This window comes from Ambystoma mexicanum, chromosome 14 (assembly GCF_040938575.1).
Source record: "Ambystoma mexicanum isolate Mex_15411 chromosome 14, UKY_AmexF1_1, whole genome shotgun sequence".
Classification (NCBI taxonomy): domain Eukaryota; kingdom Metazoa; phylum Chordata; class Amphibia; order Caudata; family Ambystomatidae; genus Ambystoma; species Ambystoma mexicanum.
This window is the reverse complement of record NC_090940.1, coordinates 596001011-597046431: the sequence shown is the minus strand read 5'-3', so window position 1 is coordinate 597046431 and position 1045421 is coordinate 596001011. Positions and strand designations below refer to the sequence as shown.

Genomic DNA, 1045421 nt, shown 5'->3' with positions numbered 1-1045421 from the left:
CCCATGACCTCCTTGTGGGGGCCCTCCCTGAAATTGGGCAGCAGAGGGTTCAGACAATCCCAGAGTTGGTCAGATGCAGGAATGGATTGGGCGGGCCAGCTGTTCAGGGAGGGAGAATGAGTTATGAGGACCTCCGGGAGGGACTGGGAGGCGGGACCTTCTCCATCTTCGAATACCTCCGCCTCAAGGGCATCCTCAACGACCCTGTGTGGGGCCCTAACCTGCGGAGACAACTAACTCCCTTCGGGAAACTCCTTGAGTCAGCAACCTCTAAAAAGGGAGCGGTCTCCCGCATGTACACTGTCCTAAACACTCATGACCTCCAGGCTAGGCGAGGTTTCCGTGGTTTTTGGAGTGACCTGGCAGGGGAGGAGATATCTGAGGACGCCTGGGCTCACATTTTCAAGATATAGTTTCATGGCAATCTTTTTACCTCAGACATGGAACACAACTTTAAAATCCTGCTGGGGTGGCACAGGGATCCAGTAAAACTCTCGAAAATGTTCGCGGGGTATCCCCTGAATGCCCGAGGGGCTGCGGCCAGTTAGGGACTAGAAGTCATATGTGGTGGGTATGTCCGAAGGTACAAACCTATTGGGAAGCGGTGAGAGATTGGATAGCGGAGGTAACGGAGGACCCTCTACCCCTCAACCCGCTGACCATGCTGCTGGGCCTCCCCCCGGAGGAAACGGAAATACACCGGTACCCTAGGATGTGGGAAACCATGTTGAGAGCAGGCAGAGTAGCCCTGGCCCAGAGGTGGAAGAGCCCGGTAACACCTTCCAAAGACGACTGGACCAAAAAACTTAAGAACATGTTCTTGATGGACAAACTGACTGCATTGGTGAACAATGACTCATGCTCATTCCTCGCTGAATGGTATGGGGTCCAGCAGGCATGGGGATGGGATGTCCACTAGTCCCGAAATCATGTCCCCGGGTGGCCGGGGCGCGACCACCGCTATGAAGGACAACACCAAATCGGGGGGTCCCCACGGCCTGGGGCGATGTCGGCTTCTAGCCAGTAACTGAATGGGTCACATGTTGCGGCGCTCCAAAGACCTAGGAAAATATGTGAAAGTTTGGTCTCTTTTTTGCTGTTATATTTGGTTTGGACATGGTGAGGGGGTAGGAGGGGGAGGGCCGTGAAAGGGGGGTGAGGGGGGCCTCAGTTAGGCCCCGTTTTCTGTTTTACAAAATGCTAATAAAAACCAAAGTTTAAAAAAAAAAATGTGTCGCCATTGCAAGTCTCACGTCTCCCACAGCAACAGCAGAGCCCGCTTGCCAGTGCCTGATAATCCCAAAATTCTCTAATGTTATGCAAAGCTGCATTTTATTTTTATAAGGTTATTTTACTCACTGAATGCTGATCAAGTGTTTTAAGTCTGGACTTTATTAACTGGGTGCTTTTAATTGCAGCACAAGCACTCTTTACAATATAAACTAGAGGTGTGTTTACAATGTTGATTGCTCCAAAATATATCTCCTAGTGTGCTGCTTTGGGTCAGGTCGCCCCCTTTAAGCTGTACACAATGATGCATTGTCTGGTTGACATACTATGTGATTTGTGTATTTTATAAAGGAAACTAAGACCACTAGAACTCACCACCCCAGAAACTCCCAATCCCACCTTTGGGGGCATTCCTGTGGACATGGGAACACAGAGGAAAGAATTAATAAAAAAAAGTATTTGCCTTCAAGAGGAAGCTAGAACTTTGCAAAAGAACAGTTGGAGCTGGGCAAGCCACCTAGCAACGTTAAGGTCCAGCTTTGATGAATACTTCCCTGAAGTAAATGTTGGCATTAATGACTGGGTGATGCAGACTTTTCTGGCAGAGGAAGGTGGTGCATCATCCATTTGATGCCCAGGAAGAGCCGATTGAGGTTCAGTCGGACACTACTCTGCACTCTGAATTTAGGAACATTGCAGTGGGTGAATTTTGACTGAAGGTAATCCTGGAGTATCCTACATTGGCATGGTCTGCTATACAGTCGCTCTTACTACTTGTGTGAAATAGGCTTTTCAGTATTGGCTTTTTTTACTGACTCCTTCATTTTTTGAATAAGGGGCGTTTCAAATGAATGCTGAAAACCCGGAAAGTGGGAGTTTTTAAAACATGGAGACAACCATGGCTACAACATTTAGACGCGAGTGCTTCCATCAGTCCCAATCACCACCTGGGTGCAGGGTGAGCCTGGGCAACTGCTTTTTAACGTTGTGCACTACTTTACCAGAATTTCTGGTAAACTACAATGTTAAAAGCAGTTAACACTCTTCTCCTCTCCCCTCCCCCCCTCCAAGTCTGAAACCACACTTGATTGCATTATACTTCAGCCAGGATTGAATTATACTTCAGCACATCTGATGCGTCCACTGAAAGGTTTAAAGATTAAGCTACATCCTTAACTCTATCTGGTTACCCAGAGGTAACATCTTAGCAAATTTTACTTGTGGCTGGCCAATCTACAGCAGCACTATTGTAAGTTTGAATTGTTGATGTTTTACTGGGCTATGGCACCACACACGTCTTGCTTGGTAGTTTTTAAATCGGGAAACGTCTTTACTTCTCGTTTCCCTTGAATTGGGAACTTTTTTTTTTGGTGGCGGTACTCCATCTTGCAGCTGTACCTTCTGTTTAGCAAGCATTTCATTCTCCCATCCTAGTTGTGTTGCTGGACGATTATAGAGCGGTGGAGTAGGGGCAGCAATGTCTTACTGGAATGCAACTCGAAGGCTTAAATCTCCTTCTTTCTTGACTTTAGTATATGCAGTGCATGCTAGCCAATGTTTCCACTGTTCTGCACGTGCCAACACCCGCCTCCCCTGCGCGCGCCGTTGCTCCAAGTTGGCGATTACATGCAAATTTGCGGTCATATAACTGCCAGTGATGTCACTTCCTGTATTTGCCCCCCCCCCGGAAATTCATAAATCGGCTCCCCTGCTTGATTGCCAAGAGTCAGTCATTACTAGTCAATGTCTTGTGCAGAGTTTGAGGCCTGGCACGTGCACAGCAAGGTTGACTGACTGCAAATGCTTGCTTTTCGAGACAGCTCGCCTCTTGGTATACAGCTCAAAGAGATCATGTCCTTCGTGACACTTGTAGCTGCAGGCCAGACAAATCCCGGCGGCTTCCTCTCCCTTCGCAGTGCAAGTGCTGCAGGCATACAACGCTTGCCGCTTGATGTAACCCTTAAAAGACAAGAGCAGAGGAGAAGAATAAAGTTACACCAGTCAAGGATGTGCTGAGAAGATTAAAATAAAAAATAAAAATGATGGAAAGGTAGCACTTAAAAACACTGAAAAGTGGGTGGGAGAGCACAAGAGGTTTGCGGAGAAACAGATGGACATTACTAATCAAAAACAAGTACAAGTGCCTGAATCTGCCCACGTGCTTCAGACCTGCAACCAATCAAACCCCCAGTATCAACCACCATTTATAAACTTGACCTTCAGCTAGGTTTACACCCCCCATGGATCTAGCAAACGCCTGGGGAGCGTAACGCTCACCCAGCCACATTCAACCTTTAGAGCTCATTTATACTGAGGTAGCTAGCAAACTTTCCATTTCATCGTTTTGTTGATATGGAATAACACGCTTTAAAGTGAAATACAATCGTACCCAATGCACAAAAAGCATTTGCTTGGTTTTAAGTTTTATCGTGGGTAAAAATAAAAAAAATAAATCTAGAAATTGAAGTAACTACAACCCTAGCTAAGTATTGAGGGAAACGACATCACAAATACCCTGCATTTCCCACATGACCTGCATAATTAACTAGTCTAATATGGTTTATCTGCACGTTTGCTCAGCTTACAGCTACCAAATACGAAAGTCAATCAAGACAGGTTTCATAGCACCACAGGGCTATGAATGGCCGACAAGAACATCTACCAGGATAACTATAGAGTAGCAGCTGGATCATGTGATTCGAGCAATATGTTCCTTTATTTCTCAACGAGGGATGTTACCTCTTGTTTGTAGAGTGTGAATTATTAGAATCTGTGTTGTTTATTTGTATACGTCAGTGGGCACAGCTTTACCAGACCACTGCCTGGAATCCAAGAGAATTATCTAGTTAGTTGCCACCCTACTCCTGGGCACCACAAGTACATCTCAAGGTCATCACACATACACAACATGACGTATCGCTGCATCAACAGAAAGTTCTGGCGGCCAATACTGAAGCGTGTGTCCCTTCTCTTGACTAAATTACCTTCCGGTCAAAACACACAAAACTACACATGCATCCAACACCACTCGGTCACTTCCTCTACATGTGAGTTTTATTCGAATTTTTTTTGCTTTTAAATCTACCGAGCCTTTCTCACTCTTCCACTCGCAACTCTCCTTGGGCCCATTTCCTTTTCACGCCATTTGTTAAATTCCGGCACTACCTCAATTGTCTAATGCAGCCGCTTGTCTGTCTCTTTCTCCGGTCCGCCCCCCTCCCCTCCCTTCCTTATCACCGTCAATAGCTCTTACTCTATCACTAATGTCTCCTGACCTGTATGATAGCTGCTTGTTTATCTCCTGTTCCTCCCCGCCCCCCCCAATTTGTTTTCTCCTACCTCTCCCTCCCCAACCCTATCTGAAAGGTCATCAGATCTAGTACGATAGTCGCGTGTTTTGTTCTTCTCCCTTTACTCCATCCCCTCCCCCAACTCTTGTTAAATTCCAATACTACCTCAATTGTCGTGAGGCATAGTAATGTAGCCGCTGGTTTGTCTCATTCTTCCCCCCCCACCCCATCTATCACGGTCAATAACACTTGCACGATCTGGAATGTCGCCGGGCTGATAACGATAGTTAATTTCACATTCTGAATGTATCAGGGACTTGTAAGAATGTCACTGTAGTCTCCCTTGTTCCCTCCAGGCCTTGAAGCGCTTTGAAACACAAGGCGCTATATAAATAAAAAAATAGACCACAGTCTGGCTACCAATTGATCGATAGTGCTTCAAAAGGGGGGGCGATACAAAGGCAGGCTTCCATTGCAATGGTGGCATAGAATGGTGCGCCTGAGACTCATGCTCCAGATAAGATTCGGAAGCTGGAGTATTTTGCGGCCTATTTTTTCAAATTCTATTTAATGAGCGAGCAAAAATATGTTTTATATAGAAAACGGAAATATTTAATGAATATTTTTTGCACCTAGTTATTCATGCACTTTAAAAAGATACAGGTTTACTTCTTCCTACCAGGCATTTATAATAGTTTTTTTCCCAGTGGTACTACCTGTACTACTGGCCCAAACATATCCATGGAGCAGTGTGGGTAAAGGCAGGGGCACATGGTTCTATGTGTTTGTTTCCTATTTGGGGTGGTGGGGGAATATTTGTACTCCCCATTTTTATTTTTTGGGAGCATGTGTATATATTTGGGGAGTACACCCCTTATCCGTAGGTCTGGCTGGAGCACTTGCGAGGAATGTGAAGCTCAGAGGAAGATCGGAGCAGTCTGGTGAGACCGTTTGAATAAGTAGGCAAGAACTCCCAATATGACTTCCTTGGCAACTGGGAAACCTGAGAGACAGGTTAAACTTGCAAAGTATCAACTGGAGATGGACAGGGCCACTGAAAACTCTACCGAAGACTAGTAAAAAAAAAAAATGTTTTAAATGGACTATATCAAAAAAGGTGCTGATGATGCCATGCCAGAAGACCATGATTTCTTCATGAAGCACAGGCAGAAGCATGTGCCAAAAACTGTTTTATTCAGAAGACAGTCTGTTACCAAGATGTTTTAAGTCAATGGGCAACATCAGAATACGCCCACCCATGGTCAGTCCTTTCAGGTATGTCCAATGTTACTGGAAGCGGTGTAGTGAGCATTTCTTTGTTCGATCCTAGGCCATTCATCCGTTTTCACAGTCACATGCAATATGGCCTTTCTTCAAGACACTTATTACTAGATCAAATATTTAACATTTTGAAGCATGCACGATGGTCAAAGGAGTGAATGTAGGGTTTAGAATTAACGTTTGGGTCTGTTGCACAATCTTAAAAGCTGTGCTTCGTTTGGATTTAGCTGCAGCTTTGTGAATTGCCTCAAGACCGATCATGAGCTGCGGGAATCCAAATAGATATATGAGCCAACAATCGATTCGGGGTCCCAGTCAACACCTACTGAACAGCAGCTACCTCTTCTGCAGAGCGTTTGAATAGTACAAGCTGCACATTAATTAGTTATCTGATTCATAAGGTACCTCGTTGCAAATAGGTTAATTGTTACAGGGCGCGCTCATAAGAAAACCAGAAAATAAAAAGGGGGGGTAATGGCAAGAGTCCCCTAGGAGTTTGCTTCCAGCCCATTGGCGGTTACAGGCGAGCCAGCCCGCTGTGTTGTCATTTCCTGTTTGACCGGGCTTTGTTTTGAACACGAGTTGCAGATCAGTAGCGTGCATTTGGAAGGAGTCCAACCCTTGAATGATGGGTCGCTTCTATAGGTAGCTAGGCTCCACGTTGCATTGGATTTGGATCTGAAACTCCCTGCTTGTACGTGTGATGCTTCGGAAGGATTTGATCCATTTGAATGAGTTCTCCCCGATATACAATTTTTCATTAAGCTGGTTAACAAGCAGTCAGTTGGGCAGACTTGTGAGAGGCTAACAATGCTTTCTTTCATTACGTATTAAACTGAACCTAATAACACATTAGCCTGTTAAACACCTTCTAGAGAACTACTAATAGAGTACTTTGTAAAAGGTGGCATTTTGATAATCCAGTTCCTAAAGGCGAACACTACTATGAACTGTGCCTTTATCGCTACACAAAATTAAGTTTTGAAAAGGAGAGCACATGCCTTTTCTAGTACATTAGTTGACACGGTGTAGAAAAATAAATAGAACTACTGGCTTTATAAATGTGATCAAGTGCTTAATTTAGCCCAATCTAACAAGTAGCTCTAGGTTGTACCAGGCTAACCAGGGTCTGGGCAGGGCTTGGGCGCTTATGTTCATCTTGTGTGTGCATCTGCTTAAGGCCATACACTGCACCTTGGGTTAGGGCTCTAGGTCAAAGTTATTTGCAAGATTCAATAGCCTTCCATTGTAACCGAGCTCTGCCATACGGAAGTGCCGGGCATGGATAGAAAAAGTCGAAAAATACTGCAGATAAATAACTAAGAAACACCACCCCCTTGGTCGCATGCACCTCCATCAACCATTACATGAAGTAAGTCATTGTTCGTGGACACAAGAATAGCCACCTTGAAGTATGCAGAACTACACCCCATTGCTAACTCATATGCGATATTTCGGGAGTGGCTTTGCTAATATAAAGACTAGGTAGGTCAACACTCTGCAGCCGAAAAATGTAAACGTCCCGTTTTCTCATATTCCAACGATGGCTTCATGCCCCATCTCTGAGGACAACCCCTTACAGGTTAACTTGCAAAAGTATTTTGTGCCTGGGGGTCCACTAAATAACAGAAGTAGTTCCCTCTCACATGTACCCTAGCAACGGTTGAGAAGTGCTTTGGTCACTGCTAGCCAGGCACAGTTGACAGTATTGAACTCCTAATGGCACAATGCCCATTGCGTTACCGCCAATGGCATCCCTAAACATATCTTCCTTCCTGGCACCACTAGCATCAGGGTAATGCACATGGCAAGATGGATTTTGAGAACCTGCCTTTGCAGGGGGGTTTGAGAGGCCATACTAGTTGAACAGGGTTTTAGCACTTCAGTCCAGCCAAAGTTATCAGACGTGGACTAGGCAGTAAGACAGGCTTCAGGAGATATAGGGGTGGTGCAGTAGTAGAGTTAACCAGAGTACTCAAATCACTCAATATTTAATAGGCCTGTAAATCTCCACGCATGTAAAGTAACATAAGTACCCATCTGGAAATTAGATCACCTAGACTTAAAAAAAAAAAGTTTTTAAAAAAAAGCAGCCACAGTTCAAGGTGGGTAAAATAAAGCGTAGGGCAGTAATCTGAAGAAAACAGTGCACAGCAATCAAAATGCTTCCACCCTGAACGACTGCCAAGACCTTTGATTCACTGGGACCAATTCTGTTTCCAGTCGGTTGCATGGGGTCAAGGGTACAGCTACACAGCGGCTCTGAGCTTAGAAAAGACGGTCCCTGCAATCTTCAAGCACGATTGTCCAGGCATTTCAGAACAGCAGGTCCCATGAAGGCAGGCAAGACTTGTGGCGAGGAAGAACACGGCTCTGGAGAAGGCCCCTATTCATACAGGAGAACAGCTGCAGCAGGAGGACTGGCCTTGGCCCACAAGTCGAAGAATTGAGGATTCCCAAGGTGCAACTAAAGACGGTAACAGACACATGAGATTGCCTTTGATGAAGCTTGTTAGCCCACAGGATGATTCTGGACACATATGAAGGCTGTTGGCAGCAGACTGCTCAGGTACGGGTCAGGACTAGTTGATCCACACCCACAAAGATCGGAGGATCTTAGGAGGTTCTTCCTGGATCAGTGCAAAAGAGACAACCAGCCAGGGCTTGGCTGGGGCACTGCTGGTTGTCTTTAGCAGCATTGTTTGGCTTTTCAGCACAATGGTCCTCTTCTTTGGGCTCTTGCTCTAACAATTGTGGAGAAAGGCTGCAGGACTCCTACTTTTAGCTTACTTCATACTGAGGGCTGCCCGACCCACCAATGGTAAGGATCTGCTTCATTCAAACTGGCAGAGTGACTCGATCGGGACAAGATATTGCCATCCCCACATCCTGCCAGGATTCTTTCAGCCTGCAGCACCTTTACAGAGACACAAACCGTCCCTTCAGCATGCGACCATACAAAGAGACCTGGGTCAAGAGCTTGCTGTGCTCAGTCACACCTCATTGACGACACCAGCAAATAAAGCTGAAACATCTCTGAGTGCTTATGGTGTTCGTGCAGAAGAGAAGTTAGCAGCAGTTTGGGCTGGACTGCATCTTTATGGGTGGTGACTAACAAGGATTTATATATGCCTTTACTGCCACACCCCATTGTAATAGAATGGTGTTGGGGATAATTCTCATTTCTGTGCCAATTCCCTTCAACCTTCGAGACCCCCAGGTCTTTTGCTGGACTTCTTAATTTTAACCCTGAAGTGAGCCCTTTTTCTGACCCCTTCATGTATTTTTCTGATTTGGATTATGCATTTCCTTTGTTTTTGGAGACTGACAACTCCATAGGCAACTACTTTTTGTATGGTGACACACAGCACCCTCAGTGCAGTGGCACTGAGAAATCCTAGATTTCTCACCAGGTTTAACTACCCTTTTCTTGGGTGACCTACAGTTCCCAAGAATAGTAAAGTGAAATTGACTTTACTTACCTTTTCTCTTTGTAGGTCCAGGGGGGGGGTTACTTAGTAGACCCTTTTCCTTCTTTCTCATATGTAATATTTTTATGTTACCCATGTTACTTTAAATGGCTGATGGCAGTATTTTAAATGTCCTACCATTGTGCTTTCTACAGCAGGCTGAATCCTCAGCTGCACTATTGCACCCATGGGTGACAACTGTGACAAAATGGCCCTCGTTTTTTTTCACCATTTTCTGTTTGTGAGGTTTTTTTTAGGGGTTTTACACTGCGCACCAAACCAGATTCGAGCCCTTTGTTCGTTTTGCCTTTGCCAGGCTTCAGTACTGAAACCAGCCTCTTGCTTCAGTGGGTCTGGCAGGACAGGAAAGAGGTGCCCAAAACTCACCTTTCCTCGGTCTCCAGGGAAACCGGAATGCACCCAGTCCTGATTGGCTGGCTGGCTGCCCTTGAGTGACAGCCTATGCTGTGCATGAATGGGAGAAACCTGCTTAAAAAGGCAAGGGTTTAGGGACTGAAGACAGTCGACCACTGTAAAGAACAACCAGACAAAGAAACCGTGAACGAAGCTCGTGGACAGTTGAACTGCCTGGTGAACCTCTGGTGCTGTGCTGAAACTTTTCTGTTTGATAAGAGAAGCTCCGGAAAGAACGACTTCTTCCCTTGAGTTAGTGGGACCAACTAACCTGGAGAAGAACTTCCCCAACTGGCTGTACTTCTTTGCTGCGGCAGAAATCAAGTGCCGGGGGTCAAGAAATCCGTAGTCAAATGCAAAGTCTTTAAGCCAGCCAAAAGCTCAAGGAAGCTCCTCAGGACCCTCCAAAAGCAGGGCGACCCAAGCTAGAGTCACCTCACCATAATGCAGGACTAAAGGAGCGCAGGAAGCCCAACTGGTGTCAAAGATCTGCAGTGGTGCTATTTAACGAATGCTGAAACCGTGAAGTGCTGCTGATCCGAAAAGAGCCCTTAGCTGCCGACGAACACAGAATTGCTGCTGCAGGAGTCCCTAGACGTCCTCCCTCTTGTCCCCACGACTAAGGTCCACCTGCATCACTGCAACCAGATTGAACCCTCTTCTTCTAACCAAAGGAACTGTTACGACTTGGGGTACAACTCAGTGTCTGTAGCTTGCTCTCCTCAGTTGAGACTTGCTGTAGCTGTTTTTCTAAAGTTGATATCAACTCTAACTTTCACAAGTTTAACAGCTTGTGACCCTAGCATGAATTTTCTTCAATAAGCTGCAAGATTTTTACTAAGAAGTGCTTCAGCTCCATTGACTTTGCTCCAATTGACTTTGGCGGTCCTGGCTCCCTGACGACTTCTATCCCACTGATGGATTCTTACTGTCCCTCATAGGTGATACATTGGTGTTGCAATATTAGTTTATCTAGACTTCATTGGGTCATTTAAAGTGCTCACATGCTTTCAGAACCCGTTTAACCTTTTTCCTTCCTTTAAACTTTCCATTCTACAAACCTCAGAACTTGCAAAGTATACACGTGATCTAGAAATGCCATTACTGTCCTAGTTAGTGAAGTCACCTCAGGGTGTAGGAAGTGTGTATGAAGCATCCCTAAAGAGCATCTACTTGCTTTGTGTCAATTCTGAGAAAGTATTTTGAAGTGCATTTGATTGCTATACATATCTCGCTTTAAAAAAAAAAAAGCTTATTTAAAACTGACCGGTAAATAAATAATTAGTTTACTAGAAAACCTTCAGTGCAAGTGTTATTTGGATACTTGTATTGATGGATTTCATTGCTACAGCTCAGTTACCCCTCTTGAGATAAGTCTGGCTACTCAGTCACACTAGCAGCTTGTGTAGTACAGACCCATACAAATAGGTGCGATACCTAATACCAAGAGGTCAAGACTGATGTAGTTTTCAACGGGGTTACTATATGAACGCTTGCCTAACGCGTGGCAGTTTCAAAACCTGTGCAATGGATGCATTCCCAAGCAATTCCCACTAGTTGGGATTAATTACAAGCAGGTTTGTCTCTGAGGCAACCCTAGCAGTACATTCCAAAGGCATCTTTGCCCCCGTAGCGACCACCCCTCACCAACTCGGGTCTCAAAACACGTTTAGTGATTTGGGGCCATTAGCAACTTCTCCCACTGTGGCACCTTAGTGATACAGCGACATGCCTCCCTGTCACTCCTAGCGATAAAGAGCCCATCGAAACTCCCTGGCACTCTTACATGAATGCAAACATGATCCATGTCATTAAAGAGATGAGCTATTTCTCCCAATCATCTCATTGTTTTGCACTACAGATCCCAGAATCCCCACCCGGCAAAGTCAATGGTAAGGGGTCACAGAGTCGTAGTTCAAAACATGCAGTGAGAGACCAGTGTTCACAAGTATTCCTAGGCTTCATGGTTTGCTTTTCAACCGGTTATAAATCCAGGGAACCAAAAACCATGCACTGGACGACTTAGGTAGTGCATATGTGAGCCGTAGCAAGGAAGCCTGCTGTACACTTCGCTTGTGAGCGACTGCTCCAAAATCACCCCATAGGGGAGGAGGGAGGTGCTCTGCCAGCAGCATGGGTCCCAGAGAAGTCCCTAAACAGGGGGTGCTCTATACCTGGGGGTAAGAGCACAGCTCCGGGTCGCTGCCCCCCAGCACGGCACAGGCCTCCTCCTCCATGGCATCGTGCTCTTCCAACACATCCTCCAGGGAGAGCACCTCGTCCTCGAGCTCCAGCCCGCGCTTCTGCCCACCAGCCTGCTGCTCCTCGGCCGCCATGGTCCCACCAGAACACGCACAGTCAGTAGTGCTGTGCTAGTGCTGCAGCTGCGCGCGCGCGCCGTCCGCGCGAGGACCAGAGCGCGAGGGAAGGGAGAAACCACCGCGGCGGACCCGTGGGGGTGAAACGAAATGGGCCCAGCAGAGAAAACAGAGCCCCAACCCTTGAGAATCCACACACGGTCGGAACTGTTTAACAGAACTGGGCGGGCAAGCAATAGTTCAGGCTCAAGCGCCGCCCGTATCAGTGGCTCAGATTTTCCTTATTTTTTTTTTTATTTGGTCGGAGCCGCGTACGTATTTTCCCGCGCAGAAGCATTGTGAAGTTTCCGCTTGAAGGCGGCAGTTATGTAAGGAGGAGGGGCCGGCAGAGAAGAAATACTCAAACATGACGTGCGTGGAATTTATTAACGAAACCCGGAAAAAATACAAAAAAAATAAACGATTATCTGCTCCTGTCACTCACAACAGCAATAGCGGCGTCCATCAAAATAAAATGTCCACCTTTTTGTTTGAAATACAAAAACACCGGATGTTGAAAATATTCTGATTGTACTTTCATTAAGCTCATTATTATTTTGGTCTGTTAGCTTCAAAGACTACGGTGGTAAACAAAACTTGGACTAACTCCACAGTTCGAAATCGCAGGGAGCTGTTTAGTTCCTGCTTGTAGAGTAGAGCAGTGTAGGGTTGAAAACAGCATTCAACAGGCGCTCCTTTAATATCTAGGTCAACTGAAGCCATACACACATGGCTATGATATTAAACAGTACGTTTGAGAATAGGTATAAAGGACACATCTCAGGGCCATTACATTTTAGTATACTATTTATGTCCCAGTATGCTAGCTCTCAACCTTTCCTGTCGCCAAGGCGGGTGAAAACACCTGATTTGGTAGGTGAGAGCCCATTGAAGTGATTGGGCGTATAATGGACTTAGGTGAGTCCGCTGATTGCAAGGCGGGTGGCACCTGCCAAAAGGGTGTGAGTTGAAAGCTATGTTAAGAGTTTGTAACTGAAATCTTGTGCCCAAGTCCTACCTCAACATTTTATTCCTCATAGCTCTCAACCATTTGTGTCGCAAAGGCGGGTGAAAACACCCGATTTTATTTTTGGCGGGTGAGAGGCCCATTGAAATGAATGGGCGTGCAGGAGGCTTGGCGGGTGAGTCAGCTGTTTACAAGGCGGGTGACACCCGCCAAAAGCGTGTGAGTTGAGAGCTATGATTCCTGAGAGTGGATGCAAAAGGAGGATTTTCCTTTGGATGGAAGTGCAGCCCGTTGAATGTCAGGTGCAGAAAGTTCCCTATCTCTTAAAGGAGGAACTAGAAAAACCTATTCAAAGGCATGAGAAAATAAGGCATCATAAAGAGTATGGAATGGACTTAATGGCATGCTCCCACTGTTTAAGGCCACAAGGTAACTTCAGGATGTGCGTGGACCTCCGCAGCATGCATCAAAGCATCAAAGTGGACACCCACCCATAGCTCTCAACTCACACGCTTTTGGCGGGTGTCACCCGCCTTGTAAAGGGCTGACTCACCCGCCAAGCCTCCTGCACGTCCATTCATTACAATGGGTGTCTCACCCGCCAAAAACAAAATCGGGTGATTTCACCCGCCTTTGCAGCACAAATGGTTGAGAGCTATGCCCACCTGCTCCCCAATATATCTGAAAGTAGAATAAGTTGCAGACCAGTTCATCAGGTGGAGCGAATAGAAGATTTCAAGTGTGTTGACAGCCTTCGTAACCCTCTTTGGATCCTATATCCTATCATTTTCAGAGTATGGCATTCAGCTGGCCTTCTAAGAGGCCTTTTCCAATAGTTGATGGACACATTTATTTTTAAAGGGATCAACGGCATTGTCACCTTTTTCATATACAGCGAAACTGCAGAAAAGCACTTAAAAGCCTTGTACCGCGTCCTTAGCATCACAGTTATAATGTGGCTTTCAAGACAACCAGATGTCATTTATTTCTACTGGAAGTTGATTATGTGGGTCACACTCTATCTCGGGAGGGTGTACGGCCAAAACTCAACCATCTGAAGGCCACCAGAGATGCCCCTACTACTAAGGAAGAACTCATCTCATTCCTTGTTATTTGCAAATCTGTATGGCAAGTTAAAACCCAACTTTGCAGCAACCGTTAATCCCCTCCACCAAAGCATTAAGCGAGAGGTGCGAACAGCATTTGGCGTCCACGCATTAAAGAATCTCATTATTAGGGTCCCTACTCTGCATTTAACCTCAGGACAGGATAATACAATTCTCTTCTGTGATACCAGCAATATGGGGGGGAAGGGAGCTGTCATTTACAAGGAGAAGGGAATTCAGCAATAAACTAGAGCATTTGCCGTCAAATCTGTTCGTCTCTTAGAGGCCATATACTCGGGGATTGAGCAGGAGACATTCACTTGCGTCTGGGCTGTTCAGCACTTCCAGCAGTATCTTTGGGGTGCACTCATCAAACCCAGAACTGATCACAGACCCTTTTTACAAGAACCTTCAGCAGCATGTACATCAAGAGTTTTCCCATGGCTGGCAGGGTTCTCTACTATATATCAGGAATATAATAATGACATAGAATACAAACCCCCGAAAGTGCACCCTATTCACTGATTGCCTCTCATGTTTTCCACTTCAAGAGATTGAACAACCTTCAAATTCAAACCCCTAGATTGAAGCCATTGCAACCATTGATGAGATAGATATGAGGGGTCAAAAATGAGAGCCGGACACAAGGTTGTCATATTTTTGTCAAAGATATTAATTAAATGAAAATCTGTTGGAAAAATGCCTCTCTGACCCTATGCTAAAGAGGAGTTTCCCTACCTATAAACCAAAACTAAGACGTCTGTCTGCGTCAGGATGTCAATAACTGAAAAACCGTCCGTGTGTCCAAAACATCCTATCCTGATCCTCACACTACAAACAAAAAACAATAAAAATGTGAAAAGAAATATCTTCAACTTGATACTGGCAAAAAGTGTTCACAACTGAAGAAAGAATAGTTCCAACAAAAATGTTCTCCAAGGTGGAAGTCCTTGGATCCAGAGGGTGGACCCCTTCCCCTGGATTCTTAAGTAGGATGGAAATCGTCTGTTTTACTAACAGTTCCTTTGTATCTTCACAAAGTTTCTGTTGAGGCAACACGTTCTGTAACAGTCTTTCTTTAACACAACTCTCTTCTTGGTTTAGGAAACACTCTTTCTTTAACACCAATCTCTCCTTGGTTCAGAAAACACTGCTCTAGTGTCACACACCTGCTTCCCTTCAGGTCCCAGAATGGAGAATGCCACCTTCTCGACCTGCCAAGCGCCCATGACCTCTCTTGGGGCTCCCAGCTTCTCCACTGCACTTCAGTCTCTGGCTCAGCATCCCTCCCTCTGTCATGGCGGTCTTCCTGGCTCTGCCACACCAGTACATGATCTCGGCATTAGTGAGCCTTGGGATAGGAGCCCACTTCTTATCCTGCACTGCCTCTCACAATAGTGTGCTGGCCATGTTTAAATGTCCAGTGCACAGGTGCTTTGGGAAAACAACTAGACTGCATGCAGTGTTTCAAGCTCTTGGTACCTTGCTCGATCTCCTTCATCCTCCTCGTCTCAGTACTTGGGGAATTCTGGGAGAATACCATGTGTCCAATGACACCCATGGACTTAACAGTTCTTCTCAGTGATTTTACATACATGTATTTCAGTAGAAAAAGGTGTTGTGTTGGAGTTTTGTATGTTTGTGTCATAGGTAGGTGTTTGACCAGAAAAAATATGAAGACAAGGTTTCGGTACTTCTTCTACAAGGGGAAACAAGCAGTTCACAATATGCCATTAGGGTCTTGGGTATTAGTGGGCCTTCCTCATGGGAAAGGGTCTTTGCTATTAGAGGGTCTTCCTCATGGGAAAGGGGGAGATAATGTGTCTTGTCCAATGAAGCCATGACATCTCCCCGGTAGTTGTCTCTCCCATGTGATCCTCTCTCATAAAGTTGCCCCCAGGGTCAGGATCAGGTAGTGGCTGCCGTCCCCTGGCCACATGGGAGGTGGTCACCGGCGGGGAATCTGTGATGACTCCACTGGATTCATCACATGGAACACCCTGACACAGGAACTCGTCACATTGGAGGATTAGCTACAGGCTGACAGGAAAGACAGTGTTTTGCAAGATGTGACGAGTTCTGTGCTGGTAGAAGGCCCCTTTGAAACTCTTTGGAACCCAGTTTCTTCCTTATCAAAGAGTACAGCAAGAACTCTCTGTACAGAGCAACCTACTCTTTCAGCCCTATAATATAATTCCCCAGGCAGACATCAGGCCCAAACCACTGCAAGCCAAACATCAATGCATTCAAGCACTACCTTCACCAAGAAAGAGCTAAACGGAGACTACTGGTGGCCTGCCATGCTAAACATTTTGTAAGACAGTGCTCCATCTACGTTGGTTCGGATAAAAAAGCTCATTACCGTACCAGTCCCCTTATGGTGTTCCCTGTGCCACACGGTCGCTGCCACTCCTTGGCTATAGATATTGTTGGACCATACATATGCTCCTAGTCTAACAGATTTGCCATGGACCATTTCCTTGCATGGCTAGTGTAGGGAAGGCTACGTATGACAAGTATGACATGGACAATTGATACAATTTGTAAAACCTTTATTGAAAATGTTGGGGTCGGAGAAACTCCTCTGTTTCCCTACAACTAAGATGGGAGTAGACGACCATCAAACAATAAACAAAACAGTCCTAGTGTAGTCCGTCAAATCAAAATGGCCTATGCTAACAAAAACCTAATGCCTGCTCTATCTCTTGTACAAAAATTGTAAAAAGGAGAAATGTATGCAAAGGAAAAATCAGTCTTCAAAAGAATAAAGGTAGTTGAACCAGCTCTCCTCCTCATGTTAAACCTCACAGAGTAAGGCTTTCCTTGTAGGGGGGGTGATACACTCTGGCTCGGTTTCTTGACACTCTATGCGGTTCTAAACTGTGGATTGAGGCCCACCTGGCCTTCCATGTTAAAGTCTCTTACTTAACTTTCAAAACTGTGTTCCAATGTAAAGTTCACAAAGGACCTCCTCTGCCAGGCTCAGACCTTACAGCACACAAATCACGCAGGTATCCCTCTGTCGGGCTCAGACATCTCATGTCACAGTTCAACACAAACTTCCCGGGGACGTGGGGGGGCCTTCCCCAAGCTTATTGTACTTCGGCTCTTCCTCAATCAGGCTCAGACCCCTTTTCAGATGTCGAAGACATTCAACTGTGCATGACTCTCTTTACAGACCACGGCAGGACCACTTTGACTCAAAGTTCACGTTTACTCACGCTTAATTCAATTTTGCTAATTGTTTGCTTTATAGCTTCAAACAATGTACCTTTGACAGAGACTTTCGAATGGGCTACCTCCCTTCGCCGGACCACTCCGTTACTTAGTATCGCTGATCTCACAGCTGCCTTTTACTTCAAAGTTCATTCAGGTCTACCTTTCTTTGCATCTCATCCACACACGTGCAGCCTTCACTGGTTATATAATGTTGCTACTTCATTCGTGTTAACACACACCGGTCTGTCAAGTCGCTTGCCAACTCACCGCCTTTGTGTGCTTCTTTCTTGTTTTGCTATTTCCAATTCACGAGTCAAGGTTAGTACCACATGCTTGGCCTTGCCTCCCCAACCCTGTCATTCACACAGAAGGGTCACTGGTGTCCTTGAAACACAATGCAATCTTCTCTTGTGGGATCTCACCTTCTCCATGTGTCTTTCGCGGTCTGTTGGAGGCAACAACCTCCAGTAGGGAACCCTTGGTGGTTTTGGCCCACCGCTTTCATCCCTTGGTCCGTTGCTGTGCTCCAGTAGACGTGCCTTCGTCCTGGAAGTTCTGCTCATACTCCTGTTCCGCCTTGCTCAGAGTGAGTCTTTAGGAGTTGCCTTTTACTTGTGCGAGGAGAGCCAACTGGTATCAGGTGTATGTACTTAGTGTAAAGTGCCTGACTTTGGCTGACCCAGTTAACGAGACATGTCCAGTACGATGTGAGAGAGTTTGTCTGGTTACTCTCAGTCACCCTCTTCCTCGCCCAGTGTTTGTGTAAAAAGGGGAGGTGGGGAGTTGGGATTTTGAAAAATCTTACAAAATAGGATGGGGTAGATGAACAGAAAAGGGGGGAATACCGCACCACACCATCGGCTGCCTCACCCCCACTCCCTGAAAGACCCCTCACCCAGTTAATCCTCCTGCACTGGTCCACCCCCATGGTCTGAAACCTAAAGTGATGGCCGTGTCCTGGCGACAGGAAAGAGAGATCCCCGTGCCTAGCGGGTGAGACACCCACTGGTTTCTCACACTAGACATGGAATTGATGGAGTCTGTCATGACAAATCCTATCATAGAGTTCTTGAAAGAACGCCTTGGGAAGGAGGATCTTCCCAAAATCATCATATCTGACAATGGTGTCCAGCTCATACGGTTAAATGTGTTTTTACTGCAAATATTTTCTCCACTATTTTTTACCACGTGTTTTTTACCATTTATTTGTGCAAAATCAAAATGTGGGGGGAAATCCTTGTCACTACTGCCAGTCAGCCATGATTGCATAAATCTGATTATTAAGGGGAAAAAAGGCATACTAACAAGTGAACCAAACTGACGGCTTTAAACTAAAACCTTTCCCTCTTTTTCAACAACGAAGACTTCACAAATAAGCTGGATAGAGCTACTAAAGCTAAAAGAGATCCCAAGAGGATGTGTTTTGGGTAGACATTGGGTGGGAAATGTCAGAGATTATCAAAGCAATGAGCAGTAAACGGGTGTATGAGTAACCAAGCAACACCCACAAGCTGTGTGGCCATCCGCGCATCCCACTCCTTTCCCATCCGTACTCCTAATTCAGTATTTCTGGAATGTTCGTAGTGCATTAGGCTTGAGGTTGTGTTTGGTTAGAGTTTGAGAGGTGTATGCAGAGGGATGACATTTTTAGTGGATTGGTTAGTTGGCATTGCTGTTCTTGCAGTTATGTCTAGGTGTGATGCTTCCTATCATTCACTATTCCAACGGGGAGTGGCACTTGCTAATTTCTATATTCTGTCTAGATGTGAGGCAGGCTGGTGATCACGATTCCATTCAAGGGTTGCACTTGTCATCATTCACAGTTTTTTAAGTGTGGCGCATGCTAACATTCAAATTTCTATCTAGATGCGACGCAGGCTAAGGTTGAGGATTCCATCTAAGTGTGGCGCATGCTAACATTCACATTTCTATCTAGATGGGACGCAGGCTAAGGTTAAGAATTCCATCTAAGTGTGGCGCATGCTAACATTCACATTTCTATCTAGATGCGACGCAGGCTAAGGTTGAGAATTCCATCTAAGTGTGGCGCATGCTAACATTCACATTTCTATCTAGATGCGACGCAGGCTAAGGTTGAGAATTCCATCTAAGTGTGGTGCACGCTAACATTCACATTTCTATCTAGATGGAACACAGGCTAAGGTTAAAAATTCCATCTAAGTGTGGCGCATACTAACATTCACATTTCTATCTAGATGCGACGCAGGCTAAGGTTGAGAATTCCATCTAAGTGTGGCGCATGCTAACATTCACATTTCTATCTAGATGCGACGCAGGCTAAGGTTGAGATTAAGGTTGAGTTAAGATGATGAGAGGGTGGGAAACCCCACTTTCCTCCAGGCTCTCATGGTCTTTTAGGACCCACTCTACAGACACATCTCTCATGTCAAACCTTCAATAAGTACACTGCAATTTTGCTGCCACTAAGGAGCATATGAAACAGACCTACGACCCCACAAATGCCACTCGGGTACTCAACTTTTGTGTTGGTGATTGGGTTAAGATCATGTTGCTTGGCCATGCCTCTAATGGGCTCTCTAGGTTCAGATTGCCCCAAAAAATTGTACACTGCAGAATGTTCTAGCAGCACAAAGGCACTGCCACCCACTCTATCTACCACCCTTCTAAGGTCAATCAGGGTAATAGTTCCTGCAGCTTCAGTGCTGTGGTGTGGATGTTAGACTTAATCCATTAAAGCCAGTCTGCAGTTTAATCAGTAGTGATGTGATTATAGGCTAGTTTGAATGCAGAAGGCACTACACCAGAAATTAGTAAGCTGTTCAAAATGCTCTGCATTCACTGTCCAATCAAGAGCTATTTCACAAGACGTTTAAAAATTGCTGTTGAACAGATGTCACCACGTGAATCAGAACATTCACTTGTGGATATAAGGCAAGGGAATTGTTCATTGTTAAGAGAAGCAAAGAACTACAACCTCAGCGGCTTGGTGTTAGAAGAAGTTCATTTAGAGATGTTTGATGATACTTGCAAAAGGGCCTTCCTAGCTTCAGTATTCAGATACAGATTTTTTGATTTATATCACAAAGTATTCGCCAACGTTATCACAAAGGAGCTGTGATGGTTTAATATCAGCTTTCATCAACGCAGGAGCGTGAAACACCTTGATAGGTTTCTAAAGCACTCTTTGCTTTGAGGTGACTAGAGAAAGTCAACATTGATTTCATAAATCTAATTATTAGGGCAAAAAGGCGAACTAACAAGTGAACCAAACTGCTTAAACTCCATCTTGCCTTGTTTTTCAGCAATGAAGACTGCTCAAATAAGTTGGATAGAGATAGCTAAAAGAGATTCCAAGAGGATGTGTTTTGGATAGTGAAGGGTAGGCAGTGGGTGGATTAATAACCAAGCAACACTCACAAGCCATGTGGCCATACCCGCATCCCACTCCCCTCCCATCGTACTCTTATTAAATAGTTTTGGAGTGTAGGTGGTGCATGAGCACCACCTAAGAGCCAAAACGAATGATATATTAGTATTAAGTAACAGTGGCCCGCCTAATTTAATGAATACTGGTATGCAGAGAACGATCATCTAAATCGAACAATAAATTCCACCCAAATCAAATTGAATGAAGCAATAATAGAAGCTTCTATGGGAAATACAAAATCACAAAAAATGAATGTGAAATATAATAAAATTGTTAAAATACTTTCTCTAGCACAGAAATGTGAAGAACAACCTTCCATTATTTGTGTCTTCTTAATTCCTCTATGCAAAACAAATCACTGACAATATTTTAGATATACCTGGAACACCTTCAAGTCTTCTTTTCTGAGCTCTGTGCTTAGGTCCTGTTCACTTTTTATCTGGTATTTCCAATTTTTTGGTGCTACGAATCTAAAATTGCTTTGTGTAACAGTGAAATCCCCCACTCTCACATGAGCTCATATGATATTTAAGGGTCTTCTCAAAGAGAGCTGGTGGCCATGTTGCCCCCAGCCTATGGATTGAATGCAACAACCAAGGACATCACTGAAGGCAGTATAGTATGGTTGTTTCATGGAGTTCGTAGACCAACTTGCAATCCTGAAACAAAACAACAGTCTATTCTATGCAAATCTAAGCACGATGCTAACACTTCCCTTTAACCCATCTTGAAAATAGCCTCTTGAGAAGTGTGTGAGAAACCTGTGTGGAAATCGAAATAATATTGTACCTCCTATCGCATTGTTTGAATGTATGTTGGCCTACGCCAAGTTGTCTAAAAACATCGTGTACATAGATTCCCCGGCAAGGTCTTGACCTTAATGTATTGTGCAAATCGCCATCTTGGATTTAGCCACCATTTTAGGTTCTCTTGCAGTGTGGAAGTCACCCTGAACAACAAAATGGAGGCCGAATGACATTTCGAGTGGGATTCTGGCCGTTGTGACCTCCGCACACATGAATAAGTAATATGCCCGCAGGCCACTTGTTAGGGTCGCGAACTGAGACCTTGTCCTATCCCTGACCTATGTGTAAATGAACAACTATCAGCGGAACTGATCAAAATGCATACATTATGGGATTGACCTGGCAACGAACCCTAGGCCTGGTCCAAAGAATGGTTAACCCGCGAGGGGGTTGGCCAAAGCTGGATAAAAAGTATAAAAACCTGAGTATGCCAATGTACGGTCTCTCACACTAACACGGCGAACTACCGTTGATGGTTCGTTCTGTTACTCTGAGGGCCGAATAGCTATCCGTATGTCAATTGACTTTGGTAATTGTTGTAACTTTGAAATAAAGCGCTTTGTATGTCCTTTGTAACCTGTGTTGGTGTGTTTCCTTGGGCTTCCCGGCCTCATATCAATTTTTCTGTTTCCACAGTTGGCGCCCGAATAGGGACCCTCAAGATTGATGCCGGATCATTGAAGGTTGACGCAGACTATGGAACCGGGATCGGACGGTGTGATTCTGCGGGCCCGACCGATCGAGACGCGATACCTCGGCAGCGCTGCACGATCCGATCCTTGGACGATAGTCGTGTGGTCTGACACGGCATCTTGACGAGGGTCCAATTTTGAGGCGGGCAGATTTGCCGAAACCACCAAACGCAAGGTAAAATTCGTTAGGTAAGTTCTTTGTAAACCGTACGGTCCTCCTTAGGTTTGGTCAGGTGCAGTCGTGACCCGGCTCTTAATTTAACCCTGACACTTTGAATTTGGCGTATTGTATCTGCAGACACAATTATTGGACCAGGTAACACCAATTTTTTGAGAAATGCCTGGGAAATTGTCTAGCTGTTTTAGGGCTCTGTTCCGCAGCGATCGGCAATCCTTGGAATTTAGCTGCCCGGCACCACAGGAGGGGTCGCCGGCGTGTACTATGTGCTGTAAGTATGGCATTGGAAGTATAGTATTTAATGATATTTGGCACATACAGACCAGACATGCCTCCGAATTTCAGTGGCCAATCAACGGTAGTTTTGAGATCCCCCGTATTGAATACTTAGAATCGATCTTGTTAAAGAAAAAGGCTAGACCAGCAGCCTTTGATGTGTTACAAAATTGGAAGAAAGAAGCATTGCAGCAGCTTAAAAGTAGGGATAAACATGCACGTTGTCATAAAACAAACGCTGAAAAAGCATTATTGTATGATAAAGAAAAGCGGTCAGAATCAGTTAAAAATATGGATAGAGCCTTTTCACTCGGGATCCAGAAAATGTATCCCTCAAAAGATTTCCATGTGTCTGAGGAATTTATTGAGAAATTATTAAATGAACGCAGGCCCGATGCCTCAGCGCCACCTCCATATGCTCCTGTTTTGGGCGCTCTGCCCATTCCTGCTGTTGTTCCTGTTGCTATTCCTGTTCCCCCTGTACAGCCTATTGTTCCTAGTCCTTTGGTTGTTGTTCCTCCGCCTATCGCACCGCCCCTTCCCCCTGCACCGATAGTTGCACCTTTGTTAAATTTACCTATACCTCCGCTCCCGAGTGGCCCCGTATTGATTGGAGTCGATCCAGGTGCAGGGTCAAAGATTGTGACTCGTAGTACTGTTTCCGCAGATAGGAAACAGGAATTGTTTGCATCGGCTAAGCATTGCATGGAGAAAGGTGATCAAGCTAATGTTTTTTCTACATTATCTAATTTGAATAGTTTTCCCGAGAAAAATGTTTTTATCGAAGGTTTGGGGACTCATTTGTGTGTGATGTGGGGTAGATTACAAAATTCGAATCTTCCACAAGGGGTGAGAGATCTGAATGCTTTGGCACTTTCGAGGGACACAGAGCAGAAAGTATATGGACATGTTGAAAGATTGTTTGAGTTTAGGAAAGACTTTGAAAAATCACGAGATGAGGATGATGAGGACGATAGAATATATGTACAGAAACGGTTCCTTCCGTGCCGAAGAACAGCACCTGAGGAAGTACGAATTTGTACCAAAGATGCGGTTCGATGGATCTCGGATTCATCGATACCGCCAGACGAAGTGTATGACACGTATAGTCAGTATACAGTAGAGATGCAAAGAAAAGTAATTCAGGTGATGGTACAGCACCTGCAAGAGGAATGTGTAAGGAAGAGGGTTAGTTGCCCCATAGAATTATTGGGGATTTGTAAAAGGGCTTTTTCGCCCGACACTTCTACAGCTGCCTTAGAGCTCGACCTGGCTCTATTGCTTAGTAAGCGGCCGGAGGTACCTATATCTCAGTTGCCTATGAGAGAGGTTCCTCCGACCTTTGTCCCAAAAGTTGAGATCCCCGCCAACGCGGCGACTGGTGCCCCCGCTGTGGATGTCCCTGCACATTATGTATCTCAATTCGTTCACGTCCCGTTTTCACGACAGGAAGTGAACACAATTAGACAATCAGTTCCTGATATTAGAAAAAACCCGACGTGGTTTTATAAAGAAATAGAGTCCGTTTTACAGTCCTCTGTGTTCACCTTGAGTGACATTGACTTGTTATTCCCTGTACTCCTACCCGTAGATGTATGGAAACAGGTTCGGACAATAGACGATGTGCCAGGGCTGTGAGATACGTGGGCAAATATGATTAGAATTGATGGAGAAAGACCAGCTGGTGAGAAACCGCCACAGGTAATACTTACTTTACCTGATAGGATTGTCGCTAAACTAAAAACTATAATTCCAGAAAAAAGGATTATTTGGGACAAGCTTACGGCCTGTGTTCAAGGGAAAACTGAAGGCGCCACCGAATTTTTCAATAGATTCGAGAAGGTATTTTCTGACTTCAGTGGACAGGATTTAGGTACAGAGTCGGGGAAGAGGTTGTTCGTGGACAAATTTGTACATGGATTGTTACCTGACATCCAGTCACAAATTATGTCCTCTGAGAGCGCTTGGCAGGCAAAATCTCAAACTGAGGTTTTGCACATGGCTCAGTATTATGAGAACCGTGTTAATAATGAGAAGGAAAAAATTGAAAAGAGAAAGGGAGATTTGAAAACCAAAGTATTATTACAGCAAATTATTAGAAACCCCAGAGGAGGTATGACACAAACTAGAGGTCAGTATGTTCCAAAAGGAAATGCTCCTCTGAATCTTGTAAATATTAATCAATGTGCTTATTGCCGCCAGGAAGGTCATTGGCGAGCACAGTGCCCTGTCCTTCGCCAGAGGTCAAACAGTGCGTTTGGAGGTATGGGTAGACGACCTAGGGGCCGCCCTGGAGCAGGGGTCCTGACAGAGGTCAACGTTTACAAGATTCTCAGCAACCTTTTTCACGGGAAAATCAGACCTCTAGTATGGACTCGAGAAACATATTTGATCACCCTTCTGCTGCCTACCTTTCTGAAGAGCTTCCTTCTGATGAGGCTCTATTTTATTAGGATTGCCCGAAGCAGGGTTTGGAACCTTTGCCTATTCCCGTTAATCAAAAAGGCCCCTACGTTGAATTATTAGTAGGGAATAGGAAACACCAGTTTTTGATTGACACTGGAGCACAGAAGTGCTCCATTGATCATTCAAGGGTTCCAAACATCCCACTGTCAGGGCAAACAAATGTTTCCGTAGGGTTTTCTGGTATACCAACTGTCTGTCCGGTTTCTGCGCCGGTATCCATTTCTTTGGGTCCCTTCACGGACCATTGCCCTTTTCTTCTCACTTCAAACTGTGGAGAGAATTTTCTGGGGTTGAATTTGTTAAAGAAATTGAACGCAGTAATTCATTGTTCTTCGGATGGAGTACGGCTAACGGTTTCACCACAGCAACTTCCTAATTCTCAGTTCTCGATTCGACCTTTACCTCCCGAGTTCAGCATTGTCCCGGAATGCTTGTGGGCAGTGGACGACAATGATGTGGAGGTGTTACAGATTGAGCCCGTTAAAATAGTCCTGAAACATGGGGTGAAACTGCCACGCATCCCGCAGTATAAAATATCAGTCGAAGGTGAACGTGCTTTGAAATGCATTGTCTCCGATTTTGTACATCGTGGGGTGATCGAGGAGATTACAGGTAGTTTGTGTAACAGTCCGATCTTACCCGTATATAAGAAAGGCGACAATGCAATTCCACACCGGTTTATAATTGATCTTCGTGCTATTAACCGAGTGGTCGCCCCACAATTTCCAATTGTGCCTGATGTGACGACGATATTAACAATGATCCCTGCTACGGCTACGCACTTCAGCGTTGTGGATCTAAAAAACGCTTTCTTTAGTATCCCTATACATAAAGAAAGCAGATATCTGTTTGCGTTCACCTTGGGGGGACGCTCATTTACATTTACAAGGGCACCTCAAGGGTATACTGAAAGTCCCAGTATTTATAGTAGAGCTTTAAAAGAGCAGCTCGACACCCTCGAATTGCCACCTACTTGCACGCTGCTTCAATATGTTGACGATTTACTTTTGGCTGCAGATTCTGAGAAGGCCTGTAAAGAAGGCACTATACTGTTGCTTGTTCATCTAGCTAAAAATGGTCACAAAGCTTCGCTTAAAAAATTTCAATATTGTTGTCAGGAGGTTGCCTATCTAGGCTACCTCCTGTCAAAGGAGGGGAGAAGATTGACACCTGAAAGAATAAAACACATTTCTGGCATGTCTGTTCCAAATACACAGAAGGAAGTCAGAGCCCTGATAGGGATGGCGTCCTACTGTAGGTTGTGGATCCCGAATTTCGCACTAGTGGTAAAACCGATGTTGGCTTTGACGAAGAAGGGCATTTCTCTGCCACTGCCATGGGAATCGGAACATCAACGATCATTTGAGCTTCTCAAAACCGCGCTATGTTCGGCACCGGTTCTGGGTACTCCAAATTATGACAAGGCCTTTGTGTTGTTTGTGCATGAATGTGATGGATGTGCTTTGGCTGTGTTAACACAGGAACACGGAGGGAAGAATAGGCCGTGCGGCTACTACTCCTCCGCCCTTGATCCTGTCGCATGCGCTTTGCCAAGATGTTTGCGCGCTGTTGCTGCTGCTGCCGCGTCTGTAAAACAGAGTGAGGGAATGGTCCTAGGCCATGATTTGATTTTGATGGTACCTCACTCTGTTGATATCCTATTGAACAAAACCCAAACGCAACACCTCACCTCTGCACGGTTAAAAAGGTATGAACTAATTCTGTTTGCCCCTCATATTCAAATTAAGAGGTGTTGTGTTCTCAATCCGGCTGAACTCTTACCTTTCCCGCAAAACACTGTTTGCGGTGACGAAGAATCACATGACTGCCTGTATACCACCGAGCAAGAAACGAAGGGCAGGATAGATCTCGTAGATACTCCTTTGGATAATGCAGAAGGGGAGCTGTTTTGTGATGGCTCCTGCTTCAAACTTTCGAATGGCACATCTACAGCTGCTTATGCAGTTACTACATTGAGCAAAATTGTTGAAACTAAGAGAATTTCGCATAACTCCGCGCAGGCCGCAGAGATTATAGCGTTGACCCGAGCTTGTGAACTTTCCCAAGGGTGAAGAGTAAATATATATACCGATAGCCAGTACGCATTTGGGGTGGCTCACAACTTCGGAAAACTTTGGTCGGAAAGAGGGTTCCTGACCTCACATGGGACCAAGATTCAGCATGGCCCTTTGATAGTGCAATTACCTTCGGCGCTCTCACTCCCTAAACGGTTAGCGATCATGAAATGTGCAGCACATCGCAAGGTCATAGATGATGTGGGCAGAGGGAACGCTTTTGCGGATTTGATAGCCAGACAAACGGCCACAGACCTTAGCACGGACATGTATACCTTGAGGGAAATGAGAGACGTTTGCATAATGGATGAAGGTATTGGGTCTGTGCGAGATATTCAGACTGATGCCACGAAGGAAGAATCCAGAAAGTGGGCTGAAGGAATGGGGAAACTGGATGACGAAGGGTGTTGGGTGGATACATCTGAAGGGAAATGGTTGCTTCCTGATTCTTATGTTTTGGCGATGGTTACAATGGCACACGGTCCTACGCATGTGTGTGCCCAGCAGATCACGAAAATGTTAGAACAGGTTTGGGTAAATGACAAAATTCTGTAAACTGCAAAGAGGCACGTCCAGAACTGCATGATCTGCCTTCAGCACAATGTGGGTAAAGGGACAGTGACTCCAAGGGGAAGTTTCGGGCCCCCCTCTGTCCCCTTTGAGGTTATACATTTTGATTTTATTGAAATGGAGCGATGTAATAATCTGAAATATGTTCTTGTAATTATTTGTGCCTTTAGTAAATGGGTCGAGGCTTTCCCCGTCAAAGATGCTACCGCCATGACCACTGCAAAGATTATGGTAAAAGAATTCTTTCCTCGATTTGGGCTCCCGAGGATAATCTGGTCGGACAATGGTCCTCACTTTATCGCAGCAGTAATTTTGCAAATATGTGCAGCCCTAGGTATTGAGAAACGATTTCATTCAGCTAGGCATCCTCAAAGTGCTGGGTTGGTAGAAAGACACAACGGTATTTTAAAGAATAAACTTGCAAAAACATGTGCTGATACCAAACTGAAATGGCCAGATGCTTTGCCTATTGTGTTATTAGCTATGCGTACCACACCTCAGACTAGAACTGGGCTTTCTCCATTTGAGGTAGTGATGGGGAGGTCTGCTAACATTTGGGGTCTCCCGAAACCTAAAGCCCTGAGGGAGGTGGAGAATGTATTGCTTGTAGACTACTGTAACCAGTTAACTAAAAATCTGTATTTCATTTACCACCAGGTGAATTCTGCTTTACCTGTACGGTTCACGGGCCCAGGACACGATATACAGCCTGGAAGTTGGGTCCTCGTGAAGGCCTACGAGAGGTCTTCCTGTCTCGCGCCTCGCTGGCGGGGACCCCAGCAGGTATTATTGGTCACCAGGACAGCAGTGCGGGTGGCTGGAAAGAAGAACTGGATTCACGCGACGCACGTCAAGAAACTTCCTCACCTGACACCACACGCTACAGAAGAAGCAGAACCCCTCGCTGATGCTACAGTCTCTGATCTTGGAGTAGCAAACAGCGCTGTGAGTGCGTCGGAGAAGGTCTCTGAGCCTGAGGAGCTTGGGGAACAGTCCATCTCGTCTCCGCACTCTCATGAAAAATCACTTCCGGAAAACACTGTTTCGAGCTCTGCGACTTCCGTCGCCACCGACACGTCGCTTCCTTCAGGAAGTGACGATACTTTGCTTCTGGACCAGACAAATTTGGGTACCATCAGGTACAACCTTCGACCACGGAAATAGAACTACGGCACGAGTGTCGTGCATCTAGAAAAGGAAGTGATCAGAAAATTGTTTTGTTTTGTTGAACAAAAAGGGATTCTGCTGGCTAGGGTTGGGAAGGACTAAGAAATCACGCGACCGTAGTGTCGCCAGCAACGAATATTGGGGCCGTCGATCAAGGAACTACGATGCCTGCCACCTTCACTGCTGCTCCCCGCACTGGACTTTTAGATAAGGGGGTGACCATATTGAACAATGAACAATGTGCCTGAAACCCCGAAAACGTACCTTTGTGTTTTGATTTTGATTATTGTTATTTTTGCAACTGCTGCTGTAGGACTTTGGTATTTCGAAGAAGTCTATCCTTTGAAACCTTTATTACCGACCAAGATCGTACCAACTATTTTGACTCCCTCTGTACACCTTCACACTCTGTCCCCTAGAGACTCCCAACATAGACAGAAGTATCATAATAACACTCTGATGATAGTAATGAATGCTACTCATGCCATTTTTAATAAGAGTAATTGTTGGATTTGTACTCACTTACCGCAACATGGGAACAAGGGACTGGGATGGTATATACATCCTCTACCTTTAACGACTTCTTGCTATGCCTCTCTTAGAGCACTATTCTTTGGCCGATGGAATGATAGCATCTCAGGGAACTTTGATGGAACTAATTTAAATGATTTTGAGAAACGTGAATTTACTCCCCTGGGATGCTCGCTTTTCGAAAATAGAAGTAAACCTAACGTTGCTTCTATTGGGCCGTCTGACAAACTATCTCTTCCTTTTCAAACTCTGATTTCCTTTAAAATGGCTCCGATAGGCAATAAGGACGCTGTACCTCCTTCTTAATCTGTAAATCATAGTCCCGACTCGGTTCCCTTCTGTGTACAGAGAAATGGCACTAGGCCAATGGGAGATTTTGAAACTTGTAAAAATATTGTAAATTGGACTGGGGAAAACAGGCCTCTGTATGTAGGAGGGCCTGTTTATTTTGTTTGTGGTAGTTTAGCATTTCCCTGGTTGCCCAAGGATTGGCAGGGAACCTGTTATTTAGGAATATTGTTACCTGGGGTATTTGTAGCTAGTACCTTGGAGGTTTCTAAGGCTTGCCCACGGCGAGACAACAATGGAGATACCCCTGGGCAAGTATTAGGGGACATAGCTAAATCGGTTGTGCCCTTTTGGGGACAAATAGCAAACTCAGAGAACATTAGGGGATTAGCAAGGGTATTGGAGAGAACGATCAACCGGACCACGGACATACTCTACAATATGACCTTAGAGCAAAAGGCGATAAGATTGGTAGCACTTCAAAATCGGATGGCGTTAGATGTCATCTTGGCAGAACGAGGTGGAGTATGCAAATTAGTGGGGTCCGCTTGTTGTGTTTTCATACCAGACTCCTCACCAACAATTTTTAAAGCAATTCAGAACTTGCATACTCTCAGTTCTGAAGTCCATATCCCTGTAGGAGACTGGAACCTTAGTACTTGGTTTTGGGATTCTCTGCGATCTTGGAGTTGGAAGGTGCTTTCCGTTATTCTGGTTATTTTAGGGATTCTTTTATTCCTTTGTTGTTGTTTTCAATGCCTCCCAAGTATATGTGGAATAATAGGGGGGTGTTGTGCTCAAGCAGTGAGCGCAATAGGGCATAAAATATATACCCCAGATACAGCATCTAAAGAATTCATGTTACAAGAGGTTCTTATGAACGACCTTATGGCTATAGACATTACAGACAATGATGCGGAACCTATGGATGATAATACATGGAGTCATTTTCGAAAGCATTAGGGATGATGTTTAGCACTTGGCATAGGCCAAAAGGAGGGTCTGTGGAAATCGAAATAATATTGTACCTCCTATCGCATTGTTTGAATGTATGTTGGTCTACGCCAAGTTGTCTAAAAACATCGTGTACTGAGATTCCGCGGCAAGGTCTTGACCTTAATGTATTGTGCAAATCGCCATCTTGGATTTAGCCGCCATTTTAGGTTCTCTTGCAGTGTGGAAGTCACCCTGAACAACAAAATGGAGGCCGAATGACATTTCGAGTGGGATTCTGGCCGTTGTGACCTCCGCACACATGAATAAGTAATATGCCCGCAGGCCACTTGTTAGGGTCGCGAACTGAGACCTTGTCCTATCCCTGACCTATGTGTAAATGAACAACTGTATCAGCGGAACTGATCAAAATGCATACATTATGGGATTGACCTGGCAACGAACCCTAGGCCTGGTCCAATGAATGGTTAACCCGCGAGGGGGTTGGCCAAAGCTGGATAAAAAGTATAAAAACCTGAGTATCCCAATGTACGGTCTCTCACACTAACACGGCGAACTACCGTTGATGGTTCGTTCTGTTACTCTGAGGGCCGAATAGCTATCCGTATGTCAATTGACTTTGGTAATTGTTGTAACTTTGAAATAAAACGCTTTGTATGTTCTTTGTAACCTGTGTTGGTGCGTTTCCTTGGGCTTCCCGGCCTCATATCAATTTTTCTGTTTCCACACCTGAAGGTGTCTCCTTAGCTAGTCCCCAGGGATCTGCCATCCAGCTGGCCAGGAGACGGCCATTGCCATTGGATCCAGGTGCTGATGGTGCACCAGTGAGGGAGGTTCACCTCGATGGGGGGTCTTCGGGGATTGGAGGTTGGACACCGAAGGCTGAGACGTGGTATCCCCTTCCCTATGACACCTTTTCCCTATCTTACCAGGTATGATTTCTAGAAATTGACCCCCCACCCCTTTCGGACACAAACATTTTCTCACAGATAGTCCATCGTGAGCGACAATGGACTAACACCAGAGCCGTATACCTGACATGTCCCAAAACAAGGGCCAGGCAGAGTCAGGTAATTACTAATAACTACACACACCTGACTTCCATCACACTTCTACACACAGATAAAAGGTGGAGCACGAAAGCACACTCTGAGCAAGGCCAAACGCACGAGGAAGCAGCTATTCCGGGATGGCAGTTGAAACCGAGCAGAAGGCGGCGAGACCAGAGAGGATGACGATGAGGGAATTACCCTTGCCCTTTTCAAGAGAGGATTGCGACTTTCTAGAAGCCTCAAGGAAAAGAAACATAAGACCATAAATCACAGCTGACTAGCGGTTTGGCGTGTGTCAAAGGTAGACGGGGCCCTCCGGCATTGATAGCCAAGGCGGGCAGAAGCGATTGCCCCCGTGGTACTATCCTTGACTCCGACAGTAAAGCAGCGCCAACAAGTTCAGCACAGTCGGTGAGTTGGGAGAAAATAATAACAGACCAGAATATGCTATGCTCAAGGTAGCAAGTGGCAACATTGGACAAACAAAGAACTTGTGTTTCGATTGAACTTTAAGAAAACCCAGTTAAGTACCAGAAACAGAGTGGTCCGGCACCGCGTGGGTGCTCACTCGAAGGTCTCAGTTTGGTACCCCCCACCCCAGAGCATGTGATGATTGAATGATGAAATCGAAGTGGTCCTGCAGCGGGGTTAAGTTAAATCCTGTGCACATTCGAAAGGCTTCGATTATATATGAACTGAAATTGGTCTGAGCCAGGAAGAGGAGGGACTAATTGGTTGAAAATGGGATCTGAGCCAGGAAGAGGGGGATACAGGGTGAACAGTAAACCTCACCCATGAAGATATTGTGGTGGCAAATGTGAACTCAAATGAGGGATGTCTGCAAAGTAAAGTTAGTCTGAACCCGACCGAGGGAGGATAATTGTGCAAGAAGGATCTGAGCCCGGTTGAGGGGGATTCTGGGTTACGAGTAAAGTGCCCGACTTGAAGGTTTTCATTTGAAAGGAACTTTTCTTTGTTGTTTTGGTGCATCGGGCCCTCTGAAGCAAGAGACCTTGTACGAAAGAGACTTGGTCCCAGAAGGTAAAAAGGAACTGTGACCTTGTGCTGAAGAAGCCCACGAGTGTGCTGTGCTTGAGAGACCCGCATTGCCCTACGCTAAAAACGTGAGGAAGGGAGGCCCACGGCCTAAGTATTCTAACTTATCATTTGTGAACACTTCTTTCTTTTTGTGAACATGATCCCACACTATTTTGTAGCTTAGCCGTAAGGATTGGCAATAGGTTTTTTAGTATAGGCCCTTTTTATGTGACTAGACTCCAGTAGGACTGTATTAGTTGATGGTCGTAGCTTGCTCCCATCTTAGATTTAGGCTTAGATAGGCGTCTTTCACACCCCTAATAAAGGTTCAATAAACACCCTTGAACTGTGATCACGTGTGTCTGTCTTACTTTGATACCATGCCTTCCTTACAAGTGTCAGAATAACATTGTCAGAATTCTCCTTTAATGGCTTGACCCCGTAGTGTAGAAGAAGAATTCTTCCCAATAATGTACCCCTCTGGATGTAATAAGTAACATACAGAGGGATCAATTACTTGAAAGATTAGATTCCCACGAGACACCAATGGCTGCAAGGAAAACACGTAAATGATTAGTGTTTAACTTAAACAAATGACACTCAAGGCAAAAGTCAAAGACCCAACTGACCTGTGCTACTAAGGCAAGTAAAGCAAGAAGTCAGGTCTAGGGATGGTATCAGATGGTCTGTAAATAAGACAGACGTAAATAGTTTACGGTGCACTAAAAGGACAACAAGAAAGAAAAAAGGTAACAAGAGGAGAATCGGGCTTACCACGTTGAATCCATGAGTCCATGAATGTCTGAAATGAAGAAAGTTTGTGGCAATGATGGTAGTCCCAAAACCTACTCCGCCGGCACGCAGACGCCTAATGTCCAAAGACCCTGTGCCGACAAAACGAGGACGCATAATACTTCAACACACCCACAGAAGTCTCTAGTCCATGTGTTGAGCACTACACCAGAAGGCAGTCTAAAGCAGGGTTCTGTGGAGAAAAGAAAGCAGGTTGAAGTCCGTGGACAATCCGGGTCCAAGTGTAGGCGGGTCAAGATGGTACCAAGGAGCAAGCAGGGAGCGGTCCAGTGAAGCAATCCGGGTTGAAGTGTAGGCGGGTCAAGACGGTACCAAGGAGCAAGCAGAGAGCGGTCCGGATAGCGTAGCAGGTAAGTCCAAAAAACCAGTGGAAGCAAAACTATTACCAAAACAGACAAGGAGCAGACAAAAGGCAAGTTCAGGAAACAGCAAGGCTTGGCAGCATAAACTTCGAAACAGCAAGAAACAACGTTATTCAGAAGCAGAGTGCAACTGCATTGGCGGGACTAGTGAAGGCTTGATCACGTGAACCTTCCGTCTGAATCCAAGACGCCTGGATCTTCCCCCTAGTAACGGATGCCACTGTTTCCATTGTATCTTCCAACTACCGCGGAAGAGCATCCTCCAGAATCGTGAACGCTGAAGAGCTTGATTGCCTGTGAATGGCACACGTTTACTTTGCCACTTGTGGCACAAATTAACACATGAAGGAGTAGGAGTAGCAATGGTTCTTGATTTCATCACACAACGCTCAATACCTTTAACGATGACACATATCTGTTTATAAGTATTGGAAGAAGGAGGTGGGTAATGGAATATTATACATTTGACATGACCTCTCCAAGCATCCAGCTAATCTTTCAGGTTTTTGGCAATAAAATTCCACAAATTGCCCTCCCCCCCACACCTCCAAGGCATAATCCATAGCCCAGCCTTGGATCTCTAAAGACCTTTTGCACCATTCTCTGTAAATTGGTAACTTGGAGGAGTCGTCGTATTTTAGCAAATCAAGACAGCCTAGTGAAGTTTTTCTTTTCCTGGGTAGTCTGTTTTTTTTCTCCACATTTTAGACACATTTTAGAATGTCAATCTGGAGGCAAATGACTCCAATTTAGTTTTCTGGGCCATAGGTGCTTGAAAGAAAGAAGAGAAATATGGGAGGACATTAATATATTAATTATAATTTGATTGATTTTCATAAACTAAGGGCCTCATTCCAAGTTGGGCGGTAAGGGATACCGGGCACCGGTAAGGAGACCGGTGCCGGTAATCCCTTACAGCCCAATTCTGAGGTCCCTTAGCGGGAACCGTAAGGAACGTGTGGTCTGACCACACATCCCTTACGGGTCCCGCTAAGGGACCAGGGCGCTAATAACGGGCTTGCTAGTCGCAAGCCTGTTATTAGCGCCCTCCCCATTGAGCCCTATGGGGGCTCAAATGGGAATGGTTTGTTCAATGCGGATTTACCAGTCCCTCCAGGGTCGGAATGCATGGTACGTCCCCATTGAACAAGACCGGACTCGGACACGGTATGGGAGACAGCCATGGTGCTAATAGCACCATGGCTTCCGCCCATCTTGTAATGACCCCCTAAAACAGAGAGCACTTTCTCCAATTCCTAAGATCATTGTTTAGGATTTTCAATAAGCGAGGATCGTTAACCTCATACACCTCAGTAATATTTGCAGGGATATTCACACCAAGATATTCTCCTTTTATTCTACTACTTTTAAAATAGTTTATCTTGGTGGTTTCTAGTATTTCTGACTCAGCAACATATAAAGAAATTCCTCCTTGGAGAAATTAACTTTTAATCCAGACACCTAAAGTGCGCCATCACTTCTGAATTAAATTCCTGGAAGGAACGGGTCTGGGTCAGAAACAGGTACAAGAGCATTGTCAGAAAAAATAGTACGCTTGTAACCGCAGTGGGCAAGGCTTAACATTTGGATTTGTTAATTGAACTTGAGTTCAAGGCTGCTAGCACCAAGCGGGTGCAGGACATGTTAGTCCCCTTTTCCAGGTCCTGACTGCAGTGAGCTACCAGGCATTGCACCCACAGCTTTGAGGAAAAGGGCACTTGGAGAAAATAACACATTCTAATGTCTGCAACCTCAAAGTTTCTGGCCCTAAGAGAAAAGAGAAGACGCACAAATGGTGGTTAACGTTTATACTCGGTTGGGACCACTGGTTAGTATGCTTAATCCTCCTATTCTTGAATTCTCCTATTCCTGTCCTAATTTATTTAGTTAATAGTAGCCTATCTGGCAAGCTTGGATTCTCCTTTCAACTGGACAAGAAGAAAGAAACCATTAATTAACAGTCCTACTCGGTCCTTATCACCACCACATGGCTATGCAGGCCTGTGTAGCTCAATCCATAGATATTGTAGATCAATAGTGGCCACCATATGGATCCAGGTTTACCATGGCCTAAAAAGAAAGCAAAGTCGAAGGTCCAAAGAAACTACCAGCTGAAATAACCCCCTCACTATAGAAATGAGACTGAGTTGCACATACTCAGCAGAACCAAAAGATTGCCCTTCCACTCTACACATCTACTGTAACTCCTACCAGATGTTTCTACTTCTTTAGTCTGTTTCCTATTTTTGGATAGCCCCTTTCAAAATGTACCACCTAGGTATAAGGGATCCCAGCACTATCTCACCTGGGCAGAAGTTTCATCACTACGCAGAAGAAAAGAGAGGATAATTCTGGCTTGTTGCCCTCTAGTTTAATGCATTCATCCTAATCGTAGTCTCAGGGTGGAAGTAGTTAGCCATAACCAAATTTATGAAACCTGGCCCTCTCCATGTTCTTTCTAAGAAAGCCCATATCCACTCCATCAAATGCTTTTCCTGTGTCAAGAAAGGGTAGGACAAAGGTCCCTCTAGAGGGGGGCTTGATTATATCTAACAGGTGGGTACCCTTATGGATATGGCTGAAGGCACATCTGTCGAAGATAAAATCAACTTGGTATGAATGGATTCATTGTGGCATAAGCCCTTCCTGTCTGAATATAGGAATGTTAGTGAAAAGTTCAACATCTAAGTTTATTAAGGAAATGGATATACATTATTCTCATTCTCAGGGTCTTTCCCTGCCTTCATTATAAGACTCAACTCAAAAACACATCTTCTCATCCTCCTGACCAGTTGCTGTCCTTTTTTTAATATTTCAATGGAAATTATTTGGGTCTAGGACGACTGCTGGCTGTGGTATAATGGGCTGAGTGTATGCTTCATCACTCTAATCATAAAATATCCTAATAATGCAAAGTAAGCATTTTAAAGCAGTTTTCCACCACATGAACAGAGCAAAAAGCTGTCCTCTGGAAGATATTAATTTATAGTATAGTTTATTTAACCTGAACCACTTGTGGCCTTCTCTCGCTTCTCTACTTTTCTCATGGGATTTCTCCTCTGCTCCTAAATGTCGTATTTAGATCAGCAGCGGTGGCAATGTATCACTACCCAGTAAGTATTGTGCGAGGTGTCATGCAGTTCATTCTGAGTAATGAAATCTCGAATCTCTGGAGACGTTTGCCAACACCGCTTTTACATAGGTCAAAAACTGAGGAAGGAACCATGTGCTCTTCGTAGAAGGTTTAGAATGCAGCCTCACATCCATTGACACAGGCCAGTAATCAGGGATCGGACATTCAGCTCAACCTCAAGTCTGAGATTGCTTCAAATTGGAAATTGATCACTGGTCTTACTCTTCTCCAACACATTCCTTCCCCTTTGCTCTACCCCTTTCTCCACTATCCTCCCTCACGCCACACAACTCCAAGCTGCTACCTTGTCTCCAAACTCCTACATTCCCGTCGAACACTGGCCCCTTTTTATACTGCTGTACTGCCAGTAAGTGGGCTCCAAGGGCTGTAGTGGAAACCGCTGGGATCACCATTTATTGGCCTTGCATGTCACACCGCTTTTCCAGCTGTAGCCACTGGAATTTGCATTACTGAGTGCTCTCTCTCTCTCTCATATATAGATATATATTAGTGGCCTCAACAAAGTTGGGAATGGGAGAGGCACTGGGGAAGGAGAAGGCATTACTCAGTGAATGGGCTTCCCCAGTCTCTAGGATCCCACTCACTACAAGGCCTCGACAGTGGGATTCTGTTACACTACATTGCCCATAATTCAGTGTCCAAGCTCTCCATTGATCACACTCTTTAGCAAATGATGTGGTACTTTGACTGCATATCCTGACATGCCTTCTCAATCCCAACCCATGTACTCCCACTTTAAAGATCTCTCTCTTATACTTTCCACATAGTTATTGTTTAATCTTGAATGCTTTCATGGACTAACATCGGTGGCTTCTCATCGGACACTGCTCTGCTTGCCAGATATCAGTAAAATCCTTCCGAATCCTGCATAAATACTCCAGGTGCTCCTGGCAGCTTTTTCATCGTTGCGTACTCATCGAGTGTCCGTCTCCTATATTCGCTACAATCGTCCCAGGAAATACAGGGCCCACAGCCCATAAAACAACCAGGCTTCTTTGGTTCAGTCTGCTATCTGGGTCAAGCCAATCCCAAGTCAGAGCACTTCCTGCACACAGCATTCTCAGCGCCCACCCTTCCCGGCCTCGGCAGCTACCATGATGTGACTTTATCCCATTGGTGGGGAGTCAAATTGCCTCTTTTCACTGGGCTAATTGGCCAGTGGTTGTTCCCTCCTCCTCAGAACCAACATTTTCCAACAATCAGAACGTCCAGGGAAGGAGGGATGATAAAAGCTGAGACTACCATTTTTTATTTCATTACTTCACTCTAGAGCTTTTTGACCAGAGGCCAGTGTTCTCTCTTCTCTTGGTTTATCAAGGGTAACTAGATGGGTTTGTTCTTCCACCAGGACTTGCAGGAAAAAAAATAAATGCTGTAATGCCTAAGGGATGTGACCTAGCAGTTTGGGATGGACTGCCGCTTTTGGGGAGAGTCCAACCATGGTTTGCGTATGGCCTTTATCCTTCTGGAAGGTTTATGAGATGGATTTGATATATACTACTTGTTTTATACAGCACTTTGATACACCACAGAGTCTTGTTTATGCCAAAGAAGAACCTATACATAAAAACCTTCCATTCATCTGTTTTGCGTTGATTGTCCTTATAGACTTGAGAGAGCAGAGCAGACTGGCAACAGACACAGAAGAAAGACTTCCAATGAAAGAATGGCACACATGCTGAAACTCCAGGGTGTGACAGTGAAAATGGACTTCTGGCATGTAATTCACATTCCGGTGTCGGGCGCATGTTGAAATGCTGATGGCTTGGTTTCTGTGCAACAGAGAGCTGGCATCACTGTTATAGCTCAGACTGTGCCGTGTGACTCAAGGCCACGATTTGAGAGAAGACCATGTGATGAGAAAATGTACTGAGAACCCTACAGGCATCATAAACATGACACCCAGCCAACCCCAGCGACCCCCCACCCTGTATGCTATGCTTTCTGTGAGCTATGTATTTTGCAAAGCTAGCATTTGTTTGCCAGGTTTACTATTCGGCTAGCCTGTTTTTATGTGGAATGCTCCATTTTACCCTTAATGTCCAGTGAATGTTCAGCAAGGAGTGGGAGAAGAGACGTGTATGCTCTGGTAGTGTATGTTTTGGAAGTTTTATTAGTGAATTTGCCATAATTATTCATTATATGATGGGGCCACTGGGTATATAGCCTATTGTTTGACACTGTGCGACTAACTAACCTTTGTTGGGCAGCCATTTTAGGATAACATTGGGGAAATTACTAATGCAAGGCTTTGACCACACTTTCAAATGCCTATGTGCTGACGTAGGTATGTTTTGGTGGTTTGCATGGTATGCGTCTTGGGGTATGTTACTTTAAGAAATATCTGTTAATAGTATATGTTGATAGAGTGCCTTTTGAACACTTTTGCTCGCTGTGGGGTTGTGTGTCATGCCCCTTAGGAAGCGCTGGTCCCTGTGGTGCCGTTGGGTCCAGAGGTATGCAGTGTCCATTTTTACACCTAAGATGGCGGCCACTGCTGTCTGTTGCAGTCTAGCTGCTCTGTTCCCAAACGGCAACTCAACTCCGCCCTCTCGACCAAGCACAACATATCTGTCTCTCCTACAACAAGCAGGCGCGTTGCTACTCCTTCAAACCAACGCTATGTAAGTTCGGACCTAGGCTTTGTCTATCTGTCCCTATTACGATATTGTGTGTATGTACTTTCTACTTTCTGTTTCCAGTATCAGCTCTCATTACTTTCCAGCCGTAAAACCGCTACCGCAGTATTTCCACGAGCAGTACGAACTCTCACACTCTCAAGGGAAACTTCCGGGTTTCCTCGGTACTTCAAACACATTCATCCCATGGTCACATCCGAGGTACGAAGGCAGGGCCGGCTCTTTCTTTTTTCCCTCATACAGTGAGAAGTGTCCTAATGTTGTTCCCTTCCCTCTCTCGGCTAATCCTATATTTCCGCCACACTCGACAAACAGCAGACTACCTATTTGAACCACTGTTCAGCGGCCAGTCCGTTCTTTAACACAGGTACTCCTTGTCATCAGAGGTACACATACTTTTTCTCTCCCTCAGCCCGATTTAACTCCTTCCTTCTATCATAGCGGAGTCTCCCGAAGTCTCCCGAAAGCAGAATCTCCTGATTCACGTACCATCTCTTCCAGTCCGCTACAAGGTGTTAAACCCATCCGGTTTCCTTTTCTCCATTTAACACTGTCCGAATCTAAACCTACTAATACTTACTGTGTCTTATCCATTTTCTGATATTAGACAGTACGATGTAAACCGACCTTGAAGTACAACTGCTAGAAGACACCGGAAGCAGACGAATTGACAGACGCGCAGGGTTTTCTTCCCCCCGAGGATTTCCCTGGGATCTCTCTCCGTCTCCGGGGCTTTTGCCACAGGGGAGGAAGGAGAGTTCAGGGGATTTCATATCAGCTTCATCTTAACTGAAATCCCTTCACAAGTGGGTCCAAGAATTCTTCTCTGTTGGTGAGTCCACTCTAAGGTTTATTTCCTTATCATTGCCACTGATAAAGAGTGTTTCAACAAATTTGATGTTACAGTGATTACATTATGTGAGTTTGTTCACTATTGTCAAGTTTTCAGGTCTCCACTGTTATTGTTTCTATGTACTAGCATGGAATGTGTGATGTTATGCACATTAAGTTTGGCACATAGTTTGCCCCAGTAACAAACAACATTGCTGAATACGTGTCTGCAACTTGTGCTTGTTTAATGGCTGTCTGTGTAGGCCAAACAGGAAGCCACAGAGCGAGGCAGAGGAAAGGCTGATGAAGGTCCAAGTACGAAGGACCGAGTGCGTTGGTGCCGTTACTTACCTTGAGGCTACCTGAGCTCCGGTGAACCATTTGCAGCGTGGCCGCGCAGCCGGGAAGCGAGAAATGCAGCCAGAAGCGCCATATAGCCAGCCTCTCTCCGAGAAGTAGTTGGAACCCCAGTGAGCAACGCAGTGACTGGGGAAACGCTGGTACCGTTCAAGAAGCGAACAGGTACACAGGTTTACCACAAGTTCAAGTTGTCAGAGGTCCGGGGAGGCATGAGAATAATCCAAAGAAACACAAGCGAGGGTCTGGGATCCAAAAACAGAATCAAAGACGGTTACCCACTTGGCAGCAGAGTGAACCGAGGGAGAGTAACGCCACTGTGCAAGTCTGTAACCCACACCCAAAAGAGGGCCTGGGACCTGACAGAAAATCAAAACCAATTGCTCACTTGGCAGGAGAATAAACCAGGACGGAGTAATACCACTGTGCGAGTCTGGGACCCGCACCCACATCAGAAACCAAGGTCTGGGACCCTGTGAAAGAGACATTTATTGAGAATTACCCAGTTTGGCAAGAGACAACCCCAAAATATCTTTTTGAGTCTAACACTCACACCTACATATAAGATTAGAAACCAGGGAGACCCTTGGAATAATAAAGTGAAATCTAAACTTGGCATAGAGGCACCTGAAATCAATGTGGTGTAAAGACTGGAAATAAAGAGACTTTACCTTATCTGTGATCTCGCCTCTTGATGGAAGCACAAATCTAGAAGAAAGGAACGCTACCCCAGTCTTGGAACCTTGTGCTTTTTTAACATTTCTTTTAATCACCTTACGACCAGCTAATCGGAGATCTTTTCTGTGCATTAGGAACATCAAGAACATTGTTTTATTCAGCAAAGAATACCCTTGAACAGGTTATCTTAGAATGTAAGTGTAAGGGGCAGAAGTAGGCTTTTGACATGACAGCTATAGACTGTTTTCAGACTTCCTGATATTTTCATTAGTTTACTTTGAGGAACAGTGTTTAGGGATAGAGAGGATTTTTTCCAACCTTTTGTTTGAGTTATCTTGGGTAAAATTCTCACATGTATGATACATCTTCCTGACCTGTGTCAACCCCAGAATGTTTTGCTTGGACTGTTTAACTATTTTACCTTGTCCCTAGGTGAAGGGGAATATTTTCCCCTGTCACCTAGTATTGTACTCTTTTTATGTCTCTCTATAGTGTATGGTTGAAGTTATGGTTTCCTACAACATTTGGGCTTAGATTAGGTTACCCCTTTGGGCTCCCTTTTAATTTCCCTTTCATGTACTTGAGATAATGCTCCCAAGAAGTAAAGAGGGATTTTCATCCACCCTTTACCTTTTATACAGTGAGCCAGAACACCCCACCTTATGTGGAGCGCTGGGGGAATAGAATGTATCCCCTTTCTTACTTACCTGGCAACATTTTGTTACAATTGCGAGTTTACATGAATTTACATGAATGGGTGGTGGCAGTATAACTACTTTTATGACTTTTAGTCACAATTACTTGCAGGCTGTTAATTCAGCCTCAGTAATGCACAGATGGGCAACAATGTTGATAGAATGGTGGGCTCCTTTTTTCACAATTTCTTGTGTGCTTGCTGTTTCTGGGGACTTCCCCCTGCCATTCACTGGAAATGTTGTCTTTGGCGGGAATCCTTTATATTCCACGCCCAGGCTCCAGAGTATCTGGGAAGGCAGGAAGCGAGGGAGGAGCCCAAAACTCTGCAGCCCTTTGTCTTTCACCTTGCCTGAAAGGATCCAACTCCCAGTGGGGGGCTGGCTGTCCTGATTGGATAGCCAGACCACCCCTTGCTGTTAAATGCAGGGAGAGAATGCAGACGTTGTGCTGTATTTTCTGTTAACTACTCCGAACCTGGAAGCTGCTGACAAGTTGACCACTGGAGCTGAAACCGAAGAGGAAGATTTAGAAACAATGGCTGTATTGATTTCCAGCGACCGGAGAGCCTGCTGTGTAACCGAAGCCTACTGTAACCCTCCTTTACAATCTACCTTGAGGTCCCGAATGCGACGACTTCCACCCAGAGGCTAGTGAGACCCACTAGTCTCATGAAGACATGCATTTTGAGCCATTTCACAACCTAGTGCAACCTTGCTGGGTTGCAATACCCCAATACGCTGGAACCTTGAGCCATTGTGCGTTGCATGGTCTTCTGAAGTCTGAAACCTTGGTGGCCTCCTCCTGGCATGCCAGAGACACGAATCCCTGAAGTACCCTCATCAGAGTGCAGGACCGAGAGAGCAACGAGAATCCGACCAGCAATATTTGTTCTTTGTCTGACTGCTGAAAAGGGTGACAAAACCCCAGAACCACATCCTGCCATGAGGAAACCCTTGGCCAGAGTCTTCCCCATTGATCCCTGCTGCAAATCCCCTTCCAGAGTCCTGTCTTCATGACAAGGAATTCATCGACCGGTTTTTGGCTGCAGATCCTGAAGCTGCAAACACTTGTTCCTATGTGCTGAGGTACCGTGTTGGCTGGGGTATTACTCACCTTAAACCTTGTGTGATTCCTGTGAAGCTTTGGGGGTGATTCATGTGATTGGGAGTCCTCACATCCAGTTCACCCAGGCCCATTGCTGGAATCCCTCTAGGGTGTCTTCTCTGAAGTCACTGGACACTAACTCTAAAGTAAACTACTTAGTTCAGTGACCTAACGAAATTTGGGGGCCCTCCTGCGAGGGACCCCCTGCTCGGCAACAAATCACGGGTCACGCCACACTCTGGGTCGGCCTAGATTACCATGCTTGGGGAATACGCACAAATGCGCTGCTTCAGGGGTAAACCGCACACTGTACTAGAAGAAGCATAGATTATATATATATATATATATATATATATATATATATATATATATATATATATATATATATATATATGTGTGTGTTTTAATGCATTATACAGTACACTATCTGAGAAAAATTGGTTAAAAAGTCCGAATGTTTGCAATTGTTTTGTAGGGTAAGACCAGTCCAAAAATCCAATATAGGCAAGTCACCGACAGTGCACAGGAACATTAATGCTTTGATTAATGTAATGCTTTGCTATTAAAAATGCCATGCCACAATGAAAACATGTCCAACTGGCTGCACATTATAGACCTAGTCTAGACAGATAATAACATATTACAGTAAAACATACCAGGCCACATTTAGACATACCTAGACTGGTTGCACCAAAATGGCATTCAAAGCAATATCCCTTATCATCGGTTGTTTTATCACAGATACCCAGAAAAATATACAATGCCACAATAAGAAACGGCTAGACTGGCAGCGCCCAAATGCCAGTCTAGCCAGGTAATTACACTTAGAAGGACTGCTTTATCAGAGATGCCCAGTTAAAAAAAAAAGTCAAGCCAAATTAAGAAATGACTAGACTGGCTGCACCAAAATGCCTCTCTAGCCACTAACCACATATCTTGCCTGCTTCGCCTGGAGATGGATTACCATATTATGATTTAATGCACATTCCCCCTCCCCCTCACACATCCCCTCTCCCTCCAATCCCCAAAATCAGGACATCGGCCCAGAATTACCTTCACGTCCCTCTTCCTTGTCCCAGTGCTGAGGTATAAGGCACCTTGCCTCATAGGTAAGTACTTATACGAGTGGGGCTAGGAGTAATGAAGATTACAGGTAACTAAGCCAGGCATCACCTCAATGCCCCGCTACCTCAACCCAGTACTTGTGTATGAGGCAAAGTGCAAAGTGCCTCATACACAAGTACTGGGATGAGGAAGAATGGGGCTACAAGTAATGCAGATTACCAATAAGTAAACATGGCATTAAACACAAGCAGCGGCACAACACCATTGATCTGAATGGGCATCAGTCCTCGCCCCCTGAAATTATGGGCTATGTTGACTCGACCTGTCTGACCTACAAAGTCTTTGCCAACAGAACAGGACACGGATGCCAAACAGTGCCTCTGTTTCGCCGTTAACAAAATGCTTGGCAATTACTAAGGTAAAGCATTTCACTGTTTGTGTTTAGGCAGTGGAAATCCTTGATGTGGGTTCAGTACTTGCATGCCATGGGAGTGATTGGAAGGGTAGAGAGGGGACAGGAGACCGTTCATTCTCACAGCAGTCCATCAGTGGGTGCTTTCAGACTTAAAGGAGAGAGTTTACTGCTTGTAACATTGAATCTGCACTAGAATAGTCTCATTAGAATGCTTAAAGTTAGATGCCCGAAAAAAAAAATAAGATTGCCCCTCGCCCAACGCCCGTGAAATTGGCGCCTCTCCCAACATTTGAAGGGTTAGCCTTCCCAGAAATTTAGGTTTTGTGGAGCACCTGAACACACCATTCACCATACGCACACACACACACATACACACACGAGCACACCCAGCCACAAATACATTTAAGTGTGCACCCTTTCACCATACAGGCACACCCAGGCAGCAACCCATACATTTAAGTGTGCGCTCTTTCACCATACACTCACACAGGTATACCCAGGCCGCATCATGCACTCACTCATTAATGCACATTACATTATATACATATAAATACACACTTACATGCAGGCACACACATTTAAAAAAAAATACATTTTCTTACTTTTATTCCGTTGGTCCAGGGAACGAGATCTTCAGCTCCCTGCAGCAACCAGGAATGCTTGTTCCCGTCATTTGCAGAGGATCCGGAGGCCTTCGTGTCATGGGGTGAAGGAGAGTCCCCTTACCTAAAAAAGAAATGGTTTCTTTTTGGAGTCACTGACTTCATAAAGAAATTATTTCTGTTAAAAGATCGCACCGGAACAGAAAAAATGTGTTTATGAAGGCAGAGTGACTTCAAACAGAAACAATTTATTTTTGAAGTCATAGGGCCCCCCCCCCCCCCATGATATGGAGGCCTCCAGCCTATAAGCTTCCATGTCATTAGGTTGGGGGAGCCCTCGCACTTCATAAAGAAATAGTATCTTTTTCTAATCACTCTGCCTTCATGAAGAAATTATTTCTGTTACTCTTTAACAGAAATAATTTCTTTATGAAGGCAGAGTGACTTCAAAAACAAACGATTTTTTTTTCAGTTTTTACATTTTTGTAAATATTTTTTTTTGTAGTCTGAGGGGCCCCTCGTAGGACATGTGCGGAATCCCCACCCACCCTCCTACACCCCAGTTACGCCGATGACTTACTTGTTTTGAAGAGACTTCCTCAGGAACTCTGACTTTTCCTGCAAACTGAACCCTATCTCACCCTGCCTACAGCTGGCACCTAGACCACTAGGGTCCCTCTTCTCTCTCTCTGAGAGAACTCATGCCATAGACCAGGGAAGGACCGGATAGGAAAAGGACTGTGCCTTGAAATATATTACAAGTGTTTAAAAGTTACTTACTTGTAACAGAGTTGGTGTGGTAACTGCCCCTCTGAAACATGAGCAGTTACCAAAGTTCTTACTTTGAATGTGTTTTACCCCTCTTAAAAGTATACATAAGGTTATTTTACTCACCTGTGAATTGGTTCCCCCACTTCCCAAAAGTAATGGTGTTGGCTTCACCTAACTTTTTTCAGAATATAAGAATATAGGTTTACCAACTGGGTCTTGCTTCCCCGACCTGCTGTATAGCCTGTCTAGAATAAGTATATATTGGGTTTTACCTACCTTGAATAACATTGTGACATTCTCAAAGTGTAACATTGGGTTTTCCTTTTCCTGGTCTGCTTTATACAGATTCTAAAACAGTCTTAGGTTTATACATACCTTTAAATTGCTAGTAGATCCTTTAAAAAGTATATAGGTCTTACTCCCCTTAAATAGCTGTGTGCCATTCTTATTAAGTGTATTGTGGGTCTAGCTGAACTTGGTCTGCCTTGTGCAATCCTAAAACAATGTAAAGAGTTATTGCTTACCTTAGTCTGTGTTTCACTGATCTGAAAAGCAACTGTAACAGTTGATTACACCATTATGTCTTACTCACCTAATATAACTGAATGTTATCCTGAATGTAGTTAGGGTTTTACTAAACTTGGTCTGCTGTGTGTAATTCTAAAAATAGTGTAAATAGTTCTTGCTGACCTTAGTCTGTGTTCCACTGAGCTGAAAAGCATCTGTAATAGTTTATTACAACATTGGGTTTTACTCACCTGGTATAGCTGAGGGTTATCCTAAAATTGTAGTCATAGGTTCATACTGTTGCATGAATTTTTGTTCCACTATTCAGAAAACTATCCTGGCAACAGGGTTGGTTTACTAAGTGATTCCCCAACAGTGTGTCACTGCATGACTGACAGGGCCTACTACCATTGAATTACTCACTATTAAAAAAGTATATGTAACCTGGTTTCCCCCTCCCACCCCCATGAATAGCAGATTGCTTTCTGAACGTGATATAGGTTTGCCTAACCTTGAATTGCTGACTGCTATTCTTAACAAGGTAATACTTTGGGTTGTATCCCTTACGTATTGAGTTGGTTTTTATAATTATGTTTATATATAATGTGATAGTACTTATTTACCAAAGATTCATCTTGGCCTACCTCTATTTAAAAAAAAAAACATTTATTTTTACAATAGTGTTTCAGTGTTTCTCAGTGTTTCTTTGGACTATACGTGTGGTACAATTTCTTTGTACCAAGCTACAGCCCTTCTCCCTCCAAAGATAAGCCTGGCTGCTCTGTCTACGCCACCAAATACTCAGGTGGTACAGCCTTATACTAAGAGTGGAGGTTTGGGATCTGCGTGAAATGACCCAGGATAAAAAAAATCAGAGTACCAAAAAGTATGAATTCATTTTTTATTTCATTTGTTCCCACCATAATCCCCCCAACTTAGACCTATACATTTTCTATGAACTTTACCCCTCCACATATACGTATGCGAACAAATGGGGGTCGGACTTTTGACTTTTTTGCCGCAGTAATTTCGTCCTATTCCGGAGTTTTGTACTGTCTAAGTTGTATGGTTTTACTAGGCCCTGCCACTCCTGTATCCGGCTCCTAGTTCTGCACCCTTACATCTTGTTGGGCATGGTTTGATGGTTTCAGTTCCTGGATGATGTTAGTCTTATGGGAATTGTGCTTCTTGGGTACACTGTTGTTGCATTTCCCCACCTGCAGTGGTGGTGGTGCAGGGTGTGCCGCGTTCTGGTGGTGAATGTTATGGAGGACTTGGCATTCTCTGGCTGGGGCCACAGACATCCTGCATCGTTTATAGGGGTGTGTGAGGCTGGTATCTATTGAGGTTCAAGTTTCCTTTGGGTGTAGGTGAATCTTTGACTCTCTCTTCATGGCCAGTGTTCATCATACTATATGCAAGACACGTTTGCACGTTTTCCTTCTTGCTCGTTTGTTATTGATGGCGTGTGGTATGTTTCCAGTGTGTATTGGAAGGTTGCAGTCCATGCAAGGGGATGTCACGGCTGGTACTGTGGGCGGAATGTTGAGAGGGCTGCACGTGAGTGCTCTAAGCACGAGAGATGGAAGGAGTTTGAACGGAGTAGATGCCCAATGGATTGTTTGCTGTTTTCAATGGCTTACCATGTTGGAACTGAAGGATAAAAAGGCGTATCCTTTTCTGTGAACTGGCTCCAGTCTCCTTCTTGGGACAATGGTGCTTCATGAGAACACCTGTTGGATTGTTCTCCCTTTCTAAACCTTCCGGGGCATTCTCTGGGACTTCCGGTTCAATGCACGGATCCAGAGTGCCTCGGATAACCTATTCAGAGTATCTGGTCAAGATATCGCCAGGCAATCCGTAGAAAAACTCCACCTCCATGTTTTTACAATCTCTGCCCACACAGCTCATTATCTCACCCATAGCTCTCAACCATTTGTGTTGCAAAGGCGGGTGAAATCACCCGATTTTGTTTTTGGCGGGTGAGACGCTCATTCGAATGAATGGGCGTGCAGGAGGCTTGGCGGGTGAGTCAGCCCTTTACAAGGCGGGTGAAACCCGCCAAAAGCGTGTGAGTTGAGAGCTATGTCTCACCCAGGCAGGGAAGGGCCCTTGCTTAATTCCTCGTTTCAGACTAGTAAGCCCTCCTCTTAAGAGGACACCTCAAATCAGGCCCAGTCTTGTAGAAGGTTATCAGTGTTGGGGCATATCGTCCTGGCCTCACTGTGTGAAGAGCGGCGGTAGACTAATGCGGTTGGGAGGGGCAGATGGGTGCACTGCACACCAAAAGAAGCGGGGGAAAAGGGAGGCACCACACATAGGCCTTGCTCGCTCACCAAAAGTGCACACCTCTAGAGGGCAGGGCCACTGACAGCCAGAAGAGCACCAGCAAAAATGGACAAGCTGGTAAACAAATGATTTTTCCGCCTAGTAGGTATCAGAGGCTTCATTCCATCCATTGCAGCACCAATGTAGTGTTAGGTTGGACCCCCAGGCAGGCAGAGTCTTTGCTAGGAATCCGCGGATGCCAAACTCATGGAAGGCCTAACTCCTTCCTTTCCCAAAAGAGCGCAAGGTCCACAATTTGCAAGGTACAACAGGGTTTATAACAGCCAACAAACCACATGCACGGATTGAAGTCCAGGCACATCTCGCCACACTCTGGCTCGCAGGCCAGTTTTGATAATGAGTGGCATCACAACCTGCGTCAAGTTCTGGGCCTTTCTCCAAAACCTAACTCCACTCCGGATAGGTCCTGAGTGGTAATTCCCATATAGGAGCCCATATAGAAATTATTTTATTGGACAAGGCTGCGTCAGGTGTTAGGCTTGGACCATCCCTGAAAACTGATACTATTTGTTACAATATACTGACTCTTTGATTGGTCAGTGACCCCAGCTACCCACCCCCAGGGCCATGATTTCTGTCTGGTTGGTTAAGCCACGGGCCCCCAAGCCTGGGACAAACTCAGTTCCTAGCCCTCTAGACACCTGTCCACAGTGCATGTGCAACTATGTGTTTGTGAGGTGCAACTATGTGTCAGTGCCCCAACCGTGTGTGGACCATTATTACCATGAGAGCGCTCCATTTCCCAATGCAGATCTGTAGCTTGAGTGGAACACATTTTTGCAACCATTGTCTGCCCGTGGGACGGTTTGCTCTTCCCAGTCACCAAATCTTGGCTCCTCATCAGCTCGGCCGGATCACATGCTTGGACACCAAGTTTGTGAGCACAGGAGCTCTGAATTATTCTGCATTTGGTGGACAGCGTACCTCTCCTGCAGCTGGTGTTACTTCGGTTCAGGGTGAGGAATGTCATTTGCAACATTGCGACCTTGGCAGTGGCTTTGTTCCCGCTGCATTGGTTCTGCTTGCACTGCGTTCTGTGCGGCTTTAGCTTTCTGTAAGATAATCATGGCCTACTAGATTTTCCTAAACCATGGTCTGGCTTTTATTGTGTGCGTCCTCCATAGTATCCATAGGTTAGTGCATCATGGCTATCGGGTCCCTCCAGTGCTACTGCCATCCCATGGGGTTATTTGCATGTACGCATCTGCAAGCATTTACACAAGCCCTTCTTGTTTCTTGCGTTCCGGCGTTTCTGTGGCAAGCCTAATGGCAAAATAATAAACGTGCAGACAGTATGTATATGTCACTGTCCTCTAACTCATAGAGCTGTACACATGTGTTCTTCGTGTAGTTGAGTATATGAGTGTCCCGAATGTGCGGATGGCACGTGTGCTTCATGTCTGACGTAGCTATGTCGTTGTGATAGCTCTGACGACTTGAGCCATGGCTTCTCTATGCTTTTAGTCGATTCTATCCATGTAGCTGTCTCCAGCTCCATCCTGTGTGACTTTGTCCGCTGTGGGTAGTGTTTGCACTGCTCCTGGGCGGTAGGGTCTGGTGAGAGGGTATCTCTCGTGGTAATTGTCCAGTGGGGGAACAGTGGGAATTGGTGTCAGTCCATACGATCGGGGAACCATGTTGTCTTTGGTGCTTCCGGTTGGAGGGTCTCCCGTTACGGGGAGCAATTTTCTGACCTTTCCTCTTCAGTCTCCCCTCTGGTCGACTTGTTGACTACACCATCACAATCTCTTCTGTTATCTATCAAACGCCATACCTTCGTTATTCCTGCCAGGTCTCCGTAGTGCTTGACGTGATTTTCGAATGACCAGTACATGTAGACGCATCCACCTCTGGGTTTGCAGTATACCCACTTCCCTACGTACTTCTTTGTGTTGCATGGGGCTTGTACCTTCATTCCAGGTGCGAATATGTCAGATTCTGCCATCTTCTGTCTTAGCCTCTCTCTTTCCTGCATAATTTCATCCATCACTCCTCCATTTTCCAGTTCCATTAGTAGTTGCATTCCAACTGCCTCTTCCGCCGATTTCTGGCACCTTCCAATACATATCTTTATTGCGCACAGAGATGCTGCTCCCAGTACAAGTCCTCCAACTATCACCTTAAAGCCGTCAGCCAGCCAGGAGGGTATTCATGAATTTGATTCTTCTTCCATCTTTGCGTGCATCTGGGCCAACTGGGTCACTGCCTCTGAGAGTGTTCCATTATCTTTGTCGTTGGCAGGTATGAATGTGCAACAGGAACTCCCTATTTTTACGCAGACTCCTCCTTCCATAGCTGTGAGGAGATCCAGGACATATCTATTCTGGAGAGCCACCAGACTTATCGCTCTGAGCTCTTCTTTTATTGTGTTGAACCCATTTACTGTTGAATCTATGATTACCATCAACTCCCAGCAGGTCATCTGCAACCATTTGCTGTTTGCATATGTCTGCACTCAGGGTAGTAGGGATGCAAATAACATTTGTGTCCTGCTGAACAACCTGTGAGATGCGGCTACTTCATCTTGTGCTGTTTCTGACCTTCCCCATAAGTAATTTCCCTCTCTCTTCACCCTGCCGAGTGTCTTGTGCTGGTCGGCGTTGTCTTGTTGGACAGTGGTTGCAGTGTCCAATGATCGTTTCTTCCTTTTGTCAGGTTGCATTTTCGGGAACTTTTCAAGCTCAATGTCTTTTCTTGGTACCAGCAAAGAGGGCATGTTCACGTGTGCTAGGAAGCCTATTCCTCCCCAGTTTGGTGGCATCTTGTCATATGCCTTTGCTCCGCAGGCCCAATAGTGGTCCATCAGTACAACTGTTCCTGCTCCCATTTCCGGTATTATTTCTATTCTCTTGCATCCTTTTTCTCCTACTTCTTCACTGAGTTGCCAGTAATTGTCCATCATAGGTAAGGTCTTAATATAATTGTCCTCATATGGAAAGGTCGCCTTGGACATCCATCTTAAGGCAGCTTTTCACCCTTGGAATCTTCCTCGTGTTTGGAACATTACTAGATACATCAGGCATTGTGCTGTTGCTACAGGTATTTATGTTGCTACAAAGATTCTGGAAGCACTCATGGCATAGGGGATCAGCGAGTAGACATAACAGTTCTCCCGGTTGTATCCCTACCAATTTCGGACATGTGCTTATACCACATGTTTTTCACGCATGCTGTGTCTGTGAGATATGTGTCAACTCCCTTCATGTCTGTGCTAACACTGCGCTTATCTCTCCTTACCTTATTGGCAGTGTCTTTGCACCACCTGACACAGTAGTCCTGGCAGCTTCAATTGGGGAAGGGTTAGTGAGGGATACAGCAGAAACATGCAATAGCAGTAACCACACAGTAGTCATAACGATCTTTATTACATTTACCATAATTACTTATGCCGCTTTTGAGCAGCTGATGAGATGATAAAGTTGCCTGCCTGAAAAATCACAAGAAAAAAGCGTTATTGTTTTAGTATTTGTGAGTATTTTCAAGCTCTGCAAACTAAATAATCACTAAGTGCCCATGCAAATATCTCTTCCCAAATGTTCTGTATAGATGCGTTTTGTAGCATGGGCAGGACAGGGTATGCACTGTGCTCAAGTTGTGGGTATGCTTTTGCCAACATTCTATGAATACTAGGAAGTAAATCTCAGGGGATCATGCTCTAAAGTGTCGGGGTCTTCTTATAGCATGGACGAACTGGTTGGAAAATCCTTCGGGCGGTCAATAGGAAGCAACATCAAACAATCCTCTCTAACATTTATATCACAGTTGCAGAACCCTGCATGTGCGAGGAAAGAGAAATGTTAAGACAGTGTTACTGCTGTAGGCGGTTGTATGAGAAAAATGTGTGCCAAATCGTGTTAGTGCTGTCAATGTACACCAGTCTGAATTGTTTCTTCTTAGAGGAGCATGTTTGGGCAAGGGGATATTCCAGGAATCAATGGACTTGGGACAAGGGGCAGTGTTCTTCATTGGTCAATTTGTACCAATGTTGCTGTGGGAATTTCAGGGGCTTGGGAGCATCTGACCGGATGGCCAGTGGTCTCTAGTTCGGGGGTGTTTGAGGCAATTGCGCTTTCTTGTTGGTCGTTGGTTGATGCAGCGTTGGCCGTGTCGATCTCTGCCATCACGCGTTGGGGCAAGGCCGGTGCTTTGTAGGGCTTGATGTTCTGGATGTGGTTCCAAACTAATTGTTCTTGCAGTTTGACTGCACGGTCTGTTACCGCCTCAACGATGTGAGGACCAGTGAAATGGGGCGCATTCCAGCAACTGATAACATTTTTGAGGAGAACGAGGCCCCCAATTTGCACAGGTGGTTCTTTGTGTTGTACCTGTTCTTGGTCATTAGTATCTTCTAGTAGGTTGTCTTCTTGTTTGCCCTGTGTTCGCTGTATCTGGCGAGAGATAAAAGAAGCGCTAGACACCAATGGGAGGTGCATTTGTCGTCCTATCACCACCTCGTGGGGCGTTAAATGGCGGTGTGACCCTGGTTTATTGCACAACTCGAATAATGCCAAGGGCAGTGGAGCCAGTTCTTTTTGGTGCTTTGCTGAGTCTTTGCTATGCGCTCCGTCAAGAGGCCATTGAGGCGTTCACACATCCCATTTGCTTGCGGGTGGTATGCAAATGCGAATTTGTGTTTTATTTCTTGCAGAGTGGTTATGTGTTGGAACATTTAATTGGCAAAGTGAGGGCCGTTGTCAGACCGCAGGACCTCAGTGTTCCTTCTCGTCTTTTGGTGCAGCTCTCTGGAGTTCCATTATCTGAGTTTATGATAGTTAAGTGTAGCCTTCCTTCAACAGCATCTGTCTCACCCCCCCCTTTCCTTTTGCTTCTCCTTCATGTCCCACATTTCTCTGACGTATGAAGCACATTTCGCCTCGTAGTCTGCTGCTTCATTACCCCTTGAGATGGCGTCTTCCCCATTAGTGTGTGCTTGACACTTCACTAATGCTAGCTCCTGTCGGTATGCTATTCCATCGATCAGTTCTCCTAACAACAAGGTATTCTGTACTGGAGGTCCATCTGCTCTCCTGAACCCTCTCCTGAGCCACCTGGCCGATCCCGAATGCACTGTTGAGGTGACGTAAGCGCTGTATTGTCACACTCTTTCCTTCACATTTTTGCAGGGCCAATGTTAGTGCTACTAGTTCTGCTGCTTGTGCTGAATAATGAGGAGGTAATCAAGCACTCACTACCACCTCGCTCGTCCAATCTTCCTTTAATCTGACTACAGCAGCTCCAGTTCTCCTGATCCCATCACTTTGATCAATAGTTGAAGAACCGACAATGTATAGTACATCAACCCCCTCAAGTGCATCTTCCTCTACCTTGCATGTCTCAGTGAAGAATTTTATGTGCCTGGTACAATCATGGGTCCACACACCTGGTTGGCAGACATCTGCCATAAATAGTGCTGTGTTTACATTATTGCAGCTTACTATCCGCAGCTCTGCTTTTGATAATATTATCTTGTAACCTGATGCACTCTGGGTTGTCAACATGCTCTTTGGCTTATGCAGTATCGCAAAGAGGGTGTGCTCCACGTAAAAGGTGGTTGTGCACCCCATTGTTATTGTTAAAGCCCTTTCTACTGCGAATGCTGCAGCAGCCAATGATTGTCCGCACGGATAATGTCCTCTCATTATTGGGTCAAGTTGTACACTGTAGTAAGCAATTGGCTTATGGCCCATGCTTGTTTTTTGGGTCAGTACTGCTTTCATAACCATACCGTCGGCGTGAGATAACAGGAAAAAAATGTTTTTGTAATCTGCGGTCCCTAACAATGGATCTGAGCTTATTACCTCTTTCAGCTCGTTGAATGCCTCAGTCATTTCTCTTGTCAACCACAGTGGCTTTGCCCCTCTCTGTGCTTCTTTCAGAGCAGTAAGAAGTGGACATGTGTAGGTACTGCAGTCCAAAACCCATGCTCTGCAATAGTTGCATAAACTGAGGAGCTGCTGCAGTTCTCTCACCGTTTTAGGTTGTGGAGTGCTAAGGATTGTCACGCTCTCTTTGGGGCAATGTGCCTGCCGTTTTTGGAAATCAACTGTCCAATCTACAGCACATCCTTTTGACAGTACTGGAGTTTGGCCTTGTCTACATTGTACTCCTTTTTCGGCTAGTACTGTGAGCATGTGTACTGATTTTTTTTTCTGCATTCTTCCTCTGTCTGGCTACAGATGAGGATATCATCTACGAACTGCAACACAATGCTTTCTGTCTGGAGGTTCCCCAAATCCATCTGTATCACTCTATTAAAGATGGATGGTGACTCGCAGTACCCTTGTGGTAATCTAGTGTGTTTCGATCTCTGGTTGCGGTACATAAAAGTGGCCAAATCTTGTGAATCTGGGTGTAATCGTACTGAGAAAAATGCATTTTTAAGGTCAATGACATTGAAACAGGTGGCTTCTGCTGGGATGCCACATAGGATCGTTGGGGGGTTTGCTGCTATGGGGTACTCTGCCTCTACAATATTTTTAAGAGGGCATAAATGCTGTATAAAACGCCATGACCCCACGTTTGCCTTGCGCATAGGGTACACTGCGGTGTCGCATGGAGATCCTGAAATGCCTCTCTCAATGAGGGCTTTAATAGTTTCATAAATGCCTTCATCTGCTTCTTTGGTCAGAGGGTATTGTTTGACCCTTGGCAGGATTGCTCCGGGTTTCATTTAGATCTTCATCCCACCTATGCTTTTGATGCACCCCACATCATAGGGACTTGTGCATAGAGTGTCGGGTACCTTGGCCAGATCCTCCTCCCAGAACGGTGGTGGTGCCTCTAATGGTATGCCATTTTTTGTGCAAACTCTCTGTATGTGATGCGTAACCACTAATTTCCAACATAATTTCTGCCTCCCCTCTTGTCTTCTGAAAACAGCTCCTCATCTGTCACATATTAGCCTGCATCCCTCTGCCACTGCAATTATTGCCCTCCATGCCTTCCCCTGGTCATCAATTCCGTGTACTGCAACCCAATACTCTCTTACCACAACTCCTTCAATATCTACAGATACAATAGTTCCCTCCTTCTCATCCAATGGTGTCTCTGGTCTGAATAGGTACTCACCTGGTCTCCTCCACACCTTCCATGCTATTCAGGGCAACCATGCAAGGGCCATGCCTGTCCAGTACTGGAACATTTTGGGGTCTGATGGTTCCCCCTTTGTACAGTGTTCCCACAATATGCTTGAACAATCTGTTTTACAGTGAGCATGTGTATTCCTGGTGTGGAGCATACTATGCTCTTGTCTGTGAATGAGACGGTCATGTTCAGTCTGCTCATTATGTCGTGTCCCAATATGTTTACAGGTGCTTGTTAGGAGTAGAATAAGGGTAAAGATAAGTTGTGATTTCCTATAGATAAGGAGATGTTATCAGTAAATGGAACCACTTCTCGAGCCACAGAGAATCCTTGAGTGTTCATGGCATCGCCTGACAAAGCAAATGTCCCTTCCCGGATACACAACCTAGTCGTCCGTGTGTCAACAAGAAAGGACATTTTTTGTCACCTATCGCCACCCTTATGCGAGGTTCCTCCGCAGGATTGGATGTAACCGACAGGATGGGAAACAGCAAGTTCATCTGTGGGCTGTCCTATTGTGGGTACAGCGATAATCTGTTCCCCGTGCAAGGATTGTTCCCTACTATGGTAACTCCTCCCATCCATCTGACAGGTACCGTTGCCATTGTGCCCATGGGTTCTGGGGAGTGAAAGTCCTGTATTTGTGTTAACTGTTTTGCTGCCTGTGGATATTGGGGTAGCGGTGCTGTCATTTGTGGTGCTGTTGCTTTGGGGTGCTGTCATGGGTAGTGCTGTTGGTGCAGCCTGAGGCTGCATCTGTGTTGCGTGTGTGGCCTGCTGTTGTATGTTCTGTAACTGTCCTTGTTGTTGCATGTCTGGAGGGTAATAGCCATACTGTCCCCCTTGGTAGCCCTGCTGCTCTTGTTCTACGCACCCTTGTTGCACCCCCCTGTTTCTGCATGCACGGGATATGTGTCCTAGCTGTCCGCAGGTCCAGCACTGGGGTGGCTCCCTCGCTTGCCATGGGAATCCTCCCCCTCTCTCTTCTGGTCCCTGTGACATTTGCTGTGTGTATCCCCTGAATCCCCATCATGGGTTGGTAGGATTGTGGTCCGAAGTCTCACTCCCCCCCCCCTTGGAAACCTCCCCTTCCTCGGTAATTCTGTGAATATCCACCCCTTCCCATGTATCCTCCTCCCATGGGTGGTGCGTATTGCTGCATGGGGTTATTGTATGGCATCTTTGGTTGGTAATGAGGCTGCGGCGTCGCTGCTTGTGTCTGTGTGTTGGGCTTGTTATTAGCGCACCTTCCAGTGCATACTTTGATCATTTGTTTTGCACTAACTTTGCTTCTTCTGCCTCCCTCTCTTCTGCCTTTTGTTTTGCTTTCTCCTGCCATAGCCTGCAATGGTACACTATGGTGAGTTGTATTTCTGGCCACGCCTTTGCCTCCATCCCCACACATTTTTTCAAACTTTTCTGTATTTGTTCTGGTAACCCTTGTATCAAGATGTAATAAAAGATTGCTATCGTTTTGCCCCACGGCTCTCGAGTTTCAAGGCGCCAAAGCTCTTGAATTTAATTAACAGGGTCCTCATCGTCACGCATCTTTCGTGATGTCATATGCCCTATGTCTGACGTGTCGGGGAATTGTGTCCTTATTGCTTGCCATACTGCAGCTCTACAATTGGCAAATGGTGACCCTATTTTATATAGTCACCCCTGGGAACACCACCCTCTTCCAAATGTCATCAGCTGCATCACCCAATATGGAAACCAGCAGGCCGTTGACATAACCCACTGCCATTCTGTGCCCCGCAGTCAGTTTCTCAATTTCATAGATCCACTTCCCCACCCCTGCACTTAATGAGGGTAATCGGTACCTGACATTGTCCTTGTCTGTGTGCTTCCAGTGCACGTATTGTGGTCTTGCCCATCCCCGCTCTAGTAAATGCATTTGTGAGTATGCTGCTCTTTCCTCCGGTGTCTGTCTGTACTGCCTGATATGGATGGGCCCTCTCTCGTCCTCTGTATCTGTACATACGTTTATAGGATCTACTGCAGGTGTTTGTTGTAGTTGATCATGTGCTCTAGGCTGTCACCCCCTGGATTGTGTAATCATTGTCTAGTCCCTCCTACAGACTGGGAGATCCCTTAGTCCAGTGGTCTTCAAACCTTTTTGGCTCGGGCCCCCCCTGAGCCAAGTTTGGGCAGGCCGGGCCCCCCTAAAAGTGCCGGATGGACAGTATGTAGAAATCGCTATGAACTTTTGCGTGCCGTCACCGCACCCTACTCCCAGTACAGACCCTGGGCTCTCCCCACCATACTCCCACCACTATCCCAGTTCTGCCGCCCATCCTGCTCCCACCACAGTCCCATAACACAAGCATACACACATCCATACACATTTAAATAAAAAATAAAATCGCCATGAACTTACCTTCTGCAGGGGCCTGCGCATGGTTGCTAAAATGCCCCGCTCCAGGTTGCTCTGCCCATATGTGCGAGGAGGCGCAGGAGCACCCCCTCGCACATACATACATGCAGTGCCCCAGCCAACATTTCCAATGAGCTATGCAAGGCTGGCGAAGCAAAACACCCCCAACGTTGCATGGCTCAGTGATCATGTGGGGCTGGGGAAATGAACTGTCAAAGGCAAACGGCGTTTCCCTTTGACAGTTCAGCCAGCCCAGGAGCACTCACTCAGCTGGAAAAAGCAGCTGAGGGAGTGCTCAGTGTTTCACTGGGCTGGCTCCTCGGTTCCTCCATAATGGGTGAGGTGGCCAGTGGGTGAACGCCCCCTCACCCATTAGGGATGAGTCAGCAGGCTTGGACTGGCCTATAGGGCAATAGGGCGATGACTGTACCAAAAATGCAAAATGCTAGTGTAGGCCAATCAAAATGGGCCACTTTTTTGGCCAATGTGGGCCAGTTTGAGGAGTTACTTCACTATGCAGCTAGTAGTTTTTACCATTGTTGCTGAATAAATATTCTTTAAATATCACAATTTGTTTACATTTGAATAAAAAACAACTATTCAAACAGTCTGTGACTAAAGGACTGAATATCCATTTGCAACTGCTGGCCATGTTTTCATTGGTGCTTAAGACCGTTGTATGGTCCAGTCTGACCATGTGAGCTGCCCCCTCCCATTTCCCCCAATCTAAAAAAAAAAAACAAAAAAAACAAAAAGAAAAATCTTTTTTTTTTTACATTTCATGCTGGGCTCTGGCGCCCCCCCTAGGAGGCGGCCGCGCCCCCCTGGGGGGGGCGCCCCACAGTTTGAAGACCTCTGCCTTAGTCTGTTATTGTATGGTGTCTGTGAGCTAGATCCTGGGTTGGATTGTCTGTGGTTCCCTCTGTTCCCGTGAGCTGCACGCCCAGAAGGTCCCTTCACCTGTCCTTGTGAGGTATAGTTTGTTGGGCCTCTGCCTCTCCTTATCACCATGGTCGTCATCATGGTCAGATTCTTCGTCCATGTGGCTACAGAACCCATTTGAGAAGTTTAATTTCTGTGTGATTAAGTTGGGGTTGTGTCAAAAACACCATAGGAGAGGGAAGTGTCGACACTCTTCCTCCGAACCACAGAAGCCAAATGAAGTCGACCCTCCACCCGTGGTTGGCACAGATACCTGATATTTAAAATACAGGATACCACGTGGCAGCCAATGGGGGGAGAGGTTGTGGACGGGGAAGGGGAGGTTAAGGGAAACCGGATAGAGGTTTAGGAAACACCTACAGTGGATAGGATAGGAGGAAACACGGAAAAAAAACCTACACTGTCTAATATGTAGCTAGTAAACCATGACACACACATAGATCACAATATATGCCCCCTTAATACAGGCTGAATAAGGACCTTAGCTAGTGTAATTGTGCTCTCTAATAGCCCCTTGACACAGGCACATGTAGTAATTACCAGGACATAGAATACATGTATGCAAGCGTAAATGAAACAAACTCATGGGATATGATTCCCAACATGAAGAACATGACACATGGGCCTTTGGGCAAGCAGAAGCAACAAACATTCATAGAACATGTAGGACCAAAGGTGTGAGTTCAACACCAACGGAGACTGGATTCCAACAAACATATACACTGAGGGAGCAGCCTAATGCCACACTGTGTGTGGTACGTCCTGACCGCTTATTGCCTCCATAGTAGAAACATTCAGTAATCCCTAAACATGGACTAATCAAAGTGTTCGGCCCATATGATATGCTCCTCCAAGTCTTTCATATGCAAACATTGCCCCACGTTAACAGACGGAAAGCAACAAAATCATTGATCACTTATCTGCACGCATGGAGACTCGCAAGCCGTCCCAGACGAGAAATTATGACGCCTTGATAGAAACGAGCGAGGCTCCGTTCACAGAGTCAGCGTCGGTATGGATGCGGAGCCACGAAGCGACGCGAGTCCTCCTTGTACTTCCTGTGCTCGCCGCTCGTTCTTTCTAGGACCGCATAGTTCACCGTGTGCTGCTGAGATCACATACCCGGAATCCTGATGTAAGGCGTGCGCGGACCACACAAACCTCCGGCATGGCTTCGCCTCATGAAACAATAAGCCACACCTGCCGTGCGCCGTTGGCCCGTGAAACTGTTGTTAATTACTGACAGCTGGCCAACGCGCACAGCAAGGACTACGAATGGACAAGGGCCTGATGGGAAATGTAGTTTATCCAGCCCATGTACAAATACTGAGCTCTTTTCAGATTTAAACACCTCATTCGCCTCCACCACCCCATATTCCTGATAGGTTGTGCGGTGCATTAAGATCAATGTTGGTTAATTTACATGCATTCTCCTCCTCTCGCAACCCCTGGCGTGCAGCACCGTGTCCTGCTGACCTTCCCTTGGTTATATCTGTGCTCTCCCGTTCGACTCACTCATGTTTTCCTTTCCAATTTTACTTTAATTTGGTCACTTATCCGTTCTAACGCCCGGGCGTCCTCACCCTCTTTATATCGTTCCTGTGTCCACCTTTCCAACCTCAGTTGCTTCAGCCACTTCTCCTCATACTTGCGGGTTGCCTGCAATAATATTTTCTTCCTCCAGAATGCCATTTCCCTCTCCTTTTCCTCTTCTCCATTTCCTCCCTCTTCTTCTCCGTCTCTTCCCTTCATATCCCTTTCCACTATGTCACTCTGTTCCCTTTCTAACATTTCCAAATGCTCTCTTCCTCCCTGCTCTCGCATCTCCAGTTCCTTTGCTAATTCTTGTTTCTGCTCCCTGTCCTCACGTTCTAGTCTTGCTTCGTCATCCCCTTGGTGCTGCTCCTCCTCCTGTACCTTTGCTGCGCTTCCACGACATCCTTGTCCCAATTACAAGTTCTCTATGCCTTTGGCCTTTGTTGCACCTTCCGCCGCCCCTGTCGTTGCCCCCACCTTAATTTCAGAAGTATCTGTGCTGCTATCCATTCCTCTGGCCCTATCCCAGCGAACTCTGTTTTCACATGCCGCAGCCCCTCCTCGTCGAGTTCGGGGCTGCCGGCCGCCTGCCCTATACCTTGCTGTTGGTCATTCTTGGCATATGGGGGTGGCTTATACGTGGGGTTTGAATACCCCTCGGCTGCTTTTAGTTCTCTCAATGGGTACATGCCCTCTTCATCATCTGCATCGTCGGACACTACACTAGGCGGATCTGGAGGCGGGGCGGCAAGGTCTGATCCCTCCTACTTTACATCCTGCTGGCTCATCATCCATGGCCTTTCCTCCTGGAACATACGCCACAGTTCAAATATTTGCATTCAGTTCACCAATTTCTTTCACTTGTAGGTGCTCTGTAAGTGGGTCAGCAGTGATTGTAACAAGTCTTTGGAGTAACTGCTGTTAGGCGGCCAAGGTCTTGCTATCTTCCCTTCCGTACCTTTGGACCATTGTACACTGCATTTGACTATCTTATCCTGAAACGGGGGAAGGGTCTTGCACAAGTGCTGTATGGGTGCTACCGCCCGCTGTACATAACCCCATGAATCGTATATATATATATTTTGTTTACCGGAGCTCTAGTCGAGGATTTTGATAGTCCGCTGTCAAGGGAGAAACTGTAAATGCAATAATGTACCACTTTGTTTATTACGATCCTCAGCGGCTCTGCACTTTGCATGGCGTACTCTGCATACAGCCCCACCTTCACCATCGACGCACCGCCACTGGTTCACCTCTCTACCAATCCCAATGCAGCAATGCTAACTCCTCACCGTCAAAACACACCATCCTATGGGTGACATCACCAAGCTAAAGTTTGACCAGATGGACAGACAATGTGTACATACGCAGAACAATGACCAGTTGCTTCAATCCTGCACAGAAAACCCACAACGCATGATCCCCACAGCTGTCTTCCCACTTCTCCGGGGTGGAGTATATCTTTGAATTTCTCGTGATTAACTGCACCCGCCGCGTCGCCTAATGTGTGAAACGCCTCTCTCCAGGAGACTTAACCTGCTAATGCACCTTCTGCAATCTAGGATAGCTCCAGCTAACCCTCACGGGGATAACGACATCTATGGTTCAAGCTAAAACGCCTAATTCATAGGGATACCTAATGTACATACGTCTATAGTCCACGCCTATCAAGTCAATAGTCCTGGTTGTTCCCCAGAACCTTTTACCTCTAAGGCAGAAAGTTCACTAGACCTAGAAAAGGGACTTCTACCTCTGCTCCAGTCCCTACAATCATGCACGTGCTATCACTATTCCATCACCACTATTCACAACTATAACTTCACAAAATTACAGTTAACACCTCCCTCCTCCCGCATGCGTGAAAACCACCCACATTCCATGTTGCTTTTTATGTGGACCACTACTTACGTTCTGCGTTCATGGATGCTGCTCGGCCGCTGGCTCCCCGTCAACCGCTCGTCTCGCCCTTCTGGTCTGTTTGGACACCTCGCCGACCGCAGGAGGGATATATTCTCAAGATGGCTCCCGACGGCCTATATCCGGGTGCACTATCCGGTTGTCTCGCAATTCCTGCGATGGTCCTGCAGCCTTCCGGGTCCGACGGCTAAGGAGGCAGCTTCTGGCCGGGCTGACGTCACAAATGATCTCAGCAGTGACTCCAACTTGTTAGGGTGGACCCCCAGGCAGGCAGAGCCTTTGCTGGGAGTCCGCAGATGCTGAACTAATGGAAGGCCTAACTCCTTCCTTTCCCAAAAGAACGCACGGTCCACACAAGTAGCAAGGTACAATTGGGGTTTATTACAGCCAACATACCACAGGGATTACATGCACAGAGCCGCACTCTGGCTCGCAGGCCTGTTTTAATGATGAGTGGCATCACAACTTGCGTCACATTCCGGGCCTTTCTTCCACACCTAACTCCACTCCGGATAGGTTGCTGAGTCGTAATTCCCATATAGAAATGATTTTATTGGACAAGGCTGCAAAAACAAGGGGGGGTTCTGGAAGTTTCCCTACTACCGGCCTATATCCCGGGTTAGAGTCTCAACCAGAGTCTTTAGATCACCATCCTTTTACAGAAGAGAAATTTCCACTACATATCAGTCTTTGTCCTGCCCAAGGGCAGTCCAGAACCGAAATGCCTGGCAAGTCTCTTCTGAACAAGAGCACCAACAGCAACCCCAGGGTGGAGCTTTGCCTCGCTAAGAACAGTGAGCAAGGGTTCCCCATCTGGATTACCCTAGTAACTTAGGGTGAAAACGCAAAGCAACTTAATATGCAAAAACAAGGGGGGGGGTTCTGGGAGTTTCTCAACTACCAGCCTATATCCCAGGTTAGAGTCTTAACCAGAATCTTTAGCTCACCATCCTTTCAGAGAAGAGACATTTCCACTACATATCAGTCTTTGCCCTGCCCAAGGGCAGTCCAGCACCAAAATGCCTGGCAATTCTCTTCTGAACAAGAGCGCCAACAGCAACCCCAGACACGTTTTTTGGTTTGGTTGGGCCTCGTCAGTGAGGTGGAGCTGTGCCTCTCTAAAAACAGTGAGCAAGGGTTCCAAGTCTGGATTAACCTAGTAACTTAGGGTGAAAACCCACAGCTACTTAATATGCAAAAACAGGGGGGGTTCTGGGAGTTTCTCTACTACCGGCCTATATCCAGGGTTAGAGTCTCAACCAGAGTCTTTAGCTCACCATCCTTTCACAGAAGAGAAATGTCCACTTGTAACGCTCACCTTGTATCCACAGGGGCGCCACTCGACTGGTCTGGATGCTTCTGGGAACACTGCACCTTCTCCGGGATACGTGCTGCCAAGGGTCAGTTCTAAAAAACAGGAGGTGAGTTTTAGCTACTGCCCTTCCACTCGAGGCCCACCTCCCCGTGCTTCCCTTGCGGTCCTCCTTGGGACTTCTCTCACCTTGGTTTTCGTTAAGGTGCGCTCTTCATCCTGCCATGCTGGGCAGGGGCGCGTCGTCGCTGGGCACCGTTCCGCCGAGTTACTTCACTGGCATGGGCCTGGAGTCCAGACCGGCTGTGATTCCACTTTTGAGGTAAGTCTCTCGTATTAAGAATGAAAGTCTGTAATTGTAGATGTTCTGAATAACCTTCTCCTTTTTCCTTGCAGATGCTGAAGGGATGATGGTGAAAACGAGCCGATACGGGAGGCTGAACTCGAGAAGGTAAAAGGTGCGCAAAGCGCGGCGCTGCGAGCGTCCTTGAAAGTTGGCTAACCTGTGCCGTTGTTCCTTGCAGGTCACCGGAGGTATCCTGGAAGAAGGCGATCAGAGGGACCAGACGCCGGATGGACGATGTTCGTGCAGCGATGGTCTTCCAGGAGGGCTTGGTAAGTAAGCTTACTTAATGTCTTATTCTCGTCGTCCTTCCCAGGGATGTTGCTGGAGGAAGATAGCGATGTCCAGGAAGACGCCGGGTGGATGGCGGAGCTGGAAGCTGGGCAGGTAAGGGTGACTGTGGTTCTTCTTCTCCTCTTGCCTGTGCAGGCCAAGATGCTGAGCAGGACCCGGTGAACGTCACGCTGCAAAAGCAGAATAACACGAAGCACGTGCCTCGGGTCGGCGTGGTTTAAATACCCAGCAGGTATCCCAGGTGCCTTCGGGGTGGGCCCCGCCCTGAATGCCAGACTGCTTGTTGCAGTTCCCCATTGATCCTTGTGGGGGCAGCCATGTTAGTCCATTGCCCATTGAAAACCATACCAGCCATGTGAGCCTGATGCAACAGCGCCAGGACTGACTCCAAGGGACCCGAGAGGGGCAGAATTGGGCCCTACGGGCCGTGTTAAAATATTGTGGCGAGGGCCAGGGAGCCCGAGTTCCTTGGCCTGAAGTTAAGGTTGTGACACCACTACATATCAGTCTTTGTCCTGCCCAAGGGCAGTCCAGCACCAAACCCCCCTCCCCCATGTTTTTGCATTAGACAAGACTGCGTCAGGTTTTAGGCTTGGACCATCCCTGAAAACGGATACTATTTGTTACAGTATGCGGACTCCGTGATTGGTCAGTGACCTTAGCTATTCACACCTAGTGCCATGATTTCTGATTGGTTAAGCTGTGGGCCCCCAAGCCTGGGACAAACTCAGTTCCCAGCCTGCTAGACACCTGTTCACGGTGTACGTGCAACTATGTGTTTGTGAGGTGCAACTATGTGTCAGTGCTCCAACCGTGTGTGGACCACTATTACCACGAGAGCACTCTGTTTCCCAACGCAGAACTGTAGCTTGAGTGTAACAAATTTGTTGCAACCATTGTCTGGGCCGTGGGAGGGTTTGCTCTTCCCAATCACCAAACCTTGGCTCATCAGCTCGGCCACATCACATGCTTGGAGACCACATTTGTGAGCACAGGGGCACTGAATTATTCTGTATTTGTCGGAGAGCGCACCTCTCCTGCAGCTGGTGTTACTTCGGTTCAGGGTGAGGAATGTCATTTGCAACATTGCGACCTTGCCAGTGGCTGCATTCCCGCCGGGGTGGTTCTGCTTGCACCGCATTCTGTGTGGCTTTAGCTTTCTCTAAGATGATCGTGGCCTACTAGATTTCCCGAAACCATGGTCTGGCTTTTACTGTGTGCATCCTGCATATTATCCATAGGTAAGTGTGTCATGGCCGTCAGGTCCCTCGAGCGCTCCTGCCATACGATAGGATTATTTGCATGTAAGCGTCTGCAAGCATTTATATAGCCCTTCTTGCGTTGCTGCAGCAAGCCTAATGACAAAATAATAAACGTGCAGACAATATGTATATGTCACTGTCCGCCAACTCATAGAGCTGTACACATGCGTTCTTCATGTAGTTGGGTGTGCGAGTATCCCGAATGTGCAGATGGCACTTGTGCTTCGTGTCTGACGTAGCTCTGTCGTTGTGATGTCTCCAACTACTTGAGGCATGGCTTCTTTGCGCTTTTAGTCGATTCTATCCATGTAGCTGTGTCCAGATCCCTCCCGTGCATCTTCATCCACTCTGGGTAGTGTTCATACTGCTCCTGGGTGGTAGGGTCTGCTGAGAGGGTATCTCTTGTGGTCATTGTCCAGTTTGAGTTCATACGATCGACAGCCATGTTGTCTTTGGTGCTTTTTTCCGGTTGGAGGCTGTTTCGGGATAGGAGGCGTATTCGGACCTTCCCTCTTCAGTAGAGACTGGGAGGCCCCTGTGTCACAAGCTAGCACTCTGATCTGCTCACCTGTGGCAGGCAGTCTTTGACCTGGCATATGGGCAGTCTTGTTGGCAAGACAGTGCACGCAGACTTCCTCCAATGAAAACCATTTTTGTGTAATATGTTTCTGCTTGCATGCAAGATATTCAAGCTTATACTGTGGATCCTAAGACGTGAAGAATATTGATTCCTATATCAAGGTGTCTATACAAATCAAATATTGCTAGGATTAAGGTAATGATGCACCATGTGTAGCTTGATTTAAAAGAGACAGAGCTCAACGTTAATGTAGCCCCCTGAGAAGTCAAATGATTAGATAATATACATTATGACATCAAATAAAAAGGTTTCTCTCAATGTGGACTCCAGTTTCTCCAACATTAACAAACTGCACGATAAGTGGACCCTTTGCGGTTCTCCTTCTGAGGGTGGTCCGATTTTAGGAAATTGCAATTGTCACAGATCCTTTACTCAGCATCCATTTTACAATGGTTATCTTCCTCGGGGGGGGGGGGGGGAGTTCAAAGTTGTAAATAAGCAGGCATTGTAAAGACCATGATGCTTGGTATACAGACAATACACAAAGTTCACTAGTCTTTTTGAACATGCCACCATTGATCTCCATCATAAGAGGCACTAGACAAGGCTGTCCAATTTCTCCTGCATTATCGGCCCCATGCTTCGAGGCGCTTGACTCATAAGAGAGACTCACTGAAAAGAACATACTGTTTCACTAGAACAACGGGCAGAAGAAAAGTACCTCTTTATGAAAAAATCTTCCACTATAAACAGAAGAAACTGGGAAATTAAATTAGTGACAGCGACTCAGAACATCCTAGGAATACTGTAAAAGTCTAAAATAATGGAGTGGAAATTAAACTGCATATCGCCAAACCTAAAACCTCAGATCCAATATCTAGGTGTTTTGATATCAGGAATAAAATAGTTGATGGTTTCTGCATTATGCAACAAATTGCCACAGAGGTTGAAAAAAACGAAATATTGTGATCAGCTACCAGTAATGTAGATTGGATGAGTGAATCTAACACAAATGTGCCTTCTACATAAGATTAATTTCCTGTTTGAGGCTTTACACAAGTTAATACAAAATAAGCGGGTTGCAAAGTCAGGTTAATGGCCTCCTAGCGACCGCTAAAAGCCAGAGATAGTACTAAAGTTTATTTAGTCCAAGGAGGCAGGGCCCTCCCTGACCCACATTTATTATCAATAGGCAATAATTTAGGAAAATAAGACATTTACTTGGGACAGGATATCTGGGAGGTCCCTGGTTTATCATGGCTCCATCGAGATTGCTTCTATACAATATTGAAAGGTAGAAAGTATTATAGCATTAGGTTAGAACTTTGGCCATGAACAATGTTGTTACACTCAGACACGTTTGAATTTTTTGGGGACGATTTGAATTCCACTTTAGCAGAAGCAGGAATATGGAAAATAGATGTATTAAATGATTAGATATTGAAACTATGTGAAAGCCTGCAAAGACCAACGGGTCCAGCTTTCATCTGAAACGGGGATGACTTTGTAAGTGAATTATCGACATGGTATCAGCTACTGAAAGAAGATGAAGAAAATAAAATGACCTGCTTTCGAAACCCTGTAGACCATACCTGCCAATACCTGAGCTTTCAATCCAATGGCAAGTATCTGGAAGATTTACTACAGTCTGTGTTAATGTGCTACCCTGAAAAGGGGAACTGGGTATATTGTACTCTGATGAATCTCTCTAAACATAGCAGAAACAAAGCTTCTCAAAATACCCACGTGTCATCTGATAGAAGCAGACAACATCCATATGTTAGTCACTTACCCGAAAAACAAACATTTCGGATAGCTGTGATTTCCTTTTGGTTGATGTGAAACCAAAAGGGCGTAGGGGGGGGGGCATTTTGGCTACCTTGGGATTCCTGTGCATTTTTATTTAATTGGCTTCAGCGAGACATGGAAAGGGACGCGCTGAAGGTAAGGTTTTCTTTTCAATCTGATGTTAGCATGGGAACAGAACTGTAAAAGGTGGATGAAGGAAGAGACACCTTTAAGAATGTGGTTTGCAGTGGCCAAAATATCTATATGGCTCGATAGAATCCCTCCTCAAGGACAGCCCCTTGGAGAGACACTAGTGTTTTGTGTCCAGTTCACATCTGTGTTAATCTTGCCGTATAGAAAGTAAGCAGAGCACATTTTTAAATTCGATTAACAGTCCCATAAATACTCGAAGCTTGTAGTTGGTTCTATGTAGAACCCAACTCCAGAAACTCCCAGAGGTGAGCCGTTGGGCTTTTCAGCTAGAGTGTGCCCGTCCCCCCACATACTAGGACGAGGATATAAAAAATAAATGATGAATTCAGGTTCAAAGTATCAATTTATTGGGGTGGAATGAAACTCCCAGGGGAGGCCCTGTCACAAAAGGCCTTTGGAATGAAACTAGCCTATCATGATCCCAAGCAGTGGCATTAGACTATGCTTTCAGTTTCAGCAAGAGAATGGCTAGAAAATAAGACGGAAAGCACACTTTAGAATTTTAATGTTCATATTCCAGAATTATTCATAGCAATAGAATCTGAATGGCATATGCTAGAAAATGCTTTGTGTCAAACAACAGTTTCATGTCACTCATGTGTCCCTATATATATATATATATATAAAGGATTAAAAAAAATACAAACAGAACTTGCGTAACAGTGGAAATGAAAACAGTAGAGTGAAATGTGCAAGCAGCAGCCACCTTCTCCCAGAGTGTGAGTGAAATGTGCAAGCTGGCCTGCGGGTTCTCAGTTGCCACCTTCTCCCAGAGCGTGAGTGAAATGTGCAAGCTGGCCTGCGGGGTCTCAGCAGACACTTTCTCCCAGAGCGTGAGTGAAATGTGCAAACTGGCCTGCGGGTTCTCAGCAGCCACCTTCTCCCAGAGCGTGAGTGAAATGTGCAAGCTGGCCTGCGGGTTCTCAGCAGCCACCTTCTCCCAGAGCGTGAGTGAAATGTGCAAGCTGGCCGTGAGTGAAATGTGCAAGCTGGCCTGCGGGTTCTCAGCTGCCACCTTCTCCCAGAGCGTGCGTGAAATGTGCAAGCTGGCCTGCGGGTTTTCAGCAGCCACCTTCTCCCAGAGCGTGAGTGAAATGTGCAAGCTGGCCGTGAGTGAAATGTGCAAGCTGGCCTGCGGGTTCTCAGCTGCCACCTTCTCCCAGAACGTGAGTGAAATGTGCAAGCTAGCCTGCGGGTTCTCAGCAGCTACCTTCTCCCAGAGCGTGAGTGAAATGTGCAAGCTGGCCTGCGGGTTCTCAGCAGCCACCTTCTCCTAGAGCGTGAGTGAAATGTGCAAGCTGGCCTGCGGGTTCTCAGCAGACACCTTCTCCCAGAGCGTGAGTGAAATGTGCAAGCTGGCCTGCGGGGTCTCAGCAGACACCTTCTCCCAGAGCGTGAGTGAAATGTGCAAACTGGCCTGCGGGTTCTCAGCTGCCACCTTCTCCCAGAGTGTGAGTGAAATGTGAAAGCTGGCCTGCTGAGTGAAATGTGCAAGCTGGCCTGCGGGTTCTCAGCAGCCACCTTCTCCCAGAGTGTGACTGTTACTCCAAGTGAAGTGAACTTTCTAACAGACACCTTACGGTGCATAACTAGCAGTTCAGTGGGTGACCCGGGAAATCTAGGTTTATGATGTGGGAGCAGAGCTGTGACAAGATGATCAGGGCTTGGTGGCACATCCTCCGAGTGGGCCTGTCTAGCAGAAGAGCATGTGCAGTGCTAATGTGACCTCAGACACCAGCAGAAGGACTGAATGGCAGTGTGTGTGCATCTTCAAAGGCGGGGATCGGAGCAATGGGAGTGGTGCATTTAACTGCACTTCCTTTCCAAGACCGCCTCAAGAGACTTTCCAACTATAGACTAAAAGAAAAGGAATGAAAGTGAAAAAATCAACACTACACGGCCTATAGCTATCTCGGATGCGAGGCAAGCCCCGGCACCTCTGCACCCTGCAACATTCATTTAAGCGCACTGGTACGAAAAGGTAACTCTTCCGTTGCTTAAACAGGTTCTGTACTCCGTACTTTAAAACATAACCAGGGCTTTGCAGCGGATATGCATTTACCTGGACAACACACATGTATGGGCTTACTCAGAGTGCCCAAACCAATACATGGTCCTGAAAACCAGCTGCTAAAAATGGGTTTGCATAAACTTGCGAAAGCTACTTTTTTCTGTTGCTTTATTTAAAAAAATAATAATCTTTACGCTCTGTTACTAGAAATCCTACAACTGTGCAAACATATACTGGGTTAGCAGACTTTATATCAGCTACCACAGTACGTATGCACCGCCAGTACATGAAGCAGGCATAGTATATTAAACAGGGGACCTGCATGTCTTTAGCACCGCTGGGTACATGAAACAGGCATAGTATATTAAACAGGGGACCTGCGTGTCTTTAGCACCGCGGGTACATGAAGCAGGCATAGTATATTAAACAGGGGACCTGCGTGTCTTTAGCACCGCGGGTACATGAAACAGGCATGGTATATTAAACAGGGGACCTCCGTGTCTTTAGCACCGCTGGGTACATGAAACAGGCATGGTATATTAAACAGGGGACCTCCGTGTCTTTAGCACCGCTGGGTACATGAAACAGGCATGGTATATTAAACAGGGGACCTGCGTGTCTTTAGCACCGCGGGTACATGAAACAGGCATGGTATATTAAACAGGGGACCTCCGTGTCTTTAGCACCGCTGGGTACATGAAACAGGCATGGTATATTAAACAGGGGACCTGCGTGTCTTTAGCACCGCGGGTACATGAAACAGGCATGGTATATTAAACAGGGGACCTGCGTGTCTTTAGCACCGCTGGGTACATGAAACAGGCATGGATGGTATATTAAACAGGGGACCTGCGTGTCTTTAGCACTGCCAGTACATGAAACAGGCATGGATGGTATATTAAACAGGGGACCTGCGTGTCTTTAGCACTGCCAGTACATGAAACAGGCATGGTATATTAAACAGGGGACCTGCGTGTCTTTATATCAGCCACCACAGTACGGATGCACCGCAAGCACATCAAACGGGTATGGTATATTAAACAGGGGACCTGGGTGTCATTTAATCGCATGTCATTTCAACAATGATGCAATGCTTTGAGTGAGAGAGTGCAAGCCCTTCTCAGCAGTAAGCAGTTACTCTGGAGCAACACGCAGCTGCACCTTTAAAAACTTTCCATTTCAAGCACCTCAATTACCATGGATTATCATGAACTATGAATTGAAGCGGGTGGATTCCTTTGTCTATTTCCATGTCTAACACATGTTCCGGCGTATGCACTTCCCTCTTGTGATAACCAAATATCTCAGCCAACTCAGCACATCCCCCCGTTGTATCATGTGTTTTTGTTGGGAGATGTAGAGCACAAATGAGTGGAAAAAGCATTGCAGCACTTATGCTGAAGCAGGTGATGCACTACACAGGCCGCTATCAGAATTCAAACTAATTCATGTAGGCAGACAATCGTCTTTGTCTCAGTGATCCACCAGGAATCCAGCGGATCACGGTACGAAGCACCTGGTAAAGCCCCGAGTACCATTACTACTCCCAGTCTTCAATAAGCACGTTACTCTTCACCGCACGACTGGTCCAACAGCTCCTGAGCTTCTGCGGGCACTGGCACCCCAGAAAACGTTCTAGGCTATACTTTGGTGCAGGACTGTAGTGTGAGCCACGCGAAGCGTGCCACTGGCTGTATGGCACAACATCTAGTCTTTCGTGCCACCCCATTAGTAGTCCAAGCTCAAAGAGCAGCAAAGTGTTGTTTCAACTGCTGGATAAGTTGCCTGGTGTTGACGTGCTCTGGAAAAGCTGCCTGTGCCTTCTGAGCTGACATATAGCTGCTCTGGAGATCACCGACCTGAAAGAAAACCAAGAAAGGGTGAAAATGTGGTCTATCATTAACATAATGGAATAGATAGCCGATATCAGCGATTCCACCTACTGTTCATGGCGTATGAATATTCACAGTGGATGAAATGATGTACAGGTTTACGCTGTAGTGTCTTATGTTGTCTTCTTGTTAGCCAGTTATAACTGTGGTTTCAAACAAGCACCCCCAATTGGGATCTAGCTAATTAAATAGACTACACAACAACTGTATACATCGACAAACACCTAGTCTGTATCAGAGAACACAACTCACTTCCTTCTGGTTTTAAAGGAGACAGTCAGATGCAAGGTTTTCTAGGATAAGAAAGCGTTTAATGTCTTGAGAGACTTACATGCTTTGTCCCAAGAAAGGTTTTCTTTGTTCAACTTCCCCATCTCTTTCAATGAGACTCCCCAGCATATGATACCCACATCGTCTTCTCTTTTCCTGAACTCTCCCTTGATCGCCTTTCAAAATGTCCAACTCACTCTGTGCCATGAAATATTGAATGGCTTTGCACTCTCTGATGTTAAACTCTACCAAAACAGAGGTACTCTTCTTCCCTGCCAAAAGCTCTCTTTCTATCATCTGTTAATCTACGTATCCAGTTCCCATCTAACACTCTCACCTACTCTTCTTGAGCTAGAAATCTCGGCGTCATCTATGACCCTTCTAACACTCTCTCTACTTTTCATCTCTAAAGCTGGAACAGCAGGTAACCTCAACCTCCTAAATATTAGGAAAATAAGGCACCTCCTTCCTTTCAACACCGCCAAGCATCTCCTAACCACTGTCTTCTCTAAATTGGACTACTGTGCTAGTATCCTCTGTGGTCTCCCCAAATATACTTTCTGTCCTCGCGACAAAATCCTTAACTTCGCTACCAGGACTCTCTTTGAACTCTTCCACTTCAGACCCATTTCCTCATACCATCACCAGGCTAGATTGTTGACGATGCAAAACAGGACCAGATTTAAATGTATTCTCCTGGTTCACAAATCTATCCACGGTAAGGCACCACTGTATCTATCCTCCTCTAGCCAACGCTATAAGCCTTCTTGTAAATCCATGCTCCGCCTCCTCGACTACCCTTGTGGCTCCTCGCCCTCCCTGTGCTTCATCCAGATTCCGTGCTCGCTCTACTTGCTCCACTTACATTATAATTTACAAATTAAAAGCCTACCTCGTTGCCTCCAAGTTATCTTCTTAATATACCTCTCATCTGCCTTCTAGATAACATTTTTATCTCGCCTCTAACTCGCCTTTCCCCCACTTCCTCTGCCTCCACTCTAGCACTTCGCCCACCATGGTCACAACCCGAGCACAGCTGGCTGTACCGCCTACTTGCACTTAAAAACGTCCACTCTTGGCTGTACTTAATCTGTGTGTGTCCACTTATGTATAAACCCCGGTAAATGTTTCATTTACTCCCCTCCACAACCTGGTCAGAACGTTGTATGTTCTTTTGTGATTAAAAGAGCATTGTTCCTCCTCTGTATGCATATAAATAAATATTTGGTGACTTATATTTACAAATTGAGGTCTTTTTAACCTCACTCACTTGCTTACCTCATTGTTTTGGAGGCAATGGTTAGTCCATAAGGCTACCAGTGCAGGAAGTCCCCTTACTATGTTTACTGTATAGCATTAGTACTTCCTTTATGGACAATAGTGCAGGGCAAACAAGCCCCTTCCCACCTCTCCCTTCACCTTTTCTATTACTTCACAGGCATTTTCCCATACTCCCTATATCCTAGACAGATGGATGTCAGTCATAAATTATTCTTTACACTTTTTGGGTTCGTTCCTATGTACCGCTTATTTTTTCCATACAGACATTTTGGGCCAGATCACAAGTTGGGCGGTATCCCGTCGGTAACTCCGCTGGACTAATGCCCAACGCAATTACTGTTACCGTCACTTCGTCCGCCGGTATTACCACCGGATTACAAGTGGCAGTGTGAGTCCCCATTTTTTTTCAGCCCAATGACTGCTGCAGTAATTACACCATGGTAATTGCGTTGAAAATGGGCAGAAAGTCAGCAGATTTACCAAGTGAATCCTCCAACTTCCCCAACTCGTGATGAGGCCCCTTATGACAACTGTGGATAAAATAGCTAATCTTGTTGATTACGCTCTTTTTGGCTTGCTGTCTTCAATTGCTTTCTTCCTTCCAGATAAAAGTAGGGTACGGCCATGTATGGTCGTGCTCTTTTCGGGTTCTGGACAGGGCATGAGAAGTAGTTGGTGTCCGACAGCAACCAGTCTGAACTTGGCAGGGAGTCCTAGACACCCCAGCCCACATCTAAAGCCTGTTAAGGTTATGGTTATGCTGTGGCTGGGCTGGCTATCGGTCATTAGATAGCCACATGGTTTGAATGTTGCAGGTCCTGAAAGGCGGGTTGGAGCCCACAACCCAGGTTGCTGCAAATCAGGAGGGGATCTGTAACCATGGCACAAATCTACCACTGGAACCGATGATCCAAAGTACGAGAGGCCACAGATGAACATCTGGAAACTGTTGCTGTGACAAGCACTGCAAAGGCCAACTCCCGGACTTCAAAGCTCTGCTCTCTTGTTCAGGGGACGTCAACACAGGATTTCTCCCACTCCCCATTTCAGTCAGTGGCAACAACTGGTTATTTGTCCTGCACATTGTGAAGGTCCTCTCCAAGCTACAGGCAGCTGTGGGTCCATTGCTGGTCTGCACCATCCACAGTGAGGAGTCTTCCAGTGCTGTGCAACATACCAGCCCTTTGCCCCCGCCCCACCACCCCCACAGTCCCCTGCAGAACTGTGCTGGATCCCCAAGACAGTTTCTCCTGCTTGCTGCATCTCTAGGGTCCATCTTGGGCATGGGTATGGAAAGGCCAGAGATCCAGCCTCGAAGAATCCTGAACCGGAGGTCGAGACTGCAACCACCAACGAGCAGGATCCAGTTTTCAAATGAAGCACCTCTGCATCTTCTTGCTCAGGGTTACATGAGCAGGGCTACATATCCTTTTTGTGGTCCCCCTTAATTGCATCGACCCTTTTATTACTTATGGTGGTGCAACCTGGGTATATGAATCCTGTCTGGGGTTCCGGTGGTGGGACCAAGCCTCATTTGCATATGGTCTTCCACCTTCTGGAATAGCTTGGCAGGCTAACAAACAATGGTCTGCAGGATTGCCCAGAGCAGCGCCAGTGGTTTGGATGTATTCAAAATCTTCCAGCCATCAATGTTCACTATTCTGTGAGGTAGACAGCCACGATTCGTTACTTTCCTTTTCCTACAAGGAAACTTGTAAGCACGGTCTTACAAATGTTCTCTATACAATTGCACCATTCATGAAAATTGATTCCTATGGGAGATCTTTGAGAACTATTCTAAACTTCCCCTACGTAGCCAAAAGTACATTTAACGTTTATTGTTCAACTGTTCCTAGCATGGGGTTAGACGACTTGCATTTATTTTCAAACTGTTGGTTTATCTTGTAATTTTATATGGTCGATGATATATCTCATTGTCCCTCACTTTACCTTCTAACACTGTACTACTTAATAACTGTCTCCTTTGACTTTAGAATTAACTGTACTTCCCCCAAGCTCCTGATCTCCTTAGTTTAAGCCTTGCTGCTCAGTCACGTTACCAGTTAAGAGTTTGGCTAGACTTTGTGTCAACCCCTGAAGTTCCACTAAAGTTGGCTTCCCAGAACCCTACACCAGTACTGGTGCTGAAAACTCCTCCAAACAGTGCCAGGGCTGAAAAATGGGATGCAACATTACACACATTTCAACATGTTCACAATCTTTTCACTGTCAAATAAGCATTGTTGGAGCTGGCAGAGCAGTAAACAAAAGGTACACCACCTGGTCAGAGAGGGCAGCAAAGTTGAAATGGGGCTCATACATGTGCGGTGCCAGGGAAGAAGCCACCTGTAGGAGCGCTCGTGCCTAAGGGTATAAGAGAAAAGACAAGAACACATCAATGAAGTGCTAGGTTCAATTTAACTCCAATGGGACAGCACACGACAAATGCACACCCACGTTTATATAGGAGGTGTGATGAAGAGGTGAACGCAACACCCGTGTAACAGGAGACATTAGTTACATTTCTGGTTTACCAACTTGGCAGTCACACACCACACAAAAAAACCGCGACCCACTCCTGAATAAATGATTGATTGATTTGCTATGCCTGTATAGCCCTTTGTCATAGAAAAGGAATCCCTTGAAATGGGGAGTCCCTGCATTACATGCCTGTGGTGGCAGCAGGGTCCAAGGTTTTTACTACGGCCTTGGGCTACAAGGCATGCTTGCGCTGAATGACCAGACAGCGTGGTGAATTTGAATGAGCCTGTGGAGAATAGTAAGGGTCACATTACATTGAATACTGGGCGACTAGCTCATCGTCCATCTTTTCGCCCATACACTCAGAATAGCCAAGCGCTAAGGCTCAGACTCGAGCATTCTCAGTAGTGCTTTAAAGTAATTAAGGAATACAGCTTGGACAGAGAGCTAGTGGGATACTGATTTCATAGGTGGTCATGGCTGCTACCTGTCTCTGAGAGCGAAGGCAATAGTTATCAGGTACCAAACTGATCACCCCACTCATCTGGTTCGCATACACCAACATGTTCGTAGAGGCTCGCAACTGTGGGACTAACGATCTCCGGGCTAGTGAGCAGGAACCACCAGGTATGCTTATCTCTGCAACAAGAGGCAACTGGGCTAGGTAAGAAGATCTACATAAAAACTACAAGGAGATTTGGGGCTGGTGGTTTGTCTTGCTGCCGATTTATGGTGTACTAATCCTTTTCTTGTAGGTGGTTATGCAGGTAGAGAACACTAAAAGCTATTCTCCTTACATCTTGTTGAATAATCAGTAATCTGGTTTGGCTCTTTTTCGGAAGTCTAGGTAAGAAGACATTGTGTCACCACCCTACCCCCTTGAACACTAGGACTAGCCAACTGTAGTCTAGCTGAGATTCCGAATACCAATCCACACTCCCATCATTAACCGTCAGAAATACACATGACACTGCATTCCCTTTGAAAAGTATTGGACTTTTCATATTGCAAAGCACAAACTTCCTGTCCCATAATGCAATCATTTGTGATTTGGAAATCCTGATTATGTCTATATAACATCTTCGGAACTACAATCTGCAGGGATGCAAGGGGGGCATTTTCCTTTCATTTCCCAAGAACCAGAGTTGGAGATAACTATCAGATGTAGAGGTCCTGGGGCAGACGATTAGCCTCTTTCGGCCAAGGCCTTTTGGCATATAACCTAGGGGAAAGGGGCTGGGATGCAAGAGTATCTTAGAAACAGTACTGCAGCATTATGGGGGTTAAAGGGACAGGGGAAGTTCACTAGGTGTCTTGTGCCCAAAGGAAGTAGATGTGCATGCTGGAGATCCATTGATACAAGCTGATATTTCTGCAAGGAAGGAGTGCCTAGAGACCACTGCACCTTATGAGAATGATGTTCAGAGTAGCGCTACTGAAACAATTAAGCCTTGAAGCGAAAGGCCAAGAGCTCTACTATCTGAAAATCTTTGGGGTTAGGGGGTGAAGACGCTGGGTAAAGCTTTACAGATATTCTTTCATGGGGGAAGGCCGGGCCCTGAAGCTCACTTAGCAGTGTAGTGGAAGCAAACCCGAGAAAAACGACTTAAGATGCTACTGGCTCAACAAGTTTGTGAGTCAAACTTGCTAGAACTAGATTTAAGTCCCGTTGAACCCGTTTCTCGTGGTTGCCCAGTCATCCATATGTACTACAACGTTTTTTGTCAAAGCTCTTTTCCTTATGCGTTCCTGTGTATTTGTATTTATTACGATGTATCACAGTTTAAAAGACTGCATGCCTCAGATTCTCACAGCAACAAGGCACCAGAGTGTCCCATTACCCCACTTGGAAAAACTCCACAATTTTTAACCTTTAAAGGCTTAACCATGAAGCCTTGCATTTGTGAAAGCCCTCTCCTTGCTTGTGCCCCACCATTTCCATTTCCAATATACACAATCCAAACCAGAGTTAATGAAACATTTGATGGAATTCCCCCCCATTCATCTTTATCGCTAGAAGCATCAGTGTACAAGAACCATGCCGCGTGTGTGCACCACATGAGTGTGCAGTTAGAAAGGAGGATAGGAAGAAGAGATGAAAGCTTGAACTAAGGGTGAGCGCGAGTGGGGAAATCATTAAGAGAGGATTAATGGAGTACTGCCTCCCAAACATGGGCTTTTAAATGGACTATGAAAAAAAGGAAGGCCAGACGCACTAATACACCTACTGTAGGAGCATAGTGAAACTATTCACACGACTCCTTTTTTCCAGCCAATGCCACAGCTTGCAATATGGGAGCCGGATGCCAGTAGAAAGTAAAAATGTACCTTTGAAGAGTAAGACACTGTTCAGCTACTACAATACATAGCTGAATTAGAGGGCCACAGAATGTTGAAATGGTCATTCTCTACATACAGTGGCTACGATCTGACTTGTCGTACGATATAGCTACTCCAGAGGTTTCGTAAAAAGTCTCCATAGAATTTGACATCACTCGCTCAAAGGGTTTCTCCATACAGACATTTGCAAGAGATATAATTGAAGCAGGACGCTTTCTACTGAACCACTAACCTGCTCAACATGGTTTTTGCGCATCTCCAAAACTGCCAGGTTATTGTACGCTTCAGCGTGGTCGTTATTATTGGATATGGCCAGCTTAAAACACTGGTATGCCAAATTGAGATCGCCTATTCCCTGAAAACCAAAAGGGAAAATAGTAATCATATTTTTCTCTTACAATCACATTAAAAACTAAAGATCCTTGCTAAATCCTACATCTACTGTTGCTTGATCATCGACTAAAAAACACACATTTTGAAGATTTAAGCAAAATTTAAACATGCAACAGAAATGCCCAAAAGAACCTGAAATGTACTTGCATTCACAACATTTAGGCAAAGCGTGGAAACCTGGATGTTACACACATCTATTTAAATGAAAATATGTTAGCATTTTTACTCTGTGTTTCAGTCCGATGCAATCATTTCCTATTGAATTTCTTGGAAGGATCTTATCAGAATCTGATAAGATCTTATATAAATCCTACTTCAAACTTATAAGAACTAAATAAGTATTTCGTTGTCACAAGTTCTTATAATTGTTCCAAAAATCCCACTAGCTTCTTCCAAGCTCAAATAAGCTACTTATAAAGGTTCTTGCAAGGCATTTTTGTATGGCTTAACACTGCCCACATACTACTCAATTGGAGCACTGCATCACTACTCTTTCCAGCTCTCCTAAATCAGAGGTGGCTCAGCATAGGTGGTGCTAGTTGGAAGGTTGTACAGGAAGCAGCAGTGGACTAGAATTTCTAAAGGTTTTGCTCAGTCTTTGGGATCTTCCTTGATAGAAACACATACCTCCTTGACAAAGGTCTCCCTCCTCACACCTCCATCTTATAGTTTGAAGCTACTGTGGGCAGGGTTCAGTGCTGACAGAAGCTGCTAGCCATTAGACTCTTCCTGAAAAATCACCTCAGATTCTCTCGCATATCATGGACTCTGCAAGTCTTGGTGCTCTCTGTAAGCACAGCAGGGGGTTAAAGTCTGTCTGAGTTTGTTCTCACGTGTCCAGCTATCAACACAGGCAATGCCCACCAGTGTATGCACCTGCCTACAAAAACAAGCTCTCCGACCACGCTCTTTGCCTTGCAACGTCCTTCGTTACCCTTCTCATCAGCCTGCCGTGACCCCATCAAAATACTTTGCCTGGCTTTGTCGCTTATCAGTGACCATATCCAATCCCTGCCACTGCCTCGTGTGAAGTTCATCTCGCCGTACTCAAGTTTCTGCATGTCATCATCAGTTCTTCACCCTTCGTTGAGGTTACTGTCCGGCCGGCCAGCCTAAGGGTCAACAAGTAACCTGAGGAATTGTGTTTGGGGGCTCTGGGCTATCCAGATACGGATTATGCCCATCTCTCATACCAAATCCAAGAAGAGTTCTACTACCCAGCTGTCCCAGAATTCCACTTCTATAAGCCACACACCAGAGGGCGTATGGGCGGAGACTGAGCAGGAAGTCTAAGCACATTTGCTTTTCCAACTCACCTTGTTATCTCAGGGTAGTGTTGGGAAGGTAGAAGGGTCAATGGCAGCTAACATCATCTCTTGTGTGGTCCAAGAGATTCAAAGCCTCACATTCGTCACTGAGACATGGTTCACTGCCAGCTCTGTCACTGATTTTGACACTCTCCTCCCTAAGGGCTACAAGATCCTCTCTAAGCCCAGGCCTAACCGGTCTGTGGGCAGAGATGCCTTGATCGATCTTCCCCGATTGGATCCCTGTTTCTATTATTTCGACTCAGACCTACTCTTCCCTCGAAAGCGTCTGCAGACTTGGTGTGTCTCCTACCATCTTGCAGACTGTCGCAACCATCTTCAGGACCCCTGATCAGATCTCCCTCTTCCTCAATGATTGGTCTGACCTCACCTCGTTTCTTCTTGCCTCCACCTCCAAGCTTCTCATCCTTGGAGACTTCAATAGCCACATTGATTCTCCTGAATTCAGCCACTGGACCCTTCTGCAGTCTTTGTGATGCTCTTTCCCTCACCATTCACGATGCACTCTGCAGGACATACCTTGGATGCTCTCATCCCCTCAGACATCACAATCTACAACCCTCCCACTACACCTCTCTCCTGGTCTGACCATGCTCTCCTGTCTTCTCATCTGGATCCCTTACATCCCCGGCTAAGATTCTGCCTGCACTGCCAGTCTCCTCTGTCATTCGACCGATGAAGCGAGTGTCAGTTGCTGCCTTTGCCGCCACCTTCATTACACTTCCCACTCTTTCCACTGACTCCCACATTGACTCTGCCCTTGCTAATCTTCACCTCTCTATCACCAACACTAAGGACATCCTTGCCCCGGTCATGAGGATCCCATTGAAGCCTCTCTCCAAGCGCAACACCTGGTATGACTCCGACTTCGCCTCCCTGAAACGCAAGTGCAGAGTGGCTGAGCAGAAGTGGCAGGCTTCAGGCACATCCTCTGACAGACTGGCCTGCCGTCTGCTCCAAAGGCAATACAGACTCTCCATCCAATTGAAAAAGAGGCTCCATATCCAAGCCTGCATCTCTGGGGCCACTAACAACACTGGTGAACTGTTTAAAATCTGCAAGGAACTTGCCAATCTTACTGCAGTCTCCACTTCTCCCCTGCCATCCCTGACCATATGTACTTCACTGGCCTCCCACTTAACCAAAACTCAGGACATTTTGTCCTCACCCCCCCCAATCCCTCAGGCCTCCCTTGTCTCCCCTCTCCCCTTCCCTTCTACTCTCCTCTTTCTTGCGTACAGCACCGGAGGAGGTCTCTAGACAAGTCCTCTCTATGAAAACCTCCTCCAAACAGGTGCTTCCCTACTCCTGCAGAACTATTAAGGACTACATTGCCTCCCTTGCGCCAGCCCTGGCCTATTTCTGTAATCACTCCTTTGCTACCCCTCAAGCACTCCCTTGTGCATCCTCACCTCAAAAAGCCCTCCTCTGACCCCTCTTGTCCTACTAACTAGCACCCTATCTCCATTACCCCCTTCCTGGGCAAACTCCTGGAGAAACTGGCCATCTCCCAACTTATCCAACACACTGAATCTGTTGGTTGTCTCCACGAGCACCAGTCTGACTTCAGAGCAGCCAGAGGAACGGAAACTGCTCTACTGAACACCTGTGATGACTAACTTGCAAATCTTGATTCCAGTTACCCTTCCATTCTTTTCTTTCTAGATCTTTCCTCTGCCTTCAACACGGTTAATCATGCCACCCTCACTAATCGGCTCCGCGACACCCTTGGCATCACAGGCCTTGCACTGGACTGGTTGACCTCCTTCGTCTCTCACCGCCCTTCCCAGGTTCTTTCCCCTATCATTCTCTCCACCTGTGGTGTCCCTCAAGTCTCTAGCCTCTCGCAGTGGCTTTTCAACATCTACCTTGCTCCTTTGGCCCACCTGATCTACTTCTCTCCCCACTTCCAGTGTTATGCAGACGACATGCAGCTCTTCAAGCTTCCCTCTTCTGCCTCCTCTCTCATCCCTGACTGTCTGACTGCTATTCAGTCTTGGTGTGCTTCCAATGATCGCTGCCTTAATGCCAGTATGTCCGAGATCCTTCTCATTGGGACCCCAGCTCAGACTTTCCCCCTCACCCTCTGGCCGCGCTTCTTTGGGTCCCCTTCCCTTACCCTTCTGTGAGGCAAAAAACCTTGGTGTCATCTTTCACTACTCTCTCTCCTTCTCTCCTCACACCGCATACCTTGCCAAGAAGACCTACCACCAACTGCACCTCCTCAAAGGCAGTCTCCTTTTCCCCACCTTCCCCCAGAAACTCAGTGTCTCCAAAGCTCTGGTACTCTCTAGGCTGGACTACTGTAATAGCCTCTTCCTCAATCTTCTTTTATCCTCCCTTCACCCCATCAAACTAATCAAGAATCAAACTGCAAGACTTATCCTTGGCCTCAAGCCCAGGGACCGCATCTCTCCAGCCCTAATGTCTCTCCACTGGCTCCTGGTTGCTACTAGGATCGAATTCAAGACCCTCTGCATTATCCACAAGGCTTTCTGGGGCCTAGGACCCACTACATCCAACTCTCTCTGTCCCTAAATACCTCCCTGTTAGAGCCCTTCGGTGTTCTTGCTCCAACTCTCTGCAGATCAGACGCTTCTCTAAGCAGAGAGTATGGGGTAGGTTTATCTCCTCCGCAGGAGCCTCTTTCTGGAACGGCTCCCTACACCTCTCAGGCTTGAGCCAGATCTCCTTAAGTTCCAGAAGTTCCTCAAGACTCTTTCTCCTCTTCTCTCCCTCTCCCCCTGCCTCACCCCCTCCCCGTTCCACTCCCCTGCTAACTCCTCCTCTGCTGCAGTGACTGGCTGCCTGGTTCCCTCCAAGTTCTACAGGGCTCTAGGCCCCCTCCCCACCAGACACTCGCACTTAGCATGCGGACCCCCACTATCGAAATCCCTGGCACTTGTCTTCCTGGGCTGCCCTGAGCACTTGTTCCTGCTCCTCTTTACCCTGACTTTCCTTCCCACCCCTGCACTTTGTTTATTGCGCAGACTGGCTCTCCCCCTTGCCCCCATCCCCTTTCTACCTCACACTTCTTGTTCTGCACTTATACGATCCGAATGCCACAAAGCCTAGTAGGACCGTTATTGTAGATTCCTCCCCTTTTCCCCCTCCCCTTTCTGTCTTGTGGCGCCTTGAAACATCATTTGTTGTATAGGCACCATGCAAATATCCAATAAATAAATTAAAAAGTAACCACTTAGCTGTTGTAAAAAGGAAAAAAAAAAGCAGCAGTGCTCGGCCACAAATAAAGTGGGTGCTGCAAGGATGCAGACTTCCACAGCACAAGCAGTTCAAACTGCAGTTTTATTCTCAATGGGTCAAAAATCATTATAGCTGCAAAGTTAATGAGGTTTTGATTGAGCATTTAATAAGCTAATTTTAGTCTATTTGTCTGGAGTAAGTATCAATTGTAGAATAACTAATTGTACACATTACAGTAAATTCAGCAAGTTCAGCAACAGCTGGCCAATATTGACCTTCAGGCAAAATTAACACCCCCAGTAGACTGATTATCTTAACTGCAGAACTAATTAAGCTAGCATAGGTGAGTTAACAGACTACCCTACTTACTCAAATTATATATGGCATTTGTTTGGCTATTGTTACTGCACAAACAGCAGTACTTTCAAAGCACAATCCATGTGAATTACACAATTCATGTCAATTTTGGATTTAAACAAATGGGGAGTCTCTCGCATTAAATGCAGGGTGGGATTTCCTGCCTTCGCACTAGTCAAGTTGGATGTTTCTTGTTGTTAATAGAAATGTTCTGGGAGCCCCTCTACCGAGAACTTTTATATAAAAGGTCTGGGAGCCCCTCTACCGAGAGCAATTATATAAAAAGGTCTCGGAGCCCCTCTACCGAGAACCTTTATATAAAAGGTCTGGGAGCCCCTCTACCGACAACCTTTATATAAAAGGTCTGGGAGCCCCTCTACCGAGAGCAATTATATAAAAAGGTCTGGGAGCCCCTCTACCGAGAGCAATTATATAAAAAGGTCTGGGAGCCCCTCTACCGAGAACCTTTATATAAAAGGTCTGGGAGCCCCTCTACCGACAACCTTTATATAAAAAGGTCTGGGAGCCCCTCTACCGAGAACCTTTATATAAAAGGTCTGGGAGCCCCTCTACCTAGAACCTTTACATAAAAGGTCTGGGGACCCATCTACCGAGAACTTTTATCCAAAAGGTCTGGGGGCCCCTCTAGCGAGAACACGTGTCTGGGGTTGCTGATGGTACTCTTGTTCAGAGAAGAATTGCCTAGCATTTTGGTGCTGGACTGCCCTCGTCTTCCAGACTGATATGCACATATATATTTCTCCTCTGTGAAGGGTGCAGCGAGCTAAAACGTGGTTGTAGACACTCCTGGGTGGGATGAATTCCTTAGAAGAGCGTATTTAGCTCATGTTCATTCTCCGTAGAGGGGCTCCCAAACTCTTGTTTAATGTGTTTTTTTGTTAAACATGCTACACAATGTATTCAATTGCTTAGTACAAAGCGTGCATTAAAAAAACACATGTTACACAAGAAAGAAAAATATTCCTGAAAAGCCCACCCAGCGAATATCCCAAAAGAACACTGTAAAGCTATTCATATTAACTGACTACCTAATAGAATAATGCAGTATTCAACTCCCTGCTTTCAATGCACAGTGTCCTGTGGGAGTACTACACTAAAACAGTTGGTGTGTGCTAAGGGATACATTGGGGATAACTGCGTCTTATGGCCCAATAATGCTATTTTGGAGTTTACAAACCGCCCTGCCTGCGGCTATAGTTTAACGCTGTGGGCCTAGACACTGGGTCATTGTGTATTGTGACGATTATTTAAAAGCGTGCTTCTGGTGATATGATAATGGTATGATAGTTTATTTATATAGCGCCTATACACAATGTGTTTCAAAGCGCTTCAAGGCAAGGGAGGGAACAAGGGAAAATACAACAACATTCTTACAGGCCATGAACAGTAAGGATGTGAAATTAACTATCGTACTCGGCCTGACGACATTTCAGATAGTGCAAGAGCTAAAGACATATATAAGGAAGCGAGGGGGAGAGTAGGAAGGAAATGGAAACAGACAGGCGACTACCATACTAGGCTTGATGACATTTCTGGTAGAGCCGGAGGAAAACAAAAGGTGAGGAAGAGGGATGAGGTAAGGGAGGGGAGGAACAAAACAAGTGACTATCGTACTAGGTCTGACAACGTTTCAGATAGTGCTGGAGGGAGAGGTGACAGTAAGGGGATGGGGGTGCGACAGACGAGGTTGCTATCATACTAGGTCCTGGGACTATTCTGATAGAGTAAATGCATAGAAGAAATTTAGGGGAGGAGATAGGAAAAGGGAGAGGGGAGGAGAGAACAGAGAGTAAGCAGTCAAAAAGTGTGGAGAAGCCATGATCTGATAATTAATAATGCAGAGCGGTTTGTAAAGGTCACCAGAAACCATCAATGTCAATATCGGACTATAAAGTTTTTAGTTCCCCCTGAAACAAATTATTCAAAAGACTCCCCTTTTCTATCCTCGATCATCACTGTCCTGTCTTACCCAGGCCCTGGAGCAGCCTCATCGTGGCACAGGCGTTCCTGGCTGACCCCTTCCGGGGCGGGCTTCTATGCGCAACAGGCCCTGACAGGCTAGATCTGTGCAAAGAAATGCTCCTCTTTAAAATGGCTGCTGGTGGAGCAGCCCCCTGCAAGCACCCGACCATCAGGAGGCGAGTTCCCCGCCTCCCCCGACCGATCATTGGCCAGCAGGCATTGAAACTTCATTAGCCGAAGGTAGTCGGCAGGCGAAGCCGGCCCCCTCTGAAGGCCAACTCTCAAGGACACTTGAAAGTATTCCTGTTTTACCCAGTTAGGCCCGAGCTGCCAACTACTCTGGAAATAGCCAAGAGAAGCCCTCGCACAACGAGCCTGAGCTGTGCAAACCTGATGAGAATCAGCTGGAAGCAGGCGCCTTGTGAACCGAGCAATCCCCAACCTCACAAAGGTAAGCTGTCTTCGGCGGCTCCTCAATGTCTCTCAGTACCTATGTGCCTGCCCCCTTATGCTCTCATTATACGCCTCACTTGATCCGCCATTATTCCCATGTCTAAGCCCAGCCTATTCCTCCCACCAGCTTCACCGCCCACTCACCATCTCCTGCGTAGACCACTGCTGTTATACCCTACTTGTAATACGTGCATCCCGGCGACCGATTCTCCTGCTCACGGAGCCTGCATCACACAGAATGCCTCAATCTTCAAAGGCACCCTACCTGCAGGCCCCTACAGCTTCCGAGTCCCAGCTCTCGGACGTGCGTTGTACCCATCTCGCCCCCATGCCTAACTCCCAAAGCCCCACTTTGCCCATTCTAATACAGACTAACATAATACTCAGCCCCCTCTCCACCATACCATTGTGCTGCCCACTGTGGCACACTACTCAACAAGGCAATGCCACTAACATATCTTCTAAAAACCACCAGAGTGAAAGGAGAAAAAACCCTTCATCCGCCTACAACCCCTTCACCTACCACACCTTGCCCAACCACCAGCGGTTCACACCAGAAACCTGCGCCTCAGGCAGCTCTTATGTCACACTCCCGACTCCTCACCCAGAGACCAGACCCTGGCAGTCTGTAATCTGCCTCCTGACCCCCATAGCAGTGCTAACAACCTGAGCCCCCCCCCTTCCTCTCTCGCCCGCCGCCTACTACAATCAGGAACAAACGCCTGAGTGGACGCAGTGTCACTCACCCCAGGCCCAGAACTAAAAGAACCACCTCTCATAAAGCCTCTGCCATATCCAAGCATGCCACCAGCCTGACTGCCAACCCCCAAAAGCCACTTGATGACCCCCCCCACCATGCAAGCCATTGTATCAGCATTGAACTGCAAAAAGACAGCTTCACCTAACCGCAGTTACCACTCCCTACGCACCTCTCCACTCCAATGCGCCCGGATCAACGCAAGGTCCATCCCTGCACATGCACTGAACATAAATGACCCGATTACCTCTCTAACTCTAAACATCATGCCACCACTGAAACCTGGCTACACCCTGCTTCAGGTCTGGCCCTCTCAATAGCGGTACGCCAGGGATTTACCATCCTTTGCTGTGACAGACCCAACTCCAGGGGTGGAGGACTCTCACTAATAGCTAGAGACGCCCTGCCGTTCATAACAATCAACACGTCCCTAAACAATAATTGTGAGACCCTCACGGTCAAATTGCCCATCTCAGACTCTGACGCTATGACTATGCACATTATCTATCACTCCCCCAAGGCCCGGCACCAACCTTTGAGGAGGACTTACTCAACACCTTATCTACCCACATTAAGTCAACCTCAAAAACCCTGCTTCTAGGAGACCTCAATCTAGGGTATAACGACCTCCCCAACTCTATTGCCACCTCAGTAGCTAATGCACTTACTGCACTAGGCTTCATGCATAGAATCTGTGATCCCACACGCTCCAAAAGGTCATACTCTGGACTGGATTGCTGACCTCAACTGCCGGGCTGTCATCTCCAGCAACAACCCATGCCGCTGGTCTATCACCTTGTGATTCACTTTTTTCTGTCCCCTTTACAACACGCCCCTGCTACCACACCCTTGCTCCCCCTATACTGGCCCGCAGCTCGAGCAACCTCACCAAGGAGCGCCTTGCCCCAGTGCTTTGCACGCTCCTACCGCAATCTCCCCTCCCTACTGACCCCAATACTTTAGTCGATCTAAACACCATTGCCTTGACTTCAGCTATTGACACCATTGCCCCACTAATACCATGAAAGTCCAAACCCTCTGACCACACAGGAGAAAGTCACTCAGCTGGAGTTCATCTCCGCTGCCAAATGTTACAAACATGCCATACTACAAGCCAAGGCCACATCATACAACACCCGTATCGCCTTTTGCAAAATCTGACACTAGGGAGATCTTGACTATCCTTAGCGAACTTTAAACCCCCCACCAACCCTCCAGCCACTATCACAAAAGATGACCTATCGTGCTCGAACAAACGCCATGCTGGCTAAAATCAACACCCTCCAAAACAAAACAGACTTGAAACAATCTTTGCTTATATAACGGCAGGCAATTTGCCTCCCTCTACTATGCCCTCCGCTCCCGCCGACATGCATGACCTTCCTATGTTTCGCTTTGGCTATGTCTCCGACACCAAGGTCAAAACTATTCTAAAAGGCCTCAAACCCTCGAGATGCAGCAAATCAGCAGCACATTTCTCGCCAGGAGCCAATTCCTGGATCGCCTCCTTCCTCTGCGAGAGATCCATCAGAGTATTCGCTGAGAACTCTAATGCCCCTCCTGCTCCCATATCTTGCGGCGTTCTGAAAGGTTCTTGTGCTCCCCAACATTGTACAATATCTTCACGAAACCCCATTTTTGTCCTCGATTCCACTGGTTTATCATATACTAACTGTGCGGATGACACACAGCTCCTGCTCACAGGCAACTACTTGGCATGATAACCTGTTCTGTGGGTTTTTTCCCCACTTCGAGAGTCCCCAGCCATCGCTTTTTGCTCACTGAACTTTTCACAAAGGAGGAATAACCATTTGCATATCATAAGGGCAGTCCAGCACCGAAATGCCGGGCAAACCTCTTTAAACAAGAGCACCAACAGCAACCCCAGACACGCGTTTCAGCCTTGTTGGGCCTCATCAGTGAGATCGAGCTGTGCCTCTCTGAGCACAGTGAGCAGGGAGTCCACGTCTAGGTTCCCCCAGGTAACTTAGGGAGACCAACCCAAAGTTTCTTGCAAAAATACAGGTAGCAGGCGCCCCTCTCTAGAAATAATATGGCGCGATAACCTGTTCTGTGGTTTTTTTCCCACCACTTTGAGAGTCCGCAGCCACCGCATTTTGCTCACTACACTGTACCCCCCCCCCCCTTTTCGACTATTCAAGCCTGGATGGCCACACACTGTCTCTGTCTAAACAGTGAAAAAACAGAGCTCCTCCCAGTGGCCCCATCAGTAGTGATCAAAAAGCTTGACCGTCAGTATGTCGCCTTTGTCATCAAGGGCATCCCTCTCACAGTCAGTGAAGACAATAGGAGTTTATCTGGGTGCCACACTCTCCCTCACACGCCAAGTGAGTTCCATCGCATCACCTGCCGCCTACACAACCAAGCTGATTAACGTAGCCAGACCCTTCCTATCCATTGAAAGCTGCCTTACAAATCACCAGAGCCACTGTTGGCTCAAGACTTCACTATTGCAATGCACTCTTTGCAGACACCTCAGAACTCAATATTGGGAAAACGCAGGTCATCCAGAACAATGCCCTTAGATCAGCTCTGCACATACCCAAACATGAACACAGCACTGCAGCAAGAAGGAAAGCACACTGGCTCTCCATCCGCGAAAGGATTCGTTTCAAGACACTATCAATCACTCACAGTTGCCTTTCACAGGAAACCCCCCCTTAAGTCTCGCAGATAATTACTAGAGCTACCTCACTCAGACGCACAAGATCGGCCAATACCCATTGCCTTGCTCAGGCCAATTCAAATGGCAAAAGCTGGAGGTGCAAGCTTCCCTACCATTGCAGCCAAGGAGTTGAACCTATTCCCACCATCTTTGCGAGCAGAAAGCTCCTACTGGTCCTTCTGAAAATCTCTGAGAAATTGAGTATTTACATAAAACTTTGAACCTATGTTCCACCTGATCTGTCCATACAGTGGTATGTAACGTGCCTCTTACTCCAAACAGGCTTTGTATTTTTTCTCCTTGCAAGTAATTGGCCAAGAAAAAGTGCCTTGATGCCCCAGGGTTTAGTGCACTGTACAAATGTAAAAAAAAAAAAATCACTGATTTGAGATCCTGCACTTCCAGCATGCCTGGCTCCTGACGCAATCCTCTGTTATCCTAAAGAACGAAGGAGGGAACTGCAGAAGTGGGAGCTCTCAAACCCCAAGGATGCTATAGTTTACAGAATTAATTGCCACTACTGGCTGAGTAGAACAATCACAGTAGACTGAACAGATGCTAACAGGGGCAAGGGAATGTTTGCATGTTTTTGTGCACCAAGGCTCTGGGCTCTTCCTCTCCACCTGCTGCAGAGTAGGTCATTCCCTTTCACTGCATGGCTGGGAGGCCATAGATCTTGGTCATTTTGAGAAATCTATCAAAGCACATGCCCATGTCTCTCCTGGCCCAACTGACCAGTATACATCCTGAAGTAGAGACAGGGGCAAGGGAATGCAATGGAGCATGCAGAAGATAAGGGGATGCTTTGGAAGGCCACCACACCACTAGGGAGGCATTCATTTTCTACAAGGCAGCACACAGCTATCGTGGGCAGTGAGATTCCCCTTCCTGGGCAGGGCTCAAAAAGGCAGGGAGAATCTGAAATATAGTATATGTAAGTGCTTGGGCAGGTTGATACAACTCTAGGTCCTTCATTAGTACAAGATGTAGGGGAATCAGATAACCCATGTCATGCAAAATGTCAATTTTTATTTCACAAATTTAGTCTGACTAATTTAAGTGGTGTATATACCAATGATTTGTTAAAGGATATTCCGGGATAGAACAGTAATGTCGGTGGGTCATGGAGGCAGGTTTTCACTTTAAAAAGAGAGCCACCCTAATGCTGGGGAGGCGTGACCAATAGTCTTGATCAGCCCATTGGATGAGGCTATGCATGGCACAGTGACTACAGGCTCGACCAATTGATCCAAGGTTACTTGGTCGTGTAAGGGAAAGGGCTGGTGTTTGAAAGAGGAGAGACTCCAAGGAGTTGGGCAGTTACATCAACATTGGATAAACTACTCCAAAAGATCAAACCATCAGTGCCACTTTGCAACTCCAATCCTATTCTACGATAGTGCACCATTGGGAACAGTGGCTTTCCAAGGGTCTTGGACTACAACTCCAATCAGCCCTTGTCAGAGTCAATGGCGAGGTGTCATGGGAGATGTAGTCCAAATATTGGTAGAGCCAAACATTGCAGTTTGCAAATTGAAAGGAAGATATTTTTAGTGAGACGGTCTGCCTCCCCGTATAAGGGTACATTTATAAAATGATTGTCTTGTGACAGTCTGCACTCTCCCCCACTATAAGACATAAAGCACTTTAATACTTTTTTTTAATGAAACAGAGACTATATGACCAAAAGGCCTTGTGGGCTGAGATTTTAAATGGCTCAAAGGTTTTGCTTGCATAAGCTGCTCTGAGATATGTAGATGAATTATGTTTGTACTATTGTAATGTTTCTGTATCAATTAGGATTTCATAATAGTCTAGTTCAGGAAGCTCTTTTGCATATGAAAAGACTTACATATATTTTATCTCTACTTTTTCTTTACCAGACTTGCCTCGGAGCCCGGATGTAATAGGGGAAAAGCGATTTGGTCCTCTTACACATGCAGCATCAGTAGCAAATGAATAACTGAAGAATCCAAAAGATAGTCCACGTTTGGAGCCTAAAAGTCTTCACCTGAATCCCCCTAGTAGTCACTAATGCATTAGTGCTCTCCGGTATATTGTATTAATGCCTTTGAAGCCTGTCCTGGCTGAATACACAGAACCAAGAAACCTAGAACTCAAACCGTCTTGTTGCAGAGAAGGAGACAGTACTTCACCCTCGTCCACAGAGCTGTATCAAACTCCTCATGCTTCTTACCACAGCCACATGTCCCAGGTTGTACCAGACATCTGCAGCTTCCTCTTCATCTTCAGACAACGAAAGAGCCCGCTCGAAGGATGATAGGGTCATGTCGTATTGCTGGGCATAGAAGCAGCAAAGGCCAAGATTATTGTAAAGCTGGCAGTTATAAACACCCATTTGAAGGAGACGCCTACAAAATTAAAGCAAAAAAGAGAATGTCCTTATTTTGCAGCTGCGCATTTTAGCAAGCCTAGAAATGGAAATAAAAGGGTCACATTTCTACAAAAACCAGAAAATGAGACCTAAAACCTCCGAGTAGTAGGTTCTAATTGTTGTCTGTGGTGCAAGTGGTACAGAGAGATTAGAAATAACAAATAGTCATCGAGAATTAGAAAAGCTAAAGTGGAAACTCCATATTCCTTTAAAAATGGCAACATTTATTTAGGACAGTGGCCGTTATAGAAGAGTTTGCGGATAGAGAAACAGATGTTTAGGAATTCACAAGTAATGCGAAGTATCAGAGTGTCGAAGGTACATCGAAAAGGAGGTCACATGCCAAATACGGAAACGGGTAGTCTAAAGGAATGCGGTCAATGTCAGTGAAAACTTTGGCACCACGAAACAAACCTGTAGAATCTCAGGGCGATCTCTGGTTGGTCCGAGTAGAAGTGGTTGCTTCCGATGCACGCAATTGCCTCCACATGCGTATTGTCATGCTTCAGAACTTCCTTGTAGTACTCCGTGGCCCTCGGAATATCGTTCATTTCCTGTTTAACCGGAAGCAACCAAAAAAAATAAAAATAAAGAAAAAAAAGATTAAGGTTTCAATTTTATGTCCATCAACAATCTCATTTTAGACAATAAAGAAGTTGGTCATTGATTAATTTACTAGACACAACATAAGAGAACAAAGGCTGCAATAGGTCGCTCTACACACACAAAAAATGCAGAAATATATGGAATATATAGTGTATAGCTTAAAAAACGTATGCACTGTATTAGAATACAAATTAACATGGCTTTGGGTTTTTAAGAAAGTTAATTGATTTCGTAGAGAAGACGAGTGGTTCAAATACGCTACTCATGTCCCAGCCTATCAGATTTTGTCTTGAGACCAGTTTAGACAAACTCCTCTTTTGTGGTACGAGGGCCTTTAGTTTCTATTTGATGTATAGTTTTTAAAAACATGTTTATATGCATTTTCCAACATAAAACCATTTCTCATTTGTATTTGAAACATTTAGGGCCTGATTCATGGAAGTGTTTTATAATGGCGCAATCCCATAGGAAAATGTTCCATGAATCAGGCCCTTACTATATTACATTGTGCATTTCTACCTAAGCCATTCCATTAGTCCAAAAGATTACTTCCTGAGACATTACTTACAAGGTTTAGTTTTGGATCTCAAGTAAGGAGCCAGGTTTGGTTGCTATATTTCAGCTGGAAAGGTTGACAAAATAAATATCTAAAAATGAGCCTATCCACACTAGTTCCAGCGCCTCATACTGCCGTACCTCCCAGTACTTTCTTTCACCATTGCAGTATCACCTCTATTTATGCTTCTACGATGTAGCCAAGAAACAATTAAACCCACTTAAAGTAGCCATCCTTGCCTATAACGTGCCAGTAAAACCTATCGGGAGAGGACAAGGCATTTCATTTCCACACAGCTTTAAAGTTTGGCCCCATACAGATCTGACGAGCAAGGCTTTGCATGGTAGGTCAGAAAAACGTGAGCAATTACCAAGCATCAAATGTCTTACTAAAAGCGAGTATACTTCGAACAACTGGACTCAAGGATTAGACAGATTAATTTGTGGGACGCAGCTCCATTCATTGACAACCAAAACCCTAGGGAATCAAACAAGGTGATGATCTGAAACAACATCCTCTTTAATTTCCCAGAGCACCACAGAGGACACCCCTTTCCCATTAGCATGACCTTGGTTTTCAAACTATTCAGAATGAACCTTTTATTCTTGCAGTGAACAAGTGACAGAAGCAAGGCCTTCCAGGTCCTTGCCAATACATCTGTATGCCAATGTTCGACCAGTTGGGGACCTGCTTGCTGGCTTCTTAGCCATCAAAAGGTGCCATCATTTTCCTATGCCCTAGCACATAATTTACCACATTTAAAGGAGGGAGAAATCGGGAGGACTCCCATCTTCTTTTACCTGAGCCAATGGGCCTTGAAAAGGACAGCCAAAGAGAAGTTCCAAGGGTAAAACGTGCATCCTCTTATAAACTCCCCTACATGCACACGAGAAGAATGAAAGAGGGAGATCTCACTTCCTTCAAGACTTCTTCTAAAGAACCCAAAATGCTCTTTAAAGTTATGTTGATATAGAAAAGCTGTTGAGATGCAAAGAAGCATCACAGATATGTCTATTGGACACTTGTCTTACAGGGTTAAATACGGATATGGAGATGCACCATTTTCTTTAAATACCCTCAACAAACCTTTATTTTCATGCATCCATTATGAGATTGAATGTTCAGCCTTACCTTTGCTCAACATTGTTTTTTTCCTCTAAATGGTCTATTACCTGATGTACAAAAGATGTTCCAATTCACAAAATGTATTATTGAAAAAATTGTATTACAGGTTATATTACGAGTGAAAGTCATGACACACACATACATAAATTCACTTAAACATTTTCTTAAACATTCTTTTAAGTTTATTATAAACCTTTTGATTTCAGATACCAATCACAAGCATTACATTGTAATCAGAGTTGTAATAACTTTACATCAACTTCAAGGGCTAGAAAAGCACATATATTTAAACATCAATCACGTGCATGCAGCGCTGAGTTTTATCATTATAACTAGCCCATAGCAAAATGGAGAATATGTGACGACGCGGTCGCGCGTAACAGGCGGGACTGAGTCATCACGCCAATTCAAATAGCGGCCATTTTAGATTTCCTGCGGTTACCATGCCGCGAGGAAAACTATTCAGCATCGGGAAACCAGTATGCATTAAAACTTAAAATGTAAGTGGTAAGGGACTAGTAAACTTTCAAATTCATATGTATTTTATGTTATCAGGCCTGTTCCAGTAGGAAAGCTAGACATATGCACTTATATATTTCAGAATTACGATAGAATAAACCCAAAAGAGTTTAGAGGTGCTCCATTTCAGAGCAACAGAGCCATTATGGAGTGGACGTTTCACAAATAGCGAGTACAATTATGTCACAAGATTGACGAATCTGAAATCAAAAGTTACAACCAAATGTTCATTGTGAAATCAGATAAACACAAAAACAATTTTTATTTTATTTTTGCTTTAGGTCAAACTATTTGATATCCTCTATTGAACCCTCTTGATGAACCATCTACAATACAAGATGAAGAAACACGTGTCGAGGGATTGTAAGATTGTTTAGAGGGATTGAGAGACTATCATATCCCAAAAGGATTTGAAACATTGCACTAAGGGCTGAGAGAACTGAATCATATCCCATAACCAGCACACAAGATCTAACTGATTTCTAATAAGCAATCCATATTAAAAATAATTATTTTTGGCACAACAATATCGGATTCCTTTTGTCTTTTTCATGCAAGTATCAAGGCTACTGGACAGCCTCAGTACCAACTGAATCCGACCCTGCAGCCAAATTAACAGCACATTTACAATACTCAGAAATTAGGGACTCGCCATCAGTTGTTATAAGGCTGTGTTCACACATTATATAATGAATCTTTCAACTAAACCATTGGTTTGCATATGGTAGGCTGCTGAAAACTGGCACCACATTCCTTCCATATGGACTTTATACAGTTGGAACAAAATGGTGCATACAGCACAGAGAATTGAATACCCCTCACTACTGCGACCCTAAGGATAGCAGAGATTGATCGATTATCTTTACATACAACTTAACATAACCATATAGATATTACCAAGGTAGATATTACAGTGAGACTCCTTAGTGCAAGAAGGCATATTCAACAACCCAAGTAACGAAAAATATATATCACTTTAATAATAAATAGTAAAAACAGGACATATTCATACATCAGTGCATCACAAAAAACACAAAAGACATCTGTCTGAACAGTAAGACATACAATAGAAAAAGTGGAAAATTAATAAATCCTACTTTCACATAAACAACTTTCAACTATGGCGACTATATTTAGACACTGTTAGAGATATAAAGTGTCGACATGTTTCGGCCAAAAACCAGATTGGACATTTTCTTAGGTGTCCATTCGGAAACAAGTATAGTGGCCATCTTCAGGACATAGGATTTCTTCATAGTGAAGCTTGTGTATGGTATAGATGAGACATCATGGATTTCATTCCACTGGGTCGGGTGTGATGGAGTTGGTGCAAAATTTCATCTGTCTCAGAAAATGATTTAATTACGTCTAGCGGCACATTGGTGGCATGGATAGTAAGTTCTATGGCACGGTTCACCTGGTCAATTAGTTCAGTCACCCGGGCACTATCCACTGTGTACTGACAAGTCGTCTCTGTGTCCACAAAAATCTCGAGAATATGGGTCAAGTATACCCACAAAGAGAGTGGGAGCCCATCTGAAGCGGCTCACGATGCGTGTGCGGTGGCACAAAATGCAATAGTTTCTTAAAGTGATCAGGCTTGAAGGACTGGCATCTGGGCGACAGGCCAATTATGGGCAGGATAAAGACTGATATGTTTGGGATATTTCTTCTCTGTGAAAGATAGTGAGCTAAAGACTCTGGGCAAGTCTCTCGTAACCAGGACTGTCTGGCAGAGGGACTCCCAGGACCCCCCTTGTTAATTTGCATATTTACGTAATTATGGGTTTCACCCTAAGTTACTGGGGGAATCCAGACGTGGACCCCTTGCTCACTATTCTTAGAGAGGCACAGATCCTTCCTACTGATGAGGTCCAACCAGACCGAAACACGTGTTTGGGGTTTCTGTTGGTACTCTTGTTCAGAGAAGAATTGCCTAGCATTTCGGTGCTGGACTCCCCCAGGGCAGGACAAAGACGGATATGTTTGGGATATTTCTTTTCTGTGAAAGATAGTGAGCTAAAGACTCTGGGTAAGTCTCTCGTAACCAGGACTAATGTCTGGCAGAGGGACTCCCAGGACCCCCCTTGTTAATTTGCAATTATGACGGATGTGCCAGGTGTAACGCAGTAGCACGGAGCACGTAAGGGCCCAAGCCAAGAAGGTTCGAAATGATTCATCCACTGCGGGTGCTGGCTAATCTCCGAATTGGACATGAAGCTGGTTCCCCCTATCAGATGGAAATTCATGTGTGATTCCAACTCTGGTAAAGACATCCACGAGAGCTTTTGAAACAGACTTCGTAGTCAAAGTCCTCAAATGGACGGTCTTAGGCCACCTAGCAGTAGTATCACTCTGTTTTACAATGCAATAGGAGGGTCAAGGAATCCAACAACGCCATCTTCTTCAACCATACTCTTACATCAGAAAGAGGCGCAATAAGGTGCTCAGAGTTTTACACCACTTTTATCAAGGATTTAGCAAGTAACACAACATCTGCAGTGGCCTTCCACTAAAACATCTATATTCTGCCAGTACAAATAAAAAGACAACCCTTTCTTGGTCTTCTTTATTCCAAGGTGTTAGAGGTACCTCATGGGCTAACTGCAGGAGGAAGGGCCTAACTGCTTGGGACACCACCAACTTTCAACAGTAGACTATACAGGCTCATGTTACAAGAGACCATCTGCCCAGTAAGACCAAGGTTCTACAGAAGCTTCCACCTCTGATTGGGAAAAAGCCTGCATAGAGAGAGAAACACTTTCTCTGACCCTCACTGGCCTAGTGGCATCATCTTCAGTAAGTAAAAGCTGTAGATCGGGATGGTTTCCAGGATGACGAGCTTCCAGAACAACAAGAACCTAGTCTTCCTGTCCAGAGCAGGATCAGGGCTAAGTACAGGTACCACAGGTAAACTCTCAGGTGCCAGAGAGTTAGAAGACCTTTTACCGGTCTTTCCCCCTTTGGTTGGAATAAAGACTTGCCCTCCTTGGTCGAAGATCTTATTCTCAGAGGATCTGCTGCATCAGAAGCTAGATCTAAAGTCATCTGGCAGTTTTCACACCTTTCTGGGGACATCCTTTTGTACACAAACAGGTGTGGGAACAGTCTTGCCATTCACAGAATAAGTTACAGGTGAGGCTGGAAAATTCTGGAGGGGACCATCAGTGAGTTTAGTTGGTCTCAGAGGAGCCATCGCACACTCCTCTCGGTTGACAAGAGTTCTGTCAACTACTGACAAGCACAATACGTCGGATGCTGGTGGTTTCCTGGTCATTAATAAAAGCGACTATCCTTAAAGTGATTCATTTCAATACACTGTTGTTCCCAGGGCGAAAGGGGCACTAAAACAACTTTAGCCTGAGGTTCTTCAGCAGAAGAGAAGGATGCACACATCATTATACTTCAATTGTCTTGAGAAGGCTAAGCCAACAGGTGGCCCCCTTTAATGTCTTACCTAAACATCTGGGATCCATCTTCACATGGCCAGTACCCTCAAAGAAAGCATTTTCCAAAAGCCTACTGATAAGGGACTTACTATGACCAGACTCTTGTTAGGCACCGGGAGTTCTGCCACAGTTGCCATGATGCATACCTGACTTGCCCCCGCTTATTCTTGTGGCTCTGTTTGGGGAGGAAATGTATCATATTCTATTTCTTTATTGTTTCTGCCCCCCTCCCCCGCACCTCCCTCATGTTTCAGGTGAGCTCCATCGTCCTTGTAGGGTACTCACTGGGAAACCCATGAGTCAGAAGCAAGTCAGACACTACTGCTTACTTCTTTGGACAAAATTCCTGGGAATCAGCCAAGTGATGTGGGGAAGGACCATCCAAAATATGCTCATGCATGAACACAATTACTCCACCCAAAATGTTTAATCTGGTCTCCATCGATCAACTCATTCAGGGTATTGCAGTCAGGGGTCCACCAATTAGAGCAGAATAAAAACCACGTACTCAAAGTTAGAGCAAGCACTGGGCAAGAAGCAACGCTGTTTATTACAACTGGGTGAGCACAAATCAAACAGAACAGTGGATAGGCTCTGATGGAAAGGCTGACATCTGAATGGAATACGAACAGTAGTTTTATACTGAGATATCCATAAAAACACTTGCAAGTTGGAGAATGTTACCCAGGTATTTCATTGCCTTGTGGACATCACCACCTTGAAGTAATTGTTGATTAGTGACGCGTAATTGAAGCAAACAGTTTATCAGTTTCCCATTAGGATGCCTCCCCATGTGGTACCACATTTATTCACAACCTAGCCCAGAACAACTTGTTACTACTAAAGTAACATTTGTGCTCACCACTAGAACTTTTAATACACTGCCATTGGTCAGCACCATTGAGAAAAGAACACAAGACACCCTGTAGCTCGTGAGAAAGGGGTCATTCACGCGATACCTGTTGGATGATGACCATTGCGAACTCTGAGGTAGATACTTTGGAGGCTGGCCACCTCCCCAGAGCTCAAGAACTTAGCGTCTGATTGGTCTTCCCAGGAACGCCACTCCGTCTAGTGTTCCTCTTGTTGGGGAGAAGCTAGCACTTCGGCTAGTGCCTTCCTGCACCCCTCAAGCGCTTTACAACTAGGTAAGATCTCTAAGCACTATAGCACTGAGAAAGCTTTTTTTCATGCCAAAATAATCACAGAGGCGTGGCCAGTCACTAAATAAAGATAGTTAGGATTGAAATATAAGGTGCAAGCATTTATTTAGATGGATATTTGTGTAAAACTGTAACATTGTAGTTAGCTTTGTTCAAGGCACAGTGAATTCAGTCTGTCCTAAATATAGACTACAGGCAGGCTGGCAGAGCACGAGGTAACTCAGCAGCTGTTCCTGTCATTCACATGCCAAAGGAGACTAAAAAAGATTCAGCACAACATACAGAGTACTAGGAAAACAAGGTTTTTTTTAATGAGAAATGCTGGACCAGATAATATATAATTTTATGGAGTTAAGTGTTGATATAACGGCAGGAAGATGTGTTTATGTATGAATGTTTATAACATAGTAAATTATGCTAAACAAGAGCGACAAAGTATTCCTGCATATGCAGCATAATGTTATGTAGCCTGTCCCACACGGAACCCAGCCATGCCAGATATTGCGGATGATGAAGAAAGGAAGACTCTGTAGCATCCCTTGTATGGCAAGGACACATTTGAAGGAGCTCTGCTGGTATCCAGTGACCAAGTCAAGAGTACTTAAACCCCAGGCCCAGCCTTCAGGACCTGGGAGCCAGCCATGGATGACAGAATGCTGGTCGGAAATGGCAGAGTCCTCTGCCATTTCCCCCAATCCTCATGATCTGTAAAAGATTAAAGTGTTGTTATCACTTGCAAGATAGACTCATGGCTTTAATTCCCTAGAGGGGTGCATTTACTCTGGTTTAAGCATGATTATGGGTCCACTGTATTCAAGGGGCGCCCCTGTACAATGGGGTTCACTTCGCTCTCCCACAGCTGCCTGCCGATGGGCATTGGCGGTCATGTGACTGACACACTGGTACAGTCATTTTTCGATGCTGCCGTTTGGCTGTCCGCCCTGTAATAACATCATCTTGTTCTAGTTATATTGGTTTTCGCGTAATGTTTAGCTTAGGCCCCACCCCCCTTTTACAGATCCCTATCGTACTGGTCACATGTTTCAGATCGAGGTTTTCTAGGTCCAGCCCGCTCGAGGGATTTCCCACTACACGCGTTAATGATGGTGCTATTTTTCCCCTGCCCCTTCTTTAGCTAATCATAGGGCAGTGTCTTTGGGCTGTATGTACACCCAATGCATCATTACCCCTTACTGTTCCCGGTGAAGCCCTTTGTACGGGGCGTCTGTGGCTTAGAATACCTGGGTCATTCCCCATGTAGCTGGACCCACTGTCCGCCTTCTTTACTCTCGCAGCTGGTAGGTGCGTCTCCCTGTCGGGTGCTGAATTAGCACCTTTAATACATTCCCCCTTCGATTGATTTTTTCGATCAACACTTCTGTCCCACTTATCCCTTTTCCTTGCGCACCCACACCCTTGGAACCCTGTTCATGTCCCCTTCCTCCTTGTATCCATCCAAATCTTCCCCAAAAATCTGTTTCTTAGTTCCATTATGTCAACACTCTACCCATACTGCTTTGTAATTTTCCAAGTCTGGTGGGGCTGTTGTGAAAATTATTTCTACTTCATTCTCACTTTCATTCATACTGGCTTGTTCTACAGCCAATATCTCCTCAACCTTAATTTTTTGTAATGTCATTATGTAACTGTTCTTATGCTGGTGCCATTTACACCAATGGATGATCAGACGACCAATGCAGGTCGTGATGAGGATCGCACGAGCACAGGGACCGTTATCTTAAATGCTGCTACAAACCAGTTGAGTGCCTAGGTGAACATTGAATCTAGCCAGGTTGCCGATGAAAATGTCTTGCGTTTCTTTTGCCATTTTCGCATGTATTGTTATCATTTCCTGTACTGCATCTGTGATGTTCCCATTTGCAGCATCATAAGCGGGAATTGCGGTACAAAAGAAGTACTGTTCTCAAAACGGCATATACCGCAGCAGGGGATAAACAAACTTCTTACTCTTCAGTAGATATCTATGTCCTATACAAAAAGAAGTTCCAATGTATCAAAAAGTGTCTGTGGGTATCCTCTCAAACAATTCCAATAATATTGAATTATTTATGTTTCTTCTTCACAAACATGTATCAATGTTATTAATTACACAAACATGTTTCTTAAAAACAATCATAAAAATGATCGTATACCATTAAAACAAATTACAAAAACTTAAAAACAACACAAGTGAAACCAACATAAGAAGGTCCTAATAAAGTACTTTTTAAGGGTCACGACGTGCAACTAATACACACTAGGATCCCTAAACCTCCATACTTTTAGATTCTATAGTGTATAGTTACACGTCGTGATCCTTAAAAAGTACTTTATTAGGACCTACTTATGTTGGTTTCACTTGTGTTGTTTTAAGTTTTTGTAATTTGTTTTATGATCATTTTTATGATTGTTTTTAAGAAACATGATGTTTGTGTAATTAATAAAATTGATACATTTTTGTGAATAAGAAACATAAATAATTCAGTATTATTGGAATTGTTTGAGAGGATACCCACAGACACTTTTTGATACATTGGAACTTCTTTTTGTATAGGGCGTAGGTACAACACAAGCTCCATATTTTATGGCACACCCTTCCCACCATCGCCATCATAAGATTCAAAATGGACCGATTTTGGAGGGTCATTAATCGTAGGGCCTCTAGCTCTTCACGCACTGCGTTGAGTCCCCTTTCGGTTGCATTTGCCAGTTGAAGCAGTTTGTATTGCGTGATCTGCAACCACTTTGCATTGGCTGCCGCTTGTAGCCCAGGAAGCAGGAGACAGGTAAAAAATACTAATGCTGCGCTAACAATTTAAAATGGGGTGGAATGTTCTCTAGGCTCTGGTGGATTCTGCTGAGATGTAGTTCCTGCTGGACATTTTCTTCCTTGTTACCATGTGTTTGTTTGTATTTCTGCTGGCACTTTCTCTTTATACACAAACAACTCATTGAATGGTAGCAAGTCTGCGCGGGGCACAACTAAGGTAGGATTATGGAGGGTTACCAGTTCACACACACCCTTCCAGTCTGGTGGTAACTGGGCATATGCTCTCGTTCTACATGCCCACCAGGTGTCCATCACAGATGCAGTCCCACTTTGCAACGCCGCAATGTCCCTCGTCCTCCTGCAACCAGTATTCATCCCCAGCATTATTGTTACATTTGCTCTGAAACACAAAGAATGTTTTCTGGATGTGGGTTTTCGTTCATCCATGTTAAAGCATGTACATACCTGTTACAAATGTTCTTACTTCCTGCATTTATTTTCTTAACTACCTTTTGTTCGAAGCCCGCCACTGTGCAATTCCCCTTTCCCACTTTCCATTGTGCTGCACCAAACCCCGGATTTGCATCAAGGGTCTGGCCTATCGTACCCTGTGGAGTTCTTACAGAATATTATTTTATGGACAGTGGGCACTTGTTTTCCCTTCTGTGCCCCTTCTGTTAAATATTCCAGCACCATGTGCTTACTCTTCTCCCCCTGGGCCATACTTTCTAACTGTATGAAGTTGTCCTTGTAGACCTCCTCCCCCTCATCAATCCACTTTACTTCCACTGTATGCCCTTGGAACATATCCCTAGTCCTGTACAAGGTCATATGTACCAGACATCCTCCCTCTTCTGCCATCACCTCTTGTGGCAAGAATTGCTTCAATGTTTCTGTATGGTGTGGGATGAGCGAGCACAGATAGCATGCATTATTGGTGCTCCCTCGCCCCACCATCTTCATTTCCCCATACCATACATTTTGGTCCACTACCTCCCTAACAATTTTGTAGAATTCTTTTGGGCTAGTTATACTTTGCTTAGTGCATGTCTCCCTATCACCACCAGCTGATGGGGCCAAGTTATCCTTATGTGCTAAATGCCAGAAAAGAAGGAGACAAAAAACAAAAATGCATAACAATACAACACCTTTTACATTTACCCCACTCTTCTCTTTAATTCCCCCCCCTCTTCTCTTCTTTTCCCTCATTCATCCTCTATTTCTATTGTGGATCTTCTGTAACACTTTATTATAGTACAAAATGTTAATGTAATTTGGTCAATAGGCCCCATCAAGGGTTTCCTCCCTTTCCTGATGTGCTGCTGGTATCGCAACAAACTGAGTGGTGAATCCATGCACATCGTTCTTTTATTTTCACTGATGTTGGTGTTGAGAAGGCCACTTCAAAAAGGACCACAAAACCGAGCTCCTTCCACTTTCTTACTGTATTTTGAATAAGTACTTTGTCCCCTGGATAAAGAGGCTGTGTTTTTGGAAATACTTGGCGACTTGTGCACGCTCTTCGATGTTGGTTCACTCACTTGTAGATTGCTGGACTTGGTGGGAGATGTAGCGAAGTACATTGGTCACTTCAATTAAATAGTCTTTCATTTAATTGCCAAGGATTTCTGAGCTGAGATTAGCATCTGCAATTGAACGTGAAGGAGGGACTGGTGCATGCATTCTCCCATTACAATTTCATGCGGAGTATGGTGGTGCTCAGCAGAAGGCGAGTTTCAAAGGGCCGAAAAGTGCAAGAGGGAGAAAAAAAAGGCAATTTCGGCGCATAGTAGTTGTTAGCTTAGCTAAGCACTCTTTTAGTAATCCATTAATTCTCTCCAAAATTCTGTTCGCCTGCGGCCGGTAAACCGTGCAAAGTTTGTGTTCGAGCCCTAAGAGATGTGTTATCTCCTCAAAGAGATCATTGGCAAAGTGTTGGCCATTATCTGACCTTATCTCCTCACACATTCACCCCATCTTGGGAATACTTCCCTCACTAGGAACTTTTCTGCGGATTTAGCATCATACTTTGCACAGGGCCCGCCTCAAGCCAGCACGGAAATGGACAGACCACTACTATTAGGTACCTGTAGGCACATCTTTCTTGCAGGTCAACATATCGATATAGTGCCAGAAGGGGGTTCCAGACGTGGTACTGTTCCCCGCAAAGTTTTGAAAGTATGGCAGACAGAAACTGTTTGCAAACCATACAATTTCCCATGAACTCATTCCCTCGGTCATGCATGTTTGAAACGTAACATCCCTCACTTTTTGGATGCATGGGTGGGGAAACATAGCTCTTCTAAAGCTATGTTTGACAATGTTCCGGGCATTACATGCTTCCCTGTGCTATTCTTCTGCCAAATCAGGTCCGTTGGTGACAGTGAAATCCTCTTTTTATCCACATTTCTTTTTCCTCTTTTGACACCTTTCCTTGTAATTCAATTATGTGTACTATAAGGATCACGTTAAAGTTTTCCTTCCAACTCTTCTTCCTTTCTGCTGCAATGAGTCGTACCTTTTCCCTTTCTCCGAGGAATCTCTGAACTCCCCCTTCCTCTGGTAGATATGCTGCTGCTTTTGCCGCTGTCTGCCATTTCGCTCCCCATCGATATCCTGTCTTGTTTTCCTGTGTGTGCAGCGCATTTTATTATTGCCACCTCTACTGGAACTTTTTCGGGCCTCAATTAATTCTCTCAGTAGTTCTGCATGCTGTATGGGGAATCTGTCACTTTTTTTGATTCCCCTCCTTTCCCACCGTGCCAGTCCTAAATGGATAGTCTTGGGAGGACAGCTCCGGGGCAACACGCTTGCCTTGGAAGCAAGACGACACAGAGCAACACAGGTGTGAGCTCCGCGTCCACGCTTAGAATCCTCTGGGTATTAAGCGCATTATAAATAACCAATTATAATTATGGTTAGGGTTTCCGATTTTCTGAGATTACTGATTTTTACCGATATCTAGCCGCCGTTTTTAAAAATCTCAGGGGACTCCGATAAACCCTGGTATTTCTATTAATTTAATCATTTATTGCATCCCTGCGCCAGCGGGATTCGATACTGTGCTGCTCTGCATTGGTTTGATTCAAAGACCGATGCATTGCAGGTGAGCTATCCTCCAAGCACTTGTTAGTGGACTCTATTGCTACCTATGTGAATTCAGGACCCAGTGATATTTTTTGTCGGCCATTAGATGGCACTATTTTAACCTGCCATCATTACGGAATACGGGTAGAATAGCTGAAGCATATTATTCCACATTACAGCATCTGAGCCCCAGGCAACAGTAAACAATTCCCAATATTATTTATATTTTCTGTTCATGAAAAACTGCATGTCAGTGACTGTCCTCTATCATACAGTTCAAGTTATAATGGAAATAAAAGGCTCAGAAGCTTCCGATTTCTGTGACTGGGGCCAGATGATTGCTGGATGGAAGGAAACGGCAGACAAAGAAATAGGAGCATTTTGCTCCATTGAGTGGTTCTTTGTTCTTGAGTTCGTCACTGGAAATGCCTGCTGCAAGGCTGTGTGTGCGTTTGTACATTTCAGCCGTTCATGTCCAGGGTGCCCTAGAAATGTGTCACGTCATGCTGGTGCCTTTGAAAGGCCAGTGGAACTGGGGCAGTCGCACGCCAAGGTGCTGCCCTGGTAGGTAGACTGATCGATTCCATGCCAGGTAAACTTACCTCTGAAAAATCCCGCACAGAAGAGCCCAGTCACATAGCATAGCCACCACTTGCCCCTTTTTCTCGGTGTAAACATGCTAAATGTGCTAGTCATCTCGCGGTCTGGTCAGAACCTTCCCGACCAGAATAGACTTGATTTTGTTTTTTTGTTTACTCCTCTGGTGGGGGCTGTTCACCTTCCACCCACTATTGAATTTCTGGGGGCAACCAGTGTGGCCAGTCACTGTGGTGGCTTTGGGGAAATGCAATACACACAGCAAATAGGTACTGTGTACGCGTCACAGCAGGCTGGTGCCTCTGCTCCACCGGCATGACGTGACAGACTTAGTTCTAGCCGCACAGTCTTTCTGATAATTCTGACAAGCTCTGCCATGTGATTAGATCCACTTTCATCTTCTGCACAAAGAACCAGGTGAACCTGACCAGATTACCCATTACAATCATGTCTGTAAGTGATACGCTCTGAGCCTCCAGGAAAGAAGCTGCCCTGTCCTTATAGATCTCGAGAGCCCTGGGTATGTCCTCTCTTCCTCTGGGTAAGGAGGAATCTGTAAAAAAGATAGGGACGGCCACATACTGGCCAACGTGAGATGATGAGCACAGATTTGACTGGACAGAGGACACTTAAAAGCAGGACCACCAACTCATGGAAAAGCGGAAGATACAGTCCGATGACCAAGAAAGACCCCAGTTCACCAATGCATCTAGCTGATGTGATGGGTCAGAGGAATCAGACCTGCCAAGAAAACAGACATTAGATATTTCCTGGTTGCTGGAACATTGCAAACCGCACATTACAGGCTGCTGCCCATTTTCAGGAAGGGGCATGTTTTTCACACCCGTCCTGCAGAGCCTTTCCCTGGACCCTTTACATTACAGAAACCCTTCCACAAAGTTTACACATCTCCCATTTAGGGTAAATCACTGGCTCAGAGTTGTGAAACTATTTCGAGCTTAAAAAGGTACTCCTTGTAGAGGGTGGCCCAGTTCAGGCCTTTTCGGATTGTCGTTGTGCTGGCTCGGTACTCCGAAAGCTGGTATTCTACTCAGGTTCATTATACGAACGTGTGTGCCTTTTACCAACTCAGCTGGAGCAATCAGCAGAAGAGTTGATCAGTCTTTAACTATCCTAGTTACTTTATTCATATTCACATTGGACATTGGATCAATGAAACCTGGATTTGTGTCGACAGCAATGGGCCAGTATCAGTGAGTTCACATTTTACACTTGGATCTAACCATTATGCACACAATGAAAGCATAAAAGAATATTTGTGTGTTTACACTGAAAAAAAACTGTTATCCCGTGATTTTTCGAAGTACGCACGTGAGAAAACACTGAACATAGATTCTGATTTTTTTTTATAACACTGGAAAAATACCCCCGGAAGTGTAAAAAAAAAAAAAAAAAACTAAAACAGGAAACCCTAATTATAGTCGACGTGACATAGGCAGTCGGAAAAGATATTTGCTGCATGCCCTTCCATCATTTTTAGTGCTCGATTATCAGCACCACTAATTATGCCGCCTTTGCTGAATAACGCGAAGGTAGTCGCTGCTGAGATGCCATTACATATTCCCTGTTTATACAGCACACTTCTGCCGCACCAATATGTCTCCTACCGGTCTCTGGGTCAATACTTGATGACCCGTTAATATGAACCATGCTTGCTACGGCTATTTCTTCCTCTTTTATCTGTATGTTCCCTTCCATCCTATCCATGTGTGCTGCACAATCATTTATGTAATCCCCTTCCTGTTTGAGTTCTGCAGGGTTTAGACTTTGGCACTTTACCACCTCTATGGCTGGGTTGGTTAATATGACCTCATATACCGATAGTCTTTGGGTAGTTCGTGTACTTTTGGATTTCTCAAGAATGGTGAATAATGAGTATTCCACATACAATACTATGGGACACCCCATGGTAATCGTTGATGCCTTCTCAATCGCAAACGGTGAAGCTGCAAGCGATTGCTCGCAAGGGAAGTGTCCTTGCATTACTAGGTCTAAGCTTCTAAAGCTTCCCCTATAGTGTCCCTGCGGCTTCTTTTGTGTGAGGACAGCCGTCATCACTGAGCCATCTGAATCTGAGAACAAATAGAATATTTTGCTGTAATTTGGGTTAGCCAACACTGGTGCATGTGGCATGGCGTCTTTCAGTTCTGTGAAACTTTCATTCATTTCAAATGTGCATTTTATGCCCCTCTTCTCTTTTTTGTGCTTCCTTAAGGCCCTGCAGTAGAGGTTTCGTGAATGTGGTATTATCAAATACCCATGATCTGCAGTAATTGCACAGAACTAGAAACCTTTGCATCTCTTACACCGTTCGTGGGCGGGTGGTGGAATTAATGGCATGTGCTCTTTTGGGTGTTCTTCTATGCCCTTCAATTGATATTATTTGCCCCAGGTACACAACCTCTTCTAGGCAATACTGTAATTTTGCCTTAACCACCTTATACCCTTTCTCTGCAAGTAGTGACAAAACGTGTACCGAGTCTGGTCTGCACTATTCTTCTGTCTCACTGAATTTTAGCAACTCGTCAACATACTGAATCACAGTGCTTGATGTTTGCACATTGCATAGATCCATTTGTATTATCCTATTGAAAATACTGGATGATTCGCAGTACCCTGGGACAAACGAGTGTGTTGGAATCTAGAGCTGCGATACGTGAAGGTGGTCAGATATCGTGAGTCTGGGTGCAAAGGTATAGAGAAGAAGGCACGTTTTAAGTTAATGACCATGAAGTATTTTGCCTTCACTGGGATATTGTACAATATTGTGGCTGGGTTTGTAACCACAGGAAATTCTGCGTCTACCACTTCATTTACGGGGCGCAAATCCTGGATGTAACACCATGACCCGCACTTTGATTTCCTTATCAGATAGATCGCTGTGTTAAAGGTTGATGTAGAAGTTTAAATTATCCCTTGATGCTATAATGCGTGCCAAGTAGCAAATATCCCTTCATCTGCTTCTTTGGTCAATGGGTATGGTTTTGCAGCACGGCCCCTTGTTTCAGTTTTATTTTTACTGCCCCAATCCCTTTCAGTACCCCCACATCGTGAGGCCCCTTGGTCCACAACTCATCTGGCACGCTGTTGAGATCTCCCTCTGCGAGTTTATTTTCCTTCTTCACTAATTGTGTCAAAATGGGCACCATTTCTTCCAATATCTGAACTGGGCAAGGTATGTATAGCTGGAACACCATCTCCGCTTGCGCCTCTCGATCGGTGAACAACTGTTCATCTGATACTCCTGTAATTGTCAAGGTGGGGGTCAATGCACAGCACTGTTCGCCACTCCATGTTGTCATCGTCTGTTCTACACAGAATCACCATGTCTTTGAGTATTATTGCTTCTTCCAGCTGTAACACCATTGTTTTCCCCCTTTAAGCCGTCCTTCTGGCACTGTGGTCTGAATAGGAACTCTGAAGCCAGTCGGTACACCTTCCCCTGTATTCCCGGGACCCATCCTAGCAGAACTTCTACCGCGTACAGGAACATGCTGTGGTATAGTGGCTGTGCCTGCAAGGTGCTTTGCACGTGAGCTGCCAAGAGAAGAGTTGCTACACTGGCATAGTAAACGCCAGGCATGGAGCACACCATCCCTTTCTCTGAATGATATGGTTACATTCAGTTTGCTGAGCAGGTCTCCCCCCCAAGATATTGATGGGTGTGTCTTTGGTGAACAGTAAGTTAGCTACGAGGTGTTGTGTCCCTATGGTTAAAGTAAATAGTTTGTTACTGGAACCGCGACCACTATGCCAGAAAAGCCCTGCGTATCCATCACTTTGTTAGATAACAGGAGTCCCCCCTCCCTGATGCTGGACTTGGTTGTTTCTGCATCTAAGAGAAACAAGAACTCTCTTAGTCCCATTTTCACTGCCACCTCAGGTTTCCCGTCAGGGTCGTTAGTTGCTGCCAGGACTGGACAAGCTCAGACTTTCTGTGGGCCCCTCTATTGCTGTGAGTTATTCGGCAGTAAGGGGAAAGGGTTCCCTCCTACCACACTGACCCGTGTGTAATGGGGCACCATGTTATGTCCTAGCACCACTGTGGTTCCGCCTGCTACTGCGGGTGGCTCAGTGAGCTCATTCAGACCCCTCGCACAGACTTCTTCTTTCTTCAATGTTTCCCCCTTCAGTCTCTTTTTATAATTTCCACAGACCCAATACGTTTTGCCCGTTATTCGTCTTAGAGCCTTTATATATTTTTTTTTTAATAGGTACGAGAACATATTCTCCATCATCTTACTGTCAAATATCCCTTCCCCTGGCCATGCATGGAAACACTGCCCTGCAGTCTCCCCGGCCCACTAAAAATGATATTTTAATAGTTTATCATGATACTGGGGCGATTTGCGGCACTTATGGTCTAGGGGGCTGTCCACATAAGCCATTATTGACTCTTTTTATTCTACTACCCTGTGTCCCCCCCACCCCCTCCTGTTCTTCCAACTCTTTCCTTTATTTCTTTTCTTTTATTCCCAATCACACCTCTCAACGTTCACTCTGGCTCTCTCTGCAGGCCGCACCAGGCACTCCACTCAATCGCAATGGCCCTCTCCACAGGCCTGACCATTCAATGTTAGTACTCGACAGTCCTCTCCACAGGCTCACCGTTCCCTATGTAAGCGCAAGAGTGTCCATGCATCACCAGCATACTCCTGCTGTTGAAGTGCAAGAAAGTCTGCTATTTTACAGAAGATACCTCTTGATGCTTAGTTGTCCACCACAAGCCCTCACCACTAAATGACTAACAACCACACGCGTGTCCCTATCTACAAAAAACAGACAACTCATACCCCCAATGACGCACCTGCAAAGCCTCCACGGTGATGCACAGTGAACAGGTCTGTGGTCGCCAGACCCGTGTCCCCAGGGAGGGCAGCCTGGATACCCTCAGTGGTCCCAGGGGTACGAAGTAAAAACATAGTTTCCACTTGACCGAAAACTAAAAAGATCGATTTAGAATGACCGCTCTGTGACCGCACAGAGCAGTCATTCTAAATTGAACTGTCAGCCCATGCCACACACCAGTGTTTGAGTGTTTGCCTGTATGGATGTGTGTGGACTTGGTGTGTGTTGTGCTGGGTAGCGGGTGCTGGGTAGCAGGTGGTGGGTGTGTATAGGAGAGTTTGGGCGGGGGTGAAACACCCCCCGTCTGACATAACCGGCAGGAGAGGGTGGGGAAGGGATCCCGTTGGTGGGGTAGGGGGCGGGAGCATGTCATATTGCTGCATTTTTTTAAACCAACACAAAAAGGCAGACACAAAATAAATTACTTATTGTGTTCGGTCTTTACAATGTGGTGATATCACATAGAACCGGTCCGGGGAGGACTGAGATATCTCTCTGGGGCCTCCAACACAGGGCAAGAAGCAACACTTTTTATTACAGCTAGGTGAGCACAAATAAACAGAACAGTGGATAGGGTCTGATCGAAAGACTGATATCTGAATGGAATACGAACAGTATTTTTATACCAAGACCTACAATGGTCAGAAATCCATCGAAACACTTGCAAGTTGGAGAATGAACTTTTTCTATGTTTCCCAGAGATTCCATTGGTTCATGGACATCACCATCCTCAAAGTTTACGTTGATTAGTGAAGCGTAATGTAAGCAAACAGTTTAACAATTTCCCCATCACAATGCCTCCCCATGTGGTACCACATTTATTCACACCCCAGAACAACTTGCTATTTCTAAAGTAACATTTGTGCTGACCGCCGGAACTTTAAACACTGCCATTGGTCAACACCAGCAAGAACGGAACATGAGACACTTTGCAGCTGGTGGGAAAGGGGACATAACACGATACCTCTTGGATGATGACCGTCGCAAACTCTATGGTAGATACCTTGGAAGCTGGCCAGCTCCCAAGAGCTCAGGAATTTACCGTCCAATTGGTTCTCCCAGGAACGCCACACCATCCAGTGTTACTCTCCCACAGCTGCCTGCTGATGGGCATCAGCGGTCATGTGATGGCACATTGGTACAGAGACATTTTTCCCTGCTGCCGTACTCGGCGGCTGGTTTTGGCTGACCGCTCTCTGATTACATCACCTTGTTCTGGTTATGTTCTTTTTCTCATAATGAGTAGCTTAAGCCCCATCCCGCTTTTGCAGAACCGTCGTACTGGTCAAGTGTTTCAGTTTGAGGTTTCCCAGTTCCAGCTCTCCCTACCGTCCCCCAGCCCCTCCAAGGGGATTTCCCACTACATGTGTTTTTGATGGCGCTATTTTTCCCTTTCCCCTTCATTAGCTAAATCATAGGGCAGTGTCCTTGAGCTAAGTGTGCACCCAATGCATCATTACCCGCTACCGTTCCAGGTGAAGCCCTTTATACGGGGAGTCTGTGGCTTAGTGTAAAGAAGGCATGGTATCAAACAGTGAAGACTGACACAAGTGATCACAGTTCAAGGGTGTTTATTGAACTTCAAATGGGTTGAACGCCTATCTAAACCTAAGGATGGGAGCAAGCTACGACCATCAAATAATAATAACGCAGCCCTACTCAAGTCTCGGTCAAATAAAAGTGCTTATACTAATAAACTATCGCCAATCCTTACTTGTAAATACAAAAGTGTGTGGGATAATGGTGTATGCAATCAGAAAAGTGTTCAAGAAATAATATGTCAGGACTGTTGAGCAGTTGGCTTGCCTTCCCTACGTTTTCAGCATGGGGCAATGTCGGCACGTGCAAGCTTCGCACACACTCTGGCTTCTTAACCACGAGGTAACAACTCAAAACACAGGCATCAGGGCCTTTCGCAAAAGTATCTCTCCCAATGACAGTCTCTTATTACAGAGGGCCTGATGTAACAAACAAACACAAAAAAGTTCCCTTTTCAGGGTTTTCACATTCATTAGTGCACAATTGGTCTCCCTCGTTCGGGCTCGGACCACAGATCCCCCTTGTTCAGGCTACGATCCTCTTGATATCAGAATCAAAGACTTTCGAATGTTTTGCTTAAACTGTTGCAGGACCACTTTGAATCACTTCACAGAATTGTATTTCAAATCAATCTTCTACTTTCGTTTCTCTTGGCAGAATACCTTGCAGAGAATTTTGATTGAGCACATTTGCGGTGCCGGATCACTCTGTCAACAGTATCATATTTAAGTTCAAACATTCAGTAACAGTTTAGCTTTACTCGCGTCTTTCATCATACACGTTTAACAATGTTCGCTCCAGCACTGGTTATACAATGCTGCTGCTTGCAATCTTGACTTCAACAAATGCCGGGCTTGCATCGGACTCCCCAACTCACTGGCTGTGTTAATCTCTCTTTGCTTCCTTGTTCTTGGAGCCAAGGACAATACCACAGCCTCTGCTGCTCCTCCCTGCCTTGGTCAGTTATGCAGGAGGGCCCTCGGAATCTTCGACACAATGCAGGATTCTACAGTCTGATTTCCTGGCCTTACACTTTCTGCATTGAAGGATTCTTGAAAGTAACAGCGTCTTGCCAAAAAGGTCAATGGTGCTTCCATTCTTATGAACCCTTCAGGGTTTGCCGTCTTTCTCCCTTAGTTCACGTGCCGACTCGAAACTGCTGTACCTTCATATGCTTTGCCTCGCTCAGAGTGTGCTCTCATGCTCCGCCTTTTATTCATGTGGGGAAGTTTAATGGAAGTCAGGTGTGAGTGATTGTCAGTAATTGCCCGACTTTGCATGACCATAGTAGCGGGACAAGTCAGGTGCACTGCTCGGTCGGAGTCCGTTTTCTCCCAGAGCGGGCCGTCTGTGTGGAGGTGTTAGAGAAGGAAAAGGGGACAGGGTAAGGTTCCCACATATCCTACCTGGTAGGATGGGGTAAAGGTGTTACAGGGAAGAGAGGGATACCGCGTCTCGCCATCCTGTGTCCCACTTTCATTCCCCGAAGACCTCTCTCACCCAGGTGATCATCCCGCACTGGTCCACCCCCAGGAACTGGATCCAAAAGCAATGGCCGTGTCCTGGCCCAGGGACTAGCGGGTGAGACACCTGCTGGTTTCTCACACTTAGAATACCCGGGTAATTTCCCATGTAGCTGCCCCCAACCTCCCCCTTCTTTACTCTCACAGTTGGTAGGTGCTGAATTAGCACCTTTAACATAGTATTAAAGGAGTAATTCATGCACTCCTTATAATCTGACCTTTCCCTGCCTTGAATCCCTGTTCCACCAATACCCCATGCAATATACAGCTACTTACGGTTTTCAGACTTAAGCTTGCCTAGAGCCTCTGTTGTGAAGTCTTCCATGCTCAATAGTTACAGTAAACTTTGCTTACTGCAATAGTAGCATACTGGTCTATTGGTTGGAAGCTCTGTGTTGTTTCACTGAGTCTTTATACCAGTCTACCATTGCTGATACAACTTATCTTGAAGGTTTTTACTGAATCACTACTGGTGTAGCGTTCTTGCAAGCTGACCTTAGTGGCCCTGCACACATTTAACACAAAAGGGTAACCAAACTCTCACTTGGTGACAAGGATCAGCAGTAAGGCTTAGACTAAGGAGACCAGGAGCGTAGTGTAACATATGGCTAACAAGAGATTGATAACAATGGTAAGTATATAAAACACTTATTTATTTAGCAATAGAGAGGTTTTGTACTCGAATACTACAGGTATTTCAATACTACAGGTATTAGGTACCTAAGCCAGGGATGTCATTTCACCAAAATGCCAGGGGTAGCGGAAGTGACACCACACAACCATTGGCCTCTGAAGACATCACAGGAAGTGATGTCATTTGACCCCACCACCAAGTGACATCACGGGAAGCAATGGAACACAACCTTTCACCCCTTGATAAAACAGAAGTGGCATCACATAGCATTGTTCTTAAGTACACTGCAATAAATATGGTTACGATATCACTGTAATTTGATATACATTTCAAACAAGAATGGATCACCTTATGTATCATTAATATCATTGCATATAGGCCCATTTTACCAAATTACTGTGAATGCAAGCAGAAGTCCAAGGCCAAATAATAATGATGTTATTATATAGCACTTACACTTAAGCGCTTCATATAGAAAAAATATACATACAATATCACCCAACCTGTGTTGGTACTCATTTATAAACATCAGAAGGATGAAAGGCTGAGTTGGCCTTGCTGGAATTCGAACCTGCAGATCACACATCGCAGCAGTGAGCGCTCAACCCACTGAGTTATCTTACCGGCTATAGTAAAATGAGCAATTACATGACGGAATGTTCTCAAAGTCAGAAAGCAAATTACACTCTGTAGTGTAGATCATTAAACTGGTAACTGAGATTTAACAGCATGCCAGTTCATCGGCAGGTCTGGTGCAAAGTTGGTCACATGTCAAACCTGCTTTTCAGGCTTCAGAGGTTGGGAAAATACATACCATTGGGAGGGTTCATAACTGTGTGTTAAAGAATTTAGAGTAGGGCTGGGAAAGCAGTGCAGTCACACGGCACCCCTGCACTCTGGACACTCGTTACCTCATACATGTAAACAAACATCCTGAACAGCATGCGATGGAGATAGGAAAGATAGACACATTACAACAAAGCAGTAATTGTGGCACAATTAAATCAAGGGCCACTTTATGTGCTATGGTCAAACATTTCTACACTGTACACCAGCTTTTAGGCACAAGGATTTTTTTAAGTGACCGAGGACACTGAGATGGAACATCTTGTGATGATCGTAACAGAGACAACGGCAGAACAAACCATGCTATAACTGCAACTTGCAACAAAGAAAAATACATAGTCCGAAATTGATGCTTATTCTATTCTAAATGCTTTTTGGAAGTTTTTGCCTGCATTGTGAATGTGAGGCGTTTAAGAACTCACCCCCTCAAGTGTGCCTGAAATAAACTTGAGTCTAGCAATTACTGTATAGAATTCCAGAAAGACAAATGATTTGTTATTCCTATTCTTTCTTATTTAGGGTAACTGCTCAAAGTGTTACACTTGTGGAACCCCGCTGTTTTTGAAGAGGCCTAAACAAGGAAGCCAGCCACTCCAAAAACAAAGAGCCACTGGCCACAGCCCAGGAGCTTCAATTAAAATAAAAAGAAAAAAAAACAAGCTTTTATTTTATGGGTAGCAAGGGAGACCTCAGGGGTCGCAGGTGCGACGCCTGGTCACCCCCAAATGACATCCCTGCCCCATGTGAAAAGTGCTTGCTAGAATTCTTAGATTTCCTGAATACTGTTTATTACGACTAAGGATCAAGAGATCACACAAGAGCTGCAAATGTAGTGCAGCACCTTTATTCAAAAGTAACCAGATGAATGGGGTGAACGCCTACAGGGCTTAGGGTTACAACTAAAAAACACAAGAGGCACAGCGATACTAAAGGAGCCACGATTTGACCAAATGGATTTACTCAAACTGGTGCAAGGGCCTTGCTCGGCCAGCACCACTTCTTTCAGGATTCCCTATTCTAATAAACAGTTTCAATAACATAGCGCCACAGATTATTTCTTGGCTTCAAAGTCCCACGGATACAGCAGCCAGCTGGCTTCTTGAACTCCTCTACCCACAATTATTAATTCCACCATACTTTAGGATTTGATGAAGCTGTGGTATTTTCAGAAACAGGTTGCCCTCTTGGGCCAAGGTTTTCTCTGGTTTCTTATCCAACCACAGCAGCCATGAACTTAAAAGGTTTCAAGCGTCTCCTTTTGGTCATGGCCAGAACCCAAGATATAGCTCCTTTGTAAGCTTTTAGCGCTTCGCTTCCTTTACATCTTTCTCTGCCAGGATCTGAGATTTGGGCCTCACCAGCTCTCAGCATTCTCGCTAAGGCTCTGGTTGTCCCTTCTGGCTCCTTTGCTACATCTCCTTCTTCTAGGTAGTGTGAGGGGTCAGAAATATGAGAGAGACATAAATGGTAATGTTTTCAAAATTGGACATTTTATTAAAATAAAAGGGTTTAAAAAAAGGCCTTTCTATCCCTATCCAAATGAGAGTTTCCCTGTATTTGAAATCAAAACTACGAAACAGTTTGGGTCTCGTTGTCCCAACTTTAAGCAAATAGTCTGTGTGTCCAAAACCTATCTGACCCTCACACTTAAATGAACAACAAAATGTCTGAAACTTAGAAGAATAAGTGTAACAACTAAGTTTATACATCCAACAAAGCAATCCTTGGATCCAGGGGATAGTTTGCTTCCCCTGAATTGTTTCAGGTATGAAATGTTCAGTTAAAACAACAGTTCCGTAGGAGTAGGAGTGGTAGAAGAACAAGTTACTTACCGCTGGTAACTTACTTTCAACTGGATGTTCCTCCCATATATTCCTCATCTTTGATATCTCCAATGTCAAGCTTCAACTGCTTCGGAAAGAGAAATTTCAGCAGAGGGGCGCTGTGCGTCGATGCAGTCGACTCAATGTCCCTTGAGGGCCTCGGTCTTGAGGATGTCATCAAAGGCATATATAGCACACGCAGCACCCATTGGCTTCAGTTCTGTTTTTTCATGTCATTCTCAAGTAGAACTACCCACATCAACACGGGTGTGACCGTACTAGGCTTTGAAGGAGCCAAAGCTGTCAATTTCTACTGAGGGGTAGGCTGGGAGGGCGATGAGGAATATGTGGGAGGAACATCCAGTCGAAAGAACGTTACCAGAGGTAACTTGTTCTTCAATGGATTTTGTCCTCCCATGTATTCCTCCTCTTTGATAGACTCCCAAGGCAGTGTTTGTCTTTGTGGAGGGAGTAAGAATTTTGCCATCAATTGTTTCAATGAACAGAATGGAGGACAGCTTTTCCAAAGTTTCCATCCTGACTTGGGGTAGAATCAAGGCAGTAATGCTTAGTGAAAGTGTGTATTGTAGACAACGTAGCTGCCTCACATATGTTTTTAATAGGAATACCTCTTTGCAGAGCAGAAGTAGTAGCCATGCCCCTAGTGGAATGGGCTCTCAACCCATCTGGGTGATCCTTGCCGGCTAGCCTGTAGCATTCTGAAATAGCTAGAATGATCCATCTGGATAACGTCTGATTTGTTACAGCCTGACCCAGTCTGTGACCCATATAACCTATGACTAGTTGGTCATCCAGGCAAAGTTTTGACAACCTTGAAATGTAGAAGCTCAGAGCCCTACGTGGATTGAGCCTGTGCAACCTGAGGTGGAGGATAGAAAGTGGGTTACACAATCTTTTGTCCTAAATGAAAGTCTGAAATGACCTTAGGTAGAAATGAAGGCTTAACCCTCAGGACGGCCTTGTCCTTGTGAAACACTGTAAATGGTGGTTTAGAGGATAGTGCCTGCAACTCACTTACTCTAGGGGCTGAAGTTAGTGCTACCAACAAGATGGTCTTGAAAGTTAGTAAACTTAAGGGACATGAACGGATAGGTTCAAATGGTGCATACAAGACATTTTAACATCCTATTGCAGTCTCAAACGGGAACCTGAAAGGGAGATGGAGGTAACACATTAGTGAGTCCCTTCAGAAATTGTATCACCAAAGGGATCTTAAAATATTAAGTTTCCTCAGACGAGCACTTGAAGATGGATAGACCTGCCAAATAACCTTTAATGGTCCCGACCTGGAGCCCCAGATTGGCTAGGTACAGTAGAAAGGATAACACCTGTGGTGTTTGCATAGCAAAGTGTCCACATTCTTGTCCCTGCACAAATTGTAGAATTTGTTCCAATGGCAGTGGTACAAAGACTTTGTTGCGGCCTTCTGGCCGAAAGCAAAATGTCTATTAGTTCATCCGGGAGGTCCCAATCCTTGTATCTCAGCTTCTCAGAAACCATGCTTGAAAGCGGACTGTCTTGACCTCTGGATGCAGAACCCGACCAACCTTTCGCGAAAGAAGGTCCTCTCTTTGTGGAAGACGTATTGGAGGGCAGATGGACATGTCCAGAAGGTCCAGGTACCACGTCCTCCTGGCCCAATCCGGGGCAATTAGGATCATTTGTCTCTCCAACTTTCTCAACCTGCTGATCACGTGAGGAATGACTGGGACTGGAGGAAACGCGTACAGGATTGGAAACTCCCAGTTCATCACAAACACGTCTCCTAGAGCTCTTCTTGGGGGAAATTCCCTGGAGCAGAACAGTTCGCCCTTCCGGTTGAAACTGGTCAGCAACAGATCCACTGGAGGGGTTCCCCAAAGTGTGAAGATCTCTTGAAGGACTTCCTGAGCTAGTTACAACTCATGGGAGACTGTGCTCTGTCTGCTCAGAGCGTCCGCCACAGTCTTCTTCTCTCCGGCTAAGTGAGCTGCCAATAGTGAGATTCCTTCTTGGATTGCCCAGAACCAGAGCAGCACTGCCTCTCTGCACTGTGGTAGTGACCCTACACGTCCTCACTTGCTGAGGTAGTACATGGCCACTGTGTTGTCTGTCATTATCAGGACATTCCAGCCCTGTACAGAGGGCAGAAAAGCCTTCAGCTCAAGTCATCTGGCCTTTGTCCCGGACTCGAGCCCTTTCCTTACCGGCTTTAGAAGGCACGGTAGGAGCATGGCCTGCCTGCTTCAAGGGTTTTTGGCTCTCGAATATCTTAAGCATTTCTTGCCTAAATGCTTCCCATTCAGCAGGAGTGGAGACCTTAGTGGGACAGGATATAGCCTCTCAGGAGAGGAGTCGAACGAGGACGTTGAAATAGGCAATTTATGGTGCCTCTTCTTCGACGAGGAGTGGTGGGAGCCACACCTCACCCTGGACCTTTTAGTCTTTCTTCGAGGAGAGTCACCTCTCGTTTCTTGAACGGGTTAGTGGATGGAGTCTTAGGGAATCTACCTACCGCCAATTTCCCCTTGTGCTCCTTCAGAGCTTTTCCAGTCATCGATTGACACTTTAAACAGGCTGAGGTCTTGCGCTCCACACCGAGACACCACAAGCATACTTTATGTGGATCAGTCAGCGACATCTTGGCATCGCAGTCTTGATACTTTTTAAACCTGGTCTTTGGTGTAGTCGGTGTCGAAGACGAAGACATATTCAGAATTTCTCTAGGAAATACTGAAGCGCGCTGTAGTTCTCGAAGCATAAGCTTACTCCGAAAAATGGAACTGAAGCCAACCTGCACTGCGCATGCTATATATGCCTTCGATTTAATTTTCAATTGTTTGCATTTTTAAAGTGCTCACACAGCCCGGGGGCATCGAGGCGCTGTTACAGATTTTTTTATTTTGTTGTGGTCTTAGTTGCATAACGCGCTTAAATACCCGGAGGTTTTTAAGTGCGGACCCGGGGATCGAACCTGTGTTCCTTCGCGTCATCTCGCTTCCAAGGCAAGCACGTTGCCACTGAGCTATCCTCCTGCTACATCATCCTCAAGAGAGAGGCCCAATCTTTCTGAAGCAGCTGAAGCTGGATATTGGAGATATCAAAGATGAGGAATACGTGGGAGGACACAATCTATTGGAAAGGTCTCTTTCATATAACACCATCTTAAGATGAAAATGTCTCTTCCAAACAAATGATGTTTCAATGAACGTAAAGTATCTCTTGGCAACTTGAGCAAGGATGGTTTTAGCACTTGCTCAGGGATGATGAAAACATTGTCCTTCCCAAACACTGATTCCCCAAGAGTAGTGGAAAAGTCTCCCTTATGCAACTATTTCTCAAGAATGTCAAAAAGTATCTTCTCAAAGCAGTTCATGACTTTTGTAAGGATGGCTGAAAAAAGGGTCTATTTCTACTCAGCAGTTTATTGATTAGGATTTCCTTGTATACTGCCCTGCCAGGAACCTGTGTTACAATGTCTTTTCTATTTATGAACTTTAGCTGGTTTACCCGGTGTACTCTCCGGTCAGGTATCTTCCCCCAAGAAGGGTCCTCTAGTTTCAAAAGGAACCCCTGGTTTACTCTCCTGCCAGGTATTTCCCCTTCCCCAAAGGCTCACTGCCTAATGCAACACCTTCACCATAATCTTTCAATACTCTTTCCTTCTCAAGTATAACACAGTTCTTACTTCTTCACTGTTTTATACTCCACTGGCTTCAGTTATTACTTGTTCCAGCCTCTGCCACATTGGCATCCCCTGTTTGGAGGCCTGTTCACGTTTTGCTCTTCAACTTCATTAATTATGGTTCATTAGTTTGTGGCAATCCTTGTTCCAATCCTCCCTGCACCGACCGTGCACATCTCATATGAAGAGTTGTACAAATCCTGCCTTTCAATCACTTCACTAGTAATGTTCATTTGCTTTTCATAATGTTTACTCAAGCTTTCCCCATATAGGCATCCCGTATATGGAGACTTGCTTAAACTTAATCTTTCAATGTTACTTAGTGGATATTCACATAAACATATAAACATCTTGGTAATTGCTGGTACTCCTGTCGGTACGCCCCGGTCCTCCCAACACTCCAGGGCAGACTCACCGGTATCTCTTGGCATCCCGACCTTTGGAACACTGAGGAAGAGTTCCCCCCCCCCTGCAGGCACCGGTGAAATGATGGCTCTGTAGCATCAGCGCGCTTCCGCCAGCCTTCTCCTCGCTGCCGGCTCCTTCGCAGTTCACATTTCTGCTTCTGCCACGCTGCTCCCGGCCTTTCTCCTCTCCGGTAGGAAGCAATTGCCTCCTTCAGCGTAGCTTGCCCGAATGTGTCTCTCTCTGGTTCTGCTTCCCGCTGTGCCCGCTCTGCATCTCTCCTCCCTTTCTGTTCAGTTTGGCTCCAAAAGCACACCATTTTTAAATGTCTCGCACAGCTGACTGGAATACCAATAAATAGTCTGCACATTCATCTTGGTGTGCTTCTTTCTCCACATTAACTCCTTTCTCCTCTTCCTCGTCCCAGTACTATAGGTTTTCTGGGATTTGGAATACATTAGAGATTGAGGCTTCGTAAAGTTACAATGCTTTGGATTTACATTCAAGTCAAGATGGCGACACCTAGATGTTAAATGAACACAACGTGTAAATAAAGGGTGAATGTCATCCTGCCTAGAATGTCTAGCAAGAAGAGGTCTTTGAGTTTATTAGAAGGATTGGTATACTAGCAATATGCCATCAAGAAAGCAGGGATTATAAGATCTTCACATAGAAGAGGGCCATAGCGCGTCCCTCCTGATGATGATCAGCACTTCTGTCAGACAGCCATCTCCTCCCATGTGATCCTCCCTTATACCAACCCCAGGGTCAGGATCAGGTAGCGGATGCCGTCCACTGGCCACATGGGAGGAGATTTTAGGATGGGGATCAGTGTTGATGCCACAGGATTCATCACAGTAGGTAATCCTGCCCGACACCCTTCCTTCAGCAAACTATTGGACTTTATAATATTCGTGATCAACCTGTTTAATTAATACTTTTTTTTTATAACTTGCTTAATACCGGAGACCAGTCTCTAAGTGCAGGACTGGGATTCGAACCTGTGTTGCTCGGAGTAGTCTTGCTACAAGACAAACGTGCTGCCCCTGAGCTATCCTCCCAGCCCCAGTTTAATGAATAATGTATTGATTGTAGCATCTTCAACTTCTTTCAACTCTCTTTTCGCGATTGACCATGCCAGTTTCAATGCAAGCTTTCTCGGATGTACTGAATTCACCACTTTGGTGCCTTAGCTAGCTATGCTCAGTCCCTCCCCTGTTGTAATTTGTATTTTGTTTATTTGCATAGCGCGCCTGGCCCCAAAGACATCTGGGCGCATATCTTCAGTTACAGTGACATATTATACAACAGGACACAGTAGTACAAGATACAGAATATAAGATGCAGAATATATATACAATCACATAACTTACAGGCTGTTTACAAAGTATTTACATTCAGGGTGCATGCCGGACCATGGCAGTGGCAATGGTACAAGGTCGTTCTCAGAGGTAGATTTAAAGCCGATGTGGCAAGTGAGAGTTAATGGTGTCTTGAGCAGTAAGCCACAGTTTAGCTTTGCTCTTGAAGGAATGGAAGGAAGGTTCCGATCTGAGGGGGTTGGGCAACGAGTTCCACAGTTTAGTGGCGAGGACTGGGAAACTAACCCGACCCGCTTTCTGAAGTTTGAACCTGGGAAGGGAGAGACAGTGAGCTTGGGCTACTCTCTGCGGGTGGCTAGAGTTCTGGGGTGTGAATCGGCTAGCCAGGTAGATGGTAGATTGGTTCTAGTTATTACAAGTCTGGGGTGGGCAAGCATTTAAAGCCTCACATCCGCCATCTTGAAGGCGGGCAGAGGTTTGGCAGCGTGACTCTGTGTACGGTCTCTGTATCGGCTCTATTTTGTATTGGGCTTTGGTTTCAATCAGGTGGTAGTTTGCTTTTCCCCCATCTGGGAGCTGGGTCTAGGGCACGTGTGGATCTGGCAGGTGGAATGCTGATTGCATGCGAAAGCATTCACTATTTCAGGTCTCCTTTAGATACAGTGTGTGAAATAGGAGGCAGCTTCTCAAGCTCAGGGCCATGCAATGAGACCAAGTACTTTTTCTGTAGTTCTGAAAATCACCAATAAACGGTGTGAAATTAAAACATGACACACATTTCTAATACGGTTCATTTAAAAAAAATGTTTATTCTGCATCAGTCAAAATGTGACTTTTTACAAACACAAAAATAAACAATTCCATACAATCTTACTAAAATTCATAAGAGACATTTTCAAACAATTGAACATAAAATAACAGATTTACAATTCAAAAACACATGATCAAATTAGTGAGTCAGTTCATTTTAATTAATCCAAGTAAACCTTAAAACATTTCACAAGATACATCTCTATCTAATCAATATATAAGACCACTGCCCTGGTCAGAAGAGATTTAACAGGGAAGACCTTAGCCATCCATGGTACTATGAGGGTTTCAATATCCTTTAGGAACCTAATACGGTTAATGCAGCATAAGGAACGTTTGCTATATGTTTATTTATAAAGGTATGCAAAGACTTGGCAATACAATAAAGTAACACTTACTCATGAGAGTTATGTACAATAGATGAAAGGGCCAGGATTAAATTCCTACCTCATAGATGCGGGCAATGCCACACAGCAGGTTTACTTCGCCGGGGAACCGATCCAACCCCTGCTTAAAAAGCTGCAAGGCTGTTATGGGCTGGTCCAATCTGATATATACCTACATCAAAAACACAAAGAAGCAATGAAAGCAAGGACTCTGTGTCATTTCAACAGACTGGATTAATCAGCAATTACAAATTACACTTTCTTTAAATATGGAGAGAAAAAAAAAAATCAGGTTTGTGGTTATTGTACATTAATTAAGTAGCATTCTTTTTTAAGAGGGCCTACACACACCTTGTGCGAGGCCCTGGTTTAAGGGGAGTGGCGTCGTTGCAAAATTAGAAGAGGCTCTTTGGGTATGCAATGTGCATTATATTTATCGCTTTAAAAAATGATTGTAGCATGGTTCAGAGCATGGGAGTCTTCTCTTAGTCCTTGTCTCCAAGGCAGAGATATAGCAACCTATTGGCCTTTAGAGGCTGTTTCCTCTTAGTCATCCTGACTCTCCAAGTAGAAGGGCAAAGCAGTCAAGGCAACCCTCCAGAAGACTAACTCGCTCAATAGTACAGTAGTGCACTTTTGATCAACACACAGGAGAAACAAACTCCACACAGTACGAGGTTACATTTGAGGGAAACACTGTTGCCTAGCTGTGGACCAGTGTCTTTAAACTCCAGGGTAGATTGAGCTCTTGGTTTACGTTACAAGGGACCCATTTATTTAAGCTGAACATCTATGTTAAATGAAAAAAGCCACAACATTGATGTCCCCAACATATAGTGAGTCAACAGTCGAATGCTTTAATACTTCATAAAGTTGCACTTTGGTCCTTATGCTGCCCCTTAAATTATACACAGCACTGTATTGCTTACTGAAATGACTCATGATGTATATTAATTACCCAATATATTTACAATGAAGCTCAAGAAGGGAAGGATCTAATTTAGTGATGACATATAAATGTGGACGGAGACAAGCAAGGAATGTTGAGAGGGATGGGCCAGATGCCGGTCCTTCTGTACAGTGAATGTCAAGCAACCTTTTGTGTGGTCAGGCTTGAAGGCCTTCTGCAAAACCTGGGTGTCACAGTTAGCATGGGTGTGTTGAAACAATGAACATGGAAACAGGAGAGTAAATGCCCTGGGAAGCTGGAACTATAGTCACAATAGAGGGTGGGCATTGAGCTGTGGCTTCCCGTTGAGCAATGCCCAGGTGGGCTGCCTCAAAGTTCTTGAGACCTGCTAGAAGTTGCACTGCAAAGACAACCAAATAAAATAAATAGGCTTTGTTAAAACAAACTAAAAAAAAGAGGAAAGATATGTATAGGTTAAGCCAGGAACCATATTGCAGAGTTCTGTAAGGAACCCGAGAACCGTAAAAAATAAAAACGATTTGTACAATTGTCCTATTGTGTGGACAGAGAAAGGGAGCAGACTCACACACCCAGACCAGGGCGCTCACACAAAATCTCAACCTGAATGGCTAACTGGGAAAAAGCTTGACTAATGGTTGGGGGCCCAAAGCCAGAATAGGGTAAGCGAGTGGGGCAGGGGCTGGGAAAACCACTCAGAGTTTGAGCTAGAGACCACTATATCCATCACACAATAGAGGTGCCGTGGTGGGCTCAAGGGGAACCTAAACTGGCAACTTCCAGAGAAGGAGCCAGTAACAAGTGTCACCAAAACAGACATCACCCTCAGCCGTCATCTGCAAACCAAGCAACCATTGACCAGGAGACAGCAACTGAGGCTTTTAGGATCCACTAGACCCAAATGAGTGACTTTCCATACAATTTCCCTGGGAAGTTCTACTCTGATCAATGGCCTATATACACTAGGGCATTTGGACTTAGGCCCACAGTCACTGAAACTAGTACTGGTCTTATGAACATGTCTCTCACCCATTTTGTTCTCCAACACTGCTCACACTCTCAAGGAAAAATGGCCAAGTTTAGTTCTATCCACACTCCATTATCATCATCATCATCATCATCATCATAGGTCATCTATAAATCCCCTCAATCTAGGATAGAACCAAGCATCACACTAATAATTTAGCTTCAAAATCCATGGAAGGAAACCAATGCCCTTTACAAACTGTAGTCCCCAGTCTCACAATTCAGTACAGAAATTAACCAGAACTTCCAGAACTACTAAGACCAACAATTCTAATTTAAGGCAGTGTTTATGAATAAATAAAATAATTGATGAATGCATTAACTAGGAGCATATTAAGCTTGTGAAAACTCAATGTTCAAAGTGACCAAGGGCTTCTTCATTATTTCTGCAGACAAATGTTCTGATCCAGATATTCTAAACTATCTACCTGACTAACTGGTCTAAATTGACTTTACAACAACAGTTTGTAGGCATTCTAGGAGGAGCGGGAGATGTGCAATATAGTGAAGACCAGGATTAAAAGGAACAGTAGTGGCGGAGGGGCCACCATATCTTTCACCTACCAAAACCAGATTGGTGTTTATGGTTATTATCGTGTTTTACACCCGATGGGCTTCTTTTGAGCAGTTGACCGTATGCTTTGTGGAGATGTCGCCTACGACAGTTAGCAATAACCGACTTAATTAGGAATAAGTTTGATGTCTCCTGAACTTGGTACTTGCATACATTTCAAAGATTATGAATATTCCAGAGTGCAGCATTCGCCCATCCCTGTACTTCTGGCTCCCACTTCGAACGTAAGGAGCTAGAGATGCAAGAGGATTACAATTTAATGAGATTGGGAGGTCATACTCACTTTTGCCAAAAAAAGAAAAGTGTCAATCATATCTTGGTTTTTGAGGGCAGATTTAAACTGTTTTTCGGCCTCTCTGTACAATCCCAATCTGAAAAAAAAAGTCAATACATAAAAAAAGAAAACAGGGAGCCAGCATTAGCCTTTACATCAAACATACGTAGACAAAGAAAACCTGAAGTTTTAAGTAGACGGATGGTGGGAATAGGCACTAAACTATGTATGGAAAACTAGAGGAGATACAAGATAACTATCAATTTACATGAGAAGGGACTCATCAATACGTATTTACATGAATACTAAACAATCCCAGTGAATGGCATGACAAAAAGGCAAGCACCCGAGTATGGATCAGAGAGTTCCAGTATGAAATAAACTGCACCCATGAAAGGTTTCCAAACATGAATCTGTACCCCTCCGCACTTGTATTCTTAAATATCCACCTCCTTCCCAAAGTCTGCACCATCAATCGTAAAAACAGTAACAAGAGTAGCCCTTATCCAGGATGGCACGCCGATATTCAAAAACAAGACCTTTCTGCGTACGTCTGTAATTTCAATCCACAAAAGATTTGATATATTCAAGCAAGTTGCTCCTTCCACTGAACACACTAAGCATTTATTATCCAATTTAAGAACTTGAAACATATTTCTAAAGGAATATATAAAAAAGTTGTGAGTTGATAGTACAGGCACTTGAAAAAAAGGTACTTTTTAAATATTTGTGCGCACACCTGGATAAAAAGAGTCAAGTCATTTTCTTTTTTTACTAAAGAGTTTGTGAGATACTGGCTGTAAGGAACGGTTTTAAGTCTGTAAACTAAAGTCTGCAAGGTGACTATATCCTTTTCTCAACCTTTTTTCATAAACACAGCTACCACTTTTAAGCACAGAACAGCGTTATTCTTTTTATTTGTGGTTTGAGAACCAAATAACCAATGAAATGTAATTGCAGGTATTGGAGGAAATGTGCATTATGCAAGATTTGTGCAATTTAATTGGGCCCGATTTCTCGATTTGTGCTTACACCCAAGTATTTTCAAAATATATCACTTCAACTAATTGTGATCTTGTAGGGAGACTATGCACATCAAGAAATGTGCAGTTTATGGGAAAAACACAGAACCAATAGTAAAATAAAAATTCACAAATTGGGTGCATAAAGCACAAGCCCGCTTAAAGCTCGGTGCGTTTAAAATGGGATGCAAAGTGTATGACCAATCCATGAGTGTGGAAATATTTGAAAGAGGAGATTTAGAAAGGTCTTAGAAGACAAGATTTGAAGACAGATATCCACTCTAGAATTCCACTATGTACAATCGCCATTTGCTATACAAGCAATGAAACAGAGAGAGTAGATAACACACCCTCCTCCCTGGACTCCTTCATGCATAATCACTGCATTGAAGCCAAACGGTGATATACTGGACCCTAAGGGCCTGATTCATGGAAGTGTTTTATAATGGCGCAATCCCATAGGAAAACGTTCCATGAATCAGGTCCTAAAAGTCAGACAACAGCAACTGAAACCAAAGACGCTTTAATCAAAGAAATACAAATGTGACCACAAGAGTGTGCATTCCCTGTATAAAGGGTCAGAACTCCTGACACGGACGCCTCAGTAACTGCATCACAAAAGCATACACTAGTCCTTCACTGAGATACCAAGAATTACGGCAGCAAAGGCAACATTCTAATAGTGAAAGGGATCCCATGAACAGTCTTCACCAGTGGCTGAAAAACTCTGATTAGTGTTGCAGGATCTAATGGGGCATATTCCCGGATCATGTTAAACTAGTTACGATGGATGCCCCGTTCCATCACAAGATGAAACAGGATTGGCAGCTCAGAGGTTCTTGCTGCTTTTACCTCAATTGATTCAATGCATCAGTGAAGAAACCATGACGAGCACTGGGGCAGCTTTTGGCAAAAACAAGCAAATGCTTCAATCAATCTACTCATTGGGTCATCAAAGGAAACGTAAGCCACCTCAAATAACTGGAATGATGAAAACCATTCTAGAAGAACGGCTTAGGCAGGATTTCCGGAACCCAGGCATAAGGGATGGAGAGGTGATACGTACCTGTAGTAGCATTTCCCAAGTTGGACCTTCCACCACCAGTCTTTGAACTGAGCATGCTCAGTGGCAAGCGCAGCTAGATCCAGAGCCTGCAAAGGTAAACGAAGAAGACAAAAAAGAGACCATCATTAGGACACTGCCATCCACATGTTATGGTCATGTTATCGCTGAATTACAACTGCAGACAGAAACTTTAGAAAACTACTGCCCTGGTTAACAAAAAGAGACTTAACATTGGCTGGGGTTTAAAGAATAGCGATTGAGAAACCGGTTTGGTCTGGACTGAAGACTCCATGAAAAGAAGCATAACATGCCGATTCTACGAGACAGTGAAGTACAGCTTGGATATACTACAAAACAGTCCAGTCGCAGAACTAGAAAACATTTTGAGCATTCTTTTACTTACATTATGAAGAGGTATTCTAGATTGCAGAAATACTACCGATGCCCATGAACAATCTGAAATCTTAACAGTAAAATGGACTAGAAACACCCATTTTTATTTAGTATTTAATCAATTATGGGGATTTCTTCTGCCCTTATTGACACCTAAATTGAAATCTACATTTGAAATAAAAATGGAACAGTTTGCATCAGTATTCAGTCCAGGTTCTCTGATAGATAACTGGCTCACCAGAGGTTGGTGATCTCTGAAAGCCCCACAGGGATGAACTAAGTCTTTCTGCATTGGCCCATCTATCACCCCAAGACACAGCACACAAGTGTATGCACTCACCTACAAAAGCAGGCTCTCCACCCTTGCCCTTTGCCTTGCCTTGGGCTCTGAGGTGGACAAACTCAGACCTGCAAGTGGTTTGGAAACTTTCATGGGAATTAATCAATGAAGCAGTTAAATGAAGGTAGCTAGGTTTCCCCTTCTTAGAAGATTTATGGTTCTCAGAATGTCCTTTACCTCCTCAGAACTGTGCTGAAGTAGGAACACTTTTCTACAGTACCTTTGGAACCGAATGTGAGCTGAAAAAGTTGTCCTGTACCACAGACCAAGCCATCCGACTCAGTGCTTTCCTGCCAAGAGGTAATCGCAAATGCATATGGCCTGAACCTCTGAGGAGTGGGAGGAATTTAGCGGTCCCTTTGAAAGTGATGGGGCAACCTTACAAGAAGTACCAAAAGGCGATGTCTACTTGGAGATGCTTCAGGTGCCAAATCCCTCTTACGGCTAGGATGCAAAGTACTCCGTCCCTACACAAAGTTCATGGTGACTTGTTGGACTGGACCCTTTTTAGCTTTGACACCAAGCAAGTTCTCAGCTGCCTGGGTTTTATATCAGTACAGAACTGACACAAACATATGTGGTGAAAGCTCCTGAGACAGCTGATGCAGACTTGAGGGTCAGCTGCTGTGAAGTGCTTACCATATCTCGTGCACCACTTGACCATGGTCATTAACGGCATGTGTAGGTGGTAGGCGAATGCTAGAGCAATATAGCTGATCAAAAGATATATGACCCATGACGACACAAAGGAATAAAACACCACCCTAAAAAGGGAGGTGCATGGATAAAGCACCTCCCATGTCAGCCGGATAGGTTTGAAAAACAAAGTGGTAGGTTATGCTCCCTGACACACGGTTCAAGAGTGGGGCCTGGTGCATTTGGGGAGGGGAGGGAGAGGCTTGTGCCTATTGACCCCATTCCAAAGTACTGGAGAAGCCTTATCCCTCTCCAATCTTTGCCGCAGGCTTACGCAACCAGTTGGAAAGGCGGGAGAGCAGGACACCAGAGAAAAAATGCACAGACACACACACACTCACTCCCACCCCTCCAAAACACACACACACACACACACACACACACAGACAGACAGACAGACAGACCCACACACTTCCGCCCCCTCCAATACCCACCATAAACTAGTGATCTAGTGATACAGACAAGTGAAGAGCAAGTGGAGCCATGCACCAGAACAAAAAGGAGCAGTAAAATCTACACACACGCACACACACCCCCCCCCCATATAACTGACGGTCTCCCAGATATAAACACCCTTAAAACACAAAGCGGTGCAAATAGGCAGCAGGTGAAGCGCTCCCGGTTTCCCCAGAGTTGAGTAGCGAACTTCTAAAAGCTGGGGGTGGTCTCTCAGATTACTTTTAACGATTTAAACTCACATTTTTGACGTCATTTACATGGTGAAAGATGTATTCAAAAAGTGCCTAAAAAAAGAAACAGAGTGATTAAAACCATGAGATAAACAAGTACACATGACAAATATACATGACTCAGATATTTAAGGAAGTCATCCACAAACAACAAAAGACCTAGTCCACGATTCTCAGATACTTACCATTGCACAGCGAGCTAGCAGAGCTGTGGTCTGGGTGTGGGGTGTGGGGGGGGGGAGGGAAAGGGGATTGCGTGCCTATGAAGTGGTTTGGTTTCTGAGATACTCGTAGAAGTGGATAGGCCATCTCCCAACTCTTCCCGGGTTTGCACTAGCAGACAGGAAATAAAAGGACATACAGGATGCCCGTAGATCATGTGCATGTGAGCCGCACTATCCCATGGTAGAAAGTTGTAATCGTTTACAACATAAATTCCCTTGTTGCATCAGTTCCCACACTCAAATCGACTGCTGTGATGGCATTGTGAGAAAAAAAAAACTGAAGAAATAACATCTGAGGTGGATTGGCTCTACTAAATACTGCTGTGAGCAGCCCAAGTTCCCGAATTGGACTTGAGTCCGCTATGTCCACTGGGAACACAAGTAAGATGAATCCACAGATCAACTATGCATCAATAGTTCCAGAAATGTCTCCGACCAGGTTACTTAAAGGCTAGAGTTCTGGGTGCTATTAACATAGGACAGGTCGTGTTTTTCAGCTCAGGCAAACTAGTAGAAGGCAATTTGTTTAAAAGCATTTCATCGACAATCATTGTGATATAAAAAACAATTTAGTAGAAAACAAAATTATTTATATAGCTGGGATATAGATCAGAGAAAGCTTGCAGTCACTGGTCCTTCTTTGCTCTCTGTCGTGGTCTTCGGTATAACGCCCGGCAGGCAGTACAATATTTTCCTTCTGCAATATAGCCAACCCACCACTGAACTGAATCATGGTTCCTACTCCCGGCGCTCATGCTCTGCGGCACTTTGCTTGCTCCTTTCCTGTACAAGATCACCTTGCAGACTGCCACCGCCCAGCTCTTTTTGCGGCACTTGTATGGTGCCTTTGATAAGTAACGTCTCTCATATTGGGACTGGGACTCTTCCAGACTCTGTCTCAGCTGCCCTTGAAGTCTCTCAACCTGCTCTATGGGCATGGAGTGGCATGAGTTTCCTTTCAATTTTTGGAATTAGCAACCACTGCTGACCCCTCTCTTCCTTTGGGCATTTTGTTTACCCTTATAGAGCTCCCGCGTTGGCCGGTGGGGTTAAAATCCTGTTCTGGACCTTGTTATCAAATGGAAATGCCACCGATTACGCGGTGCACTGCTAGGGCCAGGTCTGACAGGCACCAGCATATCACACTGAGGAACTGAATAAGGCAGATGTAATATGATACGATACCAGAGGTTTCTAAGCGTGGACCCGGGGATCCAATCTGTGTTGCTCTGCGTTGTCTTGCTTCCAAGGCGATCATGTTGCCCCTAAACTATCCTCCCGAGAACATGTGGATGCTGACAGCCAGCTTCTCCCCTTTCTGATCTCCTTGGGGCGGCGGGCCGACATAATAATGAGGCGATATCGGTTTCAATGCACAGGAGAATGGGCTGCCCGAGTGCTTTCTCTAACAAAGGTCTGCAATGTTGGGAGCGGCTGTAATAACCAAGTTTAAGCATTAAAGAATACTCGTATAACCATCTAAATAGCACAATGACGCATTGACCTGCAGGAAAAGTCATTTAATACATGGCATCCATTTTACAAAATATTTAATTGCACAACAATATGTAAGGTTTTCTACAAACTTTTTTTAAAGCAACATTTACATTAATAACACCATAGCATCTTGTTTTAGTTGCTACTCAAAAGATGACCCCACATCTCTAATTATATTGGTATCCTGTGCAAGCATAAAAAAGGTTTTGCAACCCAACATTAGGTTAGAAAAAATAGCTTTAAACTGTTTTTGCACATAAGCCATTCAAAAGGCTAATTATTGGGGACCAAGATAATTCTATTGCTATTCTCTCAGGTGCCACAAGGGATTTATCGAATGTTCTTTTACACTGAAGAGTGTCCCATTAGATCTTCAGTGGCAGCGAGAAAATATATCGTGCTACTGTATCCTGGCTAAAATGCTTAAATTATTATCATCTTTGGGCCATTACGAAGGTCTAATGTTGGCAAACAAATGATCTTAAAAACACTGAAAAATAATAGCAGTCCTCTCTTGATCAACAGGGTAAACACATTCTGGCTTTGGGGCTATTTGAGAGGATTTCAAATAGTTCCTTAAAAATATTGAAAAATTGAAGACGTCCTGGGTAACTCTTAGACCTTTGCCCTCCAGTTTCTCTCTCATTATAGAGAATGTGCTTTTACATTCTCTTTCATATTTTTTCAAGTGATGTGGAACGTTTCCCCTTAAACAATGTGATCTGTGTAATTATATTTTATAACGTTTTATTATTCACATTTCTGTGTTATAATGTGCTTTCAAATACAAGTTATCTTATACTACAATGTTTTTATGGTTTAACATAAAACTTTGACTTTAACCAAGAGTAAAAGCCCTTGAGGCAAAGTCTTCATACACAATAAAAAGGGGGATGCAGAAGTTATCAATGTTGCATCCGGACGAAATTGAATGCTGCATGTAAACAGGGCAGGGCCACTCAATGTCTTCATGCAAATGTATGCCAACAGAGGTTAAAGGTGAACAGATGGATGCAAACATACCTTTGCTAAGTTGGGTTTTTGTGCATATTTTCCCAGATTCAATCTTGAAATATTAATAAAGGGTCCATCCGGATTTGTGAGCATAGAGGCCTGTGGAAAAGCAATGATGAACGTAAGCAACAAATCGTATGTCAGAGAACTTCAGATCCCCTCTTCAAAACAGCCGCCCTGTTTGGGAAACCGTAAATTCTATAGGTTCGATATAGGATCTGTGCGCTAATCACCACTTTGAATTAGAGAACTATAACTGTTCTAGGCCGGCAGCAAACACCCTGTCCCCCAAACCCACCCAATGGGGTTTGAGAATTGTAAAGAAAAGTCAAATGTTTGGGAAGGGCGACTTGTGCTCAGGATATTGTGCCTTTAAACATTTAAAAAACTTAAAAGGTAGTCATTATACTGGTATTTAGGATTTATTCCGTAATGTCGACAGCCGACACGTGTTTCGACCTCGTGGTCGTTCTCGTGCAGCGCCTAATAACGTTCGAGGGATTGAGCCCCATACACACCTTCTGCCCATTATAGGTGAAATAGAATCCTTCTAACAATCGTTCCGCACCGAATTTGAAGAATAGAATACTGTCAGGCAGTTCCAAACTGACTCAGACGCTGGCTGTAATTTGCGGCTGAGAAACATTTTCTGATCTCAGACGTCCTACTATAATCACATCACTCAGCTAAACTTTTCTCAAAAAGGACAACAAAGTCTAATAAGGTCAAGACACACTAATAACCGGAAATAAGCCTCGAGAACGACCACAGGTCAAAACACATCTAGGCTGTCGGCATTACGGAATAAATCCTAAACACCAGTAGAATGATTTGTCATTCCCATACCTTTTCGGACTATCTTTAAGTTTTTTAAATGTTTAAAGACACAATATCCTGAACGTGAGTCGCCCTTTCCAAACATTTGATTTTCCGTTTGGGAAACCAGTTAAGTTCAGAAAGTTCTACACAAGTGCCATGGCAACGATATCAAACGTATCATATACATGAAGCAAGAAATTCTCAGCTACTGATCACTTGAAATTGAAGCTTGAGTGGACATTTCAGAAAGCAGACAAAATGATATCTTAGCCTAGCAGATCCCACTGCTTTTCGGTACTTGGCAAATGTTGGCGAACTGTTTCTGAAAGGGGAGACCAAAAAGGGGAGACCAAGAGAGAAAAGGACTAGAAAGTTTGTGACAGTAAAAACAGGATACATTACAAGCAACCAGTCTCTGCAGGGGAAGATCAAACAGGTAGGTGGCCATATGTACAAAGCATCTTTAGCCAACGCATTGTCCAAGCATCAATTCATCATTTGGATCAATTGCTACCAATTAGTGAGTGCAGAACAGGTCGAGCAAGTTGGTTCCAGCAAAGAGAAGCATAAGAAAACATAAGCAGTAACAAAGAAAAACGAGACAACACCATCCTGCCAACAAAGAAAACAAAAAAACAAGCTAGATGACAAAACAAAAAGCCACAAATACACATAACTTGAAAAATGATGTGCAAAACAATCTTTGTTCCGCATGTGTTGGTGTCTTCAGATAAAACATGTTTTTGCTTCGAATCCTAAATAGCTTTAGAATCCCTTGAAAAGAAAAGAGAAATCTAACTTCTTGCATAACAGAAAGGGAGAAATGTAGTTAGTAAGAGGCACAGTTTGATTTAAAAAAGTGTAATTTATGATTTCATATCAGCTACTGTACCGTCCCAAGTCGGACGTATCTTCCAGAAGCGCTTGTAACAGGCCGAGCAGTGTGGGCTGTTCTTGGAGTCCTTATGGCTTGCTCCATCGTACCTGGTCGGCCTGACTGGGTACTTGGACGTACAAACCCAGTAAGTGGTCTTCCAGACTGGGTGACCGGCCTGAAGGAGTGAAACAATCCAGAATGGAAGGATGTAAATTTACTCCAAGAAGAGAGTAGCAGTGTTTTCTCACAGCAAAATCTACCATGCATCAACAATATGGCCATGCATAAAACTGCACACACGTTCTAAAATTCGTTCCGTGTACTAGTTTTGACACACATATTGGGCACTTTATTTTTAATATTGTTGGAGGACTTTATCAAACGAAAACTGGAACGTGGCTGTGGGACACGCAACATGTTACCTATTCATCATTTCATTCTCTCTTATTTGTGGATCTTATTAAATGAAGACCAACATTCGACCCATGAAGCGTGTGTCAGTGGATGCCTTTGCCGCTACTTTCTCTGCTCCTCTGATGCCTGCACTACGGGTGACTCACACTCTGACACAGCCCTCTCTAACCTTCATCTTTCCATCTCCAACACTCTGGACGTCATTGACCCGGTCATGAGAATCCGTCTGAAGCCTACCTCCAAGTGCAACTCCTGGTATGACTCTGACCTAGCTGCCCTGAAACGGAAGTGCAGGGTGGCTGAGAGGAAGTGGAGGGTTTTGGGCACATCCTCTGACAAACTGGCCTGCCGCCTGCTCCAAAGGCAATACAGACTCTGTGCCCTGTCCAAGAAGAGAGTCCACATCCAAGCCCGCGTGCGTCTCTATGGCCTCTAGCAACTTGCCGAACTCTTTAAAATCTGCAAGGAGCTGGCCAATCCTTATGCAGTCTCCACGTCTCTTGTTCCCTCCCAGGCCCTCTGTACGGCTCAGGCTTCTCACTTCACCACTAAAACTAATGACATCCTGTCCTCCCTCTCCCGGCCCCCCTCTGGCCGCCTCTCCCTATCCTCTGCCTTTCTCCTCTTTCTCTCCAACACCTGACAATGTTTCTAGACAAGTCTGATCTATGAAAGTGTGGTCCAAACAGGTACTTATCTGCTCCTCCAGATCCATCAAGGGCCACACATTGACACCCTCGCTCCAGTCTTGGCTGATTTCTACAATCATTCTTTCGCCACTGGATCCTTCCCCTCTTTCCTCAAGCACTCCCTTGTGCACCCACTCCTTAAAAAGCCTTCTGCCGATCCTACCTGTCTGGCAAACTATTACCCGATCTCCATCACTTTCCTGGGAAAACTCCAGGGAAAAGCTGGCCATCTCCCAGTTTATGTTCACCACTGAATCTGTTGGTTGTCTCCATGACCATCAGTCTGGCTTCAGAGCAGCCAGAGGCAGGGAAACTGCTCTCCTGAACACCATGAAGATCTTCTCACTAATCTTGACTCTAGCCTTTTCTCTGCCCTTGACATGGTCAATCCCACCATCCTGATCAAACAACTCCATGAGAACCTGGGCATCATGGATCAGGCCCTGGAGTGGTTGACCGCCTTCCTCATGGACTGACCTCCCCAGGTCCTCCTCTCTCCACCACCTCTCTCTTCGCATGTGGTGTTCCCCAGGGCTCTATCCTCTCACCCTGGCTCTTCAATGTCTACTTGGCCCCTTTGGTCCACCTGATCTCTACCTTCTGCTCTAACTTTCAGTGTTATGCTAATGACACTTAGCACTCTTATAGGCTCCCCTCAGCCTTCTCCTATCTAGCGCTCATTCGTGACTGTTTAACGCTATTCAGGATTGGTGCGCCTCCAATGATCTCCGTTTTAATGCCAGTAAGATGAGGATCCTTCTGATTGGGGTCCCTGCTCCTGCTTTCCCTCTCTCTGGCCGCCCTCCTTGGGCCCTCTTCCTTTGCCTTCCTGTGAGACTAAAAGCCTTGGTGTCATCTTCGACTCCACTCTCTCCTTCTCTCCTCACATCACGGACCATGCCAAGAAAGCCCACTGCCAGCTGCACCGCCTCAGAGGTATTCTACCATTTCTCCCTTTACTCCAGAAGCTCACTGTCTCCAGAGCCCTGGTTCTCTCTAGGCTGGACTACTGCAAGAACATCTTTCTCAATCTGCCTTCCTCTACTCTCTGCCCTCTGCAACTAATCCAGAGCAGGACTACAAGACGTGTCCTTGGCCTCAAGCCCAGGGACGTATCTCTCCAGCTCTGCCATCTCTACACTGTTTCTCAGTGGCTGCAAGCATCAAGTTCAAGACCCTCAGAGTCTACTGGGCACCAGGTTCCTACATGATCTGCTCCCCTGCACTGCCTCCAGGCCTACTGTGCACTTATCGGCTGTAACTGTTTACCCCACAGTCCCCTGCCTCCTTGCACTTACCCAGAGCTGAGCTACCCTGGCTGCATTTCACCCTCCTTGTCTTGTCGTGCCTAGAAACACGTGTACATGTGCATTATAAATGACATATCATACGGTAAAAAATCAATATATTAAGGTCCATAATGAGAAAAAGGATTCACTATAGAATATTGGAAGAAGTTACATTTAATCTCCAAGGTTCCCCAAAACCATCAACTGCAAGTCCCCTCCAGATCATGGTACCAGTCAACATTTTTATTTCTCATTCATTATACACAGAGCACAGTTTGTTTGTTTGTTTATTGAACAACACGGATGTAATTTCAAACAAAAATAACGTCCATCAGATCAGTTTACATATGACGAAGGCAATCCGTGGGTGGTGTGCCTTTAAAATACGTGACGATTAAGGGCCGATGGAATACCAGGTGATGGCGGGGGTTGTAGAATGAGGCATACCAAGGACATGACAAGGGAGCAGACATCAATGAGAAATAGAGACCAGGCCCAGGTCCATAACGACCCAGAGAAGATCCAGACGATGCAAAGGAGCACTAAATAGGATACCAAGAGCGACCCATGAGGCCAAAGCCCCAACAGCCAAAAAGGAGACAGGAGGACGTAGAAACCCAACGAAGGTTCCAGGATACCTCAAGAAAAGACAGTCAGCAAGCAAGAAACAATACCACAACAGGGCACTGGCAGGAGGCGACCCAGGACATCCAAACACGGAGGGTGAGGTGGAGCAGCAGCGACAACCCTCGGCCCCCTCCCCTGTCCTCAACATGCAGGCCAAGTAGACTCCACCTCCAGGCACTCAGTCCAGAAGGATTTTACACAGAGTCCACACAGCAAAAGGAAACCCCCTGCAAATGAACGGGCACTTTGGCCATCAAGGAGGATTAAGGGAATCGAAGGAAGAGCCCAGGATGGGTTTCCACCAGCATAGAAGGAACTGCAAGCAAGAACAAAGGAGTCTGGATCCAGCTGGTAAGGCCACAGCAGGCCCTCAGGTGCAGCTTATTGTCAACAGCAGTGTTCCAAGAAATTAGGTACAGATTGAAGGAACACACCGGCTTTTCCCAAAAACACATGAACTCATGGACTGGCCTAAGACAGCCGCACCAATCACACGAAATGGCACCCAGCCAATCAGACAGGCCCTGTACAGCCGCCATAGACTGTCCCACCCACACTGGATTTAGTTGGGCTTTAGATGATTAAAGGGGATCGAGCCTATGACAGTTCAACATGAATGCAGTACCCCTCCCTCCGCCAAACCTCATAGTAGTGCTCGTCTGAATCCCTTCCATCAAAGACAAATCAGTGTTCTATTTCCAACTTGAACTGCAATATCGTTTCAATTACTTTGTACAGAACAGCACAACACATTTACATTATTAGAATGCGATTTGCATTTTCTTTACACGTTACACAGTTCAAAGCAGATAGATCACAATCGTTTTACCGTGACTCACTAATTTAGGCGAATGAAGTCCAACATATTTCACACCAATTAGCCTAATGTCTTTTGATGAAACATAACTGGGAGACATGCAACTGACCAGTAATACTGGCGCCGGACTACAGAAACTGTCATTTCCACACAGCATGGATCACGTGAGAGCGGAGTATCACAAGGCCAGTACTCCTACCTCACAGCTGGACTGGGTCCACCAGACTGGCTGCTTACAGGAAGCTTTAAGGAAGTGCCAGGGCCTACAAAAAGAAAAGTAACAACATGAATTTCATTGGAGTTAACCATTGACAATATATACAGATTTGACCAAACATTTGAAAGGTGTGCTCGCACATACAGTAGGCCTTCTAGTTTAATTAATTTTGCGGCGCTAGATCATGCACCGCACACTCTAAGGCGCTATATTCTCATTGTGCCAGTCCACCCCCAGAGGAGCACAGTCTGGAGCCAGGTGTGTGCGGCACCCACTAGAAGTCAAATCGGAGGCATTCGCTGCTATGCTACCGCATGTTTTCACTGTACTCGCTATGCATCTTGGCTATGCACTTGCTTTGAAACGCTGTGCTCTCTTAGGTGTGGTATGGTATGCTATGCTATGCTGCGTCAAGTCATGTTTAAGTTGTGGGGACATACTGTGCAAATACATCTCGGCTGGAAAGGTGAAGTTTAAATCGTGCTTTTGATTTCAGGTGGATGCTCCCCTTAAACACACACACTAAAACACGTACATACACACATAAAAGTCCACCCTTGTGTTTTTCTGATTGAAATTCTCCCTTTCATATCGCGATCTTGTAATCAAAATGAAATCTTTCTTTAAAAGGGTGTTTTGCTAATTGTGCGTTTTCACGATTTATTTTTTAGAAATGATGCTGGTTTCGTTACACTAGCTAGTTAGGTTGCGTAATGTCTTGTTTTGTGTTGTCATTTCACATTAATGTTAAACGTCAAGCGCTTTGAAGCAGCCATGAGATGGCAAACCCATTTAAATAATACACACGCACAGCAATCGGTTCAGAAAAAGGGCTAGAATGCCCAAAGTAGACTTGCAAGTAAACTGGCAAACAGACACTACACCCCTGCTGAGCCTAAAGCCCCCATGCCTACTTCTCCTACAATGACAATGGACCTGCTGCAGCCGATTTTGAGAAGGCGAGACAGGCTGGAATATGCAGATTAACTCCAACCAAGAAGAGCCCAGCCTCCGGCCAAGACAAATCACGCCACCCACACCACTAGAAGCACCCCTAGGAACTCCCCAGCAGGCCTCGTGTAATCACGCCACCCACACCACTAGAAGCATCCCTAGGAACTCCCCAGCAGGCCTCGGTGTAATCACGCCACCCACACCACTAGAAGCACCCCTAGGAACTCCCCAGCAGGCCTCGGTGTAATCACGCCACCCACACCACTAGAAGCACCCCTAGGAACTCCCCAGCAGGCCTCGGTGTAATCACGCCACCCACACCACTAGAAGCACCCCTAGGAACTCCCCAGCAGGCCTCGGTGTAATCACGCCACCCACACCACTAGAAGCACCCCTAGAACTCCCCAGCAGGCCTCGGTGTAATCACGCCACCCACACCACTAGAAGCATCCCTAGGAACTCCCCAGCAGGCCTCGGTGTAATCACGCCACCCACACCACTAGAAGCATCCCTAGGAACTCCCCAGCAGGCCTCGGTGTAATCACGTCACCCACACCACTAGAAGCACCCCTAGAACTCCCCAGCAGGCCTCGGTGTTTTATAGGTATAGGGGTGTCAGACTACGTAGATAAGTGCTATATAAACACATCATTATTATTTGGCCTTGGACGTCTGCTTGCATTCACAGTAATTTGGTAATATGAGCGCCTATACACACTGATATGAATGATACATAATGTGATCCATTCTCACATTATAGTGATATCATAACAATATTGTTGTTAGTGTACTTAGGAACAATGCTATGTGATGCCTTGATGTTTTGTCAAGGGGTGAAAGGTTGCGTTCCATCACTTCCCGTGATGTCACTTCACGGTGGGGTCAAATGATATCCCTTCGTGTGATGTCGTCAGAGGCCAAGGGTCGCCTGGTGTCACTTCCGCTACCCCAGGCATTTTGGTGAAATGATGCCCCAGGTAGTTTTAACCAGTGTTGCTGAATACATATTCTTTAAAATGCACAAGCGGCAAAAACAAACTGCTCACAAGCGGCAAAAACATGGATAAGGTCTTTTCTAAAAAAAAAAAGGACATCTCGAGTCCATTGGGGAGACAAATTCTCCATGGAACGGGAGATCCTCTGCGGGGTTCCTCATGGAGCCAGCATGTCCCCACTGCTGTTCAACCTCTACATTAGATACTTATGCTACATTTTAGATCATGCAGATATATTCTTTACCAACTATGCAGATGATACGCAGCTGGTGCTGGAACTTAGCGGGACCATAAAACTGACAATCGGTTTATAGTCATAATATCGAAAAAATAATGTCGAATTACAAAAATGTTGAAAAAAAAATGTCGAATTCAAAAATGTCGAAAACACATACATATAATAGAAAAAGTCATTAATTCGAAAATAAAATGTCGAAAAAAAATCGAAAAACCAATGTTAAAATAACTATGTAAAATATCACATATACTAACGTTTTTTATTGGGGGGGTCCCCCCCAAACCCCCCATCCCAAACCCCTACCCCAACCCTCCACTCCTCCCCATCCCCCCCAACACCCCCCATGGATATACCTTAAATAAGTATTTAATAAAACATTAATTAAATAATTAATTATTAAAAAAACCCATCCCAAACCCCTACCCCAACCCCCCCCTCCTCCCCATCCCCCCCGCTCACCATGGATATACCTTTAACCATTTAAAAAAAATATGTTTTATAAAATATAATTATTTATTTAAACATTAATTTCGAAAAAAAATCGAAAAAAATTCGACATTTTTGTAATTCGACATTTTTATTTTGGACATTTTTTTTTCGACATTTTGACTTTCGATATTATTGTATTCGACATTATGACTGGACACCTGACAATCTAATCAGAATTTATAACATCATAGAACAATGGATGGACTCCAACTGGATATGTTTGAACGGCAGCAAAACCGAGTTGATGGTTTTCGGATCCACCCAAGCCAGAAACTCACTGTCCCATGACTACTCAAACTTTAAGATCAAAGACGTCAACATCAAAGTACTCGAGAAGGTAAAAACCCTGGGCATGATGATGGAAGCATCCCTAGGAGCAGAAGCCCAGACTCAGTACATAAAAAAAACATGCAATTATTACCCGAGACTCCTCAGAGCCATTTGACAGTACCTTTCAGAGAACAACTGCGCCACAGTGGCCAGAGCAACCATCCTCTCTCGTTTAGACTATCGGAACGCACTTATGCTAGGAGCCAACAAAAAAAGCATACAGGCGTCTCAGATTATCCAAAATAACGCAGTTAGGATAATCAAAGGCAAATCTAAATCAGACCACATCAGTAAATCCAGGAAGGAATTACACTGGCTCAAAGTGGAGAGTAGAACCCACTTCAAGGCGCTTACAATAGCCCACAGATGCATCCACGGGAAGGCACCAGGCTATCTAAAATCTAAAATACGTCCTTATGTACCAAGCCGCGCCTTAAGATCCTCGGATCAAAACAGGATCGCAGTGATGCCACACAAACGTAGGTCTGGACTGGGAAAATCCTTCAGCACGTATCTGGAACGATCTACCAGTCCATATAAGGAAAGAACCCAACTACTTACGCTTTCATAAGTTAGTGAAAACGTATCTCTTTAATTGACCTCGCCTTCCTTGACCCACTAAACCTTTGATTTCATTAGGAACTGTCTCGTCCCTTTTTTGTTTGTCTTCGTGTCCATGTTTCTCCGCCCCGAAACTCGCGAGTTACTGGCGCATTACAAATAAAAAATACAAATACAAATCGCATCGCATTTGATCAAAAAACTCCCCCTTGGTTACTATTCAAACAGTCTGTCACAAAAGGAATGAATACCATTTGCAACTGTGGGCCACTTTTTCATTGGTGCCAGAGAGCACGTTATGGGCCAGTCCGACCCTGCTTGCAAGGCACAGCAGTATGGGGGCCATCGTTTAATAGTATATCTGCTGTTTTTTATATATATCGCCAAGCAAGATGAGGGGTGATGTGCTGTGACAGCGCAGGGTACCCTTAAAGGGAGAGCGATCTTAAATACAAGGATATTGGGTTGGATTTTGATATCTGCGGATAGGGTGATAGTGATATAGAGCAAGGAGGGAGAAAGAGTGAAAGTAAGGAACTGCACATGGTTGGCAGGGGCAAAGGTTGAGGTGGGTGTTGGCATGAAGGATGGCAGGAGGACAATTTTGGGAGCGATCAGTGGGGAGACATTTGGTGGGGGTGGCATACGGGTAGTCCATCCATAGCAGGGTTGTCCAACTCCAGGCCTCGAGGGACGGAACCCTCATGGATTTTCATGATATTCCTCATTGATATTAATGAGAAGACATTTGCATACATTTTTAAACATTGTATGCAAATGAATCTTATGAATATTAATGAGAGGTCTCCTGAAAATCCAAGATAATTCCGTTCCTTACATTGGAAAACTCTGATCTATTGAGCAGTCGATGCAGAGAGGAAGAAGTTTGAAACACTCACCCTCTCTAGGCCGTACACAGCATCGAGATTCCCAATAGGGCTAAGCCAGAGTCAGAGCTGTACCACAGGTCAAGACACACCGTCAGTAAGTGATATGTACACACACTTTCCACACTGTTCTTTAGTCCATTGGGAAGCAGGATTATTCATTGCAGTGCGGAGCCCTCTTCTAGGCAGCGGCCATGCTCGGCGGCGAAACAGTAACCCCTCAGGTTACGGAAATACAATATTTCGAACATCTCCGATGCCGTAAATTCAATCTATGTGATAACCGTATGCTGCCGTATTTGTATTTTGTATTCTCAGATGCAGTATTTTCGGCCGCGTCGTGATCACATAGATCCAACGGGATTAGGGCCTGATCCCTAGCCATATACCTCTGAAATCTGTACTAGTGATTCCTGCAGGTGGAGAAACGCTGGGAGTCTGAGCTCGCAGGTTCTGAAAGTCTGCGTGGAAGGGGAGCACTGGTTTGCAGGATTCATATCTGCAACCTTTAGTTACAAGGAGTGAAAGAGCTTAGTTCAATACCTATATGGTGAATGTCCTCATGTCCAAAATACGTTGCTCTCAAACAAACAAGGGCTGGTAGGGTTATAGTTGCGGGAGGTCTGGCGATGGTTGATGGGCACCAAGAGGGAATTTTCATACTACTCCAGAGTGCATAGGGTTTATACACTATTTTTTCACAGGCGCAGTTCAGCTTGGGGAATTTGTGGGAGCCTCATATGAGGGCAGGACGCTCTCTGATCACTCTCCTCTAATTGTAGAATGGGTGATTTGCAGTCGAACTACCCCGTGCAATGAGGAGGTGGAGAGCAGAGGCTCTACAGGATTCCGAGATAACATGGTGGAACAAGTAGATTATTTCTGTATCAACAAGGGGAGTGTCAGTAGCCGGGGGACTTTATAGGACGCTTTCAAGGTGGCGATATGGGGAGCTGCCATTGCAAAAGCAGGGGGGGGTTCGGAGGGAGATAGTGTGGACGTTAGGGTAAGCAGAGGCAGCAATCAAGCGAGTGGAGATAGCATATCCATGGGAGGGCGACGTGGAAGGGAACTATGGAGGCCGCAGAAGGAAATCAACACATTTGTCTGGAAATTCACCAGGATTTATATCGGGCAGAAGGGGTAGATAAGGGGCAGGTAATCATGAAAACACAGGCAGAGATAGGGCTACCCACCCTAAGCACCACTTACGATAGAGGAACTAAGTGCAGTGATTGGGGCATTGCCCAGGGGCAAGACGCCAGGGTGAGACGGCCTAGCCGCTGAGTTTATAAAGAAGTTAATGAGGAGGACGCTGTGAGGCTGCTGCAGACCTTGGAGGAGGCACATGAGGGGGGACGACTACCCCTCAGCATGGAAGAGATTATTATTGTCCCAATGCTGAAATCAGGGAAAGGGGGGCGGTATTGTGAATCCTATCAGCCGATATCCTTAATCAACCAAGATAGTGAAATCCTCACAGTGGTCCTAGTGGAAAGACTCAAGAGGGTGATTGGAGCATCGATCCAATCCGGACCAGATGGGATATGTCGCTGAAAGAGCGGCATCTGAAAACTAAGGAGGCTACATGCAGTCATAGAAAGAAAGCAATCGTGGTCAGAGGGTTGTGCAGTGGTGGCACTGGATGCGATTAAGGGATTTATTTCAGTAGGGTGGGAGTGGTTGCATGCCTCCATGTGAGATGATTTGGGATAGGAGAGGGATTTATGATGTGGGTTTGGATGCTCCATTCGACTCCAGTTACGAGTGTACTGACAGGCGCATATGTATCTAGATGGTTGCACATACAAACGGGGCACAAAGCCGGGATGCCCGCTGTCCCTCATCCGGTATATCTTAGCCATAGAGCCCCTTGCAGTGTTCTTGAGAAAGTAGTTTAGGGACACATGGCTCTTGGTGAATTGAGTACATGTGGTCTCGTTATACGCCAACAACATGCCATTCATTATATGTGCGTAGCCCGGAAGACAAACTAGCACAATATTTAGGAGGTGCTGGACAACTTTGTGGCATTGTCAGTAATAGCTATCACTAAAGCGAATTTCTGTATATTTCCATTGGCGGGATGTGTGGGGGGTGTAGGGGTGGGAGGGAGTAGAGGAATCACCCCTTCCAGACTTAGAACTACAGTGGAGAGTACAGACATTTAGATATCTATGTGTTAATATTCATCATGATATTACGCTGACTTACCAGAAGAATACAATGCGGGCCAAGATGGGGCTGGAGCACTCAATTAAGTCCTGGAAAAACGACCTCTTTTGGTGATGGGAAGAATTGCACTACAGAAGATAGTAGCCCTCCCCCGTTTGTTGTATTACTTCATAAACGTTCCATATCGCATCCCCAAGTCTTTCTTCAGGGAGTTAATATGGGGCTTTGTATGGGGATCTGGCAGGCGCAGGGTAGCCCTAGACACACTGTGCAGGGACTACAAGGAAGGAGGAAGGAGGAGTAGTACGGCTCCCACATTTCGAACTATATAATTTAGCAGGGCAGCTGCAGCACGTGGTAGGGTGGCTGTCGGACACAGACGTTACAACACATCCTGATACAGGCAGTGATTGCTCCCTACTAGCTGAAGGAGGTGTTGTGTGGTTGGAGAAGGGCAGAATCCAAAACCCCCCATCCCCTTACGGCTGGGAAGGAAGGTTTGGGTGCTGCTAAAATTAGGGGAACCATACTCTCCTCATATAACCCTGGCTGGAGAAGACATAACGGAACTGGCACTGATGAGGTCCCATGGGAGAAAATAGGTCTAGAGAACGTGGGAGTGTTGCTTTCCGCTGGAGTTTTGAGAGATTGAATAAGGGTTTGGGGTGCAGAGAGGACAGTTCATGACATACTCCAGATTGGTGCACGGGGCACAGAGGAGGTGGTAGGGCTTCCGAGGTCTACTGGAAGTAGAAAATACACTTGGGCTACTATATGAAGTTTCAGAGGAGGGAAGGGCAATTTAGTGTCCAGATTAAACCAGGGTCAGCTAGTAGAATTATCGAAGGAGGTCACCAAAGTAAGGCATAAGTGGGAATTAGACATAAGCAGGGCGTTTACAGAATCAGAGTGGTCCAGAGTGAAATTATACCCCATAAAAGTGTCAAGGAATGCTAGATTTAAGCTTACCCAGGTCTATGTTTTTCACATGGCCTATTTGACTCTGCATCTCATTTTGCAGTTTCCGGGCTCAAAAATGGGGGAGTGCCCCAGGTGTGGAGAAGGAGGGGCAGACATGATGCACATGTTCTGGGCGTGTCCATTAGTCCAAGGTTTCTGGCAAGAGATGGAATTGAGGTTCAGAAAAGGAGGCGTAACCAGATATGTCTGGTTGCCGGAGGCCTGTTTACCCTGAGTGTTCCAGCGCCATACGAGTGCTAAACCAGCGAACAAGTTGATAGACCTAAACTGGGTGATGGCAAAGACGAGGCTAGCCATGGCATGAAAATCGAGAGGGCCCATGTATAAAAGGATGGTGGAATGACCTGCAACGTTGGTCCGTAGCCGAGGCTGCAGTGTGGTATGGTGCTGTTCAGGCCGGAATGAGAGAATGTTCGGAGAATGTAGCAGCCTGGAATGCCCTGGTGCACTCACTGTTTAGTTCACCAGACGACAAACCCCCCCCCCTGAACACCCAGACAGGAGCAGAGAGATGGGGGAGTGGCAGGATACGGATGGGACGGGGAGAGGGGATGGATGGCACAATGAGACACACCTGAGGGAGGAGAAACAGTGTGCCCCTGGTGGAACTTATGTTGGTTACAAGCCGTGAGTTACTACTTGTTTTCATTAAGTTGAGAGGGGTGGGTTGTACGGCAGGGTGGGGGGGGTTTAATGACAATATGTTGATATTGAACATGGATTGCAAAACTGTACCGCAATAGAATAAAATATAAATAAAGATTTTCTTTTAAAGAAATTAGGGGTCTTCCTCTTCACATGGGTACGAGTCCCATACTTGCTTGCGCAGGTTTCTTCTTCTCAGCTTCAATCTCAAGGATACTGTTTTCTTCCCCCTTTCTTACGTTTCCGCTCACAGTAAGCCTGGTATACTATCCTGCCAGGTACTGTGTTCAGTGGGATTAATGTTCACATGATCTGCTTCCTCTCAAATCTTTGGGCTATTGAGTTTAGCCATTTCTCTTTGGGTGCGAGTCGCCTGCTTTCTGGGAGCCTGCTTTTTCGGTAGGCTTGGTTCACTAACCTGCAAAGCACTACCATTCACGACCAAATGTGACCATGTTTCGTTATCAGGGTCCCCAGACCCGGTCTCGGGGTTTTCTGTGCCCCCTCTGCCTCTGCCACCACCTCTTCTGGAGCCCGGAGCCTTTTGGCCCACTCGCGCACATTATTCTAAGGTCGGCAAGGGCTTATGCTCCTTTCCAGCTCTGTACTTGTGGGACTTTCAGGACTCTCCTGCGCGTCCCTGGGTCTGAGGCGACTCCGCCAGACCGTTCCTCTGCTGGGGAGCATCCTCGCTTCCTAGAACTCAGTCTTCCTTCAGTCGGTTCTGGACTTCTCGGTTCTTCATTTGGTGTCCCGCTCTTTGTCCTGCTTGCCAAAAGCATTGGAACAGCACGTCAGGTTCCTCCGAGGACTTCTCAGTTCCTCACGTTCTTCTTCCATCTATATACTTTTCTGCAGTCTTAATTGCCTGAATCGACTAGACCGCGCTCTTGGGACGTTCGCGGTGCTCACCACTGCTCCGTGCCTCTTCTTCATCCCAGTAGGTGAGGCCCGATTTTTACTTGGAAACGTCCTACTCTCTCTCGTCTCAGTGTATGGAACTGGATTAAGTTTGTTTACGCGCCAATAGAACATAAGGCAGGTAGGGACTGAGTATGTGGATATGGGAGTGTCTAAAGGGGCATCTACATACCGCGTTCTCCCAGTTATGTCATCCCTCATCACAGGAGGGATTTCCCCTTGCATGTGATCCACCCGCAGTGCACCGCCCCACAGGGGGATTATTGGACTGTGGCTGCACCGCCTTGGCCACATGAGAAGGGTTCTCCATCCATGGGAAAAGGGACGACATCAGAGGATTTGTCATAGAGCACAAACACATCTCAGGCCAAAGGACACCTCTCCTTTTCCCTTTCCATGCCTTCCAAACTTACCTGATGTTCAGTATTCCTAGTGGTCAAACTGCATCTGCAGGTTACCGAGTTGTTCGCAAGATGGGAGTACACAGGATGCACATCTTTGCAGGGAGGAATGGGAAATAACCTAGAAGTCTACAAGTGACATGAGACATTTCAGAATGATTCTGGTTGGGGGCGTGGCCGTTGGCATGCAGTGTGTGGCAGAGGGTCTCGAGAGGTCTGTGGTTTGCAGTGCTTTTGGTGCTGGTCAACAAATGGAGACAGGCTAATGTGTTGGTAGTGGAACATTGATGGTTTCTAAGCACAACTATCAAGAGCCTAATGGTCTACTAGGAATGAAAAGAAGGCATGAGCCTTGGACTGTATGCCTTGTATTTGAATGTGTTTGCAGAAGCTTTGCTCCATGTGGGAAATTACTTGCGGAGTGTATTGAATGTTACAGTAACCGTTGTGAGGTAGGGGACTGCACAGAGGTTGCTCGCAGTGACTTACGATTTCAGCCCTTTTCTCTGCAAACCCACAGGTACCGAGCAGCAGGTTAGAAAACAAAACACCAAAGAAGAAATGCTTGAATCAGGCCTCCTTAACCCCTGGGAATTCATCTATAGAACAGACGTCTTACCTCTTCTAGGCCCTTCATGAAAGGGAACCCTCCACATGGACATCAGTCTTCCCCCTTCCCCCAAATGGACTGGCAAGCCATGCCCCCTCTGCATGTGAACACAAAGCATTGACACCTTCCAGTTGTTGCCTCCGTGGTCTTGACGGCTCAAGTGCAGCTTTAGTCGCATCTGCTGAAAATCCTCTTCCCTTTAAGAGAATGACTTGCGCTTTTACTTTGGTCGGATCAATAATGCATGTTCAATGATCGTCCATCCCACTATTTCCTTAACCACGGCTGATATTGGAGGGGTCTTCAGGGGGGTTTAGAGGAGAACGGAAACACATATTTGATGGGGGAGATTACACTAACAATTTATCACGGTTCAAATGGTGCACTGCACTTAACAGGTGCACGGAAGTGGGCAACAAACCTTGTAGACGCTTTGCTAGAATGTGCCAACAAGGTAATAGAGAACTAGTAGATCAACTGGGACCCATCAGAAAATGTTCTACTTGGATCAGCCAGTCAGGAGCAAGGTTCCTGAGAATGTCCTGGGCATGGTTACCTGGTAGATAATCAGAATGCCTCATTCTCACCTAGCTGGGCCATGAAGAACCCCCTCAGTGCTTGCAGCAGCCCTCTCTAACCGGTGCCCACTCATGCCGCCTGCAACCTAGCGGCCTGGTTCTGGGTTGTCTCTAACCGTTTGCTCCCCTTGCCCGCTCCTTTGTTAGGGAGCAGGGACAACAGTCAATGCTCACACCCACTCACTACATTTCCACGGGTCAGCAGTGGATCTGCAGCCCCCCACCCCTGAACTGCACTCGCCGCTTTGTCGCCCGTGTTCCTTGCCCTCTCCCCAGCAACAGCTGCTGCCCCCTGCCCATCCCATGGTCCAGTCCCCATTTTTCCAGATGCAGTCACATACCTTCATCCACCCTCTGTGTAACGGTAGACAGGTGACTGCCCCCTGGGTGGGTAGAGTTGGCACCAGCAGCATGGCCCCTGCCATGGATACCATTCGTCTTTGCACTCATCATAGGGAGGGCAATTGGGGCCATACGGTGCACAGAGCAACTGTTAACACCCATTTTGGTTTTCTCTGTGTGTTAGGTTGGGCATCCCGGGCACTTCATGGTCACCATCTGCCCCATGGCATGGCAATAAATACACCCAAAGGTACTTTACGAAGTGCAAATACCACAGTAATGTTCAGGGCCACACAAAGTCCTTGCCTGTCATCAAAGACACCAAGGCAAGAAAACTGAAATAAAAGATGTATAATAGATATCCGAGCCTACAAAGTCTTTCTATAGAATTGTCCATGCATTGCTCTTCACAGGCATTACTTACGTGCCACTTGGGCAATCGCGTTTTCGTCGAGCATCATCTCGGCTATCCCCTCCTGATCAACATCCACTTCGTCTACGTAGACCATCTCGGTCAGGGCTCGGGTTTTCAGGCTCCATGCCGCCTAAGGAAAGGGCCAAGAAAAGGAACCCATTTTAAATGTTCACAAGCCACACATGTTTGGATGGTTATTGGTGGTCGGTACCTTGCAGATGTTGAACTTCTCAGCTTTCGCTCTAGATTTAAGATGCCAATTTGTGGTCAAGGTTTTGGAGCATGTGAACAAAAAGAGCCCCAAACTCTCAGGCACACTTTCTTCACCAATTGGGTGTGAATCAATGTTTACTAATCACATGATACACCAACAATTAAAAAAGCTAACATATAAACCTACGTTAAGTGAGGTTATGCAAAATAACGTTCTTTCCATGCCAGCAGATACCCTAGGACAGGTGTCTACAACCTGTGGCTCTCCAGATGTTCTAGACTACAACTTCCATGATCCCTTACCATTGACTATGGTGGCTAGTGCTGATGGGAGCTGTAGTACAAAACAACTGCCAAAGGTTGCAGACTTCTGCCCTAGGATAAAGGAAAGGTACATGACATTTTGTTGATCAATGTTTGGGAAGGAACAACATAATTTGTATAGAGTGCTTCATTCCAGAATCCTCTTGCTTCAAAGTGCTGTAATTACAGATAGTACCACCCAATATAATGGTACTCAATCTATCAACCTCATTATATTCAAGGGCTGAATCGCATTTTCTGGCTTTTGAACTTGAAAACTGCAGGTTGGCCCCATGCAAGAAAGAAGAAATGTACTGGGTTATAAGATGTTGGTAAATGCTTGACTCGAAGGGGCTCAATGATGTACGCAGCCAATTCTTGCCCAGATGCCAGTTTGCCCTTAAAAGACCAGATTCACTTTAAGTTGGGTTTTATCACTTCGGGTCTGATTCTATATCAGCCATCAGCCTGAGATCTATTCACAGTAAAGTCAGTTTACGTTTAAACATCCCCAGGGTACAGAAGTCTCAACCTTCTAGACAGGCCCTTTCAGTCGGGAAGTCCTTGCCATCTTCTTTCCGCCTGGCCCGGACATTGATACTCATTTGTAAAGATCTAAAGACCATTTTGTAGCCTAAATAAATCTAGACTCTGATCTCTTATCAAATTGTTCTTTTTGTTTCAGGAGGTTGTTCTGCATGCCAGTGCCTTAGTGACTGGTTCACACAACGTAGGACACTTAAAATAAATAAAAAAATGAAGCCAGTCGGTACGCCCGAGGGGGCTCAGGAAATACATCCTTCTGGTATTGTGTTCCTGGCAATGTGAAGAATGGAAAATCTGGATAGCAAGCATGGCCATATAGATCACGCAACCATTTGGTGCATTCTGGTTGAAATGAAAGTCAGAAAATAACATAGCGTTAACTACTCGTTCCAAGGGCTGGAAAGGGTGGTAACACCCCAGGGCCCGAGTTAAGGGCCCATGGTTAGCCAATCCGGTAATCCGGGGTGCTGAGAGCAGTGGATTTTCTTTCCATGAACGTGACGCCTCCGAAAATACTCACATAAGATGGCCGCCACAGAGCTGTTAGGGGCGGCTCCCTACTGGGCCCATGCTCCATTTCCATGGTGGCCGGCAAAGGGAGACAAATCGAAGTGGCAGAGGCGGCAGTGGGCGGCACCGCCACCACAGTCAGGTAAGTGAAGCTGGGGTTAGTTAAAAAAAGAAGGGAAAGGAGGGTGGGGAGATGATGGCGCTGTCGCTGGGGGGCGGGAGGGAAAGCAGCCAATGGGCTCCATGGAACGCGGATTTGGATCAATAGTTTGAGCCTGCTATCCAAGGAACCCGATTGGCTGCTCCCCCCGCTCCCCTGCCCCAGGTGCTAATGACAAGTTTTTTTAAAGTTAAACTATTAAGAGTGTGAATTATGCATTCTTCGTTGTAGTTGCAATTTTAATGACAAAGAAATTGATATCTAGTGAGACAGCTTGAAGACCTCATTAGCATAACACTTTACCATTTCTTCCCCTCAACTCAAACTACTCTTGACTAAAGATACATTTATATCTTTTTCTGCCAGCCACTTTAATGAATGCTGCATCTCTCAGGGAGCAGTATAACTGCATGATCTGGTGCTTGCCAAAGGTGGTGGGACGACGCTGCAAAGCGCATACAGTCAGCATGATAAAAAGCCCTCCTGGCTACACAATCCCAGTGACCTCTAACCAACTGGGTATCCTAGCGACTGGAAGACTGCCTTTGCTCGACTTCCTAAATGGACCCACAGAACACCGCCACTTAGGTCCCCACTCCATAGCCTCACAAACTCTAGAAAATAGTACTTCTCGTGGCATAAGGTGGCAACCCCTATGCTGCCCAGGCCTACCAATGTTTGATAACATTTCCTAAACAAGATATGTGAAAAAAAGAATGCTGCATTGATGCCACCATATGGTAGGTGGTAAACCTCACCAACAACCAGAATAATGGACTTGGAGGTCAGACATTGCAAGGTGGCACGGTCCAATCCTCAAGGTTCATGAACTGACCTGTGGGTGTACCTTTCACAAAGTAATAGGGGGCTTGATACAAAGAATAGCTTTTTCTTTTGGAACGGATAATAGCCCTGCACATGACTGGACACTTTGTCTGCATTGTAAGTGATCTGCACATAGCCATCAACAGGATTACAATGCAACTGCGCTACACCAGGCGGCTGGGTCATCTTCGGCACATGCATATGGACCGATTTCATGGATTAAACTGTGGGGGATAAAGAACGATGATGGGTCCCGTCAGCCCAGGGCAGCTTAAAACAGTCGATGAAAAGGCCCGCTATCGAAAACCCTCAGATGAGCACAATCCAGGTGATCATAGGGAGGAAGGAGGCCTGGTGCTTTGGAAGGGAGATCGGAACAGCTCACTTGCAGGAATCTGCCAATACCCAATTCCAACGAATGTGGATTGGTTGATGTTTTAATGACCATGAACCAAAAATGCAGCTTATGATCGTATCGGACCGAGTGCTACATATATTTCTGGAAACGCATTTTGGCCAAGCACACTCCAAGGGCACAAGATACAGGTTGAATCTCTAGGACTCACACTTAAAAGGGGGCCACTTGCAAGAATGCCTGCGCATCCTCAGCAAATACCCACTTGCAGTGGAACCGATGGATACCTCAACCACCCGAGACTGAATCAGACAATGTGATTTGGGAAAGGCACTCTGGTGCAAGGTGTACAATTGGGCTACCCCATTGTCTCAGGATCATAATTCTACGACAACTGACCTTACCGTTGGTTCCCTACCTAAAGCTTCTCAACAATCACACTTCCAGTGTATAGACCCGGCCTTGCTTCTTGAACACACTCTGGGATACAGCGCTCTGCTCACTTCATGGCAATGTCACAACCTCTGGCGTGCATTGTGCCAACTCGCTTCTTGGCTATCTCCTATTTCTTCCCCGTGCGCAGGGTTCCCGTCAGGTTGCAATGTTGCTATCCTCCAGCCAACTGTAGCCCAGCAGGTGTCACTTAACCACAGCCAGTATTCCCACTCTCTGACAAGGACAAGCTCATCAAAACCAGATATTCTTATCCTGTCAAAAGCTTGTACAACTGCGCTCAAGGTCTCAAACTTGTAATGAGACAGTCGTACCCTCTGGCACGTTTTCCTGGTGGACCAGTTGGAGAGCCTCTTTTTGGTGTGTGTGTGCATGCCCTGCTTAGCCCCTCATGAAACTGCTGGTACGAGGGTTTGGCATGTCCTTATCACCTTCTCTTTCTTCCGTTCTGCAGATCACAGACCTTATCTTTTCGGTCTGTGCCCCTTATTTCAGCGTTCTAAGCACTTTTATACTACTCTGGAAATATGTGTGCTTATTTAATAAACATTTTGACTGGGTACTCTTTGGCCTTCCTCTTCGCACTATCACAGTGGATTATTCACACTTTTCCTTGGGTCATTTACAGCCATCTCACCCCTTTTTCTAAGAATTGTTGCGAGCAAGCATTCAGTTGACAAACAAAATATTGATCTTAGCCAACAAAATTAGTATTCTCAGGGTTAGAATGTTTCTAACAAATAAACATAATATCTATTCCCGATTTGCTGCCCTCGCTCCAACCACTTGGGGGCCTGATTTGGGGTTTATTCCCTACTGGACTTGCCTTCCGGACCTCATGCTACAGTGCTGTGGTGAATTGGTACCCCTAAATCCTTATTTTCCATGTTACTTCCCTTCCGTATCCATTCCAGGTTTTTGTCAGCCAGTATGCTGCTTTAATCTGAAGACTATGCTTCCCAGAATGCCTGGCGCACTGCTTCATCTCCACCCTTTCAGGACAAGGTTGGGTGGAGGATAAGCAGTACCTGTGGCTGGCAGGTGCAGCAAGCAGCACACCCAAGGTGTGTGCTCATTAGCCAGCTTTAAAAGCCTCAATTCGTTTCAGTCCAGCGCTGTCATTGATGCAGTGTTCCTGTTTGTGAATGGTCCCTGGTTCTTGGCTTAGTGTCTAGTTCCAAGTTTCTATTGTCTTGTTCCTTTTTCCCTGGATTTCGAATTTAGTGTGCTTATTGGTATTTTCTGCTTCCTGGATTCCCTTTCTGTCTTCCTCTGTTTTGCAGTCAGCCCTTCCCAGTGCTTTCCTTTTTCTGTGCAGCCCAGTTTGTCTGTGTTCTTTATTCCTTTGACTTTGTCCTATTCAGCAGCAACATCTTGATCCTTTAGCCTCTCCTCATTTATAGATTTAGTATTTTGTCCCAGTTTGCCTCTCCTTCCCTGGGTGGGGAGGGGAGGTTTTGCCTGTGTAATTTCGTTTTCCCAACTCCTGTTCATTTTATTTCTCTTGGAGTCTGTTCCAGGTTTTCCCTTGCACTTCTCCCTTTGTTCTCTATCGATTGTCAGGTGTGGTGGACTGGTATAGCCAGCTCAAGTGTGAATCCCTAGGTTTTCCTCACTATTCTGTAATCACTATTCCTACTTGTCCCTTGTCAGGTGGCTGATGTATTAAGTAGCCCTCCCTTTGCTGTTATAGCCTTTCTGGGTCCTGGTTTGATCAACAGGGTTTGTGAGCTTCACTGACATTTCAGGTGGTATTTCTCATCCTCTGAGTATTGTCTTTAAGTTACCTTATACAATACGATCAAGGGTGTTAGTTCACAGATCCTGTATGTGGACATAGCGCTGATAGTACCTGTAACAGCAATTGTGGGTAAGGAGCTTGCCGATTTTATTTGTAATCACAAGAAGCTTCTTATCGCTTTCCCCCACATACCTTTTCATATATTTGTATTCTTATCACGCTCTACTTGCACATCCTGGGTTTTAGTTTACATGTGCCTTGGTTCCTGAGTGCATGTTTGACTCAAAGCTATTCACTGTGTGATCTTGTGCACATTTTCCTTGCCATTTTCACTGCTTTTGTCCTATTATGACAGAATGACCAGCCACCTATTTCCACACTCCGCCAAAGTATTCTTAGCATTCAGATACCTTTCGCCATTCACTTGTGCACTTTGATTTGTTTGTTTGAATATTTATTTTGCATTTTTAAAGCACTCACACAGCCCACGGTCATCGAGGCGCGGTTACAGGAATGTTTTTTTTCTTTTTGTTTGTTGCGTAATTGTTTTTGTTTTAGTCGCGTATTTATAACGCGCTTAAACACCCAGAGGTTTCTAAGCGCGGACCCAGGGATCGAACTTGTGTTCCTTTGTGTCGTCTTGTTTCCAAGGCACGCACGTTGCCGCTGAATTATCCTCCCGGGACAATATGGCACATTTATGAAAGAAAGGCAGCAAAGCCTGTCCCAAGTTTGTACAGAATGTTTCCCCTGCATTACCTGTGACAATCAAATCACCAGTTCTAACATAAATGAACTCCTCGTCACGAATGGGCATTTGCAAGTAGTTTTCCCACTGGATGGCACATCATACATTGCCAGATCGTAGTTTAGCTCTGTCTATTATTCCGATCATGAGCCTATGTCTGCACAAGCCTTAGCAGCAGAAAACAACACTGTTAGGCTTACTACACAAGAGTACCTCTCTTGTTGAACCCCATGTTCCCAGGTATGCTTCTCCTCAGGTTGAACAGTTTAACGATAAAACATATAGGATGGAGGGGTTCCTTGCATAACTTCTGTTTTCTACCCTCAGTATATAGCAAACCCAGACAAAGTTGGTAAAAGAAAGAAGAAATCACAGAACCTACACGCAGTAAATGACAGTGTGCAATCAGTGCACATCCAGGTTGCTAGTGCAGGACCCAGCTCTGACGTTACCACGCCTCCCACTGTGCCTACTCATAGTGATGCACCGGTAATGCAGGATATGCTAAAAGCTAAGCTTCGGGAGTTAGACAAGAATGCGTTTCTTTACAAGAGGAAAATAAAACCATGCAGTCTTTACCGAATACACCTCAGACCTTATCCATTGTTGGGGACGTGAACACTGTTTAGGACCACATTTGTCAGTATGTAAGATCTACTGGGACTGAAAGGCTTTCTTCTAGTGCAGCACTTAATCAGGGCACAGTTTCTGACATGTGTCCTCCTGTTTGTCAGGGATTCCAGTTAGCTGAAGATGTGCTATGCACTCCTTTACCTGAGATTTCCTGTGTAGCAGCTTGTCAACACCGAGTAAGCACACACGCAAGATTCCGATTTCCAAACACAATTCACAAGGGTGGCCCACATAGATTCAGTCACTACAGTGACCTTAGGCTAAGGCTCTACTCTTGATCCAGCTGCTGAGACTGAAGTAGATGAGCTAGCTGATGTGGAACATGATGCCAACTCTGTGTTCACTCCTCCTCCTACCAATTTGGTCACTACGAACAGTCAGAGAAAGTACAGATTCCATGTTCTGATGAACTCAATCCACAATCTACAGAACGCAAAACCTTCCAGGCGATTCCTGAACTGTGGGTTGTTCATCTGTCTTAGCCTCTGAAAGTAGCAGATTAACGGACAATTGACAAAATCTTGATTAGCAGAGACTTTACTATGGGAGATTCCTCTGGTTGATTTTGACTTCTACAAAGAAAGACTGTCATCCACTCAGGAAAATGTCTGCAAAATGTACTGCTCAGTCTTCATTTACTGGTGCAAAGGAGTCTAATGCCCTAGGGGTGCCTTCCGTTCCTGAGCCACCAATGTGTCTGTCGACTTCTGAGACTTCAGTCTGTCTTCCTACAGCCATTGACTATTGTACATTCCAGTCCCCAGCTCTAGAGTCATCTCTGGCACAAGCGTCTTCAATCAATGAACCTCTGCCATTTACTCATGAGCCTCCACCATGTACGTTTTCAGTCCCAGAGACCTTTACATTCTTGTCTTCAGCTGCAGGGATAGCTCCGGTCGGGTTCACACTTGCCACAACAATATCTTCGCGGGTGAGTGTTACTGTTCTCATCCGGGCTCAGATCCCCCTTTGAACAATTAGTCCCCCTCTTCCAGGCTCAGACCAATTTCAGTGCGTAGGCATCCCTCAGTCAGGTTCACATTTGCCACAACAATATCTTCTCGGGTGAGTTTCACTGTTCACCACGGATCCCCCTCTTCCGGGCTCAGAACAATTTCAGTTCTTAGGCAATCAAAGACTTTTGAATGCGCACGGGACTCAACTTAACCCACTGCAGGACCACTTCAATTTCACTGTTCAATAATCTTTTACACGCTCTGGGGGTACCAAACAGAGACCTTTGAGTGAGCACCCACGTGGTGCTGGACCACTCTGTATCTGGTACCTATTTTGGTTTCATAAAGTTCAAATCGCACACAAGTTGTTTGTTCATACAATGTTGCCGTTTGCAACCTGGAGTATCACACAGTCCGGTCTGATATCAGTTTCTCCCGACTCACCGGCTGTGCTGAACTCGTTGGCGTAACTTTGCTGTCGGAGTCAAGGACTGTACCACAGTGGCAATCGCTTCTCCCCGCCTTGGCCATCAATATGGGAGGTCCCTGTGTACCTTTGACACACGATATACCATTCGTCAGCTATAATTCCTGGTCTTGTGTTTCTTTTCCTTGAAAGGGGTGTGTGTGTGTGTGTGTGTGTGTGTGTGTGTGTGTGTGTGTGTGTGTGTGTGTGTGTGTGTGTGTGTGTGTGTGTGTGTGTGTGTGTGTGTGTGTGTGTGTGCACATACATACATACATATACACACACATGTCAGGGCTCTGGTGCTAGTCCGTTGTCGCTCACAATGAACTGCCCATGAGAAAGTGTTGCGTCGGAAAGGGGGGTTGGGGTGGTGTTTCTAGATATACTACCTGGTAGGATGGGGAAAAGGTGTCAATGCGCGAGCTTGTCATATTCACTGCCTTTGTCCCATCATGACACTTATTGGTAAGTTTCAATATACTGACGCTTATTGAAGGAGCAAAAACATACAACACTGTAGTCTGTTTTGTAAGTACAACACCAATTTAAAACATAAGAAATCTACACTAATTATGAGGCGAGTCTCCAAAACTGGTGGAGTCAAATCAGTCCTTTGTAAAATTATCAGTTTGGCTTGCAAAAAGTATAATGTTACAAAAGGTGATACATCTCAAATGATACAAGGTAACACACATTTGGTTTCCCAACAAAGATAATACTGGCGAGGGTTTTGAGATAAGCTATCAAAATGTCAAATGCCTGTTTGGAAGGCATTAACGCTTGAATTTCAAAAATACAATGATGGAAGTTGTCTTTCCAATTGAATCTACATTGGATCAAAGAAAACGCGTGGCTGTGCAACAGACCGATTAATAATTTGGCTGTAGTGGTCACGTTGTGAAACTGCCTTGTTCTGGATCTAGGTGACTCATACAGCACACACCCAGCAAAACCAGTAGATGACTTCCAACAGTACAAACCCCAATGCAAACAGGAGTTTCACATTGACCTCCAACTCGGGCAGTGCTGCATCTTTGCCTTGCGGGCCTAGCTTTTGTATTTTAGCACAAATTGATGGAGTATAATGTGAAAACATCCTGTTTCTTGCAGGGGGGGCATCTTTTTTTAATGCTTGAATCGCTTGTGCATTACAGTCAATGACAAGTATTTTGGATGCTACAGCGGGAATTTATGAGGATTTTGAGGAGAGTCATTCTTTGTAGACATCCAATGCTTTTGGTGGTAGACAGGCATGCATAAGTAGAATAGTATTTTGGTTTAACCTCAGTATATAGCGAATATCGCCACAAAAAGGTTGGGGGGGGTAAACTTTTCAATTGTTGCTTTTGCCTCCCATGCATGGGGATAAAATGCTGTGCTGTTCCTTACTCCTCTTCCCTGTTTCCACCTTTCCTTATTGTAAATTAGCCTGTTGGATACCAACGGTGGTGTCCCTTTTTGTGAGGGGCTGTATTCCCTTATGTGGTGCTAGATAGAAGGCTTTTCATATCCAGTTCTTCTCGTATCATGCCAGGGGCTGGAACACCCTGTAGGCTGTGCTGAACGTGTTGGCTATACCTGGGCTCACAGAAATCCTGACACTGCACAGGAAATGCGAGCAAACTGTAGTTTTCTTCTCGCTTGCATATTTTATCCACCTCCCTAGGATTCAGAGCGGTTTGGCACCCCCCCAGCAGATTGGCCAGTTCCATGCTGAATTTCCACATCCGGTGCACCAAGAGACCACGCAGAAGAACCTTTAAAATTATAATTGGTTATTTATAACGCACTTAATGCGGAAGAGGTTTTAAGAGCGGATCCGGGGTTCGAACCGGTGTTGCTCTGCGTCGACTTGCTTTAAAGACAAGCGCGTTGCTACTGAGCTATCTGTTATGATTAGCTCTGCTTGCAAGAGAGTGGAATGTTGAGATGGAAGGCAGAGCGCAGAATGTTTACCCATGAGTGAGTGTTCCAGGGTGGTCAGTTGAAAGATGTAAGCCCTGAGAGAGGATGCCGGTGGGTGTCCTATTTTCCCCATGACTTATCTGACATAAGAACTGTAACTAATAAGCCCAAACTAAGTAAAGAACTTACAGTTAACAAGAAGTTGTCAGAGTCATTTGTAACCGGACCCAGAATTTAACACTATCACATCTGTTCAAGAAGTAATGCTCTCGGATCAGGCACAAGGGAGACTCCTCACTCATAGTGCTCACCCCCTTTGCTTCCGAGCCTAGTCAGATTCCACTGCAATGAATTCATGTTTACGCCACATTCTAGAATATTCACAGCCGACTCAAGCAGTTGCTCAATCATCACTCAATGGCCCAGTTGAGACACAAAGCTGGCATCAAGTGGAAATAGTACAATAACTAACAACCATTTGACTCGACATGAGATGTATGCCACCGGGTGCAACCGTCTTGTCCTCGGGGCATCACCGGGACGGTACAGCCACGACGGCCCAACCGGATACATTTGCTTCCTATATAAAGATTTCTGAAGGCTTTGGGTAGTGAGAACGGGAACCAAAGCAAACACGCTCTTTAATGTCTCAAAAGGCACACAGATGACCAGGGAGCCTTTACGAGCGAGGCTCATACAAGGGGCAGGAATGGATGAGAACCTTCTGGTAAAGGGCGCTAAATGTTAAAAAAAGCCTAAAAAGGCTTGTACCGCTTGTGGGTTTTGGGGTGCTGGCCACTGCAGGATGGCCTGTAAATTCTTGTCATCCATGAAAATACTATGGGGAGTTTGGATAAATCCTACCATTTCCACTTGTTGGATGTGAAAAAGGCACTTGCCCAGTAATCCCCTCCACGCCACCTTCGGGCAAACAAGCAGTCATCATGGAGCCATTGCAGCGATGTGTTATTGGATGGACGGGGAAAAGACGTGGATGTCATGGAGGAGTTGAAAGGGTTACAGTGCATTATGTAAAACTTATAATTACGGCAGCCATGTGAGACGATGCCAGATGGACTAAGTGCATATGCAACTGAGGTAATCACATGAGTAACACTTGGTAAATGTATTTGTACACTGTGATTGTAAATGAATAAAGTTTGGAAGGAAAAAAAAACATAAAACAATGCCTTTCTTTCCAGCAAATGGAAATGTGCTTTGCTCTTCATGGGAGACCATTGACACCTGCTCAGTCATTTCAATACAGTTACAGCCCTCACACGTTTAGGGGAGAATAGTGCCAGTATGGCCTGCCGGCCCAATCCCAAGGAGGGCTCCAGCAAAGCGAGGGCCTCATTGAGGGCTCAGAGCTGTTAACACCCCTGTCTGGCCTCAAACAAGGGGATGATAGCCATTAGAACACCGGGCCTTTGGCCAGGGCATGAATAGCTTTTTGGGAGAAATTAAGAGCCAGGAAGAAAAAAAACATCCCTAAACAGATAAATCACAAACAAAAATGCCACTTAAGTAAATAGTAAAGGTACATTACTAGTTCCACGGCGGCGGTGCCAGCAGAGGAGTGTGATGGAGCAGGGAAGCAGTACATACCCAGGGACGAGCAGACACATGAGAAGGTCAGGCAGAGATGGCCGTGGAGAGCGCGGGCCATTACTGTCAGATTGCGACTGCGTTCTGTGCCATCGGACCAGCCCCAGTATCTGCCCCGGGTGCTGATATTACATCTCCCAAGTGCCGGACACATTTTAGTCACCTCAACACCAATTCAATTTAGACTTGACATACGTAGACACACGGTTATACTACAATGCGTCTGCTTGGAATGGGGACGGTATGCAGCAGAAAGGCTTGGTAAATGTGGTGCGTGGATATGGGGGACTTTCAATTAATCAAAATGACGTCACTATAGCACATGCATGAGCAAGAGACTGTAGCATCATCCATTAAGTGGACGAGGCCTCCTGTAGTTTTACCATCATGCCATTCTGAGCTCACACCATGCACTCTTTTGGCTCCATCGAACTTCACCAGTAGGTGAGGCAGGGCAGCTGCATCACATCTGGTTTTCAACAGTAACAGAAATAAAACATTTTCCAAAGAGGTAGTCTATAAACATTTACCTGGGAGGCAAAGCGCTCGGGGTCAGTCTCCTGGTATGCATTATGAAGGGAAACATAAAAATGTAACACAGACTTGAAACAAGCAGAAAAACGAACGACGATTACTTCATGGTAACACAAACAAGCATTGCTGGGTTCAAACACACATAATGGCGGGAAAATGCATGTATTAGGCAATATAGACACGCATGGGTGCTTTAAACGCTAAGTGGGCTGGACGTATATATTTACACGTGTCCTTCAGAAAACCCAGAAAGCCCTTAATCTGTGGACTCCAGTGCTCTGGGTGAACTACTGGAGCAAAAAAATAAAAATAAATAAAAACATATGTACAGCACAATTTGAGAACTGTAGTCTTGATGGCCAACTAAAGCATTTTTGGTCCCCCTCCCAAACACCCCCCACACAAAAATCAAGAATAAGCGGTATCCTCTTCAAACCAGTCACAGTATTCAGCTTCATGAATAATCTAGGCCCATTGTTTAGTGTAGCGTCCCCAGAACCCACTACTCTGCTACACTCTGTCTCGTGGGAGCGGTTGCTGCATTGCGAGCTATTTTTTTCTGGTTAGTCACACGTGACCGGGCATATGGCGCAACAAGAGGACAGTAATCAGATTAGGCCCGCTAAACCAGGGCAGCCATGCTGCAGGAGCGAGCAAAGGGACTATTTCTGGGTCACTCCGCCAGGCACTACAGCGTGCACAAACCTCTTGAAAACTGCTTTCGTGTTCCTCCGCATATCTGAAATCCCCAATAATGAGAGACTTTCCTCAGAAAACCGAGACAAGGATCAAGAACGAATGAGTTCCAAAGCAGCCAGGAGAGTTTATTTTCTTTCCAATCTGGACTACTGCCGGCGTTGACTGGGACTGAAAGGGGGGGGGGGGGGTGATTGAAAATAGGCCTGTCCACCAATACAAACTGGGCCCACAATGGACCAAACATAACGAAAATCAATGTGCATGTGTTTAGTACCTGCTAGCTTTTTGTTTGGCAGCATTTTTAGTAAATTATGCATTCTAATGTACATTGGGCCAGTTTCGTTAGGCGAAAATACCAGCTGAAGAGTGCGTTAACTCAAACCGGCCCAGAAAAGAGGTCCCCGGTTGCTAGATGAGCCGACCCACCGGGTATGGCCCTATTAACCTATAGGTCAGTCTGACCCCGAAAGGGACTATCCAATGTTACATTAGATTATCAAGTAATTTTGTTTAAATTATGTGAACTTCTTGATGGAAGGTCCCCTTTTCTATTCTTCCCATTTACTTTTTTAGTTACCAATATATTTCTGTATTTGGAATTGCTGGCAATCATTAAATGTACACAATCTTTCCATTAGCTCAAGTCCTACTGAAAGCGAGAGAAGGACGTCAAAGATAGCGCAGGCAATCCTGGGACCCCAGAGGGATTTTATAGTAAAGCTCCTGGCAACAAGATTCCCGTTCAATTCTCAACTCCGGTGGTCCTCTATGATTAAGAGGCAGAAAAAGTTTCAGAAGCTCAAAAAGGGACCTGGAAACAGCATCTGGGCCATAATCATCAGAAATAGCAAGCGACTATCTTTCATCGGTCATTCAATTTCAAAATGATTGTTTAGGGAGTAAAACAAATAATTAAAAAAATAAAAGTAAGTCACATTACCAATGTGACTATTTAATAAGCAAGTAAAAATGTTTAACTGTAAAACAGAAAAGTTTTGTCATAAATATTTCTGTGCACAAAGTTATTCATGCATACACATTTCCCTCTTTAAATTAGGCAGTAATAATAGTAGGGTTTCTTTTTGTGCACTACTGGTCCGAACATATCCATGGAGATGTGTGTGTGTGAAAGAAGGGGGACAGGCTTCGATGGGTCTATTTCCTATCTTTGTTGGTAGAATTTGTGCTCCCTATTTTTATGTTTTGGTAGTATTTGTCTATTTTTAGGCAGTAACGTGGCCAATACACCCCTTATCTGTGGGGATGGTGCACACCACCAGCTTTGTGTACCATAGAAAATAAGCCTTCACGTGGATATGCCCATGGGCATGCCAGATTGCCACGATGATGTCCGGTCAGCGCCCCTTCAGTAGTGCTAGAGCCGATTGCTCATCTCGAGCCCGGCATCAGTTCTGGAAACATAAAAGGAGACCATAGGGCAAAGACGACACTACTGTAATCAGGAGGGCACGTGGGAGACTATAGTTAGCAGCTATATAAATGTACATTAAACAATAGAAGCCACTACTTGTCTCAAGACGATATGAACAATAAGAAACTAAAATGGTAACCAGGTTATGCTCAAAGACCTGCATGAAAGGACGGTCAAGGGGCGTGCCGAAAAAGTACGAAAAAAAGGGGTGGTCACAGCGTCAAGGGAAATGTGAGCAGAGTAAGTGGAGAACCTAGCCAGAGGCCATCCAGGCGTTGCTCATTGGGTATTAATCAACGGCAAGGGGCCGGCCCTAGAGAAAGGCACGTTTGGATCTTTTTTGCCAACTAAGGCAGGGTGCAAAATGTGCACTAGCCACTGGCTAGTGATATTTGACTCACATTTTATTGCTGGACAAACAATTTCTTATTTCACCTTAAGAAACACATTTATAAATGTAAACACCTGGACAATATAGAAACAAAACAATGATATTTTATATGATAAACTGTGGTGGGCACACCAAGTGTCTAGTGCGCCTAGGTTTGGTTTGATTAGCAAAAAACATTTAGTAGTTTGTTTCCAAGTAGGTTTTCAAATCGCTGCGTATCTTGGTGACAAGAGGAATTGCCCCAGCCTCTTGGACATAAGATATTAATAATGGTACACAGAAAAAAAAAACTCAGCCGATCCAAAAATGAATTTTCAAAATGTAATATCACCAAACAATTGATATCAGTGTTGCATTGCTGATCTAAACATTTAGATCTTCAGTTTAACGGAACCTAACATCCATTTTCGGTATAACCAATCAAAAATAACAATGTGCCCTAGTCAATCCGACACGCATTTCGATCGTTGCTGGTCTTTTTCAAGGTTGTACAGTGGCAAAGGGGTAATACAAAATGATTAAATGGTTCTTTTCAGGTCAGTGCCGGTTTGGTTTAGCTATCGGTTTGGTAAAAATAGAGAAATTGATATCAGTGTTCCATTGCTGATCTAACAATCGATTGCCAATATTCAATTTTGAATCAGCACAGTGTTTTTGTTATTCTATCGTTAATAATGTTTCACATGATGAAAAAGATAAACACACATTGCAGCACAGACCGTGGCCTTCTAATTGGTTCGACCATTAACCCAATCAAGCATTGAATAACTACAGACTTACTTTATGAAGTAGTTGCTCAAGATCTTCAAAAATTGGAATTTAACACAACAAACTAAAAAAAGGAACACATATCGATGCCGACTAAATTTCTCAAAGGATCACCAGGCTTTAGACATCGGTAGACATGATTTAATCCACGTCACCAAAATGAAACTGCAGTAATAATGACAGATTTTAGGAGGAAGCAGAAAAAAACTGCGATGACAGTCAAGTGCTGGACCTACAATAATCTGCAACAATCTCCCCCAAGTGAAGTGCTCCCAAGCCTCAAACACAAATTGATATTAAAAGAACAAAAGAGATTAAAACCTGTTGCACCAGAATAGGCCAATATAGTATAATCTTTAAATTCCTAAAACACATATCCCCATGTCCATGGCTACAATTTACCAATGTAAAGATTTTCGACCTGCGGCAGCAACACTCTTGTTCCCCTAAAAGCTATCCCTAGTATACCCAAAGTGGGATCTGAAATGCTATTTAGCTGTATAGTTGACAAAACACTGGACCAGATCCATCTCAAAGGTCAACTTCATGCTCCTGACCAAAAGATGTCTTTGAATAATTTAGGTTGCTCAACGGAATCGGACATCTTAAGAGTAAGCCAGTCAAAGTCCATGTTGGCCCGCTGGTGGACCCTGTATGCCTGGCGAATCCCATTACACATTCGCCAAAAAGTGGAAAAGCTTGACAAGCTTGAAGCACCACAAATCACAGACAAGGGGCCTTATTAGGAGTTTGCTGGTCCGGAAATAAGGGGCCAGTAACAATGTGTACCGCATCTTTGTGGAACGGCAAACTCCAAGTCTGCCTGTACGGGCTGTGATCTAGCACCAGGCCGGACCTGCCGGTAGTTGAGGCCCCTACCGGCAGACAATTGCCGCAATCACAGGCACCAGTGTTACTACTAGTGCCTGTGATTGCGGCATCCCCATGTCATGGAGTCCAATGGGACTTCATGGGAATGGGGAGTTACCACCGTCTCCGCCGCCCGTAATAACCCAGTAACATTGGATATCAGGCGGTGGAGACAGTACAGTAGTTCCCCGGTATCCCACCGGAATTCCCGGCAGGATACCGGGGAACTTATAATGAGCCCAAAGGTCTCTTGTGCCACTTGCTAGGTCTCCCCAATCGCCATTACATGAAAAGCCAAGCAGCCATGACAACTGTGGATCTGCATCAACACTTTGCAGCTACCAGACAAAGCCATCAAGAGGGAGAGATACACATTACTCCGACCATTGCTCCTTCCAGATCCACCACAATATCAAAGTATTTTTCTAAGCTCGACCTCAAATCTGAATACTGTGAACTCAAGAGAAAAGCTTAAGAGCCATCACGACATTCACAACCCACGTTTGACTCAGGAGGTATACAAGACTTAATTTCTGCAACTCTTCAACAGCTGAAGCGCTCCAAAATGCTCTCTGGGGTGTACTTGCTGGGGTTGGAGCGAGCCAAGATATATTTGTTTTCTTGGACAACAGAAGACAAACACCACCATGGCCCAAGGGCTGATTTCCAATATAACTGAGAAAGCAGCCCCACAGACAAGCATTACTATTTCATTTCCACGTTGGAATTGCACAGGCACGTCTGAACAATAAGGCATGAAAACACGCACTTAGAAGATAGATATAAAAACAGCACCATCCAGGAAGTCAGCTTTGCCTCCTCTGCTTAGCTTTCATACAGCACAGCCAGCTAACCACTACCGACGTTTCATCCCGAGACTCGCAACAATCACTAAACTGCTATGATCAGGCAAAGGCCAGCACCAGGCCTGAACATCAGCAATTCATATCTCAAGACACAACGGACACCCTTTTGTGTGTCGTGACCACACTATAATTGAAATGAGCAAGTCAACAAAACTCCTAGTCGATGCTACGTACCCTGTGCAGCATAGATGCAGCTCTCACTCAAGTGAGCAAAAACTGACACCATGAAGTTGCGTATGCAAGGAGAGCCCCAACACCAATGGAACAACGTTATTCTCAAACAGAAGAAATCACAGTCATGTGGGCAAGAAAAAAAACGTTATCTCCAAATCTATAATCAGATGCCACCACCTTGTATCGATAAATAGGTACTACAATCGTCTCCGGACAGCCTTGGTTTTACTGGTTAGGCCCTGGTCTGGTTGACCTCCTTTATTATTGACTGACCCTCAGGTCCAACTGGGGTCTTTCCTGTCTTCTATCTCTCGCTCTACTTGTGGTGTTCCCCAGGAGTTGAACCTATCTCCCTGGCTCTTCAAGCACTACCCGGCACTTGTTGCCCACTGCATCGCTACTTTCTGCTCCAATTTTCAATGTTATGTGGATGACGCTCAGCTCTCTTTCAGGCTCCTCCCTCAGTCACCTCTGTTTCTTCTCTCATACCAGACTGTTTGCCCGCAATTCAGGAATGGTGTGCAGCCAATGATCTCTGCCTTAATGCCAGTAAGACTGATATCCTCCTCATTGGGACACCCGTCCCTCCATTCCTCTCTGACTCTCTCTCTATCTATCTATCTCTGGCTGCCCACTCTGGGCCCCCTTCCTACTCCTTCCTGTGAGGCTAAGAACCCTGGTGTCATCTTCGACTCCACTTTCTCCTTCTCCCCTCACATCTCTGACGTCTCTAAGAAGTTAAACTACCAGCTGTACCTCCTCAGATGTATTCTTCCTTTTCTCACTTTGCCACAGACGCTCACTGTCTCCAGAGCTCTGGTGCTCTCTAGGCTGCACTATTGCAACATCATCTTTTGAAAATCTTCCTGCCTCTTCTCTTTGACATTTACAACTTATCCAGAACAGGACTGCGAGACTTGTCCTTGGCCTCAAGCCCAGGGATCGCATCGCTCCACTGGCTCCCCGTGGCTGCAAGGATCGACTGCAAGACCCTCTGCATTGTCTACAAGGCCTTCTGGGGCCGCTCTACCTCCAGCTTCCTCTTCCAAAACATCTTCCTTCTCGAGCTCTCTGCTCATTCACCTCCGACTCTATGAGGGTCAGACACTTCTACAAGCAGAGAGTTGGGGGCAGATCTATCTCCTCGGATGAGACCTCCCTGTGGAACAGCCTCCCTTTCTCTCTTAAACTTCAGCAGAAACACCTCCGGTTCTGGGAGCAATTCTAGACCTTCCTTTTCGCTGCCACTTTCTCTCGTCCTCTCGCCTGCTGATGCACCAGACTGCTCTGCGCACTGGTCACCTGGTCACCCTCTGAACTCGGGCCCAGGCTCCTGCATGTCTAATTGCCCCTGCACTGCCTCCGGGCTCCCCAGCACTTAAAGGTCTGTATCTGCAACCAAACAGTCCCTTCTCTCTGCACTTATGAGCCACCTCCTGGCTGCACTTGTGAGTGAACTGCACTTCTCCCTTCCCCTCCCCACTGGCACTTCTCCCCTTCCCTCTTCCCAAACACTTGTGTACCGGCGTGTTATAAAGGCCACATCATATCATACCATACCACTACAGGGGTACGACTTCACCCACAAATTCCAACCAGAAGCAGAGAATCGTGTGGACTCCCTGACCTGTACCAACAGGACACCACAAACCTTGCAGCCAGCAAAGCTCAGCAGATAAAAGAACACATGTCCGGTCGAAATGGCCGCACCAAAGGCACTGAAATGGCTAAGCTGAATCAGGAAACACCCAAAGATGAATGTTTACAGATAATCCTACAAGCAATTAAGTATGGACAATAGAAAAACATACATACTCCAAGAAAATGTACATCAGAGGCAGGAACCCCAGAAATGCCTGGCAACCATCACGTTTTTTCAGATCAGTGTTATCCAAGTCGGCAGAAGGACTTCTGCGACACCTAGAATTGTCACCGCAGGATCTCAGACAGAATAATGCCATTAGCCCCTGAAAACAGTAACGCACTGTAAAGACAAAAGCCAGACTTGGAGGAAAGGTGTAGTTCCCCAACAAAATAATAGCAAGTGGAAGCAGTCATAGCCATATGGGTCATGCGCGGCCATGCAAAGGGACTTGTGATGCACACCTAGCCATTTTCTCACAAGACCGAGGAGACAAACCATGGGTTAAAGTGAATAACGATTTGTTTGCTACTTAGGGAAAATCATTTGCTGGTCAAGACAGTTTCTCATGATATCCAGAGGTTGAACTCCTGCAATCCACATCGGCTAAAGCAGTTGTACCTAAACGTGAGAAAAATCACGAGTCACAATATAAACAATGAACTAAAGAATAAGAACAGCTCTGGTTTAAAAGAAGATCATTGTGACTATTTAATTGTTTAAAGCATAGACCTAGCACGAGAGTAGCGGAGACCTGTACAGAGTGTGGGTAGCCAGCTTTTGGGCTGCAATCTTTAAACAGTAGCACAGTACTGTGAGTTGAGGTATGTGTGTTGTTATGCACGTCCATTGGAATTAGTCCTTGGTCTGGTGGTGTTGAAAACACCATGTTATGAGAGATTTGCATAATTGGACACTTGTGGGGGCATTCCGAGCAGACACTGGGACTCAGTTTCAGAGGGTGGGTGTATGAAATGTGAAGGATAGCTTGCGGGTCCTCTCTTTGCAGAAAAGTTGTTATACAACTCAAGTAAAGCCAATTTGCTGCACGAGGAGCATGTGCCACCAGATATGTGGAGCTTTGCCGCCAGGTATGGTACTCGTGACTGCTTTGTAGATGATGCATGCAGTCTTAGCTCGTTTGGTGGATCAGGGCGGAGTCTGAGCTGTTTTGCTGTTAGATCTTTCAGCTGCCTTCGACAGAGTTGATCATCCTACCCTGATCTCCGATTTATCTGCAGTGGGTCTATCTGGCCAAGTTTTGGTGTTGTTTACCGCGTTCCTGACCGATTGCTCCCAGTCAGTCTCTCTTCCTCCTTTTCGCTCCAAACCTGTACTGTTGTCGTGCAGAGTCCTTCAGGGATCCGCTCTTTCACCAATATTATTCAACATCTATATCAGGCCTCTTCTTCTCATCTTATCTCATGGGTTTCGGTACTATTCCTATGCCGATGATACACAGATCTTGGTCCGTCTGCATCTCATTTGATCTGATACGGCAGCTCGGCTTAGGAGGTGCCTTGAGGATCTGGGGTCTTGGATGGCGGCACACTGGCTAAAGTTAAATGGCAGTAAAACTGAGGTTTTTGTTGGTAGCAGTTCCCACCTCTCGTTCTGGACAACTGACTTTTGGCCTGCATCTCTCGGCCCTTTTCCTCTGCCCCCCCACTCAGTTAAGAATCTGGGGGTAAATATTACTTCTCTCTCGATGGATGAGCAGATAGCGGCAGTAGGTAAGGTCGATCATTTTAAACTGCTTATTCTCTGGAAAGTTCTCCCATTTATTCCGGCTAAATTTCAAGCTCCAGTGATGGCCGCTCTTGTGTTGAGAGCAGTGGAATATTGTAATTCATTGTACACTCAGCCACGTTTCATTACCAGCCATGTTCAACTTCTTCAAAATGCTGCTACCAGGGCTATTCTCCATCCTCCGTTTGGGGCTCAGAATGTCTCCTCTGCTCAAACAGCTCTACTGGCTGCCTATTGAGAAGCGGATCCTTTTTAAGTCCATGTGCATCGTTCATCGTGCTTTTTATGGATTGGGGCAGAACAACTACAAGTGAAAGTTTCGCACTATGTTCCATCTCGTCTTCGTTCTCAGTCAGCCCTAGTGGTTTCTGTCCCTCACGTCAGACTTTCCCGCAGGGCGTGCTTTTTCGGTGGTTGCAGCCAGGGCCTGGAATGCCCTTCCTCTTCCTCGCATAGTTGATCATCTCACATTTTGCCGCTCTTTGAAGACTTCTGTTTTGAACCTTCCTAAATACTGTTGCCTACTTGCTGCCAGCACCATGATGCCTTTGGGCGAATGTGAGCTTAACAAGTGCCTTTAACATAACAAACAGTCATGAACAGTATCCTGGCATGGAGAAGAAGCCAATGTAGATTACGTATGACAAGGGTAATTGGGTCAAATTTCCATGCACCTTTGCAACGCCGTAGACTGCTTTTTGGGGAGCCAAATGTGCAGCTTGGAGCCCAGTCAGGAGGGCAATTCCCCATCAATGTGTGAGATCACAAGGGCCTGCAGTACGACCCAGGAGGTCCTGCAGCGGGATCAAGGGTTTGATTTTGCAAAGGGTGGAGATTCGGAGTAGGGCTGTTTCGGCATTCTTGACTATGTTTTTTCTGGAAGGAGAGGCTGTCGACAATGGTGAAGCCTAAGGATTTTGCAGAGTACAAGAGTTGTGTATTAAATCCTTCTGGTCGCATAACATGGAGCCATTGTTGGACAAGTTGTTGTTTAGTGGGCAGATCGATGAGGACAAATTCAGTCTCGGAGGTAGACAGTCGACATCCAGGACTGATGGCTAGGTAATCGCGGAGACAAGTGATGTCATGTGTGCTATTTACTCTCATGTACAACTGACTATCATCCACGTGTTGGTGGATGGCTATATTGGGACATTTGAAGAGAGTGCCCAGAGGCTCACACTACGAGAATGCCTGCAGGGCTGGTGCTCCCAAGCACCGGCTCCTGCAGGCATTGTTTTTAACAGAAGCATTGTTATCAATGGTGCCAGCGCTTCTGTGTCCTCCTTCCCATGGGTTCTCAAGAAGCGAACCAATGTTTCGAGGTCGGCGGCAACCTCATTACAAGTACGAGTTACTGCCGTCCTTGTAATGAGGCCCAATGTAAAGGTTAAAAGGGATTTGTGAGAGGATGAAGGCGTGGGCGACTCCGCAGGAGACCTGGAGCCGGTTCAAATGCAACAAATTAATCTGGACTACATAGATCCTCTAGGAAAACTTCACACCAAAATGACCCCATTATTGTCACAAGTGGTGACGCCTAATGTTTCATGTGTACTGTAAGGGCGCAGAAATATGGGTCTGTGTCTGACACAGTGGTGGCATGCTTGTTGGTAAAGACTTTTATTATTATAAACATAAAAGAAAAGGAAAAAAAATATCTTGCACCCGATCTATGAGGGGTTGCACTACCTCAACAAAAATACTAAGGACTCGTCAGGATGTTCGTAACGTAAAATGTCCACCATCCTGCGTCCAAACCTATTTCCAACTCTTACACTAAACTAAGGAAAACTCAGTGTCTTCTAACAACTTCTGGACGAGGCCTTTTAAAGTTCAGTTCACAACGTGAAAACACAACGAGTAACAGTTAGCAAGTATCCAAAAAGGGGGTAATCCCTTCCCCTGGTTTCCCACTCAAAGCTGTGGTGCTGAGTCTGGTAAACTAGCCTGGCAAACTGGACTGTAGAATTCCGAACTCAAGCAAATGTCTCTTTCTCCTAAAGTGTGTCCTCAACCCCTTGTTTTAATCTCTTTCACTTTTCCCTGTTGGTCCCAGATCCCTCTGGGCTGTCTCGGGTTCTCCCAGACGCTTTTGGCTTTCTCGGGTGTAATAAATATAATGACTACGTTGTGCACAGGCACACAACCTGCTGGGTTAACTACACTGTGCATAGGTACACAGCTTCCATAGAGGCACTTTGCTTTCGCAAGCGATGATCCGTATTCCCCGGTAAACAGACATGGGATGGTACAAGTGCAGAACAATCTTGTCTACTGAAAAGAGAGCATACTAGCAAAGCTCCCGAGAGACAGTACTAGATATATATAATATATATTCAGGCGTTTTGGCAGTTCACATGCAAGGAACGCAAGATTGTGCTCTATGTAATGTGTAACCTGTAACTTGCATTTTTTTCCCATTCTTGCTGAATGGCCATGCTATCTACTTATTGCTAAATAAATGCCAAGTTAATGTGTTGACTTATCTATAGTGAGTTCATTGCATTCCACAAGAGTCAAACTTGTAGCAGGCATGTGTGTTTGTTTCGGGGCTGGTTCCAGAAAAGAGCGCACACCATTGTAGAACATCGGGTTCTCCCCGACTCTTTCTGACTTTTCTGTGTGGGTCCCAGACCCCTTTTGACTTTCTCGGGTTCACCTCAACTTGCTTTGGTCTCGGCCCCTTATAAGCATCTCTTCCTTCTGTTCCAGTCTCTGACCACTGCGGCTTGTGTAGGTCTTGCACACCTTCATATTGTCCCCAGACCCTGATGTGTTGCACTATCCCACTGAACCGACCTGGTATACTGCCCTGCCAGGTACAGTTCCGCACATGATATGTTACACAGTTCAATTCAACGGCTTGGCTCCATGAGGCATCCCAAGTGTTTCTCGTGCTTGGGTTCGTGGCAGCACCTCGGCGGATTCGTTCCACCGTTTCCCCGGTCTACAGGTTCTTCACTCTCGGATTCTCAGGGGCAGGCATGTCACGCAAGTTAATCCATCTTCTAATTTGTATTCTGTATGGCCAAAAGACAGTCTCCAACAACTAGACTGCATCTTCTGGTTCACATCAATAGTTCTCATTTCTCCACTGTACTGAACTGTGGATGTCTATAGAGTTCATTTTCACTCTTCTTCATTTCAGTATCCGCTTGAGACTTAACTTCCTCAACTCTACAAAGGTGACTGCAAGTGTGGGGAACTACTCGGTACCGAGTGGTATTAATGGAATGAGAGGGCAGATAGGAAGGTCGGGAATACTGCATCCTCCCAAATTAATTGTCACTGGTCCCATGGAGGATTTCCCTCCCCATGAGATCCACCCACGAGAACCCTCCCCAGGGGGACTAATGGGTAGTTGCCTATCCTCCCTGGCCTCATGGGAAAGGGCTTCCTCCATGGAAGCAGTGACAATACCCTGGGATTCGTCACAGTACCTTGAACAAGGATTAAGTAGTTTGGCACACCAAACCAGAACAAGAAGTCTTATCAATCTTCGTGCAGCTACCACACCATGCTGCATACCTCCATTGATTGACACCTGCGATACTGCCGACAGGCACTCTTGCTGTGACAACCATTCTTGCACACTGCTCATGGTCCGTGGATAACATTGAAATTGCATATGAGAGCTCCTGCCACCCCGCGGTCATAATGATCACAGTGAGGTGACACTATCCTCATCAAAATAGGCATGTGGAAGAGAAACAGATTCTACTGTTTAAAGCTACACTGTTTACCATCACTCACAGGCAAGGGATCCAGGTGACAACAAATGGTGCAGAAGGTCCAGTCACCAGAAACACGGTGCATTCAAGTAGGCTCCTGTACCAATAGTCAGCACCAGCAACGACAAGCCCATCTATAAACTAAATTGCAATTATAGTTATAAAACATAACTGATGAATTAAGACCCAAGTAAATGAACCCGACACCCACAATGATGTGAACACCTGTGATAGTAAGATCAGCATCATTGTACTTTATGTTTTTTGATGGATGTGGTAGGCACAGCTGTGACATGGCTCCATGCACCTCCAGAAGGAACGACAGAAATGCTGGCTTGGGCTCCTTGCGCTCCCACATCACATCTCAATCTCCCAGCCAGAAAACCATGGCCACATGTAACACCCCCATGCCTCATATTTTACAGGCAGGAAGGTTTGTGCTATATAAAACCGAATTTAAAAAACAGAAACACTGCTCCCACGGTATACAGTCTTTTCAATGAAACATTTTTCATCGAAAGATGTTTCACCGAAAAATGTTCATTGAAATATTTTTTCATAGAAAAAATCTTTTACTTAATTTTTTTAATCTAAATATATATGTATATATGTTTGGGTTGGGTAAAGGGTTACATTTTGAAAACAGGGGTTTGATGGGGGAACCCCAATTGAAAAAAAAGTGGTAAATTCGCTATACAGGTTTTCGATGAATAGTGTCATAAATCTACATTAGGTGAAAAAGTTTTCAATGAAAAATGTTCGTTAAAACATCCCAAAAAAATGTGGTGAAAAGACATGTAACCGGCTCCCACACATAAACCCAGGAATGGCCAGTGAAAGTAGCAGGTCACTGCGCAAGAAAATAAAAGCGTCTGCCCTAAACCAGGAGAACCAGTAACAGGCAGCAACTCCATCAAACCCCTCTGCCTGGCTCTTTACACACAACAATACGACTCCTCCATCTAAGAAGGCGAGAGAACACTGGTTTACAATTTTGAAGGGTTACAGCAGGCAAATGGGATTACATTACTACAGTTGAGAGTGAAATGTCCCAACCTGGATAAGAGGGTCACTTGGGAGCATTCCTATGAGTGGTCAGGGGTTCTCAATGCAGCTGGCCATTGTACATTTCAGAGACCTCCTTCGGTAGATTTACCTGCTTCCCTTGGTTATAGGGTTCGCCAGTGCATTAAGAGGGATGCTAAATTGAGGGGAACTCTCAATAGGGGGCATGGCTTAACTTAGGCCACGCCCCACAATGAGAGCCCCCCCCCCCTCACCAAACAGGAGGAGGAAGGGTGCTGGTGAAAGCAGGGGAAACGGGGCAACTGGCATTACCTTTGGTGCACCCATTTCCTCTGTGCTGGTCGCACCAAAGCTGTGACACCAGTGCACCCCAGTTTTCACATACAGCAGGCAGCCCTTTCATTCAAGGCGCTGCGTGATTAAAAACCACGGGCTCCTTGAATGAAAGGGCTGACTGCTGCGTGATGACTCTGTACTCCGAAACAGGAGGAGGTCTGGAGGGCCCAGTCTCGCCTTTTGTTTCCATGTAAAGAGTCATCACGCAGAATGAAGCCTTTTAACCGAGGTTTCATGCTGTGTGATGACTCTTTACTCAGAAACAAAAAGGAGAGACTGAGCCCTCCAGCCCTCATGCAGTTTCAGAGTACAGAGTCATCTGGCAGCCCAAAGCCACCATCACACTGTCTGCAGATATCAGTACTTCCAAAGTGCTGACACCTGCAGGCAGTCCATGTAACCGTGCAACACTTCAGCTACACGGCTCTTGAGTTGTCGGAGTGGCTGGGGCTAGTCGGGGTGGGCGCTGGCTCGGGAGCCCTATCTGGATACTGCAGGGCTTGGCCCCTGCTAGCTCAGTCCCGCTTAAAACCCTGGGTTTCGCCCTTGAGTTCCTCCTCTGGCCCCTGTACCTAGAAGTGGCCATGTGTAGAGCCTTTCCTCCCTGCTGTAACTAGTCCATCTTCACCTGTAAATGGACGCAGTGCCAGGGGCCTGACATAGGTGATATGACAACCCCCTCCAATGTACCTGGTCAATGGAATGGAACATTACACAGTAGACTAGGCTGGCCAGGTGTTTTGGACTACAACTCCCATCAACCCAGGGCAGCAGTGCCAATGGGCAGGAGTCAAAGGAATCGAACTACAAATACTTACACCATCCATCTCTGTGTCTGGTCCGTCTCTATCGTTATCATAGTACCAGGTCTTGGTGCACGTCCAAGTCCCTGTACAGGTTCCACCCCTCCCCCATATCAACAGGGCCGCAAGACACTGTACCTACTGGAGGGGACATCCGCCTCCACTGTACCTGGTCATAGGGCGCGCCTTCCAGCACCTCCGCACAGAGCAGAGCGCAGCGTGAGAACTTGCGGCGCCGGAAGCAGCTCCATGCCTGAAGCAGCGGGTCCATATCCATCCCCATCGCGTCTTTGACAGCCTGGACAAGCGTCCTCCCTGCCCAGCAACCGTACTCCACGTCACGGGCGAGTGGGCGGGCGCTTCACAGGGAGCCAATCGGATATTCAACTGAAATCACGTGGGCGGGTTTAAGAAATGTCGGATGTCAAGTGAGATCTAAGTGAGCTTTCCAACATGGCGACTCCTGTACAGTTCTAGTAAAATCTAGAGCGCGAGCTTCAATATCTTTAAAAATGTCCCTCAACGGGGCCATGCTGGTGAAAAAACTAGCTGTATAGCCCTACACCTTCTTTATAATTTGAAGCAAAAAAGTTGATAATTCCAGGGCTAAATCGGAGTAGTAGGGGACCTGAAATATGTAGGAGTTCATTTTTAATTTTCCCCAGTGGTTAATGCGGTGCAAACCCTGCGGTCCCGTAAGCCCCCACCCCATACATGCCAACATTCTGTGACCAAAAATCTGTAGGAATCTTAAAGCATAGCTCTCAACTCTCACGCTTTTGGCGGGTGTCACCCACCTTGTAAACAGCTGACTCACCCGCCAATCCTCCAGCACGCCCATTCATTTCAATGGGCGTCTCACCCGCCAAAACTAAAATCGGGTGTTTTCACCCGCCTTTGCGACCCAAATGGTTGAGAGCTATGTCTTAAAGTTTCAAAAATAGTCAGGCGAGAAGGCAATGATAGGAATAGGGTGCGTCAGCAGGGGGCGTGGCCAGCGCGCATGCCGTAAAGACAGACCTCCACGGAGCTCCGTCCGCGATCCTGAAACTATCGCACAACTTACGCTGAAACCGGGTCTACGAGACTTACTAAGGCCAGAATAGTGTGGGGGAACCGATCGCCAGCACCCGACAACAACTTTGGGTGGAATCGGAGACCGAACGGCGGAGAACGGGAAGCCCGAACTCGAGTCCCCCCGGGATTCCAAGATGGCGGCGCCCGCCGCAGAGCAGGAAAAGGCCAGCCTCGGCCCCCTGGGTCCCACCACGAACTGTTGCAGAAGGGGGCGGCTGCTGCGGAGGAGCCTGTCGCCGGCGGACATCTGAGAGCGGGAGGCCGGCGCCAGCGATTGCCAGTGTCGGCTGCGGAGGTGGATGAAATCGCGGCGCGGGCACGGCCGGGAGGAGGTCGCATTTGCCGCGGACGCTGGAGCGGGGAACACGGAGCAGTTCCGGCGGTGAGAAAACGCTTGAAGTGAGATTGGGTCCCCTTTACAACACTCCCCAGCGGGACCACCCGCAGTTTACCTCACGCAGTCCCAGCAGCCTGGGGGAGCGAGGCCTGGGGCCCAATACTGACTCCTGCGAAGAGGACTGGCCCGTTTGCTCTAGAGGCTGCCTGATACGCGGGTAAACCCGCGAGACGAAGACCCCAGCGGGCAGAACCCACTCACACCACGGGTGGCCAATAGCCTGACACCTACAGGCCGGTATCCCGTTGGAGAAACCGGCAGGAAGCCGAAAATACCGGACGCAACTTGTGGCCCTGGGCCTAACCACTCCCTGAGCAGGGCCCTCCATACTCTCTGAACCAAACGGCGGGAAACACCGGCAACCAGAAGCAACCGAGTACCCGAGGTAGGATCCTTTGGACCAAGTTCCCTAGTATCCCAACACAGGGATCGCCGACGGATCTTCACCCTGCCGGGGGCAGCACTTACAGATCATTAATCAGAGGATGTCTCCCCCCAGGTCCAAGCCGAAACTAGTCACGATGGATTCCTTCACGACAGTCAGGCCCCAACGACAGTCAACACAACAAGACCAAGAAACCCCTGAGGACCCGCCTCAACAAGAGGAAGACCTTAAACACACGCAAGTCCTCCAGGCGATAGCGGCCCTCCGCTCATCACTCGAGGGACGGCTTGAAGAAGTGAAATCTGACATGCAACTGATGCGGCAGGACGCCCGCAATCTAACGGAAAGAGTCACGGTGACTGAGACAGCCCTGCAGGAAAATGTTGAGAACACCCGAGATTTGGAGATGACGGTTAGAGACTTGGAACAGAAGGTAGCAAGGCTAGAAGCCCGCTCTGAGGACGCTGAAGGTCGGGCGCGCCGTAATAACATTCGTATACTGGGGGTCCCTGAAGATTTGGAAGGCCCGGACCCGACAACCTTCATCGAAACGCTCCTACAGCAGGAAATAGGGGCGGCAAAACTCTCCCAGGGGTTCTCCGTTGAAAGGGCTCACAGGTCTCTCCAGAGACGTCCCCCACCTGGATCACATCCACGCCCAATCATAGCTAAGATCCTAAACTTCAGAGACCGCGAAATCATACTCCGGTTCTCCAGAGAAGGCGGGGAGATTAAAAGAAATGGCTCCACAATAGTCATATACCCAGATTACACCCCTGCAGTACAGCGAGCCAGGAACTCTTACATTCCGATAAAAGCCCGGCTGAGAAAGCTCAACTTAAAATATATGCTCTTATACCCGTCACGACTCAAGGTTCTATATAAAGGAAAAGCAACGTTCCTGGAGACCCCAGCCGCAGCCAATATGTGGCTTGAGCATAACAACCTGGCGGACGACAAGGAAGACCCACCGAACTCAGATCGGGGATGACCACCCACCCCCGGATGAATGTGAGCGACGGCAATCCCTGCAGCAATTGAAAGGGAAGCAACACGAATCGTAGTTAAACGAACCATCAGGAAAGTTCTATCATTAAACCCGCTACATCGGACGCGAGACCCAAGGAGCACACAAGCGGCGGACAAACAACCCACCCCACCAACAAAGGTGTAAGCAGTTTGCTCACACACAACCTGATCCGGAAGGCCAGGAGTGGCCTGGAAGGCTCAGGAGCCCCTGAGCGCTGCAAGTTAAAAGCGGCTGCTAGGGTCAGTTTGGAAAGTTTAGTTTAGTTTTCCTCCCGTTCACCAAAATGGGATGTACACAAGTTAAAAAATCTCCAACCAGCGAAAGACCTGGGGCCGGAGCGAGAGGGCGGGCGAGGAGAAGACCAGGACGGTGTGGCAGGACATATGAAGGTAACAGGGGTCTGACAACTGTGAGTGTGACTCAATTACTCTGTAATGGCGGCTAAGATGAATATAAAGATATTGACCTGGAATGTGAGAGGTTTGGGATCATACCTACGCCGGAATAGGGTCAAGTCCTATTTAAATAGAAAGAAAGTACAGATAGCGTTACTCCAAGAGACACATTGCACGGCTGAATCCTTAGCGAAACTAAGTGAACACTGGGGAGGCCAGGGGGCCGGATCTTCGTACTCCAAGTATGCAAGAGGGGTATATACTTGGATTCACCCACAACTCCCTTTCCGGATAACTAAGACCGAGTCCGACCCAGAGGGAAGATTTGTAATAATCTGGGGCAGGCTAGAACAATCGGATATTTGCATAGTGAACTCTTATCTCCCCAATACTAACATCCCATCACACTTAAACTCCATGTACACTAAGATTGCACTAAACAGGCATGAAATCCTGTTTTGGGGGGGAGATTTTAACTGTGTCCATGATCCGATACTAGATAGGTCCCTCCCACACCCGAAAGGGCCCTCAGCAGCTACCACAGCCCTCTCCCTACTAGTCAATAGGTTACACTTGGCAGATACCTGGAGGGAGTGCCATCCCGACGCTCGGGAGTATTCATATTTCTCCACTCCACATGGCCTCCACACCAGACTGGACTATGTTTTTATAAGCGATGAGCACCTTCCACAGATAGAAGAAGCCCAATATCTGGGCAGAACCATTTCGGACCACTCACCCCTCCTGGTGGGCTGGAATCACACTGGCCCCAGACCTCCTATCCCAATGTGGAGAATGCCGATAGATGCCCTGGGAGACCCGGCATTTAGGGAGGACCTACACGAATTCATAGAAAACTTCATAGAAAGAAACACTGGGAGCGTAGACCGCCTAAGCACAATGTGGGACGCCCTGAAAGTAGTGACGAGAGGAGAAATAATAGCAAAAGCAGGGGGCATCAGGAGACAACTTAGGGGTGAACTGGCCCACTGGGAGCGGGAAATAGAACAACTGGAAGCAGCCCCGGTCGACACGGAACACAGGGAAGACAACCTCAGAGCACTTAGAACTAATTCCACCTCGGCATGGAATAGGCTCGCCAAATTTGATTATGCCACCAAAACCAATCGTATACACACGGAGGCTGACAAACCAGGCAGAATGCTTGCCTGGCTCTGCAAAAAAGAACACCCCAGGCACACTATTACAGGATTACACACCGAAGAGGGGGAGGTGGTACAAACACAACAAGCTATTAACGAAACGTTTAAGGGCTTCTATGAACACCTTTACTCACATGATGACCAGGTCCCCCTAGAAAAAATCACGGACACCCTTGAAGAGATAGGACTCCCCAGGATGCCCCCAGAGCAGTCAGAGGCCCTAGACACAGAAATCACAACTGAGGAAATCACGGACGCTATTAGATCACTAGCCACTTGCAAGACCCCTGGGAGCGATGGCCTACCCACAGAGTTTTACAAGACGTATGAGCCCACACTAACGCCCCTGCTACATGAGGTCTTTCTCGAAGCATATGAGACAGGGATACTACCCGATAGCATGAGAGAGACCCTCCTGATCCCGATTATCAAGCCTAATAAACCCCCCGATAGATGCGACTCTTATCGCCCGATAGCAATGCTTAATTACGACGCGAAAATTCTGACAACAGTATTAGCAAATAGACTGGCCAGAATTATAGGGGAATTAGTACATGAGGACCAATGCGGATTCATACCTGCCCGAAACACAACCATGAATTTGCGCCGAGTGCAACATGTCATCGCCCAAACTGGGGATGGCACAGAAGCGTTCGCATTGTTATCCCTAGACGCCATCAAGGCGTTCGATTCGATCTTTTGGGAATGGCTATTGGCGGTTCTGGAGGGGTTTGGTTTTGGCCCTAGGTTCATAAGGTGGATCAAGATACTCTACACGAAGCCTAGAGCCAGAGTAAAAACTGGGAAGCATGTATCGGAGGTCTGGAACATATGCAGAGGGACCAGACAGGGCTGCCCCCTTTCCCCCATGCTCTACGTACTGGGCCTGGAACCCATTGCAATCTATTTTCGAAAGCAATTTTTTGATGCTGGGATCCGACTGGGAGACACTGACCACATCATTTCTCTCTATGCGGATGATGCCCTATTATTTGTCAAGGACCCATATTATAATGTGCCCACGATGCTGGAGGTCCTAGATAATTTTGCGAAGGTCTCTGGAATAAAATTCAGCAGAGCCAAATCCTGCCTCTTCCCCCTGGCAAGTCTTAAGGGAAAAGAACCATCGGAGCTTCCTTTGGTGGGAATAAGGTGGGAACACACCTCGTTCAAATACTTGGGCATACACATAATGCATTCCCCGGAACAAATGCATGAGCGCAACACTAAAGCTGCTCTCCCGGCCCTGAGGAAATCCATGGCCTTCTGGGCGAAACTCCCCCTATCCATGATGGGCAGGGCCTCCATAACTAAAATGATTGTCCTTCCCAGATTCCTGTACGGATTTCAAAACGTACACTTCTACATCAAAGCGCCCTTCTTTCGCCTATTGGAAACTATCCTGAGAGACTTCCTGTGGGGGAAGGGAAGACGAAAGATAGCGCTTGCCACGTTGTCACTACCGTACACTCAAGGGGGAATCCAACTTCCAAACTTCGAAAAGTACTTCCTAGCAGCGCAGCTTGGCTTTGTCACCAAGTGGCTAGCAGACGATGCCACATCGGAGACGCCACTCCTGCAGCCGCTGGTCTCCCCGTTATACTTGAAAGAACTTCCCTGGGCCCCCACCCATTTGATAAGAAATTCCCCCCTATTGGTCTCGCTTGGACGCAAAATCTGGCATAGGGCAGAATCCCTCGCACACGTCAGACACCAGTACTCCCCAAACATACCGCTTATCTCAGACCTATGCAATTCTCCTGCAGATCTGCAACACCTCAGGCACTGGGAACAGAAGGGGATTTACTCATGGGGGGACTTGTACATGGAGGGGGAATTCATGGAATTCGAAACACTTCAAGAACAAAATGATGTCCACACTGGCCAGTTTCTATGGTACCAGAAACTTAGATCCACGGCACGCGCCAGATGGTCGACATGGCCGGAGGAACCGGACACGAACCCCCTGATCACATTGCTATACGAACTAGGAGAGGGAGGGAGACCAGTGTCACAGATCTACAGCCACTTAAACGACACCCCCAATCCACGCAGTGCTGGGCTAAAATCCAAATGGGAAGCAGACATAGGTCGAGAGTTAACAGACTGTGAATGGGAAAGGGCCCTCATATTTCCTAAAACAGTATCCAGAAACCATAGATTTAGGCAAATACAATTGAACCTTCTACATCGTACATACCTAACCCCATTCAGGCTTGCCAAGCTCCATAATACTCAGAGCTCCAGATGCCCCTGGTGCGAAATGGACAATGCGGACCTGTTCCACATGTTCTGGCGGTGTGCCAAGACACACTCACTGTGGTCCTTCATACAGCAGACAAGCGAAACTCTGGGGCTGACCAGATATGAATGGACTCCTAAGGAGTGCCTACTCGGCACATACCCCAGACCAGCAAAACTAAAACACCTCATTAGATTAATGGACATTATGAGCATTCTGGCTAAGAGGACAATTGCAATGTCCTGGAAGAAACCATCGGGACCACAACCAAAAATCTGGCACAGAGAACTGAAACGATGGGTGCGAGCTGAAACGAAAGCTTGGGAAGAAAGTGTAGCCAGATCCACGGATGCATCGAGTATGACCCTAGATGCCTGGAGAGGGCTTACAGACCCCCTGTTTTACCCCTCTGATGATAAGCCCCCATGAATCACCACAAGCATGCAGTAGAAGGCCCCGAGGACAGGAGCAGAGTCCTCGAGAAAGTCCAGCCATACCTTCATGTGAACCCTCCTAAAGGAAGTCCCCTCACCTCCTGTAAATCCTGACCCTCCCTGAGCCCCACTTGGTACCGACCCCTCAAGAAGCAGACACCTGGAGATAGTTAAAGTTTCTATGTTAAGTTGTTAAGTTATAAATGTTAATAACCTGAGCCGCAATCTGATTTACTGCTTGATAACAGATTTGACAATTTTTCTGTGCTTGTAACAAATAACAAATGCCAATAAACAGATTTAAAAAAAAAAAAAAAAAAAAAAAAAAAAAAAAAAAAAAAAAATAAATAGGGTGCGTCAGCAGCCCATTGTCATTGAATGAGCCCGCCACCGTGGGTGCATTCAATGACAATGAGGCACCTGCCACGCCTTCTGCCACCGGGGGGGTGTGTCCTGGCCCCCATGCGGTCCCGTAAGCCCCCACCCCATACATGCCAACATTCTGTGACCAAAAATCTGTAGGAATCTTAAAGCATAGCTCTCAACTCTCACGCTTTTGGCGGGTGTCACCCACCTTGTAAACAGCTGACTCACCCGCCAATCCTCCAGCACGCCCATTCATTTCAATGGGCGTCTCACCCGCCAAAACTAAAATCAGATGTTTTCACCCGCCTTCGCGACCCAAATGGTTGAGAGCTATGTCTGAAAGTTTCAAAAATAGTCAGGCGAGAAGGCAATGATAGGAATAGGGCGCGTCAGCAACCCATTGTCATTGAATGAGCCCGCCGCCGTGGGTGCATTCAATGACAATGAGGCACCTGCCACGCCTTCTGCCACCATGCCAGCTCGGGGAAGCCCTTGAAAGACTCCCCCCGAGCTGGCGCAGTGGGGGGCTAATGGCGCCTTTTGTCAAAAGCACCCGCGGTGGAGGGGCGCATTTAGCCTACCGCCGTGGGCACCTTTTACATCAAAAGCCTGCATGCTGCGCCTTCTCCCGCTACGCCAGCTCAGGGAAGTCCTTGAAAGACTCCCCCAAGCTGGCGTGGTGGGGGCTAATGGCGCCTTTTGTCAAAGGCACCCGCGGTGGAGGGGCGCATTTAGCCCACCGCCGTGGGTGCCTTTGACATCAAAAGCCTGCATGCCGTGCCTTCTCCCGCTACGCCAGCTCGGGGGAGCCCTTGAAGGACTCCCCCGAGCTGGCGTGGTGGGGGGCTAATGGCGCCTTTTGTCAAAGGCACCCGTGGCAGAGGGGCGCATTTAGCCCACCGCCGTGGGTGCCTTTGACATCAAAACCCTGCATGCGCGCCTTCTCCCGCTATGCCAGCTCGGGGAAGTCCTTGAAGGACTCCCCCGAGTTGGCGTGGGCAAAAAAAAAAAGTAAACTTTTTTTTTTTTTTTTTACAAAAAGAAAATCGATATTTGGTGCCAATAAATCGGTAGGCGGTAGGACTGCTTAAAAAGCGGTATCCTACCGCCTACATCGGTAGGGTTGGCAAGTATGCCACCCTGTAAGGACCACACACGACACACGTCCTTACAGTTCGGGCTTCCCGGTCGCTCTGCCGCGGCCGGGAACGCCCAATTTATTTATGCAGCATGCGGCGGTGTGTAACATCACGCCGCCGCATGCGCGTCCCGTCACGGGGCAGCGCCACACTCCTCCTTTTTTGGGAGGACACACAAATGCTTTTAATATACACTGCAAACCACTAAAACAATTAACTAATACATTTCACGCCACACTTGCCTAACACCCCTTTAATGTCAGGCACCCGGATCCCTTCACTCAGGTTGACCAACCAACTGTCCCAGCACGTATTCACTGAGGTAAGCGGGTTTCCCTCGCCCAGCCCTTTGGGGGTACCTCCCGCTTACCTCCGGCACGGGAAGTCCTTTGGCAGACGTCCCCCGGACAGGGGACCCAGGTGTGCTGGAGGAAACTCCTCCATCTTCCGGTATCTCCACTAAGTCCGGCTCCCGCGGCGGTTCAGTTCTTGGATCACCCAGTTTCTTGAAGAAGCTGACATTCCGGGTGACGGGAGATCTTCCGTCAGAGGCCGTCACCATGGACCCCTTTACAGCCACAACATCCAATGGCTCCGGCTCATAGGGGAGCGAGAGCTTTCCATGGGGGTGTCGATTACGGATGAGGACTTCGTCCCCCGGCTCGAGCCGCTGGTGGTGGAGACCCCTTCGCAGGTTCTCCTGTTCAATCCTCACCCGCCGGTCTACCTCGACCTGTTGATTGTCAATCACCCCGGGCTCCTTCTCCCCGACCTCGGGTAGTAGACCCCTGGGGCAGCGCTTGAACAGGGCCTCAGCTGGAGCCACCCCCATGGATGCATGTGGGGTGGTGCGGTACACCCGCAGGAACTGGTATAGGGCTCGTTGGAGTGGCTGTCCTTGTCCCTGGGCGATCCTGAATGTCTTGTTCGGCGTCCGCATCAGTCTTTCAGCATCTCCATTTGCCCTGGGCCACAACGGAGACACCTTCCTATGCTGGACCCCGCAGCTCTCCATGAGTTCGGAGAACCGCTCACTCTGAAATGGTGATCTGTTGTCCGAGCACAGGGTGTGGGGGAACCCATGGGCCGCGAACACTTTCTCCACGGCCACGACCACGAGCTCGAAAGCCACCGACTCGACAAACTCCACATCCGGATACCGTGAATATTCGTCGACGATAACAAGGAAATGGGTGCCTATGGACTTTGACCCAAAGTCTGCATGGACGACCTCCCAGGGTCGCGTGCCTCGGGGCATTGCTTCGATGGCCGGCTCTCGCTGCAGAGGAGACGCTGCCTGGCACCATACACATGCCGCCACAAAGTCATCGACTCTCCGCTCCAGCTCGGGGAACCAGACCTTCAGCCGCAGCCTGGCCTTGGTCTTTGCGGCACCCTGGTGTCCATGGTGGGCCAAGGTGATCACGTCCTTCACCTTGGACTGGGGGACCACTATCTGGTCACCTCGGAGCAGCAGGCCCGACGCTGAGAAGGACAATTCCTCCTTGACCTTCCATAGTTGCTCAAGTCCTGTCTTGGCCTCCTGGGTCCGCCCCGCCAACGCTTCCAGGACAGACTTCCAGGAGCCCTGTTGCATGGAGTGCTTTAGGATCTGGAACCACTCGTCCTCGGCAGCTGCCGCCTCCAGTTCTGACAGGGGCATTGCGTTCGGCGTGGCCGCCTCCACCACCATTCGGACGTGATCATCGGCCTCCTCCGCACAGGTGTCATACTCATCTCCCCCACGCACTCCCGGATGTCTGGAGAGATAGTCTGCCGCATTATTGGCCCCCGGCCGATACACCAGGGTGACCCCGTACTTGAGGAGAGCGAGCATCCACCTCTCGATTCTGGCCGGTGGTTTCGAGGATGACCCTGCCAGAATGGGAAGCAGGGGCTTGTGGTCCGTCACCACCGTCACTGGACGCCCCAGGACATAGAGCCGAAAATGCCTGCAGCCCCAGAGGACCGCCAGCGCCTCATGCTCAATCTATGAGAATCTTTGTTCAGTTTCGGAGAGCGCTTTGCTGGCGTATGCCACTGGCCGGATACTCCCGTCCCGATCCACCTGGGTTAGCACGGCACCCAGGCCAAATGGACTGGCGTCCACAATGATCTCTGACGTCAGCGCCGGGTCGAAGAACGCCATGGTGTCCTCAGCTGTCAGGGCGCTCTTGATGTCCTCAAAGGCCGCTTGCTCGAGCGGGCCCCAGTGCCAGGCTGACTCCGTCTTCGTCAGAGCCCTGAGTGGTTCAGACCTAGAGGCGAGATTTTGGATGAAACGCCCACAGTAGGTTACCATGCCGAGGAAGCTCCGCACGTCAGACACCGACTCGGGGGGCTGTGCCTTCTTGATATCCTGGACTTTCCTCAGGTCTGGCGACACCCCCCCTCCTTGAAGACAAAACCGAAGAACTCGATGGAAGGGAACAGGAACTCACATTTGTCCTTGTGAAGGGTGAGGCCTAGCGATTGCAGTCTCTCAAAGGTCTTCCCCAGCTTTCTCAGATCCACTTCAGTCCTTGCGAACACCAAAATGTCATTGCTGATGTTTAGGACACCCTCCAGATCTGCGAGGGCGCCCCCGAATAATGTTCTGAAAAACCTCTGCAGCCGATGACACCCCAAAGCTCAGTCTCTTATACCGGTATAGTCCTCGGTGAGTGGTGAATGTGGTGATATACCTGGACTCGGGATGGAGGACGACCTGATGATAGCCCGCTCGGAGGTCTAGTTTGGAAAAGAACCGAGCCCCTTGTACTTCCGCAATAATGTCATCGATAGTGGGGGTGAGATGCCGCTCCCTCTTGATGGCCTTGTTGGGCAGTCTCATATCTACACAGATCCGGACAGAGTCAGGTTGTTTGGGCTTCCTAGCCACAACAATCAGGGACACCAAGGGGTTCGGGCCCTTCGACCTTCTCGATGATGTCGAGATTCACCAGGTTGTCCAGCTCCTTATCAACCTGCTCCCTCAGATGAAACGGTACCCTGCGGTTTTCAGGGCGATGGGCTGCACAGAGTCATCGATGTGCAACCTCACCGGGTCACCGGCCATCTTCCAATGCCATTGAAGAGGGCGGCATACTTGTCGAGCAGATCATTGATGTCCTCGAGGTATACTGAGTATGCGAAAGTGACAATTCCAAGAGCCTCGGCGGCGGCACAGCTCAGCAGAGTGTTGTTGCTTACGGGCGTCACATAGAACCGGGCTTTGATCTGCGAGCCCTCATGCTCCACCTTCGCCACGAAGGCACCGTCCAGCGGTATTGGTTCCAATCCTCCAAACGCAAATATGCGGGCTCTCGGCGTGAGTAGCTTCGGGGGCGAGTCGAGAGCATCATAGTGTCCCCGGGCCATCACATTGACCGAGGCACCCGTGTCCACCAGCACCGGGACCGGCGAGTGATTGACCTCCACCACACACCTCGGTTGCCTCCTGGTCTTCCCCTTCAGGATCTCCACGCTGGAAACAAAGAAAATGTTTTCTTCCTCTTCCTCCTCGGCCTCGTCCACCTGGGCATCCTCCCCGCCCTGGTCCACCTGGGCCACATTTGGTGGGCGGTTTTGGCGTGGGACCCACGTCCGAGCCGGGCCTCTCGGCACCATCACGGGCAGGGCTGCCTTGCACACTCTCGAAAAATGGTCAGGCAGGCAGCACCTACCACATGTCCTTCCAGCCGCCGGACACTCCGTCGGGTGGGGGAGGTCATACCCACACTTCTGGCACGATTCCCCCGCTCTCCCCGCTCTGTCATGGGGTCCCACACCAGGCCTTCTCACTCCTCTGCCACCACGCCACATGGCACACACCTCCTCCGACTTTATTGAGCGGGACCCCGCCTCCATCTTGGTTGCCCGAGCCTCCGCCACCTCATGGCACAGGCCTAGTTCCAGCATGCGGGGTAGAGTGATACCCGACTCTCTCAGGACCTGCCTCCTGAGTTTGCCCGAGGAGCACGCCTGAATTAGCATTGTGCGCATCATGTCCTCCGCGTCTCCTCATGCACATCCCAGGGAGAGGCGACATAGGTGACCATAGAAGGTGTCCAGTCTTTCATCCTCCTTTTGCTTGGCCTATAGCATGACAAATCTTTCATAGTCCACGTTGGCAAGGGGCAGAAAATGGGCCAGGAGTGCCGCCTTGGCCGCGTCGTAAGAGCCATCCCCTGCAGGAAGCGATTCAAAAATCTCCTGGTCCGAAGGCCCCGTGGAGTACAGCATAGTTGCCACCCTGCTGTCATCATCTGTTAACTGGGCGGCCCTGAAGTACATATCGAGGCGCCCAACCCACCTCCTCCACCTGGGCCCCATGCTGGATGGTGGGCCCGATGCGTCAAATTCGGGGATAGGCTGCAGGGCTGCATGGGCACGTGCTTGGGCAATGATGGGAAGTCCTTGCTGGATGGTGGGCCCGATGCGTCAAATTCGGGGATAGGCTACAGGGCTGCATGGGCACGTGCTTGGGCAATGATGGGAAGTCCTTGCTGAGCAACTGGCTGTACCACCAGTGGCCCCTGAGGCACAGGAGCTTGACCACCTACTTGAGGGGGTAGCTGTGGAGCCGCCACTGGGTGCTGCACTGGAAGCACCGGAGCCTGAAGGACGTGCTGTTGAGCTGCCACCTGACCACCGTCCTGGGGAAGCTGTGCGGCTGCAGGGGTCCCACCGCCTTGACCGCCAGAGTCACTCATGGGTTTGAGCGCACAGGCACCCCCACTTTGGAATCTGGGGGCCGCAACTCAATCACCCACCACCACCTCACAGTCTGGACACCCCCCACAGGCAAAGTAACAGTCCAACCTGGGGAGGGGATGGTGTAATGTTGTCCTCAGCACTCCTAAGACTGCCACCAGAACTGAAGAAGCAGAAGAAAAAAACCTGCCAACTTGAGGATCCACCACTGCAGTAATCCACCCTGATGATGAAGAGGGCGAAGAAGAGGCTACAGCAGCCTGATGATGAAGGGGATGAAGAAGCACAGTGCCCCTTCACTGCAGCAAACACCCAGGGGTGTAGGAATTCCAAAAATTAAGCGAAGAAAAAGAACTGGGCTAAACAGGCCCAGCCATTTTAGCCCTTCTCCTTGCTTTCACTCGACATAGGAGGCCCAAATCTGGAGAAAATCCAAAAAACAGGCATGGGCGTGCAGGTTTGACTGCCTGCAAGCAGTAGACCTGGATCACCTTCACCATCCAAACCGGAGCTTGGTGAAGTTCCACGGCCCTGCTAACAAAATGGCCGCCAGCTGCGTGTGATCCGCAGCCACGGCATGAAACGAACTGTCCGTTTGTTCCGTTTCAGGGAGAAAAATTACGGAATTCTTTCACCGCCGGGCCCGGGCACCCGCATCCCATCCTCATCACCACTGTTGGGGGTGTGTCTTGGCCCCCATGCGGTACCGTAAGCCCCCACCCTGTAAGGACCACACACGACACACGTCCTTACAGTTCGGGCTTCCCGGTCGCTCTGCCGCGGCCGGGAACGCCCCGTTTATTTATACAGCACGCGTCCCATCACGGGGCAGCGCCACAGTAGTGTGGGCCATAGCTCACAACTCTTGTACCAGTGTCACCTGCATTACAATTCATACATGCCAGCCCTCCCAATTTAGACGGGAGACTCCTTACTTTTTGTTGAAAAATATTGCTATTTTTCACATTCTCCCGCCTAAAATACTTCTAGCCTCAATAAATCCCTATAGGAAAATTTGGAATTCCGATTTCCAGTACACCCCATTTCGACATGGGCCAGTTTGGCATGGCCTGTTAGACGTGACCAGTCCGGCGCTGGGATCTTTTGGCACCAGCATTTTTCAGCGCGGCAGTACAATTTTAAAAATAAAGGATTGATGTTGTCTGGAACCCTGTTTTGCATGGTTGCAAGACTGAAGAGCTAACCACTGGGCTATCAATATCTTTCTGTTTTTAAATGCACCAGTTACTGATATGAAGGTGGGTAATTAAGAACGCTCTTAACGCTTAATATGAGTAACTGGTGCAGTTAAAATTGATAAGATCTCTATGGCCTTGCGATTAACTGTTCAAACATGCAGCTCTGTAGGCCAGGGTTCATGAGGGCCCTAATTGTATGTTTATTTTATTTTATCAAATGTACAATGTTAATTAAAATCACGCCAAACAGGGCGCGCCAAACCGGCTCCTGCAGTGAAAAATCCACGCTGAATCGGCTCGAGCTGAACTGTTGGCGCCAAAATGTCCTTCTCTGTCCGATTTCTCAGATGAAATCTCCCGCCCAGTTGCGTGGGAATCTTGGCATGTCTGATAAATAGTTAAATATGTAGAACACAAGGGACTGATTTGGGTATTCCGACTGTGGGTTGCCCAGTACTCTTGTCATACTAAGAACTCACTGTTCTTTGTTAAGATGAGTAGGGATGGATACATCTCGCTCACTGAGCTCACACTTGCAAGTCAATACACTTTATCGTGCTAAAAAACACATAAAGCCGGTCCCGACTGTATGTGTATCTGCCATTTGCGGTAGAAATTCTAAACTCTTCATTGTGTTTTCTCCGTTGGGCAGGTGCAGAACTGTACATTAAAAGGACTGGAGAGTAGGTATTAGATTCTCCAGTGGGTTCCTCTTTTGCAACTAAGCATTGAAGAATTTTGTGGGTTCCTTGAAATTTATAAGGATCCTAGAACGGGAGAAGCCTGCCTGTGCTGTTTACTGGAGCACTAGGTCAGGTCTCCCTATAGCCGACCGGTTTCTGTGGTATCGAATTAGTTACACCACATTCCTCAGGGCTTGTGGAGGTGTACAGATGGATTCCTCCTAGTTTTGTAGTGGCAGCTTAGTCTGCATTATTCGAGGTCCTCTCCCTGTAAGGGAGACAGGAGGGGGTGGGGGAAAGAAGGGGGGGGCAGGTTAAATTGGTAGGTTCCTAACCTCCTCATAGGTCTAGTATATGAAACAATTTGAACATGCTGCACAATTCAATATAGAAGGAAGGGGGGCTTACCCTTTCCATGTGGAACATGATTCTGTGCACGGAAGGGTGAGGCAGCCTGAGACCTAAGGGCCAAAGCAGTAATAAATACCTGGTTAGGGTATGTACTGACACAAGTATGAGTGAAAATACAGTGTATGCTGACACCGTATGTGTTATTTCTAAACTTTCTCAATAACCAAAAATTGCCAAAAAACTGCGTGCGTGTGGCCGCGCGGTGGCGTGCCACATCCCATTACCAATATCCACATTTACCTCGCGGCCTGTGCCGTGTATGTCCGCTTATTTGAAAACGAGCGTCTATTGCTCCGTATGGGGGGTAGCGGCTTACCTATTGCTTCCGTCTTCGCACCCAGCCTTGCCAACCTCTATGTTGCGAACTTCGAGGAAGAGAAAATCTACCACCACAACAATCCGTGGCTGAACAAAATAGAACTTTGGTCAAGGTACATAGATGACATACTCTCATCTTTCTAGGCAACGAAATAGATCTCGTTGCCTTCAAGGACTGGCTGAACATGCAAAACGTGTTTCTCAGATTCTCTGAAACACATAGCACTGTTTAGTACACTTCCTGGAACTAACCCTAAAGATCAGTAACAGCAACATCATAAGTACTGTCTACAACAAACCGACAGATAGGAATTCGTTACTTACCTACAAAAGCTACCACCCGCCCAGTCTAAGGAAAAATCTACCCTTTGGCCAGTTCCTCCGGTATCGCCGTAACTGTACACAAGCGACTGACTACAATCAACAGTCAATAGCGAACAGGGGCTACCCAAAAAAACTAGTCAAACAAGCCAGAAAAAGAGCGAGAAATATACCAAGGGAAAACACTCTTGAACATCATACTAAGGAAAACACATCTGCTGAGCAAATAACAGCTGTGTTTAGCTATTCACCCTCACTAATAAAATCAAGAAAGAGGTCCTGAAGCTTTGGCCGATTCTGAACGTCGGCTCTCAAAGACTGGACAATCCCAGATTTGCCATAAAAAGACGGAAGAACCTGAGAGACTCTTTAGTTCATTCATACAAGGACCCAACACCCAGAACTAATACCCTTTGGAACACGGCCCAAGCCATAGGCCACACACCATGTGGATCATACAGTGCATGTTCCAGCACCAAAAGGTCAACCAGCATCGAGATTGGCTGGCACTTTCCATGGATGCAAAAGACTCTTACAAACTGCAACAGTTGCAATGTGATTTACATCATAACATGCCCTTGTGCCAAGCGCTATGTAGGAATGACAACAAGACCAGTAAGAACACGGCTTGCCAAACATCGGTCCTGCATACGTACAAAGAAAGTAACTGCACCGATGGTGGAACATTTTCTTGCACATCAACATAATCCAGCAGATTTCACTTCATAGCACAAATGTTATGTTATGCTATTTGGCATTTATATAGCGCTCTATATATCATTGGTATGACCTCAAAGCGCTGGTAGGTTGAACGGCCTCGGGGACCGTAGTCCAGGTCAGTTGAGAGAGTCGGGTGTCGAAGGGTGCTTGGGTGCACCAGTTAAGTGTGCAGCTGATGTAATTGCCTGATGGTAGCTGCATCCTAGCATTAGATGTGGTGGTATTGATATCGGTTCAATATGTGCAGTCAGGCGGGTGGACATCAAGACTGGGTTCTGGCTGCGTAAGGCCTGTGGGACGCTTATGTGTGCAGCTAGGTAGGTTTTTCGTGGGATATAGCTGCCTTTTATTAGAATGATGAGGTGTTCATGGGATAGTGTTTGTATGTGAGCAGCTAGGCCAAATTGATTGAGGGGTGTAGCTGCACTCTAATTGTGTGATGGTGTAGAGTAGAAAGTAAGCATAGTGATATTATATGATAGTTTATTTATACAGTGCCCACACACAATGTACTTCAAAGCGCCCCACGACAAGGTAGGCAACAAGGGAAAACACAAAAACATTCCTACAGGCCATGAACAACAAGAATGCAAAGATTAACCATCGCACTCAGCTTAGCGACAGCCCAGACAGTGCCAAGACATAGACAGGAGGGAAACGGGTACAGACAGGTCTGGAGAATCACACAAGGTGAGGGAGAGGGGAGGAGAAAGGAGGGGGGATAATAAGTACGGGGGAGACAAACAATTTTAACCATCATACTAGGTCCGGGGACAATTCCGATAGATCAAGTGCAGAGAAAAAGTAAGTGAGGGGGGAGGAGAGGGAGAGAAGCGGGATGGAGGGCAGAGGAGAGGAGAACAGAGAATAAAGAGTGGAAAGAGCAGAGAAGCAGAGGGGTGAGCGAATACAGTTGCAGAGGTCAGTAAAATCAGTAAAATCAGTGGTCGAAGTTGGCGGGAGCGTTGCTCCTCTACTTCTTTTAATTAAGTTTTACCGTTCCTATACTTTTATTTTAAAAATAAAGCATTCTGGCACGGTTTCATTTTAAAATAAAAGTGTAGGATTAAGTTGAAACTTGCACTTTCAGTGCACTGCACTGGACGTTCCCTTAAACAGCAGGCACATGTGTTTTGGTGTTTTGGTGTTTGTGTTGTGCATGGGAGGGGGCGTGGCAATGGGGTTTGTGGGGAGCGGTGCAGTAAAGTAGAGCATATAGTTCCACTACGTCTTGTCGTACACTTCAACCACTGAGTAAAATACATAATGTTGTAAGGGAACAGAAAATGTAGGCGAAGATTCATTGTGACGATGGGCGCAGCATGATTCAGGGCCAACCTGAGTGTGGTATCCTTCGGAGGTCCAGCATGAGAGTAGAGGGGGTGAAGCACCACAAGTCCATGTGTCAAGAGTCAAATCCAAGCGTTTGCAAAAGGTTATTGATGGTGAACCCTTCGTGAATCAAGACAACTCCTGCAATGAATGGGACGGGGGAATGGAAGAAAGGAATGGGAGGCGGAGGAGGGAGAAGAGATCAGGGAAAGCAGGGGGAAGGGCATAAGGGGAGCCAGAAGGTGGGCACACAGCAACATTACTGAAGACTAGAGGGGCCTGGGGACACACAGCAACATCACAGGGACCAGAGGGGACACACAGCGATATCACGGAGGACCAGAGGGGCTTGGTGGCACACAGTGACATCACAGGGGACCAGAGGGATCTGGGGGCATACAGCGACATCATAGGGGACCAGGGGTTACACAGCGACATCACAGGGGACCAGAGGGGTGTGGGCACATAGCGAGATCACAGGAACCAGAGGGGGCTGGGGTCACACAGCGAGATCACGGTAACCAGTGGGGGTTGGGGGCATACAGCAATATTACAGGGCACCAGAGGGGGCACACAGCGACATCACAGGGGACCAGAAGGGCTGATGGGCACACAGCAATATCACGGGGGACTAGAGGGGTGGGGGGCACACAGCAACATCACGGGGACATGAGGGGGCTGGGAGGCACACAGTTACATCACAGGGGACCTGAGGGGCTGGAAGGCACACAGTGACATCACAGGGAACTAGGGGGGGCTGGGAGGCACAAAGCGACATCGCGGGGACCCAAGAGGGCTGGGGGGCACACAGTGACATCATGGGGGACCAGAGGGGGTTGGCGGGACACAGCAACATCACGGGACTAGAGGAGCCTGGGGGGCACATAGTGACATCACAGGGGACCAGAGGGGGCAGGGGGCACACAGCAACAACATGGGAGACCAGAGGAGCTGGGGTGTACACAGCGACATCACGAGGACCAGAGGGAGCTGGGTGCACACAGTGACATCACGGGGACCAGTGGAGGCTAGGGGCACATAGCAACATCACAGGGGACCAGAGAGGGATGGGGACACACAGTGACAACACGGGGGACCAGAGGGGCTGGGGGCACAAATTGACATCACAGGGGACCTGAGGTGGCTGGGGCACCCAGCGACAACATAAGGGACCAGAGGGGCTGGGGGGCACAGATCAGCATCACAGGGTCTGTGGGGCACACAGCGATATCACAGGAGACCAAGGGGCCAGGGGGCACACAGCGACAACACGGGGGACCAGAGGGTCTGGGGGGCACACACAGTGACAACACGGGGGACCAGAGGCTCTGGGGGGCACAAGCGACATCACATGGAAGAGAGGGGGCTGGGGGGACACAGCAACATCACGGTGGATCAGGGGTTCTGGGGGCACACAGCACCATCACGGGGGATCAAGAAGCCTGGGGGGCACACAGCAACATCACATGGGACCAGGGGGAGGAGGGTAAACAGCAACATCACAAGGGACCGGAGGGGGCTGGGAGGCACACAGCGACATCACAGGGACCTTGAGGGGGCTGGGAGGCACCCAGCAACATCACAGGGGACCAGAGGGGCTGGGGGCACACAGCGACATCACTGGGGACCAGAGGGGCTGGGGGGCACATATCGACATTACAGGGGATCAGAGGAGGCTGGGGGCACACAGCGACAACATGGGGGACCAGAGGGGTTGGGGGGTACACAGCGACATCACAGGGACCAAAGGGGCTGGCAGCACACAGCGACATCACAGGACTAGAGGGGTGTGGGGGGCACATAGCAACATCACAGGGGACCAGAGGGGGCAGGGGGCACACAGCAACAACATGGGGGACCAGAGGAGCTGGGGTGTACACAGCGACATCACAAGAACCAGAGGGGGCTGGGTGCACACAGTAACATCACGGGGACCAAAGGGGGCTAAGGGCACACAGCAACATCCCGGGACTAGAGAGGCCTGGGGGGCACATAGCGACATCACAGGGGACCAGAGGGGGCAGGGGGCACACAGCAACGACATGGGGGACCAGAGGAGCTGGGGTGTACACAGCGACATCACGAGAACCAGAGGGGGCTGGGTGCACACAGTGACATCACAGGGACCAGAGGGGGCTGGGTGCACACAGTGACATCACGGGGACCAGAGGGGGCTGGGGGCACACAGCGACAACACGGGGGACCAGAGTGGCTGGGGGCACACATCGACATCACGGTGGACGAGAGGGGGCTGGGGCACGCAGCGACAACACAGGGGACCAGAGGGGCTGGGGGGCACAGAGAGACATCATGGGGTCTGGGGGCACACAGCAGTATCACTGGGACCAGGGGGCCTGGGGGCACACAGCGACAACACAGGGGACCAGAGGGTCTGGGGGGACACACCGGTAAACACAGGGGACAGGGGGCCTGGGGGCACACAGCGACATCACAGGGACCAGAGGGGGGTGGGGGGGGGGACAGTGACATCACGGTGGACTAGAGGGGCTGGGGGCACACAGCAACATCATAGAGGACCAGTGGGTCTGGGGGGGCACACAGCAACATCGTGGGGGACCAGGAGGACTGGGGGGCACACAGCGACATCACGGGGGGCTGGGGGCACACAGCGACATCACAGGGACCAGAGGTGTCTGGGGGCACAGAGCGACATCACGGGACCAGAGGGGGCTTGGGCGACACAGTGACATTACGGGGGACCACAGGGGCTGGGGGGACAGAGCGACATCACGGGGGACCAGAGGGGGTGGGGGCACACAGCGACAACATGGGGGACCAGAGGGGCTGGGGGCACACAGCGACATCACGGGGGACCAGGGGGGCTGGGGGCACACAGCAACATCACGAGGACCAGGGGGGCTGTGGGTACACAGCAACATCACAGGGACCAGGGGGGCTGGGGGCACACAGCCACATCACGGGGGACCCGAGGGGCCTTGGGGCACACAGAGACATCACGGGGCACCAGATGGGCCGGGGGGCACACAGCGACATCACGGGGGACCAGAGGGGGCTTGGGGCACACAGCGACATCATGGGGGATCGGAGGAGGCTGGGGGCACATAGCAAAAACATTTGGGACCAGTGGGGGTGGGGGGTACACAGCAACTTCACGGAGACCAGAGGGTGCTGGGGGTACACAGCGACAACACGGGGGACTAGAGTGGCTGGGGGGCACAAAACGACATCATGGGGTCTGGGGGGGCATACAGCGATATCACTGGGACCAGGGGTTGTGTGGGCACACAGCGACATCACAGGGACCAGAGGGGGCTGGCGGGGACACAGTGACATCACGGTGGACTAGAGCGGCTGGGGGCACACAGCAACATCATAGAGGACCAGTGGGTCTGGGGGGCACACAGCAACATCGTGGGGGACCAGGGGGACTGGGGGGCACATAGCGACATCATGGGGGCTGGGGGCACACAGCGACATCACAGGGACCAGAGGGGTCTGGGGGCACAGAGCGACATCACGGGGGACCATAGGGGCTGGGGGGACAGAGCGACATCACGGGGGACCAGGGGGGTGGGGGCACATAGCAACAACATGGGGGACCAGAGGGGCTGCGGGCACACAGCGACATCACGGGGGACCAGGGGGGCTGGTGGCACACAGCAACATCACAAGAACCAGGGGGGCTGTGGGTACACAGCAACATCATGGGTGCCAGAGGGGGCTGGGGGCACACAGAGACATCATGGGGGACCAGAGGGTCTGGGGGCACACAGCGACATCACGGGGGACCAGAGGGTCTGGGGGCACACAGCAACATCACAGGGACCAGGGGCACTAGGGGGCACATAGCGACATCATGGGGGGCTGGGGGCACACAGCGACATCACAGGGACCAGAGGAGTCTGGGGGCACACAGCGACATCACGGGACCAGAGGGGGCTGGGGCGACACAGCGACATCACGGGGGACCATAGGGGCTGGGATCACACAGCCACATCACGGGGACCAGAGGGGCCTGGGGGCACACAGAGACATCACGGGGGATCAGAGGAGGCTGGGGGCACACAGCGACATCACAGGGACCAGAGTGGGCTGGGGGGCACACAGCGACTTCACGGAGACCAGAGGGTGCTGGGGGTACACAGCAACAACACGGGGGACTAGAGTGACTGGGGGCACACATCGACATCATGGTGGACGAGAGGGGGGTGGGGCACGCAGCAACAACACGGGGGACAAGAGTGGCTGGGGGCACACATCGACATCATGGTGGACGAGAGGGGGCTGGGGCATACAGCGACAACACAGGGGACCAGAGGGGCTGGGGGGCACAGAGCTACATCATGGGGTCTGGGGGGGCACACAGCGGTATCACTGGGACCAGGGGGTCTGGGGGCACACAGCGACAACACCAGGGACCAGAGGGTCTGGGGCCACTCAGCGGTAAACACAGGGGACAGGGAGCATGGGGGGCACACAGCAACATCACAGGGACCAGAGGGGGCTGGCGGGGACACAGTGACATCACGGTGGACTAGAGGGGCTGGGGGCACACAGCAACATCATAGAGGACCAGTGGGTCTGGGGGGCACACAGCAACATCGTGGGGGACCAGTGGGAGGGGGGCACATAGCGACATCACGGGGGATGGGGGCACACAGCGACATCACAGGGACCAGAGGGGTCTGGGGGCACAGAGCAACATCACGGGACCAGAGGGGGCTGGGGCGACACAGCGACATCCCGGGGGACCATAGGGGCTGGGGGGACAGAGCGACATCACGGGGGTCCAGGGGAGGTGGGGGCACACAGCAACAACATGGGGGACCAGAGGGGCTGGGGGCACACAGCGACATCACGGGGGACCAGGGGGGCTGGGGGCACACAGCAACATCACAAGGACCAGGGGGGCTGTGGGTACACAGCAACATCACGGGTGCCAGAGGGGGCTGGGGCCACACAGAGACATCACGGGGGACCAGAGGGTCTGGGGGCACACAGCGACATCACGGGGGACCAGAGGGTCTAGGGGCACACAGCAACATCACAGGGACCAGGGGGTCTGGGGGCACACAGCCACATCAAGGGGGACCAGAGGGGCCTGGGAGCACACAGAGACATCAAGGGGGACCAGAGGGGCTGTGGGGCACACAGCGACATCACAGGGGACCAGAGGGGGCTTGGGGCACACAGCGACATCATGGGGGATCAGAGGAGGCTGGGGGCACACAGCGACAACATTTGGGACCAGAGGGGCTGGGGAGTACACAGCAACATCACGGAGACCAGAGGGTGCTGGGGGTACACAGCGACAACAAGGGGTACTAGAGTGGCTGGGGGCACACATCGACATCATGGTTGTGACGGTTTAAATGCTTGGTTTCCCTTTTCTCCCCCTTCTGTCGAACTCTCCTCACCTGAACCGCCGGAATTGCTGTCGGGGTCCTGCAGACGCAGTCGAAGTAGATAATCCTTCTCCTTTTTCCGATGAGCTTGCTTGTCACGGAGGGAGGCCAACGTGACCGCTGAGGAGAACAGCTGTCCGAGGACCTCCCTTCCGGAACCAAGCCGAAATAGGGGAAAAACCCTGAATGGGGAAAAACCCTCTGGTCTGTGGCACGGAAGGCGTAGTTCCAGCGGAAAGTAGACTTTCAGATGAGTAGGAGGTAGGTAATAGACTGGATCCGTATGAGTAACTGAAGGCAACACTGCAGCGGAACAGGGGAGTCCAGCCGTGGGGAGTCGGAGGACAGGGCTCCACGGAACGCCCACCAGCCAATGCAACAAGTGAGGCGAGGACCGGAGAAGAGGTAGGCAATGGAGAAAAGCGCCAGACAAGTAGCGGAGAGAGGAAAGAAAAGCATTGGGAAAGGGGCGGCGCCTATCCGCGGGGACGGGGCCGCAAGAGAAGAGAAACAGTAACCGCTGAGGAGCGGCGGCAGAGAAAACTGGAGGAGAGAGAAAGTAAGAAGAACACTCGCTGGAGGGCGCGAGTGACAGAAGCCTGGACAGAGTGAGGCAGGAGCGAAGAAACCCGGAAGAGGGAGAGCTTCCAAAGGATAGTTGCAACGCAGGGACCGCTGGGCCGGGAGAGAAGATATACTCCCAGCGGCCCCGCGCTACAAGGAGGAAAAAGTAACAGACACAAAGGAGGGACTAGTACCTCCCGTACCTACGTCCCAAAACCCAGCGCGGAAGAAACCGCCAGTCGGAACGTCTGCGGGTGACAGTATGCCCCCTTCCAGTCCGCACCACCCCAGGCTTCCCCGGGTGCAGGCGGTGGAATCTGGCGAGCAAGCGAGGAGCATGCACCTGAGAAGCAAGTTCCCAAGAGTCCTCTGACTCCGGATAACCCTTCCAGGACAAAAGGTATTCCAACCTCCTTCGGTGGAACCTAGAGTCTCTAATGTTGGAGACCTCAAATTCTGCTTGATCGGGTGTCTGTGAGGGAGTGAGTCTGGGCACTGGTCTGTGATGAGAATCAGAATAGAAAGGTTTAAGGTGAGATGAATGAAATACAGGGTGAATGCGATTAAGAGCAGGAGGCAGCCGAAGATGGTAAGCCACAGGATTGATTTTGAGAAGAATGGGAAAAGGACCCAGAAAGCGAGGGGAGAGTTTAGAGGGCCTTGTCCATCTGGGTAAAAACCGGGTGGACAACCACACCTTGTCGCCTGGCTTCCAATCTGGACATTCTTTGCAGTGTTTATCTGCTCCGATCTTTGATCGTCTCCGGCTGTTCTCTAAACTCCGCAATGCTGTGGCATGGGCATCCTTGATCTGATCCAATACCTCTTCGGCCGCTGGGGAGTTGGTGAAACTGGGAACCCCGGAAGAATGGACTTAGGGTGGACCCCATAAGTACAAAAGAATGGCGAGAGACCAATGGCAGGGTGTCTGGTATTGTTATACGAGAATTCTGCAGTAGGCAGTAGAGAAACCCAATTTTCCTGATGCTGAGTGACGTAACATCTCAGATATAGTTCGAGAGTAGCGTTCAGACTTTCCGTCATCCCGTTGGATTGGGGATGGAATCCCGAAGAGAGTGCTCTCTCAATCCCCAATCGGTTACACAGGGCTGTCCAGAATCTCGAGGTGTTCTGACTACCCCGATCATAGATGATTTTGTCAGGTGAACCGTGAAGTCTGAAGATGTCTTGTGCAAACACCTCAGCCATCCTGCTGGCTGTAGGAACACCAGAAAGAGGAGAGAAATGTGCCATCCTGGAGAACGCATCTACCGTGACCATGATGCAGGTACAGGATTCGGATTCCGGTAGGTCTACAATGAAATCCGTAGAAACCAACCCCCAGGGGCGAGTAGGCATCTCAACTGGGGTAAGTAACCCCAACGGTTTCTCTGTAGGATATTTAGACCGAGCACAAATAGGACAGGTCTTCACAAAGTCCAGGGTATCTCTTCTCACGGTGGGCCAGGAAAAATTCCTCGAGATGAGCTCCAGGGTGTTGATTCCCCCGCGGTGACCTGCAAGGCGAGAAGTGTGACACCAATCCAGAATCTTCTTCCGCAGCGGGCCTTCCGGAACATACAGTAGTTTCTTGAAGAACAGCCAGCCGTCCTTCTCCTGGTAAGGAGAGTCGGAGTGTAACGGTAATTGGGGAAGTTCCTGAACCACAGCGGTTTTAACCTCTTGTAGGAAAGAACTAAGAAGGGCCAATATCCGATTGCGATGAAACATGGGTTCAGCGGATAACAAAGCCCTTTCCTTGCTGGAGTCCTTGCGGGATAGGGCGTCAGCCAGACGGTTTAGTGACCCAGGAATGTAAGAAATCTGGTAATCATATTGCGAGAAAAGATAGGCCCAACGTGCTTGCCTGGAATTAGAACACTCCATTTCCTGGAGGGCTTTCAAGTTTTTGTGGTCAGTCCTGATAAGGAAGGGATGTCGGGCCCCCATGAGCAGATGGCGCCATTCATCGCAAGCCAATTTCATTGCCAACAGCTCCTTTTCTAGGACAGAATAATTCAATTGACTGGGTGAGAGTGTCTTGGATAAGTAAGCTACCGGATGTTCCACGCCACCGACAGCCTGAAGTAGTACCGCTCCGATGGCAATTGCAGAGGCGTCGGTCTCCAGGATGAAAGGCTGAGTTTGGTCCGGGTGTCGGAGAATCGGAGCTGAGCAGAAGAGATGTTTGAGCAACTTGAAACTGTTCTCGGTATCGGTTGACCAGCGGAACGGAGAGGCCTCCTTCTTGAGTAGGCGAGTGATGGGGTACACCACTTCCGAGAAGTTGGGGATGAACCTTCGGTAATAGTTGGAGAGTCCCAGGAACCTCTGCACCTCTCGGACAGAAGTGGGGGAGGGCCATTCGAGAATGGCCTGAACCTTCCTTTGATGCATGTCTATCCCTTCTTCTGATAACTTGTAGCCCAGATACTGCATAGAAGGTACAGCAAATTTGCACTTCTCGGCTTTAACCAATAGCTCGTTCTTTTGTAGACGTTCAAGTACTTGAGTGACATGAACAATGTGTTCCTGTAAGCTTGAGGAGTAGACCAAGATATCATCCAAATAGATGATGACGGAAGTGGAAAGCATGTCGGAAAACATTCTGTCCATAAATCTTTGAAACGCTGCAGGAGCGTTACCCAGTCCAAATGGCATCACCTTATACTCGTACAGGCCAAATGGGGTGCGGAATGCCGTCTTCCATTCGTCACCCTTGGAGATTCTGAGCAGATGGTATGCGTTTCTGAGGTCGAGTTTGGTAAAAATTCTGGCTCCTTGTACAGCCTGATGATATCGGAGATTAATGTCATGGGATAACGATCTCAGATAGTCACCTTATTTAGACCTCTGTAGTCTATACAGGGTCTAAGTTCAGTGGAATCCCTTTTCTTGATGAAAAATAAAGGAGCCCCTGCAGGGGATTTCGAAGGCTGAATCAGCCCATTCTTCATATTCGTGTCCAAATAGTTTCGTAACACAAGCTTCTCCGTAAGTGTTAGAGAGAACATTCTGCCAAATGGAACTAGTGCATTGGGTACCAAATCTATGGTACAGTCCTCGGGCCGATGGGGTGGCAGTTTGGAGTGAAGGCTTTCTTGGAATACTTCGGAGTATTTCAAGCAAAAATTGGGTAGTGCAAAAACCCTCACACAGTTGGAGGTGTGAGCCGTAATAGATTGAAGGCCCTTCTGACTCTTCTGTGGAAGACAGTGTTCGGTGCAGTATGCAGAACAGAAACTCAGCTGGTTATTAGTCCAATCGATTTGGGGATTGTGTCTGCGAAGCCATGTGATTCCCAAAATTATTGGAAAATGTGCAGCCTGGATGATGTCGAACCTTATCACTTCTGAGTGTGAAAAACTGTTAAGGATAGCCCTTCAGTGGTATGGGTGATGAGTCCGGATGATAGTGGAGAGCCGTCAACTCCTTCTATCTTCTGACCTTCCTTCCGGGGTATCCTGCGTAGACCGACCTTATCGGCCCATAGGGTATCAACGTAGTTTCCTGCTGCTCCGCAGTCCAATAATGCGAGAGTCTCCACCTTCTCGCCTTCTACCATGATGATAGCTGAAACTACCATGAGTCTGGAATCTTCCTTGCAGACAGAAGAAGAAACTGTTAGAGAAACATAGGGACGAGTAGACAGAACTGGAAACCCCCGGACACTAGTCCCTATTGATGCCGAGGGTGCTTGTTTCCCTGCCTCTTGTTAGGCAGTTCTGTGAAGTCCTTTAGAAGGTGTTGATCCGACCCACAGTAAGCGCAAAGTCCCTTTTCTCTTCTTCGCCGTCTTTCGGCAGCAGTCAGAGGTGCTCTTGTGGAGCCAATCTGCATCGGTTCCTCTGAAGCGGCAGCAGGAGAACGACTAGGGGGAGAGTATGCCCGAGAATCCGGGAGGAATCCTGAGCCTCGTTGTTTGCGTCTTTCCGTCTTCCTTTCCTGTAGGCGATACTCGATATGTAGTGCAGCAGTTAGCAGGTCCGAGAAAGTAGGTGAGCGAGTAGATCTGGCTAACTCATCCTTAATCTCCTCTTTTAGACCCCTCCTGAAAAGGGCATACTGTGCCGGTTCTGGCCAGCCTGCGCCAGAAGCTACTGTTTTGAAAGCAGAGATATATGACAGGACGTCCAAAGAACCTTGCTTTACATCCAACAACTCTTCAGAAGCAGTAAATGACAACTCTGGCCGTTCGAAAGTCTGTCTCAGAGAATTTTGGAATGCTGGGTAATCTTGGAGAATGGCATTGTTGCTTGTGACTAGGGGAGTGGCCCAAGTCAGAGCGTTGCCTGTCATGTTCGAGATTAGGAAGCCGACCTTCGCTTGGTCTGTAGAGAAAGTGCGGTGTCGGAAAGTAAAGTAGACAGTACATGCCTCTAGGAATTCCTTCACTTTCTTGGGGGCACCATCAAACTTTCCTGAGGATAGTGTTGTAGCCGGTAGTTCTGGAGGAGGAGGTTCCCTGGCGGATACCATTTGTCTAAGGAGGGCGTTCTCAGCTTTGACTCCCTGAAGTTCCTGAGACATAGCTTGAAATGCCTTCCAAAGCTCTTGCACTTGCCCTTCGGCTGACATTGTGTCTTTCTTTGGCGTTGCAATCTGTGACGGTTTAAATGCTTGGTTTCCCTTTTCTCCCCCTTCTGTCGAACTCTCCTCACCTGAACCGCCGGAATTGCTGTCTGGGTCCTGCAGACGCCGTCGAAGTAGATAATCCTTCTCCTTTTTCCGATGAGCTTGCTTGTCACGGAGGGAGGCCACCGTGACCGCTGAGGAGAACAGCTGTCTGAGGACCTCCCTTCCGGAACCAAGCCGAAATAGGGGAAAAACCCCGAATGGGGAAAAACCCTCTGGTCTGTGGCACGGAAGGCGTAGTTCCAGCGGAAAGTAGACTTTCAGATGAGTAGGAGGTAGGTAATAGACTGGATCCATATGAGTAACTGAAGGCAACACTGCAGCGGAACAGGGGAGTCCAGCCGTGGGGAGCCGGAGGACAGGGCTCCACGGAACGCCCACCAGCCAATGCAACAAGTGAGGCGAGGACCGGAGAAGAGGTAGGCAATGGAGAAAAGCGCCAGACAAGTAGCGGAGAGAGGAAAGAAAAGCGTAGGGAAAGGGGCGGCGCCTATCCGCGGGGACGGGGCCGCAAGAGAAGAGAAACAGTAACCGCTGAGGAGCGGCGGCAGAGAAAACTGGAGGAGAGAGAAAGTAAGAAGAACACTCGCTGGAGGGCGCGAGTGACAGAAGCCTGGACAGAGCGAGGCAGGAGCGAAGAAACCCGGAAGAGCGAGAGCTTCCAAAGGATAGTTGCAACGCAGGGACCGCTGGGCCGGGAGAGAAGATATACTCCCAGAGGCCCCGTGCTACAAGGAGGAAAAAGTAACGGACACAAAGGAGGGACTAGTACCTCCTGTACCTACGTCCCAAAACCCAGCGCGGAAGAAACCGCCAGTCGGAACGTCTGCGGGTGACAATGGTGGACGAGAGGGGGCTGGGGCACGCAGCGACAACACGGGGACTAGAGTGCCTGGGGGCACACATCGACATCATGGTGGACTAGAGGGGGCTGGGGCATGCAGCGACAACACAGGGGACCAGAGGGGCTGGGGGGCACAGAGCGACATCATGGGGTCTGGGGGGGCACACAGCAGTATCACTGGAACCAGGCGGTCTGGGGGCACACAGCGACAACACAGGGGATCAGAGGGTCTGGGGGCACACAGCAGTAAACACAGGGCACACGGAGCCTGGGGGGCACACAGCGACATCACAGGCACCAGAGGGGGCTGGCGGGGACACAGTGACATCACGGTGGACTAGAGGGGCTGGGGGTACACAGCAACATCATAGAGGACCAGTGTGTCTGGGGGGCACACAGCAACATTGTGGTGGACCAGGGGGACTTGGGGGCACATAGCAACATCACTGGGGGTTGGGGGCACACAGCGACATCACAGGGACCAGAGCGGTCTGGGGGCACAGAGCGACATCATGGGACCAGAGGGGGCTGGGGTGACACAGCGACATCACGGGGGACCATAGGGGCTGGGGGGACAGAGCGACATCACGGGGGACCAGGGGGGTGGGGGCACACAGCGACAACATGGGGGACCAGAGGGGCTGGGGGCACACAGCAACATCACGAGGACCAGGGGGGCTCTGGGCACACAGCAACATCACGGGTGCCAGAGGGGGCTGGGGGCATGCAGAGACATCACGGGGGACCAGAGGGTCTGGGGGCACACAGCGACATCACGGGGGACCAGAGGGTCTGGGGGCACACAGCAACATCACAGGGACCAGGGGGGCTGGGGGCACACAGCCACATCACGGGGGACCAGAGGGGCCTGGGGGCACACAGAGACATCACGGAGGACCAGAGGGGCTGGGGGGCACACAGCAACATCACAAGGGACCAAAAAGGGCTGGGGGTACACAGCGACATCACTGGGGACCAGAGGGGGCTGGGGATACACAGCAACAACCCATTGGACCACAGGGGCACACAGTGACATCACAGCGGACCAGAGGGGTTTGTGGGGCACACAGTGACATCACAGAGGACCAAGGGGCACACAGCAACAAAACATGGGGGACCAGAGGGTCTGGGGCACACAGTGACATCACGGCAGACCAGAAGGGTTGCGGAGCACACAGTGACATCAGTGGGGACCAGAGGGGGCTGGGGGTACACAGCGACAACACAGGGGACCAGAGGGGCTGGGTGGCACACAGCAACATCACGGGGGACCAGAGGGCGCTGGGGGCACACAGCGACATCACGGGGGAGCAGAGTGGCTGGGGGCACACAGCAACATCACGGGGGATCAGAGAAGGCTGGAGGCACACAGCGACAACACTGGGGACCAGAGGGGCTGGGGGGGGGGTACATATCGACATCACAGAGGCCGGAAGTGTACCTGAGGCAGACAGGGAGCAGACAGAGGCCTTTCTTGAGGGGCTTGTTTGGTGAAAAGGCAGCAAGGATACTGGCAAGGGTATGTGAATGCCAGTAAGGAGAGTGTTTGCGTGGAGTTATGATATAAGGAGATTGATATTCTGCATTTCAGGCATGCGGTTGCTTAATAGCGAATTAATGAGCGTATTCAGTGATAACATTGTCGGGTAGCTCATTGAGCATTAAGCATCAGGATGCTAGGGTTCAATCGCTTCAGAAGGTTGTGGTTGGTATTATGGAAAGAGCCATGTTTTTAGAGCTTTGTGGAATGTCATATAGTCTTGGGTATGACGAATATGAGGGGGAAGCGAGTTTCACAGAGTTGGGGCCAAGGTTGAGAAGGCGGATCCTCCGATCATGATAGAGTTTGATTTTCTCCTCCTACCGGTTTCTGTGGCCTTCACACCATCAGGGAGGCAGTCTTGGCTTGCAGCTCACAGCAAGTGTAGGTGTTCACAATCTATGATGATTCTGCTGCAAGGACTTCTGGTAGTTATAGTAATCAGGTTGGCAAGGAACAATCTCACACCCAGACCCACAGTGGGGAAAAGGGGGGGGAGTAGCCCACAGTTTGGCACTCCAAAGCAGGGCATATGTCGCCCCGGTGCAGCACCCTATTGGTTTGTGAAGATTCCAGCCTTCAGAAATCCATGAACATAATGAACAAGAGAAAGGGGCGCACTCTAGTTCCCTACACAGTTAACCTACTCAGCCACTGATGTTCTCCCCTGCCGGTGTCTGTTCTCTTCACATCATCAGGGAGGCAGTCTTGGCTTACAGCTCACAGCAAGTGCAGGTGTTCACAATCAATGATGATTCTGCTGCAAGGACTTCTGGTAGCTGTAGTAATCAGGTTGACAAGGAACAGGAGACCTCCCTTCACACTGTGGGGGTCATTTGGTAAAAAACATTAATTGCATGCCAGGACCGCCAACATTAGCACTTATGTGCTGTTGGGTCTACTGCAAGTCATTTCCAACTTTTAAGAGAGTAAGAAAAAGGTGAAATCACCTTTAGTCTTTCTTTCTGTTCTCCGTTTTGTAAACAAATGTAATGCCACCTAAGGATTAGGCTTTGCAGACAGCATTTACAATGGATTCATATAGAATACACCAGCTTTTTTGCAGGTGGATGCCAGAGGGTGAACATCTCATACAGGTGCAGAACCACAATGCCTTTCAAGGAGGATGAGGAATGTATGGTGGAAATGTTACATTTGTGTTGTGCCCCCCAACTCTTCCTCCTAATGCAATCACATTCTCTTGGAGTGTAAAGGTAAGGTGTAAATGGCTTACACACCAGCTTTTGCACCTTACTTTCCCACTCCTGCTCTTAGAAGTTGATCCCCACAGTGCCTTGGTGGCAACAATAGCAATGTAGGGAGGGACATTGAACAGAGATGGTGGAGGCGGAGTGGCAAGTCAGGAGCGCGACAACAGATTTTTGTATTTGTGTAAGTTGTATAGCACATTACGCCTCAATTCCCTCATCACCAGTGTTGTGTTCTCTCAGACTAAAGAGAATACATTTTAGCAACTTTATTTTAGCAGTCAGAGAAAAAGCTATGCAATGAGCAACTGTCTCAAGCTGGTTGCTTGCTCTTCGGCTTGCCTTCTGCAGGTCAGCACAGTACGTGACACCCATCGTCACTACAGCACTACTCATGAACTCGCCCCGTGAATACAAAAGTATAGTGCGCATACCTCATAACTGTGTATTTGTTGGATCACAGTAAGCAGGTCCCAGGTTTTATAATGCTTGAAGAGAAATTGAGCATGATGGGAATTTAAGGGCCCATCATGCACAGGCGTCGCTAGGGGGCTCTGAGGGGGCTATAGCCCCAGGTCTTTTGGTTGTAGCACCGTATAGAAGCTCAGGGGCTACAAACAAAAGGCTAGCTAACCCCCGAGTCCCGACAGTTCCGACATTAGCGTAGCCCCAGATCTTTTCCAGACCTAGCAACAGCCCTGCCATCATCTGACATAGCGGAAACAAAAGCATCTAACTTTAGTGCAAGTAATCAGCAGTGTACATGGGGGTCAGAAATGACCCACTGTGCATTGAGCATTCCCATGCGGCTGTTGAAACAGGCATCGGTGCACGCACCTCAAATGTGAGTCCGCGTCCACCTTCAAGACCCATTTGCGTGCTGAAAAGGGTAGCGCCTTTGCCCATCATAGACGTGCACACGCAGATGCCCCTTTGTGAATGTGGAGGTGTGCATCTTTGCACATTTTTCCATTGGTGCATATGCAAGTACATAAGCAGATTTTCCTTAGTGAGACCTGCCTGGAGAGTGAACCACAACAGGGCATGTGATGTCACCTTGGCTGGGCTGCCTAGGGTTGTAAAGTGGACACCCTACTCCACTCACAATCTTTGCTTTTACCTTAGTTTTACTTCTGTCCATGTTATTCAATTGAAGTGACCCAACACTACAACTCCCAGCAAGCAATTGATTGAGACTTGAAAGCCCTGTATTGGAGTGCTGCGTCCCTCCTGTTGCTAGGTCTGGAAAAGATCTGCTGGCTATGCCAATGTCGGGACTCGGGGCTAGGTAGCCTTTTGGTGAGATTCTATCCGGGGCTACAACCAACAGACCCGGGGCTATAGCTCCCTCAGCCCCCCGTAGCATCGTCTCTGCCTAGGAGGACTATGCCACTTAATTTGCAGGGTCCCATTCCACTTCTTCAGCAAAAGCAAACACGGATCTCACTTGGACCCACTGCAACCCCTTGGCTAGCCAAAGGCATTGCAAATAAAATGTAAAACCTGAAAATGTGCCTATAAAATGATCCTGGCCTCAGAGGATAAAGTTTGGGAATGTGGTTAAGAAGTAGGAGTTTGACAAATGGCCACTGCTCCCACACTTGGTCGCTGGCCAAAGAGAGAGAGCATCGGCGGGACTGATCTGCAGCCTGGAAATGCAGGGAAGTGATTACTGGTACAGAAAGAGTGCCAAGTCCACTTCATTTCAGGCCGCATTGATTATTCTGCGCTGCTGCTAATCACTCGGGTCTAGTGCCATTAGCTGCTTTAGTGAAACAGACACAGCAGAAATGTGTCGTTTCTCTCTCCGGCTACAAACATAGTTCTAAATTGCCTAGGAAGAAGGTATATGATTTTTGTAATGGGTTACTTATAACGTGCTTAATATTCAGAGGTTTCTAAGCGCCCACCGGGGGTTCGAACCTGTGTTGCTCAACGTAGTCTTAATTCCGGCGAGCACGTTGCCCCTGAGCTATCCTCCCGAGACAATATTCATATGTCACCCTTTTGTGTTCTGAGTAACATCCTAATAAACTTCCTAATAACTAAAATGGTGTGTCTGCGAGGACCCTTTCAAAGCAAAGAGGACAAGGTGTCTGTCTGATGTTCAGTTTGTGCCCATTACACAAAAGAGAAAGTAAGGGACCTCTCTACACAGTAAAGGCAATTTGCTACTTTACGAGTTCAGCAGTGCAGAGCAAAAACTTTGGTGACGGAATTACCAACGTGCTCACTGCATCATATTAGTTTGTGGAAAAAAATAGGGAATTACCGCTGTCCCTTCGCGCCCACACATTTGTGTTACTGAAGCACCTGTTAATCACAGTAAGATCACAGTTATAATTAGTTTATATTTAATTACAGTAAGATCACAGTTGCACAGGAGCGTTCCTTTCATTCGGCCATCCTATAGTTCGAAAGATGCATTACATTTGTGTTTATTTGATGAATAGAAATGTCAATTTCGAAAGGAAATGACACATGTACAGATGACATTCCCAGGAAGGGTGTCTATGCAATAACACAAAGATGAGAACAAGTGGTGAGCCCGTTTATTAGGGTGCAAATAAGTGGGGCTATTCCAACGACAAACAAAACAAACAGATATAGTCAGTGAAAAAACTTTAGTTAAGGAAATGCAACAAATCCCTTGAAATTCCACAGATGTGGGAACTGATGACCATCTTAACCAGGCACCCCTACCCCCCACCCCCCGGAGATGCACTCCATGATGTAATTTTGTATGTGATTATGAATTCCCTCTGGTATATTATGTATGTACTCATGGGCTTTGCAACAGGTGGGGGGCAAAGTCTGATCACAAAATCTGATCATCTTAACTCTCGCTTAAGTAAATTCTTTCACTGTATTCCGAAGGGTTTTGTTATACTGTAGTTTCATCATGGCCACTGTATCAGTTACACCAATATTTGTTCACAAACACCCATTGCCCCCTGCCTAGTAGATGTGATCTCTGCTGGTGTAAAATATTTGGTTTCACTCGCTAGTCCTGTGATCATTTACCAGAACAGAAATCAACTCTGATTATGGCGATTCCCGCAGTATTTCCCAGATAATGTTTGAAAATGAAAAAACCTCTTCCCGCCCTCATCATGTGCAGCTTTCCTTTTTTCATGGTCCCCCGACTCCACTCAATCGCTTTTTACCTCCTCGGCCCTCTTCCATTACCCCCTATCACGCTTTCGTTTGTGTGATGCAATTTCTTTTTCCGATCGGGTCTTGCGATGTTGTTGTGGTAATCTCACACGATTCCCCATGTATTTTCCCCAATAGGCTGAACATGTTCTACCCGTAACTGGCTCCACAGCCCTTCCGAACTCCACAACTTCACATGGTGTCCGCTTTCCCCTCGTCACCTTTAGCGTGATGTGATTGCATCCTTTTTGCTCCTCCAGATAGCATGTTGAGCACTTTTCATTTTCGGTTTCCCCAGCTATTATCGTGGGAATCGCCTGCATCGAGAAAACAAAATTGCAGATTTCATTTCTGAAAATCTTCTTAGCCTTTCTACTGCAAAGCACCATGGGAGATATATAAATGTTTTTGGGAGCAGGGGGATCCCCCATCTCTGCTGAATATAAGCATCAATAGGGGCAGTGATGGGATCATGTACAGAGGATAAGTGAAATGGCAGCATGAGCTCCTTTATATCAAAAATATCAAGTTTAAGCCAAGCTTTGAAAAGGTCCAGAGTTGGGCTGGCTTTGATTGTTATGGGCAGTGGGTTCCAGTGGAGTGGGAGAAGTAAGGTGAAAGAGCAAAAGCGAGAGGTGGCACAAGAAGGGTATGGGAGAGGGAGATTGAGCGTAAAGGAGGAATGGAGGGAACGAGACGTGAGTAAAGTGAGATATAATCGGACAGGTACTAAGGAGCAAGACCTTTGATAGCTTTGTAGACTAGGAAAGGGAAATTGAAAAGCGGTTGGATGTGCATGGAGAGCCAACCAGCATGTTGTTGTTAGGTGTAAGTGGGGGGGAGGGGATCTGGGTAGGTTATAGTGTCAGTAGCAAAAGTTGAGGATTTGTCTAGAGGGAGGACGAAGTAGAGAGAAAGGCCAAGTAGTAGGCTTGAGCAGTAGTCGAGATTACTGAGCACGAGAGTGGAGGTTACATTTTTTTGTAGAGTAGTTAGCAAGAAAAGGACACATTTCCCGAATGTTGAGGATGTTAATACGAGCAACAAAGGCAGTGGTAGTGATCAATTGGTACAGTCATACGTCGCTATCAAAGAGGACTGTGAAGGCATCATGATGTAAGACACAGATAACAGATTTAATGTTCTAAGTAAAAGCTTTCTTTTACTTAAATGTCAGGATGGAGTAAGGCCAAACTTGCCCTATGCTAAGGTAGGATTTCCCTACCTAAAGAAAACTAAGGATAGTCTGTGTCAGTAAGTTCAAATTAAAAGTCTGTCAGTGTCCAAAACTTATACTTGCCCTCAAAATTACCCCTATACAATGTGTAGGGATGTCAGCAGCAAAAAGAAATAGTGTTAAAAAATAAAGTTCCAAGCTTCTTCCAGCTCTTGGCTTACACTCAGCTTCCCCAAGTTCATAACAGTTCCAAAAGGCCTCGGGTTCCCTTCTCCAAAAGTTCAACACAGTTCACAAAGTCTCTGGGTTCCCTTCCCCAAGAACTCCGCTCCTCCAGCTTTCCAAAACCAAAATCAGTTACAATATTCTAGCTTTCAAAACAGTACCAGTTCAAATTCTTGGTCATTCAGGATTTTCAGTAGTTCACATAGATTGCTTTCTTTCTGCATTTGCCATTCACTTCTGTGACTGTTGCAAAATTCAAGCTTCTTTACATTTGCTTTTCTTGGCTCTTTCCAAGTAGGGGATCACTCGGTCTAGGCGCAGTTGTCAGACCCATTACAGGTTACGCAACCCATAACCCTGTGCACTTTGTTATACTTCTGTATTCTTCAGGTATTTGCCAGCACAGTTTTTTTCTCTCTTATCCTGTGTTTCTTTGGGCTCCTGTATCATGGGCCAATACTCCTTTCACATCCTTCTTGGTAATCTGTTTGGCTTTGCCACAACTTGTGTCTCACAAGATTCACTCTGTGGTGTTCACCCCTTTGCACCAACTTGCTTTCACTTCATTCATAAGCGTGAAGGCAAGTCCCTGTTAGCACACACCAGAAAGAATACAACTCTCTAGGGAAAAAAGGCCAAGAGATTTGTTTGCAAGGATAACAAGGTTTAATTATACAACAGGTAAGTGGTCAGCAGAGGACTCTGCTGCTCGAGAACGTTCTGCCTGAATTATCATCATCAGTAACTTATAAGAATCCATGGTCACCAAGGACGTCATCCATAGGGTATAAACCTGCACAGCTGATTGGTAAAACAGTATACATGGTCCTGCTCCATAGGGAATGCCAGGCTATGATTGGTTCTCATCTCCGCCGTCTGTCTTTCCCCACGTGGATCAGCTGGGCTCATCTCTTCAGGGACTGAAGGTCAGGCGCTTCACATGTTGCTGTTCCAAGACTACTCTTGCGAGCTAATGCTACTAATACATCATTATGGCATGCACCTGGGAGGCTTATGAACTGGCACCAGAGGGAGGGAAGAAATACAATCAAGCTGACCCACACATTCTGTGCTCTGTCTATATCACACTACTTGCACCATGGCTTCCACCTTCGTTTTTATCTATAATTGATCCCTCCCTGTACCTCGTACTACAAAGGGTGTTTTTATGGGACAAGGTGAAATGGTCGCAAATGTTCAGTTCTTTTATGACCATTGGTTTTATGGCTGGTGGGCTAGGGTCACTCACTATCGTGGAATGCAGGGGCTCTTAGATTGGGTCAGTGGTGGGTGCCATTACTCCCGGTGGGCTGGGCAGGGATTAGAGCCCTGTTGTTGGCCTGGCTGTGAGGAATGGGTGCTGCAAGGAGCCTGGTGCTGTCTCATGGCCTTGCACAGTGCATTCCTTTCTGCAATACTAAGTAATTGCAACAGTTAAAGGATAAGGGGAAGTTTCTGTGAGAACTAGTCGCACAGGTTTATCTCTCCTCTGCCTTTTGGACCTGTTCAGGTTTCTCCATTAAGCTAATGTTTTATAGCACGGCCATGTAGGGTTGCTGCCATAACTAAAAAATGGCGTCTCTTTACATGCATGCACTAAATCTATTCATCTATGATTCCCGCAAAATAGTATCCATGTCGTGGTTCTTAATATGGTCCTTTCCCCCCTAGCACCTTGCACGGCTACCTATGGGATTCACCTTACTCTAAAGCACATAGGTGGGTGGGACAGACTCATCTCAATCCCAACATTCCCCCTTTCATTACTTGTACAGTAACACATTCTTCCCCATATTTGCACTAATTTTTCCTTCTCACTGCAGCCTAGACACATGTCGTAAACTTTCCCCTGCTCGCGCATACCCTTCAAGTGTACATGTCATGTAAATGCAGCCCGCATCCCCTGCCAAATATACCCGTACTTCCTCATAATGTTTGTGGTCTGGGAGAAGGACAATGGTCGTGTGGTACAAATGGTCAACTTCATCTCTGTAGGGTATAGGGACCATGTGGGGAATGGGGAGGTCTATTTGCACTTCTATTTCCCTTGTGCAATGAGGTACTTTTGGAATGCCAATCGAGAACATCATCATTGTGCTATTAGGCACAACACCGGAGACCCAATTGGCTTGTGCAGAAGATGACCAAAACAAACATGATGATGGGCACCAGCATCTTCAGCAAGGTTTTGAGCCAGGGTGGGGCCCAACCTAGTGTGAGTGCAAACCAGTGTTCTTACTGGATGCCAGCCTCTTTTTTCATCTTGGCCCCTAGATCATCTACTGCAGCAACGCCATGCTCAGCATCTTTCGGAAGGTACGAATGTGCAACATGAACTCCCTATCTTTTTGCACTCACCACCTTCCATCGCCATCAGCATATTGAGGACCTAGCGGTTCTGCATCGTCATTAGTCTAAGGGCGCACAGCTCGACCCTTATGACGTTGAACCCCTGCTCTGTGTCGTTAGCGAACTGGACCAGTTCACAGCGCACAATTTGGAGCCATTTGGCATTAGCTCGTGCTTGTACACAAGGTAGAAATAAGGATGCAAAACATTTCTCTGCTGAGGTAAACAGCTTGTACTCTTCAGCTATTTCTTCAATCAATTCTGATGAGTCTTTGTACAGATAGTCCGAGGCTCTCTTTTTCCTCCGCAGCTGCCCATACAGTTCTTTCTGAGGGAGAATGCGAAAGTCTGGTGGCGGCAGCGTATGTTGTGCTTCGATCGTCGAGGGCACTGTGGGTGCTTTGTCGGGCAGTGACCCCCCTTTCAGTTGTTCTTCTGGGACTACTAACAGGACTGAGTGTAACGTAGCTAGTGAACAATAGCCCCTCCTGGAGGTGGGAGGTACAAGTATGCTTGTTGGTCACACACCCAGTAGTAGTCCATCATTGCTGCTGTGCCCTTCTTTAGATCTGGAATCAACACTGTTCTGTTGCATCGTTCATTTGAGCCACCAAAGACAGTTCCTTCACAGAAAAAACACAGTTCATAAGTCTTTTCTTGGTGTACTTTTCCGGTTTCTACATGGCTAGAATCCATGTCAGTTTTGAAATGTGCTCTGTCCATATTTGTGCGCATGTTCATTCCACGAGGGCCACAGTTTTTTCTGGAAACCCTAGAAGTCCTTCAGCTTTGCAAGTGAGGGTCTTTTCTTGACACTTGTTGACATATTTTGCTCCTTCGATCACCAAATAGGGTTGTTTTAGACAGTTGGTGTTGGACAGATTGGTTTTGCATTTCTAGGCATCGACAAGTTGTAGATGTATGTTGTATGCCTGGAAAGTGCCTTTGAGCCTTTATATTGCAAGATGAATCAGGCATTGTGCCTCTATAATTGGTAGTTCCTGTGGTACTAGAACCTTGGGTGCCCCTGATGCATGCAGTATTAGCGCGCACTCATAGCAGCTGCTATTTGTTGTTCGCCTACCCACTGCACTCATGTTGGAATACCAACTGTTTGAGTGCCTGCTGATGATGGATATCTTCAACCGCATCCAGTCCTAGGCCATGGTATGCATCATATTTGAGTATAAGTGCTTGTCTTTTCATTCTGTCATGGCGCGATATATATCGCCTTGGTGCTCTATTGCTGCTAATCGTGTTGTCGCAACTACTATTTGTGCTACAAAAGAGGTTTTTGACAGTTGGACGTAATATCTCAAACATTCTACTCGCGCATATGGTCGTACGGGTACTGGTGCTATTAGCTTGGAATGTACTATGCATATATACAGTCGTATTTACAGGTTCAGTTAAATTTAAGGATGTGCTTTCATTCAGGCTTTCATTCAGGTTTCGGCTCGGTTTGGGTTTCCATTGCCCCCCCTCTTTTAGATGGCTCACCCAGCTAAAAGGTAAGCCCCAATAAATCCTAAACAAAAACATAAGGAGGATAAACAAAATGGCCATAAAATGTAGGCCACATTGATATGAATACATCTTAGTAGAACTAATAACATTTCTATTACTATTTAGTGAACAATTAGACGTTGAACTCTTCCTATTTTTACCTGTAAAAGGAACAAGAACCCTTTGGGCAAGGAAAGGGAAGAGGAGAGGGGGACAAGGGATGGAAAGAAAGAGAGTGAGCCAGAGAGAGAGTGTCATGACCCTTGCACCTGGCCCGCACTGGCCTTAAAACCTCATCCAAGACTCTCTTGGAGTCAGTCCTGGCGCCTTTGGTACCAGGCTCATAACCATCATGAAGACCAACATTAGAATGGGACTATTTACTTGGGACTATTTAACTTGGGGGGGGTTCAGCCAACTTGGAGGCACACACATAGCTCAGTTACAAGGAACTAAGCTATGCGGTATAGTCTTTTGGGTGTGGCAGGCCTGGGACTACTTTACCTGGACTACTTTGGGTGTGGCAGGCCTGGGACTATTTTACCTGGACTACTTTACCTGAGACTATTTAAACCACACCCAAACAGCAGAACATGCTTTGCGTTATTGTGCTGTGGGCAGCGTAACGCTCACTGTGTCCAGTTCTTTGATGCCAGTTTACCTGAAACCAAGGACCTGCAGAGAGAGAAAGAACACTACGAAACTTACCTGGAACAGTATCCTGTCTTCAATCCATCGCCGACTTCAGTTCCACTCACCTGAAGGTACGAACTCCATCATCCGGCACCGCATGCATCCTGGAATACCATAACCTGGAAAGAGGAGAAAGAAAGACAGCATAAGTAAGCGTTTACTCACGTTTCCTTCCGAATGAAGAAAGCCACACAATTCTTACCTGGGTAGTCATCTCCTGGTCAGTATCATTGCTGGAACATTATGGCGCTCGGCGAGGAACATCGCAACCTGCTAGGAGAGAAAAGACACAGGTTAGCAATATAAAAGGTGAAACTGCACTGCGCATCGCGCATTACTCACAGGATAGCATCGCGCACACCGTGCTTTCGCCTACCGGCCCATGCTCATCTTCAAACTGCATGACAACTCCAAAATACCTGTTACACCTCGACCTTCGCCGCATCACACTCCCCGGGTCTGCCCCGTGCCTTTTCAGTCTCCCGTGTTAATAAGGACAGTTGGGGAGCTCCATGTAAGGCCAGAAAGAGGGACAAGAAAGTGGTTGCTCTTCATAAGGGGCTACGGCGCCGTCATGCACCTTTTTTTCTCATGCTGGCAGCTGCTGTGGAGAATAGCTGCAACAAACTACATTTCCCAGAAAACCTGTCAAGGATTGTAGTTCCCGGCGTTAATACGGGAGACTCATTCTTGAATATGTCACGCCTCCTTGTTGTATTTAAACCACAGCGGTTTTCAGAACGCTGCTTCTGTTTATAGTTACAACCAGCATTTTCTGAAGTGCTCCTTCTGCACCTTAATTCCGGAAGTCTCCTGTTTTTTCCGTGTACCGACCTTGCCTACACACGGACTCCTTCTTCTTGATTCTACTTTGGTTTTGTTTGCTGACCGTCTGTGTACCAGACCTCTTGCCTGCTGCCTGGACTCCTGGATAGTGATTTTGTTGTGTTTGCTGACCGCCCGTGTACCAGACCTTTCGCCTGCTCCTGGACTCCTGGATTGTTATTACTTCCTGTTTGAATACCATAACTTTTGACCATGGACTCTTGAAATCCTTCATTAAAGTGCTTCCTTTCTCCTGGGGAATAACACTGGTAAGAACAATTCTTTATTTGGAATCCTGTCTTCATCGAACTGTTACCTCATCTTTGGATAACATTGCTTCATTTCTAAAGTGCATTTTGGAACGCTTTGCTGTGGTGTAGCATCCCGAAACCAGTGCGACCCTTGTTCCGTCCGGGGATAGCTACCCTACTAACCTTCCTTTTTTTTATTTTATACTTTCGTTGTTGCCCAGGATTCTTTACACTACTCTTACTTTCACCAGTGGTAAAGTATATTTCCTTGATTACCAATGTTGGGCAGTTTCACATTTAGCTAGTATAAGTTTCACATTTAGCTAGTATCTACAGCCTCTTCTGCTTTGTAGGTTGCTCCAGCTCCTTTTTTATGGCTTAAGGGGAACTCACTCAGGTACTCTATTTAAGGGTAATAGTCTTGGGGAAAGCCAGGGTTGAATCTGACAGAATATTCATCTCTTGTCTTTTGTTTACAGCTGGGTCCGTGGCGGTGTGTTCTCCCCGCTCTTTTGATTGATCGGCCCCCTTGTCTGTATAGTTCAGCAGGTGGTCATATCATTTTAAAGAGTTCATTCCCTCACAGAGAGGAGGCTCGGGTGGAGGCTCCAACCCGAGCTCCTTCAAGCAACTCTCCAGCACAAGAGGTCTGGTCTGTTTTACACACTCCCCATTCCGGTGAGTAACAATACCTTTCCATATTTAAAAGGAAAGAAGCAAGACATTATTATTCGAACTAAGTGGAACATAAGAACTGCATATAAAGACCGTAAAGCAGCAAACCTACAGAGTCGCAGCAGGCCTGGATTCCCACAGGGGGGGCTTGCACCAGTGAAGTAACTTGGTCGCTGCTCGCCCCCCACATCTACGCGCCCCTGCCACGAGGAGCAGGGCGGAGAATCTACCTTCTACAATATCTACAATATTAAGGTGAGGAGAGGGCCCAAGGGGGAGGAAGGAGTTGAGGCCAAGGGAGGTGAGAAAACATAAAGACAATCTGTTATTGAATCCAGCTCTCCTATATTGCAGACCCGTCTTTAACCAGAGGCCTTACCAAGGGACCGGGAGAGGGTTTGAGAGTGCAAATCATCCAACCAGGGCTGGGTGGCGTCCCCGTGGATACCAGGTGAGCGTAACAGAGAGAAAGAGAGAGAGAGAGAGAGAGAGAGAGAGAGTTTTGTTTAGATCACAGAGTTTATGCTTCTAGCAGCAATGCATGTTTAACTCTCTCTTTTACATGCACTTATACTGTCAGCATTAAGCTAAGTGGGATGAGGTATACTGGTTGAGTCAGTGTTTAGGGTGGAGGTGTTGAATTTCGTGGGGCCCTCTCATGTCTGAGAGGTGTATCCAATATCGAATCCCTTTCACATTTTCTTGCGAGAGGGGTGGAAAACACAACGTCGTAGGGCCCATGGAACCTAGCATTGTTCCATTTCCACACAAAACGTCTGGCATACACCAACTCCCCCTGGCAACAGTGGTTGGCAACAGCTGTGTAAGTGTAACGCTCATCTGGTATCCACGGGGCCGTCACTCAGCCTGTTCTGACCTCTTACAACCTCGAACCCATCCCTGGAGTCTACTTGGCTGGAGACTGGGCCTGAAACACAGGATTGGTAGAGTTTAACTCCCTTTTGTCTCTGTGTGCTTGAACCCCTTCTTCCCCGGGGTCCAACCCTTCCCTTCGATCCACAGCTCACCTTGTTTTCTTGGAAAGTGTGCTCTCCGTCCTGCTTTAGGCGCAGGGGCGCGTTGATTGATGCAGGCTCGTTGCTGCCTAGTTACTTCACTGGCAAGAGTCCGACAGGTAAGTATAATGAGTCTTTTGAACAGTTCTCTAACTTTGTTCATTTCCTTCCTTAGATGATGGCCGGCGTCCGGGGATAGCGACGTGCTGCTGAGATGAGTAGCGCTGAAGGTGAGTGAGAGTGTGATGCGCGATGCGACCCTTTCGTATTTGTATTGAACTGAGTTCTTTTTCTGTGTCTTTTAGGTTCCGCAACATTTTCAGCGTGGATGCCGGTTATGAAGAAGAAATGCAGTGAGTAAGCAGGGTATGCGGCGCCTCTAGATGTTTCCACACTAACCTGGAGTGTCTTTTCCCTCTTGCAGATGGATGAGAAGTTCCGGAGACAGACAGAGTTCCCCCAGAGTGGCTGGGATTCAGGTAAGGGTTTGAAGCTCGTACAGTCTTTAAAAATAAGCAAAGATTTGCTGAATGCTTACTAATGCCTTTTTTCTGTTCTTTTCCCTTTTCCTTAGGAAGCGGCGTGCTGGGATGGGAATGACACCGCCGAAGATGCCCGCAGAACAGAAGGAGTGATGAATGATGCTCAGAAGCGCCGCAAGGTAAGGCTGTTCCTCACCGTGTTCTTGCAGGAGCTGAGTGCAGAAGAAAGATGTAGGCCTACGGGAGACCGATCCGAACACGGTGAGTGTCACGCTGCAGGTGCAGAAAACACAAAGCATGTTTCTCAGCCTGGGCATGGCTTAAATAGTCTCTGGGTATCCCAGGTGTCTCTGGGCTGAACCACACCCAAAAGACTAGACTGCATATGCAGTTCAGGGAACCAAAATATGTGGGGGCATCCATCTTGTCCCCATCAATGCACTACAAGTCCAAGCCCCAATGCTATCCTATGGGGGTGAGTGAGTCTGGTGCCACAAGCGCCAAGTCTGACTCCAAGTGGGTCTTTGGAGGGATGGAGAGGCCCTTGAGGGCCATGTAGGTGATCGTGGCCTGGCTCCAGCCTGACATCTTGGAGGGCTGGGGACATGAGGGGCAGGAATCATGACAGTAAGCCAGTGGACCCGTAGTATTTTGGGTGCCATCTGGGTGAGGTGGTGTGATTTGTCGTGAGACGCATTTGATGGCACGTGTTAGATTTATTAAGTATGCCTTGAATTCTTCCCCAGAATTCTCACAGCCCTATGGGCATCTTATGCCTGCCTCACAGAGGAGATGGGCATCTGCATGCGTCTGCCACTGTCATGCCGCGGCAGGGTTGGCGGAAGTGGAATCGCTGGCGGTTCTGTCCGCCGTAGCATTCCGCTCCTCGTCTTCCGTTTTCCGCTCTAGTCGTTGTACGCGTCCGTGACCCGGAAGTATAAAAATCCTCACTTCCGGGTCGCATACGCGTTGCAACGTTTCCGGGTTTCCTCCTGTGTTGCTGCCGCTCCATCTCCCGGTGATATTCTTGACTTTCTGCATTTAGTTTCGCTGTTTTCCACTCAGCTGTATTCCACCCTGCCCAGTACTTGGTCTCATCCTTGTCTAGCCTTTTTCTCCTTATTTTCCTTTTCCTTCCTTTTCTCCTTGCTAATTCTTTCCCCTTTTTTCAAATTGAATGTACCGGTTGCCAGACCCTTGCCTGCCTACCGGACTGCCTGTGATTATCCCCGATATCTACTTGATTCTACCTGCTGCCAGACCTTTTGCCTGCCTACTGGACTGCCTGTGATTATCCTTAGTATCTCATTGAACTTACCTGTTGCCAGACCTTTTGCCTGCCTACTGGACTGCCTGTGATTATCCCCTGAGTCCGTTGGATCTACCTTATTCAGATTCGGTGCCTGCTCATCGGATTGCACTCTCTTCAGCTAACTCGTCTTCTGGGATCCTCCACCTGCAATACTACGTCTAGGGGTTTTTTGTGCCTTCTGGCTTTTTTTCCCCTGTGAGGCGTTCTCGGTAGGATAACCCCCGTTGCCCCTATCTTAGTGGCACGGTGGCATCCTATCGAGGGCGTCCTTATCTTCACAAGAAAAAAGAGAAGCCTCCACGACATAAGGACGGAAGGATTAAGCAGAAAGAGGAAGGTGAGGAGTTGGGGGAAGGGGGAGAACTTGTCATCTCATCAGAAGAAGAAGACATAACCGACAATCGTGACAGTTTGCAACGCCAACAAGAAACTGAGATGGCTACCCCCCAACAAGTTCAGGAACTAGTAGCTGCAGTCCAAAACCTTAATTTGGAGGTCCAGAATCTTAAGACAACCAACGCAGCATTGCAACTAAGAATGAATGAACGGGAACGACCCTCGGCAGACCTACCTTCATACCCATTGGTTTCAGGCAAGTTTGATGGATCACCGAAACGAGTCAAGGAGTTCTTAGATGCCTGCAATCTACACTTTACCTTCCGTCCGCAGACCTTCACATCAGATCATGCCAAAGTAGGATTCATGATTACCCATATGACGGGTAATGCCCTGGCGTGGGCCACCCCTTTGGTTAATCAGCCAGATCCTGTGCTGCAGAACTACAATGATTTCAAGACCCTGCTGCAGCAAACATTTCTACGCACAGAAAGCACTTTTATGGCCTCGGAGGACCTCTTAGATATCCGCCAGGGAAACACAGATCTTCTCTCCTACATCACAACGTTCAAACAGATAGCCGCCGAAGCTGGCTGGCAGGAACAAGCCCAATATGCCATCTTCCGTCGAGGGTTGAGAGAGGAACTCAAGGACGAACTAGCTCGTATCGACCGTCCATCCTCCTTTTCAGATCTCATCACGGCCACTCTTCGGATCGATTTCCGACTCTCGGAACGACGGTCAGAAAGAAAGAAGAACAAACTCTACAGTCTCCCTCCCTTAGAAGCCCAGATACCAACTTCTCAACCACCTTCACGCCAAGGCAAAGAAGAACCGATGCAGATCGGTACTGCTCGTGCACCACTCACCCCGGAAGAACGGAAGAGACGACGGGATGGCAACATGTGCATGTATTGTGGAGCCTCTGACCATCTGTTACGGAACTGTCCTAACGTTCCTCCGAGGCGTTCGGGAAACGAGCGCCCTCGGTGAGTATGGGGACGCACTCCTGAGGGGCCATTCCTAGTCCTTATGCAACTTTGTCAATAGCCTCTTCTGGTTTACTAGAGGATTCTAGGTTGATGGTTCTGTCAGTCACTCTTACTGTAGGCAGGACCGAAGTCCCAACTCAGGCTTTACTAGACTGTGGTGCAGCCGGCAACTTCATAGATACCTTGTGGGCTAAGCAAAAAGGTATAACTCGTCTGGCCAAACAGGAGGATCAGAAAGTCGAAGGAGTGGATGGGGAACCTTTGATTTCCGGCGTGATCATGCATACCACTGAGGAATTACAACTATGTATCCAGCAACATACCGAAAGGATCTCGTTTGACATAATCCGAGCAGCCCATTTTCCTATCATACTAGGGATAAGCTGGCTACGAAAGCACAACCCTCACATTGATTGGGCAAAGAACGTACTCTGTTTTCAGTCCACCTTTTGTAGATCCGAATGTCTGCCTGAACCAATGTTTGAGACAGTACAAACTACCAATGTTTACGACTCCAGACTCATCCATTGTCTTCCACACCATCTACAAGAATATACAGAGGTAGTAACAGAAAAGACGCCTAGTGATCTTCCTCCACACAGACCAGAAGACTGTTGTCTGGATCTTGTTCCTGATGCACTGGTACCGTTTGGTAGGATGTTCCCTTTATCCCTCAGAGAAAAACACTTCCTCCGAGAATATTTGGATAACAACCTGGCAAACGGACTTATAAGACCTTCAAAGTCTCCAGCCGGAGCTTCACTGTTTTTCATCCCGAAGAAGGACACACAAGAACTGAGACCCTGTATTGACTACAGGGGTCTAAACAAGGTGACCATAAAGGACAGATATCCCATGCCTCTTATCACCGAAATTATTCTAGCTGTTCATGGCGCCACAATCTTCACAAAATTGGATCTTCGGAATGCATACCATCTCCTCCGGATCCACCAAGGGGATGAATGGAAGACCGCGTTTAGGACCCCTTATGGGTTGTACGAATACCAAGTGATGCCCTTTGGGCTTGTGAATGCCCCATCTGTGTTCCAGCGCTTTATGGACCGGCTTTTTTCGGACTTGCTGTGTCAGACCACGATTGTCTATCTCGATGACATACTGGTTTATTCAAGAACTCCGGAGGAACATGTTGTCCATGTCAAAGAGGTCTTCCAGAGACTAAGAGACAATCACCTCTCAGTCAAATTAGACAAGTGTGTTTTTTCTGCAACATCTATCCCATATTTGGGTTTCATATTATCAAGTCAGGGTGTAGCCATGGATCCCCGCAAAGTTTCTGCCATTTTGGAATGGCCTTCACCTAAATCCATCAAGGAGGTACAAAGATTTTTAGGTCTGGCAAACTTTTACCGGAAATTTATATCCAACTTTTCCCACCGGATTGTACCTATTACCACGCTACTTAAGAAGAGCTCCAAACCATTCTTTTGGTCCAGCGAAGCTGAGGATAGCTTCCACAATCTCAAGGAAGCCTTCTGTACCGCCCCCATCCTTCAGCAGCCAGATCAAGACCGGCCTTTCATCGTCGAGACAGATGCATCTTCATCAGCTATGGGGGCAGTTCTTTTGCAGGAACATCAAGGTGAGGAACATCCAGTCTCCTATTTCTCCAAGACACTAAATGACAGCCAAAGGAACTACTCAGTCATAGAGCGTGAATTATTGGCCATGAAGTCAGCCTGTTTAGAGTGGCGTCATCTCCTACAAGGAGGTAAACACCCATTCTCCATCAGAACAGATCACAGAAATCTACAAGTTCTGCGACAGTTCGAGTGCTACAACACAAGACAGGCCCGCTGGGCTCACTTCTTTGCCCAGTTCGATTTCAACATTACCTACATCCCAGGGCCACAGAATATAGTCGCGGATGCTTTGTCTCGCAGAGGAGACTATGTGACCGAATCCGATAGGACGCCGGATCTTATGTTCCCCTTGACGAGGAGAATAGGTGTTCTGTCCACTTTCTTGAGACAAGTGAAAGAAGCTTTAAAGGGGGGTTTTGAGTCGGAGAATCACCCACAAGACCTCGTCTATGAAGTCAAGGAAGGACTCTACTTCGTGAAAGGAAAATTATATTTACCCACTTCAGAATTTCGGAGACTGGCATTAAAATGGTGTCACGACTCCAAGTTGGCGGGTCATCGAGGTATTAAGGGCACATTGGAATTTCTACAGAGGCACTATTATTGGCCAGTGATGCGCCAAGACGTGGCCAGTTACGTACAATCCTGTGTGACCTGTCTTCGCAGCAAGAGTTCTCGTCTAAGACCTTTGGGCCTTTTGAGGCCTAATCCTGTTCCCGACGGTCCTTGGGAAGTTGTATCTACTGATTTCATCGTGGACTTACCTCCTTCTGAAGGAAGCACATGCATCATGGTGGTGATTGATTACTTCACAAAAATGGCTCACTTCTCCCCATTACCAGGGGTACCAACAGCAGCAGCCATGACCGAGACATTCATCAAAGATGTCTTTCGTCTCCATGGAATACCAAAGAAGATCATCTCAGATCGAGGTAGCCAGTACACTTCTCGTTTCTGGAAACATCTCTGCAACCGTTTGAGTATAGAGAGAGCTCTAACTTCAGGTTTCCACCCTCAGTCAAACGGACAGACGGAACGTTTAAATGCCACCCTAGGACAGTACCTACGATGTTATGTGAACCTTCAACAGGACAACTGGGTTTCTCTACTACCCCTGGCAGAGTTCTCCTACAATAACTCTTTCCAATCTACTCTCGGTTTCACCCCTTTTTTCTGTAACTATGGCTACCATCCCCGGGCTATACTACCGGTCTCTAATGTCTCCACCTCTTTACCCACAGTTGACTCCACTCTCGCCTTGTTGAAAGACGTCCACCTACAGGCTAAACACAATCTTAGCAAGGCTCAAATGAGATATAAGGACCAGGCCGACAAACATCGAAAAGCGGTGCCTGACTGGGGGGTAGGATCTCAGGTCATGTTGTCCACAAGGTATCTACCACGATGGGCACACCCTTCCAAACTCTCCCCTAAATTTCTGGGCCCATACGAAGTCACACAAGTCATCAACCCGGTGGCCTTTCGTCTAAAATTACCCAAAAGCCTTCAAAGAGTCCACCCGGTGTTTCATGCCTCACAACTCAAACCTTTTCTTGCAGACGTCTGGTCTCGCAAAAAGAAGAAAACCCCCTTGCCTGCTACTTCGACCCAGGAGGAATTTGAGGTAGCCCAAATCTGTGACTCCCGGTATCGCCGGGGAAGGTTGGAATTCCTTATACGGTGGAAGGGGTATCACTGGTCGGAAAACTCTTGGGAACCAGCCTCTCAGGTACATGCCCCACTGTTGGTCCGCAAGTTTTTTCGCTCTCATCCGGGGAAACCGGGGGGAGGTCTCCATAGGAGGGGGCATACTGTATTGCCGCGGCAGGGTTGGCGGAAGTGGAATCGCTGGCGGTTCTGTCCGCCGTAGCATTCCGCTCCTCGTCTTCCGTTTTCCGCTCTAGTCGTTGTACGCGTCCGTGACCCGGAAGTATAAAAATCCTCACTTCCGGGTCGCATACGCGTTGCAACGTTTCCGGGTTTCCTCCTGTGTTGCTGCCGCTCCATCTCCCGGTGATATTCTTGACTTTCTGCATTTAGTTTCGCTGTTTTCCACTCAGCTGTATTCCACCCTGCCCAGTACTTGGTCTCGTCCTTGTCTAGCCTTTTTCTCCTTATTTTCCTTTTCCTTCCTTTTCTCCTTGCTAATTCTTTCCCCTTTTTTCAAATTGAATCTACCGGTTGCCAGACCCTTGCCTGCCTACCGGACTGCCTGTGATTATCCCCGATATCTACTTGATTCTACCTGCTGCCAGACCTTTTGCCTGCCTACTGGACTGCCTGTGATTATCCTTAGTATCTCATTGAACTTACCTGTTGCCAGACCTTTTGCCTGCCTACTGGACTGCCTGTGATTATCCCCTGAGTCCGTTGGATCTACCTTATTCAGATTCGGTGCCTGCTCATCGGATTGCACTCTCTTCAACTAACTCGTCTTCTGGGATCCTCCACCTGCAATACTACGTCTAGGGGTTTTTTGTGCCTTCCGGCTTTTTTTCCCCTGTGAGGCGTTCTCGGTAGGATAACCCCCGTTGCCCCTATCTTAGTGGCACGGTGGCATCCTATCGAGGGCGTCCTTATCTTCACAAGAAAAAAGAGAAGCCTCCACGACATAAGGACGGAAGGATTAAGCAGAAAGAGGAAGGTGAGGAGTTGGGGGAAGGGGGAGAACTTGTCATCTCATCAGAAGAAGAAGACATAACCGACAATCGTGACAGCCACTCACTAGCTCATGGGGTGAGAGGTGATGGTCTTTGTTGGGCTGAGTGTGGAAATTGAATGGGGCCAGGGGCAGGCAGTGTACCCAGTTCTTTTTCAGGGTGTTACGCAATTTAGAGCACCTACGTGAGGAGGCCGTTCATTTGTTCAACAATACCATTCGCTTGGGGGTGATAAATGGAACACATGCAGTGTTTAATGCCCAATAGTGCTGTGATTTCCTTAAAGAGTTCATTGAAAAAGTTAGTGCTGTTGTCTGATCTCAGAATGTCACAGAACCCCCAATCGGGGGAATACCTAACATATGAGGAATTTTGCTGCACACTTGGCATCTGGGTGGGCACATGAACTGGCCTCAACCTATCATGAGAATGGGCGCACCACCACAATGAGATATCGAGCTCCGTTGCATCTCTCACTCATGTCTGCATAGTCAATATGGAGCCTGTGGTATGGCCCAATGGGGCGGGCAGGGTTCCTCGCAATGTTTGGAGTGTCATCTCTGTACTGAACACTTGACAGCTGATGCATTGCATGACCATCGTTGAGAGGTGTTCCTAGTTATTACGTATAAACCAATCTTCCTGTATGTCTGCTGCAATGTGTTGTTTGGAGCTGTGAGAGGGGTAGTGCAACTGCTCAAAAGCTGTGTGTAATAGTTCCACCGGCATCACTACCCCAGTGCATTGTTGCCTCCATAAGAGGCCAGCTGGAGACTGCAAATACCCATGTTTGAGGCAAATTTCTCATTCTTCCTGCGGTTCCCTACACTGAAGTTCTATTATCTGTGATATGGGCAAGGCTGTGTACAGGTCTGTGTGTCGCCTCATAGTGATAGCTGCGATGACATCTCATCAGGTGTGGGCACCAGGAGATATGCTGCTGCCTTTCCTGACTTGTCGGCGGCTGCATTTCCCAATGAGATTTCGTTGGTGTTATTTGTGTGGGCTGCGCATTTGACGACTGCCACCACAGATGGTTCTGCAAGGGCGGAATCAGGGTATTTAGTAGCGCGGCATTTTGCTGGTGATCTGTCTGTCTGCCTGAAACCACGCCTTCTCCAGTGTGAAAGACTGCATGCACTGTTGTGGTGACGCAGGTAGAGTCTGAATAAATGGTGGCATAACACCCTTTTGACGGTTGGAGCGATTCAATAAGTGCTATGATTTCTGCTGCTTGTGCTGAGTGATGCATGGGCAATCTTTTCATTACTAGTATCTCATAGTCACCCGCTTCTGGGCACACCACTGCTGCCCCAACATGTCTCTGACCTGTGTCCAGGTCAATTGTCACTGACCCATCAACAAAAAGTACCTCACTCTTCTCCAAAGGGCTGTCTTTGGCTTTGGGGATATCATCATCCTCCCCCTCATAAGTGGCACAGTCATGTTGCTGCAAGTCTTCGTCTGTGCACGGTTCCGTCAGGAACATGGCAGGGTTCACTGTTTTACACCTTACACGATGGATATGTGTGCTTGAGAGGATAATCTCGTACGCTGATGCCCACGGGGGGGTGAGAGTGGACTTGGATCATTCTATGATGGCAAATACTGAGTGTTCCACATACAAAGTCACTGAGCACCCCATCACAATTGTGGAACTCTTCTCACTTGCAAAGGCAGCTGCTGCAAGAGCTTGCTCGCATGTTAACTGTCTCTGAATCACTGAGTCTAGTGTACCGCGGTGGTAGAACAGTGGCGTGTGGCCCATTGTGCTCTTCTGTGTTAGTACTGCTGTCATGAGTGTCCCGTTTGTGCAAGCACTGTGATGCCATAAATGAACATGTCAGAGTTGACTGGATGCTTCGTACCACCACCTCACTTGCCATGGCCTATATCACGAGCATTGCCCTCATTGAGCACATTGCAGGAGTTACGCAGATGATACCACTGTCTTTGAATGAGATTGTCATGTCCGGTTTGCTAAACAGATCCCTTGGCGAGCAAGTTGACAGGAGAGCTTTCAGAATACAAGAGGGGAGCCCTCACGACCTTCCCCCACATTTACATCTAAATCGTTTGTGTATGTACCCGTTAAAACAGCCCAAGAGAATCCTTGTGTGTCGAGAGTTTTGCCTGATAACAGGAAGTTACCTTCACTAATGCACAACTTCTCGGCTACTGAGTCCACTATGAAGATGAATTGTTTGTTCCCTATCTCTGCCCCTACCAACGGTTCCTCTTCTGGTTTTAGGGTCATTGACAGGACTGGACACGAAAGTGCTCTCTGTGGGCTGTCCTAGTTGGGATATGTGTCTGTCCCGAGGAACGAAAAGGGGTTTCCCCCTACCACTGTAGCGCCTTGAAACAGGGCCACTGTGCCATTAGGCGCGCCACCAAAGGCGTCCGGGTTAACTGCTTGCTGCATGTTGAGGCAGGGTTGATAATGCTGTACTGCCTGTTGCAGGTGTCGTGGTGGAGGGGGGCCGGGCATCTGTGGGGGCAGCTGTGTGTAGGCTTGATGGAACTCATACGGTATCAAGGACATCCTGGGGGTGGATCCTGAGGGGTCCCTCGTGGCGGGGGGGCCATCATTTTGCTGACTGTAATTATACCCCATACCCGGTCTGCTCCGGCATTCACTTGAAAAATGTGCCAACTTCCTGCATGTCCAACACTGCCCCATACCTCCACCTCTTGGCCCCATACGCCCAAACCCACCTCCTCTCTGCCCTCGAAACTCACCTGGCCTCGTTGTTGTCCTCCTTGCCACTGTGGACCATAGGATTGCGGGTTTCTGCCCCACTGTCCTTGCCTTCCTTCAGCTCACACTGTGGCTATTTTGGAATTCGTAACATATGGGGCATACCCTCCCTCTTCGGTCTGTATCGGTGTTGGCCCTGACACCACTACAGCTACTTTAGCTAATTTGTTTTGCACTAGTTTCGCTTCCTCAGCCTGTCGCCTCTGAGCCATTTCCTTCTTGTGCTCTTATTCTACTACAATGCTGAACTATAATGCTTTGAATCTCGGGCCTCACTTTCGCTTTGATTGCTGCTATTCTATTGAGTGCTTTCTGCACTTCCTTGGGTAGGCCCTGTTTTACTATAAAATAGAAAAAGGCTGTTGATTGGTCACAGGCGTTGCCTGTTTCAGCCCTCCACATTCCTTGGACCCTGAGGATAAACTGTGCAGTGTTTTCATCATCCTCCATTGTACATTGCATAATGGACTGTAAATCTGCAGTGTCTGGGAATGCTTGCTGCAGTGCATCCCATACCCTGGCTCTGATCTTGTTGAACGAGGCTCCATCATGGGCGTTGTTATTCAGTGTTACTCTGGGGTACTGTCATGACCCCACAAAACACACCCCTAGGTAGCCGCAGTCACAAGCATAGGAACATGGGGGAAGGCTGGACTACCTTAGTTGCTGGCTGGCGCAAGCACTTTATGGCCAGTAGGAGTGTACCATGCAAACTTGACTTCAGCCCCCACCACGATGGACACCAGGGGTGGACACAAATCGGAATCCATCATGGCCCCCAGACATCCCCATTGCTCCAGCAAGTCGTAGGGTCTAGACACACAGGGAGCAGTCCGGGCCTATAAAACCACACCCAAAGCCACGCCCAGTGCTTTGCGTTGTTTCTGCTGCCATCCGCAGCAGCTTAATGCTTACCGCTACTGTTTCCTTTGCGCCCCCCTGCTCCAATAGTCACCGGACCACAGATCCTTGCCGCACTCCTGTTCTGCAATATCCGGCTCATCCCTGCAAGGAAAAGAAGTACAGTAAGGGAACCGCTGGTTCCCAGCACATCGCACATATCTCCCGTTTTATCCTGTCTCAACTGACATTTCCTTGACTCCTCCCGCTCTGATCAGCTGTTCTTTGGGCACAATTTGCTCCGTTCTTCGGGGCTCTTCGCTGGCCCCACTCATCAGCATCACACTGCCTGTACCTGCAAGAGAATGAGACATTAGTGCAGACATTACTCACGCTGCCTCACATCACGTGCCGCGCTGTACAGCAAATAAAGATATACAAGCATTACAAGGACTGGACCACAACCGGCAGTGATGGAACTGGACCAAGTACCTTCCTTGCACAGATGGGTGCACATCAACACCCAACAGGTGAGCCAGCTTTCCACCTAGTAGCAAAACAAGTGGGTATAGAGGGGGGGAGGAGGTGTGGGCTAATCGTATAGTAATCCCCATTGCCTTGTTCTTAGATCCTTCACCTCAGCTACACCTCGGTCTACCCAACCATCACTGGGGATCCATCCATGCATCCATCGCTTGGGAACATCATTCCAACCACTCCCTACTGCACCCTACACGGTGTTCTTTTTACCACAATTTGCTGCTGTGTGGAAGGAGTGGTTTGGAAAACACACCTGTCACCTGAAAGCCAGACGCTCCCACAGGGCACCAGGTAAGCTTTACAGAATACAAAGCCCACGTGCAGAAGCCCTGCCTGAGCATCATGGCATCTGAGGTAGACCAGTTAGCTGCTATATTAGGGGTGCACTGGGCAGATGTTTACGCCACCCGCTCTGAGACAAATGCCATGAGAAAGGAGTTGGTAGTGAACCGGGAACGTAACAAGGAATTTGCAAAATGTCTCACTCGGACACAAGCTGGTCAGGTTCCCCTACCAATTCCATTAGTGAACTGCGATGATCCTATTCTGCACAATTTCCCGGAATTCCAATGAGAATTAGACAAACTCTTTGTTTGCAGATTGCAAGGACAGACCCTAGACGGTGAGCTGCTGACCCTTCGTCAAGATTCCCAAGACCTCCTGGTATATATCACGCCTTCAATCGGTTAGTGGTGGAAACCAACTGGTCAAAAGAGAAGAGAACCACGCTATTCTACCGGGGCCTGCGAAGTGAGCTCAAAGATGTCTTGGTCATCTAATTGGATCATCGTTTACAGGAACAAAGAACAGACCGGCCCGCTCTGAAGGATGTCTCCTATACATACGACTAAAGGACAATATTCTGTGTCAGATGGACAATCCTCCGGGAACCCATGTAGTTAGGGCATGTTAGAGGACCATTGACCAAGGAGGAAAGGGAGAGATGGAGGCAACAACAATTGTGCCTGTTTTGTGGCAAAGCAGGACATTTTCTGATTGACTGCTGTAAGGAACTCATGGTGGCACAGTAAAGACAGACACAAGTGATCTCAGTTCAAGGGTGTTTATTAAACTGGAAATGCAGTGTGGAAAAACACCTAAACTAAACCTATATCTAAGATGGGAGCAAGCGTCAACCATCAAATTAAAATGAAGGCAGTTCTTGTGGTGTTGTGTCAAAATAAAAGGCCTATACTAACAAAAATCTATTGCCGGTTCCTTACGCTAAATACAAAAGAGTGTGGGATAGGGTATTCAATAAAGTAAGAAGTGTTCACAAATAATGAGTCAGGGTGTGATTTCCAGGGGTCTCCCTTCCCCATGTTTTCAGCACAGGACACAGTGGGTTTCCTGAGCGCAGCTGACAGTTCCGCTCCAGCTATCAGGTTCTTCGATAGTTAAAGTCTCTTTTTAACAAAACGTTCTTTGCCTTCGAAGGTCTGATACTCTCAACAAACTAACACAAAAGTTCTGATCCACTTATGGTTTTTGGTGACGACTTCACCCCTAGGTCCCCCTCTTCCGGGTGCAGACCTTTCGCAGTCGTACTCGACTAATCAAAGAGTTCTATTCTCAATGAACCTCTGGTGATAACATTTCAGCCCTGGACCTCCCTCGGCCGGGCTCGGATACCAAATGACAAGTGTGACAGTTTACTTCTCCTTGTTTTGCAATTTCTTGTTTCATGAATCGTAATGTCCTTTTGAACAAATCTCCAGGGTTTATCCCTGTTAGTCGGCCTACCTCCTCCGGGTTCACTCCCGCCAAACCTTTGCACAACATTTCACTATAGTTGTCCCTCAGTGGGTTCAATCCTATGAGTACAGCGTTCACAGGGACCTGAGCATTACCCGTAACCGTTAAAATCCCTCTTCCGGGTTCACTCTCGCCAGCCTTTCTGATATAAAGTTCATGCATTCACTTTAGAAAGTGGAATTCACTTCCCTTTCGCTTCACCATCATCTGTTGGTCAACGACTTTCGATGATAAAGAGGAATTTGCATGACTCCTGTATGACCACTTTGACCCCTCTGTTCCGCCTTTCTCTCAAGGCTTTCTGGTACTTGTAGTTCCACAATAGGGTAATCACCATGAGCACACACCCACGTCGCGTCTGCCTCTGCTCTGCTGATTTTCCCCTGGTTCTTATCACAGTTCTTTGTATTTCAAAGTTCAATTAGCACTTCTGTTCAGCACAGTTTGGTTTCTTTATCGGTTCTTCCCTCGACTCACCGATTGTGATGAACAGCTTTACCTTTCCGCCTGTAAAGTCAAGGCCGGTACCATAGGGCCATACGTCTCTGCCTGGCTTGGCTGTCAGCGGAGGAGGCGCCAGGGTACCATTGACATCTGCTGCAACACATGCAGGCTATTGTTATTGGCCTTATGATTCCTTCTCTCGAGGCTTCACGGGTCTCTGTCGATAAGGGCAAGATCGCTTCTCCCCCTGGTCTCTCGACTCTCGCCGTCTTTCATCTCCTCTTGAACTGCTGAACAGAACTAGCTCTCATGTCGTGCAGTCTGTCTTGCTCAAAGTGTGCTCTCTTGCTCCAACTTTTGGGAGGTGAAGGGGGAGGTGAAAAGCGTAGGGGAGGGAGAGGGGGCAAAACAATAACAAGTGCGGCCAGAAAGTGGCAGGTGCAAAGGTAAGTGCAGACAGCAGGTGTCCAAAAGTACAGGTAGGGGGACTGTAGGGTAACAGATACAGACCCCAGTGCAAGGGTTGCCGGGAGGCAGTGCGGTGTGCAACTGGGCGGATAGGGACCTGGGCCTGAAATCAGAGGGTAGCCAGGTGACCAGTGCAGTATCAGACAGGAAATCAGCAGGGGAAAGGAAGAGAGAAGGCAGAAGTAAAGAGGAAGGTTGTGATGTGCTTCCGGAACCAGAGATGGTTCTCCTCGAGCTTAAGAGAGGCAGCGAGGCTGTTCCAATGGGAGGCCTGAGCTGAAGAAAGAGATCTACCACCAACTTGTTGCTTGGAGAAGCGAATGACCCTAAGGTAGTTGGAGGTAGAGGAGCTAAAAGCTTGAGTAGAAAGGTATTTCTAGAAGCAAACAGATTTATAAAGAGGCTGTTGCAGTAGTCCAGCCTAGAGGGAACCACAGCTCTAGAGACAGTGAGCTTCTGGGGGATTGTGAGGAAAGGAAGAATACCTCTGAGGGGGTGCATTTGGTAGTTTGACTTCTTGGAGACGTCAGAGATGTGCGGAGAAAAGGAGAGTGTGGAGTTGAAGATGACCCTGACGCTCTTAGCCTCACAGGGGGGAAAGGAAGACGGCCAAGGGAGGCCAGCCAGAGAGTGACAGGAAAGGAGGGTGCAGGTGTGCCGATGAGGAGAATCTCCGTCTTACTGGCATTAAGGCAGAGATCGTTGGCGGCACACCACTCCTGGATAGCAGACAGACAGAGGTGGCAGAGGGGAGCCTAAAACGAGCTGAGTGTCATCCTTATAGCACTGAAAGTTGGACCAGAGAGCGGCAATGCGGTGGGCGAGAGGTGCCAGGTATTGGTTGATCAGCCAGGGAGAGAGGTTAGACCCCTGGGGAACACCACAGGTAGAGAGTGAGATAGAGGAAAGGAAGGACCCAAGTTGGAGCCTGATCGGTGATACCCAGGTCATCACGGAGACGATTGAGCAGGATGGCATGGTTGACCGTGTCAAAGGCAGAAGAGAGATTTGGTGACCCTGACGTTATCCCAGCACCACCCTTACCTGTGGAGGTATCCAGGTGACCCCCCCCAGAAGGACTGCACCCACCTACAGACACCAGCCCCAAAACGCATACTCCCAGTGCCCCTGCAAGAGCCGTCTTTGCAGAATCCTGCCTGCTCTTTGGAGCAGAGTGCGGCCCAAAGGAGAGGTGCAGGGCGCTGTTGGAACCCACAGAGGAGTTTGGGTGAACACATGCACGTGAGTATAGCCTGCAGGGGATAACAAAGTAGGGTTGGATGTATATGGAGCAGTGTGAACAGTGTGAACACAAAGCAATTGAAATTGAGAGTGTGGCATGCCTGTGGAGTTGATTTTTTTGTTTTTTATACATTTTTTACAGATATTAAAGAAAAGGAAAACAGAAGAGAGTGATCCTCCCCGAGTAAGGGGAAAAGGTGTTGCCAAAATTATTGTTTAAAAAATGAGGGAAAAGAGGAAAATACATAAGAGATCTGTATCAGTAGGGAGCTCGGTAATAGTAGTGGTTGTTGTTTTAGTTTAATATTTTAGTTTGTTTTGTTAGTGTATTTTATGGTATAAGGAGGAGGCCCAGGACGGGCATGTATGTGTTGTGTGTGGATGTGAGAGGAGAGCGTGAGGTGTGTGTACAAAAAGCTCTGACTTGGAATAGAGGGGTAGGGGAATTGAGTTGATGATTTTCTTTCTTTGATGACATTAAGTTGCATTGTTGACGAAACTGAACTGCATATTGTTTGAATGGACTAATGTATAACTGTGGCACAGCAGTATATGCGTAGCCCCACACCCAGACACACGGAGACGCGACTATGGGGCGAGAAACGCTAATAGAGCACATGTGCAAGGCCCTGCCTTTGTTTTGTGAGAAGATTAAGAAGTATCACAACCAGTGGGTTACCGAGACTAGAGGAGGAGGGATGCCCCACACCTGGCCAGACGAGGGCTCCTTTGACTGAACCATGCTAATACACATGTCTTCCTCTTGACAGCAAAATATAAGGGGAGACAATTGCAGAATAGAAGGGAAGTATTGAACATCTGGAAAATGTTCGAGGATACAGAGGATCACAATGGGGGAAGAGTGACACATGACAGTAGTAAAGTTACAGGTCCGACAGAAGATGGGTAGACCTTGATGGGGAGAAAGGGAATATATCCACTGCTAGGGGTACACAAACCCAACATATGTATGGGGTAGCACGACTGTAGCGACACCAGCCAGAGTCCCACCTCCACTGCATTTCTCTCCTCCCAAGGTAACTACACACACTGGGGTGAGCGCAAGAGGCCTAGAAGTGGCACTGGCATCGACACAAACAGAGTTAGCCAGATTATGGGCGGCATGTGATGTAACAAAGATGGACACACCAGCACAACCAGCAGGGGATAAGTGGAAGTCAGGAGACTTCTTATTTAGAATAGACGACGCGCCCATAAGAACCGTCCACATAGAACATGAAGGAGAGACAGACAGCTTGGGTTACTAAAACGTAGGGTTACAGGGTTACAGGGAGGGGATGGCGAAGAGTGGAGCGAATTCGGTGAGGGTGAAGATGTTGAGGAAGGAGACGGAGAGCAAGTGCCTCAACGCAGCCCAAGGATGGAATGTTTGTGGGACAGAATATTGAGGGAGAGGCTGGGCAGGATAGCTTTAGCAAGGAAAAAGGGAAGTATAAATAAGGGCAGAAAAAGCAAGATGAGAATGCAAATGCCACTCGTACACAAGGGAGCAGGGAAACCACAATATGTATGATGGGCACAGATGGACAAGAATAATCTTCTTAAGGCACTCCCGCCACTTACAGCGGGTGCAGGGAAGTGGATATGTGCTTTTGAAAAGAACACAGCGTGGGTGCCCTTGGCAATAGGAGACATTAAAAGCTTATTGGTGGCTGCAGTTGGGGTCCAAGCTGCAGATGTGTGGGTGATGGCAGGGTAGCTGTAATGCTTACCTGGTGCCCTGCGGGAACATCTGGCCTTCAGGTGACAGGTGCTTTTTCCAAGCCACTCTTTCCCCACAGCAGCACAATGTGCTAAGAAGAACTCTGTGTACGGTGCAGTAGGGAGAGGATGATATGATGTTCCCCAGAGATGGATGGATGGGTCCCCGGTGATGGTTGGGTGCAGGCTTCGGTTAGAGTGTGGCTCAAACTCTCTCTGGCTCATATGGAAGCCTATGCAGGCAATAGCAAATAGCGAGAGCTGTGGTTATTGCAGGTGTGTTTGGGACTTACCCTGTTTAGTTATATGAGCGTGTTTGTGCAACTGCTGTTAGCAGACTTGAACTCTTGGGACGGAGCCTGTTTGTCGCTGTGGCTGAAGGCCGCTTAACTAAAGCTGAGGTCTGCCACTGGGAATTAGCATTTGCTCTTATCAAGTGAAGGGATCAACCTTCTGACTGCAGCCACGGGACCAGCAGGTGGCGCTGCGGCAATGCCGCTAAGGAGTGCTCTATAAGCAGCTCATGGAGAGGCTAACAATCCTTCCGGAGTGCTGCTGCCTTTGGTAGATTGCCCACAGGACTCCGGGACACTTGCAGTGCTTTAGACAAATGCACAGAATTATGCTGATGAGCGCCGGAACAATGTGTCCTGTCACGTGACGCCAACGACTGCCATACGCTCTGCCCCCTGTCTTTGGCTACTGATCAAAGCGCTGGAGCAATGAGGCCCTGTTGCGCTCTGACAAGTTAATATGCAGAACAGTTCTGCCTCGCATATGCCGCTTCGCAGGCTCCTAGCCGCACTGACCTCAGCGAGCGCCCCGACACACTGCTGCAGATTGTTGTCTACATGATAATTATAAATTGTAGTCACACACAGAACAAACTACTGTAGGCGAGTGTGCACGCGTGCACTGTGATTAAACAGCCAAAGCACGTAATTGAAACTCTCTCTCACCACATCCCGGAAATATTAAATGCTCGAGCAGCAAAGAAAGAGTAGGATGTTCACTCAGTTAGGGAACTTCAAGACATGGGAAAAGCAGGATTGAATGATCGTGCCACATTGACTTTAACACCCTATCAAGTCTAAACTACAAGAACGTGGTATTTCTTCTGAATGTTGTAGTCGTTTTTTACTTGTTTGTGCTGCTATACAGTTTTGAATAAGGCTGTTTGAGAAGTAAAGAGTACAGTTGGGCATATTCTGAGCCTCCGGTCTTGACATAGAATTCATGTCATTGGCCAAATAGCCCTGATACCGTACTAATAGTATTTGGTCTGTCATCCACACCTTTTCTGTACTCACATTATTTTTCAATAGGATACTGTTGTGGTCCCTCTCACTTTGCAGGCACAGAAGACTCATCACAGTCAGCTTCCTTGCAAGGCTGTTATTCAAGATAATATTAAAATATAGAATAAGTCAGTGCAGCCATGGGTAATCCATCTGGTTACCTGTCTCCTTGGAATTGCTAACGTTTTTGGCTGTCAAATTGTGGACCTGCTGATGGGTAACATCTGTATTCAGAGAAAATTATGGACTGTGGTGGCCTTATTGAAGTAATGTAGTAACTGTGGTATTTATTGAACACGGTAAGAGGGGATCAACTTGGGATTTGAGGTGTCCAGGGGCAGGGGGGTATAACTGTACTCACAGTCCTGTAGTCTTTACTGCAGCCTTGGATTCTCTGCTGAATGTAAGTCCCTTCAGATGGGGCACACATGTCACACCAGAGCCCCCAGGAGGCTGTCCTCAGCCATGGTGTTACGCTCTGGTGTTAGTGTGCTGTTTGTGCGGGCCTGTGAGCCTGCTGACTCTCATCTCTAGGAGGAGCACGGAGGCCGTCCTCTCCCTGCGCTCCCCCACCCTATTCTGAAGAAATGCGCATTCCTCGCGCTTCTCCGGGCCGAGATCTTGCGAGATCTCGTTGACGAGATCTCGCGACCGGAAGTCCCCACACACCTCCTTTGGTAGGAAAAGGAACGGTGATCAGTGCATAACAAAGTCTGAGAACTTGCTGGGTTTCCTCCTCTCGTGCTAGGGTAAGCCTTGATCAGAGGGTGTATCTGATTGGCAACTTGGGGCATGGGGAGATTCAGGTGGATCGGGTTCTCCTTGTGTCGTTTCTCTCTGTGCTTCCTCAGGCGGGGACGACGGGTTCATGCTTCTGGTTTCTTTGTGATGCAGCATTCCCGATGGGTTCTCCCTGGCATGATGCTGGTTGCTGGACTGGCCTTGCTGGGACGGTCCTTCTCCTGCTTTCTCGGATGGGTGGTTGGTGGATTCTCTTCTGGGGTACACAGCCATTCTTTCCAAGTTCCATCACCTACCATCGCTGGTGCATATGTGGTTGGGCCCTTTAGCAATGACTTCTATCGGTCTACTGTATTTGGATCCGGTCATGGTGTCTTTATGGGGAAGGCGTATTTTTACCAGGTTGCCTTTGCTGACTGCTGTGCGTCGAACGGCCCTGCGTTTGTCCCCTTGAGCCTTCATGACTTCCTTGTTTCTTTTCATGCGAAATACTATATCTTGCATGTCCACATCTTCGTCTGCCCTTACTTGGTGTAGCCAAGGCGGTACCAGCGTGGACGCCGCCCTTCTCCGTTCAACAGTTGGAAAGGTGAAAAGCCTGTCATGGCGTTTGGTTTGATGCGGTGGGCCGCGACACCTCTTTGACTGTCCTGCTGGGGTCTAATCCCAATGCATGTGCCAACTGTAGCGCTCCTTTGATGAAGCGGTTTGCCCTCTCAACGAGCTTGTTGGCTTGAGGGTGGTTCAGACTCGCTCTCAACTGTCGAATGTTGTGTTTTTGGAGGAATTTTTCCATTTCACAGGAGACTAGTTGCACCCCATTGTCGGCCACTATCTGTTCTGGGAGGCCTTCACGCTGGAAAACAGTGGTGAGCGCCTCGATGACCGTGCTGGTGGTGATGTCCGAGGTGAATTTGACCTCCACCCACTTGGAGAAGTAGTCCACCATGACGATTCCATACTTGTGCTCTGAGAACATGCCGTCCAATGGACCTATGAAGTCCAGGCCTATTTTGTGCCACACTCCTTTGGGAACCTCGGTGGGCATCATGGGGGCTTGCCTCACGGACAAGCGTTTGTTGCTGTTGGTGCATTTGTGGCACCTTTCTGTCATGGTCCTTATGTCCTGATCCATGCCTGGCCACCAGTAGACGCTGCATACTCTACACCTCGTCATGTTGCTGCCTAGGTGGCCCGAATGTGCTCTGCATAGGATGACTTTCCGGATGCCTCTGGGGGGAATCACGCGGTTGCCTCGCAGAATGAGGTCGTTCATGGTCGCTATTTCGTTGCTCACTTTCCAGTAGGGGCTTAGCCCTTCTGGGACTGCTCTTTCATTTGGCCATCCTTCACAGGCCCACTCTGCTACGCGGCGGAGGGTTTTTGTCCTGCTCGTATTCATCCTGCCAGTGGCGCTCACTTAGTTCCATCAAATCACTCTTCTTTAGGTCGCCTATGGAGGCCACTACGCATTCGTCCTCGAGGAATGTGGCTGCTGGGGCATTGTGGTTCAGAGCCTAGACATGCAATCTGCTTGGGCGTTCTTCCAGCCTGCTATGTGGGCTATCTCATAGGTGTATTCTTGGAGTTTGGCAGCGATTCTGGCCAGTCTCGGTGTTTCGCGGTCTTTGTGCCTCCTGGGCTTAACATGTGTATGAGGGGTTTGTGGTCGGTGACCAATCGGAATTTTGTACCCCAAACGTACGACCGGAAGTATTCTATGGCCCAGGCACATGCTAACATCTTCTTTTCTACTGTGGAGTAGTTCTTCTCCGATGCTGACAGGGCCTTTGAGGCGAACGCTACAATGTTCTCGGAGTCACCCCTTTTTTGGGTTAGGGTTGCGCCTAGCCCGTAGGCGCTGGCATCGGTCGTGATGCATGTCTCTCATTCTGGGTTGAAGGGTTTTAAGTTAAGAATTTGACTTCCTTAAATTCTTCGTCCTGCTATGGCCCCCACGCATAGCTCGCACCTTTCTTGAGGAGTTCCCGCATGGGGCACGTGGTTTCCGAGAATCTCGGGACGAATTTTGCATAGTATTCCGCAAGGCCCAGAAAGGAGCGGAGATCCTCTTTGGACATTGGGGCCGGGGCATCAGTTATGGCTTGCAGGAGGTTCTTTTTGGGGCTCACTCCCTCCTTCGAGATATGATAGCCGAGGCATTGGACTTCCCCTATGCCGAATACGCATTTCTTGTGGCGCAGGTGGACACCAGCTTCCTGCAGTCTGCTCAGTACTGCGGCAAGTGTTTTATCGTGGGTCTCCGAGTTCTTTGCGTACACCAGTATGTCGTCCTGAAAGTAGGAGACATTCGCGATTCCAGTCAACAGGGAACTCATCATCCTCTGGAACGCGGATACCAGTGAGGACAGGCCGATCAGCATTCTGGTTCACTGGAACGTGCCAAACGGAGAGATGAACGCCGTGAGCGGGCGTTAGGGTTTGTGTAGGCTGATTTGGTGGTATGCGTCACGCATGTCCAGATTCGAGAGCACCGTTGCTTCTTTCATCATGAGCACTATCTTGCTGATGCTGGGGAGTGGGAAACTGTCAGTGACGACTTCTAGTTTGAGGCTTCTGAGATCAATGCAGACTCTGAGGTCTTTGGAAGATTTCTTTTTAATGAGTACTACTGGGCTCAACCATTCTGAGGACTATACTGTCTCGATGGTGCCCTCCTCAACCATTTCTGGAGGTGAGCTTCTAGCGCAGGTCTCGCTGTGGCAGGTACGGACCTGACCTTGTGCTTCACAGGCACTGCGTTGAGTTTGAGGTGGATTTTGTGGACATAGTTCTTAATTTTCACCTGATGAGACCGCAAGCACCTGTTCTGGTGTGCTGGGTCTAGCCTTATGCTGAGCCTGTTGTCGGGGTGATTTTCCCGGGGGTCGGCAGAGCCGTCCGCGGACCTCCGGGGCTGGGGAGGCCCCAACTCCTCCCGTGTCCCAAAAGGAGTATGAGACACACACAAGAGCAAGGTAGTAACTGCTGTTTATTATAGTAACAGCAGGGATACGCTCAGAGCGTATGCATCCGGAGAGGCTCTCAGCATTAGTGGGGCTCGCAGGCCCTTCTTAACGTAGTATGACGCGATACTTGCGTCACCTGGGAAAATTGGCACAAAACCTAACGCTACTTTGGGTTGGCTCCCCGAGTGGTAGGGTCAGTACGGTTACCTATAGGAGAAAGGATTATTGGATAAGGACGGGTCAGGTGGTACACTTGGGTTGTCCTTAACAATTGCTACAACAAATGAGTTACAAGGGGACCCTTGGTGATTGGCTAATGGTAATAGCGTCAGTGATGTGCCCCTTGTGTTCTGATTGGTCCACCCGCGAGCCCCCAAGCCTGGGACCATCGCCGTTCCCAGCTTGCGGTGTACCTGGTGCTGGCAACAATATGCAACTATGTGTCAGTGGCGGACAATGGACAGGTCTGACTAGTGGCTGGTGTGCATGTCTTTCCCATCGCTGTAGGTGTCCAACTTGTCGCTTCGTTGTTGCATACTGTGTCCCAGACGTGGGACCTCTGTGACTTTCTGTCTCGTGAGCTTGGCATCTTGACAGTTCGGCTTGGTCACGTGTGGGGAGACCGTAGCTGGAGTAGAATTATGAGCATTTGATTTGTATTTCGGCTCTGAGGAGTGTCTGGCGTTGGCAGGTGTAACTTTGGCACTGGGAGCGCGGCATGTGGGTTGCAACATCGCGGCCTTGCCTGTGAGCTCTTGTTGTGGCTCATTCTGCGTGGTCAGCACTTTGCAGTTTTGTCTGAGAGGTTCTTGCCTGGAGACTCTGGCTTTGCGGCCTACTTGGGCCTAGCTTCTGCGTGGGTGGCGGTACATAGTCCATAACATGGTGGTCGCAGGGGCAACAGAGTGTGACAAGCAGCAGTAGGTATATAGAGTGGCGTCTTTATAGGGGTTGGTAGCAAGAAAGCATCTGTAAGCATGTATACACGAGCTCTTCAGGAGTTTTGTGTTTCTGCAGTGCTGTAGGAGGCCTATGTGAAAAATAACAATGATGCGTGTCTGTGTGTGTGTCAGTCCGCTGCGTCATAGCACTGAGTATGCTCTTCATGTGGGTTGGTGTGTGAGTGACCAGTGTGCCTGGTGGCACGTGTGTTCTTGTCTGTTGGCTATGTCGTCATGGCATCTCTAACAATGATGGCATTTGCAGTTGCTTGGCTAGTCGAGTTGGTTCATGAGGCTGACGTCGGCTTGACCAGAATGTGGTAGTGGGCAGGCTCCCCGGGTGTGTAGGCCGTGGACACAGGAGACCTTATTGCTTTATGAGGAAATGAATGGGTCGAACTCCTTTCACGGGGGGTGTTTGGGTCGTGATCCTCTAGGTCATGGCTTGGATGATAATGGGGGGAGGGTATTTTCCCATTTTCCCACTTCAGTCCCCTCTCTGGTTGACTTGTCAACCACAAAATTATCCGCTCTCTTGTCTCTGCGCACTCTCCATACCTTTTTTATTACAGCCAGGTGTCCATACTGGTTCACGTGATCTTCAAATGACCAATACATGTATACACATCCACCACCAGGCTTGCTATAAACCAACTTTCCAATGTAGCTTTTCGGGTTCCTTGGGTTCTCTACTTTCACTGATGGTGGGTATAAATCTACTTCTATTATCTGCTGGCATAATCTTTCTTGTTCCTTTCTGATCATGTCTGTGTGTTTGTCGTCCTCAGCTGGCATGAGGGCATGCATACCGATCATTTCCATCATTTCATCAGTTGTGCATGCTGTTCTTGCTTTCCATAACCTCATTCCCATCAGGGCGGCCATTCCCAATATTATGCATACTGCTATTATTTTAAGACCGTCTGAAAGCCAAGAAGGAATCCATGACCATAAGTATGAGAACCAGCTACCATCTTTCATCACTCCCTTCGCTTCTTCTTCCATCTTGGCGTGCAAGTTTGCCAGCTGTGATACTGCCTCTGAAAGCGTGCCATTGTCTGCGTCGTTGGCAGGGATGAATGTGCAACACGAGCTCCCAATCTTTGCACAAACTCCTCCTTCCATTGCTGTTAGGAGATCCAGCACATATCTGTTCTGAAGTGCCACCATCCGTACTATCCTCAGCTCTTCTTTTATCACGTTGAATTCATTAACGGTGGAGTTAATTGTCATCCTGAGCTCCCATCTGGAGCCATTTCGCATTTGCATATGCCTGCATCCCTGGATGTATTATGGAGGAGAAAAACATTGCCACTCTGCTGAACAGTCTGTGTTCTGGTGGGATATCACTAAGAGCTGTTTCTGATCTTCCCAATAGGTAGTTCCCCGTCAGTAGTTCCCCTTGTCTTTTTACTCTTGACAATCTTGCCGTGCTTTTTCTTTCCTTTCCTCCTTCTGTCTTCACCGACCTCTTACTCCTTCTATTTCCTTCATCCATCCTAGGGAAATTCCCCAAGTTTACATGTTTCTGTGGTACTACCAGGGATGGTATGTTGATGTGTACCAAAGTGCATACTCCATTCCACAGTGGTGGCAAGCTGTGATTTGCCTTTGCTCCACATGCCCAATAGGGGTCCATTAGTACTGCTGTTCCAGCACCCCACTGAGGAATCTTTATTATTCTTTTACAGTCACTATTTCGTCCGACATCAACCTCTCCGTCATGCTGGTAACACATAGTTGGTGCTGTGAGTGGAAGTATGGCTATTGGTTCCATGTCTTTGTCCAACCAAGTTACTAGTGCTGCACTTCTGGTCCATTCAGTATAGCATTTGTCATTTTCTTCTTGAACTGTCATCACTGATGCTTTGTTCAAAGTTGTCATGTTACTTCCTACTACTCCTTCCATCCATCCTTCTTTGGTGTATAGCTTGCCGTATATTAATATTAGTGGCCTTTCCCAGCATCCGGGTTCACCAGCAACTTTGGGTGCGCACCATTTGCATGCTAGGTAGTTCAATGTACCCTCCTTAGTGTCTCCTTTGTCGGGTCCATCTGTCATGTACCCGAGCCCTTGTGTATGTTGCCAGTAGTTGTCATACATGGGGAGCGTTTTGATGAAGTTGTTTTCGTAAGGGTACGTAGATCTGTTCTTCCATCTCAGCGTTGCTTTTCTTCCTTGAAATCGTCCTCTTGTTTGAAACAGGGCCACGTATATTCGGCACTCCACTGAGGTTGCAGGCACCTCCGTTGCCACAAATGTTCTAGATGCACTCATGGCATATGGAATCAACGAGCACACATAGCAGTTGTCCTTAGTTGTCCCCTTACCAATTTTGGACATGTGCTGATACCACATGTTATTTGAGATGTGTGCGGACTCTGTAAGGTATGTGTTTATCCCGCGGGTATCAATGGGAAGATTACGTTTACCTCTCTTTATGTTATCTTTTACACTCTTTAGGTTGTGCGTTATACTGGTTGTGCCACCTGATACCGTACCTGTTGCAGCTGTTGTAGCCATGGTAGGGGGATTATTAGTAGGGGGTGGTGCCATAGCATATGAAGCATAGTGTGCCTGCCAGAAAGTGGCAGCAAGTAGACCAGTGATAAAAAATATCCCTATCCTCTTTATTACAATTGCTAATATCACTGGCATATCACTCTTACCTCTGCTGTGGTCCTGCAGCTACTTTACTTTTGGATGATATAGATGCCTGCTTGAAAATCTCTCAAAATATGCGTTAATTTGTTAGTATATTTTATTCAAGCTCTCCCTATCAAATAATCATTCAACGCCCAGGTGAAAAGCTGTTCCCACGCTTTCCTTACCGTCCTATCTCTTAGGGTTGGTAAGTGCTCGTGGAGATGTAAGAAGGATTGCTCTATGATCAAAAGGAATGTGTTATAGTACACACAAATCCTTCTTTTCTTCAAGTGTTTTGGTCTCTTTATGATATATACAAATTGGTGTGACAATGCTTCTAAGGTGTTGTCATCCGCGGGCAGCATTTACCCCTGGGCAATGACGCATGCGTAAGTAACTTATATTGAACTCTTTCTACATATAACAGTACTGTGCGGTACCTGCATGTGCGAGACAAAAAGGAGAAGAGAACATGCACGTGTCTACACAGTGTGGGTGTAAAATTGCAGCTCAGTTGAAAAATGTTCTTTATTCAGGTAGTGGCTGGGGCAGGGCTTGTTGGGGCAGTGTTTGTTTTACTCTGGGATCTCGTGACCATGGGGTGGGCTATGGGTGATTGTTCACTTCTGTCTTTAAGGGAGTTTGGTGACTGGGACTGGGCTGTGTTGTTGTTGTCGTGGGTTGCTGTTGCTGGTGCGTTAGCCCTGTCGTCGACGCAAGGGCACGTCTGATCTTTGTAGGGCTTGATGTCGTTCAGGTTAGTCCAGACGTTCTTATCTCAGAGTTTCACAGCTCTAGGAGCTGTTTTCTCTACCTGGTGGGGCCCGGTGAACCGGGGGCTGTTCCACCGGCAGTTAAAATTACGCAGAAGGACGTAGTCCCCCTGTTTTACTGTCCACTGTGCTGCTTGTTCCTGCTCTTCGTTTGTTTCTTCTTGTTGGATGTTCTTCGACCCGCCCCGCGTCCGCTTGATCTGTTGAGAGATAAAGGCGACACTAGTAACCAAGGAAGAGACATACTCGTACATTTCTTCACCAAAGACGGTTTGCGAGGCATGGCAGTCGGTTACAGCTCTTGATGGTGGTGTGAGTGGAAGGTGCATCTGGCATCCGGTCACCACCACGTGGGGTGTGAGGTGGTGGTCCATCCCTGGCCTATTCTTAACTCGAATAGGGCTAATGGGAAAAGGTAGAGGCAACCTTTCTTGGTTGTTTGCTGCATCGTTGCTATCTCTTCTTTTAGGAGGCCATTGAGGTGTTCGCAGATGCCGTTTGCTTGTGGGTGGTACGCACATGCAAACCTGCGCTTAATACCGAGGAGGGCAGTTATGTGTTGGAACATTTCATTGGCAAAGTGTGGGCCATTGTCTGACCACAGCACTTCACATACCCCCCACCTCGGAACACCTCTCCTACCAGGAACTTTGCTGCTCTGAAGGAGTCTGCATGGGAGCATGGACCGGCCTCGATCCACCTCGAAAATGGGCATACCACTACAATCATGTATCTGTATCCTTGACATACATTGATCATGTCAACGTAGTCAATGTGTAGGTGTAGGAAGGGTCCCTCTGGCCGGAGTATAGTACCTTTGATCACTTGCAGCGTGTGACTGGCCGTGAACTGTTGGCATGTGAGACAGTTGCTGATGAAGTTTGCAACTTGTGAGTTTAGCGCAGGACAGAACCATGCCTCCTTAATTCGTGCTGCAATCACCTATTTTCCTGTGTGTGTGGGGTGGTGTAGTTGGGCCAATGCTGTTTTCAAGAGGGCTAGGGGCGTCACTATTATGCCTGTGTTATTTTGTCATCATAGTGCGTCTGTGGGGGACATTGTGCACCCTCTTTTGACCCATAGCTCCTTCTCTTCTATGGGTGCTGTTGCCTGTAATTCCATTATTTGAGTTTCAGGGATATGTGTGTACCCATCTTTCATCAATATCTGTCTTGCCCCCCGCCCCCTTATCTTTTTGTTTTTCTGGGAGGGTCCATGTCTCGCCGAAGTACACAGCATATTTTGCATGTGCGTCTGCTGTTTCGTTACCCTTTGATATTGGATCATCCCCATTTGTGTGGGCCTGACATTTGACTAGGGCTATTTCTTTGGGGTCTTCAATTACTTCAATTAGTTCTGCAAGTAGTAGAGCATGTTGCACCAGGGTGCCGTCTGCTCTTCTGAAACCTCTTTGTTGCCATTTTATTAATCCTGAGTGTACTGTTGATGTGACATATGCGCTGTCAGAGTATATGGTCACTCTTTTGTCGTGGCTCTCCTTTAGCGCTAAAATTAGGGCCACAAGTTCTGCTGCCTGAGCTGAGTAGTGTTGTGGTAACTGAACACATTTTACTGGGACATAGGTCCAATCATCTCTTAGTTGTACCACTGCTGCTCCTGTTCTTCTCACCCCATCACTCTGGTCAATTGTTTAGGACCCATCAATGTACATTATCTCTCCCCCCTCTAGGGCATTTTCCTCAACTTTTCTTGTGCTGGAGTATATTTCAATGGCCTGTGTGCAGTCGTGAGCGTAGTTGCCATCGTCTACTACCTCTGCTATAAACCTTGCTGGGTTGACGTTGCTGCATCTTACAATTGTTAATGCTGGTCTGGACAATATTATTTCGTACCCTGATGCCCTTTGTGTGGTCAAGGTTGATTTTGGTTTGTTCAGTATTGCAAAAAGGGCATGTTCCACATACAGTGTGGTGGGGCAGCCCATTGTAATTAAGGATGATTTTTCTACTGCAAAAGCTGCTGCAGCCAGATTCTGTTTGCATGGGAAGTGACCCAACATTACAGGGTCTAAATGTCCACTGTAAAATGCTACTGGCTTGTGCCCCATGCTTGTTTTCTGTGCCAGTACTGCTTTCATTACTGCTGAGTCACAATGTGAAAATATGTAGAACTGTTCATCATAGTTTGGGGTTGTTAGTACTGGTGCAGTGGAGACGGCATGCTTTAATTCACTGAAAGCCTCTGTCATTTCTCGTGTCCATCCCAACTTCTTTTCCCCCTTTTGTGCTTCTCTGAGGGCCTCAAGTAGTGGTATGTATGAGCTGTAGTCAAAAACCCATGCCCTGCAGTAGTTGCATAGGCCCAAGAACTGCTGCAGTTCTCGCACTGTCTGTGGCTGTGGTGTGTTTGTTATGGCCCGTGCTCTTTGTGGTGCAATGTTTCTTCCATGTTGTGAAATCAGTTGGCCAATGTAGAGCACCTGTTCTTGGCAGTATTGTAATTTCTCCTCATCTACCTTGTACCCTTTTTCTGCTAACACTGTGAGCATCTTTACAGAGTCCTTCCTGCACTTCTCTTCTGTGGTGCTGCAGATGATGATGTCATCTACATATTGCAGCACCGTGCTTTCCATGTCAATGTTGCCCAAATCCATTTGTATCACTCTGTTGAAAATGGATGGTGACTCGCAGTACCCTTGTGGGAGCCTAGTGTGTTTCCACTTTGTGTTGAGGTATGTGAAACTTGTCAGATCTTGTGAGTCAGGGTGTAGAGGTATCGAGAAGAACGCATTGTTTAGGTCAATTACGGTGAACCGTGATGCCTCTGCTGTTATTCCACATAGTATAGTGGCTGGATTAGCTGCTATAGGGTACTCTGCTTCTACAATGTGGTTGAGGGGTCTTAAATCCTGGATGAAATGCCAAGACCCTCCCTTTGCTTTGTGCACAGGGTACACAGCAGTGTTACATGGGGACTATGATGGTACTAGTATGCCACTATTTATGAGGGCTATTATTGTTTCATATATCCCTTCATCTGCTTCCTTTGATAGTGGGTACTGTTTTACTCTGGGCAGCATTGCCCCTTTTTCAGCTTTATTTTCACTCCCCCGATGCTCTTTATTCAGCCCACGTCATATGGACTGGTGGTCCATAGAGATGTTGGTACTGCAGCCAGGTCATCCTCGTAGAATGGCACTGCTGTGGTAGCAGGTGCCTCTAGTGCCAATGCCATCTTTTGTGCTACTTCCTTGTACGTCACTCTCAACCAAATGTTTACGCTCATCTCAAACACCATCTCCCCCTTTCCATTATCGTCTGAGAAGAGTTCCTCATTTGATACCTGTGTTAGTCGGCATCCCTCAGCTAGTGCTATTACTGCTCTCCATGCCCTCCCCTCCCTATCCTGGCCATGCACTGCAATGTAGTCAGCTGTGGCCACAATGCTCTAAATGCTCACTGAGATCATTGCCCCCTCCTTTTCGCTAGCAGGTGTCTCGGGCCTGAAAAGGTAAGCTGCTGGTCTCCTCCAGATTTTGCCCTCAATTCCTGGTAGCCATGCTATTGCCATGTCTGATCCATATTGGAAGAGGTCTCCATCTACTGGTTCTGCCCTGGCCACTGTTTTGCCACAATATGCCTGTAGTATTTGCAGTGCTGTGAGCATGTTAATGCCTGGTGTGGAGCAAATCATTCCCTTCTCAGTAAATGAGATGGTCATGTTCAACCTGCTCATGATGTCTCTCCCTAATATGTTCACTAGTGATTGTTTTGAATACAGGAGTGGAAGAGACATATCGTGATCTCCCACAGATAAGGAGATGTTATCAGGGAAGGGAACCAACCCTCGAGCCCCAGAGAATCCTTGAGTGTTCACAGCTTCGCCTGACAATTTAAACTTTCCCTCCCTTATGCAAGACCTAGTGGCCCCTGATTCAACTAGGAAGGAAACATTTTTGTCACCTATCGCCACCTGTATGCATGGTTCCTCCGCAGGGCTAGGTGTTACTGATAGGATGGGACACATCAAAGACATCTGTGAGCTGTCCTGTAGTGGGTATAGTGACTGGCCGCTCCCTGTGTAAGAGTTGTGTCCCAATATTGTCACCCTCCCCAGTTGTGTCTGTTGTATAGGCGTGTCAGTGGTTGACACTGCATTGTCCTGTATTTGTGTGAGCTGCTGTACTGTTTGGACTTGTTGTTGTTGTGTTGCTATTGCCTGTTATTGTTGTGGGTATTGTACCTGTTGTTGTGGTGGTGTGTATGTTTGTATCTGAAGCTGTGGTTGCGGTCGTGCCTGCTGTATCTGTTGTTGTTGTTGCATTTGCGGTTGTTGTGTGTATGCTTGTGTTTGTAGATGGGGTTGTTGTTGTGGCGCTTGTTGTTGTGGTAGGGGTTGCTGTGTTCCTTGCTGTTGTTGGTAAAATTGCTGTTCCCCCATGGGCCCCTGCTGCCCTTGCTCTCCCCAAGCTGCTTGGGGCGGTCTCATTCTGCAAGTGCGTGACATGTGCCCCACCATCCCACATATCCAGCATACTGGTGGTTCCCGGGCCTGCCATGGAAATCCCCCTGCGTTGTCTTGGTACCCCTGCTGTCCATTTTGGTTGTAGCCCCGGAACCCTCCCCCTTGTTGTTGTGCAGATGGGCCATAACCCCTCCCTCTCATCTGGCCGCCCCTCCCCCTGTAGTTGTTTGAGTACCCATTCCCAATTTGCATATAGCCTCCTCTTGTGTGTGCTGTGTATGGTGGGGGTGGAGGCATCTGCTGTGTCATTATCTGTGCTTGCTGCTGTGATGGTGCTATCTGCTGTTGTGTTGTGTCTTGTGCTGCTGTGACCTGCGTGTGGGCGGGGACTGTTATCAGTGCTCCCTCCATAGCATATTTAGACAGCTTCTTCTGATCTAATGTTGCCTCTTCTGTCTTCATGTCTTCCTCCTTTTGTTTCATTTTTTCTTGCCACATCCTGCAGTGGTGTACTATTGTTAGTTGTATTTCTGGCCATGCCTTAGCTTCCATTCCCACCAATTTCTTTAATTGCTTTTGCACTTGTTCTGGGAGCCCCTGTACCAGCATGTGGTAGAAGATAGCTAGTGTTTTGTCCCACGGTTCCCGCGTTTCCAAGCACCACTTCTCCTGAATCTCCTGGATGTAATGAACAGGATCTTCATTCTCGCGCATCTTGCGTGACGTTATTGCTTGTATGTCTGATATGTCTGGGTATTGAACCCTCAATGCCTGCCAGAGTGCGTGTCTGCAGTTGGCAAACGGTGCTCCATCATGTGACGTGTCGCTTATTGTGACCCCTGGGAATCCCGCCCTCTTCCAAATGTCATCTGCAGCATCCCCCAGTATAGAAATCAGCAGCCCCTTCACATCCCCCACTGCTAGCTTCTGTCCTGCAGTGTGTTTCTCTATCTCATATATTCACTTCCCAGCTCCTCCACTTAGTGATGGGAGTCTGTATTTTATGTTTTCCTTATCGGCATGCTTCTAGGGGACATATTGTGGTCTAGCTCCCCCCTCTCTAGCGGTGGCATTAGATTGTACTACCTCACCTCCCCCGGTGTCCGCCTGTGCGGGGTTATCTCATGGTATTCATCATCTTCCTCCATGTTGGGTAACTCTTCAATACTATCAATGTTACAGTAGTTCGTTCTATCCTTTCCCATGCTCTTCCTCCCCCTCCGGTTACTCTCTTGCCCCACCATGGGTGTGCCTGCTCGCTCTTCCTGCCTGTATCCTAGGAGGTCCCTAAACCTGGTGACATACGGGGTGTGCACAGGTGTTGGTGTCAGTGGTGTTTTCCTGTTTGCCTCTCTGCTTTTCGTGTCTTCTGTATTTTGTTCTCCCCGTGACTCACATGCCCATGGTGACTCACAGTTAGTGCGCGTGATGTATAAGTTATCTAAACTCTCTCTATTTCCATCTCTCCTACCTTTGCGCGATCCTTCCTCTTCTTCGCTGCAAAATCCATCAGAAAATGTCAAACCCCACTCTGTGCGTTTCCCCCCCACTGTTACTGTCCTTAAGTCTATTAGATCTACATCTGTGTACTCACCTCCTTTACTCGCAGCCCGTTGTGTCGATGTTGTTGCAACCTCCTTATCCTGCCGCATGTCCTTTTTTGCTTCATGCTCTACTCTCCTCTCTCCCCTTTCTTCATTCTTCTTCTTCACTACCTCGCCACCTATTTCTGCTCATTTCCTGCAAACTTCTTCCCTTACTTCTTCGCTCACCTTTGCTAATATCCTCTCCTCTTCTTTTCTCCCCTATATGTTCCCTTACCTTTTTAGTATGCTTTCTATAACCTTTCCTTCTTTATATTTCTGTGCACTTTCTGCTATAATCTTCTTTTTCCACAGTCCCATTTCCCTGTCATTTTCTTCCCGCTCCTCCTCCTTCCTTCTCATCTCCCGTTGCTCCGCGCGTGCCACTCTGTCTGCTATTGCCCATATGCGCACCTCCTCCTTCTCCCTTTCTTCTGCCTTCTCCATCATTTTCGCCTGCTCTTCCCTATTTGTTTTCCTTTCTTCCTTTCTTTCTCGTGTTTCCTGCTCGAACTGTCTCATCAGCATGCTTCGTACGTCCCTCAATTCTGCCAACCTTTCCTTCAGCATCTCTTCCTCTTCTTGCGAGTCGCCCTTCTCTTGCTTTACTCACCTCGTGCCCTGTCTGTACGTGTTCCATCTCTTCCTTTCTCACTCTCCTCACTGCGTCCTCCTCTTCCCCTGTTAGTGTCCCCCGGAGATTTAGGAGTACCTGTGCTGCTATCCATTCATCTGGTCCTATGTTTGCCAAGTTCCCCAGTACTCTCTTCCCGCCCCCCGTGCCTGCCTGTGCTTTGTTTGGGCCTATCGTGCCCGTCGCCACCGCCCCCTTTTGGTAGCTATCTGTAGGGGCATATGGTAGAGGGCTGTATGCGTGGTTGTAGTACCCCTCAGCGGCCGTTAGTTGCTGTCTGCTGGCTTCTGTTAATTCTGTTATTGGATACAACCCCCCTTCCTCCTTCTTCACTACCTTCGCTAGAGGGATGTCCTCTGCCCCTTCCTTTTTCACCTTTGTTTCTGATACCGCGAATGATCCTTCTGTCTCCTCGTAACTCTCTTCAGTGCTGGGTGGGTTTTTGTGTGCCGTGCCCCTGCCCCCTCCGTTCTCCTTCTCCTCCTTCCCCTCCTTCTCTTCCTTTATCCCCTTCTCCTCCTTCACCCCTGTACTGTGAAGATTCCCGGGGCTCCTGGTGTACCTCCCTGGAACATCTTCCAGAGATCAAAAACCTATAAATGGCTTGCTAACTTTTTCCCCTTGTATGTATTATGTAGATATGTCAGTAGGTAGTGTTGGGTAAATGTGTCAAAGCTGCCATTGGGCGGCCACGGTACCCTTATTGTGTTGGCTGTTCCTTGTGTCCACTCAATGCTGTATTTTACAATGTTCTCCTTATGCAGTGATAATGTTGTGCAGATGTGCTGGAGTGGTGTGGTTAAAGCGCATGCTCTGAGACCCAACCCTGCTCCTGCCCCCGACCCGTAGTACGTGCCCATGTTACAATTTTACTTTGTACAACGTCAACTCTTCATCTGGCCCCGTAAACTGGGGACTTCGACTGTCCGCTTAAAAGGAAGGTGTAAACCTGTGTTCTCTGTCTATGCAAAGATTACTCGGAGACTGTAAGTAGGGTATTCTGTTTCAGGTAAAACCACTTTTATTAACTTTAACTTTCTTTTTTATAGGTAAAGGATATGTCTTGAGTTCTCTTGGCCGCCTTGACAAGAAGTAACTTCAGGCGATTTGGTGAGGTTCTTCAGGTAAGTCTTTCAGGTGTTCCTTTCTTTAACGCTAAAGTTTTTTTATCACAGTCCAAACTATTTTAGGACTTCCGATTTGGACTTCTCTGGGTCTGTCCCTTTTGGACTTCCTCTCTTTACTGTCTTGGTGTATTCTCAGCTCTTTTCCCTCAGCGTTTTTTGATTTTTGGCTCTGTTGTTTCTTTTATATGGCGCACAAATTCTCACTCACAGTATCCACACTTTCTTATCGCCGTCTTAAATCACCTCTGCACTTGGCTGTGTCTGATTTGTCTTTACATTCCCCTTCTCAGGCTTTCATTCACTTTTGCCCCACAGCTTCAATCCACATACTTTCACTCTCTTATGGGTTTCCCACGGCCCTTTCACAAATGTCAGTGTTCAGTGAAAATAAACAAGTCTCTTGCCTGAGAGAGCCCACCACGTTCAGTGCTTCTTGCTGTCGTACAGTTCTCCCCCCTGCCTCCCTTCTGTATGAGTCTTTTCGTCCCTCTAAACAGATGCTTACTGTTATTCGATGTCGTCGTCGGAACCCTCTTTCTCCGCCTCCTTTCCTTGGCTCTCGGGTTTCTCTGCCCCCTCCTCAGCTGGCTCCTTCGACCCGGCGACTCCGAGTCAGCTTCACGTTGTGGCTTCCCAGCCGTGCGATCCCCGGAATCAAGAATCTACGTAGCCTCTTCAGCTACCACCATACCTTCGTAGGGGTGGTGATTTCTTCTTCAAAGTCGGGACCGTCTGCCCTTGTTCTCCCCGGGAGGACAGCTACGCTCCGCTCCGATCACCGACTCCGATTTCTCTCACTCCCAGCTGCGGTCGGCTGTCTTCAAGTCCGCCACCATCAACGATAAGAAAGCGCAAAGGCGCTTCGCTTCATTTAACTTCAAAACAAAAGAAAAATAAACGTGTCTGTGTTCCGCCTCAGCTGGGCTTTTCAATCCGCCCATTCATAACTGTCACTTTCCAGCTCTCCTTCCCCTGTTTCCTAGCAACCACAGAGAGAAAAAAGAAAATAGTCAACACTTGAACTTGGGCTGTGATTGGTCACCCATACTGTCGATCTATCCACCCTGGTTGACATGAATCCTTAACCCCTTGTTGCACTGCTTAGCCTACTCCTGCTGGTATCACCAGAGCCGGTCCCTGACAGGTGATCTGTACCGTTCCGAATGGATTAATCACAGAAGGCAATTTCTTTCACAATGCTTTTACTGTTCTCTCTCTCTCTTTATTTTTTTTTTATGTTCAACTATGGCCCCCTCTGGCCGTGGCGTACAAAGCCACCTGTGGCAACGTGCCCTGTGTGGCGTGCTTTTAAGCTGCCCCACCTTCCTGCGCCGTTTGTACTTGGCACACCTTCAACCTTTTCCTCCTTCTCCCCGTCCCCACTGCCTGTGCAGTCTCCTCCCCCTTCTAGCACTATCCCCTTGTCGAGGGTGGCCGGCATTCTCCGTGCCCAGCCACCTCTCCCCCTTTGCCCCTCCCTGTTCAAGCACAGCCGGCGTTCACTGTGCGCGGCCGCCTCTTTCCCTTTGCCCCTACCCTATCGTGCTTCCTGCCCCCGACCACCCCTGGATGAACACGAGATGATCGTTGCGTCCTATACAAGCCCTATGGGTGACGTCACCAACTCCTACAAGATACTACAAGTACGTACAATTATTGGACCAATGACCGCACAGTATCTTTAACACTGTTATTCCCCTTCAATCCCACAGCTGTCTTCCCGCTACGGCTGGAGTGGAGCATACACAATCAATTAACTGTTATAATCGGACTGCACACGCTGCATCGCCTGGCGTGTGATACGCCCCCTCCCCAGGGAGCTTAACCAGCCAATTATCTTCCACACTCGGGAAACAATCTAGCTACCTCCTGCAGGAAAATGTCATCTAGCTAACGAGTTTCAACAGTCGATCAGTAGGAATCCTCATCTATTCATTGATCTACAACGTCAATTCATAGGAAAGCCACACCTCTCTTACACAGGTGTCTGCGATCTAGACCAATCAGCGCGATATGCCAGTCATACGTGGGTGCTTGAATCCCCACCCAACTTACTCTGTGATGCTGCAGCGAACGGCCCTCGTGCCTGTTCTGCTGCACCTCACACACCTATCGCTGCTCATTAGTCAAAATCTTTTGAACACCCTGTGACAACCGCCCGCCACCCTTTTTACACTTCCACCCCCCTCCCGCACAACATTACATTGCTGGTTGGGTGTGTCATACTCACATCAAGTCCTCGTGTGCCGGGGCCGCTCGACTGCGGGCACCCCTCCAAAGCAGCTCCCCACCTCCCCTCGTCTGCACCACGTCTGGACACTCGCCAACCGCGGGCGGGATACTTCTCAAGTCGGCTCCCACCGACCAATATCCGGATTGCGCTGTCTGGTCGTCTCGCAGTTCTGCGATGATCCTGTAGTCCTCAAAAGGGGGCAACGGCAGAGGGGGCCGCGCTGCTGGGTTGCCTCGTTGCAAGAGGCCTTGTATTGATGCCCTTAGGTTAGGTAGACCTCAAACAGATCTCAGCAGTGCCTCCAACTTGTCGGGGTGATTTTCCCGGGGGTCGGCAGAGCCGTCCGCGGACCTCCGGCGCTGGGGAGGCCCCAACTCCTCCCGCGTCCCAAAAGGAGTATGAGACACACACAAGAGCAAGGTAGTAGCTGCTGTTTATTATAGTAACGGCAGGGATACGCTCAGACCGTATGCATCCGGAGAGGCTCTCAGCATTAGTGGGGCTCGCAGGCCCTTTTTACCGTAGTATGATGCGATACTTGTGTCACCTGGGAAAATTGTCACAAAACCTAACGCTACTTCGGGTTGGCTCCCCGAGTGGTAGTGTCAGTATGGTTACCTATAGGAGAAAGGATTATTGGATAAGGACGGGTCAGGTGGTACACATGGGTTGTCCCTAACAATTGCTACAACAAATTAGTTACAAGGGGACCCTTGGTGATTGGCTAATGGTAATAGCGTCAGTGATGTGCCCCTTGTATTCTGATTGGTCCACCCATGAGCCCCCAAGCCTGGGACCATCGCCGTTCCCAGCTCGCAGTGTACCTGATGCTGGCAACAATGTGCAACTATGTGTCAGTGGCGGACAATGGACAGGTCTGACTAGTGGCTGGTGTGCATGTCTTTCCCATCGCTGTAGGTGTCCAACTTGTCGCTTCGTTGTTGCATACCGTGTCCCAGACGTGGGACCTCAGTGACTTTCTGTCTCGTGAGCTTGGCATCTTGTCACTTCGGCTTGGTCATGTGTGGGGAGACCGTAGCTGGAGCAGAATGATGATCATTTGATTTGTATTTCGGCTCTGAGGAGTGTCTGGCGTTGGCAGGTGTAACCTTGGCGCTGGGAGCGTGACATGTGGGTTGCAACATTGCGCCTTGGCTGTGAGCTCTCGTTGGGGCTCGTTCTGTGTGGTCAGCGCATTGCAGTTTTGTCTGAGAGGTTCTTGCCTGGAGACTCTTGCTTTGCAGCCTACTTGGGCCTTGTTAGGAAAGATTTCGTTATTGTAGGGAACTTTCCTTCCATGTGGCAACCCCTAAACTTTTTGCTATTGTTTTCAACCTGTTTTCTTGACTTTGCCAGAGAAGTGCAGCCTTCTGCTGTACTCCTCTGGGCTTTCGCTCCTTTCTTACGGGGAAACTGACATGCCCTTAAGACAGTCAGTACCGGGGAACGCTGTTTCCCGTAGTTTCTTTTATCGTGTCGCCATTTTAGTGCAACACGACACAAGAGGGCACTGTAAGCTAAGTTACAGCTCTCTTGGGTCTCTAGCCTTCTACGGACCCTAGACACTCTTATAGGATGGTTTTTGGATCGGTGCAGGTCATTCAGGGACTGGGCTGGTGGCAGCGATCATTTGGTTTATTTTGAGCTCCTTTTGCCGTTCTGAGCACGTTTTTGCCGCGAACACAAAAGGGTGGCCCGGCTACACAAAATGGCCGGACCACGAGGCTCCTTTGTCTAGTCCACTGTCCGTCTTGCTCCCTTTACCTTCCCCCGGGTCAGGCGACCCGGGGCCTTCCTTATTTGGGCATGTAGTTTCCCGCGAAACACGGTTGCGTTCGCGGGCTTCTACATGTCGTTTGAGTGCCCCCAGGATGTGGGATGGGCTGTCTGGTCCCAATACACATCCTGGGTGCCAGAGAGTCTAGGGTGGTGTGAATGCCTGGGACCACCGTGGTCCGTGATTGGTCCACGTATGGTATGTGTGTTGATGAGCGGATCTCCCATTGGCTCCCCTCCGTTTTGGCGCGAAGGGAACCGTGGATAAGAGGGAGCTGGAAACACCACTACCATGTCGATCTCCTGAGTTCTTACGAACCCAGGGATACAGGAGCCAAGTATCCTGCGAACACGAGGCTGGACCGAGGAATCGCTGGTGACCCCCTGAAGAACTTCTGCTCCTCATTGCTGTCGTCCGGTGAAGCCCTTTCCACCTAAGATCGAACAAGAAGGCCTGTACTGGCGCTTCGACCTATTGGAATAGCAGGACCAGCTATTCCCGGCACCTTCATCAACTCCTGCTGTAAGCCTTCGGAAGTGTCTCTGGGCCATCCAGTTGACTGACCAGCTTACTAAGGAGGCCTGCTCTGTAATCGCCGACAGGTTGGGTGGTATTCTGAGTCCGGGGCATGCTCACACGCTTCGTTTGCTTAGCAGTCCTAAGCTAGAGGTGAGCAGTGCTCGTTTGGCTTGAATACACCCGGCCGTTCCGTTGCCCTGCTGTGGCGACAAAACTGTGCTTGTTTCTTCGATCGGGACGTCTTTTTACTCTGCACGACGACGAGACGTTCCCTGCTCTTCAGAACCTGCCAGAAGCTGTATCTATCGAGGAGAAGCTCGGGCCTGCTTGCTTCGGGGACCGGTGAGTAGATTAGCTAGGATCTGGTCGCCCTCCTGCAGTGCCCCTTGCTTTTCCCCGCTGTAAATACAGCACCCCTTGTCCGTACTCGCGCCCTGCTTCTGCCTCACAGTGGAGGCTGCGCTAGAGTCGCGGACCGTGTTCTCCTTCATTAGAGCTCCCTACAGAGCTGTTCAACGTCCTCCGAAGAGCTTCACCTTCTGCCCATTGGCACCGGCGTGTGCAGGTACTTTTGAGCGCTAGGCTCCACTCTTCGTAGGGATTGGACTACCATCTAGTTAGGGGCCTCAGAAGGCGGACATATCACACGCATTGGTTCGCACTGCCTGTTTTCCTTCCCCTGCAGGTGGATAACATATTTCGTGCTGCTAATGCTGTGAAACTGTGTATTCTGTATATATATTGGGTGGATAGTGTATGTGTTGGTTTAATATCGTTGTATATTGCTGCTTTTACTGTAGTTATTAGTTTCAAGGCCTTATAATAAATGTGTATCTATTTTTGATATAAACAACTGTTTGGAGTAGTTTGTAAGCGCTCTTGCTTTGTGTGCTCATTGCGGGCTTTCAGTCACCCTCACCCCTCTTGAGACCTAGTCTTGACCGCCGCGATCGCTACCTTGATTGGTCTGGCTTGTCCAGAGGTTACCCTGTTCCAAGTAATTAGGTTGGCCTTCTGAACCTCTGCGCCACCAGGACAGAGTTCAGAAATCCGTCTTAACAAATTGGTGTACAGCGGTGGGATACGACTGAAGGTATCCAGTGTTGCGCACGAGCTAAGGCGTTTTCAGGTTATTCCAACCAGGACACGCAGTAAAGTATTGAATATAACGTTAAAAAGGCCATAGTCCTATCAACAGTATGGAAACGAATACTTTATTAACCTTAAATGCTTCGAAATCTGAAACACTGAAGAAGATGTGTGCGGAGAGAGGGGTTTCCTCTCAAGGCACTAAATTGGAAATGATCCAGAGAATCGTGGCGTGGCAAGAAGCGCAGCTTGACGCTATAACTTCCGAGGACAGTGCAGAAGGTGGTGGGGCTGCTCTCACTGGCAGAACCGACGGTTCTGCCGCTGCACTGATCCATCACGACCACGAGGACAGGGAGGATGTAATGTCTAACGTTTCCTCTGCCAGTGTTGATGGGGAGGCTATGCTTGAATTCAAGAAGCAAGAGCTGCGGTTTAGGCAGCAGGAGCTTGAATTCAGCATAGCCAAACTGAAAATCGACCAGGCAGAAAAACAAAAAGACAGGGATCACCAGTTGGAACTGGCCAAGCTTCAGTTCGCAAATGGGTCCAAGGGTCCTGGACATGGTTCTGGGGCTTCCTCTCATCCACGGTTTCCAAAAGATCTGCTCAGTGTGTATGAGGAACGAAATGACATTATGGACTGGTTAAATGCGTTTGAGTATGCATGCGAGGTTCAAGAGGTTGATAATGCGGATAAGATTGCATGGTTACTCAGCAGACTGCCCCATTCTGGTTGCAGTGCCATTATGGAAATGTCGAAGGCTGAGCGCGCTGATTTTGCAATGTTGAAGCAGACTCTCATTTTAAAGTTTGGGAAGACTCCGACCCAATATTTGAAAAGGTTTAGAGAGTATAAGAAAAAGGAAGGTGGTACTTGGGTGTCGTATGTAGCTGAGTCCCTGAAAAACTTGACTGGCTGGGTTGAAGGTTATAAGGTTTCTACCTTCGAAGGCATGATCAATCTGGTCATGCTGGAACACATTTTTGCTTCTTCTTCCCCGGAGCTTAAGCAGCATTTGGCCGATTCGAAGGAGATAGATCCTAAGAAGCTGGCCATTGCAGCAGACTTATGGGTGTCACATCGAGTGTCCCATAAGGACAAAACTCATCCTGGTAAGCAGGAGGAAGGGAAAAAGTCCAAAGATATGGAGGGTGGGGAATCTGCTAAATCTTCTTCCCATAAGGGCCACAAAAAGAAAAATAAGGGTAAGCCATACGAGAACTCACAGGGTAGTGGAGGTTCGCCTCCGAAACAGAACTCTGGTTATAATAAGCCTCCCTACGTAAACAGACCCAATGGGGCTTGTTTTTCTTGTGGAGCAACTGACCATGTGAAGGGGGATCCCCGTTGTAAGGTTAGACCTTTGGGGGTCCACTCCGCTAATCTGGCCTTCTCCTCCTACGAGGAAGAAGAGATTACAGGAGCATCCTTCTCCTCAGACTCATTTCCCAGCGGAATAGAGGCTGAGGTAGTTTTAGTGTCCCTGGGTTCCTGGGAGCCTAAAGTCGCAGAGGCGTATGCTAGGATTCCGGATAATACCAAGCACTACTTTAAAGACAGTGTGCTGATCAATGGAGTGGATACTCCAGCTCTTAGGGATAGTGGGTGCAGTCGAACTGTAGTGGATTCTACCTTGGTAGACTCAGAGGAAGTTGCCAGAGCTACTCTGATGCCCACTAAGTTGGCTGACGGCCCCCTCCGTATGTTTCCCGTGATCCCTGTTAATCTAACTTTAAATGGTACAGCAGTTAGGATTCCAGTGAGCATTCAGAGAAACGTCCCGGGAAAGGTCTTGTTGGGCAATGATCTCAGAGCTCTAGGGCTCGTAGGAGACACTGCCGAAAGACCCTACACACGGTCTCAAGCACGGGCAGCATTGGCCAAGTCCAATACGCCGCCCCAGCCGAAGGGGAAACCCAAGGCGAAAGGAGTCAACAAGTCCCGACGGGGGAAAGAGAATATTCCCCCGAGCTCGCCTACCACTGCGGTGGAGGGAGTTGGTCAATCGCCCGAGCCTGACGAGGAGGTGGCGATGCCTGAAGTGTTCGACCCCAACGACCATCCTGAACTAAAAGACTTGTTAGTTGAAGGAGGTCCTGATAGGGACGACTTCAGTAAGGGCCAACGTGAGTGCCCATCTCTGGAAGGCCTAAGGAGACAGGCCTGCTCCCAGCTTGAGGGTGAACCTCCTGGGAAGCATCGGATTTATTGGGAAGGTGGACTCCTGTACAGTGAGCCCACAGAGTCTACAGAAGGAGACCATAGGAGGTTGGTGGTTCCCCTTTCTGTTAGACCCTTCCTCCTGCAGTTGGCGCATGAAGTTCCCCTTGCTGGTCACCTTGGTATGAAGAGGACCAAGCAAAGGTTATCCATGCACTTCTACTGGCCCAAGATGGGGGTGCAAGTAGAAAGTCACTGCAGGAGTTGTGCCTCCTGCCAGTTGTCTGGTAAGGTTGGCGCGACAATCCAAGCTCCGTTGGTACCGCTCCCAGTTGTGGGGGTACCATTTGAAAGGGTAGGGATCGACATCGTTGGTCCCCTTGACCCGCAAACATCCTCAGGCAATAGGTTTATCCTGGTGCTGGTCGACCATGCAACCAGGTATCCTGAGGCCATCCCATTAAAGACTGTAACTGCCAAGTCAGTTGCAAAAGCTTTACTCGGCATATTTACTAGGGTTGGCTTCCCTAAAGAAGTTGTGTCAGATCGTGGCAGCAACTTTATGTCGAAGTATATGCAGGCTATGTGGAAAGAATGTGGGGTCACCTACAAGTTCTCTTCTGCATACCACCCCCAGACCAATGGTCTGGTGGAGCGTTTCAACAGAACGCTAAAGAGCATGATTGGGGCTCTGGAGGAGCCCCAGAGAAGAAAATGGGATCTTCTTTTACCATGCTTGCTGTTTGCCTACAGAGAGGTACCACAGGAGGGTGTTGGCTTCAGCCCCTTCGAACTTCTGTTCGGTCATCCCGTACGGGGACCCTTAGCCATCGTCAAAGAGGGATGGGAGATGCCCACTCCCCCTGTTACTACCAATGTAGTTGACTATGTGCTAGGGCTCAGAAAACGGATGGTACTCCTGATGGGCTTGGCTAGTGAAAAGTTGAAGGCAGGACAAGCGCTGGTGAAACATTGGTACGACCAGAAAGCTTCCTTAATTCACTTTACCCCTGGTCAGCAAGTCCTGATCATGAACCCTATAAGGCCTCGCGCTTTACAGGACAAATGGTCAGGCCCTTACACAGTGGTGGAGCCCCTGGGTGAGGTGAACTATTTAGTGGACCTTGGAAGGCCTGGACAGGCCCCAAAAGTGTTCCACATAAATAGGCTGAAGGCTTTCGTCCCAAGAGTCGAAATCGCAGCACTGCTACTGGCGTCAGACGTTGAGGAAGAGGAGTCAGAACCTCTTCCCGACCTGTTCCAAAGCGGTCCTTCAGATAGCTCCGTTGAGGGTGTCCGAGTGGCCCCTCACCTGACTTCTGATCAGCAGGCTGAGGTGAAAAGTTTGCTTAGGCAGTTTTCCCCCCTGTTTTCACAGTCGCCTGGTTTGACACCTTGGTGCAAACATAACATTGACACAGGAGACAGTGTACCTACCAAAAGTAGGGGATACAGGATGTCGGATAAAGTACGGTCTTATATTAAGACCGAGGTCAACAAGATGTTAGACCTTGGGGTGATTGAACCCTCTAGTAGTCCTTGGTCCAGTCCTGTGGTTCTGGTTCCAAAAGCAGGCACTTCTGAATTGAGGTTCTGCGTGGATTACAGGGCTCTGAATGCTGTCACCAAGACAGACGCTCACCCCTTGCCTCGAACTGACGAGCTGGTGGATACCTTGGGTGCCTCCAAGTACCTCAGCACGTTTGACCTGACTGCGGGCTATTGGCAAATAGCTTTAGCAGAACATGCCAAGGAGAAGACAGCATTTTCAACTCCCGACGGGCTTTACCAATTCCGGGTAATGCCGTTCGGATTGAAGAATGCACCTGCCACTTTCCAGAGGCTTGTGAATCATGTGTTGAATGGGTTGGACGAATTCTGTCTTGCATATCTGGACGATATAGCAGTTTTCAGTGCCACCTGGGAAGACCATGTGAAACACCTCGGGATTGTGCTCCAGGCTCTTCAGAAAGCCCACTTGACCATAAAGGCGAGTAAATGCCAGATTGGACAAGGCTCAGTGGTTTACCTTGGGCATGAAGTAGGTGGAGGAAGGATACAGCCTCTCCCCAGTAAAGTACAAGCAGTACAAGACTGGCCTACCCCCACTACACAAACCCAAGTGAGAGCCTTCTTAGGACTCACGGGTTATTACCGCAATTTTATGGCAGACTATGGCACCATAGCTGCTCCTCTGACTGCCCTCACAACTCCGAAGAAACCCAAGAAGGTAACTTGGACTGACGAGTGTGAGAAGGCCTTCAATGGCTTGAAAGACTCCTTGTGCCAGGCCCCTGTGCTCAGGGCCCCTGATTATCAAAGACCTTTTATCGTGCAGACGGATGCCTCTGACACTGGGATAGGAGCTGTACTATCACAAGTAGATGAGAAGGGTAAGGAACACCCTATCGGTTTTATTAGTCGCCAGCTTAAGGACAGAGAGCTCAGATGGTCCACGGTAGAGAAAGAATGTTTCTCTGTTGTGTGGGCCCTAAGGAAGCTGCGGCCCTACCTCTATGGGACCCACTTCACTGTGCAGACTGACCATAAGCCGTTAAAGTGGCTAATGAACATGAAGGGGGAGAATCCAAAGTTGCTTAGGTGGTCCATAAGTCTACAAGGCTTCGACTTCACTATTGAGCATAGGCCAGGTGTCCAACATAGCAATGCTGATGGGTTGTCCAGAATGTTTTACCGACCTGAACAAGAGACTCATCCAGGGGTGGATTAGTTCCCCCTGTCCATAGTCTGGGAGGGGCGAGTGTTAGGAAAGATTTCGTTATTGTAGGGAACTTTCCTTCCATGTGGCAACCCCTAAACTTTTTGCTATTGTTTTCAACCTGTTTTCTTGACTTTGCCAGAGAAGTGCAGCCTTCTGCTGTACTCCTCTGGGCTTTCGCTCCTTTCTTACGGGGAAACTGACATGCCCTTAAGACAGTCAGTACCGGGGAACGCTGTTTCCCGTAGTTTCTTTTATCGTGTCGCCATTTTAGTGCAACACGACACAAGAGGGCACTGTAAGCTAAGTTACAGCTCTCTTGGGTCTCTAGCCTTCTACGGACCCTAGACACTCTTATAGGATGGTTTTTGGATCGGTGCAGGTCATTCAGGGACTGGGCTGGTGGCAGCGATCATTTGGTTTATTTTGAGCTCCTTTTGCCGTTCTGAGCACGTTTTTGCCGCGAACACAAAAGGGTGGCCCGGCTACACAAAATGGCCGGACCACGAGGCTCCTTTGTCTAGTCCACTGTCCGTCTTGCTCCCTTTACCTTCCCCCGGGTCAGGCGACCCGGGGCCTTCCTTATTTGGGCATGTAGTTTCCCGCGAAACACGGTTGCGTTCGCGGGCTTCTACATGTCGTTTGAGTGCCCCCAGGATGTGGGATGGGCTGTCTGGTCCCAATACACATCCTGGGTGCCAGAGAGTCTAGGGTGGTGTGAATGCCTGGGACCACCGTGGTCCGTGATTGGTCCACGTATGGTATGTGTGTTGATGAGCGGATCTCCCATTGGCTCCCCTCCGTTTTGGCGCGAAGGGAACCGTGGATAAGAGGGAGCTGGAAACACCACTACCATGTCGATCTCCTGAGTTCTTACGAACCCAGGGATACAGGAGCCAAGTATCCTGCGAACACGAGGCTGGACCGAGGAATCGCTGGTGACCCCCTGAAGAACTTCTGCTCCTCATTGCTGTCGTCCGGTGAAGCCCTTTCCACCTAAGATCGAACAAGAAGGCCTGTACTGGCGCTTCGACCTATTGGAATAGCAGGACCAGCTATTCCCGGCACCTTCATCAACTCCTGCTGTAAGCCTTCGGAAGTGTCTCTGGGCCATCCAGTTGACTGACCAGCTTACTAAGGAGGCCTGCTCTGTAATCGCCGACAGGTTGGGTGGTATTCTGAGTCCGGGGCATGCTCACACGCTTCGTTTGCTTAGCAGTCCTAAGCTAGAGGTGAGCAGTGCTCGTTTGGCTTGAATACACCCGGCCGTTCCGTTGCCCTGCTGTGGCGACAAAACTGTGCTTGTTTCTTCGATCGGGACGTCTTTTTACTCTGCACGACGACGAGACGTTCCCTGCTCTTCAGAACCTGCCAGAAGCTGTATCTATCGAGGAGAAGCTCGGGCCTGCTTGCTTCGGGGACCGGTGAGTAGATTAGCTAGGATCTGGTCGCCCTCCTGCAGTGCCCCTTGCTTTTCCCCGCTGTAAATACAGCACCCCTTGTCCGTACTCGCGCCCTGCTTCTGCCTCACAGTGGAGGCTGCGCTAGAGTCGCGGACCGTGTTCTCCTTCATTAGAGCTCCCTACAGAGCTGTTCAACGTCCTCCGAAGAGCTTCACCTTCTGCCCATTGGCACCGGCGTGTGCAGGTACTTTTGAGCGCTAGGCTCCACTCTTCGTAGGGATTGGACTACCATCTAGTTAGGGGCCTCAGAAGGCGGACATATCACACGCATTGGTTCGCACTGCCTGTTTTCCTTCCCCTGCAGGTGGATAACATATTTCGTGCTGCTAATGCTGTGAAACTGTGTATTCTGTATATATATTGGGTGGATAGTGTATGTGTTGGTTTAATATCGTTGTATATTGCTGCTTTTACTGTAGTTATTAGTTTCAAGGCCTTATAATAAATGTGTATCTATTTTTGATATAAACAACTGTTTGGAGTAGTTTGTAAGCGCTCTTGCTTTGTGTGCTCATTGCGGGCTTTCAGTCACCCTCACCCCTCTTGAGACCTAGTCTTGACCGCCGCGATCGCTACCTTGATTGGTCTGGCTTGTCCAGAGGTTACCCTGTTCCAAGTAATTAGGTTGGCCTTCTGAACCTCTGCGCCACCAGGACAGAGTTCAGAAATCCGTCTTAACAGGCCTAGCTTCTGGGTGGGTAGCGGTACATAGTCCATAACATGGGGGTCGCAGGGGTGACATAGTGTGACAAGCAGCAGTAGGTATATAGAGTGGCGTCTTTATAGGAATTGGTAGCGAGAAAGCACCTGCAAGCATGTATTCACGAGCACTTCAGGCGTCTTGCATTTCTGCGGTGCTGTAGGAAAAATAACAACGATGCGTGCCTGTGGGTGTGTCAGTCCGCTGTGTCATAGCACTGAGTATGTTCTTCGTGTGGGTTGGTGTGTGAGTGACCAGTGTGCATGGTGGCACATGTGCTCTTGTCTGTTGGCTACGTCGTCATGGCATCTCTAACAATGCAGTTGCTTGGCTAGTCGAGTTGGTCAATGAGGCTTACGTCGGCTTGACCAGGATGTGGTAGTGGGCAGGCTCCCCGGGCGTGTAGGCCGTGTACACAGGAGACCGTATTGCTTTGTGAGGAAGTAAATGGGTTGAACTCCTCTCGCGGGGGTGCTTGGGTCGTGATCCACTAGGCCATGGCTTGGATGATAATGGGGGAGGGTATTTTCCCATTTTCCCACTTCACTGTGTTGGTCGTCCCATCCTAGTACATCGGGGCCTTGAGAAGCGAAGTAGACTTTTGTCGTGGTGAACCTGTCTTTGAACTCAATCCTTTAATGTAGCCGAGTAGATCCACAGTAGCACCTCCGAAGACCTTTGGCTTTTGTCTAGTGGTTCTAATTTCCACTTTGTCTCGTCCCATCATCTCTTTACAGGTGTTGATGGGCAGGATGGTGAGGTCTGAGCCTGAGTCGGCCATGACTCGTGTTTCCATGCCATCCACTTTTATTGTACAATGGGGCTTTTCTCTCCTGGCTTGAGGAGCGTTGACCATTATGACCATGGCTCTGTCGTGTAACTCGTCATCTTCACTCGACTCTCTGTCACAGTCGATGCGGGTGACTGCTTTTCCTTTCCACGTGCAGGCCTGGGCCACATGACCGAAGCGTCTATATTTTGAACACTCCTTGTTCCTGTCGGGGCATTCGGGATCACTGGCCATGTGTTTGGTGCTGGCACATCTGTAGCACTTTGGCGCATCTCTTTGTCTGGGACCTTTGTCTCTGGGGTTCTCGCGGGGCTGTCTTTCCCTGCGCCCTCTCCATTGCAGCGCCGATATGTCAGGTACCGGTGGCGAATTCCCAACCTCTTTGCGCCTGCTAGTGGTGTCTTCTTCGGCTCTGGCTATTTGGATGGCCTTGTTGAGTTCTACTTCCTTCTCCTGGATGAATTTATCCTGCACTTTTCTGGAGTTGGTGTGTACCTCGAGCATGTCGCAGATGACTTGTTCTGCATTGTCGCCGAACCTGCACAGGGATGCTAGTTCCCTCATCCTGGTAATATAGTCGTCCACTGGTTCGTTGCCCTCCTGCTTGCGAGTGTAAAACCTCAGTCTGTGCAACACCACATTTTCTCTGTTGGTGAATCTTTTCACGATGAGGCAAATTTCCTCCTGGTATACATAGTCGTCTTCGCCGGCATCTGGCATGGCCTTTAGTCCCGCAAATATGCGCTGCCCCTCGAGCCCCATCGCGTTTAACAGTATTGCTTTCTTCCTGGCCGGTGCGTATTCCATTCCACCCATCGCTTCCAGGTATGTGGAAAACAGAGGTTCCCACTGCTGCCACGGTATTGCCGGGGTCCCGGGCGAGGGGAGGAACGCAGGGGGGGGGGGTGGCGCCTTGCATGGTGGGTGCGTTGGGTTCTGGTTCCTCGTCGCCAATTATGTGGTGGCATTAATGAAGACAGGACACCTAATGTAGTAACTGTGGTATTTATTGAACACGGTAAGAGGGGATCAACTTGGGATTTGAAGTGTCCAGGGGAAGGGGGGTATAACAGTACTCACAGTCCTATACATGCCAACCCTCCTGATTTAGGCGGGAGACTCCCGATTTTGAGGTGAAAAATATTGCTATTTTTCACAGTCTCCCACCTAAAATAAATGTAGCCCCAATGCATTCCTATGGGGAAATATGTGTCTCCCGATTTCCCTGTGGAAATCTCCCTCCCAGGTGCATCTGAATGTTGGCATGTATGCAGTCCTGTAGTCTTCACTGCAGCCTTGGATTCCCTGCTGCATTTAAGTCCCTTCAGGTGAGGCACACCTGTCACACCAGAGCCACCAGGAGGCTGTCCTCAGTCATGGTGTTATGCTCTGGTGTTAGTCTGCGGTTTGTGCAGACCTGTGAGCCTGCTGACTCTCATCTCTAGGAGGAGCGCAGGGGCCGTTCTCTACTTGCGCTCTCCCACCCTATTCTGAAGAGATGGGCGCTTCCTCACGCTTCTCCGGCCGAGATCTCGCGACCGGAAGTCCCCACATGGCCCTTGCCTGAAACAGAACATAGAAACGCACTAAAACGAAAAGCAATAGCCTGAGGAAGCTTTCAAATAAAAGTCGGTTGGTCATTTTTGGCAGAAAACTGCTGCTTTTATTCTAAATAAAGCTCCAAACCCGTAATAAAGCAAAAGTATATAGTTTTTCGACATGGGTATTATTCCATAAGTAAAGTAAGTGAACAGTATTATTTAACTACATTACATCAATTTGTAATATAATGACAGTGTGTAGTACAAATGTTACTATTTGTACACATTTCGAGTCAAGAATGATTAATTACTCTTTTTCCCAAAAACCGTGTATAATTCCGTCCCAAATTCTCATTATGTTTAACACCTAAAAGCACTATTCAAAGATGGCCGACTGCCCACTGTAAAGACCGACGTCAAAGGCGCGCATGGTCCCTCGTAGCGTCAGTGCGCACGCCGGTCTTGTCCTGCCACTCGACCTGGGGGCGTGGCGTAACATCGCCTACGTAGCTAGGGAGGGGCGTGGCTTATGCGCATCCCTGAACATTGGAGGAGGGGGCTGGGAAGAGAGCGGTGGGCGCTCGGTCCTGCAGAAGTCTGCATTCTGGCTGGGCTGCGGGGAGAGCCGGTGGGCACTGGTGTATGACCAGAGGACGGGCAACGACAGCAGGGGCAGCCAGCATCAGTGTTGGCAGCCGGGCATCTAAGCCAGGAGACAGCAGGACCGAGCTATTAAGCTGCCACTAACCCCTGGACTCCACTTTATATATTTTTAAGCTGGAAAGCCACTCAGTCCAGTTTCAGGGCTGATGAGAAGCGGGTTTAGGAACTGTTGCTGTTAATTCTCTATCTGTAATTCTGGCTCCTGTATATATGTGTATATCTAAATACTTTTTACATATATTGTGAAATTGATGCAGTTTCCCTGCAACCTGCTCTTTTTGGCCCTACTTTTTTTTAAGGCGCACATAAAAAGTGTGCAGGTTTTTTATTTTTGTATTCCCAGCCCCAGTGCAGCCGTTTCCAAAATGTGCAAATAAATGGGTGCCCTTCGCGGACCGCACTTCCCGACCCCTTCCTTGCCCATTATGGACCAGATAAGTGCAAAAATCATATTTTTGTCTTTCGTGGGTTTATGAATAGGTGTATTTCTCTAATGTTGAGTGCTCTGCAAATATACTTGCACTGCAATCCCCTTCCTTCTCTCCTGGAGGTTAATCAGTGGAAATATATTATTTCAATCAGAACTTTCTAAATTATAATGTTGGCATATGCACATTTTTTTTAGGGAGTTGGCAACAGTGACACCCTGCCTAACGCTTTCCGGCATAGATTATGTATATATAGATATACATATGTATATACATATACTTTTTTTGAATAGGAAAAATGAAATTGTGGTATCAGTCAGTCCCTGGCTATGAAGGCTTAGGATTGTGTAGATATTAACATTCTACTTGGCCCGGCTTGGTTGCCCGGTGGGCTGCCTTGAGAGGGGCTATCCCCCCTCCCCTGGGGAAGCTAAACTGCGGACGATGGCTGACCGCACCCCCCCGGCTTGCCACCTTCGTCTGGAGTGGGTGTACGGCTATCGGGGCCACCAGTGCCGCAACAACCTCTACTACACGGCGGCCAAGGAGATTGCCTACTTTGTGGCCGGAGTTGGCGTGGTCTACAACAGCCGGGAGCACCGGCAGAAGTTCTACCGCGGCCACAATGATGACATCATCAGGTAACCGTGCAACCTTTTGACCTCCGCGACCACCCCGATTGGCTCACAGTTTTTACGAGTTGATAGTTGGGGCTTGCGTATGAGGGGACGAGCAGTTACCAGCATGTTGCTTAGAGTTGTCAGTAGTTTTCCATTGGATATGTTGCAGCCATGCATAGAATGCAATTTCCTGTCCTCTTGAATCTATTATAATAGTGACTTTGCTTAAAAGTGTCCATATCCTGCATACTCTCCTTTTAAATTTATTTCAATAATTGTATTTAAAAACTATATTTTCTAAATGTTTTGAGGGGATTATGAAATGTGTTGGTTGGTAGCGACCTAATAAATTAATTTAATGGTGATGATAAGCGACTTAGCTCCTCTAAACATATGTACTGCATTCATGCTGCGAATCGCTGTTTCTCCCCCCTTATTACTGTGACAAGCCCTCACTCGCCTATGCAATATATTTTTTTAATCTTGGAAAGCTTCTGGGTGGGGAGAGGTTTTGAAGATCGGCCTAGGTGATTCAAGAGGGCTGCTTCCTGTTATTTGAGCCTATGTAAAAGTTGTGCATACAACTATTTTGATAAACATTGACATTTGAAAATAGCCACTTATTGTCATCAACCATAGCTTGACAGTACATCTACAAATATGTTGAGGCTATGTGTAGGAAATGTGCTCACTATCCCAAAAATTGGAGGAGGTATTTGAATGGCAATGACATCCTTCAATTATCGAGCATTGTATTAAAAACCCAGTTGAAGAGCCCAATGTTCTTTCCAACACCCAAGAAATGTAGAGCATGGGATCATAATGATGCGAGTAAAGGGAGGGTAAGCACGCTTCTTCATGGAAAGGATAATGAGTGCATGGAACTGTTTTAGACTAGAATTGATCGGGGAACCAAAGGGAGTGGATAGACACAAGAGTGATGATGTCAACATAAAGAATAACTCTAGAGACCATGTTGGCCTGTGCCGGAATGGGTGGCTCGCCAGGACCAGTTGGCCTTGTACACCAAGCACGCATATTGCTTTACTGAGCAAGTCAACGTGAGCCAAAACATAAGATCCACCCGGATTTATTGGGTGTATATATCCCCCTGGTGCTTTGAAGTCCTCTCAGTTACTTTGTCCGTGTGTGTGCATTGTTTCATCGAGGATCCAGCCGCCGAACAAGAGCAACCGTGTGCAGTGTTGTTTAAGGATGACATGATAATATCAGGTTTTAACATAGCGCTTCATGATGGCATCCTCCCACTTCTAAGTGCTGCACATATCCGCTATTATAATTACCCAATTTAATGGGAGTGAATTGGGGTTGAGCGGGCCCTGCCGGGATTTGGACTTGAGGAGCACCCATTGACCCCATTTCAGAGGTGAATCTTAACCTATGACCAATCCTCCTGGTGGTTTGCCAACCCAAACCCTTTGAATAGATGCGCATTCAAAAACATGGCGAATATATCAATAGATGTCTGCTACTTAAGTATGCACATGCGATATTTCTACCAAGAATGGGCTTCTGTCCAGCGCGAAGCCTCTTTGTAACAGGCGATTCTTGTTCTTTTTTTGTTGTGTGATGGATGGGCAGGGATTGGCACAATAAAAGCAAAAGTAGTGAGGTTCACATGACAGGGAGGATGGCTCAGCGGCAACGTGCGCGCCTTGGCAACAAGACGACACGAAACAACACAGGTTCGATCCCGGGGTCCGCGTTTAGAAGCCCCAGGCTATTAAGCGCGGTATAAATACGCAATTAAGGCACAGTGAGTCGCTGCCCCCGGGCTGTGTGAACGCTATAAAAATGCAAATAAATAACAGAGAAGGGAGAACCACAGCAATGCTCTAACCTTCACGGTAGTGTAAGCCCACCGCCGCCTTCTCAGGCAACCGAGAATCTGCTGAAGAGTTTAATTCCATTTGCCAGTTATCAGGTGAGTTTAGTTTGTTTTAATAATTTGTAATGAGCCCGCGGCCCATGGGCAAAAAAGGCGCAGCACATAGCGCATTGAGACTATCAAAATGGTCAAAGGCGCTATGTAAACGACAACTACAATACAACACAACACCTAGACAAAACAGCTCATACGTGAACATATGGGACTGGCAAGGTCGTTTGGGGGTGTTGAGCCCCAGCTGTGGAGCTCTGTGTGCAATGTGCTGGCCACATGTTGGAGTCCCACTAGCCCTGACCCAGCCTCTCCACCTTCCAAGGTCATTTCAAGGGAGTAAGAATGGCCAGTAATGCAGCCTCTTATTGGGAAGGAAGATTTCCCCTGTTAGGCAAGTGTCATTTGAAGGGTTACCACACTAGCTCGCCTGAGAGGAGGTCTTCTTGGAAGCCGCAGGTTGTATTAGCGCGCTCGGTTCAGCACCGGGAGGCTGGACAGCTCCCCCCGCTGCCGCTCGCCAGGGGGATGTGGCAGGCAGCCGCAGGGAGAGGCCGCTGGCATTTCGCTTGGGGAAGTGGGGGTCTGTACAGCCCCCACCACAGCTACTAATCATGCAAATGGGTGCTTTTGTGGCTGCGCTCAATAGGCAGTTGAGCGCCTGCCTGCTGTGCAGCGTCGCCCGCTTGTTTATACGCTTGACTCACTTTTCTTCCCCCTGATCCTGCGAGACAGCCGTGTCGCTGCGTGTCTGTGTCAGTGCGCGGATGCCCGCTTAATGTGTGTGTGTGTGCGTGTGTGTGGCGCACGCCGTTTTACGCGCGTGTATGCGGCGCTGTGCGTTTTGCTCGATGTTCTTGCATGTGTTTGCGCGAGTGTCTGTGTGTGTGTTTCACCAAGGGTGGGTGTCTGGGAGGAAGGGCTCTATTTTTGCATGGGAGGAATTGTGGATTAAGTTCTGCTCTGCAAGTAAGCCTCTTTCACCCTCGGGTTGGCAAAGGCGGTTCCCGTGAACTGTTATCCGCGTGCAAGCTTCCGTGTGCCCCGACGTGTCTGTATGTATTCCTGTGGCCTAGCATGTGTGACACAATGGCAATCTGTGTTTCAGCCCGCCTTTCCCACGTTCTTTTGTGCAGACTTGTGTATACACCGGAGTGTGAATTTATCTAACCGTAACCAACAGTATGGACCAATATCAGTAGAGACTATCACGTGGAAACACGGCCTCTTCAGGCCATGAACAGGTTGCCAAGGTGAATTCCCCCTATGCTTTTGTGTGTGCGTGTGTCGTTGCTTGAATGCACGCCTGTGTTTGCATCTCTAGGCGTGTGCATCCAGGCAGTAGCCTGCTTGTGTTGACGTTTGTGTTTGCATTTGGCCCTGTCGTACGTGTCTTGGCTTGACCTTGTCCCTGGATGTGTATTCTGTTGACCCTGCGTGTGTGTGTGTGTATCAGGGTATCTGTTCACCGCCTGTCTGTGTGGCAGAGGGTGGGTGGGTCGTTTATGTCCACGAAGCCTTAATCCCTTCCCATCTGTCTTTGAGAGTCGCGTTGCCTGGCATGCAAATCCACAGAGCTACGCGACACCGCACAAAAACCCAGCGCTGTGTGGAACACCCGATCATGGGGCAGCGCTTGTACCATGGTGTCATTGAAAGGTAGTCAGGACACAAGGGAGTGTGCATTTTCCGTTGATCACTTATCCCACTGCATTGAGCAGCGCTGTCTGGGCATTTACAGATGTTAATGTCACTGCGGAGCGGGCCCAACCACATTAGCTTCAGGGCCCACTTTTGAGATAATCCTGGCTATGCCTCTGAGAATCCCCCTCAAAGCCCCCCAATCGCATCCTTGTACTTAGGCCCCCCACAACCATATTCTCTTTATTCAGTGCATGATGCAGTGTTGAGCCTGGGACTCCGGCGAACCGTAGTTTCTCACACCTGTCGTTGCTTCGTGCAGTGAATCGGCATTCGCGCATTGTAGGGGTCAACAATGGCAACTGCCCTAGGAACATGGTACATCTCCTGCACTTGCGCAATCTCAATGTCACTGGGCCTAGTAAGATCGCTGTCTTGTCGTACCTTGTTCCCCTCCCTTGCCTCGTCGCGCCTTGAAACACCTGTGTATAGGCACGCTATAAATAAAATATCATATCATATCATGGTAGCCATCAGTAATAAGGATGAAAGAAGCTGGTGGTGTGTTTAGGGATCAAGCCTCTTTGTGGGCATCAGAATGAGAGGCTTGAGAATGCCCCACACAGTGTTATAAACTGTACGCGGAACTTTGGTTTGGTATTACGTCACATGATCTCCACAATCCGTTGAGAATGGGCCAGACATACAAATAGGCACAGAATGGGCCTCATGATACTGGCGGTAGCCGTGCCGGTAAATCCGGCACGACTGCCGCCGGTATCATTTGTTTTACGGCGCCCACAAATGGGCAATTACCAGGTCATTACGCCCTTGCCGGGCCCGGTAATTGCCCATTCGCGGGCGCAAATGGTGCCGGTGCATCTGACATGCTCTGCTCACGGGTGCCGGTATGCCCGCCAGGTCAGACCTGGTGGGCGAAAAGACACCCGCGAGCGGAACTCGTAGTTTGCCGGCCCGGTAGTAACGGCAAACTTACAATGACACCCAATGTTTTAGTATTTTTCTAGGTCTACCTGTCTTAGAGTGGGGCCCTTAATAAATAACCTTTTGTGGAACAGCTAGCATGGTGGCATGTCTTTACTGTGCCGCAAAAGCAGCATTGCAATTGTATTGGCGTCTTCCACATTGGAGAGTGCTTGCATTGAGAGAGTTGCATGTCCCAGAAAGGACCAGCCAAGCAGAGGGAGCGCAGATAAACGAAGGCATGAGCCAAGTAACATGAAGAAGCAAGCCAAGGGTGTGGGAAGGTGCATATGCAAGCGTGAGAGCATGTGTTAACAGGCAACGTAAGGGTGTTGATGTCGGGCCAAGGTGTGGTGGAAACATGGGGAGCTCCCCTCCCAAAGCAGTATAGGATAGCTCAGTATAGGAGGATAGCTCAGGTGCAACACGCTCACCTTGGAAGCAAGACGACACGCAGCAACACAGGTTTGATCCCCGGGTCCTCGCTTAGAAACCTCTGGGTATTAAGCGCGTTATAAATAGCCAGTTATTATTATACTGTACTGGGGACAGACAGTGAAAGGGGCAGTGTCTTCCCTGAAGTAGAATGGGAAATGCAGGCAGTGGTGCAGAATGCGCTGTTACAATGCCGCTGATGTAGAGTGTCCCGTGGGAAAGGCAAGTGTGGTGAAGACATAGAACCAGTGGTGCACATGTGTGCACAAGTGATACTCATACAAACATCAGTTAAACAAAAAAAGGTGCATTATAGTGATTGTGTGGCTTTCGAGCTATGGATTGCGGTGAAAGCGAGCAACTGAGTGTATTTTAGCAGCCATGCGGGGAGTTTGCGGCCCTTGAATGTTTCATAGGGATGTGTACCACCACCAGCCGGCTCCTGCAGGTTCCCCACCGCCTAGGCTTGGCAGCTGGTGTCATTGTTTAGAGGAATGACTTTAATTATTAATACCCCAGCAGTCAGTCCCTGCAGGCAGCAGAGCTGATAGGGTTCCCACCCTTTAAGAAATGTGAGCGTGCCACAGCATGCGGTCTTAGACTCTGCCGGGCCTGCACTCCCACCCGCTCAAAATAGAATGGCAAAGGTGGGGCGTCTCCTCTACTGTCATGATGCCTACCCCCGGGGACCCAGACCAGGTCCAGCAACCCCGGAAGCAGGCATCAAGTTATTTTGAGCAAGCCCAAAAACCCCTGCTAGGGGCTGTTTGGATGCAGTCCTGGCATCTATGGCGCCAGGCTCATAGAGTAGAACTTACCTGATGCAGACCATGCTGCAAGCTTACCTGATACAGACCATGCTGCAAGAGCTCCAAGCCAAATGAGGCTTGGAAGGGACTATTTTACCTAGGGACTATTTTTTACTCGGGCGGGGCTGGGGAGGAATACTTACCTGGGACTACTTTGGAGGCTATTTAAACCACGCCCAAAGAGCAGCACATGCTTCGAGTTATTCTGCATCCAGCAGCGTAACGTTCACCGTGCCTGCAAGTCTGCATCCAGTCTTCTGCCACGCCCGCCTCGAGTTTGGAGCTCCTAGAAAAAGGGAGAAAGAAGGAGAAAAGGTTAGAACAAGAGCAATAACTTTGATCCTTACCTGAATTCCAGATCCATCGCGCCTTCAAGCTGGAAGAAAAAAGTTATTTTATGCGCGTCGCCTCGCCTGCTGCAGCGCCGCGCTGAACTCACCAGCCTTCGCAGCATCTTCACATTCTACCGCATCCTCCTGCATGTTCCCGCCGCATTCCAGGACCTAATGAGTAGACAAGAACAGCAAGGTGAGCTAAGGGAATACACAGAGGAATATTAGTTACCCCCCCATAGACTTACCTGATTTTACCACCGGGGGTACTATTCCTCTTCACGGGTCGGTGCAGCTTCCACTGCATCTTCGCCGAACCCCGGTCCCTAAGCGGAAACAAAAGGACAGCAAGGTGAAACAAAAGGACTATCAAGGGGAACCCTCCTCACCACAATAGACTTACCTGATTTTACCGCCGGAGGTATTATTCCCCGAGACTTCATACTTTCTCTCAGCGCCTGAATAAGGGAGAAAGCAACAGGTTACATATTGACATTATTTATCGAACTGTGTTGGAAATACAAACCCTTACCAGAATATTACCGGTTTCCACGAGGAACTCTTCACCAGGGTCAAGCTGCAATCTGCAAGGAATCGGACAAGAGTGAATGTCAGGCATTTGAACTCTTACGAACTACATACTTTTCGGAGTCAATATTGTTCTGGAACTCACCAATTCCTTCGAGCCAGTGAAGCAACTGGTTACCAACGCGCCCCTGCGCTCAATGCAGGATGGAGAGCTCATCTTTTCATACCATCAGGTGAGACTATAAGAGGGGACATCAAAGGTGATCCGTGGGGAGAACAGCGGGGGTGGGGGGATTTACACTCAACAGCACGGGTGGATAATTCCCTTTCTCAACTTGCAGAAGAATATTCCTACGGGCCAAGCAAACGAAGCTAGGTGGGCCAGTCCAGTCCGTCATCTCGGCCCTACGCGTCACATTGGTGGAGACCGCAGCTGTCTGTTCAGATCGACACCTCTGTGGGAGCCTGGTGAGCGTAACAGATCGCAAAGCCTACCCATAAATTCCCACCGGGCGTTATGGATACCTCAGAGACTGACCAATTGGCCCAATTACTAGGGGAATTGAGGGCTGACGTGCATTCCGCCAGGCAAGACACCAATGCTCTTAGGAGAGAACTGATTTTGTCAAAGGAGCGAACTGATGACCTTGCTAGGCAACTATTGCAAAGCCAGGCTGGACAAGCACCCCTACCTGGTTCTGGGGGAAATGCAGCTCCTGTGTTATCGAGTAACCCTGTGCAAATAAACCTACCAGGAAATATTCCATTAGCTCCACCCGAACGCTTTGCCGGAGATCCCAAAAGGTTTGCCGTGTTTATGAACCAATGCCGCTTGCACTTTTTATGCAGACCTGGAGCCTTCCCAAACAATCAAGCCAAGGTAGCCTTTGTATTGTCATATCTCAGCGGCAGTGCAGCTGATTGGTCAATTCCACTAGTTACTCAGGATGACCCAATTCTTCGGAATTTTCAGGGCTTTCAAACGAGCATGGAAAGACTATTTGCCCGGCACTCCCAAGGACAGGCCCTGGATGCCGAACTTTTGTCCCTACGACAGGGTAACCAGGACCTTCTATCCTACATCGCGACCTTTAATAGGTTGATAGTGAAAACTGAATGGCCTGAGGTAAAACGAATCACGTTATTTCATCGAGGGCTTCGAGGAGAACTCAAGGATGTCTTGGCTCAAGTCGTGAACCCACCTCAAGACTGCGCTGAATATATAGACTTAGTGGTCCAGTTAGATCACAGACTTCAGAACAGAAAGGCTGATCGAGCCAAGTTTGACAATCGGGTGTTGGTCAAAACCCACGCTAACCCCAAAGGAGCAGATGCTTCAGAACCCATGCAAATGGGAGGGGTTAAAGAACCCTTAACCCAGAAGGAAAGAGAAAGGAGATGTCAAATGCAATTGTGTCTATATTGTGGAACTTCTGGGCATTTCCTATGGGATTGCCCTGTAAAACCACCTAAGAAGGTGGTAGGAGCTGCTGATAAAAGCTATATGGAGTCAGACTCGAGAAACGACCAATCTGACAAGCGTAGAGGTCCGCTTGCCGAGCTTGAAGAAGGATACTCAGACCTCGCATTTCATCATACCAATGGTCCTCGTAGATCCAGGGCAGCCATCGCATATGCACGGAGTAAGGGCATACATTGATAGCGGGGCCATAGGAAACTATGTGGACTATGAATTGGCTTCCAGGATGAATCTACCTCTCTGCCGAAAAACCACCTCAGATGTCATCACCACAGTCGATGGAACTGAAATTGCCTCTGGGCCTGTAACTCATTCCACCGCAGAGATGACACTATTGGGTCAGGATGGGCATCGAGAGACTATTGTGTTTGATCTAATCAAAGCCCCACAGTTCCAAATAATACTGGGGATACCTTGGTTGGAAACACATAATCCTTGTATTGATTGGCGAGAGAAGAGAATAACCTTCCCGGATTTTGCACAAACCTGTTACCCAAAGAAATATCAGAACGCAGGCCTGGCCACAGTAACCACAGCAGTCATGCAACTACCTCTAGAATACCAGGAATTCCAGGATGTCTTCCAAAAAGAACTGGCAAACACCTTACCTCCTCACAGAACGTACGATTTTCAAATCGATCTCATACCCGGTGCACAACCCCCTTGTAGCAGGATCTATGCCCTTAGGGAACCTGAGAACCTTCACCTACGACAATACTTAGACCAGTACCTTGTCAATGGCTTTATTCACCCATCCAAGTACCCTGCATCTTCAGCTTTGTTCTTCGTGCCCAAAAAGGAAGGTGACCTCAGAACGTGCATAGACTACCGCGCATTGAACCAGATAACTGTTAAGAACCGATACCCATTGCCTCTGATCCCTGAACTACTAGACCAAGTGAAGGACGCTTGTATATACACTAAATTAGATCTCCGGGGGCATACCATCTGGTATATGTAAAAGAGGGCGACAAATGGAAGACTGCTTTTCGCACTAAGTGTGGGTTATTCGAATACCAGGTTATGCCTTTCGGGTTGTGCAATGCACCAGTAGCCTTCCAATACTTCATGAACGATGTCCTTCGTGAACTCATTGACGTTTGTGTTGTCGTATATATCGATGATATTCTAGGATACTCCTCTTCAGAATCTGACCATGTGAAGCACGTCCGAGCAGTCCTTGAGAAATTGTGCCAGCACAAACTATATGCAAAACTAGAAAAATGCGTTTTTCATGCCACAGAAGTTGAATTCCTTGGGTTTATCCTTACTCCACAGGGAGTCCGAATGGACTCACGAAAGGTGGACGCAATCCTTAAGTGGCCATCACCAAGTTCAGTTAAAGGAGTACAAAGCATGCTCGGCTTTGCCAATTTCTACCGCAGATTCATCCCAGATTTTTCATATGTCGATCTCATCACAGCACTCTTGCGAGAAAATAAACGCTTTATGTGGACTGAAGAAGCTGAAAATGCCTTCCAAGAGCTGAAAGCGAAATTCACGTCTGCACCTGTATCAAAGCACCCGCGCCTTGACATTCCATACATACTGGAAACTGATGCATCCAGTCTAGCCATGGGAGCTGTCCTGTCTCAAAAGGACCCTGAAACTGGCCAGCTTCACCCAGTAGCATTTTGGTCCAGAAAGTTCTCGGCACCCGAGTTAAACTATGCGGTTACCCACAAGGAGTTATTAGCCATTAAATCCGCCTTCAAGGCTTGGCAGCACTATCTTCTCGGTGCCAGGCATACCATTACTGTGATCACCGATCACCGGAACTTACAGTATTTAAAAACAGCCAAGGCCCAATCGTCACATCAACTCCGATGGGCATTGTTCTTTGCTGAGTTCGATTTCGTGATAACCTATCGACCAGGTTGTAAGAATGGTAAAGCAGACGCCTTATCCCGAATAGGGATGGGAGAGGCAGAAGTGAACCCAGAACCAGTACCTATAATTTCCAAACAAAGGATTCTTGGCATGACTACTCTACACACACTAGAGGACATTCAGGTAAAGATCCAGCAACTCTTTGATCCTACAGCCCTGCAGGACTGGGTAAAGAAAGGCCCGGACTACTCTGTCACCAATGATCTGCCTTATTACCAAGGGCGGCTATTTCTGCCACACAAGGAACTACAAGAGCAAGTCATTTCCCGTTATCATGATACCCTAATGGAGGGGCACCCAGGTATTGCAAAAACTGAAGCTAAAATGAAAAGACAATTCTGGTGGCCCACCTGGCGAAAGGATATTAAATCATTGGTGATGTCTTGTGGCATTTGTGCCCAAAACAAAAGTCAAAAGAAAAAACCAGCTGGACTATTACAACCTTTAGACATTCTGCCTACACTATGGCACACCTTATCGTTAGACTTTATTACTGATCTACCTCCTTGTAATGGATTTAACACCATTCTAGTTATTGTGGATATTTTTTCCAAGATGGCCCACTTTTTTCCTTTAAAAGGATTACCTTCAGCCTCAATCCTGGCCAAAGAATTCCTCGAAAACATTGTTCGCATACATGGATTTCTGTCCGTTTTGGTCTCTGACAGGGGCAGTCAATTCATTTCACATTTTTGGAAGAAATGTTGTCAATTTGCGCAAATCAACGTGAGATTATCGACCAGTCACCACCCCCAGACCGATGGTCAAACGGAGAGGACCAACCAGACTCTTGAACAGTACCTGCGTTGTATGTTACATCAGACTGAGAGTAATTGGAAGAACATTCTTTGGATCGCCGAATATGCATACAATAATTCAGTACATTCTGGAACTGGTCAAAGCCCCTTGTGTACCCTATATGGGCACCATCCTCGAACCTCAGACCTTTACTCACCCCAACACTTAGAAATGCCCGCAGTGGACCATCTACACGCTACGATTACACAAGCCTTTAAGGAGGCAACTGCACATTTAAAACAAGCGAAGGAGAAATATAAGAAAGATGCTGATCGGCATAGAAGTGATACTCCACGGTACCAGATAGGGGACCAAGTATGGTTGGCCACAATACACATACCTCTCAAGGGAACGCGGACCTTTAACCGTAGATATTTGGCACCTTACTCTATTAAGGCCATTATCAACCCAGTGGCCATCAAGTTGGACTTACCTGCTAATATGCGAATTCACCCCGTCTTTCATGTGTCACTTTTGAAGCCAGTGCAACCAGGGACAAGACTAACCAAGCCACCAGACCCCATCCTTATAGACGGGGAACCAGAATTTGAGGTCAAAAACATCCTGGACTCCAAGATGGTGAAGTCAAATCTTTTTTATTTAATTGACTGGAAAGGTTACGGACCACAGGAAAGGTCTTGGGAACCTAGTGACCACGTGCATGCACCTCGATTGGTGAAAAGATTCCACCGAAATTTCCCAGACAAACCAAAACCACGGGGAAGAACGACTTTAGGAGGGGACTTGGGGGGGAGTGCTGTCAAGATGCCTACCACCGGGGACCCAGACCAGGTCCAGCAACCCCGGAAGCAGGCATCAAGTTATTTTGAGCAAGCCCAAAAACCCCTGCTAGGGGCTGTTTGGGTGCGGTTCTGGCGCCTATGGCGCCAGGCTCATAAGGAAAGTCAGTCCTGGTGCCATAGGCGCCAGGCTCATAGAGTAGAACTTACCTGATGCAGACCATGCTGCAAGCTTACCTGATGCAGACCATGCTGCAAGAGCTCCAAGCCAAATGAGGCTTGGAAGGGACTATTTTACCTAGGGACTATTTTTTACTCGGGCGGGGCTGGGGAGGAATACTTGCCTGGGACTACTTTGGAGGCTATTTAAACCACGCCCGAAGAGCAGCACACGCTTTGCGTTATTCTGCATCCAGCAGCGTAACGCTCACCGTGCCTGCAAGTCTGTATCCAGTCTTCTGCCACGCCCGCCTCGAATTTGGAGCTCCTAGAAAAAGGGAGAAAGAAAGAGAAAAGGTTAGAACAAGAGTAATACCTTTGATCCTTACCTGAATTCACGATCCATCGCGCCTTCGAGCTGGAAGAAAAAAGTTATTTTATGCGTGTCGCCTCGCCTTCTGCAGCGCTGCGCTGAACTCACCGGCCTTCGCAGCATCTTCACATTCCACTGCATCCTCCTGTATGTTCCCGCCGCATTCCGGCACCTAAGGAGTAGACAAGAACGGCAAGGTGAGCCAAGGGAATATACAGAGGAATATTAGTTACCCCCTCATAGACTTAACTGATTTTACCACTGGGGGTACTATTCCTCTTCACGGGTCGGCACAGCTTCCACTGCATCTTCGCCGAACCCTGGCCCCTAAGGGGAAACAAAAGGACAGCAAGGTGAAACAAAGAGACTATCAAGGGGAACCCTCCTCACCACAATAGACTTACCTGATTTTACCGCCGGAGGTATTATTCCCCGAGACTTCATACTTTCTCTCAGCGCCTGAATAAGGGAGAAAGCAACAGGTTACATATTGACATTATTTATCGAACTGTGTTGGAAATACAAATCCTTACCAGAATATTACCGGTTGCCATGAGGAACTCTTCACTAGGGTCAAGCTGCAATCTGCAAGGAATCGGACAAGAGTGAAAGTCAGGCATTTGAACTCTTACGAACTGCATACTTTTCGGAGTCAATATTGTTCTGGAACTCACCAATTCCTTTGAGCCAGTGAAGCAACCGGTTATCAACGCGCCCCTGCGCTCAATGCAGGATGGAGAGCTCATCTTTTCAAACCATCAGGTGAGACTATAAGAGGGGACATCAAAGGTGATCCATGGGGAGAACAGCGGGGCTGAGGGGATTTACACTCAACTCCACGGGTGGTTAATTCCCTTTCTCCATTTGCAGAAGAATATTCCTACGGGCCAAGCAAACGAAGCTAGGTGGGCCAGTCCAGTCCGTCATCTCGGCCCTACGCGTCACATTGGTGGAGACCGCAGCTGTCCAGTTCAGATCGATGCCGCTGTGGGAGCCTGGTGAGCGTGACATCTACCTTATGCCATCCCTGAGAACTGGTTTAGCACTTAAGAATGTGGTTGGATGCAGGAGGCCTATGTCAGAATGGGAGAATAGATCTGTCTGGTCCTTACGTATCTTAAGCCCTTCGTTATGAGATATCCTCCTATAATACACAACCAGGTGCTCGGTGGCCCTGAACCCAATTTAGGTGCTGGTCTGAAGTATTGCTCTTTTCCACCCCCCTCCTATTAATTTATATATTATCATTGATATTGATATTGATGTTTTATGTCTATCACGCTCGTACACAAGTGTTTCAGAGCGCGACAAATTCTGGGAAGAAACATACAGCGAACACAAGGGACAGTGTAGTTTCCCGTGCACATATCAAGTAATGCCGGTAAATGTTTTGGCACGCACCACGTAATGTTGGCAGCTAAGCTGGCACGGCTCCCTCACTGTGACCATCATCATTTGAATGATATCAATATGTCTTTGGAATAAAAAATAAGCTGGGTTGACAGGCCAGATCTATTGGGCATAATGTAGCAGACAGAGGCGAGTGCCGCTGGGGCCGCCTTACAGCCAGTGGTGCCCCCAGATATTTTTCATAGGGGTGGCCTGGCCCGGTCATAGGCGTGGCCTGGCCCGGCGCGGGCGAAGTTGCATTTATTAAGTGGAAGGACCAGTGTTTTTATCAGGGTGGCCGTGGCCCCCCTTTGTGGCGCCCCTGCTTGCAGCTGCCCTGGCGTATATCTGTCTGTCTGGTGGGCCCTTAATGAAATCTCCCCCTATCCCCCCCCCCCCTTCTATGTCTTTTGTGTCTGGAGCATCTCTGCCTCTGCCTCGCCTCCTCCTGACCATGGAATCCATCTGTCATGGCTAATGTAAGCTGTCTCAGTGTACCCATGTATGAAATCTCCACGCGCGTGATGTATGCTTCTCTGCTTCCCTCTGTCCATCTTCTAGCATGGGTCTGTCTTTCATTTTTTTTTTAATTGTTTATGGTACATTATATACCTTTACAATATTATATCTTATTAAAAAAACGGAGAAAAGAAACAGATTCATCGTGAAAAGAGAGAAGAGAAAGCAAAAGACGACAGAGCATGGATTTAGCTCTCAAATGTGTGTCATGGAACCAGCCACTGCAGGGACATCACTCATTTTAATCCAGTGAGGGGCGGGGCCAGCAGGCCACGCCCTGGGATCTGAATGCAGATGAAAGCACTTAGTCAGTTACAAACCTTCGCAAGAGGAAAGTAAACCCGGCAGGCTTTGAACAATGCAGTACAATGCTTTATGCCAGGGGTAGAATTTCAAGTTGCTAGACAGGCCTAAAAAAGTCACGTGCCAACCCCCCCAATCCCCCCTCCCCCTCAGATTTCCCCAGGCACACAGCACATCATTTCTTACTCGCCAGTGGAATTTTGGAGCTTGCAGATACGCCTACATTGTATAAATACAAAATATTAAATGCTGTAAAATTAAAAGTTCTAAAACTAATTGAAACAAATAGGACTTATTTAGAGCAGTCATTAAAAACAACATTTATTGGTTTTCCATTAAATAATTTCCGATAACGGAGCACAAGATTGTAATTTCTTTTTTTCCCTAACAGAAGAAGAAAAGCGATTTTTATCTACTTTTACAATTAATTTACTAAAAAAAGAATATAGTTGGACATTTTGACAACATGCTTAGACCAAACATGTTTTGGTATAGTTTCAAGTTTATTTGTTTTAAATGTTAATTCGCCTCTACTAGAAGGGGTAATACAATAAAAATACAAATATTTAATGGTAGAAACTTAAAATTAACATCAGTTTTTAAAACAAACAGATGGAATAAATACAGCTTACACCGAGCCAGGAACAGTCTCCGGGGCTGTGTACATCTGCAGACGGGGGGGCGACCACGCCAGAAATCTGGATCCACACTCGTGACGGAGCCGCCTACCAATGCAGATGAAGCAATTTGCCACAGCAAGATGCATTTACTCTGAGGTTGTAAATATCTACTATTTAACACACTACACCAATGGCAGACAGAGTAGCCCGTGTCCACAAAGAGCGCTATAAGCTCCTTGTGGCCAATTCGCATTTCACATGGAAAGAAAACCAGAAACCAGTACACATTCTGCACAATCGAAAAATAAATTTCATTGGATTCTTATATCGCGCCTCGTGGCAACCCAACTTCCCTCTAAAGGCTCACTGCGTTCACTCGGTAGCTTCGGCGTCCCCAACGTGGTCCTTGCTTCTCCCAGTGGCTTGCATCCTTGTCTGGCAGGCGTCTTATCTCTACTTACCGCGATACCTCGGACTTCACTTGGTAGCCTCGTCCACTCACCGCATTCTCACGGCGGAACCTCCCATTTCAGAGCTTCTTATGATGGCGCCTCCAGGAGCTTCCTCGTTCCACGCTGCAGCTTGCTTGCATCGGATTTCCCGATTCACGTCGCGAGCAGTGAGACTCCATCTTTCCCGACACTTGGTGCTTTTAACTGTCCCGGCACCTATCAAATTCGCACAACAACTAGAGCAGGTCTCTTGCTTCTCTGCCTCAGCAATCTTCATCCCTGTAGTCCTCCTCCGTTCCGCATCATTGTCTCAGTATTGTCAGACATTTTCAAATAAGTATACGGAAAACACTTTGCTATTAGTCATGACTGAATGCTCCTGTCTAAGATTACAATATTCCAGGGAGGATTGGGGATTTACGGGGTTGTTGTCAGGCTCTAAGGGGAAAGGTGGCAGCCATGTTCCACCTAGCGAGTCCACTTCACTCCCATGAGGATCCTCTCCCCTCATGTGGTTCTCTGTCAGATAGCCGTCCCCAGGATCAGGTTCAGGTAGCTTCTGCCTTTCCTTGGCCACATTGGGAGGGACTTTCCCTGGGGAGGCAGTGATGGCATTGCTAGGTTCATCACATTCAGTTTAAGTTATGGTATTTGCTCTGCACGAGCAACGAAATTGCCCCCTTGATTCATGATATTCCCTTGCCAGGCTAATTAAAATGTTCCTCAATTGGACCAACAAAGAACGAAGCAATCACCCAAATGCGAGGCATGTAATTGACCCCCCACATAAGCCTTGAAAGTTCTCTCTGTATGATCTAATTTATTACCCCAAAGCATCTACATAATGTCTCTCTCATGTTGGGTAGATTAAGCCGTTCCTTCCAGTTTGCATGTTTAGAACAGTTCTAACACTAATGTTCTCTCTCGTGTCAACGGTGGGAAATCATGACTCACTTGAGTGTCCCAAGGATCTCTCAGACCTTTGAAGCCAGCATTTCATGCCACAATCAATCAAGCTTGAGTTAGGTTGCGGGGTAATATGAACATATACTGGCTTTAGGGGCTACACTGGCTACCTTCAGAGACCCAGATTGGCTTTAAATTTCGATGCCTGGCATAAAAAGCTTAGAACAGTCTCCATATCTGGAATCTCAGCTTAACATCTTTGGTGGGAGTAGAACCTTACAGAGTAAACAAGCTTCTTGAAATCCCAAAAGTGAACACATCAATGATTCATAATCAGGCTTTCTTGTGTGACGTTCCACACTTTTCAAACAGCTGGCCTACTGCAGGGGTCTGCAACCTTTGGCTCTCCGGATGTTTTCAACTACAAGTCCCACCAACCCTAGCCAGCGTAGTCAATGGAGAAGGATCATGGGAGTTTTAGTCCAGAACATCTGGAGAGATGCAGGTTGCACAACCCTGGCCTAACACTTTATGGCTGCTTCCAATTCTCCTGTTATTCTGGTGTCAGTTGAAACATGTTTTGTTTCCTAGGTAACTATTAATCTGGTTTGTAGGTTCTGTGATACGTTGGCGGTGGACGGTTCATATTCATGAATATGGTAGTGGATTACTTTGGTTTGTTTATGTTAAGTGTATAGCACTCTGTTAACCATGTAGCTCAGGTTACTGCTATGAAAATACCTTTGGGTCATGGATTTCCCTTATGTCCACCGGGCCATTTCTCCCATATGAAATATGAAAGTGCCCCCAAGGCGAAGTGAGCAGACAAGTGAAGCAGTCTGTAGTGTGGTGCCGTGGGGGAAACTCTGTAGCAGTCCGCTACGTTCGTTAGCACTTGTGGCTCCTCCTACCTGCCTGGATCTATCTAACTGCTCACCCCGAGAAGCGGGCTGCGAAGTGAGCAGACAGGTGAAGCAGTCTGTAGTGTGGTGCCGTGGGGGAAACTCTATAGCAGTCCGCTACGTTCGTTGGCACTTGTGGCTCCTCCTACCTGCCTGGATCTAATCTATCTAACTGCTCTCCCCGAGAAGCGGGCTGCAAAGTGAGCAGACAAGTGAAGCAGTCGGCAGTGTGGTGCTACCAGTTGTGGCTCCTCCTACCTGCCTGGATCTAATCTATTTAAGTTCTCTCCCCCGCGAAGCGGGACGCTAAGTGAGCAGACAAGGGAAGCAGTCTGCAGCCCACGGTCCGCGAGTTCCGTGTGGTGGGGAAGGGCTGCTTGCGTACAGCGAAAGACAGTGAAAGTCCTCGCTTCCCTGATACCAGGCTTATGGCTCCAGGCTACGCGTCGCAAACCATTATAAACACTGAGAAGTGTATTCCCCTCATCGCTGATACACAGTACTGCTTAAAGACTCGTTCACCATTGAGTAATTCCTGTATTAGCATTGTATGGGTGGAGACTGTGGGAAGGCTTCCTTTGATCTGCCATACGATCTGCCATACGACTATACTAACTGCATTCAATGGTCGGTTTTGGGCGTGTGTTCCCCCGGCCAACTTTCCATCGTGCAACTCTTATATGAGGTTTCAGCAGAGACTGCAGGAAGATTTCCTTTGATCAGCCATACGATTGCAACGACTGCATTGTACGGTCGGCTCTGGGTGGTCTATTTCTGACTCTTGTTGGAGTTACATTTGTCGGAGATCCGAGGCACACGTTTTGTATTTAAAAGAAAAGAGAAGGACTGAGAAATAGTTTTTTGTCATTTTGCTCACACTTGTTAGAGGCACACCTTTTTGAAGTACGCCAACTCTGTATTGAGAGAGTTGGAGCAACAACAAATAACAATTCTTGGTCGGTTTAGCTGAGCCGCTGCCTTGATTCAATGTGGATCGTGTCCCAGTTATTGCTGGATCAGATTCCATGGATCCGGTGACACGGGTGCACAATCTTACAGAGTTTTAGAATATTGGGTGTATATATGTGAAATCTTTACATGGTTTCTGGAACCTTGAGCACGTCTTTGGAAATTCTTTTAAAGAGGACTATGTTAATTAAAGTGTATTTGAGATATTTAGATATTTATTGTAACTGTTGGACATATCATTTGCTTACATAATGATGCAATGTGGCTTGAGGAGCCAGTCTGCAATAAATGAACGGACAATGGAAAGTACTTTCGTCTTTGAAACGGACTCGATACACCGCGAATAAGCATAATAATTGCCCCACGGCAAGAGGAAATCCTTGTGGCAGCCCTGATACACAATCTAGGGGAGGAACGTTCAATTATTCTACCTGGCGATTTTCCTGGTAAAGACTTTATGAAGCAGAGTAATAGCTGTCAGCACCCTTTGGACTGTTTGGGTCGGCGTAGAAGTACGAAGTGCAAACAAACAACAAAACTCTCTAAGAGGCTCTGTATGCTATCTCCTATAGCAGGATAAAGGATTACAGATTTCTTCAATACAAAATCTGGTACAAGTACAGGAATTAAATCAATCATTTTGGTTAAGGGTATTGCAATGCTGGATCCTTCTCTTATGGTTGATGGTAATATTGTATCTGTAGGTACTGAATTGCACGATCGGAATATCATTGAGTTTGAAGATCTAGCCCTGGTTAATAATGGAAGCATAGAACCAGACCCAGTGGCTCAGAGTGTGATACAACAAACATGTGATGCATCTATGGATGGCTGTCTACTGAGTTAACTAATTTAATTGATAATTATACTGAAAAGCAAAAGCGACTTAGAGCAAATTTGCTTGAAACTGCGTAGAAGCCTGTGGAAGCCTCAGAAGATGCCGCAGTACATCACACCCTGAGGGAGGTGATGATAGAATTTGTTTAACCCAACCTACCGTCTTGGCGCTGAACATGGTTTGCAGCTCTTTTGGCAATCTTTATGATAATATGTGGTCTGAAGTCAGGGCTCACATCCTGATTCTGAGTGAAATGCGTATTAAATTGGAGGGGTTGGATAGCAGCTATGAAGCCATGTTGGAACAATTGGCCGGGGCTAACGATGAGAAGGAGGTAGACCGGGGACAGACACCAAATAGTCTACCTACTAACGAGCCATTGGAAATCTCGTTGGTGGAGGTGTCTGCTACAGCGCTGGTGGTACAACAAGGTGAAGGACGTGGAAGGAAACTCATAAGGAGGGTGATCAATCGCTTGTGATTGATTAAACTTTTTTTCAACCAAAAGTCATAAAAGCCAGCAATATAAACAACATTTACACATAATCACAAAAAACAGTGCATATGATATGATATTTATAACACGCTTAATACCCAGAGGTTTCTAAAGGCGGACCCGGGGATCAAACCTATGTTGCTCCGTGTCATCATGTTTCCAAGGCCAGCACCTTGCCCCTGAGTTATCCTCCTGAGACTTATCAGTGCATTGGTACATCATTTGGGCAAGTTCATAACAATTCCATAAACTATCACCACAATGGGGATCCTTTGGGCAAGTACATAATGAGTCTATGGCACTGTGTACAGTTAGCTACCGTGGTTCGTGTAACAATGTAGATGAAACGAAAAACATCATCAGTGGACTGGGGTATCATTACATCATCACAGGGGTTTTAATCCACTCAAAATCAACTGTAGCCTTATCACAGTGTAACCCAACAGGCTGTAAGTTGGATCCAGCTCTCTAGGAGCACCACTATCCAAATGACTACATAGTATACAGAACAGGGTCATCTAAACTTCATGACGACAATGCCTTGTTTCGAATACTCCAGGTCCATCTTAGGAACCTGCACATAGCGAATACTGCTGGTCCATCTCCAGAGTTTAGACAGGTTGCCAAGGCAGCCGCAACCATCCTAGAGCCAAAGGGGCCTTATAAAGCGCTTCCTTAATGATAATGTAACTGGGCACAGCAGGAGAAAATGCTGCAAATCCTTGGTCACTTCCTTGCACAGAAGACATAAGGGGGAAACATTAATATGTCATTTGTGAGCTACAGACCCTATAGTCAACGTGCCAAACTGGAATTTTATGTACAAGGATCTCTCAGACTTGGAGTTAACCTAATCAAGATCCTCTTCAAGCCCCACTTGGGTTTTAATGGCCACATATCGTGCAAGGAGGAGGGAGCCTGAGGCCTTCACAACTGAATCACGATGGAATTTTGCAAAGGCAGCATCTTTTAGCGTCTTTTTGGATTGCTCCAATAGACCCAGAGATCAAGGTCCTCGAGACACACCTTGACATGCCGTACCCATTTCAGAGAATGCCCCCCCCCGACGCGAAATGACATCCATCACGAAAGCTCTATACCTATCAAGGTGGGGATTGGACCACAAGTGTACCCAATATAAGGCAGGGCAGGACCAGCAAATGCACACAATCCCCTGCATACCCGTCTCTACGAGGACCGGCATGTTAGGAGTGCTAAAGGGGAGTCCTAACATGTTCTTTAGGAACTTATATTTCACAATAGCTATAGAATTAACCTCTGACTGTCCCCAGAGCTCTGCCCCAAATAAAGCAGCCTGTCTTGCCTGGGCCTTATAGGCCTCTAATGGGACGCGCACTGCCCCATTGCCATGCGCTGCTGCATACTTGCCAGAGCACCACCTTGGCTAGCTAGGGGCATCCTAGCTTTCTCTAACCGCATGAACCACCTACACGCCGCCGTCATCCTAACCCCCAAATAATCATCATATGACACTTGTTCAATCTCACCTTTTTCCAATACCAGTTTAAGACTCCTCTGCTTCCTCCTAGGAATGGAGTTGAAGACCATAGATTTAGTTTTTGAAACATTAAGGGCCAGGCCATTGGTTGAACAAAAAGCGATAAATATGTCCAGCTGCTTGCGGACGCCCACTGTAGTTAAGGACAACAAAACCGCATCTTACGCAAACATCAGGACAGGCACTTTCTCGCCCGCAAGGACTGACGCATCTGTCAAGAGAGGTAGTAACATATCGATGACACCGTTGATGAACATGCGGAATAAGATAGGCGCGAGAACGCAGCCCTGGCGCACGCCTTTTCTTTCTTTTTTTTTTTAAAACACTTTATTAAGTTTGCAATGAACAACAACAACTACCAATAAAGTAAACAATGTCTCACAGTAAAGCGTCACAACTTAATTTACAGAACAATATAAGTATCAAACATCTTCAACAAGTCATAATAGCTTTAACCTGTGAAACATAACATCAAACTGACAAATATACACAGAACAACACAAGAGACAACACAAGTGGGGCGAAGAGAAAAAAACAAAAAAACACCATCACCTCTGCCTTATCCCCCTTTCCTCCTCAGATGACATATCCACCAGATCAGCTCCACTGTCACATTAATCATAAAGAGCCAAAAATGGGCCCCATAACTTTATGTATTCCTCACCTTTATCTTTATTTTCCAATGAAACCTTATCATACTGTGATAGAATATGCACGCCTTTTCTAACATCAAATCTCCTGGAGATTTTGCCATCTGTTCCCCAACAGACAATTGCAGCATTTGTGATTGAGGCAGAGGTTATAGACCTCACCACTATAGACGAGGGGAGGGTGGGAGAGGTAATAAATGGAAGAAAAGGCTCTGGGAATAAGCCTAAGAAAAGGAAAAATCTAAAAATATCTCAAAAAAGAAATACCTCCACACGCAGGTTTCTACGTAACTTGACAATATTTGAATCTATAGCCAGGGGTGGAAACAACAAAAAACAACTTCCCCGGGTTATGACCCCGTTTTACAAGAGAGTATGCGCTTAGGAGAGCACATTGATTCGGGGGCTTGTGGTAATGTGATTCTTGAGGGGCTTTCTGAGAAGACCCATGCTCTCTCAATTGATCAATTAAGTAAGGTGGAAATTGGGTATCCTGTGGTAAGATTGGAAATGGGGATTCAAACAGAGACCATTATGGCTACAACAGGGATACAAACAGAGGATATAGTGGGTGGGCTTGTGTGTGTGAGTATGAAGGATGATAAAGTGGAGGAATTAGTGTGTCCTTGCAAGGACGTGATGGTTCCAAATTTGGGGACTAACCGTGGCTTAATTGCTCGAAGGGAATGGGGTCCTGTTACCTCCTGTACCTCAGTAAGTACTCCTGTGGAAGAGAATACTCTCTACTAAAAACGATACCATCTGGATGTAGGAAGCGGTCCAGTTGGTATGCTCCCTGATGGGGATTACTATCAGCACGGGACCCCATTTATTGATCCTGAGGGTTGTTTCAAGGATAAGGGGTTTGTCCCGGCAGGAGTTGGCCATGTTTCGGTCACAATTCTCTATTCAACACATTTTATGTTCCCAGTTTTTCTAAGAATGTGGGTTTGGTAGAACATACCCAGGGGAAGGGGGTTAGTAGACCTTTTAGTATATTGAGACATGCTAGGGGTAGTGATGTTCTGGAACACCCTAAAAAGGAGCATCAGAGTGCGGGTAAACAGATTACCTATTGGGATAATGTCACTAAGCAAGCTGGCCATATTAGGCAGGCTTGTGAAAGTGATGTACAGCCTGTAATGACACTAAGCAAGCCGGCCATATTAGGCAGGCTTGTGAAAGTGATATACAGCAAGCCGGCCATATTAGGCAGGCTTGTGAAAGTGATGTACAGCCTGTAATGACACTAAGCAAGCCGGCCATATTAGGCAGGCTTGTGAAAGCGATGTACAGCCTGTAATGACACTAAGCAAGCTGGCCATATTAGGCAGGCTTGTGAAAGTGATGTACAACCTGTAATGTCACTAAAAGTGATGTACAGCCTGTAATGTCACTAAGGAAGCTGGCCATATTAGGCAGGCTTGTGAAAGTGATGTACAGCCTGTAATGTCACTATGCAAGCCGGCCATAGTAGGCAGGCTTGTGAAAGTGATGTACAGCCTGTAATGTCACTAAACAAGCCGGCCATATTAGGCAGGCTTGTGAAAGTGATGTACAGCCTGTAATGTCACTATGCAAGCCGGCCATAGTAGGCAGGCTTCTGAAAGTGATGTACAGCCTGTAATGTCACTAAGCAAGCTGGCCATATTAGGCAGGCTTGTGGAAGTGACATACAGCAAGCCGGCCATATTAGGCATGCTTCTGAAAGTGATGTACAGCCTGTAATGTCACTAAGCAAGCTGGCCATAGTAGGCAGGCTTGTGAAAGTGATGTACAGCCTGTAATGTCACTAAGCAAGCTGGCCTTATTAGGCAGGCTTGTGGAAGTGATATACAGCAAGCCGGCTATATTAGGCAGGCTTCTGAAAGTGATGTACAGCCTCTAATGTCACTAAGCAAGCTGGCCATAGTAGGCAGGCTTGTGAAAGTGATGTACAGCCTGTAATGTCACTAAGCAAGCTGGCCATATTAGGCAGGCTTGTGGAAGTGATATACAGCAAGCCGGCCATATTAGGCAGGCTTCTGAAAGTGATGTACAGCCTGTAATGTCACTAAGCAAGCTGGCCATAGTAGACAGGCTTCTGAAAGTGATGTACAGCCTGTAATGTCACTAAGCAAGTCGGTTATATTAGGCAGGCTTGTAAAAGTGATGTACAGCCTGTAATGACACTAAGCAAGCCGGTCATATTAGGAAGGCTTGTGAAAGTGACATACAGCCTGTAGGTAGCAAGGTAGGGAGAAGATATGCTGGAAATGGGAGGAATAATCATGGAAATAAACAGGTTGCCCACGTACTGCCGTTGCAAGCTTAATGAGAACAAATGTGCATGTATGCTTGAATCGTGGAGACCTGTTAACAATTCTTTCACAGATCCCTAGTCTGAGTTTTTTTAACTTAATTGGACTTGGATAGGCTACAGCTCCCAGATCGAGCCCAGATGGACAATTGCAATCTCTATCTTTCAAATAGTGTTGAAATTGGTTGATGCTGAGAGGCCAATGTTGGAACAATTTTGGTTTTAATATCGAATTAATTGCTGAACATCAAAATTTAAACAGGGCAAATTTAGGTGGAGGTTTGAAGATTGTCTTACATTCTTAGGGGCCAAGGCTGAGACAAATTAGGGAACATTCTGACCATATACAGATACATGAAGAAGATTGGGCCTCCTTAACATCTTCTCGGTAGGGAGGACCAGTGCCCTGATGCGGAGAGAGGTATCGGTTCGACTCAGGGACATATAGCACAAATAAATTTGCCATGGAAGTCGAGGGTGAATAGTCACCTTTTTATGACTATGGAGCTTGTTGCTATGCTAAAGGATTGTAATTGCATTCTCCTTCAAGAAACAAGGCTATTGGACCATATGGTGCTAGATGGTTTTGAGGTCTTCTCACAGTTGGCTAAGCCCAGTAAGGGGGGCAAAGCGTCGGGAGAGTTGGCAGTGGCTATTAGATTTACTTTGGGGGTGACATCTATACCCATACCGAATTTACTGTTTGGGATGATGGGGTTGGCAATTTCTTCAGCTGGAGCATCTCTGGAATTGATATTTATCAATAGTTATTGGCATAAAGGAGTAGCTGACCTTGATCCTTTTTTAAAAAGTGATTATTGAAACCATTCAATGCTGGCAAAGCTCGGTCCGTGATGTCAGGGGAATCCTGGCGGGTGACCTTTACGCAGATTGCTGTACGTTGGGTTTGGAGGATGACCCCTGGGAGATCTTGCCAGACATGGTTACATCAAACTTCAAGCACCAATCAGGTAGACAATGACATCTGGCTCTCTCCTCTATTGGCCTGGTTTGTTTGAATGGTGGGGGGGTTGGCGGGGGATTGGGAAGGATTTGCTAAAACCAACATGGTCTAGAGGAGATAGTAAGTCGACTCTTGACTATACTTTTGTTGATGCTTCTCTATTTGATTGTTGTTTGGCCCTTGATATTGTGCAAAGTAATTGAAGTGATCACTGTTTGGTAAAAGTAGACTTTAATACAATTGTCAATAATGCTGCCCGAGGAAGATCAGTAAATCTCAGATCAATTTGGGGCGGTAAAGCCATTCGTTGGTCACTGCATAATATTGGGGTGTTGAATATGGAATTTGCGGGGTTGATGAAAATAAGTACTTTGGAATGGAATATGCACATGTTTAATCCCCAGCATTTTGACTCATTTGTGGGGAACTTGATGTATAAAGCCCACTCCAATCCTAGGCTTAGATTGATTAATAGAACTCCTAGCGATAAACATATGTATGATGATCACTTGGCAAAAGAGAAGAGTCTTATGCATTATAATGTTAGGAAGATGCAGGCCTCGGGAGGATAGCTCAGGGGCAACGTGCTCGCCTTGGAAGCAAAACGACACGGAGCAAGACTGGTTTGAACCCCGGGAACGCGCTTAGAAACCTCTTGGTATTAAGCGCGTTATAAATAACCAATCATATCATATCATATCCAATTTGGATCAGGTCGCCAAAACAGCCAGAAATAGGTCTGTGAGACAGAAATATAGAAATGTTTGTAAGTCGAAAAAGGCTGCATTGCTACATAGGGATGCCAAAGCCGTGCTGTGTAACCTGGTGAAAAGGGATCTTAGGGCATTTTGGGCCTCGATGAATGCACTGTTTCCCAATTGAATGCAGTGTCGTAATCCCAATGGGTGCAATTTATTTACAGATCTATATGGTGTAGACCTTATGGATACTAGCAGAGATAATGGTTTAGTTATATAGTGGGGCTGATAAGAAGTGGGAGTTTAACATTGACTTTGATATGGTTCTGAAACTGATAAAAAAAAGTCTAAGATATCTCATGCAGCTGGGCCTAATGGGTTAACGAATAATACTTTTAAGGGTAGCCTTATTAGTTGGTCACTGAGTTAACTATGCTGTTTAAAAGTATTTTGCAATCAGGCGTGTTGCCTTTGTCTTGGCAAACTGACGATGTGGTTCTGATTTTTAAAAGGGGTGAAAGAAGTGAGGCAAAAAATGACCGCCCTATTTCATTGATAGAGGCTGATTGTAAAATCGTTGTGTCTTTATTGCTCACCCACCTTAATCAGTGGGCGGCTTCAACACAACGGTTGAAGAAAATGCAAACAGGTTTTAGACAGGGCCATTCAACAAATATTAACGCCTTAGTGTTGAGGTCCATTCAAGAAACAGCGTGGGGAGACTCTTGGGATTGAACATTTGTGGCATCGATTGATCTCTCGGCAGCCTTCGATCATGTCAATTGTGGCCGACTTTGTTCTAAATTGGCCAATTGGGCGCTGCTGGGGGGTCTTTTGAAGCTCATTATAGCCCTCTATGAGAATGCAGTGGTTTGTATTAGATTAAGGGCCTCATTACATGTAGTGCGGTAAGGGTTTACCGGTACCGGTAAGGGCACCGGTAACGGTAAACCCGTACCACCCTACTACGAGGTCCCTTTGCGGGTTGGTACTTTAAAGCTTGCTGTTTAGCAGGCGTTAAAAACCAACCCGCAAAGGGACCAGGGTGCTAATTACGGTACCGCAATTTGCGGCACCGTAATTAGCGCCTTCCCCATTCCCAAAGAGCCCTATGGGTCAAAAATGGGAATGGGGAAGGGCAATGGGGGAAGGGGGAATTACCGCCCCGCCAACCTTGGAATAGGGCGGTGATTCCCCTTTCCTCCAAGGCGGTGCCGGTATTTAATCGGCATGGACCAAGGTGCTAATAGCACCTTGGTCCACCGCCTACCGTGTAATGAGGCCCTTAATCTTGAGGGGGGATATGTTGCAAAGAATTGTAACTAAGGTGGGATTGAGGCTGGGGTACGTACTTGCCCCCTGCCTCTTGAATTTATATGCCTCAGATGTGGAGGAGTACTTGTCTGAGTCAGGTTTGATTAGACCTAAGCTGGGCGATTTCCGCGTATCTTGGTTATCATATGCGGATGATTTCCTGCTTCTTGACAATACCAGAGTTGGACTTCAGTGATTGCTTTCTAAGTTCTCTAATTATACTAGCGAGAATGGTCTCATTGTTAATCCTAGTAAGAATCAGATTATGGTGTTATCAAGGGGCAGGAAGCGAAGTGTTCAGAGATGGACGATGGAGAGCGCTTCAATAGTAAACACTGGTAGTATTTTATACTTGGGTTTTCCGTTTTTGGGTCAACCATCCTCAATTGGGATCCATACTTTTTGGGGACAAAAGGCTTTGGTGTTATCGAACCAAATGAGAAAATTTGGATTAAAAATGTGGGCGATTCTGAATTAAACCAATAGTCTCCTTTTATGAGGGTAAGGCTGTACCCAAATTTGTTCATGGTATGGCGTTATACTATGATGTTCTTAGCAAACGCTTGGAATCTGTTGAGGCAGGTCTTGGGAGACTCATTTTGAAATTGCCAAATGCAATCCCAGCTTCAGCTATTAGATACGAGTTAGGTATCCTCTCATTGGGTGTTCGTGTGCTCTGGAGATTTCTTTCTTTATTCCCGGAATATTATTGACCCAGTGCCCAACTCTTTGTATGAGGAGATGGGTAAGTCCTTGGTTCGCAATGGAAGCATAAGCGGCACCAATAGGTTTCTGTTAGACATGGGAGTTAAATATGTCCTGTTATTGACTGACTTGGGGAGTCTCTGATGGGTAATCCAGTCAAAGTAAAAAAAAAGCCATATTCGACAGAGACTAGATTGATAAAATTGATAGATTCAGTGCATATTCTTCCATGAATCATTTATCTCAGGGACATAAAAATGTGGAGTTATTTCACCTCTTTTGCTTCAGTTTCCTAATCGGTGGCATCGGTCTCCCTTATTAAAATGACGTTGTAATGTTTTACCTACTGAGGTGTTATTGAGAAGAAAGTTAATCTCTGTGGAAGACGCTGACTGTAGATTCTGCCATGATCGGGAACACACTGAAACATCGAGACATTTGATATTGTTCTGTACCGCGCTTGATTCCCAGAGAAAGGTTTTCATGACTACGTTTTCATCTTCGGTAAGCTGGGTGAATGAACAATCCATTTGGTCTCGATGTACTGATATACAGAATACCCCTGATGGTATAGCAATTGCGGAATTTGCGGAATCACTAAATTTGCACCTTGATTATGAAATGATGAATCAATCGTTGCAGAAGGAGTCATGAATTATTAGTATGTACGTTTCTGATTGTGTGTTTTTAAGTGTTGAACTTTTCGAGTTTGTTTTATTTGTTTGTATTTTAAAGATGTGCTCTATGAAATATTGCTTGTGTTCTGAATTTTGTCACCTTGATTGGTTTTTAGGATTGAACTGCTTTGTAATGTAATCAGGTGTATTTATTGAATTGTTTTTATTCATTGTTAATGTTGTAAAGGTTTATTTTTGTAAACCATATACAAATAAAACAATTAAAACAAGAAAGTGCCCCCATAAACACAGAGAAGGTCCCATCATCATATGAGCCAATCATGTTCCCCTGTTTGGTCATAGAAGTGCTTGTGTGTGAACCATGAGCTGAATCATTTTCTCAATGTGTTATCTTATGTTATTTGGCTTTTATACTGCACACACCACAACTGTAATGGTCTGAAAGTGCCGAGCCATGTCAGTGTGGAATTGTGAACACGTCCCGGGTGGCATACAGACCATGTTCCCTGGAGTGAAAAGAAGAGGGAGTGGAGGGGCGCAGAGTGAGAAAAGTCAGGGAGACAAAAAATACAATCTCATCTCAAAACATGTAGCGAAATGAAAACAGAAAGATGAGTTGGGATGGCAGTATAGTTTTAAGTGTTTTGACCAGAGGAAAATGTATTCAAAAGAAGGGACGTTAACTGCCCTTATTGGCTGGCAGAACGTTAATGGAGGCAGTTAACTGGTGTGGTGTTTTTATTACACCGAGACGTGTTTCGACCGTGGGTCATTTTCAAGGCATTAAATAAATCTTTTGTTATCTCCTTTTTTTAAATAAGATTTTCTTGCGAATGAACTCCTGTCACTCCCTTTATTCAAGGTACTGAAATGATATCTTCAATTGTTTCAGTTCTTAGATATTCTCAATTCAAACCCGGGTTTGCCACACGGAACTCTACAGCCCGTCCAGGATAATGCTCTGGATAGGGTGAACTAGAATATATTTTGCTGCTGATAATATTCAACCAGTGAATCGAGAATATCTAAGAATTGAAACAATTGAAGAGATCATTTCAGTGCTTTGGATAAAGGGAGTGACAGGAGTTCATTAGCAAGAAAAATCTTACAAAAAACGGAGATAAAAACAATTTGTGGAATGCCTTGAAAACGACCCAAGGTCGAAACACGTGTCGGCAAGATTGAACAGTCAAGCAATCAATACATTTGCATCAATTAACACATACATAATAAGTGTCTGTTGAAATATTTGCAAAGGATAAGCGCACAACCTAGAAAGTGTGTTCATTATATTTCAATGTGGAGAGATTCAGGGGTTAATCTGTACTTTCTCACAGGGGCGCAGCTGTCCCATTTGTTTATCCTAGATCACAATATAATTGGAAACCTAAGCGCTTCTGATATCCAGTCTCCCCCATCTTATTTCACTCTTAAACTATGAGGGCTTCGTACTATGAACAAGGATTGGCATCAAAGGTAGAACAATCCCTGAAGTACGGTGCAAGATCGCCTGAAAAGTACCCAAGAGCCAGTGCCCACGAGATGGCAGAAAAACACAAACTGTGATAAAATCAGAATATAATCCAATAAGAAAAAGACCTTAATCAAAACCGATATAAAGACCAAGTGGTGATCTAAAATAATGAAAGTGAAAGAAATACCTCAGTACAAGATCCTGCGGATCAAACCGGGTGAGAGACCTGGTGTAATGAAAACAAGTGACCATTAGAGCCTGACCTGGATAAGGAAAGGCGCACCGAGAAATCAAAACAGGCGACCACATGAAAATGTACCTAAACATCTGCCAGAAATTAATTAGAAGAGTAAACAAGCTAGCACTGGTACCTCTGCTATGTTCAGTCACTCCAATGGTCAGAGTCTTCACTATTCGTTAACTGTTTGGTGATCTATATGCTTTGCTTATGGCCCTATGTTCAGTTTTTATTGGCGGCATGGGTCCTGTGTTTGTTTCATACTGAGATTAGCCATCACTTCATGCATTTAAAGATGGCCGCCACAGAGGCTGTCAGACGCAGTCTGTCTTCTATATTCTATTTTATTTGACTTCTTATTTGAGCCACAGGACGCGGACGCTGACTCTACAGAGCTAGTTGCTGCAGCATCGTCGTTTCACTCCCCAAGTTATTGCCTGTGAAATAAATTGCTTTTATTGAATTTTTTAAAATGATCATTTTGAAATAATTTTCCTCAGACTAATTTCTGCTTACAGTATACTTTCTACAGTGGCCTTGATGGCAGGATCAAGGATTCTCATGTGAGCTCTGGAAAGAGGGAACCATGTGGTGAGTGGGTCACCAGTTCGAGTTGACAGAAACAAGAGTGGGTGTGCACCTTGTAGTGGCTGCCATATAAATGGATATAGACAGAAACATTGCAATGGAAACACTTCCAAGGTCATGCCCCAGGCACTCCCTCAATCGTGTGTCCACCAAAAGGATGATTGAAAAACATCACACTGTGGATCGTATTACTGGCACGACCTGTTGACGTCCCTTTTCGAGTTTCGAAAAACAACAACTGTAATACTCTGCAGCTTCCACTAGATGTCCGCCTATGCATAGCATGTGAATCTAAGCAGATACAAGCATCAGAAATACGATTACGTAAGTAATGTATACGTTTCTTCAACTTAATAAATATAAAGTAAAAAAGGCCAAAAACCTAATTACAATACCTTCATTGCACAATTATCTGGTACGTTCAGATTCACAACAATTTGAATTTGTTCATCACAAAATTAATTTATCATAAATCTTCATCATGTGTGTCTTCGAGTCTGAGCCTCAACGTGTTCTAAGTCAACGACCCTTCTTCAGGAGAAACCTGGAACTCTTTCACTAAAGAAAATATTTTAAATACTATTAAAGCCAGTGGAAAACCATAACTCGTAATTGTTCTTCTATTTCTTCAGGGTTACCTGACAGTTCAAGGGGTTTTGAATTAAGGCATTGATAGAAGGCCTGCATCTTATAATATAAGAATTTGTGGAAGCACAGCACAATGTGTGGATGCACGCCAAAAGATCTGCTTGCACCACATTGGTTGTATGTTTATTAAAGTCTGTGAGCTGACACTCATGCGCGGCATCAGGCTTTTCCGTGCTGAGTGCATGTCACTTAAGGTGCATTGGGTCAGCTGTTGGGTTCCGTTCCATGCCAGTAGCTGCAGCAGTTCTCTAGACAATGCAGAGTATGGCACTGGAATACTCCCTGATGCTGCCTGATCTACAAAGTGTTGTAGGCATCTGCTTGACATTTCGGTCACCGTTTGCCCTGTGGTTGACCGTTTGGCACCATCTGTTCATCTGCACCGCATGTACATAATTATTGGTTGCCCAAGGGACAACATGTGGGAGTTTTGGGAACATTTGGAATAAAACCAATGTGGCAGCAAGCTATAGTATCTGAAGAGATTGCAGAAAGTTCAGCCATGGTGTTTCAAGCCATGCAATGCCACAGGATGCACCCCCTAGGGGGCATCACCTTTGTCCCCGTTCCAGTACAGTGATCCAAACTACAGTGTCTCCAGGACGAACCCTGCAGGCACGGCCATTGGGCACTGTACACTTCAGCCATATCCCTGACACAGGGATCCTTGCTGCACGGCCAAGAGAGCACTGACTACAGCCAGGCTCTCCATGGAATGTCTTTCTGATTGGAACTCCTCAAGACTTAATCAGCATGTATTTAGGTGCCTGGGTCGCTCTCCCAAGAATGATGCTGTTAAGGTCCCCTGTTGAAGGCTGCACCGTGCAAGGCTGCTATGGGCTTCTCACATTATTACAAACCTCACCATTCATACCGTTCTGAATATTTGCAATGTCAACATAAGGAGGAGTCAGTGTTATCGTTGCATGATGTATATAACTTGAGCGATTATCAGATGTCACCAGCATAGTTCTAGTTAGCTACAGTTGGCTACTATACGTAAGTCATCAGCTGTGTGAAATTTGCACCTGGGGCATTTACCATTTCTACCAATACAGAAGCTGCAAACTTAGTCGATTAGAAGTAACAAAAACAACAGATGTCTATATTGCAAATTAGCTAGTACTTAATTGGTCAGATCCCACGGCCTATCACAGCAAATGTATGTTCTAGGTTTGATTATTTTCTGTTCTAATTCTTTCACATTCTTATCAGGTTGGATAGTTTTATGTTGAAGCAGAATATTGCAGCAGTAAGTCACTCCCTCCATAGTTATTACATTGGAGTGGAAAGTAATACGTTGGAGAAGCTGAAGTTGGGATACCAGTGTGTTCATGTAATGTATGGTTTGAGTGTAAGAGAATATGGCTGTGGTCTCTGCCTTTTATTAAATAGGATATCATAGAACTTAAACAAATATCCACATGTGGATGAATCATTGCTCTAAGAAGAGGAGGGCACTTCTGGATACGCTTTGTGTGAAGCTGCTAAAATGTGTGGGCACATTGGAGCCCAGTGACCCAGCATAGAGACAGGCTTGGTCAGTCCCCTTCTGTCTCTCCAGATAAAGCATGAGATTTAGTTATCTTGCTTTGCAAAAAATTAAAGGTGCACATAAAAGGTCACTGTCTCAATAAAAATAAAATTCACAGTAGATTATTCATAGAAATCACAGTAGATTATTCATAGATATCACATTAGATTATTCAAAGAGATCACAGTAGATTGTTCATAGAGATCACAGTAGAATATTAATAGAAATCACAGTAGATGATTCCTTGAGATCACAGTAGATTATTCATAGAAATCACAGTAGATTATTCATAGAGATCACAGTAGATTATTCAGGGAGATCACAGTAGATTGTTCATAGAGAATGCAGTAGCTCATTCAGAGAGATCAAAGTGGATTATTCATATAAATGGCAGAAGATTAATCAGAGAGATCGCAGTAAATTAATCATAGTGATCACAGTAGATTATTTATAGAAATCACAGTAGTTTAATCATAGAGATCACAGTAGATTATTCAGAGAGATCATAGTAGATTACTCAGAGAGATCACAGTAGATTATTCATTTTCAGTAGATTAGAAAGGCCTATTTCTCCTAATGGATGTTTCATCAATTGTTCTGATCGCACTTTTTTATTTGTAGGTGTATAGTCATAGGTATTTTTAATATCCTGATACGGTCTTCTGTACGTTTAATACTTCTAAACCTTTTTCAGAGGTACATAGAACAGGATATCTACTTGCTGTGTTCTAATGCATGACTTCCGCCCTTTTTATGTTGATCTCATAGTCTCAAAACCTTGCCCTCCACTTTAACCCTCACAGTTTCTCCATATGTTGCTTGTGCATGATCATCATTATATAGCATTGGGTTGTGCGCATACAATGAGATCTTTAATTAACCGTTGCCATGAGGGAAACTAGGAATATGATAATATGGTCTTGAAGAGTAGGCATCTCTGCCAAGTTCCTTGCTGTATGGCAAGATTCGGCACACTTTGGTTCTCTAAATGTTTTGGACTACAACTCCCATAGACCTTTATCATACAATTCAATGAAGCAGGATCATGGAAGTGGTAGTTCAAAATTCCTGGGGATCCACAGGTCGCAGCCCCCTGCTGCATGGGAATTGGACTAGTAGTAACGGTAACAGCATAGTTGATTAGTATTCACATAATTGAACGCTTATTAAACAGTGTTGCCCTGTCATATGCCTGTTTACATCGATCAGGACTATCTATTGAGTGAGTTTGTCATTAAGGCATAATCAATGGCTGTTATGATATTCTGAGTATGATTGTTTAATTGCAGTTAAGGCATAAATCCTTTCTTCTGATTGTGAACAGCTAGTTGCTCAGTAACCTTGGAAAAGCCAGTTCCATGTTGTATTCTCGCTTTTCCTGATGCCTTGTTTACTGGTCCGGTCATTGCAACGCGGGAATAAAATACAGTACACCTGCCCCGACCCCCACTTGTCATCCCACCGCTGTGAGAGTGTGGCTGACACCCTAGAAACCTTTGCAACCCCTGTCCCCATAAGTACGTGGGAGGACCCCTGTGCAGCCCTCTCCCCGCAAGCCCCAGTATGATGTTGGGGACACCCCTGTACCTTTTGCAGTGTCCCTATGCCCTGGAATCAAGCCTCTGCCGCAGTCCCCATCCTTACATGTATTTTGGCTCCCACCGCAGCCACTTCCTGGTCACGACATGCATGCACGATTAGTGCAACAATTTGTCAATTAAGTCCTCTCTGAAGAATATTTGCGGGAAAGTAGGGCTAAACGTAAAAGCCTAGCTGCAAACCGAGGCATAGCCAGGATTGTCTACCAAGAGGTGCTGGAAGCTAATGTAGTTGGGCCCTACTGCAGGGACATTAACATCAGTACATGCCCAAACAGTGCTGCTGAGTGGGCACTTACAGATTTTGGTTCTAAGTCTAATTTTGGTTCTATGCCTCCTGGAATGACTTTGGATTGTGCTGCCCACCTCGAATTAGATTACATGGCTCCTGCAAAATATTGTTTTCTGGCAATGAGTCTGAAATGCGGAAAACATCTGTGTGCATCTCAATGTAAGGGGTACCAGGTTGTAAACTTCTATAAGCACACATGAGAAGTCACAACCCCCGATGTTGCGTGATGTACCCTTGGCATGGGGAGACCCAATAGCCCTGAGGATCTTGAGTCTAGCAGCTTAGTCCTTTTATGCCGTACCACACAGGTGTGCAGATGGAGTGGTCCGGATCCCTGCAGACATTTAAAGGGTATCACAGGAAAAATGACCCTACCCAGTGCAGGATGAGGTTAATATGTCCGGTTGGCAGCTTTCTGCATTAGCTGTAGTGTTCTAGTTGGGCTTGCAGGCATCTTTGTAGAAAACGTATTTGCTTATTCAAACGTATTGACACAAAAGCATGAATAAATAACACCAGGTCAGCAGACAGCATGACGGGGTGCAACAGCTTGACAATTCCAACATATAAGACCCTATCTTAATCACTGAGCCTCCGAATGTATGCACATGTTATGACTGTAGTCAATCAGTGTACTATTTGAGAAATGACCACAATCCAAGAACATTCGGGCTGTTCCGGAAAAGCTGCACTGTTGTAGTGCAGTTCCAGTGTTATGAAACAGTCAAACTGTTTCAGAATGGTTGTTTAGTTCCATAGCAGAACTACTTGTCGGGAACAGCTTCTTGATTCAGAACTCTTTCTTTGCACTGTTCCAGTGTTGATCATTGTAGTCTCATTGAGTGCTTGGTATTTTATGATGTGAAGGAAGAGCTTACCCATCTTAACCACTCCTTGGTGATGAGACCTGGGAAAGGTGCCATTGATGGGGGCTAGGTCAAGCATGTTGAAGTCTGGTCTTTGAGAGTCCTGTCTAGAGCAGGGATTCAGGATAACCACAAACCATATTAATAATGGTGGAATGAAAGATTTGTTTAGACGCCAATGTGCTCTAGTCAATAAAAAATTGAAATTGCTCATATAAGATATTGCTAAGTTATTGCAACTAAATTCAAGTATACTATAGAGAATACTGCGATTAGGATTTCTCCTAAAATTAATGTCTGTTTATGTGAGACAAAAGAGCCTTTCTACAAAAGTGCATTCATATCCACATATTTATTTTGTTAGACAGAACAGCCGACATATGCTTCAACCAATAAGGGTCACAATGTGGAACGCCGTTTATGATCCAACGGGATCGGGGGCCTAAGAAACCCAACTTAAATTAAAGGATTTGCATTTGTTGAGAAGAATATCCGGCACCATTGTGGACGCTCATTAGGGCATTACCATTGATATTTTTGCGGTTTGAACAAGTGAATCATATTAGATTTTACAATTCTCCGAGCCTGATCTTTACGGGGCCATGTAGTTCAGTGATGATTGGTTCATTAAACTTGGTTGGAACAACCTTTTACCCTGAGGAAGTCCTTTATTGGTTGAAACACGTGTTGGCTGTGTTGTCCTAAATAATACATATGTGGCTATGAATGCACTTTTGTAGAAAGTCTGTTTTGTCTCACATAAACAGACATGTGTATATAAATGCATTTTAGGCGAATTCCTAATCCCAGTATTCTCTGTAGTTTACTTGCATTTAGTTGCAGTAATTTAGCGATGCATTTTATGAGGTCTAAACACATTTTTCATTCCACTTTACTGACTATGGTTCAAGGGCCAGCTCCACACCTAGCCTTAGACCTAATGCAGCACATATCATATACTATTAGGAGGTAGTGTAGCTCGAACCCTGGTGGGGCCCTACTTTGCTTCATTTAATAATAGCCATTTAGGTTCACAGTATGTACATTTATTTTTGGTTGGACATTCTATACATATGAGTGGATTTTGTTGTTTGTGACTGGACTTGGAGATAGTCACACTAAGCGTGTCCAGCTTGATGAGCTTTAACACAATGGCAGGTGAGCACGCAAACCTCCGATATCCTGACTGCTGTAGGAGAATGCCTTCCCCAGATGGAGTTTCCGTCTGGATTTCTGCATATGCTAAAAGTACTAACTATATCTTGATTGATTGATTGAGACATTTATAAGCGCACACACAACAAACTCAATCGAATCCTGGCGCAGTTGGAATATATCATCAGACAAAAGTATGATCACCAATCACATGATGGCAGTAGATCATAGGTCAACAAAAAACCCTATATGAAAAGGTGCGTTTTTAGTCCTGCTCGAAATGTTAGGAGCAAATTCATTTTCCTTAGGTTCAGAGGGAGACCAATAGTATTCAAGTGTACTCTCGGGAAGAAGGAACAGACGGGCGAGTGCAAGTCGCAAATGTGAAAAAAGGGCAATGGGTTTGGTGTTGGAAGGGCCATAATGCATACATGCCTTTGTTTGACCTCATTGGGGAGCAATGCAACTTCCTGTTGAACCGTCAATGCTGTTCCTGGCAGATGGTCCCAAAAATCTGTCCTCTATAGATCACTGGGGAACGATAATGGCCATATGTCAATTGGAAAGAGCTGATAGTTTCTTTTTGGGAATATTTCATAATGATCATCCTTAAGAAAGAATGGCATGTGAGTGGACCTGGAAGTGAAGCAGTACAAAACGAATTGAAGATGTGTTTGACCTTAGAAAAGCAGGTTTAGTGCCTCATACTAAGGACCACACGGGCCTCCCCAACTTCAACAGTCATAGTGTGTGTGCCTTTGAGTTTTGCACCCTTTACAGTCCCCTAAATCATTTTACATCATACTTGCCCTTGACTCAGGGCGCAAGATTTGCACGCGCCACTAGCCATTGGCTAGTGATAATTGACTCTTGGCGAGTCAAAAAATGTAAGCGCTCCTCATACACCTATGCATTGTCAGTGTTTTCCTGCGATGTTATTTAGTACAGCCATCCGTGCTCATACACCTATGCATTGTCAGTGTTTTCCTGCGATGTTATTTAGTACAGCCATCCGTGCTCACAGACCTATGCATTGTCAGTGTTTTCCTGCGATGTTATTTAGTACAGCCATCCGTGCTCATACACCTATGCATTGTCAGTGTTTTCCTGAGATGTTATTTAGTACAGCCATCCATGCGCATAGACCTATGCATTGTCAGTGTTTTCCTGTGATGTTATTTAGTACAGCCATCCGTGCTCATACACCTATGCATTGTCAGTGTTTTCCTGAGATGTTATTTAGTACAGCCATCCGTGCTCATACACCTATGCATTGTCAGTGTTTTCCTGAGATGTTATTTAGTACAGCCATCTGTGCTCATAGACCTATGCATTGTCAGTGTTTTCCTGCGATGTTATTTAGTACAGCCATCCGTGCTCATACACCTATGCATTGTCAGTGTTTTCCTGAGATGTTATTTAGTACAGCCATCCGTGCTCATGCACTGTTAGGATATGTATAAGATATGCTAAATGAGAATCAATTGGTAATGTCACATACTCTAATGGAGACATGCCGCCCAGGTTCACTGTATAGTCATAATGTTACTATGTCATCGTTCGTCTGTGTGTCTGGAACGTGGATCCTCAACTAAGGGGTTCCGGGTTCCAGGGACGGAGAGGAAGGAAGAAGACTGCTGTGGACGGTTGTTGAGTCCCTCCCGGGGGTCGTCCTACAAACTTAAATAAACGACTTCTTTTGGGCACACTACAGATTATCTGGTGGTTATTGAACATAACAGCTGGCGATGAGGATAAAGGATTTTTTCAGGCGACCCCCGGCAAGATCCTAGCGAGCAAGGCCACGGATCATAAATTAACAGTGAGCGGCCACGCATTGACATATGCTCGAGAGCCACATGAAGAGAGCTGTTTGGAATACAGGTACCGGCAGTAATTATATCCTTCACATTGAATATAATATTTTCTGAGGAGCGGTGGAAAAGAAACCAGCGCGCGCAGTGTTTATGTTTGAAGCTGAAATACCTGCACGCGTATCCCAACGCGGCTCTGCTACTCGATTCTATACGCACTGTTGACGTTCCAAGGCAGGACCCAGTGACGTGACTGATTTAGCAGAATTGTTCCTACCAGCTCCAAACCAGCGAATGAAAAGCAGACCTTACGGCGTGACGAGCACTGCGTGTGACACGTCAACACGCAGTATAGGAGAGTACACTCACGGCGTGTTAGCCATACGTAAACAAAGCAAGATTATTTTCGGCACAACGGAATACTCATCGCCGCATTGTGAGTCGGTTTGCAGTGTTTAGTAACCAGCCTGACGCCGGGCGATCCTGCACGCTCCAACGAACCTTGCGAGCCTCGCAAAACGGACAGACGGCGGACAGTTTCATATACTATAACATCGCTGGTGAGTTACAAATAATACAGCTAGAATACGTGTGTGTTTGAGGGATATAGATCAATTAAATCAATCGTACCACAGCTTAGTAACTGCAGCCACTGACATCACGCTAGGTCATGGCAAATGTCCCAGCTCCAGTGTTATTCCTACCACTACCTGGGGAACCCAGAGTGCGATGGATAGATTGGAAAGAAGGCTTCCACAAGTATGCGTTAGCAGTCTTTGGCCCCAACTATTCTAATGAGCGTAAAGAAGCCTTATTGTTTCATTGTCTTGGGACAGCAGGTCAGGAAGTTCTGAGAAAATTACCAGAACCTATAGATATGCCAGATGCAGGCCCATATGAGAAGGCATTAGCCAAATTGGACAAACATTATAAAATAGAGGAAAACATTATTCTCGAGAGGTACAAATTTGCCACCAGGGGCCAGAAGAATGGAGAGAGTATAGAAGACTTCATTACAGCTCTGAGGGGATTGGCGGTGAAGTGTAGATTCAATCACTGTCAGGAAGAACATATACGTGATCAATTAATGATCAAATGCAACAATGACAACATTAGAAAAGAGCTATGGAAGAAGAAAGACCCCACTTTGGATAGAGCTATAGAGATTGCAAAGATGGTGGAACACACTGATAAATGTATAAAGTTACTTCAAGCAGACAATCATTCAAACATTGAGAAACCCAAGTTGGAGGAAAATGAGGGTGCAATTCAGAAAGTGTCAAAGGTTACTCAGAGGATGGGTTCAGGCCTGCCAAAGTGACAGATGCAGTTTGGAAAAAAAGGCCAGGATCGACAAGAGAGTAAACCTCCAGTGGGGAAAAGTTGGAATCGTCAGTGGTCAGTTAAAGACAACAGAAATTTTACCAGAGAGTCTAATTTTTCCAGAGGTTTTAGAGAAGCGATGACAAACAGAGACTCCACAACAAGAAGGTGCTTCCGGTGTGGGAGTTTCTCACATGTGGCATCTGACAAGGATTGTTTTGCAGTGCACATTATATGCAATAATTGTGGCATACGTGGCCACATTGCCAGATGTTGTAAAAACGTTAATTCCAATTCAGGTCAAGTTTTTGACGTTAGTGTGAATAATGAGGATGATGATTGTATTGAAAGTGGTAGAGAAGTGGTGTTTATGGTGAATGCCATTGATGGGAAAGTGAAGAAGAAAAAGCCTTACGCCATAGTATTGGTCAATGGGATACAAATATCGATGCTTATGGATAGTGGGGCGGATTATACATTAATAGGGGTGCAGGTGTGGAAAGAGAGATTCAATTGCTGTACTTTATGGGAAAACAAAATTAAGGCGAATGCGTATGGTGACAAGCCCATAGAGATTATAGGATGTTTTGACGCTGATTTGCAGTTCAAGGATAGGAAAGCCACCACCACTATTTATGTTGCCAACAAAGGGGGAGAGTTACTGTCGTGGAGTGATCAAGCTGAACTAAAAATCAGACTTGAAGCAGGTCATCCTGAACAGGTTTTAACAGTAAGTGGTGAGAGATTGAATGAAGAGAAACATAAGCTTGGATGTCTGAAAGGGTTTGTTCATAAAATACGATTAAAAAAGGGGGCGGTTCCTAAAATCGCGAAATTGCGCACCATTCCTCTGGCACTCAAGGAGGGCGTAGAAAATGAATTAAAGAGAATGGAGAATGAAGGGGTCATTGAGAGAATAGACTCCTCGGAATGGGTGAGTCCCATTGTGGTAGTCAGAAAACCCTCTGGATCTTTGAGGATATGCATTGACTTAAGACATCTCAATAGTATGGTGGTGGCAGATCGATTTCCATTACCCAGGATAGATGACCTGCTTGTGGGTGTCTCTGGATCAAAAATATTTTCAATTTTAGACCTCAAGTCTGCTTATCACCAGATTGAGTTACATCCGGATTCGAGAGATTTCACAGCATTTATCACTCCCCACGGTCTATTTAGATGTGTACGCATGCCGTTTGGCTTGGTGTCTGCTGCGAGTGTATTTCAGAGTATCATGTACAGGTTACTTGGTGGAGAAAAAGGGGTGATGTACTACCAAGATGATGTCCTTGTATGTGGCAGTGATGAGGTGGAGCATGATAGACGATTAAAAAGGGTGTTAGATATATTAGGAGAAGCTGGTCTAACGATAGCATCAGAGAAGTGTACATTGAGAGCAAGTAAAGTTGTTTATTTAGGTCACGAGATCACAGCTGAGGGAGTCAAACCCAAAGAGGAGGCTATTGAAGCCATAAGGAAGATGGAAGATCCCAAATCAAAAGCAGAAGTGTTGTCGTTTTTAGGGCTAATTGAATTCTATGGCAAATTCATTAAGGATCTGTCTGACATGTCAAGACATATGAGAAAGCTTACTTGCAAAGGTGTGATATTTAAATGGAGTGATGACTGTAAGAAGGAGTTTGAAATGATAAAAAATTCCATAATCAATGCTCCAATTTTAAAGACATTTGAAGAAGGGAAACACACATTACTTTTTGTAGATGCTAGTGAGTATGGCATAGGTGCGGTTCTTATGCAAGAAGATTCAGAAGGTTTACACACTGTAGCATTTGCCTCACGGTCACTTAAAGATCCTGAAACTAGATACTCTGTGGTTGAGAAAGAAGCTCTTGCTTGCATCTGGGGAGTTGAAAAGTTCAAAAGGTTCCTGTGGGGAAGGGAATTTGCGATCTGTACCGATCATAAACCATTGGTTGGTATTTTTACCAAAGGTGGGCTGGAAGGAGTATCGAGACGCATTATGAAGTGGGTCACAGCTCTTCAAGGTTTGCAATTTACCATGATTCACATTAGTGGTGAAGTCAATGTGGTGGCGGATGCCTTATCAAGGTCTGTTCATAGAGAAGGCCACATCAGTATAGACCAATCAAATCAGGAAGAAACCTGTGAGATTTTCCAAGTACATGATTCCTTGAAGAAAGATGATTGGGATAAGGCTAGTAGTGAAGATTTAATTTACCAGAAAGTGCTAACATTGGTTAAAGAGAACAGAATAATGAACTACAAAGGTGACATGGGTTGATTTGCCAGAGTGAAAGGGGATTTATGGATCCATGACAAATATCTACATAGAGGGCATCAGATGATAGTTCCTCAGGGTATGAGGAAACAGGTAATTGGACTAGCCCATGATGGGCATTTAGGTTTAGCTAGGACCAAAGGTTTAATAAGATCTGAGTTCTGGTGGCCGGGGATTGATAAAGATATTGAAGAGCAAGTTAAGGAGTGTCCAGAGTGTCTTGAGGGAAACAAGGGTTTGAGTGTACAAAAAGTACCCATGGTTATTAGAGAAAGTCCACGTGTACCGTGGGATGAGATTGCGTTGGATCTTTTGGGGCCATTTAACATTGGAGGGACCAGAGATAGCTATTTGCTGGTAGTCATAGATTTATTGTCCAAATGGCCTGAGATATGTCTACTTAGAGATATTTCCAGCAGCAGTGTTACGAAATTTTTAGAGCAACTATTTTGGAGAGAGGGTTTTCCCAGGAAATGCTTGTCGGATAATGGCTCTCAACTAGTGTCCAAGGAATTTAGAGAATTTTTGGATAAAAATGGAATTGAACAAGTAAACACTTCTCTCTATCACCCCCAAAGTAATGGTTGCGTAGAACGCTTCAATAGGACATTGATGGAAGCCATTAGAATTGCTGTAGCAACTGGTGGGGATTGGTTTAGGACAGCGATGGAAAGGACATTCCAGTATAGAATAACGCCCCATAGTGTTACAGGATTAACACCCTTTGAGATTTTGAGAGGTAGGAAACCTAATTCACATTTATGCCCAGGGTGGATGGGAAAATCTAAGATGGTTGGCGTGGATTTGAAAACAGTGAGGAGTAGAATGTTTGAAGCAGGAGTTAAATCCAAGGAACGATATGATCAGAGAAATTGTTGTAGGGAATTGAAGATTAATGAGGGTGATTGGATCAAGATAAAACTGCCTACTAAAGTTCGTAAGGGAGCATCTTTATATTCCGAACCCAAACAAGTGGTGAAAGATTTAGGCTCCTCAGTACTGGTCAGAGGTGGAGGTATCTGGAACAAGGAGAGAGTAGCAATTGCCAAGTTCGTCAATGGAAGGGAGTGATGGACTTGCAGAAGAGGGTTAAGGATACCACCTTTAGTACATTGTAGATCTGTATAAATACATCATAACAAGTCATGATAAGGCACTTATTCAGAGTTCTATTTTATTTCACGTTGTATTCTATACATATATGTTTCATGCAAAAATGTTAGGCATTGTTTTAAATTGTTAGTTCAAGGAAAGGAAGGAGGTGTTAGGATATGTATAAGATATGCTAAATGAGAATCAATTGGTAATGTCACATACTCTAATGGAGACATGCCGCCCAGGTTCACTGTATAGTCATAATGTTACTATGTCATCGTTCGTCTGTGTGTCTGGAACGTGGATCCTCAACTGAAGGGGTTCCGGGTTCCAGGGACGGAGAGGAAGGAAGAAGACTGCTGTGGACGGTTGTTGAGTCCCTCCCGGGGGTCGTCCTACAAACTTAAATAAACGACTTCTTTTGGGCACACTACAGATTATCTGGTGGTTATTGAACATAACATACACCTATGCATTGTCAGTGTTTTCCTGAGATGTTATTTAGTATAGCCATCCGTGTTCATACACCTCTGCATTAGCAATGTTTTACTCAGATGTTATTAGAAATGGAGGTGGCGAGTGACTTTTTATGGCTGTTAGTAGTTTGCAACTCGCAATATTTACCCCTGTAATGCATTACAGCAGTCCATTCCCTCTCCTGATATTTTGGACTACAACCCTCGCCAGCATAGCCAATGTTGAGGTGTCATGGGAGTCATCATCCAAAACATCTGCAGAGCCAGCGGCAGAAGATCCTTGCATGGCCAATGCTGGGCCCCTGGCATAGCTCATGCAGCTGTGGCCAGGTGTTGGTGCGTTAAGAAGGCTATAGGTGATCAAATGGATGTATGTTTTTAGAAATCAACATACAGTATCAGTACTTTGGGTTTTAAAAGTACCTGTGGTGCATTCTGACTTGGGGTTGGTGTATTAAATAGCTTGCGAAGGGGTGTGGGATGGCCTGACCAAGGCGAGTTATAGCAGGAGAGGGTACAGACATTGCCCACATCATTATCAAGACTCCGATTGGCATGAGTTGGCACCTCACTGGACCACTCTGCAGACAGGCTGGCGATTAAGAGGCCAGGCAGTTGTAATGACCTACTCACCTTGCCACCAAGACAAGGTTGAGGCATGCTGGTAATGAACTGAGCGGGCACGTCCGCTGCTGCTGCCTGTGCTGAGCATGGCAGGGGTCTCCCTGTCACGCCGTGAAGTCACGATGCACAAGATGGGCAGGCAATTATTAAGCAGAATTGTGGCCTACATTTTCAGCTAGGAAATTATTCTCTTGTTTGACCTTTTTTATTGCGAAGTACATTTCAATCAACTTCAGATGCAGTTCTGCAATTGATGTTACATTTCAGGTTTGTGGGGTTACATGTGTTAATATCCCTGCAAACATTTCGCCATACAAAAATATCGCCATATTTCTGCAGTGATATTAAGGCATGGAACCTGCAGGTGGAAACCTCTGCAACCCCCCCTATTATTTTAAAAGGAGCGGGGGACACCCCCGCAACCCCCACTCCCAAAAAACCCCAATATTATCCCCACTAAAAATATCGCCTATGGCCGTTCCCGACGAGCAAATATACGGCGATATTTTTGGTGGCGATAATATGACCTGATACCGTTTGTGGGGCGTAATGTGTATTTTCTCTGCCTCTCTCTCTGCCGAATACAACATTCCCGTCTGGTTCCCAGAATGACCGCAACATATATAAGTGATCTCTATGGCAACCCCTTCCAAGTGATCTTTCCTGAAGCACGTCGCATGTGGCCATGCCGGGCATCCAACTGCAAGTCACTCTTCGGTCGGTAGCCGAGCCCAGCCTTATGGGCGTCCGTCCCCCTTTAATTCTTGTCATGATAGCACCCTGGTTAACAATCTCCCAAAGACATTGTTTTGGGGCTTCTTTTAAGTTCCAAGATTCCATTACTGGAAGACAGGCTCATCCCCCTGAAAATGCCCCACCCTTTCTCTGGAGAGCCCCTTGCCATCCCAGTACTGGCACAGCGTTGCCAATGCAGCTCTGTTCTGCCCTTCGGCGTCTGTGCTATCTGACAGCACTGGGGTGCACACAACTGTGCCAACACCCCTCAATCTAGACTGGTGGCACGCTTGCTAAGCTAATACTGGCAGCAGAAGTTAGCTCCGCCAACGGATCTCCACCGTCGCCTACAGAAACCCCCTTCTATTCCAGTAGTGGACCCACCTCCCAGCACACTTTCCTTTGGGACACACACCTGCACAGCAGACGCACCTCACTCCTGAGCACCAGTGAGTCCTGTTATTCCAGCACTGGCACCCACACCCAGCTCTAACATAACATAACAGGTGTATTTGGAGAGCGCACGTTCACCCCCCAGAGGGGCATCTTTGCACAATTGACAGATAACAGATGTTTCTTGTTACCCAACTTAATGGCACTCATTTTATCCTCCTCGGAAGGATGGACCTGCTGGGATTTGAACTTGTGACCATGGGGTCAAACACAGGCCCCTGTAGTGGATGCATTAGTTCACTGAGCCACAGACCCGGATACTGCTTCTCACTCCTGCCTCCTGGCACAATGAATGCACCTCAGTCTTACTATTGAACCCCTTGGAGCCCCTCAGAGACGCCTCCCTTTGCCTCAGAGCTCCACCCGTTCTTCTCTGAGTGCCTCATCTCCCTGCACCCCGTGTAGACCATCTTCCCCTCACTGTTTCCCTTGATGCAGCACTCTCTGTAGCCCAGCATCAGGGCCCCAACTCCCCTGCCCCCTGAGAGTGCCCTCATGGCAGCCCAACCTCAAAGTCAACCCTCCCATGACACTTGAAGACCCTCTGCAGGGCCTCATCCTAACCACCCCTGGAGCCTCTTTGCCTCCTCCCTGCACACTGCCTTAAAACCCACCTCCTTGTGACACTCTGAGCCGCTTACCCATTTACGGTGCCCCTCACAGTGGCAATCCAGGATGCCAGTGAATCAAGCTGAGCCCAGGAGATCAGGCAGCTGAGTATTGGGCGGACATGTGTGTGGTCCTAGTGCCAGAAGTGTACCAAAAAAAAAGAGGGTAAGCGGACACATAGTGTGACATGTGACAAGGTGTTTGGGGGGGCACTCCAATAGTCCAAGTGACTAGTAACTAAGGCCCCTATTACAACTTTACACTGGCACGGGACATGAATGGACAAATCCTCTGTATGGAATGGTGAATATGGTAGTAAAAAACAGAAAAAAATTAAAGTAGTAGAACACCGTTCCCGACCGTTCCCGCTCACCTCAATCACTGCCTATTGCGTGTTGTGCACTGTTGCAAGTGCACTCAAGTAGAGATGCCATTGTACCTTTCAAGGCCACAGTCCACGTGAGTCTGCGACTGCCAGGCCTGCAGTTTCTTGTGTTCGGCTGAAGGGCAGTTGTGCAGTTCTGTGTGACTTTGGCGTTGCCTGTGGCGTCCGCTCTATTAATTTGCAGCAGCATCCATAGGCCACAGATGCTAGTTAGGGTGTGGGGCTGTGGAGTCCAGCAAGCGCAAGCGCACACATGAATTGCATGTGTCCTGCATGACCCATCACTGCACCGTGTGCCGCCTCTCCACCTGCAGGATGTAGAGCCGCCAACGCATCACGAAGGGGCATGCGTGCACGCGCATTCTGAGAGGGGACGGTGGTGGCAAGAGCAGAGCTGCCGGAGAATGCGACTAGGACACAGGTGTTATTGAGATCCAAGGATCAACAGGTTGGCTTGCACATAGAGCACTGCTAGGGGCTTACGCCCGCATGAGCCTCACACTTGCTACTTTCTTTCCTTTGCCACGCCAGCCTTGAAGGACCAGAGATGCCAGCAGGCCTGGTGTTGGCTGAGTCGGCATAAATACCTCAACGAGCCGCCACGATGGCTTGGCACCAAATTACCGGGAGATGGCAGAGGCCCCTTGGAGAGCTGCGGATGGTGACGTCTAGGGCATACCTGCCTACATTTGAAAATCAAAAACCCTGAGATGTATGCCCCGCCCACAGCCACACAAGACTCCGCCCCATTGCACACGGCTCCGCCCACACCCCACCCACATGTCAACATTTGCAGTTTGCACTTTACAGTGGAATGCAATACATTTCATTAAATTGGCTATTCATAACCACCCAAATTGCATAGGACGAATGGCATACGCCTGCCATAAAATCAATACACACACAAAACCAAGAGACGATATTTTCTGCAAATAGTCTTTTTGAAACGTTAACATGTGTGCATGTTTTAAACTCCAAGAATCAATACAAAGGTTTTCCCTGGAAGTTGCAGTACCGAAACAGGACTTTTCCCCTTAGTTGTTTGTCACCATGTTATATAGTGCAGTGGTGACGTGCCCAGCCTGCAAACCTGATGGCTGTGGTCAGTGCTTTAAGTGGGGAAAGAAATTGAGGGGATGGGGCTCATTTGGGGGGCGTGGTTTACACAATGGGCGTGGTCTAAGACTTGATGGGCGTGGCCTAAAGACAAACATGTAAAAATGGTCTGGCCTCTATAACTAAGTGCATATCACAACACAGTCTGCTTGGTACAAACTAAATAGATAAATCAGCCTGTCCACCCGGCACACACTGCATAAATAAATAAATAAATAAACCAGGTTGTGTATGCAGGTGAGGCCTTGTGACCCAAGAACTGTTCCCGCTGAGCGCACTACCAGGTTTATTTATTTATGCATTGTTTGTCGGATATACCTGCAAACACCTCCAAAAATTATTTGAAGTAGTTGTTCAAGTAGCCCAGCAGGAACAACCATGTAGAACCTTGGAAGTGGGTCTCACTTACTGTATTAAAGGACCACAGAGGAGGCAAACTGGATCTGGAGGCCATGGGGGCGGCAGCATGGGCTTGATCACTGAGGATGGCTCTGCTGTGTAACACAACTCTCAATGTGTAGCTAGCAATCCCCCGGCCTGGGTGTTGCGCTGCGTCATGAATGCTGTGCGCATCGGAAGAGGAATGAGCAGGTGGCCCTTTTTGAGATGAGAGGCTGTAGAGGAAATGTGTGGGACCAAACACTTCAGCCTATCAAAATACTAACAGGGTTTCGGGGACAATCAAGATTCAAGGAAAACCAACAAGAAGCCGGCATGTAGCTGTTGAGTGCCCGTGCAATGAGTCTGTCTATGCGTGTATGAGGTCGGACTGCTGTTAGGTCATTTTACATTATTTCAAGAAGTGTGTTACGATGAGCGTTTTGTCAGTTAACTCTTCTCCAGGATCCCTGTCACCCCTTTCTTCTTGCCTTTCCTTTTCCCTTTCTCTCATTGCTTCACTCCTCTGCTCCATTCTCATGTCTTTCCTTTCCTCTTTTCAATCCTTCACCCCCCTTCACCAGTCACCAACCTCACGCCTTTATTTCCTCTTCTTGCATCTCTCCTCCTTCTCTTCCATTCCTTCGCCCCTCTTCAGTATTCTCACACTTGTCTTTCCTCTCCCTCCATAGCTCCTCATCCTTATATCATGCTTACCCCTGTCTTTCCTTTCCTCTCCTCTTTTCAATCCTTCACCCCCCTTCACCAGTCACCAACCTCACGCCTTTATTTCCTCTTTTTCCACCTCTCCTCCTTCTCTTCCATTCCTTCGCCCCTCTTCAGCATTCTCACACTTGTCTTTCCTCTCCTTCAATAGCTCCTCTTCCTTATATCATGCTTACCCCTGTCTTTCCTTTCCTCTTTTCAATCCTTCACCCCTCTTCAGCTGTCTCACCCCTATATTTCCTCTCTTTCATCTCTCCTTTCCACCTTCTCTTTCCCTTCTTCTCTATTCGCACCCATCTTTTCTTTCCTCTCCTCCTCTGCTCTCATTCCTTCACCCCTCATTTCCATTCTAATCTTCGACTTTCCTCACCTCCTTTCTCTCAACTAATTTCTCTCATTCATTCTTCTGTAACACCATCGTTTTCTTGGGTTTCTTTCCCCCTTTTCATCCTCTTTCCATAGTTTTCTCCCCAATGTATGCACCCTCGACTCTGTTGTGTCCCTATATTTCCTCCCCTTATTTTCTCTCTCACGTAACCTTTTCTCTATTTCATTTCAATATTTCACCACTTTTATTTCTCACTCTCTTGTCCTCTCCTACTTTTCCCTTGAGTCTCATTTGATAATCTACTTCTTTTCCCTTACTTCATCCCCTTGTTCCTTTCTCCGTTCTCGCACCTTTGGTTTCACTCCTTGAACAGACTTGGTTTATTTATTTATTTATGCATTGTTTGTCGGATACACATATCCGACAAACAATGCGTAAATACATAAATTAACCACGTCGTGCACAGAGCAGGACCAGACAACTACCCGGTTTATGTTAACCACGTCGTGCACAGAGCAGGACCAGACAACTACCCGGTTTATGTTAACCACGTCGTGCACAGAGCAGGACCAGACAACTACCCGGTTTATTTATTTATGCATTGTTTGTCACAGACAAACAATGCATAAATAAATTAACAACGTCATGTGCAGAGCGGGAACAGACCACTACCCGGTTTATTTATTTATTAATGCATTGTTTGGCAGATACACATATCCGACAAACAATGCACAAATAAATAAACCGGGTCTGTTCAATTGTGGGCTTGGTTCTCAAATCTGCAGCACACAGCCCCCAGGTTCACCGAGGGTCAAGGATGCCTGCGTGACCTGTGGAGCGGGTGCAGGCATGATTCTGACCACTGGCAACAAAGGAACTGTAACTTCGTTACAGTTTGGAGACGCCGCCTTGTGTTTCCTGCAGGCAGCTGTGACTGACAGAAGTGTCAGCCAGCCACAGCATCGAACCACTGTGGCTGGCTGGCACTTCTGCCAGTCACAACTGCCTGACTCGATCATGGTGGCGGGCTCACCCCCATCGCGGCTGTGGCCATGGCGGGATAATGACCCGCCATGGCATGGTGGGACCAAGGGGCCCTCCGCAGGGCCCCAGCCCACTTAAAACACGGGTTGTGTTTCAATCCCTGCGGTTTTTAATTCATGAATTCACTTCAAATGGGGGGGGACAGAGTACACCCTCTGAAAAAAGTGGGTGGACTCAGTCCACCCGCGTGTACCTCGACTTGAGCCCTGGCAAACTGGTCAAAAAGAATGAAAGCTGAAAAAATAAGAAACGTGGAATTCTGCTTTCAATCCGGTGACATTAATGGCAACGGAATGAAAGCATTATTACCCGTTTTATTTTTTTGCTTCAGCTTTCATTCTTTTGGCCAGTTTGCCTTATGTTTTAGCCGCACGTCAATTTAGGGTGACTAAAACATAAGGCAAACTGGCCCAAAAGCAGAGGCGTTGCTAGGGGGGGGGGGCTAAGGGGGCTATAGCCCCTGGTCTTTTGGTTGTAGCCCCGGATAGAATCTCAGGAGCTACAGCCTAAAGGATGGCTAGCCCCCAGTCCTGACAGCTCTGATATCAGCATAGCCCTGGGTCTTTTCCAGATCTAGCAACACCCCTGCCCAAAAGAATGAAAGCTTAAGCAAAATAAACGCAGTAATACTGCTTTCTGCTTTCAAAAGCAGTATTCTACGTTTATTTTTCTCAAGTCTGCCTTCTTATTGGTCCCGCCCACACCTCCACTCGATTCAGCCAATCGGATGGAGGATTGGACGGGACCCGCAGCGAAAACCCGGAGAAGAGGCTAAAAACCCGGAGTCTCCGGAGAAAATCCAGAGGTTAGGCAGGTATGGTCCCGTCCTTCTGGCTCTTGAGGATTGTAGAGTCCGGGAGATGGTAGAGGCCCCATGGAGAGCAATGGATGGCGACCGCTAGCACACTAATAGTCTTTCTTCTGTTGCTGGGCCCGTCCTTCTGGCTCTTGAGGATTGTAGATGACACTCCCATAGGCTGTCTACTGGTGACTCCACAGCAGTCCCCCGTTCTGGAGGTGCTGTCCATTTCTCACAGCGCAGTGCGCCGGCATGTGGATTTTGGAGCAGCCATTTTCTTCCGTTGGGCATATATTTTCCCACCAGGCCCAGCGGTTATTTTGTTCCATCGTCCACCATTGCGGTTGCTGATCGATCTTCCTTTGTTTGCCGTGTAGATATTTCTGTTGTTTATAAAGATTTTGCAAACCTATGAAAATAAGACCAGTGCCAAGGTGCACGTGTAGGCAAAGGAGCCCTCTAACCGTACACGTGGATTGTCTCTAGTCCAGTGGTGGAAATGGAAAAAATGAGAAGGGGAATCCCACAATAGGGCCGGAGTTTGGAGGTGGGGTTCTGAGGAGGTGGAGCTCAGAGGGGGTGGAGCTGGCAGTTGAACTCTGCTCAAAGGAAATGTTCAAAATAATAGTTTTAAAATGGTGCAATTTCTTTCATGCTGCTTCTTTCCAGTAACTACGCTGGTAAAATATAAAAGGTGCTCACCTTTTAAACCCAGCCATCTAAAGTGAAATATTCCCCAGAAAACAAAATATCCAAATACGAGACAGGTGCTTTGATGACAATTTTGTGTGGTCTTGTGGGTAAGCGTCAACACTGGGAACAGTATCAATCACAGTAAGATTGCTGCGGTGGAGCCAAGGAGTTCATGCTCCTGCTGCAGAGGTCGGTGTTAACCTGCAAGTCACAGGCTGCAACTGTGCTAAGATAGCTCATGGGATTCCTGCACCTATTGTAAACAGGGCTGGAGAGAGCGCCATGTGTTCCCCCCTCACCCCTTCCCCCTGCAGCAAATAACAGGCGCTATTCTTACCTCTCATATCATGCAAACTTAAGTATCGTACCAATACTTCATTTTGCATGACAGTGAGCTGGAGGCAATCCGCCCTTTTATTTGCTATCGGGCAAGAGAGGAGCGCCGGTCCACACACAATACAAGAACAGCAGTGGGCTCAATCGACACAAACGCTCTCAGCAACTGAGCCCCCTGCTGTTCTTGTATTGTGTGTGGGCCAGCGAGGCCTAATTCTTTCATAGCGGGGAGATCCCCCATTGGCCGCCACCTTCCTCTTGTGACCACAGTATGTCATAATTACATCACGCAGTAACCACAGGCGGGGGATGGGGGGCTGCTGGAAAAGAGACTGACTCGCAGCAGCCACCCTGCCTTATATGCGTCCCCCAGGCACCTGCCACAAGCCAGGCCCTGGGGGACACCTCTTCCACCTCACAGGGTAGGAGGAGTAGAGGCTGACCACCCCCGGAAGGAGGCGGCCAGAGGGGACAGCCCGCTATGTAGGTTGTCCGTCTAGCGCCCCCTGCGGGGGCCGGTCAGCCTCTTATGCGCAGCACCAAAACTTTTCTCCCTGTCCCTCGGTTCACTGAACAAAGGGACATTGAGAAACATTTTTTCGGTGCGACCCGCTACCCGGACGGGGGCGCACCAAAAATCTCTCACAGGGCGTTGATTTTCTTAACCGGTTGGCTCCAAGGTGCTTCTGTGAAGCCGAAGCTAATAAGGACTATTTCATGGACTCTAGAAATTAGCACTCTCCTACATTCTCTGATTGAACATGTTCTGGTTGTTCTAAGAAACTAGGTATTCCTTCACCCAGATGCCAACAGACGTCTGTGTCCTTCATTTGAAGTTTGTTTTTTATTTCCTCAAGCCCATATCTGACTGAGCAATGACTTAAGGGTCATGAAAGAACCATGGGATAATAGATCTAGTCTGCGCGGCTACTTGTGGGCTAGTAGATCCGTTTCCAGCTGGTTGTGAGTGTGTTCAGATTCCAGGGCTGTTTTTTGATAACATCCTGTGAAGGAAGGGAAGCACAAGCGGTGAATCTCCAACTCACCTGTCCGAACTGGCAGTCGGATACCAGAGCGGGCTGTTCTCGCAAGAGCAGAAACGGAAGTGAGAAAGGCTCAGTAGTTTTGAATAGGACTATGTAACACGGGATTGGCAGAGCCACCCGGGAAAGGATGTTTTCGGGGCCAGGCATACTTGTGGCCTGAGCAGGGCTAAGACCGCACGTTAGGATGACTCTAAGAAGGCAATCTTGTGTTTTCCAATACAATGTAAAATGTTTTGAAATCAGAAAAGGTCTCTGTCTCACCAATTTGTATGATGTATTACTGGGTACTGGGCCATGGTAGGGGTTAGCTCTGCTATGACTGAGCAATGACTTACGGGTCATGAAAGAACCATGGAATAATAGATCTAGGCAGCGCGGCTACTTGCGGGCTAGTAGATCCGTTTCCAGCTGGTTGTGAGTGTGTTCAGATTCCAGGGCTGTTTTTTGATAACAACCTGCTAAGGAAGGGAAGCACAAGCGGTGAATCTCCAGCTCACCTGCGCCGGTACGGTAGGCTTGACATGTGAATTTCTTAGCCCTGACTCCAAGCGAAAGGGACATTCAACAAAGTGTTCCCACCGCCTCTGAGCTGAGACGCGCCTCGGATAGCGAAGAATTTTAAATGCTGTGATAGTATTACTCAGAGGTAGCTTCCCCGGTGCATTATTAATAGGCCGCGAGATAGCATTCAGGATTACCCGTTGTTTGGGCTCCCGGCACTTGACCTGTTGCACAGGCCAGGTGGGGACACACCTACGACGTATAGTACAGGTGGATTCTCCAGGTGCTGGCTTTTCCCTTTAACTCATCCTCTCATTTCGATTTCATTTCTATATGCCGGAGTTTGCGTCAGAGATAGGTTGGATGTAATTGGTTCTGTGTCGTAATAACAAATATGTCTTTTGAGGAATTTCCAGAAATGTGCCCTTTTTGAAGACCTTATTTATTTATTTATTTTTAAACGCAAGGGTCCATCCCACTCATACCACCTCCCTATTCTTTGTGTATCGCTTCACCCTTCACATTTTTTAAAGTGCTATCTTATCCCCCCTTTTTTGTCTATTTTCCCTGCAGCACCGTCCATCCATGTTCGATATCCCTAATCGTCATAGCAGTGCTTTAATGCTGAGTCTTCAATTTCCTGCAGTCATGTAATCATGTGCCTAAGCTGTCCAGCAGGTTTCATTTGCCCACGTGTTATATCAGAAATCCTGGCGAATTTGATCTCCTTGCTGTGTACAATCGCAATGTTGTTCTCAGCATAACTTGCCATAGCTTGTTATAATGTCGATCTCGCTCTTTATCTTCAATCTAAAAGGCCCCCCCGGGTGAGATCCAATGCCCGTTACCCATTCCATCTTGGAAAAGTACTTTGCAGTGGGGGGTCTATTCAGTACCCCGAGCATTGATCCCCCGGGCATTCTCTGCATTGCTTTGTTGTCATAACACAATGTTGAATCAATATGCCATTATTCTGGGAGTGAACGGGTTAAAGATGTCACAACATATGCCAAGAGCAGACTGGCCCCATTTCTTTACTTTACAACATTTGTAACGCGCAACCAGAGCCCTGTAGGCTTAAGGGCCCTCAATCAGGTGACAGACATAAATTTAGGACAAAGTATTATGAAATCAGCCAAGCCCAACAAGGCATGGGGGATTGTATGAATAAAACCTACGGAGCGGAAAAGATAATGACATCGCACTAGACCAACAAAGACCTATGAAGGAAGCTGAGTTGAGGAGGGAGAACTAAGAGAATAGGAACGTTTTCAATTTTTTCTTAACATTTAAAAATCAGGGTAGCATCTGTGAGCACTAGTCCAGTATCCCGGCCTTAATGTGCATCTCATCGGGTAGCGGCTTCAAGGCCCACACTGCCACCTCTCCCCAACCTTTGCTTCTTAGAATCATGTCAGGGCCACTACGCTACACATACATACAGTGTCACAAGAAACCCTTAAAGAACAGAACTTAATGCAGCTTATGATATAGATTTGACATGTAAATGTGAATGTATGACTGTCTTCAACATATAGGCACCCTATCATAATCTCTTTTGGTCATCAGTTTGAAAGTATATCCGGGTGATTAGCTTGCGTGTTAAGTGTGCGCCTCAGACATTGGGGTCAGCCTGTGCTTTTTCAAGTTTGAATACTGCGGCAAGGTAGACTCTGTGTGTCTACCTTCCGAGGCCCTTAAATTGGGGACCACTGAATTGGGTAATTCTCACACCTGCTATAGTGCCTGGAAGCGGGTGGAATCCAGAATGAAGTGACTGTGAATGTGTTAAATGTATTCATTGTGTAATGGTACTACATGTTTGTCTTGTAAAAAGGGTGTTCACACATTCATGTCCTTTAATCCAGTTGCTTTGCAGTTTGAACTGGCAATATTTGCTCTTGTTTCAGGCGAATAATGGATTCTTCATGCTAGAATCTGAGTAAATAATTGTGAATTTCTTTGACCTGGGGAGTAACTTCTCTGACACTTCTCTTATTCATATGGGCGTCAAAGCTACTCAGCGTATATATTTAGGTGTGTTAAAGCCCAGTCTCTGGAGACTGTCTGTCTGTCTCTCCCTCTCTCCCTCGCTCCCTCTCTCTCTCTCTCTCTCTCTCTCTCTCTCTCTCTCTCATTCATTCAGCATATTTAGGCTTTTTACTCCTACCATTCTCTAAGCCCAAGTCATCAAGGCTCTCTAGTGCTTGTCCTCTAGCATGGCTCGGTCCCCCTGGTCTCACTGCCTGCCCCTCAGGACCCCTTCTAATCCTTGGTCAATGGTGGTTTTCTGTCTTAGATCCCTCTTTTCACGACCATCACCGTTTCTTCTCTGGCCTTCCTCCAACCTCACCCTGCCTCTGCAGACCTTCTCCTTCCGCTCAACGTCTCTACTCCAACCTCCTCCCATGTCAGTAATTCTTCTTCTTCTTCTTCTTCTTCTTCTTCTTCTTCTTCTTCTTCTTCTTCTTCTTCTTCTTCTTCTTCTTCTTCTTCTTCTTCTTCTTCTTCTTCTTCTTCTTCTTCTTCTTCTTCTTCTTCTTCTTCTTCTTCTCCCCTCTTCTTCTTTCCAAGCTCCCTCCCTATTGGCTTCCCCCGTCCACTTCCATATTTGGGCTCAAGCTTGGCGTTAGAGAATCAAGGTTGTATAAGCTACACCTTTATCCTGTTTGCAGTGGAAAGCCAGGATTGGTTGTTGGACATTGGGTCCTCACTCCGCCCATGTGCGCCTAATAGTGTTTGGATTGCTTGTTGTCGGCGAGATGTCAAATGGGCGATCCGCCATCTTGGAATCAGGCTGCCTGGTCATAGCGGCAACTTGAATACACCAGGGTCTTCCTAGGTCAGTGTCACTGTTGCTCTGCTTCCCCAAACTGCGTCCTCTGACTGCCCTGACTACCAGTGGCTCCTTTGTGCCGTGCCACAGGGAATACTCGTTACAGTTTGCGATTGCGTCATTGATCACATCCACCTGCCACGCTCGCCGGAAAAGTCTCCCCCAGCATCCTGCCTTGTGCTTGCAGTCCTTGCCTGTAGCCATTGGATTTGGAAATAGATTTTAATACTGTATTTGATACTGAAGTTTGGAAACATTTTGGTTTAAAACAATTGACTCATCGATTGCTGCTAATCCGACACACGCATTTTCTTAATCATTCATAGACTCTTATTGTCCCCCAAAAGATTGCCAAGATTGATTAACTTTGAGAATTCTTGTTGGTATTGTCTATCACTGAATTAATATATATTTTTTAACTATGCCGTTCGACCGCAAACATTTTTCTCCATTCTGGAATGCAGTTTTGTCAATTTTACAGACACTTTTTGACTTCTTCTGTTGCCGTAGCTATCTCATGCCTCTTATCAGGTCCCTTGGGGAGTCTGACATTAACATGATTGAATTGCCGATCATTTTTGCTCTGATAATTCTTATTGCGTTCCTGATGATGACATGAAACTGGGAATATTTTGAAAATCTCTCAACTCAACCATGGTAGAATTGTGTTTGTTCAGTTCAGAGACCAAAAAGGTGTAAATCTGTTTATAAAATAAAATAAGAATATGATATCACATAGTTACCACTGGTAATGTGATGTAATAGTCCAACCCAGTTTTTTCTTTGGATAATATGTATTGGTTTCTCCCAAAAAATGCACAAACCAAAACAAAAGAATCCAGTATCATATACCATATCCATCCAATTTCTTACAATATATCACAAACCGTCCTCCTCATACCCCTGCCATTTCTCTCCCACCTACCGGCTTGCCTGTATTCCTCAAATATTACATCCATACTACATTTCGTCGGGTAATAAACATTTGCTTTCACTTAAATTCCCCTGTTTCTGCTTCTTCAGAAGGTGCCTCAGCAAACAAAGTTTGTAGTAAGACCACCCATTCAGTAATTCCCCCGTGACTTCCTCACGATCACTCTGCACCGCCCCTCTCCATGCCACAGTCTCCGCCCCTCACCACCCGTGCAAGTCTCTCCACCATTCTTCTATACCAGGGCCCTTGACAGATTTCCCTGCCATAGCAAATCTATGTTTAACCAGTATACATGCTAAATCCTTCCGTTTGGCAACGCGTTTCCGGTTCTTTGGGCGTGGAAAGCGTCCCAGTAGACATGCACCCGGGCAAAGCACATCCAGCTCCACTCCTCCCTTCTTTAATCTGTCCCTGGAGGATAGCTCAGTGGCAACGTGCTCGCTTTGAAATCAAGATGACCCGAAGCAACACAGGTTCGATCCCCAAGTCTGCGCTTAAAAACCTCTGGGTATTTAAGCGCGTTATGAAAATGCAACTAAGACAACAACAACAAAACAAAATTCTGTAACGGGCTGTTTGAGCACTTTAAAAATGCAAATAAAATAAATAAATCTGCTTGCCACCTCCTGCCAGTATAAACACATATGCATTTATAAAAAATATTCTTACAATTTGTGTATTATGATTGCTTAGTTATTACAGATTTGATGCCATTGGATTTTGTATTCTTGACATCATTTAAATAGTTCATGTTGTGTTTACTTTTGTTGTGGTCTTGTGTGCCAGGGGCTGTATTTCTTTTGAAACCCTTTAAAAAAATGTCCTCGATATCTGATTCATCATAACAGTATATCAATAGTATACTTATTTAATTGTTTTTTTTATAACACGCATAAAACCTGAGTTTGGTTTCTAAGAGCGGATCCGGGATTCGAACCTCTGTTGCTCTCCAAGACCAGTGTAGCCTCTGTGCTATCCTCTGTTAACGAGATGCATATTGTTTATTTAATTCATGATGATACGTATTGTTATATGAAACATAACAGCCCTAAGCACTTTATATCTATTGACTATTTGTCTTGTAATTGATGCAAAAGATAATTTAACTTGTCTGAAACTAAAATAACAATGGGAGTGCAACATTCAGTAATATTGCGTAATATTCTGGAACACACTGTTACGGCTTGTACTATACAAACCGGTGCTCCATCGTAGTACAGCAGAAAAAAAGGTGCCAATTCTAGTGTGTCTCATACATTTAGAAACAATGACATCACACCACTCCGGGGGTCCTTCCCTCTGCGCAGGTGCGGTGAATGGACCCGTAGAAGGGTGGCATCCTTCCGCCGCTGCTTAGGTGCCAGGGTGTTGGTTCCAGTTCTGTCTTGGGGAATCAACTCCATATCCATGTTTTTGGGGTGGGTGAAATAGTTCCGGATGTGAGTGGCCAGAATGACGGGGGACAGTGAATCTGACTTTAGCATACATGCAGGTTTCCTTCTAGGGGCAGGCGGTAAGTGTCAGGAGCGGCCATGCCATGCCGCCGTGCACAAATATTGCGACAGTGTATTTAAGTATTTTGCACCCAATATTGGGGGACGAGAGTGAAAATAAAACAACTCTTTCCTAGAGTATGTAAGAAATACCACCTTCATGTCCTGTAGTTCTTCAACCCTCCTTCAAGGGCCCTGCAGCAACATTCACAGTGACATGATGTGTTCAAACAAGCCGCCACTCTGTGATTGGTTCAGAAAGCGTCAGGGACACTGAAATGCGGTATCCTCACATTAAATCAATATTATATTGTATATATTATAAATAAATTATTCAACATTAAATCAATCCAGGCCAATCATATGATAGGTTATTTATAATGCACTTAATACCCAAAGGTTTCTAAGCGCGGACCCTGGGATCGAACCTTGTTGCTCGGTGTCGTCTTGTTTCCAAGGCGAGCACGTTGCCGCTGAGCTATCATCCCGAGATCAATCATGGGGGTTCACCTACTACAGACACATCTTCATGGCGGTATCTGCAGTGCACCGTTTGCATGGCTTGCAAAACCCAGCATGCCCAAACACTTTGGGACTGAAAGTGCACCCACTTTCTTTGGTGGGTTGGGGATGGGCCCAAAGGATAGTAGAGGTAGTAGTGTTAATAAGGTTCTGGAATGTCTGCTGCCTTCTCGAATTGACTACTCACTCGTTTTTGAAGAAATGGGAGCTCGCTCCATATTTACAATTGGAAAGATTGAGATATGTGCAATGTCCCTGCTGAAAATAAAACAACAAAAAATATCAATGTCCCTGCTGAAAATAAAACAACAAAGGGTATTTGTTGATCAGGTGGATAGCTCAGTGGCAACATGCTTGCCTTGGAAGCATGGCGATCTGGAGCAACACAGGTTCAATTCCCCGGGTCTGCGCCTAGAAACCTCTGGGTATTAAGGGTTATAAATAACCTATCATATCATATCATATTTGGGGGGAAATAAATCGCTCAAAATAAAATGCAGGGAGACCAGCTAATGATGCTGAGGAGATATGGGGATCATTTCCCAAACCCCTGGGTTAGTGTTTACAGTGGAAAGAGTGGCATAATGGTTTATGCCACTTGGTCACTCACTCTTACCAATCTGTTGGCTCGTGATCTTGATCGAGGCAATAGGAACTTGCCACTACTGATCTGCCTTGCAACACCAACCACAATATGGCCACCATGAAGTTCTCAAGCTGGCGGTAATGCAACAGATTCGAATGGAATCCAACTGCAGTCACCACCTGGTGAAAAGAGGCGGATTCCATCGGATTCTATTGTCAAGGCCTCCGGAAATTGCTAATTTCATGAAGAGGACTTTTGCAGTTAGGTGCAAATGTTTAGAGTCCGCCACTGAAATTTACGAAATTTACGATGTTTACAAAATGACCCACATGAAAAAACAAAGTATGCAATTCCTGTTCTTTGCATCCCAGAAAAGCTGACTCCCCTCGGACGAAGAGCAGGATCTTGAAAAATAGATTCTCCAGATTGGGTTTCTGGAGCTTCACAGCATGCATGGTAGGTAGATCAGGAACATGCATTGTGTATGACACAGTATTGGCGACATGCATTGCTGCTTCCCGGGTGACAGCAAATGGGGACTCTACGGCTGAGGGACAGTGCTTTGAAGATTGGCTTATTTTGCTGACTCGCCAGGTGTATTTTGGAACAGTGACCCTACTGTTCATGAAGCCCATCATTGTGTATTTAATAACCAGTGATATGATATGATATTTATAACGCACTTAATACCATGAGGTTTCTAAGCGCGGACCCGGGGATCGTACCTGTGGTGCTCCGTGTCGTCTTACTTCCAAGGCGAGTACGTTGCACCTGAGCTATCCTCCCCAGACTCTTATAATTACCAATGAAATTCTGTGCCCGAAACAAACTCCCTGAAACCTTTGTAAATATATTCTCTCACTACAATCCACATAATAACTGGGGGACACCCAATGAGTGCCACTTTGCCAAGCCCCCGTTCTATCTCATGATATCCCTTTTATGGAACACAAGTACACGCCGAAATAAACCTGCCATGTTAGGCAGCGCTACACGAGAATACCGTCTAATAGCCATTTTGGCTTTGAAACTCCGACAACTATTATTTTACTTCAGCGGGTTTGGTTCACGGCTCCATTGAGGCAGAACCTATACTTTACTCAAGTTGAACGTTTCGGAGATTGCTTCGGTCCCTGCAGTGAAATAACCTATTCAAAGGCTATGAACAGAAACTGCCACAGTCAGAAAATACATTTCTTCTGTGCTTTTTTCAACTCAACCCTATTATCCCGCGGAATTTGATCAGTGAGGGAGTCGCCAAATAAGCAGGGATGCTAATCTCTCTTCAAGTGCTCGCCCGACAACCACCTTTGAAGCTTGGGTTGTGTGCAATTTCAACTGCTGCATAATGTCTTTTGAACTTGTATGGGAAAGGGCTGGCCTCATATTGAGAGGAAAGATGGATGTAGCCACAGGGGGCTTGCAAGCGGCCAGAGCTCTGTGGATGTGAAGGTAATGGAAAGTAGATGTAGGAAGTAGATGCGTGCAGAGTGTCAGCTTGGAAGGACCTGATGAAAAGCTGAACATGACTCCGAACTCCATCACTTGGATGGCCTTGTGTGATGTTGGACTCCTGTCGGGGGGGGGGATTACTTAGTGTCATAACAATGTGGTTCATACTGTGAGGGGTTAGAATCTGAGGCACACAACTTAAAGGTTTTTCACAAGTAGCTGTTTCATTAACTCATAAGGGTTTGACAAGCCATACAAATAAACTAAAGGAAAACACCTCTACCAAAAGGGATCTGTCCCTCACACTTATACATACAACAAACTCATAAAGGTAATATATGGCAATTCAAATGTAACAGAAATAACAGTTATATTCAACATAAACCTAATAACTGCGTCCTTGTAGCCAGCTCAGATATCCTTGCTCCGATTCAAGGCAGGATTTTCAATCAAAGGTTCAAATAAGAAAGTTCCCTTTTGTAACCAAGTTCTGATCATAAAGTTCTTCTTACTCCAAATGTCTTTCACTTGGACTTTTAACAAAAGTTCAACCAGACGGCAAGTCTTTTCTCTCTATGTATAGACAAAAGTTCAACACAACTTCTTCTTCTTAAGAGAACAGGAATACATTCACAGTTCAACAACAATGTTTTTTCACAATGATTCCACCACATCTTATACAACACTTTAGTGGTCTTGCCACTTCTCCTTCTCCACACCTTTTAACCACAGTGCAGTACTTCAATTATGTCTTCCTGGTCCACTAACCTGCCAGGACTACCACTTAAAGATCCCTATCCTTGTATAATCGCCTGCCAGGACAAAAGATCCTAACACTACTACAAGTACTCTATGCTGAGGTTACTTCAGACCTTTTGGAAAAGTCTTTGACTTTTAACAACATTGACATTCGGAACTTCTTCTGGTAAGACATTATACACATTGGTGCTTTTTGTTCCACTGTTGTAATTGCCACATGCCAAGCAGGTTGTGCGCCTCTCCTGCAGGATACTCTCTAACAGGAGGTTGTCTCTCCTGCCAATCTTGTTTTCCCACTTTTACATCAAATACATGTTTCTTTCTTACACTTGCCCCTCTTTGGCTTAGGCAATTCTGGTTGATGTCTTGTTCAACTATTGCCTCTTCCTCACTCTGGCAATAATGGTTATAATTAGCTTTCTTCAGTATCACCCTTTCTTTGCTTTGGCAATGGTGGTTATAATTAGCTTGCTTAAGTATTGCCCCCTCTTGGCTTTGGCAATGGCGCTGGCCTTGATAGTAACAATTATAACCTTTCTTTTCTGGTCATTTCACAAAGTTGTTATTATGCCAATTCAACTTCTTTATATTAATTCAGTATTCACAATTGTTATTAGTGGCCAGCAGTCGATTACGCAGCGTACCGGGATTAACCGACAATGGTAAACTCCCCCGTATCTGCATACCATCCCCTCGATCCGCTGCTACTGTTCGTTATGCCTCTTCTGCCACCTCCGGCATGGCAGACTGCTTCGGTTTGTTTCCTGTGGCCTGCGACGGTCTGGAAAGGAGCTTTCCTTGCTCCTGAAATGCTCAGGTGCTCGCCAGCCACTGGGACAAAGCATGCAATAAGGAGAGCCTCGCTCTCCAGGGGGAAAGCCTCTTACAATATCGCTTCCCGCTGCGTAAGCTATACATTTCAGGTCATCAATGTTGGAGACCTTCCCAGGACCGCCATCCACTCCAAAGGTAGCAGCGGCTCTGGCAGCTCTGTTTCCTTTCTTCTTCTGCTGCAACTTGGACTCGTATTCTCTGCAACTACTCCAACTCCTAGTTCTAATGGCCTGCACCTGAGGCGTCCTTAAATACTCAAAGGTCCCGCTCAGGTGTGGGTCATTAGAACCACTAGACTGCATACTGCAGTTTAGTGCCTCTGCGTCCCTCTTCCTCGTCCCAGCACTCAGGGCATTGTGAGACTTGAAAGCCACAATGTTCTGATTACCTTTTTTCTTCAAAGACCTTGATTCTATAATAGGCCATTAAAACTTTAGGGTCTCTAGGGAAGTTATCAAAGGGGTTTTCCCAGTTTTCCAGACCCCATTCCCCCCTCATGTGATCCTCCCTCAGCACACCACCCCAGGGTCGGGATTAGGACGTGTCTGCCTTTCCCTGGCCACATGAGATGGGTCCTAGGCCAGGATTTTTCGGATAATCTCCTCTGATTCTTCGCAACACTCACTTGTGAAATTACCTTTGTGGTGTAATGTTGGGCAGGTTATAATTTGCACCACAAACTGAACAACCTCCGGGCACAATCAGAAAACAAGAAGGCATTGCGAAAGGTTTAGGCTCCTTTGTTGGCATGTCAGGCTTAAAAATTGCTACAGCAAGTAGATTTTTGGGGTTTACCAAAGATCACAAACAGAGATGGCAAGATAGCTCAATGGGTTACGCAGCTGCTTCTGACAACTGTGTACATCTGCAAGTCCTCACATTGAGTTGCATCAGGTTCACAGATCCTTCCCAAGGCTGAAGAAGGAGTGCTACACAGTTTGTGTAGTAAGAGCTTTGAAATTCTTTGCCTAAGATATTAAGCGTCCTAGGAATACTATGTAATATTACTGAGGGAGCTTTTTTAAATATATCAGCTGATCCTAGAGATTTGGGCTCTGCCCATTGAAGAAGCCACATCTGTGGCGCAAAGCAGTGGCAATGGTGCTGCCCAGCCGGAGGGGTTAGTGGAGTGGTGGCTCTCGAGGTGTCTGCAGGGCACAGGCATATTTTGACTGGCCTTTCAATGTTATGATGAACAGAGTTTTTAGCATAATCGCTCCTCGCTCCGATGGATGTCCATTGTGAACGGTAGAGAAAGACATGGATTTATTTTTGTGTAAATGTTAACTCTGCTACAAGCCCCTCCCCCACACCTTGGGGTTGGGCACCCGATGCTTAAGAAGAGTGGCACACAGCGATTTGTCATTGCCAAATTCCAAATTGATGAGAGGCCTGTGACGAGGGAGCAACAGAACAGATGAGATTGTATATAAGGTCCCACACATTTATAGACACACAGCATGTGGTGTTGGATGCACACCTGTTAGAATACAAGCAAGCTCTGCAATAAAACAGGATACCCTCTTGGACAAAAACCGACCAAACAATGCTGGTGTGGTACATTTTAAAGTGTCAGGGTTCCTCAGTCTGATATGGTTCTGGGCTTTGCCAAGGATCCGCAGGTCTTTTGTTGACTCTCTAGATGGGTGTGTTCTTTGGTTCTAATGTACTCTGAGTTAAGGGGTGGCATGAATGCATATGAGGCCAGGGCTTCTAACTGCATCCCATGCGGGGCAACGGGTCTGAAAGTGTCTGGATGGTAAATTCAACTGATGAAAGGTGATCGATCTAAAGCACCTCCCGTCCTGTGTCTGAATTCCCTAATCTAATGATAACAGTCTCCAGTGTATAGCGCCCAGTCTTTGGGAGTGTCCAGCATGCTTCCTGACTTTTCACTCCCAGCGAGTATTTCCTTGATTTCTCTGAACAACTGATCTCTCACCCTGGCTGCAGGATGCCTTCCTAAGCTGCTTGGCATGATCTTAGACTCGCCCCAACTAGCAAATATTCCCTGTCTCCCTTGCCCTCGGCTGTTAGCTTAGCACACATCTTCCATGTTAATCCGAGTCAAATATTGAAAAGAAATATTGAGAAAAGACACAGTTATTTAATTATTGTCTTACCTCTGCCTTGAGCTCACTTTGGACGATTGAATAATTTGACGATCTGAACAATAATATCAATGACACGCTATCAAATGATATCCCTAGGCACATATGCAAACCAAATATGAAATACGCCTGATCTGAACAATAATATCAATGACACGCTAGGCTATCAAATGATATTCCTAGGCACATATGCAAACCAGATATGAAATATGCCTGATCTGAACAAAAATATCAATGACACGCTATCAAATGATATCCCTAGGCACATATGCAAACCAAATATGAAATACGCCTGATCTGAGCAATAATATCAATGACACACTATCAAATGATATCCCTAGGCACATATGCAAACCAAATATGAAATATGCCTGGTCTGAACAATAATATCAATGCTATGCTATGAAATGATATCCCTCGGCACATATGCAAACCAAATAGGAAATACTCCTGATCTGAGCAATAATATCAATGACACGCTAGGCTATCAAATGATATCCCTAGGCACATATGCAAACCAAATATGAAATATGCCTGATCTGAACAATAATATCAATGACACGCTAGGCTATCAAATGATATCCCTAGGCACATATGCAAACCAAATATGAAATTTGCCTGGTCTGAACAATAATATCAATGCTATGCTATGAAATGATATCCCTAGGCACATATGCAAACCAAATATGAAATACGCCTGACCTGAGCAATAATATCAATGACACGCTAGTCTATCAAATGATATCCCTAGGCACATATGCAAACCAAATATGAAATATGCCTGATCTGAGCAATAATATCAATGACACGCTATCAAATGATATCCCTAGGCACATATGCAAACCAAATATGAAATACGCCTGATCTGAGCAATAATATCAATGACACGCTATCAAATGATATCCCTAGGCACATATGCAAACCAAATATGAAATATGCCTGGTCTGAACAATAATATCAATGCTATGCTATGAAATGATATCCCTAGGCACATATGCAAACCAAATATGAAATACTCCTGATCTGAGCAATAATATCAATGACACGCTAGGCTATCAAATGATATCCTTAGGCACATATGCAAACCAAATATGAAATATGCCTGATCTGAGCAATAATATCAATGACACGCTAGGCTATGAAATGATATTCCTAGGCACATATGCAAACCAGATATGAAATATGCCTGATCTGAACAATAATATCAATTACACGCTATCAAATGATATCCCTAGGCACATATGCAAACCAAATATGAAATACGCCTGATCTGAGCAATAATATCAATGACACACTATCAAATGATATCACTAGGCACATATGCAAACCAAATATGAAATATGCCTGGTCTGAACAATAATATCAATGCTATGCTATGAAATGATATCCCTCGGCACATATGCAAACCAAATAGGAAATACTCCTGATCTGAGCAATAATATCAATGACACGCTAGGCTATCAAATGATATCCCTAGGCACATATGCAAACCAAATATGAAATATGCCTGATCTGAGCAATAATATCAATGACACGCTATCAAATGATATCCCTAGGCACATATGCAAACCAAATATGAAATACGCCTGATCTGAGCAATAATATCAATGACACGCTATCAAATGATATCCCTAGGCACATATGCAAACCAAATATGAAATATGCCTGATCTGAGCAATAATATCAATGACACGCTATCAAATGATATCCCTAGGCACATATGCAAACCAAATATGAAATACGCCTGATCTAAGCAATATTATCAATGACACGCTATCAAATGATATCCCTAGGCACATATGCAAACCAAATATGAAATATGCCTGGTCTGAACTATAATATCAATGCTATGCTATGAAATGATATCCCTAGGCACATATGCAAACCAAATATGAAATACTCCTGATCTGAGCAATAATATCAATGACACGCTAGGCTATCAAATGATATCCCTAGGCACATATGCAAACCAAATATGAAATACGCCTGATCTGAGCAATAATATCAATGACACGCTAGGCTATCAAATGATATCCCTAGGCACATATGCAAACCAAATATGAAATATGCCTGATCTGAGCAATAATATCAATGACACACTAGACTATCAAATGATATCCCTAGGCACATATGCAAACCAAATATGAAATATGCCTGATCTGAGCAATAATATCAATGACACGCTAGACTATCAAATGATATCCCTAGGCACATATGCAAACCAAATATGAAATATGCCTGATCTGAACAATAATATCAATGACACGCTAGGCTATCAAATGATATCCCTAGGCACATATGCAAACCAAATATGAAATATGCCTGATCTGAGCAATAATATCAATGACCTGCTAGGCTATCAAATGATATCCCTAGGCACATATGCAAACCAAATATGAAATATGCCTGATCTGAACAATGATATCAATGACACGCTAGGCTATGAAATGTTATCCCTAGGCACATATGCAAACCAAATATGAAATATGCCTGATCTGAGCAATAATATCAATGACACGCTATCAAATGATATCCCCAGGCACATATGCAAACCAAATATGAGATATGCCTGATCTGAGCAATAATATCAATGACACGCTAGGCTATCAAATGATATCCCTAGGCACATATGCAAACCAAATATGAAATATGCCTGATCTGAGCAATAATATCAATGACACGCTATCAAATGATATCCCTAGGCACATATGCAAACCAAATATGAAATATGCCTGATCTGAGCAATAATATCAATGACACGCTAGGCTATCAAATGATATCCCTAGGCACATATGCAAACCAAATATGAAATATGCCTGATCTGAGCAATAATATCAATGACACGCTATCAAATGATATCCCTAGGCTCATATGCAAACCAAATATGAAATACGCCTGATCTGAGCAATAATATCAATGACACGCTAGGCTAACAAATGATATACCTAGGCACATATGCAAACCAAATATGAAATATGCCTGATCTGAACAATAATATCAATGACACGCTAGGCTATCAAATGATATCCCTAGGCACAAATGCAAACCAAATATGAAATATGCCTGATCTGAACAATAATATCAATGACACACTATCAAACGATATCCCTAGGCACATATGCAAACCAAATATGAAATATGCCTGATCTGAGCAATAATATCAATGACATACTAGGCTATCAAATGATATCCCTAGGCACATATGCAAACCAAATATGAAATATGCCTGATCTGAACAATAATATCAATGACACGCTATCAAATGATATCCCTAGGCACAAATGCAAACCAAATATGAAATACGCCTGATCTGAGCAATAATATCAATGACACGCTATCAAATGATATCCCTAGGCACATATGCAAACCAAATATGAAATATGCCTGATCTGAGCAATAATATCAATGACACGCTAGGTTATCAAATGATATCCCTAGGCACATATGCAAACCAAATATGAAATATGCCTGATCTGAGCAATAATATCAATGACACGCTAGGCTATCAAATGATATCCCTAGGCACATATGCAAACCAAATATGAAATACGCCTGATCTGAGCAATAATATCAATGACACGCTAGGCTATCAAATGATATCCCTAGGCACATATGCAAACCAAATATGAAATATGCCTGATCTGAGCAATAATATCAATGACGCACTAGGCTATCAAATGATATCCCTAGGCACATATGCAAACCAAATATGAAATATGCCTGATCTGAACAATAATATCAATGACACGCTAGGCTATCAAATGATATCCCTAGGCACATATGCAAACCAAATATGAAATATGCCTGATCTGAGCAATAATATCAATGACACGCTAGGCTATCAAATGATATCCCTAGGCACATATGCAAACCAAATATGAAATATGCCTGATCTGAACAATAATATCAATGACACACTATCAAATGATATCCCTAGGCACATATGCAAACCGAATATGAAATATGCCTGATCTGAGCAATAATATCAATGACACGCTATTAAATGATATCCCTAGGCACATATGCAAACCAAATATGAAATACGCCTGATCTGAGCAATAATATCAATGACACGCTATCAAATGATATCCCTAGACACATATGCAAACCAAATATGAAATATGCCTGATCTGAGCAATAATATCAATGACACGCTGTCAAATGATATCCCTAGGCACATATGCAAACCAAATATGAAATATGCCTGATCTGAGCAATAATATCAATGACACGCTATCAAATGATATCCCTAGGCACATATGCAAACCAGATATGAAATATGCCTGATCTGAGCAATAATATCAATGACACGCTATCAAATGATATCCCTAGGCACATTTGCAAACCAAATATTAAATATGCCTGATCTGAGCAATAATATCAATGACACGCTAAGCTATCAAATGATATCCCTAGGCACATATGCAAACCAAATATGAAATACGCCTGATCTGAGCAATAATATCAATGACACGCTATCAAATGATATCCCTAGGCACATATGCAAACCAAATATGAAATACGCCTGATCTGAGCAATAATATCAATGACCCGCTATCAAATGATATCCCTAGGCACATATGCAAACCAAATATGAAATATGCCTGATCTGAGCAATAATATCAATGACACGCTAGGATATCAAATGATATCCCTAGGCAAATATGCAAACCAGATATGAAATATGCCTGCTCTGAATAATAATATCAATGACACGCTATCAAATGATATCCCTAGGCACATATGCAAACTAAATATGAAATACGCCTGATCTGAGCAATAATATCAATGACACGCTATCAAATGATATCCCTAGGCACATATGCAAACCAAATATGAAATATGCCTGATCTGAGCAATAATATCAATGACACGCTAGGATATCAAATGATATCCCTAGGCACATATGCAAACCAGATATGAAATATGCCTGCTCTGAATAATAATATTAATGACACGCTATCAAATGATATCCCTAGGCACATATGCAAACCAAATATGAAATACGCTTGATCTGAGCAATAATATCAATGACACACTATCAAATGATATCCCTAGGCACATATGCAAACCAAATATGAAATATGCCTGATCTGAACAATAATATCAATGCCACGCTATCAAATGATATCCCTAGGCACATATGCAAACCAAATATGAAATACGCCTGATCTGAGCAATAATATCAATGACACGCTATCAAATGATATCCCTAGACACATATGCAAACCAAATATGAAATATGCCTGATCTGAGCAATAATATCAGTGACACGCTATCAAATGATATCCCTAGGCACATATGCAAACCAAATATGAAATATGCCTGATCTGAGCAATAATATCAATGACACGCTATCAAATGATATCCCTAGGCACATATGCAAACCATATATGAAATATGCCTGATCTGAGCAATAATATCAATGACACGCTATCAAATGATATCCCTAGGCACATTTGCAAACCAAATATTAAATATGCCTGATCTGAGCAATAATATCAATGACACGCTAAGCTATCAAATGATATCCCTAGGCACATATGCAAACCAAATATGAAATACGCCTGATCTGAGCAATAATATCAATGACACGCTATCAAATGATATCCCTAGGCACATATGCAAACCAAATATGAAATACGCCTGATCTGAGCAATAATATCAATGACCCACTATCAAATGATATCCCTAGGCACATATGCAAACCAAATATGAAATATGCCTGATCTGAGCAATAATATCAATGACACGCTAGGATATCAAATGATATCCCTAGGCACATATGCAAACCAGATATGAAATATGCCTGCTCTGAATAATAATATCAATGACACGCTATCAAATGATATCCCTAGGCACATATGCAAACTAAATATGAAATAACCCTGATCTGAGCAATAATATCAGTGACACGCTATCAAATGATATCCCTAGGCACATATGCAAACCAAATATGAAATATGCCTGATCTGAGCAATAATATCAATGACACGCTAGGATATCAAATGATATCCCTAGGCACATATGCAAACCAGATATGAAATATGCCTGCTCTGAATAATAATATCAATGACACGCTATCAAATGATATCCCTAGGCACATATGCAAACCAAATATGAAATACGCCTGATCTGAGCAATAATATCCATGACACACTATCAAATGATATCCCTAGGCACATATGCAAACCAAATATGAAATATGCCTGATCTGAACAATAATATCAATGCCACGCTATCAAATGATATCCCTAGGCACATATGCAAACCAAATATGAAATACGCCTGATCTGAGCAATAATATCAATGAAACGCTATCAAATGATATCCCTAGGCACATATGCAAACCAGATATTAAATATGCCTGATCTGAACAATAATATCAATGACACGCTATCAAATGATATCCCTAGGCACATATGCAAACCAAATATGAAATACGCCTGATCTGAGCAATAATATCAATAACACGCTAGGCTATCAAATGATATCCCTGGGCACATTGATATCCCTAGGCACATATTCAAACCCGATATGAAATATGCCTGATCTGAACATTAATATCAATGACACGCTATCAAATGATATCCCTAGGCACATATGCAAACCAAATATGAAATATGCCTGATCTGAGCAATAATATCAATGGCACGCTAGGCTCTCAAAAGATATCCCTAGGCACATATGCAAACCAAATATGAAATCTGCCTGATCTGAGCAATAATATTAATGACACGCTATCAAATGATATCCCTAGGCACATATGCAAACCAAATATGAAATATGCCTGATCTGAACAATAATATCAATGACACGCTATCAAATGATATCCCTAGGCACATATGCAAACCAAATATGAAATACGCCTGATCTGAGCAATAATATCAATGACACGCTATCAAATGATATCCCTAGGCACATATGCAAACCAAATATGAAATATGCCTGATCTGAACAATAATATCAATGACACGCTATCAAATGATAGCCCTAGGCACATATGCAAACTAAATATGAAATATGCCTGATCTGAGCAATAATATCAATGACACGCTATCAAATGATATCCCTAGGCACATATGCAAACCAAATACGCCTGATCTGAGCAATAATATCAATGACACGCTAGGCTATCAAATGATATCCCTAGGCACATATGCAAACCAAATATGAAATATGCCTGATCTGAGCAATAATATCAATGACACACTAGGCTATCAAATGATATCCCTAGGCACATATGCAAACCAAATATGAAATATGCCTGATCTGAACAATAATATCAATGACACGCTAGGCTATCAAATGATATCCCTAGGCACATATGCAAACCAAATATGAAATATGCCTGATCTGAGCAATAATATCAATGACACGCTAGGCTATCAAATGATATCCCTAGGCACATATGCAAACCGAATATGAAATATGCCTGATCTGAGCAATAATATCAATGACACGCTATTAAATGATATCCCTAGGCACATATGCAAACCAAATATGAAATACGCCTGATCTGAGCAATAATATCAATGACACGCTAGGCTATCAAATGATATCCAAAGGCACATATGCAAACCAAATATGAAATATGCCTGATCTGAACAATAATATCAATGACACGCTATCAAATGATATCCCTAGGCACATATGCAAACCAAATATGAAATACGCCTGATCTGAGCAATAATATCAATGACACGCTATCAAATGATATCCCTAGACACATATGCAAACCAAATATGAAATATGCCTGATCTGAGCAATAATATCAATGACACGCTGTCAAATGATATCCCTAGGCACATATGCAAACCAAATATGAAATATGCCTGATCTGAGCAATAATATCAATGACACGCTATCAAATGATATCCCTAGGCACATATGCAAACCAGATATGAAATATGCCTGATCTGAGCAATAATATCAATGACACGCTATCAAATGATATCCCTAGGCACATTTGCAAACCAAATATTAAATATGCCTGATCTGAGCAATAATATCAATGACACGCTAAGCTATCAAATGATATCCCTAGGCACATATGCAAACCAAATATGAAATACGCCTGATCTGAGCAATAATATCAATGACACGCTATCAAATGATATCCCTAGGCACATATGCAAACCAAATATGAAATACGCCTGATCTGAGCAATAATATCAATGACCCGCTATCAAATGATATCCCTAGGCACATATGCAAACCAAATATGAAATATGCCTGATCTGAGCAATAATATCAATGACACGCTAGGATATCAAATGATATCCCTAGGCACATATGCAAACCAGATATGAAATATGCCTGCTCTGAATAATAATATTAATGACACGCTATCAAATGATATCCCTAGGCACATATGCAAACCAAATATGAAATACGCCTGATCTGAGCAATAATATCAATGACACGCTATCAAATGATATCCCTAGGCACATATGCAAACCAAATATGAAATATGCCTGATCTGAACAATACTATCAATGCCATGCTATCAAATGATATCCCTAGGCACATATGCAAACCAAATATGAAATACGCCTGATCTGAGCAATAATATCAATGACACGCTATCAAATGATATCCCTAGACACATATGCAAACCCAATATGAAATATGCCTTATCTGAGCAATAATATCAATGACACGCTATCAAATGATATCCCTAGGCACATATGCAAACCAAATATGAAATATGCCTGATCTGAGCAATAATATCAATGACAAGCTATCAAATGATATCCCTAGGCAAATATGCAAACCAGATATTAAATATGCCTGATCTGAGCAATAATATCAATAACACGCTATCAAATGATATCCCTAGGCACATTTGCAAACCAAATATTAAATATGCCTGATCTGAGCAATAATATCAATGACACGCTAAGCTATCAAATGATATCCCTAGGCACATATGCAAACCAAATATGAAATACGCCTGATCTGAGCAATAATATCAATGACACGCTATCAAATGATATCCCTAGGCACATATGCAAACCAAATATGAAATACGCCTGATCTGAGCAATAATATCAATGACCCGCTATCAAATGATATCCCTAGGCACATATGCAAACCAAATATGAAATATGCCTGATCTGAGCAATAATATCAATGACACGCTAGGATATCAAATGATATCCCTAGGCACATATGCAAACCAGATATGAAATATGCCTGCTCTGAATAATAATATCAATGACACGCTATCAAATGATATCCCTAGGCACATATGCAAACTAAATATGAAATACGCCTGATCTGAGCAATAATATCAATGACACGCTATCAAATGATATCCCTAGGCACATATGCAAACCAAATATGAAATATGCCTGATCTGAGCAATAATATCAATGACACTCTAGGATATCAAATGATATCCCTAGGCACATATGCAAACCAGATATGAAATATGCCTGCTCTGAATAATAATATCAATGACACGCTATCAAATGATATCCCTAGGCACATATGCAAACCAAATATGAAATACGCCTGATCTGAGCAATAATATCCATGACACACTATCAAATGATATCCCTAGGCACATATGCAAACCAAATATGAAATATGCCTGATCTGAACAATAATATCAATGCCACGCTATCAAATGATATCCCTAGGCACATATGCAAACCAAATATGAAATACGCCTGATCTGAGCAATAATATCAATGAAACGCTATCAAATGATATCCCTAGGCACATATGCAAACCAGATATGAAATATGCCTGATCTGAACAATAATATCAATGACACGCTATCAAATGATATCCCTAGGCACATATGCAAACCAAATATGAAATACGCCTGATCTGAGCAATAATATCAATAACACGCTAGGCTATCAAATGATATCCCTGGGCACATTGATATCCCTAGGCACATATTCAAACCCGATATGAAATATGCCTGATCTGAACATTAATATCAATGACACACTATCAAATGATATCCCTAGGCACATATGCAAACCAAATATGAAATACGCCTGATCTGAGCAATAATATCAATGACACGCTATCAAATGATATCCCTAGGCACATATGCAAACCAAATATGAAATATGCCTGATCTGAACAATAATATCAATGACACGCTATCAAATGATATCCCTAGGCACATATGCAAACCAAATATGAAATACGCCTGATCTGAGCAATAATATCAATGACACGCTATCAAATGATATCCCTAGGCACATATGCAAACCAAATATGAAATACGCCTGATCTGAACAATAATATCAATGACACGCTATCAAATGATATCCCTAGGCACATATGCAAACCAAATATGAAATACGCCTGATCTGAACAATAATATCAATGACACGCTATCAAATGATATCCCTAGGCACATATGCAAACCAAATATGAAATACGCCTGATCTGAGCAATAATATCAATGACACGCTATCAAATGATATCCCTAGGCACATATGCAAACCAAATATGAAATATGCCTGATCTGAGCAATAATATCAATGACACGCTAGGCTATCAAATGATATCCCTAGGCACATATGCAAACCAAATATGAAATATGCCTGATCTGAGCAATAATATCAATGACACGCTAGGCTATCAAATGATATCCCTAGGCACATATGCAAACCGAATATGAAATATGCCTGATCTGAGCAATAATATCAATGACACGCTATTAAATGATATCCCTAGGCACATATGCAAACCAAATATGAAATACGCCTGATCTGAGCAATAATATCAATGACACGCTAGGCTATCAAATGATATCCAAAGGCACATATGCAAACCAAATATGAAATATGCCTGATCTGAACAATAATATCAATGACACGCTATCAAATGATATCCCTAGGCACATATGCAAACCAAATATGAAATACGCCTGATCTGAGCAATAATATCAATGACACGCTATCAAATGATATCCCTAGACACATATGCAAACCAAATATGAAATATGCCTGATCTGAGCAATAATATCAATGACACGCTGTCAAATGATATCCCTAGGCACATATGCAAACCAAATATGAAATATGCCTGATCTGAGCAATAATATCAATGACACGCTATCAAATGATATCCCTAGGCACATATGCAAACCAGATATGAAATATGCCTGATCTGAGCAATAATATCAATGACACGCTATCAAATGATATCCCTAGGCACATTTGCAAACCAAATATTAAATATGCCTGATCTGAGCAATAATATCAATGACACGCTAAGCTATCAAATGATATCCCTAGGCACATATGCAAACCAAATATGAAATACGCCTGATCTGAGCAATAATATCAATGACACGCTATCAAATGATATCCCTAGGCACATATGCAAACCAAATATGAAATACGCCTGATCTGAGCAATAATATCAATGACCCGCTATCAAATGATATCCCTAGGCACATATGCAAACCAAATATGAAATATGCCTGATCTGAGCAATAATATCAATGACACGCTAGGATATCAAATGATATCCCTAGGCACATATGCAAACCAGATATGAAATATGCCTGCTCTGAATAATAATATTAATGACACGCTATCAAATGATATCCCTAGGCACATATGCAAACCAAATATGAAATACGCCTGATCTGAGCAATAATATCAATGACACGCTATCAAATGATATCCCTAGGCACATATGCAAACCAAATATGAAATATGCCTGATCTGAACAATACTATCAATGCCATGCTATCAAATGATATCCCTAGGCACATATGCAAACCAAATATGAAATACGCCTGATCTGAGCAATAATATCAATGACACGCTATCAAATGATATCCCTAGACACATATGCAAATCCAATATGAAATATGCCTTATCTGAGCAATAATATCAATGACACGCTATCAAATGATATCCCTAGGCACATATGCAAACCAAATATGAAATATGCCTGATCTGAGCAATAATATCAATGACAAGCTATCAAATGATATCCCTAGGCAAATATGCAAACCAGATATTAAATATGCCTGATCTGAGCAATAATATCAATAACACGCTATCAAATGATATCCCTAGGCACATTTGCAAACCAAATATTAAATATGCCTGATCTGAGCAATAATATCAATGACACGCTAAGCTATCAAATGATATCCCTAGGCACATATGCAAACCAAATATGAAATACGCCTGATCTGAGCAATAATATCAATGACACGCTATCAAATGATATCCCTAGGCACATATGCAAACCAAATATGAAATACGCCTGATCTGAGCAATAATATCAATGACCCGCTATCAAATGATATCCCTAGGCACATATGCAAACCAAATATGAAATATGCCTGATCTGAGCAATAATATCAATGACACGCTAGGATATCAAATGATATCCCTAGGCACATATGCAAACCAGATATGAAATATGCCTGCTCTGAATAATAATATCAATGACACGCTATCAAATGATATCCCTAGGCACATATGCAAACTAAATATGAAATACGCCTGATCTGAGCAATAATATCAATGACACGCTATCAAATGATATCCCTAGGCACATATGCAAACCAAATATGAAATATGCCTGATCTGAGCAATAATATCAATGACACTCTAGGATATCAAATGATATCCCTAGGCACATATGCAAACCAGATATGAAATATGCCTGCTCTGAATAATAATATCAATGACACGCTATCAAATGATATCCCTAGGCACATATGCAAACCAAATATGAAATACGCCTGATCTGAGCAATAATATCCATGACACACTATCAAATGATATCCCTAGGCACATATGCAAACCAAATATGAAATATGCCTGATCTGAACAATAATATCAATGCCACGCTATCAAATGATATCCCTAGGCACATATGCAAACCAAATATGAAATACGCCTGATCTGAGCAATAATATCAATGAAACGCTATCAAATGATATCCCTAGGCACATATGCAAACCAGATATGAAATATGCCTGATCTGAACAATAATATCAATGACACGCTATCAAATGATATCCCTAGGCACATATGCAAACCAAATATGAAATACGCCTGATCTGAGCAATAATATCAATAACACGCTAGGCTATCAAATGATATCCCTGGGCACATTGATATCCCTAGGCACATATTCAAACCCGATATGAAATATGCCTGATCTGAACATTAATATCAATGACACGCTATCAAATGATATCCCTAGGCACATATGCAAACCAAATATGAAATACGCCTGATCTGAGCAATAATATCAATGACACGCTATCAAATGATATCCCTAGGCACATATGCAAACCAAATATGAAATATGCCTGATCTGAACAATAATATCAATGACACGCTATCAAATGATATCCCTAGGCACATATGCAAACCAAATATGAAATACGCCTGATCTGAGCAATAATATCAATGACACGCTATCAAATGATATCCCTAGGCACATATGCAAACCAAATATGAAATACGCCTGATCTGAACAATAATATCAATGACACGCTATCAAATGATATCCCTAGGCACATATGCAAACCAAATATGAAATACGCCTGATCTGAACAATAATATCAATGACACGCTATCAAATGATATCCCTAGGCACATATGCAAACCAAATATGAAATACGCCTGATCTGAGCAATAATATCAATGACACGCTATCAAATGATATCCCTAGGCACATATGCAAACCAAATATGAAATATGCCTGATCTGAGCAATAATATCAATGACACGCTAGGCTATCAAATGATATCCCTAGGCACATATGCAAACCAAATATGAAATACGCCTGATCTGAGCAATAATATCAATGACACGCTATCAAATGATATCCCTGGGCACATATGCAAACCAAATATGAAATACGCCTGATCTGAGCAATAATATCAATGACACGCTATCAAATGATATCCCTAGGCACATATGCAAACCAAATATAAAATATGCCTGATCTGAGCAATAATATCAATGGCACGCTAGGCTATCAAATGATATCCCTAGGCACATATGCAAACCAGATATGAAATATGCCTGATCTGAACAATAATATCAATGACACGCTATCAAATGATATCCCTAGGCACATATGCAAACCAGATATGAAATATGCCTGATCTGAACAATAATATCAATGACACGCTATCAAATGATATCCCTAGGCACATATGCAAACCAAATATGAAATACGCCTGATCTGAACAATAATATCAATGACACGCTATCAAATGATATCTCTAGGCACATATGCAAACCAAATATGAAATACGCCTGATCTGAGCAATAATATCAATGACACGCTAGGCTATCAAATGATATCCCTAGGCACATATGCAAACCAAATATGAAATACGCCTGATCTGAACAGTAATATCAATGACACGCTATCAAATGATATCCCTAGGCACATATGCAAACCAAATATGAAACACGCCTGATCTGAGCAATAATATCAATGACACGCTATCAAATGATATCCCTAGGCACATATGCAAACCAGATATGAAATACGCCTGATCTGAGCAATAATATCAATGACACGCTAGGCTATCAAATGATATCACTAGGCACATATGCAAACCAAATATGAAATACGCCTGATCTGAACAATAATATCAATGACACGCTATCAAATGATATCCCTAGGCACATATGCAAACCAAATATGAAACACGCCTGATCTGAGCAATAATATCAATGACACGCTATCAAATGATATCCCTAGGCACATATGCAAACCAGATATGAAATACGCCTGATCTGAGCAATAATATCAATGACACGCTAGGCTATCAAATGATATCGCTAGGCACATATGCAAACCAAATATGAAATACGCCTGATCTGAGCAATAATATCAATGACACGCTAGGCTATAAAATGATATCCCTAGGCACATATGCAAACCAAATATGAAATATGCCTGATCTGAACAATAATATCAATGACACGCTATCAAATGATATCCCTAGGCACATATGCAAACCAAATATGAAATATGCCTGATCTGAACAATAATATCAATGACACGCTATCAAATGATATCCCTAGGCACATATGCAAACCAAATATGAAATATGCCTGATCTGAGCAATAATATCAATGACACGCTAGGCTATCAAATGATATCCCTAGGCACATATGCAAACCAAATATGAAATATGCCTGATCTGAGCAATAATATCAATGACACGCTATCAAATGATATCCCTAGGCACATATGCAAACCAAATATGAAATATGCCTGATCTGAACAATAATATCAATGACACGCTATCAAATGATATCCCTAGGCACATATGCAAATCAAATATGAAATACGCCTGATCTGAACAATAATATCAATGACACGCTATCAAATGATATCCCTAGGCACATATGCAAACCAAATATGAAATACGCCTGATCTGAGCAATAATATCAATGACACGCTAGGCTATCAAATGATATCCCTAGGCACATATGCAAACCAAATATGAAATATGCCTGATCTGAGCAATAATATCAATGACACGCTAGGCTATCAAATGATATCCCTGGGCACATATGCAAACCAAATATGAAATATGCCTGATCTGAGCAATAATATCAATGACCCGCTATCAAATGATATCCCTAGGCACATATGCAAACCAAATATGAAATATGCCTGATCTGAACAATAACATCAATGGCACGCTATCAAATGATATCCCTAGGCACATATGCAAACCAAATATGAAATACGCCTGATCTGAGCAATAATATCAATGACACGCTATCAAATGATATCCCTAGGCACATATGCAAACCAAATATGAAATATGCCTGATCTGAGCAATAATATCAATGACACGCTATCACATGATATCCCTAGGCACATATGCAAACCAAATATGAAATATGCATGATCTGAACAATAATATCAAATATGCCTGATCTGAACAATAATATCAATGGCACGCTATCAAATGATATCCCTAGGCACATATGCAAACCAGATATGAAATACGCCTGATCTGAGCAATAATATCAATGACACACTAGGATATCAAATGATATCCCTAGGCACATATGCAAACCAGATATGAAATATGCCTGATCTGAACAATAATATCAATGATACGCTATCAAATGATATCCCTCGGCACATATGCAAACCAAATATGAAATATGCCTGATCTGAACAATAATATCAATGACACGCTATCAAATGATATCCCTAGGCACATACGCAAACCGGATATGAAATACGCCTGATCTGAGCAATAATATCAATGACACGCTAGGATATCAAATGATATCCCTAGGCACATATGCAAACCAGATATGAAATATGCCTGGTCTGAGCAATAATATCAATGGCACACTATCAAATGATATCCCTAGGCATATATGCAAACCAAATATGAAATACGCCTGATCTGAGCAATAATATCCATGACACGCTAGGCTATCAAATGATATCCCTAGGCACATATGCAAACCAAACACGAACTACGCCTGGTTTGGCAAGGATTGTCTATCCTCTGAACAGAATTTGCCAGAAATTGTTAATGCAGCTCTGTCTCCGCCAGTGGGCCGCTAGGCTAGATCCTCTGCATAATTAAGTTGGAACAAAATGCCAGACTACTAAATTTGATTGGGATTCCCTCCGTTCTGCTTGTGTGAATTCCAATGCTAGAAATGTATGGATATCGATCAATTACGGTATTATAGATAATAGCCTTGAAGAGGCTCAGGAAGCTGTGAGTTCTCCTACAGGCTGTTTTAACCATTTTAAATTAGTATATGAGTCGCCTGGTAGCTCTATTGCGCCATAAATCCTAGTAATGAGATTGTGGTAAAACTCTCCTTCGTACAAATGCGCGTCGGCGTCAAACCACCCCATTTAGTTCTCATAAATCCTAGTAACGCTTACACAGAGCTATCAGGGTTATCAGAGGCAATTGGCCACAGTGTTCCTGAACTGCCTTGGGACAAAGCATCAGGACCGGATGGAGTTCTGAGTGACTTGTATAAATTGTGCCAATAGATATGGGTGCCTCTTATTAAAGAGAAAACAGTCTTGCTTACAAGGAGAGTTGCTAGTACATGGACGCGAGGGGGGAGGCATCTGGGGGTCCACTACTGTCCCTCAGCACAAACCAAAACCTGTGCATTCCAATATAATTTCAAACTCAGAAAAGCCAGACTTCTCAATGGATCAGTGGCTGATGCTGCCTTTCCTTTGACTGCTCCAGTACTGGTTTCACACCATAGTTGGTGACTTCTCAAGACTAAACGCAATGAGAAGCAGTAATTCTAATATGAAAAACAAAACTTTCCATTTCATACACGTATGATAAATGTTCACAGAGAAGATATTTTTTCTATTTTATGAACCTCTATCATGCCGGTACATACTGCCAAGACTTATGATATGATGGGTTCTTTTTTATTACTTGTTTCAATTGCAATTAAAACAATTTTTACAAGGATTGTCCTAGTTGATTAGTTATTTAGCTAATTAATCGCCTCTGTTTCCTAGCCAGTTTGTCTTCAGTTGTGAATGTATCCTTAGCTTTCAATTTTTTCTTGAATAGTCACTGCCTCGTCAATGACTGGGGTTGTCCACTTACTGATTAGTCCAAGACTTTCGAAGAAACCTACTACCGCTATTAGCCAGTTAGTTTTTTGCCCATTTATTAGCCTACTCCACTATGATAGGTTATTTGTAATGTGCATAATACTCAGAGGTTTCTAAGCGCGGACTGGGGATCGAACCTGTGTTGCTCCGTGTCGTCTTGCTTCCAAGGCGAGCACGTTGCCCCTGAGCTATCCTCCCGAGACGATATGCTATGTTATGTTATAACCACTTGTAAACCGCAGCAATAGCCCAAAGGCATCCTGGCACTAAGCAGATGGCTATCGCCCAAAAAGAAGGGAACCCGACAGCCGTAAAGACGAAAAGAAAGGGAGTCCCCCAACAGTACCGCAACAGTTACAAGTAAGTTTGCAACGTAATTCGGAAATGCAGATGGGCCTCAATCTTCCGAAGAGACATGGGAACGGAATTCCATAGCGCAGGAGCAGCCACAGGACTATCTCTACCAACAACTGTTGATATTCTGCTGGAGCAAGAACTGACCCGCAAGGCGCAGATTCCGGGATGGACAACATCGCTTGATTTGCTGGCAAAGAAAACCAGCTCCAATGCCATAAAGAGCTGAGCGGCCCAAACAAAAGGTTTTCAATGTAATCCTACAGGCAATCGGGAGCCAATGAAGCACCTTAGAGGTTCAAGAGCATTTAGGCACTTCCATAGCCAGATGGGCGGCCGCGTTCTGCACAACCTGCAAAGGATGGAGACGAAACTGTGCAAAGAGGGGCGCACTACAATAATCCAGGTTCCCCATGACAAAGGTGGAAATCACCAAACTGTGGAGTTCAGCAGGCACAAAAGGAACAACCTTTCTAAGAAGCTTAAGTTTAAAATGGGCGGCACTACATCTCGCCTTAATCTGGGGAGCAACAGAAAGGGAGGCAGCAATGGTAACACCCACATTTCTTTACCATGGCCCCAGGTGCAGGAAGTAGGCACAAGGCAGAAGGTCAGAAGGTGGGACTTACTCCCTCTGGTGTGTGTATGTCTCATCAAAGTAGAGATGGCCTACAACTGGGAGGGGGGATCTCAGACACCCCTCTCCATGGTGCCAGGAAGAATTACACGGTCCAAAGAATTGTTTATGGACCTAATGGCACACTTTGCAACTCACACGGGTGGAGCGAGTCATATGTTGCTGCTGCACTGTCTGAATTTTGTGTTTGGGCAGGAATAAATACTACTGCCCTATATGTTAGTTAGACTTAGCATTAAAGACCTTCTCCTACATATTATTGATCAGGGAAACACATCCCTACTGGTGCTGTTAGACCTATCAGTGACCTTTGACACCCTGAACCACTGCCTTCTATTCCACTGCATTAATGAGACAGCCAGATGTCAGAAGAGGTCTCTTGCCTCTTGGCTCATCTCCTTACTAGGCAACAGTGTGTCCAGAATGAAAGTAGGGGGCTTTTGTATCCCAGTCTGAGCTAGTGAAGTGTGGGGTCCCCCAGGGATGCTGAATCTGCCCCTTTCTTAACATGTATGCCAGCCCCTTCATGACCTTCCGATAGAACTATGGGCCGGTTTGGCAATATTCCAATCATCTTCAGCTTAGGTAGCGGCCACTAGGTTAACATCTCACGGATGCAAGCATCTTCGGGCAAGTTGAGAGAGATGGATGAGTGATGACTGGCTGGGGGCTTAATCCTTACATACATTATCCAAAATCTACCCCAAGGTTCTGCAATCAGGCTGTCGGATCACGGACAAGCCCAAAGCTAAAATGTTAGGGATACTCTTGGGTGCCACTCTTTCCATGGATTTCCAAGCTATTCGCTTACTCAGGCCCTACGGACGAGCATCTAATGCTATGAAGGCAACGTAAACCACTAGTCTCAGAAGCACATTGCACTGCCATAGCTAGAGCGGCCTTCTCTTCCAAACTCGACTATTGCAAAGCTCTGTATGCCGGATACTCTGGATAGATCATGAATCGGCTCCAGGCATCGCAGAATAAAGCGGCGCACAAGGTCGCTAACACCCATAGAAAGACTCACATTTTCCCTGTCCTTAGGAAACTGTATTGGCTGATGGCTAAATCAATAGTCATTGTTAGACGTCTGTGCATTGCATATAAAGCCCTCTATGGCCAAGTTCCTCTCCAACTTAACCGGCGATTCAAAATACACTCCTCTTTGCCACCACACGGGGTTACTATAAGGAACATAACCACTATCCCATGGATTTAACTAACATAAGCCTTCAGAAGTTCCACCTCCATACGCCTTCAGAAGTTCCACCTCCGTACGCCTTCAGAAGTTCCACCTCCGTACTCCTTCTGACGTTCCACAGTGCTGGCCGCGAGAAGCTGAAGGCTCTTCCTCAGGACACAAGGCAAATTAGAGACCAAAATGTATTCAGGAATGAAATCAAGACACTATGAATTTAGGTGGATCTTAGTTTCATGTTATGCAGGCTCCGTTCCAATTAGATGCCCCTTGGGGTCATAGCACAAGCGACCTATACAACTACAAATGTAATGTCAGGTGGCAAAACTGAGTAGCATAATGCATTGAAGATGTTTGAGCTCCACATAAGATGAAGGAACGTGTTGTATCTTTCTTAAGGAGTGAAGAATGTTGAATTTGGACCTGATGGCACAGGGATGGAGGGAATGGCCGCGCGTGTGCTTGCCTTTGAATTTGTAAATAAGCAATGCATTGGCAATTACGTGCAGATTAAGGAGTGTGTGAGAAAGAGAGAGACGTTCCCTCTCCTACCCTTTTGGCGTTGAATAGTAGGCATGGACTATGAAGGAAGCCAGGGCCATGCGTAGCTTCTCCCATGCGCTTGGTGGTGCACCAGAGGAGAGCAGGTGCTGTTTGAACATCGCTCCTCTGCACACCAAAAAAGGGAGGACAAGTTGATATAGGTTGTCATCACGTCGAGTAATAGTATCTACAGCCTGAATGTGGTGTTCTCAAGTACAGAAAGAAGCCCTTTAAATAGGAGACTGGAACAGGGCCACCATTCCGTGTGCCAGGCAACTTGGTACTTACCATGTAGATGCCACATTATACACTGCACAGAAATTTGCAGACACACTAACTATTCCCCATTAAAAAACATGTATTTGGGTCCAAAATAAGCTATTCCATCTCCCCTCCATCTTCAGAGCCAGACAAAAACCCTAGACACGCATTCTAAGAAAGGTGCAAGGAGCCCCTGTGATTTTTCATATCCCCAAAAGTACTTCCTCTTAAACAAACATGTTCGTGCTTGCCAGAACCCTTAGCAGTTCACTTAGTGTAATGAGGGGAGACCCCTCTGCCCCCACCCCTCATCTGCTATTCCCTGATCCTCGTTGCACATTGTGTACAATGTATTTATTTGGGGGAGCTAGAAAGAGGACAAGATTTTAAAGTGGCAAAGTGAGACTGTGGAGTAATAAAGGGAGGTGCCTGGGAGGGCCATGGGGATAAGGACGTATTGTGTTTTGTTATGTCTTTTCTTTTTTTTAAATTCTCTTTATTGATTTTACAACATGTTAAACGTTTCCCCCTTTCCTTCTACTCCCCGCGTACCCCTCTCGTTCCCCCCCCATCTCCGCTCCCCCCCTTGAGGGCTTCCATGGCTCTTTTCTCCTTCGAGGGCCCATAGCTTAGATTTGCTCAATGTTATGCCTTTTTTTTCTAAATTAATTTTATTGTTCATTTTGAGTACAAGAGCAGTCACATATACATGAAACACTTTCAAAACAGTTCGCTTGGAAGCACTCCATTGTTATGCCTTTTCATGCATTGATGAATCTATTCATACCGCCACATGCCTTTTCATGCTTTGCTGTGCCATATGTACACAATACAGGTTGCCATAACCCGAGCGCACCAGACCCAGGTTAACCCCAGATGATACACATTGCTATGCCATATGTCCTGTTATATGGGACATCTTCATGTTTTGCACTCTCTAAAAACCTGCTCACCATTCTTCTAACGTCCACCTTGTGCACTGCATATGGACTAGCCACTTACGCAGTGCAGGTGCACATCAGCTACTACCCCTCCCCTGCACTTGCAAGGTCCATCTGAACCCTGCAGCAAAATAAGAAGGTGATGGCTGGAAGGTTTTGAATCAATCATAACCACGGGCACGGCTCTGGGCAACCCTCCAGACCATCGTTTTTCAGCCTGCCAAGCCATTACAGAAGGGGAAAAACCATATGCAAATCAGGCTTGGTCCAACCCCAAAAAGGGGCAGTTCAGCCCAAACTGCTAGGTCTCATCCCTTCTGCACGAGACCACAAGCATCCCCAAACATGTTTCAGCCTTGTTGGGCTTCATCAGTGAGGAGTAGTTTGGGTCTTAGGCCCGGAAAACCGGGACCCACGTCTGGGCATACACGTCCCACTCGGGGTGACTTTAGCAAAACAACAAGGTGATGGCTGCAAGGTTTTTAATTAATCATAACCATGGGTGCACCTCTGTTACCAGTTTATTGCACAGAGCACTCCAGCAACCTCAGGCCCATCCTCGCTCTCAGTGTACACCTCATTAGTAGGCTCAGCGAGAAGTCTGTCTACCCTGCGGGCTCCCCTTTAGATAGCACACGCAGGTGTCCTCACCACTACTCACCTGGTATCCTACAAGCACGCTACTGCTCCTGATCTGCACTCCTCTCCTCCATAGGATTTGCATCTTGTTGCTCCCTTTCCTCTCAATAACATCCCCTTCCTTGCAGGGCCTTGCTCTAAGAGGCCACCCAAATGGCAATTACAGGGCAAATTTACTTTGCACTACATACAATCAGATTGACACCCTCGGGTATAGAGGCAGCAATGCAGAGAAACACACATCTAAGTAAACAAAGACCTAGAAAATGCAGAGAAACACACATCTAAGTAAACAAAGACCTAGCAAATGCAGAGAAACAAACATCTAAGAACAAAGACCTAGCAAATGCTGAGAAACAAACATCTAAGAACAAACACCTAGCAAATGCAGAGAAACAAACATCTAAGAACAAAGACCTAGCAATGCAGAGAAACAAACATCTAAGAAAAAAGACCTAGCAAATGCAGAGAAACAAACATCTAAGAACAAAGACCTAGCAAATTGACCTAGCAAATAAGCAAACGTGGCTTTCGTATGTTAAGAAGGAACTAACTAAACTAGGTCACCACTAATGCTTTCCAGGTCTACACGCATTTTACATTGCTAAAGGCCTTGTGCGCGATAGACAGAGAGATCCAATCAAAACCTCCACGAACAGAGAGCGAGAGTCCCAAGAATTGGAAGCATCTATTGCTCAGAGCTTTTCTCCTGATTGAACAGTCTAAGTAGACACCAGATATCATCTCCTGCGAATAATTTATAGAGGACCGAGGTCTAGAAGTGCTTCTGTTTAGGCAAACAAATAACTAGAGAACTTCCAAATGTCCAGTGCCACTCATCACAGACGTCAATACCTAATGTGACGTGACGTCGACTGTGTCACTGTGAGCGCCGTTTTGCTTTTTGTGTTACCCCACAGTAACAAAATGAATACCTGTACTGTGATGGTTCATGCTCATCAGACCATTCTAAACGTCCCTTCAATCTTAAACACCCAATATCTGGCTGCAACTGGGCAGAATGCACATTCTGCTTGTGTCACGCCGGGCCACAGATTGTAGAGGGCGCCACCCGCGGTTGAGGCAGTCACTGGAGAGTTGAGGTGACTTTCGCTGATTGAAGACCCTCATGTGATGGAGCATGGCCCACGGTGAGCCTGAACCATGATAGTTGCGTTGTGCTATTACTTCGTCTGACAGATGGTTGCCATCATGGCAGGTGCGAGAAGCTACGCAAACCCAAGCAAAGTGCCATAACCTGTGCTCCGTTGTTCCTCATCAGTTCTTATGAAGTGACACAGGCTCTTAGGACCGCCCATTGATCAACATAGAAGGACTAACCATCTTGATTATGATTTAGTCTTTTTTTTCTTTTTGTTATTCTGGTTTCATTTTCTCTATCAAGAATAGGCATGGCAGGACTACAATGAGAAAGTCTAGGACTTGGCGTAATGGCAATTACCATTAAGGAATCAGGGCCTCTTGCAACCTCCCCCTCAAAGCATTTAATGATTCGTTTGCTTAAAATGGTCTTATGCTAGCACCTGTCCTGGTTGCCATTTCAGTTTCTGCTTTGTAAGCAAATTTTGGCAAATGTATACAATGCCAAGCTGTATAACCCTCGCCCTGTTGACAGACCGTAAGAGCCAGCGAGAGGGAAATAGAGCTGTTCGGCTGGTGTCGCTCTTGCTGGCAGTCTGGGCGGTGTACGAGTGCTCTTCCTGTGTGGTAGGTGGGTTTGAGTGGGCTGAGTTGTCATCCACAGTGGCGGTGGCACTCATCAACACCACCCTACGCTCCTGCATTTCCCGCTATCACACTAACACCACCACCTCTTTGCCCGCCCCACCCCCTTTTATCATAGGGCGACACACAGCGAGGCCAACATTATTGACAGATGGGTACTAAGTCCACCTTACCCTACCTTATATCACTTGACACCCACCCCCACACTTCCTGACTGTCCCTCCTCCGTGTCCACCCAATGACAAAGGGGTGGACATCAAACAGTGTCTACTCAAAAATGAAATTGACAAACTACAAATTAAGTGAAACAGTGCAGCTTTGCAGTGGGTGAGAATCCATACCAAGTCACAGAGGAAACTAATGAAATCTGAAGGAATGGCAGCCCTTTGATCCATGGCTGTAATTTATTGCTCTTCGGCTGCCTGTTCTGATAACCGCTTTCCCTGCATTACTAATCTCACTGCGCCGGATTGGGAATGCAAATTTTATAGATCCGCCGGGCTCGCGTCCTTGTGACTGCTGGCTCAGGCGACAGGACCGCGAGATACATTTGAGTCCCCGGCTGATGGGTGGCGGTCTGCGATTAGTGGCGAGGACACAGAATCGCAGATCTGTTGGTGAATCGCAGTTTTTCAAGAGACCATAAACAGATGCGTACAATGTTGCAGGCCATCGCTCATATCTGTGCTCATCTCGTTTGTCTCCATCTGTCACCACTGATTACCATTTTTGGGCTGGGGGGGGTCTCATTAAAATATTGCATTGTGATGTCGACGTTTCAGGCCGGCCGCGCGCTCCTCGCGTGCTCATTAAGATGGGATGCCCTGTTGGGATGAGTGGATTAGTTCCTCGTTGGGGTTAGCCGACAGAGCTCTAAACCTCCTCCTTACTTTTGAAACAATGCTAATCCCACTCCTCGGCCTATAATCCGGCAGCAAGAGCACGCAAGGTGAACTGCGCTTTGTTCCAAGCCTAGAGGAGGCGTTGGCAGCACCTGTGGACGCAACACATGTTTTCCATGGATAGCCGCTATCTCCATTTGTGGCACAAACACAGGAGGATTAAATATGTGGACTGGCTTTTTTTCACCATTCAAACGGGTATAGCTTTATTGTTCTACTGTTTTCTCTTTTCACTAAACAATTTTTAAACTGGTGCCCTAAAATATGTCTGGCTTTGACCCAGTGACTGCAATTGGGTATTGCAGTCTTGCATTGAATGACTGCATTTCGGTATTGCAGTCTTGCCTCATTCACTGCAATGGGTATTGCAGTCTTGCATTGAATGATTGCAATTGGGTATTGCAGTCTTGCCTCAGTGACTGCAATTGGGTATTGCAGTCTTGCATTGAATGACTGCATTTGGGTATTGCAGTCTTGCATTGAATGACTGCAATTGGGTATTGCAGGCTTGCCTTAATGACTGCAATTGAGATTGCAGTATTGCCTCATTCACTGCAATTGGGTTTTGCAGTCTTGCATTGAATGACTACAATTGGGTATTGCAGTCTTGCCTCAATGACTGCAATTGGGTATTGCAGTCTTGCCCCATTGACTGCAATTGGTTATTGCAGTCTTGCATTGAATGACTGCAATTGGGTATTGCAGTCTTGCCCCATTGACTGCAATTGGGTATTGCAGTCTTGCCTCATTGACTACAATTGGGTATTGCAGTCTTGCCTCAATGACTGCAATTGGGTATTGCAGGTTTAACTCAATGAATGCAATTGGGTATTTCAGTCTTGCATTGAATGACTGCAATTGGGTATTGCAACCTTGCATTGAATGACTGCAATTGGGTATTGCAGTCTTGCCCCAATGACTGCAATTGGGTATTGCAGTCTTGCATTGAATGACTGCAATTGGGTATTGCAGTCTTGCCTCATTGACTGCAATTGGATATTGCAGTCTTTCCTCATTGACTACAATTGGGTAGTGCGGTCTTGCCTCAATGACTGCAATTGAATATTACAGTCTTGCCTGAATTACTGCAATTGTATATTGCAGTCTTGCCTTAATGACTGCAATTGGGTATTGCAGGCTTGCCTCAATGACTGCAATTGGGTATTGCAGGTTTAACTCAATGAATGCAATTGGGTATTTCAGTCTTGCATTGAATGACTGCAATTGGGTATTGCAGCCTTGCATTGAATGACTGCAATTGGGTATTGCAGTCTTGCCCCAATGAATGCAATTCGGTATTGCAGTCTTGCCCCAATGACTGCAATTGGGTATTGCAGTCTTGCATTGAATGACTGCAATTGGGTATTGCAGTCTTGCCTCATTGACTGCAGTTGGATATTGCAGTCTTTCCTCAAGGACTGCAATTAGGTATTGCAGTCTTGCCTCATTGACTGCAATTGGGTAGTGCGGTCTTGCCTCAATGACTGCAATTGGGTATTACAGTCTTGCCTGAATTACTGCAATTGTATATTGCAGTCTTGCCTTAATGACTGCATTTGGGTATTGCAGTCTTGCCTCATTCACTGCAATTGGGTATTACAGTATTCCATTGAATTACTACAATTGGGTATTGCAGTCTTGCCTCAATGACTGCAATTGGGTATTGCAGGTTTAACTCAATGAATGCAATTGGGTATTTCAGTCTTGCATTGAATGACTGCAATTGGGTATTGCAGCCTTGCATTGATTGACTGCAATTGGGTATTGCAGTCTTGCCCCAATGAATGCAATTCGGTATTGCAGTCTTGCCCCAATGACTGCAATTGGGTATTGCAGTCTTGCATTGAATGACTGCAATTGGGTATTGCAGTCTTTCCTCATTGACTGCAATTGGATATTGCAGTCTTTCCTCAAGGACTGCAATTAGGTATTGCAGTCTTGCCTCATTGACTGCAATTGGGTATTGCAGGTTTAACTCAATGAATGCAATTGGGTATTTCAGTCTTGCCTTAATGACTGCATTTGGGTTTTGCAGTCTTGCCTCATTCACTGCAATTGGGTATTGCAGTATTGCATTGAATGACTACAATTGGGTATTGCAGTCTTGCCTCAATGACTGCAATTGGGTATTGCAGGTTTAACTCAATGAATGCAATTGGGTATTTCAGTCTTGCATTGAATGACTGCAATTGGTTATTGCAGCCTTGCATTGAATGACTGCAATTGGGTATTGCAGTCTTGCCCCAATTAATGCAATTCGGTATTGCAGTCTTGCCTAAATGACTGCAATTGGGTATTGCAGTCTTGCCTCATTGACTGCAATTGGATATTGCAGTCTTTCCTCAAGGACTGCAATTAGGTATTGCAGTCTTGCCGCATTGACTGCAATTGGGTAGTGCGGTCTTGCCTCAATGACTGCAATTGGGTATTACAGTCTTGCCTGAATTACTGCAATTGTATATTGCAGTCTTGCCTTAATTACTGCATTTGGATATTGCAGTCTTGCCTCATTCACTGCAACTGGGTATTGCAGTCTTGCCTCAATGATTGCAATTGGGCATTACAGTCTTGCCTCAAGGACTGCAATTGGGTAGTGCCGTCTTACCTCAATGACTGCAACTGGGTAATGCAGTCTTGCCTCAATGACTTCAATTGGGTATTACAGTCTTGCCTCAATGACTGCAACTGGGTAGTGCAGTCTTGCCTCAATGACTGCAATTGGGTAGTGCAGTCTTGCATTGTATTTCTGCGCGTGTGTTCTAGATCAAAGAACGATAAGAAAAAATAAATACATTCGTTATGAGTCCGCATATACTGGACTCCGCCCCTATGTCACAGTGAGCCCTGCCACCACACAGCATGGCTATACCATGGTAAGTAGGTGAGGTAGTTCAGCAGGTTGAGGTCTGTCTGCGATCTGCAGGCCGCAGATTTGAATCCTGGCAAGAACTGAGCCCACCTGATATACGGGAGAAACAATTATTCCCAGAAAAAATATATCCGTGGAATACATTTAGAGATAATCACATTTTTAATTCATCAAATAATTAATTAGCAGGATTTCATGAAAAAACAGCAGGAGGACCATGTACAAAACTCACAACTGTGTAATCAATCACACATGTATGTATCCTTAATTAAAATGCACATGACAGTCACATGTATATCCCATGATCTAAATGTACGATAGATGCAGTAAACACATGCCTCCAAAAGTGCTGCAGTGCAAACATATAAATACATTAGACAAAACAGAATCAAGGCACATTTCACCGAATATATATTCAATAAATGTAAATCGCCTCAAAAGGCTTTGGGTCTTTATTTGAGAAGCCTTATCGTTGTCACCATCATCGATACTTTTTTTAACATTAACACCAGCTGGTTTCGACGTTTGCTGCTGAATAGGCATCTCTTCGTCAGGGTGTAATTGAACTAGAACAAAAACTAAAGAAAGTAATAATTACCCTATGTGCTTTTTACCTTTATCTTGCTGTCCAAATTATTCTAAAATATCTATTTAACGTACCATCTTTTGTTGGTACATGTTCACGCAGTGTGATAAATGATTTAAGCTATATACAAGTTGGAAAACTACAATTAGAGACAGAGTCCCACTGCCAGTTCCTTCAATAAGAAAGGTAGGTATGTATTTGTATGTATTTAATTTTTGTATAGCGCCGGTAGCCCACGGGCATCAGGGCGCTTGCACATATAACACTGATACTGCGTGACGGACGACAAATACGAATAGCTGCTGCCTTATGAGTGCCCCTGAAAAATGGCCATCACCCGAATTCTCATCTAAAGAGGTGTGTCTTCAGCAGCTTCCTAAAGGCGGAGTGATTAACTTCCGACCTCAGGGATTCGGGGACGCTGTTCCACAATTTAGGAGCCAGCCCAAGAAAAGATCTGCCCAGCCCGGTTTTTAACTTGAACTTGGGCACGATCAAGAGGCATTTTCCCCCCGAGCGTAGATTTCTACTGGGATTGTAGGGCACTACACTTGTTTTCAAGTAGGCAGGCGCTGTGCCAAAAAGGCACTTGTGTAGCAGGCAGAGAGCCTTGAGCTTTATGCGGTCCTCTACTCTAAGCCAGTGCAGAGAAAGCCTCTCTTCAGAAACATGGTCTTTCCTCTTCAGATTTTTCACTATCCTGACCGCGTTGTTCTGGATCACCTGACAGCTGGATAGATCCTTGGATGAGGCCCCCAGCAGCAGGGCATTCCCGTAGTCGAGCCGTGAGAGGATAATGGCTCTGGCTATCGTTGCCCTATTTTACTCATTAAGCAGTGGCTTGATGGCTTTCATAAGCCTGAGATAGTACGCTGTGTTTTTTTGGAGGAAACTGGTTTGGGCATGAGAGGTGTCCACAGAGTTGACCATCATACGGTGCACGCCAAGGCAGAGTGGTTACTCACAGCATCAGATATATGAATCCTAGCAAGGCCAGCTCAGCCGTTCATTCTTCCGAGCTTGCTAAACGGGTGCCAACTTCGGCTGGATAATAATAATTGTATGCACAAATGCTCTACTTAGAGCACGTTGGCGAAATTGACAAAAATATGATATGCTTGCAATTTCTTCTTCGATACTTTACAAAGTATAGGTTAGGTTAGATGTTCATTTATATGCAAAACCACCTTCACATGTGAGACCCCCAGCACTTTATGCTGGACTTGTGAATTCTTTTTCTATGTTTCTGAGTGAGTGGGAACCTTTTTCCCCCACTCACCCTTTCTTTTAGTCTTTTTGTGGGTGTCATTTTTCGGACTCTCCATACTTTATTTTTTAATGTATACTTTCCTATAACTTTTTGGGCATCTACATTTTATTGTTGCAGTACACCGGACTTTCTGTGCAGTGTTGCTGGGGTGTCCCTTGGGCTTCCCTTTTTATTTTCTCTTGACTTACCTTGCAAAACACAGGTTCTCAAGGGTAGAGAGGGATTTGCATCCCCTCTACATTTTATATTGTGAGACTAGCACACCCCACCTTATGCGGAGTGCTGGGGAGATACCTGGTATCTTCTTTCTCAATAATCCTGTAACATTTCTGTTACAGAGACAGATTTACAATTATGGCTGGTGGCAGTGGACCTACTATACTGACTTTTGTGGGATTTGTACTCGCAGGCTGTCATTACAGCCGTGGTAATGCACAGAAGGGTCACCATTCTGATAAAATAGTGGCTTCTTTCTTTTTTCTGCCATTTGTAGTGCGCTTGTACTTTCTTGGTCCTTCTTCTGCCGTCCTGAGTGGGGAGATCCTGGTTGCACTTTTGTTTTCGGCACAAACTTTTTATGTAGCCCGCCGTGGCTCCAGAGGGTACAAAGTTGTTACATCGGCAGGTATTTTTTCACAGAGATTTTTGCAGAAAATGTTTGGCTGAAACAAAATATACAAATTGTAAAATATGGGGGGATAATGAGATATAAGGGGCAGGGGGAGTGGGAAATAGGTACTAGATAATAGCAAAGGGCGGCTTGGGGAGGAGCACCCAAATATATTTTTTAAAAATTCAATGAGTTTTTTGGGCTGAAGATTTTCAGCAAAAAGCTCCACAAACAATATCTGGCGATGGAAGAACATAGAACCCTCCAGAGTGTCTGTGAAGGCAGGAAGTGAGGGAGGGGTAGGCAGGAAGTGAAGGAGGGGTCTGAAACTCTGCTCACCTTTGTCTTCTTGTGTGCATAAGAGAATCCACTCCCCACTGGGAGGGCTGGCTGTCCTGATTGGACAGCCTCACGCCTCTCTCTTTAAATTGCTGGGAGAGTTTGCAGACAATGTGTGTGGCCTCGATCTGGAAGCTGAAGACAAGTCGACCACAAGAGCTGATTCCAATGAAGAAGAAGAGGCGAGGACTGCTGTAGCTACTTCCAGTAACCGGAAATGCCTGCTCTGTAACCTCTGCCTGTGCTGACCTCTTCTTTGATGCAACAGAGGAGTCCAGAACACGACTCCAACCCATAGACTGGTGGGGCCAATCAGTCTTAAGTCCTGCGTTTTGAGCCATCCCACGACAAGCTGTGACCTTTCTGGACTGCAAACTGACAATACCCTGGGACCTCGAGTCTGAGTACTGTGCAACATCTTCTGAAAAACGAATCTTGCTGAAACTTTGCTGGACTCCTGCTGGACCTCCCGAGACAATGATTCCACTCCTTGGAGTCCCCTCACCAGAGTGCTGGAACAAGATAGCGAGTTGAATCCGTTCAGCGACAACTGTCCTTCATCTGGTACCTTGAAAAGGGCGCTAAATCCACAGAGCTGCGAGGAGCACCAAAGAATCCCTTGTTGGGAGTCTTTTATGCTGACCGCTGCTGCAAGTTCCCATCCAGTGTCCTGTCTTTCATCACCACGACCAAGAATCCAGAGACTAGATCCTGTGCTGCTGCATCATGAAGGCATCCATCTACAAGCTCTTCTTCACTGCTGAGGTACTGTGTGGCTTGAGGTAAATACTTCCCTAAAGTCTTGCGTCGCTCCTGTGTGGCTAGGGTGGTGATTCGTGTAGTTCGGAGTTCGCCCATACCATACGCCCAGGCCTAATACTGGAATGCCTATAGAGAGCCTTCTATGAAATGCCTGAACACTTCCACTAACTCTAAAGTCTGATACGTACTTGTCCGATGAGTAATCCTCTGGAACTCTGACTTTCCTAAACTTCTGCCTCGTCCTGACCTACAGCTGGCTCCTGGACCACCACGACTCGTCTTCTGCCTCTGAGATACACTCATGCCCCATAATAGGGAAGGACTCCAAAGTATAAGGCCTCTGCAGAGAAAATATAGCAAGTGCTGCAAAGTACTTACTTGCTATGTGTTAGCGTTTAACTTCGATTCCTGAAACAGAATAAGTTACAAAGTGTTAATAAGTGATTACTTACCTTTGAGTTGCTTATTGCCCCTCTGAAAAGTATACAAAGTTATTTAGGTGCCTTTGAATTGTCTTCCACTCTTCTAAAAAAGTAACACTGGTGTGCCTACATATTCCTGAAATAGAATAGGTGCAATGGTTTACTACCAATAGGGTGTTACTCACCTGGAATAGCTACTGCCATTCTAAATGTGTAACAGTAGGTTGTGCTTACCTGGAACTGCTTACTGCCTTTCTGAAAAAGTCTTACAGAGTTCTTGCTTACCTTAGAATTATGTCCCACTCTTATGAAAAGTAACATTGGTATAACTAACTATTCCGGAAATAGAATAAGTGTAAGGGTTTATTAACCATAGAGTTTTACTCACCTCGAATAGCTTATTGCCAATCTAAATGTGTATCCTGAGTTCTTACTTACCTATGAAGTGTGTACTGCCCCTCTGAAAAGTAATTCACAAGTTATTGCTTAACTTATAACTGTGTGCTGAAAAGTGATGTTGGTGTAACTATATTTTTCTAGAAACTGGATAAGTGTAATAGTGTACTACCAATAGGGTCTGCTTACCTTGAATTGCCTTGGGTCATTCTAAAAGTCTACTAATGTGGTTTTACTCCCGTTGAATAGCATACTGCCATTCTAAATGTGTAACACTAGGTTTTACTCACCTTGAACTGCATAATGCTATTCTAAATGTGCTTTATGCTTTGGTTTACTTACCATAAGCATAGTGTTGGTTTTTATAATGTGTTTATGACTTCCAATAGTTGTTACCTTACGAAGAATTCCCTTTGCCATGTGCATATAAAATACACCTTTATTTTTATAATACATCAGTGTTTCTTTGGACCATATGTATGCTACATGTTCTTTGTACCTATCTACATCCCTCTCTCCCTCCTACGATAAGACTGGATACTCTGTCCACGCTACCAAAATAGGTAGTACAGGTCTATACTAAGTGTTGGAGTTTACTGTATTTCCCAAGGTATAGTTTTATAAAGCCCTTAGTGTGGACTTTACAAAAACAGTATATATTTCCTCAGACCATCAATTTCATTGTAAGGAAATTCATCCAAGTAAAAAATGTATGTCGTTGGGTTTAGCAATTCTTGTGGCTAACCGAAAATCAGGGCGGATGGGCAAGTGCCCATCCATACACCCTTTCCATTTCCCTTCCCTACCTTATTGTCATGTATTTGTCATGAGATAAAAGGGTAATAAGATGAAAAAGGTAATCAATGTAATTGCCATGTTGAAATGATTAATTATTATTTGACGGCATATCCTTGTCATGTATGGATTTTGGGGCTCCAGTCTCTCCAAGCGTAGATGGTTTACTCCTACTTGTAGAACCATTAAGGGTGATCACCTTACAGAAAATATCCCAGAAGCACCAATTAAATTAGCTTCAAACTACTACCAACCATTTAATTTATGGTGGAGCAGGGTCCTGGGTGCAGCATGGCAAAGGACATGATGTCCTAAAGTTCGTTCTGTGAGGCTTTTCCACTCTAAAGTTTCATAAGCCATGGCCTGATACCTGCAGCTCTCCAGATGTTTTGGACTACGACTCTCGTAATCCCTCATCGTCGGCTAAGCTGGCTAGGGCTGATGGGAATTGCATTTCGAGACATCTGAAAAGTCAAAGGTATCAGAGCCCAGGGAATTTATGTTTCTGTATAGAGCCAGGGATCCTGCTATTTACCTCTTCATGGACTTCTTTGGTTTATGTATCGTAAGGGTGCCGAAGTAGGAGACAGACCCAAGAACATTGGCTTACCTTTAATCAAAGTAAAAGATAGGGGGGATTGGGGAAATGCCCCGCTAGCCCTACCACTACGAGGGGATTCCCTGTCTCAAAATAAACAAATGTCTCTGTCAGAAAGTTCTCCATCCTGTGACCAAAACCTGATCTGACCCTTACACTCTAAACTCAAAAAAATGTACTAAGGAGAAAACATGTCTCTTGGCTGATCTCCTGCAGCCTTTCAGTTCCAAAAAAAAGAGTTCCAAAGGAAAGTTCCAAAAGAAAGTTCCAGCAGAACAATTAAAGTGCTCCAAAATGTCAGGGGTAGTGGAAGTGACATCACATGACCCTTGACCTCCCCGATGACATCACAGTAAGTGATGTCACAGGAAGTGGTGGCACACAACCTTTCGCCAGTTGATATCACAGGAAATGGCATCATATGCCTTCATACACAACTCGAGTGACACTTTGGACAACACTTCTGCCATAAGAACGCTACTATCTTTCATGACCAAAAGCTGAATGGTAGCTACTTTCTCCACCCATCCACATGCCAACTAGACATGTGTGGCTAGCAGGGACTTAGCCACCCCTTCACCCCTTGGCTATAATGCACACACACAAACTAGCACCTCCTCGTATTTCCCATTCCTTGGACTTCTGTCCCCCGGCCCCCCAGAGGGCGTTCAAACTACAGCGTGTTGTGAGCATACCACTGGTTTCTTAGGTAGCTGGGCGCAGCAGTACAAGAATTCTCGAAGCTTAGTTACAGTGCCAGTCTCAGGTAGGTACATACATGTGAATACATCATACAAATACAGTGTATAGTACAAGATATAGCTGAATCATAGGTACATGTATAGTAAAACACAGTTAAAACATTGTCTATGCTTAGGCAGGGGAATGCCTGCAGGATCAGGTGTGTTAGTTGCGGTAAGAGGTGCTAGGTGCAGTATTAGTCCTAGGTAAGTCGGGGGAGAAGCGGCAAAACGGGGGGGGGAAGAGGATAACATGTCATTGGTACGGAGCCAGTTGAGAGCGATGTGTCTAAATCTGGCATATAGTAGGGGACGTCTGAGGTCAATTGGGAGTGTGTTCCAAGATTGCGCAGCTTTGACTGGGAAACTAGTTCCTCCAGCTGTGGTCAGTTTAAATATGGGGATTTCGAGCATGAATGAGTTGGCAGATCTCGTGGGTCGGGTCGTGATTCTCCTGGAGATTTTTTCTGCTAAGTACGCGGGTGCTAGGTTGTTTAGGCATTTGGATGTGATAGAGATAGTTTTAAGGAGGATTCTGTCTTTTATTTTTAACCAGTGGGTCTCTTTCCTAAATTTAGTAATGTGATTTCTAGGTGGGACGTTCAGCGCTGCTCTTAAGGCATTGCTCTTAATTGCAATCGTTGGAGCTTATCAGTGACATACTTGTTGGCTCCTGAGTACAGAGCGATGCAATAATCTAGCCTGGACATGATAAGAGTGTTGGCCAAGGTGATGCAGCTAGCTCTAGAGAGGAATGGCCTGGTCGCGTGGATCAATTTGCACGTGTCGGCTGTTGTGGAGGCGAGGGAGCGGACTTGCTTCTTAAGGGTGAGGGAGGAGTCCAGAAAGAATCCTAACGTTTTTACCACAGGCATCACCTTAATGATATTGTTATCAATGTTAAAGGATGTGTAATTTGGGGATAGTTTTTTTAGGTTGGAGTCAGATCCGAGGAGGAGTATCTCGGTTTTATCGTCATTCAGGCAGAGGCCATAGAGGTGACACCCAGTCTGTCCAACTTGTCAAACAGTGGCTTGGTGAAAATGTTATACATAGTGGGTGAGACACAGGATGTTATTTGGATAGGATCCGCGCAGGTAGAGGTGGAGAAAAGTCTCATAGTCCGGTTAGCTAGAAAGGATTGGACCCATGCTTTAGCTTCCCCAGTGAAGTTGGCAGCGAGCCTAAGGTGGGTGCATAAGACTGCGTGATCCACCAGGTCAAAGGCTGCTGTCAAGTCCATTAGAAGTAGCAAAACTGTTTTCCGCTATCCTTTAACTCCTCAATCTTAGTCTTGAGGTCTAGCAAGGCTGTTTAGGTGCTATGGAGGGGGCAGAAGCCTGATTGCTGAGAGCCTAGCAGGCAGTTGGCTTCCAGGTAGTCCTGGATTTGTAAGTAGGCTACTCTGTCAATGATTTTGAGTAGTAATGGCATGTTAGTGATCGGTCTATAGTTAGTTGGGATGGATGGATCAAGGGTTTGTTTTTTGAGTAAAGGGAGGACCCAAGATTCTTTCAAGTTGGAAGGTACTGTGTTTGATTTAAACGAGGAGTTTATAAGCTTCGACATAAAAGGGGCTAGGTCCCTAGCTGCGTCCTTTATTATTTGCACTGGGCAACTGTCGCCCTTACCGTTCGAAGGTTTCAGGGAGAGAATAACCTTTTCGGTGTCAATAATTGAGATTGTTTTGAAACTGAAAGGAGGGATAGTATTGGTCTCAGTGGGCAATGGTGATTGTTGATCAGAAAGGGGCAGAGAGTCCTTTTTTTTGTTATTTTGGTTTGGAGGGTGGTGATTTTATTAGATAGGGCGTTTTGTATGTTAGTACACCATGTCTTGTCCTTAGGGACAGTGTCTACCGGTTGTAGGGGGGATTCCATTTCCCGGCGGATGGAAAAAAGTTCCTTAGTGTTTGATTTGGCATTTGAGATTCTGTCGTCGAATTGATTTTTTTTGTGTTGATAATTTCTTTCTTATAGAATTTGGATAGCTTGGCTAATTTACCTTTATTGTTCTCAGTAGGTGAGTTGTGCCAGATAGCTTGTAGCTTTCTTTTGTGTTTGCTTAGGTCCTTGAGTTGGGGTGTGAACCAGGCATTCAAGTGTGCTTCTTGTTTGCCTTTGCACAGTTTGGTTGGTGCAATAGTATCTAAAGTGGTAGTCATAGCTCTGTTGAAGGTGTCAACTAAGGTGTTTGGGTCGGTGTTGTTTGCCAGGACATTAACAGCTGGGAGGAGGAGAGGGATGAGTTTTTCTGTAGTAATATCTTTTTTGCTTCTGGTAGGTAGTGGGGGTAACCTATTAATAGATTTAGGGCTTAGAAGATTAAGTGTGGCGGTAAAGTTTATTAGGTAATTGTCAGTCCAGAGTTGAGGGACAATATCGGTGATGGCAATGTTACAGTTAAGATCTAATACCCAGTCGAGGGTTCTACCTTTGATGTGGGTGGGGGAGAGTACTTTTTGGGTAAACACCCCGTGATCATTGAGAAGGGCTGCTATTGAGTTGGCATGTTTGTTGTCTGGGTCATTAAGGCCAATATTGAAATCGCCCATCAGCAGGGTTTGGGAGTGGTTTTGAGTGTTGTTCACTATGAGGCTAATGAGGTCATCTTCGAAAGTTCCTAGTGGTCCTGGTGGCCTGTAAATCAAATGGATGGTCAACGTGCGGTTATTGGATAACATCAGTTTGGCTGTGAGTATTTCACAGGATGAGCACGGTGGAGAGGTGGCAAGCCTAATGGGCAGGGTAGTTTTGGAAATGATGGCTAGGCCGCCACCTTCAGTGTTAGGTCTATCTACTCTAAGGATCTGATGGCTGTCAGTTATAGCTAACATCAGGGTAGGTCCTGTTGCCCCGTGGAGCCAGGTCTCTGTTATGGCGAGTAGGTCCAGACTACCATTGTTAAGGATGTCCGCAATTTCAGTGGAATGGGCTACCATGGATCTGGCGTTGATGAGTGACCCGGTTAGCGTCAGGGTACTCTTAGGATTGGGATTGTGAGAAGGTTTAGTTGTGTGTCTAGTTTGGCATGAGTGCTTCCTGGTGTAAGAGTGGGCAGGCACAGAGTTTGGGGTGTCTGTTTTAGTTACCTGAGCCCGCTTAGCCAGGTGGTCATGGAGGGCAAGGGGTCCAGTGGTATTACTTGTGTTGTTTCTTTTAGGTTCATAGATGCGGAGTAACCTTGACCTAAGTCACGAGTTTCTGTCTATGGTTTCTGTCTATGGTGAAGGGTGCTATACAAATGACGCTTTACATTACATTACATAGAATCGTCCCTCATTACACTAAGAAAAATATGGTTTCGATATCACTGTAATGTGACATACATTTCATACAAGAGTGGATCATCCTATGTAGTGTCATTATCAGCGTGTCAAGGCCCATGTTACCACAGGATGTGTATAAACCCAAATCCCCTCTTTATGTGGATCTGGCCTGTCATTTCAAGAGGACTACAGTGCAAAATTACATTCTGGGGTGACAGGGGCGGAAAGGCGGATATAAGGATAAAGGAAAGCCTGGCTAGGAGGGGAGAGGGAGAATATTTCACCTCAGAACATGTGTTCTTATAGCCAATGGCATCCACACTCTTCAATGATTTGCCCTGGATCTTTTCCAGACCTGGTAACACCCCTGACCATACAGAATACAATGCAAAGCTCTGCAGTGCATTCAAAGCAAATACACACACAGTCACGCTGTCACACACAGAAACTCTGTTAACATAACACAGCTACAGCCTACAGTCACACCCCATTCTTGCATACGCAGTCACACATATCAGACACTCAGTCAGATGGCCCAATAACAGTGGATTGCTTTTTATGCGGTTTCTTTTGCCTCCCGGACTTTCCGACTTCTGCCTTTGCTGCCTGGGATCTTGCCCTTTTCACCATACCAGTGGTCAGGTCTTCTTTTTCAAGAAAGTCCAGTCCTTAATTGTAAAGAAGGAATATCTCTTTCCTGTTCTTTGCATCTTCTTGCCCCCTTCCCTAGCCCACCTGCCTGTCCCCCGTAGGCAATGCATAGCACAATTTAGCCACTTACCCTTTCCAGAGGGATCACGTTCCCCTTTCTTCGCTCCCATTTCGAATCCCACTTGACAAATGCACTGGCTGCTGTGAGGGGTCAGAAATATGAGGCGGACAACTTTTGGATGATTTCTCAAAATATTGCATTTTATTAAAGTATTCATTTTAATAAATGCCTCACTATCCCCACTCTGCCACCTACTCGCACTGCCCCCTGGCAATCCCTTGCACTGGTGTCTGTATCTGTAACTCTACAGCCCCCTCTTTTTTCTGCACTTCTTAGACACACCCTGTCTGTTGCCCTTAGCCTAGCACTTCCCACTTGCTGGCTGCACTACCACTTTTGGTGCTTTTTATTATTTACTAGCTGTCCCCAGCCACGCGTTGCTGTGGCTCAGTCTGGTTAAATGGAAAAGAAAGAAAAGAGAAAGCGCACGTTTCTAATTTGTTTAATTTCACAATGCTTGTGGGTAGTTTTTAATGGCTCTGGTGGTTCTCCAAGTTGAGGCAGTTTAATTTTCCCGGCGGCGCAACACATTCCTTTCGTTTCTCCATAAAATTTCAGAGCCGTGCAATAAGGACACACTTCAGTCATGGCGCCGATGAGAACATGCTGGCTCAAACTATAATCATCAGCTGGGTTGTACAGGAATGCAAGGTGATTGTAATCGCGTGATTGCTGAGCACAAAGTCGTGTTTGACGCTGATCTGCTGTTTCTCGTTGACGTCTTTCAGCCACTCTCAGCCTGTCGCGTTTATTCTGTTGAGAACGAAGCAGATCTGAAGCTGCATGTCGCTCTGCTGCTTCATCGGCACGTATTTGAGCCATTCTAAATCGGAAACATTGAAATGGAATCGTAAAATATTTAGTATAGCGTGTGTTGCTTTTACATCCAACAGATGGCACTATTTTTCAGAAAAGCATGTTTTTACCTGTCACAGGTGTGACATCTATGTATAGTACGCATATAAACACACATGCCTACTCAAATGCAACGATGTGTCAAAATTTCTAAGCAATCAGTGAAGAAGTTTCAGAGATTTAAGATTTTGAACAAACGAACATTTACATTTTTATTTATATAGATCATTTATTTTTGTTTCTTTGCTCAGCACTTTCGACTTTCTCCCCACCTCCCATGCACTTTCCCCTTTCCCTCTCCCATGCACTTGTGCTTTCTCAATGTCACTGGGCCTAGTAAGATTGTTGTTTTGTTCTCCCTTGTTCCCCTCCCTTGCCTCGTCGTGCTCTGAAACACTTGTGTACGAGCGCAATACTATTAAAATATCAATATCAATACCCTTATGAGGATTTCCCTGCCTATCCGAAACTGTAGGAAACACTCTAGCAAAGGATATCTGGCCTTCACACTTATAAATAAAATATACAAGAAAATATATGGGAATTCAGAACAACATTAACAACTGCATTTAGGAAGTATTCACAGTCTTTATTTTTACCCCGAGTGAACTCCCCTTCCCCAGGTTTCCGGTTTGATTCAACTCCAATGTTCAACAAAAAGAAACAAGAAAATCTGGGTTTGCAACAAGGTTTCAACACAGTTCTTGGCTCCTTCACTTTAGAAAAAGAAAGTTCTGTTAAATCAATGTTCAGCCAAAAGAATAGTTCCTCTTCTTCCTTCAAGAATAAGTTCCACTTCATCAAATAGCACCAATGGTATTCTTGGTCAAGGTACTTTTCCACACTTTATAAATGTCAAAGAAAATATCATGCCTTGCCAGATCCAAAACAACACAGCCTCTGGCAAGGACTAGAGAAACACAGCTGCTTCTAAGCTCTCTTCTTTATAACACCATAAATCACAGTTTACAACTTTGACAGGATTACTTCTTAGCACCTCTGCTTCCACCCAGTTGGCTCTCACCTCAGGTTCACTTCTACAGAGAATCACCATGCAGGTCTTATTTGCCTGCCCGATGGTGCTCCACCTTCCAATGCTTCTGAAGTCTTAAATCTACTGACAACAAAAGGTTTTACCACAGCTGCAGCATTCTGCACATTTTGCAACATTCATATTCACCACATCTTCCACAGCTTTCAACTTTGTGACTCTCAACATCTTTTCGGAAAACACAAAATTCACTTTAGTGCCCCACACCACTCTCAAGTAAGCAAGGCACTCTTCTTCTGAACATTCACCTTCCAGAAGAGTAGCCTCTTTGCCGTTCTTGTCTTTCTGCCACATCACCCACCAAAATGCCTTTGAGGATGTAATTTTCCCATTCCTCCTTTTGGCCTTGGCAATGTGAGTTACATAACAGTTAGGGAACAATCATAATCGCAATCTTCCCCTTTTGCAGACTTGCATTCGCCCCTTCTCTTCCTGCCAACCAGAGTAGCTTAATTGTATGCCTTGTTGTTAGTCTCTCTTGGCTTTAGACAATGCTTGTACAACACTTTAGGCTTTGGCAATATGTGTGCCACTCGTGGCTTGGGCAGCATGTTCCCTGTAATTCCTAATTCAAATTTCAGCCACTTTAGTACACTGCTACAATGTTCTTCTGCTTTTATCAATGATCTTTTTAGTTAGCCTTCACTTTCTGTAACGTTTTAAAGCACACGTGATGAGTATTTCAGCCTCTTTTCAGTAGTTTAATCTTCAATTAAAACTATTCTGGCTATTTCACTTCTACGCGAGTGCTGCTTTGGTCATCTTCATTGCTCAACAATCATGTCTGCATTGGTTTAACTCATACGAGAGTGCTACTTTTGTTTCATTGCATTGTCCGACAATTAACGGTCGCATTTACAAGGCTTTTACTCACACACAAGTGATTCTCTTTGGCTACAGTTGCCCGTCTTTGTTCGCACAAGGGATCCGAACGCTTGGTAATGCTCACTGGCTTCTGTCTTCGCTCCCTTCGCATTCCACAGGACTTGCGGTGCTTCTGGCTTCTTTGAACATACACTCTTCCCCGTTGAAGGTGCCTGTGTTCCCACCACGCAGTTCCGGAGCTCGTCTTGCTCCTGGGACCCTCGCTGTACAACGACTTTCAGCCACTGTCTCCGACACGCTTCCTGCTGTGCAATCTCTGCAATTGGGTACGCATGGGGAAAAGCAGTCTTCCTTCATGCTTTTCGCTGTGCAACCTCTGCACCTCCGATTTAGAGGGAACAGGACAGACAGGTGGAATCTGCTTGGTTAAAGTCCTGTCGTCCCTTCTGCCCACCAAATTCTGCCTGGATTGCCAACAACATGCTCTCCTTCTACTGCTGCTACCGCTGCTACTACTCCAGCTCCACCTCCATCTAATGGCCTGCACCTGAGGGGGCCTTTTAAGCCTCTCTGTTTCCCTCAGGTGTGGGTCATTAGGTTTAACAAGCTGACCACTCCTGCAGCATTGCTCTTTGGCCCTCTGCCTCGTCCGAGTACTTAGGGGATTAAACAAAGGGGTTTCCCAGTCTTCCTGACCTGCACACCCCCCCATGTGATCCTCCCGCATAACACCACCCCCAGGGTCAGGAAGCGTCTGCCTTTCCCTGGCCACATCAGAAGGGTCCCAGGCCAGGTTTTTTGGGGGACTCGTTGCTGATTCATCACACTGCCCTCGCAAACTCCTCCATAAAAACCTATCTTTCATATACACATGCTTGAATTCACTCCGACACACGCAGTCATGCACGCAAGCTCTGCTAACAATAACACACAGCTACCACCTACAGTCAGAGCGAGTCACCTTCACTCCCTGATTCTTGCATGCACTACGCACAGTCAAACACACAAGGCACTCCAAGAATAACATACATGCAACTGGACTTTTTCAATGCCAAACTTATATTTTTAATATTGCACTGGCATTTTATTGCTGTTTCGTAGCACACTGGTAACACTGATATCATTATCAATGTTACTAGTATTCTTTTTATTGACCTACCTTAGCAGGGTAATGGGCTGCATCAGCCTTGCTGCCATACCATGTGGTGCTATACAGAATGCAGGCAAATCTCAGCAGCAAACGCTTTACTCTCTGAGTTATCTCGCCAGTTAAAACAGATGTTGAAACCTCCATGTACCAGCAACTCAATCCAGTAGAATCTATTTGCCGCTGGTCGAGTAGAATTCCCACCATGCTCAATTAGCATTTTGCTTGGATGTGGCTTGGAGTAGCTCAAATCCAAAACCTTCCTTTTGTGTCGTCCCAGGAGGATAGCTCAGCCGCAACGTGCTCGCCTTGGAAGCAAGACGACACAAAGCAACACAGGTTCGATCCCCGGGTCCGCGCTTAGAAACCTCTGGGTATTTAAGCACGTTATAAATACGAAACTAAGAAAAGAAAAAAAAACAATTACGCAACTAAAAAACAATCAATTCCTGTAACAGCGCCTCGATGCCTGCGGGCTGTGTGAGTGCTTTAAAAATGCAAAAAATAAAAATAAATTCCTGGTGGTATAAAGAGCACAGAGTAGGCTTGGGGTTCAGTGATGTAGTGCCACTCACCAACAGCTGTATCTTGTTATCACAGCAGGTTGGGGGTTGAAAATGTTGTTGCGAGCAGCAGACAAGTGAGTGTTGGAAGGGGTTTCTCAGCGCAGTTATTGCTTAGCAATGCACAAGGCTTAGACATTTGAGAGTGTGCAGCAGGTTATGTCAGAGATGCAAATCAATACCGCTCAAAAATGCTCGGCATCCTGTTGGTCGCTTGTATATTTGAGACGCCCGCTGCAGGACAATGCATACCCGGAAGTGATGGGAGGTGGACAGCCTCCGCAGGTGCAGCGTTACTGTAACCACTGGAAGTAATCCCTACTCATTTCCCACCCATCTTCTACTCCACCAAAAAGTTCGAACCTGAGAGTCCGGCCCGCATCCACGTTGACATGGAATGAAGCATTAATTAAGGGCACGTTTCCGCATGGTAACAAACTGAGCTCTAACTTAAGAATACTGCCTTATCCTCCCATGCCTCGGACCGCGTTCTGAACGGGACTGTGTTAGGTGGCCAACACATAGGTTAACCCCTATATTGCCATTGGTCCCCCCCCACCCCCAGTGCCAATACCTTTTTTGGTGATTTTGGTATGTCGCCATTCAATCCCTTGTAACATTTTTGTTACATGAGATATCTTGGCCAAATTTGGCCCCTTTTTTCCCCACATGTAGGTGGTTGTAACACCACCAAGGAATCCCAGTTTGCTATAGGGGGTTGAGAGAAAATAACCAAAAAGGGAGACAATTTTGGGTTTTTTCAGAAAATGCCAATAAAATGATGAACAAAGAACCCTGTGTTTTTTTTCCCATTTAAGAGCTAGGAATAAATGGTTTGCTGTGCTGAAATCCCCACTTTCCAGGCTTTCAATAACAGGTTGCGTGGAAACCAAGAAAACATATTTTGATATGCTAACCAGCCGTTTTGTGAGAGGTAAGCGATTTTGGCTAGGGTAGGAAAGCTGAATGAGAAGACAGAAAGGCATACATTTCTGAAAAGTAGAGAAAATTCAAAGTTTAGGAAGGGGTGATTTGCGCAGGTCAGGCAACAACTATGCAGGGAAAAATTCCATAGTTTGGGGAAAAAATGGGAAAATGACAAAAAAAAGGTATGTGGTGGACATGGTTGGCCCGGTAAGGCAATGGCTTCTGTGAATTTTGAGAAAAACAATGCTGCGCTACATTACCACAACTCTTCCATTTAGGAAATCACAGATTTTCCGTAATGTTTCACAAAATAAGGAATACCACAAGCCAAAAACGGAGCCATGGTACACAGGATTTTTATGCTTACGGCCTAAACAGACGTACTTAGCATGTGTACTAAGGAAAACAAATGTGGTGAGGAAGGGCAAGCATACATTTTTTAAAAGACCACAAGCAGCCCTTTTGAAAGGTAGGTGACTTGTGCAGATTACAAATGTGTATAGTGCCTAAAGCAGCGAGTAAATGTAGGCCATATTTGGTAAATGAAAGGGTTGTGTGACAAAGTGCAGCAGCAAATGGATTGAAATGTTATGAAAACCACACAAACACAACAAATGTTGTACCTTCCCGCGTTCCCACAGGTGTCCCAACGAAAACAGTACCTCACATGTGTGAGTGCAACTACCTGGTAACCCCAAGTCTTTTGGCAGAGCAGATTTTGTGGGATTTTGCTCATGTGGACAACCTACAGATTTGGGCCTAGGTGTCGAAGCCACCACGGAAAACAGGGAACCCCATGCATTTCCGAAAATAAGACATCTGTGGAAATCCACAGAGGTCTCACTTGCGCGAATCGCCCAAAATGTATTATCCACAATCCCCAAGTCCAACATTTGGTGAAAAAACCACAATTTTCAGACATTTCACTCTGCCCACCCACCGAAACACGCCGCCAACAACACCTGTCCTACCTTCCCACGTTCCCACAGGTGATCCTGACGAAAACGGTACCTCACATGTGTGGGTGCACCTACCTGGGCACAAAGGGAAAAGGCTAAAGCACTGGTAACCCCAAGTCTTTCGGCAGAGGAGATTTTCAGGAATTTTGATCTTGTGGACAACCTACAGATTTGGGCCTGGGGTGTCGCAGCCACTAAGGAAAACAGGGAACGCCATGCATTTCCGAAAAGAGGACACCCATGAGAATCCACAGAGGTGTGACTTGCGCGAATCCTCCTAGAATATATTAGCCACAATCCCTGGCAAAGTCAGAAATTTGGCAAAAAAAACAAATTTTCAGACATTTCACTCTGCCCACCCACCGAAACATGCCACCAACAACACATGTCCTACCTTCCCACATTCCCACTGGTGACCCAACAAAAATTGTACCTCACATTTGTGGGTGCACCTACCTGGGCACAAAGGGAAAGGGCTAAATGACTGCTATCCCCCAAAGGGTTTTGGTAGCCAACCTACAAATTTGGGACTGGGGTGTCTCAACCACCAAGGAAAACCGGGAACCCCATGGATCGTCGAAAAGAACACACCCGTGGGAATCCACAGAGGTCTGACTTGCGCAAATTACCCCAGAATGTATTACCCACAAGCCCTGGCAAAGACCCACATGGGAGACGGGTGCCAAAGGCCAGGGACATTACCCCCGACTTTCCCGGAGCTCTGGCTGGCCCGCGTTACAGCTTTTCCATCTGGGCAAGGACAAGGACCCTTTCGGGGCTCCTTGGAACTGTCGCTGGGCTTGGGGATGGTCAAACCACATGGGAGACAGTCGCCCAAGTCCGGGGACATAACCCCCGTCCATCCTGAAACACTGGCTGGGCTGTGTTACAGAATTTCCCTCGGGGGAGGGAAGGGGACCCTGCCGGGGCTCCTCGCAAATGCCACTGGATTTGGGGACAGTCGACCCACATGGGAGACAAGATGCCCAAGGCCGGAGGCATCACCTCCGACCATCCTGGAGTTCTGGCTGGCCTGCGTTACAGCTTTTCCCTCTGGGATAGGACATGGACCCTGCTGGGGTACCTGGAACTGTCGCTGGGCTTGGGTACGGTCAACACACATAGGAGACAGCCTCCCAAGTCCAGGGATATAAACCCGACCATCCTGGAGTGCTGGCTGAACTGTGTTACAGATTTTCCCTCGGGAGAGGGAAGGGGACCCTGCCGGGGCTCCCTGGAACTGTCACTGGGCTTCGGGACGGTCAACCCACATGGGAGACAGCCGTCCAAGTCCGGGGACATAACCCCCTGACTATACTGGAGATCTGGCATGCCTGTGGTACAGCTTCTCCCTCTGGGAAAAGATGGGGACCCTGCCGGGGCTCCCTGGAACTACCGCTGTGATTGGGGATAGTACACCCACATGGGAGAAGGCCTCCCAAGGCCAGGGACATTACCCCTGACAAATCCTAGAACTCTGGCTGGGTTGCGTTACAGAATTTCCCTCGGGGAAAGGTTGGTTACCCTGCTGGGGCTTCCTGGAACCACTGCTGGGCTTGGGGATGGTCAAACCACTTGGGGGACAGCCGCCAAGGCAAAGGACATCACCCCGACCATCCTGAGGCACTGGCTGGGCTGCGTTACAGAATTTCTCTCTTGGGAGGGAAGGGGACCCTGCCGGGGCTCCCTACAGCTGGTGTTGTGCTTGTGGATGGTACATCCACATGGGAAATGGATAACCAAGGCCAGGGACATCCCCTCCAACCGTCCTAGAGTTCTGGCTGGGCTGCGTTACAGATTTTCCCTTCTGGGAGGTATTGGCACACAGCCAGGGCTCCATAGTGGGGAAATGCCAAAAAGGATGAGCTATCTCATCCTTGACACTGCAAACGTAATTTCAAGGACGAGAAAGCTCGTCCTTGGCATTTAAGAGGTTAAAGGAACCGGCTCAGGCGACATAAACAAAGAGATGGTACTGGCCTCTTTGTTACTTATGGATAACAAAAAATGGATAACAAAAATTGTACTGGAGAATGATCGGCCATCTTGGACTGGAGGGCCCTACACAATAGTCCTGTAGCAATGTCAAAACAGGGGTCACGAGGGAGACCAAATGGCGTCCCTGCAACAAGGATAAAACCAGTGATGGAGGGGAAGGGAGTTATTCCCCCTGGAATGAAGAAACAGTGAACTTTCTGATACAGGGTGTTTTAGGATTGGCTGTCCTTCATCTGTCACATCTTGAGAGAATTGTGAATGTCAGCTTGTAGCACACCCAGACAGGATTGTAAAGATTAGATTGCGTCGCCTCTAAATAGTGATGCCACTAACCAGCTCCACTTAACAATCTCTCCCCTCTGCATACACTTCTCAAACTCTAACTAAACACAACCATAACTCTAATGTATAACAAACTGCACACACTTCACCACACTGCAACAACAAAATATACTACACATAGCCTCACGCAACTGCACACTATGGCTCCAACCGAAAAGCACTCTGCCAAGAGCACACTACTGCTCTCTTTCCTTTCTCCCACTCAATTCTACTAACCTTCCTACCCTCTTCCCTTTTTAGATCTACCAGAGCGCTTGGGGACCACTCCAGTGGTGACTGTGAACGGTACAAATACCTTTAACATTAACATGTGTGAAAGACTGGGACCAGGGGAAGGGAGTCATCCTACCCGGTAAAGAACTTGCAAGGCAAATCACAACCAGTAACTGTGAGAAGTCCAGGAGAGGGGAGTCATTCCCGTGGGCCAAGAACATTGGTGCAATCTTTGGTTTAGTTATAAGTGTAAGGGACAGAGATAGGGGCTTTTGACACAGGACGGTGGACTATTGATTTACATGAGTAAATATTAGGGCACCAGGCAAAACCCTACAAAACCCAGGTGGGTATACTTAGATAAACAAAACCGAAATTTCAGGGTGAGAGGTCACAACACTCTAACATTCTAACAAATATAACAGTCACTAGCAATGCACTTTTTAACTGAATGTATTTTAATAACATCTGGAAAATATTGGTGGGGATAGAGCACCCAGGGGTATTTGAAAAAACAATACAGAGAGGTATGATCCAGTGGAAAAAAAACTGGATCTCAATAGAATAACAACAACAAAAAACTGCTACTATTGGTCTATCATTTCAATTGTGCAGTTACAGGAATGAACATAAACCCAAATTCATGAACATATATACAAAAAGCACAAAACAATGCTTGAATCGTGCACTGTTCAGATGGTATTATCGTCAACACAATGGTGTTTCGGCCTAGAAGAGCTGTAAGGTGCAGTTTTGTGAGCAGGCCTTCATCAGGACGTGTGATGGGAAGAATGGTTGTCCCGGGATCTCAATCGAAGACTTATCCAGTGCCAGGGTAAGCGAGAAAATCCATCATGGGTATAGATATCTGGACGGCATTAAATGCGCCGTTGAGGAAACAAGTGTGTACCTCAGGCGGTAAGTAATGTCTTCTATGCTGATAATGGTGGAGACACCCACTGTGGATGGTGGCTGCTAACCCAGATTGCCCCAAACTTCTATGACTCTAAGTGTTCGTCTGGGCTGTGCAGCGCGGCGTCTCGGTATGTGAAAGCTGCCGAGAAAGTCCTATATTTGTTAGAATGTTAGAGTGTTGTGACCTCTCACCCTGAAATTTCGGTTTTGTTTATCTATTGATTACATGGACATTCTGACCAAACTTAGTATTTTAGTTGAGGCAGGGAAACCGCTCTTAGAAGTAGGGAAAGTTAGGGCTTCTCTTTATTTTCTTGACTAATAAAAGTCTGTAGCAGTCACTATGCCACCTGTGTGTCAGTCTCCTCCTTCTGCACCCTTACAATATGTATACACATATATATATATATATATATATATATATATATATATATATATATATATATATATATATATATATATATATATCACAGCATGGCTCTACCAGAAAAAAGGGGGTTGCTCTGCATACTAATGCAACTGGCGAATCGAATAGTCTGGAGGAGTCACTCCTTTTTTAACATGAACAAGCAAAACGCTCTGTGTACCACTAAAAAAAAAATTGCAAGCTGTACTTACAGAAACATAGGAAACACTCAAACACTCAACAGTTTCAATTTAGCAAAAACATGGCAGTGGAAGCTACACAGCCTGCCACAGAAATCGCCAGGCGTTCCACCTCTAACATGGCTTCGTCAGGCTGTGGAAACAGAGAAATTGAAATGAGGCCGGGAAGCCCAAAAGGAAACACACCAACACAGGTTACAAAGGACATACAAAGCGCTTTATTTCAAAGTTACAAAGTTACCAAAGTCAATTGACATACGGATAGCTATTCGGCCCTCTGACTAACACGCGAACCTTCAACGTAAGGTTCGCACTGAAAGTGGGAGAGAGCGATCATAGGGATGCTTGGGTTTTTATACGTTTTGTCCTGCATTGGCCAGCCCTCTCGCAAGTTAACCATTCTTGGAACGCCAGGTCGAACACACAATTTACATAATTTGATCAGTTCCGCTGATACAGTTACATATTTACACACAGGTTAAAGAGAGGACAAGGTCTTAGTTCGTGACCCTAACAAGTGGCCTGCGGACATATTATTTATTCACGTGTGCGGAGGTCACCATGGCCGGAGTCTTACTCAAAATGTCGTTCGGCCTCCATTTTGTGATTCAGGGTGACTTCCACACTGCAAGAGTACCTAAAATGGCGGCTAGATCCAAGATGGCGGCTTACACAATACATTAAGGTCAAGACCTTGCCGCGGAACCTATGTACATGGTATTCTTTAGACAGCTTGGCGTAGGCCAACATACATTTAAACAATGCGATTGGGGTCACAATATTATATCGATTTCCACAGACCCTCCTTTTGGCCTATGCCAAGTGCTAATACATTATTTCCTAATACTTTCGAAAATAACTGAAGGCATTATCATCCATAGGTTCCGCATCATTGTCCGAAATGTCAATAGCCATAAAGTTGTTCATAAGAACTTCTTGCAACATGAACTCTTTAGATGCTGTCTTCGGGGTGTATATCTTATGCCCTATTGCGCTCATTACCTGAGCACAACATCCCCCCATCATTCCACATATACTCGGGAGGCATTGAAAACAACAGCAAAGAAATAACAGAATCCCTAAAATACCTAAAATGACAGAAAGCACCTTCCACCCCCAAGATCGTAAAGAATCCCAAAACCAAGTACTAAAGTTCCTGTCTCATACAGGGATATGGACTTCAGAACTGAGAGTGTGTAAATTCTGAATTGCTTTAAAAATTGTTGGTGAAGAATCTGGTACGAAAACACAACAAGCGGACCCCACTAATTTACATACTCCACCTCGTTCGGCTAAAATGACATCTAATGCCATTCGATTTTGAAGTGCTACCAATCTTATCGCCTTTTGCTCTAAGGTCATATTGTAAAGTATGTCCGTGGTCTGGTTGATCGTTTTCTCCAACACCCTCGCTAATCCCCTAATGTTTTCTGAATTTGCTATTTGTCCCCAAAAGGGCACTACCGATTTGGCTATATCCCCGAACACTTGTCCAGGGGTGTCTCCATTACTATCCCGTCGCGGCCGAGCCTTAGATACCTCTAAGGTACTGGCTATAAATACACCTGGTAACAATATCCCTAAATAACAAGTCCCCTGCCAATCCTTGGGCAACCAGGGAAAAGCTAAACTACCACAAACAAAATAAACGGGTCCCCCTACATACAAAGGCCTATTTTCCCCAGTCAAGTTTACAGTATTTACACAAGGCTCGAAGTCTCCCATTGGCCTAGTGCCATTTCTTTGTACACAGAAAGGAACTGAATCAGGACTATGATTCACAGAATAAGAAGGAGGCATGGCATCCTTTTTGCCTATCGGAGCCATCTTAAAAGAAACTAGATTTTGAAAAGGAAAAGAAAGTTTATCAGACGGCCTAATAGAAGCGACGTTAGGTTTACTTCTATTTGCGAAAAGCGAGCATCCCAGGGGAGTCAATTCACGTTTTTCAAATTCATTCAAATTCGTCCCATCGAAGTTCCCTGAGATGCCATCATTCTATCGGCCAAAGAAGAGTGCTCTAAGAGAGGCATAGCAAGAAGTTGTTAAAGGTAAGGGATGTATATACCATCCCAGTCCCTTGTTCCCATGTTGTGGTAAGTGAGTGCAGATCCAACAATTAATCTTATTAAAAATAGCATGCGTAGCATTCATCACTATCATCAAAGTGTTATTATGATATTTCTGTCTATGCCAAGAGTCCCTAGGGGACAGAGTTTGAAGGTGTACAGAGGGAGTCAAAACAGTTGGTACGATTTTGGTCGGTAACAGAGGCTTCAAAGGATAAATTTCTTCAAAATACCAAAGTCCCACGGCAGCAGTTGCAAAAATAACAATAATCAGAACGAGAACACAACAGTACGTTTTCGGGGCCCAGGCACATTGTTCATTGTTCGATTTGGTCACCTCCTTGTCTAATAGTTCAACACGGGGAGCAGCGGTGAAGGCGGCAGGTATCATGGTCATCCCGATCGACGGCCCCAATGTTCGTCGTTGCTGGCGGCACTTCGGCTGCGCGATTTCTTAGTCCTTCCAACCCTAGCCAACAGAACCCTCCTTTTCTTTGTTCAAAAAAAAAAAAAAAAAGGAAAGAGAACAGTACTTCAATCACTCTTTTCCTTCCAGATGCACGACACTCGTGCAGTAATTTTATTTCCGTGGTCGAAGGTTGTACCTGATGGTACCCAAGTTTGTTGAATCCAAAAGCAAAGTATCGTCGCTCCCTGAGGGGAGCGTCGTGTCGGTGGCGACGGAAGTCGCAGAGCTCGAAACAAGATTTTCCGGAAGCGATTGATCAAGAGAGTGCGGAGACAAAATGGCCGGCTCCCCGAGCTCCTCAGGCTCAGAGAACTTCTCCGACGCACTCACAACGCTGCCTGCTACTCCGAGATCAGAGATTGTAGCACCAGCGAGGGGTTCTGTTTCTTCTGTAGCGAGTGGCGTCGGGTGAGGGATCTTCTTAACATGCGTTGCATGTATCCAGTTCTTCTTTCCTGCCACCCGCACTGCCGTCCTGGTGACCAATAATACCTGGTAGGGTCCGCGCCAGCGAGGCGCAAGACAGGAAGACCTCTCGTAGGCCTTCACCAGGATCCAGCTACCGGGCAGTATATCGTGTCCTGGGCCCGTAAACCGTACAGGTAAGGCAGCATTCACCTGGTGGTAAATGAAATACAGATTTTTAGTCAATTGATTACAGTAATCTATGAGCAATACATTATCCACATTCCTCAGGGCTTTAGGTTTAGGGAGACCCCAGATACTAGCAGGCCTTCCCATTACCACCTCGAACGGAGAGAGCCCAGTTCTAGTCTGGGGTGTGGTGCGCATAGCTAACAACACAATAGGTAAAGCGTCGGGCCATTTTAGTTTAGTGTCGGCACATGTTTTTGCAAGTTTGTTTTTCAAAATACCATTGTGTCTCTCTACCAACCCCGCACTTTGAGGGTGCCTAGCTGAATGAAAACGTTTCTCAATCCCTAGGGCAACACATATTTGCAACATTACGGCTGCGATGAAATGGGGGCCGTTGTCCGACCAAATTATCCTCGGGAGCCCAAATCGAGGGAAGTACTCTTTCACCAGGATCTTTGCGGTAGTCATGGCGGTAGCATCTTTGACAGGGAAAGCCTCGACCCATTTGCTAAAAGCACAAATGATGACAAGAACATATTTCAAGTTATTACATCGCTCCATTTCAATAAAATCAAGGTGAATGGTTTCAAAGGGGACAGAGGGGGGCCCGAAACTTCCCCTTGGAGTCACTGTCCCTTTACCCACATTGTGCTGCAGGCAAATCATGCAATTCTGAACATGTCTCTTTGCAGTTTCCAAAATTTTATCATTCACCCAAACCTGCTGTAATATCTTCGTAATTTGCTGGGCACACACATGTGTTGGACCGTGTGCCATTGTAACCATTGCTAACACATAAGAATCAGGAAGCAACCATTTCCCGTCGGATGCGTCCACCCAACACCCTTCATCATCCAATTTTCCCATGCCTTCAGCCCACTTCCTAGACTCTTCAACTGAGGCATCAGTCTGCATATCTCGCACAGACCCAATGCCTTCATCTATTATACAAACATCTATCACTTCCCTCGAGGTGTACATGTCTGTGCTAAGGTCTGTGGCTGTTTGTCTAGCTATCAAATCTGCAAAAGCATTTCCTCTGCCCACATTGTCTATGACCTTGCGATGTGCTGCACATTTCATGATCGCTAATTGTTCAGGGAGCGAGAGCGCTGAAAGTAGTTGTACTATTAAGGGACCATGCTGAATCTTGGTCCCATGTGAGGTCAGAAACCCTCTTTCCGACCACAGTTTTCCAAAGTTGTGAGCCACCCCAAAGGCGTACTGGCTATCCGTATAAATATTGACTCTATGCCCTTGGGAGAGCTCACAAGCGCGAGTCAACGCTATAATCTCCGCGGCTTGCGCGGAGTTATGCGGAATCCTTTTAGTTTCAACAATCTTGTTCAAAGTAGTAACTGCATAAGCAGCTGTAGATGTGCCATTCGGAAGTTTGAAGCAGGAGCCATCACAAAACAGCTCCCCTTCCGCATTCTCCAAAGGAGTATCCTGCCCTTTGTTTCTTGTTCGGTGGCATATAGGCAGTCATGTGATCCTTCATCACCGCAAACAATATTTTGCGGGAGAGGTAGGAGTTCAGCCGGATTGAGAACACAACACCTTTTAATTTGGATATGAGGAGCAAATAGGACTAATTCGTACCTTGTCAACCGGGCAGAGGTAAGGTGTTGCGTTTGAGTTTTATTCAATAGAATATCAACAGAGTGAGGTACCATCAAGATTAAATCGTGGCCTAGGACCATCCCCTCACTCTGTTTTACAGACGCAGCGGCAGAAGCAACAGCGCGCAGACATCGCGGCAAAGCGCATGCAACAGGATCGAGGGCGGAGGAATAATAGCCGCACGGCCTATTCTTCCCTCCATGTTCCTGTGTTAACACAGACAAAGCACATCCATCACATTCATGCACAAACAACACAAAGGCCTTATCGTAATTTGGTGTACCCAGAACCGGTGCTGAACATAGCGCGGTTTTGAGAAGCTCAAATGATCGTTGATGTTCCGATTCCCATGGCAATGGCAGAGAAATGCCCTTCTTCGTCAAAGCCAACATCGGTTTTACCACTAGTGCAAAGTTCGGGATCCACAGTCTACAGTAGGACGCCATCCCTATCAGGGCTCTGACTTCCTTCTGTGTTTTTGGGACAGACATGCCAGAAATGTGTTTTATTCGTTCAGGTGTCAATCTTCTCCCCTCCTTTGACAGGAGGTAGCCTAAATAGGCAACCTCCTGGCAACAATATTGAAATTTTTTAAGCGAAGCTTTGTGACCATTTTCAGCTAGATGAACAAGCAACAATATAGTGCCTTCTTTACAAGCTTTCTCAGAGTCTGCAGCCAGGAGCAAATCGTCTACATATTGAAGCAGCGTGCAAGTAGGTGGCAATTCAAGGGTGTCGAGCTGCTCCTTTAAGGCTCTACTATAGATACTAGGACTTTCAGTATACCCTTGAGGTGCCCTTGTGAATGTAAACGAGCGTCCCCCCAAGGTGAACGCAAACAAATACCTGCTCTCCTCATGTATCGGGATACTAAAGAAGGCGTTTTTCAAATCTACGACACTAATGTGTGTAGCCGTAGCAGGGATCATTGTTACGATCGTAGTTACATCAGGCACTATTGGAAATTGTGGGGCTACCACTCGGTTAATAGCACGAAGATCTATTATAAACCGGTACGGAATTGCATTGTCGCCTTTCTTATATACTGGCAAGATCGGGCTATTACATAAGCTACCTGTTATCTCTTCGATCACTCCACGATGTACAAAATCGGAGACAATGCATTTCAGAGCACGCTCACCTTCAATTGAAATTTTATATTGCGGAATGCGCGGTAGCTTAACCCCATGTTTCAAGACTATCTTAACAGGCTCGATGTGCAATATCCCGACATCATTGTCGTCTATTGCCCACAAACATTCCGGGACAATGTCAAACTCGGGAGGTAGAGGTCGGGTCAAGTACTGGGAGTTAAAGGGTTGCTGTGGTGAAACTGTTAATCTTATTCCGTCAGGGGAACAATGAATCACTGCATTCAGTTTCTTTAACAAATTCAACCCTAGCAAATTTTCTCCACAGTTTGAAGTAAGAAGAAAAGGGCACTGGTTTGTGAAAGGACCCAAAGAAACAGATACCGGCGCAGAAACCGGACAAAGAGTTGGTATACCAGAGAACCCTATAGAAACGTTTGTTTGCCCTGACAGTGGGATGTTTGGAACCCTAGAATGGTCAATGGAGCACTTTTGTGCTCCAGTGTCGATCAAGAACTGATGTTTCCTATTCCCCACCAATAATTCAACGTAGGGGCCCTTCTGATCAGGGAATAGGTAAAGGTTCCAAACGCTGCTTCGGGCAATCCTAGTAAGGCAGAACTTCGTCAAAGGGAAGTTCTTCAGAAAGATAGGCAGCAGAAGGGTGATCGAATATATTTCTCGAGTCCATACTCGGAGTCTGATTTTCCCGTGAAAAAGGTTGCTGGGGATCTTGTAGAAGCTGACCCCTATCAGGGCCCCCTGCTCCGGGGCGGCCCCTTGGTCGCCTACCCATACCTCCAAATGTGCCTCCTGACCTCTGACGAAGGGCAGGGCACTGTGCTCGCCAGTGACCTTCCTGGCGGCAATAAGCACACTGATTAATATTTATAGAATTTGGAGGAGTATTTCCTCTTGGAATGTACTGACCTCTAGTCTGTGTCGTACCTCCTCTGGGGTTTCTGACAATTTGCTGCAACAATACCTTAGTCTTTAAGTCACCCCTTCTTTTTTCGATTTTCTCTTTTTCATTATTAACCCGATTCTCATAATACTGAGCCATATGCAAAACCTCTGACTGAGATTTTGCCTGCCAAGCGCTCTCTGAGGACATAATTTGTGACTGGATGTCGGGCAACAATCCACGTACAAATTTGTCCACAAACAACCTCTTCCCCGACTCTGTGCCCAAATCCTGTCCACTGAAGTCAGAGAACACCTGTTCAAATCTATTAAAGAATTCAGTAGTACCTTCAGTTTTCCCTTGGACGCAGGCCGTAAGCTTGTCCCAAATAATCCTTTTTTCTGGGATTATAGTTTTTAGTTTAGCAACTATTCTATCGGGTAAGGTAAGTATTACCTGGGGTGGTTTCTCACCAGCTGGTCGTTCCCCATCTATTCTAATCAGATTTACCCATGTATCCCCTAGCCCCGGCACATCATCTACTGTCCGTACCTGTTTCCATACATCAACTGGCAAAAGCACTGGAAACAATAAGTCCATGTCACTTAAGGTGAACACAGAAGACTGCAAGACGGATTCTATTTCTTTATAAAACCCTGTCGGGTTTTTCCTAATATCAGGGACTGATTGTCTAATCGTGTTCACTTCCTGTCGAGAGAACGGGACGTGAACAAACTGCGATACGTAATGTGCAGGGATGTCCGTCGCGGGAGTACCAGCTGCCGCGTCGGCGGGGATTTCTACTTTTGGGACAAGGGTCGGAAGGACCTCTCTCATAGGCAACTGAGATATAGGGACCTCCGACCGCTTACTGAGCAATAGGGCCAAATCGAGCGCTAAAGCAGCTGTAGAAGTGTCGGGCGAAAAAGCTCTTTTACAAATACCCAATAACTCTATGGGGCAACCAACCTTCTTCCTTATACATTCCTCCTGTAAGTGCTGTACCATCACTTGGATTACCTTTCTTTGCATCTCTACCGTGTATTGACTATATGTGTCATACACCTCATCTGGCGGTATCGATGAATCCGAGATCCATCGAATCGCGTCTTTGGTACAAATTCGTACTTCCTCAGGTGCTGATCTTCGGCACGAAAGGAACCGTTTCTGTACATATATCCTATCGTCCTCATCATCCTCGTTTTGTAACCTTTCAAAATCCCTCCTAAACTCAAACAATCTATCAACATGTCCATATACTTTCTGCTCTGTATCCCTCGAAAGTGCCAAAGCATTCAGATCTCTCACCCCTTGTGGGAGATCCGAAGTCTGCAATCTACCCCACATTACACCTAAGTGAATCCCCAGTCCTTCAATAAAAACATTTTTCTCGGGAAAATCGTGCAAATTAGATAATGTTGAAAATACATCAGTTTGATCACCTTTTTCCATGCATTGCTTAGCCCAAGCAAATAGTTCCTGTTTCCTGCCCGCAGGAACAGTACTACGAGTCACAATTGTTGACCCTGCACCAGGATCTATTTTAACGAACACGGGACTCCCCGGAATCGAAAGTGTAGGTGGGCTTAACAAGGGTGCAGGGGAGAGAGGCAGTGTAATAGACAGAGGAGCGACAACCAAAGAACTAGGAGCAGTAGGCTGCGCAGGAGGAGTAGGAATAGCAACGGGAACAATAGCAGGAACGGGCAAGGTGCCCATAACAGGAGCATACGGAGGTGGCGCTGAAGAATCAGGCCTCCGTTCGTTCAATATTTTCTCAATAAACTCCTCGGAAACATGGAAATCTTTAGAGGGGTAAATTTTCTGGACCCCGAGCGAGAAAGCTCTATCCATTTTCTGGGTTTCTTCTAATCGTTTTTCCTTGTCATACAACAATGCCTTTTCGGCATTTGTTTTATGACGACGTGCATGTTTATCCCTACTTTTAAGCTGCTGCAATGCTTCCTTTTTCCAATTTTGTAACACATCAAAGGCTGCTGGCCTAGCCTTCTTCTTGAGCAAGATCGATTCTAAGTATTCAATACGGGGGATTTCAAAACTACCATTGATTGGCCACTGAAATTCGGAGGCATTTCTGGTCTGTCTGTGCCAAATGTAATTAAATACAATACTACCAATGCCATACTTACAGTACATAGTACACGCCGGCGACCCCTCCTGTGGTGCCGGACGGCTAAATTCCAAAGATTGTCGATCGCTGCGGAACAGAGCCCTAAAGCAGCTAGACAATTTCCCAGGCATTTCTCAAAGAATTGGTGTTACCTGGTCCAATAATTGTGTCTGCAGATACAATACGCCAAATTCAAATTGTCAGGGTTAAATTAAGAGCCGGGTCACGACTGCACCTAACCAAACCTAAGGAGGACCGTACGGTTTACAAAGGACTTCAACTAATGAATTTTTACCTGCGTTCGGTGGTTTCGGCAAATCTGCCCGCCTCGGAATTGGACCCTCGTCAAGATGCCGTGTCAGACCGCACGACTATCGCCCAAGGATCGGATCGTGCAGCGCTGCCAAGGTATCGCGTCTCGATCGGTCGGGCCCGCAGAATCACACCGTCCGATCCCGATTCGATAGTCTGCGTCAACCTTCAATGATCCGGCATCAATCTTGAGGGTCCCTATTCGGGCGCCAACTGTGGAAACAGAGAAATTGATATGAGGCCGGGAAGCCCAAAAGGAAACACACCAACACAGGTTACAAAGGACATACAAAGCGCTTTATTTCAAAGTTACCAAAGTCAATTGACATACGGATAGCTATTCGGCCCTCTGACTAACACGCGAACCTTCAACGTAAGGTTCGCACTGAAAGTGGGAGAGAGCGATCATCGGGATGCTTGGGTTTTTATACGTTTTGTCCTGCATTGGCCAGCCCTCTCGCAAGTTAACCATTCTTGGAACCGTGGCTAGGGTTCGTAGCCAGGTCGAACACACAATTTACATAATTTGATCAGTTCCGCTGATACAGTTACATATTTACACACAGGTTAAAGAGAGGACAAGGTCTTAGTTCGTGACCCTAACAAGTGGCCTGCGGACATATTATTTATTCACGTGTGCGGAGGTCACCATGGCCGGAGTCTTACTCAAAATGTCGTTCGGCCTCCATTTTGTGATTCAGGGTGACTTCCACACTGCAAGAGTACCTAAAATGGCGGCTAGATCCAAGATGGCGGCTTACACAATACATTAAGGTCAAGACCTTGCCGCGGAACCTATGTACATGGTATTCTTTAGACAGCTTGGCGTAGGCCAACATACATTTAAACAATGCGATTGGGGTCACAATATTATATCGATTTCCACAAGGCTGTATACAAATACAATAAACCAGCGTTCAAAATAAGTAAAATCACACAAGGAACATGCACATGTAGCACTGCCGTCCATTAACAAAAATAGAAAAGGGACTCTCATAATGCTAAGGCAAAACCAATATGATGGCCATCTTTACATTCTCCAACCTCAGTTGATAACAGAGGGAAGATCACATTTAAATATACATAAAAAATATAGCTGCAACTATACATACAAATATTGCTGGATCCAATGTTCAAAGGCGATTTAGATACTTTAGAAGATAATATCTCTGTGGGTGATGTTCCAAGTGGTCGTGAGATTTCTGAGCTTTTTCATATCTCTATTGATCTGAGTATTGAAAGTGATTTACGTTTAAAATCCAGATTGTGTCCTGTTTTGGCAAAAAGCAATATTGACCTTTTTGAAGAAATGGTCATTGTAGATTTACAGAAACTACCTAGGAAAATAATCAGGTAGGTTTCAATTTGAGTAAATCGCAATTTCAAGCTTTACCAAACCTTAAGGCTGGCCCTAGTGTTGTTATTAGGTATGTTGATAAAGGTGATGGTGTGGTTATCTGGCAGAGAACTCTTTATCTGGCTGAAGTTAGTCGGCAGCTTGGAGATGGCAGGTGCTATGAATTGGTGGATGCTGATGTGTTGGTGGCTACTAAGAATGCATTGGATGACAAATCGGTGTAATGGCATAAACAAGATTTATAAAATGAGGATGATGTCCAGTTACTACGATGCTAATATCCTGTGACTCCAATTTTGTATCTACTTCCCAAGGTGCATAAACGCGTGACCAACCAACCAGGGTGGCCTATTGTGTCCACGATAGATAATTTGGTAGATGCTACCTCGAAATATTTGGATACATTTTTACAGCCATTTATTTGTGGTTTGAATTCATACATCAGAGACACATCGGACATTTTAAAAAAAACATGATTGTTTTGTATGGGAACCACATTATTGGTTGGTGTTCCTTGATGTGGTATCGCTGTACACCAGCATTAACCATTAGGCTAGGCTGAACGCGTATGATTATTTTTAGAAAACTAGGTCTGCTTGTTACGAACAGCAGAATGAGCTGCTTTTGGACCTATTAGAGTTTTGCCTAAATCATAATTATTTTCTGTTTGAAGGCAGAATCTGTAGGCAAAACCGAGGGACATCCATAGGCGTGTGTGGCCCCGACCTATTGAAATTTATACCTAGGTTGGTGGGAGAAAGAAGGGGCCTGCTTTTCATTGTACGACAACTATCTGGACAATGTAATAGTGCGGTTGCTTATAGATGACCTCTTCATCATTTTGGGAGGATCACTGGATCAACCTAAGGAGTGTAGCTTTAATGAATAGCAATGAGAAACATGAGTACCTGTGCAAATAATTGTTCAGAACTTTACCTGCATCTCTTGCACTATCTATGATGACTGCAACCTGTTGTAACTAAGCCCTCGTGGTAACCAGTGCCCAGATGCCCCAGGGTACAGCGTGCTTTATAAATGTAATAAATAAGTAAATAAATACAAATCTGGAACTCACGCTTACGAGCAGTATGAAAGAATTGGTTTTCCTAGATGTACGTTTTGAGGTAGTGGATAACGTACTTACCAGCAGATTATATTGGAAGCCCACTTCGGCAAACAGGATACTACATGTCAGTAGCTTTCATCCCGCCATTCCCTCCTCTTCTCTGGTGAATAGTATTCCTTTTTTGGTTAATTTTTGCGGGATAGAAGGAACTGCTCACAAGAATGAGATTTTGCAAGAGAATCAAGGGTAACGAGCAGTCGCTTGAAATCCAGAGGTTACCAGAAAAAATCGATTGTTAGTGCACTTGACAAAGCTGAGTCGAATGAACGGACTGTTGCACTAGGCAATCTTGGCAGGGGCGAAAAGAAGAAGAATGAGGAGGGTAAACATTGGTCAGTTTTAAGGCTGGATAAGGATATTTGTGGGGTATTAGGTTCCCATCCTCAGGTTACTTTTGCAAAAGCACCATCTTTAAAAGATGTCATTGCACCTAGTAAGATCCCTCAGAGGACTGAAGAGCGGGACCAGTTACCCCGTAGAAGGGCTAATGCTTTTCACAGGTGTGGGAGATATTAATTGTGTAATTTGACTATTTGCACTACACACTTTTAATACCCCAGGAACAACAACAAATTTGACATCAGATTTGATATTAATTGTTTGACTGATTTTGTTGTTTTATTTATTTATTTATTGGTTATGTATACATCACACAGTGTTTCAAGGCGCATCAAGACAAAAGGGGGGGCAGGGATACAGAAAAAACAATAAAAACGTTCCTACTAGGACTTGAGATATTCGGATCGTGCAAGTGCTATAACATGAAATGAAAGTGGGAGAGGGGGAGTGCTGGAAGGGATGGAAGAAGACAAACAAGCGTTCCTACTAGGCCATGAGACATTTGGATCGTGCAAGTGCTATAACATGAAAGGGGAGGGGGGGTGAGGGTACGTGCAAGATAGGGAGAAAGGAGAAAACCATAATGAGGCAGGGAGGAGAAAGGTACATTAAGTGCAGGCGAGCAGATTCGAGCACAGCACAAGGCTGGAATGAAGAGTGGGTGCATAACTTGAGAAAGCCTCACCTCATGGTGCTGGGGCTACATCCAGTATCACCGCAAGGTTAAACAATGTAAAACAGAGCACAGCCTGCAAAAAGTCAATCAAGTGGTTGCAGGTAGCTAAAATGCAAGACACAGCAAGGTTGTGAGAGTCAATCAGAGGTTGCAGATAGGTAAAATGCAAAATACAGAAAGGTTGTGAGAGTCAATCAGAGGTTGCAGATAGGTAAAATGCAAAATACAGAAAGGTTGTGAGAGTCAATCAGAGGTTGCAGATAGGTAAGGTTGCAAAAGCCAGTCCAGTGGTTGTAGGTAGGTAAAATGCAAAACACAGCAAGGTTGCGCAAGTCAGTCCAGTGGTTGCAGGTAGGTAAAATGCAAGACACAGCAAGGTTGCGAAAGTCAATCCAGTGGTTGCAGGTAGGTAAAATGCAAAACACAGCAAGGTTGCGAAAGTCAATCCAGTGGTTGCAGGTAGGTAAAATGCAAGACCCAGCAAGGTTGCTAAAGCCAGTCCAGTGGTTGCAGGTAGGTAAAATGCAAGACACAGCAAGGTTGTGAAAGTCACTCCAGTGTTTGCAGGTAGGTAAAATGCAAGACACAGCAAGGTTGTGAAAGTCACTCCAGTAGTTGCAGGTAGGTAAAATGCTAAACAAACCACAGGTTGTGAGAGTCAATCAGAGGTTGCAAGTAGGTAAAATGCAAGACACAGCAAGGTTGCGAAAGTCAATCCAGTGGTTGCAGGTAGGTAAAATGCAAAACACAGCAAGGTTGCGAAAGCCAGTCCAGTGGTTGCAGGTAGGTAAAATGCAAGACACAGCAAGGTTGCGAAAGTCAGTCCAGTGGTTGCAGGTAGGTAAAATGCAAAACACAGCAAGGTTGCGAAAGCCATTCCAGTGGTTGCAGGTAGTTAAATGCAAGACACAGCAAGGTTGTGAAAGTCACTCCAGTGTTTGCAGGTAGGTAAAATGCAAGACACAGCAAGGTTGCGAAAGTCAATCCAGTGGTTGCAGGTAGGTAAAATGCAAAACACAGCAAGGTTGCGAAAGCCAGTCCAGTGGTTGCAGGTAGGTAAAATGCAAGACACAGCAAGGTTGCGAAAGTCAGTCTAGTGGTTGCAGGTAGGTAAAATGCAAGACACAGCAAGGTTGCGAAAGTCACTCCACTGTTTGCAGGTAGGTAAAATGCAAGACACAGCAAGGTTGTGAAAGTCACTCCAGTGTTTGCAGGTAGGTAAAATGCAAGACACAGCAAGGTTGTGAAAGTCACTCCAGTAGTTGCAGGTAGGTAAAATGCTAAACAAACCACAGGTTGTGAGAGTCAATTAGAGGTTGCAGGTAGGTAAAATGCTAAACAAACCACAGGTTGCGAGAGTCAATCAGAGGTTGCAGATAGATAAAATGCGAAACATAGCAAGGTTACGAAAGTCAATCAGAGGTTACAGGTAGTTAAAATGCAAAACACAGTAAGGTTGCGAAAGTCAATCAGAGGTTGTAGGTAGGTAAAATACAAAACAGCACCGGGCTGGGACGTGACATCCAAATGTCAACAATGATCACACATCCCTTGGAATCTGGCATCAAGCGCTAAAAAGGTGGCTGGGGCAGCGGGAGATTGGGGGTATGTCAACAACTATCACACAGCCCTTGGAATCTCGCATCAAGTGCTATAGGGTGGGGGCAGTGAGAGATTGGGGGTATGTCAACAACTATTACACAGCCCTTGGAATCTGGCATCAAGTGCTATAGGGTGGGGGCAGTGAGAGATTGGGGGTATGTCAACAAATATCACACAGCCCTTGAAATCTGGCATCAAGTGCTATAGGGTGGGGGCAGTGAGAGATTGGGGGTATGTCAACAAATATCACACAGCCCTTGAAATCTGGCATCAAGTGCTATTGGGTGGGGGTGCAGCAGGAGATTGGGGGTATGTCAACAAGTATCACACAACCCTTGGAATCTGGCATCAAGTGCTATTGGGTGGGGGTGCAGCAGGAGATTGGGGGTATGTCAACAACTATCACACAGCCCATGGAATCTTTCATCAAGCGCTATAGAAATGTGACGCAAGGGGAAAAGCATCAAGTTAAGACCTGGCTGTGCTTCTGGCATTAAGAGCTTGGCACTCTGGCTAAAAGGCACAAGCCATCATCCCTGACAGCAACCCGAAGGCAAGGGAAACTGGTCACCCAACGTCCCTGGAGCTAGAGCGCCCAGGCGGGCATTGGAGGAAGAATACTTTGGGGAGGCAGCCGCAGCTTGAGTTTCAGAGGAGCGCTAGTCTGAGCCGTGAGCAGCCTGGTGAAGAGCAAGCCTCAAGATGAGCAGCCCGTATGTGACAACGTGTGGGCCCTTAAAAGAGTCTTTGCGGTGGTGGGTCTCGCTGCTGGTGCCCCACAGGCCCTCTCGGCCTCGATGCAGCAGGCCAGCTGGATATCTTTGGGCATAATGGTCATCCTCTTGGGGTGGATGGTGCAGAGGTTGGTGCCCTCAAAGAGCCCCTGCAGGTAAGCCTTGCTGGCCTCCTGCAGGGCCATGACGGCCGAGCTCTGGGTGCGCAGGTTGGTCTTGAAGTTGTGCGCGATCTCCCGCACCAGGTACTGAAAGGGCAGTTTTCCAATGAGAAGCTCAGTGGATTTCTGGTAGAAGCGGATCTCCCGGAGGGTCATGGTGCTCAGCCAGTAGTAGTGTGGTTTCTTGATGCCGCCCGTGGCAGTGGCACTCTTGCAGGTAGCTTTGGTGGCGAGCTGCTTGTGAGGTGCCAAAACCTCTGCTGGACTTGCGGACGGTCTGCTTAGTATGGGCCGTGGCGATGCTTCAAGACTTGCTTCCACTCTACTGACGACGTACAAAGGTGTATATGATCCTATGTCCTTGTGGCATGGCATATATTGGTTCCACCATGTGCCATCTTAAACTTAGAATTTTACAGCATTGTCATGCTATTAAAATAATGATGAAAACTACAGACTAGCAAAACATGTTTCTGAAAAACATCAGAGTAATCCTGATTGAGGGCTCGAATGGGAATGGGGAGTTACTTTTTCTGGGGCCTGGAGTTAGGAAATTACTGGGACCGCCGGGGCTGTAATACCCCGGTAATTCCCCAAAGCCAGGCGCCGGAATAAACACGACTCCAGCGGAAGCCGTGCCATTTTTACTGGCACGGCTACCGCTGGGGTCATAATGAGGCCCTCTATCTTTCTTCGGTTTGGCTCATGTCCCAGAGCATGTGCAGAAAGGAAATTGAACTCTAAAGCTTCAGCAATTGGAGGCAAGACTAATCATGTACTTTGAGAAGCTACAATCAAAGGGACATAATATTGACACTGAATTATATGTGTTTTTGGATTGATTATGAGATTCTATGTTTTGCTGTACATTGATGTGTTTTTCTGGTGTGTTGATGTCTTCATTTGATCATTTTCTCTTTAAACAGGTTTTGCCAACTTGGGCTTTATTTGTTATTTAGATACATTCATCCATGTAGGCTTACAAGCCTTATTTCATGATTTTAAATGTGGATGTATGTTTATTCTATAATTCTGCCCACTTTGGTTCTATTTTCTAGTGTGATGTGTCTGTTTAAGTTCTAAGCCCCTATTCTATTATTCGAAACATGAATTCACGCAATTTTCCATGTATATGCATTTATTGTTTTTGATGGGCTTGGAGGCTTATTTGAGTTATGAATATGTTAATCAACTTGGCACCTGCTCCTTGTGTTTTCTGCCCTGCTTCACTAATGTCTGTTTTTTTGTTGTTGCATCCTATTTATTGTTGCACCCAAACGAAATACTTGTTCATATTGTGATCTTTTGTAGCGTGATTTTAATCAAATATTTTTCTAATATATCACCTATGAACATTGCATTCAGCAGTATTTATATTCATTGTTGTAGCTATATTGTAAGTATATTTATATGTGATGTTCCCTCTGTTATCAATTGAGGTTGGAGAATGTAAAGATGGCTGCCATATTGGCTTTGACTTAACATCATGAGGGTGTTGAATCCCTTTTCTATTTTTGTTAAAGGATGGCAGTGCTACGTGTGCGTGATCATGGTGTGTTTTTACTTATTTGGAACGCTGGTGTATTGTATTTGTATACAGCCTGACGAAGCCCTGTTAGGGGTGGAATGCGTGACAATTTCTCTGGCAGGATGTGTAGCTTCCACCGCCATATTTTTATGAATTGAAAGAATAAAAGAATATATTTTGTGCGCTTGCTGGCGAGTGCTTGAATGTTGCCTACATTTCTGTAAGTACCAATTGCTTTCTTTTTAGGACAGGGTGCAAAAGTTCAAGTTGCAAGCTACTAGCCATCCATAAAAAGTCACTCATCACCTCATTTCTTTACATTGTGACAAATCCATGGTATTCGTCCCTTCTTCCCAAGGGTAGCCACCCCCTTTGAGGCTAGGGAGGTGAGCCCACTAAGCAAACCCTCCGCTGGGGTTTGGGAAAGCAGGACCTCACTAAGAGTGACTCCCTGCAGTGGACAAGGGCTCCCATTCCCAGGTGGAACTCCATATACACACAAGATATTATCTGCCTACATGGGAGTCAGTAATGCTGACAATACATCTATGTGTGTGGCTCACGATAATATGGACAATACCCCTATTCGTTTGGCTTAAGGTAATGATGAACTTTACAACCATTTCATAACATATTGTAAACAGTATGCCCCCTCTCATTATAGGAGCCAGTATAAAGGACCAGCGACTCGAGTGGAGGAGGATGAACCATAGGCAGTGGCTAGCCTGCAACGTGAGTACGTTGGTGCAGGACGAAGCCGTATTGTACATCATAGCCGGCTGTGGCATTGACAGGGGCGAACGCCAAAAGGAGATGCCACCATCCTAATTTGAATGAGTAATGAGCCTGTGGAGCCATGACGAAACAACTAAAAGCTTACCTGGTGGCACGACCACGCCAAGGACATGGTGGGCCCGGAGCCCGCGAATGAATGCTGAAACCAGGAACAGAGGGGGGAGTGAATGTTCTGCTCCCAGCAAGAGAGCAGAAGGACAAAAGAACACCACGACGAGCGGAGTCCGAAATTCAATCGTATCCAGTCTCGAAGACCGGTAAACTGTGAAGAATGCCACCACTACCGAAGAGACACACCCGCACTGGAGCAGTCCCTGCAATGCCGAAAGTATGTGGGTTGTCCAGATGAAAGGGGGACAGAGAGATGAAAGAGATTGGGGAAGGAGGAAGGACGGTCCTAACCCCATACCAGGGTCAAAGAAGCCCAGAGAAAAAGACTGAATGAGCGAATGAAAAGAACTACAGGTGCAAGAGAACCCTGAATAGGAGAAACTTCCAGAAGGGTGAGAGAAACCTACGAGAGCAAAGAGAGCCACAAGAAGAGAGGAGTTACTGTACCCCACAGAACTAAGTGAGCCATTGGGGCAGAGGAACGAAGGGGAGGCAGAGGGGACCAATAAGCCAAATGCAGAACAGATATGAGGGTAGCACGGAGGCGCCAAACATCTTAACTGAGAGTTGAAAGGACCAACTAGAAAAAGGGATCAGCAATACCCCAGAAGTATAAGTGAACAAAAAACGGGGTGTGGACTCCCGAGAACCCCGAACTGTAGAATCCTCTCAACAAGTCACAGGGGCACCGTGAATTCGGAGAACCAGATGGAAAGAGGGGACAGCCATATTCCAGAGAGATAGCCCTGGAAATATTGAGCTGGAGGAACCCAACCGATCCACACGACTGAGTACACAAAGTAAGGTACCAAGACGTTGCGAAGAGGCCACATGGAGATGCCCCACCTAAGATCCTGAAGGGATAGAGATATAAGAAAACAACACAAGTGGTGCAAAGGGATCAGGAAACATCCCTCCCTCAAAAAAATTGTAGACATTTTGTTTGTTCTTGAACGTAAGATGTTTTTGTTGTTGAACTTGGGAAACTTTAGGAACTTTGATAAACTGCCATGGACTGTTAAATAAGGAGAATTGTTAAACTGCGATTCCAGAGCCAGGACAAATTCCTGAAACACCTGGGAAATATTCTAGTATCTAACACTGAGTTCAGGGCACTCCACCTAATTTTCTTTTATTCTGAAGTGTTAGGGTAAGCGATAAGTGGATGTGTTCGGACGGAGGACTATTTTTCTTTTGACTATCGATGAGCACCTTAGTTTAGTTTGATAGGAAGTGAACGCACCTTTAGCGATAGGGGTAGTAAGGTGTTTTACTTTTACGTTGAATAAAGTTACTTGAAAAGTATGTCTTCTGATCCGAGCCCTTCTTCTGGCTTGCCTCAACATATAGACAGAAAGACCATTTCTTACTCGCCAAGAGCCAATTATCACTAGCCAATGGCGAGTGGTGAATGGAAACTTTGCGCTTTTATATATGTGTATGTACAGATAACGAAAGTTCCGGGGAGCAAATAATGTTCAGGGTAAGTAGAAAAATCAATCAATCTTTATTGAGGCATACAAAAAAACTGCCAAAACAATGCGTTTCACCCTCTACCTCCAGGCTTGTTGACATATATAGATTGCTCAATTTCACACCCAGTGAATATAGTGCTTTCCTATCCCCATGAGACAGAGGCTCCCAGCTGCCTTGCCTTGAAACACTGCACCGTGTATGTAGCTTCTCCGTTTTGGTTCTTTTGGGCAGCCATGTTGAAATTCTATTAGGCCCATCTATCACACTGCACATGAAGAAACAGATCGAAAGCTTTTCGGAAACCAGATGCATATTCTACCCAATTAAATGTTTCTAAAAGAGTGTGTACTAAGGGCAATAATAATGTCACCATATGAATAGTCCAGAGACAGCAATGACACTTTCAGATGTGCAATGTGAAAATATCAATCCACAGCAATGTACTGCTACAACAAATACGTAAAATGTAACATTATGGCAAAGTGCATTAAACGATGTTTTTAATTTGCGTCACATATATTGTCATGGCATGCTTATTAAAACATGAATTCCTCATTTAACTACATTTTCATTAATTATATATAAAATGCCATTGAGCCGGCACACTTCAGGTTTAGTCGAATTACTCTATATTTGTGTCGTTCGACCGAACATACCTATTTTGTTTCTATGGAACCACCATGTACCCTCATGCCCTCCATGTTTGAGAGTCATTGTTAATTCTGGGAAGAGATGGTTGCTTGTCGATTGCCTCTGACAGTCCTACGCATCGGGCTACAGGCAACTCTAACTGAGGCAGCAAGGAGTAGAATTGTTGATCATAGTTATTGGTGATTTGACCAGAAGTTCTTGAGGCGCTACAAGTCTTTCGAAAAGGCCCTTTAAAGGGTATTTGTGTTTTTTAAAAAGAGGGAATTTTAGCTTCCTGTTGTACACATTTCTTTGTTTTACCACAAATATGAACATAGCAGCCAATGCTTTGCATAATAAAGCAGTGATCATAGCACTACCCACATTATCTCCTGGGGGGTTGGGAAGCAGCATGGGAGGTTATGGCAAAAAGGGTGTGGGTTCGGTGACACAATTAGCATTCTTCGTTTGACTCACATGTCAAATAGCATCTAAACACGTGTGGGTCATAGGTAAACCAACATCATTCATACCTTACCAATGTAAATTCCATTTTGGGTTGAATGCCCGAAGCGGAAATGTTTGAGGGAGAAAAGACTGAAGATTATTTTTATGAAATAATCTTCGGTCTTTTCTCCCCTGAACATTACCGATGTTCCCCAAACCCTACCCACCCCCAACAAACCCCGCTACCCCCCATCCCATACTTACCTTGCATTCCGTCTCGCCGTGTCCCTGCAACGCCTGCTCCCTTTCACTTCTGTGATCGAGAACCGGCACTGCAGGGGTCACCCGCAACAGCGACTCTGTACACTGTATAGTATAGTGAGCGGGGTGTTGCGAGGGACACCTGCACAGCCTTTTCTTTTTGTTTTTTTTCTTCATGACTGCGGGACAGCTGCGGGGGACACCCCTGCATCCCTTGCAGCCGTTTTTATGTTCTACTTACCAAAAGTTGAACTTTTGGTAGGTAGAACATTTGGTAGTATGTGTTTTAGAACTTTTGGTTGAGTAGGTAATTTGGATTCGAACTTTTTGGCAGACAACGTAGATACCAGATTCCTGTCATTTAAGTTTATACCGATCTTCTTTACCCCGCATCCTATACGCCGCCCACTCCGGCAAGGCTAGCGTGGTCCTCTCCTTTGTCCAGGTGGCAATGGGAATTCGATTGTTCATCTTCCATTGTCGCAGAATATTTTTTGGGCCAGGAATTATGCATCTGATTATCTTCCCTTTTCATTGATGTGTATTGTGTGCATGGGCGTCTGGTAATTAGGTAGCACCATGTTTTGGTTACGGGAATGTTTGTTTCTAGTGTGGTTGTTATAAACGGATCCAAGGTTTTCCATCACCCAAAAATGTTGTTACAGTCCCATAGCATTTGGCTTATCGTCTTCTAGTTCTCACAATACCAGTGTTTCCTGTCCAATGTAGTCTTAGCACTATGCGTTGCTGGATGTAGACCATATCCCGAGCTAGGTCTACCTCGTATATTCTTCAGTATACTTGACCTCTTCCAGTATACTCTCAAGTTCTCCTGTGTTTCCTGTCCAATGTAGTCTTAGCACTATGCGTCGCTGGATGTAGACCATATCCCGAGCGAGGTCTACCTCGTATATTCTTCAGTTTACTTGACCTCTTCCAGTGTACTCTCAAGTTTTCCCGTCTTTCCTGTCCAATATAGTCTTAGCACTAAGCGTTGCTGGATGCAGACCATATCCTGAGCTAGTTCTACCTTGTATATTCTTCAGTATACTTGACCTCTTCCAGTTTACTCAAGTTCTCCCGTGTTTCCTGTCCAATATAGTCTTAGCACTATGCGCTGCTGGATGTAGACCATATCCCGAGGCAAGTCTACCTCGTATGTTCTTCAGTATACTTGACCTCTTCCAGTATACTCTCAAGTTCTCCCGTGTTTCCTGTCCGATATAGTCTTAGCACTATGCGTTGCTGGATGTAGACCATATCCCGAGCTAGGTCTACCTCGTATATTCTTCTGTATACTTGACCTCTTCCAGTATACTCTCAAGTTTTCCAGTGTTTCCTGTCCAATATAGTCTTAGCACTGAGCTTTGCTGGATGTAGACCATATCCCGAGCTCGGACTACCTCATATATTCTTCAGTATGCTTGGCCTCTTCCAGTATACTCTCAAGTTCTCTTTCTGAATCTGTTTGAGTTTTCTGTAATTGTGCGAATTTAACCTCAGATAGTGTGTGCATAGATCGTGGAATCCAAAATAATTTCATCCGATTCGACGATCGTTCCCCTCAATATCTGTAGCAGAGGCAACTGTTCAGAGGAGAGTTGCAATATATGGGCGTCAAAGTCCCTCTTCAGCTGCAAATACCTTCCTCAATCTTCCATTGGTAGACAGTACAGGGACCCTAAGCAGGGGTGCTGTTAGGTCTGTAAAATATCTGGGGTTACGCTAATGCCGGGACTGTCGGGATTCAGGGATAGCTTGCCTTTGGGTTGTAGCCCCTGAGCTTCTATCTGGGTCTGCAACCGAAAGACCTGGGACAATAGCACCCCCCCAGACCCTTACAATGCCGCTGACCCTAGGTTTTTGTTCATATGATTATAGCACACCGCGTGGGCATTCCCGCGTGCATTTACTGCTCCCCCCTCCCAGTGTACAAGAGAACAAGACAGCAGTTACGGGGTGCACGAGGCGTGAAAGTGTATGACAAGGCACAGGCACGAAGGCAAAGGTAACAGACTAACATCCTTTTCTGTTTTGATACATGTCACATGAGGAGATCATTGAGGCAGTGATTAGAGAACTTGAGCGCCTAATTGCCTTTGTCTCCTTCGCTTGCGCGGAAATTGAATTATAATGAATTGTAGCTATGCAAATGAGGGAAGGAAATCACATGCGATCAACCGCGCGCCAAAACAGACTTAATGCTGTTGAGGAGTGCCCGGAGGGATACTATCAGAATCCCCGGCCTGGCAGTACATTCATTTAAATGAACGCTTCCACCTGTAGAGGGGCCATTTCCAGCAGCATAGCCCACTGCCTTTAGAGAAATCTTTTGCGTTATAAAAGAGATGTAAGATAAAAAAGAACTTTTCTCTTCATATGGACAAGCTGAGGAACTTGGTCTGGTGCTAAAGTGTACTATGTTCTGCTGTCTCCAATTCTAGCCAGTGGCAGCACGCTATCACTACCGAGAGACCGCTGTTTGTCTGGCATGAAGCAGCTCTTGGACCAATTACCACTCCCTTGCCAACTCACTCACACTCGCTCCCTGATGTTATTACTTTCTCACAAGTTATCGATATTGTTCCCACAGAACTGAGTAGCATTGTCAGTCAACAAGGAGACATAATGGATGCTGGAGCAGCTTGGTATGCCCCAGGATCCTGGTCAATCACCTTTTCTGGTGGCCCTCACTATCCCCTGACTCCTGACTTCAACGCGGGTCTGGTAGGTCTTCATGGTTCCAAGCGTTGTCTGGTATCAGTCTCTGCTTACGCTGTGTCAGGTCGAAGGGGCATTGGCTGAGGCCCGGTTTGAAGCACAACTAGGACCAGGGGTGAAGTCCTAAAAATTAAAGTTGGGGGACTCATCAACTAACGCAATGGGATGAGACGTCACCAGAAATTCGCATATAAAGTTGAAATATGCACATTTAATTAAATTGGCTTTGCATAACCACCCATATTGCACGAGACAAATGGCATTTGCCTTTTATAAAATCAACACACACACAAAACCAAAAGAGGATATTTCCTTCTAATAGTGTTTTTGAAAACGTTAAAAGGTGTGCATGTTTTAAACTCCAAGAACCAATACAAATGTGTTCCCTGGGATTTGCAGTACTGAAATGGGACATTTCACATTTAGTTGTTTGTTATTTTTTTATCAGGTTATATAGTGCAGTGGTGCAGTGGTGAAGTGTTCGGCCTGCACACCTGACAACTGTGTTTCGATCCCCGAGGTGGGCTTTAATTCATAAATTCAAAGACGACATTCAATGTTTCTCATTTTAGCTGGGGGGGGGGGGACTCAGTCCAACCTGTGAAAAAAGTGGGTGGACTCCGTCCCCCCGCGTGTACCCTCGACTTGAGCCCTAACTAGGACAGCATAAAGGGGTTGGAAACCCGGCCCCCAAACCATATTGGCCAAGCCCATTTTGTTCTAAGTGAAAGGGCTTATCGTTGCCCATTCTAAGCAATTAAATATAATTGGTTATTTATAACTCGCAAAGCACGGATCCGGGGATTGAACCTGTGTTGCTCCGCATCGTTTTGCTTCTAAGTCGAGCGCATTGCCCCTCCGCTATCTTTTAGAGGGTGAGGTTTGGAGGCCAGCCACAAACAAAAAGACTTCATGAGTGAATGCCGTTCACTAGTCACTTAAAAAGTAATTCCTCTAACCAAAGTGTGCCACTAGAACAAGTAATAGACACTCCAAAAAAATCTACAAAATTGCCATGGACCCGATTCCATGTATCCTCTGCATCTAGACTAGGACATCTCCAACCCGGACTCTGGGCCTCATTACGAGCATGACGGTCAGGAAACAAGGGTGTCGATAGCATCATACCGGCACCCTTTCCGGACCATCATATTCCGACAATGCCGGTAGGGGCCACGGATCTCCTGGCAGGTCTGACTTGCTGGGAATTCTGGCCCCTACTGGGATTGTCTCTCTCACTGAAGCCCTGCACCATGAGCAACGGTGCTGGTGCTTCAGTGTCCTCATTCCTGTGGAGTCCGATAGGGCTTAACGTTTTCGCAGCCTGACATCCCGGTCCACCGCCACTTGTAATATCCCGGAAACGGTGTTACAAGATCGGCGGCAACCCGCTGCCTGCACCGACGGGTTGCTGCCGACCTCATGAGGCCCTAGGTCTGCCTTTTGCTAACCTGTGTCCCCTAATGATATCACACTGTACCCTCTCTCTCCATGACCTTCCGGGTGAACCCTTTCTATTGGACCTTACTAATTATATTCATAAATCCAGTAGCCTGTCCTGCCCCAGCCCACTTACTGTAAGCTGATCTCCTTGGTCTCTTTAAAGACCTCATCAGGAACATGCAACTGGCCCAAAAGAAACCCTATCTCTGGCCCTGAGGCTGAAACCCTGTGACCATATCATGCCAACATTAAGCACTCTCCAATCATTGCACTGAATTATTCCACATGCCTATATACCTTTCACTCAACGTGCCCCACCACGAGTCTTCGGCCCCGGGCGGGCACAACTTTATGACCAAGCCAAACATAGAAATAGAAAAACTGAGCAAACAATTTACCAGATGACATTAAAAGCCAAGGGGACCCAATCGGATTCACAAATTACCTCAAACATAAAAAATTGAAACAGTCGCTCCGCCTAACTTCCCCTTCCAGCTAATGGCACTGACGGCAGTGTCATGTACCATGTTTGCCGCCTTCTCACCGATAGCGGTCACTGAGAGTCAACAATGTGAGTTTGGTTTTACTGTGAATAGGTCTACTTACTCCTGTTTCCCTGCCTCGCCGTCTCAGCTTTACAGCCGGTCAGATAGCACAGTGAGCTAAGCGCTCGCCCCTGATATCTGTGTGCAGCCTGCTGTGGCAGGTTCGAATCCCGGCAGGGTCAACTCAGCCTTTCATCCTTCCGAGGTTGATAAAATGAGTACCACTCTGTGGGATAATAATGTCTTCTGTTATTTGAGCGCTCTGAGACCTATGGGTGTGTAGCGCTATATAAGAAGTGTATCATTCGTCTCCCGCGTCCATCCCTATCCCAGATACACCATGGAGGGAATCTCATGTGCATGTTGGAGCAGTGCAATGGACACATCTTAATGATATGATATGTTATTTATAACACGCTTAATACCCAGAGGTTTATAAGCACGGACCAAGGGATTGAACCTGTGCTGCTTTATGTCGTCTTGTTTCAAAGGCGAGCACGTTGCCCCTAAGCTATCCTCCCAAGACTAATAAGTATCAGTGGCAATAGGGTGCTGTCCTAAACTACCTCTGCTGGATAACTTGTTCTGCAGAGGTGGAACAAAGGATTATAATTTCATTCATTTAAGCATATGTCTGAGAGGAAGTCCCTTAATACGTGGAGGGCGGTCCCCTTGAGTATTCCATGTGTAGGCGAAGACCAAAGAAACACAAAGGGGAGGGTACAAGGCGTTTGCAGGAAGTAAATGGGATACAAGTATTGCTTTGTTCTGTGTCCAAGACGTATGATATAGCCAGTATGATAGCTCAGAGGATTACGCACTCGCTGCTGATCTGCAGGTCACTGGTGCAAATGCCAGCAAGGCAAACAAAGCCTTTTATCCTTCTGAGGTCATTAAATTAGGGTCTACTTTGGTTGGGTAATAATAATAGTTCATCAAAAACATTCTCTGTACAACACTTTATTGAAGCGCTGTGCAACAAGATCTACATACATGTATTATTATTATTACAGTTTAAACATGATATGCATTCAATGCATCAAAACAGTATCTCAATATGCATCATATTTCAGCAGCTATTATTCCCTTTGGCAGGTGCTGAAATGCAATGCAAATAAACTCCAGCAGTAGATATTATGCTTTTTGATATCCAAAAATAAAGCAACATTTAATAGCGTGTCTGTATGCTACAGGCTACCAAATGCAGCATGCATTTCTAATGTGCAACAGGTGTAGCAAATCTACCCTGCCTGCCAAATGCATTCGCATGAGTCCAGTTTCCATGGAGACCAAGTAAACAAGGAAATAAGGACTGTGGAGGCTCGAGGGACATGGTGCCTGACCATGGAAATGGGACAAATGCTGGAAAAGTCAATAGTAACTAAATCACAATGCAATGGGGCTGCTGCAAGCATAAAACAGAAGTGGTGGTAGATATTTCAAATTATATATATGAACAAATGCGCTGAAGTAAAAGGGTTTGGTGCTAGAAATGACCGTGCCATGATTTGCGCCTCCCCGTACCCTCTTCCTAATAGGCCTATGGGGGATGACCATCATTTCTGTGCATTTAAAAAGTGCAGATCGTTTGTGAGTTGTGGGCGCTAATTTGCGCAAATGTGCAAAGGGGTGAAAAAGGGCATCTGAGATGTGCTCATTCTGGTTCCTTTTGTGGATCGGGTGCATCCTTTTTTCGGCGCATGGGATGCGATGTGCCAGTATCACTTGCACTCAAAAAAGGTTTTACAAATCTGGCCCCTAGCAACAATAGAGATGAAATAAAGACTGGATGTAAACACATGCTCAGAAAGAAAGAAAACAGGAGGGGTTATGAGTCATGAAAAAGGATTATATAAAGCAATGATAAACATGACTGAAAAAAAAGAAGACAGTATTGCAAAGTAAAATAAAATAGAATATAGGATGGTAATAATAAAAACAATAGGTGGGATGGATACAAGCAGATATTAGAAATCAACACAGGTTAACACTTTTCAAATGTCTTTAGAAGAAAACAGACCGATCTACCAATTCATTCATGCCATCAGGAGAAAGTGTATTAAGTGCTGTTGTCCAACATGCTTCTTTTTTCCTCTGTCATATCTTCGCTTCTTGCATGAATTGTGCTAGGGTGCTTTGGCTTTCACTTGGCTGGTATTGTGACTCACCGTCTTAAAGTGTTTGGCAGCACTGGATTTCATATTCCAATGCCTGGTTTATATTTGATTACTCTTTCTTTTAATAAATGTAGGAGATTGCTTTTATGGAAGGTTTGAAATAAACCAACCATAATAAAATACATTTTTTTTAAATGGTGTTATTTCTACGGATACTGTAGCTTGCAGCTGTGCGACGCTGCTCTGATAGGACAGCTTTCATGGGCTGAAGAGCCTTCTGCAGACCTTGAGATGGAGTCAGGGATCTGATTTGTCGCAGGAGACAGACGTCTTGTTTAAGCAACATTTACAAGTACATTTTTGGACAGGGAGTTCTTTTGATGGACGGATTGCTGTTTAAGTGAGTGAGAGCTCATGCCGCAAGTAATGTATTTGAATTTTGAGTTATTTGTATAGCGCACACAACAAACTGAATTGAATCCTGGCGCAGATGGTATCAAGGCTGAGAAAAACACACCAGCCAATTCGATGGATTAATGCCGCTGAAGTTTACCAGGGAAGCAAAGAGGAAACGGAATTTACTTGAACGGGTTGATCTTTAAGCCCGCTCTGAAGATGGATAGAGAATTTGCCCTTCTTAGGTTCAGTGGAAGACTATTCCATAGTTCCATAGTCTTGGTCCAGCAGCTGAAAAGCTGCAATCTCCTCTCCACGCTTGAGGTGCAATAGTCCTGGGAATAGTAAGTAACAATGATCTTCCGATCTAAGAGCCCGGGTAGGCTGATAGCGCTTCAATTTGTTTATTAAATAGTTGTTGCCAGCCCGTGTATACATTTGTACACCAAACACCCTATTTTTTAATTTTATACGGTCTTCCACCACTAACCAATGTAGTGACCCGCTACACCAAAAACCAGCCTTACTCCTGCATTTTGGGCTTTTGAAGATTTGAAGATTTGGGCAGTGGTAGAGGAATGCAAATATGTTGGGAGCCACCATGCTTACCACACAGGCCAGGAAACAGGGTCAACGCCCAACGTTCCATACTCAGCAACACAAGGACAGGTACATCCGCCCCAAACACACCAATTCAAATGTTGCGGCCTACGTCCCCGCAGGCTGAATGGCACGCAAACTTGAAACCCTAGAGACGATCAAGGTACATTTCAAATGGGCAAAGTGCCACTTCCAACTCATTGCTGGCTTCTGAGCCCATTCACTTTCCATGATAAGACGTCTACTTGATAGTGCACGCCTGCTGGTAATGGCCACTTGGCATGCAAGAGGCCATTACCGAACGTATAATACTGTGAGTGAGTATAATAGGCGTTACCTGACATATGATATTTTGCCTGAGCATATTAGGCTGTATCTAGGAAAATTAGTCTCTACCTGAGCATATGAGGCTCTACCTGAGCACATGAGGCTCTACCTAAGCATATGAGGCTCTACCTGGGCACATGAGACTCTACCTAAGCATACAAAGCTTCACATAGGCATATGAGGCTCTACCTGAGCACATGAGGCTCTACCTAAGCATACAAAGCTTTACATAGGCATATGAGGCTCTACCTAAGTATATGAGGCTCTACCTAAGCATATGAAGCTTTAAATAGGCATATGAGGCTCTACCTGAGCATGTGAGTCTCTACCTGAGCATATGAAGCTCTTCATGGGACTATGAGGCTCTACCTATGCATACAAGGCTCTTCCTGCGCATATGAAGCTTTACATAGGCATATGAGGCTCTTCCTGGGCACATGAGGCTCTTTCTGAGCATATGAGGCTCTATCTAGGCATATGAGGCTCTACCTAAGCATATGAAACTTTATGTAGGCATATGGGCCTCTACCTGAGCACACGAGGCTCTACCTAAGCATATGCGGCCCTACCTACAAATATAAGGATTGACCTAAGAATATGAAGCTTTGCAGAGGCATATGAGGCTCTATCTCGGCATATGAGGGTCTACCTAGGCATACAAGACTCTGTCTGAGCATATGAGGCTCTACCTAGGCACATGAGGCTTTACATAGGCATATGAGGCTGTACCTAAGCATATGAAGCTTTACATAGGAATATGAGGCTCTGCCTGAGCATATGAGGCTCTGCATAGGCATATGAGGCTCTATGTAGGCATATGAGGCTCTACCTAGGCATATGAGGCTCTGCCTTAGCATATGAGGCTGTACCTAGGCATATGAGGCTGTACCTAAGCAGATGAAGCTTTACATAGGCATATGAGGCTCTTCCTGAGCATACGAGGCTCTATGTGGGCATATGAGGCTCTACCTAGGCATATGAGGCTGTACATAGGCATACGAGGCTCTACCTAGTCATATGAATCTCTACATAGGCATATGAGGCTCTGCCTGAGCATGTGAGGCGGTACCTAAGCATATGCGGCCCTACCTAAAAATATAAGGATCTACCTAAGAATATGAAGCTTTGCATAGGCATAAGAGGCTCTATCTCGGCATACAAGGCTCTGCCTGAGCATATGAGGCTCTACCTAGGCACATGAGGCTTTACATAGGCATATGAGGCTGTACCTACGCATATGAAGCTTTACATAGGCATATGAGGCTCTGCCTGATCATATGAGGCTCTATGTAGGCATATGAGGCTCTACCTAGGCATATTTTGAACTACCTAATCATATGAAGCTTTACATAGGCACATGAGGCTCTACGTAGGTATATGAGGCTCTTCCTGGGCATATGAGGCTCTACCTAGGCATATGAGGCTCTTCCTGGGCATATGAGGCTCTACCTATGCATATGAGGCTCTACCTAGGCATATGAGGTTCTTCCTGGACATATGAGGCTGTACCTAGGCATATGAGGCTGTACCTAAGCATATGAAGCTTTTCATAGGCATATGAGGCTCTTCCTGAGCATATGAGGCTCTATGTGGGCATATGAGGCTCTACCTAGGCATATGAGGCTGTACATAGGCATATAAGGCTCTACCTAGGCATATGAATCTCTACATAGGCATATGAGGCTCTGCCTGAGCATATGAAGCTTTACATAGGCATATGAGGCTTTGCCTGAGCACACGAGGCACTACGTGGGAATATGAGGCTCTATCTAGGCATATGAGGCTGTACATAGGCATATGAGGCTCTACCTAGGCATATGAATCTCTACATAGGCATATGAGGCTCTGCCTGAGCACACGAGGCTCTATGTGGGCAAATGAGGCTCTGCCTAGGCATATGAGGCTGTACATAGGCATACGAGGCTGTACCTAAGCATATGAAGCTTTATATAGGCATATGAGGCTCTACGTGGACATATGAGGCTGTACCTAGGCATATGAGGCTGTACCTAAGCATATGAAGCTTTACATGGGCATATGAGGCTCTTCCTGGGCATATGAGGCTCTATCTAGGCATATGAGGCTCTACCCAGGCATATGAGGCTCTACCCAGGCATATGAGGCTCTACCTAAGCATATGAAGCTTTGCCTAGGCATATGAGGCTCTGCCTGAGCACACAAGGCTGTACGTAGACATATGAGGCTCTTCCTGGGCATATGAGGCTCTGCCTGAGCACACAAGGCTCTACATAGGCATACGAGCCTTTACTTGGTGCATGGCTATACACATGACATATGAGAGGTGGGCAAAGGCGTATGGGGTACCTACTGTTGCATAGTAATACGCGAGTGCGCGCATGCACGAGCGATGACGAGGCTCGCGCATGCGCAGTGTAAAATAAAGACGGCCCGCCGGCAGTTCGCGCCGGGGACCCGAGCAACCACACGTCTCCGGCGTGTCTCCTTGTGCGAATGCGGAGCGCATGAGTGAATGCTAGCGTGGCGCCTGACACCGCCCCCACGCACACAACACACTGGCGACGAGGACGGCGCGGAAGCAGTCCTCCGCCATGATAGAGTTCGAGGAGGCGAACGCTGCTCCGTGTCGACACAGACCCACACGTGTGGCCAGCGGCCATTTTGGATCGCACGCGGAGTGCAGTGGTTGCGGCCCGTGAGGGTGCTCGTGCGCCATTTGCAATCTGCACGGTGAAGCACCAATTTTTGGAACTCCCACAGCCTCTGCAGCTGCAAGGCTGTGGCATACTGCCTGGAGGTGAGAAGAAGTGCAGGAAGAAGGAACCACGCCACAAGTGGACTAGGCTGACCAGAACCTCAATCGCTGGCGAGTTTCGACAACTACCTGTGAGTACCACGCTCCAGAATGGGGGAAGAAGATGATCAGGAAGGCGCCCTTGCCCCCATCCTGCGCAGGATGACCAGTACACTAGCTCCCATGCCCAAATTCGATACCACGGGCCCTCCATCCAAACTGGGACCTAAATGGCTCCTGTGGGTAAAGAGGTTGGAGATGTTTTTCAGGGCCTCGGGGATTATGGATGAAGAAGAAAGAATTGCCACCATGGTATACTCGGCAGGGGCGCAGGTCCACAAAATGTATGACTCTTTGAACATTGTGGTAGCCACATATGATGCTGTGAAACAAGCACTCAAAGATCACTTTCTTCCCATGGCAAATGTCGACTTTGACAGGTTTGTCATGAGTTGCGGAGAAGCAACATGAGGAGGAGTCGTTGGACCAATTCTGTGCGCGGCTCAGAATTTTGGCAAGCTCCTGTAGATGGGGGAACGAAGAGGAGATGATTCGGAACCAGTTGTTGCAGGGTTGCAGCTCGGGAAAACTGAGGAGACAGGTCCTGAGGGAACCAGGTTTGACTCTGCAACAGATCTTGGACACGGGGAGAGCGTACGAACTGGCAGATGCCCGGGTAGCGCAGATGGACGCAGTCACACACGGGAGAAAGGAAGATGAAGCTTTTGCAATCGGACGCTCCACCCCAGGGAGAACAAGATGGGCGTCAAGAGGTGGTGAGAGCCCCACGGGGCGTGGCAACGCCCCATCGTGTCAATACTGCGGGTATGACCTGACGCACGTGGGTGAGTGTCCAGCCAAATCGAGAGTATGTGGCCAGTGTGGCACACCAGGACACTATGCTAGGGTGTGCAGGGCAACGACACCAGTCGCAGCATCTAGAGGGCCCGAGAGGATTGGCAGAGGCAACTCTCGGAGAATAAGGGGAGTGTCGTCCATCAAACAAGGCATGCAAGATCTAAACATCGCCGAGGAGGAGGATGAAATCTTCTTCATCTCAAGCATAGCTAAGGGCCCAGGACGAAGACGACAACCCACGTGCACGGTAAACATTGGGGAAACGCCCACGCCAGTCTTGATAGACATTGGAGCATCCGTCTGTGTGCTGGCGACTGAACACTACAACGCACTCCCTGGCCCGCCAGGCTTGGCAGAATCCACAGCACGTATATACGCCTTCGGAGGACACACACCTCTTCCAATCCAAGGAGTGTTCGTGGCTCCAGTAACTCATGGGCAGAACAAAATAAGAGCAAGGTTCTTTGTCACAAGCGTGAGCCCACACTCCCTTCTGAGTTGTGCCGCAGCTGAGGCACTGAACAGTGTACATTTCTCATTTGCTGTTTACCGTGCCGACTTGGAGAATCTACTGCAGCATTTTGAGACGATTTTCAGAGGCGTAGGGAAACTGAAGGCCGACCCGATATGCCTCCACATCGATGGGTCAGTGAGACCGACAGCACTCAAACACCGCCGCATCCCATTCCATCTGAGGGCACAGGTGGAAAAAGAATTACAATCCCTAATTGACAGGGACATCATTGAAAGGGTGGAAGGCCCCACCCTGTGTGTCTCTCCAATCGTGGTGGGCCCAAAGACCAAGCAGCTGGGTGCAGTACGCATCTGCGTGGACATGAGGCTGCCCAACATAGAAATTAAAAGAGAACGCCACCTAACGCCCACCTTGGACGACATTATTGGAGAACTCCAGGGAGCAAAAGTATTTTCGAAACTGGACTTGAGATCTGGGTATCACCAGTTAGAGCTCCACCCTGAGTCAAGATACATTACGACCTTTACGACTCACGAGGGGTTATATCAATATAAAAGACTCAGTTTTGGGATCTCGTCTGCGGCAGAGGTCTTCCAGAATGCCATCAGGGGGGGCCCTGTCTGGACTCAAGGGGGTGATCAACATGTCGGACGATATCCTAGTCTTTGCCCGATCGGAGGCGGAACACCTAAAGCGCCTAGAGAACACCCTTGAAAGGCTGCGTGACCTCGGTTTAACACTACACAAAGAGAAATGTGAGTTCCTAAAAGATAGGTTGGAGTTTTTCGGATTTGTCTTCCATGCTGGGGGCATCTCCCCAGAGCCCGAAAAGGTAAAGGACATCCGAGAAGCGACCCCACCAACCTCACCAGCCGAAATCAGGAGCTTTCTGGGGATGGTGACTTATTGTGGTCGCTTTATCCGTGACTTAGCCTCCTTGTCGGAACCCCTGAGAGCGCTCACCAGAAATGACGCTGCATGGAACAGGAGCGATAAGGAACAGAGGGCGTTCAACGACATCAAGAATGCCCTATCGGGACAAGAAACAATGGCCTACTTCAACCCTGACCGGGAGTCAGAAATCGTGGTTGACGCCAGCCCTGTATGACTGGGAGCGGTCCTCATGCAGGCAGACAATCAGGGGACCATGAGACCCATCGCCTCTGCCAGCAAAGCTCTCACCGAGACAGAGAAGCGGTACTCCCAAATTGAAAGAGAGGCCTTGGCCATACTATGGGGGTGCAGGCACTTCCGGATCTACATTTTGGGAAAACCAGTAGTCGTCGTAACGGACCACAAACCACTCATCCTGATCTTGTCAGGGACTTCGTCCAAACCACCACCTCGCATAGAAAGATGGATGCTTTTGCTAATGGAGTACGGTGTCAAACTACTATATCGGACGGGTACAGACAACCCAGCAGACTATCTGTTCCGCCATCCAGGCTCTGGGCGACCACGTTACTCAATGGAGGTGGCTGACGGCGTAGAGGCAGTTCACCTAGCAGTTGAGTCGGCGCTACCCGTCGCCCTGGCCCGCCAGGAGATCGCGGAAGAATCCAACAAGGACGAGACATTCATAAAGATACAGCTTGCGATGGCAAGTGGGGAAAGGAGCGAGGTCCTTCAGGATAACTCCCGGAGGAACGCAAGGGCACAGAAAGACCTGCAAGCCCTCTGGAGGGCGCGACACGAGTTGTCCGTAGCTGAGGATGGCCTCCTGCTAAGGGGTCACCAGATTGTGATTCCAAGAACACTGGTTGACAAGGTCCTACACCTCGCCAACAATGGCCACCAGGGGATGGCCAAGATGAAAGCACGTCTGAGACTAAAAGTCTGGTTCTCTGACCTGGAAAGCAGAGTGGAGGAGTTTGTGAAAAATTGCATCCCCTGCCAAGCAGCACGCCCTGTGGAGAAGGGCCCACCAATCCAGGCCATGGAGAGGAGCGACCAGCCACTTCGGGTCCACAGGCCGAGGGTTATACTTTCTGGCGGTGACAGACCAGTGGTCGCGCTATCCAGAGGTTGAGCTGGTTGAATCCACGGCCAGTGACCACACCATCATGGCCTTGGAGAAAATGTTCGCCACACATGGGTTTCCCCTGGAGATATGTTTGGACAATGGGGCACCATTCAAGGGACAACAATTTGCCCGCTATTGTGAAGAAAGAGGGATACGACACAGGAAAGTCACCACCCTCTGGCCGAGGGCTAATGGAGAGGTAGAGCGCTTCATGCGAACGCTCAACAAAGTGTTTCGCATATCGGCGGATGGGGGCGAAGACCTCCGACGCAACCTATTTGACTTCCTTCGAGAATACCGCTCGACCCCGCATCAATCCACCGGGGTCGCCCCAGCAGAGCCACTCTTCAAGCGTATACCAAGAGGGCTGCTCCCGGAAATTGAAGGTCGTCATCCCGGAGAAATTGATAATGAACATGTGCAAATGGAGAGAGCCGCTCAAAATGAAAGGGAGACAATCCGAAGGAGACTCCCAGAGAAAGAGATTACTGTGGGCGACACTGTGCTGGTGCGAAACAGGAGAGCAGAAGGGAAGTTGTTGCTACCATACGAAACGCAGCCCCTGGGAGTGACACATGTCAAAGGATCGATGGTTACCGCCGCCAATGCGCGAGGAACTGTCACCAGGAACATCTCGTTCTTCAAGCGCATCAGAGCTTCGGAAACGGAGGAGACCGACACACAAGGACCAGAGCAGAACGCAGGACCGACACTGAGACACGATGAACCGCCAGAGAATCAAGGGACACAAGATGTGCCTCAGGCCGAGGCACGCAGATACCCGAGCCGGGCGGGGCGCAAGCTGCCGCAGCGGTTCCAGGACTTCATTATGGACTCTGCCTCGTAGTCAGTACATTATGGACAGAGAAGGTTTGAAGAGTGCACTATTAAATATAATGTTTATTAAAGTTTACTGTTTGGGGGGAAAAGGAGGGATGTTGCGTAGTAATATGCGAGTGCGCGCATGCGCGAGCGATGACCAGGCTCGCGCATACGCAGTGTAAAATAAAGACGGCCCGCCGCCAGTTCGCGCCGGGGACCCGAGCAACCACACGTCTCCGGCGTGTCTCCTTGTGCGAATGCGGAGCACATGAGTGAATGCTAGCGTGGGGCCTGACCCCGCCCCCGCGCACACAACACCTACCTTGGCATAGAGCAGTAGCGGTTGCTCTCGGCCTTGTGAGGGCAGTGGCTGGCCATGTAATGCCGCATCTTCACCACAAGCCTTTCCCTGGAATGCGAGGCTGGGAAGTTCACTTGTCACCTGGGCCTCAGATCCGGCTACGCCAAGTTCCCTTTCTCCCGGCGCATTCTTTATTTTTTCATCTGCGGACTTCAAGACGTTAAATGTGGATTTCGTGCTACATACGGTTAAATGATTTATATTTTTTAATGAGCTTCGAGGTTGTAAATGGGTTGCAGGCCCCACGTGGTCCAAAAGCACTGCAACATTTATGTGCGCTACAAATGGCTTTTCATGAGCGTCTTCGGCCCTTGGTTTGCTTCACACATTGCAAGAGGGAGGCAGGGGTGTCCTGGGCGTGCAAAAAGCTTCTGGGAATTTCTCAATGGTTTGCGTTGTGCATTTCTGTGCTAGATGTTTCTGTTTACAGTGCAAGGCCCAAACAGTTCATTTTGTATTTGTGTGATACGCCTATGTTACATGATGCTACTACGAGCAGGCCGCCTTTTTTTAAAGCCCTGCCCCCACCGCCCCCCCTAGCTTTTCAGCAGCCTTCTTCTGATGTCCAAGCATGCGGGAGAAAACCGCCGGAAATGTCTCTCAGAGTTTTCCCCCCTCGCGCACTGATTTTTCAGTCTGCCTGGCTCTGGCCTCAGTGCGCATGCGTTCTGCGGATTCTTTGCTGCGTGGGGACCCACTGGTGCCAGATCCCGGCCTGCCATCATGTTGCTGAAAGCAGAACTGTCATGGCTGTCTGGTCTTCCCAAGGAGATCCTGCGCACCAGCAAACCTAGCGCAGCTCCCTCAGATAAACCATCATCGCTCGCAAATAGTTTTCTAGACTGGGCAGAGCTGCGGGGTATGGGGCAGGAGGGGTTAACTCAGTGTTCGAAGTGAGCAGGAACGGTCAGGAGCAGTGTTCCACTACTTTTATTTTCGTCTGTTTAATATTCCTTCATATTCACCATTCTAAGCAGAGGGTTTGTCCATTCATGCCCCGGTGCGAGTGTAAAGTTTAAATAGGAGCCTTAGTCACTAGTCCCTTAGACTATTGCAGTGCCCCGGCCGCAACACCTTGCCACATGTTGCACTATTCGTCCACCTACCCCTCTCTTCTGCTGTGACCACAGTTCCACTAATTTGTTCGGTACACTTCTACCACTGGTGCCAACTCCAAGAGAAAACAAGGATTCTGCACATGCGTGTTCCTCATTCATGCCGAGATTCAAGGATCTGTGTCTGCAGTGTGCAACCCGCTGCCATGTCTATCATCCAAGGCAATGGTAGTCATTTTATCAACCACAGAAGGAAGGAAGGTTAGGTCAACCCCACTGATATCTAAAGAGGTGGCATGCTTATTACCCACCAAGATTTTTTGGGCAACTCGCAGATCGCTTCTTGAAAAGTAATGCAGATGCAGGCACCCACTCCACTGAGCTATTTTACAGGCATGTGTGACAAGGGCTCCCTCCCCACTTCTTGCAGAGAAAGCACTCTGGGTATGACATCAGGGGCGGGCAACTATGGGGTTTACATATAGCCACCCGCTCAGTGATGAACCCGGGTTGTCCAACTCTTGGCTTCGAAGGCCGGATCCATGTCAGGTTTTCAGGATACCCCTCATTAACATTCATGAGATAAATTTGCATACAATGATTCGAAATGTATGTACATTTTTCCTCAGGAATATTAATGAGTGGTATCCTGAAAGCCTGTTAGGATCCCGAGCCCTCGAGGCCTGGAGTTGGACAACCCTGCACGGTGTATACAAAGGATACTCCTCAAGGCCCCCCCCCCACCGCTCTCTTGGTGAGATCAGGAGTGCAGATAGTGGCCAGCCTGGTAAAGCTACATGGAAGGAAAAGGGGGATATCGTTGTTATGGAGGGGAGAAATCGTGCTGTTCCCATAGTCCCAGAGCTTAAAGGCAACTTCCCAAGGAGAAAACCCTGAGAGAATAGGTCCCAGAATAAACATTTTGCTTCTGCACCAATAGCAAGTGACTCCTTGTGGCCAGCGAGCTCTGTCCGCGGGTCCATGCGCAGAACGGGAGTGCAGAGGCCGACCTATGACTGTGTGGGTCAGGGTTGTCCAACTCCAGGCCTCGAGGGCTGGGATCTTGACAGGCTTTCAGGATACCACTCATTAATGTTCATGAGGAAAAATGTGCATACATTGAGAATCATTGTATGCAAATGTATCTCATGAATGTTAATGAGGGGTATCCTGAAAACCTGACATGAATCCGGCCCTCGAACCTGGAGTGTCGGTGATAGGATTGGGTTCCTGAAAGAAAGTGGTGACAGAGTGAGGACAGCTAGACCAGGAGAAGGAGGAGGGGAGAACTGGCACTCTGAGGCTTTGAGTGATTTCTAAAATACGCTGCAGTGCATACTCTTGGGAGGTTTTCTGGATTTTAGACTGGGATGGGCTTTGGGCCTCCGGTCCTCCTGACCAGGCCTCGGCCACAGACTTTATATTGACTTGACTCCCTTGCACAGTTTTGTCTAGATTAATCTCTTCTTGAATTGCACATCCATCATGTAGACATGAGGTCTGGAACCTTTGGATAGCTGGGTCATTTAGACTACAACTCCCATCAGCCCTAGCCAACATAGTCCATGGTGAGCGCTGCTGACAGTCATAGTCGTGGTCCGAAACATCTGGAGAGCCTCAGGTTGCACACCTGTGCTGTAGGCCATGCCCCATCTTAACTGTGTGATACATGGAATACAGGTGTTGCTACATCACTTGTGTGTCTGTGTTCTTGTGAGCCAGGAACACTAATAAGCAATGCTTGTGCAAATGTAGACCAGGGGAAGTAAAGCAGCAAGGCCCCTCACAGCCAAAGCCGACAGAAGCGCTGCTGGGGGAGCATTGCTGCACCGCTCCTGCTTCTCAGTTGCCTCTATTGGACCAATGGAAACACAAAGGCCTTTCAATTCCATTAACAAGACTTCTATAGCACCACATGTGTGTGGGAGCTAGGCCTGTTAAAGGCAGACACTCTCACAGCTTCCATTGGGGTGACACTTGCTTTCTCTTTGTGTGTGCAAGGTTCAGAAACAATCTCCCTTTGCTGATCTTGCCCTGTACAACCAGGGCCGGCCTAAGCCTATTGGGCAGTCCACGTCTACCGTTTATTTACATCAGAAATCACAACACTGACAGCTATTGGTGCCAAGACACAATAGGAATGGTGAACATTGCGCTTTACAAATACCAAGTATCATCTTGTTGCATAACGTCCCACAATGGGCAAAGCCCTGGCGGTTATATCTGATTTTACCGACCGCAATTACAGAGTGGTAAATTTAATCGTGGACAAAACACCAAATTGTTTTTGTTTTTTTAATTTGGGCGTGTCCCCCCGACCCAAGCCCCCCCCTTTTTCACTCCAACCCCATCCCGACCCATTTGAACCACTTATCCTTTATATATTTATTTAATCTTTTCTGTGTTTTTTCAGTGTTTTTGTCCGCTCTGTTATGTACCACTCTGTTTTGTTTGCAATAAAATGGCTGGATACCAGCCCTGGCGGGGCTTCATCGCAGGATCTGCCTAAGCAACGTTCAGTGGTCTTTACTTCTGGTAGCCTAGACTGCTCACTCCTGGCTTAGTAACACCAGGTTCCTGACCCATATTGCCCAAAGGTCAGTATCTAAAACCACAAAGGTCCTCCTCCAGAAGCCATGGAATCCAAGTTAACAATGGATGCCAATGTGTGGCAATGGTAGACTAGGGTTGGCAATTCTTGGTTATGGATGGTGGTACTGGAGATTGGCAGCAATGGTCGATCATGAGTGCAGATTGTAGACTGTGGTTGGCAGTGGTTGATCATGGTTGACGATCATCAGCAATGGTTAACACTGACAAAACAATATGGGCAGAAGGATAGCTCAGGGGCAACACATTTGTCTTGAAAGCAAGACAAAGCAGAGCAACACAGGTTTGAATCCAAGTACCGTGCTTAGGGGCTGGTCTCTGGTATTGAGCGTGTTCTAAAATATTAATGAATTATTACTACAATGTGTATACCTTCATCCAATCAGCACTTTTAACGCCACTCATCGGGACTCGTGGGCTATGGTTTGGGATGGTTGACTATGGCCAATGATGGTCAACAGTGGTTGACGATGAAGATAGCCAGTGTGCCGTTCCACTGACTGGCACCAAAAAACCTGTGCCAAAATGCATGGTATCAAATGCCTGATCTTAAAATGGCTGCTAATCCAGACTGAAGGCAGTGCCGCTAAAACAAACCCATGATTCTTAAATTATTATTATTAGGGTATTTATTGAGCGCAGGCCTAGCTGTGCGAAGAAATGGAGCACTTTGCAATCGTAGGTGGAAGAACACAGCGAGGGAAGCAAAGAAACAAGGGAGCTGTCAAGCTTCCCTCACGCTTCATGGCAGCCCGGGCTTTACCCTATAAACACCGTAATCCAGGCGTCCCTGTGTATAGTAAACAAAGAATTCCACGTTCTCATCCAGGCGTCTGGAAGTTGGCATGGCAACGCTGGCAGCCTGTTTTCCGTCACGTGACACGTTCGACTCGAGCGTGGTTGCCGGTTCATGTGACTTAAGCACCTCCCATTGTTGTTTCGGTGCTTCTGAATTTCGTTGCGAACAGTTAGCGCTATTCTGCCTCGGTCCCTTGAAATTCCTTGCTTCCTGTTTTCTCGTTTTTGCTCCTGTTCCTACCCGTCCTTATCCTGCCCTCCTACCTTCCCTTATTCAGCTTGCTCACGGAGTGTCTCCGGACACGTTTTGCCTTCTCTGCTGCCTGCCTCCTGCCGACTACGGAACTCCAAACGGACTGCTTTAGGACACGTTTTGCCTTCTCTGCTGCCCGCCTCCTGCCGACTACGGAACACATACGGATTGCCTTTGAACTTCCTGTTAGGATTCACAAAACCAATCAGTGACTTTTGGGTTTTTGGCACACGGACTAGAGACTTCAAATTGGTGTGCCATAAGTCTAGAGGCGTCCTCGTGCCGTCGGGAATAGCCAGTTGGGGTTTTCAGCATAACTGGAATTACTTGGACATTTCTTTCCTGCACATCTTTTCTCTACGCCATCCAGACAGGAAACTATTGCACAGACGTCAACCTACCTGGTTATTTCCGCATCTTGTGTGTATCAGGTCAGTGGTTACTTGAATTACTGTGTGGTTACGCTTGTTTACCAATAAGTCTTGTTGTCTTGTGATGGTAACCGTCTGTTGATATATTTATTATTTGTAACAGCGGAACCGCAGTATCCCGTGTTCCAGGCCTGCGCCTCCTGTGTCTCGTCTTGCATCCTATCTTGCAAGGTTTAACCAATACAGGGAAGACCTCCTAGGCTACACGACGGGGCTAGTCTCGGCTGGATATAACAGGAGCGGGGAGTTGTGATTGTATGTGGTTATTTATAACGCGCTTAATACCCAGAGGGTTCTAAGCGCGGACCCGGGGATCAAACCTGTGTTGCACTGCGTTGTTTTGCCTCAAAGGCGAGTGTGTTGCCCCTGAGCAATCCTCCAGAGTCAAACAGTTAACAAGGGAGGGCAGCAATTTGGCAGCTAGGAAGCTGCAAGCAAATCACTGTGTCTCAAGCAGAGCGGCGGGTGGAGGATGTGTGGGCCTAGGTGTTAGGGAGGTACATTCCTTGAAGAGGAGAGCCTTGAGCTCCTTCCTGAACTGTAGAAGCGTGGAAGCGAATCTGTTGTTGACGGGGAGGAGGTTCCAGAGTCTTGGGGCTTAGACAGAGAAGGCCTGTCTTCTAGTTCTTTCCTTCCTGCACCGGTGGAGGTCAAGTCTGCACATGTTCTTTCTTCTGGAGGATCCTCGGCCTCTAGAGATGCTGCATTTCTCAGCGAGGCAGCTCGGGGACGTCAGGGTGATGGGCATGTAGATGATGCAGCAGGATTTGATGATGATACGGCCTTGCAGAGAGAACCAATGCAGTTTGCTGTAACTCTGCCCCTGGTATGCGGGGCAGAAACACTTGTGTATAGGCGCGTTATAAATTGCTTATTATATCATATGCAAATCCTCGTTACACATCTGTGTGTGGCATTCATTTTCGCTTGCACACAGCCACCTAAATCGGCCAGAACACTAGAAGAAGGAGCAGTCAGCCATTTTGAAGTGTTAATGCCTTTTGGACTGAGTTATCTTGGTTTGGAACAATCATATTTGCATTTTAGTGACTAAGAGGAGAGAACTGTTCATAAAAGGCTGCATGGTTTGTGGGAGAACATGGGCATAGTTCTTACACGCATGAGTTTTGGCATGTAAAGTAAAGATATGATATGATATATGATCTGATATGGTATTTATAATGCGCTTAATCAGGGGTCAAGTCCTAAAAATAAAAGTGGGGGGACTCATCAACAAACAAATTGAATGTGACGTAGCCAGAAATTATCATATCAAGGTAAAATATGCTAATTTCATTAAATTGGCTTTGCATAACCACCCAAATTGCACAGGACGAATGACACTTGCCTTTAATAAAATCAACACACACACAAAACCAAGAGAGGATATTTTCTTCTAATAGTGTTTTTGAAAACGTTGAAAGGTGTGCATGTTTTAAACTCCAAGAACCAATACAAATGTTTTCCATGGGACTTTCAGTACCAAAATGGGACATTTCACCTTTAGTTGTTTGTTATTCTTCATCAGGTTATATAGTGCAGTGGTGAAGTGTCCGACCTGCAAATCCGACTACTGCGGTTTGATCCCCGAGTTTGGCTTAAATTCAAAGAACACATTCAATGTTTCTCATTTTAGCTTGGGGGACTGAGTCCATCCTCTGAATAAAGTGGGGGAACTCCGTCCCCCCCGCGTGTACCCTCGACTTGAGCCCTGCGCTTAATACCCAGAGTTTTCTTAGCGCGGACCCGGGGATCGAACCTGTGTTGCACCGTGTCGTCTTGCTTCGAAGGCGAGCACGTTGCCCCCGAGCTATCCTCCCTTTTGTCCATGCTTTGGGAAATTCACGTCACAAAGGTGTTGCTGCTGGCTCAAACCACCACTTAAGCGGCCCCAGACTCCCAAATGAGGCGCGCAGACAGCCGAGCGACTTCAGTAGTATAATTTGTATCTGCTGACACTGACCGCCTGCGCCACGGGAATACCAGGGGGCCTACAGTAGCTCCCTGCTCTGACTGCGGAGAATCACCCTTCACAGCTGCTGGTCCCAGAATGACCAGCGGGAGCAGCAGGCACTCTTCTGAAGCTTGGATTCTGGAGCAAACTGAAAACCTCCTCTTTTCTTTTTTTTTGTTCATCCGAGCGCAGGCGAGGCATTCTTCTCCTTCCCATTTAAACTCAAAGCACATGCGGCCCGGGTATGCCTCAACCAGAGCTCTGTGTCATCTCTGCTGTGCGGTCACCAGGCTCCCTCCTAGGCGGGAGGGGACTAGGCAGCAGACACGGCCGTGCCACACTTCCTCTCCTCTAGACGGGAGTTCTGCAGCTGAACACAGCGAAAAGCTTTCTTCTCCTGTGGCCAGGGTGCGCAGAGGCATAGCCAGGATTGTCTAACAAGTAGGGCCTGAAGCTAATGTAGTTGGGCGTACCGCAGAGACATTAACATTTGTAAATTACCACAAAGCGCTGCTGAGTTGGCATTTATAGCTTTTGGGTGGACCTTGCCCGCTCAGGCCCTACCCTGTCTACACCCCTGCTGGAGCTACGAAGTGCAGCCTTGCACCGCCACTTGCAGCCACTGAGGCTGGGCCGCACACCCTCCTTCCATTACTCCGATCACGGAGCGAGCACACCTGTTTCACTATTATCAGAGAGCCCCGACCACGGAGCTCATGGCAAACACTGCACACCACAGGGTTCAGGAACCCTTCATCTCAATTGTTGTGGCTGGCTTGTGGGCACACAGGCCAGCCGGACAATTGCTGGGGCAACCAGCAGGGAACCATATTGCTGTGGTCACCTGGGCCTGGACTGTTGCAGGGAACACCCTGATTGCCATGATCACACAGACTTACACGGTTGCCGGGTGCTGCCGGGCTTCTGGATGTGGCCGTGGTCACACAGCTGGACAGTGGCCTGGGGGCACCCAGGGTATACATGCTGATCTGGGCCACCCAGATCAGTGGTGGCTGCAGAACCATGGTCAGACGGCATCAGCCTGCAGGCCCAATAATGAGGTACAGAAACAGAAGTGCCACTCATGGAGTCTGTTGCCGTTCTGGCGCACGTGCCGGCTGAGGCTCCTTTTATTGACAGTCAGTCATGACTAAAGGGGCAACACCACAGAAGGGAGAGGCATTTAATTCAGTCAATTTCCGACACGGTTCCTTAGCCTCTCCATCGACCGACTGATTGCCCCAGCTGCGTGCGCTGTACTCGCGGCGGCAGCGGCGGCAGACTTGTTTTGAGTGGAGGCCTGCCACTGCCCACGCAGGCATTGAACTTCTGCCGGAAGCTGGATACAGGTAGGCAAACTCGTTTCACAGGGCACTCTGAAGAATCATCGGGTTCACTTTTATTATATATTATTTTATTTAATAAAGCACTCTTTATCCTTAATGAGCAAACAAGGCATTGTATGAAGGATTTGATTAGGCCAATACAGCATTTAATAAAAATATACAACAGGTTGCCTTGATCTAAAAAATACCCGAAGAAAAGAAGATTACAAAAATACAATTATAGCTTTGGAAATTCTGTAGCGCAAGGTGCAAGGCTGTGTCCGAGTGTCTATGCCGTACCTGGCTGAATAGCTCATGAGTTAGGCGCTGTCCTCTGACATGTCGGCATCCTGCCATTGTCAAGTTTGAATCCTGAGGCAGGGCCGATCTGCATCCTTCTGAGTTGGACAAACTGAGTACCATTGAATGGGATAACATTCATGTATCTACATCTAGTTTCAACATTTTAAAAAAGTTGACTGTAGCAATTTGAATTAGAACATAAGAAGTTATAAATAACTTATCATATCAAAGCAGTGGCTGGTAAATGCTGTCCCATGCTTGGACAACAGCCAAAACAGCTGGCATTCCTAATGCTCGTTCTGGGTTTCTTACCACAAAAGCGCACATTTCCCTGGGCGGGGAGAGCAGGCGCCCTAGACACTTGGACAAGGTTTGAGACCACTGCTGCGGCGATCAGGCCCAGTAGGAAAGCTCAATAATTAATCCACGTTTGACACTTGCTCTGTCTGGTGACTAAGCAGACGCTGCCTGCTTGACACCGCCCCCGGGCTCTGCCCACAGCCGGTGTGCAGCACTTCTGTGGCGTGGAGGCGCCCGGGGGCGGCGCCGTGTACACGGCGTGGCCCCGGGCCTTGTCAGGACGTGCCCAGGGCCTCGCCGCAGTGCTCAAGGGCACGGCGCCTTTATCTGAGCCGAAATCAAAGCCCCCCCCTGATTGCAATCCGCCGGCATCGCCTCTGCAGCCGTGTTGAATGACAGGCTAGGCATTACAGTGGAATGCACGGTATAGGGCCGCGGGTTCGCTGGTTCCTTCTGTCGCAAGACTCGGCCGGAAACACGAAGGGGTCAAAGGGTGCGGCGGAGTGCAGCTGCTGTGCGGCGGCGCGCTGCCCCGGAAAGCCGAGCAATGAATGCATTTTCCTGTTTCATGATTTATGCATGTTAATTTAGCGCCCGTGAAAGCTGCTGAAATAGGAGCGTTGGGAATAAAAAGACCTCGGAATGACCTTTGGATGAGGTGCAGCAGAGGCGAGGCCTAGAGCCTCAAGGCACTTGGCTATCCAGTGTCCATCCAAGCCTTTCCCTAGCTGCAGACGCGGGGATAATACGGGCCCTGTTTGTTGCCGCTGATGAGATGTGAGTGACTAGTGCACAGAGCATGCTTCCAAGCGGCCTGAACGAGTCACAGGCAGTGCCCAGCAATTTAGGAGTAGCGCCAAGTGAGCGAGTTCGTACCACCTGCGGCCTTGTGGCACACACTGGAGCACAGGCGAGGCTTAGGTGTAACGGAAACACGTTTGTTATTTTATAGTGCACTAAATCGCCACCGCAGTAGTCACAGAGCGCCTAGGCCTGGCGTCTAGTGCGCCCGGCACTGGTATCCAGGCCTTGATCTGCGGGTGGAAAAGGTGAGAAGAAGGGAAGGAATGACCGTGTGCTACAAAGAAAGAGTAGAGGGGGTGTAGGGTTGCGGGGGATGTTTTGTGATGCCATTGATGGGTGGATCATAGATTTATGATGTAGAAAAAAGGGGTTGTTCCAAAGTGTTAGAGGGGATCCGCTGGACTGTGTTTCGGGGCAAATTTAGCTAATGAGGGTTATTTTCTATTGAACGCTAATTGGACGCAGGGGACCACCAAGGTTTGCTCTTACGTGCTGTGGAGAGGGCAGTGGCGTGCCCAGACCCTTTTGACTGGAGTGGCCCAAGTGGGGCACTGACTTATGCAGGGCTGGCGGGAAGAACGAGCACACACACATAATGATCATAGTTTAGGCTAATAGGGTGGCACCTGGGGCGGCCAATCAGATTCCAGGGATTGCACGTGCCACCCCAGGCCATTCCCTGGACACGCTACTCGTGGAGAGCGCTGCATGTGATTCTAACTATTCACAAGGCGGGCGGAAATACTAAAGAGTAAATTGGTCTGTATTCCCATGTGCTGCTTAGTTTCCCTCCCCGTCCTATGAAGAAATAAATACCACCCGTAAATTACCCGTTGGCGGCCGCTTTTAATAATTGACTCCTATGCAATCCGCCTGGCCTTTAGCAGGTGCAAAACCGAGGCAGGTTCCATAGGTATAGTTTCCAAGTGTCATGCGTGACACCTTGAGCCACTCCTGGTTTTTCCCATTACATTCTGGGACGTGTAGGCCCATACTTACTATGGGAAAAATGAAGCGCATGTTCCAGCATTCAATGGGGGTAAACCAGGACTGGCTCAAGGTGACAGGCATGACAAAGGGCAGATTGGCAGCTATGCATAGGAATCTACTAGATGACGTCAGGTGCAGTCAGAGCGGCAATGTCAGTCCCTGCACCCGGCTAGGAGTTGCAGGGTTCAGTATCAGGCACAGCCAGAGTGAAGATGTCAGTCCCTGACACCTACTGAGAGTTGGGGGTTCAGTCTCCACTCGCTGATGTCAGGCACAGCCAGAGTGGCGATATCAGTCCCTGACACCTACTGAGAGTTGGGGGTTAAGCCTCCACTCGCTGATGTCAGGCACATCCAGAGTGGCGATATAAGTCCTCTGGTGACATCACAGGAAGTGATGTCATTTCCCCCCCAAAGTGATATTGCGGGAAGCGATGGAACACGACCTTTCACCCCTTGACAAAACAGGAAGTGGCATCACATAGCATTGTTCCCTAGTACACTACGAAAAATATGGTTACAATATCACTGTAATGTGATGTACATTTCATACAAGAATGAATCGCCATATGTATCATTAAGATCAGTGTGTATAGGCCCATATTACCAAATTACCGTGAATGCAAGCAGACGTCCAAGGCCAAATGGTAATGATGCTTTATATAGAAATAATATACACCCAATATCACCCAACCTGTGTTGGTACTCATTTATCGATCTCAGAAGGATGAAAGGCTGAGTTGAGTTGTTTATGAACAGACTAAATCAGTGACTCACCCCCTGAAGTGTGCCTGAAACCAACCTTTAATGAGTCTAGCAATAATTGTATCAAATTCCAGAAAGACACATTATTTGGTATTCCTTTTCTTTCTTATTTAGGGCAGTGCTGAAAGTGTTAGTTTTGTGATATGATATGATATGTTATGGCATTTATAATGCGCCTATACACAAGTGTTTCAAGGCTGCCCTGTTCTTTTGTTCTTCTTTTTTTAAGAGGCCTGAACAAGAAAGCCAGCCACTCCAGCAGTAAAGAGCCACATTGTACTGGCCACACACAGCCCAGGAGCGTGTATTATAAAAAAAGAAAAGAAAAAAAAATAATTTAATTTTGGTTTTTAGGGGTAGCAAGGAAGACCACATGGGTCGCAAGGGAGACCTCAGAGGTCGCACTTGTGACCTCTGGCGACCCCTAAATGATGTCCCTACTGACATCTACTGAGAGTTGGGGGTTCAGTCTCCACTCGTTGATGTCAGGCACAGCCAGAGTGGCGATATCAGTCCCTGACACCTACTGAGAGTTGGGGGTTCAGTCTCCACTCGCTGATGTCAGGCACAGCCAGAGTGGCGATATCAGTCCCTGACACCTACTGAGAGTTGGGGGTTCAGTATCCACTGGCTGATGTCAGGTATAGTCAGAGTGGAGATGTCAGTCCCTGAACCCTGCTGGGAGGTGGGAGGGCAGATTTTATTTTTGAGTGCAGTGGATAGTTTCTCTGGGATTGGAAAGAATAGAAGGTTGGTCCCTGGGGTGACCTGGCGACAATTACATTTGCCAAAGGCTGCAGTGCTAATCAGCGCCTTGGCTGGGTGTAGCGTGATGTGGGAGAGATGTTATGGACCGTGGGCTCGTAGTAGTGGGTGGGCGTGGTTGTCAAGGCAACAAAGGCGGAGAGCATACATTTCATGTTAAAATCACCACCCACGTTGCAGCCGGGAAAGTAAACTGTGTAGGAAGGGAAAGACCGTTGAACAAGTTCTGGGGGCCGCTGCAGAGTGCGGGGAATAGCGCCTGCTGTGGTGGGGTAATCAGTAAGCCGTGCATCGGCAGCCAGTGTTGTGTGGCAGGGAAGGAGTCAGGGTGAATCTGTTAGGGAACAGAGGACACATTTAGGTGCTGCCTGCAAAGCAGGTACAAAATACAAATTGGGTGGGCACACAAGGCTGTCCACCGGCATCCAACTCCTCTCCTCTCATAGCAGTCTTCCCCAAAAATGTGAGGATTCGCATTTTCCTGCATAGCGATGAAACTCTGAAACTCGCTCCGAAAGTAAATATGAAGAACAGAGGATCACCTTGAGCTCAGGAAATGATTAAAAACATGGCTCTTTAACACTCCAGGCTGAAGAAAACTTCAGGGCGACAAAAACCCACCCACCACAATGCAAGGGAACTCCATGAAAATGGACCACTCAAATGTCAACCACGAACACACCAGGAACAAGACTAAGCGAAAGAGCCAACGCATTGCAACCAACCCCAACCAACCCTAGTAATAACTCTCTAACCCTCAGCTTATCCACCACCCATTACATAACCGCCTTGACACAAACCTCAGACACGATATATGAAAACCAAAAAACTCCATCATAGCCCACAACACCGAACACACTCAGGAAATGTCTGCATGCAGCACACAAATGCCAATCTACCAAAATCATCCCAGCACACAGTGACCGGTTTTTCCGAACTGAAACTACCAAAGCTCTCTTGCTCTTTTCCCTCCCAACCCCACTAACCTTCCCAACTCCCTTCCTTTTCAGATCCGCCTGAGCACCTGGAGACCATGAACAATGGCAGCAGTGCGCGGTACACGTCCCAATAACATAGTCTCTATTTATAAAGCAAGAGCATCTCAACACCTTCTAGCACATAGCTGGGTTACACCCTAACTCTTCTTTCAGCATCATTGAATGCCGCACCACTAATACCAACGCAGCGACTTTGCACTACCATATCTCACTCAAGCCCACAGCTAAACACCAGTCTAACTATGTAATACTGTTCATAGAACTTGCCTGTAAAGATCCCATTCCGTTCGGTCCACTTTATTTCGATATTATAATATCATAAAAGCAAAAATACAGTGGTGATTGTAATTGGTTATTTATAATGCGCTTAATAACCAGAGGTTTCTAAGCGCAGGCCCAGGGATCGAACCTGTGTTGCTCTGTGTCGTCTTGCTTCCAAGGCGAGCACATTGCCCCTGAGCTATCCTCCCGAGACAGTTGAACTCCATCAAATGTTAAAAACAAGGTGCACACATCATGAATTCATACGCATGAATACAAATTACCAAATTGCAAAAAGACTCATCTCATACCATGACTGATTCAATAGCACCAAAAAGATATTAAATCCCAATCATAATACAATTTAAAATGCTATAAATAACTAAATATACGATATCGGAACGCGCAGAAGAATCACATAATGGAACATTGAAACAGTATTTGCTTCCTGTATAAACGCCTAACAAGTAAACAATAAATAAATAAATAAATCTGACCCTTCATTAAAACATTTTCATCAAAAGGAAAAATCATTTCATGCTGTGGCTTAAAAACGTCACGGTAAATCGGTTTCAAAGTTCAATGCATAAGAGTTTCGAACTTTTCACAGTAATAAAGCATAGACCTAGAAAGTGGTTTTGTACACATTACAAATCATATTCACAGTGCAATAACATTGAGCTTAGTGGGCTAGATGTTTTACATAAACACACGAACTGCGTATGGGCTGCCTAATGCGCCAGGCATGTCATTCATATGTTGCTGTCCAGTAAATTGCAAGTCCATCCCTGGAGTTAGAACATAAGACCAGAGATTCCATTGTACGAATAACATATCTTGCCCTAAACAACTGCCTAAGAATTTTTGTTCTCAGTGGCTATTATTTTTGGCAGCTAAGGAGAGAGTAGGCTGCATTTTCAACTGTACTCGGGCAGAACGGGCAGTCGGCACAATTCCATCTATTGTGAACGTGCGCCAGCGGTAGAATCCCTATCCAAAACTTTACATTCAATGTTCGTTCAACCCTGGCGGTAACATAATCTAAATACACTTCATATCCTAACTCTAGTTTGTTAGCCCAGTATCTTGACACAAGGCCAATTTTTCAACCTCAGACAAGATTATCTGTTCTACTTTGAGCTCGTAGGCCTGTCTAACTACGGCTTAAGATTGCGCGTTCACGCGAGGCGGTTTACGCCAGAGGTTACTTAACCCCAGGGAATCTAGTTCACATGTGCAAACCAGAGGAGGGCTTTCCCTCCACCTTGAGATAACAGATCTATTACAGCCACCCCTGAACTTGCCCAGCTCTCAAGTTGACCAAAGCCTTACCCAATAAGAAATTGGACGTGCCCAACAAAACCTTTCTATGCGCGGCATTCCTGATTCCAATCGCACAGGCAAATAGGGGGCAGGGCGAGCTACGGGGATGAGCAAGGTATTTATTCTCAAAAATCACCAGTTTATGAGCAGCCAGCGTTGCCCCAAAAGTAGCTGTCTGCCTGGTCCTTATAGACTTTGATAGAAACTCGAACCACCCTTCCCCCATGCTCACTGGTGAACCTCATCAATGCTCCACTATGCTTTTGGTTCCATGTAATACTATCTCTGGAAACATGTCTCCTGATATTATTACCTGATACGTGCATAGCAATTGAAGTCCTGCCTTGGCCACTAGAGCATGACAGCGGCAATTTGCAAGACGTCTCCGCCCCAAGTAATCACAGTGTTCCACCTGCTTGATACGGCCTTCAATCATTTGCAAACGTAGCGTCCTCCTTTTCCTTCAGTGGCCATGGAACACCCAGGATTTAGTTTTCGACACATTAACCAATAGGCCATTTGTGTTGCAAAATTCTACGAATGCACCTAATCATGCCTGCATTGGTATCTGGTCAATTCGTCGAATGCTATTGCATCTAACAGCAATCCATAGATTTATAAGCATCGAAATGCCATTCCATCGAATGACCATTTCGTTGTCTATAGTTTAGTTTAGTTTAGTTTCTTTATTTATACCGCACGCCGAACCCTGAGGTAACTGTGCGCCAGAGACTTAGAGCAGGTTACAACGGAATATAGACATACATTATAACAACAGTAAGTGAAATCGACCGGGTTACATGGTGGTCGAGAGGCAGACACAGGAACACAACTACATTGATTAGTATGTCAGACAACGGTAATTCGATGGATCCATCGAAATGTCTTATATTGGATTAGGGTTAGGGGTTAGGGTTGGGGCAAGGGTTTGATTAAGGGTTAGATTAGGGTTAGGGTTTGGGGTTAGGGTAGGGGCTAGGGTTAGATTAAGGGTTAGATTAGGGTTAGGGTTTGGGTTAGGGGTTAGGGTTGGGGCTAGGGTTAGATTAAGGGTTAGATTAGGGTTAGTTAGGGTTGGGGCTAAGGTTAGATTTAGGGCTAGGGTTTGGGTTAGGGGTTAGGGTTGGGGCTACGGTTAGATTAAGTGTTAGATTAGGGTTAGGGTTGGGGCTAGGGTTAGGTTTAGGGTTAGATAAGGGTTAGGGTTGGGGCTAGAGTTAGATTAAGGATTACATTAGGGTTAGGGTTTGGGTTAGGGTTAGGGGGGTGGGCGTGGGGGTTTGGGAGCTGGGGGGGACCCCCCCAATATACGTAAAAACGTTACAAGGAGCTGGCCAGTGCCGAAATTTCAGCACTGGTTAGCGCCATATAACGTTTTAAAGTTACAAAAAAAGCATTGAAATGCATTTTTTTACATGTAAAAGTGCATTTCCATTTAAACCAGTCCATTTATATTTTCGATGGACTGGTTTCGATGGAAATGCACTTTTACATGTTAAAGATAGCCTGTCGATGCTTTGACAGATGATGCATTGCATTAGATAAATTGGTATGTCGATGCTTTTTTTTCCGACGGATTGACCATAAACCGCCTGCACTCCAGCCGGCGTGTGTGAAAGGAGGACCGCATAGTCTGCAAACATCACCGGGATCGAGAGGATGGTAAACCTAGGTTTTCGAGTATGTTCCAGAGTCACACTCTTGGAGCAACATCGAAAGCTGCACGCAAGTCAATGAATACAGCGAATACATACTGAGCAAAACATATTTTTCACAAATCAAGCGTAAGTGAAGATTTTGATCGATAGTGCTAATGCTGCTGCGAAAGCCGGCCTGAAGATGGTTAATAGCCCCCTTTTCGAACACCCATGCCTCAGATGCTCCAAAAATGCTCGTAAATATATCTTTCATTCTATGTCTAATAAAGAAATAGGTCGATAGTTACCAGGAGCATCCCAGTTTCAACACTAGTCCAGGAGGGCGGCGCCATAGAGCAGCTAAGGGCCTTATTAAACAATTGAGTTACGTAAGGGATCCGGATTTCTGGTTCTGATACATAGAAATCTGCCAGGTCCTTACCAGGTCCCGGCAACCTTACCTAGCTTTTGACTTGTAAGTGCACGCCAACCTCTTCTTGTGAAAGGATTTTGGATTGACGTAGACCAACCAGGGTTACTAGCATCACTGTTGGCATTCTGAAAATCTCTTGTTTTAGAGCATAATTTACAAAAGTGCTCTACCCATGAGGGCTTCGTTAGGTAACACTGAAGGACATTGCTATCTACTGGGTTTCCCACACTCATACAGGCTCCAAATTCCCTAGAGATCCCTTCCCCACAGTGTCCTGTGGTACTCCCTTCTGGATAACCTAATTGTCAAAGCTGTGGACAGTGAACCTACTTGGGCACAACTGGTTCACCTTGTCCATTTAGAGCGCAAACAGCCCTGGCTCCAGTTGGTACCCACCTTGCGCTACACCAACATGAATTCACGTGTCTGCCCTCAAGCTTGGCCAAATCTCGTAACACAAAATTCTTCATGAAAAAACTTCAAACCACTAAGGTACAGTATGTCCTAATCTTATCCGGCGAAATCCTAAAGACTATTCAAAACTCTTTGAACCATGCTCCAATAGCAGACATCAACTAACAGTCTTAATATTGCGCTCGGATCACAATTCATTTGTCACTACTCCAGGACATGAAACCCTGAATGACAAACTGGAACCCAGACATTCTGCCATGGTATCCCAACCGCTCCACACAGGCATGCCCCTTTTCTTCCATAAGAGGCTATAACTCTTCTTAAAAACCCAGAACCATCCTAAACCCAGAAGGGGCCATCTATGCCCGCTCCACGAATACATGTGCATAGCTATTCATAAATTCCTATTATTCTAACAGGCGCATGAGTGTGGTTTCATTGGCCGCTCCATTATTACCTGCTGTTGAATACAACCTCTTTTGACCCCCACCATATTGAGGAAGAACCGCCGCCAGTCTGCTTTCCATGACTGCCTAAACTACTCGAGAACGTACCAGCATCACAGCTACAACCATTCTTGGGGACCAGTTCGCATCCAAAACGAGGCATGTGGGAAACTATTTAGCTAGTGTTGATAACAAGTCTCTAATTTCAGCTGTCTACCTACCACCTTTAGCTCTCCAGATGTTTTGAACTCCAACTCCCATCAGCTTTAGCCATCATGGGCAATGGAGAGGGATCATGGGCGTTGTAGTCCAAACCAGTTAGAGAGCCGTAGGTTTCAGACCCATTCCACCCCTCATTATCCTCTGTCACTTCTAGGGTGCTTTAGTCAGAGTGTCTCACAACACTGACATGATGCAGTTGGATCATCTTGACACGCCGTGGAAGGGTTCTCATCATTTCTCTGGGACAAGAAACCATTTGAGTCAAAGAACCTGAGGTGAGTGGAACAGCCGCAAGCTACTCAACTTCCAGACCAAAAGGACTCCTGACCTTAAATCACTAGGGCCAGAAACATTTGCCAGGGAGGGTGCACTGTCTGCAAGGAAGGTACCCCACAAAGGAACAACCAGTTCAGCCTGTTGGGACGACAACAGGAAGAACAGACAGGATTCCACCTGCAGGGAAGGTCTACCAGAAATGTCGTCAGGCCTAGTACGGTAGTCGACTGTCTGTTTCCTTTCGTTCCCACTCATCCCCCCTCCCCCATTCCTTATCTATGTCTTAGCTCTTGCACTATCTGAAATGTCGTCAGGCCGAGTACGATAGTTAATTTCACATCCTTACTGTTCATGGCCTGTAAGAATGTCATTGTATTTTCCCTTGTTCTCTCCCTTGCCTTGAAGTGCTTTGAAACATTGTGTATAGGCACTATACAAATAGACTATCATATCATATCAAAGGAGCGAGGAACCAGCCAGCCTAGCACACCATGGCCCTCAGTAGCAGCAGTTAATCCTTATCAGAAGTCTTCCAGGTCCAGGTATGGAAATGCAGTGTCTCCCCCCTGATAAAGCATTCACTGTGGGCTGGCCTAATCCAGCCCTCCTACCACACACAGGCAGACATACAAAGGTTTGTAAAAACACAACACACACAATCCCTCCTACATAGGATGTAGATTGGGAAGTAACTAAAACTAAGGGTGCCTGTGTAGGCTCAGGGTGCACCCACACCAGCAAAACAGCCATTTTGGCTTCACCTTATGATCCTACAAAGAACTGGCCTAAAACAAAATGGCCAGGAGCAAGGCTTACAAAACTACATTAGTACCATGCATAGCTTAAAGTTAGATGCAAAGGGCCACTAATGCGGTGCCAGTGGCTACAACCCTGGTGAAACCAAAATGAAATCACATCACACTTTCAGGGGGACAGAGTCACCTTGTTGCCAAAATGACGTGCCTAAAAGAACCCCTAACTCGGTACCCATATGGACTACTAAGAGCAGCAGAACAGAAACAGCTTGCAGTGGCAGGGAGGCATCTATTGAAGTCCTATTGAGGCATGTAAAATGTATAATGGACCCAGAAAGTTAGGGAGTCTGAATTGTAAGGAATTCATGGTGGCAACAGTAAAGACAGACAAAAGTGATCACAGTTCAAGGGTGTTTATTAAACTGTAAATGCAGGTTGGAAAAATGCCTAATCTAAACCTAAATCTAAGATGGGAGCAAGCTACGGCCATCAAATGAAAAATAAGGCAGTCCTTGTGGAGTCTTGTCAAAGTAAAAGGCCTATACTAAAAAAAACGATTGCCAAATCCTTAAGACTAATTACAAAAAGAGTGTAGGATAGGGTTCTCAATATAGAAAGAAGTGTTCACAAATAATAAGTCAGGATGTGGTTGCCAGCGGTCTCCCTTCCCCTCGTTTTGAGCACGGGACAAGGTGGATCTCCTGAGCACAGCGCACATGCTAGCCTTCTCAGCACGAGCCGACAGTTCCGTACCAGCTATCAGGTTCTTCGATGGTTAAGTCTCTTTTCAATAAGTCTCTTGCCTTCAAGGGCCTGATGTATTCAACAACAAACAAACAAACAAAGAGTTCCTTTCCAAATGGACTTTGGGGTATAACCTTTCACCCCTGGATCTCCCTGTAACGGGCTCGGCCCAAATGACAAGGAGGACAATTCACTTCCCCTGGTCTTCCAATACTTCTTGCATTCACGAATCATATTTGTCTTTTCAACCAGTTCTTCAAGCTTTGCCCCTTTTTTGTCGGCTTCCTTCTGCCGGGTTCACTCTTGCCAACTTTTACAGACAGTTCACTGGGAACACCCCTAGGTTGGGTTCACTTCGGTCAACACACTATTCATAGGGACTTCAGGCCTCGCCCCTTTTGTTAGCATCCCTCTGCCGGGTTCACTCTTGGCAACTTCAAACTGTTCACTATGGACCTCCCTCGGTTGGGTTCACTCTTGTCAACATATTATACGGGACTTTAGAGACTTGGGCCCTTTTCGTTAGTATCCCTCTGACGGTTTCACTCTTGCCAACCTTTGTAACACACTGTTCATGCGCTAGTTTCACCAAGCGGGATTCATCTCCCTTTCTTTCACAATCATCGGTCGGTCAAAGACTGTCAAAGGTACATAGGATTATACAAGACCCCTGTATGACCACTTTGACCTTTTCTCACCTCTTCCCAAGGGCTTCTGGTTACAGTAGTTTCTACCATTGGTTAATCGCCGAGAGTTTCCTGCCTGAGCACCCACATGGTGCTGGACTCCTCTGTTGCTGGTTTTCCTCCTCTTTCATCAATAGATTCTTTAAACCTTTCAAAGTTCAAATTAGCCGTTGGCTACCTTTCGCTCAACACAGTTCGGTCTCTTATCGACTCACCAGCAGTGATGAATCGCTTGGCTTTCTTTCTCTTTGGTGTCAAGGTTGGTACCACAGAGACAAGCGTCTCTCCCTGGCTTGGTAATCAGCGGAGGAGGGTCTTGTGTACTGTTGACATCTGCTGAAACACACGCTGGCTATTGTTTGCGGTCTTATGATTCTTTCTGCGGAGGTTTCACAGGCCTTGGTCGGAAAGGGTAAGGTCGCTTCTCTACTTGTCATCCTCTCGGTATGCACCGTCTTTCTCCTCCTCTTGAACTGCCGTGCTGAGTTAGCTCTCACATCGTGCGGTTTGCCTTGCTCGTCTTGTGCTCCACCTTTTATCCCTGTGGGGCAGGGAAAGGGCAGTCAGGTGTGTGTGATTCTGGTCAATTGCCTGACTTTGCCTGATCCCTGTATGGGACATGTAAGGTAAACGGCTCTGGTGTTAGTCCATTGTCTTTCATGTTGTGCGAAAGTGTTTGTGTCGGAAAAGGGGGAGGAACGCCAGGGTTTTGGAATATCCTACGTGGTAGGATGGGGAAAAGGTGTTGAAAGAAAGGGGATACCGCGTCTCACCCATCGGTGTCCCACACCCACTCTCCAAGGACCTCCCATCCAGGTGATTCTCCCTCACTGGTCCACTCCCAGGAACTGGATCCAATGGAGATGGCTGTGTCATGGCCACCTGGGGGACAGATCCCCCGGGGACTAGCCAGGGAGACACCTTCAGGTTTCTCACAGAAAACCAAAAACAAAATGCTGACCTAAAAAACAGTCTACTTGCATAGAGTCCATCAACTTGTAGAATTCCGCTGACTTCCCTTTAGTTGTCCAATGCCTGCGTCAAGACTTTAACAGATCTTATTGAATTGTTTACTCCAGATGTTACTTGACATTCCAGCTCGGGAATCGGATAATGCTCACATCACCCCCTTATTTCAAGAAATCCTAGACTGGACTATAAGCAATAATGTGTCTCTTAGTGCTGAGAAAAGAGAGATTTTGTTTGGTTTTCCTAGTGGTCAGCTGTTTGGGTCGCTCGCACCCACTGCTTCTCTAAAAGCAAGAGCGCATTGGAACAATTTGCCCATTGCTTTTTTCAGCATCCATCAAATCAACCAGACACCTCAAAACACGCACTAAGGATGACATGTTATTATCAAAATGTCATCAAACCTGGAGACGCCATAGACAATCAAGGTGACCTGAGACCTTGCTCTTGGCAGGTTGGATTCCTGTATTACAGACGCCATAGACCCAAAACCTACAACTTGGCAGAAAGAATTCCTGTATTGCGATCTATATGGGTCTCCGTAAACAGCTGATTCACAAGTTGCAATTACTAATAAAGAAAGCTGTGAGTAGGGTTTTTGCTGTGAAACCATGGGAAGCGACGGCTCCTGTCTTGAAGGCGGTATGTTGGCTCCCAGGTGAACAGAGCTTTGTCTTCAAGAATGTGCATACTGTCCATAAAGCCTTCTGAATACTGGATTTACCTACCTGAAAACAAGGCTATGCTAACACCAGTCAAAAAGAAACATGAGATCCACCAACTTTGCCTTACTGTCCACCCTGACTTTAAGCAGGAACCACCATGAAGGCCACAAGTTGGCAGTGTTGTTGTCCAAATCTACCTGCTGAAATAAGAGCAGGACTAAACCATTAAAGGTTCAAGTGTTGCATGCAAGGGAAAAGATATCAGGTGGAACACTCCTTCCCAATCAGGGCCTCTCATGAAATGGCCCTGCTATTCTTTATTTGGCCACTTACTTGCCTAATTTCTTTCCATTCACCCCTGGCTTATTGTTTACTGACCTAAAGCCTTCACTCGCATGTGTTCCTTTGAACCCTTGTAATGTGTCCAAAAACCCTTTTCAACCTCTTTGAATTTCCTGAAACCCTTCAATGTTCAGATACCAGGTGTGACGAATCTAGCAATGTCGTCACTGATTCTCTGTGAGGAGCTTCCTTTACATGGCCAGGGATCTACCTGACACTGACCCAGGGGGTGGCTATCTGCGGGAGGACCATGTAGGGGAAGACACAGTCCAGGGAGGTAAGAGAATATTAGATTTAAACAACCCTTCAATGGTAACTCCTGGTAACAGCCAAGGACTTCTACCACACTCCTGTATGGCTTATTGTAATGTAGATGCTGAATTGGCAGGCTTTCGTAGCCAACAATATTATGCACCCCCCTTTTTAGTACTGAGACGAGGAAGAGGGACGGAGTAATGAGGATGACTAAACATGGCAAACCAATGATGCGTTCTAGTCATTGGAAAATACTAATTGAGAGCGAGGCATTTAAAATGCACACAGCTGAGTAACCAGGAGGAGAGAGACGGAGCTTGCCACTGCATCCGACTTGTTCTGATGCTGTTTGGGACACCGCAGTAGAGTGGAGTTCAGAACACAGCTCAGAAGCTGACAGAGATGGTGTGCAGCAAAGACAAGCCAGGAGAAGTTTGCTGTGTCACTGTCACAGGCAGCTGGAGCTGCCAGACACAGAGGGAAGCCAAGCAGGAACTAAGGCATTTCCGGTCAACGGGCGAGAGGCGGAGAGGACGGAGAAGCACAACGAACGCCGAAGAGACCGAGTAATACCTGTGAGCACATTGGATACCGGTGCGCTTCAGGGTGAATACCGTATGCCGGCCCAACTGTGAGAGAGACCAATCAGAGATGGCAATATAATTAATACAGAGACGAACATTGCAAAAAGCTTAAAAGAAGGTTATATAATTGATACAGACATGAACATTGCGAACGCCTAGGTGAAGGCAATAGAATTGAGACAAACATTTCAAAAACCTAAGAGAAGTCAATATAATTGATACGGATACGAACATTACGAAAAGCCTCAGCAAAGACAGTAGAATTGGTACAAAACGAAACAGTGTAGGACAGTATAATTGATGCAAGGCTTGTGAAGAAAGGGCCAGTGACCCAGTACTGGAGAAGTGTTGTTTCTCGTGTACAAGAAAGAGTGAAAAGACAGCAAAGACGCCTGGCAGGATAGTGAACCAGGCAAACAGTGAGTCTGGGACTCACATCCAAATAAGAAAGTTACCGCAATTTGCGGTACCGTAATTACCGCCTTTCCCTTTCCCATTGAGCCCTAGGGGGCAAAAAAGAGAATGGGGAAGGGCCAATGGTAAATGGGGAATTACCGCCCTGGCAACCTTGGAATGGGGTGGTAATTCCCCATTTTACCATGGCGGAATTGTTAAGTTACCGGCGTTAACCATGGCGCTAATAGCGCCATTGGTTAACGCTGGGGTTGTAATGAGGGCCAATAACTAATATTTAACATGCCACTGTGTCCGAGTCTTACTCTTGATCCTTTACACAGGCTAGCCATACCCCTAGGCTAGCAACCTTGCCCAGACTAGGCGCCTTTTTCCAGAAGCCCCTTCCGTAAAAGTGAAATCCTCATTTGACATTTGGATGGAGCAATGGGTAACGGGGTGACTCTATGCATAACTCAACCATTTGAGATGGAACGACACACCCCCTTGGTCAGCCCCTTGTTGTATGTACAGTATGAATCGTCCAATACTGTCAACCCTCTGCTCCTGCCCTCACCATCTCTTTTGGGTGAGTCTTTGCCTAACGGGTTGACGGGGATGGTTCAAAACCACTTTCAGTGCATTGGGTCCATTGGTCTAACATTCTTTTCATTCCACGCAGAAATCTCCCCCTTGCCAATTTTTGCTCCACTTACCAGATAGGTTTCCCCATGACCTTTGCTTCTCAGCGTTCACTTAATTAGGTAGCTCCACGACCTGGTTCTCAGCATCCATTTGGTCAAGTCTCTCATGACCTCTCGCATTCTTTGCACCCTTGTTTCAGGGCCCAGGTAGCAGGTAGCTTCCCCAGCCACCTACCCACCTTATATCAAGTGTGGTCTCCCTGCTTTGGCTGAACCCGGCTCTTTAATATTGCCTTAAGTGGTATCATGAATTGTACTGGCCTTTCTGGTTGGCTCGGGCCTCTAGGGTTTTGTCTCTTCATCCAGTACCCCGTAAAGATCTTTGTATTTGTGTAATAATCATTTTTGAAATAGCTAATTACTGAGTTAGTCTCATTCGTTCTTTAAGTGGCTTTACAGACTCTATGGGGCTCATCCCAAGTTTCCTGGTATCCCACAGGTAATTCCGGCAGGATACCGGGATACTGCCCCATCGCCTCTGCCACCTGATATCCCAGTATTACCCGAATATTAGGGGCGGCTGAGACGCTATTAAGTTCCCATTCCATGGATGGACTCCATGGGATGGGATTGTCGGAATTACCGGCACCGGTAATACCAGTGTCAGTGATTCCGGCATTTATTTGCTGGCAGGGGCCAGATCTACCGGCAGGTCAGCCCTGCCAGTAGATCCGTGCCCCACTGGCATACTTGTCTTTCCCAGGTCCATATGAAAATGCTGGTGCCGGATTTACTGGCATTTACCAGCATTTTTTCCTGGATCGGTACAGTGCATTTATTTGGTACGTGGCGTTCTGAGCTGACCAGAGACTGATAGGTGGTGTCCGACAATGTCTTTACCCTACCACACGGCTTGTGGTTGCTTTTCACTCACTTTCTGCTCATCGGGTAATTTTGGGGACCATCACCGGTAGAGTCATCAGCAAACATGGAGTTTCTCTCGACAAATTTCTAGTTTGATATCTTCACTGTTAGAACAGGGTCCAAATAGTTTTTAGTGATACACACTCTGTAGGGGTTTTGGGCTTTAAACACCGCGGTTGAATGATGGAAATGATACTGTGCCTTGGTGGGGGTAGTGAGACCACGGGATCACACGGCTTCTGCCTCATGGGAGGCATATAGGATAGTGGTTGGACCAACCCAGTCTCTACCTGCTCCACCCCTCCTATATTAGTATGGGTAGTTTGTTCAACTCAATACACCTGCCCACCAATAAAAATACGCAGATCGTAGCCACACCATGGGCAACTGCTTCACTTCACAAATAGTCCCAGGGGCAAGATTTAAGTGGGCCAGGGCTCTTGGTGCTGGGAAGAGACCAAAATTGCCCTTGAACTGTGGATCCGCAGTGTGAATTCCCTGTGCTTAAAATGAATGAAAGGCTGAGCGACAATGCTCAGTAGAAGTCACCATCACGCCGCGTTTCGAATCATAGCATCGGTTTCATACATTTGGACTTCATTTTTTCTTGAATACACCGAAGAGAGAATATAATATAGAGAATGCGTTCCTTGATTTTTGCAACATGTTATTGTATTGACGACTTGCCGTTGGAATGATTGAATATAATTAACTAATACAGAGGAATGGATATCCCACTTAAGAACCGAGCAACTGCAATCGCCTTGACCTTTTTTGATTTTATTAAGTTTTTCTATTTGAATATTTTTAATTTAGTTGATTTTATTGAGTGATTTTTTAGGAGGGATGAATCTGTTAGGTCACCCCTTTAATTACACAGGCCTCAACTCTTTTAAAGGTTTCTTAGCCACTTGTGATTTTTAGGCCGGGCCAGACCCTTATTAGGCTCAGCCCATCGAATATTGTTTGGTTCCCGCCAGGTTTTTTTTTATGTCACTTCAATCACTGGCCAGGAGTGGTTGCGAAGGAACCTCTTACTCCACACCCTCCTTTGGCATGTCAGTATGATTTGATAGGGTATTTATAAGACCCGGGGATCGAACCTGTGGTGCTTCGTGTGTGAAGGCGAGCATGTTGCCGCTGAGCTATCCTCCCGTGTATGTTTTTAGTCAAATTCCAAAGCATCTCTACAACACATTTCTCTATAATTTCTTCTTTCCATATGTTCACAGTTTAAGGCAGATCACACAGTGATTTTTGCCACTTGCTGTTTTTCTATCTTTTTTTTCTATCCACACTTTAAACAATATTGTGTGCTTTCCTTTTCTTTGACCTGCATGGCCGCGTCCCATGATTTAAGTATATGTATATGATGAGACTGCAAAAATTAAGATTTACATGATATGATATGGCATTTATAACGCGCCTATTCACACGTGTTTCAAAGCGTGACAAGGCAAGAGAGGGGAAACATGGGAAGACAGACAACCTCCCAATATAAATCCTGCCAACGCACAAACTTTGGAGAGGAGATGGGTTTATGGTGGCAGACGTTTGGCAACTCCTTTTCTAAATTGAAAATACATTTATAGCCAAATAACTGAGTTTTGTAGGCGTCTTCCTCACCTGAATCCATTTCAGGCAGCGGTTTCAGGCTCTTCGGATGCAATTGGTTTTTATGAAGCACTTGCCATTCGCTTTTAACTTTGAAATTGCATCAGGAAATGACCTCGGTTCCCATTGATTCTCTGCGATAGCCATCTCTATGACCGGGTGGAGCTTTCTTTGTCATTTAGCAATTAAAGCCCCCCTTTCCCCCTCCAATGAGTGGACGCGTCCTGAATACAGATCTCCGCGCCTTAGACGTCAAACGTGAAACGCTATTGGCTGGAATCTTCCGCGCTGATTCTAGTCGTATGGGCCTAAAAACAGGATGCAGTGCTCGCAATTCATCAAAGATAGAAAGTGGGCTCGAATTCCACGAGTCTGGAATTGGGCCACAAATTGTCTCTCCGGATCCCAAATCAAGGGACGCCAAGGCTTATGCCCGAGCTGCGAGACAACTCTGCAAAGACAGTGATTAGAAATAGGAAAGGTGTATAAATCTGCATTTAGCCTGAAACAATAACTACAGGCATGTGTTTGGCTCATGCATTGTCTTTTGCTGTGTTACTTTGAGGTTTGATAATGATTTAAAACCCAGAGTATACTTGTTTAAACTCCATTAACTTTGCATGGTTATAATTGTAGGCTTCCATTCAGGATGGGGGAAAATAAAGCTTTAATCAGTGCTTCATTTCATAACATGACGTAAACAAGATTAAGGTGAAACTGGCCAATTTTAAAAAAAACGCAAAATAAGCAATCACAGAGTGCACCGCCTTCTACCGAATACTTCTCCCCAGAGCTCCATGGGGAGGTTCCAGACTTCCCAAAATGTCATCCAGATCCTGTTTACCTCTTCGTGGACTCTTAATTGCAAGGACACTTAGACTCATAGAGACACTTTGTGCATGTTTGCTACTAACGCTAAATCCTAATTTTCTGGCCTTGCTTCCAATTTCCCCAAAACGATTGTCTTAGCAGCTGATGTTACTGTTTAAGCCACAGAATTTAAACTAAATACTTCTTCAGGTGGGACGGGAAGGCCCAACACAGTACAAGTCACTCCATTTCAGATTGGTCCCAGACATCCAGTTATGGCTGAAATCTCAGCCTAAAGGTCTTGCTTCTTTGGAAAATCCGATTAAATTAATTATATTGCTATTTTGTAATTTGCATCTTTGCAAGGGGCCACCGAGACCGCAGAAACGACTTGTATCGGGAAAAAGTGCAATTTTCACAATGCGCGAGACAAAAACCACTACTCTGCTAAAGGCTGGGAGGCAAGCTTCCTACACATTTCCTTTACTGAATTATTTTCTGGGTTTTAAAGTCCATTGTGCGCAGAACCCGCATCTGAGCACATGAGGAGAGATGGGACGGGGCCAGGGCAGGGGAAGAGTTGGTGGCTAGTTGTATAATTTAAAACATGTGTCGGCTGACCACTTACACTATTAATTAAATAATACAACCCTTACGGGAAACCAGACTCTGTATTCTTTTGAGCGCAAGGTATCCGGGTTTAACAGCCCATTAGCCATTAATTAAAGAGTTCCAAGTAATAGGTGATAGGCGTAAGCAGAACATCCTGGCATCTTACTGGAGAGTGCCCTGCTTGCTACAGTCTGGCACATAGCCTCTCCGTTACAGCAAGGTTGGTGTTACAACGTCCTTTCATCGCGGGACGTTTTTTCGCTGGGTTTTTTACTGCAAATATTTTAATGAAAAAACTATCGAATTTATTTTGGGGGGTTAGAAAATTATATATATGGGATGTGGGTGTTTGCGAATAGATAAAAGCTGAAAGGGGGTTGGGGGGACCCCCCCCAAAAAAAACTTTGCAGTAAAAAACCTGCAAAAAAACATCCTGCGATGAAATGACATGGAACCAGGTTGGTGGCGTGACAAAGCACTGCAGCTCCAGTGTAACCCCTTAGCGTGACCTAGGGCAGTTATCCCTAAATTTGGTTGAGGGCTGCGTAGGTGTTAAGGGACCACCGAATCGGGGGGCTTTGTGAGAACACGTCACGCTTTGGATAACAGAGTGGAAGGGAGCCTTCTGTACAAATGTAATTCACCAGAACGCGTAAATGCGGATACGCCCCTTCTAGTTGGATCGCGAGTTCTTCAAGGCAGCGTAGGGTTCAGGTATTCAGCTCGAAGTATACATCTGAGGCGTGCCAGCAGTACATCATTTATCTCCAATGAAATTATATTTGTATTTAGTTCCTGGTTCCAGCCCCGTAAATGAGAAGGCATCTGTATGACAGTATCAGCAAGTCAACACTAGTCAATATCGAAACACTATGGTCCTCGCTCGTTACAGGTGTTGTGGTCATTTTGCTGGAATTACTGGCAAACTGGTTTACTCCGCCACCCGGTCCCGCAGATTTACTGATGTATTGCGTGTGGGGAAAAGGCTGTGTTAATCTCCATTTTTAGAGTCCATATTACACCACAAAGATGTCATCAATTTTACCATGAGTGAAAATTCATCGCAGTAAATCGGGGGATTTTTGGAGGTAAAGTGGAACATTCTCCTCCAGCTTCTTGCTGGAGGCAGAAGCGCCACTTTACCTCCAAAGGTGGGATTTGACGGGGCGGAAACTGAAAGAAAATGGGCCTCATCACAAGGTTGCCGGTCCGGATACAACGGTACCAGTGAGCTTACCGGTACCGTTGTATCCGGACCGGCAAACTCAGAGTTGTGCTTGCCCTGGAGGAATGAAAGGCACCCACAAGCACAGCAAGCCTGCAGCACCGGCACGGTAATGAACCCATGAATTGCCCATTCGCGGGTGCCAGACTTTCTTGCCTGTTTGGAGGTAGCCTTGCTGGTTTTACAAGGCTACCTCCAACCTTTTAATGAGGCCCAATGGATGTAATTCCTTTACTTTCATTTTACCCCCAGTTTTCTTTGTACAGTTGAACTCGTAACAAGTCCATATGAGTGCTCTCTCTTTCCCCAAAAGAAATTGTTTTGCACTAGGCCGAAGCTGGCAATGGTGGTATGTACATTTAGGAGACAATTGTGTTTTTATTAACCTCCAGGTCCTCTATAAAACAGTTACATTAATATGCTAAAGTTTCAGCTATTAAAACTCTAAAAAATGCTGCACTCTTATTTTATTATGCTGCATTATGCACCATTTTTTCGCTTCCGAGGCCTAAACAGAGCTCTCACGACGCATCTCTTTCCTGACCTGCAACATCCAGTGACTACTGAGGTATCCATAGAGTTCTCAAAATGTACCTCTGTCCTGGGGGTCATGTACTGATGGCCTACTAATGGGAAATGAACAGAGCCCTCACAATGCACTCCTATCCTGACTTGCACATTCGCTCACTACTGAGATAGCCACAGAGTTCCCACGGTTATGCACTGTTGTCCCACTCATGTAACATGAACAGAGCTCTGACAATGCACCTCTACCTTGACTTGCACCATCCACTGAGCGCTGAGTTTTCGATACAGTTCCCACAATGTACCTCTGTCCTGGGCAGTCATTCACTGTTGCTCTACTGATGTGACATGAGCAGAGCTCTCACAATGTACCTCTATCTTTTCTTGCATCAGCCACCACTGTGCCGCTACTGAGCCATTTGCAGAGATTTCGCAGTGCTTGTCAATCCTGACTTGCAGTGTGCATTGGTGTCACAGTAGTGAGATATTCACTGCACTTTCGAAACCGGTTTTGTCTCGACACTTTTGAGGGTGAGTCGAAAGACATTCTTCTTCCTGGTGAACAAGCCCATGGGGCGAATGCACCTGCTGCAGAGACCTGAATGTGCAGGGCCCTTAAAGGGGTGTTCAGAGCTAGCATGAGCCTCAAGTTTGAAAGCCTCTCTCCTCCTCCCTTCATGTTTCTTCTATCGCCCGCTCCTGTCACTATGCTCTTTTAACATCCGTTGTGCTTCTCCCTATCTTTCTTCTCACGCTACTAAACTCCTTCTCTTCTCTCTTGTCTTTTCCCGTATTGACCATTGTTCATCTTTTCTGCTTGGTCTCCCTGCCTCCCATCTTCTTCCTCTTCCTTCTATTTGCAATCCCTCTGTTCGTCTCCTTTTCTCCTTAACCCTCGATCCCCCATCACACCCTTCCTACTCTCAATTTCATTAATTCCTTTCGACTCTCGTCTTTTGTATCACTTTCTTTCGATTGTTTTCAAATGCACTCATGGCCTAGCCCTGCCTTATCTCTCCGCCATACTCTCGTTCTATGTCCTCTCGCGCCCCTTACAATCACAGAATCTATTTCTCCTAACTGTTCCTAAGCCTCCTTCTGGCTCCTAAACATTGGAACGCGCTTCCCCTCTCACTTCGTTCCGCCTCATCTCTTCGCTTTTTCAAACCAACCTCAAACTCTACCTCCTATCTTCTCTTGTCTCTTAAACTCTTTGCTTTCTATCTCTCCCTTGATGTAACTTCTAGCCATGCTCAATTGTGCTGTTTTATGGATACTCTTTTATTGTTCAGCGCCTTTGGCAAAAGGCGTTCTATAAATTCAATAAATGCAAATACAAGAAAGTTTGAGGCTCGGACCTCCTCTTAGCAATTATGGATGGCGATGTTAGGGGTCTACAGATCCTTGCTCCATTTGGCTTACCTCCATGGGGTACACAGTTTCTTGCCATAATTAAGGTGCACTGGATTTCCAGTGACTGCTAAGCTGTCATTTCGAGAGAAAGCGAAAGACCCGTGTCCCCGGATGGGAACTCGCCAGTGAGCAATATTGCCCAGGAAATTATTTTTTTTCTACATTTTTCCTTAGAAAATGTGGCCAATAATTAACTTTGGACTGCGAAGGCAGTGATTAAAGTTAAACCGCTTGAATAAATATATAAATAAAGATCATACCATATTGCACTGGAGATTCAAGTAATGATATGATAGGTTATTTATAATGCACTTAATACCCAGAGGCGACCCGGGGATCGAACCTGTGTTGCTCCGTGTCGTCTTGCTTCCAAGGCAGGCACGTTGCCCCCGAGCTATTCTCCCAACACAGACATTTTGCATGGTTAGAGCTGTGTAAGAAGCAAGGGCTCTGCACAGGAATATCCTATCTAGGGGTCTTGTGGGCATCTGATGAAACGAAAACTAGAGGGCACACTTGATAAATGCAAAATCACACTGAAAATCTCCCCCTCCATAGGCCATTGTTTGCCTTTCTCCACTTTTACTGATTTTCTTTTGCTGTGAAAAAACGGTGAAACCCTTCCCAAACAAGCGTGCAAAGTTCTTATTCCATTTGCTGTGAGTTGTAAGCTTTTGTGCAGATAATATTAAAATGCAACCTCCAATGTGCGCCGAGCAGGGCCCCTCCTGATCTAGGCGGACCCGGCGACCTGCTTGTGCGGCACGTGTGCAGGCCTGCTATCTGGGCCGTCCTGTAGGGCCCTGCCTCTCCGGACTATCAGCCACTGCCTGCAACGAAATCATAGCCCGAACTCCTCGGGCAGGGAGAGCTCAGTATCCGGAGCACCCGGAAAGCAAGTAAGGACTGAGCTGGAACGCCATTTCTGTTGCCCGTGAGTAAAGTGAAGAGGGAGTGGGGGGCCCCAGTGACGGTTACCACCTTCTTGGCCGGCGTGTGTCCACCCCCATCCTTCCTTGATAATAGTGGTGGCAATTTGCTGAGGTCCTGTGTGGTGGTGTATGCAGGGCCCTAAGGGCACTACGTGGGCTCGGGTGCATCACTCTGGCCTTCTCATAGTCCCTTATATATATGCAGTTACTTACCCCCTGGAATCCTCAAGGCGTTTTCTGCTAATAAGCATCAATTAATGGCTTGTGGTGAGGCCTGGGGGGCGAACTTACCCCTGGCACTGTGTCCCGCGTCCATTGGATTAAGAAACAATATTGGAAAATCGCAGGGGGTCCTGCTGTCCATTACCCTAGTATGGGTAATAAAAAAAACAGGCCAAAATAGACCAGTTCGCCAGGACCGATCAGGCTCCTCCCCCCCGGGCCGGGCCCATCTCACCTGGATGTTTCTGCCTTGAACCAGACATTACTAGCTCTGAAGAACAGCACCGACAACCTTCTGTCCAAAATAGATAACATGCAATGTGGATGTATTCGCAGTTCAAATTGATAAGCTCTGTGGCCGTATGACTGAGGCAGAGCAGATGATTGGTGATGGGGAGAATAAAGTGGTAGTTCTGCAGCTAAAAATTACGACCTTGAGGGAAGATCTAGAAAAAATAATATCTGTATAACAGGAATGGCCGAGTCCACGCCTGTGGACAATATGGAGTAATTTGTTTATTCATGGAGGTCCTGGAAAGCCCACCAGTCACAAGCATGTTCATGGTAGAGCGTGCACATAGGTCTCTAGCGTCCAGACCCGCCCCCCCGGTGCACCAGAGAGAGCCATCATAGCTAGAATGTTCAATTATCGAGACAAAGACACCCTGCTCCGTGCTGCCATAGAAAGGAAGAGTTGCATTGGGGGTCGGCGATCATTCGTCTCGTCCCTGTTTTCAGCCCGCAAGTACCGGATCAAAGCAAAACATTTCAAACAGTAAAAAATATCCTGAGAAGAAAGGAGGTACGCTACTGAATGTTATTCCCAGCCAAGCTCAGGGTGGTGCACGATGGCAGGGTTTCCTTTTTCACATCTCAGGAGGCTGCAGAAAGCTTTGCAATGGACATTCTGGATCTGAGAAACTCTCCCAATGATCACCTTAGTGTTTAACTGTGGTTATCCTGTTATGCTCAAGACGTTATGGTACTCTAACTATAAGGAGCTTATGTGTCTTCACGCAGCGGGACCAAGGAATATGGGACCCACCTGCAATTGGTACAAAGCAACATATATTGTATTAGGCTTTCCGTCACATGGAGCCAATTCAATCGCTGCTAGCTCCCTGTGTCCAGTGGCAAGGAAGTCATTGTTTGGGGTTATTTGTGGGGGATGTTCAGGGTGGGGGAGGAGGTCAAGGGGCCGTTAAGGCTATGTTTCTGGCATGGGCGGGTGGTGGATCTCAAAGGGATTGAAGGAGACAAGTTCTTTCGTAACGATGTTCGGGTTTGGGGTGTTGAGTTGTGTCGAGTAGAGGTACGGGCGAGCATTATGGGCTCCCGTAGGGAACAGAGGCACCCTCCCCCTTTAGATAACTGTCAATGGGGTCCATAGGCATGGTATAAGCACCAGTATGTCAGACCACAGTATGAGAACCCCTAAAGACGGTAAAGGGACAAGCGTGAATATTTCATTGTTAACTTGGAACATACGAGGATTTACCAACTGTAAGAAAGTGCGCTTGATCACGAACTATGCAAAGAATCACAATGTAAATATTGTATGTGTGCAAGAAACACACCTGGCACAGGACAGTAGGCTTCCCAATCTTGTTGTGTGGGGGTGGTACACAGGTACTGCTGCTCCTTTACTATACATTTGCGTGCAGTAGCTACTTACATCCACTGCTCGTTACAATTTAAACTCCATGACCAAATTGGGGATGATGAGGGACGTTACCTATTGTTGGCAGGAGAGATTACAGGGTGGCGTGTCCCTACCCTGAATATATATATGCTCTGAATAATAACTGCCCAGACTTTTTCCAGCGCTGTGCCAATCACCTGCGTGCATTCCTGAACTATGAGGTTGTGTGGGCGGGTGACTTCAATGTTGCTATTTCCCTGGATCTGGATAGATCCTCCGCAACCCAGCGTACCCTTCCGAGAGCAGCCCAGAAATGGGCCGCCATAGCTGAATACCATGATCTCCATGACTCCTGGTGACTATTACATCCTACAGCTAGGGAATATTCGTACTACTCGGGGGTACATGGCAGCTCCTCCAGAATAGATTATGTTGTGGTATCATCTGACTTGGCTTGTGATATTATGAGGGCTCTGATATTCCCTGGTACTCTATCTGACCACTCCTCGGTGTTGGTACACTTCCTGGGCCCGAGCCGACCCACTAAGCCCTTGCACTGGCATTTCAGGGCTCGCACTCTACAGGACGTGGTTTTCCAGGAGGAAATAGGGCAGGACATTCAGTTCTTTTTCCAGGCAAATGTGGGTTTGGTGCCTGATCCCAGGGTCGTATGGGAAACCTTCAAGGTATATATTAGGGGATTTTGCATGGCAAAGGAGTGTGGAGTCTTGAAGTCCATACGTAGATCCATATCTACCCTTGAGCAGGAGATCAAGGGCTTAGAGTTGCAACAATGGCTCCTTGACTCCCTGGATGTGCAGGCTCAACTGTGGGTGAGAAGGGAGGAAATGGTTCTCCTGGCGGCTAGAGTAGAACAGTATCTAGGGGATCCCATAGCGACGGCAGCATATGGGGAGGGGGACCGCCCCAGTCAGACGCTAGCCTGGGCTAATAAACACAAACATCAACTGGACGCCATAGTGGAAATCGAGGACATGAAGGGGAACCTCACCAAAGACTGTGAAAAAATTAACATTGTATTCCGCGACTTTTACGAGCGGTTATATACTTCCCAAACAACTGCTGGGCATGATTCTGTCGGGCAATACCTGGACAGAGTCGCTCTGCGCTGGCTGGACCCAGCTCAATGGATGTCCCTGAATGACCCAATCCTCCGATGAGGAGTTCCGCAGAGTGATCCTCTCTCTCCCTAATGGTAAAGCACCAGATCTGGATGGGATCAGAGCAGAACTGTACAAAGCATACGCCAATCTCTTTATCCCGCACCTGCACGATATGTACAAAGCAGCCAGAACTTCAGGGGTACTTCCCAAATCCACCAGGACCGCCCTTGTAACCGTGTTGTTGAAACCCACTAAGAATGCTCGCAAGTGCTCCTCATATAGGCCATTGTCTCTAGTCAATACAGACAATAAGATCCTGACCAAGATTTTGGCCGACACGCTTCTCGCTTATATGCCCGCTCTGGTCCTCCACGACCAAGCAAGATTCATCCCCAGACCCTCGACCCAGAATTACGTGCGTCATCTGTTCGCACTTATGCACAGGGTGAACCCTGAGATCCCAATTGCTGTGGCCGCCCTGGATGCTGAGAAGGCCTTTGACTCGGTGGAATGGCCATTCCTGCTTGAGGTTCTTCGGCGGTTGGGTATTGGAATATCCTATCTCCAATGGGTGCGGCTGCTGTACACGGCACCCATAGCGAAGGTGTATACTAACCAAATGCTGTCCGATTATATCCACCCAACGCTGTGTACTCAGCAGGGATGCCCTTTGTCCCCTATCCTTTTTGCTTTGGCGGTCAAACCTATAGCCTGCACCCTACGGGAATATCATGTGCACAGAGGTAAATAAAGATCCACTCCCATCTCTCCATAATCTCCCTCCATGCAGACGATATGCTGCTGTCTGTGAAACATCCCAGACAGAATTTATAACCACTGGTAGAGGAGATCTCCTGGTTCGGTGACCTTTCCAGTTTGAGAATCAACTGGGCTAAGTAAGAGGTACTCCCGCTGACTGCTAGTGTTGCTCGGTCTGACATTGGTGAGGCCTTCAGTTGGTGCCTGCAGGGCATTCGATATTTGGGAATTTGGATGTCACCGTCCCCGACAGAACTGTATAGGAAGAACTATGTGACAACGCTCGAGAAACTGGAACACAGGGTTGATGCGTGGATCCTCCTTCCCATCTCCCAGGTGGCCCACATTTTATTGGCTAAAATGGTGATCCTTCCGGAGCTTGTATACATATTTAACAATGTCCCGACCTGGCCCCCACTGGGTTTTTGGCCCCGGCTTAGGAGCTTGATGGTCCCGCTGGTTTCGGCTGGTGGGCAAGCCAGGATATCGTACAACCTTCTGACCCTGCCATATGAACGGGGGGCCTAGAATACCCGGATCTGTATACTTATTTTCTAGCAGCACAAATATAATATTCTGTCTGGTGGTGGCCCCCTTCTGCTAAAGTCCAACACATGCTGCTTGGAAAAGTGACTTCACACCCGAATAACGTAAGGGGGTTGCTTTGGGGTTGCCCGGAGAGGAAGGCGCGAACAGAGATACAACCAGTAGCAATCACTTGCAGAGGCTGGGGTCAGTTACGACATATGGTAGGACGGGGGACTGGTACTCCCCAATGATCGCTATATACCAGGTTTGTGGAATACCACTTACCCACGAGAACATTTTTCTACAAGATTTTGAAAGGTTGGGGGATCTCATTCAGGACGGGAGGTTCATTGCATGGCAGGCCCTCAGGGAAATAGGGAAGTGGACAGCAGTAACTATGCTGTTGTGCTTCCCGTTGCGTGAGATACTTAAGTCCAAATGGCCAAACTTCCTGCATGCACCTGAAACTTCCCTAATACTCCAATATGTTACAGCTCCACCAACCACCAAGAAGCTGGTATCCTCCATATATAAAGTCATTTGATCACAGAAAGTAACCCAAATATCTAACAACAAAGCCAAAGGGGAATCGGTTTTGGGGAGGAAACTGCCCGATGAACAATGGAGGGTGATCTGCATGCAGACTCGTCTCTGATTGATACATTTTTAATTTGTGCGTCAAGTGTAATATTCCCCGGCACGCCTGCATGGGTTTTATCCTGCACGTCCCGGCAGTGTATTAGATGTGGGTATGACCTGGCTGATTTTTTCCATGTCTCCTGGAGCTGCCTACACCTACGTCCGTTTTGGGTTAAAACAGAGGTGTTTGTCTCTCAGATGATATGTGCTCAAAGTCAATATCCCCCAAAACGGTGGTTATTGGCCCTGGTGAAAGGTGGGTCTCGGGTTGAGAATGAATTGGTGGGGATGGCTTCAGTGGTAGTCAGAATCCCTAATAGCCAGGGTGTGGGAGAAACAAAGGGCCCCTTGTTTTCAGGAATGGGTGAACAGTATGAGCATGTGTGAGACGAGGGAAACTCAATATGCAGTGACCCTACCCGATCGTGGCAGGCCACTGGATTACTGGAGCCCTTTCAGAACGTATATGTCCAGAGATGCGGAGGAACCTGGGCTGCCCTTCTCCCCAGGTGGCGACGCCAGATGGACGGCACAGCCCGCGTTATCTGTTCGGGAATAGAGAGGGTGGGTTGTTTTCAGCTGATTCGGGTCTAACGTTGATTCCCCTGTGGTTGCTTCGCAGGGTGGTGATGTCGTTCAGGGCATGGGTGTATGCTGTCTTGGAGGCCTACGGCATATACTGTATGTCCAAGCTGTTGCTTTTAATCTTCATATATTTATTTGCTGGTGTCCTTTCAAAGGATCGAATACAAAGGGTCGAATGGTCAAAGTATCGACACCAAAGGATCGAAAACCAAAGGATCGAATTTCTTTTTTTAATTATGCATTTTTTTGGGGGGTTTCGTTTAGTGAAAACAAGTGTTTTTTATCACAAAAACAGGGGTTGCTGGGGGGGACCCCCCCCAAAAAAATAAAAAATGTAAAAAAAACAACAACAAAAAAATTTGATCCTTTGGTTTTCGGTCCTTTGGTGTCGATCCTTTGACCATTCGACCCTTTGGTTGTCGATCCTTTGACCTACAACCTTTATTGCTTATATACGACTGGCTCATTTTCTCTGTGCTGTCTCAACACATTTGGGGGTGTGGGGTTGTTATCTCAGGAGTGCTTGTATCCCTGGAGGTTGTGTTACACAAAATGATAATAAAGAAATATCCAAACAGTCAAAGAGCATATTAATAGAATCATGACTTTCTATTACGAAAGTATTGAAAATCTGTATTTTCCAGGGTTTTAAATTGCAGCAGACCCAAGATGCCGAGCATAGCCCCATGTATTGGGCTGCTTCTAGGGCCAGTCGTACTAGCTACAGACCTGGCTTTTCAATTTGCGCTGAATCACATAGTGACTCAATCTGGGAGCAGGTGGCACTTTCACCCCTCTACAGTTCCTGACATTTGCTCTAAGTCTAGTAAAACTTTGTTATAGTTGCTCAGTCTGGGGTTTGTAATCTGCATACTACTCACAGAACATTGTGGTGAGTGCTTTCCCCATGAGTGTATTTAATGGTTTTGTATTCTGCATACTACTCACAGGACATTATGGTGGGTGTTTTCCCATTAAGCTCTTTAATGATGTTGTATTCTGCATACTACTCGCAGGACATTGCAGTGGGTGCTTTCCCTACTCAGCTATTTAATGATGTTGGATTCTGCATACTACTCGCATAACATTGCGGCGGGTGCTTTCCCTACTGAGCTATTTAATGATTCTGTATTCTGCATACTACTCGCATAACATTGCGGCTGGGTGCTTTCCCTACTGAGCTATTTAATGATGTCGTATTCTGCATACTACTCGCAGGACATTGCTGCGGGTGCTTTCCCTACTGAGCTATTTAATGATGTTGTATTCTGCATGCTACTCGCATAACATTGCGGCGGGTGCTTTCCCTACTGAGCTATTTAATTATGTTCCATTCTGCATACTACTCGCATAACATTGCGGCGGGCGCTTTCCCTACTGAGCTATTTATTGATGTTGGATTCTGCATACTACTCGCATAACATTGCGGCAGGCGCTTTCCCTACTGAGCTATTTAATGATGTTGTATTCTGCATACTACTCGCATAACATTGCGGAGGGTGCTTTCCCTACTGAGCTATTTAATGATGTTGTATTCTGCATACTACTCGCATAACATTGCGGCGGGTGCTTTCCCTACTGAGCTATTTAATGATGCTGTATTCTGCATACTACTCGCATGACATTGCGGCGGGTGCTTTCCCTACTGAGCTATTTATTGATGTTGTATTCTGCATGCTACTCGCAGGACATTGCTGCAGGTGCTTTCCCTACTGAGCTATTTAATGATGTTGTATTCTGCATGCTACTCGCATAACATTGCGGCGGGTGCTTTCCCTACTGAGCTATTTAATGATGTTGTATTCTGCATGCTACTCGCATAACATTGCGGCGGGTGCTTTCCCTACTGAGCTATTTAATTATGTTCCATTCTGCATACTACTCGCATAACATTGCGGCGGGCGCTTTCCCTACTGAGCTATTTATTGATGTTGGATTCTGCAAACTACTCGCATAACATTGCGGCAGGCGCTTTCCCTACTGAGCTATTTAATGATGTTGTATTCTGCATACTACTCGCATGACATTGCGGAGGGTGCTTTCCCTACTGAGCTATTTAATGATGTTGTATTCTGCATACTACTCGCATAACATTGCGGCGGGTGCTTTCCCTACTGAGCTATTTAATTATGTTGGGTTCTGCATAGTACTCGCATAACATTGTGGTGGGTGCTTTCCTTACTGAGCTATTTAATGATGTTTTATTCTGCATACTCCTCGCATAACATTACGACGGGTGCTTTCCCTACTGAGCTATTTAATGATGTTGTATTCTGCATACTACTCGCAGGACATTGCGGCGGGCGCTTTCCGTACTGAGCTATTTAATGATGTTGTATTCTGCATACTACTCGCAGGACATTGCAGCGGGCGCTTTCCCTACTGTACTGAGCTATTAAATGATGTTGTATTCTGCATACTACTCGCAGGACATTACGACGGGTGCTTTCCCTACTGAGCTATTTAATGATGTTGTATTCTGCATACTACTCGCAGGACATTGCGGTGGGTGATTTCCCTACTGAGCTATTTAATGATGTTGTATTCTGCATACTACTCGCATAACATTGCGGAGGGTGCTTTCCCTACTGAGCTATTTAATGATGTTGTATTCTGCATACTACTCGCATAACATTGCGGTGGGTGCTTTCCCTACTGAGCTATTTAATGATGTTGTATTCTGCATACTACTCGCATAACATTGCGGCGGGTGCTTTCCCTACTGAGCTATTTAATTATGTTGGGTTCTGCATACTACTCGCATAACATTGTGGTGGGTGCTTTCCTTACTGAGCTATTTAATGATGTTTTATTCTGCATACTCCTCGCATAACATTACGACGGGTGCTTTCCCTACTGAGCTATTTAATGATGTTGTATTCTGCATACTACTCGCAGGACATTGCGGCGGGCGCTTTCCGTACTGAGCTATTTAATGATGTTGTATTCTGCATACTACTCGCAGGACATTGCAGCGGGCGCTTTCCCTACTGTACTGAGCTATTAAATGATGTTGTATTCTGCATACTACTCGCAGGACATTACGACGGGTGCTTTCCCTAATGAGCTATTTAATGATGTTGTATTCTGCATACTACTCGCAGGACATTGCGGTGGGTGATTTCCCCACTAAGCTATTTAATGATGTTGTATTCTGCATATTACTCACATTACATTGTGGTGGGTGTTTTCCCATTACGCTATTTAATGATGTTATATTCTGCATGCTACTCACAGAACTGTGTGGTGGCTGCTTTCCCCATTAGTGTGTTTAATGGTTTACTGAACAGCATACTACTGTAAGGGTGTGGAAGGAGGAGACTGACACACAAGTGGCATGGTTTTGGGCAAATACTTTTATTATTTACTGAACGTAAAGAGAAATCTCCATCTTTCCCTAACTCTAAGAGGGTTTTCCCAGCCTTAATTAAAACATTAAGGAAAATGTCAGAATGTCCAGAAATAAAGGGTCCACCGTCAAGTGTCCAAATCCTACTTCTATCGCTTACACTTGAAAATAAACTAATGAGGTTTACTGTCGGCATGGTCCAGAAGAATCACTCCCTTCCGCTGTACGTGTACAGGTCTATATAATTGGCAGTTCAACAAAGCAGGGGAATGTCTTCCTTTCCCTGCCCTTTCTCCGGCTGGTTTCAGAGTTCCACAAAGTAGGGCAATGTCACTTGGACAGACCTGGTATTCGACCTTACCGGCTACTGAGACGAAGAAGATCGGCTTGTTGGAGGACCTTGTCCTCGTGCACGGTTGGGTCCTTGACCCCTGGGTATGCTTGACTGATTCTTCTCAGTATCCCTGGTACAGTCCTCTGCCATAAAACTGTCTCTGTGGGTGTACTTACAGAAACACTTGTGTATAGGCGCGTTATAAATGCCATATCATATCATACTTGGCTGATTCTTCCCAGTATCCCTAGTACACTCCCATTCCAGAAAGAATAGGTGGGTGAGTGGGGGTTAGATGATGTGATGGATTTGGGCAAATACTGCGTTCCCTCTTGATTTTCATCCCTAGTCCCGTAGGGGGGATCACTCCCCATGAGATACACCTGCTGAGTACCCCCCCCCCCCACCCCAGGGGGACTATAGGTTAGCAGCCTCACCTCTCTTGCCTCATGAGAAGGTTCTCCCCCTAGGGGAAAAGGGGCGCCATCCAAGGATTTGTCACATACTCGCAGAACATCGTGGTAGGTGCTTTGCCACTAACCAGGAGATTTTCAGTAGTGTAGGATCTTTATATATCTGTCGGTTTGTTTTTGTTTTGTGTAAAGCGCCCTGATGCCCTTGGGCTACCGCGCTATAGAAGCAAACACATAACATAACATAACATAGGCTATTTCATTATTTTTTTTTCAAACCTGAAAATGTGAACTGAATTTGTGCTTGGAATAGCAATTATCATGCCAGCCCTTTGTTTGACACTCGGCTTCCCGTGACCATCTACTTGCATCTACTCAGGCACATATGCCAGGTTCAACAGTTCCAGCTAGAATTCTTTTTGAAGCCTATTGAATTTGAAAGGTCCAACCCATTGACCTGCTGTTTACTAAAACCCTCCACCTGTCACCTAGATTTTCATAAAACGTACAAAGCTATATGAAGTTTGATGGACTTGTTTTTCAGTGAGCGCTAGAATCGTTGAGAGATTCCATGAATTGATTTGGCATGGGCTATTCTTTCCATGGCCTTTTTCTGTTGCCAAAACAAGGACGCTTGTATCCAAGTGTCCAGCTGATCACAGAGCACACAGACTATCACCTACCAGAGGTGTAGCCAGGATTATATAACAGGTGGGGCCTGAAGCTGATGTAGTTGGGCCCACTGCCTAACTACATGTAATAAGAAAGACCAGGGATCTAGTGCCAGGGAGTCATTGTAATAAGTTATTTAGTATCCAGACAGTGTTTTAGCAATAATGCTGCGTTCTGAGGGTTCCATGTGATAATGTCCCCGCAAAAATGCCGCCAAACAAGAATGGTGCCGTTTTTTTTGCAGCAAAAGGCATCATATGGAACCTGTGGGGTTTTTAAATGGAGCGGGGGACATCCCTGCAACCCCTGCTCCCATTTCTCCATATATTATCCCCCTAAATAATGTCACCCATGCCGTTTTAAGTGACTATATGTATGGCGACATTATTTATGGGGATAATATTACCTGATACCGTTCTGAGGGCCTTACTGGCTGGGAATGGCCTGCGATGCAATCAAATAGGTCATATCTAAGAGGGAGCCTTTAACAGTAGCTGCAGGCCTGTCCAAGCAAATAGGTCATGTCTAAGAGGGGGCCTTTAACACTAGTTGCAGGCCTGTCCAAGCAAATAGGTCATGTCTAAGAGGGGGCCTTTAACACTAGCTACAGCCCTGTCCAAGCAAATAAGTCCTATCTAAGAGGGAGCCTTTAACACTAGCTGCAGACTTATCCAAGCAAATAGGTCATATCTAAGCAGGAGCCTTCAACACTAGCTGCGTGCCCTTACCTCCCAATAGGCCCCTCCGAACACAGCATTTTTGCCATCAGCATTCTGGGTAAAAAGACTAGGGATTTAAGGGCCATTTTGTTCATGTAGAAACCTTCAGTTTGGCAAGCGTGTCAGCCGGGTTTGCTCACTAACCAGAGTAAATTACAAAGGGCCTGGCCACCATGCAAATGACCAGTGGGACCGCAGCCAGCGCTGCACGTTCATTTTCATGCCGCTGTGGATTCTGGCAGAACGAATCATGGCAATAAGGTGACACTTGGGAGCCAACACTGTGCAGCCCTGTTAGTTGTCGGTAAAGTCCCATCTATGACCCAAGTCTAATTGTTAGTAAACCAGGCTGCTGTGGTCACACCTTATTACTGCGCCAGAAAACAGAAAAAAAATTATGCTGGAGACTAAGCCCAATTGCTGTTGTGTGATAATAAAGTTTAATTGATCTGCCCTATGGATTACACGTGTTTCGGCAAGGTGCCTTTCTCAAATCAGGGCTTATCCAACTTTATTTCTCTTGATCATTACTGGAAGTGTAATAACGGGGATCAATCCCAACTGCAAATATCATTGCCGCGTCCCGCGTTCAAGCGAAGTGTTGCCGCAGTGGGTTCTAAGTGATATCAACCCAAAAGTTCCTTCAAAATCTGTCCAAGTCTAATTGTTACCCTACAGCGCGTATTTTGATCCAAAAATAGTGTTGGGTGCTAAAGCGCCACCGCTGACCCAAAACTACGTAGCTTCATTGGGTGACTCTAAAACGCCACGTATTAGCCAAAACTCATTAAGTGATGTCTGCGAGCTCCGGCGCATTATAAAAATATAAATAAATAAATAAGTGTTGCTAAAACATCAGCTGTGAGTCAAAACTAGCTGCCAAACCCTACGGTGGCACTAAAGTACCATCTGTAAGCGATGAACTATGAAGCCTCATTGTATGATGCTAAAGCTTATGCTGACTCCAATGCAATAGTGCACCATGTTATGTTATGCGCATTTGTAGCGCGCACTTTCACCCGAAGGCATCTTGGCGCGAGGAAAACAAAGACACGGCCTACCCCTATGCTCTAAAACAGGAAGGACTTCAGGGCACGCCTAAACTGAAGGTGGTTTGCAGTGTCTCTCAGGTCAAAAGGCAAGCCATTCCACAATTTGGTCGCTGCAAACGAGAAGGCTCGCCCGCCAACTCGGGCAAGGCGCACCTTTGCAATTGCCACCAAATTGGCACCATATATGAGCCAAACCTAGTGTAGTCTCACTAGGTGGTGCAAAGGCACCATGTATGAGCCAAAACTAAAGGTGGCACAAACACACCACATAAGAGGCAAAAAAACATGTATCCTCACTAGGCGACTCTAAGCTAAAAAGAAATCATCATATATGGGTTTTTTGTTAAACATTTTTTTAGGGGTAGCAAGGGAGACCTCAGGGGTAGCCAGGGAGACTTCAGGGGTCGCAGTTGCGACCCCCTGGCAACCTCTAAATGACGTCCCTAGAATACGGTACATTGGAACTATGTTTTGGTTTGGTTTAATTAAATTGAAATATGTTGGATTGAAGAATGAGAATTTCATTGATTTAACTACTGCATTTGACTCAACCAATAGACAGCAGCTGTGATCAGTTCTGAGTGCCTGGGCATGTCTGGGGAATGGACAAGAAGGGTACGGACCCACCTCAGCCATAACAGAGTTAATGTGAGACCATGGACCTATCTGGGCCTAGCTGCCTCTGGGCTTTGTGCGCTTTACAAATGAATGAATGAATGAATAAATAAATAAATAAATAAAATGGAAAGCGGGAGCACTGAGATAGTGGATTATGGCGGAGTAAGGGGGGTGTGAGGGGTGTGTCTGCAACCACCCACATTATCCAATCAATACACCAAAGATTTAGGACACCCCTTACGGATGACCTCCCCTGATGTCCGGTAATTGGAGGTACCCCTATACGCAGATAGGGCAGCATTGTGCGCGTGCACATCGCAAACAGGACACGCATTGTTTTTTTTAATGTTAGAGCAGTATAGTGATACAAAAAACCAAGGTATTTTTTACAGGACAAAATACAGCTGTCTGGCATAAATTCACGAACTCTGGGCCACTTGGGCAAATAGGCCTGTCCGCTGTTTACTTGGGAATGCGCGTTCCTGAAACTGGTATCTGGGCACAGTACCCGAGTAAACGCGAGGTGAAAATATGGCAAGCCATTGTTGACCTTCTCGTTTCCGGGCCCTTCTGGCTCCCAAGACCAGTACGGGGGGCACCCTGTAAATCTGGCCATCAAAACTTAAGCCAAGCCATCTAAGTGGCACCATGCCATGCTAATGTGTGGCTATCACTCCTACTGTGGGCTACAAGGGCTGAGGACAAACATGTTGAGCACCTCTCATTATCTGCGGTGAATGTCATTGGTAGGACCCACACATCACACTCTTCTTCTACTTAGAGGCCCTAATTTAGAGTTAATGCATGCACCAGAGGACTCTATTGTGTGATGGGTCTCAAGTGGAAGGCAAAGGCCTCTAACAAGGATAATGGTGAGAAGTGTGGAATACAGGCTTCGGCTGAGGCGATATGCCGGCCCTCGAGGTGGCGGGCCTACCCTGTAGGTAACGGCTCAGGGCCAAATTTAAGGGTCCAAGCGCAGTGAGGATCCCTTAACGAGAGTGGCGGTGCCATTTCCAAAAGGGTTGGCACGCCACCGAGGGGCATATAGCCATTAGCACCCAGGTGCTAATGGTGTTTTGAAAAAATAAATAAATAGGTGTACCTTTCTTTCGCGGGCCCATGCTACACAGTGCTGCTGTCAGCAGAAGTCCCTTTTCCATGTTGATGACTGTGCTGTGAGCAACATGAAAACAGACTTCCACTGCGCAACGCAGTGACACAAAGGTACGGTTCTTTTTTACACAATTAGCACCATATAGGAAACTACACGGGTGCTAAGTGGTGAAGGGGGAGCAGGGAAGGGAAGTACTTTGAACCGAGGAAAATGCTCTGAGCTTGGGCTTTCCTTGGTTAATACAGCCCGCGTTCTGAGCATTTTCATTGGTTTATGGCGCTGGCCAGGGGGCTAATGGTGGATAGAACATGGATTTCACACTACGCAACTGTCTAATGAGAAGAAAACATGTTCCAATGGAAATCTATTGAATCCTACCTTGGATTAAATATGAATGCAATATGTTTTCATTTAAAGGCGCTTTGGTGGAATGGACCGCTGCCGTCCAATGAAAAGAAAGAATCGATGAAGCATACATTTCACCCTGTTTGAAGTCAAGGAGAAATATGACAATGGGCGAAAGCCAAACAGCAATTGTGTACGCCGGAAGCAAACTAAGCAGTCAACTTCAACAATGCTTCGGTAGAAGGGTACTGAAGGAGCGGCGCAGTCTGAACCGTTCGTGCAAACCTGACCAATTACATCTGACTGTAAATCAAGGCGGGAATGTTTATTCTCCGCTTGGAAATCAAGCTTTTGTGTATGCAACATCAACGCTTTGGCTACAATGACAGTCCTTGATTTTCTGTCCGCTGTATTCGAATAGTAGAAACTCTCTGCTCCTCCAGCTTTACAATCACTCCAACATACGCTCTGTTCTAGCTGCAATGGCGCTTCGATACAATTGCTACGGCATTTCATTCCAGTCTCTTGGGCCTTTAAATTGAGTGCATGGTCTTTTAAATTGTGATGGATGGGACAGGCTGGATTTTAGATGCGTCAAAATGATAATACACCAATGTTATGATACTATGATGGCGTCACTTCAACCCTGGAGGGGAGCCCCTTGCCATGAGGACAGGGAGGTGCGGCCGCTAACCTGTAGTCCCCCTCGGGGTGGTATAATGTGGGAGGATCTCATGGGGAGGCACTCCCCCTCTAGGGATGAGTACGACCATCTATGGTGCAGCACTTATAACATCAGCACACCCCCATGCACTGTAACCTCTCTTTCCTGCAATAACCTCTTTGTAGACAGTAAACCTATGTAGTGTTGTCAGCTTGAGAACTATAGGGAACCTGAAATTAATATGACGAGGAAGAGTGTAGGAAATATGAAGATCAATTGCCACAAAAGTACTGGTACGAGGTGGCCCTGCACTAGTATCAAGAACAAAACAACAAAAGAGATGAAGGACTTATACAACAAGCCCATTGGGAACCGGCTACATTGTATACAAACTAAAGAGGGCCAAAGATACCTGTGGACTCGAGCTGAGACTGACAGTAGCTGTGGAAACTCTCAGGCGTGGGAGTTTCAAAGTCGCTTGCAGGACCAGATAAGAAGGAGCACGGAGGACACTGCACAGCCGCTGCAGTCTTCTCTGTGTTGCAGGAGGAGCTGTCCTGAAGGCCAGAAGAAAGCTGAACCACACAAGGAAGTTCCATGCAGCGGTGACAGACATGGAGAGAAACCCAGTGAAGCCGGGCTGCAGAGAAGGAGACTGCGCTGCCATCGCAGACGCGCAGAGAAGTGCCGAGACGCTGAGCCGCGCAGAGGGAAGCTGCACTGTTGTCGCAGACACAGAGAGAAGCCCAAAGCAGCAAGAAGGCAAGCCCTAGTCACTGGACGCCCCACCGATGTTCTGATATCTCTATGAAGGTAAAGGGAGGTACGGAAGACCTGAAGGGGAGGCAGGCATTTAAGACACTCACTTGGTTTAATAGTTGAGACACCGAGATTGGCTCTTCTGTGCGTCGGACCTACCTGAAAGCTCCTCTTCTTCGTATCAGTCGATTGGGTAATCCCACTGACCAGCAGAGAAAGGTCAAGGACCCATACCCAAGAAGAAAAAAAGAGACCAGCGTCACTAACTTTGATCAAGAGAATAATACAAGACATCTTCCTTGTGGCAGTACTTGGCAGGTTAGTGAACTGGGTCTGCCGCATCAAAGAAGAAGAACCACCCTGGGACCCAACCAAAGTCGGAACTTTATATGGTATTGAACTGAGGAGACAGTGGAGTGTCCCGGGGAAGGGAGTCACCCCCCCTGGGCTTCGACTACAAAGTGTTAAAAGAACCTTTCAATCAGGGGAAGGGACGTATTCCCCCTGTTTCATGAATGACCCAAGAGGAGAATGGGTGTTGGGCTTGTTTTGTTTGTTTTAGAATACACTTGCAACCAGGGGAAGGGAGTCATTCCCCCTGGTGAACACTGTTTGAACTTTGCTGTGTTGAGAATACGCCGAACAGGGGAAGGGAGTCATTCCCCCTGGTGAGAACTATTGAAGTTCCCTGAGTGAACTGTGATCACAAAACCAGGAGAAAGGAGCCATTCTCCTGGGCAGCAAACAGTTTAGCCTTATCTGCTTTAGATATAAGTGTGAGGGACATGACTGGGAATTTTGACGCAGGACGGTGGACATTTGAGTTAGACGAACATTCTGACAGATCCGTTTGAGTCTTTAGTTAAGGCAGGGAAACACCTTATGGACATAGGGACAGGTAGGCCTTTCTCTTTATTTTCACGAAGAATAAAAGTCTTTGCCAACCACCATGCCACCTGTGTGTCAGTCTCATTCTTCTGCAACCTTACACTACCCTGAAATCTTTGGGATTATGGATTGATGAGATGTGGTTTTACGAGAATGGCATAAATTACTAGCGATTTAGCGCATAAGGGTTTTTATGCGACTATTAGTTGGCTTTCCTTAGTGTGAGTTGTTGATTTTCATGCTGCAGTATTTCTCCCCTTTTCTGGGAGAGGGTCTTTTATGAGGCACTAATATCTCAGTGTTCTCCCTTGTCTTTGTGTTGGTAGCACAGGCCAGGCTCAAGGCTGACTCAAATCATGGGTAAGAGGTACCACCAATTCACAAGCTGAAAGATACTTAAATTATTCAATCTTATTATCTAACTACCAGAAAGAGAATAGAAAGAAAAATACAATAAAACAGACCGATGTGAAATAGCCGCCACTGTTCCACTAAAGTCATCGAGATTACGTTTAACACAGACTCTTTTGGGGAGTAATGTTATTCGCTGAAAACAATGTCGAAACATGTGATCAGGGATCAGTCTCGGGTATGGGACAGAAATCTCACCGGAATGATAAGTCCAACGCTGGCTTCACTACTCCAAGCTTCACTACTCCAAGCGTCTCCAGTCTGGTAGATGTCCTCCGCTGTTTTGCTGGGGATGGGGGGGGGGGTAATTACATTGTGGTTAAACTCATTGATACTTGTAAGTGGAAGAAATGTCCTGAAATGTGTTAAAGCTCCTTCAAGGCACTGGTTTCGTCCCACTCATCAAAGTCTTCTAGGCAGTGCATACGCTCCTGGATACCCCTTCCGCTCGAGCTAGACTCCCGCAGCACACAAGTAGGCTCCTAGACAGTGCTGTCATCCTACGGTGTGAGGGTTAAGTGGGAGTAGGGTTCATCTCATCACTCACAGCTGCTTGGCACACCGTGCAGGCAGTCCTTTCTCACACTTGCAGACCTTCGGGGTTCGTCCATGCGAAAAAACCCACAGATTCCTCCAGGTCTTTGGGATGCATTCCCAAGTCCCAAAAGGAGGTTTTCTTAAAGGGACTCTAGGAATTGATTATTGTTATCGGTTTTCAGCTTCTCTGGGTAGGGTGAAGAGGAGTGGCTGGCCCCAGACCTGAGCAACCAAAGTGGGGGATACATGCCTTCAGAGCCCGTCAAGAGGTTATGAGAGACTCTATCGAACAGTTCTTGTTTCTTTGTCTATCAGGGTATGCAACATTTGCCTCTCCAGATGTGTTGCACTGTGACTTCCATGATCCCTCACCATTCACTGTGCTGTCTGGTACTGATGGGAGTTGTAGTCCAAAACCTCCATAGAGGCAATGTTGCAAACCCCGATAGCAGAAGAAAGCGGAACTGTCCGACAGAGGCTCTCATAACCATTTTACTGGAGAACAGTGCACAAGGGTTAGTTTCCAGCCCTAAAGTGCCCAAAACCTTTAGATGCCGTCAAGAGAGGATCTGCTGGGAGTTTAATCATTGCATGCTCAGGAGGGCAGAGCCTCGGAGGGCGTAACTCCCCCCCCATGACCCCGCTGCCAAAACCGGAGCTCTCGGGTGGAGCAGCGGATATCTTGCCACTTGGAAGATTCATTCTTGGCTCAATCCATCTTTGGACATTGAAAGAAGTGTTGGGTTTGGCAGTCCTTCTAAGATGGATTCCAGTGCCTACAACATGGGTCTGCAACCGTTGGCCGTCCAGATGTTTCGGTCTATCACTCCCATGATTCCTCACCATTGACAATGCTGTCAAGGATCGACGGGAGTTGTAGTCCAACGCATCTGGAGAGCCAAAGATTGCAGACCCCCAGGCCCTATAGGAGCACACCAATGCCACAAGGCCCCCATGTTGGTCCCCTGCATTGCAGCCTGGCATTTCCTAATGCAAGGCTTGCCCCCCCATTTCACAAAGTTACAGGGTGGCCTTTTTTCAGCCCAATATATACTATGCAAGAGTACATGGCAGAAACATGGAAAGACGTATTCCTATATCCTTAACTCATTCATACAATGTCAAGAAGTCTTTAACCTGTCACTCGCCCAATGTGTTGCACTGTGACTTCCATGATCCCTCACCATTAACTATGGTGGCTGGTTACTGATGGGAGTTGTAGTTCAAAACATCTGGAGAGGCAAAGGTTGCAAACCCGTGATAGCCAAATAAACCGGAACTGTTCTATAGAGGCAGCTCTCATAACCCCATTTACTGGAGCACAGTGCATAAGGGCTAGTTTCCAGCTCTAAAGGGCCCAAAGCCCTGAGTGATACAGTCTTGTACACCATCTTCCTGGCATAGCTCCTATGTGGCACAGCAGTAGATTGGACCATCTTCTAGGCGTTTATTTGACTGTATTCATTCAAGCCGTAGAAACCATCCCACACCCCAGTGTAAAGGTCATTCCTAGAGAATAGCCATTGGCCAGCAAGAAACCCCCCCCAAATAGAACAAATATGGCTGGCAATAACAAGCCAGTTTCCAACAGCTGCCCCTGATGTGGCATGCAGAAATACCCCATACAAATTGCCAAGGCTGCCATACCATGTTACCCCTCCACCCGCCTCTCTTGCTTTGGTGCCAGGCAGAAATGATATTGCAGAATAATAAACAAGCTGCTCTGCCCTTTTTCAGTTTTGGCTATTAGGTTGTACTGTCAGCACAGCCAATAAACTAAAACTGTTGGAAGATAGGTTAAAGATGGGATGTGAGGAGGGTCACACAACCTGTGAGCCACCCACTACCAGCGCCTTCCCACCCAAAGCAAGCACGCCTGTCTGACGTCTTGGAACTAGTTGCGTGCTTTTGGGGGGACGTCAGTGCTATTTTTAAGCAGTGTTCTGAAAGGTAATGTCTTAACTGCAGCTGTAAACCAGCCACAGGTGTAATAAATATGACTTAATCAAGTGTGCCACCAGCCACTTAATTTATGATCAGTAGGATAGCTCAGGGGCAACGCGCTTGTTTTGGAGGCAAGACAACTTTAAGCAGCACGGGTTCGAAAACTGGTCCCCTGCTTATAGGCTGGACTCTGGCATTAAGCGTGTTCTAAGAACTCAATTTAATATGTGTGTCCTCGTATTTGGTCCTTGCCTGAATTCTTGTTAAAACAAGCAACAGTTTTGGCACATCTATGCATTTCTCAGGCCCCACTGTAATATGCCCAGGCACCAACACCACTTTCAAACTTTTGCCAACTTAAGCCAGCTACTTCCATTATGGAAGTGCCTATAAGAATTCTTCCCCATGCCTAGCTTAGATCTACTAACTTACCCCTCAACCCCCTGCTGTACAGATTCGCCAGAGCACCAAGAAACCATGCAGGTGGCAACAGTGTGCAGTATAAGAACCTTTAACCAGTGCTTTAAGTGGCTCGGGCTAGCCAGGGGCCGAGCCTCGGCAGTCTCCAGAAAAGTCTCCTGAGCCGGGGTCCACCCCCGACTAGCCCCAGCCACGCTGACACCTGAGACAGCCCGTGTAGAGGCTGCACGGTTACACAAGCTGCCTGCAGGTGTCAGCACTTTGGATTAGAAGAAAAGATTTTTTCTAAGTTGAAGTGCTGACAACTGCAAGCAGCAGGTGTAACCGTGCAGTGTGGGCTGCCTGATGGCTCTGTACTCTGAAAAAGGAGGAGAGCTGGACTGCCCAGCCATTCTTTTTGTTTCTGAGTAAATAGCCATCACCCAGCATGAAGGCCCCGGGCTCCTCACGCTGGCTGATGGCTATTTACTCTGAAAACAAAAGGAGAGCTGAGTGCCCAGCCCTCCTCCTGTTTGAGTACAGAGCCATCAGCAGCAGGCAGCACTTTCATTCAAAGAGCCTGTGGTAAAGCATTGCAGTACGTGGCTCCTTGAGTGACAAGGCTGCCTGCTTGTTGTGAGCTGGGCAAACTGGTGTCACACCTTTGGTGCGCCCAGCCGCTTCTTTTGTTTAAAAGGAGGGGCTGGGCTCATAAAAAGGTAATAATGCCAGTGAGCCCCAGCTCTGCTTCTTTTAGCAGACCCCACCCCTTAGGCTAGGGGGGGGGTAGGGTGACCAGATTTAATAAGTAAAAAACCGGGACAGGGCAACTAACATAAAAGTAGGACTAACTCTTGAAAGTGGCTGTCAAGACACTACGCTTTAGTAGTGTTTAGAGGAGAAGGGGGGTTTAAGTGTTACTGTTCAAAGAAACACATATTATAATTGATTTATCACAAACTAACACTATCTTAAGTTGTAAAATGCAGCATTTCTTCTGTGCGAGCTGTGCCTGCCAGCCATGAAGACCTACTACAAAAAACAGGGACCACTGCAGTTTCCAATGGGAACATCATCTTGAGAAAGGGGGACAGAGCACTAAAAACCTGAACAGTGCCGGCAAAACCGGGACGTCTGGTCATCCTAGGGGGAGGGGGCTCTCAATAGGGGGCGTGGCCTAACCACACACGTACGTAGGCCACACGCCTGAGCGAGAGCCCCCCCCTCGATTTCTACTCCCACTTAATGCACTGCCTTTAATATAAAATACACAAAAGCAAAAAGTATTGGCTTTGCCAAAGCTTGTTATGTAACGAGGGCTGTAATGCAGGCAGGGTGCCCTGTTGTATCAGTGTGGCTGGACGGCTCAAAAGTTGTAGCGTATATGAGGATACCACCCCCCAAAAATAGTATTTTTTTCACATTTACATTTTTTTTTAATTGTAATAGCATTCTAATTTCTTTACAAACATGTTGGTCGCTACTTTTGTGCACAAAGTCAAAGTAAGCGAACGGAGAAGCCAGAACAAGCACAACAACAAAAATAAACAGAGGACACCGTGTTTCTGCTTTAGTGTGTGATATAGTATAGATTATTATTTTATAACAGGTGCACGTGTCTAAAATTCTCAAAGAAGTCGGAATGATATAAAAAGTAATGCTTGACCGCCTCCCCCCCCCCCCCCCCCAATCCCTTTAAACCTAATTCATCACCATATATTACAGCTGTCTAACACAGCACAATGGCGTCCATTTTGGAGTAAACACGTCCATCCATCACTTGGAACCGCCGGGTATGGCACGTTCCCCAGGCGCGCCTTGAACGCAACGCGCGTGCTGTTGTTGGGCCTGGGCGACGCTTCTCCTGCCACGTGACTCACTGCCTGCAAACAAACATGCTTTGTGTGCTTGTGTGGACAGGCAGGCAGCCTGCCGACCATCTGCCCAGGGCTGGATCAGCTTGCTCACCTGCTCTGGTGTACTTGTGCCCTGTGGCCGGCAGCCCGCTAAATAAATAATATTTCCCAAGCGAGCAACAGAGAGCGGCAGAGTCTGTCTGCATTCCTTGCACGAAGACGGCATAAGGCACACGGTGACAGGCCTATTGTCGGGCCTCTTCTGGGTTCTGTAATGCGCACAGGCGGACAAACAGGCGCAGGGCTGCACTGCTAGAGGCGCTGACTGTAGCAAATATCAAGGGTGTTTGGGTGGGGGGGGCTAGAAATCATCCAATTCAAGTACATCCTGCAACTGTCCCCCAAGAAAGGGCTGTGCCGTCAGTTTATTGGTATTACCCCCTTTGGTGTCAATTGGGGGCACGTTCTGATTTTGACAAAGTGGTAAAAAAAAGTGGCAGTAATTCTGTCACCGACAATTCTTTTGGGTGGTAACGGAATTACCACTTTTTTTTTTACTTCACCGCCAAATCCCTTTGAAGTGGCAGATTTGCTTGCAGCATCAGGTTGGCGGTAAATCCTTCAATTTAAAACGCCAAAAATAAGCGGAATTACCACTTGCGATAATTCTGCCAAAATATTCATGGAATCCTATCCACTCCAAAAATGGGGTGTAAAACCACCCTACAACCATTTGTAATCCTGTGGTTAACCCACAGGACCAATAGGCGGTACTGTAACCGATTTTGATGGTAATTGGGCAGATTTACCACCAAACTCAAACCGAAGCCTGCGGCCTTTGGCCTCTTATAACAGCACAGCAGGCTGAAAAAGAATAGTTCGGATGATTGCCCAGGACCATGCAAGTGGTCAATGCCGCAACTTGGTTGGTATTCCCTGGTTCAGGAATCCAACAAAAACCGACAACCCAGATCAGAAAACCAAAGGTCCATGCCCGAGCCACTATACAACCTTGGGTCTCAACCGTTGGTTTAAGGTCTTTTCATCAAAAATTAACCATCGAAAAGAAAATCCATTGAAAAAAAACAACGAAAAAAGATTCATTGAAATTACATTTTTTGCATTAAAAGTGCATATCCATCTAAACCTTTCCATCGAAAATATGGAGAGGTTCGATGGACCCTAACACTAAAATGCATCGAAATGTATTCAATGAATATGCTTTTCAATGGAAAAGCATTTCAATGGATACATTTCGATGTATAGTAATTCGATGGCAATGTATTCGATGGAAAGACCTGACACCCAACCGTTCACATCCAATTGGAGGGTGGGAGAAGACCTGAATAGCAAAAGTGGCCTCATGCAACCCCCATTCATGACCCCCATGACCTTGCATTATGTGGACGCAGGGATCGAAATTAAGATTTAATGAGCAGGGCTAAAACCATCCACTGGGTGCCAGGCATAACCCAGTAGGCAGGAGCTACCGCCGGGCAACCAGGAGCGAGTACCGAGCACACCGCAAATCTAACTTCCACATGAGATGCACAATTAAACTTTTTGTCCGTTGTGTGTGATTCATTGCATTAAATGTGTACTAGATGTGTCCTAATTCTTCTTTCTTGGCATTCTCAAATACTCAAAGTTAATGTCACATATGCATGTTTGAAAGGCACCAACGGAACAGGTTTAGATGGACAACGACAACTTTATACAAGTTAAACGCTTGTATAATGAATGATGGGACAGTATTTAACCCAGATGTAATAAGGTCAGAGGGCCACTAAGTGGCTGCACTGAGCTTATTTATAGAGCAAAATGGGAAATGTTCTAGACCCACATTCAATCATAAACATGTCTTTGATATTCATATAAGGGACATGAAAAGACAACTAAGGAAAAACCATAGAGAAATTGCCCATCTAGATCAGACCCCTAGATCACTTATGTCACAAAAACTTAAATTGGGGTATGAGAACTGGTTGAAGTCTCATCAAGCCTTCATGTACCAGCAGGATGGGGAGACAATGCTTTGTACAATAGTAACTAAAAACAGTGCCCCGATATGGGCCCTATTGAACAGAGGCAATAGTGACCTATAACTGCAGCTCCACGTTAACCTGATACAGGTGAAAGTATGGACACAATACTTTTTAGAACTATATGCCTCACGGACTCAGAAGGATTGGAAAGGGAAATATATCTGGTATACTGATAATACCCTAGTCTTCGATCTTGACGATATTGTTTTCCAAATAAAAAACTGAGTACATCTAGAGCTCCGGGTCCTGATGGACCCACACATTTCATGTTAAAGGCTCATCCAAAGGCATGGCCTAGGATTCTTTCTTCTAGTTTACCCAGGTTTTACAGTCTAAGAAAATCCCTCAATCCTGGAAGAAATCCGTTATCATTCCTGTATTTAAGTTAGGAGACTGAGAATTGCCACAACACTATCGGCACATAGCCCTGTAGATGCCCCGGTAAAAATGGTTGCTTGCTTGCTGCTCAGAGATATGATGCGCTGGATTGGCCACGCGTGACTGGGGAACAGGCAGCAATCGGTATTTATCCCTCGGGATGGGTACTTCCATAAATCTTCTGGCAGTTACCTTGGTGAAGAAAAAAGTAATCAAAACAGGTCAGTCGATCTATATGCAAATTAACAAGGGGGGTCCTGGGAGTCTCTCTACCAGACATTAGTCCTGCTTACCAGAGCCTTACCCAGATTCTTTAGCTCACTATCTTTCACCGAGGAGAAATATTCCATACATATCAGTCTTTGTCCTGCCCTGGGGCAGTACAGCACCGAAATGCTAGGCAATTCTCCTCTGAACAAGAGGGCCAACAGCAACCACAGGCACGTGTTTCGGTCTGGTTGAACCTCATCAGTAGGGTGGAGTTTGCCGCTCTAAGAATAGTGATCTATATGGCCTTTATAGACTTTAAAATGGCCTTTGATTCAGTTCCAAGAGATCTTTTATTCTTAAAAATGAACGAGGCAGCATGTCCAGCATATGTTCAGTCATTGGTCTCCCAATTCTATTCAGATACATCGATACAAATCAGGTTGACTCAGCAAGGACGTCTGACACAAGCAATACCGACATACCGAGGTCTAAAACAGGGATGCATTTTAGCCTGTGTGCTCTTCAATCTCTTTATAGCTGACATTGGATATCATCTGGAAAGTGTGATTTCTTCTTGGATATCATCTGGAAAGTGTGATTTCTTATCCATCAAAGCTAGGGAAGTGTCCTTTACCCTGGCTGCTTTATGCGGATGATCTTGTGCTACTAGACAAGACACCAATGGGCCTTCAAAGATCATTATCGGCCCTTGAACACTATGTGACTAAGAACCATCTAATTATTAATGTTGATAAATCAAACATTGATATCTTAACTGCAAAAAAGCCTTCTAGAAGACATCAGTAAAATGGTGCTTATACAACACGCCGCTGGTAGTATTGGATGAGTATCATTATTTGGGAATGAATACTAACAATAGCAACTAAGAAGCTCCATATAAATCTGATATTAGAAGCAAGGCTCTGACAGTGGTAAAAGAGGCCGGGATCATCCAGAGAAAATATTGCACATTTTCGTGTTGTCCTCTAGTCACATTTTACAAACGAAGGGTGGTTCCAAATCCGATTTGAATTTATGGGGCGGTGACCAAGATGGTTGAAGCTATGATGCACTGGAATCAAATCAAAGGCCTGTTATGGAAGAAAATGCTGTCCCTTCCATCAAGTCTGCCGATACCATTGATAGGATACGAATTGGGGCTATCATCACTAAATATTATGTATAACTGGCGACACCTGACTTTGTACAGGAAATGCATTTTAGATTGTAACAAAATGACCTCAATAATTCCATCCGTAGCTATATTACTGGATTCCGACTGTGATCGCTCCTTGCAGTCATGGGAACGAGTCAGCATCAACAGCATGTTAGAAGCAGACATTAGTCTAGATTCACTTTTAACTAATCCAGATCGGGCAAAAAGCAAACTATAGCGTTATGATTGAAGGCTGTCATGGGAGCAGTGCACTTGAATACAAGGTTTTTAAGACTGGTGACTTTGGGATCAAGCCTCTTTATCAAATTCCTTTGTATCTCTTGAAGTTCCCGTGTCCAAAGTTTTTAAGATTCTGTTTTAACCTGTGGCTGACCAGGGCAGTTTTAGGATTTAGGTTAAAATGACCGATAGAGGCGCGAAGCTGCCGATTTTGTCAAAATCAAAGTCACATTGAAACCCAGAGGCACCTGGTGGTGTTGTGCCCCTACTTGTTGCCGCAAAGAAAATTGGTTTTACAACATTGTTTTAAGGATTATAAATGTTTATCGGCTGACACTCTAAGGGAAAAGATTTTTACCGGCCAACGTACCGCTGTGGTTTTAGCTATGATAAAGTCTTTATTATCTTTAGAGATTTTAGCGCCATAAACATTTTAAGCATATATATTTTATGCGTTGTTATAAACTCTTGTTTTTCCTTTTGTCTTATCTAATTCATGTATGGAAAGGTTGAATTGTGTTTTCAACTATATCAGTAATAATAATAACAAAAGTACAAAAAAAGAAAGGCACCAATTGGCTAGGGGTGCAAAAAGTAGCTTCTGGTAGCTGTTGTTTTCAAGCTAACCGGCTCTTCTAGGCTAGAAGCAAGAACTAATAGCTCCCAGCTCCCCTCAATTTTGAACCCCGAGATGTGTGCCAAACTAGTAGATATCTTTGAATTAAGCATCTACATGAAATGTATGGTACAACACTCTAGCCGCAGTGATAAGCTGTTCCCATTGCTGGGAGCTGAAGTTCCGTGCTTAGAAGAGCTCTGGCACAGTTTCTTTTTTGTTTTGCATTTCCCTAGTCAAGAAAAGTCCTGAAGTTCAGGAAAGCATATAGATCAGGAGTCGGAAATCTGCGGTTCCCTGGTAGTTTTGCACTACGTCTCCCATAATACATAAACTTTGACTAATGAAATGCCTGATTCAGTTATACCTCTGCTCTGAGCTTCAGGGAAGGACTTGCAGGAGTCGAGGTGGCCTGTGGGATGGTAGCCAGCGCTATACAATCCCCTAGCAGCATGGCCTCTACAGACCTATTATCGCAAACACCTGTCAGCCGGATGGGTAGTGGCCCAGGTGGCTCCTGCATTGCTCTGCGGGTGGTACACATATCATGCAGCTGACCCAGAACTATGTGAAAGTACGGTGCAGTCCACCAGCTGTCCACATTTATTTCTTAGACAAGCCAATGACTTCATCATCACAAGGTAAAGGTTGTGACATTACCACGACTGCCTCCAACCAATGAAACTAACAGAAAGGATGGTGGCCATCTGATCTCTCCTCCAAAATATGACAGCTCTAACCACACAAACTGTGTCCTCAGTGGGATGAACTTGCTCCACAATGACCCATCTATATGCAAAAACTCTGTGATTGATCTGGGGGTTTGCAATCAAAACAATGGGAAAGGACCATGGGCTTTCAGAGGTTCAATAGTATCTGCATTACGCATTTCTTCTATCTCCTTTTCAGTGATCCTACCTGGCTGTTCTAAAAATACCTCAGGAAACAGAATCCGTAAATCCCTGATGTCTACCTGTTGGTAGGGTGACAGGTCAGAATTAACTGGGGTATTTTTTTTTATAGAGGCTGTAAGGATGGAGGCCATATTAACAGTGGTTTCCTCACTGATCTACTCTCTGCTAATTTACATGATATACCTGTGACTTCTTTCTCCTGTCTGATTGTGATATTAGATGGATCCGGGGCCTTTCCCTTTGAGTGTTTTATAAGGTCCAAACCAATTCCAGAACATTTCATTATCTGAAGTGGTTAAGAGAACCAGTACGGATTGTCCGACTAAGAAGGTATGGGTATGTTGATGTTCTTGGGTTTATCCCAGATGTTTCCGTACAATTTCTCTTACTGTTGCCATATGAGACAGTAGTTTCCGGGCGGTTTGAGAAATTGGTAGGGGGGGCCTCATCTTCCTCTAACCATGTCTCCTTTACCATATCTAACACGTCTCAGGAGTTCCCTCCCGTAAAGAAGTTCAAACTGGCAATATCCCGTAGAGGCTTGGTGTGTCTTCCTTACTGCAAATAAGTCCCATGGGATCCTCACATCCCAGTTTTCTTGTCAGCCTCTACTATTTTACAAGGTATTTTTTTTAACCTTTGGTTGAAACGTTCTACTGAACTGTCAGTTTGTGGGTGGTGAGGTTCTTAGCGTTTTAATATTAAGCATTTCTTTTACTGCCTGCATTAAACGAGAGATGAAGGCTGTACCCGGATCTCTTTTGGAAAGCCTACTCTTGAGAGGAAAGGTAGCAAATGCTTTAATATTGCATAGTCCACTACCAGTAAGATAAAACAATTTCCCAGTTTGTTTGTTTCAAGTGGTTCCACTATATCCATTGCTATCCTTGAAAACAGGATGTCAATGATAGGTAGTGGTTGCAAGGGAGCAATGGAAAAAGGGGTGGTTGTCGTCTTTTGACAGATCTAACAGGTCAGTTCAAAGTTCTTTACATCCGCAAATACCCCTGGCCAATAGAATGTATGCGTTATTTGGCTTTGGGTCTTGCCCACTCCTTGATGGGGTGCAGTCAAATGAGAGTGGGCTAGTTCTAATACAATCCTCCTGTGACTTTGTGGGACTACTAGTTGGACACGAGGCATTCCCTCTGGGGTCACATCACCCCAATACAATAATTCCTTTTTTAGGAAGAAGGGGAGGCCGGCCTACTTTTGTGCGTCTTCTTCCCTAACTACTTTTGCAAAGGCCTCTGTGAGGATAGGCTCATTCCTCTGGGCGAATGCCAGATCAGGAAGGGGGTTGACCTCTTCTGCTTCTTGGGGTGGTCTCTCTTTCCCGGGAAGGTCTGCTTCTCTAAACGTCTGTGAGCCTATGTCTATTCCATCTTGGGCTATCTCAACTACGTGTGGGTGTTGCCCTGCATCGTAGACACCTGGGGAATAATCATAATGAAAACAACAAGTGTGGGGCCTCATGGCGTAAACACTTTAAAATATTTCTATAGCTGAAAGGGCTTTGGCAGTGTTTAAAAATCAGGACAGAAAGTTCTGTGAAATTTCCATATTTTATTATTATATAAACACCTTAATTTAACAATACCTATATAGTAAAATACAAATAGAAAATTACTAACAATTGGAAAAGCTTTTGTTCACACTTATTCGGTATATAGGGCAAGTAATGGTACAAGGGACTGTATAAAGGTATAAAGTGCAAAGTGCAATTAAATCGTCACTATTAAATTAATAATAGAGTTTATATCCATTATAATGCACAAATCCCTATCTACAAATGTTCCACCTTAAAAATGCAAAAAAAGAGTTTATGAATTCATACAATGCTTTACCGTAAAAATGCATATCAATTATCATTTAGTCTACAATCATTTGTCACAAAGTTCATACAATACAGTCATTTGTCTATCTTGGGCTATCACCTTTTGGGGTATTGGGAATAATGCTTTTTCCAGTATCCCTTGGGCTACTTTTACCCCCTCTCTTACGGTATATGGGTTATTCCTGTGAATATGTAGGAGGATTTTAACATTGCCTCTATAATCCGGATCGATGACTCCCGCCATAACATCGAACCCATGTCTCAAAGCTAACCCGGATTTTAAGTCTGGTTTTATGCATGCTCCTTTTGGAGGGGCTAAGGTTAAACCAGTGGGGATTAGCTGTCTTTCACCCGGTTGTATTACAATTTCAGTGGTACTTTGTAGGTCAAAGCCTATGTGTTCTGCAGTGGCTACAGTAGGAGCTTTGGCATTGGGACTCAACTTGGTAAATAGCACGGGTCCCCAACCGTTATCAGTTGGCAACAATCCCATGCCTGACACCATACGTGGCGGGTCAGAAGACGGACACAGATTCTTATAAGACATTTAAAACATATTTGTATTAAAACAAAGGATAATGCATATCTCTCCCTATTACTATGCAGTGTTCCCTATATAACAAAACTAGATCAGGTGCTCGTCAGTCATCCGTGAATGTCTTAAAAAAGAATCTTACCACAGTCCGAACTAACCCTAACTGACCCTACCACTATCTTTAACAACTAAAGGCAGGAGAATGACTCCCTTCTCCTGGGTTTCATTTTTCGCAAATATTTGTTCAATAAGTGATTTGAATAATCTCTTGTGACTTCTTTGATCAGCTCATACAGTTCCTTCAGTGCTGTATTATGCTTTTGCTTCCTCGCAATTTGAAGTTCTTTTGACCTTTTACTCACTTCTTCTCTCTTGTTAAGCGGTTTGGTTGGTTTGTTCCTTGCCTCTTTACATTTACTACAAAGAAGTATTCTTCCCTTTTCCCAGTATAAGGCAATCCATCCTTTATGCCTCTCTCTCTTCGGGTTCTGTTTCCCATTTTGTGATTCACAAGCTTTGTTCTCTTTATTGTCTCTGTATTTGGGCATATATATATTAGTTCATCTCTCTCCTTGGGATTATCTTTGATATCTTTACTTTCTTTTTTAATTAGGTTTTCTTTAGCTTCACTGAGACGAGTATGAATACTCCCATAACGATTTTCATTCACTTCTTGTGCTTTCAATATGATATTCTCATTATCTTGACTGGGACGAGTATGAGTAGTCCCATAATGATTCCATGTATCTCTCCTGGGTTTCTCGGTTTCCCTGTTACCTGTCACTCTTAGGGATAGCATCATAAGGGTTCCTTTTTGGCCGGGACAGGTTCTCTCCTTTGCCTGTCCGGCTTCCTTTATTTCTTCAGTGTTATCGCATTTCACATCTTTCTTTAGGATGGCTGTCCGGTGTTTCAGATAACAGTTTTTCAACTCGCAGGCTTTCTCGACTTCCCAGTCTCCTCCCTTCTCAGGTACCACAAAGCTGTGGCCCTTCCCCAGGGTACCTATGTGACTCTCTCTCGCTGTTGGCTGCGGCCTCCCTTCACGTTGCTACATCTTCCTCGTCTCAGTTAAATGGGATTTTTCATTTAAAATGACACTCACATTTTCTTTTTTTTAAATTTGTTTTTATTGTTTTTTACAACAAACAATCAATATTCAACAAAACCAGTAGTACTTATCATAATACTTTAGCATCATGTACATATCGTTAAGTATCTACCGCTTACCCCTTACCCTCCCCCCAACTCGAGCCTACTCCACCTCACATTCTGCTTATCTTTCCTCTGGGGGAACCCCCCTTCCGTATTCTCAAAAGTGTCCTGATCTTTTAAGCAGTCCTGGGTGGACCCATACAATGTGGCCACTAAGTGTTTCCAGGCTGTCAGGGTTTCTGCTTCCTCCTCCTCTCCCCTACTGACCGCTGCATGCTATACTGTCGTTTCAGCTTCGGTCCATTTCTGGAGACCACTCGACCAAACTTCTACCCTCGGTCTGTTGCATGCTTTCCACCCCATAGCAATCCTGCGCTTGGCAAGTATATATGCCAAGTCCTTAAGCTTGCTCACATGTTTAAATTGGCGCGGCCTACCATGCATGCCCACACTGATTCAACGTTTAGCTTGATCCCTTTCTCATTTAATCAGTGGGCTACTTCACCCCAGAATATTCCAATTTCTGGACATGCCCAAAACATGTGTGTCATCCCTGCGTTTTCTTCCCCGCATTTGGGGCATGTTTGTCATTCAGCATTCTTAAACCTAGCTATCCTCTGGGGGGTCATGTATGCCCTGTGGGTTAGATATGTATTTGTTGTAGCCTTGTGTTCCTAGACTGACACTCACATTTTCTTGCTGACAATAACACATACTTGTTTTCTCTTCATATAACTCATTATAAGTCATGTCTAAAGAGGTAATGCTGGGATGTTCTTTAGGGAGTTCCTCACAGGAACAGGAGCCATTATCCCCACAGAGGGATGATGAGTGAGTTATCACTTGCCTCAACCCCTAGGGAGGGTGTTGCAGAGCTGGTTCTCCTCCCTAGCCTCACTGGTAGGGGGGTCTACCCCTGAGGGGAGAAGGGACGAATTCCTGCGATTCGTCACAAGAGCCACTTAGCTAGGGTGAGGATGGACCAGCAGAAGCAGCATATATTGTCTGAATCTGCATCTGCCCCACAGGCAAGGCCCACAGAAGGCCGCATCCAGCTTGAAATATATATATCACACCTGACATCCCGGTGGACCTTGCTATGTTCAGTGCAATAGTATTAGTATAATCGATGGATCGAACTTGCATTGGGGTGAGGGGTTGACACCCTCACCCTACCGTGCAATGTCAAGAGAGAGTAGAGAATGTAATTTACAATGCCTCCTCTTCTCCAGGACTGGAAGTGATGCAATAAAACTCCCTTCATCTTCCAATGACTCTTTTTAAATACGCCTTTCACAGATCACAAGTTATCGAGCGGTTCTCTGTTAGGCTATGGAACATGAACTTTTAAATCACAGCCTAACTGATTGATTACACCTGTAAAAACACTTTGGTTACAATTTGATTGGATTTACTTTAGAAAAGTCTGCACCTTGGCTGCACAGATAGGCTATCAGTTCTTCAGTGTGCACACAGCACCAGAAAATGCTATTGAGTTTTATTTAAATGCAATCTCACTCAGATTTAAGTACATTGAAGCAGTATATAACTAACACTAACACACTACAATATCGTATTCCCATTCTGTTAGTAATAATGTATCAGCTCCTGCGCTCTGTGCACAGAAAAATCCTATGTTTTCTACAAGGAGTCAAATCTCCCTTGGCTTATATAGTGAGATTTCCGTTGGTTTGTAGGTCATACAGTTGTGGCTTTATATTAAATATTTTTTTCTATTGACCCAAATATCCTTAATTGGAACTACCCATTATATTTCTGCATGTTTACCTCCTTATGTTTCAGTTCTTAGGATTGTGAAATTCTCGTGCTACCATCATGAGGCATGTAAACAGTTCTCAGAGGCCTCATTGTCTATTTACCATTAGTGGACATCTGGTCGGCTTTATTGCCTTAAATGATGTAAAAATGGGACATTTAAGTGTATTGCAGCCTTGGAAATTGGGCCTGTCTTCTCACAGGCCATGTTGTCATGTAAACAGTTCTGATTCTTACCAGCTCAGAACACCATTGATTCAGGCATGGTGAAATCTAAAAACATATTAGAACATCCTTTTGAAATGAGTTCACAAGGGTGGAGGCATCTTATTAACCCGGAAGCCTGACTCAGATGGCCCTTTGTTCTATGATCCTAATGTGTTTTCATGATAATACAAATACATCTAGTGCTCCAGATAAGATCTGGAAGTGGGAGTATTTTACTCCCTATTTTATAAAGTTGGGCGTAAACTGATTTTTAGGGAGTAAAAACATAAGTGCAATTCCCAATGAGAGTATTTTATAAGCAAGTAAAAATATGTTTTGACTGAAAAACAGAAATGTTTTTGTAATAATTATTTATTTGCACCTACTTTTTCATTCATATTAAAAGATGTATGTTTACTTCTTCCGATCAGGCAGTTAAAATAGTAGTTGCTTGCTGTGGTACTATGTGCCCTACTTGTCCAAACATATCCATGGAGCTGTAAGGAAAGCAGGGGTGCAAAATTCTACATGTATCTTTCCTATTTTTATTGGAGGTATTTTTACTCCCTATTTTTTGTGGAAAATTAGCCAATTTCTAGGGAGTAAAAGTGACACCCCTTACCTGTAGGGCTGAATACATCTATCCACTCCAAATGGCCAACTCAAGTCTCCTGGCACACTCAACCCCTTCCTCATGTCATCATGTACACAGAGCTACAACAGAAGACATGGGTTTGTCAGGGATTTCACCGAAGAGCTAACCAGCACTGCCAAAGCCCAAGTAAGAAAACTATTGATTTCTTATACATCAAAACAGTTATGTATTCCCTTTTTTAAAATAATACACGTACGTCTCTTAGGGGAGCAGTTAGGAATTATCATGCATGCCTCCTTTTCATGGTAGCAGATGAGAAACGCACAACATGAATGAAGTGATGCATTATTCCGGCGTCTCTTCACTTTAAAATGTGGCAGTCTCCATGCCTAATACAAATACATCTAGTGCTTCAGATAAGATCTGGAAGTGGGAGTATTTTACTCCCTATTTTATAAAGTTGGGCGTAAACTGATTTTTAGGGAGTAAAAACATAAGTGCAATTCCCAATGAGAGTATTTTATAAGCAAGTAAAAATATGTTTTGACTGAAAAACAGAAATGTTTTTGTAATAATTATTTATTTGCACCTAGTTTTTCATTCATATTAAAAGATGTATGTTTACTTCTTCCGATCAGGCAGTTAAAATAGTAGTTGCTTGCTGTGGTACTATGTGCCCTACTTGTCCAAACATATCCATGGAGCTGTAAGGAAAGCAGGGGTGCAAAATTCTACATGTATCTTTCCTATTTTTATTGGAGGTATTTTTACTCCCTATTTTTTGTGGAAAATTAGCCAATTTCTAGGGAGTAAAAGTGACACCCCTTACCTGTAGGGCTGAATACATCTATCCACTCCAAATGGCCAACTCAAGTCTCCTGGCACACCCAACCCCTTCCTCATGTCATCATGTACACAGAGCTACAACAGAAGACATGGGTTTGTCAGGGATTTCACCGAAGAGCTAACCAGCACTGCCAAAGCCCAAGTAAGAAAACTATTGATTTCTTATACATCAAAACAGTTATGTATTCCCTTTTTTAAAATAATACACGTACGTCTCTTAGGGGAGCAGTTAGGAATTATCATGCATGCCTCCTTTTCATGGTAGCAGATGAGAAACGCACAACATGAATGAAGTGATGCATTATTCCGGCGTCTCTTCACTTTAAAATGTGGCAGTCTCCATGCCTCTTAATTTTCTACTAAATCCTTCTCAGCCCCCCTGGACCAATGTCTCTTGGGAAAGAACATGGGTTCAGGGGTCATAGTTTCTTGGCAGTTGAAAAATGTTCTTATTCCGACATAGGGTCCACCTCTGCAACAGAGAAAGATTTAGTTCACTCATGCCTTCTTTTGGCCAGGCCTGAGTGGCCTTTACATGTCAATGGTGTGGTTTTGGCATTCATGGAAATCCAGGTCATCTAGGGTGAGGATGTAGCTTCATCACCTCCTCTTATCCTCTTTGATGTGGTGAGGCGTTCACAAAGTAGGTAGAGCAGCATATGGCCCTGACTTGACAGATGGATGGATAGTTTCATGACTTGACAGATGGGTGGATAGTTTCATGACTTGACAGATGGATGGATAGTTTCATGACTTGACAGATGGATGGATAGCTTCATGACTTGACAGATGGGTGGATAGTTTCATGACTTGATGGATGGATAGTTTCATTACTTGGCAGATGCATGGATGGATAGTTTAATGATCTGACAGATGGATGGATAGTTTCATGATTTGGCATATGGATGGGTGGATAATTTCACGACTTTTCACAGGGGTGCATAGTTTAATGACTTGATGGATGGATAGTTTCATGACTTGACAGATGGATGGGTGGATCATTTCACGACTTGACAGATGGGTGGATAGGTTAAGGACTTGATGGATGGATAGTTTCATGACTTGGCAGATGGATGGATATTTTCGTGAGTTGACATATAGATGGATAGATAGTTTCATGACTTGACGGCTGGTGGATGGTTTCATGACTTGATGAATGGATGGTTTAATGACTTGACTGATAGCTGGATAGTTTCAGGGTTTGACAGATTGATGGATAGTTCCATAGTTGGGGGCGATGTTAAGCAGGAGTGAAAGAGCGAGCAGGATAGTGGTGTTGCAAAGGAGTGGACGGCGGTGGGGTGGAATCCAGGAAGGGCTGCGCGATGAGCCAGCAAGAGTCGAAGAGAGGGATTGAAGCACGGCCTTGAGTGGCCTGGGACACAGGGCCACTGCGTCAACCCGATGTTCTCAAGGTCTCATCTGACATATGAATTGATTATTGAGTGGAACCGTCTAGAAGAGATTAGCTAGTCTCACATTCAGTACTGCCAATGCCAGACTTTTAGGGTAGGGTGGGGCATACCTCTATGGAAAGGATGGAGATGCTGGAATGTTAAAAAGGATACTTTGGTTCAAAATACAATGCACAGCAATTAGCAATACACACATTCGCTGTGCGCTTCCTTGACCTAACGATGGAGACTCATTTCTGTGCATGCCAACTAGGAATGATCATATGTCTAGCTCCTTGGTGCTGCAGTAAAAGCTTACAAAATACTTCATCAGAGAAGAAACACAAATAATGACTGATCAAAGAAAGAATGGGGTTAAGAATGAAAGATGTGGGCTTTGAGACCTGAGCGGGACAGTTAATTGAGATTTCCTGCTAACCTCATAACCCTGCACAGACTATTTGCTTCAGACTTTCTACCTTCTGGTGTTTGATGACTGAAGTTTGAGAGAAATTGTGGCTATAATTTCCCTTAAATATCCATTATGGATATCCTGAATACCTTACTCAATTATACGGTTCACTGAATCGACAAGCCCAGAGGTATTAGCCCTCCTCGACATTTCCTTTGGGGGTAAATATATTGGGCCTTATTACGACCCTGGCGGTACGGGGTAAACAGCGCAGTAAAAGGTGCCGGCGCCGTTTACCCCGTACCGCCTCATTACGAGGTCCCCTCGCGGGACCCAGGAAGCAACGCCTGGTCAAACCAGGCGTGCTTACCAGGTCCCGCGAGGGGAAGAGGGAGCAAACAACGGGCCAACTCGTAATCGGCCCGTTGTTTGCTCCCTCTCCCATTCCCATTCAGCCCTATGGGGGCTGAAATGGGAATGGGGAAAGACCGGGTCCGGGTCCTTGGAGGGAGGAATTACCAGGCCTTCCGAACTCGGAATGGCCCGATAATTCCTCATTCTGAGGACCCGGACCCGGACGTGATTTCGGCGGCAGCCATGCCGCCAATAGCGGCATGACTACTGCCAAGGTCGTAATGAGGCCCATTGTCTTGGCAGTTTGGCAGGACAGGTCCATTTTCGACAGTTTGTTTCTTGGACAAGTCGATTTGTTGCTATTCCCGCAGCCCTCTGTAATCATCTGCCCGTTGGTTAAGACCGGTCTTTAGGATGTGGGCTCCGTGCTGGCACGCCCAGCTGTTCATTTCTATATTTAGAGTAGTGCTTTAGTTCAGAGGCATTGCTGGGGGATCGGGGAGGGCTGGGGGGGACTATATCCCCAGGTCTTCTGGTTGTACCTCCGGATAGAAGCTCAGAGGCTACAACCAAAAGGCTAGCTAGCCCCGAGTCCCGACAGTCCCGACATTAGCATAGCCCCAGATCTTTTCCAGACCTAGCAACACCCCTGGCTGTATTGCTGCCAGTTTAGCCACGCGGCACTATGCGTGACCTCCCTTTGCTTATATGGAGGAACACAGATGTTCCATGGAAGCAGTTGGCATTAGAGGCAATCGTTGAAATTACAGGGCTCGCTGTTAAGATTACCAGTGTTTTAGTCGGTTAATTATGCTGTTGCGTCCATTATTAGAAGCGTCTCTTCAGAAGAGCACTGGAGGCGAGAAAAGCCGGCCGGCAAGTGCCTCTTCCCACGCGCCGAAAACATCTGCTGATGAATTGGCCTCGCCGAAAACATCTGCTGATGAATTGGCCATGGAATGCAATACAATGTAGATGTCAGCTGAGAAATCACTGACGTTCTTCTCTTCTGAAAGCCCATCTGCAATTTTGACATATGGTGATGATAATGACCACCTCAGGCCTCCAAATAAGTACATTTTTTAAAAACATGTTTTATTGTTTTTTGTTTATACATAGAATAGACGTACCTATCTTGCACAATTTGAACAATAACCAAACAAACCCCCATAACCCCTTGGCCCCAACAGCCTCCAAATTAGTTAATACGGAAGCTCTGAGTTGACAAACTGTACCGCTTCAAAAAACTAAATGCCCCGTTATATTAATCATGTATTTCTTCTTTGTTCCTGTTTAGCCTGGCTCTACATCCGGAACGGGTTTTGGTTGCCACTGGTCAAGTTGGGAAAGAGCCGTACATCTGCGTCTGGGACTCTTACACCGTGCAAACGATATCCGTGCTCAAGGACGTGCATACCCACGGCGTGGCGTGCCTAGCCTTCGACGTAGATGGCCAGGTAGGCTTTTTACTTCCTTGCTTGAGCTCCTGAAAGAATTCTGGTGAGAATCGTTGCTTCTAGGCACAATAATAATTATAATTGGTTATTTATAACGTGCTTAATACCCAGAGGTTTCTAAGCGCAGACCCGGGGATCGAACCTGTGTCGCTCCGCATCGTCTTGCTTCCAAGGCTAGCGCCCTGAGCTATCCTCCTGGTCCAAATGTCAATGACAACAAACCTGTCGCTCTCCATCAGATGATAACTCTCTGTGCTTCCGGGTACGATGTTCTTTCATCGGCAGGTTTTTTTTCGCAGTGTTTTTGCCACCGATTACGATTATTGTCTGAAAAAACAAATTGAAAAATAAGGGCGGGTTGTGTAAAGGAATATAAGGACTTGGAGGGGTGTGGGGAATAGGTACTAAAAACTGGGAAGGGAGGGATTGGGGGAACCCCATCCAAATAAAAAAAATAAACATTTTGTTGAGCTTTTTCAGCTAATAATCAGCGACAAAAGACTCCGCGAAAAAAACACTGGCGATGGAATGAGATAAAACCCAGCTTAAGTTGTGTTTAAGTGTCTACTGCGGTTCAGAACTGTTTTTCAATGGGTGCCAGCATGTCTCTGTACTTATCACAAATGTAGATAGTGGGGGCCTTTGAGGAATGAATTCCATGCTTGCCTTTTCCTGCAGTCAATGGAGTTTAAAGTGACCTTTTGCCTCTTCCTTTTTTCTTTTCAAAAGATCTGTCCATCCCTGTGTTTTTTTGTTACTAATTTTATCGTCCATCTGATGAAGAAGTGTCTGGGTGTTCGAAAGCTTACTCATGTGACCAAGTCAGCATAATAGTTTTAGTTAGTTCAATAAAAGGTATCACAATGTGGATTATTTGTGTTCATAATTAGCATAGCATAGGTTGGCGACATGCGTACAACGTCCTTTCATGGCAGGATGTTTTTTCGTACTTTCTTTACAGCAGATTTTTTAATGAAAAAAAACTCTGCAACATTTTTATGGGGGTTAGAAAAATATATATTTGGGGTGTGGGTGTTCGGGAATATATAAAAAATTCAAGGGGATGGGGGATTCAGGGGGGCCCCCCAAAATGAAAAATTAAATTTCAATGAGGTTTTCGTAAAAAAAATCTGTGGTAAAAAACCCCGCAAAAAAAAAATCCCACGATGAAATGACATGGAATCGACGACATTAAAGTGTAAAGGCTGATGATGATAAATTGACCCCATTGCTACAGTCCTACTGCTTCAAAATGTAATACTCACAGACGTCCTTATTGATTTTTTTTTTTTACTAGAGCTGTCGACCGCTGGAAGACTACACCAATAGCACTTAGGGCTCTGCCAGCTGCAGCTCTCTAGTTATTTTGTACTGCGACTCCCATGATCCTTTACCATTGTCTAGGCAGACTAAGACTGATGGGAGTTGTAGTCCTCAAAAACCTTGCAGACCCCTGATTTAGCCACATTTTTAAAAAACACACGCACTCAAGAAGCTATTCATATGCAATGGTTATATTAAAACATCATACAGAATAATTGTAGATGATTGTATACACGCATTTTGTTTGTTTGTTTGTCCGCTCATAAAAGTTGCTAGACGATATCATTGGTATCAATGTCTTGATTACCCCCCCTTGGTCAGGATGCGCGTGCATGTTTAAACGAGGACCAATGCTTCCCACCGTGCACGTCAATCCTGGCTACATCGCTGGCGGAGAAGCAACATGGTGGAAAATAAAGGCACCTTCAAATCCAAACCTAATAGGAACTGTGACTCCATTACAAGGCTGCCAATTAACTTGCTGCTTGCCACCAAATTGAGAGAACTGGTTTGCTTCTATAAATTGGCGCTAGCCGGTCCACCTGGCACTTGACTTGGAATGCCACACTTCAAGCAATGATGCGTTGGTTGAATCTGAGTAGTGCCAAGCAGCTTAACTAGAGTTGAAAGGGGTTTTGAACTCCTATTGGAACCCATTGTCCAGTGTATAAACTGCAATTGCCTTTACGCTGAAAATGAATCGCATCTTCAGCGAATCTGTTGCAGGCTATTGGCTAATGAATCGCTCATGATTAGCCCATGAATAGCTCCTGATTACCCCATGAATAGGTCATGCTTTGGTCTGAGTGATCTTGACCTGCTATCAATTCACATGACAGTAATAATAAGTTTGTGTGCCATTATTTAGGCTTAAAGCCTGATTCCTCTCACTTTTAAGTGCTGAGTTAGCAGCTCTGATAATGACCCTATTTTTGTGGAACTCATTTTATCGACCTCAAAAGGATGAGGTTCTGAGTCGGCATTTCTGCGGGACTTAAACTTGCCAAAGTTAGAGGTGAGCTTTTAACTTCTGTGCTATCTTCCTGCGCGTGTGGTGCTTGGAGGGTTGTCCTCCCACTCGCCATGTCTGGTTTTTGCGAGATACTGCTGTCGTGTGAGCCATGCGGACTCATTGTGAGTATGGTGGTGCGATGGAACATTGGTGATAACGGAATGACCACCACCTTTAGCGCACTGACATACCACAGGTTTGCAGGTCATGGTAGGAGATACTGTGAAGCTATTTCCTCCACATGAGCAACAAAGCCTGGAAGAATGACCGCAGCAGAGTTACCGCGCACAGTCATCCCTCTAAAATCCTCATGACGTCCTATGGACTCTGAAAACGGGGATTAACACTGCTATGCTTCCACCTGCAATCAGGTGAATTTTGCCCAGTGACACATGTCACTAGCACAGTCATTCCTCTAAAATCCTCGTGAAGTCCTATGGACTCTGAAAATGGGGATTAACACTGCTATCCTGCTACTTGCAAACAGGTGCATTTTAGCCAGTTACACACGGCACTAATGGTAAACGTGTTTGGTGGTAATTCCAGACTCGTAATCGGACTCAGGGTCTGGGAAGGTTTCCCGCTCCAACATTGAAGAAGGTGAATGCTTCACACCTCAGGTTCCATTGACCTCATGGAAATATTGATAGCAATGCGAGAATCTACCACTCCCCAGCATGCTGCTGATGGCCAACCAAACTATGGGACATCCTATCAGAGATGGTGTCATTTATAAGTAGCCAATGGAATTGGATGTCATTGGCCCTCATTACGACCCTGGCGGAAATCGTGGTGCAATATGCACCATGGAGCACGGCGGAAAGCTGCCGATACCGCCATGGGGGTTGGCGGATTTACCGCCCCATTCCGACCTTGGCGGGGCGGTAAATCCCCATTCCCCATTTTACCCTTCCCCATTCCCATTTTTGCCCCATAGGGTATAATGGGAGTGGGGAAGGCGTTAATTACGCCACCGTAAAATACGGTGGCGTAATTAACAACAAGGTCCCGTAGCGCCATGGATTTCTCCGCCCGGAAAAACCAGGCGGAAACCGCTCCATGGCGCTACGGGAACTCGTAGTAGGGCGGACGGGTCCGCCGCGAATACCGCTGGCGTAAACCCACTCCGCCAGGGTCGTAATGAGGGCCATTGTCTTTTTTGAAAGGAAGAATAATGAAACAAACTTTACTTCAAGGCAAAGGAGGTGGACTCAAGTACTGGGCTGTCCAACTCCGGTCCTCGAGGGCCGTAATCCTGATGGGTTTTCATGATATCCCTCATTAATAATCAAATGGTCAAAACGAAAAATGTGCATACATTTAGAATAAGTGTATGCACATTTATTTCATGAATATTAATGAAGGGTTTCCTGAAAAACCAGCATGGATTCGGCCCTGGAGACCTGGGGACCTGGAGACCTGGAGACCTGGAGTTGGATACCATACTATACACCATACACAAATACCAAGTTCCCTCTGCCTCAACTCACAGAAACCCCAGAATAAAAGAGGAAAAATCCTACCAGGGAAAACTCTATCTCCTTGGTGGTAACGCTATAGTAGTTGATTATAAATTCCAAAATCCGCTGCCAGGACTTCACAGGAGGAGGAGGAGGCACACAGCATTCAGAAGGGAATAGGTGCTTGTAGCTATGGGAGTCATACACAGCACGAGACCTCTAGTTACTCTGCTGGGCTTTTGCTGTAGGCCCTTCTTTCTGCTCCATACAACGCCTAAGCTAGGGATGACCCTGACAGTGCATTTGGCTTTTCTTTAGAGCAGAGAATGTGTGCATTTTATATGCACCTAATAAGAAACCAATGTTGGTCTGTCCATGTGTCCACTTCACTTGTAATTCACATATCTTGCATGTAATCATGTTCACAGAGGTATGGTTCAGTGAAAAGTACCCATCCAATGGCACAGTCTGATAAATCCTACACTAAAAACACGAGCATCAACAGAAGTGGAAAGAGGACTACAACAAGGCATACCGCAAGGACCATGGGTGCATGCGTGGAATTTGAAAGAGGACTTTCTGTAGACAGACTGATTAAAAATGAGCATTGTGTACATTTTAACACTAGGTCAGATCTCAGCCTGGTGCCTCGGCCACAAGGATAGCAACCTAGGACAGCATAAAGATCTTGATTGGCAAATGCTACACATTTATTTACAATGAAAACAACATTAGCCTAGTAGTGACATCTTTTCACCAAAATGACAGGGGTGGCAGAAGTGACATCACACGACCCTTGACTGCTGATGACATCACAAGAAGTGATGTCATTTGACCACACCCCAAAGTGTCATCACAGGAAGCGATGGAACATGACCTTTAACCCCATGACAAAACAGGAAGTAGCATCACATAGCATTGTTCCTTAGTACACTACGAAAACATGGTTATGATATCACTGTAATGTAATATACATTTCATACAAGAATGGATCACCATATGTATCGTTAAGAGCAGTGTGTATAGGTCGATATTACCAAATTACTGTGAATGCCAGCAGACGTCCATGACCAAATGATAATGATGTGCTATTATATAGCACTTACGCTTAAGCGCTTTAGATTGAACAAATATACATACAATATCACCCAACCTGTGTTGGTACTCATTTATCAACCTCAGCAGGATAAAAGGCTGAGTTGGCCTTGCCAGGATTCGAACCTGCAGATCAGACACACATTGCAGCAGCAAGCTCTCAACCCACTGAGCCATCTTACCTGCTATAGCTTTCTTACGGCTATAGTAATTTGAGCAATTACATGTCTGAATGTTCTCAAAGTCAGAAAGCAAATTACACTCTGTAGTGGATGACATTAAACTGGTAACTGAGATTTAGCAGCAGGCCAGTTCATCTGCAGGTCTGGTGCAAAGTTGGCCACATGTCAAGCCTGTGTGGATCTACTTTTCAGGCTTCAGAGGTTGGCAAAACACATACCATTGGGAGGGTTCATAACTGTGTATTAAAGAATTTAGAGTAGCACAGGGCAAGCAGCGCACTCACACGGCATCCTGTACTCTGGGCACTTGTTACTTCATACATGCAAACAAACATCCAGCATGCCAGGGAGATAGGAAAGATAGACACATTAAACCAAAGCATTCATTGTGGCACAATGAAATCAAGGGCCACTTTACGTGCTATGGTCAAACATTTCTAGACTTTACACAAGCTTTTAGGCACAAGGATTTTGTCAAGTGATCAAGGTCAACGGGATGGAATGTCGTGTGAAGATTGTATAAAAAAAAACGACGACAGAAACAAACCATGCTATAACTGCAACTTGTGAAAAGCAAAATACATAATCCGAAATGGATGCTTATTCTACTCTAAATGCTTTTTGGAAGTTTTTGTCTGCATTGTGAATTTGAGGTGTTTAAGAACAGACTAAATCAGTGATTCACCCCCTGAAGTGTGCCTGACAGAAACCTTTGGTGAGTCTAGCAATTACTGTATAGAACTCCAGAAAGGCACATTATTTGTTATTCCGATTAAATATCTGTTGGTGGGCAAATTATGAGCAGACCAAAGCATTTGCGATGTGCACAGTATACAAGAGTCCGTAGGGCATGAATTAAATAATATGACTGAGCACTGTCCATGCCAGTGTTTCGTACGTTTGCTAATTTGTAATCACAAAACTGATCAAAAAGAGAGGTCTGTATGTTTTTCATAACTCATGTTGTATTTTTCCACCTTCCGGAATCGTCTCAGCGCTTGGTATCTGTTGGCCTGGATGCAAAGAACACCATCTGTGTGTGGGACTGGAAGAAAGGGAAGATGCTGTCTATGGCTCCCGGGCACACGGACAGGGTAAATACTCACTCTTTATGGCCAATGGGAGCCCTTGTGTTTGCTAACTAGCATAGCCCGGCACTGTTTATCTGCCTTATTAGATGGGTACTTGTGAATTGGCTCAGAGTGTTGTCATATCAGTATTGTATCCAGCCCTTTCCATTTTATGTTTCTATCTGTTTTCACTTCCTGCTTTATCAGAAGCCTAGTTTCTTGTCTGTCGTCGCAGCTGTTGTCGGCACATGTAGATTAACCGGCAGCACCAATATGTGTAATGATTGTTCTACAAACTCCACAGCTATGTTCCCGAAGTCAGCGATTCTACTGCACACATGGCCATAACATTAGGGCGTTGGAAGCCTTACTGAGTGCCCTTAAACCAGGAGTCTGCAAGCTTTGGTGTTCCAGATGTGGACTACAACTCCCATCTTTTACACAAAAAAAGGTTTATCGTGTATTTCATTATATTACAAACCTTTTACACATACATTCACAGTAAACTGTCCACAATAAATAAAACAAGTAGAAAAGATAGACCAGTAATATACAATAATCACACATACTCAAAGTCTTACTATGAGGTCCACCGTCCTGTAAAAATGTTGGAAACATTGCTGGTAATTCCGGCACCGGCATTTGTCCCGGACTGGGGAAACCTGAGTTTGCCACAGGGGAGATCAGATCAACCAGCAGGCCTGACCTGCCAGTAGATCAGGGCCCTACCGGCAAAGAAATGCCAGAATCCCCGGCACTGGTGCTACCGGTGCTGGTCATTTCGGCAATCCTATCCCATGGAGTCCTATGGGACCACATGGAATGGGAACTTAACACTGTCTCCACCGCCCATAATATCCCGGTAATACCGGGATATCAGGCGACGGAGACAATAGGGGCTGTTTCCTGGTATCCCGCCGGAATTACTGAATTACGGAATTACGGAATTGTAATGAGCTGCAGACTGTTTAACATCAATGAAATGTAACACTTCTTTCAAATTCCTTCCATATAAAATACGCTGCAGCCGTAATCCACAATGATTCTCCAGAATAGATAATACTCCAGAACTGATCCAATTTAATAGCTGTCAAATCATTCACAAACTAAGAATAAGTCTTGAGATATCCATCATAGAGAAGAGGACGCCCAGGTAAAACTTGCTTCGCAATCGCTACCTCCATATGACATAGGTATATTTTCAGGAGACAGATGGGATTTTGGACCAAGTTCTTAGTACTTCATATGTATTGAGAAGGTTAAACGTTAATTTCATAATTCATTTTCTTAAAGAGCTACTTTTGGATTTTATAATATATGAGAAGGGACATCGGAAGGGAAAACCCTGCTTCGCATATTCACTATTCTTCGCTGTTTGGGATTATTTCTCTACCAACATTCCTCAGTCCCAAAGCAATGCTTTCTCTTTCATTTGATTTATAGAGACACCCAAATTAATCGATTGTTCAATTTTAAAATCATTAGTTTCATGAAATTTGTGAACTTCCTCCATGAAAAGTGTAAATAGATGAGTGGGCTTTACAGATCATTTTAATATAGCTGAAAAACATGGATACATTGAATTAGAATAAGTTTGGTTCATTATTTTAGATAAGTAGTGCTGCACATTATCCTCCAATGAGTCATTAAAGATGTAAGCCCACACACGCAACAAATCACTTCTATATGCAATAAATCACTTCTATACACAACAAATCACTTCTTTTGGCAAGATTTCCTTTCCATATTTTGCCCTCAATTTTACAAAGCCATTTAACCTTATTTTCCCGAAACGCCTCAAGACCGTAGAGGATGCATGATATAATACTAGTTTTATATTAGACAATAAGTCCTTCGACCGCATACCCCCTCTAGTAGTTATGAACAATTTGATTCATCTAATTTTCTTAATAATTTTGGGGTAATCGATATGCTTAGAGCCAGACAGGAGAAAATATGAATTAATAGGTACTCCCAAAAAGATGTACTCATCAACAATTTCTGTTAGAATACCCTCAATTTTCCTAACAAATTTCAGCAGTTTCCTACGACGATCCCCTACAACCATAATGTTGGTCTTTGGTGCATTTAACAACAGGCCATTGTCCTTTGAATAGCATGTATGCTCCACTGCAGCGCAATGGGCGTTCTAGCCAAAAGGATAGTGTCGTCAGCATAAGTAATCCAGAGCAGCGTGCTGGAACCAATACGCAGAGGAATATTCCTACACATATCTAGACAAAAACCCGTGTCTGCCACTTAAAGATGTTATAATAACGGCGCCAGCACACAACCCTGTTTGACACCATGGTTAGTTTTTATATCCGCCGACGACCTGCCCTCGATATCGAGCCTAATAGAAACAGATGTGCCTTGAAACAATTGTTTGACTATATTCAATATAGAAGGATTGCATCACCAGGCTTCTTATTTGTTCCACAGCCTAACACGAGATACCTAGTCGAAGGCTGCAGTATGATCAACATAACCAATGTATAATTTCTTTCCCTTGCTTCTAACCTTGGTCCTTATTAAGTATATTAAGCGCCAAATGTTATGCATGGTCCAATAGCCTTTTTGAAATCCTGCCTGTTGACAAGATAACAATCTCTCATCAGCAACCTATTTGTTTAACTTGTTGAGAATACAAGTGCAATACATTTTAGAGATTGAATCGCTTAATGCCCTTGATAATTGCTGGGGTTTCCTCTGTCGCCTTTATTGAATACGGGTACCAAATTCGCTCTTTGCCATCTGAGCGGAATAATACCAGTTTGGGAGATTCCAATAAACATAGCCTGCAACAACTTGGCCCAGTAAACAACAGATGCCTTGATCACCACATTAGAAAGGCTGTCGGGCCCTGAGTCTCTAGATGATTTCAATTTAAGTATATTTGTTAATAAATCCTCAGTATTATAGGTATACCATTAGCCAATTGTCTTCACAGGCTGCATATCACAAAACACTATTTGATCAATATTGGTCCGATACAGCGGATCTTTGAAATGAAGTGCATCACCCCCTTCACCCCATCCTCTTCAGGCGGATCTTTATAGAAAAGTGATGTAACAGGATCTACCCAAGCCACTTCCGGCAAAAGGCAAATTTCAATACTGCTCATATCCCCTTCATATATTTATTAACGTAGTGCCAGAACTTGCGACCATCCCTATCCCTCGGAGCTAAGAAAACAATTTTCCAGTTTGCAGATCGAACGGACGCTTTATGTAGGCGAACCCAGTTTTTATACCTCGTTCATGCCCGAGCAGTCAGCTGCTGTTTCAAAGCAAGGTCATGTATCCATCTTTTAACCCTTTAAGTGCCATGGGTATTCCCCCCCCCAGTGCCAAGGCCTTTTTTGGTGATTTCGGTATGTGGCCATTCAATGCCTTGTAACTTTTTTGTTACAGGAGATATCTCATCCTTGGCACTTAAGGGGTTAATATACCTAAGATCAGCTCTGACTTTCTTCTTCCTATCCAAGGTAGCTGCATCCTACACGTCCCGAGCTTAAGTTGACTATGGGCCTCATTACACGGACGGCGGTGGACCAAGGTGCTATTAGCACCTTGGTCCATGCCGGTAAAATACCGGCACTGCCTTGGTGGAAAGGGGAATTACCGCCCTATTCCAAGGTTGGCGGGGCGGTAATTCCCCCTTCCCCCATTGCCCTTCCCCATTCCCATTTTTGCCCCATAGGGCATAATGGGAATGGGGAAGGTGCTAATTACGGCACCGGAAATTGCGGTACCGTAATTAGCTTCCTGGTCCCTTTGCGGGTTGGTTTTTAACACCTGCAAAAAGCAGGCGTTAAATTCCCCAACCCGCAAAGGGACCTCGTACTAAGGTGGTAAGGGTTTACCGGTACCGGTAAAATACCGGTACCGGTAAACCCTTACCGCCGTCCGTGTAATGAGGCCCTATATTCTTATTCATAATCTTTACAACATTCTGAGTTAAATAGTGAATAACAGGGGAAATCTCTTTTATCATCAATGGCCCACTTTTACTGACATTTTCCCAGGAAGTACCATTAGAAGGAAAAATAGATTGAAACCTTCTATTAAATTCTTCCACATTCTTCACAGACCATCTAAGCCTGTTCCCCTTCTGGCTACTATCCACCAAACCCAGCAATTTCTGCTGAATAACCAAGCTATATATCTTTACAACTCCCATCAGCCCCAGTCAGCATAGTCAATGGTGCGGGACAGTGGAGTAGCTTTGCTGAACCTGTTGGGGGGACATGAGATCTAAAGGAAAGTGTCCCCCTGCCAAATGAGGGGGACAAAATGGTGTGCCACGAAAGTTGGAGGGAACAAATATCCTTGTCCCCCGCCCCACAATTACACCCATGGAGAGGGATTGTGGGGGCCCAGGTGCAAATCATGTGATGAGCGGCTGGCTGAACACCCGTGCCTTAAGATGAAGGCGTCATTGCAAGAGTCCGTACCATGGCAATTGGGTGAGGAAATACATTAAAGACATTCCCCTAACAGGCTGAACAAAGGGAACGAGTATTCATCAGAACTGGAAAAGCAGTGTCTCTCTGAGTCTGAAGCTGCACAGTTCTCTGAAAATAGTACCAGGCTCTCATTGGTGACCTTTTGGGGGGTCCAATAGATTCTAAGGCAACTACCAGGAAAGGAATTGGCGCAGCTTGGACTAGAGCTACAAAGCTGTCTCTGAAGCAGTCCTTTCTGTCAACCAATGGGCGTACACATTGAGATGGGCCTCATGCCCGGGAACAGGCGCCTCACAACTTTGAGGGAGACGGGATTGTAACTTATGTCAGGGCAGATCTCATCGAAATGGTTATACACCCCTGTTGATAATGTGTAAATTCCCATGTGGTTACGCCGCCTACCAGGCATTAGATGCACGCCCCACCTGCTAGTCCCCTGTGGCCAGAAACCTTCACCACAATGGGGAGAGCCTTTTCGTTCCCAGTTTCCACTCCATGCCTCCTAGGGCCTGGTGCTCTCAGACACCGGCATCATCACAGTACGGGCAAGAGACATTTCATCATAGGGAAGAGGCCATCAGGAAAGTGTAATATATATATATATATATATGTATATATATATATATATATATATGGACAGGCCCGCTGAACAATGGCTGGTAAAGGTGTTACCAGAGTGCTGCACGTCAACCACTCAACCCTTAGCCAGCCACACACTCCAGACCCTTTACTATTGATACAGAAGTTTGGAAACTGAAAACCTTGTTGTAACATATCACTGGCGCCACTATGCAAGGAGACATCTTTCCTTTGGTGCTAAGGACATCCTGCGTCTGTTACAGTCACCATGGTAACTGAGGCCCTCCCATCTGCTTCAGGACAGTCAGCATTTAGAGTCAGATCGGGGGCAGAGGGAGGGGCGGTGGCGGTCCCAGTGATCTTCAAACATTGCTCCAGTGGTGGTAGGTATCTTCCAACTCCGACTCAGTAGATGGGGAAGGGGAACCTGCAGTGCAGCACATGCATCTTCTTCCCTCACTACCCCCCTGCCCTTACAGACAGTGGTCTGTCCCGCCTTTGTGATGGTCTGAGGGATCATTGGCAGATCTCTTAGGTCTTGTTCCAGTGGCAGGAAGAGGAAGTCAACGGGCAACAACAGATCTGTAAATGCGCGAGCAGGGGACATCTAGCGATTTGTGTGAGCTGAGCGCAGTGCTGAGAATCTAGCAGACCAGTCGACACAATTTGGGCATGCCCTTGACCTCTATATGATCTTCAGGGTTAAATACTGCACTTGATCATTCTCAACAGCTGGGCCTTATGTAATGGACCTTAAAGTTATTCACAACTGGAATGCAATGCGTGTACATTCTGAACATGATCTAAAGCTGTAGGGTAGAGTAGGTGTCTATCTCCACCTTGCATTTATTTACGCTTGAGAGATGTTGCAGATGCAGCTACCACACCTTTCAACAATCAGTGGCAGAAAAATACGAAGGCGTGACTACTGAAAATGTGTGCACTTTCATAGCACTTCACGCCATATTAATTGCACTTCTCATAGCTGTAACAAGAAGAGTAATGATTACCCTAAATAGTGGTACTCTATTTTTCGACCTCAGAAAGAAGAAAGGCTGAGTGTAATAGAAATTTGGAAAGAGCAATCTGGACCCTTGTGATAGCCGTGAGCTATTCACCATGGAATACTATACCCACGTTATAGTATAGTCTCGGGAGGAAAGCTCAGGGGCAACGTGCTCGCCTTGGATGCAAGACGAAGCGGAGCAACACAGGTTCGATCCCTAGGTCTGCGCTTAGAAACCTCTGGGTATTAAGCACCTTATAAATAACCGAACATAGTCAATGCCTATCTGTGAAAACTAGTCCTTTTCCAGAACCAACAACTACATCTAAATCAAAATCAATTAATGTAGCCTCAATGCATTGCGTAAGGGTCGCGATAAATACGTTAAAAGGTAATTGACCAGTTTAGTGTATTTATGAAGTTGGTCGCCTCAACAGCAGTTAAGTTCTCCAGTGCATTGCTGCACAAAAAAAGGTGTTTTAAGTTATTGGCTTGTCCTTTGCACATCTGAAGAATGATGGGAGGTTTCCGGCATCGAACCCTCAGCCACGGCTTTGGTCAAACTTCGTTCTCACGGCAAAACTAAATCTGCTAAGACAAACATCTGTCTCCCCTCGAAATCCAAGGATACTCGGGCTTCACACGCATACTGCTATCAGGATCATCTCCACCCTAGAAGTCTCCTGGTAGTGACTATGTTTACAAGAAGTACAGCTGATGAGGGTTTACATTGAAACCTCACATATTCTGGTGGCTAGACCTTCAAGTTTGACAGGTCTCCCTGGGCTACTAGAGTCACGTCCAGAATAGTAATCAAAGGGAAGATGTATTTGCTACCACCTGAGGGACTGATCTAAGTAACAGGTAAGTTCCCACCTGTGTGTACTGTTTGAAACTGATCACACCGCAATTGCAACCCCATCCACCCACACTGACAATCTCTATTCCAATACAAAAGCCAAATTCAATCTGGTCCGAGGATTTCCACCTTGACAGCTTCACCATAAAGTTTATGTTACTTTATAGGTTTCTTGTAAAGCTCCTGATTGCCTCTCAGGGTTTTTTGTTGATGCTCTTACTTTTTGCTTGTGGCCCAAACAGTAGGAATTATTCCTCTTTACAGAGAATGGATTTAAAGGTATCTAAAAGCTTAAAAAGTTTCTCGGTGCTATCGATAATCGGTTGGACTGCATTGGCGTCTACACCAAGGTTTGATTCCTAGGGTATCGGGTAATAATATCCATATATACATGGCCGCCGTATATAATGTCGCCGGGAAAAGGTTGTGGCAACATTATATAGGTGACCATATATATAGGGGCAGCGGGGGATGCGGAGGTGTCCCCCGCTCCCCATAAAAAATAAAAAAGGGTTTGGGGGTTCCAGGGGTGCCCCCCGCATGTTCCATGTAATAATGTCCCCACAAAAAACAGCAATTTTCCAGAGATTTTTTTGCATGGCGATATATTTGAGGGGACATTATTAGATGGAACCCTTCCTAGGTAGTCAACCTGAGAATGATATGCATTACTAAACTTCAAATAGAATCAATTCACTTTTCCTGAGCTCTGAATTATTATCGACTTCGGATTTACTCACAGTTGAAAGGGATTAGGGATGAAAGTGTTATGCCTGAGAAGTAATCACAGTTTCCGGATGCCGGAGAGATCCCAAGTTCTATATACCTGGGAATTAGTCAGAGCGCAAAGGTGTTATACACCTAGATACTAAACCTTAAAAATGTATCTTAGAAAAATTATCGATATAGATAATGCACCAAGATATCTCTGCCGCTGGAAGATGCAATAGAATGATTTATTGTTTAAAGGAACGAATCAACGATTACTGATTGAGACACATTTGTATTGGACGACGGCTTACTTACAGTGTTTTCTGTGTATTTCCAGATATTTGACATATCTTGGGATTTGTACCAGCCGAACAAGCTCGTCAGCTGTGGAGTAAAACACATTAAGGTACAGCATTATCTGAATCTTACCAAGACGCGTGTCTTTAATATGAATGCATTCTTATTTTATCATGGCGCAAATCTGCTGTGCAAGGCGTGTCATAATTGCAACAAGGTCTTGGTGTCTATCAGGTTTATGATATATGATATATGATGATATATACGATAGGTTATTTATAACGCGCTTAATACCCAGAGGTTTCTAAGGATCGAACCTGTATTGCTCCGTGTCGTCTTGCTTCCAAGGCGAGCACGTTACCCCCGGAGCTATCCTCCCAAGAGTTTAAAGATGTTTGTAGCATTTAGCATATTCCTAATCATAGCTGATTTTTACAGGACATCTTGGACAAGCAGTAAAATCTCTCATAGGAATCCGAGGAGAACTGAAAATAATTCAATGTGATGATCCGCAATATTGCTGCACAAAAAGAGTTTAACAGCCTCGCCCTTTTTGTGATTTCTTTTTAATTTAAGAAATTGATGTGACCTGTTTAAAGAAGTTGTCTCCAAGTCCAGTCCTTGGGTATCTCCCTGACCACTCCAGGTGTTCAAGAGAACCACTGACTATGCAAATAACTCGCATTTAGATCTTCTGTATTTGAATGTATTTTGGGTGGACATCCTGAAAACATGGATTGGATTTAGCTCTTCAGGACCAGACCTGGAGACCAACATACTAAAGCCAATGCGTTAAAGAGGACATTGGGCCTCATTACGAGTCCGGCGGTAACCGCGGTGGTAAAACCGCTGTGGTTACCGCCGGACTCGTATTACCATTCCACCTCCGTGACTCCCGGAATTACCAGATCTCAACAAGAAAGAAAGGATACTGGTATGTGTTGGGTTGGCTACTGTGAAGTCTAAATAAATTGGAAAGGTTCACCTGGTCTCAACCCATATAGTCTTGATAATTTATCAAAATTTACATGCACAGAAGGTGTGCTGGAAACCTCCACAATAATGGAACAAAAAAAGGTTTTTTAGAAAAGAAACTTTTATATCACAACTTAGTGCATATAATAAAAACCAACTTGGAGGTACATATATAATTGAAGACATAAATACAAATCTTCCATTTGTGGAAATAAAGAATGACAATTTTAACACAAAGGGAAAAAAAGGAGAAGGATTAGTGCATCAAAAAGAAGGCATACATAAAAATACATACAACAATTTTCCTATTAGCAAAACAACAGTTATTTATCACTAGAGTATTGGAATAGATCAAATAGCAAAACATTAGAGTAAATATAGTGATAAGTACCATACTGTCTCTATTTGAAATTATAGAAACTCAAAAATGAATATTCTTCAGTGTTTTGAATCAATCCCCAAGGACTCAGGGATGAGAATGGGGTCTGTCCCGGAATTACCAGGGCATTACAGCCCGGTGTCCCGGGAGTCACGGAGGCAGAATGGTGTTAATCCCCATTCCCACTGAGTCCCGTAGGACTCAATGGGAATGGGGAAGCGGAAACAGCGGCACCATCTCGTGATGGTGCTGGTGTTTCCACGTCCGCCTGCAAGCGGGAGGTGTTAAACCCGCCAGGTCAGACCTGGCGGGAAGATCACCTCCCGCCTGCAGGACTCGGGATCGGGCGGTCCGGAATCAACAGTGGCGGCGGGTTTACCGCCACTGTTAATTCCGGACCGCCCGACCCGTAATGAGGCCCATTGTGTTGTCTGTGTATGACTCCCTTGTCTATTAATGACCATTTTCTGAATTGAAACCCTTTTTATGTGGCCTGCGGAACACTCAAAACATTGAAATGAATCTGCTTGTCACATGGGTTCCTCTTTACAGTGTTTCCCGTTGCATTGTATTGGTGTTGTGGTTGCCCAGTTAAGACGGATAACCCGTTGAAGGCCAATGGAAATCCTGCAGGTGTCCTGCTGTCTCTATGCTCATAATTTGACACTATCAACATCCACTCCGCTTCTGTTGGGGAGGGATCCGCGCTTGTCAACCAAATGAGCTCGATGCACAATCACAGATGGTCTTAATGATATTAAACCCTAGAAAACAGCCGTTGGGAGCGAGTTTTCAGTTGTTTGGTTTGCTTGCTTGGATCAAGTGTTAACGTCGCCAGTGGTGGTAACGGCACTCATGAAACCGGGTTGCCTCGTTCCCTCTCGGGTGAGTGCTCCTTGGGAGTACGTGATAAACCCAGGGGCATTGTCTCTTGCGTGATCCGCTGCTCCTGTCAGCCCAGTGAATTATGAAATGCGGCGTCCATTTTGTATTGTCTGAGGCTGGTCCCGTGGGGCCTTCGTTTTCATTTGCCAAGTCACAGACCTCGGGATCACATATGAGAATGGGCAATATGCATATAGAACGAAGAGAATACAGATGTCATAAATGAAAGATTTGGAAAAGAGAGGACACGCATGATTGCAGGAAAAGAACAATAGACATTAACCCCTTAAGTGTTGATGATGTGTGTGTGTGTGTGTGTGTGCAGTGTTCGAAGTGAGCAGGAACGGCGGCAGCGGTGTTCCACTACTTTTATTTTTATCTGCTCACCATTCCTCCATATTCACCATTCTATATCGAGAATTTGTCCATTCTTATCCCTGTGCAAGGGTAAGGTTGTAATGGGAGCCTTAGTCACTAGTCCCTTAGACTATTGCAGTGCCCCGGCCACAACACCTTGTCACATGTCACACTATGTGTCCGTCTACCCGCTCCTCTGCCGAGACCACAGTACCACTACTGTGTTCGGTACACTTCTACCAGTGTGTGTGGTGTGTGTGTGGTGTGTGTGTGTGTGTGTGTGTGGTGTGTGTGTGGTGTGTGTGTGTGGTGTGTGTGTGTTTGGTGTGTGTGTGGTGTGTGGTGTGTGTGTGTGTTTGTGGTGTGTGTGTGGTGTGTGTGGTGTGTGCGTGTGGTGTGTGTGTGTGTGTGTGTGTGTGGTGTGTGTGGTGTGTGTGTGGTGTGTGTGTGGTGTGTGTGTGGTGTGTGTGTGTGTGTGTGTGTGTGTGTGTGTGTGTGTGTGTGTGTGTGTGGCCCTGGTAGGAGTATGGTAATAAAGTGGAAATATGTGGCATTTTTAATAACTCCTGTTTATGGATCCTGATCGCATGGGATTTTTACAGTGTAGGGTACATAGTGGGTGTTGCATGGAATAAGTATGTGTTATTTACCCTATACAGTATTTTCTGAGTTACCTCTTTGCAGTTTATATCCACAGTGCATAATTAGGTGGTATTTTAAAAACGTGCTATTTTGAATGCCACTTGTTTACATTGCAGATCTGCCCAGCAGCCTAATAAGAGTACGCAATGCCCCTCCAAAAATTGGTAACACACATGTGGTGTGGCTGTCCTATGTGAACAACATTGCTATGCTTGACCATACTTATGTCGGCCTGCACATATGCCACAGAGAATGGCTCGGTTCTAAATGCAGAGAAGGCCAAATACACGCGTTATGGGGGCGAAAGGCTGTAGAAACATGCCAATTACGACCCCAGGCGGGAAATCCGAACTAGTTTACGAGTACATACAAGTACCATAGGATAACATGCGATTACAAGGGTAAATACACAGAGCTAATAGCTGACAAAAGTTGTGAGGCAGCTCTGCTCACTGCCCTTATCAGAAAATGCGCGCATGGAACAGCAGCTAGAACGTACAAGGGATTATATCATGATAGAAAGAGAGTTTGTGCCCGGCCATATTGTATGGTCTTGAGACATTAGGAAAGACCGATTATCAATGGCTAAAATACTTGAAGGACAATACTGGTAGAAAGTATTGAACCTCCCACAAGCTCACCCCATAGAGTTACTTCATTTAGAACTGGGACTAAACCTGTGAAAGTCCCTAAATGTCCTCTTTTAAACTGTATGTGGCAGGTTCTGATGAAAAAAGTCGGTGAAAGGGTGCATTAATAAGGCTCACACAAAGTGGTGGCATGTGTGTTGGCATAAACGTTTATTCAAAAGAATATAAGGGAAAAACCTACCTCGCCCTATTACAAAGAGGGGGTTCCCTGCCTCAAACCAAACATTAAGGACTCTGCCAGGATGTCCGTAAAAAGTATATAGTCCACTGTCCTGTGTCCAAAACCTATATCCGTCCCTTGCCTTATCAACTAAACTAGAAAAGATGTGGGTCTTCTTGAGGAAGAATTTATTAGGGTTCCAGTTTTGTGGAAAACTAAGTTCCAAAGCGTACCGAAACACAGTTCCAAAGTAGCAAAATTCTCTGGCTCAAAAGAAACCAAAGTACCTATTCAAAATGTTGATGCCAAGAGAATGGCTCCCTTCTCCTGGTCTCACTCAGACTTCTCACTGTGTTTACAAATGTCAGGGAAATGGCCCCCTTTCCTCGGCTTTTGTAGGCTTCTTAAAATGTCAGGGAGTGCCTTCCTTCTCTTGACTTCTCTCATGCAGTTCTCACAACACCAGGGAGGATCCTTCCATTCCCCTGCCCTCTTCTTCACAACACCAGAAGGATGAAAGGCTGAGTTGACCCTATCAGGATTCAAACCTGCCACATTATGCTGTGTGCAGATATTAGGGGCCAGATCTATCTGACCGGCAATAAGGTTCTTTCGTGATAGTGTGGCAGTCATGATTCACTAGCCTGCGAAGTACTGTGACTATGAAGGTGACTGACGATGGTAATCTTCACTAGACCCGTCTCCCTTGGTTTCTTTCTTGGGGGCTGGGGAAGGTTACTTTGCTTTCCAAAGTTTCCCTTCTTCCCCTGTTAAGCTGGGTCAGGGTATCCCACTGCTCCCTTCCGCCCCTACCAACTGTCCCGGTCACCTATCTATCTTTGGGGTCTCTCTCTGTAGTCTCTGGTCAGTCTTGGGGTATTTCCTCTTCGGTTTTGGGCTTCTGCAGTCTTCTCCCCTTCTCTGGTGTGCTGCAGCAGCTCCACAACATGAGGTGCCCCTGGTTCCTCGACAAAGGGTTAGGCTTGCTGTCGGGTATTTTGATAAGGGATTCTCCTGGGCTCCCCCCTGTCTTCAGCACTTTGCAGGCATGCAAAGGTTCCCTTTCCTTTTGCCAGAGCCTCTGGTCCACAGCTTATTCTGCTTCTACTTCTACTTCTGCTTCAGCACAGCATTTCTGCTCCTTGTTCCGCCATGGGGTGCTTCTCTCGTACTTCCCGAGTCTGTCTTTCCTTCTATTCTGGTTCTGGCCAAGAGGACTTGGCAAAACACTGAATGTGGCTGTTACAGGTAATCCTCATTCCTCCATACTTCTCCCTCGTCACAGTACTGATCTTATGACTCCCTTGTGAGTCATTGGGGATCTTCCTCGTCACAGTACTGGTAAAGGGATTATCAATTAGGTAACTCCTATTCTTACTCATCCCAGTACCTTCTAAGGGAATGGTAGGGTGACTACAACTTATTAACCCCATAGGGAAGCGGTTGTTCTTAGTGTTTTAGGACGGGGTCTATGGTCAAGTGATTGGCGAGGATATCGCGTTCTCTGGGGAAGGTCGTCCCCAATCCCATAAGGGGCTTTCTCTTCCATGTTATCCTCCCCCAGTGCACCACCCCCTAGGGGACTATTGTTCTGTGTACGCACTGCCCTGGCCTCATGGAAAAGTTCTCCACCTAGGGAAAAAGGGACAACATCCTCATATTCGTCACCGGGGTCGTCAAAATGGCAAATCTGCAAAAAGGTGCGACTGAGCTGTTTAACATGATCGACTGGTCCCCTGATTGGGAATATGACTTTTATAGATTAAAAGCTGAATTCGAGCGAAAGCTTTATCAGTGGGACTGGGGGTTGAATTTTCTACCCATTGCCACTCTTAAGAGATATCGAGATCATAGAAATGTACATTATGCCTTTTTTGAGGCCAGAAAGATATTTCATCATCTGCCAATCAGGAGCTGTTAGACGCTTCATTTCATTAATGGGAATAAACCAACTCCCCATATTAATTGTAACAGGCCCTCAGTTGCACATCCCACCCGGACACAGATCTTGCTGAATTTGTAAACTAAGTAACCTACTGGAAACAACACAACATGTGTTGACTTCATCCAAAGAAATGTGCACCGTGTATGTGATCAAGGTATTCAGATGTGTGTATAACTATGACACCATTTGCAGTGAGGAATTCTGGCATTATTTCTCTAAATGCTAGTAATTCTGCACTACAACGAGCCTTATTTGAAATCTGGCAAGTCATCGAAAGTAGGTTTGCGACTTTGCAGATGGGGAAAACCTGGCCTAAGAGCCGAGTTTCAGGAGAAGCTTAAAGGTCCCGGTGTTTTTTATGTATAATGTTGTTGTTTGTTTGTACAGAACACTGGATTACTATGAAACTGGCTGACCTTTATTTTAGGTGCGTCTTCGGTTTTTATTGACTTTGATTGTTTGAAAAAGCTACAGATTTTATCATGTCTTAATTGGTTTGTTAGAATTGTACTGTTCTTATGTTGTGTATTTATTTGAAAAGATCTTCGGAACTGAAACACATTGTATTCAACACAAATAAATAAGTTTACTGTTACGAATGTACCTGTAGAGAGGCCTATGGTGTTTTCTAGGGATCAGACAAATCCATTTTGTTGACTTCCAATGCTCGGCCCGCACTACTGAATCGGGCCAACTGAAATGGTGCTTTGCATTCTTCACAGATTAAGGGTCTCATCATGAGTTGGGTGGTAACCCGGCAGTATTCCTGCCGGGATACCGCCTGCAGTAATATCGCTACTGCCAACTGGACCGGCGCTATCACGGGTTTGGCAGAACAATACTTCCCCATTGGGCCCATTCGGGAATTCCTCATTCCCCATTGGACACAATGGGTAATTTTCGGCGGGATTACCGTCGGCAGTATTCCCGGGGGGAAATACCACAGAAAATTTGCAAACGCCAGTGGATTTCCCCCCCACCTCAGAGCTGGGGGTCAATACTGCCTAACCCATGATTTGGCGGACCCTTAAATGCGGCAGTAATAGCGTTATGTCCCCATTTAAGGGTTACCGCCCAACTCGTGATGACCCTGTAAGTGTTTTGGTGAGTTGATGGATAGAGATTGCAGGGACGATGTTTCCGACCACACAAAGATTTCTCTAGGTCTAAGTGTGCATTGAACACAGCTGAGGAATCCCACACAATGGAGCGCACACCTCCACGTGTGTAAGGTGGAGACATCACTCCTTTTGCGCAGTGTCACTTTCTGTTTTGGCAGCACACTCAGATCCTCACACACAGCACTCTAGTTATTTATTTATTTATTTATTTATTTATTTATTGTGTATTTGTAAGGCGCTTATACATGAAGAAATTGTGTTTCAAAGCTCCCACAGGCCAAAGGTGGAAGGGAACATGGGAACAACCGGCAAATAGGAAACTGATGGGGAGGAAAGAGGCGGTCCTACTAGGCTTTGTGAGCATTCAGAACGTGCAAGTGCAGGGAGAGAGCGAAGGGACAGGGAAGGGGGTAAGTGCTACGAGTTCCACAGAGGGAAGTCCCAAGGAGTCCGTTGTGTGAAATAGTAAGTGCCTGGCAGAGATTGCTTGGTAGAGAGTGATCACCTTCCAATAATAAGTGCTGGCCTGTGAGAAGCCAGTGGGCGCCCGAAGGCAAGTGCTGGGATGGTGTGGAAGGCTGAGGGCGATTGGGTGCAAGGCAGGGACCCAGAAGGACACAGAGGTCCCAGGCCACCAATCTCAGCGACTGTGAGGTATTAGCACAGGAGTGAGAGGGGGAAGGGGGAGGTGAAGAGAAAAGTCTTGAGGAGCTTCCGGAATTTGAGGAGATCGGGCTGAAGACGGAGAGGAAGGGGGAGGCTGTTCCAGAGGAGGGAGCCAGCCGAGGAGAGAGTGACAGAAGGAAATAAGAGAATTATAGGTTGGACATTGCAATGAGTAATATGGGTAAATTAAAATTTGGAAAGCAGACAGATTTGTAAGTGTACTTGATTATAGGAAATAGGAGAAATTAGAGTATGCTTTTTTTTTGCAGATTATGTAGGGTCAATGGCAGGTACCCTGGTCATATGCATTTATAAAAGAGTTGCACATTTACTGTAACCAATATTCATACCTGTAGTTTGTATTGATGTATGTAGATGTGGATGAATCTGGAAGGAGAAATCTTGAAGAGTTTTACAGTAGTTTTAGCTGTAGGTGCTTTGCAATCACAGGACAGCTGTACTCAGAGTAATGAGCAGTCCATCTAAAGCGCTGAATTGTGATGCATATGTGTATCCAATGAGAAAGTGGTGCAGACAGTGATGTGGAAAGTGAAAAAGGGCTGCGCCTGTGTTGCAGGGTCTGCAGAACCCACGGCTGTTCGCAGACAGCGCGTGCCACATCTGGGGTTTCTCAGCATATCTAGCATGGAAAGGGGACTGTGGGGACTAGCCAATCAGGTGTTGAAGTTGTTCTTTGCAGGAAGAGAGGCTGTGTGTTTAATATTGGGCAGAGGTGAAGAAAGTGAGGGTGTTGGTAGTTGGAGATCTGTTTGTAAATGTTTTAGAGAGGTGTGCTATGTCTAACCATATGGCTCCCTGGTTTTGGAGGTTTTGTGGTCAACTGTGCCTGGTTCCAATATGCAGGCAGTGGTTGGAGTTTCTCCATGTGGAACAGTCCAGATGTAGTGGTACTGCATTGGGGTGCTGTCCATTTGGGATACATCATTGCTCCTAGTTTGTTGAGAGCTCTTGAAAACTTGGTTCAGGCAATGATGGTGGTTCTTCCAAATGCCAAGGGGATTTTTTCTGAAATGTTGCCTAAGGTAGTATTGGACAATTGTAATGTTTTCTGTTCCCAGCAAAATAGTGCAAGGTGTTTGGTTAACAAAGGCATGTCTGTTCTCTTGTTTGGAGCTGGGATGTTGTCTTGTAATAATGACAATATTGATTTTGTTAATGGTGATTATTTCAAAGCAGATGGAATTTCTTTATCCATAGTGGGAAATGCTATGTTATTTCAAAATATAAGAAATGCGTTACAGAGGATAATGTGAAGACATCAGGAAGAAAATAAGTGAGAACAAAATAACAAAAGGGAAGGTGTTTTTTTAGAAGCACTATTAAAAAAACAATAAAAGGCTCTTTCAGAGCCACCATCAAAGGGGAAGTGGAGTACACTATTTAAATGTTCATTCCCCACTCTTAGATTTCACAATTTGTCCACGCACACTGCGGCTGTCCACGGATCGTACATGTTACATACCGGGATTTTGAGACTGAGAGGCATGCAAATGAGACTGTGCATGCCAAGGGATTGGTCAATAAGGTTTACTGTGTGTGATGTGTAAGGAGAGACTTTGGCAGAAAGTCTGTTTCCTGAGAGGAGAGGAGATAGCTATGGCTGTGTCTTTCAGAAGGCAGATTGTCTGGATTTTGGGTGACTCGTGGATAAATTGGTTGGAGGTGCATGCAGAGCACTGTGGAGTGGCTGCACATCTTGGATTCCCTCATGTGAATGTGCACTAGCATGCAGTGCGCGGAATGAAGTGGTTAGATTTGGTTCCTCTTTGTGCCACTTTGATGACCCACTGTCAGCCAGACATTATTATTATTCATTGTGGAGGGAACAGTTTAGGACATGTCTCTGGAATCACCTTGCAATTTCCAATGAAAGAAGGACTTGGGAAAGTCATGGACATGTTTCCAAACTCCCGAATAATATTTTCTTGTATTGCGCAGGGACAAATGTGGCTGCATTCTTCTTCATTTGGTCCACAAATGGAGAAAGTGAGGCGCAATATCAACAAGGCTGTTTGCGCTTTTTTGAGAGATGTTGGTATGTCCTCTTTTCACAATGAAAATATTATGTTTCGTAGCACACACATTTTTCGCAGAGATGGAGTCCATCTTACTGATGCTGGGAATCAGATTTTTCTGCAAAATATACAAATGCATTGCGACCCTTTTTGGAAGCATAGCAATCCTTTTTCCAATAGGTGTTGGCCACTTGAACTTTTTGAAACACAAAAAACACCCAAAAAGGCTCTTTTCAGAGCCACCACTTACTCCCGGAGAAGAGTGCAATGGTTTTGATAGCGCAATACCCTAAAAAAATGTGCATGTCCATGGACTTCTAAAAATGCACAGGGCCCTGGAGCATTTGATTGGCACTTCTATTTTTAAACTGTGAAAGGTGGCTCTGAAAAGAGCCTTTTTTTGTTGTTTTGTATTTTTTTTTAACAAGACACATAAGGAAAGTAAGGGAAGGGAGGGTAAGGAAGGGGCACCAACCACAGGGATAAGAAAGGGCAGGTGGATAGAGGAAGATGTTGGGTGGGTCTTAATCAGATAGGTGGCAGATGTTCTCATGCTCCTGGACCATAGCCTCGAAAGCATTTCAAAGTGTCTCCCCCCTGCAGAGTACCGCATCGCAGTACATACACATTACTGTGACCCTCGAAAGGTAAGGTTCTACTGTATCGCGTATGGCCTGCGAGGCTGGTTCAGGGATGCGCTGCCCCACAGGAGTGTTTCTTGTGGTGGCAGGAGCAGGAACGGAGGATGTTGTAGAGGAACTTAACCTACTACTTTTATCGAAGGGGACGACCCTCTGAATTGCCGCCGTGTGGAATGACCTTAGGTGTCGCCACATGGAAGTGGTCCTGTAACTGTACAAACCAGGTTTGCCAAGACTGACCACAGTGTTGCACTCAGTGCAGCGCACCTTGTGTGCACGTGCCTTGGGTATCCGTCTAATGGTGGCAGAGCCTCCACACCCAAGACTCAGAGTGGCTGGCGGTAGCAGTGACTTCCACTACCTCATTCTCGTCATCTTCGTCATCACTCTCTACATCTCCACGCCTGTTCCCCTCTCCGGACCCTTGGGAAGGTGGTGGTGGTGGAGGGGGTGGGGGTGCTGCTGAGGTAGAAGCAGAAGCAGCCTGGGATGCCATCAGGAAGGTTATGAAGAATCAGAAACCAGGAACAGCAGGAACACAACAGCAACTTGCACCAATTGTCCTGATGAGCTATTAGCAATTGCTGTGAAGTAATGCAGCAGAGATGACAGCAATGACAGCCAATGCCAGCAAATGCCCAAAGAGAAGCAGTGCTCTGTCTTGGCAATCCAAAAGCAGAATGAGGAGCAGCTCTGGGGTGTGGCCTTTTATAGGGGTGCACTTTGCGGACAGCCGTGCTGTCCACGGACAATTCAAACACCAAAAAGGGCTAAAAAAGTTCCAAAAAATATCCAGATCGGTAGGGGCATAGTCTGGGACCTCTTCAATTTTCAGTGAACAACATCTTTGATTGCTCAAAAAAGTGCTTTTTCAGTGTCCGGGGGTGCAGAATCTGTCTGCGGTTGAGGGCCTAAGCTTAGCGTGGGTGCAGTCACATGATGATGTCACGGACACCTTTGCGAATGGGATGGCTGTACGGAGGACACCTATTGTGCGGGAATGGTTTTACACATGCACACAGGTGTTCTACGGACAGGGTTTGAGTTCCCAAACTAATTAAAAGTGTGACACACGTGCGGCGGACAGTTACAGACAGGCGCGATGTTCGTAGGACCCCAAGGGTGGGATGCGCATGCACACAAGTGTCCGCCGGACAGAGTTGGGGTCCCCAAACTAATGAAAGGTGAGTCACAACTTTGCAGATATGCGGCCGGGTTATGTGTACTATGGACACCTCCATTTTGATTGCGGACAATACGAACAGGGAGCGTGTCCTTAGGACACCACCATTTTGGTTAATTGCGAACAGGCGGACAGGTTATGTGTCCAGTGGACACCCCCATTTTGATTGCGGACGGTAGGGACAGGCATAGGGCCTCATTACACGGAAGGCGGTGAGCCATGGCGCTATTAGCGCCATGGCTCATGCCGGTAAAATACCGGCACCGCCTTGGCGGAAAGGGGATTTACCGCCCCATTCCAAGGTTGGTGGGGCGGTAAATCCCCCTTCCGCCATTGCCCTTCCCCATTCCCATTTCTGCCCCATAGGGCTCTATGGGAATGGGGAAGGCGCTAATTACGGCACCGCAATTTTGCGGTGCCGTAATTAGCTCCGAGGTCCCTTAGCGGGTTGGTTTTTAACGCCTGCAAAAAGCAGGCGTTAAAGCACCAACTCGCTAAGGGACCTCGTAGTAAGGCGGTAATGGTTAACGGTCACCGTTACCATTAACGGTGGCCGTTAACCATTACCGCCTTCCGTGTAATGAGGCCCATAGTGTCCTTAGGACACCCCAGTTTTGGTTAATACGGACATCCCAGACAGTAAAGCCGTCTGCGGACACCCAAACAGCCTTTTTTTTTAAAAAAAACACAGAGACATATAGGAACAGTATAAATAATACTTTATTAATATACACAAATATAGAAATTATGAAAGAGAGGGGGAAGCAGAAATGGAGACATATACAGGGGAATTAGGGGTTTCTACATGTAGGATGGTAGGGCAGGAAGGGATTGAGGTCTCATCATAACGTTTTTGGTGATGGGGAATTTTTGGGGATGGTTGACTGGGACATGGAAAAGGGGTACAGGTGCACGTGGGACAGTGATATTTAAGTATTCTTAGCAGTGCACGGTGGTGGCGTGAGTTATGGTTGCTTAGCTTACCATAACTGGTGAATTTCAGGGGGTTTTCGGTTTTACTCGTAACCATAACGTCCCTTTAACAAAGTTTTTTCAGTGAATTTGATAGGTTTTTAGTAGCCCAACTTAACCATAACGTCCCTTTAACAAAGTTTTTTCACTGAATATATGCAGCAACAGGAAATTAAGTTGCACTCTTCGAAGTTCTGTTCTTGTACAACAGGAGTCAGAGTCAAGATGATGGCAGGATATCTTTATTAGGGTATCTGGTCTTTACATCTACTGCATTACCCTAGAGTGCCTTTCCATTGAATCATTTGCATGGAAAAAATATGCATCGAATGCAGGTTTTTTTTAAAGTTGAAGGGTTTAGTTTAATTTTTATGGGTTTTAATGGGTAAAAAACAGGGGGTTGGGGGTATCCCCATTAAAAAAAATGCATTAGATGCACATTGTTTTCAATGCTAATTTTTCAACGGAATGGTCCCTGGATGGTATTAATTCGATGCATTGACCATAAACCCTTTATTAGCGCATTCAAGACAATATAAAATCAAAACCCATAATCATTTGGCGTTCCCATGACAAATGAAATCCGAAAATTCGGCAGCATGACGCGTTTCACGACTAGCACGTTGCTTGGACACATGTAAAAAACACAAAGGGCCTCATTACGAGTTTGGTGGTGCGGGAAAAAAGTGGACGTAATTCAGTTACCTCAATTTTTTCTGCACCACAAAATTATAAGTTCTGGCTAAATTACCACTGGTGGAATTACTGAGTGGTAATTACACCGATTTTTGGAGGAAAAGTGGAGGATGTACCTCCAGCACGATGCTGGAGGGGAATCCTCCACTTTTCCTCCAGAAATTGGTGGTACTAGGTAATTCCACGAGTGGTAATTCCGCCAAAAATCCCCAAATGATTCCCATGGACACCAGGAAATGGGGATTTACACCACCTACCACCACTTGTAATCCTCTGGTAATTCCACGGGACCAAGTGGTGGTAACTGTAAATCTGTTTGGTGTTATCTCTGAGGATTTACCTCTGAAATACCCCAAACTCGTATTGAGGCTCAAAGTACTACTAGCACCTCGGGCTGCACTCCAAAATACCTTTCAGAATTAAAGGCTCCAATCACCATTAAAGTCTTGCACAGGCAAATTCGAAGGGCATAGAAACTTTATTGCATTTCTCCAGCATGAAAAAATGTTTCGGTACAATGCATTTCACAGCCCTCCGGCTGCTTGATCACATAAAAACTAAACCCAGTATGAACCACTCAATATAACTATTGGCATTACTATGATCGCCATCGTTGGGCAGTCCATTTTTGATTTCTATTAGTTAATTGAAACAAACGGCATATGCTTGCTTCGCTCTGCGGTCGGCCATCTTGTAATGGGAATAGCCAGCCATGGCACAGCAGTGCATATAGATAATCACAAGTCAATTCACAATTAACATTTAAAATAAGAGCTATAAGCAGGCTGTAAAATGCTGCAAAGGAATAATTCTAAGTGCTTAAGCCAAACATTTTACTGAAAGAATTCACCAAGCAAAATCCCACACTAAAGACATATTTTCCATCCTGCAGGAATAAAAAAAATCCCCTAGTTAATAATCAGGCGCAAGAAAGCAATGCCTGGTGTCAAGCCACGCACGATGGATTCACTAGTAAAACTGAAAAACATCAACAGGCCATCAAAGAACAACTACAAACCCTTTCTAATAATATCCTGAATCCAGAGCTGGCGGCTCATTGCACAAAAACTCCTTCTGAAGTTTTCACCTTTGAAAGGGTTTCGGAACTGGAGGTCCTTGAAATTATCCATAAACTGAAGCCCTGCTCTTCCAAGGGACATGTTTTTCTAGCCAAGCTCTTCAAGGATTTTGCCGAAACTCTGGCTCCCTGGGTCGCTCACTTTGTGAATCAATCTTTTGATCAATCTTATGTTCCAAACAATATTAAGGAGTGATAGATTACACTGCTTATAAAGAAAGACAATCTTGATCCCTCAGGGCCCGGAAATTTTAGACCTATCACCAATGTACCATTCTTATTGAAGATAATAGATATGATTGCATACGAACAATATCAAAAATTTGTAGAAAAACAACATACTTGCAGAAGAACAATTTGATTTTCGTGCCAATCACGGCACTGAGACAGCTCCCTTGGAACTCCAGACTAATATTGCTTCCATCATTGAAAAGGGAAACCCTGCCATGCTCCTCTTGCTAGATCTCTACTCAGCATTTGATTTGATTAATCATGAGCTTTTTGCAAAAGACTCATAACAGTCGGTAGACGTTCTCAGGCCGCAGCAGACTGGTTTAAATCCTTCTTGGGTCCCAGGTCAGCAGCAGTCGTGTAGGCAAACTTTACTTCCCTAACAATCCCGCTGCTATGTGGTGTCCCACAGGGATCTTGCCTGTGGCCTCTACCTTTTAATATTGTCTCAAAACTACTATGCGACATGTTACGAACCCTGGGTGTCAGGTTTACAAACTATACCGATGACACCCAGTTGATGTTTACTTTGTCAGGAGACTACGAAAAAGACTCACATAGAGTAAGAGAGGTTTTCTATGCCATAAGAATATGGATGGCATCAAACTTGTTGGCCCTTAACGAGGCTAAAAACGAGCTAATGATAATTGGCACTCCCCAGAGACTAAAAAAACTAGAGGATAAATATCAAAGCTTTAAAATCAACAACAGCAATATTATAGTATCTGAATGTGTAAAAACGCTGGGTATCTTTATGGACTCTCACCTATCTTTTAAAAGGCATGCCTCTTATCTCAAATCCATGTGTGCCTTTTTCTCCAATGTTCTCTGGCAAATTCGCCCATATTTATCCAAGCCCAATCTTTCCAATTGCTGGTGCCATTATAAACTCAAAACTCGACTATTGTAATAGTCTATTAATGGGCACTCTAAATCGAATATAAAAAAAATGCAAACCATCCAGAATGGAGCGGTTAGAGCAGTAAATGGTATGAGCCGATACCCTAAGACCTCGGCTGAGAGGAGGAATCTTCACTGGCTCCAAGGTGGACAGAGAATTAAATTTAAAGGCGCAATGTTAGTCTTCAAATGTATATCTGGTACCACGCCAAAATACCTCTCTGATAAAATAAAGAACGCTCTCTTTAGGTGAAACCTGCGTTCAAACAACAATCAGGACTTATTCCAACCCTGTCAACTTTTAAAAAGATTTGGCAGTACCAATTTTAGTTTCTGGGCCCCTAAGGTCTGGAACTCACTTCCTCTTTCTGTAAAAAACTGCGGATCTATCAACACATTTAAAAAGCAGCTCAAGACCTGGCTGTTCGACGAAGGAACAGAGTAGTTCTCTACCCCATCCATGTATTGCCTGGGAATCTACCCTTCACCAGTCTTTCTTGTTCCTTACTGTTCTGTTTCGTCCTTGTGAGCGCTCTGAGGCCCTCGGGCGATTCAGCGCTATACAAAAACAAATATAGATAGATCGATAGATAGATAGATAGATAGATAGATAGATAGATAGATAGATAGATAGATAGATAGATAGATAGATAGATAGATAGATAGATAATACCAGCATGCTAATTCCTGAATAAAGTGCTGGTGCATTACTGTACATTTAGACACCAGTTAAAAAAACAAATGCTTGTATTCATTCTGTGTGTGGCTATGTATTTATGCAACAAGCTAATAAAACCCTAAATGCTTCTATTGTATCACATCTTCATTGCAAATGTATTAATCTGGCACAAATGATAATACAATAAAGGGCACAGTGCCTGAAAAGTCTCTTCATTTTGGTGAAGTGCAAGTGCATTACTATACATTTGAGTAATAAATATGTAAAGTACCAATGCAATGATTTCTTTACTGATATTATATAAAGCACATTGACACTTCACATATTCCCACGCTGTTGTACAATTATTGATCTTTTGGAATTGAGAACAGTGATAGCACCATTGCGAAGACAATTTACATCACAAAAAAGCCCAATGCCTACAATAACTCTCCATTGAAACAAAGTGCTAATGCAGGCTAAAACCTCTAGTACAAAGATATAAAGTGCTAGTGCTTGCCTGTATCCACCAGGAAACACTTAATCAGAGCAAATGTAATGCATAATTAACACTGGATATTCAGATATTTGCATATTGAATTAAAATGTTTGTGCACTCCAGTGGCAATAATACAATAATCTGAAAGTGCTCATGTTAAATCATTGGGCGTTGGGTGGTATCCCGACTGAGATGCCGCCCAACTTTATTTGCGTTAGCACCCATCCGTCGGTGGGTAACAAACCGTTACTCTCCATCCCCATTGGGTCCATGGACCCAATGGGGAATTTTCAGTGCTATTACCGTGTGGTAATACCGTCGCGGTAATTGCACCAAAAATCTGCTTTACCACTGCATGTAAGGGCTACTGCCCAACTCGTTATGGGGCCAATTATGTTTTAAGGAAGCCTGCTGATAAAGGGCTGCTTAATGTCATCCAAATGATTCTGCTGATGTTTATATTCAAGATGTACAATGCTAAAAGCACCTTGAAAGAGTAAAACAGTATATATCCTTAAAGAACACTGTGCCCCAAATCCCTTATTCCACCAATAACATGATGATACAATTCCTTTGCCATGAATATTCATAAAAAGATCTAATGCTCCTGATGACCTTTAGAGATAAGCTCTATTAACCTCCAAAAGTGAGCGGACAAATAATACAAAAAGCAAATACTGCTCAAATGTAACAACTAACAGTAAAATAGAAAATCACTTATAGCACAGAGATTTTATAATGAGAAAAAAGCATGATGGAAAAAAACTCAAAATCAATTAACAAGGGCATTATTTATGTTCCCAAGAAAGTATATCATTCTTCATCAAGATTATAGCCATTAGGTTTTTTGTCTTGAGATCCAGCATGCACTTTGTTTCTATCTGGTGCAACTGTAATTCACGATCACCGCCTTTGGGCGACCTTTTGATCACAGGGATGCCGAAAAAGCCAAAGCTTTGCCGTCAGCGTCCATGTGCATCCTGGAAATGCTTGGCCATGGGATAAGATGGGTCCACATTCTTAATAGCCCTGTTATGTACCAGGATGCATAGTTTTATTTTACCAATTGTGCTGCCAATCTACCACTTACCACACAGGTTAACACATAAACAACTAATTCAGAATTGTGCACAATTTTAGAATAAAAAAATATTTCATGTCCAAGAATTGGATGTGTATAACTGGAACAGTTATGGCATACTGGCAAGCCTTGCATCTATAACAATTGAGAAAACCTGGGCTAGATAACTAAGACAATTTGCTCCATAGCCAGAGTTTTCCATATGCATGTAAAGAGTCCTTCAATGATGTTGACTTGCAAAAGGTAAAATATGTCTCTTTCACCAAGGATTGGTGCAAGATTCTCATTGAGCCTCAGTACATGCCTAAGCAATGCAAAATGTGTCTAATATGTTTCCAATGAGTACCGTAGGTTAAAAACCAGTCGAGTTGCATCATTGCCTTCGGGATTCTTCTCAGCTATCGTCGAAAGTAGTAAAGAGTCTCTATTCAAATTATGTGTTTTTAGATATGCCTGTTCAAATACTTTCTTGGGATACTGTTGATTCTTGAAGCGTTGAGTTTTTAGCCTGCTTTCTCGGTCAAAAGATTCAATCCATGAACAATTCCACCAGATTCTAATAAATTCCCCATAGCGGATGCTCCTCTTCAAACTCAAAGGATGATTGCTGGTGGATAAGTGTTTTAGAGCTTGTCGGTTTTCTATGAAGTTCCATGATCAATTCACTCTTGTCTTTTTTTACTACAACAAACCCACAAACTGTTTCCAATCTGTCTCATTCCCTTGCTAGATGACAAACATGTGATCAATGAAATAGAGCCATAGAATGATCTTGTCAGTGTACCTGGTATTATCTCAAGACCACACAACAAACATTTCCCACCACCCCATGGTGGGTAGTGCGCAAGAGGGGCAAATGTGGTATCTATTGCTGTGCCTTGCAGTTGTTTAAAATACTCATTAATGAGAATAACATTGTCAGTCTGTCATGATGCCTACCCCCGGAGCACCAGGCCAGGCCCAGCACCCCCGGGAGCAGGCATCACGCCCCCGGGTAAAAGCCCAGCGGCCCTTTATAGGGGCTCTTTGGACTCTGTCCTGGCGCCGTTGGCGCCAGGCTCATGTTGGACATCAGTCCTGGCGCCATAGGCGCCAGGCTCATAAGGGGAAGTGTTTGGTGCTCTTACCTGAAGCAGACCATGCTGCACACTCACCTGATGCAGACCATGCTGCATGAAGAACCAAGCCAAATGAGGCTTAGGAGGGACTATTTTTCTGAAGGAACTATTTTGTTACTTGGGTGGGGCTGTGGAAGAATACCTACCTGGAACTTCTTCCAAAGCTATTTAAGCCACGCCCGGACAGCCACACGTGCTTTGCGTTGTTCTGCATCCCAGCAGCTGAACGCTCACCGTGTCTGCTCCTGCACCTGGACTCCAGCCACGCCCGCCTCGAACCTGGAACACCTGTAAGGGAATAAGAGAAGCGAAAGGTGAAAACCAAGAACTTATTCAACCTTCTTACCTGCATCCGGAATCTTCACGCCAGCATTCCTGAAGGAAGACTTCCATTTAAAAGCACCGCGTTGCTCGCTGCAGCGCCGCGCTTCACTCACCTGTTCCCGAGACGCCGCCCGGCTCCATCGCGGCTCTCAGCACCGGTCGCCACATCTCTGCACCTAGGGGAGAGAAGAAGAGACAAAAGGTGAGCAAGGGAACACAAGAGGAAAGCCGAATTTTCAGCCATATTACTTACCGGCTTTTCTTGGTGAACCATTCCACATCTCGGGTCGGCGCCACATCTTTGGCAGGTACCGTACCCCGGCCCCTATGGGGAAAGGACAAAAGACATTACTGGGGAATTATAAAGACATTTAGAGGGGTCGCCCTCATCACTAACTCACCTGATTTTAGCACCGGCAATTTAACCCCTCTACGCATCGCATTTGTTCTGCACCTGAAATAAAGGACAGAAAAAACAACATAAAAGGAGGCTCACGCTTGAACTTTTGCATCTTCATACTTACGGCGTATCGCTCAGAAAAGTCAAGTGGATGTGCCAGCACCATTCTGAAAACCAGTGAAGTAACTGGACGAACGCGCACCCCTGCACCAGAAGCAGGATGGAGAGTTCATCCTTCCAAACCATAAGGTGAGCTTAAACCGGGGGTTTTGGAGGAAGTCAGAGAAGAACGAAGGGGGAAAGGGGGGAGCAAGCACACTATTCAGCAGACAGTTAATCCCCTTTCTCATCTGCAGAAGGATATTCCTACGGGCCAGACAAGCAAGATTTGGGGGTCCTGTTCAATCGGTGGTCCGAATTCTGCGCATCACGCTTGAAGAGGCCACAGCAACCCAGACCAGACCAGCGCCTTCGTGGGAGCCAGGTGAGCGTTACACAGTCAGACATAAATTGATCATTTTAATGATCATTTCACTATGCTTCACATAATTCAAAGACCTGGTACGTAAGAAATGTTGACAAGCCTTTTGCCATGCAGATGTTTAATTGACGTGTAGAGGAAAACTACGTCTAATGTGGCTAGCATAAAATCTGTTTCCCGAGGAATGCCGTTGGTTTTAAAAAGAAAGTTCTTAGTATCTCTCAAATAGGAGGGCAGAGTCGACACGAATTGTAAAAGCACCTCATCCACATATTTAGAAGCATTTTCCAAAAGTGCCCCAATTAATGTAACAGTAGGTCTTCGTGGGGGCTTTTTTGGGGTTTTGTGGATTTTGGGAAATAAGTTTATAGTTGGCATCATGGGATGTTTAGGATGTAAACAATTGCAGTCTTCAATGTCCAACATGCCTAACTGTTCCCATTTGAAGAGAAATTCTGGGAGTTTCTTGTCAATGTTAGCTGAAGGGTCTGTTGTCAATTTCTTATTACATTCTCTGTCTGATAATTGTCGATTAACTTAAAAAATGTTGTCACTTCTATCCATGATTACTATATTAGTACCTTTATTCGATGGCTTAATGATCAGTGTATCTTGAAGCTCTCTTATATATCTTGAAGCACTTTTATATGTCTTGAAGCTCTCTTATATATCTTGAAGCTCTTTTATATATAAGCTAGTCTGAATCTGCACCTATGTCTAGAACTTGGGGACACTTCTACAATTCTGCTACAATTCAAACATTTATTTCCCAGGTTAAAATTCCCACACAGACAATGCAAAGAAATCTGCTAGTAATTAACAAGATCTATGTTTACCGGCTAATCTGAAAAGAAGGAGGACCTACTGGTGTGTGTGTGTGTGTATAAAGTAAGATCACATTCCCCCAACCTTGCATATACATTATTTAATATTGAGCAATAGGCAGTCGCTAGTGTCAAGTGCTCTACAAATTGAGTTATTAAATAAATTATAACATTTTATTTATTTATTTATTTTATCATGTGCCAAAGCCCACAGGCATCACGGCGCACATTCACACAAAATACACAACATTAAGAAACAGGACATCTGCCCTAATTGGTATAACTGGCTAACACTTGCTAGGAGCCAATAACAAACTATTTGCCTTGGCCACATCGTATATGCTTTGAAAGGGCGAAGGGCGGGCCTGTCTCGAATGAAGTTTTCTAACCTTCCCTTACACAGTGCATGGCTCACCGGTTGCAGAAAGTATTTAGCAACAATGAAAGCTCTGTACGGCTTAACGGGAAGCGAGTACATAATATTCACACAGGGTTCAAAATACATCATAGGCAATGGACAATGTAAAGTGCATTCTGTCATCTGAGCCAGGGGGTATCAAATTAATTCTACTATCCTATCTAAACAAAGGGATTCTGTGTGATTTCACCTTGGCAATAATATCTTTAGTACATTACAAACATTTCTTTGTGTACATGAAAATTAGTTGCATCGCAACTATCAACATTGAAAAGTCATGTCCAGTTTTTTTGTTTATTCCCCAAAATAACCATAAGGAGTAACCCACCCCCTCTAATTCCCTTAACCCCTTTATCACACAGTGTCTCATCTCTCCTTAGCACGGTCCCCTTGTAGCTCATGAACTCACTTCTCTATTTGCACACGTGAAATCCACCTTGGCTCCTATATGCATCCAGATGTGCAGCCAGCTGCAGCCATATTGATACCATGAATTTGGCACTTTCGTCCACGCCCACTCACACTCTCTTACCTTGAGGCCCTAGCCACATCATAAACCCCAAGTTTTAAATGGCAATGGGCCTCATTACGACCCTGGCGCTAAGTGGTTAACTGCGCCGTAAAAGGCTGCAGCGCCGTTAACCACTTAGCGCCTTACTACGAGGTCCCTTTGCGGGACCCGACCAGAACGGCTGGTCTAGACCAGCCGTTAAAGTAGGGACCCGCAAAGGGACCTTGGTGGTAAGTACGGTACCGTACTTAGCGCCTTCCCCAGTCCCATTGAGCCCTATGGGGCAAAAATGGGAATGGGGAAGGGCCAATGTTCAATGGGGAATTACCGCCCCGCCAACCTTGGAATGGGGAGGTAATTCCCCATTGAACATTGGCGGACTTGTTACGATACCGGCACCAACCATGGTGCTAATAGCGCCATGGTTTAGCGCCAGTATCGTAATGAGGGCCAATGTTTTAGATGAAATCATCAAGGTAAACCGTAAAACGATTCCGTTTTCACAATACAATTGCTAATGGAGTAAATTGAAAACATGATTTCACTGCATTCGTTTGAGCAAAGGCCAGCAAAGAAGTACTACCATCGTCAAATTGATTTTTTGGACCTCAGGAAAATGTAAAAGACAAAAAAGGTTTATTTTCTACATTTTGAAAGCCTGACTTATTGGCTTTGCCAGCGCTTGCTACTGCACTGACACCCACATATCAACAGTTACATTGTCAGGCCTCTTCTACCACGATAAGGAGGCCACTGCATTAGAACGGACCCTTAACTGGCTCTTAACAACATTGACTAGCGTGTATTCAACAATGAGCCCGCCACGGCGAAGGGTAACGCGTTGCACTGGGTTGCTGCAAGAAACGTAGCTGCGCATATCAACAACACTACCCCGTGCATATGGTCGGACCACTATCATAGACTTCCACATCCAACGTCAAGATCCACCAATGAAAGCCAATTATGCCTTGAAAAAAGTCATCAGCCGTAATTCTAAAAAGGTGCCTTGAGGGCTGCCTTGATGAGATTATGTCCAACACTTCCGGACTTGATTCAGTAGAACTCCTTGTGACGTCCTACAACTCCGCCCTGACATGTATGTTGCACAGATTAGGCCCTCTTAGAAACAGATTAGCCAGGGATAACATCAGACAGAAAAGGTGGTTTACCCCGGAGCTTAGCGTCCAGAAGAAAGTTAAAAGAGAAGCAGAATCCCGGTGGCTAAAATGTCCCACTGACTCCGATAAAACCTCCTGGAAAAAATGGGAAAAACACTACAAATCTGCCATCATGGAAACAAAAAAGAATTTCTATAATAAACAATCGAAGAGGCCAACAATAACTCCTAAAAACTGTTTGAGATTCTGAAACTTCTAGAAAAACCTAAAGCCCAATCTGTATCATTCTTTCCAATAACCCAGGATTGTATGGAAGCGCAGCTGACTTTTGCCGCAAAGGAGTCCAAAGCTTGGAATAAGATCTGACTGACCCCACACTTAATGAATCACCATTGAGTAAAGATCAGCCGAAATCCAAGCGTATACCTGTGATGCTAGAAATGCATCGGAGGGACAGGGCCTCAGTGTCCTTGTCCTTTACTGCTTTTTATCGTGTGTTCTGTCGTGTTTTCCGCGCAGGAATTCATGTGGGACTCCTGACGGTGCAGCTCTCTCCTTTGGTTTTGGTGAACAGACCTGTGGGATACCCTTATGGCACCCATGGGTAGGTGTGCAACCCTGTGCCCCTAGTGTATGTTTTCGGGCACCTGTGGGTGGCCCACAGAGCAGGGTACGGGCTGGTGGCAGCTCTGTGCTGAATTGACTAGTGCCCTGAGCGTCCTCCATTTTGGGATGCCCAGGCCCTGTCATTGGAATCGGTACATTCCTGATGCCTTCCATCGCCTGTTACCTTGATCTTCCCGAAGTCCCGGGAAGCCCTGACTCTGCCCCTTCCCCCTGACTGGCTGTTGGGTGGAAGTTCCATATATGGTAGTGTGGGGAAGTGCTGACCAGACTGGCTGGAGCCTTCCCAATGACAGTATGTTGTGGGTACGCCTGTGGGTGGGACCGGGGTGAATGGAGTGTGTGATGAATACTCATTCGATGTTGTGGGTATCTAGTATCTGGTGTTTGACACAATGACTGAGATAGTCCTGCCCGAAACCGGCATGAATGCAGTATGGAGTGTTGAATGGCTGGGTACTTGTCCCAATACACATAACTTGTTGTGAGTGTCTGGAGAGAAGTGAATGGCCTGAATGCACTGAGTGCCTGATTGGCTGCCTGCCTGCATGATTAGATAGATGCTTGAGTATGACCCAGTGGAATGAATGGGAGATCAACAGTATATCTGGGGACCTCTCACTGCTAGGAATTGTGTTCAGAAGCTGAGGTCCACTACGACGAGTAACTGGAGTAACTGAAGCTTGACCTTGAAGCCCTGCTGGATGAGAAGAATTGCTGTTGCTCTCCTTCACAATCTGAAAGCTGCTGTGCCTCCAAGGACTGACCCAGAGAGGACCTGGTAAGGCGCCCTCTTCCTGAGCTACGAGGGACCATTGTGCACCAGCTGATCTTTGCCAAAGCTCCCTGGTAGACAGACCTTCGACAGGCTGCCGGCCCGAGACAGGGACTGGTGCGGAATCACAAGAAGCGCCCAGACTGTTGTCCGCCACTGTCGACGACCACTGTCGCCGACTGGAGCCGCCGTGCTCCCGTTTGCCTAAGAACTTTCGAATCCAAGGACGCTCTCGTCCGCATCGTCGCCGATGTATCCTGCTGGAGAAGGCCTGGCCGTCGAAGCACCGAGGAGTATCCGCCGGTGGGTTTCCCGCCACCCAAAGACCACAGAGATGCCAACGACTCGATGCCCTTGCTGGGCCACAGTTCTTCAAACTCTCTGTATGCCTCTTCCTTGCAGGACGTTTACGCTTCCCCGTCAACGAGCAACGCTAGGAACGAAGCTGCCACTTCACCGTGGTAGCTCGACCTGTTCTCCGTCGGAAGTTCGACGACCTGTGACTCCTGCCTTAAAGGGAGGGCACTCAAGAAGGGCCGTCGATTCCTCGCTGAGGAACGCTACAACGCCAGGTACTTTGGGTTGCAGAACTATTGGGAAGTCTAGTGTGAACAATATATGGACTGGGCTTGTATCTTTATTCTACAGGTTGCCCAAGTGGGGGGATCTCCACACAGAGCTGTGTTTAACGGTAGTGACCAGTATTCTGCCAATTGTTCAACCATCTTGCTTTCCTTCCTCTCTCTACTGCTGGTTTCTTCTTTATTGATCTGTGTAACATTTTGACAGTATAGTTGATGCACTTTAATGAGGTCTGATAATATTTGTGGTACCACTGTAGAACTGTATATATTTACCATTGTTGATTTCTGAGCACAAAGTGAGTTATTGTAATAGTGTACATAACCTCGAATATTAATTATATAAAGACTGTGTTTTAACCGATACAGTGTGCGGACCTTCCTTTGTAGGGGCTTGGGGACTATACTGTACTTAAGAACCAGCCTGCATCACCTCCTGAGAAGCTAGGCCTTGATTGCTCGACTACGTTACCAATAATAGAGAATCTTGGCTGGGGTCCTCTGTGCCTCTCCTCCACCATATAGAGAGCAGAAGTAAAGACACCCCCCTCTGGCGTCTTTACAATACCCATAACCTTTTCAGAGATGGATAGAACGCTGGCTACAATGCGCCCCACGTCCTGTCCAGAAAACACTCTACCACCTAAGATGATTCTGGATAACAAAGAGGTAATTGCCCCATTCTTTACCAGATGTGTCAATTCTTCTTTCCGTGACAACCATGTTCCAGAGATCATTAAGTTTGTTACGTCACCCACCTGGTAAAGAGACCTGGTCTGGACGCAAACAACATTAACAATCTAAGACCAATTACCAACTGTAACTTCCTTTTGAAACTCTTAGACAAAGTGCCAACGTCACAGCTTCAAGCCTTTGTGAAGCCATTGATATTTTACATAATAGGCAGTCTGGATTTAGGCCACCTCACAGCACGGAAATGGCTCTCGTTGGCCTCCAGACATATATGCTGGAGATCATTAATAAAGGGAAGACCAAACTCTTGTCGGCAGCGTTCAACCTCCTTGATCATGAATGCCTACTCCTTACTTTGGGAGATAAAGGTAATTGCACACAGGAAATGACTGAGGGGGATCAGTCCTTTCTGACACATTGGGTGTCTAGAGTCTGCTGGGGGGATGCCTCATCTACACCGGCCCCCATCAGCTGCGGCATGCCTCAGGGGCCTTGTATGTCCACGTCCTCTTCAACCTATACATCAGACCCCTCTCTGGCCTCCTTGAGCAAATTGGGGTCTTTTTCACCAACTATGCTGATGTCACTCAGCTAGTCCTGGAGATCAGTGGAGACTGTGACCTTGGAACTGCCATCCTGCAACGCACATACAGCATGATGGAATCCTGGGTGACCAACAACTGGATGTGCTTAAATGGAGGCAAAACTGAACTGCTGATATTTGGCTCCCCTCAGGCCAGGGCAAAATTGATTTCCGACTGCCTAAATTTTAGAATTCAGGACTGTAGCATCCTGGTACTCGGAAAAAGTCAGGACTTTAGGCACTTACGTTGACCCCTCCCTGAGCGCTGAAGCCCACGTCAAACAGATCCACCAGAAATGGCACATTTTACCTCCGCCAACTGAAAAACATGTGACCTTTCCTCTCCGAGACAAATTGCATCTCTATAGCACAAGCTGTTATATTGTCGAGGCTGGACTACTGCAATGCCCTCCTTATAGGTGTAAATAAAGAAAATGGGCCTCATTACGATCTTGCCGGTCCAGATACAATGGTACCGGTAAGCATGCCGGCACCTTTGTATCCGGACCGGCAAACTGGGGTGCATCCGACCTCCCCATTCCCATCCAGCCCTATGGTTCTCAATTAGGAATGGGGAAGATTTATTTCCGCCCCCCAGGAATGGGCAAATACCGGGTCTGGCAAGGCCGTAATGACCCGTAATTGCCCATTTCTGGCCGCCGGAAAAAAATGAATACCAGTGGCTACCGCCAGCCTCGTAATGAGGCCCAAAATGTCTCCAAAACCTTCATAGCATCCAGAATGATACTATACGCATTATAAAAGGGATATCTACGAGAGAACATGTCTCCACCAAAAGACAGGTGCTACCCCGCACACAAGTCAAGGTAGCAACCCTTGTCCACAGATGCCTTCGTGGGAAAACCCCAGTGTACTTGAAAACACTGGTGTTTTCTAATGAGCCCACTAGAACCCTTCACTCATCAAACATGGCGCAGGGTGGCTGCCCTCTTTTCAAATGTACTAACGGTCTGGGCAGGTCCTTCTCCGTCTGCTCAGCCAAGATCTGGAACTCACTTTCTTCAAACCTACGAGCAGGAAGTAAACACAGGGGCGTTCCGTCGGTTGCTAAAAACCTGACTCGTTAACTGAATCTACCACTAACAGGACCCGTAGGGGCCTTTCTCTCTTTTCTTCTGCTTGCCCTATTATTTTGTGTCTGTAAATTTGTGAAATTGTGCGCCCTGATACCCGTGGGTTTTTCGGCGCAATATAAATAAATAAAAGCTCAATTATGGCACCCATGAAAACACTATGCCACTGAAAGGCACACTGGCGATTATGTGTTGGGAGTCTAATCTTATTCTTCAACTTCTAATAGGCAAAATGAAAAATGCCATTTTACCAAGGAGCATGAATAATGAAAACAATAGCTTAAACAAAGCGGTGTTCTAAAAAGTGGACACACAAAGTACAAAGCAGCCTGGTAATACAAGAATTTCATAGAAGCAACATTCAACAGCTCCTTCTGAACCGTTCTCAGGCGGGTTGAATGCTGCTTCTCCGTGTTGCATGGTGGGGAGAATTTCGTTGTTTTTGGAGGTCGAAAGTTATTTGTGTTTATACATGCATCATGGAGGAGCCCGTGCATTTTGCAAAACCATAAGGATAAGTATACATGCAGTACAGCAGGTCTCGGGCGGATAGCTCAGGGGCAACGTGCTCAGCTTGGAAGCAAGACGACACAGAGCACCACAGGTTCGAACCCCGGGTCCACGCTTAGAAACCTCTGGGTATTAAGCGCGTTATAAATAACCTATCATATCATATCATACTGTACACGTGTGCATGAAAATTCAATACACCATGCAGGGTAGACAACAAAAAGACTCCCACAGTTACCAGTCAGCAAATCTCCCCAGCATACACAGCAGCCCCGTTTTCTGCATAACCCTAAAATGAAGCATTCACCGTGATGCGCTGAGTAGCTGATTGGCACTGGGGTCCCTCTTCACCCTGATACAAGATCTAGAGCTAAAGCTGTGTCGACGCAGACCTAAAATGGTGACAGGCACTTCTGAAAGAGCCATTTCTGTATTTCAAAGGAGCTCCTGTTAATGCTCTCCATGGTGTTCTCTTGAGATAAGGGTTTCTGGAAAAGGAGTGAAGGCAATATGGCAACAAACAAGGCATTCAACGCACTTGCAGAGATAAGGAGTTGCCTCGGCAGAAGAAAAGGAATCAGCCGGAGCAGAAGAAATTGGGGTCTGGGGAACAGGTGAATGAGGTGGACGGAGAAGCGGGGATCCAGCAGCACCCTTCGAAGAAATTAGGCTGCGTGACGGGAAGTAATTGTAATTTGTTATTTATAACACGTCTAATACCCAGAGGTTTCCAAGTGCCGTCCCGCGGATCGAACTTGTGTTGCCCCACGTTGTCTTGCTTCCAAGGCGAGTGCATTGCCCCTGAGCTATCCTTCCGAGACAAAGTGGGGTTCAGGGTCGGGGGTAACCTCAAATAATAAGCTTCAGTAATACCGAAAGTGGACTAGCCGAAAACATGAATGCATTGTGTGGGAGCCGACGAGGAGGATTGTGAGATGACTAGATGGGGGTGCCCACTTTTCTGATCCACTTATCCTTTCACACCCTTGTTTTGTACACCTTTGCGGTAACAGAGCTTGCTAATTATGTTGTTTAACTCCTGGCAATGTCAGCCATTTTGCATTGCTGCATAGTTCATTGGTACAGGTCTACTCACACCAGAATTCAATTGGAGGCAGACCTATAAGCAAAGACTATTTGAATATTCACACTTGGCATAGGACAACTTGAGATCCTGCCCAATGAGTCACACTACTTTCCAGATGTAGACACTTCCTTGTAGTCATTTTTTGACACAAGCAAGTAGCTTAATTGTATGCGTGACGTTTGCAATTCCACAAAGTGTGCATTTGTTGTGCCTAAATTAACACGTATTATCCCACACCAAATTCAAGGAGTAGGTGTGAACAGAGCTGAACTGTGCCCAGAACTGCAAGGTTGGCCCTGGAGCAATGAGAGTAGACCGTGCCCCTCATGCCACAGGTTGTCTACATCACTGCTGAAGGGATTGGGAAGATGAGGAGTGGAAAGGGTGAGACCTGACTGGATGGAACTGGATAGAAATATTGGTAGCAGTCCGAGGGGATAAAGGGCAGAGACCAGAGGAACTGGCACCTACCCATCTGCAACGCTGCCTACCTAAATACTGTCCCTCATGAGCCCTCCTCGCATCTACATCCAACCTTCTGCGAGTGGGCTGGTTCTCCAAGCAGAGATTTGGAGGGAGATCCTTATCCTCAGCAGGTGCCATCCTCTGGAATAGCCTCCCTGCCGCCCTCCATTTTGAACCCGATCTCCTTGAATTCCGGAAACTCCTCAAGATTGTCCTCTTCTCCTCCTTTTCTCTGCCTCTTCCCTGCTAACCCAGTTCTCTGCTTTCTCCCTCTCTTCCCCTCCGTCTTACAGCATGCTGACTGGCCGCCGGGTGTACCTCAGAGTCTCACTGGGCCCCGGCACCCCCGCCAGTCCTCTCTCACACTTGCCTCAGGACCCACACCCCACCCACACTCAATACACTTGAGTAATTAACTCTAGAGAGTGGCTCTCTCTGCACTTACCCGTCTCAACGGACCGGGTGCACTTGTTCCTCCCCCTCCCTGTGACCCTCTGCGCACTTGATTGGTCGTTACACTCTGCACCTGAAGATCGTCTGTCTGTTCTCCCCTGTCTTCTCCCCTTAATTACACTGGTAAAACAGCAGAATCGCTGCCAGGCCTATTTGCTGTTTCCCAAACGGTTAAATGTCTTTTTTTACGCACTTACTCTGCCTGTGCAGAATATTATAGTCTCAGAAATTCAAGGGCTCTGAGCGACTATTCCAAACCTCCCCCACCCCCCATGTTCCCACCCTCCTTGAGCGCTTTGAAATGCTTGCCTGAGTATAGGCGCTATATAAATAAACAATACAATACACTAAAAAGCAGAGATCTGATGTAGAGACAAAGGGGGCATCTGAGGGAAGAAAGGGGGAGGACGCGGACGAAGGGGAGGTGGAGAGACCAGAGTTAAACAGGCTTCATATAAGCTGGTAAGATAGCTCAGCGGGTTGAGCGCTCGCTGCTGCGATCTGAGCGTGATCTGCAGGTCGCAGGTTCGAATCCCGGCAAGGCCAACTCAGCCTTTCATCCTTCCGAGGTCGATAAATGAGTACCAATTTCAGTTGGGTGATATTGTATGGAAAATATGTGCTCTGTAAAGCGCTTTGGATTAAGGTGCTATATAAATAACACATCATTATCATTATATGGACTAGACTAGCTCTAGGTTCTTCTGTTTGATATGAGAAAGGAGAAGAGTATTCTTTTCTGATACATCATGCAGGGCTCTGCAACATTTGGCTCTGCAGACATTTGGGACTACACCTCCCATCATCCCTAGGCGGCATATCTAATGGCGAAGCAGCACGGGAGCTGTAGTCCAAAACATCATAAGAGACAAAGGTTGCGCAGCCCCTTATCTCGGAGGAGCTCCGAGAACATCAAGCATCATGCCGCGCCGTGCTTTGCGAAATGACAGTTGCTTTCATTCATGTATGCATTCATCCTGCCACAGCAAGTGCGTGTGTTTGCAGTCAGTTTAGGAATAGCAGGGTCTGCATGGCACGGCAGGGGCTACGCCCCTCACACCCTTTCCTGGTTTAGAATGATCAGTTATTGTTCATAGTGTCTAGGTTCTGTACATTCGTGATAATGCTCTGTTTTTACTTTGCATGGAGACCCCGCTATTGGCCAGGGGCGCCGTTTTCCCCCTGATAAACCGAAGGTTCTGGGTTTTCAATGCTGCATTTAACAGCAGGCCGCTTCACACTGCGTGCCACCTGTGATGGACGTTTGCTTATCCTTTTGCTGTGCTGCAATATTTAATTTATGACGTACATTATTTATTGCGCGAGGCGCATTTAAGGTTCAGAGCTCGGCCTGAACAAGCGGACGGGGAGTTTTTCCAGAACAAATGAATTGACTCGATTACAGGGCAGGGAGTCAGGGACTGTCTGAAAGGCCTCCAAGGGCCGTCCGCCATTTGCAGGGACTGATAGGCCCTGATAGGCCTCGAAGGGGCGTCCGCCATTACGCGGGGACTGATAGGCCTCCAAGGGGCGTCTGCCATTATGCAGGGACTGATAGGCCCTGATAGGCCTCGAAGGGGCGTCCGCCATTATGCAGCGACTGATAGGCCCTGATAGGCCTCGAAGGGGCGTCCGCCATTACGCAGGGACTGATAGGCCTTGAAGGGGCGTCCGCCATTACGCGGGGACTGATAGGCCTCCAAGGGCCGTCCGCCATTATGCAGGGACTGATAGGCCCTGATAGGCCTCGAAGGGGCGTCCGCCATTATGCAGGGTCTGATAGGCCCTGATAGGCCTCGAAGGGGCGTCCGCCATTATGCAGCGACTGATAGGCCCTGATAGGCCTCGAACGGGCGTCCGCCATTACGCAGGGACTGATAGGCCCTGATAGGCCTCGAAGGGGCGTCCGCCATTACGCAGGGACTGATAGGCCCTGATAGGCCTCGAAGGGGCGTCCGCCATTATGCAGGGACTGATAGGCCCTGATAGGCCTCGAAGGGGCGTCCGCCATTATGCAGCGACTGATAGGCCCTGATAGGCCTCGAAGGGGCGTCCGCCATTACGCAGGGAGGCCCCGACGGGGTGTCCGCCATTACGCGGGGACTGATAGGCCTCGAAGGGGCATCCGCCATTACGCAGGGACTGATAGGCCCTGATAGGCCTCGATGGAGCGTCTGTCATTACGCAGGGACTGATAGGCCTCCAAGGGGCGTCCGCCATTATGCAGGGACTGATAGGCCCTGATAGGCCTTGAAGGGACTGATAGGCCTCGAAGGGGCGTCCGCCATTACGCAGGGACCGATAGGCCTCGAAGGGGAGTCCGCCATTACGTAGGGTCTGTTAGGCCTCGAAGGGGCATTCGCCATTACGCGGAGGTTTAAGAAGCTGCCCTTTACCTAACTCTCCTTTCTCTCAGTGAACTGGTTAGATTGCTGGCCTCTAAATTAGACAGGGACTTTCCAGGCGCATGAGAGGCCTTAATGTGCCTGGGAAGGCCCCCCGTCAGCCCACCATGCTCTGCTGGCTGCTCCTGCCACGCTGCAGATCTGGGGTGCCTCTTGGCACACACACGCACACAGGTGCAATCATGTTTTGCTATGGGGATTTGTAAAGCACACGAAAACTGTCCCGATGACTTCTAGGCGCTAAGAAAACAGCCACATCCCAACCACTGGACTCTGATGGGTCACAGTTAGTATGCACATTATTGAAAGCGGCGGGTTTTTAAGGATTTTGCTCAGACTAGTGCAGGGATCGAAATTGAGATTGGATAAGGAAAAGCAGCTCCTGGGTCTCCAGCATTAACCAGTGATCAGGAGCTACCACTGGGATATCAGGAGCGAGTACACAGTGTTCTGCAAATCGAACTTGCACATAAGATAAAATCCTATCACTTTGTCCCTTATTTATTGACCCCTTATACTTCAAGTGTTGTATCGTTGTGTCTTAATGTTTATTTATAGATTGGACTAACGTTAACATTCACATAGGTGTTTGTTCATCCTCAGTTGCACTGGGGACCCAAACGTAGCTCCTGGTAGCTGTTGGTGTCAAGCTAGCCAGGCTCTTATAGGCCACATGCAGGAGCTAAATAGAACTCAGCTCCCCTCAATGTCCAATCATGTAGTGGCTTTTGTACCATGTCCCTGGAACCCTTTCCCCTAACCACAAGAATCCTCTTGCATTCAGTGATGTTGTAAATTTGGCAAAGGATGGCAGGGAAAGAGGACTGCTGTCCTAAATAGGCCCTGCCTCTTTCCATAGGCCCCACCTCTTCCAGAACACCAGTGAATATGCAGTGTTTCTGTGTGTGGCCTAGAGGCTGCATCCGCCCCTTCTCCTCCCCCATGCATCCGACCCTATTTGGGAGTCCCAGCACCATCACAGGCACTCAGGCTCACCACCCTTTCCTTTTGGGAATCTTGAGATTGTCAAGTATCCTGGAATTCTTGGTGAGTACACTCTGATCTACAGAAAAAGGGGGAGAGAAAACCAGATTCTTCCAGAGATAGGGTACAATTAGCTGTCTCATTTTATCATAGAGAGTGCCTCACTCTCTTCCTCCTTCCCTCCCTTCCTCTCTCCCTCTCTTCTTCTATCTCCCCATTATATCCCTCACCCTCTGTTCTCTCTTTCTTTCACACACACTCTCTGGCTTTCACACTCTCTGGGCTCTGTTTCTTTCTCCATGATCTTTCTCTCTCACACACACTCTCTGGGCTCACCCACTCTCTGGCTCTCATACTCTCTGGCCTCAGTTTCTCTCTGTGACCTCTTTCCCCAACACACACATGCCATGGGCTCTCAAACTCTCTGGGCTCTGTTTCTCTCTCTGTGATCTATTTCTCTCTCACACACTCTCTGGGATCTCACACTCTCTGGGCTATGTTTGTTTCTCCCTCTGTGATCTCTTTCTCATACTCTCTGGGCTCTGTTTCTCTCTCTGTGATCTCTTTTGCGCTCACACACACTCTCCTGGCTTTCACACTCTCTCACACACTCTGGGCTCTGTTGCTCTCTGTGATCTATTTCTGTCTCACACACACACTCTCTGGGCTCTCACACTCTCACACTCTCTGAACTCTGTTTCTCTCTGTGATCTCCTCTCTCACACACACTCTCTGGGCTCTCACACTCTCTGGGCTCTCACACTCTCTGGGCTCTGTTTCTCTCTCTGAGATCTCCTCTCTCTCACACACTCTCTGGGCTCTTACACTCGCTGGGCTCTGTTTCTCTCTCTGAGATCTCCTCTCTCACACACACTCTCTGGGCTCTGTTTCTCTCTGTGTGATCTTTTTCTCTGTCACACACTCTCTGGGCTCTCACACACTCTCTAGGCTCTGTGTCCCTCTGTGATTTCTTTCTCTCTGACACAGGTGCCCTGGGCTGTCAAACTCGCTGGCCTCTGCATCTCTCGGTGTGATCTATTTCTCTCTCAGACACTCTCTGGGCTATGTTTCTCTGAGATCTCTCTCACACACACACTCGCTGGGCTCTCACACACTCTGCACTCTGTTTCTCTCTGTGTGATCTCTCTTTCTCACACATTCTCTGGGCTCACACACACACACTCGCTGGGCTCTGTTTCTCTCTGTGTGATCTCTTTCTCTCTCACACTCTCTGGGCTCTCACACTATCTGGGCTATGTTTCTCCCTCTGTGATCTCTTTCTCATACTCTCTGGGCTCTCACACCCATACTCTCTGGGCTCTGTTTCTCTCTCTGTGATCTCTTTTGCGCTCACACACACTCTCTGGGCTTTCACACTCTCTCACACTCTCTGTGCTCTGCTGCTCTCTGTGATCTATTTCTGTCTCACACACACACTCTCTGGGCTCTCACACTCTCACACTCTCTGGACTCTGTTTCTCTCTGTGATCTCTCTTTCTCACACACTCTCTGGGATCTCACAATCACACACTCGCTGGGCTCTGTTTCTCTCTCTGTGATCTCTTTCTCTCTCACACTGTCTGGGCTCTCACACTCTCTGGGCTCTGTTTCTCCCTCTGTGATCTCTTTCTCATACTCTCTGGGCTCTCACACTCATACTCTCTGGGCTCTGTTTCTCTCTGTGTGATCTCTTTCGCGCTCACACACACTCACTGGGCTTTCACACTCTCTTACACTCTCTGCGCTCTGTTGCTCTCTGTGATCTATTTCTCTCTCACACACACACTCTGGGCTCTCACACTCACACTCTCTGGGCTCTGTTTCTCCTCTTTCTCTCTCTCACACACACACACTCTCTGAGCCTCTCACAGTCTCTCACACTCAGGCGTCTGTTTCTCCCTCTTTGTATTCTCTTTCTCTCTTACTCTCTGAGCTCTCCCTCTCACACTGTTCTCTCTTTTTCTTTCTCTTCGCTATTTCTCTCTTGCGCTCTCCCTCTAGGTCTCTGTATCTTTCTGTGTTGGTGAGAGTTATGTTGTCAGGTGTGTGTTCGCATAACCACCCCAGCCATTGAGGAAATACACCAAAATGTCACCTCCAGAATTCCGACTCACGAAACTCTGACTTTATTATTTTTTTCAACCCCCTTACCCCACATATATATGTGTGGGTGGGATTTGGGATACAATAGTAGTATGGTGGGACTGCAGCGGGTCTCGCCCGCATATGTATGTGGTGTAAAGGGGGTTGAAAAGTCACAATTTTTGTCCGTCAGAATTCTGGAGGTCGTAGTAATCACATAGATCCGCCATCGATGACAGCTGACCACAGGAGGAAACACATTTCTTGGGGGAGGATGCTGTTTCTTCCCCATAAAACCAGCTATTAAAAAAAGGCTGTTTTTTGTGCAATAAGTACTTCAATGGCAAAAAAAAATGATTTAGTTTTACTAATAGTGCATACTAAAATTGGAAACTGTTCTTTTAGAATGACTACTTCCAGACTGCTAATATATATTTTGGTTGTGATAAGATCGTGACACTTGTCTTAATGAGCAGAGTATTCACAATGCACACTGTCTGCATTGTAGGCTTGTAAAACATTCTGGTATTTGGTATTCTTATTTATGAGCATTTCAAATTGCCATGGTCAATGTTATTAGAGACTCCCCCAAGGCATTATGGAACCTGTAGTCCCAAATCCTCCTTTCAGTGATAGATGATTTCTGATTTGAAGAAACGTGAGGGGCCTGATTCGCCTAGCATTCTTCAGTGGCTTTTGTGGATCAGGCCCCATGTCTCTGAAGGGAAGACGAGCCCAGGCCCCCTAATGTAATGCCATTTTTCATTGTATAGTGCCTTTTCCCATTGGTATGGCCTTAAAGCACTGTAGATGAATGCCGGGGGGGGGGGGGGAGGGCAGTGAAATCCAAGGTATGAGAGATTCGTCAGAGGAGTTTAGAATGCATGTGTGCATTTTAGCCAATACGAAGGTAGGTGGGTGTGGTCAAGTCCCTGCTCGTGACCTATGTGGAGCTGACTTGTGGATGGGTGCTGAGAGGTTGTCGAGAGAGTATGCGAGAGCAGGAGAATCAATGTGTCCAGCTAGACCGAGTTTCTGTCGTGGGACGTAGCTGCATTCTAATGGCAGAGGTGTTGTGCGATGTGTCTTCAAATAGTGTACGATAGCAGATGCATACGGGTGGGTGCCCGTGCCTTTGGCTATCTTCCATTGACATGGATTGCCATACATCCCTGTGTGACCTGGCTGGTTTCTTGGTTTCACAGGCATGGCACGGATTTTATCCTGCGGTCTGCGGGAGTTTAGACTCTCCATGGCTCAGTACGTTCAGTGAGACCTTCATTTGCTGCCTAGGCCTGCCGAACAGGGGTTTCAATAACTCTATGTACTGAAGGGGTTCGTCAGGAAGGGGGAGATGGGTCTTGAGGGCCTTCCGGAATGCAAGGTGATCCTCTAATCAGCAGATGCTGAGGGGAATAGCGTTCCAGATTGTGGGAGCTAATCGATTTGAAGGAAGAGATGGCAAGGAGGAGAGCAGTGCCTGGATAGAAGGATGTGGGTTTCTCCAACTTGCCGTACCAGAGATGCTGGCATATTTTCTGCACACATCTGGTATTAGAGGTGGAGCAGACTTTAGACGCCATACACCAGCTCAGTGCACAAAATACAGGCAAAATCGCCCAGGGTATAAATTACTGGCAGATCGCTGTTCTCCACCAGTAAAGTCAGTTCCAGTTATTTTATTTACTTTTTGCTTTTTATAATGCGCCTATACACAATGTGTTTCAAGGTTTCCGTTTAACGCTGCATTCAACATGCGGCCAATAAAAGTTAAGCTTAAGGCCATTGGCCCCAGGCCTTTATTCGCTTCTCCGCAGGTCATCTGAAGTTATTGATGATATCTGAAGGTGCTTTGAAGCTCTGCCCTGGTCCTCTGCACTTAAGCCCATTGGCACCTTGTATTTCTTAATAGGATGATCGATAACGATGAATCATTGTTCCAATTAAACCCCAGGCTTTCTATGTACCTGAGTATTAAACTTGATCTTGGCCCTGGGGACTATACAGGCAATCATGTAACATAGGATATTTTAATATAGCGTATATTGTTCTGTGTCTCCTCCTAGGGATTTACGTCTTCAAAATAAATCTACACAAAGTCTGATGGACGAAACAATGCAGAAGTCGAAAGAATAATTTTGGATGCAAAAAAGTGGTTTTAAACTGGTACAGCACCCTCTGATCTCCCTAATAACATGAGCAACTACTAATGGCAAAGCGGGATACCAAATGGCAACAGCAGTGCTCGAAGTGTATGAAAAGAAGTAGTGGAACTATGTTCCCTACGCGCCCGCCCCCCGACTGCCCCACAAACCCCATTGACACGCCCCCTCCCATGCGCAATACAAACCCCAAAACACATGTGCCTGCTGTTTAAGGGAACGTTCAGTGCAGTGCACTGAAAGGGCAAGTTTCAACTTCTTCCTACACTTTTATTTTAAAACGAAACCATTAGGTAATGGTTTCTTTTTTAGGAACAGTAAAACTTAATTCAAAAAGGTAGAGGAGCACCGCTCCCAACCGCTTCGACCACTTGGCTACAAGAAGAATGATGGGAATTGCCAAAAATAATGTGTAGAGATATATACGTTCACTGACATGTCTTTAGCTCGATGCACTTACATCTTTATGCATTTGCATCGATACATTTGCATCAGCCCGTTTACAACGGTTTTGCTCGTTTTTCAGCAAACAAGCAAAACAGATGTCAAAAGATTAAGGGTTATTGAAAACATAAAGAGAGTTGGGTACGGGCGCTTCCTTCCATTTAAAAGAAAATAGGTAGAAATTAGCAGATGTAAAGACATGGAATCATATATCCATAGCAATCTCGGGAGGGTAGCGCAGGGGCAACGTGTTCGCCTTGGAAGCAAGACGACGTAGAGCAACACAGGTTCGATCCCCAGGTCCGTGCTTAGAAACCTCTGGGTATTAAGCGCTTTATAAATAACCTATAATATCAATTATGCTTGTGTGACTCTTCAGTCCGTGCCGTACCCTTAATCCAGGATCACACATAACATTGAAATTCAGCAGAGGGCAGAAAATGGCCTTTGGGCTGGGAAAATGTACTTTTAAGACTTATAACAAAAGGCTAAAGATCGGTTTTTGTTCTCCCCTGTTCCCCACCCTTGCCTTGTTGCGCTTTAAAACACTTGTGTATTAGCGCGATATAAATAAAATATCAATATTAATACATTTATTTATTTTTTATTGCTATAGCTGAAAAATAGCAACTTTACAACATTTAGAACAGTTGAAATTTGTTCATCATTTCAAAGCATAAAAGGGATCATAAAAGAAAATATCACAGCATAAAACTACACACCTGTGCAAATACAGAACTAAAAAAAAAAACCAGGACCATTTGCGTAATAACGAGCTACATTAAGTTTGTGTGTAGGACAATGGAACCTTGAGACCAGTTTTAAGTCTCTATACCCGTTACCACAGTATTCTCTTGCAAATTAAGTTCATACAAAAGCACTAAGGTTCAAATTCTCACTTTGACAGAGAAGCCAGAATAAATCATCTGCCACAAAGTGGTGGAAGTTTTAACTTCATATTGATCGACAATTGCTTTATAATGATGTTGACGCTGCGGTAACAGAGCTTTACGCTGCGGTAACAGAGCTTTGCACTCCGTCAGTAGGTGCTGTAGATCTTCTCTTTTAGTGTCATCCAAACAAAAGCGACAAATGTTCGAGGCTTCATTAATGATCTTCCTACGCATTAGAACCTGTCTTGTCGGCCATAGATTAAGCCTTAATCGCAGAAAGTCATTTCTATGTGTTATAGACGGGGACTGAGCTAAGTATGCCTCAAGTATACTGTATTTTTTGAATCGGTAAGCTTCTGGAATGCAATTGCGATATTTAGCGCACTTCTCGCAATTGTTAGCCCAGTCCATTGCATATAACCTGGTTTTAACCTGCATGGGATTTTTAAGGCGTATGGTTAAAGATACACCAATTTCAGCCATCACTTGAATAACATAGGATCCCCATCTGCTTATGAACAGATCAGTTGACGTGAGCACGTAATCAGCTAGAAATCCCGGTGCTGAGTTAGTTTGAATGGCCATGTTGCTCTTTCTGAACAGTGCAATCACGTGCCAAGTATATCTGCTAAACAATGAGATAAGACCAAGTTCATATCGGGTTAGAGGGAGTGGAGTACAATTTGGCAGATTAAAGTCTCCTCGCCAATATTTTGCTTGTAACATTTGAAAAGGTTACCTGTTTGTGTTTCAATGGTTAACAAATCCAGGCTTCATATACGATGTGATGAAAATATGACATTTTATCAAAAATAAATGCGTTTTGGGGTGTCAAATGTGAAAAGCTGAAAATAATGTAGTTAGTTTAAAACTGTTCTCTGTGATATATTTTAATTGACCTGGTACACATCATTACGATCCCCAGTGCACATCATTATGATCCCCAGTGCACATCATTGTGATCCCCAGTGCACATCATTATGATCCCCAGTGCACATCATTGTGATCCCCGGTGCGCATCATTATGATCCCCAGTGCACATCATTATGATCCCCAGTGCACATCATTGTGATCCCCGGTGCGCATCATTATGATCACTGGTGCACATCATTACGATCCCCGGTGCACATTATTATGATCCCCGGTGCACATCATTATGATCCCCGGTGCACATCATTATGATCCCCGGTGCACATCATTATGATCCCCGGTGCACATCATTACGATCCCCGGTGCACATCATTACGATCCCCGGTGCACATCATTATGATCCCCAGTGCACATCATTACCATCCCCGGTGCACATCATTACCATCCCCGGTGCACATCATTATGATCCCCGGTGCACATCATTATGATCCCCGGTGCACATCATTACGATCCCCGGTGCACATCATTACCATCCCCGGTGAACATCATTATGATCCCCGGTGCACATCATTATGATCCCCGGTGCACATCATTACGATCCCCGGTGCACATCATTACGATCCCCGGTGCACATCATTATGATCCCCGGTGCACATCATTATGATCCCCGGTGCACATTATTACCATCCCCGGTGCACATCATTATGATCCCCAGTGCACATCATTGGGATCCCCGGTGTGCATCATTATGATCACGGGTGCGCATCAGTATGATCACCGGTGCACATCATTATGATCCCCGGTGCACATCATTATGATCACTGGTGCACATCATTATGATCACCGGTGCACATCATTATGATCTCTAGTGCATAACCGAGAAAACATCTGCAAGCATGATGGAACCCAGTAATGGCGTCTCTGGTGCCGACACACACCTTTGGACCTGACACTCGCTCACCGGGAAAGCAGTTTCCTCCTCCAGAGCTGGCGCAATTTGCAGGGTCGGAATTAATGGCGTTTATCATAGAGCTATGGAATTAGGATTCTGTGGTTGCGATACATGACCCCACCCGAGGGTGGTGACAATTTTGGAATCCTATTCTAAGTCCCAGAGTGGCAAAGCAGGGTGTAAAACCAAGGTGTAAATCGGTTTACGTCTTGCTTTACCAATCCGGTAGATTTTCCTTCCATTTGACACTGTAGTAGAGGGTTGTGGGTAAGGGTATATAAGGGGTGGAGGGGTAGGGAATAGTGTAAAATGAATAGGGGAGGGGGTCTTTGGGGTAGGGGGACCCCCCCAAAAATAAAAAATAAAATGTTCAATGGATATTTTTTAGAAAAAGAAAATCGCAAAACACCAATCGAAAAAAACACTGTTGATGAAGGAACATAGAACCCTTCACAGCAATGCCTGACCATCAATAAATGACCAACTTCCCTGAACGGGGACACTCGTCCGACTCATCATGCCTGTCACCTTAGCCAGTCATCTTTAGCACTCCAGTACTTTGTTGTTACTATGAGTGATGAGCGTGGCCCAGGTGCGCCCCTCTGAAGGCGGCCTTTGCACAGGCATTCATATTCTTATGTTTCACAGCTAAATGGCCGACATCGAGATGCCGAATATCACACACACCCACAAATGGTTATGCACCACGAGGCCACCCATCAGTGCTTTTAGGAAAGACATTTTTTTTTAAATTCTTTATTTGTTTCTGTTTGTATAAACCTTTATAAAATGTACAAAAGCATCATTTCACGAATTCATTAAGCAAAATGGAAATTAATCAATTCAAAACAAATCACGTACAATAAGTTTACTAAACAAAACTCCACAACTTCACAATATTTATTTATTTTATTTATTTATTACATTTGTTACTCGCCCAGACCCAAGGGTATCACGGCAAAATTACAGGCGAATTATCACATTTTTATACATTGTTACAGTTGCAGTCATATAATCAACTTTCTTGTACTATCTTCCAATTGGTCAAGTAGTGAGTCACAGTTCGTTTAAGACACTAGATACAGGTCTAAAGGAGACCACTGGACAGACATGTGGGCCATAGGAACTACATTAGTATTTTGGTTCAGTGAAAAAAGCGGAGAGCCAGGACGTTCTGGTGCTGGAGTGGAATGGATCTAGCTGAGGTTAATATTTGTTGAATAACCAATAATAATAATAAATAAAAAGAAAAGAACATAAAACATAACACATAACACATAGGTTAGTCACATAAACAATAGTTATCAAATGAGAAAATAGCGTCGCTTATAAAAAAAGTTAAATTCGATTCCAAGTCCTTAAAAAAGAGCACAAACATTTCTTAGAAATGTTGCAACCCTAATATTTAAATTACCTTTGCTATTATGTAACATTTTATACTAGATAAATTCCCTGTCAACATCAGCAGTATTAGGTACATATTGTCCAAAATATAAAAGTATTTTCTCCTTGAGGGCCGGACATACCAGTAGTATATGCTTCAAGTTCTCAACCATAACCTCTATACAACAAAATCTACACCATTTCCAAGAACCTTGAACAGTCAATCTGATAGAGTTAATCTGATTTGTAGCAATAACATTAAACCTAAAACGCATAACATCATTTCTAATTCTCTTGTTTGGATACTTTAATAGATAACTTTCCATAACCGCCAGCCATTTGTTCAAGGCGCATACTTGATGATACAATTTAGAATTCATTATTCCATTCTTTGTATTCAACCGATCGAAACCCATGACACCCTCTTTAACCCTAGGGGGTTTATTCATGAGTGAGATGACTGACATACCTAGATGTTTCAAGTTTTTTGAAGTTTCAGCATTCAATGCTACTATAAGTGGGTTTCCAGTGTCCCGACCTGCATGGTAGTACAATGAGTTGGTCTCTGAAGACTTACATTTCCTCCACAGCATCAATCTTTTCCAGGTCACGTACGCCAGAAGAGAATTTAGCCCAAATTCTTACTTGATTAAATGAAAGGGAATACATTTCGGTAAAAAGAACAGGACTGATTTCCAGATGTAACTCTCTATAGAGGACCAGCCCCCCTCACAGCTTACAGGTTGTAATTCGGCTCCATATGTTAATCGAGGGATGACTTTTTTCATGTAAAATTCTCTCTGAGGATTCATTGTAAATTTGCCGAATTTGAAATTTAAAGCGCGCATTTGACGAATAGCAATATCTGCTTTAAGTCTGAGTTGTGTCCTAAGCAAGGATCTCGAATTGGACCCAGAAATTACAAAACCCAGGTATTTAAACTCAGGCTGAGTTTTAAATCGGCTGGTACCACATGACCATGATAACATATTTAGCTTCTTGTTTTTTCTTCCTAAACGGACTATCACCGTTTTTGACGGGTTGATCTTCAATGCTATGGAGGTAATAAAATCTTCAAAAGCTATAAGCATTCTTTGCAGACCAACCTTGGTGCTGTCCATAAGGAGAAAATCGTCAGCATACGCTAACCAGGATAGACGAGTATTCAAAAGTCTGGGGGACACAAGGCCCTTATTGGACAGCGCTGAATTCGCACCACTCACATAAAGGGTGAAGATTGTAGGAGCCAGTCTACATCCTTGGCAAAGACCATTATGTATAACAGGTTCCTCAGAGAGAGTACCCTCTGAATCCAGTCTGACCTTCAAACCTGTCTGTGAGTAAATAGCCCTTACTATGTCCAACAAAATTGCGGGCATATTCAATACTTTCAATCTCTGCCACAGAATATTTCTGTCCACCAAATCGAAAGCGGAGCTTAGGTCCAGGGATGCCACAAAAACAGAGTTAGCACTTTTCTTCATAGCTTCTGCTCTCAGACAATTCAGCATCAAACCACCACACTCAGTGCCCATATTTTTCCTAAAACCAATTTGTCGCATATCTAGGATTCGTTCCTCCGCTATCCACTTTTGAATGTCTCTCAAAACCACTGATGAGAACAATTTTGATTCTGGATCGGCAATGGCTATTGGCCTATAGCTCGTGGGACATAGGCGAGATCCCTTCTTAAAAATAGGGATAATGATTGATACCCTCCAGGACAAGGGGATAACTTTGGTTACTAGTATGTTATTAAATGAAAGGGTGAGTATTTTAGCCCATATTTCGGGGGCACACTTAAAAATATTATTGGATAAATTATTCGGCCCTGGTGCCCCAGAGTTTTTGGATTTAATAATACCATTTTTAATATCCCACATGTTAAAGTTCAAAAGTCATTTCGATTCACAATTCCGTATTACAGGTACCTCATCGTTTTTGCTGTGATACAAGTTAGCAAAATGTCCCAGCCACGTTGATTCATTAATAGGGTTCAGAAGTGACACTTTCTGTGGTTTATCCAGATTATTGATTAAGTTCCAATAATTCGTTGAGTTGAATCCCCGTAAGGATTTTAACATAATCTCCCCATCTCTCTGGCTTCTGATAGTACGATGTTGAATGGACCAATTTTTATATCTCTGCTTAGTTTTCTTAATCATAGCCATTGTATCAGAGAGCGTGTACCCAGCTTTCCTTATCTGTCTGATCTCTTTCCTCATCATGACTTTTTATCCCTTACTTCCAAATCAAAATTGTGGGACTTATAATTAACACTAATTTTTGTGTTAGCGTAAGAATCCTCCATTTTTGCAAGTGAGCTACTAATGTAATCTGTAAATTTAAGGGCTGAATTTATCTCATCCCGCTGATGGTCAGAGAAGCTCTCATGATCTTCAATCATGGTGGCAGTAAAATGACTCGTTTTTTTCCCTGTCCATTTGATTCTATTCCCGGCACAGTTAACATTCAGATTATATTTAAACAGTATTTTTGGATCATTTGGTACAGTAGTACTTATTTCCAGGGCGAGTATACAGTGATCACTGAGGTTGGTATCGATGATGTCTAATTTTCCTGTGCAATTAAACACACCCATTGAACAGATGATATAGTCAATTGTGGAATTATAACCTCTCGCTTTCCAAGTGGGTAAGTGGTTGGCAATAATTTCCAAACCCCAGACCTCAGAAAAATGAGTCCACATTCTCCCCCTGCACTTCAAATTATCACCAGATAGAGAAGGGTCCTCCAAATTGCTAATCAGGAGATCCCCATTTAAAGAATCCTCGTATATATCAGCATTAAGGTCCCCAGCAATCACAATATGCCCCCCTACATTCGCTAACAACCAACTTTCCAGTAAAGATCCCAAGTTGCATAGTTCCAACCACAATTGATGATCTGAGTCTTCTGCCGGGTTCCAGTATGTGTTCACAAACAGAAACAGAGTTTCCCTGGCATTAAATATCAGTGTAAAACCCACCACTAAAAAGTGAAAAGAAAATGCCCATTCACCCGTAATTTTAGGGTTCAGGTTGCTTTTTACAGCAATTATAAGGCCACCTTTCGGACTGCCCCGCCTACCCCTTTGTGCCCATAACAAGGAAACCGTAAAGCCCTCCCAGCATAAGGGAACCCTTGACCAAGTTTCTTGAATACATAGAAAATCATATTGAGCAAGTTCACTCATGAGGCTCGAATTATGTAGCAAGTTAAATGATCCTCTTGAATTCCAGCTCAATAATTTCAGGATTCGATTTTCAGTAGCTAGAGCGGCTTCCCTAGTTTTTTGAGAGTATCAATAGACTCTCGCAAAGTCAAGGCAAGCCATCTCCAGTCCTGTTTCTCCACATTATCTGGTATGTCATCACTTACCCTAGCCTCCCTGTTTTGATGAGTTTCCTTAGGAAGTCTGAGATTATTCCGTGATGGAAGTTTTAAGTGAGGCTGGGTGTGAACGTATTCAAAGATATCATAGCCTCTTCAATGAAATTGCTCGGCCTCTCTCATCAAGAGGTTTCGGACTAATGGCGATGGAATCACTAGGCGAACATAGTCTAAACGTTGCCTGTGAATATAGTCAATAAGATAGATGTCAGCCAAAAAGATCAAGCTTAGATTGGGATCTGACCCAGTAGAGACAATACAAAAGGTCTATTTAGCGAAGTATTAGCCAGATCATCAAATAAGGTTGTCATGACCAGCCCCGGTAAATCAGGTCACACGGGGTCTTTCAGATCAAGTTTCTGGTGGACCTGGAACTGTTCGTCCTCTTCCCCGCCATTAATCTCATTAACAGTTCCATGCCCATCCATAACGGAATCTCCACAATATTCCTCATATGTACCAACAGTGTTAATGATCAGCCGTAATCCTGTCAAAGTTTGAACGCCTCTTGTGGGTGCTTATCCTTAAGCACTCTGATTATGGATTGATATAAAGCATCATCATTCAAGTTCACATTGGATTTCCTTTCAGAACTCTTGTTGATGTGCTCTATATCAGCTCTAGCCGGATTTCCAGTATTAAACTTTATATTTGCTTCACAATGATTCTCGATTGGTGGCTGACCAGATGCAATTTTCCCGTTGGAGTCGCCCAGACCGTTGTTATCCAAGGTGCCTACCTGGGTCCTCACAGGCCTGGCAAGACTACTGAATTCGTTATTAACCAAGGTACCTACATGATTCCTCACTGGATCAGCTACATGACTGAATTCACACACCCCTGTGTCGCCAGTGGCATAATTGTCATTGGAGAACTTGCCAGAAGCAATTTTCCAGTCTGTGCTGCCCAGGCCACTATTGACTTAAATGCCTACCTGGTTCCTCACTGGCCCAGTAGCACAAATGATTTCACTCGTCTTATTGATTTTACTTTCCAACATAACTGCACCCGTTCGTGTAGGGTGGATAAACTCATTGGCCTCTGGAAGCCTAACTGATTCCACCATAGTTCCCTGGGGCAAAGCTGCATTAAAGATCTCATATAAATCTTACCTGTGATTTTTTTTCTTCATAACTTCACACATTGGATAATCCCCTTCAACGTATACACTCTGTGTAGATTGATCAATACCCATATTAACACTTCGGGGCTCATCAGCTATGGTAATTTTACTTTGTGGATGTTTTTTTGCAGGGGCTGGCAAATCGTCAACCTCTTTGTCAAGAATGCAGTCTCTCAAAAACTTTCTTAAGGTTTTCGCTAAACCTCCATTTTTGTTATTATTGTTTTTCTTCCTCAGTTTAGCCATCTTTTTCCCTTGTCTCTTTGATAATGTAACTTCTAGCATACCATTCTCAGACAAAGTTGGGGATGTTTTTATCCCCTGAGTGATTTGATCTGTTTCGGCCTGATAGTTGCTAGTACTATCCCTGACTATCTCTGTTTCAGAATCCTGGGTAGCTGATATAGTAATTATCTCCTCTGGAGATGGCGCCTTTGTGAGACCGACATTCTCGAACTACAATTTCCCCCCCAGATTTTCCAGCAGTGTTTTACTCAATGAGTCCGACAGTTTACCGTAATACTGCTAATTCCGAGGCCAAATCAGCAATGGCTTCAGTTTGCTTTCGCAATTCAGACAGTATTAGCCAATTGAATATGGTCATCATTACAGAAAATTCCGAGACAGAAGAATTAGGCATCTTGGTTCCAGATTTTTCCCCATCAATAGGTGTATGATTAGAAAAATCCAATGAAGTGTCATAGTTAAAGGTACTAGCAGTATCATTATCATTTTCAAAGGGATGATGCTCCTGGTTTTTACTTAAGTTAGAAACCTTCCTTTTCTCCTGCATATTATTTGGCAAGTCATCCTCCCCAAACAATAGTTGGGAGGGGTCAATATTATCCTCACTCTGTTTATCTAGTAAAGAGCATTCTTGTGCACATTGGAGGAGTTCCACCTCTTCTTCGTTAGCCTCAGGCAGCGGCAAAGCTGAAGCACGAGCGAGACTCGCTCTTCTAGTACTCACTGCTGTGAAGAAATCCGCCCCCGCTTCTTTGCGGGTAAGCAGTAATTTATTCTTCCTCATTTTAAAACAGAACCAATTTTTCCCAACTTATACCAATCAAACACAATAAATGCAGTATGAAACACAATACCTCCTACGCCCGTCACTTGCCGCCAGCCGAACAGCCCAACAGCCACACTTCGAATGCACTTCCGGATGCACGCGCCGGATGCGCGTGCTCCTTTGCTAATAAGGAAGTGGCTGTGAGCTTGTGGGCGGGCAGGGAGGCGGGACCAATGGGGCTGTACTGCAAAGCAAAGAAAACAGTTCGAGTGCCACTCGTGTTGCAGCGAGACCCGCGGGGGACCCGCGGTCAACTAGTAGAAGAAACTAGTATAACTAGTAAATACCCGCAGTAGATCCAAGATAGCTGTCCAATAACAGTCCAGTAAATGCACATTTTGCGTGTTCTCACAAAGAAGAGGGCTTCCTCTTGCCGACGGCTCTTCACCGAGATCCAGACGTGCAGAGCAAAACGGAGCAGAGCAGCGCAGCCAGCCCAACAGCCAGCCCAACAGCCACACTTCTAATGCACTTCCGGATGCGTGCAAGAAATTCTTCCCAGAAATGAGGAAAACAAAAAAGTGGGTAGCTTGAAACATATGCTCTGGGACTGTGTACGAGTACGTGGATTTTGGCAGGATGTGTGTAGCATTAGCTTGTGAATTTTGAATTTGGATATTGCATTGGATTTTAAAAGAATGATCTTAGTAAGTGATGAGTTACTTGAGGACCTTTCAGTCTCTCAGAAAAAGATTTTGTTCAGAGGGCCCTGTATGGGCAAAAAGATGATATTGAGGGGCTGGAAATCGCGACTAGCGCCTACGGTTGTGGATTGGATTGAGGAGATGACTTCTCTTGCAAACATGGAGAGAGTAATTTACAGGAGACATGGGAAACTTACCTTGCATGCGAAGATTTGGGACAGCTTTTTGAAAATGTACTAGTTCTGTAACTGTAAATATGTATATTCTATTCTGCATGTAGTTTAATTGTTTTTGTAATTTATTATTGATTGTTGACTGTTCTTTTGCAAAATGTACAATAAAATATTTTTAAAAAGATAAAAAAAATAAAAAGTGCAAATTCTCTATGAACATCAGCGCAAAATGACATCATAATCGAGCATCAGATTCGATTGTGACTGGAAAAGGCATACCTCAAAGGTCGCCCGCCAACACAAACATGTTTCTGTGTTGGTGAATTGTCAGTGGCAGGGGTGTTTCTAGGTCTGGAAAAGATCTGGGGCTACACTAATGTCGGGACTGTTGGGACTCGGGGCTAGCAAGCCTTTTGGTTGCAACCCCTGAGCTTCTATCCGGGGCTACAACCAAAAGACCCGGGGCTATAGCCCCCTCAACCCCCCCTAGCAACGCCTCTGGTCAGTGCTACGCAGATGAGACACTTTACTGGCATGCAACACAATCCCAAATACTACTGCATGCTCATAAGCCACTCCATAGCCACCTATCGCCTCTTATGCAGTTCTCCAAGCCCACAAAAGGCTTTCGTGTGGCCCTGCAGATCTCATGCAAAACTGCCTCCTTTATGTTGTTATTCTATGTCATGCTGATTTATACCGGGCACTCTTCCTTATTTATATTTATTTATATTTATTTGTAATGCGCATGTCACAGGCCGGGAGGCATAATTGCACTGACAAAGTGCCTCATTACGAGTTGGGCGGTAAGTGGCACACTGGCGCTAACTCAGTTACCGGCAATTTTACCACTACGCCAAATTATTATTGGATGTAAATTTTCCCTTTCAATTGCCGAAAAATCGGCAGAATTACTGCAGCGGGAATTCCGCAGCGATAATTCCGCAATAAAAGCTCCATTGGGTCCAATGGACCCAGAATAAATGGGGAATTACACTGCCAACCACCACAACTTGCAATGAGGCGGGAATTCCGCCTGACCAAGTGGCAGTAACAGTAATTTGTTTTCGTCTAATTTATTGCCGAAATACTGCCTAAATCGTAATGAGGGCCATACTGCCTAAATCGTAATGAGGGCCATAGGGCATATTCCTAAAAAGGGTCGGACAAGCTAGTGTATTGCGGCCAAATTTCCGCGAGACACCTGAAACCTGCGCTAGCCGAGAAGTCACCAGAACATCTGTGTTTTCAGGTCCTGTTTAACCTTTAAGAAGGACTGGCATAATCGTAGGTCAGGAGGCAACACATTCCAGCCCTTCCAGAGGCAGCAAAGACAACCGATCCCTGAGCACTTAAAAGCCCCACATTATTTGACCTCAGTGTCCTCTGAACCGGCAGCCAAGCGAGGCGATTGGTGAGATAAGATGGGTTTATTCCATATAAGCACTTGTGTGTATTACAGAGAAGGCAGAATGTCACTCTACTGGCTATAGGAAGCGAGTGTAGGGCCCTCCTAGCGTCTGCGATGTGCTCATTCCTCCGAAGGCCCTTAACCACTCTAACAGCTTTATTTTGAATTACCTGAAGGCGCATGATTTCTCCTTTGCCTGCTCCCTGCACCAAGCTGGCACCTTAATCCAATTTGGCACCAATAATGGGCCTTGCAATGGATGCACAATTTCCCTGTGTCAGAAAAGGACGCAGCTGTGTAAGGAGTTTGAGATAGTAGGGGGTGGACGAGACTAGGTAACTCCCAAGGCCCAAGTCTGCAGGCCCTCAGGTGGCTCTGCAAGAGAAGAGGGCAGGTGTGTTAGTGGTGATAGGATGATAGGATAGATTCAGAACCAGGAGTGTGCTAGTGTTTGTGTTGGGTGTGTGGGTCGTATGAGGTTAGAGTGAGATTGCGGTCGTGCACACTAGTTAGTTGTATCCAAAAGGGGTCCAGAGTCGCGGATGACTGTTAGGTGTTTTATTGTATTGTGTTGGTGTGCATTTGGGTAGGGTTGATGTATTTATGGATTATGTGCAACGGTATGTTTCCTCCAAGGTTATTTCCAGAGTCTCAGAGAGTTGGTTTATGGCGGGCATTAGATTAGTTCTCGGTGTGTCTATGTTTAGTGTAGCTAGCCCATAGTAGTGCATAGTGCTGTTGGTTATGTTGGAGGAACAGGAAAGGGGCTATTGGTTAGTAAATTGGTTTGTTTGACAGTGCTTCCGAGGTGCGTCTTCGGTCGCCACTCAATGGTACCTTCCAATGTTCTTGGCTGCGGTTTCTCGCCTCCTCTCCAAGCCTGAAAGCTAACTTCGCCTACGGATCTGAGGACAGAGGCTTGGTTGTACCTAGTGTGTTCCTAGTTACTCGGTGGGGATTAGTCTGAGCATTTGATGTTTGGCCTGTTGTGCGGTTGGCTGCTGTATGGGTGCACAGCTGGTATTATAATAAGTTTGAGGAAGTGGTGCTTGACAGGGCGACCCTAGTTATGTTGGTGAGCAATTGTTAGGGTGATGCTTTGATTTAGTGCGTTACCTGTCTGGGCTTTACTTAAAAGGCATTTTCCAACCAAAACCCCCAAGCCCAACTTCTGAAAAATGCACAGCATGGCAGTAACCTTAAGCTTGGCTGCCATGATGTGACAATTAAATACTACTCTTATGTTAAGGAAGAATTTCTGAAGTGCAATCTTACTATTTTTGTAGCTTCTTAGAGCTGTTGACGGCTGCCACAATGAGCGAGAAGACGTTTTGCTGGGGTGGGCTACCCTTACGGACATTCCTGAGGCAGGAGAGCGTATTGCCAGTTCTGAAACACCAGAGATTGTATGCTGAATATGGTATGTTGGCTCAGAGCCGTCAAGATTTGGTGCCTCCTATGGCTCATGGTTGCCAAGGTTTGTATGCCTTTCTTCATTTGTGTGATAAGTGGGTGCCATTGTTAGCTCTTGGTGTTCAGACTTTATCCTGTGGGATCTTGTGGGTCGAAAAGCAACCAGAAGACCTCAAAATGGTTAATTCTGGGCCTCAACCCCCCCACCCCTAACACTATGAAAAAAGGACCTTTGTTAATGACTTTTCTGCTAGCAAATCTGTAACCATCATATCACATACTGACGGTAAACACAATAGGATACTATGTTGTCGTCTTTCTCCTGGGCGTTGCCTTAAGCACTTGAGGAAATCATATCTGCCATATATCTTATATTTCCACGATAGCTCACAGTTACTTAGCACAGGGAGCTTATCCTTCAGAATTGAACACTGGCTAGATAATACTCTGGCATGACCTCAAAAACTGCAATGGTGCGGTTACCATCACATATATTTCAATAGGTTTTCAGGGTTTTGATCGTGGCGTCTCTCCAGGTGCTAGATCATGTGATGGGCGATCAGAACGCATGTCCGCTTGTGTGGCTGAATTGCTTGGCAGCTTCTGATGCAGAGAACCATCCATCCCATTCTCATGGGTTGGGAGAGAAGAGTAGGTCATGGTGAAGGGGCGGGGACATGGAGAGCTCTGACTTTTCTTTTGGTGAAAGATCTCCTTTAGTGTTAACTGATGACTCCAAGTCCAATACCTTTCTGGTTGCATGTGGGGTGACCCAGGGGTCTATCTAGCCACCATTGATTTTCAATCAGTATGTGGTGATTCTGGGGTTCTTGGTGGCCGGCCATGATATCAATAGCCATCAGTATCCAATGACACCTAGCTTTATCTTCTTAGGGTGCCATTAGAGGCTCACAGTTAGCGATCCTAGTTAGCAGAGTTCTTTCTAAAATGTAATTTAGCCAAGACTGAGTATATTCTGTTTCCCTGCAGCAACCATCTCCCAAAAAGTCGGCCTGGCTGTCCATTTAGGATGCAGAGGGTATCCCTTCCAAATTTGTGACATCCGGCTTTTGGCTGGATTGAAAAGTGTCTGGTTTAGCCAATGAAGCCAAAAGTGTCTAAAATGCAAACCTCCATGCGTGCTACATGCCCTACAGCCTTTTCTTTCCCATCATTTGATTGGCTCTGTGATTCGAGCGCTGGTTAGTTTCCAGTTTTGATGGTGAGCAGCTTTCCTTGTGGGACTACCCACATTAAATCTGTTGCCAATAGGAGTTGTCCTAATGCAGCAGAACGCTTGATAGCGAGAGCCAAGAGTGCAAGCATGATTCTCCTAATTGGCCTTCCTGGCATTGGCTCAATCTGACAGCTTTCAGTCGCTTTAAACTGAGGTTGGTGGGGCGGTAATTCCCCGTGCTGCCATGGCCCTTCCCCATTCCCATTTTTGCCCCATAGGGCTCAATGGGAATGGGGAAGGCGCTAATAACGGTACCGCAAATTGCGGTACCATTATTAGCACCAAAGTCCCTTTGCGGGTCCCTACTTTAACGGCTGGAACAACCAGCTGTTAAGGTCGGGTCCCGCAAAGGGACCTCGTAATCAGGCGTTAAGGGTTTAACTGCGCCAACACCTTTTATGGCGCCGTTAAACCCTTAACGCCAGGGTCGTAATGAGGCCCAATTACTGATAATTACACAGACCTGACTTCTATCACACTTCTCCACACGGATAAAAGGCACAGCACGAAAGCACAGTCTGAGCAAGGCAAAACGCAAGAGGAAGTAGCAATTCCGAGATGACAGTTTAAACTGAGGAGAATGGCAGCGAGACCAGAGAGGACGACAAGGAGGGAATTACCTGTGCCCTTTTCAACAAAGGACCGTGACTTTCAGGAAGCCTCAAGGAAAAGTAATGGGAATTGCAGCTGCCGAACGGTGTAGTGTTTGTCAAAGGTACACGGGGCCCTCCCGCCTTGAAAGCCAAGGCGGGGAGAAGCAATTGCCACTTTGATACTGTTCTTGACTCCGACATCAAAGCAACACAAGCGAGTTTAGCACAGCCGGTGAGTTGGAGAAACTGATAGCAGACCGGACTGTGTTATGCTCAAGGTTGCAAGCAGCAACATTGTATGAAGAAAGAGAACTTTCATACAATTGAACTTTATGAAACCTAAATAGGTACCAGATACAGAGTGGTCCGGCACCACATTGGTGCTCACTCAAAAGTCTCTGTTTGGTACCGCCTCCCTGAGCGTCTACAAATGATTGAACTGTGAAATCGAAGTGGTCCTGCAGCGGGTTAAGTTGAATCCTGTGCAGATTCGAAAGTCTTCGATCGTCTGCAAACTGAAATTGGTCTGAGCCGGGCAGAGGGGGACTAATTGTAGAGAAGGTGTCTAAGCCCAGAAGAGGGGGATCCTGGGTGAAGAGTAACACACCAGAGAAGATATTGCTGTGGCAAATGTGAACCCGACTGAGGGATGCCTGCGAATAAAGTTGCTCTGAACCTGACTGAGGGAAGCTAATTGGGAAAATAGGATCTGAATCCGGCTGAGGGGGATCCATGGTGAACAATGAATCGCCTGACTAGAATATTTGGAAAGGAACTTTCTTTCGTTGTTTCTGGTATATCAGGCCCTCTGAGGCAAGAGACTTTGAATAAAAGAGACGTGGGTACAGAAGGCCCTGATGTTGGTTAAAGGAACTGTGACCTCGTGCCGAAGAAGGCCAAGAGTGCGCTGTGCTCGAGTGAACCACCTTGTCTCGTGCTAAAAACCTGGGGAAGGGAGGCCAGTGGCCTAAACATCCCGACTTATCATTTTGTGAACACTTCTTTCTTTTTGTGAACATTATCCCACACTATTTGTGTCATAGCAGTAAAGATTGCCGATAGTTTTTTTTAGTATAGGCCCTTTTTATTTTGACCAGACTCCACTAGGACTGTATTATTATTATTTGATGGTCATAGCTTGCTCCCATCTTAGATTTAGGTTTAAATAGGCATTGTTCACAAAATGATAAACTTCAATTAACACCCTTGAACTGTGATCACTTGTGGCTGTCTTACTTTGATACCATGCCTTCCTTACAATTCCCTTATGCAATAGTATGAAGTGTGTACTGAACCTTTCACTACCCTCCTTCCCTCCTGTCTTGGCTGCTATGCCGCTTTTACTCCTAGGTGAGACAGGTGGACTCGAGGGTAACCCTGCTGCAGTGTTAAGGGTAGGTACTTCTCACACCCTGAACTCAGGGGAAGAGAGGAAGTCTCCTAGGATTTTGTGAGCTGGGTTTGGAGCTGACCCGAGTCTCACCCCATAGCCTGTTTGCGGTGGGGGTGTGAGATGCGTGCCCGATCTTCACCCAAAAGCCTGTCTGAGTCAGGGCTGCAGATGGATGTCCGAGTCTCCGCACATAACCTGTGTGTGTGTCGGAGCCAGAGATGCGTGCCTGAATTCTTTTACCCCATAGCTTGTGGCTTTGTGTTTTGGGCTGCAGATTTAGTGCCACTGAATTCTGGTAAGAGCGAGGATGGAAAGAGCTTTGCCACCAGAATGCTACAAGTGTAAGAATCCTTCTGTAGGCTGGATTTAGTGAACGCAATTGCGAAGTCTTTTAGATGCGATGATACCAGAGTTGTAAACATGATGGTTCCATCCTGGTCCGCCATGGGGGCTGTTGAGTGTGACAAAAGTGAGTACCATTAAATTGGGTAGTGTAAGGAAGGTATGGTATCAAACAGTGAAGACTGACACAAGGGATTACAGTTCTAGGGTGTTTATTGACCTTTCAAAATGGGTTGGAAAAATGGCTTTCTAATCCTAAATCTAAGCATGGGAGCAAGCTTTAACCATGAAATAATAATAACGCAGTCATAGTGGTGTCTTGTCAAAATAAAAGGGCCTATACTAATAAACCTATTGCCAATCCTTACTTCTAAATACAAATAGTGTGGGAAACAATGATATACAAATGAAAAGTGTTCAAGAAATGATATGTCAGGATAGTTGAGCCGTTGGCTTCCCTTCCCAGAGTTTTCAGCACAGGACAAGGCGGCACACTCGAGTTTAGCACACACTATGTAGCCCATAAATTGGCAATGAGGGGTTGGTTCTTGAATTAGATGCTCTCTATGTCTCATGGAAGGCTTTTGGTAAATAGTAGGCTCATGAGGTTCTGGTTCCCTCCACTCCCACACTGGAGAAGTTTGGGAGTAACAGTTTGAATGCCAATAGTCATGGGGTATAAATCCCCATCGGGTATTGGAAGTTCCTGCAAGAGAGTGGAGAACACAGGGAAGTCCCTTCCCACAATGAGTTCTTCATGGAGCCCAGGGATGATGGCTGATGATACCAGACATAACTTCCCCTGATGTTAATGTACATCGATATTTTAGGGTAGATTTCGTCATCTCCGTGTACACATGTAAATCTAACGAGGGCTGCATTTTCGAGGTCTGTTGCTGTAACCAATTCGGCCCTTATGGCTGTCTGTTTGCTACCTGAATCAATGAATGCCTTCACTTGTTTTCCATTTACTATGGCCCTTTCATACGTAAAGTCAGCAGAAGACTGACATAAACATATGCTGAAGGTTTCCAGATCTTCTTCGCACTGTTCCCATTCTTCCCCTTTTAGACATCGTAATTCCATGGGTTCTTCCTGTAGATTTTAGGACAGTTTATGGCCAGATGGCCAGTTTCTCGACACGAAAAGCAAATGGGAGATGAGGGTTAGATTCATTTAGGTTCTTCTCTTTTGCTTTGATATGATATGATATTTATAACACGCCTATACACAAGTGTTTCAAAGCCCCTCTTGGGTCAGGTGTTTTAACTTCCATTCTTTCTTTCGGGGTCCATTTCTTGGATTTAGGGGATCCTGCCCCTCTATTTAGTACTTGGGGCTGGTAGTGGTAAGTAAGTTTGTGATATTTCCGTTCCTCAGGTCTGTGTACGGAGTGGAAGTGTTTGACTGCATCCGAGTGATTTTGGGCAGTCTCAATAGCCATGACTAGGGTGGGTTAGTTCAACTGTAGTCCTGCCTTTTGCAAAAAGGGTGGTGAAGAAGTGGTAAATTGTTCCAGAGTGATAATTTCTACCAATTCTTCCATTTTCTTGTTGTTAATCCAGAGGGCGACAGTGTTTTTAATTCGTTTTCCTAGTTCAAGGGGTATCTCCCTGTGGTTTTAGTCTAATGGCCCTTCATTTTTGCCGATAGAAGTTACTGGTTTGGCCTACCCTAAACTCTCTTCTTCCCACCTTGCAAACTGGTTTTTGACCTTCTTATTGGCCAGCAACAGCTCTCCGTCATGCCACTAACCTCCGTATTTCCTCATGACACTCCAGGTTGTTCTCATTTCCAATTCTATGGGCATTGTCTGCGTCTTTTCATATCTTGGTTCATTCACTACTTCTCTTTTTCCATTAGGAATCTCTGATATGGTTCTGTCCTTTTTCTCCTAGAACTCAGCAATCAACTCTTATACTCTGTGTCTTGGGGAGAGATTGACTCCTCTTTTCCTCTACGATGTGGTGGTTCCTAAGGCACTGTGCTTGTCCCTCCTCTTTTTTAGCCTTGACACCCTTCCCTTGTCTTCCATTATTATTTCTATTCACAAGCCTAAATTGTATTTCATTTCCTCTTCTCGCATCTACTACCCCCAGCGCCTCTCGTTGCTATGTTCTCACTGAAATCTGGATCCCTCCCTTTGACTCTGCAAAACTTGCTGCCCTTCATGACCCTGCCTACACCATCACTCACTCTCCACACTCCACTGACAAGGATTGGGGTGTAGGACTATTTTTATCCTCCAAACTTCCTATCTCTTCTACTCTCCAACCTCCTGAAAATTCTCCCTCTTTCAAATACACAATCTCCACAGTCATTGCTACCTGCAGCAAACATATTATCTCTCTTTATCGGCCACCTGGTCTGGTAGGTCAATACTTCAACCACATCTCTCAACTTAATGCATCTCTTCCTCACGATCACCACCTTGTCGTCATTAGTGACTTCAACCTCCCCTTTCTCTCTGCTGCTCTATCCAGTGACTTAAACTCTCTTCTACTTAACGACTCACTCTCTTCGGCCCACTTTCTGCCCACAATAAGGGTGTAGAAGTAGGAGACTGGCACACAGGCGGCATGCTTTTGGCTATGGACCTTTAGTAATGAGGAAATAAGAGAAAACACTGTCTGACCCTAGTTCTAAGAGGGGTTTTCCTGCCTCAACTAAATACTGAGGATATCAGTCTAAAGCAAAGGAGTCATCCATCCTGTGTCCAAACCTAATTCTGACCCTTACACTATAAACTAAACTAAGGAAAAGGGGTGGTCTTCTCGGTCCAGAAGAAACGCCCCCTTCTTCTGGATGACAGCCCAAAGTTCACTTCTCGATGATGCAAATGAAATGTTTTTCTCAAAGGGTACAAATCAAAAGTCTCAAAAGCTTTCTTGGATTGGGGTTCAAGCAAGGTACATAGAAAGTCTCGTATCTTCCCAGTATTAGGGGGAAGACTCCCTCCCCCGAACCTTTCTGAGGTCTCTCAGTGGTTATACCAGGGTCTTCTTTTTCCTGGCCTTTGCAGTGTAATTGACTATGCCTAGAGAGTGACTGCCTTCTCTTGGCTTCTTTCACAATGTTAATCAACACCAGGGGAATGCCTTCTTTCCCCTGGCCTTTCTCAGGCTCTTCACAATGCCAAGAGAATGACTCACTTCTCTTAGCATCTTCACAATGTTCATCAACACCAGGGGGAATTACCCCCTTCCCCTGGCATTTATCACAATGCTCACAGTGTTCAGTGTTCACACCCCACCTGGTTCACTACCCTGCCAGGTACTGTGACTGTGCGGATGAGTTTAGAAGGAGATTGTTATTGGGTGTGGGCCCCTGACCCTTCTAGGCTCTTCATGGTTCCCAATCCATATACCCAGTTCACTGTCCTGCCAGGTATTCTTTTTGTCTGGTTCCAGACACCCTTCATATTGGTTTATTTTCTCTCAGGCCGCAGTTCTCTTGGTATTTGTTTCTTTCTCTCGAGTCTCAGACCCATTGTTCTTCCACTCTGTACTTGGGCAGACCCGACCCAGAAACCCACTAGGTACTGTGACTGTGAAGATGCCTGGGGATGCTGTTCGTTATCAGGTATGGGTCTCTATCCCACTGATTATGGTTGCTCGACTTTTCGTGGGTCCCAGTAACCAGCCCGGCAGCCAGATACCTGTGAGAGGCTTGCCGGTGATCTCTGATCAGTTGTGTGCCTCCCTTTCTTTTCTTCCATTTCTCTCATTGCTTATCCCCTTGCTGCAGCGTCTCCACAGCATTTCTCTTTCTGCAGCTTGCAGTCAATCGGGCTGCGCCTACCAATTCTCTTGTTCAGCTGAATGCCCACTTCTTTTGTGGCTCTTTTGGTCTGTGCTTGGCAGACCTTTCTGTGACTGCTCTACCTCTGGTAAGCTTTTTGGTCTCTGCTTTATGACCAATTCTCGCTCTCCGGCTGCTACCGGATCCCCCGGTTCCTCCAAGGAGGATCCCTCTCACAACTATAGTTTCCCTCTTGTGAGAAATCTAAGGGTATTCTCACTCCTACTCCCCCTGGATCCTCTTCTCAGGTGGCCAGGGAAAGGCCATCGCTTTTGGATCCTGACCCTGGGGGAGGAGAAGCGAGGGGGGATCATCTGGGTGGAGGGTCCTTTGAGATTAGGAGTGAGGTATGTAAGGAACTCATGGTGACAACAGTAAAGACAGACACAAGTGATAACAGTTCAAGGGTGTTTATTAAACTGTAAGTGCATGGTGGAAAAAACGCCTAACCTAAACCTAAATCTAAGATGGGAGCAAGCGTCGACCATCAAATGAAAAATAAGGCAGTCCTTGTGGCGTCTTGTCAAAGTAAAAAGCCTACAAAAAACGATTGCCAATTACTTACAACTAATTACAGTAAGAGTGTGGGATAGGGTATTCAAATAAAGGAAAAGGTGTTCACAAATAATAAGTCAGGATGTGATTGCCTTGAGGTCTCCCTTCCCCATGTTTTTAGCGTGGGACAAGGTGGGACTTTGGAGCACAGCGCACGCTCGAGCCTTCCCAGCACGAGCCGACAGTTCCGTATCAGCTATCAGGTTCTTCGATGGTTAAGTCTCTTTTCAATAAAAGTCTCTCGCCTTTGAGGCCTGATGCTCTCAACAAACAAACACAAAGTTCTGTTCTACGTACACTTTGGGTGATGGCTTCACACCTGGATCCCCCTGTTCTGGGCGCATACCCCTCAGAAGTTGTATTCAGCAAATTAACAAGAAAGTTCCTTTCTCAGTGAACTTTGGGTGATAGCTTTCCATCCCTGGATCTCCCTCGGCCAAGCTCAGACCCCAGATGACCAAGGGGGACGCTTCCCTTTCCCTTGTCTACTATGTCTTCCTTTGCCCCCTAGCTCTGATGAGATTATTGCCCTACTCCTCAAGGCTAACCCTTCCTGTGCCTGGGTAACCCACTGTTCCTGCACATTGTAAGGCACATAGCTCCCAGTGTTCCTCCACATCTTACTTCCCTATTCAACCGCTCTCTTGACAATGCCACTTTTCCCTCTTCCTATAAGACAGCTACTGTCAGCCCTCTCCTTAAAAAACCTGGTCTAGATCCTAACTGTCCTGCCAGCTTTCGCCCTCTCTCTCTTCTACCACACTATTCCAAAATCCTAGAGTGAGTAGTATTCAATCGACTCACTGAGTTCCTTGATACACACAACCTCCGGGACCCTCTTCAATCTGGCGTCTGACCTCTGCATTCTACCAAGACAGCTCTCAATGTAAGCAACTTAGTCTCATCCGCTTGGCATGCAAACCTTTCACCTATTCCTATTCTACTCGACCTCTCTGCTGCCTTCGATACTGTCAACCCTTCTGACCTTCTATCTACATTATCTCTCCTTGGCATCAGAGATAAGGCCCTCACTTTGTTTGCTTCATACTTTGCCCCAGACACTTTCAGGTGTCCTGGAACATCCTTCGATCCCCACTTACCAAGTTTGCCATGGGTCGGTCCTTGGACCACTTTTCTTTACTCTCTATGCTTCGGCTCTTGGCTCCCTGATCTACGCTTACGGCTTGTCCTATCAACTCTTCACTGACGACACTCAGATTTTCTCCTTTCCCTTCTTATTCGACAAGCTGTTGACAAAAATGTCAAACTCTATACCATTTAATATTAGACGGCGTCTCACTCGCTCATGCTCAACTCCACTAAAACTAAAGTTCTCTACTTCCCAGCCAAAAAAGCTATTTCTTCCTCTCCTCCTCTTCTTCTCTCTTGACTACCTTCCTTACTCTGCTTCCTCTCGTAACCTTGGTGTCATCTTCGACCCATAACACAACTTCACGCTTTTGATCTCTGAATCTGCCAGTACAACCTCCTCAATATCAGAAAAAAATGTCATTGTCTTCTTTTCAACTGCTAAACACCTAATCTCCTTAGTCCTTTCTAGATCTGACTACTGTGCCAGTCTCCTCTATGGCCTTCCCAACTTTGCTTTTTCACCTCTGGACAAAATCCTCAACTTCACGGTCAGCACACTTTTCAACCTTTCTCGCTTTAACTCTACCTCCTCTGCCCATCGCCAGATTGGCTGCCTATCTATGAAACAAAGGGCTAAGTATAAACGTCTTTTCATCATCTTCAAAACTATCTGTGGACTCGCCACACCTTACCTATTGTGGTGGGTTGGAAGGAGTCGGACACGCTGAGGACATGATTCAATACCTTTATTCAACTTAAAAGTAAGAGGCCTACCTTTCCCTCTCACTAAAGGGAATACCCTACCTATCTAAGGAAACTAAAGGTGCTCGTCAGTTGTCAGGAAGTCCAATGTAAAAATGTCCCCCGTCCAAACTAACTCTATATGACCCTACCACTATTTTAAACTAAATTAAATATGTCAAGAGAATGTCTTGTCTTTGCCCAGTGTGATGAATCCTACAGATCCCTCACCAACTCCCTGCTTAAAGTCTCCTCCCAGGTGGCCAGGGAAAGGCAGGCGCTTTCTGATCCTGACCTCGGGGCTGGTGTTCTGCCGGAGGATCCCCTGGGAGGAGAAAGGGCCCAGGGGAGTGGGAGGAATCGGTTGGATGAGACATGGTATTCGTAATCCTCTATAGAAGATGATTTAGCATGCCCAAATCTGTAATGACCTGTTGTAACAAACATATAGTTGGCCCATGAGATATCCATACAATTAAGGGTGAACCCACTCATTCACTCTTGAACTTGGAAGATCCTTTGAAAGTTTGGGAAACCTATATCGCTAAGAACCTCCCTTAGACCCAAAGAGGCAGTGAAAGGAAAGTTGGTAATAACAACATTATGAAAGAACTGCCTTTTTCTGTACAATCAGGGTTAATGACTCATTCTTATAAAGTTTCTTTAAAGAATGTTACAAGAAACTAAATGGGGTTTGAAAGTAAACCAAAAGAAGTAATAAGACTTAAATGTTTCTTTAGGGACTTCAAGTCCCAGAATTCCCTAAGTACTAGGACGAAGAAGAGGGCTGAAGAGGAACAATGTGACAGGATTGGTCAGTCCATTAGTGTAGATGACCCACACCTGAGGGAGACTGAGAGGCTTGAAAGGCCCTCTCAGGTGCAGCCCATAGAGAAGGAGCTGTCTCGGCTAGTGAAGAGCAGAGGAAGTCAGAAGCATAAAGCATGTGCCTCGAGTTGGCAGCCCAGACAGAAGCTGGAGGACAATGAGGACGCCGGGACCATTGTAGGGCAGATTCCAGCTGCCAGTCCTGAGAGGGTCCATTTCCCCAGAAACCGGAAGTGCATAGGTCGTGCTGCGGGAATTGTGCAGAGGGAAGGCTCTCCCTTTTGTGACCCGTTCTGCAGAGGCTGCGCAGCAGGAAGTGCTCAGGAGGCTGTTTTGGGTGGCTGGCATGCACAAGGAGGCCTCAAGAGCAAGTGGCACTCCGGAAGTGCCACGAACAAAGGCAGGCATACCGGAGAGGTTTGCTGCACCGTGAAGAGACGGAGCAGCAGAAGCCCTGTGGAACGTGAGGGGACTGGTAAGTGAAGCCAGGCGTGCGACTGAGAAGTCCTTGCGTAGTAGCAGAAGGAGTGCAGCGTTTCACTCTCGTGTGAATAAAGATAATTCACATGCTAATGTGGAATACCGGACATTATAAAACAACAGAAGAAGCACTTGCAAAAGAGTAAAAGGGGTTCCCAAGCTATTGGTATATATTTAGCTAGGGGAAAAACAGCTGAGACTTCATGAAAAAAGCCAACTGACTATAATCTTGAAAGTGGGAATTTCTGGAAAACCCAACCAATGGTGGTGGCAACTTTAAAACGAGTTGATATCAGTAAGCATTGCCCAAGTTAAGAAATTGGAGAAACTCAATCTGGCCAATATTACAAACAGCAGAAATTATATGATATGATAGGCTATTTATAAAGTGCTTAATACCCAGAGGTTTCTAGGTGCTGACCCGGGGATTGAACCTGTGTTGCTCTGTGTCATCTTGTTTCCAAGGCGAGCATAATGCCCCTGAGCTATCCTCCCGAGACAAGGGGGCTAATGCAAGGGATGTAAACTCTGGGACTAAGTGCCCATATTATATACATCTGGTTCATATTGGGCTACCCACAGTTTGGAAAAACCAGGGGAGAGGTAAAGGGAGATCCTATCCCTGTCAGTCTTTGGTGGTTTATAAGGTGGGGAAATAAGAGTGGCGAAAGGAGACTACCCTTCTGGGGGCAAGTGTCCAGAAGGATAGGAACATCATTTATAGAAAAGTGTTCAAGAGCATCAATGCGAATCTTGTCTTGGCTGAAAAGGTGTTGAGAGTCATGAAGATGTCAGTTGTTGAATGCTGTGACGCTGGTAAAATATGTCAGTTGACATTGAATATAAAAAGCACTGTTGTTGTGAAAAGCTGTCCAGGCAAGGGAAGATACCCAAATCGAAAATCTTTTGGAGACTGTAGGCCTGGCAAGGAAGCAGGCCAAGTAAAAGTTGGAGAAGTGCTACAAGGTGGTCCTAACAGAAACATTATGGGCCTCATCATGAAGTGGGCGCAGTGGTAAAATGTGGCGTTCATGCTATTACTGCCGCATTTAATGCTCCGCCCAATCTCGAGTTGGACAGAAAGTGGGAGTTTTCCTTCCAGCTTTTTGCTGGAGCTAAAAATCTCCCCTTTCCGCCCGTTTTCATGGATATTAGCTCTGTCTTGACTTGACACGTCGTGAAGAATATATGGGCCTCTGTCCACAAGTTCCACACAGAGAGAGAGAAAACTACTCCCTATGCGAGCCTTGAGGCCACAGGTGGTTGTTGTTGCGCAGGATCAGATGCCGCCGAGGACCCCAGAGCTGTGGAATTAATTCAGGTATTAGCACAAACAAGCACAGTACTGCCAACAATGTTACTGTTATTGAAAAAGGGCTTACCCAAGGGTGATTCAAAGATGCCAGGAACTCTGAGGCTGTGGTGCAGGGAAGCATCAGCAATCCTTGAAGCCAGGCGCCAGAAACTCAGCGCTGGCTACACACCTGATGATTCTTGGATGTATTCGTAACACTGTGGTACTCGTGCTTATAGGCACCGTAACATTTCAAGGAACCTTGAAGACAGTAGAACACCTAACAAAGCTGAGAAGGGTAATCCAAACAATCCGTTAACCGTTAGCCAAAAATCCAAAAGTCCGTAAATCCGAGCAGAAACCAAAACCACAAATCCAAGGAGCAAGAATAGCCAGTCCGTAATCCGTAGGCTTGAGGTCTGTTTCCAAATGAATCCAAAACGTGAATCGAAAACGCCAAACAGTGTCGTGAAACAGCTGTGAAGTGGCGAGTGATTCAAAGTGCGCCGCTTTTATCTCTGCAGACTCCTGATCACGTGAGCGGAGCTCAAGGCACGTGACCGGGAAGTCAGCCCGGAACCAGGAAGTGGTTGCTGCCGACTGCTCCTGCTCCAGCCCGCTCGCAATCTCCATGGCAGTTGCCACTGGAAACGAGGGAACAAATAATATCGCCCTCTGACAGAGCCTTGGAGCTGATGACGCTTCCCTCGCACCATAGGGAGCATGACCATGTGAAGGGCTGACTGTGACTTGGGGAGTATAGCTGTGTTATGTGTCAGGGAGTCCCCGGGGGTATGAGTGTTATGTAAAGCGGTGTGCCTGACCTTCCTTCTGTGCATGACAAGCGCGCCGCTAATTGCACCTGCGCTAATAGTGTCAAGAAATCCCCATTGGGTCCAATGGATCCAATGGGAATGGGGATTTATCGCCCGGCCACAACTTGGGATCCGGTACAAATTGCACCGGACCAAGTTGCGGTAATCTAATAGCATTGGGTGTTATCCCACGCAGTCAGCGCCGGGATACCGCCCAACTCATGATGAGGCCCATTATTTGTTGTAGCAGTATTGGAAGAGAAGCGGAGCAAAGCTGTAGTGGAGAAGTTATATTCCTGGGAGTTATTGAAGTTGAAAAATCCTCCTGACCAATAGAAACATTGTTGATATTGAGGAATTGAAAACCTCTTTAGAGAAGGAGAAGAATCTTATGATCTATGTGTTGGAACATTTTGTTGACAAGTTGATCTTACATCCGTCTATATTGGAACGTGGTTGCAAATTAGGATGTCCTTGTGTTCTTTTTTGGAACTGTAAAGCAGAATCACGTTTGGAAACTGGGGAAGGGGAATTCACCCAGGTTCTGAACTAAGACTTTAGTTGCTTTATGAACTCAATCAGCCTTGTTTTGAACTGCCATGCACTTGCTTGTTTATTTGTTGTATGTTTAAGTGTGAGGGATATATATACTTTGTTACAGTGTTTCCTTTAGTTTATTGTAGACAGGGAAATCCTCATCAGGGTAGGGATAGTGAGGCGTTCATCCAACCTTGTAATATAATGAAATGGCCTATGTTGAGAAAACTTCACAATGTGGTCCTCCTCACATTTCTGACCCCTCACACTGGTCTTTTCTTTATCTTCCAATCGGCTTTTTATTTACAATCTTTCCGTGTGGTAGAGATATTTCTTGGCAAATTCTCTTTGGATAGTCTTTGAGATCAATTCTTGTAGTTCTTCAAGAATAATCTTGGGTTTAGTATTTTCTGTGTTTCTATGTTTACAATAACATCCCTTCAGGTACTTGTTCACATTCTTGTCATCACTTGTAGATTATTTACTTTCTTCACATTCAGGCTTTCCTGAGGTGGGTTTATCTTCACACTTTTTTGGGTTTGCCTCATCATAACTCTGTGTTAAAACGTCTCTTATTTTATCTTGTTCATTCAAGATGTGTACATCCTGTTTCTCTAATATATTATTATGTTAGACTTGCTCCATTCTTCAATTCTGAGGTCCTAGGGTTTCTTCCCTTTCTCCCATGGTGCTTGTTTCCAGTCTCTACTTGCTCCCCACCTATGTTGGTTAAACTCCTCTGTTACAGGCTTATCACTTCTCCTCTTAACTGGTTTCTCTCTCTGTATCTCGTCCTTTTGGACTGGGGCGAGCTTCTCTCTTAATATAATAACCCTCTTCTCTGTTGGGTTATTCGTTACTGGCTTATGATTTCAATGACAAAGTCTTAGCATTAGTTTCTCGAGTTTCTCTCCTAGTATAATAATCCTCTTCCCTCACTGGGTTATTCATTACCTCTTTGCAACTCCAATTATACAGTCTTAGTCTTATTTTCACATCCTCAAGACTGGGACAAGTTTCTTCGGATCTATAACAATGCTTCTCCCGGTTCCCCGGTACCTCTTTCTCTGTCGGGGATGGTGGCGGAGCTCGGTCTCACACAGGTGTGGGTTGTCGTTGCTCTCATTCGTCGCATTCCCGTTCACAGTTCCTCATCAGGTTACTGGTCTGCACTTGCGCTGGTGGTAGGAAGCTTTCAGCGCTTCCCATAACAGTGATCTTGCTGTTGTTCTTCGGGCGTCCAACCGATAACACTGTATTTGTGGTCACGCCACCACCGGATAAGCTTGTTCCTCTCTCTTTCCTCACAATGCCTTTATCGAAAGCTGCACAGGCCGGGCCTCCGGCATCTCGTACTGACATTCTTGACCTCCTTGGAAGTCATGGGAACCGCGACTTGCCTTCGCTCCACCTCCACAAGGCGTAATGATGTTGGGATGTTGTTACGGCTCATCTGATTGGTCTATCTAAATCTAACAGAGTGTTGGACCACAGAGAATGGCTCTTGGCACTTATTGATTCAGAATTGAAACTCCTGTCAAAAGCCCCCAAGAAGCCGCTGATGAAACTTCTCATTGCAGCATGGCTTGTTATAGCTCAAAAATGGAAATAAAAGGAGCCACCGACGGAATTCGATTGGCTTCAAAAGGTTTGGCATTTCCTGACGATGGAGTGGGCCACTTATACTTTGCAGGGTGATCACATTGCATTTAAGTATGACTGGGGATTTATCCTTTCTTTTCTTCGGTGTGACTTTATGATTCAATGTTGCCCCCACAGACTAAGGGTTGTGGACATAATGTAGGTCCTCCATGGCTTTGCCGTTGACGGGAACTGAGGCTGTTTTTTGGGTTTGATTTCTCTGATGTCAATTGGGGGCTGGGGGTTTGGAAGAGGAGGGGTGGGGGTTGGGAAGAGGAGGTGGGGGTTATTGTTTCTTTTTTTGTTTTTGTTATTTTTTTCTTTGGTTGTATGCTTAATAATGAAAATGTCAATAAACACAATTAAAAAAAATCATCAGCTCACCTCATTGCCACCACTCATGCCCCCTGTGCTCCCTCTCGTTTCCTCTCTCTCCCTCTTCACTCCCCTACTTTGGAATGCTCTTCCACTCCCTCTCCGTACTACTCCACTCTGCCGCTATTTAAATCCAACCTCAAACCTGTCTCCTTGCACTCTGCACTACTGCATCACCCCGTTTTCCTCTCTCCCTGCCCTTTATGGACAACCCTACAGCACTTTTCCATCAGCCCCCCATCCTTAATTCAGCACGTCCTCCACCATCCTGTTCCTATGTCATTCTGTCCTGTGCTCGTCCGTGGTTTATGCTTCCACTTTCCCCTGCAACATCTGGTCTTTAAGTCACATTCTCTCACCCCAGAGTAAAGGACCCATGTTCTCCGCTCTGTTATCAATGGTAAATGGTAAATTCTGTATGTGTTTTTCTGCCCAAAATGCATTGCTTTCCCTTTGATTTGCATAAATAAATAAATAAAATACATTAAATGGGCCTCGTATGTATGGCGGTAAGGTAACAACGGCGCTGGTATCGCTACCGGCACCATTGCTACCATACCGCCATACTACGAGTTCTGCCCACCAGGACCGACCTGGCGGGAATTGCGGCAGCCGCGAGCACAACTCGTGGATGCACAGTCACCATTATGAACGATGCTGGTTCATCTGAGCTCCCCATTCACATTCAGCCCTATGGGGCCGAATGGGGATGGGGAATCCCTTACTGCCGGCACCCGCGAATGGGCAATTAGCGGGTCCGCCGAGCTCGGCATGACCCAGTAATTGCCCATTCGTGGTTGCCGGTAAAAATCACAGGTCCTACGGCAGCCGTGCCTTTGTTACAGGCATGGCTACCGCCAAACCGATAATGAGGCCCATTCTGTTGTAGCCGGGGTATGGTATGCTGCTCACTTGGCGGGAGACAAGTGTAAGCCGGCACATTAACACACTCTACTGAACTTGCATTCTTGCTCTATGCCCCTAACCTGCCCCGTACGCCAGCACCCCCCCTCTTCTAGGGTTCGGAGATCACGCCAGGTGTGCCGCCCCTGAAAAGGGTAGTTCAGGAAGACAAGGTGGAGGTGGTGACCAAGGGAAAGGCCAAACCCCTACCGAAGAAAATACGATGTTAAATATACAAAAGGCGACACAAGGATAGACAAGAGAACTATGAATCTGGTTGTCTCGTTAGCGATAAAATAATATTTTATACATATGCAACTCCAGGACAGCAGCAGATTGCTCATTTTATATAAAAAGGGGAAACAACCACACCAATATTATCATGCACTAATATTAAAACCCCAATACCTAATTCCTAACTAAGTAGCTGCATACAAATATTAAATAGCAGTGGTGTTGCTAGGGGAGGGCCTGGGGGGGCAGGGCCCCCCCTATGAAACCCTGTGCCCCCCATCTACCCTCCCTACCTAAAACAAGCAGTGACCATGTTCTCCCCTTACCTTTGTCTGTGCCCCCCTACTTTTGTCTTTGGCCCCCTCTCTGCCCCTCCTAAATTTGATTCCTGGCGACGCCACTGTTAAAGAGGTACAAATAGACTTTGAAATAGAATCTCACTTTATAAAGTGCACCTTAAAAAACTTTGTACAACTTTGTCCTTACTTGACGGGCAGTCCGGCTAGGGCTTCTCTCCACTCCACAGGGAGGGTTCCAGGAAAGAATCACGCGCCCAATAGCACCTGCTCTTTAAAGACTGGCTGTAGTTTGTCTTCTGTTTTACAGAGAATGGGCCTCATTACACGGAAGGCGGTAATCCAGGGTGCTATTAGCACCCTGGACCATGCCGGTAAATTACCGGCACCGCCTTGGCGGAAAGGGGATTTACCGCCCCATTCCAAGGTTGGAGGGGCGGTAAATCCCCTTTCCGCCATTGCCCTTCCCCATTCCCATTTCTGCCCCATAGGGCTCTATGGGAATGGGGAAGGCGCTAATTACGGCACCGCAATTTTGCGGTGCCGTAATTAGCTCCGAGGTCCCTTAGCGGGTTGGTACTTAACGCCTGCAAGAAGCAGGCGTTAATTCCTCCAACCCGCAAAGGGACCTCGTAGTACGGCGGTAAGGGTTAACGGTCACCGTTGCCATTAACGGTGACCGTTAACCCTTACCGCCGTCCGTGTAATGAGGCCCAATGCCTGCTACTGCCTCCAGGAGTTCTGCTCCAAGGAGTTTATTGTTCTTGCTAATTGTCTGATTTTTGCAGACCAGTTTCCGGTCCTCAAGCCATTGAGAGTTAAACTTGCAATGACAGGTACAGGAAGAAGGTCATTGCTGAGAATGCTCACAGCTCCTTTGTGAAGCCATGACCCTCATTACGGGTAATACTGCCAGATATTGAGTACCGGTGATGGTGGTAAATCCCCATTCCATGGAGTCCCGTTGGACTACTAGGTTAATTCCGCACCAGTTGTCTTTTGCCTTAGGGAATACAGTCTGGCGGCAGGGAAATCAGTGTTGCTAGGAAGGATGGAGGGCAAACGAGGTAGAAATGTGCACTCAGATGAGGACTCATGAGGGCAAGAGTCCATAGACCAGTCAGGGCAAAAATAAAAAGTACCAGTGCATTTCGTCAGAGCAACAGTCTAGGAATATTTGAACTCACACAATAGTCACTTCTCTCCTCCTAAAGTGCCTCTATGCTTCCTCCATCACACCTCCACGTGCCTATTTAGCCTGGGCAAAATATGACATCTACATGCCGCCCCATACATGCTGATCCTATTCCCTCCCATCCTCCAACAATGCACCTCTCCGCCCACCTCCACCGCCTTCCGAAAACATCCTCATCCCAATCTCCCTCTATGTCACCACCGCACCTATCCAAGTGATGTCGTTTCACCAAAAGGTCACGGGTAGAAACGAGACATCCCTTGTCCGATGATATCACAGGAACTGACATCACACAACCAGATTTGCGAACAGGAAGTGTCATCAAATGGCCGTTGACCCTGAAAGTGTCCCATAAGTGGCAACACTTACGTAAGTACAACAGCAAAATGCATGAATTAATATAATGACGTACAGTTTCTAATATAGACAAAAGGTCCTTTCAGTTACGCACCGCATATTAACAAAGTTTCGGCCTTCATATCCCCTGGGCGCCATTACATGCCGGATATAGGGCCTCATTAAGAGTTCGGCGGTAAGGGGTTAACGGCGCTGGTAAGGATGGTGGTGCTGTTAACCCCTTACCGCCGCATTATGAGGTCCCTTAGTGTGTTCCGCGAAGGCCGGCTGGTAAAACCAGCCGCCCTTAGCGGGAGCCGCTAAAGATCCAGGGAGCTAACAACGGCTCCCGCCCCATTCCCATTGAGCCCTGGGGATGGATTCCCTGAATGGGGAAATACCGGGTCCTCCAAGGTTGTAATGACCCGGTAAGTCCCCATTCAGGGAACCCGGACCCGGTATGCGGTATGGGGGTAGCCATGGCGCTAATAGAACCATGGGTACCTCCATACTCGTAATGAGGCCCTATAGCTTCAAATGCCACTTATACAGGCATTACATGTTAGATGTGGCCTCTTATGCACGGCACGTTCTGACCTAATTTGTTGTGCCACAAAATTGCATAGTGTGTTGATATTTTAGGGAACAGTGATTGCCTGAAGAGTTGGTTCCTTTGTACAATGCCTTCTCTGTCATTATCATTAGAACAGGAATTGTAAGTAGCTCACTCATTTGATTTCAAATTCACAACCACAAATTTCGACTCAAAGACTCCAAAAATGTCATAGTGAAGCATTCACCAATTAGCAAAGTCGAAAAGAATGATAAGAATGCTGGCACGCTCTCTAATTTTCTTTTTTTTAAACTACGTTATTCAATTTCTTCCAACAGATAAATGAACATTCAATATCTTCAACATAATAAACTTAACCATCCTAAATGCAACAGTAACATAACCATCTCTAATTTTGATGGAGCTCCTTCAAGTGTCCAGTTGAGCCAGGCAGCCCCTACCAACTCCTGCTTTCTACTCTTTGGAGGAACACTTGGAGGGCTTCAATTAGTGTTTCGAATGCTCCTGCGGGAGGCCTCTGTGACCTTCCCAGCGGCTACCATGTCCTTTCTTTTAATGAATCAACCGCGGCTTGAACTGAATCAGAGCCGCTCCTTTAGATGTTAAAATGAATGCCCGGCCCTCTTAATTGCAAACTGTTACATGATTAGCAAGCGTGGTTTATGAATACTGCAGGAGCCAACCGTGGGTGGCAAATATTCAAGAGAGCACTGAGGAATCTTGGTTTGAGAAGCGAGTAAACCAGCCAAGCTCTAAATAGGCGACCTTTAAAATAACCTACCTTTAGGAGAGGCTTACGTCACGATACCTATTCCACTGTTTAAAAATCTTAGGATGCATCTCCATGGCTGCTGGTGGCAGAAACAGTGTCGTGGACTTGACAGATCTGTGTGATTTTATCGAACCCAAAAATAGAGAATGGCATTTTAATGCACCCAAAATACCACCCCCTAAGCGCTCTGTTTCCTCATGTTTAATGACCCACCGCAAGCCCCTCCCCACCCGAATTAACCCCTTACCCCACCCACGTAGCTTGTAAAAATCAGTATTTTTTTCAGTATTTGTTATTCTTTAAAATGTAATTCTCTATTTTTCATTAGGTATAATCACTGGATACCAGACTTGATATGTGTACGTTCCTATACTCCCTCAAAGTTTATTCAGCATATGATATGAAATTTTATTTATATCGCGCCCATACCCAAGTGTTTCAAGGGCATTTCCTCCATTCACTCCTTCACTGTCTCTATCGTTCACTTGTGACGTCACTGTCCTCTCTCAGCATTGTGTCTGCACGCGTTGATTCTGCACCCTTGGTGTACTCCTAAATTTTAAGGTCCACATTTCCAATCTTGCTGTTTCCAAATTTCTGTAGGAAAGCAAATGTCTTATTATCAAAAGAGTTTTGGATCTGCAGTCCAAACTCACATAATTTGTAAACTGGACAGCAAGAATTTCTATTTTCGATTAATTACTTATTTCCAATTTGGCACCCCTACCGTAGAGTTCCATTCTTCCACCTGAAAATGTGATGACATCTTCCTGTTTCTTTTTCATTGATACCAGTTACGAATGCACTCAAGGTGGAATTTGCATTGCGCTGTGTCGATTTTAAGAGCTTTTATTAATTACAATTGTATTTCCTTGAAACCTCTTATATAGTGCCATAAGGTGTATCAGAACACTGATTGGAGAAACTGACATAGTAAATCATTTCATAACAGTTTGGGACAGTCAGTAAATAAATTAATCCAGGAATTGTTTACACAACCAGTTGCCTCCTAACGTATAAGTCCACAGAAATGGTCCTAAATGAGGCAGCTGAACAAGGAAAAGCATGCTCGGTTGTTCGAGTTTTGGCATAAAGTTTAACCGCTAAACAAAAGTGAGATTGACGCTGCAGAGATTGGTGTCGGACTCTGATAATACGTTTCTCAGCAAGATACGCTGCAGAACCAAGGTGAAGAGGTTTAAAAACAAGATAACATATTTTAACGTGTTGAATGCAAGCACCCAAAAGGATCCGATGTTGTTGGGTCAAAGTGCGAGGGATGATGGCATCTCCTGGACCCAGCAGATAGGCTGGCTGCAGCTTGGAGAACCGGAGGAGTGAGGATAGATTTAGGGAGACGGGCCAGGATGGCATTGCTGGAATACAGTTGACAGATGGAAAAAGCTTGGGCCAACAAACTGAAATCAGGGACAGGGATGAAGGGCTGGAGAGCATGAAGGGTAAATGAATATATGAACATTTTCTGCTTTATCCAAAGTCTCAATAGGAGGTTTAAAAGGGCTAGAGTAGAAGTCCTGTTCACCAACAACTCTCAAGCCAAAGTTTTGTCAGCAGAGTATAATTTTTACTGGAAAGCAACAAAACTCTTTTTTGGGAGAATTAAGCTTAAGAGAATGTCTTGTCAACCATTCGTCAATCCTCCTAATGTGCCTAACATCCTCCATGTATGTCACGGCATATACAATTGTGTATCTTCAGCATAAAGGTGGACCTGAACACCCTACCCAGAAACCAGATCTTCCAGCACCTCCATTTTGTGATGACATTCACCCCTAGGGCACACGAAGTGAGACTTGGACTTGCCATCCTGCCTGGACCATCTATGAGGAGCCAGCCAAAAAGGAAGATAACCAAGAAAGGTCCCGGCAAGTTTTTCAAGATGTTATGGATTGCTCCATGGTCAATAGTGTCATACGCAGCTGACAGAATTAGAAGAATCCGGGGACTGGTGCCGCCACCATCCAGGATTCGATGGATGTGATGGAGTGGTTGGTGGTTTCTGTGCTGCAATCGGAGCGAAAACCAGATTCATAAGGAATGCAAGTGCGATTAGCTATAATTGACCCAACTCGTCCCACCTTCTTCTCAAGAAAAGGACGGCAGAGATAAAACAATGGTTGTTCATACACTTCTTATCTAAATTGCCCTTCTTTATAAATGTGGACATCTCATTGGTCTTTAAGGAGTTTGGGAAGATGTTACAGAAAAAGTAATCAGAGAAGTCCAGAGCCAAACTAGCAGGAAATTGTATTTCACCAGAGGAGAAGGCAAGGAATCTGCCGGGCAACTAGAGGACGCATGCAGACACTATGTGGCTAGGGTGCTCTGATGTCACGTGGTCAAACTCGGTCTACACACTCAGATGTAGGCGCAAAGCCAGAAACAAATCTGAAATGTTCTTCACTAAATAATTAGCAAACTCAGTGAGGGTAGGAAAGAGTAAACACTAGGCTCACTTAGGGAAGCATTCTTTATAGTTCCCCAAAACTGAGATTAAAGCATTGGGCCAATTCTAAGATCCATTATATCCTGCATAAACGGGACCTTAACGCCACACATAGGGCCTCATTACACGGACGGCGGTAAGGGTTTACCGGTACCGGTATTTTACCGGTACCGGTAAACCCTTACCGCCTTACTACGTGGTCCCTTTGCGGGTTGGAGAATTTAACACCTGCTTTTTGCAGGCGTTAAAAACCAACCCGCAAAGGGACCAGGGAGCTAATTACGGCACCGCAATTTGCGGTGCCATAATTAGCACGTTCCCCATTCCCATTATGCCCTATGGGGCAGAAATGGGAATGGGGAAGGGCAATGGGGGAAGGGGGAATTACCGCCCCACCAACCTTGGAATAGGGCGGTAATTCCCCTTTCCACCAAAGCGGTGCCGGTATTTTACCGGCATGGACCAAGGTGCTAATAGCACCTTGGTCCACCGCCGTCCGTGTAATGAGACCCATAGCCTTCTTTTATTATGAAGACGCTTACGAGCGTGGAACACTGGCTGGGCTGTTCTCTTTCATATTTTCTGTCCCCTCCTTGCACTTAGATTGAAGGTGTTTCATTCTATAGAGTACCATAGACCAGTGGGGTTTCTCGCTTTCCTTTGAAAGACCCCCGGTGAAAGACAAATCCCCATAGCGGACACTTAGGAGCAAGAAGACCGTCCCAGGTCAGTCCCAGGAGAATACATGTACCCTTCTTATCTTGCTGATAAGCTCCAGTCCGCAGGTGGGTTCGGGGTCCCACAAGAGTTTGGATGTCAGACGCTTGAGTATGCCATTGAAGAGAAGTGTTACATTGTTACATTTTCAAAAGGTGTCATTTCCTTCCAGATCTTCGACCCCGGAAGTTCCCTTCAGTTGAACTTTGGGGGATCGGGGTCTTTTAGTCCACAGATTGGCATAACATGTACGCTTTATTTCTTCGTAGCTCCCTTTCAGAGTTGGAGTGAAGAAAATATTGAATTACTGTAAAGCACATTTTTAAATACCTTTTATTGGACTTAGTGAAAATAGTTTGCTAAGATCATACAATGCTTTAGCTGTGGCTGCTGTCTTATGACCATCTGAGCATGTCAATTGCTAGTATCATTATTTTGAGTTTGTCCAATAAGAGATATCAACACTTGGATCTTAGTCATCTTGTTTTCACCTTGAGTTTCTGCACGTAGGTGTTTCTCCAAGGAGGTGGTAGGACTGAATTATTCCGTTCAAATCTGTTCTTCATCTTTTAGAAGATTTACTATATCATCCTCAGGCGCTGCCCAAAGCTAACTTTCTTTTTGAGGGTGAATTGTATATATTTTTTACTGTGTCCCGCTTCTGCTTTTTGGTTCGTCTTGTGCATGAGAAATGTATGAACCACATTAAGTTCATAGATCTCCCTTCTTTTTCATGTATTTCTTCATCTGGAGATCTTTTTGTAACAGGTCACATATTTAGACCCCCGTGACAGGCATCTCCGCTGCTTGTCCTTTGGAAGTTTTTTTTTTAGATATCACACCCCCGTTTGGGGGTGAACAGGGCCAGCGTGAATCTGGTAACAGCCCGCCAGCCTGAGCCTAAGATACGTGTGAGCATAGCAGGGGCCACAGCATGGGCTCTGGGCTTTAACTGGCCCTGTTGTCACCGAACAAGAGGAGTGATAGATATAAGCAGCCTGGGGCTTTCGCCCTGCTGCTAATAGTTTTTATTTTAAGGGAAATGTACAATGTTCACGGTGGCCATTTTAGGAAACGACTGAGAGCGCTGCATGGGTGCCAGAGTCATCGCTCATTATCTCCTTCTAAATTCATGTCTTTTCCTATAAGCACCTGCTGATGTTAAGTGGCAGCCAGTGTGTATCAAAGGGGGAAAGAAGAGTACATGTAAACTTTCCAGCGCCCCCAAGAAGCAACCATGACCCAACAGCCTTGCTTACCGATGGGCGGGAGGGCCGATGTGCTCTGCAACTGCCCGGCCAAGGGAATGGAATGGGGTGGACAGAGGAGAGCAATCACCATTGAGATTCTGGGAGCACACACAGCCTAGATGTGTGTAGGGTCTGCATTGGCGCAGTGACAGGGCCGATTTAGGACCCGCATTGTGCAAAGAGTGCCAATTAGCCTAAGTGCATTTACTGTAATAGGATGCATGAAGCCAAAGTGCATTGCTTTGAGGTGTAGCAATGGAGCATGTACATAGAGCAAGCCAATGACCATTCCCAACACAATAGTACATGTCGAATGGCATCATATACCTTTAAATATTATGGGTGTCTCGAAAATATCAACATATTTAATGTACTCTATAAAATGCACACACTTATCTTAACCATTCTGCTGTTAATAGACCACAATAAAAGTATCAGTGCACCTTTGACTTGGTCGGTCATGGTGTTAATGTGCCCGCTGCAAAGATCGCAGAATCGCTTGCATCAACTCCTGAGCCATCCATGGAATAGTTCCTCTTGTTAGTGTGATGCTTAGAAGCCCAGACTTATTTATCTCATGCTTAATTGTATTCCTGCCTTAATAAGTCTAATTTGATTTGGCAAACTGCCTTCGCTCCGTAGGACATCCTAAGGATTTGATTGAAAATTGCTGACTTGGCAAACACCCAGCATTTGAACATATGGACGAGAGCTGTGATTTACCATAAGTTGCCGCATGTAAGAACTTCCATTTGCTTGATTAATTCTGCGGTCGCGGCACTCCAAGATCCCTACTTAATACGCTGTCCATCACTGCCAAGAAGAATACGTCACACTGAAAATGGAATGAAATAGATTAAAACCCCTACTTTCAATCATCGCAGAAGACGCTGATGGTATTCTGCGTTCGGTTTGACGGAAGATACCTCATGCTTTGGGCTTTGCTTACGGCACTGACCTGATGTCTAGGTCATGAAGCAAACTCCACCAGTTTGGTGGTATGTGATTAAACAATGTGAATCATAAGCCTTGTGTGAAACCTACAAATGTCACCCACAAATATTTGTGTTGCCAACCCAAAGTTTGGTGACCGACTAATATCCAGTGGTCACTTTTGCAGAAGGGGCAGGGGGGTAGGGGGGGACAAACAAGCAATCGCATGGCATCAGGGGCACCCTTATTCCCCGCTCTTCCTCTCACTGTTCCTCGTGTCCGCTCCATCACAGCCGTTAGTGAACGCAAAGGTGCTGTTTGACGAATATGGACAATTCGTTCCCTTCGGACCAGGGGGGAGCCCACCCATGTGAGGCTCAGGAGGTGAGCCTGCTACGCAAGACTCTAGTGGTCTGGGCAAGTGGGACCTCACTGGCAGTGACTCCCATTCCAACAAGGAACTGCCAATTCAAACCACCCTTCCTGCATATATGGATGTTGGAAAGACTTAGGCATTTCATGTTAAAAGCACATTGACAAAGAACCTTCTCTGACTCTATTGGCTTCACGTGATGCTGAATGCCACCTGAATGCCATGATCACGGAAGACAGACACAATTCCATTCATTACAATGACGTGTTTAAGGAGAGAACTGACTGTGAATGGAGGAGAAACTCCCAGGGCGGGAGGAGAGCAACCGTTACACAGAGGTCGAGCCTCTGAAGCAACGACGTCCTGAAGGGGCGGAGCCACATCAAGCAGCAGAGCCAGCGGTGGTATGAATGAAGGTAGACCCGCTAGCTGGAGATTGGATGGTGGGTGCCTTGACCGAGCAAGAGGCACTAACCTAGCTTCTGGAAGCAACAGATAACTATACAATCATAGTGGGAAGGACATGGTGAGGAAAGCAGAGAAACAAGGGAGGAGGGAACTAACGTGAGGGGGTAGTTGGGCAGATTGGTAGCAAGGGATCTACAAGCTATCAGCGGAGGAAACAGTGGTGAGCAGCTCACCCAGTCTCAGGTAGGGTCCTAGGTGTTAGGAAGGAGCCATTCCTTGAAGAGGTGGGCATTGAGCTCCTTTCAGAACTGTAGTAGCAAGCGGGTGAGTCTGATGTTGACAGGGAGGAGGTTCTAGTGTCTTGGGATGTAGACAGAGAAGGCCTGTCTTCTGTTTCTTTTCTTCCTTCACCTGTGGAGGTCAAGTCTGCACATGTTTTTACTTCTGGTGCATCGCAGGCCTCTAGAGATGCTGAGTTTCACAGTGAAGCATCTTGGGCACTTCAGGTGACAGCCTTCGAAATGATGCAGCAGGATTTGAAGATGAACACAGGTTGCATCAGGAGCCAGTGCAACTGAATGAGGGTCGGAGTGATGTGGTTGAATGTTCGGAGTACTTTGATGGGTCGTGCTGCAGCATGCAGGACACGTCTCAGGGGGGCCAAGATCATTGCCAAATGGCCTTCCAAAAGGGCATTTCCACCATCCAGGTGGGAGAAGACCAAGGCTTGGACAGCAGATCTGAGGTTATCTGGGATGAAGGCCTTGATTTTCCAGAGGAGAGAAAGTTGAAACCAAGCTCTTTGGGTCTTTATTGCTATGGGTCCAGATTAAGCTGCTCTATGTGACATATTGGACACTGGGGCAGATGCACCAGAGACAACTGTCTGACGATGACTCGTGCTGGAAGTGCAGGCAGGGGAAAGGCTCACTGAGCCATTTAATTTAGTTTTGCTGCAAAACTAAGGAGTTCTGGAGGGGCGTGTCAGAGAGATTGAGCCTGGTTTTGCGACTTACTATACCCATGAAGGCTTCCCTGCTTGTTCTCGGGGATGACCACCTAATGGAAGATTTGAGTTATGCGAACAAAACCTGGCTAATCCGTGGCAGCACGCTAGCAAAGAAAATGATCCTGCATGCATGGAAACCACCAAATTGCTTTTGCATTGATCGCTGAAGTGCTAGCCCTGTCGACTTCTGAAAAGGCCATTTACAAGGATAGGGGTGAATTGAATAACTTTGATGAGATTAGGGTCCGTTCCGGGACGTGTATGGTTAACAAGAGCAAGATATGATTACATTACACCTTGCAACCCTGCTTGACGCATAAGTCCCAATGTTTAATGTTCTTACACTGAATTTCTACTCACCAAGCGATATACATGATTTTTTTTGTTACTATGATGTATGAATTCTGAAGCTCACAAATAGACTTCTTTTAGGGGTATGTTTCTGATGTGTTGCGCCTGTATTTTCACTCTCTGTTATTCGGCTCAGCATACGTTGCTTTGATTACTGTATTTTCTGTCTGCAGTAATGAAATAAAAAATTAAATCTCAGAAACTATAGGATTTGTCCGGTCTTCAGGGTCATGGGGAAGGTGCCTTGAGTTAGGGAGATGTGGATGATGGTCGGATAAGGCAGGAGTGCTCCAGTCTGAAGGGTCTCGCATAAGGAGACAGGGAGGATGTCATCTGCATGTATGTTGTGGCCTTGAGGGGAGTTAGGGGGGTAGTGGGATATTCCGTAGTGAGTGTCTTGAAAGTTGTTCTGGTAGTTGTGGTTTTGTCCGATAGGATGTGTAGTGTGCTATCAGTTGTGGTGTTGGTGTTTATGTGTGGGCGGATCATGCTAATCTTGTTGATGAAGAAAGAGTTGATGGCAGATTCTTCAATGGAGTGCAGTACTTGTGGATCATGCAGAGGGTTGATGCAGTGTTTGATGGATTTGAAGAGGGCTCTGCTTTCATTGTTGGCCTTGGCTATGGTGTTTTGGTAGTAGTTGGAATTGGCATTGGTGATCAGTCGTCTGCGTGTAGCACGGAGTTCCTTGAGCATGGCAAGGTCGAATGCACTGCAGGATTTTCGTCGTCTTTTCTTGTTTTCTTATGCTCGTTGGTTGAAGTTGAGCTCTTAAGTGAGCGGGAGGTTTAGGCTTGAGGGTGCGTTGTTTTACTGGTGCATGGTGGTTGATGTTGGTTGTGATGGTGGGTTTGTGTTCTTGGAGAAGGGAGTCGCAGTCCTGGTTCGTCAGTGGTAGATCAGCCCATGTGTGGTGGAGTTTGGCGAGTTCATCCGTGAGAGCCTTCACTGGGACATTTTTTAATTATCTGAACTCTTGTTTTCTGGGTTTCCAATAAGTTTGCTTGACTGGTGTGCTGTGACTCATTTCAAAGGGGATGGCAAGATGGTCTGACTAGTTGAGCGATATTGTATAGCTGTGATGCAGGGTGGGCAGGGTGGGCAGGGTGGTGATGATGAGGTCGAGGATATTACCTTTCCTGTGAGTTGGGTCTTTTGTGTGCTGTGTGAGGTTCAGAGTGTCAAGTAGGCAGTGTAGATCTTCCTTCACAGACTTGGTTGCTAGGCTGCCAGGATGTTGAAGTCACTAAGGAAGATGTGGGCATGCGTGGGAGACCAAGTCTGGGAAGTCTTCGATGAAGTAGGTTTTGGGCTTGGTCGGTCTGTAGATGAGGTGAAAAGTGACTGTGTCCATTCGGGAGAGTGGAAATTGGCAGGAAAGCCTTTTTTCGAAAGAGCCAATGGTGGCGACGTCCAGTTGGGTGCATTGCCATGATTCCTTGTGAATGATGGTGAGGACGCTGCTAATCTTGTTTTGGCAAAGTCAACACTTTTGACTTGTGTATAGGTACCATATAGGCATTAACAGTCACTGCTATCATATGCCAATGTAGTTGTACCACTTTCCAGTTCTTTCCATCTTATGTCCGTAGTTCCATTATTGTGCCTAGCAAATGCCTATCCCTTGCCTAAACAAAAGCCAAACCTATTGGCCATGTCAATGCTTTTTCCTTTTTTGGTGGCAATCATGCCTGCTGCTCGCGGCACGCACAGTGTCCAAGCTCAGACGAGAGACCCTCTTTGTCCCCCCCCTAACTGCCACCTTATCATTGTCCTGAAGGTGTCCTTTCGTGGTGGACACCCCTGTGAACCCTGTTACTTTTTTGTTGCCTCCCACTGCATTGCCACCTGCGCCCGTAGGCACACAAAGCACCCACATTAAGATTGTCCATAGTATCATAGCCGAAATAAGATGAGTTTGTGTCCCGGAAGGATGGGGCCTGGGAAGCAATGTTGGGCTGTCTGGTTCATGAATCTCAGGATGAGGGATTTGACAAACACAACAATAGTGATGGAGAAATAGTGATATGACATGATATGGCATTTATAACGTGCCTATACACAAGTGTTTTTCCAGGGCGCGTGGGCAGAGCTTGGAGCACATTATGTGAGGAGAACTCGTGGCTTTACTATGGCAACTGCTTTCCCATCAGTTTACTGTTCTTTTTAAAGCCCACTTTATAGTGGCATATGTGCCAGTTGTAAGAATCATAATAACTTGCTTTTCATATGGAGCTTGGATACTAGTATCTAAGTGCCGGAGATGTGTTTTGCTAGGGAATATGTCTTCTAACTGTAAGTGCTTGTACTTCACTGACTGTGGCAAATTGATGAATTGATACCAGTCAAACCTAATGATGTGGAAATTATAAAAAAGCAAGCACAGTTATAAGCAGCAGAAACAATGGGTGGTGTGCAAAAAGATCATAGAGTTCTTCAATTTCTATGCGGAAAACGATCATATAAAAGAATCGCCACAAAATGTATTCTTCAAGAAATATTTCCTTAATGTGTCAAGTGTTATCTGTGTCCATTTTTATGATTAATTTCTACTGCAAGTGGTGTAAACTATTCTGATTTACTGCGAAGGTGCCGTTGGGTTTTTACCCGTAGCCAATATAAACTGTGTGTGCCTCTTGCTTTGCAGTTCTGGAGTTTGTGTGGCAACTCGTTGACGCCGAAGCGCGGCGTTTTTGGCAAGACTGGCGACCTGCAGACTATTCTGTGCCTAGCATGTGCCAGAGATGAGGTCACCTACTCGGGGGCACTTAACGGTGATATATATGTCTGGAAAGGAATGAACCTGGTGCGGACAATCCAAGGGGCGCACGCTGTAAGTACTCCTTACATTTCAGTCCTGTTTGTCGATATATTAAGTGATCATGTAACATAAAATGATTTTCATGAAAGGATCACACTTTACAAATTGACAATCGCAGACATTTTGCTTTGATGTGTCGGCAGCCTATTCGTGACCCTTCCATAAAAGAAGGTTGGGTTCTAGGTAATGAACACTCCTGTGCTGAGCCCAGACAGACGAGCAGAACCAACAGGCATCAGCCTAAATGACCGGTAGCATATTGGATGACTTCTGCCATTGGCCTGAGAAATTCACAGAATTGATCCCTTTCACCTTACCAATCTGCCTTGATAAAGACCCTACGTAGTTGAAACACGTTTCGGCTGACCTTCTCTTTGCAGGCAATGTGTCTAGACTATGTTTCAATGTAAATAAAAACACACTTGTAAAAACCACAGCTTAAAACGCATTAAAGATCCTTTTATCTCAATGGGTCCAAATACTCTTCTTGCAAGGTATCCAGGACGTCTCGATTAACTTCCATAAAAGAAAAGCACCAAGAACCTCTTTGTAAAACCTGCTACATAGACACAGTTTGAGAGTTGTGCAAAAGTGTTTATTCAAGTCTTAGAGTAAATATCAGCAAGAATCAGGGCCTTGCAAATTCTTTTAAATCCTACTAGAGCTGCAGGGCGAGTTCCTTAGTTTACATGCTAGACCTTGGAGAAATGCACTCGGCCTATGGTGACGAAATACTTACCAGGGCTTTCTTTAAAATGGTACATGTCACCATAAAAGTACACTTCATATTTGGTGCACTGCTGCCACCCAAAAGTGAAACTTTTATTTGCAATTTACTGCAAACGTAGTTTGCAGTAAATGTCAAATAATTTACAAAAATCCCCATACTCGCCAGCAAGGTCGAGCACCATCAAATGGTACTCATCCTTCATAAAATCTGCCCGCCAATGCGATTGTGCTAGTACATTTTGTGAGCCCTGAAGATATATAGAGAGGTATATTGAGAGAATTTTAGATAGGGAGCTATCAACTATGGAGTATATTCAACAGAGGGGTGCCTAATGGTATCTGAAAGAGAATGCGAGCTAAGCTTGAGTTATGTATGATGTCACTCTGAACCAGGAGTCGAATACACCTAGTTGTCAAAAGGGGAGTGGCGCCAACCAATTGGGAGGCTAGAAACGTGAGCTTGTACTATCGTTCGAAGCTCGTGTTCCTGTCCATCCTCCTGCATCTACCACCCTGCCTACTCCTGTGTATCAATTTTTTCTTCACAGCAGTTTTTTCTCCCCTCACCCACCAGCCAACATTACCTCTCCATCTTCCCCACTGCACGCAGCTCCGGTGCCTAGCAGCCCCCCTCACCTGCAGCTCTGGGCATCATCAGCATAAAGAAGGAACTTACACTGATGACATGTAAATGAAAGGGGCCCCTACCAAATGAGAAGGACAAAATGGTGTGCCACAAATGTTGTTGGGGGGGCAACACCCCTTGCCCCCCCCTAAAATGACACCCATACTCCGCACCATAACCAGCATCAAGGAAGCTTCTTAAGAGTACTTCTGTCACTGGCCACAGCAAGGCAGTTGTGAGACAGTGGGTAACAGAACACCCTGCTCCTTCTCCACCTGCTCCTTCTCCACCTCAGTAAGCAACCCCTTCGGAAGACAATAATAATGTGCTCCCACCAGCTTCCAGCCAAAGTGCTGTATAGGATTATTCTGTTGGACATTCCAGGCTGCTATCCCCAACCGTAGGGCACCCTAGTCTGGGACTGCCACACACCCGGCCGTCATGCAGCAGGCATGGCTCTAACTGGACCATCTTAGCCGCATCCACCACTGCATCAATCTCCGGAAAAGCACAAGAAAATCCAGGGCAAAGAGACAGCGAAGTGAACAACAAACACAATGAGAGGAATCGGGGTAAGATTACTGATGGGGGTATTTCCTGCAGAAATACTGAGAAACGGAATTACTGTTAGCCCATCCGGTATCAGGAAGGGTCCGTATGATTCTGAGTGATGCTGACATTTCATCTATTCTCCATAGAACTCCATTCAGAAATGTCATATTGACGTGTGTGATATTACTGCATGCAGTAATGTTCATCTGTTAATGCTCTTGTGTGTTTTCTGGCTTACTTTGGGCCTCTTTACGAGTGTGGCGGTCCGGAATTAAGGGTACTGGTAGCAACGTACAGGCACCCATTCCAGACCGCCACACACAAGTCTGCACTTGGGCCGTTGCGCCTGGCAAGTTTGACATGCCGGGCGCAACGTCACCCGCCCACCTAGTTTTCACAGAAGCAACGGTGCCAGTGCTTCCGTCTCCCTACTCCCATGGAGTCCTGTGGGGCTCCATGGGAATGGGGATTTACATTTACAGGCGCCTGACCTCCGGATCCGCCGGAACTTGTAATGTCCCAGTGGCAGAGGTGTAGACAGGGTAGGGCCTGAGCGGGCAAGGCCCACCCAAAATCTATAAATGCCGATTCAGCAACGCTGTGTGAGCATTTACATATGTTAATGTCACTGCAGTGGGCCCAACTACATTAGCTTTAGACCCCACTTCTTAGACAATCTTGGCTATGCCTCTGCCCAGTGACACCGGTAAAGTGTTGCGCATCCAGCGGCAACTGTCCGAAAACCACCGCCAGGGTTACCGCTGGACTCGTAATGAGGTCCTTTGTCCGTTACTATGGCCATAACGCACTGTCTAGGGTCCACTACTCTACTCTACCTCTCATGTCATCCACTGGGTTTGTCTGCGTGTAGCATTAGAATGTGTGCACTCAGTCGTTATTTTGAATGCAGGTTATTGATAAGCAAAAAGAGGGGTGGCATGGGCGCAACTCTGGGTCGCAGCTGCAATCTGCTCAACAGTCCAAAGATCTTCTCCTCCTAGCGCACATTCATGCTTCAGCAATTATAAGGGTGGCTGATTGGTTGCAGGTGTTCAGGGTTGAATCCCTCTGGGAAGTATCAGTCTTCTGCTTGCACATGTAACTAGAGACTGGGGCTCCAGAGGGGCTGCACCCGGGCTACACATGCCTGACTTTGGAGTGCCACACTGTTGGTAACTCCCCCCTCCCTATTGAGGACTGACATTGACAATTGGGGGAGAGTTGGATCCTGGCTGGCTCTACACTACAGTTACCAGCATTTTCTGCTGCCACACCCTGCTACTTCCCAGAGGGATTCAACCCTGAACACTTGAAACCAATCAGCCTCCCATATGATTGCTGAGGCATGAAAGCGCGCTAGGAGGAGAACATCTTTGGACTGTTGAGCAGATTGCAGTAGGGACCCAGAGTTGCGCACCTGCCGCCCCTCTTTTTGCTTGCATATATGTATCTGCATATAGGATTTACGTGGTGCAAATCTGGGTAAGCAACAGAGTCCTGTACAAAATAGTGGAAACATTCACATACATGTAGATCTCAGGAGATATTTTTGGAACCTGCATGCATATGTTCGACTTAATGCATGGCCCTGTCTACCTTTCATCCTTACATACGGTTTAAAAAGCTCCAGCTTCAGCCTCGCCACTTGGACATGCAAAAGTAAACAAACTCACATAAATATACCTTCCTTAGTTTATGGAGACCCTTACCGTAGGCCCACGTGTCTAAGGTGGAGGCCCACCATGTAGTGACGTTCTGGCTACACCACTGAAATATTTGTTAGTGTGTACGTTAGTTGTTTGTAATATGAGGCCCTTGCACAGAAAAGTCAGTAAAAATATATGGATCAATAAAACCAGATTGCTCCCCAAGAGCTCAGGTCATGGTTTGTCAACCGGTGGGGCAGTTAGCTCTACTAACACAGGTCGAGAAGATAGAGTACTACTACCTACGCTAGCCATTCCGAGTGACAATGGGCCTCATTACAGGTCCGGCGGTAAACTCACTGGTGCTACAGGCGGGTTGCCGCCGGACCTTTAAATATTTCTTGGCACCTGACTTCCCGGTGTGACCGGGAGATTACAAACCCGGCGGCCCGGAAATTCAGGCGCCGGTAAAATGTAAGTTCCCATTCCCATAGAGTCCCATAGAACTCTATGGAAGTGGGGACACAGAAGCACCGGCACCCTTGCTAACAGTACCTGTGCCTCTGTGACCTGTCTGCCTACCACAGCCGATGTGCCCGGCAGGGTCAGACCTGTCAGGCACAGCGGCTTCGCCAGGCAGACGCAGAATGTGGCAGTCTGGGACACCTTGTTTCCGGACCACCACTATTGTAATAAAGCCCAATGTCTTTAGGAATAGAGGAATAGCCCATAATTCAAACAGTCCATGGGATGTTCCCAGGCACATGTCCCACGTGCATGAAAGTGTTGCTATCCGAATAGCCCCATGGAGGCACCCACTGTGGGTTGGCGGAAAGGATGTCTCTATGAATGATGTTCCAAGACTGGGTGTTAAATGTTTGGAAAACCAAACATCGTTGGTGAATAAAACCATCCACTGGTTGCACCATGTTAGAGGCTGTAAGTCTATGATCCGGGAGGATATTTTTCACTCTGTCAGAGGCAGGATGCCCCTTGGAGATTGGGATTTTATTTTCGATCACTTTCGCAAACCCAGGTTTAGTCGAGCAATTAAGTCACAATCTTATCCCCCAGCATGCACTTGTATCTCCCTTCAACGTGCGCCAAGAGCACCACATACTTGAAGCTTTCAACCTCTGCCCACCGGCTTCATTACCTCCACTATGTATAGGTACCTAACCACCATACTCCACCTACTACACATTTACACTAGACGCTGGACTTGTCAGCCACATCTACAGACTAACCAAGACTCATATACCAGCACACTCAGGGTAGCTACTACCCATACCTCGCGGATTCGCACTATGGGATCTGCTAACCCTTATCTGGATGATCCAGCACTCTGGTTACGTCACTTTGCTACCAGACCATTACCTAACCAACCTTGTACCACTACTAACAGAAACCTTAGACTAAATTCCAGAACCACCCCTCATATTTAGAAACACCTTTGACATTAGAATCATTCAGGACGTTCAAATCCCATCTGCTGAATCCTTGTCCATCAAACTACCTCTATCACCTAACCACACAGCAACAATGCACCTTATCTACCGACCACCAGGACCCATCTCATCTTTCATTGAGGATATTGTATCACTCATATCCACTGACACTAAACCTAATTCACAAACTATCCTACTCAGGGATTTTAATCTTGGCTTTAACGACCCTAAGAATTCTAACGCCCATGATTTAGCCAACACACTATCCGACTCGGGTCACACCCACATTATTCACAAGTCTACACACATCAAAGGAAGAACATTGGATTGGCTCACTAATCTCAACTGCTCTATTGATCTCTTATCCAATGATCCTTGTATCTGGTCGGATCATCACAAAATAACATTTTTCAATCAAAGCCAACACACAACACCCGGCTCCTATCATTGCTCCAGCTACCAGCACGAGAAACAAGAAAGACATTACACTGGATAAACTCCTACCACTATTACTCCCTCTTCTCAACAACACTGACTCTGACTCTGACCCTACAGTCTTAGTGGATATCTACAATCAGGCAATTCTTAAAGCACTAAATACCATCGCCCCCCTAAAATTGCGGAAATGTAAACCACAACGTCACTTGAATACATGGTTCCCTCCGCATCTAAGAGAACTACGCAAAACTAAGAGAACTGCAGAAGCACATTGGAAAAAGTGCCCTACAGCAACCAACAAGATTGAGGTAACCTTAGCATCATCTAGCTACAAAGAAGCCATTTTACTCGCTAGAAAAGACATTTACAACAAAAGGATTATGCAAGCGGAATCCAATACAAAAGAACTTTTCAAGATTCTAAAAGAATTAGAATCACCTATTGCCCCTATTGACAAATGTGTAACAGATGCATGATGGTGCAGTAACATTCAGAAAGCCCTATTAGATAAAATTGCCCGCCTACAATCTAAAATCAATGCAAAAAAATCACTGTTACTCGCTGACCCGGACTACAAACAACTCCCTAACAAGTCACCCACTTTTAAGTCAACTTGCAAGCCATTCAGCTTCTCACCCCTCTCAATTTGGGAAGTAGAAAACATCATCAGGAAACTCAAACCATCAAATTGCCAAGGTGACGCCTGCCCTGCCCCAATCATCAAAGCAGCAGCACATGATTTGGCACCATTTATTACTAACCTTATCAATGCCTCCTTCAAATTCGGAGTAGTGCCTGATAACTTAAAAGACTCTTGGGTCATTCCTCTACTCAAAAAACCAACTCTTGACCCAGCCAACCCATCTGATAACAACTGTACCCTTCTTATTAAAAATACTGGATAGAGCAGCTTACCTGCAAATACAGGCCTACCTAGAATCGAACAATCTCTTGGGACTCAGGCAATCCGGCTTCCGTCCTAGGCACGGCACGGAAACTGCTTTAATCAATCTCACCACCCAAATCCAACTCCTAAAAGACAACTGTAAACTTGCACTCCTCTTACTGCTTGATCTGTCAGCAGCTTTTGACTTGGTCAACCACCAAACACTTTGTCACCACTTGAAAACTGCAGCACACTTTTCAGATGCAGCCACTGCCTGGATTAGCTCCTTCTTGGCTAATAGAACCATGAGGGTTTTCTCGCCCACTGATTCAGCTGAACCTTCACCTGTACCTTGCGGGGTCCCGCAAGGCTCTTGTGTGTCCCCGAAGCTCTATAATGTATTCACAAAGCCCCTCTTCGATATCCTTGACTATCTGGGTGTCACGTATATGAACTATGCCGACGACACCCAGATACTCATTCCTATCTCAGGCGACTATGTAACAGACAGCAAAATCCTCAATGAAATCTACTCAGTAATACAAGCATGGATGGCACATCATGGACTTTGTCTCAATGACGAAAAAACTGAATTGCTCATCCTTGGTACCCACTCTGAACTAAAAAATCTTAACACTGCGTTCAAATCTTTCACCATAGATGGCAATCCTATCCCTGTTTCAAACAACACTAAAACTCTCGGTATATACCTTGATGCCACCTTATCCTTCGCCAAACAAACTAATGCAGTAGCATCATCAGCCGCTTACACTTGCAAATTGATCACTGCATGTAGGCCGTTCTTTCCACACCCAATCGCATTACTCTTGCCAAAGCGTTATTCTTGTCCAAAGTAGACTACTGTAATGCCCTTTACTTAGGCACAAGTCACAAAAATATCAACAAACTTCAAGTAATTCAAAATAATGCCATTAGGGCAGCTCTCAACATCCCTAAAAAGTCGCATATTTCTGAGACTAGACGTAATCTGCACTGGCTCCCAGTAGAGCATAGAATTTCTCTCAAAACCTTGGCCCTCACACACAACGCCAGGGCCAACCTTGCACCAGCCTACCTCACCAACCAACTCACACCACATACATCATCAAGACCACTCAGAGCAGCTCAAGGAAACACCATGTCCATACCAAGATTCAAACTCCATAACTCGGGTGGAGCAAGTTTCCCTGTACAAGCATCGAAATTATGGAACACACTCCCAGCGCTCCTTAGGTCAGAACCTTCCTTTAACCTATTCAAACGCAACACAAAGCGTTGGCTTCACGACTTGGACACAATGACAGCCTAAACTTCCTAGATCCTTGAATTACTGAAGGCCGACTGTACGTTTTGTAAATAATTGAAGTTATTTTATACTATATTTTTATTGGCAGCCTACATTGCTTGCCATATGAACATTGCAACATGTAAGTATGTATCTGTATTACTAATGTCTGTACTCATCTGTAACCATAACCACTGTAACCTTTGCTTGGTTTATAGTCATAATGTCGAAAAAAAATGTCGAAAATAATAATGTCGACATCCTATACTTATAATGTAAAAAGTCATTTTTTCGAAAAAAAAATGTCAACTTTTTTTTTTGACATTATGACTATAAACCCTTAAAACTATCAACACCTCACCCAACACCCTCCTGCAACCCCCCTACACCCCTCCCACCCCTCATACTCAACACATTCTAATTATATATTTATTTATTTATTTATTCAATAAATAAATAACAAAAAAGAGTATCATTTACTATTGGGGGGGGTCCCCCCAACCCCCCCTCACCCAACACCCCCCTGCCACCCCCCCACACCCCCCACCACCACCCTCCCACCCCTCATACTCAACACATTCTAATTATATATGTATTTATTTATTTTTTCAATAAATAAATAAAAAAAAAGAGTATCATTTACTATTGGGGGGGTCCCCCCCAACCCCCCCTCACCCAACACCCCCCTGCCACCCCCCCCCACACCCCCTCCAACCACCCTCCCACCCCTCATACTCAACACAATCTATTATATATTTATTTATTTATTTATTTATTCTTACAATAAGTACACAATTTCGAAAAAATATCGAAAAATGTCGACATTTTTGTTTGTCGACATTATTGTTTTTCGACATTTATTTGTCGACATTTTGACTGTCGACATTATGACTGCACACCCCTTTGCTTACCGTATTCAATTGTAACTGTAACCAGATCTAAACTTACGCGCCCGTATGCCCCCGGGCCTGGCTGCGCTTTATAAATAAACAACTACAAATACAATACAAATACCTGGTGCACCATTGTTTAATTGTAACACAATGGGCCTCATTCGAGATCGGAGGTAGTTATGGCGCTATTTGTGCCATGACTGCCTCCAATAATGGTACCGGCACCGGTCTTGTTCAATGGGCACTTACCAGTGTAGTCCGACCTTTGCGGGACCGGTAAGTCCCCATTGAAAAAGCCATTCCCCATTCCCATTTGAGCCCCCATAGCGCTCAATGGGAATGGGGAAGAAGCTAATAATGGTACCACAATTTGCGGTACCGTTATTAGCTCTGAAGTCCCTTAGCGGGACCAGACCAGGCGTTAAGGGAGGGACCCACTAAGGGACCCCGTAGTAGGGCGGTAAGGGATTACCGGCACCGGTCTCCTTAACGGTGCCCGGTATCCCTTACCGCCCTACTCGGAATGCGGCCCGATGAGTTGAATTAGCAGGCCGAGTAACATGCTCCACTCAGATGGGAGGGGAGATGGTTTAGATGGAGTGGACTGACTGCCGGGTCAATGAACATCCCCCCTGTAGTGCAGGATCCCCCAATGATGGCAGGTGGCCATCATAAAGAAGACCTGAAGCCGCTGTCGTGAGATGTGGCAGGGGTTAATAGAGGGCTGATGGATTGAGACTGGGCTAGATTCATCCATTGTTTTCACCTCATCTGTCTCCAGGAAACATGGGCACTGGATTTGACATGTGCCGCCCACCACATTAAGGCTGTGGCAACTTTAGAAAAGTACAGTGGTGGAATCCGCAGTTTTTACAATAGATACGGCAGGGGAGCAGCCTCCCCTGCCTTAAACTGTATGGGGCCTAAGCTTGGGCGACAACTACGTATGAAGCCGAATTATGGGGTCACTGTGCATATGCCTAACTAAATGTGGTTGATAAGAAATTCCTGAGGGCCTTCCTTATGCAACCAAAAGGTACCCCAATGGCTTTTCTCAGTTGGGAATGCAACCTTAAACCTATACCTGAGGTTTTACCAAACAAGCCTGTGACGTACTGGACTAGACTATGGAGCGCACTGTAACTTGCCAAATATAGAGAAGCGCTATTAAGCTTGCAGAATGTTTCTGGGTCAGCTTCTCTCCCTTGGCTCAGGTTTATTCTCAAAGGGTTAGAGGACCTATTACCCGGCTCTAGGGAATTGGTCAAGATGAAGTGTAATGAGGCGACTATTAGGAATACGAAAAGGGCCTGTGCCAGGCTGTCCACGGGACCTTTATATTTAATGTTGAAGCAGGAAGAGGGTTTTGAGCCAGATTGCGCGGCACCTGGTTATGCTCGAGCTCTATACCTTCAACTGTGTACCAACACCCTGAAGGTGGGCACTTTCACGGCAAAATGGTCTAATCCCCGGACACTCAATATAAAGTTTGTGGCAACCCAGAGGAATCGATTAGACATTTCTTATTATTTTGCCCAGGATATTCAGGCTTCAGGGAATGTTATTTGCTGCCACTTTTCTGTTTGAGGCAAATAAGACAAAGGGCCTCATTACACGGATGGCGGTAATGGATTACCGGCACCAGAAAGGGCACCGGTGCCTTTAATCCCTTACCGCCCTACTACGAGATCCCTCAGCGGGTCCCGTCCTTAACGTGTGGTCAGACCACACGCTATGGACGGGACCAGCTGAGGGACTTCAGAGCAAATATTGGTACCGCTAATAAGGACGGTGACAGCCTACAGAAGGGAACGTATTCTTTGCTTTAAGCAAGGGGTAAAATAAGGTAACCAAGGAGTCCCAGTCTGACGCCAGGGGAATATTCACAGCATGTGAAACTATGAAAGATTCCAATGCTGGAGAAAAGGAGTTGCAAATGACTCCATCTTGGATGAGGTCCCTCTGCTGCTGGCATACAGACAGACCACTGCAGTCAGACTATCTCCCTCACACCAGGCGAAACTTCCACAATCAAGGACAGAAGCCTACAATAGATGTCTCACTCACTGGAATTGTGAGCCTTAGATCCTTCTCCACTGGACACAATCCTCCTTTGTTAGGGCTGGCATAGGGAACACTCGGCCAGGGCTTGAGAAGAAGAAGAGGTGGCATGAGAAACATGAAGTTCAGAGTGCATGGCACGTCTGTTTCCTACTAGTGATGTAGCGGTCACTTGTAATAAGGGTATTTTCACCAGTAGGCTGCTGGGAATGGGGTTGGTGGTTCCCAGTGATATGCATCTGGCACAGGAGAAGAACCCTAAACAATCTGGCCACACTTCACTTTTGAGAGGGCATTTTGAACCAGTTTGGGGCTGAGGGGAGTTTGAGTCTGTATTTGCGCAGTGAAGTGGAGGTGTGGCCAGAGACATCATTACTTGACACTTTGTTAGATTACGGTTATACGTTTTGTGTGCTTGTGACTTGTTGCTAGGCGGGACAGAAACCAAATGAAATGCATAATGATGTGGCACAACTTTGATGACTTGAGGCTCTCGTGCTCCTGGGGGTCCCCAGACTAGGAAGCCTGGAGGATGGGGAACCCAGGGCCAGATGTGCAGGGTAATCACAGTCCAGAAAGGAACTTTATCTGCTCCTGCTCAATGACCATCTAGATTCTCCGTCCCACGTCTCCGTCCCACGGACACAAAGATTTTACTAATGAAAAGAAAGAATGCAGGTCGCCCTACACAGACGGCCACCCCATGTGCATTATTCTCCTGTGCAATTTAGCACCACTGGGCAAAACAAAACATTGCTCTCCCTCCTCACACTCTGGTAATGCTCTTCCCTTCTCTTTGTTCCTCCCTTGCTGCAGCGATTATTTCCCTATCGCTGTTTGGTTTGTATTATTACGTTGAATTCTCTCCTCCCTTTTTCTCCTGGCTGTTCTAAAGCCAGCCCATCACTCTTCGTTGTCTACAGTTCATTCTCTCTAGCCTGCCTCCTATCCCAGCGGTCTCATGTATGAGTCCCTTTTCAGCTTCTTTTCTTGACCCTCTTTCCACCTCTCTCATGAGCGCACTCATTAATCTAACTTCCTCTACCCTTCCTTGGGTCCAACACTTTTTCCTCGCTTGGCTTGTTTCAGTCAATTACACTTAATCTCTTCATGCTCCATAACTCGACTCCTCTTTCTACTCTTGGCTATGACTCTATTCTTCTGTGGTCTTGCCACTGTTCTAATTGGTTTCCTGGCCTCCTCCTATTTGGTACATGTTCCAGGCCCTATTATTCCCGTCCTGATTGGCTACAATCACCTGATCCCCTCTGGCTTATGTTCATCTGGGTGCACTTCTCGTAGACGGGATAGGTTTCCTTCTGAGGCGTGTCTCTCTTCACCACAAGAGCGCAGGGCTGTCCTCTGCCCCATTCCACTACATTCTCTGCTGTCTACTGAGAGGAGCAGGCCAGCAGAAGGTCAGGCGGTGTGAACCAGGAAGTCGCCTGACCCAGATATGGCCGCCATGCACACTGCCCTTTTGTAGCTCTCCTAGGCAGTGCTTTGAGAGTGCTACACCGACCACTGCATTGCACTCTTTCTTCTGTTGCCAGTTCCATGGGGCCTCTGAAACGAAGTCCGTCACCGGGCCACCCCCATCTGGCTCCCCATTACGATTCCTCTCCCACTTCTCACCAATCAGCCTCAGACCTGACTGACCTGCACAGCTGTTGTATTTGTATTTCATAAGTCCTCCCAGGTCCCAGAAACCATTGGAATACGAATTTCTCCATTTCTTTTTTTTAAATGTGTTTATTGGTAAATTTTGTAAACACAGTGCACATAAACCATCTGCGTGTAATTCAACCAATACACTGAAAACAGACAGTGCAAACAAACAAAATACCCAGTGCTTGTCAATCTAAGGATTGTGTGCTTCTATTCTCTGCTCAACATGATGACATGTCTTGTTTGCATCAGGTTAGCAGCGTGTTATTCGTCATTTGGTAAGGAGGGCCAGACTCAATAAATAGAGACAGTGTGCAAGTAATGTAACCTATGTATATCCAGCAATATCTGTGGTGAGTGTTCATGGCGGTCTATCATGCGAGGGTTAAGAGACAGAGTTAACCCAAGTATTTCAAGTACGCCATCTCCCCCATGCCTTTGTATTGACTCTCCCTGTAGAGTAGTCTCAGCGTTGCACCAGCGTCTACATTCCTTTTGCCACACTTCAAACTGTGGGCTCTTGTGTGATTTCCAAGTCATTGCTATGCATCTCTTGGCCAGTATGCAGGCCGGGTCCATGTATTTGTAGATATGTTTGAGCTTACCCAGTCTGGGGTATGAACCTAGTAAACATTCAAGCGGGTTCCATTGGAATCTTTGAATCCCAGCTTCTTCACAAGTCTGTTTGATTCAGGACCAAGAATCACTGTATCACCACACACCTCCAGAGCATGTGCAATAAGTGAGCATTACCCTGTCCACACCGAGGGCAGTTGGAGGGCGTGTCTTTTTTTTAATTTGGCCACCCTGGACGGGGCCATGTACCTGCGATGGAGCACGTTCACTTGTATTAGCCTGAATCTAGCATTACATGATACGTTTTTCACGTGAACTTTTGCCAGTGTCCACTGCCTATTTTACATTTCTAGCCCAAAGTCTGCCTCTCAACTCATTTTCAATTTGGTGCGCTTAACGCTGGTGCTACCCAAGAGACACTTGTGTAATCTGGACACAGGTCTCCAACCATCTTCTAAATTGTACATTAATGTCAAAAGGGTGTTTGGCTGTGGCTAAGCGGGTCAGTCAGGCCAGTTTCGTTTGGCTATTCTAGCTATCCTCATGTTCCTCAGGAACTGCCCACCTGGGAGACCCTCAGTTTGCATTAGATCTGTCAATGCTCTCATTAATAGTTCCTTGTGTACGCCATGGGGCATTGCATTCATCGTGTAGTAGTGTAATTGGGGTTTTAAGGTGTTCTTTTCTACATAGGCAAGCTAGTAGTTTCCCAGACTCGTCTCCCTCTGTGTGTGTTCTTGCTGTCTGAGTAGTATAATCAAAACATGATAATCTCTCCCATGTGGTTGGGCCTTTGAGATCTTGTCTCTTCTAGTTCTCGCTCTGAGGACAACGTGCCAGGGCATGGCTTCTCCAGGTCCCCCACTTTAGCTTCTAAAGTCTCCAATTCCCCTCTCACCTTTTTTCGGATACCTCCAGCTCCGGCAATAATGTCAGCCCTAGTTACGACTTTTAAGGTTTCCCATATAATTCCCCAGTTATTTACACTGCCGATGTTATCTTTTAAAAAATAACTGAACATGAGACAAAGTTGTTCTCTGAAGGCCAATCCGATAAAGCGTCTGTGGCCATGCGCCATGTCAGGATAGGGGTCCTTTGTGTCCCATGATCCCATGCGACAATCAATGGGGAATGATCAGATATGGGGCGACCCATGTATTCAGCGCCAACTAATTCTGATAACTGACTGGAGCCTACTAGCCTAGTGTACAGTTTGTGTGGCACCGAATAAAAGGAGTATTCCCTGCTCTCAATATGTAACTCCATCCAGACATCGACTAGGTCCAGGTCAGTGATCTGTCTAATGACATGTCTCGTACGCAATTGAAGACCCTCCCGATATGAAAAAGGTGTCCCTGTGTGGGGCAATGCATGTGCATAAAGTTTTGTGTAAGCCGGTATTGCATGTTTTGGGAAGTAGGAATTCACTATAGGTAATTCTTTGTTGCTAAGGTAGCCCCATGGAAATATGTGTCGGCCTCCCGCATCTTTATTGAGGTTCAGTAACCAAAATGGGAGTGAGTCAGTGATCCATATGAGCACCCCACTAGAAAACAGAGAGTATGGGGACCCATATATGGTTCCCCCCACCCCAGCATTTAGGAACTACTTCTTGCTCTTCGGTTTCCTGTAGGAGAGCTATGGATATCTTTTTACGCTGGAGGTATGAGTTGACTCTGTTTTTGCGAATGTAAGAGCCAAGACTCCTCAGGTTCCATGTCAAGATTTTAATGTGCGTCATGACTAATTGATGTTGTCATTTTATAGCTTTGATTTGCGGTTGCCCAAACATTCTCCGTGTGTAATAGGGTACCCATGTCTGGTTCAGGCTTGTGCTTAGTTTGTGCAATAACTCTAAAATTGTAATACAGTAGGGAATCTATATGAGTTGCGAGGCTCAAAGCCAGCATCTGAATGCCATTTGGGTATGTAAAACAAAAAATAAACAACAAACCCCTGAACGTGGGGTACAAACAGTGTCTATCCCGTTCGGACAGGCCAGTGCGCCCCGGAGTTGATGACATTCTCTGGCACCGGTTCATCAAGTCGACAGCAAAATTTTGTCGACGATCCATCTGGTTCAGGGGTAGTCCAGTTGTCACCCAGTGGACTTCGTTGTGCACTCATGTCTGATGGCGACAGTTTCCACAGTGAGTAGCGATTCCGACATGGGCCACACTTGTAATACCAGGTTGTCTGCCAAGTATTATCCTGTTCAGCCATCAGCGTGAGCAACATATTATCAAGCACACCTGCCCCAGCCTTTTCCAATGATTGCAGTATAATTGCGTGATTCAGTGTTTATTAACTTTCTTCTCTGGGCTGGTGCAGGGCCCCTCTTCGTGGTCCGGGGCCTTGTCTGGGATGTCTATGTTGTTGTGTTCCATCCAAATGGACACCGCCTCTGGGCTTTCAAAGAAAATTGACTTCCCGCTGTGTAGGACTTTCAGTCTGGCTGGGTATATGAGCATGTATTTAATCCCTTTTTGTCGGAGTCTTGCCTTTATTGGAACAAATCTATTCCTCTGATGCTGTACTAGAGGGGTGTAATCTGGGTAAATGGCAATGTTGGCATTGTCTCTTTGTATCTTCCCACCTTCTCTGGAAAATTCTGGGAGCACCTCCCGGTCTCTGGAGTTTAAGATTTTGTCGATCACTGGGCGGGGATGCGATCCAGGGGGTGGTCTCTTTTGTAGGGATCGATGGGCTCGCTCAACCGCAAAGCCCTGTGATAATTTGCTGAGGCCAGCATTTTGCAGAAACAAGTTCTTAATGTAGGTTGTTGGGTCTATACTCTCTGTGCCTTCTGGGATTCCCACTACCCTCACATTGTACCTGCAGGAGCGGGCTTCCGTGTCTTTGGCCCTCTGTTCTAGTACTTGGTTTCTGGATTCCAGGGATTTCATTCGGATAACCAAGTCGTCGTTATAGTGGCAGTGTCCTTCAAGAGTGATTCCGTGGTCATCACACATTCCGCTAGGGATCTCACATCTTGGCGTAGCAGTTGGACATCCACCTTTACCTCTTCGATTCTGTTCTCCAGGGAGTACCGTAAAGCTGCTATAGCTGCGAACACCTTATCTTCTTGCGGGTCAGTTTTGGGTATCTGGGCTTCTGCCTGCATCGCTCCTGCTATTGTTTCTGGCGTTGGGGGCTTCCCCAGGCCAGCAAAGGAGTCCATGATGGTGCCCCTATGTTTTTATTCTTTGGCGAAATCGTCCGCTGTGTTGACCAGAGGTCATTGTGTGTGCGGGTGGTGTTGGTGAAAGTGCCTTCTTTGGGTTACTTTAGCGATGCTCAAGTTCTGCACTAGCAGCCAATCCCATGCCGATAAGGCTCCTCACTGCTACCAGCATCTTGGCGCTTTCTACAGTTTCTGTCTGCTTCAGCCTATATTTCTGGGCACCAAACCAAAATCAGGTTCTCAGTCTTTAGCTCGTGCTCAGGTGTAAATTATGAGCTCGTTATTTGGTTGTCCTCTCATGTAACAGTTCTGTTTGGTTTACGTTGTCTGCCGCACAGCATAAATCGGTCCTGTGCCTGTTTGTCATGGCAATTACTATTTTTTGAGTCTTCAATCAGGGTTTCGGGCACTGGGGGTGTCGTTATGTACAATTTTCACGTGGTGTTTGTCCCCAACTGTTTCAAAGGTAACAGTCTGCACCTTCCATCACACGTGCTAGTTAATGGTGTGATTGGGGTGAAGCCAAAGGTCTTAGCCTTTAACGATACTCTATTGTGGTTGGTGGATTAATGGTCCAGTGGTCTGCTCATGCCTCACATGTTGTTGCTTGCCTCTCAGAACTTAATGTTTGTTTGCTGAGAGAGTGCCAGAGTTGTTAAGGCAGTATTTAATTGTTGCATAGTGATATGGGCATCCCGGCAGCCTGTGGACTGCCCTTTGCAGTCAACATGTTGTGTTCTTGTTCGATAGCATTGTGGGTGGCGGGCCGCACCCATGTCCTCAAGTGTTCTGCAACAATGCCATGTGAGCAGGAGCAGGGTCAAAGAGGAATCAGCGTGTATCAAATGTCAATGTCTGTGGGGGGTTATGTACGTCCCCTTGCGTGTAGAGAGCTTTGGTGTCCCTCCCCGCTTAATCTGCGTCAGGAGGAGTCCAGCTGCTTGCTTCTTTCTCCAGTGCTTCCCCCCCCGGCCCGCTTACCTCGCCACGGAGCCAGCGTAGTCTGCTGTGTGTTATCTGTGCTCCAATTATGCCCGGTGAGGGCCGTTCCTTGCGCCTCACTGCCACCACTGTCCGATCGGCAGTCAACCAACCGTCAGAGCCGCCCACCAGCTTCTCATCCGGGCGTTCCGCTGACCCACAAAAAACTCCTGTCTATGCCCTGCTGTTCACCCGCACCACTCCGCTCACTAGATCCTCAGAGCCCACTGAAGTCTGCAGGCCGCCATCTTTGTCGTCTTCACCCACGGTGCAGTCTGTCTGCTTCCACAGCCTCCAGTTACCATTTTCAATCGGGAAGTCGTGCTCACTGCTCTCCGGTCTGGTAGTGCAAGCTAGGTTCACTAGATAAGTGTTTAATTCAGTAAAAAGCCATGTGTTCAGGATCATTAAAAGGATCTGCAGACGGAGCTCAAATGAAACGCAGCCTCACTGCATGAGCACCAGGCCACGCCCCCCATACGGATTTCTCCAAAACCGGAGCCCTTAGGTTTGGGAAGAGGATCTGAGACTTCATTACACAGCCCGCCTCTCATTCCAACCTATGCGATCCATAGAAAGAAAATATCAGGGGAGCTAAATACTCAATGGAAGTGGTGCCTCACACCCTAAACTGCCTCCACCCACCCCATTATTGGAGATCTGTTAGGTGGGAGATTTCGCACAGGGAGAGCAGCAACTGCTTTTATCCAATTGACCTGCACTAGAGGGCCGCCATTTTTGGATGGAAAGACGTTGAAAATTGTTCTAAAATATCAAAGATTTGGCCTGGGAAATCAGGAGTCTGCTGAAAATCAGGAGAGTTAGTGCTCCCCACAGAAATAACCTTACATGAGGCTGCTGAGCCTTTTGATGAGTACAATGGAGCTGCGGTGTGTGAGGAGCGCATGGGCTTTATCAACCATCACCGCATATCCAGCACAAGACCAGGAGCCTTAGTACAAGGCCTCCGTCATTAGTTTCAGACTACCAGAACCATCCCCTGTTACCCAAATTGATATGATATGATATGATATGGCATTTATAATGCGCCTATACACAAGTGTTTCAAGGCGCGAGATTGAAATTGAGTGGCGGGAATGGTTTGGTAAGACATAGCAAGTGCCTACAAGCAATTCAATGAAGCTACCTTCCGCCAACTAGCGTCAACCATCACATGGGGCCTCATTAGGAGTTTGGAGGTAACCATGGTGCTATTAGCGCCATGGCTTCCTCAAAATCCTTACCGACTCCGCCCTGGTGAATGGTGCTATTATCGCCCCATTCCAAGGTTGGCGGGGGTGGTAATTCCCCATTCACCAGGGCCCTTCCCCATTCCCATTTGAGCCCCCATAGGGCTCAATGGGAATGGGGAAGGCGCTAATAACGGTACTGCAAATTGCGGTACCGTTATTAGCACCAAAGTCCCTTTGCGGGTCCCATCCTTAACGCCTGGTAAAACTAGGCGTTAAGGGAGGACCCGCAAAGGGAATTCGTAATAGGGCGGTAAGGGATTATTGGTACTGGTGCCCTTACCGGTACCAGTAATCCCTTACCGCCCACTTCGTAATGAGGCCCATGGACTCTTGCAGAAGGGTGCAGATTCTGAAAGAAATGAATTGGAGTAACGCCTCCGCAACCCCCCTCCCCTCTCCTCCCCCCCGCCCCCCGAGCAGCAGCAGTCCAAAGGAATACAGGAAGAGAACAATGCATTCCCTAAATGTATTTTCTTTGTGTTTTGTGAAACGCTCTTCCTTTTAGTCTCCGATTAAAACATCTACAACAAAAAAAAAAAATATTTCAGGCTTTGGTATTGACTCCTTTTCCACGTTCGGAGAGATCACCCAGATAAAAGCATAACCCATCCAAAAAACACACGGGCTTACTTACGATAAAAAATATTCAAAAAAGGAGACCTGAATAACCAATTTCTCATAAAGTAATACATTTTAAAAATGTTTTTGAAAATGGGTTATGAATTTGTTATTGATTTAATAGTATGCGTAACCCCCCTGTCTGTACCCTAGTTCAAATAAGCACCCCTTATTTTGCACTTGGTCAGTTTCCAAATGTAATGGTATGGTTCAAAAATCAGGAAATACCCTGTTAAACGAAAGCTCCTTCAAACCTTCCCCCAAACCCCTTGCCTACTTTGAACCACACTGCACCTGGCTAATAATTGGTTTGATCACATTTTTTGTTTTTTTAAAGGTTTAAAGTTTTTTCTCTACTTTACTTTTCACCTTATTTTTATTTTTTATGCTTTACTAAACATTTTTACTTTTTAATTTTCAGGTTTTTAAAATATTTTTGCAGTTATTTGTACCATACACTCAGTGGTGTACTGAGGGCATCGGGTGTATCTGCGATCCAGTGGCTACTATAACGCTGCAGTGGCTACTATCACACTCAAAACGAAAGCAAATCTAGCGGATGCAGTGCCTTATATTTTTTGTTAGAGGTGTTTTTGTTAACGTAATAAATGATTATTTTACACATTACATTAAACCTCATAGTTTATTTAGTGCTCTATTAAAAATGGGCAGTATACTGAGATGTAAAATAAAAGTTCAAGGCACTACTGCATAACACAGGAATCATTTATTAGTGATCATGATGTGTATCTTGAATAGGTTAGACTGACATAAAATCCCTTGCAAGCCTGCAAAGATTACAGACCTCCACAAATGGGTCTGCTAACAGCTGCACCGATGGTCTGAAGCCTCTTGCTTGATTGGATCACTTGGACTCCAAACCCGGTCTTTCGGAGCCCAGGCCACTCTAGGTTTCCCCGTATAACCACTGACTTTCTACATATCCCCCGTTTAGATTAATTTTATTCAAATGTACCTTATATGGGTAGCCCGAAAGCATGGGGGACACCTCACAAAGAAGTTTGTGGCACCAACTCTGCCTTACTCATGGAGTGAGAGTATTTAATTCACCAAGAGCTTATGTAAGACAGGAGTAGGTCAGTTTTACTACTGCTAACTTCTTTCTCAATCAAATAGTGTCTCCCTACAAGTAAGTCAGAATTATGCACAGTAACTTTGTGAATCCAATAGTCTCTCTCCAGGGGTAAATTGAGTTACCCCTGTTCAACTTTATGAGTCGATCCCATGGAGGGATCAGTGATAGACCACTAGGAAAATCACCAGGGCTTCATGTTTACACACATTTTCACCCTAAATAAAATCAAGCACTTTCGCACTCTAGGACTGGAGTTTTGAATATTAAATAAATAATACTAGTCCTAGAATATGTTTGGGACATCTTTTTAGGATTGAAGAAACAGAAATCATCTCTCTGGCGACATATATTACAAGTGGCTTTTTCTTAAAGATGTCCCCCGAAGTGCATCTGGCTCCTGGAGACACCTGCAGGCTTCATTCTACTTCAAAGCCCTGTGCTCTTTGCACTAAGGTCTGTAAGACACAGATCCAGTCCACGTCATTGGAGGGAGATCACGTGGCTTCACAATTTGAGAAGATCAGGCATCCTTGTGCATTTATCATCCAAAGAAGAGACCGCTCGTGAGTGCCAGATGCCCCTCTGTCAAACATGTCTTCTGTACCTCAGAACATCCCTAGAAGCCGTCTTGAGAAACTTCCAATAATACCACAGGTGAGGAGGGCAGCTCAGTTAGTTGGGCACTGGCTGCTGTAATGGTGTTGAAGAAGGATGCTGACACAAAGGTGGCATTGTTTTGGTTGTAGACTTTTATTAGTGTATATAAAATAAAACGTCCTCACTATCCCTATCTTCTAAGAGGGGTTTCCCTGCCTCAAAACCAATACTAAAGGGTCTGTCAGAATGTCCGTCAAATTAATCTTCACCTTCTGTCACTCACACTACAACTAAAGAATAAACTAACAGAAAGCTCCTTCTTCAGGAGAATGGCTCCCTTCTCCAACTTCTCGAATATTATCCAACAGAATGTTCTCTTACAATAAAAATGCCAGGGGAATGACTCCCTTGACCTAGCTTGCAGGTTTAACCCAATCTTCATACAATTTCACGTCTGGGAGAATGACTCCCCTCTCCTGGTGTAGCTCTATACAGTTTCCAATAAAAGAAGCGGGGAAGACACCCTTACCCTTGTGTCTCCAGCACAACTCTCAGCTGCGGGACAGGAGAATGCCTCCCTTCTCCTGATATTGCTTTGTACAGTTCACAACAAGGCCAGGAGAATGACTCCGCTCCACTGGCATTTTTAGCACAACTCCTGGTTCGGTACCATGAGAATTACTGCCTTCTCGTGGTATTGCTTAGTACAGTTCACAACACGGCCAGGGGGAATGACTCCCTTCGCCTGGTCGTCGTAATCACAACTCCTAGTTCGGTATTAGAAGAATGACTTCCTTCTCCTGGTATTGCTTGGCACAGTTCTTTCTCACTGCTTTCAGCTTGATGTACACTTTGCCACTCTGGTTTGTTGTTAGAAAAGTCCCAAATCTTGTTGGGGTCCCAGACGGTTACCAGACATTTCGTCGAAAACAAATGGTCGACAGGACATTTGATCGAAACCATTTGGTCGAAAACCAAATGGTCGAAATTTTTTTGTTGTTGTGATTTTCACTTTTTTTTTTTTTTGGGGGGGTCCCCCCAATCCCTTTTTTTTCTAAAAAACCCTTTTTTTCCCTAAACTAAAACCTAAAAAATATATATATAAATACAAAAAAAATTCGACCATTTGGTTTTCGACCAAATTCCGTCGACCAAATGACTTTCGACGAAATGTCTTTCGACGAAATGTCCGGACACCGTCCCAGACCCTTCTCTGATGGTCAGTGGTTCTCTCTTTCCCACTATGATGAGGAAGATTTCCTCTGGTGCTCTATGTATGTGCTTTTGGGTCCCAGATCCTTCTCTCATGGTCAGTGGTTTTCTCTTTTTCACTGTGATGAGGAAGCTCTCTTCTGATGCACAAAGAAGCTCTCTTCCGATGCACAAACACTCCTTACTTGCTTCAGTGATCTTGTGACTGCCACTGTGACGAAGAAGCTCTCTCCGGATGCACAAACACTCTTTACCTGGGTCAGTGGTCTTGTGACTGCCACTGTGACGAGGAAGTGCTCCTCAGAGGCACACTTTAATCGCAGGATAATGTATAGACCACCTCTGATCTGTCCTGACCACCCTTTTGTCCCTACAACTCTGCCGGTGCGCCCTTGTACCTCTGAGTGGTCTTGGGCACGCCTCTAGTTCTACCTGGGACGGGTGTCGGTCTCTCCCGGGCTCCCTGGTGTCCGGGCTTTCACCTTTGGCTCTGCGGCTGCTCCACGGCACTCTCTTGGCAGTCTTGGCGCAGTGGTTGAGCCAAACGGCCCACCTCCTCAAGGTCGCACCACTGCTTTTCTTCTTTTATCGTCTTGTTGGACCAGCTCCTGCTGGAAACCACGAGGACTCCCACAGCTGCACGCTGGCGTCCTCAGTCTTCTGACTTTCCCAACTTCGACAGCTTCTGCCTCCGCTGTTGCTCTGGCCTGGACTGGCCAGTTTGACTTCTTGTTGAGCGGCTCTTTGCTTTTTATCTGCCTCTGTCGGCCCCCCACCCCCCGCGGAACACTGTAACGCTCCTTCTGGTTCAGTGGTGCACTCTTCATGCCTCCTCTGGGCCTACTCGTGCCAGTACAGTCAATGTCCCTTATCGGTTTCAATAATGTAACGTTCCTGTTTCCTTGGGGTCTACTCGTGTCAGTACTACTATAGGTTGTACTATTGTAATACAACATGTGGGTGTGGGAAGGAGTGCCCCGTGATGGAGGTATGGGCTGTAGATGGGGGAAAAGAAGGTAATCAGGGTTGTGTGGCCTTGGAATGTATGTCCTCATCCCGAAGAGGGGAGTCCTCCCCTGAAAGGTTCACCCGCGTGTTACCACCCCTAGGCGGAATATTGGTTAGCGTCCACAACACTCTAGCCTTACAGGGTAGGGCTCCCTCCTGGGGGGCGGGGGGGAGAGGTGGTCTCATTCAAAGATTTGTCACACTGCTTAGCCCGATGTGTATGACCTGCAAGTCACTAGTTCAACTCAGCATCCTGCCTTTCATGGTCAATAAAATGAATGCAGTTCACGAGGGTAATAGCCACACCTAGAGGCCTCATCACGAGTTGGGTGGTATCCCCGGCGGTATTACCACCGGGGCTATTAGCGTTACCGCCAAACCCCCTGGCGCTTTTAGAGCCAGATCACGGGTTTGGCGGAATGGTAAGTCCCCATTCCCCATTGGGCCCATTTGGGAATTAGCATGGCGGTAATAGCGCTGAAAATCTGCAAAATCGCTGCAGATTTGCCCCCAGCTCAGAGCTTTTAAAATTCTCCAAACACATTGGAGTAGATTCTCAAAAACAAATGCAAAAAAAAGAAGTGCATGCAGCGCGTTGTTTTTTGATTCCCCGATTTTGGAAACGCGCTGGTCAGCTTATTCTCAAAAGGGACCTGTGCATTTCAGTGGAGCTGGGTAGCAGTGCAAGAGATGCGCCGGCCAGCCCCTTTGCGTACCCCCAACCGCATATCACTGACCGGCCCTTAAATAGCCTGTCGCTGTGAAATGAAGCAAGCATTTTCATCTCTGTTTGAGGGAGGAAATGCAAATGGCACAGCAGCGGCTCATACCACTGCTGTTCAGTTTTCAAAAAATGGGTGAGAATTGATTATTTCTGTAAATTGAACTAGTGATGGTTGGTTCACTATATTGAGTGTTTTATTTTTTACCCTGTGTTCATTATATTGGTTCTAATACCTGAATGTCTTATTGCTGTGTAAATCATCACTATACTAGTTATGCCACTTGTTGTACAATAAAAAGATATACATTTTAAAAAAATGTGTGCGAGGGTCAGGATTGACCCTCCTGTGCATTGCACATCCACCTGAACCTGTTCCGAATAGAAGCATGGAAATGTCTTTCTTTTCTGCACATTTCAAAGCGCATTCCATTTGTGGATTCAGGATGCACTTTATAATGCGCACAAAGGTCCCTTGATTTGCTCAAATGCACAAGGAGGTGAAAAAGGACATTTGAATGTGCACAACTGGTGCACACATTGAAATACCCTTTCAGACTAGAGAGCATTTTTTGGTCGCAAATGACGATATGCTCTAGCACAGGGATCCCCAACGTGTAGCTCGGGAGCAACATGTTGCTCGCGGCACCCTAAATTGTTGCTCGCCAGTTGCTCTGGGCCATGGTGTGGAGCCCTAGAAGGAGGTGCTGAATGGATGAGACCTCAGTAGCACTGTAGTCAGGACAGAGTCCTGGACAGTGCAAGAATGTTGGCCAATGAGCTGCTGTGTTTCCAGCTGGCTTATTTTTATACTTTTTTTCAGTAAATGTCTTTACTTGTTATGGTAGTGTCATTGTTAAAACCCTGTCATCTCCAGTTACTTTGCCCAGCTGACAAATGTATTAATGAGTAAAATATTTGAACCATGTTTGTGTCATGGAGAAAATTGGCATATTCTGTTCCTTGGTACAGCTATTATGAGCAAAATGAGGTGATATGCATACCCAACTTTCCTTTATTAAATAATGTGCATGCACACTTTCTGTATAAATGAGGTATGTGTTTGATGCTACCATGCATATTTATCGACACTATTCATTTTGGTGTCACCTATATTTATTATTACATAGTATCCTAGTGGAAAAATGGTAATTGTTTGATACTCTGCCCATCTGGCTCATGGTTAATGGGCAGATACAGTAAATTCAAGCCACATTTTCCACAATTACTTTGCCCTGTATTCCAATCTGATTAAGTTATTGATAATAGGTTTAAACTAACAAGCCAATTAATTGATTCAAATACTTAGTTAACACCACCACACCCCTCTATGAAGTGGTCATCAAATGCTCAAAGGTTTGACCAATGTTTGCCACTAAGTTTTGTGTAAAATCTCTTTTGGCCAGAGAAAATAGGCTCCACATAATTGAGAAAGGTATTATTTTTATTCCTAACCACTTTTTCACCAATGCAACAGCCTTCAGGAGTTTTAAAACAAAACATTTGCCATAGCATTCCCAAATAATTCACAGGAGGTAACCTGCAAAGGCCCAATGAAGTGATCTTTAAAGCCTACCATGTAATGACCTGAAGTACTAATTAATATTTAATCGTACTTCTCCATTAAGTCAGCAACGTTTATAAACATGTTTCATATTTTTCATACAATTCACACAGAACAAGCCCAAAATAAAAAAACAACTTTAACATATTCAAACTTGCTATATATAAAAGCCTGATCATTACACTTAATTATATATACCATAGCTCCCATGCATTCCACGCTTATGCAAAACAGAGAAACAACGGCAAATGAACAGAAAAAGAACTCTTTGACTCCTATTTTGCAAGTGCACTTTGTGCTTCCTCCTGCAAACTTACTTAATTTATTGAGGAGTAGGTACATTTAAATTTACCATTACCACCAGCCTCCTGCACCCTGGGGATCTTATTTCACAGATTTCTCCTTGCCATCTTATCTGTGTACGCAAGTCTGTATATAAGGCTAAAGTGGGCAGCCTATGTATATTTTGGACATCTGACTCTTTTTCCATTGGACAAGCTCTTGCTTTTGGAGCTATTTTGAGTTGACTTAATGCACCAAATTTAGTTATATCCCATCCCTATCCAAATGGATAGTGCCTTACAACCGCCCATAACCACAAGTATTTTTCTTCACCAGGGGAGGCTATAATCACACTTGCACTGAAATTCACTTTATGATTAGCAGAAAATCCCAGACGTGCTTTTAAAAAATAAGGAACTTTCTTAACTGGCCTGACACTTTAAAATTGAACACCTCCATTTCAGCTCACAAGGCGCTACCAGGTGTATCTGCAGGGAGACCCATTTGGCACAGGAATTTATTTTGCAACCCCTCCAGGAAATAACAGTTCTAACCACCCTAGATTTTGCGGCCTTAAAATCATGGAACAGACCTTTGTTTTATATACCTCCAGATACTTCTCCAATCAGAATGCCGCAAACTTGAAATAACAAATTAAAAAGCCATTTAATCATTAATGATGCCTTTTCAGCAATCTTCTTAAAATGGCTGACACAAGCACTGCTCTTTCAGAAGAGTAGGCTCAAATAAAAATGAGACTGCCTCCTCATCTCTACATTCATTTAAAAACTAGCTACAAGGTTTCACCCTTTGCCTGAACACCATTATTTTTGTTTTTACTATATTTAATTTCAAACTTTAATTCCCAAAATAGTAACTTGTGTTTAGCAGGCCCTGTTGGAGACCTGCTGGGGGCAAGTCCAAAATAGCTGTGTCTTCTGCAGGTGGAGGGTGGATTAACTTTCCTAACAGAAGTACTCGAATCAACATCCAAAAGGAATACATTGGGACCAACTGACATCCCCGCTTGTCACCTTTATTGGTGTTAGAAACCAATGTATAATTCCACAATCTTGTATATTGGACAGATGCTGAGATGTCTGTGTATCACCGTTGGATAAGACTTAAAAAAACATTAGTGACCTTTAAGAGTGTAGAAGTAGAACTCGGACACAGTAGGCTGATGTTGATTGACATATACTTTTATTGAATGTAAAAGGGTGGGGGACTGGGGAAACTCCTGCCTTTCCCTAAAGATAAGAGGGGTTTCCCTACCTCAACCAAAACTAAGGAAACTGTTAAGATGTCTTGTCTAAAGCAAATAGTCCACTGTCACAAGTTCGAAGACTATTTCCATCCCTCACACTATTGACTAAACTATAAAAAACAAAAAGGTCTTGTTAATTCATAAGAATATGTTGTAGATCCAATCAGAGGGTTCCAAGTAACAAAGGTTCCAAAACCAAAGTTCTCAAATGTAAAACAAAGTTTTTAAAATTCTTAGATATTTCTCTGTTGCACAAACTTCGCAACAACCAGGGGCAACAACTCCCTTGTCCTGGTTCCTTCTCTTGGCAATTCTCCATTTCTTGAACCACAACCAGGAGCAATGACTCCTTTGCCCTGGTGCCTTCTCTTGTAGGTCACAGATCTCTGCTTCTCTCTTTCCGTTTGGGCCAACTTGGTTCACTTCCCTTCCAAGTACGCTCCTTAGTAAATTACTCTGTGGTTTTGCTTCTTCTCATGGGATTGGGTGCCAGACCACGCTTTACGTTCGGGGAACTTGGAGCCCTCTTCTCCCATGTACTACCACGAGGAAGATGACTCGTGTGGTTCTCATGTAGTGGGTTCCAGACACCTCTTCTTTGTGTGTGGGTACTTGGAGCACTTTCCTCCCAAGTACCGCCACAAGGAAGAGGACTCATGTTGCTTTTGTTTGGTGGGTCCCAGAGACTTAAGTTTCTCTTGTTGGGGGACAGACTTGGTTCCCGTGCCTGCCAGGTACTGTGACTATTTAGATGCAGACTGCAATGTCTTAGTTTCCCACCAGCCAGCCTGAGTGATCACCCTTTGTAGTGGGCTCTGGTCTGCCCGGGAACACTGCAGTGTCAATCTTTCCCAGGCAGTGTGGTCTTCCTTTCACACACTTCCCAGTCTGCAGGAACACCGGGAGCTTCTCTCTGCCAGCTCGCCTTCTGGTTATTCCACTGTGGATTGGCCCTTGTCCTTCCAGCTCCTCTCTTGGCATCCTGATGTGCTTCCTTGCACCTTCCTGCACCTTGCTGGCTCTTGCAGCTCCTCCATGGAGGACTAGACAACTTCTTCCTGAGTCTCTCTTCCTTTTCTATGAGCAGCCAGCAACAACTAGACTGCTCATTGTGGTTTTTAGGAGAACTCTTCATGCCTCCGCTCCTCCTCTTCATCCCAGTACTTATTCCAAGTTGTCTAGAATGCTCAAGTTGGTTATGCGAAACACTCTACATTCCTCCAGTCATCTTCTTTGTCTCAGTGGTTGTCAATAGCGTATCTTTCAACTCTTCTCCATTCTTCCTCGTCTTAGTAATTCTACCCTTGATCTCCCTTGGGTCAGTTGTGCTGATCATAGTCCCAGTACTTATCTAGGGAAATGGCAGGGCGACTATAGCTCATGAGCCTATTTGGGAAGGGGTTGTTCTTTGGTTATAGGAAGGGGTGTCTAGGGCCTGGTGATTGGTGGGGATATCGCGTTCTCAGGGGAGGGCCGTTCCTAGTCCCATGAGGGGTTTCCTCTCCCATGTGACCCTCTCCCTGTGCATCACCCTCGGGAGAACTATTGTACCAAGGACATCCCGCCCTGGCCCCATGGGAATGGTCTCCCCCCCCCTATGGGAGAAGGGACAGCATCCACAGATTTGTCACAGACTCTAATAAAATGTAACTTACACCACATTACTATCAATCAAATACCAACAAAATCCACCCTGGAGTGCTACGGACTCCATAATTGGGGACTAACATAATGCCTGTCTTGACAACAGCAATAAACAAAACGATTGTGTCTTTCAAAAAGCTCCCATTGTTTCTTTTTTTTTTCAAAACTTTATTAAACTTCAAACCTAGTATGGCCCATTGTTTCTCAAATTCTTTTGTCCTAAGACAATTTTTTATGCCATTTTGAAACTATGAATCTGACCAGCAGTGTACACACCACTCATTAAATCATGGTTCAGTTTTCTTTTCTTTTCGAGATTCTTCATTCTGCATCGAACCATGGTGCATCCCTTTGTATAACCTGGACCTCCTGAACTTGGGGGCATGGTTTGCCAATAGCTCTGTCCTGGATAGTTTCTACTAAAGACTCAAAAAACGGGACTCTTTTCCTTTGTGGCCTCTGAACTGTTCAACAGTTTTAAGGATATATCTTAATTTCTTGTGAATTAGTAATTCTTTCCAATGCCTCCTTTTCGAGCGTAGGCATCGCCAACCAGCTTCTTTGTGGTGCCTACCCTGGCCATTGGGAAATGAACTCAAGAGGATTGTGTTTACTCTTTGATCAACAAGAAATGTAAAATTTCATAACATGAATGACGAAAAAAACAATCCACAATACAGTCATCAATGACTGTGGAACAGTATTGGTGATCTTGTATGCACCATTTCCCATTAAAGATCCCATAAAATCCTAGCCAGAATCCCAGTAGACCTGAAAAATCAGTGCTCCGTTTGTGGCCATTTTTACTGTCATATATTTGCACTAATATTTTGCTAAGGAGCCTGAAACCCCTGGTAATGTTTATTTACTCCCATTCAAATTTTGAACAGTTGACTGGTCTTGTATGTCTCAAAATGTACAACTCATCACTTAATTTCCTCAAAATTGCTTGTAAACAACCACTTAACGTCAAATGAAGTTAAAGACCTTGCACATTTCCTTGACTAGAATAACACGTGGTCTAGATAACTATTAAGTACTGCAAATTAAATGTTCTATACGCAGTTTTAACTTCGTTACATTTCTAATTTGTGTTGCAATCATTTGTCCGCGAACTGTGCGCCGATATGTTCCATCTAAAAATTGATGTTGCTCACCATTTAATTTGATATGCCAATTTTGCTCATTGCGCACAAAAGGTTGGGGACCCCTGCTCTAGCACATCGCATCATTTGCGCCCAAGGGCTGGAACGGGTGAAACCGTCCAGGGATCCTCGTTAAAAGCCCTTGCAAGGGCCCCGTCCATTACCACCTATTCTAGCCCTTGGATCGGGTGTTTAACACCATAGTAGAGCATGACTATTTAGCATAGCTTGGTGAAGTTCCAAAAAATAGCACTGCTTCAAAATAATCTATAAACTACAGTTAATGCTAGTTAGAAAGTCTTAAAAACATGGCATCTTCATTCGATTACTGGCACTTCCCTGTGGTTTATGCTTTCTCGTAACATCTACTTATATTGAGTATAGGGAACACAGTTTTATGTGCATTATTTTCATAAGACACAGTGCCAGTGTACTGTGCTTCTTTCTTCCCCAACATGCAAGTGTTGAATTTGATTTTTAATGTATTTGACGTTTTAAATAGTACAAACCTATCCAGGCAGCAATAGAGCACTGTACATATCGTTTAGGGTGACATATGAGGTAAGGGCAGGGTTTACAATATGTGGCACGGATTTCCCGGCCATGGGGATGGGATGTGATTTAGGAATGCGAGTATGCTAGGTGGGTCGTCTTGTCTCAGTTGCGCTGTACGGCTCTAGATATAAGGACCCTGCAAACCGTTCAACAACTCGTACTGTTAAGCAGGTAGTCCAAAGCATGCATGCGTATGTTGTTGAGCTGTTAGATTCACTTAAAGTTGCCTCCAGCGAGGGTTTTGCATCTGTAAGAGTGGCAAGGATGGGTTATGTGTAAGCGGTTAACGTTTTAATTGGACTCTCCCCTCCTTATTTCTATAGGCAGGAATTTTCAGCATGAACGCTTGCGAGGAAGGCTTTGCTACTGGTGGCCGGGATGGATGCGTTCGGCTCTGGGATTTAAATTTCAAAGCGATTACTGTAATTGATCTCAGGGAAACGGACCAAGGATACAAAGGTAAAAGCTGCTTTCACGTCCAATTTCAATGTCATGTAATTGAGATGTACATATTTCTTTCTGAATGTAACTCTTTGGACAATTTAGTCACATCCTACAGGAAACTTTGCTGGGTGCGCTTTGTATCTTCTGGGTGTGTGAGGATGTCCAACAGCTTAACTCGTGTTCTGCCTTGGTTGATTATTAATTTACATGAATATGACAGTGTGCAGTAGCTCAAACCATTAAAAGGAAATATTGATGGAATCTACCAAAATTTACAGCTGCCCTTGCAACTCATCAAATCATAAAATACAGTCAGGTTTTCAAAATGACAAAAAGTATATAAATTGCTTTGTTAGCCTGCTAGTATGAACTATAATAGTTTAATGCGCTTGCAGTTTAGTGTATTTCATTTCCAAAGATGTGTAAACTGCTCAAGGGACAGTAAAAAACCTAAGCAATGACGTACTAGTATCTAAGTTGATAAGCCCCATCACTAAAGAAAACATTGCGACTCCTCTGAAAGAGCCTGGCGTGTACTAGCACTGGTGTCTTTTGGCATAAAACAGGATGTCGGCAATGTTTCATCCTTAACAAACGCTATAAAGTAGATATACAAAGCAGCATTTATAAACAGGCCTTCATCAGGACAGAAAGTGATTCTTGGGACGAAAGGTCTTTCTCTTCATGTAATCAGTGGGGTTTCGGATGCCTTTGTGTGTTGCCGGGTCATATACAGAAGGTACAGAAAATGGTAATTCACAGAGGAGAGCCTGAATTTCGGTGTGTTGCAAATCCGACCATCGCCACAGTATGGTTAATGTCTGTTGGTGCTGAAATGCACAAAGTGTAGGTCTTTGATGCTTACTCCTCTTCCTTGCGTGGCTCTCTTAAGTATTCTAGTTGTGGCCCATGCAGAGAGCGTAGAAGGTCAAAACAACAATATAATGTTAGCATGGCCATCATGCACTGTCTGCCTAACATGATGTGTTTTTCATAAAAAATGGTCTGTCTTTATTGACCAATGGAGATGGTAGTGCCAATGTACGCATCAGAAAATTTGATCCACGGGCTGGAGTTTATGCCACCACGGTTCCGTTTACTGTACTCAAGCACTTATCTTAAAACCAGTCACACACCTTACCTGTATTGATTTTTTCAACTACGCAATGTACACAAATTAATTTCTTAATCATCAGATTTCTTTGTATTCTTGTGACACTTGATTGCTGATCTTCATATGGTACACATACAATACCTAACCCTTAGAGAAAAAGACAAAGTCAAGAGATGTTCCTGATGTTGATGAACCCTTCCGATCTACCCTATATTTATTTATTTGTGGATTGGTTTAAACATAAAACCTTTCACAAAAGCTAGAAAATCTCAGATGGATACAAATTATTCTAAAATTAATAACGATTAAAACGGTTCGGACAACTATTATTAGAGATGTTTGATTTCCTTTTAAAATTGTTTACCAAAACTGCTCAGTTAGCAAGCTCATTGCACAGTGCACAGGATGTTTGAAATGGCCATCTACTTCGGAGGACGAAGCTTAACATTCAATGTACCAGTGTTTTAAAGTCTCAACATTAAGATGGCAAGACTAATTAATGTAGCAAGTAGCATGTTCGAAAGGAAAGTGAAGGTATGACACAAAACAATAACTGTTTCTATACCAGGAGGCAGAAATTCAATTTGCAAGCTACTAGCCAGCCAGAAAAAGGCACTTGCCACCTCAATTCTATACATGCACACAGCACACCATTTGTTACTCGCCAAGAATCAATTATCGCTAGCCAATTGCTAGTGACGAGTGAAAGTTTTGCACCATGGCTATACTAGCCTTTATTAAATTTGAGAAACAAATGCGATAGAATAGTAATCCAGTACCGGTGTCCCCAGAATCCACTGAAATACAATTATCAGTTTCAGTGTGAAAGGTTAATCTAAATTAGCAGTCTGAAACCTTTTGCTTTCCATGTGTGTGTTCGAGTACTACTCCTAGTCACCTTATTCAATAGTGAGGTTTCATGGGAGTCGCTGTTGCGGACCCCTGGTCTAAATGATGCAAGAGCCGTGGTGTGCGCGGAACGTGTACAATATTGTGCCTTTGTGACAATTAAAAATTATGGGTAATCGGTCAAATGTAAAATTGTGCACGCTTCTAAGCAACATTTCTAAAATTGTGCAGGACATTTAAATATTAAGAAATGAAGATTCTTTGGTTGCCAGTATTGTGTAGCATCTGCCTTCATAAGTTAATTTGCTAATATGCAAATGAAAAGGACTTCTCTTTAGAAAATTGAAGAGGAAAATTTGATGGTTATCTCAATCTTTTTTGGTGTTTGTTTAATCTTGATATTTCACCTCATACATTAATTTGTGCGAAACATATAGGTTCTGGTTTGTATAGAAGTATAATACGCCTGATATTTGCCCTGTTTTTTGCAGGTTTATCTGTGCGGAGCGTTTGCTGGCGCGGAGACCACATTCTAGTCGGAACGCAAGACAGTGAGATTTTTGAGATTGTGGTGCACGAGCGGAACAAGCCCTTCCTCATCATGCAGGGCCACTGCGAAGGGGAGCTCTGGGCCCTCGCCGTGCACCCCACGAAGCCGCTGGCCATGACTGGGAGCGATGACCGATCAGTGAGGTTAGCAACTGTCCTTGAGTCTAAACATGATAGTTCAGCGGCCGCCATGACAAGTGGAAAATATTCTGACTGCATTAACATCTTCATCCCTTTACACTCCCTCCCTCAATCGCCCATTGCGGGAAGTCACCAAGGCAGCGCACCAATCTCTCCTGCGTGTTTCGTGTTATGTTTTACCCCCAGAATGCAATCAGAGGCCGAAATATATCAAGGATTCAATGAGTTATAAGAACAGATGCAAACCGTAAAATACATAAGGACCCATGAGGTCTCTGTTTTCATCACGTATATGCAAGGTTTAAAGTTTATACAACTCTGTATATTTCTCTGTTTTAGCAAGCGTGGCATTTTCTAATGCCATTGGGCCTCATTACAACGAGGGCAGCCGCGGAATGAACGGTGCCGGTAAGGGACCGGCACCGTTCATTCCAGGCCGCCCTGTTACGAGGTCTGCAGCGGGTCCCGCTCTGGAACACCTGGCCAGACCAGGCGTCCTTAGCGGGACCCGCTAGCAGTCCAGCCCCAATGGGGGCTCGAATGGGGATGTACCGGGTCTGGGTCGCGAGAATGGGAATTACTGGGCCCGCTAAAGTCGGCATGGATCGGTAATTCCCTATTTTTGGGACTCAGACCCAGTACCTGGTTTGGGGGTAGCTAAAAACGGCATGGCTACCTCCAAACTCCTAATGAGGCCCATTGTCTCCCAATTGCTATTTTAAAACATACTAATTTGTAGGAGGTTAACTCTTACCCAAAAGGCCACTATGAAAGGTCTTGCAGCTTGCATAATTAATATGCATGCTCATCCCTATATTTGGTACAGGACCATAGTATAAATCGGCAGCCATATTCTCACCAAGATGTATCCTGGACTAGTATTGGTCCATAGATAGCCACTAAACGTGTCGTGGGGTGCATTTGCTCCCCAATTCTATGCACTTGCCTGATTTACATGAACTATAAACATAAAATGTGATGATGGAAGCTTTTGAATTAATTTTAACAAATATCATTGCTCTGGACAACCTTCCACACCACCGTTTTTTTACCAGTTTGCACCATTGCCGAGGGGACCAGGCATTTGCAAGTCAGTCTTGCTCCTGCCACTTGTGGGAGCAGTCACACCTGGAATTGCTATGCTGTGTCCTTCTCCGTGCAATAGAAGCAGCCGCAGACATGTTTTTCGGCCATTTTGGTTCCCTATGGCGTAGCGAGCATGTCTGGGCTTACCCCCTCTCACTTGGGGACACAAGCTATAAACAATAAATGCAATAAATGGACGATTTTGAGTTACTCTTAACCAATATAATTTCTATTTACTACCTTCCACACCATTATTTTTAGCCTTTTTGCATCATTGCAAAAAGGCGACCAGCCATATGCAAATCATTATTAGTACTGCCACCAATGGGAGCAGTCCAACTCGAACAGTGAGGCTGTGTTCCCTCAGACAACCCAAGGCATGTTTTGAGGTGGTCAAAGCCTCATCAGTGAGGTGATGCATGCTTTGATGGTTTTGAGGATTGCTCAGAGCGATGCCAGTGGTTGTCATTCACCCCATGCCTTTCATCCATCAATTCTCTAGTGTTGTGCTGATTTACATAAAAACTTTTTCTTCAGAAGAATATTTGTATATAATCATCAAAATGAGTGTACAAACTATCTAACACATATGGGGGTTCTCTTCCCTGCACTTCGGCAGATATTTTATAAAAACGTCTGCATTTGTACCTAAACCGTTTTCATATTTTCTGATATCACCATTGCATTACACCATAGTTTCGACATCTTCATTGTAATAGCTGCCGTAACATCTACTGAATATGGATTGTATGTGCCACAGGCTTTGTGATCTCCATGTCCAGGATGTTCACATAGAGTGATGTCAAGAAGCAAAAAAGGGTCAGAAATGACGCTCTCATGCATTGCACATCCCTTTGCTCCTGTTCTTTAAAAAGTGCAAAGGAATGTTTGTTTTGTATGTGGGTTGTAAGGTCTCATGGTGAATCCAGTATGTGATTCGGCATGCAAAGAAGCACCACCTTATTTGCACAATTGCACACATTGGGTGGTGAGGGTGGTTTGAACAAGTGCCTGTGAATGAGCGCATCTATGAAAACAAAAATTGTTTGTATCATATGCTTGCTGCTCCTAGGTGCTGGGACGAGGAAGAGGGGCTTAGAGGCACAGAACTGCAGTATGCAGTCTAGTGTTTCTGATGGCCCACACATGAGCAGGACTTTCGATTATTTAAAACCCCTTCAGGTGCAGGCCATTAGAAGCAGTAGGAGAAGCGGGCAGCAGCTGTGCATGCAGCAAGGGCAGAGAAATGAAGACGCTGGGACTGCCTCAGTTGGTGTAGCCGATTATGGTGCTGAGGGTGTCCCTGAAGTGAGAACCTAAACTGCAGAGGTTGCGCAGCAGGAAAGTTGCTGTGGCAGGCTGCCCTGTGGGAGAGAGAAGCTCTCTGTTGCCTGTTCTTAACTCTGGTGGCTGCAAGCACCGGAGATCTATAGGAGCAGCACATGCTCCTATGGTGAAAGGCGCGGGACACAGGAACAAAACTAGAGCTGTCAGAGGATCTGAACACGAAGACCGAATAAGTTGCAGCAGCGGGTAAAGCGGGTGCTGAGGAGAGACCAGTGTGTTGGCCTGGGATAGATAACCCTGGAACGCTCCATGTAAAACCGCTGGCTGCTCGTAGATGTTTTGAATGGCGAACTAAAGAAAGTATTTTTGGTACAATCCTTATATTGAGAGTAAACCAGAAGAGGAGGTTTGGAACTGTTATTACCCAAGTAAAAAGGGAGCAACATGGAACCCAGACTGTAACCAACATTGCCAAAGTCAAGAGGGAGCAATATTAAAACTAAACTGTAACCAACATTGTTGCCAAAGCCAAGAGGGGGCAATATTGAAAACAAACTGTAACCAACATTGCCAAAGTAAAGAGGAGGCAATATGTAAGCCAAATAACAATCAGCATTGACTAAACCAAAGAAAGGCAATTACAGAGAAAAGGAGAGACCGTTTTCTTAAAGAGAGAAACATTTCTAAGAAACGTTACCAGCACTTATCTGGTATGATAGTAGAAACCCAAAGGTGGCAGGAGAGAATCCCTTCTTGTGGAGAGTATCACGGGGAGAGGACTATAACCAGCATTATATGTGACAAACAAATCAGTGGAACATACAACATCAATGGGTGCTGTATCCTTATGGAAGAAGTTGTGAATATCAAAGTTATTGAAAGTCAAAGACTTTTCTAATGTTTGAAGTTAACCTCATTATACAGTACTTGTAGTAGTGATAGGAGTTTTTTCCTGGCAGGTGAGTACACCAGGAAAGGGTTTGTTAGTTGTAGTCCTGGAAGGTTAGTGGACCAGGAAGAAGATATAGAAGTACTGCATTGTGGTGAAAGGTTGTCGTGAACAGAAAGTGGCAAGGCCATATATGTGTTTGATGAACTGTGGTGAAACCATCCTGACGAAAACATTGTTGTTTATAAAGAAGGCATGTGAAGTAGTTGTCTTTTCCAAAGAGGAGTAGTTGTAGTTCTGTTGAAATATTCACAGGGAAGTATGAAACTCTTATGATGTACTTTAGTTAGCCAAGGAGTGTTGCTGTAGGCAACACTTCACATAGAATGTTATTATATAGAATGAAGGTTCCAGGCACAGCAGTTGGTGGAGAGTGGCCAAGGGAGATGCTGTGCTTGGGGTCTGATGCTGTATTACTTAAAAAACATAATATAAGCTCATACATGTGTGCATGGCTCATATCTCAACATTGGGGGCAAGGATTGTAAGGAGCCAGAACCCCGACACCACGCAATGAGATTGCGTTCGATGAAACAGTAAGTTGCCGCTTGGCCCCTCTTTCAGCGTTGATGCGGCCAACAGGGGAATGATAGTAGGTGGACCACACACCTATTATTTAGCAGCCGCTCCGTCTACCCAGGCGTTGATGCGGCCGGCGAGGAAGAGAGGGAGACCAGTGAACAGCGAAGCATCAGGTGCTCAGCGCACCTTGAAGTAGCCACTCCGCCAACCCAGGAGGTGATGCGGCCGCCAAGGAAGTGAGGGAAACCAGTGAACAGCGAAGCATCAGGTGCTCCGCGCACCTTGAAGAGCCACTCCGCCCACCCAGGCGTTGATGTGGCCGGCGAGGAAGTGAGCCCTGCGAGCGTTGCCATCCCTCCACTGTCAGAACACAAGCAAGTAATTGGGCAACCCTTACCAGCGTCCCAAGGAAGGCCACCAGGGAAGTGCGCATGCGCTCCGGCCAGTGCCAGTAATTGCATCACTCTTAAGTGGTCTTGCGCATTCGCAGATCTGCCTGTCCACCCTGCCTGAGACAAGGAAAGATTGTGCATGCGCAAAGGGCCAGGACTGCAACACTACCGTGTTTGAAGGCACTGCCCACTCTGTTCTCAGCGTATTCTGTTAATAGACATGCAGATTAACTCCTACATGTCCCAGACACTGTTTTCCAAGCCATAGGATAAGGGATTGAAGGAATGAGGATACATTCCCTGGCACTGAAGGAAAAAGGAAGGCAAAAGGATACACATTCCCTAGTACTGAAGGAAACAGGATACTCGCTACTGAACATTAGTGTAATTGCAAAATGGCTATGCCATGGGTGCCTGGGCCTCCTGCCTTTATGGCATCTCCAGGCCCAGCAGAATTAAAGTGGACACGATGGAAGAAAGGGTTTATACACGACATAAAGGCGGCTTGTGGGAACTCCTATTGGAATGATAGAAAACTCTCCCTATGAATGCACTTCCTAAGGTTTGAGGGCCAATGAATATTTGATAAGTTACCTACCCTGGCAAATGAGAGAGGTGGCGATAGCGCAAACGAGCTGGATAATGCGCTGCTCAAGTTGGACTTGCATTTCAACCCCAAAACAAGCACAATTTTAGAGCGGTACAATTTTGGAGTCCGGCTACAAGTGCAAGGTGAGACTGCTGAGGAGTATGTGACAGCGCTATGACACTTAGCTTTATCTTGCAAGTTCAGTGAGTCCTTTGATGAACACATACGTGATCAATTCATGATCTACTGCAATTGTGATAAGATCAGAGAGGAGCTGTGGTTGAAAGACAAGCTCACATTGGATGAAGTACTTGAAATTACCAAGCAGGTTGAACACTGATTGGCTTGTGTTTTGCGAAATTGTCAGAAAAGGAGTGCAGAGAAACCAAAGTGGAAGTGTTAAGTGTAGTGGACGGTAAGCAGAAGAAAAAAGTGAAGGAAAAGTCAATGGCAAAAGGAAATTGGGATCCCAAGAACAATAGAACTAGAGGGGAAAGGAGAGAAGAACGTGAATGTTTATGCTTTTGCTGTGCCAGTAACTCACATTTTGCTGGTCCGATGGCATGTCCGGGAAGAAGAGTTACATGTGCAAAATGCAAAAGACAAGGACACTTTGCCAATTGCTGCAAGACCTTCCAGTTTAACCCCTAAAAAAGTGTTATATGTAAATGAAGAAGAAGGGCATAGGTATTCTGAGGAGGAAGATGGAGGATGCCATGTGGAAAATGTTACGGTTAACATAATCCAGGGTGTTGATGAAGAGGAATGCGAACATCCGTATGCGAGTGAGAGAGTGAATAAAAGGGAGGTATTAATAATGGCGTACTCCGGTTCAAAGATATCACTAATGTCTAGGATGGTGTTTGAGCAAGACATGGGAGGTGACATTCGGAATTTGTTAGTACCAGATGTCAATCCTGGTGGGTACAACCATGATAAAATGTATCTTCTTGGTTATTTGGAGGCTAAATTTGAGTTTAAAGGGAGGTGCGCACAAGGAAAAGTGTATATAACCAAGAAAGGAATGACACTCCTTGGATGGCGTGATCAAAAAAGGCTGATGATAAGGTTGGATCCTAATACCGACGACCAGGTCCTACATGTATGTGGGGTCCACAATGAGCGCGAAATTCAGGAATATATTCAGAAAAGGTGTGGGGAAAGTGAATGGCATGCAACATCAAATTGTGTTAAAGAAAGGAAGTGTCCTCGTTGCAGCCACATTACGGCCGGCCCGTTCCATTAGCGTTAAGAGAAGGTGTAAAGAGAGAGTTGGATAATCTGTTGCGAATGGGCATTATTGAAAGGGCAGGTGGAGTAAAATGGACATACCCTCGAGTAGTCGTAAAGAAACTGTCTGGTGAATTGCAGTTGTGTGTGGATCTGTGGGAATCGAACAGGTGTGTGATGATAGATCGACATCCGTTACCCAACATGGGGGAAATGTTGGCGATGGTTGGTCAAGGGCGAGTATTCTCTAAATTGGACATGAAATCTGCCTATCGTCAGGTTGAACTGGCGGAAGGATGTAGAAAGTTAACAGCATTCATAACGCATGAGGGAGTGTTCCAGTTTCGAAGAATGCCTTTTGGTCTTGTTTTTGCTTCTGCTGTATTCCAGAAAGTAATGGATAGGCTATTCAGACGGATGAAAGGTGTGTTCTGCTTCCAGGATGACGTATAAGGGTGTGGGGAATCAGAAAGTGAACATGACAGGATTTTGGAGGAGGTTCTTAAAATTCTGGAAGTTAGAGGACCAACGCGGAGAGCGGAGAAATGTACATTTAAAGTGGATAAAGGTGAATATCTTGGTCATGAGTTGTCAGTACATGGTGTGAAACCGAAAAAAGTAGTATGGTGTGTGCCATAAAGGAGGTGGAAAGGCCAAAATCAAAAGCTAAACTATGTTCATTTCTGGGGATGATAGAATTTTACCAGAAATGTGTTAAAAAAACTTTGCTGACAAAGTTGGCAAAATGATAAAGTTGCTAATGAAAGGGGTGGATTTCATGTGGAATGGAAAATGTGAGGATGAATTTAACTTAATAAAGGAGGAAATTGATTTGGCCCAACCTTTGGGTAGTTTCGATAATTATAGAGTGAATATTGCTACAGTAGATGCCAGTGACAATGGCATTCGTGCTGTATTGTCGGAGGTGAAAAATTCAGAAGCGGAGGAGATAATTGTCCATGCTTCAAGAGGTTTGAAGAGATCAGAAAATAATTATTTGGTTCTAAGAAAAGAAGCATTCGTGTGTTATTGGGCAGTTGAAAAAAATTTGAATTTTTTGTGGGGTACTGACTTCATATTAAGAACGGATCACAAGCCACTTAAAATTATATTAGAGTGTAAGGGTTTTGATAAGGTATCTAGGCTCGTGGCCAGCTGGGTTATGAGATTACAAAGCCACAGATTTGAAATGCAAGTAATACCCGGGAAAGATAATATGTTGGCCGATTGTTTATCGAGGTTGGGTGAGTGCAATAAAAAGTGTAGACAAGAGATCAAGCAGGTTGAGGTATCAGAAATGGTTTTTGTAAATCACAGAGGAAACGTGAGTAAGGAGGAGTGGATAGATGCTATCAACAAGGATAAGGTTCTTATGTGTAGCAAGGTATATATGGAATCAGCGTGGCCTACAAAGGTGGAACTACGACAAGGTGAAACGGTTTATTGGGAGGTGCACAAATAATTGAGTGTGGTTGATGGTATCATATTTGAGTGGGAATGGGCTGTTGTTCCCGAGGCTATTAGGGATAAGATTGTAGATTTGGCAAATAGCGGCCATGTTGGTGTGACAATTACTAAGGTCATTTTAAGAAGCGAATACTGGTGGCTGGGATTTGATAGGGATGTTGAAAGAAGGCTGACTGATTGCTTTCAGTGTATTAAAGTGGGTAAAGGAGTGATAGCCAAAGGGCAACCTATCATAGGAGTTTGTGATTCCTTGCAAAGTCTGGGATGAAGTTGCCATGGATATCTTGTGTCTGGTAGAGGTCAGCTATGGGCGTTTAAAGTACGTCCTTTTGATGGTAGATTTGTTCTCGAGATGGTCTGAGTTCAAGATTGTATGTGAAATTTCTGGTGAGGGCATTGTTGAATTTGTTCAAAAAATATTTGCGAGAGAAGGTCTCCGAGGAAGTATTTTAATAGATAACTGTACATAGTTTACGGGTGGATGTTTTGTGGAATATATGAAGAAGTGTGGTGTGAAACATAAGAAGTCAGCTTTATACCATCCTGAAGGGAATGGTATGGTGGAAAGAATGAATAGATGTCTTATGCATGCCATTCGCACGTTGAATGGACAAGAAAGTGGCCATCCAGGAGAGATTATATGCTTTGCGTATGTCGCGCCATGCCACAACGTGGTGTTAGCCCTTTTGGACTGATGAGGTGTTTCAAAGCAAATACCAAAGTGAGCCCGCCTTGGTTGGGAAGAGAGACAGAGTCGGATTGTGTGGTGGATGAATTGAGGAAGAGTGGAAAGGAAAAGAAAGAGAGGTGGGTGATGAGAGAGAATGTGAGACAGGGAAAGAAAGAATTGAGTGTACTGACTGGGTGAGGATAAAGAAAGATGTGGTCAAGAGGAAGAGACATTTGTTATACTCAGACCTTGTCCGAGTGGTGGCTGTACTCAGGGGTGCAGTTGTGAGTAAGTGGTGGTCAGGTGTTGAACATGAATAGGATTTCGGTGGTGAAGAGAGGGTGTGTTGGATAAAGAAGGGAGATGTGTTATGATGTACTTTAGTTAGCCAAGGAGTACTGCTGTAGACAACACGCCACATAGAATGTTATTATATAGAATGAAGGTTCCAGGCACAGCAGTTGGTGGAGAGTGACCAAGTGAGATGCTGTGCTGGGGGTCTGATGCTGTATTACTTAAATAAACATGATATAAGCTCATACATGTGATATGATATGATATGGCATTTATAACGCGCCTATACACAAGTGTTTTAAGGCACGACGAGGCAAGGGAGGGGAAACAGGGAAGACAGAGACAACGATCCTACTAGACCAGGTGACTTTAAGATCGCGCAAGTGTAGGGGAAGGGGATAAGTGCGGGGGGAAGGGGAGGGGATGTGCATGGCTCATATCTCAACAGAAACACAGACATTTTGATTTGATAAACAGGAGCTTATGCAATTTCTATTTTGCAGATTGATGAACCTTGTGTGATCATTAAAGAATCCAAATGTCAAGTGAAGCAGAACTTGGCTATTAAAAGGAACTTTGGGTTACCCTTGAAACAGAACATAACCATTGAAAAGAACGTTGCTAATTGGAACTTTTTATTTGGAAAATCCTGCAATAATCCTGGGGAAGGGGATCCGACCCTGTTACAAGGATATTTGGTTATAAAGCTTGTATTTGATTATAATTGGTATGTTGTTGAATTTGAACAGCCATATACATTTCTGTATGATTTTGTTGTATGTACACGTGTGAGGGACAGATGCCTTTTGATGTTAGAGTGTTTCGCCTTTAGTCTTAGTTTTATAGGCAGGGAAATCCTTATTAGGTTAGGGAAAGTGAGGCGTTTGTCACACCCTTACAATTTAATAAAATGGCTACTTGTGAAAAACCTCTATCAAGTTGTCCTCCTTGCATTGCTAACCCTTCACAATAGCCTCCCCTGTGTGCACAGATAGTTCTGCATTACTTCGTCCATTTCGCTCACCACGAAGGGAACGTTCAGAAGTGGTTTTATTCATCTACCTACTAACAGTGAAACGTTATAATGCTAAGCACCTCCAGGGGGCCTCTTATGAGCACTACAGAGGGAGAGAAGGAAAAAGAAACAGAAAGACACAGGATTCGGGGGAAAAGTTAGAGCTAGGAACAGGCAGGTTCTGAGTGCCTACCTGCCTTCCCAGACTTCTTTTTTTAATCGTGTTAATAGTGTATGAGATAACCTTCACACACATTAAAAAAGAACTGGAGACATTTATCTTCATCATTAAGAACTACCATTTATTCATTAGGGTTAACAAATATTTCCAGATCAAACCTTCAACGTATGTTAAATCCACCTCCAAGGAGGATGGATGGAACTGCAAAGGATGGGTGCTAGTTCAGTGTAGAGACATGGAGGGGAGGAGTTGACGAAAGTAGTAGTTGTAGTGGGAGAGGTGGTGGCAGGAAGGAGGGCAGAGGATGGAGAGAGGTGGGCTGTGAGGGTGTCACACATTTTAGAACTTTTAGAAGGCAAAAAGCAAGCAAAGTCACTAGCATAGAGGGAGGAGGCAATGGATATTGGCATGAGGGGTGTGAGGAAAGTTTGGAGGATAGAATAATGTTAGCGGGGTGATTGAGAAAGGTAGAACATAGGTGTGTGAAGTAGGATTTGCAGAGATGAGGGCAGCAAGGGAATTGTTGAGTTACTGGTGAGGGACTTTTTGGTTGACACCTTTACAATAATACCTCGCGACCTATTTTAAATTCCAATAGTTTAAATGCAGATAGTAGATATATAATTCAAAGGTCGCATCCAAGTAAGCTGCTACTGAGACATAGAGACCCTCAAATCCGTTTGTTCAAAGTAGCACTGTGTGAGTGAGCTTAAACTTGTGGATGTCCCTCAGAGTTTTCATGAAATACAACAAAGTCTTAAGAAGGTTTTTGTTGGGAAGGGAATTGTTGGAGGCTAGTAGTAGGGCAGCGTCCGTGATTAGCGCTAGAATAGTAGGTTACTGTGCATGTTTGATTTGAGGGTATGGTTCTCACAGGGGCCCCCGAGCTGAGGACTAGGGCTGAAAAATGTGAATGTACGTGCAGGAAAGTGTTAGTCAAAGGGAGTCATAAGTGCCTAGTAAAAGACATAAAACGCACCCGGTCAATGGAAGAGGCATGAATAGGGGAGCAGGACAGGAAAGAGGGGGGCAAGAGAGTCCTGCTTGAATTTCCTCTTGGTCATTGAAGAGGGAAAATGAGGGGTGTATAGTGGAGGGAATGAACAGAGGGAAAGGGGTCAAATGTAGAGGTCACAGAATGACGTAGAGAGAATGACAAGGTCAAGAGAGCGCCCACCAGAATGGGTTGGCTGGTCGTGGGGCTGGTAGAAGGAGTGACCAGATAGCAGGAAGTTAAATTCAGAGAGCCTGGCTGCGGAGGGCTAGATAAGGTTAAAGCACCCCCCAGAATGGCAGTGGGGCTGTCTCAAGGAGAATGTGTTGGTCAGGGAAGAAGGAGTTACCGTGGGGGGCGGGGGCAGGTCAAAAGAGAGACAGAACAGTAAGAAGAGTAGGTGGGAGGAGTGAATTAGAGGCATATTCAAAAGAGGGTGAGGTGATGGCCTGGGGGGCGGAGGGGCATTCACCCAACTCTGCCACCCTTCCTAACACGTTGGGGAGAGTTGGAGAAGCTAGCAGCATCATTGTGCAGAGCCGCTAAAGTGGTAGCAGTCATGAGATCAGATCCAGGTTCCTGGGATAGTAGAGTTACAGGGTCATCACGAGTTTGGCGGTAACGCTTAAATGCGGCGGTAATCCTATTACCGCCGCATTTAAGGGTCCGCCAAATCACGGGTTTGGCAGGATTCCCCCAGCTCTGGGCTGGGGTAAATCCACTGCGAATTTGCCGATTTTCAGCACAATTAACGTGCGGTAATACTGCTGACGGTAGTCGTGCCGAAATTTCCTGAATGGGCCCAATTGGAAATGAGGAATTCCTGTTCCGCCAAACCTGTAATACGCGCTAAAAGCGATGGGGGGTTTGGCGGCAAAGCTATTAGCCACAGCGGTATCCCCGTGGCAATACCGCTGGGATACCGCCCACCTCATGATGGGCCCTAAGTGGAGGGTGATAAGATGCTCTTTCAGACATGATCCGTCACGTTCTAAAGTGATGCCAGGCGTCGTTAACGGGTCCCGCAAGGGGAAGAGGGAGCTAACAACGGGCTCAGATGGGAATGGGGAAGGTCCGGGCCCGGGTTCCCAGACGGAGGAATTACTGGGCCTTCCGAACTCAGAATGGCCCGGTAATGCCCCATTCTGGGAACACGGTAAAGTAGCCCGGTTTGGCGGCAGCCATGGAGCTAACAGCTCCATGGCTGCCGCCAAACTCGTAATGAGACCCAATGTGTTTCAAAGCACTTCAAGGCAAGGGAGGGAACAAGGGAAAATAAAATGACATTCTTACAGGCCATGAACAATAAGGATGTGAAATTAACTATCATACTCGGCCTGACAACATTTCAGATAGTGCAAGAGCTAAGACATAGATAAGGAACGGAGGGGGAGAGTGGGAAGGAAATGGAAACAGACATGCGACTGCCATACTAGGCCTGACAACATTTCTGGTAGAGCTGGAGAAAAACAAAAGGTGAGGGAGAGGGGTGTAGAAAGGTAGGGGAGGAACAAAACAAGCGACTATCATACTAGGACTGATGACATTTCAGATAGTGGTGGAGGGGGGGTGGGGAGGAAAAAACAAGTAAGGGTAGGGGGGAGGACACAGGTGAGGTTGCTATCATACTAGGTCCAGGGACAATTCTGATAGAGTAAGTGCCTAGAAGAAAGTAAGGAGAGGAGATAGGAAAAGGGAGAAGGGAAAGGAGGAGAGAACAGAGAGTTAGCAGTCAAAAGATTGGAGAAGCAAGAGGGAAGAGTGAATACAATTGCTGAAGTCATTAGTAACACATAGGGCCTCATTACACGGTAGGCGGTAAGGGATTACCGGCACCGGTAAGGGCACCAGTGCCGGTAATCCCTTACCGCCCTACTACGAGGTCCCTTAGCAGGTCCCTTCCCTAATGCCAGGCGTTATGGAAGGGACCCGTTGAGGGACTTCAGAGCTAATAACGGGCACGCTAATAGCGGGCCCATTCTTAGCTCCATCCCCATTCCCATTGAGCCCTATGGGGGCTCAAATGGGAATGGGGAATGGTTCCCGGAATGGGGACTTGCTGGGTCCTCCAAGGTCAGAATGACCCGGTAAGTCCCTATTCCGGGAACACGGACCCGGAATGCGGTGAGGGGGTAGCCATGGTGCTAATAGCGCCATGGCTACCGCCTACCGTGTAATGAGGCCCTATAATGTTGCAAGCCAGGATACAAGATGAAGATGGGAACAGCATGATTCAGGGCCACCATGATACAAGATGCAAAGGAAGTCCAGCATGAGAGTTGAGAAAAGGTGACGCGCCGTGAATGAATGAAGTCTATAAAAGTCAAATCCAGCATTGGCCACAAGACAGTGATGGTGAAACCAGAATTTATCAGGACAGACTCCTGCAGAAGTAGGCTTGAGTGGGGTGAGGGGGAGCAGCGTAGACGAATCAAGCAAAACAGGCAACACATGTGTGTGAGAATGGTGGGGGCACAAGGGAACATCACGGGGTACCAGAGGGGGTGTGGATGGCATGTGGGGACAGAGGGAGTAAACACATGTTGGTGCATGCTTACCTGATGTCTGAGCAGGGGGTCGGGCCCTGGGTTCTCCTGGTCCAAACAGGAATTGCCCTTTTCTTCGTTTGCTCTTCGCTTAGGACGCTCGGGCGAGAGATGCCTTTGATCTAATAGTTAAGAGTAGGAAGGAAGAGGCAGGGCTAAGAATGTGGGTGGTGCTTAGGCCAGGTGACCTAGATCCACTTGCACCTTCTCCCCATCTGCAAAGGAAAAGAGGCTGGAGGGCTCCTTAAGTAGGGAAAAAGAGCGGCAACCAGTAAGGCACCAGGTGGGCGGGGCTTGCTAAGTGAAGAAAAGAGCGGCAACCAGGAAGGCAGCAAAGGCACCAGGTGGGCGGGGCTTAGGCCAGGTGACCCAGATCAACTTGCACCTGTACCCCATCTGCAAAGGAAAAGAGGCTGGAGGGCTCCTTAAGTAGAGAAAAAGAGCGGCAACCGGGAAGGCACCAGGTGGGCGGGGCTTTCTAAGTCGTGAAAAAGCGGCAGGCAGGAAGGCACAAGGTGGGCGGGGCTTAGGTCAGGTGACCTAGATCCACTTGCACCTGCTCCCCATCTGCAAAGGAAAAGAGGCTGAATGGCTCGTTAAGTAGGGAAAAAGAGCGGCAACCAGTAAGGCACCAGGTGGGCGGGGCTTGCTAAGTGGAGAAAAGAGCGGCAACCAGGAAGGCAGCAAAGGCACCAGGTGGGCGGGGCTTAGGCCAGGTGACCCAGATCCACTTGCACCTGTACCCCATCTGCAAAGGAAAAGAGGCTGGAGGGCTCCTTAAGTAGAGAAAAAGAGCGGCAACCGGGAAGGCACCAGTTGGGCGGTGCTTTCTAAGTCATGAAAAAGAGCGGCAGGCAGGAAGGCACAAGGTGGGCGGGGCATAGGTCAGGTGACCTAGATCCACTTGCACCTGCTCCCCATCTGCAAAGGAAAAGAGGCTGAATGGCTCGTTAAGTAGGGAAAAAGAGCGGCAACCAGTAAGGCACCAGGTGGGCGGGGCTTGCTAAGTGGAGAAAAGAGCGGCAAGCAGGCTGGTGAATAGAGCTGATTTTGCTTCCCCTCCAACAGTGAATAATGGCGTGAACTTGGAGAACCTCATTAAAAAACTGGCTCTGCTCCACACACCCCAATGAAGAGGAGAGCCCCGGGAGCGGCTTCCATTAGCCTGTCAGAATATTTCATCGGCCCAGGAGCCGAGGCGAAGCGAATGACTCTTATTGGTTCTGTTTTTCACTGAGCGGGTTGCTGCTCCATGGCGGCATTTTTCCCATCACCCAAGGAAATGTGGTGTCTTGTATTAAAAAATAAGAAACTCTTTGCGAGAAGTGATGTAATTGGTGTGGAAGCATTCCTGACGGAGCCTTGCCTGCTTGTATTGTTTGTATGGGTGAGCGGGCCAGGTAAGGTGGGGGTGAGGGCGATTGAGGGGGGAGTGGCATCTCACTCTTTCTCCTCAGACGTTGAAAGCCCCCTGCTCTATATCATAATTAGTGACCGTGTGCTCTGGAAGGAAACACGCACTACTACGATGCAGACTGCAATGATAGGAACCTTTGGGTCAGTCTAGAAAGAGCTTGCTCTCTCACCAGAGCTAATGGAGGAGTATGCAAAGGGACCCTGTGCGAGTCAGCTTCTCCCCGATTCTGAATGAAGGCATTATGCTGGGGGCTGTGTTATCTTTCTACAGATCTGAGTGTTCTTGTGTTTGCTTCCCCTCTTTAGTTTGGTTGAAATCAATAAAAATATAATTTACAAAAAGAAAGGTTTTTTTTACACACTTTGTTCATTACAGATGTTAGTTTATTTTTCTAAATAAAAATAATAATACTAAATGGATGAATATTCTCCCATTCCCTTGTTTGTGCTGTTTGTTTATGTTTTGCATAGTAAGCATTTCACATCGCCGGGTATTGTGCAAAGTATAGGTGTAGGCACATTTCTGTCATTGCACCAGTGAAGCAAGCAATGAACAGGGTATGGTGCCAGGGTTGTCCAACTCCAGGCCTCAAGGGGTCGCTCCATACCAGGTTTTCAGGATACCCCTCATTAGTATTCATGAGATACATTTGCATGCAATGATTCTAAATGGTTGCCCATCTTTCCCCATCAATATGTGGAATTTCCTCAGGATTCCGGACCGATGCCTGGAGATGGACAGCCCTTTATTGCCCTTCAGCAGTGTGCCTTGCCCTTTGTGACTCCAAGCACTCGCTGGGTGCCCAGCCTCTCTTCCCCTGCCCAGATGGTGCAATGCCGACAGACGATGGTTAGACTCAGAGATCTCTGGAAGGGCTTCACAGAGGGTCAGGCTTCATCTTGCACTGAGGAAGCCATACTGCGGTTGGCAAGGGTATCACAGTAAATCGAGTAGCCTGATGGATAAATGCTGTCACGTGGGTGTGCAGCTGGCTGGCCCTTTCATGAGAGATTTTATAAAAATGTGCTTTCAGGCTGTCATTTGATGTTGTTGCTTGTTCTGCTACAGAGAACCGATGTACCGTCATATTTACCACCATGGTTTTTCTACTACTACCGTGACTAGTACAACTAATACTAATGATCTAGTGCTTCCATATGCATGGCTTCAGCTTCCAAGAGCTGTAATAATGCGTGCTATTATTACCAATTAACCCCTTTGCGACGAGAACAGGGTATTTACTGGGTGGTCAGAGGTTGGAAGTTGTCCGATTGATAAACACACAGAAGCATTCAATCTCATGAAATGATTGGCTCAGGACTGAACTGAGCTTTGAGAAACATAGTGGCGAGCGCTCCTCTTACTATCAGCACCCACTCTTTCAAAAATGTCATAATAATGCCAGAAAAGGATGCTAGGAAGTGAATATAGAACAATAGAAAGGAATACGACAGAAAATGGGTCTAGAAATGGAGGGGGCCTCAAGGACCAAGGAGGGAAAACAAACTAAAATAAAAACTTGAATAATTAAATCTTTCGGTACCACATAGGTTTAAGATGAATTTCCCCTGTATATTCAGGACTTCCCACCAGATTGCTGGCTTGCTCCTTTGACTGGTCTGTCTTATATCCTAGACTCCTCTAAGCGATCACAGAACTTTCTGCAACACCCATCTTCGCATCAACATTACACAGAACACGGATGCACCAATGGTATGCCGCTGCAGCCACTTGACCTGCCACCATCTACTGGACTGAAGTCCTTTCTCCAGCCCCTCTTGTTCACCCCCTTCCCAAAGTCAACTGTGACTTTTCAAGTTGTGCATTTAAGAGGGAGAAAGAAGATGGGGCCGGATTAGTTAAGCCCCGGACTCTGAGTAGCTGAGGGCACACATCTCTGCCAGTTACAGTCATTGACCCTATGTCCTGTTAACAAAATAGCTGATGCCAACAATTGCTTTATATGAGGGTTCAGTAATGCGGGGCGGACAACTGTTTGATGATTTATCAACATACGCCATTTTATTCTTAAAGAAAATATAATCAAAAGGCCTCACTCTCCCTACTCTGCTGAGGATTCCCCTGCCTAACCAAAGCAAAGGGGAAACACTCTAACACAGAATAACTGGCCCTCGCACTAAGCAACAAATACACTAAGAAAATATAAGGCAATACAACATGACATGAACAATATTCACAGTCTCTGAATAACCTTCTAATGTCCTGGGTGATTTCCCTTCTCCAGAATTCAAGGTCAATTTAGCTCATGTTCAACCAAAGAAAGAAATGTCTCAAATCAGTTCTTAATGTTTCAAAGTCAGAGTAAACGGTGAAAAGAGGATAGCACAAGGGCAACGTGCTGGTCTTGGAAGTAAGACCACGCAGAGCAACAGAGGTCTGAATCCCAGACCCGGTATTAGATACCAAACTCAGGAACGGAATTAGGCGCGTTATAAAAAAGTAATTAAATAAATAAATTAAATTAAAGTTGTTAACCGAAGTTCCAATGATAGCAAATCTCTTCACCTTGGTGACATATCCACTTTGCACTTACACCAAATAGCACCAATGATAATGCCAGGCACGATGCTTTGTCACCTTTTCAAGAAGACTTGCCACAGTTCAAAAGAAATGCATCTGTCAGTGATACACAGTACTTGGTTAACAGTTAGTGTTTACATAATTACAGTTTTAGAATTCACAACGGTGTATTTGGCAGGATTACTTCTCAGTGCTGCTGCTTCCACTTCAACAACTCCACTTCTGCTTGATTTACTACAAGAACAGTCACCTTTGTCTCACAGTGCTCCACTTGGTTTAAGCTACTAGAGTGTTGCATCTACTGACAACCAGATATACCACCACAGCTTCAGTACTTTGGACTACTACCGCAGCTTCAGTGATTCGTAGTTCTAGGCAGGCTCTGACGAGACATACTTGAAAGTACTTCATCAACCCCAAGTAGGCAAGGCACTCTTCCTCTGAATATCTCTCTTCAAAAGGGGCAGCCTTTTTGCCTCTCTTGTCTGTCTGCCACAACAAAAACATGGGTTTGCCTTTAAGACTCACTTTTCTCTGTCGTTCACAGTCTCCGGCACCACAGGTTGTGTCAACTTCAAACAGTCTTTACAAGCGGCCAGTTTCCCTTCGCCAAATTTACCTGCACCTTTCTGCCAGTTATCAGACCATGTAATTACCCAGAAGCCTTGGTGCCACTCTCATAGCTTCGGGTAATGCTTGCACACTTCTATCTTAGGGCAATTAAACTGTCATTAATTGGACAGTAACATGTAGATTGCTCTTTGGCTCTGAGAAAGGCTGGTTTCACTGTTAAAATGGGGAGACTGTTGGCTTGGCCAATGTTTGTTCACTTCTTCAGTAGTAAATACTCTTTACCTTCTTATAAATTAAAGGTATGCCACATTAAAGGAAAGAATAGAGTTCAGTCTTCCTTTAGGAATCACACTAGGCACACTTCTTAACATAGTTTTCCGAGTTTAAAGACGGGTATTGAATTATATTACCATGTGAAAGTGAAGGATAGAGTTCAGTCCTCTTTTGGGAATCACAATTAGGCACATGCGACCACGCCTTGATGTATTTTTCATAAGTTAAAGGCTTCAATTGTATTGTCAAGGTTAGGTATTCAGTATTGGTTTTCGCAGTGTTCACTCTTATTAATTAGTGACACGCGACCACTCCTTTAGACAGTAACAGTCTTAAGATTGAACAATTGGTTTAAGCAGCGTTAGCTTCTTATGCAAGTAAAATTACTTTCATACAATACGCGAGTGCTTCCTTTCCGTTGTTCAGGTATTTCAGCTTCAACTAACAACTTCGACTCACTTTAAATCGTACATGAGTTAACATGGCGCTGAATACTGTTGCTGGCAATGCTAGCGTAAGTTGTTAGAACGCTGTACTACACTCACTGGCTTCTTTGACACTTGCTCTGTGAGTCGCACTGCTTTCTCGACTACTGCCACAACTTCTACTGCTTCTGGCTTCTTAGGGACCCACACCCTTCCTCTGTGAAGGTGTCTCTGGTCCGGCCACACGTTTGTGTAGCCCTTTTGCTCCTGAGACCCACAGTTTGACCACTGCTCCTCGCCTCATTCTCCAGCATGTTCTCTGCGCGGCAACCACAGCAATCGGGCTCACATGAGAAAAACCAGCTCTCCTGCACATAATCCACTGCGCAGCCTCTGCATTTCCGATTTGGGGGGAACAGGACCATCTCAGAAGTAGCAGATGAAATCTGCAGTCTCCATGTTCTGGCGTCCCTCTTGTTCTCCCACTTCTGCTTGGTTTACCAGCCTTGTGCCCTCTTCTTTCTGCTACTACTGCTACAGCTCACACTCCAGTCGCAGTTCCAGGTTCTTCAAATTACCTGCACCAGAGGGGGCCATTTATGCCTCCCAGGTTCCTTCATGTGCAGGATGTTAGGCTTAATTGCCTAACTACTGCTACAGCATGCCTCTTCAGTCCTCTTTCTCGTCCCAGTACTTATGGCATTATGGGACTTGTAGTCCCCTGCAGCAAAGTTAGCTCTCCTAATAATTGAGTTAATTTTAAGGCTAGATTTACTGCCCTTAAACTCATTAAAAGATGAACTATTGGAATTAATTGTTACAGAAAAGAACATCAGATTTAAGTAATTTTCTTTAGATCTCTTTACCATATACCTGTCACGACCCTCGCCCAAAACCCCCTCTGGCAAACCCATTGGCCAGGTGGAGTCAGGACTCAGGCCTCTAGAGCCTGGCATCCTCTTCAAAAGCCCTCATGGGGCCAGTCCTGGCACCTATGGCGCCAGGCTCATACACCATGAACAACAATGTGCTTGGGAACTTCTTTATTGTATTGTCAGCCAACATGGAGGCATCCACATAGCTTGGTTCCTAAGAACCAAGCTATGCGGTCTAGTGTTTTGGGTGTGGCAGGCCTGGAACTACTTTCCCTGGTACTACTTTACCTGGGCTATATAAACCACACCCTGACTGCAGAACATGCTTCGTGTTACTTTGCAGTTTGCAACGTGACGCTCACCGTGTCCAGCGATTCCCTCGAACCTCGGAGAAGCAGAACCTGCAAGGAGACAAAAGAAACATCATTAGCAGCAGCATCTTACCTGCAGTCTTCATCTTTAAACACTCGCAAGCTACTGAGAACAGCTTCCTCGAATCTGCACGCCTCCCGGACAGAACGATCTGAAAGAGGAAGATAGAGGCAACATTAAAGAAAGCTGTAAATACATTTACAAATTACGAACTGCTCAAAAGGCTTACCTGGCTGGTCGCCTCTCGGCTGGCACCACTCCGGACATTCCACTCGCGCTGAAGAACACCGCGACCTACAAGGAAGGAAAACACAGGTTAGAAAAGGCAAGACTTTGCAGCGCTGCGCATAGCGCTTACTTACCGCATCATAGCGCTCTTAATGCGCCATCATTTACCAGCGGGGCTCAACCAAGCCAGTTGGCCGCGCTGAAGCTCTGCATACTGAAGGGAGAAAAAAGAGACATTTTAAACAAAGAAAGGCATGCAGGATAGCAACAAAACTAAAGAACAGCAATAAGACCTACCTGAACAATATCAAACGGGCCGGCGCGAGTGAAGTAACTGGACCGCACTCGCCCATGAAAGACAACATGCCCCTGCAAAGAAGGCAGGACGCAGAGCACCCCTATTTCTACCACAAGGCAGATCCTTCCCCGCAGACCACATCAGGGCAAAGCTGAGAAGCATACCAGCGTGTAACCCAGCTGGATGGCGTCCCTGTGGATACCAGGTGAGCGTAACAGAACACAAAGCCTACTATAACAAATCCACCTTGGCGCCATGGAGACATCAGAAATGGAACAATTGGCCCACTTACTAGGGGAGCTTCGTGCTGAGGTTCATTCTGCCCAACAAGAGACTAATGCCCTCCGGAGAGACCTAATAGTGACCAAAGAACGCACTGAACAGATTAGCAGGCAATACTTGCAATCACAGGCAGGACAGACGCCTCTACCTGGAAGCAATCCAATGATGCAAAACCCTGCCATACCACCCACTCCGGTACAGATCGCGTTACCTGGAACAGTGCCGCTGGCACCACCAGAAAGGTTCTCAGGCGACCCACGGAAGTATGTGGCATTCATCAATCAGTGCCGCCTTCATTTTCTTTGTAGGCCTGGAGCATTTCCAAACGACCAAAGTCGGATAGCTTTTGTCTCATCATACCTGAGTGGTAGTGCAGCAGATTGGTCGGTGCCGTTGGTAACCCATGGCGATCCTCTATTACATGACTCTGGGGGGTTCCAGAGAGAAATGGAAAAACGTTTTGCTCGCCATAACCAGGAACAAGCAGTAGACAATGAATTCTTGTCCCTCCGACAGGGGAATCAGGACTTGTTAACGTACATTGCTACCTTCAACAGACTGGTTGCCGAAGCTAGGTGGCCAGAAAACAAAAGAACCACGTTATTCCATCGAGGCTTACGAGGCGAATTAAAGGACGTCTTAGCCCAGGTGGTTCATCCACCCAGAGATTGTGCAGAATTCATAAATCTGGTTGTGCAGCTAGACCACCGGTTGCAGGACCGAAAGGCAGACCGGTCTAAGACGGACCCTCGGACCGTGTATGTTCGACCAAGGGAAAACACACCCGTGTACCTGAAAATGCTGTAGAACCCATGCAGATTGGAGGGATACGGCCTCCATTAACAAAACAAGAGCGGGACAAAAGAAGACAACAACAGCTTTGTTTGTATTGTGGGAAACCAGGACATTTCCTGAAGGACTGTCCAGTAAATCCCCTAAGAAGAACAGTCGGGGCGACAGAGAAGGATGAAGCTAAGGAATCGGGAAACTACGAAGCTCGGCAAACGTAGAGGTCAGTTTGTCGAATGAGAAGAAAGAGTTGCTGACCTCGCACTTTGCAATACCAGTGATCTTAATTAACCACCAACAGTCGTCAAGAATGCATTCTGTTGAAGCATACATTGATAGCGGAGCAGTTGGAAATTACATTGATCAAGAACTGGCAGCAGAGATGGGGCTTCCTTTGTGTTCTAAGCCAACTATGGACAAGGTAACCACCGTGGATGGGACAGAAATCACTTCCGGACCAGTAACCCAGTGCACAGCCAGGGTAACCTTGCAGTGTCAGGACGGACATCGGGAGTCTATTTCATTCGATCTGATCAAGGCACCTCAGTTCAGGCTAATACTAGGGATGCCATGGTTGGTTGCTCACAACCCTTTGATAGACTGGCGGGCATGAAAATGAACCTTCCTCAGTGACTGCTCCCCTGCCTGCTATTACCAAGAGAAGAAACCCAACGTCTGTATCCCCATGACTGACGGAGCGACAGTATCAACCCTGGGAGCAACTATACCTTGCGAAGTGAATACCATGATTTCCAGGATGTTTTCCGAAAGAACCAAGCCAATACATTGCCGCCGCACAGGCCCTATGACTGCCAGATCGACCTTGTTCCTGATGCACAAATCCCTTGCGGCAGGATCTACGCTCTCACAGAACCACAAAACCTTCATTTGAAATCCTATTCAGACCAGGACCTTGCAAACGGATAATGCGTCCTTCGAAGTCCCCCGCAGCCAGTCCTTTGTTCTTCGTACCGAAAAAGGAAGGAGACTTGAGAACCTGTATTGGCTACCGCACATTGAACCAGATCACCGTGAAGAACCGCCACCCCTTGCCACTTATCCCTGAGATGCTAGACCAAGTTAAAGATGTCCAGATTTATATCAAATTGGACCTTCGAGGAGCGTACCACCTGGTCCGAGTCAGAAAAGGAGATGAATGGAAAACCACCTTCCGTACTAAGTACAGCTTTTTTGAATATCAAGTCATGCCCTTCGGGTGATGCAACGCTCCTGCGGAATTCCAAAATTTCATGAATGACGTCTTAAGGGAGTTAATTGATGTGTGCGCCTTTGACGACATCTTAGTATACTCAGCCTCGGAACAAGATCATGTCAGGCACGTTCGTTCAGTTCTCACCAAGCTCCGTCAAATCGCTTGTTTGCAAAGCTTGAAAAATACTTTTTTCACGTCACCGAAGTAGAATTTCTTGGTTTTATCCTTACTCCAGGAGGCATCAGAATAGACATGCACAAGGTAGATGCCATTCTGAAATGGCCTTTACCGACGTCTCTGAAAGGAGTACAAAGCTTGCTGGGCTTTGCGAACTTCTACCGCCGGTTCATCCCAGACTTCTCTCAGGTTGTACACCCAATCACAGTACTATTACGAAAAAAACAATAAAAAGTTTGCTTGGACCGAAGAAGCAGAAGAAGCCTTTCAGGAATTTAAACAAAGGTTTACCTCTGCTCCAATCCTGCAACATCCTCGTCCATACCTCCTTTATGTCGTTGAAACTGATGCGTCCAGTCTCGCAATGGGGGCTGTCCTTTCACAGAGAGACCCGGAAACCGGCGAGCTACATCCTGTGGCCTTCTGGTTGAAAAAGTTCTCACCTCCAGAGATTAATTATGCCATCACGGACAAGGAACTCTTGGCTATCAAATCCGCTTTTAAAGCCTGGAGGCACTACCTTCTGGGGGCCAGACACACCATTACAGTCATCACAGACCACCGAAACCTGAAATATCTCAAAACAGCCAAGGCCCAGTCCTCGCGCCAATTACGGTGGGCCCTTTTCTTCGCCGAATATGATTATGTAATCACATTTCGACCAGGAGTCAGAAACGGAAAGGTGGATGCCTTATCTCGCATGGGCATAGATGAAATAGTATATACAACTCCAGACCCAGTACCTATTATACCTGAAGACAAACTCTTGGGTATCACGACAGCCTTAACACAAGCAGAACTACGAAAAGAAATCCAACGGACAATGAATCCTAATGCCTACCTCGCATGGCAAACTCAAGGTGAACAATATACCATCAAGGACCACCTACCCTTTTTTAGGGATCGCCTATATGTACCCAAGAAGGAATTACAACAGTATATTATTTCAAACTATCACGATTCACTGATCGAAGGGCATCCTGGGATCGCCAAAACCCTAGTTAAGGTGAAAGAGAACTTTTGGTGGCCTACCTGGCGTATGGACATCATTCAGTATATTCAGTCCTGCGGTGTCTGTGCACAAAATAAATCACAGAAACAAAAACCATCGGGTCTCCTACAACCATTGGACATTCCTCCAGTTCCGTGGCACACTCTTTCCCTTGACTTCATCACTGATCTACCTCCAAGCCAAGGGTTCAACACATCCTTGTAGTTGTGGACTTATTCTCGAAGATGGCCCATTTTATTCCTCTCAAAGGCCTCTCAGACGCAGCCACTTTAGCAAAAGTGTTCCTGGAGGGCGTGGTTAAGCTACATGGCTTCCCTTCGGTTCTGGTCTCTGATCGAGGCAGCCAGTTTGTTTCAAACTTCTGGAAAAAATGCTGTGAAATGGCGCAGATCGACGTTCGGCTATCTACCAGTCACCATCCCCAAACGGACGGCCAAACCGTGAGAACCAATCAGACACTCGAGCAATATTTACGGTGCATGCTGCACCACGAACAAAGGAATTGGAAAGACCTACTATGGATAGCCGAATATGCATATAGCAATTCTTTGCATTCAAGCACGGGACAAACGCCCTTCTATACCTTTCATGGCAGACATCCACGTACCTCTGAACAAGACCTTCCAGCCTACTTGGAAATGCCAGTGGTAAAGACTCTACACACAACCATTACTCAGGCTTTCAAAAGGGCAAAGGAACACCTTATTCATGCCAAAGAAAAACAAAAGAGATTCGCCAACCAACACCGGAAAAAGGCCCCTGATTATCAATTAGGAGACAAAGTTTGGTTAGCTGCTAAATTCGTACCCATCAAGGTAACCCAGACCTTTCATCCCAGATTCTTAGGACCCTATACCATCTTCTTAGGACCCTATACCATCAAGGCAATTATAAACCCAGCAGCTGTGAAACTGGATTTACCACCTAATCTACACATCCACCCGGTATTCCATGTGTCCCTCCTGAAACCGATGCAACCCGGCACACGGATTGGGACACCACCTAAGCCCATACTTGTTGATGGAGAAACAGAATTCGAAGTCAAAGATATCTTGGACTCTAAATACTCTAGGACCAAGCTATATTATCTTGTTGATTGGAAAGGATTTGGACCACAAGATAGATCCTGGGAGCCCAGTGAGAATATCCAAGCACCACGTCTAATCAGGAAATTCCATCGGAACTTCCCAACCAAACCTGGGCCAGACAGAAGGAACACCATGGGAAGGGCCTTAGGGGGGAGTGCTGTCACGACCCTCGCCCAAAACCCCCTCTGGCAAACCCATTGGCCAGGTGGAGTCAGGACTTGGGCCTCTAGAGCCTGGCATCCTCTTCAAAAGCCCTCATGGGGCCAGTCCTGGCGCCTATGGCGCCAGGCTCATACACCATGAACAACAATGTGCTTGGGAACTACTTTATTGTATTGTCAGCCAACATGGAGGCATCCACATAGCTTGGTTCGTAAGAACCAAGCTATGCGGTCTAGTGTTTTGGGTGTGGCAGGCCTGGAACTACTTTCCCTGGTACTACTTTACCTGGGCTATATAAACCACACCCTGACGCAGAACATGCTTCGTGTTACTTTGCAGCTTGCAACGTGACGCTCACCGTTTCCAGTTATTCCCTCGAACCTCGGAAAAGTAGAACCTGCAAGGAGACAAAAGGAACATCATTAGCAGCAGCATCTTACCTGCAGTCTTCATCTTTAAACACTTGCAGCTACTGAGAACAGCTTCCTCGAATCTGCACGCCTCCCGGATAGAACGACCTGAAAGAGGAAGGTAGAGGCAACATTAAAGAAAGCTGTAGAGACATTTACAAATTACGAACTGCTCAAAAGGCTTACCTAGCTGGTCGCCTCTCGGCTGGCACCACTCCGGGCATTCCACTCACGCTGAAGAACACCGCGACCTACAAGGAAGGAAAACACAGGTTAGCAAAGGCAAAACTTTGCAGCGCTGCGCATAGCGCTTACTTACCGCATCATAGCGCTCTTAATGCGCCATCATTTACCAGCGGGGCTCAACCAAGCCAGTTCGCCGCGCTGAAGCTCTGTATACCTGAGGGAGAAAAAAGAGACATTTTAAACAAAGAAAGGCATGCAGGATAGCAACAAAACTAAAGAACAGCAATAAGACCTACCTGAACAATATCAAACGGGCCGGCGTCAGTGAAGTAACTGGACCGCACTCGCCCATGAAAGACTATGCGCCTCTGCAAAGAAGGCAGGACGGAGAACACGCCTAATTCTACCACTAGGCAGAACCTTCCCCGCAGACCACATCAGGGCAAAGCTGAGAATCATACCAGCGAGTAACCCAGCTGGGTGGCTTCCCTGTGGATACCAGGTGAGCGTAACAATACCTTAGGGAGTAAGGAGGTTATTTACGCTTAACAGATTGTGCTCAGATCTAACAGAGCTTGTACCCCCCGTTACATATCTTATATGTGGGTCAGCGACATTATAATGACAATATGCCATTAAGAGTGCAGATAAAGGAGGCAATATTGTCCTGATGCAAAGAAAAGACTATATTACTGAAGGAAACAGACAATTGAATGATAGGAATTGTTATTGTCTACTACAGAAGAATGCAATTATGGATTTGCAGTCGGAATGGCACAGCATGATCAAAAATTGGGAAGAAAACGGCTTAATCTCTGAAGATGAATATCATTATCTGAACAACACTCATCCAATTATGCCAATAATATATTTTTTGCCAAAGATTCATAAAACATTTGAACAATTTCCAACCTGTAGACCAATCATCAATGGCATAGGTTCATTAACAGAAAGAGTTTCCCAATATATTGATTTACATCTTCAGCCTTTAACAACTAATCTGTCATCATACCTGAGAGACAGCAAACATGTCATACAACAACTGGAAGAAATACCCTGGGAAGAAAGTTTTCTTTTTGTAACTATGGACGTGGTATCTTTATATACCAGTATTGAACATTTAAAAGGGCTTGAAACAACAGAGTTCTTTTTGAAAACAAGATCAATTTCGTTCTTTCAACAAAATTCAATGATTTTAGAAATGTTGCGTTTTGCTTTTACCAACAATATCTTTTTGTTCAATAAACAAATTTACAGACAAGAACGAGGCACAGCAATGGGGGCCAAGTTTGCACCGTCCTATGCAAACTTATTCATGGGACACTTTGAGATCAACCATGCATGGCAACATACAGCATTTACGAATGGATACATAACCTATTGGGGAAGATATATCGATGATATTCTTATGATATGGAATGGAGATAAAAAAGAACTTTTTGACTACATCAGATATTTGAATGCGAATGATTATAATATCAAATTTACTGAAAAAATGAGTTCTGAGAAAATTGAATTTTTGGATCTGCTAATCTATACAGATGCGGAAAAGATCCTAACAGATCTATATACAAAGCCAACTTTAGTAAATAAAGAACTACATGCTGAAAGCAATCACGTGAAGCACATAATCAAAAATATACCATATGGTGAAATTCTGAGAACAAAACGTAACTGCAGTTCAAATGAAAAATACGAAAATCATGTTAAATTGCTCAAAGAAAAATTTATCCAGAGAGGTTACAAAAATCAAGATGTGGACAAAGCTATCTACAAAGCTGAAAAAGTACCTAGAACTGAACTACTAAAGGACAAACCAAGAATGGTGAAGAAAAGGTAGACTTCATAACGACTTTCAATAGTGAAGCTCACCTTTTGAAAAAAATCCTGACAAAACATTGGAACATTTTGCAAAGCGATGAAATGCTAAAACAGTATATAGAAGCTAAACCCAGGATAATTTATAGAAGGGCACCAACTTTAAAGCAAAAAATCAGCCCCAGCCATATGAGAGAAGAAAAAAACGAAGTGCTAAGTCAATTTTTACAAGTACCAGCGCCAACAGGAACCCACAAGTGTGGGAGTTGTGGAATCTGTGACCAAATGGAAAATGGTGTACAAGAGATAAGGTTACCAAATGGAAAAATTCACAAACTAAAGCAAATCATTAATTGTAACACTAAGTATGTGATTTATACAATTACATGTATATGTAATAAGAAATACGTGGGAAGTACTATCAGAGTACTGAAAATCAGATTACAAGAACATATTAGAGCCATTAAAAATAAGGACACAAGATACCCTATGGCAATTCATTTTGATCAATAACATAAAGCAACGGATATTAAGGGTATCAAGTTTCTGGGTATAGAAAAAATTGAAAGCATGGAAAGAGGAGGCAACAGAGAGCTACAATTAAGGAGAAGAGAAGCAAAATGGATCTGTATTTTGGATACTTGCAATGCAGGGCTAAATTCAGACAATGAAATCAGTTATTGGTTGTAATGATTTGTTTTTTGAAATTCTGTTTGAAATTTAAAAATTGTTTGGGGGTTGTGAAAATGTGTAACTAAATTTAAAAGAATTGCTGATATAGTGAAAAGTAAAATCGGAACTTACTTTTGGTAAAGTGCCATGATCTTGAATTAGTGTCTTTGAAATAAAGTAAAAAACATAGTTTATTCAAACACTAAGATGGTCGCCGACCGTGTAGGAAAAACGCGTAACATCATTACGCAACGTAACGCATGACGTCATCGCGTTGCGCGGTGTGATGAAGTCACACGTAGCGGGCCCGCAAGTATAAATAAGAGGATTCAAAACACTTTCACAGTAAAATGGACTGAGAAAGATTGAAGGCAATCGTACCGGGATAAATAAGGTGAGGAGAGCAGACTAAGGGATACTGGGCCTCATTACGACCCTGGCGGTAATCGCCCGTCATTACCGCCATGGCGTAATGAGCGTTTACGCCGTGGGACGATGGCGTAAAGAGCGCCACATCACGACCCATCGCGCACGAGCATTACGCCATGGCGGTAATGCAATTAACGCCATGGCGGAAAAGGCCCCTACCGGCATCGCTAAGCGAGCAAGGTGCCCTTCCGCCAGCGTAAGTAGCAGCCACCGTAATTTACGGCCACCGTAATTAGCGGCGGCCGTAAAAGGCCAAACCGGAAATAGCGTCATCGCGCCGGAACGGGAAGCAGCCCATCGGCCATCTTTAAAAACACAATCCATCGCCATCCTACCAAACAACACCAGACCCAACCCTGACACCTGTCCCAACCAAACACCCACCCATCCAAGTTCCCGAAAATGCCAAAATCCGTGAAAAAGGCATGTGACCGCCAGCGCCACGAGCGATTCAGCCGGGAGGAACTCTGCATGCTAGCGGAGACCCTGCAGGACAACGCAGGTGTTGTTTTCTCCCCTGAAATGACCAGGACAGCAATCGGGAAGAAGAAGGCCATCTGGGCCCTGGTGGCTGAGCGCGTCAGCGCGGTGGGGACCGTACCCCGCACCCCACAGCAGTGCCGGAAGCGCTGGGATGACCTGCGCATACGGGTCAGAGCCGTCATCTCAGCAAACCGCAACCTTGCCCAGGGAACCGGTGGAGGGTCGGAATCCCCCCTGAAACTCCAACCGTGGGAGGAGATCTGTGCAACCACCATCGGCATGGAATCCATCGAAGGCGTTGGAGGGATGGAAAGGGGAGCCCCGACATCAGGCGATGAAGGTAGGTGCCTCATACAAGACATGCCATAGTCACAGCAGTCCAATCATGTGTAGCACAAGGTTGCCCTAGAGTGTAAATGCAACACAAATCAATACTGCCCATAGCCACATGCGAGCACCACCCTGCATACACTGCTGGCACCCGCATACCTGCATCCACATACCACACTAAAAGGAGACAACCTGCATGGCAGTGCCTGAAATCTGCCTCATCCACTGGCCAAAATAATGTCAACCATTGTCATTCCAAAGTCCGTAGACCCATCAATAACGCCCTCCCACCTTTGCTCCACCACAGGCACAGAATCACACCCAGAGGACCAGGACACCCCTGCGCCGAAGAGAGCGAAGTCCAACAACAACGTCCCTGCACCCTCAACCTCAGCTGCAGTGAGGCAGACCCCACGACAAGCAGGTCCCACTGCAGGCATACCGGAGGTCCCACCGGCAAGCACCCCTGTTGGCAGCAGGCCAGCAGCAGCTGCTCCACCTCCACCGACATTGCCTGCCACAGAAGGCAGGGGGTCAGCGGCCAGCAGCAACATCGGGGAGACAGCTGCAACAGCTGCATGTTCTGACTCGGACATGGAGCAGGAGGTCAGAAGCCCCACTGACCAACTACATTCCCCCTGTTTCTCAGACGCCAGCCCCCATGAGGGTGACACACAGGGGCACACTGAGGCAGAGGAGTGGCCTTCCACCCCATGCCCTGTCCACACTCCACAGGAGGGGAGCAGCCCCTCCATCACTCCACCTGCACTGGCCATGGGCCAGCACGGCCAGCAGTCCCTCGAGGACATCACTCAACGGCAGCATCAACTGTCCACAATGCTGGATGAGCATGCCGCGGAATGTGTGGGGGCTAGGTTTAGCATTGAACAGGCCACGGAGACACTAAGGGCCGAAGTGGCGCAGAGCACTGCCACCCTGAGGGATGCCATGCAGGCCATGACCCGGGACATCTGTGCCGAACTTGCGGGCTTGCGTCGTGCGGTCACTGACCTCACCCACACAGTACAGGAGCAGCATGCACAGGGGCAGCCAGGGACATCCTCCACTGCCAGTTCTGCGCAGAGCAGCCCCGTGCGACGTTCCGGACGCAACCTGCGCTCCACAGCCAGGGGTGCCCCGGGGGCCGGGAGAGGGGGCTTGTGACGGCCTGTGGACACTGTCACAGGCATCTGTTGACACCTACATGGGGTGTGTTGGGGTGTGCAGGGGGGAGGTGGGAGGTGGGAGGGGGTGTGTTGGGGTGTGCAGGGGGGAGGTGGGAGGTGGGAGGGGGTGTGTTGGGGTGTGCAGGGGGGAGGTGGGAGGTGGGAGGGGGTGTGTTGGGGTGTGCAGGGGGGAGGTGGGAGGTGGGAGGGGGTGTGTTGGGGTGTGCAGGGGGGAGGTGGGAGGGGGTGTGTTGGGGTGTGCAGGGGGGAGGTGGGAGGTGGGAGGGGGTGTGTTGGGGTGTGCAGGGGGGAGGTGGGAGGGGGTGTGACACGACAGTTCATAGTTCCAATACACTTTTTTCTTTCAAAAAAAGAAATGTGTGGACATTTTCATTGCGTATGTGTGCTTTATTGGTGTACAGTCCACAGTGTGCATGTCCCAGAGACACACAATGCCCCAAGTGCAGTCTCCATGCGATAAACACCAGCCGTGTGTGCTAGAAGCAGTGGTCGATGATACTTTGGCGCATGGCACGCCCCTCCTGTGCATCGCCTCCTCCATGTGGTGGCGCCCCATCTGCACCCTCCTCATCCTCATCGTCAGGTGGTTGCAGTTCTGCGTCAGGGGCACATTCCGTCTGACGCACATATTGTGCAGCATGACACATGCCATGACGATCTTTGCCACCTTCTCATGGCCATACAGGAGTGCCCCACCAGACCTGCTGAGGCTTCGGAACCGTGCCTTCAGGAGGCCGAATGTCTGCTCTATGACCACACGAGTACGTGTATGTGCACGGTTGAAGTCCTCCTCGTGCTGGTTCTGCGGGTTCCGGACTGGTGTGAGGAGCCACCTCTTCAGGGGATAGGCTGCATCACCTGTATGTAGGCGAGAATGTATGTGTCAGTCATGTTGTCTGATCAGGAACATGATGTTCCACCATGGCTGGCATGGAACTGTTACCTTGGCTCACTTCTACATGCACTAATTTATTCACACAATGCAACCAGTATATGCTCATTGCTGCCATGGCCTGTTTTGCATGCCATCACCCTATGTATGCAGAGGGGTTGTGTGCATTGTGAGTGCCCTTCCTCTGTCTCCGTTCTCTGTGTTACTCACAGCCAGGTGGAGTATGCATCACCCCCCCCCCCCTTTCTGCCAGGTGGAGTATGCATCATCCCCCCCCCCTTTCTGCCAGGTGGAGTATGCATCATCCCCCCCCCCCTTTCTGCCAGGTGGAGTATGCATCATCCCCCCCCCTTTCTGCCAGGTGGAGTATGCACTGGTACGTCATTCCCATGCCCACTTCCATGACATTGCACTCACCGAGTAGCCAGGATCTTGGGCCTGCATGTCGCTCCATGTAGCGTGGTATTGTGGAGTTCCTCAGGACCAGTGAATCATGGGTTGATCCGGGGAATCGGGCACAACAATGTGTGATGATCTTGTTGGAGTCACAGACCATTTGCACGTTGATAGAGTGGAACTGTTTCCGGTTGCGGTACGGTACCTCCATGGCACGTGGAACCACCAATTCCACATGGGTGCAGTCGATGGCACCAATGCAACCGGGTATGCTGGCTAGTGCATGGAAACCCACTTTGGTGTTTGCAATCTCCTGGGCAGTCCGTGGTAATGAGATGTGGTCGTCTGTGTGCTTGAGGAGGGCATCGAGCACTTGGATGAGTGTTCGTGAGAATAATGGTTGTGAAATGCCATGCAGGTGCCCCACTGTGTGCTGGTAGGTGCCTGTGGCCAGGAAGTGGAGTACAGCCACTACCTTCAGTAGGGGGGGGATGGCGGTTGGACTTTCTATCATGCTGACGATGTCGTTGTGTGTCATGTCTACGATGGCGGTGATGGTGTCCCGGTCCAAACGGTACAGGGTGTGGATCTGCTCAGCAGTGAGGTTGTTTGGATTGGCTCTGATGCGTGGGATTGGGGGCTGCCTGCGTGGTGGCACTGGCTGTGCTGGTGGGGCTTGCTGGGCCTGCCTTGCCCTCCTTCTCCTCCTGCGTCTCCTCTGTGCTGCCTGTTGTTGTTGTTGCTGTTGTAGTAGCACATGCATTGCTATCAGGTCCTCCAGCCCCAACATTGCTAGTCGTATTGGCATCATTGTGGAGTGTGACTGGGTGTGGGTAGGGGTGGGGTGTGCTCTTTTTGTACTCCCCTGAGTCTGTATTGCCTTCACCTGTGCTGTTTCTGTGCACCTGTGGCAGCTGCATTCACTTGACATGGCCCTTTACGGTTGGTTCGCGATGGCGTTATTTGCACCATGGCGGTAAGGTACTTAGCGGCCTCGGTGATGGCGTTAGGTGCATGTCCGCTTGGGTCGGCATTTGCGTACCTTTCCGCCATGGCGCTAAGTACGGTGTGGGCGATCGCGTGCGCGCACCCTTAGCGCAGTTAGCGGCAGCGTTAACTACGATGCCGCTATTGGCATCGTAGTTTACGGTCACGAGTCATGATCGGACCTGGCGGAAAACGATGGCGGTAACCATTTACCGCCATCGTTTTTCACTTAGCGCCAGGGTCGTAATGAGGCCCACTGTATGTTACCAAAACCATAGGGATTATTTAAACTTAAGCTAAGCTTAAAAACGTTGTTTATTTTACTTCTGGTTTTCACAGAAATCCCATATAATTTTTCTGGAAGATAAGAAAGGATAAATGTTTGCTATAAATGAAAAAAATAACTTTAACAAAAGGATTTAAAAGTTGAGAATATTATCGAATTTGAAAAAATTGGTGAGTATGTTAAATGAATATTTAAATTGGTGGTTTGCCTCTACCACCTAATTTGTTGTATATAAACAATGTATTTGAGTTGATATAGCTAAGCAAAAAAATGTTTTTTCTTGGTTTATATTAGAAAACTCTCCTGATGAACCACGTGCGTTAAACGTGGAGAAACACGTGTTGAGAGACAAAAGGGATATGGTTATTTGAAGAAGAAAGTTTATGTTTGAAAGGAAATAAAAAACAAAGATGTGCATAACCAATCAAAGATGTATCTTTGTATGATTTAAAAGTTCAGAAAAGGAATACCGGAAGCGCACTCCAAGGAAGTGTACAGTTAAAAAGAATATGCCATTACCTGTTTTGGCAAACCAGAAAGGCACATCCTTTCAGAGGACAAATACTGTGTCTCATCCCACGGAGTCTCCTCACCACCCTGGGCCCGGTCTTCTCCGAGGTGATCCTCCCGCAGTACACCACCCCAAAGGTCAGGATCAGGAAGCGTCTGCCGTTCCCTGGCCACCTAGGAGGAGACTTTTCCAGGGTTTCAGTGAGGGATCCATAGGATTCTTCACACTGGGCACCTAGGAATGGTGCAGCACTTTTGTCAGAGCTGCAAATGCACCTCACCACTAATTTAAGTACTTTAGGTCCACGCTTTCACTAGCACTGATGCTGTCTGAGTTAGAATTGCTACTCCTGGCCCTCGTTTTGAAGAGGGCTGGGGTTCCTTGACAGGGGGTTGACTTTGTTACTGCATCCCTTTGTGGAAGGGGCCTACGGAGTGCCTCCTTTTTTCACTTGCAAATAAAAGCAGGCAAAATTAGATCTATAATGTTTCCCCGAAGGCCCCCTTTCCTGGTCTTGTGCAGGAGACACCCCCACAACCCGGTCCCCTTGAACCGTCCTCCCGGTCCCGACATTCAGACACACACACACACCCCTAGCCCCCCTTACCTCCCAGTCTGCGCCGCCTCTATGATCAGCCCACACGTTCGATGAAAGCGGCCCGTCATTGAAATATTTACTCAGAAAGTGGGCTGTTATGCAAAATCGCCGTTACTCTTCACTTTTATGCTCCGTTTTGCAAAGAAAAGAAAGGCCGCCTGCGAATTATGCTTTGCCGGTTGCATTTTATAAAGCATTCCTATGGAATCCACCTGCTCACTAGCAGGTGCAAATGCGAGCGTATTCCATAGGTATTGGTTTTACGCCTGCAAAACGAATTCATGGAGGAGTAAAATCTGCTGCTCTTTCGGTTCATTGTGATATTTTGGATGTTGAAGGCACCACTCCAAAAAGAAAATATCTCTTTTCCTTCCCTTTTAAATACACCCTCTGAAATCCCCCTTTGTTTGCCACACACTCCCCGCCATAAACATTCATACACAAACCCTCCCCTCACAGTCACAAACAGAAACACAGACACTCGCCCACCTGCCCCCTCCCTGCCACACAACTAACTCTCCTCCTCGACCCACACACTGACACTTATCTTCTCTCCCACCACTTCACACTACAAACATTCCCCCTCAAAATACACGCAGACACACAGACAAATACTCAAACACTTACCTCTCAGCCCCGCAACTTCTGTCTTCAGCTATCCGGCCTGGCCACGCTACGCCTGCCAGTCCGTGTGCACACTTGTGTGTGGCAGGGGCATGACAGACAGTTCAATTTGTAAAGACCGCTCTGAGCAGTCTTTTTTATTTCTGAAAAAATAAAACATACATTTTCACTTCAAACTGCTCTTTCAAGACGGATATGCAAAGCAAAACAGAGGTGCAAACTCTGCCTTGTTCCCCTCCTGCACCTTGGGAGAGCATGAACATGCCCTGTTTACTTACCAGTAATCTTCATTACTCCACGTCCATGTCTTCCTCGTCTCAGTCATCACATATGAGGACCGCTGGCCCCGGGCAGACTCTTTCTTAGCCAAAGTTCTTTCTGGCCCACTTGTATTCTATGCCCCGCCCCTTCTAGGGTGGGGCCATATAACCCCCGTCAGACTTAAGCCACTTCCTGAACATTAAACGCTGAGCACATAGTTCAGTCAGGATGCCGTGGAGGTCGAGAGGGATTGTCCCAGTCATCACATATGAGGATGTAACAAACACATGACTAAACTGCAACCATTTCCTCCACCAGATGATTCAAAAACAGTTTATTTCAATGAAGGCAATTCATTAAATCACAAGTTAGCACACCGTCGGATGACAGTACAAAATTAGCCTTCAGAGCCTTCTCTGAGTGACAACTTTTAGTGACGGGGAATAGTTGAAGGAGACTCCCAGGTAGCTTCAGGGACATCCCTGTTAACTCTGCCCAAGAAGCAGCCGCCCCTCTAGTGGATCTGCCCGAGGCACCTGGTGCAAACTGACACATTGGAAATCATAAGCCACATTGGTACCCGGCGGGGGTTGGGGGGTGGTGGCCTCCCAGCCAATCAGGAGGCTCAGATCGGGGGCTTTACACATGTGCTAAAGCCCCCGCTCCGAGCTTCCTCGGAGGCCGGGGTCCACCATCTTCTCCTTTGGTACTTATGTAAATGCGCCCACCGTGCACCCTTCCCCACCTTCTCCCAGCCCCCCAACCCCAATTACTATTAGTATCCCGGTACAACGTGGGATGTGGGGGGGCTGTACCATTCAGGTGATGCCACTAGGCTAATGCTGAAGCCCTTGCTTTGCTCGGGCTTCTAACTTACGCCCCTGGGCATTACATGTCTAGTAACACCCCTCCAGCTTGGGATGTATTGCTTAAGTAATACCTGCCCGGACCCACCAGCTAATGATGTCCGTCGAAGGTGTACCCCCCACATGCCCTAGGCTGAACGATGCCAACAAAGAGTCACGGGAGCTTGAGCCAGGAGATCGTTCCAAATACATCCTTACAGCTTGGCTGTCATCCAGCTGGCATAGAGTCGAATCATGAAACTCAAAAAAAAAGGAAGCACCTGTTTCTCTGAAGTTTGAAACACTGAGTCAAACTTCGAACAAAAAGAAGGGGAAAGCCTGAGGATTTACCCAAAAGATCAAGCTCAATGTATGGAGCCTTACATGTAAAAGCCGGTTGCCAGTCAATTCGTCGAAAAAAATTGGTCGACCAGACAAATGGTCGAAGCAAATTGGTCGAAAACCATTTCGTCGAATTTTTTTTTTCTATTTTAACCCTTTATTTTTTTTTTTTTTTGGGGGGTCCCCCCCCAACCCCACTTTTTTGCCTTAAAAAACCTTTTTTTGCCTAAACGAACACCCAAAAAAATATATATAATTTTAAAAAAAAATTCGATGAAATGGTTTTCGACGAAATTGCGTCGACCAAATGTCATTCGACCAATTTGAGGTCGACGAATTGACTGCACACCGTAAAAGCCCCCATTCTACTGCCCTGAAGGTGGCAGTAACTGTGAACAGGAAGACCGCCCTCAACGTAAGCATCCTGAGAGAAACTCCTAGCCGGGGCTCAAACAGAGTTTTAACGAAGCTCTCCATTAGTGTAGGAAGACCCCAAGCTGGTAGACCCTATCTAACCAGAGAACAATCCTTTAGCAGTGACTGAAACAACCTGGAAGCAGAAGGGTACACCAGTCCAGTAACACCCCAAGGTTCCCTGACCATTCAGAATTGCGACTAGCTGAGCCCTCAAAGATGAAACCGCCAGATCCAAGGAAAGACCGCCAAAGAAAACCGGTCACAGGACAGCAGGGGCGAGGTGTACCGGTTCATACCATCTAAAAATAATACCCCAGTGCCTGTTTTAGCCCTTAAGGGTAGACAGTTTGGGGGCTCCATGTAGCAAACCTGCTACTCCTGGTGAAATCCCTTTGGCATTTAACCCTTCCCGTTCAGTTTCCAAAGTAACAGTATTCACCAAACTATATGTAGTTTAAATACTAGTATTTGTCCCCGTCTTTATAGTTTAATTTAATCATAGACACATTCTTTTATAATTTTGTACATAAAAAGTTCATTAAAAATTGAGTAAAGTGAAATGATTGAATCAGTAAAATCAAATCTTATCAACAAAGCATAGAGCTGCCAGAGATGTTTTTTTGAGTTAAAGAGAAATGATTATTTTGATAGAATGTTTAAATTTGTCTTAGTATGTTATACTTTAGGCTTAATATCCTGCTGGGCTACTTATTGATGAACTAAGATCCTGGCTTATGTCATGGTCTTCTCTTATGATTCTCCCTGCCTTTACGGCGTGGGGCTCAATGGCGGTCGAGCTATATGAAGGGATTTATTGACATGTGATGGAACACTGCTTTGCATGGTGGATGGCGGCCTGGTATCTGCGTCAGGCCATTTTGTCATTTTCCTACAGGGATTTGTGCCATTTCCTCTCAAATTTCCTTTTGGTTCTCTTTAGGGATGCAAGGTTGCGGTTGAAAGCAGGACACTAACGCTTAGTCTCCCTTGGTTGCAGTTTCAATATTTAAGAACTTTTGCGCCTACACCCACATGATTGGATGATCAAAGTATTGTTAACTCCCAGATATAGTTTATGATGCCCTTTTTTTGCAGGTGGTGTAAGAAAGGCATGGCATCAAAGTAAGACAGACACAAGTGACCGCAGTTCAAGGGTGTTTATTAACTGTAAAATGGGTGAGATAATTGCCTATTCTAAACCTAAATCTAAGATGGGAGCAAGCTACGACCATCAAATAATAATAATACCGTCCAAGTGGAGTCTAGTCAAAATAAAAGAGCCTATGCTAAGAAAACCTATTGCCAATCTTTAATTCTATGCTACAAAAGAGTTTGGGATAATGTCACAAGAAAAGAAAGAAGGATGTTCCAGATGGAATGACTTGATACTACTGATTCTACTAAATAGAACACTGCAAACAATCTTTCATTCCGCCTATCTGGACAGAGTTTAAAGCTCGATTTTCCAAATAGGATTATAGCACAGCTACGTAACACGGTGTACACCAAGAGTCGACCTATAACATTGTTCGATCTAGAGTATTGTCCATGGGACCCTCAACACCAGCAAACAGAATCCTCAAGATCAGAAGTACAGTCCTATGAGAAGGTGTCACTGAGATTGATTGAACGTTATTTCAAAACATTTCAAGACACAGACTACGCTGAAGTTTGAGGCAATGAATTGTTTGAATATGACTTGCTGAACTTTAATTTTCTCCTGAAGAAGGGATAGTTAATTACCGAAACGTGTCTAGGTCATTTTAGTATGAATGCACTAGAATAGTACAAACACAGTTGTATTATTAAAAACCATTTTTCTATATGTGAAACTATTGTCAATTTGTAAATGTTGGACAAATGAATGCCTGTATAAACGTTATTCTCAATGAGAAACAGATTGAACTAAATGATTCATTTTTATAATTATTGACTGTTTTTTCCAGTATGTGCGAGTGCAGGGGACGGGAGTGTTCGTCAATTGAGGACACTTTACTCTCTTTTGCAATTACTGAAGCGACCTGCAGTGTCAAGGTCGTCGTTTTCTCCCCTGCACCCTTTATTATCTCTAACAATTTTTAACTCAGTTGAGCAACACTTTACCACTAAACTTTAACTAAGGTGTGTGCATAACCCTCTATATATTCTTTGGTTAGTCACAAAATGATAAATTGGGATGTTATGGTCGGGGTCTCCCTTCCACACGTTTTTAGCATGGGACAAGGCGGGACTCTCGAGCACAAAACACTTCTGGGCTTCTCCGGCACAAGCTTACAGTTCCTTTTCTCAGTATCAGGGCCTTCTGTGCCCAAGTCTCTTCTCATGCAAAGTCTCTTGCTTCAAAGGTCCTGATAAGCAAAAACAACAAAACAAACGTTCCTTCTGTTAACCTTTACATCGGGTGATTACCCTTCACCTTGGATCCCCCTCAGCCGGGCTCCGATCCTTCCTCCTGTTAACTTTTACATCGGGTGATTTTCCTTCACCCTTGGATCCCGCTCATCCGGGCTCCAATCCTTCTCTGTCATCAGGCTCCCTCAGTCGGGCTCAGACCAACCACTCACTGTGGACATCCCCTCAGTCAGGCTCCTACTTGTCATTGCATTGCTGCTTACTTAGCTTCTTCACCACTTTACTCTTGACGTTCCTCAGTCGGGTTCACAATCTCCTGTCAATCACAATCTCCTTATTTGTAATATTCAAAAGTTTCAATGGCCCTCATTAGGACCCTGGCGGAGTGGGTTTCCGCCAGCGCTAATCGCGGCGGACCCGTCCGCCGTACTACGAGTTCCCTTAGCGCCATGGAGGTTTTCTCCGCCTGGTTTTACCGGGTGGAGAAAACCATGGCGCTAAGGGACCTCATTGTTAATTACGCCGCCGTACTTTACGGCGGCGTAATTAACTCCTTCCCCACTCCCATTATACGCTATGGGGCAAGAATGGGAATGGGGAAGGGTAAAATGGGGATTGGGGATTTACCGCTCCGCCAAGGTCGGCATGGGGTGGTAAATCCGCCAACCCCCATGGCGCTATCGACGGCTTTCCGCCGTGCTTCGCGGTGCATTTAGCACCGCGAAATCCGCCAGGGTCGTAATGAGGGCCAATGTCTTTTTAAACAACCCCTTTGGTTTTGTGAGGTCCCCCTCATCTGGGCTCGGACCTTTCAAATCACTTGCCAGTCTTACACAGAGACTTCCGAAGGGTGATCTCGTCTCACTGGGTCACTCTATTAGCCTACGACAAGAGCAGATTTCATACCATTACAGTTCGCACAGCGTTCCCCTCAGCCGGGCGCAAACGCCTGTTTCACATTATCAAAACTTCTGCAGTGTTCCAAGGACTTTCTATTGTACAAGGGATTTGGCTTGACCCTTGTATGAACTTAACACCTTATGGCGGCCTTCCCTATGGCCTCTTGGTCCTTGTAGTTTCTTTACTCACAATGTTCAACACAGTCTCTTTGCTCAGGAGAGGTGTACCAGCCAGAGACCTTCGACTGAGCAGCCACATGACACCGGACCACTCTATCTGTGGTAACAAGTTTGTTCACAAAAGACCTCTTATCTATTTATCTTCTTAATGTTGCCACTGCAACCTTGAGCCAAACACAGTCTTGTCGACTATCAGCTTCTTCTGACTCACTGGCTGTGCAGAACTTGTTGGCGATTCCTTTGCCGCTGGAGTCAAGGACGGTACCACAATGGCAACCGCGTTCCCCTGCCCTGGCTATCAGTGCGGGAGGGTGCCACATACCGCTGACATCCATCACACCATTTGCCAGCTGCTATTCCCGGTCTTATGTTTCTTTCTCATTGGCGGCTTCGCAGGTCGAGGTTGAAAAGGGCAAGGGCAACTCCCTCCTTGAAGTCCTTTCAGGTCTCGCCTCCTTTCTCTTCCATTTGAACTGCCGTCATGGAATGGCTGTTTCCTCGTGCATTCGGCCTTGCTCTGAGTGTCCTCTATGGGGAAGGGAAAGGGTAGTCAGGTGTGTCTAGTTGTCAGTAAGTGCCTGACCCCTACGTTGGGACATGGGACATGTCAGGTAAATGGCTCGAGTATTAGTCCATTGTCGTTCACGCTGTGAGAAAGTGTTTGTGTTGGAAAAGGTGGTGGGGGTAGAGTTTCTAAGTATCCTACTAGGCAGGATATGGAAAAGGTGTCACAAGGAAGTGGATACCGCATCTCAACCTTCTGTGTCCCACTTCCACTCCCCAAAGACCCCATATCCAGGTGATCCTCCAGCACTGGTCCACCCCCGGGAACTGGATCCAATAGCGATGGCTGTGTCCTGGCCCCCTGGATGACAGATCCCCAGGGACTAGTGAGTGAGACACCTTCAGGTTTCTCACATACCCTTCCCCTATGCAAGGTGGATATGCCTGTACTTGGTCCAGATTTCACTTTGTTAAGACCTGGAAGAGAATAGGGACGAGAGATGTCCAAGAACTCTCACATATTCCATTGATTTGTGGAGGCTGGTGTTGGTAGAAGTGTAGCGATTTTACTGGTCTCTCTACAGTAGCCTATGAATTTGTTTTTAAGGGTTGGTTCAGGTCTCCTAGGCTCAGAGTTTTCCCAGTCCCCTATTGGAGAGTTTTGGGAGTAATAGTCTGCTTTCCAACAACTCTGGGGTAGACAATCTCCAAATGGAGGTGGAGTTTCCTGTACGAGAGTAGAGAAGTAAGGGAAATCCCGCCCCAGAATACCTTCTTCGGCGATTCCAAGAATTATGGCTGATGATATTTCACTGGATTCGCCCCGGATATTAATGTGTACAGGTATTTTGGGGTACACTTCATTGTCCCTGTGTACACATGTAACCCTAACTAGGGCTGCATATTCTAGATCTTTGGTTGTAACTAAACTGGCCCGTATAGCAGTTTGCTTACTACCTGAGTCAATTAACGCTCTTACTTGGCTCCCATTTACCCAGGCCTTTTCGTATGTAAAGTCAGTCGAAAACTGACATAAACAAATACGAAAGGTCTCTAGCTCTTCTTAGGGTTATTCCCATTCTTCATCCTCTAAACAGCCTATTTCCATAGATTTGCCCTTAGATTCTTTGGACAGTGCCTAGCTATATGTCCAGTTTCTCTACAAGAAAAACAGACAGCAGGAGGTGGTCTGCTTCCTTTTATTTCCTCCTGTTTGCTTTCATCTTTGGTGTTAGGATCTGTTCTTCTGATTTCTACTTTGTCTCGTGGCATCCCTTGTTTAATTCTATATGACCCCCTTGTTTGTCTATTCCTTGAGTTTGAGGTCGGTGGATAGGCTTATTATCCTTCCGTTCCTCCCACTAATGGGCTGAGTGGAATTATTTAGCTGCATCTGAGTAGTTTTCTGCAGTCTCAATGGCCATGGCTAAAGTAGGTCAATTTAACTGTACAACGGCTTTCTGCAAAAAAGGGGGTAAGGAATAAGTGAACTGTTCTAGGGTTAACATCTTCAGTTCTTCTAAAGATTTGTTATTGATCCACAGGGTCTCCATGTTTTCGACTTTTTCACCCATTTCTAAGGGGGTGTCTCCTGGTTTAACCTAATGGCTCTCAACTTCTGCTGATAAAAATTGCAGGTTTGCCCCACTCTTTTTTAACAGCCCCTCTTGATGGAGAGAAAGGTGGCGCCCTGTGCAAGATTAAGTAGTTGATAGGAGGTTTGCAGGTCACATTTCAACAAAGGGCCCAAAAAGCACCTTTTGATGTTCTCTTCCCATTCTAGTTGGTCAGCCAGACGTTCGAAGTTCAATAACAAATTTCCTAAGTCTTCAACTTCAAGATATGGTTGAATTACCCTCTGTGGTAGTAGGAGTCTCTCCTGTAATTCAGTTAATTTAGTTACATTTTCTTAGAGTCTAGCTTTGGGGTGCATCTGACGGGCCGCTAACTGGGCAACGACATTGGCTAGGTCGGTCATTTCTTTTGGGGGTGTAAGGGTTCCAACAGTGGAGGGTTCCGAATCAGAAAAGTAATAACTCTCGATTCCCTCGGGTAAGGTCTCAACGTCCTCTGATTCCTCTGACTCTGAGTCTGTCAAGGGAATGGGCTTTTGTAAGTTAATCTCTACCCCTGAAGGCCACTCGATGGACGGTGACTGAGCGCCAAAAAAAGAAAAAAGTTTGAAAGGGAGGGGTTCAGAGCACTGTGTATAGTGAAGGTAAAGACGTGTCAAACTTTCAATAGTATTTGATCCCACTGTTGTATATTATAATGTGAAAGAGGAAGGGAGTCCAATAATGCCTGAACCTTAAAGAACGGATCCTGTTGACCAGTCAGGATAGCAAGCTGGAAGAACAGCGCCTCTTTTAGTGATGGCAGATCCCTGGGGACTAGTGAGTGAGACTCCGTCAGGTTTCTCACAATGAGATCTTTAAATGTGTTCCAGCAATAGTTCATGTGTGTGGTGTGTCATGATATTCTATTTCCATGTTATGTCACACACCAGCCATTGTATGCGCCTATTCAACCATTTGTTAGTGTTCTCCATGACAATGGCCCTCATTACGACCCTGGCGGAAAGTGACTGACCGGACCGCCACAGCGTAAATAGCGTTTCCGCCATTGCACGATGGAGCAAAGTGCGGCCCATTCCGACCCATCGGGCACGAGCACCACGGCATGGCGGAAGTGCAAAGTCCGCGATGGCGGAAATGACCCCAAAACGGCCCACACCGCCGCCGTACGGCGCCCTAGGTGCAATACCGCCACCCATCATAGCGGACACCGCAGTGAGCGCCAACCGGAAAGTACGGTGACCGTAAATATACGGAAACGGAAGTAAAAACATGGGCCCGGAACGGGAAACAACACGCCGTACACCTATAAAACCACAAAATACACACAACCACTAAAAACACCACCCTGAGACACATCCCAACCCGTCATCCACCCTAGTGAAACCAAGAAAAATGGGAAAAGTAGCGAAGAAAGCGTGCGACCGCAAGCGGCAGGTCCACTTCTCCCGTGAGGAACTCACCGTGCTAACAGAGACCCTCCAGGAGAATGCCGCTGCCGTCTTCTCCACGCAAATGACCAGGACGGCACTTGCGAACAAGAAGGCCATATGGGCCCTGGTGGCACAGCAGGTAAGTGCGGTGGGGACCGCACCCCGCAACCCACAGCAATGCAGGAAGCGGTGGGACGACCTGCGGATACGCGTCCGTAGCATACTTTCTGCCAACCGCAACATTGCCACAGCCACCGGGGGAGGATCGGAATCACCCATCAAGTTGACCCCCTGGGAAGAAATCTGTGCCTCCACCATTGGAATGGAGAGCATAGAGGGAGTCGGAGGGATGGAGAAAGGAGTGCAGACATCCGGAGAATCAGGTAGGTGGCCCAAATAAAACCATGCCAAATCCACAATGTCCAATCATGTGATCCACATGTGTCCACATAGCGCAACAGCAACACATGGCCAGGAGAACGTCCACACACATTGGCCTGATAGCGCACTTTAAAACCACAATAAATACATAAATAAGTAAAAACCCCAAAAACACCCACTACACGTGCAGCAGGCACACCCTAACTGCAGGCTGCCAAACAACTGCACCCTCACTCCACACACAAATGAAAGCACCTCCAAGGCCCCGACCCAAATCACCCACAGGTACCACCCCAATGCATGTGATACATTGCCATTCCAATTCCCACAGACCCATTAATAACGCTCGCCCTCCTTTACTCCACCACAGGGTCCGATCCAAACGACGAGCTCCAGGACACCCCTACCAGCACACCTGCAAAGAGGGCCAAGACCGACGGCCAAAGACCCTCCACCTCAGCTGCACGCATCAAGACACGGCAGCAGCACATATCAAGTGGCAGCACACAGGAGGGAACATCAACAGGCACCCCAGCAGCCAGCATGCCCACAACAGCACCACCACAGGTCCCCCCAATGGATGCCACAGAAGGTACTGCCTCTGGTGGCAGCAGCACCATAGGTGACACCCCATTAATGGCAGCATGCTCCGACACAGAAGACGGGGATGTCGAAGTCAGATCCATCCATGACCTGTCCCAATCCCCCTGTCTGTTCCATCCCGTACACCATGAGGATACCACGCAGGGGCACCCACAAGACGACGACTGGCCATCCCCCACAAGCCCTGTGGCAGGACAACATGAGGCGAACAGCCCCTCTGTGACACCACCGCAAATGGCCATGGCACAGCACAGGCAACAGTCCCTCGACCAGTTAATCGTGCAACAGCAGCAACTGGCCACGCTCCTCAAGGACCATGCCGATGGATGTGGGGGCACTAAGGCAGACATAGAAACATCAACTGAGACACTTAGGGCACAAATGGAGAGTAGCACCGAGAGCCTGAGAGTCCAAATGGAGAGTAGCACCGAGAGCCTGAGAGTCCAAATGGAGAGTAGCACCGAGAGCCTGAGAGTCCAAATGGAGAGAAGCACCGAGAGCCTGAGGGGGGAACTGCATGCGACGTCCAAAGACGTATGTGCCGAACTTGCCGCAGTGCGCCGTGTGCTCACTGAGCTCTCACAAACCCTTAGGTACATGCATGGACGTGAGCAGGCAGAGACATCATCCGTTGCAAGTTCCGTCCAGGGCAGCCCCCAACGTAGATCTGGGAGGAACCTGCGCTCCACAGGCAGGGGTACCCCTGATACCCGCAGAGGGGGCTTGCAATAGCGACTGCCCACTGACAATGAGCATCTTTGGACACTGGTGTTCGGGGGGGGGGTAGGAGGGTGGAGGGGGTGTGTTGGGCTCACTTGGGTGGCGGGTCGATAGGGTGTTCAACATGATATCACATATGCCATAAACAATGCACGATCAACCAATGAGATGTGTGGACAATGATCTTTGTGTACTAGGCCATCATAGGCGTACAGTCCATATTGTGCATGTACCAGACACACCCAGTGCCACGAGTCCCGTGTCCATGTATCAGCCATCAGGCGTGAGTGCTAGAAGCATGCATCTATGAGATGCTGACGAATTTCACGGCCCTCCTGTGCCTCGCAGACTCCTTGAGGTGCTGCCACATCCCCACCCTCATCATGACCATCTTCAGGTGCTTGCAGTTCTGCGTCAGGGGGCATGGGCACATTTCTACGTACGCACATGTTGTGTAGCATGACACATGCCATCACCATCTTTGCAACCTTCTCATGGCGGTACAGGAGTGCCCCGCCAGACCTGCTGAGGCACCGGAAACGGGTCTTCAGTAGGCCGAATGCCTGTTCAATGACTACACGGGTACGTGAGTGGGCATGGTTGTAGTCCTCCTCATGCTGGTCCCGTGGGTTCCGGACTGGTGTGAGGAGCCATCTCTTCAGTGGATATCCGGCATCACCTGTATCTAGACGATAAACGAATTATGTGGAATGCCATTGCTACGTACGCACCCCCCCCCTTCCTGCCAGGTCATTGCCGCATCACATACCCCACATCATCATGCATGAAATGAGACTCACCGAGTAGCCAGGATCTGTTCCCTGCGTGTCGCTCCATGTAGCGTGGTATTGTTGAGTTCCTCAAGACCATAGAATCATGGGTTGATCCAGGGAATCGGGCACAACAATGTGTAATGATCCTGTTGGAGTCACACACCATTTGTACATTCAGAGAATGAAATTGTTTTCGGTTGCGGTACTGGGCCTCCATGGCATGTGGGACGACCAATTCCACATGGGTGCAGTCGATGGCACCAATGCAACCCGGTATGCCGCCAAGTGCATGGAATCCCACTTTTGTGTTGGTAATTTCCTGCTCCGAGCGTGGTAGAGAGATGTAGTCGTCTGCGTGCTGCAGGAGGGCATCGAGCACTTGCAATAGTGTCCGTGAGAACAGTGGCTGTGAAATGCCATGCAACTGTCCGACTGTGTGCTGGTAGGTGCCTGTGGCCAGGAAGTGGAGTACAGACACCACCTTCAGTAGGGGTGGGATGGCGGTTGGGCTATCTATCATGCTGACAAGGTCAGCCTGTGTCATGTCCACAATGGCGGCTATGGTGTCCCGGTCCAAACGGTAGAGGGTGTGGATCTGCTCATCAGTGAGGTTGAACGGATGTGCTCGGAGGCGTGGGATTGCGGGCTGCCTGCGTGGTGGTAGTGGCTGTGCTGGCAGCCCTTGCTGGCCCTGCCTTGCCCTCCTCCTCCTCCTGCGTCTCCTCCGTGCGGCCGGTTGTAGTTGGTGTTCGTCTTCTTCTTGGAGTTGGAGTACTTGCAGTGCTATCAGGTCCCCCAGGGCCAACATCGCGAGTCCTGCCGGTAGCATTTCGGAGTGGGTGTGGTTGTGGGAGGAGACTGGGTGTGCAATTTATGTGTTTCCAGGCTGTATGGCCTCCACCTGTGGTGATTCATTCCACCTGTGCAAGCTGCTCTCCCCTTTGGGCGAGCACGTCCCGCACACAACGCTGCAATTTGAGGAATGGCATCTTGCTATTACAATCATGTATTAGTACCCGATGGCCGTGTGACATTGGTTGATATGTTCATTCGGCTATGGTCCCATTGTTTCACATGCATTCTTTGCAGTCGCGAACAGACTTGTGAAGGGTCAGTGGAACGTAGTACTCGAGTAACGGTGGACCCTCATGCATCACTGTACCGAGGTTCACCGACGGGCGGGGCGTGCCATTTGTGAGTGAAGGCAGTTGCCATTTTCACACACAGCCGCACTAGATGGATTAATTTGTGATTTCAAGCGGCCACAGATGCCTTTTCGACGTGATGTTGCAAATGAGGAATTCGAAGGGCGGCGCTTTCGGTCTTCAGCTAGCGGCGAGGAGATGCCCACAGGTCTGACTGCAAATATAACGTTCTATTGTTCAGTGTCCTTGGGACAGGGGCCATGGCGAGGATGCAATGATTGATATGAATAGTTTGGGATGCGCAATAGCAAAGTGGATGATGAGGCCGGACGTTCCCAAATACATGTTACTTCACAACACTGGAATTACGGGCTGGGGCACAGTGGATTTTGCAGGCTGCATAACGCACAGACTCAATGGAATTCTCACATGTTATGTGAGTATGGAAATAGGCGTTATCATTACGGGATGAGGGTATGATGAATGGATGCATGGACAGATGATTTGATACGGTGTTTGCCATGTACAGGGCTTCTTGGAATCTGTCCGCCTCCCCTGCGCTATGTGATGCAGGGCTGCCATAGTGGGACCATCGTCTATCTGGCCTTGTTGAGCCCTCCCTGTCTCGACGCGCCTTCAGACACTTGTGTCCATGCACGTTACCAATCCCATCTGATGGATTCTGTTTTCACAGACGCATGCACAGGTACACTCGTTTGTGATGGTGTTTTCACCTCGATATGGATAGTTATGAGTCGCAAGTGGTTTTGGGGTGGTGATGATCCTTTGGAGTGGGCTAGCATGCATATGGCTGTGGATTTAGTGTGATCATTGAAGTGAGTTGTTCGAATGTAGTTCTGATGGCCATTCTATTCTTTTTCTTTTCTTTTGGTTGACAGGTATCTCCTCCCCTTTTGCCACTGCCATCTGTATGCCACTCCTGCAGATGGGTTTTACTCCCGACACCTGCTGCTTCGTGTTAATCAGTGGAGCAGCATTACGATCTTATGGGACGATCGCCAATGGGCCACATGCCCTTACACAGTACTAGTGGCTCGGAGCAACATTTCGGCCTTTCAGCTGGACTAGTGCCTCCCTATTGGGACGGCCCTGCGGTTCTAGGCGCTTCCATGTTGCCTTTTCGTACGGGAATGTAGCCCCTGTGTACCATGAAGGAACAGGGCGTCACACAAGAAGTAGCTGGTCATTTATTGCAGATGCAGCCCACAATGGTGAAATGTGTTTTGGAGTTCATGGCCTAATGGCTGTATGGGCTTGGTGAATTTGTTGTGCATTAAATTTCTATTCTGATATGGGCCGTGTAGCGTTCTTCTTTGCAAGTGATGTGGCATATTCCTATTTGGGGGGCGATGTATTGTGAGGAGATCTGCATTGGGTTCCAGCTTCGGAGTATAGTTGTGTGGTACTGTGCTGGGCGCGTTTGCCTACGAAGCCCAGTGAGGTCAGGGGTGAGGGCTGCCAATATGACTGTTTGAATGATGTCATGCTCAGGGGCGGGGGATTAGGTTTTGTGTAACAGATGCCGGTCAGCCAGGTGGATTGGTGGAATGATGTGATTATCGGAATATTGCTGGTCACAGGTGCCTGTGTTTGCGTGCGTTTCTTGGTGGGAGACTGAGGTCATGTCCATTGGTATGGCTTCTGTATTCGTGCCATCTGTGCCCTGCAGCTCCCATTGGCCCCTCTTGTGATTCTTTTGTTCGTTGGCATGCATGGGTGACTTGTACATTTCACTGGTTGCATTGTGACTTCGTTGCACCTACGGGGAGTTGTACTATGTGGCCAGGGAGCGGTGTACAGGCACTCAGTGGGGCCGTTTATGGTTGATTCGCGATGCCGTACTTCTCACCATGGCGGAATGGTACTTTCCGCCGTGCTTGATGGCGTTAAGTACATGTCCGCTAGGGTCGGAATTCGCGTACCCTTGCGCCATGGTGCTAATTACGGTTTGGCATGGCGCGCGCGCGCGTACTTGGTGCAGTTAGCGTTGGCGTTCACTACGGTGTCGCTAATGGCATCGTACTTTACGGTGACGGGTCATGATCGCACCGAGCGCTATTCGATGGCGGTATTGCATTTCCGCCATCGTTTTTCGATTTCCGCCAGGGTCGTAATGAGGCCCAATGTCCTAAAAGGGACTTTCTGGGCAATTTAAGCATTTGTCACCTGTTCCCTGATTATCTGAAGGAATTTGACTTAGATTTTTGGGAAACTGAAGCCGAAACAATGAGTACAGACCTTCGTAAATAAGGCAAAGACACTTTCTGAACCCACACGCCTTCTCTCTCCGCTCACATTTACCCACTTCCCGCCCCAGTCCACATATTGGAACTGCTGGTGCCAGTCCCTCTTGCTAGCAAGGGGCCCAGTTCAGCAGGGTATACATGGCAAGAATGACCTTAGATCTGCAATGAATGATGATCGATTATTACATCATTTGATGTTTACTGCCTGTGCAGCATATAGTACAGATGAACTGAACTTGGAAAATGCATCTTCAGAATGTCAGTATTTTGAAGGACAGGCAGGTCAGGCAGGTTTCAGTTTAAGACACTATTCCATACACAATGCAGTATCGGGTTGATCAGTGAAACTTGGCATAAAATGTCGTAATCTGCGAATGATCCGTAAAGTAACATTGCAAAATGCTAGATGATGGCATGCCCCAGCTATGGAAGTAATGTAACATGTTTGTTAAATAAGTAGTCTTTCAGGCTCATTACAAGCTTGCCGGTTTGGAAATAAGGTGCAGGTAATAAAGTATACCGGCACCTTTCCGGACCGGCCAACTCCAAGACTGCTGGAAGGAGCTGTGATCTACCGGCAGGTCTGACCTTCTGGTAGGTCAGGCCCCTACCGGCAGATAAATGCCTGAATCGCGGGCACCGTTTCTAACCTTGCCCGGTGATTCGGGCAACCCCATCTCATGGAGTCCTATGGAGCATATTTTGGACAGTGGAGTCTGCCTGTATCATCGCCAACTTGTATCTTAGAGCTTGTAATGGCAGATTGGTAAGTGACCAGCCTACTCAAACAACCTTTAGGGCGTCCCCATTGTCATTCCCATATTGACTATTTCTTCATTACGACCAGCAATTGGTATAGAGCCAGAGACCTGGTCGTAATTGATAGGATCGAAAATGACCATAAGCCCCTATTCCTCAGTTGTGTTATGGACAGTTGTGGGCCTCGGGGAGGGATAGCAGGGCAGGCGAGCCAAAACATTACTGTGCAGGGGTGTTAGGACTGATTTTCTATACTCTGGCCTGGTGGACAGATGTATAGAAGGCCAACCTATATTGTGACAGGGACAACTCTTGAGTGCTGTAGCCAAACCAGTTCATGTAGCAGTGACAGGTGGTCTAGGCTAAGTTCTTCAGAGGTGGTGGGCTTGTAAAGGGTCCACAATGAGTTTACACAATGGGAATCACAAATTACACTTAGCCTGGATCTATAAAAATACAATTATCATTTATTGGCCAAAACACACTATAGAAAATGATTACTGGCAAGTAGAGGTATCACACAACACTAGCTAAATAGATTACATATATACATCACACACTCCTGCAAATGAAAGGTAATGTTATAGTATGCACTTATAGGTCCACAGAGAATGATCCCTAACTTAAAATGTCCAGTCCTAAGTTGTCAGGGGCCTTTTGCCCAATAGTTCAGGTAAAGTTCCACAGATTCTTTGAGGCAGGAAAAAATGCAGGTAGGGTCTCTGGGGTCTAGTGAAGGGTTCTAGTTATCAGTGTAGAAGTTAAACTAGCTAGCAGAAGTAGCCCAACTTTCAGAAGTCTTGCGCAAGCAAGCAATGGCAAAGCCAGTATTGTTATGATAATGTTTATTATAAGCTTATAGACTTATAATGGAAGTTTAGGGGTAGGTAAGAATCACTGTAACTTACCCCCGTACCCTGATTCTTCCCCAGGCTTGGCAGGACAAAGGAAGAGGGTCTGAGGTTGCTTTTCCCCCCAAACATGGCCTGTAGCCGCACAGATTGCCCTAAAGCCAGTTCTGCATTGGGTGAGACTCTGGTCTTCTCCTGGTTTCATACACTATAGAGATGCACTTGGGGACTTTTTGAAGTTGGATGGTTCCGCCAACTGCGGGTGGGTGTGGCATGTGAAAAACAAGCTGACAGAGTTGAATGTAGGATCGCTCTGGAGTAACCCCACAGAATGTCCACAGGTTTCTAAAATTGGACCTGAAAGCCAAGGAAGGCTAAAGCCATTGCCAGGGTGAAAATGGAGGATTCACGCCGTGCACTGAAGGAAGGTCCTGAATGTTTACCCATTAGTATGATGGGGAATTGCAAGCATATTTTGGAGGAGATCCATCCACCCCATGAGCGTTCATTTTATGTATGTTTCGGACTAGGGTTCTTACATACTGCACATTACACTTGTTTATGGTCTGGTTCTTATTCTGGGCTTTACCGCCTCTGTAAAGCTTCTAATGCATTTTATGCTAATTTATCCGCTCTCACTCAATATGAGACGGAGGTATTTGAGACCCGTTTTGTTGGAGTTGAGCATAAGAAACACAAGAGATGCTATGTTGTTTTTAACTTGTTTGCAGAACTGGAAAGTTATTTTCTCCACAGCCAGATATGTGCGTCATGCTTGGCTATTAAGAAGTAGATTGCTGGGTACTGTGTGTTCATTGTTGGGTATCCTCGTGAGGCTGTGAGCTTCCTCTCCTCTCACAGGTTCCCTTGGCAGGAAGTATTATCTCTAGGAGGTTTTTACAAAAATATATATATATTATCGTCTTGGGAGGATAGCTTAGGGGCAACGCGCTCGCCTTGGAAGCAAGACGACGTGGAGCAACACAGGTTCGATGCTCGGGTCCGTGCTTACCTTGGAAGCAAGACGACGTGGAGCAACACAGGTTCGATGCTCGGGTCCGTGCTTGCCTTGGAAGCAAGACGACGTGGAGCAACACAGGTTCGATGCTCGGGTCCGTGCTTGCCTTGGAAGCAAGACGACGTGGAGCAACACAGGTCCGTGCTCGCCTTGGAAGCAAGACGACGTGGAGCAACACAGGTTCGATTCTCGGGTCCGTGCTTAGAAACCGCTGGGTATTAAGTGTGTTATAAATAACCAATTACAGTTACATCCATTTTTCTTGTTTTTTAAATTGTTATAATATGTGAGTGTTTTGAATTCTACTTATCAACTTCTCTTGTATAAGTGCTTCTGTTGTTGCTTTTTGCTAATGGCCAATCCGAATAAAGCTTTACAAATGCGTATGTGGAAGAAGGCGTGCCTTGAGGCGGGAGCGGAATATGTGAAGAGAGGGGGAAGCGTGCATGTCGGGTGGAAGTAACATTCCAATATTTGGGGGCTAGGAGGGAATAAGAACGAAAGCGTGAAGGAGCACACAGAGGTTTAGGAGTGGTAAGAAGATGAAGGTGCTGAGAGCGAAGAGCGCGTGAAGGAGAGTAGAGCGAGATATGGGAAGCAAGATAAGGGGAGCAAGGCCATGATAACACTTGAAGACTAAGGAGTGGCTCATTACACCTGGTCGAAAGCCATAGGGATCATCTTAAAAATCTGCTTGCTTAGCTTAATAGCTTTGCCTTCAAAAATGTACTTAAGAAAAGGGCTCAGAAGCAGTGTCGCGCATCTCTGAACGTCCCTCTGCCTCCATGGCAGAACCAGTTCTCGTTTGTGTAGCATGAGTGTAATCTACCAGGCTCTTGTCTCCAAGCAACCTCAAAGGGCGGCTAGCGAGGACAGCGCAGCTACGATAGGAAGTAGCTAGAGGGAAACTGCGCAAAATCTTAGAGACTGTCTGTTATAAAAAGAAGGCTGTATTGTAGGGCTCGCTCACAGACCAGCCGGGGAGCCTCTGCTGTAGGTCCAGGGTAGCTTTATTCTACATATCTACAGATATACAGTGCGATTGCGGCATGGCTGTTGGAGTTCTATCAATGGCCCGTTTCCCACCTCCTGTACATGTACTGCTATTGGCCTGCATGGCCTAAGAATTTCCCTGCCGCTTGATTTCATCTTGAGCCGGCCCATTGGTGAGCCACGTCTTTGTGTTACGCTGGCATGTGTGGCGCTATGACGTTATACAATTTTGAAAATAATATGGTCAATTTGAATTCCTATACCAACCTATTCCAGGGACCAATAAGTCAGAGTTGGGCTCTCTTAGCCTTTTCAAATGAAGCTATACCCAACTCGGTCTTGTTGTAGACATTGGGCCTCATTACAAGTACTCCGGTCCGGAATTAACACTGCCGGTAAAACCATACCGGCACCGTTTGCATGTCCGCGCAATCATGACCCGCGGCCCCGGTAATAGCACCACCCTAAACCGCCACCGCGGAAATAGGGTTCCCCTTAATTCCGCCTGCACGGAAACCCCTCCGTTACCGGCAACACGAAACACCGTGAGCATCACAACTAGCGCGGACACGGAAATACCGGGAAAAAAATGGCGGAAATACCGTGATCACGGTGGCGGAACCGCCGCCACCGCGAACATGGCGTTATACACTGCCGGCTGAACTGAATCAGGGCACAGGTGCACCAAATCAGCCCAGCTGGACCTAGCAGGCCACTGGGAGCCTACAAAAGGGCCACACCCAGCCCAACACAACACAGAACCATGCAGGCAGCAGGGCTAGTAGCACTGGGACTGGGCCTACTCAACCAACAGGCAGTACTGCACATGGTGGCAGCAATGGCGCAGAGGAGGAGGCGCAGGCGGAGGAGGCGCAGGCGGCAACCAGCCAACCCTGCAGCTATGGCAAACCCCATTGCCCAGCCAGCCCGACCCCGCCGCCAGCCACCAATACCACGCATCAGGGCCTCACCCTGGAACCTCACCCCAGGACAGATCCACACCCTATACCGGCTGGACCGTGCAACAATCATGCACATCACCGCCATGATTGAGGACAACATCAGCAGCCTAATTGACACCCCCACCGCCACCCCCCCCCCTCTTGAAGGTTGTCTCAGTTCTGCATTTCCTTGGCACTGGCACCTATCAACACACGGTTGGTGAGCTGCACGGCATATCACAACCGTGTTTCTCAAAAGTCCTGGTACAGGTACTGGATGCCATGTTGCGCCATGTGTCGGAACACATAGCCCTACCCCGCACCCTCCCCGGGGTCATTGCCACCAAGTTGGCCTTCCATGCCATAGCAGGCATGCCAAATTGCATAGGCGCAGTTGACTGCACCCACGTCGAGCTGACAGTACCACATGCAATTGAGGCGGTGTTCCGCAATAGGAAACAGTATCACTCTTTGAATGTCCAGATGGTTTGTGATGCCATGCAACTGATTACACACTGCTGCGCACGTTTCCCAGGCTCATCACATGACTCAATGGTACTGCGGAATTCCACGTTGCCACGGTACATGGAACGCTATGCCGGACAAAGCACGTGGCTATTGGGTGAGTACAGCTAACGATGCTACAACCCTGTCGGAGTGGTGTGTGTGTGTCCAGGCAATGAGCATTGTGAGTGTGCCGCTGTGACCGCACATGCATCACTCCCCTTCCATCTACCAAATACACAGCGGATGCCAAACATCATGAAGGAAGACATGACAGGGCACCACAATGTGCCCGTGCACACGCTGCCACAGCCAATCCCCTCACTGTCCCATGAACCCTGTGCCACTGCAGACACCCACCCTCAATTGAAACACTGCCCCAAAAAGCACGAGAGGCGTGTAAATGATACGACGAGTATTTACTACTTCCGTACAGTGGAGTCACTCTGCCATGTGTGGACAGCACTGCACCATGACATGCACACAATCAAATGTCACCCGCAGGGCACAGCAAACATGCAAGTTAATGTGTAGGCCCATATGCAGTCAGCGACATTCCTCGTGATGGCCAAAACATACCTCCAGACACTGCATGGTTCATATGCATGAATGAATGATGATACAAGAATGCACAGCAGCAGATGAGGACATGATGCCACAAACACTGACATGTTCCCCCATCTACATCCCATGTAGGTGATGCGGGATATGCACTCACGCCATGGTTGATGACACCTGTACGGAGACCAAGGAACAGGCATGAAGAGGCATACAATAGGGCACATATCCGCACACGTGGAATGATTGAGAGGACATTTGGACTGCTGAAGGCCCGTTTCCGCTGTCTGAGCAGATCTGGCGGATCACTGCTGTACAGCCCAGTGAAGACGGGCAAAATCACGCTGGTATGTGCCATGCTGCACAATATATGCCTGCGCAGGAACATCCCAATGCCACCAGACGCAGATGAGGAAGATGGGGATGGGGATGGGGATGGAGATGGGGATGGGGATGGGGATGGGGATGGGGATGGAGATGGGGATGGGGATGGAGATGGGGATGGAGATGGGGATGGAGATGGAGATGGGGATGGGATGGCACCGCCTCCCCCTGGGGGTGCACATGATGGCCAGAGAGCACGGGATGCCCTGATTCGCATTTACTTTTGAGTCACAGCACATTCACAGTAATGCACAAACATGGTGACGACAATGAATTAATAGTTGCACTGCAAAATAAATGATCAATGTCCACATGTATGTCTTGATTTGATATGGTGATGTATTTATGTAATAACAACAGGGAAGAAGGTGCATTGGTTAGGGAAGCTGTACACCCGGGGCCACCCACCACCCAAACGTGCCCACCCCCACCCAGAGCCCATTGTCCAAACCCCCAAAACTACCTACCCCACCACCCAAACGTGACGACCCCTCTCACACCCTTGTAGTCCACATGTGTCCTGCACTGCCCCACACACATGCCATCACTTCCGTGTGCGCTTCTGTGCAACCTTGCCCAAGGGACCCGTTAGCCTACTCGAGCGCCTCCTTGGACTGGCAGTAGTGGAGCTGGATGGGGTGGTAGTGTTTGATTGGCCAGAATCAGGGATTGAGGGCATCCGTGCCAGATTTGCCTGTTGGCCAACCAACATGGCCTCCACAAGCCTGGAGGTGTGGTCATTGCCCTCCCGCACATGGCGTGCAAGGGTCACTATGGTGCTCGCAAAGCGTCCAATGGACCTCGACAGGCGACGCACTGAGGCGCTGTAGCTCTCCCTCTGCAGCCTGGATTCCTTTAGCTGCCTCTCCACCAGCTGGGTGAGGGTAGCCTGCTGGTCCTCCATCCGCTGCATGCGGGCATTCAGTTCGGCCATGGATGGGGTGGGCGACCTCATGGGACTCCCCAGTGAAGTGGGGCTGAACCCCAGCTCATGGAAGGAGCCCAGGTCTTCCAATGTGGGCATCTCCCCCTGTGGCCCCGTTTCCGAGTGCTCTTGCGGGGCACTGTTATCACTGCAGGCCGCCCCCTCTGCAGTGCTGCTGCCTTCGGTGTTTTGTTGGGTGGCCATGATAGGTTCCTGTGGCACCTGTCTGGACTCAGCCAGTGTGGAGATGGTGGGGATGTTGGTGGTGGTGGTGGTGTGCTGCACATCTGTAGTGGCTGGTAATGTGGCCAGAGGTGCAGAACTGCCGGCAGCATCCTCCTGTGTGGTGGCGGTGGCTAGTGTACTTGCCGATGCTGATTGGCTGGCCTGTTGTGCAGTATCACTGTCACTTGAAACGGCTGTGGGGTCACAAAGGGCATGCAATTAGTGTTGTTGTGGTGGCAGATGGGTGCATCACATGCGTCATTAAGATTGTACATTGAATAGTGTTAGTCACATGCATCTGATTGCTGGTGTCTGCATTCAGTGATATTGGTTGCCATACGGATCATAATGGGTCCTTTGGCCCACACATGCACTGCCTGGGGGGGGGATTGTTAATGGGTCCTTTGGCCCACACATGCACTGCCTGGGGGGGGGGGTTGTTAATGGGTCCTTTGGCCCACACATGCACTGCCTGGGGGGGGGGGGGGTTGTTAATGGGTCCTTTGGCCCAGTACTCACAACTGCATATTTACATGTGGCATTCATGTTTGGGCACTTACCGGCATCTGCAGGTGGGCTCACTCCTGCCTCAGCCTGCCCAATCCCATGGATTCCCTCTAGGTGGAGGACGCTGCTGCAACGCTCCTCCCATGCTTGCAGCCTCAGTGGGGAAGGGGGTCCTCCGCCTGTCCCACTGCTGCGTTGGCGGTGCGTGGAAATGAGGTTGCGTACCCTCAGCCTCAGGTCGTCCCAACGCTTGTGGCAGTCCTTCACGCTCCTCACTGCCACGCCCACAGCGGTGCACTTGCGTGCAGCTTCGGCCCACACCTCCTTCCTCCGCTGCTGTGTGGCACGCCGTTGGTCGGCGCTGAACAGCATCTCAGCATTGTCCACAATGTGCTCCACCAAGACGGTTAGCTCCGCCTCGCTGAAGCGCTGTTTGCGCTGCCTCTGAGCAGGAATCCTGGCAGACATGCTGGTGGTCCCTTTTGGCTTCTCAGAGTCAGGATTGTGCTTGTGCTGGCTCTGGATGGCAATGGATTGTGCTTTTATATGATGGCCGCCTCTCTGTTTCCTGTTTTGGCGATCATGGTATTTCCGGTTCCGTGTCCGTGGCGGCGGAGGCGGAAACGGGTTTTGCGCCACTTGTGGCTTCGTTATTTCCATTTCCGTGGGGTATTCCGTGACGGCGGTAACAACGTTTCCGAGTCCGTGTGGTGCGCGCGACCGACAGCGTGTAATCGTGCGGTTTTTCCGCACCCTTGCGGACACGGAAACGTTTTTACCGCCATCACGGATTTTGCACGGTCCCGGACTGGCAGGTTGTAATGAGGCCCATTGATTAGTTTGCGACAGGAACCTAAACTCAGCCTACTCCATGTACATGACCCAGGGTTGTCCAACTCCAGGCCCAGAGAGCGGGAACCCTGACAGGTTTTCAGGATATCCCTCATTAATATTCATGAGCAAAAATGTGCATACATTTGGAATCCTTGTATGCAAATTTATCTCATGAATATTAATGAGGGGCAGCCTGAAAATACATCATGGATCTGGCCCTCGAGGCCTGGAGTTGGTCATCGCGTAAACAGGGTTCACTCTGGCTTCTTAGCACCATGACATCGGTGAGGCTCAGCGCTGGGTGTGTTGTTCAGCCGCCTACTAAACTCTTAGCTGGATTTCTCGCGATGCGTATCCTTGGGTCTGCAATGGATGGCGACAGCCTTGTACGGGTGCCATGTGTTAAAATCGTGGCAAAAATGGCCGTGGACATAAAATATTGTGGCAAAAAGGCAGTGGTTTTGCCACCACAATCCATGTAAAGGATGCAGGGGACACCCCCGCAACCCCAAGACCCATTATACCATTTAAGGGAACCAGGGGACGCCCCCGCTCTCCTTTAAATGGCGTAATGGGGTACACCTTTAATGGGTCAAACCACAGCATTTTTGCCGCGATTTTTTGTACAGGCGACATTTTTGCCGCGATTTTATCACTGCACACCCTTGTATGTAGCGTATTGTTAGTCATCACAGTGAGAATAGGGATATCGTAATCCAAGGGAGTGTCGAAGTAAAGTTTCTCACTACAAATGGTCTGACATTAGACCGCGATCAGCAGTGTAGGGTCCAATGTGATCATTGATACATGGAATGTTGTTGCAGATGAGTAATGTTTACAATAGTTAGGTTCCATTATCAGCACTTTATTGGATGTACTGATATGAAGTATTGTGGTTTTGTACTCATTTTATAGCGAGTCTCGTGTTATAGTTTTTCTATAAGTAATTAAATGCATGCTATTTGAATAGTTTGATTTCTTTTATTTTACTATTTGCTCCATGATTTTCTTTCACATTATGTATACTTATATAAGTAACGTTTCACTGCAGCCTAATTATGTTTTGTTCCTTAGCAACATGCAAAGCTCTGCCTTCCTACTGCGCGGAACCCCGCGACTTGGACAGAGACATTTCCAATGGTACAAACCTTGGACTTTGAGAATTTTGGAGTTGGATATGGCTCAGAATTCCCTTCTTTGGGTTTTTATTTATTTTATTTATAACGCACTGGGACAAGGGCCCATGGGCATAGTAGCGCGGACAGATGAACACCGAATAACAAATTCAAGAGTCGGGCACAGGAGATCAAGCAAAGGATAATTTTTTTATGTGTATCATAACCTCTTCATTTACATTTTTATATTCATTGGGTCTGCTTTGTGTTACTATGTCTGCCAAGAGCATGGCTCTGACCCTATCCTTCTCGTGCATGGCTCCGCCCCCTATCTTTTCTTCTCGCGCATGGCTCCACCCCATCCTTTCTTCTCGCGCATGGCCATCTATTAGCAATAGAAAGAGGCTTGGCTGCAATGGCAGGTGGGGAAGATGTTGCATCTTTTTGCTGTCAAATCATCCTTTTAGATGATGTGGGGTTCAAGGCAGGAGCATCGAACATACCTGGCCAGGAATATCAACCGAGGAACAGGGGCAGTGCGTGGGGTTACTACTAAATGTCCACACCTACAATAGCATTTTAAGCCAAGGATCAAGGCAGTGTGAGATAGGCACAGAGGTTCTACCAGATAAAGAAAGAATGACGTTGCAGACGGACAACTCATTGGGGCCAGTTGTGTGAATTAAAGGCATCCTTTGTGAAGGGACCACTTTGTAAGATGTACCAGGCGAGAAGGGACAGAGCGAAGGTTAGCCAAAGACCCCATCCTTGGGGAAACCTGTTGCCATACCGCCAATCGTTGAGTACATCGCTGAATGTGCAACTATCTAAAGTATTTGAGGTCAGGCGACAGGGAAACGAAATAGGCAGTCATGGTGAGAGAAGATATTTGGGGGCGGGGGGTGATGCCAAGGAGAGTGCGGTTCAGATGGAGAACGTGGGAACGTTTGCACATGTGGTAACAATGGCCATTTGCCCATTAATGGGTGTTGCCTGCCCACAATATGGAAAGAATTAACTGTAAGGGGTATTTCACATGGACGCGAGGCCTTACTAGGACTGAAGTAAGAAGAGCACATATAAGAGGTGTTGTTTTGTGTTTGTGTCTGTGCCATGGATGAGGGTGACCCATCGAATGTTGTGAATTTGGGTGCCCAAGAAGTTAGAACGATGGGCAATATGGAGTCAAAATCAGAAGTGTTTTGGAAGATGAGTTGAAAAAAATAGGTTGGGTGTGAATCAGAAAGACCTTGAGCCAAGCTCTTGGTCCCTGCCAATCAACCACTCGCTCCCCAGGCCACGCCTTCCGTTGCTACTTCTAGAGAAGCGTCAAGGAAGTAACGCACACATGTGCTAAAAAACAGGCAAAGAGGTGGCTTCTAAGAAAAAGAAAATACAGATACAACTCAAAGGGCCTCATCACGAGTTGGGCTGTATTCCTGGCTGTAATACCACTGACTGTAATAGCCCTAGCACCGACCGGTCCGGTGATATTACCACCGGATCATGGGTTGGGCCTTAACGGTAAATCCCCATTCCTGATTGGGTCCATTGGATCCAATTGGGAATTTTCAGTGCTAATACTGCGGGCTAATAGAGCCGGCTGTAATACTGCCGAAAACAGGGATTTTCACCTCCAGAAAAAAGCTGGAGGTGAAACAGCCGATTTAGCGCCCAACTGGTAATGCCCTTAAATGCAGCGCTAATACCGTTACCACCGCATTTAAGGGCTACAGCCCAACTCGTAATGAGGCCCAAAGTAGTTACATCAAGAGCAGAGAACAATACTAATGAGTGGTATATGTTGCAGAGTTGTGTTTGCAGGTGGCCAAACACACAACAGCCACCCATATGACTGGAGGACCAAGTACCTCATGCAGTAAGATTACCTCCATAGAGCGGCAACCAAGCAGTCCTGGACGGTTCCTAGACGCCGTGGCTGGGTGCACAACACAGCAGTTATTTTGGTTTCCCTATGGTTTCAATGCTGGAAATTACTTTGAAGTAATTTACTTTGAAGTGATTACTTTGAAATATATATATGTAGTTCTTTGGGATGGGGTAAAAAGGGGCGGGAAGGGGTTTGGAGTACGGGTAGTAGTGCAGGCGAAGAGGTGGCATGTGGGATGGACCCCAGCGTGAGGGACCACACCCAAATAAAAAAAATGAATTAAATCAAAGTAAAATTTCGAAGTCGTCACTTCGAAGTAAATTACCTCCAAATAATTTTTGTTCTACAAAATAACATGGAAAAACATATTTTATTGGCTGTTTAGATTTTTGCAATTTAAAATGCATGCATAAAATTTCTGTTTAACAGGTGGTCTCTGCTTACAAGTATTGCTACCACTCGCTATCACTTCCCATCTCGCCCCCCTTAAATCCCTTTACCATTCTGCCGTCCGTACCCTCTGTCCTCTCTCTCCCTATGATTCCATCTCCAATTCACTTGCCAACCTAGGCTGGCTTCCCTTCCACTCCCAACTTAAATACCACTTCCTTTGTCTTGTTTTTAAATCTCTTCATGACCTTGCCCCTCCTTACCTCTCCTCTCTTCTCTCTTTCTATGCCCCCTCTCGCTCTCTACGCTCCACTGATCACTTTTTACCCTCTGTTCCCCCCCTCCCTGTGCCTCCTCTCGTTTCCGCTCCTTCCAACTCCTTGCCCCCTTACATTGGAACTCGCTCCCTTTCTCTGTCCGCTCCATCTCCACCTATTCCTCCTTCCTTTCCTCCTTAAAAACACTCCTTCTTCACCCCCCTCCCTGACTTCTCTCCCCTTCGTCCTCTTCTTTCTCCTCCCCACTCCACCTTCTTGTTCCTTTATGTCTTCCTGTCTCCCCCCTTTGACTTCCACCCTCCCTTCTACTCCCTCTACTCCCTCTCCACTTTCCCTTTCCTCCTTCCTTTACCTCTCCCCTTCTCTTCCTTCCCAAATGCAAATTGTTCTACATGCTTTTTTTCTGGTTTGATTCATGTATATTTTATTGCTTCTATGTTCCATGTTTAATGTATTTTGGTTGTTATGCTGTAAAGCGCTTTGGTGTAAAGCGCTATATAAATGATAAAATACAAATACAAATACACTTGTGGCCCCAGCATGGTGCTCACCTTACCCTGCCGTCAAACTGGGCAGTGTAGTCATTTTTTAACAATCAGAGCCATAAGGAGCTATCTGTGGTAGATGGGTACTAAACACATACTGGCGACAAGACTAAAACATTTTCTTGAGGAAACTGGAACCTGAACGTAAGGCATGATTACCACAGTACTGCACTGAGAACCAATGCTACCAATCCAGCCCTGGTTCCACCGAAAAGCAGTGGTGGAGGTGGGTGTCTCGCTCCAACAAAAACCTCTGAATAAAATGGGGTCCAAAGATGCATTTTACAATCCTATTTTTCACATGCATACTAAACAATGTCGTATGTTTTAGTACACAGTGCATGACCTCAGTGTGCACCTTGATCTGCAGTAATAGTGGGAGCAATGACAAGCATGCAGAGTAAAGCAAAGCATTTGCACGTGACTTAGGGCAGAGACCCCTGTATCCTCAGACCACTCTTTGATGTTAAAAGATGTGCTCCAATTCTGTTTGTTTGGGGCCACTGGGTGCTTTCTCGACAGCGTACTTCACCGTTCTACTTCAGGTCCAATAGGAACTGCCAAGAATCCCTACAAGCCAGCTCATGGTCCTCCAGGATCTGCCAAGAATCCCAGCAAGTCAGCTTGTGGTCTTCAGGATATGCCTAGAATCCCTACAAGCCAACTCATGGTCTTCCAGGATCTGCCTAGAATCTCTACAAGCTAGCTCGTAGTCTTCGAAGATCTGCCTAGAATCCCTATATGCCAGCTCATGGTCTTCCAGGATCTACCAAGAATCCTGTTAAGCCAGCTCATGGTCTTCCAGGATCTGCCAAGAATCCTGTCAAGCCAGCTCATGGTCTTCGAGGATCTACCAAGAATCCTGTCAAGCCAGCACCTGGTCTTCCAGGAACTGCCAAGAATCCCATCAAGCCAGCTCATGGTCTCTCAGGATCTGCCTAGAACTCCTACAAGCCAACCCATAATCTTCCAGGATCTGCCAAGAATTCCTGCAAGTCAGCTTGTGGTCTTCAGGATCTGCCTAGAATCCCTACAAGCCAACTCATGGTCTTCCAGGATCTGCCTAGAATCGCTACAAGCTAGCTCATGGTCTTCGAAGATCTGCCTAGAATCCCTACATGCCAGCTCATGGTCTTCCAGGATCTGCCAAGAATCCTGTCAAGCCAGCTCATGGTCTTCCAGGATCTGCCAAGAATCCCGTCAAGCCAGCTCATGTTCTTCCCCAGTCGCCATCCAGGGCCTCTAATCCAAAGAGGGAGGGGTAATCTGCCACAGGGACAGAGCAAAAAGTGAAGGAAGGAAGGAACTCAGAAATGAAAAAGGAGAAAAGGAGAGGGGAAAAGAGAGGGGGAGGGCTTGAACCTAATTATCTCTTGTGATGAACCAGAAAAAGACATTTGAAACCAGGAATGGAGAGGGGAAATATAAGGATGGCGCTCAGGAAAGGATGAGGCGGGATACCAGTGAGGGTAGAGAAGCGCTGAATTGGAGAGGGTGGGTGTAGGGGTGAATGGTGAGAAGAATGAAGGTGTGCAGGGCTGGAGTATAAAAGGAGGATAGAAGAAATGGAGAGGGCCCAGTAGGCTTTCCAAGGATGGAGAGGACGGAGGAAAATGGAGGGAAGGCGAATGAGTAGTAGTGACAGAATGGAGAAAGTTCTAGAAGTGCTTATACCCAAATATTCAGAAAGGCAGTCACTTTGAGACCGAGCCAGGCTCAAAATCATATATTATGTTGTTCATTCTTAAAGAAGAAATAAAAATGTTTGACATCAGTAAGCACCTGCAGTATTCCATCTAAAGACTCTAAAATGGCATTAATGTAACCATTTGACTGGCCCCACCCCATGGGCCCAGATTGCTATGGGAAACAATGGTTTGGCCGCAGGTCTCTGGGACTTGGGGGTACACAGCCCCCCCCCCCCCCTCTCCACCTCAAACCCTCAATTTGGGATAAATATAAGGACAAGGCAGGACCACTTTATTTGTAGATATACAGGCTCAAGTCGAGGCTACTCGCGGGTGGACAGAGTCCCCTCACCTTTTTCAGAAGTCCCCCCCACTTTTCTCAGAGGGCACCTTGATATGCTAATTTCTGCTGACACCACATTCAAATGGTTGTTAATGATTCCCCCAAAATGTATTTTAGGACGTTACACCTTTGTGTTTATATATATATATATATATATATAATTTATTTATTTAGAAGCACACGTCATGAGGCAAGGGTAGTCAAAAGATTAAGGAGTACAACTTGCAATTTCAGCCAACAGACGACCCTGGCGGAAAGTGACTGACCGGACCGCCACAGCGTAAATAGCGTTTCCGCCATTGCACGATGGAGCAAAGTGCGGCCCATTCCGACCCATCGGGCACGAGCACCACGGCATGGCGGAAGTGCAAAGTCCGCGATGGCGGAAATGACCCCAAAACGGCCCACACCGCCGCCGTACGGCGCCCTAGGTGCAATACCGCCACCCATCATAGCGGACACCGCAGTGAGCGCCAACCGGAAAGTACGGTGACCGTAAATATACGGAAACGGAAGTAAAAACATGGGCCCGGAACGGGAAACAACACGCCGTACACCTATAAAACCACAAAATCCACACAACCACTAAAAACACTACCCTGAGACACATCCCAACCCGTCATCCACCCTAGTGAAACCAAGAAAAATGGGAAAAGTAGCGAAGAAAGCGTGCGACCGCAAGCGGCAGGTCCACTTCTCCCGTGAGGAACTCACCGTGCTTACAGAGACCCTCCAGGAGAATGCCGCCGCCGTCTTCTCCACGCAAATGACCAGGACGGCACTTGCGAACAAGAAGGCCATATGGGCCCTGGTGGCACAGCGGGTAAGTGCGGTGGGGACCGCACCCCGCAACCCACAGCAATGCAGAAAGCGATGGGACGACCTGCGGATACGCGTCCGTAGCATACTTTCTGCCAACCGCAACATTGCCACAGCCACCGGGGAAGGATCGGAATCACCCATCAAGTTGACCCCCTGGGAAGAAATCTGTGCCTCCACCATTGGAATGGAGAGCATAGAGGGAGTCGGAGGGATGGAGAAAGGAGTGCAGACATCCGGAGAATCAGGTAGGTGGCCCAAATAAAACCATGCCAAATCCACAATGTCCAATCATGTGAATCACATGTGTCCACATAGCGCAACAGCAACACATGGCCAGGAGAACGTCCACACACATTGGCCTGATAGCGCACTTTAAAACTCACAATAAATACATAAATAATTAAAAACCCCAAAAACACCCACTACACGTGCAGCAGGCACACCCTAACTGCAGGGTGCCAAACAACTGCACCCTCACTCCACACACAAATGAAAGCACCTCCAAGGCCCCGACCCAAATCACCCTCAGGTACCACCCCAATGCATGTGATACATTGCCATTCCAATTCCCACAGACCCATTAATAACGCTCGCCCTCCTTTACTCCACCACAGGGTCCGATCCAAACGACGAGCTTCAGGACACCCCTACCAGCACACCTGCAAAGAGGGCCAAGACCGACGGCCAAAGACCCTCCACCTCAGCTGCACGCATCAAGACACGGCAGCAGCACAAATCAAGTGGCAGCACAGAGGAGGGAACATCAACAGGCACCCCAGCAGCCAGCATGCCCACAACAGCAGCACCACAGGTCCCCCCAATGGATGCCACAGAAGGCACTGCCTCTGGTGGCAGCAGCACCATAGGTGACACCCCATTAATGGCAGCATGCTCCGACACAGAAGACGGGGATGTCGAAGTCAGATCCATCCATGACCTGTCCCAATCCCCCTGTCTGTTCCATCCCGTACACCATGAGGATACCACGCAGGGGCACCCACAAGACGACGACTGGCCATCCCCCACAAGCCCTGTGGCAGGGCAACATGAGGCGAACAGCCACTCTGTGACACCACCGCAAATGGCCATGGCCCAGCAGAGGCAACAGTCCCTCGACCAGTTAATCGTGCAACAGCAGCAACTGGCCACGCTCCTCAAGGACCATGCCGATGACTGTGGGGGCACTAAGGCAGACATAGAAACATCAACTGAGACACTTAGGGCAGAAATGGAGAGAAGTACAGAGACACTAAGGGCACAAATGGAGAGTAGCACCGAGTGCCTGAGAGTACAAATGGAGAGTAGCACCGAGAGCCTGAGAGTCCAAATGGAGAGAAGCACCGAGAGCCTGAGGGGGGAACTGCATGCGACGTCCAAAGACGTATGTGCCGAACTTGCCGCAGTGCGCCGTGTGCTCACTGAGCTCTCACAAACCCTTAGGGACATGCATGGACGTGAGCAGGCAGAGACATCATCCGTTGCAAGTTCCGTCCAGGGCAGCCCCCAACGTAGATCTGGGAGGAACCTGCGCTCCACAGGCAGGGGTGCCCCTGATACCCGCAGAGGGGGCTTGCAATAGCGACTGCCCACTGACAATGAGCATCTTTGGACACTGGTGTTCGGGGGGGAGGTAGGAGGGTGGAGGGGGGGTGTTGGGCTCACTTGGGTGGCGGGTCGATAGGGTGTTCAACATGATATCACATATGCCATAAACAATGCACGATCAACCAATGAGATGTGTGGACAATGATCTTTGTGTACTAGGCCATCATAGGCGTACAGTCCATATTGTGCATGTACCAGACACACACAGTGCCACGAGTCCCGTGTCCATGTATCAGCCACCAGGCGTGAGTGCTAGAAGCATGCATCAATGAGATGCTGACGAATGTCACGGCCCTCCTGTGCCTCGCGGACTCCTTGAGGTGCTGCCACATCCCCACCCTCATCATGACCATCTTCAGGTGCTTGCAGTTCTGCGTCAGGGGGCATGGGCACATTTCTATGTACGCACATGTTGTGTAGAATGACACATGCCATCACCATCTTTGCAACCTTCTCATGGCGGTACAGGAGTGCCCCGCCAGACCTGCTGAGGCACCGGAAACGTGTCTTCAGTAGGCCGAATGCCTGTTCAATGACTACACGGGTACGTGAGTGGGCATGGTTGTAGTCCTCCTCATGCTGGTCCCGTGGGTTCCGGACTGGTGTGAGGAGCCATCTCTTCAGTGGATATCCGGCATCACCTGTATGTGGACGATAAACGAATTATGTGGAATGCCATTGCTACGTACGCACCCCCCCCCTTCCTGCCAGGTCATTGCCGCATCACATACCCCACATCATCATGCATGAAATGAGACTCACCGAGTAGCCAGGATCTGTACCCTGCGTGTCGCTCCATGTAGCGTGGTATTGTTGAGTTCCTCAAGACCATAGAATCATGGGTTGATCCAGGGAATCGGGCACAACAATGTGTAATGATCCTGTTGGAGTCACACACCATTTGTACATTCAGAGAATGAAATTGTTTTCGGTTGCGGTACTGGGCCTCCATGGCATGTGGGACGACCAATTCCACATGGGTGCAGTCGATGGCACCAAGGCAACCCGGTATGCCGGCAAGTGCATGGAATCCCACTTTTGTGTTGGTAATTTCCTGCTCCGAGCGTGGTAGAGAGATGTAGTCGTCTGCGTGCTGCAGGAGGGCATCGAGCACTTGCAATAGTGTCCGTGAGAACAGTGGCTGAGAAATGCCATGCAACTGTCCGACTGTGTGCTGGTAGGTGCCTGTGGCCAGGAAGTGGAGTACAGACACCACCTTCAGTAGGGGTGGGATGGCGGTTGGGCTATCTATCATGCTGACAAGGTCAGCCTGTGTCATGTCCACAATGGCGGCTATGGTGTCCCGGTCCAAACGGTAGAGGGTGTGGATCTGCTCATCAGTGAGGTTGAACGGATGTGCTCGGAGGCGTGGGATTGCGGGCTGCCTGCGTGGTGGTAGTGGCTGTGCTGGCGGCCCTTGCTGGCCCTGCCTTGCCCTCCTCCTCCTCCTGCGTCTCCTCCGTGCGGCCGGTTGTAGTTGGTGTTCGTCTTCTTCTTGGAGTTGGAGTACTTGCAGTGCTATCAGGTCCCCCAGGGCCAACATCGCGAGTCCTGCCGGTAGCATTTCGGAGTGGGTGTGGTTGTGGGAGGAGACTGGGTGTGCAATTTATGTGTTTTCAGGCTGTATGGCCTCCACCTGTGGTGATTCATTCCACCTGTGCAAGCTGCTCTCCCCTTTGGCCGAGCACGTCCCGCACACAACGCTGCAATTCGAGGAATGTCATCTTGCTATTACAATCATGTATTTGTACCCGATGGCCGTGTAACATTGGTTGATAAGTTCATTCGGCTATGGTCCCATTGTTTCACATACAATCTTTGCAGTCGCGAACAGACTTGTGAAGGGTTAGTGGAACGTAGTACTCGAGTAACGGTGGACCCTCATGCATCACTGTACCGAGTTTCAACGACGGGCGGGGCGTCCCATTTGTGAGTGAAGGCAGTTGCCATTTTCACACACAGCCGCACTAGATGGATTAATTTGTGATTTCAAGCGGCCACAGATGCCTTTTCGACGTGATGTTGCAAATGAGGAATTCGAAGGGCGGCGCTTTCGGTCTTCAGCTAGCGGCGAGGAGATGCCCACAGGTCTGACTGCAAATATAACGTTCTATTGTTCAATGTCCTTGGGACAGGGGCCATGGCGAGGATGCAATGATTGATATGAATAGTTTGGGATGCGCAATAGCGAAGTGGACGATGAGGCCGGACGTTCCCAAATACATGTTACTTCACAACACTGGAATTACGGGCTGGGGCACAGTGGATTTTGCAGGCTGCATAACGCACAGACTCAATGGAATTCTCACATGTTATGTGAGTATGGAAACAGGCGTTATCATTACGGGATGAGGGAATGATGAATGGATGCATGGACAGATGATTTGATACAGTGTTTGCCATGTACAGGGCTTCTTGGAATCTGTCCGCCTCCCCTGCGCTATGTGATGCAGGGCTGCCTTAGTGGGACCATCGTCTATCTGGCCTTGTTGAGCCCTCCCTGTCTCGACGCGCCTTCAGACACTTGTGTCCATGCACGTTACCAATCCCATCTGATGGATTCTGTTTTCACAGACGCATGCACAGGTACACTCGTTTGTGATGGTGTTTTCACCTCGATATAGATAGTTATGAGTCGCAAGTGGTTTTGGGGTGGTGATGATCCTTTGGAGTGGGCTAGCATGCATATGGCTGTGGATTTAGTGTGATCATTGAAGTGAGTTGTTCGAATGTAGTTCTGATGGCCATTCTATTCTTTTTCTTTTCTTTTGGTTGACAGGTATCTCCTCCCCTTTTGCCACTGCCATCTGTATGCCACTCCTGCAGATGGCTTTTACTCCCGACACCTGCTGCTTCGTGTTAATCAGTGGAGCAGCATTACGATCTTATGGGACGATCGCCAATGGGCCACATGCCCTTACGCAGTACTAGTGGCTCGGAGCAACATTTCGGCCTTTCAGCTGGACTAGTGCCTCCCTATTGGGACGGCCCTGCGGTTCTAGGCGCTTCCATGTTGCCTTTTCGTACGAGAATGTAGCCCCTGTGTACCATGAAGGAACAGGGCGTCACACAAGAAGTAGCTGGTCATTTCTTGCGGATGCAGCCCACAATGGTGAAATGTGTTTTGGAGTTCATGGCCTAATGGCTGTATGGGCTTGGTGAATTTGTTGTGCATTAAATTTCTATTCTGATATGGGCCGTGTAGCGTTCTTCTTTGCAAGTGATGTGGCATATTCCTATTTGGGGTGCGATGTATTGTGAGGAGATCTGCATTGGGTTCCAGCTTCGGAGTATAGTTGCGTGGTACTGTGCTGGGCGCGTTTGCCTACGAAGCCCAGTGAGGTCAGGGATGAGGGCTGCCAATATGACTGTTTGAATGATGTCATGCTCAGGGGCGGGGGATTAGGTTTTGTGTAACAGATGCCGGTCAGCCAGGTGGACTGGTGGAATGATGTGATTTTCGGAATATTGCTGGTCACAGGTGCCTGTGTTTGCATGCGTTTCTTGGTGGGGGACTGAGGTCATGTCCATTGGAATGGCTTCTGTATTCGTGCCATCTGTGCCCTGCAGCTCCCATTGGCCCCTCTTGGGATTCTTTTGTTCGTTGGCATGCATGGGTGACTTGTACATTTCACTGGTTGCATTGTGACTTCGTTGCACCTACGGAGAGTTGTACTATGTGGCCAGGGAGCGGTGTACAGGCACTCAGTGGGGCCGTTTACGGTTGATTCGCGATGCCGTACTTCTCACCATGGCGGAATGGTACTTTCCGCCGTGCTTGATGGCGTTAGGTACATGTCCGCTAGGGTCGGAATTCGCATACCCTTGCGCCATGGTGGAATTTACGGTTTGGCATGGCGCGCGCGCGTACTTGGTGCAGTTAGCGTTGGCGTTCACTACGGTGTCGCTAATGGCATCGTACTTTGCGGTGACGGGTCATAGTCGCACCGAGCGCTATTCGATGGCGGTATTGCATTTCCGCCATCGTTTTTCGATTTCCGCCAGGGTCGTAATGAGGCCCACTGAGTTTAAGGGTCAGGGCTCAGATTACACAAACTGTGCTGAATGTTGCACATTAGGGTTGTTTAGTTGGACTGCAGGGTTGTGTTATTTGTCTCCAGTCATGCTAAACCGAACAGGGGTATATTGCACTATAAAAGGGAATACAGGGAGCGGTTATCAATTATCCACTGACCTGACTACAGAAAATAGGCGGTTTCGGACAATCCCATTTTATACTGAAAGATGCCCTGGCGGTCGTTATTTAAAGGCATTTTTAAGGTTAATGCAGTTTGGATGGTGTTTCTACTCATATGGTGCTGAAGCATTGGATTGTACGCATTCACTTCGTTCACTCTGTTGGGTGTAGTAGATATGGTCCCCACAATTTTGCTTTATGTCTTGTGATTTATTGAGGTTATGTTAATCTTCAGAGAGTGCCGACATGTGTTTCGACCATAAACTTGTCTTTATCAAGGCTGGGTTGGTGATGTCTTGGTAACACGGACGTAGGACGACAGCATTAAGCTATCGAGCGCAAAACGCAAACAGATGCACCTAACCAGGGAGGACTACTTGAGCCCAATGCTACATGCCTCCTTAAATCCCCTCCAACGAAATGGACTACAATACAGGGCTATAAGCCTCCTTCTAATCTCTCAAACCGAGGCATCACCAACCCAGCCTTGATAAAGACCTGTTTATGGTTGAAACACGTCTCAGCACTCTCTAAAGATTAACATCACCTCAATAAATCACAAATAAGACATAAAGCAAAATTGTGTGGACCATATCTACTACACCCAACAGAGTGAACAAAGTGAATGCGTACAATCCAATGCAGTAGCGCCCTATGAGTAGAAACACCAACCAAACTTCCTAAACCTACACTTTGGGCACCAAGAGCGCGGGCCCTATAGTTTCTACCAGCCGGCCGCAGGTGCAACAAGACCTGACGGAATATATTGAGTTAGGCACGGCAACCACCAGCTCCTAGTGCTCTTTTCTCCTTTTTAAGGTTAAGGCTTAATTTAAAACACTGGCGTGAAATTGAAAATATTAGGAGACTTGGTTATGAGAACAGTTGTAGATATTGTAATAGTGAGATCGAATGCTTGATGCACAACATCGTCATATGTCTGGTATTACAAGTCAACACATGCTTTAAAATGTTGTGAATAAAATTGGTTGGCTCAACAAGGATGAATTTTGGAATAAATTATTCAGTACAAATATGGCTCTTATAATTGCAAGAGTCAAATATGTAAAGGTCTTAAAATGAATTGATGAATTTTAGAATGCGGTTGACTATGAGCTGGAGGGATTCAGAGGTTCTGTCTCAGTGGCAGATGAGTTATTTTGTGCTATTAGAAGCAGGGTTGTCCAACTCCAGTCCTCGAGGGCAGGATCCATGTCAGATTTTCAGGATGCCTCCATTAATATTCATGAGGTCAATTTGCATACAATGATTCTAAATGTATGCACATTGTTCTCATGAATATTATTGAGGAATGTCCTGAAAACCCTTCGAGGCTTGGCTTTGGGTAACCCTGTGGTAGATGGACCATCAGAAGTGTCTCCGACCAGATTGCACCCTCTTCTGCCCCTCCCACTGCAGTAACATGGAGCCTAGCCCCCCACAAACCTTGTACCACACTGTAAAAACAATAACACAGTTTCAGAAGGGAATTTCATTCTTTGAGCAAGGGGGCGGTTTCCTCTTCAGTTCCAATGTACAGGGCCCACCGTAAACCAGCCGCCATAACTAGCGGGTTACTGGGGAAACTCCCTCCAGCCCTTACAGTGGAACCAGTCACAGCCTGGATACACTCCTACATCTGGAGAGCAGTTTACACCCGAGTCTAAACCCAAAACTAAAGCTCTTGCCCTATTTTTGCACATTGCACCTTTTTTGTAGTGATGATGGAACGCTTTGCTGAGCCTCGGTTCTGTTTTTTCCCCACAGAATATGGAGTCTGGTCGACCACGCGCTGATCGCACGTTGCAACATGGAGGAGCCCATCCGCTGCGCCGCGGTCAGCACCGACGGGATCCACGTTGCCCTTGGGATGAAGGACGGCTCCTTCACTGTCCTGCGAGTCAGGTAAGCCCCGCCCTTGCAGACAGTGGCCCCGGGGGTCTATTTTAAGGTGCCTCCAGGAGCAGGTTGTCCAACCACATGATCAAATTCGGGGTTAATCCCAGTGGTCGGATCAAATTCGGGGTTAATCCCAGTGGTCGAAGCGAGTGGGAACGGTCGGGAGCTGTGTCCCACTACTTTTATTGTTTACTGTTAACAGCTCCACTACTTTTTGCAACCATTTTCACCATTTCAGTACTGTTCTTTATGAAGTTAAAGGACACTTCTCTACTTTAGCACCGGATAACAGTTACAGCTAAACTGAAATCTGTTTCAACTCAATTGGCGTCAGCCAGCATAGCTGCAACCCTTGAAAACTGGGTTCCTTCCTATTCTGTCCACCGCCGGAGTCACAGTTCCACAACTTTTTTTGGTACACTTCTACCACTGGTTAATCCCTGTGTCCTGAGAAATTGTTCTGTGGCAAACTAGGCGCTATATGTGTGCCAATGCCTGAGTCCCCAGGAAAGCTTGTGTGACACGCGAGGCGCTAAGAGTGCCGATACCTGAATATCATGTTGCTGCACCTAGTGCTTGCAGTGCGCATTTGACTCTAGGCGCTAGGAGAGAGTGCCTTTTAAAACTGAATAAGACAGAGGTGCTCTGTGGGGTCTCCCTCAGTCCAGCACCCATATTCTCGACAGAAAACTCATTCGACTTCAGAGGGGAGTGCGTGGCCCGCCAGGCGCTCGCTTAAAAGCGCCTTGGTTGTGCGCATGGCACTATGTAGGGAAACAGGTGTCTGTAGTGAATTGATAATTGAATTGAATTGATATTTTATTTATATCGCGCTCATACACAGGTGTTTCAGAGCGCCACAAGGCAAGGGAGGGGAAACAGGGGAGAACCAAAAAAATAAATAAGTAAAAACAACGATCTTATTAGGCCCAGTGACATTGAGAGCGTGCGAGTGCATGGGAGAGAGGTAGGGGAAAAGTGCATGGAAGGGGGAGAAGTGGAAAGTGCAGAGCAAGGGATGGAACAGAATAAATAATAATAAAATAAATAAATAAGAGGCAACAGTGGTAGTGCAGCCAGCAAGTGGCAAGTGCTAGGTTTAAGGCAGCAGACAGGGTAAGTCTGATAAGTGCAGGAAGAACAAAGGGGGGAATGTATGGGTACAGATACAGACCCCAGTGCAAGTGGTGGCCTAGGGGCATTCTGGAAGGTGGCAGCGTGAGCAGGTACCTGGGCCAAGAGGACAGAGGGTGGCCAGATGCACAGTGCCAGGAGAGAACAAATCAGCAGGGGAGAGTGAGAGCGAAGGCAAAAGCAAAGAGGATGGTCTTGAGGTGCTTCCGGAACCGGAGATGGTTCTCCTCGAGTTTTAGAATGGCAGGGAGGCTGTTCCTGAGGGAGGCCCCAGCCACAGACAGTGATCTACCCCAGCTCGTTTCTTTGAAAAACAGCTGACCCTGAGGGAGTTAGAGGTAGAGTAGCGAAGGGCTCGAGACGGGAGATATTTGCAGAGGGATAGCTGAAGGTATTTTGCACCCAAGCCCCAGAAAGCCTTGTGGACAATGCAGAGGGTTTTGAATTTAATCCATGCACCCACTGGGAGCCAATGGAGTGATTTCAGAGCTGGAGAGATACGATCCCAGGACTTGAGGCCAAAAGTGTCGCAGTCTTGTTCTGGATTAGTTGCAGAGGGCGTAGAGTAGAGGCAGGTAGATTTAGAAAGAGGCTGTTACAATAGTCCAACCTAGAGAGAACCAGAGCTTGGGATACCATGAGCTTCTGGGGGAAGGGGATTAAAGGCAGAGTACCTCTGAGGAGGTGCAGTAGGAAGTTTGACTTTTTAGAGACCTCAGAGATGTGGGCGGAGAAGGAAAGTGTGGAGTCAAAGATGACCCAAGGTTCTTAGCCTCGCAGGTGGGGGTAGGAGGAGGGCCAAGGGAGGACAGCCAGAGAGTGAGGGGAAAGGGTGATGAAGATGTACCGATGAGGAGGATCTCTGTCTTACTGGCATTCAGACAAAGATCATTGGCGGCACACCAATCTTGAATGGCAGGTAGGCAATCAGAGATGAAAGAGGGATAGGGGGTGGCCGAAGGCAGCCTCAAAATGAGTTGAGTGTCATCAGCGTAGCACTGGAAATTTGAGCAGAAGATAGCAATGCAGTGGGCCAGAGTTGCCAGGCATTGGTTGAAAAGCCAGGCCGAGAGGTTAGACCCCTGGGGAACACCACAGGTAGAGAGGAAGATAGATGATATGAAGGACCCAAGTTGGACCTGGGATGGCCGATCCGAGAGAAAAGAAGTCTGCCGGGCCATGGCCTGATCAGTGATACCCAGGTTATCACGGAGATGGTTGAGCAGGATGGTGTGGTTGACCGTGTCGAAGGCAGAAGAGAGATCGAGTAGGATGAGGACAGACAGAATGTTAGAGTCAAGGTTGGAGAGCAGGTCTTCACGGATGTTCAGGAGAGCAGTTTCCGTGCTTCTGGCAGCTCTGAAGCCAGACTGATGATCATAGAGACAGCCAACATAGTTGGAGTGAAGGTTAAGCTGGGAGATGGCCAGCTTTTCCAGGAGTTTGCCCAGAAAGGGAGTAATGGATATTGGGCGATAGTTAGCTGGACAGGAAGGATCAGTTTTGGGTTTCTTGAGAAGAGGACGCACTAAAGAGTGCTTCAGAGGGGAGAGGAAATATCCTGAGGCAAAGGAGTGGTTGCAAAAGTCGGCAAGGGCCGGAGCGAGGATGTCAATGTGGTCCTTAATGGTTTTAGAGGAACAGGGATGAACCTGTTTTGACGAGGCTTTCATAGATCGGACTTGTCTAGCAACCTCATCAGGGGAGAAAAGAGGAAAGGATGAGAAAGAGGGAGGGGGGTGGCTGAGGGAGGGTCAACAAGCACAGATGGATAGGGGAGCAGACGGGAAGGGGAGGAGAGGGTGGACAGGATGTCCTGGGTTTTTGAGATAAAGTGAGAGGCAAGGGCATTGCAAAGAGCCTGGGAGGCAAGAGGATGGGTAGAGACTGCAGCAGGTTTGGCCAGCTCCTTGCAGATTTTAAAGAGTTCGGCCAAGTTGTTAGATGCCGCCAAGGCACGGGCTTGAGATTGCAAGAGGTTGCGCCAGAGATCCACAGGTTTGCCAGTTTAGGGCCAAAGCCAGTCTGTGGCAAAGGGCACCTCATCTGCTTTAGCTCACTACACACTAAATTGTGTGTGCTCATTAAGAAGGAACATTTTTGTGCATGTTTGTAGCATGCATATTCGGAACCAGCATGTTGTAAAAAATAAAATTGGTTTATGGCACATATGCAGAAGTTGTTCATATCTGTGTTTGAATGTATGTCAGATTATCAACATCATCATTAGGAGACAGTTTATGGGCACCCGGCAGCCCTATTATATGGCATGTGATTATGATTGGTTATTTATAACGCGCTTAATACCCAGAGGTTTCTAAGCGCTGACCCGGGGATCGAACCTGTGTTGCTCCGCGTCGTCCTGCTTCCGAGGTGAGTGCGTTGCCACTGATCTAGCTTCCCGAGACGAGTGGCCTCGGTCATGTGAGTCGTATCCGTATTTTACTCATTGTCGGGTGCAGTTCACTCTGCCTCATATAGACCAAAGTGTCGCTTGTGATTCTCTGTCCTGTCCAACCGGCAGGCTAGCGCCTTAATGCCCCTCACATTCAGAGAGTGCTTGATGCAAGACATTGGTATTCACTAGTCAAGGATGTTGTTACATGTGTGTAACATGTGTGCCCACCCGACAGATGTAATCCCTTTTCACAGACTATTTAATGGATTGGGACACGCTACAATGAAAGACACGTGTTAGGTTTAGTCATGAACACACAGGTCATCATTAAGAATTTGGTGGTATTTTGCCTGCTAATACCGCCAAACGGCATGCGGTAATGGGAAGGGTCTGCATCATTTAGGACTCCACGAGGATTGGAAATTAACGCAGGTGGTAATTACTGGTATTTACCACATTTGCGGGCCGATTCATGGAATAAATGTGAGCCGAAAAGGGGAGCGTAAGTGGGATAATCGCAGCGCAAACGTGAAAATCACAGTGCACGCGTGCCAAAGCCGTGCACATCGATTCATGGAATTCAGTGCGCGTGTAAATCCTGGGATGTGCGCTAAAATCGTGATCGTGGGTGGCACATGTGGGCACACACGTCATTAAACGGCATGCGCTACATGCACAGGGAAATCGCACATAGCACAGCGCACACAACAAAAGTGGGCGGAACACGGGGCATAACACGCGGAATGTGGAACAACGTGCGAAAATGTGGGCGTTACGGCAGAAGTACAGGAGGTAAATGCTCGCAACGCCCACACGCGTACCAACAACATGTATTCATGGAATCAAACAGGGGAAAGGCGTGCGCCAAAAAAGACGCGCTAATCCGGAAACACGTACGCCAGCAGGAAGCAGGCGTAAGCGTCCCCGCGCAGCATAAAAGTGCGCGCTAACAACAAACAAGCTGAGACGCTACGATGAATATACTGTTCCTCGCAGCAGTGGTCGTGGGACACCGCAGGAGGAGGAGGATAGCCAGGCCCCACTTTTTCTTACCCAGAACCAGCCTTTTTGGGATGCCTGATGAGCAGGTGTATGGGAGGTACAGGTTTCCACCACACATAATCCTAGAACTGGTCAGGGAGTGAGAGGATGACCTCACATCACCCACCCTGTGCTCCCAAGCACTGAGCCCCTTGGAAAAGGTGCTCAATGTACTGCACTTCCTGGCTACTGGGTCATTTCAGCAGACAAGTGCCATAGTGGGGAGTGTGTCACAGGCCACGCAGTCACGCTGCCTACACCAGGTGTTGGCCATCATGACTGCACGCCCCTCAGTCCACAGGCACATATACATGCCCAGAACACCTGCAGAAAGGCAGGCCATGGTGCAGGACTTTTACGGGGTGGCACACTTCTCCAAAGTGCTAGGTGCCATTGATTGCACTCATGTGGCTCTACGTCCTCGCAGGGCCACTGAGCATATATATCGAAACCGCAAGCGCTGGCATTCAATCAACGTGCAGGTAGTATGTGATGCTGAGGGAATAATCACTTCAGTATGTGGCAACTATCCAGGGTCAAGCCATGATAGTTTCATTTTCAGAATGTCACCCCTAAACCGGGACCTGATAGCTGGGCGGCATGGCGACACATGGCTGATTGGTGAGTATAAATGCCGGTGCACATGCATGCATGTCAGATACTGAGTAATGTGACAACCCCACTAATGATAGCCATCATCACCTCACCAGGGGACAGTGCCTACCCTCTGAGCACCTACATGATGATGCCAATTCGGATCCCCACCACACCACCCGAGGTAAGATACAACACAGCCCATATTGCAACCTGGGGCATAGTGGAGCGCACATTCGGAGTGCTCAAGTCACGCTTTCGCTCCCTTGACCGCTCTGGTGGGCAGCTGCTATACGCGCCCCCAGTAGTGTGCAGGATCATAGTGGCAGCATGTGTCCTGCACAACATTGCAACACGCCGGCACTTGCCGGTGGACATGATGGTGCCCCCACATCCCCAACCACATACATGGCCGCTGCGCATGGGAGGTGAAAGGGTACGTGGTGAGGCAGCCTGTATTCAGCTTGTGGCAAATTACTTCACCTAAAATCCCACCCCTTCGGAGTGCACATAGGCCTGGCACATACCAGCTGACAATCAATGATGATGAAAAAAGGGACAGTCAACTGTCACAATCATACCAGCCTGAGATTGTTCACCTGGAAGTGTTACATTGTGGGAATCCCTACCTACTTAAAGACACCCAATGCTGTGACACAAAAAGACACACATTCATGCAGCAGGAATGACTACCCCCTTGCAAAATACCACATCAAAATAGTGCCATGTCACCCAACCCCTCCCCATCTCAGCTACCCAACACACCATGGCATGGCATGCAATGTGAAAGCAACTAAATGAATGCACAACACATGACACAAGTGTCACAAAGTGCACTGTCCCTAATGTAAACAGTCCACAGACAATATGGTCTCAGTAATCAATAAGAAACACCACACATGAACAAATACTTACCAGCAACACAAAACAAGTGCAAGGCAGCACATCGACCCCTTCCAGCTGCAGAGTGTTGCTGTTAGGCAAATGTCTCAGTGTACTGCATACAACATGAACTGCATCTGCAAAGCAGACGGCCTTGTGAAGACATGAAGAACCTACAAGTATATAAGGAGAAAAACATGGGGCCTCATTACACGGATGGCAGTAAGGGATTACCGGTACCGGTAAGGCTACCGGTACCGGTAATCGCTTACTCCCTTACTGCCTTACTACGAGGTCCCTTCGTGGGTCCCTACCTTAATGGCTGGTTTTACCAGCCGTTAAGGACGGGTCCTGCAAAGGGACCTTGGAGGTAATTACGGTACTGCAATTTGCGGTACCGTAATTAGCGCCTTCCCCATTCCCATTGAGCCCTATGGGGGCTCAAATGGGAATGGGGAAGGGCCAATGGTGAATGGGGAATTACCGCCCCGCCAACCTTGGAATGGGGCGGTAATTCCGCCATCCACCATGGCGGAATCGGTAAATTACCGGCGGCAACCATGGCCCTAATAGCGCCATGGTTACCGCCTTCCGTGTAATGAGGCCCATGGATGCACAAGCACGTATCAATACACCATGCAGTGTAGAATCCAACAACAATCCCCACTAGGGATGTACACACAGTTTTGACTACAGACTGCCCACACAACTCATGGGAGCCCAATGTCACTGTGTAAGTTACTGTCACTTGGTCACACCCTTTGCAAGCCCATGGAAAGGGGAAGCAGGAGGGGTGTGTGTGTCAGGAAACCAGGCATCTAACCCAAAGACAGGACAAGCCTGCATGTGCCCAGCTGGAATACACGGTGGATGCCCACGGGAGCCACACAAAGCAACACCCTGTAAAAAGAAAAATGGCCATGTGTGGACCGGGGGGGGGCACCCAGGAGGGATGAGGTACAGGGTGCATCCCAACACCCACATCTGTGGATGTTGAAAAAAATAAAACCCTCCATAGGCTCATGGCCTGCACGGCTACGCTACAGTGGGAGAACTGCCATCGCTGTCATCACCCTCTGCTGCTACATCAGGAGGTGGCCGTGATGTGGGAGGCAGCCCACCCAAAGCCCTGGTATGGTTCTCCATGGCAGCAAGCATGCAGGTCTGGAAGGTTTGGTTCTGCAGGATGATGGTACGGAGATCCCCATGCAGCACCTCACGGGTAGCACGCATTTCTGTCTGCATGGCCTCGCGTGCTGCCCGGATCTCCTGACGGGTTGCCTGGAGCTCAGCTGACAGTGAACGTGTGAGCTGCTCCAGCTGCTGTTCTGACCTAAAATTCCGGGAAACCTGAAGTTCACCCAGAGTATCTCTGAGGGACCTGTATTCTAACCTCAGGGCTTCCCTGTGGGCCTATGACTCTACAGATATGGCTACACGCAGAGTCTCCAGTGCAGCCCGTCGGTCCCTGTTGGATGCCAACATGTCCTCTCTGTATGAGTGGCAAATGGAGTCTGTTGCCTGCTGCTTGAGCTCCATCTGCTTTTCAGGGGGGAGAATGGAAGAGGCCACCCTATCCATTGCCTGAGCCATCATTTCACACGATGCCCCCTGTTGTGCTGCTATACTGTAAATGGAGTTCTCCCACACAGTATTGCCCGGAGGCGCACGGCCACCGCGTTGGCGGGCACCACACCTGTTTGGGGCAAGGCGATCTGCACCTTGCTGTGCTGGCACTGCCTGAGGCTGCAGGACTGCATTCCTCATTTGATCTGCTGGCCCAGGAACAAGAGCAAATATTGTGGAGTGTGACCCTGCATCCGTAACCGCCACAGGCGGACTTTCCAACACTGAAATCCCCATAGAGGGGTCTACCCCCGGTGCAGGTGGGTTGGACAGAACAGCAGCCCTGCCAGAAACACTCACCTGCGATGGCACATATGTCTCACTGTCCGATTCAGCACCTGATTCATAGAGGTCTGCGGAGGTGTACCCAGAGACACCCGTGGACAGTATGGTCTGCAGGAGGATTGGGTTTTCAACCACCACCACCGCACGTCCTCCACTGGTGCCCGGTTGTGGCTGAGATTCCTCTGGGGTCTGCACCATCTCCTCCTCATCAACAGCATTAAGTGCCTCATCACCTGCAAAAACATGAAAGACAACAAATGGTAACAGGCATGAGCACCATAGCACACACATAGGCCTGACGAGGCAGAGATCCAGTACATAAATTCCACATGTCCCACATGACTATAACCCTGGCATGCATGCACTGTCAATGAGTTGGAAGGGGAGGCAAAAAGCACAAAATGAGGACTCCAAGATGGAAAAGCAACACATGTGCAGCATGCTGGATAGCACTGGCAGCACACATTAGCCTGTGAGTGGCATGTCCAATACACATACATGACACATGCCATCACACAGATGGCACGTAGCATAGCCATGGTACATTTGACAACTAAAGCCATATGGTAGGAAATCAGTACTGTCACCCATCCATGTGAGATGGACATGATGAGATGAAACATGCAAAATAGTGTGACAAAACGCGCATGTGCCACATGCTGCAACAGATCCAGTGTTCACTGATGCAGTGATGGCAGGCAGATGAATACATCAATGGTTGGTCACTTCAACATGACAGAACACAACAGCCATGTTCAACATTCAAACAGGGCCCAAAAATGATTGTGTGCAGCCCATTACTCAATCAGCCTGAATGGTTAAATCATTCCCATAACAAGGTAATAAATGTGGGCCATTGTGGGATGTAATGTATGACAGAAGTATGTCACATTTGTGGCAGTACGTCAAAAAATGTGTCCTAAAGAAGGCAAGGATTGAAACAATCAGGCTGAATGAACAGGAAAACATTTTGAACAATGTAGTTGCAAGATGACAGTTGAAGGGCAACTGCAGTAATCTGGTGCAAATTAAGGGATACTGTCATACCCAAACCCAAGTCAGGGGAATGGTTTGGAGGGACCACATGGGTTGCCCATACCAGTCATGACTACACAGCCTCACCTGGCTCTCAATCAGAACACATCACCCAAGCAACATACACATGGATTGCACACGCATGCATGGGCACTCACTGGACAATGCTTCAAAATCTGGTAGGTCTCCCACACCTGGGATCTGTTCCTCTGTGACAAAGGCTCCAGCGACAGACTCATGTTCAGTGAGTTGGTCGTCCTCTGGTGGAGACCCACCGCCAGTCACCAGAGTAGAGGCATGATTGGAAGCCAGCTTGTTCTTTGCTCTGCGTTTCAGGTCATTCCACCGCTTATAGCAATCATCAGCTGTGCGTCTCACAAATCCAAGGGCACTAATGTGGTCTGCAATGTTCTGCCAATGGGCCCTACGTTGAGCAGGTGTAGTCTTGCACCCTGCAGTCACCACCATTTTGCGGCTATGTGCCAACACATAGGCCACAAGTGCATCTAGTTCGGCGTCCTTGAAGCTAGGCTTCCTTGACGTGCCGGAGTGTGTAGCCATGTCTGGGGTCCCAGCCTGGAGTGCAAGAGCTTCGGTTGGTAGGGGCAGAAGCGCAGGTGGGCTGGGTACTTGAAATTTGCAAAGGCACAATGACCAAAGGTCTCACTGCAGGCATTGGCTGTAGGGTGATGTTGGCAGGACCAATCTCGGTGTGAAGAACTTGGACCGACACTGTCCCGGCTGGGAGACTCGGAGCTGGGGTGGATTGAGCTGCAGCTTCCCCTGCAGCCTCCTCACCCTAGCTACTTGGGGCAGCAGATGACATTGCTGCCCCAGATCCGCGTGGCCTGGTGACAGCAACTTTCACCGCTGCACGTGGCTTAGACTTGGTGACACGGAAGTCAGCCTTGGAGTCATCCTGTGCCGGTTCAGTTGACAATATGGGCCGGCTGAGTAAACAGGGAGTACGAACTGGAACCGTTATGAAGTAATTGCGTGTGAACTGACAAGAAGTACAAGAATCACCCGCTCGTTCTCCACAAAAAGCACGTACAAGAAAATGGCATCCTACACGTACCTTTTAAGCCAGCCCACACGTGCCACGTCACATACGCGCATACGCGGTAAGGGCCTTTCCTCCAATTGCACGCAGTGCCACCCGGACGTGCAGTTTTTTCACGTGTACAGTGAACATGCACCCGTGTTGTGGGAAACGCCCATGCTAATTACGTCACAGACGCGCTTACGCGCTAAGGGCCTTTCCTCGAATTACACGCTGACGTGCACTTTTTTCACGTGCCAAATCACTCCGTATCAAGCTGGCCACGCGACAACACACGGAAGACCACGCTCCTGCCCAAAACGCCATTTTCCTGCCCCCCAGAGCCCCGAGCACGATCCCACCTGCCATCTGCTGCTGCCTGCCTGCCTGCTGCCCACCTGCCCTGCTATTTGGTGCCAGCACGTCAGCCATCTGCAGGGGTCCAGTTGCTGTGTCCACCCCTGCTGGAACAGAAGACTCCTGACTGGGATACCATCGCTCCACAGCCCAGCCCCAGGACCCAGTTGCCCACCCACACCTGCCTTGGGGGTCGCCATGTCGGGGCAGACACCATCAGAGACCACTGGCGACCCCCAGCCATAGAGGCAGATGGCTACCAGCTTCAGTGACAAGGAAGTTGGTATCCTGGTGGAGCAAGTTCTGGGGCATTATGATGCCCTCTTCACACCATCGCGCGCCAACAAGGAAGGGCGGGAGAGGATTTGGGAGGACGTAGTGGTTGCCATCAATGCGGAGGGGGTGGCAACCCGCGACATCATGCACGTCCGGAAGCGCTGGGAGGGCTTCAGGTCCAGGACCCTCAACAAGGCCCAGCGCCTGTTGAAGGCAGAGGATGCAGAGGGGTGCCAGGTCAGCATGACCAACATCTAGATGCGGGTCCTGGAACGCATAAGCCCAGCGCTCCACATCCAGATCCCTCGAAGGAGGACCCGTCTGGAGTCGAGCGGTAAGTGGCCATGCATTGCTGTGTGAAACAGGGCATGTTGCAGTGTATTGGTACACACGTATACAAAAAAAGATTGAGGGGAAATTGTTAGATGGCCCCAGGATTCTTCCCCCCTAACAAGGGCTTGTGCAAACTTCCAGACTAAGGAATCCTGTTGCCTTTATGCTATACCCCATCGGTAGTGCGAGGAACACTACACAAACACAAACCTGTGTTTGTTAACTAAAAATACACTGAGGTACTAAAAAATTAGAACATTATAGCACATGACTTTATTAAGATGATACATTGTTTACAAAATGTATTAAACAATTCATATAAACATTTCATGATCCTAAAAAGCTATTAATATAAACATTCAAACACCTAAAACTCGTAATACGCTACAAAGCACTCTCAGGGTGCAAACATACTTGCTTATCACTCACAAACCTCTCATACCTATATTAAACCTCACTCTCTTCACCATACAAAGTTATGTAGACTCCTGTCGAATACACAAAAACAGAGAGCTCTCAAGTTCTGAATTCCTCCCTCCAGCCAGTTCGTGCCCTTATTGAATGAATCCTTTTAAATAAAAGGTTCTCATTATTTTAATTAATTTTTACATAAAGTTGCCTATTAATAGAGCAACCACAATGCCCGACATGTTTCGTTCTTATAACAATGTTAGACAAATTACAGAACTTCTTCAGGGGAAATTCGACAACCAGGTTCTCTTGGTCTTCTTAAACTTTGTGTGGAAATGTTCCTCTAGTACCCGTGATAACTTCAATAATTTAACCAGTTCACGGTGTTGCAGGCTCGTTTCCAAAATCAAACGACCCACCGTTGTAGTTGACCACCGCACGCACCGGCGCCACTGTCTTGCTACAGCTGCATAGAGTGATGACTTCACTCGAAAGCGAAGGTTAATTGACTGAGTTCGCTAGATCTTGTGGCTGGGACAGCCCCTTCCGATAAGACGTCGGATTGCCACTGCTACGTGGAACCGCTTGACTGCCCTTCTGTAAACAGTTTCAATTGACTTTACGTCTCGCGTTGTGTCTCCCGTGCTCATGTATGTGTTGCCTTCAATTGCCTGGTGCAATTGCAGTGTGCTGGTAGTCAGCTGCTTGCCTGTATGTGTTACATAGGCCATGTATGGATGTGTGTGTGCAGGGACATCATGGTAATGCATGTGAGACCAGTAATGCGTGAACCACATGGATGGTGCATGTGTTCCAATGCAACATGGGGAGCTGCATGCGGAATGCACACATGAGTGCATGCCTGTCTCTGTTCTTGGACATGGATGGGGGGTGGGAGATGGGTGCTGCTCTCATGTACATGTATGGTGTACATGTCTGTGTGTCTGAGAAGCATGTGTATGACTTTTAAACGCCATGGATGCATGACACATGTCCGTGACGGTGTGTTGATTCACTTATGCAGTCTAGTCACCCTTGTATCCACTGTGTCTGTGGTGTACGAGCCCTGATGCATGACCCGGTGATGTGCGTGCATGGGACCAGTATAAGCCATGATGCATGTGAGTTTGAAACCAAACCTTTATGTCAATAGAGGCCCTTGTACATGGATGCTGATGTTGATTGCATGCGTTGTGCCTGTTTCTGCATGTGTGTTGCCTGCATTGACCCATGTGTTGTGGAGGGACAGGATGGAAGTGACGTTTCACACTGCCACTCATGTGTTATTGCTTCCTGTCTAGGGGAGTATTGTACAGTACCCTGATGCTTGTGTTCTATGTCTCCCTCTATGCAGCGGCGAGTGAAGAAGAGGGCGGAGACGGCGCTGTGGAGCAAAGCAGCGGGGATGCCTCCACCGGGCGGCAATGCAAAGCCCAGCCACCCTCCCAGGAATTGCCATCATCCGGGATTGAGGGGACTGGTGCCGCGTCTGCCACTACGGCTGTAGCGGAAGGGCCAGGTGAGCCCCCACATGGGCTTGCAATGGCAGAAGACGGTGCGGAGACAGGTTGGTGGTCTCCACAGAGGAGGAGGAGCCCGCTACTGAGCCGCACTTTGGGCCTGGTGGGGGTAGTACCACTGGTGCAAGTGGTGCAGTCCAGGGCCAGGGGCAGGAGGCAGCACAGGTCGCTGCGGAGGGGACTGTGCATGTCGCTGTCCCTGACCCTGTGACTGCACCACCATGCACCAGCAGGGATGCCCCATCCCAGGCCCGTCCGCAGGTAGGGGGAGGCCCACGTCATCTGGCACTCCACTACCTGCAGACGAGGAGTCCCATGACCGTATGGGCTCCGTCCTGATTGGTGTCGTATTGCGCACGTGTGACATTCGTGATGACATGCGTGCTTCCTGGGGGGACCACATGTGTTGCGCACTCAGGCAGACCTCTCCTCCTCTGTGGAGACTATGCGCCAGTCGTTCTCCCTGCCGTCTTCCGGCCCAGATTCCACCAGGGCCCCCTGTGGAACTGGCCCGACCAACACAGCCAGCTTGGTGGAGATCCCATCCCTGCCACAGTCGGGAGTCGGAGGTCCAGCAGGGGTGGACACCCCACCAACTGAAGACCAGCAGATGGAGGATGTGCAGGCATCATCGGACAGGGCACATGGACAGCAGCAGTAGCAGGCTCAAGGTGGGAGCGATGATGGCTCGGGGCCATCAACATCAGAGGGGCAGGCATCGGCCAGAGGGCAGGAGGACCCTGGAATGGGAGTGTCTTCCATGTGGCTGCGGTTGGGCCAGCGGATAGATGCGGAGCAGCGGCGGGAGGAAGAGGCGCGGCTCACCATGGTCAGGGCGGAGTTCTCCATGTGCCGGGCGTTGAGGCGGGGTGAGTGCCTCGAGGCAACTCGCATGGAGATGGAACAGGCCATGACTGCATCCCTGCAAGACCTCGGGGCCAGGGCATAGGCCCGCCTCCAGGAGATTGACATGGAGTTCGATGATGCCCTGGCCCACGACATCACAGAGTCAGCCGTAGGACTTGCCCGCCGCCATTGTATATAGTTAGTTAGTGTTACTTTTCCTTTCTGTTATTATTTCTTTTGGGACGCTTGGACAATGCCCCACGTTTTTGTATATAGTTCTTCATTAGGTAGGGTTTTTTTATAGGTTTAATTTCATTCGTTGGGCTCATGGACCCTGTTTTCAATCGTTGTACATAGTTAAACTGTGGATTTCGGAAAAATAATTTATTTTAAATCACCATGGATCAATGGATTTTATAATTTACGTTTCCTTTGGATTTGCTTTGGTGGACGAAGAGTTTGGACTAACTTTCTTTTGGATTACTTTGGATTGAGATTTCATTTCTTTTTTTCATTTTTGGACATGCATTTCTTTTCTTGTTTAAAATAATTTTCATGGTTTTGTGCAAAATACATTTTGATTTATTACTTCCATGTGTGGTATTCGCTCATTGGTTTAATGCATGTCACAATGTGGGTTTACACAATCACTGGCACCCAGTGTGTGTGTGTGAGACGGACATGTGTTGATGTGGATAGTTGACTTTTGGTTTGTGTCATGAAATAGGCCTTTCAGTGTGGGGTGGATGGGAAACTTGATTGGGTCTCAAGACTGGGGTGGCGTGCAGTGGGATTTTGGTGGACATGAGGCCCATGAAAGTGCATCTTTATGACATGTTGGGGGGTACATGAGTCGGGCCTGCTGGCAGGTGCCCATCAATGCTGGATGGGTGGGGGTGCAGGGGGACATGAGTCGGGGCCTGCTGGCAGGTGCCCGTCAATGCTGGATGGGTGGGGGTGTAGGGGGACATGAGTCGGGGCCTGCTGGCAGGTGCCCGTCAATGCTGGATGGGTGGGGGTGCAGGGGGACATGAGTCGGAGCCTGCAGGCAGGTGCCCGTCAATGTGGATGGGTGGGGGTGCAGGGGGACATGAGTCGGGGCTTTCTGGCGGGTGCCCGTCAATGCTGGATGGGTGAGGGTGCAGGGGGACATGAGTCGGGGCCTGCTGGCAGGTGCCCGTCAATGCTGGATGGGTGGGAGTGCAGGGGGACATGAGCCGGGCCTGCTGGCAGGTGCCCGTCAATGCTGGATGGGTGGGGGTGCAGGGGGACATGAGTCGGAGCCTGCTGGCAGGTGCTCGTCAATGCTGGATGGGTGGGGGTGCAGGGGGACATGAGTCGGGGCCTGCTGGCAGGTGCCCGTCAATGCTGGATGGGTGGGGGTGTAGGGGGGCATGAGTCGATGCTCACTAGTGCGTGGTGACATGTGGGCTGGCTGGGGGGCATGCCCAGAGTGGATGGGCTGCCTACGAGACATGACCAGGGGTGCAGGGTAGTCCCCTGTGGTGTGGGCTGCCTGGAGGGGCTGGGGAGATAGTAGAGGGCATACCTGGGAGGACCAACACTGCCAATTCACGTGTGAAACTCCCAGCGCACTCCCCAAATGTACGTATCCCGCTCGCACAGGGCCTATCGCGTGTGAAACTTCCTGTGCACCCCAGAAATACACGTACCCCGCTCGCACAGGGCCTATCGCATGTGAAACTTCCCACGCACCCCAGAAATACACGTACCCCGCTCGCACAAGGCCTATCGCGTGAGATTCTCCATGCGCACCCCCCAAATACACATACCCCACACGCACAAGGCCTATCGCGTGTGATTCTTCATGTGCACCCCCCAAATACACGTACCCCGGTCGCACAAGGCCTATCGCGTGTGATTCTCCACGCGGACCCCCCAAATGCACAAACCCCACTCGCACAGGGCCTATCGAATGTGAAACTTCCCGCGCACCCCAGAAATACACGTACCCCGCTCGCACAGGGCCTATCGCGTGTGAAACTTCCCACTCACCACAGAAATACATGTACCCCGCTTGCACAAGGCCTATCGCGTGTGATTCTCCACGCGCACCCACCAAATACACATAGCCCTCTCGCACAAGGACTATCGCGTGTGATTCTCCCCGCGCACCCCTCGGAATACACATACCCCGCTCGCACAGGGCCTATCGCGTGTGACACTTCCCGCACCCCCCCAGAAATACACGTACCCCGCTCGCACGAGCCCTCTCTCATGTCATAATTCCAGCGCACCCCAGAAATACACGTTCCCCGTTTGCGTGATTGCAGTGTAGCGGACCTGTAAGCTGGTCCATGGTTAGCGCGGTCCTTTGCGCTGCATTGGGGATTTCAATGGCTTTTTCTTGCGCAAGAGGCGTTCTTGGGGGCGTAACTGGCGCTGCGGGATGTTCTCAGCGCCAGCGCTCATTATGGCTTGGGAATTCCATGAATACACAGTGCGCCAGAATACTGTTTAGCGCACACGGCTGGCGCACGCTGGTGCACGATCCATCTCTGTGCTGCTCACGTGCGTTGCTTCTGCGCTGAAATCTATGAATTACCCTGTTAGTCATGCAGACAGTTCTGTTATTACCCATTGTGGAATCCTTTAGGACTGCCATCAGGATCGGTAATAAGCACATGCGGTAAATTACTGAGCATGGTATTTACCACATTTAGTCATGCAGACAAACAGTTCTGTTATTCCCCATTTTGGAGTCCTTTATTACTCCCATCAGGATTGGTAATAAGCGCATGTGGTAAATTCCTGAACATGGTAATTACCACATGTGGTAGTGGTTTTGTGTGGAGGACGTTTCCTCCACTCAAAACTAGATGGTGGTCATGAGGCTCAGAAATTAAACTTTACATTTTCTCGGTGCGGTAAAACTAAGATAATTCTGTTCCTCACACTTTTTCACTGTACCTCCAAACTCTAAATGAGACCCCTCAATGTCCAATCGTTTAGGGAATGGGAACACTGTAAAATAAGTCCTGTGAAGGGGTTTCCGATGCCCAGGTGCTTTCCGCTTCAGTCTCCTAACTCGCCTCTTGGTGTCACCGAGGAAGGAGTCTCGCAAATTGAATTGTCAAGCAATTGTCTTATGAATTCCATATCAGCGTCCCCAGTACCTCGTCCTTCTGGGGCTCCGGGGGTACCTTTCCCAACGCACCATTTCCCACCAGCCCCCTCACATTACCGGTATGTGAGACACATGTCAGAACCTTCTCTTTCAAAGAATAGTCAGTGGTTCGGTGGTACCGGAAGGATAGCACAGGGGCGCTGGTGTAGGAAACAAGACCACGAAGAGCAACATGGGATCGAATTTCGAGCTCGCGCTTGGAAGCCAAACTTGCGTATTAAAAATAAACTTCTACTATTTTGGAGATGGAGGGTGCAAAGGTCTACTTTAGTGGCAAACAGCAGAAGGTAGCTCACAAATTCGAAGGTATATTGCTCATCTCTGGGTCTAAAACATAAGTACACATAGCAGGGGCGAGGTGTTAGAATGGATTTCTCAACTCTGCCCTGGTTGACAGATGTTTAGGAGGCCACCCTCAGCGCTTTAAGTGGGCTGGGGCCGAGCCCTAGCCATCTCCAAAAAGTGAGACTGAGCTGGAGCACCCCCCCCTCCCACCACGCTGCGGCGGGTCATTATCCTGCTGCAGCTGCGATGGAAGATGAGCCCGCTGGCAGCCACAGCGTCGCCCACAAAGGTACAGTCCCTTTGTTGCCTGTGGCCAGAATCATGCCCGTGCCCGCACCCTGAGGGAACCTGGGGGCTGTGGCTACAGATTCGATCAGAGAGCCCACGATTGAACAGACCCGTTTTATTTATTTATTTATTTATGCATTGTTTGACGGATACGTGTATCCGACAAACAATGCATAAATAAATGAACAAACCGGGTCGTGGTCTGTTCCCGCGCTGCACACGACGCGGTTCATTTATTTATTTATTTATGCATTGTTTGTTGGATACACGTATCCGACCAAAAAATGCATAAATAAATAAGTAAACCATGTCTGTTCAAGGAGCGCAACGAAAAGTGGTGAAAAGAAGCGATGCGAAGAGGGGAACAACGGAGAGTGGGAGATAAAAGAGGAAAGGCAACTGGGAAGGGGAAAGAACAGAATGATGAAAAAGAGAGATAAGTAGGGGAAAGCTGTGGTAGAGGTGTTTGCAAGTGTATCAGATAAACAATGCATAAATAAACCTGGTCGTGTGCTGAGCGCGCACAGTTCTTGGGTCACAAGGCCTCACCTCCATACACAATCCGGTTAATTTATTTATTTATGCAGTGTGGGCCGGGTGGACAGGCTGATTTTCTCTATTTAGTTTGTACCAAGCAGACTGTCTTGTGATATGCATCTAGTTATATAGGCCAGACCATTTTACAAGTTCGTCTTTAGGCCACGCCCATCAAGTCTTAGACCATGCCCATTGTGCAAGCCACGCCCATGAATGAGGGCCACCCCTCAATTTTTTACCCCACTTAAAGCACTGGCCACCCTTGTTAGATGAACATGGGACCACTTCTGGGAAGATAGCCAGACCAGTTCACTGTAGCTCTGAGAGCAGTCAAGGCAAAATCTCCAGAGGAGTGAGGGTGATCAGAAGCCTTCAATGAGCACACACAGTGAAACACCAAGAATTACCACTAGACAGTAGCATAGGAAAATGTTCTATTTATTATAGGCCCAATAACAACACAATGAATACTGAAATGCACAAGTAAAACACCCATACAAGCAACACACTGTGCAATATATATCCAAACACTGAAGCCTGTGCGAGAAAGTTAATAACTCCACCAATACTTGCAAAGGAAAAGGGTGAATAACTTTACACAGTCTTCAGAGATGGCGACCCTAACTTTATAAGTCCAGTCCTAAGATGAATGGAGCCTTGTGCCCCATGTTCAAAGTGCGCGTAAATGCGCACGGTCGTGTGTAAAGTTCACAAAGTGCTTTCTAGGGAGCAGGGTAAAGTTAGGGGAAGAATGGTGATGATCTGCTACGATGAACAAAGCTGTTCCCCACTTTCAGAGGGCTTTAGGGAGCGAATACTACCCAAGCCAACAGGAAGGCCAAAATGAACCTTCTATGCGTAAAAGCGATTGGATGAACAAAGCGCCACCGGTAAGTGGTAGCATGTGATTTTAACAAATGAAATATTAACTAATGAATTATTAACAGGAAGAAAAAAGATAGCATTTTTTTAAAATTGGGGTGGCGCCCCCTCAATCCCTCTGCTTATAACCCCACCTCAACCCCCCAAACCTTTTAACCCTTTACCCCATCCCCATACATTAATTGTTCAATATTTTTTCATTAATATTGCATTTGTTATTTTTTTTTCTCGTTATAATCACTGCATACCCCGGTAAGTGTCTTCACTACTCACCGCCCTTAGCTCTGTTTTGGTCCAGGCTTGGCAGGTCTGGAGGTGGTCATGGGAGGCACGATTTCCCGCCCTGCGTTCGGCTTCTAGATGCACAGGCGCTGCGGGTGCGGACACAGGTCCGCTATGGGACAGGAGCTGCTACTCTTGATTTGGATGAAGAACGAAGAAAACACCAATGCAGCGGGCCTCAGAGTCCTGTAAGGAACTCAGGAAGACGCCTTCAGCGACCGTCACTGTCGCCCAGTGACGCAGGGGAGCCCAACTCTCGCGGTTTGACGCAGCCTCTTATCTCGCAGCCCAAAGGTGCTGGGACGACGAGACTCGGCAGAAGGGTGCTTTGTTGGACATGAATTCCCCAAAGTTTCAGGTCGAAATGATGATGCTCCTGCACAGCAACCAAGGATTAAGTGGGGCAGCCCACTGGATAGCCCAGGGACACTTCCGAACAGGCTCACTTGCAGGGTTACCAGGAGACATCGAGAGTGATTGGTCCCACCACCCCAAGGGTTTGAAGCACCTTCACAGGTCTGCTGAGATCAGGGGCAAAGCAGGACTCGACAGGGACAACAGTGATATTCGGGGGCCAGCCCTTTTCAATTGCATCTCAGGATCGTCCTTTGTTCTGCTCAGCTCCACAGGATGCATGGTTCCTTTGTCAGATCTGTTTGAATCTGTTGCTGATTTGCTGGAATGAATGCAGCACCCCTCTTCTTATCCACATTTATGTGAGTGCTTGCGCCCAGCCCACCAATGGAAAGATCTGCTCCATGCATGCACAGCAGCAGTGGTCCAATCAGGGACCACTGGGTTTCTCATACTCCCATGCACACCCGACACCCTGGCACCAGTAATGTGGATTGGGACAGGTAGTCCCAGCCCACTTCCTGGGTACATACACACCTGACCTGCAGGGAACCCAAAAGAAGTGGCTTTTGTGGGCAAATGCATGCCCAAATAAGGAAATCCCAGCCCTGGAAGAACAGGAGGAAGGCGAAGGGACAAAATGGCCAAAGGAACAGACAAAAGACACCGTGGCACGGACATTAAAGACACTAGCCACAGTCATGAGCCAAACACTGTAAATGTGATAGGGTTCGATAAAAAGTTATCAAAATAGAACAGCAAGCTACTGCTGCCACCAGTCAGTTCCAAGGCACATTGTACAATCACCAAAAATTCCTTTGAGGGCTTCTAGGGCCATAAAACACTATGACCCCATTGCGCGGTACTGTAACGTACTTGTGCAATGATAAAAAGTTACCAACAAGTGGCAACAAAGTCGAAAGACTAAGAGAAACAAAGTTTCTCAGTACTGACAGCCTGAAGGACGTGTCAGTTTCCCCATAACAATGAGCTAACGCCCAGTGGAGTGCAGCTGAAGGCTCTGCTCAACTGTAAAACTCAGGTCAGGATACAGTAACAAATGCAAAAAGTTTGGAGGTCCATACACTATGGAGGAACAGTAGCTTCCAGAGAAATCTTTTCTAACAGGAGCTTGTGTGGGAATGGTGGAATAATAGTTTAAAACTTGTTTTAGACCCAGAGTTGAGAAATATCCCTTAGAATTTGTGAGCCACATCCTCTGGGTTTCCACCATTGCAAAACCTCCAGACCCTCCATCCTTTATTAGATGAACGCCATAATTTATTCTGCTGGCTTTCAAGACCCCATGGGTCTCTGCCTCCGCAGTAATCTGTGATTACTGTTATCTAGTGACTGTGTGTAAGGTTTCCACACAGGAAAGATGCATACATTGCATGTAATAATTTGATGTTTCATGCAGGTAAAGTTTGATCAAAAGAAATCATGTGAACTGAAACAGAACTTAGGAGGTACAAAGGTGTTATAGTAGAGTCCTTGATGTACTCTCTCTGACTGCGACACTAAGGCGCTCTAACTGAACTTTTCTGACAGACAAACCTTATCATGGTTCATTGGCTGATTCAAACAGGCCTCATGGGTCAAAGATAGCTTTTGATGCAATTGAAGTAAACCCAAACAGGACTAAGGCGCTGCCTATCGAATCAAGAGATGTACGTTATTGTAGCGTTGTCATGTAAGACCGCGTGAGCTTGCTTTGCATCACTTTTCTTTCCTGTAAATGTTGTGAGTGCCTCGGAAAATAAAACAAATGTGTTGATTGTACAAAGAGCTACATGGGAAGTTGGACATGCATATATACAAATACTTTTATACACCTTTTTTCAAGAAAAATACTGGCAAACTATCTCTAGAGTGGTGGTCTAGATACTGTCTTCTTTGGTATACAGTTGAACAAAAATAGACTAAATAAATCACTCATGTTGAGGGTTGCACATTTTTGGCTTTCTATGTACAGCTCCCAAATAGACTCAGCTGGATCCCCTTTCTGTTTCTTTGAACTATAGATGCGAATGGGATGTTCTGAGCACTCCGACCCACCCAACTCCAAATGTGTTCAACAATGACAATGAATGTGTTCATTATGTGGCCTTTTAGATTTTTTGGACTTCAACTCCCATGATCCCTAGCCAGCATAATCAGTGGCGAAGGATCATGGGAGTAGTAGCCCAATACATGTCAGGGTGCCACGTATTGAGTAACCATCTGAGTGGAACACACAGCTTGTCTCTGAACATTGACAAACATACACTGTAGGCAAAGACTAAAGGAGTATTGAAGACTTGGCAATTGCGGGTCTGGACAAATGCAGAAATGTACCTCTGCCCACTCATCGTAGGTGTTTAACTTAATAATGTTGAGAATGCCTACTGATTCCAGTGAATAAGCATTTGCTTTCAACTATTTGAAAGTTGTGTTCAGCAAAATGATTAGCAGTGTGGTTATGTGCTCTTCAAAGCATGCCTAATGTCGACTGTTTGCTTCCATTGCAGAGACATGACCGAGGTGGTCCACATCAAAGATCGAAAAGAGGCGATCCATGAGTTGAAATATTCACCTGACGGCACTTTCCTCGCCGTGGGTTCTAACGAAAGCTCTGTTGATGTTTACGGCGTTGTTCAGCGGTACAAAAAGGTTGGGGAGTGTCTAGGCTCCGTGACCTTTATCACCCACATGGACTGGTCCTCGGACAGTAAATTTCTCCAGACCAATGATGGGAATGGGAAAAGAACGTTTTACAGAATGCCAGGTAAAGGAAGAAAGATCTCCGGTGAGGGGTCTGTTTGTATTTGTAGTCCTAACAAAAGGAATCTTCGGATCATGTCTGAAGCAATTCTATATAGAACTATAGACTACGTACGAATAAGAAAGCAAGCATACACTATCCATTTGCCAATTACTAAATCCAAAATCAGATACTCCACACCTAGAATGGCACGATGAACTAATAACTGATGTCTAATTGGTGTCCAGTCAAAGGGTCGAATACATTGTTTCGAACTGCAATAGTTTCGAATCAAAAGGACCGAGAAAAAAAATTGCCTCCGTATAGGAAAAAATACTCGTTTTTCGCCAAAAAACAGGGGTTTTGGGGGGGACACACCCCAAAAAAAAGTGCATTCGAAATATTTTTTCCCAGTCATTTTGATTCAAAACTATTGCATTCATTCCTTTTGTATTCTAACCTTTCACTATAAGCCGTCTAATTAACAAATATGAATGATCCCACTTGGCATTTCATAAAATATCCTATCCAGTGTCTGATGCACAAACTATTTTTCAGACATGCAAAAATAGGGAGTTTTGCAGCATTTCAATTTTTTAGGCATTACCTATAATATTTTAGATCTTTTATTTTCCAGAGACTCTTAACATGTATCTTTAATTTTTCAATTTGATCCACTTTTGTTCAACTTAATATAATATTTTGAGACATCTGCAGGATATTAAAGGAGGAGCCATCTTAAAATACTTGAGAGCCAACCTTTCTGTGTAAGTTTACGTGTGCAAAAGAGCTCAGAAAAAGGGGCCCCGAAACTTACATGTTTAAAGAAATTCCTTTATTTGCTTAAAAAAATCATTTTTACGATTGCATTTTTAGGTGGAAAAGAGGTTGCCAACAAGGAAGAAATGAAGGGCATTCAGTGGGCAACGTGGACATGTGTCACTGGATTAGAGGTGAACGGAATCTGGCCCAAATACTCCGAAAGCAATGATATCAATTCCACAGACGCAAACTTCCCGAGCCAAGTATTAGTGACTGCAGATGACTATGGAGTAGTCAAACTTTTTCGTTACCCATGTGTGAGAAAAGGTAATTCTTTTTCTTTTAAAATTTCACATGACTAAAAGAGATAAGAGGTTTGATGTATGCAGTCTAAGTTGTTTGGGGAATCTCAAGGATATGTTGGCGGTACAGCTGGTTCAGAAACCACCATCAAACCATGTCTTGCTCGATACCTGAACGCAAAAAAGCCCCTGTTTAGGGGTCTTTTTCTGTATACGTTATCTATAGTTTTCTGGCATGCGGACTATCATAGAAAAGTGTGGTTCATATTAATAGACAATATTGCATGGTCTCAGTATGTGCGGATATTTAACTAATGGCTTCATGAAAGTTCATTTCATGCAGACCTGCTGGTGTGACTGCCTCAAAGGGCATAGGCATGCCAAAATAACTCATGTCATTTTTATCCCAAATTGGTTGAAGGAGGAATAGATTTGGACGGATATTGTCTAAAAAAATCACACAACATACTTTTTCCAAAAATCATGATTGAGACACTCGTAGGAACATGTAAAGTAAACCTGCACGTTATGTTATGTTATACAAAACGGAAGATGGCTGGAAGGTTTGGAATTAATCTTATCCTCAGTCATTGCTCTGGGCAACCCGCCAGACCATAGTTCTTCGCCTGCCAAGCCATTACAGGTACAGGAAGGGGAAAGACCATATTTTTAATTTTTTTTCTTTATTAGTGTTTTTGGAAGAACTTGTCACCCTTTTACACTTAAAATGTTTACAAAAATATCCATAACATTTCACATATATCATTCATTAAATAGATTCAAAAACTCTTAAAATTACAAATATGCACTAAATTCATACTTAAAAAACCAAAACCAAGTTTCCCAGCCATCGTAAATCCCCCCGCTATCTCAGTTTATCTAGCATTTTACACGGTCTCTGTTACCGCTTTCAGCTTTTACAGGGCCCACAACCAAATATGCAATACAGCTGCTACAGTCACAAGCGATTCGGCCCCAAAGATCATGTTCCAAAATTGATCAGCCTGCTGCATTCTGAACTTCACATATCGCTTTACATATTCCCTTGCAATTACCCTACAACTCGTAAGTATGTGCCTCTGAGATTCCAATGGTTCGGCACACAGGCGGCACCCCCTTTTAGCCTAACGGATCCCCTCCCAGAAAACAGATATTTGGTAAATTGGGCAAAGGGAAGTGCTTTGTGTAAGTATGGATGAGTGCAGTCCATCTTATACAGCTTGTTATCTGGAGAAAGTTAGAGAATTGATATTTGTGTTGAGATAGCATAAGTAATTTGGTTCTAATTTGGTTGGAGCTAAGAATGAAATATTGATTTGTGTTGGCTGTGTGAGGGGCTAGAATGTGCTTTTGGCAATCCTGGTAGAGGTGGCGGCTTAATATATGCACTGCATCCGTTTAAATGACTGCACATATTTCCTGGATGGTACTTCTGGGCCTGCTAAACCAATCTTAATTCAGATGCCAAGTCCAAGAGTGAAACAGTCATAAATGAGAAAGTTGTTTTTGTGGAGGAGGAGAAATAAATGGAAGGCAAGAGATTTCGGAGGCAAAATAAACCTAGAGCCCGCGGTATACAGTGATTATAACGAAAAATAAATAACAAATAGCTTTTACAACTAAAAATAAATAACGAAAAAAATGTTGAATTTTTGGTTGAAAATATATATGGGGTGGGGTAAGGGATTAAAAAGGGCGGGGGATAGGTTGGAGTAATAAAGCTAGGGCAAAGGGTGGCTATAGGGGGCTCTCCCAAAATAAAAAAAAGAGAAGGCATTTTTTTTCGTTATTTATCATTCACTGAAAAAGTATTTATTTATTTATTTGCTATGAGCACAAGGAATCAGAGCCCACAATGTTCTGTGTGCTTTAGATGTTAATGTTAATGTTAAAGGTTACTTCTACCACGCACTATCACCACTGGAGTGGCCCCCTGGCGCTCTAGTGGATCTGAAAAAGGACAGTGTGAAAGAGGGAGGCTGTGGGAGCAGTTAGTAGGGTGCAGTGGGAATAGGAAAGTGAGATATGATGTTCTGTTGGCAGCTTCAGTTCGGTTTGCACCATTCGCTGAGCTTAGGTGCGATTTTCGAGTCTGAGCGATTCCCATGTGGTGTTGTGCATGGTTATGTGTTGTTTGTATGTTGTTGCAGTGTGGTAAAGTATGTGAAGTCTGCTGTGCAGATATGTGGTCTTCTGAGTTTCTGTAGGAGAAGAGTTTGGGGAAAAATGAGGTTTTAGTATTGGGTTACCAGGGTTTTTTTTCTTACCTCTTTGCTTTGGTTTCTGTGGTCGGCATCTATGACCATCCTGTGTGCTTTGATATTGTTTGGCATCCTAGTCGGTAGGTACGTTGCTGTGTAGTTAATTATCTTCTGTAGAAGTCTAGCAGTATGTGGACATGCGTCATGGAGGTGTGTGTCCCCCCGCCCTAGGGTTAGAAATGGTTAGGTTAGGAAGGTTATGGGTCTCTACCTTGACTTCTAGTGGGGGGTCCCTGCCTACTGTGGTATTCCTCTGTAAACTTGGTGGTGTGTGCAGGAGAGATCTAAAATTTCCTCCCTACGCCCACCAAATGGGGATGGTTAGGCAATGGATTGTAGGTCCCTTCCTGGGCTTCCTGTTTCTGCCAGAAATTATGATTCTGAGGTGAAGAGCAAGTATTTAGTTGTTTTCTGAATTCCAGATGATCCCTTGTATTCCGTATATTTTTGGTAGGGAATTCCATGTTTTAGGAGCCAGGTGTGAGAAAGATGCTCCTCCAAATTTTTTTTTATTGTATGGTTTTGGTTCTAGGCGAATGTCGTAGCTTGATCTGAGTGGTCTTGCTGGATGGTAGATGCTTATTTTCTTCTTTAGGAACTCTACTCCTCAGCCGTGCATTGCTCTGTGCATTATGCACATTGCTGTGAAACTTATTTGCTGTTTTATCGGTAGCCAGTGTAGTATTTTCAATTTTCAGTGCTGGGATAATGTGTTCTCTTTGTGGTAGTTTGAGCAGTAGTCTGGCTGCAGCGTTTTGGATGCGCTGAAGTTTCTTTTTATAGTTGTTCTGGCATTCCTAGGTATAGGCAGTTTGTGTAGTCTACTCTGGACATGAGGGCGATGATGGTGAGTGTTTTGTGGGTGAAGGAGAGGAACGGTAGGGTCCTTTTACTGTGTGCAGGAGGAAGAAGCATTTCTTGATTATAGCATTTACTTGTGGCTCAAGTGTTAGTTTGTTGTTCATCAGGACTCTGAGGTTCTTTACATTTGTTGAAAGTGTCGCTGCTGTTCCAAGTTCTGTTGGCCACGGGATGTAGTGGCTGTTTTTGGATATAACCATTATTTCTGGTTTGCCAGGGTTGAGTTTGAGGTTGTTTGTGTTCATCCAGCCGTAGAGTTCTTGTAGGCATTCTTGCAGGTTTGTGTTTTCTTTGCGTGCGTTTTGTACTTTGTAGATGATCTGTGTGTCATCAGCGTAGTTGTAGCATGTGAGGCCGTGTCTTTTAATGAGCTTGATTAGTGGAGCAAAGTATATGTTAAAGAGCAGCGGAGATGGGGAGGATCCTTGTGGTACTCCACAGGTGGATTCCCTTGGGGAGGATTTGAAGGGTTTGATCCAGACGGTTTCTGTTCTATCTGTTAGGAAAGATTTAATCCAGCGTAAGGCTAGGTCGGTGATTCCTATTTCTTCCAATCTCCTTTTGAGGATGTCATGGTTGACTGTGTCAAATGCTGCTGAGAGATCCAGACGTATTAGAGCTGTGCTTCTGTCTGAGTCTGCATTAGCCTTCAGGTCGTTCCAGATTGAGAGCAGTGCTGTTTCTGTTCCTCTCATCGGTCTGAAGACTACTTGCGCCTGGTCCAGCAGAAGGTGTTCTTCTATATAATCTTGTATGGTTCTATATATGTCGGTTTCGAGCGGTTTCGCTGGATAGGGGATGTTTGAAATGGGTCTGTAGTTGTCGAGGTCTTCCACGCAGCCTGCTGTGCCTTTGAGGAGCGGCTTGATGAATATCGATTTGAAAGATCGCGGAACTTTCCCTGTTAACAGTGATTGGTTGAAAAGGTTTCTGTAGTGTTCCATGGGTGCTCCTTGCGTGAGGATTGATTTGTGTATGTCTGGGGGGCAGGGTTCCATGGGGTAGCAGGCTTTGTTATGTTTCTTACCAGCTGCAAGAATGTCTCTGCTGATGTGTCTTTAAGTCTGACATCCCTTTGACTAATATTGTTCCAGGCCATATTGTAATTGTACTATTTAAGGAGTGCTGAGTTTGCAGACACTCGGTACCCCACGGGAACGCAATCCTCATTTCATGTTACCCTTACGATGAAAGATGTATTTAACATGTTTCATCAACCAAAAAAGAAAACAGCTTGAAGTCAAATTCCCTTCAAACTGAAAAATGAATTTTGCTAACAAAACGGAAACTGGAGAAAGACGGGCCGGAGACGGGGCTAGGTACGTGCATGGCAGCCAACATTAGGATAAATCCCTTTAGATTCCGCCTGCTTTCTCATGTGTAAAAATCAAGCAGAAACACATTGGCATTCAAGCCCTTACGCCTGCATCCAAATGGGAAATTGGCAGAGACGCTGTTGGTTTCCCCTTATATAGCATGGGTACGCACAGAGGGTATTTGCCACTCCGTCATTGAATCCTGAGTAAAATGGGGCAGATGGTAAAAAATCAGCTGGAGATTTAAACCCTCACTGGCGGGACATGAGGTCACGTATGTGGTCACACAATATGTTAATTGTTTAAGAGATGTCCATCATACGAAACAGCCGTATACCGTTGTTTTGCCGACGTTTGTTTCATGCAAAAATTCCATCGAAGAAAAAGCTCATCAACCTATAGAAGGGGGGAATAAAAGCGGTAAGGAGGGGGTTGGGGATGGTTAGAAAATGTATGGAAGGAGGGGCTTGGGGGTGAACCCCCTGAACCACCCCAAATATAAAAGAAAAAAAGTTTTTTTAATGGAATTTTGACAGAAAAAATTCCATCAGGAAAAAATAAGTCGGCAAACAAACATAGAAACGAAACAGTCATTAAAAAATGGGAAAATAAACGTATATATGCGTGTCAGAAATTATATGTATGTTATGTGTGCCGGTATTCAAAACATCGCAACTGAATTTGTGTGTGTGTTTATCTATCAGTTTGCACAATAAATATAGTGTACATTTATGAATGTCATTTACATATATACATCTGGTTAGTGTCGAGATATGCGGGCAAGGTGGTTTGAAGGTTGGGTAATCGTGGGGGGAGGAAGGAAAATGCCTGGTCTTAAATAGTTACCCTGATTGACTTGCTTTAAACTCAGGGGTTTGGAGTGGAGAGCATCCCAGTGGTGAGGGGTCAATATCTTCCATTGTGTGCATTCTACGAGACCAAAACTCTCTCCGCAGTTTGTTGCACGGGTCTTCCTTGGCGTCAAGAAGTTGAAGAACTGCACTGGTGTACTCCAGTAGATCAGTAGACGCGTCCCTGAGAATGCCTTTTGGGAGGTGTGTGCCTATTCCGAAGATAGAATCACGATAGTGTAATTGCTAATGGATTGGAAATGCTAGTCAATTTCAGGTTAGTTGATCAAGGGTTCCCCACTACAACAACTCTTGCTTCAGCCAATGAAGTCCTGCCTTCAGGAATGCATAGGCCTTTCTTCCTGGTGTGTGACACTGTCAGAGCAGTTGATTTAAATGTAACTTAGTTTCTGCCCAAAAGGTGTAGCAGGACCTTTGATTCTGTTGGCTTATTTTATTTGAATCCCTCAAAAAAGCTTAGTTTGCATCTCAGTGACATAGAGCTATCTTTTTCCAGATGCAGTGCAACAATGACACCAACACAAGGCAGTGGTGTTTCACTTGTACATAAAGTGGAGAACACTAACATATTCAGCTCTAAGAGAGTATCCCCATGGATTGGAGACATCATGCTTTGTTTTTACTGTATTTCAGTTCTCCTGGTCTTGTCCTCAGTCTTGCTCATTCACATACATTGTATAACTGACTGAACTCTTCCCCACTTCACAGATCCACCTTTCCAGCATGCACTTTGGAGTAATCTTGTGCAGTTGCTAAAGATTGTGCACGGCACACACAAATGCACTAAAGTCTGCCTCTCTTGCAGGAGCCAAATTCAAAAAGTATCTGGGCCATTCCGCTCATGTGACTAACGTTCGGTGGTCACATGATCACCAGTGGATCATTTCGATTGGCGGGGCGGACCATTCTGTCTTCCAATGGAAGTTTATACCTGACAGGAAGCTAAAGGACGCTCTCCACATAGCACCCCAAGGTGAGTCATTAAGCAGGATATTTAAGAGTGTGGAAATGTTTTGGTTTCTTGCAGGATCGCCAAATATTTGCCGCACCAGGGCGCTACATAAGCATATAGCGGTAAGGCTTAAATGTAGAGTCATAATAAAGCTCTGATTTAAAAAAAAAAAGCCGAAAACATGCTAATGATATGCTTGAGCTTCATTCGCGCACAGTCAGATGTGCAGAGCCAATCAGGTGCAAGAGAACGCAGGGTTTCTTTACCGATAAACAACCGGGTTCTCAGCCCTTCCCGAGAACCTAGAAGGAAGCAAGGGTCATTGTATTCCCAAAGGCCGGCAAACCACTTAGGTATATTGTGAACTGCCGCCTCATCAGTCTGCTCTCTGGATTATTGAAGCTCCTTCAGAAGGTCCCATCCCCCTTCTCAGCTCCTTCGCATCTGAAAGAAATCTACTAACAAAGGAACAGTCTGGATTTCGAAAGGAGCATGCTACGACCCATCAGCTGCTGAGAGTGGTGTACACCATCAGCCAAAGACTCAACATCAACAAGTCCATGGGAATTGCCTTCTTGGATTCGCCAAAGCATTAGACTGAGAGCTGCACAAGCTGATCGGCCTGGGATTTCCAAACTACCTGATGAAGAGGATTGCAAGCTACCTGGGTGACCACATCTTCCCTGTCACCATGCGGTCTAAGATGACCTCATCACGTCCCATCCGAGCAGGCGTGCCGCAGGGATCAAACATTGGACCCTTCCTGTTCTACATCTCCACCAACGACATCCCGACGGATCTCCACAAGACCGACCTGGCACTGTATGCGGACGATGTTGCAGTCATCTCCCAGTCGTTCAGCGAAAAGGAAGTGGGGAAAAACCTGCAAGCTTCATTGGACGTGATCTCTGCGTAATACCGGTATTGGCAGATAGCATTGAACACCAGCAAGACAAATCCCACACTGTTCACCAGAAAGAAGATCAACGAGCACCCGCACATCAACCTCAACAGGGAGACCATCAAGTGGGAGAGCAGCAGCCGCTACCTGGGTGTGACCCGGGACAGCAAACTCAACTGGCGAAGCCATATCGAGAAGACTCAGCACAAGGCATCAGGAAAGCTGCCAGTCCTGTACCCACGCCTGAAGACCAAGTCCATGCTCCTCCAGAGAAAGATCAACAGCTACAAGGCGATCATCAGACTTACCCTGATGTATGCCTTCTCTGTATGGATGATCTGCCAGGAGCAACACTGTATGAGTCTTCAGAAATTCCAGAACAAGGAGATGCATGCTGGCTTTCAGTGATCTACAAGCACATAAAATAAATAAAATAAAGGCCCTGCGGATAGCGGCTGGAGCTCCACTCTTCACAGGGACAGCTGACCTTCAAAGAGAACTGGGCATCGAGATGTTGAGCGGACATCTAGCAAAGCTGACCAAGAACCTCTGCCAATGACTGGATCAAAACGCAAACCCTCTGATCAGGAGACTCACCGCCACCACTGCAAACGCTTTTGACCGCTACCCGTGGCTCATCACGGTGAAGACACTGTGAAACCAGCCTTACTGTGACAAGTCCACACAGATCATGAAGAAATACAACCCACGACTACACACTCAAACCGAGAGGATGGAGTAATGAGGCTCAAGCCTCGGTATCCAATAATCACAGCTGATGGATGCAATCTGTCAGCAAGAAGAAAGAAGCAGGTTCTCTTGTGCCGTGCTAGTCAGTGGGTGCACAAGATTCTCCCTAGACCCTACTCGCCTCCAGCCTCTACCCACCCCAACAATGTTTCATCCATCACTCGCATGACCATCAACGCTGCGCTGACAAGACATCGGTAAAGAAAAAAAGAAACTTACCATAGTTATAAACAAAGCCCTCCCATGTCCATGGACCCTCTCTTTACTCAGGCACTTAGCTTGGGTGATTAGCCGTTACCTCAAGGGACGGCCGACCGATGTGGGTTTTATCACCAGAGTTCAGAGTATTTTCACTAGATTTTACAATAGTTTGACATCATGGTAACGAGGCTCAATGTTGCGCCATGAATTTTCACCTATCAGGACAATACAAACATATTTTAACCTCACTTGTGTGGTCCTATTTTGATTTTTTCTTTTCTCAGAAAGTTTGGCAGACTCGAACAGCGATGAGTCTGACTCCGATCAGTCTGACGTTCCCGAGCTGGACTCTGAAATTGAGCAGGAGACGCAGATCACGTATCGTCGGCAGGTAGGTTTTTCCCGGTCATGGCTTCTGTCATCGCAGCCTTGTTTCAGTAACAAGTGTCGGATGCTGCATGAAAGTAGATGTTTGTTACCCCACTTAGTTAAATCCCTCTTCATGGGGTCAATGCAGCAGGAAAACCGTATTGATTCAGAACTGTTGAAGGGTAATAGGAAGAAGGGTTTCTTGGCTCATTTGCTGTAGAGAAGTCTACAGTCCTCACTCAGGAGTTCTTTCACAGGTGATTGTAGTGTATAACCTCGGAAAAGCCATAGTGATACATGAATATGCCATATATATACTAAGCCACTGAGTGGGGTTTCAGTTGGGATCTTAGATTTCAATAATAACTGTATGTGAGTTTTAATGTGGAAGTTATGTTGCATTTAATTCATTTTATAATAGTTTTGTATTATTTATTGTTTTGTACTATTATGAAATTTGACTCGATTCCGAAATGAATAAAAAATAAATATATATATACACAAACATCCAGAGCAGAATTGGTACTTTATCCAGATGGATAAAGGCCTCTGTGGGCCAACATAGAGGCTACGCCTATCTCCACAGTCCAGCCGTGCAGATGGGCGGAGCCTCTACGTTGACCCACAGAGACCTTTATCCTGATAAAGTACCAATTTCGCTCTAGTTTTTGTATGCAGGTATGAGTTTGGCATCGCGCAACTGCTTCAAATATATATATAAGCCATTCCCGGCGTAACATACGCTGTTCTAGCATATCTTAAAGGTCAATATTGGTCGGTAATTCATAGGGTCACTTCTGTTCCCTTTCTTAAATATCGTGATTACCACTGATCGGTTCCAGGAAGGGGGCGTAGGTCCCTCTAACTTATTAATGGTCAGTGAAAAGGCTAAACATACAGGTAACTGTCTTCTTTTGAATTTGAAAGGCATATTTGCATCAGATGAAATGAGAGGTATGTGCGGTATAAGAACAGTACCTAAGTTCCATCGATCACACGGGCCTCTATGAGGTGTCTTTATAGACGCATAATTGTCAACCCTGTTCCATTGCAGAGTCCTCATGATGGCATAAGATTGGGAAGTAGCATAATTACAGCACTTACTTTCAGTTTTAGCTTGTGAGGAGACATTCGTCCTACAACGTTTCGCTCTTTGGAGACTGAAACGTTGAGCCAGTAATTAAATGTTCATTGACACTGGAACCGCTGTGCCATGTGTGAAGAGAATTGGGGATGGAAACAAGTAACTTGGAATTATTGCAAATGTTTGCAATAGTGGAAGGTGAAGGTGGCCGCGTAGAACCGTGCTCATTCTGTTTGTTAAAATGATAGCTGTTGTTGAATTGGAGGGGCACACAGAGGTGCACTTTGCCATTTGGACAGCAGAGGGCAACCTAACACTGATAAATTCCAGCGATGGCTACTAGGTGGCGTTGTGGAATGTGTGACTTGGCTCAAATGAAATTTCCTACTTTCTCATTTCAGGTGAAAGGTTTCATTTAAAACTTTTTTAAACCCACCATAACTTTCTTGGTGTTGTGAAAACATGGTAAAATGCTCCACCCACAAGACTGTCAGGACTATACTGCACTGATAATCCCAAATAATGGTGAAGCCAGGTATGTAGTTGTCCTGGCAGTTGTGCAAATGTCTGGCTTGGGTTGATTAACCTATGTATAAAGTAGCACTGCCCTCTTAGACAAAGACAATTTCCTTGAAAAAAAGGTTTGCATTTGAGCTCATTTGCATACCCATAATGCCTTGTGGTTGTGTCTCAGAACTGGAGGTGAATTTACAGCGATGGCTACTTTGTGGCATTGTGGAATGTGTGACTTGGCTCAAATGGAATTTCCTACTTTCTTATTTCAGGTGAAAGGTTTTATTTAAAACTTTTTTAAACCCACCATAACATTCGTGGTGTTGTGAAAACATGGCAAAATGCTCCACCCATAAGGCTGTCAGGACTATACTGCACTGATAATCCCTGATAATGGTGAAACCAGGTATGTAGTTGTCCTGGCAGCGCCTTGCAAATGTCTTTCTTGGGTTGATTAAGCTTTGTATAAAGTAGCACTGCCCTCTTTGACAAAGACAATTTCCTTGAGAAAAAGGTTTGAATTTGAGCTAATTTGCATACCCAGAATGCCTTGCTGTTGTGGCTCAGAACTGGAGGTGAACTTCCAGCGATGGCTACTAGGAGGCGTTGTGGAATGTGTGACTTGGCTCAGATAGACTTTCGTACTTTCACATTTCATGTGAAATGTTTTTTTTTTCAACCTTTTTAAACCCACCATAACTTTCTTGGTGTTGTGAAAACATGGCCAAATGCTCCAACCACAAGGCATTGTCAGGACTGTACTGCACTGATGATCCCTAATAAGAGTGAAACCAGGTATATAGTTGTCCTGGCAGCCTTGCAAATGACGGACAATAGTTAATCTATTTAGAATGGTGGATAGCAGAGTGCTCATTGCAGAATTTGGAAGTAGGCTCCTGTAGCCTGGGATAAAAATACCCACCCACTTTAATGGCTACCATGACATGACTTGATAGGACTCAACAAGCTACTCACTGCGTTCTCCTCCCTGTTCCTCCAGATGCGTTGGCATGCATTTCCTCTTGGCTGTGAGTCATTAGATGTACATATTTCATGTATGGCTGATAGTCTGTCGTACCATAACCTGCATATGGTAAAACAAAGGTGTTAGCTTGAGGTTCTACCTGCCCAGATTTGCTTGGTTTTTTGCTTGTAGCAGAAACCTCTATGGTGATGAGTTGGACGTAACGGCCGGAGACAGCTAAATCTTCAAAAACCCTGCTAATGACCTTAAAAGAATATAAAGTAGCGATTTTTACAGCCAAAACAGACTTTTTAACTAAAATGTTTGATACAGTGAAAATCACTCTAGAGAATTATTATCTGTAATTACTAACTTCGTTCGGCCAAATGACGTCTCTTCGGTCAGGGAATCTTCACTTGGTCAGGCATATTTTTTTAATGCGTTCTTTTGTAACAAAATCAAACTAACTCAGGAACATATCTCCCTAAACAAGCAACCAGACCTAGATTTAGGATCTAGCAATTCTGATTAGGGAATTTTGATGAAAGCAGACTCTATTTCTAGTGCCATGCCTTTTGACTTTAAACCGGTCTCAGAAGAATTTATTCTTGCTCTGTTAAGGGCTCTTAAACCTACAAATTACTCACTTTTTTATGTACCTGCATCTACTGCAAAATGTTTGGTGGCAGACATTGCCCCATTTTTGACTCACTTTGTAAATTAGTCCTCAGTTCAAGGTTCAGTCCCTTTGGATTTGAAAAAGTCTATATTCTCACCTATATTGAAAAAACCTACCCTTGACCTGCATAATTTGCTAAATTATCGCCCGGTTGCAGGTTTACTGTGGCCCGGTAAAATCTTCGAGAATGTTGTTACAGTCCAACTGCAGGGATACGTTGAAAAAGAGCCCCTTTCGGACCCTCTCCAATCTGGTTTCTGCCCATAATTTGCGATAAGGTCTGTTTTCAGTCATACACGGATGACACTCAGATGTAGGCTGGGCAACGTGGAGGAGCCATTCTCAAGGGTAAGTCTTTGTTTAGAGGAAGTTAATAGTTGGATGTCCACTAATTGGCTCCAACTTAATATGAATGAAATGGAGGTTGCTCTGTTCGGACCAAAACAGCGGCTTAGCGAGGATACATGTCCTCTAACACCATTCCTGGGATCTGAATTGAAGTATGTCTCTAAGATCAAAAATCTTGGCTGCATATGACACATACCCTCAGAAGCAAAGGCCAAATTGGGGCCAAGGTGCTGGCCGTTTTCTACTCTTTGCGCCTTTTACAGCATGTGCTCCCATTTGTCCCTGAGACGGACCATGGGGGAATGGTGGGAGATTTGGTGGGAGATTTGGTAAAATCACAGCTAGACTACTGTAACACCCTTCTAGTGTGTGCTCTGGCCAAACAAATCCATCAACTGGCTGGCAGTGGAGGATAGGATTAACTTCAAGATTGTGTGCATGATATACAAATTTCTGAACAACATTGCCTCCTTATATCTGGCAGAGAAGCTGAACCTCTACCTACCAACCTGGGCCGTTTGATCTGGGGACAAGCTGCTTTTGTTTATTCCCCCTTCCTCCCGTGTATATAGAGGAGACCGTAGATTTTCTTTGCATGGACCCAAATTATGAAACAACCTTACATGGGAGATCAGGAAAATGTAGTCTTTTCACCAGTTCCGCAAGCCAGATAGAACTTGAGTATAATTACTTAGATAAGCTTTCTTGAAACTCGTACCTTTTCATGGTTCTCTTATATGTCAATTGCAGCTAGATACGATTAAGTTTCGTTTTGTTGCGGATTATAAAACCTTCAATCAATCGATCTGCTTTTATTTTTTCTATCAACAAGGAAAATATTTTGGTGATGTTTTTTTATTAAACCTAAACAATCCTATAAACGAAAAAAGAAAAGGCTGGTTTGGAAATCCTATAGAACATCCACATATAAATTTGGAGACCCTGTAGTTGTTTACTATTTACAATAGAAGGGGTAGCTGTGTAATGTTAGACCTCACACTCTCTAACTCGCTTAAGTTACTGGTCTGCAATTTCGAACATTCACACTCATTGTCCAACGCACGTCTCACCACTGGTGTGCTTCTTCTCTCCTACAGGTTTACAAAGAAGATCTACCTCAACTCAAGGAGCAATGCAAAGAAAAGCATCGTAGCGCGACCTCAAAGAGGAGGGAGAGCGCCCCGCTAAACAGCATACGCCTGCACTTTGTTCACGGGTAAGAAACGCAAGTCAGTTCCTGCTATTAATTTCCTGCAAATGTCCACTTTCTGAACTGGGAATAGGTGAGTGAATGTTTGTCAGAAAACATAACCTCTTCTTGTATTGTCTGAAGCCATCGAAGAGTCACTGAAACTAGAATTAAGTGCTTATACAGTAGCTCAGTGTTGAAAATGTCAATAAGACTGGGTACCTTTTAGTTTCACAAAGAAGGAGGGTACAATGTCAACAAATTAGCTGTCTCGGATGTTGCATAAGCTGATGTAGTAGATCTCATGGTCTACCTGCCTCTTTCTTCTGTGAACTGCCTTGCCATCTAGTGGGGCCATGCTTCCATCTGGTGGTGAAACTGTTTGATGAAACTGATTCCCACAGACATCAGAATACACATGCATCATCTACAAGGCAGTCGCCCTCAAGTCTCCAAGCTACCTTGCTGAGAAGCCCAGCATCTCCAGAGGCCTGTGCTCCACCAGATGTAAGGAGAGGGGATGGCTTGACCTCAGCTCGAGCAAACAAGAAAGAACAAGGTGGCAGGCCTTCTCTGTCTATGCCCACAGACTCTGGAACCTCCTCCCCGTCAACACCAGACTTGCCCCCACACTTCTACATTTCAGGAAGGAGCTCAAGAGCGTCCTCTTCCTCTTCAAGAAATTACTCCTCCCTAATACCTAGATAAACACACCTTCCTCTCCCCACCTAACTTGAGGCTGGACAATCTGCTTCCCACTGTTTCCTCTCCTAGTTGTGTGACGATCCCTTTCTGCCTATTGTCCTCCCTCCCCCGTTGTTAGTTCGCCACTCCCTTGTAACTCTGCTTCCCTCACTGTGTTCTTCCCCTTTGTTTGTAAAGTGCTCTGTTGTTTCCCAAAGCTAGGTCCACGCTCAAAAAAGATGTACGTTCAAAGGCCTGATGCACATGGACTCGTGATTTCCAGCCGATCTGCAAAGAAATGTCTAAGCATGGAAATGTACGAAAGGTACTTTGGAGAACTACTGGTTCAGTTGATTTGGTCGAATCTATTTGGTCATTGGAGAATTGGCTGAATTTGTTTGACAGGTTAATTTTCCTATATATATATATATATGTATATATATATATTTATACGGGGAGACCGCCCACAGCCCTCCCCTTAACACCTCTACATTAATTATATCCCTAAATCCACCACCCACATATATGCAGCAAAATGCGTTAAATAAATTGCGACCAATTCTCCTGCGACCAAATCTCCAGCGCAGTAATCTGCCAATCCCACTGGTTCAAGGAAGGATTTTATTTGTTCTTGACCCCTGATCCCACCTGCCGGCAATCCGACCTCACTCCTGATAACTGCTCCTTTGGCTTACGCAACACAGTCCTGCTGCACCTTGTGCCTCCTTCCGAAGTCCTATTAACCTGCTACACAGTGCTCTGCTGCTGATTGGAAGTAGGTCTGCATGCCATCAATACCAAAAATAAATAATGACATAATCAAATCTACCATTTCATTGTGCAATACACATTCTTAGCAATAGGTTGTTGACGCTGCACTGAGAGTTATGTGACGAATAGAGGAAATGTGTCCCTTCTCCCCAAGGGGGATCCCCTTCCTGTGAGACTAGGGGGGGAGCTTGCTCTTTAACAGCCTCCCTAGGGGCAAGTGGGACCTCCCCGGGAGAGACTCCCCGGTAGGGGACAAGGACTCCCGTTCCCCGGAGGCACTCCCTACATTGGCACTCACTATGGCATACATGAGATATCTTTGAATTCCAGAAACCTCTTTACATCCAAACTGGGATGAAGAAACTCTACAGAGATGCCATCATTTTTATGAAAAGGATTGACTATGTCCCTTTAAATAGAAATAAACAATCCACTGAGACGAGTACATCTTATAACATAACCTCAAGGAATAAAGAGAGAGAGGAAAGTAGACGTTGTCATGGGAAGGCCCTGAGGGACGTGACACCTGCAGAATCAGAGAGCCTGCAAGTTTCAAACTTGCTCCAGCATATCGAGCGGAACGCTAATGTTGCTGCATGGCAGCAACGAGAGAATCCAGCAGGGCAGGAGCCCGAAAATAGATTGCAGCAGTACCACAGGGAAACATCCGTGGTGGACCCCTGGTCCAAACAACTTCACACAGACCATTGTGAAGGGGCAGCACGGTCCCAAGTTCAAAGACCGGAGCACCAAAGTGAGACAAGAAGCCAAGAGAAGAGGAGAGACCGTGAGAAACCATATGTCAAAGAAGGAAATTAATCGGAGGTCGACAGCAGGCAAGAAGGATCCCGAGGACCTGACTCCAGAAGACGTTCTCCTTTGAGAAGAAGGCAACCGGGAGGACTGGAGTCGTGGGTGGCCTCGAAAAGAGGAGATCGTTATATTGTAGATCTAACTCGTTGGAGTACCAATTTGGAAACACAGTTAATCTTGAGGAAAGTCTGGAGAAAGAGTCAGAGCCCAAGATGGGAAACTACTGAGAAGCTCAATACTGAGAGAGAAGATCGAGTGATTGTATTACCCTGGTAAAGGGGGAGAGAATGAAGTGAATGCAAAGTGTAACCACTCGAAAGTGCAAGATATTAAGAAGAAATAGAAAAGTCAGTGACAATAATACCTTGGGAAAAGGCACAAACAGTGCAACAGATACAAGGTTGGACAGGTCAAACAATACTGAACTTTAGTAAAGGAAGGGGGCTAAAAACTCCACGCCAGGAATATAACCAAGAGTATATTGAGAGCTACAGCCAAGAAAGTGAAACTTTTAATTAACCCACAAAAGAGATTGCACAGAGGAGAGGAAATTTCCCAAGCCCATTGGAAGAGTTACAGAGACTGATCAAAGAAGTAACAAGAAGATATTTAGGAATCCTAAGTAATTGACAGATCCTGAAAATGTCACCTGAGGGTCTGTGTCTTCCTTCATCCAGACCTTGAAGGAAATAACGTGGAAACTGGTAGAGACCGATGGGAAGAAAAGGAACGTGATGATACCCTGGGCCCACTTTGCCATCAGGAAAACACGTCAAGGTTCTCTGCGGTATTCGCCCTTTATGGAAAGAACCCCTGCGATGTCCCCAATTTCTCAAACTGTAAAAACATCTAAAATCACTCATGAAGGCACTTCCACGGCTGACTGACGAGCACATTAGCTAGCAAGGTAGGTAGGGAACTGCCATAGTGATAGGGAAAGTTAATCCTTAAAAGTCGTACTTTTAATAAACCATCCTGACAATGTCACCTGAGAGTCTGTGTCTTCCTTCGGATTAGCCACAGTTAGAACATCCAAATCCTGTGGTAGAAACAGTTGAGGACCATCTTCTGCCTACTGTATTCTCTTATACAGGATAGAATTGACCGCAGATATGTGCCCACGTTTCTGTTATGCCATGTGTCGTGGGCATGTCCATGTACAACATTGTATCATATCCACTGTTTTGCTCTTTCGGTTTTTGCAACGATCAGGTGGAGTATGTAAGTTGAATTTTAAAATGATATATTGGTTAAACAGGGATCAGTCAAAGCATTGTAGAAAAAAAAGCTGTGGTGCTTTTAAATTCCCCCATTAGCAGGTCATGAATAGGGGCCTTTTGTTTCCACTATAAGCATTCTCTGAATTGGGCAGGCTTGCCATTTAAAGGTCAGGGCAGGAGCTCTCAGAGCAGCTAGTCATCTGCTTGAACATGTATTAAGCCTTGTGGGAATTTCATTGGTGCTTTTCCTTCTAGAGCCCCCACGTGCTGGGTTTGACCTTATCAACAGGGGGGATGTCTTTTTCTCATTGTGAGATTTCTTTATTCTATATTTTTAAATGAAAACCACACAATCTGAAATGAATGCACATCTCAGCATGTACAGAACTAGCAGAATAGCCACAGATTGTGATGCAGTCACTGGTAAAGTAGAGTTGAAAAGGAGAAAGAAAAGACTTAATATGCTTTGAACTTGGTTTTCTCGGATCTTTGACTTTATTTTTGTAGTCAGGGGGGCTTCAACTGAGGTTCACCTGCTACTTCTACACTTTCTCCTACATTATCGTATAGCACCAACACTCCTGTACCACCTGCCCTGTTGCAACCCTTGCCCTGATTGAGGTTCCATTTTCACGAATTGCTATGGACATAGTTGGACCCCTAGAAACCTCCAAAGATGACTCCTAATTCTGGCCATAGAGTGATTTTAGCACCCTACACTAGTGTTGTGGAGTAGGCGAGTGGCAACTGGAATTTAGTTTTTCTTATCCAAGGGTGCAGTCGATTTTACAGCATTAGTAACTGATTTACCAATCCCTTTGAGGATTGCCAAGATGAGGCAAGCTTTGAGGAATCCCAAGATGTCGTCACTTCCCATGAGGCTAGGGTCTACCCGATAGTCCCCCTGGGGTGGCACTCAGCGGGTGGATGCCTCCCCCCCCATGGGACTAGCGACGACCTGGAGAACATGGTATTCACAACACACACACACCTCCTTCCTGCCTCCTTCCTTGCCTCCCTCAAGCATCCTCTCCTATGTATGTTTGTAAGATCAGCGAAAATCTTGTTACTGTGACGAGGAAGAGTAGACTTGACTCCATTGAATGGCCACTGCATTAAACTGAGACGAGGAAGCAGCGTGGAGCCAGCATGAATCATCACCAGAATCGGATTTAACATTCTAGCTTTCGAAAACCCAGAGGCTTAAAGATGGAGGAAGGACTGACACAGGTGTCAGACCCTCCTTGGAGGCACTGTGAGCGAAGCACCGATACCGCAAGCAAAGCTAAAGCTGCTGACCATGACGCACTCTGAAGAATTACAGTGTCCGTCACTGGTCTGCCATGCACCGGCAGACCAAGAACAGAAGTAGAAGAAAGTCCAGGACGAGACCCGCCAATCAGATGGTCAAGCAGAGTCACGTAGCTCGGCTCCAGTGAAGTGCTGCAGAGCCACGGGAAGCAGCGCTAGAACCGAAGAACCTGCCAAACCACATGGTCAAGCAGAGACATGCAGCCCGGCTCCATTTAACTGCTGCAGGCCTGTGGGAGACAGCTCAAGGACCGAAGAACCAGAGAGGAAGCTGTCGAAAGCTTCTGGAAGACCAAAACCGATTAAGAGGACGGGAACTCCCATTGAAGGTACAGGGGCTGCCTGGGTCCACAGAGGGAACACAAGAAACCATCTTGAGAGGGTTTGGGACCCAGAACTAAATTATAAGAAAGTATGGGCAAAGTACAATATCTGACAGGATAGTGAACTGGATATAGTAAAAGTTGAACAGCGTGAAAGAGAACGGGCCAAGGACCCGCAGGTGACCGAGGAGGAGGTCCTCAACTGTGCATCTTCTTTGTGGCAATGCCTGATAGGGAAGTCTACCAGGTCTGCCTACCTGAGCTGCTGACAAGGCTCACAACGAAAATAGAACATGAGAAAGGCCAGGGAAAGGGAGACGTTCCCCGGGTGTGGTGAACTGCCGCATAAAGCCGGAGAAAGGCCAGGGGAAGGGAGACATTCCCCCTGGTGTGTTGAACTGCCACATAAATATGGAGAAAGGCCAGGGGAAGGGAGACATTCCCCCGGTGTGTTGAACTGCCACATAAATGTGGAGAAAGGCCTGGGGAAGGGATACATTCCCCCTGGTGTTGAACTGCCACATAAACCCTGAGAAAGGCCATGGGAAGGCTAATATTCCCCCTGGTGTGTAGAACTGACACATAAAGGCTGAGAAAGGCCACGGGAAGGCTAATATTCCCCTTGGTGTGTTGAACCGCCACATAACGCCTGAGAAGGACCAGGGAAAGGGAGTCCTTTCCCCTAATGTTTTGAAGTGCCATATAAAGCCTGAGAAAGGCCAGGGGGAGGGCGACATCCCCCCTGGTGGATTGAATTGCCTGTTAAGCCTGAGAAAGGCCAGGGGGAAAAGGCATTCTCCCAGCATCCACAAACGGTGACAAAAGCCTGAGAAGGGCCCGGGGAAGGGAGACTTCCCCCCAATGTCTGTGTTCTGTGAAACCAAGAACGACCAGGGGAAGAAGCCATACCCCCCTGGTGTTGTATACCGTAAAGCCAGGAAAGAGCAGGGGAAGAAAACCATACCCTATGGTGTTGTGTCCCGCGAAACCAAGAAGAAGAAAGCCTGGTGAAGGGAGTCCTTGCCCTGGAACCAAATAGTGAGGAAAGCTATGAGCAATAAGGAATGATGTTTGAGTTGGGACTTTTGAGTTTGAACTGAGAACTTTACGGCATCTCAAGATGGAACTGTGTTTGATTTCCTGGAAAGGAACTGAAACCCGAAGAAGGGAGTCATTCTCTCTGGCACAGTTCCCACTTGCCAATTTGAACTATAAACCATCCAGAAGAAGGGGGCCATTCTTCTGGACCAAGAAGATCACCACTTTTCTTAGTTTAGTTTATAGTGTAAGGCAGCGGTCTCCAACCTGTGGCTCTCCAGATGTTTTGAACTATGACTCCTATGACCCCTCACTATTGACTATGCTGGCCGTGGCTGATGGGAGTTGTAGTCCAAAACATCTGGAGAGCAAAAGGTTGCAGACCACTGGTGTGAGGGGTGGGATTAGGTTTTGACACAGGACAGTGGGCTATCTACTTTAGACGGACATTCTGACAGAATCCTTAGTGTTTTGTTGATGCAGGGAATCCCCTCTTAGTAATAGGGCCAGGAAGGGGTTTTCCATTACTTCCTCACAAACAAGTCGTTAGCAACAACCATGTCACCTGTGTGTCAGCCTCCTCCCTGCGCACCCTTAAAAAAACTGCTGTTGTGTAAACATGGACTCACTCCCAGCCCAGCCCTGCACATTCTGTAGTGGCTTACACTGGTTCTTGCCCTAGACTTGCCCTAGACAGTCAAAGACACAAACTGTGTGAGTTGGCTTGAGTGTTTGGTGGTTTTTAGAGCCAGGCTGGTTGCCAAACCCCCCCTTGTGTGCCTTCCTTTTGTGTGGCTGGAGGGTTGTCTTAGGCCAACCCATGGGTGATTGTGCTTATCTAGGGGTGAACTTATAGACTCCTATGTTCTGCTGGAGCCTTAACTGAATAACGTAAGGTTTTGCCATGAAGCAGTATTACCCACTTTTGCAGAACATCACTTTCACCGACATTTATTTTTTTCCGGCACTGTTTGCTGTTTTTTTACCACAAAAATATAGATGGTAAGTTAGAGTAAGGTATGTAGAAGGGGGTGTTTGGATTGGAAGAGGGGACGTGGTGGGTCTTTCCCCACTTTTTGTGGCTAAAAAAGCATTCAAATCAGCGAAATAAATTCAGCAAAATTTCCTTTCGACAAAAAAACCGCAAGGAATGTTCATAGATCCCATTAGGCTAGGCTACTGAATTTTAGGACCCGGTTTGGCCATACTGTCTTTTGCTCTGGTCCCACCTTTTGGCTGCTGGACAAGCTTCCTGGGCTGGACCACGCCCTCCTGCTGATCCTCCGTGCTGGCTGGATCAGATGTCCCATCTTGAGACTGTTTCTGGGCCATTTTACTGCTATCTTCCTATTTTATCCTCCTGGACTAGCGCCTTGAGTTCGGAAGCCTCCATCGACCAGAAGGGTGGTGGGACACAGCTGTCCCACCTCTATTCTTCTTCTGGGCCATTTTGAGTCCCTTTACTGTTGCCCCTGTCATGGGACCATTTTCTGCTGGCAAGCTGTTCCCTTTTGTCCTTTGCACCCTCCAAATCCATCTGGTTGGGTTCCTATAACTTTCTGGTGCCTTCTTTATTGCTGCTTGTCTGCTCCAGGCTGGAAGGGCATCGTCGTAGGAAGGCAAATTATAGCAGGGTGCAATTCCCAGGTTGTCAAGATTCTGTACCTCAACCTGTGGCGGAAGCCTTTTACTCACCGGGTTGTTTTGCTGTTCCTTTGCCAAGTCCTGAGAAACTGGTTCCGTGAGTATTTATCCATGAGTTCTGGGCTGCTTATTGGGACTTAGTAGAATAATTGTATTCATTATTTGGATTTTCAAGCAGGTGTCACGTGGGACCAGTGATGGTGGGATTATGCATCTTGCCCTCAACAATGATTCGCCATTGACTTACACTGGCCTGAATCCTGCTTCCTGGGTCTTCTGGTTCTCGGACCTGGAACCAGAACTACGTGTCTGGGTTTTGTCTTAAGTCATCTGGGTGTGTTGAACCTTTATCCGCATGTATTGGATAGAACAGAGACTTACCTGCCTTTTTATCCATAGCCGTGGCTCTGTCTATTGGAATTGTGCGGTTAATTCCTAAGGGAACATTTCCTACATAGATCTAGGTCTCAAAGCTGGGAACAAAAGGCCAACTATGCAGATTCCAGGCCAAAAGGGCTGCACCTGTTGGGTCGGCAACTTGTTCCCAGCCCTTTCCCTTTCCTTATCGGGGGACCTGCTCCACAACTCCTTCTCTGCTGCGTGGCCCTCCCCACCCCACTCCTTTCGACCTGCCCCCGATTTACCTTCTGTGGGCTCTGGCTTCCTCCGTTCTCAGTCTCCAGGCCTTGAACCTGGAAGCCCTACGCTCAGCACATCGCGCTTCTCTGCACAGGCTTTTGTGCCTCAGGCTTCTGGGCCTTCAGACCACGAGCATCCAAAATCCTTAAAACTCAAGTAAAATGAGCCCCCTAGAGTCCCTAGAATTTTCTACAAGAGGCAATAATTTTAGTATTTACCAGGGATGTAGTGTACATTTGTAAATCATTGCATTCTCCTCCTGCCATAGGGCAATGTGTGGATTGCAGTGTTTAACTGCTCGTTTTGTATCACTGGATTCATTGGCATGAAATTAGACCATTCCTGTGCTGTATTGTGAGCCTGCATTTTGTTTTTAGAAGTTTACTGTGTCTTACTATATGTTTTATTTAACCCAAAGTACTTATATGATCTTAAAAGTTATTCTTTGTCTAATTTTCAAATGAAGCATATTTTACAGTGTACCAGTGTAGTATATTCTCTAAGGATAACATTTGGTCTAATTGCACCTCACTGCCAGCCTGCCTCCTCCCTTGAGCGATGCCTTATTGCCCTGGCATTGCTACCCTGAGAGAGTTTGGTCTAACCTTTGGTAGGGATCCCTGTTTTGCTAGTAGTTTACATGGTTTCACAGTACTCATCAGAGGGCTGTGGAAAAATCTCCCTAACACCATGCCTCCCTTAAGATCTCTTAGGTCTCTTAATAATCCTTGGATCTTGTATAAACCATTGCCTCCCCAAAGAGCCAATGGCTCTCTTAAGACTGGTCACTCTCTTGTGAACCTTTTGCTCTTTTGCGAACCTTTGGCTCTCTTGCAAACCTTTGGCTCTCTTGTGAACCTTTGGCTCTCGTGCAAAGCCTTGGCTCTCTTGCTAACCCTTGGCTCTCTTGCTAACCCTTGGCTCTCTTGCAAACCTTTGGCTCTCTTGCAAACCTTGGGCTCTCTTGCAAACCCTTTGCTCTCAAGCAAAACCTTGGCTCTCTTGCAAACCCTTGGCTCTCTTGCAAACCCTTGGCTCTCTTGCAAACCTTTGGCTCTCTTGCGAACCTTTGGCTCTCTTGCAAACCTTTGGCTCTCTTGCAAACCTTTGGCTCTTTTGCAAAACCTTGGATTTTCTGTGAACCCTCAGCTCTCGTGCAAAGCCTTGGCTCTCTTGCTAACCCTTGGCTCTCTTGCAAACCTTTGGCTCTCTTGCAAACCCTTGGCTCTCTTGCAAACCCTTGGCTCTCTTACGAACCCTTGGCTCTCTTGCGAACCCTTGGCTCTCTTGCAAACCCTTGGCTCTCTTGCAAACTCTTGGCTCTTTTCCTAACCCTTGGGTCTCTTGCAAACCCTTGGCTCTCTTGTGAACCTTTGGCTCTCTTGAGAATCTGTGGCTCCTTAATAAACTTGGGGCTCCCTTATAAACTCAGGGCTCTCTATAAACTCTTGCCTCTCTATCAACTCTGGACTTTCTATGAACCCTTGGCTCTCTATCAACCATTTGCTCTCTTAAGACTCCTTTGCTCTCTTGTGAACTCATGGCTCCTCTATGAAAGTTTGTCTCTCCTAATAACCCTTTGCTCTCTTAAAGCCCTTCACTCTCTCTTAAACACCTTTGGCTGCCTATGATCCCTTAGCCCTCTTATGAAGCCATGGCTATCCTATGAACTCTTGGATCTCTTAAACGCCCATGGCTCTCTTAGAAACACTTGCTCTCCATGAACCCTTCACTATTACAAACCTGTGGCTCTCTTATGAACTTGTGCCTCTTTATGAACCTGTGCCTCTCTTATGAACCAGTGCCTCTCTTATGAAACTGTGGCTCCCTTATGAACCTGTGCCTCTCTTATGAACCCCGTGGCTCTCTTATGAACCTGTGGCTCTCTTATGAACCCGTGACTCTCTTATGAACCTGTGGCTCTCTTATGAACCTGTGGCTCTCTTATGAACCTGTGGCCCTCTTATGAACATGTGGCTCTCTTATGAACTCATGGCTCTCTTATGAACCTGTGGCTCTCTTATGAACCCATAGATCCCTTATGGACCCGTGGATCTCTTATGAACCTGTGGCTCTCTTATGAACTCATAGATCCCTTATGAACCCTTGGCTCTTTCGGACCCTGTCAGAATGGGAGGCCATCGATAGTTGGGATTGCCCAGCTCTCCTCTAATATCGTCTAATTGTTGTAGGGTATGCCAACGCTAGCTCTCACTGACCTGGTCTGTGGCCCCTTCACTGAAGAAAGTTACCTCAACTAAGTCAAGCAAGCCAAGCTTAGACTCCTCCTTAAGAAGCCTGTCTTTGGTTATTATAGGTATTTACAGGCAGGTGTTCTCAGTAAAATAACTGGACAGACAAAAATTTCAATGATAAGGCTTTTACCTTTAACACATTCTTTCACCCTTTTTCGGGATGCTAAGTCTCTGCATTATTGTCCTTTGCTGACTCAGAGCTGATTGTCATCAGGATAAAAGTATTTCGCAAAACGTGTTTCTTGTTTGTTCCTTTTTTTTCAATGGGAACTAGTCCAAAACCAATTGTAGACTCTGTCTATGCTTTGTGGACTTTGTCTCCTTCATAGATCACCCAGTCCATTCACAAATGGCCGTAGGACACCATGAATCCAGACAGTTCCTTTGGTTTCCAGTTTAGGTTTCTATGCAGTGTTTCACCTATTTACTCAGCCCATGCCAAGTACTATCCTGCAAGTTATAAAGTCTCTTGAACCACAATGGACTCCTGCCTCACACTTGAACTGCAGGTCAAAGCCAGCATCAGACGCTTTACCAGCTCTTCACTGTGTGCTGCATCCTGCCTTACCTACCATTCACCCACAGAACCATGACCATGATTTCACTTGCACTATCCAGAGTAGACTTATCTAAGAGCCTCGGACTCTCGGACTACCTGATGAGAAAAATACAAAGAATCCAAAATGCAGCAGCAGGATTACTCCTCAGTTTGAGGTGATGTGTATAGATCACACCAGCATTAAGTACTCTCCACAGGCTGCCCTTCAGGAAAAGAATCCATTTCAAAACCTTGTGCATTGTCTTCCGCGATTTGTGGTTGTTTTGCCACGGCTGAAATGTTTGTGACGGAAATAATTGCATGAGAAATGTACGTTATACAAAATTGTTTGTACATTTTACATTCGGACATCCATGGTAAAACAACCCCAAATCTATAGAAACCTTAACCCCCCCATGCCCACAACTCCAACACACCCCGACCCCCCTACTTAACTGCCATTCTGATGCACTGTGTTCCTGCAATGCTGGCTCCCTTTCACTTTTGTGATCGGGAACCGGTGCCTCCGGGTCCTTTTCTTTTTTTTCTTTATTTTGGTCGAGTCAGCTGCGGGGTGTCCCCTTCAACCACCGCTCACTATCCTGTATAGTGAGCGGGGTGTTGCAGTGGACACCCCCGCAGCCCCTGCAGCCTTTTTCTTTTTTTTGTTTGTCGGCTCAGCTGCAGGGTTTTCCCCCGCAACCCCCGCTCCCTATACTATACTGTATAATATAGTGAGCGGGGTGTTTCAGGGGACACCCCCGCAGCCTTTTTTGGTCGGTTCAGCTGCGGGGCTGTCCCCCGCAAACCCTGCTCGCTATACTGTACAGTATAGTGAGCAGGATGTTGCGGGGGTCATCCCCACAGTGGCCGCAGACTTTATTATTATTTTTTTACCTACACCACCAAATAGATACTACAAAATGTCCTTCAAACATTTATTCAGTAGGACATTTAGTAGAATTTATTTTAGAACTTTTGGTGGTGTAGTTCATTTAGATTTGGTCATTTTTGCCAAAACCTCCTCGCTCCTACCATGAAGGTGGTCCCCACTCCTTCAAAAAGGATGTTCCAACACCACCTTCCATCCAGAACACTAAGGTCAAGCAACACATCACTTGTCCCCGTCCCCAGATTCATTAAGAAACTACGAGGAGGATCCTCTTTCTGGTTGCCGGCATATTATGCTTGATTTCCCTTGCTCATGTTTAGACCCGGGAGGATTTCTTTGGGGTTTGAGGAAAAGGGAAGAAACAGACAAAGACGGTCCAGGAGAAGAGGATTCCATTGAAGTTCTGTGCTAGTCTCTGTTAAGGATTTCAATCAGGCGTCACACCCTGGTCTCAGCCTAGTATGCAGCGCATAACTGAAATGCTTATTTCTTTATATACAGATTCAATATTTGAGAGATACACCACTTATATCACACCCCCTTTTCAAATACCCCGGGTCACGATGGACCAGGAACCAGGCTGGTTGATAACGGTAATATTTATTTATTTATTTAAAATTTCAAAGAAATCATACACCTTATAATATGGGGGAGCAATCACCAATGTGGTGACAATAACAATAGGAATGGAGGCGATACTCTTAATTCAACCCTTTAGCAACACAGATAGAAAACACGAGGGAATAGAAACACTTTTTGATTTTCGGAAAGATAGTACTCAAGTTAGGATTTCCCCCTGCAAAATTCCCTCAACCCACAAATAATCACTTCTGAATGAATATAAGGAAGCAGCAAGTTAGGACTATGAATCTGGAAACGGAATTCAAATCTAACTTTCCCTCCTCAAATGAGAGTGGAAAACGGATTTGAAACCTTTACAATGTTAAAAATGACACTCGCAAATGGCTGAAGCGAACAATGAATGTGTTTAAAAATCTTGAAACAAATACAATTTTTCACTGGAGCAACACTGGAAAGATACTAGCAATCAAGCTATGGATTGAGCAAAAGCATATCATTTGAAAATGAATGGAAGATTGAAAACAGTTCCTAATAAAATGACACGTGGGAACTTTTGCAAATATTTCGATTCCTGGCTGGAATTAACCAAACGGTTTTTGATAAAACAGTTGAAATTCACTGATTTTTAGTTGGGGTGTAGCTATAGATCTTAGGTACAATCTGGAAGTGAAATTAAGTTTCTAGCTATTAAACTGAGGGAGATAGGCAAGATAGAATGAGGTGTGTTTTTGGATAAAGCGGGTAGTGAAAAACAGAAAAGCGGCTTTAAAATGACAGTTGAATTTTACTTCAACTAGATTTAATTGCTAAAAAAGAGAATGTCACCAGTGAATCTCTGCAATTACGCGGCCATTGTAACCCTTCATGTGGTGTACCCTGTTTCCTTCATGGAAAATTAATTTATTTAATCAAAATCGCTAATGGCTTATGTTCTATACAAAACAAAAATGAAGAGGTAAATTGGTGCTGACGCTGGGAATCAAAGGCAGGGTTTCACAGATAATGCTGACAATTTTAACAAGATATTGGGGTCAGACTAAGATAGCTTAGAGACTGGGACAGAACAAAGCAAGGCAAGGTATACTATGGTTTTCTATGGTTCCGATTAATACTCACAGTCCACTTTTTAGTTTTTGGTTTTTGGACAGTCCAGGGTTCTGGTCACTACACGATAAGGATCTGGGTAAGACAGCTGGGCAGTTCTGGTCAACAGAGGGCACTGGACTGGTCACTGGATACTACAGATCAGCTGGATGGCAGGTTTGCAGCGGGCATGCATTTAGTGAGCAGCAAGCCAGGTTAATTCAGGATGCTTGCCAAAACACCACCGCTTTTCCCTTGGTTATTGGGATTACTTTAGAATTGAGGTCTAGCTGAAGCAGGATCAGCAATGCTTGACCTTGTGGTTGGGATCTGAAGTCTAGATGAATAAATGCAAGATGAAGACAGGAACAGACAGGAACAGGACGCCGGCATAGGAAATCAGGAATCAGTGTGTCTCTGTGTGTTGTCAGGGGCTCTTATTTATAATGCCTAGTGACATCATCACAGTATATGATTTACTACACCCACCTCTATCAACCGGATTGGGCAAGGGTAATAGTCTCCGCCTAGCTTTTTGCTGGTTGGATTTCATAAAAATGATGTCAGGTTTATGGGGTGAGTTTTACAGTGTCCAGAAACCTCCCACTGAAACTAAAATCTAATTTTGCCATAAACATATATTTACCCAATTGCAACCTCTTAGCAAATCAGATACACAGGTTACATATTTTGTGCATCACATTTCAGTCCAAACCTCCATTCCGTGAGGCCTGGTTTCGCTCCTCTACCAGTTTTTCATGCTGTTCAATGGGATTTATATCACTCAAAATTCTACAACTTTATACAGAGGTGGGATTGTCATTAGGGATGTATGTACAACATTTTTTGTTTGCAACATTAATACTTTCCTTGGAATCTGTCATATTCTGTAACTTCTGTTCCCCATGCGGCAATGAGTTCTACCAAGTTTTACAAGACAGCCCATAAAATTAAATTTGAGATTGCGAACTTTTTACATTTTACTAATTCTTGCTGCAGAGATAAAAAAAGTCTTTAAAGTTTCTTTATAAAATAGTCTTTGTAGCCAAAAGGCAGTTCCTTTGTTGGGTCATTTATTTTTCTTTAACTTCAACTGCAACAAAATGTCATTTCCTTCCAGGCAAGGTAGGGGTTTCTCATCTTAATTGAAGGTTGTATTGCCACTCACACTTGACAGGTTAGTGTCCCAGGACTTCCATTGTTTGGGTCCCAGCAGAGACAAATGTCTGTTCAACCCCGTAATTATCAGAGGATTGTCAGTATCTGCTGAGAGTTTATGATAGTCCCCTTCCGCTTGGGGGAAGTTTCATGTCTGGCAACTGGAATGACTGGTTTTTCTGAGAGCTTGCAAATCCTGCCGATGTGTTTTAAACTCTTTAATTTCTTATTTTTGGTCTTGAATTAAACAAACCTGTGAAAGAAGATAGCCTATGTGTGTATTATCACCACTAACATAAACCCTTTACATTGATAAGTAAGCAGGTTTTATGCAACAATTTATTTTTAAACAGGCCCATTTTTCTTCAGTCAGCAAAAGCCAATTTTTCTGCATGTGTTAAAACTGCTAGCATTTCTTTCTGTAAATTCGCTTTTGCAGCTTCATTAGATTTCCATTATGTCTTTGCAGCTAAAGTCATTTTCCTTGAAGACAGGAATTTTATCTGAACACTGATAAATGAAACTGACCAGGCTCAGATAGTTGGAGTTCCTTCGAACTACTGGTGTTTGCTACATTGTGAAGAAAATAAATGTGTGTTCCCGTATGAGTGAAAATAAAGATCCTTGTTGATTTTTTTCAGAGCTAACTTGACAGGGCCTGTCATCCAGGTATTATGCCCGATTTTGGTGAAGCACAGTGAAATATCCTGGGCATGACAGGGCCTTTTGAATCACAGTGGTTTCAGAATAAACAGATGGAATTTCACATCAAACCAGTATTTTGAAAGGATGAAAAAGGTTTCATTTTGTTGGGGAATTTTGGGTTTTCAGCAAAGCAATGCTGCCTCTTGACTTAATTCCATTTATATGTTTCAGGGCACACTGGCATGCTCCTGCAGCCCTGTTTCATCCTGCCTGAAGTGTGTATTGCAGGATGATGCAGCCATCGTTTTTGATTGTTGCCAAAACGCAGTTTTGAGGTATGGCGCGCAAGGAGCCAGCGCAGCCATTTTGCTGTTTCTTTTGCGCAAATGCAGCTTAGCAATGTGGTAAAGCACAGCACAGTGGGTCAATATATCCCACATCTCGCAACTACTTTATTGTTTTTTTGTTCGGGCCTTGATAGCGAATGAAATAAGCATCTTCAGTTCTCAACCTTGGCTGATTTTCTCTGATCTTTTTTACCTCTATTTCAGTCAGAGGTAACCCATTGCACATCCTAAATTTACAAAATGTTGATTACGTTGGATTTTGATTTACTACTTGCTACACCTTAGTAGTTAAGTAGTTAAAGTAATTTGTGCTACTCCTTGATTTTTTCCAATTACTTTGGACATGTTTGCAGGTGCTGTCGTGTTTGGGACCTGCAGGGATGTTTCTCCTTCAGATCCTGTACTAAACCTGTGAGATAGCTTGGCGTGTTTTTAAACACTTTGTCAACTGACTATTCATTTCCTGTGTTATGTTTGAGTCCACAGTATTCTTCCTTCTATGAATTTAACATTTTGGCCCAAAGAATTGATCCAGAAAGTCTGGTTTTGTAGTGTCTCGTTGCTGTGAACTGGGGTAGTCGGCGCTGCACCATCAGTTAGAGAGAAAATGGGTCTAGAATGTATCTGTCTCCATTCATTTCCCTAAAATGTTGCTGCATGTCGATCCCCAGAGTCCATTAAGAGGATTGAGAAGTAATAAAAATATCGATTCTTTTGTACAACCTGAAAATCTCAGTGCTATGTCAACAGATAGTACTAAATGGTCCTAAGTCACTAGGTCGTTTTATTAAAAACGACTAAGAGAAGAAACGATTTAGAAAGACCGCCCCGTGACCGCACAGAGCAGTCTTTCTAAATCGAACTGTCACATCCCCTGCCGCACACGTGTGCGCGCATGGGCTGACAGCTACGCCAGGACCCGGAAGTGCCGTCGAGGGAGACCGGGTAAGTGGGTGTTTGTGTGTGTGTTGTATGTTTGTTTATGTTTGGGTCAGGGGAGTCTTAGGTGGGGAAGGAGGCTGAGGGAGGGGGATTTTAAACCCCCCATTTTCGGTTTAATCATGTGCCAGAGAGAGAGCCGCGGGGGGGGGGCTGTAGGTGTGGGGTTGGTGGGGGTTGGTCCAAGGGAGTGACGTGTTTTCACTTTTTGTAGGCTGCCTAAAATTGGCTGAATGAATCCGTTTTTTTGTGAGGCGACCTACAAAAAGCTAAATTATGACATAGAACCCTTTAAATGACTACATTGTTTCTGCCAGCTGGTGCATTGGCGTGCTGCATAATCAGACCGTATACCATACTCTTAAATTGAACGTGTTAATTTTCTTTTCATAGACAGCCTTGGCCTTGTCTCTCCATTCTCATCTATCCTCTGAAAGAAGTGTTTTCTAGGGACAATGCAATAGGTGTGCCCTCTCTTTTAGGAATGCAATGCAAGAGGCATGCAGTATTGTCTGCGCGTGGTGTGTTTTAACAGTGTGCCTGGTGCAGACACAGAAATCAAAACATGGAGGTATCAGGCACATTTCTCAGAGGTGGAAAAATTAGCTGAAACAAAGCACTCACCCAGGTAACTTCCAATGCCACTCAGCAACGGGTGCTACTGTGACCCCCCCCCCCCCCTGCCCCCCAGCTATGGGAGGTGGGGCGAGTGGGGACTTAGCAATGGATCTTTGTCACCATGCAGGCCATAATAACACATTTAATTTGCAAACCAGCAGAAGATTAAACCATGTGACAGCTTTGTGGTGGAGGCCTGGAGGGTGCAGCCTGTACGTGGGAGGTGTGGGCAAAATCAAAGAGATTTGTGGCCTGCTGATGATCAACCACCGACATATGTTTCTCTGTGCTGTGTGTGTGGCATATATGTGTTGCTTGATGGTTTTACATCACTGCTTGCTGGCATGTGATATGGGGCGCAGACCTGGCACTCCTGCGACTGTGTTTCAGACGTCCCTAAGCGCCTCGTCTGCATAGCCCTCATCTCTCTCCATCAGCCCACCCAGCTGTGCTTCTTGGTCCTTTAAGGCAGCTTGTTGTTTATAAACTTTGCTTGGGCTGTGGCTGCCGCCTCTGGGGGTCCAGCAAAGGCAAAGTTTGACTGTTGCTACAGATGAGGGGGTGGGGGGTGTTACCCCATGCACCACAGCCCAGATTCCCTCTGTGTGTGGCTAGTACTGATGCAGTTATTGTGAGATTGGATCTGTGTGGATAGAGAATAGAAGCCTGCTGCTAGGATCAGTGTGGATAGATAATTGATGCCTGCTGCTAGGATCTGTGTGGACATAGAATTAATGCCTGCTGCTAGGATCTGTGTGGACAGAGAATTGACACCTGCTGCTAGGATCTGTGTGGATAGAGAATAGAAGCCTGCTGCTAGGATTTGTGTGGATATATAATTGATGCCTGCTGCTAGGATCTGTGTGGACAGAGAATTGACACCTGCTGCTAGGATCTGTGTGGATAGAGAATTGACACCTGCTGCTAGGATCTGTGTGGCTAGAGAATAGAAGCCTGCTGCTAGGATCTGTGTGGATAGAGAATTGACACCTGCTGCTAGGATCTGTGTGGCTAGAGAATAGAAGCCTGCTGCTAGGATCTGTGTAGATAGAGAATTGACGCCTGCTGTTAGGATCTGTGTGGCTAGAGAATAGAAGCCTGCTGCTAGGATCTGTGTAGATAGAGAATTGACGCCTGCTGTTAGGATCTGTGTGGCTAGAGAATAGAAGCCTGCTGCTAGGATCTGTGTAGATAGAGAATTGACGCCTGCTGTTAGGATCTGTGTGGATAGAGGATTGACGCCTGTTGGTAGGATCTGTGTGGATAGAGAATTGAAGCCTGCTGCTAGAATCTGTGTGGATAGAGAATTAATGCCTGCTGCTAGGATCTGTGTGGATAGAGAATTGAAGCCTGCTGCTAGAATCTGTGTGGATAGAGAATTAATGCCTGCTGCTAGGATCTGTGTGGATAGAGAATTAATGCCTGCTGCTAGGATCTGTGTGGATAGAGAATTGAAGCCTGCTGCTAGAATCTGTGTGGATAGAGAATTAATGCCTGCTGCTAGGATCTGTGTGGATAGAGAATTAATGCCTGCTGCTAGGATCTGTGTGGTTAGATCATAGAAGTCTGCTGCTAGGATCTGTGTGGATAGAGATTTGAAGCCAGCTGCTAGGATTTGTTTGATTAGAGAATTGAAGCCAGCTGCTAGGATTTGTCTGATTAGAGAATGGAAGCTTGCTGGTAGGATCTGTGAAGACAGCGGATTGAAGCCAGCTGCTAGGATCTGTTTGGATAGCAAATTGACCCCTGCTGTTAGGATCTGTGTAGATAGAGAATTGACGCCTGCTGGCAGGAACTGTATGGCTAGAGAATTGAAACCTGCTGGCAGGAACTGTATGGCTACAGAATTGAAGCCTGCTGCTAGCATCTGTGTGGGTAGAGAATCAAAGCCTGCTGCTAGCATCTGTTTGTCTAGAGAATTGCCACCTGCTGCTAGGATCTCTGAGGATAGAGAACTGAAGCCTGCTGCTAACATCTTTGTGGGTAGAGAAATGAAGCCTGCTGTAAGGATCTCTGAGGATAGAGAATCAAAGCCTGCTGCTAGCATCTGTTTGTCTAGAGAATTGCCACCTGCTGCTAGGATCTGTGTGGATCGAAAATCGAAGAATGCTGCTAGGATCTGTGTGGACAGAGAATTGAAGCCTGCTGCTAGGATCTGTTTGTATAGAGAACTGAAGCCTGCGGCTAGGATCTGTGTGGGAGTGCAATTTAGCATCACAGGTCTATCAATATATAGGGCCTCATTACGAGTTTGCCTCCAAACTCGAGTCCGGGTTCCCTGAATGGGGAAATACCGGGCCATTCCGACCTTGGAGTGCCTGGTATTTCACCATTCAGGGAACCCGTACCATCCCCATTCCCATTTCAGCCCCCACACGGCTCAATGGGAATGGGGAGCATGCTAACAACGGGCCCGTTAATGACAGGCCCGTTAATGACAGGCCCGTTGTTAGCATGCTGGACCGCTCGCGGAACCCGCTAAGGACGTCTGGTAAAATCAGGCGTCCAGAGCGGGTCCCGCGAGCGGACCTCGTAATAGGGCGGTAAGGGGTTAACGGCTCCGGCACCTTTACCGGCGCCCACCTCGTAATGAGGCTCATAGTATGTATATCTCACCCCCATACATACTGACTTAAACTGTATCTTGGCATAACAAGGCTAACTTTGAGCCACATCCCCCTTAAGCAGCAATGGACCCAGGTGATTAGCTCTGTGACATCATTGGGGAATGAGCAACGCAAAGGACGCACACAAGACCCTCCTATGTGGGAAGGAACTTGGTCAGGTAGCTCTCTTGACTTTCACCCCCACCTTCCGCTGATCTCAGCATGCCGCGGCAATCAGTTCCCCCTAATTGTTTATTACCGGAACAGTTACTGCATCTCATTTCCAATGGCGCCTATATTGGGGCACAGGCCTACCGTACTGTACTTAGAACACACAAGCTAGCCAATACAATCGGGTGGGTGTTCCACCTTACCAGAGCCCCAGGATGTGATTGTATTCAGGCAAAAGCTACTCATTCAAACTGCAAATGACACAGACAAGCTCCCCATGTCCCCCAAGTGCGTTCAGATAAATCTATCAACTGTTTCCAGAGACGGATCCCATAGTTCAATGTGATGTGAAGATTGTGCCACCATACCGTAGAGATGTATTCTGAGAACTTTGATCATTCTCGACAAATAAGTTGCAACAAAGGAAATACTTTAAAAGATTTTCAACCACAATGCATGCCAGATTGTTTTCTTACTATCAAAAATGAAATTAAATCAATATGGGTGACTTTGCGTGCCTGACCTTACCGCAGCATGGCATCCTTTGGATCTGGCTTCACTGAGCACACTGGCACTTTCTTGCTGCACTCTTTCTCTCTCTCAGCCCTTTGGGGTATCCCCCATGCACAGGGCCCCCTGGTCATCATTAGGCGCTTCCGTCTGCCACAGCCCTTCCGCCTAGCTGTGATGGCTCACATGAGAATCCATTTTTTCCCTGATTTCTCCATCTTTGCCCGTCCGCTCTCCCAGTCCTTTTTGGGAGCCAAGGCTCGGGACACTTTTGCTTCAATCCACAGGTGACGCGCCGTGAACCCCTTTATTTTTGTAAGTTGTATTTCTCCAACACCACCATCACACCTCCTGCCCCGGCCGGAGCAAACCGAATGCTTCCAACCTGTGGCAATATTAATGCAGCATCTTGCTCTTGGTATGCTAGCCCGCTCTCCGGGAAACCCAGTGAAAGAATACCTATTTGCACTAGCCAGTTTTCTCCCCTGTGTTTATTCTGTTCAAAATTGCACCTGCAATCCTGCAATCTTTCTGCACTCAGGCACCAGATTGCCATGAGTACAAAACAATGGATATTGAAAATGCTTTCCAGGGAAATCACAGAAATTGGAACAAATGATGTTTGCTTAAATTTCAGTACTTGACCTATGAGATAGATGATCATTGATGAATATAAAGATGGCAGCAATGATCTTCCCTGGTCTTCTCAGTTCAGCGAGTCGACTGCCTGTTTGGATCGCTTCATTGCAGTTGGGATCTCCTTTGGCATCCTGCCACCATGACACTCTTTCCCCATCTGTGTACAGTGTGTCTGTCTCTCTCCTCTCTTCTCAGTTACCGGGGCTACGACTGTCGAAGCAATCTGTTCTATACCCAGACGGGCGAGATTGTATACCATGTGGCAGCCGTGGGCGTGGTCTACAACCGGCAGCAGAACGCCCAGAGGTTCTACCTAGGACACGATGACGACATCCTCTGCTTGGCCATTCACCCCTTAAAGGACTACGTGGCAACTGGACAGGTGGGTGGCTTTACACAGGCCCTTACGGTGGCTGTACTTCTGCATTATTGACTTAGAGCACTGCCTATGAAATGATGTAAAATTGACTCTAAAGAATTCTTACTTTACTGGGCAACCGGGAAAGTAAATTTCGATCAATGCCTTCCGGCTAGCTTTCAGCGACATGACCATGATCCTGATACCTGCAATAGAGTCATTTCTAGGGGTTGGCAACAGTCTAAAGCACCGAAGGGGTGCTGCAGTGACAAGAGATGAGTTAGTCCTTGCGACCAAGAGTGGTTGAGAGAACGCTGATGGCAGATTCAGAAGAGGACAAAAGCCTGTCATCCTCTTACTGTGTCAGCTCCACCTCCTACCGCTTAAGCACCAAAGTAAATTGAACGTTTTCCACTTTTACTTCCTCCAGTGATCCCACACCCCTCTGTACAAAAAAACAAAAACTCAAGTTACAGTTTCATTGCTTGAAGCTGAGAGGCTGCTTAGGAGCAACACAGGGAATTTGATGAATTTATGACTTACAAGGATGAAGGGGAGAAAAACAAGAGAAGATTAAATAAGTATATATATATATATTTAACACACAGCATTCAACAAGCAGCCTATGGATTCTAACCACAGGCAACTAAGATCACAAAGCACACCAAAACGCAAATCTGAGCAATCGGGGGTAGTGATAAAAAAAATGCAGCTCATGGCTGGCTCTTGATAACAAGTCTTATAAAAAATAAGCATTGTTTAAAACGACAAGATTACAGAGTACATATATCTCATCTAAAACAAGGTGGGTGACTGAATTAAAACCCGTAGGGACAATTGTCACACGGTCCGTCCGTGACTTGGACTTCTTCATGCAGGGTCCTAATTCACAATACATGCAGCTACTCGAAATAAAGTTTTGAATGAACTGCCTTTCCTGTTCAAACCAAAGTCATGTGACTAGTTGAAACCACATGGACATCCATGTTGACCAATACCACCATCCTGGACTAGTGCCTATACCATATCTTTATATACAATCCAAAGCGGATGTCTCCACGTAAAATGGCCATTGTGTTAACAATATTTGGTATGGTGTGACATGCCTGGCAATTCATTCAATATTTTATCGTATCACTCTTTCTCAAGCTTCAAGGTGCACATGCTAATATCATTCAGAGTTGGATTTACCATCTGAAATCAAATGACACAGATTCCAACTTCTAATTACACCGAACCGGGTCTATGTTTGAAAGCGAGGTACAGAGCACCCCCAAAGTAGTTCACTAGCACTATTACATCATAACCCAAAATTATTATTCAAATGGGCTGATGCCTTCTAATTTGTATATAAAACAATAAATAATCACAACACACACTCAAATTATATCCCAATCAATATTGTTCCTCATATTCAAGTTCTATAAAGTGGAAGGGCTCCGTCTGGCTTTTTAGGTGGCCATTATCAATGAGAGGCTTGAAAGATCTGACCACAATGGCACATGATCATATATTCATATTTGAGCAGCAAATGATGCTAGTGCGTCCAACAAGCAAATGACATTCAAGGGAATTAATCCACCCTGCTATGCAGATCATGCAGCACTACCATTAACAAGTGCAAACCCAGCAAGTGCAAATGGACATCTGCCTGTAAACCAACTACATGCAGCACTAAATATGTGCAAATTCCCCTGTCCACTTTTTATAGGGACGCTGAAGTGTGCAAAATTTCCTAGTGCAAACATCACAAATTGGTGCAGAATTGCAGTATTAGTATTGCAAAAAATGCCTCCTTAAAGTGCAAATTACCTGATATTCAAAGAATCGCACAAAAAACTGCAACCACTTGCCATTATTAAACCTCCCAGAGGAATGGTCTCGGGATATAGGCCAGTGATATTAAAAAGTAGTTTCAAAACCTACAGAAAAGAAATGCAATTGTAATTAATCAATATAACCATCCATATACACTGAATTATTTCATTTTCATATGGATCCCATTTCATGTGCAATTTCTTAAAAATCACTGCAAAAAGACATATAACTCCTCATCTCCATTAAAACCCTGAGGTTTTAGGGACTCAAACCGGATAAATTCTCTTGGACTCCAATTGCCTAATTTTCAATTGTCTATTTATTGCCTTTTCTAGGATGATCAGGAATGTGCGTAAGGCTCATACATTTAACATCCCTGTTATCTTTCTCTATAAACTGAACAGTCATAGGATAACTGGTGTCTGCATTCTTGATGGCCCGATATTGTTGTAAAATTTGCAGTTTTAAAGGTACAATCGTGGAACCAATATATCTGAGCCCACATGTACATTCAATCATATATACAACACATTTTGTAAGACAAGTGATCTGCTTAAAAGTCCATAACGTGTCATCAGTGATCTCAGGTCGAAAGTGACAGGGGACTGGAAAGATATAGTGGTAGTTGCAAGAAAAGTCATAGTAGACCTTTATAGTAGACCCCCTGCACTTTCCCCCTTCCCTCTTCCCTGCACTTGCGCATTCTCAATGTCACTGGGCCTAGTAAGATCGTTGTTTTGTTCTCCCTTGTTCCCCTCCCTTGTCTCGTCACGCTCTGAAACACTTGTGTATGGGCGCGATACAAATAAAATATCAATATCAATGGTAGCTTTGCAATGTTGCAACACCTGAAATTGGTAGAGGTACCGCCCGTCGCGGTGACAAGGGCGTTGTTGTCTGCTGTTTCCCGCTGTGAGCATCAAGGCACAAGTTGTGAGCTGCAAAATAGAAGAAATGGACTCTCTCCTTACCCGCACACATCCCGCTCCGATTCACGTAAGCCAGTGCCCCCTGCACAGCAGTTTGAAGCGAGCGAGGTGCTGTATTTTTTTTTTTTTGGCCGTGAGGTCACATGATCTGAGTCACGTGAGTGGATTGAAGCTCCGCCCCCAGGAAGCAGGCATAAAAGAAAGACCCAGCCGCCCTTGCAGCTTTAAGCCCGTTGCGGTGACATGGGCGTCGTTGTCTGCTGTTTCCCGCTGTGAGCAACAAGGCACAAGTTGTGAGCTGCAAAAAGAAGAAATTGATGCTCTCCTTACCTGCACACATCCCGCTCCGATTCGCGTAAGCCTGTGCCACCTGCACAGCAGTTTGAAGTGAGCAAGGTGCTGTATTTTATTTTTTTCGCTGTGAGGTCACGTGATCTGAGTCACGTGAGCGGATTGAAGCTCCGCCCCCAGGAAGCAGGCTTAACAGAAAGACCCGGCCGCCCTTGCGGCGTTAAGCTGTCGCGGTGACAAGGGCTCGTTGTCTGCTGTTTCCCGCTGTGAGCATCAAGGCACAAGTCGTAAGCTGCAAAATAGAAGAAATTGACTCTCTCCTTACCTGCACACATCCCGTTCCGATTCGTGTAAGCCTGTGCTCCCTGCACAGCAGTTTGAAGCGAGCGAGGTGCTGTATTTTATTTTTTTCGCCATGAGGTCACGTGATCTGAGTCGCGTGAGCGGATTGAAGCTCCGCCCCCAGGAAGCAGGCTTAAAAGAAAGACCCAGCCGCGGTGACAAGGGCGTAGTTGTCTGCTGTTTCCCGCTGTTTACGCTGGATACGCAGTAATCAAGAGAGAGCCTGCTGCTTTTACGACCCTACATACCCAAATGGGAGAAAGGAAAAAAAAATAGATATGGAGAGCACCAAACCTAGAACACGCCTCCAAGAGAAGCTAGAAGAAATTGTTCCAAATCTTCCAAAACATACGTCAACGTTGAACTTACAAACCACTACACTTAAAGAACCTAGCAACACCACAAGCAAACCGAAGCCTCTTACCCTCAAAATTCCCCCACAAATCCCCAATCACAACAAAGAGCAACTCGTATCTCTCAATCCTACGAATCAAGATTCGTCATCTACTTCCACTACCGCTCCATCAAGCACTTCACCATGCTTCTCCAATCAAGCGGCCGAAGAACAGAAATACCTCAAATCCACAATTGCAGTCAAAACACCGAAGAACGACAGAAGCCAGAAAATAACAACCATTCAAATACCAGAAACGACCTCCGAAACCCCAATAGTTTTCGGAAAAAGAGCTTCCACTTCGGCACTCCAATCTGACCTCCAGCTTCACACTCCTGTGACCAAAAAATTGAAAGACTCAACGCTGAACTTAACACTACGACAAAGAGCGCTCATAGCCAAACAACAGTGGCAGTCAACTTACCATCTTACAGACTCTCCCAAGACAACTGCTCTAAACCTCCAAACCGAGCATCGCGACCTTCACTTGATATCACAGAAATAGATGCCATCATGGACTTCCAGGAACAGAAGAAAACGAAAGACCTCACAGACGAACACAAGGGAAACACAGACGTTATATCTAGTACATCAACACCACTCCCCACCAAAGCAAACATCTTCTTCCCTAAAACATTCCCAGAAGAGAACCTATTGAATGCAACGACGGCCGCCCTAAACCAACAAGACTCAGACTATCCTCCCCAAAAAACCGAAAAAACACTGAATAATTCAGAATCCAGCAAAAGAATCCCAACGACCATGTAAGATCTCCAAAATATGCCAGTAGCTGTTCTATCATTAGCGATGGTCCCCTTCTTAAAGATCCAAGAAGCAAAAGTCGATGCCACTAAAGACCAAGCCACTTTGCTTGCAATGATCCTAACAAAACAAACAACCATGAACTGTTTCATAACTTCAATTCAAGATCGACTGAATCATGAAGCAGAATCCACAAGAATATGGCAGAACCACCTAGCTGTAATAGCAAGAACTGATCGACAGGACAAGCAAACTCTTATAGAAACATTGACAACATTTACCACCAAAACCATGGACGAGAAAGAAAAAAGAAACCTACAAGCGACCATGCCCCAAGATCAAGGCACAAGGTGTCCTTATACAGAACATCCCTCAACAAAAACCGATTCTAAGAAAGACCAAACAACCCAATATGAACTTCAAACGCACAATTTAACAACTCAATTCAATATTCCTAACACAGAACCCCCAACATGTACTCCGTTTGACATCTTTGACCTAACCAAACGCTGCCAGCTGAGCAAAGCAACAACTACAAAAGAAACAACAACAACAAAAAACTTCAAACAGGCTCACGAGCTTTCCTGCGAAAATTGCAACTCAACCCAGAGCAGAAATCTCAACCCTGCCCCACAACAATAAAGAATCTCATCAACAAAAACATTGAAGAGAGCGCTAATCCTTTGGCCAAGGAAACAACAAAGACAAATACAAAGAACAATAAAAAACTGAAACCCCAACCACAAGAAGAATTGATCTCAATTGAAGAACAAGAGCCACTAGACGCATTACTGGAAGCAATCGACCATGACTCTGAGCCTAAAACACCAACGACAGCAGATGCACAAAATTTAACGTCGACTTCGTCCACACTTCAAACTAGCAATAGAGAACATGACTCCCAAGAAGACTCAATGATCATAATAGATGAATACTGTGAGATCTCCTCAACTTCAATGTACACGAACATTGATGAATCAACAACAAACATGTCACTTGTGTACTCATCAATATCAACTGAAGAATCCTGGTTCTCGTCAGAACCTGACGCCCTTGCTGACACCACGGAAACAAGACCAATTGGAACAAACACATCTTTAATCAGACCAACATTTATAGATCCGCGTCAGGAACCAAACATATTTAGACTCTCGCTAACTGCTTCAGATTTAAGGCCAGACGAAAAACTAATCTTGAACAGAGTAAATATTCTTTTCCTACTCAACGCTATCCCGATACTGTCGAAGATCGCTACTCAAGACATCAACGTTATACATTTTCCGAACAAGAAAAAGATGGAACAGTCCACATTGACTTCCATAACAACCAAACGATCCAACTAGTTATGTCTACCAAAAAACAACTGGCCAAATGGGGCTTCATCATAGAACAAATCCAAGCAACAAGATTTATGGCTCTCAAAGAAAAGAAATTGGATACTAACACAAGACCTTAAGCTGCCCCGATCTAACGCAAATATGACCAACAACAACCTTCAAGTAGACCACGAACAACTGAAGAACCACACCTAACAGGAAACGACAACCTGTTTAGGCAAACAAATTCATACCAGAAAAACAGAACAACAGAAGAACCAAGGGAGATATTCTCCCCAACGTATTCCAACAGAAATTCATCAATCAGAAGCGAACACCGAAGCACACGAAGGAAAACCTTTCTATAACAACCAACCCCAAATGGAAATCCAACAACTGAAATAACTTTATCTTCATGGAACACGAGAGGGTTCAAACATCTCCTCTCAGAGGGAGTTACAAACCAAAAAGAAATGGCTATAATATGCCTCCAAGAGACTTGGCTATCGACAGAAGTTGTCTGCAATGGGTTTTCTACGTATATGAACCCGGCAATCACCATACAACAAGGCAGACCATCATCCGGTATGATAATCTTGACTAAGATAGACCCAAACTGGTCAATTGTTAAAAAGAAAAACATCCACCCATGGGCCCAATACATTGTCATCTGTGTTTTGACCCCGTCATCCAAACCAGAGCAACCTCCAAACAGAACACACTTAACAATCTTCAACATTTACTGGAACGCAATAGCAATGACTGACAATAAGTTCATAGACTCCATCTACATTGAGTTTGACAAAATATCAAACTCTTTCGAGCAAACTGAGTTTGTAGTCGCCGGTGATCTAAACATCCACCTTTACAACTCTGAAGGAATCTGTTTAGATATCCAGAAAATATCCCCAAGAGCAAGAAAATGGACCAAAGAGATTGAGATCCGAAAACTAATACTAACAGAACAACCGCTAAACATATAAGGTCAAATGCCGCCAACATGGTGCAGTGGAAAATCGAAATAGATTATTGACTATATTTACATCTCTGAAGGAATAAAGAACAACCTTATTGCCACAGAAAACTCAGCACAATCTAACAGTGACCATTGTCAAATTTCAATAACATGGCAGACAGAACAAATCGGGAATCTCTCCCTCAACCTCCCAGATCTAGAAATAAACAACGGTCTAATGAAACTAAGAATAAAACAGCACCAAATGGCTGAACTAGTATCTAAATTTGAAAGATCATTGATGCCTGACCATGAAAAACTCAACTATGAATGGGTACTCAGAGATTAGCAGACCCTCAAAGTACCAACTCTGTTGTTACACATAAACACGCATTCAATACGGACATCAAAGAAAGGAAAAAAATGCTTAAAAAAAATACGCCAACTGAAAAAACTAAACACAACAGCAGCAAATATCACCATAAAAAAAGAAAAACAGAACTACTCTAACTTCGTCAAATCATCCAAGGGATTACTGCTACAAGCGGACGCTGAAGCTATTCTAGCGGCAATCAAAGGGAAAAATACGAGGCAATTTTGTCCCTCCTAAACGAAAACAACAGAACAATAAATATGATCCAAGAAGTTGATCCCGAAGCGTGGACTGCACATTTCTACACTTTATTTAACAGCAGTACACCTGTACAGACCATCCAACAAGAACCTATCTGTCCTCCTTGTATTCTGAAATGGGAAACTGAAGACATCATTCACGCCATCAGAACTCTAAATCCATCAAGAGCACCAGGCCCAGACGGACTGTCAAACGCAATTCTGAAGGAAGCACCGGAAACCTGGGCTAGTCTCTTTTCCCATCTGCTCCTTATCATAGAAAAAACTCAAAAATCCCAAGTAGCTGGACGTTAGCCATCTTGATCCCAATTTTCAAAACTGGCGACAGAAAGAACACACATAACTACAGACCCATAGCCTTACTTGACCCGCTAGGAAAGCTTTTTGCAAACTTTCTTTTGAAAAAACTTACCGATTGGGCAGCAAATAACGTGAAACTAGAAAAAAGGCAAACAGGATTTGTAGGCAAAATTGGAACCAACATCAACTTGATAATACTGAGCCTTCTCAAATACGAAGCTGCACTAAGAAATCAACAGGTACATGCAGTTTTTATCGACCTAAAAATTGCATTCGACTAGAACAAAACTATGGACTAAGTTAACAACATGGGGCTGTCCACCAGCAATTCTTCATCCGATCAAGCAACTATACACCAACACCTCAGTCCGAGTCAGGCTAACAAAACATGGTAAAGTTACACAACCGATCAATACTTCCAACAGTCTTAAGCAAGGATGTTCGTTAGCTGCCTGCCTCTATAATTTATACACTTATGATTTTATCAACTCAATCAAAGATCCACTTGCAAATCCACCGAAACTTAATAATGAATCAGTTCTATCATTAATATACGCTGATGACATCACAGTCATGGATAAAACCCCATCAGGCCTACAAAAAACTCTGGACAAAGTAGTAACTTACATGAAAGCTAACGAACTTCAGATCAATATAAACAAAACCAAAGTAATGAACCTAACAACTCAAAGAACAAAGAAGAACCGAAAAAACTCAAAGTTCTACTTTGAAGGCAAAGAATTTGAAACAACAAATGTCATCAAATATTTAGGGGTAATGATAAATGCGTCATCCACGGAACAACAGTGGAAAATGCACATCGAAGACAAAGCTAGATCCCTAGCCAGATTGGGTCGGTTCTACCACTGCAAATTCAGGACATATTCCTTCAAATCAACAATCACTCTCTATAAACAAAAAGTTGTTCCCATATTGACTTACGCTTGCGAAACCCCTGCAAGCAACCAAGGACTGAAATGGCACCTCTACGAAACAATATTCTGGAGAAAAACACTGGCATTACCGAAAAGTTTCCCCATGACAAGGATCTGATTCGAATTGGCGTTGCAATCATTACAATCCATAATACTATGGAAAGAGATGGATCTTTACAGAAAAATAATAAGCCACGTAAAGATCTCAGCCATAGAAATATTGAAAAGCAAAAACAACGCACTGAACGCAACGGTTCTCCAACAATGGACCAATAAAATCAAGTCTAAAATGGACGCCGAAGGCATTTCCGAGGAAATGCTAATAAACAGGCCGCAACATGTAAAACTAACACTTCAGAGGAACGACTGGATAAAAACCGTCGAAGGCCAGACTAACTATAAACGCCACCAAGTATGCGAAATAGACGTAAGAGCCCTACATGAACTTCCTCCATACCTGACCTGCTTTCCAGATCGACAGACCCGAGATCTCTTCTTAAGGTTCCGATTGAACATCCTACTAACTCAAGACTATCTGAGTATCACACAACAGACAGAAATTAAATCCACAGATTGACGTTTCTGCCAGAATGAGGGAACCAAAGAGACATTGTTCCATATCATTATGATTTTCCCAGGACTACAAGAAAAAAGAAATCTATTCAAAGAATTCTTCAGAATATCAAAAAAACAGATGACCACAAAAGAACACTGGAACCAACTACTAAAAGGCAATGACAAATATCTAATCCTAACAGCCATCAACTTTTGGATCGAAATCGAAAAGAATACCAAAAAGAAAAAAAAAATGGGGACATCAACCCATGGCAATTTTCGGAAGGATTCTTCAAAAGACCAATATAATGAAAAGTTTGGTTCACCAAACATACAATTAAAAAAAAAAAAAGGTACGACAATACTCAAGTCAAGCTGTACAAGTGACCATTACAACAGATTCCTCTCAACAAGGAAGAGGAGCACATCTCCACTATATATTAACCCAGTGAAGGTGGACAGAACAATAGTCTTACAACTCCTTGCAGTTCAAAAAGCATTGTCAAGTTTTTGGACACAAATTCACAGGAAGATTGTTCTCATAAGAACGGCCACTACTACTGCAATGTTTTATCTAAACAAACACTAGGGACACTGCCTCAAATATCCCAGCACCATGGGTACACTCACAAGAGTGGGTAGCTGCAGTCACAGCATGTTCTGGCAATGGATAGTTGTCTGGCAGACAGACTTAGCAGGCACTTTGGACTGAAATGGGCAGTCGTGCGCCTGCAGTCATAGAGTTTAGCCATTTAAATGTTACCCCATGATACCTGGATATCTTTGTGGAGGCATGCAAGCAAACCTAACACATGCACAGTGTGTTATTTGATCTGAGAAGCACACAGTCGCCTTGTGGATTGCACCGGAGCAGCCACACTGTAACATACGTATTGTACCTTCTGGACACAGATCTAGTGTTCAGCTCTCTACAGGTGCTTCTTGCAGCACTAGCTTCACATGCCACATCAACGCAAAGTTTCACGGTGGAAGATACTAGTCATTATAGCCTTCATGTTAAGAGTAACAAGCATACATCCACCAGTTGCTCAGCAAGCACCAAACTGGAACTTAAACATACTCTTGTACATACTGATGCTACCATCTTTCAAACCTATACACAAAAAACCTGCTAAAATATCTCACATATAAGGTAGCATTTAGTATTGCTATAACCTACATAAAATGAATGAGTGATTTACATGCCGGGTTTGTCAAAAATCCATTTGTAGCCATATATAAAATATAACATAGTTATATAATACACCAAATTTCATTTAAAAATTCCATCGCAAGCAGTCAGTTAGGCACATTCCTTTTTTCTGAACCCCGGAGTCTCGAGCAGAACTATAAGTGCACACACCTGATGTGCCTGAAGCGTTTCAGTTCTATATGGATATTAGGAAGCAACTATGAAAAACAAGCTAGTTTTTAGTTTCCTCTGCTATGGGACAAGGAGGTAGTGCTGTCACTAATTCCAGTTTTCCAAATTGCATGAGGTCTTCAAGAGCTGTACACACATTGGCAACTACCTCAAAGATACGCTGCACTTAAGGGACAGGAGCAACAATTGCAATCATAGCAAATGCTCCTCTCAACATTATTTTCTAAACTGAAACATGACTTTTGCAAAAGACTACTTCATCGATACCAGACAAGTGCCGATTCACAGGTGGATCAAACAGTGCTGCATGACTTGTTGTCTGCTATATCAACAGCATGGCCACCCACATAAATAAAAAACACTGCAACCTAGTCTATGCGTAACATGTGAGTCTAAATGGATACAAAAGTTGCAGAAAACGAACGTTACATGCGCAGTAGTAGTCTTTAAGGTGCTTGTATCTTTTTATACTCACACCCACTTAATCTCCCCATAGTGAAGAATGCGGAATACCTCAAAAAACACATTACACTATTGCAATCACAACCTGCTCTTAGCCCAACACAAGTTTGCAAGACCAATAATCCGATGGAGTAGGCATTGTTGGTACCTGACACATAGAATAGTGTTAATGTGCCAAAAACGTCCCTATTAATGTCTACTTTGACTTTTGAATTAAGCAACGTTTAACGCTCCAGACGTACCACTTGAGAGAGTGGAATATGTATTGCATGTTAATCCAAACTGATAGGAGCACCAGAACGACTATTTCTGTGCACGACATATATTTTCCTATATGCTATATATTTAATTTTGCCGTTCTTTGTATTTAGTATTTAAGGAATAGGCAGGCTAAAGCATATTTGTGTGTGTTTGTGTATGATAAAATAATTCCAGGACTGTACCTGCATTGTCTATATGAAAGTGCATACTCTCTGTTAACCCTGCTCACAGCTGCAATGGATTCCACATGAGGATATCTTTGATCAATTGCTCTGGTCTGAATCCTCTGAGGACCTTTTAACATGATATGATTTCTGTTTTTTAAAGATATGAATGTTCTTTTAAAGAAATTATTCCGAAATGCAGAACTTGTAGCTTGCTACATCCTACCAAGAATATTTTATATTTTCTGACTTTTCAAACTGTCAAGTCTTGGAAAAGATGTGCCTGATACAAGAGTAATTGTAATCCCCCTAATATATGTGAGGATTTACAACAGATCGAAGAACTGAACTTGTGTTGCTCTTTTTGCCTGTTAGGTCGGTCGTGATTGTGCGGTCCATATTTGGGACACTGAGACCATCAAACCACTGTCAGTCTTAAAGGGCTACCACCACTTTGGAGTGTGCGCGGTGGACTTTTCAGGTATGGGTTACCTTTTGGCTCTGTCTCCCTTTGTGACTGTGATCAGATGTCAAAACTGAATATTGAGTGAGCCACCAGGGAATATTTGAGTATCCTGCATTATTGGATGAGGCTGCTGGAATACATCCACTGGGCCACCTAGTAGATGGCACCAGGTTTATAGAGGAATAGGGATAGGAGAATACTGAATTGGTTGCCATTTCAGTTCTTAGTAAATTTGTACAAGTAAAATCAAAATATGCCTAACGATTGAACACACACACACACACACACACACACAACCACCCCTTAATTCTGTTCTGTAAATTGTGTATCAAATTCTCTTACGGTGAGATAGTGTTAACAGTGGAGAGTCAACGGTCATACGCACGGTTTCTGATACAGGGAACAGCAACTACAGTGATTCTTTTTTCTAGTAACTGTTCCCAACATAACTTTGACCTTACTTATATCTAGCCCAGACACAAATTTGAAAAATAAAACCTACAAATGTAGCAATTTCTGTCAGAAGAAGTAACTTGCAATAATGGAAAGGTGAGGGTGATTAGAGTCTTAACATGCTCAAATTGAGGCCCCACAACTCCCTAATCCAGGTAGTTGTCAACATACACATGCCAGAAGCCTCCCTGAATTAGCCTTGGCTCGCGTACAGGTAGCGCAGACCAAACCCTAGACTTTACTCTGCCAGAGGTCATAGGCTATTCATGGGACGCATTCACAATTGCTAAAAAGTTTAGAAATAAAGGTCTAAAAATAGGGATAAAACAAAAATAATAAGAATACAAGAGAAAACAGAAACAGCACATGGAAAACAGACTGAAGGGGATATAAAGACGATGAGAAGATAGAATGAGAAATAATCAAATGAAAAGCTAGATAGTATGCAAAAGCCCTCTGCCTGTGCTTGTAGAGTGCTCCAAGGCAATGCAGTATGATGGCTTGAAAGCCTTATGCGGCTTCAAGACTGAACGCCTGGATACAAAACAATGTCTCCATAGTTCAGTCGCTACATAGTGTTACACTCTTGCTTCATGCATCTTTGAGATATGTAGAATGAAATAGATGTATGATATTCTGGGTTTAAAATGCTGTTATTAGATATTTTTGAGTCATGCCCATGTTGCAGAGCAATGTAAACAATGACAATATCACATTAGCTGCCTGTCCAGGGCTAATGCTTTAATGCTGACAATACCATGAGTGCTCCATTAACTAGTCCATACAATCAGGGGTGTTGAAACACAACCAGGTCAGATCAGTCCATTGTTGCCTTAGGGATCATCAGGGACCCCGTCACAGAATTAAAGGAGATTAAGCATCTCGACGACTCAAAACATATTTTATCAGACTCATTATGTATCTCTCAGACTTTAGGGCAGAGGAAAGTAGTGTAGGGTTCTCAGATAGTCTTAATAGCGAGGGCAAACAATCCCAGGTGGGATCAGTACAGAATTCATTGGTTTTAGGTTACAGGGGACTTCTGGTTTGTAATCTTCGTGTTCCACTTTGTTTTAAATGCTTTCCTCTAGGGCAGGGATCCGCAAATTTTGGCTCTGCAGCTGCTTGGTCTACAACTACCATTGGCTCTATCCAGGATTGTCAACCACGAGGGGTCATGGGAGATGTAGTCCGAAACATCTGGAAAGCGGCAGCTTGCAAATCCCTGCTCTAGGGCATAGTCTTACTTGTAACCCGATCTAAGAATGAATTGTGATGCATGAGAATTCTGACCTAGGATGTGTTTTCGGTCATGAATAATGATTTTTAGAATTTAGGCTAAGAGACACTGTTGAATTGAGGATACCCGTGATTTATTAGACAGATAGGGCCAGTAAGGTAGTCCTTGTCGGTGTTTCCTCCAATTGAATTACTTTACAGTGTCACCTAGGTTAAAATCGATTAATTCGATATGTTCATGTGTGACCTTGACTTATCTGTATAAATACAATACAATACAAACAGATTTAATTCGCTTTTTTAAGGTTGTAATTGTAGGACCTATGGCCTACATAATAAATTATGTATTTTTTAATGTAACAAAAACACTATTCTCTCTGTGTGTACTGTTGTTTGTGGCAAATTAGTAACCCATTGAATAGGGCCAAGTTGATGTAAGAACTTGGTTTCTGAACCAGTTGGTTAATGGTTCATTTGGGGGACTCCTCTCTGTGTGCTAGCATGAGGATTCAGATGCATTTTTAGGCCCCTGACAAATGGTAGGCTTTCTCCTACAACCTGAGATAAATTGGGAGGAGGTTTCAGAGGGTGAACCGATATACAAAGAGGGAGTGCAGCATCATTGTAAATTGGAATTGTAAATTGTATTGTAATTGGTTATTTATAACGCGGTTAATACCCAGAGGTTTCTAAGCGCGGACCCGGGGATCGAACCTTTGTTGCTCCGCGTCATCTTGCTTTCAAGGCGAGCGCGTTGCCCCTGAGCTCTCCTCCCAAGACATTGTTTGTCTTTAGCTGATTATTCGACTATTCGGTTTGGTCTGCCAAACATAAGCATTTAGTTGACTTGTATAGTGTGGAGAGGGCTTGAAGAGCTATCAAGCATCCAACCATAGACCAGCTTGCCGACAAGTCAAAGAGTTTTAAAGTGGGATCTGTGAGTGATTGGGAGACACTGCAAAGACTTTAGTGTTGGGTGTTGTGGTCTAAATTGCATACCCATGTTTCTGAGTCCTTTAAAGTGTGCAGATGGAGTTTATTGGGATCCTTTGTACGATGCTTTGCAATAATCCAAGTGTGATATTGTAACACCAATGTCAAGGCTGTTCTGTTGTGGGATGGCGAGTAGGTGGAGAACCCCACTCAGAAAGTGGTCGTAGTGGAAAATGCTTAACAGGAAGTTGCAGACATAAAGCAAATCTTCGGCGAACCATGCAATTGCCTAATTCACTGGTTGATAAAGTCAATTATTGCTGTCACTGGTTTCACCCTTAAATTGTGTCTGCCCAAAATTGAAAAACCTAGAAAAATATGTTGTGCTCAAATCCCGCACAAGCACATACAAATATTTGCGTGCATTGTGTGGCTAATCTTTTGATGAAAAACCCCTGATAGCAGTATATTTTGTTTGCTTACAAATTTATTGGGAATTTACAAGTTGACCATTTCTTTATGGTGTCTTAGTTAACTTCATTCACAGTTGCTTTTCTCCAGATTACTTCTTGGTGTGGTCAGGTTTGTGATAAGTGTCCATATAGTGATTGTCCTTGTGTTAGCTTAAGGTTTTCCCTGTTGGGGTTATCCTTCCCCAATTAATTCAGATAATTGTCCACAAAAAAATGTTTTGTCCCTAATGCATTGCCGTTTGTTAAGATTGGGTTTTCTTTGATAATAGCGTGTTGTCCTTTGGTCTTCTTAAATGGTTACCTCTTGACCTCTACACATGTTTCACCATTCCCATTGAGTGGCTCCTCAGGAGGGATTGTGTAGTTACATGAAGTTATGATGATTTACATTTTCATTTGTGTCATGCAGTTGTGGTGATTCCCATTTTCATTGTGCCCACAGGAGTTCTTAAAAGGTTAGGGGTTGACAGTGGTTAGGATTCCCCTTGTAAGGTGGTCTATCCTGAAAGTGACTGCGGGGCTGGATTAAGTTTCTCCAGCGATTTTCATAAGAAACTAGCGCCGATCCTGGTGGAAGAATGCTTTGGTGACTTAATTAATTTGAGCGATGAGAACTACCTGTGCCCTGCATACCACATCAAGGGTTTGCTTTTTCTGAATGCGTCACCTTGGTAATGGAAATGCCACCAACAAATGACTGTTAGGAATGATTTCTCTGAATGCAACTTTCCCTCCACTTATGAACCCCCCCCCCATGCCTGTTGCTTTTTGTTACAGTGTCCTGACCTGACTTTTGCCAGTTGAGCCCAGCCTTCAGCCGCACTCCACTGGGCTTTCGCTCATCGTTGCAGGGAAACTGACAAGTCCTTCAGGCTGTCAGTACTGAGAAACTTAGTTTTTCTTAGTCTTTCGACTTTGTTGCCACTTTTGGGGACATTTTTCTCATTGTGCAAGGTCTTTCGCCTGTTCTTTTTGGCCATCTTGTCCTTTGTCCTTCCCTCTGCTCTTCATGAACCAGGACATCCTTATTTTGGCATGCAATTGCCAGATAAAGCTACGTCCTTCGTGGGCTCCTGCAAATCACGTTTTTGGGCACAGGAAGTGGGTTCGGATTGTCTGGTCCCAATCCACACTACGAATGTCAGGATGTCTGGTGTGCACAAGTGCATGAGAACAACAGTGCTCCCTGATTGGAACACTGCTGGTGGGCATTAGTGGGGCAGATCTCCTCATTGGCTGACTGGGTGCGAGCACTCGCCAGACTTTTAGATATGACGAGGGTTCCTGAACGCAGACCAGCAGATCAGCAATCGGTCCGAATCAACCTGTAGACAGAGTCAAGTATCCAGAAGAGGCAAGCACATCCAAGGACTATCCAGAAGCACGCTGAAGAAGGTAGTCTCCCTGAGCCCGCTGCTATCCCGGTAGAGCCCTGCTTTTTGCTCAATCTCAGAAGACCTGCGAAGGTGCTTTGAACCTCCCTGCAAAAGAGCCTGTTCGGAAGTGTCCCTGGGCCATCCAGCAGATTGTCAGCGCAAACCTTGTCCTCCGTGCAGGAGCATTGCTGTGTCAAGTTTTGACTTGAAGCTTAGGGGAATCCTAACTTGCACTGTAGGCACCTTTTCACCAAACTTCGTTGTCACAGCTGCTTTGGGCCACGAGCGAGAAGGTTGTGTCAGATCACAAAAGTTGGGTGCTCCATCGTCACTGTGCGACAGCGACGGTCGCTGAAGGCGGTTTTCCTGTGTTCTTTCTTCTGCCTTGAGGCCATCTGCACCTGTGTTTTCTCTGTTCTTCAACCGAATCGAGAGATACAGCTCCTGTTGCAAACCGGACCTGCATCTGCACCCGCAGCGCCTGTGCACTTTGGAGCCAAACCGAGGGCGGGAAATCGAACGCCTGACGACCCCTTCCAGACCTGCCAAGTTTGTTCCAAAACCGAGCTAAGGGCGGTGAGTACTGAAACCACTTACCAGTGGCCCCTTGTTCATCCATACCATTTCAAGCATGGAGGATATCTTGTGGTCCTCTCTCTGGCTTGGGTAGCCACTGCTTCCTAAAATCCCCCGAAAGTTGGGAATAGCTTTGTTCACCAGAGCAGATCCTCCCCTGACTCTTGCTACCTCTTTTCACCCTTCAGAATTCTGTCCCTACCTTTTCCAGTTCTCTGAAAAGGTACTGTGAAGAATCCTATTGATCCCTCACTGAAACCCTGCCTATAGTCTCCTGCCAGGAGGCCAGGGAAAGGCAGACGCTTCCTGATCCTGACCTTAGGGATGGTGTACTGCCGGACGATCACCTGGGAGGAGACAGGGATTAGGTGGTGAGGACATCCCGTGGGATGAGACCCATTATGCGTCCTTGGAAAGGGGAAGCCTCTCAGGATTGCCAAAGCAGGTAATGGCTTACTGCCATTTTGATGTATCTGAACCTCATATCAAATCCAGGGCTGTGGGCACAAATGCTGTAAAACCTGAACAAGCCTTAATAAAAGAAAGATCCTTTAAGGAATTTCAGGGTAGAATTCCTCCTTACTCCCAAAGGCAGAATGTACAGGAATCTAGAAATATGACCTTAAGTAAGTTACCTTCCTCTGTAACAACAAAGTCTAAAGGTTCATCTTTATATGATTCGAAGGGTAGTAAGTCTACCCTCAAAATCAAGAAGTTATTTAAAAGAACCAACTTTTTTGATAAAGACTGCAAGTCCCAGAATCCCACAGGTACTGGGACGAGGAAGAGAACTGAAGAGTTATGCTGTAGCAGTAGTCATAATAAGCCTAACATCCCATACCTGAAGGAACCTAGGTGGCATAAAAGGCTCTCTCAGGTGAAGGCAATTAGAAGGAACTGGGACTGTGTGTGGAGTTTGTGTAGTAGTAGCAGAAGCAGAAAGAAGCAGACAGTGTTGGCAGTCCAGGAAGAAGTGGTAGAACCAAAGACATCGATGCAGCAGATTTCACCTGCTTGCCCTGTGAGGGTCTTGTTCCCCCAAACTCTGAGTTGCAGAGACTCCACAGTGGAAAGCGTGCAGGAACACTGTCTTTCCCATTTGAGCCTAATTGCAGAGATGACACAGCAAGAAGCTTGTCAGAAACTGAGGCGAGCAGCTGTCAGGAGTGAGAGGGGCTCCTTAATTGAGTGGCCGGACCGGAGACACCTTCAGCGAGTAAGGGTGCGGGTCCCAAGAGCAGTCAGAAGCAATAGCAGCATGCAAAACGTGGAACAAGGATTACAGAAGCCGGTGAGTCAAACCTGCCGTTCGGATTCCTTGCTCGAGCACTGCCGGCAACAGTATCCAGCTTTCTATTCACTCGCATATAACAAGAAGCAAGCTGAAGTTGTTCGTTGAAGCTTTAACAAGGGGATAATGGAAAAGTAGCACTCGCGTGTATCGGGTAGTTGTTATTTACACATGTGAGGTGCAAATGCTGCGAAAGACCATTGTTAAACTCTTAAAGCCTGCCAAACATATTATGAAGTGGTTGTGTGTCTCTTATTATACAGTGCAAACGTTGTGAAGACCATCGTTGAACATTTAACCTTTTCAAAACGTATTAAGAAGTGGTCGTGTGCACCTAATTGTGCTTTTCAAAGGAAGACTGAACTCTACCTCTTTATTCACGCGAACAGTCATCACTCGTAAAATAAGGTAACTGGTTAAACATTTTATCTGCAGCTGAAGAGAGAGCAAGCATAGCCCAAGCCAAGAGTGTTCCCCTATTAAGACTGAAAGCAACCATTCCCAAGCCAGAAAGCAATCTAACAAACACTGTGAGCCTAAGAGAAGTTCAACATTGCCTAAGCCACAAGTGTGCAAGCCTTATTTGAAGCCAAGAGAGTGGCACCAAGGCCTCTGTATATTACTGTGACTAATAGTGGAACAGTTTATTGAGAAGCCACCCTCAACACGGCGAGTTCCTTTCCTCCCCACTCAAGGTGTGATGCTTAAGTAGAAATGTGCACAAAAATGTCAAACGCCACTTTATCCGTGGCACAACACAATAAACTTCTCTAAAAATAAATACATTCCAAAAGTGAGTTGAAAAGAACACACATCACAATTCTTAGCTTTTTACAAATTTCACTTCAAGAAATAATTAAACTGATCAGTAACCAGAACAATTATAAATGTAGTGCTTTGCAATTTTGATTTTCCTGCAGGCTCATAAGAAAAAAACTATCAGTAGGGTTTCAAGATTGGGACAAATATATATGGCAATTATGATTTCACTCACACTTCTGGTTTAAAATAAACACAGGGCGATTTAGCGGTTTGTTTTTCAGACCCCCCTACTTTGGCCTGTGATGGGGAAGGTGGACAGAAAATGGGAATGATTTGGGGAATTTTCGATTTCAGACCGCCCATGCACTGAAAGGCCTGTGGTACGGAAAAGTTGGACAAAAAGAGTGGACTGATTTAGAACAAACACACCCCTCTTCCTTAAAGAAGTCGGTGCCAACAGGACAAAAATGATTACCCAAATTTAATTATAGACTATCGTTTTTCAGTGCATACAGGTTAGTGAGCACTGAAAAATGTTATCTTAATATTGGAACTCCAAGAACTGAATTGAGACTTTGCTACCTACGTGGATTTCCTTATTTTGTCTGATGAGATTTGAAACTGAGTATATCTTGAATCCTGAGGACAGGTGTCCCCCAGGTTAATAAGAGGTTATCAGGAAACTGTGAATATATTTGTTGTGTGTATTTGATGTTTAGTGTGAGGTCCAGACCTCCTGTGTTAGAGCGTTTCCGCTTTAGTTTTGTTAGGCAGGGAATCCTCAGCACAGTAGGAATAGTGAGGCATTTAATATCATTTGTACTTTAATAAAATGGCAAGTTTTGAACAATCATCAAAAAGTTGTCTGCCTCGCATTGCTGACCCCTCACAGTTCTTTGCGACTTTTATGCACGACTGAGCACTTTTATGCATGCATCGAACATTCTACACAAGGCTCCATTCATCATAGGGTGGACTTATAAAGTTAGTTCGTCTATGCTCTGAAAGTTATTTGCCCTTTGCTTTGCAGGTATTGGCGGAGTTATTAGTTTGATCGCATTGACTGCAATGATTTATATATTTTAGATAGTGTGTTGCTTGCTTGGTATTGTTTACTATTGATTTTCATTATTCGTTTGTGTTTATTCTTGGGCTTAATGAATAGTATATGTACATATACTTCAGTCTAATTGTAATTCTTGGTGTTTCACTGTGTGTGCTCATTGAAGGCCTCTGATCACCCTCACTCCTCTTGAGATTTTGCCTTGACTGCTCTCCAAGCTACAGTGAATTGGTCTGTCTATCTTCCCAAAAGTGGCCCCGTTTCACTAACAAGGGTGGCCTCCTAAATATGTGTCCATCAGGCCAGAGTTTAGAAATCCATTCTTTTCAGTTGACATCAGTCTGCACAACACTTCTCACACAAAAAACAAACCTTCCAGAAAGAAATGAATGCTAGATTCTGACAGGCTAGGAAATAACCAGAGTGACCTCTGATTGACTGGGTGGTTTTCTGGTGAATTGTTGGCCCTCCTGTTCTGACCTCTTGACTACTCTGCCCTTGAATGCGTACTAACCGCTTATGCTGGTGGCTGTTTCCCTCCATGACAGGTGGTTGTGCGCTAATGCCGGGAGCTCTTTGTTTGTACTTAGTGTGTGGGTGATTAATGTTCATGTTTATTAGTAAACACGGTCCTAACGAGCCAGCGCAGCGGAGGCTGCATCCTCAGTGCAGGTAATTACAGTGCTGCAGGCCTGGACTAGCAGGTGCTTGTGCATTACTCAGCCATTCTTGCCTCTCTACGCCTCACGGGTCCAGATTCTGAGTCACTATTTAATGCACGCGACGGGATGGGTGAGGGCATGGCCTTTACTTGCTTTAAAAGAGGTGCATCCAATTCAATGTCTCTTACTTTGTGGGCTATGGTTTGGATACACCTGGCGGGGGCATAATATGATATGTTATATCGAGGGTTCTTGTACCCTGCACTGTTGCCCTCTGTGTGGTCTCTTGGCGCTCTGGCGGATCTGTGATGCAAGGAGGGTGGGGGGGCTTGTTAGTAGGACTGAGCGGGAAAAGGAGCAAGAGATCTGTGATGTACTGTGGCTGCTTCAGTTCTGAGAAACCGGTCACTGAGCGTTGGTGCATTTTTTGGATTGGCAGTCGCTGTGTGGTGTTGGGTGAGATCATGTCTGGTTTGTTTTATTGTCGTGGTGTTGTGAAGTGCATGCAGTGGTGCTGTATGACTGCTTTCTGATGACAATTGGTGCTCCGCGGCCAATGCAACAATTTTGCACAATATAACAGCTCTATAACAAGCACCACTAATTATTATTTCTGTTATTATGGTATTTATTGAGCGCAGGCCTCGCTCCGGGAAGCAACGGAGCGATTTACAAGGCATAGGGGGAGGGATCGCCGAGAAAAGCAGGTCGCAAGGGATCAATACAAGGGAGCGGGAGCGAATGACAGGGCGGGGATGGCGGGAGATCTAGCAGCGAGGGATCTACAAGCACCAGGGGGAGGGAAACCGGGAGAGCGGATCGCTCGGGCTAGGCGGTGAGTGGAGGGTGTGTGGACCTGGGTGTCAGGGAGGAGCCATTCCGTAAAGAGGAGGGGCTTGTCGCCCTTTTCCCCCAAACCACACGTTGGGAGAGGGAGGTCGCCCCATTCTCAGGCAGGATGTGCTTTTAAAAGGGAAAGTGATGTTATTTTATGAAGCGCTGGCAGCCTTCCGAGGTAGAAAGCCGCATGTCAGCGTGACAGGCTCTCAACCTCATCACTCTCCCGGCCATTGCGTTTTGTGGCGCGTAGGGAGCAGCCGTCCCAGTGTCGGATGCGCATGCGTGTTTCTTCAGTGGCTCCCGGTATCCAGTGATTTTACCTAATAAAAAATTGAGAATTACATTTTAACTAATAAAAAGGACTGAATTTTGAATAAAGAGTGAAGCCGCTACAGTGACTGCGCAGGGAAATCCTTCATAATTTTAAGTATGGTGTGCTCTATGCTTTCACCCAAACCTCCCTGCAAAAGGTTTTGCTTAAATATGTATGGTTTCGTAGATGAATATGGTTGCACATAAACAGTAATTGTTGAAGTAGGAGAAAATGGTTAAAACAAAAATAAAATTATTAATTTGACTTTCAAAAAAATACTCAATTAAAAAAAGATATGTGGTGTGGGGTAAGGGGTTACATATGGTGGGGAGCGGGTTAGGGTGGGTATTAAACATGGGGAAACACAGGGCTTGAGGGAGGACCCCCCCAAACAAACATCGATATTTTTATCGGTATTTTGGGTTCGTTAAAATGTCATTCTCTATTTTTGAGTTCTATAAAAACACATAGGTCCCTTGCTCCCCATTATATCTGTGGTTGATTTGGGATTTTTCGGTGCTGTATACTGGGACTGGAAGAATACTGGGATTGCTGTAACCGTTTTTTTGCTGCAATAGGGCACACTGGAAGTAGGCTGGGATGTTCAAAATGCCAATTCACTTGGCTCTGCAAAACTGCTGTAATACTAATTGGATTTTGTAACTCGAAATATACTGGCATTATGCAAACTGGAAATATACCGGCCTAATGAAATGGGAATGTACTTGGATTGAGTAAAGGTAAACTGGGAGTATACTGAACCTATGTGATTGCTACTTGAAGCCTCCTGGGACTGTGTGCACTGGGATTTTGGCCAAAGCTGAGACTTAATGAGATTGTTTTATTTGGAAAATATTTGTAGTTGAATGTTATTTTTATTTACATAGCGCCTACTACCTGGCCGCTGTAATTGGCGTGTTTCTGGTATTGACGTTTTACAAAGAAACGATGCCAAAGGGCTGCTGTGCGCTCTATAAATGCTAATAAATAACTAAATAAATAAACTGGGCATACAGTAGGATTTTGAAACTGGCTGGGTACTGGGACTGTGCAACTAGATAGACGCTGAACTTTGGGAACATGGATTGTGTGTCCTGGTATTCTGCTGGCTGGATTATAAAACAGAGACGTGTTATATCGGAATTGTTTGAAGTCAGACTACTTTGGGGATTGACCAAACGGGGAATTCACTGATATTGCACAACGTGTAGTCTACTGGGATGGCTAAAATGGGAAAGACCGGGAATAAACTACTGTGTTTGGCTAAACTGGGTGTACACTCAGATTGTGAGAACATGTAAATGCTACAAGCGTGCTAACTGTCAGAAAGTCATCAGTGCCAAATTATTGATGTACTGTCATTTTACAGACTGGCCATTGGAGGAGATGATATACTGACATTGGGCAGACTGGCCTATGGAGGAGATGAAATACTGACATTGGACAGACTGGCCAATGGAGGAGATGATATACTGACATTGGGCAGGCTGGCCTATGGAGGAGATGAAATACTGACATTGGGCGAACAAGCCTATGGAGGAGATGATATACTGACATTGGGCGAACTGGCCTATGGAGGAGATGATTTACTGACATTGGGCGAACTGGCCTATGGAGGAGATGATATACTGACATAGGACAGACTGGCCAATGGAGGAGATGATATACTGACATTGGGCAGACTGGCCTATGGAGGAGATGATATACTGACATAGGACAGACTGGCCAATGGAGGAGATGATATACTGACATTGGGCAGACTGGCCTATGGAGGAGATGATATACTGACATTGGGCGAATAAGCCTATGGAGGAGATGATATTGGACAGACTGGCCAATGGAGGAGGGGATTTACTGACATTGGGCGAACTGGCCTATGGAGGAGATGATATACTGACATTGGACAGTCTGGCCAATGGAGGAGATGATATACTGAAATTGGACAGACTGGCCTATGGAGGAGATGATATACTGACATTGGACAGACTGGCCTATGGCAGGGATAATATACTGACATTGGGCGAACTGGCCCATGAAGGAGATTATATACTGACATTGGACAGATTGGCCAATGGAGGAGATGATATACTGACATTGGGCAGACTGGCCTATGGAGGAGATGATATACTGACATTGGGCAGACTGGCCAATGGAGGAGGTGATTTACTGAATGGGCGAACTGGCCTATGGAGGAGATGATGTACTGCCATTGGACAGTCTGGCCAATGGAGGAGATAATATACTGACATCGGACAGACTGGCCAATGGAGGAGATGATATACTGACATTGGACAGACTGGCCTATGTAAGAGATGATATCCAGTCATTGGACAGACTGGCCTCTAGAGGAGATGATATACTGACATTGGGCAGACTGGCCTATGGAGGAGATGAAATACTGACATTGGGCGAACAAGCCTATGGAGGAGATGATATACTGACATTGGGCAAACTGGAATATGGAGGAGATGATATACTGACATTGGACAGACTGGCCTATGGAGGGGATAATATACTGACATTGGGCGAACTGGCCCATGGAGGAGATGATATACTGACATAGGACAGACTGGCCAATGGAGGAGATGATATACTGACATTGGGCAGACTGGCCTATGGAGGAGATGATATACTGACATTGGGCGAATAAGCCTATGGAGGAGATGATATTGGACAGACTGGCCAATGGAGGAGGGGATTTACTGACATTGGGCGAACTGGCCTATGGAGGAGATGATATACTGACATTGGACAGTCTGGCCAATGGAGGAGATGATATACTGAAATTGGACAGACTGGCCTATGGAGGAGATGATATACTGACATTGGACAGACTGGCCTATGGCAGGGATAATATACTGACATTGGGCGAACTGGCCCATGAAGGAGATTATATACTGACATTGGACAGATTGGCCAATGGAGGAGATGATATACTGACATTGGGCAGACTGGCCTATGGAGGAGATGATATACTGACATTGGGCAGACTGGCCAATGGAGGAGGTGATTTACTGAATGGGCGAACTGGCCTATGGAGGAGATGATGTACTGCCATTGGACAGTCTGGCCAATGGAGGAGATAATATACTGACATTGGACAGACTGGCCAATGGAGGAGATGATATACTGACATTGGACAGACTGGCCTATGTAAGAGATGATATCCAGTCATTGGACAGACTGGCCTCTAGAGGAGATGATATACTGATATTGGGCAGACTGGCCTATGGAGGAGATGAAATACTGACATTGGGCGAACAAGCCTATGGAGGAGATGATATACTGAGATTGGGCGAACTGGAATATGGAGGAGATGATATACTGACATTGGACAGACTGGCCTATGGAGGGGATAATATACTGACATTGGGCGAACTGGCCCATGGAGGAGATGATATACTGACATAGGACAGACTGGCCAACGGAGGAGATGATATACTGACATTGGGCAGACTGGCTTATGGAGGAGAAGATATACTGACATTGGGTAGACTGGCCTATGGAGGAGATGATATACTGACATTGGGCGAACAAGCCTATGGAGGAGATGATATACTGATATTGGACAGACTGGCCAATGTAGGAGGTGATTTACTGACATTGGGCGAACTGGCCTATGGAGGAGATGATATACTGACATTGGACAGTCTGGCCAATGGAGGAGATGATATACTGACATTGGACAGACTGGCCTATGGAGAAGATGATATACTGACATTGGACAGACTGCCCTATGGCGGGGATAATATACTGACATTGGGCATACAGGCCCATGAAGGAGATGATATACTGACATTGGACAGACTGGCCAATGGAGGAGATGATATACTGACATTGGGCAGACTGGCCTATGGAGGAGATGATATACTGACATTGGGCAGACTGGCCAATGGAGGAGGTGATTTACTGACATTGGGCGAACTGGCCTATGGAGGAGATGATATACTGCCATTGGACAGTCTGGTCAATGGAGGAGATGATATACTGACATTGGACAGACTGGCCAATGGAGGAGATGGTATACTGACATTGGACAGACTGGCCTATGGAGGAGCTGATATCCAATCATTGGACAGACTGGCCTCTAGAGGAGATGGTATACTGACATTGGGAGGACCGAACACATCCTGGGTTGTGCACCAGTGTACTGGGATTTTGCAAGCTGGACTGGGTGAAATGACTTGCACCTGTGCTGATATTCGCTGCAGTGCTAACAAAGGTCATAATGTTGTCATTGCAGCTGGTCTAAAACCAACACTGTATTTGGTCATGCTGCTGGGGCTGCAGCTGGAAGTGACCTAATGAACAGATGTGTTAGGCTGTCAGTGCCAGCCCCTAACACCGGTGCATATGAGGCCATTCTGCCATGGTTCGCACATGTGCAAACCCCAACATTGAACCATTGCAAAACAGACGCATGTAGTCCTTTACCAGCACTAAGCCCAGCGCAAATTCGGTCATTGCCGTGGCACTTTAAATGGAAGTATGTGTGAGGGGGCGTGCTTTTGGCCTGTAGGCTAGTCGGAGTGGGCCGAGCCAATCGGTTCAGTCTGCTACAGCCATGTAAAAACCAGTGGTAGATAATGATGTGGCCTAATTACGAGTTTGGTGGTATCTGCAGTAAATCAGCCCGGATGCCACCAAGCGGAATTACTGGTACCGCCACTTGGTCCGGCGGAATTACCGGTGGATTACAAGTGGTGGTAGGCGGCGTTAGTCCCCATTAATTGGAGCCCATAGGACTCCATGGGGGATTTCGGTGGAATTACAGCTGGCGGTAATTCCAGCGCAATGGGCGTATTATGGCGGAAAGATGGCGGATTTACCTCTAGTTCTTAGCTGGAGGTGATTTCTCCTCCTCTCCGCCAACATCGTAGTTGGGTGGTGCGGTAATGTAGCGGTAACAGAATTAGCGCTGAATTATACCACACATCTGGCAGAGATTTTACTGTGATGCCCACTGGAGCAGCAGCTTTATTGCTCTTTGCAGCCATAGATCACTGTGGCAGCTTTGGTCATGCTTCCTAATGCCAGGCAGTGGTGCGTTAACTATATATAATGCAGCGCAGTGCCGGCAATCATTGCATCAACCATATCATCTTATATAGGCCCCCATCACTGACCTCAGACTTCAATGATGAATTATGTCACATTATTTATTTATTTATTTTAATTAAATTTAAAGTGCATATTGGTTAATTAAAACCTTATACACTAACACAAAACAATTACATCAATAGCAAAGAACAGGAAACATACATTAATTTAATTTCATATTATCCATACATAAGAAAAAGTAGTACATAAAATTTAGCAAATTGCTCGCTTCCAAATATAAAAAGCTGCCCCAATAAAAACCTTAATTTCACCATCATAATTTACTGACCAAAATTGATTAGATTCTATCCTTTGAAGGTCACCAACTAGATTTGAATAACCTTTAAAATACCATTCTTTTAATTTAGTACACATAGTTAGAATGTGTCTTGCTGTCTCCACCTCTAATTTACAGTGCCTACACAATCTTTCAGCACGGGGTATATTAACCCAAGCCCCAGTTATTTCATTACATGGGAGAGTATTCATGCGCAACTGTAAAATAAATCTCCTCAAAGTCCTATTACCTGTGTTTAACAAATATTGTTTCGGGGTGGCTGGTTTAAAGCCTTGAAGAGCATACATTGTATATCGGGGGATATTATATAAATAGGACGGATTTTCACACAAATCCCAAATACATGCTTTTTTTTTGAGGTTTTTCAAAATACGTACAATATTATCCTTTACCGTGAATTCATTAAAACCTAGGATTTCAAGAAAGGCTAGTGCTGTATTTTGTAAGCTAACCATGTAGGAGTTCTTAAACCTACCTTCGCTCTTATTTCTTCCTATGAGGCCAAGAAGGTTTTCATTCCCCTCTTTCCCCAGTATTATTTTAAAAAAGAGTTTACAGCATCCTATTTTCCACCACGTGAAAAGAGAAATAATCCCCAACTCGCATCTTATTGCTTGTATAGGCACAGCTTTGGATAGCCCAAGAACTGGCCTCCAAAGCTTCCCTTCGAGTTGGTCTAATTTTCTCAGATATTTACTTTCCACAGTTTCTATAGCATACATGATTCCAGGAATAATACAGCTCTTATATATTTCTAAAACACCTTCATTGGAGTGACCACCCTTACTAGCCATGTATTTCCTTATCACATTCCATTTCTTTAAAATGTTCAAATTAACTAGCTCTTGAAAAAAGTTAATACATGGTTTACTCAGGATGGGCATCCCCAAATAGGGATAGGCATCAACAACCTCCAATTCAATATTATTAATATGCCATCTGCAGATAAGCCTTTTCTTTTCCTGTTTAGTAACTCAGAATGCCATCATTTTTGTTTTATTTATATTAATATTGAGGTTGTTTGCCTCTGAATAAACAGACAGACCATTCAACATTCTTTGCAATCCTAATGGCGTTTTATCCATGAGGATTGTATCGTCTGCATACATAAGTCCGCATATTGGTTTCCCAGCCACAATATGTGGGAAATTGTTTAGGAACTTAAAACTCTCCCACATATCTAACACATATAGATTATACAGTATGGGGGAGGTAACACAACCCTGCTTGAGTCCAGTATTAGTTCTAATCTCAGATGACAACATCCTTCCTTTACCCAAGCAGATAGTCACTGTAGTATCCCTATACATTTCCTCCAAAAAATGAAGGATTTTTGGACAAATCTTTTTACCTCTCAATTTTTCCCACAAAAGACCCCTATTGACACAGTCAAAGGCTTTCGAGTAATCTACAAAACATACATATAATTTTTCCCCCTTGTCCTTTGAATTAGCTATGATGTAGTTTAGCATGGTCAGATTATCCAGGGTACTATATCCCTTTCGGAAGCCCGTTTGTTGAATAGAGAGAAGACTATTATCCTCTATCCAATTATTCAAGCTGTTCACTAACAAGGAGCAAAAGATCTTACAACTACTATCCGCCATTGCAAGGAGTCTATAATTATCCGGCAGTTTTCTGTCCCCTTTTTTAAAAATAGGGACAACAATAGCTTTCTTCCAGCTTTCCGGTATAATACCTGTTTCCCATATGCTCGTAAATAGTCGGAGAAAAATACCTGCCCATTTCTTAGGGTTTTGTTTTATAGCAATGTTGGCCAGCCCATCCGGCCCTGGGGCACGAGAGGAATTCATTTTTGAAATCACTTTAAGAATGTCTGTAATATCAAAAGGGAAATTGGCCGTACCGCATGGGGTTAAGCTAATATTTGCAGATATGTGACTGGTCTTGAAAAAGAGATCAGTAATATATTGTTTCCAAACCTCCTGACCAACATCATTATTTTTCCTGTTATCTTCCTCCATTAAAAAATGGCGATAGAGATAGCAACATTTTTTTGAGTCATGAGTTCTACATAACTTATATATGCATCTCCAATTTGAAGACCCCCTTTTTTTGCATACATTAACTTTGGGTTTCACCCTAAGTTAACAGGGCAATCCAGACGTGGACCCCTTGCTCACTGTTCTTAGAGAGGCAACAGTTTCACCTCACTGATGATGCCCAACAAGGCTGAAACACGTGTATGCGGTTACTGATGGTACTCTTGTTCAGAGGAGAATTGCCTAGCATTTCGGCGCTGGACTGCCCCTGGGCAGGACAAAGGCTGATATGCGGGGAAATTTCTTCTCTGTGAAAAGGACAGTGAGCTAAAGACTTGGTAGAGTCTCTCCCAGGGGTTATTCACCCAAGAACAGGTCATTGGGCTATGTTCGTGCTGGTAGAGAGATTCCCAGACCCCCTTTTTTTGTATTTATAATCCTTTATCCAATTTTTATAATGCGTCTTTATGTTACTAATTCTTTTACTTCTCTCGTTATCATCTAAGTCACATATCTGCTTAAGTTTTCGAATGTCGCGCTTCATCTCTTTTTTTCTATCATAAATTGCTTGATCAAACTTATGTGTGTAGTTTTTCCCCTTTGTACTTTTCAAAATAACGTTACTATTTGTACGACGTATCATACCCAACAGATTGGTAATAGAATTAAGCCCATTACAGGCAATATCATGGCCATCAATAATTAAACGGTCAAACAAGCCATTAAAAAAGGCCAAGTTTTTATCAGACCAAGTAATCCTATTTCCACTTGCTGAAAATTGTATATTCATCTCCTTGCCCACTCCCCATCTTTGGGTTCCTGGGTCGTAGTTAAATTTACCCCTAAGAGGTGCGTGATCACTCAGCAAGATATCTACATGCTCGAAAGAGATGTTTGAGAGTCTTTGGTTTTTATTAACGAACATGTAGTCTAGCCTATAGGAAACCTTTCCATTTGTCCAGGTATTCCCATCCCCTGTACCTATATTTGTTTCAAAGTACGTAAGCCCCCAATCAGACATCAAGTTCATCCATCGACAGCCTAATAGGGTCTGCTGGTTTTGCCCCCCAACCCCGAGACAATCCTGTAATTCTATTGATGCAATTATAGCTGTTTCCTCCCACAGTTCTTTACACCTATTCATATCCTTTATAGCTATATTACAATGGGCATTAAAGTCTCCCACTATACAGATATCAGAGTCAGGTGATTCCAAAATCCAACTATAAAGAGTTAAGTTGAGATACTCCTCAATCTCCCGAATGTTATCCCCACCTGGTTGAGAATAGATATTTATAAGAAGAAGTTTCCTTGTAGAGCTTCCTCTGTTAATAGATGCGCACATGACATTCCGAAGGTTCCCATGTTTCTCATATGGTTTATAATTATAATAATTTTTTATCCCAATACAAAGCCCTCCATAAGGACGACCCTTCTCACCTTTATCGGCTGCTTTATGCCATATATTATATCCATCCAATAAAATTTCCCCAGTGATCCAAGTTTCTTGGAGGGCAAAAATGTCACTCTCCAAGAGTAATTGAATTCCATCCTTATGTAAAAGGGAGTTAAAAACCCTGCAATTCCAAGAGAGGAGAGTGTATTCATTAATACATACCTCATCTCAGTTTGGGCATGGGATATTTCCTTCCAAAGATGTTATCTCCTTTAAATTTCTTCCAGATTCCATACAAGTCGGGGGGAGCCCCTCAAAGCCCCTATTTACTGCAGAATTACATATCACTATTTCATATTCATTCCCCCATATTCCATTAGAATTCTCCCGTATAAGGTCAACAAACACCGCAGATCTAAATCAGACAATAACCCAATTTTCCCAACTTCCAATTTCTGGTAGGATAATGGATTCGATGTCCACTGTATTAATATTTTGTAACTGCGGTATAGATGACAATTTATTCAATAACCATGTCCGGTTTAAAAAGGGGCTTTCGTCTGTAGTACCCTTTTCTATAATCTTTATAGTTTTTCCCACTGGTAGCAAAGGCTCTTCCTTCATTCCAACAGAGTTTGCCATGCCAATTTTATAATTACTATGCATGGCCAGACGCTCCATCTCCCTAGTATATATTTCCTGTTCTGTTTTAGTGAGGGACATAGCATTACTATATCGAGGTATTGTGACATATTTAAAATTATTTTCCAAAGGTACCATATCCTCCTGCACCTGCTTATTACTTTTTAACCAGTTCTGTAGATCCCCATTTTTTGTTTTCGTTTTTTTGCCTAGATCCAGTTTCGGCTGATGTTCAATAATTTCAAAGTGATTCCCCACTTCTACACATTCAGAATCTGGAGAAACCATAGCTGCTAGAGCCATCGTATTCTTTTTAATTTTTTTAGTAGTTATGACTTTAGCCATCGCCACCCTTTTCCGAGTGGGCCTTCTTTTTTCCTTTTACGCCTAGTGCATCTCTTCAAACCTTGAGATACTGTTACTTCAACAACACTCTCATTTGGAGTTATTTCTTCTGGTATATTATCCCTAGGATTGGACAACTCATGGGAGGGGTGGATTATGCCGAGCATATTCTTTCTTACTTTCGTTTTCGGCCGCTAGGACAAATTTGCTCAGATCTCCTAAATCATCACTTATTTCCATTGGATACTTCCCCGCCCCCCCAATACTCCTTTATCCCAGTCTCGAGGGATCTAGTATTGTCAATATTCTGTTGTACCAGTTCCTTAATATCCCTTTGTTCTTTAAGCAACTTAGTACAAATGGTCAATAAAACATCCATCATAGTGGTTAGTGCGTCAAATTTTTCTCCAACCTCAAGAGAATTTTCATTAGCCCCACTCATATCTCTATTAATAGAATTATTAAATGAGTTTTCTGTAGGGTTCCATGACATCTCTCCCTCATTGCCAGCATCTTCTTCTTGTGCAAATTTAGTTAAATCTGGAGTATCAGATAGATTAGATCCAATAATATTATTCATTACAGTATCCTCAACTGCAGAAAGGTTTGGGTCATTATCTGTTCCCATAGATTGTCGCCTCAAATTGTGCACTAGTGCCAGCAGAGAGTTATTATCAATCATTGAACTGTTAGATGGGGGTGGGTGGGGTTGTTCAATATCAGGTACCACAACTTTTTCTTTAATAGTTAAAAAACTAAATATTTTGGGTTGACTAGGTGCATCTTTAAACTCACCAATAGGCTGCTGCTTCTCTCCCTTCCTTCTTTTCCCCACCTTCTTGGTTTCTACCGTTATATTAATTATTGGTGTACTTTGTTTACCTTTTTTTGACCTAAGATTATGAGAACATGGGCTTGGAGCCATAGTAATAGAAGGTACAAAATATTTATAGAATACAACCTTCTAACCTACCAACCAGTAGGTCAGATAAAATATTGCTGGTCTATATATTCAATCACCAATTCAAAAATTTGAACAATGTTCACGATACACACCTATCACTATGGGTGGTGAAACAGAAAACGCACTCAATAGAAAAAAACGATATAAAAATCCAAAGTGTAAAAATATTCAAGAAAAGCGAGCAATTTAAAACTCGTATTATATAATGAGACCCCTATTATATTTTTGGCATTATGGAATCAATATTAAGAAGATAAAATAAGGAGTGGCTATCCACCACTATTGTAGAGCAGATATGACACTAGTCTCATAACAGCAATGGGGGCAATTGTCAAATACCACAAATCCACCTGGTTTTGGAACGCCCGACAGCTTAAGGAGCAGGCCTTAGTCCGACTCTCCCCCCCACCAGGTGGTTATATTGCGGTGTATTTGCGATCTTGGTCACTTACGCCGAGTCCAGACCACCAACAATATGATTTATCTACTCCCAGCTTTCTTATCGTTTATACTTGCGTCCACAGCGCTCCAAACAGCCGCAAAACAGTTGCGCCCTTTACACCTATCGGGCTTAACGCTGCAAGGGTGACTGTCTCCTCGTTATCAGGGGATCCGGAGTCACGTGATCGTGAAGTGTGTGCCCCCAGCCCCGCCTCCTCCAGGAAACAACGGGCTATGGCACCAGCAAGAGCGTTTCCCAGCTCGCAGTGCTGGCAATTATAGATTAAACCTCCGTTAGGGTAAGTGCATTCAAATTATAGGCAGCAAAGTTCGCCGCTTGAGCGACTGTCTCCTCGTTATCAGGGGATCCGGAGTCACATGATCGTGACGTGTGTGCCCCCAGCCCCGCCTCCTCCAGGAAACAACGGGCTATGGCACCAGCAAGAGCGTTTCCCAGCTCGCAGTGCTGGCAATTATAGATTAAACCTCTGTTAGGGTAAGTGCATTCAAATTATAGGCAGCAAAGTTCGCCGCTCGAGCGACTGTCTCCTCGTTATCAGGGGATCCAGAGTCACGTGATCGTGACGTGTGTGCCCCCAGCCCCGCCTCCTCCAGGAAACAACGGGCTATGGCACCAGCAAGAGCGTTTCCCAGCTCGCAGTGCTGGCAATTATAGATTAAACCTCTGTTAGGGTAAGTGCATTCAAATTATAGGCAGCAAAGTTCGCCGCTCGAACGACTGTCTCCTCGTTATCAGGGGATCCGGAGTCACGTGATCGTGACGTGTGTGCCCCCAGCCCCGCCTCCTCCAGGAAACAACGGGCTATGGCACCAGCAAGAGCGTTTCCCAGCTCGCAGTGCTGGCAATTATAGATTAAACCTCCGTTAGGGTAAGTGCATTCAAATTATAGGCAGCAAGGTTCGCCGCTCGAGCGACTGTCTCCTCGTTATCAGGGGATCCGGAGTCACGTGATCGTGACGTGTGTGCCCCCAGCCCCGCCTCCTCCAGGAAACAACGGGCTATGGCACCAGCAAGAGCGTTTCCCAGCTCGCAGTGCTGGCAATTATAGATTAAAACTCCGTTAGGGTAAGTGCATTCAAATTATAGGCAGCAAAGTTCCATTTTGTGTCACATTTTGAACAACCTTAAGGGAACTAACACCGGAACTATCCTCCTGGGCGATCTAAATAGATGGCGAGGTAACCCCTGTGACAAAGAGGCTATAAGCCTAGAAAACAGTCTAGCAAACGTTAACTACCACATCGCTAATAAGGGCTCCACTAGCCTCTCTGGTAACCAACTTGACTGGATCATCATAAATAATGTCCAATTGACAGTGACAAACACCCTACCATGCATTTGGACACATCATTATAAAGTTGAAGCCACACTTTCGCTGACATTCAAATCTGATCATTTCGATAATTCTCCCAAACCGGTTCTAAGCAGAAATCTTAAGAAAATCACATCTGTTATTCTAAAAGAAGGCCTTACACATGTCATGAACAATACCGCAGATAATGACTCTTGCGAGAATATCACCCTCAAATTCAGTAACCATTTCCAGGAGTTACTCGATAAATATGCGCCACTTAAAAATAAACAGGCTCGCCCTAATCCCAATCACCAACATTGGTACATGCCTGAATTGAGCACTCTTAAAATAGCCAAAAGGAAATTAGAGAGAACATGGCACAAAACCCCTTCAGAGGAAAACAAAGAAAACTGGAAAAAATGCAATCTCTCATATAGAGTTAAACTGGCAGAAGTAAAAAAAAGAATACTACAACAACCAAATTACCAGTGCCTCAAACTCCACTGGGAAACTGTTTCAAATTCTAAAAACCTTCAAAAAACCACCTACATTTTCCTCACCCTTTCATCCAACTTTGACTGATTGCGAAGCAGTCCAAACTGCCTTCTCGCATAAAATCAAAAAAGCCAGAGACTCCATTATAAACTGCAAAGTATCGGATTCGTTACCACTTGCTCAACTCAAGGTTACGAACCCTGAGTCAAACATTCCTAAATTCACATTTTTCGCCAGTTTCAACCAAAGACATGAATGACACTCTTTCATCCATGAATTGCACCACCTGCGTTGAAAATATTATACCTCCGAAACTGATTCTAGATAACGCCAAAATCTTTTCCCCTTTTCTTTGTCGCATGACAAATGCTTCTTTCAGGGACCGGAAAGTACCGATAGGAATCAAAACAGTCACAGTCACGCCTCTGGTGAAGAAACCTGTACTAGACCAACAAGACCCCATAAACCTCAGACCCATTACTAATTGTAATTTCTTGTTGAAAGTACTTGGCAAAATAGCTACCAAACAACTGCAAGATTACGTAGATCAACAGAGCCTTCTACACCCCCAACAATCGGGTTTTAGAAGTGCCCAGAGCACTGAGTCAGCACTGCTGGTTTTTCAGACAAAAATGCTGAGCATTCTGGACAGAGGTAAAACAGGATTGTTAATCCTCTTGGACCTCTCGGCTGCTTTAGATTTGCTAGATCATGGAAAGCTCCGAGAGGCACTAGGTGCAGCTGGAAACTGCTCCTAAGACGCAATAGATTGGGTATCATCATTCCTTGAAGACAGGAATTCAAAAATTACTTGGGGAGGGCATTCCACCTGGCCAAAACCTGTAGACTGTGGCGTCCCTCAGGGAGCCAGCTTTTCCCCCTTGCTCTTTAACTTGTATATCCGTTGTCTCTGTACCCTTTTATCACAGCTTGGAATCTTTTTCACCAACTTCGCTGACAATACACAGCTCATTCTGGAGTTAAGCGGAAACCATTCCATAGACAATGATAAGTTATCGGTCATCTATAATACCCTTGAAAACTGGATGATAACACACTGGATGTGCCTTAATAGTTCCAAAACGGAGCTCATGACCTTTGGCAACGCAAAAGCCTTAAAAAAACCTTGGTCCGGACTACTCCGCATTCTCCATAAAAGACTCCACTATCATTGTATCACACAAGGTTAAAACCCTAGGTATCTATTTACAATCTTCCCTAGGAGCAGAAGCCCAAACCGCCTATTTGAAGCAAAATTGTCAATACTACCAGAGGCTCCTCTGCCGTATTAGACCGTTCCTAAACACCAAAAATAGTGCCACGATTGGGAGAGCTACTATTTTGTCTCGCTTAGACTATGGCAACGCATTAATGCTTGGCGCCAGCAACAACTGCCTGAAGCAATGCCAGATTATCCAGAATAATGCTGTCAGGTCCATCGCAAACAAATCTAAACGAGAACATATCACAAAGGACAGAAACGACCTTCACTGGTTGGCAGTGAAGGAACGCATTTTGTTTAAATCACTGACCCTAGTCCACCGCTGTCTTTATGGCACGGCACCAGCATACCTAAGGAAAGAATTCAGCTGGTGTGAGCCAAGCCGTAGTTTGAGATCCGCTAAACAAGGATTGATCAATTCCAGCTTCCCAGGTAAAGCTACAGGCCTAGGTCGAGCTTTTCCGAGCCTGGCAATTTCTCACTGGAATAAACTGCCCTGCAGTCTTAGATTGGAAAGAAACATCCAACCCTTCAGGAAGCAATTGAAGACCTTTCTCTTCAAATAATTAGACAACCACCACATCGGCATTAGGTTACCCGCTTTCTGCTTCTCCTCTCTCCCTTCTATTTGTGTTGTCCCGTGAATCTCTGTCCTTGTGTTTTTGTCGCGCCCTGATGCTTGTGAGCTACGGCGCGTTAGAAATAAAAAAAATAAAATTTTTTTAAAAAAAATAGAAAGGGGAGAGTATGTTCAAAGTGAGCTTTTGACCCTCCACTTCACCTCCCAACTCCGAATTTGGTAAAGCGACAGTGACAGAATCACCACAATTTTTCCTATTACCGCCAAACTCGTAATGAGGCCCAATATTGAGTACTTGGTGACAACGGTAGAGCACATCAGGCTGCTGGGAGGAACACGTGTTTCTGGTTTCCCTCCTGTCAGTTCCGCTGTTGACGATGCTGTGCAGCCATAATGGTCATTATTGGCCGGCAGGATAGCTGTGGGGGCAACGCGTTTGTCTTGGAAGCAAGACAACGCTGAGCAACACAGGTTCGAATCCTGGTCCGCGCTTAGCACTGCGTTATAAAAAATGTAATTGATTAATTCATTGTTCTATGTAAGGTTTTTGGAATTCCTGTTTTATTGGTCGTCAATAATGAGTCTGATGTTTAAAGAACGGTGCATGCACGCTCTCAGAGCTCCCAAGGCCCAGTAGGAACGCCTCTCTTTTTCTTCCTTGTTATTGTATTTGCCTTTCATTCCCATGTTCCCTCCCCGCTGCCCTGTGGGCGCTTTGAAACACAATTGACTTGATGTATACGCGCCTTACAAATGCGCAACAGATAAATAAATAAATAGCACCCTAGCATGCCCCAAACTAAGCCCCCTCTCAACGCTTCTTCCTTTTTGCAGCGGATGGCAAGCGCTTGGCATCGGTTGGGATTGACGACAACCACACCATCGTTCTCTGGGACTGGAAGAAAGGGGAGAAGCTCTCTGCTGTCAGGTAGGTTACTCTGTGTTATCCAGTGACTGTCAGGTAGGTTACGCTGTGTTATCCAGTGACTGTCAGGGAAAAATCAGCACTGGGTGAATAATGTTATTTTTCCCCACTGTCCGGCTGTTTCCACACATGTTGTATATCCAGAGTAGGTTTATATAATAACCCGAGCCTTTCAAGGACTCCGCCATCAGCCTTTATGAAGGAGCCACTGGCCCCAAGTACCAACCTGATGGCCACTTTGCTCTTGATCCCATAGCACTGATGGGAAACCACTTAGCAATGTGCTGTTTTAGCGCCCTCTAGTGGCAGGAAAAAGTGCCCTGCCAGCTTTCCACAAACAAAAACCCAGGCAATAAAGACAATATTTGACTAGGCTTTGGGAGACTGAGTCCGAGGACTACACATGTGCGAGTGGCAGGATCTGTCATACTTCTCATCATGCCATGTTGCGTGGTGCACGGAAAGACCCCTCCCTCTCTCGGTTGCACACACAATAAGGGCTATTCGAGTTAGGGTGCAGACCCCAAAGTGTCTCCAAATGTATAAAAAGGCAAGGTATTTACTCAACCTTGCTAAAGACTCGCCTGTTCCACGTGGCGTCATCTCCCTTATTCATTTGCCTTCAGTGATTCCCCCCTTCTTTCGTTCCTTCCTTCTCCTTTCTTCATCCACATTTTGTGGTATGCAGTGATTTTAACGAATGAAAAATAACGAATTCATTTTTTAACGAACCCAAAACATCTGTAAAAAAAAAAAATAACGAATTGGTGAAAACTATATATACATAGTTATATAATCTGACGAAGCCCGCAAGGGTGAAACGCGTTGTTGTTTTGTTCTCTCCTGAGCAACTTGTCCACTGTATCTGTTAAATAAAGGACGTTTGATGGAGATCCTTTTTTAACGTATCCGGGTGATTTTTACTACTGAGGAGAGTGCCGTCCAGAAAGCTGTAATTTGCTTTCAACTTTTTCTTTGTTTTGATATATATATATATATATATGGGTGTCACAGAGCCCTGTCTCTTTAGACGGAGACCGGGCCCCGACGAGAGAGTCACATGTCTCGTGACGTGGGGAGAAGGAAGGTGGAGGAGAAAGGGAAAGGCACTTTCCAGTTGAGTTTTGAATAAAGTGGACGTTAACCCTGAAGCTGGTGTGCCGTCCTTTTCTTACTAGGCCGTTGCAGCCTAACAGGGGGAAGGTATTAGAAAAACAGAACCCCCCCCAAAACCAATGAGACCAAAAAACATTTATTTTTCGTTGTTTTGCGTTTTTGCAACATCACACTTTCTAATCGGATTGGGTGGTTTACATCACTCTAAATAAACAATAAGCAAGGGACAGGTTACCTGTAACAGACCCACCTGGGGACCTTCACACATTATTTCATGCCTTCTCAGGCAGAACTCACTCATGTTTCTTTGGGAGGGATTCCTATTATGGTTCAGTGTAAATTGATAGCTTTTTTAATGGCATGAATGGAGACCACGTAAGCCACTATTGCGAGGTGTGATGCAAAGCAGCACCGCCTACACATGCCTGATTAAGTCATTATGGTGCCAGGGTCTAGTGCCTGGGTGAAAATTGGGACACCGGTGGAAAATGTGCTAAAAGTTCCAAATTAATTTGGATTTTTTTTTAAAGCTTTATTTCAAATATATCTAGGCCGCCCCTCTGTTTCTGCGTTACGCTGCCTGGATTTATTTTCCGCTGAACGTGTTGTCCCCATCTTTGGAGTCGCAGAGGGGGAGGGGGAGGGGTGTGTGTCGTTCAAGGCAGAGTCAAGTGGACTTTTTGTGCCCGGAAGACGAGACTTCTTCATAGGCATCTTCTTCTGAACAGCCTCATACAGAGTGGAGCCTTCCTCCAAGGCGGTCTCGCTCGGTGGCAGCTACGCTATGCGTCCACTTATGGGAATAGACATCGTCCATACAGTCCTTTGGTACAGTGCCTTGAAGGAGGTAGGATTTTAGGCCGGGAAACTTAGGCCAGGAAACTTAGGCCAGGATTTTAGGCCAGGATACTTAGGCCAGGATACTTAGACCAGGATCTTAGGCCAGGAAACTTAGGCCAGGAAACCTAGGCCAGGATCTTATGCCAGGATACCTAGGCCAGGAACTTAGGCCAGGAAACGTAGGCCAGGAAACTTAGGCCAGGAAACCTAGGCCAGGATCTTATGCCAGGAAACTTAGGCCAGGATCTTAGGCCAGGAAACCTAGTGTCATGATGCCTACCCCCAGGCATCCGGACCAAGTCCATCAGCCCCGGGAGTAGGCATCTAGACATTTAGTAAAACCTCAGCAGCCCTGGATAGGGGCTATCTGGGTTCAGTCCTGGTGCCTTAGGCGCCAGGCTCATAGTAGGAATCAGTCCTGGCGCCTAAGGCGCCAGGCTCATAGTCATTACTTACCCCAGGCAAACCATGCTGCAAATGACTCCAATCCAACATGAAGCCTGAAAGGGACTATTTTTCTACAGGGACTATTTTTTACTCGGGTGTGGGACTCCTTAACTGGGACTACTTTTGAGGCTATTTAAACCACACCCGACCAGCAACACACGCTTTGGGTTATTCTGCATCCAGCAGCGTAACACTCACTGTGCCTGCAGCCTGCATCCAGTCTTCTGCCACGCCCGCCTCGAACACGGAGCTCCTAAAACAAAGAGGAAAGAAAGGGTCAAGGTTAGAAAACAAACTTATTTCTATTCCACACCTGATTCCAGATCCATCTTGTCTCCGGACCTGTAAAGAACATCATTTCTGCACGCGCCGCACCTCCAGCTGCAGCGCCGCGCCATACTCACCAATCTTCACAGCATCCTTCGGGTCGGTGCTGCCTCCATCATTTCTTCGCCGAACTTCAGCACCTAGGAGACAAAAGAAAACCACAAGGTGAGCCAAGGGAACCAACAAATATAATTCTTACCACCATAGACTTACCTGATTTACCACCGGAGGCATCCTTTTGTGACTCTCCATATTTTCACGTGCCGCATCTGTAAAGAGAGACAAAACAACACGTTTTCCTCGTGCAACATTTACCGGACAGCGCCGGGTAATACAGACTCTTACTTGAGCGCCACCAGCTGCCACAAGAGCATCTTTTCACGAGTCAGCTGCAAGACAAGAAAGGAAGGGGGCAACAAAAGTGAACATCGGACATATTGAACTCTATGAACTTAATACTCACTGGTCCTCACCAGGAACCTCAGAGTCAATACTCTCCGGAACTCCCCCGAGCCTTCAAACCAGTGAAGTTACTGGAATCGACGCGCCCCTGCAAATCCACGCAGGATGGAGAGCTCATCTTTCAAGAATATAAGGTGAGATTGCTGTGAGGGCATTTCGGAGGTGATTAGTTGGGGAGGACTGTGGGGGTGCCATCACTTGAATCCACAAGTGGCTAAATCCATCCCTCCACTTGCCTGAGAATATTTCTACGGGTTAAGCAGACAAGATTAGGAGGGCAGATCCAGTCAGTCATCGCTGCACTACGCATCACGTGGGTGGAGACCGCAGCTGTCCGGGTACGACCGACGCCCCTGTCGGAGCCAGGTGAGCGTAACAGAACGCAAAGCCTATCTACAAATTCCCACCCGGGCGTTATGGAAACCTCAGAAACCGACCAACTATCCCTATTGTTAGGGGAACATAGGGCAGAAGTGCACTCCGCGCGCCAAGAGACTAATGCCCTCAGGAGAGAACTGATGGTGTCAAAGGAGCGCAATGATGATCTTGCTAGACAATTACTGCAAAACCAATCTGGGGAAACACCATTACCTGGACTTGAGGGGAATCCAACTCCTGTTTCATCGAGCAATCCTGTGCAAGTGGTTGTACCAGGGAGCATTCCTTTAGCTCCACCCGAACGTTTTGCTGGGGACCCAAAAAAGTTTGCCGTGTTTATGAACCAATGCCGCTTGCACTTTTTATGCAGACCTGGAGCTTTTCCGAATGACCAAACCAAAGTAGCCTTTGTACTATCATATCTTAGTGGCAGCGCAGCAGATTGGTCAATTCCATTAGTTAACCAAGATGACCCTCTTCTTCGGGATTTTCAAGGTTTTCAATTGAGCATGGAAAGACTATTTGCCAGACATTCACAGGGACAGGCCCTGGATAACAAACTTTTATCATTACGACAAGGTAACCAGGATCTACTAACCTATATCGCCACTTTCAATAGGTTAGTGGTGGAAACCGGATGGCCAGAGGTAAAACGAATTTCATTATTTCATCGTAGACTTCGGGGTGAACTCAAAGACATTTTGGCCCAAGTTGTGAACCCACCTCAGGATTGTGCAGAATATATAGACTTATTGGTCCAGTTAGACCACCGACTTCAGAATAGAAAGGCTGATCGAGCTAAGTTCGAGAATCGGGTATTGGTTAAACCCAATGTTACCCTCAAAGGAACAGATGTATCAGAACCGATGCAGATCGGGGGGGTCAAGGGACCCTTAACTCAAAAGGAAAGAGAAAGAAGACGGCAGATGCAATTGTGTCTGTACTGTGGGGCCTCAGGACATTTTCTACGGGATTGCCCTTTAAAAACATCTAAAAGAGTAGTCGGAGTTGCTGATAAAAATCACACAGAGCCTGATTCGGGAAACGACCACGCCCGACAAGTGTAGAGGTCCGCTTGCCAAGCTTGAAGAAGGATACTCAGACCTCGCACTTCATCATACCAATGGTCCTTATAGATCCAAGGCAGCCATCACGTATGCACGCAGTGAGGGCATACATTGATAGCGGGGCCATAGGAAACTATGTGGATCACGAGTTGGCTTCTAGAATTAATCTATCTCTCTGCAAAAAGACCACTTTGGATGTCATCACCACAGTCGATGGAACTGAAATTGCCTCTGGGCCTGTAACTCATTCCACCGCAGAGATGACACTATTGGGTCAGGATGGGCATTGAGAGACTATTGTGTTTGATTTAATCAAAGCCTGGCAGTTCCAAATAATACTGGGGATACCTTGGTTGGAAGCACATAATCCTTGTATTGATTGGCGAGAGAAGAGAATAACCTTCCCGGATTGTGCACATACTTGTTACCCAAAAAAAAATCTTGAACCAAGGCCTGGCCACAGTCGCTACTCCAGTCGTGCAGTTACCTCAGGAATATCAAGAATTCCAGGATGTTTTCCAAAAGGAACAGGCAAACACCCTACCACCTCACAGATCATACGATTGTCAAATCGATCTCATACCCGGTGCACAACCTCCATGTAGTAGGATCTATGCCCTTACGGAACCCGAAAACCTTCACCTACGACAATACTTGGACCAATACCTTGCTAATGGCTTCATTCGTCCATCCAAGTCCCCTGCATCTTCAGCTTTGTTCTTTGTGCCTAAAAAGGAAGGTGACCTCAGAACGTGCATAGACTACCGCGCATTAAATCAGATCACGGTTAAGAATCGATACCCATTGCCTCTGATCCCCGAATTACTAGACCAAGTAAAGGACGCTTGCATCTACACTAAATTAGATCTCCGAGGGGCATATCATCTGGTACGTGTAAAGAAAGGCGACAAATGGAAGACTGTTTATCGCACTAAGTACGGGTTATTCGAATACCAGGTGATGTCCTTCGGGTTGTGCAATGCACCAGCAGCCTTCCAGTATTTTATGAACGATGACCTTCGTGAACTCATTGACGTCTGTGTTGTTGTATACATAGATGATATTCTAGTGTACTCCTCTTCAGAATCAGACCATGTGAAGCACGTTCGTGCAGTCCTTGAGAAACTACGCCAGCACAAGTTATATGCAAAATTGGAAAATGCGTTTTTCATGCTACGGAAGTTGAATTCCTTGGATTTATCCTGACTCCAAAAGGAGTCCGAATGGACTCTCGAAAGGTGGACGCAATCCTCAGGTGGCCATCACCCAGTTCAGTTAAAGGGGTAGAAAGCATGCTCGGATTTGCTAATTTCTACTGCAGATTAATTCCGGATTTCTCACATGTTGTACACCCTATCACAGCACTTTTGTGAAAAAACAAACGCTTCTTGTGGACCGAAGAAGCTGAAAAGGCCTTCCAAGAGCTGAAAGCGAAATTCACGTCTGCACCTGTCTTAAAGCATCCATGCCCAGAACTTCCATACATAGTTGAAACTGATGCATCCAGTTTAACCATGGGAGCTGTCCTGTCCCAGAAGGATCCTGAAACTGGTCAACTTCACCCAGTAGCATTTTGGTCCAGAAAGTTCTCGGCACCCGAGTTAAACTATGCGGTTACCGATAAAGAATTATTAGCCATCAAATCCGCCTTCAAGGCTTGGCGGCATTATCTCCTCGGTGCCAGGCATACCATTACGGTAATCACCGATCACCGGAACTTGCAGTATTTAAAAACAGCCAAGGCCCAATCGTTGCATCTACTTCGATGGGCATTGTTCTTTGCCGAGTTCGGTTTCGTGATCACTTATCGACCAGGTTGTAAAAATGGCAAGGCAGAAGCCTTATCCCGAATAGGGATGGGAGAAGCATATGCGAACCCGGAACTGGTGCCTATAATTTCAGAACAAAGAATTCTTGGCATAACCACTCTACAGACACTAGAGGATATTCAAGTAAAGATCCAACAACTCTTCGATCCAACAGCCCTGCAGGACTGGGTGAAGAAAGGCCCGGACTACTCAGTCATCAATGACCTATCTTATTATCAAGGGTGACTATTTCTACCACACAAGGAACTACAAGAACTAGTCATCTCCAATTATCATGACACCCTGATGGAAGGACACCCAGGTATCGCAAAAACTGAAGCTAAAATTAAGAGACAATTCTGGTGGCCCACCTGGCGAAAAGACGTAAAATCATTTGTAATGTCTTGTGGCATTTGCGCCCAAAACAAAAGTCAGAAGAAAAAACCAGCTGGCCTCTTACAACCTTTGGATATTCCACCTACACCATGGCACACCTTATTGTTAGACTTTATTACAGATCTACCTCCATGTAATGAATTTAACACCATTCTAGTTATTGTGGATCTTTTTTCCAAGATGGCCCACTTTATTCCTCTAAAGGGATTACCTTCTGCTTCAATTCTGGCCAAGGAGTTCCTCGAAAACATTGTTTGAATACACGGATTTCCTTCCGTATTGGTCTCTGACCGAGGTAGCCTATTTATTTCACATTTTTGGAAGAAATGTTGTCAACTGGCGCAAATCGACGCGAGGTTATCAACCAGTCACCATCCCCAGACCGATGATCAGATGGAGAGGACCAACCAGACCCTTGAACAGTACCTACGTTGCATGCTACACCAGACCGAAAGTAATTGGAAAGATATTTTATGGATTTCTGAGTATGCATACAATAACTCTGTACATTCAGGAACCGGACAAAGCCCCTTTTATACCATATATGGACATCACCCTCGAACCTCCGAACTAGAGTCGTCCTCAGCATTTAGAAATGCCGCAGTTAGTCATTTGCATTCTACTATTACACAAGCCTTTAAAGAGGCAACAGAACATTTGAAACAAGCAAAAGAGAAATATAAGAAAAATGCTGATCAACATAGAAGTGAAACTCCACAATACCAGATTGGGGATCAAGTTTGGCTGGCTACAAAACACATACCTCTGAAGGGAACTCGGACTTTTAATCCTAGATATTTGGGACCTTACACTATTAAGGCCATTATCAACCCAGAAGCCATCAAATTGGAATTACCCTCTAATATGCGCATTCATCCGGTCTTTCATGTTTCACTTTTAAAACCAGTTCAACCAGGAACAAGATTAACCAAAGCACCCAACCCCATCTTGATAGATGGAGAACCTGAATTCGAGGTAAAAAAATATCCTGGACGCCAAGATGGTTAAATCAAAACTTTTTTATTTAATCGATTGGAAGGTCTACGGACCACAGGAAAGGTCATGGGAACCTAGTGACCACGTCCATGCACCTCGGTTGGTGAAAAGATTCCATCAGAACTTCCCAGACAAACCAGGGCCCAGGGGAAGAACAACTTTAGGAGGGGCCTTGGGGGGGAGTGCTGTCATGATGCCTACCCCCAGGCATCCGGACCAAGTCCATCAGCCCCGGGAGTAGGCATCTAGACATTTAGTAAAACCTCAGCAGCCCCGGCTAGGGGCTATCTGGGTTCAGTCCTGGCACCTTAGGCGCCAGGCTCATAGTAGGAATCAGTCCTGGCGCCTAGGGAGCCAGGCTCACAGTCAACACTTACCTCAGGCAGACCATGCTGCAAATGACTCCAATCCAACATGAAGCCTGAAAGGGACTATTTTTCTACAGGGACTATTTTTTACTCGGGTGTGGTTCTAGGGACTTTTTACCTGGGACTACTTTTGACGCTATTTAAACCACACCCGACCAGCAACACACGCTTCGCGTTATTCTGCATCCAGCAGCGTAACACTCACTGTGCCTGCAGCCTGCATCCAGTCTTCTGCCACGCCCGCCTCGAATCTGGAGCTCCTAAAACAAAGAGGAAAGAAAGGGACAAGGTTAGAAAACAAACTTATTTCTATTCCACACCTGATTCCGGATCCATCTTGTCTCCGGACCTGTAAAGAACATCATTTCTGCACGCGCCGCACCTCCAGCTGCAGCGCCGCGCCATACTCACCAATCTTCACAGCATCCTTCAGGTCGGTGCTGCCTCCATCATTTCTTCGCCGAACTTCAGCACCTAGGAGACAAAAGAAAACCACAAGGTGAGCCAAGGGAACCAACAAATATAATTCTTACCACCATAGACTTACCTGATTTACCACCGGAGGCATCCTTTTGTGACTCTCCCTATTTTCACGTGCCGCATCTGTAAAGAGAGACAAAACAACACGTTTTCCTCGTGCAACATTTACCAGACAGCGCTAGGTAATACAGACTCTTACCTGAGCGCCACCAGCTGCCACAAGAGCATCTTTTCACGAGCCAGCTGCAAGACAAGAAAGGAAGGGGGGAACAAGAGTGAACATCGGACATATTGAGCTCTATGAACTTAATACTTACTGGTCCTCACCAGGAACCTCAGAGTCAATACTCTCCGGAACTCCCCCGAGCTTTCAAACCAGTGAAGTAACTGGAATTGACGCGCCCCTGCAAATCCACGCAGGATGGAGAGCTCATCTTTCAAGAATATAAGGTGAGATTGCTGTGAGTGCATTTCGGAGGTGATTAGTTGGGGAGGACTGTGGAGGTGCCATCACTTGAATCCACAAGTGGCTAAATCCATCTCTCCACTTGCAGGAGAACATTTCTACGGGTTAAGCAGACAAGATTAGGAGGGCAGATCCAGTCAGTCATCGCTGCACTACGCATCACGTGGGTGGAGACCGCAGCTGTCCGGGTCCCACCGACGCCCCTGTGGGAGCCAGGGGAGCGTAACACCTAGGCTAGGAAACTTAGGCCAGGAAACTTAGGCCAGGAAACTTAGGCCAGGAAACGTAAACAGAGAATACGGAATACACGCAGGCATTGCTCAAGATATTCCCTCTAACTGCAACTATGGAAAAAATGGTCGGGTGGCTTCTCGGAGAGTCTTATTGGACACTTTTGGAGTTACCAATTCCGCTCACTGTATGTATGGCTTTTCCTTTTCAATGCCCAGCTCTGGATCAGTAATCTGGAGCATCCTTTGGGTCAAGTTCCTTTTCCCTCTGAATCCACCCTTCCACCTTTCCTGCTCTACTCGTGGATTATCCCCACTTTCCTCTGTTTGGCCCAAGGAAAGTGAGGCCTGTTTTTCACGGGTACCACATTTTACAATGGCCACAGTGAACACTGCTGATGGCAGGAGGACCCCCATGGCATAGCCCCCATGGCATAGCTACATGCCCATTAAGCCCACATTTCAAGTGCCCAGTATCTGTATAACAAGCTTTAAGTGCTACATTTTTTGTCGACTCTGCACAGATATGAATGTATTAAATGCAAAATCATTAATGTGTTCAAAAAGGTCTGAGAGCCCCTCTAACGAGAACGCACACGCCCAAATAACCTCTTCTATGGGAAGATGCCCACTTGGGAGGGTCTGCAACCACATTTTAGCTCACTGTACCTTTCACAGAGGAGACATATCCATTTGCATATATAGGTACAGTGAGCTAAAATGTGGTTGTAGACCCTTCCCAAGTGGCCACTTTCCCATAGACTAGGTTACTTGGCCATCTTCTTTCTCGGTAGAGGGGCTCCCAGACCATTTTGTTCATTCATGTGTTCATTCGCTCACTTCATGTGAGCCCATCAACTGTTATTTAATCGCTTTTCGGAATGTATCTTGTAACCACTGATGCATGTCGCGCTCTTTTTATGTAATTACCCTAATTTTGCAAAACACTTATTAAGACTACAATGCTGTAGCGACCTGGATACATGCTTAAGTTCCCACGTCTTTATATTCATATTTTTTGAAGGATAAAGAAATATTTTCTTTCAGGGGAAGCAAAGACAAGATATTCGTGGTCAAGATGAACCCCTACATGCCAGACAAACTGATCACTGCTGGCATAAAGCACATGAGATTCTGGCGGCGAGCAGGTGAGAAGTTGCTGTGCAAGCGACACCAATCTCCCGAGCAAAAAAAAAAAAGAAACCAAGATGGCCGCCGCCATAGGTAACATAGTCTTTTTTCCATTTCTATGGCTGCGGCCGGGAGCGGGAGGAGCTCTGGGACCAGAGCACAAAGCTCTGGTCCAGCAGGTAAGTGGGGAGGAAGGCATGCATGCCAACCCTCCCGATTTAGGTGGGAGACTCCCTATTTTTAGATAAAAAAGATAGCTATTTTTTTATTCCCGCCTGAAATAAGTAAAACCTCAATGCATCTCCCGCTTTCTGGAGCCGAATCTCCCTCCTAGGTGGTCGAGAATGTTGGCATCTATGGGAAGGGAAGGGAATGGGGAAGGTGTTGGGTTTGTTTTAGGTGGGTTGGGGAGGTGGGGAGGCAACAGGGAGAGGCCCGCCGTTGCCTCCCCACATTCGCGGGTTGGGGAAAGATAGCGCCACCCAGGGAAGGGGCTTGGGTGGCTGGAAACAGCAGATGGAGAATGTGTATTCACGCCCGTTAATTCCAGTCACCTGATTGGCTCTACACCGTTCCCCGCGTGTGAATGCAGCTTTCATCCCTGCCTGGAGGGCAGACACATCCTTTAACGGCCCACCAGCCTCTGGTTGGTGGGCCGTTAAAGGCTGTGTCCGCCCTCCAGGCAGTGCATGAAAGCTGCATTCACGGCCGCTGTTTTAGCCACCTGATTGGCTGAGCGGCCTTTCCAGGGTGCGACTATTATTTTCCTTTTAAATGAGCCCTGTCTAGATTTTATATCAACCTTTGTAAAATGGTAGACATTGCAGGAAGACGGGTCTGTGTGTGGCACTGTTAGTCAAACAATGTTGGCTAATCTTTACTTTGGTGCTCAAATGCTGGGTTCCTGGCTGCAACCTGTTCGACCAACATATTCACTTTATCCCTAAACCCCAGCGTGTTTACTAGGTCATCCGATAACCTTGTTTCACTCCGGTTCCAGCGACTATTGCCTGTCACCCTATTCTTTGGGCACAGCCATGTCCCCACACCCCGCACTCCCTTCCACACTACCTTGCCATATCATGAAACACATTGTGTATAGGCACATTATAAAAACCCAATAAAATAAATAAATAAATGACATATGCAATGCCACAAGGGTTTCTGCTGTTCCATCATAACAACCCTTTAGCTGTACGACCACCCAATTGCTTCAAAGTAGGCGTGACCCTTTTTTGAAGTAATGCGTCTACCTTCTCTGAAGTAATAGCTTTGGAGCCCGTTTTTTATGGGGGAGATTTGAACAGGAAAGGGAGTATCCAGAAAAATGATGCCAACAAAATGGAAGTTTTCCATTATGTTACATAAAAGAGGGACAGTAACAAGACTGCATTAGGACACACTGAAAAACCTCAAAGGGGCAGATGATATTCTATCTTGTAGCACATCTTTAAGCACATTGAAGTATGTGCATTATGCAAGTTCCAAGATGTGGGCATCATTACGTGTTCTGTGGTAACCCACCCGTGCTATCGGCTATTTGTCGCCGAACTCGCAACATCGTTCCGCCGCCTGATATCCCGGTGCCACCAAGACAAACAAAACCGGGATGTCAGACGGCGTAAAGTGTAAGTCCCCATTCCCATGGAGTCCCATACTCCACGGGAATGGGGACACGGAAGCACCAGCACCGTTGCTAACAGTGCCAGTGCTTCTGTAAAAACCATGCCTGTAGGGGCCGGCGACCCCGTCAGGTCAGACCTGCTGGGAGCAATTTATACAATTTGAGTACCATTCGAACCAGTGAATAATCCAATGGCGACTAAAACTCGTTTATAGTGTGGCCCTCCAAACTAGAAGCAGACCAGACTTCTCTGGTTATTTGGGTATTACACTTTAACATCTGGTCCTCCGCCAGATGTGAATAATCTCAGAGAAGCTGTGGGGAAACTCAGTTTATGGCAGATCGGTACCTGGGAAAAGGTTATTGGCTAATACTATTGAGGTGTTCAGATTGGACCCTTAAATCAGAAACTAAATTCTTTGTCTACTCAATAAGGTCACTCCTTTTGGACATTATATGGGCCTCATCATTTGTTGAGTGGTATCCCGGCGGTAAATCTTCCAGAATACCACCAACGCAATTACCGTTGCCGCCACTTGATCCGGCTGGTGGTGGCCGTGTAAGTCCCAATTTTTTTTAGTCCATAGGACTCAATGGAGCATTGCTGGTGCAATTACTGCAGCGGTAATTGTGCTGTGGTAATTGTACTGAAAATGAGCGGGAAGTCAGAGGTGAATATTCCCAAGTTTCCCCAAACTGGTAAAATGAGCGGTGCTGTAATGCAGCGATAACGCAATTACCGCCTCATTTTTATGGCCAACTAGGGGTATGCCTGCCCTTTAATCTATATGGCAACTCAACACACTTCTATGGCCCCCGACTCTCATATGCAAAGACGTATGTTAATACATTATATTTATGTATTGGCTCCCCCCCTGCCCTCTGGCACTTGCCATCCTGGGCCCCTTTCCGCACTCCAGCCCCCTCCCTGCTGCACTTATTGTCACTGCACTTGCATGATCTGAATGTCACAAGGCCTAGTAGGACCATTGCCTTACTGTTACTGTTTTTCTCCTTTGGTCCCGCCCCCCCACCCCCACATTGTCTTGTGGCGCCTTGAAACACTTCTGTATCGGTGTCATACAAATGTCCAATAAATAAATAAATAAAATAAAAATAAATAAATGTATTGTCAAAAGGTGCCGGCCTGCCTTCAGCCGCTGTTTAGACACGCCTTAAATTGAACACAGATTTTGCACAACACTTCAGTCATGCATACATCAACTCATACAACCAAGCATATACACATTGTACAACCAAAACATAAAGAGTCAAACACGCCCAAACACCACCTGCATCTGTTCTTCACGAATATACACATTGTGACGAATCCAGGGAATTTGTCTTCTCTTCCCCTAGGGGAAGCCACCGCCTTTGGGACTAGGGAGGTGAGCCCGCTAAGCTTAACACCCCGTAGGGGGCAGGTCAAGCGGGTGCTCACTGGGGAAAACCCCTCTTCATAGGAATGGAAATCCCTCGAAAGGGATCCAATCATCCTCCCTTGTCTCAAGGTCCCAATATGTTTGTTGGCTATATGTGAGTTAAAATGTGTGACACTTGGGAAAATCCTGAACGAAAGGCTGGTGTGGTTTCTGACCCTTGATGCACACCGTCCTTGCCTTGGACGGGAGAGCGGTGGATGGTCTCATCCCGCAGCAGGGTAGGGGATAAAGAACCAATCAGAAAGGGACAAAGAGGAAGGGTGCCGTGGAGCTCAAGGAGCCCAAAAACGTCCTCCCGGGAGGTGTGGTCCGACAAGGAAAGTGTACACCAAACGTGGCTGACTGGGCGGTTGCTGAGCCCGCAGAATGGTCATGACTCTGCCGGGCCGGAAGCTCTTGGTTAAGAAGAGGACCGAGAGCAGGCTCAGAGCAAGACACGGTCACCCAGCGCACCAAGAAGTGACAGTCGGATGTCCCACCGAAAGTCTATGGGAAGAAATGGCCGGCTACGCCTGATGCGGAGCACTGTTGAGAGAGCGAAGAAGCCTTCCCGGGTCACTACAGTTCTCTGGCTCTCCTGAGGAATACTGCCAGGAAGCCAAGGGAACAGAGGCTCCAGAAACTTGGAAGGGGACAGCGAGACCCACTAAGACCCTAAGGCAGGGTCAGAGAAGTTCGACCCCAAGGCGCAGTGGAGAAAACCAAGGCCCCAACAGGGGGTGAAAGAAGTACGACCCCACGGCGGGGTGGGAAAACCAAGACGCCAAGGTGGGCTGGGTGAATCAAGACACCAAGCCTTGGTGAGAGAAGTACGAATCCAAGGCGGGGCGAGAGAAGCAACACCCCATGGCGGGGTGAGAAAACCAAGGCCCCAAGGCGGGGTGACAGAAGTGCGAGCCCAAGGCAGAGTGAGAGAAGACCCTAAAGTGGGGCGAGAAAAGCAAAACCCCAGGTTGAGGTAAATGAGAGAAAACCCCATGGTGGGGTAAAGAAACCTAGAAACCTAAGCAGGGTGAGAGACACATGACCCCAAAGTGGGACACATGAAGCAATACCCCAAGGTGGGGGGAACAGAGCCAAGACCCCAAGAGGGGTTAAGAGGAGCACAACCACAAGACAGGGTGCAGACCAGGAGGTACCAAACGTGAGAGAGTGCCAGGGCTTTCCTGGGTGGGGAACATCAGAAGAAAACCTAGAGTGCGCGTATGAACCAGGGATTCCAAATGGGAAGAGAAGGCAAGAGATATGTGTGCTAAGCACTTGAACTGTGTCTGTGCAAGAAAGCCATTTTATTGACCAAGAAACACCCCGGTGGAGGTCAGAAACCAGCCACCATTAATTTGTTGAGCAATCTCCCTAATTGCATCTTTGCTAAATTTATGTTTTCGCTTTTTCTTTAGTGGTAGGGACAAAAATAGGTTAGCATAGATACTGACTTCAAAATTACACAAAGTGGAAGATCGTCCCATCACAGAAAGGGGTAACCTCGGCTTTGGGCAGGCTGATAAGAACTTAGCCCGTCTTCCCCAGATGGACTGGCACTATACCACCACCAGTACCAGATCTGGCCTTTGCCCAAAGGAACAACCAAAATCTGGCAGAAGCATTTGAAAGAGCTATCACTGAAGAAAAGGGCATTGAGCAAAGCAGACCCTTCTTTTTGACAAAACAGGGCTTACTTTACTGAGGTTATCTGGAAAGGGATGGCACTCGGAGGAGCCAGTTGTCATCTTTCAGAGTTACTGAAAGATAGTTATGGAACCGGCTCGTTCCCACGCAACAGCGGGCCATCAGGGAATAGGGAAACCCCAGGACCAAGTCCCAAGCATATTCTACTGGTACAGCGTGTATTCTCATGTCAAGGCCTACAATTATCATTTAGTGGTGGGACAGAATTAGGTTAACATAGGATTCTGGACAGAGGACTTTTTCCCTGTTTATACAACATCCTGACTAGCCCATTTTTAAACTTCTTTTCTTTATAGAGTAGTGCAGAGAAACTTAGTCTTAGGGGTAGCAGAGGCTCTGCGTGTTCTGTGATGAATCCTGAGGGAGAGGCCCTTCCCATGTGGCCAGAGTGGTGAGGCCGCTACCCGATAGTCCCCTCGGGGGTGGTGCACAGCGGGAGGATCTCATGGGGAGAGACTTCCCCTCTGCAGATAATGGAGGACATCTCTGGAGAGTGCGGTATGACAACCCTCCACCAACGCACTACACCCCTCCATACCCCTCAAAACCAAATCCAATATCCCAAACGTCCATGTATCTTTTTAAGTCAGAGGACTTAACATGTACTGAGAGGAGGAAGAATAGGTATTACCTAATATAGACACACTTAAGAAAGACTGGGACGAGGAGGTGGTTCAGAAAAAATGGAGAACACTGGTAAGAAGCTGTATGAGCATTCTAGTTGCCCTGACCTGTTTGACATGAAAACGAAAGGAGGACTGGCTATGTTGTCAAGCCATCCCTTGAGGAACCACGAGCGGGGAAGTGGTGCTGCACAGAAACAAGAAAAGGCTACTGACCAGGACACTGGCGTGGAGGGGATGCGTCCCTAATCGGTCCGAAGTGGAAGAAGTGACTCGGAAGCTGGCAAAGCAGAAGTTCAGAACGGAGAAGAAGCTGGACTGCACGATCAAATCGAGACGTGCAGTCTCTGAGGGAACAGAAGTTGCAGAGCCACTGCAGGATTTTGGAGGGTGATGGATGCCCCGGAAAGAGCGAAACAGAAGAAGAGAATGACCGAGACCGACTGGAGGTCACCAGTGAGAACGTGCAAGGTATCTGGGTTGCCGGGACGGTTGGTGGGGGCTAAGAGAGTTGAAAGAGACTCAGAGGAAGAGAGCACTTAAAAACCCACACAGCAGGGGCACGAAGGGACCCTGTGGTGGGGAAAAGTGAACAGAAAGAGTGTTGAACACAAAGAGAGAGAAAGACGGGTCTGGGGCCTGCACCTACGAGAGAGAAGTACAAATCATCTTCTTCGTGGCAGTACCTGGCAGGAGAGTAAACCAGGTCCACCAAACCAAAGCAAAATAGAGGCCCAGACCTGGGACCCGCACCCCTAAGAGGGAACTATAAGTCATCTTCAGTGAGGGGGGATAGCTCAGGGGGAACGCGTTTGTCTATAAATAAATAAACTAAACTAAACAATGCAGCGCAACACAGGTTCAAATCCCAATCCCGTGCTTAGAAACCAATTTCTGGTATTAAGTGCATTATAAAAGAACAATAATAATTGTAATCTTTTTTGTGGCAGTACCGGGAAGAAGAGTAAACCAGGTCTGCCAGAGCCAAGCAGTGGAGAGATACGGGACTGGGATTCGCACCCACAAGAGAAGAGAAGCAGAAGCCATCTTCCTCGTGACAGTACTTGGCAGGTGCGTGAACCAAGTCTGCTCAAGTCTAGAGACGAGGAAACCTGGTCCTGGGACCCACAATCTGAAAAGACCAGAGAAGGTGACCCTCTCCCTCGTGGCTGTACTTGGCAAGTCAGAAGATTAAGTGAGCTATTCTGGGGAAACCTGGGTCAAGAACCATACTGGTATATGAACTATCGAGAAAGAAGGAGAACAGTGAAACAAGGTTCATCAGGAGAAGGGACTCATTCCTCCTGAGTATCGTGGAGTGTAAAGTGACTGTGAAATCAAGATACAAGGAGAACGGTGACCTTCTCCTGTTAGTGCTACATCTACAGGAAAAAGGGCAAAACTACCCAAGAGGCCTGGGGAAGGGAGTCATTCCCCCTGGTTGTGTGTGAGAAACAGTGAAGCCAGAGACAAGGAGATGAGTGTCATTCTCCCAGTAGTTGAATCTGAAAAAAGGATCAAGCCCCAGAATATTGTGATCCAGGGAAAGGGAGTCATTCCACCTCGGCTGAGGAAACAGAGACCTTTTCTGATGGAGAGTGTTATAGTATTGACATTCCTTTGTGAACTACTGGGACCAGGGGAAAGGAGTCATTCCCCCGACTAAGAACTTGCAACCAGAACTGTTCTTCCATCCAGGAGACGAGAGTCATTCTCCTGGACCAAGAACTTTGACGCACCTTCTAAATTAGTTATAAGTGTAAGGGACAACGTTAGAGTTTTGACACAGCACGGTGGACATTTTGTTCACAGGGAAATTCTGACAAACCCATTAGCATTTTAGTTGAGGCAGGCAAACCCCTCACAGTAGTAGGGAAAGTTCGGTGTTCCCTTTATTTTCTTGCTGTATAAAAGTCTATATCAACCACTATGCCACCTGTGTGCCAGTCTCCTCCTTCTGCACCCTTACAGTTCTAATAATGGAACATTTCCTGAAAATGCCGTCCTGTCCGCCTACTGATTCGGATCTTATACCCACAGCCCCACCCACACCCAGACGTAACATGTGAATAAATTGACTTCTTAATCACATTTACTTTGCTCTAAGATCTTGCATATAAACATTTATTTTGTGCAATTTGTGCTTTTAGCAGGTGGTGGTGATATTGATATTGATATTTTATTTCTATTGCGCTCGTAAACAAGTGTTTCAGAGCACGACAAGGCAAGTGAGGGGAAAAGGGGAGAACAAAACAACGATCTTACTAGGCCCAGTGACATTGAGAACACGCAAGTGCATGGGAGAGGGGACGGGGAAAAGTGCATGGAAGGGGGGAGAAGGGGAAAGTGCTGAGCAAATGAGAAACAGATAAATAATAATAAATAAATTAATAAATGCAACAAACATTGGTAGTGCAGCCAGCAATTGGTGGTGAGTAAAGGTAGTTTCATGGTAAATTGCTTTAACGGCCTTCTTTAATGTGTTTTGCTTCTTTTTATAAATATGTAATCCAGGAGGAGGACTGGTCGGACGGAAAGGCTGCACCGGTTCGGGGGGCCGGAGCGACACCATGATGTGTGCCGTGTATGGCTGGACCGAGGAGATGTCCTTCTCTGGGACATCGACGGGCGACATTTGCATCTGGAGGGATTTGTTTCTTATAAAGACGGTGAAGGCCCACGATGGACCTGTCTTCAGTATGCATGCCTTAGAGAAAGTAAGTACCAGCTGGCGAGACTGTGAACTGAGTGCAGACTTCTGGGTGCAATAGCCATATACTCATTCACTATAGTCATTCCCTGAATTGGCATCTGTTTAAAGATACTGCTATTCTTATAGAGTCACATAGCCATATGTTTCTTCAACAGCTTTCTATAATTTCTTCATCTATATATAAAGTTTGTATCGTAGCATTGGAATGCTATCAGAACATATACGGAATTTGATATTTGTTTTAAATATTGCTTTATTGTCTATCTACTTTTTTTTCTTTACCCGTTCCTTTTTTTAAATATTGCAAACCATGTGCTCACCACATTCATTGCAAAGGTTCTATGTACGTTGCATTACAAATGTCCATATATGATTATTTTGTATTATGTTTATCACATATAACAATATTAAGAGTTATTTTCAATGTCCAAGTTGACTTGTTTGAGCATGGGTGTCGGTATTGTCTCTACGTTCTATAATCTAAATCAAAAGCCTCTCTGCATCTCTACATTCTACCATCAATGCCTCTAGATCCTATTCTCCTAATTCCACGTCTCACCTCTACATTCTATTCTATTCTCCTAATTCCACATCTCACCTCTACATCCTATCCTCTTCTTCTAATTTCCATGTCTCTCCTCTACATTCAATTTTATTCGCTTCATTCACTGTCTCACCTCTACATTATATTCTCCTAATTCCATGTCTCACCTCTCCATCCTATTCTATTCTCTTAATTCCCTGTCTCTCCTCTATATTCTATTCTATTCTCCTAATTACCTGTCTCACCTCTACATTCTATTCTATTCTCCTAATTCCATGTCTCACCTCTCCATCCTATCCTATTCTCCTAATTCCCTGTCTCACCTCTACATTCAACCATCAATGTCTCACCTCCACATTCTATTCTCCTAATTCCACGTCTCACCTCTACATCCTATCCTATTCTCCAAATTCCCCGTCTCACCTCTACATTCTATTCTATTCTCTTAATTCCCTGTCTCTCCTCTATATTCTATTCTATTCTCCTAATTACCTGTCTCACCTCTACATTCTATTCTATTCTCCTAATTCCATGTCTCACCTCTCCATCCTATCCTATTCTCCTAATTCCCTGTCTCACCTCTACATTCAACCATCAATGTCTCACCTCCACATTCTATTCTCCTAATTCCACGTCTCACCTCTACATCCTATCCTATTCTCCAAATTCCCCGTCTCACCTCTACATTCTATTCTATTCTCCTAATTCCACATCTCACATCTACATCCTATCCTATTTTCCTAATTCCATGTCTCTCCTCTACATTCTATTCTCCTAATTTCAAGTCTCACCTCTACATTCTATTCTAGTCTCCTTATTCCACATCTCATTCTCCTAATTCCATGTCTCACCTCTACATTCTATCCTATTCACCTAATTCCCTGTCTCACCTCTACATTCTATTCTATTCTCTTAATTCCCTGTCTCTCCTCTATATTCTATTCTATTCTCCTAATTACCTGTCTCACCTCTACATTCTATTCCATTCTCCTAATTCCACATCTCTCCTCTACATTCTATTCTCCTAATTCCCTGTCTCACCTCTACATTCTTTTCTATTCTCCTAATTCCATCTCTCACCTCTACATTTTACCCTATTCTCCTAATTCCCTGTCTCGTCTCTACATTCTATTCTATTTGGGATTTAGACTGCATTCTGAGCATTTTGATTGGCTAAACCGCAGGCAATAACTTTCCATGAGTGCTAGCATACCTATTATGCTGCTAAACCCACATTTTCCAACTCTACACTCTATAGTCTATATTCTACAGCTCTACATTTTACATGTCTGCATTCTTCAGCTCTACAGCAATGTCTATATACATTCTGATACATATAATTCTCTACATTCTACTTTCTAGATTGCTATATTCTAAATTCAATATCTCTATGTTCTATATCCTGCATTCTACATTCCTAATTTGGCTTTCTACTACTCTTCAGTCTACATTTCTACATCCCTAATTCTATTTTCTACCACTCTTCATTCTACGCGTCTACATCCCTAATTCTACTTTCTACTACTCTTCAGTCCACATCTCTACATCCCTAATTCTACTTTGTACTACTCTTCAGTCTACATCTCGACATCCCTAATTCTACGTTTTACCACTCTTCATTCTACACGTCTACATCCCTAATTCTACTTTCTACTACTCTTCAGTCCACATCTCTACATCCCTAATTCTACTTTGTACTACTCTTCAGTCTACATCTCGACATCCCTAATTCTACGTTCTACCACTCTTCATTCTACACGTCTACATCCCTAATTCTACTTTCTACTACTCTTCAGTCCACATCTCTACATCCCTAATTCTACTTTGTACTACTCTTCAGTCTACATCTCGACATCCCTAATTCTACTTTCTACTACTCTTCAGTCTACATCTCTACATCCGTAATTCTACTTTCTACTACTCTTCAGTCTACATCTCTGCATCCCTAATTCTACTTTCTACTACTTTCCCTGTCTACACGTCTACATCCCTAATTCTACTTTCTACTACTGTTCAGTCTGCACATCTACATCCCGATTTATAATTTCTACTACTCTTTAGTCTACATCTCTACATCCCTAATTCTACTTTCTACTGCTATTTAGGCTTGATCTCTACATTCCTAATCCAACTTGCTACTACTCTTTATTCTACTTTCTACTACTCTTCATTCTACATCTCTACATCCCTTATTCTACTTTCTACTACTCTTCAGTCTACATCTCTACATCCCTAATTCTTCTTTCTACTACTCTTCAGTCTACATCTCTAATTCTCCTTTCTACTACTCTTCAGTCTCATCTCTACATCCCTAATTCTACTTTCTATTACTTTTCAGCCTACATCTATACATCCCTAATTCTACTTTTTACTGCTCTTTAGGCTTGATCTCTACATTCTGAGTCCTACTTTCTACTACTCTTTATTCTACTTTTTACTACTCTTCATTCTACATCTCTACATCCCTAATTCTACTTTCTACTACTCTTTAGTCTTCATCTCTAATTCTCCTTTCTACTACTCTTCAGTCTACATCTCTACATCCTTAATTCTACTTTCTACTACTCTTCAGTCTACACATTTACATCCCTAATTCTACTTTCTACTACTTTTCAATCTACATCTCTGCATTCACGCCAAGCCAAACATTTGTGCCTATGATGATTGGGGACTCCATGTCCCAGGAATGTCATTTTTCCAAACATAGATATTTATATTAAAATAAATAGCTAATGCTTTCTGTGATTTGTAGTCTTCGTTGATGTATTTTTTCTGAAGCAAATTATATGCATCCTTTGTAAAACAAAAAAAAAGAAAGGAAAAAAAAGAAAAGAAAGTGAGGACTGAAAATGGGGTGTCACAGTGAAATGCAACCATGTGCATCATTGAAGGATCCAAGCAAAAGAGAAATGCTGAACAAATGGTTTTCCTACTGGCAATTATGTATATGCTCACTACATACATGCAATCTGTAATTACCCTGTCAGTGGTCCGCGAGTGACAAGAGGTGTTGCCTCTCCTGCCAACTCATAATTCATATGTTGATGAAGTAGCAATGCAATCTATTCAAAACCAACCAATACTAGAGTAGACTCATTGGGGAAGCCTTGACTCGGGAATATGTAATAGGCACAACACAGAAAAGGTGGGGATTCCCTGTGGGCATGCTGCATTTCCCTGCAGTGTGCATGAGAACTGGAGTTCCCGCAAAGGGTGGGAGAGAGTTCCTTGGCTTAGAATCCAGGATGCGTGGTCAAGATTTGTGTCTGGGAGCTCAGCTCCTTAAACTTTAAAAGGGAACTAAGGCTCCCCACACCTCATGGGACGGTGTAGTCTCCAACTGCAACTAACTGACGAGAGCCCCCCCCTTCCACAAAGTTGCATCCTGTGTAGAGTGGAAAATGTAGGCCATCGCCATAATGGTTCTTATTGCGGCCTCCCTCGAGTAGCGCCTTAGGCTAGCACATGATACTTAATGGCAGTATGTGGCGTGCCAAGCATAAATGTGTGCTTTGCATGGTGGACGCCCTATGGTTATTACAATTATTATAGGTTTTTTATAACGCGCTTAATACGAAAGAGGTTTCCAAGACGAGCATGTTGCCACTGAGCTATACTACCCGTTACTACCCCATTTTGAATTACTGGTGCCAAAAGGAAGAGAACCTGCACCTTCTGGATCAGTAGAAGCACCATAGACGGACCCCTTCTGTAATCCCAAAGAAAGCTAGCTTAACCACAAACGCTACCAAGCTTCTCTTGTGCAAACATCCGTTTCCTCCGCGTCCACTCTTCCTCGTCCCAGCACTTATTAATGAGGTGTCCCACCTCTCCACAGGAATCCTCTTTCTACTTCTAATTCCTTTAGTCTCGCCCCATCATCTCCCGCCTCCAGTCTGAACAGCCTGCCTTGCCCAAGACCTCACAGTTTGTTTTTTTCCTGCCTTTTCCCCACTACCTCAAGGGGCCCTTGCAGAGCAGGGGCCCTCTCTGGATGGCAGGCATTCTCCAAGGGGTCCCTGCAGGACCCCCTGTTGAGTTTTGGGCAGGGTGCCTAGTCCCTCCTACCACCGCTGGTGGTAGAGGAAACACGCCCCAGTCGGGGGTGGGGCCTGGGGGGGCATCACAGAGAGGCACACCCTGCACAACTACATGGCCCGGGGTATTCACGCCCGGTGGGGTGGGGGCGGTGGCTCTGGGACGGGAACATCAGGAGAGGTGGTCCCAGGGGGAAGCAGCTAGGTCCTCCAACTGGAGGGAGCTCTCGGTGGCCTTCAGGGCTCTGAAGTCATTTTGCACGCTGTTCTCCTCCGCTCGGACAATTCTGCCACAGTGGTGTGTTTCAACTGCCAGGGGAGCTCTCGGTCTCGGTTTTTTGGGTCTCCTCTGTACTTGGGCAGAGTCTCATCTTCAGTCGCTGTCTGCATGTCACATCAGGGGCCGGGACAATATGGTGGCAGATCGCCTCAGCAGAGTGTTCCCCTCGGAGGAGTGGATCTTTCGGAGGATGTGCAGGGTTCTGTGGACGCCTCCTGTAGATTTGTTTACCTCTCCCCTGTCTGTGAGTCCCCTGGTTTTTCTCCCCGATTTCTCTCTCCAGGGATTTGGGGGGTGGATAATCTGACCTCCCCGTGGCCGCCGGGGCTCCTGTATGCTTTTCGGCTCCTTTCTCTCTTTTCGGAGGTGTTTCTGCGCATCCGGCGCTCTCAGGCGGTGGTGATCGTCGTTGCCCCACTTTGGCCTTGCAGGTGCTGGTCTCCCCTTCTTCTAGATTTGGCTGTGTCCCCTCATGCTCCCTCTAAGTGGGAGTCTGGCACCGGGGGTGGCCCCCTTAGGCGTGGAGGGTCCCAGGAACTTGTTCTGGGGGGCTTGGAGACGGAAAGGGCATGCTTAGTTTCAGGGGGGGGCTCTCTGACGAGGTGGTTTCTCACATTCAAAGGAACCGGCATCCTTCTACCTTGAGGGCCTACAAGAGATACTGGGGGCACTTCATGTCCTGGTGTCTGAGTCATGGCGGTTCCTCCTCCTTGGGTTATGGGGCTCCTGTGCTGCAGTTTCTTCAGGATGGGTTTATGTCATGCGATGAAGTATTAGTTGCTTGACAAATACCCTCCTTGGTTCCCTCCTCCTCCTCCTCACCTGTACTGGGTTCTTCGGAGGAACCGTCTGTGTCTATGTCTCTCCTTTCTCTCCAGAGGTCCAGTCCTTTCTTGTTGAGTTTGGAACGAGCTCCACTGGAAGCCACCCTGCCCGCTGGCAGACAGCAAGGCAGAAGGGGCCCTCAGGGAGTCCGCCCCCAAACCAGGGAAAAGCGTGGCTGAAAAACCCTGGTGTGCTGGGATGTAGTAGCACTACGGATGTCAAGGCTGAAGGCTTTCCGTTGAAGTAGATGAGAGGAATTCAATTCCCAGAAGACACTGCTGGAGTCTGGCTAGCGTGCGTATCTTGAACGGTGTTTGGATGGAATCCGTAGCCGAGTAATGAAGAAGAGGCCTGCAGAAGGCTGCGGTGGGAAGGAGCTTACAATTGTAGAGGTACGCGCAGAAAGGGAGAGAAAGCACTAGAGCGGGAGAAGGAACAAGGGCTACCAAGCGGGAGGAACAGAAGAGAGGAGGAAGCACCATGAGCGAACAAGGGCTAGGAGCTGAGCGGGCAATCACTGAGGACTGACAAGAGGAAGCAAGCGGGAATACACAAGCGGAGCAAGAGAGGAGCATTAGCGTACGAACCTGGCGAGGAAAGCAAGGTTGCAACGCGTCGACTACCGCGTGTGACGCCTATTTGTATGCGTCATGACGGTAACAGTGCAGTGCGTGGGATACTAGACCGCTGGTGAAGAAACGGGATCAGCCCTTCCATTGGCTCCATAGCTTCCATGGAGCTCGCGTCATGACAGTTTAACTTAGGTCTCTGTGTCTCCACCATGCGGGCTCAGTGGGCTGTGATCCACTCCTTTGGGGGTCCGGATGTGGGTGGTCACTCTTTGGTGGGTAGACTTCTCCAGAGTATTTCTCTGGCCTGACCTATCTCCACTTCTGGGTTGCCCTCCTGGGATCTCCCACTGGTCTTTCAGGCTCTGCTGGCTTCTCCCTTGAGCCTTTGCAGAGGTTTTCCTTAGGATCCTCACATTGAAAGCGGTTTTCCTGTTGGCTATCACTTCAGCAAGGTGATTGGCGGAGCTTGGTGCCCACTCCTGTGAGACACCCTACCTGGTGGTTTCCCCCAATGCATTGTTCCTTAAGTGCCATCCGGCCTTTCTTCCTAAGGTGGTTTCTAAGTTTCATGTCACACAGGAGGTTGTTCTTCCTTCCTTCTTCCCCCTCCCTCTTCCCCGGAGGAGGTTCGTTGGGCTGCTCTGAATGTGCAACGGACGGTTCTGCTCTATCTGGATCACAGTAGGGCTTTTCGTTCCTCTCCTAGCCTAGCCTTTGTGTTACCTTTGTGGGGATGGCCCCCGGAAGGTAGGCGTCTGTGCCCACCATCAGCCGTTGGCTTCGGGATGCTATCTCTTTGGATTACTCCTCTGTGGGCGCTCCCCTTCCGTCAGACTTGCAGGGTAGATCCACCCGGGGGATGGCTGCGTCCTGGGTTGAAGCCTGTGGTGCTCCTATCCAGGGCATTTGCCACGCCGCCACCTGGTCTGATCCATACACTTTCATCAACCACTATTGTTTGAATCTTCACCCCTGGGTGTCTTTGAGGTGGGTGTTTTGAGTGTGGCGCTCTTGTGAAATACCTTAGTGCTACTGTCTGGAAATGTGTATTTCAATAAATTGGTGTTGGTCGGGTTGCAAATTCCATTTGCCTTCTGGTGTTTTTCTTTGCACTCGGCCCATTCCATCTGGAGTTGGCATGCCTCATTGATAAGTGCTGGGACAAGGAAGTGTGGACGTGGAGATAATGCCCAGATTACTTACCGGTAATCTTCATTACTCCTAGTCCTACTCTTCCTCATCCCAGCACGAGTTTCCCGCCTCACCCTTCCCCGTGTTGAATGGGGCTATTGGGCAATGTTACGTACTGTTGGGTCTTGGGGAAGGCAGGCTGTTACGGCCAGAGTCGGGAGATGGAAGGGTGGGGGCTGAGGGAATTGGAAGTAGAAAGAGGGTTCCTGTGGGGAGGTGGGACACCACATTGATAAGTGTTGGGACGAGGAAGAGTGGGACTAGGAGTAATGAAGATTACTGGTAAGTACTCTGGGCATGCTCTTCTAAGATTTCCCACTCACTGTTAGCAAACACAGTTGTTGCAGTACAGAATGCTTTGCAGGACCTTGAATGAGGCGCCGTGAATCTGGCTTGCAATGTCTTTCCCCTAATTGGTTAAGCCTGTCCACATTAATTACACGGAGGTGATCCAGTCCTAATTACAGGTTATCAATTAGGCATCAGCGGGGAGATGGAGAAGCTGAAACCTGGCCATCCGTGAAATTGCAGCTGCGCTTGCAGCTTTCGTTCGAGGCTGCCTGAGGTCAGCGCAGGACACATGCAGGCATGGATTTTCCAAACCAAGGATTGGATTGAATGCGATGGCCTGAAAAAACGATCACTGCCATATTGAGAGAAAAATGAAATTGAAACAGTCCCTCCCCTCGCTGAAGTCTGGAAGTAACTTTGTAGCGCGGTGTATGGTGATTGTGTTTTCCCCATTCAGGCTAGTCTCTAATATTTCCTATTTCTCTTTCTTGCAGGGTTTTGTGACCGGAGGGAAGGATGGAGTTGTCGCCCTTTGGGACGACTCTTTCGAGAGGTGCCTCAAAACCTACGCCATCAAGAGAGCTGCCTTGGCCCCTGGCTCTAAAGGTGATTGTGGTTTCTTCATGTTCTCATCTTGTGTGTCAAGTTAAGTCAAGGCGTGGGGATTTTAGGGGGAAGTTCATGGTGAGGTTCCTTGGGTACACCATATGAATGTCAGCACTCATGTTCTTCATTGGGCCCTTATAGCACAGAAAGCAGTTGACTGATCTTTCCAGGGATTGCTAGAATTTGCAACTGATTAGGGCCTGTGGAAGCCTAGTATGCATGGGCGTAATTTTAGGGGGGACAGAGGTGTTTGTCCCCCCCAACTTTCATGGCACGCCATGTTGTCCCCATTCATTTGGCTGGGGCACCCTTTATTCAGATGTCATGCCCCCCCCCAACATTTTCAGCAAAGTTACTCCACTGCTAATAGAGGTTTCATGTGATATTAGCGAATAACAAAAAACATTTTTTACGAAACATTTTGACTGAAAAAAATACTGATTTTTTGAAATTTTATTTGGGGGGACCCCCTGTTTCCCTTTGTTTATAACCCCAGCCCAACCCCTTCCCCACCCGTTTTAACCGCTTACCCCACCCCCCCCCATATATATTTTTAATACACATTTGGTATTTTTCCGGTAATAATGATTCGTTAAAAATGTTTTTCGTTATTACTTATTCGGTAACATCACTGGATACCGCTAGTAGGGTTAGGCTAAACAACTTGCATGACATGCTCTACAACAGGGATTGCCAACCTGTCACCCCCCAGATCGCTGGGTGGGCTGATTGAAGTTGTAGCAGGGGCGTTGCAAGGGGGGGGCTAAGGGTACTATAGCCCCTGATCTTTTGGTTGTAGCCCCGGATAGAATCTCAGGAGCTACAGCGAAAAGACTAGCTAGCCCCCAGTCCCAACAGTTCTGACATCAGCTTAGCCCCGGGTCTTTTCCAGACCTAGCAACTCCCCTGAGTTGTAGTCCAAACATCCAGAGGGTTTGTCCGCAGGGCTAACCCTGGGCACCAGATAATGAGCAGTGGCAGAAGAAGAGCTGCACCTCGGGGAGTAGCAAATGTTAAACTGTATTGACCGCTCAAGAAAAGCACTCCTGCCGGGAGCAGCTCCTTGAAGCCATCTATTGAGTTCTTCTGGGCGCCATCCACCTAGCATCGATTCCAAAACTCTTATTTCAGAACAACTGGTGGGATTTGATTTTAGTTGTGTTGTGGCTACGTTTGCGGCAATTAACGACACACGCATCTCGTTCAATGTATGCACTTTTTTTTCCAAGGCGTTTGTGTTTTTAAACATTTGAAGCATGGTCATTTAACCGTTGTAAAAAACAAGAAAATAAAGTTTTGGAGAAAATCGAGCAACGCTAGTATTCCTTTGTAAGATACATGGGAAGGTCAGAAATTAGCAAAATGATGAGTCATCAGCCAAGATCCACTTTGCCCTTGGGAGACACCTTCCAAAGTCAGTTGGGGCATTTGCAAGAGTTACTGTTGTGTACAAGTTTTTAGAGATGAATAGCCTCACTGATCTTTTATTCTTTAAAGTAAATCGTAATTTGACAGCGGTGAACCTGGCACGTTTGCACCCAAGCATAGCCAGGCCCCTGCCACTCCATTTTAGTTATTTGCTCGACGCAGTGCAAATGTGCAGGGCAACGCCACCTTTTGCCCTGCACATTTGCACTTTGCCATGAAGATGAATAAACGCTGCATACCAGGCTCGCCTGGTAGGCATTTACAACTAAACACTGCCTGCCACGCTCACATGGTGGGCACCGTTTAATTGCTGTGGTGCGAACTCCATGTGCCAACTGCTCCATGCAAGCGTGGTAGGAAACGTGTCATTGTAATTGTAAATGCTGCCTGCCAGGCGAGCACGGTAGGACATATTTCATTGTAAACTCTGCCTATCATGCGAGTTATTGTACTCTTAATAAGTGGCTGATGTGGAGCAAACCCACAAGAGCCATAATTAAAAGCTGGGCTAACAGTCAGTATCAGAATCCCGAAACCTGATTGGCTGTTGGCCAGGCAGCAGCTGCCAGGGAAATGAATTGGAGTAGTGTGACCTCCATGTTCCAATCCTGACAAATATGTGGAAATTACTGTGGTGTGAACTCCATGTGCCTGCTGGGCCATGCAAGCATGGTAGGAAGCGTTTCATTTTAATTGTAAATGCTGCCTGCCATGCGAGCAAGGTAGGAAGTATTTCATTGCAAGCGCTGCCTACCATGTGAGTTATTCAGTGTTCTCTTAATAAGCGACTGATGGAGAGCAAACCAACAAGAGCCATAATTAAAAGCTGGGCTAGAAGCCAGTATCAGAATCCTGGATCCTGATATGCTGATAAATATGAGGCCATTACTTTATTATAATGCCTATCAGAAAAAGATTGCTTGAAAAATATCTATTTTTTAAATACTTCTTCATCAAAATCAAAGCCCCCCACACTAAGTCATAAATTGATTCAAAATGCAAAGCGAACGTGGGAGGAGAGGGGCGGAGCGTCGGGTGTCTGCCCCATCAGAAAAAAGGAGCAGCACAAACAGCCTGAAAGAAATCTCAATAAAAAGACTAGGAGTACACAAATATAAAAAGTGGGAAAACAAAACTACATCCAAAAGTAATTATTCAAAAGAAATTGCTGCAAAACACTGTATAAAATCCAAAAGAGAATTTTTCAGAAAGAAGAAATTGAGTAGGAAACAATAATTGAGAAAAGTCGTTTTTTTAAAAGTAATATTTAGATGGAGCTTTCAGAGAGGGAAAGTTGTTTACCTCGCTGCAACCCAGACCGCTACATGGGATATATAGGATATATTTACCGTAGGAATATTTTCTTTATGCAGTACTTTCTCGATACACCAGGCGTGTAAATATCCCATGCAGTCTGAACTCGAAATTAGGTAGTCTCTTAATAATTAAGATGTACTTAAAATAGCACCTTTTAGCAGTTCCACATGTGAGCCCCATTGACTAACTTGAACTAAAACTGATCGTCTGGCCTTGGAAGAAATGTTTTCAGTTGTGAGGATAGGGTCTGTTGGGCGGGTCACTATGGTTTCATTGCTACCGGAAAATGGGGTGCTCTTTCTTTTGAACGAGAACGATAGGGAGCACCTGGTATTATAGTACATCCAGCACCGCAGTGCCTTTTCAAGGTGGATGTTGCGCTTTATAAGTGATTTATATCATATATCATGTAGTTGCTCCAAGCCCTTGTATAAGCTGGTGCCCTGCTTGAAAGAGGAGTGCCAAAAGGCCCTCGCTCACTTTTAGATGAGACCGGCAGGTAGAAATGATCCTTCGTTGGCACAGAAAGACATATCTTTGCTCCGAGATGGGCAGACCCCGCCATCTGCAAGGACCCCCAACAATCGCGGAGAAAGCCCAAAGCAACAGACAAACATCTTACAAAATAAGTGACAAAAAGTATGTTAACTTCTACCCTTAGAAAAGTTGTGTTTGAATACCAAACCCAAGGATTTATTAGCGTTTCTTAAAGGTTGCCAATTTAAATTGAACTAATATTAGGTCGGAGCCACAAATTTGTACGGATATCCCTCCCTCTGTTCTCCACGAAAGCAGGCATTTAAGATCACCCCCACTTTAGCAGTGGTTGGCTTTTGTTCAATGAGATCGAATGAATGTATTTGACCAATAAGAGATGCCTTCAGAAATGCTCTTTTTAAAATGCGCTGTAAGTATCACTCCCCAAATGAATGAGGGAGGTGAAGGAGATCTCTAAGAGCTTCATGCAATGTGTCCTTTTACTTGGATCTTTAAATGTCTTTAGAGTGACCGCTCTTCCTTATTGCATTGCAGGTCTCCTCTTAGAAGATAACCCCTCCATACGTGCCATATCGTTGGGACACGGGCATATTTTAGTGGGTACTAAGAACGGCGAGATACTGGAGGTGGACAAGAGTGGACCAATAACCCTGCTGGTTCAGGTACCCTTTCTCTTTGCTGAATTTATTTTGTTGCGGTTTTGAAATATTATTAACAGGGTTCTTCAACCTTAGGCATACCAGATGTTTTAGACTTCAGCTCCCATCAGACCACGCCAACATAGCTGATGGAGAGGTATCATGGGACTCGTAGTCTAAAGCGCCTGCAAGGGTGGTGGGTGAGCTTGCATGAGAATAGTCTCATAATGAGCTGCACCTGATTACACAGCCGCACAGAGGTGAATTACTCAGGCAATGATCCCATTGGCATAGAACGGGTGTGATGTGTCATCTCTTGGAATTTGTGCTGAAAAGGCATGCAACTCCCTGGGATTGTGCAACTGGGCCTCTGCTAAGAAAAGGAGCACCCCATTGTCCTTGTTCTCTGTGGGCACAGAGCTGCATGCATCAAGCAAGGGAAAATAGAAAGTTGCAGGGCATTTTTGTTGAAGAACCTCTAGGGAAGTCAGAATGGGTTTGGTGGAACCTTCATGACTAATGGGTTTTGCAATATTATGGGTGTACGATGATAGCGCTTGGAAGCTGGGGGAGTCTGGCATGAAGCGCTATATTGAAACTCATTATCAGTACAATGCTGCTGCCTCATAGGAATAATGTTTAACCCCTTAAGTGCTAAGGACGAGTATGCTCGTCCTTTTTGCATAGACTTGATTAGTTGCCCGTTGGGTCCCCCGATTAAGATGTTGAAGGGACCATACTGGTTAATATCTATCACTGAATCCAGATCATTACCCTTTGTCCCTCAACACGTACCCGGAAAAGGATCCTCCACACAGTTGTTTCCTTCAGAGTTTTGCTTTCTCGGTTGTGGATTAAAAGGGCTGCTGCCAAAAAGCATGAAATGAATAAAAATGTTGGTCCCTGGTCTAGAAGGGGTAACCACGCGAGCAAGGGTTTTTGACAAGCCATAAAGGACTTTATGCTCAAACCACTGATTGTCCATGCCTAGACGAGGATAGCTCAGGGGCAACGCGCTCACCTTGGAAACAAGACGACGCAGAGCAACACAGGTTCGATCCCCGGGTCCGCGCTCAGAAACCTCGGGGTATTAGGTGCCCATCATAATAATGATATATAGACTTGCTTAAGGGCTGTACATAATTGTGACTTAGTGTAATTGTATTATTGTTTCCTTCCTTTTGTGTTCCATCTTATATGTGTTGGTGCATTGCCAGTTTTTTGTCGGGGAGCATCCCGTAGCAGCCCCTTGGTAGTTTGTGGTGCTATATCCAACTCAAAGAAAGCGAGAAGAAACAAACTTTGTTTGAATGCTAGTTGCACCTTTCAATGTACACAATCTTTGCTTCTTTGCAGGGCCACATGGAAGGGGAGGTCTGGGGCCTTGCCACCCATCCGCATTTGCCAATCTGTGCCACTGTAAGCGATGACAAGACGCTCCGGATTTGGGACCTGTCTCCTAGCCACTGCATGCTCGCTGTCCGCAAGCTTAAAAAGGGTGAGGACCCAGGATAGGGATGCAGTATGCTTCTTTTAAAAATAATCTCTTGAAGGTACATGAAGATCTAGATCTGGGTTCAATGTTTGAGTCGGTGTATCCTCTTCATTTGGACATACACCTGGCATTGTCCTCTACTATGGGAAAACACGTTGGTAGAACCACTTTGACTTTCTGATTGTAGATCATTTCAACGCATGTCTAATTTCTATTGCTTTGGTCTATATCTTTATAAGGCACATATGAAAGAACCAGAGATGCTTTTGCTGTCCAGGGTGCTCCTCCTGGAGCATCAGGCACCTTACAAGTGGCTAAACCGAGGCCATCGATAGTGGCAGATGGGCGCTATACAAGACCACGTACATTACATTACATTAAACCTGCCAGGTGTGACAAATCAAAGGTATTCATCCCTTCTCCCCAAGGGGGAGCCTCCCCCTTTGAGGCGTTTGGAGGTGAGCCTGATCCGCAAGACCCTCCCTAGGGGGTCTGGGCAAGTGGGACCTTACCGAGAGAGACTCCCAGTTATGAGACAATGGGTCTCATTACAAGTCAGCCGGTCCGGAAACAACGGTGGCGGTAAATCCGCCGCCACCGTTGTTTCCGGACCGGCTGATTCCGAGTCCTGCAGGCGGGAGGTGTCACTCCCGCCAGGTCTGACCTGGCGGCAGTAACGCCACCCGCCTGCAGGCAGACATGGAAACACCGGCTCCGTCATAGACGGAACCAGTGTTTCCATCGAGTTACTGAATTCCGCCTCTAGAATTACAGGGTCCCCGGGGTTGTAATGCCCCTGTGATTCCGGCAATCACAGAGGCGAAATGGAATTACTGGTCTAGCAGGGCTACCGCCGGACTCGTAATGAGGACCAATGACTCACGTTGCTGTGAGGCACTCTCTAAGCCACTGAGCATAGCAGCATACATGGGACTATCTGCTACAAAGACTAATGTAACATCTGCATATTTGGCTAAAGGAAATGCTGGAACCAACAAGCCCAGAGAAGGAAAGGATAATAGGGCTTATTCCGAGTCAAGCAGTCTGGTTAAAAAGTGACGGTATCCGCGGATACCGGCACGTTACTGGACCGCCCAACTACGGGTTTGCCGGTGATATCCCTTGGCCTACCTCCAGCTAAAAGCTGGAGGTAACCCAGGCAACAACCGGCAATAAAATCCCTCATTACTGACACTGGCAATGCCGGTGGCGGTAATGACGGCAAATACCCTCATGGACTCCATGAATGGGGATTTACACCGCACCGCTGTTACTCATAATCCGCTGGCAATGCCACAGGACTGAGGGCTGCAAATAGTAACAGCCTTTGCTAGAACCCTTGCGACTCTACCGCCAGAATCGATGACCGGCAAGGTTGGAATGAGCCCCAATGCCTCTTTAAGAGACGAAACATACTTAACTAGCACAAGTGGAGGAACATGGAGAAGCCGAGCTTATCCTAAGCCGCGGAACCCCCTGACGTGAGCACACCTTGGAGAGGCGGACCTGGGACGAGCCGTGGAGCCAGCAACTTTCGAAGAGCTACAGAATGCCAGAGTGAGATGCTGCAGGCCCGGCGTACCCAACAACGGAGGAGCTGTTGTGAAACAGGAAAGCAGAGTCCTCTGTCAGGTGGTGGCGAGACCACATTCATATCGTGTTTGGCAGGATGCCCAGTGAAACACGGTGAGACCATCCGAGGAGGCAAGTGGGATCGCGAACAGCTTCCTAATGTTTCATGAACGACATAAGGGAAGCTGAGAACGGGAGACCCACGAAAAAGCAGAACAAGAAGTCAACTCAGAATGCGAACAGCTTCCCAATGTCAACCTCTGTATATGGCAGAAGGGAAGCAGAGAATGGGAGCACGATGAAAACCAAGGAACGAGAAGGCAGTATCAAAGACGATCACCTGAGCGAATGCCATGTCCTGTAATGTTCCCCGACATACAGAGAGGTAATGGGAAGAAGAGGAGAAGTGGGAGGCCACTGGGGCAGCAGAATACGAGAGGAGAAACTCGTCCCTGTATTCATGATGAGTTACTTAATACAAACCTATGTAATTGGAACTTGTAAAGCTGATAAAGAGGTGATTGAATAACCCTGTGTGGGAAGTTTATGAAGACTCCGAACAAAGACCCGATAAAGGATGGAAATGACTATACAAGCACCAAGAGGAAAAGAGGAGGAATAGTGGCATACAATCTTATAATAAAGAAGGACAGACAAGGATATCAAGTGAACGAGATAGTTACAAAGAGAGAACCCAGGAGAGGGGAAATACCAAGTGGGAAGAAACCACAGCCAAGCTGAGAGAGCCTGGATCAATAGGTTACGAGAGATCTGAAACCTCCAACAAGAATGTGGGAACGGATCACAAGGAAAGTTGTCACAGATACATCAGTACAAAGAGTACACAACCAAAGGCTGTTGTAGTCCAGGGGATAAAGAGAATATTACAGAAGATCGTGCTAGACAAGCGGCATCAGGAATAGAGACATTGATGCAAAGAGAATGTCAGAAGATATTGGCACACCAGGGCAATCAAGCCAAGTTGGTTATCTTAGTGGTAATGTAACGTAATGTAATGTATAAAAATGTATAAAGCACAACTGAGGCCCATAGTCATCTAGGCGCTAAATTCACAGACAGGCACTAGGGAAGAGAGAAAAACCCTGGCAGCATAAACAGGCAGACAAATTAGAATCGAAAGGTTTGGAGTGCCTTCCGAAAAGGAAGATACTCCTCCATAAGTCTCAGCAGTAACGGCAGTCGATTCCATAGAGTCTGGGCCAGTACCGAGAAGGAACAGCCCCGTGCCCGTGCTCGCTGAAACGTAGGCACTTTGAGCAGCCCCATGGCAGATGAACGAAGACACCTAGTCGGATGGTACCTCTGAATCCTACTTATTAGGTAACTTGCACCCACCTCATGGAGAGCTCGGTGAGTAACACACAGAGCCTTAAACGCGACTCGAGCAGTAACCGGCAACCAATGAAGTTGCCATAGCAGACCTGCAGGAAGGACCAGTTGGGGAGCATTCAGAGCCAATCTGGCTGCCGAGTTCTGGAGTATTTGCAGCTGCTGTATCTGTTATTTGGGCTGCACCAGATAGATCCCGTTGCAATAATCCAGCGAGCCTATTATTACTGAAGTGACAATCTGAGCCTGACTATTGGACGGGAGCAGCAGCAGAATCCTTTTCAAGAACTTCAGTTTTCCGAAGCCAACGCTACAGACAGCTGAAATCTGGGCCTTGCTAGAGCCTTTTGGCAGAAGTCGCACCCCAAGGCTTTTAACCGAAGTGCTGGGCGCTGGACAAGGGCCAAGAGCATCAGGCCAAACTGAGCACTCCAGGAGCTGGCTGCTGCCTGAGAGCCAAACACCAGCACTTCTGTTTTATCCCCGTTAAGGTTCAGCCAATTGCCAGACATCCACCTGTCTATGGCAGAGAGGCAGTTTCTCAGTTTAAAAGGCATCCCAATTGTAGGGGGAGTCCAGTCGGAACACCAGATGAGTGTTTCATCAGCATAGGTGTGAAATTAGACTCCCCATTGCGAAATGAGGTGTGCCAGTGGACGAAGATAAAGATTTGAATAAAAGAGGGGAAAGGGCAGACCCCTGAGGAACACCATAGGGGAGTGCTGACGAAGAAGACTGACAAGCCTGAAGTGAGACAGTTTGAGGCCACTCTACAAGAAATGACGTAAACCATGCCAATAGGTCCTCTGTAATTCCTGCCTGCTCCAGTCGGGCCAAAAGAATGCCATGATCCACGGTGTCAAAATCTGCAGAGAGGTCGAGAAGGATAAACTCTCCAACCTCTCTGCGGTACTGGAGAAGCACAAGGCCACCCAGGAGTGAAATTTAGGTAGAATTAGATTCGGACTGAGGACTTTTCTTTCTTTGGGAATTTCTGGCAACAGACAAGCACCTTTAGTTCCTTTAGATAGATAGGGAACTCCCTCTAGAAATAGGGGGAAATAGGCCTTTTTCTCTTCATTTGAATACAAGTGAATTAGAATGTCCCTAAAGAATCAGATTCCTTCTTCTGACCAACCACACATGCCTTTCCATCAACCTAGGAGAGTGCTATGTTGTCGCTCTTATAACCTTGTATTTAACTATGTACAGCTCTTGTGAATTGTTCACCAGAAATGTGGAACAATTCCACAGATAACGGTGAGCACTCATATTTCCTAGGTGCCTAGTCTTGCACAAAGATGACCCGCGAAGCCAATGGGGCACTGAAGCTGTGCATGCATTGGGCTTGGACCGGAAAGATAACACGTTGACTAACCTTTGCTGTGTGCTCTCAATTCCACACTTTACATAAAGATCACAATAGGAATTGTCAAGATACTGAGACTGCAAATCCATTCAGCCCGGGCCTGACCACGGGACACAAGCACCTCCTTAAACATTTCTCTATATCCAGTCTATTGGGCATCAGGCAAATGGCAGTTAGATGGAGTGGTACCACCTACATCCATGTGCGTCTCCTTGCTCTACGCATCCACCCTCTCCTTACCCCCCATCTGAAGAGTTAATTTAACTTCTCTGCGCAACTCTCTTGCGCTTCCTTTGCACAGATGGCATTAGAAGCCCTCCAATTCTCGGAGGCGGTGTTAGGGAGAATTTTCATTTCTGTGCCAATTCCCTTTAACCGTAGAGACTCCCAGCTCTAATGCTGGACTCAGGGCTTTTTAATTTTTTATTCCGAGTGAGTGGGACCTTTTTTTCACTCTTTCATGTGTTTTCCTGATTATGATTTTCTATGTTCCTTACTGTTTTATAGAATCTGGTAAATCTACATTTTCTTGGGTGAACTACTGTTCCCAAATATAGCAAGATGACCCCTGTCTTACTTACCTTTACTATACGGGTCTCGCACGCACCCCCCTATGTGGAGTCCTGGGGGGCTACATAGTAACTCCTTTAACCCATTCCTCATGTAACATTTTGTTACACTAAATCTTTTGAATGGCTGGAGGCAGTGGTTTCTTTTTTACTACCTAGTGGCATGTATCTGCAGGCTGATACCTCAGCTGCAGTGCTGCGCCCAAGGGTGACCAATATCTGAAAATGGCCCCTGTCTTCTTTTTTCGCCATTTCTTGTTAGTGTCTCTGGGGCTTTTACTCTGTTTGATTCAGGTTGGAGTCCTTTGTGCATTTTGCCGTTGGCGTGCTTCAGCCCTGAAGCCCGCCCAGGATCCAGTGTGTCTGGAAAGGCAGGAAGTGAGGGAGGGTCCCGAAACTTCACTGTCCTTTGTGTCTAGGTGTGCCTGAGTGGAAGCAGTTCCAATTGGCTGACTGGCTGTCCTAAAAGGACAGTCACCCTCCTGTGTGATTCATAGCCTAGGGCTGTGAATTAATGGGAACTTGCATAAAAAGTGAGGTGTTTGGGACTAAGACCAGTGCCGACCTCTGGAGGACAACATCCAAAGCAAAAGACGAGAGAAGATGCCCGGTTAAGCCCTGCAGCTGTGCTGACCCTGTTTTCGAATTGGCTGGGAAGACCCGTAAAGGATGACTTCCTCCCTTATGCTGGTGGGACCAACTAGCCTCAACACAAACTCTATTTTGGTGCAACCCCCGACTTGCTGTGACTTTCCAAGGCTGCAGAAGCCCAATACCCGGGGTACCTCGACCTCCTGTGAGTGCATTGTCTTCCGAAGTCCAAATATGGCCAGATCTTCGTGGGCATCCAGAGGCCCCTACAGAAGCAAGAAATCTACATTCAGAGTCCATTCACCAGATTCCAGGATCGAGGGATCAAGGAAATCCTAACCAGAGCTTTTTGTTCTTCGTAGGCGCTGAGTGGAAGGTGCTAAAACCACAAAGAGCCGCTGAATCGACAGAAATCCATTGCTGCCGAGTCCCTCTCCAGAGTGCTGCCACAGGAGCCTGCCAGACGTCCTCCCTTTCGTCACTTCGACCAAGGACCAGGACCAAGGGTCTACTGCATTGCATCGTGAAGGCAACCAGCTGGAACAACTTCTTCATTTTCAAGGTACTGTGGGGTTTGGGGTATTTTATCCTTTTGCCATTTGCGGTGCTCCCTACCGTTGGGAGTGAAATTTAACCCAAAACTAAGTTGACCTCAATTTACCTGCATAGGCCTTACAGCTTGTGCTTCCTAAAGGCGACTCCTCTTGAGTTGCTGTGATTTCTTTTTGAACACTGACTATTTAAGAACAAATTTCTAAGAAGAAGAGCATCAGAACTTTACTTTTTCCATTAACTTTGGCTGTCCTGGCTCCCCAGCGTCCTCCTTCTGAACCTATTGGCTTTGGCAGTGCTTGTTCCCTTACAGGTTTTAATGTTGAACACTTTAATGCTGGGATTATAGACTGCCTGCATCCCTTTGCTAGAATCTAACTGTTTTTATAACCTATCGGTCTGTTCTGAACTAACCATAACCTTTCATTCCTTGATAACTCAATACTGCAAAGGTGAAACTATATAAATGCTATACTGATCTCAAATTATGTCACTTCTGGGTGCTGGATCGTGTGTAATATATGAATGAATTACGCACCTGCTTTATTGTTTACTTTTTTAATAGAATCCTAGCTTGGGATTAATGTTACAGCTGATTATTGCTTTTTAAAGAATGCTTTAAATATCTCTGTGTATAAATAAATAAATAATGTATTAAATAACTTTAAGTGTTTAATTGGATACTTTTATTTACTGATTTCATTGTGCAGCTCACATTACCCCTTTTAAGGTAGGCCTGGCTGCTCAGTCACACTACCAACTTGTGTAGTACAGGCATATATTAAAAGTTGCGTTACCCAATACCAAGAAATAAGTCTGGGCAATGCTGCATGGGCATCCCACAAGTGAGGCAGGGTAACTGCTGTTACCATCGGCAGCTGGGAGAGGGGCAGCCCCAACTCCCCGCGCCTGCTCCTCTCCTCTCCCCCCAGCTACGGAGACACGCAGTCTCGGCAGCACAAAATCCACGGAAGGGTAAGGTGCGAACAGTCATCGCACCCTTCCTCCAAACAGCAAGGTGCTAAAGCGCCACAAGGAAACAACCATCAGGCAGGGTCCAGGTTCAAAGATCTGCCCCCACTAAGGGGTCAGACAGTCGGCTATCCGGCCGGGGGCTGCGACAACAGCGGCCCCCACCACATACACAACAAAGACCCAGGGCCTCCCTGGATCCTATAAATGAGAGCAGCATGCTCAGAGTAAACACAATCTGTTTGTGGACCCTGAACGGGGACCCAAGCAAACAGAAGGTTCACTGTTTACTCAGTGTCTTCCAAATCTTCTTGCTTCTCTACCACAGAACCCACCCACCCTACAAAAGGGGAGAAGAACAAAAAGAAGTACAAGGCACTGTACAGTGCCCACCCACAACCAGTCGTGGGACACAAGAAGGCGGCACGGGTCCGAGGGGGTAACCTCAGGACCCGGTGCCCAAAAGTATGATACCATCATGATGTGATATTGTTATTGTCATAACCCATATCTGTACAATAAAATCCTACGGCCTTTTTATTGCCAACACTTGAAACAAGTTGTGAGCCTATCATTATGGGTGAGGGTTCGGGGTTCGGCCATTACTAATGCATGCATATGGGTTCAGTAGTTATTGTGTAGTCCCACACCAGTTGGACTGCACTAATTCTTACCAAACAGGCACCCCACGTTTATTTTGTTGAAGACTCAATGGGCCCCAGGGCTGCCCATATTGCTCCCGTATTCAAGCACCTTCTCCATTGCCCAAAGGTCCTTAGCCCTTGATTGGTATACACAGATTGCATCACCCTCGGTTTGCAAACTACTAATTAAACTAAGGTGTTTAGCCTAAAGGCCCTTAGCCGTATCACTCTAATCTCCCTCAGGGACTCCCTAAGTGGTTACTTTTCTGTAGGCCCTGCTGCAGTCAGGATTATCGCTCACTCTCTTGTCGGGGTGATTCTCCCGGGGCCGGCAGAGCCGTCCACAGACCTCCGGGATGGGGAGGCCGCAACACCTCCCATGTCCCAAAAAGGAGTATGAGACACACACAAGAAGCCAGGCGGTAGTGCAGTTTATTATAACAACGGCAGGGATGAGTCTCGGTTCATATGCATCCAACGGGACTCTCACTCGTAGTGGGGCTCGCAGGCCCTTTTTACAGCAGTATGACGCGCTATTCGCGTCACCTGGGAAAGTTAGCACAAAACCTATCTCCACTCTGGATTGGTTCACCGAGTGGTAGGGTTAGTATAGGTAACATATGGAAAGAAATATTAGTGGATGAGGATGGGTCAGGTGGTACGCTTGGGTTGTCCCTTGCAGATGTTACTTTAGAATTGTTACAGAGGGACCCTTGGTGATTGGCTAAGAGTAATGGCGTCAGTAATAAGCCCCCCTGTATTCTGATTGGTTCTCCTGCGAGCCCCCAAGCCTGGGACCATTGTCGTTCCCAGCTCGCGGTGTACCTGTCATTAGCAACAATGTGCAACTATGTGTTTGTGCGGATAACCGACAGGCCTGCTCATGGGCTTGTGAGCCGGTCTTTCACATCGCTATTGGTGTCCATCTTGCCGCTTCGTTGTTGTAACCTGTGTCCCAAAACGTGGGATTCTGGCGGCTGTCTGTCTGGTGAGCTTGGCACCTTGTCAGTTCGGCCTGTTCACGTGTGGAGAGACCGTGGCTGGGGCCGAATTATGCGCATTAGATTTGTATTTCATCTCTGAGGGGTTGTTTTTTTTTTATTGTTTATGGTTTAAAACAAACCTTTACAAAATTAAACAAGTTACAGATTAAAATAAGAACATAAAAAGTTTCAAAAAATTACAAGTCAGTTTTCAAATCAAATTTGAAATTACAAATTCAGATGCGTCTAAAATTTCTCATCAGCCATTCCTCAATAACAAAACATAACAATATCACAAAAAAACAAAATATAATACAATATCCTTATCCAATTAAAACCTAAGTGTCTAGAAATAGACTAAACCCTAGTTTCTATAAGCAGTTTATACTGCGAAATTAAAATTGAATCGAGAGGTCCTAAAAATCTTGTCAAACATAGTGTCAGCCGTTGGCTAGAACCTTCCATACACCTTCTCCACAAGGATTCTTTCCAAGTAGCAGAGTCATTATACATATACAACCCAAAGGATACATTTCTTTGGGAGTCGAAAGATGGACAAAACATAGTAAGGTGTTTCAAGGTTTCAAGCACTCTCCCTTGTTCACAAAAGCGACGGTTACCCGTAGATTTGTTACGACTGAATTGATCCCACAGAAGCAACCTTTCATTTGTGATAAATTGATTCAGTTTAAACCTCATATACAGCTTTCTTGCATTATTACACAGGAAAATGTCCAAATAATGCGCACGGTCTCCAAGTTTTCTGGTGAATTTGGCATATTCATAATACATTTTGAGGCCGATTCATGGAATAATTAGCGCGGCGCAAGTGGGCAAAAACGTGCGAATCGCAGTGGAATAGCGAAAATCGCAGTGAACGTGCGAAAATCGCACGAAAAGCAGCGCACGTCGATTCATGGAAGGCCGTGCGCGAGAAAACCAGCGGATGTGCGATAAAAAGTGCGCGGCGCACGTTAGCGCACAGGCCATCTAACAGCGTGCGCCAGGTCACAGCGAAAATCGCACAGGCCACAGCAAAATTCGCACATAGCGCGGCGCACGCAATAAAAGTAGGCGGAACACGGGCGTAACACTCGGAATGGGGAACAACTTGCCAAAACGTGGGCGTCACGGGGGAAGTACAGGGCACAAGTGCGCGGAACGCCCACACGCTCGCCTACAACACGTATCCATGGAATAGAATAGGGGAAAAAAGCGCACGCTCAAACCAGCGCACAGGCACAAACACGACCGCCACAAGAAAGGAGGCGGTAGCGTCTCTGCGGCTGTAAGAAATGTGCGCCAAAAGGTGCGCCAACAAATAGCACCTATATACTGCTATGATGAATGTCCCATACTGTGGCCCTCCAGGAAAAATGACGTGCAAAGGGGTACCCACAAACACGGACACCCGCTGACAAAAAATACGTGTGCATGTATACCGGGGTGCGCGGGAAGTGTCACACGCGATTTGCAGGGTACGTGCATCACAGGGGTTCGCGTGAAGTTATTCACGCGATCGGGCCTGGGGGAGCGGGCTACGTGTATTACAGGGGTTCGCGTGAAGTTCCTCACGCGATCGGGCCTGGGGGAGCGGGCTTCGTGTATTACAGGGGTTCGCGTGAAGTTCCTCACGCGATCGGGCCTGGGGGAGCGGGCTACGTGTATAACAGGGGTTCGCGTGAAGTTCCTCACGCGATCGGGCCTGGGGGAGCGGGCTACGTGTATTACAGGGGTTCGCGTGAAGTTCCTCACGCGATCGGGCCTGGGGGAGCGGGCTACGTGTATTACAGGGGTTCGCGTGAAGTTCCACACGCGATCGGGCCTGGGGGAGCGTGCTACGTATATTTCAGGGGTTCGCGTGAAGTTTCACACGCGAATAGCCTGGGCGCGTGAATTTGAGGGGTGCGCGGGAAGTTCCTCACGCGATCGGGCCTGGGGGAGCGGGCTACGTGTATTACAGGGGTTCGCGGGAAGTTCCACACGCGAATAGCCTGGGCGCGTGTATTTCAGGGGTGCGCGGGAAGTTCCACACGCGAATAGCCTGGGCGCGTGTATTTCAGGGGTGCGCGGGAAGTTCCACACGGGAATAGCCTGGGCGCGTGTATTTCAGGGGTGCGCGGGAAGTTCCACACGCGAATAGCCTGGGCGCGTGTATCACAGGGGTTCGCGGAAAGTTCCACACGCGAATAGCCTGGGCGCGTGTATTTCAGGGGTGCGCGGGAAGTTCCACACGCGAATAGCCTGGGCGCGTGTATTTCAGGGGTGCGCGGGAAGTTCCACACGCGAATAGCCTGGGCGTGTGTATTTCAGGGGTGCGCGGGAAGTTCCACACGCGAATAGCCTGGGCGCGTGTATCACAGGGGTTCGCGGGAAGTTCCACACGCGAATAGCCTGGGCGCGTGTATTTCAGGGGTGCGCGGGAAGTTCCACACGCGAATAGCCTGGGCGCGTGTATTTCAGGGGTGCGCGGGAGGTTCCACACGCGAATAGCCTGGGCGCGTGTATTTCAGGGGTGCGCGGGAAGTTCCACACGCGAATAGCCTGGGCGCGTGTATCACAGGGGTTCGCGGGAAGTTCCACACGCGAATAGCCTGGGTGCGTGTATTTCAGGGGTGCGCGGGAAGTTCCACACGCGAATAGCCTGGGCGCGTGTATTTCAGGGGTGCGCGGGAAGTTCCACACGCGAATAGCCTGGGCACGTGTATTACAGGGGTTCGCGGGAAGTTCCACACGCGAATAGCCTGGGCGCGTGTATTTCAGGGGTGCGCGGGAAGTTCCACACGCGAATAGCCTGGGCGCGTGTATTTCAGGGGTGCGCGGGAAGTTCCACACGCGAATAGCCTGGGCGCGTGTATTTCAGGGGTTCGCGGGAAGTTCCACACGCGAATAGCCTGGGCGCGTGTATTTCAGGGGTGCGTGGGAAGTTCCACACGCGAATAGCCTGGGCGCGTGTATTTCAGGGGTGCGCGGGAAGTTCCACACGCGAATAGCCTGGGCGCGTGAATTTGAGGGGTGCGCGGGAAGTTCCACACGCGAATAGCCTGGGCGCGTGTATTTCAGGGGTTCGCGGGAAGTTCCACACGCGAATAGCCTGGGCGCGTGTATTTCAGGGGTTCGCGGGAAGTTCCACACGCGAATAGCCTGGGCGCGTGTATTTCAGGGGTGCGCGGGAAGTTCCACACGCGAATAGCCTGGGCGCGTGTATTTCAGGGGTTCGCGGGAAGTTCCACACGCGAATAGCCTGGGCGCGTGTATTTCAGGGGTGCGCGGGAAGTTCCACGTGTGATTTGACAGTGTGGCTCCTCCCAGGTGTACCCTGTACACCCTCCACGGCCCCTGCAGGCAGCCCACACCACAGGGGACTACCCTGCATCCCTGGTCATGTCCCGCAGGCAGCCCACCCAACATGGGCATGCCCCCCAGCAAAGGCACATGTCTCCTTGAACTAATGAACACCAACACATGTCCCCTTGCACCCCCACCCCCCAGCACTGTGGGGCACCTGCCAGCAGGCCCCCACCCATGTCCAACTCATGTCTCCCACCACCCCCAAACCCCAGCCACCAGGGTCACCCTCCACCAGGGCCCCACTCATGTCTCCCACCACCCCCACCCCCCAGCACTGTGGGGCACCTGCCAGCAGGCCCCCACCCATGTCCAACTCATGTCTCCCACCACCCCCAAACCCCAGCCACCAGGGTCACCCTCCACCAGGGCCCCACTCATGTCTCCCACCACCCCCACCCCCCAGCACTGTGGGGCACCTGCCAGCAGGCCCCCACCCATGTCCAACTCATGTCTCCCACCACCCCCACCCCCCAGCACTGTGGGGCACCTGCCAGCAGGCCCCCACCCATGTCCAACTCATGTCTCCCACCACCCCCACCCCCCAGCACTGTGGGGCACCCTCCACCAGGGCCCCACTCATGTCTCCCACCACCCCCACCCCCCAGCACTGTGGGGCACCTGCCAGCAGGCCCCCACCCATGTCCAACTCATGTCTCCCACCACCCCCAAACCCCAGCCACCAGGGGCACCCTCCACCAGGCCCCCACTCATGTCACCCACCACCCCCACACCCCAGCAGTGCAGGGTCACCCTCCACCAGGGCCCCACTCATGTCTCCCACCACCCCCACACCCCAGCAGTGCAGGGTCACCCTCCACCAGGCCCCCACTCATGTCTACCACCACCCCCACCCCCCAGCCACCAGGGTCACCCTCCACCAGGCCCCCACTCATGTCACCCACCACCCCCACACCCCAGCAGTGCAGGGTCACCCTCCACCAGTGCCCCACTCATGTCTCCCACCACCCCACCCCCCAGCACTGTGGGGCACCTGCCAGCAGGCCCCCACCCATGTCCAACTCATGTCTCCCACCACCCCCACCCCCCAGCACTGTGGGGCACCTGCCAGCAGGCCCCCACCCATGTCCAATCCATGCCCCCCTGCACCTGGGTCCCAACATTCCCCAATCATGTCCGTAATGCCCATCCTCCCCTGCCAAAAGGCCCAACCAACTATCACACCCACCCACATATCAAAGGCAATTACATGTTACACCCCCAATGTAAATAATGCAATTTAACACATGTCTGTCACACACAATGGCTGCAAGTGAATGACAAAACACCCAACATGACATGCCTGAAAGCAATGAGATGATACGACACATTGAAGATTAAAAAAATAATATGTATTGAACAGCAAATAAGAAAAAACACAAAGCAAATCAAACAAAACAAGATGAATGTCCAAGAAAAAATTATGAAAAATTAAAATAAGCCAATCAAGAAGATCATCCTGGGTCCATGAGCCCTACCAAATTAAACCTAACTGACTACTAACTAAAAAGGGAACTATATACAAAAAAGTGGTGCATTGTCCAATCGCAACCAAAAAAAAATTCAAAAAAACAAAGGAAACCTAACCCTAACTATACAACTATATACAAAGGCAGCGGGCTATTCGGACGGCTCACTGGTTGTTGTCATGGGCCAGGGCATCCTCGAACTCCTGGTCAATGGCTTGGAGGCGGGCATGTTCCCTGGCCCCGAGGTCCCGCAGGGATAACGCAGTGTCAAGCTCAAACTCCCTGCGAAGACCCTCGAGGCACTCAGCCCGCCTCAGCGCCCTCCGCATGGAGTCCTCCGCCCTGACCATCGTGAGCCGTTCCTCCTCTGCCCGCTGCCGCTCCGCACCTATCCGCTGGCACAACCTCTCCCACACGGAAGCCACTCCCATTCCAGGGTTCTCCTGCCCTCCGGCCGATGCCTGCACCCCTGATGTTGATGGCCCCGAGCCATGATGCCTCCCACGTTGAGCCTGCTGCTGCCTCCGACGCAACTGCCTGTGCCAGCACGACGGCATCCAGGCTGATGGAAACCACCGACGCCGTCGTGCACGTGCCCTGCCCGATGATGCCGTCACATCCTCCATCTGCTGGGGTCCAGTTGCTCTGGTGTCCACCCCTGCTGGATCTCTGACTCCCGACTGTGGCAGGGATGGGATCCCCACCGAGCTGGCTGCATTGGTCGGGGCAGGTCCACAGGGGGCCCTGGTGGCATCTGGGCTGGAAGACGGCAAGGAGAACGACTGGTGGATAGCCTGCACAGAGGAGGAGAGGGCCGCCACATTGGCCAACACATGCAGGAAACCCCCGAACATGGCCGATCCCAATTGGGCCACGTCGGCACGGTGCACTTCGTGATGACGTGCGTGCTCCTCCCGGGAAGCACGCACGGCATCACGAATCACAGCCGTGCGCAACGCGACCCCAATCAGGACCTTCTCCGCACGGCCAGGGGTTCCCACGTCCGCAGGTGGAGGGGAGTCAGGTGACATGGACATCCCCTCTACCTGCGGACAGGCCTGGGACGGGGCATCCCTGCTGGTGCATGGTGGTGCACTCACAGGGTCAGGGACAGCGACATGCACAGGCCCCTCCACGGTGACCTGTGCTGCCTCCTGCCCCTGGCCCTGGACTGCACCACTTGCACCAGCATGGATGCCCCCACCAGGCCCCATGTGTGCCCCAGTGGCGGCCTCCTCCTCCTCTGTGCAAACCACCAACCTGGATGGCTCCTCACCGTCTCCCACCGTAGCAGGCCCCTGTGGGGGCTCACCCACCCCTTCCGCTGCAGCCGTGGGGGCATCCCCGCCGCCTTGCTCCACAGCGCCGTCTCCGCCCTCTTCTTCACTAGCCGCTGCGTAGAGGGAGACAAAGAACACAAGCATCAGGGCACTGTACAATGGTCCCCTAGACAGGAAGCAATAGCAGATGAGCACCACTGTCAAAGTACACTTCCATCATGTCCCTCCACAACACATGGGCCAGTCCAGGCAAAACACACACAGTAACAGGCATGGTGCATGCCATGGACATTTCCATGCATGTCCAATGGACTCTTGAAACATTCAATGATATGTAACTCACATGCATCATGCCTCATGCCCATCACATGCACACACTTCACCTCAGTCACATCCATCTGGCCCCAAACACACCAAACACAGCGGATACAAGGGTAATTTTGCTGCTTTACTGAATCTCTGCATTGTCACACACATGTGTCATGCATCCATGGCATGCACAAGTCACAGACACGCAGGTCAGGCACACAGACATGGCTACCATATATGTACCTGGCATCAGCACCCATCCCTCACCCCCACCCATGTTCAGGTACAGAGACTGGCATGCTCTCATGTTCATAATCTGATTAGGGCTCCCCATGCGGCATTTCAACACATGCAACAACCATGTGCATCACACATCACTGGTCGCACATGCATTACCATGATGTCCCTGCACACATACATGCATACATGGGCTATGGCACACATACAGGCAAGTATCATAGAACCAGCACACCGCAACATGCCCTGTCTCACACAGTAATGCATGGACACTTACCGCTCAACTCCAGACGGGCCTCCCTCTCAAGGATCTGGGCGTGGAGCGCTGGGCGTACGCGTTCCAGGACCCTCATCTGGATGGTACTCATGCGGCCCCGGCCCCCCTCCACGAGGCGCCGGGCCTTCACAAGGGTCCTGGACCTCAAGTCCTCCCAGCGCTTCTTGATCTTCAGGACGTCGCGGGTTGCCACCCCCTCCGCGTTGATGGCAACCACACAGTCGGCCCAGATCCTCTGCCGTCCTTCCTTGCTGGCGCGGGACGATCCAAAGAGGGCATCATACTGCCCCAGGACATGCTCCACCAGGACACCAACTTCGGTGACAGTGAAGCTGGTGCCCCTCTGCCCCTCTGGCCTGGGGTTGCCACTGGTGCCAGATGTGGAAGTGCCCGACATGGCAACCCCAGAGGCAGGTGTGGGTGGGCAACTGGGTCCTGGGGCTGGGCTGTGGAGCGATGTAATACCAGTCGGGAGTCTTCAGTTCCAGCAGGGGTGGACACAGCAACTGGACCCCTGCAGATGGCTGATGTGCAGGCACCAAATGGCAGGGCACGGTGGCAGCAGGCAGGCAGGCAGGCAGGCAGCAGCAGATGGCACGTGGGAGGCTGCTCGGGGCACTGGGGGGCAGTAACTCGGCCTTCTGGGCAGGAGCGTGGGCTTCCGTGTGTTTTCGCGTGGCCAGCTTGATACGGAGTGATTTGGCACGTGAAAATCCTGCACGTCAGCGTGAAATCCGAGGAAAGGCCCTTAGCGCGTAAGCGCGTCAGCACGCATACGCGATTCTATTGGACCAGAGTCCCTCAGCGCGTAAGCGCGTCTGTGACGTGACCCGCACGGGTGTTCCCCACTCAGGACGTGATGACGGGGCACACGTGGAGATACTGCACGTCAGAGTGTCATCGCGTGTAATTGGACAAAAGTGCGCGTACACGCGATTGGCCTATGTACGTGTATTTAATGGGTGCGCGGCCACTTACACACGCAAGTACGTCAGCGAACCTGTATCCCGTGGTGCGTGTGAATTTCCACACGCTATTGGACTGGGAACAGGATTCCAGGGCTGCGCGGGTCACACGCTGTATCCCGTGGTGCGTGTGAATTTCCACACGCTATTGGACTGGGAACAGGATTCCAGGGCTGCGCGGGTCACACGCTGTATCCCGTGGTGCGTGTGAATTTCCACACGCTATTGGACTGGGAACAGGATTCCAGGGCTGCGCGGGTCACACGCTCGCCTAGAACACGCGCTAAGCATAAATTGCGGACTTTAACAATAACACGCTCAGACGCCAGGATGAACATACCGTTCCTAGCAGCAGTGGCAGTGGGCTACCAAAGGAGGAGGAGGAGGATAGTCAGGGCCAGAATATTCACACCCAGAACCAGCCTTTTCGGGATGCCTGATGACCAGGTGTATGGGAGGTACAGGTTTCCACCACACATCATACTGGACCTGGTGAGTGAGTGGGAGGATGACCTCACATCACCCACCCTGTGCTCCCAAGCACTCAGCCCCCTGGAGAAGGTCCTCAATGTACTGCACTTCTTAGCCACTGGATCATTTCAGCGGACAAGTGCCATAGTGGGTGGGGTGTCACAGGCCACCCAGTCACGCTGCCTACACCAGGTCTTGAACATCATGACTGCACGCCCATCAGTCCGCAGGCACATATACCTGCCCAGAACACCTGCAGAAAGGCATGCTGCCGCCCTGGATTTTTACGCAGTGGCACGATTCCCCAAAGTGCTAGGTGCCATCGACTGCACCCATGTGGCTCTACGTCCCCCCAGGGCATCTGAGCACATCTATAGGAACCGCAAGCACTGGCATTCCATCAACGTGCAGGTAGTATGTAATGCCAAGGGAATCATCACCTCAGTATATGCCAACTATCCCGGCTCCACCCACGACAGCTTCATTTACCGAATGTCCACCCTAAGCCGGGACCTAGAAGCTGGGCGGCATGGCGATACATGGCTGCTTGGTGAGTATGTATGCCACTGCACATGCATGCATGTTGGATACTGAGCAAGGTCACAACCTCACCAATGATACCAATCCCCACCTCCACAGGGGACAGTGCCTACCCTCTCAGCCCCCATATGATGACGCCAATTCGGAACCCCACCACGCCACCCCAGGTAAGATTTAACACAGCCCACATTACAACCAGGGGCATAGTGGAGCGCACATTCGGAGTGCTGAAGTCACGCTTTCGCTCCCTTGACCGTTCTGGCAGGCAGCTGTTATACGCTCCCCCAGTAGTGTGCAGGATCATAGTGGCAGCATGTGTCCTGCACAACGTTGCAACACGCCGGGGCCTGGCCGTGGACATGGTGGTGGCCCCACATCCCCAACCACATGCACAGCTGCTGCGCATGGGAGGGGAAAGGGCACGGGGGAGGCAGCCCGTACACAGCTAGTGGCTAATTACTTCGCATAGAAATCACACCCCTGTGGAGTGCACACTGCCCTGGCACATTCCATCTGACAATCAATGATGACTCAACCTGACACTGATCCTGAATGTGTGGAGAATGAACCGGGAATTCCATGTCAGCCTGAGATTGTTCACCTGGAAGTGTCACAATGTGTGCATCCCTACCCACACAGACACCACCAATGCAGTTTTGTGAAGTTACACATTGAAGCAGCTAAAATGAATACCCACTTGCAAAATGCAACAAGAGGACAGTGCCATGTCAGCCAACCCAACCCCAGCACTGCCACACGACACACCGTGCCATGTCATGCTAATTGCAGGTAAACAAAGTAATCCCCACAACATGACATCACTCTCACTATGTACAGTGGCACTATTAGAAACCTGCAACACCTGAAATGCTCACAGCAATGCCGGACCAACAACATACTTGAGCACGTAGTACCATTAACATGACATCAAAAATGTTACATATTAGTAGTCTCACCACCTGGAAATGCCTGCACTCCCACCACTACCAACTGTGCAGTGTTGGCGCCATGTAGAGTTGTAGGTGCACTGCTGCCAACATGGTCCCCATCGCCAGACTAGAGGTCCTTGTGTGGACTTGAGGAAGGGACCTGCAAATTGGGAGGTAGACACAGAAGAAGAGTTACACATCAATGCAACATGCAGTGTACAACACAACAGCAATATGCACTATGAATGTATACACAGTATTGACTACAGACTGGCCACACAGCTCATGGGAGTCCAACGTCACTTTGTAATTCACTGTCACTTGGGCACACCCTTTGCAAGCCCATGGAAACGGGAAGCAGGAGGAGTGTGTGTGACTCAAACCCAAGCATCTGAACCAAATACATTACAAGCCTGCATGTGCCCAGCCACAATGCAGCGTATGCCCACAGGAACCACGGAAGCCAACAGATCGGAGCCAACAGATCGGAGCCAACAGATCGGAGCCAACAGATCGGAGCCAACAGATCGGAGCCAACAGATCGGAGCCAACAGATCGGAGCCAACAGATCCTCCCAAGAAAATTGGGAATAAAAGAAATCAAAATAAAAATAAAAATAAGAAACAATCAAAAATGGCCATTGATGGGCCCGGGGGGGTTGGGGAGGCCACCCAGGAGGTCCGAGGACAGGATGCACACCAGAACCCACCTGCGTGGATCCTGGGAAAATAAAACACCTCCATGGGCTCATGGCCCACACGGCTACCCTATTGTGGGAGTGTCACTGCTGTCGCTATTATCACCCTGTGCAGCTGCATCCGGAGGTGGTTGCACTATGGGAGGCAGCCCACGCAAGGCCCTAGTCTGCTCCTCCATGGCTGCAAGCATGCGGGTGTGGTAGGTCTGGTTCTGGAGGATGAGTGTGCGGAGGTCCCCATGCAACAACTCACGGGATGCCCGGACCTCCGCCCTCGTTGCCTGCATCTCTGCTGAGAGCGTACGGGTGAGACGCTCCAGCTGCTGTTCTGTCCTTTGGTGTGTTGAAGCCTCAAGCTCAACAAGAGTCGTCCTGAGGTGTAGGAGCTCCTGCCTCAGGGCTTCCCTGTGGCCCTGGGACTCAATGGAGATGGCCTCCTGCAGAGTCGCCAGTGCCGCCCGCCTGTCCCTGTTGGACCCCAACATGTCCTCCCTGTGTGACTGGCAGATGGAGTCAGTTGCCTGCTCTAGTCGCTCCATCAGCCTTTCTGGGGGGACAATGGAAGTGGCCACCCTATCCATGGCCTGAGCCATCATCTCGGATGATGCAGCCTGTTGGGTAGCCATACCGTAAATGGATTGCTCCCATGTGGTATTGCCAGGTGGCGTACGGCCACCACGTCGGCGGGCACCACACCTGTCTGGGGCAAGGCGAACTGCGCCTTGCTGTGCCGGCACTGCCTGAGGCTGCAGGACTGCATTCCCCCTCTGATCTGCTGGCCCAGGAACAGGATCAGATGTCGCGGAGTGTGACCCTGCATCCGTAACCACCGAAGGCGTAGCTGCCAACACTGACATCCCCATGGAGGGTACTGACCCTGGTGCAGGTGGGTGAGACAGAACAGAATCCCTCCCTGGAACACTCACCAGCGACGGCACGTAGGTCTCATCCGAATCAACACCTGAGTACAGCTCGGGGGAGGTGCAGCCAGAGACACCCCTTGAGAGCACGACCTGCAGCACTTGTGGGTTCTCCCCCACCACCACACCACGTCCCTCACTGGTGGTTGGTCGGCCCTGGGACACCTCCTGGGTCTGCACCATCTCCACAACCCCAGCAGTATCAGGTGCGTCTTCCCCTGCAAAGACATGAAAACAAAGTAATGGAAACAGGCATTAGCACCATGGCACACATTGAGGGCTGAGAAGCAAGAGAACCAGTACTTGATTGACATGTCCCACATGACTAAAACCCTCCCATGCATGCACCCTCACTGCGTATGAAGTGCAGGCAAACGGCACACACTGATGACACCAAGATGGAAGATGAACAAATTTTCTGCATGCTGCCTGGCAGTGGCATCACACATTGGCCTGTGATTGGCAGGTGAAACACACATGCCATCACACAGATGGCATGTACCATTGCTATTGAGTGAAGATGGAGAGGAGGGCAGCACCTATTCATTCAGTCCAGTTCCCGCATGTAATAGCTTTTCTGATTCTAACAGGTCAGATTTTTCACCTGGAGCTGCCAGTCTGTAATGGTCAAATTGCACAGGGACATGTGTGTACAAATGATATCCAGGTAACAAAGTCACTCCCCTTTACCATACCCATGTCAGACATGTGACTAGTGGACAGCGACATGCCTAGTGAAAGTGGTGGAATGCAAACAAACTGACTGAATGAACAGTGAAAAATAAGCAAATCTGTTGTGTCAAGGTGACACTTCAAGGGCAACTGGCGTGCAGTTGTGCTAGATGTCTACTGTTGGCAGAAGGGATACTGCTATGGCCAAATGCAGCTGCGCAGGAAGTATTGCATGAAGCACATGGCTGACCCATACGACTGAGGCGCACACACTCTCACCTGGCACCCAAACAGAAGCCCTCACACACACACCATGCACATGTATGACACACACATGCATGTGCACTCACCGGACAATGCCTCGTAATCAGCCAGATCTCCCACGCCTTGGATCTGTTCCTCCGTGACGTAGGTCCCAGCGACTGACTCATGTGGAGTGAGTTCCATGTCTACTACTGGAGACCCACCTCCAGTCACTAGAGTTGCGGCATGACTTGAGGCCAGCTTACTCTTTGCCCTGCGCTTTAGGTCATTCCAGCGCTTATAGCAATCATTGGCTGTGCGCCTCACGATTCCAAGGGCACTTACGATGTCCGCAACGGTCTGCCAGTGTGCCTGGCGTTGTGCAGGTGTGGTCTTGGATCCTGCAACAATGACCATCTCGTTGTCATGTCCGGACACATACTCGACAAGTGCATTCAGTTCGTCATCCGTGAAGCTGGGCTTCCTGGACGGGCCGGACTGTGTAGCCGTGTCTGGGGCATCAGCCTGTGCCGGACGAGCACTCTTCCTCTTCCGCTTGGAAGGTGGTGGTGATCCTGAGTGTCCTGCGCCGCTCTGGACACTAGGGGCAGGAGCCCTGGTGGACTCTGTATCAGGAGTGTGGGATTGCACACTCAGCATGGGAGTTGGTGCAGGCATTGGCTCTAGTGTGATGGTGTCAGGGGGAATGTCAGCAGCATGGACTAGGACCGACACTGTCCTGGCTGGGTGTGTGAGGGCTGGGGTGGATGGAGCCGCAGCTGCCCCTGCAGCCACTCCGCCCTGCCTCCTTGGTGCAGCAGATGACCTTGCTGCCCCAGATCCACGTGGCATGATGGTATCAACGTGCACCAGCGCACGTGTCGTAGCCCTGCTGACCTGGAAGTCAGCCATGGAGTCAGCCAGGTCTGGTGCCACAATGGGCTGGTCCAACAAGGGCTGAGCATGGATGGTGTCAGCCACTTCAGCCTCAAGGGGAGGGGGGGAGGTGGGGGAGGGGGGGGATGATGGGTGCCCTTGACTGGTCCTCCACACATGGGGGGACAGGCTCACCGTGCAAGTTACGACCACGTCCCCTACCGGATCCACCACGGCCACCACTTGTGGCTCTTCCACCTTTGCCACCCTTACGGAATCCTCGCCTCCCAGCCATGGCACTGATATTAATGTGCGTATGGGAGTGGCTGTAGACAATTGTCCTGGGCAATTGGGGGTCAAAGGGGTTGGGTACCAGATGGTAATTGTACCCTAGTGCTCTAGCACGGCTGATTGTAACCCCTGGGGAAAGATGACGGGTCACGCAACGCACAGGAGGCCCAAAAAAGGGAGATGACGTGCACGCAACCCCTCCTAGACCACGTGTGCAGAAAGAAAAACCTGCACTACGCTGTGGCACCCAGTAACACAAGAATGAACGTATGCGTGTCACACGCAGCCTAGAATGACCTCTGAAGGGGTAGGCAACACACGGGGCAAGCACAGAAGTTGGATACGTGCGTGACTCACCGTCTGCCAGGTAAAAGAGCGTGAAGAATGAGCGCGTTTGGCTGGCTAAACCCCCGCCAAAAGAAGATGTGTACGCTGTCTGAGAAGACAGGACAACAGTAGAAGGGGACACTGTTTGAGGGAACAGGCCCAGGTAAACCAGTAAAAGAGAAAAAAGAGAAAAAGCTGTCAGAGGTAACAGGGAATACGAACTGGAAACGCCGTGAAGTAAATCGCGTGTGAAACGACAAGAAGTACAGATTTCACCCATTCGCTCTCCACGAAAAGCACGTACAAGGAAATGGTGTTCTACATGTACCTTATATACAGGCCCACACGTACAGCGTCACTTACGCGGCGTGTACGTTCACCAATCACACGCTTTGTCACTCCTGCGTGTAGATCCATTTTCACCAATCACACGCTTTGTCACTTCTACGTGTACATCCATTTTCACCAATCACACGCTTTGACACTGGGACGTGTCACGCAACAATTTCCTGCACGTGCAGGTGACTATAGGCGCGCATATGCTGTTGACGGGTTTACGCGCTAAGGGCCTTTGCTGATGTGTGGGATTTCACTACCTATCAGGCTGTCCACGCGTTCACACACGAGAGACCACGCTCCTGGCCAGGAGGCGAAATTACTGCCCCCCAGAGCCCTGAGCACGCTCCCACCTGCCATCTGCTGCTGCCTGACTGCCTGCTGGCCACGTGCCCCACAGTGCTGGTGGGTGGGGGTGTTGGGAGACATGGGTGGGGGCCTGGTGGAGGGTGCCCCTGCACTGGTGGGGGTGGTGGGAGACATGGGTGGGGGCTTGGTGGAGAGTGCCCCTGGTGGCGGGGGGTGGGGGTGGTGGGAGACATGGGTGGGGGCCTGGTGGAGGCTGCCCCTGGTGGCGGGAGGGTGGGGGTGGTGGGAGACATGAGTGGGGGCCTGGTGGAGGCTGCCCCTGCACTGCTGGGGGGGTGGGGGTGCAGGGGGACATGAGCAGGTGTGCAGGGTAGTCCCCTGTTTTGTAGGCTGCCTGCAGGGGCCGTGGAGGGTGTACAGGGAACACCTGTGAGGACCCACCCAGCCTAATCGCGTGTGATGATTCCCACGCACCCCTGTAATACACGTACCCTGGCTAATCGCGTGTATAACTTCACGCGTACCCCTGTAATACACGTACCCTGGCCAATCGCGTGTTAAACTTCCCGCGTACCCCTGTAATACACGTACCCTGGCCAATCGCGTGTTAAACTTCCCGCGTACCCCTGTAATACACGTACCCTGGCTAATCGCGTGTTAAACTTCCCGCGTACCCCTGTAATACACTTACCCTGGCTAATCGCGTGTTAAACTTCCCGCGTACCCCTGTAATACACGTACCCTGGCCAATCGCGTGTTAAACTTCCCGCGTACCCCTGTAATACACGTACCCTGGCTAATCGCGTGTATGACTTCACGTGTACCCCTGTAATACACTTACCCTGGCTAATCGCGTGTTAAACTTCCCGCGTACCCCTGTAATACACGTACCCTGGCCAATCGCGTGTTAAACTTCCCGCGTACCCCTGTAATACACGTACCCTGGCTAATCGCGTGTATGACTTCACGTGTACCCCTGATATGCACGTTACCCGCTTTGCGTTCCTTGTTTGGCTGCCCTGTAAACTGGTCCAGGGTTAGCGCAGCCCTTTGCGATGATTTAGCGATTTTGCTGGCTTTTCCTTGCGCGAGGGCGTTCTTGGGGGCGTTACTGGCGCTGCTGCAGGGTCGCTGCGATACTCTGCGCCACGGCTGGTTTGGGAGCATGAAATCCATGAATACGCTGTGCGCGGAAATCGGTTTTATCGCACGTGCCTGGCGCAGTCAATCGCACGTGGACACTCTGCGCCAGCCGCTTGCGACACTTTTCTGCGAAATTCTATGAATTACCCTGTTTGCTTTTACCAATTTGATCCACCATAACACACCAAAAGTATTTTTGGAATTTCTTCTTACAAGCTGGGATTTCTATTATTAGATCATCCTTATCAATCATGGTTTCATTTAGAATTTTATCCATTTTATCTTTATATTTTACGATGGAGGGTACATCCTCCTTATTCAATAATTGTGCCAAGTCCTCATATAAAGATTTTTTCGGTGGAGCCAATAGTTTGACATAGTTGTTGAGTCGTCGTCAATACCATTTAACAGATAAGGGTAAGATCCCAACTTCATGGCAGATCATCGTATTCGGTATTGACATAGCCATCCCCAGAACTTGCTTCCATAATTTTCCCTGTGTGCAATCCAAAAAGTCCTCTATCTCAAATATACAAATGTCTAACATATACAAAAGTATTGGTTCTACCTTTAATAAGTAGAACTGTATTAAAGGGTCCAAAGAAAATTTACAATATCTATGATAGATAATTTTCATTTGGGAAGTAAGTGGTTTAACTTTATTTTTAATCATCTCTTTCCACATTCCTATAGAGTAGGAATCGGAGAGCTGATAGCCTAAGTAACGCATCATCCTAGCTTTAGGGATAATACACTCATTAAGCAACCAGGTAAATTTGGTAGTTTTCTTTTTCCCATCAGTAATCACAATAATAAACGATTTCAGTGTGTTTACTTGAAGGTTGTTTTTATATGCATAGGATTGAAAAGCTGTCAATTTGGCCTGTAAGCCAAACGGGGTGCGATCCATAAACAAGAGATTGTCAGCGAAAGCAAGCCAGTTAATTACCAGACTGCCCAATTTCACTGGAAATGACACAACATCGGCCCAAGCTATATCAAGGTCAGCCAGATATAAATTAAACAACACTGCAGCCAAATTACACCCCTGTTTAAGGCCGATTTCTATGGGTATTTTGTCGGTTAGAACTCCTTCTTTAGTTAATCTAATTCTGTATGTGGTATTTTAATGGAGAAGTGCTAAAATGGCCACCAAATACATCGGGAAACCATAAGCGGCCATTTTTTCCCAAAGAACTGCACGGATGATTGAATCAAAAGCAGCCGTTAGATCCAAGGCCGCCATGTAAATCGGACCGGTATGTTTCCCCTTGGTTTGGGCATATAGATGTGCTAGTATAAAGGCATTACGCGAGCACCACACTTGTTTGCGAAAGCCCACCTGATATTTAGGCAAAACATCTAACCAATCTATAATCTGTAAGATGGATTCCAACAGTAAATAGGTAAAGATCTTCACTGATTCATCCATGAGTGCAATAGGTCTAAAATTATTCGGATCATCCCAACTCCCCTTTTTGTAAATGGGGATGATATTCGCCGAGCACCAGGAAGGTGGGATGCAACCTGTCAAATAGACACTATCGAATTTGTTCTCAAGAATTCTTTCCCAGAATAGGGGATCCTTCTTTATCAAACATGGTGGGATACCATCAGGGCCAGGGGCCCGAGAGGGCTTAATCTTACCAATCGCTCGAATAATGTCATCCAAAACCCAGGGGGATTTTTTTAAAATCATGGTGTGATAGTTCGTGGTACCGATATCAGCAAATCGTGGGGGAAGGGCAAATTTAGCTTGTACATATGTGACCCAGGTAGTAGCAGATACAGCTGCTTCTTTCACTGACGATGAAACTCCTGTCAGCAGTCGTAAGGCAGACCAAACTTGTCGAGAATCATGTTTTAGGAGATAGGATAGCATATTCTGGTTATCAGCTATCAACAACTCATATTTCATAGTTTTATGCCTGTTACGGTATCTCTGATTAATTTTCGCTTTTAACATCGCATATCTGTCCCCCATTAAATAAGGAGGGCCAAGACTACGTATGTCCTTACGTTTCTCTTTGGGAAGATTTGCTATTACTGAATTAAATGTATGGTGATGAGACAGTGGTTCACTGTTTTGGTTTATAGATATTAGATACCGAACATGAGTCTGGATTCTACATCCATTATTCCATTCGACAATAGGACAATCCCTACCAGCTCTGACCTCTGGAAGATATATGCTAGTATCATGTCTCAATCGATCCATCATTCTCGAGCATAATCTGCCTTTCCAACGTAAGCTGATTTTTGGCCGATCTAAAACAATTGTGGTTAGAGCCAAATCTTTAGCATATTGTCGGGGCAAAAGTTTCAAATTAAGGAGTAGGGCCATGTGATCACCCAAAGCTGGGTCACATATATCTAATGATGCAACATCTGCCAAAAGATTAGTAAAGACAAAAAAATAATCAATCATGGAAAATGCCTTACCTCGAACCCAAGTATATCTATAGTGGTCGAGGTTGGGGATTACCAGTTGGATGTCCCATGCAAGAAAATAATCAACCCACTTCTGCCCCAAATTCATAGAAGGGGTAAACAAACGGGAATGAATACAATTAGGTGGTGTGAAACACGAGGCATTGGAATCCCCCCCAACAATTATAGGCATGCCTGGATCGTTGGATATGACATCAACAAGAATTCTATCTAATACCTCATGTAAATCACACTGTGCTATATGAACATGATTCCAATACAAACAAATAACCACCAGTGTACCACTACTACGTCCTATACCTCTTAGTTTTACTGCTATTATGGAATAATCAGCAAAGACCAATTCAGAAGAAATTCTACAGGCCTTATCAATGAGGACCGCAAGGCCACCAGATGGACGTCCTAGTGAACCTTTAATGGCGGGTTGGACGTGGGTACAATACCCTGGGATATCAAAATGGGACAAATTCATGGATTCTTGAATCAAAATGATCTCAGGGCGAGCTTCAGGTTCCACTCGAGATGCCCAGAGCCTGAAATTTTTCAGGCCGCAGGCATTCCAGGACATTAATGTCAGTCCCTTCCCCTTATTCTATTTATTAGCCATGTTCTGAAAAGACGAAATCTGGGGTGGAGGCTCAGTTGACTTAATACCAGACCAAGCCATCGCTAAGGTCATAAATTGCTTAAAGAATTCCTTGTTCAATGGGGCTGGGAAAGCTCCCTCATTGAACCCCATTTGCGTTGTCTGCTTAGCAACTGTTTTTTCAACAAAGGATTTCGCTAGATCTTCGTTTTGAAATATAAATGGGGTTAAACCTATCAGTTCAAAATCGGTTCTTTGAGCCCAAATCATCCTCATGATGATATGCGAGTGATAACCACAGATCATCCTATTATTGTTATTGGAAGAAAGTCTGACCCAATCAATATCGTCAGATCTGATAGTTCTCAATGCTGGTATATCCTGGAAGGCTTTCAGGATAGCAGATCGATTTAGGCGCATTTTCCCATTTGGTGTTTCATTAGATTCCCAACCCATGATAGATGGCATCTCTGGAGAAAGCTGTAAGTCCGCCTTGTCTGGGAGTACATCAAAGGGGACTTCTGCCCCAATGATTTCTCCACCATGGTTCTCAAGAGTCGGGGAGTCAATTAAGCCACTCACATGCGAAGGAGCCCGGGGACCTCCTTGAGGTTCTTTAGAGTCAATCTTAGTTACTTGTTTTTGAGCTAGTTTTCTATGCTCTTTCAACGGTCTAGGACCGCTTCCTCCGTTCATTATGTGCGAGGCTTTCTTGATTTTCATGTTAGGGAAGAAATTCAACAGATTCGATTGCTTAAGATTAGCAAGTTCCAAATTTGTATCTTGTTGTACAGCTTCTATTATATCACCTAGGATACCCGGTTTCAGATTGGCATGCATTTCGCTGTTATGAGCACGCAATCCCTTAGGCTTCAAACCGGTAGAGTCACAAGACTCAGGTAAATTCAATAATTCCTTGGATTCTGGATTAAGATGCTCCAAGTCAATGACCTGATCTTCAGGTATCATGGGAAAGCACGGCTTCTTATTTGCCTCATTTAGGGCATTTGCTTTCAAGAAGTCGTTTTTTATTTTTTTGTTGGCCGCTTTAATATTTTTTTCTTGATGGAATTTCCTTTTTTGGGCTCTTGCAGCCATTTTTCTCTGCTTCCTAGTCATGACACCGCTAATCAGAACTTGGGAATCAATGGGAGAGGGTAAAATGGTCATAGAGGGCCCTTTGGGATATAGTTCATCCTAAAGGTCTATTAGATTGGTGAGGTCAGATAGGTTACTAGTAAATTCACTCCCCTCAATGTGTTGCCCCTCCTCCGTTCCCCCCATTTCTCGAAGAATGCGATCTGCAGGAGGCAGATCACACGGGAGGTCACTGAAATGATTCGTCAGCTGCTGTATAGCCAGCACATTGGCTGAAATGGCGAGAGACAGCTTCTGAATCATTGGTTCAGTCACAACTTTAGGATCAATTTTGGGGACAGCTGTAATGGCGACAAAGGACGGTTTACTCTCCCCTGCCATCCTTGGATCTGCCAAGGTTTGCGAGGCCTGGTGTATGCCCTCAATACGAGGTTGGATTGCCTCTAATTTCAGATCTGGCAGGGTCATTTGATTAGCAGTCGAGTGAACCACCTTCTTTATGTCCTTACCCATTACACCCGCATCGCAAGCAAATAGAAAACCTTCTATCCTGCTGATCTTTGACAAAACATCGACTAAAACACCTTTTAGAATACCTATTTCACCATGAGTTTGTTCATGTCCCTTATCTAACAAATTTAATAGTCTAGTCATTACCGGAAAATCAGTGGCCATAGACTCATTACATGATTTCTGTTGCTCAATTACATTGTGAGTGCCAAGGTGTCTAACATCTGGATTCTGTGATGCAGAGAACATTGCAATTTCATGTTCCGACAAAGAGAGTACATCTATAGGGTCAATATTATTTTTTGTGTCAGTGGGGGAACTAGATTTGACTTTATTATAGTCCCTTCCCATCAATTTGTTAGGGCACATAATAGCTGTCCCACTCATACTTTGGGATGAGCCATCTACGTTGTTAAATAGATGGACATTTTCTATGCCAAATCTTGAGTGAGTAACGGGGGTGGAGGGAGCCTTGGAGAACCTCATACGATTCCCCAATGCAGCCTCAATGCCAGGTGGTATTATAGAGACATCCGCTAATTTGATATTACTTGAAGTTCCTCCAGCAAGAGCCGGTACGCACATGTTAATAAGGGACTTTGAAGTCGTTGAGGGAGATTGATTATACAATATCTCCTCACAGTCATTGAGGTCATTAATTTTAAAAGTAGCCACACTCTCTACAGAGTCAGTCGGTCCCGTATCACCAACCCCAATCGAATGCTGGATAATGGGGGCATTCTCTAACAAAAGCATCTTTGACATGACTCTGGAACATGAGTTGCGCAGGGGGTCGACACACAGAGAGACATCAGTCATAGATAACCCCATATTGGCAGTGGCAGATAGAGAAACCCCCTTAATAGACTCATTAATAGTGTTACCTGAGTCATTACTAAATTCAGGTAAGGTGTCACGAAGTTTCCGCCCACTGCGTAGGCCATTAACCATATTTTTAAGTTTCCTATACTCTCGTGTAGCCAAGGTAGAAGAGACCTTCTAACCTTCTAACTCACACGTCGAAACAATACTGTATATCGAATCACTATGAATCACCACTAACCAGCACAGCCCGTGTCCCGTCAAACAGTCCAACAGTCGGTGCACTTACGAATGCACTTCCGGGATGCGCGCGCGCGGATGCGCGTGCACTCGGAAGATATGGACTGAGGGAACTCGTTGGTGGGTGTGGCCTGGGAGAGACCAATGAGAACACCTGAAACAGAGGAGAAGGAGCCTTTTCAAATATGAGGAAGAAGGGAGCGAGACAAACTCACTATCTCCCAACCGTATCCCAGCACAACACAGCACCACCCAGGATGGGGGGCCCCGTGCAACATAACACCACACAGAATCTAAACACACGTCCCGTGCAATTACTTGTAGGCGTGCAAGGCACCACGTCACAGCAGCAGTCCAGCAAGCCGCGTTTCGTGGAACGTAGTGATTCCTCTTGTCGACGAGCACCTCAAAACAGTCCAGCAAAGAGGATTCCGGCAGCAAACCAGGGAGCAACAAACAAAGAGGGCAGGCAGTCCAACAGTCGGTGCACTTACAAATGCACTTCCGGGATGCGCGCGTGCGGATGCGCGTGCACTCGGAAGATATGGACTGCGGGAACTCGTTGGTGGGTGTGGGCTGGGAGAGACCAATGAGAACACTTGTGGGCGTGCAAGGCACCACGTCACAGCAGCAGTCCAGCAAGCCGCGTTTCGTGGAACGTAGTGATTCCTCTTGTCGACGAGCACCTCAAAACAGTCCAGCAAAGAGGATTCCGGCAGCAAACCAGGGAGCAACAAACAAAGAGGGCAGGCAGTCCAACAGTCGGTGCACTTACGAATGCACTTCCGGGATGCGTGTTCTCTGAGGGCTTGGCACTTACAGGTGTCACCTTGGCGCTGGGCTCGCGGCATGCGAGTTGCAACATCGTGGCCTTGGCTGTGAGCTCTCGCTAGGGCCCGTCCTGCAAGGTCAGCACTTGTACTCTTGTTCTGAGAGGATTTTCATTGCGAGGCTCCTGCCTGGAGCTCTTGCTTGCGACCTACTCAGGCCTAGTTCATGGGTGGCGGTATATAATCCATAGCATGGTGATTGCGGGGCGACAGAGTGTCACACGCAGCATTAGATATACATGGTGGTGTCGTCATAGGGATGGGTGGCGGAAGAAGCGTCAGCAAGCATGTACACGAGCTCTTCGGCGTCTTACGTTTCTGCGGTGCTGTAAAAAGGCCTATGTAAAAATAACAACGATGCACGTCAGTGGGTGTGTCAGTCACCTACGTCATAGCACTGAGTATGTTCTTCTTGTAAGTTGGTGTGTGAGTGGCGGGTGTGCATGGTGGCACGTGTGTTCGTGTCTGTTGGCTATTTCATTATGGCATCTCTAACGATGTGGATACTTGTGGCTGTTGTTCTTAGTCGAGCTCATCCATGTTGCAGGCGTCGGCTTGAGCCTGTCGCACTGGTAGACACATTCCACTTATGTTTAGGTTTCTGAAGCAGTGTATTTTATCATCTGGTAAATAGATGAACTCTTCTTGTGGGGGGTGTCTGGGCCGTGATCCTCTAGGCCATGTTCTGGATAAGATTGGGGGGAGGGTGTTGTCCCATTCTCCTACTTCACTCTCCTCTCCCTTGTCTCGTCCTCTCTTCCTCGTTCCTCTTCCACCTTCACCCATGTCTACTCACCATTCTCCGGTCCCTTGAATGGCTCTCACTCCTTCTGGTTCCTACCTCCAACCTTCGATGTTACTACTTACCTCTGCTTTCACGACCGCCTGGAAGGATAAGCATTGTTTCGTTGGTGATGTTCTTTCTGCTGGATATGGTGCCTCACTCACAGAGTTATCAATAACCCACCACCTTCTCCTCAAGAGGAATATGACCCCCCACCTTCACCTCAAGGAAAATATGACCCCCCCACCTTCTCCTCAAGAGGAATATGACCCCCAACCTCCTCCACGAGAATAGGACCCTGCCACCTTCACCTCAAGGTAAGTATGCCCCCCCACCTTCTTCTCAAGAGGAATATGACCGCCAACCTCCTCCAGGAGAATAGGACCCTGCCACCTTCACCTCAAGGTAAGAATGGCCCCCCCACCTTCTCCTTAAGGAGGATATGACCACCCCCACACCTTCTCTCCAAGAAGAATTTGGCCCTTCTGTCTTCAGCTTTTGCATATTACTCATAATCTTATTTGGCAGGCGTCTCTGGTATCATTAAGTCTTCTTTCATTGAGGTATGGTTGCTAAGCTTACCATTACTCACAAATTTCTGAGGTTTTTCGGTTACACACACACACGCACACACACAACACAAACACACACACACACACAAACACACCACGGGATGGGAGAACCTAAACAATCCTTTCTGGGAAGGAGATTACATATACACTAATGTTCCCATTCACAAAAAAAGGAGTCCGATCAGAACCCTCAAATTTTAGACTTTTGGCAATGTTGGACTCCGGTGCAAAGATAATTGCCTCCCTATTGTTGAGTAAGTTACAATTTTGGGCAGAAACAAACAATTTGCTAAATAAATACCAAACAGGGTTTAGGAAGTCGCATAGCACAGTATTAAGCACCTGCGTATTGCAATATTTTGCTATTGAGTTGACTTCCTCAAAGAGAAGCCTATATCTGTGCTATGTGGATTTCTCCAGAGCATTTGACACTATCTCTAGGCCGCTGCTCTGGGAAAAACTCAGAAGCTGGGGTGCCTGCTATGGTTTATTATGGCACTATATTGTGACACTAGCGTGTCAATGCGGCTAAATCAAGAGGCAGATACTGCTGCGGAATTAAAGGTAAATGTTGGACTTAAGCAGGGCTGTGTATTAGCACCACTTTTATACACCCTTTACGTCTCTGATGTAGACAAAGCCCTGAGAGCAACCCGCAATTTTCCTCTGAGAATTGTGACTGTGCCTGCACCCTGGTTGATGTACACGGTTGACACAGTCCTTATGGACTGTATTCAAATTGGGCTTCAATGCCTGATTGATGCCCTCCGCAACTACGCCACTGCCAATCATCTTGTCCTGAATGCAGACAAGACTAAAATATTGGTCCTAAGAAAGAGTAATAGAAAGAAACCAACCTTTCCATGGAAATTGGGTGATAGAAGACTGGAAGTGGTGGAGAAATATGTATATTTGGGCTTTCCGATGTACACAACCCCTACTCAAATATATTATAGGGATCATATTGGGGGGCGCTGAGAAAATGGGGGGCTATCCAAAGATACATAGCAACATACTGAAGGGTCACTCAATGTTTATAATACCAGCACAATACCAGGCCTATTGTATGGGATGGAACTTCTTGCAGAGCATCACATAGGCTGGTTGGAAATACTAGAAGGCAAAATCCGTAGAACAATACTTGATGTCCCCAAATATGTTCCAGTGGAGGCACTTCATCTGGAACTAGGAGTCCAGTCGTTGAGAGCCAGTTGATGCGTCAAATGTTGCAGGTTTTATATAACTTTGAGCACAGCCTTAAATACAAACTCTACATTGGCTGGTTTATTTGCGGGAAGATTTTGGCCCTCCAATCTTAATCCTTTTTTAGGAGCTCTTAAAGAAACGGTACATGAACATTTTCTCAACATAAACTTGGAGGTTGAAATGAGTGGAGAGGCTTCCACGGGTAAAATTGGTCCTGAGGTATATAATAGATTAAAAGTAAAAACACAAGTTTGGTACAGAGCCAATTCGATAGCCCAACTTAGTAAAACAAAGATACACTATGAATACAGAAGATAAGGTTTCTTATATAATAAACCTTGTATGTATGTCACTAAGTGTTTTAATAAAGAGATGCGTAGATTTGTGAGCTATATCCGCTTCAATATATTGCCCTCATACGAATATACAGGGGCCTGGAGAGAGAGATATGAGACTCTCTAGATTGTGTCGTCTAGCGATATGAGATTGTCTAGATTGTGTAAGACACAGATGGAATATGCCAGACATATCTTAACACGTTTACCGTGCTCTCGGAGGAGTATCATAAGGGATATCATCTATCAGTACAATACATCTAGAATATGCAAGGTGACCAATTTTGGAGTTCGCTCATGGGAGCCAGTTCTTTGGTAATTTCCAGTGCTGCTCTGTGTTTCTGGACAAAAGCATTAATTAGGATAGGTAATGGTTTTAAGGATTTAACTGTATTTTAATGTCCATTTTTATAGATGAATCGTTATGAAAATCGGTTACTGTATGTGTACATTAACCAGAAACTGGTGTATCACTACAACTGTTGCCTAATTTTAATGTTTTTTCTTATGCTGATTGTAACCTTTAAGGATGAATGGAATGATTAGGCACTAGGGTGCCACTAGGGTGCCACTGGACAGGAAGGTAAAAGCGTAACCAAAGTATTAAGCAACATTTAATACTCCAGTAACAGAGCATCCCTTTCGGAAGGATCTGGAATGCCTGCAGGGGTGTTGCTAGGTCTGGAACAGATCCGGGGCTACACTAATGTCGGGACTGTCGGGGTACGGGGCTAGCTAGCCTTTTGGTTGTAGCCCCTGAGCTTCTATCCAAGGCTTCAACCAAAAGACCCGGGGCTGTAGCCCCCTCCGCCCCCCCCCTAGCAACACCTGTGAATGCCAGCTGTAATGATCTTTGTGTTTTTGCTCTGCTCGCTTTCAGGAGGACGATGTTGCGCATTCTCGCCGGACGGCAAGGCTCTGGCGGTGGGGCTGAACGACGGAAGTTTTTTGATTGTGAATGCTGACACCCTGGAGGATTTAGTCTCCTTTCATCACCGGAAGGATCTCATCTCGGAAATCCGATTTTCTCCTGGTAAATCCAATCTTTTGTGAAGCTCCTGGAAAGGTCCTCTCTCTTTTATCTAACTCGGGTTCTGGCAGGCTTTTTGATTTAATATTTCTTAGTGATGCTGATAATCCAAGGATAGCGGACAGATGTGCCCAGCTGTACGTTGAGGTCCTGGTGCTGCTTAAGGGGGTCCTTTCAAAGAGAGTGGTAGCTTTAATGTTGAAAGACCACGAGACATCCCTGCGGCACTTATGTGTCAGCATACAAAGGTTTTTTTTTTTTTAATCAGTGAGTCCCATTCAGAATTATGCAGGATACCCACTTGAAAAAAAACTTCGCACATACACACACAACACTAGAGAAAGAGAGAAAAGAAAAAAAGAAAGAAAAGAAAGAAGAAGAAAAGGGATGAAATTATATATTCTCTCCTTCCCCTTCCCCTACCCATATAAAGCATTAAATGGATCCCACATTGGTTATTAATCTAAATTATAGGTTTGATATATTTAAGAGTTAGATAGATTGTATCTTGATTGTGATAGCATATGATGTTCTTGTTTTTGTTGGATTAATCCTGCTTGAAATTAGTTAATGAACCCATGTATGTTGACAATGTATTTTGATGAAAAACCTAATACATTTTTCTTAAAAGGACTATGCAGGATTCCTGTAGTATTTCTATGGAAATACTGCCAAACTTGGTTATCATTACCGTCACTCAGTCCGACGGATTCACAGCTTGATCAGTGGTATCATGGCAGAGTGAATCCTCATCTTTTAAATCGTCAGGCCTCTTTGGAGGATTTGCTGTATTTGCCAGGGGTGCTAATTCTGCACGCAGTTCATTGCCCACTTTTTTCCATTGAAGTAATGGATTTACCTCCAGCACCTTGCTGTACACGTACAATCTCTACTTCAAGGTCAAAATCGGAATCCGGCCGTGTGGTAAAACTGGCAGTAATTCTTCCAGGCAGGCTTACCTACCGGCTAGATAGTCCTCCCTATCTGAGGGAAAGGAAGGTTCGGCCGATATTTCATGGTTCAGGCAGCGAAGATTTGGGACTCCTTGCCGCTATCTCTGCGCAAAGAGACAAACCTACTCCCTTTTAGGAGGAAACAGCTTAAAACATTTCCCTTCAACCAGTTCTGAGTGTTTTGATTCGGAATTGAGATGCATTTCTGCCTTCTATCTGACAACGCCAAGATGGCGAACGGTGAAAGAGGCACTTTATCAAAACCACCATAACATAACGGCCAAGAAAAGTGTTCATAAGGGAATTGCCACTGAAAACGTAGTTCACTGCTGAATTGAATTGATAGTTAGGCTCCTTACGAGTTTGATGGCATTTCAGTGGTAAATCTGCAGAGATACCACCGAACTGTAGTACCGACAGTGCCAATTGGTCTGGCGGTATTACCACCACATTGCAAGTGTTGGTGGCGGTGTTAGTCCCCATTTAATTGGAGTTCATAGAACTCCATGGCGGATTTCAATGTAATTACTCCAACTCGTAATGAGGCCCAAGGACAAAGTAATACAATTAGTTGTGGTCACAAGTAGGTGGTGGGGTCAGAAGCTTCTCTTGTGGTAAACAAAATATTTGCGTCCAACTCATTGCCTTAAAACCATCTAAGGTATAGAAGAACTTATAAGTAATTCCTGCTTGCTGTCCCATTTTAAATGAGCTGGTGGCAGCCCTACACGTTACCCCAGTCCGTGGGTGTTTATTTGAGTATTCATCATGTTTGGTACAAAGCAGCAGCCTTTTTGGCCATCTTATCATACAGGTCAACAATGGCGTGCACATGAAATTGATATTTATGTGTAATATACAGATCAAAATATGGGGTAGTCTTGCTTTACTCCATAATTGTAGGAAAGGCAAAAGTTATTTGTATTTTTCAAAAGAGCATTTTTTCTTGTAATTCAATTTATTTATTTATTTTGTAATTTGTAAAGCGCACCCAACCCGGAGGCATTCTAGATAGCTCGCAATTCCTGTAAATGAATGATGTTTATCTTATAGAGCACATGTGCAGCCGGCCGCACTACAGCAGCCATCTTGTTTTATTCTACTGGTCGGAAGACATCACGTGAACAGTGCAGGTGGCATAGAGGGGCTGACCTGCGGGTATATGCTACTCATGATTTGACTCAGCTTTTCACTACGCTTTGTAAATGTTTAAGTGTGGATGCAGGGATCAGCAGCACTGCAAGCAGCAGTGGTCCCTTGCATGCAGTAAACGTATGTGGTGAAATGAGCCCAGTGTTTTCGGACACATCACCAGCGTGCCACTCAGGGACGTCATTTGGGGGTCGCCAGGGGTCGCAGTTGCTACCCCTGAGGTCTCCCTTGCTACTCCTGTGGTCTCCTTTGCTACCCCTAGGAAAAAAAGATGTTTTTTAAACTTTTTTAAAAAACTTTTTTTTGTTTTAATGTAAGCTCCTGGGTGGTGGCCAGTGTCATGTGCCTCTTTATTTTTGGAGTGGCTGACCTTCTTGTGCAGGGCTCTTAAAAATGTTTTTTAAAAAAATAACGGGGTTCCACAATTGTATCACTTTGAGCAGTGACGCTAAATAAGAAGGAATAGGAATAACACATAATTTGTCTTTCTGGAACTCTAGCCAATAATTACTAGACTCATAAAGGTTTAGGCACACTTCAGGTGGTGAGTCACTGATTTAGCCTGTTCTTAAACACCTCAACTCAGCCTTTCACCCTTCTGAGGTCGATAAATGAGTACCAACACAGGTTGGATGATATTGTATGTATAGTTGACCTATATGAAGCGCTTAAGCGTAAGTGCTGTATGATAACATATCATTATCAGTTGGCCTTGGACGTCTGCTTGCATTCACAGTAATTTGGTAATATGGCCCTATACACACTGACATTAACGATACATATGGTGATCCATTCTTGCATGAAATGTATATAACACTATAGTGCTATCACCACCATATTTTATGTAGTATACTTAGGAACAATATGTGATGTCTCTTCCTGTTTTGTCAAGGGGTGAAAGGTCGTGTCCATTGCTTCCTGTCATGTCACTTCGAGGTGGGGGGTCAAATGACATCACTTCCGGTGATGTCATCAGAGGGTAAAGGTCCTGTGATGTCACTTCCGCTACCCCTGGCATTTTGGTGAAATGACGTCCCTGGTGCCACTGAGCAGACATGGCGCAGCCAGTGGTCGAAGTGAGCGGCAACGGTCGGGAGTGGTGTTCCCCTACTTTTTTGGTTTACTTCTATCACTGGGCACAGCTAGCATTGTCAGAAAATATTTAGGCTGACAGCCTCCTCTTTCACTGTGCAGTGCCGGCAGCCATGGCAAGCAGCCCTTCACAGACAGAGCCAACACACAGACCCGCCTCTCGCCAACTACCACTCTTCAGGCTGTGGACAATGCATTAGTCCGAGGTGGGGAGGGGGAAGGGCACTAAAGCACAACTTACCTCTCATGCTGTTATTCTGGCAAGAGAGCATTTCGAGTTTGGTGGTATCCTGCCGGTAAATCCTGCGGGATACCACTGAACGCCAATACCGTTCCTGACACTTTGTCTGCCGGAATTACCAGCAAATAACAAGTGGTGGGAAGGGTGGGAATATCCCATTCCATCAAAAACTGTTGTTATTACCGGCACCGGTAATATCGGTGCCGGTAATAATGGCAGTTTTTGATGATAGGGTGCCGGAACTACCCCCAACTCTGAGCTGGAGGTAATTCTGGGCACCCCTCCACCAAACTTGTAGTATGCCATGTGGGAAAATTTGCCAGTAAACTTTCTTTCCGGCACGTTAATTCCACACCGGCAAACTTGTAATGAGGCGTGAATCAAGCATCCATGGTTTGTCTACATGGCAGGGATTCTAATCCTAGTAGGTTCATATGTGTGAGTCATAACAGGTGATCTGTAACTAAAATGCAGGGATGCCTCACTAAGCCTTACTCACCTCACTAAGCCATAAGGCCAGTATTGGCCTAGCCAAAACATGTCATTACCAAAGTAGCACTGCCAGGTCCACATCCCCAGATATGCCAATTTCTAAGTTCTCTGAGGCCTAGCAACAGTAGGGATGAGGCAGGTCACCTGATGGCATCAGAGTAGGCTGGCAAGATTCCAAAGACCTGCTTTTTCCTTTTTGGCGTGGTGAGGGAGAAGGATGCCAAATTAAAAAGTTGGGAGAGGGCGGCCGGCACGTCGGGCGTTTGTTTTCCTTTTTTGGGTGGTAGGGCTGAGGAGGGAAGTACTTGAGAGCGGTGAGGGCGGTTGACAGGCGGCAGATATTTTTTGCATTGCAAATGGTTATGGGACAGCTCGCAGGTGAAAGGGGGCATCAAAAATAAAATAGTGAAATGAAAATATCTAACTTTGAAGACTGTCATTAAATCATGTGCTTTTAAGCCTCATAAAATATTGCATGAGAAGTGGCGGGGCTAATTAGGTTTGGGTCTATTTGACCTAATCACATTTGATCTAATTTGTTTTAACTTTTTTTGGTCTAAAATGTGGGGGGAGACCACACACAACCCCCCACGACCCCCTGACTTCCCCTCAACCTAATCTATACCCTTACCCACCCCCATATATATATTTAATAAAATTTGACAGAAAAAAAAGTTTGGTCAAATGTTTTAGGTCAAATGTTTTTAGGTCAATTATGCTAATGCCAATTACTCATTGTTCTCAATGCTCAGACTTTCATCCGAGCCAAGCAATCATTGGTTGAGTTACCGAGGTTCATAGTCAAAGCTTTGACAGGCAAAGTTTCGACATACAAAAGTTCTGACACAAAAGCAGCGAAAAAAGTTTTCAATGCATTTTTTTCTTTAATCGGGGGGTTCACCCTCTAACCCCCGTTTTCTTTTTAAAACAAACTTTTTTTTTTCTATACGAAACTAAAAAAAAACATAACATGATGAAAATTCATTAAAAACTTTTTTATTCGAAACTTTGTATTAGGAACTTTTGTATGTCAAAACTTTTTTTTCTAAAGTATGACTGGACACCGTTACCGGATTACTGTGAAATAATTGAAAAAAAATTACCTGTGAAATCACCAAATTCTTTTTGATCGAATTTTATTTTAATAACGTTGGGGAAGTCCCTACCCCACCAATGCCCCTCCACTTCCCCCTACCTTAAACTATCCCCTTAACCCACCCCCATCTATTTTTAATTAAAATGAACAAACATACCTAATGAATTCAACCCCAAAACATTTGGTCATTTCTCATTAGGTATTTTTGTAGTCGATCATTTCTGCAGATACTGAGTTTCCTGTTGGGTGCCTCGTTGGAAGCAGCCTTGGGAAGCAAACATCACCTGTATAGTGAAAGCGCTGGGCATATGTATCGACCACACCCTCGCCATTTCACTCCCATTTGCTCCATTCAACAATGATGCCGGGGCAGCAGCTATCTACCAAAAACTCAATTGGGAGGGCAGAGACTCTAGAACTCCAAAAACATGGTGATAGCGGCCTCGTTATCAAAGCACCAACATGGGCTCCGCTGTGCATTCTGGGAAAGGCAATCATGTCCATGAAAGTTCCTAGACAGATGCACATGTCTCCAAAACAACTCTGTCTGGAGCTTTCCTTAATCTCATTCTTTGTAGGCCCCTCGGGTGTCTGTTTGGTAAAATTCCAAAGAAATCAAGAACTTCTGGAGATGTGGCCATTGTACTGAACAACTGGAACCAATCATCACTTTCTCACAGGCTCATACACAGGACTTACAGTTGTCTTGGGAGGATAGCTCAGGCCCAACGCACTCGTCTTGGAAGTAAGACAACTCAGAGCAACACAGGTTCAATCCCTGAGTCCGCCCTCTGGGTATTAAGCATGTTATAAATAACCAATTACAATTTACAATTACAGTAATATACTGAAAATGCATCACCCTGGCACTTGCTTTAAGGACTTAAAAATGGCACAGGGGAGTAATTGCAGTGTAAGAGGTAACTACGGTTTCAGCAACATCAATGCTGTTTCATCAGGCAGGAAAATGAGTGGACCTGGGGAGCCTTGTTTTCCTCCAGTATCTATATTGTAGAGTTTGTGAACCATGTTCCGCGTTGATACACAATGTTGAGGATGCCAAAGCCTTTTTTCTAAAGCCTACAGATTGGGCCACTGTAATAAATATGTTGGTCTTGTTTGATGTCTGTTGCAGGTACTGGGAAGTACCTGGCTGTGGCTTCCTTCGACAGCTTTGTTGACATCTACAGCGTGATGAGCAGCAAGCGGGTGGGGATCTGCAAAGGAGCCCTAAGCTATGTAACCCACTTAGATTGGGACAAGAGAGGTAAGTTGTCCACATTAGAGCACCTAAGAACCAGTAGAAGATGGCGGAGGGCTTGTTTCCGAATGGCCCAGCTTTGTTTAAAGATTTAGGACCTCATTCCGACTCTGCCGGTATCCTGGAGGTAGAGCCACCAGGATACCGGCAAATGTGGATACTGTTTGCGGCACCGCCGCTGGATTACGGGTGCCGGCGGAGCGGTGTTGATCCCCATTCATGGAGTCCCATAGGACTCCATGAGGGAATTTGCTGGCGGTGGCAGTGGCGGTAACAAGGGCTTTTTAGGCTGGTAGGGCACCTGGCTTACCTCCAGCATTTAGCTGGAGGTAACCCAGGTGCCCACCGGCAATCCCGTAGTCGGGCAGTCTGGTAAGGTGCCAGTGTCCTCAGAGTTTTTTACTGGACTGCCCGACTTGGAATGAGGCCCTATGAACTTGCCAATTCTAACTATGGAAACCACCCTTGTATTTAGAAACCAGTGTGAAGTGTGTAACATTGCTTTAAATGTTAGTTGCTAAAGCCATATTACCCCTTTTATTATGACGTGTTTAGGTGTGAAAGATTAATGGCTCAATTATGCAGATTGTTCTTTCAAGGGATATCTGGTCTTGGCAGTATTTTATATGTACTGTTGATTTTAGTCTAAGTTGTTGGATCTTGCTTCAAAACCTCTCCAGTAAATCTCAATATATATTTAAGTGTAAAGACCAAATCTGGCCAGCTGTATTGGGTGTTATCTCCCAAGTTAAAGGCCTGAGCGCAGCAAGGGTGTTTAACTAGGGTCCCCGGGCCAATAACACCCCTCTCTGGCAGAGGATCTTCACGCTATTTGCACCCCGGGCTGCCAGTCGGTTAACCTATGTGTTGAGAGTGCATTGTATTTTGATTCAATGAACGAATACCTTGCGGCGTCCCATTCATTGAATCAAAGTACTCCACTAAGATGGCCACCATAGACATGGAAGGCTGAATGAAGCAGAATGAGGGGGTGCTGACAGATATTGTTTGTGAGAAAGTGATTCCACCGGGACAACAAATGCGTACACGCCAATGGTACCAGAACCAGGGACCCCCAACCGGATACCAGTCTTCAACTTATCAAAAGGTCTGATATCACCGGCCGAATTAAGGCTTCTAGAAAAAGGACTATCCTTCGTGCCAGCTACAAAATCTAAATTTTTCAAAACCGAATTAGAACTCAGGAGGTTCTTCAGGAACATTGGTCTGAAGTATTTCTTTGAAATTCACTTACCTGCAAATGAAGGACCTACCAATGAAATAAGACCAAATAAACGAGACAACATCACCAGACTTAAACCGAAATCTTCTTTTTCTCCACCTCCGCACACCATCCCGTGTGAGATTGAAGCTTTTGAAAAGATTGTCAACAAAACGGTCATGGCCGGGTTCTCAAAACAGAACTACTATCAGGAAAACTTAGACTAAGAGGAAAGGAATGCTCTAAAAAACCTACAAATTGACAAATCCATTACTATCAAACCGGCAGACAAAGGCGGCGGCATAGTCGTTATGAATACTTCTGACTATGACAGCGAATGCTTACGTCTACTTAGTGACCAATGTGCCTACAGACAGCTGAACCATGACCCCACCAAAGATCTACAGGACGAGATCAAAAGCTTGACCCAACATGCCTTCGAAGAAGGATGGATTTGCGAGGATGAACAACACTTCTTGAATAAGGCACATCCCCGCGTACCTGCCTTCTACATCCTACCCAAAATGCACAAGGATGTCGAAAATCCCCCTGGAAGACCTATCGTCTCCACCTGTGATTCATTGCTTGAACCATTATCAGTATATACTGATCTTTTTAAAACCTCACGTCGTCCTGATGCCATCATACCTAAAGGACACCACCAGCACCACCGTCCTACTCAACAACGTTGAATTAAGACAGAACAGCCTACTCGCTGCCTTGGATGTTGAGGCGCTCTATACGTCAATTCCACAAAGAGAAGGTCTGGAGGCAATACAAAAAGTTTGCAACCAGAGAAACAATACCACTTCCACCCCCACCGAGTTTATTCTGGAATGCACTGAACTGGCCATGGCAGAAAACTTTTTCCTGTTTGGTAGCCAAATCTACAAACAAACAAAGGGGGTGAGCATGGGGGCCACCTTTTCCCTCGACATCGCCAACCTGTTCATGGCACAATATGAAATGGACAACATTTTTTCAAATGAGAACCCTTTTTTACCACACATTGGTTTCTGGAAGCGGTACATAGACGACGTGATATTAGTCCTGGTACGGAACATCGAGTGAACATATTGTGTTTCCATGAGTGGATTAATCTACGCAACCCCCACATTAAGTTTACCATCCAATGGGACCATCATAATATTGACTTCTTAGACCTCCATATCTACCGGACAGGAGATCGCCTGAAGACAGAATTATACTGAAAATCCACAGACCGCAACAGTTTGCTGCATTTTCAAAGTTACCACACACATGGCCTTAAATGCAATCTTCCATGCAGCCAATTTTTGCGAATCTGGAGGAGCTGTACAGAGCCACAGGGATTTAAGAAACATGCTGATGATTTGCAGATCAGATTGACTCAAAGAGGATATCCCCGGAAAGCCATCAAAGATGCCAAGAAAAGAGCAGCTCATACCCCCAGAGACATTTGCCTAGAAACTAAGCCAAAAAAAGAACTTGACAGGATGGTCTGTGTCACTACGTACAGTCCTCTTAGAAATCTGATACAGAAGACCATCAAGAAAAACGGGCACTTGGTAAAACACACGGGGTCTTTGAATAAAGCCCCATATTTTGCCTTCAAGAAAAATAAAAATCTGAAAGAATCCTTGGTCCATACATTCCTGGAGTGCACGCACTAACGCCCTGTGGAATCTTCCCCCCAATAGTAGGACATTACAAATGTGGACAATGTGTTGCATGTGCCCTTATACTTCAGAAAAAAAACTTTTGAATATAAAACTGTCAAGTGGACCATGAGAGAATCACACCAACTGTAACACCAAAGGTGTGATCTACATAATTGAATGCCCTTGTAACCTGCTCTTTGTAGGCAAGACTATTAGATGGATCAAAATGCGAATCTCAGAGCATCGGTCCTGTATCACAAATAAGATTCCTGACAAACCATTGGTTGACCATTTCATCCTAAAAAACCACAAAGACACAGACCTGAGATGGTTCATCTTACAGAAATTGACACCGACGGTGAGAGGGGGAGACTTGAATAGGACACTTACCTAACTAGAACAAAGATGGGTCCACAAGTTAAATACCGTGAAACACGGATTAAACATATCTGCGGAGTGGAAATCCTTTTTATGAAATCGCTTGTATGACACCTGCAGAGTGAAAATTCTTTTTATGAAATCTCCTTTTTGACATCTGTGGGGATGCATCTGTTGTGTACACCATACATGTATTCTGCATGTGATCCATCATTGAATTCCCACCAACGCCCTTTCACTTCAGATTACTTGAGTTCACCTAATTTTGCCTTAGATATAGACAGCCCGGGCTCCAGCCGAGTTCATCTAGTCCACTTTTAGCAACAGCCTGCACCTTTGGATAGATGGCCCCCTTTTTTCAATGACACGTACATACATCCAAGTGAGCATCCCCAGGCCAGTATTTTGGCATCTCCAATTAGGCCTTGCCGCCGCCTCTGGTCTGTTACCATGGCAACGGCCCATACAAATACAACCAACTCTTTGGTTCTGTTACAGTGGAGTCCTGTTTAATGCATATTTGTCTGACAGTGCTTATTCTCCATTTAGCAAATAGATACCCTATTTAGCTAGGGGACAACCATGTAGAACCCCTTTCCAAAATGGCGACGGAGAGCGGTGACCATCAGCAATGGTTCCCACGGTGCCGCATATGTCCCTATGCACTACACTGGGCCCCCATCCCCATGCATTTATACCGGCGTTAATTATCTCATATTTTTCGCTCTGGTCCGTTTCCATGGCAACAGTGTAAACATACGTATTTAGCACCATGGCATTTACACATTTCAGGGCAGTTCAATTACTAATTTACCGGCAGTTGGAATGTTTACTTCTACAAGCAACTACACCACTTTGTTTGGAAATCGCCACGTAGAATGCTACAAAATGGCCACCGCTATTTAAAAGCGGTGACCATAGTAACGGCGTCTGCATCGCCACAACGCTGGCTGCAGTGCCCGCGACCCAATCTGCTAATGTACAGTGCTAGTGCTGTGCCTGTCCCAACCCCCTGCAAGACACACTGGGAGCACTTGCTATCACGCGAAGCCCACGCCAGCCCGCAGACCGTGTCCCAGCAATTGAGTTGTACTACACGATGGAATTACAGGTAATCCAACCCTGAATGCAATGATTACCACCAACACCATCCCTCGAGCCAGTGATAACCATGCTCATTCTTAGAGGGTTAACACACCAGATCCGGTTACTGCAGCACCACTGCATGTGTCTTCTACACCGTGGCACACTTACGCAACCTTGAATAAGGTAAGCGTTTACACTTCTGTGCTTATACTCAGATCAATTAGTTTGATAGATTAGGGATACTCTAAGCCCTCCATTCTATTCTTAACAGGCGCTCAGTATTATTGATGCTAAGAAACACTGCAGGTCACTAGACCTATACTCTTCCGCCTGTGGCCTTAATGCGGCACACTTACGTGACCTAGAATAAGGTAAGTGTTTTACTTGTGTACTCAATTTAGAGCAATCCGTTTGATAGATTAGGGACACAATAAGTCCTTCTTTCAATATTTCAATAGGCTCCCAATAATCTAATGCTAAGAAACATTGCAGGTCACTGGACCCATATTCTTCTGCCTGTGGCCCTAATGCCTTCCCACAAGGTAAGCCGTGTCCAGTTGGGGGACACAATGTGGTTTAATCACTTTCTCCCAACCAATATTTATCAGCACCCCCCTCATTCTGCCTCATTCATTTTCACAGCATCCACTGAACACCTAGACGGCCCAGTCTCCCCTGTCCTGACGAAGGCCCCTACAAGAACATGGCTTCATCATAGCCCTTACAAAAGGCCGAAACACTGTGGTGTAGACATTAACTCTTGAATCACAGTGCTTCGAATGGTTTCACTGTTTATATGTATTGTTCACTATATGTACCCATTGCAATTGTTTACGTGATATGACTCCTGTCGTGTTTATGTATTGACAGTAGAATTTGTACTATGTTGACTTTATGTACCTATGTGCAAGGAATCTAACTTGCTATTTGTTCGTTTTGCAATCTGTATTGCTCTATGTGTATAATCTGGTGTTCTGCATTATACAAAAACAAATCAGCATGTATAAATGCTACCAATCATAAAAATAAGTATTTCAACAATTCAGGAGGGCTACTTATATATTCTGTGACTTGAAAATGAGCAGGAAGGGGGTATGCTGGTTGTATTGACCCGTTCACCTGTATCTGATGAACCTAATTAAAGTGAGGCTTGCTCTCTGGGGGAGTGGGTTGACAAAGACGTCATTTAGGGGTCGCCAGGGGTCTCTCCTGAGACCCCTGAAGTCTCCCTTGCTACCCCTAAACATTTTTATTTATTTTTTACAAATTGAAACGGCTGGGCTGTGGCCAATGCCGTGTGGCTCTTCGTTTCTAGAGTGGCTGGCTTTCGTGTTCAGGCATCTTTAAAAAAACAGGGGGGTCCACAAGTTTAACACTTTGAGCGGTGACCCTAAATAAGAATGAATAGGAATAAAAACTCATTTGTCTTTCTGGAATTCTATATAATAATTACTAGACTCATTAAAGCTTTATTTCAGGCACATTTCACAGGGTGAGTTCTTAAACACCTCAAATTCACAATGCAGACAAAATATTCCAAAAAGCATTTAGAGTAGAATAAGCATCAATTTCGGACTATTTATTTTGCTTTTCGCAAGTTGCAGATATAGCATGTTTTTTTCTGCCGATACATATGGTGATCCATTCTTGTATGAAATGTATATCACTTTGCAGTGAAATCGGATCCATATTTTTCATAGTGTATTTAGGAACAATGCTATGTGATGCCACTAACTGTTTGTCAAGGGGTAAAGAGTCGTGTTCCATCGCTTCCCGTGTTGTCACTTTGGAGTGGGGTCAAATGACATCACTTTTTGTGATGTCATCAGAGGTCAAGGGTCCTTTGATGTCACTTCCGCTACCCCTGGCATTTTGGTGAAATGACGTCCTTGTGGGTTGATGGCTGTACTCTGCAGTGAACCTCGTGGAATCGTGTTCCGTCCGTGAGTACTGACACGTGCACCTGTTTCTGTACAGGCAAGCTCCTACAGATCAACACTGGGGCAAAGGAACAGCTGTTTTTTGAAGCTCCTCGTGGCAAGAAGCAAATCATTCCGATTCCAGAGGTATGTTAAAAAAAGAAAAATCAAGAACATGCACTTAGTGACTCAATACTGTAAGCCAGTGGCAGAAGTGTCCTGAGACAAGTAGTGGAACCGTGGTCTCTGCGGAAGGGGAGAGGGCAGGTGGAAGCATAGTGCAACATGTTGTGGTGTGGCGGCCAAGGCGTTGCTATAGTCCAAGTGACTAGTAACTAAGGCTCCTATTACAACTTTACACCTGAACAGGGACATTAATGGGCACATACCCTGTATAGAATGGTGAATATGGTCGTAAAAAGGAGAGGAATGGTAAACAGAAGAAAATAAAAGTGATGGAACACCACTCCTGATGAGATTGGGGGGATTGGCGAAAAAGCCAAACGAAATTTTTGAAATTCGGCCCAAAAAAACGATATCTTTTCTACTTCACATTTTTTCGAGATTTGTTCAGGGACATCTGTGGCAGGGTGGGGCTGGCGTGTAGCGACCGCCAGAAAGTTCACATGATTGGGGCAGGGAGAAGGGGATATCAAGCACATATAGATGGATACAGATATGCATGTTATACCGGACCTTGTGGGTGGGGTCAGTAAGCGGGACACTTCTGAAGATGGTTGGGTTTGGAGGCAACTGTACATCTTGAGTGAAGGTTATGCCATGGTCTTCGTCTCTAGGTGGAAAAGATTGCCTGGGCGTCCTGGACCAGTGTGCTGGGATCCTGCTGCGAGGGGATCTGGCCGGTGATAGGAGAAGTGACCGATGTCTCTGCGTCCTGCCTCACCGTTGATAACAAGGTCTTGGCCACCGGGGATGATTTTGGCTTTGTGAAGCTCTTCCAATACCCTGTGAAAGTAAGTCCTTTTCTTTTTCAAATATTTTATTGACCTTTTTTTTTCCTTGACTCTGCACTATCCCTACCTGTCAACCTGTTGGCGACCTTCCAATTTCTTGAAAGAATCGATTCCCCGCTGCAGCAAGTCAGTTGGGAGGTACAGCAGACAATGAATGGACGTGGGGCAGGAAGGATGACCAAAATGTTGGACTTGGCATGGTTCTGTACAATTCTCACAGGTTTGCCTTCAAAGAATTACCGGGTCAGACAAAAAAACCTGAGAGAGACCAACTCTACATATGAACTCCAAAATATTGCAACAATACATTAGCATTGAATTGGAGGACTTAATGTACCTATTCACTGTGGACCAATCAGTTCACTTGTTGAGATGGGTTCCAAAGCACCTGCAAGGGCGTGATTGGTGGTGTTATCGTGTGGAAAGGTCAGATGTCTGCAAACCCCTGAAGCTCCCTAGATGTTTTGGACGGTTTATAGTGAAAGTTTCGAATACATAGTTCTGAAATGCAATACTTTAGAAAGAAAAGGATAGAGAAAAAACAATCCGAATGCACTTTTTTTTTTGGTGGGGTCCCCCCCAAGCCCCTGTTTTTTGGGGAAAACCACACATTTTTCCTATACGAAACACAAAGAAAAAAAAGGCATTAAAAAAAGCATTCGATTTTTTTTTTCGATCCTTTTGTTTCGAACGTATTGCATTTCGAAACTATGTATTCGAAACTTTGACTGGACACCGTTTTGGACTATGACTTCCATGATCCGTCACCATTCACTATGCTGGCTAGGCGGTTTGGGTCTATTTGACCTAAAACATTTGACCTAATCACATTTGATCAAATTTATTTGACCTTTTTCTTGGTCTAAAATGCAGGGGTATTACCCCTGCATCCCCCCGCACACTTCCCCTCAACCTAATCTATACCCTTATACCGCCCCCATATACACATTCAATTAAATTTGACCAAAAAAAAGTCTAAAAAAGTCGATCAAACGGTTAGGTCAAATGCTTTTAGGTCAATTATGCTAATACCGGCTAGACTGATGGGATGTGTAGTGCAAAACATAGGAAGAGCCCTGGGATTGGTTAACGCGCGTGGCTAAAGATGTGCTATACGTTACAGCATAGCTCTCTTCCGTCTGTGCTGTTCAGTTATTCTCTTGACCCGTCCCTGTAGTTCCTGCACAGGCTCAGGGCCAGGAGGTGACGGTCGTGTTCCATTAGTGGAGAAACTGAGGAGCTCGCCTCCATCTTATTGGTCAGGGGACCTGAACCCCTAAGCCACTGTGCAAGCAGGGAACCAGTAACCCTCCTTACTTCCTCCTGCCAATATTTCCAAAGCCCCAACTCCCAGTAGGACAGCGCTGCTCATGTTCGCTTCCCCACATAGCCACGTCTTGCACGTTTTAGATCCTTTAACTACCCCAAAAAATAAACATTGAAGTAGTCCCACTGAATGAAAGAAACAAAGATGGAAAATGCATCAATTTAATCTGAAAAGTCATCCACCAGTCAGTATGGTATAAATAAATAAATAAATAAATAGATAAATTCTACCTAGCCAAAAGATCCCACGTCAGCGACAGATCTGATGTGTCCAGCTACTCCTGGAGACCTGGGACCCAATTTTAGGGGGAGGGAAGAGCAAGGTGTTCGTCCCCCCAACTTTCGTGGCACACCATTTTGTCCCCCTCATTTGACAAGAGCCCTTTTCCTTTAGATGTCATGTCCACCCCTAACATTTTCGACAAAGTTACTCTCCTGCTAGAGGCAGCAAAAGGAGGAGCCAGTTCCCCACAAACCTCCCAGGTAGAGCACTGGGTCCAAAAGCTGCCATGACACTCTTGTCTGACCATTACATGATGGCACATCGACTAAACCATTTGAAAACTCCCCTCACCCGGTGATAAGGAGCAAGAGAGTATACACATAAGGGGAGGAGGTGGACACTGCAGCAGAGCCAATCAGGGTCTGGAAAAAGCAGGAAGTAAAAAGACGAGCCAATCAGAGAACTTATTTCCCTAATCACCATATTCATCACCATGTAAAAGGCAGTCAGTCTCGGAGTCTCCACTGGCTATTTTGGGGAGAGAACTGCATCCTTAGGGATGGCGTTTGTTGAGAAATGCTCGAGAGAGACTGGAGGAGGAGACATGGAAGAAGGGAGCAGGGAGCAGAAAGCAGAGGGAGGGAGAGGTTGGAGTAGGAGAGGGGAGAGAAGGAGCAGGAAACGAAAGGGAGAGTAAAGGCTGGAGGAGGAGACACAGGAGGTGAAATCAGGAAGAAGGGAGAGGTTAGAGGAGGGAAAGGCAAGTGGAGGAGGAGAGAGCAATGAGGATTGGGAGGGAGAGGTTGGAGGTAGAGGAGGGGAAGTAACAGCACATGGAGGGCACAGCTTTCACTATACTGGTGATGAGGGTCATCTAGGGCGTTGCCAGGGGCCAGGAGGGGTTCCTATCAGTAGTACCCCAGTGATTCGGTACCCTTAAGAGGAACCCAGGCCAGGGCATGGGGCAGACTGAGAACATGAGGCCAGAGAGGGAGGAAAATAGAGATTGCGGAAATGAGTCAGAGAAGTGTAGCTCCTAACAATGGCAGAGCAAGTCAGAGGAGCTATAGCAGACCAGAGAGGCCATGTGAAAGCCATTAGCACTTACCCCAAGAGCCTAGTATCAGTGCTCAGGTAGAGCAGGGAAATGCTACCCATACCAATCCAAGTGGGGAGCGGGGGGTGGGTACCAACCTGTGTAGTCCCAAGCAGAATACACTAGCCAGGAGACCCCTGCACAGAAGTGGGGAATTACACACCGTCCCATCCCAGACCTGTGAGGACAGGAGGGGCCCATTAACCACCAGAGGATACCTACTATCTCAGGAGGAAGCGCGGCCAAGGCCAAGACAAGCTAAGACCAAAGTCTCTCAGGACCACATCGCGCCAGGACCAGAGAAGCACAGGAGGACACTTTACCACATCCCACCGTGACCAGAGACTCACAGGAGGACACTTTACCATATCCCACCATGACCAGAGAAGCACAGAAGAACACTTTACCTCATCCCACCATGGCCAGAGAAGCACAGAAGGACACTTTACCACATCCCACCGTGGCCAGAGAAGCACAGAAGGACACTTTACCCCATCCAACCATGGCCATAGAAGCACAGAAGAACACTTTACCACATCCCACCATGGCCAGAGAAGCACAGAAGGACACTTTACCACATCCCACCATGATCAGAGAAGCACGGGAGGACACTTTATCTCATTCCACCATGACCAGAGAAGCACAGAAGAACACTTTACCACATCCCACCATGGCCAGAGAAGCACAGAAGGACACTTTACCACATCCCACCGTGACCAGAGACGCACGGAAGGAAACTTTACCATATCTCACCATGGTCAGAGAAGCACAGAAGACACTTTACCACATCCCACCATGGCCAGAGAAGCACAGAAGGACACTTTACCACATCCCACCGTGACCAGAGACTCACAGGAGGACACTTTACCACATCCCACCATGACCAGAGAAGCACAGAAGAACACTGTACCACATCCCACCATGGCCGGAGAAGCACAGAAGGACACTCTACCACATCCCACCATGACCAGAGAAGCACAGAAGGACACTTTACCACATCCCACCATGACCAGAGGAGCACGGAAGGACACTTTACCACATCCCACCATGGCCAGAGAAGCACAGAAGAACACTTTACCACATCCCACCAGGACCAGAGAAGCACAGAAGAACACTTTACCTCATTCCACCGTGACCAGAGAAGCACGGAAGGACACTTTACCACATCCCACCATGACCAGACAAGCACGAAAGGACACTTTACCAAATCCCACCATGACCAGAGAGGCACGGAAGGACACTTTACCACATCCCACCAGGACCACAGAAGCACGGAATGACACACTACTACATCCCACCATGACCAGAGAAGCATGGAAGGACACTTTACAACATCTCACCATGGCCAGAGAAGCATAGAAGGACACTTTACCACATCCCACCATGACCAAAGAAGCAATGAAGGACACTTTACCATATCCCACCATGACCAGAGAAGCACGGAACTACACTTTACCACATCCCACCATGGCAAGAGAAGCACAGGACACACTACCACATCCAGATCTCTGCAGTGAACACCACCTGACCTTGCCATGAGAACCTTGCCAGATCTCTGCAGCGTGCACTACCTGACCTGGCCACGAGAACCGTGCCAGATCTCTGCAACGTGCACCACCTGACCTAGCCATGAGAATCTTGTCAAATCTCTGCAACGTGCACCACCTGACCTAGCCACGAGAACCTTGCCAAATCTCTGCAGCGTACACCACCTGTCCTGGCCACGAGAACCTTGCCAGATCTTTGCAACGTGCACCACCTGACCTAGCCACGAGAACCTTGCCAGATCTCTGCAGCGTACACCACCTGACCTAGCCACGGGAACCTTGCCAGATCTCTGCAACGTGCACCACCTGACCTAGCCACGAGAACCTTGCCAAATCTCTGTAACGTGCGCCACCTGACCTAGCCACGAGAACCTTGCCAGATCTCTGCAGCGTACACCACCTGACCGGGCCACGAGTACCTTGCCAGATCTCTGCAACGTGCACCACCTGACCTAGCCATGAGAACCTTGCCAGATCTCTGCAGCGTAGACCACCTGGCCTAGCCATAAGAACCTTGCCAAATCTCTGCAGCGTGCACCACCTGACCTGGCCACAAGAACCTTGCCAGATCTCTGCAACGTGCATCACCTGACCTGGCCACGAGAACCTTGCCAGATCTCTGCAGCGTACACCACCTGACCAGGCCATGAGAACCTTGCCAGATCTCTGCAACGTGCACCACCTGACCTAGCCACGAGAACCTTGCTAGATCTCTGCAGCGTACACCACCTGACCTAGCCACGAGAACCTTGCCAAATCTCTGCGACGTGCACCACCTGACCTAGCCACGAGAACCTTGCCAGATCTCTGCAACGTGCACCACCTGACCTAGCCACGAGAACCTTGCCAGATCTCCTCAACGTGCACCACCTGACCTAGCCACAAGAACCTTGCCAGATCTCTGCAGCGTACTCCACCTGACCTGGCCACGAGAACCTTGCCAGATCTCTGCAACGTGCACCACCTGACCTAGCCACGAGAACCTTGCCAGATCTCTGCAGCGTACACCACCTGACCTGGCCACGAGAACCTTGCCAGATCTCTGCAACGTGCACCACCTGACCTAGCCACAAGAACCTTGCCAGATCTCTGCAGCGTACACCAACTGACCTAGCCACAAGAAACTTGCCAGATCTCTGCAGCATACACCAACTGACCTAGCCACGAGAACCTTGCCAGATCTCTGCAACGTGCACCACCTGACCTAGCCACGAGAACCTTGCCAGATCTCTGCAGCGTACACCACCTGACCAAGCCACGAGAACCTTGCCAAATCTCTGCAGCGTACACCAACTGACCTAGCCACGAGAACCTTGCCAGATCTCTGCAGCGTACACCAACTGACCTAGCCACGAGAACCTTGCCAGATCGAACCTGCGAAATATCCTCAGGATTCTGTTTCCTCCAATCTAATCGGCTGAGGCGCGGAATGTTTTTCACCCAATGCATTCTGCGCGTTCTATTTGTTGTACGTTTACTCTCCATAAACCTATCGAGGCATACTCTAATGAGTAATTTCCAAGTGTCCAATCCCAGGAGTATTTTAGAGACACAGTGGGGTGTTTTTGTTTAAAGTGTACATGTTGGGTCTTGGGTGGAGAGATGTTGCATGGGCGAGCTTGGTCCTGGCGGCCCCCTTGCCTGGTGTTAGCCTGGGAGTGAAGGGCAGCTCAGGGAGTGTTGGATGAGTGAGACTGCATGGATGTTCTCTGGCTTTGTTTGGTGTTAGCTGTGTAGGGCTGCGGATGGACTCGTGGGCGTGCTCCTGCTTCATGCAACTTGAGAGTAACTGGAACCTGTCACGCATGTACATGCAAGCCTCATGTTTTCTAATACGTGACCCCTGCATTACCCGGGCCTGCAGTTCTTGCTTTCCACCTCTTTACAGCACACAGTTCTGTTTTTTGTGACCTGCTGTATCATGAAGTTGTTTGTCCTTTCCCTTGTTTGGAATATTAAATCTGTGTTTGACATTAGTTTCATTGTCCTTGGAATTAAGAATGATCCTTTATTTCCGCCAAAGTAGGCAGAAACGACCTCATTTTACTTCTGTTTGCCATTTCTACTGCAGCCTCTTAGGCCACCCTCAAGGACAGGTGCAAGCACTGTCAGAAGATCCATCCTAGTGTCACCCTCTCTTTGTTCCTAGTGAAACAGGGACGTGCTTCCTTTCTTCCTATCAGATGCAAGTTCCCATGTCCCTGTGGTGTCTGTGAATATTCATTGGATGATCCCGATCGGTTACATGTCTTTATTTCGAAAATGTTATAGCGAAACACACATATATCGAGTATTTTATAACAAAAACCTGTATGCTGAATGCATTTTGGGGGGGCGCCCACCCTTCCTGCCCGCTCGGATGGAAGGAACATGGACGTCTTACTACTTTCTCTCTTTTCTGTACTCACGGCAGGAAAATACAATCGCCAGGACCTCGACACGTGAGGGATCTTGGGTACACTACACGTCAAGTCAAACATGTCCCCCCAAAAATTAACCCTTTACCCCACCCAAAAATACATTTGGTGTACAGGTTTTCGTTATAAAATCCTAGATAGATGTGTGTTTCTCTTTATACATGTTCGATATAAAGACTGGATACCTGCAGATCAGGTCACACCACCAGGTTAAGAAAGCAACTGCCTGCAATGTCCAGAAAGTAACATAAGAATCCAGGCACTTGTTAACCTCTGTTAGGGAGGTCGCCAGGTGCAATGGCTGGACGCCCGGCCAGCCTTAGATGCTGCCCTCGGGGTATATTTGGGAGCAAGAACAGAGATTTGACCCACTTTTTAAATGCTGTGGATATCTGCACCTAGCAGACTACTCTCAATCAAGCCACTCAATGATATCCTATGTGTACAGTGCCTCATCAATGACCACATATATCTGCACCTAGCAGACTACTCTCAATCAAGCCACTCGATGATATCCTATGGGAACAGTGTGTAGTATAAATGAGGGGCAAGTGTTATAATTAATAAAGTATTTATTGTTACACTTAAGTATTAAGATATAGATATATAAAAGGGGATATGAGAGGAGTCTCTGAAGGAAGATGCTTCAGTCTCTCCAACCGTCTCTTCTCTGTGTTCTCCTCTCCACCTCCACATCCTCCTTCCAGAATCCCTGCAGATTTCACACTAATGTAGCAGCAGATGTTACCATGCTACACATCCCTCTTCTTTCTAGACCAATCTTTACTCTCCATAGTCTGTTAAGTACATCAGTCTCTGGTACTTCCTTCCAAACCTTGACACTGACACTATCATCCCAGTTGGTACATATATGGGAGTTACTGGTAAGGAAACTTTCTGGTTCTCTGTACTTCCACCTACATCACTTTTATCCACACACTCACCACCCACTCTACCATCCACCACCATGACTCTTTCCATATTCCATACTCTACCATCACTTGTTCTTACAGCATGTTTGAATAGTTCTATATCTTGGATCAGATCAGACCACCTAATCCCTCTCACTCTAAGGGCTTCCTGAAGCTTCACTCTCACAAAACAACCCACTTCCAGTTCCTCATTAACCCTAAATCTTTTCTTGTCATGCCATACTTTATTTCTATTTTGTTTCTGTCTAATCATATCTACAGCATTATCAGTTACCACTCCCATTTTGATCACTTCACCCATCCATCCAGGACATAACTTGTTAGTCGCTTTTCTTCCTCTACTCAATTCAAATGGTGAAACCCCTGTGGAAATGTGCGGGGTAAACCTGTGCGCCATAATAACATTTCTGACTGACTCTTTCCAGTTCATACCATTGGCCCATGCCCATTTTATGGCATTTTTTAGAATCCTGTTGTATCTTTCTACTACTCCATTGGTTTGTGGGTGATACACCGCACTGGTTATATGCTTAATCGATTTTTGTTTTAAATATTCTTCCATCTCTCTCGAAACAAATTGAGGACCATTGTCAGAAAGGATAACTCCAGGATGTCCTTCCCGACCACATACCTCTTCCATGAAATTGATGATGTTTTTAGTTGTCACGCTAGGCATCATTTTCACTTCTGCCCACCTTGTAAGAATATCAATTATAACTACACAAAACGTCTGACTGCCTTCACTCCATATAGGACCCATTATATCAATCCCAACTTTCATCCACGGTCTGCTCGGCACATCAGTCATAACCATCGGATACTCACTGCCCACACAGCCTTTATCGGACTTATTACAAAGGATACAGTTTCTTATGATCCTCTCAATTTCCGCATCACATCCCAGCCACCAGTATGTATTTCTTACCCTGCACTTGGTCTTGGAAATGCCTTGGTGGCCTTCATGTCCTAGCTCAATAATTGTCTTCCTTACATTCACAGGTGGAATTAATCTGTCCCCTCTAAACAAATATCCACCTTGTACACTCAGCTCATCTCTGACACTCCACAGTCCTTGCACATCTGCTTGCTTGATCTTATTGAGAGGAACATGTCTGTTGTTTATATTTTTTATCATAAACTGTAATTTTACATCCTTATTCATGCCTTCCAACCATTCTTCTTTAGCAATAGCTGAATCTTGCAGCATACATATCATTTTTTGTTGGTTTTCTTCACTTTCATTTTCATTTTCTTCTTGAGCATTTGTGAGCCTAGATAAACAATCTGCAGCATAATTCCTCACTCCTGGAATATACTTGACCACTACATTGAACTCCTGCATTCTATGAACCCATCTCCATATCCTTGCAAATACTTTGTCCAGACCTTTGTTCGTGAATAGTTCCACAAGCGGTTTGTGATCTGTGTTTATCTCAAATTATGTTCCCCAGACAAAACTACAACATTTGTCCACAGCCCATACAATGACTAAAGCCTCCTTCTCGATTGTTGCATATGACTTTTCTGCTCCTTTTAACAGCCGTGAAGCAAACGCAATTACCTTCTCCTCTCCATTATGTAGTTGCGCCAACACTGCACCCAGACCCACATTACTGGCATCTGTTGTGATTACCGTTCGCTGTTCCCTTACAAAGTTCTTCAGCGCCGGTGCAGTTGTCAGAGCACTCTTTATGTAATTGAATTCCTTCTCGCAATTTTCATTCCATTCATATTTGACATTCATCCTAGTGAGATCCCTCAATACAGCCGTGTGATCAGCAAACCTTCTAACGTACTTAGAATAATATTCAGCCATTCCCAAGAATGTTCTCAATTCTTCTTTGTTGCTAGGTGTAGCCATATTATTGATCGCAAACATCAAATCCGGCTTGGGTTTAGTCCCTTGCTCTGATATAACATGGCCTAAGTATTCAATTTCTTTGCTATGGATCTTTGATTTCTTTTTACTCAATGTCATTCCCATTTTATATAACTTCCTTAATGCTCCATCCAGAATTTTATCATACTCTGCTTGATCTTTGGCAAATATAAGAATATCATCTTGAAAGAAAATAATGCCCTCATCACCATCAAAAATGTGGTGCATGGTCTTCTGAAACACCGAAGCTGCTGATATAAGACCAAACGGCATCCTCTTATATTGATACAAACCCTCCGGGGTTATAAACGCTGTCAGATGCCTTGAGTCTTCGTGCAGACGAATCTGGTGATATGCTGAAGTGAGATCTAAGGTCGAAAACACTTTTGCTGACCCCATCGTTGATAACAGCTCTTGAATGTTGGGAAGTGGATGTCTCTCAGGGATGATGCACTTGTTCAATTCTCTAAGGTCTATACACACTCTTACTTTTCCAGAGCTTTTCCTCACCACTACTAACGGTGATACCCACTCTGAAGCATCAATCTTTTCGATTATATCCCGTTCTTCCAGTTTCCTCAATTGCCTTTTGACCTAATCTCTCATTGCTAAAGGCACATTCCTCAGCTTCTGTGCGACTGGCTTACAATTCCTTTTGAGTTGTATTCTGTGCATAATCCCTTTTGCACAGCCTATTTCATCCTTGAACACTTCCTTCTTCACTTCTTCTGTAGACATCTCATTGGATTCAATCACTTAGATGGACTCCTCAGCGCTGGCATCCAATCTAACCTTGAGCCATGCTTGATGTGTCCAGCTAAGTAAAGGCGTTTTTCCTTTTCTTGATACATAGACTTTCCCTTTGGTAGTTCTATCCTTGAAGGCTAATTTTGCTTCAAACCATCCAATATCTATTTTCACGCCAGCATAAGCACTTGGATTAATGTCTGATTCATTAAGCCATCTTGGACCAATTCTTCTCCATATCTTTTCAGGAAGCAACGTATATTTCGCTCCTGAATCCGTCATCATCCTCACTGGAGCATCATTTATCTTAATGATGGTTTTGTGGCTCTCCAGTTGGCCACCGGGGATGATTTTGGCTTTGTGAAGCTCTTCCAATACCCTGTGAAAGTAAGTCCTTTTCTTTTTCAAACATTTTATTGAGCTTTTTTTTTCCTTGACTCTGCACTATCCCTACCCGTCGCTTGAAGGCATCAACCTGTTGGCGACCTTCCAATTTCTTGAAAGAATCGATTCCCCGCTGCCGCAAGTCAGTTGGGAGGTACAGCGGACAATGGATGGACGTGGGGCAGGAAGGATGACCAAAATGTTGGACTTGGAATGGTTCTGTACAATTCTCACTGGTTTGCCTTCAAAGAATTACCTGGTCAGACAAAAAAACCTGAGAGAGACCAACTCTACATATGAACTCCAAAATATTGCAACAATACATTAGCATTGAATTGGAGGACTTAATGTACCTATTCACTGTGGACCAATCAGTTCACTTGTTGAGATGGGTTCCAAAGCACCTGCAAGGGCGTGATTGGTGGTGTTATCGTGTGGAAAGGTCAGATGTCTGCAAACCTCTGAAGCTCCCTAGATGTTTTGGACGGTTTATAGTGAAAGTTTCGAATACATAGTTCTGAAATGCAATACTTTTGAAAGAAAAGGATCGAGAAAAAAAAATCCGAATGCACTTTTTTTTTGGTGGGGTCCCCCCAAACCCCTGTTTTTTGGGGAAAACCACACATTTTTCCTATACGAAACACAAAGAAAAAAAGGCATTAAAAAAAGCATTCGATTTTTTTTTCCGATCCTTTTGTTTCGAACGTATTGCATTTCGAAACTATGTATTCGAAACTTTGACTGGACACCGTTTTGGACTATGACTTCCATGATCCGTCACCATTCACTATGCTGGCTAGACGGTTTGGGTCTATTTGACCTAAAACATTTGACCTAATCACATTTGATCAAATTGATTTGACCTTTTTTTTGGTCTAAAATGCAGGGGTATTACCCCTGCATCCCCCCGCACACTTCCCCTCAACCTAATCTATACCCTTGCCCGCCCCCATATACATATTCAATTAAATTTGACCAAAAAAAGGTCTAAAAAAGTCGATCAAACGGTTAGGTCAAATGTTTTTAGGTCAATTATGCTAATACCGGCTAGACTGATGGGATGGTTAGTCCAAAACATAGGAAGAGCCCGGGGATTGGTTAACGCGCATGGCTAAAGATGTGCTATACGTTACAGCATAGCTCTCTTCGGTCTTTGCTGTTCAGTTATTCTCTTGACCCGTCCCTGTAGTTCCTGCACAGGCTCAGGGTCAGGAGGTGACGGTCGCGTTCCATTAGTGGAGAAACTGAGTAGCTCGCCTCCATCTTATTGGTCAGGGGACCTGAACCCCTAAACCACTCTGCAAGCAGGGAACCAGCAACCCTCCTTACTTCCTCCTGCCAATATTTCCAAAGCCCCAACTCCCAGTAGGACAGCGCTGCTCATGTTCGCTTCCCCACATAGCCACGTCTTGCATGTTTTAGATCCTTTAACTACCCCAAAAAATAAACATTGAAGTAGTCCCACTGAATGAAAGAAACAAAGATGGAAAATGCATCAATTTAATCTGAAAAGTCATCCACCAGTCAGTATGGTATAAATAAATAAATAAATAAATAAATAGATAAATTCTACCTAGCCAAAAGATCCCACGTCAGCGACAGATCTGATGTGTCCAGCTACTCCTGGAGACCTTGGACCCAATTTTAGGGGGAGGGAAGAGCAAGGTGTTCGTCCCCCCAACTTTCGTGGCACACCATTTTGTCCCCCTCATTTGACAAGAGCCCTTTTCCTTTAGATGTCATGTCCACCCCTAACATTTTCGACAAAGTTACTCTCCTGCTAGAGGCAGCAAAAGGAGGAGCCAGTTCCCCACAAACCTCCCAGGTAGAGCACTGGGTCCAAAAGCTGCCATGACACTCCTGTCTGACCATAACATGATGGCACATCGACTAAACCATTTGAAAACTCCCCTCACCCGGTGATAAGGAGCAAGAGAGTATACACATAAGGGGAGGAGGTGGACACTGCAGCAGAGCCAATCAGGGTCTGGAAAAAGCAGGAAGTAAAAAGACGAGCCAATCAGAGAACTTATTTCCCTAATCACCATATTCATCACCATGTAAAAGGCAGTCAGTCTCGGAGTCTCCACTGGCTATTTTGGGGAGAGAACTGCATCCTTAGGGATGGCGTTTGTTGAGAAATGCTCGAGAGAGACTGGAGGAGGAGACATGGAAGAAGGGAGCAGGGAGCAGAGAGCAGAGGGAGGGAGAGGTTGGAGTAGGAGAGGGGAGCGAAGGAGCAGGAAACGAAAGGCAGAGTAAAGGCTGGAGGAGGAGACACAGGAGGTGAAATCAGGAAGAAGGGAGAGGTTAGAGGAGGGAAAGGCAAGTGGAGGAGGAGAGAGCAATGAGGATTGGGAGGGAGAGGTTGGAGGTAGAGGAGGGGAAGTAACAGCACATGGAGGGCACAGCTTTCACTATACTGGTGATGAGGGTCATCTAGGGCGTTGCCAGGGGCCAGGAGGTGTTCCTATCAGTAGTACCCCAGTGATTCGGTACCCTTAAGAGGAACCCAGGCCAGGGCATGGGGCAGACTGAGAACATGAGGCCAGAGAGGGAGGAAAATAGAGATTGCGGAAATGAGTCAGAGAAGTGTAGCTCCTAACAATGGCAGAGCAAGTCAGAGGAGCTATAGCAGACCAGAGAGGCCATGTGAAAGCCATTAGCACTTACCCCAAGAGCCTAGTATCAGTGCTCAGGTAGAGCAGGGAAATGCTACCCATACCAATCCAAGTGGGGAGCGGGGGGTGGGTACCAACCTGTGTAGTCCCAAGCAGAATACACTAGCCAGGAGACCCCTGCACAGAAGTGGGGAATTACACACCGTCCCATCCCAGACCTGTGAGGACAGGAGGGGCCCATTAACCACCAGAGGATACCTACTATCTCAGGAGGAAGCGCGGCCAAGGCCAAGACAAGCTAAGACCAAAGTCTCTCAGGACCACATCGCGCCAGGACCAGAGAAGCACAGGAGGACACTTTACCACATCCCACCGTGACCAGAGACTCACAGGAGGACACTTTACCACATCCCACCATGACCAGAGAAGCACAGAAGAACACTTTACCTCATCCCACCATGGCCAGAGAAGCACAGAAGGACACTTTACCACATCCCACCGTGGCCAGAGAAGCACAGAAGGACACTTTACCCCATCCAACCATGGCCATAGAAGCACAGAAGAACACTTTACCACATCCCACCATGGCCAGAGAAGCACAGAAGGACACTTTACCACATCCCACCATGATCAGAGAAGCATGGGAGGACACTTTATCTCATTCCACCATGACCAGGGAAGCACAGAAGAACACTTTACCACATCCCACCATGGCCAGAGAAGCACAGAAGGACACTTTACCACATCCCACCGTGACCAGAGACGCACGGAAGGAAACTTTACCATATCTCACCATGGTCAGAGAAGCACAGAAGACACTTTACCACATCCCACCATGGCCAGAGAAGCACAGAAGGACACTTTACCACATCCCACCGTGACCAGAGACTCACAGGAGGACACTTTACCACATCCCACCATGACCAGAGAAGCACAGAAGAACACTGTACCACATCCCACCATGGCCGGAGAAGCACAGAAGGACACTCTACCACATCCCACCATGACCAGAGAAGCACAGAAGGACACTTTACCACATCCCACCATGACCAGAGGAGCACGGAAGGACACTTTACCACTTCCCACCATGGCCAGAGAAGCACAGAAGAACACTTTACCACATCCCACCAGGACCAGAGAAGCACAGAAGAACACTTTACCTCATTCCACCGTGACCAGAGAAGCACGGAAGGACACTTTACCACATCCCACCATGACCAGACAAGCACGAAAGGACACTTTACCAAATCCCACCATGACCAGAGAGGCACGGAAGGACACTTTACCACATCCCACCAGGACCACAGAAGCACGGAATGACACACTACTACATCCCACCATGACCAGAGAAGCATGGAAGGACACTTTACAACATCTCACCATGGCCAGAGAAGCATAGAAGGACACTTTACCACATCCCACCATGACCAAAGAAGCAATGAAGGACACTTTACCATATCCCACCATGACCAGAGAAGCACGGAACTACACTTTACCACATCCCACCATGGCAAGAGAAGCACAGGACACACTACCACATCCAGATCTCTGCAGTGTACACCACCTGACCTTGCCATGAGAACCTTGCCAGATCTCTGCAGCGTGCACTACCTGACCTGGCCACGAGAACCGTGCCAGATCTCTGCAACGTGCACCACCTGACCTAGCCACGAGAATCTTGTCAAATCTCAGCAACGTGCACCACCTGACCTAGCCACGAGAACCTTGCCAAATCTCTGCAGCGTACACCACCTGTCCTGGCCACGAGAACCTTGCCAGATCTCTGCAACGTGCACCACCTGACCTAGCCACGAGAACCTTGCCAGATCTCTGCAGCGTACACCACCTGACCTAGCCACGAGAACCTTGCCAGATCTATGCAACGTGCACCACCTGACCTAGCCACGAGAACCTTGCCAAATCTCTGTAACGTGCGCCACCTGACCTAGCCACGAGAACCTTGCCAGATCTCTGCAGCGTACACCACCTGACCGGGCCACGAGAACCTTGCCAGATCTCTGCAACGTGCACCACCTGACCTAGCCATGAGAACCTTGCCAGATCTCTGCAGCGTAGACCACCTGGCCTAGCCATAAGAACCTTGCCAAATCTCTGCAGCGTGCACCACCTGACCTGGCCACAAGAACCTTGCCAGATCTCTGCAACGTGCATCACCTGACCTGGCCACGAGAACCTTGCCAGATCTCTGCAGCGTACACCACCTGACCTAGCCACGAGAACCTTGCCAAATCTCTGCGACGTGCACCACCTGACCTAGCCACGAGAACCTTGCCAGATCTCTGCAACGTGCACCACCTGACCTAGCCACGAGAACCTTGCCAGATCTCCTCAACGTGCACCACCTGACCTAGCCACAAGAACCTTGCCAGATCTCTGCAGCGTACTCCACCTGACCTGGCCACGAGAACCTTGCCAGATCTCTGCAACGTGCACCACCTGACCTAGCCACGAGAACCTTGCCAGATCTCTGCAGCGTACACCACCTGACCTGGCCACGAGAACCTTGCCAGATCTCTGCAACGTGCACCACCTGACCTAGCCACAAGAACCTTGCCAGATCTCTGCAGCGTACACCAACTGACCTAGCCACAAGAAACTTGCCAGATCTCTGCAGCATACACCAACTGACCTAGCTACGAGAACCTTGCCAGATCTCTGCAATGTGCACCACCTGACCTAGCCACGAGAACCTTGCCAGATCTCTGCAGCGTACACCACCTGACCAAGCCACGAGAACCTTGCCAAATCTCTGCAGCGTACACCAACTGACCTAGCCACGAGAACCTTGCCAGATCTCTGCAGCGTACACCAACTGACCTAGCCACGAGAACCTTGCCAGATCGAACCTGCGAAATATCCTCAGGATTCTGTTTCCTCCAATCTAATCGGCTGAGGCGCGGAATGTTTTTCACCCAATGCATTCTGCGCGTTCTATTTGTTGTACGTTTACTCTCCATAAACCTATCGAGGCATACTCTAATGAGTAATTTCCAAGTGTCCAATCCCAGGAGTATTTTAGAGACACAGTGGGGTGTTTTTGTTTAAAGTGTACATGTTGGGTCTTGGGTGGAGAGATGTTGCATGGGCGAGCTTGGTCCTGGCGGCCCCCTTGCCTGGTGTTAGCCTTGGAGTGAAGGGCAGCTCAGGGAGTGTTGGATGAGTGAGACTGCATGGATGTTCTCTGGCTTTGTTTGGTGTTAGCTGTGTAGGGCTGCGGATGGACTCGTGGGCGTGCTCCTGCTTCATGCAACTTGAGAGTAACTGGAACCTGTCACGCATGTACATGCAAGCCTCATGTTTTCTAATACGTGACCCCTGCATTACCCGGGCCTGCAGTTCTTGCTTTCCACCTCTTTACAGCACACAGTTCTGTTTTTTGTGACCTGCTGTATCATGAAGTTGTTTGACCTTTCCCTTGTTTGGAATATTAAATCTGTGTTTGACATTAGTTTCATTGTCCTTGGAATTAAGAATGATCCTTTATTTCCGCCAAAGTAGGCAGAAACGACCTCATTTTACTTCTGTTTGCCATTTCTACTGCAGCCTCTTAGGCCACCCTCAAGGACAGGTGCAAGCGCTGTCAGAAGATCCTAGTGTCACCCTCTCTTTGTTCCTAGTGAAACAGGGACGTGCTTCCTTTCTTCCTATCAGATGCAAGTTCCCATGTCCCTGTGGTGTCTGTGAATATTCATTGGATGATCCCGATCGGTTACATGTCTTTATTTCGAAAATGTTATAGCGAAACACACATATATCGAGTATTTTATAACAAAAACCTGTATGCTGAATGCATTTTGGGGGGGCGCCCACCCTTCCTGCCCGCTCGGATGGAAGGAACATGGACGTCTTACTACTTTCTCTCTTTTCTGTACTCACGGCAGGAAAATACAATCGCCAGGACCTCGACACGTGAGGGATCTTGGGTACACTACACGTCAAGTCAAACATGTCCCCCCAAAAATTAACCCTTTACCCCACCCAAAAATACATTTGGTGTACAGGTTTTCGTTATAAAATCCTAGATAGATGTGTGTTTCTCTTTATACATGTTCGATATAAAGACTGGATACCTGCAGATCAGGTCACACCACCAGGTTAAGAAAGCAACTGCCTGCAATGTCCAGAAAGTAACATAAGAATCCAGGCACTTGTTAACCTCTGTTAGGGAGGTCGCCAGGTGCAATGGCTGGACGCCCGGCCAGCCTTAGATGCTGCCCTCGGGGTATATTTGGGAGCAAGAACAGAGATTTGACCCACTTTTTAAATGCTGTGGATATCTGCACCTAGCAGACTACTCTCAATCAAGCCACTCAATGATATCCTATGTGTACAGTGCCTCATCAATGACCACATATATCTGCACCTAGCAGACTACTCTCAATCAAGCCACTCGATGATATCCTATGGGTACAGTGTGTAGTATAAATGAGGGGCAAGTGTTATAATTAATAAAGTATTTATTGTTACACTTAAGTATTAAGATATAGATATATAAAAGGGGATATGAGAGGAGTCTCTGAAGGAAGATGCTTCAGTCTCTCCAACCGTCTCTTCTCTGTGTTCTCCTCTCCACCTCCACATCCTCCTTCCAGAATCCCTGCAGATTTCACACTAATGTAGCAGCAGATGTTACCATGCTACACATCCCTCTTCTTTCTAGACCAATCTTTACTCTCCATAGTCTGTTAAGTACATCGGTCTCTGGTACTTCCTTCCAAACCTTGACACTGACGCTATCATCCCAGTTGGTACATATATGGGAGTTACTGGTAAGGAAACTTTCTGGTTCTCTGTACTTCCACCTACATCACTTTTATCCACACACTCACCACCCACTCTACCATCCACCACCATGACTCTTTCCATATTCCATACTCTACCATCACTTGTTCTTACAGCATGTTTGAATAGTTCTATAACTTAGATCAGATCAGACCACCTAATCCCTCTCACTCTAAGGGCTTCCTGAAGCTTCACTCTCACAAAACAACCCACTTCCAGTTCCTCATTAACCCTAAATCTTTTCTTGTCATGCCATACTTTATTTCTATTTTGTTTCTGTCTAATCATATCTACAGTATTATCAGTTACCACTCCCATTTTGATCACTTCACCCATCCATCCAGGACATAACTTGTTAGTCGCTTTTCTTCCTCTACTCAATTCAAATGGTGAAACCCCTGTGGAAATGTGCGGGGTAAACCTGTGCGCCATAATAACATTTCTGACTGACTCTTTCCAGTTCATACCATTGGCCCATGCCCATTTTATGGCATTTTTTAGAATCCTGTTGTATCTTTCTACTACTCCATTGGTTTGTGGGTGATACACCGCACTGGTTATATGCTTAATCGATTTTTGTTTTAAATATTCTTCCATCTCTCTCTAAACAAATTGAGGACCATTGTCAGAAAGGATAACTCCAGGATATCCTTCCCGACCACATACCTCTTCCATGAAATTGATGATGTTTTTAGTTGTCACGCTAGGCATCATTTTCACTTCTGCCCACCTTGTAAGAATATCAATTATAACTACACAAAACGTCTGACTGCCTTCACTCCATATAGGACCCATTATATCAATCCCAACTTTCATCCACTGTCTGCTCGGCACATCAGTCATAACCATCGGATACTCACTGCCCACACAGCCTTTATCGGACTTATTACAAAGGATACAGTTTCTTATGATCCTCTCAATTTCCGCATCACATCCCAGCCACCAGTATGTATTTCTTACCCTGCACTTGGTCTTGGAAATGCCTTGGTGGCCTTCATGTCCTAGCTCAATAATTTTCTTCCTTACATTCACAGGTGGAATTAATCTGTCCCCTCTAAACAAATATCCACCTTGTATACTCAGCTCATCTCTGACACTCCACAGTCCTTGCACATCTGCTTGCTTGATCTTATTGAGAGGAACATGTCTGTTGTTTATATTTTTTATCATAAACTGTAATTTTACGTCCTTATTCATGCCTTCCAACCATTCTTCTTTAGCAATAGCTGAATCTTGCAGCATACATATCATTTTTTGTTGGTTTTCTTCACTTTCATTTTCATTTTCTTCTTGAGCATTCGTGAGCCTAGATAAACAATCTGCAGCATAATTCCTCACTCCTGGAATATACTTGACCACTTCATTGAACTCCTGCATTCTATGAACCCATCTCCATATCCTTGCAAATACTTTGTCCAGACCTTTGTTCGTGAATAGTTCCACAAGCGGTTTGTGATCTGTGTTTATCTCAAATTATGTTCCCCAGACAAAACTACAACATTTGTCCACAGCCCATACCATGACTAAAGCCTCCTTCTCGATTGTTGCATATGACTTTTCTGCTCCTTTTAACAGCCGTGAAGCAAACGCAATTACCTTCTCCTCTCCATTATGTAGTTGCGCCAACACTGCACCCAGACCCACATTACTGGCATCTGTTGTGATTACCGTTCGCTGTTCCCTTACAAAGTTCTTCAGCGCCGGTGCAGTTGTCAGAGCACTCTTTATGTAATTGAATTCCTTCTCGCAATTTTCATTCCATTCATATTTGACATTCATCCTAGTGAGATCCCTCAATACAGCCGTGTGATCAGCAAACCTTCTAACGTACTTAGAATAATATTCAGCCATTCCCAAGAATGTTCTCAATTCTTCTTTGTTGCTAGGTGTCGCCATATTATTGATCGCAAACATCAAATCCGGCTTGGGTTTAGTCCCTTGCTCTGATATAACATGGCCTAAGTATTCAATTTGTTTGCTATGGATCTTTGATTTCTTTTTACTCAATGTCATTCCCATTTTATATAACTTCCTTAATGCTCCATCCAGAATGTTATCATACTCTGCTTGATCTTTGGCAAATATAAGAATATCATCTTGAAAGAAAATAATGCCCTCATCACCATCAAAAATGTGGTGCATGGTCTTCTGAAACACCGAAGCTGCTGATATAAGACCAAACGGCATCCTCTTATATTGATACAAACCCTCCGGGGTTATAAACGCTGTCAGATGCCTTGAGTCTTCGTGCAGACGAATCTGGTGATCTGCTGAAGTGAGATCTAAGGTCGAAAACACTTTTGCTGACCCCATCGTTGATAACAGCTCTTGAATGTTGGGAAGTGGATGTCTCTCAGGGATGATGCACTTGTTCAATTCTCTAAGGTCTATACACACTCTTACTTTTCCAGAGCTTTTCCTCACCACTACTAACGGTGATACCCACTCTGAAGCATCAATCTTTTCGATTATATCCCGTTCTTCCAGTTTCCTCAATTGCCTTTTGACCTAATCTCTCATTGCTAAAGGCACATTCCTCAGCTTCTGTGCGACTGGCTTACAATTCCTTTTGAGTTGTATTCTGTGCATAATCCCTTTTGCACAGCCTATTTCATCCTTGAACACTTCCTTCTTCACTTCTTCTGTAGACATCTCATTGGATTCAATCACTTAGATGGACTCCTCAGCGCTGGCATCCAATCTAACCTTGAGCCATGCTTGATGTGTCCAGCTAAGTAAAGGCGTTGTTCCTTTTCTTGATACATAGGGCCTCATTCCGAGTATGGCGGTAAGGGATAGCGGCCACCGCTAACGAGAGCGGTGGCGGTAATCCCTTACCGCCATACTCCGAGTTCCCTTTGCGCCATGGAGGTTTTAACACCTGCTTTTAGCAGGTGTTAAAAACCATGGCGCTAAGGGACCTTGATGTTAATTACGCCACCGTAATTTACGGTGGCGTAATTAACGCCTTCCCCACTCCCATTATGCCCTATGGGGCAAGAATGGGAATGGGGAAGGGTAAATGGGGATTGGGGAATTACCGCCCCGCCAACCTTGGAATGGGGCGGTAATTCCGCCATCCACCAAGGCGCTGCCGGTCCGGGTACGGCGTCAACCAAGGCGTTAATAGCGCCATTGGTTAGCGCCGTACTCGGAATGAGGCCCATAGACTTTCCCTTTGGTAGTTCTATCCTTGAAGGCTAATTTTGCTTCAAACCATCCAATATCTATTTTCACGCCAGCATAAGCACTTGGATTAATATCTGATTCATTAAGCCATCTTGGACCAATTCTTCTCCATATCTTTTCAGGAAGCAACGTATATTTCGCTCCTGAATCCGTCATCATCCTCACTGGAGCATCATTTATCTTAATGATGGTTTTGTGGCTCTCCAGTTCCGTTCCATTCTCATTATCACTAACAGCAAAGACACATTCTTCCTCTTCATATTCCTCTGGACCTGCAATCCAATTCATGCTTCCTTTATCAACCCTACAACATTTGGCCATATGGCCTCTTCCATTGCAGTTTTTGCATGTAATGTGGATAGCTGGACACTCGGGACTGTTAGCCCAGTGCATGGGACTATCGCACCTAAAGCATGTCCTAATCCTTCCTCTGCCTCTCTGGCTCATTTGAGGGCGTCTATTACTCATGAACCGTCCTCTGTTGTATCCTCCATAACCACATGCAACTCCTCTACTTTTTACATCATTACTGTATGTGTAAGTGCTTTGCATCTTGGGCTCCTCCTTCCGTTTCACTACAGCATTTTGGTTGTACCCATTGTCAACTTTTGTCATTTGAATTGCATTAATAGGATTTTCTGGCTTCAGAGTGGTATTCTTCACTATATATTTAAGCGTTTTGACACAATTCTCCATATGTTCAACCTCTTCGGCTATATGCAGTACTACATCCAAATCAGGATCGTCTTCAGCCCAAAGTCTCTCTCTAATTCTAGCACTATTACACTCCAGCATGAATTGATCTCTGAGTCTTTCATCTAATTGTGGCCCAAATTTGCAATTCTTTGCTAACTTTCTCAGGACAGTTATAAATTGTTCCACGCTCTCTCCACTTTCTTGCGACCTCTTACCAAACCTATACCTTTCCAAGATTGTACTCAATTTTTTTTCATAGTGTTTATTCAATTTGGCAACACATTTTTCATATTCATTCATATCCCCTTCCTCATCAGGTAAGTTCGGCAAGTCCTCATACTTTTCCTGTCCTGCTGGTCCCAAACAATGAAGTAACAGTGACTTTTTTCTCTCCACACTGTAGTTTGTTCCACAAACCACTGAAGCATAGTGCTCGAATGACTTCAACCATCTCTTCCATGGCAAATTAGGTTCTCCAGCTTCAAGCAGAAACATGGCTGGTGGTGGGACAGTGTGCATTGTCATATTGTCAGCTCCGGACTGGTCACCTGCTCCTCTGTTGCTAATGATTGCTGTAGGCTTCCTTGTAACAGCACTGTACAGCTCTTTCATTCTTACATACAATACAATCACTTGTGTTTTTTTTATTTTTTTATGTGTGTAGGTTGTTAACTATTATCATATATTCCCAATTATTGTATGTCCGTACTGGTCACTACTGTGTTGATACTGAGACGAGTAGGAGCAGATCACTCGATCCTCATTTACAAAAATAAATGTTTTTTTTTTTTATTTTACAGTCTAAATTGGCGCTGCCACCCGCTTAGCAGTTATAAATTAAATTCGTTTAATTTAATTCTTTCAGACGCTCAAAATCAATCCATGAAGTTTGGGCCTTGTTACTGCAATCACCATAGCTGCAACCGTTTTGTTTATCAAACTTAAAATGGCCGCCCGCACGCAACGTACGTGACGACGTTGCGGGTCCTTTTCTTTAAAGCGGTAAGCTTTACACTGCGAGCTCGCGATCAGCTCGGGGCAGTGTTTATATTCAATACACTGCTACAGACGCTCGCGCGTATCCCCAACTGCAATCGTGAGTTTAGCTCAGCAAATATAAACAAACACAGTGACTTGCTCGTTATGGATAGGCTTGCCGATTTCCTTAATTATGCATGGAGGGGTGGGGGCAGGGATCTTTCACGCTCACCTGCAGGCTTCAATTTCTTCTCTTCACTAACACAGTTACTGTTTCACTTCCTCGTCACCAAATGTAGTATAAATGAGGGGCAAGTGTTATAATTAATAAAGTATTTATTGTTACACTTATATAAAAGGGAATATGAGAGGAGTCTCTGAAGGAAGATGCTTCAGTCTCTCCAACCGTCTCTTCTCTGTGTTCTCCTCTCCACCTACACATTCTCCTTCCAGAATGCCTGCAGATTCCACACTAATGTAGCAGCAGATGTTACCATGCTACACAGTGCCTCATCAATGACCACATATATCTGCACCTAGCAGACTACTGTCAATCAAGCCACTCGATGATATCCTATGGGTACAGTGCCTCATCAATGAACACATATATCTGCACCTAGCAGACTACTGTCAATCAAGCCACTCGATGATATCCTATGGGTACAGTGCCTCATCAATGACCACATATATCTGCACCTAGCAGACTACTGTCAATCAAGCCACTCGATGATATCCTATGGGTACAGTGCCTCATTAATGACCACATATATCTGCACCTAGCAGACTACTGTCAATCAAGCCACTCGATGATATCCTATGGGGACAGTGCCTCATCAATGACCACATACATCTGCACCTAGCAAACTACTGTCAATCAAGCCACTCAATGATATCCTATGGGTACAGTCCCTCATCAATGACCACATACATCTGCACCTAGCAGACTACTGTCAATCAAGCCACTCGATGATATCCTATGGGGACAGTGCCTCATCAATGACCACATATATCTTCACCTAGCAGACTACTGTCAATCAAGCCACTCGATGATATACTATGGGTACAGTGCCATTGACCACATATATCGTCACCTAGCAGACTACTGTCAATCAAGCCACTTGATGATATCCTATGGGGACATTGCCTCATCAATGACCACATATGAATCTGAGCCGTAATTATCTCAGAATCACTTATAACAGGAGCTCAGAGAAGTAGCATGCTAAACACTGTGGATGTGGGAGGAACGAAGAGTGGACAATGTTCATGAATAGGCGTATACACTTGGAGGAAAGTAAAAAGGTGGTGTATAGTATAATCAAAAGGGCTGTAAGTGGATCCATGAATCGGGAAGTTATGTTTTGTTTTCCAACTCCAGTGAGGGCTCCTACTTTCTTTTTTATGGTCTCTTTTCTCGCCTCCAGGGTAAATTTGGCAAGTTCAAGAGATATGTGGCGCACAGTACACATGTCACCAATGTCCGCTGGACGCATGATGACAGCCTGCTGGCCACTGTGGGAGGGTCCGACACTTCCTTGATGCTGTGGACACATGAGATGGAAGGTCACCGAGAGACCCGGCAATGTGATAGTGAAGAGTCTGACCTCGACTCGGAGGAAGATGGCGGTGAGTGTTGGCATCCGACCTCCGGTGGTGGCCCCTTTAAGTGCTCTTATTTGGTATAGCCCGAACCTTGCTATAAAGTAACAGCGCACTGTGCAATGAGGGAAAGGGGATATGGTATAAGAATATGGATATAATTAGGAAGGTAAAATATCCCCCTAATTTAACGATGCCCTGTTAAATTAGATGACAAATGAAATCAGATAAATTATAAATAAGAAAGTTATAAAAAAGGAAAAAATAGAAAGTGATAGAAAATGATATTATAAGATATATTCATATAGACCATTACAGGAAATGAAATGGGGCACCATCGCACAGACTTACTCCAGCTAATCAAGGACAAGAAAGTAGTTGGGAGGAGTTTAGGGCCATTAGTCTATATCAGCCCAAGCTCCCGGCTGTGTACACACTCCCAGTCCAGCTTGTCGGCCTTCTGTGAATGTCTTTCTCCTCCACCTGCCTCTAGTAAGGGGGAACGGGGCTTACTGGTATTGCAGTTTGACCATTTTGGTGTGAGCGGGACTTCATTAACACTAGTCATGCTTTTTCCGCTGACAGCCTAGGCGATCCGGGGGATACAGATTGCCTCTATGAGGACTACAGTAACAAAGCACAGTTTGAGGAGTTGGCGATTCCCAACTGATTAAGCTGATAAATCCCGAGGGGGTGGGCCAACGCTGCCCGTAATGGCCCACTGCTGGTAATGGCCCACTGCCCAGGTTAAGGACCAGTGTGAAGTGAGGTACCCTTAACTTGGGCCGGCGGGCCATTCCCGGAGGCGGTCGGCATGCCGCCAAGGTTTATATCAACATTATCAACCTGTGTAGTTGATGCGTAGTTGATGCAAGTTTGCTAATGGTGTGTTTTAATTGAATAAATAAATAATTGCCTTGTGAGTCCGGCACTGCCCGGCCTTTCTTTAGTCCATTTTCCTTGTTGATGACTGTGACATCATCAACAAGGAATCTGGACTCGGAGAATGAAGCTCGGTGTCAGGCTTCAAGGTAAGATTTCTTTTTTATTGAAACAGACTCTAGCCCGCATGTGTGAACTACGTGGTTGCTAAGGGGTGAGGGAGGAGCGAGGAAGAGGAATGGCGCGCAAGCCAGCAGCACTTAGGCGGCACAGAACACAGGCTTATATCAGTGAATACTGCCCGCGCTCCGAGCTTCCTGATTGGCAAGCACCCTCCTCTAGCGTGCCAATTAACCGTATACACAAATAATTTACGTTGGATGGCAGGCGGTTGATCCAACACGTAGAAGACGTATCTCATAATAAAATGACAGCGCAGTTTCAGCTTTTATTCCTGGGAGTGTGGTTACAACCCTGAATCCATTTGCTGCCAGTACAGCACATCCATAAACATAACTAAGGTCAGTACTATATCACATACTTGTGTTTAAAATACTTGGTTTGGAATCTGAGGGTCTCTGTTCCAGGAATAAATAAGTGTGTGACTACACTTGCAAAAGGCAACCGCTACACAGGAGTGTTTTTCATATTAGGACCAGGGACACAGTCATTGAGTTGCACAGATATAGTGTGACTCTGGGCTATATGAAAATGTTTGACTCCAAACTCAACACCTGAATTGCTCCTTGTTTGTATCTGTCTGGTTCAAAAGCTGACAGGCATTAGTGGGACAACCTAAAGTGAGACTACTGAACACGACCAACACAACACAAAGAAAGGACTAATGTAAGTAGAAAGGATCATGGCTAGGGTGACAGTAAAGAAAAGTGGGAAGAAACTAAAAAGTGAAAGTGAAAAGAGGTAAATGGGACTAAAGAGGTAGAGTGACAGGAAAAGGGATTGCCTGATAATACCTAATTTTAAAGCAAGCACTCCTTTTGGTCTATAAGATTAGAAACAAGAGCAAGTTGACAGTGGGATGGTCCATTTTTGAAATATCAACAATCAGTTGGTGTACAACCTTTGGACATGCAACCGTGTCATCTATTTTTTTCGCCACCTCGCATAATCCATGGAAGCTCAACATTGTTACTTCTAGGTTCATGGCGTGCAAGCATCCCTTTAAGCTCACCTGTGTTCACTCATGTTCCCTCAGGGTATGACAGCGATGTGACAAGAGAAAATGAGATCAATTACACCATTAAAGCCTTATCGACAAGCATCCGGCCCATGCTGGGAGTCAAGCCGCACCTGCAGCAGAAAGAGCCGTCATTGGATGAAAGGTAAAATTCTATCGGCCGTTGGGGCGGGGGGTAGGCGGGGTTCCAACGATTAATTTCATATAACAATGCACTAAGCTGTAGTTGCAACTAGCGTCCTTATGTTTGTTGATTTGATAAAGTCTACAGGTCTGGCAAATATGAGAAGATATGCTCCAAATCGGTTTATGTCTATGCACAGGTCTGCTATTGAGGGCCATTATTGTTGTCTGGATGTCATACACAACTAACTTGATGCATATGACTGAGAGAATGACACATAGAAGGTAGCGGGAGATAGGCAGAGAGTGCACACTTACTGAGTAGAAATTAGGAAACGATTTCGCTCATCTCCTGCTCCCAGGAGGTTCTAGAGACAGCACGATCATGAAGGTCCACTTTTTGAACCAGACCACTGCTCCACTATTTTTCACTCTCATTGGACGATGAAGCACTTATTGAAAAATGTTGAAGTGAAAAGTCTCAAGTTGCTCTTAATATAATTGGCATAAACTCACATTCCGTCCCTTTTTCGGAGGACAAATAGATACAGTATCAGAAAAGTATTTACTTGCCTTCTAACATTCTTCTGTTTGCACTACTAATTTCTTTGGTACATATTAGTAATTTAATAAATCCTCCCTCCCCCAAATTAATTCCATTATTTCGACCTCTGCTTTTAATATGAAACAAGTCCGTTTGTGAGCAGCATTTCAGCGTGATAGGCTGACCACTATGCAACAGGGCCAATTCCGATGCATTCAAGATCGCGGCACGCTTTTAGTTTGTGGACTTAGGAATAGGGCTAGAATTGTGCCCTGAGGCACTGATGATGTTGTGTTGTATGACACAGTAGGACATCTTCTAGTGGGAGCTGCCATTTTTGACGGTAGCTAAACCCGGACCCGAGATGTTCGTGGTCGATTTCTTGACTGTTCTGAGATGCCTATCCTACTTTATGATAGTTGTTACATCTCTGGTTGTATATTGGACATTTTCCAAGTCCTTAGGCTTAGACATAGATGATCACCCTACACAAGTGGTCTTGTTGTCCCATAAAGAATAAACATCTTAATTTTCTAAGGGGAGCGGTAAGTCCTGTACCCTCCTATTCCCTGGGGGGGCCTCCACCCACTGCATCTATTTTAGTCCATCCCTCTAGACCTAGAGCGGCACTCAAATGGTAAAGCAGCAAGAAAGAACATGCATTATGACTCCTTTTGTTCTTCGTCTTCATTGACACTGGTCCTCGCTGCAATGGCCTTAAACGTCTGCTTCTAATGGAATCTTCCAGCTGGTGTATATTTTCCACCTGTTGCTTTTTAGCTCATTATGGCTCCCACTCCTGGCCTTAAACGTCTGTTTCTAATGGAATCTTCCAGCTGGTGTATATTTTCCACCTGTTGCTTTTTAGCTCATTATGGCTCCCACTCCTGGATCACTATGCATAACTCTAGGAGGTCTGTGGGTGGTAATCCGAGTGTGCAGGGTGCTTCAAGTTTGGGTCCTCCATAGTTTTGCTTTAAGTAGGAAAGAGGAGCGTCTCAACAACTTAACCCAAAATGGCTGGGACGTCAACAAACCTTATGCCTGAGAGTAACACACCTGATCTCTCAAGTGCCGAATCTATTTAATAGGTGTTCTTTCTGTCTGGAGCTCCGAGCAACTGAGAACCTTACAGAGTCAAGGAATGTCCAGTCACCTGTCTAGTGAAACACATTTTTAAGTTTTATTTGATGAATTCTGATTGGATGAAAGTGGGATTGTAAGCAGTTTGATTGGTTTGGCTTTTTCATGGACATTGCCATTTGCTTCTGCAGGTGATGTAGTTATTCTGCCTTTGGGATGCCATTCCTTCATACGCTTTGGTATCCTAATGAGTAATTGTCCAGTGAAGAAGCATTATGTGCTTCAATGCAGGGTGCCATGTTGCTCTCTCCTACTAGACATAGGTTGAGCAGCTTACTTCTGAGATTCACCGATGGGAGACAACACATCAGGCCTCATTACACGGTAGGCGGTGGACCAAGGTGCTGTTAGCACCTTGGTCCATGCCGGTAAAATACCGGCACCGCCTTGGAGGAAAGGGGAATTACCGCCCTATTCCAAGGTTGGCGGGGCGGTAATTCCCCCTTCCCCCATTGCCCTTCCCCATTCCCAATTTTGCCTCTTAGGGCATAATGGGAATGGGGAAGGTGCTAATTACGGTAACGCAAATTGCGGTACCGTAATTAGCACCCTGGTCCCTTTGCGGGTTGGTTTTTAACGCCTGCTAAAAAGCAGGCGTTAAAGTACCAACCCGCAAAGGAACCTCGTAGTAAGGCGGTAAGGGTTAACGGTCACCAGTACCATTACCGATGACCGTTAACCCTTACCGCCTTCCGTGTAATGAGGCCCATCATCTGTTATTCCGGAGGGACCTTAAGGATAAAGTTCAAGATTAATTGGCCAGAGTGGTTAGCCCTTCCTCTTTTCAGGGACTGATTGGGATGGTTCTGCAGATGAACTTTCATCTTCTTTAAAGAAAGAAGTGCGTACCATGAATATCACATTTCCAATTTAGAGGTTTCATTAAGAGAAGCCGAATAGGGCAAGTCCTGAAACTGGCTGGCACAGATACATGTAAATAACCTACGCAGATTGGCACTGTTCATATACCCCCTCATGTTCAGGGGCCATGTTGGCAGCTGTGGTTGTGGTCAAGAGCGGGCTCTGGTTAAGGTGAGTGCTGCCCATCCTGCTCAGGTGTCAGGAAACGGGATCACCCATCTCGGTTGGGGAATTTGAGGTAATGCCGATCTGTAATTCTTCCGCTGGGAGATAATTCATCTAGACCCAACAAATCTGCTAGGTGCGCTGGTAAAGTGTCTTTGATATTTTTTCGGCAGGGACATGAGGCACCAGAATGGGTTTATACTATTATTCTGGGGTGCGTATTTATTAGACCTGGGCCAAAAGAGTATATATTCTGAGGACCACTGAGATCGGAACATGTGGTGCCGATGGTAATGTTTTGGCCTCTAGGCCAGTAGATAATCAGTGTGACGAATCCCCAGATGTCATCACTTCTTCCCTAAGGGGAGCCTCTTTCCATGAGGCCAGGGAGGCAAAGCCACTCCCCGATAGTGCCCTTGGGGGTGGTACTCAGCGGGTGGATCCGATGGGGAAGGAAACCCCCATGGGACTCGTGACCACCTTGGGAGAATATGGTGGTATTATGAATGGGATACGCAGATGACATTGTCATTTTGGACCTCACGCCAGGTGCTCTCCAAACAACACTGAACAACTTCAACTCCTTCTCGGCCCTGAATTCCCACAGGGTATATAATGCGAAGACCAAGATCATGGTCTTTGAACTTCCTCATAGACGTGCAGGCAGAATCAGTTGGAATTTGGAGGGCACTCCAATTGAGGTTCTGTCCCAGTATGTATATCTTGGCAATACTTTTGAAGTCAATCTTGGAGGTGTGTCCGATCTGAATGGCCTAAAGGTGCAATCTTCCAGAACCTTGAGGGCTGGTTGCTCTTTTGCCAGCAGGGGAGGAGGCTACTCAGTGGGAAGACTGCTGAAGCTGTACACTGCTAAAATTGTTTCCATCTTTTGTTATGTAGCTGGGATATGGCCCTGGAACCACTGGGGGTTCTTACTAAGATTGACACCAAACTGGTCAGGTGTTTTCTGAGACTGCCTTTCTACATCCCCGCCAAAATAATTGCTCTGGAGTTTGACCTCTTCCTGATTCGAGAGCGAATTATGTTAAGCAGTCTGACGCTCTACTGGAAGTTAGCTCACGCTCAGAGCAACACTCTAATGGGGATTCTGTACGAGGCCTTTACCACCAAGGTACCTCTCATGAAGCACTCTACCATGGGAGGGATGCAGCGTCTTGTTGACCAGTGGCTTGGGAGTTCTCTGGAGGAATTTCTGATGCTGAGCCTGAATCATTTCAAGTGCATAATGGGGGGTAACCTGGTGATTTTCAATCGTGACCAAATGATAGTCACCTTGGCCTCTAAGTCCACGGCTGATGTTTTTTTTCCCCTATATATTTTACAGGCAGACAACCCCCTCATACATTTGTAGCTTCCTTGGAAATTTTATTGTGTGGGATTACCTACGACTTAAATTCAATGCTGTTAACACTTTTGAGATCATAGGCAGGTGGTCCAATATTCCAAAGGGGGATAGACTGTCGATTATGTGGTCAAGATGATATGGAATCAGTACGACATCTCGTCTCTGATTGCAATGCCTTGGTTCAACCGCGTAGAAGGACCCTTAGAGCGTCAGGGTTTGAATCCCCTGGTTCTCCCATCGCTCTATCGGAGTCCTTTATGCCTGGCTCCCATGAGGGTCTAATTGATGTTCTCACCAAAATGTGGAGAGAGGTGTATGGTATAATTTTAATGTTAGAGGATTGAATGTTTCTCACTCTTCTCTTCTTAACTGTTGTTATCCTACTGTGGCTTATCCAGTTGGCTGGCTATCCTGCATATGTGTAATGGCCCTGCTGTCATGTATTAAAAGTTATTCATTCAACTGTATGATACAATAAAAAATAAAAAAAAAGAACAAGGTATCAATTGGAGGGAGGGATGCAGTACTAGTTATTGTGCAATTAGATATATAGGTGTCAGTATGTGTAATTTCAGGTGCTCCAAGTTAATCTCCCTGGCTATGGGGAAGTAATGAACTAGAAAAGAATGGGTGTTCCCTGAAATTAATCAAGGAAATACCTGGGCACACTTATGCGGAAGCCCCAAATGCTATGTTATATAGTTTCATAATCTCAGATGCGATTTTAATAAAACAGAAGATGTGAAAAACAAATGTATGTTGATTCACAGCTGTGCTTAAATTCAAACTCAATTAATTTCATGCATAAAGGGGATCGACTTTGCTCCTCGTTTACTCACTCTCAATAATAAACAATGGTGCATCAATTTGACAAGTTGACTTCTTATACTAAAAGATAAAATTAGTAAACAGCAAGATAAAGTTTTGCAGGAATTGTCCACTGTGTGTAACCAGAGTGTGTCGTCACATGTAATCCCTGTAGTCACTACGCGCTTCGGGAGAGAATGTCTCCCTTCACCCGGTGAAAACTCGCTGTCTTTCTACAATGAAATAATAAAGTTTCCATTTTTTTTCCGAATCAGTCTGTATGTAAGGATTCTTTTATATAAATGAGAAGCTTCACATTATTATGTACTGCCCTTGTTAAGGACCTTTACTTCATGAGGGAACCTCAACTGATACCGCTACTAAGATCGAGCATCAAGTTTGGAGAATCTATTAAGAAAAATATAATAGAGAGAGAAAGGGGACTTATCTCATTATCATTCAATGTTATATCTGGCTTCTGATGTGATGAATATTGAAAAATCTATATCAAGTTAAAGGAGAATGATCATGTACTCACTGTTGTGTATTCACGAAAAGTAATGAAGTTGGCAATCATGTCCCTGTAAATAAAAATGATTAAGCAACTCTAATTAGCTTCATATAGAGTTGGTGATAATTTAACTGGATCAGTTAAAAAACGAGTGAACACACTTACTATGTTGCTATGTTCGCTCTTTCATGCACCTTGAGTAGATGTTAGTGATTTCGAGTGCCAGTCATATAAAAGACTGGAATCATATTTAACCATCGCTCAACATTACAGCTTAGTCACTATGCGAAGGCGTGTCACGAATCGTGTCGTGTCTAAGGAATGCTTACCTAAATCTCTATTGGAAAGTGAGGAACGGGACAAAAAAGCAGCTCGCGAGCGGCCTCACGTCCCGTGCCCGGCTTTCAAGTTAAGAATCCTGTCACGTGAGCTGTCGGATTCTACACTGCTTTCTGCAGTGCTCGGTGTCGGACATATTTGAACGTTTCTAATCTCATAGATACAGATGCCTGGTCGTACTGATCACAGCAGTTGTTCTTTGACCTTGATGAACCGTGCAATTTTATGGAACGTGATCACCGTCTGTATGTGCTAGAAAGTAGGGCAAGGCGTTAGCTTGACACTTGATCTCTGATACAATCAGAGAACACTTCATCCAGTGTTGATAAATCTGTATTCAGAAGAATGCACTCTGTGAGAGATGTGTGGTCTCTTGTGATTAAAGTTGAGTGCTTCTAATTGTAATTTCATTGACACATACAGCCATAAAGTGCCATTTCCAGTTAGCGACAGCTCATAATAATTAAACAATTCATGAAAGTATGTTAGATCATAGTATTCATCATTTAGTATTTACCCAGTAACATAATGTAAACAATTAACTTGATTCATGGATTGAATCTCCCAATGTAAGCGGAATAACAAAGATGTGATGACTGGATAGTATAGATTTCTTATTTAAATCCATTTACTTGGAGACGGGGCCTGCTCTAATCTCAAGAGCATCGGTGTAATACATTCTCAAGTGGTGGTTCTCCTCTAGAGTAATATGTCCACAGTTATTAAGAGAAGAATTACATGTGCTTAGCCATTGGAAGGCTCAAATAGAGGATTTCTATGTCAATTGCATTATCATCTCTAGACAAAAATCTACCATACAATGTGTTTCTCTTATTCACATCTCTGAATTGCATGTGGCTTTTCGACAGTTATTCTATTGAGCACTACACACCCAGTTGCTAGTAAAAGAAAAGAACTTCACATGCTTACACCTTGTCAAAGTCATTCTCAATACATGTTTTACAGTGAATAAATGTGTCCTATTAAGGTATTGACACTTTATGCATTTAGAACCATTGCGGCCCTGTGTTAATTGTGCACCACCTCCTTGTAAAGCACAAGAACAGTTGAAAGGAAAGCCATACCCATGGTGTTGTGTACCGTGCAGCAAAGCCGAGGAAGGCCCGGGCAAGTGAGTCATTCCCCTGGCACAGTGAAAGTATTAACAACGAGATAACAGGAAAAGGGGAGGAATTCTCCAGCAACACAATAGTGAAAGTAGCTATGTGCAATAAGGAGGGTTTATGTTTGAGGTGGAACTTTACCGTTTTGAGTTGAATTGAGAACTCTGCTGCTTATTTGACATTTCAAGCTGGAAGTTTGTGTCGTACCCTGGAAAGGAACTGAGACCTTGACATGGGAGTCATTCTCTCAGGTGCCGTTCCCACCTGCCAATTGGAACTATAGTCCAGTGTCCAGAAGAAGGGAGTCATTCTCTCAGGCGTAGTTCCCACCTGCCAACTGGAACTATAATCCAGTGTCCAGAAGAAGGGAGTCATTCTCTCAGGCGTAGTTCCCACCTTCCAACTGGAACTATAATCCAATGTCCAGAAGAAGGGAGTCATTCTCTCAGGCATAGTTCCCACCTGCCAACTGGAACTATAATCCAGTGTCCAGAAGAAGGGAGTCATTCTCTCAGGCGTAGTTCCCACCTGCCAACTGGAACTATAATCCAGTGTCCAGAAGAAGGGAGTCATTCTCTCAGATGCAGTTCCCACCTGTCAATTGGAACTATAACCCATTGTCCAGAAGAAGGGAGTCTTTCTTCTGGACCAAGAAGATCCACTATCTCTTTGATATGATATGATATGATAGTAATTTATAACGCGCTTAATACCCCGACGTTTCTAAGCGCAGACCTGGGGATCGAACCTGTGGTGCTCTGTGTCGTCTAGCTTCCAAGGAGAGCACGTTGCCCCTGAGCTATCCTCCTTTGGTTTAGTTGCTAGTGTAAGAGATAGAGGTAGGCATTTTGACACAAGACGGTGGACACTTTTTCATTTACTTGGACATTCTGACATATTCCTTCGATCTTTAGTGGAGGCAGGGAATCCCCTCTTAGGGTTAGGGAGGGATAGGCTTCCTCTTTATTTTTGAACAAATAAAAGTCCATGCCAACAATCATGCCACCTGTGTGTCAGTCTCCTCCTTCTGCACCTTTACATCAGCCAAGTTTGTCCGGCCTCTGTTTGAGAATCCACCTATCTCACACAATGATTATTTCTGAGCGTACTTTTAGCATTCTGAATCATTTTTCCATCACTCTCTCATCCTGCTTGCCAGCAAGAGTGGTGAGCCTAACACATATTATGGAATTCCAAAAGGCCTGGCACAGAAGCAAAGCAGGGACCAAGCTAGTACCAAGGCGTTCATAACCTGGATAAAAGTTGGAATTGTATGATCGGACTGAAAAAAAAAGGTCCGACCGTACAAAAAGTCCGGAAAATGCTACCACCAAAGGTTCGAACCTTTGGTATTAGCATTGTAGGTAAGTATTAAAAAAAAGACTGCGGGGGCTTCCAGGGTGTCCCCCGCAACACTCCTCTCACTATAGTGAGTGGGGTGTTGCGGGGGACACCCCTGCAGCGTACCCCAAAAAAATAAATTAAAAAATAACGGAGACTGCGGGGGTGTCCCCGCAACACCCCGCTCACTGTACTGTGTGGTATAGTGAGCGGCGGTTGCAGGGGACACCCCTGCAGCTCCCGAGAAAAAAAAAAGAAAAGGACCCTGCGGCGCCGGTTCCCGATCGAAGTGAAAGGGAACTGGCGCCACAGGGGCTCGGTGTGTAAAAAGGTAAGTAGGGTTTGTTTATGTTGGGGGTGTGGGTGGGGGTGTGTTGAGGATGTGGGTGGGGGAGTGTTGTGGGTATGGTGGGGGTGGGGGTGTGAGTATGTAGGATTTTGAATGCGTGTTCGCATGGGAAATGTGCAAACCTTTTGTGGTTTGCACATTTCTCATGCAAACGTTTCCGTTGCTGACTTTTCCGCGATGGAAAAATCACACAAATCCATTTGTAACAGTCAGCATTTGCAAAGAAGTGGGTTTTTGTGTCACACTGCGGAAATAAATAGAAATGTCAGGTGGGAACAACTGGGCCTTTTCTAAATGACTAACTTTTAAATATCGATTATAACTTGACTGATTAAGGGATCTGCTGTTAATGAAGAAAACATAATTTGCCAAGAAAGACCCAATTTGGGGAAGCCATGATTAAAACTCAGGTGTCTAAAGGCGTAATCAGTAGACCACACCGCTTCCTGTAGTTCTGCGCAGACTGTGCACTATTTTATTTTCATGTCTTTATGTATTACATCTTTTTTTTAATGTACTATATTGTATTGAATTTAAATCTTTATGCCCCCCCAAGCAAGTGTATGCTTACTAACGCCTTCTTTTTTTTCTTCCTGTGTCTTTGCATGCTTTCCATGAAGGCAAGGGGTTGTCAGGTAAGAGTGCGACACTGATTTCACATAGTGTTCTACCCTTAATGGGACTATAATGTCGTGTTATTCATTGTGTTCAAAGGTGCACATGGGGTAGTCGATCTAGCAGCCACTATTGATCGACTATTAGCACCAGGCCGTACGGAATGTGATATTTCATTACTTTGAGCAGTGACGTAGAGGCAATGCCAGTCACAAGTCTAAACAAATACACAATGAGAGCAATATACAATATCAAATCCAAACCTATGTCTCCTTCCCAAATTGGTAAACTGTTGTTTTGTATCAAACACCACATTTATGTTAAATAAATATTGCAAGCATCTAAACCCAATGGTATTGAGGTGTTATGTGAGGGACGTGTAAGTAGTCCAAATTATGTTCCATCTTTTCACCTCTTGTGATGTTTCTATAATGATAAAAAGTGTAATAAAACATTTTTTATAAATCTGCCCAAGTGGTGGTAAGTGGGATGAAATGGGGTCTTTGCTTCTTTCTAATGAGGCGATAGGCCCCAAGGCGTGGGCCGACCCTATCGGTAACAACCCGCCGCTGAGGGCCAAATTGCCAGAAGCACTGTACAGGTGCTAATGGTGTCAAAAGAAATAGACCTCTGCTGCGTGGCACAGTGCCGCGCAGTGTTGTCATCCCCCAAGTCTGTTTTCAGTGTTCATGATGATGTCATCAATATTGGAAATGGACTTGATGGAAAACAGCAATGCGCAGTGCCGGGCCATGCAGGAAAGATATGTTTCTTTTTTTTAATTAAAAAACACACTCTTAGCACTGTGAGAAACCTGAGGATGGTTTCACATATAGACCCCAGGGATTCTTTGTTCAGGTGGCCAGGCCACGACCATCGCCTTTGGAACCGGACCTTGGGGTGGACCAGTGCGGGAGGATCACCTGGATGGGGGATCTTTGAGAACTGTTGGAGGAATGCCCTCAGGTGAGACGCGGTATTACCCCCTTTTGTATGACACGCCCCCTATCCGATATCCCCGTTGTCTTTGGAGGATATTGTCAGCAGAATCCTGTCGCACCCCAACTCTTTAACTTAGGAAAGGGAAAGAGAAAACACCTTGGGAAATTAAACCATCTTTGACCCTTATAAGTAAACTAGTCCCCCTCTCTTCTAAACCCAGAGGACATTTAATACTTCCCTCCTTTTCTGACATGTCCGTACACAAGCTATCTACCATCACAACAGGACACTACAACTCCCATTATCCATTACCCACCAACTTACACATGTACTACAACTAGAAAGAATACCACTAGTAATATGCAGTGGCCCTGCCCCACTGAGACCAAGCAGAGTCAAGCGATCAATCACAATCACACCCATTCTGTCTTCAAAGGACAATTATTCCATGACAACTCCCCCTCCCCAATTTCGAAAATCGCTAAGAAGAAGAGGAGGTAACTAAGAAGAATAAAGATTACTCAAAACCACACTGAGAGATAGAAGACAGACTGCCCCATGTTAATACCGGACTGTTCCACTAATAGAGTCAGGCAAGGACAGGCAGACCCAGCCCAGAACTCACACCTGCAGCCTGTTGAAGAGACCCAGGTGTATAAAAGGTAGAGTTTCTGGCAGAACACGGAGCAGCAGTTGGGAGAACTGAAGGGAGGCTGCGTGGCTGAGTCCAGCAGGGGATCCCTTCTCAATCCCAGCCCCACAGGCTACTTGGGCCAAGGACAAACAAGACGCTGGAGCGCTGACCCGGTGTGGCCGGAGGCTTGCAGCCTGAAGAGAGGTCCAAAAAGCAAGGAGAGCGGCTTGCAGCAGGCCAGATACAGGCCAGGGCTGCTTTCCCTGGGTGGATTTTGATCCCTAGGGAGACAGAGGGGCAGGTGGCGAGACCCTGACCTCAGATCAAGAAAGCGGCAAGTATTTTTCCGACAGCATCGCGTGGTCGGTGAGTTTCTGAGTGAGAGGAAACCTGGCACGCGTGTGAGGCTGAAGCAGGAACTTGTCAGAAATATATGAACTTTTATTGTAAGCATGAAATCCACTATTTAACCATAAGGAAAGGTGCATTATGGGGCATGTAATGAAAATACAATCCTGAAGACATCTGCACCTTGACTATAACTTGTGGACAGATGCTACACAGTAACAGAGTGGTCCGGCATAGTGAAAGTGCCCAATCGAATGTCTCTGTTTAGACAAACCTTTAAGACTGTGAGAAACTGTGAATTGAAGGTATTGGATGTTTAGGGGAAAGAAACCACTACCAATGGTGTGATTGCGAGGTCCGAGTCCGGTTTATGGAGACCAATGTGGAATCAAGTGCTTCTTGTTGAAAGAGGTCCAAGCCCGACTGAGGGAGACCTACAGGAACTTTGAAATCCCTTGTGAAAGGTCCGAAGCCCGACCGACGCAGAACTATTGAGAAGGGGTTTGAGCCTGATCGATGGAGACCCAGCATGAACTGTGAACATGAACTTTGAGATCTTAAAGAAAAGGAACTTTGTTTTGTGTGTCTAGGCATTCTGCGAATGAGAGACTTTGTCGCAGAGGGCCCTGGCTTATGTCCCGATCTGCATCCTCGAGCCAAAGAAGCCAGAGAGTGTTCCAAAGCCTGAGTGTTCCCCTTGTTCCTTGCTGAAAACATGGGGAAGGGAACCCCACTGTTCAGTCAACCTGATACACACTTTATTGAACACTGTTTTCTTTTGCATACACCTTTTTCCCACACACATTTGTTTTAGCGTAAGGATTGGCAATAGTTTTTTTTTAGTATGGGCCATTTTGATTAGACAAGACACTACTAGGACTGCGTTAGTTATTATTTGTTGGTCGAGCATGCTCCCATCCTTAGATATAGAGCTAGATAGGCGTTCTACCACCCCATCTTTGCTAAATGAACACCCTTGAACTGTGCTTCATTTGTGGCGTTCTACCACCCCATCTTTGCTAAATAACACCCTTGATCAGTACCTCATTTGTGTCTGTCATCATTCATGATTGCATGACTTCTTCACAGCACCCACATAGTAAACTACTTGGGTGCTAAGAGGTGAGGGTCTAGGGCAGCGGGGAAGGGAAGGGAATGGGGGCTGGCAACTAAGGCTGCTCAGACCGAGGGCTTGTCCCATAGAATACAGCCCGTGTTCGTTCCGAGCATCCTGATTGGCTAGCGCCCCCTCCCAGGGTGCTAGTTTCCATTCCTGACCAGTTTAGATGCAGTAATGCTCCAGCAGGATGTACAGGAAGACAACAAAAACGAATAATTCTTATGCTGGGCTAATCAAGGAAGAATGCCGTCCAAGTATTGGTGGAGGTCTGTGAGCCGTGAGAAATTGTGGGGCATGCTATGCATTTCAGCCGTTCGTTTTTGTATGTTCCTTATAATGTTATTTGCATCCTTCTACCTAAAAAATCTGGGAACCGCATGTCTCATTTCCGGATCCCTACATCAAATTCCTCTTGTTTGGAATTCTTAACGATCAGTTGTTATCCCGACTGACCCATCGGAATACTGAATGACAAATTAAAATGTGCACCTTTTAGTTGGAAGTCGCACTCGTTGAAATCCCGTATTATCAAATGAAATAGTGAAGGTTCAGTGAGAATCTGAAAGGAACTATTGGAATTTTTGTGTGACTGTTTGGAGTTATGAATTCCAATGGGATTAAGGACTGAAAGGTATTGTGGTGTTCTTGGGTTTAACAGGGTATTGTTTTAGGGGATCAGGTGTGGCGAGACGGCAGGATGCCGGTACAAGCACAAGCTGGATGAGACAGAAGAAAGATGTGTACTCTCTTTTTGTCTGATTTTGTTGTTGTTTGTTGCTTCTTGTTGCATGTTGCATTACAAGTATTTGTACAGCACCTGTTGCTAGTTTTGGTAGTAACTTTCCTGCACTCAGTATTTGTTCTTACCTCTCATCTTACCCATAACTTTGCTTTTTGGCTTGCTGAGATCATGTGAGCAGGGAGGAGCCTGGGATACACAGAGTGGGGAGTGCAAATCTGAACTGAATAGGGACCTTGAGCAAGATAAAGTAGAGGGGACATTGAGCACTAACTATGTTATGTCAGTGGACAAGACATTGGCACATATCCAGCAATACACAATGTTACATAAACCTTGGGCCCCAGACCCCATACTCATATTCAGTCTTTTAGATGAGTATAGGTGCTTGACATCTGGATTGGAGGGGTCAACGGAGGCACACATTTTCAAGGGCATTGATAGGGTGTGGTGATTTTTGCAGGCAAGGGGGCAAAACCTGAAATCTGTCCTAGATGGACACATTTTTCTGTCTCGGCAGGTGGTAATGTTGTTATTGGGGGGTACGGGTAGAAATGTGGGCCCTGAAGTGGGCCTACTGGAATTTAGTAAAAAGTTGGTCCTCAAAGTGTGGAAACCTGGCGCCTTCCTAAAGGCAAACGATCGGATAGCAGAGGTTACATTGGTGTAGTCTCATGAAAAGGTGAGCTTTGAGGGAGTAATTCTGTTGGGAAGTCTGAGAAAATATGTAGGGCATTCGGCATTGGACGGTTGACCAACAGAGAAGGGATTGAGGTCTGTGTTTTTTGGAAGCACTCGTGCTAGGAAGGTGAAGTGACGGTCTCCCATGCACCGGCTTGATATCTGGCCCTTGGCTATATGAAGTCGGAGCAGCATTAAAGTGAATAGGTTGCATCGCTCAGCTATGGGAGTTTTGACTCTGCCCGCTCCTATGGATATGTTTGTCCTGTTCAGTAAATATAATGAAATGTATTTTTAAGAAACAATGTGCACCTAAACCACATAAACATTGTTCTGTGGAAGTCTGAATTTGGTCGTTTTAAAATTTGTATTAGCCTATTCACACAGACGGTACCAGTGTTTGACGTAAAACATAACAGGTATATTTAAAGAGGTCATGCCGGTGGAGCATCTTTGCGCTGGTAACAGAGGTTTATTGTTACCCAACTCAATGGTACTCATTTCATTGACTGTGTAAGGATAAAAGGCTGAGTGGAACTGTTGGGATGAGAACCTATGGCCATGAGGTCAAACACAGACCCCTGTAGTGGATGCATTAGTCTACTGAGCCCCAGACCCAATTTCCTCTTAACTTTCTCATTGAGAAAGACTGTTCAGTTCTCCAAGAGTTTACCAGGAGCAACTCAGACTTATCACTGACTCACTCCTGGAAAGTAAGTCAGGAATCACTGCTGGTAACTTCTTTGCGACTGGAGACTTCTTAGGATGAGTGGAAGCGGGACATTCCCTAGACATGAGTAAGACAGAGGGCCTCATTACGAGGTTGGAGGTAGCCTTGCTGGTAAAACCGGCATGGCTACCTCCAAACTGGCATCCGGGTCCGGCACCCGCGAATGGGAAATTACTGGGCTATTCCAGCCAAGCTGGACCCGGTAATTGCCCTTTCGCAGGTGCCAGGCTCGGCGGGCTGACAGGCATCCGCGAGCAAAGCTCGTAGTATGGCGGTACGGTAGCAACGGTGCCGGTAGCACTACCGGCGCTGTTGTTACTGTACCGCCATACTTGTAATGAGGCGTTTCTAAAGTGGCAAGTAGAGTTGGAGACTGCTCTGCGTTTGTTGGTAGGCAGTTCATGGGAGAGAAGCTGCCTTTGCCCTTAAGAAAGGGAGGTGTATTGTTTATCTTAGCCAAGGCTCCGTTCAAACTTTGCTTGCGAATGAGTTACTATCAACACTCAACTTTGCATTGTAGTGTAGGAGACTGAACCTAAATCGGAAGCCACAGACTGAAATCTGAGGTATTCACCTTCTTCTTTCATCGATCTCTGATTATCTGCCTCCTATAGTGTTCATGGCTTTGTATGTCTCAACCTATCTGTATAAGTAGTATGTTTTAATATTCTCACGTCATTCGCAGCTTATACTTTGTTTTTTCTCCTCTTTTAACACATCTTCGATCAACATCACTTCTTTTCCTGCCTCCAAACATTTCCGTCCTTTGATCACCATATTTCTCAAACAACATACAATAATGTCCCATTGTTTCGACTTATTTGCCCAACTTTAACTGTTGTGCCACTGTATTCTTCTCTTATCACTACATTCATCGTTTACTCGTGTTGAATTGCTGGACCTAGTTTAATTGTTGCCCACTGCCTTTGTGCCTTGGCATCCTATTTGCCTGCCCACAGTATTGTTTCTCCCAACACAAAGGGCCTCATTACAATCTTGGCGGAATGGGTTAACGGGTGCCGCTAATGGGTTAATGGGTTAAATGGATGCAGCAGGCCGGATACCCATTTCGCCTGATTACGAGGTCCCCTCGCGGGACCCGGTAAGGACGCCTGCTAAAACCAGGCGTTGTTACCGGGTCCCGCGAGGGGACCAGGGAGCTAATAGCAGGCCGGTCGTAATCGGCCCATTGTTAGCTCCCTGCACCCATTCCCATTGAGCCCTATGGGGGCTCGAATGGGAATGGGGAAGGTCCGGGCCCGGGTTCCCAGAGGGAGGAATTACCGGGCCCTCCAAACTCAGAATGGCCCGGTAATTCCCCATTCAGGGAACCCGGACCCGGTTTTGGAGGCAGCCATGCCGCCAATAGCGGCATGGCTACCGCCAAAGCCGTAATGAGGCCTAAATATTCTGTAACTCCCTAACACACTTTCTGCAGATCAACAATGCCACTCAACATGCAGCAATTTAGAATCGCCCCTGACAGACATAAAAAAACAGAACTCTACACCTCTGCAACCAGCTTAAATAGCACCACCCTGGCTCCATGGGCACATGAGGCTCCCGTGTCAACAGAAATGCTGACATGCCCTTGACACAAACCACCTGGAAACAGATGTGTACAGTACCTGGGTACTTTCGATCTGCATATACCAACACAAAAGCAAAGCTATCTTGCATTTTCCCTCTCTCCCAGCTAATGTAAATAACCCACCTCCCCATTTCAGACCCTCAGGGTTGTCCAATTCCAGGCCTCGAGGGCCAGGATACTGACGGGTTTTCAGGGTATCCCTCATTAATATTCATCCCCGCAGGACACAGGATAAAATCCCACTAGGGCTGATTCGGCTTCCTTCCTTATCGGGTTAATAAATTGAGTATGCTTAAAATATCAGCTAATAGTAACACTTGTTACCTCCACTTTTTGAAGGCTGACTCTGAGTCAATTTGGGATCTGGAAATGAAGGCCCTAACTACTGTTAGGTGCCCGTAATTCAAAGGATTCTTCTGGCTTTCACTTAGCCAGCGTCCATGTCTGCTCTCTGCCTCGCCAGTCACCAACCACCATGACGTCCACCAGGCCAGCCGCACCTCTTTACGCCAGTGGTGCCTTCAGCGCGTCAGGCAGTCGCCATCTTCTCTGCCCTTCCTCCATATCTTCTTCTAAAAAACTGCAAAGAGGACGTGTGTCCCCTACTGCTTTGTTTTCTTGACAAACATTTTAGGATTTGTATTTTGTTATTAGCTGCCATGTCGGTGCATCGAACACTTGGTTCCCATCACCTGGCGTCGCGCCAGTTGTCAATAGCATTTAGCTATTGGGAAGAGGGGCACACATGGGGTTAATTGCTATTGACTCTCGTTAATGAGCCTCGCTTCACTTGAGATCATTAACTCCACTTCCAGACAATTAACCCCCATAAGCACCTTTCCCTGAAAGCACTAATGCTAAATTATTCCAGTGTTTAAAAGTGGGAGATATCGGGCAAAAAGGGATATTTAAAAATGTTACGTTATTATTACCATTATTTGTATTATTAGTGACATTATTATTATATTTATTAACAACACTCTAGATTTTATATATATATATGTGTGTATATATGTACATTTTGTATTATTATTTGCTGAAACACTTCCAGAATTCAAACAGTGCCTGTGTATATGTGTCCATTTCGTATTAGGTCGTCATTTGAACCGCATATGGTTGTCAGAAACCGCTTGTATGAACATTTGAGGAGATGAAGCCGGAGAACTAGTAGCCACCTCCTAAGCCACTTGAAATAATTATATATGTTAATGTTAATGTTAAAGTATATTTATACCGCACACTATCACCACCGTAGTGGTCCCCTGGCGCTCTGGCGGATCTGGAAGAAAGGCGGGTAGGTTGGGGTACGTTAGTAGGACAAAGTTTGGAGAAAGAGCAAGGGAGCTGTGATGTGCTGTTGGCAGCTTCAGTTCGGTTTATCTCTGAGCCTGCTCGCTCTGTTAGGCTGACCTCTCGTGATTTTCATGAATGATAGCGTCCCGCCAGATGACAATAGTTCCAGTAGCAGAGGGGTTTCACAGCAACACCGCTTTGCTCATTGCCAAAAAGTCCAGTCCGGCTCATTCATTCTGCAAAGTCTTCATACTCAAGCTCTATCCAGGAGATTATTTCAGCCCCTGGCTTGGTAATTAGCCTAGGTCCTGATTCATTCTGCAAAGTCTTCATAGTCAAGCTTTATCCGGGAGATTGTATCAGCCCCTGGCTTGGTAATTAGCCTAGGTCTTGATTCATTCTGCAAAGTCTTCATAGTCCAGCTTTATCTGGGAGATTATATCACCCCCTGGCTTGGTAATTAGCCTAGGTCTTTCTTGATTCATTCTGCAAAGTCTTCATACTCAAGCTCTATCCAGGAGATTATTTCAGCCCCTGGCTTGGTAATTAGCCTAGGTCTTGATTCATTCTGCAAAGTCTTCATAGTCCAGCTTTATCTGGGAGATTATATCAGCCCCATGCTTGGTAATTAGCCTAGGTCTTTCTTGATTCATTGTGCAAAGTCTTCATACTCAAGCTCTATCCGGGAGATATCTGCCCCTGGCTTGGTAATTAGCCTAGGTCTTGATTCATTCTGCAAAGTCTTCATAGTCAAGCTTTATCCGGGAGATTATATCAACCCCTGGCTTAGTAATTAGCCTAGGTCTTGATTCATTCTGCAAAGTCTTCATACTCAAGCTCTATCCAGGAGATTATTTCAGCCCCTGGCTTGGTAATTAGCCTAGGTCTTGATTCATTCTGCAAAGTCTTCATAGTCCAGCTTTATCTGGGAGATTATATCAGCCCCATGCTTGGTAATTAGCCTAGGTCTTTCTTGATTCATTGTGCAAAGTCTTCATACTCAAGCTCTATCCAGGAGATATCTGCCCCTGGCTTGGTAATTAGCCTAGGTCTTGATTCATTCTGCAAAGTCTTCATAGTCAAGCTTTATCTGGGAGATTATATCAGCCCCTGGCTTAGTAATTAGCCTAGGTCTTGATTCATTCTGCAAAGTCTTCATACTCAAGCTCTATCCAGGAGATGATATCTGCCCCAGGCTTGGTAATTAGCCTAGGTATTGATTCATTCTGCAAAGTCTTCATAGTCCAGCTTTATCTGGGAGATTATATCAGCCCCTGGCTTGGTAATTAGCCTAGGTCTTTCTTGATTCATTGTGCAAAGTCTTCATACTCAAGCTCTATCCGGGAGATATCTGCCCCTGGCTTGGTAATTAGCCTAGGTCTTGATTCATTCTGCAAAGTCTTCATAGTCAAGCTTTATCCGGGAGATTATATCAGCCCCTGGCTTGGTAATTAGCCTAAGTCTTGATTCGTTCTGCAAAGTCTTCATACTCAAGCTCTATCCGGGAGATGATATCTGCCCCAGGCATGCTAATTAGCCTAGGTATTGATTCATTCTGCAAAGTCTTCATACTGAAGCTCTATCCGGGAGATGATATCTGCCCCTGCCTTGGTAATTAACCTAGGTCTTAATTCATTCTGCAAAGTCTTCATACTCAAGCTCTATCCGGGAGATGATATCTGCCCCTGCCTTGGTAATTAACCTAGGTCTTAATTCATTCTGCAAAGTCTTCATACTGAAGCTCTATCCGGGAGATGATATCTGCCCCAGGCATGCTAATTAGCCTAGGTATTGATTCATTCTGCAAAGTCTTCATACTGAAGCTCTATCCGGGAGATGATATCTGCCCCAGGTTTGGTAATTAGCCTAGGTATTGATTCATTCTGCAAAGTCTTCATACTCAAGCTCTATCCGGGAGATGATATCTGCCCCTGCCTTGGTAATTAACCTAGGTCTTAATTCATTCTGCAAAGTCTTCATACTGAAGCTCTATCCGGGAGATGATATCTTCCCCTGGCTTGGTAATTAGCCTAGGTCTTAATTCATTCTGCAAAGTCTTCATAGTCAAGCTCTATCCGGGAGATGATATCTGCCCCAGGCTTGGTAATTAGCCTAGGTCTTGATTGCAGCCATTGTACTAGCACAATGCACCTGAAGTCAGCCAACAGAAATAGAAGAACTAACTAAATGCAAGAACACTACGCTGAATGGCCTGTGTGCTACCTTATAGAATGCTTTGTATCGGCTACAGGGGAAACCAAATGACATGCCTTCATTTAGTTTGGGGGCAAAAAAGGAGGAATGACAATGAAATAGGGCACAAGGAGGATACAGAACAGACAATAGAGAAATAGACGAGGAGTGGAGAAGAGGAGGGGATGCACAGAAACAAGAGGGGAAAGGCGAGAATGACGAGGCCATTTAAGGCAATACCGAAGTAGCAAAGGTGCAGACAGCTGGTAAGGGAAACAAACAAGAGACGCTAACAAAGGAGAGATATGGGAATGGGCATTAGAGGAGTAGAGAGAACAACATTTCAGCTCGACCTAGTAGATAATATTTTTGTCAACGACATTCCAGTTTCTGAGTGGAATTACGCAGAGGCTGGAAAGAGTGATTCAGCCAGGATTGGGAAGGTTTACAAGGAATTACGACCCGGCGAGGGGTGTGGCAGGCACCCAGACAATGAGGAGGCTCGGAGCAGGGGCTTTATCACATAGTAAAGCCCCTGCTCCGAGTAATGTCTCCCCCTGTAATGGCTAAGCGAATGTATGGCGAAGTGATATGGACGAAGTACGTGTATGGCGAAGTAATTACTGGAGAAGTAAAGACATACATCTGGTGTAGAGGTATTAAAAAAATAATCCAGATCTCGATGAGGTACAAAAACCAAGTTAATTAGAAGATAGGGATCAAGGGTGTAAGTAGTTTTGTTGCTTACAGAGTGAGTGTTCTATATTGCGATAAGAACCGTGGTGAAAACAGGAAGGAGTAGTAGGAGGGTAAAAAAGATTAGCAGGCTTCCCTGAGAAAGGAGGAAAAGAGATTCTCTGAGGGAAGGGAAGAATCGAATATAGAGGACTTAAAGGGAAAACACTATGAAACAAGGCCTGTGTTCTGCTGTCAATGTTCTGAATTACATGCTCTATCCAATAAATGCATATGAATATATTGGCAGCCAATAAACCATAATTGCCCTGCAACACTGTTCTAAAGTCCTAACTTTTGTAACTCATGTATATTCATGGGTTTCCCTAGTGTCTCCTTAAATATTAGACTGGAGGGACCATTGCTAAATCATTTTTGTTTATTTGGTAACTTTAGCTTAGCAAGTTGATCAAAATTGAGATTTTACAATCGCAGGTGTGAGTTTCATTATAGGCTGTCCTCATTATTAAAAGCCAGATCACCTGGCCGATCATGAACGCGCTGGTAGTCCATGGTAGTTTTGGCATGTTGTGTGAATCTCCCCCCACACACAGCCACAGCTTTTGCTGCCTGTCAGTGCCTTCATTCTACTTCTGGGATGCACAACATGCGGCTATCTGGATGGTTTGGAATGCAACTCCCATGATCCCTCACCATTGACTAGCCTTGCTAGGGTCGGTGGACATTGTAGTTCAAATCATCTGGAGAGACAAATGTTGCAGACCTCTGGTCTAGCTGCAAATAATCCCTTGATAACAGTATGTAGATGCACAAAGAGAAATAAATATTCTGGTTCATGCACTTTTTTTTGCTGTGTTTTGCTAAAAGGCTGCAAGGGCCACACTTGCACTGTGCGCTAGACCATGAGTCCAGGTGATGGGTTCTTTCTTTCTTACAATCTGACATGTCAAAAGTGAATTGTAATGTTTTACAGCTCACTTTTCCCTCCCCTAGGCTGATCAGTGTTGTAGTTACTCTCCTTCATCCAAAGTTTTATATAGGGGGTTATGGGATCTCTGAGCCAGGGGAAGACCATATAAGACTGCGTGGGATTGAAAAGTTTAGTTTTTCCAATATGGGTCCCTAAGAAAGGAAAATAGCATTAAGGAATAGACAATACAGCGTTGTTTCACCGACAGTTGTTTTTGAATGTGTTTTATTTTTAAAAGATTTTTACGAAAACACTCATCAAAAATTATGGGGGGCTGGGAAAGGACATACAAGAGCTTGGGGGGGGGTCGGGAATAGGTAAAAAAAACAACAGAAGAGGTGGGGATTGGGGGAACCGCCGAAACATAAAAAATGAAACAATGATGAGTTTTTTGTTATAAACATTTTTTGAAGAAAAACATCGGGGAAAAAAAGACAGTCGAAGTAATAACATAGAACCGAATACACATGCATACGCCCTGTCTGTACTGGAAAACATGGGTACAGTTTTCATTATTGAAGACAATCAAAGCTCAATAGCACAAGAAAGTCAGAAAGTAGACCCTGAAGGTATATTGTAAGTGGCTGCTGAAGTAGCATTACTGCTGGACGTCCTGCTTTGATTTGAAGCCATACTCTGCGTAGGGCTTTAGGTGCATAGAACACGGTCAGAAGGTTTTGTGATTAAACAGCCATTGAGGTGGTCTTCCTGATGACAGTGTGCATCACAGGCTCACTTGCCTTTACAACAAACGAATTCCCCATTTCAGAAAAGCTTGGAACCCTAAATCGGGTATTTTTCTGCAAATATTTCAGATTGCCGCTTGGGATCTGGAGTCACATGGGATCAATTTGAAACCACAAATCGTGTGAAACTCACTATACAGGCCATCAATGGGAATGGCACCAGCAAAATCCCAGAACAAAATAAAAAAAACAACATAAACAAAAATAAATTTGAATTCAATGATGATATAAATATCTATTAAAACATAAAACACAGTCACATCAATATTAATGGAAAAACAATTAAACTCAACAAATGTAAATACATATGAAAATGCAAAAGACAAAATCAAGTGCAAACCAGTGCTGAAAAAAAAGTGGCCGGATGAGCCCGGATTGATCTTGGTCTGATAAATGCACGCATCCGGGGGGTCAGCGCTCCTCAGCATGTATTAGCTCTAGAATTACCACAGTTATCCAAGTAATAGATGGAGCGATCAAAGGAACCATAACTGATTTCTAACTTCTGCCTGTCTGTTCTATGTGCTCTGACCCCAAGTCAACGGTGGTCTATTTTTCATACTCCTAGTTTTGTTTGTGTGTGTAATCAATCTCTTTTCCTTGCCTGCTGCTGAATAGAGGTTCCAGGTAATGCCTTTTCTTCGAAGCAGTGTATGTGATGTGTTATCATCAGCATCATCATCATCACTCACCCATCACAATCATGGCTGAGCCGGCATTCCTACCGCGCCTCCCTAATGTCTCCGCCAGTGCCTTCCCCTCAGCCCTCCCAATACGCTTCTGCCTGCTTCATCAGTCCCATTGTTTGTGCTCTGTGAATATGTTTATTACTGCGCTATGATAGCCGCGCATCCGGTACAACGTCCTTTCATTGACAGTCGTTACTTTGATGGGTTTTTTTCCGATGATTTTTTAACAGAAAAACGAATCGAAATATATAGGGGGGTTGGGAAAGTGTATATAAGGGGCGGGGGGTCGCGAATAGTTAAAAAACAATATCGATGGGGGTTTGGGGAGGAATTCCTCACAAATAAAAATCAATCAAAGTTTTTTCATTAACAAATACTCATAAAAACACATCGAAATAACGACCGCCGATGAATTTGACATATAACCACGCATCCCATAGCGGAAACTGTCCCAGTTTATTGGTTATGCAATAAAATGATGCCCAAATGTAAGGAGGATGATAATCGAGGGGTTCATGACCGAACACAGCCCTTTTATATTAAAGGATACATGAACCTTACATGCTACTAAGTCTACATACTTTACACAAACCAAACGTGAGACTTAGACCTTTGGGCATAGAATGAAAGCCCAATCTTGGATAAAAGAATATGACTGCAATACATGTGAACAGGATAAAATTAGCCTTGAAGAAGACCTGAATGGTCGAAACACGTGTAGGCTCAAACCCAAATTGGACAATTGAATATCAGTAATAAAGCAACTCTTGTACCAGGAATCAGCAATGTTTACAATATTAGTATTAAAAGGGATTAAGTGCATGTTTGAAGCAACCAACTCCCTGAATCTATCCCATATGTAAGGAAACCTCTTTGGCTGTGTTGCCTTTACATATATTATTCACTTGCTCCAAATGCAGCAGGCATCGGGCAGCGGGCTATACTAGCTGGTAATGGCAGTGCAGCTCTGGGTGAAGACTGTCGGCACACTCAGGCCTGTTAACTCGCACCCAAGCCTTTCAGACCCAGTTCAGGCCAGTAAACTCGTGTTTCTCGCTTTACTAACCTCTATCTGAAAGTGGCAAAGCACCTGTGTACTAAACAGGCTGAAGTGTCCAGTTCTTCTATGGACTTTCGACCACATATGGTACCAGTGACAAGAGAGGGCTATGGTATGTGCTTATGGAGATGAGCCTCCATAGTACGGTGTATAATGGACTACTCAAAGTCCAATGTGATACAGATGGCCGTCCGTCTGAAAATGGTTTCTGACAGAATGGAGGGACCTAGCATCTCTTCACCACCCCTTTTCATCTTATCTATTATGGGGCGCATTATGAGTTTGGGGGGTCAATAAAAAAAACAGGTGATAATGGAATTACCACCAGTTTTTTTCAGTTCTCCTAATTATGAGTTCCAATCCCAACAGGCGTTAGGTAATACCTCCTTGATAGGCATGGAGGTTCTACCTCCAAAGAAATTGAGGTAGTTGCCATGAGTGGAAATCCTACTAGAGGTAATTCCCCCATTTCCCAATGAAGTCCTATGGGATTTCGAAATGGGGACTAACCACCTAACCACAACTCAATCAGGCGGCAGTGGAACCAGCCTAACATTGAAAGCATGAAACATTTATCACTTACAGGTGATGTGATAACAGACTCCCTCTACCTCCGGATTAATACATGCGTTGGATACCCACTTACGGTGGATGTAGCAGTATCCAGAATGGTGTTTCGAAGCAGTTAAAATAAGCCACTGAAACAGAGATACATGTTGTCTAATTGTCCTCTCAATATAGTTAATTATTCTGAGTAACTGCAGGTCAGATTAGAAGCAATATAAGATGTGAGGTATGGTAGGAATATCGATGAAGCCATCGCATCATTTAAAGAAAGGCAGTGGGTGGTTCACTTGCACGAGTCTTGTTGATTACCTTCAGAGCAGAACTATGCAGAAGTTGGGTTTCAAGAAGGATTAGGTATCAGACCATCACGAGACGCTTTACTTACCAATGATGACTCTTGATCAGTGTGAACCAAACCGACCTCAATATTGTTATCACCCAATTAAAAAGGAAACTGATAACAAAGCTCAGATTACAGAAGTTACCACTGATGATGACTGTAATAATGTGACATATTTGGGGCTGTGTGACGGGGCTGGATGAACCATGGGAACTGGGTGCCAACACCACCTGCAATGTGATGTAGGGCCAGAACTGGAAAAGGAGGGGTCCCTCAGGCCATAATCAGTCTATGAGAGAATACCTCTATAGCAAACCTTAAGGGACCCCAGGACAAAAGAGAAATAGCAACCCCCATAAGGAGGAAGAACCCTGAAGGAAAGAAGGATTGAGATCAAGGGCAGATAATTGAGGCCCTTTTGGGAAGGGAGAATCTTTACAAACCTTTGTCACCCTTTTCGTAAGTTATGTTATTGTGATTTATACTACGCACCGCTGCCACTTTTGTGGTCTCTTGACTCTACGGCGGATCTGAAATGGCAGGGGGGCTGGAAGGGCTTAGTTAGTGGGATTGAGCGGGCGAAGTCCTAGAGAGCTTCGATGTGCTATTATTAGCTTCAGTTCCAAAACAACGGTCCCTGTGTGTTGGTTTATTTTTAGTTTGTAGATGTTATGTGCTGTTTGGTGGTGGACATGTGCGTATGGGCTGATTTGTGTGTGATTTGTGTAGTTTCTTGTTGGGTGTTGCAGAGTGTGTGCAATTTGTGGTGGTTTTAGTTGTTTTGTTTTCTTGCTGCTGTGGAGGTATGAGTGTGGTTTGTTTGGTGTTTGAGGGTGAGTATGCAGAATATTGGAAAATATTGGAGAGTTTTTAGTAGGGTTAGTGGAGGATCGTCTGCGGTCTTGAGCTTGCAAAAAGGATTAAAAGTGACCTATCCAGCCTCTAGGGTCCAAAAATTGACCAAGGGGGCAGATATGAGTAATAATACCTATCCACGCAACCTGGCGTTCAACTGCATTGAACCAGGCTTCTGGGAGCAGTTTGAAGATTTGTTTCGACAATGCGGCATGCATGATGATCCAGCCTATAATCAAGTTTCCCAAAGCCTGGAATCCCTATAACAAGAAACAGCTCTCTTCTTTTTTAAGAAAGAACCAAGGGGGATATGCCAAGCCTGTCATCCCGACTCTTCCTGCAGACCCTATCACCCACTGGGAATGTCTAACTTCCTACCTACCCAAAACAATATTATGCATCAAGGCCCATCAGTGCTACCTTGCCCCTGCCATAACTCATGCTTTGAGCGCTGTTGTGGAAATGATACAATGAGCTTGTCCATCTTATTATTAACCACGTTGTTGCCACTAGCCTTAAACACAAGAGAAACAATGTACAACAGTGGGACCCATGATAGAATCACAGCTGTGGGGTCCCACCATTTTCAGTCAAATAATATTCAACAGTGGATCTGTAACGAGAAGACCACAAGCTACTTTCATTTGGTAACCAGCAATCAATCCAAGGAGCATGAGAAGCACTGCGCCGAGCGGCTGTGTGCCACAGAGGAATAGGTGTTGACAGTATTAGCAGGAGCAGCTAGAAAGACAAGATAGGGTATTCTCGTCTTGACCGCATCACAGAACAGAGTACAACCGCTGAGGGAGCAAAGTCAAATTGTAATAGCCAATCCCAAGCATTGTGTCCCACAAATCACAGATTAGCTTAGTCCATCATTCTCAGACAGAGGCAAGTCCACAAGAGAATAAAAGCTGGCCACCATTCCAGCCTTGTGTTGGTGGCATTGGAAGACAATCACTGGCAGCAGTGCAAGGCGAGGAGGTCAAACGAGCAGGGAGAGAAAAGCAGGCAAGCGGAAGGGTGTTGGAAGTGTGAAAAACCAAGGGGTGTCTCACCCCCTAGTCCCCGGGGATCTCTCTCTAAGGTGGCCAGGGCACGGCCATCGCCTTTGGATCAGACCCTGGGGTGGACAAGTACGGGAGGATCACCTGGGTGAGGGGCATTCGGGCAGAGGGGTGAGATAGCCAGTGGCGAGATGCAGTATTCACCCTTATTTTGCTAATCAAACCCATCCTATGTTTTAGGATGCTCCGAGATGCCAACCCCCGCCTTTTTGCACAAACACTGGGCCGAGGTAGAGGTTGACTGAGAATAACAGCACTGACTTGCATACATCGTACTGGCCATGTCTCGCTAATCGGGTCAGTCAAAGTCAGGCACTTAATCCTAAGTACACACCGCTTATACCAATTAGCTCTCTTCACACGAATAAAAGACAAAAACCATAGATACACTCTGAGCAAGGCAGAACACAAGAACGAGCAGAATGTCTGGGATAAAGGCACGCCTACCGGAGCAGAGCAACAGACCAAGGGACGAGAGCAGCAGGCCGAAAACCCCAAGGCTTCCCTATTGGCGGTTGTTGCCTCCGACAGGCCACAAAAGACACGTGGTGAAGGCCAGATCCCACAAGTGAAGATTGCATTGCGTTTCAAGGATGCCAGCGACCGACCCGGGTGAACGGCAGAGTTGAGGAGGCGAGTTCAAGCCTATGCTACTAACCTTCACTCGAAAATCGGAAAAAAAAACAAACAAGAAATAATCTCACACAGCTGGTGAGTTGGAAAGTGACCTGAGAGACCCGTGTGTTAAAGTGAATGAAGTAGGAACATCATATCACAAGCGAAGGCTGCATGTGTGTGGATGAGACGCGAAGAAAGGTGACCTGTAAATGAACTTTGATGTAAAGAACAGCTGGGAAATCATTGCTACTAAGTAACCCAGTGATCCGGTGAAAGCAATTAACGCTCTTGAAAGTCTCTGTGAAAAGTACTTTGTTTAAAGCGAGAAAGCAAATGAACAGTAAAAGGAAGAAGATTCATTCCTAGAGAAGGGAAGAGTGAAACTAACACAGTGAACTTTGAATCAAAGTGGTCCTTCAGTGGTCTGACAAATAAGCCACGCACAGTCGAAAGTCCTCGACATCCGCAAGGGGTCTGAGCCCAACAGAGGGAGACCGAAGGTTGTGTTGAAAGTTATTGTGAATGGTCCAAGCCCGACAGAGGGAGACCCGACGTGAAATAAGCTTGGGGAAGGGAGCCCCCCCCTTGCAAATTGTATTGAACTTTATCGTAGGAGATCTGAGCCTGACAGAGGGAGATCTAAAAGAACTGTGTGGTGAAAGGCCTGAGCGCGGCAGAGGGGGATCTTTTGGATACATTTTGGATAAGACATTATATTGGAAGAAAGAGAAAGCATCTCGAGCATGGAAGGCGACGCGGGCCTCGATCCACGGCTTTTTGAACTGTGTGTATTGTGTTGAAAGCCGAGCCAGAGTGTGTCATCGTGCCTACAAGCATCACCTTACTGTGAGGCCTGACGTGGGAAGGAGAACAATGATTTTTTCTTTTGTAGAAATCTTTCCTATTCATGCTTTTTGTACAAGAGATAGGGCAGGGATAAGGTTTTTTAGCATAGGCCATTTTGATTTGACAGACTCCACTAGGACTGTGTTATTTATTATTGGATGGCTGAGACTACTCCCATCTTAGTTATAGGGCAGGATAGGAGTTTTTCCAATCCCAACCATTCAAATAAAGGTTTTACAAATTGTACCTATTGTGTCAGTCGCTATTTGTGATACCATGCCTCCCCTACAGAAGCAAAGCTGCAGAACCAAGGAGAGTAAGAAAGAAACAAAGCATTGGAAGGAGACAGAACATACTTGGAGGGGAGAGGAATGAATGAAGGAGGGTAATATACTTGGTAGGGAAAGAAGAGAGGAAAAGAGGGGAATGTTCTGGTGGGGAGGAGTAAGAGGGAAGGAGGAAGAACAGACCTGGATAGACCTGAAATGGGTGGAGTGGAGAACATGTAAGAGGCAAGTGGAGGAGGCAAGCTAACAGAGCAGAGAGCCCAGAAGGGTGGAGCAGAAAGTTGAAGAAGGATAAAAGGACACAGAACAAAAGGGCATAACAATGCAAAAAATACACACAAGTTTATTTTCGAACCTTTGATTTTGAGATTTAAGTTCAAACGTTTGTTTTTCAAACTTCCAATCAAAAGACCTTTAATCTAGGCCAGCAGCGAAATATGGCTGCTGCCCAAATAGTTGCCCATCTGAGCATTTTGAGAGCAATGCAGATTAACATTAGTAATAATAATAATGTATGATCACTTTAGATTCCCAGCAGCCCTAGAGTGAGTTATGAAGCTTTTAAAGAAGGTATCCAGATAGTGTAAATGCTCCTGACCACTTAATGTAGTGGGCCCGTCTCATTTGTATGCAGTCCTATTAGCATATAACTTGGTGACAAATTATATGATATGATAGGTTATTTATAACGCGCTTAATACCCAGATGTTTCTAAGAGCGGACCCGGGGATCGAAGCTGTGGTGCTCCGTGTTGTCTTGCTTCCAAGGCGAGCACGTTGCCCCTGAGCTATCCTCTCGAGACAATTACTGTGGCAGATGAAGTCCTGCCTTGAAGTGTTGGATGAAAGGGTGTTGAAGGACCAATACTAATCACAGGGACAAATATTGTTCCAATATGCCAGAGGCTATTTGCCTTGTAGACCTGCTGCGGATATGGGCATGGCACGGCACAAGATTCACACCATCACAACAAAAAATCTTTTTTTTTATATAAAGGACATAAATCTGGAGAGGCTGCATAGAGTCACTAGGAGAATCCCTGGGAACAGGTGCAGAAGTTCTCAGATTGGGGTTTTTGGCAGACCTGTATACGTCATTATGTAATTTTTCTGAATTTCACCCTAAAACAAGGGCCTGCAACCTGTGGCTCTTCAGATGTGTTGGACAACAACTCCCATCAGCCCTATGCACCATAGTCAGTGGTGGGGGATCGTTTGAGATGTAGTCCGAAACACGTTTGCACCATTTTATAGATTTTGTTAAATACTTTTGAGTGCCGTCTTGTTGGGTGCTCCTCTACAGGCCCCTCCTCAAACTCTCCACGTCATTTTTCCGGTTCTTCTCACCTTCAACTATTTGTGCAGTATTTCTGCAGATGTTGCATAGCAACCATCGCGAGAGGGTCAGCAGTGTCACTAGGAGAGGCAGCATTGACCTTAGCTGGGTGGACAGGCAGTAGTGACACTGAATGAAGAGTAGGCAGCAGGGGCAGTGGCAGCCGAAGGGTTGGTGACCTAGGAAGGTGGAGAGGCAGCAGCGACAAAGGAAACTTACTTCAGTCACTTCTGAGAAAAAGAAAATGACGAGTCCAAATTGACAGGTGTTTTCTAACTAATTCTTTGACACTCATGGAAATAGAATGGGTCCCTAAAAAAAATCACAAATGGACTGGTTCTTTTTTTTCCCCAGGACGGTAACGGGGAAATGTCTGGTGGGAAAATTAGCAAAATTATAGGTGTTGAGGAGTTGGGGAAGGGGATCATCAGGGTACCCAACTTTTATTTTGAAAAAAAAAAGGGTAAATCAGCAATTCGGTAAAAGTAAAAGTTGGGAAGTGGAGGGCGAATAGTGACAATGGTTGGGAAGGTAAAGCAGTGATTTGGCTAAGGGCAGCAGAATTAGTTCTTACTTTCATAATGCTCAAACCCATTAGCAGTATTTTCAGGTCCTATTCTATCCCCGAAAGATCTTCTAGTTCATTCTGTGGATGGAACTGTGCGTATTTTATGACCGTGTCTATAGGCTGTGTTCTATGCACTCACTCTATAGGTTAGATTCTACGCTCAGTATAGGGTGCGACGAAGAAGTGTGCATTTGTCATGGGCCCTCCCCCTTCACCCATTCTCCCCCCGCCCCTCTATTGAGCCAGTGGGAGCACTACTTGGGATCAGGAATAAACAGTCAGGGCACCTGGCAGAACTTAAACTACCAGACTACCTTCCATGTGCCAACCAATCGCAGTAAAGCAGTATCTCTTTCCCGCTCTTGCAATGCTGAAGTGGGGGCGGGTAGGTAGGTCGCAGCGCGCTCCGCAGATCTTTTACTCAGCCTATGGCTCGGGAGGATATTTCAGGGGCAACTCGGTCGTCTTGGAAGCAAGACGACGCGGAGCAACACAGTTTCGATCCCAGGGTACGCGCTTAGAAACCTCTGGTTATTAAGCGCGTAAAATTAACTAAATATATATATGCTGCATATCAGTATTATGAGGAGCCACAGGGCCTGCAATGGTGAGTTATTTATTTATTACACTTTTGAAACGCCTAGTCACGGTGTTGTAGATTACATAGGTAGGAGAGCAGACAATACAAAGGTCAGCCAAGACATGCAGACAGAAGTGAGGTGACATTCATAGTTGTCGAACAGCCAGGTATTGACTAATTGTTTGAATGTGGAGAAGGATTGTTCGTTTCCGATATGAGTAGGTAGCGTTCTACAGAGTATGGCCGCCGAGACGCAGAATCTAGCACCGCCTGCTCCATGATATGAACTCCATCACGTTTGCAAGAACCAAGGGTATCAGGTAATATTGTCCCCATAAATAATGTCGCCATACATATAATCATGGGACAATATATGGCGTGAATGTGAGCGGGGGTTGCGGGGGTGTTCCCTGCTCCCTTTAAAAAAAATGTGGGTGTTGCGGGGGTGTCCCCCGCAGGTTCCATATGATAATGTCGTCGCATGGCGACATTTTTGCGGGGACATTATCACATGGAACCGAACCAAGTCAATAGAACAAAGCACAGTTTGGTAGTTCGGCCCGCAGACAGAAAGTGGGCTTCTTTCCACTTCTGGTGCCACTGCTTCAATCAAAGCACCTGGCAATGGACTAGAACTGCTGGGGGTACATGCACTGGCAGAGTTAATGCCATCATTTTAATGATACCTCTGCATTAATAAGTAATAGCATGGGTCTGGGTGGCCCCATTGCCCTTTGAACATCGGTCGAGCTTGGCTATATGATGCCGTGCAGTCCAATTACCCGAATGGTAAGGCTTTCCTTGTCTCCCCATTGCATGGATCCATGCCTTGGGAGCATGCACTATGTTATCTCCCTTCCAGGAGTAGTTTGCCATTTTTTTTAAATATATATGTGAACTTTTGCTAGATCTTAAATCATTTCTTTTGATGAATTGTTTTTAAATGCCTGTTTTTTTTATTACAAATATTGTTTAAATGGCTGGTAAGCAGTTTTCTATTTTTTAAGCCCTTGTCCCATCCCAAAGGTAAGTGGCCACCAAATGTAAGACCCCTGATTGGGAGAACAGTCCGAGTTGTCTTCTTGAGAATTCAGCCAATCACTAAATCAAGAAAGACAACATCTGCAAAATGCATTGTGTTCAGACCAGGGCACACGTGTGGACAGATGCAAGGGACATCCCCAGCGCCTCCTCATCATGTATGATTTAAAAACTGCTTCATTGTATTGGCCATGCATGAACCCGTGTCATCTCGCGAGATTAGAACTGCAGACATCCAATCAGAAGATGCGGAACGGGTGACGGACGGCCTTTTCTCATTCACAGTTCTCTGTTTCAGACCCCCTGTAAGTAGGGCCCTGCCGCAGCCGGAGAAACTTCAGACGAACAATGTCGGCAAGAAAAAGAGGCCAATTGAGGTAAGGACAAAAAAACATTATTTCTGCACCCGATGGAGCTTGTCTTCTATTCTTTGGTTGTTTCCCAGGGCGTGTGCATACATGGAACGCATGCCACAGTGATGGACACATCCATTAACGAATACACCAACCAAGTGTACGTTCACATTGCCATTCCATGGGGAGTTGTAAGGGTGTGCACATCAATGTCCTTTAGCAACAGAGGGTTAAAAGAAGGTGATGTATTAAACATATTGTGATCCCTGTTTATAAGTGCTTAGAAGAGGTGTCCTGAAGGGAGCCCTGGAATCCAAAGTTGTAGTTATACTCTTTTGCAAACACACAGGTGTGTAACGGACCCCCCTCTGCTGTGCAATAGGCCCAGTTTTTAAGGTTTCCTCGGGAAGACCTAAGGCATGTGTATTACTTTGAGGTACAGGGAACTCACTGGCACTGACTGCATTTTGCATGGGACCAGGCAGAATGAAGATATTTCAGACCACAAAGATACTGACATTTGGTCAATTTCCTTATTTATTTATTTATTGTTCACTTGTTAGAAGCTTATACAGCAAGCAAATACTGTTTCAAAGTGGAGGGGACAAGGGATGAAGGCAATGTCATTACAACAATGTTCAACAATTAAATACAACAAAAAGAAGAGAACATGGGCAAGGGGAGACACACCTACTATGCCTTGTGAATGTTTAGAACCCCTTGAATTCACGGATTTATAACATTGTGTCCAAATAGTGTTCTGCTTCCCAGGATGTTGAAATGTTAATATAGAAGTGTTCCTGCAGAAAAATTCTATTTCCTCACTTGGAATTTTGAAAATACCAGAGCTGTTCTAAAATTTTCACACGCTTGCTTCCTTTACGCCAGGGTTGTCCAACTCGAGGGCCAAATCCATTTCGGATTTTCAGGATACCCCTCATTAATATTCATGATATAAATTTACATTTAATGATTCTAAATGTATGCCCAGTTTTGCTCATGAATATTAATGAGGGATATCACGAAAACCTGTCAGGCTTCCGTCCCTCGAGGCCTCGAGTTGGACAACCCTGTTTTTTGCAATCATAGAGGTTTTTCTACTTCTTCAAAAGCTTGTGGAAAGTTGTCCCATACCAAGGCCCAGTCAAATGTAGGTCACTTGATGCAAGGTAAGCTTACTAGCTGTACCCAGTTTATCATGCGCGGATCTAGAGCTCTCACTAAATCTTTCTCTCTCTCCCTCTCTCTGCACTATGTATCCCTATCTATGCCTGTCTCTCTCTTTGTGGGGGAGAGGCGCCCTGTCATGTGCGCATATATTAGAGAAACCCCAGCCGTCGCACACATCAGCGTGAGCAGAGAGAAATCAACAGATCCCTTGACTAGGGATCTCTTATGTCCTGCAGGAAGGTCACCATCGTACGGATGGTGCATTGTCAGTACGGGTGGAGGTGAGAAGGACAAAGACAGGCTTGTGGGGTAATGCTTGGGCTCCGACAGACCTCGTAAGGCACCAAAAAGTAAGGACTTTTTGAGAGACAAAATGGAAGTGCTCCGCATTGATTGCAAAAGGAGCTATTAAAAGAAAAGATGGAAAGAAAATGAAAAAGGAATGTATTTAGTTCTTCTAGTTTTACAATTTTACAATCTTCATTCATAATGACTGCTTCTAGTATATATTTTAGTCAGAAAGGTTGGAGGCGTAGGTTGTGGGAGCTGAGGGGGGTGATTTTCCAAGAATATTGTCTTCAGATCCAGCCATTTTTGAGTTGTGCCAAGTCCTAGCCTGTCACTGTTATTGCCTGTTATTGGTCCAGTATTTGATATACTTTTGGATGGCTGGAGGTTTGTAGATGCTTTTTGGCTGAGGAAGAGTAGCTTTCTTTGCTCCGATTGTGTCTCAGGAAACACTACGCCATCCAAGATTCAGTGTAGATACAATGATTGCCAGAGCCTTGAAGTTCTTTATTGCTAGTTGGACGATTGAGTGTCATCCATGTGCGAGTTGTTGTTGTAGAATTTTAGGTCATCCATGATTTTCCCAGAAGGAGGTAGATAAATAGCGAGGAAAACAGATTGCCTCTGCATTGCTCCACAACGGAGCTGATGAGTGTGACAGAGGATATCAATGAAAGAAAATAATTCTGTAAATTACCCCTTTCTACTTCTCAAAACTCCACCCACTGGAAAGGAATTGTGTATGTCCTAAGCTAGCATAGCATCCTCTCTGTCCCCTCTTTTGGCATGAAACTGAAAAAAGTCCTAATAAGGTACACAGATGTGCATTCTGACCAATTGAGCATTCAGTGTGACAAAGACAATTAAGGCAGATTCCGCACTTCTCACATTTGTTACGAGTCGCACAAAAACATTTAGTACAACGGTCTGCAACTTGATGTTTCATCTTCCAGTGTATTTGAGCTGCAAATTGACACTTGTATTACTAGTGAAATTGCCATGTTTGACATGGCACTTACCTTAGGAAACCTCACAATCTTTCCCTGTGCACCAATAATAATTATGTCCCATGATATGGGTATGTTACGTTTGGCAGTGCATTTTACAGTGTTCCAAATCATTTGCCAGAATTGATGGACATCAGAGCAATCAAATACCATGTGTTTATTAAACACCATAAATGTTATGGTGGTTTGAAAAGCATGAAAAAACCCTACAACCTGAACTGTCAGAGTAGAATCAGCCATTTCAGATGAGAAGCTGCACAGGCCACACACATCTCCTCAAAATAGCCATTCTTCGAAGTTCTCTTCCAGTTCAGAGCTGCTGAGCAATGAATTGTGGGTATGCAAATTAGACAAAACATGATTATTGCTCCAGAAAATATATTTTTCATAGAGGGTGGGACTGTATTATGTATAGCTTTATTAAGCCAAGACAGATAGCTCACAAGGATGCCAACCACATACGTGTTTCACCCTCTTTGGCAATCATCAATGTGTTATGGTCTGACATCCTTCTAGCTGGAGCATTGGGATCCATTTAGCAAACATTATCAATGTAATGGGAGTTTAAAAAAGCATATCCTATGTGTGTTAGAACATAGGACTCTTTTACAATGCCAGCACCTGTTTGCTGCCAACAAAGCTGACTGAATCCCACGATCCAAGCTCGCGTTCCGAGCAGGCGGTAGACTGCTCCCCCAACCCATCCTCCCCTCCGGTAACCCTTTCCTCCCCTCCGTGCCCCCCTACCCCACTTACCTTATTCTTTTGGCAGCAGTGCAACTGCTGCCACTGTTTCAGCCTCACAGGCCGCCATGGAAATGGAACAGGGGCTCTCCATGGAGCCCCGCCTTCCAGCTCCACGGTGGCCATCTTAGATAATTATTTAGCATGAATGAACACGACACTCTGAGGAGTCCCATATATTCATACAAAATACATTGCTGTCAGTATCCTGGGTTTCCGGATTGGAAACCTGGGGTACTAATAGCAAAAACACCCGATCCGGTGGGCTGGATCAGGTGGTAACAGTGCCAGGCCCATCATTAAGGCCCTTGCACTGTAACTTGGGCCCCGGGCCGTTACCACCCGATCTGGCCTGCCGGATTGGGTGTTATTGCTTAATTTACATTTAGAGAGTCTAGTCCCCTTGTTTCTTCCTTCTACCCTTTCGGAGGATCAGGCCGCTTCAGATGCTTCCATGCTCCTGGCTAGATTTGATCGCAGTTTGTCCAAGGCAGTTAAGTCAGTTGGCGCCTTGTTGAGCTAGAAGTATAGCTACGGGAAGCCGGAGGGAATGCCCGTGGTACTGCCATGCCCTTAGAATGGGGAAAAGTAAACTAAGACATCTAGCGCACATGTGCGGGAAATAATATGAACAGCATGCATTAACCCCTCATAAGCAGAAGCTGTATATTTACAAAAAAAGGATAGCTAAAATAGAACTACGCATATTCCGTAGTTCAAATATATGTCACAAAATGTTTAAAGTTCTTTTAGAACTTCGTTCACCAAACATTTTTGCTAGTACCATTATTCGATCACAAGCTCTCTATAAAAAAAAAGTAGATCAATATTTTTCAGACAAAATTTGCAAGATTCAGCCAGAACTGGCTACAGCCGAGTTGACCAGTGATCCACTTGCTGCCGTGACAATTTCAGCACATGTTTGCACTCCGTCAGCAATGTTCATGTATTCTCAGCCTATTACTAGTTCTGCATTACTGGAGATCATGGCAGCTCGCTGACTAAAATGTTCCCTCAATGAACCCTGTGTAGCTAGGATTATGATTATAGAGATTTGATCTTCGGTGACTCCTTGTCGCTTTCATTTTATTAATGGTTCGTTTGTATCTGGCTGTGTCCCTGACCGATTAAAGGTGGCTACTGTCACACCTTTACTCAAAAGGTCATTATGGGGCCATAGAAAATGAGCCAAATGTTCACCCTATATCACAACTTCCCTATCCGAGCAAACGAATACGGGGTTGCAATAACCCAACTGCAGACCTTTGTGGAAGGGCAAGGGCTTTTGGACGATGCAAAGGCGGGTTTTTGGCCAGCTCGTTGTACTGAACTTGCGTTGGTAGGCTCCTTTGATGATATCAGAGGAGTGGTGGATGAGTGCGGTGTAGGAGCCCTACTCTTACTAGATTTTACACCGTCAACGACTTGATCCTTTTGGCAGGTCTTTGGCTTCGATTACATCTTTCCTAACTGGAAGAGCTCATTGTTGTATTGCCTCCATTTGTAATCCAAAAAATAACGTGAGCAGGGACACAGGACTCCTCTCTTAGCCTGTGTTGTTCAACCTCTATATGAGACTGTTGGCAGATCTGATTCAGCTCTCCGTCACCTCTTTCTTTGACTATGCTCATGACATCCAGTTAATTTTCCCTCTAGGATATCCCGACAGGTATGAAGTAGACTGTTTCGAAGATTTTCGGGGACAAATTATTTCTTGGTTAACCCTTAATCATCTGAAATCCAACACCCAAGTACGGAAATCATGTTATGCGCTCATCCTTTACGGATAGTTCAGTAAATCCTTTAACCAGTATTTATTTTATTTTGTTATTCGTAGAGTGCACCAAGCCCAAAGGCATCTGGGCGCCGGTTACAGTGAGCGCATCTTTGTGAAACGAATAGAAATAGCACAAGCATCAAGCCGCTGGTTACAGTGAGAGCATCTTTGTGAAACAAATAGAAATAGTACAAGCATCAAGCCGCTGGTTACAGTGAGAGCATCTTTGTGAAACAAATAGAAATAGTACAAGCATCAAGCCGCTGGTTACAGTGAGCGCACCTTTGTGTAACTTATGGAAATAGTACAGACACACTTACTGAGATTTGCAGTGGAGAATTTAGAGCCCATAATGACTCACTGTCCTTTGATTGAGACGGCTGGTGGAGGGTTATTAGTCTTGTGAAAAAGATCCACGTTTTGAGGCATGATGTAGCGGTAGGGCATTTCAGTGTTTTGCAGCAACCCCCTGCTCTTTGCAGTTTCAATCTGGGGATAGTGAAGAGGTGCGAGTGGGTGGCCCGTGTGGGTCTGTTGGATTGTGATTTAATACATTTTGTTAATAGGTATGGTGAGAAACCTGAAGGTACTCTCACCTCCACTCCCCAGGGATCTTTTGTTCAGGTGGCCAGGGAAGGGCCATCGCTTTTGGATCCCGACCCTAGGGGGTGGACAAACGAGGGAGGATCACCCGAGTGGAGGGTCCTTGGGGATTGGGGAGAGGGTGCCTGAGGGTGAGACATGGTATCCCCGCTTTTCCAACCCTAATTTACCCTACTCTCCATCAGCCTTTATATGATATTGCCATTTATATCCTGCCCTACCCTCTGAATTTACATCAAGTACTGGGACGAGGAAGAAGCCTCAAAGAGTAATGCAGAACTCCCATAGGAAATACCAGAATATTACTGACACAAGGAAGAGAGCTATAGAGGAATACCATTACTCAAACCAAACATGTCCCATTAATAGGGTCAAGCAAAGCCAGGCAATTGAGTCTGATACCTTAGACCTGCAACCTATTATTGATTGGCAGCTGTATAAAAGGAGAAACCCCCGAAAGCAAGCAGAGCGTGTTGCGAGAGGAGCAGAAAGAACACCAAGCCGGGATGTCGTGGAGCAGAAGAAACTGGAACGCCAAGACATTGTGGTGAAGCAGAAAGAAGTTGTCTGCAGGAGTGTGGTGGGAGAATTGAGTCTTCAAAGAGCCGGCCGCAGGAGTAACCAGCCCAGCAGTGCCTAAGGCCAAAAACTGTGGGAGCGAATAAGCAGCAAAATCCCACAGATCGACCAGTGAGTTTCATGTGTTAAGAAACCTGGTGCGCGAGTGAATGCAAGTGAATGGATACAATATAGCGGAGTGGTCGCATGCAGTCGGCAGGTTGTCGAAAGTCTCTGAACGAAGAGGACAATCAAGTGTAGAAGGGAATACTGAACTCAACGGATAGAGTATAGTGGAGTGGTCGTGTGCAGTCAGCATGTTGTTGAAAGTCTCTGAACGAAGGCGATAAGCCTTAATGAAAGGATAATCGAGTGTAGAAGTGAACAATTACCTGAAGCTTAGTGTGTAAAACATTGTATCAGAGTGACTGCGTACAAGGAAGGACACATGTTGGAAGGTTTTAGAACAATGGGTAAATCCTTGCAAGTATCAAGGACGAATAACGAGCAACAGAAAACGGGAGCACATGAGCAAAAGTTGAGCAAAACGTAACAAAGAGAGCTTGGGAAGCAAAAGGCACATTGTTGCGCGACCTCTTATGGGTGGACTGTGCAGTCTATCAACTCCGCCTAGACTAGAGGGCCCCAACCAACAATGAAATCAAGGAGACCAAGAAATCTACTCTGGAATATTGTGAACTATTCAAAGTGCTTTGAGCTTTGGGAAAGGGAATCTAGAGCTCCTGTCAAGTGTAGTGAGACTGTTGAATAGCATGAAAAGAGACTTTGAACTTTGGGAAGGAGAACCCAGTTGAATAATGGAGAACCGTTATTGAGCCTTGAGAATCAAAGTACTTAAAGTTTGAGGAAGGGAACCCTGAGAACCCCGTTGAACATTGTTAACCAGAAGGCATTTAAAGCTCGGGGAAAGGAGCCCTGAGAAACCTGTTGAACCTTGTGAAACCGGGGGGCTTTAAGCGTGGGGAAGGGAACCCTAAGAATTCTGTTGACCTTTATAAATCGGAGTGCTTTAAAGCTTGGGGAAAGGGAACCTTAAGAGACCCTGGTGAACTTTGTGAACTAATATGCTATGATCATGGAGAAGGGAGCCAGAGAAGAGCTCCAGCAGAACTCTGTTTTTGCATTGTACTTTTGAACACTATTTGTTGTTGAGCAAGAAAAACCCTTCACTGTGTTTAGTTGGATGTGAGGGCAAGCATAGGCTTTGACACAGACAGACTTTTGTTTTGGACTTACTGACTTAGACTTTCCTTAGTTGCATCAGTTGAGGGAAATCCCCAAATTAGAGATAGGGCAAGTTAGGCCTTAAACCATCCTGACCTTAAATAAAGACGTTTAAAACTTAAACCTTTGTTGTCTGTGTCATCTCTTGACAGCATGCCTGCCTCACAGTATCTAGATGCAGTGTTTGAGAGGCGTTTGTGCGGTAATGTGAGAGCTTTAAACAGAATATGCCCATGAATGGGCAACCAGTGAACACTTCTTCTGGCCGCTGATCTTAGTGCGATATTTGGTATGATCTGTAATTTGTTGATGTTGCAGGTGGTAGATTGTGCGTAAAGGGCATCACAATAGTCTAATCTGGAGATGATGAGGGCTCTTGCAATTGTGATGCAGTTCTCAGTGGTAACAAATGGTCTGCATGCATTGATAAGTTTAGTCGTGTAGGCCGCGGGCGAGGCGATTGCGTTTACCTGTCTGGTTAGTGAAAGGGATGAGTCCAAGTAGACTCCCAGGCCCTCATTACGACCCTGCCGGTAAGTTAAAAATGATGCCGGTAAAGGATTACCAGCATCCCTTACCGCTAGGGCCGATTATGACCCGAGATAGTGCTATCAGTGTCACCGTAATCAATGGTGCCGCTAACTGCGCCAAGGGCGTGGGCACGCGACCTCCCATGCTGTAAATACCGGCATGGCGTAAAGTGGGGATGAATACGAGTCAAGCAGACATGCTCTTAACGCCCTTGCGAAGGCCGTAAAGTACCTTACCGCCATGGTGCTAATACCGCCATCGCGGAACAACCGTAAAAGCCCATGTGCAGTGTTCCAAAGTGACACAGGTGCACATAATCAGCACAGGTGGAGGCAATACAGACTGGCCAAGCACAAAAGGAGCACACCCCACCCAATCCCACACCCAGTCACACTTCACAATGATTCCAATAGGACTAGCAATGTTGGGGCTGGAGGACCTGATTGCAATGGAACAACAACAACAACAACAAGCACAACAGGCAACACGGAGGAGACGCAGGAGGAGAAGGAGGGCAAGGCAGGGCCAGCAAGTCCCACCAGCACAGCCAGTGCCACCACGCAGGCAGCCCCCAATCCCACGCATCAGAGCCAGTCCATTCAACCTCACCGCTGAGCAGATCCACACCCTGTACCGTTTGGACCGGGACACCATCACCACCATCGTGGACATGATACACGACGACATCGTCAGCATGATTGAAACACGCATCGCCATTCCCCCCCCCTACTGAAGGTAGTATCCGTGCTCCACTTCCTGGCCACAGGCACCTACCAGCACACAGTGGGGCACTTGCATGGCATTTCACAACCATTATTCTCACGTACGCTGAACCAAGTGCTTGATGCCCTCCTCAAGCACACAGACGACCACATTACCTTACCACGGTCTGCCCAGGAGATCTCAAACACCAAAGTGGGTTTCCATGCACTGGCCGGCATACCTGGTTGCATTGGTGTTATCGACTGCACCCATGTTGAATTGGTGGTCCCACTTGCCATGGAGGTAACGTACCGCAACTGTAAGCTATACCACTCAATCAACGTGCAAATGGTATGTGACTCGAACAGGATCATCACACATTGTTGTGCCCGATTCCCCGGATCAACCCATGATTCAATGGTCCTGCGGAACTCCACAATACCACGCTACATGGAGCGACATGCAGGGCAGAGATCCTGGCTACTCGGTGAGTCGCATGTCATGGCCATTGTAATGTGAAGTGTGTAGGTGATTGAGGTAGAGATGCATACTTTACCTGGCTGATATGGGGGGTGGCAGGGGGAGATGCATACTTTACCTTGTTGATATCGGGGGGGTTGAGAGATGCATACTTTACCTGGCTGATATGGGGGGGGAGAGATGCATACTTCACCTGGCTGCGAGTACCAGAGGGAATGGAGCAAGCTCATACCCCAAAGCAGCCCAGACTGGAGCTGACACCTGACCACATAATGCAAGATGTAAGCAGCCCTACCATGTGAATGAAGCTGTGTCCCAACCATTCCACAGCCATCTGCATGTGCACTATACCAAATCAGACCGCATCCACCCTCAACGAAATGCAGCTACATGCAATGACTTTAGCCAATACACAGCACCAAACACCATCTACTGAAAGGCCAGTCCCCCTCACTGCGTACAAAGGAGTCACATGACGGTCATAAACATCAATACACCACTACACTGACACAGAGGCCCAAGTAAATAGCATAACACCATTTGAAGTGCTCAGAGAGATCATCATGAGGCTGACGGCAATGGTGCCAGGATGAAAGCATTAATATCACTGGACATCTGCAAGATCACCAAAACAACCACTGTGGACTAACACAGTGCATGGGCACTCACAAGGTACTGGACCCCCCTGCGTACACTAGTTGATGGCATGCAAAACAGTCAATAAGAGGAATACACATATAGCAGTCACATCATGTGACTCCATTCATGCATTGAAATGGGGTTCAAAGTAAGAGATGAATGCATGCCATGGTGTCACTTGATGAGGTAAAATCTGATGTTATAACTAACAAATACATTGTTGCCCACATACAGGTGATGCAGGCTATCCCTTGAAGAGGTGGCTCCTTACCCCAGTCCGGAACCCACAAAAAAACCAGCAAGAGGAGGACTATAATCGTGCACATACACAAACCCGTGTGGTGATTGAGCAGACATTTGGCCTCTTGAAGGCACGGTTTCGGTGCCTCAGCAGGTCTGGTGGGGCACTCCTGTACCGCCATGAGAAGGTGGCAAAGATCGTCATGGCATGTGTACTGCTACACAATATGTGCATCAGACGGAATGTGCCCCTGCCCCCTGACGCTGAACTGCAACCACCTGACGAAGAGGATGAGGAGGGTGGGGATGGTGCAGCACCTAAGGGAGGAAGCGATGCACAGGAGGGACGTGCCATGAGTCAGACTCTGATTAACCAATGCTTCTAGCACACATGGACGGGGGGTGTCACATGGAGATGGCACTTGGGGCACTGGGTGGGACATGCACACTGTGGACTGTTCACCAATAAAGCACACGTACGCAATGAACAATGTCCACACATGTGATTTGTGCATAACCAAAAAGTGTATTGAAATGGAAAATTTAAGTGAACACACCCACTCCCCCTCCCCCTCAACTCCCCAACACACCCACTTTCCCCCCCCCTCAACTCCCCAACACACCCACTCCCCCCCCCTCAACTCCCCATAACATGGTGTGGATGTCTGTGCTCAAGTGCATCATGTGGGATCGTTCCACAGGGCGGCCTCTATTGGCACCCCCCTCTCCCGGCACCCGGTGCACCCCTGACTGTACGCTGCAGGTTCCTGCCCGATCTGCGGACGGGGCTGGTTCGGGTAGAACTGGCAGCCGAGGAGGAACTGGGCTGCTCACATGGACGCATGTCCCTCATAGTTTGGACAAGCTCAGAGAGTACGTGCCGCACCGCAAATATCCTTGGAGGTGGACTCTATGGCAGCCTTGACAGTTTCTGCACATTCCCGCATTTCCCCCCTTGCGCTGGTGCATTCTGCCACATGCTGTGTCAAGAGGGAGGCCAGTTGTTGTTGCCGCTTGACGATTTCATGCATCGGGTCCTGGGTTTTTTGGCATGTGGATGATGCTACTTGCGTGTCCATTGAGCTGCCCCCCTCCTGCACATCTGCCACTGGGCATGGAGTGGCCGGCCAAGAGTTATCAGGAGATTGCCCCTGTATGCCATCGTCAAGCTGGCTGCATGGGGACAGGTAGGGGGAATGAAGGGGCGCAGTGGGGGGACCCACAACAACATCAACATCCCCTTCATCATTGTCTGAGCTGGCAGCGGTGGCAGCAGTCTCACCAATCGTGCTGCTTCCTTCTTCAGCGAGCGACGCAATGCAGAACTATGTGCAGACTTCGATACTTTGAAGATGAGCCTTCAAAGTAGACGGCATTTTGCACCCTTTAAAGCCGAGAAACATGTTTGCGGGGAATCCCTGCCAACAGCCTGTTCCCATAATCCAATTGGGAGTTCACCAAGGCCCCCACCAAAGCGGCATGATCTTCAGGGGGGAGATAAGGAAGGGCAAGCCAACGAAGCCGCAAATGATAACAAAACGACTGCAGTTTGTTTTCTACTTGTGTCTCGCAGCCGAGGTTGTCCTGCCATGTAGAGCCCCAAGTTCACAATTCGGGGCCCATCAACCTTGTGTTGGGAGGGCGTTTATGTTTGGCCTATAGCAGATGATGAGGGCCAAACCTCTGTTTTGCTGGGATTGAGTTGGAGCCAATTCGTCACCATCCAGACTCCCACCTCCTCCAAGCACTGACTGACTGTAGCATAGGATGGCTAAGGCTGTATTCTGACCTACTAGAGAATGGTGGCGAGCTTTAACCATCTGGAAGGGTGGGTAGGTTGAGGGCTCGGACTGCACTCAGTGGTCAAGGATTGGAAAGGAAAGCGCGATAACTTGGTGTCGCCCTTTCAGGAGCAATGATAAGAGATGTAAGGAACTCATGTTGGCAACAGTAAAGACAGACACAAGTGATGAGTTCAAGAGTGTTTATGAAACTGTAAATACCGGTTGGAAAAATGCCTAATCTAAGATAGGAGCAAGCATTGACCATAAAATTGAAAAATAAGGCAGTCCTAGTGGCGTTGTGTCAAATAAAAAGGGCCTATACTAAGAAACCTATTGCCAACATTACACTAATACGAAAAGAGTGTGGGATAATATTCAGAAGAAAGAAGTGTTAGCAAATAATAGGTCAGGATGCGGTAGCTTGGGTCTCCCTTCCACACGTTTTAAGCAGGGGGTAAGGTGGGATCTTGGAGCACAGCACACTCTCGAGCTTCCCAGCACGAGACAACAGTTCTGTTTCAGCTTATCCAGAACCTCGATGGCCAAGTCTCTTCCTCCTAGAAAGTCTCTTGCCTTCGAGGGACAAAAAAATAACAAACGAAATAAGGTCAGTTCCAAATGCACATTGGGTGATGCTTTCAAGCCTGGCTCCCCCTCTTCTGGACGCAGATCCTTCTCGAATCTCAGCCTCCCTCCGCCGGGTTCACTATAGCTCCCGATTAGGGTGATGATGGTTCACCACTGGGTGCCCCTCTACTGGGGCGCAGACCCTTCTCGTGTTGTTGGGTGATTGCTTTTCACCCCCTTTGATCTCTCTCTTCAGGGCTTGGATCCCAAAACAGTCCCTATCGATATCTGGGCCTTCGGAGGTTGAGTCTCCTGGTTCCGAGGGCCTGATAGGTTTACAAAAAAAAAAGAATAGTTCCTTTCGGGTTGAACTTGAGATGATTGCTCTTCACCTCTGGGTCCCCCTCTTCCGGGCGCTAACACCTTTCGAATATCAGCCTCCCCCCGCTGAGATCACTATGGCATTCTCTTCACCTTAGCAGGATTCACTTCCCTTTACTTTTTAATGTCTTTTGAAACAGTTCATAGTGGACATCCCTCTGCCGGCTTCACTCTTGTCAACACACTGTTTCTTGGGACTTTACACCTTGCCCCCTCTTCGTCAGCATCCCTCTGCCGGGTTCACTCTTTCCAACTTCACATTCACATTTGCTTTCAATGTTTGTGGGATTCACTTTCCCTTGCGTTCACACGAAGCGGGATTCACTTCCCTTACGTTCTCAGTTCTTAGGGAAAAGGCTTTTGACTCTACGGGGATTTTGCTTGACCTCCTGTATGACCACTTTGACCTATCGTAGTTGCTTTCCTGCGGCCTTCTGGTATTTGTAGTTTCAGTCAGAAGGGGGTCTACCAGAGCTTCTCAGAGCAGCACCCACGTGGTGGTGGTCCCTTTATGCAGCTTGTCACCCTTTTACAATTTTACAATTCTTTGAACTTTTCTCACTTTGCGACTTTCATTCACCACAGCTCGGTTCTTATCCGCTCTCCCTTTGACTCACCGGCTGTGATGAACCACTTGGCTTTCCTCGTAACTGGAGTCAAGGCCGGTACCCCGATAGCAGGCGTCTCCCTCGCTCTGACTTATCAGCGTGCATACGCTGCGTGTACCATTGACATCTGCTGCAACACACTTGGGCTATTGTCCTCGGTTTTACGATTCCTTCTGCGGAGGTTTCGCAGGGTTTTGTCGAGAAGGGCAAGGTTGTGTTCCTCCTTGTCAGCCTCTCAATGTTTGCCGCCTTTCTCCTCCTCTTGAACTGCCGGGCCTGGATAACTGTCTCGTTGTGCAGTCTGCCTGCCTCGTATTGTGCCGTGTACCATGTGTGTTTACCGGATATGGAAGGGGCATCGGATTGGGACAGGAGAGGTCTAATGGGAGGGAGGGAGGGAGGTAGATGTCGTACAGACTACGAAGATTTCAAAGATCACACCCTCCTCTCTTTCTTCAGTACAATACTGCATCTCCATTGGGTTATTCTCCTAAGCATAACCCTGGGCTCCCCTACCCAGGTGATTTATTCTCGCTCTTTCGGTCCCAGGTTTGGGATTGTAGCGTGTCAGCACTTCTTTGGCCACCTGAATAAGGGTTTCTCATGGCTCGCTTGGGAGAATACCCTCAGGTTTCTCACAGAGATTAATGAGTATGACAAATTTGATGCACCCTTTATCACTGTCTGTTTTTGATGGCAATTTTTAATCACTTCTTCCCCCTTGTTCATGGCAATATGCACCCCGAAGAGTCAAGACAGAATCTTGTGATCAAAATGTATTTTTACATGTCCATGGTGTTGAAGTTACAGTTGTTATTCTCAAGCCAAAAAAGTGTAGTATGTGCTATATTAAGCACAGTTTTCACAGAGACAACAGGTTTGTGATATTTTCGGGGGATGGGATTCTGTTAGCAAAACCACAAAGCAATGCATTAAATATCAGTTTTCCCAGGTAAAACAAAATGTCGGAAAGGAAAGAATAAAGCCCCCAAAAGTCCTTCAGAAATCCCACATCACAACTTTAAACCGTGTTCTAAGAGACTTCTAATCTGATTTTGTTTGTGGCAAGAGAGCAACACATCGCAAACTTGTGATGAGAGTACTCAGATGTAGCACCTATTTTAGTCTGGTTACTATTTGTATTCCCGCCTGTAGGACCTCGTGTTGGAGCTGGTGTTTGGATACCGAGGAAAAGACTGTCGGAACAATGTACATTACCTGAATGATGGCGCGGATATCCTGTACCATGCTGCCTCCGTTGGGATTTTATACAACGTTGCCACAGGTGGGCAGAAAAGGGTTGTCTTTGTTACACCTCTATATCCATGATAGTAATTCATGAAATAATTATCATAATAGTTTAACGCTTTTATGAAATGTCTCAAGCTGTATTCTTCCCACTTTTAAGCACTGTCATAGTAAGTGCAGTGATTATCCAGTTTATTGGTACTCATTTAATGAATTTCAACAGGATGAAAAGCTCAGTCATTTTCTAGGGGCAATATCTAAAAATCATAAACAGCACAAGCCGATTCTGGCAGATGTCACTAGGAATAATCTGATTTACATTTGTTTATCGTAAAGCGGGAGCTCAATTCGCAAAGAAGCTACACAAAGTAACTTTGACTTAAGTCTGTAGTAAATCAGATTTGCTCATAGTAACATGTTAGTGAATTGAATATCACTCTCCAGGTTTAAGTCAATCGTAAGTCACAGTAACTTCTTTGTGAATCAGCCCATTAATTATTTAGGAATTGTACTGTTCACTCTGAAACCGGGTGTACCTTATTTCTGTGCATCCATAATCCTTTGATTTCTGTTTATTTTTGTTGCAGCTTATCAAGACTTTGGTCTTTATTACAAGTTTGACCGTATCCACCAGTAATTCTAACGGGATACCAGCAAACTGCCCTTACCGTTACCGGCACCTGATATCCCGGTATTAACTGGATATTCTCAGTGCCAGCAACAGCAGTAAATCCCCATTCCATGGAGTCTCATAGGACTCCACAGGGGGATTGCCAGAATTACGGGCACGGGTAATACTGGTGCCGGTAATTCCGGCATTTATTTGCTGGTAGGGACTTGATTTACCTCTAGCTCTTGGCTGAAGGTAAATCAGTGCCCCCACTGGCAAATGTGTGTTTCGGTGGTCCAGTAAAATTGCCTGTGCCGGAATTATCTGCTATTCTTCCGGACCGGCAAAACTGTAATGACCCCTTTTGTTCCATAACACATGTGCCTTTGCTCTACATGCGAAGAGTCATGATTGGTCCATACATCATATATGTTAGCAGAAGAAGTGCAAGTGATGTAGAAATGGAGCTAAATGGGTTGCATGTACAACGCGAAGAACAGTGTGTCTTCCCTCTGTTTCCCCTCCCTTGCCTCTTCTCACCTTGAAACACTTGTGTATAGGCGCGTCATAAATGCCATATCATATCTTCTTCCGAGCTTGCCGCATATGGCATGCATTCCAATAGAGCTTTCAGTGCTTGAAGCATAGCCTGCAGGGTTCCATTTTGTTTTGCTGTTACTATTTGTGGTAATTTGCTGTTGAACCATTCTCTGCTAAACAGTCATTATTCTGAAGACCTCTAAGACACTTCCTGTGACTGCTATGTCAAAGGTTGGTTGGCATTCTATGGAAGGCAGAGGCTGAAAGATGTGTGTACAGCTCTGTGGGTGTTAAACCCCCATTTCTACATGGTGACACCTGTAAAAAGTCAAGGGGATCAATACACATATTTTAAAGGGGAGATTCAGATCTTTTGCGATATCTTTCTGTGTATAAACTTTATTTAAATAGAACAATACAATTCGTATACAAAAATAAATACGGCAATAATATAAAAGGTAACATGAAATGGTAAGAATTACCGGAATCAGTCACAATCGACAAAAGGACATGATAATACTTTTAGTTCATGTGTACGAAGCTGCAGAGCCCTCCTTCTGAACGTTTTCACGAAGGACAATGCCCAGGGTCCATTACATGTTATTAAAAGATCAAAAATGTCTTTACTTTTCCTGACATTCAAATATTTCAATATCGGTACCAGATAAAAGGCCCACAGCTGGGCATATTGAGGACATAAAAACATGAAATGTATACTCGATTCCTCCTTCTCCGAGCAGAAGGGACAAAGCTGTTATGACTGAAGTCCTGGTTCTTTCAGGTGGCTGGCCAGGGAATTAAGGGAAGTAAATTAAAACATAGCCTTGTGATGCCCCATCGTTCATACCTATGCATAAAGCAGCCACGATACGGGTGAATAACTTCAATTGACATTAATAGCGAGTCAACAATGTTCAGGCTTGGGGCAGCGTCCACATCCCTAAACCCTCTAGCACTAACACATAACTTTGAGGTAAGATCTTTGACCTCCAATTTTGGAGTATCCAAAGTCACTGGGCCATAAAGGGGTGGCTTGGACCATGACTAAGGATTTTAGAAATTCGTTTCACCAGTGGATCTTTATGGTTGAGCGGCAGGAGGTAGGAGAGTCCAAAATTAAATCTGAGAGTACGGCTTTGGCATTAGAGCGTGTTGAAAAACCACGTCTTAAGCGTTGCTCTATACCACGACTGAACAAGGGGTGAGATATGCATATATAGTTCATAACCCAGGGTACAGTTTGGTAGGCTCAATAGCCTGCGGAGGAAACTGTTTTCAATTGTCTGTAATTTAGAAGGGTCTTCAAAACCCCACAACTCTGCTCCTTTTGCGATGTTCGGACGATCTCAGAATCCGAGGATCCTTAGACAAAATAATTCACCGGCCTGGGCAAAGATTAATGAGAATATAGCTGATCAATTGGGCTCACCAGTTGAGGCACCAAAGTTTAATAATTCATTGTTGAGAAGCGATTACCTTTGAGTGCGTTGCATACAAAACACGTCTTAAAAGGTATGAAAAGCATTATCATCTTTGCACTGTATGAAGTAAATAAAAAGCTTGTATTCCCTTGATACGGAACAATTTTTGTTCAAAACAAGACCACCATGTTTGCATCAGAATGAATTGTGGGAAGTGTGGCATTGCTTTAAAGGTTTGTTTTAAGGTATGCAGTGTGTTCCTGCTGAAGCTTATTCATTTTAATAATTAAATGTTTAACACTCAGTAAATTATCTAGATAAATTCAATGAAACTTTAAAAGTAAAACTGTGGACAGTGGATGTGGCAAGACTTCTAAACTAATTTTGCAGACATAGGGCCTCATTACGACCCTGGCGGTATGGGGTAAACGGCCGGCGCCGTTTACCCCGTACCGCCTCATTATGAGGTCCCCTCGCGGGACCCAGGAAGCAATGCCTGGTCAAACCAGGCGTGCTTACCGGGTCCCACGAGGGGAAGAGGGACCAAACAACGGGCCGACTCGTAATGGCCCGTTGTTTGCTCCCTCTCCGATTCCCATTCAGCACTGTGGGGGCTGAAATGGGAATGGGGAAGGACCGGGTCTGGGTCCTAGGAGGGAGGAATTACCGGGCCTTCCGAACTCGGAATGGCCCGGTTATTCCTCATTCTGAGGACCCGGACGCGATTTCGGCGGCAGCCATGCCGCCAATAGCGGCATGGCTACCGCCGAGGTCGTAATGAGGCCCCTAGTCTATAAATGTGATGGTACATGGCGTGCTTATTTGGACATTTTTGCATAAATATTGATGGAACTCAGAAAAACATGTTTCCACTATTGAAATCATTTTTTCAGGACTTCTTCAGAGAGCATGAAAATTATATTTTGGAAATTCTGTTGTGAAAATACGCAATCAAATGCTATAAACACGCTTATCATGGGGATTATCAGATTCACAAAGTGCTCACTAAATATAGTATGCTTTGTATATATACATGTAGATCTCATATAACCTCACATTTGGCAAATGAAAATATAGTAGGACGATTATTGACTAAACAGAATGAGAAACCGGCGAAAAGATTTGTCTTTGTTCATATTTTTCAAATTGTGTTTGTATCCACCTTTCAGAGAAAATGTAACAAATCTAAATGTAAAAAAGAATCATTATTCGGGGCCAGCAACCTTTGGCTCTCTACATGTGTTGGACTACAACTCCCATCATCCATAGCCAGCACAGCCAATAGCAAGGGATACATTGCAGTCCATAATCACCTGGAGAGCCACAGTTTGCGGATCCCGGTGTGACTGGATAATAAAAAGCTGTGCATCCTAGTTCTGAACTCAATTCTACAGTAGAAATCCACGTTAGATCATGACAGAAATAAATGGAAAACCTATTATTACAGCTTTGCCTCAGAGTGTTTTCTTTTGCAGCAGTCATTCAATCAAACATTATAGGAGAAAGAATTCCAGTCGCGTTTGTTTTGGAATACCATTATAAAAAATGGGCTTGAAAAGGCAATGTAAAAACATTTCTAGAAAAGTCTTTACAAGTATTGCACAAAAGTACTGATGTCTGGAGCAGTCAGAGATTTTCCATTGTGGTACAGCTCCAAGGATGTCTGTTCCTTTTATCCAACTCAGCTGTTCTCAATTTTTAAGCATCCAAAAGTGGAAAAGCCGGGAAACCTGCAGGAGTATAAATCTGGGGCCTTAAATCTAACCCACCTCTCTGCAGCAGGTGCATCAGCCTAATTACCTTTGGCTTCCCAGATGTTTTGGACAATGCCCATCATGAGCCCACACCTTGACTATGCTGACTAGGGCTGATGGGATTTGTAGTCCTAAACATCTGGAGAGCCAAAGGTTGCAGATCCGTGAGCTATCCCCTAAGAGCTGCACATCTGAACCCAGTGTCTTCCATTGTGAGACTGTAGAAAATCATTTCCCCCACTGCATGGACCCTCTGTCCCATCATTGTTTAATGAATCGCAGATCATCCAATTGAAAATGTAACTGAATCAGGGCTTTGCTTTGTTTTCTAGGCTCCCAGAGCTTTTACCAGGAACACAGCGATGACATTTTGTGCCTGACTGTTAACCAGCACCCAAAGTTCACCAACCTAGTGGCAACTGGCCAAGTAGGTATGTTTGTATTTTTTAAAAAAGGAGTACCATTAGCATGGAGTAATGCAACTTTAACATATTGGGGCAAAATGAGTGCATCTTGAAACCAGAAGTCAATGCATAGAGCAAATGGGTGCCATTGCCTGCTGCATGTTTCTCTTGGAAATGTGAGTTTGAGTGGAATTTCTTGTTATTTGCAATCACAATAATTGATTGGAAAATTCTAGATTTCTGGAAAGAGTCTTGAATTGCTCCCAAACAGTCCTGCATCACACCGAATTCCTTTCTTTTCTCAAATGTGGGGTACGTACATCTTCCTCTTGTAAAATATGTTGGGGAGTACCCAATAAATCAACAGTATGTGCACTTCAAAGCTCTACTGCTATTTCAATTGTCACCAATTTGTACTCCGGGACAATTGTTTGCCAATATTTTCAAGACATATTAAGTCTATTTTGTTTAAAGGAAACCTTTTTTGAATATGCAAATATTGTTTATATTGCATTTGCTAAATAGGTTAATTTATTAATATTACTTTATAACTGTATTTTGTATTGTGTAATTTACCCTTTTGGTGCAAGGTTAGCGGTCAATCAAATATTTAGAATTACTTTTACTGAAATAAAATAAATGTAACTTTGCAGGGAGTTCCTGGGATGTATGTTGAGTAAATTTAACTGCATTTCTTGTCGCCGTAAACATGTTCAGAGATTTTGTGGCACTGACTGGTAATGTTATTCTCATGCCTACCCCAGAGATAAGTGGTTACATTTATAGTTGCCAAATGAGAAATCAAATCTTGACTCCTAGCCGCAGACCACAGCAAAGCTCCAGAAATGTAATCCACCCCCCCCTCCCACGTGTGGATCCCATTTCTAATGTGCTGCAGCCCTTTCAAATACATTCAGGCAATTTAACCCTGCATTTTAGGATTCAGAATGAGCCATCTAAGGTCTAACTGGACAACCAAAATTCTAACCAGGCAAAGAGAAATTTTGAATTAAATGAGTTCTTTGCGGATTATACCTTCCAGACTAACGTTTCTGAGTGATGCAAACTATTTGCTGTGCAGTGATTCCTGGAGCATAGAAGTTCATATGAAATTGTCACAATGAGTACCAGTCTTATCTAAGATCATTGAGAGCACAGGGTTATGAATTGCTGCAAAGGTGTGTGGGTTCTTACAGGCTGCCCTTCATGTAACAGGGTTTACAACTACCATGTTCCCGTCTTCTGTACTTTCAATGCTACCCCGAAAGAATAGCTTACGCTTGCATACCCCATCTCTGCACATTAGGTGTCTGCCGCCTGTGAGGGGTCAGTAATGTGAGACTCACGACTGTGTTTAGTTTTCTCAAGGTTTGACATTTTATTTCAAATAAAATTATAACATAACCCTAACTAAACCTACCCTACCAGGGGATTCCCTACCTAGTCTAGGATCTAAGGAGAAACCTCCTAGCACTCAGAAAACCAACCCTCACACTAAACAATATAAACATTCAAAGCATCATAAAAACAATATAATTAAAAGGTTACCAAACACCCAGTGTCTTGGGTGACTTCTACTGGTCCTGGGAAGATCTTCCTCCCCCAAGAATGTCCCAAAGTCAATTACTTCCAAGGAAAAATAAAGTCTTGAAATAAAGACTTGAAAAGTTTCAAAGAAACAAAGGTTCACAAAAATAAAATCCACTTGTAACAGTTCTCTTCGCTTGATGAAAAGATTCTCTTTTCCAGTTCCACAAATAAAACAATAGCACCAATGGGGTTCCTGGTTAAACCCATCCAGGAAAGACAAACAAGTTGGAAGACAAAAGTATCACTTCTGTTTGACAACTACTTTTTCTGCTTACAACCGCTACACTGTCTATTGCATATAATTTGTCAGGATGCTTCTACTTTAAGTTTTCTCTTTCCCTAGCAACTCAGCTTATAATACTATGCGAGCATGCTCCTTTGCCCCACAGTTGGCTTCTGCTTCTACACATGTTGATGACCACAGTTCTACTTCTGCAACTTATAAGTTTAGGCATCTTGAACAAGACTTCTTCAGCCTGTACAGGTTGGCAAAGGCACTCTTTTCTCTTGTGATAAGAATGGGCAGCTTCTTCTTTCTTCTGTCTTGCAGCTACCACAAAATCTGTCTTCAGCTTCTAAACTATTTCTTCTCCACTGAAATAGTTTCAGCTTCACAGATTTCAACTATAGACTTTTGAACAGGGGCCCAGCACCCATCCCGAACTTCATATCCTCCTTTCCCCTCCATTAGTTACTCCGAAGCTGTAGTGCCATTCTTTCAGTGTTGGATAACCTTATTGCTCTTATACGGGAGGGCTCCGAGTTAACCACAGTTCAGTAACTTTAATGTGCAATTCTTAAATAAGCTGAATTCACTTTAATAGTATTGGGTACGTTGGCTTGGGTAATACTTGTTCTCTGTTCTTCTTGAGCTACTTCTACGACTTCTGCTTTATTGTTCCGTATGTTACAAGAGGTCAGTGTCTTAATGGAAATTAAATTAGGCACACGCAATTTCATTTTCACTTTGAATTGCCACTTCAAATGATGTGCTTTCCCACATTTCGGTCAGCTTTACGCTTCCAAGATATCGGGGAAACACTGTCTCAAGCGCAAACTCTTCAGACATCAAATCGTGCTTGGAACATTTCGGGAAAGTCAATTCTGCTTTAGTAAGTTTACCGGCAGCGTTCTCCATTTACTAGGAGCCACACGACCGATTGCAAATCACCTACTTCTAACAATGGGGAAACGAGATGCTTTCATTACGTGTAAGGACTTCGGTTTGTTAGCATAAGCGTGTTACACTTACCTTGTTAGGAAGACTTTCCACTTCGACTAACAACTTTTACTCACTTTGAAGTAAATGAGCGTGTGAATATAGCTGGTTACAATTACCGGCAAGGCATCTCTGTTCATTTGGAGTAAAGAGCTTCCCTTTTTTCCGACTCCACAATCACGACTGCAGGTGACCTCTGCTTGCCAAGCTTAGTTCCTTCTAATTCTACTGCTGCCGGCACTCCTGGGACTCACACACCTTTGCTGCACGGGTGTCTCCGATCCGGCCTCATCAAAGGAGAGTCTCCCAATCTCCAATTTCCATTGGCTTGCCTCTGCACACGGGCCTTGGGTGGATGCACGCCTTCAGCTCTGCAGTCACAGCAATCAGACACACCTGGCAGGATTGACTGTTTCTTCCAATACTGCCACAGCCAAACAGCGTTTGTGAGCACAGGACCAACTCAGAGCCTGCAGGTGAAATCTGCTCTTCCTGTGCTCCGGCGTCCCTTCTGTGGTCACACATCCTAGTGGATGGCCAGCCTCATGCTCTGCTCCTTGTATGTTTGCTACTTGTAGCTCCTACTCTAGCTTCTTTTTACTGCTCCTCCCTGCTGCAGCCTTTTATACCCCTCAGGTGGGTTGATTGGTTTTAGGTACCGGCCCTTTATTCTAAATGAAATTCCACCCCCATGTGATCCTCCGGCAGTATACCATTCTCAGATCGCCTGCCTTCCCCTGGAAACATGAGAAGGGCCCCAGACCATATTCTTGAGGGGAATCCCGTCAGATTCTCCACCCCCCTGTGCCATTAACTTTTACATTTCTGGCTTTCCAGCATGAATAATCATTACCCCTGGAGGATTCTTTCTTTCATCCAAATATTTTCTGCTGCTTCCTCGTAGGATTCATGCAATGGGCGTTTGCTGCAGAATCTCTTATAAAGGCTGGCTAGGTGAGCCATAGTGAAGGAGCACAGTCCTCCAGATCAGGCTAGTTGTAATGGAAACAACTGAATCGTTGGCAAATGTACTGTTCACATAATCCACCCCATGTCACAAAGCAGATTTACCTTTGAAGTGTGGCTAAAAACAAATACATTTGTCAAAGAGTCTGTCAATTAGAAAATTAGCAAGCCAGGCTACTCAATTGTGATTTTCTTACAGTTTCTGAAACTTGATTTTATGAATAATCTGGATGCAGTCCAAATTACGGCAGCGTGATCTTGAGATATATGAAACTTTAAATTATGTGAAATCCGCAATTTCTTTACTACTCAAGCGTAGCGATAACTGATCTTAAATGGTTGATTGTATAATTGTTTTATGCTAAAAAATGTTGTCTTCTTTTTCTTGTATTTGCTATTGATCATTTTCCTTTCTCAATTATGTAAATTATATTTTGTTAAATAATATTGAAAAGTTGATTGATGTCAGCTATATCAATAAAAAAAAAAATGACAAGCCAGGCCCAATTTACAGTATTGCGATTGGTTTGATTAGCGTAGACTTTTTCCCAATTTGAGGATCCTTTCAGCAAATTCAAATAAAATTCACTGGTCCCTCTCATCTCTAGTTAAGAATGAAAAAGTAGTAAGGAGGTGGCACTCCCATGTGTTGCTCTGGCCTTATCCCTGCCTCCTTTGGTTAAGAATGCTAGTGGGCCTGTCACTCAAACATGTAGCATAACGCAGCCCTCATAAATTGAATAGTATGAGTTGAAACGTACACAATAATGATCAAATACCGAAGAAATCTAAAGTAGGGTTCTTAGCCTCTGTGGGTAACATGTAGTAATATTGTATAAAATAATAATGGTTTAAAAATTACTGCATATAGAATAACATGGTTGTAAACATTACTAAGTAAAGTATTTATGTTTTGAATGTTTAAACCAGTTTTTATCAATGTATTACACAGAATATTCAGAGTAGAATTCTGGTAAAACATTTCCATTTTGGATATTAACGTTTTTCAAAGTTACAAGGAACTAAGATGTTGGAATTTTATTGAATTGACAAGAAAACAGGTTTCTAGACTTTTCCTGCCCCTAAAAGAAAGAAAAACAGGAATAGTAATAATTCTCTAGGGAAGGTCAGGGTTCAAGCCGCAGAGAAAGACATGGGGACATATTGTGTAGAGTGTCAGTCCACATTGAACATTAAAAAAAAAGTTATTTATTCCTATTCCAATGTAAAAAGATTTGTTCACTTTTCACACTGTTGATGGAATTCCATAGTTGTCCTTACCCTTTGACAGATAACACATGTTTTCTATTTCTTCCACAATGTCAACCATGTTACTAGCAGAGTAAACACTATTTCTAGACCAGATGGATCAAAATAATGTTTGTTCTATTTCAAGAGCAGGACACACTCATGTAGGTGATAAAACATTTCTTTGGCGTGAGGGTCTCGCATTAGAAATAGCAAATTTACCATAAAACACATTTTTCATTGAATCTGTGGAAAGGTAGCTGTGCTGGGAGGCACTTGGGCTCACATGTCAGCCCTTCTTCTGTACCCAGGTCAAATTTGTCACTGGATGTTTTCTAATCACTTTCTGATTTTCCCATGCTTTTGAGAATGAGGGCTTTCCAGCTTCTTGTTATGGTGGCGCAGCATGTCCCAATGTCCATGTCCTCACCACGACCAAAATTATCAAGTTATTTTAACTTTTCTTATGCAAAACTTTGTTTATATCGTACTCCCAAGTTCAAAGGTTATTTAAAAAGAAACAATATTAGTGCGAATATTAGAGCTATGAGGCTTCCACACATGGAGAACATTTGAAGTACAATGAATTCAATGTAAATGAAGACAGAAATAAAATGTTTCTCACAATTAAAGAAACACAAAACCACAGTCAAAAAGCTGCATTCAAAAGGGAGACGAGCTACGGTAGGTACTATTTAAAGTAGCATATTTTGAACATAATTCTTATTTGCCATATTCTGAAATGAACTTGAAATGTGGAAATCTGCATAGACTGCCAATGTTGGCACCTATTATTTGAGGACCCTTTTGCTGTGAGATCTTCAGCCACTTGAGAGGGACAACTTTCTTAACACGTATTCCCGTTTACCACTGCTTATCCCTTCATGAGCAAAACCTGCAATGTCTTAGTGGCTACTCAATGGCAGTCTGTGCAGAGATTTTAATACAAGAGTGATAGAAGCTGCAAGGTTTTAGACGGTTATATACCTCTGGACGCAGAACTGCCCTTGAGGGTGCTTCGTTCATTTTCAGGAGACCAACCGGTACTGCATCGCTGTAGTATAACGGGACACCTGAAGACTTTGAGAGTTTTGAGGTGGAAAAAAACATTTATTTTTTCACATCAAAAAAGGTTTTAAATATGTTTTAAGTTCATTTGAGTATTCATATTAGTGGTGCAGGCAGAAGGAACTCCAGAGCAAATGCTTGGAATTGAGCTTTCTTAATTTCTGTTCAATTTCTGTGGGCATTGAACACATTTTCTGGTTTAGTTTTATGTAGTTTTAGGCACTTTTTCACTCCCCACCCTTAAAGTCTAGAAAAGCAAATGCTAGCCTTAGAACGTCCCTCATCCTGACACCCTCAGATACAGTCCTCTACACACTGGTGCACTGGTTCATTCGGACACCAAGCTAGACTGCAGGGGCCCCCAGAGGTTCTGTGTACAGATCGAAAAGTACAGATGTGAACCATAACCCCGCAGTAGAGCTCCGAAGGGAGTGGGGTGCAGATCGCACCTCGAGGTACCTATGGCGCAAATGTAAAAATATGGCAGATCTTTGTCTGTGTCCGTGCACTGCTACAGTATATCACCAAGAACCCTCTTTCCGATTATGACAAACTCGACAGAGAGATTGGGAAAAAGTTACACAGACTATAGGATGGCATTGTCTTGTCAAACGATCAAAGGTTCAGGGGAAGGGACTTGAGCACTGTTATAACAGCTGTAGCAATTTGAATTCTTTTAGTCATTATGTTTGCATGCAATGGTTAAAGGTGGACCCTTTGTTGAACCACAGCACCTGTTTGTATTGTAATGTGTTGTCTGTCCAATTAGAGTGACCACGCTGTTCCAGGAAGTAATTTATAGAAGTTTTTTTCTTTGTTTCAGCTTAAACGTGTAGGGGTCAGTATATTTTTTGCATTGTACGCCATAATCGAAGAGTTGACAAAAAGTCTTATTTGTCAGTGTGCTTCCAAATACATTCTGCTTACATTAACGTTAAAGAAGATCAATTCATTACTTTTCCCCAAATAAAAAATGTTGTAACTATGAAATTTGTCTTAACACTTGGTAAATTTGGGCATTGTAAATCTATGAATTGTCAACATACTTGAAATCAAATTCAAGCTGTCAGTGAAAGTCCACTGCATTGAGCCAAAATGAATGACACAACTGTATGCGTTTGCACATATAGAAGTTTGAAATGACAGTTTTCCACTTTTTACACATTCTAAGACGTATGTGCTGAGTCTTGTCTAATTGTTCCCCAGAAGACTGGAACTTTGTAGTCACTCTAATTTTTTCAAGATTATTGTAGTAACAACTTGGTGTGTGTTTTTTGCAGTTAATTTACCATTGCAACCATTGTGATCATAAAAGCACTGTGCCGTCAGAATGGTGATACTGCCATGACAACATAACAAAGGCATTACACAAAGTAGCCACAATGTAGGCTTTTAGGTTTATCGAAGTAAACTCTTTACACATTTCAAAATTAAGCTAAATGTACGAAATACTTCCGGAGTTCATTTTTTCTGCAATTTATTAAAATAGATTCATATTGAGAACTTACATGCATATTAAATTAAGTGGACTTTCCAGTTTTGCAGCACTGTAATTTATTGCTAGCATAATTATATTTTATTTTTGTCATCACCTTGTTAATTCAAACAACTGAAATAAATCACCCTAAGCATTGACATTTAACCTGAAAATTAATTTCCGGACTCAATACCTTTACCGTTTTCAATAAGCCTTCGGATGTGTTCTTAAATTAGACTTTTAGCAGTTGTCTCATTTCTGGTTTAATTTTCTTTCTGCTGCTTTTCCATTTCAGGAGATTCAGCAGATATGACAGGTAAGGGGAATGAAATCGAAACGTCTATACGTACAGCTCGAGTAGGCGTACTGCACACTCAGCTTTCTGAAAATCTATGAATATTCTCCTGATTTGATGGACGAACATTTAAGATCCGACAACTATTTACCAGAGAACAACATTACCTCAATACTGATTGCCTTCCCAATTTGGTTAATTTGGCGGGGGAATGAAAAAATAGATTGCCCTCAGGACTACAACGCCAAACTTCAGATATCAGATTACTCTTTTTACAAAATGTATAACCAATAATCAATGTCGTTGACATCGCGTAAAACCACTATTACACCATGACAGCAGCCCTAGACACGCCTACATTCCGCTGATTCGCAGTCCAATCTGGTCATTGTCAAATGTATAATTACTATTTGCTTATGTCTAAGATTTGTGGAAATGTGTGATTAGCATAGCCAGTATCTAAATGAGGACATAAGCAACATCATAGATAATATGTGTGCTCCTAACACACAGTCTTTCCAGGAACCCATGTTCAATATAGTTGAGATTGATTAGCCCATTACTGTCCACAGAATCCAATGGTGTATATTTTTGATGGGCAAGTGTCAAACAGAGCTGAGGAGTCTCTTCTACAATCTACCTGCCCATCTGAAAATGTCTCACATGAGCAGAGGTGGGCCCGAGGGCTGTAAAAGATCTTGTGGCTACACACTACCCGACACATTATCATACGTCTTGGGAGACCCGCAAGTGCCCCCCCTGCACATAATGCCAGGAATTTAGACCAGGAAAGGGATGTTTTAGTCTCAGGTTTGCCGGCTCCTTAATACCTATGTGAACTACAGAGATAGCAGCACACAGTGATTGTGATCAGATGTGCATGGATATGCCCCGCCAATGAACATAATTCTCTCTAACACCCATCATCTGTTTGGATTGTCAGGTGGGACTCCCGCTCACAGATGATGCCACCCGTTTTATTACATTTACGTAATGAGATGACATGGCCTTTAAGTTAATACGTTTGCTAAAAGCAATGCATGCTAAAAGGATATTGATGTCTTAGAATAACAAAATAATGTATCTGCAAGCTTTGGTGACCAAACCAGTTGCTTTGTTAGACTCTGTAATAAGCCTTGACAAAAAAAGAATGCACAAATTCATGCTGCAGACTGCCTTATCTTCCCACTATCTTTCGCCAAGTAAAGGGGCCATTGCCCACAGAGGGGCACAGTTTAATGTTGCATTGTCGGGCCAACTTGCACCCCCCCCAACAATCCCTGCTCAAAGAGACTAAAAACAGTGCAAGCCCCCAGCGCGTTCTATAAAGATGCTCCATTGAGAGCAGGGCAAGGCAGGTAGCGCGGACGATGCCGTGATTATGTGTAATCACAAAATAACTAATCCAATTGCAACTAATCCAAAATAACTAATTGCAAAATAAAGAATTTGGGAAAAAACAAAACATGTGGTTGGGTGTGGGAATAGTGGTTTTGGGGGTGGGGGAAAAGTATTAGGAACAAAAAAAGGGAGGGCTTTGGGGGGAATCCCCCTCAACCCCCAAAAAACAACAAAAAAAGGAATTTGTTATTTTGGTATTAGTTGTAATTGGATTAGGTATTTTGCGATTCCACATAATCACATGTAACCGGTAGCATATGATGTTGCCTGTGGAGGGCATGCGGGTGGGTAGAGGGACTATAAAGGTGGGTAGTGGAAGGAACGGGGCTTTTAATATTAACAAAATAAATGCATCAATACACTATCTATTTTCAGTTTTTAATCTTTAAATCGAGTTATACAAAAAGGTGTATTTTCGAAATTAATTTTCGATATTTTATTATCAAATGTTGGCATTGCTAACTTAATGTTTTCAAGCTATCGCCTATAATTTACAAATCACAGGATCATAGAAAATTAGAAAACACTACGTATCACATTATAATATTAGGAGTTATTTTGTCAAGGCTTCATTCACAGTGAGTTTTTCCAAAGTCTGGTCTCAAAGGTTTGCAAATAATGATTATGTTCGACTAGTTAGCTCCTTATACTTAAGGCTGGGCAAAAATGCCCATTCCTGCACGGTGGAACAAAATTCCAGATTCGGAGGGAAACATCCAAGTCCTCTTTCATTCCGCCCGGTTTTTGTCCCCTACAGCTGCTCGTTTAGCTTGAATCCCCTATCCGAGTAGCCGCAAGTTCTGTCCACGCCATAATGCCAAGGCCGTCAAGGGGTTTTCAAATTTTCCCAGGAACTGCAGGTGACATTACTGGGGGTGGTTCACTAGTCCCTCGCTTGTTTAGGAAGAAACTCTCCTCTTAATTTCAAAAGGGAAAACACTGCTTCAATTGCCAGCTTTCTGCTCCCCGACTACGACCTCAGATCAGACGCAGAGACCCGCTGAATTTAAGCATATTACTACTGGTTTCGAGTCCCTTTTGCCTTCTTCAAGCCAAGGCAAGTTTTCACCCAGCATACACTTCATCCCACTGCCACTCTACAAAGTCTTCTATGAGTACCCCCTTACCTTTTGTATCACTGCGCCGCCTGCCTTCACTTTCCAAAATGCTGTGCTTTTCACTTGTGTATTTTGTGCCATTGTTCTGTAACCCATCTAAATTCACTGGTCCTTTTGCTTTTCTGTGTGTGTTTTTGTATTACCACAATTTTGCTGGATCTGCTCCTTCCTATGAGGCGTCAGACCCTTCTCTGTAGTGCAACATCCCTTTCACTGACTTGACCTGTTTTTTAAAAACATTCCTCAGTGTTCACTCTTGCTATCGTGCACCTATATTGGGGCGAATGCTTATTCCAGTGATCAATTGGTGGGCTTGCGCAAAATATGAAGTTTGGTCAGAGAAATTATGTTTACAAAGTGTGAGTTACAGGATGTGGGCGCATTAAACCGGTCCATGGGGGGGGGGGCTGCCATGGTGACTGATAAACCATGCAAGGATCACCCCCCTTTCACTAGTCGTCTAGGATGTTTGATCCTGGCACATTCCCTCTTCTAGCTGCTATAATGTATCCCAGGCTTTACATTTCCTATAATGAAGCTTATACAAGGGATTAAACATGGCCTTATGATTGAGTATTCAAACACACCATGGAGCAACTCTAACTGGCGGGCCCATTTTCTCCTGCTGGATAATGCGGAACTGCCGGAAAACACCTCCAATGTACACTAGTGGTCACAACTTTGGCAGTAGTGGTAAAATATGGTATTTCTTAGTAATGCATCTTTACCACTTTGCCAAACTACTGGTTGTATCCTAAAACTCTTCATTTACACTTGGCGTTTGAGTGGAAGAAACCTCTTCCACATAGAAGCAGTACAGCAGGCGATAATACCGCCTGCGGTATCCTGCATGTGGTAATCTAGCATTTCCCCATAGATTCCTATGGGACGCCAACATGAGAAATAATGGAAAGGACTGTGTGACTCAATCATGCGGGCCTTTCAAGTTACTTCATGCAAAAGGCATGTGGCAACAGTAATTCTATTTGCCGTTATTACCAGAGGTAATACCGCCAAACTTGTTATCAGAGTGTTTTTGAAGGTGAGAATTTTGTGAATATTTCCCTTACTAAGGCTGAACAACATGCTCAAAAAGTCCTTGACAGCTAAAGCATCTACAGACCATTGTAGTTTGTGGATGCTTGTGGGTGTGGTGAGTGCGTGTGGGCGCTTCTGTGCAATCAGGATGGATGGGGTGGGGAAGAAAGGATGGTCTCCACTATCTCCTCCTTGTAAGGGAAGACGTAGCACCTTGCACACATGGACAGATAATTTGCAGGTCTAATTGCAAGCTTGATTTAAATGGTAGAACAGTTAAAAGAAATTGAATGGCAAATATTGAATGTGAAAACGTATAATACACATAAGTTACATTAGAAAGAGTAAAAATGAAAAGAAATAAAACAAACCTAGTTAAAACCAGGACTGGAATCTCTAATGAGCCCTGCATTGCCTTACCTTTCTCCTAACCTCCTAAAATAAATGTAAAAAAATATCCTGGAACTAAAATCCTTATGTAAAAATCAATGCTGTTGTCCATACAATTTCCTTCTCCAACCCTTTTACCAGACCTTATTGCAAATATAAAGTGTAATACCCAAAATTGAAAAACCCATGTTTTCTACTTTCCAATTTTCTATATTAATAATTCGACATTATGTATATTGCTCTCCGCATTATTGTTAATTACTCCTTTTAGCACTGTGAAAGACTTCCGCCCGAGCATCCTCTACCTATCTTACCTTCTTAGTGTCAAGAGGTGATTAGAATGATAGATGCCCTGTTTCTTGTTGTATATGATCCTTTTTAAGCTGATTAACAGTGCCACCACTACCTGGAAAGATAGTCCCTCATCATTGGCGTCCATCCCTGGAATAACCACTTTATGGAAGGTTAAGAATTTGTATTTGCGTAAATAATGAAGCCGGGAACTTAGATCCGTACAACTCATCTAGGCCGACTCTACAACATGCTTAGCTCAAGTAGATGTGTGTCAAGGCTGAGGGTTAAGCTTATCATAATATTTGTAAAGTTTGTCAACTCTCCACAAATTAAAGACTTTGGAACAATTCAGCCAAGTCAAAGCTCCGCCCACTTTGATATCTTTCACAAAAAGTTTACATCGTCCAAAAAGAAAATATAGCAGAGCGTGCAGCTTGAATAAAGTATCATGGCAGCTAAGTGGAGGTGAAGGTTGAGGGGAGGGGGGCAACCATATTCAGTAATAGTTGGAGGTGGCATAAGAAGGCATCCTGCCCCTTATCTGATGGTGCAGAGATGAAAAGGTTTTGGATGCCTAGGGGGTGTGCGAAATATATCCCAATGCAGCGAAATTTTCAGAAACTCTACCTTAGCTTCACTCTGTCGGTGGAGTGGATTCCCAGCCAATTTCTTCCCTTCAGGAGGTACAATGCTTTGGGACTATTTTTGCATTTGGTGTCAGAACATTTGGCCAACTACGAGTTCGTAAATTTTCAACCTCCTTATTGGCAGATATGTTCACCCAATATTTGGCTGATGTGTTTGCACGCCCACAAAGCAAAAAACAATCACAAAAATCTTCATTTAGTGCACCAAAAAAATGGGATTTGAGCACCATGGGGGGAATGCCGTAGATGGTTGGCGGGGAGGGCTGAGTCGTAAGCAGAATGAGAATCTAAAAAGCGCCCCCTTGTTTAAAATATGTAAGCGAGGAAAACATGGAAAATGACGAATGGAATCTGAATGAGCCTGCCATGCCTGACCAGAATTTGAAGACAATTGACATCTGTGTACTTGGTATGTGTGTTTTTCTTTCAGCTACAGCGCCTTCCATCCATATATGGGATGCAATGAACAAACAGACCCTCTCTGTGCTGCGCTGCTTCCATTCCAAGGGGGTTTGCTCCGTCAGCTTCAGTGCTACGGGCAAGCTTCTTCTCTCCGTTGGCCTGGACCCAGAACATACCATCACCATCTGGAAGTGGCAGGAAGGTGGGCGAGTATTTGAGGCGTGCATGCGCGCCTGTGTGTGTGCGCCAATGAAATGAGCTGTTACATTCCCAAACTTTTGATGGTTTATATCCATAACATCAATTTAACAGTGGCCCTTTTAATTGATTTTCCTCCTTATGAATGAAGTTTGTTTTAATTTTGGCTTCTGGGTGTTGCTTTAGTGTCTCCAGTAGGGAGCAAAACCAATGCTGTGGGGAGAGATGGGAGAGGGGGTAAGTTTCTGCTTAGTTTCTGCGTGCCTCTACCTCCCAAAGCCCATGGTGCTCCTGCAGAAACGATAGCTTGCCCATTGGTATTGGCTTTACTGGCTTATAGTCTACCTTCTCTTTCCTTGATTTCATGAAAGGGGAGGACAGACTTGAAGCTGCTTTTCATGGAGGACTCTACCTGCAGAGTGTTCTGCTATCCACGTCATATCAGGACATGGACAGTAGGAATAAGAAAGGGCTCCAGACTAGGAAAACTAGCCTTTTCGGCCCACGGCAGAGTGCATGAACAGAAGAATCTGTTCTCTCCCTGCCCTTATTGTTTCCAAGGGATCCTTTACCTCTGGTAGTTTGGATGTGGGGTGTGGAGAGAGAGAAAGAGAGAGAGAGAGAGAGAGAGAGAGAGAGAGAGAGAGAGAGAGAGAGAGAGAGAGAGAGAGAGAGAGAGAGAACGTCTCCGCTTCCTGAGATCACCCCATGCCATCAGCCTCCCTGACCCTCGTGACTACTTGGTCGGCCCTGTGAGGGCGGGCATGAGAGGGAAAAGTCCTTTCTTGCTACTGACAGGCAGGAGCAGAGAGAGTAGTAAACTTTCTCTCATACCCTCGCTGGGGATGGGACGAGAGGCTGCTCTTTCACTAATGTCTTTGAGACAGCTAAAAGGATAGTGTGCCTCGTCTTTAACATGTTACAAAATACACAATGTGAAAAATAATTGTGATTGAAGGCTTGTATGGAATTACCTATTTGTTCTCAGAAAGTGCTAATGGCAAAGGGGGCTATCATTCCTAAATAAGGATTTTACATTCTATGCATTCATTCCTTATGCGTGATGTCTTACTTATATGTCTATCAAACATGTTTTGAACAGTAAGCAGTACAGGAATACATAATTGTTGGTGTGTTCTTTAAGACATACATGAAGAAATGTGACCTTTTTCCTAAATCGGCTAAAGGAAAACAGAAAAGCGAGCCCAGTTTAATTTCTGAAAGGGGCTCTTGTATTCTATATGATGGTTCAGTCCATGTCGGCCTTGATGCAGTTTTTATATCCATGACATCTGTGACGAAGTCCACTTCCGGGACTTCCGTCTAATAGCCATGTGCCAAGAAACTCAGGGAGCTGGCTTCTCAGATACACTAATAAGGGGAAAATATGTTTCCCATTATGCGATTGGTCACACAAGCTGCCTCCTCAGCTTCCCCCTGCATACAGAATTTAAAAATGGCCACCAGGGTTTTTATAGAGTCAGTCCAAGCCTCAATCTAAATAACAGGAAGGGAAAGAGACTAGCCAATTCCAATACTCACACCCTTTAAGCTTACAGCTGCAGACTTTCAACCCTAATTCCAATCAGTGGGAGTGTTGCTATATAAGCCCAGCAACCCAGTCCAGTGTGGGAGTTAATAGGAGCAAGAAGCTCCTGTTTGGAGAAGGTTGGAAACGAGAGACTGCTGCAGGGGTGCGGTGCCTCAGAGATTTTGAAGACTGGAGATAGGAGTCTGCCAGATAAAAGAGCTGCAGAAGGGGCAGCAGGAGAGAGGAAAAGGCGATCCTCATAGAAGAGAAGAAAGTGGTGAGATTTAAAGGTGAGAGAAAAGGGGTAAAGAGGGCCGAAGCAAACCTAGGCTCAGCCAGTACACAAAATAGATGATAAAAAGGCAGCGGCAAACCCAGGAGGGGATTGTAGGCCAATATTTGAAGTAGAGGAAAGAAGGGCTAAGGAAAACCAAGGAGGGGATTGTAGGACAGTATTTGAAGTAGAGGGAAGAAGGGCTAAGGAAAACCAAGGAGGGGATTGTAGGACAGTATTTGAAGTAGAAGAAAGAAGTGGTGATAAAAACCCAGAAGGAGCTTGTAAACCAGTACCTAGAATAGAGAAAGGAAGTGGTGAGGCCAACCCAGGGGGTGCTTGTAAGCCAGTACTCGAAGTAGAGGACAGAGGGGTGGAAGAAAAACTCAGAGTGGATTCTAAGTCCATATTGGCAACAGAGGAAAACAAGGAAGAAGTAAACCCAGGAGAGGGTTGGAAATCTGCATTAGGAATAGAGGACAAAAAGGGGGAGGAAATCCTCAGAGTGGAGTTAAAAAAGGAAGGTGGAATAACACAGAAGGGGAAAGGAAAACTTGGTGTGGAGTTAAAGAGGGAAGTAGAAACAACACAAAAGGAGGAAATACAACTTGAAGTGCAGTTAAAGGATGGAATAATATTAGGAGGTTGGTGGAAGAAAGAAATACCTGAAGTGGAGTGGGAGGCACTAACAAAAGGCCAAAGCAGTAGTAAGAAGACATTGAGAAATCAGCAGGAGGCGGGTTTAAGCGAAAGTGAGGAGGCATTAAACACATGCGCTCATATATGGGTGCCGTTGAAGGAGTGTATCGAAGTAGCCCCCATAATTCTGTTATTGCGGTTGCGCATCTCCCTCTTTGTGGTATGTTTTTACAAATGTCTATTTTTTGATTGATATTTTATTTCTATCGCGCTCGTACACAAGTGTTTCAGATTTGAGATGCCTTTTTCTCCTACAAGAAAAATGGTGGCTGTATGTGCGGGTTTCACAGGTATTGTTCAGGTGCCGTTTTCTGTTTATTAATTGCTTGATGCTGTGAGTAGAGGAAATGGTATGCGGTCTTCTGTGGTTTCTTATAGTGTGAGTCTTGTTGCAGTCTTTCCCTCCATCTGGGCCGCTGTGTCATCCCACCGAGATCATAGAACTGGCTGATAGGGTGCATTGTGCTGGCGATATGGGCAACCTAAAAGTGGGGGGGCTCTGGGCCCTCGGTTGGGGGGGGGACAGTTATCTCCTGGTATGGGTTTGTTCAAGGGGTATAGCCTTAAATCACTTGTCAGGGGGCCGCTTAATGGTTGTTTTGGCATAGTTCCAACGCTTGTTCAACCCGCTTCAGAAGACACTGCCTCCCTACTGGTGATCCACTTGTGCAGGAATATCTGCAGAGTAACTTTACTGAGAGGGTGTGACTTGCTAATGGCAAGATGATGCAGCTGGGTGGGTTATGGGGAGAAATGTTTCATGGATGATTGCATCACCATAACTCATACCCATCCCACAAAGGTGCTGGATTTGCTCTGGCGAGGATCACCCAGTAGACAGTCCCATTCCAATATTCAGTTTCTACCTCTAGGCTTCTTTTATAAGCCTGTAGTTGAGAGGAGTGCCAAGAGCTGGCGTGCTGGTGGTGCCATAGACGACCCCAACTCTTTCTTGGGGGAAGAGGGCATCACAGTTGCCTTGCAGCACCTCCCATTTTTATGGGAGGATGGGCCCCCCTGCATCTGATCTTAGACCTTTCAATAGATACTCTTCCCTTGGGGATCTAGAGGCATGGACTGACTGGAGCCTTTGACCCTGAAGTCCTCTCCTCGGGTACCCATGCTTAGGGTTTCTCAGAGCTAGCTTCCCATGGGAGAAGCTCAGACGGGGGTGGATGGGACACTGATTCGGTGTAGCGAAGTTTCTAAGATAGTCCCAACAGATTTGAGGGGTGTTAGGCTTTTAGCCTGGAACATCTCAGGGTTAAAAAACAAATTTAGGGATGATTCTTGGTGGAACTTAGTTAAGAACTGTGAGGTACTAATGTTTCAGGAAACCTGGGCAAGCGAACCCATTTACCCGCAGGGGTTTCTCCTCTTCCATGTACCTGCAGTAAAGTCCCATGCGAAAGGTCGACTAGCTGGGGGGTCTGGCAAGCTATGCCTCTACGACTCTCGGCTGGGACATGCACCGTGCCCACTTGGCAAATGCCAATATCCTCAATGTGACACCGAAAACAACAAGGAGTTCCCTCCTTGAGTTTAATACTTTTTTATAACAAGAAAAGGGGCAAGGGGTTGTCTAGATATTACCCAAATTGTTTGTTTACAATTGTTCGAATGAACAATTGACCGAATATATATATCGGTTTGGTAATATATATATATATATATGTATATATATATATATCGGTTTGGTAATATATATATATATATATATATATATATGGGTTTTGGAGGGTTTGGCGTTGGGTGGGGGGTTGTGGGGGGTTTCCCCCCACATATATGGTACAATTGACCTTCACAATTCGGTCAATTGTGAAAAGGTCAATTGTCATTCGAGCAGTTGTAAAACGAACAATTCGTATACAACCGTTGTCTAACACTTTATACATGTATGTCCAGTGACTGTGATTGACTGGGCGGGGGTTTTCCTGTTTTAGTGGGAGAGGATTTCAATTGACGACTGGGGTCCGGAGAGGATCTCCCCTATGATCTTGAGGAGGAGGAGGAAGCTCTATTAACCTCCAAACCTCGCTTGCAGGATCCCTCTATCTCAAGTAGCGCCCTTCTGTTGTGGGATATGCTGGTGTGGACCAGGTATAGACTTATGTTATGTTATCGTCTGAGAATTCATAGAGCACGGGAACACCCAAGGGCAACTTGGCGCTAATAGACAGGAACGCCAGAAGAAGGGGAGAGTCAGAACTTGCAAGTTTTGGGTGCACGCCTGAAGTGGAGATAGTTATCCATGGCACGAAGGCTGAAGGGCAGGGGGTTCCAAAGTTGACTTGCTACCACAGAGAAGGAGCGTCCGCCTCTAAGCATGTATCTAAATCGCGGTACTAATACAACCTAGATTCAGACGAACAGTGCGGCCGGGAGGGAATATACCAGCAGAATATCTATAAGACCTATAAATGACAGATTTGATTCAGAGCAGCTGGGAAACAACAGCAGATTTCGTAGCATTATTGATTTTAATTTGACCTCCATGGAGCTGTGTGAAGGGCTTTGACATTCTTGCTAGATGTGAAAGTGATCATTTCCATTTTCACTCCCTTGGGGCTGGAGAAGACTGGATATGATTTGCCCTGGGGAAGTTTATGCCCAGCCCCTGGAAAAGGGATCTCAAAGCAGTGCTCGTCGTTGGAAAGTGGAAAGGGAGTACGAACTTCCCGAGCGGGTGTTTGTTTTGAAAAAGGAACCACTCTTGCCCTGTCTCAACCCCTCATCCTCCCAGTTGTATATAAATAGCGCTTATGGCTAATTTTTAGCCAATTGCAGGTCAATCTTTACAACTAAGAACTATATTAGATGGGCAGTATTGATCAAACTCCCTCCTGACTGTCCGCTAGCCGTGGGGCTAAGAGGGGGTTACTTCTAGTCGCCATGAAAGCACCTTCCCCAATTGCTTCCGTCATCAGGATGAGGCAGACGGATTGCAAAGCTGAACTTGCCAAGAGGTGGGCTGAGATTGCCAACTCTCACTGGGAGGCATTATCTGTTGCGGCAGCGTCCAAAAATTCTAAATCTTTTTGGAGGATTGTTGCTAGAAATGCCAATAGCCTGGATCTGGGGACCTGGGATTTTCTGGAGTTGCATGTCTGTGAAACATACTGGATCAAGTATTTCTGCTCCCTCTATAGTGTAAATGTTAACTCCCCGGTGACTGCCCAGTTTGTGTCTTGACGAGTGCTGATACATTAGCACTTTTTGATGTATCTGAAATCAATTGGGTTATTGCCAGACAAAAACTAGGCACAGCACCGGGGCATGATGGGATCCCCAACAATCTTTTTTGTAATATTATTTAGCTCTAGGTGCCCAATTTGACCCACGTTTTTAATGCGATAATCCACACAGGGCTGATACCCACCAAATGGAAAACTGCTATAACTGTGCCTATGCTTGGAAAGGGCAGCAGATCATTACCCATATTTTATCGCCCTGATACACTCTTGGACAAGCTTTTTTTTCGTGGGGCTCCTATTAAAAATACTGGAGGATCCATCCCAGCACTCCTGGACTTGATGAAAGAATACGGCGCCACCCAGGGTTCCGCATTAATCGCAACAAGACCATTGCCTCACCGCTGAAAGACAGGCATGCACATCCAGACTCGAAACCATAAAATTGGGGTCTAAAAGGAGCGAGCAGTAGTATACGCTATCTAGGGATTACAATGATAAAACAACTGAACAACCTGCATCAGGCAAACTATAAACCGCTCTGGTCACTCATTAAGCGTGATACAGAGAATTGGATGAAATTAAAACTTTATTGGGTGAGTAGATTCACAGCCGTGAAAAAGAATGTCCTGCCGTGGCTTCTCTTCTTGTTTCAGTCTTTACCCATCGCTCTGCCAGACTCCTTTCTTTCAGAGGCCAAGAGCACCCTGCTTGGGTTCCTATGGGATCGGAAAAGACCGCAGATCGGGTATAGCACATTTATTCTCCCCAAGAAGAATGGAGACTTGGCATACCCAGACCTCCAGGAATATTATAAAGCGGCACAGCTCCAAGTGCTTGTGGACTACATTGGGAAATCCAAAAACAAACAGTGGGTTCACTTGGAGAACGGGTATTTAACCGTGGTTACCCTGGGAGAGTGGCTCTGGGCCTCCCTGAAATCTATCCCGCGCAAAGCATTAGAGCACCCAGTCCTGGGAGTGTTATGGTCAATATGGAAAAAGGGAAACCCAAGCATGTGTGGAGTCACAACCTGGCCGTCACCCCTCAGTTGTATTTGGGCCCTCCCAATCAGAGACCTTATCATAGACCCGATTTGCTTTCAACCACCATATGAACAGGGGCTAACTAGAGCAGGCCAGATGTGGAAGGAAGGAGTCTTCTTGACCAGAGAGGAACTGGAAGAGGCTCAGCAGGGCCTTAAAACCAGGCTGCTCCCTTACCTGCAACTGAAGGGTGGCCTTACGGACCCACAATGGAAAGCACAGCTGCAACGCCCCCTCACACCTATGGAAATTATATTAAACACACATCCAGGAACTAAAGGGTTGATTGCGAGAATGTACCAAGCCCTCAAAGAAAGAGGTCACCTGCCAACCCCCCGCTCCCAAGCACAATGGGAAAAGACACTGGGATGGGAACATAAGCAGGAAGGGTGGGATGCAATATACCGGGCAGTTTGGAGATTGTCAATAGCGGTCCAATACAAAATGCATAACTGCCGAATATTCACACAGTGGCACCTAACTCCCCATCTCCTACACAGGAAAATGTACACAGGTATCAGTCCCTTTTGTTGGTGGGGGTGCACACAGATCTGCACATACTGGCACCAGTGGTGGGACTGCCCCAGCATACAAACCTACTGGAAAGAGATTTCATTTTGCATTTTGAAGACAACATTCATTCATATTTTCTATAAATGATATATATGTATATTTGTGGTTTGGTACTTCAACTGCCTAAAGAGAAACGTTGCCAATGAGGAGGTTTGGGCATGGAAGAGCATGGATATTGCCCACTCCGACCACGCAGGTTTGTTTTTAATGCATCTTTTTACACAGACTTAGTGCTTTCTTCTTTTTCTTACAGGTGCCAAAATTGCCACCCGGTCCGGGCACAGCCACCGCATTTTTGTGGCAGAGTTCAGGCCGGATTCAGACACCCAGTTTGTTTCTGTGGGCGTGAAGCACGTGAGGTTCTGGACGCTGGCGGGAAGGGCCCTCCTGAGTAAGAAAGGGATGATGAGCTCCATCGAGGATGCCCGGATGCAGACCATGCTCGCTGTTGCTTTTGGGGCTGTATGTGAACATTTACACTGTTGACAAATGCAGTACAACAAGCCTTTTTAGCACACATCAAGGGGTCTACATGAATTGGCTTTCCAGATGTTTTGGACTGCAACTCCCATCAGACTTAGCCAAAACATCATCAACAGTAAGTGATCCTGCGAGTCGTAGTCCAAACCATCTGGAGAGCTGTGAATTGCAGATCCCTGACATGCATTAAGCAATAATCCCGTATTTCGCTCGGTCCTGTAACTTGGGCTTCATAATGAAGCCCGCAGAACACAGCCTGGATGTGCTAACAGCAATGGGAGAAAAATAATACCCGCCCCTGCTGCTTAATTTGCAGCTGCGGCCGGGGAGAGTCACGGTTGCCATGGAAATGGAAGGCGGAGCTCAACTCATAGCCCCTCTTCCATTTCCATGGCTTCAACAGGAAGCTGTGCGTCCGGGGGAAGGAGCCCTTAAGAGGTAAGGAGATTTGGATGGGCATGATGGATTGGTGGTGTGCTGAATATAGAGGCATGCCAGGGGAGGAGGGAAAACAGCAGCATGATACATGTCTAGTTCCATGATCATGCACTTATGTCCTTCATAAAAAAAGGCCACGGTCTTAACAAGATGGTATGTCACCAGAGAACAAGAATTCTGAGGGAATCCTTTCCATCTTTATTATGTGAATGTTGTGGGTATTTTATGCCGTACGATATGCCAAGAAGCCATCTTTCGTGTTATCCAATCCCACCACGTTTTCAAATGCCTTCTCTTCCATACCTGACTCAAATCCTAAGCTATAAGATTCTTGATATAAAAATACTGTTTACTGTGTCGATGGAATCAATCTTATAACCCTAAAGAATGTTTCTGAGCCTAAAAAACTTACCATAGTGTCCCTCTGGAACAGCCTGCCTGCCTCTCTGAAACTTGAGGAGAACCATCTCCGGTTCTGGAAGCACCTCAAGACCTTCCTCTTTGCTTCTGCTTTCTCTCCTCCTCTCCCTGCTGATCCCCTGGCTGAATCTGAAACTGCTCTGGTTACCTGGCTACCCTCTGATCTTGGGCCCAGGTTGCCCCGCCCCCCCGCCAGTTGCACACCTGCACTGCCCCCTGGCAACCCTTGCACTCTGGGACTGTTTCTGTATCTCTACAGCCCCTACTAGCACTTGATACCTGATGTCTGCACTTACCCTTGCACTCGCCACCAGCTGGCTGCACTTTTATTTATTGTCTCTATTTATTTTTCGGTTATCTTATGTATTGCACTGCCCCCTCCCCTTAACCCTGCTTTCCTGCACTTTTCCTCTTGCCCCCTCCCCTGCACTTGCGCAATCTCAATGACACTTGGCGTAGTAGGATCGTTGTCTCTGTCTTCCCTCTGTTTCCCCTCCCTTGCCTCGTCGCGCCTTGAAACACTTGTGTATAGGCGCGTTATAAATGCCTTATCATATCATACAATATTTCATAAAATGCAAATGCAAGGGAAAGATAATTAATAATATTGTGCCAGACATATGGAATATCGTTCTAGTATCCCTATGTATGATGTAAGGGTGTGGAAGGAGGAGACTGACACACAGGAGGCATTGTTGTGGTTATAAACATTTATTTGGTGAAAAAGGAGGAAACCCCCTAACTATCCCTAACCCTAAGAGGGGTTTTCCTGCCTCAACTAAACATGAAGGATTCTGCCAGGAGGTCTGTTGGGATTATATAGTGCACCGTCCGGTGGCAAAAGCCTATATACATCCCTTACACTTTTAACTCAACTAAAAAGGTTGGCAAGTTTTCTTAATACAGAAGAATGGCTTCTTTCTTCTGTAGACTGGACTACCTTGCCAGTAGTCAGAAGGGACTATTACCGGAGGGAATGACTCCCTTCCCAGGTTGCGGTTCTTCTCAAAGGCACAACAAAAGTACCTGATTGAAAAGTCTCAGTGCCAAATTAAAGCTACGTTCCGACTCAAATCTTTGATCTTTGTACCAAGAGAATGACTCACTTCCCCTGGTCTTTCACAGGTTTTTCACTACATTCAAAAATACCAGGGGAAATTACTCCCTTCCTCTGGCCGTTCTTCGACTCTTCACAATGTTCACAAACACCATGGGGCTGGGGGACCCGGGCCCCTCTCAGGCTTTTTGTAATGCCAAGAGAATGACTCCCTTCTCTTGGCCTTCGCAATGATCACAAACACAATGTCAAGGGGGTTTATGCTTCTTACCCTGACCTTCCTCAGTTCACAGTGCCACGGAGTATGCTCGTCTTCCCCTGGCTTTTCTCTCACAGCCCATCTGGTCACTATCCTGCCAGGTACTGTAAATGTGAAGATGGCTTTGAAGGCAGTTTGTTATCGGTTGTGGCTCCCAGACCCATGCTTTGTGACCTCTCCACCCTTCGAGGTTCCCACCAACCATCCCGGCTAACCAGGCCTCTTTCCAATGACCTCCGGTTGCCTGTGAGTTTCTGTTCCCCACTCAGGCTTCTTGCGGTCCCTCCACATACCATGGCATCATCGCTGCATTCCTCTGCTCCTGGGCGGTCTGCTTCCAGCTCTAAGCACACACCAGCTCTCCTCGTCTGCTGGTTGTACTGCCCTCTGCTTTCTTTTCTGCTCGAACCACAATGCAGTTACCGGGGATGCCTCTGCCGGTGGCCAAGTGTCTCGGCCTCTGCACTCCTGGTGTCTCCCTTGCTTAGGCTGCGTTCAAAGTTCCTGGCTCCTCCTGGGAGGTGTGATGTCCCAGTGTGGCATGGCGCATGCGCGAGCCTCGGTTGGGCCCGCGCATGCGCAGTTGAATAAACGGCGTCTGTGCGGGCAGTTGCCGCCGGGACGCGTAACAGGCAGCATCGCGTCCCGTGCCTCTCTGTGTGAGTGCATGTGTGCATGCAGGCGTGTGGGCCGCCCGAGGCACGGGTGGCCACGTAACAACTGGCGACGAGGCGGGACGCCACCGGAGCGTTCGCTCGATGCACACGGCATGTTGACCATCAGCAACGTTACGACGTGGTGAGTCACAGACCTGGCGGGAGCATTCCGTTGATGTTCTAGCAGCTGGTATACAGCAGTAGTGGCCTGAAAAGGTGCTCGTGCGCTGCTTCTACCATCTGATAAACAATTTTTGGGAACTTTTGACTGTCTTCGACACCCAGACGACGGCCCACTTCTGACAGACACTAAGCGCCAGAAAGGGAGCAAGGACACATTGTTTGCTACCGGACAGTAATTGGAGGTACGTGCACTGCCCACCCAAGTCAGGTTTGCGGCCTCCAAGCCACAAGGAGGTGCCCGTGCAACCTGTAAACATGGCAGGAAGCGACGGAGAGGCGGAAGCTGCGGCAGTGGTGGTGAAAACACAACAGGGGTCTTTACTGCCGATGCAAGAGTTTGATGTGTCCGGTCCCCCTTCGAAATTGGGCCCAAGATGGTTGCTATGGATGAAAAAACTTGATATGTACTTTACAGCGACCGGGATAACCGATGATGATGCGAAGAGGGCCACCCTGTTGTATTCGGCGGGGTTGGAGGTCATACGCATATATGAGTCCCTTAACCTGCAGGTAGTCACCTATGCTGCAGTCAAGACTGCTTTAGAAAACTACTTTATACCGCTCTCCAATGTGGATTACGAGAGATTTCTCTCCTGTGGGGAGAAACAGCGGGAAGAGGAGTCACTTGATCAGTTTTGTGCGTGACTGTGATTGATGGCCACCACTTGTCGATGGGACAATGATGAATCTATGATAAGGAATCAGGTTCTCCAAGGATGTACATCGGGCAAGTTACGGAGGCAAGTGTTGAGGGAACCGGGCTGGACCCTGCAGCAAATCCTGGACAGTGGCAGAACGTATGAACTGGCGGAGTCGCGAGGCGCTAAAATGGACGCAGCAGTGCGTCCGGGGGCATCTGAAGATGCGTTTGCTGTCGGGAAACGGGCTACGTCGAAAGACAAGTGGGGGCAGAGAAAGCAATAGACTCGCCTTCCAACGGGGTCTGAATCTATCTGCCAATACTGCAGATATGACTTGCCCCACTCCGAGGGGTGTCCTGCCAAGTCGAGGTCATGTAGCCGATGCAATGGGCCCGGACACTACGCCCGGATGTGTCGCGCCCCTGCTCCGGTGTCGGTGCAGAGGGGCCCGGCCAGGGCACGGGGTGGTGGTTCGAGGAGGCAGAGGAGCATCGCAGCCTTGGAGCAGGAAATGCAAAGACTACAGTTAGCTGAAGAAGAAGAGGAGGAGGAGGAAGAAGTTTTCTTCATCTCGAGCATCGCTTCAGGGGCAAGGAGTAAGAGGCAGCCCAAATGTGTTGTGGACATTCAGGGAGTGCCGACACAAGTACTCATTGACACAGGGGCCTCAGTCTGTGTGCTTGCCTCGGATCATTACCAGCGGATCCCGGGGCCTCCTGCGCTAGACGTTTCAACTGCACGGGGACACTCCGCTTCCTATCAGGGGCGTGTTCGTAGCACCTGTGTCCAAGGGCGGAAAACCATAAAGGCCCAATTCTTCGTCACAGATGTGAGTCCCCATTCTCTACTCAGCTGTGCGGCATCCGAAGCCCTAAGCCTGGTTCACTTTGCAATGGAGGTCTATCAAGTGGACATTGAAACGCTGCTGGACAGGTTTGCAGGTATTTTTGAAGGGGTCGGGAAGCTGAAGGCACCCCCGGTGCGTTTACACATTGACGACACGATCAGGCCAACGGCCATCAAGCATAGGCGGATCCCATTCCATCTTTGTGAAAAGGTGGAGGAGGAGCTTTGCTCGCTTGTCAGCATGGATATTATCGAGGGGGTGGAAGGGCTGACGCCCTGGGTTTCACCCATAGTGGTCGCACCCAAGCCAAAACAGCCGGGGGCGGTGAGAATTTGTGTAGATATGCGCCTCCCTAATGCCGCAATTAAGAGGGAGAGACACCTAACGCCGACCCTCGATGATATCATAGGGGAGTTGCAGGGGGCGAACGTCTTCTCGAAATTGGATCTACGAGCGGGCTATCACCAGCTGGAGCTCCACCCTGACTCTAGATTCATCACGACCTTCACGACACACGAAGGTCTTTACCAATTTAAGCGCCTGAGTTTTGGCATTTCATCAGCTGCCAAAGTATTCCAGAACACCATAAGAGGGGCACTCGCAGGACTAAAAGGCGTTTTGAACATGAGTGATGACATTTTGATATTCGCCGACTCGGAAGCAGAGCACATGAAGAGGCTCGAGAACACGCTGAAAAGGCAGAATGATCTGGGTCTTACACTGCACCGTCAAAAGTGTGAATTCTTTAAAGACCGGATTGGGTTTTTCGGATTCATTTTTCACGCAGCGGTGTGTCACCTGACCCGGCAAAGATCAGAGACATTCGTGAAGCAGCGGCACCATCGTCCCCCACGGAGGTAAGGAGCTTTCTGGGGATGGTGAATTACTGTGGGCGCTTCATCAAGGGTTTGGCTTCCTTATCTGAGCCCCTAAGGGCATTGACCAGGAATGATGCCGTGTGGAAGTGGGAAGGCAGTGAACAGGAGGCGTTCCAGGCCCTCAAGAACGCCCTGTCGGATGGGGACACTATGGCGTACTTTAACCCTGCCGTAGAATCGGAGATTGTGGTCGATGCAAGTCCCGTGGCCGTTGGGGCAGTACTCTTGCAGCCAGATGAAAGAGGGGACATGCGGCCCATCGCGTATGCGAGCAAGGCTCTCTCCAACACCGAGAGGCGATATTCACAAATTGAGAGGGAGGCACTGGCCATCCTGTGGGGCTGTCACCATTTTCGCCTCTACATCCTGGGCAAGCCTGTGGTAGTGGTGACAGACCACAAGCCACTGCTGCCCATCCTGGAGGGTGTGTCTTCGAAGCCACCACCCAGGATTGAGAGGTGGATGCTGGCCCTGATGGAGTATGGGGTTCGACTGATATATAGACCGGGCACCAACAACCCGGCGGACTATCTCTCACATCACCCGAATTCGGAGAACATCGACAAGGACGGCGGTGAGTCGGACTGCCAAGGGCTGCTCTGTCATGTGATAGATGGGGCGCTACCAGTGGCGCTGACGAGGCTAGCTATTGCGACTGAGTCCTCCAAGGATGAGGTCTTCGGCATAATCAAAGCAGCAGTAAGGAGTGGAGATTGGAGAGAGGTGCTGCGCAACAACTCCCGACGTCAGCCGGAAGCCCAAAGGGATCTTCAGGCACTCTGGAGGGTCAGGGATGGCTCTCTATTTTGGATGATGGACTGATTCTCAGAGGGCAGCAAATCGTGATCCCACAGGCCTTAAGGATGCGGGTGTTGGAGCTAGCGCACATCGGGCAACAAGGGGTTGTCAAGACCAAAGCGAGACTATGGCCTAAGCTGTGGTTTCCGGATTTGGAGGGGAGGGTCGAGAGTTTTGTGAGAAGGTGCCTGGCATGCCAGGCAGCGACCCCAGGAGACAAAGCCCCACCGATAAGCTTGATGGAGCGAAGTGAGAAGCCGTGGGGAACTGTCCATGTGGATTTCGGCTCGACTGGTCGTGGCATGTATTTCCTGGTGGCCGTGGATCAATGGTCTAGGTACCCGGAGGTGGATGTGGTGGAGTCGACGGCGACTGAGTTTACCACGAGAGCCCTGGACAAGATGTTCGCGACACATGGCTTTCCAGAGATACTTTGCTCTGATAATGGACCGCCATTTACCGGCAGCCAGTTTGCCCAATACCTCCGGGAAAGGGGGATACATCACTGCAAGGTATCCCCGCTATGGCCCTGTGCCAACGGAGAAGCCGAAAGGCTGATGCGTACTTTAAACAAAGTACTCAGGATTTCTGCCAATGGAGGTGACGACCTTCCGACGAAGCTCGTGGAATTTTTGCGAGAGTACCGAACCACGCCCCACCAGTCGACGGGGGTTGCCCCTGCAGAGGCGCTGTTTGGGCGCTGCCCTCGGGGAATGATACCGGAAATTGAGGGGAGGAGTCCAGGCATCATAGACAATGAGAAGGTTCGAGAAGAGCGTGCCACGCGCAATCAGAAGGAAAGCGAGAGACGAGGTCTGCAAGACAAGGAAGTGTGCGTGGGGGACTCCGTGCTCGTTCGGAACCGACACCTTGTGGGCAAGCTGGCTTTCACATATGAACCTCGCCTGTGTAAAGTCACCCATGTGAAAGGGACCCTGGTGACGGCGGCCTGTGAAAGCGGCACGGTCAACCGCAACAGATCCTTTTTCAAAAAAGTGGACACAGCAACAGAGACCGCGGGTCAGGAGGCTGAGCCTAGCCAGGAGGCAGTCCCCGAGGGGCCGACTGATGATCCCACTAGTGTCGTCGCCCCTTCTGGGGACAGGGCCCCTGGAACACCAATGGTCACTGCAAGGTATCCCATGCGCAGTGGCCGGAGACTGCCTGCTCATCTCAAGGACTATGTCCTGGACTCAGGAGACTGAGCCGAGATCGCAATGGACCGTCAACAGTAGCGGGTGGTATCCCGTTCATGTGTTACCAGTTATGTTTGGTGCTGCAACATAATGTTATGCTGTTTTGTTAAAAAAAAGAAGGGATGTGATGTCCCAGTGTAGCATGGCGCATGCGCGAGCCTCGGTTGGGCCCGCGCATGCGCAGTTGAATAAACGCGTCCGTGCGGGCAGTTGCCGCCGGGACGCGTAACAGGCAGCATTGCGTCTCGTGCCTCTCTGTGTGAGTGTGTGTGTGCATGCAGGCGTGTCGGCCGCCCGAGGCACGGGTGGCCACTTAACAGAAGGATCTGACAGGTTGTGAAGTCTGTGATGAATCAGGTGGAGTCATCACTGATTCCCCGACCGTGGCCTCCTCCCTTGTGGAGAGGGGACGGCAGCTGCTACCTGATCCTGACCCTGGGGGTGGTTATATGAGGAAGGGTCACGTGGGAGGAGACAGCTGCCGGAGGGAGGTGGTGACTTCATTGTGCGAGATGCAGTTTTCTCCCCTATCTCCCAGAGAAGACCTTATAATCCCCATGTTTTTGATCGCTTGCTATCATTCCACAAATCCCTCCCACTATAAAAACCAGAAACCCCTTCCATTATATCACTCCAGTCAGAATCCCATTTACAACTCAAACATAAACAACACATATATAACAGATCCTGTTTCTGAGGTCTAAAATATTTGTACAACATTTCAGAAACCCAATAACATATAGGGACTTGGGGCCTCATTACAGGTCGGGCGGTCTGGAAATAACAGTGGCGGTAAACCCGCCGCCACTGTTAATTCCGGACCGCCCGATCCCGACTCCTGCAGGTGGGAGGTGATGTTCCCGCCAGGTCTGACCTGGCGGGTTTAACACCGCCCGCCTGCAGGCGGACGAGGAAACACCGGCAGCATCACAAGATGGTGCCAGTGTTTCCACTTCCCCATTCCCATTGAGTCCTGTAGGACTCAATGGGAATGGGGATTTACCGAATTTCGCCTCCGGAATTCCCGGGACACCAGGGTTGTAATGTCCTGGTATTTCCGGGAGTCACGGAGGTGGAATGGTAATACGAGTCGGTTACCGCCGGACTCGTAATGAGGCCCTTAATCTCCCATAAAGCCTCAAGTACTGCGACGAAGAATAGGAGGCAGTAGCTGATACAGACTGACAAAAGCTTAAAGAATAATGAGCAGATAATTTGTTTTTCAAACCCTAAAATGTGCGGCACCTTTAAAAACAGAAGCCGCACCAAGAGAAAGAGAGTGCAGGAGAGGACGTCAGGTCCCAGCTCGAGGCTCCCTGACATGAAGCACAGAGGATTGGAGAAGGTAGCCGCTGCTGGGTGAGAGCTGGCACTGACAAGCACAGAAGGTCCAGGAGGCAGTGAAAGCAGAGCAGAAGCTCCCAAGTGGCGGGTCGCTCGACGAGACAGCAATACCCTACCCAGACCGGAGAGACAAGCTGACCTGTAACTGCAGAGACACGCAGACACCTAGAGGGATGTTTGCCCACTCAGGGCTGGAGAACGGATGAAGGAATCATCCCACCAAGAGGCAAACTGCATTGGAGGCGCAAAGAAGACCCAGTTTGTCTACATGAAGTTGCTCGGGACCCCAGGGCGCTACGAAAACAACATCTGATTGTGAAAGCAGAAACTGTGTATGAATTACCTGAAAGCAGACAAGGCAAAGTACAAGAACCAAGAGTGTTTAAATACAGCCTCACCTCCATGGCCTCATAGGAACGGGCTCCCACTAGGGGAGAAGGGACGACATCCAAGGACTTGTCACAATGAAAAAGAACGTTTCTTAAGGTTTAGGGGTCCACAACTTCTGGCTCAGCAAATATTTTGGACTATAACTCCCATCTGCGGTAGCATGCATCGATGATTGTAAGGCGTCATGGGAGTCATAGGACAAAACCTCTGCACAGCCGCAGGGTGCGGATCATTGGTATGCAAATGATGACGATATCCTTATTGTAATAGTTGGTCACATTAGCTATACTTCATGGTTGGTTATAATAAAGGTAAAGACTAGGTGGCTTCAGATGGGTTTTGGATATGTACGTACAACAACAATATTAAATTAGCTAAGGCCCAGTTTGTCCTCCCATCAGAAATGTAAACCTCATCTTTTTGGGAGGGTTAAGATTGCTTTATTGTTAACATATGCAGAGTATGTTGAATACACAATCATGAATTCCTCTCCTACGTAAAACCGAAGGCCAGGACAAAAGGCCCCAACAGGAGCTCTCTGCAGCTCTGCTCCTCAACAACGCGGGGACTGCAGCGTTCTCCTGACATTAAAGAAAGTGCCTTATCCGTGGCATCAACATAAGCTGCAAAGATGGCCGACCGGGCCCAGAAGAACACCAAGCCTGCCCCCTATACCAGGCTCCAACCACCTGATTGATCGTCTGACAAAGGAAACAAAGACCTTTCCAGTTACCCGCCAGCTGGCATGCGAAGACAGCCAGAACCAAAGGCCAGGAAAAGGGCCCCAACAGGAGCTCTCTGCAGCTCTCCGCTGCTTGCCGATGCATTTTCATGCCCCAAAACCAAACTTGCTGCCTTCCGGTAAAGGTAAGATGCCTGCGACCGTGCGCAGCACCGTCACCGCTTGTACGGGACATAAGAGCACTGTTACCCTGCGCTGCTCTGCATCCCCTGCAAGCCACTCCCCGCCTGGTTGCTTCCCACCGCCCTGCACAAAACCTCACAGTTGCATGCTACGCCACCTGTAACGCAACAACATGCCCTACTTGCAAAATCCTCCCAATCTGCGACACACGGTCTCCAAAGCCACGCACAACCGTAAAACCACCCCTAGCCAATTCTGCAGAATGTGCAATGGCACACACCGCAACATCTCCTTGCACCCATGACTATTCCCATCCCAACCTCACACTGAGATACGTACACTGCAGGCTCGCCGCACTACGTGCATGCACCAAACCACCGCTGCACCTCTCACACCCCAGAGACACTACTACGAGAAACCGCCTTCTTGGCCTAAGAACCCTGCACTCAGCATCTAGCTCCACGCGTCCTCGAGACAGTAGCCACACACCTATGCAACACATGCCGCATACGCTGCTATGGTCCGTGAACTCAAACTATCCCCCTTCAATCCCACCAATAGCCCATCATGATGCGCTGTGCGCTGAGCTAGCCCGCATGAGCACCATTTGGCTACAGCAACATGCGGAGTGCATCTCTAACACTCCCATGCACAGCCACTGCCCAGTCTCTATCCCTGCTGCACATTTGCACCATACTCCCATTGTATCCTTGCCGCCATTAAGAAAAGCTCAAAGATCCATCGGCCACTTTAACCTTAGCAACCCCCCTTTTTCCTTCTCCGATCCCCCTAATCACTTACACTACGCCCTTGCCATCCCAGACTGCTCTAACTCCACACATCACGTAGCAAAGTGCCCACTCGCCCCTATCATGCAATCTGCTGCCTTACCCGATGCAAATGCAGCGGCTCCCACGCCTGACTTCACACTTTTGCAACCACTCTACCTCTCTGCAATCCCACAGTGCAAAAAGGCGGCCAACCCTGTCACTCCTGCCATGCCCAACACGCACCCCGCTACGCCAAAACCTAATGCCCATACTTCAATCAGAAACTCATGGGCATCAACACCCAACGCCTCTTCCCATCTGTCTACCTAGTCTGTTTGCATTGCACCATCGAAAGTCATTTTGCCATGTATTACTGTGTTTCCTCCCCCTCCCAGTGCCTACTTGCACCTGACTGCCCTGCCTGCCTGTACTATACCACCAGAAGTCATTTTGCCATGTATTACTGCGTCTGCTCCACCTCACAATGCCTCTTCTCACTCGACTGCCTTGCATGCCTTTACTATACCATCAGAAGTCATTTTGCCTTGTGACACTGCCTCCCAGGATCCCAACACCACTCTATTAGCCACCCCCCACGCCGGCAACTGCCATACCGCCTTCCCCATGTACTCCCTCAAACCCCATGTCCTACAAAATTGCGTCCTCATCAATGCCCGTTCCCTCCCAGCACACGCCCTTGAAATCAACGACCTGATCAGTGTTCACAACCTGGACTTGCTTGCAATATCAGAAACCTGGCTTCACGTAGTCTCCGGCCCAGCCATCTCACTAGCCCTTCCCCCAGGGTACACCATCTACCGTAAAGACCAAAAACATGGAAAAGGTGGTGGAGTAGCCATCATAGCCAAAGAATCACTGGCACTCAGACAATCCAATACCACCATTGAAGGTAATAATGACTCCCTATCCCTCAAACTTGTCACATCCCACAACTGTAATATCTATCCACATGGTCTACCGTCCACCTGGCCCTATGGCAAACTTTCATGACAACCTACTCCACCTCATCTCTGACAACATCAAGCTCTCATCTAAGTCCATTCTGTTGGGGGACCTGAACCTAGGGTTCAACGACCCAGAAAATCTTTAAGGCAAATCCTTTGCCAAGGCTCTAGACACCTTAGGCTTAGACAATCAATCACTAGCGCCACACACACACACCAAATACTGCATCCTGGACTGGATTGCGGACCACAACTGCTAGCCTGCCATCATCTCTATCTCCCTAGTTCAAAGCTCCCACGAGATAACCAAAGAAAGCCTAACACTATTTCTAGAAACACCTGCATTCAGACCTCCATTCTCCAATGACCCCAGTGTTCTCGCAGACACCTACACCTCTGCGCACACACAAGCAATTGACGCCATAGCACCGCTAGTGGCTCGAAAAGCAAAACCAGTGAGACACAACAACTCCTGGTTCACCACAGAGTTACTGGAACTACGTTCCAAGAAACGTACTGCCCTCTTGTGATGCTGGAAATGCATTGGAGGGACAGGGCCTCCCTGTCCTTGTCCTGTAGTCCTTTTTCATTTGTGTTCTTTATTGTTTTTTGCTCAGGAGTCCATGTGGGACTCCTGGCAGTGCAGCTCTTCCTGTTTTTGGTTTGGTGTACAGACCCATGGGAAACACTTATGGCACCTTTGGGTGGGGGTGCAACCCTGTTCCCCTAGTGTATGTTTTTGGGCACCTGAGGGTGGCCCACAGAGCAGGGTATGGGATGGTGGCAGCTCCATGCTGAATTTGACAGGTGCTCTGAGTTTTCTCCATTTTGGGATACCCAGGCCCTGCCATTGGAATCAATTGATTACTGATAGGAAACTAGATGGCCCATGTGGTGTCTTGCTTTCTATTGCCTGTTACCTTGTTTTCCCAAAGTCCTGGGAAGCCCTGACTCTGTCCCTTCCCCCTGGCTGGCTGTTGGGGGGGAGTTCCATATATGTGTTGCTGAAGCCTTCCCAGTGACTGTATGTTGTGGGTACACCCTGTGGGTGGAACCTGGGTGAATGAAGTGTGTGACCAATATGCACTTCTTGTTGTGGATGTCTGGTTTCTGGTGTTTGACACAATGACTGAGACAGCCCTGCCCGCAACTGGTATGGATGCAGTGTGTAGTGTTGAATGGCTGGGTACTTGTCCCAATACACATTCCTTGTTGTGAGTGTCTGAGAGGGAGAAGTATGGCCTGAATGCACTGTATGCCTGATTGGCTGACTGACTGCATGAATGCCTTTCTGTATGATTGGCTGCTGAGTGTAACCCAGCAGTGTGGATGAGAGAGAATATTATATCTGGGTACCTCTCACCACTGGAAATTGTTCAGAAGCTGAAGTTGAAACTGATGCTTAATTTCGAAGCTGAGCCGGAAGAAGAAGTTTGACTGCTGTCTCCCTTTACCAAAATCTGAAAGCCGTCGAGACTGATCCAAGAGAGGACCTGGTTAGGCGCCCTCTTCCTGTGTTACGAGGGACCATCGAGCACCGCTAACCTTCGCCGAAGCGCCCTGGAAGTCAGACCCTCGAAAGGCTGACGACCGGAGACTGGGACCACCGAGGAGAATGAAGATCAGCACCGGACATTCCGTCCACCACCGTCGACCAGGGTTTGCAAGTTTGCTGTAACATCTGGAGGCCCGTCGAAGCCGTGTTGCTCAGAAGAGGGGACCGTTTGACGCTGAGCAGCCGACGACCGGAGCCGCACGCTCCTTTGCCTAAGTCTTTCGATTCACAGACGCGCTCGTCCGCACTGCAGCCCGCCTTATCCCGCTAGAGGAGGCCAGGCCGTCGACGCACCGAGGAGCATCCGCCGGTGGGTTTCCCGCCACCCAACGACCGTAGAGACGCCGGATGACTCGACGCCCTTGCTGGGCCACAGTTCTTCACAAACTCTTTGCGGTCCTGAACTATCGTCATCGAGGTGCCCCGCATGCCTCTTCCTTGCAGGACGTCTTCACTCCGCCATCGATGAGCACCGATGGGACTGAAGCTGGCACCTCAATGCCAAGTTCACTTTCTTCGAGGGATCTCGATGATCCATGGCTCCTGCTTTAAAGGGAGCCGCTCAAGAAGGATCAGTCTGCTATTCCAGGTACTTTGGTGTGGTAGAAACATTATAGAAGGAAATAAGACTTATAGAACAATATATGGACTGGGCTTGTGGTATATCTTTACTTTACAGGTTGTCAGGTGGGGGGATCTCCACCCAGAACTGTGTCTAATGGTAGGGGCCAGTATTCTGCCAATTGTTCTAACCATCTTCTTTCCTCCTATGTCTATTGTTGGTTTACTTTATTAATTTGATCTGTGTGACATTTAACCAGAGTACAGTTGATGCACTTTAATGAGATCTGATAAATAATTGTGGTACCACTTAGAACTGTATATATTTGCCATTGTAGATTTTCTGAGCACAAAGTGAGTTATTGTGATTGTGTACATAACCTTGAACTTAATTGTATAAAGACTGTGTTTTAACTATACAGTGTGTGGGCATTCCTTTGTGGGGGCTTGGGGACTACACTGTACTTAAGAACCAGCCTGTATCACCTCCTAAGAAGCTAGGCCTTGATTGCCCGCCCACGTGTACCAATAATAGAGAATCTTGGCTGGGGTCCTCTGTGCCTCTCCTCTACCATATAGAGAGCAGAAGTACAGACCTCCCTCCAGTCTTTACACCTCTCCACTTGGCAATCGAATCTTTCAGTGTCTGCAAAATCTGAATTTTATAAGATCTCTGCAGAATACAAAAAAGCAATCATCATAGCCAAAGCCGCCTCCTTCAGCACCAGGATTGCCAATGCGAAATCAGGATCTAAGGAGATATTCACCATATTCAGGGAACTTGAAGCCCTAGCCCCGAACACACAACCCATCCTCAAGCAAGGATGAGGCATGGTGTTCAAACATCCAAAATGCTATATTGGACAAATTAGACTTACTGCACAATAAAATCAGAAACAACCAGAAGTCCCAAGTCACACCACAACACGCTGCCCCATCCGTAGTCTCAGCTAACCGCTCCGCCCAGGACTCCCCACGCTTCACCTTTAAGAATGTCACCAAACTAGAAGTCAATCTGTAAAGGCGACGTCTGCCCTGCCACTATCATTAAAGACCGTGCCGCCTCACTGGCGCCATTCCTCGCCACCTTTATAAACACCTCCTTCATCTCAGCATCTGTCACCTCGTTCCTCAAGGAAGCATGGGTTTGCCCGTTATTCAAAAAACCTTAATTCAATCCCATACTTCCCAACAACTACTGACCCATAACAACAGTCCCCTTCCTTCTAAAAATCTTGGATAAGGCAGCCTACCTACAAGTCCAACACTTCTCGAGGCCCATCACATTTTCAGCCTATGACAATCCGGCTTTCGGCCTGGTCATGGTACCGAATTAGCTTTGCTGGACCTAAAAATAAATGCTGGATGAGATCAAAGACACAGGCAAACCAGTGCTACTCCTCCTTCTCCCCTTCATCGGCCGCTTTCAACCTACTAGATCATAACACTCCGTCATCGCCACGTCAGCTCATTTCTCAGCCAATGCCATAGCCTGGATCACCTCCTTCCTTGAAGGAAGAGTCATGACAGTGGCCTCAGATCAGGCCCGCACAGCCCCTGCCACTATCGACGGAAGAGTCCCACAGGGCTCCTGCATCTCCCCCACTATTTATAAAATGTTAAACCTACTATGCCGAAGACACTAAAAATCCCCTCCCCCTCTCAGGAAACTATGAAACAGATGCCAAGGCTCTTAACACAGTCTATGCCACCATTCAAGCTTGGATGGCAACTAACTGGCTCTGCCTCAATGGAAACAAAACCGAGATCCTTTTGGTAGGGTCCCAGGAAACCCTGAATAAACAAACAGCCAATACAAACACGTCACCATAGACAGCATACAGATCCCAGCATCAGCGCTGGTAAAAACTCTAGGAGTCTACCGAGACAATACTCTCTCTGTCACAACAAGTCAACGCCATCTCCTCTTCTGCAGGTTACTCCACCAAGCTACTCAACGCAGCTAAACCATTTCTATCCAATGAGAACTGCCTCTCCATTGCCAGAGCGCTAGTTGGATCTAAACTAGATTACTGTAACTCCCTCTTCGCCGGCACCTCAGTAAAAAACATACTCAAACTTCAAATAATCCAGAGCAACGCCCTCTGAGCAGGCCTTAGCATACCTAAGACAGAACACAATTCCACAGCAAGATGGGAAGCCCACTGGCTCCCCATCAAAGAGCAGATCCTACTTAAACCCCTCACGATCACCCACAAGTGTCTCAACCACACAGCCCCCCCTATCTTTCACACAAAATCATCAAGACAGGCTCTTCAAGACCTACCAGAACACCATACTCCAACAGACTTGTAGTTCCCAGAATCAAGCGCACCAAGCAGGTGGCTCCAGCTTCCCTTTCATTGCCTCCAGGCAATGGAACTCCTTGCCACACATGCTAATGCCTGAATCCTCCCACCTTGCCTTCCGCCAAGCCCTAAAAACTTGGCTGTTTGTCTAACATTTTCCTTTCCTCCATACCACTGTCTTCTGTCACTCTATTGTATTCATCTGTAACAAAGCAAATTGTCACACATCTGTAACATGCTGCGATGCCTAAGGGCTGCCGTGCACTTTAGAAATAAAAAATACATTTAAAAATAACGATAAAAAGCTCCATGCGACCGGCCTTTTAACACACAGCATTTAATCACAAACTTCCTCATTAATATCAAGGGACATCTGCTGCACTGTATAATTAAAAAGGTCCCCTGACTGAAAAATGTGGAATTAAACAGCATACATAATGAGCAGCTGGGAAGGCAGGGTTAGTATTCACCTTGGCCACAAGAGAAGAGATCAGATCCATTTGTGTGCTCTAGAATTTGTCTGGAGAATGTCTAAAAGCCACAGGTGTCCGTGGGAACGGGGGGGGGGAGGCGTATGTTTAAACGGCTAGTGTTAAAAATTCAACCTGCAGCCATGAACCCTACACTCTTATCCTGTTGGAAGAGCCCTAAATATTGATTTCATTTTGAATCTGCCTGGTGCCCTGTCTTGCTGTGTTTGGAAATTCCCATTCAGGGTAATCACACACTGGTGCTTTCTGGTATTTTCTGGACATGACAAAATGTTCACCAACTGGTGTTTCCTAGTTTCTGTCATTAATGCTGGAGAGCACCCGAAGAGGCAGCACCTCTGAACAGGTCAGTAGGGCTGGAGCTCAGCGAGTAATATCCCTCATTAGCCTAACGCATGCCTAACAATGCCCCAGCCTTGGTGGTCTTTCAGAGGCTCCAGCCTTCCTGGCGTCCTCTAGATGACCACACTGCCAGAATCCTTTGGATTGGTTGGGCATCTCCTGATCCATTGTACCTTCTCTTCCCTTTTCAGAATAACTTGACGTTTACGGGTACCATCAGCGGAGATGTATGTGTCTGGAAGGATCACATCCTGTCGCGGATCGTGGCCAAAGCCCACAACGGGCCTGTGTTTACGATGTACACCACCTTGAGGGATGGCCTTATCGTCACCGGGGGAAAGGAGAGACCGTGAGTTTATCTTAAGTTCTCACATTTCGTGACTTTCGTTTAGGAGTTATTGTAGAGTGGCGAGCAGAGTAGAACTTGTTTGCGTGTTGCTGATCGCATCTAGCTATGAGAGAAGGCCAGCTCAGAGTGGCGGATGTTGGGAATATTCTGAATTTAAGTCCTACACTTATTTCACTTGCATTTTCTGGGAATTGGGTTCAGCATTGACGGAAAGGGCGCTTTCCATTGTGGGGAGTTCCACGGCCTGGAATAGGCACATGCTGGCAAATCAAGTCCTGTGAAATGTCACTGGTTTGAGATGGAATGCCACAGTAGGGCCAGTGACTTGGCTATGACGCCATGCCACCCTCAGTTGCATGCAGCTCTATTTGAGCAGTAATGGTGCCTCCAACCCAAACTTTATTTCAGAAGGCACCTAATGACAGCACAGATGGAGGAGTCCTACTGTGGCAATTATCAACAAACTGCTTTGCTGTTGCATGGATCATAGAAAATGGGGTTATTAAAGCCCTCCCATTGGTAGTTGAGTTGCCCACTCTCCCAAAGAAAAGTGCCAACACACATCAAATACTAATAGCCTAATTTTTGGTGTTAGTAAATTACCAAGAAGGAGTAATATATAGAGATACAACAGCTTTGAATTTTTACCCACGCCTATTCCATTTTGGAAACATTTACCCCAATGGAGTGGGGCACGGTGTGGGAAATCCACCCTGGCCATTTCCCTGCTCATTGCAGAGAAACCGGCAGCCTCTCATTCTGCATCAGTGATTTGGGCAGAGTAGCTGGAATCCCTGCGTAATCTCCCTGTATTGTATGTCTGAATTAAGTATGTGGAATCCCTATAGATACATCTAATGGCAGACACTATGTATTTCTATGGCATCCCGCTATTACTAAACACAACTATGGGTGCCTACGCGCACAGCAGTGATCTAGTGGGGTTTCTGCCTGCAGTGGAAATGGGCTCAGGATCCCGGAACCACCCGCATCCCTATGCCATTTTCCCACAACAGGCTGACTATCACACAGGCATCCAGGAGATTGTCCTGATTCCCCCATGTTATTTTCTGCCCCAGCGGAGCTGAAGAAGAACATAGTTCCAGATGCGGACATGTACGTTCCACCAAATCCACTGGGGCTAATCATTTGAGAGTGTAAGTGACTGACATTTGACCGATCAGTAGGGCAGCTCATACGTTCTGTATCCGTCACCCAGGTCAGTGGAGCAAAGCACGTTGTCAAAGTGGCACGGGAGAGTCTCCACTTCTCCCACATCGGATCTTTGACAGATTCACATGCTTGAATATACCACGTTGTCAGAGTGGGAATCCTCAGTAATTTAAAATTCTTCACTAAAATAAAACTTTGCCATGGGATAATGCTATACAGATAGTCCTATAGGGCTTGTGTAGCCATTCACTTGTGTAGTCCCTCTACCTCCTTTGGTCCTTTTTGACCATAACCAATGAGGTGGCAGGGCTTAAACTCCACCCCAGCAGCCATCTTCAGATTTGTCACCGTAGTCTTCTGACAGGGGAATCCTCTTGAACACTGTGAGCTAACTTCAAATTTATTGCTAAAACCTTGTTCTTTTCCAACCCCAGAGATAGGCTTTTACTGCAGGGATTTTGCGTCTGCTGGCTAAGGTGTTTCCTGGGCTAAGGACATCTTTTTTCTACTAACAAACATCAAATTGTGGGACTGCAGCAAATGGTGCAAGAGTGCGATTTTTTATCAGGGACACTCACCAATACTGTATTTACTGTCTTTACTGTAAGGAAATACAGTCTTGTAAAATATGCCAAACCTTCTCTAAGAAAACCCTAGAGGACAGGCACAGAAGGCTTCTACATCGCAAAAGCAGACAAATGTACTCCGAAGAGGAGTCATCGAAAACCGTGCCTTCTTCATCCCTAAGGCTTACTTAGAATCAAGCTCCTAAAAGGAGAGCTTCTTCAGTGGACAGAACGGACTCTCTGACTCCTAAATCGAAGAAATTGAGTGAAAAGACAACATCTATATCTGAAAAGGCCCCCAGCTAGAAAAGGTAAAGATTTTATTTCTACACATTTATCTACGGAGCGATCGTCCATGCTGGTACCGTTCATAGGGAGGGCTTTGTCGCTGTCTATGAGCGGCCTTACACCTTCCAAAACACTTGGCTAGTTGATGGAAGAAAACTAGTCTACCAGGAAAATCATTGCCTTGTCGTCGAAGGACTCGTCAATGAAATACCACTCGTTGACTAAGTATCACTCGTCGACAAAGTCATCATCGATGTAGACACCATTGACGAATAACACAAAATGGCAGGAAAAAACCCTGTCAACTAAGACTCCACTGCCCACGGCCATAGACCGATCAGCTGCTACGGCATAGTCGATGAGTCTCTAGTTCAACGGATTGTTGATGAAAAGGAACCTATTCACCAGGAGCCACAGGTTCCCAAGATAGGGAGCATAGGAGCTGCACAACTGTCTCCAATAACGGAAATTGCCGGATGTTATCCTTCAGGAAGACTATTTGGATGGGGAGTAGCCACAGCAAACACAACCTAAAGAGCACAGCCCTCACTGGCAGCTGGTCATGGAAGACACGTCGGATCCTTTTCACCCAGCTTTAATGAATTCCAGAGAAGACAGAGGGCTAGTTTGGCTACCGCATTACCCTGACAAGAATATCAATCCCTTGCAGGAACACATCACCTGCAACTCGGTGACCCTCCTGAAGCAGGTCGCCTGCAGTTCAACACTCGCCATACCTCACCATCTGTGAGCAGTCAATGCAGACATCATTCGCACTACAGTGGGCCTCCTAGGGGCAGATCACCACCAGAGACAGAAACAGAGGTGTTCTCCTTCTCCGCCATGTTCCTCACCGCAGAGGACTCAGGTGGCTAGGGTCCCATCTATTAGTACAGTCTCAGAGCGGCATGAAAACCACATGGAGGACCCGATGGATCCATATGACAGAGACAAACCTTTCAAGGACTTATCTGACCCTGACACGAAGGAGGATGAGCTGGAGGAGGGAGAGCTGCCCAGAGATGTACCAGATGAAGAGCCAGACGAATGGGACACACATATAATTGAGAAGCAAAGGAGACACGACTCTCCAGGTAGGGCTTCTTCGCCATATGATATAGTCTTCTTTCATTCAATCATTGCCAAGTCGGCTGACATTTTTCGGATTCGGGTTGGCATGGAGGAAAAAAAGTCAGTTCTTTATGTACATAGAGATAAAAGACGTTGAACGGTTACCACAAAACCAATCCTGGACACAACCTGGGAGGCGGGTGAGAAGATATTGGCCACTCCGCTCTCCACACCTGCGATTGTGGCAAGGCCTGAAAAAAAATACATGGACCTGATTCAGCACCTATGTGTCTGCGAGGTCACCCAAAGCCAGGCTATGTGATTACGGTGGTGGCTAGAAAGAAACTGCAGAACCCGGCATCTCCTCACCAGACAAGGAGGGACGCAAACTTGAGGCTTTAGGACAGAAGGTATCTGCATCGGCCTCGCAGGCAGTGAGGGTTGGCAACGCGTGGTTTTGACGGCCAGATTTGATAGAGAGCTGGTCAAGCTTGCTAATTGAGGACCTTCACCTACTGTGATTGGGACTGGGGAAAATGTTCAGAGTTCACACAAGAAAATTGTTCTAACAAGAAAGTGATTTACTGGTGAAAATATATTACTTATGTTAACAACAGCATAGTAGTATAAGGCGTTATTTCTATTTTACGCCTATCTAGTTAGACCCAGTCATCTGTGAATATCCATAACAGAAAAATAAACACCATTGAACTTTTGCTTCAATCACGAAAATAATGTTTAAATATATTGTTCATATGGTTAGGTGTATATTAACAATATATGCAACCAAGACAAATTAACAGAAATTACAGAAATTATGAAATGGTAGAAACTCGCAAAGATTATACAATTTCAAAAAAACATAAAAATTAGCAGAAATAGAAGGAAAATCTTGCTTCAGAACGTGGGAATCACCATCAACAGGGAAAAGTGATCTCCTATGCCAGCACAGTCCTCAATCTTTCTTGGAGCAGACCTGGATACATGCATTTCAAGGGTACGACCATCAACAGAAAGAGTGACATCGATACTAGGGCTGGTTGCCTGGTTTTGAGAGAATGAAATGTCCACTGTACTGTAGTATTGTAATACACATCCCTCCTGGGCATGATGTCCTCCTGTATTTTCCTCATACTAGGTTGCAGACTGAAGATGGGGCCTATTCAGGAAGAACAGGACCTGCAATGGTTCCAGTTCAGCAGATCATGGGAAGACATTGTATGCCTCACACCAGCATTCAACGAGGCATTGCGTTGGTGGGGCCACAGAAGCCACCTTGATTCAGGGCATGCCATTCCACACACCCACATCAACATTATTGCTCTGGCCAGACGCCCCTCTCTATCGGGCTGGGGCGCTCATTTGGGGGACCTGCAAGCGAGCAGTGTGTGGTCGGAAAAGACTTCCAACTTCATTCACTGGGTGCAGTAGTCATTCCAACCAGCCCTTAACGGTCAGGTGGTGATGGTACAGACAGACAATAGACAATAGAACGTCAATGCACTATGCAAACAAGCAAGGGGGCACAAGGTCCAACATCTTGTTACTAGAAGCGCAAAGGCTCTGGAACTGGGCCTGCAAAAACAAGATCCAGCAGAGGGCAGAGCACCTCCTGGGAAAAGACAACATCATAGAGGACAGCAGCAGGCAGTATTCACAGTCCCACAAATTGGATCTGAATGAACAGGAGCTCAACCTACAGTTTGCCAGGTGGGGGATGCCCATATTAGATCTGTTTGCCACTTTCGACAACAAGAAGTGCTGCCAGTTTGCCTCAAAGTACCCAGAGGCAGTCTGACAGTGTGTCTGTCTGTCTCTCTTTCTCTCTCTCTCTCTCTCTCCCCCTCTCTCTCTCTCCCCTCTATTTCTCTCTCTCTCAAATTCCTTTACAGCTTTCACCCAACACCACTGATACCATGTGTACTGAGAAGGATGAAGGAGTAACCAAGCAGCATGATCCTGGTAGCCTCGCCATGGGCCGGTTAGGTGTGGTGCACAACACTTCTGCAAATGTCACAAGAGACCCCCATCCGTCTCCGACCACATCTGCATCTAATGTCACAACACAGAGGCAAGCTCCTTCACCACAATCCCGCCAGTCTGTCTATCAAGGGCTGGTATCTCGACAGTAAAGATTTCATAACCACATACTAGACGCAGAGTGCTGGGGCATTCTCAAGACGGCTTGAGTACTATCCATGCATGTAACGTATGCCAAGAAGTGGAAGGGTTTCAAGTTACGGTGCGCAAGATCACGCACAGACCCACTCACAGCATCTGTGGAACAGATCTTGCCCCATCTTCTTCACTTGGCCAAGAGCGGATTTGCCCAGTCATCTATCAAGATGCACTTCTTGGCCATTTCTGCATACACCACAAGGCCTCATCAAACATTCCTGGTCTCCGATGCAGCAGTTAACGTTTTCCTTAAATGGTTAATGCACACCTTCACCAGAGAACAGAGGCCCATCCCATCCTGGAGTCTCAATACCGCTTTGACAGCATTGATGAGAGCGCCTTATGAGCCCATTTATAAGTGCGACCTACAGTTTCCATCATGGAAAGCAGTTTTTCTGGTGGCGATCACCTCAGCCAGGCACATTGGGGAACTGCAAGCACTATCCATCGAGCCGCCGTTCACTATCTTCCAAAAGGATCGGGTCCTTCTTCAACCACACCCAAAGTTCACCCGTGAAGTGGTGTCAGAAGTGACATTGTCTGAGCGGATAGTGTTTCCCACATTTTTCAGCAACCATGCAACTGCAGCTGAACGGACACTACATTACTTGGGCATTTCAAGGACACTGAAATTCTACATCCAGAGGTCTAAATGGACCAAAAGGAGGTGGAGGGACTACACAAGTGAATGGCTACACAAGCCCTATGGGGCTATCTGTATATCATTTTTTCCCATGGAAAAGTTTTATTTGAATGGAGAATTTTAAATGACTGTGGATTCCCGGTCTCACGACAGGGAATATTCAAGCATGTGAGTTATGAAAGATACCAATGCTGGAGAAATACAGCTACAGGTAAGTAACAAAGACTTCTCTCTACAGCACTGCACACAGCCTTGATATTTGCGCATGTTTGCACCCAGATACCACATGTAGGTGCAATAAATACAAAATGTCAATACAAGAAAAAAATACCAGAGAACAATTGGGATTGATGTAGATTTTTTTGGCAGGGGGGAATATTCTTGAGATCATGCAGGGAGTTGACACTTGGCAGGAACATGCGCTCAGGAATCCCTACCACATACACACAAGCACCCAGGTTGTGTAAGATAGGAAGGCTATGACAGAAATACTTAAAGGGTTGTGGGATATGCAGGCAGGAGCTCCTTTGGACTACATGGATGGTCTGCACGTTTCTCAGCCACAACTGCGGTTACCGTCTTGGTGAAGTCCACTTATCGGACGAGCAATGACAGTCAGTGCAACGTAAAGTAATGTAAAGTAGCATGAAAACAATCCCCGCCAGGGCAATACACCCTGACTGAGCATCTTCCATAGAAATGAGAGCCAGAGCAAGCACAGCATGACTTAGCTTAACTGATGTGTTTAAATAGAAACAAACAGATTTTTTGGGTTGTGGCTGAAAATTTAGAGGCTGTGATGCATCCTCAGCAAGGTTCCCCCCTTCTACCAATACCCTCAGATAAGTGAAAAATGTGCAGGAAGTTGTTGATACGGCTTTGTTTTCAGATGCAGGTGAAGGAGGGGGGGGTCATATCTGCACTGGCACACTTGTATCTGCACCATTTTACCACTTGGCTTCTGCTTGGTGGCATACAGTGTTAATAATGAAAAAATAAATAACAAATTACATTTTCATTGAAAAATAAATAAACAAAAAATGTGATGCTTTTTAGGTAAAAAGTATATATGGAGTGTGGTAAGGGATTAAAAAGGGTGGGGGGTTGGGGAGTGGTAAAACAGCTGGGGAAACGGGGCTTGGGGGGGGGGTACCCCACAATTAAAAATAGAGAAAAAATTTGAAACTTTTCATTATTTATCTTTCACTGAAAATGTTTTTGTTATTTAGGCATTCGTTATAAAGAATTTTAACCCTGCTTGGTCACAATTGTACTCAAGGGTATGGAACTGAAATGCCATGTTTCCAGCTGTCCCAACAAAATTGCTGGGAAACTTATAGCAGGTATAGACATGAGCAACCGGGTTCATATTGAAATTATGTCAATGCGGTCAGACCCCCTCCAATTAAAGAACTACATAAGATGGCTGTCTGTGCCCAAGGCGAGGGAATTCAAATCATTGTTCTGGCTACTCATTCACAGCACATCAGGCCGAAGCCGTAGACATCTGTAAAGTTTGGGACAGCAATGTGGGCCTAGTTGGTCCTTAAATCGTTACTCACTCCATGCAAACTTCTTGCATCAATGAATGTCTAGATGGCTGGAAGCATTTAGTGTGCATGGGGTTTGGATGTGAAATGCACTACCAATGAAATCCACCAAAGCACAACATACAGCCATTTAAGACTATGTTGTAAAGGTATATGCTGTTTGGATGCTATGGCGATTGTTCCATATTTCCCATGCTTTTTAGGAGCAATATGTGTTTAGTAGGATATGCATGCATAGGTGTTGATCGTATGCACAAATAAAGCCAAGATTGAAATAAGTAGCTAAATAAATGTCAAATTAAAAGTAAATTATACAACAGTGGCCTGATTGGCGCAAGGAGACCAGAGCATATTGTTTATAGAACAGTTACCTGAAGCTATGATGTTCCATGTTGCTGATAATGCTACCTTTTACCTGGACAAACACTAAAAAACAAACCGGGCCCCATCTAAGAAATACTGTTATTAAGGATGCATGCATAGCGGGTGTCATTGAGTCATGCACTAGAAATAATGTGTTGCTGCATAAAGACACTTATTCTGTCAAGTTCCTAGTGATAGCGTGAATTTGCATTAACGGCTGATGAGTGTGGCCAGTCTCGTACTGCCCCATACAACAATAGGGTAGCGCCCAAATGGCCATTCTACAGGCCATTGACGCTAGAGTTTTCTTAGCTATTGTAGCCCGCATTGATCTCTTAGTGTAATGTGCAGCTGGTAGTTTTAAGCAATTCTACTGGTCCAATGTACTTTGAAATCCATTATTTCCCACAAATGTTCCCAAAAAATGCCCCCCAACGTACCACTCAAATGGTTTGTTGTGACAAACCACGAATTGCAATGCGTGAATGTGGCCAGATTCATTTGGTGGCAGAGCCTATTTAATGTTACAGTTCCATGATATGTGCTCTACTTGGTAATTATGTTTTCTGCTTGGTCAGGTCCAAGGAAGGAGGTGCCGTGAAGCTGTGGGACCAAGAGCTGAAGAGGTGTAGAGCCTTCCGCCTAGAGACTGGCCAGATAACTGACTGTGTGCGCTCTGTGTGCAGAGGAAAGGTAATTAAGAATAAAATATGTTGGTTCAGCTACTAAGCCACATATGCTACAGTGCCACCTAGTGGCCATACAGTTCAGAGCCACAAAGTAATGTATTAAGGGTATTTGGTTTAGCTGAAATGCTTGCATTTTTAGCTCCACTGCATTGGAGTACAGATTGGAGAGGGATGCGATTTGAGGGAGGACACACAACTTGTGGGTGTTGTTTGGTTTTTTACTCACCCATTGATCCCCCACAGCATGCTAATCACTGGCCATTCCCAACTATTACCGGCCTCTCTTCTCTGTGAGAAACCAAAGGGTGTCTCATCTGTTAGTCCCCGAGGATCTCTCGCTCAGGTGGGCAGGGTACGGCCATCGCCTTTGGCTCCAGACCCTGGGGGGTGGGCCAGTGCAGGAAGATCACCTGGGTGAGGGGTCTTCGGGGGGTGGGGGTGAGGCAGCCGGTGGTGGGACGCAGTATTCCTCCCTTTCGCATACCCATGATCCCTCCTATTACATAGGATTCTCTGGTGTCCCAACTCCCCCCCCTTTCCACACAAACACTGGGCCGAGGAAGAGGGTCGACAGAGTAATAATGCTAACTCTTACACATCGCATTGGACATGTCCCACTAATTGGGTCAGGCAAGCATACATCTTATACAAATTAGCTCTCTTCATACAGATAAAAGGCGGAACATAGAGACACACTCTGAGTAAGGTGGAACACAAGTACGAGCAGAACTTCCAGGATGAAGGCAAACCTACTGGAGCAGAGCAACAAACCAAGGGACGAGAGCCACGGGTGAGAGCCCCAGGATTTCCCTGCAGGAGGTTGTTGCCTCCAAAAGGCAGTCAAAGACAGAATCCCAAACAAGAAGGCTGCATTGTGTTTCAAGGACACCAGCGACCCTCCCGGGCGAACGGCAGAGTTGGAGAGGCGAGGCCAAGCCTGTGGTACTAACCTTGACTCGTAAACTGGAAGACAGTAAAGACAAGAAAGAAACGCACACAGCCGGTGCATTGGCAAGCAACGTGAGAGACTGCTGTGTGCTAAAGAAAGATTGAAGTGGAAACATATCACACAATTGAAGGCTGCACGCTTATGGATGAGACACAAAGAAAGGAAGACCTGCAAATGCACCTTCAAGCAATGATAGCTGTAAAGTCAGCGATACTGAGTAATGGAGTGGTCCGGCAGAAAGAAATAGCCCACTCAAACGTCTCAGTGAAATGTGAAAGGTTTGTAACGATAAAGTGAATGAACTGTAAAAGCGAGGTGATTGAAATTAACTAGCATAATACAGTGAACTACCAGACCAGGAAGCACTGGGGCAAATAACATAGGAGTGTGAGTTCAAATCTTGAAAGTCGAAGTGGTCCTGCAGAGGTTTGTAGAAAAAGCCATGCACATTCGAAAGTCTTCGACATCAGGAAACTGTTTGAGCCTGACTGAGGAAGACCGAAGGTGTAATAAATTAGAGGAAGGGACCCCCTAAAGGAGGTGAATTAAGATTGGGGAAGGGAACCCCTCTAAGTGTTGTGTTTTGCTGTGAAAGGTCTGAGCCTGACTGAGGGAGGCCAATGTGAACTTTGGCTGTGAAAGGTTTGAGCCGACAGAGAGACTGATGTGAACTTTGGCTTTAAGAGGCCTGAGCCCAACAGAGGGGGAACAACGTGAATCTTTTTGATGAACTGTGTTTTGCAAATTGGAAAGTAAGACTTTAACGTGCAAGGCCAGGCAGGTCTCGATCCACGTCTTGAACTGTCTTCGTGTTAATAGCCAAAGTGTGTCATCTTGCCTACAGGGACCGCATCACCCTGTGCTGTCCAATGTGGGGAGGAGAGCTGACTCAGTCACATGTATTCTTTATATTTGAACTGTGACCTTCCTTTGCATACATATTCCCCTTTTCACATGTTTGTACAAGAAGTAGGGCAGGCATTTGTTTTTTTTAGTATAGGCCATTTTGATTGGCAGACTCAACTAGGACTGTTTTATCTATTATTTGATGGTCGAGACTACTCCCATCCTTGTTATAGGGCAAAGTAGGAGTTTCTCCAATCCCATTGAAAACTTCAATAAAGGTTTTACAAATTGTACCTTTTGTGTCAGTATCATACTTGTGATACCATGCCTCCCTTACACCACCCAAAACAAAACCTCCCGGAATCTCTTTGAGCTAGCTCTATCACATGGCAACATCAAACTCTGCGCTGCGTAGGGCTTGCAAGTGTCCTTTTTAAATAGCGTTCGTAATGGCTTAATTGCAGCTTCTCTTGTGATACAAAATATCTTCACCAGGTGTGGATACAGCCACTTGATGTATACGCAATACCCATCTCCTCGCATCTGTTCCTCGCAATGAAGCCCTGTTAAAACAAGCATTGGCAAAGCCAACAATTTTGACAGATGAAGAGGTGTTAGATATGCATTTGTTAGGCACACACATCGTTTGCCCAGGTACTCGCACTATTTACCAGCTGTTGCCACCTTAGGACCAGGTAGTACCATTATGGCAATGCCTGGCAAATGCCTATTCCATGCCTACACAAAAGCCAAAACCGCTGGCTTCGCTAATCCTTGTTTTAATGGTGGCTCCCATTGCTGACCTCTCTGTGTATGTGCACGCACATCAAAAATCACCCAAAACGTCTGCAGGGGTGAATGCAATGTGAAAATCACCCATCTTGCTCCCCAAATAAAGCCCATGTGTATTTTAAAGTCTTGGTTATGGTCCTAATCTGAAAGTGATGGTATACCCTTAGTAGGATTACGTTGGCATAAATAATACTTTTACTTTCGCAGGGAAAGATTCTCGTTGGAACACGGAATGCTGAAATAATTGAGGTTGGGGAAAAGAATGCCGCTTGTAACATCCTCATTAATGGGCATATGGATGGACCAGTCTGGGGCCTGGCCACGCACCCATCTAGGGATTTCTTCCTGTCAGCTGCCGAGGATGGGACTGTCCGGCTCTGGGACATCGCTGACAAGGTAAGCAGGGTGCAAGCACCTGATTCTATTTAATGTACCGATTTGGGGATGTCCTAGTGGCATTGCGTACACAGTGATGTCTCTCAATAATATAAACCCAAATCACATTCCCTATTAGAGGGTGAACAATCCAACGCTTGGTGAATTCTGCTTCACAATGACGGTCAAGTCCTTGAGCCTGCTGGGAGTATTCAAGAAGAGATAAATGCAGTTTTTAAAAACCTTGGGATGAAAGCAGCAGACGGAGCCTGCATTTGTTGAAATGGAAACAAATCCGAATTGTTCCATCTTGGCACATAATGTGGCTACGCCGAGTGCAACTAGCAGTCAGAATAGGCCAGATGATGTGATCGATCGGTCAAGACAAAACTTCCACATATACCACACAATAAAACGACAATCTATTCTATATGGACCAACCTTCACAGGGTGCTTTTAGGTGAAGATTTCAGATCTTACTCCTCACTCGCAAATCAAACCCCACCTTACTGTGATACTAGATGGTATATGCTCGATACATTTAACAGGCACTTTCTGAATATAATCAGTTTCCAGTGTCTTTAGACTTATAATAAAGGCCCGCCTCTTTTAGGCAAGTGTGCAGTAACACCAATGTCACTTAAAGTGCAGTGATCAGTGCAATTAATGTCACAGGATAAAAGCACTGCCTGGGCAGGCCGTCGCCGTGGTCACTCAAACATTGGAAGAGGAGTCGTCCAAGAGAGAGAGCATTAGACTAGCACCCGCCAGTCCCAATTTACAAAAGGCCAGGTTAAGCCCTTATTATAAATTTGTCCGTCCGGAAACAACGGTACCGGTAAGCTTGCCAGTACCGTTGTTTCCGTACCGGCAAACTACGAATTCAGCAAGCGGGTGCCTTTCAGCCCACAAGGTCTGACCTGGCGGGCGGAACGGCACCCGGGCGCAGAACTCGACGGATGCACCGGCACCATTCATGAATGACCCTGGAATGGGCAATTAACGGGTCCACCGGGGCTGTAATGCCCCGGTAATTGCCCATTCACGGGCGCCAGAAAATTCATGACTACGGTACGGCTGTCTCCAGGGTCATAATGACCCCCATTGTCCCTATTTTTAGCGTATGCAGTGCTGTTAAGGATGTAGAAGAAACAGCGGTCTAGAGCAGAAAATAAACAGGAGCCAATGAGGGAACCCCACATAGCGAAGAGAAAGGAGACATGATCATAGATCTGCACAGACGAAAGTTTCCACAAATTCAATTTGGATCTTGAAAGATTTTGTTTCATATGTATGTTCCGCCAATGATATCTCATTCTGTGATTGTGCGTTTGCCATTGGTTCCGATTCCAGTTGGCCACAATTATCCACACAACAATAATGAATTTAATAATTAGTGTTTGTTATAAGTTCTCTATATTATGAGTGTGTTATCACCTACTCCAAATAACAGTACATTGCTTCAAATATGTTCTTGGTGGCATAGATGCTTGCCACTGAACTCTACGTAGTACAACGTACTCTACGCACTATGGGCTGCAAGGCAAACTTGCAGACCAATGCGCTGCTTTCCCTAAGCAAAGCATTGTGGCACATTATTACTGACATATTGCTGCCAGCACTAGTGGCTTCATTACAGTTTTGCTAGTGCAGTAAAAGCGCTGGTCATTCTGGCACTGACACTTTTACCGCACCAGCAAAACACAGGTTTACTGGTGGGGGCACAGATGTACCTCCAGCCCTGAGCTGGCAGTAAATCAGGCCCCCACCAGCAAAATAATTCCTCGGTTACCTCCCTGCAGTTCTATTAGACTCAATGGAATAGGGATTTCCTGCTGTGGCAGTCACCTGGAGTATCCTGGTAATACTAGGATATCAGGTGGCCGGTAACGGTAGGGCAGTTTTGCCGATATCCCGACGGAATTACCATCGGGAAACCAGCAAAACTGTAATGAGGCCCTAGGAGTCACTTAGGACGCTACTCCTAGGTATATATAGTACCCCTGTTAATATAGGATAGCCAAGCTACTCTAATCTGTGACGTCCCCTTTCACCAACCTCTGTTAACCCCAAATGGCTTGTACTATCTACGTTTCCGTACACAAGTACAAATAAAATACAAATTAAAAAGTAGTGTTCAGAACTTTTTCACCCAGGGATTGCTCTGTTTATTTCAATATAATATATCGCTGGGCCCAATTTTATATTATATTTATTGACATAACATAACATATTGTATTTATTGAATTTATAAAGTGCTTCCGAAAAATCACTTTACCAAATAAAGCGGTATAATAGCATGAAGAATAAATGAAGTGAAATATAAAAGAAGATGTTTTTCAATTGGAAGTCCCTTCAGGGACACGAGAGGCTGGTGGAGGCACTGTAGCAAGTCCTCTCTCTTTGTTTTCCCTTGATCTCTGAAGCCGCTCCTGGCAATAGATGGGTGCGGTGCCTTCAGCAAGGCGAGAACAGTAACCATCACTTACGTACGGCTATTGGTCTGTCGCCGTATGGCGCCCAATAGACATTGCAAAGGACTCGGCTTCCGGTTGGTTGACTTGCTTGGATTTGTTCCTCATGTTGCTTCACAGAAGATGGTGAACAAAGTGAATTTGGGTCACGCAGCCCGCACCGTGTGCTACAGCCCCGAGGGAGACATGGTGGCCATCGGCATGAAGAACGGGGAATTCATTATCCTGATGGTGACCTCCCTGAAAATCTGGGGGAAGAAACGGGACCGGAGGGCAGCCATCCACGATATCCGGTGAGTGCGAACCAGAGTGAAATCATGTAATCATGCGGTGTGCGCTCTTGTATTGATCGTAGTGACCAACTAAATCTATTGCATAAGTAACTGTAGGCTAGCCATCATATTTGCGAGAAGATCGCAGGTGATATGAGAGCGGGCCATTGGGTTTTTATGTAAATGGGCCTGGGGCAGCCACTGGGGCATCTTCAGAGTATAATCCTAAAGGGATGGATGTGCAAGTCATTCATTCACCCTCTGGCTCTGGACCACAAAAGCCCAAGAGCCGGGTGAATAAGTGCTAACGCAGTTATTCAAGTGGAGATTGTACAGATGGGTGAGTGGTACACACGGTCAACACATATGTCCGCATCAGAGGCAACAGGTGAGTAGCGGGCTGAATGAGTCCCCTTATTGTTCTGCTAGATTTAATGGCCAAGCTGAGCTAGAAGTATGCAATCATCTCTCTCCATATCTCAGATTGACTGAAGTATTCATTGAATCCTAGATGTCTGCAGCTAATGGGGCACATAGGAGCCGCAGCAGGAGGAGTCCTGTGCCAAGTACCCCCTGCCTCTAGGGCGGTCACAAGTGGGTTGGGGCATCTTCGGAGTAGTCGCTTCCATTAATGCCCTAAGCACCATTGTCATGAGGAGAAGTCCAGGCACCTGTACCACATAGTTATCCTGCTGGGTCTTAGGTCCTGTAATCCTCTGTTGACATTGGACGATAAGCTTTCTCTTTAAATTCTAACTCGTGAGCTTTGAAGAGGTTACCTTTTGGGGAACTCTTCTCTTGTGCTATTGGATTCTCGGTTCTCCCATACTCTGAGGACCAACGGAGTCGCCGGGCTTCAGAGGGGCTTGCGGCGCTACAGTTGGTGATGGAATGGGGAAGCTGGGCCATCCCCTGTGCATTGCTTCAGGGGGGGCCTGCTTCGTGCAGTGGGCGGTGGCTCTTAGCCCACAGGCTCTCCCTAGTCCCGTCACCCAGCCTAATACATGGGACGTTGACGCAACAGGTCTAACAGTCCTATTTAACACATAGTGAAAGGAGCAGGTAAATTGCACAGGTACGTTTTATTGAGCACATACTGGCCTAGAGCACTTCCACTGCACAGGTAACAAGCCGTGTTATTTAAAGCGGAACGAAGAGGATCATGAAAACTGCACGGGCCGCTATGGTATTCAACACATGCTTTTCCTATCGGTTGGGACCATTCCAGATCCCATTAAATATTTGCCTCTATAACATCTTAGGCAGTGCTAATTTCTTACCACATGTACTTTTCTGTTGCACATGTTTTTTTTTTTAAAGTAAGGGATTTGGATTAGTTTATCATTGTCCAAACTAGGTCATTTTGTTAATGGATACTCAGACATTGCACCAATCTCACACCGGATGGACCCACTGGGGGGGTAAACAACCTTTCTAATGAGTGGGAACATTATATATTGCAATAAGCCATTGCCCCTGGCACTAAAATGGGGCCAGCCTTTTCTTTCTTAAATCTTTTTTCCTCTTTCATTCTTTGAATCGTTGGGTCGCGTTGCGAGTTTGGTGGTATTGTCAACAGTAATTCTGCGAAACCGGTTTATTTTTAAGGCACGCGGCAAATATGCAATAATGGGAAGGGTCCGAACGATATAGAGTCATGCGGGCCCTTCAGTCCTTGCCCATTACGGAGTACTCTAGGACGCTATTGAAGACATGCAATATTATCGCATGGAGTAACTCATTTGTGTGGAAGATATTTCCTGCACACAAGAGCAGGTCGTTTGGAAGAGTTTCAGTTGTGAAACTCATGGTTTGCCATAGTAATGAAACAGCTGGTATTACTAAACACTCATTGTTTTGCCAAACTCGTAATAAGATCACCGATTCTTGTCCTCCATTTCCTTCCATTCCACTTTCTATTTCTTACTTTCATAATCTTTTTCTTTCTTTCTTGTTAAACGAATAAAAGATAGATTGAAACTACATAAAAGCTAGCACAGGCTCGGGGCCATCGAGTAGCTCTGCAGTGTGGCCCCCGCAGCCCCACTGCCAACTGTGACCCAGTGGTAAAGCAAAGAAAGGCTTGACTCTCTCTATTGGGAAATAATCTTTGTATATTGAGAGCAGTGAAAAATCAATGATTTATGATACGGTGCAAGGTTTTCCCCCGACCAATGACAAGCCAAAAAAAATAGTCAGACTGCCCAAAAGAGGCATATGAGTTTTCCATGGATTATATTGGAAAACAGAATCAAAGGCTACCATCAAACGAAGATATATCTGGTAACCCCTTTCCACCGCAAGTCCTTCCTAACACTTTCTGTGGCTTCATCTTAATAGAAACTTGACATGTAAAGGGGTACTATTTACTTTTTTTTTTTTGAGGATGAAATTTTTCCTCTTTGGCAAACATCCAGGGCATTTGGAGGATCCAAGTTATAGTTGATGTTGTATCATTGCTTGCATGCCACGACGAAGGAACATCTCCCCTGGTGAGGCATTGTGTGGGTAGAGCCACTCTCTCTCTCTGTCTCACTCATGTTGCCTAGGCAGGTTCTCTGGTGATTACCACACAAGAGGAAGTGCCCTCAGTGGATTGGTCATGGAGAAGATTGTTCGTTCTTAGACATGGTCTTTCATATAATAGACACGTTCGTCCACTCCAGCAATGCTCCACTAGAGGAGCACCACGCAAGAGGAAGTGCCCTCAGTGGATTGGTCATGGAGAAGATTGTTCGTTCTTAGACATAGTCTTTCATATAATAGACACGTTCGTCCACTCCAGCAATGCTCCACTTTATCATCAAAGGACATCTAGCCTCAGCAATAGTGGAACAGCCACAAATCTATAGCAAGTATTTTAAGAGGTCCACAGGGACCACCAAAAAGTCAAGCGAAAGTCAAAGTGGGGGAAATTAGATGGAGGTTATTGGAAGAGTGGAGGAGGGTAAAGGTAGAAACTGGATTCCGAGCCGAGAAAAGCGATAACGTATGTTTGGGTTGGACCTCACCTTTGAGCACAGTTTTCTCTAGTTATTCAATTTGTATGAGCCAATTTTGCACAGAACTGTGTTGATGGCGCCCAATGCATTTGCACAGTCTCAGGAATCCTGCATTGTATGAATATGTTGCTTGGCACCCTGTGAGTAATTGGATTTTGCCATTCATTTCTTTCTTGACAGGTTCAGCCCAAGCTCCCAGTACCTTGCAGTGGGGTCCAGTGAGAACGCAGTGGATTTCTACGATTTGACGCTGGGTCCCTCTCTTAACCGAATCAGTTACTGCAAAGAAATACCAAGCTTTGTCCTCCAGATTGACTTCTCTGCTGACAGCTCCCATCTGCAGGTATCCGCACATTGTGGAAGGTTTGCACAGAATAACCTATGAACAGCTGTACTTGAATCTGGGTGAGGTGTCTGATTCCTCTCCTAACTGCACAATCCATTTACCCGTCAAGTGCAGAACTTCAATGATTTCCTATTTTAATAAGGACAAATATACATTCCCTCAGCACTTGATGGTTTAATACATTAAAGCCCAAGATGCCGTTGCTTGCTAACCCTTTTACATGTAGGGACAATGAAAAAAATATTGCTTGACCTGGTAGCGCTTATACGCATTGCTGTGGCATGCGCATTCCAGATTGGACCCTACATTGGGCGGGACCTCCAAGTCACACCTATTAGAAGCAGAAGGCCGTATGATCGGTTCTTAGTAAAGGTGGATTAGACCACCCTCTAGACTGAGCTCTCGACCTGGCCTCGGTAAATCCGAGTACATTATGGTACCAAGGCAGTTCCACATGTGGAAATATAGTGTGTAGGGCTTGGGTGTTTTCACTCCAATATGGCATGATTTCATTGGTTGATTCTTGTGCCTGTAAGTGATTCTGCACTCATGTAATGGACCTACCCAATGTTTAAAGTCACAATCATATTGGATTGCTTTTCAACCTATGTACTGCTCACCAAGAACTGTAGAAGATCAAATACAACAGAATGGGGTAGGTTTAAAGCTGGGATCTGCAACACCCACGCTCTAAAATATTTGGACTACCACTCGCCTGATTCCTCACCATTGACTATGGTGCCCAGGACTACTGGGAGTTGTAGTCCGAGCCCTCCAGAGAGCCAACGTTTGTAGACCCGCCTGGTTTAAACGGTTAAGGAACAGGATAAGAAACAGATTTAATCTTGCTCTGATTCCAGAACAGTGCTGTACACTAGGTGTGTCTATAGTACTGATCCCGATGTTCACTTACTTGCATCTGCTCAGATGTTTGACAAGGATTTGACTTTTTGTATGCTAATGAACCCATAGAAAATTGACTTTAAGGGTTGATGACTTTACGAAGTGTGTAAAACATACAGGATGAAAACACATGCAATCATTTTGGAGTATTTCCGTGTTACCTCAACTCCTCACCTGTATATTTACTGTCATATTAAAGGTCTCAACTGGCTCCTACAAACGACAAGTCTATGAAGTGCCTTCTGGAAAACAGCTGCTGGACCAGGCTGTTATTGACAGGATAACCTGGGCGTCTTGGACTAGGTAAGGACATTTGTGTAGTCTGTCTTTGATTTGATTTTAGAATAGGTAAAAAATAAAACCTGGAGATTCCTTTATTTACTTAGGCCTCTAGCGGAAAAACAAAAGAAAAATAATTGGCAATGGTGAATTAATGTGAAAAAGATGTAATTTCTGCTTGTGCGCCGGGAGTAATGAAACCACTAGGTTGAAGGGGGTGGGGCATGCAATTCCCCCTAATAAACAGAGCCCCTTCAGACCTCTCCCTGGTGTAGTTTGGTACCCCAGTACCTCCTTCACAATCTCTTGGGACCCACCCGTGACTCTCAAAATCAATGTTTAGATCAACAACAGCAAAAGGCTGTCCTTGTTCTGAAAGGTATGTGCCATTTCTCTATGGGAATGGGTACCGTCATCTACATGCATCATGGCGCGAGGCTGGGGCAGTGGAGAAGCAAATGTACGGTAAAGCGGGGAGCATTAGCGGCCATTTTGGATTTCTTTCTCGTTTGGTGCTGCAAGCTGTTTGATTGGTCTGGTTAAAAGTTTCCCATAGTCTTCCTGCTGTTGGATCTGTAGCTTAGTCTCTGGTATCCACTCTGGCTTTTCCCTCGTGACAGAAGGGAATCCTGGGGGCCTGAAGTCATCACTACCAGATTCTTTTAACAATGACCTACAGTTCACTTAGTTACACTAGCCACCCAGCTCTCTACTTTCCGGGGGCAGTTTGCAAAACCAAGTTGCATCACATTGATGCCCAGATGCAAAAGTGGGTTGAGGTCGCACAAGAAAATTGCAGGTTTTGGTGGATGGAATCCTCAACAGGTAGAAAAATCCCATTGGGCCTCATTACAAGTCTGCCAGTCTGGAAATAAGGGTGCCGGTAGCAACTACCAGCACCCTTTCCGGACCAGCAGTCTACAACTGTGCCTGCCGACGCCGTTGCGCACAGCAGGTCTGAGCCATCGCGTGCAATGGCCCGGTTGGCACAGTTGTCACGGAAGCACCGCTGCTAACGGTGCCGGTGCCTCCGAGTCCCCATTTCGGTGGAGTCCTAGGGCACTCCACATGAATGGGGACTAACATTTTTCGGCGCCTGATATCCCAGCCGCCAGGACTTGTAATGTCCCTGTGGCACCGGGATATCAGGCGACGGAAACGGTGTTACAGTGCGGCGGTTACCGCCAGACTTGTAATGAGGCCCATTGCATGCAAATGGCATCCCAGTTCGGTAAAGTATTGCCTACGCAAGGCTGCGGGCCATACCACAGACACAAAGGCTACAGATCACAACACTGCACATATTTAGTATCGTCACTGTGCCATGGTCTGGACAATGGCACAGACTGGATCCAAAACAGTGGTTTAGAAGGTTACCCAGAGCAATGCCAGTGGTTAGTATTAATTCCAAAACCTTCCACCAATCGCATTTTTGTTGACAGTTGGTATGCCCAGTGCTTGATTCCATGCTCGCTGCATCATAGAAAACCAAGCTTCACCACATTGAAGCCCAACAAGGCTGAAACACGTCTGGGGTGCCTGTGTTTCTGTACAGAGAATGTGGTCTAGCAGTTCAGGCTGGTCTGCTCCCATTGGTGGCAGTTCCAGTACTGATTTGCATAGGGCAGGAGTCCTTCTGTTTTGGCAGAGACGGGCTTAAACATTGGTGTGTAAGGTTGGCCAAAGCAAAACCAGTAGTTATGATTAATTCATAACCTTCCAGCCATCACATTTTCCGTTGCAGGTATGAATGCAAGCCATGTCCCACACAAAGTGTCCTCGCACAATGCATGTGTGCCTTAGTATGAGTCTAAATGCAACATAATACTTGGCAGAAAGCCATGTCCAGGGTGCAGTATTCAGAGAAACTGGCTGCAGGAGGCTAACTGCAGAGCCCAGGGCCACTAGCATGCACCCAGAGCTTGATCATAAACCCAGCAGGCCCTTCGGCCAGGAGTATATGATCAAGATGTATATTTATAAAACTCATAAAGGGCAGGGGTGGCAAGCCACGGATGTCTCTGTGGTGAGCTCCTGCAGTCCAGCCTCTTGCATGGGCTTCTATCCCCTTATGAGTGGTGCTGGAACCCGTTGCCTTAATCCCCTGAAAGTCAGGGGGGGTTACCCACGCGAGGCACAAATTCACTGCCAGAAAGCGTAGCCGCATCAGATCCATTATGGCGGCTGTGCGCTGCACCTAAAGATCTAACAGCCGCAGTGCCAGGCATCAGTGCGCGTATGCCATCCATCAAGCCATTGGTAGAGCGGAGCACTAGCGGCCCCTGCCCTGATGGCAGGAGCCAGCTGGCCACGCGGCACAGGTTCCGCAGTTGCAGCAGGCTGTCTCCCGTTCAGCCAGAGGGAGACAGGCTGCCTGCTGAGGCAGACATCTAACAATGGGATCCAGCTGGCTCGCCTACTATGGGTCCTGATCCTGCATACTGAACCTTTGGCACTGAGAGACACTAGGGACTCCTGTGTCAGGGGACACCTCAGGAACCTGACAGAGGTAGCTGAGCACTTCCCTACCACATTGCACCAGCCTGCACAGTGCCAAGATGGCGGCTATATTAGTCTGTGTTATGCACAAGCAGAACATCTGTGGGATGCTCTCTAAATTGGAAGTGACGTCACCCGCGCCTGCAGGGTCACAGACATAGACTGAGTTTGAATCAGGGAGCAAGTGTTATATGTGCAGGAGCTGATGGTAGACAAAACACAGTCTGGAGGAGCAGGATGAGAGCGACAGGTGGGTGGTGGGGAACCGTGCTGGGGGATTATGAGCACGCCAAGGCATAAGAGATGCCCTCCCAGCTGAGAACCCACTGATCCCATTTAGGCAAACTGGAGCAGATCATTGGGGGCGAATGCATGGCAAGGTATTGCTCCAGAGTCAAGTGAGGACCCCAGGTGGCAAATGAACATTGCTCTGCATGGAGGTAACAGAGGCCCAGCGTCTTTTTCAGCTTTGTCTGGCCCCTTTCCAGCCTGTAGTGACTGTGGTGATCTGAGGCTGGGAGGCGTCGAGCGAGGTAGGAGGAAAGGAGGCAAGGATGCCCCGTATATGGGCAAATTAGTGGCCAAAAGCAGGTCTGACCAAGCAGAGGACCTAGGGGGCCCCTGCACACAAGCAAGTAAACAGTGCCATGCAGAGGCAAGTGGGAGTGACTGGCTGGTTGGAGTGACAACTGCAGGTGCACGCACAACCCCTGCATGGTTGGCAGAACAGTGGTCTAACTGACAGGTCAAAGGGACATTCTCTTGTATCTGGCATATTATGATCCCTGCGATTTGCCATGGCGAAGTAGAAGGGCCCCATGTCAGAGGACAAAAAGGTGCTCATGTAGGGGGCTGATGCGCAGAAGCGCCTGCAACAACTGACGGCAGCCCAGGTACATTTGCCTCCCCTTCTTCAGCCAGAGATCGAAACAGCAAAGAAATATGACCTAATGGCAATGCTGATGGAGCTCAAGAAAGATATTCAGGGCAGCCCGGATGACCTCACTAAAAACATTGTGGATCTCAATAAAAACGTCCTTGTTGTGGAGTGAAGGGTGGATGTAGTGGACACTCTGTTGTGTGAGTCGGGGCACGGCCATGATTAATTGACACGGGCGAGTGGGCACCTTGGAGTAGCAGATGGATCTGGTCCTTAACAAGCAGGAAGACACTGAAAATAGATCCTGGCAGAATAATAAATGCATTTGTGGGATCCCCAAATCAGTGTTGGATGCGGATCTACAGGAATATGTGACAGCGTTGTTCCAACATCTTCTGTATTCTCCAGCGGAGCAGGAGATCGTCCTGAACCGGACCCACCGCGTGTACTCCTTATCATTTGAGAAAGTACCTGGCACCTGATGTCTTGATTAAAGTTCAACTGTTTCAGGGGAAGGGGGAAGGGGGAAATTATGAGAGCGGCGCAAAAGCGTGAGCTGGCGTGGTTCTGTGATACCCCACTGACACTCTTCCAGGCTCAGGTGACGCTGCTTAAACTGAAGCGATTGCGGATGGTCACTGGCTGGCTCGAGTCCAAGGATATACGTTACCCATGGCCATTCCCATGCGGTCTGCGCTTCGAGTGGCAAGGCCAACTATACACTATTTCCAAGGAGGAGGAAGCCACGTAACTGATGGAGGGGGATGGAGAACCGTGTCCCAATGAACCAGAGGCTGCCCAGGTCGGCAACACAAAAACTACACCACTTCCCAAGAGGGACAGATGGATGATTTAATGCCCGCACCCAAAAGGGAGGCGATGGGGTGGCCCAAACGCGGCTCCCACCTGACCAGCAACAAGAGAGGCCTTGACCAGCAAAAGAGAGGCCTGATGCGGCTGCCGTGGTGGGTCAGACACACCAGAATGGGGTCTGGGAGGCTAGTTCATCAATTGGACAGAACATGGCTGGCATCGCTCTATGATGTCAGTTATTTCGGGGGTTTCTCTTATGAGGGAGGCAATCCGAGTAGGGGGAAAGGGGGGTGGAGGGGAACGGGTGCGATACTGGAATGAGTCCCAAGTTTAATGGGAGTTGGGGAGGGTGATACCTTGTTTTTTACATTTATCATTAGGGTGGTGGTACACACGAGTCCTTATTACAACTATGGAGGCGGGTTTCTATGAGGCTTCATGATGTACGCAAGCAAGGCGTCATGTGCATATGCTTTAGGGGGGTTGGAGAAGCCAGTCAGTCTGGAGCAAAGTCTATGTAGATGTGATGCGTCCAGGCAGGGTGTCATGTGAGCATGGGATAGGACAGTAGTCGAGGGTGGAGAGGGAGGTTTGGTGTGCGCAAATTTGAGGTTATGCTGTGGCGGTGCTGGCTGTAGGAGAGGGGCCAGTTTAGAGTTTTTGGTAAGAAGTTTGGGGTCGTAGAAGGTGGCGGAGTGGCGTGTGATGGGCAGGGCTGTCTTTGTGTTGTCTTGAGAGCGGTTTTCGTGTAGGCTTGTAGGCAGAGGGCTCAAGGGAAAATGACTGGTGTTTAGGGGCAGCTAGTAGGCATCTCAGGAGCATTGGTGTGCTGATCCATTCTAGGGCGGGTAGGAAGGGTGAAGGTGGAGGGATGATCGGGGGTGGCTATGTGGCGTGATTCACTGAGTTGTTAAGGTGCGGACGGCGGTGCCAGCTGGGATGGGCTGACTAACGTGATGGGATTCGTTTTCAGTGCAGGTCAGATTTGTGTCAGGGATGGGGGCTAGTAATACATTCTTAAGGGCAGCAGGCACGGCAAATGCAGTGGCGCGGGGCCAGGGGGCCTGAAAATCATGCAAGCATTAGAAGGATCATGTACATTGGTGCCGGACCCAGATGCTAGGAATACATTGTTATGGGTAGCAGGCAGGTCAAATGCAGTGGTTCGGGGGGTTGTAGGTGAAAGGGTCGAATGAAAAAATTCAAAATGCAATTGTTTCGAATCAAAAGGACCGAAAACCAAAAAATCAAATGCATTTTTGTTTTTTATTTTTTTGGTGGGTATTTTTTTGGGGGGGGGGTCCCCCACCCAAACCCCTGTTTTTTGGCCACAAACCACAATTTTTACCTATACCAAGACCCCAAAAAAAATACATTTAAAAAAGCCATTCGATCATTTTGTTTTCGATCCTTTTGAGTCGAACGTATTGTATTCGACTTTTTCATTCGACCCTTTGACTGGACACCGTGCGGGGCCAGAAATACATTCATACAGGCATTTGCAGGATAGTTTACATTGGTGCCAGGCCTGGGGGCTGGTAATACAATCTTGCAGGCATGGTGGTCCTTTGGAGAACAAACTGAGTCAGGAATAAGGAGCCGGCCCAGCTAGTGGCAAGATAACACCGGGAAATGAGAGCCTGACAGAGACGAACTGGAATGGAGGCAACACCAGTCAAATCGAGGGTGCCACCACCCAGGCCACTGAACCTCGAGGTGTAACTGAAGGACTAGGATGCAAGATCCCACAGGGGCTAAATTAAAGGAAAGAAGAGACTACCCTGGAATGGCTAGAAAACAGTTGGGTTTAGGAAGGGTGGGAGGGGGGGCGGTTCGAAGTTGGACGGGGGATTGGAGAAAAGACAAAACTCTCTTGGTGTCTAATAACATGTTGATGCTTGCAGGTTCCCTGCGCTGAGTTGTAAAAGTGCTGATGCCAATAAAACAAATTTGAAGGAAAAAAAAAAAGGTCCTTTGGCTTACGGTGCAAATCGGTGAGGGGTGGAGAGGCATGGTGTGACTTATTGCTGGCATCATAAGGCTCAGTGGGGTGGGCGGCGGTGGCCTTAGGGTACTGTTGGATAGTAACCTTGGGGGATTGAGGGCCGGTATTGCGAGCAGAAGAGCTCGGTAGGTGTGTGTTTAGCAACCTAGGGGGACACTGTCACAGGGAATCCAGGAGACAAGACCAGGAGCGGGCTTTGAGACTCGGGTACATCGGTGTAGTGCTCCGTGGCAGGTCAGGCAAAAGATTGCTTGGTGGAGGCAGTGGGCAGACAGGTGAGCTCAGCTCAGTGTAGGAGACTACCGATCGGTTGCCAGGGATAGTGAGTGACGAGGCGTAGGTTAAGGGGATATTACATGCTGCAATACCAACAGGGAGCTGGACCATGGGGCTACATGGCTTCATAGAGGAGCATTTGCGCATCTTACCTGAATGATAATGCAGCGAGAAAGGTCGGCTTATGGAGACCATCGGTGCGCAGTAAGTCTTGTGGACCGCGATGTTACAAGCAGCCAGAGGCAGGCAGAGAAAGACAGGGGCCTTAGCCACAGGCCTTTGTTCAGGGCCCGGCTTTGCCTCCCGGCTTATCCGAGCCTTGCTATTAGTTGTAGCCGACATCTAATTGGCTTTCTGGACACAGCAATGTGATACTCTCTGGTCTGGATCATGACAGCCTGGTAGGGAACTGCAGCGGCAATCTTAACAGTGGATTTGTTTCCACTCGAAATCAATCCAGGAAATGCTGGTACCCGAATGTAAAAATGCACTACATGCTCGCTCCTGCTCCAGAGGGGAAAAACAGGGGCCTTAGCCATGGGCCTTTGTTCAGGGCCCAGCTTTGCTGGACTGGACTGGGGCTTCCTGAGGCTAACTCTAAACGGTTTGGGGTACTGACCAACTTTCAGGTTCCCTCTGTGAAATTGCAGATTAATGGGCACCTCTTGAGCTCCACCCCAGTGAGAAGGGGCACTCAACAGGGCTGGCCGCTGTTACCACCGATTTTTGCCATGGCCATGGAACCATTGGTGCAGGCAGATAGAGCAGCACGAAATACATGGGGACACGCACAAGATTGCATTATATACAGATGATATACTGTTGTTCCTCCGCGACACAGCATGTTCGCTCCCAAAGGTGATGCCGCTCTTGGAAGAATTTGCAGTGGTGTGGGATTCTGCATCAAATACTCAAAGTCGAAAGCACTTAATATTACGGGAAATCCCAAGTTGGTAACTAGTTGGAGTTGGAGATTCTCCCCGATCTGGGAACAGGATGAAATAGAATATCTGGGTGTAAAACTGACCCTAACTTACAAGGGTCTATTTGCGGCTAATATCCCGGGACTTTGGAAAACACGGTTAGACAACCTTAAGAGGTGGGATATGCAAGAAATCTCCTGGTTTGCTCGTATTATGGCTGTCAAGATGACCTTATTACCTACATTCTTATACATGGTGAGCTCTCTTCCGATCTGGATTCCAATTTAAGTGATCAAAAATCTGCAGATGGAGGTCCTTTATCTGGGGGGGCAAGAAACCTAGAGTGTCCAGGAGGGTCCTCTTCCGACCACCAGGGCTACAGAGTTTGGGAGTTCCCGAGATAGCCAGCTACTTCTTGGCTGCACAGTTGGCCCTGATGTTGCATTGGTCTTTGGCGGAACACCAAAAGGGTTGGAGTAAATTGGAGCAAAGTGCCACTGACATCCCACTGTGGTATGGGTCCTCAGACAATCGGCACAGGGGGGGGAGCAGGAGGCCCACTATTCGAAACCACAAAGTGCTCACTCAACTACTGGGATAAGGCATTACGGGAAAAGAAACTGAAAACGGGGTTAGGCCGGTACACACCAATGGGTTATAATGCTGACTTTGGTCCAGGCAGATCCCCTAGTTTCTGGGCGAATTTGGCTGGGCAAATAAACATTAACTTTACTGGATTTCTATAGAGCCGTGGGCCCCACTGCCATTTGAAGACTGTAAAACGAAATTCCACTTTACCAAATAGGAACGGTTTCATTACGTCCAGATCAGACACTGGACCTCAAACAGGGTGGTCAGAGAGGCGGCCAATAGAGTGCCCATAGGCTTAGAACTCATGATGAGACAGGGGTCCCCTCAAAAAGAAGTCGCAAGACTATATTGCTTGTTAGATGGGGCAGAGCCCGGGGACACCCTGCCATACGTGGCCAAATGGGAGCAAGACTTGGGGGTTACCATAACTAAGGAGGAATGTGGCCAGCTATGGAATTGAGTGCTCAAGAGCTCCAAATGTACTGCCATCAAAGAGTCTGTATATGAAATATGCTTCTGGTGGTATATGACCCTGCACCGACTGCACTCCATTAATCCCAAAATGTCTCTCCTTTGCTGGCGGAATTAGGGCCAGTTGGGGGACCTGGGTCACATGTGGTGGTCCTGCCCAAAGTCAAACGTTTTCTGGAAAGAAATTCTGAGCCGTATTAAGGATATCTTGGGACTACAACTACCCCACAGCCCGACAGTGTTGATACTGGGTGCGGAGGCTGAGGGGCTATACGATGATAGTCTGGCTTGCACTTCCCTTATTACATGCTCACAGCGGCAAGGATCACGATAGCCCATGGTTGGAAAATAGAACAGGGTCCAATAGTGGCTATGTGGTGGGTTAGAGTTTGGGGAATCATGGTGATTTGAGAAGGTGTGCGTTCTGGTCAATGGCAAATATTAAAAATTCCTTGCAGTATTGCTCCCATTTCATGAATATGTCTCGGACAGAGAACAGAACTATTTCAAGCCCACTCTGCTCTGAAACTTCTCAGTTCTATAATCGGGGGTCACAGCTGTACCACCAATGGGGAGAGCACCTGCAGGAAAGATTGATTGTCAGATGGACGAACTCTGTTATGACACCACTGGTTTGTTTTGTTTGTTAGGGTTCAGGAGGTGGGGTTGGGGGATTACGTAATGGTTAAAATTGAGGTGAATTCAGATCTTTACCATACTGTGTTAAATGGTGGATTATCGGTCTTGGCGTTTAAAATCTGTGCCTTTAAGTCAATAATGCTTGTCTGGAACTCACATTGAAAGCTTAGGGAAAAAAGCTCTTTAAAAACTTGGGCTAGAAGATGTTATCATTCACCATTAATTTTAAATAGTAACTATGTTTATTAAACAAAATCCTTACAAATAACCAGAAAACTAATTCATGTTGACACAAGGGTATTGGAAAAATATGCAAACATAAAGAAAGTCTATATATATATATATATAGCACTACCAATGACATTGAAGGTCCAACTAAAGTCTTAGACCCAATTACAGTTAATGATTCCCTGCAGCCTTATCTCTCCCCCATGCACTCTGATTGACTGTGCACATCGGTGTAAAAACAGCGAATGGCATCCCCCATAACATAGGCACCACACAGAGATCGGTCGGTGTGCCACTGCACATGTGATTGCCTGATCATCGCTTTGGTCTCTAAAGCCAATCGGACACAAAAAAGATGAATACAGGAAATCCTCCCAAATACCCCTTCCTGGGAGTACCTTGACCGCGATGCTTACTCATTGGTCCTACACAGATAGAACCACCTATTCTTCTGGTTAACGTGTGCCGCTTTAATGGTGTATGCCGGTAAAATGTGGTAATACTGGTGTAATTATTGAACTATATGTGTTTAATCCTCAATAATTCGGTCTAACGCAGTCATTCATTCACATTCAACAATTTTCACATTTGTTTCTAGATTTTTTGATATATAGGATGTCATTTTGTGCCTTAGATATATTTTCTCAAAGAGGGCAACCCTAATTTGTACACATTTAATCCAGTTGAGGCGTGCATGTGTAAACAATGAAAACATTCTGATGTTGTTGTATGATTCCAATGATCTCGTTCACATCTACTAGATTTTGCTAATTGAATGTTATATCCTACGGATCAATGTTTGACAATGAGAATCTTTCATGCTTCCCTTGCAGTGTTCTTGGCGATGAAGTCGTGGGAATCTGGTCCCGGCACAGCGAGAAAGCAGACGTGACCTGCGCCTCGGTCTCTCACTCAGGGATCAGCCTTGTCACAGGCGATGACTTTGGCATGGTCAAGTTATTCGACTTTCCCTGTCCGGAAAAGTTTGTAAGATCCTTCCCTTTTGTACTTAGTGTGAATGTAAACTTCATAAAGCTTTAAGTGCCATTTCAACCCCAGTGCTTTCACAAACTTCTCTGCATGCAGAACATAGAACGTGATGTATGGGGATAAATAACCCATATTTACCCAATGTAGAACATACTATTACCCCATGCTTTCAATATACCAGTGGGATCCCAACATGTAATTATGAGTGTTTTTTTTTTTTAAAGACGGTATTTAAAATACTACATGTTTTCACTGTTCACACAATACTAAAGATGAGGACCATATACTTTTTGGTGTGCACATGTGAGAGTCTGATGAATTAGTTAGTCCCTTGTGTAGAACTAACCTTTCTGCTGCGAGATCATTAGTATTTTCAATTACAGCGCTTTCCATAGCACTGCATGAACTATCAAGAGTTCGAATCAATCTTGGGCTTGCACTCTGCAGTGAAGGACTTGTTGCAAGTTGCTTCCGAGGTATCAGTCACGCATCCATAGCAGGCCCCATTTGCGCCAAATTCTCTACACATGAATATTTGAGGTATAATATTTCTAAGCTTACATCAAGGCGTTAAGGAACCTCAATCAGCATCAATCGAACACATCCACATCTGACGGAACCTGCATGTTACGATGAAGAATCTGCCTGGACAATAACAAAAATAAGGCACGAATATAACATGCTGGCCAAGAATAAGTAATAGGAGGCATTTACCTAAAATAGAAAGCACTGCGACGGCAACGCTGCAGAGGTACTCTAAGACATTTTGGCGACTGGTCTCCTGTGGTACTGAAACACGTGGTTCTGTGTCCTATGGAGCACTGCAACCTTTGGAAATCCAGAAGGTTTGCACTACAACTCCTTGCAAGGCAGGCCAGCATAGTCAATGGTAAGGGATCATGGAAGCTGTAGTCCAAAACATCTGGAGAAGCACTGGTTGCAGACTCAGTCCTAGTGTGAACTAATGGAAGATGCTCAGGTATTCCATTTTGAAATCTTATTTGATAAAGAAATCCACCCAATGGGAGAAAAGGCAATGGGCATGGTGCCACTAGAAGACATCACGATCATAGAGCTGTGGTTTTCAGAGTCACTAGTTAAATGGGCATGTACAGCCATGAACAATGAAAAAGGGCCACGTCTAGTTAGTTCCAAAGGAAATCTTTAATCACTTAGTGTTGTGGTGGCTCTCTATTCTATTCCAGCGTGTAACACTAGGAGCCCGTTTCCCTGTCCCTTAGGCGAAGACTATCATCCCCATCAACAAAAAAAGGCAACGCTACTAGCCCTAGAATTATCATACTACCCAATCAGCCGGATAGATGCAGAGTCCAACATTTGCACCAAGATCATTCTTAGAAATCCCCAGGAACAAATTGGGGATGGGAACATATTTAGCAACCACAAAGAAGTCTTTATGGCGGGGCGCTCATCCATCGATCAGGCCTTTATGCTTCATTACTTACTAGAGAAATATGTAGGAAAAGGCAAGGACCCTATTTACTCGACCTTTTTGGATTATTCCCAGACCTTTGACCTGATCGATATCAAAATCTTTTGGAACAAGCTCGAAGTAACCTACATCAATAGTCCCCTCCTTTGCCTGATCCAAGAGTTGTATAGGCGAACATCAGCACGAGTAAGGTATGGGGCAGCCCACGAGAAAATGAGAAATTGTGTCTGGGGTAAAACAAAGGTGCCTTTAAGCACTAGTTTTATTCAGTAATCATGATCTCTCCATCACCTCAAACAAGCCATCCATGATGTGCTAAAAATTGGCTCTTGGAACATCCCCTCTACTGCTTAATGCTGATGATTCAATCCTGTCGGCACGCACACTGGTTGCCTTTCTGAAACATTTGTCTTGCTAATGGAGAGGAAGATCAATAAATCCAAATAAAAAATTGCGGCCGTGGGACAATTTTAAAGCACCCTTCAAGTGCAACCAAATGTTTGATGGCGTGTGAATCACTTGATAAAGTGAAAACCTTTCCCTACCTAAGCCTAATATTTGACCACACAACGTTGTGGAAACCACACCATGCCTGCGTGGAAGCTAGAGGCAATGCAGTGAGAAGAAGCAGTGAGATTTACCACTCAATTTGGGGCTGGTCGGATCGACTATCTCCCCGAAATATCAAGGGCCAAGGGTGAGGTGATTGAAATTTGGCGTATATTGCTTTATGGATAAAATGAAATAGAAATACAATTTACGGTGTAGAAATCTAAATGGCCTCACGCCAGTACAATGCAGGGAGTCGGGGGGCAGGTTCAGCCAAAGAAACTCTGGAAGAAAATCTTCCAGATATTTATGGCCTCTCCATTTGTAGACTTGCATCCCAAGCGTGACCATTCTTTTGGCCATTCGGGCAAGGAAGATGGAAATGTTATATGCTGCCAAAAGATCCAGGTCAGAAACAAATCATCTTGTTGACCAAACCTGGAAGGAATTGGTAATCCTGCTTGGAAATAATGATAGGAAAGCGTTTCTCGCAAGAGAAGTAGAAAACCTACCATTACCACGGCAAATGTTCTGGCCAAATAAATATCCCCAATCGAAGAGGATTACCAAAAAAACTACTGGACCAAAACTAGGAAGGAATATGCAGGCAGGAATGGGAAATGATAATGGAAGAAGTAAAAAGCATTCCTTGGAAAGACATATTTGCACAAAGCATGAACGCTCAAGCCTATTGAACTCATCTAAGAAACCTTAAAGACGAGAGAGCCTTTCCAATTTCAAGGATTAAATTAATGGATTCAAATGAACTGAGAAAAAGATGTGGGCTCTAATTTCTGGAAGAATTCCTCGAGCCAGAAAACCTACAACATGTTCTGCTAAAGTTCCCTCTTCATGATCAACCAAGGAAAGGGACATGTGATAAAGATGCTTTTTTCCTAGCAGGCATAAAGTTTATGCCAAAAACACCCATGATCTGACCATCGCAGCTCTTGGCAGACCTTAGGAAGGGGTTTACACCAAGTGGAGTTTGAATCAGGGCAGCAATACAGTGATGAAAAAATTGGAACAGTGCTTCTCCAGCATGGGGTCTGGCATGGATTCACATGCTCATGAATATTCCCCGTCGTCAGGCTGGGAATCCTCGGTAAAGAAAAAACCAGTATCAGTTTCGTTTCTGATCTGTCTTTCGTAGTAATAACCAATCACTGGTCTCTGCGTCATACTGACCACAGCCAATGACTGCCCTCTACCTAAGCACCGCCTCTGGCAGCCATCTTCAGATTTTTACCGCACGTTCATGCGTTGGGATCCTCGTGCTATTGCTCTCGAGCGTTAGTGCTATTTTTCGCGCTTTTTCACAAAAAACTTCGATTCTTTCGGTCAAAAGAGCCTCAAGCTCCACCGATCCTACATCCGATCAACGGGGACCCGTGTCGGATTCATCTGTGCCCCTCAAGGGTGAAGATTTCGTCGAGCTACGCTTCGGAGGACTCCAGAAGCTTCTCAGGCCCGGTCTCGGAGATGGCCCAGGAGAAGGGAAGCTCGACGCCCGGAAAGCTGTTCAGGGTCTGCCCTGGATGCCAGCTGCAGAACGTCTTCAAGGAGGACGAACACTCTTTCTGCCTTTACTGCCTTCATGAGGACAAGACGCACGTGGAGAAGGACTGTGCGTTTTGCGGCAACATGTCGGAACGGACCATGAAGGACCGCCATCAACGTCTCGCCAACTGGCTGGAGGGTAAGAGCCCGTCTGGCGAGAAGAAGAAGAAATCCGAGCGGTCTTCTAAGACCTTTGAGGGCGCCCCGGCGACGGGGGCCCAACATAAGGCCAAGCACCGCGAGTCCGCTGGCACCGGGAGCGCCGAACGGTCGGGCTCTACGGGCGCCAGGCAGGGCGCACCCTCCCCGGCACCATCAACTACGAGCCAACGCTCTGGGTCGGGTAAGAGGAAGGCCGAGCACCCGGCAAAGCTCCTGGAGAGGCCCCGGTCGAGCTCTAAGGCAGAGGAGGAGCGTGGCAGTGCCCCCTCCCTCAAGGATAAGGCGGTGAGCGCACCTAAGGTGGTGAAGGCCTTGATCCATCCGACCAAGCCCTCTATCGAAACGGTCGCGGCGGCCCTGGCTCAGCCTGTGGTGGCTACACCAGTGGTGGCGACCTCAGGGCCCAGAATCTCCCTGCCTCCGCGGAGGGAGTCTTCCTTTGTGCCCATCGATAGGACCCCCGTGAAACCCTCCGTGGGGAAGAAGAAGGGGGGGCAGGGCGTCGTCGTAGATTCGGCCTCAACCTCAGAAGAGGAGCTGATCGAGGTCTTAAGCCACGGCCTAGGCGTGGAAGAAGGCCAGCCCGTCGGAATGGACCCCGACGCAGGTGACGACGACGACATCGTCGAGGATACCGACGGGGCCCCTGCTCGCCCGTCGGATTCCCCTCTGCCAGCGCCGCAAGACAACTCGGCGGCCATTTTGTTGGCCATACAGTCCTTATGCTCCGAGATAAGGACGAGGCTACCGTTACCGACGGAGGAACCTCTCCCGTCGGGGGATCCAGAACCGGGACCTTCTGGTGTTCCCCCCACCAAGAAAAGAAGGATCCATCCACCACCTCCTTTTCAACCGTCGCGCCCCGTCCAGCCCTCCTCCCCGTCCACCCGAGGGGATGATACGGGGACTGACACGGCAGCGACGGGTACGGACGACGAGGCATACGACGAGGATTTTCCGTCGTCGCCTCCCACCAGGGCTTCTCCGCCCGACGAGATCGGATCTTTCCACTCCATGATCTCCAGGGCTTCCGAGCTTTTCCAACTCTGCCCTGAGGAGAAGAAAAAGGAAGGCTTCCTTTATCAGCGGCGCGAGGCCAAGAGGAAGACGGTCCTCGCAGTGCCTCTGTTGGACGACATTTGGGATGAGGGCCTTTCCCTCCTCAAGAACCCTTCCACGACGCCAGCTAGAAGAGACCGGTACGAGAAAAAGTACCGGGTCCCGGACACGGCCCCCCTATGCCTCCGGGCGCAGCCTACCCCGGACTCCGTCGTCTCCGCGGCAGCCAGGAAGAAAGCGGGGGGGGGGTGCGGCCTCCACATCAACTTCCCCGCCGGACGGCGAGGGAAAGAAATTGGATGCTATGGGACGTAGAGTCATCTCGTCGGCAGCGACGACGATTAAAGCGGCCAACGCCTTGGCTATCGTGGCCCGCTACGACAGGGAGCTCTGGTACAAGATAGCTCCCCTGCTGGATTTTCTGCCGGACGACAAGAGGGCGGAGGCCCTTGAGATCCTGCAGGAAGGTGAGGTGGCGTCGGACCACGCCATCACCGTGGCGACGGACATCGCCGACACTGGGTTCCGCCAGCTGGGCAACGGCGTTTGCCTTCGACGTCGTGGATGGCTCAAAGCTACAGACTTTCGGCAGGACGTCCAGACCAGAGTCCTGGACATGCCCTTCGACGGGAACAACCTGTTTGGGAAGACAGTGGACGATTCCCTTCAGGCCATCAAGGCGGATACTGAGACGGCCAGGGCCCTTGGAGTCCTGCAGCAACGACGAACGCCCTTTCGGAGCGGCGGAGGCAAGGGCGCCTCCAAAGGTTCCGGCGGCGGTTTCGCTTCCTACCGTCAAGCGGCCCGCTCGTCGTCGCAAGAGGCCTACAGAGGACGAGGCAAGTCTAGCGGACCCCGCCGTCGTCGCCAAGGAGGTCAAGGCGGCAAGGCCGCGTCCAAGCAGGATTGAACCGGCCGTGGGGTCGGGCCCCCACCGAAGCACCCCGGTGGGAGGCCGGCTGGCGGGCTTCGTCAGCGTGTGGGAGTCCATCTCCACCGACCGTTGGGTGCTGGACGCCCTGGCCCGGGGCCACGCGCTCGAGTTTCAAAGAAGGTGCCCGCGCGTCCCCCCCGTGGCCAGGAAAGAACTTCACGTCCCTCAACTTCTCCTGGAGGTAAAGGCGATGCTCAGAAAGGGCGCCATTGAACTCGTCCCAAAGAGGCTTCGGGGCTCCGGAGTCTACTCGCGATGCTTCCTCGTGAAGAAGAAGACGGGAGGATGGCGCCCCATCCTAGACCTGCGACGTCTGAACAAGTTCATCAAGGCGCAGAAGTTCCGGATGGTCACCCTCCAGCACGTCCTGGGTCAGCTGGAGGAAGGAGACTTCCTATCGTCGTTGGATTTGGAGGATGCCTACTTCCACATTCCCATCCTAAAGGGGCACCGAAAATTCCTCAGATTCGTGGTCCAAGGGCGTCATTACCAGTTCAAAGCCCTCCCCTTCGGACTACGGTCGGCACCCAGGGTATTCACCAAGTGCCTCGCACCGGTGGCGGCGCAGCTGCGCCGCGCGGGGATTCACGTCTACCCCTACCTGGACGACTGGCTCATCCGCGCCAAGACGAGGGAGCTCGCCGTGGTCCACACGGCAAGGACCGTCCAACTCCTCACGGACCTGGGATTCTCCGTGAACTACGCCAAATCCCACCTGGTGCCCGCGCAAGTCGCACTGTTTCTGGGAGCGAGGCTCGACACAGTGTCCCTTCTGGCCTCCCCGTCGGAGGAGAGGACCAGGACCATCTTGGGCAAGGTGCAACGGATGTTGGTGGCCGACGCGGCCAAGGTGAGGTCCATCAAGTCCCTCCTCGGGATGATGTCTTCCTGCATCTACCTCATTCCCATGTGCAGGCTCCGGATGCGCCCGTTGCAAGAATTCCTGGATGCGCGCTGGATCCAGACGACGGGCAGCTTCGAGGAAAGGATCAAGCTCGACGAGAGTTTCCGACGAGCGATACGGTGGTGGGGCACCCGCGCGCATCTGACGGCGGGCATGGACTTCCAGACCCCAGCCCACCAGGAGACTGTGACCACGGATGCCTCCCTGGAAGGGTGGGGAGCGCACACTGAAAATCTGCACGCAAGGGGACTCTGGCTCCCGACGGAGAAGTCCCTGCATATCAACGTCCTGGAGCTACGTGCAGTGTTTTGGGCCCTCAGGTCCTTCCTTCCGTCCCTCAAGGGCAAGGTGGTGAGGATCTTCACCGACAACACCACCACCATGTTTTACATCAGGAAACAGGGCGGAACCAGGTCCCCAGCGCTGTCCAAGGAGGCGCAGGACCTGTGGCATTGGGCCGTCGCCCAAGGGATTTTTCTGGTACCGTTTCATCTGGCAGGGATAATAAACACCATCGCCGACTCACTCAGCAGGGAGCTGCGCTCGTGCCACGAGTGGGAACTACGGCAGGATCTGGTGGATCGCCTCTTCCGACGGTGGGGCACACCCCAGATCGACCTGTTCGCGACGGCAACGAACACCAAGTGCCGGAGGTTCGCCAGCAGGTTTCCCCAGACGAGGAGCATGGGCGATGCTTTCTCGTTCCCCTGGGAGGGCCTGTTCCTCTACGCGTTTCCTCCCTTGCCTCTGCTAATCCGGCTCGTCAACCAGCTCAAGAGGTCACGGTGCAGGATGATCCTCGTCGCACCTGCGTGGCCGAGGCAGATATGGTTCCCGGACCTTCCGGACTTGTCAGCGTCCCCGCCGATCAAGCTGCCGGCGGACGCGGATCTACTCTCCAGGGAAGGAGGCGCCATCCTCCACCACGACCCGAAGTCGCTGAACTTGCAGGCCTGGCTCCTGCAGCGCTAGAGTTTGGAGGATACGACATACCGGCCGATTGCAGAGAGGTTCTTGCAAAGGCCAGGGCGTCCTCGACTCTTAAATGCTACGGACACAAATGGAAGAGGTTCTCTGTCTGGTGCCACGCACAGAAGATTAACCCTCTACGGATTACGGCTCCCCAAGTACTGCCGTACCTGCTGACGCTGGCCAAAGCTGGTCTGGCACACGCGTCCATCAAGATTCATCTTGCTGCGATCTCCCGATACACCAGAACCACGGGGCGGACGTCCTTGTGGTCTCATCGTCTGGTGAAAGAGTTCATGAAGGGACTGTTCAGATCGTTCCCGCCGGTGAAGGCTCCGGCCCCGGCGTGGGAGCTCAACGTGGTGCTGACCAAGCTCATGGGACCTCCGTTCGACCCTCTGCACTCGGCCCCGTTGAAGTTTCTATCGTGGAAAACAGCTTTTCTTGTGGCCATCACCTCCGCACGACGAGTGGGAGAGATCCAGGCCCTTTCCTGCAAGGCCCCGTACTTGACTTTCCACGACACGAGGGTAGTGCTCAGGACGCACCCCTCCTTCATGCCCAAGGTGCCGTCGGACTTCCATCTCAACGAACCCTTGGTGTTGCCTGTGTTCTTCCTGTCGCCTTCGTCGCCGGCTGAGAGGACTTTGCACTCGCTGGATGTGGCTAGAGCGCTGAAGTTCTACGTAGACCGAACGAAGTGTTTTCGGAAGACGTCACAACTCTTTGTGAACTTTGGACCTGTCAATCAGGGGAAGGCTCTCTCGAAGGCTTCCATTTCCAGATGGCTCTCCGGCTGTATCATGTACTGTCATCGGTTGGCAAACCGACCGCTGCCTGGCCGTCCGAGAGCCCATTCCACCAGAGCGATCGCAGCTACCACGGCGTTCCTATCTGGTGTGCCCCTGCTGGACATATGCAGGGCTGCTACGTGGAGGTCGACGCACACCTTCACGAAATTCTACTGCGTCGACCGGGATTCCAGGGAGGAGTCCAGGGTCGGCCAAGCAGTGCTGCGCAACCTGTTCGCCTGAGGTGAGCCTGGTGAGGAGGTAAGATGCTTAATGTTGAGTTTATGTGATGCTTAATGTTGAGCCTTTGCCACCTCCCGTGGTTGTGCATGTGTGTACTGCTATGTATTCTTTATTCATGAGCATGTGAATCCATGCCAGACCCCATGCTGGAGAAGGAACAAGTTACTTACCTGTAACTGTTGTTCTCCAGCATGGGTCTGGCATGGATTCACATGCGAACCCTCCCGCCTACCCCTCTGCGGCTCTTCACTTGGTCATACTGCCACTTCACGTGCTTCCAAATCTGAAGATGGCTGCCAGAGGCGGTGCTTAGGTAGAGGGCAGTCATTGGCTGTGGTCAGTATGACGCAGAGACCAGTGATTGGTTATTACTACGAAAGACAGATCAGAAACGAAACTGATACTGGTTTTTTCTTTACCGAGGATTCCCAGCCTGACGACGGGGAATATTCATGAGCATGTGAATCCATGCCAGACCCATGCTGGAGAACAACAGTTACAGGTAAGTAACTTGTTCCTTATAAGGTTTTATATATTACGGCCGTCTTAAGGTTAAACAAGAGTTGCCGTTGCTTGTCCTAGGATGGGCCCAGAAATGTTGTTAATAGGCCAATTTTGAATTGTTTTCACATGGTTAAGAAATAGAACGTTTGCATTCCTCCTTAAAGTGTTTAATTTTGCCCCATATTTATATTTTATCTGTTTATGCATCTACTCAGTGCTTCTTTTGTTTGTCCACATGCAGGCAAAACATAAGAGGTTTTTAGGACACTCAGCCCACCTGACCAATATCAGATTTACCAGTGGGGATCGCTACGTCGTGAGTGCTGGAGGTGATGACTGCAGGTATGCCTTTCAAAAGCTCCTAAACACAGTCTGTGAAAAAACATGTGACCAGTCTGTTTGTTGTGGCAATCAATTTTTACTATGGCAATCACCCCCTCATCGGGGGGCGGACATGGCCGGTAACGGCCCGCCAGCCTGAGCCTTGGTGAGGGCTGTGGGCCGTTAACGTCCATTTCTGCCTCCCCAATGCAGGGCTGATAGTCATTCGGAATAGTTTCATTTTTTTTTCCTTCGGGAGATGAGCTCTGCGTTTATTGCAAGAGCCCATCTTGCTGGAAATAAAGGACAAAAAAAAAAAGATGGCCGCATCCAAAGTCCCTTTTTTATTACTATGCCGGAGGGAGGAGCGCCTGGACCAGAGCACAAAGCTCCAGTCCAGCAGGCAAGTGGGGGTATTTTATGTTTTTTGGGATAGGAGGGACGGTGGGACGTGGGGAGGCAAAAGGGAGAGCCTCCACACAATCAAAATGGTGTCATCCGGGGAAGGGCTTCCGGTGGCTGGAAACAGTGGGCGGTACTCTGTGTATTCTCGCCCGCTGTTCAGGCAACCTGATTGGCTGAACGCCCTTTCCCGGGTATGAACGTGCTATCATGAAATGAATGCGCAGTAATTAAACTATGCTCTAGAAGTAAAATGTTAACTGGAGGACATGCCCTGTGGCAGGTTTACCCAGGGACATTGAGCACTTCAGCACTGCGCTATCATCGAAGGAGGGGGTCCAGACCATTATAAAAATGGTCTGTTAAGGCACAGTGGGCTAACACGTGCTTGTAGACTCTCCGGAGGGGGCACCATCCCAGGTTATGTGGCGGCGTTGGTTCTCAGTAGAAAGTTTCACACATATAATTGGGAAAAATACAGAGATGATGTTTACTTTCATGAGCACTGTAGGAACTACATACACTTCATGAACGGATCCCTGTCCGAATCCACCAATTACGTCGCCTAGTACAAAACCTCAAGTAAACTAAGTGTCATACCCCAGAACAACCACTGGATGGCAGACTGTGTGGCAGAACCATTTATAAACGTTCCGCTGAAGAAGACTGCACACTTCAAAGGAACACTTGAGAACAACTCAAGCTCACCGCACAACCAATTCTTGTACCCAAAAAAATTACTGTTCTGGAAACTGCCATCATGGAAAATTATTCAGTTTCGCTGGCTAGGTTTCACTCCCTTTCTTTACAATAATGTTTTGCTTGATCCACTAGGATTAAACATGCACCCCTATTACCACAAGTTGTTTATCTGTCTCATTTCTATCCCACTCCTGCTTTTATCTTCTCAGTCTCTCCCCCCATTCCCACCATAGTCCACAGTCTTTTTCAGCCTGTGTGGGGCCACAATTTGAACATGGCTCTGCCCTGTAGGACCAGTACAATGCTGACAGGCGCAGTATAAAAGATTTTTAACATAACACAGCAAAACGTGACGGTTCAAATAGCTTTGTATCAGCTCTTTCATGCATGATAAAATGTGTTAGAATTTTGCTTACAGGTACTCAGTGATGAATTTGGGTTTTCTGAGTCATCTGTGTAGCCATTGAGAAAGAGAACCAGAATATATATTCTATATTTATTCCAATATTGCATGGTTAATATTTGTACTGTTATTCTCACTCCATGTTATTTTATTACTCCAAGGTTGATAGCAAGTTGTGCTAGTGACAATGAGTAGAACAATGTTTTTTCCACAATTTAATTTAATACTTAGACATGGTTCACATACATGTAATCTATTTTACTAGCCTTCTTCCCACTCCTCCAGGTGTAAACATTTGCACTATGACTAAAACGTGTAATATCTCAGCAATTAAAATAATGTGTCAACTTCTATTCAGCCCACCTGGCACCAGTCACTTTTTTCTCCAAACCTTTCATCAGTCTGCCTGGTAGTGCTGTTTAGATTTATTGCATGGCGCACACACAATTCCACAACTAGAACAGTTGGCATTCTAATCACCACCAATAATGATCGGCAATTGTCTATTATTGGGGCCAAGACTAGTTATTAGTTCATGAACTCAATTCCAATAATAGCCACATTGCTTGCTCCAGGAGGATCTTAAATAGATGAGTGCAATAAAGTTTGAACCTGCTGCTTTGCAGTTGGATGCCAGCGCTGCCAGCATATATGCGCAGAACACTGAAGGTGAAGGCTGAAGGATTAGATAGATGAGTGCAATAATAAAGTTTGAACCTGCTGCTTTGCAGTTGGATGCCAGCGCTGCCAGCATATATGCGCAGAACACTGAAGGTGATGGCTGAAGGATTAGATAGATGAGTGCAATAATAAAGTTTGAACCTGCTGCTTTGCAGTTGGATGCCAGCGCTGCCAGCATATATGCGCAGAACACTGAAGGTGATGGCTGAAGGATTAGATAGATGAGTGCAATAATAAACTTTGAACCTGCTGCTTTGCAGTTGGATGCCAGCGCTGCCAGCATATATGCGCAGAACACTGAAGGTGATGGCTGAAGGATTAGATAGATGAGTGCAATAATAAAGTTTGAACCTGCTGCTTTGCAGTTGGATGCCAGCGCTGCCAGCATATATGCGCAGAACACTGAAGGTGAAGGCTGAAGGATTAGAATTAATCTGGACCTCTGGCATTGATCTGGGCAACCCTCCAGACCATTGTTCTTCATCTGCCAAGTCATTACAGAAAGGGGAAAGACCATATGCATATCAGGCTTAGTCCCACCCCAAAAGGGACAGTCCAGCCCTTATTGTTTGGTCACATCCCTTCTGCATGAGACCACAAGCAACCCCAAACATATTTCGGTCTCATTGGGGGTCATCATATATGGACACTTTTTTAATTAATGGCAATTCTATTAATTCAAATTATTTCTGAATCCCCTTCTTGAGGCTTCCCCTTGGTCTACCCTTCTTGGCATGTCTGCTAACAGTGCTATAACCATCAATGTGAACATGAGTGTCGAGCCAGGTCTCTTGGAGTACAAATTGAAGTTACTCACCGTAGTGACTGGTGTACTCGTAGTCCATAGTCCCCTTTCCTCCATCCTTGTGGGCGTCCCTAACATGGGGACGGTACCGGAATCTTTCACAGCACAAAATGTAGCTTCTCCTTTAAATTTAGCGTGCGGGGGCGTGGGAACACCCCGCCAAGGCCCCACCCTCCTGCGCTTCACCTCAGTCCCCTTTAAACACATCTGACGCTTAGATACCTGGTGTAACGCTCAGCTGGCTCCCACAGAGGCGTCAATCTGGACTGGACTGCTGTGGCCTCCACCAATGTGACGCGTAGGGCCGAGATGACGGACTGGACTGGCCCACCTAGCTTCGTTTGCTTGGCCCGTAGAATGTTTTTGAGGAACTCCTTGGCCAGGATTGAAGCAGAAGGTAATCCCTTTAAAGGAATAAAGTGGGCCATCTTGGAAAAAAGATCCACAATAACTAGAATGGTGTTAAATCCATTGCATGGGGGTAGATCAGTAATAAAGTCTAATGATAAGGTGTGCCATGATGTAGGGGGAATGTCTAAAGGTTGTAAGAGTCCAGCTGGTTTTTTCTTTTGACTTTTGTTTTGGGCGCAAATGCCACATCACAAATGATTTAATATCCTTTCGCCAGGTGGGCCACCAGAATTGTCTTTTAATTTTAGCTTCAGTTTTTGCAATACCTGGGTGCCCCTCCATTAGGGTATCATGATAACGGGAAATGACTAGCTCTTGTAGTTCCTTGTGTGGCAGAAATAGCCGTCCTTGGTAATAAGGCAGATCATTGGTGACAGAGTAGTCCGGGCCTTTCTTCACCCAGTCCTGCAAGGCTGTAGAATTAAAGAGTTGCTGGATCTTTACCTGAATGTCCTCTAGAGTCTGTAGAGTAGTCATGCCAAGAATCCTTTGTTCGGGAATTATAGGTACTGGTTCAGGGTTCACTTCTGCCTCTCCCATCCCTATTCGGGATAAGGCGTCTGCTTTACCATTCTTACAACTTGGTCGATAGGTTATCACGAAATCTAACTCGGCAAAGAACAATGCCCATCGGAGTTGACGTGACGATTGGGCCTTGGCTGTCTTTTAATACTGTAAGTTCCGGTGATCGGTGATCACAGTAATGGTATGCCTGGCACCGAGAAGATAGTGCCATCAAGCCTTGAAGGCGGATTTAATGGCTAATAACTCCTTATCGGTAACCGTATAGTTTAACTCAGGTGCCGAGAACTTTCTGGACCAAAATGCTACTGGGTGAATCTGGCCAGTTTCAGGGTCCTTTTGAGACAGGACAGCTCCCATGGCTAGACTGGATGCATCAGTTTCCACCATGTATGGAAGTTCAGGGTGCGGGTGCTTTAATATAGGTGCAGACGTGAATTTTGCTTTCAGCTCTTGGAAAGCATTTTCAGCTTCTTCAGTCCACATAAAGCGTTCATTTTTTCGCAAGAGTGCTGTGATGGGATGTACAACATGTGAAAAATCCGGGATCAATCTGAGGTAGAAATTGGTAAAGCCGAGCATACTTTGTACTCCTTTAACTGAACTTGGTGATGGCCACTTAAGGATCGCGTCCACCTTTCGTGAGTGTCATGATCTCTGCTTCCAAAAGGTCAGGGTTTTCCCAACTCCCTTGGAAGCAGATCCATAACCCAGGTTCCGAGTGCCAACCAGTCCCAATTGGGACCTTTTGGACCCAGTCCTGGCGCCAGTGGCACCAGGCTCATAAATATGCCCAGTCCCAGCACTGGAAGCGCCGGGCTCATAATGCTTGGGTGGACTTACCTGCAGCAGACCATGCTGCTTACTTGCCTGCCAATTGAGTCTCTGATCCTCTTCTGTTTGGAACTACTTTTCCTGTTGGGTGGGGCAGGAGCCACTCCCTAGATTCAGAACACTGGAACTCTTCTGGAAAGCAGGAACTCTTTTCTTAGGCGTGGCTGTGGAAGGAGACACCTAAGCACTACAGGAGGCTATTTAAACCACACCCGATGGATGAATCTTGCTTTGCGTTATTCTGCATCCTCAGCAGCAGAACGCTCATCGTGTCTTCTGCATCTGATCCTGGGCCTAAGGAAAAAGGCTTACCATTCTGAATCCAGTCTTCAGCAACACCTATAAAAACAAGAAAGAACAGGTTAGCATTACGGTCTTCAGTGACAGCTCTTCACTTACCTGGTCCATCGGCTGTCACCAACGCCTCGCGCTGCATTCCGGCATCTGAAAGACAAAGGCTTACCTACTCTTCGTGCGCTCCGGAGGTCTTCACACTGCATTCCGGCATCTGAAAGACAAAAGCTTACCAACTCTTCGCACGCTCCGGAGGCCTTCGGCGCTGCATCCCGCATCTGAAAGACAAAACAAGGTGCGTTTAAAGACATTGGGGAACTTTAATACTCAAGTGCCATTACTCCTTTCCACATCTAAGCCAGTGGGTATTCCGGCACCCTGCAGCCGCCCCGAACTTGTACCTGCAAAATAAAAAGACAGTTAGAGCGCATCGTAAGGCAACAAGCGCTTACTTACGTGCTTCCAGGCGCTTCTATTCATCACACGGGCTCCATCTTCAACTCACTTCAGCCCGCCATCCGCCATCGCCGGAACCCTGCAAAACAAGAGACATCATTACTAAAGACTTTAAAGACATTAGAAGTACTCGAAACTTACCGTTCGTGCAGTAAACGATGGACAGCAGTCCTCTGAAGTCAAGAGGCCTGCTCCCCTTATCCAGTGAAGAAACTGGTTACAGCACCCTGCCTCGAGGCAGATGGAGAGCACGGCGTTCACTTACCTAAGGTGAGAGCGTTAACCTTTGGGGTTCTACAGGAGAAGAGAAAGGGAAGAAGAGAGAGACATTCAATAACCCAGTTCATGAATCCCACATTTTCTATCTGCAGACATCTTACCCTTCGAGCCAGACATACAGTGCACAGAGGTCCAGCCCAAAGAGCCAGCTGTGTGTTACACATCACCTTTGAAGATACGGTATACGCCCAGTCAAGACCGGCGCCTCTACGGGAATCAGGTGAGCGTTACAGTGAGTCCATTCGGGCTCCCTTTGGGGTCAGGATAAACCCAAGGAATTCAACTTCTGTGGCATGAAAAACGCATTTTTCCAGTTTTGCATATAGTTTGTGCTTTCTCAAGGACTGCTCGGACGTGCTTCACATGGTCGGATTCTGACGAGGAGTATACTAGAATATCATCGATATATATACGACAACACAAACATCGTTCATGAAGTATTGGAAGGCTGCAGGTGCATTGCACAACCCGAAAGGCATCACCTGGTATTCGAATAACCCATACTTAGTGCGGAAAGCAGTCTTCCATTCGTCGCCCTCTTTTACACGTACCAGATGGTATGCCCCCCGGAGATCTAATTTAGTGTATATGCAAGCGTCCTTCACTTGGTCTAGTAGTTCAGGGATCAGAGGCAATGGGTATCGGTTCTTAACAGTTATCTGGTTCAATGCGCGGTAGTCTATGCATGTTCTGAGGTAACCTTCCTTTTTGGGCACGAAGAACAAAGCTGAAGATGCAGGGGAATTAGATGGGCGAATAAAGCCATTGGCAAGGTACTGGTCTAAGTATTGTCGTAGGTGAAGGTTCTCAGGTTCCGTAAGGGCATAGATCCTGCTACAAGGGGGTTGTGCACCGGGTATGAGATTGATTTGGCAATCGAACGATCTGTGAGGAGGTAAGGTGTTTGCCTGTTCTTTTTGGAAGACATCCTGGAATTCTTGGTATTCAGGAGGTAGTTGCACGACTGCTGTGGTTACTGTGGCCAGGCCTACGCTCAGAATTTTCTTTGGGTAACAGGTTTGCGCACAATCCGGGAAGGTTATTCTCTTCTCTCGCCAATCAATACAAGGATTATGTGTTTCCAACCAAGGTATCCCCAGTATTATTTGGAACTGTGGGGCCTTGATTAGATCAAACACAATAGACTCTCGATGCCCTTCCGGACCCAATAATGTAATCTCTGCGGTGAATGAGTTACAGGCCCAGAGTCAATTTCAGTTCCATCAACTGTGGTGATGACATCTGAGGTGGTTTTTCGGCAGAGAGGCAGATTCATCCTGGAAGCCAATTCATAGTCCACATAGTTTCCTATGGCCCCGCTATCAATGTATGCCCTTACTGCGTGCATACGCGATGGCTGTCCTGGATCTACGAGGACCATTGGTATGATGAAATGCCAACACCCTGTTCTCAAACTTGGCTCGATCAGCCTTTCTGTTCTGAAGTCTGATCTAACTGGACCACTAAGTCTATATATTCAGCACAGTCTGAGGTGGGTTCACGACTTGAGCCAAGACATCCTTGAGTTCTCCTCGAAGCCCTCGAAATAACGTGATTCGTTTTACCTAATGCCATCCAGTTTCCACTATCAACCTATTAAAGGTTGCGATGTAAGATAGAAGGTCCTGGTTACCCTGTCGTAGGGACAAAAGTTCGTTATCCAGGGCCTGTCCTTGGGAGTGCCGGGCAAATAGTCTTTCCATGCTCATTTGAAAGCCCTGAAAATCCCGAAGAATTGGGTCATCCTGAGTAACTAGTGGAATTGACCAATCAGCTGCGCTGCCGCTGAGATATGACAATACAAAGGCTACCTTGGCTTGATCGTTTGGGAAGGCTCCAGGTCTGCATAAAAAGTGCAAGCGGCATTGGTTCATAAACACGGCGAACCTTTTGGGATCTCCAGCAAAGCGTTCTGGTGGAGCTAATGGAATATTTCCAGGTAGGTTTATTTGCACAGGGTTACTCGATAACACAGGAGCTGGATTTCCCCCGGAACCAGGTAGGGGTGCTTGTCCAGCCTGGCTTTGCAATAGTTGCCTAGCAAGGTCATCAGTTTGCTTCTTTGACAAAATCAGTTCCCTCCTAAGGGCATTGGTTTCTTGACGGGCGGAATGCACTTCGGCCCTCAGTTCCCCTAGTAATTGGGCCAATTGGTCAGTCTCTGAGGTATCCATAACGCCCGGGTGGGAATTTGTAGGTAGGCTTCACGTTCCGCTACGCTCACCTGGCTCCCACAGAGGCATCGATTTGGACTGGACTGCTGCGGCCTCCACCAATGTGACGCGTAGGGCCGAGATGATGGACTGGACTGGCCCACCTAGCTTCGTTTGCTTGGCCCGTAGGAATATTCTTCTGCAAATGGAGAAAGGGAATTAACCACCCGTGGAGTTGAGCGTAAATCCCCCCACCCCGCTGTTTTCCCCACTGATCACCTTGGATGTCCCCTCTTATAGTCTCACCTGATGATTTGAAAAGATGAGCTCTCCATCCTGCATTGAGCGCAGTGGCGCGTAGATAACCAGTTGCTTCACTGGCTCAAAGGAATTGGTGAGTTCCAGGACAATATTGACTCCGATATTTCCGGCAAGACGCCGTAAGTATGTAGTTCGTAAGAGTTGAAATGCCTAACTTTCACTCTTGTCCGATTCCTTGCAGGTTGCAGCCTGACCCTACTGAAGAGTTCCTCGTGGCAACCGGTAATGTTCTGGTAAGGATTTGTATTATCTAACACAGCTCGAAAAAATAAAGTCCATATGTAACCTGTTGCTTTCTCCCTTATTTAGGAGCGGAGAGAAAGTATGAAGTCTCGGGGAATAATGCCTCCGGCAGTAAAATCAGGTAAGTCTTTTGTGGTGAGGAGGCTTCCCCTTGTTAGTCCCTTGTTTCACCTTGCTGTCCCTTTTGTTTCCCCTTAGGGGCCGGGGTTCGGCTAGGATGCAGTGGAAGCTGCGCCGACCCGTGAAGAAGAATAGTACCCCCGGTGGTAAAATCAGGTAAGCCTATGGGGGGTATTCCTCTGTGTATTCCCTTGGCTCACCTTGCTGTTCTTGTCTTCTCCTTAGGTGCCGGAGTGCGGCGGGAACATGCAGGAGGATGCGGTGAAATGTGAAGATGCGGCGAAGGTGAGTTCAGCACGGCGCTGCAGCAGGCGAGGCGAAGCGCATAAAATAACTTCTTTCTTCCAGCTCGAAGGCACGATGGATCGGGAATTCAGGTAAGGATCAAAGGAGCAGGCATCAAGTTACCCCATGCAAGCCCAACAACCACTGCTAGGGGCTATTTGGGTGCAGTCCTGGCGCCATAGGCTCCAGGACTGACTCTCCATATGAGCCTGGCGCCATAGGCGCCAGGACTGCACCCAAATAGCCCCTAGCGGTGGTTGTTGGGCTTGCTTGGGGTAACTTGATGCCTGCTTCTGGGGTTGCTGGACTTAGTCTGGGTCCCCGGGGGTAGGCATCATGACACCTGGCTACACTTATTAACTATAAGCCATTGGCATACTTGCGGGGGAAGGCAGGTGGGACATATGGAGGAAGGGGGACTATAGACCGTGATACTCTAGTCATTACAGTGAGTAACTTTAATTACTCATACATCCAGTCTCCTTTCTTCCATCATTGTGGGTGATTCCACTGAACAAGAACATAGGGTGGAGCTGTGACAACCTGCCTCATATCTAGGATGAAGCGAAAAGGTTCTTCTGAACCGCCTGACCAAACTCTGCATTGCGCCTGCAGCTTGTGTCCAGCGAGTAGTGCTTACATAAGGCCGACGGAGCGGCCCAAGTAGCCGCCTTGCTGATGACATCCCAAGAAGCATGCCTTAGCTCAGACCGCATGGGCATGAATCCCCTCAGGACCAGGTTTGCCCATGGCCGTGTACGCCTCCAAAATGGCCTGAACCATCCAACAGTCAATGGAAGTCTTGGAAGCCCGAGAGCATGTGGAGGAGCCCCCAAAAGTTACAAACAATGCCTGAAGGATTTCGTCCGAGAGAGATCACCCTTGAGAACTCTCTTGAGGTCCAAGGAATGTAGGGCCCTCTCTGCCTCCGACTGTGGGTTCGGGAAGAACACCGGCAGGCACATCTCTTGATTCAGATGGAACGGAGAGACCACCTTGGGCAAGATGACACTCATCGTGAAACATGGTGAAGGGCTCGCATGAAGACAACGCCTGCAGCTCACTAACCCTGCGCTCAGAGGTGAGAGCTATGAATCAACAGTCTTTAGTGTCACCAAACAGATGTCCACAGAGGCCATCGGCTCAAAAGTCTTGCATTGCAAAGCTCCAAGAACCACAGTAACGTCCCACACTGTATGCAGCCTATGCAATTGTGGAAAACGCCTAGACAACCTCTTAAGGTGGCCCTTAACCACCAGGTTGGCTGCCCGAAAACACAGGCTCAGGGGGAATTCTTGTAAGCCCCAAGGGCTGCCAAATACAGTCAGCAAGTATCCAACTAAACTCCAGAGCAAGCCAGGTGTGCTGAAAAGTCCAGTACGTCATCCAGAGGACAAGTGACAGGGTCCAGACCCTTGTCACGAGCCCAATGGCAGAACCTAGTCCATTTGCTCTTATACGTATATACTTATATGAGAGCCTGCAGAATGATGTCCCAATTGTCATCTGAAAATTGAGCATGCGGACGCCTCAGCAGATCAGGAACCAGGCCCAGTTTGGCCAGGTTTGGATATTCCACTGCCCCGTCCTGCTGCCTCAGGAAGCCCCTGCTGGTGATAATATGGACGGGACCCTGGAGCACAACTGCAGCAGCTCTGAAAGCCAGGGTCTTGAAGGCCATTGGGTGCAATCAGGAATAGGCTGCAACCCACGGAGGCCTGTAACTTGCAGAGGGTTTGTTGCCGCAGGTGGGTGGGCAGGCACGCATAACACATGCAACCATGCCATCCGATCTGGAAGGCGTCTCCCAATGACCCCCGACCTGCCCATGAAGCAAACTGGGGACACTTGGCATTCTGGGGAGATGCAGAGAAATCCAGGTCCATGAACCCCCAACGCCGGAACAGGGGCAACAATGAGTCCTCGTGCAAATCCCACTTGTAGGTGTTGAACCCCCGAACCCTAAGCAACTCAATTGATCCACTTCTGCATTGCTGTCCCCCAGGAAGGGGACTACAAATCCAAATTCACTGCATCAGGGTCCATTGCCAGATCAAAATCATCTCCACGTAGTGGTGGGAGGGGGGGAGAACGGGTGCCAACCCGCTTGTTAAGGTAAAACATTGTAGTAGAATTGTCTGTCCTGACCAGAACAGACCTGCCCCTGATGAGGGGAAAAAACGCTTTGAGGGCCAGGCCCACTGCCCTGAACTTGGGCAGAGTGATATGCAAAGGGCTTCCGTCCTCGACCATGCTCCATGTGGGAAGAAGGACCCCCAAGAACTCCACCAGGCCCTGAAGGCAGTCATGAAAGGCCTTAACAGATGCAGAGGGCTCATCGTCCTGCCTGGGCATCATCGTCACCCCCCCTTCCCTTTTTCATAGACCGGGGGGAATCCGGTCCCTGTGACACAGATGCCGTCGGAGTCCCCCCAGTCCAGACTTGCAGACTGGTCCAACAGCTGTTGATGAGGAGGCATCATTGATGGTACAAGAGGAGGTGGAGGGGTCAGAACTGGTAAGGCATGAACTGGTGGAGGGACCGTAACCGAGAGTGCAGGTGGAAAGGGAGGAGTACACAGAGGAGGGGGCTGGGTCGGCACCACCTGTGGGCTGACCTTCACAATGTCCTTCAGGAGCCCTTTCATCTGAGTGGAACGCATGAAGAAGAGGAAGCACTTGAAGAAGCAGTCCCCACAAGCTGCCGGCACCCGGCCTTCCGTGGATGAGGGCCTCCACTCCTGGTCAAAGCACTGAGGCGCCTGGTGCGTGTAGCTGTACGGCTGTGATGGGTAGATGTATCCCTGAGGGGACCAAAAGCCTGCACCTTAGGATCCGCTGCCACTTCCAGAGGAAAGGGGGGCTGGGATTATCCTACAAAGCCCATTCGATGGGCAAAAGCACTTGTGGGCCCTAAACTGGATGCAAGATGGCCACCTGCATGGCAGGCTCTACCACGTGCCACTCTGCCATTTTGAAATCTTGTGCCACACTCTGGGCAGGAGGCTGCAGCGGCCCTGAGCCAGCTTGGGTCTTGCACCCGAAGTGACGGCGACCTCAGAGATCCCTCTGGTAGGCGCTGAGCCCCCAGCAGGAAGGCCAGTAGTTGTAATGCCCTCACAACCTCGGAGCAAGCTCCAGTAGGCTGGACACCTTTGGCACCTGTGCCAGTAGTTGTTCTGGATCTAGCCGAGGACAGACTCTTGGAGATGGCACTCGGCGATCCCTTACCCCATGGGGTAGAAGAGGTAGGGCCCTCTTGGAGGCACAGTTTGTGAATCCTCCTGCGGCCAACATGCGCCGGGGGAGGTGAGGCAACGAAGGGAAGTGAAATGGGAATTTAGAATTGAAAAAACAAACGGGGAGCAAGCAGAAAGCTAAAAAAGTCTCCACGCTGGCTGCCAGGTCCAACACCGTCCGTGCGGAGAAAGGGACTGAGGAGAGGCACCGGAGAATGGGGCCTCGGTGGGCGCTCCCACACCCTTTCCAAAATTTAAAGGGAAAGCTCAATTTTTCGTCGCCAAATGTTCTGGTACCATCCCCACGTTGGGGACGCCCACAAGGATGGAGGAAAGGGGACGGGACATATGAGTAAGGCTCTAATAATATCATATCCTGAAGTTCTATTGGATAAAGGGAATGCCTCTGGTAGTCCATGACAAGTTTAAAGTTAGGTACTTTACATCTTTATTGACAGAACGGTGGGAAGCCAGGCCCGCGTATCTAGCTTTTCACCATTATGTTCAGCTATTACAAGGTCATCCCTTGCCATTATTTGCCTACCATTTTTGTTACAAGTTACTCTGATGTTCATGTATTTGGACTGTTCTTCTCCTTTGATATGAGAACTAGTCGTTGGACCCTTCAAGCACTATGTGGGGAGGGCGTGCGGGCAGGGAGAGTGATCACAGTGCTGGCCAACCCCAATGTTCTGCAGTGAAGAGTGTGACAGTATGATGATGAAAGGAAGAGAGGAATCATACACATACTCTGAAGGTCTTTTTCTAAGCGAAACCAGCAAATGATTTTCTTGCATGGCCCTTTTTCAGGACCTTGAATCCAATATGACCTTGTAAAAGTGCTCCGTGTGCGAAATTCATTAACAGTTTGTGCTTAATAAATACCTGCAGTGTATGCTAGGTACGGCTCTATTTGGACATGTTTGTAAGGGCAGAGTGTAGAAAAGCCATAATGTTGCCATGCAATGTGTTCTAGTTGCATTAAAGCATTTGTTTTTATATGTGGACTCAAAGTTGATCTTTGCATTAATTTGTTGTTTTCTTTCTGTTTTAAACCTGCAGTTTATTTGTTTGGAAATGTGTGCATATGCCTCACTGAAAGAGGTGCAAGGAATTAAAAGCCAAAGGCAAGCGTGCATGTGAAGACAGGCATGTCGGGCCCAGCATTGGAAAGAGACGGTCCCAATGGCGCCCAAGCATGGCTCAGAACGGTGCAGTGAACGGTCACTGTGAAGGCCGGACACCTGCAAGTCACCAGTTGCTCAGGCATAGGCTGCCCACCATTGTGTCAGCAAACACCAGTGTTGGATGATTGTGGATTTGCGCTGATATTAGGGTACAAGAAAAGAGCATGGGCTTTACAGTTCATTGTACAGTCCAAAGCTTTTGGTCTCATGCACTTTTGTTCTACTGATCCCCATCATTAGTCTCACTTTTCTTTGACTGTTGGTTAGTTCTCTCGCTTGTTAAACCTGAAACAGGAACAAAGGCCCGCTGTGGTGCATGTCCCGACATCCTACTGAGGATCAACCCAGAGCACTCAAAAACATTTTTTGCAACATAACTCGTAAATAATTTGAGATGCAACACCTCTTAAGCAGCTCAGCAAGAAGGCCGGCATTTCCAAAGATGCCGCAGAGAGATGGGGAGTCACGTATCACATGCACAACACTGCCGACCTGGAGGGATTTGCACTGCAAATCGTGTCCATGGAAGACATTACACAAACCAGTTCCATGGTCCTTAAATTAGTGTCTTGCACACAGCAAATGCAGACTGGCAGAAGCTGCGTCTAGGGGGAATTCGCTGTGCCCGTGCCGTGCCTTTCCCACAGATGCAAGTACAACTCCTTGTTCTCCATGTGTGACCTGCTATAAAATTGCCATATCAAGGTTTACTTTTTCTTTTTATTATTTGAATGAGCTGATGGTGGCCCAACCTCTGCAGTCCAATAAACGATGTCCTAGAAGAGCAAATCAGCACTCCCTGAGCTGCAAGGATTGCAAAGGACCTTAGATGGGTGAAAAAGGGTGGTGTGTTAACCAGAGCTTCAAAAGACCAACTTATGCATAAGGTAGATAATTCTTCCTTCGCTGCTGTCATTCCCAGGATCTCAACTATGTAGCCAAAGGACTGCCCTAACACAATTATTACTGGCATATCTTTGTGTGTTCATCAAGGCACAGTTGTTTAAAATGTGCCAGCCATCTGCCTGTGCCCAGCAAGTCACTGTGTCCCGATTGCAATCATTTTGATGGGATTTTACCTAGTGTATTATAATCTGATGGCCACACACCGAGTGGTTACAGAGAGTGATTTCTCGAAGAAGGAATGTCCAATAAAAGTTGTATGACTTTTGAAGGGAAAAAAAGTTACTGTTCCATATTTGTATTAAAACACAATAAAACAATGAAGCCTTCACACTGTGTACAAAATGCATTGTTGGCACAGTTACCATCCAATGAACTGGCCTGAAAGTGGGCAGAAGTGATGTAAAACTACTTAGCATTTGCAGTATTTGCTTTTTCACCCACGTTTTATGAAATGGTATGCTGTGTTTAGGTGGAATAAATCCAAACAGGAGGAGAGCATTTCGCAAAGTGCAAAAGTGAAATCATACAGGTGCTAGCAAGAAGAGCTTAGGATACAGACTACTCCTCACACATCCTCTGTAGCACAACACATATTTCCAGGTAGTTGTACATTCTAGGACCTTTATACAACACTTGTTATTTCAACATCGAGATGTACCTGCACTTTGAATGCAATTGCCTATTCCTTCGCCTCATGTTGGGTTTGGTGTCAATTGCAACGATTGCAGGATTGACAAAAAACCAGTTTGAATGCATCACTGGTGCTTTCTGTGTCTTACTACAATGGCAAGTACTGTAGGCTTTGATGGAAGTGGACTGGTTAGCGCCAACAGTTGGCTCCGGCTGGTCTGAAGACACCGTGAAAGCTTAATGCGCAGGGAGATTCCACTTGGCAATGGGAAGCACACACGAGCGCAAGCACTCATGTTGGTGGACACACCAACTATAACATACACCATGACAAACACTGTACAAGAGACCTCCCACCCAACAGGATTGGTTGATGTATCAGTGGGACCTGCTTGGTTCTTTAACTGGAACATTAAAATCACATGGGTTACATGAAACCCATTATTTCTGTGGAATATTACAACTGGTGAGCAGTTTCTATCTTAAAAACAACTGATTGAACACGCAATAGTAAACTTTGCATTAGGCATTTTAATTATGTTAACCAGTACCTGGGCTACATGTTCACCATATCTATGGAATACATTGGTTGCAGGAGCAAGTCACACCAACTTGCCCCTTTGAAAACACTGAGTGCACTTGAATATAGTGTTACTTTGGGGTCAAACTACCGTGCCCTAGTAATTTTAAAACAATAGTACAAATCCTTAGGACTTATCAGTGTACTCTTAAAAAACTTCACACAGCTGAAAGTGAGTAGTCCTGAAAAAGTTTAAATAAACCAATTGCACTATTGAGGATTTTATCATTCTATCCAAAATTTGTACTGGCCTTGAGAAAGCTCTTGAGGAAACATGTTTGCTTGATTAAATTTAGAAATATTGAACTTTCGGCTACTGAAAATCTGGAACAGCATTTATGAACATTGTTTTGCAACTGAATAAATATGAATGTTGGATTAATAATCATTTGTGAGCACAAGTCTTTGGACAAAGCATTGATAAGTAATAAGAGATGTGGTATACCTGCTCACCAGGAGTTCTGACAAGTGCCAGTGCTCAATCAGCCCTCAAAGATGCAGGGGACAACCTCATGGGCACCTATTTTGGCTACACGTGTCTGTGATATGATAGGTTAATTATAACGTGCTTAATACCCAGAGGTTTCTAAGCGCGGACCTGGGGATCTAACCTGTGTTGCTCCGCGTTGTCTTGCTTCCAAGGGGAGCACTTTGCCGCTGAGCTATCCTCCCGAGACAAGTGCACAAGTGCATGGATGTGCTGGCCTATTCATACCTGAAAAGGGCCCCCATGTGAGCAATAGGACACCCATTGTTTGTACATATGAATAAACGCAATGCCCTGATTAAAATATTTCTTTGAACGATGGCAAGACCTTCAAGTCTATGGACATGGTATGATCTGTGTGCCCATTGCAGATGCAACTCACCTGTTTTTTTTTTTTTTTAAGTCCGCATTTTCCATGTAAGTGCAAAAACACTGTCCTTTTTCTATTCATGTATCATCTGTAGGCAAAATATGGCCACAGTGTAGCCAGAATGGAAGCCAGGGTAAGAAGGTGATTTTACCGATGTCATGCAGGAAAGGATATTACATTTGTTAGCTAAGAATGTTTTCAAGCGCATGAAATATATTATGTAGAGGGAGGTATAGAACATATATATGAGAGAGAGAGAGAGAAAGAGCGAGATACGAAGAGAGAGACAGATAGTACAGGTCTGTCATTGCAGTTTGGGGCTTACCCAAATACTTCATTCATCTGCTTATTGTTGGGGTGTGTGGTTAATTGCACTAGATGTACCAATCACTGTGGTAAGCTCAGACCAAACACTGTTTCCAGTAGTGGTTCTCCTGGTCGGGTCACAAGTTTCTTGATGCTCTTAATGAAACCTTATTACTTTTACATCAGCAATGGTTGGCAAACAGTAAGGTGTGAGCAGTGATCTCAATTTGCCAAATACTGTAACCAAAGAGCCTGAATGAAGAGAAACTTGAAGCCGTCTATTCATTATTATATCTGGTCATCTGTGGTTTCATCAACCACAGTACTGTGACCACCTTTTATTCAACACTTGTTGGTCATACAACTAACATATATCCATTTTAGGGGTTCATGGGGGAACCCCCATACAACCAACAAGAAAAATACAAAAGATGGTCTAAGAATCTGTGGTTGATAAAACCACAGATGACCGGATATGATATTATAATCATTAGAGAGCTGCAATTTTCTCTTCATTTTTCTCCAGGCATTTGCCAATTGAATAAATACACACAGACAAGGATACATTTAAAGTTAGGCTACGCTCCCAAGATTACCAGATATATACAGGCCTTCTTACATCTCACCTTCAGCTTTGTTACTTTAATACAAATTGTAGGTCTGTGCCTCAGTGCACCATGGCAGGGTTTCCTTCATAGTGCTATCCCTTGATTGAATGAAGTAATTTATTATAAAAATACATATTTTATTTATTCGTATTAAATGCAGGAAGAGATGCTTAAAAGAGAAAGCGTCCGTTTGCTGGTGCCCAACTTATGCAGCTCTGAATATAATCGCACTATGCTACTACAGCTCACTACCACTTGGGATTTGTTAAGTGGCAACAACGCTCCTAGAATGTATTATTTTCTTGTCAGAACCAACAAAAACGAAAACGCTACTATAACCTAAGTGATTGGAACACTACTAAAATACATTTATTTATCCAAACAAAATCAATTTGATATGTCGTATTTTTTTTGACTAGTTCACACTTCATTGGTGTATTCTAATCTCTTGTTTTCTCTTCCTTCCAAGAACAAATTACAACATAACGTTCCAATTTTGAGAAATGTTGGGCCTGTGTAAGCCCTTTTTTAACGCTTATTACTTTGTAATGTCGATAATATTTTGTTGTAAATAATTGAACAGTAATTTTCATTAAGACAACCGGATTTAAATATTCAGTTGTGTTCTGACCTTTGAAGGGATTTTGTTAATAGGTTTTTGTTGACTCAGTTGCTTATTTCTTTAATTATTTACACAACAGCTTAGAGGAATCGATAAAGTGGAACCGCCAAAAGGCTTCGCAAACTTGTGATAGAGCTGAAAAGCGATCATCTAAATATTTCAAGAAATAAGCAACTAAGACATCAAACTATGAACAGAATCCCTCTGAAGGTAATTGCTTCAATAAGTCACAAGGAAACAGCTACTGCCAAATTCAGTGTACCCTGGATAAGTTGAATTAAAACTGCAGTGAGAGTAGCGCATTTTGTTATTTTGATCCTTTCTGGATCAACTGGGTGGAAATGTATCATTGGTGCCCTTGTCTGCTCTTGCTTTCCTCTGTACCTTGGCACTCAAATTCCATCAATCTAGTTTTGAAGCACAGCTTTGATCAAGAATTTCCTAGAAAAATTGACCTTCGTTTTTACTCGTCCTGCATGCTCATCACCACACATACACCTTTCAAGCAGGTCAAGGCAATGAGCATCTTAGCCACATCTTTGAAAAGAGTTGGATTTTTTCATGACTGCTGTTATTGTTTATGTTCCAAGTATATTTCACATGAGAAAAAAGAACCTGATGGAAGATCTTTCAATCAGTGATGTGGCTGCAATCCTGCAAAGTAAAAAAGATGGACTAACAAAAAGAAAATGTGCTTGTGAGCTCAATGTTTTCTGGTGCTGGACCCGACCTTGCCGTAATACAAAATAACATGAAACTACAGTAGCTACCCCACAACAAGGACAAACGTAACTGGACTGCAACGGTAATCCCAACATGAGTGCATGTGATCGGAAGATTCATCGGTGCTCAATCCAGCAAACAGTGGGGGTCATGAAATCGGCTTTGCTGCAGAGAGTAATGGAGAACTCGCCGAAATGACAAGACTGAATCTTCTTGGGGCTATAACATTAAGATTTCAATAACAATGAATACTATGGTGCTGGAATCTAACTACTGACTCAATTAAAGTAAACAATCTTTTTTCTCAACATGTGATTGTCTATGTTTTTGACTTTTTGCAAGATGCATAATTTGACATAAAGTATGTGTACTGATGTGATTCAAGACATACCATGATATTCTTGTAAAAGGCAAGTGGCTGTGTCTTAGGAGTGTCCAACCAGGCAGTTGGAGTCTCCACCACACAATATATTGCTAGCAGCAGATTGGATGATTGCAATAAAGTCAGTCCGTTCCGTAGCGAAGATGGAGGTGTCACCAGGTGGCCTGGAGATATTTGTGGGCTAAGCTTTCAAAAGAACATAGACCATAGCAATCTGGGTGGTAGGACACCATCACCCTCCTTATTCAGTCTGTTATTTACAATGAACTCAGCGTAATTTGAGAGCAAAGTTTTGAAAGTGGCCATACATTTAAAATTAGTGGCAAATCAGGTATTGGTGAGGCCAAAGAATTCAATGCCAGGCAGCGCAAGCAAGTCCTGTATTATTTATAATGTTATATAGCGTTGGCCCTATCCAGGAGAGTCTCAGAGACGTTACAAAGTTGAAAAGGGGGAAGGTGAAAAAGAAGTTACAAAATCTTCCGAACACCATAGGAGGATTTGGATTAAGGGTAGCGGGGGAAGTTGTCTGGCTAGAATTGATGCAGGAAAAAGGGTACTTTTGAGGCTTCTGCAGAAGGTGACGATTGAAGGTGTGGTACAAATGAGAAGTGGGAGGGTGGTACTGACTGGGAAATTGTTCTTGGCCTTTGAGACT

At 46.2% G+C, this 1045421-nt stretch overlaps 3 protein-coding genes and 1 pseudogene across 4 annotated transcripts; 1 reads left to right on the top strand and 3 right to left on the bottom strand.

Moving 5' to 3' along the window:
• Nucleotides 1-1371: 1371 nt before the first annotated feature.
• Nucleotides 1372-12153, bottom strand: LOC138526988 (putative E3 ubiquitin-protein ligase UBR7). Its single transcript, XM_069637959.1, has 2 exons — nucleotides 11860-12153; nucleotides 1372-3189 (listed from the first exon to the last, which is right to left on the bottom strand). Exons 1-2 carry the CDS (start codon nucleotides 12019-12021, stop codon nucleotides 2971-2973), a joined length of 381 nt encoding a protein of 126 aa, XP_069494060.1. The 5' UTR covers nucleotides 12022-12153; the 3' UTR covers nucleotides 1372-2970.
• Nucleotides 12154-69314: 57161 nt separating this feature from the next.
• On the bottom strand, nucleotides 69315-178173 carry TTC8 (tetratricopeptide repeat domain 8). 2 transcript variants are annotated; one of them, XM_069637957.1, is made up of 15 exons: nucleotides 178001-178173; nucleotides 163338-163367; nucleotides 151395-151515; nucleotides 139846-139909; nucleotides 135826-135985; nucleotides 134124-134213; nucleotides 131389-131433; nucleotides 129262-129347; nucleotides 127183-127270; nucleotides 124433-124543; nucleotides 93072-93211; nucleotides 92460-92634; nucleotides 79334-79456; nucleotides 76561-76644; nucleotides 69315-72696 (listed from the first exon to the last, which is right to left on the bottom strand). In XM_069637957.1, the coding sequence occupies exons 1-15, from the start codon at nucleotides 178112-178114 to the stop codon at nucleotides 72580-72582; spliced, it is 1548 nt and encodes a 515-aa protein (XP_069494058.1). In that variant the 5' UTR covers nucleotides 178115-178173; the 3' UTR covers nucleotides 69315-72579. The 2 variants fall into 2 exon arrangements, with proteins under 2 accessions (XP_069494058.1, XP_069494059.1); XM_069637958.1 differs by lacking the exon at nucleotides 163338-163367.
• A 93835-nt stretch (nucleotides 178174-272008) lies between these two features.
• EML5 (EMAP like 5) lies at nucleotides 272009-1044689 on the top strand. The gene is made up of 43 exons (XM_069637955.1): nucleotides 272009-273209; nucleotides 492659-492818; nucleotides 498886-498984; nucleotides 506921-506989; nucleotides 588288-588473; nucleotides 618719-618854; nucleotides 621294-621495; nucleotides 694086-694223; nucleotides 716284-716540; nucleotides 717393-717605; nucleotides 723696-723863; nucleotides 725979-726085; nucleotides 730749-730867; nucleotides 752462-752648; nucleotides 764501-764606; nucleotides 790209-790302; nucleotides 800728-800828; nucleotides 808704-808906; nucleotides 817137-817248; nucleotides 821026-821153; nucleotides 822486-822627; nucleotides 857180-857332; nucleotides 863491-863622; nucleotides 869920-870008; nucleotides 870659-870835; nucleotides 895098-895299; nucleotides 897371-897497; nucleotides 906646-906660; nucleotides 929475-929553; nucleotides 944009-944138; nucleotides 948759-948857; nucleotides 956694-956714; nucleotides 962012-962185; nucleotides 969749-969957; nucleotides 987132-987289; nucleotides 995700-995814; nucleotides 998605-998793; nucleotides 1001367-1001539; nucleotides 1004701-1004863; nucleotides 1005969-1006072; nucleotides 1016207-1016360; nucleotides 1025733-1025833; nucleotides 1039025-1044689. Exons 1-43 carry the CDS (start codon nucleotides 273013-273015, stop codon nucleotides 1039059-1039061), a joined length of 5925 nt encoding a protein of 1974 aa, XP_069494056.1. The 5' UTR covers nucleotides 272009-273012; the 3' UTR covers nucleotides 1039062-1044689.
• On the bottom strand, nucleotides 401755-408585 carry LOC138527527 (histone H3.2-like; annotated as a pseudogene).
• Nucleotides 1044690-1045421: the final 732 nt, after the last annotated feature.

Excerpts from the sequence above, each read along its gene's own strand:
- EML5 (XM_069637955.1), top strand. The coding sequence starts at position 273,013 with ATGGCTGACCGCACCCCCCCGGCTTGCCACCTTCGTCTGGAGTGGGTG. Across the intron at positions 998,794-1,001,366 it reads TCTGGGACATCGCTGACAAG|AAGATGGTGAACAAAGTGAA; the intron begins GTAAGCAGGGTG and ends GTTGCTTCACAG. Across the intron at positions 1,016,361-1,025,732 it reads TTCCCTGTCCGGAAAAGTTT|GCAAAACATAAGAGGTTTTT; the intron begins GTAAGATCCTTC and ends GTCCACATGCAG.
- LOC138526988 (XM_069637959.1), bottom strand. The coding sequence starts at position 12,021 with ATGGCGGCCGAGGAGCAGCAGGCTGGTGGGCAGAAGCGCGGGCTGGAG. Across the intron at positions 3,190-11,859 it reads AGCTGTGCTCTTACCCCCAG|GGTTACATCAAGCGGCAAGC; the intron begins GTATAGAGCACC and ends TTGTCTTTTAAG.
- TTC8 (XM_069637957.1), bottom strand. The coding sequence starts at position 178,114 with ATGGGGATGGATATGGACCCGCTGCTTCAGGCATGGAGCTGCTTCCGG. Across the intron at positions 151,516-163,337 it reads CCGAGCGCTTTGCCTCCCAG|GCGGCATGGAGCCTGAAAAC; the intron begins GTAAATGTTTAT and ends CCCTTTCCTTAG. Across the intron at positions 139,910-151,394 it reads CGCGATTGCCCAAGTGGCAC|GCCCTGGCACTTCCTTAAAG; the intron begins GTAAGTAATGCC and ends TTCTTTTTGTAG.